This window comes from Microtus oregoni, unplaced genomic scaffold (genome assembly GCF_018167655.1).
Source record: "Microtus oregoni isolate MIOR12 unplaced genomic scaffold, Mior012 000025F_ref0000491, whole genome shotgun sequence".
NCBI lineage: Eukaryota > Metazoa > Chordata > Mammalia > Rodentia > Cricetidae > Microtus > Microtus oregoni.
In genome coordinates this window covers 21,790,870-22,831,576 of record NW_024543084.1, presented here as the reverse complement: position 1 = coordinate 22,831,576, position 1,040,707 = coordinate 21,790,870, and the positions used below count along the sequence as shown (strand labels likewise).

Here is a 1,040,707-nt window from a genome sequence, read left to right as displayed (position 1 = left end):
GTGGCATCCACAACACCACCAAAAAAATGTAACCTCTGTGCTTTGTTCACAAAATGTGTTAATACTTAGTTGAAAAGTTTTGACAGTATGGCCTTCAACTCCGGGACGTACAAACTTACTTTTGCCCCTCCTTCAGGTCAACTTGATCCTTAGGTAACTACAAAACTGTCCTTTTCAAAGTATGCCTAGGTCTGTAACACCTCTGAGCATCTGAAGTCAGTGCAAGGCCCCAGATCACTATGTCTGATTGGCACCTTCTATCAGCTCAAAACACCCTCTCTGGAGCTCGTTGACTTTCCTGCTTGCACATCACCCTGTTCAACAGTGCATTGGTTTGTCACTGAACTGTAGCTTAGTCTCTTCCCTGGATTGTAAGCACCTTGAAGAATCCCTCTGCCTGAGTGAGTTGGGGAAGACCACATGCACAGAAGCTGAGATCATTAAAGCTGGGGTTTGCAGTATAAAAGGAAGTCTGCCAAGGGAGAAGAGATGCTGCAGTGTAAAGATCCAGGTTCACTACACACTAGCTATGTGACCTTGGCAAATCTAGGTTTTATGTGTCAAATCACACATAATTTTGCATACCTAGGAGCGCTGTTACAGAAAGTCGATGAGATTGCATTTAAGGTATTCAGCCCTCAGAAATACAAAACTTAGAAATTGTATTACTTTTTTAAAAAAATAGGAAGAGAACATGGCATTAAGAAAGGATTTGATAGTATCACTTATTTTTATTTTTGTTGGGCTTAACTTCAAACATTCATAAAAAATGGATAAATGAGAGTTGGTGAGATGGCTCAGCAGGTAGAAATGTTTGCTGCCCAGCCTGACAAACCTGAGTTAAATCCCAGAATCCACATGGTATAAGGAAAGATCTCACAAGTTATCCTCTAACCTACTGCCACAGAAGTGCCGTGACACATGTGCCTACAGTCATACATGACATCACAAAAATAAAAAATAAAAATGTAGAAAACAAAGCAAGCAGGGCAGTGGTGGCACATGCCTATAATCTCAGTCCTCAGAAGGCAGAGGCAGGAGTTAGTTCCAGGAAAGCCAGAACTGGACAGCCAGAGCTGTTAGACAGAGAACACCTGCCTCTAAAACCAAAGTAAATAAATAAATAAATAAATAGCTTTGAAAAACAAGCAAATGATACAAAGGTAAGGAGAGCATGAAAGTTCACATGTAAAAGACATTAACCTCTTTCCCTGACTTTACTACATCAATACTTGCAGAGAAAATTCTGTCATGTCTTACATTGTAGCCAGGTGTGGTGCTACCCACTATGATCCTGACATTCCGAAGGCCAGTAAAGAAGGATCAGAAACGCAAAGATAGACTCTGCTACAGAGAGCTGTCAGCCATACTGGACTGTATGAAACTCCTCTTAAGAAACCAAAGATAACGGGGGTGAAGTATGGCTCACTGTAGAGTGCTTGCCTAGCTGCTTGCACTGGAGTCCTAGCAAATGACAAGCAGAGGCAGAGAATCAGATTCCAATGTCATCCTTAGGTATAGAGCAAGGTCAAGAGACTGAAGACATAAGAACTGGGTCTTTGCTGTTGTTCTTATTCTTGCTCTTCTTTCGTTGATTTGGTTTTGTGTTTTCTAAGGAAATGAAGAAAAAGAAAATTACAAACAGCTCTTGTATTTATAATCTGTTTTTTAGATTTGCATAAAACATCAAAAATTTATTAAACATCATTCATCCCTGGTTTTGCTTAGAAAATAGAATATGATATAAGAGCAGAGGACTTTACTTCCACATTGCTTGGAAATTTTAAGTATACATTTTTAAATTATGTTTAAGTATATGACTATGTTCAGATATTTACACATGAGTGGAGGTGCCCATAGAGACCAGAAGTGTCAGATCCTTTGGAGCTGGATTTACAAGCAGCTGTGAGCCACCCGATGTGGTTGCTGGAAACCAAGATCAGGTCCTCTGCAAGAGCAGCACCTGATCTTAAGCACTGAGCATCTCTCTAGCCCCCTGCTTTAAACTTTTAAGAATACAAACACATATGTAATTCTTTAACATTTTTAAATAATATCTACACATCATAAAAACACGCATTTCAACCATAATTCTTTATTATTACTTTAAGGGTGACTTGGGGGTAGTTGTTTTTTATTTTGGTTCGATTTCATCATTTAAGACAAAGTCTCATTATACAAACCAGGCTGACCTTGACCTAAAGATACTCCTGTCTCAGGCTCCCAAATGCTGAAATTACAGGTATGAGTCACAGCTACTGGCTTAACATAAATCAGCTTCTGAATACTTGAAATATTTTTGTGGGTTCTCGTAAATTCCTTGTGTCTCCATTCCTATTCCCAGTCACTAATTCATTTTCTGTCTCATATATACATCTATGTGTGGTACAATTTTTTTCTTATGGTACCAAAAATTGAACTCAGAACTTTATGCGTACTCTAGGTAAGCATAATGAAATCAGGGCTGGCTGGGCGGTGGTGGCGCACACCTTTAGTCCCAGCACTTGGGAAGCAGAAGCAGGCAGATCTCTATGAGTTCGAGGCCAGCCTGATCTACAAGAGCTAGTTCCAGGACAGGCTCCAAAGCTACAGAGAAACCCTGTCTTGAAAAACCAAAAAAATAAATAAGTAAATAAAAATAAAAAGAAATCAGGGCTGGAGATGTAGCTCAGATGGTACAGTGTTTACCTAGAATACATGAAGCCCTCAGCTCCATCTCAGTGCTACAAAAACAAACAGTGGCAGTACATGCTTGTGACCCCAGGACTAGGAAGGCGCAGGCAGGGGAATCAGAAGTTCAAGATCATCCTCAGTTATATAAAGAGTTCAAAACTAGTCTGAGCTAATAAGACAATGTCTCAGAAAATGAAAGTGAAACAATGAAATCCACAATTTATGGAAAAAGGACAAAAGCATTGCCTACTAATCCCATCCAGTGGTAATGGTCAATGTTAATATAACCATACACTGAATTGGTCCAATCTTTTTCTGTGTGTATAAATATATATTGCTGTTGTTTGCATTGGGTTTTCACTCTGTAGCCCAGGCTGGCCTCAAACTCATGGGTAATCCTCATGCCTCAGACTTCCAATTGCATGAGCCACCATATTTTGTTTAATATATATATATATATATATATTTACAAAGCAATATTATTGTATACTGCCTGCATTTTTGTTTTTCATTTAGTATAAAGTGAATAGATTTTTTATTATTTTTAATGTAGGGTCTCACTACGTAACTCTAGCTGGCCTGAACATGAACATAGAGAACCACCTGCCTCTGCCTCCAAGAGCTAGGATAAGGGGCATGTATTGCCATATCTGGCTGAATACATTCTTTTATTTGTACACTCTTATATTTTTCCTGCATAATATTGTACCTTTTTCTCTTTCTTTTTCTTTCTTTCATCCTTCCTTCCTTTCTTCCTTTCTTTTTTTAGGTTTTTCAAGACAGAGTTTCTCTGTGCAGCCTGGCTGTCCTGGAACTCACTTTGTAGACCAAACTAGTCTTGAATTCTGATATCCTCCTGCCTCCACCTCCCAGAGGCGTGCACCCCCACCACCCAGCTATAATGTTGTATTTTATGGATTATTTAATTAAACTCTACTCCCTATAGTGGGTATTATGTCCTTCCTAGTATTTCCATTATTGTAAACAGTAGGAAGATAACTGTAATATCTTAAAGCTTAGACTATTTTGAAATCATACCTAAGTTCAAAGTCTAGCATTGCCTGTTTCAGCCAGTCTTAGTGTAAATATTAACTGAGATCTTATATGTGGAAATCCCTAGGGGGAAAAAAATGGAAGAAAGCAGTTACACTGTACCTGTTGCTCAAATTCTAATTGGTATTAATAATAAAACCCAGAGTTAGATAACAGGGTAAAAAATACTGAAAAATCAGAAGCAGAGCAGCCAGCCACTAGACTTCTTACCTTTATGAAATCATCAGACTGAAAGGGGCATCCTGTCTCTAAAAGTCTGGAGGCTGAATGCACTGAGCTGTCTTCTCTCCTTATATTCCTCTCTCAGCCCAGCCATATCCCTTCCTGTCTCCACTTCTCTAGTATTAGGATTAAAGACGTGTGGTTCTCAAGTATTGGAGTTAAAGGTGCGTGCCATCATTGCCTGGCTCTGTTTCTCTTTTAGCCTGGATCAATCTCGAGTAGCCCAAGGTGGTCTCGAACGTCTGCCTCTGACACAAACAAACAAACAAATAAATGTATTTTTGAAAGGAGAAGTGAATCAATACAGTGTTCTTAGTCCAAAAGACACTGAAAGATAACACTGAGGGCAACAGAGGAAATATCCAGAGCAGTGTTGTCCATACAAAAGATGTGGCCACTACTTAATGTATTTAAAAGTAAACAGAATGTGAGGCTGGGGGATAGAGCTCAGTGGGTAGAGTGCTTGCACAGCGTACAGAAAGCCCTGGGTCAAGCCTCCGCACTGCATAAAATCAATCAGTGTAGCCTATGCCTGTAATCCCAGAATTGGGGAGTCAGAGGCAGAAGGATCAAGAGTTCAAAGTCATTGGTTCTAGGCCAGTCTGGGCTATCTGAAACCCTGCCAAAACAAACAAACAAACAAGCAAACATAATCCCAGCACTCCAGAGGCAGAGGCAGGTGGATCTCTGTGAGTTCGAGGCCAGCTTGGTCTAAGGACAGGCTCTAAAGCTACAGAGAAACCCTGTCTCAAGAAAAAAACAACAACAAGAACAACAACAATAAAAAACCCAAAAGCTAAAAAGAAAGCTAAACTAAAACTAAAAAAAGGAAATAAAATTTAAAACAGAGAAACACTAGGCACAGTTAAAACTCTCCAGAAGCAGGTCAGCACTGACCCAAAGGCTCAACAACCACAAAGCAATAACAGTAACAGTCACACCCTTCTTCCAGAGCCTGGCATACCAAGGTGGGGCTGGCCATCTCTATTCTTTTCCCTTCACCCTGTCTTCCTTCTCTTCTTTTACAAAATCAGATACTAAACAACAGCCCAGTCTCTGTCTGGTGTCTGGTTGCCCCCTTTCCTATGCCCTAAGGGAGGGACATCACTCCATAGTTTGTCCTTCTTTGATGTGGCCAGTCTCTCTGTATTGGAAAATTTCCATGATTAAACAGTCCCTTTCATTGTTTTTTTTTTTTTAATGAAACTGGATCTCCAGGTCATTCATGTGAATGATACAACTTGAGAAGCATTGGCCCAAATGCAACAAGGACAGATACCAATCAAATGGAGCCTCCAATTCCGAGGTAGGGCTGCTATTGCTGACAAGATGCTACAAATGGTAAATAACCCTTGGTATAGTCCGAACAAACAGGATATAATCTTCATTCACTTTACATAGCATTTGCCTCCCTGAAATAGTAAATCATGCTGGAATGGACTTTCTTCATTTGAAAACGGGAGTGAGCTGTCACTCTTAGATAATTACATAGTAACCTTTCCCCTACATAAGTATTCAAAAGTCATGCAGCATTATGCATATGTAGGACATCAAGCATCTTTGGTTTCCTCCCACCCCAATAAATGCTGTAACTACCTAGATTCAGCACAATGTCTGAAGCTACCACCATGGATCCAGAAACTACAGGCTTTCATTCAGGGACTGCCTGTGACCTGTCTGGATGTCTGCTGTGCTTCTGTCAACTGTTCCTAACAGCTGAATCTTTCCCTAAATCTAAACCCAAGTCAGTTCCCTTGTACAAGTCATATTAACCACTGATCTAAGCCATAAACAGTAGGTCCTGCATGGGCAGAATTTATTGTTCTCTCCTCTTCACATTTCCTTAGAGAAGGAGTCCTGCATTAATTTGTTCATGTAACAAACATCTGTTGGATGAATGTGTTATACAAATTTTCATTTCCTTCCTTCCTTTCTTTCTTTCTTTCTTTGTTGCGTTTTTTTTTTCCCAAGACTGGATCTTTCTGTGTTAGCTCTGGATGTCCTGGAACTCCCTCTATAGACCAGGCTGGTCTCAAACTTAGAAATCTGCCTGCCTCTGCCTTCCAAGTGTTGGAATTAAAGGCGTGCAATATTACACCTGGGTGAGTTCCCTTTTTTGGATGACAAATCTCAAATTGATTTCAAGAGAGAAGAATCTACAAGAATAAACTAGGCACTTGGGTTCAGGAAGCCTCTAGTTCTTCCAGAATTTGTTCTATCATCTGGATCCATCCATTAGAGCTAGGCATGGTGCTGCATACCTGGGCTATATACTGTTCATAGTGAGCCTGAAGTAAATCCTCAGATCCCCTTTAAGGATTTCTAGAATTCAATTTTCAGTCTTCATGTTGGACCCAAGTGATTATCTAGACTCCAGATTCTAGAGTGACGGTATAATTTAAATATCTAGACTCCAGATTCTAGAGTGACAGTCTAATTTATATCTAGACTCCAGATTCTAAAGTGACGGTCTAATTTAAATAGTGACTCTTACCTGGTTGTGATTCTGTCCCTCCTTCCCTTCATTTTTTTCTTTTCTTTTTTTTTTTTAATGTCTCACTGTGTATCCCTGACTGACCTGGATTCTCTGGATTCCCATACTGACATCAGACTCACAGAGATTCATTTTTCTCTGTCTCCTGAGTAGTGGGTTTAGAGGTGTGTGCACTGTGTACAGCATCTCCCCTTCCATTATTGTCTAGATGTCTTCGGTTACAACAGCTACTAGGTAGGAGCCAGCAAAGCTGCTAATCTTGTAGAACAGAGCAGTGAAATCTTCTGGACTAAAATATGAATAGTCAGATTTCAAAAGTGTTGCTAAGGAATGATGGATTTCTGGGCCTGTTTCCTGAGTCCCATGACCACACTGCCATAGTGTCCACTTTTCAGTAAGGACTTCTACAAAAAGTCTTGCTCTCATTGTAAGCCAGCAGAATGTGTAACTAACCCCTGCTGGTTTTAACTGTATGTTAGTGTTGCCAAAAGACTTTGCTTTGTATGTGTGTGTGTGTTTAATTAAAAACAGTATTATTTAGTTAGTTAGTTAGTTAGTTTTAAGTTATTTAGTATTATTTAGTTAGTTAATTAGTTTTAAGGGAAATTTTTCTTTCCGTTGGGAGAAACCAATAGTGTTGAAGAAAAAGAATTGGAAATGAGACTTCTTTCAATGAAACTTATAAGGTAGCTTTGACTTTGAAACCACATAAATGATACATGCAAATATTTAAATCATTAAACCTTATAAATTTTAAATTATTCCCTAAGCTAAACACAGGCCCAAACACAAATATAACATTATATGAGATCCATAACATGTCTGCAAAGGAGAAGGTGCTACACTTTATTCTACACAGAATTGGATCATGCCCCTTTGGAACAATGTTTCACTCAACAATATAAACAGGAACTAGCATAAACCAAGCCCGAACCTGGGATGTACCATCATGTTAGAAATTAAGGATGTACTCAAAAACTGGACAAGGCCACTCTCAAAAGCATAAGTAATCAGTGTAAGAGAATTTGCACCTGACAAAGACCAGACAATGAGATCATGATGAAGAATATAACACATAATAAAAGACTTTGACCAGGCTGTAGTGGTGCACACTTTTAATTCCAGCACTCGTGAGGCAGAAGCAGGCAGATCTCTGAGTTTGAAGCCAGCCTGGTCTACAAAGAGAGTTCAAGGACAGCCAAAGCTACACAGGGAAACTCTGTCTCCAAAAAACAAACCAAAAAAAAAATTAAAAAGAAAAAGACCTTGAATATAGATGAATCCAGGTGTTCATAATGATGCTATTATTTTTAAACCATCAACAAACAAGCAAAATATTGCACTGAACTGGGTGCTTCTAAAGCTCTAACTTGTTATGTAAATATTTTATTTAAGGGGTTGGAGTGAATGGCTCGGTGCTAGAGTCCTTATCTAGCAAGCAACAAGAGCTGGGTTTCATCCACACATTGCAAAAACAGCTTAGAGGAGGGGGAGCTTTAAGTATTTATGGGAGAAGAATCCTAATAATGACAACAGCCTTTTATTCAATACCCTGTAGTTTACAGAGCGTTTTCCTGTACCTCATCCCATCACTGTTTGTATGCAGATGTTTCAGATTCTCTGAGAAATACAGCTGCCTCTTCACACAAACAAGAGCAATGAGACTGGGCTTCCACACTGAGTTTGTTTTCTCTTGGAAATTTAACAAAAAGAGGTTTGCTTTGCCTTGTTGGTTTATTGTGTCTGATCATGCATATGAAGGTCAGAGGAGTCAGTTCTCTTCCTCAACCATGTGGATCCTGAAACTCAAACTCAGGTCATGCCAATAATCACCTTTACCTACTGAGTCATTTGGCGTGTCCCTTAAAGTGTTCCTTTTAAAAGAAAAAAAATTAAATTGTGTTTTTATTTAGTTTTTTTGGGGTGGGCAGGGTTCTTTTGGTGTAGTCCTGGCTGTCCAGTTCTGTAGACCTCTAATCTTGAAATCAGAGATCTGCCTGCCTCTGCCTCCCCAGGAATGGGATTAAAGGTGTGCACCACCACTGCCTGGCATAAACTCAATATTTTGTATCCATTAAAAATTACATTTTGAGGGGTGAGAAAATGACTGTTTAAGAGCACTTGGTGTGCTTGCAAAGGACCTGGGCTTAGGTTCCAGAACCCACATGGCGGCTCACAACTGTAACTCCAGTCCCAGGGAATCTAATTCTTTCTTCTGGCCCCCGTGCATTCATACTGACACTCACACATAGAAATAAAAACAAAATAAATCTTAGAGAGAGGGAGAGCTATGTTTTCAGGGAATACAGTTGAAATTGCATGACTTTTGCCTGACCCTTCCTGATGTCTGGGGCTTCTCACAGCAATAAATATAGAATGTCATTTTAAAAAATGAACCTGGGACTGACCCAGCATCTCTTTTATGCTCAGGTGGTCTAACTAGTCACCAGCTGGCCCATATTCAGAGGGGTAGAAGATGGAACTCAACTGGAGGGACTGCAATGATGCCCAGGAAGGAAGGAGTTAATTTTCAGGCAGAAAGGAGACAAGCCCCACAGACAGGCATAAAATTTGAGACATCCTTTTTCTCCATGACTTAATGCATTTTCCCCCTAGAACCTGAAATACTAGACAAGAGCTGAACCACTGAGCTGCAGCCCCAGCATTGTGTACATCTCTCAGCCCTCCCTTTCTCTCAACCTCCACCTCTTGGTCTATCCTGAGAGAGTTTGCCCTGAGCTCCCTGCACTCTGATACTGGCTAATTGTTGTGCATCCCTGGGAGTTTTCCAGAAGACCAGAGAGGCAAGATCAAAGAAGCGACTTAGAAAGATGGCTCACCGAAACCTTTAAGGGGAAGCACTGCCAGATCCTCTGGTTCTGCCGCCCCCATCACTGTGCTCCTTTGTAAAGCTCACTTCTTCAAAGCGGGTCACAGAAATTGCCCTTGCTGAGTTCCAACGAGTTTGAGTTTCTTTAAAAATAGCTCGTTCAAGTGCAAAAAATAACATCTGAGACATTTGTTTAAGTGTGAAACACACCTTTGTCATGACTCAGAACATGTTGAACGGAAGTTTATTAAACTTTCCAAAAGGAAAAAAAATATCTTCTTGAACTAAGGAAGCCTGAGAGATGACAGCTTGGGAAAAGGGAAGAAGGGAGCAAGAAGAAAGGACACAGGTGGAGCGGAGCAGGGCAGCAGCCAGTCTTCTCAGCTCATCTTCACCTGCTCTGTTTTGCCTTGGATGACCTTGTCCTCCTGCAAGCAAGGTGTGAGTTGATCCTGCCTGAAGCCTCGTTCCAATGTCACGTCTGTGCACCCTTCTCTCCGACCCTTCAGGCAGCTACTCATACTCTCTCTCTTCTCAAAACACTCTCTGGGCGCACATTTGTGTTTGGCACATTGTACTGAAATTGTCAGTTTACAGATCTGCCTCCCAGTCAGGGACCCTAGGTGAGTCATCTGTGAACCCATCTGCCTGGCACAGAGCAGGTGCTAGGAGAGCATGCTGATAAAAGATGAGTCTCCATGCTTTAACCATAGAAATGACTGCATTCATCCTGAACTTGGCATCCATTTACAGACAATGGGAGCTCTGTTCCCTCTGCTATTAAGGCAGGCTCCCCCACTCCCTTAGTCCAAGCCCATAATTCCTGCGGTTATTCTTCCTCATCCTATATCATTGTAATTTTATCTATCCTTTTTTCTTTTATTATTTATTTTTGGTATGGGGTGGTACTAAAGATTAAACCTACTTTAAGCACTCTACCACTAAGCTATATCGGTAATCCATAATTTTCTCTTTCTAGTAAACTATTTCTACCAAAGTACAAACACTCTTTTCTCCTTCCTTTTGTTTTTTGAGACAGGGTCTCATGTATCCCAAACTGGCCTCCCTATCCTCTGAGTGCTGAGATTACAGGAGCATACCACCATGCCCAGTTTATGTAATGCTGAATTAAACCCAGAGTTTGTCACGCGTGCTAGGCAAGTGCCCAACCAACTGAGCTACATCCCCAACCTAAATCATTCTGTGCTTTCTAAGCACAAATACTTATGCAGACTCATTTCTCTGCAGTTACCTTATTCTCGCCACTCAATCTATTCTCTTCCATTTGATCATGAGAATTCCATCTATATTGACATTCGGAAATGGTCAATTCTGTTTCTGCCTCAGTTTACCTGACTCCTCAGCAGTATTCAACACCATCGATCTCACTTGTTCTCGTTTGGAAACTCTTGCTTCTAGGACTCAGTGCATCCCTTTCCCCTCAAACTTTCCACCTTACAGAAACCTTCTTAGCCTGGGCCAGATCTCCAATGCCTACCACTGCGTCTTGGAGTGACCAAAGGAGCAGGCTTAGGGGATTTTTTTTCCCACTATCACACTCCTTTCTGGAGTCATCTAGTCTGTCTATGACTGGATATAATTGTTGATTACACTCAAATTTCCTTTTTATTAACATTTTTGTTTTGGCAGGACAGTGTTGGCACATATTTTTAATCCCAGCATTAGGGAGGCAGTGGCCATTAGATCTTTGAGTTTGAGGCCAGCGTAGTCTACTGAGTGAGTTCCAGGACAGCCAGGGCTACACAGAGAAACCCTGTCTTGAAAACAAATTATTTTATGTGTATGGTTGCTTTGCCTCCAAGTATGTCTATACACCCTGTGCATGTAATGCCTGCAGAGGCCAGTAGAGGGCAATGGATCCTTTGAAACTGCAGTTAGAGATAACTAAGCTGCTATGTGGGTGCTGGGAACAGAACCTGGGTCTTCTGCTAGAGTAACAAGTGCTCCTAAGCCATCTCTCCAGATTTCTTTTTTAAATTTTATTTTATCATTTTAAATTGTGTGTGTGTGTGTGTGTGTCTATGTGTCTGTGTGTGAGCACAGTGCCCAGGAACCAGGAACTTCTGATCACCCTGTACATGGAGTTACAGGTGGCTGTGAACTGTCTAGTATGGGTGCTGGAAATTGAAGACGGGTCCTCTATAAGAGCAGTCTTTACCACTGAGCCAGGTCTCCAACCCAACACATAAATTTCTATCTGAACACCCAACATGCTCCTGCTCCTTGACCTGCTGATTCCTGCGTTGGAGCACTAACAGGCCTCACATTTACAGTGTCCAAAGCCAAACTTGGGTACCCCATTACTTATCTACCCTTTCCTACCACCACCTGACCCTCAGTAGAGAGCCCTACACTTCAGGCACTACGCTTTCATCTTGCCTCCGCCTCACCTCTCCATACACCACATACAGAAATTCAGGAAGTTTTGTTCCCTCTGCCCTCATTGTACACCCAGAACCTGACCTTTGCTCGCCACTTCCTCTGCTACAAATGTTTTCTAAGCAACAATCTCGTAATGGTCCCCCTGCTTTCACTCTTTATTATCCCAGCATCTAGAATGAACCTTAGAAATACAAGATAAAGGTCAGATCTGCACACACCTGCCAATAACTTCTCTCTGTACACTGAAATAAAATTCAGACTCATTATTATGGTTTGCAAAGTCCACACACCAACTCCTGCCCCCCCCACCTAATCATCTTTCACTTTCTCCCTCCCCTGCACACTGACCACACATGACTCCTTGCTATTTCTGAAACAGAAGATGAAACATACTTCTGCCTCGGGGCTTTTGAACTTCTCCCTGCCCGCCCAGAACATTTTCCTTGCCACTTCCAAACATGCTTCCCTCCCTCTCTCCCTCCCTCCCTCCCTCCCTCCCTCCCTCCCTCCTGAGATTTATTTATTTATTGATTGATTTAGAACACTCCACTGAGTATAAACACACACACACACGAAACAAACTTCTCTGGTCCCTTATCTGCTTCCTGTTTCTTCATAAGTACTTATGAATTTCACTTTATGTGATACATTGATTTGCTTTTTACCACATGCTTCCACAAAACCCTAGATCTGTTAGCTCCGCAAGAGTACTACTCTATTGCTGTCAATCACAGCTTTCTCCCCAGTGCCTACAGGAGTGTCTGCTATGCAGGACTATTTAATAGCCACCTGTTGAATGAATGACCTGACTGATTGGCTGAGTGAGCGCAACAGAATGAGACACAAGTGGCTATTTTATGACTTCTGAGTGTAGGCTTGAAGAGATCTTACAGATTCTTACACACTATCCCAGATCCCAGCCAACCTGCCAGAGCTGGTTGAGGGAATGTAGGAAAGCCTCACGGAAGAACTGCCTAGCCAACACACAGAATCCCCAAGCACAATAAAGCATTGCTTTAAGAAGCTCCTGGTTTTAAAGGCTGTTTTGTTACACGGCAAAAACAACTGATACAATTTGGCCTCTACCCTAGGTTTGCTTCTCCAATTTTACCAACTCCAGTTCAACTCTGAAGATCACTAGAACAGTCATTCAGACATGAGCTCCCATTTAAGCAAGTACTTCGTTCAAATCCTTTAGAACCTCCCATTTTAAAAAATGATGTCATGTTTCCATACTGCGGTTTACCATGCCCTCTCCATGACCCCGTCTCTGCACTCATTTGGTACTCTCTGAAAATTAAACCTCTGCTAAGACACACTGTTCTCAAACACTCTGAATCCAAATTCACCCAGGGGAGCTTCAAAAAAATTCCAGTACTCAGGCTCCTCCTCCAGAGACTCAGAGTTAATTGGCTTGAAATGGGACCCAGGCAACAGCATTTTTAAAAAGCTCCCAAGTGGATGCTAAGGTGTAGCCAGGGTTGGGAACCATTCAGCAAGAAATTCAAAAGTATATTTCATAACTGCTGACCTTGCCATCAAGGAAATTCTAAGGCTTCAAGGAAATATCAAATTATCCTCTGTGCCCTCTTAGCAATATTGTGTTCTAAGTTTTGGGAAATTGGTAATAGACTGCAGGAGAATGTTTCTTAATTATTTGAAATGGTAAATTATCAATATTTTATATCCTCAGTTTTAAGACTCATCCTTGATGTTTCTGAGCAATCTTTATCTTATCAGAAATGTATACATCTACTATCTCCTACTTCCATAAAAAATGGTAGTGCTAGTGTAGGCGAGTCTTATCACCAGCAGTGATCACAACCAGGAAAGCATCTATGAGATACGTTTCTTTTTTTTTCCTTCTGTGCAAAGAGCTATGACCTCTCTGATCCCCCATTGATCTTCCATCAGTCAGCAAGGTTGAGCTTTTAAACCTCGTCTTATATATAATAACTGCTACAACTTACTGAGCATTTATTACCATTCTAGGGTCTTTGCAAATATCTCATTTAAGTCCCAGGACAACCCAAACTATACCCCACATTTTGTATACGGGAGCTGAAGCCTGGAGATGTTGGCTCATGGCCACACAGCTAGGCTTCTACAAAGTGTGGATTTCTTAATATGGCATCTGCTGCCCCGTTTCAGACTTTCCAAACCTGTAAGGCTAATGGTCATTTAAATCTAAATCTGCTGACAGAGAAAGCTGGGAACTGGGACCTCAGTCTCTGTGCATTCACTGTAGGAGCACAGCATCCCTGACCCTCCCAGGGACGTCTGTGGAGGCATTTGCAGTAGCGTGGGTTGATTTTGATGCTAAGCATGCCTCACTTTGCTTCTGGATTTTTCCTTTGGGTATCATCTCTCATTCCTCTACATGTGTAGTCTTAGAAAGAATGTTAGTCAAGATCCCCCCATCCTCCCTTGTGAAGAAGTGGTCCAGAGACACTAACCAGGCCCTTCACACTCTAAAGATTTGAAGCTTGATTATGGTTTGTTGGTTTGTTTGATTTTTTTTTTTTTTGAGACAGGATCTCATGCAGCCAAGGCTGACTTCAAATGTAAAATGCAAGGATGATCTTAACTTTTGGTTCTTCTGCCTCCACATCCCATGTACTGGGATTACAGGAGTGTGCCATCATGCCTAGATTTATGCAGTATTTAGAATCTAACCCAAGGCTGGGAAGATGGTAGGATCTACCAACTAAGCTACATCCCACCCACCAGGTCCTTTCTATCTGTCTGTTTATTGGGTTGGGGTCTTTTGGAAAAAGGGTCTCACAGCTATCACAAAGCTGATATGGATGGAACTTACTGTGTAACTGAAGCTGTTTTCAAACTATTGGCCATCCTCCTGCCTCAGCCTCCCAAGTGTTGGATTTACAGACATGAGCCACCACACCCAGCTTACATTCTTTGTTTTCTTAACTAATTCATTTGTTCTTTGGGTATATGTGTTTGTGTGTGTTTATGTGTGTGCGCATGGTTCTCTGAGCATGAGTACATGTGTGCATATATATTAGGTATCTTTCTCAACCACCTTCTCCAGTTTGAAACAGGGTTTCTCTGTGTATCTCTGATTGTCCTAGAACTTGCTCTGTAGACCAGGCTGATTTCTAACTCATAGAGATCCACCTGCTTCTGCCTCTTGAGTGCTGGGTTTAAAGGTGTGTGCCTCCACACCCAGCTCTACTTCAATTTTTGATACAGGGTCTTTCTCTTAACCTGGAGATGACTACTTGATTCAGCTAGCTTTGGATGGCCAGAAAGCCCCAGGGATCCTTCTAGCTCTGCCTCCCCAACACTGGGATGACAAATCACCAGAGTGATGGTAAGCTCAGGTCTGTGTGCTTGCAGATCACACACTTCATGAACCGCACAATCTCCCAGTCCCTCCTTTTCTTTATTGTGCCAATTGATATAAAGTCATTATCATTTTAATTATTTATTAACATATAAGTCAGTGGCATTAAATACTTGTATTGTCATATAGGGAGAAGGGGTTTGTTGTCTCAATTTTGGAGGTCCTGGATCAGGATCTATTAGCCCTGCTGTCTGGAGATGGTAGTAAGGCAATGCACCATGGCAGAATATTTGACTACTTACATCATGAGCCAGAGAGCAAAGAGAAGGGAATAGTGGTCAGAGTACTGCAACCCCCACTCACTGGCATGTTCTATGTGACCTAAGGACCTCCCACAAGGCCCCTCCTTCTAAAGATTCACAGCATCTTCCAATAGCACCCGCACATACTTGTACTATGCCTTTAACCTGTGGGCATATGGGGGTCAGTTACCCAAACCACAGCAATACCTAAAAGAGCTTTTAAAAAGTTTCCAATATTAATTCTGTGCCAATTAAACAGCGACTCCTTATTTTTCCCTTTCCTCTGCTCTTGGAAACCTTTTTTCTTCTCCATCTCTTCATCATGTATTTCATTTACCCTAGCTCTTTTTCCCCTTAGCATGATGTTCTCTGGGCTCATTTGCGTTGAGGCATATCTCAAACTCTCATTTCATGTTCTAAGGCACATACAGACAACATTTCACATCCCCATTAATCTGTTGACACATATTTGGGTCTTTTCTGCATGAACAATACTGTTATGAATAATGAGTCATGCCCCTCGTTCGAATTCTTCTGGAGTTCCGGATCATGTGGGGGCTCCATGTAACTTCTTGAACATGTTGTCACAGCTGTCCACAGTGCTCTCACCATGTTTTATTGCTATAAGCATCGAGTGAGGGCTCTGCAGGTGCCACATAATCACCACTATTTTCTATTTAAAAGGTTTTTTTTAAAGATTTATTTATTTATTATGTATACAACATTCTGCCTCGATGTATGCCCGCACGCCAGAAGAGGGCGCCAGATCTCATGGTGGCTGTGAGCCACCATGTGGTTGCTGGGAATTGAACTCAGGACCTCTGGAAGAGCAGCCAGTGCTCTTAACCTCTGAGCCATCTCTCCAGCCCTCTATTTAAAAGTTTTAAGCTGTGCTTTTATTTATTTTGTGTGCATACGTTGAGGGGGCATGCCATAGCACACATATGGAAGTCAGAAGAAAACCTTCAGGAGTCAGTTCTTTCCTTCTACCATGTAGGTCCCAGATTGTGGCAGTTTGACTGTAATTGGTCCCCATAAGCTTATAGGAAATGGCATTATTAGGAGGTGTCAGTGTGGGAGTGGGTTTGAGGTCTTACCTATGCTCAAGTCATGCTCAGTGTCCCAGTTCACTTCCTGTTGCCTGAGGATCAAGATGTACAACTCTCAGCTCCTTCTCTAGCACCAGCCTGCGTGCTGCCATGTCTCACCATGATGATAATGGACTAAACCTCTGAAACTGTAAGCCACTCAAATGTTTTCCTTTATAAGAGTTGCCTTGGTCATGGTGTCTCTTCACAGTGATAAAAACCCCAACTAAACAGAAGTATTGAATTCAAGTCATCAGGCTTCGCATGGAGTAACTTTATGAACTGAACCATCTCACCAACCTTATTCTCCATTTGTTAAATTTTTTAAAATGTATTTATGTCATTTTACATGTGTATGAGTACTTTGCCTCTATGTGTATATATGTACCACCTGCATGCCTGATGCCCATGAAGGTAAGAAGAAAGTATTAGGTCCTCTAGAACTTGTAATATGAGGGGGGCCAGGCTTGTTTTGAGGATTTGTCCCACCCAATACCGCACAACTGTTTAGCCCCAAAGAAAATCACACATAGGTCTCCATAAATTATAAGCTGATTGGCCCATTAGCTCTAGCCTCTCACTGGCTAATTCTCACATCTTGATTAACCCATTTTTCTGATCTATGTTAGCCATGTGGCTCAGTACCTTTTTCAGTGGGGCAGATCACATCCTGCTGCTTCAGTGGTGGTGGTCTGGGAAGGAGGAGGAGGAATCAGCTTCCTCCTTCCCAGAATTCTCCTGTTCTCCTTACATCATTTCTACTTCCTGTCTGGTTTTCCCACCTATACTTCAGCCTGGCCAATCAGCGTTTATTTAAAACATGATTGACAGAATACAGACAATTCTCCTGCACCAAGAACTGGAGTCATGGATGGTTATGGGCTACCATATGGGTTCTGAGAACTAAACCTGGGCCCTTTGCAAATGCAACAAATATCCTTAACCCCAGCGCCATCTCTCCAGTGCCTATTTTCTACCCCAGGATGTATGCAGCAGTGTCTCATTCCTTTTATAACAGGATAATATTCTATTTTATGAACGTTCTACATTTCGTTCACCCATTCGTCATTGGGGAAGGCTTGGGCTGCTCTTGCTGTGGGGCTGTTCTGAATAATACCACAGAGAATATTTCAACTCAAGTTCCCATGTGGCCAGCAGTGTTTGTGTGTTTTCAATTCTCCTGGGTGCATACCTCCAAGTGGAATTGTTAGGTCATATCCTAATTCCATGATTGTCTTTTGAAGAACTATGTAAGGCTATTCTTTTCTTCGTATCTGGAGGGTAGGGGGATTGAGTCAGGGTTTCTCTGTGGATCCTTAGCTGGTACCTGCTCTATGGGCTGCATTTTTTATGTACTCTTTTGCTCTTTGGGGATCCTATTAACCAGCTCCCAAATAAATACACAGAGGCTTAATCTTTCTTATAAATGCCTGGCCTTAACTTGGCTTATTTCTAGCCAGTTTTTCCTAACTTAAATTATCATTTTCTATTCTTTATACCTTTCTTACTCTTCCTGTGTGGCTAGGTAGCTGGCCCCTGATGTCTTCCTCTCCTCCTCTTGCTCCTCAATCCTCTTCCCAGATTTTTTCTCCTGTTTATTCTCTCTGCCTTCCAGCCCCACCTATCCTTTTTCCTGCCTTGCTATTAGTCATTCAGCTCTTTATTAGATAAATCAGATGGTTTAGATAGGCAAAATAACACAGCTTCACAGAGTTAAACAAATGCAACATAAAAAAAGTTCAATACATCTTTGCATCATTAAACAAATATTCCACAGCATAAACAAATGTAACACATCTTCAGTTAATATTCCACAACAGTAAACCAGGCTGTCCTTGAACTCACATAGATCAGTCTACCTCTGTTTCCTGAGTGCTGGGATAAAAAGTGTGTGCCACCACCACCTGGCAAGTGAGGTTATTCTTACTCTCATATTATATATATTTTTTTAAAATATTTATTTATTTATTTATTTATTTATTTATTTATTATACAATGTTCTGTCTGTGTGTATGCCTGCAGGCCAGAAGAGGGCACTAGACCTCATTACAGATGATTGTGAGCCACCATGTGGTTGCTGGGAATTGAACTCAGAACCTTTGGAAGAGCGGGCAATGCTCTTAACCACTGAGCCATCCATCTCTCCAGCCCTTACTCTCATATTATAGATAAGAAAATAAAGCGCTGTGAAGTATATCTCTCAGAGCCACTCTATATAGTAAGTTCAAGGCCACTCTAGGCTACATGAGACCCTGTCTCAAAAAAAAAAAAAAACTCAAACTCAAATAAACAAACATATAACATATTCCATGTGGGGCCGGAGAGGTGGCTCTGTGGTTAAGAGTACTCACTGGCTGTTCTTCCAGAGGACCTGAGTTCAATTCCCAGCACCCACATGGTAACTCACAACTGCCTGTAATTCTAGTTCCAGGGGATACAACACCCTAACACAGATGCACATGTAGGTAAACAAACACCAATGCCAATAAATAAATAATTTTAAAAAAGAAAAAATTACTAAAAATATGTGATTTCTCAGCAATTTTGATACCTGATGAATTGATATCACCCTCATCATCAATATAACATTTTCACCATTATCAGCCTGTTATTATTAGTAATGTGGTGGTCTGATTGAAAATGGCCCCCATAGACTCATAGGGAGTGACACTATTTGGAGGTGGGGCCTTGTCGGATTAGGTTTGTCACTGGTAATCTTTAAGGTTTCAAAAGCTCAAACCAGGCCTAGTGGCTCACTTTCTCTGCTGTGGATCCAAATGTAAAGCTCTCAGTTACCTCTTAGTAGCCTTCCTACATGCTGCCATGCTTCAGACAGTGAAAATGGACTATGGCTTCAATTGCTGTGAAGAGACACCATGACCATGGCAACTCTTATAAAGAAAAACACTTAACTGGAGCGGCTTAAACTTTTGGAGGTTTAGTCTATTATCATCATGGCAGGACATGGAGACATGCAGGCAGACATGGTGTTGGAGGAGCTGAGAGTCCTGCATCTTGGTCTGCAGGCAATAGGAAGTGAACTGTTTACAATAATAAGTGTAGCCTGAGCATTGGAGACCTCAAAGTCCACTCCCACAGTCACACACTTCCTCCAACAAGGCCATACCTACTTCAACAAGGCCACAACTCCTAATAGTGCCACTCCCTATGAAATTATGGGGGCTAATTTAAACTACCACATGGACTAAATCTCTGAACTGCAACCCAGCTCCAATTAAATGTTTTCATTTATAAGAGTTACCATGGTCATATTGTCTCTTCACAGCAGTAAAACACAAATGAAAGTTGGATAGTAGTGGCGCACACCTTTCAGCCCAGCGCTTGGGAGGCAAAGGCAGGGGATCTCTGTGAGATCCAGGACGGCAAGAACTGTTACACAGAGAAGCCCTGTCTAGAAAACAAACAAACAAACAAAAAGAACATACACATAAAAATAAATAAATCAAATCAAAATAAAAGAACACCTAAAAGGTATTTTCCAGTGAAAGCTTTGGAGTTAGTGTCCAGGTTTATGTTTTGGTGTTTTGTTCTGTTTCTAAGTTGAACAATGTAACTGATGCAAGCCCAGCTCCTGTGTGAAATAGAGACAATATTGGGAAACACCTGGCAGAAATATCACAAGGTAGCATTGGTTAGGTGTGTAAGAGATTAACAAACATCAGTATAAATGAACTTGTGGAAACATTGTGACACACAGAGGCTTAGTGTTGCTGTGATCTAGCCACAGTCCTGCTGAGTCTGCACAATAGGGCTCTTGCTTCTCTGGTCTGCCCATTCTGCCTGTGGACCACTTAGACACCTGGAACTTTTCAGTCTTGTGAACCCCAAGTGTGCTCTTCTGGAGACCCTACTGTTTCCCACCATGCACCCTCTTTCCTCCCACATCAAACTGTCTGCATCTCCCAGGATATCTCTTCCACCATCATTGCATTTGGCTGCAGTTGTGGCTGCAGTTTCAACTTCTCAGTGTGCGGCACCCAAGCATGTTCTGGGAGGATCATATGATAAAATGTAAGAGCATGGATTTAGCATCCACAGTTCAGTCTTGATGCATTGCTGAGGTAAATGGCTTTATCCCTGATCAATTTCTTCAAACCTCAACCAAGGGCAACTGTTATACTCTTCAGGGTTACTGAAGACTTGCATGTAGGATACCTCCTATGGGCACCTTGTCTACCATGCATGCTTAGTGGATGCTCATCCTTCCCTGGTCTTGTTAGCTGTAGAAACTGGCAAGAGGAGAACAAGGTTTCCACAGGGCAAAGCTCAAAGGTGGAGTCTAGTGGGTTGGAAAGCAGCTTGGCAGCTGCAATGAGAGCAAAGAGGACTCAGGGGTGGCAGAGAACAAGGGCTAAATTATGTAGATTATTCCTTTGTTCCTTATAGTTCGCACTTGCCTTGGTGCCTCCTGGGGCAGGAAGGAGGCAAACTCATACCATAAGCATTCTAACGCACAATCACATATTTGCATTTGTAGATGCACACAAGTGTACTCCGCTACACCACAAGCACAAACACACACCACACCAGCATGGGCATACATACTTGTTAACATGTGTGCATGTACACTTTAAACTTGAACTCGTTTTCATGCACAGGCAGATCACATGCACGTGAGCAGATGTAAGCACAGAACAACAATACAGGTTTTGCAAGCACATATGCATGCACATGTGTGTTCACAACCACAAACCCACACGAATGCATACACAAATGCTTGTCCACATGTGCAAGCCACCCTTTTCAAATCCTCAGCTCTAAATAGAAGCATAAGCTGCAGCATATGTGCCGCTCTGTCGTTAGGCGACAGGAGGTTTCAGAAAGACAGCCTCGCAAAAGAATACAGAGAAGTTGGCAGGGCTTCCAAGCACTGCAGAAAAGATTAAGGGACAGAGGGCATCCTGCAAAGGGGGGTGGGGTGGGCAAATACAGGAGGTATGATTCTGTCTTAGGGAGAGAAGACAATCCTGAAGCCATCAATCACCCACCCAAATCCACATTCACCAAAGGTTTCTACCAGCCTTCTCCAATGTGGCTAGTTAACACCAAATAAGGACAAGAAGGGAGATAGTATTTTATTATTACTTCTTAGTCTGGTAAAACCCAGAGTGCCTACCCTCTTCAAAATGATGAGACAGTCAGAATTTGGCTTGACCTTCAACCTCTGAGTCAACCCATGAAGTACAAGTGCTATCCCAGATTCTCTGCTGACAGCCTCCGTTGCCTGTCTGTGACTGTCTTTTCCTCCACCCACAGGCTGCACATCTCTGCACCCACTCTTTACTCACACTCATGGTTTATGTTAGAGAAAGTGAAAGATACGGTTGAGAGGCTGAGGGGACAGATGGACAGAGGTCAAGTTCAAGACCTGTCTCATCGGGAAAGTACTTTGTCCTTTGGCTCTGACAGACTATAATTAATGGCTGACAAACTGCACACGTACAGCATGGAGCAAAAGTGGGCCACACTGGGGGCAGGGCACAGACGGGGAAGGCTATTTTAGGGAGAAGATACCCTCCAGCTCAGGCTCCCAAATAAGAAAAAGCAGCTTTCAAATGAGAAGCTTTTGTTTTCATTTTTAGATTTACTTAGTTTACTTAATGTGTGTGAAAGTTCTGCCTGCATGAATGTAATGTGTGTGCGCCAAGCGTCTTTGCGGTGGTTCCCCCCGGTCCTGAGCCACCACATGGGTGCTGAGAATCAAACCCAGGTTATCTGTAAGAACAAGTGCTCATAGCCACTGTACCCTCCAGCCCTACAAATGAGAAGGTCCTAAATGCAAAAGTGCAATACTGGGGAATGAGATGAGTTAGAAAGGAAGAGCAGGCCATTCCCAGAAGTAAGCTTATGGCCAGTCTGCCTGGGCCCAGCCTCTTGGCCCCAGCCGGTCTTCATGGTCTGGGCCTCTCCCAGCCTCTTCTCCTGCTGGTCCCTGAGATGCAGGCTAGTGAGCCATTCCCAATAGACCAAGAGAGCAGGACTCTGTCCCACAGAAGCTTTCTGCAGCCTATTTCTGCTACAGGTGCTTTCTCCACACTCAGAGCCTCTGGCTAGCCTGCTCCATACTCAAAGACTCTGGCTAGTCTGTTCCCACTTGGAGCCCCTAGCTAGCCTCTTGACCAGACCAGCAATCGTTGTCTAAACAGTCCTGGTTGTCTTGGACTGGAACTTGCTCTGTAAACCAGGTTGGTCTCGAACTCACAGATCTGTGAGGGTTTTGCTGCATGCCTGTCTGCACATCACTGTTTGTGTGCTGCCCGCAGAGGCCAGTAGCGGACTCTGGATCCCGTGACACTGGAGTGACAGACGGTTCTGAGTCACCATGTGGGTGCTAGAAAATGAACCTGGGGTTCTCCGCAAGAGCAGCCAGAAGAGCCATCTTTCTGGCTCCCTGTCATTTTCTTTCAAGGCAGGGTCTCCCTGTATATCCCTGACTGAATAAGTCACCATGTAGACCACAGTGTAAACTCAAGTTTACACTGGCTCATCCTGCGCTTGCCTCGCTACTGCTGCTCCTACAGGCATAGGACAGCATGCACTCCTTAAACAATTTTTTCACTTCTCTATTTATGAAAAACAAGGTGCTGCGACAGCTTTTCCCTGCTCACACACCTAGACACAACTCCTTAATTTCCTTAAAATAGCTGAAGATAAAAACAGATCTTTACATCAACTTTATTGATAAATTGCATATTTTACAGCGCTTTGACATCTAGCCAAAGAGTTTTTCAGAAAGACCAAATAGAGTCAACCTCAAATGTGCAGTCTACAGCGTTTCTCTTGCCACATTGCCGTCAGGACGTATTGTTCACAAGCAGATTTCTTCAAAGGCGATAGGCTAAAGCAAAGCATCACAACGCTGCTTTAATTTGCATTTTAATAATTAATAAGTTTTCACTTTGTATGTTTATTGGTCACTTGGATCATTTCTACCTTCATGGATATCTTTGCCTTTTCAATAAACTTAAAAAGGAAAAGTATCCCTTTAGTGAGCCTCTGTCTGCACTCACCCCACAGTGAGCTCACCCTATGAGAAGAGCCCAGCCCGACTGCCACACTGATTGTGGTGGATTTTGTCTTAGATAGGTGGAGGTTAGAAACAGATTACAGAGAAAGCTGGAAACAGAGAGAAAGCCAAACTGAGATCACGCTTCGTGTACCTCACAGACTGCCTTCGATTATAAAACAGCAGACTTGGGGTGTGCCTGTTTATTTGTTTGTTTTCATTCTTTTCTTAGTTGCATGTAGCACAGGCTAATCATGAACTCAAAATATAGCCTTTGATTCCTCCCCCTCTACCTTCCAGGTGCTAGGGTTTCAGGCATGTGGGGCCACACCCACTTTAGCCTCAGGTTGTAGAACACTTGCCCAGTGTGTTTGCAGCCCTCACTTAGATTCTCAGAACCTGTAAGTAAAAATAAATAAACAAATAGCAGCAATCTCTGTTAGTAAGTTTTCTTTTATAATCATGGTTTTTGTTGTTGATGTTTTTGGCTTTTCAAGACAGGGTTTCTCTGTGTAGCTCTGGCTGTCCTGGAACTCACCTTAAACTCAGAGATCCTCTTGCCTCTACCTCCAGAGTGCTGGGTTTGAAGGCATGCATCTCCACTACCTGGCTATAAACATAATTTTAGTATATGCATAAATATACTTTTAATAATTGCCCTAATTTGGGCATTTAGTTCCCTTCTAATTTCTGCTCTCACTAGTAACAGAGTGATAAAGCATATCATCATTTCTTATTATTACCCTCGATATAAATTCCTAGGCTGGTACTTAACAGAGAATAAGAACCTGATAAACATTTGAGGTTGTAGAACCGGGATGAACCGATACTAACATGTTCAACTAAACATGCATGCTCGGACACAAAAGCTGTCACTAAAGATGTACAAATTAGAACACAAGATTTCTCATCAGAATGTCTCCTAGGAATGGCTGGGTCAGAGCAGTTGGCTAGCTGCTAAGGTGTTTAATGAAGCCCCAGTTAATTAACAAGAGAAAGAGTCCTCAGTGGTTTGCTTTACAGAAGAGGACAAGAAATGTGCTGGAGACACAGTCATACTTCACTGCAGGTTTTTCAGAATCTTGATAGTTAAAAGAGTCAGTGGGCAACCAGCTGGTTCTGATCCAGGTTAGGCTACTGAAGGGCAGCCAGAAATGCCAGGGGTGGGGTCTCCAGCCCTCTACATGCTCCAGAGCTGGGAACACGTTGGCATTTTATTTTTGGTGAGCAACTGTCTACTTCTACCTAGCATTCCACCAACTGAGATTCAACAGACATTAGTTCAAACGTGCAAGGAAAACGGTGTGAGGGTGAGTTGTCACCACACTGTCCAGGGAAAGAATAAGCAGATGATACTTTGGCCAGCAGCAGAATCCAAGCTGACCTTACAAAGAGTAAGGTGGTGCTGCTCTAAGGTGAAAATAAAATCCTACATGAATTCCTGTTTTTCAAGACCACACAGGATGTGAAGACGGCACAAGTGTAAGAACCTGAGTTAGGTGGATGCCGGGACCAACTTCCACATATGAGCTGTGAACCCATGTGCCCATACATGAACACACGTGCACAACAGCAACAAATACTATAGGTTGGACTGCAGAGACCATTCAGTGGTGAAGAGTGCCTATTGTGTAATCATGAGGACCAAATTTGGATACCAGAAACCATGTAATAAGCCTAGTAACTTGTACACCCCTGTAATCCCTGTTCTCAGGGAGGTGAAGACAAGAGGTGGGTTTTGCTGCCTTCCAGTCTAACTGAGAAAACAAGAGCCCCAGGATCAGGGAGAAATCCTGCCTCAAAGAAATAAGTGGAGAATTCTAGAGGAGGATAGCTGACACTCTCTTGTAACCTTTGCACTCACTTGTACACTCACAAAGACACACACAAACAAATAAATAAAATTTAAAAACCAAAAGCCTGAATATATGTACACACATGTATGCATACATATACACATGATTGTGCACATAGAGTTTACATACACACAAGGGAAGGTCAGCTACAAACACATCCGACCTCTGGGGAGAGAACTGTGGGGGAGGTGAAAAAGAGATTTCACCTCTTACTATCAAACCTGTGGGTTATCTCAACTTTTATAAATATATACTAATTTTGTACTTAAGAGGGGAAATCAAGCTCTTTGTTTAGCTGGATCCCCAACTCCCTTTCTTTCACAAAGCTTCCTGACTGTAACCTGTGTTTCCTTTCTAAACACATCACATCCACAATGTGTCTGAATTGCTATAACAGCCCTGTAAAAGAGCCCCTTGTCATCATTCCCACCTCATGTGTCTGGTTACTCAGATTCTTGAATTCTGGTCTTTGTTAAATTCATAAAGGAAAAAAACAAAACAAAATTAAACAAAACCAGTGCTAATAAAAAATGCTAGAAAATAAGCAACTCATATATTGCTACTAACAGCATAAATCTGTACAAGTCTTCTGGGGAGCAGTTTAACAATATGTATCAAAATCCTTTAGACTCTGCCCTTTATTCTGCGATTCTTTTGCTAGAAATGTATCCCAAGGACATAATTAGGATGTGCACAAAATTTCAGCCACTAGGACAATCATTTGGAAGATGCTCAAGATACTGAAAAATTAGGAACCACTTAAATATCCAAGAATAGAAAATTACTTAAATAAATTATGTTCCATTCATATGAGAGTTACTATAAAATCATTAAATGGCGGCAAATGATGAGGAACACAGTTCATGAAACATTCTAAAAAGTAGGTCACCCACAGTTTATATTATAGGAGTCCATTTTTGCTTTAAAAAAATGCAATCATCAGTAGCAGCATGCATAGAAAACAGGAGAAGCAAGCACTCCAGGCAAGAGTTTATCCCTGGGGGTGAGGCTGACAAAGGTCCTTACTTTTCCTCCTTTCCTTAATTGTGTTTTAGCATCTCCCCCTTTACACTAAATTTCTGGCAATAAAAGTGCATCTGCTGGAATAAGAAAAAAATGTGTGTCTCAAAAAACTTAGCATTCCTGAGTTTGTTTTCCAGTAACTCCTTTAAAAAGTATGAGGGGAGAGGGGAGGGGCAGGAGAAGGAGAGAGAGAGAGAGTGCCCATGTATGTTCACTCTCCACAGTCCATGTGTGGAGGTCAGAGGACAACTGTTTAGAGTCAGTTCTCTCCTTCTACCTCTACCTGGGTTCTGGGGCTCAGATTCAATCTCAGTCTCTAGGTCTGTGTGACAAGTCTTCACCTACTGAGCCATCTTGCCAACCCTCCCCTTACCCCATATTAATTTTTAAAGCAAGATTCATCACTTTCCCCTAAAGCAAGTTCTGTTGTCCAGCCGATGTGCTTCCCTCCCTTTCTCCTAGACTACGCCCCCTCTACAATCTACTCTGTGCATTCCGCGAAGCCAGCCCCTCCAAGAAAGCCTACCAGGATTGGCATTGGCTTTTGGCTCTCTGACTTATATAGCTCACAGTAAGCTTGCTGCCGGTGGTTATGAGCTCTTGCTTCCAAAGTCTGTTCCTCTCCCAGGAAAGCTTACGGGTTTCCAAAGTGGTTGCTTGGCCTCTGGACCTTTAAATAGACCTGGGTGCTTATGCAGCAGGTATTTGTGGTGTGCCTGAAACCCCAGGCTCTCAGAGCCCCTCCCAGTGGCCTTCACAGGAAGCTGTCACTCAGTTCGTGCTTGGCTGGCTATTCCCTTGGCACCCAGTGGCTTGTCAAGTCCCAACCACCTTGGAGTTTATCTTGTGTTCATATCATGCTCTGGGTCACAGTTAAGGCTTCTTTCAGGCCTTCAATCTTGTATTAATCAGTCATGCAAAGGCCAAGGCTGATGAAAACCATGACTCTTATGTGCTGCACATGAACTGTATGCTAGACACATAGCATCAACATGCAACCATTAGTCTGTAAAAGCGACCATAACCACAGCTATTCTTTATTGCATCCTTCTGTGCCAGCCCCAACCACACTCCGGTCTGCATGCACTCCATCCCCTAGAATATTAAAGAGAGGCTCAGAGAGGTAAAGCAAGCTGTTCAAGGTTGCAGAGCTAGTGAAGAAGCAGGAGCCTTACTTCACATCAGCCCTCGTGTCACTGCCAACTTCAGGGCTCAACCACTGCTCCCTGCTTCTCTCACAGCCACAGACAATGTGAGAGATGAGGTAAGTAAGCTCCATCAAGATTACATGGTTCAAGGACATTTCACCTAAATACGGAGGTGTCTGCAATCTTGGCCTTGGACACACGTGATCCAGTCAGGAGAAAAGATGAGTAGGAGAGTTGTCAGGGGGAAATCTGGGTGAGTGAGGCATGAGTCCCTCCAGGAAAACAGACTTCCAGGGCTGTAGGAGAAGTACAGGGTCTCTCCTGGACTAGAAATTCTAGCTACCTACCTGGGATGGCACAGCCATGTCTAGATTATAACTGCCCCTGTTCCTTTGGTCTATGGCTCAAGGACCATACCAGCTTGCGTCTGCTGAGAGCTGTCACTGTGCAGCCTGGGCAGAGGGAATGGTACTTCTCCTGCTCCAGAGATAAAATAAAAACTCCAGGAGCTGGAGAGATGGCTCAGTGGATAAGAGCACTGCCTGTTCTCCCAAAGGTCCTGAGTTCAATTCCCAGCAACCACATGGTGGCTCACAACCATCCGTAAGGAGATCTGGTGCCCTCTTCTGGTCTGCAGGCACACATGCAGACAGAATACTGGCAATACTGTATACATAATAAATAAATAAATCTTTAAAAAAATAAAATAAAAACTCCACCTGCAGGCTGAAGAGATAGCCCAGGGGTTAAGAGCACTGACTGTTCTTCCAGAGGTCCTGAGTTCAATCCCCAGCAACTGAATAGTGACTCATAACAATCTGTAATAAGAACGGGTGCCCTCTTCTGGCTTACAGGCATACAGTGCTATATACACAATAAATAAAGAAATTGAAAAAAAAGAAAAACTCTACTATATACTTGTACTTTTAAAAAACAAAACAAACCCACTCTACCTGCCTGAGGGCAGGCAGCAAGGTGGACCCTAGGCTAAGAGTTCTTGCCCAAGGTCCTGGGACTGTCTCTAACCTGCCTTGGGTCTTTGGGTGTAAATCTGTTGGTGCTGTCATGTCTCCCCTGTGGTCTGTGGAATAAATGGCACAAGGGAAACTGTTCGCAGAAGGAGAGTCAAGAAGAGCTGGTGTGGTGGTTTAGAGAACAGTCTAGTAGTTCCTACAGAAGTTAAAATAGCAGCCCCGTATAATCCAGCAACTGCACTCTTAGGTAGACACCCAAGAGGAGCAAAAACATCTGTGCCTCTGAGTGTTCCTGACAGCACTGTTCACAACAGTCAAAAAGTGGAAGTAACCCAAATGTCCATCAACTGTCAAAGAGAAAAACAAAATGTGGTATATCCTCTGGGTGTGTGGACCTCTAAAATAACTCTAAAGCCATTTCTGATAACTCTGAGACCAATTTTGAGGCCTCTCAGCAGTAATGTTCCCCCCTCCCTGAGAACCAAGAATCTAACAACTATACATGCATGTACTGAAATGTTGGTAACTTTCCATCTCCCTGAATCCTTGTGAAAGTTCTTCAAATAGAACTCAGTTATTGAATAGGGGCAAGATAACTCTTAGGTGTTGACTCAGTTCCTGGTGTTTTGACTTAGTCCCTGGGAAAGGGGCAAAGTGACCCTCAGAAGTTTCCCCTTACCTCATCTGATCTGGCAACTGTTCTCCAGCCAATTATTGGTAATAGCCCTTTTGAATAAGCCAATCATAATAGTTAAAAAACCACCCCCAGACACCCCCCTTCCTTTTGTGGCTTTTAGCTTTAAAAGTAGACTGCACGAACTATTCAGAGTCTTTCTGGCTTCTTGAATGCTGAAAGACCCTGTCATGTCAGAATTAACAAAATCCTCATGCTTTTACATCAACTGTGGTGTGAGAGATGGTCTCTTGGGGCAACTCCTCCTGGTAGTTGGACTTCAGGGTCCAACAGGTGGTGGTGCCACATGCCTTTAACCCCAGCACTCCTTTAGTTGGGGGAGGGGTGGCAGAGGCAGGGGGATCAAGGCCAGCTTGGTCTACAAAGCATGTTCCAGGACAGACAGCCAGGGCTAACAGAGAAACCCTGTCTCAAAAAAACAAAAACAAACAAACAAAATGTCTACACAATAAATTACTACTCATCCATAAAAAGGAAGGACTGACCTGTGCTACAAAAATGTCAGTCACATTCTATGATACGGAATGTGCAGGCAAACCATAGAGACTTTTAGAAAGCAGAGCCATGGTTGTTTTGAGCAGGGAAGTTGGAGCAGTGAGTGCTGGTAAGTACAAGGTGTCTTTATTCTAGAGGGTCAACGAGATGGCTCAGCTGGTAAAGGCACATTTCAACAATTCTGAGGCCTAGCCATGATCTCTAGAACCCACAGAGTAGAAAAACACAAATGGTTATCAAAAGTTCTCCTACCCTTAGTCGTGACCCAGCCACAGAAGAGGCAAGATGTGACTGCCTCGCCAAAAAAGGTACCAAGCCATGTGGCTAACATAGACAAGAAATATGGGCTAATGTAAGTTATAAGAATTAGTTAATAAGAAGAACCTGAGATATTGGGCCAATCGGTTTATTAATTTAAAAAAAAAGTTCTCCTACCTTCACAGGTACACCAGGCTGTGTACTTGTAGATACAGAGAGAGAGAGAGAGAGAGAGAGAGAGAGGCAGAGACAGAGAGATTTGGAAATGTTATTGATGTGTTTACAACTTTACAACCTTGCTAATACACTAAAACACTGAATTGTTTAAGGGAGACTTTGATGACATTAAGTTATGTTTTGCTGTCCATGCTAGGGCTGAACCCCCAGGGCCTCAGAAATACAAGTCAAATGTTCTCCCACTGGATTACACCCTGGTCCCAAGCTGAGTTGAGAATGACGTTGAGCTGCATGTTCTTGCCTCCATCTCTGGAGTGTTGAGATTAGAGGCATGCACCACCACTCTTTGTTTGCTTCTGAAGATTGGCTCAGGGCCTCATGCAATCTGGGCGAGCTAACCCAGCCTAGGAATGTTTTTAAAGAGACAAAAGCCAGTGCACACTTGGTGTTCACTCCTCGGGGTTCTGTGTGTTGTCTCTTCTTGGATGCTGTCTTTTTGACTCCCCACAACAGTCTGGACTTTGTAGATGAGGAAACTAAGGCAGGAAAGTTAATAATTTGCTCAGAGTTACACAACTCAGGTGGTACTTGGAACAAGCTTTCTATGAGACAAGTGTCCTGCCCCTCTCCATCAGACCCGGGGTCTCCCTGAGAGCAGCCATCTTACTCTCTTACTCTGTCTCCAGTCCTAGCTTTTTTTTTTTTTTTTCTGACATGTTGCAACCCTGTGCTGTCTTTGCCTTCTTGTCTGACCTTGCAGAGACATTGACTTTTCACAAAAGTACGGCATCTAAGGCAAAATCTTCAGGTTGCCAGATGCTGTTTCACACACTTTCTAAGGTTGCCAGACAAGAGGCAAGAACTACCTCAAATTGAGACAAAATGCATTTGTGGTTTTGAAGGAAAGTCCTTAAAGATAAGACCATTGTCCAAGGCCAAGATTGCTTCAATTTTGTTTACTTAAAGTAAAAAGAAAAAAGACCCTGCTCCAGTGGATGGTTGGGAGCAAGCCTGCAGGAAGGAGAGAGGTGTTTGCTTGTTTGTTTGTTGTTGTTTTTTTAACTTTTTATGGGTTATTTAACTTTTATTTTATGTGCATTGGTGTGAAGTGTCAGATCCCCTGGAACTGGATCTTCAGACAGTTGTGAGCTGCAATGTGGGTGCTGGGAACTGAACCCGGGTTCTCTGGAAGAGTAGTCAGTGCTCTTAACTACTGAGCCATCTCTCCAGCCCCAGGAGAAAGGTTTTGTTGGGTTTTTTTTTTTTTTTGTTCTGCTAAGTACCTACTGCTAACCCATAGGAGAGAGCAGGCGAGAGACAGAAAGAGGCACAGCAAGCATCTTAAAGGCAGAAATAGTAGGAGGAGGCAGGAGGAGCGAGAATAGGTTTGAAGGCCAAGCTGGAATCAGGGCTGAAAGGAAGGATAGGAAAGTAGGAGGGGTTTGTGAGAAGAAGGCCCTGCAGAGCCTGGGGTAGCTTAGGAGGAGCCCAGCAGTCAAGACCTAACATAGCTGGGCTCACAACACAGTACTGGCTGGGCCAAGACTCCTCTACAAGCCTTTTCTGGGACCCTCTGACTCCAGCCTTACCCCTCCTCATTTTCCTTCACTTGAACCCAGTTTCTACTCCTCCAGTTCCCTAAAACAATCCCATGGCTCCCAGCAACTAGAAAACAGGAATGCAGCAGAGGCTCCGGGCTTCTGGAGGCCAGGCTGAGCTTTCTTTTCCATGCAGGAGTACTGGACGTAGGATCTTGCACATGATAGGTAGGCTTTCTACCACTGCACCACAGTATCAGGACCAGACACCAACTTTCCCTAAATGAACTCAGCCTTACCCTTTTTAAAATGTTCTTCTTTTCACAGATATATGTTGACACTTCCTACAATAGCACTTTTTTTTTTTGAAAATTGTATCTATTTTTAATTGACACAATATTTTTTTCTTTCTTTGAGACAAGGTATAGGCCCGGAACTCACTCTGTAGATCAGGCTGGCATCTAACTTGAGAGATCCGAATGCCTGAGTGCTGGGATTAAAGGTGTGAGCCACCACACCTGGTCACCTCCAACATTTATCATTTCGCTGTGTTGGAAACCTTTGAAATCTCTGCTACTCATAGTGACATTGAGATGGCCGATTATTCTCTCTGTTAGCCATCGTCACCCACTGAATGTCACAAGTTCCTACTGCTTGTGGAGCCCAGAGACCAGGGTGTAAACCGAATGGCAGAGCACATGCCTACCATGTGTGAGACCTTGCCACCTCCAGAACTGTGGAACCCTGTACCGGCCATGGACTGCACACATGGACATGCCATCAAGTGACTAGTCAGAAGTGAGCACACACCAGGGTGCATTCAGGAGTGGCTATCATTCTACGGAGTGCACCCCACTGGGGGAACAGTACTGCTTGGTTTCACGCAGGAGTGGCATCACTCTCTGGGTGCCATTCAACTGAGGCAGCAGTACTCTTTGGTATTTGTCTCCAGCTCCCCACCTTTGACTGAAAAGAAATTCTTGGAAGACTTTGTCCTGGTCCCAGGTAAGCCTGTCAGACAGCTGTGGCATGAGTCACAGACACTCACAGTATCTTCAGAAAAAGTAGGAGGGACCAGCAATGCAGTATTTGGCTTCCAAGTTTATCTGAATGTGTCCCCTCTTTCCCAGCCTCTTTTCCTCAGGATTCTTCACCAGTAGTGAACTCCTACGCATCCTGTGTGGCCCAGAGAGCATTCTCCTCTGCTGGGCTTCTTCAGACAAGGGAGCTATCCCCTCCCCAGCTTCCACGGCACCCACCTCCCTTATTGTGCGCAGGAGATCCCCACATTCTGGTCCGCTCTCCTCTTGAATGATGATGGACTAGGGTCTCTAGCTGGCTCTCCATGTCTCCAGCACCAGGAGTGACTGCCCAGTGAACCACTGAATGAATAAGCAAGGATAATATCAAATATTTATTGAGCGCTGTGTGCCAACTTCTTTATACATAACAACTCTCCCTGTCCCTGGTTTTTTGTTTATTTGTTTGTTTGTTTTTATTTTGCCTATTGTTTGGTTTGGTGGTTTGATTTTTTTTTTTTTTTTTTAGACAGGGTTTTGCTCTGTAGCCCGAACTGGCCTCAAACGATCTTTCCTGCCTCAGCCTCTTGTGTGCTGAAATTACAGGACACAGTGACACAGTGCCCAGTGGGATAGTGTTTTTAATCTATACATCAAGGCAAGTGCTTTGATCATTGCCAAAATATGGAAGGTCAAGCTGAACATGGTGACACATATTCCAGTGTCTGAGAGGTAGAGGCAGTGGGATTGGTTCAAGGTCATGTTTGATTACACCCTGAGTTGGAAGCCAGCCTATGTTACGAGATATCCTGTCTCAAAACAACAACAACAAAGTACTTTTTAGAAAAAGCTATGTTCTGTTTTTATTTCTCTGTCTGTGTGCGTATGTACACACGTGCGTTTGGAGGCCAGAAGAGGATACCAAACGCCCTGGAGTGGGAGGGAGGCAAACTACCCATTGCAGATGTCAGGACTTGAACCTGGGTCCTTGGAAAGATCAACAAGCACTTTTCTTTGCTGAGCCGTTGGTGCAGCCTCTTAGTTTGTGTATTTACTTTGTATTGGCCTGGAGCTCATCAACTAGGATGGGCTGGTCAGTGAGCCCCAGGGGTTTTTCTGTCTCTGCCTCTGGGATTACAAGTGCATGCTAATATGCCTAGCCTTTTTTTTTTTAAAGAAGTGTGTCTGAGCGTGTGTACGTGTGTGCGTGTGTATGCCATGTGATTGCATGTGGAGGCCAGAGGACAACTTTGTAGAGTTGGTTTTTTCCTACCACTTGTGCATAGGTCCAGGTTGTGAGGAGGTGCCTTTATTGCTGACCAGCCTCACTGGCCTGTTCCTAGCTTATTCTGTGTGTTCTAGGGATGCAACTCACATCCTTGCTAGAGTTACAAGCATTTGACTGACTGAGGCATCTACCACCCTTGCTCCCAATCCCATCCAGCTTCTAAATTGTTTCTTTGCCACAATCCCAGAGCCCAGTGGCATAGGATAATTCAGTGGATGATGGAGGAAGGTCATTGGTTAAGTAATAAAGAAACTGCTTGGCCTCATAGGTTAAAACATAGGTGGGAGGGCTGGAGAGATGGCTCAGAGGTTAAGAGCATTGCCTGCTCTTACAAAGGTCCTGAGTTCAATTCCCAGCAACCACATGGTGGCTCACAACCATCTGTAATGAGGTCTGGTGCCCTCCTCTGGCCTGCACCACAGACAGAATATTGTATACATAATAAATAAATAAATATTTAAAAAAAACATAGGTGGGAGGAGTAAACAGAACAGAATGCTGAAAGGAAGAGGAAGTGAGCTCAGACTCGACAGCTCTGCTCTCTGGAGCAGAGGCCATGCTCCCCTCTCCCGGGCAGACGCCATGAAGCAAGCTTCCAGGTCAGACATGCTGAATCTTTCCCAGTAAGACTGATGCTACACAGATTATTAGAGATGGGTTGATCGGGATATCAGAATTAGCCAGTAAGGGCTAGAGCTAATGGGCCAAGCAGTGTTTAAAAGAATACAGTGTCCGTGTAATTATTTCGGGGCATAAGCTAGCAGGCGGCCGGGGTGCTGGGGACGCAGCCCCGCAGCTCCTACTACAAGTGGACACTTCACAGAGTTACAGATCTGAACTCAGAGTCCAGACAATCTGTGAGGGAGCCTGGTTGATGTGCCTGCCCCATCCTTTCTTTGTTCTCAGTCTAGCCAGGATGGACCTCGTCACCATCAGACCTAGCTGTCCTCCTGGGAAGGGACAACACAGAGAGAGCACACATCAAACAGGTCTCATTTCATTCCTGTCACACATTATTACACGTCACATATTATATGTCACATATACACTTGTAGACATGAAGAAACTGAGACCCAGATGGGCTAAGAAACGCAGCCAAAAACACACAGAAAGTCATTGGTGAGGTGAGATGGAGAGCTTAGGTTTGGTTCTTCAGGCCCCCAGTGTTAGAGTGTAGCAGGCAGATAAGAGCAATGGTGGAAACCATAGGATTTACCAAGGTGGACTCACCGGCTGTGCTATTCACCTGCAGCCTGCTTACTTGGGTGCACTTCACACCTTGTAGTGATACTTCTTTTGTATTTTGATAAATAAAGCTTCCCCGAAGTTCAGAGAGTAAAACAGCCGCACTGGTCAGCCTTACAGACCAGGCAGTGGTGACACACACCTTTAATCCCAGTAGCCACGCTAGTTTGCCTTAGAAACCGGGCATAATGGTGCATATATTTAATTCCAGCACTAGAGAGGAATATAAAGCAGGAGGAGACAGCTCTCACAAATAGTCTCATTCTGAGATTCCTGGAGGCAGGATCACCATTTTGGATTGAGGTAAGAACCAGTGGCTGGCTGTTTTGCCTTTTCTGACCTTCAGGCAAGCTTTATTTATTAAAATACAAATGAAGTATCACTATAACACCTCACCCATCAGAACAGGTACAGACTGAGGGATCCACAGTAGACAGCTCAATCCAGATAGCCAGCCAAAGTCACAACTAAAAGGAGGACACCCTTTGCTTTCTATGATTGTTAGTGGAGCAGGTGAACCATGTCCCTTCCAGAGCTACATACTGGGGCTCTGTCAACTGCTCCCTGAGGTTTCAGCACCATCAAAGATGCATGGTGGCAGCTCAGGGGACAGGCAAGGACTTTATCACCTCGGGATTCCTGACGGTGACATAATTGTTGATTTGGCCTGTGAGGAAAGACACATGTCCACTCTAACCCACCCCTCAGTATGGACAAACATTTTGCCGGAAGCCCAGGGAAGCTTAAGGGACTGTTTCTAAGCAAAATAAGAGTGATCAGACTCCAGCTGTTGGGACTGGCTCCCAAGAAGAGCTGGAACCTCTTTATTCTATGAGGAAAGTTTGGACCGAACAGATACTCCACCATGTAGCTGGATGAGATGCACACAGCATATGCAAAAGGTTTTTGAGAAATTAAAGACCTGAGGCTGCAATTGTTTTGCCTTTGCCGATTTTTTTTCAAACCTTCTTGCTCCTGCAGTATCACATGCTCAGCCCGCTCCTGCTGTGGTAAAAGTGTAGCAAGCACTGCACCTAAAATAACATCTTAAGGAGGTGTTATTCACAGACCATGCAGTTCACCCATCGAAAGGGCATGGTTTGTTGGATTTTAGTGTATTCTCAGAGTTGTTCTGATTCAGAACATTTTCAAAAATAAACTCTATATCCATGAACAGTTGCTCCCAATCTTCTTTCTCCCAGCCTCTGGCAACCACAGATCTATTTTCTGACTTCCTGGATTTACCTATTTGGGACACTTTCTATGAAGAGAATCATCTAATGTGTGATTCATAGGACTTCATACTCAAAGCCCTGTGTTGGCACCCCAGAACATGGCCTCTTCTCTGAAAATAAGGCCCTAGCTTCAGATGAGGCCTCTGGGATGAGCCTTAATCCAATACAACTGATGGTACACACACAAAGAGGAAAACTAAATACAGAGACCAACAAGAATAGTGTATGAAGATGAAGCCAAGGAGCACCAGATACTGATAGCAACTGATAGAAGCTACAGAAGAATTCTCAGACTCAGAAGGAAGAAATCTGGCCAACACCTTCATCTTGGGTTCATAGCTTCTCAAACTGTGGGACAGTATACTTTTGTAGTTTAAGCCACCCAGTTTGTGGTACTGCCCACGGCAGCCCTGAGACACTAATGGGCATTTTTTCTGTGTCTCGCTTCTTTCACTGAGCATAATGTTTTCAGAGTTTATCCATATTGGAATAATAATCAGCACTGTACTTTTTGTGGATATACCACATTCACTTACCACTTACCAGCTAGCCAGCTTTCAAGGGGGTTCACAGCTTAGGGTTCTTCTGAGATAAATGCTACCATGCACATCCATGTAAAAGTTTTTATGTGGACGTGTTTACTGAGCTACAAGACTTGACTATAATTGCCAACTTGAAAGAACTGTCCCTTTCACTTAGATGTTTGATTTTAAATTCAGAGACCATTTAAGTAACACACACACACACTATGTTGGTTAATCTCTATTGTCAACTTGATGTTATTTAGAATGGAAACAGACATGTGGGCCTTTCTGTGAAGGAGACTCTAGATTAGGTTCACTGAGGTTCCGATGGCACCGTCCCTCGGGCTGGGGCCCTGCTCTGAATGAAAAGGAAAGCAGGTCAAACAGCATGGTTCATCTCTCCTGGCTGCTGAGGTCACCACATGTCCCAAGAGCTTACTCAAGTTCTTACCGCCATGCCCTTTCTATTGTCATGGACTGTACATTCAACAACTCCCTTCCCTCATGAAGCTAGTTTTATCAGGAATTTTGTCAGAGAAATAAGAAAAGTAATTAGCATATCATATCACCAAAACAAATACTTCTTTGAGCCCATTGTTCCCCCAGAATGTAGCGGTTCAACAGAGAATAAAACAGAAGACCTATGACACCAAGGTACAGAGATGAAATTTCCAAAGACTAGTGTAAGTCAGGATATTGATTTGAATATTACTGAATAATAAAGCCATAACATTTAAAGGGGTACAAAGAGGTCAGTGAAAAGAAAATGGCCCAATCTTGGCCTTCTGATTGTGCATACAGCTTCTGCTGATTGACACATAATTTCTGGAAAGAAATAGGCTTTATCAGAAGGCTAGCAAGCAAAGATATATACATGAGGGAAAGCACATTTGATTTCTACTCAGGACTCTGCTGGTGCAAGACTCTCAGTGTCTGGTTCCTAGGGAGGGCCTGTAAGCTTATATAAGCAAAACTGCTTAGATCAGGGTGAGCACAGGAAGATTAGATTTCACTGTGTCTGCGAGCAACCAGGATCAGAAGTTATTCTGAGCAACCACAGAGGAAAAGTGCCAGAAATCATAAATAAAGCAGTCAAACCTGTTCAGTGGCCAGATCAAATGTGACATTCCCAAAGAATGTGTGAACAGGGCATCTTTGAAGCCATTGATATATTAAAAAAAAAAAAAAAGGCGGGGGGACAAAAGGCAGAAACTTTAGTCACAGGCAACAGTGGAAACCATAGGAACAAAAACTTGACCCCAGCCAATGTGTTCAGAGGAATGCCAGTTGGAAAGGTATGGGTCTCAGCCGCCCATTGAACAAATATTGATTCTGGACACTGTGCCTATCATTGTACACACTGTTCTTTGGCCCTTCGCCCTTCATTTTGTTCATCCTTCTGCTCCTTCCGTTCTTACTGCTCCCTGGATATGCTGTGCCCACTGCTGCTCTGTGGTGCCAACTTTCGAAGGGTAGAAGTCTGCCCTGGCTTATTCACCTCCCTTCCAGAGGACAGCCCCACAACCCTGGTCACCCCCTTGCTTTTCCCTCAAACTTTTTCCATTCCATTGCCCAGAAACTACTTAAAAGTTTTTGCCTGGGAGACCCAGAAGATTCCATATACAGAAGTGTCCAGGTTCTTGAACAACACAGAGGGAGGCACTTCCAATGTCCTCTCCGTCAGGACACTTCACTCTGCTCCAGGGGACACCCCTCCTGGAGCTGCTCGCCCCTAAATTCAGCAGAACTCTCTCCCCTGACAAACAGAGCCTTATTCAGTCCTCATGTTCCTGTCTTTGGGGTTAGGTACTCTACAGGTGTGCACCTCCATGCCTTGTTTAATCACACTTGGACTTGAACCCAGGATTTTCTTCATGATAAGTAATTGCTCTACCAACAGAGCTATATCCCTAACCCTAAAATGTCTTCATTGAAACTGTAATCCTTGTACAATGAAATTCACCCTTTTAAAGTATAATTCAACAGTGTATTCAGAGTGTCAAGGAGATCCCACTGACTGTCACCCCCCCTTACCACTCACCCTAGCAACTACTATCCTTCTTTTTAGCTTTCTATGGATTTGCTTATTCCAGACAACTTATATAAATGGGATCATACAGCATTTAGTCTTTGGTGCCTGGCTGATTTTCCTGAACATAATTTTGTTTGGTTGATTTTGTTTTGTTGAGACAGGGTCTCTCTATGAACTGAGTATAATTTTTTTTTTTTGCATTAGGATTTTTCTATGTAGCCCTGGCTGTTCTGAAACTTAATCTGTAGACCAGACTGATCTCGAACTCACAGAAGTCCTCCTGCCTCTGCCTCCCAGATGCTGGGATTAAAGGCATGCACCATCATGCCTGGTGTGTATAATGTTTTTTTTTATTGAAAAAATTTCTGCCTCCTCCTTGCCTCCCATTTCCCTCCCCCTCCCTCCACTCCTCTCCTCCTCCCCCCATATAATGTTTTTAAGGCTTGTCCATACCAGCACTTTGCTTCTGTTTAACGGTCAAATAATATTCCATTGTATAGACATACCATATTTTGTATATTCACTCATCAGTGATCAACAATTAAGTTTCTTCCACTTTTGATAATTATGAAAAATGTTTCTGTAAACATTCATGTACAAGTTTTCATGTTGACACATTTCAACACTTCATGAGTAGAATTGCTGGAACATACAGAAAATATGTCTAACTTTTAAGGAGCTGCCAGTTTTCAAAAGGAATTGTTTTATCCTACATCTCACCAGCCACGTAGGAAGATCTCAATTCCTCCACACTCTTGCCAAAACTTGATATTGTGTGTCTTAATTCAGCCATCCAAGTATGGGAGAGCAGATGTGTGCATGCACTTGAAACTGGTGAATGTTTGTGCTCACTCACTTTCACATCTCCAAAGTCCAGGGTCCCAAGTTTTCTTCTTCCCAAAGCAAGCAAGCACTCTACCCCCAGACCCATCTCACTTACTCTTGACTTCTTTTTACTGGCTTCTCTTCTCATCGCTTGGCTTCTGCCCTTGTAGAAATAGAGCCCCTGTTCTCTCTGAGGTTTGTTCTCAAACCCTGAGAGAAGAAGTGTCACCCCAGTTGGTCACCATTATCCCTGTGGTAGCCATCTGTACATCATAGCATGTCTTGAGTCACTGTTCAAGAAGTGGGTCAGATCGACCAGACGGGCAGTTTCTGTCTAGTAATGGCTGTGAGTGTGGCAGCTCTTAGAATAACCCATCATCTTCCAACATAAATGGAGAAGAAACAAACGAGGCTAGGGAGGCAGATTTGCCTTGGAAAGCACAGTAGGCTATCTTGGCACAGAATATCATTAATTATTGATGGAATTAACAAGACCATTATTGTGTCAACTAGTAGAAGTTCTGCTTTTCTGGAACCCAAGGGCCAAAGGTCACTGAGTGCCATGGTATTAGATTCCAAGGTCCACTTCGGGGTAAAGGTGAGGACATTCAACCTTTCTCTACTTTCTCCCAGAGGTGGGCCTTGCTTCTTCTGGATTCCCCTGACCTTCTTCCTTGCTCTCTCCAGAACTGCTATGCGCTCAAGATCCTCCTCACCATTCCCAACACACACAAGCTCAGACCAGATCGCCTTTAGGTTCTCAAGGGTTCCAGACACTTTCACCTCACTGGGGAGACAGTGTGCCAAAGGGTCAGGGGAGTAACCTGTTGCTCTTCTCAGTGCTGCCCGCAAACCTCAGTTCATACATTCCAGTTCCTGACCAAACCAATTGGTACAGCACAGGCCAGAAGCCATACCAGAACAATGACCCTGTGCCACACTGCACCAGCATGGCCACCAGGAACCCACCTCTGAGTGGGTAGTAGTTGAGATAGGTCATTGGGAGCCTCACAGACAATTCCGGTGGTGTCTTTGACACCAAGAAAGTAAGATCGACTATGGGGTGGGGAAAGAAGGGGGTCTGTGTGACTGGCTTCCCTTTCTTCTGCTACTTCTGTGGGACTCCAAAGATGGTGGCCTTTCCCACAGTACCTCCATGGATTTTGACATGGAAAACTCAAATGATACTATGAAGGATTGTATACTGAGCTTAACTTTCTGATGTGTCTGACTCAGAAGATATTGAAGAAGGGCTGGGGAGATGGTTCAATGGTGAAGTCCCTGTCATGCAAGCATCACACCTGAGTTTGGATACCCAGAGCCCACATAAACGCCTGTCACAGTAGTGGAAGCTATCCAGAGTCTACTGCTAGCCTCCACAGGCACAAGCATTGGCAAGTGCTCACACACACACACACACACACACACACACACACACACACGCGCGCGCGCGCACACACACCCTACAACCACCCCTCAGAGTTTTGTCACAGGTACTCTTCTCAATGAGAGTCTGGCTGAGTTTTATCAGGATTGGTTTGGTTAAAATAGAAATTCACTGAGTGGCATGGGTCACCATGCATGTGTTTTACTACTTTGATGCTCACACTCCATTATTCCAGAGACAGATTCCATTGCTTTTAAAGCCATTCTTCACCTCTTAGTCTCCGTGGGTTAGTGCCTGAGACCAGTCTTCAGAGCCAGGGATAAGTATTAAACAATAACAATGAAGAAAACATGACTGAGTCTGGGTTTTTGGTTTTGTTTTTTATGCTCACATGTGGGCGTTCATGTGATTGTATGTGGGCACTCATGGAGACCAGAGGTGAACTTGTGAGTTCTCTTCAGGAATGCTCTCCACCTCCTTTGAGACAGGGTCTCTCATTGGGCTGGAGCTCACCTAGCCTGACTAACCAGCAAACTCCCGGGACCTTCTGCCTCCATTTCCCTAGCAGTGGAATCACAAGTCTGTGCCTCTCTGCTTGGCATTGTGTTTTCTTGGGTGTGTGTGTATACGTGTGTCTGAATGTATGTAATGTGTGTATGTGCTCACGTAGGCTGATGTTTTGTCTTCTCCTAGCAGAGTGTCTTTCTGAGCTGCTTTGACTAGACGAGTTAGCCAGCTTGCCCCCTGCCCGCATCTGCCTCCTGAGCGATATGATTTCAGGTGAGCTGCCATGCCTCCCCAGCTTTTGTTTCGAAGCTCAAGGACAATTTTGTTGCGGTTTTAAGGGCAAGCAAGCTGTAAATCCTGGCAGCTGTCTGGAGAAAGAAGATGGAGAAGAGAAAGAGAGAAAGCCATTCCTTTCGCAGTGGACATTGGCAGGAGGCCACATGGCAGAATGAGAGGGAGGCTTCAGAGAGCATGTTTAGCAGGGCTAAGTCATAGTTCTGAGTTCAGGTGGCACCTGATTCCAGGCTCCTGTGTCCCAGTGCAAATGACTGTACCAGGGACATATGGTCAGGAACAAACAGAGCTTATTGAGAAAAGACTTCGCAGGACAGAAGTGGGCTAGTGAGCAGAAGAAGAGCACCCCACAAAGCCCCAGTCAGCTTCTTTCAGTGACAAGGATCAGAACTCCAGTCCTTATGCTGTCAGCAAGCACTTTATCCATGAGCAGTATTCCTAGCTCATGCTTGGCATTTTATGTGGGTTCTAGGGATAGAGCACAGGGCCTCATGCTTTCAAGGAGAGTACCCTCCCAACTGAGCCATTCTCACAGTCCTGATCTGGGTCTGCTTTGACCATTATGAAATCCTTACCACTAAGTCCACTGACTTCATCTTTCATAAAAGTTGTTGTGGGCCAGGTGTGGTGAGGGAAGGCTGGATGTGGTGGCACACTGTCCATGAGTGTGTCTTTCACAGATCTAAACCTATATGCAAATCTTCCCAGCAGGTAGATCTCTGTGAGTTCTGGGTCAGACTAGTCTACAAAGTGAGTTCCAGGATGGCCAGGGCTATTTCTCACACAGAGAAATCCTGTCTTGAAAAAACAAAAACAAACAAACAAAAAAAAACCATTGTTGCAGAGTTGGGCATGGTGGCGCATATCTTTAATACCAGCACTTGAGGAACAGAGACAGGCAGATTTCTGAGTTTGAGGCCAGTCTGCTCTACAGAGGGAGTTTTGGGGCAACCAGGGCTACACAAAGGAGCCCTGTCTTGGAAAACTAGATAGATAGATAGATAGATAGATAGATAGATAGATAGATAGATAGAATTGTTGTGGGGGAGGGGCTTCACATGCCATAACACACAGTGGCAGCCTGAGGACAGTCTTGGGTGTTAGTCTTTACATTCCTTCTGTGATAGTTTGAATAAGAATGGGTCCATCGGTTCAGATATTTGAATGCTTTGTCACCAGGGAGTAAGTAGAACTATTTGAAAGGATTAGAAGGATTAGGAGGTATGGCTTTGTTGAATGAAGCACGTCACTGACTTTGAGGTTTCAAAAGTTCAAGTCAGGCCTAGGCTCTCTCTTTCCCTATCTGTCTCTGCTTGTAAATAGGGATATAGCTCTCGGCTACTTCTCCAGCACCATGTCTGCCTGTACACTGGCATGCTCCTTACTATGATGATAATGGACTAAGCCTCTGAAACTGTAAACCAGCCCCCAGTTAAATACTTTTTTTAAATAAAAGTTGCCTTGGGCAGGAGCAGTGGTAACACATGCTTTTAATTCCAGCACTTGGGAGGCAGAGACAGGTAGATCTCTGTAAGCTCGAGACCAGCCTGGTCTATAAAGTGAATTCCAGAGCATGCTCCAAAGATACAGAGAAACCTGTCTTGGGAAAAAAAAAAAAAAAAGAGTTGCCTTGGTCATGGTGTCTCTTCACAGCAATAGAACAGTGACTAAGACACTGTCTTTTGTTACTTGCCACTGTGTATGCAGGGCTATCTTGCCCCTGACATCTCAAGGATTGTCCAGTCTCTGTCTCCCATCTCACCACAGGAGCATCAGGGTAACAGACATGTTCCATCATGCTAAGTTTCACAATGTCTAGGTATCCAAACTGAAGTCCTCAAGGTTATTGGGGAATCATTTTCTCCTCTAGGCTGTCCCTCTAGCCCCATTATCTTTAGTTTACCACCCCAGCTCACAGATAAAGTTGAGATTCAGAGAGATTAGATAACTCTCCCTTGACCACACTGCTGAGAAGGTACAGGGTCAGGCTCACAGAACAAGTAGATCTGGGTAAAGCTCTAGAGAATTTGCATCTCAAGATGCGCCGAGAAGAGCCAAAAGGAAGATAAAGGAAAGAGACAGACCAAGGCTGGAGACCCACAGTGCCTGTGAGATAAAGGGGCCTATGAAAACTTCCCAGGGGTGTGTTGTCAAAGGAGCTGTTTCAAACAGGATAGTCCAAGGCTCCTTTGAAGTTGTGTGAATTTATTTCTTAAATGCACCACTATGGCTTGTCTAAGTCTCATGCACAAATACCTTTCACTGTGGATTTGGGGCAGACAGGAGAGAGGATGGCTGAGTCCCAAGTCTCAGTTAGAGCTGGCCCAGGTCAGCCACCAACCCAGACACTAAATGAATTTAACAGATCCCATGCAAAGGGGAGGAGGAGTGTGAGAACACCAGCCATCCCAGAATCTCCAAAATAAAAGAAGAAGCCTCTCTTTCCACAGCGTAGGAAATGTGGATTTGAGCACATATATTTGAACTGGTTGGGGGAGGAAAATGTAGGAAGTGTGAATTGAGGTCTAGGGATCCTCCCCCCAAAATCTAGAGCCCTTACTCCACTGAGTCCCTGCAACTCCACCTGGGGCTGGAATTTGAGGACAAAAACTACAGGATGAGCTAATGACATTTATAAGAAAGAGGTGAGGGAGACAGGTCTTAGAATCTATGGGCCCTCCTGTCACAACTGGGTGTCAGGTGAACTCTGGGGTCTGGATGTGGATCTCTGATCATGGACTCCATGTTGCCATAGGTAAGAAGGGTTCCAGGTTTGCCTGGCCCTGTCTGCAGACAGGCTTCTATGCCTCTAAGAGTAGCAGGCAGGGATGTGAGGGTGATCTGGCTGCGACATCTGTCATTTGGCTGATCTGGCTGGCTAGGCAGGTGTCCCCTTCCTCCCTCACTGCTTCATGTGCGTCCCTCCCTCACTGCGCACTGGTCAGGCGAAGACGATGACCTTCCCCGAAAAGAGGAAGATCAGTCTTCGTTCAAGGGTATATGAGTAGCTGCGCTCCCCTCCTAGAACCTCCAAACAAGCTCTCAAGAGTAGCAGGCAGGAAGCCAGGAAGGACTTGGCAAAAGACTAGGAAGAAGGAAGGCGAGCAGCCTGGTAAATTGATGAGGAAAAGGGCTGGGGTGTGAGGGCAGCCAGGCCTCAGGGCCTGCAGAATGGCTCAGGCTGTGCTGAGTAGACGCCAAGGCCGGGAGGAGGGGATAAAAAAAAAAAAACAGGGAGGTAAACTTGGTCTGCTGCCCACGTGGGCAGTCTCAGAAGCACTTAGGTTCCCTACAGCAGCAGCCAGTTGCCAGAGGAGGGCCTGGTCCAGAGCAGGCCTGGACCTGAGCGCCGCAGGGCTCCTTAGCCAGCTCCCACTGTCCCTCCTTTCCTCAGGCCAGCCTCTTCTCTGTACTCCATGTCTGCAGTTCCCATATCACTTCCCACTTTTCACTGCCCAGAGGTCTCTCTGCAGAGTCCCAGACCTGGAATCCTTTGCCTCCAGTGTAGCTCCCATTTTCAGAGGACTGCCATACAGAACTCCTTTCTGCAGCCCCTGATGTGAAGAGGTGTGGAGAGCAGTTTTAGATGTGTGTCCTTCTCCCTACTTACCCTCCAGGCGAGGATGGTCCTCAGGACTCAGAGCTTGCAGACATGTTCCCCAGGATTCCTCAGGCACCTGACCATTAACCGCTGCCACTCTGAGGTTCTGCTTCCTTTACAGCCACGTGGACTCCATTCTGCTCTGCCTCCCTACTGTGCCAAGAGGTGGTGGTCAGGCCTGGGCACAGGCTTGCTGCCCCGCCCCCTCCACCAGAACAGCAATGCTTCTAGCCCACTCATACTGATGGGTTCTAAGAGTTATTGGAAGGAGAGGCCTTCACACACCTCACAACAATGTCCAGGGGACTAGTATGGAACTAGGCCCCCAAACCAACCAACATCATTGTGACTCATGTTGCCCACGGTCTAGTCCTGTAGCTATGGCGCTCTAGACCTTGTAGGTGAGGATGCATGGCCAGGCAGTGCCAGGTCACCCCTCACACCACTCCACATAGCCTCTTTCCATCTTATTTCTAGCAGTCACCTCCTTGCCAGTCCCGTCATGCTCTGTGTTTCTGCGGCAGACAGTTTATGGAGTGGCTCCTCACATGACTCAGCTTTTGTTTCCTTACAGCAGCCATCGGGTGGTCTCTGTCACGTCTCCTACTAGCAGGCACTAGGGACCTCCAATGATACCTTCGTCCACCAGAAGACTTTCAGACACTTGTGTTTATAAAGGCAATTGGGAGGCTGGGAAGAGGTGGAAACTTGTTTTTTTTTTTTTTTCTTCCTTTTCTAAATAAAAAAAAAAAGAAAGAAAAAAGAAAAAAATAAAGGCAATTGTTTTGCTTAAGGTTTGGTTGTGTTAAGCTTTGTGTGCGACACCACCCACACCCACATGCACACATATCTATCCTCTGGAATCAGATGGGAATCTCTTTCCCTTCTGACTTCCAGGCTCTAAGTTAGGTTCAGCTCAAGCCTTGGTGGACCGATGGAGGACGCAGGTGGAAGTTTCCGAGGTCCTGACCAAAGATTGGATTCTCAGTCCTTCTCAGGTTGTTAGGGGTTCCTCTCTAGGCCAGCAACACCTTCCTTCCAGTTAACCCTCAGGTGGCCCCTCAGCCACTCCCTCCAAGAGAGGGAACCTGCAAGCCTGAAGCTTTTAAGCCCTGCTGCCCTCCAAAGCCGATGCTCCCAACCTCATTCCTCCCTAGGATCCAGGACCCAAACACCTGTCACTAGCACTGCCTCACCATGACCTCCCGTCTGGTGGCTCTAGGGTGGATGGCATCTCACCAGGGAATGAATGACATATTAGCCTCCTCCTCTCAAGGTCACCTTACACACTACCAAGAGCTCAGCAGCGCCCCTGGGTACCCTTTCTCTTTCAGTTGAAGGAAGATGCCCACTTGGGCAGTGCCCTCCTTTGAGGAGGCCTAAGAGTGAAAAGGGAATTTCATAGAGTTAATTTCCTCTGCAAAATTTTCCAGGCTCTCAGTCTTGCTGGTCAGTCCCACTAAACCAGTTTGACCTACCTTTCCTTGTGGGCAGAGTCTCTGTGTGGTGGGTCCCCAGGCTGAAGGCTCCTATCAGGATATCCAATGTATGATGCCTGCCTAGCCCATGGCATCTTCCCAAAAACTGGACTGGGTTTGTAGCCCAATTGATAGGGGCCTCTCTGACATTCACAAGACATGGATTTGGTCCCCAGCAACTTATTGGGTGTGGGGGTACGTATCTATAACATCAGCACTTGGGAGGTGGAGACAGGAGGCTCAGCAGTTCAAAGTCAGCCTGTCTCAGACAAAACAAATAAAAAAATAGACAAGCAAAACCCAGAAAGTTTGAGTCACCCTTGCCACATTCTCCTCTTTGCCACATCGTCTTGGTCACCTGACCCTTTGGCACCTAGGTACAAGAACACTCCTCGCTGATTTCTCTGCTCCAGTCTCTACTCGACAGTTTCGTAACACTTGGTTCACTACCCTTTACATCCTCCAGTGGCTCCCTATTGCCTAGAAAAAGACATACAGATCACACCTCTCAAATTCCACGCTCTTAAATGCTGTAGGAAGTCCTACAGCCAGTGGTTACCCGCCCACTGGCTGTGGACTCTTATACTATATATGCAGATGTAGAGCCTGCGTCCGGCCTCTCTGTTCTGGTTGCAGATTTCGGTTTCTGATCTCCATTCAAGCAGAGGATTCTGATTTGTGAGTCTACCCCTAAATAAATAACCATCTATTTCTCAATTCTGAGCTAGTGTGGGATTGCTTTTAAGTATCCTTCTTCACCTAAAGGCTGAGAAAATCACTCTGCCTAAGTTTGATCCCTGAGTCCATTTAAGAAGCTGGGAATGGTGACGTGCTTGTCATCCCAACACTGGGGAGGCAGAGGCAGGAGGATCCCTGGAGCTTGCTCAATAGTCAGCCTAGCCTAACCACCCACACCAAAACATCTTTTTGAAAAATTCTAGGCTTCTGACCACATTGGAAGATGTGGCCTCAGATTTAGTCTCCCCTTAATCTATATCCTAGGCCTCAGTTGATAATACTTGCCAGTCTTGGATCCCAGAGCACTATACTGAGGGCTGTGAGCCTCAGGACTAAGTGGGAATGAGGATGCTGTGATCAATTAGTAATGCCTGTTGTGGACACAGAATGGCAAAGCTTCAAAACTTTTGCTTTCCTGCTCTCGTTTTAAATCATCCATGTCCCTACGAGGACTCTCCTCCTCATTGCTCAGGATTGGGACATTGAAATCCATGATCTAGGGTATTATCACCACAAGATCTTCCCTAAATTTGCCGTCAGAGTAGCCACAATTCTACCTGACATCAAGCTGTCAAACCTGCACATTTTTCTATTCTTCTGTTGAGTTTGAATGAACATGACTATGTTTGCCTGGCCTTGCACTGTGCTGCTGACAGAATTAATAATTTGTAATTGGTAGTAGTACCCTTTCACATCAGACGTGTCCTGGTTTGGAATCATACACTTTACCTGTAAATTCAGTACGGACAACACTGAAAGCCCTTGTGTTGGGCATGCTCCGATAGCTCACCAGTACCCGTTCCAGTGTCTAGGACCACAGGGGTTGCTGCAGTGGAATGGATTCAAGCTGTTAGGGGGACAGAGAAAGGATAACCAGAGCAGAGAAGGGACCCGGGGGAGGGACCATGACAGAGACAACCACAGAGGAGACAGTTCAGCAAGAAGGCCCAGACCCTGCTTGCCCATCTGTTGACTTTGGAAACCAAAATCCACAAATCCAGCAACAAAGAGGAAGTGGGAATCAAGGGCCGGGGAGGCCCAGGCTCAGGTGTGCTTACCCCTGCCCAATCCTCTTCCAGACTCAGAAGGGACTTTCCTCAGGATTTCCTTTTCTGAACTGTATGACCCTTCAAAAAGGTCGTCTCTGTCACCCTCCACGTCATTCATCCCGGACAGACTGGCCCCTCCTGTTAAATTGCCTCTAGGCTTTGCTCCACAGCTCCACATCCTCTTTCCTCCACATACTCTTAGATAGCCATCCACCTAATGTCCACCCACCTCCATCCCAGGACTTTAAACCAAACGTTGACAGTGAGGACTTGAAGTCCCATTGTTTATACAGAATGTGTTTCATGCCTCATCTGTAAAAACTGCCCTTGGTTGAGTGACTGAGATGCCCCCAGCAGATACCTCGCTGAGTGTTAGGGGAGTAATGTATGAGGAGGCACGTGGAGGTTAGAACTATCCCCAACTCACCATCATGTCTATTATTAGTGCTTGGTTAGGAGTTCTTCAAGGGCAGAAATCAGTGTTCTCATCGCACCATGAGGAACCGTGAAAAGTGCCGGGTACACAGTAAGCAGTTATTTCACCAACCCATCTTCATTCTCAATCATCTTGTTTCAAAAGAGACCTGAGGCCACGAGATGGCTTATGCCATCAAAGCTTTGTTCCCAAAGGAATTCCTCTCTGTAGAGTGACTCTCCTGCCCATGTGGTGACTCCAGTGGCCAGTCCTGCCCTTGGGATTCAGTCTCCTGGCTCGGGAAGGCCTGGAGGGATTTGCGACAATGTGTGAACTGAATTCTGGGTGTGGGTGTGGGATAGGATTAGGACCCCAGGTATGTGTGCTTATGGCTATCCATCCTGCCCACACCTCTGAGGGGAGGATAATGGAGCCACGCTTTAGTTAAACCTTCTATGCTCTCTGTGCAGTCCCCGGGAGCCTGAATAATTGACAGTGTGGTCAGCTGCTGACCACTGACTTCCAAAGGTGGTGTGAATCAATCTGGTCAACATTTACTGCCCAGTCCCAGGAGACCCAGAGGTCAGGGGAGAGAAGCAGTGCTCTCTGCTGGGTCTGATCACACCATGACACTAAAGAGGTAGTGGAGTGGCTCATTCCTGCCTTACTTAGGAATATCTGCAATTTCTAAATAGGATCTCATATAGCCTAAGCTGGCCTCTGGTTCACTATGCAGGCAATGAACGACTGGACGTTTGGTCCTCCTGCCTCCACCTACCAAATGATGGGACTGCAGACAAGTGTGACAAGGTTTAGGTAGTGCTGGGGATCAAATCTAGAGCTTCTCTTATGCTAGACAAGCACTATCAAGTGAGCTACATTCTCAGCACCTTCCTTATTGTGATGGATTATCAAAAATGTTTCAGGATCCTCAGTGGCAGCAGAAACACTGCAGGTCCCCAAGCAGCAGCAGGCAGCAGGCCATGTGGTGGCAGGCAGGGGGCAGGGGGTCCCTAGAGCAGCCAGTCCTAGGCAGGGACTGCACATGAGACCATGCCACAGGTCTCCGAAGGTGGCTGGTCCTGGGGCAGCGAGCCCCATGGTGGTGGCGGTGGTGGGCAAGAGACAGATGGATAGGCACATCATGCAGAGTAGAGTTGGATATTTATTTAGTGGTTATGGAAGGGAAGAGAGAAGGGGCCGCAGGTACTATTCTTTTAGCTCGGTTTCTTCTGACCTCCAGTTTCAGCCACCACCTACCTGTGGCTTCCCACTGTTGGCATACAGAAACAGCCACTTTGGACGCCACTTTCCACCTCTATAGAAAGCAATCACTCTCTCTCCTCTGGGCCTGTGTGGTCTCTCGTGGTTTGCCCATGTCTGTACAATCACTTATTCCCAGCTGCCAGCTATACCCACCTCGCACCAGTCTCTGGAGGATTTGAGCCAGGAGAGAGACAGAGGAGCCATGAGTAACCATGTTGCCTGAGGACAGGACCACAGCTGGACTGTGCAGCCAGAACCCCCTCACTTAGATTAGCTTCTTACTTTGTGGGAGACAAGCCTGCCTCAGTCCAGAGTGCTCACCAGAGACAACACCTGCTCTGTGTGGCTTAGAGAGAGGTCTCCTTAATTGGACAGGTGGAGGAAGAAGGCCTGGAATAGCAGAGCTACTCCCATGGGACCCTACCTGAAAGGAGCTGAAGGGAGCGTGTGTCTAGAGAAAGGGAGAAAGAGAATGTGTTTATTCTCACACCAACAGGGGCCTCGGGAAGCAGGGCATGCACACTGCCAGGGAAGGAATCCTGGTCCACAGCCCGGAGGCCACAGTTCAAGGCGATATTTTCCTTTTGGGCAACCCAGACCCCTTTCCCAACAAGTGAAGCCTACAGCTCAGAATCATGCCTTTTAAATGCATAAAATCAAATGCATGGCATGGCAGGGAACAGCAGTTAGACTGCTTCCGTCCACAGTACCCTTGCTCTTGAATGTTGGAAGAATGTAAAAAGATCGGGAGGCTATTTATTCAAAATCTCCCACATAAAAGCAATGGGGGCCTTATAATTTGATAGAGCAAAGACATGTGGGGTTCAAGCTGGTTAAAATAATGGGGGGTTCCTGGTGAGAACCACCTGAGACCCAAGGGGTGGTATGGTCCAAAGCTGCTTCTGCAGGGGCCTGTTGCCTAGGAGGCTGACTCCAGTGCTCCTGAAGGACCCATTTGGAAGATAATCAGGTGGCACCTGACAGGAAAAGTGAAGAAACAGGCTTGTCGGGGACCGAAAGTGCTAAGTCTGCCAAGGTGCCTGTGGGAGGCCGACGCCTGCCAGCTGGTCCCTGAGGCTCCTACTGGCACCTACAGTCACAAGGATGACACACATTCTACCATTGTAACAGACTTTAAATGTCGGATGGACCCCGGGACCTGGTGTCGTTAAAGAGTCAAGTCCTGAAGGGTGAGTACACTTGGCCACCCAGGTAGAGTCCCTAAATCAGAAGTGAGCCAACTGGCTAGTAATTTTGTAATAGCTAATCTATATGTGTTCACACATGTGACTCGTGTGTGTGTGTGTGTGTGTGTGTGTGTGTGTGTGAATGTGCACAGAACTGAACTCAGCCATTTTTCTCTTCCATGCTGTTCTGCTAGAACCTTAAGCTTACAGTTGCATTTACTGACACGGACTTCTGGTGAGAATGGGATAAGAGGTTATTCTAACCTTCAGCTTGGGACTTTGGTTCCCTGGTTTGCCACAGACATGCCACCCCGTCTCTGCCAGAGTGTGGATCCCCACCCCACTTGTGACTTGTGTCAGCTTTGCCCTGCTACCTTGAGACCAAGCATAAAGACCTAGCTGGTGGCCTCCTGGGATCACAGTCAGGTTCACTTTGAGGATGGCTGGCAGATGGAACATAGGTGACCTGGGCCACTTCTAGACTCATAGCCCTTATCACCCGCTACCATCCACTACCGTCCCACCTGCTATCATCATGCAGTCCTCCAGGTCCTTCTCTGACCTGCACAATTCTGCGACCACAGATCTGCATCCAAGAAACATCCTGGGTTACTCCCTGAGGGACAGCAACAGATCGGCAGAACCTGCTCATGATTCACTGTGGTGGCAGTAACCCTTAGAAAACAGCTGTTCAGCTGGGCAGTAGTGGGACAGTCTTTAATCCCAGCACTCGGGAGGCAGAGGCAGATCTCTGTGAGTTCGAGTCCAGACTGGTCTACAGAGCTAGTTCCAGGACAGGCTCCAAAGCCACAGAGAAACCCTGTCTCAAAAAACCAGAAAAAAAAAAAAGAAAGAAAACAGCTGTTCAACAGTGCTTTCTGCATGGAACACCACCCCACTGAGTCTCAGCTGCTTTAGCTGCATGAAGAAGTTAGGTGGAGGGGCTGGAGAGATGGCTCAGTGGTTAAGAGCATTGCCTGTTCTTCCAAAGGTCCTGAGTTCAATTCCCAGCAACCACATGGTGGCTCACAACCATCTGTAAAGAGGTCTGGTGCCCTCTTCTGGCCTGCAGACATGCACACAGACAGAATATTGTCTACAAAATAAATAAATAAATAAATATTTAAAAAAAAAAAAGAAGTTAGGTGGAGGGATGTCCAGAGACGCCTATACCTAGGGGTATGTAAAAACGTGCATGAACTGCACTCTGGACACTGTGTCTACAGGGACAGGCCTTTCTGGATACCATTTTGTACAAACACCCAAACAAGGAAGGTAGCCAGATCCTTCTCTAATGGTCATCTGTGGAACAAACATATACACTACAGATCAATAAGATGTACTGGCCAAGTCCACTAAAAAATATGATTGCTTCTGTGTGTTTTACAGCTTCCTGAATAACCAAAATGCGGCCACCTGAACCCGTGCTCTGGGAAGCTGCTGTGCAGGGCTTCTCCTACCCCGTAGACTCTGCAGAGGTGGAGGATTTGGCATTTGGTCCTTTGGAATCAGAGGCACTCCTGTTGATAGCTTCCAGCCCATTGGGGCTGGTATGGGGGAGAGCCCTGGGGGAAGGGGATAGCAGGGAAACCACACGAGACATGAGACATTGTTTTTCAGTCTTCCAGGACAGTTTCTCACCTCATTCTAGAGACAGAATTGACCTGGGGAAGCTACAGGGACAGGCTGGGGCTTGGTCATTCATGGTACCAGAGCTACAAAGGTGTGCTTGGTACTGTTGTGAATATTTTGCAGTTGTGAACACCTTCAAACCTCATGATAACCTTGGGGAGATTCCCGTTTTACAGAGAAGGTAAAAATGTATTCAATATGACACACCACTAGCAGCCTTGATGGTGTCCTCCATCTGTCCTTTGATTCCAGAAGCACATCTCTAGGCTAAGAGGAGTGTAGGTCCCTCTCCCCCCAGCTGTTTTTAGCACCACTAATGATTTTAATTGACATACAGAACAATGAACATCCTTCTGACATATTCATACATGTACATCACTGTATTTTGCTCATAGTCACTGATGTAATTGCCACACAGCACACCGACCTGCTGGTCTCCTACCACAAACTCTTACCGAGCCCCAAATGATTGAAAACCACCCTGCTGAATCAGGACAGAGGTGTGACTACAGCTTCCTTGCTGTACGGTGCTGGGAAGTCATCTCCCCTCTCTGAGCCTCCATGACTTCAGGAGAACAGTTTGGAATAGCAATGATGAGACAAAGCCTGGCACAAAGAAAAAGCCTGGTAAGTGCCAGCAACTATTTCACTTGGTCTTGTCTCACTCCACCTCCAGGCACTGTTACAATGCTTGACAAAGAGGCCCTTTGCAGGAAACCTGGGAGAGTTCTTCACCAATACTTCTCAGCTTATCCAGCTTGCCCAGGTCTTCAGCTCCTCTAATTACTTATTTAAAGACTATCGATTCTTGGGCCACTGCTGGGAGGCCTGGCGGAGTCGCATGTCTCGTAAATAGCAAGAGAGCCGTGGCCTAGCGACTGGAGCTGCAGCCTGACATAACCAGGCAGGGGGTTATTTTCGCCCGGGATGCTTGTGAAATATTCATGTGCCGATTTAAATACCGACGATGTCAGAGCCGGAAAGGGCCAGTGAATCACATCGGCGAAGCCTGCCCTTGTCCATGAGGTGCAGCTGAGACCATGGGGGAGGAAAGCTTGCCCAGATGGAGTAGGTGCAGGCTCAATATGACAGACTAAAACAAAACTGTATTCTGGAGAGGGTCCTTGTAAGAACTGACAGGAACTGGGAGGCTGAAGGAAGGTGGGCATCACATACACACATGAGGACCGCAAAACTGAACTGCCTGAGAGTCAGCATGTCTGCCTCACCCGGAACTTCATCCTACCTACATTTCACAGGCCTGTAGAGTTATATGAGGTGACAGGTGAGCCAAGCAATGGCTGACAGACATTAAGTGTGTTTTATTAGCACGTGGGGTTTTTGTTTGTTTTTGGTTTTGCTTTTCATTTTTTGTTTTGTTTTGAGCATGGTCTCCTACAGTGCAAGCTGTTTTCAAACTCCCAAAGCATCAAAAATGACCTTGAACTTTTCTTCCTGCCTCCACCTCCCAAGAGCTGGGATTACAAACCTATGCCACCATGCTCCCCAGTCAGTTTATTTAATATGGGGAATCGAACCCAGGGCCTCATGCATGCTACCCAAGCACCAACGGAATTACACACTCAGCTGGCTAGCAGGTGTTACCCTCTACTCAGTGCAAACTGCTTAACCAGACAAAAGCACCCGTGGTGAAAGCTGCCATTACCTGAGGCCAAAAAACGTGCTAGAAGGTGACAGTTGGGGGTGGGACCTTAACCTTTTTCACATTTGCTGATGACCTTGGAGTAAACTGTTGTGGCTGAAGTCAAGCCGCCAGTGTAGCGTCAGTGAGGCAGAGCTGAGAAGAGGTGTGCTCACCAGTGGACACAGGGCCGTGGAGATTATCTGCTGACAACTGGCTGAACCACGCCTGTCCTGTCCCCTAGCCCCAGACTTGTCCCAGAAGGTCACCAGAACCACACCTGCCCTAAGGTTGGGCCCTGTGCTTGCCAGATTCACATACTCTTACTGACTCTCCCAGACTACCTGGGAAGTGGGGACTCAAACTGACTGTCTGAGAAGGAAGCTCAGCTGGGGAATTCCAGTGCTTCTAGAATGGGGAGTAAACCCAGATCTTACGTGGCTGCAGAGTCCACTCCATGCAACTCCCTCTGCACCAAATGGCCTTCACCTACCCATAGATAGCTCAACCCATGTAGGGCTTTGTGTGGCCGCCCACCACATTCCGACCCATCCACTTAAAACCTGGCCCTTTCTCTGCCTTCCCTGGTGGACATCCAACCACCTAGGATCCCTCACGACATAAATCCAGAACTTCTACACCAGACCATTTCAATCAGAATCTCTGTGGACGGGGCGCCGTCTGGGTGGCTCTGGTGTTCACGGCTTTCCGGGTCACTCTAATGTACTCTAGGGACTGCTTCTGTGTTTAATAACTCTTGGTGGAAGCTGCTAACTGCAAGGTGTCAGCCTGAGGACAAAGGGTGGATCCCTAAGTAATAACCTCCATAGGACCCTTGCGAGGCTGAGGTTGTGCACCACAGGGTATTGTGTCTAGGGACCTGAAAAGGTCACACATTGGCATCCGTGCAAATCAGTCACTGTTGAGGTCCGGGTACTGAGTGCACTTGCCCCAGAGGGATGGCAACTGAGGCACAAGTGAGGAGGTGGGGATTTCCAAAGTAAGGCCCTGACTGCTCTTACAAAGACCCTGTTCTCAGAATGCATATGGAAGCTCACAAACCCAACATATCTAATGACGCCCTCTTCTGGCTCTGTGGGCACTAGGGCATATATGTAGACAAAACACTCATATACATTAAAAATAAAGAAATTAAAAGAAACCAAAAACTAGAACACAAAGTCATTACAGAAGCCTGAGTCTGCCCTGCCCTGCTCTTGATGCCCTTCCCAATTGAGGCAGGGTTTCCCAACTCCCACTGTCTGCCATGACTGATAGTGCCAAGAAGGCCCTCACTAGAGCTGAGCCATGCCAGTGCCAAATCCTCCTCCAAGGCTGCCAGTCAAATACACCTGTTTTCTTTACAGAGTCAGGCTGTTTCGTAGATACCTCCAAGTCCCAGAACCAAGGCCCCAGACAGCACAGGGCAAAGGCCGGTCACATGATGAAGCCAGTCATCTCTTGGGTCTCTTCCCTTCATTTGTTCATCTGCTCCCTGTGCTAGGCCAACAAGAATGGCCCCCGACGGCTCATGTATTTGAATGCTTAGTCACCAGGGAGTGGAACTCTTTGAGATGATTAGAAGGGTTAGGAGGTGTGGACTTGGAGGAGGTGTGTCTCTAGGTGGGCTTTGAGGCTTAAAAGCCCATGCCAGGCCTAGACATACACACACACACACACTCTCTGCCTGCCCCATGGGTCAGGAAGTAGAACTCTCTCAGTTACTGTTCTAGTGAATGCCTGCACGCTGCCATGCTCCTCACCATAATGATAATGGACTAAACTCTGAAACGGTAAGCAAAGCCCCCAATAAAATGCCGTCTAAGAGTGGCCTCAGTCATTGTGTCTCTTCACAGCAATAGAACAGTGGCTAACCCCATGTGTCTGAGAACTACCTGAAGAGTCCAAAAATAAGAATATAAAAATGTAGATTCCAGAAATAAGAATGTAGAAATAAAGAAACATAAACTGTAAGCTTAGAAGAATGAGAGCAGACTGTCAGCAGCTTTCTCAGCAGCTGAAGAATTAACTGTTACTCTGCTTTACAACCCATAGCTCTATTCACAAGGCTGAAGACCACCTCTGCAAGCCTAGGGGCAGCTCTCATGACCAGCAATTGATGTGAGCTGAGGTAACTTTTAAATGATGGGATTACGTGACTTTTAACGTTTTGGTTTGATATTGTCCCATACAGTCCCCTGCTATGGGAAACTGGCGGTGTCAGGGGAGGTGCGGAGCCGTGGTAAACACTGTCAAGGAAAGCCAGGGAAAAACAATGGACTAAATACAAACACTAGTTTAACTGAAAAACTCTTAATGGAAATTGCAAAGAAGAGCAATTTGTATCTGAGTTTTACCTTGAGATTGTAAAAATTCTTTTGTTATTGTCTAATACTTGCTATAAAAAGAGGAGTTAAAAAACCGGCCTTTGCCACAGCCTTACAAATCCATCTCTGGCTGTGGTCTCAGCTAGCCAACAACATTTGTGTGCCCCATGGAGATTTATTTTTATTTTATTTTATTTAGATTTTTCGAGACAGGGTTTCTCTGTAGCTTTGGTGCCTGTCCCTGAACTAGCTCTTGTAGACCAGGCTGGCCTCGAACTCCCAGAGATCCGCCTGCCTCTGCCTCCCGAGTGCTGGGATTAAAGGCGTGCGCCACCACCGCCCAGCAGAGATTTATTTTTTTTAATTTTTATTTTTTTTCCTGGAATAAAGTTTGCTTCTGGTTTATTAGACTTTGGTGGTCTGTCCCCATCTTTGTGCAACCCCCATGGACCCAACACTACCTTTGAAGGTACTGTGTGCTGTGGATTCACCCACCAGCAAAACCAAAACCACAGCTCACCCCAGGATTCAGACTAGTAGCTGTGATGGCAGACAAGCAGATGGTTCAGAGATGGGCAGACACACAGATGTCAGAATGTTGACAGTGACTATCCCGCCCATCCTATGTGTGCAGCATGGGAAGCCCACTGCAAAGGACACGTTCCTGCTGAGTGGCTGGAGGGCAGGGCAAAGAGGAGCCTGAATGCAGGGATTAGGAAGGACTGTGGCCAAGACTGGGTGGGGATACACAGTTTCTATGGGTGTGGACTTCTGGGGGTCCATAGAATTTCTATCTAGGTCTTACAAATTGGAGCAGTACCTTGGGGAAGTTCCACTTGGGGATCCAAGGATGACTTATCAAGGATTCTCCTGAGCTATGTATTGTGTCCACACACTGGTAGGATCCTGTCTCTGTTACACTTGTTTATTGTATATGAGAACGGTACAAGGAAAAGTCGGGGGACAGCTTTCCAGAGGCGGTTCTCTCCTTGCCCCACGTGGGTCCTTGGGTCATGCAGGACCGTCTAGATGACTCGCCTGACTCCTAGGATCGTGTCTTTGAATGCTTACAGATCTAGGGGCTTCCTTCTTCTCCCCTTTTTTGGGGGGATGCTGGCAATTGAACCTATGGCTTTGCATGTGCCAGAGAAACACTCTACCAGTGAGCCGTACTCCTAGTCTCTTGCCAGCCTTTTTGAAGTAGAGGCTGCTATATGCCCGTTTACAGCAGAGTCAATCAATGCTCAGAGAGGTACTGTAATTTGCCTGAAGAAACACACATGTCACAAAGGCAGGATTGGAAACTGGGTCTTCTTTCTTTTTTTTTTTTTTAAAAAAAATGGTTTATTGTGTTTTATGTGCATTGGTGTTTTGCCTGCATGTATGAGGGAGTAAGTTCCCAGGAACTAGAGTTACAGACAGTTGTGGGTTGCCTTGTGGGTGCTGAGAATTGAACCCAGGACTCCTGGAAGAGCAGCCAGTGCTGCAAACTGCTGAGCCACCTCGTCACCCCTGAAGAGCCATTCTTATTTAGGACCCTGCCTGTTTAACCCTTGACAGAAGGTGTCTGGCCTTGGGTAAGAGGAAGGGATAGAACTTGATCATGTACCGGGCCATCTTGTCACACAAGCATAAGGTATTATCAACCTTGTTACCATTGAGGAACTTGGGATTGGAGAAGGCAGGGCTCTTGGCCAGGGTCATGGATGAGAAGGTGGCAGGAGGCTCCCCACCCAGGGCATTCTCTCTGCCCTCGCAGCACTTCAGAGAAAGGTGCCCAAGCATGATATTCAGCTGCCCTTGGTTTTTGTGTGTGGGATCTCTGGGGCAGCCCCATCCATCCAACAGCCCAGATACCACTTCCTCAGTTTAAGAAGGAAGTCCTTAAATGGTGTTGGCTTCATTGTCTTCATTTAGACAGTGTGTGTGTGTGGGGGGGGGGGAGTTGTAGGGAGAAGAAAATGGTTGGTTCCTGCTAGCCTCACACAAGTTTGGTTGAGTCAACATGCAGGCCTCCCTGGCTTCAGAACAGGATCAGCAAACATCTGCAGGTGAGCTGAAAATAACAGCCATGGTGGAGGGAATGTGCTTGGCTTTATGCCCTGGGGTCAGTTTCTCTTCCCACCCCACCTTGCTTATTACTGCCCATGCTCACTTTTTAAATGAATTACATTTGCCTATGTTGCATGCGCATGTATCTATGTGTATAGGGGTATACATGTGGAAGTCAGGGGACAACTTGCAGAAGTCAGTTTTTTTTCCTTCCACCATGTTGGTTCCAGTCATTGAACTCAGGTCATCAGGCCTGGCAGCAAGCACCTCTACCTGCTGAGCCATCCCACAGCTTTCTCTCCCTCCCCATTAAAAAAATTATAGGTAGATAAATAGATTTTTCTATCTATCTATCTATCTATCTATCTATCTATCTATCTATCTTCTATCTATCTATCTATCTATCTATCTATCTATCTCCTATCTATCTATCTATCTATCTATCATCTATCTATCTATCATCTATCTATCTATCTATCTATCTATCTATCTATCTATCATCTATCTATCTATCTATCTATCTATCATCTATCTATCTATCATCTATCTATCTATCATCTATCTCTCTATCTCTCTATCTCTCTATCTCTCTATCTAATCCCATGTATCCCAGGCTGACCTCCAACTCATATAGTCCAGGATGACCTTGGATTTCTGATTTTCTGGCCTTTGCCTTCTAAGTGCTGGGATTACAGGCATGCACCACAATGTCTGGTTATACAGAACTGGGCTCAGACCCCAGGGCTTTGTGTATGCTATGCAAGCATTCTACCAACCAAGCTATATTGTAAGTCCCCTGCCTATACTTTAAGGCCACTTGTCTGATTTGTTCAGCACTCAACAGTTTAGAAAGCACTTTAGAAAGGAACTTTGTGGTCCCAAAGTGATTTATGATTCTAAAGTGCTTTGGGGATTATAAAAATCCAACCCACAAGCGTCCTCACTGAGGTAACATTGACAAAAGGCTTTGTAAAAACAACACAGTTGGTAGTTTAGTAAGTCCTGTGCAGCCTAACACGATTCCCTCTCAAGAGAGGCCTTCCAAGTCCTTAAGCCCTGCTTCCATGGATATGCTGGCTCTTCATACAGGCTTCACAACTCTGTGAGGTAGTTCTGGGTCTTGTTTACAAACAAGGACATTAAGGCCCAGTTGAGTGAAGCATCATGGAGCTGGTCCGTGGAGGAACTTGGGTTTGAGGTACTGACCTTTGGTAACTTCTGTACCCACTTCCAGTTGAGGAAAATAGAGGATCAGGACAATGCCACACACCCCTGCCCCTCCCCCTTGCCACCGCTGCTGCCATGCTGTCTGTGAGACCACACACTGGCCTTCCTTTCTGTTCTCTGCCGGTCATGGGGACAACATTCCCTGTTCCCTCTAACTCTGGGCTGAGACTGGGAGCTGATAACAAAAAGACTGAGCTTGTGCATACACCTTGGTCCTGCTGCCTCTGACAAAGCTATACGTGGCAGCTGCTGTACTTCTGCCCCCCCTTGTAGGCTTTGCCTCCACTCTGCACAGAAAGCCTCCTGCCGTGTACATGGAGACTCCCCTGTCACACACAGGAGGGGGCACAGTAGAGTGGGCTGTGGGGCCTTGCTGAGGACTGAATTCTGTCTTCTGAAGACAGCCCCACAGAAAGGGACCAGAAGTCACAAAGTTCATTGCTTGGGGTGCTGTACAGATGGGTAAAAAAGCTCAGGAAGGCGAGGGACACTCAATCAGGCAGGAACTTGGGTCTCAATGCTCTTCAGACCTGGAGTCTGACTTCTGATCTTATTGGGTGTAAGATTACTCATTCATTCACCAGTCTGAATGAGTGAGTGAGTCAGTTAGGTGATAAACATTGCCTGAGTGCCCAATACTAGACCCTTGTCCTGCCTCGCAGAGACTTTCCAGTTTAGACCGGTAATATTCAGTATGGTAGCCAATGGCCACATGTGGCTAGTGATCACTTAGCAGGTGACTAACCTCTCAAGACTGTGTATAAAGTAAGCTATGATAAGTTTTCTTTTTATCTTGATAACATACAGAATATGTACACACCGTATTGTTATTACACGCGATATTGGAGATGGGCTGAAGAGATGATGGCTCAGCAGTTAAGAGTGCAATCTGCTCATAATGAGGACCCAAGTTTGCTTCCCAGCACCCATGTAGAGCTGCTCACAAACACCTGTAACTCTAGTCAGGGGTATCTGATATGCTCTTCCGGCCTCCACAGGCACCTGCAATCACATGTGCATGAGCACATACCATACATAAACACATATGCATACATGCATGAATATAAACACACAAATACACGCACACATAAATATATACACATACGTACAAATACACACATATGTAAAAACACATCTATACACAAATACACATACATGATTTAAAATACTTTTGTTGTTGTTGTTTTTTTTTGTTTTTCGAGACAGGGTTTCTCTGTGGTTTTGGAGCCTGTCCTGGAACTAGCTCTGTAGACCAGGCTGGTCTCGAACTCACAGAGATCCGCCTGCCTTTGCCTCCCAAGTGCTGGGATTAAAGGCGTGTGCCACCACCGCCCGGCATTTAAGATACTTTTTTTAAAAAAAAGAAATGTATTTGGATATTTGGGTTAAATAAAAACATCAAAATTAACTTCATCTGCTTCTTGTTTTCTCTTCTAGTAAGTGGCTATAAAAGTCAGAATTACAAGGCTTGGCTTAGTCAGTAAGAGTGAACTTGAGTTCAGATCCCCAGAACTCACCTAAAACAAAGCTGGGAGTGATAGAAGACCCTTGTGATTCCTGGGTAGAAGGTGAGAGGCGAATTCCTGAGGCTTACTGATCATCCGGCCCAGCTTGAGCTGAGAGTTCCAGGCCAATGAAAGACCCTGTCTCCCAAAATAAATAAAACAAGCTGAGCAGTTAAGAGCACTGGCTGCTCTTCCAGAGGACCTGGTTTAGTTCCCAGCATCCACATGGCAGCTCACAACCATCTGAAACTCCAGTTCTAGGGATCCAAGATCTTCTTTTGACCTCCACAGGCACTAGGCACACATATATGCTGCCCATATATGCATGTATGCAAAACCCCCATACATATAAATAATAATAATAAAAGCTGGGCATGATGGCAGACGCCTTTAATCCCCAGCACTTGAGAGGCAGAGGTAGGCACTCTTAAACTGTGAGTTTAAGGCCAACCTGGTCTACAGAGTAAGTTCTAGGACAGCCAGGGTTGTTATACAGCAAAACCTTGTCTTGAAAAAACATAATAATAATAATAATAATAACAATAACAATAAGAACAACAATAATAATAAATTTTAAAAGGTGACTCATGTCTGAAGCAAAATGTCTAAAGTTGTCCTCTTCTCTCCTATGTGCATGCAGCCCCCCCCACAACACACACATGTGTTTATGTATTCATGTGCTCATACACACAGTTAGACTGGCAATAGTTACCAGGGCAGTACTGGAGTCCAGGGGAAGCCTGAGTGTAGACAAACCACACAGTTGTTGCCTTGCCTAGTCCCAGAAGCTTTCTTAGCTCTTCCTCCTCCTCCTTTCCTTCTTTTTCCAGAGCTCCAAAGGCCAGCTTCATCCCATCACCTCCACAATTGTCCCCAAGGTCACTCACCTGAGCTCATCCCCAACCCTGTCCATTCACGAGGGGAGGCGCCAACTGACCACTCCTAAGCATCCAAGCACTCGCCGGCCAGGCAGAGAACACCATGGTTCCAGTTCTGCCTGTTCATAGCTGTGGCCCACCACTTACGATGGCCCAGCCAAGTACAGCTGGGTCCCAGATGAGGGTTGCCAGGAAAGCATGTAGAAGTCAGCTAATGGGGCTGGCCAATGGAAGACCCTAGAGAGTCTTCCCTGAGCAGGTGGAACTGGAGCTGAGGCTGCAGCTGGAGGCAGCAAATGTAGGAGGTGGGGAAATGGCCCAGGACAGTACCTAGGGACCTGAGAACTCAGCCTGGGTTACATCTCTACCAATTCAGAAACCATGATGAACAGCAAGTGTAGAGGCAAAAAGCACTCAGCCCTATAACGGTCCCATGAGATGGTCAACAAGCTCAGAGATGTCTGGCTCTCTGCACAAGAGGTGGCCTCTGAGGGTGGGTGGAAGACAGAAGCCAGGAGCTTGAAAGCCAAGAGAAGAAATACGTTCTTCACATGAAAGGCGTGTGGGTTGAAGAATGCGTAGTCTCAGCTCTCTGGTGATGGACAGGGACTGAGAGAGGCAGGGCCTGAAGTTGGCTCTCTTCCTCCTACAGTTGGCCCATGGTAAGCCTTGACCTCTCCAGCCCCTCTGTTCCCTGGCTGTGTGACCTTTACCAGATGGTCTTCTCTGATCTTCCATTTCCTTATCTTTAAAATTGGCACAGCAGCAGTGATTGCTTGAGAGAATGTGGGAGAAACATGGTAATGTCACGCTTTTCAAACACTCGGCACATAGTAGGTCTGCCACTGGTCATTTTGCTCCTGCCCCTTCCTCTGAGTCCCTTCACCAGTCAGCAGCCAGACCGCAGGCAGTAGGCAGCCGGCTCGAGGAGCGTGCTTCCGCTCCAGAATATTTATAGCTGGGTGCTGTCAGCCGTTGTTGTTTTTCAGTTGCATATATATTTTTACATTCTCCACCGTCACACATGGTTCCTCACAGTGGTTGAGAAGCGCGGGGGGTGGAGGGTGGGGCAGATGGATGCAGAGAGCAGCAAGTGTAGGAAGTGGGGACAGAAGTCCCAGGACAGTACCCAGGGACCTGAAAACTCAGCTGGGTTCTTCTCTCCCAGCTCAAAAACCATCAATGGCTCCCCAGTGCCCTGCCTAGAGCTCAGAGTTCCCTGTGGTCCAGGCCCATACCAATCTCCTAACCACCACCACCATCACCACCACCATCATTACCGCCACCACCATAACCACCACCACCATAACCACTACCGCCACCACCATAACCACCACCACCACCACTACCAACAACACCACCACCATCACCTCCACCATCATCACCACCACCATCACCACTACCACCATCACCACCACCACCACCACCACCGTCAACACCATCACCACAACAGCTGCATTCTCTTTTCTCCCTCCATGGAAGTCATTTTCTTTTCTGTGCATTCAGGCTGCAGGGTGAAAGCCAGCTGAACTTAGCTCTACAGGTACTGCAGAGTAACCCTGGGCAGGTAGGTCCCTTGTCCTTTCTGAACCATGAAACCTCTAATTCTAACTCTGTAACTATGGTGGAGATTATGTGTAAATTCACTTGGCTACCAAAAGAGCCAGGCCCTGGGACTTTGGCACAGGCTGTTTTCTCTGCCTGGAGCTCCCTCCATGCAGGGAAGTCAGGCAGGGACCATGTCTTCAGGGAGCCTCTAGGCTCAGTTCTGCAGGCAGGTCACCATCCCTCTCCTGGAGGGCTCTGGGAGAGTTTTTGACCTCTGTGAGGACAAGCCTTGTGTGCTTAATTGGTCCTCACCCTGTCCCTCAGGGACTAAAGCAGTGAAACTGGTCCAGGAGGGGACTCAGCTTCTCTCAGATATACTTAGAACCGGGACTTCAGAGTGAAGCCTTTGGTCTCATCCCTGTGCATACCATGCTTCTCCAGCTTCAGCTCAGTGTCTTCGGAGCAGTGCTCCACCCTGCCTGTTCTTGAAACGCTGAACTCCCAGACTCCGACTTCATCTGGGCCAGCCCCATGGTCTGCTCCACTCCCTTCCTGAAGTCAGGTCCTAGAGCTATACTACCCTGATCCTGAAGACTGCAGTGGGTGGGGCTGGCCAACCAGGACACTGTTGCTAGGCAACAGCCTGGCAAAGAATCTGGAAGACTCCTTGAGGAGAGAGACAAGGGGGCTTTTGCCTAGGAGATGTAGGTGGAGGGAGGTGAGTGGGAAGGGCAGTCTCACATCTTGTCTCTTTTCTCCCTCAACCCCTCACCTCTCACTCACTCGCCTCTGTTAAATCCCAATCAAGCCAAATCATAACAAGCCAAATTAAGAAATATCCCAGGTTTAATGGGATTCCTGCGCTCTTGGGTGGCCCCAAGGGGGAACCAGGAGGCCACTAATGCAACCACCACCAGGAAGAAGGAAAAGAGACCACGTGTTCCTCTTTTGGGAGCTCACTTAAATACCCAGTGGGAGTGGGGGGTCGGGACCTGGCATGCTGGAATTTGGAGTCCAGACCAATACAACTTTCAGGCCTGGGGGTTGGGATGGATGCGAGGGGCAGGGGCCTATGCTCCCAACTTAACATTCCAGACTCTTTGGATATAGAGATGACAGGAAATTGATGTGATAATTGTGACCAACAATTTAGGCTCTCTAGGAAAAGGGGGGTTGACTCAAGTCTGGCTACTTCCTGTGTGCGTACGGTGATGTGGGGAAGGGGAGAGCTGGGTGTCGGTGGGTCCACACTCAGCAAGAGGTGTGACTGGAAAGGCAACCCATGTACTGTCATCCCGGAGACTCCAGGCATCTGTTCCTTGGGGGAGGTGAGAAGGCAGGTGTTTAGGAAGAAAATATTGTTATTACCAAAGTTGAGCACGCCAGGATGAGGAGCAGGTAGGCCCTTCATTGTGGCATCCTGGAAAACCTGAGGGTGGAAGGTCCTGTCTGCTGGACAGACCAAGTGTCCTGAGTAGGTACCCGCTTGAGCCTGGAGAGATGGTACCAGCATGGGTGTCCCAAGAGCTTGGCTGCCGAGGTGAGGATTACCGTGTGAGGTCTTGTCCATCAAGGTTCGAGAGACCTAAGAGTTAACTGTTTGAGGAGTACTCTGTCCCCTGGGGAGAGTGGGGTAGGTTTAGGGGCATTAGGGTCCACTGGTGTGGGGGCAGGGAGACAACTGTCAGCATGTGACAGGAGAAGGGACCTTAAAAGGGAATGGTAGGGTAGGTGCCCTACCAGTGGAGGAGTTTGGACTGGGAGGTGATGGTTAAGGAGAAAGGGCCTGCCATAAAGCAGCTCAAAAGGGCTCAGGCACGTAGGGGAACATGGGGTGGCCCTACAGTGAGTAAGGGGAGTGGGGAGAAGGGAGGGCCAAGATAACCTGAGTTAAATGGAGAGCTTGGTTAGCTGTTGTTTGATGAGTCCATTAGCCCTCTCCACCTTTCCCGAGGATTGTGGATGGTAGGGGGTGTGGAATTTCCAGGAGCATTGAGAGCTTCTGACATGAGCTCCATGACCCTGGAAGTGAAGGCTGGCCCATTGTCCTTCTGGATGGTTCGTGAGACACCAAACCGAGGAATGATGTGGTCCAGTACCTGAACCACCACATCTGCTGTTTCCCTGGAGGCTGGAAACGCTTCTATCCATCCTGTAAAAGTGTCCACAAGTGTTAAGAGATAACAGTTTCTTATGAGTAGACATATGAGTGAAATCAACCTGCCAATCTTCTCCCGGTTGGTGTCCACGAAGCTGAGGTAGAGACTGACATATGTGGAGAGCCCCTTGTGGGTTGGCCTGGACACACATCTGGCAGGAGGAGTGAACCTATAAAATATGATCTCAGAGATGGGTGGGGTCAAAAAGGGGCTCCAAGAAGCGGAACAAAGCTTTGGGGAAGCAGCTAAGAATATCTCGACCCAGTAAAGGTGCTGGGCAAGCAGGTATCACTAAGAAAGAATGAGAGAAAAATTGTCCTGCAAGAACGCAGGGCAGTGGCAAAGTTTTAAGTGGGGAGGAATGGGTCCCATCCACCCCCATAACTGAAATTGGTGAGGGGAACATAAGGCCCGAGTAATGTTAAAACAGAATAGGTAGTTCCCATGTTTAAAATAAAAGTAATGGACTTACCCACTACCTGCAGCTTTACCCTAGGCTCGGATAGGGTTACATGATAAACCAAGTCTGGGCAGTGTCAATCCTCTGCAAGGCTGGCACAGTTTCACTTGCCAATGTTGGTGAGGCCGGACCTCTGTGGTGTGGCATAGAGGACAAGCCCACACGGGGGCATTGTGATTTCCAGTGTCCAGGCTGCTGGCAGATAGGGCATAACCTCGGAGGAGGCATAGTGCAATATTGTGTCACATGACCATTTAGGCCACCCTTGAAATAGCGTGCATGTGAAGTTGACTTAGGCTGGGCTCCATCAGGGTAGAGCCTTGTGGTTGGCTTCCCTTGTCCCTCTTCCTGTAACCTTCGGGCAGCTGCTAAGGCCTGGGCCTGTAGGTTAGCTGCCTGTTGCAGCCTTGTCTGATGGGAAGACCCAGCTGTTTCTTCTCAGGCATTAAAAACTTTAAAGGCCATCTTCACCAATTCCCGTATAGGGATTTGGGGACACTCCCTAACGTTTCTTAACTTTTTCCTAATATCTGGTGCTGACTGAGAAATAAAATGGGTAGTCAAGATTGTGGCTCCCGCTAGGGAGGCTGGATCTAGCCTGGTATATTGGACCATGGTCTCTTGTAAACAATTTTTAAAAAGGCTGGATTTTCATCTGTTAGCTGTGTAATCTCTTGGAGTTTGTCAAAATTAACTACTTTTTCTGAGACCATTTCTATACCCTGAAGGAGACAACGAACCATGACGTCCCGCCTCTGTCAGCCACTTTGGCCAGGTTGGTAGTCCCAGTGTGGTTCTGTGGCTGGCACAGCCACTTCTCCCCCAGGGACTGTATTGTCTACCAAATGAATCTGGTCTGCATACTGCCTAGCTGCTACCTGAATTCTATTTTACTCCTCAGGAGTGAGAGTAGAAACTTGGATGACATAATAGTCATGCCAGGTAAGATCGTAGGTCTGGGACAAATAATGAAACTCCTTGATATAAGCAGAAGGATTAGTAGAAAAGGAACCTTGCCACTTTTCTATCTGAGAGAGATCTGGAAGAGAAAAGGAAACATGAACTTTCATAATGCCATCGACTCCCGCCACCTCCCAGAAAGGACAGAGAAGGGCAGAGCTGTGGTGGGATCTGGAATGGGAGGAGACTGGGGAGGAATGGGAGGGGTTAGCCTAGTGTGCAGAGGGGTCTGAGGGTGGGGAGATGAGGTAGGAGGGGGAGGGGGAGAAGAAGGTGGGTAAGGTGGAAGTTGACCTTGAACCTCCAGATTGGGAAGGGAGAGGTTAGTCAGGGAAGGAGAGGAATGTGGAGAATGTTGCTCCACAGGAGGGGATTGGGTAGTGTGGGTTTGATGGAGTGGGGGAGGAGCCAGTGTCTCTGCCTTCATGGTCCAGCTGGAGTTGTTGGGGTCCCAATTCCCAGATGACTAGAAATTTGGAGGCATTGCGGCCTTAGCAACCAAGATTGGTGCTGCGAGACACTAGCTACTAAGGGAAAGGCAAGAGCACAGAACCCAAAAACCATGGACATATGTACAGCCCCAATTTATAAAAATTTTGTAAGAAGCATCCCAGGGGCGACAGCGGATCTGGCTTTGAACTGCAAGTGCCCATTTTAAAGTCTATGCCCAACCAAGTGAACTAAGTCTATTACAGTGTGTCTGCTAAAATAGCTCTTAGGCCTAACGGGGTCTGGGAAATTGAATGCTAGGCATCCCTGATGCAAACAAAGCCCACCTCAGCCAGGCCCCGTCTTGCTGGCCTAGCTGCTGCTGAGATCAAACTCTTGGTGCGAGCTCGCAGCTTCAATAAGAGTCTGATAATTGACAAAAATAAGTACGAATGGGTCCCCAAAAACCCTATAGCATAGACAAGAAAAAGGACTCACCAAGATCCAGCCGCTGTAGCCCAGGAGCCAGTTTTAGCATGGCGTGGAGAGCTCAGATTGTGGACTAGGGGGCTTTAGATGCGTGGCCTAGGGCCACACAGAAAAGCCTTTTACCTGGTGGGACCTCCAAGATGTTAGGAATTTTTCCTAACACGAGCTTTCTGCTGACGCAAAAATCCCAATCAAGCCAAATCACAACCAGCCAAATTAAGAAATATCCAGGTTTAATGGGATTTCTGCAAGGGAACTGAGAGGCCATGAACACAATCACGGGGAGGGGGAAGAGACCACGTGTTTCTCCTCTGGAAGCTCACTGTGGGAGTGACCCCTGACATGCTGGAATTTGGAGTCCAGACCAATACAATGCTCAGGTGCTGGGGGCTATGCTCCCAATTTAACAGTCTCCACGAGAACTCTGTTAGTCCATTGCTCTCCTCATTTGTCTTCTGCCAGATGATGTCCAGATGTGCCTCTTACCACTACATCTCAGGTTCCCTGTCTGTGGCATGTATGCTCCCATCCATGGCATGTATGTTCCTGCCCATGGCATGTATGCTCCCATCCATGGCATGGATGTTCCTGCCCATGGCATGTGTGTTCCCGCCCATGGCATGTGTGTTCCCGCCAATGTCATGTGTGTTCCCGTCCATGGCATGTGTGTTCCCGCCCATGGCATGTGTGTTCCCGCCCATGACATGTGTGTTCCCGCCCGTGGCATGTGTGTTCCCGCCCATGGCATGTGTGCTCCCATCCGTGGCATGTGTGTTCCCGTCCATGACATGTGTGTTCCCGCCCATGGCATGTGTGTTCCCGCCCATGGCATGTGTGTTCCCGCCCATGGCATGTGTGTTCCTACCAATGGCATGTGTGTTCCCGCCCATGGCATGTGTGCTCCCATCCGTGGCATGTGTGTTCTCGCCCATGGCATGTGAGCTCCTATCCTTGGCATTGCTATTATGGTGCTGACTTGTTGGCAGTGTTTCCCTGGTACTTGTTCTGTAGGGACAGAACCCCTGAGCTCTTGGGCTGTCAGGAGGGCCAAGCAAAACCTCCAGGAGCCAGCTGAGATTCTGTCTCCATCCATGAATGGTCACTTTATAGATCTGATAAAGGAATAACCAAGAGTTGCCTGAGGAACTGGGCACCAAGAGTTCACGTTCTCATCCACCACTTAATGCTGCCTTCCTGGACAATGGAACTAATAATGCCTGGCCTCACTTTCACAAGTCTGTATAATGGGGTTGAGTAGCAATGATTTTCATGGATAGGACCTTATGTGGCTCTTTCTAAGCACGTGATTGGCTAGAGACATAGGAACTGCTGTTGTGACCAGTGTAGGGTGGCAGCAGAGCCTCCCCAGGACTGTGAAATCCTGCACAGCCACCCAGCCTCCCCGTTTTCCTCTCTGTCCTGCTGCCTAGTCTGCCTGCTGTTTCCTCCTCCGCTGTCTGCTCCTGCTGTCGCTCTTCCGGAAATAGCTGCACTCATTATTTCTCCAGGAGGCTTCAGGCACCAGCTGGCTGGCTCCCAAGGAAGACTCTCCAGGGGCGCACCTTTCAAACCCCCCCCCCACACTTTCCCCTTGCTCCAGCCACATACCCCTGAACCCCAACTCCTTGCAAAAGCCACAAGGGCTGCCTGCAGCTTCAGCAAGCCAGTTGGCTCCCTTGAGGCCAAGCCCATGGGCGGTCTATGCAGTGTTTCTGCCCACAGCGCCTTGGGGCCCAGAGAGCACCCCCAGGAGAGACAGTCTTTGTTATGCTGAAGACATCCGGCTGCTTCTCCCAGCACTTAGCACACGGCATTTAGTTTTGTAGGCATGTTTGTTTAATGGTTGGCTTCCTTGGCTGCCTCCAGGCAACTGTGCCTCCACAACCCCAAGCCAAGTGGGTAGGCAGAGGGGTGGGTACATGGATGTGGCATCTGGGAGAGGTGGACTTTGCGCTTCCACAGCTAGAGACAGAAGTTGGAGGAAAGCGTAGCAAGAGCTCAGGAAACAAGTAGAAGCTCCCAGGCCTCAGTATTCTCAGTCATGCCATGTTTACAGGGACCAAGCTTGAGCAACCCTGGGAACAGGGGTGATTTGCCTGAGGCTAGGGTTGGCCACTTCTGCAGACTCGGCGATCCCCCACCTCTCTTCCTAGACTCTCGCAGGAGAGTGCCAATGGAGACCTGCCGCGTGCTGGCCAACACAGACCCTCTACAGGCCTGAGCCTGAATGCTATGAAGAAGAGCTCAGGATGAGAGCTGATTGGTTAGTGCTGAGGTGAAGCTGAATTATCTGCCCTGACTACCTCCTCACCTGAAGATGCTCTCCAGAGGGATGGCAAGGTACCACGTCGGCACCTAGGACAGAAAGTGGCACCCTTGGCTCACGGTGGTTCTCCCAGCTAAGTGACCCACTGAGATATTTCTGGAAAAGTCATCTGAGTGTCCTGAGGTTCTGAGGCAGACTTCCTGGCTGTCTGCTCCTGTTCTGACTCAGCCAGACCCCACCTTCTCTTCCTCTGCTAACCAGCCCTGCTCTGGCTCCAGGAGCCTCAGTTGGAGGCCTGGGTCCTATCTGAACAGAATCAGGGCTCAGTCTGCCTGGGATAAGAATCAGGCTCTGGCCTGGACCAAGAGAGGATCAGGGATCAGGGTCTATTTTGAACCAGGGTTGGGAATGTAGATCATGGCTCAGTCTACCAGGACAGAGAATCAATCAGGCTCCACTTTGAACCAAGATCAGGGATCAGTCTGGCATCAGGATTAGGGCTTAGTTTGGGTCAGGAGTAGGCATTGATCAGAGTATAGGTGCTGTGGCCTATGCCCTCAGACAGTGCCTGAAAGGAAGGGGTGAAGTAGGTACACACTATAAGAGTCCTGGGAGCTGTACCTTGGGGGTGAGGGAGCCTGGCATTGTTGTTCCATATCCGTCAGGCACTGGCCACCAGCTGTTCCCAGCAGAAGCCTAACCCCATGAGGCAGTGTTGGCAACATTTCCAGCACTTCTTCCTAAAAACCGTCTCTATTTCGTTGTGTTCCCTCCGTTACCCCGGGGCTCTGCCTCACACCTGGCTTTCAGAGATACTGGGCACCCTGACAGTATAGAACCCCCGTCCCCAGTGCCCAGCATGGGGCCTGGTCAGACAGCACAAGAGAGAAGAAAAGTATGGAGTAGGCTGGTCACGCAGCCCCCCCTTAGAAGCCCAGAGAGGACAAGCTACCTTCCTGAGTCCACACAGCTGCAGATGGCAACCCCACGCTGAGTCCTGGCATTCTTAACAGTAAGGCAGTGAGCTTATTAGAAAGCAAAGGCCTGAGGGGGAGGAAAGCCCCTCCCTCCTCCCAGTTCCCAGAGCAAGATCAGGGTACAGGCACAGAGTCCTCTCTGGCCAGCCCACCAGGCATGGTGCCCAGGACAGGGAGCGGCATGTTGCAGACGGGCAACCCTTCTTGGGTAATGAGGCCCAGCCTGTGGTTTGCAGGTCTTACAATGTGAATAATTCATTTGCAACCAAGTCTGGGAATTAGAAACCCATCCTAAATGATTTATTTAACAGGGGCCGCTGCTAGGGAGAGGGGAGGAGGGCTTTGGACTATAAAAGGGAAGGCTCAAGTCTAGCTGGATTTAAAGAAACAGATAGACCTGGGTTCCAACCTCAGCTGTCTCCTGCCAACTGTGACTTTGAATATGTGGCAGCCTCAGTTTCCGTGGCTGTAAAATGGAGGTCACAGAGAGTACCTGCAGTTAGGGCTGGGTCCTAAGTTTGCTGAGTGAAGAAAGGAACATTTACTTCACTCTAACAATGGGATTTGCCTTAACTCAGCCTGTACTCTGTGGTCTGCCCCAGGCTTAGAGATTGCATACATGATACCAAATTAGGAAGTGGACTCGGAGAAGGACCCAGGGCTCCATGCCTAATGGCCCTGATAGCCAGGACCATCTAAAGCAGGTAAAAGCAAGTGGACAGGCAACAAACTCTGCATCTGTCTTCCTCTCGCCCAACTCCAACCCTGGTGGAGACAGGAGAGCCTGGCATTGAACTGGGCGTGGCTGTACCTCTGAGCTGCTGAGCTGCCAGGCTCTTGCTAAGAATGAGCCCTGGGGCTTTCCATGGGGCACGTGGCTTTGGCCTTTGTAAGGGAGGCTGCTGTTCCCTGTTGGGAACCCCCTGCCAGAGAGGGGAGGCAGGGGCGCAGGCACCAGGCTTGTCACCCTGTCTCAGCCAGGAGGGCTTGGGTGGGATCCAGGTGGTACAGCTGTGTCCTGACAGCATGCACACGACTCTGTGATCTGCTATGTACATTTGCACATGTGAAGTTGCATGTGTGTGTGTGTTCAGGTGTTTATGAACTCATGGCAAGGGGGAGGGTATGCCTGTGAGTGTCAGGACTGGTCTGTAGATGTGCCCTGAGGATGGTTTTGGAGCTTAGGGTGTGCCATACCGGGTGTGGGGTGATTAGATATATATACCAGTTTTGGCACATGCGTGTGTGAATATGATTAGATTTCTATGTATTTGGGTACTCCAGGTCAGTCTGTATCTGTGCAGGGAATGTGTGTAGTTTGTGGGATCTTGAATTACATACATACAGGTGTTGGTATTTTCTGTGTGTGTTTGTATGTGTGGTGCGTGGGAGAAGAGGTATATGTGGTATGATGTGTCTGTGTGTTCTATGTGTAGCTGTGTATGGTGTGTGGTTGTGGTGTGCACGTGAAAGCATGTAGGCTGCCATGAGTTGTGTAAAGAAGGGTCTTAGTGCCAGGCGGTGGTGGCGCACGCCTTTAGTCCCAGCACTCAGGAGGCAGAGGCAGGTGGATTTCTGTGAGTTCAAGGCCAGCTTGGTCTACGGAGCTAGTTCCAGGACAGGCTCCAAAGCTACAGAGAAACCCTGTCTCAAAAAATAAAAATAAAAAAAAGAAGGTCCCAGAAAACTTGAGAGTCCAGTTTTCCAGGCCAGGCGCTGTATGGTGGCGTGTGGGCCCGGGCCCCTCTAGGCCTCAGCAGCACTATTTGAGCAGGTCAGCTGAGAAGCCTGTGGGTGCTTCTTTCCAGGTTAGCAAAATCTGGCTGGAATTATTTTCGGCATGCATTTGGGCTTTCAGTCGAATTGAATAGGAACGGGTTTCCTATTTCAGTATCTCCATTTGTTACTTGTTTTTTGTTTTCATAAAAAATTGAAAAGATTGTTCCGTTTAGATGCAAGCATAGGTGTATGGCTTTCCCGAAAGATTCCCCGTCACTCACTCTCATCTCCTCAGTTGGCCGCATCCTTTATCTCCTCAGCATCTCACAGGGGCTTTCTGAAGCCTCCTTTGTGGATGCTGCCATCTGGATCCTGGAAAGGCATCTCCCTCCCTCCCTCCGACTGCCTGTGGGCCACGATGTGTGCTTTGTTCCAGCTGCACCGCTGCGGGTCTTCTTCCCGGACCTCTGTGGCCTCCTTCGCTTGAGGTCACCTCGGCCTGGGTTCTCTGTCCCTCAGGCAAACTGCCTTAACTGCTTCCCATCCACCTGCCGGACAGGACGCTCTGCATTCTAGCAATTCGCCACTTGCCTCTGCAGGCCTGAGCAGGGAGGGGAGGGAAAGCTCATTCTCCTGCGGTGGCCTGCGCACAGGGACTTCACACAGGGAGTGCGGATGAACGTTAAGCGCAGCAGGCACAGCGTTCAGAATCACCTCCTAAGAGCTTAGACGGAGGAGCCGGCTTAGACTACAGCTGGAAACTAGATTCCTGGATAAAGCTGAACCCGAATCCTGGATCTAAGACTCTTAGCCATGACTCCAGACAGTCTGAGCTTCACCAACCCGGGGTCCTTCCACCAGATTGAGCTAGGGGAGTCAGTATCTTCCCTTGTCCAAATACTTTCCCAAACAGCCTCAAACGGTCACCACTTCCAGAGGTTGGGGTAGGGTATGCCGAGTAGCCCTTGGGAAACGCCCACCAACGCTTTTTTGGATCAGGGAGGGACTATTCGTCCTCCTTCTGATGTGGGGCGCCCCTGCAGTCCCTTTTTCTCTCAACAGTAGCATCCGGGCTCCTTGGATCTCACCCTGAGGCGACCTTGGTGAGACACCTCGCTGCGAGCAGGGTAGAAAGGACAAGAAGTAAAGTTGCCTGCAGCCTTCTGCCTCCGTCTCTCCCCGCAGGGGGTCGGTCACCAATGGCAAATTCGGCTGCGGGAGAACTAGGCTACTAAACGCACCTTGGGGAGGAGTGCAGCCCGGGCCTGTCTTGGAGCGCCCTCTGGTGGCTGGATGGGAACCTGCAGTTTGTCCTTTGTTTTGATCCCTCGCCCCGCCCGCCCCCACCTTCATGAGTTACCTAGCTGAGGTCTTGGTTCTGCTTTTGCCTTCTCGATTTTCCCAGCCGTTGTAGGCACCACCCAGCCCTGTCTTAACTCAGACATCTTTCAGTTTCTTTATCCTACCCTGCAACGAATCTTCCACATCTTTTTTTTTTGTTGTTGTTGTTGTTTTTGTTTTTGTTTTTCGAGGCAGGGTTTCTCTGTGGTTTTGGAGCCTGTCCTGGAACTAGCTCTTGTACACCAGGCTGATCTCGAACTCACAGAGATCCGCCTGCCTCTGCCTCCCAAGTGCTGGGATTAAAGGCGTGCGCCATCACTGCCCGGCGAATCTTCCACATCTTTCCACAAGAAATTGACCACTACACTTCCAGCTTTATCCTCTAACCTGGTTCCCCCAAACCCCCTGGAACAAATTTAACTTCTTTGGCACTTTCAAACTCTGCAATAACAGCCCCTCTCTTGACCCCAGTTTGTTTGTTTGTTTGTTTCTTTCTTTCTTTCTTTCTTTCTTTCTTTCTTTGGAGACGGGTTTCTTTGTGTATCCCTGGCTGTCCTAGTTTTGTAGACCAGGCTGGCCTTGAACTCAGAGATCCGCCCGCCTCTGCCTTCCAAGTGCTGGGATTAAAGGCGTGCGCCACCTCTGCCAGGGTCTTCACCCTCTTATTCTGCTCTTGGGCAACACTGGTGGCCTTGGGAGGACCTGACTTTGCAAACTCCATTTTAAAGAAGAGACTTCATCTTAAGCCATATAATGAGCTGGGGTGGGGGTGGGCCATCTCAGCTCCACAAATGTGCTGACATAGCAGAATTTGAACAGATACCCTAAAAATGGCCAATTCAGAACAGGGCCATAAAATTTAACAACAGATGTTCCTAGGAGGCATCTTATCCTTGAAGATACCTTGTCAGTTATAAATGGCTCTATTGGGGTTTTGCGCCCAAAAACTGACCAATGAGTTCAGAAACTACCTTATCCTATGTACTCAATCCCAAGATGACAGGACATGGACTCCCCTGATAACGGTGTTTCCCTTTTAAAAGTTCTACCCTCCCAAGGCTCCCTGCCACACTTTCCACATCCACCATGCTGGGGTGCTGGTCCAAACTTGAGTTTGCATATTATTGGAAACCCTCTGAATTCATTTGGGAACCAGTAACTTGGGCATCACAGCCTCAGTCCATCATCACTGACATTTGCCCAGTTGGAATTTTAACCTGTTGAGGCTTCTACTTCTTCATCTAGAAAACCCTTATTCATACTCCACGGTTCCGTCCACTCTGGGAAATTGCTCTCTTAGAGTTGGTCTGTCCTGAGAGGGGCTCCGAGTTAGTGCCTTCCTGCTCCGTCAGTACGTCTGTCTGAATTAGAGCCTTCCTGCTCTGTCAATATGTCTGTCTGAGTGTTCTTCAAGAGTGAGAGCTGAATGATCTCACTGAGCCTTGACAGGGGTCGACACTGGCGGCTGGAATAGGCCAGGAGAGGCTCTTCCCCAGTCTGCGGTAGGGATCTGAACTTTCCCTGGGGTGGTGACTTCAGAACCCCATCATAAAGTGACAGTGAGTCACGTGAAGTGGGGTGGACACTCCTGGGAGCATCCCTGACTCTCAGAATTGTCACGTTAACTGGGAGGGGGCCGGGACAAGGGAGAGGTGTGAGGTGGGCTAAGGGAACTTGGCTTTGGCCTGAGAGTAATTAGGAGTTAACAGGCAAACACATTTCCAGTAGGGAAAATCCCTCTGGCAGCTGGCAGAGCACCCACTCCCCTGGCTTGGGCTATTTGGGAATTTTTGGAGTCTTTTTGTTTTCAAGCTGAGGATGATCTTGAATTTCTAATCCTTCTGCCTCCACCTCAGAACTGCTGGGACCACAGGTGTGCACAACCATACTATTTATACACTGGGAGTGGAAGCCATGGCTACAAGTGAGCTGGGAAAACACTCTTCCAACCGCGCTGCAAACATGGCCTTTGCTAGGTCTTTCTGATGATCATGAGATGGGGTTGCTTTGGCAGCTAGCCGGTCTTGGATTCAGGGTGATGTATTTATAGGACAGCAAACAGCTCACAGAACTGACCCCCAGACCACGTGATTTGAGAATTTTCCGAGGGCCTTTCGTATGGAGTGCTATTTAAAATAATAATTTAGAACATTATCTTATGTTTATGAGAGGTTTGCCTGCATCTCTGTCTATCCACCGTGTGTGCCTGGTACCTGGGGAGACCATGGGAGGTCGTTGGATCTTCTAGAACTGGGTTTCTAAACCAATTATTGTGAGCTGCCATGTGAGTGCTGGGAGTTGAACCCAGGTCCTCTGGAAGAGCAGTCAGTGCTCTTAACTGCTGAGCCCTCCCTCCAGCCCTGGAGTGCTATTTTTGATGGACAGTGGCCAGAGCCCCGAGTGACATGCACAAGAATACATAGTATTTCCCATAGTTGTTACTACACAGAGAATGTGCTAGAAATACAACCACACAAAGTGAAGGAAGATGGTGCCTGTCCCTTTGGAAACATACTAGATTGTCAGTATTTGAGGAACTTCTCTACCTGTTACAGAAACACTTAGGCATGTGAAGTGGACTATCTCTTGACATTGGAAGCTGCCTGTCAAACTCCGGGACTCTATGGATAGGACCAAACTTATCCTTACTTTCTTAAGCTCCCCAGTGTAACCAACAATATATTCCCAATTTGAAATACATATGGCTTAAAGTTACTTTCCTCAGTTTAATTTGGCTAGCACTTGTTTATCTGTTTAAACACAGCTAACCAGTAAGACAGTTCTGGCTTTATCCATGTTTTACTTGGAAGTTAATGGAGGTTTAGGGATGCCAAGTAACTCACCGAAGGTCACAGAACTGGAAAGTGACTAACCGGGCACTTGAATTAGTCCTATTGCCCCCACTGATGTTTTGGTTCCCTGAGCACCTTGCCCTCCGTGGAAACCCATGCTACAGGCTGACTTTGTCCACTGAGACCACTAGGTGTCGCGTGACAGCTGCGGCATGGAGATGGGGGGGGGGCTGTGACTGGGTGAACCCGTGCCTCTCAGAAGGCTGACTCCCCTTCACAATCCACCCCCATGCCCCAGACCTGCGATTTAACACTCCACATGCTGTCCAGATCCCTGGAGTGAAACACAGCTGCCCGGTAGTCTCATGAGGCTGGGCTGTTACCCTCATCTTACAGAGGACAGAATGCTCAGAGGAAATAACCCCAGGTCATTGGGGGGGGGGGTCAGGTCGGATCTGTTTAGCTGTGTGACTTCCCCAGGATTGGCAGGAGGAGCCCCAGGTCAAGGGAAACCCACTCCAGTTCCTTTCTGAGCTCTGGGAGCGCTCTGATGCATGGTGACTGTGGGTACTGACACCCTGGAATGCTCACTGTCCTGCCTGCTGCTTCCCCAAGGACAGCTCAGAGATTCTGTCCTCGCTTTGCCAGATACAGCAGAGTCCAGGGCCTTGGGCAGAATCCATCTTCAGTCAGAAGGAGAAGGCCCCACCAGGGCAGCAGCCATGGAAAAGGGGCTGCTGTGTCATCTGGCAGGTTTGTTTTTTTTTTTTTTAGAATTTGGGAACTCCTGGCACCACCCAGTGCAACAGGTGACTGTAAGGTTAGACAAAGAGAAGGACTTTCCAAGAAGAGGGGTGGAGGTAGCAGCGGAGCACTGTTTTCCTTAGAGCTGAGACCTAGCGGAAAGGCCCTCCTTGGGCTGCAGGGAGATTTCTCAAGTTGCAAACACCAGAGACACAAATCAAGGACAAATGGGGAGACAGAGAAGGCTCCGTTTGGTGGGTGAGGGTGTGGGAAAGGAAAGGCAGAAGGGAAGCGGGGGAGCTCATACATACCCAGGGTCCAAGGCCTACTCAGAATTTTAAGGACAGGAGCTGTGTGACAGCAACAGGGACAGGAGCCCAGGAGAGAGGAGGGGGAGGAACTGTGCTAGCTCAGGTGTGGAAGGAGCAGGTTAGGAAAGGGCGGAAGCTACGATGTGGCTGAGCGCTTGGAAGAAGTGGGAGCTGCCACGGGAATCCTGACCGGCCCATCTAGGGGCTGGACTGCTTGGGAAGAGGCTGTGCACTGGGACCCAGGGTCAGGCCCAGGGCCTTGTCTGGAGCTGAGGCCTCCAATGAGGCCGGTGTCTGTGAGAGGATCAGATCCTCCTCGAGGATCCTGACCGGGGAGGAGCAGTGGGAGGCGGGGCGGAGGGGGAGGGCAGGAGGAGGGGTCGGGCCTCTGTCCACCGCGTCAGTGCTGGTTGGAGAGAGGAAGGGGCGCGGAGCTTGCCAAGCAGAGGGCTCCCACAAGCAAGCAGAGCCGGCTGCCATGGCGCTGGTGGAGTGTGTGATCTGGGGCTCCAGACGAGATGTCCACCTCCTCTTGCTGTTGTTGCTGCTGCTGCCTCCCTGGGTTCCGGCTGGTGAGTGTGGCTGGGCCATGGGGTTTCACTGAAGGCCTGACCTGAGAGACTGGTAGCCAAACCAGAGGGAACCCTGTCCCAGGCCCCAGAACGTGTGGAGACCCTGAGGTTGAGGTGTTCTGGGACTCACTTGGAGTCCTTGGAGAGTCCTGGCAACTTCATACTGAGGAGCCTATGTGCTGATGTGATCTGCAGAAGCCGGTCTGGGAGACCTGGTGTGGTCGGTGTAGTGTGGTTAGGTGAAGCTGAGGGAAAGCGTGTCGGGTTAGGTGGAAGGGAGAGAATTGGAGACATTTCAGAGAATCCAGGCAACCACCATAATCTGCTGGAGTCATGCTTTAAGTTGCCAGGCGGGTGGTTTTGGGGGTGAGGTGGCCTGTGAAGTTCTGTGTAGAGAGTTGTGTCCTAGCTGAACTGCTTGGAAGTTGTCTCACATGTTCAACTGGCTTTTCCTGGCAACTGGAGGTGTGGGTAGGACGGGGATTAGAATAGAGGAGGGGGAAGAGAACCAGGGTGTAGGGGGGTGCTTGCCCCCATCCCTCCCTTCTTTGGGTCCTCTGCCTGCATTTGAGGGGCAACCATTAGAGCTGTTCCGGGTCTCTGGGGTGACTAGGGATTTGGGACCATGTGTGTGTCCCCTGCAGCCTGTCTCTGGCATTCCTCAACTAGGTTGGAAGGGCTCCCTGAAGCCAGCCCCGGCAGCCAAAGCTCTTCGCCTTTGTCCAAGTGCATTCAGCGTTGAGTCTGGAATTCCTGCTGGGTGGGGGGTGCTGGAGGATGCTTTGGTTTGGTTGCTATAGTTACGAGAGCAGCAGGGAGGACCCCACCTGTGGCATTCCCTTTACCTGCCACTAAGACTTTGTTGTCTCTTCCTCTGGGGCAGGAGGGAGGAGGAGTATAGTGAGGACCCCATGTGTAGGAAGAAAACCAAACGATGATCAGAGAAGGAAGAGAGCTAAAGCTGGGTACCTGAAGCAAACAAGGATGGAGAAATAGGCAACTCTAGGTTGTCTACACATTAAGGATTCTGGGCTGTGCACTTCCCGTTTGTCCCACCTGTACTACAGGTACTCCTGACACAAAACAGGACAGGTGTCCACAGGCACATTCCAGGTCATCCTGTGAACACACCAGTGGTGTGCACACCAGCAGACCGCACTTACAGCTGTGCTTGCACAGTATGTTCATGCACGTGGACAGCGTATCGTGGTGCAGAAGGAACACTGTGTCCTGTGTATTCCCCTGGACTACTCCTGTGTTCAGAGCCTATCTCCAGGGATCCCTACAAACACCAGTACCAAGGCTGACTGAGGGTGTGGAGAGGACTTGAAAGGTAATTTCTAACTCAGAGGACATGGAAGTTCTAGAGGCTCAGGACCAGACCAGATGCCTACCCCTGCCAGGCCCTGAGCTGGGCCCCTCCATCTCAGCCACTCTGCAGCAGAGGACTGCCGGTTGCTATGGAGAGGAGGAGGCATCTTGGAGTACAAAGGGACACGTTGGGTTGTTCCCACCCCCATCCCTTCCCTGAACACCCAGGGAGCACAGTGCACAAAGGGGCAGCCAGTCTTCCCCAAACCTGGCCCCTCCTCCAACTTCAGGGGTGGAGCCTACAGGAGAGAAACAGGGATGCCACTCACTTCCAATCAAAGTGTATGGGGGAATGTGTATGCTGGCTACTGGGTTCTTGCCTCCAGCAAAGGTTTGCTGATGGGTGAGTCACACCACCCATATGTGGAGAGAGTTTAATGCTCCCAGCAGCCAGAGAAGCTGGTCCTCTATCCTCTGTTTACAGGGCAGGTAAATGAAGCCCAGAGAAGGTCAGCGACTTGTATAGGATCAAGAGAGTAGTGTGTGGTAGGGCCAGGATCACACAGGAGGTAGTACTTTAGATGACTGGTTACAGCTCTTTCTACCTCCTTAGATTGGGCCCATTGTTCATTCCAAGGGTCATTTCCAGATTGGACCCACTGATGGGGGTATTATAGGGGATGAAAGGACCCCCAATATCAAGGAAGTTGTAATGGTATTACTTTAAAAATTAATTGTATTATTATTATTACTAGTTATTGTGTGTGTGTGTCTGTCTGTGCAGGCATGCGTGCGTGCGTGTGCACGCAGGCCAGAAGACCATTATGTGGAGTTGGCTCTCTCTTCCATCATCACATGGCTTCTGGGGCTGACTTAGGCTCTCAGTCCTTCACAGCAAACACCTTACCTGGAGAAACATCTTGCTAGCCCTCAAGGGGATTTTAGATGGAAGCACATTTCTAGTTACTAGGGAAACTGTCCACAGTAGCCAGGCGGCAGGTCTGAGCCAACCCTGCTTGTGTTCTCACTCAGAGCCTGAGATCAGCGACTAGCAACTTCAGTGTGTGCCAGGGCTGGGCACTGCATCCAAACACCGCTACACACTGTACCTTAGACTGTTACTGAGTTATGCCTTTTGGCCTGGGGTGAACATCTCTGAAAAAGTGTAGCCAAGCTTCCCTGCCTTCTGGGGTGTCTTTGCCTTTTCCTGATGAGTGAATGTTGAGTGTCAATGATCCCTGCTGCACTGTACTTGGGGCTCTGTGCTGGCAGTTTTATGTCTACTCGACAGAAGCTGGAGTCATCAGAGAGGAGATGCCTCCCTGTAAGATCAGGCTGTAGGTGAGCCTGTAAGGCCTTTTTTCTCTTTTCTTTCTTTCTTTCTTTTTTTTTTTTTTTTTTGAGACAGGGTTTCTCTGTAGCTTTGGTGCCTGTCCTGGAACTAGCTCTTGTAGACCAGGCTGGCCTCAAACTCACAGAGATCCGCCTGCCTCTGCCTCCAGAGTGCTGGGATTAAAGGCGTGTGCCACCACCCCCCAGCGGGCATTTTCTTAATTAATAGTTAAATGGTTAATGAACCCAGCTCATTGTGGGTGGAGTCATCCCTGGGCTGGTGGTCCCAGGGTCTACAAGAAAGCAGATTGAGCCGGGCGGTGGTGGGGAGAGCAGCCCTCTGCCCACCCTGAGCCTAGCAGCTGGCATGCCATTATGCTCGTCCTAAGACTGGTTTAGGAACACCTGCTCTTCCTGTCTGTGCCTGTCCTAGTCAGGGCTGCTATCACTCTGACCCAAGCAAGCTGGGGAGGAAAAGGCTTTTTCACCTCACTGAAAGAAATCAGGACAGGAACTCTAAAAGGGCAGGAACCTGGAGTCAACAGGGCTGCAACAGCAAAGCAAGTGCTGTACCGTGGAGCCTCACACCATTCCCCAGACCTCGAGAGACTCCTCTGGTGACTGGGGACACAAGCTGCTGTAGACGCAGGGTTTAAGGCTCTTGATGATGGGAAACACTCTTCTCAATAGTCCCTTTTTTTCTACCTAGAACCAAATATACCAGGATGGCAAAAGATGCCCGGCCCTAGAACACAGCACTCCCTCGGTGACAGCCGACAGTGACTACATATGTTTCCCTCATGCCCTCTTCAGCGTAGGGCAGGGCGCAGGTCGAAGGAGAGGGCCGGCATCCCGGGTCCGTGTCTGTTAATCTCTCCTCTGCCAGGTCAGCCCTGGCAGTCTGAGAGGTCAGGAGGGATTTGTAAAGATAAGCACTGGCCCCTTGTTGCCCTAGCGACAGGCTCCGCCCCTCCAGCTAGGCCCTAGAGAGAGACCCTCCCCCTCCCCTGCTTACTCGACCCTCTGGGCTCGTCGTGGGCTGGACGGGGCCACCCTGGTGTGCGATGACTCTGGAAGTGAGGAGTCTCTGGATTGTAAAAAAAGGCAGATAAAACTGTTGACACCACAGGCAGTGAATGAAGGTCCAGGCGGAGCTGGCTCTCGGCCTCTTCCGCCTCTGTTCCTCTAGAGATGGCTTCTCTAACTGTGGGGCTGGGCTCTGCCTTGCAGGGAGTTCTCAGAGTAGCCCCCCCTGCGGGGCGCTGGGAGGATCCATAGAGGAACAAAACTCCTTGCCTTGGTGCTGTGGCCAGTAACAAAGAGAGCTCCGAGTTTGGGGTGCGGAGATGAGAGCCTGTGCCCTGATGAGATTACAGCGGGAGGGCCCAGTGGCAGGCGCTTCCTAACTCTGGGGCCTTTTGGGCCAAGGGTCCCTGGATTGCCTCTCAAGGGGGGTTTACTGGGTGTCGGGGCTCCTCAAAACATGCTTTTCCCATTTCCCACTGCACCCACCTGACCGTATTCCCAGCACCCATCAAAGCGTTTTCTTACCCACACAGGACACCCTGGGACACCCGCATTGCCCTTCCCAGTCTCTACCAGTCGCAGAAGCAGCCGCTCCCCCACTGCCTGTAAGCTCTTAGAGTAGCCCAGGCTACCCCTTTCCCCAGCCCACATGTTCAGGCCTGACAGAGGCCTGGGAATGGTGCCTGGGCTGGGACAGCGGTGAGCGGAGGGGCCCCTTAGCCAGAAAGTATCTCAGGCTCCAAAACCTGACCCCATGCCTGGCTCTGGTAGGTGGTAGGCCCCAATGTGGAAGGAAGAACCCTGGGCACTTGAGATGGCATTGCACAGCCGTGTCTCCCTGGGTCCACTGTCCCCACGGGTTGCTGCCGTCCTTCATCTTGGGCTGCCTAGGAGCCGCCCTGCGCTGTGGAATGTGGATGACGCCTGACAGACTGCCCACCTTATCTGGGGGAGGGGAATCTTCCTGGAGTGGGGGAGGGGAAGGTACAGGGCCTGATGCTGCTCTCTGCTCAGGTCTGGTTAGTGTCTGTCTGACAGCCTGGGGGAGGGTAGGTCCTGGAACTCCAGGTGGGGGTAGTAGAGCTCCTATTCGTCACATTAGTATCTGGCACCCAAGGCTTTGAATCCTCTGCCTTTACCCAAGGTCTCAGAGCTCATGGTTTTCTGAGCTGGGGTTTGGACCTGTCAGCGACAAGGCTTCCAGGCCGGGATGAAGTGAAGGAACAAGGCTCTCTGAACTTGGCTTCTAAGTCAGCACAGGGTGCTCCAAGTGTGTGGACCCTGGTCGGGTAGCCAATGGGTAGATCGAGGTCGTTATACTTGCCCTGTCTCAGGTGCTCTTGTCAGGTGTTTGCTTGTGGGGGATGAATGAGTGCTAGGGATCCCCTAGAAATCCCAGGCAAGGGGGCAGGAAGGTGGGACCAGGGTGGGTAGGAGTGAGGGAGGTTGAGCCAGGCCCTGCCTTTGAAGTCCATTCTTTCTCTGAGGCTGAGGTCAGATGTCTCAGGTTTCAGTCAGGGATGGAGTTACCAGACCCCCAAAGGGGGCTTCGGCGGAGGGGGGGGCGGGGGATGGATAGAAGCTGTCCCCTCCTTTGTCTCCTTCATCCCATGTCAGGATGCTGAGAGGACACAGGCCTGCAGAATGGACTGGCCTGGCAAGCTACTCCCTGGTGCCCTGAGATCTGTTTCTTGTGAACTCACTGTGATGTCAGCAAGTCTTCACCTTTCTTGAGCCTCTATTGCTTGTCCTACTGAATAGGACAGTTCAAGCCTCCTAGGGGTACTTCAGGGGTGACCAGAAAACAGCTTGGCTACTCTGTTATGCAATGCTATCAGATGGGAACCACCCACTCTGTCCTCTGTCTCTGCTCTCTAAACACAACTAAAACCTGCTTGGCCCTTGGGTGGAGCCCAGTTTGAAGAGTGGTTGCTTTTTACCAAGGAAGCCCTGGGTTTGATTCCCCAGGAATCCAACCTGGAGTGCTGGTGAGTGCCTACAATCCCAGCGTTTGGGAGGTCGGAGCGAGGATGAGAAGTTTAAGGTTATCCTTGGAGACATAGCAAGTTCCAGCGAGACTGGACTACAGAAGAGTGTTTCTAAAAATAAACACAAACTAAGTAAATAAAACCTGTCACAGGTGTAGGCACTTGTGAGCGCTTTAGGTGTGCACACAGGGTCTTAGACATGACACACCTGTGTTACCTTTAGGTTTGTTGCTAACAGTGGGGAAGAATGTGTTATGCAGACCCTGCCCACATTGCCAAATTGTTTTCTTTTTCTACAGGGCTGGTTCCTTCAGAGATCCCAAGTGCCTGTGCCTCAGACCCATGTACTCCAGGGACCAAGTGCCAGGCTACAGAAAATGGTGGCTATACCTGTGAGCCTGTAGAGCTTGGAGGCTGTGCTACTCAGCCCTGCCACCATGGAGCACTGTGTGTGCCCCATGGCCCAGATCCTAACAGCTTCCGCTGCTACTGTGTGCCTGGCTTCCAGGGTCCCTACTGTGAACTGGACATCGATGAGTGTGCATCCCGGCCCTGCCACCACGGGGCCACCTGCCGCAACCTGGCAGATCACTACGAGTGCCACTGCCCCCTGGGCTATGCAGGTAATGGGACCAGTCATCTTGGAGGGCTGGATCATAGTATGAGCATCTTTATTTGACTTTGACTTAAGTCTAGAGATGCCTCAGGCTGGCTAGTAGCTTTGGTACCCATTCTTGGGCTGACTGCTCAACTGATGTTTCTTGGGCTAATCTGGCAGACGGGTTTGCTGTGTGTATGTTTGGGTGTTGGTCAAGCTGCCGTGTATACCCTGTGGGGTTGTCCTGATGGACTCTGGTATGGCTTGGGATATAATGCAGACCTTTGTCCTCTAGGCATCCTGAACCGGGATTCTTCTAGCTGTCCTTGTTGTCCAGAGTAGAATAATGTAGACATGGCGCGTGCACACGCACACACACACACACACACACACACACACACACACACACATATACACATAACTCTCTCTTCCAGGGAACACTTACCCTAGTCCCTTCCTGCTCCCACTGCTGTTTTCTGGAGCTGCCTGACATCAGGAGGGAGGGGACAGCTGGGGATAGGTCCTCAAAGGATGTTTACATTAGCACAGTCTGGAGTCTGCAGTACAGACACTGGGGTTTTTGTCAGCCCTGAATTTAGACACCGTGTTCAAACTGTGGGGCAGTCTGAAGTCCCCTCTGGACAAATGGTCTATACAGACTGGGGACCAAGTTCCAGGAAGGACAAAAAGGGATGAGATGGCACATTGAGTCCCTGCATATTTCCCCTCTCAGTGTCTGTACATTTGTGCAGGTGAGACAGCCGGTTCCAGCTATCTGCATGCACTTGGGCCCTCTGAGCACCTGCTGGTACCATGTCTGTGCAGGCTTCTGCGGGAATCTTGTGTGTGTCCGCAGGAACATGAGCACTGCATGTGCAGGGTGTCGGTGAATGGGATGGGAGCAGGCAGCTTTGTGTGACTCATTTTTCTCTCTTTCTGCTCAGAGCAGTGTGGGGGAGTTGGGATTCCAGGCAGCCCAGGCCTGGCTCTCCCTGGCACAGAGGGTGGGAGTGTGGCTGGAGGGTCATGGGAAGGAGGAGTCCTGAAGCTGGCTGGGGAATAGAGAGGGGTCAGCTGGAGGCAGCTGGCTCCTTAGCCCCCATGACAAAACCTACTTAGGAGGTGGGGGAAAGCCGTGGAAATCTACACTGACAGGACATGTCTCATAAACCCCACACCCGGAGCTCCCTTTGTTTCTACTCCTGTCCTGGGGAGGTTCCGCTTGTACTCAGGGTTCCCCAGAGGCCTGGGAATGTCTGGGTAGAACCAGGGGCTTCCAGTTTTAAAGCCAAGGCAGGATAGGAGCTGGTGACCCTACTCCTATCTGGAGTGCCCATCTTTTTTTGTCTCCCTTTCTTTCATCCCTCTCAAAGCCACGGGTGAGCTGCTCTGTTGGTTACCCTTCTCAGTGCTGTAGTTAAACTTGACAGGAAGCAACTGCCGGAAGAAAGTACACTCTGGCTCTTGTTGGGATGCTGTGCATCATGGCATAGAAGGAATGGCAGAAGCAGCATCTGGTCACACCATATCACTAGATGCTGGCGCTTAGCTTGCTTTCTCCAGTTTTTCTGTTTAAAAACAGAAAAATTTTATTCAGTCCAGGATCCCAGCCTTCCTTCCTCAGTTGAACCCTTCTGTAAACTCCTTACAGATACAGCCAGAGGTGTGTCTTCCAAGGGATTTCAAGTCTGGTCAAGGTGACCACAAAGTTCTACTGTTATTACCTCGACCAACAACTTACATTTTTTTTAGATTTAATTTTTATTTATGTGTATGTGATAAGTGTGGGTTGCTAGAGGAAGGACTGGAGTAAGGGAATGCTAGGAATACTATCTGAGCATCCTCATGAATGTCGGATCAGGCAGGCCTGCTCTGCCAGAACAAGTGTATCTGCTTAATGTGGGCGCTGAGAACGGAACTCTGGTCCTCTGGAAGGGCAGGGAGCGCTCTTTATGACTGAGCGAGCTCTCGAGGCTTGAAGTCTGACCAGTCTGAATGAGCAGGAGTCTGATGGAGTACTCGATGCTCTTGTGCCTCTCACCCCCCTCCTCCACTCTCCCCAGGTTATGTCTGTTCTCCAACCTTCCCTGGGTATTGGGCCTCTGCCTCAAGAGGGTTGTCACCAACTGTCATCTGCCTGCCCTATCTCAGTCTTCAAAAATCTGTTTCTGAAGAAGCCCCCACATCCGTCCTCACTCTCAGCACCTTAAAACAGACCCTGGCTCCTGTCCTCAAAGGATCCAGTTCTCTTGTTAAGGTCATCATTATTAAACACCGGCCTTTCCGGGGCTACCCCGCTGTGAGGACGCCAGGGCCAGAAGGGTCCTCTTGTGTCTACCCAGCAGCACCTCTGAATGAGTGAGCCATCTGGGTAGCTGGAGCAGATTAGGACTGCTGGCTGGGCCCCTATCGCCCCTCTAGATGTGGTTTCCGTTTCTTCTGCTCCTGTTCAGGCGTGACCTGTGAGGCGGAAGTGGACGAGTGCTCCTCAGCGCCCTGCCTGCACGGAGGCTCTTGCCTGGACGGCATGGGCTCCTACCGCTGTGTGTGCGCGCCGGGTTATGCAGGCGCTAGCTGCCAGCTGGACGTGGACGAGTGCCAGAGCCAGCCGTGTGCGCACGGGGGCGTGTGCCACGACCTGGTCAATGGGTGAGCCCTCGGCATGGTGACCTGGCTGCGGGGAGGTGGGCTGCGGGATGAACACGTGCTCAGCTCCCGCCCCGTCCACACCAGTTTCCTTTGCGACTGTGGGGACACGGGCTACGAAGGAGAGCGCTGCGAGCAGGAGGTGCTGGAGTGCTTCTCTGCGCCCTGCGCACACAACGCGTCATGCCTAGATGGCCTCCGGAGCTTCCGCTGCCTCTGCTGGCCAGGTGTGTGCGCGCCTGTGCTCCTCCTCCCCCGTGAATGAGTGTGTGTGTGTGTGTGTGTGTGTGTGTGTGTGTGTGTGTGTGTGTTGAGGAGGAGAGCTGCGGGTCAATATGGTGGGGCAGGTGTGAAAGCTGTGTGCGTGCATGCGGGAGTGCGGTCTGGGCCCTCTGAAACCTGCATGTGTAACCTATGTGCCTGAGTTCAGATTCCTGATCTGCAAATAGGGCTGCTAACAGCACCTGCCCATTGGGTTGTAGAGAGGAGTGACAGTGTACCTAGCACACGAGAAGGTGTCTGAGTGTATTCGTAGCAGTCAGTAGCCGGCCATCACTGCCCCTGCTCTCCCTCTGTCAGCATCTGCATCCTGAGTTCGTGTCTGTGTCCCTGTCCGGTTCTGGGTTGGCTTGGGTCATCGAGGGGAGCGGCCTGGACACTTCGTGTTTCCTGATGTTTTCATGTGCACCCCAGGCTTCAGCGGAGAGCTGTGTGAAGTGGATGAGGATGAGTGCGCCTCGAATCCTTGTCATAACGGGGGACGGTGCTTGCAGCGCTCGGACCCAGCCTTGTATGGGGGTGTCCAGGCCACCTTCCCAGGAGCCTTCAGCTTCAGTGACGCCGCTGGCTTCCTTTGCATCTGTCCTCTGGGCTTTGCCGGTGAGTTACCTCCTGGAGAAGCACTCAGCCAAGGTCCAGACCCCAAGGATGGATCCAGCCTGGCCCATGGCCTGGCCCTGCCAGGTGCCACCTTGCCTGAGTTCACACCACCCCCCCTGGTCTCAATCTACCCAGTTGGAAAACGGGCCCTTTTGGTTCTTGTCTGGCTCTGGGGTGCAGGCAGAAGCCACAGTTGATCCTTTTATAGGGGATGATTGCAGCGTGGATGTGGATGAATGCGCCTCAGGACCATGCCTCAATGGTGGCAGCTGCCAGGACCTGCCCAACGGTTTCCAGTGCCACTGCCTGGAGGGATACACAGGTGCACAGGTGGGGCGGGCTTGTCGTGGAGGTGAGGCTGGGTGATAAGGTCCCTTCTGGCTGAATGTGAATGCGTACAGCAAATGAGGCTGGAGGTGGCTGTGGTGGCATAGGTGACAGGTGGGGGGTGTGCTGAACTGGGACCCCAAGTTTGTGAGTGGGAGGGAGAGACTGGTCAGTGTTAGTATAGTCAGGAGGGAAGCGTGGAGTGGGTACATCTGGGCTGCCAGATTTCCTGCCCTGGAGAATGTTGGCTGATGCTTGGTTGGTGACTTCAGCCCTGTAGATACTGAATGTCTGAAGCCAGGGCTAGCCTGGGGGGATTAACCCAAGAGAGGGGCCTAGACTGGAGTCAGTATTGGGGTTCATGAACAGGTGTCTGGTGGCTGAGGCTTCAGGCTTTCTGGGAGAAACAGCAGAGTGATGATCAGGAAGCTGGGCCCTGAACCCTGCTATCAAATCAAACACGGACAAAGCCTCAACCAAAATAGAAGAGGCAGAACTGTGCAAGATGCGTGCCTTTCAAAGGACACGCTTTGCCTCTCGGGAGCTGTGCCTGCTGTCAGTGGCTGGAGTGTGAAAGCTCTCCTTGCAAACACAAGGCCACCCAGGAACCCACAGACTTCCTCTCTCTAACATCCCTGCCTCCATTGTAGTGTGGGTACTATACCCCCAAATGCCAGCATTCCTGCCTAACATACAACAGGCTCTCCTTTCCCTGAATGCCCCTGTAGGCAAGGCTGGAGATACACTTCCTCCCTCCTATCTTGACCACTCAAAGACTAGGAATTTGCCAGATTTAGTGGCGCTGGCCTTTAATCCCAGCACTGGGGGCGGGGCAGAGGCAGGCGGATCTCTGTAAGTTGAAGGCCAGCCTGGTCTACGGAGTGAATTCCCCGAATTCCAGAGCTACACAGAGAATCCTGTCTCCAAAAACCAAAACCAAACAAACAAACAAAAAAGATATTAGAGCCCGATGCTCCCACATTGGGTGGCACGTGCTCAGTCCACTGTACCTATTGCCCCAGCCCCTCCCTCCACAGTCTCACAAAGTAGGGCTTACCATCCCCATCTCACAGATAAAGCATGGAAGGGGTGTCTATCCAGTGAGTTCGGGGGTCCTGGAGGAGAGACCTTAGCTGTGAGACAACAGAAGGCTTTGGTGGGGGGTCTGCCTGGGCCTCCCACAGGGAGGGTTTCCAGCTGTGTGGTGAGCATGAGGAGAGAGCTGTGGCTGTGTGGGCTGCCAGATCTGATGTCTGGGTCTCTCCAGCTGAGCTGTGGGGGTGAGGATGGCCTTGCCTTGTGCTGAGGAGGCTCTGGATGAACTGGGGTTGCACTTATGCCATCTGGTCCTGAAGAAGAGGGGGTGGCACCTTCTCAGGCAATGTAGGGACCCTTGGGCAGACCCTAGGGCAGAGAGACTGAGGAGTGAGCCCTGTGGAGGGTGTACCATCCACTGTGGCTGGTCTGCGTCTATAAAGGCAAGCCTTTCACTGGGTACCAAGGACAGACTCAGATTCCAGGGGGAAATAGCTGAGTGAACAGATATTCTCAACACAGGGTTCTGGGGAGCTGAGTCAGAGAGATGGAATGGCGGACTAGTTTAGGTCAGGTGTGATGTGAGGGAAAGTTCTGGGTCCTCTGCAGGATGCGGAAGAGTTTGAAAATAGTAAGGGAAGTTGAGGCATGACTTTCCAGAAAATACTTAGAGTAATAGCAAGTTCAAGGATTTCAGGGGGAAGGTTGAAGTGAAAGAGCCTGGTAGGCCAAGCCTATGACAGTCTTGAATACCAACTTGAGTGGCTGGGTCATATGCAGTGGAGGAGTGTGACTGGGTGACACCTTGGAAAGAGGCCTCTGGTCACTGCAGAGACGGGTGGAGAGGAACTTCTGAAGGCAGCTAACCTGGAGACTGCCAGATCAGCTCAAAGAGCTGGAAAGAAAAGAGGCATGGGGTGGAAGATGGGGTCACGGAGCGCTTAGAGAAACAGACCCATGGGGCGTGGAGACTTATCAGACATGGTCAGGGAAGGGGACCCTGGGGGACCTGGTTTATAGGTTCCAAGATCAGCATCACTAAGATGCACGTGAGTTCTGGTTGGAGATTGTGGCTCTGGCCTGGTGTACTGACTCTTGACTGATCACTCCCCTTTAGGCCTGATGTGTCAGGAAGATGTGGATGAATGCCAGTCGGAACCATGCCTGCATGGTGGAACCTGCAGTGACATTGTAGCAGGCTATATCTGCCAGTGCCCTGAGGCCTGGGGCGGACATGACTGTTCTGTACAGCTCACAGGCTGCCAGGGCCACACTTGCCCACCTCTTGCTACCTGCATTCCCACCTTCAAGTCTGGGCTCCACAGTTACGTCTGCCACTGCCCACCTGGGACCTATGGGCCTTTCTGTGGCCAGAATACCACCTTCTCGATCATATCTGGGAGTTCTGTGTGGGCATTAGTGCCAGCCAGTGACTCTCTGAGTCTGGTACTGAGGTTTCGAACTACGCTGCTTGCTGGGGCCCTGGCCACTCTCAAAGACACTCAGGACATCTTGGAGCTGGTACTGGTGAGGGCCACACTCCAAGTCACACTCTGGAGACACGGTATTGCTCTGCTTGTCCTTACCCTGCCAGACCTAGCCTTAAATGACGGCCACTGGCACCAGGTGGAGGTGGCACTCCGCCTGGGAGCCCTGGAGCTGCGGCTCTGGCATGAGGGCTGCCTTGGCCAGTTCTGTGTGACCTCTGGTCCTGTAGCTACAGGTCCCACAACCACATTGGCCTCTGGGCCTCCTGGGCCCTACTCCATCCATCTGGGTGGCTGGTCCTTTGCAGGCTGCTTCCAGGATGTACGTGTGGAAGGGCACCTTCTGCTGCCCGAGGAGCTCAACGGAAATGTGCTCCTAGGTTGCAAGCGCAGGGAACTATGCCAGTCCCTGCCCTGTGCCAATGGAGGGACCTGCGTGGACTTGTGGACTCACTTCCGCTGCGACTGCCCAAGACCTTACCATGGGCCCACATGCACTGATGGTGAGGATTAGCAGGTGGGGAGGTAGCATCAGTGCTGGCCCCTAACCTGCTGGCCTCACGTTCGTACTGTCTTTCCCTGCAGAGGTTCCTGCTGCCACCTTTGGCTTGGGCGGCACCATGAGTTCAGTCTCCTTCCTGCTCCACGAGCCGCTAGGCCCAAACCTCACTGTGTCATTTTTCCTCCGCACCCGAGAGCCTACTGGTCTGCTTCTCCAGTTTGTCAATGATTCAGCGGCTAGCCTAACTGTGTCCCTGAGTGAGGGCCAGATCCGAACTGAGGTGCTGGGCCAGCCTGCTGTGATCCTCTCTGGGCGCTGGGATGATGGACTCCGCCACTTGGTGATGCTCAGTTTTGGTCCTGACCAGTTACAGGACCTGGGCAAACAGCTGTATGTGGGTGGAAGGCCCTCCCCTGATGACACCCAGCCCTGGGGTGGGCCCTTCCGAGGCTGTATCCAGGACATGCAACTCAATGGCTTCCACCTCCCGTTCTTCTCTTCGCCAATGGAGAACTTAAGTTGGCCCAGTGAACTGGATGTTGGTCAGGCCTCTAACCTCACCCAGAGCTGTGTCTCCGAAGACATGTGCAACGTGAGTGCCTTAGGACTGAGTGTCCTCATGTGTCAGGCACATTGGACAGACTGAGACTCAGAGAGCCACATGCCCTGCTCACAATCCTGTCATTGGTAGAGTAGGCATATACCCATGTCCAGTGGAGGATGGGCCTCAGCCTTTCTGAGGTTTGTGGGAAAGAGGCAGGGAGGGTTATGAGCAGAGCATCAGCTGGATCTCCAGTCTGAGCTCGGCTAGCCTGTTCACTGGGTGCACCCCTCAGACTAAGTTGTTCCCATCTGTGATGTAGGGGTGATAACAAGTTCCCCTCAACTTGTGGTGAGGTGGTCATGGGGTGGGGTGCTGCTTTCCTGCTTGCTCATTGGTACCCTGACTCTTCCACAGCCCAATCCCTGTTTCAATGGTGGAACCTGCCTCGTCACCTGGAATGACTTCTCCTGTACCTGCTCTGACAACTTCACAGGGCCCACCTGTGCCCAGCAGCTGTGGTGCCCCAGCCAGCCTTGCTTCCCACCTGCCACCTGTGAGGAGGTTCCGGATGGCTTTGTGTGTGAGTTTGGGTGCTGGATACTGAAGCTGATTAGATCCGTTAGGTTTTATGGGATGTTGGGCTGTGGATCAGGAGTGCCAACAACCTCAGTGTAGTGAGTCACTGCATTCTGAGGGACAGGCAACTTCAAGGGAGTCCAGGAGAAGAACATTAGGAAATGGGGTGGCATGTGTGAGTTTTTGAGGTTCTTAAGGACAGCAGAAACACAAGATTTGGAAGATGCTGTAGGAGATGGATTGAGAAGTTGGTAGGGATGTGAAGCCCAGCTCCGCGACCAAGGGGTCACATGTCGTTCAGGTTAGCCTTGAACTCACTATGTAGCAAAGGGTGATCTTGAACTTGTGATTGTCTTGCCTCAACTTACCCAGTTCAGAGACATCAGGTGTGGGCCCCCACACCCAGTTTGTGGGGTTCCCAGGAATGGAACCTAGGGCCTCCTATATGCCAGGTACTCTACCAGCTGTGCTGTATTGCCAGTCTTCCAGAGGGCTGTAAAGGGGAGAGGAGTGTGATTGGGTGTGCACCTGAATGCACCTTCAGGGAGGAGGTGAGCAGGCTGGACTTTTGAGGAGGACATATTGTTGATGCTCCAGGCTTCCAGGGTAGCAGGTGTTGTGGTCCCCTAAGGATTGCTCTGGAACTGATTCCCTCCAGATGGAGAATGTATAAGGAGTAGAAAAGGGAGGCTGCAGTTTTTGAGGTCAGGTGACAGGTGCCTGCCCTGGTCAGCAGCTGTGGTCAGTGGACTCCACCACTTGCACTCCTGAGGACGGGGTGGTGTGTGGAGAAGCCTGGCAGGTCATTTCCCAGTGACTAACTCTCTGCAGGTGTGGCTGAGACTACATTCCGCGAGGGCCCTCCTGCTGTGTTCAGCAGCCACAACGTGTCCTGGGCGCCAGCTACAAGCGTACTCACCCTGGCCTTTCGCACCCGCGACCCCGAGGCTGTGCTGCTTCGTGTTACCGCGGGCGTCCACTCCAGTATCTGGCTGGCGGTGCGCAATGGCTCGCTGGCGGCGGATGTGGTGGGCTCAGTGCTGCCTGCGCCCGGGCCGCGTGTGGCCGACGGCGCCTGGCACCGCTTGCGTCTGGCCCCGGAGCTCCCACTAGCCACCGCCTCGCGCTGGCTGCTGTGGCTGGACGGTGTGGCGACGCCCCTGGCATTGCAGGGTCCGGGTGGCGACCTGGGCTTTCTGCAGGGCCCGGACGCCGTGCGCGTGCTGCTGGCTGAAAACTTCACAGGCTGCCTTGGCCGCGTGGCTCTTGGTGGCCTTCCCTTACCCTTGGCGCCGCCACGGTCCGGCGCGATCCCCGGAGCCCGCGAGCACTTCGTGGCCTGGCCCGGGTCGCCGACCTTGCGCCTCGGCTGCCACGGTGCATCCGTGTGCACTCCCTCGCCCTGCCTGCACGGCGGTGTCTGCCACGACCTCTTCGATGTTTTTACCTGTGCCTGCGGCCCGGCCTGGGAAGGACCCCACTGCGAGGCCCGCGCCAACCCGTGTCGCTCGTCGCCCTGTGTCCGGGGCCAATGCCACGCGCGCCCCGATGGCCGCTTCGAGTGTCGCTGCCCTCCGGGCTTCGTGGGCCCGCGCTGCAGGTGCGAGTGGCAGGGGACCGCCGTGGCAGTGAGCAGAGGGGTGGGGTGGGGGGTGAGTTCTCCTTAGACTCTTAATGGAAATGGGAAAACCACTTCCGTTTGATGCTCCTAAAGATAAAATTCAGGCTAAATTTGAATTCAGAACAACATTTTGATTTAAGGAGAGTTAGAAGATCAGAAATAATTAGGGGCATAATTTTGGGGCTTTGACGCAAGCTGCCCTTAATGATGTTGACACACACACACACACACACACACACACACACACACACACACACCCCGCCGTGCATCCCCAGGGCCAGAGCCTTTGCAATACTCACTTCTTCCTGGGTCCAGAGCTGTCTAGCCCTCTCAAGAAGTTTAGGAGCTGTCCTTGCCCTGCCCTGCTCTTTATTTCAGCACTTATCAAAGATCTTAACACTTGTGGGGTGGGGGAAGCTTCAGAATGACAGCTCCGTGTTCCTCTGCTTCCGTGGGTCTGTATTCCAGCTACCAGCACCCTACCTCCAACCAGCCTTGCCCCTTCTCTGCAGGATGCCTGTTCTGCCTCACCCATGTAGCCTCAACTCCACCTGCAAGGAGGGCACGCCTTGTGAGAGCGGTCCCCTAGGCACCAACTGCAGTTGCCAGGAAGGTCTTGTTGACCTGAGGTGGGTTTGGGGACCAGAGCCCTGGGAGGTTGCCCCTGGATTGCCAGCCTGGGCAAGGGAAATGTATTTTCCTTGTCTCGCCCCACACTGTCATCAGCACCCAATGACCCATCAGTCTCTTAGTTCTTCTGGAACTTCTAAGACCATTGTCTCTTAAGCAGATGCCAGTAGGGCAGTATTTTTTTTTTGTATTTATTTGTTCATATCTATCTATCTATCTATCTATCTATCTATCTATCTATCTATCTATCTATCTATCATAGGATTTCTCTGTGTAGTCCTATCTTTCCCGGAACTCACTCTGTAGACCAGGTTGGCCTTCAACTTAAGAGATTCACCTGTTTCTGCCTCCTGAGTGCTGGGATTAAAGGTGTGTGCCACTACCACCCAGCCCACCTAGTTTCTTAAAGCCCTTTGGTCCTCAGTGGACATGGCCAAAATGCAACTTCTGGGCCTCCAAGAGGTACAGATGGCATCCTCCCTGCCACATGCTCTTTCTCATTCTCATGGAATAAAAGCCCTTCTCAGTCATGGACACTGGACTGAAGGGAAGTGGCAGAGGTGGGTGGGGAGCAGCTGGGGGAATGGGAGGCAGCTGTGGGGGGAAGAGCCAGCTTTCTCAGCTTCTGTCTCTTCCAGGTGTCAGAGTCCTGACCTACCTTGTGAAGCCAACCCTTGCTTGAATGGGGGAACCTGCCGGGCAGCCAGTGGCATATTTGAGTGTACTTGCAATGCAGGATTCTCTGGCCAGTTCTGTGAGGTGGTGGTGAGTGGTACCCAGGGGTGGGCTGCCGGGCCTGTTTGGACAGGGAAGGTAATGACTGGGCGAGCTTTGCTGAGGTGGGGGGAGGACACTCAGGCCCCTTCTAGGACCCTATGTAGAAAGTATTTTCACTTCGGGAGAACTTGGGGAGTCCACCAGCTATCAAGCAGAGTTTGGAGCTTCTCTGTGGTAACCAGGGTAGTGGCAGTGAGGATAGATTGGGATCTTCCAAGTCTACTCTGTGACTGGCTTCCAAGCTCTCAAGGATCATGGGGCCTGTCATCTCCTTGGGTTCCAGAGCAGTTTCTGAAGCAGATCAGGCTCAGGCACTGCAGGTATCCCTGCCCCAAGGAGGCTCAGCTGACAGTGGGTGCTGATATGGCTCTTCTAGAAGGGCGGTCTGGAGAGTGGCCTTGATCCCTGTAGTTCCTGGCAGAGCCCCTCTGCTTCTGTGAAGTGTTACAGGCTTTGCTTCCTCGCCTACCCAGCCTACCCACTACGTACCACCCTCCCCTCCCCCCCCCCCCAGGGAAGGAACTGTCTTTACAGCTCCACCTGAAGTGCTGGGGATGGGGATGCAAATGACAGACAGTAGACTGAGAAGCCTCAAGATGTAGGGGAGACCAGGGAGTCTGGATTGCAGGGGCTCTGATTCCAGGGCTTATGAGTCTAGGCACATGGAATCTTTAATGGATCAACATGGCAATCTTTGACTGGCGATGGGGAAATGCTGCCCTCACCTCCAAACTAGGCTCAACTCTGCCAGGGACAGGCTATCAGAGCAACCCCTTGCAAGCAGGCAGGCCATAGGGAATTCTATCTGTCCTTGTCATTAGTGGGCTCAGTTCATCCTAGGAGCTTTCTGCGCCTGTTTTACTTCAGCTGAGAGTTGATTCTGTGACAAGGCACTCCTGGAATGTCTACTGTCTGCCCTCCTAGCCAGGGCTTTGCAGCATGCCCCTTAGCATTGGCTTGGACAGGTAGCTTCCTGGCTTCCTGCCTGCACACCCTAGGGGCTGCCTCTCTCACCCACTCTGGGAAGCTTACTTCTCTGTCTCCCATCTCTTTCAGAAAAGCCTGCCTCTGCCCCTGCCATTCCCGCTGCTGGAGGTAGCAGTGCCTGCAGCCTGTGCCTGCCTTCTCCTCCTCCTCCTGGGCCTCCTTTCAGGTATCATGGCTGCCAGAAAGCGCCGCCAGTCTGAGGGCACTTACAGCCCAAGTCAGCAGGAGGTGGCAGGAGCCCGTCTGGAGATGGACAGTGTCTTCAAGGTGCCACCAGAGGAAAGACTTATCTAGGCTGGCCTGGCTGCTGGTGCCATTCCCTGACGGTCTTACAGGATCACTGCAGAATCTCTACTTGGAGCCCAAGGAGACTATTCCAGAGTTAGGACATCCACAGGACATGCCCCCATGGTTGGCAACCCTTCCCCTGCTCTTCGTGGATCAGAAGATGGGGAACAACTCAGGGAAGCAGAGGAGGGTATGGGAGTATGAATGTCTCTGACCTGCTGGGCTGTACATAGCAGAGTATGACTGACAGGTGTGTGTATGTGTGTATTTTTCTGTCTGTCTGGGGGCAAGGAGGGGAGAGAGAGGACAGGAGGAGAGGAGGGAAGGAGAGAAAGGGAGAGAGGGAGAGAGAGAGAGAGAATATGAGAATATGTGCGTGGGATATGTGGGTTTGTAAGTTCTAGTGCCAGGGCTTGTAGGAATGCCCTATGTGTCTACATGACTGTGGTGGGGCAAGGGATTTCATAGGGGGAGTGGCTGCTTCATGGCTGGGGACGACTTGGATGCCTCTGAGACAGGAGAAGCCCAAGGCTGCATACACTCTTTAACACTGGCAGGCCGGAACTTGCCCAAGTAGACTTTGGTCTTGACATCTTGTCCAACCTCCAATGACAGCCCTTGTCCCAGAGAAGCTGGGAAATGGGGGATTCCTGGCTTCCAGAACAAAAGCCCTTTTGGGTAGATCTGACTGAGTGCTGTGGCCAATACCCTCATGTCTGTAGGGCAGGTTTGCAGGAACCAAGAAACCAAGGATCCTGGGCTGTTCTGCCTGCAGTGGGCATCTGCAGGCGTGGAGCAACCTCTCTGCCTACCTCACAGGGCTGTCCTGAGGATCCAAGGGACAAACAGGCAGAAAGTCCAGAAGCTGTTAAACGCCATCTGATGGAAAGGAGTGGCTGGAAAGTGTCTCACCTGTCTACAGTCGAGGGGGCTTCCTGGGACACTGGCAAGGAGGCCAGACGGCAGAAGAATGGACGTGCTGTTCTCTGTCCCTGGCCCTTGTAGTTCTGCAGCTCCATCCTCTCTGTATGGCTGTGGAAAGCATGCCAACAAAGGCCTCGGTTGTGTGCCCAGTGCTCGGCAGATGGACATCAGCAGCTACTGCACTGACGTCAGGCTGTGCAATTACATCTCATGGATACACACTCCAGTGCACTTGACCTCTGACCCCACCCACCAAGGGCACTGGCTGCAGGTCTAGTCTTCTTTGAACTTCCCAGAGCCCTCTGACTTGGAGATGTGTCCGTTGTCATCTGTGCTTATTAGCCAGTGCCTCCTGACGGGTTCCATGTGACTTTTACACAGGAAGTTGCATGTCTCAAGGTTGCAGTCACCTCCAGAAGGCACAGACTTGGGGGCACTGGGGGCTCAGTGTTTTGAGATCCTGGATGCTTAGAGGCCTGCTTGGTCCTTACCCTGTAGTGGTGGGACCAACTTGCCCCTAGCTGTCTCTGTCCCTTGGGAGAGGGGAGAGGAAATGGGTTCCTGGGCAAACTGTTCAGTTGCCAGCTCCCAAGATGTTTCCTATGGATCGCCAACAAGGGAACATTCACTTCACTTAAATGTCGCCAGTGTGGGCTACACAAGGACCCCTTGGGGGCTAGAGGCTGCTCTTGCTGAGATCTGGGGGAGGGGTGGAACTTATTCCTTCCCATCATCCTGCCCACCTGCCCATGCGCAGTTTACTCCCTGAGAGGGAAGAGGCAAGTGGCTTGGAGCCCCAAGTGGGCATGGGCTGGGAAAGATGCCCAAGTGTCTGCTAACGCTTCCTTTCCTTGAAGGACTCAGGACCACAGCCTTCCCAAGATTTTCTTGAAGGCACAGTTCATCACTAGGTTCGCAAATGCTACCCAGTGAATAGATTAAATGAATATATGTACCAGCCCTCAGCGGACCATAGGTGTGTGCTGCTACCCAGGCTGCCTGACACCTTGTCATCCCGCTGACCCACTGGGTTAGGACACTGCCTCATCTTGGGCGGGACCTGGAATTTGTTGGGATGGAAGTGTTACTGAGACCTGTTTAGGAACACAAATGCCAGGAGAGACTCAGTTCCCTAGCAGCTGAGGACCCCCACCCCAGACAGAGCCCTGGGGACCCCCAATGACCCCACCTCCTTGTTCCCATCAGAAACCCTGGGGTGGGTAGGCTGGTCATTCACACACAGGAAATGAGAAGTCAGGTCAAATGGACACAATTTCCTGCATGTCCCTGATGTCTTCTTAAATGGTTAGGCTGTGTTTTACCTTGATTTATTGAAAGGAATCAATTTTCAAGATTCATCAAAATCAATAAGGTACGAAGGAAAAGCAAGATCAAAGAAACAATAACAAAACATTTCATAACTTTGGTGACTTGGCCTCAGGAATTTCTGCGCTGGCGAGAAGCTGGAGACTGGAGAGGGCTGGCTTCCAGGCCCCCACCTGTCTCAGGCTTAGAGGCCACATTTATTTACTTCATGGGGAATCTGGGGGGGGGGGGCTGAGGCCCCAACTGGTCCTGACCTAGGAGCTCAAACAGCTGTGCCTCTCCCTTTGTCTGTGCAGGAGGCTTGTCCTTGGAGTTGGAATCTGGGTCACTGTTGCCCAGCTCTGCCTATAACGCTCCGAGTGGCAAGAGGCCGAGCCTGAGCTATGATTGGCATGCCCAGAGGTATGAGGGTGGCAGAGAGCTAATAATACTCAGATTTGTGGGTTTCTCCTATAATGGGGAGTTGCTGGTGTTCCCAAACCCTGAAAGGGCTGGCTGGAGCTGGGTTTGGAGCTCGAGTCCCCAGACCCCTGGCCCCCAGGAACAACTCAGGTTTGGTGGTTAGGAAAGAGTATATTGCTAGAAATGTTTGGAAATGCCCACCATGCGGAAATGTCATCCCAGGAGTGGCCACTTTAGCCCCTCAAACACCTGTGTCCCCAAAGATGTGCTCACACGGCCATTACTGACATGTGCCCTGTGGGGCAGGGCCTGGTAAAGGAGAACTAGGCCTGAGAGAGGGCTTGAGCTTCTTGCCTACTCTTGGGTAACTGGAAGGAAGGCCAACCATATCCCACTATGGTTGGCCCAGCTGACCTCTAGTGCAAACCCTACATAGGGTGCTGAGGTGGGGGGCAGGTGGCTCTTCTGGGATGGTACCATTTCCAGGGTCAGGCCTCAGAGACGGGCTGTGAAGGAGAGGGGGCAGTGAGAGTCCCTTTGCCCCAGTGAAACCTGGTCAGAAATGGGACAGAGGGAGGCACGGTACTGGACGGTGGCATAGGCCTGCTCACTCGAAGGTCTCCCACTGCCTGCGGAGCTGCTCCACAGAGGTGGAGGCTGGGGCTGGGCTCGGGCCCACATCTTGCTTGGTCTTTCGTAGCAAATCCTCAAAGGGGTCGCTGGCCTGTGCAGGAGCAGAAGGCTGCAGGGCTGGTTCTAGACCCTGGGGGGGTCTGGTAGACAGCAGTGGGGGCTCACCAGGCCTCAGGGCCAACCCCTGCTTGGCCTCAGCAGCCCTGGCACTTGAGCGGGCCAGAGGCAATGTTCGGATCCTGGAGGGGGCAACAGCTGGGGGGCCAAGTGGCTGTAGGGGACTAGTGTGGGCACCCATGGGGATCTGGCCAAAGAGATTGGGCATGGAGAGGGCAGATAGGTTGGGCTGAGACCTGTGAGGGCCATAAAAGCCAGAACCAGACAATAAGACGCTAGGTGTATATGCTGACCCCAGGGATGCTGGAGGTGTCCCCAAGTGCCTGGCTGGTATAGTAGAGCCCAGGGACACAGTGGGTGGAGCTACTGGCAGAGATGGGACAAAGGGATTGAGTGGTGGCTGTGCAAAAGGGGTGGGTGTCACTGTGGGAGGGAAGTTGAGCTGGGGGGTGAATGGGGCAGCCACACTAGGGGTGGCAGGATGTGGTGGGATGGTGCTACCTGACCAGGCTGTGTTAAGTGGGTCCAGAAGGGCAAGCAGGGCATCACTGCCTGTGCCTGCAGCTCTTGGGGCTGGGCTGAGTGGCTGCAGAAGTTCTATGGGGCCTTGGGGGACAGCACTGGGGAGCAGCCCTGGCAATAGGGCTGGGCTCAGGGCAGCTTGTCTTTGCTGGTCCATCTGGAGCTGCTCTGAAGAGGAGTCACCAAGTGGGCCGCCGACAGCCTGGAGCTTGGCTGGGCGGGCAGTGGGTGGTGGAGGCACGATGCCCAGCTCAGGGGTCTTTCTGCCTTGTGGCCGGGGAATGGTGATGCTGCCTGGAGTTTGGGTGGGAGCCTCTTCCTTGGTGCTGGGGTTCAGGATGCCATCCTGCTTCTGGGGTCTGTGAGGCAGAGCTGAGGGCTTCTCAGGGGTGGTGGTGGAGGGCTTGCTGGGGATGGCCATGTCGTCCTGACCCAGACTCCAGAGCTTTGTATATGGATGAGTAAGCTTCAAGGCTGTGGCCACGCTAAGGCCCCTCTCACTTCTGCACAGGTCCAGCCTCTGTGGGGAAGGAGGGAGGGATGATGACCACAGGCCGGCCCAGGCAACAGTAGAAAGTCCATCCACCCCCAACCCTTCCTGCATGCTAGACATGTGGCTCCTGGGATGGGGAGGAGTTGCAGGGACCCAGGCCTATCTGGATTCCAAGTCCAAGCCTGACCCACAAGCGAAATCCAGAGGAAGCTCTGCTCTTTTGACAAAAGCCTATGCTTGTCAAATAGTTTTAGGAAAATATCTGCATCTGTGGGCCACCTAACAATGGTTTGGGCATTTTTGCTGTTTAGAGATTATGGTAATTTTGATGACCCTCAAAAGGGCAAGGGTGGCTCCAGGCCTGGTTAAAGGTATATGGACCAGAGGAAAGGAGCCTGAGTCCTGACTCAGCCTCTGCTATTTGACCTAGGCACTTCTCTGGACCTGAGCTGCTTCATTCCCAGCAGGCGGGATAATCCGGATCCCAGAGGAGGGGACTGATAGTCACATCGGGAGAGCCAATCCACAATCCTTTTTGATCCAAGGAGCCCTGCAGCAGCACACACTCTGAGATGAGGACAGAGGCAGGCAGACACTCCCTGCTGTGCTAGCACCCTCCCCCATGACAGCTGGTAGCATGATATGCTGCTTGCAATGGGGCAGGGTTGGAGTAGGGGTGCTGGAGTGGTGTCTCCCTGATCTCTTCTACTCCACTGTGACTTGGAGGACCTACCTCATGAGCACGAGGCACCCATGGGCATACCTGGTAGTCAAAGCTCCCTGGCTGTTCCCACAAGTCTTTGGGGGCCCGGAGGTCCTCCAAGCTCTTGGCTTGGCCCAGTGGCTGCATTGCTGCCTCCATGTCTAAGCTGCTGAAGACATCTTCTAGAAGGTCAATGCTGGCAGCTCGGTCAGGTGGGGCAGGGATAGGCCCCTGGGGCTCCCGCACTAGCTGCTCTGGGCTCTCGGTTTCATCACCTTCTGCGCTGTCTGATTCTTTCAATGTCCGGTATGGCTGTGGCCTGGGAGGAGACAAAGCCAGCTGGATTTTCCTTCAGAGCATCTATGGGAGCAGCAAATGGCCCTAGCCCTTGAGAATGCCCAGGCCCTAGGATCAATGTGTGGCAGTTCTTTGGGGGCTGGATTAGGTAGGTCTTCAGCATGCTTGGTGCTCTGGGCAGGATGCTGTGGCTCTCACTTGCTCTGAGGAGACCCTAAAGTGCTCCAGAATTCAAGGTCTTTGTATGGAACACATTCAAACCTGGCAGGACTGGAGGCGAGGTGGCATTGCAGGTGGGCATATGCATGTCTTTGTCCCATCTGCTTCCAACCTTAGCCTCACAGACTCAGGTCCAGAGCATGCATGGCTGCTCAGAAGCCCTGGTTCCATCTCCTGGTTGCTGTAGGAACCTGGGTGAGTCACCTGACCTTGTTAATCTTAGCCCTGTTGGTGTGGTTTCACGAACAAGTACAGAGGGTACGCAGAGGCTGGTGACAACCACCTATGGCATGCATGGCTGTGTGTTCTGTGTATCCGCACATCACCTTTCTGGTGAGTTGGGTGTAACTCACAGCTGGTTCCTTTCATTTTTTCATTGAGCCTCGGGCACCATGGATCTGTGAGGAGGCAGCACCTGCTCTGACCTCTAGTGGGGGCTGGCCAGTGCGGTGCCCTGCCTCTAGGGTCAGGCTGGCTGTGCACTTGGTGCTGGTGAAGTGGGTGGAGGGCTCCACCTGTTGGTCATAAGGAGGCTGACACCAAAGACCCACTGAAAGAAGGGAGGCAGCCATCAAACTGCAGTCTGGGACTTCCAGGCCACCTTACAGATGAGAAAATTGAAGCTCAGGGAAGTTTAGTAACTCACCCTGTGCTTCACAGCACCCAGCGAGGGGTGGGCTGGAAGCCAAGGCTGACAGTCTCCAGAGTCCTTGTCTCTCTCTGACCAAGGAACTAAGAGCCTTTGGAAGGGGTAAGGAGTCCTCCTTCCTAAACACAAGGACACAGCTCTTTATAACCCTTTATGTTGTGAATTAGGCTGGAATGGCTCCCCTTTAAACACATTGGTCTGAACTGGCTCTAGTCCCAGGCTAAAGAAGGGATTTTAAGCACTGCTGAAATAAGGAAAGGCGGGGTGGCCTGTGTCCTAGAGGCCACACTGCTCCAGTACTGAGGAGCTGGGTTCCATTCCAGCACCATCAAAGAGGGAAGTGTCAGTCACCAGGGAACCTGAGCAGCTGCTTTTTCACTCAGAAGAGTGTGTTCTTTCAGCAGCTCTCTTTGTTCTGACTAGGAAAAGAGCCATCAGGGACACATCAGATCTGTGATTGCACAGACATTACTGTGCAGAAAAGCCAATTCTTCAAACATTTAAAAGAAAAAAATGAATATACTGAAAAGGTTTATGTACAGATCAGGTACCTGGGACCAAGGGGGACACTGTCATCATCTGGCATTAGGAAAGAACAGTGGTGGGGAGTGGGAGAAGGGGCTGGCAGCTTTGGACTCAGAAGGTCCGGGATGAAGCCACAGGGCACTTGAGGTTAGGGAACAGAGGTGGGAGGGGTGGGGGTGGAGGGACACCCAATGTGAAGGAGCCAGCCACTAGCACTCTGATAGGTTGTAGGCACATCCCTGAGGCTCTTGGGAAGAACATTTGTATGTAAGGTTACCTTATCTTCCTTTAAAAAAATTGTTGTTTGTAATTTGTATGCAGCTTAGGTAATAACATAATTAAGATAAAATTAATCTTAAGAAACCCAGGTAGATCATAACGTAACACACACACACACACACACACACACACACTTTTTTTTCCTGAGTCACAGTCTTGTATATAGCCTGTAACTTGCTATGCAGCCCAGGCTAGCCTCAAACTCACAGTCCATCTATCTATCTTAGCCTAGGCTAGCCTCAAACTCACAGTCCATCTATCTATCTTAGCCTAGGCTAGCCTCAAACTCACAGTCCATCTATCTATCTTAGCCCAGGCTAGCCTCAAACTCACAGTCCATCTATCTATCTTAGCCCAGGCTAGCCTCAAACTCACAGTCCATCTATCTATCTTAGCCCAGGCTAGCCTCAAACTCACAGTCCATCTATCTATCTTAGCCCACAAGTCCTGAGACTGGGGTGTACATCACCACACATGGCTGACATGCTGCTATTCCCACGTTTCCTCCAACCCAAACTGGCTTTTTCCTTACATTTGCCTTCCTGTCTCTGTGGCTTTCTAAGGTACGCTGAGAAATAGGAGATCTGTAGTTGTGCTCACTGTGGCTACCAGTTCCAATTAAACAAGTCATTTTCCCCTTGTAAGGAAAGGGGATTGATGCTTCTGCCTTACCTGTCACTTTTGTTGTTACAGCCTTGTGGGGCTGGCACAATAGGAGCCTGAGACCAGGACTGTAGATATGGCATACACCCTGCAAGTTGGCACCTAGGAACTTTTCTCCCCAAGGTAACAAGCAGTACCAATCCCCCATGCTCCCCCCTGCACCCAAAGAGTCACCAGGCTGAACCCAAGGAGCTGGAAGGAGGAAGAGACCATTCAAAAGGAGCAGAGAAGAAAAAGCTTTCAGTGAAGCTGGTGCTCGGGGCCTCTTCCTGTCGGCATTCCTCATCAGAGGAGTCTTCAGAGAGAAAAACAGCATAGTGTCGGAAGGGCTTTACCAGGCTGGACAGAGAGAAGAGAAGAGGCAGTTAGGGCACCACGAGAGCACAGGGTGGGAAGAAGGCCCAGGGCGTCCACTGGGATGGATCCAAGTGGAGAGGAAGCTGGGTTTGCCATGTGTGTCAAGGGCCTTAACTCTCATCCAGGCATGTCTGACTTGATTACCCATTTCCAGAGATGCTCACTGCTCTCTGCTTGAAGTACTAAAACACTTTCAGCAAGTAGAACAGGTACTGCCGGCTGAACGCGCCCTTCCCATCACACGTAATGCCAATGAAGGGAATTTGAAACCATGACATAGTTGTTGCTTTTACAATTGGCCTCCCCAAACCTGTAGGCTCCATCTCTATAGATTCCGTTAGCTGTAAATTGAAAATGTTTGGGTGGTGGCGCACACCTTTAATCCCAGCACTCGGGAGGCAGAGGCAGGCAGATCTCTGTGAGTTCGAGGCCAGCCTGGTCTACAGAGCGAGTTCCATGACAGCCAAGGCTACACACAGAAAAGCTCTGTCTTGAAGAAAGAAAAAAAAAAAAAAGGAAAACGTGCATCTGTACTGAACATGTGCAGTTTGTTTCCACTGTCAGGGTATCCCCTAATACAGCTCTCCAGTCTGTTTCCACTGTCAGGTTATCCCCTAATACAGCTCTCCAGCTAGCAACAGCAGGAAAACTAGATAAGCTATAAAAAGTAACCTAGAGGTGGGTTGAAGTATATCGGAGGGTTTGTAGGGGTCTTTGCAAACACCACACCATTTCAATGGGCATGAACACCCCAGTTTTTAGCATCAGTTCTCTGAGGATATTGCAGCCCCCCTCATCTTCTTGTGGAAAATCAGACAAGAGAAAAACTGGAAAAGAAGTGCTTAGATTCCAGTAATGGCAGGTGGGACTGTGGGTGGCCACATCTCCTGCCTCTTTTTCTCTCTCTATAGCATGCATATCCTACTTTAATAACAGGGAAAGATTAAGGAAAAAGCAAGTTATGTGGAAGCCAGCCCTGGAAGGACCCACTTCTGATTAGCTGCCCACTCTAGAGTCTCCCTCGCATGCTTCTTCAGAGAATCTCTTTCATCTGTGATGTGGAAATTAAATATTCATTGTTATAAAAAATATATCTCCCTTGCCAGCCACCTGTGCTCTAGCTCTATAAACAAACACACAGCCCAAGGAGTTCACACCTGGCTCCTAGCAATTATGTACGGACCAGCAGGGCCCATGAGAGGCCACAGGTTCAGGAAAAGAGAGTCCAAACTGTGGCAGATTCAAATCCTGGCTCCACCATGCCAGCTGAGGCCTCTAACCCTGCCGTCAGTGGCTGGGCTCATTGTGAAGAACCCTAAGAGGTGACAGCGAAGGTTTGGGGAGACGGAGGAGACAGGTATCAGGTCCTGCACTCCCTGTGCTGGAATTCCTTTCAGATTTTATTTGGAACGGGAAACACATTTGAAACAAGTTCACAAAGGCCTGAACAGGAGGTTGGGGGGTAGGGGGCCCTGGGGTGGCCAGTGCTGTGATCTCCATCGCTAGAGCTCCCAGGGCCATCCACGGCTCCAGCACTTGCAGCTGTGCGCCCTCACTTTCTTCCTAGCTCCTGAGGCCGGCCATTAGTCTCATGCCCAAACTTCAGTGGAGGTTGTGGCTTCCTGGGAAAGCTACTAGCCCTGCATCATGCACCAGGAGGTGGCAGGGCAACAGGGTTCTGCTGGCCTCCACTCCCAGGCTGCCTGGGTACCTAAGACGAGACACCTCAGCTCTTCCACAACTGAAGAAAGATTGGCTGTGGAAACATGCTGGTGGCAGGACGCTTTGGATGAAGAAACATGGCTCAACTGACCTGACACAGACTAGGTTCCTGTTGCTTCATAACCAATGAGGCTGAGTAGAAAGGACAGATTAATCCACTGCAAAAGGGGTGAGGAGAAATACTCAGATGCTGGGGTAACCCCTGCGCTCTAGCACGGCGCTGTTTCCAGCTGGCATCGGGCAGCAAGGCCAGCATTTTCACTCCGCTCTGGGCAGCTTGAGGTGCATGGTGGGAATGGGTGGGTTGCAGGATCAAGCCCTGAGGTTTCTTCCCATCCACTACCGCACTTCAGCTGGAGAACTATCTCCGAGCAGGCATTCTGTCACTTAGCTTTGTGTCTGTCTATCCCCAGCACACTGCTATTCCATCTTGAAGACCTGACCCAAATGTCATCCCTAGTATGTCTCTAAATTTCATCCCAAATGCAGGAGTTCCCAGCTCTTCCTGGCTGTGGGTCCTGGTGCATCATAGATCCCAGTTAATCTGCAATTCTGTTTCTGACTGATGCCAGGGGTCTGACCATTGCTGCTATTCACCCGCATTAGTAGTTGAAGGGATGAGAGCTAGCATGCTGGGGGTCTCCCAGCCCTTCTCTCGGAGCACCTAATACTTTACACGGATTGTTTCATCGCTTTAGAGCTCTGGTAGGCATGCCCCTTCTTTGGATTCCCTACCTGCCCTCTGAGAGGCTTAGACATGGAGTATATAAGACCCAGGTTAAGACTACAGGCGTGGAGGGCCCTGGGGTGGGCAGTGCTATGATTGCTAAGCACAGCAACCTAACATGCAGAACCAGCACACAAACTCTATAGTCCATCTGTCTGGCCATCTCCCCATTTGTCTGAGCACCTGTCTACCCAAGGGCCACTTCCTGCCTATGCATAAGCAAACCTAGTGCTGGCCAGGCACTGGGGACTGCTGATGCAGGGCAGAGAAGTGAGCAGATAAGTACACCAGGACCTCAGGGGATGTAGCTTAGGCTGCCCTGAGGGTCACAGCACTAACTGTGGACAGACACAAGAGAACATAAATTCTCACCTGGGTCACAGAGAACTAAGTGCTTGATGACCCTCAGATGTACTGTGAATGTCTTCTGACTGTCACGGAAAGCATGGGCCGGCCTCTTCCCTTAGTGACTGACCGCCACTAAGTCTGTCACATCCACAGAGAGCAAGAGCCTTTTTTTTTTTTTTTTTTTTTTTGGTTTTTCGAGACAGGGTTTCTCTGTGGCTTTGGAGCCTGTCCTGGAACTAGCTCTGTAGACCAGGCTGGTCTCGAACTCACAGAGATCCGCCTGCCTCTGCCTCCCGAGTGCTGGGATTAAAGGCGTGTGCCACCATCGCCCGGCAAGAGAGAGCAAGAGCCTTTGTGCTGGGCAGGACTTTGGTGTCATTAAAGTCCTGCAAGGCAAGGATCTGACACCCAGAGTTCCCTACATGCCATAAATGCAGCCAGCTTCATGCAGCCAGCTCTGTCGGCCAGGCTAGGCTTAGGTGTTCATTGCACAGCACTGCTTCTTGAGGGACAGGGCACTGGGTTGGAATGTGCCATGGGATTTGGTCAGCCCCAGCTTTGTCACGTCTAGAAATCATGGATGGTGAAAACTCATCAAAGAACTCATACACTGTCCTGTACAGTTTCTCACTAACTCTTCATGACTAAGAAGTCAAAGCTCAGAGAGGGGAATCTCTTGGCTGGGGTCACACAGCAGCTGAAGCTGTATGAAGCTGGAATGGAAACCGGATTTGCCTGTCTGTCTCTAAACACTGCAGGGTTCTGCCACCTGTTTCCTGGAGCTGAAACAATGAAATAAGAGGTAGGGGTTCCCCTTCCACTTTAATGAAAGGTGAGGTTTCAAAACAAGCTTATTTAAATTCAGCTGCTCATGCTCTCCCATGAAAGATACAGTCAGATATTTGTCACGGATAAAGGATGAACTATTGAAAACGTCCAGGCTTAAATTTTTTATTAGCTAAAGGCAGAATATAAAAAAGTACCTCTTCCCTCATTAACCCAATTCAGCTACTATCCTGCAGTCTGCACCCCCCCATTTGCCTGGATTTTATGACATACAAAGGGGCTGTCTGGGAAAAGGCAGGCCTTGCTGAACTTGGCTATCCAGCAAAGACTGTGATGTCACGGCATGAGAGAAAGGCTCTGTCCATCATGGCTTGGACCTACCTATAATCCCCCTGCTGCCCCTGCCTCGTCCACTACCCTGCAGCTGAGTTCCCATGTGGATGACTCCTGAGCCCTTTCTAATGTTTGGTTTCACGCGTCTCTGGTTAGTGCGCGTGTATGACAGTGGTGACAGGCGAGGCTGTTCCTTTTTAAATACCATGTCAGAGACATGGCATCAGGAAGCCGTGTGTGCTCTGTGCTCTCCGCTGCTCCAGGATCGCGCTGACTTATTTTTTAATGAGGAATATCTACATCTTGAGTTTTTTTTTTTTTATGTGTCACATCGTATGGACAAATCAGCCGCACGTCACGCTGGCCCAGAATGAAGTGCTGACAAATGTAGATGTTCCAATTTAATTGACATTTAAATGCACTTGAGATGAAGATGGGAGGAAATCAGCCAGGCCTTGGTCTCCCGAGGTAATGAAGGGACACCGTGATCATTTCAGAAGAATCCTTTCACTCCAGCACAAAGGGGCTTCACTTTGTAAATGACCTGGCGACTTTGGTCCCTTGCTGACACAGCCTTGGTGGGGTAACACGTTTAGAAAGGCACTGAGAAGACCAGTCTCTGCACTTTTTGCCTCCTTTCCCTTTCTTTCCAGACACCTTGGCAAAGTCACTTTATCTTCTTGGACCCTGAGCTCTCTGCAATGGAGATGCTGCTGCCGTCCTGAAGGTCTGAGCAGAGAAATGAAATGGTCAGTGGCCAAGGGATCTGCGTGGTGCCTAGCAAATACTGAATCCTCAGGTGCTTTCAATGCCTCTTCATAGGCACCTGTATCCTGACTCAGGGCTGAAGAGGTGGCTGCTACCTTTCATGTGAGTGCTTCTCTGTAGGCTGTATAACAGCACACGGGTGTCATCCAGCCAACTCTACTTAAAGTCCCCACATCTTTCCAACCCCAAGATCCAGGGCCAGTCTCCAACCACAGGCTTGACAGTGGCTGAAACAAGCAGAAGGGGTTCTGAAAGCAAGGTGGGGTACCTCTTGGAGGTGACCTGGAGCTGCTCCCAAGAGTTCGAGTAAGGGCCGTTGTGCCGAGGGAGTTACTGAAGGCTGACACAGGAACTAGCTGCACAGTTATCTGCTGAGGAGTAAGTCATTGCCATCCCCAACCACCATCAGAACAAGGGTTGTCTGCTGTCAGTGATGGTTCCTGCTGTTCCACTCCCTTGGAGACTGGCTCTACCAGGAGATAGTGGGGTTCGGGGATACCCTTAGCTCACAGGCTCTTGGCTGAGGCTCCCCTGGACAATGGTATGGACTCCTCACTACCGTCCTGAACAGAGCAAGGGTGGCTTGATGGCCCGAGGTGCCTCTGAAAAGCAGCAAGGATCGGGTGTTCAGGAGAGGGTGGACCTGGGGTGGGGGCCTCAGGATAGCATTAGGGCTGATGGCTTGGGTAGGCTGAGCTACTGTCTGGCCAGGAGTGGGGTTACCATCAGGAGCAGGAATCTGGCCAGTCTCTCTTAGGCTTGCTGTGCCATTTCTTTTCCAGTCTCCACTAAGTTACTCTTTAGTCTGTGTGGCCATCCCTTCTTCCAACAGAATTCTCTAATGCCCATATCCTAGGCCCAGAGAAGTCTTTGCTAAGTCACCAGGGACACACACAGGAAGAAGGGGCAGTACTCACGGCAGTCCTAGCTGTGTGATAGCCTCAGGACAAGTTGTTCCAGTGCTAGAGGCCTGGCTCCTTTGTGTTTGGGAGGGGCGCACACAGTACTGGCTGGGCTCAGGGAGGCATGGGATGTGTAAGAGGCTGGGGTCTCAGGTAAGCTGGCAGTGTCTTTAGAGATGAATGAAAGGTGACTCCTAGGGCTCTGCAGAGGGAATAAAGTCCCTGTGGTGACAGTGCATGATGTCCTCCCTGTGTGTGGGGAGAGGGTACGTACGGATGTCTGAGTCCAGCTTTCCTTTTCACTCAGTCATAGCCACTGAAGCAAACAAGGGTTATTGCTGTCATTGGTGACTGTCAGTCCTAGGGCGTGCTCTGTTGTCAGCTGTGGTAGAGACACCCCCAGGTTGTACACTCTTGGATGAGGGTGGCTGTTGTTCCTGCTTTTCCAGTCCTCATCTGGTTTCTGGATTCTCTTTGTCTCTACCACCCAGAATCCACTAGGGAGGGTGGGGAGTCAGGCCAGGGGCTTCTTGCTCTGCTAATTGGGTCTGTAACCTTCTGTGAAGGTGTTTGGACTTCTGGTTGCTCAGGCAGTGGGTGCTGGCAGCCTGCCAAGGGGTAGCACCAAGATAGTTGCCCCTGCCCCCTGGGGCCCAGGCCAGCTGGCATCCTGGAGACTTGCTCTGTCAGGGTCAGAGAAGGTGAGGTGCTACAGTCACACTCACGTGAGACAGACAGCTTCACAGTCACATTCCACGCACACCCAGCACACAGTAGGTGTTTGTCAGGAGTTTGTGGTTGTTTATTGGCACCTGTTGTATCTCCAGGGCTAGTGAACTGTGAACAACAGCATTCGCCTTTCCCGATTCCCATGATCCTCCATTTAGGAAATGCCTTTGAGCAGAAGGCTGGATAAGCACTGGTTTGGGAGTCAAAGTCAGAGTTGAAAAATATGCAACTTGCAGCACTTGGGAGGCAGAGGCAGGCAGATCTCTGTGAGTTTGAGGCCAGCCTGGTCTACAGAGCAAGTTCCAGGATGACAGTTTCCAAAGCTACACAGAGAAAAAAAGAAAAATATGCAACTCTTGCCCTGGAGAAGCTCAGAGTGGGTGTGTGTGTCCACATGCACACTTCCATAAACACGTGTCTGTGAGTGCAACTGAGATGTCCAGGCTCATGCTGGGGACTGGGGCACACTAAAGAAAGCGTGTGGTCCTGGGAGAACATCAGGATGTTGGAGGACTAGACTGGCAGTTGCTGAAGAGGTAAGGGGAGGCCATGTGCCCCTAATTTAGTATGCACCTGTGACTCTTGTGGATACTTTCAGGTATGGTATTAAAAGCAGGTGGTAGAGAAGCCATGGAGCTTCAGAGGTGGTGGGATGAGATGCCACCTTGGGGAAGTATTGTGGGGCAATGGTCTTGTATTCTGTATTGGTTTAATAAAACACTGATTGGCCAGTAGCCAGGCAGGAAGTATAGGCAGGGCAACCAGAATAAGAAAATTCTGGGAAGAGAAAAGACTCAGTCTGCAGTCGTCACCCAGATGATGAGGCAGCAAGATGAGAATGCCTCACTGGTAAAAGGTACCAAGCCACAGACAAGAATTATGGGTTAATTTAAGGTGTAAGAGTTAGCTAAAAATATGCCTAAGCTATTGGCCAGTGTTGTGATTGATATGGTTTCTATGTTATTATTCAGGTCTGGGCAGCCAGGAAATGAACGAACAATCTCTGCTTACAGGGAAGCCCATTCATGCATCAGGCCTCTGTGCAAATGAATGACTCCATCCTTGGGGTAGATCTGGGTTGTATAGGAGGGAAAAGACTCAACTGTTTTGATCCAGCAACAAGGAATGGGAGGCATGTCCACAGTGCTACAGCAGCTTGCCTCTTCCAGTGAAGGGGAGCAACTGGATAAGAGGAGGTGCAGAGTGTTCTAAGATGTAGGCTTTGGACATGGTTCTCAGCAAATGCTTCTGGCAATGGTTTCTGGTCTATTTTCATCTTCTGGGGCCTTGGTGCAGGGGCCTGGAGCACACTTGAGACAAATGTAACTGCACACTGCTGTCTGTCAGCAGTGTGAGCTCTGGCTCTACTCAGTGCAGACTGTCCATCCAGCCAGTGCATTGACAGCTTTCCCCATCCAGAAAATTTCCAACTGCACCCAGGAGCTGGGGTGCAGTTCTGGCAGAAGGATGAGGCAGTGCGGTTCCTGTTCACCAAGTCATACATGACAGATATCTTTCTACGGCACTGACGGCTATACTGGCTTGGTCATCATTAGGCAAAGCTGAAGCCAAGCTCTGCCACCAACTAGCGGAATAACCAAGGGAAGGGTCAGACTCCCAGTTTCTCATGAGGATGCAGTGAAATGTCACATGTAAAGGGTGTTGCATGTTTCTCAGCAAATGGCAGTGCTGGTTCCATTGCTTTAGTGATACAAAATGAGAGAAAGGTCAGTGAGCAGGGGTATTACCCTAGCATTTTCATATGAATGAAACCTTGGAAACAAAATCTAAAGGTTTATTATAGGGGCAGGTGTAAGACCCCCCCCCATACATTCTGTAGTCACAAATGATAGACGTTATCAAGACACAACTGACAAGTCTATATAGTTGGATATCACAGACTGAGGAACTCTAAAAACTTAAGGCAAAGCCTGGAGGGAACTCTACACAAATAGATTTTTTGGTTTTTTTGAGACAGGGTTTCTCTGTGTAGCCCTGGCTGCAGCTGTAGACCGGGCTGGCCTTGAACTCACAGAGATCTGCCTGCCTTTGCCTCCCGAGTGCTGGGATTAAAGTCCTGCACCACCAATACTTATGTATAACACAAATATTTATGTGTAGTTGAATCAAAGCAGTGGGATTCAGAGCGAACTTCTCTTTTCTGGCCTCTAAACTGTCTCTAAGGCTACTGCATTATTCTGACAAAATTTCTTACAAAGATAGATTTCATTTATCTGGTGGAAGAGGTGAGCGGGTTTATGGTCCCCTGGTGGCTGAATCTGGCTCTTCTTTAGTACAAGGGAACTTAAGTAATAGGTTGCGGCCAGCAAAACCTGCATGCAGAGACAAACCACGCAGTCAGTCCAGAGAGCTTGGAGGGCAGGACAGAGCCCTTCAGGTACACCCAGGAGGCGGCTCTAATGCTGCACCAGGGGCATACATGGGGACATCCCTATAGACTGTCTGCAACTCAGTGAGAGCTGCTGCCGGGTTCCACTGTAACCTCCTCATAGGGAACCCGAGGGGCACCTAGAGGTCACTGTGGTAATTGGACTCTTGGCTCAGTCTCAGTGTGGGGTCCTATGGGGGGGGCATGATGCTGATTACAATGCCCCTAGAGTTGTCCATGGCCTTTGGTTGAGAAGCAGGTTGGATGGGAATTCCCCAGCACCTGGCACGCTGGGTGGAAATACCTTGGAGCTTGACAACTAGGCATGCTCTGGCTGGAAACCCGGGCCACTGCTAACTGCACTGCACTCACTGTAGAGGTTGAGAAGCTGCTGAGGCACAGTCAGGTTCTGAATAGGAAGGCTGGATGGTGGAAAAGCTTCCGTCATGACTGCTGATCCCACCAGTCATGGCCCTGGGGTTCTGGCTTTACTATAAAGCCAGAACCTGAGCTCAGTTTCTCCACCAGGAATCTGGAGCAGCACTACCTACCCACCATGATCCTAAGGGTGTGGTATCCAGCCACTGTTGCTTCTTTCTCCTTCCCCAAGTGTAAATGCTCAGGCTCCTGGGAGGACGCTTCTGTGACAGTAGATCTGAGGGGACCCACTTCCCAACCCCAGGTTCCAGGGAACCTGGGAAGAGGGCTGGCAAGCTGGGCAAGTTATTTTGGGACACAAAGCTGTATCCTTGGGCAAAACCAGACTATAAAGAGCACGCACAGGTCCTGTGCTAAGGAGGGCAGCAGTGTGCAAATGTAACTGGCTCTGCTGCTCTCTAACTATGTCCCCCCCACACACAGGGGAAAGTGCTAGCACACAAGGACTCAGGGAATGCCCTGCTGACTAGAATCTAAAGGAGGCCTCTTCTGTTTTGAATAATAGAAGGAGCCCATGCTTTCTAGAAAACACAATGGGAGAGGGGTTAATGATTCTTAGAATAACAGTAACAGGAGGGACTAATGCTTCTTGGAGGAAAAGAGCACCTGTTTGCATTGTTTTTCATTTCTGAGTATGTCTATGTGGTGTCCATGTGCACACATGAGCAAAAGCCAGAAGCTGACCTCGGAGTTCTTCCCCATGGCTGTCCACCTTATCATTCTGAGATGGTCTCTCAATGAACCCATGGCCCACCACGTGGCTGGATCAGTTGGCCGTGTGCTTTGTCCTCCCAGTGCTACAGGCATGAACATGCTCTAGCACATCCAGTTTCTATGTGGTTTCTGGGGATCCAAACCCAGGTCCTAATACCAACCAAGCCATCTCCCCAGCCCTTAACTTCATGTTAATCAGTGACTGAAAAACATGGACAGTTTCCCTCTGAGTCTCCTGAGGTGCTTATCCAAATGCCAAGAAATGGCATTAAGGGGCCAGAAAACCTTAACACAGGAAGGAAATTTCATTTTGAGTTAAGGCTATAGATGAGTCACCATGGGAACTCTTCTGAAGGCTGCTCAGCATGTGCATAGCATGTTTTCAAAGATGGCTGTTGAATGAATGCACACATGAACGCACAGACAGAGCAATGGACAGAGAGGCATGGCAGTAGAAAGGAAGAAACAAACTTCAGCTCAGAGCTGGATCTCAGAGAGCTCAGCTCCTAAGCGGCTCCCTCTTGCTGAACAGAGATAACTATTGAATGTGCCGTTGAAGTGAGGGCCGGGCAGGAAGTAAGAGAGAGCCACCCTTTTCCCACAGTCCAGAGTCTCCAGGATCTCAGTGCACTTACATTCCAGCAGAGACCAAGAACCAAGAAAAGTCAGAGTGGATGACAGGGCCAGGTTCTGAGTCCGCGTGTGCCAGTGGAACCACCCTTGAAAAACCCTTTAGACACTGGCTCCTGCCTGCTGGCCCCCCTTCCCAACTCTCCTAACACAAAGCTGACAGGCTGGTGGCGTTGTTTCCCTTCCCTTCTAGAACAATATTTTATGAGGAATCTGTTTTATTAAAATATTTTCCACTGGATGCTTCCTGTGTTTCAAGAAGTTGGTCTTGCCAGCTGGAGCCAGTGACAGTTGAGAGAGACACATCCAAGTGCTGTTGTGACATGGCATTTGGAAGTGGAGGAGCATGGGGGGAGAGCAGGGGGATGGCAGCATGGAAGACATGCAGGAAAACACCCGGGCGGCACCAGAAATGTCACTGGTATGATGGGAGCACTGCCTCCTTCTTCCTCATTAAGAATATGTGTAAAGAAACCCTAGCAATGGCGTCATAGAACATTCCCTGCCACCTCTTGGCCAGTATGAGCTGTGATGAGGTGTGCTCATGGGCCTGTCTTTTAATTCCTGTCACCCACCATTGTCTGCCAGCCTTGTGAACCAGCCCCACACTCTTGTCCAGGTCATCTCAACCTGATGCTTTCTGGAAAGAAATCTAAGACAGGCACATTACATGAGAATACTGAAGTTATGCCAACAGGCTAAGGCAATTACCAGGAAGAGCAACCTTCTAGGCACGCCTGGTTCTCCATACACACTAAAACATCACCCCCTGAGGAAGAGCCACCTTCTCGACATGCCCAGCTCTTCACACACACTAACACACCACCTGTCACTAGTTTAGAATAGGAACAGCATAAATAAATATGCTTTGCAAGTCCAATCTCTAATCAGGACACAAAGTGGGGAATGTGTTTCTGTAGGATGTGGACTGCTGCTGGTCTGGTGTGTGTGTGTGTGTGTGGGTGTGTGTGTGTGTGTGTGAGAGAGATGCAAGGACATCTGAGTATATGACTCAGTATCTACAGGTCCATGGCCTCTATCCCAGGACACCATGTAAAAGGCTGATCTGCTAGAAGAGGTGGTTAATTCCATCCTCCTCAAGAGAAATCTTTAGGGTAAGAGGAAACCCAGAGCCATGCAGCATTCTCACCACAAGGGGGCAGTCACAATCCATGGCAAGGGAGATGTACCCCAGTAGTCTGACCATGCCAATGTGCAGAACCCAAGTTAAACCTGCCCCAACTTCGGGGGTCCCCTCTCACATATACAAGCATCGCCACACATATACCCCCCATTCTCTTTCATTCTCTCTCTCGCTCTCTCTCTGTTTCTGTCTCTCTCCCTCTCCTTGGCCCTCTCCCACTCTGACTCTCATTCAGGCTGGTTTTATAATAAAGCAGAGGATCATGGGAGAACTGAAGTGCACCTGGGCTAGACTACAGCCTGATATTTTGGAATTGTTTTTCTATTTTGGTGCCAGTTCTTTGTAAAAAGGAGAATTCCTCCCTTCCACACAAAGGACAGTTTTATTTTTCCTCTGCTCTCAAACAACCCTAGGCCAAGATGAGTTCCTGAACATTTTAAAGATATCCCAGGAAGCTGATGAGTAGTCACGGGGACAGAGAGACAGTGCTGCCTTCTCCAGCAGTTCTGCAGCTTTCCACCCTGCAGGTTCAGTCACTGCATCTACACAGCAGCCGCAGGATATGACAACTAAAGCTGGTGCTGGCTGGGTCCTAGGGTGCCGTGAGGAACTGCAGGTCTGAGGGGACACTGATGCAAAGTCTTTGTAGCACAGCTGCCAATGGTTCAGGAGAGACCAAGGCTAAGGATGTCTTGTGTATAAACTTAGGCGACAGATTTTGAACAGCACCAGACCCACAGATGGTGGCCTTGCTAAGCAAGCAACCTCTCTGGCAAGGTAGCTTATACCAACCTGTGAACTCTATTTTTAATATGAGAGGCCAGGACCTTTGGGGTGTGACTGAGTGGCCTTTGGGCTTCACCAATCAAAGCACAGCCCTTGCTGTGGGGGCCTCTTGCTAACGTGACAACAGAGACTCAGACTCTGACACCAGTGACCAAGCCCTGTCCCCTGCTTGGTCTCCTTGTGAAACACTTGCTCCAGGTTTAAGGAGTCTTGAAGAGGAAGGCTGGGGCTGCATGCTTGGTCACTACAGAGCTCTGGCTCGTTGGGTGCTTGAGGACAGAAGGAAGGTGGCAACAGTACTCACTGCTCAGGGCTTGAGACAGATGTCCTCCGGCCTTCCACAGTGATATTGCTCTTGGGTCTCTTGACAACATGCGGACGAGGTGGCCGTACCTAAGGATGAGCATGGGGAAATCCCCCAAAGGAGTGAGTTATAAGTCTATTGTGAACATTTGGGTAGGCAGCCCCAGGAGGCTTGGTTAGACGTTCTCCAGGTCTGGGCTTTCAGAGTCCTGTTTATCATGGAAACACCACCATTTAACATACAGCATATGAATGTGCTACCTGGAATTTAACCCAAAAGGCTCTCCTCATCCACTGACCCACTGACCTCTCAGAGTGCTGAGTGAGGTGTGAACTACATGGAATGGAATGACAAAGCCCTTATCAGTGTGTGGAACAAAGAGGTTCCACGCAAGCTCGTTTTGGGGTACACTCAATGTACTCTTTTATAGCCAAATTACAAGGGTACTTACTTTCTTCTCTAAAGAGAGGGGGGAAGCCAAGTGGCAGCTCCAAAGAGTGCCCAGCTAAACCAGCCTGCTTCCCTGGGTGGTACCCCATGTCTGTCTTCTAGCAGGGCTCAACTGGATGCTGCACAAATCACAGATTGGGGTGGCAGTGGTGGTGCACGAGGGCAGCAGACACTGTGGATAGATGGGTCATTCTGGACTGCCACCTCTGAAAACCAGGATGAAGTCTCAGAGGAGAGATGCCTCCTTCCCTGGCCTATTAGAGCCTGTGATGGATGCTAGGCCATGAATTACTGGGTGTCTCATTTGGTCCAATTAGCATTATGTGGCTTAATGTGTGGTACCATCACCTCTGACCACTTCCAGTGTCAAAGAGGTTTGAAAAGAGAGCTGAGAATGTCCCTCTGTGGTTCTTGTTGCAGACAAGCCAACATTAGAGCAGGCACAGGAGACTTGCATTTCCTGCAACTGCAATGACACACCAGCTGAGCTCTGCTGGTAAGACGGAAAGCAGAGAGCACACTCCGTTACCAATTGCCCTTTCCCACCCCGCGGCAACTGGTGGGTGACAGCACAGTGGTGAGGAACAAGTTTATAGAAGTTGGCTGCATACAAGACTAGTCTTGATAGAGTCTCAAGGAACCCTCAGGTCTGCACACGTCTGACTGAACCAAAGATTTTCCTGTGGAGCGGCCAGTCTGAGCACAGCCTCATTTGGCAAATCAGAGATGTGGTAAAGGCCAAGAACATTCCACAAAACATGCCATCTTCTTCCACGGGGCTATTGTTAAGACTCAACCACAGGGTGTGGGGAACAGCTGGTGTGGACATAGCACCGAGCGGGGGCTCCAGGAATGCTCATTGCTTCTTTGTGATCTAGATGCCCCCTATTATCAATAGCAAAAGGAAGGGAGCGAGATGCCTGCATAAAGACAGACGGCAGATAGTCTTAATCCTTTCAGGCATCCTGTGAGATGCCTGGTACACAGTGGAGCCTCAGCAGGATTTGTAGACTGGCAACATTACTATCTGGACTCTAACAGTGATAACTATTGCTGTGGTTATCACTGTTATTAGAATAGTGCTTGCCACCCAACAGACATTTGGTCAACATTTGCTGAATAAATGGAGGACTGTACCTGCCTCCATTCTCATATGGAGCTGCTTTTCCCAACAAAGCCCCTTGGATCCCTGAGACTATACCTACAGGGAAGGAGTGTGCAGCTGTGTGCAAGAGGTCTTCTACCTTTGGTAGGGACCTGGGGATTGTGCTCAGAAAGGTCAGACATTATGGCCTGTTGGCTTGTCCTGCACAGGGCTGCTCCTTGCTACAATGAAGGTTAAGAATGCGAACTTGCTACTGAAATGGGGGGATTAAGTTTGTGGCAACTTCAACTGAACTTGCAACGTGGTGAAACATGGGGAAAAAGAACAACAGAGCTAATTAGAGGAGCTGAGCTGTCAGAGTGCTGTTGAATGGCTCAGCGCCAACAAACAAAAGGAAAGGGTTGGCAATCAGCAGGATCGATGGAGGAGACTGCTTCATTAGGGATGATAAAACAGACAGAGGAGGGAGAAGAGCGAGGGCCGAGGGGAGGCTGGGAAAGACACAACGGACCAGAGACAGTCACCCCTGTGGTTAAAGACCTACCCAGAGTCACACACACCTCACTGGTGTAGGATTGTCATTACAGACAAACACTCAAATGGACCAGGCCTGGGGACTACAGTGTGTAGTCTCACAAAGGCATGCATAAGAGGTGATGGCACACACACACACACACACACACACACACACACACACACACACACGGTGCAGTGGCAGGTCACAACTAGGCCTAGACACACACAGACAATTGGTTTAATCAAAGATGAATCAAAAGACAATGCAGCAACAATCCCAGTGTATTTCAGCAGTACAATCCCTCTTTTGGGGTGCTTAGGAAGGGAGAAGGCTGGGTGGAGGGGAAAAACTGCTCTCATATACAACAGGGGCTGGCCCACCATTGCTAGGATCTCAACAATACCAGAAGAGAGAATGCTAAACAGGGCTTTGCAGCTCTGTTCACAGGACTGGAGGGGAAAAGTTGGGAAGCCAGCCAATTCCCCACCGGATTCAAAACCCGAGAAATCTAAGTCGGCAGGGTTAAGTGTGTACTGAATACAAAAGCACTGAATACATTTGATTTTAATGGTGAGTAAGAAATAATAAATAGAGAGCTTATAAAGTGCTTCACATGTGGGCCCACAGCAGCCTGCCTCCCCCTGGTGGCTCCAGCCACTGTCCTTCATCTAGGAGACGCCAGCATGATTTTCTTTTGCTCTTTCCTCCCCCTTATTAAGAAGAAACCTTGGATCCTCTGGTCACAGCTGAGCTCCAGCCACAAGTGCTGGACTACAGGATCCCTGTTGTCAAAGCTGAGTGTCTGCCACTGCATGGCCTCACCACAATGGCCAGCCCCCGTGTGCTTAGCTGGATGTCTACAACCAGGTGACCTGGCATATCCTGACATGGAACCATGTCAGGCTGTCATTTCTATGGCCCTTAGGAATTCTATGGCTCAGGTCTCCCTAGTTCCTTCCCACTCGGTGTGTATTAGTATCCACTGGACATGCTGACATCAGTGTATCCAGAATGAGTAATAGTCCCTGTGGCCTGGGGACTTTGGGGTACAACATATCTTCTAGCCTCCTAATCTGTTTCTCAGTGGCTCTGCTTGCATGGCCCAAGAACATGACCAGTCAGTCATCTCTTGCCTTGGCTAGGAGCAGAGGCAGCTGCTACCCAGTCCTCTTCTGGGGCAATATTTGCTTCCTCAAGTTGTGGACACCCCACAATCTACCCAAGTCCCCACACTCGTAAGACTAGGGTCCATTAGTGCTATCTTCAGGACTGAGTTTTTCTCCAAGAGTTACCATGCCTTGATCCTCTGGCTGTCCAGAAGACCAGGTCTCTAAGTTTATTCTGAGCACCCTACCAGTACCCTATGGCTACTAAAAGCTGTCTGTCAAGAACTAGAGAGGGAAGTCTGGTCTCAAAGGCCAGCATGGTTTCTTACTATCTCTGTGGTCTTAGTTACACACTAGGGAAATGACATTTGCTTTCCATGGGCTGGAGCAAGGACAGATGAAACAATATGGAGTACCTAGCTCAGTCCAACGCACATTCAAAGGAGTTCCCAGCTCTTATCTCTGCCAAAACAATGCTGCCCAGAGACCTCACGGATAGGGAACTGGGGACACTAGGGGGACCGTTGAGTTCTACTCTCTGGTGATCCTTGGTAGTAATAGTTCAGCTACCAAACATCTTTTCTAAGGTGGGCAACCACAGTGTTTAGTACACAGAGCTACTGTGATGCTTGGTTGGGATGAGGTCACCAAAACAGGTTAGTGGCTATAAAATCCTAGGCAAAGAATAGCTCTTAATAAAATGGGTCATTATTTAAAAGTGGTAAGGTTAAAAAAAAACTGTTAGAAAGAGTAAAAGCAGCTACGGTACGTCCGGTTCTGTGCTAGATGCCCTCCAAATATCACCCGATTTCATTTTTCCAGAAGATCACTATGAATGAGGGCCTGGTTTCAAAGAGCAGGGCAGGTCAGAGAACTTTAGTACTTGCCCAAACTCACACATCCTTAGCATTCTGGCCCAGTTCTGATAATCCCAAATCCATATTGCTAAGGTTTGTACTGAAACATTTGCTGTACTATACAATATTTAACCTGGATGTGCTTGTGGTCCCTCAGAGCATGTCACTTTGACGTTTGTCCCTTCCTTCTGATGACAGGGAGTAGAAAATTCCAGCCCCTTGACAGTTGTGCCAGCTGGGGTTTGGGTGAATTACATTTTCATAGGGGCACAGAATGGGTCCATCACCTCACAAGGCTGGAATGGTAGATTCCCAACTTACATCCCCTGTCTCTACCTCAAACCTTTAACATCTGCACTCAGTGGGGAAGAGGAAGAAACAGAATCACAGGACATCTGACATCTACCCAGATAGTAGCTACCCAATGGATGCTGGGTGTGTACACCATAGATTCAAACAGACACTCGGCTTAGCCTTGTTCCTGCAGAGGATGGGCTTTGTGCCTTCATAAGACAGACTTGGAGGAGTACACCAGGAAAGGCTGGCACACTAGTTTTTGAGGTGCTCTGACTATAACTGACCCCTATGCTCGGGCATGGTTGCCTTGGATAACAGACTGGAAACCCCTCCCTTGGGAAGTAGCCCCCATCAAACCATCCTAGTAAGTTTCTCACACTGAGAAAGTTATGTCCTAGGAGTTTTACGGTCTGTGTACATGGGAAAAGAAGCACATGGATGCTTAGCACTGATGCTGGATGTCAAACCAAGGCTCTGTTCATGTTAGTCAAGCACTCTGTCAGGGACCATGTTTCCAGACCTTGGCATTTCTCTCTACAACACATGGGCCTTTCTCCATGTCCTACTCTGTTCACAGCGGTTGGCTGGTTAGGACTGTATGTTGTTCTTTTTTCCAACCCTTCTTTAGTACTTTTTGTGGGCAGGTACCTCTCCCTGTGAAGCCTAGAAGGGGACAGTACCTGTCGCCATCTATCCGGGTACTATGTTTTCAGCCCTTGGGAAGGTACAGCAAACATTTCCCAACCAAGATCTGAGGGAATAAGATCCTGGCTGTCAGACTGTGGCTTCCTCTGTGAGGAAGAGGCATTTGCAGTGAGCCATTAGAGCTCAGTGGCTAGAGATACAGCTCTCTCCAGGAGATTCGCTTAAATGATGCGAAGCTTCACACAGCAGCCTGGCTACCCATGGCTACGGCCTGCAAGTCACTGAGTTGATTCAGAAAAAGGAGAGAGAAGCCCAGAAAATGCAAATTCCAGCTCATGCCACACAGCAAGGGAAGCTGAAAAACCCATTTCCCGGTTCCTTGTGCCAGGCAGGAGAGTCTACACTCTCTAGGTTTAGTGAGGCCAGGGGAGAGGGCTAGGCAGTGTTAGAAGGGGAGGGCACACCACTGGCTACTCACGGGCCTTGAGCGCTGGATCTTGGGAGGCGGTGGCCGAGTGGGATGGAGTCTTTGTAGCTGCATTAAAGTGGAAACTTAAAACATCAGTTCACATTGAGATGGCTCCATGCATCTCTACACATGGCCTGGGGGAAAGACTTGAGGTCCCCACGTTGGAGCCTGGAGTCAACAGGGTACCTTTCTGCTCCCTCACCCCAATGTCTTAGTCCTCTCTCTGCTGGCTTGTTAGTGCTGGCCTCCTATCTGGCCTGGAACAGATCATCACAATTGCCTTTCAGCAAGACCCCTTTCTCCGATCTTCTTTTTCTGCTCAGGTCAAGGGGGACTTTGTAAACTTCAGCATGACACCACACCACATCACACTCACTTTAAAAACCATCAGTGGCTACTCCTGTCCTAAGCTGGCATGCCTAGATTTTATTAGAAGCACCATGTAGATCTTTCCCAAAGTTTACTCGCCCAACCTGAGACAACCCCCAAGTGGTACTGGGCTCTTATGCCTCACTTCCTATCTGCCCTTCGAAGAGTGACCTCCCCAATTCTTGATTGTCCTGGCAAATGTGGTCTTGTCCTTCAAGGCCCTGTGCAGGTCAAATGCTGTCTCCCAGGACTGTAAGTGCCCAGGGCCTCTGCTACAAGTGACTGGTTATGGTGAAGTACCTGGTCCATTATCCCCATGTTCTCATTTTTTCAAATGTTCCTGGAAGGGACCCACTGCTGTGCCTGCAGAAGGTTGAATGGGATTTGGGGAGGGAAGAGCTTGCTCAGTAAATGTCTGGTGAACAAATACAACTTGAAGAACATGCTTGCCTTTTGCGGTTATGATGGATCAAGAGAGGGCCAATTCCTCAGCTTTCCTCATGAAAACTTTATCTCTAAGGACAGACTTTGTGCTCTCGATAGCCCAATGACATATCTTGAACACAAGAAGGAAAAGGGGCGGGCTGGAGAGATGGCTCAGAGGTTAAGAGCATTGCCTGCTCTTCCAAAGGTCCTGAGTTCAATTCCCAGCAACCACATGGTGGCTCACAACCATCTGTAATGGGGTCTGGTGCCCTCTTCTGGCCTGCAGGCATACAACAGACAGAATATTGAATACATAATAAATAAATAGATAAATCTTAAAAAAAAAAAAAGAAGGAAAAGGGGCAGGCAGAGAGAGGGACAAAAAAAATCTGTACAGGTTTAAGACTGCAGACTCCCAGCAAGGTCTGTAGACTTTTAGTTGGTTCTCACTCATTCAATCATTCAGTTTACAAAGATACACCACCATTTGATAATGGCCGCAGTGGCAAAGGCCAGCACAGGAGCCAATGTCCATATGTACTGGGCCCAAACCAAGATGTGTCAAAAGTGTGAATACACACTAGATTTTAGTAACTTAGGAAAAGAATGTAAAACATCTCATTATTAATTTTTATACTGATTTCATGTTGAAATGGTAATATTTTTATAACTTTGGGTAAAATATGTAATTAAAATCAATTCCACTTGTTCCCTTTTACTCTTCACATGCTTGCTCAGAATTCCCCATCTGATTCAAATGTGTGGCTCACATTACATTTTTGTTTCCTCAGCCAGTGCTGACTTGGGCCTCACTTGGCATGGTCTCTGAACCTGACCCCTGGAAAGCACAGCCTATGTCATAGGCACCCCTGAGGATCCTGGTGGAGGCAGCACTCAGAGAGCAGGCACGAGTGGAAATGAATTGTGACTTCCCAGATCATTAGCGGAGCACGAGGGCTAAGCTGCCTGGTGGAAGTTGGGGGTGTTGCCTAGAGGATGGGCATGGCTGCCATGTTTCTTTTCTTCATGGCTTACAGGAAGTATGTAGGACAGAGCTACTAAGTCACCCTAAGGAAGAAGAGGATGGAGAGAGTGCACAGGCTCCTTCAGGCCAGGTGTCCTGTCCCAACCCTGCCAGCTGCCCTGCTTCTTTCACGCTTGGAGTTCTACTGCTGCATAACCATCTTGTCTGTCCCACTGTCCTCAACTGCATGTCACTTTTGGCCTGCATTACTTCCATCCCTGTTGATGGCAGAGTGCTCGGCAGGTGGCCTCTGGGCTAGAACCCCAGCTACCTACTTACTCTCCAGGTTACTCTCTGCTGTGACATAACCATTTGAGGTTTCCCTGTCCCCATGTAAGCACCATGGGCAACAGCATCTCTACCTTTGATGGTTTAGTGAGATCTTGTATATACCTGCCTGTGGGTACCAGCAGCTGCCACTATTAGCAGCCTTCCCCACCTCCAGCTTCTCCATCTCCCAACCCATCTTCTGCACCTAAAAAAATAAAAAGTAAAAAGCACGCCTAATAATGCCACTTGCCAGCTAATGTGATCTCAGTGGAAGTGGGGTATCTCTCAAACTAGCCCTGGGAGATTCATTGCCCAAAGGGGAGTTGGGTTCTCCAGTCACACAAGTCTGGGAAATGCTGTGGGATGTCCGGTTCCTTCTGGAGACGCTTGACAGCACAGCCAAAGATGCTGTGTCCTGCACACACTCAACACTACCACAATCTCAAACTATGAGCTTCTTCAAAAAAACGTTGTATCCTGGCGTTGGAGAGATGACTCCAATGTTAAGAGCACTGATTGGTCTTCAAAGGACCCAGGTTTAATTCCTAGTACCCACATAGCAGCTCACAACTGTCTGTATCCCCAGTTCCAGGAGACCGGTGCCAGGTCTCTCACACAGACATACACGGAGGCAAAACACTAATATTCATAAAATAAAAATAAAGAAAGAATATGTGACCTGAGAAGCTCTACATTACTTCAATATCTAAAAACCACTCCTAACGTGTTGCAAAATAGAATATAAAAAAGAAATGTATCCTAAATTCTCTAGAACAGACTTTCCTTCCTCGCAATACTCTCAGACATCCTGGGAAGTGCAGCCTGCAGTGCTGAATTTTCTCCCTACATCCAAAACACAAGCCTTCACCACCAGCACATTCCTCCACGTCCTAAGACTGGGCACTTCACGGGTATTCAGTGAATGATTTTGGCTTAAAAGTTCCTACCACACGTGGAAACCCAAGTAAAGTTAGTTTTGTTTTTGAGACAGGGTCTCATGTAGCCCAGGCTGGCCTCAAGTTTGCTCTAGAGTTGAGGATGAGTGTGAGCTTGTCTGATCTTCCTCCTGTCTCCAAAGCCTCTACACCTGGTTTTCAGTAGAGACGAGGACTGGGCTCCCCTTCCAGTGACAGGGTTAGTTCTGCAGATTCCGTTAAGTGCCTTATTTTGCTGTGACTGTCATGGACTTGTGCTGCTTCTTTTATAAGGCAGCAGCTTGGTGGCCATGCATAGCCCAGAAGCTGGCAGGACTGAGAGGGAGCTTAAAGATGCCGAGGAAGGGTCAGGTGACACAGATGTCCTACCATGACTAGATAGTAAAATCAAAGTCCAGACGAAGCAACTGAGAATAGGACCCTGCTGCTGCCCCTCTGCCATCAGCTTTCCCTGCAAGCTGTCATCATCGAGGACAAAGCACGCAGTGGTGGGAACATAGGCCAGGGCCATCTTTCCAGGTTGGCTGCTAGGAGTGAATGGAACATCTCAAGGGTGTACAGTAAAGTCCCCTAGGGCTCAGGGAGAAGGAAGGGGGTGGTGGCAGCATCAATTATCAGGGCACTCTTCCACAAGTGTGGGGGGCCCTGGGGACCTGTGTAGAAGCAAGCAGGCACCTGGAGGAGTGAGGGGGGTGCCGAGTACAGTGCTGAGCAGTCTTTCTTTAGCTTTGAATGAGGGGGGTGCTCTCTGGATCCTCCAACAGAGGCCAGACTCCATCCAGGTTAGCTTGGTGATTGGCAAACCTTGGCTTCAGTGTCCTTATCTATGAGTATAGTCAAGACAGGATAGTAGGAAGTGTCTATTTCTGGAGGAGGAAGTGGTAGGGATGTTGGGCTATGGTGGCTGCAGTTTTCCAAATAAAGCAGGACAGATGCCCTGGGGACAAGGATGGGCATGATGGGGCAAGGGGGAGGGAGTTGAGAACAGCCCGTAATTCAGGTGGAAAGGGAGGCTGAAGAAAACCAGGAAAATACACTGCTTTCCAGAAGACAGCCTCAGAGGGAAGGGAAACCTTGGATTGAGGGGACATGGCATGAGCTGGGGCTCAAAGAGACTAAAGAGCTGGGTAGGGTTAGTGACAGTCGTTACCATGAGCTCCCTGAACCCCCTGCTTTGCCGACTGTAGCTCCCCAACCCCTGTAAGCAGCTGGGTACAGGGCCACATCAGGGCCTGCACATAAGGAATACAAGTAAGAGGCAGAGATTCACTAATCTTCCCCACTGTATGGAACACAGGGCTGAAACAGGATGGGCTCAGGCCTCTGAATTCTCATGGTCCACAAGGGGAGGCGAGACAGGCTGTAACATGAGGCAGAGCAGGGCTAGGCAGGGCATAGCACTAACATCATATGTGAACCTTAGGACCCTGGGGATGGATACACAGCCTGTGGGGGGGTCATTGTCTAGAAGTCCTGCTATTGGCATACTTGACACTTCCTGAGCTGCATGTGGCAGGAGGGGTTGATGCTGAGGGACCTCCCAAAGGTTGCACACTGGAAGGGCTCTTCCCCTGGATACCAATGGAATAGCTATGCAGGGTTAAGGCCTGGGGCCTCACGGAAGAACAAGAGAATACATTCTCTTCAGCAGTGGATGCTCTAGTGAGGTCTGACTTCCATCAAGGAAAAAAAAATGTTTTTGTGGGCTAAACCCACAAAGTCCACCTCCTTTTTTGGGTAAGGAGGAGGTGGACTCTCATCATAACAGTGCTTCTGCTTCTGGGCAAACTCAGAACTGGCTCTATGCATTGGTGTGTGTTAGGTCTCAGCTGACCCCTGGGAGTTGTTTGTCGGGACACTGTTGTGGACACTCCAAGAACAAAGTTAGAACCATAGGAGGCTCAGGGTGGGGTCCTGAGGATTAAAGAAGGCCACCCAATTGTATATTTGTGTCACACTCTCAGGTCTTCCAGAAAAAATTCTGGGACACAACCTTGGCTTTCCAAGGTGTGTGCTTCAACCAGGTTCTGCTGAAGGACACTGGACTTTTAATATAATCTCTTTTATTTATGTTTTCCTTTCAAAGATTTTCTACCCAATTTCTATCTTTTGAGCTCCCTAGTTCTTAGTAAAGCAAGTTAGAGGTTTATTTCCACTACAGAGACAAGAAACAGAAGTCGAGAGAAGTTACATAACTGGTATGAGGTCACACAGCAGAAGAATGAAGGCAGGCATTGTAAGTCTATTCTTGTCCAAGTCATTGGAACCCCTTTGTCCCATCTGTGTTAGGGATGTGTGCCTTAGGAGAAAACACTGACAAGAAGGTGACCGATGTCTTTTCCTTTGTTTCTAAAAAGGACAGGTGATTCACCAGAGTGGAATCTATGTTGTACCAGATGTAGAAATCCGTAGGTCAATGGGACTAGAGTAGAGTGGTCAGTCACAAGGCAGGGGAACACAGGAATGTTACAGTCAGTGCAGGTGCAGAGGGACCAATTTTTTTTAACCAGATGTGGGTGTTAGAGAGTTTAGGTGCTTGGTACAGGGGAGCCACAGTGCTCCAGGGAAAGCAGAATGCGGTTGAATATGTAGATGGGGCAGACTTAGATTTGAGGGGCTGGTGGAGTCAGAGATAAGAGTCCTTGAATGCTAAAGGCTAAGAAGGGTGGTTTTTCTTCCAACTTATTGGGAGCAAAGAGGGAGGGATGCAATCAGGGATACAAGAAATCATAGTGTTCTTGGAGCTTAGAATTGATAGGAAGCCAGGAAGATGCTCCTTTTTAGGCATGAAGGCCTGCCTAACTTCTAGCTGTGGAACCCACTGGAAGATGTGAACACAAGAGGAGGAAGGCCTGAGAGTGTGATTGGTACAGAGGTCCCAGAGTACAGCAAGCCTCTGAGGCCTTTATCAGTTTTGGCCTGGCCCTGGGTATTTCTCTGTCAGCTATGTGGGGCCAGGTTAAGTATGCTCATTGTATGTGAAACCCCCATTTACAAGGACAGCATCTGATTTGTAGCTAATTTGTTGATGCAGCAAAACACATTGTTTCTCAAAGGTCAGGGGGGAAGTGGCGTTGGGAATATCAACTTAATTACCTGGGCAGCACGGATGAGCAGGCGCCCTGCATATGGCTGTGGGGTGGAAAAAATGTTCATCTGTTGGCACTGACTTGCAGGGCAGACAGCTTAGTGTACACGAGAAAGGAGGGGCATCCCAGATGTCTGGGGAGCAATCTGTATGTGTCATGGGCATTGCCTGTCCACCAGGCACATTTGCTACCTCAGAGAGACCTCTACAAGGAGTGAGGGCTCCTGCTTTGGGTTACATAGGTAAGGGGAGTTAAGGCTTTGCCCAGAGACACACAGAGTAAAAGACAGGCCTGCAGAAGAGGGTCACCATCTTAAGACAATTACTAGCTGCAGGGGATGGTGGTGGTGGCTCCGTGATGTCTACATTGGGATAGGGACTGTTTAGGAATCAACGTGAAATCCATCCATCCTTAATGAATAACCCTCATAGGATTAACCCTTCAGTGTCCTTATGGGAAAAGTCACATTTCACTATGGAGAAAATAGGGCCATGAAAAGAGATGAAATGCAAGTCAGGAGGTGAGGTAGTCACTGAGGTCCAAGGGGACAAATGTCTGAGGAAACTCAAGGGCTGAACATGACAATCTTGGTGTGCAAGGGAAAAGGAGATGCAACCTTCCTGGGAGGACAGTGGGGAGGAAGCTCTGTTCCTTTGGAGCCAGAAAAGGTGGGCATAACCAAAGGGGCAGTTGCCTGCGAGAACTGATCTCCTAGGCTGGTCCAAAGGTGACCGCAATCATTTCTGTACGATATGTGATCTGTATCATTCCTTCCCCACAAGACCTCATCTGGCTCCAAAGAAGGGGCTGAGGAAAAGCTAGATGGGACCTGGGTGTCTCAGTTTGTCCTGGGAATGTGCTGGGAACAGAGCGGGCGTGAAAGAATTCACAATTACACTCTGTTGCTATTTAACGAGGGAAGCGTTCACCTGGTTAATTTTCCTGGCTAGTATTCACATCAATACTCTGACCTGTGTGTGAAGCAGACCCTGTTGGGAGGGGAAGACAAAGCTTTCTATGGCTTACAAAGGGCCTCTGGGCCAGGAGCAAGGCTCTGTTACTCTTTGGGACTGGAAATCTGCTATTATGCAAGGTATGGAAATAAAAGAGGGCTTCTTTTGATATGCCTCCAAAAGGGAGCATATTGAAGTGATATTTTTGTGGAGTGTATCCTTTGAAATGCCCAACCAGCTTCTCTGAGGCATGGCTCTCTTCTGCCTCCCAACTCCTGTCATTATTTCCACTTCTCTTCGTCCAGCCACGTCTGAGCTGACCCTGCTTGTTGGGGAGGATCAAATGCATGGCTCTGCTTTGGTTTCAGCCAGGCCAGCTGCAGCATACCCAGGCCCTGGTGATGTGTTCTAGGTCTGAGTAGCTCAGCAGGACATGAGAATGAACTGGAGATCCTTGGTCCCAAAGCATTTGCAGAGGTAATAAGCTCTTGTCTGCTGGCTGTTCTTGCGAATGCTGAAAAGGAGGGACCCTAACCTCAAGGCTGAGCAGAGTGGCCATCTGCTTGCTCAGAGTCCACCCACACAATATGATAGGAAGGAACTCATCCTGGAGAGGGGAGGTTGGGAGTGTGGGGCACTGTACACCAGACCTTAAGAGCTTGGGATACCCAGAACACACCGGTGATGCTGATCAACCTGGGACGAAGGCTCTGCCAGGGTCCCACTCTACACATAGAAAAACAGAAGTCTGTCACCCTTCATCCTAGCATACAGGGAGATATTTGGGATGTGCTAAAGCCTCTGGCTGTCTGTTGCCTAGAGGGTAGTTTTCATATGCCCAAAGCTTGCTGTCCTGAGATGCCACCTGAGGGAGTGCTGAGAGGGCATCTGGGACTGAAGGCAGTTCTGAAGGAAAGTGCAGCACCTGTAGAGGGGTCTGGGCAAGTGGTCTCCAGAGAGGCTGGGCTCAGGATCCAGGGCTTGCTGCCATACCCTGCCAACGACACCTGCATGCTTAGCTGAAAGCCTCTTAGGCTGCCCTGAATAGCCGCACTCTTTCCAATGTTGACAGGAGTAGTATTTTGTAGTGGTGCTGGTTAATTTGTAGTGGCATTTGTGGTTTGAAGCCTTGTCAAGACTCCTGATTACTTCCCGTGCTAGGAGCTCGGCTGACGGGGAAGTTCACATGCTGAACAAAAGCAGCCAGGCAGCTGGGAGGGAAGGCTGCATGGTGGCTGGGTGACCCAGCCAGCATGGGAGACAGCAGCAGGGGAGGGAGGAGGGCCAGACAGGGGTCAGGGGAGAGGAGTCCTTTGTTTATAGTTGGTGCAGGTGCAGGGCCTGAATAGGTGGCATCCCATTGGCTGTTGGAGGTCGGGTACCAGATGCGGCTGGTGGCTGGGCAGGGACAGGGGGCCCAAACAGAAGCAGGAGGCAGGTGCTTTGCTGCTCCCTCTACTTGATGGCCATCTGGGATCCCATCAGGGGTGCCTGGGTGACATTGTCCAGGAGTCTCACTGGTGGCAAGGTGAGAAGGAAGCCCTCCAGATGTTATCTGATACCAACAGAGGCTGCTGGCTCTTGGCACATGCTGTGCACCGGGTCTGTACTAGGAGCTCGGCAGACAACTGGTCTCAACACTGCTACAGAGATTGTGATATTGCCATAAAAGGCAGAAACCGTGAGGCAATGTGGCTCAGTGACTCATTGAGACTGAGCCTCACAGCTAACAGGTAGCACAGACACAATTCAAGCCCAGGTATGGCCATGAGTGCACATACTTTCCATGACATCCAGCACATACAGAGCAGGGGAAAGCAGATGGTGACATATGCTTCTTGAACCCAGGGCACTGCTCCCCCTCCGTGGGGCTATTCCCTGACACCCTGGTGTTCTCTATACAGTGATGTCTGCTCTGACCCCATGGGAAGGTCTTCCTGAGAAGTCACTTGTATTTCTCTAGGCCTGAGCCCTGATTGGTGAGAGTTTGCATAGTAGATTAAGGGCCAGGGCCAGCTCAGCAAAAGCAAGACTCATTTATCATCTCTGGAATTGTGTCCACTCAAATAGTACAGCAGTAGGAAATGAAAATAAAAGCTTCCTCCTGATTTCGCAGTGGTGCAGACAGGAATACTCCATAACTTCTCACTTCCCAGCCCAAGAGAACATCCCTGTGCTCAGTAAGCTGTCAAAGCCCTGGGCCATGCCCCCATGGCCTCACCTATTAGCCCATACAATTAGCTCTCTTTTGTCGTCCCTGAAAGCACCTGCTCTATGTTTCATGTGCCTGTCCCAACACACACTGGTCCTAACCGAGCCCTGGACTCACCCACCTGACAGAGTCTTGCCTCAAGGCTGTTTTACCTTCTTTACGTGTTCTCCACTCTCCCCACTCAAATCAGTGGAGCATCTTGTCTCTTCTTCTCCCTAAGAAGGGAGGTCTCTCTCTCTCTCTCTTTCCTCTCTCTTTCTCTCTCTCTCTTTCCTCTCTCTCTCTTTCTCTCTCTCCTCTCTCTCTCTCTCTCTCTCTCTCTCTCTCTCTCTCTCTCTCACACACACACACACACACACACACACACACACACACACACACATCAATACTTCTAGTTCCTGGTACAGGCCTGGCTTATGGTAAGAGCAGAATGAATGTCCACCTATGAGTGAGATGCTAGCATTAGATTCTTTCAGATGCCTGCCCCAACCAGTTGTTATCCCCAATCACCTAGGTTACTTTGTCCTCAACACACTAGTAACATTCCTGGCTTGCTTCTGATCAGGTATCCTAACCTGGCAGGCTGAGACCTAGGGCTAGTTCCCAAAGAAAAAGCCTTTCATTTATCTATCTATCTCTATGTATCTATGGAATGCAGACATGATTATTTATTATTATTATTTATTAGTGGAATGTATTAGGAAGCTTAGATGTGAAATATCCCAAAATTTTCCCAGTGTGTCTGGTAAAGATAGATAGTTGGGTTTGCAAGACAGAGGAGTTGCTCCTTTTTCTTCCCTCTTCTCCATCTCTAGGAACAAATGGATGGAGAACTTGGCTTAAAATTCCTGGACACTGGAATACATTCCTATCTGTGTCAAAGTCTACCATCCAGCACCTCGGCAGAGTTTAAAAATCCTAGCTAATAGGTTAACAACTGTTTTTCTTCAGCTTCAAATGAAGAATATCAGAAGGCTGGGGGAATATGCAGCTTTCCAATTTGTACGGACTGCACACAGCTCCCTGCAATGTGTGTTTGACAGGACTGACATTTTGTACCGCTGTGAGATGGGAAAACGTGTGACATTTTTATTCATGGTGGCGTACGCCCTTGTAATGATCAGCTCTGGTCGATGTGCTTACCGCAGCAGCCCCTGAGCCCTCGGAGAACAAACAGGAACCCGAGGTGCCAGCAGTTCGACTGCCTTATTAAACACCGCCAGGATCCTAACGAAGACCAACTGCTGGAAAATCTCACTGTCAAATCCTCAAGGACATTGTCAGTGCACAGCTAACTGCATATATTTTTCATTTAAAATACTGAAATCCAGCATTGTGCCATTACAATCAAGGGGAAGGGTGCCCACTCCAGTGGCCATTCTGTTAGCTACTTCTGAGCTCCAGATGTTGGAGCCAGATGCTCAGTGGGATTCAGAGCTCAGAGTGGGGTGGCAGAGATGGACAGAGACTCTGTGAAAACCCAGCCCTGAAAGTTACAGGGTTCTGGGAATTCACTCAGGAAGTCAACTCACTGGCTCCCTTTGCAAGTCAAAGTGATCTGCATAATTAGAAAATCCTTTTGCCCAGTCAGCCATCTTCCTGGAGGTACAACCCATTACATCCTGCAAGTTGGTGCTAACCAGCCTTCTGCTTGGTGGCAGACCTCAAGACATCTGCAGGGACACACGGCCACAGTAGGTGTCACACCTTGGCAGAGAGGCTGTGTTCCAGGGTACCCACCTGCCATCTCACTAGTTGCCTCAAACCAAAGGCCTCAAGGTAGGAGGACTCTCTTTCCCTTCAGTGGTCATTTCTGATGCTGATGCATGCTGATGAATGGAGGCCAGTCACCTGGCAATTCCTTACAGCTCCTGCAACCGTTAAACTAGGTGATTTGGTTATGGCTGTACACTAATGTACTGGTGCATTTATTCTGTAAATATGCATTATTTATACAGTGTCTCTATTTCCATACTCCAGCCCTGATGCACCAAGACACAGTGCTATTTATTTTTGGGATCCTTGGTGTTCCTATGGGTTTGCAAAAATGGCCAGTGGCTGGATTGAAACAACCCACATTCTTTACCTAGCAGCACAGGCTTACATTTTTAAAGGCATGCCTATAAAGCTGGTTTAGCAGATGGTGAAGAGCTGGCCATCCAAGGAGGGAGACCATAACAGCCCATAACCTGGGATGGAAGGAGGAAGCCATAAATAGTTGGATGAAAAGGGACATGACCGGGAGAACAAACAGCTGTAAGAACAGGAAAGCTACACCCATTTCATTGACGGAGGCGGTGTAGATTTCAGTTGGGCTTCTACCCTGGGCTGCAGAGGAGGTCTCATTGATTGCACAGCCCAGTGGATACTCCCTCTGTCTCAGTCTCTGCTGCAAATCCCCACTGAGGGTGTTGGGGTTAAATGCAGTCAGTGTCTAGCTTTGTGTCACTCTACCTTAAATTCCAGCAGATTCCATGGAAGGCGCTTAGTCACCCGCTGTGCTCTGGCCTGAGTCCCCTCAGACTCACTCATGTAATCAGTGCCCCTAGTTGAGCTCCCCAAGCTCTCACCTCAAATACTAGTGATGTCCTTTCTAACTTACCTACGTCTGCCCAAGCTGTCCAGGTCTCAGTAGCCAGTCCTCTGAATACAACCTGTTCCTGGCTCCGAGCCATTCATGGGGTGCAATTTAAGCTCCCTCAATGCTTATCACTGCCCAGTTCTTACCTGTTAGCCTCCAGTGCCCATGTTGGCCGATATTTCCCTGAAGTCCCACTGGCCTGTCTGGAATGCTCACCCCACTCTGGCTCTGTTCAATACACGGTGATTATTATGGGGACTTTGTCTAGATATAGTTGGACTGCTCCCTCCTGGGGGATGCCTGCTCTGCTCTCCACTTTCTGCACGCGTGCCCATCAGCATTTCATCTCTGTAGTGTTTGTGGACTGCCTCTTTCAGCCACTGAATGCCATCGAGGTAGCAAACATCTCATTTCCTGCAACCTCAGGGCCTTGGCCTCCAATGCATCAGATGAGTGAATGAGTGAGCTCATGAAGTCCCGAAAGAGTCAGTGTTGTGTTTATAGGAAGAGCAAGGCCTCAGACTATCTGCTCATATGGTAGGAGTGATGTGTGCAGGAGGCTACTATGCAGCCTTAGATATAAGAAGCTGCTGGAACCCCCAGATCTGCCAAGTGGGGAAGAGAACATGAGAAAATCCAAGTCTCTGCTGAGCATTCAGAAAACCCCTGCATTAAAGCAACTGGTGCTCGCACAAAGTAATGTTCCAAGTCAAAGCAGCAGACATGAGTCTGAGACATGCAGCCAAGGGACCTTGACCTAGAGAGTCAAGCATGCCTGGTGAAGCAGTGGAGTTGGAGAGGGTTTGGGGAGAACCCAGTCTCTGGCATTGGATGGGTAGGCCTAGTTCTGTTCTTGCCACTTACTGAACAGCCTTGCTCAGGTTGCTTGACCTCTCTAGGACACTTGGCATCCACTGTTGAGAGGGTTCAGTGGGCTGTTGAGAGGGTTCAGTGACACCAAGCTTGAAGGGTGTGGTTCAGCACAGCAGAAAACCACCTCAGGGCCTCTGGCCCCTTCTAACCTACATATCTTGGATGATCCTGTGACTCCCTTTTCAAGGGCATGGACAGGTTAATAATTTCCCTGGTCTGTAGGCAGTGCCCAGATGGGGGTTGAGTTGGATGTGTGATAGGAAGCTCCTGGAACACACTGTGGTCACTGAGCAGAACTCCCTGTCTAACCAAGGATACTGAATTGACTCTCTCATAGTGTATGTTTTATTTCTTCTTCCCTACTGGTATAAACTTCCCACCTCTGGCCCTGAGGATTCTAACCTTAGAAAATCCTCCTTTGGCATCTCACTGAGACTTCCCACTCCTGTCTTGGTTTCAATATCTCTCTGGCTGGACTTGGAGTAGCTGTGACATAGACCCTTAAAGAATGATGTTTTAAGGTCCTGGTCAGTGTCTTGGCAGATACCCTAATGAGTGGGGATAGGCTTGAGGACACTGCTCCAACACTGGGCACCACAGAACAATTACTCTTGCTCTTGCCTCCTGTTCTACTGAATGGATAGAGCTTGCTTGAGGCAAGCCTGCAGCTCCTTTTCCTCACTCACCTTGAGGTCACCCCCCCACCTTGCAAATTTTCACAGGGAGCTTTTTTGTGCCAGACCCTTTGAGATGCCAGGGATAGCCATGAAACCAATACTATGCCTTAGTGAGTTACTATCAGGAAGCAGCTGGCAAGGATAGAGCTGGCTCAGGGCAGCCAGGAAGCACCAGGGAGGGCTTAGTGGAGTAGGGGTGCTTGGGAAGGGTTCCAGGGTCCTGTTGGGTATAGCAGAAGAGGAAAGATTAGAATTGGAGTTCTCCCTACATCCAGCCTGGAGTCCTGATCTGGAGCCAATGTTCATAAAGAGCTGGTAAATAAATGAATGCAATGTCTCTAGGGCTAGAGAAAAGGAAGGGTTCATCTCAGTGTAGGATGAGCTTGACAGGGTCTTACAGTGTAAAAAGGAACTGGCCAGAAGTGGAGTATGGCTGGATCTTGAAGTTTGGTGTGCTATTCTGATTATATAGGGAATCCAGAGTGGGGTTGGGAAGCACATTCTTTACATCTTATGTCAGTACTTGCAATGCTTTCTAATGTCCCCTGGGATGTAAAGGGGTGGAGGATTGACACCATGGTTGAACTAGGGAAGGGCAGGTTTTAGAAGTCCAAGGGCAGAGTAAGCCACTCTAAAACAGAAACAAGTTAGACATAGACATCAGGAAGGACTGGAGTCAGTGGTTAGGGTGCTCACTGTTCTCGCTGAGGACCCAGGTTTGGTTCCTAGCACCCACAAGGTAGCTCACAATTGCCTACAACTCAAATTTCAGAGGATTTAACACCCTCCTCTGACTTCTGTGGGCTCCTGCACGTATATGGTGCACACACATACACTAGGGCACACATACAAATATACATAAAAATAAAAAAAAGTCACATTAGGAGATGTCATAACAAAAGTAGTGCTGGGAACAGCCTGTCTCTCAGCCTCAGGGCTGTCCATCAGGGCTGTCAGAAGGTCAACACCTTGGAAGGGCACCATCTATGTGAGGGGAGGACAAAAGACATTTTCCGGGTGCAAAGTCTACTCAGACCTTCTTCCATCAATCAACCTGCTCAAATTCTATTCCTTTGTAGTTTTAGTTGACTCTTCTGGAGGTCGTGTCTTGGACTAATACAACAGTTTCAAAGGTAAGAATTCTCCAGTGTGAGCACTGGAGAGAGCAAGTGGTGACAACTTAGGGTAGGGGTGGGGTGTCCAGGACTTCACAAGAAGCTAACCTCCCATCTCAGAATGGCCAAAAGAGCTGTCAAGTGCAGTTTCTCCTGCTTGGAGCCTTCCCCACATATCAAAGACACAGCTGGAACAAGCTGCTCTCACCAATCTTAGGCTAAAGAGTCTTGTCTGGAGTGAGAGGGTATTGAATACGCACCCAGGTTGTAGTGACATGCTCTGCAGAAATGATGGATCCCCTATGGATTGTGCAGGGAAACAAGGCTCACAACAAACCAGTTGGGGTTTAAATACAAAGACCTTGGGAATGTCTCTTAGCTTACTGACTTTAAGCCAGTAGCTACAGGACTGACAGCTCTGTGAAGAAAGGGACCAAGTCACTGCCATGTCTGTTTTCACAGATATGGGACAGAGGAGCCATTAGTGGTACTTTCTGGTCCACGACCTAGGTTCCTGGCTATGGACTGCTGTGGACCCTGCCACTGTCCATGGCAAGAAGCATGCCGCTCCTTTGCCCAGCTCTAACCTTCCTGCTACACACTGACATACTTTTCCATTTCCCTCTATTCTGGCTTTTTATGTGTTTTTTGAGTCAGAGTTTCTCTGTGTAGCTCTGGCTGTCCTGGAACTCACTCTGTAAACCAGGCTGGCCTCGAATTCACAGAAACCCACCTGCTTCTGCTTCCTGAGTGCTGGGTTTAAAGGTGTGTGCCAGTAGCCTCCACCTCCAAGCCCCCTTTAAAAAATTTTGTGTTCTACTTGATGTCTGCCTTTGACTCTCAGCATCATAGGCTTCCTCAGGTTTGGGTATGAACTCTTCTCTGGAACAGGACGAGAGGCAAGGACAAGTTCCTGTGGGGCTTCCTGTACATTATTAGTTTGCTCTTGTCCTCCTCCCAGGCATCCTGCTCCCTTACAGGAACTACCCCTTCTTCATTTCTTAGGTGTGTGCATCCATGGGATCTACCTTCAGCTCACAGGACATCCTCAGCATGATGACTGCTGAGGAGAGGAACACAGAACCCAAGCTGGTTCAGGCAGTCAAGCTCACGTCTTCTGTGGAAGTTTACTTCTTTTCCTGCTGATGTTACACTGAGAAGGGTGTGGTAGGCAGTGGTAAGTCATCTTGCCACTGCATAGGACAGCCTGTTGAGAATGGTACTTGAAAAAGTTGGGAAAGGCCAGGCTAACTTTGATTTGATACCAGAATTGGACCATAATCATAGCCAACAATTTTTTCTTTTAGATTTCATATCTCTTGTGAGTCCATATTAATAGAAATTCCTAATATTTGCCCTTCCTTGGTCTTCAGAGCTGGACAGGCACCTGATCTGGCCAATATCAAGCAGCTCTCCTGTATTCACTTCCCCTTCACATACAAGAAAAGTACCCAGAATGTTCTTGTAATTAATGATGGATTTGGCTCATGATGTCTCCACCAGGTGCACCACATGCACTAGTACACTTGTCTTGGCAACAACTGAGGCACAGAGATGTTAAGGAGGGCCTAAAGTCTGAAAGGAAACCAGAAACAAAGCCTTACTGTGGTTCAACATCCCGAGATCCTGGGCCACTGGCCCAGCTTTTGCACCAGATTAACAGTATGCACCCAGGAAGACATGTTCTCAGCAGAGCTGGGGAAGATACAAGCTTCAGGCCATAACATGACCTGAAACGAACTCTAAATTCTCCTCTGAGCTGCATACTTTTGGACAAGTCCTTGTTATCTGCATGCCTGTCCTGCTGGGGAGGGAAAAACCTCAAGACCCGTCCCCAAAAAGATAGCTTGGAGAATCACATGGCAGTTGAAGCTAGAACAGAGGCTTCAGGTCTCAGGACATCTGGCAGGTAGTGAGAAACTCAATGCTACAGTTCTCCCTCAGCTGCTCTTGGACAAGCCAGATTCCCTGTGTGTAAGACAGGTGCAACCTGATGCCCTAGCACATAGGCCCCAAGAGGAGGACGGTGTTGGGGGAGACGGACTGTTACCTTGACCTTCTCTAACCATCCTTCACCTGGGCTGAATGGAACTGGTACTGAGGCAGTTTTTCCTTCTTCTTTTTTTTTTTTTAAAATGGATTTTATTGAGCTATACATTTTTCTCTGCTCCCCTTCCTTCCTCTCCCCTCCCCTTCAACCTTCTCCCAAGGTCCTCATGCTCCCAATTTACTCAGGAGATCTTGTCTTTTTCTACTGCCCATGTAGATTAGATCCATGTATGTCTCTTTTAGAGTCCTCATTGTTGTCTAGGTTCTCTGGGATTATGATTTGTAGGCTGGTTTTCATAGCAGCATCATAGCCAAAACCTGGAAACAACCTAAATGCCCCTCAACTGAAGAATAGATAAGAAAAATGTGGTACATTTACACAATGGAGTACTACACAGAAGAAAAAGAATAATGATATCTTGAATTTTGCAGGCAAATGGATGGAGCTAGAAAACATCATATTGAGTGAGGTAACCCAGTCCCAGAAAGACAATTATCATATAATAAATGGTTTTTAAACATAAAGCAAAGGAAACCAGCCTGAGGCAGTCTTAATGACTGTTTCCATAGTACACTAGAAGCTCTGCCCACGCTGCTGAGCTCTTTAGTACCTTTAGCTCCAGAAATGAAAGGGGCGCTTCTCAAGGAGGCCACATTGAAGGCTACAACAGAAATCCACTGATTTCCCAACTCAGCCTGAGTTTTCATAATCTGAGCTCTTTTTATTAGTATGATTGATTAGAGCATGTGTGTGTGTGTGTGTTAGTGCATGCACAATCACGTGTGTAGATGTATACATCTGTCTGTTTATACGTGGGGGCCAGAAGTCAATGTCTGGTATCTCCCTCAATTACTCTCTACTTTGTGTTTTGAGGCAAGGTCTCTCAGTCAATGTGGAGCTGGAATTTTTGGCTGGACTGGCTGACTGGGAAGTTTGGGCCCCACCCATGAATGGGCCCTACCCAGCCCTGGGCTTACAGACACACGCAGGCCTTACTAGCTTTTTACAAGGGCATTGGGGATCAAGTTCAGGACACTGCGTTTGCATGACCAGCAAACTGAGCTAACCCCCAACCTCCAAATATGTAGTTTTTAAGACAGTCTTCCTATGCGGCCTAGACTGGCTTCAAATGTGTAGTAGCCTTCCTGCCCCAGTCTCCCAAGTGCTGGGACTGCAGGTCTGCTATCTGTGGTTTGCATTCCACATAGCTCAGAGATGGGAGCCTCTCCCTCTTCCGGCTCTCCCCTTCCTCTCTCACGTAGGTTCATGGGGCCTTGGGGTGCAGAGAAAGGGCATTCACGATTGATCTTAGGCCCTCATAAAGACACAAACAGTACAATATGACAGGATCCAAGTTCTTACCACTCAAAGCCACCTTAACTTGGAAACAAATCCCTGTTCATGGAAAGGGAATTTGCAAATAGTTTTTGAGCACTAATGGGATATTCACTGTTTCTTCAAATGAACAAAATTGTAAGTATAGTAACTGAAAAATGAAACCAAATAACTCGCTGTACACATGGGGAAGTCAAACAGTAGCCAATGAATTATGGTACAGTTTAAATAGCTACAGCAATAATAAAACCTCTGCATGTTTACAGACTGGTTGTTCCATGTCAGGCCCTGTTGGAGACTGAGGACTTTCCAGAGGCTCATGTTTTCATGGGGAACGACCACAAGGCTGTGTGAGAGAATGGCATGTGCAGAGTACAGAGAAGCCGGGAGACTTATAAAGGGACCAGCTCTGGGTTTGAACACCTGGAGGTAAAGGACCTCCTGGGTCAGGTCAAGGGGAAGGTGGAATCATTAAGAGGAGACTGTGATAGGCCAGTGAAATGGCTGTCTGCAAGGCCACGTGGGTATTGCAGTAGAATGCTAATCAGAAGGTATGTTACTCGAGCGGTCATTTGGCCTGTTATCAAGGCGGTGAGAAAGGTGATGGGGAGGAGGGGACTGAGGAATGTTCAGGGTTGGTGTGTCACTCAGGTTCTGAGGTGGGAAAGGAGGATGCAGAAGTCTGGCAGGAAGTGTATGTTCGAATTGGGGGTCTGAGGTGTCAGGAGAACATGGAACACCTCTGGACCTGTGTGTGTGAGGAATGGCTCAATTGCAGGGAATGATGTGGGACTTCCAAGCTTAATGGGCAGAAGGAACTTGTCAGTACAGTCAGAGCCTAGGGTGTTGGGGGAATCTGCTGACTTGGTAGTGTTTTCAGTTCAGCATGAGACTGACACAGGTCACCAGGTAGCTACCATGGTGTTTGATTGGAATTCTGGCTTAAATAGCTTTTAAAAAATGTTTGTTAAGGGATGGGCATGGTGGTCCATGCCTTTGAACCCAGGCAGAGGTATGAGGATCTCAGTGAGTTCAAGGCCAGCCTGGTCTATGCAGCAAGGAAAACTCCAGGATAGTCAAGACTACATATAAAGACCATGCCTCAAAAGACAATACAAAACAAAATTGAAACGATTTTCTATGTATGGGTTTTTTGCTTGTATGCATGTCTACATATCAAGTGTATGCCTGATACCCATGGAGGCCAGAAATGGGAGTTGGGTCCTCTGGAACTGGAGGTATAGGTAGTTGTGAGCCTCCATGTAGGTGCTGGGAATTGAACTCAGATCCTTGAGAAAACTCAGCCAGTGCTTTTAACCTTAGCCCCAAAATGGCTTTTTAAACTTTACATTGAAAAAGCTCATAATCCTTTGTTCAAATGGAATGAGAAGAGAGGAGCATTTCAAGATGTATTTTTTGGAATCTGCACATTGGAAAACAAGCAATTACTCAGTTTGCAGATCAATGAATTGTGGGAAATATGAAGCAAGTCTGGAAGGTCTGAGGACTGGTCTTCCCACTTCTTTCTCAATGCGCCTTGGCAGCTTGCACTCAGAGCTACCAGCAAGCATCCCTGGATCCAAGCATTGTCTAGTTCTCTAGTAGGGATGGAGGAAGGGTTGTGCATAGCTAAGCAGAGGTGTTGCTACTGGTTCAAGAGCAGACATGAGCACAGCCAAACTGGTTTCCTTACCAGCTGATGGTTACAACTCATTTTAGTGGACACAGATATTCAAGGTACCCAGAGACTTGACCGTTTGACTAGCTACAGGTTAATGTTTCTATAGGAGGTGTGTGTGTGTGTGCGTGTGTGTGTGTGTGTGTGTAGGAGCTGCCTCTGCTGACTCCTGCTAAGGGAGAGGGTCATAGCATGGTGGTGTTCCTGTGGGTGTTCCTACTCTGCTGTCTTTCTTAAGACAGGGACGGGAAAGAATTCCCACTTCCCATCCCAGAAGAGCCTGTCTTCTCTGCCTTCTCACCCCTGTCTTGGGAGAAGAGTTTCTCCTAGGAAAGGGCATAGACATGCCCTATCCTCCCTTCCAGGCCCATACTTCATCCTTGCTAGGTGTTTGGGCAGTTCTGTCACTAACTACTTATCCTGTGAGGAGTAACTTAGTCCTTTAAACTCTGAAGCTTGTTTAGCAACCATTTAGCCTCAGGGCTTAGGTAATAATATACTACCTTTACTCACTCTTTCTTTTCCTTTCTCCTTTTCTTTCTTTCTTTCTTTCTTCCTTTTTAAAATTTGTTTTGTTTTTTTGAGACAGGGTTTCTCTGTGTAACAGTGCTGGCTGTCCTGGAACTGGCTCTACAGACCAGGCTGGTCTCAAACTCGCAGAGAGCCACCTGCTTCCTGAATGCTAGGATTAAAGGTGTGTGCACCACTGACCAGCTCCCTCTCTCTCTCTCTCTCTCTCTCTCTCTCTCTCCCTCTCTCTCTCTTCTTCCTTTCCCCTTCCTCCCCTCTCCCTCCTTCCTCACAGAGATCCACCTGCTTGCCGAGAGCTGGGATTAAAGGTGTGCGCCACCACCACCCAGCATTTATTTATTTATTGTCAGCATCCCCTGTAGCCTAGGCTAGACTTGAACTTTTGATCTTTTTGCTTCTATCCCCTCTCAAGTGCTGGGATTATGGGGGAGTAACATCTTGCCTAGCTTTAGTCTCTATTTAAAAGGTGTGCATTTTAGGGGTTGGTAAGATGGTTCAGTATGTAAAGGTGCTTGCTGTCTAGCCTGATGACTTGTTTGATCTCTAGGACTCACATGGTAGAAGGAACACACTGATTAGTGCTAGTGGTCTGCTGACCTGCCCACCTACACACACACATACACACACGCACACACATACATGCACATACATGACCTCTTTTTTCCTGTTCATTACAGGCCCGTCTCTATCATTATGTCCTACAAGGGTGGAGGCTGGTTGCTTTTATGTAAATAGAAACATAGTCCCAGTCTTGAAGAGAACAGTGGATAAGAAACTATCTTTTCTCCCTGACAACAGACAATAGCCACTCTTGGCACTGTTTGTCTCATGGCAGCTGCTGTACCACTGCTGAGGGCATTGTCCAGGGCCTCTTGCTGTCATCCTGTAGGATGAGTTCAAGGGGGCAGTCCTGCCTAGGCAGCAGAGCTCTTGTTGTGAGGTAGAAGGGTTAATGTAGCCATTGCAACAGTTCTGGTTTTCACAGGCCAGCTAAGTAAACTTTTTGCTTGTTCTATTTTGTTTCACCTTATTTATTTTTTGAGACAGAGTGTCATAATTATCCCAGACTGGCTTCAAACCTATGCACTTCCTGCCTCAGCTTCCCAAGACCCAGGATTACAGACTAAGCCTAGTTCCAGCTAAGAGGACTTGAAAAAAATCTACAGGAATATGAGAGGTGAGGAGAATTAGAAGGTTAGCAGGCACTATCTGGCTGGGTCTGAGTCAGACTGGACTGGGGACGTGGGCCTGGGCAGGTCCTTTCAGGTATTTGATCAGGCATTTTCGATCTTGATCCACAAAGCAAGGTCAATGGTCCCTTCCTTTGTATAAGATATCATGAGGTCTGTTTTTCTCCCTTAAGAAGAGAATTTACACCACAGACACTTAAACTTTGTTATAGATTAGAAAAGAAACTGGACAAGGACTAGGATCTGGGACTTTCCAGATGCCATGAGTGAGGCTACAGTTTGGATGCACACCAGTTCGAACTGCTTAGAGAACAATGCCAATTAAAGAAAATACAAAAGAATGTAGCAAACATTTTAAAACTGGAAGAAAGAACTCTTAAAACTCAGGCTGCCCAGAAGGAACTGCACTCCTGTGACCAAAGGACCATCAAAGAAGGTCCTAAGGAAGGACTGAAGGACAACCCACCAAGGGGCAAAGCTGGAAAGAGTTAAAAAAGGGGGGGGGGATTGGGGTTTCTGTGCCTCCCACCCCCACCCCAGCTAATCTGTCACCTAATGAAAAAGGGGCTGACACAAGTGAGCTAGCTGGCAGTTTACTTACAGCAAACTGATTAAGAATGTTCAACCAACAGCAGACTGTAGACCTTTCCAGAGAAAATAAATAGAGTGTAGACTGTATGCAAATGTGTTTGTCACTTTGACAGCACGTCTCAATTAAGGCATCTCGAGGCTGTGGGTAGGCTCTGCGGCTGCAGCTGGAAGGGAGAGCCCACTGCATGGCTGATACTAGGGGCTTGACCTTAATCCGCATGCATGCATTAAAAAAAAAATCCTGCCTTCCTGTACACTTGCATAATGCTGGCAGCCACATGAGGGAAGTGACAAACGGGGAAAGCCACTTTCATGCTCTTCAGTGTGCAGACCTGTGAAGGCACAGACAGTTCTTATTTCAACAGTTTGGGGTGGCTTTTTTAATTGTTTATTCCCTCCCGTGTGAGCACACACACTCTTATTCTTACATTTAGCTGGAAATGACATTAAAGCCTCTCTCTACTTCTTGCTAAAATGGAAAGAAGGTCTCTCTGTTTCAAATAGGACCTCCTTTTCTGTGTGTTTTGAAAATGGAATGTTTAACACCATGAAATCCCTCTCCCCCGCCCCTCTCTCTGCAAAGGGCTCCCAACTCCAGCAAGGGCTCCTTTCATGGGCAGGTTCACATGCGCAGGAATGAGGACAAAGGGAAGCAGGAAGCTGACTCTGGAACGCCATGCTGGTGACAACCAGAGCTGTGCTTTCAGCAAACATAGCCAGCAACTGGGCTAAGAATTGCTCCAACAGACCCTGAGCCCCATAGGAGGCAGGGTTTCAGGGTGCGGACAGAGAGAACGCTGGTTAGTGCTGCTGCTTTACAGTACCTGTCAGTTGCTAGAATAGCCGCTTTAAGTGTGGAAGCAGAAAAGGGGTGGATTTCCCCAATTAATGAGGTGTGGGCATACTACCCGAAAAGACTGATTAGAAAAGGATGATTTTCATGCTTCAGCCAGCTGTGCTTTATAACAATGACCCACAGTGACAGACTTGCTGGTTCTCTTTCCCCTTTTTTATACTGTTACTTATTTTTTTCTATGTGTGTTTGCTTACATATGTGGGATGTGTGCATGCAATGGCCCACATGTGAAGGTCAGACTCGGTTTTCTTCTACCACACAGTAGCTGGGGATTGAACTTAAATTGCCAGGTTTGGCTGCTAAGCCATCTCAAGGATCTGTTTCTCTTTATTTTTAAATAGTTCAATGCCTGGTACACACTAAATGCACTTAATAAATGTCTCTCAAAACAAGAAATGTTTAAATGTAGGATTCTGGGCCCTTTCTGAGGTGAACTAGCAATCCTACTTACAGTAAATAAAAGTCAAAAGACTAGCTTTATCATACCTCATCTAGGGAATGGCTAAAGGATCAGGTGACTTAAGCCTAGCAGTACGACAGTACTGGCTGAGCAAGGGTACTAGGTCCTTGGTTACAGTCCCAGTGCCAGAAAATCAATCAATCAGATAAACAAACAGCAGCAACAAGAAACATTGCAAACCCTTGTTACAATCATACCTTGCTAACAGAGCCATGTTTCAGATACCAAATCAAAACAAAAAGCACCAAACTAAACCACATACAGCACATAACCCTTGTTACAATCATACCTTGCTAACAGAGCCATGTTTCAGTTACCAAATCAAACCAAAAAGCACCAAACTAAACCACATACAGCACATAAAATACGTTTATCTTTGATAAGTAGAGCAGTTGATTGAAGAGAAGTAGGGAAGGGTACATTATCTTTTTAATTGAAACGAGAACCACAGGTAGGAAATGGATGAAAATTTCAATTTCTGTGAAGAGTGTATTACTTAAGAGGAAAGAAATAAAATCAAATGAATAGACAATTTTTTAAGTGCTAGCACCCTTGTAAGCAGTTGGGTACAGAGTTGGATCTCTAGACCCACAGCAAGGATGTTTACTCCAAGAAGCACAACTCCCATATTGATTTTCAGGAAGTACATTAATAAAGAACTCCTAATTGATTTTTTTTAAGCCTTTGCTTGTTGCCTTTTATTTGAAGGTGCAAAGAAGGGTCTGGGATGCCAAAGTGTTCTAATGAGATGCTTAGCTAACAGGCACCTTGAATGCAGTGGCTCAGAGTGGGGGAGGCAGCAGGTCATTTAATAACTCTATTTAACAGTGGAGCTAGTGATGACCAATGCCATGCTGTCCCCACCACAAAATATGTTTGTGTCAAACACTTGATGGTACATAAAGCATGGTGTTGCTTTGCTGAAGGAGAGCTGCGGTGTGAACCCATGGCTGCTCATGCTTCAGCTTTTGACAAAACCAAAAACTCAAACCAGCCCCCTGGAAGTGCACAGCACATACCTGCCCAAAGTGGACTGTGATAGGCCTCCGGTCTTCTCGAAGTCTGGGGTCCTTGGCCTCTTCCAGTGTGGATGGCAGGGTCTTTGGCAGGGACTCTTCTGCAGAGGAGACACAGCCATTCTCGGCGATGTCCTGCAGGGAGAAGAAAGGTCTGGGGTTGGCACTGGGGTCCTGGCCCCTTGTCCTCTTACCTCATCCCCACAAGCCATGAGGCCTGCTAAGAACTCCCTCCAGGCTTTCTAAGCCTGACCCATGGGAGAGGTGGAGGAAATAGACACTAACTTGGCCCTTTGACTTTGCTGCACCAAAGCAGCCAAAATCATCCACATGAAACTATAAACATAATAACTCACAGAGGTGGAAAAAAAAGTATTTCATTCTATATTCTTCCATGGCTATTTTCATTTTCACATGTTCACTTTGTCTATATGCAGATATTTAAAAATTACTTGTAATCACAGCTCATGCATAATTTTATATCCTATTTTTCTCTAATAAAAGCATTACCACGGTGCTTCGAAGCCATTATAATAATAATTTCAATGGATGCACAATATTTTCACTGATCAGACATTTAATGATTTAATAACTCATCCCACAACTATTGGGTGTTTGTTTTTTTTTATTTCTCCTTTCTAAATGCTAGCAATAAAATGTTCTTTCCCTCTGAATTATTGCCTCTGTGGAAATCCCTAGGAATGAAAGCATGAGGTCAAACATATAAACACTTTTTAAGGCTTTTTATTCATTCTACTAAACTGCTTTCCAATTTACAGCAACTCCCTGAAATGGGTGTATTATCAGCTTCACAGTACTTGTTAGCCTTATCATTTAAAAATGGATTGCTAATTTAATAGGTGAAAAATTAGACCTCATTGTTGTTTTAATTTGCACTACTTTGATTATTTGCAACTGTGGACTTTTTCTCCGCTTACTGATGGGTGCTACAGACCACATTCCTGCCTTCTTCCTTCTCCTCATATTTCCGGAAGGACCTAAGGGTCTCCCTGACCTGTAGAGTATCTACAGCAGGAAGGAAAGCTTTTAAAACCTAAACATTTATATTTCATTTGTGTGTCTGTGGAATGAAGTCAAATGGTAAGGACAAGGGTAGACCACAGCTTTTTGGCTGGGGCTGTCAGGGAGCACTAGTGTGAGCTAGTCAAAACTTGGATGCGCTCCCCTTCTGCAATAAGCATTATGGGTTTTACTGACGTCAAGAAAGTTACTTAGGACAAGCCAGAAAATAAAGGTACAAATAAATAACATTCAAATAATTTTTTTCACCATCTAAAAATAATTCACAGGCTGAATTAAAGAACACCCAATTCTTTCCATTGTAGAAACAATTGTATGCTTTGGTCAACAGAATATTTCTCAAATTCTGCATATAAGAGATTGCTGATCATTGGTCACTCTTTTTTAACTGAACCTAGAAAATCATGAGTCAGAGGGAAAGTGGTTACTCAGGATAATTATGTTTTAAAGAGGAAACAAAGGTAACACTTCTGAGCCTCAGTTTCCTTATCCATAAATGAGGGTATAGGAGCTAGGGATGAAAGGGGATAGGTAATATAATATAAATGCCTAGACCTTTTTAGCTACCCAATAGACAATTGGAATGAAACAGACAGCTTCTATACATGTGTGTGTACCTGTGTGTGTGAACAGTCTTATACATCAACTACCAGCCTCCTGCTTCCTTTCCTAAGGAATTAGCTGCTTTTCGGGCAGCCCTCTGCTTGGTCAGGGAAACAGGAAGGTGATGACCTTTTGACCTTACAAACAGGGCTTGGGTCACGTGGCCCACAGTGGATTGGCCAGTCTCAGCTAAGCTAAGGCTCAGTGATGAAATGGGCTGCCGACAGCCAATTAGAAATGGATTGTTTGGAAAGGGGCTGCCCTAAGGTGCCTGGGTCAATTGGAACAAAGCAGGGGAGGGGTTCCTTCCACGTCAGAGAGCAACAAAAGGGCAAAAGGGGCATTTTGGGAGTCTGTGGGTGCATCTAGGGGATTAATACAGGGCGAATGAGGCCAAACCATAACAAATCCATTTTTGGTCCAGGAAAATACCCCATCATATCGTGTGTTCCTGTCTGTGTGTGTCTGTGGGGGGTTAAAAGAAATGGAGCTACAAGGTCACATGGTAGGAAAATGTATTAACTAGGAAACTATAAAATATCTTTAAAAGAAAACATGATAGTTTGGGGGGAAAGTGTCTTAGTTTAAGCGTCAAGTAAAACCTGCTATCTTCTAACTTTATCTGTTTGTTCCACCAATTAGCTTCCCTAATCTTTCAGATTCATTCAACCTCTGCAACAGTTTCTTTGTTTTTACAACAGGGAGGTTCTTAGTTGTTTGGTAGAGGTTTGTGGAAGATGCTTTAAATGAGATGAGCTAGAAGGAGGCTTTGAGAGACCACAGTGCACAGGACACAAAACTCCCTTCCCTGTGTGGGGCACCTAACCCTGGTGGTTACTCTTCTAGACCACTGACTTCCATTTTAATGACGTCCGTGAAGAAAATAGGGTTATCTTTTCTTTATGATGAAGCAATGGGATTTAGACAGGAAAACCTCTTCTAGATCACAGTGACAAAGTGGAGGACCCTAAAATACGGGCTTCTGATGCTGGGCCATCAGATATGGCTTCCTCTTCCTCCTGGCTAAACTGCTCACAGGCTGCCATGCCCTATGCTATCTACTGTGGGACTCTCCAGACTGGGAGGTCCTTGGGATCTGGGTGTTCTAGGACAGCTCCCCGACAAATCTCTGTTAAGTTGAGCAAGCATCTGAAAGGTAAATGTGCCTGCAAGCCACATTTTGTTTAGTTAGAACATCCAGAAAGGCCTGGGTTTCTGTACTTTCTCATTAGCTTCTTCACTATTTCCTCCATCTGGGGAAGGACAACTGCTTCCTCCAAGGATGCTACAGGGAGCAGAGTGGGAGGAGCACGGGTCAAGAGAGCAATGAAAACAGTGAGTATCCTCTTTTCCATTGAATAGTAGACGTATTGTGTGAGTAGGAGCCAGAGGAACAAGTCTGCATTGCTTGATTAAAGAAACTATGGTCAAAGAAATAACTGATGTCAGCTAAGGGATTAGGGTATGGGTACCCTGACACCCTCCTGAGAGGAAGACAAACTGCAAGTTTACATAAAAATGCTGTAAGATGTGAGTGCCCTGTGGCCCACTAATTCTATTTCTAGAAATGTTTTTAAATGAAGAAACCTAGAAGTTAACTCAGGTGTCCAATAACAGAATTAAAGAGTGTGTGTGTGTACAATGTGCATGCATATGTGTAGTGTGTGTGCATGCATGTGTTGTGTGACTGCGTGTGTGTGTAGTATGTGTGTATATGCATGCATGTGTTGTGTGACTGCATGTGTATGTGTAGTATGTGTGTGTGCATGTATGTGTTGTGTGACTGCATGCGTATGTGTAGTATGTGTGTGTGCATGCATGTGTTGTGTGACTGTGTGTGTATAGCATGTGTGTGTGTGCATGCATGTGTTGTGGGACTGCGTGTGTGTGTAGTATGTGTGTATATGCATGCATGTGTTGTGACTGCATGCATATGTGTAGTATGTGTGTGTGTGCATGCATGTGTTGTGTGACTGCATGCGTATGTGTAGTATGTGTGTGTGCATGCATGTGTTGTGTGACTGTGTGTGTATAGTATGTGTGTGTGCGCATGCATGTGTTGTGTGACTGCGTGTGTGTGTAGTATGTGTGTATATGCATGCATGTGTAGTATGTGTGTGCATGCATGTGTTGTGTGACTGTGTGTATAGTATGTGTGTGTGCATGCATGTGTTGTGTGACTGCGTGTGTGTGTATATAGTATGTGTGTATATGCATGCATGTGTTGTGTGACTGCATGCGTATGTGTAGTATGTGTGTGTGCATGCATGTGTTGTGTGACTGTGTGTGTATAGTATGTATGTGTGCATGCATGTGTTGTGAGACTGCATGTGTGTGTAGTATGTGTGTATATGCATGCATGTGTTGTGACTGCATGCATATGTGTAGTATGTGTGTGTGTGCATGCATGTGTTGTGTGACTGTGTGTGTATAGTATGTGTGTGTGCATGCATGTGTTGTGTGACTGCGTGTGTGTAGTATGTGTGTATATGCATGCATGTGTTGTGTGACTGCATGTGTATGTGTAGTATGTGTGTGCATGCATGTGTTGTGTGACTGCATGTGTGTGTAGTATGTGTGTATATGCATGCATGTGTTGTGTGACTGCATGTGTATGTGTAGTATGTGTGTGTGCATGCATGTGTTGTGTGACTGTGTGTGTGTGTGTAGTATGTGTGTGTGTATGCATGCATGTGTTGTGTGACTGCATGTGTATGTATGCCCAGTCAATAAAATGTATGGGCTATTTAAAACAAGAACACACAGAAGAATCTTTTTAGAAGGAGGGGCATGTTCAGTGCACACCACAAGAAAATGCAGTTGGAAGGGATGTTATTTCTCTCTTGACTTTCCAGGAGCCTCGAGGCTACGGGCAGGGAGAGCTCCACCAAGCCCATCACTAGGCAGAGCACAGGAAGCTGAGAAGAATTCTATTCCTATCAGCTCCCTACCTCTCTGTGGAGAAGACAGGCCTAGCACACGGCCCTCCTCTATGGATGAGCATCAGCCAACAGGCAGGGGCCTGGTGAGCACTGCCTCAACAGGGGAACAGAGTGGGCCATTAAGGCCTTCGCAGGAGCTGGGGACAGGTTTCCTGAGGCAGAGAAGCAAGGCCAGGCCAGGCATTCACACCTAGAGTTGGGAGTAGGGTCCAGCACTCACCAAGGAACTAGAACATCCCTCTCTGCTGGGCAGGCAGAGGTCGGCAAGGACAGGGTGGCTTTAATCAAAAAAATGTAGCTGTGTCAGAGCCATGTCTGGAAAGATTCCTCTTGGGGCTATGTAAGCAGTTTAAAGGGAGGTGGTCTCACGGCAGCCATCTCTCAGTGTGTGCACACATGGCTATTTGGGCAGACTGTGTATTCTAGGTATGAGGCCAAAAAATGGAGATAATGCACTCCCACTCATGGAATTGCTGCTAAGTTCTACTGTTAACATGTTGCCTCTTCTAAGATGGTCCCTAGTTAATGGACGAGGAAAACAGAGAGGGCTGGTAACGCCCTCAGGGCCACACAGTTAATATCCTACACAATCAGACTGAATCTTCTGGTAGGCTTCAGAAGGCCAAATGCCATATCTCCAAGACAGGCCACTGGGGGAAAGCGGGAGGGGTGGCCTATGCAAGAAACATTCCCCTCTTTGAGAATTGTGTTGTACCTGTCTATTCCTAGCCTACTTCCCATAACAGAAAATGTAAATTAAAATATGAATATTGATATCAAACTAGTAGCCAAATTGGAGTCTCAGTGATCGAGGCTGCAGCATATTTTAATGTGTCTACAGACAGGGAGCTGACAGTTGTGTGATAAGGTGTGAAAGTGTCTGTTCTGCAAGAGTCTACCTGTTCTCCTCACTCCCCACATGCCTGCTCACGCCTTCAGTGTGCTTCCAAGTGTTTGCCTAGAAACTCAAGCCAACTATGGGTTTGTTCCTCTCAGTCACAGTGATACTAAGCAAGCTCAATTTGTTGTTTAGATTTAGAAACTTTCCAAATGGCTATGAAATGGGCCCATTTGGCTAAAGCATTTTAATATTAAAAAAAATTTACAGATTTTATTCTTTAGTATTTTCTTTAATATTTTCTTCTGTGTGTGTCTTAGCGGTACCAACAGATGAAGAGGGTGTGGGTGCAGCAACTGGATTTAAAGTGGCATTCTCTGGGCAGCCCGGACCAGGGAAGCAATGCAACTTGTTGACTTTCTTCTGCAGGTGAGGACATACCCCCAGGGAAGTGCCACTGGTCCCCTTAGGAAGCCATGGCTTAAATCTGTCTTTTCTGCTTCCTATCTCTTAGCAGGTAGGACTTCAAAGGAGACCAGTCTACAGCAGAACTTGGCCACTTTGTTCTGTTTATCCAGAGAAATATGTTCTCCATCTTTTTTTTTTTTTTTTTTTTTTTTTTTTTTGTCCCTGGGGAAGCAGAGCAGATGTGGAATAAAGCCACACTATAGGATCTATGAACAATCACTTGTCACTGGTCACAGTTACCCTGAAAGCTGTTTCAGAGGCTTTGAAAAATCTATAGCACAAATGAACAAGGGATGGGAAAGGGGACCTGCTCAGTCGCATTAGAGATGATGGACCCTCCACACACCGTGGTGACCTCTCCTCAGGTCAGCCTCACATTCTCTATTTGCAATTCAAACCCAAGGCAAGAGCAAAGAGGGCAAGCTTGGGTTCTTGATTATATGTGCAAGGTCATCATTGCTATGCTGAGTTTGAGGAGGGCAAGGTGGCAACCCAGCATGTTGGAAAATTAGGTCTTTGCTGGCAACTGCCTCAATTTCATAGCAGAAACCAAACTTGCAATATCTGTGTTAGGTGCATCTGGGGAGCCATAGCGACAGGTTCCATGTAGTGTGGAAGGGGTGGGTGGAAGGGGAAGAAAAAAGTCAAGGAAATATTTTCCACTACAGCGAGATAGGTCAGGGGAAGCCATATCCTAAATTAGCTCAAGAAAAAGAGCTAGAGATCACCAGAGACTAGGTGCCTATATATACTGAACAATACTGGGGTTTCAATTACAAAACAGCTCTTCCAAGAACAACTGCAAAATATCAAGTCTGAGGAAATCTGTAAGAGAGAAGGGGAAGTGAAAATTGAAAAGGGTGCACTAATAGATCTGTCAACAGTCCAGTGGTGACAAGCCACATTTCTATAAAATGCCTTTACCATTTGTGTCACCTGAGGTGCGCTGACACCCTCTACAGAACATTATCTCCTGAAGCTATTCTTGAAGAGACTGGTGTGGGCTGGGGAGAGAGAAGGGGAGGGGCAAAAATTGCTTTAGAGTCTGCGAAGGAAGGAAAAGGTGGAGTGTGGAAGGAACATGATCTAGACTGTGTAAATAAGCCTTTGGGTAAATACATGAGAGAAGCTGGGCTCCGCTGGCTGCTGCGGACACATGAGTGGTGGGAAAGACTGTGAAGGGCAGTCCCTGAGTCCCTGGCTTCATGGTCAGCAGAAGCAATGAGACCCATGAGGCCATTTGTCTGGAGCCTGAGGGGGAAACCATGCCTTTCCTATTTCAGGAAATATACTAACCAACCCCAGCCTACAATCTGGACACATCTAATTCAGGTCCACATGACTGGGACAGAAGATGAGAAGGTATGACTAGTGACGCAAATAACAACCAGCAAAAGAATCACAGCTGCTAGTGTCTTCAGGATGAGCAGACAAACATGGGGCTGTGTGAATTTGTGTTACAGGGTTTAGATCACAGGATGAGAACTTCAGCTGTTAAGAATTCACTGTCAGAGAAGCTAGGAATTTAAATGCTTAGTCAGAGCAAATTATTTTCCAATTAAAAGAAAAGAATCAATTCCTTCGACCCATTTCAAGTTAATGAGGATTTTTCTGATGTTATAAAGTTGAAACTACTTTCACTTAAAATCAAAACAAAATGCCAAGATAATGGTACATTTAGGGATATGGGTAAAATGACTTCAGACATCTTTCACCAAAGAAAACACTTTGGGAGGACACTGGGCAGTAGAGAATGGCAATATTCTGACAGTGGAGGCCATCAGAGCTGAGATCTAATCCTATTTCTGCTGGGCTCACACACTGTGGCCTTGGGCAATTACTTCACTCACAGCTTTGTGAATTCGGGGTGACAGCTCCTAGCCTGGCCCATCTTTAACAAAGAGTGACAATCACAGTATCAGAGGTCATATTGCAACAGTACCAAAAAGGTCCCTGCTCTGGTCACCTTGCTGCACTCCCTGTAGACTCAGGTTGGGGAAATTTTAGGCACAGTGACTTTATGCAATTTTTCGGATGGACCACAGAGCCTCTGTTTGCCTGACTGCCTTAAACATAGGCTAGGCTATTCTCATTCGGTACAGTGTGGTGGGAGAACCACAACATTCCCTTCCTGCTCACTCTTTGTGCATGTTTGTGTAGGGACCATGTGTGTGCCAGAACCAGAGGGGTCCTTTCTCTGGACATGTTTTTATGGTTTAGGTTATGCCAAGACCTATGGCAGAGGGTGGTGGTGGGGAGGACACCTGCAAACCCCAGGCCCGGTGGGGCAGGGCAGGGGACAGTGGTAACTCTGAACTTGCTCGCCTTTGTGTGTTTAAGACCACAAAGAGTCTTAATGTTATTTGGAGACAGTTTTTTTGTCTGTGAATATTTATAACAGTGTGAAACTCCCGGACAGCTGGTAATGCATTTTGAAGTGTGCTAACAACACTGTATCAAACAGCCCTCTCTTGATCACATCCTACTTTTTTGTGGCCACGCATTTCATACACGGTGCTTATACATTTTGAATAAGAACTTCAAGTACCTTTTGCTTCAAGCGGTTTTTCACCTCTTTTATTCCCATTTTTGCATGATCTTTTGCCTGCATGAAAAATTAATTTAAGTTAAGATTCCTTTTCTGTTTCCAGCAGGGTCTATGCTTGATTTCAGTCCACCATGAACCACCTTCTCTGATTACTAGAAAAAGGAAGGAAAAATGGGATCATCAAATTGAAAATATAATGGCTGTGAAAACAAATACAAAGGTAAAAGGTTAAAAAAAAATCCCTTAAAGGCGCTGCAGCGATTCCATTTTTGCATTTTGACAGCAGAGACTTTTTTCTTCTTTTCCTTCCCAGGCCTTTCTTGTGCTCTCCATAATTATTTACCTTGGCAGCGTGGTGACAGGTACCAGTAAAAGAACAGCAGCTTTACCTGCCACAAGACTCAGAACACCCACCATACCTTACTAGGGCAGGGCCTCAGGAGCAGGCTCTCCAGGCTGAAGGGTTGAAACATGACAGTAGCTGCCAGGTTTTTATAGTGCCATTTCCTAAATTTCATTTTGGTGGACACCCTGGCCTCCACTTTCTGCCAGTTTTGATTTGTGTATCTTTGCTGGTGGCTACCCATCCACTATAGTAACCAGAGTTTAAGTACAGGAAGCATTGATACAATTAAAAATAAAAATAAAACAAAGCCAACCCATGTGTGTAGCTCAGGGTCAAATGATTAAGGAGGAAAAAACCCACAAGAACAGTGCTCGAGGTTTGTGAGAGATGAAGTGCCGGAGCTGCCAGATCCCCCTCACCTGCTGTGGGCCCCAGTCTCACAGCGTACTTCTTATAGAGCAGTGCTAAAAGAGAGGATGAAGAATTCGGGACAGAACTGAGGGGTCTTCTCATCATGCACATAGTCATGGTTATAAAACAGAGGCCCTCCCCAACTGGTCTCCACATTCCCTGTTATGTAACTATACATGTAACCTGACATGGAGAGATTAGAAATGAGGGGTGGTCTCCCACCATGCACATAAAACAGCAATGCCAAGCAATTCTCAGAACACTGAGACTGTTAAGAAATGGCATGGCCACCCTGTGATCACTTCTGCAATCTAGATATTGATATACTAAAGAATCAGGTTGTGTTGGGTGTGGTGGTACACATTTTTAATCCTAGCACTTGGGAGGCAGAGACAGGAAGATTTCTGAGTTTAAAGCCAGCATGATCTACAGAGTGAGTTCCAGGACAGCCAGGGCTACACAGAAAAAACCCTGTCTTGAAAAAAACAAACAAACCAAAACCAACAACAAGAACAACAAAAGAGGTTACATGAAAGAACCCACCATGGCTTCCAGACTGTGACCAGTACTTACAAACTTGTAGACAGTCTTCATAGCTGGGTTAGCTTTTGTTTTTACAGTATTCAGAATTGCTCCACTTCCTTTCTGTAATAAAAATGTCAATCAGCGATGTGGGCAAGAGAGAGAGTGGGCCAGCACCAACAATGACTGTTTCTCTTTAATCAAGCCAGGCAACATTTCCAGAGTGTGTGAGAAGAGAAGCAGGCCCAGGTGGTCACTGGATGGGGTCAGTTAGGGCTATGGCAGACTGTGTGTGTGTGTGTGTGTGTGTGTGTATGTATGTAAGCAGGTGTGGGGACTGGGGAAGAGGCACGCGATAACTAGTCAAGGGAAGACAGTGGGCTCAATGTTCTGCTTAGTACCTGCTCCTGTCCAGGCTACCTGAGGTAAGGGTTTCCTTATTAGTTATAAGTAGCTCTTTAAAGAATTTCTAGCTACTGTAGCTAGTGTTCAGTCATATTTCATAACTGAACTATCTAGCTAATATCAAGCTACCGAAGAAAACAGGGTCCTGATCAAACAGGACCTGCTGGCATTATAGTTCCTCACTTTCCTTGGGGAGTATGGAAAGAAGATTGGAGAAAGGCTGTCCACTGGTTAGGAGGCAGCTAAGTGCATAGTCCATTTCCAACCATACCCTGGTAACATGTTGTAAGGCTGTAAGGACCCTGAGCCAGGAGGGTTTAGTTGAAGACCACCAGACTCTGTGTGTAGGTGAGGGACATATCAGGGTTCATGTAACATCTGGATGGTGGGAGCTGCACTGGGAGTTTGGAGACCAGAAGACTGGAGAGGACTCTGGAACAGAAAACCTTTGACCTGGGCCATGCAGGAGGCGAGGGGAGGATTAATGTGGAACATAGTAGGAATTGATGTTTTTAGGAGTAGCAAACAATACATAAAGGAGTGCAGAAGTGGGAGCTATGGGTATGCTTCCAGAGGGCAAGGGGTTCTTGACTTGTGGTGAAAATGAGGTTGGAAGGTCACATGGAGTGGCTATTACAGAGCCTGGAATGCCAGGCCCAGGGGTTTATGCTCTGAAAAACTTTTAATCAAATGTCGATGATAGTAATTGTTATTTCAACTTTTAGCACAATTGTTGGTAACTGCTTGCCTTAAAGATTTTGAGTTTTAATGAAAAACATTACAGTTTGACCTAGAAAGCATTCTTTGTTGTAGAAGAACAGGAAAGTTTCACCTACTCATCTATTCCATGCTGCCTTCCAAAATTCCTCAGAACCCTGTTTAAAGGGTCCTTTGGAGTACTGAAACTCCCTTTATCAATCAATCAACAGGTCCTTATTGCTTGCCTCTGATGTGCCAAGTGCTGTGTTTGGACATCTAAGAACAAGGCTGTCTTTCATGGGGGAGCTGCTTACTCTGGCCAACTGCAGCCACTTCCACGGGACCTGCTTGGCAGCAGCTGCGATTGGCCCCACAGCAGGCGAGAACACTTATCACATTATGCTGGAGTTGCCTGTTTACGTGTCTGCCTCCCTAACGAGATGGGGAGCTCCCCCAGGGCAGGACCTGCCCCCCTCTGGAGTCCCAGAGGCCAGCTGTCCCTGGCACACAGTAGGCCTTGAGTACATACTCAATTAGAAAGTCATGGAAAAGTAAGGTAAAATTTGGACTCCTTAGAGGCCAAAGGAGCCCTGAGCACCTGGCTCCCAATTCGACAAGATGTTCACAATAGCAGTAAGGAGGTGAAGAAAAGTCTCCCAGGGATATGTTCTTCATTTTCCCAGGAGCTCTTGCTGTGAAAGACACTGCAGGGTAGCAAGGAGGACACATCTTTGGCTTCTCTGTGATCATGACAACTGCCTGGTCATGGAAGGAAATGTTCTAGAACAATACATCACTCCATGGGCCTTGGCAGGCTCTCCTGCCTCTTTGTCTTCCATTAAGGGAGACTGTCTCCTTCTAGTCTCTTCCATAGGATGGTAGCCTGGCATTGAAACAACAGCATCTTCAGTTGAGAGAAAGGCATGTTCTGCATCTTGGGGAAGCTTTGTAGGTGGCCAAGGAGCAGAGGGCTACCAGGAGGCAGAGAGGAAAGCGGGTGGCTCTGAATGGGGCACACTTACCCGCACTGTAGACAGCCACTGACGGTACAGCTTATCACTGCCTAGGGGAAGAGGAGGGAGAGAGGCTGCCATTCAAATAATTCTTTAAATTGCCCTTGTACAGACTGGAAAGTTCACAGTCTAGGAAGGTGAGGAGGCTACTCTCTGCAGCATGTGGCAGTGAGTCAGGACACAGGTTTTCATTCTCAGTAAGTTGTACCAGTGCCCACAGTACAAAGCTCCTGCCTCTCCATCCCATGCTTCCATTGGCATAGCCTTGCACTCTGACCAAGAGGAACTACCATCCCCTGCCATCTGTGTTGAAGTGAACAGAACAGGCAGCTAAATGTTAGATCCTCTGGAGTGTCATTCTCTTCTTTCTATTACAATTATTTTTTTGTTTTAAAGAAAGAGTGTCATGTAGTTCATGCTGGCCTTTTGCTTTCTATGTCATCCAAGATGATCTTGAACTTCTGATCGTCATGGCATAGTGCAAGGTTAGGTGGCATTGAAGCTTGAACCCATGACACTATGCATACATCTTCTTCCTCCCTCAGGTCACATTCATATTCTTTGATGTACCATGAGTCACCAGAGCTGACTATCTAGTGTAGGAGTCCTGCTGGACACACAAGCTACCTTTGGTACATTTTCCTGGTGACAGGTTTTGTGGGTGAGTCCTGTTCGTTGCATTCTGAGGGCCAACGAGGTCTCAGCAGGATACTTTTCAGCAATATACAGAGCCTGTCTTCTCTCTGAACCCCTCTGCCATGGTCAGAACTTGACCCAGCGTCTGCTCCTTCTTTAAGCTCTTGAATGGTGGAATAAGAGTCAATGGAGCTCGATTCCAACCACACACAACTCAGTCTCTCTCTGCCTGCACTGGTTTAATTTGCATTTGGCTTAGTCGTTTATCTCTTTTCCTAAGGACCAAAGCTAGTGCTCATACTGTTTACTCAGCTCTGAGTACCATGTTCGGGGAATGCTTGTTGACAGTCTACATGTCCAGAGACTCTGTACTGCTTTAACAATTGTGGATGTGAAGTTGCCTCTGTGAGCTTGTGCACTGTTGCTCAGGTCATCAGCACAGCCCAGACTGGACAGGTTTAGTAGTAAAACAGTATCATTATTTTGACTTCATGAAACTACGTGTATGTACTGTCATCTCTGCCATCAAAGATAGAACCAGTGGTGTGTGGGAAGAAGAAGCCAGATTGGGACTCAGGAGATGCTCATTACTGACACGCCCCAGATGCTTCCACTGAAAAATGAGAGGATGATCCCTCTGAGACTGGCCACCCAGCAATGATGTATTTTTTTTTTCATTTATTTGTTTGTCTGAGAAAGGGTCTCACTGTATTGTTCAGGCTGGTCCCAACTCTTGGGCTCAAGTGATCTCCCCTCAGCCTTCCCATGGCTGGGACTACTTATCACTGTGCACAACTTGATGATGCTCATGCTACACAGAAACATGTGTTGAGCATTGACACTATGATCAGGACTGTCTTGGGGTACTGTGCAATGCTGCTCATAACTCACTTCCTCACTATAGAAGTCCTGCCAAGTAATCTGTGGCACTGTCAGTGTAGGAGTGGGAGAACAATGGCTGGAAAATGGACATGAATTGGCCCAGATGTCACAACTAACAATGAGGCAGGGGCCCCATTTGAGTTTAGCTGCCCTACTTCAGAATCTGGTTAAGTGTCCCTTGCATCATGCTGGCCATGACACTCTGCCAGACTTTTCTACCTAGGAGAGTAATGACTCTGGGATCAGAGGCTACACATGGCTAAACTACGTGCATCCTGTCACAAAACAATGAGGAATTTCCCAACTCTTCCAAGGTCAAGGTTGAAGTCTGTCTCCCCATGCCCTCTCCTGAAGAAGAAAACAATCCCATCTGTGCCAGGAACGCAATGGGCAGCGTCTTACCAGCATACTCGCCCATGTTGATCTCCTCCTCAAAAACATCACTGAAACCTTCACCAGAATTGAGAAGGTCTAGACGGCCATCAATAAACTGGAAAGAAAAAAAAGCAAACACACCATAGCTTGTCTATAAACAGGGGAGCCATCCAACTGGGCACTAAGGTCTATCCTCAAGATCAGCCAAGTTGTTCAAGATGGGAAAGGCCCTTTAAAAACCACAAGTCTCTTGAAAATGCTGGCTGTGTTTTTCTAACTCAGAAAACTGCAAGGCAAAGACTTGTCAGGAACCTGATGCCCCTTTTACACCAGCCCTGCCCCTGAGTTCTCCCCTGGCCCATTTCCTCCCTTCCCTCATTCTTAGTGCTGAAGGTGAAGACAGCTACAGAAATACCCACTAGAGACCTGGCACAGGCAAGAGAGGCTGGGTACCTGTTTGAAGAGCTGCAGCTGTGTGGCATTCTGTAGGAACTGCCTCATGGCTCCAGAGCGGTAGTGGGACACGAAGGCTTCCTCACTGAAGGTGATGGGTTCTTCCTGGGAAATGGAGAAAGAACATAATGGTAAGAGGCAGGCAACATCCCTTCTGCAGGTTTTCACATCTGCCTATTCCTTTATTCCGTACTATCACCGGTCATTCTAGTTGATGGTCGAGGAAGCTATTTTAGGAAGAATTAAACCCCAAGTCATAGAGACTAGAAGGCGAGGCTGACAACCAAGCTCAGCTGGGCAGCCCAATTCACCCCGTCCCTAACACTGATGATCATAAGAGCAAGTTAGCACTGTGCCTGCCAGTGTGATGATTTCCAAATGTATCCTGCCATGTTTAGGGGTAGAACCCTGAAGCCAGTCGGCACCCCATGTTGAAGGGGCCCTGATAAGGCAGAGACGAACCTTTCAGAGATGGACAGGGGTGACACTGAGAACACTGGTGCTTGGTGGCCTTTTCTCAGGTACCAACTGGGGAAAATAGTTTTAAACTCATTTATAAGTGATTATTATTTTTGTTGATTTTTTTTTTTTTGAGACAGGGTTTCTCTGTGTAGCCCTGGTTGTCCGGAACTCACTTTGTAGACCAGGCTGGTCTTTACACTTGTGAGCCTCCTATCTCAACTTTCTCAATGTTGGGATTCCAGGTGTGCACCACCATGCCTGGCCCCCACTAGCTTGACCTATAGCAAGTTATAATTTACGAAATACTGGCTGATCAAAAATAAAATTTACCACCTGCAAAAGTTTGTGTTTAAGCTATCTGATGAGTAAGTTTTTGTCCACAAAGTACATTTGAGTCAAGAAAATGATGCTCTAAGTTTTAAAACAAACAAACATACATCCTGGTCTTGTATAGTCAACGCCTCGCTCTTTCTTTGAACTCATTTACAGCACTTGTCTATGCAGACATGTCTTTAATTTTGGTCTGCATCCCTGATTATGAAAGATCTCACTTTTACATCTCAAGCTGTGTTAGGGCACTCCCTCCTTTCATGGACTTGGTGGCAAACAAAAGGATGTTTGAAGCTCCGCTTTTATCCTGATTTAATGAGTTACGTGTTAAATTTACTGTCTGGCTCCTTTAAGTTCCAAGAATTCCTTTTGCTTCAATCTAGCCAATATTAACTCAGCAACTGGGCAGCCTCACTGCTCAGGCTGCAAGGATGGCCTAGAAATATGAGAATGGAAAAATGTATTTTTATAGTTAAACCCTCCTCAAGTTTACAAAGGATTTAAGGCACTTTTGCAAGCGTCCAAGACAACAAATAAGAAAAATGATTGCTGAGAGGCACACACATTGTGAAATAATTTAGAAATAGTTCTGGATGTGCTGCTTCTCATGCAGTTTCTAAACTTAAGTCACAGAATTATTCTGGAGCTACCTGGCAGCTGAAGCAAGGGAGGAACTGCTAACTGTGTGGCACGTGAGAGGAAGAAGCCACTGCTGGTCCCTGGAAAAGGAGTTAGAGCTGCTCATGTTACTTTGGCATGGACTGGCCCTTCTCCACCAAACCAAGTCCAGGGAGAATTTCACCCCCTCAAGCCTTTCTCCTCACTGTTGGGGCCATATTCGCTCTAGGATTTTATACACACTGACAATTTTTGACGCATATCACCAGCCCAGAACCTCACTAGCCCTCTAAAGCCTGTTACTCCGTATCTGGCACTCACCCTCTCAGTTATGGATGCCCAAATCCATCCAAATCATTGCCTCCCTTTCTTGGTTGTCAGAGCCTCACTGATCCACAACTGACCTGTTAGACTTCCAATGTCCTTCCTGCCCAGCCTGGGAGGGATCTCACATACTCACTGCTTGCCCCCCATGACCCTGGCATAGGCCCAGACTGCTGTGGTGGGGGTTCATCTTCATGCTCTCTGTCCCGTTTCACTCATTCTGGTTCCTATCAATTCTGGCCAAAGTTCAATCATGTCACCATATTACTCAGGAATCCAATTGCCCAGGTGCAGCCTTCATGTAATGACCATTATATACTTTATACAGTGTCCTTTATACTGTGATTCCCGTGAACAGATACACTTGTTTGCAGAACTTTACATACCACACACCAGGGTCTTGTGTGGGAGAAGATGGGGAAACTTTTCGTCTTTGGCCAGGTGAGTAGCCCTTTAGGATGGTTCCTCTGTGTCCCTTTGTATCTGCTCCTCCACATCTGTTTTTACAAAAGTACCTTCTGGTACATATGCTGTGTTGTTCCATAGTTACCCTTACTTTCTTTGCTTTCTGCCTGACTCAAGCCTGGGTGTGGCAGTCACTCACCCTTGCTTGGTATTACCAGACACCATTACCATGAGTGCTAGAACAGTCTTTCCCAGCATCCTCTCTGACCAGGAGCCTACAAGGGCAAGTTTTTGTTGAACATATCTCCACATCCTCTGGGGTCACTGTAGAACCTGGGCTCTAGTTACAAGTGCAGGGATGTGAGTTAAACAACCACAGAATGAGCTCAACCCTGGTTCCTGCTGCAGGACCTGTGGCCTTGGTGTGACACAGACCCTGCTGTCTTGGTAAAGAAGTCTGGGATACCATGAGGGATGAGTGGTGCTTGTGTTCAGAGTGGAGGGTGTTAGAGTTGCTCAGATGAACTGTCCACTTGTACCTGGAACCTTGGCCCAGAACCAATCACAGAGGACTCATCCCCTGGAGTGACACTCCTTCCAAGATCCTGACAATGATCACACTTCACTAGTGGGCTCCTGGAGATGTCCCACAGATGTGTCTTAGATGCGCAGCATCAAGGGTTTCCTTAACAAACCTTCAGGATGCAGAACACCAGCCCTTCAGACATAAGTCCCCCTGGGAGATATGCAAGGGCTCAGTGAAGATCCCTGCTATAGGACGAGGGTAAGCACACAGAGCTCTTTCCTTCCACTTTGTATACCTGTGCCCTACAGCTGTCATGGCTTCCACTGCGCCATAGTTCAATAACTATAGACAGTCTCTTGTTAATTCTCTTCTTTACAAAAATTGCAAGCATTGCTGGTTTAGTTCTCTTATTTGATTGATTAGACCGTTTGTCTTCTTAGGTGACACTCTAGGCACTGGGGCAACCTGCTGATGGCAACATTAATTCCAGGGAGTCAGGCCATGAGCATTTGTGCTTAGATGGCATTAGTAAAGAGTTTTTCCATCTATGACCCCAAGAACAGTAAAATATAGCTGCTCAACCCCATCAAGGCCTCTGTTACAAAAAGACAAGTGTTCCCTCTTGGACTGTCTTCTTGACATATGGAATCAATCGAAAAGTCGATCACTAATGAGTTAAATCACTGTTTGCAGGTGAAGCCCGTGACGCCAAAGGTTTGAATCTTCCAGAAATAATGGCTTCATCCATACAGCTTCTTCAGTACTGGTGTACAAACACAACCCCCACCAGGATCTTCAAACTACTTTCTTTGTCCTGCTAACTCCTCTGTTTCTTAACAAATTTAACTGTTATCAAAAACATCAATTTTACTGAACATAAGACAAGAAGAGAAGTCTCCTTTTTATAGATTTTATTTAAAATTAAAACCCATTATTTTTGCAAGATTCATCTCTATATATTCAAACATTTAAAAAACACTCTTTAGTTCGAGACCAGCCTGGTCTACAAGAGCTAGTTCCAGGACAGGCTCCAAAGCTAGAGAAACCCTGTCTCGAAAAAACCAAAAAAAAAAAAAACCAAAAAAAAAAAAACACTCTTTATAAGCCAGGTTCTGGGTAAGAAGAATGAAAATATAAAACACAGATCATACAAACACCAGGTAAAAGGTGGGAAGTAGATGAAGGTATAGACCATATAAGAATGGGAGAATATTCTGACCATGGCAATGCTATTTGTGTGTGTATGCAGGGCGGGGTGGGGGCAGTGTTTCTGTGTATGTGAAGGTTGACATCAGGCAACTTCCTCAATGACTCTCCACTTTATTTTTGCATCCTGGTGATTAAAAACAGATAAGTGACAAGTGCCTTTACCTGCTTATATTGCTAGTCTCTCTCCACCTGACTTTTTATATTGTCTCTCATCAAACGATAGCTCACTGTTTTAGCTACATTGGCTGGCAAGCAAGCTCTGAGATCCGGCTGTATTTCCTTTCAGTCATGAGATGACAGGGTTGTGGCAAGGCCCCACTTTATCTGGGGACCCAAAGTCAGGTCCTTATGCTTGTGCAGTGGGTGCTTTATCTGTTGAGTCAAAATGTGGTATTTATATATGTTACACATGCCTTAAAAAGGAATCTGACTCATGATACAGCATGGATGCACCTTGATGATACTATGTTGAGTGAAACAAGACAGTCAAGAAGACTGGTAACTATGAGTGATCAAATTCATAGAGAAAAGAGTAGAATGGGGGCCAGGGGCAGTTGAAGAGCTGTTCAGTGGGTTTCAGATTTAGACAATGATGAAGTTTGGGAGATGGAGATGGTTGTACACCCATGTGAATGTATTGAAGGACATGGGACTACATTATAAAATGGCTAAGATGGGAAATTTTATGAAAAACTTAATTATGATTTTAAAAAATCAACAGAACATGGCAGGGTACAAGGTGATTGCTTATTTGGTATTGGCTTGAAAATTTCCCTAATAGTAAGTCAGTTATTTTAAAGGAATTCCGCCAAGTTCAGGGAACAAACAACCACAGTGTGGAGTGGCACCTGATACACCAGAGGGCTAGGACTGCTTTTGCTAAAGGAACCTTTACGAAAACTTGAAGCTTTCCATTTAGTCTCTGTAAGGCAACTCAACATGGTAAAGAGTGAACATGTCATGGATTTGAAAGGCCTTAAACCCTAACCTGCCTGGCAGTCAAGTAATCTCTGGTAACTTAATCTGTCTTTCCTCATTGGTGATAATAGTGATAGTGGTCCCTCACAGTGTCAAAATGAAAACTGAAACAGATCATCACAGAGGGTGTTTCCACAATGAGTTTCCCACAAATAATAGTGAGTAGAGATTGGTCTTGCCTGTGACAAGCAGGGACCAGTGTAAAATGAACACTCTTGAAAATAAAATGCTTCTAAAATCTATTCCTTCCTTTGTTCCCCCCTCTTCCCTTCCTCCTTTCCCTCTCTCCTTCCTTTCCTCCATCCCTCCTTCTCTCTCTTTTTCAAGATCCATCCTGGTGTTTAGATACAATAGTATACTGACACTCCAAGTAAAGAAGGAATCAATGTTTAGTTATTAGCATGATTTTTGCTGTTCAATTTTATACCATGTGATATTGGCTTTAAAAAAAATAATAAATTTGATGGGCACTGTATTTCATAGCTGGTACATGCACCTGTGTTTCTTTCTTTTAAAGATTTTATTTTTAATTATGTGTATGTGCACATGACTGGGTCCTGGGAACTGAACTCGGGGCCTTTGGAAGATTATTACACACTTTTAACCACTGGGCCATCTCTCTAGTTCCTGTGTTCTCATCAGTTCATGGAAATGCTGCATCTCAGCTGTTTTAATTTTACTTCTTGATATAGGTATAGTCCACACATTTTCTGCCTTACTGATCAGAAAGGAAGAGGGGCCATATTCGCTCTGTCTCTTTCTTTCCTATCATATTCAGAGTAAGGACAAGAAGCAAACACAATGTGTGACAGCTCCATTTTGTTTTAATGCTGGTCTGAAGGTTACTCTTCACAGGTCATCTGGGCAGCTCCCAAGGGACCAATGTGACTTCCCCTGTGGTGTGGAGCATAGTTCCCAAATCTTTATTTACTGGAACACAGGGACAAAAGAAGGGCGAGAGGAGCAGTGGGTTCCCTTGCTGTAACATTGGCAGCATGAGCATAGAGAGAAGGGGCCTATGCCAGCTGAGGTCTCATCTGTGCCAACCAAGCTTGTCCCATCCTTGCCAAGACCTTCACATATAATTCCCATCTCATGAGGAAGGAACATTCATGGTGAAGCCTTTAGCTCAAAGTCTCAGGGATCTCCAGTCTATGACTCTTGGGCTCAAGTCCAAGCACAGCACACAATGAGGTCATGAGGCAGATAGAGGGGTGAAGATCACTGCACAGTCAATCAGATGACTCTGATACGGCTGGGTCAAGTCACCCTTGGAATGACAGGATAAAGACAGCTTTCTGCAGCAAGTGTGGAGTAGCTGAGGTGTGACTCCCATCCCTGTAACTAGCCCTAAACAAAGAATCAATGTCTCCTTTGTGAAGCTGCCTTGCTGTTCGGATGGTTTTAAGTTAGGGCAAATGTGAGCGCCCAACCAGGGCTTCTCAAATGATTTGTGGGGCAGAGATGGCCAGGCTGCTGGTATTTGCCCATTCTGGCCACAGCCCCAGTATTGACAGAGGCCCCCTGCACACATTTGCTAGATTATAGTAAAGACATTCAAATCACAGGCGCGTCGGCCCATGCCTCAGCTCATCTGTGCCAGGAGCCCCTTCCTTCAGCATTAACGGAGACAAACAGGGAGAAGTCAGGAAATTCTGATTAGCACAGGAACGCAGATGAGCAGGGAGGCCTGTGGATGCAGAGGAGACACAATGAGGTTGGTCTTCGTGCATACTAGCTCAAGATTTTCCTCCCCTAAGACATGCAGATGGGAATCAGCTCTTGCAGGAAAGCAGGTGCACTGATTAAACCCAACTACCGCTTGCTGAGCACTCCACCAGTGTTGGCTGGTTTTACATGTTTTACCCTGTTTATTTTCTGTGGTAACCTGTGAAGTAGGTTTTATGGTCACCTCTACTTCACAGAGAAGGAAACTGAGGCTCTGTTAGGTGAGGTTACCTGATTGAGGTCACTGAGTTGGGCAGTGACCTGGCCAATGTTCAGAGGCAAAATCTACCTGGATCTGGGCTCACATAACATGGTATTATTTCTCTTGCATAAAGAGACATAATAGCATGATTCTATTTGTCACCTAGCTGGAGCTGCTCTAGAGGTAATCCAAAGAGGTGGATTATAGGGTAGCAATGCTAAATAGGCTATGGCTCCACTATGCTTGATGCAGCTGTTCACCTCTTGGAGCCTCTAACTTCTCACTGATACAGTGCAAAGAGCAGTCTCTACCTAATGCTCTGAGTGGTGGAGTCATTATGTGGATTAATGTCCAGAGAACAGTGGTGGCTCATTTCCGCAACACAGTGACAGCTCTCTCCCAGGGTGGAACCCAAATGGGACACACAGGGATCTCAGGATCAAGCATCTAGTGGTTTTGACAGCTAGGCAGTGCCAGAATCAACTCAGGGCTACTGGAAGCCAGATCTGGGATAACATAGTAACATTTTAATGCTTCCCTACACAGGGTAGAGATGAAGATCTGTCCTGGTGGGGTGGGAAAAGCATAGTTTGAGAAAGCCTACTTAAGAGGGGATAGGTTTGAGGGTCTCATAGGTTTCTGGGATGGAAGATCAATATTGCAGCCAGTGCTGGCAGTTGTCATGCAAATATGAAAAGGCAAAGGGACATGGCGAATAAAACAAAAGAAGCCCCCCCGAGTCATGCAAGGAGCAGGAGTGACCACTAGTCCCTTGGTGACATAGACATTGGAGGGGTCCATTCAATAGTGTCCACAGTCTGAACCACAGGAATTTGCTATCAATCCCAGGCTCCTCCACTCATTGTCACCCCTCTCGCAGCTCTGTGAGGTGTAAAGAGCATGTGTGGGATCACACCTGGCCTGGCCTTGCTTCTTTTCCTCTGTAAGCTGGGTGGCTGTAAAATCTTCAAGGAAGTTTCTAACACTGACGTCTGTCATTTATACACAGAGACGGGGTGGATTTCTATGAGGTCTTTCCTGGCTCTACAGAGAAACAGATCACCACATCAGCACTCCATGAAGATGTAGCAATGGAAGAAGCTGGAGAAAGAGTGTAGGATCCACCACCTATGATGTCTGGAATTCATGGCAGGTCCCTAAGTCCTCTGCAATGGTTTCTCATGGGTGAGATGGGAGACCCTGCTTCCCAGCGGTGTGGGGATTGAAAGTGATTCATGCAAGCGCTTAGCTGAGGAAACAATGCCTAAGTTCTGGCGGGTCTCTGCCTATTTCACACATTAATTCTACTGCACGCAGCTCTCACTTCATGCACAATCTATACCCAGTATATGGTGGGTTCTGGAAGCAAGAATAAACAAGAGCCAGGGAAAAAGGGACTCTCACAATAGCTACTTGGAGTGCAAATCTGCTTAGGATCCCATGCATGATCCTTGGCTGAAGACTGGCTTCTTGTGACAGCTCAATGGAGACAGGCTCTTCATCGGGACATCCTTCAGAGAGAGGAAGTGTGCCTGGCCCAGGGCTACAGAATAGAAGGAGCCGCAGGCCCAGATTTCTCCCATGGCACTGCAGAACTCTCAGAAAAGGCTCATTTGTTCAGACAGGGCTTTCTTCTGTGTTTCTGGAAATCCAAGTGACCGCTAATAATCAAATGAAGCTGCCCTTTTCTGTGTACTATGGTCATTATCCAGTTAATGAGTCCAGTGTTTCTGGGTGCTGGGTTTGGATGACCTGGGCTCTCAGGCTCAGAAGGGCTCAGTGCAGCCCAGAACTCCAGAAGGAGAGAAGCAAGGGAATCTCTCTAAGCCTGTTTTTTCAGGTGTACAAGGGGGAGATCCCTTACTTCATATCCGCTATCTTAAATGGCATGTTTGTTAAAGTGCTATTACCTATGAGCATATGCAAGGGACCAGTAATGTCCTTCATGGCTCTCCTTTGAGGTTAGCCATCATGTTTGAGGTAGGCACTCCAGTAATCTCCCTTCGGCAAATACCTATGATCTTGTTGCCTGGAAAACATAGGAAGGGCTCTAAGGGAAGGAGGTGATATGATAGCAAAGTACCTCCAAGGGGCAGGGCTGGGCCAGGTGGAGTAGGAGGAAGGTGTGAGCAGAGAGTGGGTAGGGGCAGGAAGCAGCAGGAACTGTGTCTGGGCTGTGCAAGCACATCAGGTATGGGTGACTGTGGCTCCTCCCTCACTGGGCACACTTTCTTGAGAGCTGATGATTCAAGATGGTAGATGCTGGCTCAAAAGAAAAAAACATCCCTTCTTAGCATGTTCTGACTACTCCTTCCCAAGCATTTTCTACCCAGTTAAGAAAGGTCCTAGGTAGAATTTCCAGGAACTCCCTGAAGGGATTTTGTTTACTCAGAGCCTCATTCCACAGCAGCCACCAGTGCCTGCAGCACCAAGTGAAGTTCAGAGGGGCAAGAGAAGCCTGCTTGCCAGCCAAGCTCCTCATTCCCCAAGTACCCTGTGTTCTAATAACCAGAGCAAACTACAACTCTCCAGAAGGTTCCACTGACTCCTGCTCTTTCATGTGCCACATCTTCTGCTGGGGATTTTTCATGCCTTTGAAAGCCTAACTCAAAGGTCTAGCTGACCAGGGACACTTGTCATGGCCTTTGCTGGACCTCTTGTGGGTCCTGGACACCCAAGGTCTTCATTGCAAGAGCATTTGTGTCTAGTCATGGCCTTACCTAGATGCCTGTCAGCGACCCCACCAGGAATCTTCCTCACGGGTAGGGATGTCTGATTCCCCCAAAAATCTCTAGCTCCCTGCACAGTGCCAGGACAACAGGGGAAGGAGGGAGGCAGGAAAAAGGAGAAAGTGATTGTGCTGGGAGGGGTGGGTGGCAGAGGAGGCAGGGAACCCCGGCTAATTAGACCACATGTGCTGAGCAGCATCTGGCTCCAAGTGCAGCAGTTTCCAGCGCTCCTGGAGTTGTCGTGGAGACGACCACATGACCTGCCTGGAGCTGAGGCTCTGGGGCAGCAATCCAGATGCACTCCTAACATATTCTGACAGAGAGCAGATGGGCGGCTATTTAGCTATTTGCTGGGCCAAAAAATGCCAGCTCTGCTCCCCTCCAGACCCCACATGCCCTCACTGATAATTTTCATAATGGAATGCCACTTTTAAAATATGTATGTATGTATGTATGTATACATGTGTTTTTCCTGCATTGATGTCTGTACCAAAGGAGTCCAGAAGAGGATGTTAGATCCTCTGGAACTAGAGTTACAGATAGTAGTTAGTTGCCTGTGGGTGGTGTAAATTGAACCAGGGTCCTCTGGAAGAGCAGCCAGTGCTTTTGACTGCTGAGCATCTCTCCAACCCCAATGTAAAGTCATTTCTATCTGCTCCTGGTCTGGGAGGTCCTTCTGTATATGTGTTGCTGTTATTGGTTAATGAATAAAGAATCTGCCTTGGTTTGTGATAAGATAGAGTAGGTGGGGAAAACTAATAAAACTGAATGCTAGGAGAAAGAAGGCAGAGTCACAGAGAAGCCATGTAGCCCCGCCAAAGATTGATGCCGGATGGAACTTTATGCGGTAAGCCACAGCCACATGGCGATGCACAGATTAATGGAGATAGGTTAGTTTAGGATATAAGAGCAAGTTAGAAATAAGTTTAAGCTATTGGCCAAGCAGTAATTTAATTAATACAGTTTCTGTGAGATTATTTTGAGTTCTGGGCAGGCGGGAGTGAACAAGCGGCCTCCTACTACAACATGTTCCATCCACCAGTTTTCTCACAGATCAGTTTGGGCACCACTACTTACATACTCAACTCCCACTTCAACTTGCAGCCTGGTCCTGTGGTGCAAGTGAGGATATGTCACCATCTTTAACAAAGGGTCCCTTGAAGCCAGACTCCCCTGTTGCAAGACTGCCCAATCTCCTGATACAGAGTGTATAAACTCCCTACTCTGTGGCCTTATTTAGTAGAGTATGCAATCCTTTGCAGTGTGTGGGGATCTGTGCTCCTATTTTACCTACACTGGCTTTGGGCATGCTACTGGCCACTCTAAATTCAGTTTAATGCTTTGTGAAATGGGAGTCTGTAATAGCCACCTTCACAGATTTTTTTAAAGGAGTAATGCAATAATAATGGGAGAGCCCTAAAAATTATAAATTCCTGATAAATGTTAAGCTATTCCTATAATGGCAAGTTTTGAGTTGGCTAAACAGATCTTAAACTTAAAAAGAATTGCTTTTTAAATAAAACCTCAAGCTTTCCATATATGGAAAGGGTCTCACTACATATCCCTGGCTGACCTATATAGATAAGAACTCACAGAGCTCTACTTGTCTTCTTTCTTCTTCTCTCTCTCCCCCTTCCCTCCTTCCTTCACCTCTTCTTTTTGAGACAGGGTTTTTCTGTGTAACAGTCATGGCTGTCCTGGGCATCACTCTGTAGGCCAGGCTGGCCTAGAACTCAGAGATCCGTCTGCCTCTGCCTCTTGAGTGCTGGGATTAAACGCATGTGCCACCATATCTGACTACGTACTAGTTTTTAAAAATATTGATTGTGTGTATGGTGTGTCTGTGTAAGTGTGAAGGCGAGAAGACAACTTATAGGTTCTCTCCTATTACTCAGTCCAGGGCATTGTATTTAGCTCATCAGGCTTGGTAGCAAGTGCCTTTACCTGTTGAGCCATCTCGACAATTCAAACCTAAAATTATTTAAGCAGATCATTCACATGAGCTGGGAAGAAAGGAAATAACAAAATCTTAGGGTCTGTACAAAAGCAGACACTATTGGCTGTGTGCATGTCTAATGTCTCTCAATCTTCTTGGTAAGGTGGGAATACGTTTCCTGTTGGAGAATCAGGCTGGGGATTAAATTTTGTTTATAGTGCTTAAGAACTTGGGAATTTAAAGCCTAAATCCTCAGTTGACCCATCTGTATAAGGAGAATATTCACTCTTACCTCCTGTGAGCATATTCCTGCTGCAAACTGCCCAGCACCAGAGGCATTCAGTACAGTTAGTTTCCCTCTCACTCCCCTGTTGATTTGATCAAATACAACTGAGGCTGAGCAGGACAGTGGAAAGCACAGGTTCAGCTAGACGGGGTTTGGTTTTCTCTTTTGAAAAAGCAAGGCACTGAGAGGAGCTGCCTTGCCATGTTGTTGTTATATAGTTTAAAGTAAACAGTGTACATGGAAGGTTTAAGATTTCATCACAGTTGTCCTTACAACCCTCCTTTTCCTTACTGGAGAAATTCTACATGGTCCAGGAAAAGCCATACCTTTTCTGTGGGTGTAGTCTGAGCACTGGTGCCACATCAACTAAAGAGATATGTGTTCTGTTTCTGATTCTAGGACATAAAGGAAGGAAGGATACCACTAGTAAAGTGGGGGGCAGGCTGTCTGAAGTCCTAGCCGGCTGCTTGAGTGGTGAGCAGTATGGCCCATCCAGGTGTCCAGGCTTGTTTATGAAGCACTGTGGGGCTCCTGCTGCCACACACTCGCCTGCCAACTGCAGGTGTGGGAAAGGCCTAGCTAAAAATACTGCAAACATGGGTTTAATGTCATCCAGCAGAGACTAATGATTGTTTTAAGTAAATATTAATTATGATTTACCCAGACAATGCCAGAGTGGCACGCACACTTCAGTGTCTACACATGTAGTGAAGCAATCGTTTAGGGAAGTGACTTCTGATGCCACTCCACTGGGAAGTTCAAGGCCTTGCAGGCTCTGACTGCCTGTGGGACCCTGGTTGAAATAACTGGAGGTGTCTTGATAAGCAGTTAGCAGGAATTTCCTTTTGCGACAGGGGTTTCTACTGATCCAAATTCCCCATAAACACTGTCACAGTGTTGTAGAGAACCCAGATTTGCTTTAAGGCCCAGAATGCTGATAGGCAGATCTTGAATAAGTGTGGCCTCAAGAGTTTACTTGTACGGTCAGCTGATCTGCAATGATGCTCTAAGGACCCCATGTTCCTTGGTCAAGCTGCAGGCTCTCATACTTCTGTTTCCTCACTTGGGTGGGAAATTAACATTTGCTGATCACTTAGAAGTTTTGGCCCATGCACATTCACCCAGGGAAGCTTTGTTCATACACTCTTGAGCCATGGCTTAGCCTCCACAAAGCTACTCATATAATTTTGAAATACCGCAATCCTGGGTAGGTTCTCACAAGGTCTTTTACAGCCTGGGCTCTAGGCTAGGGAGATACAGAAAGAATTAGCCCTACCCAAGGTCTGTCGGATAGCCACAGGTTCTGACTTCCTGGAACCTGCCTTTGAACTCCTGGCTCTTGTCACCATGCACCAAATCCCTTCAGTGATTGTTCATTTGACCCTTTGAGACCTGGGATGGAGCAAACCTAGAGAACCAAACTGGACTGCATGCTGCAGAAACTGTTATGGTCACATTACTGAGCCTTCAAAAGGCCTTTAGGGCTTGTCAGGGACATAAGCATCCAGGCAATGGGGTGAAAGTCTGTGCCTAGGGGTATATGGTATTTGGACTTTTGGCCACCTCCCTGCCCATGGAATAAGATGAGCTTGGATGCTAGAAAAAGACAGCTCCTCTCACAATGTGGCGAGCAGTGCCTAACCTTTGAAAATATCAAATCACTACAACCATCCTTTATTACTAATAATGATGACGACAATGATAATGATAATAGATTTAGTGAGAGCCTGCTAGTCATATTCCAACAGTATTTATTCTAGTTGCCAATATAAATGCTTTTTGGGGAAGGATTCCAAGGTCTTCTGCTGAAATGCATAAAGATACAGTGCATTCATACATGCATAATATAAGTTTTCTTTTCTTCAGTGCTGAGAGTTAATACATACTAGGTGAAGGATATACCACCAAGCCACATTTCCAACAGAGCATGTGACAAGGCATGGATATGGAAATGTGAGCAGGTAATCTACATGGCAGGTATGCAGCTTTTCACTGAAACATTCTTGCCTGTATGTTACAGAAAAGACTTACTTTTGTGTGTTGTGTCTTCTAATTTTCATTATGAAATTCTTGGGGGAAAAGCCCATAGGATGACAGTACCTGCCAGAACTTCAGCAGGGGAAGTGTGATAGCAGAACAGGTATCAACAATTGAGGGGAGGCCATAAATGGCATTCTGCTAATTTAATTTATTTATTGCTAATGGAGTGAGTTAGTTATTGGGTGAGCAAGAGACTCAGCAACTTAGGCACTTGCTGTCAACTCTGATGATCTGAATTTGATCCCTGGGACCTACATGGTGGAAAGAGAAAACTTACTCTTGTAAGCTATCTTCTGACCCCCACCCAAAATGATAGTAATTTTTAAAAGTGAGTTACAAACTATTTATTATGTATCTACTATGAGTCAGGCCTTTTGAAAGAACTGCAATGGTCAGGACAAAGCCAGTCTAGGTTCCTTTCTCCTAGAATGTGGACAACCACCCAAGTAAACAGTGTTTTTGACAGACATGAGAGGGTGCCTAGAGATCCAGAAATAAAGTTCTGAAATGTCTAGCACCTTTGCCCAAGTCCCTGTAACAAGCAGGTGGGGATGGGTTCCCAATCAGGCAAGCCTAATCTTTTCTCTGTCACCTGCTACCCTTCAAAAGGTAGCAGTCGCCGGGCGGTGGTGGCGCACGCCTTTAATCCCAGCACTCGGGAGGCAGAGGTAGGCGGATCTCTGTGAGTTCGAGACCAGCCTGGTCTACAGAGCTAGTTCCAGGAGAGGCTCCAAAGCCACAGAGAAACCCTGTCTCGAAAAAAAAAAAAAAAAAAGTAGCAGTCCTCATTTGTTCTTGATGAGAGGAGCAGTTAAGAAAACTGACACCTGAAGATTTTCCAATCACATCCTCATCATTCTTCTCAATCCTGCCCATCATCAGCTGAATCCCAGAACACTGTAAAAAGCAGTGGCTGTGATGTCAATTCTTTTGATGACACTTTAACTTTTTAAGGTGGTTGCTTTATTGACTGAACACACCTCTGGAAGAGGACACTGGAATTCCTGAAGCTTGCAGCCCATTTGGCCAGGAGGCTGGGAGCCCAGAGGTGGGAGTTAAGGCTGAGTATCTTGCCTTCCCCTCCCTCTGGCCTTGGTTAGTCTGGAAGAAAGAAAAGAGAAGGTGCCAAAAGGAAGGGTGTGGATGCCAGGGTTTGGTCTGGATGGTTCCATGACCTCCCTCTAGAAGCTGCCACATGGTAACTGGTAGGTTGGCAGGAAACTATCAAAAGACCATCCCAAGAAATCCTAGAAAGAGCTTTATTTAGAAGTGATGACTGGGGAAGGTAGAAGTCAGCAACATTAATTTTACAGGCGATATATTGCCTGGTTTCAGGATAGAAGCTCCCAAGTCTCCAAGTAGGAGCTGGTATTTGGGGCTTAAGAACTGAACACTCTTGCTTTTTAGAAGAGATAAAAGGTAACAACTACTCCTGGAGATGGGCTATCTTGCACACCAAGGCTCTTATCCTGAGGCCCTCCTGATTCTGCCTGACTGTCCAGGTCTGCTCCAGGCCTCTTCCTTGGCTGCCCTAGTAGCTACAAGTGCCCTCTTCTCTGGGGTGCTTGCTTCTGCTCCTGCTGTCTCCTTACCTGAGAGGGGCTTTGAACATCGCTTCAGCTTAAGTTCTACCCTGCCTTTGTGACAAGCTCTGAAGCCGTTTTTTTTAGGGTACGCCAGCACCCCCTTCCCCTTCCCCTCCCCCCACCATGTCCTTACCCCTGCAAACCTGAAGCCTCCATTCCTGCTAGCTCTCTCAGCTTCCTGTAAGCTGTACCTCATGCTGTGCTAGAGTCCCTTACTCCAGTTCACACTATTCCCTTGGTTTGGAAAGCCCTTCCTCTTTTCTGTATCAGGTTAGGCACTCTTCATCCTACAAATCAAGTTTAGCATCATGGCCTCCACATGTCCTTTTTCCCACAGCTGCACTGGGTCTTCCTTGAGCTCTCATGATATCATATCAGGTACTTGTCTATTCCTATTTTCCCTCAAGGACATGAGCTCTTCATTTATGGGGTGCTTGGCACATGACTTGGCCTACAAAGCAGGACTGAACACAGGGTGTGTTGAATGAACTGCCCACTCTTTTTATGGGAGGGAGTCTTATGAAATGAAGTGGCTTTCAGTAGAGTGAAAGAACCAACAGAGTTTACAGGAGACCCACATGGTCCCTGAATTCTTCTTCTAGCAGACGGTGCCCCAGCAAGGCTGCAATTACAGACATGAGCACACACACATGCACACATCTTTTTAAAAATTTCACAGAATGCATTTAATGCGGATTTTTTTTTTCTTATTGGTAACCTGTTTATAATCTTGTCCACTGTCAGTCTTAAATGTCACTCTTTAGAAAGATGGCTTCTGCCAGGAGGAATTTATTTTCAAATTGAATCACAGCATGTTCATGCAGGGAAGCACCTCTTTTGAATCTCCAAATTGGAGGGAAATCAGGGAAGAAGAAAAAGTGAGGTGATTAGAATCTGCAGAGGCTGATTCAGGAGGAAGAATTATGAGGCTAAAATATGTGCGGTTGAGCTAAACAGCAGCTATTAGTGGTGGAGACGGAGGGGGTGGGGTGGCAACCAGAAACTTACCAGAGTGATGAGCAGGCACAGCAAGAGTGGGAACAAGAAACAGGGCCAAGAGAGCAACATGGTGGGGACAAACTGACCCCACAGAAGGTACATGGACACTTTCTTGCTATCCTCCCGGGGCAGGGGAGCTGGGTGCTATTGACAATGGCTTCTCTAACCTCTGCCCAGCGGCCATCACTATTTCTGCTCTAAAGGGACTCAGCTCTGATTCTGTGATAAGCACAGGACAGTGGGTCAGGTTCTGTCAGTCACTCTACTACTAGATGGTCAGTCACTTCGTTCAGGCTTATGACAGGCATTCTCTTCTCTACTATTTAGGGGTGGAATGATCCAAGAAGGCCTTGTGTAGGTGGATCTCTTATGTTAAATGGATTCTGCTTTTTTATGGTGGCTTAGGAATGCATCATCAACTTTTAGGACATGGAACTCAGACATTGTTTTTATTTTGTTTTTGGAGACAGGATATTACTTATAGCTGAGGCTAGCCTGTAACTCACTATGTACACCAGGCTGGCTTTTAACTCTTAGCAATTCTCCTGCCCCAGGCTTCCTAGTGTTGGGATTATGGATGTGAGCCACAATGCCTGGTTCACTATCTATTATTATTTCTTAAACACAACATTCTAGACAATGTCCAGTCTCATCCCCTTGGCCTGGTAAGCACGTACTTGTGCTCAATGGCCTGGGCTTTGGGAAGCCTACTGCACATCTGCAAGGGAGGGGAGATGTCATAGTCTTTCAGTCTTTCTTTCACTACTTTAGTAGGCGGGTGCTCAGAGCCTATCTAGACCAAGATGGGTCTAGAGGAAGCCAATCTATCTTATGGACAGATGCAGAGTTACCACCTGTGATCTTCTGGTTAAGCTTGCATGTACCAACGGCAGTTCTGGGAGTTGCAAAAACCTCCTCGGGAAAATGACATATGTCCAAAGTGGAGAGTAAGCTAGGTGGCATGGAGGGAAAGAAAGGACATGAGATGGCCAGAATGGCCAGGACACAAAGAGCAGAATATGGACACAGGTCACAGGGGAACATGGAGCTGCCATTCTAAGGCACCAGGGACTCTAACAGTTGGGTGGCCAGGGAGGAGGTGGGGCTGTAGATGGCTACAGTTTGGAAGGATATCCTCTGGCCTCTGCTCTGCTAAGAAGGCAAGGTAGAAGCAGGGTTCCTGTTCAGCAGGCTGCCTGGGGAACCTGGTAAGTGGGTGGAAAAGCAATGGAATCTAAAGTAATTTTAGGAGGTGTGAGTAGATAGGTCAATACAGCCTGGATCCAGCAGACTGACCATCTCACTTGTTAGGCAAGAGCCCTAGAGGGATGAGTAGGAGCATGAGATTCACTGGTGCTGCCTCCTTCCCAAGTCCAGTAGAGGTCTGGGCAGGGATTATGTTTGAGGCATGGAAGCATCCTCAAGAGTAGGGGCTGACACTCAGAAGTACTCCATATGGGCAAGAGAATCATGTCAAGTTGTCCTCTGAATTCATTTGTCTACTGCCTAGAGACCCCCCCCCCACCAGGTTGTCCCACAAGATCACAGTGAACAAATGTTTCTCCAGAACAGCCTGAACCTCACAGACTGTCTCTTCCTGGAAAGCATAGGGTCCCAGATGGCTTGGGGAACTCAGATCCTGGCTAGCCTAATGCTCACATCTGGCTCTGCCGGAGCCTGCCCTATGACCCGTCTGTTGGGACTGATGTTCCCCTGGGGTTGGGCTGAGGCTTCTGGCTCTCTTCCCTACTACTGAGTACAGTGGGAGAGTCAGGAGTTTGCCTTGTGTGGAATGGGTCTTCTGTGGCTGTTGAGAAGATCAGATGGGTACATGAAGTACCTGCCTCAGGACCAGACATGGCACAGGGACTTGAGGCTGGCAGGGCTTCTGTCTTTCATGACACATTTTTCCTCAATAAAAAAGTAATCATGCTTATCACTTAGGACTAAGTAGCAAAGTGGCTAGTGTCTTCCATCAATGGTTGTCACATCCAGTAAGTGCTATGAAATATTACATTTACAATATGACGACATCTGGTCAGAGTGACTGGTTTCTGTCTGAGTTGGCATCTCTGGTCTCTTGGAAGCCTGCATTCCTATCCTAAAAGCTTCACATCCAGAATCCAAGAAGCCCATGCCAGGAAACATTAGTGAGTGGCCATCTAGCAGGCCACAAAGTGAAAGGGAGAGAGAGGAGTCTGGACTGTAATCTCATTCCGTGGCATGGACAGCTTAGGAAGAACCCACAAACCTCTCCATCGAATGAAGGACACTGCCTTTGCACGAGTAACCTGTGGTCATCAGGACGTGTGCATGGGCACCATGCAGATTTCTTCCAGGAAGCTGTCTGATATTCTCCCCGCCTTCAATGTGACAACCCTCCAGTTACCAACATTTCTTGAGCATGGTCTCTGTACAGGCTGCTGTACTATGTACTAGAAAGGTGCAGTGGACAGAAGCACAGTCTTGACTGTGAGGGTCTCCCTGTCTGAGCCCTGCCCACATCACCTTCCCACCTGTCCTTACAACACACTCTAGCTACTAGCATTCACGGTGAGTGACCCACAGGGCAGGCTCTAGCCCATTATGGTTCATTTGCCTCACTGTGAATCCTGCCCCTCTGTATGTCACAGCATCTTGCACTAGCCTCACTACAGGTTCTCAGTATATGTTACAGTGTGACAGGAGCCCAGTGAAAGAGGAGTAGAGGCCACAGACCTGCCTCACTTTCTCTACTTCCACCACAGCCCCAGCAGGTGATGATTCCATGCCCGTGGTCTTCCACCCCTTTTGAAACTCAGAGCTGATCATGCCTACAGAAAACTTGCATCTTGAAGCCTAAAGAAGACACAAATCAGTGTGAGATAAATGGTGGCTGTTATAATGATCTGTAGTTTCTTGCCTGTGACTGGGAACGCCCTTGAGCAGAAACTGTTCCCTTGCTCCCAGTGTGAGCGCAGGGCTCTGCAGCCTTGAGATGAGCAAGTGTCAACTATTGGGGAAATTGCTTCTCAGAATCAAGCTATTCTGGTGCTGAAAGAGTTAAGCTGTGCAAGTAAGTAAGCAAGCTCCATTTCTGCTCAGCACTATCACTGGGTGTGAGTCACAAGGCTTAGCAGGTGTGGGCAATAATTAAAGGCTTCAGCAATCTACCTGGGCAAGGTATTTTTGCCTCTTATTCCAAAGAGGAAACGCTCTCTATGGAGAGCAGAGGAGCTCATTAATGAGACTAATTAGGTGGAAAGGGGGTAGAGGCTGGCATCAGCTGCAGCTCGGAGGAGCGAATCATTAAGCTCTGTAATCTCCTCTCTGGAGCAGAGGCAGACCAGGCTCAGGATGTGAGGGGCTCCCACACCTGAGAATCTAAGCACATGCTTTGGAGGGCTGAAGGGCCTCACCCAGCCCCTGCCATGTTCCGCTGGGAGACCCTGGCTTCTCTACCCCCTCTAACACACACACACACACACACACACACACACACACACACACACACAGAATGCAAGCCAGCATGGGATCTGGGAAGACTCTCTTCCAAGTGCTCCCACCTCTGAGGAGCATGTGCTGGTTTACATCAGGACTCCATGAGCATTAGAAACTGATCAAAGAGTCCTCTTAAGCTTCCACATGTGGAGGATAAGCTCTAATGTCTATGCTCCCAATTTTTCAAGCCACCACCCTGTTAAGCCAAGTCCAGGGGCTGAGTTTCTTTATGACTCTCCTCTTTGGTCTGGGGACAAGATGCTGCTGACTTCCCTACCACCATGTCAGTGGTTGCACACCCAGGTATCACCATTTCGCAGGCTGTGCTGGATGCATGGGGAACTAATGAGTGGGTGGGAGTGGTTGGAACAGGGCAGATTTGGGAGCTGCCACTTTTTGCTGTTCGACTTCAGCCAAGTTACTCTTGATGCTCTAAAGTTTTCACTTTAAGAGGACAGAAGGTGATCAAGTGTGCAAGAAAGAGAGAACCATCTAAAGATGGGACTTGCTGTCAGTCAATGTGAGTTCAAATGATGGAGGAGACGCTGAGCATCAGGAAAGTGGGCAAATAATTCCAAAAAAGTCCCCCACATGGGGTTTGAGGGAGACAAAGGGTGTCTTTGAGTAAGGCCTGTGAGACATGGAGCTCGCCAACGGCTGGCACAATGAGAACACCAACATTGTTTATACAACATGTTGCCTGCCTTTGGGCTCCACCACTTCCCCTGCTTGAGAGGCAAGGAAGGAAGCAGCTGGCCAGTGCCCTGCCCTGGAGAGTATTAAAGCACTCTTTCACCTGAACCTGCAGCCACAGCCCCACAGAAACCTTTCAGTTGACACCAATGAAGCTGCACATGTTCAATCAGCCAGTTCTTGTACACATCAGTACCTATCCTCTCTGGCCCTCAACCCTCTGAGTACTGTTGACTGCCACTGTTCACATCTTGTGTCCATTTCACTCCCCTGTGGATTCTAACTGTGGCTCCAGTGTGAAATGAACCCTTCATGTGTCTAAACACTTGGTCTCTAACAGGCGTGACTGTTTTAGAAGGCTATGAATCGTCAGAGGTGAACCCTTGATGGAGGAAGTGGGTTGGGGCAGGGCGATGCCCTGAGGTTGATAGTTTGGTTCCAGTTCCTGTCTGCTCTCTGCTTTCTGACAACGGACACAGTGCGATCAGCCTCCTCACACTTTTGCAGTCATTACTTCCCCAACATGATAGATGGTACTCTTCAGACTGTAGCCAAAATAAGTCCTCTTTTGAGCTGCTTCAAGTATTTGGGAACAGAAAAGAGGAAGCTAACTAATAAAGCAACAAAGCTCACTTTTCCCATTGGGACCAGCAAGGAGACTCCATCCTCTGGTCACAGTGGCTGGCTCAGTGTTATGTTTGACTATGAAGATCTAGCATCTCTTCTGCAAACTGACGTACAAAAACTTCTACAAACACAAACACAGATGCCAGAGATTCTCTTCAGGCTCAAGGACTACAAAGACCCTTCTCCCTTGATTGCAGAACAAGATGATGTTTAAAAACAAAACAAATGGGTAAAGAAAGCAAAGTCAAACAATGGCCAACCAATGAGAGGCTAGAACAGAACCATTTGAGCTCTCAGATCCAGCCATGTTGGAAGAAAGAGACATCTTGGACTTCTCAGGAAGAGACAGAAAACCCCTTTTGTCAGTTTCTATGGGGTTTCTACTTACCTATAACTAAGAAAAGGAGGGGTTGAGGGTTCAGTTAAACCTAAGGCCTGCCAGACAACCAATAGCTTGTCTATTTATACCCAGTATTATGGCTGCTACTACCCTAATAGGAGCCAAGGCCACAGTTCTTGGCTATCTTCTCACTAAACAACAAGCATTCAGAAGGCAGGACCTCTAAATGAACACAGGTAGCTTTCTTGAATGGAAATGCTCTTGGGACACTTTGTAGCCCATTTTTCAAAGATTTCTTGGGGTGTTCCTAATGTTTTTCTGGGTCAGCACAGAACCATCAAAATATAAACACATGCATATCTTGTGAAATCAATAGTTTTAACTTAAAATAATTTAAGAAAAAGGATAGGGGACCAAAAGATCTCTTAGGCTGTGTAAGCACCAAGACCACTGAAGAGCACTTGATTACTGATACCCCTGGCTTTATGTTTTCCACATACATTACCATCCCATATTGTAGTATGAAAAAAAAAAGGCTGAGGCTCAGAGAAGATCAAAGAAGCTGCTTTCAAACATACAGTTTGGCAAATGCTTTTCTATCCTCCAAGACTTAGCTCAAGTGCCTCCATGGGACATGCCTGCCTGCCCAGAATCCCCAACATATAAAGAGTTAATGTTTCCACAGGTAATCTTGATGGTTGGAGGGTGAGATGCAACCATTAGATGGGCTCTCAAGTCAGGTGCTAATGCTAATACTCCATGGTTTCATGTTCCAAAGCTTCAGTTTTCTGTGGAAAATTGTGATCTGAAAACACTGCATGGAAGATTCCAGGAACAAACAATCTGTAAGTTTTAGAATGTGTGTTGCACAAGAAAATCATGTGCTCATCCCATTCTATCTTACCCACAATGCAAATCACCTTTGTCCAATGTATCCATATTGTATAGGCTACCTGCCCATTAGTCACTTAGCTGTTTCCTAAACTTCTGTTGTGGTGTTGCAGAGGATGTGTTCAAATACCTAACATATATCACTTCATCTTACTGTGCAGGCACATCACCTCACATCACAAGAAGGTTGAGCGGACTACAACCAATTGTTTTTGGAGAAGCATGATCATCACACAGCCTTTAGTATAGTGTTAGTTATATCTGTTCTACATTATTACTGGTTTTCACTCATTTCTTCTGTGTCTAATTTAGATATTAAGCATTGTCATAGGTAAACATGTATACGAAGAAAACACATGCAGTTCATACTACCTTGTATGAACTAGGGGTGCTGAATAGAGGGTGAATACTGAGTTTCTCATTCATTCCAGATCCCACCTGCTAGTGATTGGCTCAGGGCAGAGCTGTGGGTGCACACTCATGATTCACACTGCTTCTACAACAAGCCTGACTCTGCTTTTCCTTTCACCACCCTCATGACTGCTGGCGCCTCTGATCTCCCCAGAGGGGGCCTAGGTTGGGTAGCAGCAGTGGTTACAAGACCAGAGGGAGCAGGGACAATGGTAATAAATATGTAAAAATCCAGAATTCATTATCTCTAGCTAATTCTAAATGCAACAGACATGTCATCCTCTGAGGCAAAGTCCAATGGAGTCTGGTAGTAGCAATTTAGAAAGTTAGTCCAAACTGTTCGGTACAATCCACAAAACCATCCTCCTTTTGGTGACAGGATACCCCCAAAGCTCACTGCTCTCTAGCCATTCTGTGGCCAAGGGGCCACCCAGAGCCTGCATCTGTGGTAAATTCACAAAGATCATTCCTGAGGTCCCTGAGAGATCTCCAATAACACTGGATGAGACCCTCTGGACACAAATCTGAAACCTCACAGAGAAGAAGCTACAGTTCTCTTAAAGACAGTTAACAGGACCTATTACTATACAGTAAAACATCCTTGGGGGATGGGGGATGCACTCCGTGAGCATGAGCCAGAGCTGAAGTGAGCATCCTTCACGCTTGAAAACAGACCACTTCATGTGGCACCTGCCGTCATCTATTATCCCCAAAGAAAGAGGGCGAGCACCTGCAGAGGCACTGGGGAGAACTAGCTAATGCTTACAATTTGGCCAGGCAGGAGGTCTGCTGAGGCTCTCCTCTAACCTCCATGCTCAAAACAGCTCCTATGGTGAAGGCTTCAAAGGTAGACAAATGAAAAGAGATTTCCCCTTTGCTCTGTGCCTGTGAGAGGATGTCTTTCCGTTCCCTGTCTCACACATGCTCATGTGTGTGTTTCCCCTTTGCCCTGTGCCTGTGAGAGAGTGTCTTTCTGTTCCCTGTCTCACACATGCTTATGTGTGTGCACCCACACAGGCTCCTGCAGGAGAGACCCAAGGGTTGGAAAGAAGGGACTGTGTTTGAGACCAAAGATGAAGGTCACACATTGGATGTGATGTTAGAGGTCTGGATCTGTTGCTCAGACTTCCTAGGATTAAAGGAGATAGAGGGCAAACAGCAGTTCAGTGTGAGGACCCTTAGTGCACCGGGAGCACACGCAGGACACATGATCTGTTGCGAATGCTAGCCATAACCAGATGATATGTGTAGGTTCTCCATCGACCTCAGAAGCAGCCAGAAAAATGATTCAGAAGGCACTGGACAAGGCTCCCAATCTTTACCTAAGCCCCCTAACTTTTTCCCTACTGATTCTACCTTAGCGTATGAGCTCCAAACACAGTTCTTTTCCATGTGGTATTAAAGAGTCCAGCTACATCTTGTTCTTGTTAGTACAAAGGGGAAGATTGATTATTATCAGTCACTAATATTTTAATAAAAACTAGTTCATTTGTATCTAAAAGCAGTGATGAACAACAGTCACGTTAAATTTTGTGTTTCTTTTTCTATTAACCTCACCCCTTCTTCTTTTTTGAGGTAGGGTCTTAGAATATACTGCAGTTTGTCTTCAAAGGACTTGAACTCTTATTTTTTGTGATTTTATTTTGTGAGTGTGTGTGTGTATATGTGTGTGTGTGTATGTATTGCCTGCATGTATATCTGGGTACCATGTGCATGCAGTACCTTCAGAAGCCAGAAGAGGGAATCAGATTCCCTGGGACTGGAATCACAGACAGTTGTATGACGTCATAGAGGTGCTGAGAAATGAACCCAGGTCCTCTGGAGGAGCAGCGAGTATTCTTAACCACTGAGCCATCTCTCAGCCCTAGATTTGAACTCTTCGTCGTCCTGCCTCAGCTTCCTGGGTTCTAGGATTACAGATATGTGATACCACACGTAGCTTCGCTTCTCTCTTTTTGGTGGTGCTGGGGTTTATATCAGGATCTCATGATTATATACTATACACACTTTACCACTGTGCTGCCGACATCCCAGTTGTTATCCTCCTTTTTCTAGTTAAGTGGTCAGGCAGCTTGGGGGAGGAGCTCAGGCTGAGAAGGGGTCTACCTCAAATACAGTAGAGTGCTAGTGAGACACCTGAAAACAGTCTCCTTGTGGGCTGAATGACCATGGCAGATGGGTGTGTGGAAGGCTGAAGTCAACATGGTGGATGAGGAGCTTTGTAGGTAATAGAACCCTCTACCTGTTTCTATCCCGCCATTGTCATGAACAGTGACCTAAGTAAAAAAACAAAGAAAAATGCTGGTCAAATTTGTAATGAAGTTCATTAGCAGAAAGATTAAAAATTCTCAGGAGACTGGAACAACAAGCTGAAACTAATAAGTTGAGAAGTATATGCGATAAATGTAAACTCCTATACTTGGAATAAGAAAAAGTCAACTTTAGAAGCTCCTAGTGAAGGTCAGCCTGTGTCAAAGCACTTTATCTGCAAGGTGTGAGAGGGAGGTCTCATGTCCAGTGCATACTCAGCAGGGCCAGTGTGCAGTATCTCCAAGAAGAGCAATGAAGGGCAGTCACTGGAGTAAGGGGACAGAAGGCCTTAGGCAGCATTCAAGTACAGTAAAGTCCAACAGAAATATGTAAATAAAGGGGCTGAACAAATGACTTAGTGGTTAAGAACACCTGCTACTCTTGCAGAGGACCTGGGTTTGGTTCCTAGCACCCGCATGACAATTCACAACTGTCTATAATGCCAGTTCCAGGGGATCTGACACCCTTTTTGGGCTCCACATGAACCTGTACTCACAGAGTACACATACAGACAAGCAGGCAGACATACATACACAAATAAAATTTAAAATATTTAACTATCTGAAAGGAGGTGGTATAACGCCTGTGATCTCAGCAATGAGAAGGAAGGCTGAGGCAGAAAGACTAATGTGAGTTTGAGGTCAACGTGAGACCTTATCTCCAACAAACAACAACAAAAAAAGAGAAATTAGTTCTAATATATTTTATTTTACCCATTACAACCCATTACATACTAACAACTCAACAGGTAGCTGACACAGAAAATTGAGTTTTGGGGCTGGAGAGATGGCTCAGTGGTTAAGAGCACCAGCTGCTCTTCCAGAGGTCCTGAGTTCAATTCCCAACAACCACATGGTGGCTCACAACCATCTGTAATGAGATCTGGTGTCCTCTTCTGTCATGCAGGCATACACACTGGCAGAACACTATTTACATAATAAATAAATCTTAAAAAAGGAAAATTGAGTTTTGTATGCATCCCCCCCCATTAAATATTAGAAACTGGTATGCATTTTACCCTAGAGGCCATCCCCACTTGGACTAATCACATTTTAAAAGCTTTGTAGCCATATACAGAGCTACTGTTTGGGGCCTAGAACGCTAGAGCAGAAACTGGACTCAATCTGGCAAGCTTGCTCTGGACACCACCTCTGGAACATGTGGCATCTGGAGGAGGGACAGGGATCATCTCGAGTCACCAAGTACTGATGGTGAAGATCGTAGTTTGCTGCCATTGCTGGGACAGTCAAAACAATGATACTGAGGCTGTGAGCATTACACAAGGATAGAGGTTGAAAGCTGTGTTATTTTAGAGTAAGTCTTCCTGGTACCAGATACAGTGTATAAGTAGGAGCCACAGGATAAAATGCTGACAGGAAATGAACATCCTCTGAGGTTCCTATTAAGTAAAGATTAACAGAAGGGCTCAAGGCTTTCAGATACTAAGTGTCTAGCCAGGAAACCAGAGGGCTTCCCTCTGAAGACTCCTCCTGGCATTCTTGGGCTGGACACCTATGGATTCCCACTACCTCATGCCTTTGAGGAGCTTGCAAGTGAACGTGCTGAATAAATGGTGTTAACTTGCTGCCTCTGTCCTGAGCAGAACAGTCCTCTGGCCCCTGTCCATTTGAAACTGTGTGTGGGCTTCTCTTGTGTCTCATGCAGAAAGGATCCTCAAAACTGTCCTGTGAACTCTGCAGCCAGAGGGCGATTGGTCTAGGAAAGCCCAGACCTCTCAGACACTCTCTGTGACTGTCTCCCCTGTCCCTGAATGTGTGACAGCTGGTTCAGCAACAACAGGCCTCCCATCCACATCCCAACTTGTTCCTATACAACTCCAGCTTTGGGTGAGGTTGGCTGGGTTACTGATCCCACGGGCTGCTTTTGCTCTATGCAGGAGAGGGTTACATAAGATAGAACATGTTCAAGGGATTGCTCTGAAGCAAGAGATGGTGGTGTACACTGAACAGGCCCTCCAGACAGGTTTCTTTTCCCTCCATATATCCTGGTTTGGAGGGTCCATCCAAAACTTGGTCATGCTTCTCAGGGTGGGGCTATAGACTTCATGTGAGAACCTGGCACAAAGTAAGGGCAGAAGAGGACTTAGAGTGAGTATGGGGCTCACTGGGTAGAAAGACTCACAAAAGAGAGAAGACAATTTCACCTGGGCTACTCAGAACAGAGACTAGGGATCGGTGATTTTGGCAGTCTGCTGAGCTAATTAAAAAGGTTATTCTAGACAAACAGAGAACATGCTGACTGGTTCAGGGTGTGCCTGCTCCAGAGGAGGTATGGTACTGGGAGGAAATATGAAGGAAATGAAGAGAAGAGGATCTGGCTCTTGGATGTCAGGTGGAGAACTGAGGCACTGTCCCATAGACACTGGAGACACAGGTGACTGTTAGTGTGAGATCTGTCAGGAGTAATTGTACATTTTCTTAAATATGTAATTTTTTGTTCTGCCTTCATTTTAGTAAAATGAAGCATTGTGGAGCTGGCAAATCATGTCTGCATCCCAAAGACTGTACGGCATGTGCTAATGACTGTGAGGCACAGCTAAGCCTGTTAGCAAGTATGACCAGGGAGCAAGAGCAGGACTGATGCATTACCCTCCGCCATCAGCTCTTTGTTTGAGGATCATTAGGAGAGAAGCCATTAGAGCTGTGCTAGCCTGGTGGCGGGAGGGAACATGTTGAGGAGAGCCATGGTACCCATGGAGAGATTAGTAAATGGAATTCAGAGAAGCAAGCAGAACTCTGCTTACAGTATGCGACTCCTGGGGAGGAATGGCCACACCTGTGGCTACTGCTTCAGAAATGGTGGAGACAGCCACAGACTTGCCAAATGTGGATGAAGGCTGAAGGTAAACATAGGCCTGGGCAGGGAGCACATTGTCTGACACAGGAAAAGGCAAAACAGTTCTTATCATCCCCATGTCCCAACTGTGGGCAATGGGAGAGAGAGGCAGGAACTCCATTTCCTCAGCGTCCACCCCCATCTCAGTAAACATCCAGACTTGTGAGAGAACCTATCAGAATGCTAATGTGGGATACTCAGGGTATGGTACCACACACCAGGCATCTCTCACTTGTTCATTCTCATGGGTGTCTGACTCCTTTGTCCTAAAGATGCTCATAAAATGCCCATTCCAGGCAGTCCAGGCCTTAAACTGCTTGGTTCAAGTCTGGTACTTCTCAAGTGTTTATACATCTTGAAGAAATTTAGTCTGGGTCACGGATTTGATTTGGGAATCTAGAGTTGACATTTTGGCCAGGAGTACCCTAAAAGGGCTGAAGAAGCCCTGGAGAGGCATGTGAAGGGGACTGAGGTTCAGAAAGTGAGGAGGGCACCCAATGAGCCTGACTGTCCCACCATCACTTTCTCAGTGGCTTCCAGCTCTGCCCCGACAGCAGTGTGGAAGAACAGCAGACTTTTTAGTGGGTAAGGAAAAGAATCTGTTTCTGGGAGTCTACAACATGATCTTGGGGTTTCTGGGGGACCTCGTCCCAGGTACTCAGACCTAGAAAACAGGGATGTGGGCAAGTGGTCAGAAGAGGCTTGGTGTTCCCTAGAATATGGCAGGGTACACTGCTCTGCATGGGCCAGAGGTTGCAAATAAGAGTCTGGAACTGTCTCTTTGTCACTCCCTAGCTCCGACCTTTCTGCTTTCTTAGGGCAACTAACGTTTTATATCAGCTATCCAATGGAACTGAAACAGTGAGAAACAGTGGGCCCTGGAGTTGATCTAACAGGAGTTTAACTGTTGGGTTAGTCCTTCACAGCAGTCGAGGGTCCTGTGCATATAAATGCACCCCTTACCACTGGTTCTCAACCTTCCTGATGCTGCACCCTTTAATACAGTTCCTTATGTTGTAGTGACCCCGACCATAAAATTATTCTGTTGCTACTTTATAACTGTTATTTTGCAACTGTTATAAATCATAATCTAAATATCTGATATGCAGGATATCTGGTATGCAACAACCTCATAGGGGTCTTGGCCCACAGGTTGAGAACTGATGCCTTAGATAAAACTGGATCTATCAAGTAGTCAGCACGTGGGGGGTATCTTTCAGTTGCACAGATAAGAAAACTGAGATCACATGACTCGGGGGAGGGGTTGACATAGTTTAGAAGAAGTCAGGTCTAAGGCTAAAATCCAGAACTCCTGACAAGGAATTCCAAACCCTCTGGGGAGCTTTGGCCAAACTGGCTTAAGGTAATAGAGAAGTATGTCCTCAGGGTGCAGCTAAGAATGGCCTCAGCTGGCTCAGTAAGTTACAGTCACCCAATGGACAGCCTGGCAATCCATTTCTAGCCCTGCCAGAAGTCCTGTTCAATCTTGTATTTAGGAAACTCCTACTCATCCCAGAGCACCCATTTATCTCCTCTGACAAGCTCTCAGCCTTCCCCGCTTTGTATTTCTCTTACCCGTCTATTATTAATCCCATTATTGTCTCATTTTTTTTTTAATGTCTGTTTCTCTAACAGGGTTTGAGGATCTTGGAACCAAAGGCTGTGTCTTATTCTCTTTTCATCTATCTATCTATCTATCTATCTATCTATCTATCTATCTATATTATAATTCTTTTTAATCTTCAGGAATGAACAGCACTAATCATACACCAGGCAAAAGGTCAGGGGTTGGGAGAGCAAGAAACAGTCTCAGGAGAGTTAACTTCCTTAAGGCACCTCTTCTTTACGTGCTCAGACATTCACATGGTCCACGTGACTGTCTCAACAGCACAGACAAAGGCATCCTTTCCTTCTCAAATGTAAATATAGGCCGAGGATGTAGCTCAGTAAGAGGAATACTTGCCTAGTATGCCTGAAGCCCTGGGCTCCCATCTCCAGCATCATATAAACCAGGTATGGTGATGCATACCTGTAATCCTAGTGTGTGTGTGTGTGTGTGTGTGTGTGTGTGTGTGTGTAGGGGTGGAGACGGGAAGATCAAAAGTTCAGGGTCACACTCAACCAAATAGGAGTTTGAATCAGACTGGATATATGAGACCTTGTTCCTCCCTCCAAATAAATAAAACAAAAAAAATCCATGGGTGCTTAAAGTCACCACTCTCTTCTATCAAGGGAGGAAGCTGAAGAAAAGGGCAATGGGAAAATTACCAGCTCTATATGATCTGAGACCACAAAAGCCCACAGATGGTTGGAAGCACAGATTCATCGCAATGCCCATGAAAATCCCAGCAAAATTCTTCAAAGACCTCGAAAGAACAGTACTCAACTTCAATAGAAAAGTAAAAAACCCAGGATAGACAAAACAATCCTGAACAATAAAAGAACTTCTGGAGGCATCACAATCTCTGACTTCAAACTCTACTACAGAGCTACAGTACTGAAAACAGCCTGGTATTGGCATAAAAACAGACAGGAGGACCAATGGAACCGAACAGAAGACCCAGATATGAACCCATACACCTTTGAATACCTGATTTTTGACAAAGAAGCAAAAATTATCAAATGAAAAAATGAAAGCATATTTAACAAGTGGTGCTTGTTACCAACATGTAGAAGAATGAAAATAGACCCATATCTATCACCATGCACAAATCTCAAGTCCAAATGGATCAAAGACCTCAACATAAAGCCAGCCACATTCAACCTCATAGAAGAGAAAGTGGGAAGTATACTTGAATGCATTGGCACAGGGAACCACTCTCTAAATATAACCCCCGCAGCACAGACACTGAGAGAAACAATTAATAAATGGGACCTCCTGAAACTGAAAAGCTTCTGTAAAGCAAAGGACATGGTCAACAAGACAAAACGACAGCCTACAGAATGGGAAAAGATCTTCACTAATCCCACATCAGAAAGAGGTCTGATCTCCAAAATATACAAAGAACTCAAGAAATTGGATACCAAAAGAACACATAATCCAATAAAAAATTGGAGTACCGATCTAAACAGAAAACTCTTAACAGAGGAATCTAAAATGGCTGAAAGATACTTAAGGAAATGTTCAACATCCTTAGTCATCAGAGAAATGCAAATCAAAACAACTCTGAGATTACATCTTACACCTGAAAGAATGGCCAAGATCAAAAACACTGATGACAACTTATGCTGGAGAGGTTGTGGGGAAAAGGGAACACTTCTGCATTGCTGGTGGGAATGCAAACTGTTATAACCCCTTGGATGTCAGTCTGGCGATTTTTCAGAAAATTAGGAAACAACCTTCCTCAAGACCCAGTAATACCCACTTTTGGGTATATATCCAAAGGATGCTCAATTGTGCCACAAGGACATGTGCTCAACTATGTTCATAGCAGCTTGCTTTGTCATAGCCAAAACCTGGAAACAACCTAAGTGCCCCTCGACTGAAGAATGGATAAGGAAAATGTGGTACATTTACACAATGGATTACTACACAACAGAAAACAAATAACAACATATTGAATTTTGCATAAAATTGGATGGAGCTAGAAAATATTATTTTGAGTGAGATAACCCAGACCCAGAAAGACAATTATCACATGTACTCACTCATAGGTGGTTTTCAAACATAAAGCAAAGAAAGCCAGCCTATAAACCACAATCCCAGAGAACCTAGACAACAATAAGGACACTAAGAGAGACATACATAGATCTAATCTACATGGGAAGTAGAAAGCAGAAAAGACAAGATCTCCTGAGTAAATTGGGAGTATGGGGACCTTGGGGGAGGTCTGAAGGGAGGAGAGCAAAGGCAAGGAGGTGATAAGAGAAAAATGTAGAGCTCAATAAATACATAAAAAAAAGATGTTTGGAAGCTCAGTTGTTAGAGACTCTAGTGGTTCTAGCCCATCTCTTCCAATTTCTCATACTGAACTATCTTCATGACCTGTGACATGTATGGAGAGTGATCATTGAGGCTCTTAAAGCACTATTTTTCTATTGTTTTAATGGCTCCAATAAGGGCTCCATTGTTCCTTAGTGGTATACACACTTCATTCTAGTAATTAGCTGTCATAGAGGACCCGACAGCAGCCTAATGTTGTCCGCTCCAATCATATTAATGAAATGCAATCCACTCAGATGTCCTCAATGCATATCTGTAATTGCATTAAGCAGAGAGACTGGGGACATCAGGATCAAACTTTAGTCTCTGAGCAGAGCGTTACTATGAAGCACATTAATCCATTACTTCTTCAGAATTTGACAGCCAATTAATATACCAGGCATTCATACATCAGGTGAAGGATTGATGTCCTTGTCACATTTTTTTTTTTAGGAAAAAAAACACATTAAAATGACTATCCTCAGAGATGTCAAAGTAAATGTTGGGTGTAATGTTTCTAATCAAAATCAATTGTTCAAAGGTGGAAAGGTAAGAAGAAAACTTCAGGGAGCATTGTCATCACTTCCAAAGATGGAAGTTTAAAGTCTGAAAAGTCACACTGCTTTTCCTGATATTTTAACAACAACAAAATAGCTAAACTAGTCAGCATTCAAGTAACAGCCAATTTGAGTGGTTTCTGAGCAGGACATGCCTAGTGTGGAGTCCCCCCTATTAACACAAACAGGCTTTGATTTTAAAACTCTCACTGGTATTTACAAAAAAGCTTAAAAATATCATGAGCAAAAGTCCCATCCTGAGTTCTCACCTAACCTCACAGAACGGGCTTTGTTAATTACCAAAGCTGCCTTCTGCAAATGAGAACTTCTGTATGACTGGGAAAGCAAAGATGAGAGTGCATATCCCTTCAGATCTGCACAAATGTCTGTGAGTCAGACCCATTTGGAAAGATGCTCAGATTAGTGGTGCATTCTGGATGGAAGTCCTGTTTAATTAGAGACTGCTATTAGGATTCTGTCATCCATGTGCTGGAGCACACTGAGGGAAAGCTGCCATAGCCCACTCCCCACTCAGAGCCTTGAGCAGGAGCAGTGTCTACCTGTAGCTCATGCCTGATGAGATCACACTGCTTTGGTTATCTGAGTTTCCCATGAATGGGGCCCAGGGTGTCTCTGCTACCTCCTAACTACTTAGGTGCCACCTAGCCAGGGCCCGGGTGTAGTCAGAGGTGAGTTTCTGTCCTGCCCCATTGCGCAGCTGCTTTCTAAATTACCATACAGGAAGCTTGTATCAATTATAAATGTTTCGCTGGTAGCTTACGTTTATTACTAACTAGCTTTTATGCTTAAATTAGTCCATAATTCTTACCTATATTTAGCCACGTGGTTTGGTACTTTTTCTCAGTGGATGCATTCTCATCTTACTTTCTCTGTGTCAGGCTGGCAACTCCTGACTCCTCTTTTCCTTTTCCCAGAATTCTCCTAGTCTGCTTGCCCAACCTAAACTTCCTGCCTGGCTACTGGCCAATCAGCGTTCTATTAAACTAATTCAAGTGACAAATCTTGGCAGTGTACAAGAGCATTATCCACAGCATTTACCCTTTTGTCTAATAAAAAGGAAGGGTCTAACCTTAATATAGTAAAACTACATACAACTAAAATAGGTATTGAGTAAGAATTACAGTAATAACAGTAATAATATCCAATCCATTTGTATTTGACAAAATTAGAGAAAATAGTTATCTATCTTATCTTGATGAGCTTTGTATCTAATTTACTTTCTATTATAACTAAGGAAAACTATAATTATAGCTATCTACTCTTCAACTACATCAAAGATCCCAGAAGGGTAAAATGTTACCTAAAGATAGGGTAATCAGACGGCCTCTGTTGACATCTCTGCTACTTTCTAACCACTTAAGTGCCACCTCGACAGCACTGTTCTCACCTTTGTGAATGGGACTCTCCCACTAACTGAGTGACAACATTTATCACAAAGTATGATGCCCTCCTAGAGAACTAGGTTTGCCATGTCATCTGTAGGCTCCCCATATTCCTTTGTAATAGCTTTTACCTTGCAGTATGGGAAGTGTTTTTCTATAGTAAGTGTGGAGCTCGGGCTTACCCCCACCACAGTATCTGGCACTTGGTAGTGACTCTGGAAGGCTTCCTGAATCCAACAAGGTGAATCCTTAAGTCCTTTGTTGTGAACTACCAAGTAGCATCTCTATTCTCATGAGCAGTGCCTAAGAGTGTTGTGGGATCATTATTTAAGTTGTGAAAAGTGAGTGTGTGGAGTCTGTCTTCTGTGGTTAAATGGTGCCTATTTTTAGTTTTATTCCCATAGTCTTACCTCCTTTTCACCTCAAAACAAAAGCCTCATCGAAGGAAGTCCCAGATCTTAGGGAATGCAAAGAACTTTGTATACATAAGCACAGATACTGCTACAGTTGTCTGCTTGCTGAGAAAGCCTGATGGTCTGAGTTCAGTCCCTCAAAGTCATGGTAGAAAGGAAGAACCAACTTCCAAAAGTTGTCCTGACCCTTGCACTCACATCATACACACACAATATGTAAGTAAAAAAAAAAAATTGTAGCTGTCACTTAGACCTCATGCCAGCAGAGAGAAAGGGTGTGATCAATGTACAAAGAGCCTGAAGAGGATACTGGGAAGGTGTTTGGGTATAGGGCTCCTGTTGGAAGGATGATCTTGACTGAAGTTCATGTTGATAACCAAGAGACGACACAGTTATGTATGACCTTGTGTAGATAACCATTGGGGAATTCTAACTGCAAAGAGAAGCTGGTGGGGAAGAATAATGTGAAACTTGAACCCCTACTATATGCCCTTGAAATATGCTAGCTTCATGTACATTCTCTTCTTTAGTCTTTGTGACCATCCTTGTGAGGTAGTAATTTTGATCTTTGCTTTATTGAGGAGCTTGAAGAGGTAACTGTGTGTTAATCATGAGCAGAGCGTGTCTCAGTTACCAACTGCTCAAGAATAGAGCTGAGATTTGGATCCAGATCTCTTGCATCCTGAAGCTCATCTCGTTTGTCCATACCGTATGTTCCTACTACAAGGCAACCATTTTTCTTTTTAGAGAGAATTTTTAACTCCTACTAAAGCAAGGAATGATCCATAATATCTTAGATCCTGGAAACAGAGGGGCCAGGGAGCAGAATGATGAGTTGGATAGTGTCCTAGGAGGGGCCATGAGTCTGGAAACTACCAGGTTAGGGCTTAGTTCCTGGTTTGAGCACTTAATAGATGCATGGATTTTTTGAAAATTACTCACCCTTGCCTGATCACTTGATCATTCGGCAAAATCACAGCCTATGAGGGGGAACAGCTAGGATGCTTAACCCTGGCATTTGCTCTGTGGCTATGACTTCTCCTTTCTTCCCAGCAATTCCTGAGCACCAGGCAGTATACGCACCACTTTCTATTTTTATTTTTTATTTTATTTTATTTTATTTTTTTTTTCGAGACAGGGTTTCTCTGTGGCTTTGGAGCCTGTCCTGGAACTAGCTCTGTAGACCAAGCTGGTCTCGAACTCACAGAGATCCACCTGTCTCTGCCTCCCAAGTGCTGGGATTAAAGGCGTGCGCCACCATCGCCCGGCCTACGCACCACTTTCTAAATAGTAACTCATTTATACTCACAACAACCCCAACAGACATAATATTATCCTCACTTTACAGCCAAGGAGGCAAAGCACCAAGAAAAAGAAAACTTACCACAGCAACTCAGGGCTGCTAGCAATTCAGCAACCGCCATTTGCTGTCTGCATCCAAAGCCCACTTGCTTAACAACAACTTCCTCCTTCTTGGGGCTGATAACAGTGGTATTCACTGATAGAGCTGTGGCTAATTTCCCAGTCACTCTTCGGGGAAGGAAGTACCTTGGCTTGTTTGGTTTTCTTTCTTGAGAAAGGTCTCACTGCTGCCCAGGCTGGTCTTCCACCTCAGCCTCTTGAGTACTGGGACTAAAGTTCTATACCATGGTACCCAGTTCATGCTAATTACCTTGTCTCCTTTGTTCTTGACTAGGTTTCCCTCTTTATGCTGTCAGTGCCTAGTACACAGCAAGCACCCCGCAGCTACCCAGTGAACTGGTGGCGGAGGAGCTCATGCTCATTCCAGCAACTCAGGAGTTCCATTCAAAGCTGATTCATTTTCTCACAGGTGTCATCATTTTAACTATCTTGTTTCATTTTTGGGGGGAGGAGATGGTGTTCAAGATAGGTTTCCCTGTGTAGCCCTGGCTGTCCTGGAACTCAACTCGTTCTATATCAGTCATATGCCACCACTGCCTGGCTCATTTTGTTTTCAAACAGGAACACATTACATAGCCCAAGCTATCCTTGAACTCAGGACCCTTCTTCCCCAGCCTCCCCAAATGCTATATGTACAACCAAACCTGACTATAATTCTGTATAGCTCAAGGAGTTGACAGAGAGTGTCTTCCTCAACTGTTCACTTTATATTTAAACAGGGCTTTTTCTTGAACCCAGAGTTTGGCTAGGCTTCCTGGCCAGCAAGTTCCAGGGATCCACCTGTTTCTGCTTCCCCCGCACTGGGATTATAGCTACTCACTGCTGTGTCCACATTTTTACATGAATGCTGGAAACTCAAACTCAAGTTTTCATGTATACTCATAAGTACTTTTAACAATTTAACTTAGTCTTTGAAACAAATTTAATTTCTCTCTCTCTCTCTCTCTCTCTCTCTCTCTCTCTCTCTCTCTGTGTGTGTGTGTGTGTGTGTGTGTTTGCAGGTATGTGCAGGCCACATCACGTGTGTAGAGGTCAGAAGACAACTTTTACAGTCACTTCTCTCTACCATGGAGTCTAGAGATTAGCAAGCACCTTACCTGCTGGTCTGGTCCTTTATTTTTGTTTTATATGTTTGGGTGTTTTACCTGTACGCATGTCAGTGTACCATGTGCACAGAGGCCAGAGAAGGGTGTTGGAGCGCTGGGGCTGAAGTTACAGACAGTTTTAAGCTACCGTGTGGGTGCTGGGAATTTAACTCAGGTCCTCTGGAGGAGCATCAAGTGCTCTTAACCACCAAGTCATCTCTTTAGACCTCTGCAAACATTTCAAGTCTGCAATTGAAGGTGTTGAATAAGAACATGATGCTGCACAACTATCCCCATTGGTCCCTTTCCCTCTTTTAAAACTGAAGTTCTTTGCTAGTTAAACAATGAAACATCCCCGCCACAAACCAGCACCAAAGGCTATGAGCACTGTGTGCCTATGTCCCACAGCTACTGCTAAACCCTGCTCTACTGTCTTTGTCTGTAATCTCGCCTTAGCTTTTTGTGACTAATTTCATGTGGTAGAGCGTCCCTGAGTTTAACCACACTGTCATAAGTCCCTTTCTCAAGCTGTATAATGTTGTATTATATGCACATACTACAATTTGTTTACCACTCACCAATTCCAGGACACCAGGACACCTGGGTGTGCATTACATTCAAATTTCACCACTATGAGTGATGCTGTTATGACAGTAAGTATACAAATACATCTTCAAGACCTTACTTTCAGTTCTCCAGGGCATGTGCTCAGAAGCAGAATTGCCGGACAATACATGCGATTCTATCTTTGTTTTTGAGGAATTATCAAACTGTTTTGTTGTTGTTGTTGTTTTTAAAATAGCAACTGTGCCATCTTACATTCCTAACAATAGTGAATAAAAATTCCAATTCTGGGGTCTGGAGAGATGACTCAGCTGGTAAGAGTGCATACTGCTCTTGCAAAGGACTTGAGCTCAGTTCTCAGCATCCAATGTCGGGTGACTCACAAACTGCTTGTGACCCCAGATACTTCTGGCCTCTGTGAACAACTACACTACATGCTCTTGCGTGCGTGCGCGTACACACACAATTGGATTGGGAGTTATAAAAGGCTTGAATTTGAGTCCTAGCCATACTAGCCACAATTCCCAAGCAACTACAACACACACACACACACACACACACACACACACACACACAAATAAAAAGTAAACCCAACTTCTCTACATCCTCAGAATTTCTTTTCTAAGTTTTGGGTGTGACCATCTGATGAGTACTGTGGCTAAAGCTGCAATTTGTATTTACCTAATGATCACTAAGGTTGAGCTGGTTTTCATGTGTTTATTTTTCTTGGGGAGGAATTCGAATCCTTTTTCCATTGTGGAATTTGGAGGGTTTTTGTTGTTGAATTTTAAGCATTCTTTACATATTCTGGATATTAATCCTTATTAGATTTATGATTTGTAAACATTTTCCTCTATCATCTGGGCTTCCTTTATATACTGTTGATAGTGTCTTTTAATACATATATGACACAAAATCAAATTTGTATGTTTTCCTTTTGTTGTCGGGGCCTTTGGTGTCATAGTCCTTGACAAGTCCAATACCATGAAGCTCTTGCCCTGTGCTTTTTTCTAAATCTTTTATAATTTTAGATCCCATTATTAGGCTCTTTGATCCATTTTGAGCTCATAATATTCTATATAAAAAAAAAAAGGTCTGAGCACTAGGGACACATTTCCTTGGGTTCTTTAGGGGGAACAATGAGTGTCTGTCTACTCACTGATCACCTCCTAGGGCTGCTGAGGAGAGCATCTTCTCAGAGTCTCAGGGCTTTTAAATGGGGGTGAAGGCCCTGGGTTTAAGGACTGCTTATCAGCCATGTGACCTTGGTATAATCAACCATCCTCTTTGGCTCTATTTCATTACTTATCAAAGTAGGATAACAGCAATACCTCTTTAGATGGATTCAAGGAATAGTCAGGAATACATATTAACCCAGCACAGTCCTTGTCTCACAGAAAATATTTAACAAATGGCTTCAAGGGGCCATAACCATCTCCTAGAATGCTTATGGATTTCTTTTTTTGGTTGTTGTTGTTGTTTCTTTGTTTTTTGAGACAGAGTTTTTCTTTGTTCTGGAACTCACTCTGTAGACCAGGTTGGCCTTGAACTCAGTCTTCATTCTCGGCTGATGTGATGTAACTAGCTACCTCATGTTCCTGTTGCCATAGACACGAGCTGTTCTTACCACCACCCCTGTGCCTTCTTTGTCATGATGGACTGTGTCTTTTTAAATTATGAAGTAACATAAACTCTTCCCCCCTTCAGCTGCTTCTGCTAGCTGTCCTGTCACAGTGGTAAAATGTCACTGATGAATCTGAATTCTGAAAAGGCTGCTGGCAGACAACTTTCACTACTAACACCTGGCCTTTCTTGATCTAGTGGGAACTATGGAAAGCTCCCTTAACAGCACAGACGGTAGAGATTTTCTTCAAAGCAGGTTCCTATGGAATAGATCTTGGACAACACCAAGTGTGATTAGATATGTGCCTTTCTGATATTGCTCACACTGCTTCCCTCTAGCTCTAGGGTTTTCCACAGGCCAAGAAGATGATTCTAAAATGCTTATGGGATCCTCTCCCATCTCTAATATGTCTTCTGCTTCAGAAGACAGTCATGATCAGTAAGTGTGAGACACATGGGTTCAAGTTCAATACCGTCACATTTCACATAATGATAGGATATGTGCCGAGAAACACATTGTTTGTTAATCTGTTGTGTGAACATAGTTGACAATATACTCCATGCCGTGCCTACCATGGTTGTTTAAATAAAAAAAAATCTTTCATAGGCTGTATTTGACCTCCGGTTAGTGGTGCTGTTTGGGGATGCTTTGGGATCCTTAAGAGGGGGAGCCTTGATGAAGGAAGTACATTAGTAGGATGGGCTTTGATAGTTCACATCCTTATCCCACTTCCAGTCTGCTCTTTCTGTTTTGTGTTTAGGAGGGAAGATGTGATCCCTCAGCTTCCTGCTACAGTCACCTACTCTTGTACCTTGCCATTGTTATGGGCTCTACCTCTGGAAACATGAATCAAAGTGAGCTTTCTTCCATAACTCACTTTTGTTTGTGGTGCTTTAATCACAACAACAAAAGCAACTGTACAGAGGCCATAGCCTACACACTTATGCTACATTGCGTGTGTGTCATGGTATAGAACACTAATCTAAATGAAACACAAGAAAAAAATACAATCAGGAGAGGGGTAGGAAATGGTGAGATGGCTCAGTGGATAAAGGCACTTGCTGCTGAAGCCTGGTGACTTGGCTTCTCTCTCAGGGACCTACTTAAAGGTAGAGATAGAAAAAAGTTGTTTTCGGACACACCTACTGTGCTGTGTGTCCCTCCCATTACACACACACACACACACACACACACACGCACATCTAATACAGTTGTTAAAGGAATGAGGCACAAGTGAGATGCAAGAGGTTGTTGCCAGCATACCACAACAGAACGCTATATAGTGAACTTTTCCATAGTAAAAGGAAGACACACTAAGGAGGAAAAGGATAGAAGTAAATGCTGGCTCACAGCAGTCACTTGTTACTGAGTATTGCGGGAGGCACTTGACTTGAGATGGTGTATGACGGGCAGTGGAGGTTTGTCCACACCAGCATCATGACATGATAGCAATGTGTTGCACGATAGCATTTACAATGACCACAACAGCATGAGGGGCAAGAGTTTTTTCAATTTTATTATAATCTTCAGGGGCCATCAGCACATATGCAGTCTGTGACTGACTGACACACTGCTGTGTAGCTCCTGCTTGTACTATAATTGCTGTATTTTCCTTTCCAGGTTCTTTCTTCCATTTCTGTCTCTCCTATATCTTGCAGGAACTTCTGTACCAACAGTGTGGGACTCATTGTTTTGACCTACTCTGCTGCAGTCTTAACTCTTGCCTGTCTATGACTGATGTAAGCTCTTTTTCACCACCTGGGAAAACTGTACTCAAACTTCAAGGCCCAACAAAATATCCTCTTCCCTTGTGCCCCTTGCACCACCTACAAATCCATCCCAGAGCACTGTATGGGTCCTTTTAAGGATGGCATCTTGACTTGCTTTTCAAACCCAGTGAGAAGGTTTGAAAAAGTCTGGAAGGCAGACTGTGAGTGACTTGTCTCTCTCCGCCTACTGCAAGGCCTGCAGAGAATGGGCATTCAAGGATGCAAAATGAATGCTCAGAAGGGGCCACTAGAAAGGAACGGAAGTTTAAAAAAAATACGTTTAAAACATCCCAGGCTTTACTGATTTAAAGACCTTTGTTTCTTAGAACATAAGTCCTAGGCAGCTGACCGTAAATTCTTTGTGGATTTAAGAACATCATGTACTTTCTGCTCCAGTGAATATAGAATCCGAGAAAGGCAGAGCCAGTGGGCCCCGAGAGGCCTGATGACTCTACTCTGGCATGTTCAAGATGATGAGAGGAGGGGCCCACCTGGGGCCAGCCCTTCTGTGTCCAGACTAATGGTTTGTCCCTCCAACCTGGTGGACTACCCAGGCAATTCCTCAGGGGCTTGCAGGTAACCTGTCACAATCCAAATATCTTCCTTTTCTTGCTGACCTGGAGCCTGATATCTGTGGTCGGTCACGTTGCCACGATGAGCCACAGCATGTGTATTGAAAAGGCTTCAAGAAAGCAGCAACATATGACACAAGCATGGCCAACACAGTTTACTTTTCACATGAAATGATGAAGTCTTCAGACAGCTACTTATTTCTTCAAGACAACTCAAAGAACTCTGTGATAATTGGCATCAATATCCAACTTATGTTGCCTAACATATTTTAGCAGCTACAACTCTCTGTGTGATACATTCTATATGGACAGCTCTATAGTGATTGGTAAATTACAATATGGATGAGTACAAATGCTTCTTTCTAGGAAATGGCCTTTATGAAAATACATGGTATTTTACACGGAACACAGGTTGTTGGGATTGAGCTGTACACAGATCTACCTTGGAAAAGATAATGTTCTCCATACAGTGACAGGGACTGCCTTTGTCTTCCAACAGTGGATACTGAGGGGGTAATCACAAGCATCCTGGACATCTTGAGACATGGAGGCAACACAGCTTTAAAAGAGTTAACACATCCCTACCAGAAGTCCTAACAAATTGAATCTTATTTAATTAGATATTGTATTTGGGTGTGTGGTAGGGGGTGGGGGTGGGGGAATAAAACAAAATTCTTTCATTAACTAAACCAAACTCCCTTAAAGGCAACAATATGTTCCTCCCTGTCAGGACAGAATGGAATGAAATCTTTATTTTAATTGGGGTCAGATGAGGAGCCATTTGGCTTCGGATGCTTTGTTTATCAGCCCTGAGCTTTATGGCTGAACCGGAATGTGAAATATTCCATTACACAACCGTTCCACTTAAAAGCCCACTTTCTCACATGTTAAATGCTGTAAATATAGCCGAAACTAGCTTTGAATTTAGGAATGGAATATTTAAAGATCCTCCACTGATAAGATGCTCCTGGGTGACTTTGGGTCACAGATGCTGTTCATTCAATCTGGCAGTGAGACCTCCACAGACAAAGGCTTCACGATTCCCAAGAGCAGGTGAGAATGCTGACCACTGGCTGATACTCAGAGCAGGGAAGGGTACCAGCCCCCCATGAACCTGAGCCAAAAAGTTCCAGGAACAAATACTGCTCAAGCCTCTGTGAGGAGCAAAGAATGCCCTGTGTGAGAATTCTGACCCTATCACCCGCAAGTTGTGTGAGGCTAGGCAAGTTTCAGAGCCTTTCCCTGCTTTGAAAACTTCTTCCACACAAGAGAAAAGTATTAGTCTACACCTGATGGAGTTGCTGCAAGAATGCAATGATGTAAGGTGCTTTGAGCTGTGCCAGGCACAGGTAAGCACAATTTTTGAGTTGCTGTTGCTATGATTATTCATTCATATTTCCTCAGTTATGATTATAATAATTTACTAAAATCAGGGTAGCTAAGTTCCTTTGGCAAATGAGAAGATTGTTGTAGAAGGCCAAGTTATTGATCCCAAGGCACATAGCCAAAAGCTCACATGGGTGGGATCTGAACCCAGCTGTATTCCAAGTCTTTCCACTAAAAGATACACTTTTGGGGCAAACAGAATAAATATATACTCAAACTTCAGAACCCGGAGACACTCCAAAACTTGTGCTTCTATGTGCTTTTAAAAAGGAAACATATCACACACACACACACACACCGTGCATGCACACGCACACATGTGCACAGGTGGACGCACGACATACTAAGCTACTACTCTATAACTAGAGTCCCATCTCTAGCAGGAATCACAAAGGGTGTTTGCATATGGTAAGCATATGCATAGAGGAATGACTGAATAGTGCTTTTAGCCTAGAGCTTTTTTTCCAAAAGGAAATTTCAAATAGCCCTTACAGCCTACAGAAAGGCTGCATCTCACTATCACTACAGATAGCAACAACCACAAGCCAATACATTAACTGGCTCACTGTGTGTTTATATGCAAACTTCTAGACTGGGAGTCATTTAACTTGATTATGTGTGTTTTCTACTTCTTCCTCCCAAATGAATTCAAGCTGAAAATATTAACACAGAAAAGTTACTTTTTGTTCTAAAGTAACTAGTGTTGAGAGAGAGAAAAACAGCTTCCGTTTCCACCCTCTAACTTTATTTATTCAGTTCCCTCTAAAACATATTCACTCTGAAACATCTTTTTATCTTTCAAGTTCAAGCATCAAAATACATCTAGAGTCTCAGGATTCTTTTCAAGTACACTGGCAACGGGTTAATGATGACACGTGACAGCTCGGAATACCACAGGCAAAGGGAGATGGGACTAATCAAGAAAACACCACCATGACTAGACTAGGCAAGGACAGAGCCAGGGTTGTACATGGTAAGGCTCCAAAAGGGAAACTGGAAAAGTAGCAGCAGTCGTGGGAAGAAGCACATTTTTCTTTTAAGCTTTCATTTTCAGTGACGATGGTGCGATTGTAATTTCTACATATGACTGGAGAGACTCAAAAGCCAGCATGTCTTTGAAATCAGTGTTCACTCACACTTACAGGAAATACAGCTGTAATAAAAGAAATGCATTATTTAGGATTCGTAAATTCCAAGCTGACAGCCTTGAGGTTCTTCCTCTCGCTTCCCCATCTCCCAGGGAACGCTCTGTTATGGAAACACTACCTGAATGAACTGTTGCCACGAGCTCACAGCAGGAACTATGATTGGATGGCAATCTCTTTTCTTTATAGCTTTCATGTAATTGTACCATGATCTTTTGATAAATTAAAGAAAGAAAGAAAGAAAAGTAGACATCTACATGTATGTAATTGTGCATGTCCATTGAGGGAGGAAAAAAACCCCAAACTTTTGTTTTAAAAGTTACTGATTCCTAAAAGTGAAGATAGCATGAACATTTGAAAATCAAAGAATCATCAAAGGTAACCATGAAGGGAGTAGGTGGAATGTGAAATGTTAATTGTATCTATAAAGGTAGAAAAGAACAGAGGAAAAAGATTGATACACTGAGCTTTCAATTATCATCATGTTATTTCTAATACATTTTTTTGAACTTGAAAAATCAGACAGAAGCCAAAGGACTTCAGAGTAGGGCACCACAGCCGTATCCTTTAAACAGCACACATGTGTGCACACTGTTTATTCAAACATAGAAAAAAAATTAAACAAAATGCGTAATTCTGTCACAGCATACCATCACTGTCCTCAAAGCACAGAGAAGAACTGGAGAATGACGTTGTTTGCGCTTACTTTTGGAGGTTGCTTTTTTGAAGGATCCTTTCTGAGACATATGTAGCACATACAGAAAATCTGAAAATTCAGGTGGACACACCTGAACATACATGAATGGGCTCTGACTCTTACTGCCAAGAAGAAAGGCAAACCAGAACCAGAAACACCTGGGCATGTATGTACGTGTGTGTGTGTGTGTGTGTGTGTGTGAGAGAGAGAGAGAGAGAGAGAGAGAGAGAGAGAGAGAGAGAGCGAGAGAGAGCGAGCGAGCAGAAACACCTGGGCATGTGTGTGTGAACACGGAATGAATGACACATCTTTCTAGGTAGCATATGAGCTGTAGGGTTTGGGTGTGTGTGTATGTATGTGTGTGTACATGGGATGGATAACATGTCTTTCTAGGTAGCACATGAGCTACTCATGAGTCATTCACTCAGGTCCTATCTTTTAAACTGCCACTAGATTCCTCACATGTAAAGGGGACCAGGAATCCTGGAAAGTGCAGCTGGGAGGAGGGTTTGGTCATGAAGCAGTGTCTTCTGCCATGTCCACTCCTGTGCTGTCTCCCTTCATGATCTTCAGACTTGCACATGCACCTGGGACCCCAGCTGCAGACTGTAGCCTCCCCTGGATGACTCCTGCACCTCCAGGATTTCTCACAGTTCCCTATTCTCCTTGGTCAGCAGTTTCCCCTTCAACGACTCAGCTTTGGAGTCCAGAACTGTCATTATTATACTTCTCTGGCAGCCCTAGAAGCCTGCAATGGATCAGGCACCTTACGTCCCGGCCATGTTGCTCTGGTTCTGGAAGACATCCCCTTTATTTTTCCTCAGAGTCAAGAAGTGACAGACTATCAATTCTGTGCTCCCGGCATTAGTGCCAACGGGTGCCCAGTTCAGTAGGGCACATCGTGTTGATCAGAACTGTGTACATGTTGTACAGACAGAAACTAAAGCAACGGGGATCATGGGACAGTAAGAGCGTGAGGTCAAGTGGACACAGGACTGAGCTCTGCCATAGAATAGGGGCGCAGGAGAGGGCTGTTGTGTAGCACTGTCACTGTATTTAGGAAGAATGCCATTTTTATGAACAAGAGTCACACAGGATGGGTACAGGAAGGACTGTCATTCCTGTTTTAAAGGTCAGACAGTGACGGTTCAGAGGAGCGAAGCCAACTCTATGACAGCACACAGCAAAAGTGGGCCAGGGAGAAGTAACCCTAGCCTTCTGAAATCCATATCCAAAGACTTCCCACCAGATGACGCTGTTGGGCAATGAAGCAGTGTAGCTTCATTTCTGCTCGTGGTCTAGCCAACTGGGCCAACTACTACCAAGGTCAGGGTGAGAAGATGCAGAGCAGACGGAGATACTTTCCATGAAGGAAGATGAGATTCCTCACAGAAGGAATTTCTAAAGGTGGGGTATGTTCCTTCAGGAGTAAGCTCCTGAAGCACTTGCGAGGGGCTGGAGAGCTTCAGAGAGGTGCCACAAAGCAGGCTGTGTAAAGACCCACTGACCTCCTCCTCTAACTGTGAAAGCCCTACACATTATGCCAGGTTCCAATCAACCCCCACCTCTTCCACTGTACCACAAGCCTTCCTAGAGGCCTTCTTAGTATGACCCCACCTCTGGGACCCAATCACCAGGTAGGGGGCTTTCTAGTTAAGGGCCCAGGTAGTTAAGGAAAAACATTGTGTTCATCCTCCTCTGACCTTGGAAGAGGCTCAGAAGGGAGACTACCTCACTATGCCAAGGTTGAATTACCTTCATCCCAGGGTAATAGAGTGAAGTGTTCTGCATTGCTTGCTGAAGAAGGATGAAGCCAGTAAACAGTTCTCACAGCAGAACAAGTTTCTCTCAGGGCATGCCTGGTTTTAGTCCTGGCCTGATCACTCAACACTGAACACTGGAAAAGCCACCTCAAATGCCCAACCCTCGGTTTCTCCTATTGAGAGACATGGCTGATGTTAACACTTGTGTACACCCATTTATCATTTGCTGTGAGTGCTACACCCAGCTTTGTAACTCCTGGGGCATCAACCCCATATCAGCCTGAAGTAGAGTGAGTGACGCTGGAACAGGGATGGCAGAGTGGATGACTACAACCTAGCCTAGTGGGGGGGTGGGGGCTGAGGGCTGGGGTCCAGTATCTCCTGGCTCCCCAAACAAAGCCCAGGAGTTATCAAGGCCTGGTGACTTGAGGTTTCTACTCTGCTCGTGTGTGGAAGCAGTGTGCGGTCAGTCGCACAGGAAACCAGAATCAGAGAGAAAAGCAACAAAGGGAGAGGAAGAAGAATACAGCAGATCCGGTGGGTCAAAGTGTTCCTGGAAAATAAAAGCCCCAAACAAGGAGCAGCAGAACGGCAAAAAGGCAAACAGACGATCAAAAGCAAGAGAACAAAAATGCAGGCCAGGAAGTCAGTGCCAGAGAATTGATTAGTCAAACATATGAATCTCTCATGCTGAAGCAGAAATATCACAGCCTGATGCCTCACTGTGGAGCCCTCTCCTCATAATGGGAGACATGAAGAGGCTGCGGAATAAAGCAACTTTCATTTTTCCTCCATGAACGCAGAGGGCCAGGCCCCATGAGGACCTTGCCTTGTGCTGGCTTCGAGGGGAAGCATGGCCCCTAGCCACAGGGGTGGGGTGCGAATGAATGGGCTGGCACTTGGCTTACTTCACTTGAAAGCTCAGAGGCTTCAGCAGACGCCGATCTCAGGTAAGGACAGCATCCTGGGACTAGGATTCAAATGAGGAAAGGTGAGTGTCCTTCTCAGCATCGTGGGGACTCAAGTTCCTTCGTGTCTCTTTTCAATGTTCCTTCCCCATTGCACGGCTACCGACTAGTCTGGCAGTCAGCAGCGTTGGAGCATCACAGACCCCCAACAGAGCTGGAACCCTATGCCTAGCAGAAGCGCCCAGCAGTGTGGGGTGAAGGCTGGGTACAGGCTTGTTGGCAAGGGTCAGAGCTAGGTTTTCTGGAATAGCAAAGAAGGTAGGCTGCTGTATTTTGAAAAACATCTGGTCTGCTGGATATGACACATGAGTTTCCTAACTAATTTCTTTGCATTACAGTGAGCTGCAGGAATGTGGATCACGCTAGGTCATTATGACTGACATGCCACTTGTCTCAGCATAGGTGGCAAGGTGGGCTCTTTTGTTGACCTTACTCCCAATGCAGCATTCCTTCACCACTCCACAGGGAGAAAGGTCTGGGTTGGGGAGTCAAAAATTCAACTTGGAAGTTCAAATCCACCTCACTGTGGTCTAAGGTTTGTTTCTATGTTCCCTGTATATACTGTGTGCTACTAGGGAATCAAGGTAGGAAACACATTGTTAAAGGTGGATGCCAATGGGCATGTGAGACGAGAGGGACTGCAGGCAACTAGAGTACTCTCAACAGACTGCTGCTAGGCTGGGGTCTTTGCAGGTGAGATTTCTATCCTTTTCCTTGGTTGCTCAGGAGCCAATTGGGGCTTATGGGCTGAGGGTAGCAGAAGTAGAGTCTCTCTGGATTTTATCCACCTCATCTTTTTCACTGTCAGAAAAACAGAACCCCAAAAGGGGATTGTTTCCAGGTTACACAGAGAATAGAAGCAGCGTTTTGAGTTGGCACTGTTGGTACCAAAGTTAATATAATGAGCCCTGCACTGGGCCTACACAGGAGCTCGCTGGCTGCCTCACAGACAGGATGCCCAGGTCAGTGTGGCTGGGTTCACTGTGGGTGAAAGGTAGAGCACGCTGGCAGAGCTTTGTACAGCTTAGTACTTTCATGTACGCTTGACATCTATCTTAGATGAGAACACAAAACCTTACATCTTCAAGACAGCCTTGCTTTCAGAGGTGTTGGTTAACAGGTTACTTCCAGAAGAAACTTTTAAAAACAGACTTCTTGTCTCTATTGGGAAAGTTAGGCTATGTAGGTGTGTGCTTGGTGTCTCATCCTCCATGTGTGGGCAAGTGTGGAAGGTCAGGACAGCTTGTTGGGGTGGGGAACAAGAGTTTCATTTGAGTCCTGGCTCTGGTATGGTCGTCAGACCTTAAATAGGGCACATGGGGGTCAGGGTGGGGCAACAAGAGGGATGTGTACACAGCAGACTGAGGGAAGTGATAGCACAAGATGTGGAAACTCAGGCAGATATGTAGGAATCCAGACAGGGAAGGAATCAGCCTGGGATGGGAGAGAACTTGCATGAGGGATGGACAGTGGAGGCCTAGATCTGCACATTAGTGTTAAAGGAGGTCAAGGCAGGCATTAGGGCAGGGATAGTGATGAGGCAGTAGAGAAAAATGGCTCCATATAAATAAGTTCATGAAGGAAACTGGGTAGGAATTTTTACCTTTGTGCGATGTAGTCACTTTACAATAAGAAGAAACAGGAGTGATTCCTAGTTGGTCTAGAATTGAAGGCATTGATGTGAAGCCAAGCTTTTGTTACGTGAAGACAAAAGTATACTTAGTTATGAAGTGCCTGTGGTAGGCTGTGTGTGTGGTACTTGACGTCTCTGACCATGGAAGGCCTGGCATCAGCAATCCCAAGGAGCAGCAATCAGAGCACATGTGACTCCCAGACCTGGCTTTCGAATAGCGCTCTTCAGGAAAAGGAACCCTGGCTCCTGAGAAAGAGCTGCCTCCAGGATTTAGGCAGGAAGTATACAGACAAACATCTGGGTTGCTGCAATAGTCAGCAGTTAGAACATCTACCTTGTAAGACACCAGTGGAGACAGCTGACTTGGACTCTTCAAAAATGCCAATGTCAAGAAAGGCAAAGATAAAATAAAGCAGAAGAGAAGAGAGCTGGCTTTAGGCTAAAGAAAGTTAAGGAAATACTATAAGCAAATGTGATGTGTGATTCTTTACAGATCTATTTTCCTATCTATCTATCTATCTATCTATCATTTTTTTTTTGAGACAGGGTCTTACTGAGAATATCTGGCTGTTCTGGAACTCACTATATGTAGACCAGGCTTGCCTCAAGCTTACAGAAATCCACCTGCCTTTGCCTTCCAAGTGCTGGGATTAAAGGTGTGTACTACCATGACCAGCTTGAGCCCAGGTATATATTTTTTTAAAAAGAGGTTTGTTATGAAAGATGCTTTGGAGCTCACGTGGAGAACTGAATGTAGATTGTGCATTATTTATTACATTGGAAAACATTATTTTCTGAGAGTAAAATGGCCTTATGATTGCAGGAGAGAAAGAGAGAGCTCTGATTTACAGGAGACTGGAATGTCCAGGAGTGAAGTCTCATGATTCTTGCAAGGTATAGTCACATGGTTCAAAAATAAAACTGAAAAGGTATAGCGTTTACATATTTAGAAAGACAATGCAAAATACTAGTTATCAAGGATTGTAGATGAAGAATAAATAGGTATTCAATGAGCATTGTGTAGCATGAATAATACAACTCAAGAGACAGATACTGGGGTTCGACCTGAAGATCAGAAAAGCAAACAGCCAGCCAGGGGCTCTTACCTCAGACTAAAAATGGGCAAGATCCTGTCTCCATGAATGGTGTAGAAGGGTCTTCTTTCTATGTGTTGCTTTCATTGGTCAAATAAAGAAACTGCCTAGGCCTTTTGATAGGGCAGAACTTAGATAGGCAGAGTAGACAGAACAGAATGTTGGGAGAAAGGAGGCAGAGAGACAGAGAACCGCCAGCCATGAAGTTGCCAGGTCAGACTGCTGAATCTTTCCCGGTAAGCCATGAGCTTCTGGTGACATACAGATTATTAGAAATGGGTTGACTCAAGATGTGAGAGTTAGCCAATAAGAGGCTAGAACTAATGGGCCAGGCAGTGTTTAAATGAATACAGTTTCCGTGTAAATATTTCGGGTATAAGCTAGCCGGGTACGCAGAGAATGCAGCCCGCTCCTCCTCCGAGAATCCTGAAGACTCCACACCCCACACTCCACTGAATTCCTATCTCTTCTCCTTTATATTCCCCTCCCTGCCCAGCCGTATCACTCCTGTCTCCACCTCCCTAGTGCTGGGATTAAAGGTGTGTGATCCCAAGTGCTGGGATCACCTTTGTGTGAACTCTGCTTCTCTTTTTAAGACAGATTCAATCCTGTTTAGTTCAGGGTGGCCTTGAACTCAGAGATCCATCTGCCTCTGTCCTGGGATTAAAGGTGTGTGCTACCACTTCCTGGCCTATGTGTCTGACTCTTAGGAGTGCTTTGCTTCAGGCAAGTTTTATTTATTAAGACACAAATAATATAATAATGTAGTATTGTTTTCAACTCTCCTATTACTTTAAATTTTTAAATAATAAAGGAAAAGGAAAATTTTATTTTTAATAGATACTTACTTGATACAATTTATGAATAAAATAAAATATGTGGAACTGTCTTAAATATTCCAGGGAAAACATGGGCAAATGGGAAGACATGACAAGATGTGCTGCTTTGTGCCTGCACACAGATGTATGGATGTATGGACATTGATATTTAAGGAAAAATGTCTGAGTCTAGAAAAGACATATTTGCCAACCCTAAAATGGCTCCCTTAATTAAGATATCTTCTTCCCTGCTCCCATATCTACCATCCATCTCAACCATCCCACTCCCCCCAAGCTCTCTCCAATCCTCCTTTTCTCCCTTCTCTTTCCCCCTCTCCCCTTCCCCCCACCCCACCCCCACCCCTGTGCTCCCAACTTTTGCCTGGCCATCTTGTCTACTTCCAATTTCCAGGAGGACAAATATATTCCCAGGTGTTCAAGGAGATGTCCCCAGCTAAGTCCTTGGGCAGCAGAGGAGAGGGTTCCTGAACTGGCCTTCTCCCATAACCACACTGATGAATATCTTGCATATCACCATAGAACCTTCATCCGGCGATGGATGGAGATAGAGACAGAGACCCACATTGGAGCACTGGACTGAGCTCCCAAGGTCCAGATGAAGAACAGAAGGAGGGAGAAGAAGAGCAAAGATGTCAGGACCAGGAGGGGTGCATCCACCCACTGAGATGGTGTGACTGATCTAATGAGAGCTCACCAAGGCCAGCTGGACTGGGACTGAACGAGCATGTGATCAAACCAGACTCTTTGAATGTGGCTGACAATGGGGGCTGACTGAGAAGCCAATGATAATGGCACTGGATTTTGATTGTACTGCATGTACTGGCTTTTTGGGAGCCTAGTCTGTTTGGATGCACACCTTCCTAGACCTGGATGGAGTGGGGAGGGCCTTGGATGTCCCACAGGGCAGGGTACCCTGACTTCTCTTAGGACTGGAGAGGGAGGGGGAATGGGGGGAGGTGGAAATTTTTAATAAATAAAAAAATTTTAAAAAAGAAAAGACGTATTTGCTAAATACACTTGTAAGAAAACGGTTAATATGGGAAGTATATGATAAGTAAATAAGAATTTAAAACAGTAGGAAACAAAACAAAACCCCCAAAAGGACAGTGGATTAGTGGACACAGGGTAGTGTTCTTGTTGAAAAATAGATATTTGCCTAACAGTATGAAAAAGTTGAATAAAATTAAATTTAAAACAGAGAGTTAAAACAAAATTCTTCTGATTTACATGTGTATATGTGAGTATAGAAACAGCAACAAGGAAATTTTAATCTTATTCAAGAGGGGAACAGGCAACCAAATTCAACAAAGGAATCATACAACCATTGGTAACTAATTATGGATAATATGGTATAAGAAAAACATGCTCCAGGACAGCCAGGGCTTCACAGAGAAAGCCTGTCTAAAAAACCAAAAAAAACAAAAGCCAAACAAAACAAACCCAACCAACCAACCAACCAAAAAAAAACAAAAACAAAACCCAAAACAAAACAAAAAAAACCTCCCCAAACAAACAAAACACATAATAAAGAATATATGAAAGAATGAAAATATTGTATTGATCACATAAGTTTAATTGCATGAAAGGCATAAATTAATTTGGAAAGAAATGTGCTAAACCTAATACAGGTTGCCTGGGGGTGGGGTTGGGCATTGAGTAATCTATTTGTCTCCTTATGCTTTGCTTTTCTGTCTTTCACAAATGTTTCACAATAAAAATGTATTACTTTCATCATTAGAATAAAATCAACAATATATACTGTTATTTTTAGATGCTATCTCAACTTGGCCTTTTGCCCTGATATATATTCTTATGATTGCTCCTGTCATCACAACAAGAAGAGAAACTTCACAAGTGACTGGGTAGTCCAGAGTGGTATTAGGGACTCACCTACGTGGGATGGGTTTTAACTAGCATAAAGGACCCTGTAAGTACAAACATTCAAAGGCAATTAGTTGGTAACAATATTATAAATAGAAAAGGAGCCAAATAAATGTTTCCTGGATATCATTAATTTAGTTGTAAAATAGATTCAGAGTTACTCTGATAACCCCACATAAAGAAGGCACTCATTATAAAAACAGCCATGTGTTAAACAAGAAAATGTAGACAGAGAGATGGCTCTGCTGTATATAGTCAAGATATTCCCACGGAGACAGCAGTTCTTAAAATATCACCCCCCTCCCAAAACAAAAGCTTCAGCTAGGAAAACAACTCCAGCACAACTGCTAATCAAATTGATTCTGCCTACTCATTCCACATCCGGAATCCAGTTCCTCTCTGGATCTGGCTGTTTACACACAGTGCAGGCCCCTTCTAAGAAATTTCATCCTGTAACGTGGCCATGATGATGCTTCACAGAACAACGACTGCTCGGGAGCTCTGAGAACACAAGAGAGGCCATGGCAATGCCCTGTGGATCTTCCAAAGAAACTTGGGATTTGCTTTTCAACAGACACACTTGTCTGTCACCTTGACTCTGGTCTGTTTCCCTGGAGTAAAGTTCTTCTCCTGGGGGACCTTGGGTCACTTAACCCGACACTCTAGCCTGTCTCTATCAGGATCCTCATTTTGCTCACATACCAACAGCATCCCCTTCAAGGACAAAGGACAAACGTTCCAGTCTCATTTTTCAGGTCAGTTCCAGTGGTCATATCTCTGTTGAGACCACTGCCAGTGACTGCCTAGGACATGGTCATATGACTCGAAAGTATATGGACACAGGACAAGCCACAAGGAAGAGCTGTTAGAAAGACAAGGCTATGTTGCCACTGGAAATAATGAGACTGTGAAGCCTGTAAATGACAGTTTCCTTGAGTCCTGGTGGCATGGTTACAGGCTGGGCTGGAAGACCAAAGGACAGAATAGAGCTCTTAATGTCACCAGCAAGGTGTTCGATTTGTCAAGAACTGATATAATGACCTCCACTGGCTGTGTCAAGACATCATACAGTCTGCAGCATTGCAGCCCAAACCTCCCTCCATTACACTGTTCCCCCACCATTCAATGAATCAGTTGTTCAGAGTGGTTAATGTAGACTACTAAGAATTAAGCTGGGTGGTGGCGCACGCCTTTAATCCCAGCACTCGGGAGGCAGAGGCAGGTGGATCTCTGTGAGTTCGAGGCCAGCCTGGTCTACAAGAGCTAGTTCCAGGCCAGGCTCTAAAACTATAGTGAAACCCTGTCTCAAAAAACAAACAAACAAACAAAAAAGAATTACAATAATGATCTTGCTGCTAGTGTTTTCATTTCTATGAGAACAGACCATTCTGTTCCCCTTCCACCCTTTATTATCAAACCACATTAAAATAAAAAGCAGAAAATAGGAGAAACAAAATTCAACTGTGATTTTTCCACCCTAGGGCAGGTCCAGCCTCCATTTTCCACTGGTCAACAGAGATACAGGCCCAGCTGCCTACGTTTCACTCTGAGCTTTGGGGAAAGTGCACTGTAGATTCCAGTTAATTTTACAAATATCCCAGGAACAAGTAGAAAATGTTTCCACTGGCTACTAGGTTTCCTGGAATACTGACAGGCAAGTTTTCAAATGTATATGGAATCTTCATTCTCAAATCAACCCATGGAAGACAGCCTCATGGTAAAAGGCTTTAAAGTCTAACTTGGCTCTCAACCTTGGCTCTGATACCCATACTCTAATCATTGTGGGCTGGAATAAAAACTTAATTCAAAAAAAGATCAAGAGAGGGCCATATAGCACTTAGGTGCTTAAATTTTTCTTCAAGAGGCTCCTTGGCTGACTGAGGCGGTGCCTGCCTGTCATCTGAGCACTTGGGGGACTGAAGCAGGGGAATCACAAATTTGAGGTCAGCATGGACGACAATTGCAAGATTTTTATCTCGAACAAAAACAAAAGAAATCTATAGAATAACCAGACTGGAACCCACAGCTCCAGAGAAGCTAGATAACAAGGAAGACCCTAAGAGGGACACATGGGTCACCCTGGGAATGGAAATTAGATGAGATCTCTTGGAGCCTTCATTCAGTAATTGATAGAACCAGATGCAGAGATCCACAACCAAGCACTAGGCAAAACTCTGCGAATCCCATCAAAGAGAGGAAGAAGGGATTATATGAGCAAGGGAGGTCAAGATCACGGTGGAGAAATCTATAGAGACAGCTGAACCAAGCTTGTAGAAACTCATGAGCTCTAGACTGAAAGCTGTGGGGCCTCCATAGTGAATCACAATTAATAAATATTCAGAGACAGATATTGGGGTTCAACTTGAAGACCAAAAAAGCAAAGCAGACAACCACTGACTCTTATCTCAACCTCAGTTCAAAAATGGTGATCCTGCTTCCAGGAAACCTCAGAATGTGACTGAGACTGAGAGCTGTTTCCTCCCATTTTATAATCCTCTCTGGTTCTGGGATCAAGGGCGTGCACCATTACCACCTGGTTTCTATGTGTGGCTACTGGAACTAAAGATGTGTGTCACTACTGCCTGATCTGTAAGGCTGGCCACTGTGGCTGTTTTACTTTTCTGATCTTTAGACAAGCTTCATTTATTAAAATACAAATGACATACCACTATACCATGGGACTGAATTAGGCCCTCCATATGTGAGAGACAGTGGTGAAGCTTGGACTATCTGAGGGGCCCCTGGCAGTAGGACCAGGACCTATTCCTAGTGCATGAGCTAGCTTGTTGGAGCCCATTCCCTCATGCCGTGCTCAGCCTTAAAGCAGAGGGGAGGGGCTTGGTCCTGACCCAACTTAACGTGCCAGACTTTGTAGACTCTACATGGGAAACCTTACCCATTGGGAGGAAATGGATGGGAAGTGGGTTGAGGGGGGAAACAAGAGAAGCGGGAGGAGGTGTGTGGGGAGAACTGTGGTTGAAATGTAAAATGCAATTAAAGAAAACAATAGAAACAAGAACTCTTCCTCTATACCACCCAACCTGATCTTCTTCCCTGGGAGACAGAAAGGGCTGGGATCACAGGTTCCGGAACAGTCAGGCTAGTTGCGTTTCAGTTTCCTCACTGGTAATGGTTCTTAACTATTGGCTTCTTTACCTTCACCCCATAACCAATTTACTGGTAGACTAAGTGAGCAGATGGGAAGTACCCAGACCAGTTCCTGACGTGCAGGAAGCACCAAAACCAGCAGCGTTCTCCCCATACTGGTTCTTCCCCAGTCCTGCTGAGGTTAAAACCAGACGTTTTTACCGCATAATGCACGGGGTCCTCATGGAAGGAGGCCATAGCAATGGTACTGCTGGCTTTAAAAAGATGACAAAATTATCCAACAATGGCAAATACATATAATAAACCTATCCCATGAGTGTTTTACTTGGTTTCAAGGCCCTGCTGAGCCCACATCCTGCTACTCCCTTAAGCCTGGTTTGCATGGCTTGCTCACACAGGGAAAATTGGTGGTGCTCTCTCTCCTACCAGGACTTGCTTCTTGTATCCTCTGCCCAAGGATGGCAATGTTACAAGGGCAAGAGAGCTGCACAATGCCCAGATATTTATGAAAATACGCATGAGAAAGAGGGAGTGCTGTGTGGAGCGTGTTGTGTGGGCAGGCCTGATGCATGGGAGCAATTAGAGACAGTTTGCAACAACTCAGTGCTGCTCTATTCAATTGCTTAAAGAATTGCCATGGCAACAGCAGCCACACATAGTAAAGTGGCAGTAAGATGGAGCAAACACTTGAAAAAGACCCTCTCGTTAAGCCTCCTCCCTTCCCCAAAATGAATAAAGGGCCATTTTTGCTTCTCTGAAATGGCCTTTCAATCAATGTCCACACTTCACACTAAAGTGGGTGACCAATGCCCATCTTCATTTTTGTCTTCTTGCCTTTTTTTTTGTATTAATGATGACAATAGTAGCCCAGCTACCTTTTAATGAGCTCCTACTATGTCCTGGGCCCTGGGCTGGTGAAAATATCACTTAATGATTCCATCAGCTGGCATGTACTAAGTATACACTGTACCTGCACCAGGGACACTCAAAGTCCTGGACACTATCCTTGAAGGTGAGAGAGAGCTTTATTAAAGCTACTTGAGAGGGGCAGCTTTGGAGCTGAGCCTTAAACCAGCATCCCATGAAGCCAACTATGTGCTAGGGACACAAATGACTAGGAATTTCCCCTCAGAAGTTTGCCAGGTAGTAGAGAAAAAAAATGCTGAGAAAGGGCATTCACTCGAGGCCACCCACCCATGAGACTAACCAGGCATAGGAAAGGGTGAAGAGGAAGAGCTCGCCATTTAGAGAGTACTGCCTCCCAGCAGCTAAGGGCTAGTCTGTTAGCTCTATAACCATGCAACTGACAGCACAAGGAAAGGAATATTTAGACTATGCACTGTGACATGTGGAGCACTCTACACCTCTCCTGTCAAGGACATCCTTCAAGACCATGGAAGGTGGTTATTATTCATGGATAGACTAAGATGTGGAGTCAAAGCACAGATTACTGTGACCTGACAGATACAGATATGGAAACCAAGTCACTTTGACACAAACACCTGGAGTGTTTAGTATGCTGTAGCTTCTGGCAGAAGGGTGCAGTTTAAGGTAGATAGCCTGTTCCTGTAATAGCAGAGTTGAACTGAAAGCCCTGTTGTAATCATAAAATTAATCATAAAAAGGACCAGGGAAAACTTGAGTGGCTCTTGCTGAAGAGTTTTGAGCAAAGAGCTCTGCTTCCCTCTTTTCCTTGCCCCAAAAACTTGAGTCCCAGGAAAAGGCTGGACATGTATTCACCTGGAAGCAATTCTGTGTGTGAGACATGTGCAGGAGCTCTACAGAACTGACATCATAGAAGATAGTCACTGACCTCTCAGACTAGAAGTCTGAGTCTTCTGAGGTGACCATAGTTGGGTCATGAGACTTCCTAAATGAGGAGCTCTAGCAGCCAGCTCTTTGTGCTTGAGGAAACAGCAAGACAAAAGGTGGGGGCTAGAAGATGTGGTGAGAAACAAAAGAGAAGGAAGAGCCAGTGGCATCGTGAGGATGGAAACCAAGCAGTCATCAAGTGCTGCCTTGGCATGAACTGGTCTCTTAATGACTACCTTAGACATACTGTTCCTTCTCGACACCTGTCTGAAGAAGCCTGCTCATGTCAGCCTTGAGACAGATGCACATAGTAGGCATTCAACAAATAGTATTTGGATAAATGGACTAACCCCTCAAAAATATTCTTGAAATACAAGGAAAGGAACCCAAATCCTCTTTCAGTTCTTCCTGTGGGCTGGATGGCCTGGCTTGCTTTGGGGCTAAAGCCAGGTATGCATCTAAAGATGAAGGTTGAAGGCTCAAATTCCATTGCAGGCCCACAACGAATATAAACAAGCAAAGGGACTGAGGTGTAAGGCAATACATAGTAGAAAATACAGGCTAGATAAGCCCTGTCTGCAATGTTTAGAGGCCCCTGACAGACCAAACACATTAAGTGCAGGGTTTTCATTGCCTTACCCATGGGCAAACAGTCAGCCTTCTGATAAAGGAATGGGTGGACTCTATGCCACTTCCACAGGAAACACCTCAGACTGATGGAGGGCAGGCAGGCATGGCTGTGATAGTGGTGTGCACCTGCCGTGGACACTGAGGAACATAACCAAATGTGGGCTGAAGAGAAGGTTGGTGATTCCAGCCTAATGCTTCCCACAGAGATTTATCCTGTGATTGGAACTGGGAAAAGGATAAACAACTAACAGTACCATACAGCATTTATTGCTTGGCTTCTCATAGACAATGATTTACAGAGAGGAAACATTAGTTCTTTGTCTCATAGATAATACATCTGATGCTCAGAAAGGGGGTCATGTCTAGGTCACACTTTCCTAAGTAGCAGAACCAGGATCTGAAGCCAGGCCTGCCTTCCATCTACCCATGTATATCTCTCAGGATGCTGGCAAGGATAATTAGTCAATAGGCAACTTTCAGAAAGAGCTCTGAGTCAGTGTATAGTGCTCACCAGTCTGTTAGGGAGAATTCACCTGTAGCATGGCAGAAGTTCCAGTGGCTGTAGAGGGCACCTGTGGGAGCCATGCCACTATAGAAAGGCCACAAGAGAAGACACCATCAGAGCTAAAATTACCAATTTATATAAATAAAGTTAATGTCCTGCCCTTCATGGTGGCCCTTCCTTTGTACCATGCGGATAGAAAAGCCTCACCCAGTCACTTGGGTTGGTCCTGCTTTGCTATTCTCACTGGCTTCACTACTTTCTACCCTTGACTGGAGCTGGCCTGCTCTGACCTGGGCTGGACAGCCACTCTACATCTGGGGATCTCAGGCCCTCTTCTGTGATCCCGAGGCTACCATCTTTCAGGTTGCCATAGGTATTGAAGGAGAAGACCCATTAAAACATCTGCCACCATGCATAGTGCATAATAGGTGTGGAAATGGCTTCAAAATTAAGTGAAAACATCTAATTATTCAGAAAGAACATTCTGAGGAGCAGGAGTACAATATTGGCTAACACGACACATGACTGCACTCCACCTACCATGATAAAAGGAGTGAAAGGCAGGAGTCATGAGCTTAGCATCAAAGCCATTTCCTACAAAGGAGAGGATTCCGCCAACGACATTAAATTAGGGAACTAAGTTTCTTGTGTTATTCTCATTATGTTCCTGACAAGCCAGCAAGATGAAGGGACCATTCTTTTCTTGGGCAACCTCTCTGGTTCACTGCTCTTTGTGAAAACCAATACTGTTTATTTTCCTCAGGCTGCTACACAGAAATAGATGAAAAAGAAATAGCTACCATACATTTATGGCTGGAAAAACAACAATAACAAAAATCTTCCTACAGGCTCCCAAGCAGCCAGAAAACTTAAAGGAAATGGACAACCTTCTGGATAGATATCACTTACCAAAATTAAATCAATATCAGATAAGCAAATTAAACAGACCTATAACTGATGAAGAAATAGAAACAATCATCAAAAGTCTCCCAACAACAACAAAAAAAAAAGCCCAGGACCAGATGGTTTCAGCTCAGAATTCTACAAGACTTTCAAAGAACTAATACCAATACTCCTCAAATTATTCCACACAATAGAAACACAAGGAAAACTGCCAAGCTTTTCTTTATGAGGCTACAATTACCCTGATACCCAAACCACAGAAAAATATTACTAAGAAAGAGAATTACAGACCAATCTCACTCATGAACATTGATGCAAAAATACTAAATAAAATACTGGCAAATCAAATCCAAGAACACATCAGAACCATCATCCACCATGATCAAGTCGGTTTTATCCCAAGATGCAGGGATGGTTCAACATACAAAACTCTGTCAATGTAACCCACCATATAAACAAGCTGAAAAATAAAAACCACATGATCATCTCACTAGATGCTGAAAAAGCTTTCCACAAAATACAACATTCCTTTATGATAAAGGTCTTGGAGAGAGCAGGGATACAAGGAACATACCTAACATAATAAAGGCAATATACAGCAAGCCAACAGCCAACATCAAAGTAAATGGAGAAAAACTCCCAGCAATTCCACTGAAATCAGGAACAAGACAAGGCTGTTCACTTTCTCCATATCTATTCAATATAGTTCTTGTGGTTCTAGCTAGAGCAATACGACAACAAAAGGAGATCAAGGGGATACAAATTGAAAAAGAAGAAGTCAAACTCTCACTGTTTGCTGATGATACGACAGTAACATAAATGATCCCAAAAATTCTACCAAGGAACGTTTACAACTCATAAACAGTTTCAGCAATGTAGCAGGATACAAGATTAACTCAAAAAAAAAAAAAAACAAAAAAACAATCAGTAGTCCTCCTGTACACAAATGATAAAAGGACTGGGGAAGAAATCAGAGAAACATCACCCTTCATAATAGCCAGAAATAGCATGAAATACCTCAGAGTAACTCTAACTGAAAAAAAGGGGAAGACTTGTATGACAAGAACTTTAAATCTTTAAAGAAAGAAATTGAAAAAGACACCAGAAAGTGGAAAGATCTCTTGGGTAAGCAGAACTGACTTAGTAAAAATGGCAATCTTACCAAAAGCAATCTATAGATTCAATGCAATGCCCATGAAAATCCCAGCAAAATTCTTCAAAGACCTCAAAAGAACAGTATTCAACTTCATATAGAAAAGTAAAAAACCCAGGATAGACAAAACAATCCTGAACAATAAAAGAACTTCTGGAGGCATCACAATCTCTGACTTCAAACTCTACTACAGAACTACAGTACTGAAAACAGCCTGGTATTGGCATAAAAACAGACAGGAGGACCAATGGAACCGAACAGAAGACCCAGATATCAATCCACACATCTCCGAACACCTGATTTTTGACAAAGAAGCAAAAATTATCAAATGAAAAAATGAAAGCATATTTAACAAGTGGTGCTTGTTACCAACATGTAGAAGAATGAAAATAGACCCATATCTATCACCATGCACAAAACTCAAGTCCAAATGGATCAAAGACCTCAACATAAAGCCAGCCACATTCAACCTCATAGAAGAGAAAGTGGGAAGTATACTTGAATGCATTGGCACAGGGAACCACTCTCTAAATATAACCCCCGCAGCACAGACACTGAGAGAAACAATTAATAAATGGGACCTCCTGAAACTGAAAAGCTTCTGTAAAGCAAAGGACATGGTCAACAAGACAAAACGACAGCCTACAGAATGGGAAAAGATCTTCACTAATCCCACATCAGAAAGAGGTCTGATCTCCAAAATATACAAAGAACTCAAGAAATTGGATACCAAAAGAACACATAATCCAATAAAAAATTGGAGTACCGATCTAAACAGAAAACTCTTAACAGAGGAATCTAAAATGGCTGAAAGACACTTAAGGAAATGTTCAACATCCTTAGTCATCAGAGAAATGCAAATCAAAACAACTCTGAGATTACATCTTACACCTGAAAGAATGGCCAAGATCAAAAACACTGATGACAACTTATGCTGGAGAGGTTGTGGGGAAAAGGGAACACTTCTGCATTGCTGGTGGGAATGCAAACTGTTATAACCCCTTGGATGTCAGTCTGGCGATTTCTCAGAAAATTAGGAAACAACCTTCCTCAAGACCCAATAATACCACTTTTGGGTATATATCCAAAGGATGCTCAATTGTGCCACAAGGACATGTGCTCAACTATGTTCATAGCAGCTTGCTTTGTCATAGCCAAAACCTGGAAACAACCTAAGTGCCCCTCGACTGAAGAATGGATAAGGAAAATGTGGTACATTTACACAATGGATTACTACACAACAGAAAACAAATAACAACATCTTGAATTTTGCATAAAATTGGATGGAGCTAGAAAACGTTATTTTGAGTGAGATAACCCAGACCCAGAAAGACAATTATCACATGTACTCACTCATAGGTGGTTTTCAAACATAAAGCAAAGAAAGCCAGCCTATAAACCACAATCCCAGAGAACCTAGACAACAATGAGGACACTAAGAGAGACATACATAGATCTAATCTACATGGGAAGTAGAAAGCAGAAAAAGACAAGATCTCCTGAGTAAATTGGGAGTATGGGGACCTTGGGGGAGGTCTGAAGGGAGGAGAGCAAAGGCAAGGAGGTGATAAGAGAAAAATGTAGAGCTCAATAAATACATAAAAAAAAGATGTTTGGAAGCTCAGTTGTTGGAGACTCTAGTGGTTCTAGCCCATCTCTTCCAATTTCTCATACTGAACTATCTTCATGACCTGTGACATGTATGGAGAGTGATTATTGAGGCTCTTAAAGCGCTATTTTTCTATTGTTTTAATGGCTCCAATCAGGGCACCATTATTCCTTAGTGGTATATATGCTTCATTCTTATAAAAAATAGCAAGTACAGAGGTTGATAAATTTTAAAATAATTGATCAATTATTGTCAGAATTTTGTTGGCTTTCTTTAAGTGAATTAAAATTATAGTAATAGTAAGATTCGTACCTAAACAAGTATAATATGTTAAAGCCTTTGCATTATTCAACAAGAGACTAAATTTTAAAATTGTTAATTCATATAATTTTCATATATGTACATTTTTAAGTATTCTGTGACATTCCCCTCTTTAAAAAAGACACTATTCTAAAAAGTTTTTGTATGGGGCCAAAATGTGTCTTTCCTCCATTTTATATATGTAGTTTACTGTAACATTTACAAATAAGGTAAACTCATTTTCCTATCTGTTCTATAGAAGTTATATTCAGGATCATGTCTTGTGTTCTGCTTTAGTCCTTTTCTCATCTGAATTTTTTCTCTTTCTTTATTTTTCCTTCCTCATTTGTGTCTTGATTTTTAAGAAATCTTCTCTGACATAATTGCATATTTACAGAAAAGTTGCAAGAACAAAAGGAAAAATTAGCCTCATCTTTAACCAGATTGCCATGCTCTGACACAATGCAAAACTTCATCACTGCCTTGGCATAAATATGATAGAACACTATTAAAAACAGCAGCATGTTTGTCATGTAAGCGGGTTAGAAATATAAGCACTACATGAATATACCACTTCACTCTGAAATTCTGGTTTGCCCATGGAACTGGGGGAAATAGCTGTATCACTTCTGAGTTTGTCATGTAATGATGAAAGGGGGAGCAAAACTGTGACACTGGGCCAGTGAGAAGGTTCCACTGAGTAAAGGTGCTTGCCATCAAGCCTGGCAACTAGAGTTCAATTCCAGGGCCCACATGATAGAAGGACAAGTTGCCCTCAGTCCTCTACATAGATGCTGGGACACATCTCTCAAATAAGCAAATGTAAACAAACAACCCTGAGGCACAGGTGGTGGAAAGGATGAGTTTACCTCCTCAAGCACAGAGAATGGAGCTAACTGGCAGGTATTCCATGATTGTGCATGTGTTTTCATGAATGAAATCTCTGTAAACCAAGTTAAATAGAGTTCATGTTATACCCAAATTATCCTGACACTGAATCTGCTGCAACTGTCTCATGTCATCAAGGCAAGGGTTACAGGAAGTTGATGCATTTTCTAAAGTCAAGAATGTTCTCTTACATAACTGGGGTGCAAAGATGAAAATATCACCTTACATCTGTTCTGATTCAGAATTCATCAACTGTACCCAAATGTCTTTTTATACCAAAAATCCTGGCTCCCACATTCCATTCAGTCATCCTGACTCCTATGTGCTTTAATCTGGAAAAGACCCCGAGGCTCCCTTTGTTGTGAGGCATTAACCTTTTGAAACATGCAGCCCAGCTATCTGGTAGAATGTCCTTCACTTCAGGTCAAAACTTTTGCTCATTCCTTAATCTGTCATTGTTGCTAAAGCACCATTTGTGACTGAAACTCTTTTGAATGTGATTCAAGGGTAGAGGTAGGTCCTGTCTTTTATCATTGTACCCTTTGAAAAAATCAAGTAAAATTTATATTGGGAAATCTAGAAAATGGAAGTCACCTAACTGCCCTTAAAAGTCCCTACTTTATGAGAAACAGGAACTATAAGGCATCAGAATACTCATCCACCACAGAAGGAAACTGGGCTAACATACTGCTCCACATCATAGGACCTACACATCCACCAGTCATCTTTAGAGGTCTGGCTGTATCTTCTAAGAACTTCAGTGTATGTTAATCAACAAAAAAGGACCTAGGAAGACTGTAGCCTAGGGCACAGCATGCATCAAAGATGCTTCATCTTAGAGGTAGATAAATAATGCAGAGTGTTGGCTTCCCATACTTAGAAACAGTGATCATGTGCAGAAGCGCACGTAGGACACCTCAGTGGAAATTCAGACACACTAACATGTACATGAACCATCTCATTTTGGCTTTCTTAGTCTCTATGGCAAATGTGGAACTGTTTCATCTACAAAAAGGAAAAGCAACAAGCCCTCCCCAGGATGGGGATGCACTCTGGCATGGAAAGTATTTTCTATGGAGCCAAGTCCCATGTCTGAATTATAATTCTTCCACATATTGCTGCTGGTTGTCAAGTGATGTGGGATATTCTTCTGTATATGTGTTGCTTTCATTGGTTGATGAATAAAACTGTTTCAGCCAATGGCTTAGCAGAGTAAAACTAGGTGGGGAAATCTGAACAGAGATATGTAGGGAAAGTAAGCAGAGTCAGGGAGACACCATGTAGCTGCCGAAGGAGAAAGGCACCAAAACCTTACCGGTAAGCCACAGCTACTCGTGGTGACACACAGATTAAAAGAAATGTGTTAATTTAAGATGTAAGAGCTAGCTTAGAATATGTCTGAGCTATTGGGCAAACAGTGTTATAATTAATATAATTTCTGTGTGATTATTTAGGCCTGGGCAGCCGGGAAACAAAAGTACAGTCTCTGTTTACAAGACTAGCTCTGTGTCCAATATATGCAACATGGCAAGTAAGTTTCTGAAAACATTTATTCACCATAGTAGTAAGATTGTTTTTCCTATCTGAACTTCATTTTCATTAAAAAGAAAATCGTGAAATGGGTATAGTATCTCACACTGTAATCCTAGTACCTAGTTCAAGGCCAGTTTGTGAGTTCAGCAAGATGGACCTCCTAGAGATGGGGTGGTGTTGGCTTGTGATATCTTGTGTATGTGCCTGTCTTGGGTGTCTCAAGGAGTGAGTACTCCAGTCAATTATGGAGGTACTGGAACAGAATGTGGATACTGCACTACAGAGGAATCATGACAACGTCCCACAACTAGTCAAAGCTTCAGGGGGCAATCTGCTGGTCATAAAGAGGCCCACAATTCTTTCTTCTATGAAAGATCCATTAAGTAAGGGGGAAGGGCTAAAAGTAAAGATTCAAACAGTAAAGAATATTAACATAATCAAGTTGAGTCACCCTACCCTGTCTGCAACAACCTGGGGAATCCTAAAACTCAATATATTAAGGTCAACATTTTGGGGTCCTTGTGAAGTCTGAAGTAGCTGAAATTGGAGAGTAGTGGAAGCAGATTTAGGTTTTAAACATATTATAAAAGGAAATTAATGCCTCATCTATTCTGCAGTGTCATTCAGTTTGTTTTAATTTATCATACAATTTATATTTATCAATGAGACTATGCAACTTAAATGATGCAGCATAACAAGTTGGATATCTGAAAACTTCATACTTAGCTAAAGAAACAGACATTTCTTTATGATGTCTTCACACTCCTCCTTCTCCTGTCACCCCTCCCATACCAAACCAACTCACTGTTTTTAAGATTCTGTTTTATTCATGTGTCTGCACATGCTTTTTCTATATGTTCACTGTGTGGGCGTGCATGCCTGTGGAGGCCAGAAGAAGGCATCAGCTCTCCTAGTTGGGAGTTTCAGGTAGTTCTGAACTGCCTGAAATGGGTGCTGGGCCAAACTTAGGTTCTACACAAGAGCAGCGAGTGATCTTAATGGTTGAACTATCGCCCTAGACCCACCCTACCAACACTTTAATAGTTTCGGTCACACAAGTGTACATGGCCTAAGATCATTTGCACTCTGCTTACTGCTGAGCCTTAAAGTCATCGCAGTGCATGCCTAGGAGCCATGCACGTTAGAGCTGGAACACACTAATTATCCCAGCTGTCTACAACACACAAAGACACTATCATATAATGCATATTTGAATTATTCTCATTTTTGGAGAATATGAACACTTTTATGTTTCCTAACCAAAATGAACAACTTTATAAGATAATACCAAACTATTATCCAAAATTGTGGTTTAATTTACTTTTCTACTAGCAAGAGCTATCACTCCTCTACACCCCATAACCTTTGCTGATACATTCATTGTCTTCAGCAAGCATTCCTTCCTCAGTTTATGAATCATCCATGCTGTCTCTCCTGCAAAACATCTATTCAAATCTCCTAATTGAAAAATTATTATTTTATGTGTCTGGGTTTTTAGCCTGCATGTGTGTCTATGCACCATGTATGTGTCTGGTGTTCTTTGAGTCCAGAAGAGGGCATCAGAACTCCTGAAGCTGGAGTTACAGATGATGATGAGCATCCATGTGGGTGGTGGGGACCAAACCCCTGTATACTGGGAAAATTAGCCAGTGCTTTTAACTGCTGAGCCATCTCTGTAACTCAAATCTCTATTTAGCTTTTTTTTATTTATACAAATCTTTATGTAATCTGAAAAGAGTTCCCTCATTCTCTGTCTTTCTCTCTCACTTTCTCTCCCTCCCTTCCTCCTCCTGACCCCACTGCACCTATGGTCTTTGAGTATATGACATGTATTTCCCCCCCCCCCCCGGCTATTTATACCTATTTGTTTAGGTCCAAAACTTTCTTTTAGGAAAGTCAGGAGGCAAAGATGGAGAGCCTGGTTCCTCTTTCCCTCATGCACCACAAGGACAAGTTCTGCTGCCTTAACTTACCATTTCCATTGGCCATAATGTTCTCTCACAATCTGGGCAGAAAGTCAGCTTTGATGCTATGCCCCCATGGCTCTGACCACACAGAAAAGCCAATAAATAAATGCCTTAAGAGTTAAACTGGATCATGCTATGGTCATGTCTAAAGTACCTCCACTGGTTTCTTCTGTGCATGGGTGAAAATCTGTGGATTTTCCCCAAGCATACATGGTCCTTCATGATGGTTCACCTGCCTGCTCCTTTGCTTCCTGTTCTTCCAGTAGCTCCATCTTGCATCTGTCCCTCAGTCACACCAACACACTTCTGCCTTGGGTCTCTGTGCTTGCTCCAAGCCTGGCTATCTGCCTGTGTATTTCTTTTTCAGGTTAAGGTTCAGATGCCCTGCTTCTGAGAAGAGCATCAAGAAGTCCATTCCCCATCCCCCACCCCGGGTTCCCTCTCATCCTTACCTTCTTCAGTTTTTTTTGTCCTCCAGAGCACTCAGCAGGGCTTGAAAGAGTCTTGAGCTTTCTGCTCTGGCTTCCTCCACTACATGTTTGTTGTACGAGGGCACTTAATACCATTGATAAAGACACTTTATATTTTGTTAGATTTCTCAAGGAGAAATAGACAAAACAGAAAGAGCCATTGCATTCTGGGGTTTGGGTAGAAGCAGCAGACTGGTAGTGCTGTGGTCCACCCTCTTTTTCTTTCCCCCCGTTTTTCAAGCACTGGGATTAAAGGTGTGCACCACCACTGCCTGGCATGCTCTAACCTATTCAAAGCTCCACATAAAAAAGAAGACTAAATAGCAAGTCCTGAGACAAAGTGCAGCATGTACAACAAAACTGTATCAACCAGGACCTCAAACTTCAAGTGGGTGAGCACTTTGTACGGAACCACTGACAGACCCGCTCAGTGCTGACATCTGTGTCAACAGACCTAAGAGCAGGGGAAGCTCCAAACACCATTAGGGGCATGCAGAAGCATGCTGGCCCAGCTGAGAACAGCTCCCAGAACTGCATGGATGCCAGCCTCTGCAGTGTTGGTGTGGTCTTGTTCAATAGCCCCATGAGACCTCTGGCTTTTCATGGGAAAACATCAGGGCTCCCTTCCAGGAGTGAGAGTCCTGGAGGCAGGGTTTGATCTACTGAACAGCACACAGACCAGAGAGAAGGGAGAAGCAGTTACAAGTCAAAATAGGGAGAGAGGCTGGAAAACAACAGAGGGTGGCTGGTGATCTTGAAAGCGCTTTCAGGAGTGCCAGTCCTGAGATTCAGAAAGGCTTTCTTGAACTCCATTTCATTCTAAAGTCAGGAAACCCAGTTTTACACAAGACAAGCTGATGTGGGATTCCCCTCTGTATACTGTGACTGTTTTATTGCCATTGGTTAATAAAGAAGCTTCTTTTGGCCAATGGCTTAACAAAGTAAAGCCAGGTGGAAAACCCGAACAGAGATATAGAGAGAGTATAGGTAGAGTCAAAGGGATGCCATGTAGCTGTCAGAGGAGACAGTTGCTAGAACTTTACCCACTGAGCCATCACCTTGTGGCGATACACAGAATAATAGAAATGGGTTAATTTAAGAAGTAAGAGCTAGCTAGGAATATGTTAGAGTCATTGGCCAAGCAGTGTTGCAATTAATATAGTTCCTGTGTGATTATTTCGGGTCTGGGTGGCTGGGAAATGAACAAGCAGCATCTGCCTACAACAAACAATGAGGAAGCATCAAAGTCAAATGCCACACAAAAGAATTATGAGAAAAAAAGTGGCCAGAATAATATCCCTATGGACCACAAAAGCTTGCCTGAAAGATAGAAGCATAAAATGGATTAAAACTATATCCTGGGGCTGGAAAGATAGCTCAGAGGTTTAGAGCATATACTGCTTTTTCATGGGATCTGGGTTCTATTCCTAGCATGACCACCTGTAATTCCAGCTCTGGGGATCTGACACCTCTAGTCTCTAAGCTCTCATGTACATAGTCTTGCACAAACACACATATACACATAATTTAAAAATAAGAGGCTGGAGAAATGTCTCAGTGGTTAAGAGCACTGGCTGCTCTTTCAGAGGATGTGGGTTCAGTTCCTAGCACTCAAGTGGCAGTTCCAATGGTTGGCAACAGAGATCTAATAACCTCTTCTGGTCTCTATGGGCACTGCATGCATGTGGTATATGTACATAGACAAAACATTTATATACACAAAATGAAAATAAAAAATAATTTAAAAAAGTATGCATCATGTTAAAACTAGCTAAAAACATCAAGCATGAAAGAAGTACATATCTTAATCATAAAATTTTAGAAATCTAAGAACAAAAAGCTAAAGGATTGAAATAAGAGAAATATTCACTCATCAAAGAATGCTTTAAGGAAATCATTATTAATTTAAATAATAATATAAAATGCTTCCAAGGAAAAATAAGAAAATAAAGAAAGTAAGAAATATTGAAGATAGGCAAAGAAGACTAAAAACATGGCTGGTTAAGACACTCTGAAGAAAAAGGAAAAAAAGCAAAGTTAAAAATCTATGATTAAGTCCCACAAGGACATGTGCTTAGCTATGTTTGTATCAGCTTTGTTTGTCATAGCCAGAACCTGGAAACAACCTAAATGCCCCTTGAACGAAGAATGGATAAGGAAAATGTGGTACATTTACACAATGGATTACTACACAGCAGGAAAAAAAAAAGACATCTTGAATTTTGCAGGAAAATGGATGGAGCTAGAAAACATTATTTTGAGTGAGGTAACCCAGACCCAGAAAAACAATTATCACATTTACTCACTCATAGGTGATTTTTAAACATAAAGCAAAGAAAGCCAGCCTACAAGCCATAATCCCAGAGAACTTTGACAACAATGAGGACACTAAGACAGACTTACATAGATCTAATCTACATGGGAAGTAGAAAGCAGAAAAAGATAAGATCTCCTGAGTAAATTAGGAGCATGGGGACCTTGGGAGAGGATTGAATGGGAGGGGAGAGGCTGGGAGGGGATCAGAGAAAAATGTAGAGCTGAATAAAAATCAATAAAATTAAAAAAAAATCTATGATTAAATAAAACATCTTGATGTACAATATTGTATGTTTTCTACATAATTAAAACTTATTTCAAATATTCTGAGGAACTATGTAGCACACATGAGACTACAGAAACAAAACAGCTACTCCAGACAGTCTAGTCAAACTGCTGTGTGTATATGAGAGAAAGAGAGAGAGAGAGAGAAAGACAGAGAGACAGAGAGGGAAGGAAGGAGTCATGGAGAGGGAGGGAGGGAGAGAGAGGATGAGAGAAACAATGACAACCCATTGGCATCTAGTAAGAAAGAACACTGACTAAAGAAAGAAAATTAAGATTACCATCAGACTTTAACACACTCACCAGTCTCAGACACACTTGGACAATACTCAGGGAAGTATAAATCATGGGGTGTTTTTAGCAAGAAAAATGACTTCTATGCATAAACGGCACAGAAAAGCTCTTATCCACATTTATCTTCTGTGCTGGTTGACTTTTGCCAACTTCACACAATCCTTAGGTGTATCTTGGAAGAGGGAATCTCAACTGAGAAACTGCATCTACCAGCCTTTTCTTGATTACTGACTGATGTAGGAGTGCCTAGTATATTGTGGGTGGAACCACCACTGGGTAGGTGATTCTGGGTATATAAGGAAGTAGTCTGGGCAAGGCACGGTGAGTAAGCCAGCAAGCAGCTTTCTACCATGGACCTGGTTCCTGCTTGAGTCCCTGCCTTGACTTCCCTCAAGAATCCACTATGATTGGGATAAATAAATCCTTTCCTCTCTAAGGTACTTTTGGTCATGCCATTTAGTGCAGCAATAGAAAGCAACTAACTAGGACAACTTATTTCATTGAAATTTGTGTGTATCATTTTGGTCACAGGACATGGAGAAATCAAACTGGTACTGAACAGAAATGTCCTCCCTGATGGCTTTCATGCCAGAGGTAGCTTATGTAGGATGTGGAGGGAGGTCATCAATACCCTACCCAGCTGTTTTCTCTGTGGACTAAAATAATACCTAGCATGGCAAGATATGCCCACGGGTGCAATAGTGAAAGAAATGTTATAGAGGCAATCACCTGAGTGGATTGAAGGCTCATTCCACAGGAGGAAACCCATGCTAGGCTCTGGAAACCATCATCAAGATGATAAGATACAGCTGGGACAGTGTAGACTAGACAGGCTAGCCTTAGTCTCTCTCCCAGCACCTACCTCACTCGACATTTTGGCCAGATCCTTTATTTGCTTATTTGCATTTCTTGCCATTCACTATGCTCATCATCATATCTCCTACCCATGTCTTCCTATAATAGTTGTTTCAGGGGCTGGATATAACTTAATTTATTGGGGGGGGTATATGTGTGTGGCTTTGTGATATTGTCCAGTCTGGCTTTAAATTTCTAGGCTCTAGGGATCTGTCCATCAGGGGTAGGTTCAACTATAGATGCACATCCCCAGCTTAGGGACTTCATTTTGCTCACTATTGTACATCAAGAAGAGGGTGTGTAGAGGAAGGCCTTGAAAAGCACTTGCTCCCAGTGTTAACCTAAGTGATTTCAACTCTCCCTGCTTCAAGTTTCATATCTAGCACATCAGAAATAACACCGTGCACATTTACCTAAGAAAATATCAACAAAAGAAAAAGAATAGAAGCCCATAAACACTAGGTGCCTTTCTCTCATGCTATTTTTGTTTGACATTGCCCATGAAGGGAAGCTCCCTTCAGAAACTAGATGCTTATGACCTTTTAAGCTGGCAGTCGACTTGTTCAGGACAACCTCAAACCCTACGGGCCATTGTTAATGCTGTAAAGATGAGAGTGAAAGTGCAGTGCAGTAGGAAAGCGGCTGAAGACAGTTGCAGGCAAGTAATATAGGGAATTAATACCAGTGAGCTGTGACTGACAGGAACAGGGCTGAGCGGAGACCTGCCAGGTCACATCACTAGCAGGGACCAGCAAACCAAACATAAAATAATCTCCAGCTAAAGGCTTTCCAAACTCCTGCCACGCCTCCATAGAATGTGACTGCTGGTGAATTGGGCATTGCTGGATAAAAGGCTTCTGGTGGAGGGCAGGGAAGAGCACGGACAAGGACTTTACATCTGCCATTGCATTTGATTCTCAAAGCAATTTCATGAGGGTGGCATTTTTAGCCCCACTTAGCAAATGAAAATTTTGTGGTTCAGGGAGGAGGATGCTCAAGGCTTCACAGCTTTTTAATGCTAGCTCTCCCAGAATCTCAATTTTTCTTTAACTGTTTCCAAATGAATTCAACAATACATATAGAGTACTTCTCCAACAATGGGGTTACCCAGAGTATGCTTTACAAGCTTTCCCCACCTGCCAGCTTTGAAGAGATGACCACAGTACAAATGCAAATGGAACCTCTACTCGCTGATCATCCCTATGCAAGAGACTTCACCAAATTCACTCAAGTTTGGAGGTAGCCAATCAATATGTGCAAATTTCTGACATTCCTGTTTAAGCCAGACATAGATCATTGAGGTCCCATGAAGGTATCTTTTTCTTCCTTGATTTATAATTGAGGAAATGGGGTTCAGGAAGGTACAGTAACTTGTCTGGAGACACAAAGCTGGAAGAGATAGAGTCTAGGTTTGCATCAAGTCTACTGAAAACCCAAGGGGCTTCATTATGCTGTTCACCATGGACTAATTGCTAAGGAGGAGGGGTCCATAAATAGTTAACTATCTGGTTGAGACTTGTCCCTATACTCCTGCTCTATACTGCACACATGTGGCCAAGCACTGCACGTGGAGCTCCTTGTCTCTAGACCAGCTGGCTGCTCACCTGGTTTGACCCAGGTGAAGCATCGATGAGACATGGAGGAGAAAATGCAGGAAGGGGAAGCTTGCATGCTACCACCCCACTCTCACTGCCTGTATGGGAAGGCTGCCCAGCAATGGTCTGTCCTTGTGCAATTCAAGCATCCATGCTGCAGCCTCCATGGTACCCTTATCACTATGCTAAGTCTTGCTAAGTCTCTCCTTGTCTCTGCACATACTTCTTCCTGTCCCCGCTCCTGCGGGGCGGGGCTCCATCCCAACTGCATGTTTCAACACAGTCAACTGTTCCTCAGCCTTGGGAACACCACCATAGCCATTGCTGGTCTCTAGGTCCTCTCTGCCACTTTGAGTCTCATCTCCTCTGTAATGTGTTCGCCTACTTCCTTTTATTAGCACCCCTTTCTGTTGTCCTGGGTTGAATTAATCTAACAAGCTGATTAAGTTGCTGGACCTAGGGAACAAATGGCAGCCAATGGCCCTATGCTATGAAGGTTGGGAACTGGGTCTCAATACCACCTGTTGTCCAAAATTCTCTCTCTGATCAGACAAAAAATCTTTTGGAAAAAGAACAAACTTTTTTTTTTTCTGAGATTCACAGTCAGAACTTAGGTAAGAAGAACACAGCTAGTGTCCCAAGTCCATTGTCCATATCAGCCACAGCAGTGTTTCCCAAACCACTGAGAGGAGTAAGAGTCAGATGGAATACATGGATGTGGCAAGGGAAGGGTTTTTGAAAAGCGCTGGGTCAAGCAAAACGAACCTCGTATTGTTTTTCTAAACAGTAGGGCTCCAGCATGATGCTCTGTAAATATATAAAACAGTTGCAGTAGGCGACAGAAACATTCATTCCAAAATCTGTGAGGTTAAAAGCCCATCAACCTCCAATTCTAGGAACGCTATTCTGGAGGTGCTAGATCACACATTGGGACTAAACCCTTTTCTGTCTATGCAATGCTTCTCCAAGGCCCCCAACCCCCGCATGTGCTGCTTCTTTCCTGCCCTCAAGGATCTCATCCAGGTGCTGGCCTCCCTGGGAAGCTACCCTTCCTTGCCACTTCCCACAGTACTCCATTCCTGAAGTTACATCCTGACTGCAGCCCTACTGCTCATTTTTGGCCTCCACCCCTGTAATGTCCTTAAGAATAGTGACCGGGTCTTATTTGTTAGAGCATGCCAGCTTGTATCTAAGGACAGGTTTGGTAGCTGGTTGGGGCCATCGAAAGTTCACACACTTATTTCCAGATTTTCAAATGCCTGTAGCATTTTCTACTATCAAGGTTTGATAATATCTGACTTAAAATTCACAAATTAAAATAAAAACTATGGTTACAGGGATCTTTAATAGATCAGAGTTTTATTAATGCAGTTACCTTTATTATGGTGAGAATAATTGATTAAAAAAAATCCTAAAATGAGCTGAGAACATGAGCATGGTTGATATGCTGTTGTGAGGAAGCTTACCACTAGGTGTCAGCACAGGACAGGAGGGGAAGGCTGTATTCAAACTCATGTTTTACCTATTCATCCAATTATCACTATAAATATCAAATATTTAAACAACAAAATATTAGGCAATTAAAATTATTTGTTAAGGGGATGTTTTTAAAAAAGAAATATAAAAATTTGACATTTCCCCTTGCAGAATAGTTAATAAATGGTGTTATTTTAACCTGTATTTGTCAAGAAACAGTCACACAGATTAGAGGAACTGACTCCTGAGAAAAACCAGCTCAGTTTTCTCAGAAAGGCTCCCAAACAGTATGTAACACAGACCATATGGTCATCCCCACTGTGGGGCAAAGAGCATGGCCCCCAGACACAGGCAGATGGAGGAGTGGGATTCTGGTTCTGCCATTCTGAAAAAGTGATACTTTCTGGCCTCAGTTTCCTGTCAGTAAAATGGGCTATCCCTGTATGGTGACTGAAAAATGCAACAAAGGTCCTATCCTGTGTAAAAAGCCCCAACAGGATAAATGCCCCATAGTCTTTTCTTTTCCTTAAGACTAAAAGTGTTGATTTATTTAACAAAACTGCTTTGCAGGTCCCAAACAACAAATGCCATTGTAAGAGTTATAATCACTTCATTCATTTAAAGGATAGCTGTTGACAATATCCTAGGTATCAACCAGGTACCCAGGAACATGGCACCCCACTGCCTTTTGGGACCAGGCTTCCAGCTCCTCCTATGAGGTGGTGACAGACATCTACTGCAGAGCCTATCCCACTCCCCGTCCCCTGGAGCCCGACAGTATCCTCTGCTCATCCTATGTCACACAAACATCATGGTGCCATGGACACTATAGGCCAGGTGCGAGAAAGAATAGCATGTCCTGCACTTCAGAAGCTCATAGTGTGGCTATGCATGCAAAGTCACAGGTGGTTCCATACTGTCAAGTGTTTCAATTATATTTTCTCTGATATATTTTAAAAACTGACTCTGGTGAATGTCTTCATCTTGAGCCATGCCTGCCTGCAAATGTTGGGAGCAACCACACAGTTGAACAAATAGCAAAAGCTTATGAAAGAAAATCATTAAACATGGGATTTTGTTCAACTCTACTCGGTAGCATTTGAGATAAAAGATGTATTTTCCCTGTTAGCTCAAAAGTGAAGATTGGAATGGTCATAAGCTGTGTGAGCTGCATGGTTCCAGGTGTCCTGCTGTGCACACATGGACACCACTGTTCTGGAATGCAGCAGTCCCATTCTTTCCTCTTCCCACTTCACCTTCCTGTCAATCAGGAATGGCCAACTTTCAGCCGATATCATTACCAGCATTATTTTTTGCAATAATCATAAGTAGGTACTATTTCCATTTACAGACGAGAATTGTGAGAATCAAGACTTTCAAATACATCCACTAGTATGACAGAGTCAAAGCCATGCTTTCCCTTCACTGGGACTGCTTTAGCTCCCTTACCACAGAGCTGCTGTGGTAACCCTAAAAGCCCAGTGCTGGGAGCATCATTCTCTGCTCCATCCTCAGGATATGATCTTGAATTCAGATGACCAGTAGTTCAGAGGGAGGCGGAGGTAGAAGGGGAAAGGGAGGAGAGAGAGAGGGTGTGAGCACTAGCTTCTGAGAGCAGGAGCACCTTTCTTCAGTCCTGTTCTCTGCAGAGAACCTGTGCAGCTCAGGCTCTGGCTCTAACTCCCAGACTGCTTGTCCACACAAATGGGAAAACAAGACAATCTTTCACAAACTTTTCCTTCATGTCTGCACCACTCTCCATGCAATGAAAGCATGGGTTCTGTGAAGAAAACAATTTGGTAGTTCCACAGGGCTGAGGTGTGGCTCAGTGGAAGAGCATAGCAAGGATGTATAAAGTCCTGGGTTCCATCCCTGCTCCACAAATCAGACCAAACGTTAAACCTGGAATTATCCCAGAATGCAGCAACTCCACTACAAGGTACAATGCTTGTACACATTCCATAGAACTATTGACAAGAGCCAAGAGGCGAGACAATTCGCCTTTATAAAGCCTGGATTAACAGGAAGAGTCTGTGAGGTCAACCGAGGAAGGGAAAACACAAAGTGGTTTGCCCATGCGTGGGCTATTATGGACTGAGCATGCTCATGCTCAGTCTTACAAATGGATGGCATTTTGGTATCTATTGCAACTTGGATGAACTTTAAATTTATGTAACACGAAGTAAGCCAGACATAGGGACAAAATGGCACCTTTCCACTTCCTAGGGACTACAGGGGATAGAAACGAGACGTTACTGGATAATGTACACTCAGGATCTGTTGAGAGGGATAAGAGACTGTAAAAGCAGACAGTGGTGATGGCTGTACAGCCCTATGAACATAGCAACCTCTGAGCTATGTCATTTTCAATGGTCAGAACAGCAAATCTTATATTTCGTACAACTGAAAAAGAATGTCTGAAGACAGACTAAGAGTCCATTCCTAAGATGTGGGGAGGGTCATAGGGTCTGTACACTGCCATAGGCACCCATTCCACTCTATTGGTTTCCTCCTTTCTCATCTGTGCTGAAGCTTAGTGTCTTAAGTCTAAGTCCTTTTTGGCTCAAAATGGAAACATGGGAAATTAGTCACTAGCCTATGAGTGCTCTAGGAGTCCACGTATACCACAGCCCATCAGAGATCCTTGGTATGTCCCACTCGGAGTCTCTCTCACGTGAATCAGCTGAAACTGGCCTTTACCCCACACTGGGACAGCTGGCACCCATAGTCAGGCTCCTGCACACGCTTCAATTTCTTCTACCCAAGAGGCTTAGAAATAAGAATACCCCAAAGCTTTATTCACAGAGATGTTTGGTGGAGTATACCTAAAGTAATGAAAGCTGGGAACAACCTAACAGCCCAGCAGGGGAGTGTGGCCAGGGCAATAATGGCTGAGGCTTACTCAGTGTCATGCTGTGTAAAATGTACATGATGCCACATTCAATGTGGAAGAAATGGACTTTAACATTTAATCTGCTGAGCTCTGGCCACCCTTTGCATCATGGAAAACAAATAAATGCAATATCTACATGACTGGTGGTGTTGTAGTGATGTCTTAGTTTTACTACTTAAGAATAATTTTCCATCGCTCAAAAGGTAAGCATAAATACAGGTTTCTCTATGCAAACCCAGGAGATGAACAATGTTACTCAAGCAAAATTCTGATGCACGTGGAATAGTTCCAACCTGCTGCAACACAGTCTGGTGCTGGTGCATTCATGCTTGAAAGCCAAGCTATCAATCTGTCTTTATTTTAACTTCTATGGCCTTCAAGGATTTTTAGGTGAATAAATATGACTCAGCAGAATCATGTGCAAAAATAAGCGCTATAAGGTGGATGGCACGAGTGTTGGTCAAGGAGAAAGTAGAAGCAAACTGAGCTGGACGCTTCGTGTTTATACAGCTTGTTTATGGCATTCACCCCAGCACTATGGGCAGGATCTGGGCTCCTGTCATCTTAGGAAGGCAGGGTCACGGATTAGCCCTAAGAGGGCATTACTAGCTAACTGAAAAAAGAGTACCTGTAATGTTTCACAAACATAACAAGCCATTTCTCCAGGTGCCAACATGCCCAGGTTCAACTCTTTGAGCAGGTATTTCCAGTACCCACAGTGGGCAAATACAGAGGATGTACCCTCATGTGCTCTGCCCTGGGGTGACTCCGTGTAGAGAAGTTGAGAGTGTACAGAAGCAACAAATCTTCAAAACCGAGGCCAGTGAGTTTCAAAAGGGATGGGTCAGTTTTGCTCAGATATCTGGATATCATTTTAAACAAAGGAGAAAAGCAGAATAATCTTTTTAAAAAGCATGCTTCTCTCTAGGAGGGAGAAGGGAGCCATTCAAGGCAATTCAAGAACCATACTACTATCCTACCCTGTGAAAGTTGCATTCTTCTACCAAGCAGATAATGAACCCTTTGCATAGCAATTAAAATCATTTGTCTTTTATCTCCTTCTTGCTAAAAGGACCCCAGCACTAACTAGTTAATCCCTAACACACACTGCTGCTCCCAGAGTTGCCTGGCAACTACCAGGAGGCGTGTCAGAGAGCAAGAAAAGGCCTAAATAAATGAGCTGGAGCCTGTGCTGTGCTTGATATGGATAAAGAGGTTCTCCGAACAGGGCTTTTTGGATGCTTGTGGTTCTGTCATTTAAGTGGGAAAAACGAGTTGTTTGGTCAATACTGTTAAATACTCTGGGCTTTGCCACTGATGTTTTCCAGGTAACTGTGATCTGATGCCCCTGTGATCTGTGGACACCTTCCCTCTTCCAGGGAGAAGCTACCTCCAGAGCCTCCAGATAGGACAAGGAATAATACATGCACATGGAACACATGCCCGGGATCAACCCCTGCCTCCAACACCACTTTGACATTCATATCTTTCACCCATTCTTCTGTCTAATGGGTTAAAATACACTGGCTGACACCTACATTCTGGGCCATGGCTTATACTTGGCACAGGATGGAACATGTGAGAACCAATACAGACATAGGCCAGAGAATGCAGTGGAAGAAACTTTGTCTTGGAGTTTCCTTCTGCTCTCCTACACTCTGGGGAGACACTGCCCAGGAGAGCCTCAGCCCCATCTGTAAAATGGACAAGGCAAAGTTCAGGTAAATTGGGTAGATTGTCGCTGGAAAGCCAGTTGAAGGTGAACTACACTCTGATTTGTGGAAAGATGCTGAGGAAGGATAGACACAGTTGTTCTCTCATGTTCTCATTTTTTGACTAAGGGAAGTCCTTTTTAAACAGCTCACCTGGCCCTGAAAAGACCCACCCAGCCCAGGTTAGGCCCAGTATGAAGCAGCCTCAACAAAAGGGCCTTTTCCTTTCTTCTGATGCCAGAGAAAGGCACTCTGAATGTTTCCAGTAGGAAAAAACTCACAAAGGTTCTCAAGTGAGCTCTAAGCCATAGGCAGGAGCCTTTCAGGCCAGGGGTAATCCTTCTACACAGGCAAGCAGGGATCAACTGGCCCCGCAGTAGCTGCATCCCAAATACTTCTAGCTGGAGAGGAATCCTTGTGAGGAACAGGAGACAGGCTGGCTGTTCTGAGGCTGGCAGGCAGGCCCTGGGCTGGGCTTATTTAAGTTTCATTACAATCCTGCATGAAGCAGGCTCTGCATGAAAAGAAACTAAGGTTCAGAGGTGTGAAGGCACCCTAGGTCACAGCTGCTTAGGAGCAGAGCAGACAGCAGTAGTTTGTGTTTTCAGAGCAATGCCAGTGGTTGCTCTGAATTCACCAGTTTCCTACTACCACAGAGCCCTGTTCTGGGTGGGAGGCCACCACACCAGTCTGAACAGCAGCAATCAAGTATGAAGAGCAGGTGTGGCAGAGGGGTCAGCAGAGACTTCTGGGCTACTGAGGGTCCTCTTCACTGCAGGTTCTCTCTCAGTCTCTTGCTCCTCCACTCTGCTGTGTACCCAGTCACCCATTCCTTTTCTCCTCAGCATCAAAGCCTTAAATGTTCTTGGATCCTTTGACTCAGTAAATCCATGCTAGGGAAAATGCTTAAGAAAAATCATTCAAATTATACATTAAGATTTAGAAAAAGATGTTCTTATCAGTGTGACTTAAAATTTGGAAATCTCAACAAAAGTCAATAAAGGCCAGCAACAGGATAATGTGTGGGCCTTGGCCCTGATTTCAGATCACAGGAACTAGATAACAATCTGTCATTGAGCTTACATATTTACCCTTTTGGAAGCCTCCCAGGTAACTGTGGTCCAGAGGCTTTCATCAATGATAATTGATAAGAGATTTTATATGATGTAAAAAGTGCTTACTCATAACTAAAAGGCAAAAACGACTAGGAAGTGGGATACTGGATTTGTCAAGGACACCTCAAAGGCTTAAAAGAAGTAAACAAAACTAAACTAAAACTCAAGACTCCAATCAAAATGAACCAAAAGCAAATAGAAGACAAGAGACACCACTTCAACTCTAGATGATGGGACCAGGGGGCTTATTTCTAGTTCTGTTTCTTAAAACATTTTAGCCAAGAGCAAGTGCTGTTTATTTTATTTTATTCTCTCAGTGCAATGGTTAGAACTCAGGGCCTTGTGTATACTAGGCAGGCTTTCTACTACTGAGCTACATCTCCAACCTAACTATCTAGTACTAACTAGGTAGATAATGCACATTATCTATCTATCTATCTATCTATCTATCTATCTATCTATCTATCTATCATGAGTATGTGTGGGTGTGTTTATGTGCTTGAAGAGTGTTGTTCATGAGGCTAGAAGAAGGTACCAGATCTTCTGATGCACAAATTACATACAGGTGGTTGTGAGTCACCTAATGTAAGTACTGGGAACTGCTCAGGTTTTCTATAAGAATAATATGCATTCTTAACTACTAAGCCATCTTTTTAGCTCCAATTGGTACATTTTATAGGTATACAAATGGCTAAAAGATATGATCAATGGGAAGCATTTCTGTCCTGTAGCACTGTCTGCCCCATATCCCAGATCATTACCTAACATGCCATTCTTACAGCCTTGCAGTAGCTTTTCACATTCATGTGTGCTCTGCAGTCATTCTAAACAATTTTGCAAGAGGAACTGTACTATTCCATTTTTCAGATGAGGAGAAACGGATATAATTAAATTTACAGCTTAAAATCCACTTAGGTAACAAGGTGATCACTATAAGCACAACACTTAAATGGGACTTTGCCTTCTGGTTTTCCGTTTTGCTTTACAGACAAAAGCTACTCTTGCACAGATGAATGAGAGTGAAAGCATGATGGTTCTGCCATATCTCATTGATTCTTAGATAAAAACTTCTTCCCACTGAAACATGGATGTGTCTGATAATTGATGTCATGCTTTCTTTTCTTTACCACCACAGCAAAGGTACATCTACAACAAAGGTGTATCTTATGACAAATGATAACTTAGATTCAAGGAAATGTGCCACATCTACAGACAAACCTGTATGTGTGTGTGTGTGTGTGTATTATTATATATATAGTATGTATTACGTGGAGTTATACAGATACATAAGGCATCTTACCAATGTTTACTGTGAACATTAAGTCTTTGCCAATTCATTTCCATTACAAATCCCACTGGTATGAATACCATGGTATCAGGCTTTCCCCTTTCTTACCAGAAGCATCACCATCCTCTCTCCTCTTCCCAATCTCAGGAGCCACTTGACATTATATGCCATGTGCCTCCTATATTTCATCTATTGCTTGGTCAAGTCCTTTCTTCCACCATGGAAACTTCTCCTGGTATAGCCCAACATTGTCTGACTACTCAAACCTGCCATCAGCATATCACATCTTCACTCAGAACAATATGCTCCTACAGAGTAAAGTGCACACTCCTAGACCAACATCCAAGCCTCTGCCACATCTGGCTCAGTTCAACCTCCCACTCCAGACACAGGAGTATTGCCGCCAAGTCGTGATATGCTCAACAGCCCACATTTGCAGCACAGTAGGGCATTTCAGTTCTGTTCCTTCAAGCCTCACTCATCAGACCCCATGCAGGTCTCACCTTTCTTGTGACAAATTTTAGGGCTGGTGTGATGCTGACAGCAACCAGACGTGACAGGCAAGCAGGCTTATTCAAATTTTGCAGGTGAAGAAAGTAAATTTTAACCTCATGGAGTGATTTGTTCAACTTTTATACATCTAAGAAGTATAAAGCCATCCTTTAAACTCCTGGGTTTCTGCTCTTTAACCCAGAGCCTGTCAGTCAATCTCAACCAAAAACAACTCCTCTGGGGGCTCATATGTCCAGCTTGTATCTAGCAACACGTACCTGGATTCTAGAAATGCATGTGAAAACTATGAGGTAAGTACCAGGGTGAAAATGTGTCCAGCTTGCTGGGTCCAACCAACCCTGGAGAAATAGTGGGCCAGCTCTCTCACTCTCCAAGACAGGGGTGAGGACAACATTTCCTTAATTATACCAACTCTTAACACTTGATTGGTTTGTCTGGGTCCAAGGTCATGTCAGAATTGGAACTGTGTGTTGCTGTCATTTAAACCATGATTATATATACAAGAGCCATCAAAAAGTGAATCTCTAGGATGAGGAGACCTTTTGAAAGACAGGGGGCAGTGAGGCATAGGACAAAATCATGAGCTTTGGAACTGTTGGCAAACCATTCTTTTCCCTGAACCCTTGGTGTTCTCATTTGGAAAGTAGAGCTAATTGTCACTATCAGTTGACCTGTGAACCTTCAGTGAGAGCTGGACAACCATGAAGGACCTGGCATGTGATTTAACACAGGCAGGGGGGTGCTTTCAAGTCTTCCCTTCACAGAAAAAGAAGGCCTCGTAAGACTCCTTCACCCAAGACCCTCTACTACACACAAACACACAACACACCTTTTTGAGGTGAACCAAGGATTTTTCATAGCCATCGGATCCCTAACCAAACATGGATGCTGTCACACGCTATGAGGCTACTCACCGGCTCAATTTTCAGTGCATTCCGGTAGCTGCCAAAGAAAGCAGCCTGGGCTTTGAGAAAGGCTCTGGCCACCCCATCGCCTGTGGTTGTAGAGACCTTCTTCAGCCTGTTCTTCAGGGAAGAGATCTGGTGACATGAGAAAGAAGACAGTGTGAGAGCAGGTTACAGAAGGACAGATGGCTGAGTCTGGCACCCAGGACAGGGTCAACTTGGTGGGAAAAAGTGTCCTCGCATTAGGGCTTGCTGTGGTATATTTTATATATCTCTAAAAGCACTTATTTAGAGAATACAGTTTGGTGGTCTAAGGGCTGCACTATAATCACAACCATCTAATTCTAGAACATTTCACCACCTCATGAAGAAACCTCATGTCCCACCCTCTTCTGGACAACTATCTACCTGCCCTGCCCATGCTGCATAAGTCACGTGCATGAAATCACAGGACCAGCAGGTAGTCACACATGACCAGATTCTTCCATGTATCACAATGCTGTTTTTTTTTATAGTCATAGATATGAGGTCTTCATTTCTTTCTGTGGTTGAATAATATTCTATTGTACACTACATTTTATTTGCCAGTTTCTGCTTTGGGATGATGAATACTGGGTACTGGTGGCTATTATAAGGATTCATGGTATGGAGACAGCAGAGGTTTGGGTGTAAGAACCTGATTAGCAAAACTCTTCTGTTGCTGGAACTTTGCAGTGAAGATCAGCTAAAAGGACTGGTGAAGTTACAGAGCACAATGCTAACACAGTCAGTCATTAAAATATGGTTAACTAAGTAAAGGGAACACTCCTGTGAGGTTGCTATAGGGGTGGGTCATTTGCCTGGACTATAATAAAGCCAGAAGGTACAGGAACAAGTGCCAGGGGCCAGCTACTATAAAGTGAGAGATAAGAGAACACAGTCTCTATCTGAAAGTAGTTAGGCATCTATCATAGCATGTACGTGTGTATGTGCATGCACGTTGAGTGCACATGTACTGCTCTGCTGTGCTTCCCTTTCTGGGATCACAGACTCAAAGGTGGCAGTACTGAAAGCTCCTGAGTGTCTCTTGACCCCAGGTAGGTTCTGTCATGGATTTTCAATGTGAGAAAAAAGTATGAAAAATTATGCTTTACTAAAATGTTAAAAAAATAATTACCTATTCCACCCCCCCCCCCAATAATAAAAACCTTGTCCCTTTTGAGGACAAGGATGACATTTCCATCCTTTGAAACAGTGCCTGTGCTGTCGCTCTTCTGGTTCCTCAAAGGCCTTGGGCCACCTGTGCTGCGGATTATTCCTCACTTAACCTTCCCTGGCCTTTCCCTTTCATTCAGAAGGTGTTTAATTACCTTGGATTCACAAGCTGCACTTCAGGTGAGCCTCTCCTAATGGCCTCATTACCATCTTACACAAAGAAGGAGTCACTGATGGTAACTGAGCAAACAGAAGAGAGCTCCTTCCTGTCTGCCCCTGCTGGTCTGAAGCTAACCAGTGGTCCTGGGCTCCTGATACCCCATGAGCACCTAGGCCAAGACTTCTGAAGACCTTGTTCATTCTGAGCCATGGTGAAGCTTTTGTCTTGACCTGACAGCACTTCAAACTTTTAAATTGCAAGTCTATGTGTACCTAATAACTCAGAATTGCATTCTGTCTCTTAAATAAAAGGGAAGAAAATAGAAGGATTAAATAACTCGCCATCATACATCTAAAGCTGAACTAGCCCTGAGTGTTCCTGGGGTGCTGGTCAAATCATTACATAGGGGGTTTTCAGGGGTAATTTGGGATAGAAGAAGTATCAGTGAGGATAGCTTCCTCCTTTTAATCAGTTGCCACAGGAGGAAGACAAAAACAAAGGGAAGAGGGCACAAGACTGTCTCAACAGTTCCTTGCCACAGCAGCCCTCTTCCTCTGCAATCTCTCTTGGGCACTGCAGCACAATTCAGGCAGCTCCTGAGCCATAGGCCAGATCTACACCTCTTCATCCCTGCGCAGAGCTGCACACATCTCATCAACACCATCCCAAACCTGCCCTCACCTTTCAATGAACATGACGTTGGCCCTGTGAGGTACAGCTCAATTCACTCTCTGGGTGAGCTATCTGCTTTTACTTTCTTCTCAATGTCATCTATCTACGGCTGTCCTAGTAATCTTGTAAATAATCAAATACAACCATTTTAATCCTGGACCAAATCCCCTGGCCATGTTAAGAGGAGGTGAAGGCAGTATCCAGGGCTACCGTGACCACACTACTTACTATTTAAAAATGCTCCTTGTCAGAAAAGAATTTCAGATGCACAATGGGACAGATTCAGACATAAAAGACTTCTAAACGAGACAGAGTGTTTAAAAAGTGTAGTAGTCTTGGGAGAGAGAAGAAAAGAATATAGACAGTTACAAAAAGAAATACTTTAAAAAATAAAACAAAGTCTTTAACAAGACAGTAAAAGTAATATAAAAGAGTATGACAATCAGAGATTAAAGGAGTAAAGAAAAATAAGCCATGTAAAGATGGAAAATACACAGAGAGTCTGGGTTACGCATATTATTGTGTTTTCTTTGAATTTTTTGACTTGTAGAGAAATATTTGATTCTGGGGGCTGCTAAGCTAAACCAACATATATATTTTAACTTCATTATATTTTGACTTCAAAAATTGGGTCTAAGCCCACATTGGAGAACAGGACTGAAATCTCAAGGTCCAAATCAGGAGCAGAAGGAGAGAGAGCACGAGCAAGGAACTCAGGACCGCGAGGGGTGCACCCACACACTGAGACAATGGGGATGTTCTACTGGGAACTTACCAAGACCAGCTGGCCTGGGTCTGGAAAAGCCTGGGATAAAACCGGACTTGCTGAACATAGCGGACAATGAGGACTACTGAGAACTCAAGAACAATGGCAATGGGTTTTTGATCCTACTGCACGCACTGGCTTTGTGGGAGCCTAGGCAGTTTGGATGCTCAACTTACTAGACCTGGATGGAGGTGGGGGTTCCTTGGACTTCCCACAGGACAGGGAACCCTGATTGCTTTTCAGGCTGGGGGGGGACTTAATTGGGGGAGGGGGAGGGAAATGGGAGGCGGTGGCGGGGAAGAGACAGAAATCTTTAATAAATAAATAAATTAAAAAAAAATTGGGTCCAAGGATATGTTGCTTTGGAAAAGAGGTTCTGCTTTTGTTTCCACAGAAGATAAGAACCTGTGGATTCCTTCTAGGCTAATGTGGTTTGGTGGAACAAGACCCCCCCCAAAAGATCTCCATGAACCCTAAAAATGTGTCACCCAACAAATAGCATGAAGCAGTTCGGAGAAAGCTACGTCCAAATTCCCAAAATGATTGTTTATAAATGTTTGTTTTTATTTAAAGGAGGTTAATTCTAAATAATTAATAATCATAAACAATTTTAAAAAAAGGGGGATATGATATACAGATGAAAATTTTGTATTGGTATGGATCTTGGTTTATTGATACAAATTTAAGGTCAATTTTGTTATATGTATATTTCTGCTCTTGATTAAGATACTGTGTTTGTGCAGCTCATTTAAAAATGTAATGTATAATTAAGAAATACAAGTTAATAGATAGTCATCTGTAATAGTCAAGCTTGTAGTCATGTTAGTTAGGTTTTCAAGATGTACAGAGATATATTTCAGATAGGTATTCTTCAAACCTTTCAAAGACTTATAGAATATGGCATTTAAATGTTTTAAGAACTTAGGACTTTTCATGACAATGAGACACATCTGCTCCTGGCAGCACCAATCTACTTCAAGAGGATGATGGGCATCAAAGAGGATCCTTATGGAGTTTGCTAGCCATTTGGGCAAGAAATTGCTCTTGCCTGGACTGCCTGATGGTATGCTGAATGAACTGGACATGCAGGACCCACCGAAAAATGACTGCTAAAGTTGCTTAAAAAAGGTAAGGGTTCCTGCTTCATAAAAGAGTCGGCATGACATTCTGCAGAATATAAAAGAAAGTGACTGACAAACTGCCAATACAGGCAAAACTGTCTTTAAAATTTCCTGCTTCATGGAAAAGTCTGCTAGACACTATGGGCCTGTAGGCTGAAGATGGATGCCCCAATGTTACAAAAGAACTTTGGGTGACTGTCCAGGCAGCGAGATGTCTCTGTCAATTTTAGAGTTTTAGAAGTTGCTTACAGGGGAGTTCCTTTGTTTCTATGGCCTGCCTGCACCAAGCAGAGTAGGCGCTTTGTTTGCGGGATGCCCAACCAGCACGGAGACCTGATCTCTCAGCGCCAGGAGAGCCAACATTGGGAGCTACAGTGATGAAAACAGTGTGGTACTGGCACAAAAACAGAGAAGTCGACCAATGGAATCGTATAGAAGACCCGAATTTTAACCCACAAACCTATGAACACCTCATTTTCGATAAAGGAGCTAAAAGTATACAATGGAAGAAAGAAAGCATCTTCAACAAATGGTGCTGGCATAACTGGATGTCAACCTGTAGAAGAATGAAAATAGACCCATATCTATCACCATGCACAAAACTCAAGTCCAAATGGATTGAAGACCTCAATATCAGTCAGAACACATTGAACCTGACAGAAAAGAAAGTGGGAAGTACCCTACAACAGATGGGCACAGGAGATCACTTCCTATGTGTAACCCCAGCAGCACAGACATTAAGGGCAACATTGAATAAATGGGACCTACTAAAACTGAGAAGCTTCTGTAAAGCAAAGGACACTGTCACTAAGACAAAAAGGCAACCTACTGACTGGGAGAAGATCTTCACCAACCCCGCAACAGACAAAGGTCTGATCTCCAAAATATATAGAGAACTCAGGAAACTAGACTTTAAAATGCTAATTAACCCAATTAAAAAATGGGGCACTGAACTGAACAGAGAATTCTCAACAGAAGAAGTACAAATGGCTAAAAGACACTTAAGGTCATGCTCAACCTCCTTAGCGATCAGGGAAATGCAAATCAAAACAACTTTGAGATATCATCTTACACCTGTCAGAATGGCTAAAATAAAAAACTCCAATGATAGCCTTTGCTGGAGAGGCTGTGGAGGAAGGGGTACCCTCATCCATTGCTGGTGGGAATGCTATCTTGTGCAACCACTTTGGAAATCTGTGTTTAGGTTTCTCAGGAAATTCGGGATCAACCTACCCCTGGACCCAGCAATACCACTCCTGGGAATATACCCAAGAGATGCCCTATCATATGACAAGAGCATTTGTTCAACTATGTTCATAGCAGTATTATTTGTAATAGCCAGAACCTGGAAACAACCTAGATGCCCTTCCATGGAAGAATGGATGAAGAAAGTGTGGAATATCTACACATTAGAGTACTACGCTGCGGTAAAAAACAATGACTTCTCGAATTTTGCATGCAAATGGATGAAAATAGAAAACACTATCCTGAGTGAGGTAACCCAGACCCAAAAAGATGAATATGGGATGTACTCACTCATAATTGGTTTCTAGCCATAAACAAGGGTCACGGAGTCTACAATTGGTGATCCCAAAGAAGCTAAGTAAGGTGAACCAAAGGAAAAACATATAGTTGTCCTCTTGGCTATGGGAAGTAGACAAAATTGCCGGGGAGAAAATTGGGATCTTGGGGGTGGGGTGGGATGGGGGTAAGGGGAGAAGGGGAGAGAAAAGGGAGAAGGGGAGGATAGGGGGAACTTGGGGAAAAAGGATGATTGGGATAAAGGAAGGTTGGATAGGGGAGCACGGAAGCACAAATCTTAGTTAAGGGAGCCACCTTAGGGTTGGCAAGAGACTTGAACCTAGAGTGGCTCCCAGGTGCCCAAGACGATGTCCCCAGTTAGTTCCTTGGGTAGCTGAGGATAGGGAACCTGAAATGACCCTATCCTATAGCAATACTGACGAATATCTTACATATCACCATAGAACCTTCATCTGGTGATGGATGGAGATAGAGACAGAGACCCACACTGGAGCACTGCACTGAGCTCCCAAGGTCCCAATGAGGAGCAGAAGGAGGGAGAACATGAGCAGAGAAGTCGGGACCGCGAGGGGTGCACCCACCCACTGAGACAGTGGAGCTGATCTATTGGGAGCTCACCAAGGCCAGCTGGACTGTGACTGAAAAAGTATGGGATAAAACTGGACTCTCTGAGCATGGCGAACCATGAGGGCTGATGAGAAGCCAAGGACAATGGCACGGGGTTTTGAACCTACGTAATGTGCTGGCTTTGTGGGAGCTTAGCCAGTTTGGATGTTCACCTTCCTAGATATGGATGGAGGGGGGAGGATCTAGGACTTACCACAGGGCAGGGAACCCTGACTGCTCTTTGGACTGGAGAGGGAGGGGGAGAGGAGAGGGGGGGAGAGGGAGAAGGGTGGGAGGAGGGGGAGGGAAATGGGAGGCTGGGAGGAGGTGGAAAGTTGTTTTTTTTCTCCTTTTCTCAATTAAGAAAAAAAAAAAACCACCAATGATACCCTTTGCTGGAGAGGCTGTGGAGGAAGGGGTACCCACATCCATTGCTGGTGGGAATGCAATCTTGTGCAACCACTTTGGAAATCAGTGTTTCGGTTTCTCAGGAAATTCGGGATCAACCTACCCCTGGACCCAGCAATACCACTCTTGGGAATATACCCAAGAGATGCCCTATCATATGACAAGAGCATTTGTTCAACTATGTTCATAGCAGTATTATTTGTAATAGCCAGAACCTGGAAACAACCTAGATGCCCTTCAATGGAAGAATGGATGAAGAAAGTGTGGAATATCTACACATTAGAGTACTATGCTGTGGTAAAAAACAATGACTTCTCGAATTTTGCATGCAAATGGATGGAAATAGAAAACACTATACTGAGTGAGGTAACCCAGACCCAAAAAGATGAATATGGGATGTACTCACTCATAATTGGTTTCTAGCCATAAACAAGGTTCACGGAGTCTACAATTGGTGATCCCAAAGAAGCTAAGTAAGAAGGTGAACCAAAGGAAAAGCATATAGTTGTCCTCTTGGCTATGGGAGTAGACAAAATTGCCGGGGAGAAAATTGAGATCTTGGGGGTGGGGTGGGATAGGGGTAAGGGGAGATGGGGAGAGAAAAGGGAGAAGGGGAGAATGGGGGGAACTTGGGGAAAAAGGATGATTGGGATAAAGGAAGGTTGGATAGGGGAGCACGGAAGCACAATTCTTAGTTAAGGGAGCCACCTTAGGGTTGGCAAGAGACTTGAACCTAGAGTGGCTCCCAGATGCCCAAGCCAAGGTCCCCAGTTAGTTCCTTGGGCAGCTGAGGATAGGGAACCTGAAATGACCCTATCCTAGAGCAATACTGACGAATACCTTGCATATCACCATAGAACCTTCATCTGGTGAATGATGGAGACAGAGACAGAGACCCACACTGGAGCACTGCACTGAGCTCCCAAGGTCCCAATGAGGAGCAGAAGGAGGGAGAAGATGAGCAGAGAAGTCGGGACCACGAGGGGAGCACCCACCCACTGAGACAGTGGAGCTGATCTATTGGGAGCTCACCAAGGCCAGCTGGACTGTGACTGAAAAAGCATGGGATAAAACTGGACTCTCTGAGCATGGCGACCAATGAGGGCTGATGAGAAGCCAAGGACAATGGCACGGGGTTTTGAACCTACGTAATGTGCTGGCTTTGTGGGAGCCTAGCCAGTTTGGATGTTCACCTTCCTAGATATGAACGAAGGGGGGAGGACCTAGGACTTACCACAGGGCAGGAACCCTGACTGCTCTTTGGGCTGGAGAGGGAGGGGGAGAGGAGTGGGGGGAGGGGGAGAAGGGTCGGAGGAGGGGGAGAAGGGTGGGAGGAGGGGGAGGGAAATGGGAGGCTGGGAGGAGGAGGAAATTTGTTTTTTTTTCTGCTTTTCTCAATAAAAAAAAGTTAAAAAAAAGAAAAAAAAAAGAAAACACTATACTGAGTGAGGTAAGCCAGACCCAAAAAGATGAACATGGGATGTACTCACTCATAATTGGTTTCTAGCCATAAACAAGGGTCACGGAGTCTACAATTGGTGAACATAAAGAAGCTGAGTAAGAAGGTGAACCCAAGGAAAAACATATAGTTATCCTCTTGGCTATGGGAAGTAGACAAAATTGCTGCGGAGAAAATTGGGATCTTGGGGGTGGGGTGGGATGGGGGTAAGGGGAGAAGGGGAGAGAAAAGGGAGAAGGGGAGGATGGGGGGAACTTGGGGAAAAAGGAGGATTGGGATAAAGAAAGGTTGGATAGGGGAGCACGGAAGCACAATTCTTAGTTAAGAGAGCCACCTTAGGGTTGGCAAGAGACTTGAACCTAGAGTGGCTCACAGGAGCCCAAGGCGATGTCCCCAGTTAGTTCCTTGGGTAGCTGAGGATAGGGAACCTGAAATGACCCTATCCTATAGCAATACTGACGAATATCTTACATATCACCATAGAACCTTCATCTGGTGATGGATGGAGATAGAGACAGAGACCCACACTGGAGCACTGCACTGAGCTCCCAAGGTCCCAAAGAGGAGCAGAAGGAGGGAGAAGATGAGCAGAGAAGTCGGGACCACGATGGGTGCACCCACCCACTGAGACAGTGGAGCTGATCTATTGGGAGCTCACCAAGGCCAGCTGGACTGTGACTGAAAAAGTATGGGATAAAACTGGACTCTCTGAGCATGGTGAACCATGAGGGCTGATGAGAAGCCAAGGACAATGGCAAGGGGTTTTGATCCTACTTAATGTGCTGGCTTTGTGGGAGCCTAGCCAGTTTGGATGTTCACCTTCCTAGATATGGACAGAGGGGGGAGGACCTAGGACTTACCACAGGGCAGGGAACCCTGACTGCTCTTTGAACTGGAGAGGGAGGGGGAGAGGAGTGGGGGGGAGGGGGAGAAGGGTGGGAGGACAGGGAGAAGGGTGGGAGGAGGGGGAGGGAAATGGGAGGCTGGGAGGAGGCGGAAACTTGTTTTTTTTTTCCTTTTCTCAATAAAAAAAAAAGAAGTTGCTTACAATGTACTTCCTGTTTAGTGAGATAGTATTATATCCTTCTGGAGTCTTTTATGGAGTTAAAGAATAATTACAGTTTTCCTTAATTATTATAAAAGATAAAGTAGATTTAACTATTGTAATTTTAGTTTTTGCTTGATAACCTGTTTTGATATATGTACTTTTAAAGTTAAAAACCTTCCTTTTTAATTAGACAGAAAGCGGAGGTGATGTGGGATTCCTCTCTGTATGCGGTGAATACCATTAGTCAATGAATAAAGCTGCTTTCGGCCTACTGATGTGCAAAATAAGGCAAGGAGGGAATTCTCAGCAGACAGAGGAAGAGAGAGTAGGTGGAGTCAGGGAGAAGCCATGTAGCCACTGCAGGAGACAGATGCTGGATGAAACCTTACCAGTAGGCCACAACTACATGGTGATACACAAATAAATTCAATGGGTTAATTTAAGATATAAGAGCTAGCCAATAAGAAGTGTGAGCTAATAGGCCAAACAGTGTTGTAATAATACAGTTTCTGTGTGGTTATTTTGGGTCTGGGCAGATGTGAAACAAACAATCAGCCTCCACAAACACCTGGCATCTGGACCTTCCCTATCACCAGCTTAGACAAGGCTGCGCTGCTTAGACAAGGCTCGGCAGGCTGTCCTAATGGCTCATTCCTACCTGTCCTGCTTGACCTTATACTGGACCCACTGATACGAAATCACTCTTTGGTTTAGCCCATGCATACAGACTTTGTCTCTTGTCCCTGCTCATCCTGTTGTGGACATCTACTTACTCTTTAAAAGACTGTCCACATCTGTATGATCAGGGTTCATGAAATGATCACAGCTTTAAGATAAAAGTACTATATGTTGGAAGTGGCAGAATTCCAAGCCAACATGAAAAGACATTTTCAAATGGTGGTGGTGGCACAGGGGATGTGAATGGGGATGGATGGGATAGGGGACTCAAGCTGAAGAACAGTGTGTATAGCATGAATCATTTACTAACTCATGTAAATACATCCATGTGCAGTAAAAAACAGAAACGTCATGTACCAAGGTTAACTATGTAAGGATGCTTTCACTTTGTTCTATAAAATTGATTGTTTTGATTATCCTTTATAAAAAGCATGTTATTTTCATAATAAAGAAGTAGAGTGAGGTATTTTTAATAGTCAAATTAGTCATTGCCTTGTGGTAAGGGAAAGGGAATCCAGATGTCCCCTCATCTGTAAAGCCTCTTTTGACCATTACGCTAGGCCTGTAGACCATGTAGGTGATTCTGCCATGAGCTGCTGTCTACTACATTTCTTGCTAGCGCCAGAACCCCCATTGCAGCACTCTCTGTAGAATGAAAGAACAAGAGAGTGAGCTTTAGAAGGGCATTACAACAATAGCTTTGCTTGGAAGAATGTCAAGCTAGGACCACATTCTTTATGGTTAGGATCTGATCTCAGCTGGAAAGGACTCATGTTGGGGAAGAGGGGACAAACTGACACCCATCCATTGAATGAGATTTAGCTCAGTGACAAGGCAAACAAGCATCTGCACATCTGCACACTAAATGCATAGAAGGGAAGACACAGGGAGCAGTCAGTCACAGTAAGTAGAATGACATGGGCAGCATTGCCTTCCCTCAGCCTACTTCTTCACTGTGTCTTTGTGCTAGATCCCTAGTCTCTGTCAGGTCTCTTGGCTTCATCAGCTTCCCATTGACTCTTCAGGCTACAGTACGGAGGTGCAGTCTGCTTAGCTAAGGCCTGGGACTAGTAACCTGCCTTCCTACTTTTTCTACTTGTTGAACTTCAGTTCCCTTACATTGGCCATTCATGAACTTTGTAGGGATTTAGGTACTATGAACTGGTAATAGGTGTAGTAGTCTACCTGACATTTTGTTTTGTCATCAGTCCAAATGTTATCTTCTACCAGGGCTACTGTAACTGTCTTTAAGCTGGTGTTTCCTTCTCTATTTTTCTCCCAGGTCTAATCCATCCTTGAAATTGAATAATCCTCAGGGGGAAAAAAAAGGGGACTCATGACACTCTCTGAAACCTTCAGGGGCTCCCTACTCTAATATAATAAAGTCCAAATTCCAAAGCCCTTCATAGCTTGTTAGCAAAGTCCTACTCCCAACTTTGCTTTCTACTTTATTTGTGAGGCTTCAAATCCTATTACTAATTTTCTTTACTGAAACCTATAACAAAATCTACAATAATATTTTTTGTTTTAAAAAGTCATCAAACTTCTTTGAGGCCCCTTATCAAACCCTGAAGATCCCTCCCAGGGCTCATAAGCCATTGTTGGTACCCAGTGCTGAAGACATGCTGGAATGGAGCTGCACAAAAATGGATGAGGCGAGTTACTTCTAATCCCAGTTTCCAGCATTCAGTAGAAATGAGCTCACTAGTGGTTAAAAGGGGGTTCCATATCCTATATATAATGATCTATTATCTCAGTTTTTATCTTTTTTTTTTTTTGGAAAGGGTCCCTCTATGTAGTATTGACTGTCCTGGAACTACGTAGACCAAGCTGGCTGGTAACTCACAGACATCTGCCTCTGTTCCAATCCCACCCCCTTCAATTGTGAGATTAAAGGCATGTGGTACCACAGCTAACTTCCTTTAGCTCTTATATAACAGCAGACTGTAGGTCTTTGTCCCCCGAAGGGGTAGGATAACTCTGCAACAGCTAGCAGCATCTAGCAACATCTCCTCAGTTGGTTGCAACTTGTGGCCTAGGGCTGGGAGAGTTAAGATGGCAAACTACAAAATATCATATTCTTAGCCACCTTTTGCCACCAGTGCTGATATCTTAAGATATTTCAGTCATTTTGCTATTGCTCTGAGGACACAGTCCTAGCAAGGCCTAGAAGTGTGTCATTCAGATGAGGTTTCCCACTTCCCTCATTAGCCTTGAGATCTAGTTTCACTGTCTTCTCTCCTATCCCAGGACTTTTTGTTTGGACTATTTCCTATTTGAAGTGCTCTCACTTACCATTACATTACTCTCTTAACCTATAATTTGGAAATTTCCAACCAAGTTTTATACAATGATGGGAATGATCCATCTCTTGCCCAATGCTGTTCAAAAGTAGATTGCTCAGAGCACTTGAAATGTGTCCAGGTATAACTGAGAAAGGTTGTATTTTACTTTATTCAATTTGAATTTACATGGCCACAAGTGAATAGTGGCTACCATACTGGGTGTCGCAGGGCTCTGTTCAAATGCTGCATCTTCAGTCTGATTCCACACACTAGACCATGGTTCTCCTGTTATGTGCTTCACTGTACCTTCTCTCCACTATCACACAACAACGAGTAGACAATTCAGGCCTGTCTCTTCTAATAGACTGACCAGTTTAGCAAGGTAGGACCAAGGTCTTCCATAGGGCAGGCATAGCATCTGACTAGAAACACAGTTCTCAAGTCTGGCTCAAGCCAGTCTGGGCAGAAGCCTTGTACAGTGGCTGTACTAATTGCTGGGGTATGAACTGGAGTCCACAGGAATAGGGAGTCATATTTTCCCCCCAAGCAAACTGATTGTCCTCCTTTCTTTTCTTTTGTGTTTCAGTTTTTCAAGACAGGGTTTCTCTGTAGCTCTGGAGCCTGTCCTGGAACTCACTCTGTAGACCAGGCTGGCCTTGAAATCACAGAGATCCACCTGCCTCTGCCTCTCAAGTGCTGGGATTAAAGGCATGTGCCACCACTGCCCAGCTGTCCTCTTTCTTGAATAAACTATACATTAGGACATTAAGAGTTTGTTTAAAAATGCCTGGGGAATGGCTGGGTACAGAGGGCAGAGTGACTTGTTTTCTCCACTGCAAAGAAGAGAAACATACTAGCTCACTTTGTTCTCTTCCCACTAGCTGCCAATAAATAAATAAATAAATAAATAAATAAATAAATAAATAAATACCTTTGTTAGTCTATTTAGTTACTGGAGAGTACACTGGCTGAGGTCCAAGATCGATGCTGGTGTCTTTATGGTCCTGCACCCTTGTTTTGGTGTATATATGTGTACATGTGAAGGTGTCTTCATTGATCACTTTCCACCTTGTTTCTCAAAGAAAAGTCTCTTGCTGCCTCTACAACTCACAGATTTGGTTAGTCAAGCTAGCAAGCTTGCTTTGAGGAATCCCTTCTCCACTACTTTGTACACTGATACTACAAGTGGGCCACCAAGTCCTCCTGGATTTTATGTGGATCCTGGGGATATAAACACTTTAATTGGTTGAACCACCTCCCCAACCCAGCCACCTTATTTTGAGACAGTCTCTCATTGAATCTGTCTGGCTATACTGAATGGCCCCTAAGTCTCAAGGACCCTCCTGTTTCTGCCTTCCCAGCTCTCAGATTACTTATATGCTGCAGTCATTGGCTTCTTTAAGTGGTTCCTGGGATCCTAACTCAGGTCTTCATGTTTATCTACTGAGCCATCTCCACAGCCCTTGTCTAATCTCTCTATCCCTTTGTTGGTTCTTTGTCTCTAGTCTGAAGCAGAAAGTGTTGGCATGTGAGGGTAATCTCATAGCACTCCCTTTCCAGTGATAACTTCTGAAAGAACTATGGACCCATCAAGAAAGAAACAGGAACACCCTGCTAGTAAGTAAATGATACAGCAAATGTTCACATGCCCAACATCCAACGAAGACCAGAAAAACTCGGTGAGATAGGAGCTGTCATCCCCATTACACAGATGAGGACACTGAGACTTAGACTTCCATTTCATACATAGTCCAGTGGTGGGCAGAAGCCAGAGTCAAACCTGGGTCTGTTCTACTCACTGCCTGTGCTAGCCTGTTAATTTTCACTGCTACCAGGGCAGCAATTGCACTTGTCCATGGCACTGGCTTACTGTCTCCCAACCTAATGCATCTCCATTACTGCTTCCTCTCATTTCCCTGTTTCTATTTCTTTCTTGAGAAGATGGTTGGACCTTGACCTCAGTTGGGTTTAATTGTGTCTTCTGCATCCCATTTTCCCCACAAAGCCCTCAGTTCTCTGTGGGGGAGTGTAGGACTATGCTAGTGATGCAGAGCTCTGCGGTGGTGCTGGTGATGACCCTGGGGATCTCTGTTTCCCCTCTTTCCTGACAACTCATGGGCTACATGTTAAGTCAGAAAGCTGGCAAGAGTCCTAATTCTAACCAGCTTTTCATCAGACAAAAAGATCAATTTTCATTATGTGAATGCTTATTTCACTATGCTACAATGGCTCTGGTGAGTATCCTGTGAAAAACTCTCAAATCCTTAGAATGTTATTCTTAGAATAAAAAATATAATTTAAAAACAAAACTAAGAGACTCCTACTTTCAGTAGCTATTAAAGAATGTCCAGGTAGAATCTAGTATACACACATGTACTCCAGCCCCTTTCCACACTCTGAATTTGAAGACCTTGGCATCCAAGAGAAAAACTCACAGTAGCCAAGATACTTGCACTTTCCTACCCTTCTACTCATTTGCAAAATTCACTTGCTCCAATCCTTTCCTTTTTTTGTCTGGAGTAAGTAAAATTGTCTTTGTTTTTTTCTATAAAACAATTCAGCTTTAATACTACACACACACCACACCTACACACACACACACGCACTGAAGCTAAAAAATCTTATATAAATTACTGAAGATTAAAGGATCTGTGCTTAAAGTGACATTTATTTATACTAGTAGGTAGCTACTCAATAACAAGATTATTTCTAACCAAACATGTGCAAGTGTATGCATGTATGCTTTGCGGGGAGTGTTTTCAAAGCAGGGCTCCCTGCCCCAAACTCCTGGCAGGCCAGGATTAAAGGTCAGATTTAAACCATCACCATGCTTCACAATGCAATCTGTGCAGTGCTGCGTAATGAAATGGTTCAGTAAAGGTGCTTGTGAAAATTCTTTTAATTAGGCCTAAGGCTTTTCAGTTGTCAACGTGAATAAACCAAGAAGCATTCTCTTGCAAACAGAACACACAAAATAAAAATGGAAGTTGCCTTTGAAAAAAATCAAAGGTGCTTTCAAAAGGAAAGTTAGGCACTTTTTTTAAAAAAAAAAAAACAACATAACCTCTATCACTTTTTAAAACTACCAACATTAACAACAAACAGACTAGGAAACAAAAGCAAAGGAGGACTAAGATTTCTCATCACTACTATCCAACCCTAATGAAAAGTCCTTAGAAAAAGACCTCAGTTGACTACAAATGTTTGTCAGAAGACAGGATGACTTTCTTCAAAGGCAAAGTCTGTTTTACCAGTTCACTGTAAGGACTGTACTACATCAGCATATCTCTGGAGACCAGTGAATGTGCCACAAACGGTAACTGCAAACTAAATGACACCTACTAAGAGCATGTCTCAGTTCACTACAAGCGAGCTGAGTTCAGACCCAAGGATGAGCATTATCACGGCAGGAACATCCCTAAAAAGTGCTTTTCTCTTTTTTCTTTTCTTTCTTTCTTTTTTTTTAAATTGTTACACTGATCAAACATCAAGACTATCAAAGCCCCTAGAACAGTGCCTGGCACACAGCAGGTGCCTAACAGATAGTGGTTTTCTTCTGTATTAGTCCAACTCCAAAGCCCAAATTACCCAATTTTAGCATCAAAAAAGAATAATGGGTTCACAATGAACATTTTCTAGGGTATCAATTACTGGAATGTCATTCATGATGCTGGGCTTCGTGATTTTATTTAGTGAGCCAAACTCAATATGTATTTGGGAATTAATGAAGTGCTTGGTGTTTACCAAGATAATAACAGAGTTTGTTTCAGCAACAAGACAGAGCTGAAGGGATATAGATTTCCATGCTCAGGAAGGCAGTCAGGCCGGATTTATGGTGGATCACATGGGTGTATCAGCACAGAGTGAGCTATCTCCCAAGGGGATCTGGGCATCTCTACCTCCTCAGGGGAGGGAAGAAAACAGGAAGTGGGGTGGGGGTGGGAAGTGCATGTAATAGAAGTGCTTCACAGTGTCCCTGCTGTGATGAACAACTTGATCCACTTACAGTTCCAAACACATGATGCATAAAAGAGCTGACAGAAATTCAATTCTTGCAAAGAAAAGCATCTGCTCTCTAGTGGGAACGGCCAAATATTAAGCAGTTTTAAGGCAGGGCAGAGACCTGGAGGAGCACACTTCATTATCTAGATAGCACAAGTAAGGAAACGAATAGGATTACAAAGCAAGCTGAGGAACCAGCATTCCAAGCATTAGTTACCCGGAGTAAAATGATTCACGTTAAATCTTTGTTACAACAAATATTAAACCCAGCTGTGTTTATGTAGCAGTTGTGAAAAAGGAGGAAAAAAAAAGAAATCCATGTACAATATCTGTGAGCTCTGCCAGTTAATTGAATTTGCTGGCAGCACTTCCTCCATGGTGAGCCAAACATCCTCAAAGATAAAATGTAGCTTTAAACAGACCTGGGGAAAGCGGAATCAAGAAATTTCAACCAATAAAGCACAACTCTTTACTGGTATAAAAGTGAAGTAAAATTCAGTAATGAAAGGAAGGAAGTCTCTTAAACATTTATGGCATTCCAAAGCTCGGAGTTGTGGTTTACTGCTGAGGGCTCTTCTGATGTCCCACAGTGCTCCTGCCCAGGCGTCTTTAATGAAGCCCATAAAGTCCTCGATTGTCTACAAATCATACACACACACACTCTGGCCAACGTGCGCTAGGTCATGATGCTCCTTTGCTTCCTGCTTGGAATGTACAAATGGAGTGGCCACTGGTGGTGGGCAGTCGCCCAGTGTAGAACAAAGACAATTCCTTAAAATCAGAAGGGTTGAAGGAGTGTATGCTGGTCAGAGGTGACACCATTCATGCAACTATCCCCCACACTCAAGTCATATATTTGTTGATGTGGGACAGAGGGAAGCTTTGGCCAGATTTTGGGAAGTTGAGAAACAGTGAAAAGTAGGATTCCCTTACCAATGGGATACATCATAGCGTGGAACATGGCAAACCACTGGCTTTTTTTTTTTAAGCTCATTTCCCACTGCCCCCATTTGAAGTCCAAATTTGTGCTTTTGACCACACCTACTCTGGTCCTTCCTCTACTTCTTGGTCTCACCTTTGGTCCTTCTCGCATGTCTCTTCTGGCTGTGTTAGACTGTGATGCCCTTCCCCATCTTATCTTGCACATGGATAGCTCCAGCACTCAGTCCCATCTTCCAGTTAACCTCACCTTTTGCTGGCAGGATGATGACCACTTCTTATTTGTTTTTAGCTACCGGTGTCCCCAACACACTGAGTATACATCCAAAAACCTTTGGCTGAACAAATAAAGGATGACAATGTCCATTCCTAAAGTGGCCACAGATTTATTTGACTAGACATGCCTGGGGCTCCCATGGACAGAGGCAAACTGCTGGTATAAAATGAAGGGGGGTAGGAGGGTGACAAGAGATGAGGCAGGAGAGGTCAGCAGACTGGACTCAAAAGAGTTCTATGTGGCCTTTTAACTTCACACATAGAAAAATGAGACACCATCATAGGCCTATGAATCAGGGAGTGGTACTTGTGTGTTGGAGTACGTCATCACTGACAACGTGAGAGTAGGTTGTAACTGGAGAAGTAGGGATAAAACAAGCCATCCAGCTATCCACTAGCTCATACCAACTAGCCTGTGACCTCATGGAGAAGAGTGGCATCTTCATCGTAAAACCTGCTGCCAAATCAGTAAACAATCCATAAGACAGTACTAATACATGCAAATATAGCCTAGGGATCAGATCTGGAGGAGGCTCTAATCCTTCACTACTGTGATACAAGGTGTTGTTGTATGTGCATGGCTGGTATCATCCACAGAACGGAGCTCTCAGCACATCTCCAGGGACTGGGGAATTGTGGCTTTTGGAGGAACATGGTATTAAGAGACTCTAAGAAGGCTTGAGATGAACATGAAGCCTGTAAGCTGATTTTAGATCAGTAAGAATGGAATATTCTTGTTCTATTTCACCACTCAAGTTTACAGCCAGGAACCGAAGCAATATTTTCAATGAAACAGGAGCATACTGCAGGTTTCATAGAAACTAGCAAAGTAGGAGGCATTAACCACGCCGCCCTCTGCTCCCTTTATTATATAGAAGGGTAAAAGAGCCACATTTATCAACTCAAGTAAATGGTCACAGCAGCTATAGAAATCAAAGGTATCCTTTGCTCAATTTCATAAACCACAAGGACTCAGCTGGTCCAAAGCTCAGTACTGGAACCCTTTCTAAATTACTTTCTAAAACCTCTTTTCTTTAACTGTACCAAGTCAAAACTCAGGATAAGAGAATGTGTGCATTTTGGAAGGGTAGTCTGATGAGTCTTGACAGTTTATGCACCTCACCAAGATCAGGGACAGGCTACTTCCTCACACAACCAGAGACCCAGGAGGATTTCTACCCAGGCCGCCTTCTCTAGGCCATTGCTCTCTCTTGTCCAATATTCATGAATGAAATAATGCTTATCTTCTTGACTATGGTTTCTTTTCTCTCACACTGACATTTAAGAGTCATTCACATGTTTTATGAATACTGAGTAAGTCTGTGATTTGGTGATAAAGAAATAAAGGCTACAACACTTTATGTAAACCCCACATTTAGGCTGCAGTCAGTTACTGTGTGCCAGGAGCAGCTCTGTCATTCACACTCATTAAAAAGCCCACTGAATGCTTGCTTTTCCTTCTCTTAGATGAGCACCTAGGAATGGAGCCTCCTGGTATTGTAGTAGATCTGTGTTAACTTCCTAGAAAACCATTAACTGATTTCCTAAGTGGCTATGCCATTTCCTATACCCATGAGCTGTAATAACAGTTCCAGGCAAGTCCTCAGATAATACTTCTGGTGCCAGGCCTGGGAAGATGGCTCAGTGGTTAAGAGCACTGGCTTTTCTTGGAGAGGACCTATGTTTGGTTCCTAACATCCACATGGTGGTTCACACCTGTGTGTAACTGCAGTTCTAGGGTATTCAACGCCCTTTACTGGCCTTTGAAGGCACTGCATGTGTTTGATGCAATCCCCATATAAATAAAATTAAACCTAAAAAATAATTAAAAATATACTTGTGGTGTCAGTCCTTAAAGTTAGCCTTACTGAGGTGTGATATACATGTTACAGCTCATTACTTTCAGTGAATAGTTCTAGAATTTGTGTGCATGTGTGTGTACATGCACTTTGAGTCTAAGACAGCCATCAACCTAGAGTGTTGTTCCTCAGAAGTCTTTTTTGTTGTTGTGTGATTATGTGTGCTTAATGAGGCAGAGTCTCACTGAGTAGCTCTGGCTGGCCCCCAGAATTCACAAATGTCCACCTCTACTACTACCTCTGGACCACCTTGTTTTCTAATAGCATCTCTCTGGGACCTGGGGCTTGCTCATCAGGCTATACTGGATGGGTAGTGAGCCTCAGAGACCCTTTCTTCCACATCTCTCCATTGCTGGGCTTCCAAGTGTGAGCTTTTAAAGTAAGTTCTAAGGGCTGCACTCAGGTTCTCATGCTTGAGTGACAAGTACTTTACCAACTGAGCTAGGTCCCAGCTCCTAGATTTATAGTTTTTAAAGACACAAATATTCACGTGTCCACCATAAAAATCAAGATGCAGAACTCCATCCCCTTCATATTTTCTATAGAATTCCTATATATTCATATAGACAATCTGATGTCTACCTCTACCTGTGTCTATATCAAAATGTCTTACTAGTAGATCCTTGCACTAATTATGAAGTATGGGTGATATCTATTTTGTTGGAAAAATCAGTAGTTTCTTTTGATTACTGAGTAGGGTTCCAGTTTATGAACATATATACTTGGTTATATGTTTGTCTGATGAAGGACATGGGGATCTTCTTGAAAATTGGGTGATTATAAACAAAGCTGCTGAAAGTATCCACTCATTTGTATGCATGTATACAAGTTTTCATTTGCTCTGATAGATACTTAGCAGTGTGTTTGGTCATAGAGAAAACATATGTATAAGATGAAGGGTTATAACTTTTTATTTTAGTATACAAATGGTACCTAATCATCCATCACAGTGGCATTAATTTGTACCCTCCACCTAATGATGCTAAATATCATTTCATGTGCTTGTTGGCTACATGAATATCTTCCTGATGCTCTTCTTTTGCATACTTTAATTATTGTGCTCTCAAATTACTGAGTCTTAGTGTTTCTTTACATATTTTGGACCGCATCCTTTTCTTTAGAATTTTAAATTACATTATTTATTTTATATGCGTGTTGGAGCAGAGGGGTTGCACATGTGTCACAATGGATGGATGAGGTTAGAGGACAATTTGCAGGAACCAGTTTTCTCTTTCCACCATGCAGATCTCTGGACAAACTTAGGTTGTTAGGTTTGGCAGCAATTGCGTTTGAGCAAATCCTCCTTCCTTTAAAGATAGAACCACTGAGAATATTTTCTATGCCTTAAATTTGTCTCTTTATTAAATGCCTGTGTTTACAGGAGGTAAGTATTTACCATATTGAGATCTACTTCATGATTTTTTCTTTTATGATGCTTGCCTTTTGTAACCTAGCTAATAAATCTTTGCTTACCTCACATTCATTTAGATTCTCTCATGTTTTCTTCTACTTCTTTTGTAGTCTCACCTCTGTTTTGATGCTTAATCTGTTTTGTGCTACCAATTACATGAGGTGAGAGTCAAGGTTCCTTTTCTCCACAATGACATCCAGTTGATTCAGCACATTTATTTTGGGGAGAGAGAACCCAGACAAGACCAAGCCCCTGTTCATGGGAAGGTCTCATTCTGAGTTCTTCCTGAGTCTATGAGGTGTTCATCTACACTGTCTTTGTTATGTCATTTTGTTCTAAGTCTCAAAGTCAGGTAATAAAAGTCTTACAGCTTTAGCTTTCTTTTTCAATACTGTCTTGGCTAGTCTAGTTCTTTAGCATATTCACATATATACGTTTTAGAATTAGCTTGTCAAGTTTTCAAAAAAAAAGCCATCTGGAATTTGGGTTGGGATTATATTGAATCTATAGATCAATTTAGGCGAATTAACATCTTAAAAATATTGCATAAAAATATTGAGTCCTCCAATCCAAAACATGGAATATCTCTTCATTTACTTAGGTCTTTCAAAAAAATTTTTCTCAAATGTTCTTTAGTTTGCAGCATACATTTTTTATTGTTGTTAAATATATTTTGTATTTTGCATGCTATCTTAAAAATCTCATTTTCAATTGCTCATTTCAAGTATATAAGAATATATTTGAATTTTGTACATTGATATTTTCTTGTGTTCTTGCTAAATCCATTTTTGATGCTCCTTAATATTTTCCATATACAGGATCATGTTGTCTGAGTAACAACAAGTTTACTTACTTCATTGTTTCTATGTGTAGGCTTGATACTCAATGTCTTCCTTAATTACTCTGGATATTATTTCTTTTAAGCCATGGTCTCTTATTGAATCTGGGGCTCATTCAACTAGACTGGCCAGCCAATGTGCTCTAATGCGCCTGGCTCTAGCCCTCCCTCAGCTTTGGGGTTAAGATGCACTCACTGGTCCATGGGATTTTAACATGGGTGCTGGAGATCAAACTCAGGTCCTCACACTTGGACACTGGGCACTTTGCCAAATGAATCATCCCTTCAGGTTCTACTTACTTTCCCAATCTTCAGAAATTCTCTCCCTCCTCCCCTTGCCTTCTTCTGTTTATTGTCCTAATTATCTGGTTTGAATCTCCATCTTTCCCACCAGGCATGATGTGAGTAGTCCTTCCTGGATGGTCCTCTTGCCATGAGGTTTCCCAGTTTTTAAGAGCTTTTATATGAATGGGTCCTGAGTGATTCTTAAAATACATGTGCTTTTGCAGCTCTCTTAGTCTAGTTTTCTCTTCTAGCTTTTTGACTGAGTAAATTACTCAAACTGATTTCCAATTTGTATTGACTTGATCACTGTGCTTTATCTTTTATTAGATTCAGTTTGTTAATATTTTGTTCATAATTTCACATTTTTATTTATAAGGCATGTCAGTCTATAGTTTCATTGATAAATTTTTTGTTTTGTTTTAATCTTTGGGTAATGCTGACTTCATGAAATAAAATTGGAGTTATTTCTTTTACCTCAATGCTTTGAAAAACTTTATGTATAATTATATTTGTCTTCAAAAGTTTTAATCACAAATACAACTTGTTTTTAAACAGAATAGTAACATTTACATCCTTTCTTCTTGAGTCACTTTCTGGATTTATGTATTTGAAGGGATTTGTGCATTTTATCTAAATTGCTAAAATTATAGGCATTAATATAGTCCTAATTACTTTATTTTGTTTCTCTTTTTAAAAAGTAAGCATTTATTTTGGACTTCTGCAGATTACACGAAGTTGTGGAAATAGTACACGCACCATGTCTGTGTCACCAGCTCCCCGAGATTTCCCATACTGGCACTGGAGTTCGTCCAGAGTAGGAGCCCAGCGCTGGTGTCACCAGCTCCCCGAGATTTCCCATACTGGCACTGGAGTTCCTCCAGAGTAGGAGCCCAGCGCTGGTGTCACCAACTCCCCGAGATTTCCCATACTGGCACTGGAGTTCGTCCAGAGTAGGAGCCCAGCGCTGGTGTCACCAACTCCCCGAGATTTCCCATACTGGCACTGGAGTTCGTCCAGAGTAGGAGCCCAGTGCTAGTGCACGCTCCAGCTGCACTCTCAGCCCCACTGTGCCTTTCCATCTTAGGTTCTACCCTGCACTTCACTGCCAAGCTTCTGTCTCTGCTGAACAAAGACTGCTTCGCAACCTTTGTCTTTTATGGGACTGGCACATGCTAAACAGGTATCTTGTAGAATGTTCCAAAACTTGAATATGTATATATATTTTTTTTCAAAATTAGAATATATTTTGGAAAGAGCACCAGATATGAAGAATCTTTTCCATCACATTACATTGGGTCACATGACAATCACATAAAACCACTGTGATGTTAAACTAAACCTGAAGCCTGGGTGTTTCTCCATGAAGCTTACTATCGTTTTCTTTACAAACCCTATTTTTAATTAATTTAGGTTTGTATATAGCACATCAGTTTCATGATGACATTTTCATGTACTGTTTTTATCCTTTTTACTGATGGCCTAGCTGGGTCCATTTCTCCCCTCAATAGCTCTCCCTTTGCTTTCATGTCACATTTACCTTATTTACCTTTGGGCAAACTATTTTTTAGAAGGAAATCGCTCAAAAACAACCTTCTAGAAAGAAGAGCATTGTTAGATTGTAGTAATAGGAGCAGCGGGGCTGCGTCCCCAGCATCCTGGCCGCCTGCTATCTTATGCCCCGAAATAATTACACGGACATTGTATTTTTTTTAAACATTGTTTGGCCCATTAGCTCTAGCCCTTACTGGCTAATTTTGATATCCTGATCAACCCATCTCTAATAAATTGTGTAGCATCGGTCTTACGGGGAAAGATTTAGCATGTCTGACCTGGTGGCTTGTTTCATCGCGTGCGTCTGCCCGGGAGAGAGGAGCATGGCGTCTCTGAGCTCACTTCCTCTGGTAAGCCACCTCGTGGGCTACACACATTATTAGAAATGGGCTAGTCCAGGCGTGAGAGTTAGCTGAGAAAAGATATAATGGGCCAAGCGGTGTTTAAAAGAATACAGTTTCTGTGTAATTATTTCGGGGGTAAAGCTAGCCGGGTGGCAGGAAACAGCCCCGCTGCTCCTATTACAACATTAGATAGTCTTTTACTTTCCTCTGTATGGAAGACTGGTCTCTTTTCAGCAACGCTCTTTTGATTAGTGACTACATGGTATATGTTTTTCATTTTTTACTTAAAGATTTTTTTTTTTTTTTGGTTTTTCAAAACAGGGTTTCTCTGTAGCTTTGGAGCCTGTCCTGGAACTAGCTCTTGTAGACCAGGCTGGCCTTGTACTCACAGAGATCCGCCTGCCTCTGCCCCCCAAGTGCTGGGATTAAAGGCATGAGCCACCACCGCCCGGCTACTTAAGGATTTTTTATTTTATTGATGCGGCATGTCTGTCTGGATGTATATATACATTTAAGTGTAGGGGTACCCACAAAGGCCGGAAGAGGGCACTGGGTCCCTTGGAGCTGCAGTTACAGGTGTTAGTGAAACACCTGGTGTGGGTGATGATGCTGTGATCTGTAGCAAAACAATAAAAACTCAGAGACAGACATCCACGAGTTCAACCTGGAGATCAGAAAAGCAAAGCAACCAGTCACTGACTCTTATCTCTACCTCAGACCGAAATGGCGATCCTTCCTCCTCCCATCTTATATTCCTCTCTGGATTATAGTGCTGGGATCAAAGACATGCACCATCTCCCGGCCTTATGGCTAACCAGTGTGGCTACTGCGATTAAAGGTGTGTGCCACCGCTGCCTGGTCTGTATGGATGACCAGTGTGGCTGTTTTACTCTCAGATCTTCAGGCAAGCTTTATGTTTAAAATACAAATGAAATAATACCACCAAGATCCAAACTCTGGCCTTCATGACTGGGCTGCGGGCTCTCTCAAGCTCTCTCAGCTGCTACACTATCTCTTCCAGCCCCATTCTTTCACTCTTTAATCTTAACCTGTATATGTAAAGAGAAATTCAAGTGGCTGGGGAAATGGCTCCATAAGCAAGCATGATTAAAGTAAAGTCACATATGACAACAGACATCTGTAACTGCAGTCCAGGAACTGTGGCAGAGACTAGTGACTCTCTGGAGCTCACTAGCCAGCTCGTCTAGCTCACTTAGTGAGCTTCAGGTTCAGTGACAGCCCTGTCTCAAAAAAAATTAGGTGGGGGCTAGAGAGAGGGTTCAGCAGTTAAAAGCACTGGCTGCTCTTCCAGAGGATCTGGATTTGATTCCTAGCACTCACATGGTAACTTACAACTGTCCATAACTCTAGTTCCAGGGGATCCAATATGGCCTCTTTGAGAACTGTAGCACACAATTATATAGACATACATACAGGTAAACACTCACACACATTTAAAAAGGTCTTTAAAAAAAAGTCACTGAGAAAAGATACTCAACTGGCCTCCATGTGCATGCACATACAACAAACATATGTACAAACAAATATACATACCACATACATACAGTGAAATTTTTATAGGTAGTATACAGAAGTAATTAACTACTTATTGGGGTATTTGGATGTGTAATGTGCCTCCAATCTGGAGTATATTTCATATACTCATGCTTAGAGGACTTGCCCACACACCCAACTCCATGGACCCAGGCATGTTGTTTTGCTTTTGTTTGTTTTGTGTGTATTACTGCTTCTTTTTCTTTCCTCTTCTTCCTTCTTCTTCCTCCTTCTGTTTTTGGTTCTTCAAGACAGGGTTTCTCTGTGTAGCCCTGGCTGTCCTGGAACTCACTCTGTAGATCCTGGAACCAGGCTAGACTCCAAACTCAGAGATCTATCTGCCTGCCTCTGCCTCCTGAGTGCTGGGACTAAAAAGGTGTGCACTGCCGCCACCTGGCTGTATGTGCTTCTTTTACTCCTCCTGGAAAACACTCACATTCAGCACTGCTTGGCTAGCTGTATGGCCCTGTCTTCTTTCTCCTCTGGTGGTTTCTGAGTCAACAATATTTATCCATCTTTGATTTGATTTTTTATTTATTTATTTTTTTTAGTTTTTTGAGACAAGGTTTCTCTGTGGCTTTGGAGCCTGTCCTGGAACTAGCTCTGTAGACCAGGCTGGTCTTGAACTCACAGAGATCCGCCTGCCTCTGCCTCCCGAGTGCTGGGATTAAAGTCGTGCGCCACCGATTTGATACTGTCCACAGTCAACAACATTACAGACATTTCAACATTTCTATAGAACAGAAAAACCAATGAAGCATGCTATGTTTTGTGAACCTGCTGTCATATATTTTACTTCTGTTTATACAACAATACATAATATATTGTTATTATTTTTACTTGAGTACTTGGTTATATTCATAAAAATTAAAAATGAGAAGATTTTACATTAACCTATGCATTTACTGTTTCTGGCTGTCTTCACGCCTTTGTCATAGATGCTCCATTATGTTACTACCCACTCTCTGCTCCACCCCAAGAGCTTCTTTTGACATAGCTCAGATCTGCTGACAAGTATTTCTTTTACTTTTTTCTTAATCTGTAAAAATGTTTTAAAAAGTTTGTTTTTATCTTTGAAAACACATTTTTGGTAGATAAAGAGTGCTTAGATTGAAAACTTGTCTTTCATAACTTAAAAGAATATCCCACTATGTTCTGGCTGACACAGTTCCTGACAAGAAGCCTGCTGGAATGACTTCTTTTTCTTATAAACTTTCCCCCTCTCTTGTAGACAACTTAAAGTTGTCTCTTATCACTGGATCTGAGAGGTCATCATGATGTACCACTGTGTGGGTACTTACTGTTCAGTCTAGTGTTTGTACCAGGCTTAGTGTCTTAGTGACACTTGTTGCTGTTATAAATGGGTATACGTTCTGGAGAACTAGAAGTCATTGGTGGAGGAGTAGAGGAATGGTGGCAGCAGCTGAGAGTCCACATCTTGATCCACAAGCAGGAGGCACGAGAGTTTTAAAACCTGTCCCAAATGACATACTTCCTCCAGCAAGGCCACACCTAATCCTCTCAAAGAGCCGTCCACTAGGGACTAAGGATTCAAATGCCGAGATTTACGAGGGATGTTTAATACAAACCCCCACACTCACTGAACTTCTCAGAGCTCTTAGGTTTTCACTTCCATCAAAACTTCTGAAAACTGACTATAAAGTATTTCTGTCTTCCCCACTTTCAAGGACTCCAACTGCACATATGTTAGCTCTCTTGAGACTGAGATATGGGGTGGTCACTAAGGTTTTGTTAATGTCTCACCTTTGCTCCCATCTACTTTACATGAATTTTTATGGTTATGCCTTCAAGCTTATTTACCTTTTATGTTTATACTAATTTTCTTCTTGTTACAAGGGCATTTCTGATTCTCAATGTATCTTGTACTTTTAAAACAGTTTGCTTGCTGGTGCATGATTGTACTGCCAGAACTCAAGATCTGCCTGGCTGTGTAGCAAGATACTGTATTAGAAAATATAAGTAACCCAGTCAGGTGCCTGTGGCTAATGAAGTCATGAATGGTAGAGAACCTACAACTGCCACTTTCCTAACACAGTATACTCTCTAACCTCACTATAAATATTTATACTTATACCAACAGACAACTGTAGTTCTCATCCCTCATCAAAGAGTCTTTGTAACACACAGAGACCTTATAGAAAACTATAACCAATCAAACTGTGGAGTTATGGAGCCCAGTTCCAATTGATACATCTACAACACAACTCCCGAGACTCAGGGTTCATCACAGAAGACAGCGTATGAAGATTGTAGAGCCAGAGGACCAGAGAGTTTGCTGTGAGACTATGTCTCCTAGAAATATCAGAGAAGCTACACCCACGAAGCCTCACCAACATGGCTGTCTAAACATGACTTGAATAAAAATGACACCAATAAGATATGCTTAATTGGAAGGGAGAAATCTCATAAGGTCTTAAATCTAGACAAAGAATTACAGGCAACTAAGGAATGCTGAGAGAGAGAGAAATAGTCTTCCTCTAGCCAGAACACACTGACTCTCAATACCAAATGGCCAGTCCTGAAAAATTCCATACAAGAAACAGTATACAGAACAAGCAGGATGTGTTATAAATTTAGTGTACACAACACACACCCCAATGGAAGAAAAACAAATTTGAATTAAAACAGGGCAGATATATAAAAGGGGATGGAGGGAGAAAAGGAGAGGGGAGGAATGATATATATATTTTATAATCTCAAAAAAATTATTAAAAAACTAAAAGTAGAAGAATGACTAAATAGACAAGTAAGTTATGCTGACACTGGTGTTACGTTGTTGAAGGCTGGATCTTGTTGTTCTTTCTTAAGTAGGGTAAAAGTTCATTTTGACATGAGATTAAAATTTTCCCCTATTTTCAGGAAGCTAAATTTCTGGGAAGTCAGGTCGATCCTTTGAAGGCTTTAGAAACAGGCTTGTTTAAAACTGTTTAATGAAATTTATGCACACACATAAGCAAAGACTCACATTACTTTTAAAATTGTGTTCAGTGTGATGAATCCTTTCTCTGTGACTGTCACCCGCACCCTGCTCCTCTCCTTTGCCTGTGACTGTCACCTGCTGCCTGCTTTTCTCACTTTGTTTGGAAGAGAAGAAAAACATATTTTGAAGAGCTGAGTTAGACAGGACTAAGTCTTGGCCCCCCAAGGGTACAAGTGATTGTCCCCAGAGAGTGCCACAATGACTTGCTCTTGATGCTCAGAGTCTGAAGACGGCCAGGCCCACTTGAGCTCTCATCTTGCATATCTCACTGGGCATCATCCCCTTCACACAAGGGCAGATTGGTGTATAACAGGTCTGTTATATATTTCTGTAGTTCTTTTGCTCAAAAGGTACCCCTGGCATGATAGTCTTGCCCATCACTATTTTCCCCTTAAACTGTGCTTACCAGATCTCCCTCTTATAATTAAAAAATATTTAAAAAAAATCATTAATCCTCTCCCTTAACCATATGGTCTTATGCAGTCTAGGCTAGCTTCAAACCCGCTATGTAGTTGAAGATGTTTTGAGCTTCTGATCCTCCCTACCCTCCTGGGATTACAGGCATATTTCACCACTTCTAGTTTATGTGGTGCTGGGTATTGAACCCAGGGCTCTACTTATAGTCAGCAAGCTCTTTACCAACTGAGCTACATTCTTAGCCCCTATCCTCAGGACTGGAAATAAGGGCCTGGATTAGGTTATGTCTAGGAAGATGTGGACTGGGAAAACGCTTAAAAAGAGGTTTCTTTCAGGAGCTCTGGTAAAAGATACTGTCAGGTCAACTGTGGACACACTGATACACTGAGAATATGATGGAGGAGGGTCATCTGTCTATTGGTTAATAAAGAAACTGCCTTGGCCCTTTAATAGGACAGAAAATTAGGTAGATGGAGTAGACAGAACAGAATGCTGGGACAAAGAAGCTAAGTCAGATAGTCACCATAGCTCTCCTCTCTGAGATGGATGCAGGTTAAAATCTTCCTGGTAAGCTAACACCTTGTGGTGCTACACAGATTATTAGAAACGGGTTAATTACGATGTGAGAATTAGCCAGTAAGAGGCTAGAGCTAATGGGCCAAGCAGTGTTTAAAAGAATACAGTTTCCATGTAATTATTTTGAGTAAAGCTAGCCGGTGGCCGGGAGCTGAGCGGTGGGATAGCAGTCCGCAGCCCACCACAACAAGAACAGCCGGTGCAAAGTGCAGAAACATTGAGCAGGACAGGGTTTTCACCTGTGAGGCTCTAAAGCTCAGGTAACATTACAGAATCCTATCTATGACTTCCTCTGCATTAAGTAGCTCTGTGGCCACTGCACCCAACTCTGCAATCCTGAATGAGCTGAAGGCCCAAAGCTGGAAATTGCCACTGTGGCCAGCATACAGAGGAGCCCCACTTGCCTACGCTGAGAATATTAAGACCTGGAGGATATAAATGTCCCCCTACTTACATGAAACTTGTTATTTTAATGTGTGTACCATCTGTGGAACATTGGCAACACGTAAGCATGTAGTCAAGGGTCAGATGGCTGTTTCCACATCGGCCATAAGAGCCCTAAGCACCTTCCTTGCAATTCTTTTTCAAAGTCAGAAACTGAGGTCAGAGAGAGAAAATAATTAACCCAAGTTACTTTTCTTCCTTAACAGCCACTTATTTCATTTCACTCAGAAGGCATCTTGCAATTTGCCATCTTCAGGAAATATATGTTGTAAGGACTTTTTTGGTAGCATCTTTGAACAGTGTCTACCACCATTACCCTGCAGCATACTAGGCCCTGTACCACACTGTCTCCCCACTTCACAGCGAAGCACTCAGGAGACTGAACTCACACACGTTACCCACCACATCATTTGGGAGGCTCTGGAGGTCATCAAAAGGGGTTTCCAGGGTGTTAGTGTCCACGTTCAAGATCACGACATCTTCTAGGGCCATGTTTCTGACCTTCTGCAAGTAAAGAAAATCCAGAGTCACTGGAACTATCATCAGTGGACAAGTTACTTACACTCGGCCTTCTTTAGGGAAGAATAGCACCCCTGGATAAAGGTTTACTCTGCTACAGTCCCAGAGATACATGGCTCACCTCTACTGCTCATTTAACTGTCACATGATCACTCTCCAAATCACATTGAGAGCATTTCACAGAAACTATGCAACACACCAAGGAGCTAGGAAAATGAAACTTTATCATTTTGTTTATATCTATATATCTACATATATATGATGTTGAAGACATTGTCTGACATTCTCACCCTAGCTTCTAGGACAGATCATGATACCTAAATAAACATTTCAAGAATCTCTGAGGCAGGAGGATGGCCTATGCTGGTCAGAGCCTCTTTAACAGTTAATAAGAACATGCCAGGAAACAGATTCCTCGAATCTTTCCAAGTAAGAGTCTCTAACTTCAAATACTGATGTTTCCAGGGGGCAGGGGACAAACCCCGAACTTATGAATCATCTTGTAAGATCTACTAAATGCTTTCCATTGGTGGAGTACTAGAGAGTTCCAACAAGACTCTTGACTAATGCGTTTCCTTTCTCTTCTGAAACCCATCATTCCATTAACTACAGCTTTATTTGCAGGCTGGGTGCAATTGAGAAGGTATTGACACTAACATAACTGCTGAGCACCAGGCAGAACTGTACAAGCCCTATTTGCAGAGGAGCACACAGACTCAGAGTGGCCTTCAAGATTCAGCAGCCTTGCTGTACCCTACAGTTTAAATACTTGGATGTACCACAAGGAACTTACATGAAGGCCAATCACAATCATCTCTTCCACTAAGGCCACATATATTTCAGAGCTCATAATAGTCTGCCCCACTGGTGTTTTCTTTTCCACCAGGAACTAGAAAGTATGATGCCACCACCAGTTTCAGAGATAAGAAATGGAGGCTCCATGAAGTGATGAAGCTTGTTCAAGGTGACATATATAACTGAAGGGCTTCATCTGTGAATCCCAAATAGATGTGCTCCTCACTTCCTACGAGTTCCTCTGGTCCAGTGGTTCTCAACCTTTCTAATGCTTTAGCCCTTTAAGACAATTTCTTGAGTTGCGGCGGAGAGGCGTGGCGTGCAGTCGCGGTGGAGAGGCGCTGCAATCAGGAATAGGCTTTGGGGGACCTGCGCGGAGGCAGACACAAGCGGCGGGGACCGGCGCGGAGTGGCGGCAGACGCAAGCAGCGGGGACGGACGCGCAATAACGAGAGCAGATCGCCCCATTACAATTAAATCAAAGATTTGGTTGGCGAGGTCACTGGCAAACGGGGAGCCTGGTCCTGATCCTGAAGACCCTTTGGAGGGGTGAGAGGGTTCTTGGCCTGTGGCAGGAACCAGGAAACTGGGCGAGGGCATTTGGTAAGCGTAACCCTTGGCCAGCAGGGAAACCTGATGCGGTTTTAAAAGACCCATTAGATAGGATCAATAGGAAGAGATGGGCAGGCGCCAAGGCAAGAATTCACCCAATAATCTGAAAAGCAACATGAAAACACCAGAACCCAAAGATCTTACAACAGAAATATTTGAATACCCTAACACAGAAGAAGTGGAAAAAATTGACTTTATGAAAGCAATAGAGTCCCTTAAACAACATGTAAAAAATGCCCTTATAGAAATGGATGAGAAGTATAACAAAAAGTTTGAAGAAATGAGTAAATATGTACATGATACACTGGGAAACAAAGAAAAAACGATCAAACAGGTAATGGAAACAGTTCAAGAATTAAAAACTGAAATGAAGGCAAGGAAGAAAACACAAACTGAGGTTATGGAAAATCTACGTCAACGAGCAGAGTCTACAGAAACAAGCATAATCAATAGAATACAAGAGATAGAAGAAAGAATCTCAGATTCTGAGGACACCATAGAGAAAATAAACACACAGATCAAAGAAAACAGCAAAGCCAACAAATTCTCAACACAAAACATTCAGGAAATATGGTACAAAATAAAAAGACCAAACCTAAGAATAATAGGAATAGAAGAAGGAGAAGAGTCACAGCTCAAAGGCCCAGAAAATATTTTTAACAAAATTATGGAAGAAAACTTTCCCAACATAAAGAAAGATATTCATTTAAATATTCAAGAAGCATACAGAACACCAAACAGACTGGATCAAAGAAAAACATCTCCTCGCCATATAATAATCAAAACACAAAATATACAGGTTAAAAAAAGAATATTAAGAGCTGCAAAGGAAAAAGGGCAAGTAACTTATAAAGGTAAACCGATCAGACTTACACCTGACTTCTCTATGGAAACCATGAAAGCCAGAAGGTCCTGGATAGATGTACTGCAGAAGCTAAGAGACCATGGATGCAAACCCAAACAACTATACCCAGCCAAGCTATCGTTCACTATCAATGGAGAAAACAAGACATTCCAGGATAAGAACAAATTTAAACAATATGTAGCCACAAATCCAGCCCTACAGAGAGTAATAGAAGGAAAATCGCAACCCAAGGAATCCAACATTGCCAATACTGCCTACAATAACTCAGGCATCTAGCGACCCTTCACCAGCACATCTCAAAGAAGGGAGACACACAAACTCCACTACCAAAAACAATAAGAATAACCCGAGTAAACAACCACTGGTCATTAATATCACTTAATATTAATGGGCTCAATTCACCTATAAAAAGGCACAGGCTAAGAGATTGGATACGAAAACAGGATCCAACAGTCTGCTGTTTGCTAGAAACACATCTCAACCACAAAGACAGACATCTACTCAGAGTAAAGGGTTGGGAAAAGGTGTTTCAACCAAACGGTCCTAAGAAAAAAGCAGGTGTGGCCATACTAATTTCTAACAAAACTGACTTCAAACTAAAATCAATCAGAAGAGATCAAGATGGACACTTTATACTCATAACAGGAACAATTCATCAGGATGACGTCTCAATCCTGAATACCTACGCCCCTAATATAAAAGCACCCACTTATGTAAAAGAAATATTACTAGAACTCAAGGCAGACATCAAACCACACACACTAGTAGTAGGAGACTTCAACACACCTCTCTCTCCAAGGGACAGGTCAATCAGACAGAAACCTAATAGAGAATTAAGAGAATTACTGGAGGTAATGAAGCAAATGGATTTAACAGACATCTATAGAACATTCCACCCAAATAGGAAAGAATATACCTTCTTCTCTGCAGCTCATGGAACCTTCTCGAAAATTGACCACATACTCAGAAACAAAGGAAACCTCCACAGATACAAAAAAATATCAGTGTCCACCTGTGTCTTATCTGATCACCATGGATTAAAATTAGAAGGCATCAAAAATACTACCCACAGAAAGCCGACAAACTCATGGAAACTGAACAGTCAACTACTGAACCACACCTGGGTCAAGGAAGAAATTAAGAAATTAAAGTTTTTCTTGAATTTAATGAAAATAAAGAGACAACATACTCAAACCTTTGGGACACGATGAAAGCCGTGCTAAGTGGAAGCTTCATAGCACTAAGTGCCCACTTAAAGAAAATGGAGAATGCATACATTGGGGACATTCTGAAAGCTCTAGAAAAAAAAGAAGCAGACACGCCCAGGAGAAGTAGAAGACTGGAAATAATCAAACTGAGGGCGGAAATCAACAAAATAGAAACACAGAAAACAGTCCAAAGATTCAATGAAACAAAAAGTTGGTTCTTGGAGAAAATCAACAAGATCGACAAACCCCTATCCAAACTGATTAAACGACAGAGAGAGAACACGCAAATAAATAAGATCAGAAATGAAAAGGGGGACATAACCACAGACACAGAGGAAATTCAGAGAATCATTAGATCTTACTACAAAAGCCTGTATGCCACAAAACTGGAAAATACAAAAGAAACGGACATTTTTTTTAAATAAGTACCATATACCAAAGCTAAACCAAGACCAGGCGAATGATCTAAATAGACCTGTTAGTCGTGAAGAATTAGAAACGGTTATCAAAAATCTCCCTTCGAAAAAAAGCCCAGGACCAGATGGTTTCAATGCAGAATTCTACCAGAACTTCCAAGAAGAACTAATACCTATACTCCTTAATGTATTTCACAATATAGAAACAGAAGAGGCATTGCCAAATTCCTTTTATGAAGCTACAGTTACCCTGATACCAAAACCACACAAAGACCCAACCAAGAAAGAGAATTACAGGCCTATCTCACTCATGAATATCGACGCAAAAATTCTCAATAAAATACTGGCAAACCGAATCCAAGAACACATTAGAAAAATTATCCATTATGATCAAGTAGGCTTCATCCCAGAGATGCAGGGTGGTTGAACATACGCAAATCTATCAATGTAATCCACCATATAAATAAACTGAAAGAAAAAAACCATATGATCATTTCATTAGATGCTGAAAAAGCATTTGACAAAATTCAACACCCCTTTATGATAAAAGTCTTGGAGAGATTAGGGATACAAGGGTCATACCTAAATATAATAAAAGCTATTTACAGCAAGCCGACAGCTAACATTAAATTAAACGGAGAAAAACTCAAAGCCATTCCACTAAACTCAGGAACACAACAAGGATGTCCACTCTCTCCATACCTCTTCAATATAGTGCTTGAAGTTCTAGCAATAAGACAACATAAGGGGATCAAGGGGATTCGTATTGGGAAGGAAGAAGTTAAGCTTTTGTTATTTGCAGACAATATGATAGTATACATAAGCGACCCCAAAAACTCTACCAAAGAACTCCTACAGCTGATAAACACCTTTAGTAATGTGGCAGGATACAAGATCAACTCCAAAAAATCAGTTGCCTTCCTATACACTAAGGATAAGGAAGCAGAGAGGGAAATCAGAGAAGCATCACCTTTCACGATAGCCACAAATAGCATAAAATATCTTGGGGTAACTCTAACCAAGGAAGTGAAAGATCTATTTGACAAGAACTTTAAGTCTTTGCAGAAAGAAATTGAAGAGGACACCAGAAAATGGAAGGACCTCCCTTGCTCTTGGATTGGGAGGATCAACATAGTAAAAATGGCAATTCTACCGAAAGCAATCTATAAATTCAATGCAATCCCCATCAAAAGCCCATCAAAATTCTTCACAGATCTGGAGAAGACAATAATCAACTTTATAAGGAAAAACAAAAAACCCAGGATAGCCAAAACAATCTTATAGAATAAAGGATTGTCTGGAGGCATTACCATCCCTGACTTCAAACTCTATTACAGAGCTACAGTATTGAAAACAGCTTGGTATTGGCATAAAAACAGAGAAGTCGACCAATGGAATCGAATAGAAGACCTTGACTTTAACCCACAAACCTATGAACACCTGATTTTCGATAAAGGAGCTAAAAGTATACAATGGAAAAAAGAGAGCATCTTCGACAAATTGTGCTGGCAAAACTGGATGTCAACCTGTAGAAGAATGAAAATAGATCCATATCTATCACCATGCACAAAACTCAAGTCCAAATGGATTAAAGACCTCAATATCAGTCCGAACATACTGAACCTGATAGAAGAGAAAGTGGGAAGTACTCTACAACACATGGGCACAGGAGAACACTTCCTACGTATAACCCCAGCAGTACAGACATTAAGGGCGTCATTGAATAAATGGGACCTCCTGAGACTAAGAAGCTTCTGTAAAGCAAAGGACACTGTCACTAAGACAAAAAGGCAACTCACTGACTGGGAGAAGATCTTCACCAACCCCGCAACAGACAAAGGTCTGATCTCCAAAATATATAAAGAACTCAAGAAACTAGACTGCAAAAGGCTAATCAACCCAATTATAAAATGGGGCACTGAGCTGAACAGAGAATTCTCAACAGAAGAACTTCAAATGGGCAAAAGACACTTAAGGTCATGCTCAACTTCCTTAGCGATCAGGGAAATGCAAATCAAGACAACTTTAAGATACCATCTTACACCTTTCAGAATGGCTAAAATAAAAAACACCAATGATAGCCTTTGCTGGAGAAGTTGTGGAGAAAGGGGTACACTCATCCATTGCTGGTGGGAATGCAATCTTGTGCAACCACTCTGGAAAGCAATGTGGCGGTTTCTCAGGAAATTCGGGATCAACCTACCCCTGGATCCAGCAATACCACTCTTGGGAATATACTCAAGAGATGCCCTATCATACAACAAAAGTATATGCTCAACTATGTTCATAGCAGCATTGTTTGTAATAGCCAGAACCTGGAAACAACCTAGATGCCCTTCAATGGAAGAATGTATGAAGAAAGTATGGAATATATACATATTAGAATATTACTCAGCAGTAAAAAACAAGGACTTCTTGAATTTTGCATAGAAATGGATGGAAATAGAAAACACTATCCTGAGTGAGGTAAGCCAGACCCAAAAAGATGAACATGGGATGTACTCACTCATATTTGGTTTCTAGCCATAAATAAAGGACATTGAGCTTATAATTCACAATCCTAGAGAAGCTAAATAAGAAGGTGAATCCAAAGACAAACATATAGGCATCCTCCTGAATATTAACCTTCATCAGGTGATGAAAGGAGACAGAGAGAGAGACCAACATTGGAGCACCGGACAGAAATCTCAAGGTCCAAATCAGGAGCAGAAGGAGAGAGAGCACGAGCAAGGAACTCAGGACCGCGAGGGGTACACCCACACACTGAGACAATGGGGATGTTCTATCGGGAATTCACCAAGGCCAGCTGGCCTGGGTCTGAAAAAGCATGGGATAAAAACCGGACTCGCTGAACATAGTGGACAATGAGGACTACTGAGAACTCAAGAACAATGGCAATGGGTTTTTGATCCTACTGCACGTACTGGCTTTGTGGGAGCCTAGGCAGTTTGGATGCTCACCTTACTAAACCTGGATGGAGGTGGGGGTTCCTTGTACTTTCCACAGGTTGGAGAACCCTGATTGCTCTTCGAGCTGATGAGGGAGAGGGACTTGATCGGGGGAGGGGGAGGGAAATGGGAGGCAGTGGCGGGGAGGAGGCAGAAATCCTTAATAAATAAATAAATTAAAAAAAAAAGACAGTTTCTCATGTTGTGATGACCCCAATCATAAAATTATTTTCATTCCTACTTCACAACTGCAATTTTGCTACTGTTGTGAAACATTGTGTAAATATTTTTTGGAGATAGAAATTTATCAAAGGGGTCATGGCCTACAGGTTGAGAACCAGTACTCTAGGCTATTATTAAGTTCAGAGTCATATATGCCCAGGTCTAAGCATTCAGGACTTAATACATGGTGGTTATTACTATTACTTTTTAAATTTTCTGGGTTTTTTTTTTTGAGGCAAAATTTCTCTGTGTACTTCTGGCTGTCCTGGAACTCACTCTGTAGATCAGGATGGTCTCAAATTATGACTTTTTAATATGAGCTGGCAAAAAAAGCTGCAGTGGCAATGGCCTCTTGGTGGCAACAGCTTGGCTCTCATTTCAAAGGCTGATGATTGCTATCGGACGCAGAATTAGAATGGTGATGAGAAATGCCAGGATACCGGTACTGAATAGAGGACCACTGTACCCCATCCTGTTCTGCCTTGCTTCATCTGACCCTCCCAACAGCTCCAAACAGAAGGGGCAGGAGGCAACGGCCACTGGAGAGCAGTCCTGGGGCTGACACGTCCTGTAAGTGGGTGTTGAGTGTGGACCAGAATTGGGGCTTGTTTCTGTGTTCTCAGAGCTGCCCCAGCAGCACAGACAACCCTTGTGGGCTCTCTGAGGCTGGCTGGAACAAGCTTTTGATTTCCTTCCACTCCTGGCTGGAGGACTTGCCAGTTAAGCTGTGTGGAGTGTTTACTTTTTCAACAATGGCAGCAGGCTGAAGAAGAGGAAAAACTCTGGCCTTCTTTCCTGACTTAGCAGGCCAGGGTCCCCTTAGTAACTGAATTGTCCCCAGTACTGGGCTCTAGGCAGGAGCTGGTTCGGCAGTTTCCTCTCATGGACAATGCCGCCCTACCGGTGGCAAGGCCTCTTCTAAAGGGGCTGGCATGGGTTCAAGGGGCTTCTTAAAGCTCAGAGCTCCCAAGAAAAGAATCACAGGCAGCTTGGTTGGAGGGTACTCTTTCCCCAAAGGTTTGGGGCTGTCGGGTGGGAATGCTGGAGAAGGATGGTTCCTGAGTGTTAGCTTGTTTCTCTTCAGCATCATCTTCAAGGCAAAGAGAGAAGCTCAGAGACTGAGCAAATTTCTCAGTCACACAGCTAGGGAGTCAGCAAACCTGGCTGTGGAAAATAGCTGACTCTAACACTCACGTGAGGAGACTCCCAGACCCATGTGCTCAGGATTCACACTGAGCCACGCTTCAGACCCATGTGCTCAGGATTCACACTGAGCCACCAAGCAGGTGGGCAAGACGGAAAGCCTCAAAGCTCAAAGAAGCTTACTGTTTGGGGTCATCATTCTAAACTGTTTCCTTCTGTGCTCTCTCCTACCTACCATGGCTCTAAATCCTTCACAGTGCTCCCACCTCCCTTGATTTTTCTCATTGATTACAGCATAAGCAATGTTCCACTTCATTACAAGATATAAGTAACAGTTACTAATTGTTCCAGAGTGTTCTGCTACATGGAGGCAAACTCAACCAAGGCCAGTTTGCTGAAAGTTGCTTCAAGCACTTAAGACATTAATATATATGACATGGCCATGAAGTCTGAAGGCTGGAAGCTCTGTGCTTCAGGAAAGATTCCCAGAAGTGGATTTTAGTTTCCACTCCTTAAGAAGTGTCTCTGGTGAATTCATCTTAGAGATATATCTTTTCTTCCAATTATTTTACAGCCATTTTATCCACAGCTTGTGTTTCCTACTCTAAGTGAAGAAAAATCAGCAAAGACACGAGCAGATGTCAAAATAGTCCTCCAAAAATCCTACCCAATTAGAACACTTACAAGTACTGCAGCACACCGAGACAGCTCTCCGGTAGCTTGTCCCACCAACACATTCCCTCTCTTTTTAGTTACAGCATATGCCAAGGCTCCTGCCAGCTGCAAACCCCTCCCCCACCAGACTCCATAGGCTTCTCCTCAGAACGGGAAGGGGGGAAAAAGCACAAAACAGCACTGACATATACACCAGCTTTCCAAATGGCATTTCTTACACAGAAACACAAAAACGGCAGCACCCCATCAATAGTGCTCATTAAAATATTAAAATGTTTTTCCTGTGTGCTTTGTTAAGTCTTAGTTTGACTTGTCTTTGGACCAGAAAAGGGACAACGTAAAGCACATGAGAAGCTCAGAAGCAACTGAGAGGGCACTACTTTCCTAAGAGTCACCTCTAGCTCGTCCATACCATGTGGGTAGCCTTAAGCACTGCACTGGACATCACAAATCCTCCAGGTTTCCAGTTGAGAAAAAAGAAGTGGACAATGCCAGCCTTATCTTCACTGTGCTGGCTAGTTTTATGTCAAATAGACATAGCTAGAGCCACTGGAAAGGAGTGACTTTCAATATAGAAAATGCCTCCATAGGATCAGGTTGCTTGCAAGCCTGTAGGGCATTTTCTTATTTAGTAATTGGTGTACGTCTATTATGGGTGGGGACACCTCTGGGCAGGTAGTCCTGTGTTCTGTAAGAAAGCAGATTGAGAAAGCCTTGGGGAACAGTAAGCAGCACCCCTTCGTGGCCTCTCCATCAGCTGCTACCTCCAGGCTCCTGACCAGTTTGTGTTCTGCCCTAAATCCTTTGAGGGTGAACTGTGATGTGCAAGTGTGAGTCAAATAAACCCTTCCTTCCCCAACTTTGCTTTTTGGTCATGGTGTTTAATTGCAGCAATAAAAGCCCTAACTGGCATTCACTGTGGTATTTAGAGATGCTATTATGTGGTAAAGAGTTTCTGCATGATTTCCAGAACTTGGTAGCTCTGAGAGCCTGCTGCATAATATGGTTTCTAGGACCTGGGCTTCCTACAATCAGAACAACAAATGGATCTGGGTTTACTTATGCTATAGTATCTTACTTACTGATCCTTTGCCCTGTCTCTGGGTTTTCTACTTTAGTTCCTACCCCAATATTTGGCCCACAGCTGACAATTCTTGAATGAATTAATAAACGAATGAAGGTATGGGATGGAGAGAGAGATGAGGAGAACCCAGAGCTGAGGAGCAGAGATCTGACATCTAGTCTACATTCTACCTAATCACACTGGCCATACCAACATGGGCAAGTCAATCTTCCTGTGTCTGTTTCCTTTCTTCTGGGTTCAGATAATAGACACTATACTAAGCTTGCTATGAGTATTAAATGGACTAACATTTTAAAAGTATTTAAGTAGTGTCTGACTCACAGGAAGCACAAGGTATTTGTTAAGTAAAAACTGAAGCTCTTTGGGGATGATAAAAATGTGCCAAATCATTATGGTAGTGGCTTCAAAACTCGAAATTCATTGAACCATACACTTTAAGTGGATGGTTTGTTGTGCAGTTAAGAAGCCCATCAGAACGTTATCCAGAACATAGAATAAACTCACAGTAGACCTGGAAAGGCAGGGGTGAATGCATGACTGTGAATGAGTGTTCAGGATGAAGGGGCTCTTCCCAGTGCCTTTGATACCCAGTGCCCTTCATGCCAACAGGAAAGTTTTAAAAAATGTTTGTGTCAAAGTGTCCTCTTAGGGTATACCTAAATACCTAATATCCTGGAAAGGGACTGGACAGTTATTGAAAAGGCAGGACTCACAAGTAAGGCCAAAAAAGGAAGATGAAATTATGGCTCCACACAGAATAGGAAGATGTAAATGCCAGGAACTAGCAGTGCTGGCCAAGTGGGAAGACAACTAACTGCAAGTTGAGGTGCAGGGCCCAGCTCCATCCACCTCAGTCTCCTCTGACAGATGCAGGGAAAGAGCAGCATTCCTACATCAGGATGGAGGCATTGGGGGTCACTGTGGTGAATCTTTTGTTATCCTTATACCAGGACCACCTCTGGGGCCAGAGCCATATCTCACTGGTCTGTATGTCCAGTACAGAGTCTGACATAGGCACATATTCCTTAGCTGGAGAAGGAGCAGACCAGCTGTGCCTGGCTTCATTGTATTGGGAGTCCAGTCTTGTAGCAGATGTCAATGCAAACCTACAAGGACCATCCAAGCCTACTGTAAGCAAACTGGAGTCTGCTTTAGGAAGTGCAATGGGAATAACAATGATTATGGCTATGATAACAACTATGTAAAATTACCATAATTAATTAGCACAGGATGAATTCACAGTGGACAGGGACAGCAGGCATTAACTCAGGAATGAAGGTCCTAGAATCAGACCATTTCATCCAAGCCTTGCCTTGGGAATGTTCTCTTGAGTTGCAGCAAGTTCTCTTGAGTTGCAGTTTTCTCATCTATAGAGTGGGAATGGAGCTGTCTGGCTATGTGTGGAGTGCAGCATGTTTGTAAGGAGCTCAGCACAGTGTCTGACTGTACTAAGGGCAGTGCAGGAGCTACTTTAGAAAGCTTCTCTCCTTGTGATCTGACAGAGAAGTCAATAAAGGATGAGAGTTCTGAGGAGACACAGTGCAACTTATTTTCTGAGGAAGCGAGAGACTACTAAAACCCTACTGTCATGACCTTATGCTATTAAAACTAAGACTCCCATCAGTCCACTGTTTTCCTGACACTGGCTCGTGCTCTGAGGCCATACTGTCTGAGTCTCAGTTCCAACTTAGCCTCCAAGCTGTGGGCAAATCATTTGGCCCTGTATCTGTGAATTAGCTGCTCATCCAGGACAGTGGTTACCAGCAAGCTGGAGGAGACTGGGTAGAGTTGGCATATAAAAGGCTTCTGGGGTTGTAATGCTATCTCTCCATTTGGGTGGTGGGAACACAGCATGTCCCCGTCACAGAACTTAGCAGACTGTGTACTTAGGCCAGGTATACTTTTCCCTTTAAGCCTTATACATTAGCAAAAAGTGGTGACATGGTCCTACCAGTTTGTTTTGGTAATTAAATGAGTACATATGTATTATGATACATAGGATAGTGCCTGGTATATAATTAGCAGTAGGTATTAAACTGTTCTTGCTATAAAATGAAACAATTTTATTAATAAAGATGATTTCATAGATTGCCATCAGAATACATGTAGGCAAAGATAGATAGTTACAGGATACAACTGCTTCTTTAGGCTATCCTGCCTCCCTTTAGAAAGGTATAAAGCAGAAGCTGATTGGGGTCACATTGAGATACGTTCATGTTCCCAAGATAGTCTGGCATGAGACAAAAGCAGGATGGAGGAGGAGCAGCAGGAACCAGGGAGGTTGGTCTGGATTTTAAGGGCCCAGGACAAGCTTTTTAAAACTAGTTGAATACCATATTTTTCCTCTAAAATAGAGGTTCATAGTCACTTGCTACATATGACTGCAAGAACATTTAAAAAGAACAAACCACTATTTATTTTGTGCCTGTGTAGTCAGTAATGAGCAAATGCCATTTTTCACCATCTACTCTGCATAGGCCCTCTGTGGCAGCACCAACAAGCCCAACACAGAGCTGATAACTGGGGCTGCAGGGAGGTGTGCAATATCCTCATAACCATGGGTTTGGTTTACATAAGGCCAAGGTCCATCTCTCTGGGAACAGGGTGACTGACTTGGCTCCTGACTTAGCTAAGACACCCTCAAGTAAGATTTTTCAACAGGCCTGTTTGCCTGCCTTCCTTTTTTCTTTTTCTTTCTTTCTTTTTAAATTTTGAAGTTAGAGGATAGTTAAAATTAACCCAAGTGACATCAATATTTGATAACAAAGTTTGTTATCAAAACTTTATACAGAGTGACCACTCCCGGACTTTATGTAGTCACTTCTCCTGTTAACTCTGTGCCTAGCTTTAAGTCTGCAGGGCTGGCAAGTGCCAAAAGATGCTGTGCACTCTGCATCCATCATCTCTGCCTGATGCTCACAGCAGCACAATGACAGCCACTAGTTGTGTCCTTGTGTCCCAACCTTCTGGGTCTATCAGATTAATCTCAAATACCCCTTATAAGACAAAGAGGGAGACTGACATGGCTCAGAAGCATGGGCCAGCTTTGTTGGTTTTTGTTTTTTGTTTTTTTTTTTTGGTATTTTGAGACAGGGCTTCTCTGTAGCTTTGGTGCCTGTCCTGAAACTAGCTCTTGTAGACCAGGCTGGCCTCGAACTCACAAAGATCCACCTGCCTCTGCCTCCTGAGTGCTGGGATTAAAGGTGTGCGCCACCACTGCCAGCTCATGGGTCAGCTGTGAACCCAGTTGAACTGAGTTCAATACCCCTACTTACTTTGACACACTGTTTTTTCTGAAAAATATAATAAACCTCAAGAGAGTTTTCTCTGGAATATCATACCCATTTGACGGATGAGAAAACCAAAGTTAAAGAAATGAAGCAATGTACCCGTGTTGTTAAATCTGGTGTGTGTCAGAGAAAGAACATGCACGTGGGTTACAGTGTTTTTTGTACTACCCAGCACACATAAAATGTAGACAAATGCATGCGCATACATATGAGTCCATAACAAAGAACAGCTTGGAGAGCCGGTGGCCTCCTAACAGAAAAGCAAAGAAATGAGAGGAAAGAGGCAAGTATGATTGGGAAGGGAAGAGGCAAATGGGATCCTAAGCTCTTTATTCTTTTTGAAATCTTGAGTACAAACAAAGAAAAAGTGACACTTTCTTTCCCTTCCTCTGCCCCAGAGGTCACCAAGCTGCCAAGCAGTTAATGAACGTGGTGGCTTTGCTTTGGAGTCAGATGGGCTCCTTCCTGCCCCACAAAATTAAAATCTAAGCCCGCTGCTCAGAGAGCCTTAAGAGCCCACTGGAATTTCCCAGCAAGCTTTAAATAGAAACAGAAACTTGGCAGGGGAAGGAAGTGGGCCAAACACTCCTAGGTCAGGCCAAATTCATCCCACAAGGTAGGAAGCACTGATGCTCATTAACACGGCTAGAGATCCTCATGCCAGGCCAGCAGAGGGCCTGCTCTTCAGTAGTGTCTCTTCTGAGAACCCACTCACAATGGTTAGCCATTCCCAAGAGCCATTGGGCTAGAAGGACATAAGAACAATAATACCACGATCTTTGAACTCTAGGGGCTGCCAGCCTCCTTGTGATGGGTCCTAGGGAAACCCTGACATGGAAGAGATATTGCCCCAGTGGAACATTTATTTCCATGTACCCGGAGCCTGTCTCCTTAGATAGGTGATCAGAAAGTCCCAAGGTTGGTGTCCTGGCTTTTTGCTTCCTAGTAGGTAGCTCTAGGAAGGGTTCACAAAACTGGTTCCCTACTCTGTGGGCTGGGAATCATAGTCCTTAACTCTAGGAGTGTTGATAAGACTAAGAGAGTCACTGGCAAGTGCAGATTCTCTTTAGAGTCAGTCAGCAGGCAGAGTCAGCTCAATGTTGGTAGGCCTTCCTTTCTGAGTTCTCCCATTTCTTCTGAAGCCACAATCTATAAGTCCACCCCAACACAGCCTCTATTCAGCTAGAGTGGAGGATGAGCACTTCACACCTCTGATTCCACCACTGCTGGAGACTTGGTGCTTCCATGTGTAAAAGAATCAAGGGATTGGCATTCTTTATTCTCTTTTTCTGCTGCTGGGATTGGGGGCAGAGAGTACTTGGTAAGACAGCCTGACTCCTTCCAGCTTCCATATCCTTGCTTTTCTAGGAACTCTTCCTGACTCCAGCTCCCATGAAAAGGGGTAGTCTCCAAATCCAGAGACAAGTACAAGGGAAACGAGGCTCAGGGAAGCTTTTCATGGCTTCATGTGTTTGATTACTAGACCCCTTAAAATGATGATTTTAGCTCAACCTTTTCCACATGGCCCTGTCACCTAGAAAGTGCCTAAGAGCTTTATAATGCATTCTAACTCAAAATCTCCGAGCATCCTTGTCTCATTTCTAAAAGGAGAATAACTGAGCTTGGGACTCTGTCCCACATAGCACCTGGGGCCTTTTATTATTAAAGGATACAGCGGGCACAAACAGGTTACTAAATAGTTAAGTGAACCTCAAAGTAAGATCAGTATAGTATCTTTGCTTTTGTATGTTAAAATATTGCAAGCATCTTAGTAACTTGGCTCAAGTCTTTGTCTTTCATTATGTGACTTTGGACAAGCTACATAACTTCTCTGTGCCTAAACGTAGTCACTTGGAAAACAGGGTTATCAATACCAGAACACAGATTAATTAAAAATTAAACAGTGAGTTTGTAATGTATGTGCTGCTTCAACACAGTATCCATCCAATTGGAAACAATGAGGTTTGGATTCAGGAGCTTCATTCAGCAGGAGTGTAAGAGAATATAGACTTCCTAATCCCAAAATGGTTCGGGGCCTCTCTACCATAAAACAAGGCCTTATTCCTCCTACACAAGTGCCCCTGGCCATCACTCATTCATCACTAAGCACAACAAACCCTAACTCCCATCTCACCTGCCTTTTATTTGAAATGTCAATTTTTAAAGAGTGGAGAGGTTGGAGACCCAATTTAACAAGCACACTGAAACATTGTTTATTGCCTCCATAAACATGGCTTAGTGAGAATTACGGACTTAATCAGAGGGAACTGATCTCCTATGAAAAGGAACACTTGAAATTTCAGAACCAGCACCTTCATGGCAAAAAAAATCTCTTAACTTTGCAAACAAACTATAGGTGGTCTTAAATAAACAGGCAGCTAAAGGATGGCCAATGCTGCAACTTACCCTACTCAGGAGCTGCAGGTCCAAATGTATGAAAACGCTGGAAATCACGTTCAGGAGACATGACTCAAAGAATACAACAAAGCTGGTGGGAAGAAGGACTTTGCTAGATATCAAGGACTGCTCAGAGACGATCCAGCACTATGACAAAGCTGTGTAGTAAGCAGCCGAGCAACTGAGCCTGCCTCGCCTCCTGTGTGTTTGTGGAAGCATGTGGCAAAAGAGATTGTGGATTTGCTTTCTGGAGGAGAGGAACTCTGTATCTAAAAGGATGCTGCACAGCTTTTTTTTTTTTTTTTTTTTGTGGGGACTGTTCTCCCTTTAAAACAACCATTTCCAAAGGATGAGATTGTGGGAGCCCTAACTTCCCAATATGAGGATTCATTAGTGCTGCTCTGATCATTCTAGGGAAGGTTTTCATAAGACATTCACCTTGTACAGGACGTATCAGCCTGGCTGCCAGAGGCAGGAAAGGCAGCAGATATAAAATTTTATGATTTCAATGCCCCAGTAGCAGCCAGGAGGACTTAATGAAATCGCCAAGATTTACAATCTGAAACAGCTATTGCACAGACAGATATGGTTAAGGGAATTGTGCACTCTGACCTTTCAACCCTTTGATCCTGTCACAGCAGGTAGCCTGAAGCCCCTCCTGGGCATCTTCCCTCCTTTCCACACCGCTCACTGTTGACCCTTGAAGTGCAGAAGCCCTACCCTGCACAGGTGACTCCTGTGCTGATGTCCAGAAGTTGCTGCTAATGGAACTGGCTCTGAAGTGGGGAAAGAGGAGTGGGCAGACAGGGTCCAGTTGTGCTGAAATGATGTCCTGTGGTCACTGCTCAGCAATGGGTAATTCTGTCATTTCCAGAAACCATCCTTAAAAGTGGAATTCTGCCCTTTTCCAGTTCATATTTTCAAGTTGGGGAAGAAGGGGCCAAAAAAAAAAAAAAAACCCGGAAAAAACCCCACAATAACCCACCTTTTAAAACTCAATTATAAATCTAAAAAAAGAAAGAAAAAAGAAAGGAAGGAAAGAAAAAAAAATCAACTCTTAAATCCTAAATGTATCTCGTAGAACTTCCCCCAAAACCATGTGCAGCAAATTTATACCAACGAAAATCAAAACAATTTTTGGAAACCTAAAATTGACTGTTTTCAGTTCCATGAAATTTCATTTAAAAAACCCCATATGCCAAAATGTCCAAATTCTCTTATTTTTAAAAAATTGGGATGACTTCCAAAAATCATAGCATTCCCCCCCTTCCCTTTCTCTTTCTCTCTCTCTCCCCCTCCTCCCTTAAAAAGCTAGGGATGGGTAATTCATATATGTACTTATCAAGCTTTATAATTTAACCTAAATGGTCAGCACAATGAAGAGGACCCTTCCCAGTATGGTGGCTGAACAATGGGGTTTGGCATGGCTGAAGAAGTGTCCATGAACCCCAGCTTGGACTTCTTAGTTTCTTTCAGATATTGGTTTATAAAGCAAAGCATTTTAGCAGGACGTACCCTGTGGGGTGTTGGTGACTTCTAAAATGACTAATGACACCACTGACCACAATTAAGGCCTTAAGTCAATGCCTGGTTTCTACACAAACACTGGGTGATGACCCCAAGCTTTTCTTGCCAAGGCTTATGGTTAGTTACCATATAGCCAAAGGGAGTACCCTTCCATAGCCTAAATCTTCCTGTTCAACTTCAATCTTGAGCTCAACTGAAAACCAAACAATAAGGAAAAAGAGGTTTACTGACTCCAGTTTTTATTTTTCTTTCTTTTTTTTCCTTTTCCTTCTTTTAGTGCAGTTAATGGAGAAAGCTATTAGCAGGAAGTAAGATGCAGTTACTCATCACAGCTAGGTCACTTTCTACAAACTATTAAAAATACTCAATAATAATATCTGCCACTGAGTGAGAGCTTGCTCATGTGCATGACACTTAATTACCCTTTGGGTAAGTGCCTGCATTTAGCTGATAGGGATCTGAAGGTACACAATGCCACTACAGTGACTTGCCTCACATACAGAGAAAAAAGTTGGAGCTGGGATTCAACTACTGCACCAAAGGCCACAGTCCAACATGTTATTCTCAGCAAAAGCAAAACACAAATCAAATAACACAGAGTAATTTGTGTAGAAAATGCCAGATTTCAGCTTTCTTACACATTGCCCTGGCCCATTTAAATGCCTTCCGAATCAATTATTTTAGGTCATTAAGAGGAAGTTTAATTTGGTTGACAAACACCCCTACTGTGGTGACCTCACATATCAACAGTAAATGCCTGATGGTCACAAATTCGTACCATGAGCTACTGAGCATGGTGTTAAACAAAGCCACATGTGCCCAGATCCCAGGTGGGATTTGCATAGGCCAAGGGAACCTCTCTTCAATCATCACTGCCACTGAAACATTCCCATCAGGCCAAACCCCAGTAACTCCCAAAGAGTTTATGAAAAGAAGTCCCCAGGTCCATGGGGCTGACCTCAGTTAAAAGTGACTCTAACTGAATGACAATTTAGGAAAGTTAATCATTGTAAAAAAAAAAAAAGAGAGAGGATGAAAAGGGGAGATAAAGATTGTCTTGTGTAGATGAGTCCTTAATTCTTTAAAGAATTTCTATTTCACAGCCCACAGCCAAGAAATACTAGTAGTTACTTCCATTTGTTTTGTTTTGCAACTATCATGTGATGGACATGGGAATCAATGTGGGTATAAGTATATACACATTTCCTTACTTATTCCTTATTAAAAAATTTCTGTGAAGTGAGAAGCCTACTCATACAAGGGATAAATGTGAGCCTTAAAGAGTCACCTTAACACAGCCAGGATATCTTTTAAGGTTGAAGCATTATGCACATTAGTAGATCCAAACCTCACTTATTTGTTTTCCAGAGGCATCTTAAGAGGCCAGGATTAAGAGCATTTTGCACACAGGGGACAGACCGTGAAATGACTCATATCTTTCCCCTGTTAATCTGATTCCTATTTTAAACAAGAACATGGTTAAAAGGAATCTTGTCCTAGGGGAAAAGAAAGCTGAACTCAGGGCCCGCAGGGCTCTTTCCACTCTGTTACCGGGTTTCTGCAGCCCACTTCTTATCTTCATCTAACAAGAATTTGACTCATAAGCAACTCTTGGTAAGGGTTTATTAATTGAGAGTTTCCTCCGAAGTTAGTTTTAACATTGCTGAAAGGGTCTTATCTATAATAGCAGGCTAAAAGATGAAAATAAAATTGGAAAACAAAGCATCATTACCAGTGCTCCACAACTACTCAGTTTCTCTAGTGTGACTTATGCTCAACCACACAAATTAGACTGAGAATGGCTGGATTGCAGGAGATGCTCACCTTTGTCAGAAGTACTTGTCACTTTGATTATATAAAGAACTACTAAGGCTTTAAGTTATTTTCTATGAACTGATCTCAACATACGCTAAGTGGCGGAGTAAAGGCAGAATCCCACCCACTGAAGCAGACCTCTTTTGAGGCCTTGGGTGAATAAAACCTGCATGCTTGTGTTCTGAATTCCTTTTCTGATGATGTGGCTGATAGCATGTTGAGGTGAGTTGGTCAATGCTAAACCAGTGTAATTACTTCTTTCTTTACAAAACAAACCCATCTCTAGGATTTCAATCATCTAAGCTTTGTCTCTTACATTTACACAATCCAACTATGAACACCTGATCCAATGCTTATAACAAGCTCTTCATGTCACAAGTCTTCGAGATGTCATTGCATTTCTATAGATGAGACAAGGAGCCTTGGAGAGGCAAGGAAGTGGGTCCCATCACTCTGGAAATAGAGCTTGTCTAAGGAGGTTGCTACACTGTCATGATGAGTCCTGTGATTTCCTTTCCCAGGATACACTGAGTGAAGTACTGAGATGGAAAAGGTCAGACTAAGTGTGGGGCATGGCTTAGAGGTGCAGCTGTGGGTGGGCAGACCCATTTTTGCAGAGAATCATCTTACCTACAGCCTTGGCTCTTCCTTCTGCAATGTGGCTACCTGTCCTTTGAAGAAAGGCTAAGCCATGTGCCCAAGGCAAAGGAGATACAGTCCCCAGTGTGTGGTAACTCAAGGACTTGGAAAGTTCTAGCCTCCACCTAATTCTCTCCTGCTCCAGTTCTTCCCATGAACCTGCAACTGCATTGATCAAATGAGATTTTTTACGCAAAGATTGCTTACTTATTGCCCTAGCAATCAACTCCCAATGGAATTTCTTTATGATTGTGAGGCTGCCACAAACACCATTTATATGTAATAGGAGTATGGCTTGGAGTTTTACCTCCATGTACATTCAGTATCCTGTGAAGCAGCAGAATGCTTCAATGTTAATAAGAGACACCCAGATTTACTCGGTACTGAATGGTTTAAAAATAAGTTAAATAAATAAATAAATAAATAAATACATGTGAACAAAGGATTAAAAACTTGCTACCCCAGAAGAAACATGGAAAGGAAAAACTAGCTAAAATACTGACGATTTAAATGACAGACATTCAGGCACTTTGTAATGTGAAATAACCCAAAATATCTATTATTTCCCCTGTCTATAAGAGAATCCTAGCCAGGTAGTAGTGACACACGCCTTTAATCCCAGCACTGGCAGAGGCAGGTGGATCTCAGTGAGTTCAAGGCCAGTCTGATCTACAAAGTGAGTTCCAGGACAGCCAGGACTGTTACACAGAGAAAACCTGTCTCAAAAAAAAAACGAAAACAAACAAGCAAAAGAGAATCCTATTATTTTGTGTCAAAGCCCAAGAATGAACCAAGACCTTCACTGCAGACAAAGACAACGTGGTCTCCCCATTCCAGAGACTAAGATGAGCTCAGAGCTGACAGTTCTGTTCTCAGAATGCTACCTTGGTGCCCATTGTCAATCCATCTTAGAGAAACAACAATGGAAACAGAGAAGATTCCAGGAGCCTGACTAGTTGCCCTGAGTACCCATCATATGCCTCTTGTGGTAGCTAGTAAGGGAAGCTGGCCAGGAAGATACATCTTGGTCCTGGATTTCACGTTCTCTCTTCCCATTATCTAGGGCTATCACCGAGGACATCATCTAAATTTATAACTTTAAACCAGGTGAAGAATGGATATCTGATGTATAAAAGCATTTGAAGACAGAAAGGAACTGAAACATGGTAGTTCATGCCTATGATTCCAGCAGTTGAGAGGCTGTGGCAGGGAAGACTGCTTCAAAATAGTAAAATAAAATAAAAAACAAGTGCCGGGCGATGGTGGCGCATGCCTTTAATCCCAGCACTCGGGAGGCAGAGACAGGCGGATCTCTGTGAGTTTGAGACCAGCCTGGTCTACAGAGCTAGTTCCAGGACAGGCTCCAAAGCCACGGAGAAACCCTGTCTCGAAGAACCAAAAAAAATAAATAAATAAAAAATAAAAAAATAAAAAACAAAATGCCAACAATAACAGCCAGAGAGGAGAGGACAACATTGTGTGAGAGTGGTGTACAAATCCCCCAAGCAAGGCATCACTGCAAAAATCTCAGCTGTGGCCTAGTAGCAAAGGAAACCATTCAAAAGCATGGGTTGGGGACGCTAACACATCTGAATTTTATATACAGGGTTTTGGTATGTAATTTCCTTAAGAATTACCTTGATCTTTATAAATATCAATTTACTTTATTAACAGTGTGAAGCAGTTTCCAAGCATTTTATATGGAAGGACTGTTTCTAATGGCCTACAAGGAGAAAGCCTGACCATGTCCCTTTCCTATTTACACTCTTCAATGGCTCTCTGTTGCCCTATAAAGTTCAGGCTCTTTAATGCAGCTTACAAGGCCCTGGCTGGCTGGCCTCCCCCTTCAGGCTCCTGGCAGACATGGAACTCCTCGTGGTGCCTGGGAAGTCGTGTTCTCCATTTCTAGGCTCTGCTGATGCTGTTCCCTGGGCTCCTGGCTTTCTTAGTCCTGATCTATTGGTTGGGCTTCAGCTTATGTGTCTCTTTATCTGAGAAATGTGGCCTTCAGCCCTCTAGGACAGTCGATGTCAACCAAAATTCACCTTTTTACTTCTACCTGTCTGCATCTGCTCCAGGCAAACCTCCAAGAAGATAGAGACCAGGCACGACCACTATGAGATAAGGAACCTAGAGCATAAAAGCCTCTCAACACCTGACTGTGGAAAGGGCTGTGTACCATGTCCCTGCCACAGGCAAGACAATGAGACATGCTAAACACCTATAGAACTTAACATGCTCTGTTAGATGAAGACATTAAGACCCAGAGAGACCAAGTATCACAACTGCCACATTACCTGGAAGTTAAAGAAATCCAGCACTTACACAGAGCCATAAATACACTGCCAGAACTCCTCAAGGAAAAACCAAAACCAAAGCCAAATGCAAGGGTGTGATCAGGCAGGGGTCTGAAAGACACTGATCGAATATTCCCAACTCTGGGATAGCGCAAACCAGGGGACACCAGGTAGGTACAAGCCAATTTTGCTAAGACTGTTTCTCTGGGGAAACCTAAGAGTTCCCATATCATTATTTCAAAGCCAGCAGCTTAGCAATATAAGTGACTCTAAGGCACTGAATAAAGAGAATCAGCCATGACTACTGATTCTATGGAGTGCTTTATGTACTGGGCACTGTACTGTCTCACCAGACCCTCCCAAGGATTAAATACAGGGGATTCAGCACTTACCCTCAGTTTGTGGTGAGAAAACAAGAGGCTCATCAGTTGGTATCCTCACCCAAGATCACCTGAGTAAAAAGTAGGACGCCAGACCCCAGTACCCACATTGTAAACATCCCACCTCTGCATATATACAGCAGGGTCTCAATTACAGGTTATTCTGAGCCTCTCTTCAGAAACATGTCATCCGTATCATTTTTCGCTCCACCTTCCTGACCATGCTACTCAAGAGTGTGACATAGAACACCTTCTAGATGCACCTCCTCCCCATATCACTCTAAGGTTTGCACAGACCACTGTTTTGAAGCATGTGAGGAAACTCTTCATTTACAAGTAGGAGAAGTACCATCTACAAGACATGACCTGGCACCTGCTACTAGATATGGCACAGAAGGGGGACTGAATAAATGTGTCTTGAACTAAATTGAGATCAGTTGAATGAAAGGAAATAGTCAGCATGTAATCTGGCCATGTTTTGTGATTTCCTAGCTGCCAACTAACATGATCATTCTCTCCAAGAAGCAGTTATGCCTATGCCAATACCCTCGGCTATTCTGTTCACTTGCCACTAGCCTCCAATTGCTTAAATGAGAGAAAGAACATCAAGAGGCAGAAGGAAGGAGAGGACAGAAGAACAGCTACAAACTTGTCACTTTGGAAGAAAAGTGGACTCTTTATAGTGACAAGGTTACCATTTAGCAAACAGCAATAGCATCTTGCTCTATCTTGAAGACTAGAAGTAGGTCTTCCCTCAAAATAACCTTCCTTCCAATGAGACTACTAGATTATAATTTATGTTTCTTTTTGTGCACAAATCTGAGTGTCATAAAAATGGTTAAAAAGTCTTCCTATGGTAGCTTTTTCTAAACTTTTATGAACATCTGCCACATTCACTTGAAGTTTAAAAAATCCTGGCACATATGCAAAGGCATAATAAGGTGCCTATAGCTTTCAAGAAAAAAAATAACAAGCCAGTCAAAAATAAGCCTTTTGCTGAATTGCCAGTAAGAAAACTAGTGTAGTGAGGAGCTGGGCCTCCCCAGCCCCTTCCCTTAAAGAGCTTCTCAGCTGCTGGTACACACTCCTCACTAGGTATTGAACTACAGGAAAATCTCAGGACACGGCTGCAGCACTGAAGGCCATATCAGAGCCACATGAACCCAGGAAGCAAGCACAAGCAGGCCCTAAGCCTGAACTGAAGTTCAGGAGACCTAGAGAAAAAATACCAGGATTTGGTGGTGGGGGTAGGGGACAATGCCCACAAGAAACATTTTTGTTGTTGTTCAGAAAACTACCCGGAGGCTGAAACAATTTACATTTTTGTTTTTCTTTTTGTATTGACCACACCAAGAGTTCAGTACATCAGGTTCACTACTTCTGAACCTTCTTACCCAAAACCCTTGAAAGGATGGACAAACAGACTTGCACCTGCTCACTGAAGTGCTTCAAATTTCAGCATATGCTGCATTGCATGCTTTACTAGAGAAAAGGATTGTTCTGTATTACTTAAAGTCAAATAAGGTTAAAAAAAAAGTTTTTAAACCTCTTTTGAGTGTGTGTACTCATCTGCTCAATCATTTTCTACTTTATCCTTCTGAGATGGGATCTCTTACACAACAAAGATAGGCTGGAGACCAGCAAGACCCCATGACCTCCAAGTCTCTTTGCCCAATAGTGCTGGGATTATAGGTAGCAGTGGCCTGCCACTGCTTCTGAACCTTCTCACCCAAAACACTTGAAAGGCTGGATAGATAGCAATTTATAAGAGATGATGGCACCGAGTGACTTCCAAATAGTGATGCCTGTTGGAGGGTTTTAAAATGTGCTCAGTTACAGCTCTTCAAGCACTAAGTTTGTCCTTTTTTGGAATCTATGGCTCAGATAATATTATCCGCTTGGTATTCTGCTAAAGAAGCTATGGACACCAAAGATGATGCTGTCTTTGCTTGGATGGGATTCATACCCCAGAGGATGTACTGTAGGACATGCAAACTGCTATTGTTTAGAGTAAGAGATTCCACAAATGAAAGATAAACAAGACAGAACACTTCCTGGAAGAGCCAGAGAAGGGCTGGGGTACCTATGGGGATGCATAGGATCTATTTAGTTTAAGCACTGGCTCATATATATTCTTAAAGTGATGGGGGCAGAAGGCTTGACAGCAGTGGAGAAGCAATGGTGAGTTCAGGGGCAGTGTAGAATGAGAATGGAGGTGTTCTGTAGTGACAGCAACTGGCAACTCACATCAGGATGAGACTATGGATTGAACCCTGTTCTCATTTCTGTACCTATAAGACGAGCACAATGCTTGGAACATACAAGGTCCACATTTTGCTATCAAATCAGTGAATTGGACTTTGTAAAAATCTAAGAAAGCCAAGGAAAAGAGCCAAGGAAGACAGTGGGAATGGAACAAGATTTGAGATGCTTTATATAGAGACTTGTGAGTATTTATTGAGAATGCTTGGTGTGCCCCAACTCTGGTGCATCTATAGGCAGTACTTCTCAAGGGACTGGGAACATCAGAAAGGAATTGGATGTTCAGAATGTGTGTCTGCATGTACATGCCCACACTGGCATGCAAATAATAAACTGTTGGGGAAAGAAATTCAGTGGGTACTTGAATTTGGACCTGAAATCCAGAGAGAGAGGCAGAGCAGAGCAGTGTTATACTCACAGAGCAGCATCACTGATTTGGACTCAGTGCTAAAGAAAGAGCATCAAGCAAGATGGCTGGAGGGCATGAGAAGAAGGAAAGGAAGCCAAGACCAGATATTTTGTTGAAGGTACTAGGACACAAGAAGGGTCTGGAAAAGCTTGGGCTGGAGCAGACTGGAAGGCAGGAGGGAACTGAGGATGCTGATAGACTCAATAGTCTTTAGTCCTTTAAACTCTAAAGCAGTTGGCATGCAAGGTCCATTAGAAAGGATTTACTTTAACTTTTTTTTGTATGGGAGCTCTGAATAGATCCCCATACTTAACAAAGGTAAAACACGCAAGCAATTTCTTCAGTCTGATCTAAATACATCATCCCAGATAGTCCATAAACTGTATGTGCTTAGGGGTGGGTGATGACAGGGAGGGACTGTTAACAGAATGTAGGAGCCACATGGTCGTCCTGTCAAATTAGAAATTTGAGCAGATTTCTGTGGTCTATTTTGATCAAGATTCTCAATGTCAAACAAACAGGTTTTTTGATAACCAACTCATTTCATTTTCGTAAGCACAATAGCAGAGCATGCAACAGTTAGTGGCGAAGCAGGTGGTCCTCGTCGACGTGAAATGAAAGGAGCAGAAGAGAAGTAGCACTCGCTTTAAGATATACTAAGCACCATGGCAGGCAGGCTGGAGACTTCCTCTCAGAGCCTACACTGTGCCACAAGGGCAAGCAGACCAGTTCCACCCAGCTCTGAGCAGTGCAAAAGTCTGTTCTTTCCCAGGAAGAAAAGGGAGGTCAAGTCTACAAACTAAGGGTCATGACAAAAGCATAGAAAGTCCACCAAAAGTGCTGCTGTCTTATTGGTACAGCCACATTGAAAGCAATCTGGCAGCAGACCCACAGCTTTGACAAAGCATTTCTGCTTTAGGGATTCTGCACTAGGGAAATAATACAGATAAAAAATGTAGATAAAGTCTTATGCATAAAGATGTTTGCTGAAGCGCTATTTATAATAGTGAAAAAAAATCCAGCAACTGAAGTGCTCAATGGTATGAGAGTGGTTAAGTTGTAGGAATGATGGAACCAATGGAAAACTGCTGTTACTGAGGGTAGATAAAAAGACAGGAATTCTCACACCACAGCTCTGATAGGTAAAGTTATAACATCACATGCAATACACATCTACAAGATAAAGACTAAATGGAAGAACAGTTAAAAGTAGTTCATTCTAGAATAATGGCAATGTAGGTATTTTAATTTTCATAACTTCTATAAACCATTTGTATCATATCTCCTACCATGAAAATGTTACACTGTTACAGTGATTTGGAATAAATGTCCTCATGAAAAACAAAGCCTTTCCGTTCCATTTTCCAAACCCAAATTGGGCCGTTCTTCCTACCTTCTTAGCCTCTTTCATTCACCCAGGGAAAACCCACCATCTCCAACCACAGCAAAAGCCCAGAACGCAGAGTCCTTTGGAACGGTCTAAGCTGATGGATGGAGTCTGTGAATTGAGAAGGACTAGGGATGCACATGAGCAGCTGCTTCAGCCACTCCTAGGTACAGAGCTGCACATCCTGAGATTCCATTTTTCTGCTACACAAAGCTAAACCGAAGTCCATATTAGGAAGCAGGGAGGACAGGGCCCACTTACCTCCATTAGACTGAAATGGACTCCTATGAGGTAGGGCATGGGAGCACTGTGAAGAGAAACAGACACACAGCTGCTTTAATGTCTGTTGCTTCCGATGGAAAATTACAGATGGCTCACTATTTAGAGAAAAGCTGTTTTAATAAACGTATGCACAGTTACATTTCCTTTCACAACAAAAATCTTAATGTGACATTTTGTTTCCAAGCCTAGAAACCTCAAAGAATATAAAAATGTAGGCAACCCTGGGAACGGCACGCCTAGCAGGAAGAGCATCAACCTTGGTGTCAGCTACCAACTCCAAACACTAGCTAAGCGGCTTCTTGGCCTCAGTCACCTTATCTTTATAAAAGGAATCTTGGCTCAATCCTAACTACTGTTAAGATATGAAGACAAACACATACAGTACAGAAGTGCTGATACCAATTAAACTCAACTATCATAATGGAAAAAAAATAAAGGTTGAGTAGAGAGTACAATAGCTTTTGAAGAATCACCCCTTACTGGCTATGTTCCATAATGAAGACGTACATCCTGATGTTTGGAGAGTGTTCAGCAAGCTTCTGCATGCTATGGCACACACATGGTTAGGCTACTAGACAATAGAGACCTCCACTATCTGCTTCCTTTGCAGAGCAAGTAAGTCCAGAGGTTCTAAAATCTGTAGTAGCTGGTCCTTCGTTTTTAGGAGAGTGTGTGTATATATACATTCGTTTATGATGTTTCTCTCTTGTAATAAATGTGATAGTGGTTATATGCAGTCACTTTTCCAATCCACATAATAACCTCCATTCTACAAAGAAGAAAATTGACGAAAAGAGGCTAGACCACTTATCTAATGAAACACAGCCAAGCAAGCAGTAAGCCCAAGCTGACCAGCTTGGTCCCAGATTGCTAAACACACCTTGTCTTCCTTAGGAGTAGAAGAGGAAGGGCAGGAAGCAGGGAGGACAGAAACTTTCCTGGCTGTCTTCCCATGTATATCATATACCCTATAACACCAACAAGGACTAGTTTTCAATGAAATTAGAGACACGACACTTGGCTTGGACTGGGCTGTGGGTGTAACAGTGGAGGGACAAGGATCTACATAGTAGGTGTAGACCTGGGGAAACAATGAGGCAGGGGATGACTGCAAACCAGGAGCCCATGCTGCAGCTGGAAATAGGTGGGGAGGCAACTAACGCTCTTAGATATTAGATGCAAGCTTAAAAATCACTCAAACATTCAAAAAACAAGAAAGGTTGCAATTCCCTCTTTACAGTTCAACAAATAAAATTCTTCAAGCAAAATCATCCTTTGGAATACAAAATGTCCTCCTTACTACAGATCTCAGCAGTCATGTATCTCAGAAACCTGGAAGATAGACTTGAACATTAGCTACACATCCTGAGAATTCTTCTTCTAGAAGGTATTGTATTTGATAATAGACAAAGAAAGAACTGTACAAACAAACTAAACTGGAGAGAAACAGAGTTGTTTTTTCTTCTAGCATCTTCTTCTGTTCATTTTCCCCTCTTCAAGATACCTGCAGGACACATGAAGCTTCTCTTTGCTTTGAGAAGCAAAGAAATTCCCTGCGATATTTTTGCCCCCAAACTGTAAGCCATTAGCTTAGCTGCCAGCCCCACAGATGCTTCAGCTTCCCAGTGTGCCTGGCTTTGCTGCCTGAGTTTTCTCCAGTGTACACCAAAATGAATGTGTTTCTAATTAAGTAGCTTCAGAAACACGACAACTTCAATGTCAAAAATACAAAGTCTGAACCTCGGCAGGAAGTCTTAAGACTGCAAATGTCTCATCTAGTGGGACCTTGCCTAATGTAATGAAAGGAAGCAGGAAGAGCGCAAAATTCCAGAAAGAAAAAAAATGGCCACTCATTAATGTGCCCAGAGCCTGACACAGGGAGAGAAGCACAAGCCTACAATATTTAACTAAATCTTATTGACATCCCAGGTCTTACACTCAAAGTATATAACTGACCAGTGACTCAATGTTTCAAAGAGAATTTCAGAACCAAAATTCCAACAAGTGAATTAGAAGACAGAAGAGTCAAACAACTGTGATAAAAAGGTAAAAAATAATCCCAACAGCTAAAGCCTCTGGTGTAATTTAACCACAGACTGTTCTCTAAAGAGAAAAAATTCTCTAGAAATGGAAATGTGTAGGTTTTAATGCCATGCTACTTCAGTGTACACGAGAGCCTGGCAAGAGATGGGGGAAGCCTTATGAAAGTGATTTAGAGATGCTAGAAGGGACAGAGTAAGTTTCCCTCTTTGACACTGCTAGGTAGGCTTTGAGTAATTATGGTGTATTCTAGAAAAGCAGCTTCATAGCCAATAACTGTTAGGCCTGCCTAGTCTGTATTTAGACAACATTTAAAGCACACGTACTCTGAATCTGCACAGTTCTGTGCTTTGCAGGAAAGCGAATCTGGACAAATAGCTTCATCTATTTTTTGCTTATTATCATTTGCTTCCAACACTTCAAATGCTTCCCAGAATCTACATTTTTTGCATTACAAATGTTATTACAAATTCTAAGAGGGGGTGGGGGAAGGAAGAAAAAGGAAGCCACCTCCTTAACATCTCAACGTGGCAAGTACATAAGTGGGTGATTCTAAGTATGTTCTGCAGGTAAATTCCATTCTCTATATAACTCTTTTTTTTTAAAAAAAAAAAAAGATTTACTTATTTATTACGTATACAACGTTCCTTCCATGTGTGCCTGCAGGCCAGAAGAGGGCACCAGATCTCATTACAGACGGTTGTGAGCCACCATGTGGTTGCTGGGAATTGAACACAGGACCTCTGGAAGAGCAGCCAGTGCTCTTAACCGCTGAGCCATCTCTCCAGCCCTCTCTATATAACTCTTATATTGCAACTACTTATACATTTTCTTGGACATCTTTTTCTTTGCCTGTTTACTATGAGTGGCAACTTTGGGAGGGAACCCATCTACCCATGATTAGATCATCTAACACAACTATTCTTATTTTTGGCTCACCCTAATATTAACCTAAACTAATGGTTTCATATCTTTGAAATTACTTTTATGCATTTTATTGTTTTCTCATTTCTCACACTAACATTTTCCATATCATTCTATAACTGTTGTGATATTATTTTAAAGGCTGCATAATATTTCACTTAGCAGGGTGGGCCATAATTTACTGAATCCAATTCCTAGAATTAGACAATAAGTTGCTCCTAATTTTTCATTAATTTAAGAAACATTGTAATGAAAACAATCAAACAACTTCATATGTAGTACTTAAATTCCCAGACAGAGATTAGTAATTGAAGGGCTGGACTGATTTTCATTTACCTTTTGCTATACCCTAGCCAGGTGTTTCCCAAAGGGCATCGCCTGTACCATGGAGATCTTTCAGGATTACTGCAAACACTGGAGACATTCCATAAGTAGTACAGCTCAGAGCAGCACTGTTGGACACTCAGTAAGTGACTGTCAAGTCCAAAGGGTTCTCTCCAGACCCATGGTGGCTAGTACCCCTTCACTGCCTCTCCTCTCTCTCAGACAATGGTCAACCTTCCTTCCTTCCTTCCTTCCTTCCTTCCTTCCTTCCTTCCTTCCTTCCCTCCATTATTTGTGATGGTCTCACTATAGCTCAGGCTGGCTGAAAACTCATGGGAATCCTTCTGCTTCCACCTCTTGAGTACTGAGATCATAGCTGTATGTAAGCTGTTATGCCCAGCTCAGACAATGTTTTCTTGTTCACCTGAGGTCCTGATGGGCAGCTGGCAGGCCATCAGGGAATGGCTATTTCATGAGCATCAGAAGTGCTGAGTCCTATCTCCTCTACACAGCCGCACTGTGGACACACACTCTTGGCACCCATGCACTCCACTGTTCAGCAGAATTTCATGTCACTTTCTCCCAGAGGCCCTTGCTTTTTTTTTTTTTAAATATAATGGACAACTTGGTGATTTGTTACTTTCTGACCACTTAGGATGACACATTTAAACACTCCTTTCTCACTCCTAGGCATACAATAAAAGGAAAAATAAATGCAAAATAAATTTGGTGACCTATTCCTAAAGATGTCACATTGGAAAATTATTATCTGAATAATTTTCTTTATCCAGGACATCCACCACTTTATCCATGTGTCCACCACTAGGAGTGCCCTCCTTGTTTGTGTGCTGCTCTTTAGAACACACGGATACAAATGCTCTTGCCTCATTAAGGGCAACCACACCGAGTTTCTATGCAACATTCACAGGTCTTTAGATTCCAAGGCAGATCTCAGAACCATTTTGTAGATGGTTTAAATGCCAATCAACACAACACACACAAAATCAACAACAACCATAATTAAAGCAATCATAATATTAGCAGTTATGATCAAGTTCATGCATAGGTGGGCATAAAAACTGTGTCACAACTGCTATGAGACTGACAATAATTGTGGGATGCCATTGTTCATCTCTGAACGGCAGAATAGGGTACGTCTACACTGGCCCTTTGTTCTCTGGAAATTACTGTACTACCTGACTTTCTCAGTTATATTCTGGGAGAGCGCAGCCTACTCTACTCTTTCTTCTTTCTTTCCTTCATTGCTGGTGTCAAGGCAATGACAATGTAATGACCTTTACCTGACAAGTATCTTTATTTTGAATCCTAAGGGAGAAAGGAATTGATATTATTGAGTGACTATACCCAGTCACTTTCATGCAATGCATAAACAATTCTCAAGGCAACCCTGTAAGAATCCTCATTCTTGGCGAGAAAACACACTCTGAAAGGTGGAGCAACTTGTCAAGGTCATACAGCTGGGAAGGATGTGCTCAAGCCAGGATGTGCTTGTGGTGTCATGCTGAGGGCTTCTCCATTCTGAGGCCCAAGAGGCTCTCCAACTGCCCTGGTATGGAATCCGACCTGGGACAGACAGCACAGCTCATCTAGGCACATCCTTCCTCCCAAAACAGACAAGCACAAAGACGGCAGACCTATTCATGGTCCTGCTATCCCATTCATTATTACTGTGCTTTCACAATTTATTTAATTCTTTCCCCCCAGAAAACCAGAGCCCTCTTAATTATGTTCCCCTGAGGTGAGCTGCTACTAATTGGAAATGTGGCAGATGAAATAAAGGAACACAGGTTGGTCAAACACATAACACACAGCTCCCCAGACAAAGGGGGAGGAGTGGCTGGGGAGGAAAACCCACCACAGGTGAGTACATCTACCTAGCTATCAGGAAGGAATACAGCCTGGGACAGCACTGGGATTTGAGAAGCCCGCTGTCCCCTCCAAACCTCAAAAACTACTCAGCCAGCCTCATTGTTTTCAGGTGACACACCCACCTTTGCTTTCAGGGGTACAATGCCTTCATACCCAATGCTCTTCTCAGGCAAAGGGGAGAACATGAGGCTGCCCTCAATTTGTTATTTTTAAAAGGCAAGGAAAGACCTCAAAGAGTCCTCACTCACTCAAGCTTCCCTTTTCTTTCTTGTTTTCAATGAAACAAATGTATAAATACAACTTGCCTTACAGCTTTAAATACTGCTCTAAATCAAGAGGCCTGGCTTTATTAGAAAGGCCTAAGGACAAAAGAATGGAGAGTGGAGTAGAAGACAGACTATAGTTCATCTTATTGAAGAACATTAATCACTACAGCTGTGGTCTTCTGAAAGTAACACAGCCTACCATGGGAGCCAGGTAGCACAGAAAACTGAAAAGGGCAGCCACCATTACTTGACTGTGTGCCTTGAGTCAATGTAGGCTGAGGCCCAGCAGAACCTCCTACAGTACTCATGACAATGAGGGATCATGAAAGCCGGGGAAAGTTGAGGTCAGGTAGGTGAACAGAAGCTGACCTGAGGTTGCAAACCACATCAACAAGACTGAGGAGACACAGATTCACCATGTCTCAGGAGACACACGTTAGCATTACTAAGGAGAAAAACAGGCAAAAAGAAGAATGACCTCCTCCAGTCTGCTAGCCTGAGGTGTTGTCTACTCACCTTTCTCCAATGCCCTTTTATCACAAGAACCGTCTAGTCCTAAATGGTCTCTGAGCTCTTAGGCATGTGCTGTCCCTCTGTTGCCTAAAGACCTACAGAGCCCAAGCTGCCACTTCTCAGATCACCCTAGTGTTCTCACACCTTTCCTGTGACAAGCTTGGGCCTGGCTCCCCTTTGGGAAATATCATATACAAGTTTGAATATTCCTCTAGATGTTAGCAACAAGAAAACAGAACTCTGTTTCTTCACATGTACAGTGGAGAGCAGGGAGGACAAAAACAGCTGCAAAGCCCTATACCGAGCACACACCAGACACCAAGGGATGCGTGGGAATCCTAAATCATCCAGCTGATGCTATTGTCTTATAGACTTAGAAAGCATTCTCAGACATTCACCCACAGTCACTTATACCATCCTAACCCTTATTGCCTATGGTCTGTTACACTACTTAAGAAGAGTTTGCCAATTGGACTAGTTTGACCAACAAGCTTGACCCAGGGATTCCACAATTTTTGCCTTCTTGGGGCTAGAATTAAAGATGGTCCTCCATGCTTATTGGGTATTTATGTGGATTCTGGGGCTCTGAACTCCAGACCTACTCTTCATGCTTGCAGGGCAAGTACTTAATATAGTAAACAATCTCCTGAGCCCAGATGCTCTTCTAAACAGTTATCTAAAGCAATTTATACAAATATGTTCAACAGTCTCCAACGTAAGAAAAGAAATACTTTAATCCCAGCACTCAGGAGGCAGAGGCAGGCAGATCTCTGTGAGTAAGGTCAGTCTGGTCTACAGAATGAGTTCCAGGACAGCCAGGGCTACAAAGAGAAACCCTGTCTCAGAAAAAAAGAGAAAAGAACAGAAAAGAAAGAAAAAAGAAAAGAAAAAGCTGCCACAGGAACAACAGAAGCCACAGTGATATTAGTACCTGGGTTTCATGCTGTGACACTTGCTAATGCCACAAATTGAGTTCTGAGCCCTTTGACTGCCAACCCAAAGAGGGAAACAGAATCATGAGGTGATGTACAGAGTCCACAGAGAAAATAAACTACAGTCATCCTTCGTATTCATAAAGATTTAACCAATTGTGGATCAAAAGTATTCTAAAAATAAAATTACAGAAAGTTCTAAAAAGTAAAGCTTGAATTTGTTGTAAACTGAGCATTGCTGAATCCAAGTGGATAAGTCTGGTGTGTAGCAGTACATCCTGCTGTGGCCTCCCCACCACTCACAGATCCTGATCTCTCTCTGTCTCACTGTCTTGGCATTATTTGGCTTGTAATCTTGTTCCTGTGCCTCTATATTGTTTAAGTTTTTCTTGTTATCATTCCTCAATGATACAAATAACAACTCTTTACATGGCATTACATTAGGAATCATAAGTAATCTAGAGAAGGTTTAAAGTATGTTTACATACACATAAGCACCATAGTATATGGAGACTTGAGCATCAGGAAAGGGAAACCACTCTCTTGTGTCTCTATTACATGGTGTTTTTCATATGTCTATCAGTCTCACTAACTGAACATTAGCATGTGACAGACATGACACAGGCTGGGGAAAAGGGCATGAAAAGAGATGCACCTAGCTCAGTCTATTAGTATTCCAGAGCAAGCGGCACATAAAATAAGTACATGACTATCTGTAGACACACCTCTGCAGGAAGACATAAGGTACAGTGAGGTATCTGACAAGAGGACCAAAGAAGACACCACCTCATCTTTCCATCATTTGCAAAAGGCTAGTCTTTATAAGTTACAGAAATCTCTGTGGATCAGAGAGGTTAAGTAGCTTGGCAACAAAAGTCACAGTTGGAGAGAGGCATAGAATACAGTTTGAAATGTAGAACTGGTACAAATGGCCATAAGTTAAGAAAGATTTCTAAGGGCCAAGGTGTTAATCTTCCTTCCTGGCTCCTTATCTGGTCCCCCCTGATTTGTGTTCTGCACAAGAAGAGGGCCCCAAGAGGAGATCATTAACAATTCCAGATTGGAAAAGGAGGCAGAAGGGGGCGTGTTTTCCACATGCAGGAGGAGGTGAAGGGCCTCTGATACTTGACAGTGGAGGCAAGCTAAGTGTGAGTCAAGTTCAGTCCTAAAAATGATTGCTAATGCAAGACATAGATATTTCACTAGCAGGTCAGTGAAAATGGAAAGAGGTAGGGCAATGTCCCTCTTCGGCTACCTGAGGTGGCCCATGACAGGTATGTGGAGATGCTTTTTGAGAGTACCATGCCAGTGGTCCCAACCAAATGAATGCTCATTACAAAGATAAGTCCCTAGCCGGGCGATGGTGGCGCACGCCTTTAATCCCAGCACTCGGGAGGCAGAGGCAGGCGGATCTCTGTGAGTTCGAGACCAGCCTGGTCTACAGAGCTAGTTCCAGGACAGGCTCCAAAGCCACAGAGAAACCCTGTCTCGAAAAACCAAAAAAAAAAAAAAAAAAAAAAAGATAAGTCCCAGATAAAAACCTGAGAGGCCAACATCAAAGCCTGAAGAGCTCTGCTCTTTTGTGTCTCCTCAGTCTACCAGAAGGAAAGGGCTGAAAAGGTGCCAGGAAGGCCCCATGACTGAAACACAGTAGCATGAGCAGTTAATCACAGAGGGGAAGGTCAAGAGACAGGGCTATCTACAGCCACAAAGAATTCAATAAAAGCCAAGGCAACTAGAGTTGACTCTTAAAAGAAAGTCTCAGATAGTAGCTACCAGCACTCCATAAAACCCTGGGAGAAATACAGGAATGAACAAGGTACAAATTAAATAAGAAAAAGGGGTTTATGGAGAATTAAATGTATACTAAAAAACACAAATGCAACTGGTAAGCATCAGATTTTCTCTTTGTGTTTTTCTAGCTCTAAGACATCCCAAATACCTGTATGCTTAACAGTCAATGACCCATTTAGTCTAGTTTCTCAGATCAAATGTTTAGGGGAGATACTTAGAATCTAGAGCCGTTCTAGTGCTTCTCCTATTGTCCCTGGTGCTAATCACTGTGGGGACGGAGTTATGTCTCCCTAAAGATCTGTCACAAAGAGCACTGATGCACTGCACAAACATCCATTGCTCCCTTGTTCTGTGGCCAGTGATCCCTCCCCTCCCCTTGCTCCCAGGGATAGGCCGAAAGTCTTTGCTCTAGACACTGCAATATTTGCCTCATCAATCCCAGGGACAATCACATCAGAACACATCTTGAAAACTGGAAAACCGGGCCAACCATGAGAAGGTAAGTACAAGTCAGAGCTAGCTGTTCCATTATACTGGGGCCAGGGAGGAAGGCTTCTGTCTCTTATTGTAGGCAGCACATGGCAGTTAGAAAATAGGACTGCAGGCTGCATCCAAGGGTTTAGTAAGGAAGCAGAAGACAACTGGAACGTTAGGAGAACGCTTCAAAGTATAGGTGGGTAAGCCAACAAGCCCTGGCAGGCACATTCCTTTGTTCACTAACTCTGCTATGGCTTGAAGAGGGGTTTCTATACCAAGTTCATGCTGAGGCCCAAATCTCCAATGTGGCAGTGATGGGAGAGTTCTCATGAATAAATTAATGCCAGGTCTCAGGTAACCTTGAGACCAGACTATTAGAAGGTAAGGGTCCCCCTCCTGCTACTTTCACTGCGACCATTTCGCTGGTCTTGCTCTAGCCCCTCCGTTTTCCCATTTTGTACAACAGACCCTTAACAGATGCCAAATAAATGCTAGTGAAGTGAAAGCTGACTTCCAGAACTGTGATTTAAAACAAAACAAATGAAACAAACTCCCTCTTCTCTTTATAAATTACTCAGCTGTTTTGGTATAGCAAGAGGAAAGGGCCAAGAAAGACACTCTGAGAATCTTAGCAATATCAGGAAGCAATGCTGCTGATGCTGGTAACAGCAGACTTGCTGCACCTAGGCACCTGTGCCTGCAGGAAGCTCTGCAGAATCCATGCTAAGGTCTATTGCATATTGCTCATCTCTGTACAGCATGGCTCTTTGTTGTATTTCCTTTTCAATGGCTAAAAAATTGTGACAAAACAATACTTCTTTACTAACACCAATAAGAATGTATTAACATCAGTATTTTATTAAACAAGTACAAGGAACAAATCTTTTTTTTTTGTTTTTTTTTATTTAAATTTATTTATTTATTAAGGATTTCTGCCTCGTCCCCGCAACCTGATTGGCCAGTATTTAGGCAGGAAGCATCGGTGGGACAATGAAAATAGGAGAATTCTCGGAATAGGAAAAACTCAGTCTGCAGTCATTACCCAAAGAGAGAAGAAGTCAGACACAGAGCGAGCAAGATGTGACTGCCTTGCTGGAAAAGGTACCAAGCCACATGGCTAAAACAGACAAGAATTATGGGCTAATATAGGTTATAAGAGTTAATAAGAAGCCTGAAATACTAGGCCAATCAGTTCATAACTATTGTAAAAAAAAAAAAGAATGTATTAACATCAACTGCATTTGGAATTAGTGATCTCAGTTATATTGCAGACCTTGGAACTATATAGCTATTGAATATATACAAAGTCTAGTGAGTTAGATAGTTGAAACATACTACAAATTACTCAATTATATACTTTCTTTGTTCTATAATTTAGTACCATAGGGAAGTTTCTTTCTTTACTTTTATTTATGTATATTTGTGTGTGCCTATTTATTCAGGAGTTTGGGTGGGACAGAAGAGGGAGTCAGAATCCAATAAAATGGATCTACAGGTAGTATATGGATGCTGGGAAACAAGCCTGGATCCTTGGAAAGAAAGAAAAGCAAGTGCTCTCAATCGCTGAGGCAGCTCTTCAGCACTAACTGCATATTTTCAAAAGGGTAAATTTTGTAATACGCAAGTTCTACTTTTACAGAAAAAAAACTGAATGGATTATAGAGAAGTCAGTTTTCTTATATAGTCCACAAGGCATTAGATACTGAGATCCATAGAGTCTGTAGCAAAGACAAAATGGCTCCAGTCTCTTCCTTTCACTTTTGGCCTAGTTTACTCAGACATGCAAAGTGTCCTCTGAAGGCCACTGGCACTTTGTGTTTTGGTGCCAATGAGGGAAGTGGAGTGTAGTGTTGGCAGAGGTTTCTGTCCCCTTCTCCCCAGTCCTGCAGCCATTCATTCCCAAAGAAATACACAAAGGTTTATATTAATCACAAACTGATTGGCTCAGGCTTCTTATTAACTCTTTCTTACATCTTAAATTAGTCCATTATTATTGTCTATGTTAGCCACGTGGGTTGGTACCATTTTCAGCAAGGCATTCTCATCTTCCTTCCTTGTTGGTATTTGGCTGGGTGACAAATACCAACTGAATCTTCCCTCTTTCCAGAATTCTCCTGTTCTCATTTCCCCGCCTCTACTTCCTGCCTGGTTACTTGCCAATTAGCACTTTATTAAACAAGTACAAGAAACAAATTTTTACAAGGTAAAACCATTGTCATCCTAGTGGAGGGTACAATACCGTCAATACTTAACTTTTTTCTTCTTTTTTTTGTCTCTTTTTTCCTCTTTTTTTATTAATTTATTTATTTATTATAGATTTCTGCCTCCTCCCTGCCACCACCTCCCATTTCCCTCCCCCTCCCCCAATCAACTCCCCCTCCCTCATCAGCCCAAAGAGCAGTCAGGGTTCCCTGCACTGTGGGAAGTCCAAGGACCACCCACCTCCATCCAAGTCTAGTAAGATGAGCATCCAAACTGCCTAGGCTCCCACAAAGCCAGTACGTGCAGTAGGATCAAAAACCCATTGCCATTGTTCTTGAGTTCTCAGTAGTCCTCATTGTCCGCTATGTTCAGCAAATGCGGTTTTATCCCAAGCTTTTTCAGACCCAGGCCAGCTGGCCTTGGTAAGTTCCCAATAGAACATCCCCATTGTCTCAGCGTGTGGGTGTACCCTTCGCGGTCCTGAGTTCCTTGCTCGTGCTCTCTCTCCTTCTGCTCCTGATTTGGACCTTGAGATTTCTGTCCGGTGCTCCAATGTGGGTCTCTGTCTCTGTCTCCTTTCATCGCCTGATGAAGGTTAATATTCAGGAGGATAACTATACGTTTTTCTTTGGGTTCTCCTTCTTATTTAGCTTCTCTAAGATCATGAATTATAGGCTCAATGTCCTTTATTTATGGCTAGAAACCAATTATCAGTGAGTACATCCCATGTTCATCTTTTTGGGTCTGGCTTACCTCACTCAGGATAGTGTTTTCTATTTCCATCCATTTGCATGCAAAATTCAAGAAGTCATTGTTTTTTACTGCTGAGTAGTACTCTAATATGTATATATTCCATACTTTCTTCATCCATTCTTCCATTGAAGGGCATCTAGGTTGTTTCCAGGTCCTGACTATTACAAATAATGCTGCTATGAACATAGTTGAGCATATACTTTTGTTGTATGATAGGGCATCTCTTGGGTATATTCCCAAGAGTGGTATTGCTGGGTCCAGGGGTAGGTTGATCCCGAATTTCCTGAGAAACTGCCACACTGCTTTCCAAAGTGGTTGCACAAGTTTGCATTCCCACCAGCAATGGATGAGTGTACCCCTCACTCCACAACCTCTCCAGCAAAGGCTATCATTGGTGTTTTTTATTTTAGCCATTCTGACAGGTGTAAGATGGTATCTTAAAGTTGTCTTTATTTGCATTTCCCTGATTGCTAAGGAAGTTGAGCATGACCTTTTTTTTTGTTTCTCGAGACAAGGTTTCTCTGTGGCTTTGGTGCCTGTCCTGGAACTAGCTCTTGTAGACCAGGCTGGCCTCGAACTCCCAGAGATCCGCCAGCCTCTGCCTCCCGAGTGCTGGGATTAAAGGCGTGCACCACCACCGCCCGGCAATACTTAACTTCTTTTTGCCCACTTGGCACTAGATTCTTCATGCAGAACAGGAAGATATATTTATCTCCATTGCAGGCAATGACTTTGAGGTGAAGGAAATGGGGCTCACTTAAGCACACTCAGTTATTACCACAGTTTGGACTCAGGACTTTAATTACAGTCTTGACTTCTTTCCCACTCAGGCTACTTATTCAGATCTCAGTAGCAAGTTCAGTCAAATCTTTGTTGAGAATTTATTTAGAAATATATAGTTTCCCTTTGTTCAACTAGCACACTTTTGTGTGTGCCTGTGTGTGTTAACAGAACTTAAGAGTTCTATTGACGTGAGACACAATTGCTCCTGGCAGTACTGATCTATTCCCAAGAGAATGTTGAGCACCAAAGATATTCCACTTGGAGCTTGTTTTCTTCTTGGCAAAAACTGGCCTTTGGGCAAAGAAATGCCCATGCCTCAACCAGTGATAAGATATAAGTATCTGGAAATGGATAAACAGGACTGTCAAATCTTGCCAAGACAGGGTAAGACGGTTTTGAAAAATTTCTTGCCTTTAAAAATGGTCTGTCAGTTACTCTAGGCCTTAGTCAAAAGTAGGTTGCTTCAATGTTGCAAATGAGACTTTGGGTGATTGCCCAGGTAGCCAGTTGTCTCTGTCATTTGTTACATGTTTTAGAAGTTGCTTGATTGTACTTCCTACTTACTCAAATAATATTATTTTCCTTCTTAGATCTTCGAGGGGTTAGAGACTAGATAATTGTAGTTACTTCCTCTCATGACTTGGCCAAGTTATTTATTATACAAGACTTAAGCTAGTTAAATAGGGTATTTGTTCTTATTGTATATAATTTTGTATTAGTCTTAAAACTCTATTATTTAAACAAAAGGGGGAGGTGCTGTACGAAGACCTGCAGCTTGGAAGTACCCGCCTACTGAGGTGTAGCCTCTTATACTATATATGCGGATAAAAAAATCTTGTTCTGCCCTTTTTTCTCCTTCCCCTTGCTCCTTTCTGCCGGCTGCTTGTTTTGGATCGCATGATTCAACTGGAGGATTCTGATTTGTGAGTTTAGCCCTAAATAAATAACTATCTATTCCTCAATACTGAGCTAATGTGGGATTTCTTTTAAGTGTCTGGTCACAAGTACAGATGACCTGACCATCAAGCCCAATATATATCCAAATTCTTTCATTTGCCTGAATCTGAAATTCCCATCTTCTCCTCACACATCATCATTTCTTTGTGGACTCTTCACATTTGATGCCTTCTCTGAGGACTAGACCCTCCTCTAAGTCCCTTGGCACTTCTTACTTTAGTACAAACAAATCAACAACCACAAAGCTCCACTCCCCCTTTCTTGCTGGGATGCATCTTCCTATGCCTGGTGACAAGTACACAGTAGCACTTATGAGTACTTAATGCATCAAGGAAGCACATAGCTTCTGTGTATGTGTTAAAATTCTTTAATACAATCTATAACAGCCAAGAACTGGGCACATGAAAGAGAATTTTAGGCAAACCTGCCCATCTATTCTACTTCCATCCTAGTTAGGTGCAATAAATTTCAACTGGATTTTGTTGGAGAAGCTCCTTTCCCTGCTCCCTCTCCTGCCTCCTTCACACACACACACACACACACACACACACACACACATACACACACACGTAGGAGGAGGGCCCACTTGTTCTAACCAGCCGCCTGGCTAGCTTAGCCCCAAAATAATCACAAAGAGACTGTGTTAATTAAATCACTGCGTGGCCCATTACTTCTAGTTTCTTATAGGCTAATTTTTACATCTTAGTTTAACCCATTTCTATTAATCTGTGTATCTCCACATGGCAGTGGCTTACCGAACAAAATTCCCAGTGTCTGTCTCTGGTGGATCCATGGCATCTCTCTATGACTCTGCTTTCTTCCTTCCAGAATTCAGTTCTGTCTTCTCCACCTACCTAAGTTCTGCCCTATCAGGCCAAGGCAGTTTCTTTATTCATTAATCAATGAAAGATGCATATAGACAGAAGGACTTCCCATACCATTTCCCCTTTTCTGTTTAAATAAAAAGGAAGGCTTTAACTTTAACATACTAAAATTACATATAACAAAAGTTATCAAGCAAGAATTACAGTTACAATATTTATATTTACTTTATCTTTTATCATAACTAAGGAAAACTATAAATTCTTCAACTCCATCAAAGACTCCAGAAGGATATATTACCTATGTAAACTGGAAGTGCATTGTAAGCAATTTCCAAAACTCTAGACTTGACAGATACATCTTGCTGGCTGGACAGTTCCCCAAAGTTCTTCTGTACCATTAGGGCATCCATCTTCAGCCTATAAGTACATAGTATCCAGCAGACTTTTCCATGAAGCAGGAAATTTCAAAGACAGTTCCGTCACTTTCTTCTGTATCCTGCAGAGTGTCTAGCAGACTCTTCCATGAAGCAAGAACCCTGAAGGATCATCTCATCTTTAGGCAAGTTCAGCAGTCATTTCTCTGAGGGTCCTGCATGTCCAAAGAAGCAGTCTAGGCAAGAGCAGTTTCTTGCCCAAATGGCTAACCAACTCCATAAGGAACCTCTTCAATGCCCATCATCCTTTTGAAGTAGACTGGTGCTACCAGGAGCAGAAGTGTCTCACTGTCAGGAAAAGTCCTAAATTTTTAAAACACTTAAATGCCATATTTTGAAGGTCTCTGAAAGATTTGAAGAATACCTAACTAATTGAAATACATCTCTATATATCTAGAAAACCTAAGTAACATGACTACAAACTTGACTATTATAGATGATTATCTATTAACCTATATTTCTTAATTATACATTACATTTTTTAAATGAGCTGGACAAACAGAATGGTGTGCCAACGTGGGGCTGACCAAATCTACTTAAAAGGCCGAGAGAGCTTGGGGAGTTATTCTAGATTAAAAAAAATACAGTTGAACATGGATTCTTAATAGTAGCATTTTCTTGAGTGGGCTCTACTTGCTACAGGCAAGTGCTCTCATTTAAGAGAGGCTTCCTGACTCAGCTTTAGCTGCAAAACCTTGCAGCTCTTTTACAAGGTCCTGCCACAAAACACTTAAATGGTGTTGATGAAAAGCTGATCGCATGATTTTTGGTGGTGGCAGGGACCTTGAAACTCCATAGGGTTGTGGCAATAGACAGGGCTCTGGACAGTACCTCCACCATGAGGCTGGAATCTCAGAAAGCTAAGGAATGAGCTGGATCCAACCATCAAAGTCACGGCTTTAATCTTAGCCATATTGCTTAATAAATTAAAGATGTATGTGGTCAGAAAAGAGATATATATAGTAAAGATAGATTCAAAGACAAAGAAAAACCTCTAAATGTTTTACAGTGTGTTAAAAAAAATATACGCAGGCTTGGGAGAGAAAAGACAAAGGTTAAAGTCCTTAAAAGGAAAAAAAAGATAGTAGTTAGGTGTGGTGGCATACATCTTTAATCCCAACACTTGGAAGGCAGAGGCAGACAGACCTGTGAGTTCAAGGTGTGTATACACCCTTATTCCTAGCACTTGGGAGGCAGAGGCAGGCAGATCTCTGTGAGTTCCAGGACAGCCAAATATACACAGAGAAACTCTGTCTCAAAAAGCCAAAACTATTAAATTAAATTAAAAAATAAATAAAATAAATAGAGGTTAAAATAAAGCCACATAAAGATGAAAAATACACAGAGTCTGGATACTGTATGTCATATGTTCTCTTTGAATTGTTTGAATGCTGAGGAAGAAGCAATAGCTGCTAAAAGATATTTGATTATAAATGCTGCTAAATTAATCCAAGATAGGTATTTTAAAAATACCTTGACTTCAAAGTTGAAGTCAAAAGGTATATTACTTTGGAGAAGAGGTTTTGTTTTTGTTTCCACAGGAAATGAGAGGTTGTAGATTCATTCTGGGTTTAAAAAAAAAATCAGGTTTGATCAAGGAAGACCACCTGAGAAATCTCTGGTAGGAGCGGATGGCTCAGATGTCTGAGTTATACATCCAGAACAGATTCAAGACTGCTGCCTGAGATGATCAAGTCTCACAGGATACTACAGTCAGGCCTTGATCATAATTCTAATTTTTTTTAGGTCCCCAAAAGATTATGAGCACCCCCAGCCAGCAGGAAGTAGCCTGAAAAACTATGCCTACATTCCCAAAAAAATGGACTATGGATATTTTCCTTTGTTTAGAATGTTGTTTACAAGTTGTTATGGATAATGATCAAGAGAAAAGCTAAACAAAGGATATTAGATTCAAAGTTCTTGTTCCTTAAAAAGGGGGGGGGGAGGAAGTGCTATGGGACAATAGTTTATACACTGTCAAATGTATAAAATGCTGTTGGCCAGTAGCCAGGCAGGAAGTATAGGCGGGACAACCAAACAGGAAGTAGAGGTGGGTCAATAAGAACAGGAGAATTTTGGGAAGAAGGGAGTTCTAGCCTGCAGTTATGACCCAGCCACAGAAGAAGCAAAATGTGACTGCTTTGCCAAATAAGGTACGGCACCACGTGGCTAACATAGACAAGTATAATGGGCAAGTATAAGTTATAAGAGTTAATAAGAAGCCTAAGCTACTAGGTCTATCAGTTTATAACTAATGTAGACCTCTGTGTGATTTCTTTGGGACGTAATGACTGTGGGAACTGGGAAGGACAGAAAACTCAGACAAAACACACACACACCAACAATACTGGCATCAAGTTAGACAGTTTTGACTTACACAAAGTCAAAATCTACTGTTTAGGGAGGAGAACCTTAATGTTACCAGTAATGACTATTCCCTCTGAGTAAGAGAGTCTTTTCAAAGACTGTAGTAAACAGGGAAGCTAGAGTCAAAGTCAAGTCCCACACTCCACCCCACACCATCAGACTATTCTTTCATTCCATTTTTTTTTTGTCTCTGATAACAAGACTATGAATTATCCCACTTAGTTGCTACTGATTCATCCTCTGTGAAATTTCATGGCATCCATGATGATCCAGTCATGACTTGCTGGGTATTACTTTACTGTATCCAGGCTGATGGCCTGTCACCTACACAGACTGTGTGGTCAGATGTACTGCTTCTAAGTTTCCTGAATGGAATCAATTCACCCCACATGCAGTCCAGATAGGTAGCCTTTCCTAGCCAACATCTCTCATAGACAATCTGTGCACCACTGCTCTGGGACAAAGAATGGACTCTAGAATATCAGGAAACATGATGCATTTCACAAACTCGGATGCAACTTGTTTGACCCACAGAGGCTCCATCTGCCTTTTTAGTTCAATCATAGGCTTAGAAAACACGAGCAACTTGGCCCTTGACTTGGCTGTCCTTTGAGATGGGAAAAATGAACTTGTTTTTAATATGCCTTGAAAATATTTTATCACCAAAGTATGTGAACAAGTGTCTAGAAGATGCCAAACATCTTAGGGCCGGTTTGTGGCACTTATTCCAGAATATTTCTGAAGGAGGAAGGAAGGACAAGCAGAGCCTATGGGCAGTCCCATATGGTTTTTACAGGAATCCAAGATGCATGGTGCTTGCTACTTATTAAGTACTCTACAAATATTGTTGAGCAAACATATAATTAAATAACAACAACACAACACCTATAATAAGTAAAATGTCAACAAGATTAGATGGACTTTTTCACAAATCTTGGTAATAACTACAGCTCATTCTCTGACATTTGAAGACACTAGTAAGGAAAGCTTTGGTACCAGAAGGTCTTGTCTTTCAAGTGAAGTCTCTATTATTTCTTACATAAGTGACAGTAGTTCAGTCTTAACCTCTCTGAACTTCAGTTTCCTCCCATATAAGAAAGAGTCAATAAATTATAGCTCAATTTTGAAATCCTACAGTGGTGTTTAGAAAGGACTCACCACACACATTTTCCATAGATGGTGAGTGCTAATACGAAAGGCAGTACTGACCCTCACCTGCAAGTTAATCCTTCTGTTCCCAAATGGAAGGCTTTCCAGGGTGGGCAAAACTCAGAAATGCTATCAGCTAAGGTAGGCAACATTCTCATTCTCATGTTCAAAGTCAAAGGAATGGCACAGATCTAAAGGAACCAGCAGCACATGTTTTTAAATATTCATAAGGGCTGGAAATGTCTTACTCCTTTCGTTTTCTCTGCCATCTGCTTTTGTTTCTTTTCTTTTCATTCTTATGCCACAGCTGCAAATGAAAACAACCATACAATAACTCAAGTTAAATACAAAAGTCAAAATAAAAACAATCTCATGGGTAAAAGAGAAAATGAGTTATAAAGTTTGTCTCTTGAGGCAGCAAAAGCAAGAGAAATATTTGTTGTCAACTAGACCTTCCAGAAACTAAAACTCATATCCTGTGTGATGGTGACAAGAGCAATCACTCTAAGTGGCCCCTCTGTCATACCTGATAATTGTACTTGAGATTTACACAGTCACTCCTTAAAATAGGTAAACTGTACCCATTTTACAGAAAAAAGACAGTGTACATCAGAGGTTAAATAAAAGAAGACTGAGATTTGAATCCAGATCTGTGGAAGCTCAAATCCTAAGTATCTCTACTTTACTACCCTCTGTCAACATGAAGAAGGGACAGAACAAAATTAATTTGGAAAATATTTAAGGGAACCCATTTGTACTAAACTGACTCATTTAGATAATGAAAATTTGTGATTATAGTTCTAATTAAAGTTAACTCAGATAATTGGTTGTTGTATTTGTGCATGTACAATTAGACTCTTCCATATAATTGCAGGGTGTTCATCCTTTAAATTATTAACTGCACGCAAACTACAGCTCTGTTCTTCTAGCTTCTGTTCAACTAAAGCCTGCATATAGCTTCTGGGGTCCCAGGAGCCCACGGAGCATGACCTGTGATGCTCACAGCAGGGGTTAGGTTCAGCCCCATTTAACATGTCTTTGTCCAGAGGTCAATGAACATCTCATCTTCAAGTGCCATGTGACAGGCTTATGTGGCCAGCACGGTTGTCCTGAAAAATCCTAGCAGCATGTACCTGAAGAAAAACTGGCAGCAGTGGTCCTCATGTGTTAATTACACTTGTGAAGTCTATTATGCATAGAAAGGGCACCTGCTGGCAGTGAAAATGACTAGAATCCGCCCTTCCTGTGTGGTGAGCAAATTGAGAGTTCATTTCTACAGGAGATAATAGTTTTCAGATTCCACTTGTGTATCCCCTGCAAGGGGATGTACTTGACATTTAAATCATCTGCAGAAGAACAAACCTCCCTCAGATTTACATGTTGTGGGCTCCCAGCCCTTTGCTTAAAATGCTAGTTATCCCTGCTGGCTCCAGCCACCAAGGATTCAACTCAACTTGGTGACTTTCAAGTCAAGGATCTTAGACTAGAGTAATTAACACTGACTCAATTTTCATGACATTTTTACTTTCGGCCCAGAACAGTTACATCAGACTAAAATGATCAAGTTAAGCCTTGACTAGAGGGCCTGCCTTCTTCTCCTGTGGTCTTTTCATTTCATCACACTTATATCTTATGGTTACAAGCAGATGCCACTCCCCACTGGCCTGAAACCATCTTTGGTCAGATGTCATAAAGTTCTTTGTGAAAACCAAAGACTAGGAGAAAGACACATTGTACAAACATGGTGGGGGGGGGCTCATCACAAAGCTGGTTAGGCATCAGAAAATGAATGCAGAGCTCAACTGTGAGTTTGGGATGGCAGACTCAGCACCCTTCCTTGATAAGTCTTCTATTCCAAGTCTGAACTGCTAACATGCCTGTGGCTCAGCAGACTATGACACAATTCTTGAATGATGATATGAGAGATGACATTGGAAAGAGGACCTGGGACAGCCTTCAGGGAAAATCAGAAGGAAGAGAACAAAACAAACACTGCACAAACAAAACAGGAGAGACAGTGGTTACAATGAACAACTGGCTATGATAAATAACTTATTTTTTGTTGTTTTTTTTTAAAAGAAAGCATTCGATAATAAAAGTTCTATTTCATTATAGAAATAATAAAAACTGTACTAAAAGCAAGCTGAAGTAGTCTCTTCTCCATCACAAGTCATTGTTAAATATTTTGATGTTTCCAGATCTGAATGTTAGGATGTGTGTATGTACATATAGTTCTTGCTTATGACCATGAGACCAGAATCACATAAAACACAGTGTGAATCTGAGACAAGCTACTAAACCCTTTGGGGCCTTAGTTTACTGACCCATGAAGTAGTGCTGATAAAACCTGCTCTGTAGGGCTATGTAGGGCTATTGGGAGGATGGGATGAGGTCACAGAGGTAAGAGGGGGTCCAGTGACTGGGGCCTAGCAGACTTAACCACTGCTATCACAGAGACATTTTACTCTCTGTGATTTTGAATTATAAACTGCTGGATAGTGTGTGTGTGTGTGTGTGTGTGTGTGTGTGTGTGTGTGTATGTGTGTGTGTGTGTGCGCGCGCTTGAGGGTGTTGCTATACAACCCTTGGGGGACTTGGTACTTGATATGTAGCCCAAGCTAGCCTTGGATTTGAAGTAAACCTTCTGTTTCAGACTTCTAAGGACTAGGATTACATAGATGTGTGCTACTACACACAAGCTTATAGTTTTAAAACAGCTAATAATTTAGCAACAGAACTTTGTAAATAATGAAATTCTAAAGCTGAACTTTTTGGCAAGGGGGCTCTGTCAGTTCTCTGAGTGCTGCCATCCCTGAACTCCAAAGCCCATGCACTCCTATTGAAACATAGTATTAAGTACTGCAACCAGCTCCGTGTGGGATTGTAGGCTGCCTTTGAAAACACTCTGAGTTTCACTGTTGTGTGTGTGTGTGTGTGTTTGTGTGTGTGTGCGCGCGCACACACACACATGTGATGGGTAATGCGTCTCTCTCCATGTGGAAGTCAGAGGGAAAGGTCACATGTCTGGAAGAGGCTTGTGCCTGTGAGGCTGTCTGTTATACATGAAAGAGGGGTTCTCCATGCTAACTGTGCTGGGGGTCACTCTGTGAGGCTATCTCCTAACTTCCTCATGGTTTCCCAGGGGACAGGAAACACAGAATTTGCACAGAAGTGGGATGCTGAAGGAGTGTTGGGGTCTAAAAACACTCCTGAAGAAAGCAGGGGCCCCAAATAAGGTAAATCTATTACAAAGGCTTTATACCTCAATCCTTCTCTATTTAAAAACATACAAACCCCGCCTACCTGTTCTCCAAGGGATCAAAATGAAATCTAGACCCAGAGTATCTGGAAGGCATTTTTTAACAAGGAACAACTTCCAGAATACAGCAAAGTGTAAAAAGACATGGCAACACAATGTGGGCACAGTTCCTGATCAACCAAGAAACACTCTACAAGGTGCTTGAGAGATGGTTCAGCAGTAGAGCACTGGCTGCTCTTGCAAAGGACCTGTCCTCAATTACACAGTATCTACATGGTGGCTCACAACTATCTGTAACTCCAGTCTCAGAGGATCCAACACCCTCTTTTTCTGGCCTGGGCACTAGCATATATTCAGCCAAATATTCATACACAAATAATAAATAAATAAGAAAGATTTTTTTTTTAATTCCAGAGAAAGTGGGAAGTACTCTACAACACATGGGCACAGGAGACCACTTCCTACGTATTACTCCAGAAGCACAGACATGAAGGGCAACATTGAATAAATGGGACCTCCAGAAACTGAGAAGCTTCTGTAAAGCAAAGAACACTGTCACTAAGACAAAAAGGCAACCTACTGACTGGGAGAAGATCTTCACCAACCCCGCAACAGACAAAGGTCTGATCTCCAAAATATATAGAGAACTCAGGAAACGAGACTTTAAAATGCTAATTAACCCAATTAAAAAATGGGGCACTGAACTGAACAGAGAATTCTCAACAGAAGAAATTCAAATGACCAAAAGACACTTAAGGTCATGCTCAATCTCCTTAGCAATCAGGGAAATGCAAATAAAGACAACTTTGAGATACCATCTTACACCTGTCAGAATGGTTAAAATCAAAAACACCAATGATAGCCTTTGCTGGAGAGGATGTGGAGTGAGGGGTACACTCATCCATTACTGGTGGGAATGCAAACTTGTGCAACCACTTTGGAAAGCAGTGTGGCGGTTCCTCAGGAAATTCGGGATCAACCTACCCCTGGACCCAGCAATACCACTCTTGGGAATATACCCAAGAGATGCCCTATCATACAACAAAAGTATATTCTCAACTATGTTCATAGCAGTATTATTTGTAATAGCCAGAACCTGGAAACAACCTAGATGCCCTTCAATGGAAGAATGGATGAAGAAAGTATGGAATATATACATATTAGAGTACTACTCAGCGGTAAAAAACAATGACATGTTGAATTTTGCATGCAAATGGATGAAAATAGAAAACACTATCCTGAGTGAGGTAAGCCAGACCCAAAAAGATGAACATGGGATGTACTCACTGATAATTGGTTTCTAGCCATAAATAAAGGACATTGAGCCTATAATTCGTGATCCTAGAGAAGCTAAATAAGGTGAACCCAAGGAAAAACATATAGTTATCCTCCTGGATATTGGAAGTAGATAAGATTGCCTAGCAAAAATTGGGAACTTGGGGGTGGGTTGGAATGGGGGAAAGGGGAGATGGGGAGAGAAAAGTGAGAATGGGGAGAGCTTGGGGGAATGGGATGGTTAGGATAAAGGAAGGGTGGATATGGGAGCAGGAAAGTATATATCTTAATTAAGGGAGTCATTTTAGGGTTGGCAAGAGACTTGACTCTAGAAGGGTTCCCGGGGGTCCAGGGAGATGTCCCCAGCTAGTTCCTTGGGCAGCTGAGGAGAGGGAGCCTGAAATGGCCCGATCCTATAGCCATACTGATGAACATCTTGCATATCACATAGAACCTTCATCTGGTGATGGATGGAGATAGAGACAGAGACCCACATTGGAGCAATGGACTGAGCTCCCAAGGTCCAAATGAGGAGCAGAAGGAGGGAGAACACGAGCAAGGAAGTCAGGACCGCGAGGGGTGCGCCCACCCACTGTGACGGTGGGGCCGATCTAATGGGAGCTCACCAAGGCCAGCTGGACTGTGACTGAAAAAGCATGGGATAAAACTGGACTCTCTGAACATAGTGGACAATGAGGGCTGCTGAGAAGCCAAGGACAATGGCACAGGGTTTTGATCCTACTGCATGTACTGGCTTTGTGGGAGCCTAGCCTGTTTGGATGCTCACCTTCATAGACCTGGATGGAGGGGGGAGGACCTTGGACTTCCCACAGGGCAGGGAACCCTGACTGCTCTTTGGACTGGAGAGGGAGGGAGAGGGGAGTGGGTAGAGGGGGAGGGAAACGGGAGGCGGGGAGGAGGTGGAAATTTTTAATAATAAAAAAAAATTCCAGGGTGAAGGTGGTGGAGCACACCTTTAATCCCACTTCCAAGTCAGTTGATCTATAGAGTGCGTTCTAGGACAGCCAAGGCAAAACAGAGAAACTTTGTCTCCAACCCACACACCCCATCCCCACCAAAAAAGGGAAGCAATCATGTCCATCCTTTAATCCCAGCACTCAGGAGGCAGAGGCAGGAGGATCTCTCTGTGAGTTCAGGGCCAGCCTGTGCCAGCCTGCTCTACAGAGTGAGTTGCAGGATAGCCAAGGCTACACAGAGAAACCCTGTCTTTAAATACAAAAAACAAAACAAAACAACATCAACAAAAAAATCCCGAGGGGGACAACAATCTACAGTCTTCTAGAATTTACTCTTCTAAAATTTATACATCTAGTGCAGAACTGAGAGAAAGTATGACTGAGAAAACCCATCAGAACCAGAAAGATCACAATACAGAGAAAGAGGCAGCTCACTCAGCACTGTGCTCTTAGACATGTGGCTTCTTGGTGATGGAGGAAGGTCATTGGCTAATAAAGGAACTGCCTTGGCCCATTTTATTGGTTAGGAGATAGGTGGGAGGAGTAAACAGAACAGAATGCTGGGAGGAAGAGGAAGTGAGCTCAGACTCAACAGCTCTCCTCTGGGGAGCAGACACCTCAGAGAGACGCCATGCCCCGCTCCTGGGCAGACACAGGCCATGAAGATCCGATCCAGGATGGACATGGGCTAGAATCTTCCCGGTAAGCGCACCTAGGGGCGCAACACAGATGATTAGAAATGGGCTAAATTAATATGTGAGAATTAGCCTAGAAGAGGCTAGATAGAAATGGGCCAAGCAGTGATTAAATGAATACAGTTTGTGTGTAATTATTTCGGGGCATAAGCTAGCCAGGTGGCTGGGGTGCCAGGGACGCAGCCCCCTGCCACTCTTATTACAACATCTTGGGAAGAAGCTGAACCTAAAACATCCAAATTTGGGTGACCATAATACCTCTAAGCTTCTAAGCTTCTAGCACACAAGGTGCCTACCTAGGTGAGCCTTTTCAGAGAGGATTGAAAAAAAAAAAAAGCATCATGGTTGACTGACCTCCATCATCCTGAATCAATGGCCAATCTCAAAGTATCCGATCCTAAGAAGGGCTGTGGTCCCCCAAATAAAGCCTTTCTCTTGAAGCACCAATTTCTGGCAGATGCCAAGGGTACTATGAGCCCTTATCAACATCAACTAATACGAACTGTTCAAGACAACGCTTCTTAATACACTACACCAGAGAGAAATCATTCATAAGGAAAACAGATCCAAGATATCAAATAGAGCACCATCTTCAGCACACTCCTGGAGGCAGCGAGGGTGCTTTTGCAGGTATTGCGCCTCCCACAAGCCATCCAACCCTGTATGGTATGTCATCTCAGAAACAGAATTCTGTCTGAACAACTTCAACTTGCAGATAGAGAAGGAGAGTCTCAAACCAATGATGTGTGGATACAAGGCTTCTTTCCTTTCCTCCACTAACACATACCCAACAGTCAATTCCTGGAAGAAGAGATCAGCGGATTACATGACTGGGTGCGGTGACACATTGATAATCCTAGCACTCAGGAAGCTGAGGCAGGAAGACTGTTGTGAGCTTGAGGCTGGCTTAGGATATATAGTAAAATCCTGTCTCAAAAAAGAAAACAGTAAAATAAAACAAAGAAATTAACAAAAAGAAGTACGAGAAGGTCTGCAAAAAGGAAAAGGAGGGAAAACAAATTTAGAAGGCCAAAATTACATTTAAAAGCAAGTCGGCTGGGACATGCCAGGGTATTGCTGAAACCCAAGGGATCTTGAAGATCCCAATGGTTCTTGTTACCAGTTTCCAATGTGTATTAGTGGGAAAAAATATACAATTTCTTGGCACTTGGCTTCTCTACAGTGAGAAGTGCTAAAAATAACAGCTACTCTCTTGATCCCTTCAGAAAGTCATATCATAAAGCACTTTGTTGTCAAGTGCTCCAAACCCAGTAACATTTAGACTATTTTTTAACTTAGTGTTACCTGCTGCAGTTACAGGCTAAAGCCTTTACATTTACAGGTCATTCATGGAGAAGAAAGGGGAAGACAGGATTCTGGACAGCCTTACCAGCAGTAATCCAGCAGGTGTGGGGGCAGCACCGGTATGTAGACGTGTTGCCAGTACATGGGGTAGAGCATGGCCGCTGAGCCATGGATACAGGCAGTTAGCTGGAAAAGAGAGGAACAGAAAGTCAGATCTCACGGCAAAGTTGAGGGAGGTGCTGCCAAAATTAAGGACTCAAAGTCACAGCAAAAACAACTTCAAGTCAGATGTGCCCACTTCACCTCAATGCAATAGACTTTCTCTTCAAAATATACATTTCGTGCCTTGTTCCCTGATTAGCTAAGATGAGGCTTGGGTAGGGATGCAGCTCAGTGGTAGTGCTTGCCTAGTATGCCTGAGATTCAGGTCCAATCCCTAGGATCATTCCCCCGCCCCCCCAAAATGAAAATGAATGAATAAAAGACTTTAAAGTTCATGTACATTTAGAATGTAAATTTGAAAAAAATGAAGAATATGATAAAAGAATTAGTATTTTTTGAAAATTATTTAACATTTTAGGGTATCGGACATGTAAGCACTTATAGTTTCTTTTCTAATGAATCTAGAATGACTGTAAATATAATGCTTTCTCTTTTTATATTGACATTATCTGATACCACTTTCCTACATCCTTAAATCGTCTTAGGAATCACATCCTCTCACCATTTTCAGTGTATTCCTTATTCCCATTTTGCTGCTCTCTATCATGGAGTTACACACTTGCATTTGGATAGATGATTTCTGATGCAGATTCCAGAGCTAACTATGGCTTACAGACACAGTACCAAGGTACTCAGCAGGCAGAGGAATGTAATTGAGGATGTCTGTGCAAGTTTAACTGACAGGGCAGAGGCTCACGCTGCCTCACCGGGACTAAGCACGGTAGTCAGGTTTAAACCTACTTCCATTTCACTTTTATTTTTCACCCCTCTGATTAGCATGGAGGATGAATATTTTTTGTCATGTTTGCTTGACTCTATTTCTTAGGTAATAAGTCCTATTTCTTAAGCCTGTTCCTTTCTTTCCTGACTTTTAAAAGGAGAGCTAGTATCTTTTAAATTGATTTATAAGCAAAGACCGAGGACTTAGAAAGAACATCATTCGATGTGATGTTTTTGACAAGTTAATCTTCATTTTCTTCAAGTCTCTGAGAGAAGAGGTTTGAATGACTGCGTGGACAAGCCTTTTCTTTAGTGATGAGCACCACTCTTTGTCCAAAGAAATATCTCCAAAATTTCTACAAGCATCTAACTCCTAAATATGGTCTTTAGATCTGAGGTAAGAGTCTACTTCTTCAACCTAGTTGATCTATTGCGCCAGCATCCTTTGTGGGATTACCCTTTCCCACTTCTATCAACAAACTCCTGCATTGTGTTTCTTCTCTTTATTCTTTTCTTAAGAGCCAGAGATGACAGTACAAACAGTAACTGATAAAATTAAAAGTAGATAGGGAAAGATAGTAAAAAGCAATACAATCTCTGTAAAGTTCAATATGACAACCCTGTAGACCCAGTTACTAAGTGGAAACAGCCAACAATATATGTTTCTGTCTCTTTTGCCTTGTTTTTTTTTTTTTTTTTTTTTTTTTTTTTTTTTTTTTTTGGTTTCTAGGAAGCCTGTCACTATTGGTCTTTTTGGAAGCTTTTTTTGGAAGCTGGAAACTGGCCTTTGTTGACAGAGGGACATTTATGTGGTGAAAGAGTGACATGGCAATACCCAGTGAAAAGAATCCCAGAGGTTAGTAAAAACAACCAGTTTAAACTGGATATGTTGCTAATGCTTCACAGTTGTTAAAGCTGTGTATTGAAGCCAGGGTGCTATGTCCCTCACCCACTCTTTTCACTCATTCTTTAAGTCAGGTACATGTGCGGAGTAGATCCAGGGAGTGTGGACAGCTGGTCCCAGGCACCGAGGTCCCCAATCACCTGTGCTAGTCCATTCTGTCAGTTCTCTCATAGAGGTAGCTGCCACACATAAGACTGCTATGATCAGTTTCTCAAGGGTTTTAGAAGGACAAACATAGCTGGTGATGAGGAATGGAGGACAAATCTCCTTTACTTTGATGGCATCTGCAAGTCTGGCTGGGGGCTCACAACAGCCTTGAGCACCAGTTCTTTTGCTCATCTTTAACCAGTTGCCAGAGCATTCTTATTGATGTTGCTTGCCAGCCTCTAGGGCTCAGCTGGAACAGAATGCCTGTGCCAGTTCTGGTCTATCTGAGAAGGAGCATTTCAGCCAACCTCAGCTGCCTCCCAAGGTGGCACATCATTTGCAGAAGTAAAAGAATACAAAAAGTAAAAGCTATAAACCTCTTTCCTTCCTTCACACCATTCTACTCATCTCTCAAACCTGCTGGGGTTTGTTCTGTGAGCATTCTTCTCGCAGGCCTCTGAAGGAGCGCCTCTTTCCTCTCTGAAGTCTTACCTTGACTCTCTGTTACTAATTGAACTGGAATAGACTGAAGACCCCCTGGCTGTGAAGTACACGAAGTCCTCTTTTCCATCTCCACACTTGTCAACTGAATGCATCTAAGTGCTTGTCAATGCAGTGTGCACACTGAGTGAACTAAAAACAAATGACCTGACCTACAACATAAAGATAGCCTAGTAGGTTGGCTTACATAATAAGCATAGTCAACATTTCATTAGTTCCACAAACTCACATTCCAAAACAAGGACCAGCTTAGATACACAAATATATCACTTTCGGAAAAATTAAGCCATCTATCCAACTATCCATCCATCCATCCATCCATCCACCCACCTACTCCTGTGTCTATGCTGTAGTTCTATAGCACATTAAATAGATAAATTTAAAAACCAAAATTAATTTTATAAATATATAAGTGCTAAAAAAATCTATTTGGTACCAAGTAACAATATTATATAAATTTGTTTGTGATTGTCATGTTATTCACTAGGATGCTTTTGTTTGAGGTGGAACTTGATTTCCTGTTTCTTGTTTGCTTGAACTATTTTGAGCCAAATCTAATCTCCAGGCATCATTTTTACCATTACTCCTTAATCTCAAATAAATATACCAGATTAAATGATAAGATTTTTAAAACTTCATTAAAAACAAACAAAGCCAGAAGCTTTTAAGGTGCTCCATTAGAGAGTTTCTAAGGTCAAATCTCTACAATTTGGGTGAGACACATTCACCCATTTGATCAAGAAAACAAACAAATACCACTCTTGGGAATATACCCAAGAGATGCCCTATCATACAACAAAAGTATATGCTCAACTATGTTCATAGCAGCATTGTTTGTAATAGCCAGAACCTGAAAACAACCTAGATGCCCTTCAATGGAAGAATGGATGAAGAACGTATGGAATATATACATATTAGAGTACTACTCAGCAGTAAAAAACAATGAATTTTGCATGCAAATGGACAGAAATAGAAAACACTATCCTGAGTGAGGTAAGCCAGACCCAAAAAGAAGAACATGGGATGTACTCACTGATAATTGGTTTCTAGCCATAAATAAAGGACATTGAGCCTATAATTAGTGATCCTAGAGAAGCTAAATAAGAAGGTGAACCCAAAGAAAAACATATAGTCATCCTCCTGGATATTAACCTTCATCAGGCGATGAAAGGAGACAGAGACAGAGACCCACATTGGAGCACCGGACAGAAATCTCAAGGTCCAAATCAGGAGCAGAAGGAGAGAGAGCACGAGCAAGGAACTCAGGGCCATGAGGGGTGCACCCACACACTGAGACAATGGGGATGTTCTTTCGGGAACTCACCATGGCCAGATGGACTGGGTCTGAAAAAGCATGGGATAAAAACCGGACTCGCTGAACATAGCGGACAATGAGGACTGCTGAGAACTCAAGAACAATGGCACTGAATTTTGATCCTACTGCACGTACTGGCTTTGTGGGAGCCTAGGCTGTTTGGATGTTCACCTTACTAGACCTGGAAGGAGGTGGGAGGTCCTTGGACTCCCCACAGGGCAGGGAACCCTGACTGCTCTTTGGGGTGATGAGAGAGGGGGAGTTGATTGGGGGAGGGGGAGGGAAATGGGAGGCGGTGGCAGGGAGGAGACAGAAATCATAAATAAATAAATAAATAAATAAATAAATAAATAAATAGAAAACAAACAAAGTAAGAGGAGATTGTTTGGCTCTTTTCCAAAATACAAAGTGACACCCATTCTGTGTACCACTAAGAACAGTGGCTAAGATGACTGCAATGGGGACTCTGTTTATTTCCACTGATCCAGAAATGATATACAAAGTCCTATATAGTATCACATGTAGGAATCTGAAGGGCTACACTAATTCCCTAGAGAGTATAAAATCTTATGTAATGAAAGTGTACAATAAGGAACATAGTCAAAAAAGCGGTATTGTGAATATTTAATTAAAGTGCAAGTTGAAAAAAATGATTCTATCAAATATCTCACTTGGTAGAATAGATAGTATGTGTAAAATGTGCCCAAAGTCATTAGTCACAATGAATATTCATCATAAGCCAATTATCAATCCCATTTAATGACAACTCAAAAGATTTTGCCCTAAAGCAGCGGCACAAAACTACACAAATTATACAGTCAACAGTCAGTCGAGCCAGGACGTGGGTTGTAAAGTAAACCACTGGTGGGTGGTGGTGGCACTTTAGCAAATCCTTCCTCAATTAAAGGTGCACAAGGTCAGTTACATCTAAGAGCTTTGTATATGTCTCCATTATTTTCCTGTGAGGCTGGGAAAAGGAGAAACAATGATGTGGGTAGAACATGAATGGAGAATGATCAATGATATAGGTGAAAGAAATCACAAGACACCATTTGTATTCTTTTTTGCTTTCAGTTTAAGGTATTTCTCAGAGACAGTAGATAGACTGATGGTTAAAAAATAAGATTCCAATATTTCATCTGATCCCTACAGTAGCCTATAATATAGGATTAAAATTAAGACCCCATTCTAAAACAAAAATACCTGTAATACACGCAGCAGGCACTGGATTAGGGTGGAGGTCATGGGAAGCCATGGTCTAGAGATATGCTCAAGCAGTTACCCAGGCACACTCTATCACACTTCACAGACAGTTAAAGGTGAAATAACTCATCCAAGGTCACAAGGTGACAGAAGTGGGACTCTCACAGAGGTCCTGTGAGATGACAAACTCTATTTCCACATTACATACATTAAAACAAAAAAGCATTTTTTTTTGTGTGTGCCTACCTGGTGCCATTGCTGTAGAGAGGATTTACCTTACTGCTAGCTGACGAACTATATAGGGCAGAGTGCCAATAACAGGAAGTAATCATTCTTTCTTTCTTTAAAAAAAAAACGGGATGAAGAACAGACAAGTTTTATTACATGCCTGAGACATGGGAGTATTGGACTAAAAAAATCATCATTTGAAAAAAACCACACATCTGATCACTTCCTGGGGACTAGTTAGTTAACTAAAAAGTGTTATGGTTTCTTTAATGCTCAGGGAATTCTAGACAAGGAAGTAATAACTGCTAGTCACAGAAAGGTTTATAGGTTGGTCTGATCATACAGATCAGAAAGTCTTGCTTTCTGTCATGTTTCTTCTCATACACTTACAAGGAAGTCTTCCACTAACTGTCGTTTTGAGTTAAGCAAACTACTGCCTCTAGTGGGCCTTAATTTCCCCTGCGTGAAAAGTTAGATGCTGGCCTGCAAGATCCCTGTGCCCCTTAGAGCTTTGACTCTTAGAGGAACTTTCACCTTTTGCCATTAAAGATGTCCCTCCTCTGTCCATCTTGACTTTCTGCAACTGTACTGGCTAAGCAGAAGACAGCCAGCCAGGGTCCATTTTCAAAGTCTCTTTCTTACCTTTGCTGCCACAAGGATCCCCTCCTCACAACCTCTTGAACTAAGAAGTACCACCTTTTCATGCGGTGGAGAGCACAGCCTTCCTCCATCCTATCCCATCTCCCCTCAACACATGGAAGAGCTGAGAGGATGATAATAGAAGGATACCTAGAGCATGGCTCCAACTGCAGCTCCACAAAGACAGGGATCATATTAAAAGTGTTTCCTTATTTCCGCATTGCTGACACTGGGCAGGTGCTGGGTAAAGTGTTTGGGGAACATGAGAATGCCCTGGCTTAACGACAAGAAGAATGGTAGGCAGGGTCACCGACATCCGGCAAACTGCAGTCACTCAACAGATCACCACCAGAAACTGCACATTTCTGACAAAGTATTGAGACGCCAGGATCTAAAGACCGGCACAAGGGGATCAGATGGTTGCAATCATTCTTCACATCCTTGAACTGAGAATGTTAAACAATCAGACTGACACCTGCTTCACAGGGCTACAGGCATCTGGACTTCCCCTCTGTGCTTAAACAAAAACAAACTGATGAAATAGAGTAGAGAAAGAACCGCAGATCTGTAAATTTAAAGTCCATACATTCCAACAAGACTCATCCTAGGTGCAGAAGTTTACAGAATATTGTCTTGGGGAACTTATTAGCACTCTCTGCTTGAGAACTAGGCTCTTTACTTATAATCTTCCATAGTTGGCAGGAATAAATGATGCTGCGATTCAAACAGTGCTGTGATTTTTGTTTTTTTTTAATTATAAATTGTTCTCAAGAGGGAAATCCACTGTAGAATCAGCAAAAAGTTTTTGTGTACTCACCCCTAAATTATAGTTTAACTATGTTCCAATTGTATTGACTATATTCAGAGGGAAGAGCAAGCTTCTAAAGCCAAGCAGGCTTCCAATAGTTCAGACAGATGCTGAATGTGTGAAGAGAAGAGCAACCATGCCCTGCTTCTTAGAAGAGGAGATGCCATGTTCCTCTTCAGAGGATAAGGTGAGGAATCTTTCTTCAAGTGATTTCTCTTGCAGTCAGTGGAACTCAACTTAGCTTTCCTCCTCCTCCATTATCTTTAGGGGAGGAAAGCCAAAAACAAACAAATTCCAATGTGGTCAAGTGAGTCTAAGAACTCCAAAAGTTGAGAAGGAGCTTACTCAGGCATCTTACTTAATCCCTTCTCTTTCCATTTTCTTTTTAAAGCTACCTCCTAGCTAGAGTAATTAGAGCAAGCTATTAATCAGAGTAAAAAGCTTTCCTGCCAAGTTTTGACACTTCAAAACATCAAAGCAAATACAACTGCCAGACAAAAGTGTTAGCTACCTAAGCTGAGGCAGAAACTACAGCAAGGTAAGCTACATCAGAAGTCACAAGAGAGGAAAGCACTTCTTCTCATCTTTAAGGTGAAAAAGAAAATGGCAAAGTTGCATGATTAATAACAAACCATGTAAAGATGGACAGGAAGTGTGCAGCTGTGTCTCTATTCTGTGTCTGTGACAGTCATTGCTGAACAAGGAGATGTCTTCAGGATCCCTCCTAAGGTGCATCTGTCATTAGTGGATCAAAACTGGTACTCAGGAAAAAAATCATTTGTTCATCTCACTGAGTGTAAGTGGATTTATATTCACTTTCAAATCTCCTAAGATTATAGTCTATGTTTAATGAATGGATTTATACCTTTTTTTTTCTTTTTAAAGAAACCTAGCAAGCTAGGAATGGTAGTACACACCTTTAATCCCAGCACTTGGGAGGCAGAGACAGAGTTTGAGGCCAGCCTTGTTTATAGAGCAAGTTCCAGGACAACTAGGGCTAAACAGAGAAACCTTGTCTCAAAAAAACAAAAGAAACACAACTAAATTGAGAGCCATGAGTACCATCAATGGGGAAGAAGGAGAAACTGGGGTGGTGAATGCCTGATGTGGGATTCCCCTTTGTATGCTATGAATATGTTTTATTGCCACTGGTTAATAAAGAAGCTGTTTCGGCCTACAGCAGGGCAGATTATAGCCACGCTGGAGAAGATAGAGAGAATGGGCAGAGTTAAGGAGACACCATGTAGTTGCTGAGGTAGAAAGATACTGGGGAACATTTCAGGTAAGCCATAACTATGTGATGATGCACAGATTAATAGAAATGAGTTAATTTAAGGTGTAAGAGTTAGTTAATAAGAAGCCCGAGCTAATATGCCAAACAGTGTTGTAATTAATATAGTTTCTGTGTGATTATTTAGATCTGGTCACTGGGAAATGAATGAGCAGTCTCTGTTCTCGAAAATGCTTAACCTTGCATGAACAGATGAAAAGACTCCCTAACAGAGCAAATTTCAAATTCAACCTTAGGAAGTGAGAGCACACTCAGAAAGACTAAAGTAAAAAAAATATTAACACGACCATCTTTACATAGGACCGTGTTTCACATTTGTTTAACTCTTTTACCTCCTACAAGAGCCCTATAAGGTAGTTGTATTAATGTCTCTATTTTGCAGGTAAGGAAACTTGCCTATGGTCACAGAGTAGAAGGCTGAGCTTGTATATGAACCCTGGGAATGCAGGCTCCCGAGTCTGTGCTCTTGCTCTCATGAAGCTGTCTCTGTGCTCTGATCTGTATTAATCGGACAATTACTGAGCATCCACTATGTGTATATGCCATGCCCTCAAGCAAGTTAAAATAGATAGAAGATCAAAATGCAAACAACCAACTTCAACCCAGAAGCATTATGAAAGAAGTGCTGTAATAGAGGTTCCAATATGTCAGCATTTACAGAAGGAATCTCTGATTCTGCCTGGGGCGAGCATCAGGCAGCAGAGATTGGCATATCAGGGCTTCCAGAGCTGGGTGTATGAAGATAGAGAGGCTGCTTCTGTTCCTTCCTGTGGGAGGCCAGGTGAATCCAGCAGCTCCTTGTGCCACTCAAGCTCTGCTGAGTGACCCTTCAGCCAGTGACTAAGTGATTATTGAGCGGAGACACAAAACCTACATATGCTATGATTATTCTTTGTGGCTTGCGGAATTTGCCATTCACCAATGTCAGTGATACACACTGTCTGCAAAACTCTCCAGGATTTCTATCACCTCCTTAGCTTCTAAAAGTCAGATTGGGGGTCACTGTCTACAGTGTCAAGCAGTATTCACAAGACTGAGTAAAGCATAGCCAGTGCTGGGTTATGGTTTTATCTCATCTATGATCATGAACCCTTTACCAGTCCCACTTTTAGAGAAAATAGCAAGGGATGTCAGAGGTTAATTCATCCATGGCCATGAGGCTAGAAATGGCTCACAGGGATTAAGCGCATGGCAAAGGAAGAGGCAGAATTGATGTGGGAAGGTCATTGGTTAATTAATAAAGAAACTGCTTGGCCCGATAGGTCAGAACATAGTTGGGTGGAGTAGAAAGAACAGAATGCTGGGAGAAAGAAGCCGAGTCAGTCAGTCGCCATGATTCTTCCACCTGACACAGACACAGGTTAAGATCTTTCCTGGTAAACCACACCTTGTGGGGCTACACAGATTATTAAAAATGGGTTAATCGAGATGTGAGAGTTAGCCAATAAGAGGCTGGAACTAATGGGCCAGGCAGTGTTTAAAATAATACATTTGTGTGTTGTTATTTTGGGTAAAGCTAGCCATGCGGAGCTGGGTGAAAACTCAGCCCACCGCAGCTCCTACTACACAGAACAAAACTACCCTGACTCAAAGTCTGATCCTCTCACCTCCAACCCTGCTGTCCTTTTTCTGAGGCATATTCTACCAATACAACTGTCTGAGGCTTCTAGCTAGGAGATTCAATATAGTCATCAAGCTAGCAAAAAAAGCAAACCTATAAATTTCTCTTAGGTTTGTAGAAATCCCTAAGTGCATGGCCTAATCTCACAGCACACCAAATTGAACATACTTGCCACCTTCAAAACCATCAAACATAATTATAAATCTGTGTCCTACTAACAGTACATAGTGCTTCATTGTTGCTTCCTTAATGAATGCCTTTGAGACATCTGCCAAAGTGGGCCCCATTTAGAGATTTTTCTAACATATTAAGAGGGAAGTGATTTTAATATTGCCCATTTGTGTTTTTTGGGTGGAGGTATGATTTATGAATCATAAGAAATTATCTCTTACTGCTAAAACAAAAGAATACCCAGGGGTAGGAGACAGCTTAGCGAGTAAACAGCTTACCATATAAGCGTGAGTTTTTGAACTTAGATCCCTAGAACACATAAAAAGCTAGTGTGCAGCAGTACATGTTTGTAACCCTAGAGTTGGGAGCTGGAGACAGGAGGATCCTGGGAACTCACTGGCCAGCCAACCTAGTACAAACAACAAGCTTCATGTTCAGGGATAAGCTGGCTCTAAAGAAATAAATAATATCAATAATTTAGAAGTGACTGAGGAAAGGCAACCCAAAGTCAGCCTCTGGTCTCCACACTAGTCTGTAAAGGTAAGGACATCTGTACACACTCATACTTCCCACAAGAATATACAAATTTATTTTGCAAATTGCCCCTATTGCTCAAATAATAAAAATTTTAGGACTATGTTTTTAATGAAATGGATAAAAAGAAAAATCACGCCTCAAGATCTACTATCATCTATGAACCCTAAATTACATGGTGTACTGCCTTGGCCCCCACAATGTTATGAGAAGCTGGATAGATTATGCTTATTGACACACTTCTCTAGATTGTCTAAGGTCACAACCAAAGCTCTTTCAACGAGAAGATCTAAGAACTTCTGCGTGCTAGTCTGTACTCATGACTGTCTTCTAGACACAGTCTCTTCTATGTAGTTCTAAGTGGAGATGAGCCAGTGGTGCACAACCACTACAAACAACCTAGTACACCTACAAATCACTTTTGTTTCTGCAGAAGAATAATGTGTTCCATGACTCCAAATCTGTCTGCATATCAATCAATGGGGAAATCTGACAAAAAAAGAAAAGGAAAGGAAAAAAGAAAAACCTTGGGTTCTGTACTAGAGTTTTTGAACCAAAGTGTTTTGAGATGCTGTGAACCTGCTGCACTTTTAGCATGTTTTCTGGGTGTTTCTAACAGCATTTGGGGATTGATACCAATCTGGATCCTCTCTCTGGTCTAAAGCAGGTGTTCAGTGTTTGTTCAAACTACAGAGGAAGCAGAAAGATGAAAATCAGCGTGGAGACGGACTGGCTAAAGTTGTATCAGAAGACCACAGACTCTACTGCTAATGCACTGTATTGTATTACAGTCTCCTCAACAACACAAGGTTATTTTTGCTCCAGTTACAGTTCAATATGAACAGGAGAAAACCAACTTACACATAATTAAATGAGTATAGTTCAAAAAGCAGTTAATTATATTTATGTTGAAAACCCACATAAAGAAAACAGCAATCTTTTCTCCTACTTCCTATCAGTGGAGGTTTCTTTCATTTAACAGTTTTTCATACTCTCTGAGCCACAATAAAATTCTATGTAATGGAGATTAGAGAGGCCATGCCACTTGTGAGTCTGGCCGCCAAGTCCGTATTCATGCCACTACACTACATTTTGTTAAGGAGTTTCCTCTTTACCAAGGGGCTAGTTTGCTTCTCACTCTTCTTAGGTTGTCAGTGTGACTAGGTTAGTCTCAACCCCACCCCTTCTCTTACAACATATGAACAGACAAAATGCTTGATTTATTTTATTTTTTAAATAGAACACTAAATTTAGTCTTAGACTTTACTGTTTGGGAAGTTTCCAGTTACAAGGTCTTGGCTTCCCTTGAGCACAGTTTGAAACAAAATAATGCTGTTTGTTCCTACGGCTGGAACATGCAGACAGGAGTGTGCAGACACAGAGGCCCTGGCTCTGGTCCAGTGCTTCAAACCTCCTTAAACTTCCATTTCTTTGCCTCAAGGGCTACAGAAAAGCAAACAGGATTAGTTTGTTCTAATGCAGAAGAATTAGGAAAGCTCTGCATATGCTGGTAAGACATCTGGCCACTGCCTGGGTTGACATGAACATAGCAAGGTGGAATTCCTCCAAAAAGAAGTGAAATTAACGCAAATCTGAAAACCTGCCTAAGTTACAAACTGTCCTTTCTCAGGTCACCAGAGCAGATGGTGTGCTCAGACAATGGAGTGCTATCTCCCTGCATGAGAGCATGATGGGACAAGTGAGGTTGGGAAAGGATCCAGGACTTCTCCTGAACATTGAAATATCTACAAAGGCCAGGCTGGGGTGCTGGGGAGAAGACACAATTATCAGCTACCACTTGTCCAGGGTACCAGTACACAAGCTCTACCCTAGTCCTGTATTCTCTGGGGGAAATGTGTGTTGTCTAGCTGGGAAGAAACTGAGAAATAATGCTATGTTAGCTTTTTCTTTCTCTAAATGAGGTACCACCAGAAAAGTATTAATTGTTCTCATAGTTCTGGGAGTGATACAAATAATTACATGTGAAAACATATGGCTCTGCCCCCAGTAGTGCTTCCTTCTTAAGCATTTGTTTAGCCCACCATCTAGATATGCTAAATAAATTCATTAGTAAAGTAAACATGCTTTGCCATCAGTTAACTGTAGAGTTGGGGTTTTAAAATTTCTAGCATCCTTAATTTAGAAAGGAGACAGTCAGAGTTGAGAGATAGAAAGGTGGAAAAAAGTGTAACCCATGACCCCTGCAGCCACTGTGCTGGCTCAGGATCCTACAGGGCTTTGCTCAAGATAGTTGGGAAGACTGGACAGAGATGGAGTCTAACAGTGGTAAAGGCAGGGTTTGTGGCTGAGAGAGGGAGGTGTGCACTCCTGGTGCCATGAAATCTGAAGTGAATTGCTCAGCTGTGTGCATGTGAGGGCAACACCAGGCACGGCACTCAGATCCATGGTCAGTGGAATCATGCTAAGAATGTTTCTTGGTGTGTGCATGTCATGAGAAACTCATGACAAGTGGAGAGTTACCAAGGAGAAATATGAGGTAGCCAGAAAGGGCCTAGAACCAGAAGAAGAGGATTTTAATACCATCTCTTCAGCTCATTTTAGAGAGGAAATGTCAACTTTTTGATTGCCAATATTTTCATCTGCAAAAGGAGAATAAAACCAAGTAGTTCTCATTAGTTTGTTACAAAAACTAATGAGAATATGATAGTCATAGATACCACAGACACACACACATGCAAATATGCCTGTAGATTTGTGAGCATGCACAAGACTGTTTACACAGTATATAGCTCAGGAAGGAAGTGCTAGAAAACCAAGGGTCTGCCTTATGAAGGAAGAACTGAGCATGGGTCTACATGAAGTTGTTATAGACATTTATTCTGCAGATGCCACCTGTGTCCTACTCAGGTACCCTGAAGCTATAGAAGAAACTCTAATTACTATGTAGTCTGGCCTTATTCTTCATTCAAATCAGCATCACCAGCTCAACCAGTCACCTCATCCACCAGTTCTTATTATTTTGTCTTTTTACAAACAGTGTTTTCTGATTTTCTTGGGGGGGTGGATACTCTAACATCTTTTCTCTGGTTCTAGTGGGAGCTCCTACACAGGGTTATAATGTGCAACAGTCCCAATTAACATAACCTGGTGGCAAAGATAAGAATTTTGAAGGGACTGAGATTCTCTTGTGTGTATCATCTCTGGCTGCTTCTTCCTTCCCAGAAGATTCCTTCTACATACAGCATAATGATCTATTTTGTGGCTCTCTCTCATGTCTGACTAATGTACTGACTTTAGGCAAGTTTTTTCACCTTCCCAAATGGACAGACTGCTCTGGAAAATGGGAATAATTCTAAATACTTGGAATGATGGTAGTATTTTAAGGTCTTATTTCTAAAACATTCCTATCTTTGATATACTAGCTATCCACAATTATTTCCAAAAACCAATGAGTTAAACTTGTATGTGAAAATGTGGAAGAAAAATGGGATCTTTGTGTTCCAAGAAATCAGAGTACAAGATTTAGCAAAGCTTTCCCTATTTATCACTTATAAAAGAAAACAATCAATAAACATTAACTGAGCAAAGAGAACAAAAACTTACATTTATCTTATACAGAATATCACAATATTATTGACCGGGACAGCCTGGAATACATATGTATTATCTAAAATAAGTAGTGTGGAGGTTTGTCTACAACACACAGTCTGTTTTACAGATGTATTCTGGAATGCTCCATAACCTTTATCTTTCAGGTCCTCAATAGTTCTGAGAAGTATTAAGCTATATCTTATCAGGCAAAATGGAGAATGTGGTTTGTTGGAGTATTACAGATACATCAGGTTCTTCCAAGAGGATCCTCAGAACACCTCAGGTGGAAACAGTCTTCACAGCTGTCTGATCTCTGAGTTAAGTAAAAGCTATGCTGGAGGGAGTCAGAGGCAATGATGGCAAGACCCTCAAATTCTGAATCTGGAAAGACAAAGGGTTGAACCCATTCCTGCCTGCTCAGTTCCTTCGACCCCAGAGACACCCCATAAAGCAGATGAGGAGGCTGGTACTACTGAGTGCCTTCTGGCTGGCAGCAGAACACCATCTCCTAGAAAGAGGGGAGTCAATCACAGAGCTCTGTCAACAAACAAAACCCCACAATTGCCACCCCCAACAGTCAAAATAATGCATGCTTGGAACGTTAGCGATAGTCCACTTCATGTTTGTCCTTACCTTTAATTAAACCACACAGAATTAACATTCTTGTTTCTAAATAATCACTTCTTGGTTTTGATTTGAAACATTAAAATCTGATCTCTCATTAAAATATTTAGTTATTTATCAGGAACATGTATACATACTACATGCCAGACCATGTTATAAGAGTTTTGCAAGTATTTCAATTTTACTAACATGAGGTCATTGGTGGCTCAAACAAAAGCTATTTCAGTAAAATGGCAAGGAGAAAATGGGAGCAGAGGGTCTAGACAGAAAATGGGAATTTTGTTCAAAAGGGGAGAATACAAAAGGGGTAAAGGAAGGAATATAAATGGGATGAAGTGGAGGTTCAAAGAAAATTGTTTATCTTTTTAAAAGGTTCCATTTATTTATGTGTGAGTGCATGCAGATGTGCACATGAAGGTTGGAGAACAACTTGCAGTAGTAGGTTCTTTCCTTCACTATCATGTGGGTCTCAGAGATTGAACTCAGTTCATTACACTTGACAGCAAATAGCTTTACCTGCTAAGCCCTCTCCCTGGGGCATGCTTTGTTTTTATGATTTGGGAGTCACTATATCATGTTGGTATGCACTTTAGAAAGGGCCAGCAGAGGAGGAGAAACAAAAGACTGGGTGGAGCCTATGCTCTTGCTTCTCTGTGGAACACTTCTTTGAGGTGGCATGGAGACAGCACAACATGGCACTAAGAAGAACCTTCCCAACAAGGTGTTTCTCAAATTAAAATAAAATTCTGATCCCTCCTCACTCATCTCTACTCTCTCATCTGCTCTTCTTACTCTTGGGTCCTTCTCAGTAGCCACTGGGCCATACATGTAGTGTATGGTCTGATTTAGGGTCTCCCATACTCATCCAAGAATCAGGAAATCAGGATTTTCTGTTTGATGTTGACTATGGAAATACTTTGTGGAACAAAGTCATCTGCACACGCAGTGTGGCAAACAGTTTGTCCACAAGGGAGTGCATAGTACAGACTGCAGACCTCAGGTGTTGAAGGTGTGGCAAGGCAGTTGGACTCTCTTCTGGTTTTCGTTAGACAGATATAGAACTCTGGGTTAGGAGTTTGAAACTGCTTTATTATCTTCTCATTTCCAGGTTGTAAAACCTTAGGCACCACTGATTTAAGAATCAAAATAACCTTTGTACAGGAACTACTCTGTCTCTATCTCTTGGGCTTGGCATCTTCCTTTTTTAGATAAAACTTTTGAAATAGATCCATATAAAAATAAAGACACCGTACATGCAAATGTCAAAGAAAACAACTTAAGACATCAAAAATTGCCACCTAACCCAGGGATCAGTAACATACAGTGATAAGACCCAGTGTGGCCTACTGTTGGAAGTCAGTCTCAGTCATTAGTTTACCTACGGTAATTAGAAACTCAGAGTCCAGCTTCAATGATGGCCACATGGCCTCCAACATGGTATTAATTACTGATACTCTGTAGAAGAGACTGTGGACTCTAATACAGTTGACGACTGAACATGGGATGGGGTGCATCTCATTGATGGAGGGTTTCCTTGGCATGTTGGATTCACTCATATTTAAACTATAATTCATTTGGAATTGCACAAGTAAAACAGACACTGTCTTCTTTTCCTTCCTCAAATGGATAGCTAATACTGAAATGTGTTTAATTGTGATAGACAGCTCAGAGCCTCCTTGGTTACTTACAGAGTTTTGTATACATGTGGGCTTTTTCTTTTTTTTTTCTTTTTATTTATTTATTAAAGATTTTTGTCTCTTCCCCGCCACCGCCTCCCATTTCCATCCCCCTCCCCCAATTAAGTCCCCCTCCCTCGTCAGCCCAAAGAGCAATCAGGGTTCCCTGCCCTGTGGGAAGTCCAGGGACCACCCACCTCTATCCAGGTCTAGTAAGGTGAGCATCCAAACTGCCTAGGCTCATGTGGGCTTTTTCTGAGTCTCTATTCTGTGCCATTAGCATGCCTACATTCTCACAATGCAACCACTACCACAGCAGACTGGTGGATATAGCTTTACAGCAAGCTTTACTAAAGCAAGCTATCACAATCCATTCATTTTCTTCAAGTATGTTTTTGGTTCTTTCTTTTACCTTTTCCATATTCATTTTAGAATCAGATTGTGATTCTGGGTTTGAAAAGATTCTGTCTCAAAAAAAAAAGTATAGAAAGAGCTTGAGAAAGATCCCAAAGATACTCTCTGGACTCTAAACACAGGTGTATGTGAGCACATACACATGTTGACCGAGCTTACATATTGACTATGTGAATAAACATGAGAAAGCAGCTTCAGTAAATTACTACCAGTGACTAGATGATCTAATGTTCGTATTTACTATGAAGTGATTTCAATCTTCTGGAAGGTTTACTAGAGAACTTTCATCATAAGATTAGCCAACCATACTTTATCAGGTGAAAAAAATGCAAATATAAATAAGAAAAACTTACGTTAAACGTATATTAGTAATACAATACACAAAGGACTCACTCTAACTTATGAGAAACACCTTAGGCTAGGCATAGTGGCCCACACTGGAATCTCAGGCTGAAGTAGGAGCACTGCCAGCCCATAAATTTTAAGCCAGTTTAGGCTACACAGTGAGTTCAAGACCAGTTTGTATTATAAAGCAACAACTCTATCTCAAACAGAAAAAACCAGGCTTTTGAGAGATGACTCAGTGGGTAAAGCACCTGCCCTGTAAGTGTGAGGATTGGAACTCAGATCTACTGATCTCACTTAAAATAGCCAGGTGGGATAATGGCTTTCCAGTTGTCTCGGTAGGCAGGAAGATGAGACAGGGAATCCCTGATTAAACATCGAGTGCCAGGTTCAACAAACAACATATGAGGTAGAGGAAACTACCTAGCATTAATCTTGGGCCTCTACAAGCATGTAAACACACATGCATGTATACCCGCATGTACACATTCATTTTTAAACATGTAAACACACACATCACACAATTGTTAAAAATCTCACAAAACAGAACTAATCATCAAAAAACATTTGAGGTAAATGGGAAAAGATTAACAAAATACACACAGGAAATAAACTCATGGACAATAGTTACTTCTAACCAAATATATCAAAATTAAAACTTGCCATATCATTTTTACATATTTTTATTGCAGGATTAAAATGTAGCACAAACACACAGATAATACATACAAAGACACAGACAGTTCTAGCAAAAGCTGTAGTGAAAGTGTATACAAATGACAACATTCCCTGCACACAGGCCCAAGCCTTCTGGGGAAACAATCTGGCAGACCCCATCTACTAGAGAATTTATTTATGAACAACCTAAATGACCAACAAGAGAAGGAAACTTTAGTAAACCATGACTACATCACTACAATGGAATACAGTGCCAGTATTTTAAAGAAACAACAAAAATAAGCTTATGTGGAGATAGGCACTATGTTCACAATGTACAATCAAGAGGAAAAACTATAATTGATCATGAGACTGCAAGAATAAATGAAATGGGTTTTGACACAGTAAAGGGACATGAATGATTAATGACAGTGGTATTACCATATGAGGGGAATGTGGCCGATTCATTTCCCTAAAATTGTCTTTAATCTTGCCAATATAATCTTACAATTAAAATTAAGTGACTGTAAAGCTGTCTCGGACGGTCTACTCACAGTGCTGAGCTTGCTACAGATGATGAGGATTCTGCGCTCATACAGCATGCTGGCGTACAGATGCAACATGTTGTTCACATCCACAGCCACAAAATATTCTGTCAGATTTCTCTAGGAGAAAGAAGAAAGCAAGGCTTGTGGCTTATTTTGTTTGTTCTCATTACAAAAGTATCTTATAAAAGCAGGAGAAACAGCAAATAATCAGAAGGCATGTGTACTCTTCCCCTGTCCCACTTCTTCTACCTGGGAGCCCAAGCTCTCTAATCATGTATGAAATCATGAAATGCAAAGTTCAAAGAGGCCTTGGAGATGAGTACCCTGAGCAACTGCATCCTTGTGTGGTGATTATGGGTTACAACTCAAGGTCATACACAACACTGTGTTTGCTTTTCATGTTGCTCCCAAAGAAGCACAGGAATTCTGCAATCTCAAAAATGAAGAGACTCAGTCTGAGGGAAAATTTCCAAGATCAAATGGTCTGAGAAGCAACGAAGATAGGATTCTCCTCTGATCTTTGGACCCTAGGCCCTAGAAATTTTCCGAGACATGGCACTGTCTACCTCTTGGCCTGACATATAAGGATTCTGTTGTAAGGAGGGTGCCTCTGCTTGTTAGTTCCCCATTGCCTGGCTAGCTTAGACCCGAAATAATCACAGAAACTGTATTAATTAAATCACTGCTTAGCCCATTAGCTCTAGCTTCTTATTGGCTAACTCTTACATATTAATTTAACCCATTTCTATTAATCTGTATATCACCACGAGGTCATGGTTTTAGCAGGTCTGTCTCCAGCGGCTCCATGGCTTCTCTCTGACTCTGCCTCCTTCCTCTCATGCTGTAGGCCAAGCCAGTTCTTTATTCATTAATCAGTAAAAGCAACACATAGACAAAAGGACCTCCCACATCAGGATTCCTCTATAAATAGGGGTTTCCTTTCCTTGTATATATATTTTCCCTTGTTTTCCCTACACTCAATATTTTTTGAATATAATATTTTAACTTATACCTTAAAAGTGCTATATTATTAAACCCTAGACTGAATCTTCTGTTGTCCACTTATCATGTGACCTTTGCTACATTACATCACTTCTGTACTTCTGTTTTACATCTTTAAATAGAGAAAGGTTCAAGGAATGGATTTAAGGTTAAGAAAAGTGACCTGTGTAAAGCCTCATCATAGTGAGTGAGTGAGCGATATCTAGGAGACACAGTGTAGGGAAGGACACTTGCTCTTTATTTGTGAACTTTGATGGTTAGCCTAATACTCTGGTCAAACAGTAATAAATCATGACATAAGTGCTCATTCTTATTTATCTTCAGTCATAATATTGTTGAGAAGTACTTTATGCTATTTTGCATATAAAATTACTGGTGTACTTAAATTATGTGTTGTAGATCTTTAATTGTGATAAACTGCCACTCATGGCACCAGCTTCCTTCTCTCTCATTTCCTGAGAGTTCTATTGAACAGCATTAAAAACCTGTAACATTAAAAATTAGCATCAAGTCAGGTAGATGTACAAGGGCTATAGAATGAAATTAAAAATTAGCATAATGTCAGGTAGATGCACAGGGGCTATAGAATGAAATGCTCTGCATTTCCCTGCTAAAATCGGAAGAGCCCGAATCCATAATGCTAATTAAAATCTGAAGAGTCCTAATCCATAATGCTAATTAAAAGGATGAAACCCAGGTTACAGGGGAAAAACAAAAGCAGGTTAAAATAAAGCGATTGTCACAACTTGCTGCTGTTTATCTTATGGTTCCCCCCTTTTGAGTAAAATACAGTATCTACATTTCCCCCCTTTCGAGTAAGTTTTTGAAATTGCTTTAATTCTACCAGAACCATTTTGGAGAGTGTATGCTATGGACACCAGCAGAAAGGATGAGGCAGGTAATGCCCTGCTTTTGTACTATAATCTACTGTGTTGACACAGGACCTGTGCCAGAAGCTTGGGCTTTTTTTTTTTTTTTTTGATTGGCTATATGACATGGTATCTCGGAAAGTCTTAGAACTTTCAGCTTGGAAAGTCTTAGCTGCTTCTAAAGATCACCCAGTAAGCAGGGAAGAGCCAAGAGCAGTTATCTTGAATCTGAAGTTTATCTGTTAACTGCCATATCAGCTTGCCTCCTAACAAACTCCATGGAAAAATAAAAATGAGCACTAAAGGCGGATGGATCTGGGCAAGAAGCATTTCTCTGCCCAGTGGACGGAGGAACGCTGAGCTAATGATGTCAGGGTGGGGTTTGTTCCAGAGACAGTGACACGGCAGAGCAGTCCTCACAAATACGAGGCTCTCAGCTGAGCATTTCAGAAAGAGCTTAACTGCTGATAAATTATAGGAATTTTTCTTTTAGAAGAGGATGGAAGTAACAAGAAAATAGAAATGAGGAGCTTAAAGAAGGCCAGAAAGCCCATTAGCACTTTTGACAGATCCAAAGATAACTCTGAAGCCACCAAAACGTGGCCTCAAGAGTCTGCCAAGAAGCTTCACGCTGAGGAGAAATATGTTACACAGCTTGCCGTCCAAATAGGGAGACACAGCGTCAGAGACAAATCCTGTGCCTTATTTTGGTGGGAGGAAAACACACACACACACACACATACACACAAGGATCCTTTTGTGGATGGGGAAGGGTCTGTTCCTGAAATAAGACACCATTTGACTTCAGCATGCCCCTATTCCCAGTCAAAATCCGAGTGACTCAGGTGCTTGATTCAAAAACCCTACACAGGTATGTTAAAAATATGTAACATTTAGCCAAATTCTTTCTAAACTGTCATGTACTTTTTTTGGTATTTCTCATCCCATCTGTGCTGATCACCAAGATATTTGTGTCTAAACAGAAGCTGTCTTTCTTATCTGCTTCCTCCCCTGCCTCTTTCCTTCTGGGATGCCACCCGCCAGAGTGGGAGGGAGTGCCAACAGCCCCAACCCAGAAACTTCTTGGATGGAAGAGCACCTGCAGGGCAGAGGGGGCCTGGCTTGCTCTTAGTTCCTGCCAAGTTTGGGCTTAGAGAAAGCCCCTTGGAGACAGGGATCTCCCTTTTGCTGTTAAATGCCCAAAAGCTTGAGTTCCATGGTAAATCTCAACTTCTCAGACTTACCCTACCATTTCCCACCCCCGGGGCTTTATTTCCTCCCAGAATACTCTTCTCTGCTCTAAACATGTTCATTCATTTGACAAGACCCAGCCCTGTGTCTGTGTCACCTCCTCCTGGACTCTACTACCAAACATTACTTTGTGTATCTATGACAATTTGTCCCTAATAGTAACTCAGATTTAAGTGTGTTTTCCTTCTAGGTTGAGTACCTTTGAGTGATCCCAACATCTAGCGGTTTGTTGAAAGAATAAATCCACATGTGGAGGAAACAAGTGGCTGAAGACTACCTGTCCTTTGACTCTGGTGTGAGCGGGGAACAAGAGAGTGTTCTAGCAGACAGTGTGGTATATCAGGAAGAAAAAGACACCTGATAGAAAATCAGGCTGAGTCAGATGAGGTGAAGGGCACACAGAAAAGAAAACAGGTTCATATTTGTGTTTCAAAAAGATCTCCTTGAGACTGGAGAGATGGCTCAACAGTTTAGAACCCTGAATGTTCTTCCAGAGGACCCGGGTTCAATTCCCAGCATTCACATGACAGCTTACAACTGTCTTTAACTCCAGTTCCAGAGGATCTGACACCCCTTTCTAGCCTCTGGACACACACACACACACACACACACACACACACACACACACACACACCACACACACCCCCACAAATATACATGCAGGAAAAACAGCTACAAATATTTTTACATAATTTTTTTAAGATCTCAAAGCTCATAGAGGATGGAAAAAAAGGCAAACTACTTAACTGGTAACCAACACATTTGCGGGGACAGGGAAGAATCCAAATGTATAAACAATTCAGAGGAAAGCTTTAGGTGTACATGTGAAAAACACTAACCATAGTACTTGACAATGAATTAGACTTGGAGAGGGGAGAAGAAAGGCTTTCTGGGCCTCTGGCCTTTGAAATGGCAAGGTTCTGCGTACCACATCTTTTGTCCAAATATTTCAGTGTCTACTTGTTTAATAGAGTGTCAATCCTCCTAAACAACCACCATTCCTGTCCAACAAAGCAATTCTGCTGCCTGTTCCTCAGCTTGGGGTCTCTGACCACTGCAACCCCATCACAGCTAAGCCTGAGTATCCAGTCCTTTATCCTCTGCCAGTTACTGCTATGGAATTCACATGGCAAGGACTCAAACCTAAGGAGGACTCCAGACAGTGCAGCATGGAAGGTGAATTTCAAGGATGAATGTGCTGCAGCAAGTCCTTGAACTCTCGTGGAGCATCAACAATAAAAACCCAGAGACAGATTGGGGTTTAACCTGAAAACCAGAAGAGCAAAGAAGCCAAGCCACTAGAGAAGTCTCACCTCTGTCAAGGCTGGGTGACCCTAGACTAAGCAGACTAAGCCTATCTCTCCTCCCATTTTATATTCCCTCTAGCATGGGATTAAAGGTGTGATTCCCTAGTACTGGTATTAAAGGTGTGACCTACCACCATCTGGATTTTTTTTTTTTTGTACTGATCTTAGGTAGCCCAGGGTGGCCTTGAATTTACAGAGGTCCGTCAGCTTCTGTCTTCCAGATCCTGGGATTAGAGGTGTGTGTTACCACTGCCTGACCTCTAGTGGCTTAGCTTTGCCCTTCTAATATTCAGGCAAGCTTTATTTATTAAAACATAAATAAAATATCATTATATTCTTGTCTTTCATTTGTTATCTGTAAAAAAAGATGCTGGTGAAAGTCTCAGCCCAGACAAAAGGGAGCATGCTCCTGGGAAGCATCTCCCAATAGCCATTCCTTCCTTGCTCCCTGTTGGCTCCACCAGCCTAGGTGGCTGGGGACTTCATACTCACTGTGATTCATGCCTGAGGTTATGAAGCAGGTGGAGGTCAGAGGTGGGGATGGAATAGGTTGGGCTCAGGAGGCGATATCAGGTGGCTTACAAAGAAAGCATCTTAGGTTCAATACCATGGGGAAATGAGATAATCCTCAAACCAAAAAAATCACCTCTAAGCTGGGTACTCCTTGGAGCCTTCAAAGCAGATGCTAGTCTGCTTCAGTCAGTCTGTCATTTGATTAATCTTTGAGACTCTCCAGTAGGGTACAGGAATAAAGACTCACTGCACCTCTTCTAGAGGCAACTTCCTAGGCTTGGTTCTGCCAATGGGTCTCAGGTCCTAAAATAACTCTTACTCAAATGTTTTACAATATGATTTTTTTCTTTAAAGAGAGACAGGGTCTTGCTTCATTGCCCAAACTGGTCCCAGATCTTGAGCTTCGGGCATCCCCTTGACTAAGAGCTCTTAGTAAGTGAGCTGCTGCATCACCAATCCCTAACTTTTCAATATAAAAACAAAACAAAACAAAACAAAAAACAAAAAAAACTTTAAATCCATAAGTGATTTTTTTTTAAAAAAAGAATTTAAGTTACCTTAGTGGCAACAGATTCTTAAAAGGGAATTACAAATTTTGGGTTCTAAAATAATCTGCCAAGGAAAAAAACCCACCAATTCATCTGAGCAGTCAAATGAGAGAAGCGTATTTCAAGAAAGAAAGCAGAGTACCCGAGGTCAGCTTTATCCCTCTGTGTGAAGGAAAAGACCATTAGAATAAACAATTATCTGGCAACTCATAAGAACAATCACAGTACTCGATAATGGGCCCTCTTGAACCGTCTCAACTTTGTTTACTTTTGAAAGTCACAATGACTTTATAAATCTTTTCTATACCATGTGCATCTTTTAGCAGAGTGGAGCCTGGGCAATATCACATATAACCATCCAGCTAAACACTTTGCTTGCATCGTTAACCACTTGGTATGACATTGACCAGATAAAAAGACGGGTTTAATATTTTAAATTAAAGCCTATATGATTATCCATTCATCAAAAATGAACTTCAAAACAAAATATCTCTTATGCAGCCAGCTTACAATGTAATTATTACTACACATCTACCCGTGAACTGTGACTTTTTCTTGAATGAAGGTCACCTGTTTAAAATTTATAAAGATTTGTGCTCATTTAATTACTGACTGCATAAATTTACTCCTACATGTGTTATCAAGATAGACACAAAAACCCTGATGAGCAATTACATAGTAATATTTTTTTATAAAAAGAAAGAAAATATTTTTACAAAGAAACTGGAGAAATAATGAGAATTAACTTCAACAAGGAGCTGAAAGTGAAAAGAATTAATTTTCCATGTTTGCTTTTCCTTAACAACTTGTGGACAAATTGGTGCAAAAGCCAGCTGTACGTAGATATTCTTTTCTTTTCCCTCTCTCAGGGCCGGGCGCTTAGTCAGTTCATCTGTCCACCAGCCAGTCATTCATTAAAGCATATAGTTTTATGTCAAGCATCTATAAGCTCCAAGTACTAATCCTCTATCCTTAAAGGAGAGGTGGTATTAACTAGTTATTCATGCAATTAATCATATTGCTTACACTAATGATCTCATTAGGGAGTCGAGGTAGCACTGAAGCTGAGACCGAGAGGCATCTCCGCACTGGGATTAGACTTGTCCAGGTGTGAATTCCAGTTTTGGATGGATAAGTGAATTTACAACTCTGGGTCTCCTTCTTTTTCAGAGGGGCTGGTGTAAAAGCTTAGGATATAATAAATGGTGCCTGGTCTGAGCCACAGTAGGCATTAAACAATTACTAGCTCTTTCTTTTTTACATCAATCCTTCTCTGATGTCATTAGAATTAGAATGCTGTTAAGTTCCATGTGCCAAAGACCATGCATCCTTCAGTTGCTTACTTTCCTAAATTTAGATCAGCTCTTCCACGACAAGCACTGAGCTCGCATTCCATTTGCCACACCAATGATAACAGGGATCACCAAGAGCTTTTTGTGGCTCCATGAAAGACATATCTCACGAAAGGGATAACATTAAAGTGTACAACTAAGAATTTCAGCTAACATTCAGAAAAGACAAGCCACCGGGAATCATGTTCCTCAGTTCACAGTCACAGAGACCTCAAAGAGGTCAGAACTAGAATACTCAAGGAAATCAGAACAAGGAGAAAAGGTTCTGGTGGGACTCAGCACTGTCCTTAGAACTTAACATTTAAGACTTCTTTTGCTCTTCATGTTTCTGTTGATTAGATAAGAATGCTGAGGTTTCAAGAAACAGGAACCCAAGGGCCCAAGAGAGTAGGGCTCTGTGTCTGGCTGTCTCTGAAACCCATATTCTTTCCATGACAGCAGACTATATCACATTAACAGCACTGTGGTTATTGCTTGTTTCAATCTGCAATGCATCAATTTAGTCATTTTAAATTAATCCTTGAAAAATCAACAAGAGATTAAAATGCAAATTTCAACATGACAGGAGCTTTACAGTGATTCTGTTTTAAACCTACACAAATTGGTCTTACAAAGTTCAGTGTCTCCTGAGAGGAAAAGCTTCCTTGCTATGTTGTGTATTTCAGATATAAAATATTTTTTCTCATGAATATCACAAGTCAACCCCAGGGGGTCAAACCTTAGAACCTGGGTTGCTACATCCCACTGACCTGCAGACTTAGGTTAGCAACCAGAGAGAATGAGCTCTGTGCATGTGAAATGAGGCTCACATCCACCTCTCACAGAGTAGCTGCAGGGATTAAAATGGAATGGTGTGCCTTAAAAGAAACTGGCAGTCTGGTACTATTATTCTGCTCAGAAACAAACAAGAACAGCCCTCTACTGGTGTGCAAAGGAGGATTTAGGGGACAATGGGTCATACACAGGGAATTAGTTCATTAGTGACAAAACCAGCAGAGAAAAATAAAAATTTCAAAAATGGTGGGACAGGGGAGGTAATATACAATGTAGCCAGGAACTCAAGGTGGTTTTATGGAAAAGACGGTTTAGACGAACATTTCTAACCTCAGCAGTTATGGTGCTGAAATTTAGGCATTATAAAAATGTTCAGCGACTTTAAAATCAAGTACTTAAGGAATTCTTTGCCCTTAAAATAAAAAGACGAGTCATATCCAGGTAACCATTTTTTCCTGCTATTATTTAGCATAGAAGAACACGACATGTACCTTGGTATTTTCTCAGAGAGAAACTCCAAGTTTCTCTTTTCTCCCAAACACCTCAAGGGAAAGTTAAGTAAAAGCATTTTCAAAGCTATGAACTTTGAAAAACAGAAGAGAGGTGTCAATGTACTGAACTCTAAAATTATGTTATTAATGAACTGGTTCTCAACCTGGGACCATTTATCACTGAGGGCACATTGGGTAATTCCTGGAGACATTTCTGGCTCTCATGGCTTGGGGAATGGAGTAAGAAGGAGATTGAGAGCAATCATATGGTGAGTACCACCCGAGGATGCTTTTTAAAAGAATCCAACAATGCATAAGGCAGACAACAAAAGATCACCTGATCCAAGGTGACATGAGAGTTGGTGGAGGATGAAAGGGAAAGCTGGACACTAAGGTTGAGATGGGTGGGTGGACATGGCAAAAAGCGCCAAACCCAGCTTACGCACAGCGCCTCAGGAAAGCTCAGGAAGTGGAGATGATCAGCCTCCAAAGGTTAGGAAAGGACACAAATGAAAAGGAAGTGATTCACTCCCAAGATTCTTTTTTCAAGCCCCCAGCTCCTCAGCGGGCTTCTTGAACCTGTCTATCTAGAATCAGAAGGGCCTGGGGATACCAGTTACAGTTGAGGATGGTCAAAAGGCACTAGCTGCTCAGGAAACTGATCTGGGAGGGTTGCTGGTGTCCACTGGGAGATCAGGAAGAGGATGGAAAAGAATTAGAATTAATTTTTAAATCTGGGAATAAAAGTCTCACAGATGAGGCTTTTTTTTTTTTTTAAAGGAGAACAATGAGATGGCCAACGGAGGAAACGTGGAAGAATGGAAAGGTTGTTGAAGAAAGTAGATAGAGGTCAATCTAAAAGAAAAATGTGGGAAACATGAGAGAAAATGAACGCCAGTGGATCAATACAGGAGGTTTAATCCTATCTGCCACAGAAAAGAGAAATAAAGATTAAAAAACTAATAATGTGAGAATACTTGTAAGCTGTAAGGATGTGAGTTTCCAAAGCAGATAAGATGATCAGTGACAGGACAATGGTGAAAACAGTCAACATTAAGTATGTCATTGTTCAATTTTAGGACATTAGAAGCCAACAGATCATAAAAAATAATAACAGGAATCAAATTGACCAAACCTCCTAAGCTACAAGAGTAAAAAGTAGCCAGTGAATATGCCTTCACATTTCCGGAAGGAGAGTGATCTGAAAACTAGAATTCCCCATTCAAGCTATTGAATCACGCAAGTTCAAAACTGTGGCCTCCAACAACAAACACACTCTCAGGACACTGTTGGAGAATGCTTTCACAGAATGAGGACTAAAACCAAGAAAGAGAAAGATGTTAAACCCAAGATCTCATATAAGACAAGATGTACAAGAGAAGAAAGGAACCACAATCTAACCGCTAAACATAGAAGAAAAATGGGAGAGAAACGAACGAATGAGAGCCTGGGTTTCTGGGACATGCTAATATAGCAAATGGATTACTGATGTATGTATAGAGGAGAGAGTGGAGATGGCAATGTGTTTATCTTCACAAGTTGTTCTCTAGCCATATTATATTTATCTTAACCAGTCACACTTTGCTAAAATAATTTATTTCACTTTCCAAATTTATTAGAGATATCTATGCATCTTTTAAAGTTTTTAACATACATTTTGATTAATATAATTATATCACTTTTCTTCTTCCCTTTCCTCCCCCCAGCTGCTCCCTCCAATTTATCTTTCCAAGTTCTTAAGAAATCTTGTTTTGCAATATTATCTTAACAATAAATTAAATTTTTTTTCTAGTTTTGGTTTATTTGTTTTTACTCTTTTCTATTTTTTGATGTTCTACAGTGCTTTAGAGAAAACCTAGGTCCTTGCACACACTGACCAAGTGTTGTGCACTGATCTATATGCCTCGCACTTTAATTTCTTGAATTCAAACTCAACTTCATTGTTGTTCTTACAAAAGCATACAAGGCTATGAATTTTCCTCTTTGGAGTATGTTTGGTGACATTATTTTAAATGGGAAGAAATTTTGCCACCTGCTACAATACAGGTAAACTTTAAAGGCTTTATGTTAAGTGAAAGAAGCCAGACACAAAAGGACAAACTAGTACACTGAGGTGGTGTCACACACCTTTCATCCCAGTACTTGGGAGGAAGAGGCAGGTGTATCACTGAATTTAGAGCCAGACTAGTTTACAGAGTGAGTTCTAGGACAGCCAGAGTTACAAAGAGAAACCCTTGGAGAGGGAGGGGGAGAGGAGTGGGGGGAGGGGGAGAAGGGTCGGAGGAGGGGGAGAAGGGTGGGAGGAGGGGGAGGGAAATGGGAGGCTGGGAGGAGGAGGAAATTTGTTTTTTTTTCTTTTCTCAATAAAAAAAAAAAATAATGGTTTCCATGCACTGATGGTTATTGGTTGCTGCCAGAGCTACAATTTTGAAAGATGAAAAAAATCTGGACACAACAGAATGGGAATGTACTCAAAATTACTAAACTTTATCCTCTGAATTGGATAAAATTTCATGCTATTATATTTTACCATGTACCTTGCAGGCATCTCTTTAGGCTTTTTTATGCACTGTACAATTTATAATCAAGTACAGTATTTTGCAGATGTGACTAGAGACAGAATGGTCACTCAGGGTGCAAACAAGAACCTATGCATCTGTCACTTTAGCTCGCTGCTTCTCAGCCCTTAGAAGGTGAGGATGCACATCCCATTTCACTTATTATGAAGTGAAGAACTTTCTGAGAAGTGAACATAGAAGTGTGTGTACTTATATACACCTGCCCTAATAATCATTCACATGAAACATCTCATCTTATGATGAGAGAAAGAAGAATCTGAGTCTCCCTTGTGAAAGAACACTTATGTGCCCTCCAATGGAGTATTATGCAGTGGATAACAATGATTTCTTAACTATGAAAATCTAAGATGTTCTTCTAATACGTGATTTTAATTATGTGAAAATGTCCTAAAAAGACTGGAATGAATAAATATCAACCATAAGGGATGACCTGTGAGAAATATGAAGAATATCTTTTCTTGTGTCTGTACTCTCTCTATATTTTCAAGTTACTTTTGCTATTTATAATCCATTGTTCTTTTTATTTTTCTTTTAGTAATCTACTATAAATAACATTGAAAACATACCTTATTGTTTTTTAAAAACACAAGCAGTAAACAAACAAATGTAATGTTCCCATTCCAAGTACTCACATTCTCAGGTATGCTGGGAAGCTCTCTGGTATCAGGCACAGTGAAATAAGAATGCTGGAAAAGAAAAAAACACAAGCTGCATATTCTTTCAAGTTGAGCTAACTTGCACTTGACTTAACTCCAAATTTAGGTAAATGTTCTGAAGCATCTTCCTTACTCAGATGAGGAAGCTGTGTTTTCTTATAGTAAATATCCACATTATAGCTGCTTAGGCTAATGTTGGATCAATGCATTGATTCATCAGCATTAAAGATCAAATGTCTTTAGGGGACATGAATGAAAAACTCCAAGAAGCTAAAGTCTAAATTCCCATGTGATATTTGCAGATTTCTAAACATAAAGAAGTGTCCAGTTTTGAAATGTATTGTTCAATGGGGTAGTGGACTCTCAGAAACCATATAACACTAGATTCACTCACTAAATGATAGAATGTCCCCACCAATTCTATAATTCCATTTTAGCATCTGAGGTCTCATCAATCTATACTGTAGTCAAAATCTGCTCATATGATGCTCAGGACAGTCCCAGCCAAAGGCTACTCCATCTGAAATGGATACATATGGCTGCCAATGGAGGATGAGCTCCTTCCTGACTTACAGTGTGATTGTCATGGAAGAGAGTTGGAGCCTGGGTGAGAAAGACTTCAAAGACATATAATGAGGCATTTCCATGTTTATAAGAAGCCTGTATCTCCAATTAAATGAAAACTGGCTGAACTAATGTTACCTCCTCTGCTGCTTCTAAATGCCTGAAAAATAATGGTAAGTGGTACTGGAAGGATGGATAGTTAAAGATGGACTGTGAAAGGCCAGGGAAGCTTAAGTGCACCCATGGCCTAAGCTCAAATCTGGACTTCTCCCCCAACCCCTTGCTCCTGGGTAATGGGAAAGTAAGTAGATTTCTAGAAAAATGAATTGAATAGTCTTTCTAAAATAAAGGGTCCTGGAGACAAGCTGTACTACTAATGATGGCAACAATGAGCGGCTTGTCTGACACTCTAAGAATATCATACATGAGGGCATTTAGCACACAACAAATGGTATCTTACTATTTTATTTATTTGAATCCAGGGTTTCACTAAGTAGCTCCAGTTGGTCTGAAACAGACTAGACTGGTTTTGGCCTTGTACTGATCCTCCTGCCTCTTCCAGAATGTTGGGAATATAGGCATGCACTACCACACCCAGATTAACAAATGGATTTTAATACACAATTATTATTGTTTGAACTGCTAGTTTATATTTCTGTTTTTCTCAGTTACCTACACCAGCTACATAGGCACATTCTCTTGCACAAAGTGGTTAAATAAACAAAGCCCAGGCTTGGCATTACACCAATATTTTAGGATTTCTATTACAAATGAGATGCTAGTCCTTCAAATAAAAATGCATTTTGGGAAGAAGACTGTCTAGTGAAGAGGGGGAATCACCCTTTACAGAAGCAATGGATTGTAAAGAGTGAGCCAGCAGAGCTCTAAACCAACTAGTCCCCAGGCTGTCCTTGGAGATTCTGTCTTGCTCCATTGCCCATGAAATGCTGGGGACCAGGAGAGGTCAGAAACATTCCTAGAATCCACTGGAATGAAACAGTTGTACACCCAAAAGTTCCTCCTACCCCTGAGCTGGCTTGTCCTTGAGGCCTGACAGCACACTGCCTGTGCAGCCGTTTGGGGAAGGAGTGGCCCTTCCTCCCAGGCAGCTGTGACCTAGCCAGGCTGCTCCTCAATTACCTGTCGGATGTCATTACAGGCTGAAGCAGTGAGATCAAGCTGCTTAGGATAAAAGATTGAGACAAAGGCAGGGTTGCCCTGCTCAGTGATGACTGGGTCTAAAGCATACTTGTTCATGTTTTCTGGCAGTCCCTACTCCCCATGAGCAAACCCTCCATAAGTAAATTTTTTTCTTCTTTCCTGCTTCCCACCTCTCTCCCTGCCTCTGTCCCTTCCTACTTTCAGCTCGGCATTGTAAAAGCTAGGCTGTCATTTCTAAATCACATGACTTTGCATGGACACTTTCCCTCTCTAAACTCTACAGCATGAGAATGTTAACACCTATACTGGGACAATTTTGAACACTAGAGGTGTATATTTCGTATGAATTAGTAACATAAAATAGATTTGTTATTGTTAACATTATTGGTAATACTGTGGTTTTTGATACCATTCTGGTAAAACTCACTAGTCTGCCTTATGGAATCTGACACCTTCGTGATCCCTGAAACCAGCACTGTGTCTCTTTCTTGAGAAGCTGGAAGAGGACACTATCTAATCCGCCAGGTCTATGGGATATAGAGACAGGTCTGCATGACAGTGGATGCCTGAAAAGGGTGTCTACCACAGATTTCTGATAAAGGCAACCATGGCTTCCATCTAAGAGATCAAATAATTTAGTAACTGAATTATAGAAATAAATCCTATACACTCTTTCTGACAAATAAGGAATCTGAGTCGGTACAGTTAGAGGTATTAGTTAAAATCACTTCAAGCACTAGCAAAATAGACAACTAGAACAGAAATTTCCCATCAGCTGACTGAGAGGAATTTCTACCTTGGCACACTACACAATGTACAGGATGCATCTCAAAGCACTCAAATAAATAATGACTGCTGTAGGCCAGAAACGATGCTGAGAACTCTCACACTGTCTTCAAAGGACGGGCACTGGATATCAGCTTACTCCAGCAGGATGGCACTAAGTCTCCAAGAGCATGCCAGAGGATTAGGGACAAAGAGAAAACCTAATTCAGCTTGTGAGGTCAGGGGAGGATTTCTCAGGAAGCAGAATCAGAATTGGTTTTGAAGGATTTTCACGAGTTAAGAGGCATACAGGAGGGAGGTAGTATTTGAACACTAAGGTCCAGAATGGGCTTTAACTGTGACAGAGAGAATACCGGTGACGATGAGGCTAGCAGCTCCAGCCATCATATTCATTGCATCTGTGACTAAGAATATGAGTGGTCATTTGAGAAGCATCTATTCTTCAGTGAATCTCAGAGAGAAAAAGAATCCCACACCCCAGATGGCCTTGAACCTGGGCTTAGGCTATGAGTGTGACTCTTGCCTCCTCTTAAGGTTCATACAAACATCCTTTCTTGGGGTGGCCACCATCCTGTCCCACTTACCACATTGAGATGAACAGACACTCCGGGGTCAGGGATGGGAAGTCGGTGCAGAGTTTCAAGAAGTTCATTCCACTGACTTTCCTGAAAGAAAGGAAAGGCCCAAGTAACAAAAGCTGGGACCTGTAGTAAGGTATTGGTGCACAGAGAGGCAGGTGAGAGACACTGGTCCCAAGACAGAAATAGGTTTGATATTCAAGTTGAGCTGGATAAAAGACATTGCTTATGGCTCAAATGCAAGAGCCAAACAGATCCTCCCACATCAAGTTTGACATTTTCTATTCAGTCAGACACCTATCATGACCACCTTTTATGGATCACATACCATAAGCTTTCAGCATATCTATCCTTTCAACTCCATAGCAACAACTTCTAAAAGAAAACAATCTGAACTTCCAGGGCGGAGGTGGTTGGGAGAAATAACAATGACACTGTGAGTCTTGTCTTCATCATCATTACCCTCAATTAATTTTATTGAGTGTTCACTGGGTATATGTAGCAGCCTCCAATTACAAAAAGTTAGAAATGAAACAAGTTCACCAGCATGTGATACAGGACAACAGTCGTGCATTTTAATTAGGGAAAGTGAGCAGCTGAATAGCATACAAAGCAGCACAAATTATTCGACTCAAAACAGATTCGCCTTTAAGATGCTCAAAACAACAGCACTCAAAAAGATTCAAAAGCCACTTCTTTCTTGTGGAACTCTGTGTGCTAATAAAAGAAAGTTAAGTTTACATAGTTAGCCATGCCCTAACTACTGGATCCTTCTAGTCACCCACTTAGGAAGTGTGAAGCACTAGTCTCGTATTGGACAGTAGGCTGCACAGTCCAGGAGGGAGGTAGGATTGCTGTGTCCAGGTCCTCAGCCTTCTCTGCTTCTGGCAGGGGGCCTGATATGAAAGGGATGAACTTAGTTTTCAAGTTTGATTCAGTATGTGCTCTGAGAGTCAAGTTTCTCAGAGGACATACAAGCTTAAGCGTGTGTGCATAGGGTTGGTTTTATTCTGAAGCAGTTTCATACCTACAGAACAATTTTAGAAAGGGATGAAGGCTCTTTCATTTCCTCAATTGTTTGAGAATGAGTTGTTGGCATTATACTTCATATACTTCATCATCTACACACACACACACACACACACACTTTCTTCAAACAACCACATTTAATCACCACAACCAGGAAATATGCCTCAGCACTGCCATCAAATCCTGTCCAGTTGTGCCGTGCATGTCCTCATGGCAATCAAATTAGTTTAGAAGCATGTGTGGCTTTCAGCAGGGCTCACTCTTGAGACTCCTTTTGTTGGGAAAACCCCCGTCTTTCCTAAATCTGTAGGACCAAGACCACCCATTTTGCAGAATGTGTCTCAGCTGTCAGATGTTTCCTGATAAAGCTCAGCTTGTCCTTTATTGAGGATGTGCCTCCTGACTATTTCATCTCAGATCTCTATTGGGCAACCCCTCCCACGGCATTTAAAAAGCATTTTGTAGCATGGCATCTTATGGGAGCATTCCATTCCTCAACTTTTGAATCTAGTTCTTATTTATCTTACTACAAGTGCACAGCCTTTCATTTGCTGTATATTGTCTTGATGCTCCAGACTAAGATAACTGAGAATCTCTTGGCCCTTTACCTTGTGTCTTGAGGACATATCCCTGGTATGTATCTTGGAACCCCATGTGTTTATGCTTGCTGTTCCTTGGGAATGATGATGCCAGGTCTTCAGTGGCCAGAGCCATCAAGTACCACATACACAGGTCACCACATACTTCACATCTCAACTTACTTTTCTCTTCACACACTTAAAGCTTTAGCTTTCACAATGATGTCTCCAATTCCAGGCCAATACAGAGTCACGTTCCTTCTCTTTGCATACTGTGACTACACTGCATAAAGGTTAAAAAAAAAAAGTCTTGCCCCTCTCTTGGGGCTAGATCTTCCTGTTTCATACTCTGGCACCAAGCACCAAGTCACCATTGCTGGTTTCCTTCCTGTTTGGATCTCTGCAGATCTCCACCGAGTTCCCACATCTCACATCATGTCTATTCCCCATCCCTACTCTCCCACATACATACCTTCATTTTCTTTGACTCCAACACCCAAGCAGGCTGCTGCCAAGCTCAGGTTTCTTGTCAGTCCTTTCATGCAGGTTCCTGTTCAGGGTCTGACAACACTGGGGCCAGGACCCACACAGAAATCCCCATGTCCCACCTTAGGCTACTTGGTGACTCATTGGTCACATAATTTCCTTCCCAAACAGAAGCTTACCTCACACAACAATCCCATAACTTCTGGATGAGAGAAGGATGTTTTTAGGGAACAACCATACTGGTTTTGTTTGGGTCTTGTTTTCTATGTTTATATGATGTATGTATGTGTTCTTGTGTTTGCATGTGCACATGGAAGCCTCCGGCCAATGTCAGGTGTCTTCCTAGATTGCCTTCCACTTTACTTTTTAAGTCAATGACTCTCAGTGAATCCAGAGCTTATTTATACAGCTTGGATTTATGTCTAATGGGCTGCAGGGATCTGCCTACCCCTCCTCCTGAGTGCCTGCTGTCGGGTGCTATGTCTGCTATGTGGGTGCTGAAGATCCAAGTTAATGTCTTCATGCTTGTTGACCATGTATACTGTCAACTGAAATCTCCCTTCCTTTCATCCTGTTCTGATCTCATAGTCAACAACTTTTGAACAAGCCAGTTGTAGACAGAGTCTTTACTCTGTGTTATTATAATTCCTTTGGCGACAACAAACTTTGTAGGAATCCTGAGTCAGGAAAAATAAACTCCAGTCAATTAAGTCATGTGACTTATCTCAGTTTCCCATAACTCACCAGGCTCAGAGGACAAAAATACTGATTCCACAGGGTTATCCTCAGTTTATAGCACCCCTCCTTTCCCAAGTTTTCCTTCACTCGTCCATCTTTCCTTCCTACCTTTCTTCCTTCTTTCTTCCTTTCTTTTTAATTTCTTTAAGACAAGGTCTCATGTAGCACAAGACAGGCTTTAAGCTCACTTCCTGGCAAGTGAACTGCTAGCCACCCGAGTTTCCATTTGTAGTTAAGGATGGTTTTGAATTCAGATCCTCCTGGTTGCCTCTCAAATGCTAGGAATATGGGTATACACATTTTCAGATACATTTTAAAAAGAGTACTAGGTTAGGTTGCACTGTTGTTTTAAAAATTAAAAAGCATAAAGGTGGAGTTTAAAAAAAAACATGAATCAGTCTCTAGTTCAGAGGCAATGTGTTAACATACTTTTATTTATTAATGATACCTTTCAAATTGAGTGAAAACCTGAATGCCTGACCAGAGCTAAATGTGCATCAGAAATCGATGAACAGATCCCAAAGCAGCCTGCTACCTCATTCATCAAAGACACCAGTTCTTCTATGATAGAATTCCTAACTTCATGCTTCCTTTCACACTGAGTGTGATGAGTGAGAAACCATTGAACCATTCCTGCCATCTGTTGTGACCTCTGGAAAACATTTGTCACCGACAACAATACACTCAAAGAAAAGATTTACATATTGTATACTTCCCCTACCCCCAAACAGCCATTTCCCAAAACATGTTTCAGGGAACCCTGCAAATCAGGATTCTGTTTGTCATAGATTAAAAAAGGGTTTGGGGTAAAACAAGAAAGAAAACATTTATTCACTAACGTGCCCCACTGCAGGCCTTCTGAGAGCCTACATTATATGAATCATACAGAGAAAAAAATTAAAGCAAATAAACACACACAGATTTGGAGACCTTTAAGCCTAGCAATACAGAACTATACTTTCTTAATAGAACATTTTCAGAACCAGGATACTATAGATAAATCAAAAGGAAAACACTTATACCATTTAACAATCATGTTGTATCACTTTAACTTAAAATGTTGCCCTTTACAAAAAAAAAAAAAAGAAAAAAGAAAGAGAGAAAGAAAAGAAAGGTACATAGGCAAATATTCATCTCACTAATAATAGTGAGATTTGTGATTTGTAACTTTTTTTTTTTCAGGACAGGGTTTCACTGTAGCTTTGGAGCCTGTCCTGGACCTAGCTCTTGTAGATCAGGCTGGCCTGAAACTTACAGAGCTCCATCTGCCTCTGCCTCCTAAGTGCTGGGATTAAAGGTGTGTGCCACCACTGCCTGGCAAAATTTTTGATTTATTAAATAAATGAAAAGTTCAACAAATGTTATCAATGAGAGTGTGGGACTTGATTGTGTTGCAAACAATGCACTTTAAGAAAATAGTGCAATTCTTTTGGAAAGTAGTTTGGCAAATGTTTTTATAAATACTTATGCCCACAAGAAGCTTGTAACTGCCTATCTAGGATTCTCTTCTTAGAAAAATAATGAAAACTGAAGAAAATATTTTATATTCAAAGATTTGAGTGACTGCTGTCCCTCCTTTTCTCTCTGTATGTAAGGTGGTTATATGTGCATGTGTGTGTGTGACTCTTACAAGGGTCAGAGGAGACATTGGGTGTCCTGCTCTAACATCTTTTTTCCTTCACATAGGGTCTGCCACTGAAGTTGCACCTAGGTTGGGCCACCATGCTCAGTAATCCTCTTGTCTCTACCTCCCACACTGTTGAGGTCAACAGGGACACACATAGCTGCCTCTGGTCCTCACATTTTTGCTAGGGTTTTAAACTAAAGTTCTCAGGCTTGTACAGCAAGCACCCTTCTACCAAGTCATCTCCCCAATCCTTTTTACTACTGTAAGAAAGTGTTTAGGTAAGCTAAGGTACAGGCTACGCTGTTAGCCATAAAAAAGTACTTAATATTTTCAACAGAGTGGAAGAAATGATTCTGTGACAATACTTCCCAAATAGGCAGGCTACAAAATTTTAAATAGTGACCCAGACCATCTCTGTCATCATGGGTGGGAGTTTAGGTGAGCACACCATTTCTCCCAAATGTAAATAAGGTATAAAGAATTGCTAAAGGAATTTTCAGATTCTTAGAAGAATTACTATAAAAATACCACAAAACTTTATCAAAATGGGGATTGTGGCAGCTGTTAAGTCACTTGCTAGTTAAGTGATTTGCAACATGGCATGAGCAATTCAGTTTCATGCCTTTGATAAATTATGACTGAATAGTTTGTGAACTTTCAGGGTTGTTGGGAAAATTTGACATTAATACTGGGAACATGAGCAGTCTAGGTATTATTTATTTAACTCAGAACAAAAAAAATAATGAAGAAACAACTAAAAATTTTAGCAATATTTATTTTGGGGATGTAGTAATGCACGCTAGGTGAGAGGTGATTTTCTTTCCCTTCCATTGTTTTCTGAATTTCCCAACTTTTCTACAATGGGCATGCATTAGGTTTTTGGTTTTTTTTTTTTTTTTTTTTTTTACAAATGTTTTAGTGAAATATAAGGCACACATTACTTTCATAATCATAAAAAGTTTGTTAAAAACAGCTATTTCTTAAAAAAAAAAAAGACAAATACCTGTTGTTTTGTTGTGTAATCTGCCAAGATGTTAAGGAGCTTATAAAACACTTCAAACCAGGGGAGGTAGCTGAGAAAGACAAAGAAACACAAGAAATGTTAGCATGCAGGTCAAAAGCCTGACTGAAGGCTTAACTCAAACCAAAACATTTCAGGTTTTCTCTACATCTTGAAGATTCTAGCCAAGACTGATATAAACCAAAACTGCTTAAATGTTAATTATTTCTGGGTTATAAAAACATGCCTGTGTGAGGCAGAACATTATATGCTCATTATAAAGTATTCATGTGCCTCAAAACAAGAACAGGTTCAAAGAGAGGAAATTCAAACTACAGTCTGCAATGAGGCACCATGTTTGAGTCATCAGGCCTCTCCCACCATCTATTCTACTTCTCATGATTGGACACAGAGCAAAACCCAGCATGCCCATTTTTGGCTCTGTGTCCCACATGCCCTACACAACACAAATCAATCATGTTAGTACACTAGACTTGCTACCTCTACTTCACCTGTGCTATACTGGCTGTAGCATGAATGGATAACTCTCTTCTCTCTCTGCTATCCAGCAGGTCATTGCTCCTCTTAATACACAGGTCTGCCAGCAGAACTCACTCTTGATATTGGCCATCTGTATGGCTATGAGAATGGCCTACCAAAAATGGAAGTCTGATGGGCCTGGTCAGAGAGGGCAAAACTGCACAGGCAGCCAATGATATGCAGCCTGAGGTTTCTTCACCCTCCCTGGCACACACTTCTAATGGCCAAAAAGACAAAGTGAAGAAGGCTGGCCTGGGGATTGGGGGTAGCAAGTGTGTGTAGTAGACCTAGGGACCCTGAGCCACCAGCAGCAAGGACATAGACATTTATCTGAGAGGAAACATGTGGGGCCCAGACCCAGCACATCTGACACCAGCACCAAAGCCCAAGGAGGCTTGGAGGCCACCTAGGTAACCAGGTAAAGAACAAAGTCATGAAGGGGAACAGAGAGCTTAGGCCAGGACGTCAGAGCCTTTTGTCCTCCCTGGGAACCCAAGATACAAATAACCCACTAGTGCCTTCTGTAGTTATGTTAGTTTTGCCACTCATGTCCCGCCTCTTATTCCCCACACCAAATGACCAAAGTGGGGAGGGACAAAAGATTCTGAGAAACTTGAGCCTCCCCAATATGATTCACAGAACCTTCTTTTTGTTTTCCCCACTCTGATACCTGTTACTAATAAGTAAGTAGTATTCATTATTATGAATGAATAAAACAAACTGACTTTTCTCCCCAAAACCTAATCCAAGTCTACACAGCACAATTACTAAAGTGGCATCCTATTGCTACAAGATCCAGCAGTCCAGGAAGGCTTCTGTGGCTCTCCCTTCCCAGGATCTTGACCAACTCTCTGACTCTTCTTACCCCAATTCCTTCTTTTCCATGGTGCTCATGCATATACCACTGCTACAATGCCTCCTCCTTCAGCATAGCACTCACTGGCATGGTTGTTTTCTCAATAGATTACACAGAGAATGCAGCACATCTTCCTTCGCTGTGTCCTCAGCACCAATGGAACTTGGCCCTACATTCTTATAAACACACTTGTGTGCACGTATGCACATGCACGTGCACTCTCTCTCTCTCTCTCTCTCTCTCTCTCTCACACACACACACACACACACACACACACACAGAGAGAGAGAGAGAGAGAGAGAGAGAGAGAGAGAGAGAGAGAGCGCTAGATGAAGACTAGTAGATTGCAAGGGCCCTTAGAGCCAAGGAAAAGTTAGGGAGAATGATCCCTGCCCCCACTTTACATGCTTTGTTCCCTCTTAGGAAAGTTCCCAAAACTACTGAGAAGAGGCATGTGAGAAGCTTGCTGTTCAGGTCTGCTCACATCTATTCTGCTACACAAATGGTGTTTTTTACTGATAGCCTGGACCCAAGGCAGGGCCCAGATGTGACATCCTGCTTGGGAGAGGGGATCAGCACCCTGAATAGATTACTGCTGAACACTGAGAATAATAAATGAAGTGAGAGGTAATAGAGAGGATAGATAAAGTGCATGAGCTCCTATCTGTGACGTCTGTCTGAAGCCAGAACATGCTAACTGTAAAATTTAAGTAGCTTATCACAATATACTGATAAGTAATTTAACTTTTCACTTCTATGACAGTATTATCACTTATGTTAATATGTTTCCATCAGCTCTGGCAGCCACATATGGACTCTTCCAGAGCAAATGGCTGCTGCCACTCTTCACAGTACTAGCCCTGGCAGAGCAATGTAAACATTCAAGAGGGATTAGGCACAAGATAACATGCTCTGTTCCTCTTCTGCTAAATAAACCTTCATGAGTTAAAAGCCATTAGAGTAGAACAAGAAACCCCCCTCCCAAGAAAACCATACAAATTAGAGGATTCTTAGTAAACAAACCCAGCCTGAAAGAAAATTCCACAAGGTAAACCCAGCAATTGGAAGTCAGGAAAGAGGAAAGGGACAAGTAGAGGAGATGCACAGGAAAGAAAGCTCAGTTCCTTTTGTGAATGGATACAGGAAGCAGTACAGCAGAGCAGCCTGCTTCTCTCAGGCTCTGGACTAGATACAGCGCATACCACAGTACTTTTGAGACAACTAGTCAACTCACAGACAGCCTGGTATGCACTTTGCAGCCTCAGTAGCTTCATTTGGTGAAGACTGCCTGGCCCACAGAGCTAGCCCACTTCACTCTACCAGCTTCTGCCTCACCAAACCAATTCCTTTGGTTATGGTGGGCAGAACCATTGGCCATGGACACTCCCCTTCTGGTCTGACCAGATAGAACTGTTCCCCATATGTCTTCGCATGTGTGTAGACAGATGAATGTCCAGTGACGGCAGTGGTATGGTTTTGAGACCAATCTGCAGCTGTCTTCTTCTTCAGAGCATCCCTGCTTCCCCAGCTAGAAGGCTTTGATTCACAGCTGAGCTCTGTCAGCTGGCACTTCCCATCCTGTTTCATTAGTGCTTGCGCTCGGCAGGCTGCACTACCAGGAGGCTTCAGTGAAGACATGGAGCCCCCATTCCATCCTGTGTGTGTCTGTCAGCAGTGAGTAAACAGTGCCTCCCAGTTGACACAGGAAACAAGTACTCTATCAGATAAAGTACTCCCTGGCCATCTTCAGGGCCCCAAACTCTTAGGCTGGGTGTACTATCTCCCTGCAGGTAAACACTCTGTGGTGAACTCAGTCTAAGCACTAGGACTAAAATGATAAATGACAAGGAAGTTCTGGTCCAGAAAAGAAATGAACACAAGAGAGGGCATCTAGGTAGGAGAAGTCAGTTATCCTTCCCAAGCACTGTTACTTCAGGTCTTTGGAGTGATACAGAATCCTAAAGGATCATGATTACGATCCCATCAGAAGAGAGGGAAAGAGCAGAGGAGACCTGTGTTACAGCCACCAGCCTGGATCCACATGCCTCTCACAGTACTGGTAGCGTGGTCCTCATGTTAATGGGAAGTGCTATTTTGTGGGAATCCACAGAAGATCTCAAAGTTAGGAGAGTTGAAATAGTGCCACAGAAACCTCTCGACTTGGCCTGCTGAGTATTGTGGGCCCATGGAGGTGGTACAGCCATGGGTTCCAGATACTGCTTTAACAACAGCCCACTTCACAGTCATCCTTAAATGACCCATCATGCAGCAGTGATGGCCTGTATGGACAGAAACCAGCTAGCCTGAATGGCAGGCACAGGCTGGATAAAATCCTTCTACTCCCTCCAGAAGTGTTCTCAGGAACTGAGTCTAACTGAGGTCAGAATCTTGGTCTTCTGATCTCCCTTAACTAAATGGATGGTTTAAGATAGCCATCTTGCTGGGGGTTGTGCATGGGATAGGATTTCACCTTTGTATCCAGCTAACCACGAGAGAGAGAGAGAGAGAGAGAGAGAGAGAGAGAGAGAGAGAGAGAGAGAGAGAAAAGGTGATGACAGCAACAACAATGGTATAGAAAGCCAAGCATAACAAAGAAATCATCTGGGAGGTAGCTGGCTGTGGAAATGATGAGAACAGGGCATCGATGTAGGGCAGCTAGATGGGGGAAAGATGAGAGGAGGGAGCCAACCCAGGGCAGCCAAGAACTATGCAAGCAGATGAGAAGGATGTCTATGGTAGGAGGAGGTGACAGTTCCATCTAAAATGTCAGTCCAAACAGAGTGAGGGAATGCAGCCATATAGGAAGGAAGGAGTGTAACAGGAGCCTGGTGACATACAAGCAAAGTGGTCAAATAACTAGGCATGCAATAGAAACCAAGGGTCTTGATAATAGACACATAAATTAGAAATATGGTTAGGGAAGAAACAAGAATGAATCCCAGCTGGATATAATTGTGAAATAATGGCATATAGACATAGCTAAGAGATAAAAATAAAACACAAATGTATACATTCAGATATCTCACACACACACACACACACACACACACACACACACAGTTTCTAGACTGAGTGACAGAGAAGGCCTGTGACAAGAGATGCTTAAATTATAAAGGGGACCCTCAGTGCCTAGTTATGGACTTCCAAATAGCATTCTCTACTAAGAATGAAGGTTTTCTGAAGAAAAAAGGCCGGAGTTAAGAAATGGTTTGTGCCATAAGAAGCAAGGCAGTGTTCAACACATGATCAGAACATTATCAATAGGAGATCCTACTGACAGAATATGTGACAATTTGACCATCAAAGCACATAATAATGAAGGGATTATATGGAGACCAGGCAGATTAAAAATGACAAACAGAATATTTGCTGAGTGATGGAGCTACTTGCATAGTCTAAAAGTAAGTCCTCACAATCAAATTATATATCACAGGGAATATACTATAGCCACTCTGATGAGTATCTTGCATATCACCATAGAACCTTCATCTGGCGATGGATGGAGATAGAGACAGAGACCCACATTGGAGCAATGGACTGAGCTCCCAAGGTCCAAATGAGGAGCAGAAGGAGGGAGAACATGAGCAAGGAAGTCAGGACCGTGAGGGGTGCGCCCACCCACTGTGATGGTGGGGCCGATCTAATAGGAACTCACCAAGGCCAGCTGGACTGGGACTGATGGAGCATGTGAACAAACCGGACTCTCTGAACGTGGCTGACAAGGAGGGCTGACTGAGAAGCCAAGGACAAAGGCACTGGGTTTTGATTCTATTCCATGTCCTGGCTTTGTGGGAACCTAGTCTGTTTGGATCCTCACCTTCCTAGACCTGGATGGAGGGGGGAGGACATTGGACTTCCCAAGGAGCAGGGAACACTGACTGCTCTTTGGACTGGAGAAGGAGAGGTAGGGGAATGGAGGGAGGGGGAAGGAAATGGAAGGAGGTGAAAATTTGTAATAATAATAATAATAATGATGATGATAATAATAATAATAATGAACCAGTACCTAACTTAAACACCCAATATTCAATGGGAGGTGCCCAGTCCAGAGCTAACACATCCACTCCTGAACTTCTCTACTGAATGCTCTTTCTGATCTTGGCTGTGGGAAGCTTTATTTTGAACCCTGATATTCTAGTAAGGGGTTCCTCATGCATACTACTGGTCTCATATCCTATGTCAATTAGAGTGAGTCAGAAAGAAGAACCATAGTAAGAGGAAAATATTACCAAGATATGGCTGCCTCAAACAGAAGTTCTCACTCTGTCCTTCTTGTGGGACATAGCAGCTACCCCCAATCCTCTGCTAGTGTCTGTCAGAGTAACTGACAGTGGGATAACATCAGCTGTCCATGGAGTAAGTCATAATGTGCACTCAGGATGCGGGATCTCAAGAGCCACTTTAGAGATGCTGGACACCTGCTGAGTGCTGACAAAGGAAGACCTGGCAGGGCCAGCCCAGACAACAACCAACCAAGGGAAACATGATAAAAACAAGCATGGTGACACAACAGCTACATCAAAAGGAAATGATTTCAATATCAAAGGACAAGAGAAGCCTTTGGGAAACTAAAGTTCTCTAATACTTTAAAGGGGGAAAAATGACTTCTTCCCTGGTTATGCTGTGCAAGTCAAACACGAAGCATTATCAAGGCAGCAAAAGAATAACCCCTTCCCCCAGAAACCCATCTTACTCATGAATTATTCTAAGAATTAATTTATTGTTAAAATTAAAAACTAGATTATTTTTAAAATAAATTTATTTTCAAACTCTTACATTCATCCTTCCTAGATAAAATTCTAAACTTTCCCACCTTTTCTCTGCACTTGTGACGTCTGTTAGAGCCAACACATGAACATAAAGACGTCGTGGGCTTCCCCTGTCTGAAGACTACCCAGAATTGATTCTACACACTTGCCTTTCTCATATCTTTGTTAATGTCAACTTGTTGAACAGTAACTGTTCAACATTTTTTGTGTGTGCTTGGCCATGTCAGACGTTCTGTAAGTCAGAGCTTCTTGTGACAGAGAACAATCATTGCTATAGACACTACAAAGGCCAGAACCACTGGAACTGTAAGATAACAGTCAGCTTGCTCTTGTTTGGAGGTGGAGACCCCAACATAGTAGGCAACATTTTGGTTAGGAAAATAACTCAAGATTAAAAAAACAAACATGCCAATGTCCTGTTTCAATCTGACAGATAATTAAACATTGGTGCAAATGCTTAAGTGGATCAAAGGAATAGCTACAAAAGTTTTGCCCCTTCCCCAGCTTCCAAGAGAAGTCAATCCATCAGTTACTCCTCATTGTCTTCATTGGAAACCTAATTTTCCAAGTGCAGATGAGCCCTTAAAAGCATCATGTAGGAGGTAATGTTTCTGTTCTAGGCCTGTTCCATCATTAATCCATATTTCTTCTGATCTTTTCTCCAAATGTACTAAAGAGAGAGCTCTGACAGAAGTGCTCTCATCCTTTCCGTGTCTTCCTGAGTGTTGGTGGATGGGGAAGGAAAACACCTAGGCTCCAGTTGAACAGCCTTCCATAATACACATGGTGTAGGAGGTCCTTCTATATTTGTGTTGATTTCATTGGTTGAATAAATAAAACTACCTTGGCCTAGTTGATAGGGTGAACTCAGGTAGGCGGGGAAGACAGAACAGAATTCTGGGAGGAAGAAAGCAGGGTCAGAGAGAGCCGTCATGGAGTCGCCAGAGTCAGACATGCTGAACCTTTCCCGGTAAGCCAAGACCTTGTGGTGACATACAGATTATTAGAAATGGGTTGAATCAAGATGTGAGAGTTAGCCAATAAGAGGCTAATGGGCTAGGCAGTTATTTAATTAATACAATTTCCGTGTGGTTATTTCGGCTATAAGCTAGCTGGGTGGAGGGATGCAGCCCGTTCCCCTCATTACTACAGACACATCTCCTTCCCCATTATACCCAGTGCTAACGTACACTCATCTTTAAGCACAACAGAAACCAGCCACTGGTGCTGGCCTAAGTTCTCTAACTTAAGTCTTAGGACTGAGCTGTGCATACGCCTCTCCAGGAGTGTGATATACAGCTCCTTCCTGAGCTAATTGTACTTTAGCTTCAGTACAAAGCTTGGTGGAATTTGAAATGGAAGTGAATTTCTCAGGTCGGCATCACATGTTACAGGAAATACTTTCCAGTGTATGCCTGGTGTTCAGCTGTCATGGCATCTCAATGCACAGCTTGAACAACTCACACCTGCAGAGGATGCAGCAGCACTGAGTCAGTATAGTGACAGAGGGCAGAACAAAGGTCTCAAAAGCCTTCCTAGAAAAGTGATACCACAGTTGCCTAGCAGGAAACTCACCAGCTATGGCCCAACATGCTCCTCCTGCCCCATCTGTGAAATGGGGATGTGATGCCTACCCTCAAATGGCTGCTTGGAAGCTACTACAAAGCTAAGTACAGTGTGGAAACACACCTCCAGCTGTGCCTGGAGCAGGACTAACTTCCTTCACCCTGCTATTAAGACCAAAAGTCAAAGTAAGAGAAAAACACACCCCCTTTGGGAGATCAAAGCCAGTCCTGCCCAACTTGACCCTTCTGCTTTGCTCACAGCTGTTAATCCTGAATTGTAAATTTATTATAGTACCCAGTTAAGCTCAAGAATCTCTGACTTATGCCCATAATTAACATTCCATTGTGATAGCTATTATATGTATGCAGGAAAATATACTGTATGTGCTGAATGAGTGCAAATATTAATTTGTATTATGAATGAGAACACACACACACACACACACACAAACGCACGCATGCATGCACACACATCTCCTGTGAAATACTCGTGCTTATACAGACCTGCTGGAACATATACTTGGATTGATTTTGGAAATAAGGCTCCTTTCTCTCTTGATAGGTGCTCAAAAATTGCTGCTTTTAGAGGGAGTGTTTGCTGCCTTCAGTGGTAGATGACTGTGATGGAGGGAGATTGCTCTGGAGAAGCTCATGGGGTACTATGAAGCTGTAACTGGTGAAATGCTGCTATTGGGAGACCTTTGGAATAACAGCACCTGTGCTGACAGTGAGCTGCAATTCTCGGTATTTTCCAAAGAATCCAGAGAGGGTGAGCACACAGGCCTTTCATCATGTTCCCAGGAGTTTATGGGGTGGCCCATTCCTGTACTCACACACCTGCAAGTTTTCCCATTCACATCATCTGACTTTATGGCTGGAATTACAACTATAATATAATATAATGGCCCAGTGAGGTTCTAAGCCAGGCCCACCTTGCCAAAGGTTTCACAGCCTAAGAGAGACATATGCTGTCTCTACTATTTAAAAAAAAAAAAAAAGACAAAGGCAACAGTTCCATAAGAAGTTCTGTCCTGTTTTCAGTAATCAAGAGCAAAACTAATTATCCCATAGAGATACTACTTGACATCATTTTAGAAGAAGTGAAAGCTAATGAGTAAGGGGGGGGGGGCACTTATAAAGTGCTAGGTGCATTGATATAGTACTTATTGTAGCAGCCACATGAGGACTGTTCCATTTTATAGATGATAAAACTGAGTCTCAGAAGTGGAGTGACCTCCCTATGATGGCACAAAACTACTCTAGTCTGTGTTTTCAGTCCTATTTGCTACATAAAAGTAAGAAAGTAACAGCTGCACAAAAAAGACTGAACATGAGATGAGACAGAATTCTTACCTTGCGGTTCTCACTGTAACACCCTGATACAATCAAAGCTTGCCTCCAAAACCCCTAAGCTATAAAGTGCCCTGAGCAATCCAACTTTGGCTGCCTCCCAACAATCCAGTATGTTTTCTTACTTTGCCAGTTCCAGGGACACCAGTCATATGTCCACTCTTCCTTGCTTTAGGAATTAGAGTCTATGTTATTTGGAAACAGAAATAAAAACAACTCAATTTAAGATACATTAACCTTCATCAGGCGATGAAAGGAGACAGAGACAGAGACCCATTTTGGACCACCGGACAGAAATCTCAAGGTCCAAATCAGGAGCAGAAGGAGAGAGAGCACGAGCATGGAACTCAGGACCGCGAGGGGTGCACCCACACACTAAGACAATGGGGATGTTCTATTGGGAACTCACCAAGGCCAGCTGGCCTGGGTCTGAAAAAAACCTGGGATAAAACCAGACTTGCTGAACATGGCAGACAATGAGGACTACTGAGAACTCAAGAACAATGACAATGGGTTTTTGATCCTACTGCACGTACTGGCTTTGTGGGAGCCTAGGCAGTTTGGATGCTCACCTTACTAGACCTGGATGGAGGTGGGTGGTCCTTGGACTTCCCACAGGGCAGGGAACCCTGATAGCTCTATGGGCTGACAAGGGAGGGGAACTTGATTGGGGGAGGGGGAGGGAAATGGGAGGCGGTGGCGGGGAAGAGACAGAAATCTATAATAAATAAATAAATAGGAAAAAAAGATGCTTCAATCAAATGGGGCGGTGGAGGTGGGGTGGGAGTGGAGAGGTGGGAGTGGGAGGACTGAATTTCAAGTTTCCACTGCCTCATGTTGGGACCTTAGAACTTACTAGAAATATCATAGGTTCTTAATCTTTTTAAATTTAAAGCATGAGGCTCAATGTGCATGCTTGTGGGACCATCAAGGAAGCACTAGATTAAACGAGGCAACCGGTTTCCATGAACAGCACCCATTTAGTTTATTGGCACCCACATCTCTGCTTGAATGCTCTTTCATTCCATCGCAAATCTCTCTATGAAAGTATCTGGCTGTCTCTTAAAGCCATTTATGTTCCATGCTTCAGTGCCTTTCCTTGGTGACATTTTCCATATGTTTCTTTCAGAGAAATGGTTCTGTCTCAACAGAACAGCACACCAATCAGTATTGAAAGGCAAGGAAAGAAAGGAAGGACAGTCAGGCGTGAGGCAAGAACATGGGGTATGAATGTAGCTGGTCCTGTAAAACTAATGTGTTAGAAGGCAAACAGTTTGGGCCAAAAGAAAATGAACCTAGCACTTATCCAAAAGAAATCAGCGGGCTCTGGCATTGAATTTATAATTCAAACACTCTGGGCCATATGCAACTTGAGACACACAACTGGTAGCACTACTGGGGATTTATGACTTATGACTTGCTCATATTTAATTTGTAACCAAACACTTCCCCTTCCTCTTAGCTACCTTAGAACTCCTGATTAACTCTTGTTTTTACAGGTCAGAGGTTAAATAAAGGAAGGGAAGCACTCTGGGGTGAGACTGCCCAGAGCACCACATCCAAGAGTGACCCTGTGTAAGGAACATTAAAATGAGTGATAAGGCCAGAGACTGCTCCAGACCACTGATGTTCAAAGCCTCCTGTGAGTGAAAGGCAGACCCGTGCCAGGAGAGTCGGCAACAAAGACAGACAGGAAGCTGGTCTTTTCTCGTTACTTCTAGTGACTGCCTGGCTCTCTCACTAAGACAATTCTCCTAAATAATTTTGTAAATAACACTGAAAGTTTTGAGGAAAGGAAAAGGAAGAGTTTATGTAAGTTAAGCAATCCTCCTTTTCTTGCTTCCCTCAGCCACAGCAATCTGTCTCAAGCACTAGAGTGCTACTCAGGAGAAACCTTCTGCCTCTACCCAATTCTGTAGCAGTCCTGCACTGGGCAGAGGGAAGTAGAATTCTCTATGCAAGCATAGTAACCCTTGAGAAGAGAACCTACCAATTTTGGTTCTAGGACAGAAGTGGTTAGCTAAGCTTCTCAGTTATTTTCCTTAGGGTCGACAGAGCTGTCTTCAACAAACCCTGACACTCTTCTTGAGGAAAAGGAGGAGGAGAAAAAGGGAAAGGAAAAGAAGGAAAAGAAGAAGGAAGAGGAGAAGGAAAAGGATGAGAAAGAAAAGGAAGAGAAGAAAGAGGAGGAAGAGGAGGAGGAGAAGGAAGAGGAAGAGAAGAAAGAGGATGAGAAGGAAGAGAAGGAGAAGGAGGGGGAAAAGAAAGAGGAAGGAAGGAAGGAAGGAAGGAAGGAAGGAAAAACTCAAGAGGTGAGAATCTACTTTTTCCTGTTATATTTGGGAGCCAAATCTTCAAGGCTGGACCATTTGTACCCGTGTTTAACAAGAACCCATGAATGTCAATCCAGAGCTGGATAGCTGGGGGGGAAAAGGAATACAGAGCTGCTTGTCCTCCAGGAGTTTTAAGTCATGGGAATTGTAAACAGCAATGCAATATATACTGTGACTCAGCTGCCACCAGGAGCTGTGTGGACAGCAAGAAAGGACATTTCAACTAGATAGGGGGCAGGGGCAGCCATATCAGGCAGAAAAGCTGGCTAAGTTAGAAGTCACTTCCATCTAGAGGGAACAAAATATAACGAAGACTCAAAAAGCTACAAATGGCTTACTTTGGGGGAGGTGTGTGTGTGTGTGTGTGTGTGTGTGTGTGTGTGTGTGTGTGGTTTCAGAGAATGAGGATAGGGGTGGAGGAAGGAATCTTGGTATAGAAGTTAGACCATTTCACTTCTTTTAAGGAGCCTTCAGACTGGACTCTAAACTAAGTCCAGCTCTTTTCCTGAGAGCAGAAGAGATATCAGATAAAGCACGGCGCAGAAGATGTACACATTTGGAACCAGACAGACTGGAAGGCTTAGGGCGCAGCAGTGGAAGTCCTCAGTGGATGCGGCAGGAGAGGCTCTGGTTTTTTGTTTTGTTTTTCATTACTGAGCATAGTTTTAAAAGGATCTGATTCTAGGAGGTCAGACCTGAAACTGAGTAAGTACTATCAGCCAAGAGGTTGGCTGGAACCTGCTAGTCAGATGGCTGCCTGCCTCCCTCAGAAGTAGCAGATGTTACAAAACACACGGGGATATTGCAGATGTAGAGTCAGACAGCCTAGAACAACAGGTGCAGTTTCCCTAGAGCTGTCACCTCCTCTCTCTCCCAGGCTGCCTCCCTCTATAAAAGGACAACACTCCTTGTTTACCTAAAAAGGTGGAAGTTTAGAATAAGTTAAGCAGACTATCACAGTTCAAGGAATGTATCAAGCACTGAAAATAGGAAGCTTCTGCTTTTACTATTAGGTCAGAGATGCCTACATGATTTCTCAGGAGAGAGAATGGCCATATTTGCATTAGCGTTTAGACGCCTGTAAAATGCTCAGCGCTACAAGAATATAGATATTTTTTATGATTTAACAGACCAGTGGGCTGAGCCAATGGGGATTTCTACATTAATATTTATTCACTTAGATAAAGATTTTATTTCAAATACAGAATAAATACAAAGGGTAAAAATTTAAGGTGGGAGCACATATACATTACCAGAATTAAGGAATAACTGACTCTCTATAAGCTGACATTGCAAATATTTCTTGTGCTTTCCTAACTGAACAAAAACCATAGACAGCACTTAGCTAACTAATTAGCTAAGACCCAACCCTAGAGGATTTAGCATGCTGTGGTGTGAAAGACAAGACCCTAAGAGCTAACATTAAAGACACATATGGATGATAGCAATTTTGTCTTTCACATGTTACAGCTTAACTTTATTTTTTAAGTTATAAATTGATTGGCCTAGTAGCTCAGACTTCTTATTAACTCTTATAATTTATATCAGCCTTCGTCTGGGTCTGGGTCGCAACTGCAGACTGCATTTCCCTCTTCCCAGCATTCTAGTTGCCCTGACTCTCCTTCCTGCCTGGCTACTGACCAATCAGCATTTTATTAAAAATAATACAAGTGGCAGGATAAAAGACCATTGTCCCACAGCACTCCCCCCCCTTTTAAAACAAGAACTCTGAATCTAATATCCTTTGTTTTGCTTTTTTCCTGACCATTATCCATAACAACTTGTAACCAACATTCTAAACAAAGGAAAATAACCATAGTTCATTTTTTGGGAATGTGATCATAGTTTTTCAGGCTACTTTCTGCTGAATTGGGGTGTACTGCTTAACTTTTATGGCTCTCAAGTAGAACAGTTCCAGGTAACTGAAAGACCAGCTTTAAAGGAGGGGCCATTCAAGAGAAGGGAGGAGGGGTGCCTGGCTATCTCAGTCCCATCAGGCATGGTCTCTCCCTCCCCTGAGCCTGAGCTGGCTGTTCTCAGTCATATATGACAGATAAGAGTCTACTGCTATACCTTAGGAATGACCTGCTTAAGGTCATCATCAGACTAATAAGGGACAGTGAGGGACTGAAGCAAAGGAAATCCACCATTGACAGGCATAAGATGAAGCACACTCAACTCTGCGTCCCTACCTATCCTTAAATGAGTTAGCTACATATGGCTGCATAAGAACCACCCTCAATCAAAATATATACTTCCAAGACCCCAGAATGTTCTCTTGTATCCTACCCACACTACAGTCAGATCATCTGTTCTCCACCTGTTTTTCCTATCCATCGCTACTTAATGTAAAGGAAAATTCAATCATCTGACAAAAGCACTCATAGGTGTAGCTGTCAGAAGACAACTAGGACAGAGAAGACAGCCTACTCCCAGCAGGCTCTACTGTGCCCTGCTAGTCAGCCCTCACACCACTCTCAGTTCCTACACCCTCTTATATGCTGCCTGGTCTTTTAATTTTACCTCTTCCAGAATGTCAGAAAAGAGGGGGAAATATAGCGCATAACTTTTAATCTGACTTTTTTTTTTTTGAGACAGGGTTTCTCTATGACTAACAGTCAGTCCTAGCTGTCCTGAAATTTACTCTGTAGAACAGGCTGGCCATGAACTCACAGAGATTCGCCTGCCTCTGCCTCCTGAGTGCTAGGATTAAAGCAGATTAGCCAGGTACCACCACTACCTGGCTAATCTGGTTTCCAATATATTTTAAACCACAATTTTTTTTCTTATTTTCCACTTTATTAATTCATTTGTTTCCATTTCTTCTTTTTTTTTCCATTTTTTTATTGAGAAAAGGAGAAAAAAAAACAAGTTTCCACCTCCTCCCAGCCTCCCATTTCCCTCCCTCTCCTCCCACCCTTCTCCCCCTCCCCCCACTCCTCTCCCCATCCCTCTCCAGTCCAAAGAGCAGTCAGGGTTCCCCGGCCTGTGGTAAGTCCTAGGTCCTCCCCTCTCCATCCATTTCTAGGAAGGTGAACATCCAAACTGGCTAGGCTCCCACAAACCCAGCACATTACGTAGGTTCAAAACCCCGTGCCATTGTCCTTGGCTTCTCATAGGGGAGCACGGAAGCACAATTCTTAGTTAAGGGAGCCACCTTAGAGTTAGCAAGAGACTTGAACCTAGAGTGGCTCCCAGATGCCCAAGCCAAGGTCCCCAGTTAGTTCCTTGGGCAGCTGAGGATAGGGAACCTGAAATGACCCTATCCTATAGCAATACTGACAAATATCTTGCATATCATCATAGAACCTTCATCTGGTGATGGATGGAGATAGAGACATAGACCCACACTGGAGCACTGGACTGAGCTCCCAAGGTCCCAATGAGGAGCAGAAGGAGGGAGAACATGAGCAAAGAAGTCGGGACCACGAGGGGTGCACCCACCCACTGAGACAGTGGAGCTGATCTATTGGGAGCTCACCAAGGCCAGCTGGACTGTGACTGAAAAAGCATGGGATAAAACTGGACTCTCTGAGCATGGTAAACCACAATTTTTATTTACTCTTTTTTTGCTTTGTTTATATTTTGCTATAAAACATAAACTGTTAATATAATATAAAATCTACTGTTACCAAAGAAGGACAAGTTTTAAAGGTAGCATAGTCCCATGGGCATGCCATTCCACATGAGAGGATATTATAAGAATGCTTCCGGTCTACTGATGCATTAGAATAATAGGTCATTCAGAACCTCACCATCTATGTTAAAATTAACATGTGTGAAATAAGCCATCCATGTTTACACTGCACATAAGAACTCTGTATTGTGTTTTCTCTTAGCCCAGAGGCCTGGCTCAGTATGGGTGGTCTGTCCAGATTTTGCTTCTTGATCAGAAAAGTGAGAACTCCAATTTTGTGACCTGATTCAGGTAGGTGACAAGAAGTGTAAGAGTAGTCAGTTGTTCTAAACTGTTTGACTTTTATTCTATAGAAAGAATGTGAGCACAGAGAATATAAGGAAACTCCCCTGGACACACCCACAGAACCCAAGAGTCATCCAAACAAGCCAACATATAGTTAAGCTCTCACAAGTGAGTGGAAGCTCTTAACACTACTCTTTCTCTGTCCTTTTCCCATTCTGTATCCTACCAAGCAAGGAGCAAAAAAGGGGGAGGGGCGGTTCTCTTGCCTGGGATAAGGAACTGGAAATTATTCAACGACTATAACTGTCCTGAAGCTCAAAGTTACATCTGTATTTAATCTGCACAGTCTAATACTAACCAGGATTTGAAATGATATCTGTTCATCTCTGTCTTCTGCATAGTTAGATAACATCTCTGACATCTGCTGGTCTTAAGACTTCAATGGCTCATTTGGTCACCACACATGCACTGATGGTAGGGCCCTTTGAGAATTCTGAAGCAAATGGGTGAACCAGGCACTATTTCTAGTCTCAAGGAGCTCAGTGTCTAGTAAGCAATCAGCCCTGCAGTCAGCAAGTGTCACAAGTGAGACACAAGTTATGAAGGAAGTAGCTTAGGCAACCTAGATCTCACTCACCAATGTGATTCCATGTGCAAGGGAGGCTACCAAACCCAACAACAGAAGATGTAATTGTAAAATTAAGGTGCTGGAGAGATGGCTCAGAATTTAAGAGCACTGGCTATTCTTCCAGAGACCCAGGTTCAGTTTCCGGCACCTACATGGTAGCTCACAACCATCTCTAACTCCATATTTGGGGAATGGATGCCTCTTTTTCTGACCTGTGGGGACACTGCAAACATGTGGTACACAAATATGCATGCAGACAGAAAAAAAATCTAAACATATAAAATCAAAATAAATAAATATAAAAATCCTAAAATTTAAAATGGTCACATATGAAATTTTTATTTGATTTATATTTATCTTTTACTAGGGTGTGTGGGCAGTACTAGGGACTAAACCCTGGACTTTGCAAATATTAGGCACTCTACCATTCAGCTACATTTCCAGTGTGTGTGTGTGTGTGTGTGTGTGTGTGTGTGTGTGTGTGTGAAGACAGCAGTAGATCATCTACTTTATAGATGAACAGTTGAATAAAGATCACCAGAATCCTAAATCCAATAGTAGTCTCCATAAAAAAGGCTATCTGATTTATATGAACAATTTTCCTTTACTTTTTTTCTGTTAGTTTTTTTTTTTTAAAAAAGGTACTTTTGTCTGGGTCCAGAATATAAAATTAGGAAATAAAATGGCAAGTCTTACAACTGTGAACTTGAATCAGCTCATTACATACCAAAGAGACATATTTGAATGCATATTGCTACATTCATTTACCTATTCTGCCGAGCCGTTCAATTACACGATTTTGTATAAAAAAAAATACAGTATGTTTCTTTCAAAAGCTGGTATTTGGAGGAAAGTTATTAGAACAGCATGTTATGATATGCTAATACAAAGGTTTCATTTAATGGATAATGGCAATTTCTGAAATGTTCCCTGTACTTTAAATTATTGCACTAAGAATTCATGACTACAACATATCTCAACTTTTTTCTTTACTGCTGTACAATATACTCCACTGCCCCTGTGAATGCAAACAAAAAGCATTATCACAAGAGTTTTGTTAGTGTTTGTGATGTTTGAAAAGAGCCATGTTTAAAGGTGAGGCATGGGTGCAGTAGGCTGCATGAATGCTAAGAATGGTAAAGCACTGTAATCAACGGTCAAAAACAGGACGGAGAGAAAAGGGAAGAAGAGGAAGTTTTAAGTCAAAATTTAAGGTCTTCTCAGAGGGAGAGAGCACCAAAGAGCAAGAGTTTATTCAAAGCAGAAGCAGCTGTTACACTGGAATTAGGAAGCACCCCTAATGAATCAGCGGTTCTTGTAATACATACCCCACTTTGAAATGTGAGGACTCTGAGAGGAGAGTTTCTTTTGATATATTTTCTGCAGAGATTCATTAGACAGAAAAGAGGCAAAGACTGAGCACACTCCTCTCTAAATTACAACGGCTATCTTCTTTGTCAGTCATCAAGGTTAGGTAGGCTGGACACTGGAAAACAAAGAAAACACACGGAGGAAGAAAAGCTTCTGCTGCCACACGCTCTGTGAGTCACCCCAAGGAGACCTCATCAAGTGTCATGTATAAGTCACCTCTTCCTAACCACAACCACATTATGTCAGCTAAGCCTGTTGTGTCTGAAATGGAAATTAGAGCTGCACAAACAAGAAGAGAGCCCTTCCTTTTACAATGAGAGGGACCTCTAAATTCTAACCCAATAAAGATCTGCTTGCAGAGAGAATTTTATTCCCCAGATTTTCAGTTTTTCATTAAAAAGATATGCATACATATACACATACAGATATTTCACACCCCAGGCTCCGTATTCCTCTTTTGTCTTTTACCATGCCTAAAAGAGGTTCTCTGCAAAAATCAGTGTACCTGACAAATAGGCTAAAAGTTAAAGGTATGTGTTCTGATACTATCTAGCCTACTAGGCTCTCTTCAACTTTTATCAGTCACCCTTTTCCTCCTCTCCTTCTATCCTTCCCTATCTCTGCCTCCTCCTCTTTTGTTATAGGTTTCCAGGATTCCTGGAGCTTCAGTACAAAACACAAGAAGCCAGGGAGAGACTTGCTGTCATGTTGCTGGGAGAAAAAGCAACACCAACAGTACCTATACCTTAAACTTGGAAAGAAAATGATCCACAAAACCACTGTTTTTCACAAACTCTGAGGACTTCTTAGATACTCCCAACCAGAGTAAAAGAATACAAAGGAGAAACAGAATTATGGATAACAGAAGCTGAGGACCAAGACAAATGAACTCTGCCATTACCATGCCAGACAACAGAGGTAGAAATGAGCAGCATCTTAGAATCCTGGCCATTTGGTGGGAGGCAGTTGTCCTTCCCCTACAGAACCAGAGACTTCATAGGGAGGAGAGGTACAAAGAAGCCAAGGAGTCATACAGAGCAACCTCTACAAATGATCAGTGTACTTTCAAATTCTTAGGGGTCAAAAGTACAGGAAGTTTGTTTGAGATGAGGTGAAATGTTAGAGATATATGTGAACCCAAGTCTGACACACATTACTTCCTCCCATGTGCCTTACAAATCACAGGTGGGATATGCTCCTTATCCATGACCTCACCAGGACCTCTCCCTTGGCAACTAATATCAGGTATCCTTTCTGAATAAGGCAGAAAAGTTACCTAAGACAGTTTTAAAATCATGACTCGCTGTTTAAGGGACCATGGACAAAATACTTTTTCCTTTGCTCTATACCATGAACATAATCACTTAGTAGCGACCACATTCTGAAGCTGGCTCAACTGCAGGCCTGCATTCCTGCAAAAAGGTATTTACACCTGCTGGTCTGGTTCAAATCTTCATGGAACCTATGGTCAGTCTGGCTTTCTGTGCATAGTTTTGCTATGTGTGTTTGCTGAATAACCATACTAACTTTTAAACATACGTTTGATGAAAAAGGGATCCTCAGACACCTAAAATGCAAAACTTACTTCTGTACCAAGATATCTTCTTTAGAGATGCTTCTGATAGAAAAACTTAATGACTGTATGTGTTTCACAAAAAGTTGAATGAAAGATAATTATAAAACCAAGTTTCACAGATTAAAACTTGGCATGTAACTTACCCCCCTTTTCCCTTTTAATAAGATAGAATTATCTACTCAAGTGGTGTACTAATAGTAAGTCCACGTCACGAGCTCAACACAGCTTTCAGGCTGGAAGCAATCAATGGACAGCAGCTGCAGGTACCCTTACTAGTGACTTCTGACTTCAACAGTAGACTGTCCCTAGGTAAAACAAGGAGACTGTTCTGAGGGAGAAAAATCAGGATATATAAGGAAGTTATCAAATAAGGGTTTGTGATCACAAATGTGACTTTAAAATACATATACATGTATATTATATATTACTATCAAATGAACAAAAGGAAACATACCAAAATTTCTACTGTTGGAAGGGGGAATTAAAGGAAATTAGGTTTACTGAGTATGTGTGCATGTCTGTAATTCTAGCACTCAGGAAGGTAAGAAAGGGTTTGGGCTTCTCAAACACACACACAAAAAAACAAAAGGTATCACAAGTTACATTTATTCAGAGTCAGTTTCACTGTCAACTGCTGGATTAATGTTTTGTAAGAGTCTATGCTTACTAATCAAAATGGAGAGTTGGGGAGCCAGTCTCAATGGATATATATCTACAAAATAATTCCCACACATAAGGCTCAGGAAACATTGTAGAATAAGGGGCAGAAAGATTGTAAAGGCCAAAGAATCAGGGAGTTTGCTGTGAGACTTAGTCTCTTAGTAACCTCAGAAACTACATCCATAAAAACTCACCAACATGACTGTTTAGGACAACAATAGACATGTCTAAGTGAATGGGTAATGGACCACCAGGTTTCAACCCTACACAAACAACTAAAGGCAACTAAGACATGCTCAGAGTGGGAAGAATAGTTTTCCCCAGGGGAAGAGGACACCAACTGTTTATCCAATGCCAAACAGTCAGCCCTGAAAACATACATACAAGGAACATTCTACAGACTAAGCAGGTTATATTCAGGATTATGTTTGTATATACAGAGATGCATGTGACAACAATTAACAACAAAAAAAAAAAAGAGATCATGAATTCAAAGAGAGCAAGAGATCAACTTTCTGGAACTGGTCTCTCTTCACTTTTATGTGAGCTCCAGGGATTGAACTCAGGTTCCCAGGCTTATGAGGAAAATGCCTTTACCACTGAGCCTTTCTTCTTCTTCTTACCTCAGGCATCTGTATTTCAAATAAAATTTTGTGGTTAGGTTATTGTTCTCTCTTTTGTTCCACTGCTGAATAAAGCCATCTTTGTGCTGAAACGACAATTTTGTTTAAGAATTTATACTAAGTCTTTAAATGAGTTTTTTTCTTGTTCTTGTTGTTTTTTAAAGACAGGCTTTCTCAGTGTAGCCTTCCTGTCCTAGAACTCATTCTGTAGACCAGGCTGGCCTCAAATTCACAGAGATCCACCTGCGTCTGCCACCCGAGTGCTGGGATTAAAGGCGTGTGTCACCAACACCCAACAAGTGATTCTACAGATTGTGTTCTACAGATTGTTTATTGTTCATCTTGTATCTCAGATTGACCTTCAACTCATGGCCAACTCTCTTGCCTCAATCTGCCGAGTGTTTGGTTTATACTCCTTTTACAAATTATTTTACCATCATAACTGAGAAATGCTGACATGTGAAACTGACCACTGCATATATGACAACAGTGAGTATTTGGTTTCAAAGGAGCACTGTGTCTTTTCATTTATTTAGTTCTTCTTTGAAAATAACGCATCAATGATCAGTTTGTGGAATTTTGTTGACAACTCAATGTATGTGTAATACAAAATGATCAAATTGGTAATTAGCACTATAATCTTCTCAAAGCTCTATCCTTTATTTAAAAATTTTATTATTTATTTTTCTGTGTGTGGGCATGGGTTTGCACACATATGTGTACCATGACAACTTGTAGAAAGTCTAAGGACAACTTGTGGAAGTCAGTTCTCTCCTACCATGTGGATCCTGAGTATTGAATTCAAGCTGTCCAATGAGCAATCTTGCCAACCCAATATGTGTCATTTTTTGGTGTTAAAATCCTTCAAACTCTTCTTTTCCAGTTATTTTGAAATATATATCAACTGTTTTTTATTTTTTTTCTGCTTTTTTATTTTTTATTGATTTTTGTTGAGTTCTACATTTTTCTCTACTTCCCTCCCTGCATCTCCCCTCCCCACTTCAACCCTCTCCCAAGGTCCCCATGCTCCCAATTTAATTAGGAGATCTTGCTTTTTTCTACTACCCATGTAGATTAGATCTATGTATGTCTCTCTTAGGGTCTTCATTGTTGTCTAGGTTCTCTGGGATTGTAATTTGTGGGCTGGTTTTCTTTGTTTTATATTTAAAAACTACTATGAGTGAGTACATGTGATGATTGTTTTTCTGGGTCTGGGTTACCTCACTGAAAAGGATGTTTTCTAGCTCCATCCATTTGCCTGCAAGATTCAAGATGTCATTATTTTTTTATGTTGTGTAGTAATCCATTGTGTAAATGTACCACATGTTGTTTATCCATTCTTTGGTCGAGGGGCATTTAGGCTGTTTCCAGGTTCTGGCTATGACAAACAATGCTGTTATGAACATAGTTGAGCACATGTCCTTGTGGCACGATTGAGTATCTTTTGGATATATACCCAAAAGTGGTATTGCTGGGTCTTGGGGAAGGCTGTTTCCTAATTTTCTGAGAAATCGCTACACTGACATCCAAAGGCGCTGTACCAGCTTGCATTCCCACCAGCAATGCAGAAGTGTTCCCTTTACCCCACAGCCTCTCCAGCATAAGTTGTCATCAGTGTTTTTGATCTTGGCCATTCTTACAGGTGTACGATGGAATCTCAGACTTGTTTTGATTTGCATTTCTCTGATGACTAAGGATGTTGAACATTTCCTTAAGTGTCCTTCAGCCATTTTAGATTCCTCTGTTGAGAGTTCTCTGTTTAGGTCTGCACTCCATTTTTTTTTATTGGATTATTTGTTCTTTTGATGAGCAGTTTCTTGAGTTCTTTGTATATTTTGGAGATCAGACCTCTGTCTGATGTGGTGTTAGTGAAGATCTTTTCCCATTCTGTAGGCTATCGTTTTGTCTTGTTGACGGTGTCCTTTGCTTTACAGAAGCTTTCCAGTTTCAGTAGGTCCCATTTATTAATTGTTTCTCATTGTCTGAGCTGCTGGGGTTATATTTAGTAAGTGTTCTCTTGTGCCAATTCATTAGAGTGTACTTCCTACTTTCTCTTCTATGAGGTTCAGTGTGGCTGGCTTTATGTTGAGGTCTTTGATCCATTTGGACCTGAGTTTTATGCATGATGATAGATATGGGTCAATTTTCATTCTGCTACATGTTGATATTCAGTTATGTATCATTAACTGTTATAGGCAGATTAACACAGCTTGCTACAGAACCCCTGAAGAAATCCCCTCTGCATCTGACTGTGTTTTGACATCTTTTTTTTTATATTTATTTATTTATTATGTATACAATAGTCTGTGTGTATGCCTGAAGGCCAGAAGAGGGCGCCAGACCTCTTTACAGATGGTTGTGAGCCACCATGTGGTTGCTGGGAATTGAACTCAGGACCTTTGGAAGAGCAGGCAATGCTCTTAACCACTGAGCCATCTCTCCAGCCCTGTTTTGACATCTTTTATATAGCCTTTCTCAGCACTCTCTAGCCTCTGCTTCCAGGCACTAGAGACCACTATATCATATTCTCCTTGTAAGACATTATTTTTTTTCTCCCATGAGTGAGTGACAGCATGTGGTATTTGTTTGGCTGTGCCTGACTTTTCTTACTTAACCTGATTATCTCACAGTGCCATCCATATTAGAAGACAAGATTTCATTCTTTCTCACAGTTGGATATATATAAAATGAGATATATGAATGTGCATATATTCAAAAGTGAGATACTTTTGAAAAGTTTCCCAATTGCTATAGTTAAATTCTAGACTCTTTATGTTCACATACATTTTTTTTTAGATTTTTAAAATTATTTATACGTGTGTGTGCATACATAGCAGCATGTGCACTGCTGCGGGAGCTTCCTCCACTCCTTCAGCCAATAGCCATTAAGATACCAGCCCACTTGGGCGTGGTCTCATTTGCTTTAAAAAAGCAGTGGTAGCCATGTGCTCACTCTCTTGCTTCTGGCTCTGCTCCTGGCTACTAGACTCCTTTTTCCTGATCACACAGCGGGCTGTTGTCTGGACAGTGATCTGTAAGTTGTTTTCCCTTCAAATAAATAACCATTTTATTAATCACAATTCCAAACTGGTGTGGGATTGTTTTGTGACTTACTCCTTCATTTGGCACCCAACATTTGGTTTTAGAAGACTCCCCCCCCCCCCCCCCCCCCCCCGCCTGCCTGCCACCAGCTTGGCTTGGAACAAGCCCTTTTTCAGCCACGGCCTGTGCGTGGAGTCAGCAGTTCAATATAGAATATCGTGCAGTAGCTTTTCTTGATGCAATTCTTTATATTTTCTCTTCACACGCCTTGGATTGGCTTCAAGTCCCACACACCCTATCATTTGACTCCCCACATGGATTTAAACTCCACGTCTCTGGGGCTCCCCAGGCCCAGACAGTCTCAGGCTGCCTGGTCTGCTCTTAGCGCAAGTCAGAGCGCAAGCGGTTGCCTAATGATGCAACCCCTAGAGGCGACTCTTTGTCACGTGGAGGCATATGTGGTTCTGGGTTGCTGTTCTCTATCCCTGGATTCTGGGTTCCTGGTTCTGTGTATGGAATTGATTTAATTACATTTACTTTATTGAATAACTCATATTTCCCAGTTTTTAACAAATACTAAGGCGGACACTGAAACAGGATCCCGTTTTTGTCACCTCTGCATTGGTTCTAGTCCAGACTCAACAACAGCGCCACCTGCTGTATAATAGGTAATATGGCAACTTTTACTGCTTCCTTTACTAATACAATGGATTATATCATGCAAGGTTTATGACTATGGGGATACCTCAATTTACTGGTTACTAGGTTTCAGTTTTCTTCTCCATACTCTATCATTAAGGAAGAATATGGCACTCCTAAGAACGATACAACCTTTACAGACTAATAATGAACGGCTAGTTGAAAGGATTAAAATTATTGAAAATCAGAGGTTATCTGAACAAGTAGATACTATGAAAGGCAAAATTGACTCCTTATCTAAGGGTACTAGGAAGTTACCTCAAAGGGTTCATACTGTTGAATATGATGTTCAGAAGTTACCACAAAGTTTTGATAAGGTAACAGACAGAATGTACCTCCAGAATGGCAAGTTCAAGGAGGACATGTTATCTTTGAAGGGAAATATGAAAACCTTGGAATCACAGGTGCAGAAGGGGGACCAAAATATTGATACCTTAGTGAAATCACTAGAAACATATGCAGGTCAGGAGATTCAGGCTTTAAGAGAGAGAATGATAAAAAGATTTGAAATGATTGAGGAAATTATTGGAGCTGGTGAACAGAGTAAGAAGGCAGAAGGACAGGATACAATGTCACCACTGGCTGTCAGAATTGGATTACCCAGGGTTTTAACATCATTCACTGTAATTTACTCTGACAAAGTGTCAACTTCTAAAGGCTCAAAGGGAGCCAAAGAAGGTAGATGGACGCCAATAGGAATGAATGATCTAAAAAAAAAATTAAGCAAGCAGTTGTTAATAATGGCTTGTACTCTTCATTTGTTAAGGAAATGATAAGAACTTGGGCTTCTAATGTCAGAGTTATGCCCAATGATTTCTCTCAGTTAGTGTCCACAGTATTGGATGATGGACTTTCCTTGATGTTTGGAATTTATTTCAGAGAAGAATCCAAACATATGGAACAGCAAGGAAGAGGAAAAGGTGTGGAGGTTTCCCAAGATCAAATTATTGGTGTAGAAGTGTATGCTGATCCATGGTCCAAGCTCTTTACAAAGAAGAAGTATTGTCTCTATGCCACAAAGCAGCCTTGAATGCTTGGGATAGGATACAAGAACTAGGGAAAAGGATCTAATTATATATGAGGATTAGGCAGGGACAGAGAGAACCCTTTACTGACTTTTTGCATAGATTAATTAAGGCTCTGCAAATTGGAGTAACAGACCCAGAAGCTAGACAAATAATTCTTGAATCTCTGGCTTTTGAAAATGAAAACTTAGAATGTAAAAAGATGATTGGTCCTTTAAGGTCTAGATCAGCACCTATGGATGAATGGATTCAGCATATGATGAATATTGAGATGTTTGGCTATAATGATCAATCTTGGGTAGGAGAAGCGATTTCCAAAGCAATGAGGAGACATCAAACTGACAGATGTTTTAATTGTGGTAAATTAGGACATCTGAAAAGGGATTGCAGGCATTTCTAGAAATAATATCTCCTCTGGGGATGACAAAAATAGGAGACCTCGGCCTTAAGGTATATGTAGGAGGTGTGGTAAAGGCTGACATTGGACCAATGAATGCAGTTCAACAACAGAAAGACAAGGCAACCCAATACCATTGGGAAACCCCTTGAGGGGCCTCTCGCAGGCCCCCAAGCCAAAAGTGGCCCAGTCAATCCCAGTTACAGTGCAGAATGTGTCTCACCAAGAAAATTAAGAAATCCATTGCCTGCTGTAAAGAGCAATACTGGTCTAAATAATGGGTTAAATGTGGAGGGTATGTTAAAAAATCCAGTAGAACAGAGTAAATGTATATTTTGGCAGACTTCTTTTAACAATCAAAGACCAAAGGTAAGAGTCTGTATAAATGGTATTTTTATTGAAGGCTTACTAGACATGGGTGTGGATGTAAGTATCATTACTCCAGAATCTCGGCATCTGAATTGTCCTCTTCTAGAGGTAGATGTTCAGTTCCTAGAAATTGGTGCCCTATCTCGTGTAAAAGTGTAAAACAAAGCACGGGATGGGTTGAATGCATAAGGCCTGAAAGGCAAATAGGAAGACTAAGGCCATATATAGCCAATATTGCAATAAATTTATGGGGCCGTTTCTTATATGAACTCCAACAAGTACAAAAACTACTAAAATTCATTAAGTACTTCTTCAAAGATTGATTTTAAAAATTAGTTGCATTTTTATACAAAAGAAGAATAGAACATGTAATTAGAAATGCATGTATAGAATCAATAAAAATAATTCCTATGGGAAAAAAAAGGGTCAAAGATGTGGGTCATCATGGAGAGTATTTTAAATGTCACCAAAATAAAACTTAAATAAATTGACACCATGTTCAACATAGAGCTGTTGGTTCACTTCACGACCTGGATTTTATGAAAATCAACAGCAGTTAAATTTGCATAAGGAGGTAGAAAATCAAGAAACTTAAACTATTATCTGAAGAAAACAGGTGAAGAAACTTTCTAAAAAGCTACAAGGACTAACTAATACGTAACAAAGTTAACACCCAGGTACAGAGGAAATCTTGAAATATCACAGAATTGGTGCATGCAAGCACACCCCCTTCACCTCCCCCCAACAAAAACTCAAGGGGAAAAAAAAGGATACCAATACTTGAATGGGAACAAAATAAGTAAAACTAGATCCCATCTGTGTACTATCCATAACAAACAATTCCAGGTAGATTAAAATTTTAAATATGAAAGACAGAAACTTAAAACCTTTTTCACAATAGTGGACAAAGATATTACAAAAGATATATAACCTCATCTCTCTCTTGAACAGAGACAAAAATTCTAAAACACACCAAGTCCAATACTATGTGAAACATGAAAATGCATTGTTAAATAGACTGTGAACATTAAGAATTAAAAATGAAGGAAAAAGCCATGTTCTTATCAACAAATGGACCAACATCTAGAACTGCCTTCAGAGTTTTAAAGCCTTCTCAGTAAATTAAGAGAGATCTATAGGGCATCTCACGAAAACAATCTTTAGCTTATATTATTATATTTATATTATGTTGTTCTCTCTACAACTGGGAATAAGAAAAGGATATTGACTCATAACATTTTTGTTCATCATTCAACATAGCACTCCAGGACCTAACCAGAGCCACAGGAAGAAATGAAAACGAAAGGAATAAAAATTCAAAAGGAAAAAATAATCACTGCACAGAGGAAGCATGACTATTTACACTTCCCAGAGAATCTAAAAAGTAGAACTCATAACTGACACTAGCAAGGTCACAGAATACAAGGTCAACACTCAAACGTTAGCTGTGCATTCTGTAGCAAGTAATAGGCAAGCAGTAATACAAAGAAAAGGTTCTATTTATATCATTACAAAATAAAATAAAATACCTACACGTGTAACAGAAGACATGCAACCAGCCAGTGAGGAAAGGCTGAGGAGAGATATGAAGGGGACCATAAGTGAGGAGACACTCCACGTTTCTGGGTTAAAGGCCCAGTGTAATGATAGTCTCTATAAATTGAGGTGTGGGGTCCACACAATTGCAATCAAAATTCTTCCAGATATTTTTTTTTTCCGAGACAGGGTTTCTCTGTGGTTTTGGAGCCTGTCCTGGAACTAGCTCTTGTAGACCAGGCTGGTCTCGAACTCACAGAGATCCGCCTGCCTCTGCCTCCCGAGTGCTGGGATTAAAGGCGTGCGCTACCACCGCCCGGCTCTTCCAGATATTTTTGTGAAAACTTATTAAACTGATTATAAAATACCTTCTACCCAAAATAAGGAAACACACACACACACACACACACCCTGAAACCATAGTTGGAGATTATATGTGACCAATATTTATTTCTCATTCTAAAGCCATAAAAACTAAGACACCAAGGGATAAGGACTAACAAATACAAGTATAGCCTACATCCATCATACACATTCACTACCATGGAGCCAAAGTAATCCAATGAGGAGAAGTGTTTAAAGAGTATTAAAATATTAAAATGACTGAGTAATTACACAGGAAACAGTGAGCATGTATTACTACCCTATATTACATGCAAAGGCTAGTTTTAGATAGTTCATTGACTATATGTAAATTCTAAAGTTTTTAGACTAGAGAAAAAGATACAAAGTTTTCTTACAACAACAACAACAACAACAACAAAGAATCCTAACTGGATATATTTAAAACTTCATTAGCCAAGAAAGCTCTGCTTATTAAAAGACATTATTAAGGAAATGAATAGGGCTGAAGAGTTGGTTATAAATATTTGCTGTTGTTGCAGAGGATGTGGGTTTAGTTCCTAGCACTCACACGGCAACTCACAATGGTCTATAATTCCAGTTCCAAAGAAACCACTGTCCTCTTCTGGCTGCCACAACCTTCAGGCATGCACTTGTTACACACACATACAGGCAAAACATGCACCCATATAAAATAAAAATTACTCTTAAAAAGTGAATAAGCAATTTCTATTCTGGGAGAAAATATTTCCCAACTATAAGGACCTAGATAAAACTCAAACACTAAAAATAATCAAAGATTGGAGCAGATCCTTTGACTGCCAAAAAGCATATTTTTAAAATGCTCATTAGCCACCAGAGAAATGTAAATGATAAAAAGCTGACAACACAAAAAGTAGGTATATAAAGAAACTGGAACTAACACTGCTGATAGGAAAGCAAACAGTACACTTTCAGGAAACATTTGGAAATTGCTTATAAAATTAAATATACAATTGAGGTACATGGCATGGAAATACCAGAGTGAACTCAATATTTTGTATAATATATGCTAAGTTTAAAATGACAAAAGATGTAGGAATTTATTTCAGTTTACTTAAGAAGCATAAAAATGCATAGCCACAGAAAGTTCACTGAAGCTTTCTTTGCTCCTTAACAGTCAATAACTGGAACAACCCAGCTGATGGTCTACAAGAACAATAAACAGTGATACAAACATACAATGGACTAATTTTCAGTAATAAAAGTGAACTGTTAACTAAACAGCATGGGTACATTTCAAAAAAAAAATCCTGGCTCAAAGAAGTCTTGTGTTAGAATACATAAGGGAATGTTTGTGCACGCCTTTAATCCCAGTACTTGGAAGGCAGAAGCCGTAGTTCTCAGTCAGTTTGAGGCCAGCATGCACGTTGAAACCTGAGGACTGTGCTGAGCCACCCTAACCTTGGCTTGCTCTGGGAGAGCTGACCCTCACCATGGGCATGAGAGGGCTGACTTGAATGATGTGGGCACAGTAGAGTTGGCTCTACCCCTTGCTTTAAGGTTTGGTCCTGGAGAAAGCCTGGGCTGACCAACTCAGGTCCACATTCAATGCTTTGAGTAGGCCCACTCAACATTTATCACATCTATGACCTACTGAAGTACATGAAGGAACTAGTCCTATGGAACTGTAGCTGCAAGATATCCATGACTTGAGGCAACAGCAGGATATCTGAGAAGAGTTTTGGTGAGGGTTCAGTATTGATGGTGTACCAGAAGTCAGAGGCCTTGAACAACTCATTACAATAAACCTTTGCAAGGACATTTGTTTGGACAAAAGGATAAATTGCATGACACATGGTAGTTCCTAATACCACTAATACAAATGAAGAGATGATGGAGAAGTGGGAAAGACAGAGGAGCAAAGTGGTGTTTTTTTTTTTTAATGTTTTTTAAAATTTTTCTATTTGGAGGAGGAACACAGCAAGGGTAAAAAGAGCAGATATGGAAGAACTGAGAAAAGAGTGGGATTACGGTGGCATGAAGGGAAATTCCCAAAGAATCATTAAAAAATTATGTTAAAAAGGTTAGTCATTCTCTACTACACTACACTACACTACATAGCAGTTTGTGACCTGAGATAGGCAAGAGTTTCTCTGCTCTGGGAGCATTTCAGAAGAGGGATAGCAAGAATGTGAGATAGGGAGAAAGATTGTTAACATGCTACCTTCAAGGCACAACATAGCCACTGCAACATTAACTCACAGCGGCTGTAGTTGCACTAGACCTGCACATGACTGGGCTTGAAGGGTCAGACAAAGACAGAGGAGGGGCTATTGGAACCCTACACTCACCTTGTTGAATGACTGGCTACTGATACATTCAGTGAGAAAGAGAGTCATTGTCTTCAGTTGTGTACTGACTGGCAACTCAATCAAGCTCCAATGTACAGTTAAAAACATCATACATACAAAACAGCCCTAGTTAAACTTGTGCACCACAAAACAAAACAGAAAGATGTGAACATGGAAAAGAGACTTGCAGGGAGAAGGGAGATTGACATCATTGGGAAGGAGATAAGAGAAGATGGGAAGTGAGTAATAAAATACACTGAATACATGTGTAAAAATTTTAAAGAGATTAAAAGTAATAAACAATCTGAGGAGGGCCCAAGTGAACTCCAGAAGCAAGCAGGCAGGCAGGGCCCGATCTCCAGGAGCAGGAACGAGGGCTCAAGAGTCCTAAGGGAATAGGCAGGAAGGCCAAACAACCTTTAGGAGCAGTCAAGCAAGGCCCAAGCAAACTCCAAGGGCAGGTAGAAAGGCGCAAGCTAATTCCAAGAGCACCAAGTGCTGAGCAACCCATGACTGGAACCATGGCAGGACTCAACCTCAAGGAGAGACCATCTGTGCCTTAGATCCACTGGCACTGGGAGGAGTTACTGGGAGGAGTTATCACTGGAGAAACAGCCTCGACAACACCAATTAAAAGAAATGGGTAAACAAATAAGGTAAGAACACACTCAACAACATGAGCATACCTCCAAAATAGTGGTTCAACAACAGCAAGACTTGAACACCCATCACAGACGAGGCAGAAGAAAACGACCTTAAAAATAACTTTAGACCCAATTAAAAAATGGGGCACTGAACTGAACAGAGAATTCTCAACAGAAGAAGTACAAATGGCTAAAAGACACTTAGGGTCATGCTCAACCTCCTTAGCGATCAGGGAAATGCAAATCAAAACAACTTTGAGATATCATCTTACACCTGTCAGAATGGCTAAAATAAAAAAACACCAATGATAGCCTTTGCTGGAGAGGTTGTGGAGGAAGGGGTACCCTCATCCATTGCTGGTGGGAATGCAATCTTGTGCAACCACTTTGGAAATCAGTGTTTCGGTTTCTCAGGAAATTCGGGATCAACCTACCCCTGGACCCAGCAATACCACTCCTGGGAATATACCCAAGAGATGCCCTATCATATGACAAGAGCATTTGTTCAACTATGTTCATAGCAGTATTATTTGTAATAGCCAGGACCTGGAAACAACCTAGATGCCCTTCAATGGAAGAATGGATGAAGAAAGTGTGGAATATATACACATTAGAGTACTACACGGCGGTAAAAAACAATGACTTCTCGAATTTTGCATGCAAATGGATGGAAATAGAAAACACTATCCTGAGTGAGGTATCCCAGACCCAAAAAGATGAACATGGGATGTACTCACTCATAATTGGTTTCTAGCCATAAATAAGGGTCACGGAGTCTACAATTGGTGAACCTAAAGAAGCTGAGTAAGAAGGTGAACCAAAGGAAAAACATATAGTTATCCTCTTGGCTATGGGAAGTAGATAAAATTGCCGGGGAGAAAATTGGGATCTTGGGGGGGGTGGGGTGGGATGGGGGTAAGGGGAGAAGGGGAGAGAAAAGGGAGAAGGGGAGGATGGGGGGGAACTTGGGGAAAAAGGATGATTGGGATAAAGGAAGGTTGGATAGGGGAGCACAGAAGCACAATTCTTAGTTAAGGGAGTCACCCTGGGGTTGGCAAGAGACTTGAACCTAGAGTGGCTCCCAGGTGCCCAAGGCGATGTCCCCAGTTAGTTCCTTGGGCAGCTGAGGATAGGGAACCTGAAATGACCCTATCCTATAGCAATACTGACGAATATCTTGCATATCACCATAGAACCTTCATCTGGTGATGGATGGAGATACAGACAGAGACCCACACTGGAGCACTGCACTGAGCTCCCAAGGTCCCAATGAGGAGCAGAAGGAGGGAGAACATGAGCAGAGAAGTCGGGACCGCAAGGGGTGCACCCACCCACTGAGACAGTGGAGCTGATCTATTGGGAGCTCACCAAGGCCAGCTGGACTGTGACTGAAAAAACTTGGGATAGGGCCGGACTCTCTGAACATGGCGAACAATGAGGGCTGATGAGAAGCCAAGGACAATGGCACGAGGTTTTGATCCTACTTAATGTGCTGGCTTTGTGGGAGCCTAGCCAGTTTGGATGTTCACCTTCCTAGATATGGACGGAGGGGGGAGGACCTAGGACTTACCACAGGGCAGGGAACCCTGACTGCTCTTTGGACTGGAGAGGGAGGGGGAGAGGAGTAGAGGGAGGGGGAGAAGGATAGGAGGATGGGGAAAAGAGTGGGAGGAGGGGGAAGGAAGTGGGAGGCTGGGAGGAGGTGGAAACTTGTTTTTTTTCTCCCTTTTCTCAATAAAAAAAAAGAAAAAAAATAACTTTAGAAAAATATTTGAGGCCAATAAAGAGGAAAGAAAAAAATCCTTCAAAGAAGTAGAAAAACAAATTTGATGTTAGCTGTTGGCTTGCTGTATATTGCTTTTATTATATTTAGATATGATCCTTGTATACCTAATCTCTCCAAGACCTTTATCATAAAAGGTGTTGATTTTTGTCAAATATTTTTTTTGGCATCTAATGAAATGATCATATGGTTTTTTTTCTTTCAGTTTATTTATATGAAGGATTACATTGATAGATTTTTGTATGTTGATCCAGCCATGAGTCTCTGGGATGAAGCCTACTTGATCATAATGGATGATTTTTTTGATGCGTTCTTGGATTTGGCTTGCTAGTATTTTATTGAGAATTTTTGCATCGATGTTTATGAGTGAGACTGGTCTGTAATTTTCTTTCTTGGTTGAGTCTTTGTGTGGTTTTGGTATCAGGGTAACTGTAGCTTCATAAAAAGAGTTTGGCAATGACTCTTCTGTTTCTATTATGTGGAACACATTAAGGAGTATAGGTATTAGCTCTTCTTGGAAGTTCTGGTAGAATTCTGCACTAAAACCAACTGGTCCTGGGCCTTTTTTGGTTGGGAGGTTTTTGATGACAGCTTCTATTTCCTCATAATGTACAGGTCTATTTAAATTGTTCACCAGGTCTTGATTTAATTTTGGTATATGTTATTTATCTAAAAAATGTCCATTTCTTTTACATTTTCCAAATTTGGAAGGAGGGAGAATATGAGCAAGGAAGTCAGGACCACGAGGGGTTGGTCCACCCACTGAGATAGTGTGCCTAAGCTAATGGGAGCTCACCAAATCCAGCTGAACTGAGACTAAATGAGCATGGATCAAACTGGACCCTCTGAATGTGGCTGACAATTGTGAAAATACAAGAGGCTTACAGAATACCAAACAGACTGGACCAAAAAGAAGTCCCTTGCCACATAATAACCAAAACACTAAACAAACAGAATAAAGAAAGAGTATTAAACAGCTGAAAATAAAAAAGGTCAAGTAACATATAAAGGCAGATCCATCAGAATTACACCTGACTTCTCAATGGAAACAATGAAAGTCAGAAGGCACTGGTCAAGAGCTATGCAGACAATTAAAGATCATGGATTCAAGCCCAGGCAACTATACCCAGCAAAACTTTCAATCACCATAAATAGAGAAAATGACAGAATCAGATTTAAACAATACCTAGCCACAAATCCAGTCATACACAAAGTACTAGAAGGAAAACTCCAACTCAAGGAAGTCAGTTACACCCACAAAAATAAAGACAATAGATGATCTCACAGCAGCAAACCCCAAAGAAGGAAAAAACACACACACACAATGGCATCTCCAAACTAAACTATGAAGAACTAGCAATCACTGGTCATTAATATCCCTTAATATAAATGGCTTCAACTCACCTATAAAAAGACACAGGCTAACAGAATGGATAAAAAAAAAACAAAATTGATCCTTCTACTGCATACAAGAAAACACATCTCAACCTCAAAGGCAGATATCAGAGCCAAGGGTTTGGGAAAAGATTTTCCAATCAAATAGACCTAAGTGTAGTGGCGTAAATGGGGAACTGTCCTGGTGCTGCAAAACCGCAGGCACCTGAGCTTCTGCTAATTCAGGCAGAGGGGTTCTGCTGCAAACTTAGCCAAGGTAGGCAGGGAGGGGTTAATGTGCTCTGGCGAGTAGGTCTGGTGGGCGGGGCGGAATGGGCCCTGCAGACTATGGCCTGTGTGGCCAAGTGTAAGGACCACTGGGGCGCAAGTCTGGAACTAAAAAACAGCGGGGGGTCTGGCCGCTGGGCCGTGAGCATGCTGTGTTTTTAGGACCCAGCAGAGGGCTACGAGATTGGGGCATGTAGCTCTCTCAAACTAAAATTTAAGCCTATGTCCCCAAAAGCAACTTAGAGGAGTCAAGGATTTATGTGGCTTCTAATTCCAGGTCACAGTCCATCATTGAGGAAGTCAAGGCATGGACTCAAAGGCAGGTCTTCTTGTTATTCCATATAATACATATCTGAACAAGGAACTTACTTCGTAGTCAAAGCAGCATTGAAGATGCTGCTTGATGGTTAGCAGGCAGACTTAATGCTCAGGCAGCTTTCTTACACAGTTTGGGACCACTTGTCAACAGAATGTATCAATTAATATATCAAGACAATCCCCACAGGCCAATCTGATCTAGGGAACTGGGATTCTCTCCCTGGATAATATGTCAAGTTGACAGTTAACCAGGACAGAGGTTAAGACTAGTAGCACTAACTGACCATTTGGAAATGGTATTGTTTTGGATCAGAAGGGTAATGTTGCGGTAGAAAGAAGTCATCAAATCCTAGATACATTTGAATATACATTGAAGCTGAACTTGCTAGTGAGTTGGAAACAAGTGTGTGAGTGGAGGAGAAAAGTGAAGGGTAGCTTCAAGGTTTTTGTAATGATTAAAAGGAAAGATAGTGTTGCTGTTAATGAATGGGAAAGGCTGAGACAGAAACAGTTTTTGGGTATTCATTTGATAACTACTTTATAAATAGTTAGACTCTCCCATTTGCATCAAATAATACATGTAATAATTATTTACATATGAAAGTTCTTCTCTGGGGCTGGAGAGATGGCTCAGTAGGTGAGTGCCTGCCTCATAAGCAAGAGGACCCAAGTTTAGATCCCTAGATCCTATATAAAAAGCAGGTACAACGTGAACCTGTAACTGGAGAAGCTGTGCGCATGGTGAAAAGTGGATCCCTAGAGCCCGCTGGCCTAAGCACCTTGCTGAACTGATGGGCTCTGGGTGCAGTGAAAGACCCTGTCCCAAAAACAAGGGATAGACCAACCAAGGAAAATATACAACGTCAGTCCTTGGGCTCCACATATACATGCACACGTGTGCAAATAAATGAACATATCTTCTACCTACACATGTCCCAAACTCGTATCATGCAGTCCTCTTATAGATGAAAGGTCATAGGAGACTTGCATTGCCTCAAAATTTGTTTAATTAAATATGTGTATAATATTAGTTATGTACAAATAAACTGTTGATATGATTACACAGTGTAGTGTTTGAAAGAAAATGACCCCCAAAGGGAGTGGCACTAATGGGAGGTAAAGTTTTGTTGGAGTAGGTGTGGTCTTGTTGGAGGAAATGTATCACTGTAGGGGTGGGCTTTGAGGTCTCCTATGGTCAAGCTATACAGTGAGACAGTTCAGTTCCTGTTGCCTGCTGATCAAGGTGTAGGATTCTCAGTACCAGCACCCTCTGTGCCTGCATGCCACCATGTCGCCATCATGAACTAAACCACTGAAACTATAAGCCACTTCATTAAATGTTTTTTTTTACAGGAGGTGCCGTGGTCACGGTGTCACTTCACAGCAAGAAAACCCTAAGACACATAGTGTTTTAGAAAACTAAATTCTGGGGTAGAAAAAAAAAACTATCGATAATTTCCCTCACATTTTTGGTATACTGCATACTTTTTCCATAACCTAAACATATTCATGACTTGGAAAGTAAATTTTAAACAACTATGTGCAAAATGTGAGCATATGAAAGAATCTTTCCCTATAGTTGCATATAAATGATAAGATTATACAGGACTTTCTTCTTCTATTTCATTACAGTACCTTTTCAGTTGGGCAAGAGGAACTGGGTAAGTAATGAGCACATGCTGATTATATAATTAACAACAAGAAACTGAAGCCAAAGGAAAGTCAAATTTCCTGAAGCCTTCGGTTGTCTTCCCACTTAGATCTCTCAGTACCCAAGGCTTGCATGGTGTTTTTAACTGGATTCTGGAGTTTTAACTGGATAAATAAATTCTTAATGAATGACCATCTGACTTTTTTTCCTGATGCCACTGGCTCAGGCAGTTTGCCTTCAGTTATTTAACAGAAAATAACTGAGCATGAAATAAACATATATCTTGAAATTAACTTATAGTGCCAGGATAACTAGCCTAAGCTCAGCCTCTGCTGGCTGTCAGTCAGTAGGCTGCCTACTGTTTCCCTGGAGCTGACCTTGAGCCAGCTGGTCAACACAGTAATACCTGCCACTCCACAGCCCGCAGAACTGAAGTGGTCAAGCTATTCTGTGTCTAAGTGACGATGCCAGCCTTTCTGCAACTATTCCAGGGAAAAACTTTAACTGAGCACACAGGTCTCCTGCAAGCTCAGTGGCTCCTCATGAAGCCAGCTCAGCTCGCAGAACTTCTCTTTACAACTTTCATCCTACCCCATCTCTGAGCAACAGTGTCCCAGTCTCTAGGGAGAAGGTATGTGCTTCATTCTCATGACTATTGGCTGTAATTCTCATAGTGACCAAGGACTAACTCTTACCTGGGATCCACTCTTCTCCACCAACTCCCAGCCTCAATGGAATCTGTAAACGCCTGGCATTGATTCTGCTTTGCTACATTCTGAATTTGACCCCAGAAAGCCAAAGGCAGAGGGTTTTTATTATTCATACCCCCTTATGTCCAGTTCCCCATGTCCCTATTAGGTTTGCAAATAGCCACCATTGTTTAGAATCAAAATGTTCTATGTGGATTTGGGTGTGTGTGTATCTTTCTTTCTTTCTTCCTTTCTTTTCCTTTCCTTTTTTTTTCCTTTTTTGTTTTTCCGAGACACTGCTTTCTGTGCAGCCCTAGTTGCCCTAGAATGCATGCTGTAGGCCAGACTGGTCTCAAACTCAAAGAGATCTGCCTGCCCCTGATTCCCAAGTGTTGGGATTAAAGGTGTGTGCCACCACCATATGGCAAAGTGTTCTATATCTTATGCATGGTCTGTTCTTCAACAACAGCCTAGTCATAAATCTCAACCTCTTGAGATTTGGGTCAACTCTGGCAAATTGGGATTCAAATTTCTGTCTCCTAAAAGCTGAGCACACTCATGAAAACTGGAAAGTTGTGTGTAAAACTGACACTTAGAATTTCTAAGAAATGTGGAAAACCAAGATTTCCCTTATAGAATAATGGGTGTGGGTGGGAATTAAGAAGGCAAAGTTTATTTTTTTCCTCAATAACTTTGTGCCAGACATTTGCCTACACTAGCTGCAATTTAAAAAATCAAAATTTGTCACTATTGGTAAAGAATTTGACATGTTGTAAGTCTAGGAACTTTCAGCATTCAGCAATTGTTTGGTGGGGACTTGTATTAGAATGTGATCTTTCTGATTTCTAATTTAATTCTCTTCTCATCTTACCATACTGATGTCAAATCTCCAGTACACCTAAGGGCTGCTAAAGCTATCTTCACTCAACCATGTCAAAAGTACTCCATCACATGTTTTCTCTTATTTTTTTATTTCATGTGTATGAATGTTTTGCCCAAATGTATGTCTACATACAACATGCATGCCTGGTACTCAGAGAGGCCAGAAAATTTGAATCCCTTGGAACTGAAGTTATTGACAATTGTGAGCTATGCTGTGGGCGCTGGGAACAAAACCCAGGTTCTCAGCAAGAGCAGGAAGTACTCTTAATCACTGAGCCTTCCCTCAAGCCCCAAATTAAAAAAGCACATATCTCAGTATATAAAGGTAATAAAAGATAGTTAACGGTATTATGATATAGCAATTTTTTGTTTGTCTCATTCTGTCCTTTTATACCACCAACCAAATTTCTAACAAGGTATTACCTAATAAGAACTTTGAGTCAGGCAATGATGGCACACACCTTTAACCCCAGCACTTGGGAGGCAGAGACAGGCGGATCTCTGTGAGTTCCAGTCCAGCCTGGTCTACAGAACAAGTTCCAAGACATCAAAGAATGGCTAAGATTACACAGAGAAACCCTGTCTCAAAAACTCAAAATTAATGAATGAATGAATGGGAAATCACTGACAGAGTATGAATGCTAAATCCTGAAGGCTGAGTTTAATAAAACTATCTCTCTGGGGAATATATTCTAGCTACTTTTCAGCCAAGAAAAGATAACCCAAGTGCAGCTGCACTGTTGAGTCAGCTAATGAAGTTTCATTGAAAAACTTCAGCATCATACTAACTTGGTTTCAGTTTTCAACAAGTTCTAGTCATCTGCATGTAGTGCTGCGGGCCAATTCTACCACATAAAAATCAAACTAAAATATCTTAGAAGCAACCATCTCTCCCCCTCTAAGAATTTGAGAATGTTTACAATAAACAATCAATAAATTTGCATTAACAGTCACAGGTTAAGTTACCTGATTTGCCAATTTTGTAACATATACACCTATCAACATATTATATCACAAATACATATAATTTTGTCAATTAAAATAAAATATATATGCACATGTTTTTATGTATGAATTCAGCAATGCCTTCCAGTTAGCTCCACCAGTACTAGGAAACACTATGCACCACAAAGCAGATATGAGGCCTGCACACTGAATAGGGCAACCATTAACACCTGGCCTTTTCGGCATGTCAATGGCCTTCCTTACTGCGCTCTTTCACCTCATCTTTTAGTCTTCACTGGACTTCCCTTATCAAATATGCTATGCCTCTGAAACCCCTGCTTAAAACTCTCCCATTCTGAGTCAAGTGTATGACTCCTCTCACAACTCCAACTCAACCTGTCCTTGGCCCTCACTTCACTCCTGCTTTACCCGGCTTGGTTCTATGGCCCACACCAGGACGCTGGGAGCCCAGATCACTATTTATACACAAGCATGGCTGACTGTAGGAGTTCTAACTACTCACTTCTTCTTACTATATCCTGTCTATAGACTGCACATGGCTGGAGAAATTCCACACAGATATATTTCTAAGAATTCCACACCTATAGTCTACCAAATCAGCTAAGGCTTCATTGTCATCCAGCCCTTCTTTTTTCACTAGTTAGTCCCCATGATTATTTGAAATCGTTTCCCTGTCTATTTAAACTTCTGATTTCCATACAGTTTGAGTTCCATACAGTCTTTTCCTGCTCAGTATCTCAACACTTACTCATCATGAAAATGTAAAGCATCAGACAGAAATGGCCTCAACTTTCCAACAATATATTCATTAAGTGATAAATACCATCAGAAACCTTAGCACTGGGTCAGTTCATCAATGTCCCTATCTTAGCTCCATTCCTTTGTAAATGAAGCCTTCTGTACATCTGCTCATTCATTTATAAGCTAGAGATAATTGTTCCAACTTGATGGACTGGTGTTAAGGTTAGAAAAGCTAAGTGTATTTCAAGCATTTAGAATGAATGGTGCCTGAAGGTTGGCAAGATGAAAAGGAGCTTACTGCTCAGACACTGATCGGAGTTCTACCCTGGCATTCTAGATGAAGGAAGGTGAGAACCAACACCTTCAGTTCTTCTCTAGATTCCACATATGCAATATCACACATCTATATTGCCCCCATCTCTGTATACACTAAATAAATATTTTTAAAGTTTTTAAAATAAGAATGGAGGCTGACACTAGGTAAGAAAATCATAAATACTAACCAGTACTCCTACCATGGTGACACCTGCATGCACCAGACACTACAGATATATGTAGGCAGATCTATACCACTCCTGGCTTCTGTGTAACAGAAAATGTTACATTTTTAAAACTGAATTTAGAGAAGGATTTAACAAAACAAAATTAAATGCAGCCTACTGTAAGAAAAGTCAGATGACTAACTTATTAGTCCAAAGTCCAAAGAATATTGGAATGCAGAGTTCAGATTATTCTTCAATTCCACTTTGTAACTATAACACTCTGCATTCAAAATTTCTAATATTTAATTTGGCAGAAAGTTCTAGCTAAATAACTCAGCTCCTGCTACAAGAATGAAGCTCACATGTGACCAATGAGAAATCCCTGCAAAGAAAACATGATGCTTTAAAGGGCCCAAACACACAGGTATGCTGGAAACTGTGGAAGAAGTGCTGCTTTCTGAAGGGGCAGGGAAAGCTTCACTGCCAAGGAGATGCCAATGAGGATATTCTGAATGTACATATGCAGAGAGTTAACAAGGGGCAGGCAATGCCTTGATGGTAAGAAAAGAAGTTGCTACTTAGCAGGAAGTCTCTTGGACATGACAAAATCTGTCTAATGAAAAAAAAAGAACACATTAAACTATTTGGCATGTGGACCTAAATCAAACAGTACAGCATGAAAGTCACCTGAGGACTCAAAGCAGAGTCCCTTTAAGTGAGGAGTTAGCATTCCACCAGCTGTCAAGGAATCCCAATGCTTCAAATGTTATAAAGAGGTAATATGAAAGAAGGCTAAAAAGTTGCTGGAGCGGTGTCAGATAAGAGATTGCACTCTGTTCAGAACACCTGAATCACTTAAGAGACATCTGCTATCACCTGGGAATCAGAGACTACAGCCCAGAACCACTGGCTCAGGTCAGCTCAGAATAGCATTTCCATTTCTTCATAGTGACTCTGAGAGAGCAAAGAGAGTGCAGACTACAGGATTTTCCTAAGTAGCTGACAAACTCCTTGTAGGGCATTTAAAAACACATTTAAAGACAATTTGGGATAAGAGGGAAAGTAATAATTTTTTAAAACTAGACTACGTAAACACACTACCCAGTAGCGACTACATGTTGTATTTAATTCTATCATTGGAGAGCAATTGTGGATAATGTTTTAACAATGGGGCAGTTGTACTCAGACAGGTAAAGAATCCTTGCAGAGTCACACAGTCACAGAGGCAGAGCTGAGCAGCTGTGCCTCTACACCTGTGAGCCTTTGCCACTATAACTTTTCATTTGTGCACAGGAGGTAAGAGAACCCACACCAGTGTCTTACAACACAGTCATCCAGAAATTTAATAAGGCTTAAAAATTAATGTGTATAATTAAAAGCATCTTGCCTGGCAGGTGTCCTGAAAGTGATCAATTTAGAGAGAGTTACACAACACAGGGGCATTTTAGAGGGGAGGACATTTAGCCAGCTGGTAGTAAGAAGTTCCTCAACATTCTGCAGGACACACCAAATGATTCTGGTAGGCTGGGGCAGGCATCCTCTTACACTGCAGTTGATCTTAGTCATAGACATCAGCTCAAGCAGCAGGAAATGCTGAGAAGGTAAACAGATGGCTTCCTCCAGACCACTCTGTCCACAGCTAGCCTATGGGGTGGAAGACTAACATCAGACGTGGCACTACTACAAGAGAGATAGAGTGCTCTGACAGGATAAAAGTGGCAGTTGCACACTTTCTCACCCTGGGGGTGACTGTAGCTATCCAAGAAGGGGTATCAGGAGGGCAGTACACAACATCATGGCTCCTCCACAAAGAGTCCACAGATTGGTCGCCAGAAGCAAACATTTCTTCATAAAAGATTTCGCTGACTTTTCAAATTATTAAACTAAAAAATAAGTTTTGCTCAAACTTACATTCTCTGGATTAGCAAGAAAAATAATACAAAGGTTTCTTCTGCAAGAAGCAGCTCTATGGATTACAACACCCTATCACATTGTTTGGAAGTTCTAAATCTTATACATAAACAAACTACCTTGGTCAGAAAGACAAAAAGCACACAGCCCCTTCAATTATTTATTTCCCATCTACTATCTATCTATCTATCTATCTATCTATTCTTATACATTCACTCATTTACCAACACCAATGCCTTAATGGAGCAGGTAATGAATAAACACATGCTTGATTATTTATTTATTTATTAATAAAGTACCTAAACCTGTTTTCAAGTTTGTTCGTTTGAATTAAACCTAACTGAAGGCGTTCAGTATTCTGACACAGAGACCAACAATGCTGAGACCAGGTCCTCAGAGAAGGAGAATGCTATCTGAATCTGAAAACTGAGGGACATAGGCTGCTCTAGATAGACTATGTCGGGTACAAGCCTAGTATATGATCCTGGTTATTCCCCAGAATTCACAAGGGGGAAAAAACAGCACATTTTTGGCTGTCCCCTTCCTCAAGACAAGACAAGACAAGCAATTCTGAAGAGTAGTGGGGAAGCACAACATAAGGGCAAGGAAAATTACTTCTCCTGTTATCATTGTTTTTCAGTTAGCATCTTCACAGATCTCTACTCCTGGGTCAAATTAGAGATTATCAAGTAGAGAGTGGGCACATGGACAACACTTACCTTCAAAGAAGAAGGAACACTCACAATGTCTGTGTGCTTTTAAAGATGCCCAGATAGCAACAGTATTAAGCTCTCATTTTCGGCATTAGCAGAAAGAGTGTTCAAAGCCTAGTAAAGGAGGGGGAGTGAGGGAGCCTGCCGAGGCATCACGGCTGCCTTGAAAGCTGGAGCCTGCTGCAGCCACAGTCCATCAATTTCATGCCTGTGGTTTCCTTTCATTCTCAGTCAATTTAAATTACCAATAATCAGGAAACCTACATGACAAGACATCCATTAAAGACAACTACTAATAAAATCAAAACTAAATATCAAATCGGATCATGCTAAGGCTTGCTCCTGGGTTATCATTTAAGCTTGCATACAGTGAAATCTAATACAGTAAGTAGAGGTACTGCTCCAAAGAGCAAGACTAATTGCCTTATTGAGGTTCCCAGGGAAGTTTTGTTAACAAACAGAAGCCACTTATGATCCCTAGATACAGTCTTGATGGGACAGGGAGTGAGAAATAAATGTTTATTTAAGATCAAAAAAAACAAAAGGCCAGCCACCTTATAGAACTCACACAAGCTGTTAGTACAAGTCTGATGCAAATAACTGAGCCTTAGTAAGCGAGCATGACTAAGTTTTAATTTGCCAGGTGCAATTACTTTCCAAATTATTCTAAAACTAAATACTGGCCACAATATCACCCAGGAAAAATTGAGCAGTGCTGCATGATACCAGATATAAAATTTTATGGAGGAACCCTAGCCCCGTAGATAGATGGGTGACTGTGTTCTTGCAAACTCGCTCATTTGTTTTGTTTTGAGCAGGATCTCAATGTGAAGCCCAGGCAGCCTTGAACCTGCAGTTGTCTTGTCTCAGCCTCCTGTACTGGGATTATGGTAAAAGTAACCATATCCAGGTAAGAAGACTCTCTGGGCCTTCCTAGAAAACTGAAGGACAAAGGAGGATCAGATACTAAGTCTGACTGTAAAATCATGAGAATAGTGGGCTTCCTGATGGCCTCTGGAACAGACCTGGAACTTGTTTGTAGAGTGAATAAAGTCTATACCATGGGTCAGGTGACGACTAAAGGATGCATACATTAAACAGGAACTCATTTCATCCATAAAACTGTTATGAAGGAAAATAAAATAAACCTAAGTCTTTCAAAAAAGAAAGTGACTGTCAAAAACACAGTTTCTGACATCCAAAGGGGCTGTACCATCTTGTGTTTCCTTTACCCCACAACCTCTCCAGCATAAGTTGTCATCAGTGTTTTTGATCTTGGCCATTCTTAAAGGTGTAAGATGGAATCTCAGACTTGTTTTGATTTGCATTTCTCAGATGTCTAAGGACGTTGAACATTTCCTTAAGTGTCTTTCAGCCATTTTAGATTCATCTGTTGAGAGTTCTCTGTTTAGGTCGGCACTCCATTTATTTTTTTTATTGGATTATTTGTTCTTTTGATGACCAATTTCTTGAATTCTTTGTATATTGTGGAGATCAGACCTCTGTCTGATGTGGGGTTAGTGAAGATCTTTTCCCATTCTGTGGGCTGTTTTGTCTTATTGACTGTGTCCCTTGCTTTACAGAAGCTTTTCAGTTTCAGGAGGTCCCATTTATTAATTGTTTCAGTGTCTATGCTGCTGGGGTTATATTTAGGAAGTGGTTCCCTGTGCCAATGCGTTCAAGTGTACTTTCCACGTTCTCTTCTATAAGGTTCAGTGTGGCTGGCTTTATGTTGAGGTCTTTGATCCATTTGGACTTAAGTTCTATGCATGGTGACAAATATGGGTCTATTTTCATTCTTCTAAATGTTGATATCCATTATGCCAGCACCATTTGTTAAAAATGCTTTCTTTTGGCGATTTCTCAGAAAATTAGGAAACAACTCTCCTCAAGACCCAGTAATACCACTTTTGGGTATATATCCAAAGGATGCTCAATCATGCCAAAAGGACACATGTTTGTCATAGCCAGAACCTGGAAACAACCTAAATGCCCCTCGAATGAAGAATGGATAAGGAAAATGTGGTACATTTACACAATGGAGTACTACACAACAGAAAAAAATAATGACATCTTAAATTTTGCAGGAAAATGGATGGAGCTAGAAAACATTATTTTGAGTGAGGTAACCCAGACACAGAAAGACAATTATCACATGTACTCACTCATAGATGGTTTTTAAACATAAAGCAAAGAAAACCAGCCTACAAATCACAATCCCAGAGAACTTACACAACAATGAGGACGCTAAGAGAGACATACATAGATCTAATCTACATGGGCAGTAGAAAAAGACAAGAACTCCTGAGTAAATTGGGAGCATGGGGACCTTGGGGGAGGGTAGAAGCAGGGAGGGGAGCAGAGAAAAAAATGTAGAGCTCAATTTAAAAAAAAAAAGAGCCTAAGCTCTGACCCCAACACCTATGATGACTTGAAGACTATCTTTAGCCATTTGGAACCAGGGTGACCATCATGGGACCCCAGGCTTTACGATCACAAAAACAGCTAGAGAGCCTACTGGACAGACATACAGACATTCTTGCACACCGCATCTTGACTACACTCCTGGTGAATCTAACTGCTCCAACCTGTAACGGCATCTTTAGACCAGGCCAGGTCACATGGTGCCACCTTGACCTCCCTAAGATTGGCCTCTTTTAGCTAGACAGAAAGCAGGCAAGAAAATAAAATTGTTCTGCAACTTCTAATGCATAAAAACAAAAACAAACGGGAGGTGGTGGCACACGCCTTTAATCCCAGCACTCAGGAGGCAGAGGCAGGCGGAGAGGATCTCCATGAGTTCAAGGCCAGCCTGGTCAACAAGAGCTAGTTCCAGGACAGGCTCCAAAAGTCACAGAGAAACCCTGTCTCGAAAAACCAAAAAAAAAAAAAAAAAAAAAAAAACCCAAAAAACCAACCAAACAAACAAAAACCAGTTTTTGAGTGAGATGGAGATTCAATTCTACATTTGTCTGGCAAAATTTAACTTCCTATTTCCCTCCATTAAGTAAAATATAAGTATTTCTACATGCATTTAAAATTTTTGTCCATTCCATACAGAGGACATGGCACCATTACATGACTATGCCCTATTTTAACTCGGAGTCTTTACATTGTTTATACTTATGGAACTGTGAAAAGCCTGATAGGCAAAGGGACCACCGCAAGAGCCTTTTATATCTTCTTAGAGATTGCTTGGCAGCAGGGGAAAGGGGTATGGGGACTCCAGTCTCTCCCCAGCTTTTGCCAGAATACGTGGTTCACTCCCTACTACCTTACCCTACTGCTGAAATGTTGGAGGGTGTTGCTGTAGTGGCCTCTGTCTCTCCATCATGTATGGTCCAAAGTTTTGCAAAACAGCTACAGAGGCAGTTTTGGAAATAACTCTTAACAACTCTCCCATCTGGTTTCACAGCAGCACCTTCCTCCAGAGCCCACAGGAGTCACAGTCAGCTCCTGTTTCTCTGGGATGCTAGCTGTCTTTTCATCTTGCTGGATGTACATTATATCTGTCTGTCAGCAGATCAGGGAATGGTCTTCATTCTGACAGATATATTTCATGAATTCCTTAAAAGCACACACACTAGTGTGAAGGGAAAAGGGAAATTCTTCTGCTTTTGGGCTCTGGCTATTTGCTTTTTGCAGCCGAGGTGTCAGGGGAATGAGATTTCCCAGGTAGACGTACTAATGTAAAATGCATTAGTTTTAAGGTGGGGGGCTCCCAATCCACGTAGGGTCAAAGGGTTAATATAAAATGACAGAATTTAATGACTGCTATTATGGTTGCCAAGCAACACAGAGAAGGTGTGCCATAAAGGCCTAATTAATGAATGAGGTAGCAAGAGTTTCTGTTAAGTTGGTAAGCAGTTCACAGTTCACCATTGGTTGGCTTTGCCCAGATGGTAATGTTCTTAAGTTTTCTTAGCTCCACTGAGCAGCAACAAAATAATGTGATGATAGGCGAAGTACTGGCTGAAGTCCTGACATCCTTTCCATAATCAAGGCAGTTTCTCAAGGCAGAAAATACCATCTCCTGCAGACTCACACAGAAGAAGGTATGTTTGCATTTTATTCCTTTGATGAGTCAGACCCACCAGACTGTGACAATGGCTCCTTTCTGTGTACCCTTCTCCTGCAGTAACAATGAGAGTAGTCAAAATTTGGGACCAAACCAGATTGCCCAAGGGAACTAGAAGCTTCATGGGGGGAGGGGGTGAGAAAGGGAAAGTTCCTTTCAAAGGCAAGCCAAGGTGACAGTGACAGGGACTTGGAGGCCAAGAGCTAAGCCACGTACTGCACTGAGCCCTGTACTAATAGTGTTCCACATCACCTTGAGCTTTCCTAGCTCAGGGTTCAAAGTCTGCTCTGGATTCTAAGCCTTCTCCTCACTCCTGTCATGACCATGATGCCACTGTTGGATGCTGATCAGGAAGATACTGCTGTCAGGGAATATGCAAGTAGCAAAACCCAGAGCACTTCCTTAAATACTATCTTAAATTCACTTAAAAAGGAGGAGAGGAGGAGGAGGAGGAAGAGGAGGAGGAGGAGGAGGAGGAGGAGGAGGAGGAGGAGGAGGCGTAGTTCAAATATTAAGTGAGTCTGTCCTTGAACTCCTATTTGTGAAGCTTGCTCCCCATTCACGCTGCTGTATGGCCTCAGGACCAGCTATGGCTCATAACTAAAGGCTTGTCCTAATTTAATTTCCATGCTGAAAATGGACAATTACTGTGTCATGACCATCAATTAAAACCACAATGTTTCAATAAAGAGTACACCTACTACATTCAAACATAGCTCAATATCATCATGTATTCCAACAGGAAGGTATAATAGACTGGCAAGAGAGGAAAACAGTTTTCTTCACCACAACCAACAGCTAAGTTTCAAAGACAAAAAAGGGGGTAAAGGGACAGAAGAGGCAGCTGTCTCAGTCTGAAATCTAAAGGGAAAGGCTCTCACTCTTCAATGGAGGAGGGGCTGTGCCTGCTGAGGGGGCAAAGGGGAGCCCCAAATGAACAAAGGTAAAGAGAAGAGTAAGAAAGATTGGTCTGAGACCAGCTAAAGTATTCTCATTAATGGCCTGCAACTTCAAATATAATCAAAGTAGAGGCCTCGGCTCTGTCTAGTGAAGGATCAGAAGAATCGCTCTCTGATCCTTTCATTAATGGAAACCCATTCTTTTCACAAGGCCCAGCAACTCTACAGACAAATACTCACTTTCCTGACTACTAGGCTATTTATAATACATTCCAATGCTTTTCAGAAGAACCTTGGGAAGTCAGCTTCATCACTGTCAATGTTTTCTCCTATGCTGAGCCATGGTTACTTACAAATGACTCTCGTTTATCTATGGAGATGTTTGAAATTCAGGATCCGCTTCCTGCTGCCACCCAGGATTCTGCCTGCTGGTTGAGAGTCCATACATGGGGAACACAAACAACCCAGTGCTACTTTATGCAAAATGCAATTACAAGAAGCAGCAGTTACTTCTGCCTAAAGAAATAACACTCATCCCCCCCCCCCAAAAAAAAATGTTTCAAAAGCACTTAAAAGGCAAGTGTTAGTGCTTTAAGTATAAAACTTAGGACCTCCGAGCAGTGATACTCCTTCCAAATGTACAGATTCCACTTCAAATGGCAAGTTTGCTAGCCTGCTCTCACACCAACATGTCCCCTTCTCTCTACCTTGACCCCACAGCTTCTTACCTCACCAAAACTGGGTCTCCAACACTTGTCACCAGAGTGGTTTGCTCACACATAAATCTAACTATGACACTCTCTGAGTGATGATTTTCCAGACTGTTCTTCACTGACTTTTGGATCAAGATGCAAATCCATCCCCTTAGCAAGTGAGACCTTTGAACCCTGGTACTCTCAACCTCACTTCCTGTTTTTCCTCAAAGTTCAAGTGGGTTCAGATTCAGGGAATAGCTTGACACTCTGTATAAGCCCTGGAATCCTCTGGTTATAGGTCTCTGCCTATGCTATCTAACCTGCCTGGAGTGAATTTCCTTGTCACCACTCCAGTTACAATTTTCCAGTCCTGCTGGGGAAGCCCTTTAGTAGCCCTTGAGGGCTCACTTCCTACTGTTATGAAGGGAGGCACACTGCTTCCAGCAAGGCTTCAAACTTTTACAGGATTTCAAGTTTTAACATGTTAAGATCACAGGTTTGACCACAGCTCCCGTAACTACATCTAATCTCTGTATCTCCACTGTTTACTGCATGGACAGGCTCAAGGTAAAATGCAGGCAGCATTTACGAAGTTGTTGATTTGCCATTCCAGGTAAATGGACTATATCATCAAACCTACTCTTGTTGATCTTTGCTTCTAGTCAGAATCTTAAGAAAATTTCAAGTTTTCCTCAGTTCATTATTTTTGAAGCCATTAGACTAGTCTAGTCCTCATATTCTTAGTACTTAGTGCCCACCTCATTTTTTAAAGTCAGTTGGGTTCTTCTAATTAACCTGCATTTCTCACCCTAACCCTCAGACACAGCAAGCCATACTATAAAACAAGTGCCATCCATCAAGAAGTACCAAAAGAGGAGGAGCCATGAACGCACACCTGTGGAAAATCTAATCAGCCTCTAAACCAGCACACCTATATTTCCTAATGAGCCTGCAGTAGGAATGTCACTCTTTAATAGCACTGAAAAGCAGTGTGTGCTCAATGCTGCTGGCTCTGTATCGGCGTAAATAAATGCAATGCAGATACTAAAGAATATTTACACTTTAATGATAAACTTACAGAACCGAAGTTCCTGCATGGCACAGGAGGTAGGAAGGAAAGGGGCCGGAGCCGCCTCCCAAGCACCCATTTATCTGTAGGCATTCGCCCGAGGCAAACCCCGCCCCCTCAAGGGGCTGTCTTAACCCTACATCTCCCCCTTTTGTCTAAATAAGACAGAACTAAACCAAATATAACTATAAACAATAATAACAAATGATAAATATAACAAACAATATTGAGAACAAAAGTTTTGCTAGGTATTCTATCTCAAGGAGTCTAAATAATGTAGAGAGTAACTACTATTAAATAATCTTCAACTCCATCAAAGATCTGAGAAGGGAGTAAATATTACTTAACAAATGAGAGATATCCAAAATGTGCAACAAATGACAGAGACAACTGACTACCTGGGCAATCACCCAAAGTCTCGTTTGCAATGTTGAGTCAACCAACTTTGGCTAAGGCCTAACATAACTGACATACCATTATCAAATGTAAGGAACTTTCTTAGAATTATCCTACCCTGTCTTGGCAAGATAAGACAATCCTGTTTCATATCTTAGTCAGTAGTTGAGGTATGGGTTTTTCTTAACCCAAAGGCCAGTTCTGCCAAGAAGACAAGCTCCCAGTGGAGTGTCTTTGGTGCTCAACGTTCTCTCGGGAGTAGAGTGGTGTTGCCAGGAGTAATTGTGTCTCGATGGCACAGAATTCTAGGTTAGATTAAAGGCCATTTTCTACAGCTCTTCAAAGAGGCTGAAGATTATACTATCTATACTAAAAATAATCTCTATGTATCAAAAAGACCTGATTAACCTAACAATAAATATGACAAACATATAATTCTCAATACCTATCTAATTTTGAAAACTAAGAGAATAAACAACTGTGCAATATATGAAGACAATGATCTTCACCTGTAAACAATGTCATTACATATCAAAATGTAAACAATGTTATTATGTAAATATTACCAGAGGTAGAAATGTACATTATGATATGATAGATGTATCCATACAATATAAGCATACTCTTATACAAAAATAGAGGTAGGAACACTCACATACAATATTCAATATATCAATATACAAGAAACAGTACCAATATAATTTTCTAAAAACAGTAAGTCACAAATACCAATCATCCCATCAAACCAGTTAATCCCCCCCCTTTTTTTTGTATATACCCCTAATCCCCATCCCCTCAACCCTAAACCAATCATTAAAAGATGTCCCTAACCCTGTGGGCAAACTCTATTGGGAGAGGGGACGTCGTCCTCTTAGATTGCTTCTAGCTGACATGGGGGCGACGTTCTTCTTAGGGGCCCCTGTGAAAGCAAATGATGGTAAAATTCCCAAATTAACCTTTGACTTAGGAAAATTATAACTAGTCTCTGAGCGTTTTGAGAAGGTCCGGCGAGAGTGTTGTCAAAATGGGCGCCAAATGTATCGGCGTAAATAAATGCAATGCAGATACTAAAGAATATTTACACTTTAATGATAAACTTACAGAACCGAAGTTCCTGCGTGGCACAGGAGGTAGGAAGGAAAGGGGCCAGAGCCGCCTCCCACTCGCCCATTTATCTGTAGGCATTCGCCCGAGGCAAACCCTGCCCCCTCAAGGGGCTGTCTTAACCGTACATCGCTCCAGGCCAAATCTGACTTCAACTCTGATACAAAGAGTCAACCACCAAGCATGATGAGGAAAGAGGAGCAGGGCAGACTGTAAAACAGGGAAAAGCAGAACCAAAACATCTATGGAGCTTCTTCCAGAAGATGGGCAGGATTTATTCAAAACAAAAGTTAGGCTGCAGACGGAAGGTGGCAGCATGGACTTCAGGTGTAAGCATCAGAGTGCCTCTGCTCAGTGTTTTGCTGCAGAATCTGGATCCTGTCTTCTCAGATAGCAGGCAATCCTCTACAAAGAGAGGAGCAACTCACGTCTTACCCTAAAGGACAGTCTAATAATGAAAAACCCAAGGACAGCAACAACCCCCCACCACCATCCTACGCACACACCACCAAGCAGTAGATAAACAACAAATTATACCTTAAGGGCTTTGACAGCACAAACTGCCAAAACCTAAAATTCAGATTTTGACTAGTATTTTCAATGGACTTTAAACGACTCACAAGTATAAAATTAGCTTTACACGCTACCATTTTAAGATAGCTGAAAAAAGCCAGGAACAAATGCATCTTAGGAGACATTCTTAGCAAAGAGAAAATCAAAAGCAACTCTACCTCATTTCTGAAGTCAAAATTTCAACCCACTCTACTGTCAAACATCCCTGCCATTGCAATGCCACTCAACACAAGATACCCATTATGACACAAGCCTAATTGTCAAAGCTTCAGTTAGAACTGAAAATTTAGTTGAATATAAAACACTCTTGTGACCTTCATTATATTCTTGCTCAAAAATCTTCACTATTAGTGTAACTGTGAGTTAAATGCTAACATTCCATGATATTCAGAGAGAATTTACAAAGCCTTTTAAAATTCTTGAAAGCTAAAAAACCCAGGTCTCTGATGTGACAATGCAAGCCAACCTAGGGGAAAAGTCCACTTCTCTACAGCATGCAGAGGCAGCTGCCAGGACCACAGGCTCTACAGTATGCTCTGGAAGTCGTTCAGCATCGCCCTCCTCATAACTCAAACCCTGGTTTGTGTCTGTCTTTATAGGTCATTGTTGACCAGATGGAAAATATTAAGGGAAAGATACTGCATCTGAAACAGCAGGCTGTAGTAGTGCGTGGTTGCAAGGCCCCAGTTAAGCACAAGCAGATCTGCAGGTGGGCTGTAGCATGCTACAGACCAGTTCTGGTGCATCCTCTGAAAAGCAGCAGGAGGGCCTTAGCCAGCTGAGAGCCACCACTGTGCCAAACAGACTGTGCAGGTCTCACTGCTTGGATGCTTCCAGAGAAAGAGGAAGAATCGATGGGTTCCTTTGTAAACAACTTGTGCTTTTAGGCTGTAAATAACTTCAAAGAGGGAATTATTTAATCTAGTCACAAATTATACCATGTACATCTTCAGGCTGACTTCTTCTTGAGGAATTATGTGGTGACTTAAAATCTAGATTCTTAAAGGCAAATGACAAATGGCAAAGAAAAGTTAAGCATGGCATTTAGCAAGTAGGGAATACTGCACAACCAAATGTAGTCACTATCCCCTGCTTAAACTGATTTTCAGCAAAATCTGAGTTCTTATATTTTTGGTTGTGAGCCTAGTCTTTAACAGCTTGTAGGGATAAGTCCCGCCCCTTAGGAGGCGTGTTCGCCTCGGGCTAATGTTTGCCTATAAATTTGGCGAGCATGCTCCCAGCCACTTGTTCTGCTTTCCTGGTCTCCACGTGAACAGTGGTTCTGTAAGTCTATTTTGCCATTAAAGCTGTATATATATTTTTACAATCTGTCTGCATTCGTTTACGCCGTTACATTTTGCCCCTGACTCAAGCGGGTAGCCTGCTAGCTAACACAGCACCCTCCCAGGTGCTGTTTTTTAGTTCATGACTCCGGCCCCAGTGCCAAGTCCGAGACACACTCGGCCACACAGGCCCTTTCTGCCTGCCTTGGCTAAGTTTGCAGCGGAACCCCACTGCCTGAATTAGCAAAAGCTCAAGTACCTGCAGTTTTGCAACAAAAGTTGCCACAGTGGCAGATTTGGTCTGATACAAAGTGACTTGGGCCACTTGGGAGGCAAGCGGATCTCTGTGAGTTCATGGCCGGCCAGGCGGTGGTGATGCACGCCTTTAATCCCAGCACTTGGGAGGCAGAGACAGGCGGATCTCTGTGAGTTCGAGGCCAGCCTGGTCTACAAGAGCTAGTTCTAGGACAGGCTCCAAAAACACAGAGACCACCACTGGCAGGAACCGATCATTGCAGGTAAAAATATTTTCTTTTATAAATAAAATGTCTGAACACGTTACTGTTCAAGAATTTAACAGTTTTTTTTTAATTGTACCATGTGGGAGATTTTACAAGAGGTGTCTATCGCCCCACATCTATGGATCCTTCTGGGATTCATAGTTTTCATTGGCACTAAATGGTTTGATAATAGAAATATGATAAAGTCTTTACGAGACGAATCCAGGATTCCTAAGGCAGAGATTGAACACTTAAAAACAATTGAGAATGACAACAATCTTCTCAAGAATCAGTTTGAAGTTCTCCAGGCTGATGTAAAGGAGAAATTCATTACTATGGAAGAGGGAACAGCTGATTTGGATCTAAGCTTCAGTCCCTTTCTGTAGGAAGTGAAACATTAGTGGCTGATATTAAGGAGAAATTCATTACTATGGAAGAGGGATTTTGGAATGGATCTTTTTACCACATAAACCAAGTAAGAAACTGAAAACTTATGTGGAAAAAGTCTATGAGTTAATTATAAAAGGCAAGCTGAGACTTCGTCAACTAGCAGGCATAGACCCAGCGGAAATTATAGTGCCTTTTACTGCTGATGAACTAAAGAAATTATGGGAAGATAATGAACAATGGCAAAGAGCTTGTGCTAATTTTTTGGGAGACATTAATAACAACTATCCAAAAAGCAAGAGGCTTAACTTCATAAAGAGAACTTCTTGGATTCTTCCTCGAATCGTCCGTGATGCTCCAATAACTGGAGCCCGTACATTCTATACTGATGCCAATAAATCAGGGAAGGCAGGTTACAAATCAGAAGACTTGGTAAGGTGGAACAAAGTCCGTATAATTCTGTCCAGAAGGCAGAATTATATGCCATTCTTATGGTGCTAAGGGATTTCAAAGAACCTATTAATATAGTCACTGATTCACAATACGCAGAAAGAGTTATTTTACATATTGAAACTGCTGAATTTATACCTGATGATACAGAACTAACCTCATTGTTTCTCCAGGTTCAAGATTTGATCAGGAACAGGCTTTGCCCTATGTACATAACACACATCCGATCCCATATGGGTCTGCCAGGTCCTCTAGCACAAGGTAATGCAGAAATTGATCAGTTATTGATTGGTAGTGTGCTACAAGCCTCTGAATTTCATAAAAAACATCATGTTAATAGCAAAGGTTTGAAGAAAGAGTTTTCAATTACATGGCAACAAGCTAAGGAGATTGTAAAGAAATGCCCTACTTGCTCTTTCTATAACCAAACGCCACTGCCTGCAGGGGCTAATCCAAAGGGCACCCAAAGGAATGAAATCTGGCAGATGGATGTGTTCCACTTTGCAGAATTTGGCAAATTAAAATATGTTCATCACACCATTGACAATTATTCAGGCTTTCAGTGGGCAACTGCTTTAGGTTCAGAAAAAGCTGATTCAGTAATCACTCATTTATTAGAAGTCATGGCTATCATGGGTATACCTACACAAATAAAGACGGATAATGGTCCTGCTTATGTTTCTAGGAAAATGAAACGGTTTTTTGATTACTACAATATCAAGCATGTTACAGGTATACCATACAATCCAACAGGTCAAGCAGTCATAGAAAGATCAAATCGAACTATAAAGGATATGTTGAACAAACAGAAAGGGGTGGAAAACACCCCCAGAAATAGGTTACATAATGCTTTGTTAACCTTGAATTTTCTCAACGCTAATGAGAAGGGAACAACGGCTGCAGAAATACATTAGATAATGGAAAAGTCTACTCAACTAAATCAACCAGTTTATTTCAAGGATGTGCTGACCTCACAATGGAAGCCAGGAGATGTGCTACGTTGGGGAAGGGGTTTTGCTCTTATCTCCACAGGTGAGGAAAAATTGTGGATACCGTCAAAATTAATAAAGGTTCAGTTTGAAGAAGAGAAACCACTTGGAAAAGATAAATTACAATTCTTTCATAAGGATGGCGAGCATACTGATGATAAGAAATACAGATAGGTTGGAGGCAGGGTTCTTTTCTTATCTCCACAGGAAAATACTCATCTTCAAAGAAATTAAGGGACCCTGAATATTTAATTACTGATGAATGGACACATTTTGTAAGTATTAATTTATATATATATATATATATATATGTCTTATTAAACATTTCTTTATAAATATGTAGAGCTGGTTTTGAAGTTGGACTCTGGTTCAGTCCCTCTCCAATTCCAAGCCTGTTAGTAAGAGAAAAACCCAGAGTTTCTGGAGTTTCTGTCTCATGTCAAGAGCAATGATATGGGACAGAAAGAAATATGAGTTTAGAAAACATCTTTGCTTTTCTTCATATCTATCATACTTTTCATTGAATATATCTATCATGCCTTTCATTGAATATATATATGTCTATATGATTAATGTTTAAGTTTTTCACATTGAACAATGAGTTTTTCCTGAAGTGACATTTGAAGTTTCCAGGAAGAAGATGGGGCCCCACAACAACAACTCTACCTGGTTGATATGACGTCATGATACTGATAGTGCTACTACAAGACCTGTTTTGGATACCAGCTGCACAAGACGATCCCAACTTGGTTAGCTGAAATGGTGCACATCTTGTACAACATTCTGGCCAGACCTCCACAAAATACTCAGAGACTATTTGCAATTTTAAAAGACATTGATCTTGAAATTTAACCATCATTTTACTTTCACAGGATCCCCCAGAAAGAACGTCGCCCCCATGACAGCTGGAAGTAATTCTAGAGGACGATGTCCCCTCTCCCAGTAAAGTTTACCCCTGGGTTTAGGGACATCATTTAGGGGTTGGGAAGTTGGGGGAGGAATTTTATAAGCTCAGGGATCATTTTGAAGAAAAAAAAAAGAGGGAATGATGGGATAATAAATTTATAATTGTGAGTTACTGCTTTTAGACAAATATATTGGTATCGATTCTTGTATATTGATACAAAGTTAAACTATATTAACTATTGTATGCATGCATGTTTCTATCTCTGTTTAAAACATTTTTTATGTATTGACATATATTATATTGATAAATATATATTGTATATATTTACCATATTGCAGTGTACATTTCTACCTCTGATTAAGATACTTATATAATGTTTGTGTATTGATATATATTTACCATATTGCAATGTATATTTGTACAGTGTTTATATTTGGAGGTCATTGTCCTCATTTGTTACATAGTTGTTTATTGTCTTAGTCTTTAAGTTAGATAGATATTGAGAATTATATAGATAAATAGTCATCTAAGTTTGTCATTTATAATTAGACTAATCAGGTTCTCTAGATATATAGAGATTATACTCAGTATAGATAGATAATCTTCAATCTCTTCAAAGAGCTGTAGAAAATGGCCTTTAATCTAACTCAGAGTTTCCTGATAGTGAGACACAATTGCTCCTGGCAACACCGCTCTATTCCCGAGAGAATGTTGAGCACCAAAGACACTCCACTTGGAGCCTTTCTATTTGGCAGAACTGGCCTTTGGGCAAAGAAATGCCCATACCTCAACCACTGACAGAGATACAGAGCGTGCATCAATGGATAAAACAGGACTGTCATATTCTGCCAAGACAGGGTAAGATAGTTTTGAAAAGTTCCTTGCCTTTAATAATGGTATGTCAGTTACGTTAGGCCTTAGCCAAAATTGGTTGACTCAACATTGCAAATGAGACTTTGGGTGATTGCCCAGGTAGTCAGTTGTCTCTGTCAATTGTTGCACATTTTGGATATATATCGTTTGTTAAGTAATATTTATTCCCTTCTCAGATCTTTGACAGAGTTGAAGATTATATAATTATAGTTACTCTCTACATTATTTAGACTCCTTGAGATAGAATGTTTAGCAAAACTTTTGTTCTCAATATTGTTTGTTATATTTATTATTTGTTATTATTGGATATAGTTGTATTTGGTTTAGTTCTGTCTTATTTAGACAAAAAGGGGAGATGTAGGGATAAGTCCCGCCCCTTAGGGGGCGTGTTCGCCTTGGGCTAATGTTTGCCTATAAATTTGGCGAGCTTGCTCCCAGCTGCTTGTTCTGTTTTCCTGGTCTCCAGGAGAAAGGTGGTTCTGTAAGTCTATTTTGCCATTAAAGCTGTATATATATATTTACAATCTGTCTGCACTCGTTTACGCCGTTACAACAGCTGAACCATCTCTCTAGACCAAGATCTGATTTCTTATGAGTGAATGTAGACTTCAATATTCAAGTGTGCGCTGTGCTATGATGTTCCGTCATGGGTACATCTCTTTATGTAAGGCCTGGCTCAAGTGCTGGCCCACCCACATATATTTGTACAATAAAAAGTTCAAGTTCCTACTAATGCCTAGACTTTATCAGTGGCTTAATCTACAACAGAAATTCTTCTCAGGACTTTGTATTTGCAAGAAAAGCCATTTTTACTAAACAAAATCAAAGCAAAAAAAAAAAACCCTCTCGTTCTATAATGATGTAGGGTAGCTGCTATCAGTAGGAATCACTTCACACAAAGAGGCAGGATAGACCAGTAATATCTTACCTACATTTAGATCTAAATATTAAGAAGCATCCAGAATCAATGCTGCCCATCTTTATCATATGAACATACTTTAGCCATTCTGATCACGACCATTTTTAAAATGCACTGGACCACGAAGTCCTGTGGGGTAGGGATGGCACTTCATTCACAGCCTAACCCACAAAGTCCTGTGGGGTGGGGATGGCACTTTACTCACAGACTAACCCACGAAGTCCTGTGGGGCAGGGATGGCACTTTATTCACAGCCTAACTCGCAAGCAGCCAGCACAGAACATGAAAGAGGAAGACAGCAGAAGGCAGAGCCTCTGGCTCTGGCAGTTGCCCAGGTACAAGCTCTCAGGTTAGGCAATAGTAAATTTGTGCCCAATTGCCACAGAAAAGGAATAGCACGCTTAGGTAACTCTTAATAAAAGAAGAAAAATATAGCAAGTGACAAAATTTTTAAGATTTACTTATCTTTTGTATTAGTGTTTTGAGTATATTTGTGTTTGTCTGTATGTATGCACTATGTGTATACAGTGCCTGTAGAAACCAAAAAGACTTGTCAGATCAGCTGGAACTGGAGCTACTGGTGTTTGTGAGTCACCATGTGGATGAACTGAACCCAGGTCCTCTATAAGAGAATCAAGTGCTCTTAACCAATGAGCTATCTCTCCAGGCTCCTCAATATAGATTATCCAGAGTCCATAGAAAGAGTCCTTTGAAAACGTTTAGTGTCTGTAAAACTTTACAAGGACACTCAAAATAATTTAGGGGAGACAGTTCCAAGAAACTTTCACAGATTTGAAAATGTATTTTATCACTCCCCCAAAGTCCCACGAACTAATAAATTCTGGAGAAAATCTTAAAGAACAAAGTAAAAAGGTCCAGAGATCAGCACAGAGGATCTGTGTTCAAGTTTCACCAACAGAGCAGCCACAGAACCTCAACAGATCACTGAACTCTGCACTATCACCCACCTTTACTCAGCTGACACAAGAACTGAGTAGGATGGTGATGGTAACAGTATTAGGCATGCTGTGCTCCAACTGAGTGAGGTACACAGCAATAAATACAGATGGGCCAGTACAAAACCACTGGAGGAAATCTAATGAGGGTAACAGCTGCTCTTATTTTCCCTAAAACATTTTGTCTAAAGGTAAAAACAGAAAACAGTGACTTTACCTGCATGTTTTTTATGTAACTTCATTTCTATCAAATTAGTTAATTTTAATTCATCGTGCAAGCTGAATTTTTACAAGTCAGGGAAATTGAATGACATTCTCACATGCAAAGGGAAACAAAAGCAGTTCTGATGCCCCTCACACCAGTGAGAAGGAAGTATGGGCACTCATATCCAGTTCTTCTACCCAAAGAACACTTCAGATCTGCCCAGCTGTATCCTTTGAAGCTGTTTGCTTTTGACATCATAATTACAAAATGGTGCAAGGGCTGTGAGATCACATACAGATGATGACTCAAAGAAGAATAAGCATCAAAAAATAATCTTTTTCTTGCCTAAGACCTTCCAAATGATAGGAGGTAAACACCATCAGGAGCACCTATCTATGTGTGTATGTGAAGAAAAATAGTGAATAGTTCAGCTTACACTTTATACCTCATTTTCCCCACCCTTAGAGCCAGACACGGTGGTGTACATGCTGATGCACAACATTAATCCTAGCTCAGAGTGTGGGTGGATCTCTGTGAGTTTGAGGCCAGCCTAGTTTATATAGTGAGCTCCAGGACAGTCAAGGTTACTTAAAGAGAGACCCTGTCTCAAAAACAAACAAAAACACACTGAAATGAAGGTAAGGCCTTGTTTACCGAGGTTTCTGTTCCCCCCTTTTTCCTCCCCCAGTCCCATAGCAGTTCAGTCCCAAAGAAATACACAGAGGTCTACATTAATTATAAACTGATTGGCCTATTAGCTCAGGCTTCTTATTAACGCTTACAACTTATATTAACTCATAATTCCTGTCTGTGTTAGCCACGTGGCTTGGTACCCTTTTTGGCGAGGCAGTCACATCATCATGCTTTCTCTATGTCTAGATGACAACTGCAGACTGACTCTTCCCTCTTCCCAGAATTCTCCTGTTCTCATCGCCCCACCTCTACCTTCTGCCTAGTAACCCCACCTATACTTTCTGCCTGGCTACTGGCCAGTCAGTGTTTTACTAAAAATAATACAAGTAACAGGATAAAAGACCACTATCCCACAGCAAGGCCTACAAATCAAGCATAAAATGGCAAAACCTTTAGGAAATGAAAGGGAGAGATCTTTGAGATCTTTGTAAGGCATAGAGATTCTAGATAGGATATTAAAGACAATGAATTAAAAAAATTAAGATTGATATGGCTCAGCTAGTAATGGTGCTTGCCACCAAGTATGCTTCCCGGAACACACTGAGGAAGGAGAGAACAAATCCTTGAAAGTTATTCTGTGACCTCCATACACACACCCTAGCATGGGCATGTCTACCATTTTCCATATTTGTTACTTTTCTGTTGCTGCATTAATATACCCTGACCAGAGCTAAAGAAGAATTGATTTTGGCTTATGGATCCAGAGTGTTAAGAATCCATTGTGGAGAGAAGCATGACAGCAAGTAGCAGGCATGGTGCATGAGTAAGAATCTGAAAGCTCAGATCTTCTACAGTAAGCATAAAGCAGAGAGCAAAATGGAAATTGTATGAGACTTGTAAACTCCCCAAACACCTCCTAGTAACTCACTTGTTCCAGCAAAGCTGATCCTTCCAATAACTTCTCCAAATAGTGCAACCACATGAGCTCCAAGTGTTCACCTGCCTGAGCCTAAGTAGAACATTTCTCATTCAAATCATCACATTCCACAGTCTGGCCACATAGGCTCATGGCCACATCATAATTTTCAACAGTCTCAATATTGTTTAAATTCCAAAGTCTCTTTTGAGTCTCAAGGCAATTTCTTAATTGTACACACTATAAAGTCAAAAGGCAAATTAAGTTTTCAACATCTAATGGCATAGAATATACTTTACCATTCCAAAATAGAGGATTGGGCCATAGTAAGAAAATATTGAACTAAACCAAAATCAAAACCCAGCAAGACAATCTACAAATCCTAGAAGTCCATGTCCAGGGTGAACAGTTTTCGATGGTTCTATCCTTCCACCTTTTCTACCTGCAACATACATCTTTGGGGTTGGTTCCACTCCCTGTGTCCAGTTCTCTTAACAACAAATATCACATATCTTGGGCATCTCCAATATCTTAAGTTTTCACTGCAACTCAGGCTTTCCTTTCACAGCTTTACACAATGGCCTCTCAAAGCCTGTTACGCTCTCGGGGTCTTTATGCATGAATTCTTTTGTCATGTTCTACCTAGCCTCAGGGACTTTATAAAACGATGAAGAAAGAATCCATGACCCCTTTACTCTTGCATCTAAAGCCAGCATCATGTGGGTGACACTGCTAAGTTTGGCTTCAACTTTGGATAAATCCTGGATTCTTTAGACATTACCAGCATATTTATTTTTTAATTCAGTTCATTTCTAGGAGCAGAAAACTCCTTAGATTCTTTTACAAGTCAGAGGCTTAGCTAGGTGGTGTCTTGCCTGTTGGCACCCTTTTTATTGTTCAACACTGAGCAAATATCTCCTTAATGGCACTAATCTCAACAACTATAGCCTCTCTTCCAGCACATGTCTTGGTTATAACAACATTAAGCTTCTTAGAGATTTTTCCCCCTACAAACTGTATATTCCTTATTTCTTTTGGCCCCACATACTCTTTTTCATGGTGAACCTGCATAAGTGTTATTATCAGTAACAATAATCCTACATTCTGTTTAGAAATTTTCTCTACAGAAAAAACAGCCCATTTTTAATTTAGCCCTGAGCAAGTTCTTAGACAATGGCAAAAGGCAGAAAGACTAGTCTGTTTGGATGCTCACCTTCCTAGTCCTAGATGGAGTGGGGAGGACCTTGGACTTCCCACAGGGCAGGGAACCCAGATTGCTCTTTGGACTGGAGAGAGGGGGGAAGGGGAATGGGGGGAGAGGGAGGGAAATGGGAGGAGGTGGAAATTTTTAAATAAATAAATAAAGGCAGACAGATTTTTTCCCAAAGTATCACAGGAATGGCCTCTAGCCCAGTTGCTGACATGGTTCCCCTCTGTGACGTCTTGAGTTTGGTCTCTCTGTGCACTGTTCTCAGTGCTACTGCCTTCCAGGCTCCTGCTAGGATGACTCTTGAAGTTCTGCTGTTCATCCCTCAACTGCTTTTCTAGTCCTAAATTCCAAAGTGTTCCACATCCCTCCAACAAACAACATAGTCAGGGTCTTACAGCAACAGCCCACTTTCTGGTACCAATTTCTCTCCACATACAAACATACACACAAAATCACAAAAGTATTTTTATAATATTTTTGTGTTGAGCCCATCAAAATTAAGTCCTCTGTGAAAATCTACTGCTCTCAATGAATGAAGATAAATATAAAATCCAGAAGAAACAATTTTTAAATCATACCGCTGACAAAATATTTCTATCATAAAGAACTCTGAAAATTTAACAATAAGGAAATAAAGCAAGCTTTTAAATGAGGAAAAAAAAAAAACAAGAAATGACACAGAGAAACCCTGCCTCAGGGGAAAAAAATGCTAAGAGGAATGGAAGGACATCTTTGATAGCAAGTAAGACTTTCCTAATGAATCAACTTTTTTTTTTTTTTTTGGTTTTTTCGAGACAGGGTTTCTCTGTGGTTTTGGAGCCTGTCCTGGAACTAGCTCTTGTAGACCAGACTGGTCTCGAACTCACAGAGATCCGCTTCTTAACAGAGTAATGTACTCCTAACAAGAAAATAAAATTGATAAAATTGAAAAAAAAAACAAGAAATGAAAAACAATAAAAAAATACTTCTGACTAGCAATTTCACCAATACAAACGGAAATGAGCACAAGTCCCAAATAACAGACATTAGAGAAATACAAATGATCATATCTCAGCAAAAGCTCCTGCATGTGGAGAACAGGTGACATAATCAAACAGGGATGATATTAAACTCGGGACAGCTGGGATTCTTGCATTGCTGGTGCAAATCTAATTCCAAAAGAACACAGCCACTGGAAAACGACAGGCCGCGTTCCACACAGCTGAATGCAGCCTTAGCACTTTGCCCACATCATACTTCCAGGCATTTACTCAAGAGAAACAAAAAAGAGCATGGGAGGTTCACATGGAAATCTGCTCCCAAAAGCTTAAAATGGCTTTATTCATAATCACAGAAATCACAAGCAACTCAGATATCCTTCAGTAGTCAACGGGCACTCTGTGGTTTATAGTACTACAATCAAAAGTCTACGCAGCACAAAAGTCAAGCACTTGCACATATGGCAGCATGAACAAGCCTCACATGTACTCTGCTATGTGCAACAAGCTGATTCCACAAAGTAAGGACATAGGATTTGTTGTAATGACATTTCAGAAAGGCCAAACTATAAGGATGTTAATCTGCTGGCATCAAAGGTTCAGGGCAGAAAGCCCTGATTACAAAAAGCAGCAAGGATATAAGAAAGGTGTTATTTTTTTTTAATATTTTATTTATTTATTGTGTACACAATATTCAGTCTGTGTGTATGACTGCAGGCCAGAAGAGGGCACCAGACCTCATTACAGATGGTTGTGAGCCACCATGTGGTTGCTGGGAATTGAACTCAGGACCTTTGGAAGAGCAGTCAATGCTCTTAACCTCTGAGCCATCTCTCCAGCCCAAGAAAGGTGTTATTATATTGATAATAGGACCAGACTCTAAGGATTTGTCCAAACTTTAAGTGGACATTTAAAAAAATAGGTTTTTCTATGTGTAATTAAAAAGCAGTCTCTGGAAGGAAAAGAACCACCACTGTAGGCAGGTTTCACTGTAAGCAAGTCCCTTAAGTCTCTGAATCTTGGTTTCTTCATCTGTACAATGGGCAGAGCAGAGCCCCACTTCTAGTCAGTATGTAGATTCAACTACAGAATGCATGAGAAGCCCTAGACAAATACCAAGCTTTCAATAAATATGAGTTTTCAATAAATAAATATTTTTATGCTTATTTTAACAAGATTTTAATATACAGAAATATAGGATGATGTACTCAAACAAAATAAAAAACCATTTAAATTTATAATATGATATTCTGAAATCAATAGAAGCTACCTAATCAGAGGGAACCCCCTTATGTAAAAATACAGTGGGAATAAGGTCATGACTCAGTAGTCAAACATTATACTAGCATTCATGAGAACCTGGACACAGTTGCCAGTACTGTAAAAATAATGGATCTAAACACAGGGAGGGAAATTAAAAGAAAAACAGGCATGCGAATGTGGACCCATTAGAAGACTGAGGCAGTTTTGTCTACTTCCCTTAGCCAAGAGGATAACTATATGTTTTTCCTTGGGTTCCCCTTCTTACTTAGCTTCTTTAGATTCACCTATTGTAGACTCCGTGACCCTTATTTATGGCTAGAAACCAATTATGAGTGAGTACATCCCATGTTCATCTTTTTGGGTCTGGGATACCTCACTCAGGATAGTGTTTTCTATTTCCATCCATTTGCATGCAAAATTCGAGAAGTCATTGTTTTTTACTGCAGCGTAGTACTCTAATGTGTATATATTCCATACTTTCTTCATCCATTCTTCCATTGAAGGGCATCTAGGTTGTTTCCAGGTTCTGGCTATTACAAATAATACTGCTATGAACATAGTTGAACAAATGCTTTTGTCATATGATAGGGCATCTCTTGGGTATATTCCCAAGAGTGGTATTGCTGGGTCCAGGGGTAGGTTGATCCCGAATTTCCTGAGAAACCGAAACACTGACTTCCATAGTGGTTGCACAAGATTGCATTCCCACCAGCAATGGATGAGGGTACCCCTTCCTCCACAGCCTCTCCAGCAAAGGTTATCATTGGTGTTTTTGACTTTAGCCATTCTGACAGGTGTAAGATGATATCTCAAAGTTGTTTTGGGATCTTGGGGGTGGGGTGGAATGGGGGTAAGGGGAGATGGGGAGAGAAAAGTTAGAAGGGAAGGAGGTCGGGCCTTGGGAAAACAGGAGGATTGGGATAAAGGAAGGTTGGACAGGGGAGCACGGAACCACAATTATTAGTTAAGGGAGCCACTTTAGGGTTGGCAAGAGACCTGACCCTAGAGGGGCTCCCAGGTGCCCAAGCTGAGGTCCCCAGTTAGTTCCTTGGGCAGTTGAGGATAGGGAACCTGAAATGACCCTATCCTAGAGCAATACTGACGAATACCTTGCATATCATCATAGAACCTTCATCTGGTGATGGATGGAGATAGAGACAGAGACCCACACTGGAGTACTGGATTGAGCTCCCAAGGTCCCAATGAGGAGCAGAAGGAGGGAGAACATCAGCAAAGAAGTCAGGACCGTGAGGGGTGCACCCACCCACTGAGACAGTGGAGCTGATCTATTGGGAGCTCACGAAGACCAGCTGGACTGTGACTGAAAAAGCATGGGATAAAACTGGACTCTCTGAACATGGCGAACAATGAGGGCTGATGAGACACAAAGGACAATGGCACGGGGGTTTGATCCTACGTAATGTGATGGCTTTGTGGGAGCCTAGCCAGTTTGGATGTTCACCTTCCTAGATATGGATGGAGAGGGGAGGTCCTAGGTCTTACCACAGGGCAGAAAACCCTGACTGCTCTTTGGACTGGAGAGGGAGGGGGAAAGGAGTGGGGGGAGGGGGAGAAGGGTGGGAGGAGGGGGAGGGAAATGGGAGGCTGGGAGGAGGTGGAAACTTGTATTTTTTTTTCTCCTTTTCTCAATAAAAATAGGAAAAAAAAAAGAAGACTGAGGCAGGAAGACTGCAAGCTTGAGGCCAACCTAGGCTCTAGGACAAGACTCTGTCTCATTAAATCAATCCATCAATCAATCTACAAACACCGATCATGTATAAACTCATCTAGATTTCCTTATCAAGAATAAACATTAGAGTGGATTGAAATCTCTCTGCCTGGTCTTCAGATGCCGTGTCAATAAAGGTGGAAAAAGTAGACATTTCACATGTCACTGTCATCCTGGAATCTAGGGTCTCAAACTTAGCAGCTGCCAACACCCAGATGGAGATGCGTACATAAGAGAAAAAATACGCTATTACAAATAATGCTGCCATGAACATAACTGAACAAATGCCTTTGTAGTATGATTGAGCATCTTCTGAGTATATGCCCAAGAATGGTATTGCTGAACCCTGAAGTAGGTTGATTCCCAATTTTCTGGGAAACCACCATAATGATTTCCAAAGTGGTTGTACAAGTTTGCATTCCCACCATCAATGGATGAGTGTTCCCCTTACTCCACATACTCTCCAGCATAAGGTATCATTGATGTTTTGGAGTTTAGCCATTCTGACAAGTGTAAGATGGTATCTCAGAGTTGTTGTGATTTGCATTTCCCTGATGGCTAAGGATATTGAACATTTCCTTAAGTATCTTAAGTATCTTTTGGCCATATAAGATTCTTCTGTTGAGGGGGCTGGAGAGATGGCTCAGAGGTTAAGAGCATTGCCTGCTCTTCCAAAGGTCCTGAGTTCAATTCCCAGCAAACACATGGTGGCTCACAACCATCTGTAATGTGTCTGGTGCCCTCTTCTGGCCTGCAGGCATACATACATACAGAATATTGTATACATAATAAATAAATAAGTAAATATTTAAAAAAAAGATTCTTCTGTTGAGAATTCTGTTTAGTTCTGTACCCCACTTTTCAATTAGGTTATTAAGAATTTTGTTGTCCAATTTCTTGAGTTCTTTATATATTTTGGAGATCAGTCCTTTGTCTGATGTAGGGTTGGTGAAGATCTTTTCCCATTCAGTAGGTTGTCTTTTTGTCTTATTGACTATGTTCTTTGCTTTACAGAAGTTTCTTGGTTTCAGGAGGTCCCATTTATTAATTATTGCTCTCAGTGTCTATGCTACTGAGGTTATATTTAGGAAGTAGTCTCCTGTGCCCATGTATTGAAGACTACTTCCTACTGTCTCTTCTATCAGGTACAGTGTAGTTGGATTTATTTTGAGGTCTTTAATCCATTTGGACTTGAGTTTTGTGCATAGGGATGGATATGGATCTATTTGCATTCTTCTACATGTTGACATCCAGTTATGCCAAAACTTCAAGAACTATGTTGAATAGATATGGAGAGTGGACAGCCTTGTCTTGTTCCGGATTTTAGTGGAATTGCTTTGAGTTTCTCTCCATTTAATTTGATGTTGGCTGCCATCTTGCTGTATATTGTATTGATTAAATTTACATATGTTCCTTGCATCCTTGATCTCTCCAAGAAATTTTATCATGAAGAGGTGTGATGCCCCTCAACAGATAAATGGATAAAGAAAACGTGGCACATTTACACATTAGAGTACTACTCAGTAGTAAAAAAAAAAAAAGCAATGACATCTTGAATTTTGCATGCAAATGGATGGAATTAGAAAACACTATCCTGAGTGAGGTAATACAGAGGCGCTTGCACCATTGTCAGGCAGGACGCACAGACTCCTGCGGGGCCAATTCAACTATCCACTGAACCGCCGGGGCAAGTCGCCCTTTAAGAGTCCTGTTTGCCAACTTTCTAGCTAGCGCCAGGAAAAATTGAGTCGCTGCAGATGTTCAGTGACTCAGAATCTCAGTTGCTTTTGCCGCCATAGTCGGGCAGAGCGGACCGGTAAGGAGCTGTGCTGAGAGGGTACAATCTGCGTGGAGGGAGAGGCCTGGGGGGGGGGGGGGCACTGGCTCCCAGAGGTTGCCACCCAAGAGGCTCTAATTCGGGGCGAGTATCTGCAAAGCCCCATGTTGGACACCAAGTACCGGCATAAAATGAATGCAGACATATTGTAAACATATATACAGCTTTAATGGGGAAATAGACTTACATAACCAGAGGTTCCAGCGGTGAACAGGAAAGCAGAAGGGGCGGCTGGGAGCACCCCCGCAATCTTTATAAGTAAAAAATATCCTCAGGGGACCCCGCCCCCAAGTAAAGTGATTGGCTAAGTCTCTCCTACAGTAATCCAGACCCAAAAAGATGATTATGAAACAAAGTTCATGATCCTCGAGAAGCTAAGTAATAAGGCGAACCCTAAGAAAAACACAGATCCACCAGGAAAGTGGAAACAGACAAAATCACCTAACAAAATTGGGAATATGGGGGTAGGGGAAAGGGAGGGTGGAAAGGTGGAGGGGGAGAGGAGAGGAGAAAGGGAGGGGTGAGAACTTGAGGGAATGGGATAGTCAAGAAGGATGAAGAACAGAGATGACAGCAAGGAAAGAGATGTCTTGATTGAGGGAGCCATTATAGGGTTAGCATGAAACCTGGTACTAGAGAAATGCCAGGAATCCACAAGGATGACCCGAGCTAAGACCCTAAGCAATAGAGGAGAGGGGGCAACCTTCTTGTCCTGTAATCAGACTGATGAATGATGTAAATATCACCATAGAATCTTCACCCAGCAACTAACTGATGGAAACAGAGACAGAGATTCGCATCAGAGCACTGCTCTGAGCTCCCAAAGTCCAGTTGAAGAGTGGGAGGAATGAGAATATGAGCAAAGAGGTCAAGATGATGATGGGTACATCCACTGAAACAGTCTACCTGAGCTAATGGGAGCTCACCAACTCCAGCCAGACAGGGAAGCAACAAACATAGGACCAAACTAGTCCCTCTGAATGTGGTTGACAGTTGCATGGCGGGGGCAGACTAGGGGGCCACTGGCAGTGGCAGCAGGATTTATCTCTACTACATGTACTGGCTTTTTAGGAGCCTATTCTCTTTGGATGACACCTTGTTCAGCCTATATATAGGAGGGAGGGCCTTGGACCTTCCCCAAAGCAATGTGCCTTATCCTCTCTGAGGACTGGATGGGGGTGGGGTAGGAGGGTATGTGGAGGAAATGGGAGGAGGGGAGAGAGTGGGAACTTGGATTGGTATGTATAATGAAAAAAAGATAGCTTATTTAAAAAAAAAAACCATAAAAATAAAAACTAAAAAAGCAAAAAAAAAAAAATCTGGATTCTAGAGTCAGAGCTCCAGGTACTGACACAGAAAAATGCCTATTTTGTGATATGTCCTTATGCTCAATTGATTTATTTGGTTTTATGACACAGGGTCTCCCTATGTGGCCAACAGTGGTCCAAAAGTTATGGCTTTCTGCTTCTGCTTCTTCTGCTTCCTAAATACTAGAACTGCAAGTGTTTGCCTCCATATCCAGCCTTCTTTTCCTTTCTATAAAGTGGAAACTATGTGTCTCTGGAAGAAGTGCTGAAAGGGAGGAAAAGATAAGTGTGCACAGAGCACTCCTCTGTCATCACTGGCTTACACATGCATAGTTCTGCTTCAGTCCCTGACACTAACACCTTTCAGAAGAACCTTGTAAACAAAGCTTGGAAAAAGTATTGGGATAGGTTACTGCAAGCCAACAACATGTTATTTTTTGTCCCTTGGAATAACTCTTTGCAGGAGATATTATTGTCCTTATTTTTCACAGATTGGAAACAGAATTCCAGGAAACTAAGGATGTATTCATGCAGTGGTAGGAAAAGAAGAAGAGATGGGACTTGACCCCTCACACAAGGAACAAATGTCACTCTTGCTTAAAGTTTGTCACTCAAGCTTAAAGGCTTAGTGACCTTTCCGATATTAACTAGCTGATAAAAATTAAAGTATCCCCTTTTTTACTATGACCATTTATAATATATATTTTAAACAATTCTTCCAGGAACCATATTTCATTTTCAAAGTTTTTATTATCAACCAAGCATTCCAAATCACCAGAAGATTCATACCTTTAAAAAAAATCAAAGTCATGGAAGCTGGCCACTTAGATTAAATCTTCTCCACACAGCAGTTCATTTAATAAGGTCATTTAATGATGAAAAGTCCCTAATAATTAAAAAGGCCTGTGTGGAGTATTCAAGAGCTGAGTCATGAATGTGTGAAGAGTCAGTATTCACAGAGGGAGGGAAACTCAGTGTATACCTAAAGTCATACAGCTCACCAGTCTCTGAGTGAGGTGACACTGATGGAGTCTCTCCTCTGCTAACCTAGTGGTTCTGCTGCCTCAGGAGTCCAGGATAGAATATTCTGCAATGTTACAAGGAACAATCATGTTGCAAGGGACAAACAATCCTGAACATCCTGAAGACCTAAGGGACCACCATTAAGAAAGAGAGGACAACAGTACTGAGTCAGTACCCTTATCTATACTGAAAAAGAAATGAGGATGTGTGTTTAATATCCCACCTAAAAGTAACAATAGCTAAATGCAATTAAAATTGATGGTATGGTGTGCATTAGAAAGACAGCACAAGACCCACGCTAACTCCAAGAACACTGATTAAAAATATACTCATCAGAATACAGAGGAAACATTCAAGAAACATGAATCACAGCAATAAAGGTTTAATAAGTTCACTGGCCCTGTGATTTGAATTTTTAAGTAGGTACAGAAGATTTGAGCTTTAGCATCATGGGTAACCAGCTGGTCTGATTCCCTCACATGTACTTGTGATCAAGTCAAGTGCCATGCTTAGTGTCATGTGGTTGACTAGCAGAGTGCACAGGACTTAGACCAGGTCATCAAGCCCCTAACCTTTCCTGTATAATACTCATATGCCAATGGCCCCTGCCTTAACTGATCATCAGTGCCATAAAGCCAGCAATTTTAAATTCAGTTACAGGATATCAATGCAATTTATTCAATACTTTTAGATAAAAATTTTATTAAGTTTCATCTGGTTAGCTAGTGACGTATAGTAATTAATCCTGCCTGATTTACAATTAGTTTTATGCTAGGTTAGAATTACTTTTGACATCTAATATGAAAAATACTTTTAGATTTTTTATTTGACCTTGAGTTGAACTTGGTCCTTACAGGGTAACTAACTATGTAACTGAGTAGTTCAAATTATTTTTACTAAAAAAATCCCAGCTGGGTTTGGGAGGGGGCATAATGGAATCAAAGATTTTCACGTGCATCCCTTGATCTTTAAAATAGTATTATATAACAACAGAAGGCCTCGCTTGCTTGCTCTACCCACAGAAGAATTTTTCAAAATCCATTCTTCCCAGAGGATTTTGCAGCCATCAGAAGCACTTCAAAGGAGGCAGACAGGAGATGTGCAAAAATCACAAGCAACTCTCATTTTATGAAACATTTTGAAGACAATACTCTTGAATAGGGCTGGCTCTCAGAGCAATCGATCCCTACGTCTCAGAACTGAGGGAAGAGATCACCATGTGGGAAATGCCATTCAAGTTTTGTCACTTGCATTCTGAGCCACTGGTACCAACAAATGAAAAAACATCTTTCTGAGAAATCTATATGAGAAAATCCTGCCAAAGACCATTTAAAAGAGCTTACAAGTTCGACACTCTTAGCTGAGGAAATACAGAAGAATGAGAAATTGAAACAAGAGAAACAATACCCAAAATGTAAAACCCTGAGCACATTAACAGCTATCAGGGGACTCATAATCAGCATTTGAGGATTTTAAGATTAATAGCCAAAATGAAGTTAAATTTAAGACATATTTAAATTACTGTGCATTTGCCTGGTACAGATTCAACATAGCAAAATATGTTGCTAAATATAACTTAAAACCCCTAAACAATTGTTTTCTTATTTTCCTTTTACAAAGTAAAATACTGAAGACAAACGAACAATCATCACAAGTTGGCACACTGCTGACATCTGGGTCAGATTACATCAAACACCGCTTTTCTGTTCAACATAGCACAAGAGAATTAAAAAAAAAAAACCTTAATTAAAGCCATAAAGAATGAAAAACTGCCGAACCAACAGCTCCTGGGTATGAGTGGGTGCATGTGCGTGCATGTAGTGATATTTTTGTTTGGTTTGTTGTTTTTCATTTTTGATTTCAAGCATTTTCAATACATCTACGTGTTTTTCTCTTCTCGCTGTCACCATTCAGTGGCTGTGCAGTGCTCCAAAAGCTTTCACTCAGTGTATTAATGGAACAAGCCTCATGTCTTAAAGTGTCAAAAGAACGGCCACTGGTAAGAAACGGTGTGAAGAACACCAGCAACTTTTGTTAAGGCTGTTGTTTTATAGTCAAATGCCATTCAGAGCAACTTGAACTGAACCCCTTTTACTATCAAAGAGAGTAATTCACTGGATTGCCTGGGATTTGGCTGGCAGACCAACCCAGTATTTATCTGGGGACAACTTTCACCTTTGGCTAGAAAATACTAACAGAGCATGAAAATGACCAAAGTAAGAAAAGTAAATATTGCAAGACGTATCCTGGATTCTGAGGCTTTTACTGAAATGATAGAACCTACAGTGTTTTTATTCTTTAGGATGTTCATGTACGCCTTGGTATTCATGCATGTTCTAACAGCCACCTGAACTTTTAGCTAGAACATAATATACAGTATTCACCAGGATCCAAAGGTATTTTAAGAACAAAGTCTGAAGGATATAATCCACTGCCTCTGATACCGGCACTATTTTTCCTCAACAGTTAGGAAAAGAGCTCCATGGCATTTTTGGTGCTAGTGTCAGGTTCAAATAAATGCATTGTAATAAGCAAGTAATATGGGGGAGGGTAAGAGAAGCAAGTAACAAATAAGGCCCTGGCTCTCATTCAAAGTGGCAGGATTCTGGATTTTCTTATTAAAAACAAATGTTAAAGCAGTTATCTTTCCTAACTTATATAATTAACCTCTGAATAAAGAAAAACTCTAGATATAAATAAAATGAAGGGAAAAAGCAGATTTGAAAGCACCTGCAAGTGACAAACTGGAAAAGAATGGAGTCACCTGTGAGAAAAATCCCAGGCCAGCTTTGATGGAACCTGCAGTTGAAAGTTCCTCCAGGTTTTTGGGTTCCACTGTTCTGAGATGGCGAATTTACACTATCTTTTAATGAAAGGATTCTGTCCGCCTTTAATGTGTGAAAGACATTCCCAGCTGGAGGAAAGCACAGGAAAGCTCTCTAATATTTTCTTCAGCTGCAAAGGACTATTAATGAAAGTTTAGAAAATAAAGTAGCACTAGGAGGAGATCTTTGGAAAAAGATGGCATACCTTCACCTTGAGAACTCTTAATAGAGAATGAATGTTTCAATGAAATAAAATCTGACAAGAAATTCTCCCTCTTGTACATACCAGAGTTCTCCACCCTCCTCTACCTAATCCAGAACACAGTCTTAATCTTCTATTATGTAGGAGACAGAAAAGGAGCTTAAGAGAATTTGCTAGTCACAGGAAACACTAAAGGTGGAACTCACATACCAAATATAGAGGCCACAATACCCAACAGAATCCATGAGCAATTCCCACAGGTGAGAATTTTACAATAAATTCTTAGGACAACAAAAACGATGTGTGTGTAAGAACATGAGCACTTTGGGTGAAATATGGGCTTAAGGGGACCTCAAACCGAGTTCCAAAACATCTGTAATAACTTCGGCCTCCTTGTCAGAAGAGAGAAGAGAGAAGAGAGAAGAGAGAAGAGAGAAGAGAGAGAGAAAGACCAACCTTTCTTAACACCCTACCCATCGAATATTTTTTACTGACACTCTAATGTACACTCAGCATAGTACATCGGAATAACAAAACAAGGATTCATTCGATAACTTCATCAAGCTGCTTCCCATCCATCTCAACCAGTCTATAAAATAACTGCTTAACTGGTTTCCCTTTACGATCAGAAAGACTGCAGAGGAAGCAAATTACTACAAACCTTTCCTTAGGATTTTGAAAGATGGAAGAGCTGCACATAGAGAAAATATTAAGTTCCCTAGGAAAAAAAATATTGCCAACCCCTAAATTGAGTTTTTATATGACATGATTACATATATGTGAATGACTTTACAAAGTAGGTCTCATATTTATTTACAGGTGTGGAAAATAAAGATCAGACAAGTCAAGTGGTATAATGTGCTACATAGCTAATAAATCTGAATTTAGTTCTGATACAAATTGATTTAATTTGTACATATTTATGGGTTACAGTAAAATAATTTTAATATATAAGTCAGAATGTAAATCTAGTTTTGGCTAAAACTAAAAGCTCTCTCTTTAGAATGTCAGGTAATTAAACACAATAATGTCATCTACCTTCTGTGGGAAAAATTAAGTGAAACTGCACACACACATGCTTGTGTGCAGCTTCTATCCGTGCAAGTGTGTATGGGCATGTAAATACTATCCCTGCAAACAAGTAATCTCAGCAATTTCTCCTCATTAGTCACTTACAAAGTACCTAACTTTGGGGCATGCATGTCTTTAGGATCTTTCTCTTGCAAGTAAATTCTTGTGCCCTCCTAGAAAATACTATTATTTTTTTCTCCTACAAAGTTTCCATATTCCTAGGCCAATGTGACATTCCTGTTTTCTCATCACACATGCCTGGCTGAAAACATGCCAAAACCTCAGCAGCTTTTTGAAGTGATAAGTCTGTTGGAGAATTTGTTAAAAAATAATAACAATTTCAACACCATAGCTGTAAATAAATATTCTACTTCAACAACCAACTTTTACACACTGATAAGGAGATTAGAGGGCACCCATTCCATACAGATATCTCAAGATGACAACAGATAGCCACGACAGCCTTCTGGCCCACCATCAGCATCTCAACAGTATTCAAATCAACTTCTAACTGAAGACAGGCTCCCTATTTCAGCCCAGTCTACCCATCTCAAAGTTTCATGTAATAGATTTCAGACAATTCAGTCTTCTCAATCACAGAGAAGAACCAAAAGTAGTATTTGTTTCTTGTCTCATATGTATGTAATGCTTATTCTTATCCCTTTGACGGGAACAGGAGAAATTGCTTAACCTACTTAGCTCCTCAGTTTTCTCAGTACAGAGAAAAAAATGGAGAAATATCGAGCTGCTCTTGAAAGAAGCTCGACTTTGTCACATAGAGCTGCACAGTGAGTGAGATCAACCCCAAACTGATCATCTTCTTTTAAGTTCTCATTTTGTACTAGAGCAATCCAACACTGAGGATTTGCTCAAGCATTTCCGAGGGAGAAGGACAAGATGAGATCATCCCCATAAGAAAAGAAAAAGCCTGCCCCCACTATCCCTTCTTTCTTGTCTTCGACAAGAAAACATCTCACGATAATTCTGATGTGTGTCCCAGCCAGAACATTTGGAAGACACATTCAACATTCAATTAGGGCCAGAGCATAGCTTCTAGAGTGAAGGGGTATCACCCTGCCCTAGAGTTCAGTCTCCTCTGCACACACATAAACACAAGTGCATAGCGCCCCAATGCTGTTGTCCCCTCAGTCTTCCAGCACTGCCAGTTGGCAAACCCAAGCCAGGAAGTTGTCAATTCCAATTGCGTTTAGGCCATGTAGTCCTATTAAAGAAGGTTTGCTGGTTAAGGGGCATCCTCTGTTTTCAAAGCATGGGAAAAAAAAAAAAAAGGTTGTGCAAGATTGGACCTGGCAACTTACACTGACTAGAGTTTTCAAGAGGCTGTGAATGAGTTTAACAAAGGAGGTCTGTGGCTAGTTTCTGGCTGAGGTCCATGTCAACAGTTTTTAAGGTCACAGGCCACACTAACTAGCATTTATTCCCAGCAGACCCTGTTCTAAACACAAGCTGTAAGTAGTACAAATTTGGAATTTTTCTGTAATCCCTTGAGATATTCCTGATCCTTCCACATGTTTCTGCTCAATTAAAAACAATTCTCACTTCTCAGCACAAGAAAGACCATATTTGCAATCTCAGACCATCCTTAGGGTAGATGAACAAAAAACAGGCAATTCAAAGGGTTTGAGTGGGAAAGGGAAGGAATTCAGCTGGATCACACTGAACAGTGCAGACAGCTCCCCAGGGGCTCGGTTTGTGAAAACATAAAGCGGGTTATTGACAGAGATCCTGTGGCCATAAAAAAGCAGGTTTGAAGTACGCATTGGGAACAGGCTCCTCATCATTTCACACAAACAAGACACAAACTTCCAAGAAAATTCAAAGGTCGGTTAGGCAGGTAGAGAATGTACAGGACAGATGCTGAACACCCTCACTGTGACTAGTGCAATGATTTCACAATTCAGATGAACTTCGGACATTTCTGGGAGAAAAAATGCTTCTTGAGATCAATATAAGACTTTACTGCAATTTGTGGGCAACTCCCCACCCCCATCCCTGGCAAAAAGGTGCTTTTCATCAACAGCATATTTTATAATGAAAGTGGCTTTAAATTTTGCAAGACCAGAAGACTGAACACCAAAGATGTACCATGTATTATGTATGACATGTGTTCATAAGTAAAAATTACAGTCCTCCACATCATAGTGGGAAATACAAAACTAAAGCTCTGGACGTAATGTGACTTGCTCATGGTCTTAGAGCAGGAAAGAAGGAAAATGTAAACCCAAGTCTAATCCCCAAGCTCAAGTCCCTTCTAAAGACTTAAGGGGAAACAGCATCTCATACCATTGTACCACTTCCCTCCCCTGCATTCTGTATTTAGAACAGTGACATTTGAAAATAAAATTTTTCTGAATTAGAAAATTTATATGCTAGGGTAAAAATGAGTGTTTAGATTGAAATGGACAGATAAAAACTTCCAGAAGAGCTACTTTCTTTTTCTTTGTTTTTGGTTTTTTGTTTTGATTTTTCAAGACAGGGTTTTTCTTTGTGTAACAGTCCTGTCTGGTCTCAAACTCACTATGAATTTGAGTTTGCCTCCAGAATGCTGGGATTAAAGGCATGTACCACCATCACCAGGCAGGAGCTACTTTCTTAAAGCTACCTGAAGAAAAAAATTTTAAAGGCTCAAGAAATTATCTAAATATGCCCATTATTAATGTTTTAAATCTTAAATTATTTTTTGAATGTGTGTGTGTTCTGTCTGCATGTATGTAAGTGCACTATGTACATACAGTGCCTGCAGAGGTAAGAAGAGGGTTACAGATGGTTAAGCTTCCATGTTTTTTACATTGAGAACTCAGGTTCTCTACAGGGGTAGCAAATGCTCATAAGCACAGAGCCATTTCTCCTGGCCATTCATGGTTAATACTTCAGTGTTCAATGATCCAAACAATTTTTCTTACACACTGCTTTATAAAATAGATATCACATCATATGTAAAAATATGTTTCCTGCTTCCTCTTTTTTCTTTTTCTTTTTGAACAATTTTTTTGAAGATTTATTTATTTATTATGTATGGAACATTCCTTCCATGTATGCTTGCATGCCAGAAGAGGGCACCAGATCTCATTATAGATGGCTGTGAGCCACCATGCGGTTGCTGGGAATTGAACTCAGGACCTCTGGAAGAGCAGTCAGTGCTATTAACCTCTGAGCCATCTCTCCAGCCCCCCCTTTTTCTATATAACAATTATGTCCTAGATGTTTCCTATGTCATCAAAATATCATCCACAATAATTACGATGGTTATTGGTATCTAATTTAACTATCTTTCTAATTCTACAGTGCCGAGCTTTTAAATTATAACTTTCATTCTGGACACTGTGCTAAGTACTCTCACAAATATTGATTACACTTCACATATATTATATTATGTATAATATAAATGACATAAAACTATAACACACAGTCAAAGCACCATTCCAACCTTTCTTATGAATATATTTTGGAATTTCCCTAGAACATAGTCCCAAAGGTGGGAAGATCATTAAAGGTTTTATCTATATATTTCTGTTTATATAGGAACACTGGACCATCTTATATACTAACCAACAAATTTAGTTGCTATCAAGTGTCTGCTTCAGGTGGCTGTGACCAGGCTCATGTGTACTTGGTAGCATGTATGCCCATACACATCTCATCTATGATGTGATAAGAATACAACTTCTCGAGCCGGGAGATGGTGGCGCACGCCTTTAATCCCAGCACTCGGGAGGCAGAGGCAGGCGGATCTCTGTGAGTTCGAGACCAGCCTGGCCTACAGAGCTAGTTCCAGGACAGGCTCCAAAGCCACAGAGAAACCCTGTCTCGAAAAACAAAAACAAAAAAAACAAACAAACAAACAAACAAAAAAAAAACAGAATACAACTTCTCTATCCTGTTAGTCAGTACTGCACTAAGTGGTGCCATGAGGAACCAATGATTACCCTGTCAAGACCCTTGATCTACACATATACAGGATCCCTAATTCTATAGCACACAAATATAAGAAAATGGAGTTAACAGAGAACTCCAAGCAATTCCCCAGTTAGAAAACCTTGGATGCCTGGTTCTAACAGTGGGTCATATTTTGTATGTCATACCATGTGGCACACCATTTGACCTTTCAGTATTGATTACCTGTTCCTCTAGCTTTGTCTGCAAACAACAAGCACAGATTAAACTTCAGGAAAGAAGAGCAACAATTAAAACAAATTGCATGGTGGTATCTCATCTTTAAAAGGCAAGGAGCAGGTACTGGCAGAACAGGAACATAGAATACTCACAAGATCAAAAACACTGATGACAACTTATGCTGGAGAGGTTGTGATGTAAAGGGAACACTCCTGCAATGCTGGTGGGAATTCAAGCTGGTACAGCCCCTTTGGATGTCAGTGTGGCGATTTCTTAGAAAATTAGGAAACAACCTTCCTCAAGACCCAGTAATACCACTTTTGGGTATATATCCAAAGGATGCTCAATCGTGCCACAAGGACACGTGTTCAACTATGTTCATAGCAGCTTTGTTTGTCATAGCCAAAACCTGGAAACAACCTAAATGCCCCTCAACCAAAGAATGGATAAGAAAAATGTGGTACATTTACACAATGGAGTACTACACAGCAGAAAAAAATAACGACATCTTGAATTTTGCAGGCAAATAGATGGAGCTAGAAAACATCATTCTGAGTGAGGTAACCCAGACACAGAAAGACAAGTATCATATGTGCTCATTCATAAGTGGTTTTTAAACATAAAACAAAGAAAATCAGCCCACAAATGACAATCCCAGAGAACCTAGACAATAATGAGAACCATAAGAGAGACTTACATAGATCTAATCTAAATGGGAAGTAGAAAAAGACAAGATCTCCTGAGTAAATTGGGAGCATGGCAACCTTGGGGGAGGACTGAAGGGGAGGGGAGAGGCAGGGAGGGGAGCAGAGAAAAATGTAGAGCTCAATAAAAAAAAAAGACAGAATATATAATCTTTTCAAATATTAAAGAATAAATAAAAAGAAAATTTACAAAGCAAGTATTGTATCTAGTGGTCTGGGCACAGTGGGTACCTTTGTTCAAAGACAATGAATAGTTTTTTTGTATATTTTCACATAAATACAAAAAAGTAAAGTACAAACTAAAAACCCCCTCTTAACAGTAATGTTCAAGATCACCAAATATACAAAAGTCACAGTAGACATCCCAGCTCAGTACAGGAGAACAAACGCATTCTCCAGTTTTCATTCTGGACTTGTTTTCACTGGCAGGGTGGTCTAGTGTTTGCTTCTGTGTTTGTTTTCAAACCTCTAAAGATCTCTTCTAGCCTTTCTGGAAGAATAAAAGTTTAAAACTAACAGCAATAGAAGAAAACCAGGCACCGAAGGCCAACAAACTACACAGGACTCTGAGTTTCACCCAACTTCTTTTTCTACCACACTTTAAAATACACTTTTATATATTTTTTTTTTTAAAAAAGCAAGTATTTCAGAGTCAACTATTTCCAGGGCATTTTTGGGCTCATTAATACACAGAAGGAACCAGCTAAAACACCAGCTTGACTAAATCAGTAAAAGGACAATTAGCCCCACTTGCAAGGCCCCACCCACTGTACAACAAAGACATCACAAACAGAATGATTAGAAATCAGAAATGATTCCTCCCTGGATAACTTTTGAAAGTTAAATTGCTTGGTATTCTAGAAAAGGGATTAGATATCACTGTGTGGAAGCCCAACACTCAGGAACTGAGTTCAAGGACAATACCCTTTATTCCACCTGAGATTGTTGATAGTTTCAAGTCCTGTGAAAAGAAATAAAACCTGTTCAATATCCATCATAAACTCTAATATAGGATTTCATTTTCTCTGTGACATTTTAAAGTTCCCTGAGGTTTGACATAAGGTCTTAAGATACACAGAGTGTTGTCTTTTCGGATGTAATAGGTACCAGATTATAATTGGAATGGTTGTGTGCTACATTACTCTCTGCATTATACTGCACTACTCACTCGAATAGAGTCCTCTGATGGCACAAGCATATAGAGTAAAATCCAGGAAAGTAAACTAAGCTGGTTATTTCCCACTTGATTCATCTAAAGCTTTCTGTAGCTTTACATTTATTGTTTTCAAAAGCTACAAGTTATTCCTTATTGTTAAGATCAGTTAATAACTCACATATTAAATTAAAAAAATAGTTAAGTGTGTTTCTCCTATAAACATAAATACCAAGTTATTCATCCAAATGACAAATAACATTACGACATCTCAGCAAAAAATATATTTTTGACCACTAGGAACTTCTTCCTTATAAAACAACAACATAAAAATAATGTAGTCTAAAACAGTCTCAAGAAAGATATTTAATGAGATGCAATGATGCATATACTTTAGTAATTGAAGGAGCTCAATACAAAACTATACCTACTGCATATGCACAATTCAAAGAATAAAACACCCCAGTCACTATCTAAGTGGTAGGAGGACTCACTTTTCTAAGGGTTTCTAAATTTCTTGAGTGAACAAGTATAAACTTCATACTTTCAAAAATAATATTTCAGGGCCACTGGGATGGTTCACTGGATAAAGGCACCTGCTACCAAGTTGACACTTGAGTTCCATTCCTGGAACCAACATGGTAGAAGGAGAGAACTGACTCCATCAAGTTGTTCTGTGATACATGCATATCTCATGAATACCCCAATACACAACTGCATGCATACATTTGGATGTGTTCATGTGTTCGTGCACACACACATACACATACACACACAAAAAACAAATGTAATCGTTTTTTTAAAACCATACCTTAAAAATAAGTGCTCACGACTTTAATCCCTGCGCTCAGGAGGCAGAGACAGGCAAATCTCTGAGTTCGAGGCCAGCCTGGTCTACAAGAACTAGCTCCAGGATAGGTTCCGAAGCTACAGAAAAACCCTGCCTCAAAAAAATAAACAAAAAAAGTGGCTCAGAGCAGAAGTTTAGATTTATGGGATCTTTAAGTTTCAGACAATGCAATGTATACCTGAAGAGAGGGCTGTCCTTTCATCCTCTGGGAGAGAAATCAGACTTTTACTGCTCCTCAAACCAATCACTGACAGGGTCAGATGATCTAAATCCAAACCTGCTCCATGTTTGCAAATCTGCCTATGCTTAAGAGCGCACGCCTTTAATCCCAGCACTCGGGAGGCAGAGGCAGGCGGATCTCTGTGAGTTCGAGACCAGCCTGGTCTACAAGAGCTAGTTCCAGGACAGGCTCCAAAACCACAGAGAAACCCTGTCTCGAAAAACCAAAAAAAAAAAAAAAAAAAAAAAAAAAAAAAAAAAGAGTGTAGCTTAGAGGCAAGGTGATTTTAGGTGGAGAGCATAAGTTAAGCCAATTCCACCTTATGTCCAGCCAAAAGCAAAGATAAGGTCCAGAGAAAATAAAGCTGCTTTGCTGAGTTCTGTAGCTCCTCACTGCCCCGTAGGCTTCCGCGGTACCAAGGAAACACAATGAGAGCAAGGAAGTAGCAGTTTCTCATTTCTCTGTACCTTGTTCCATCTCAGAAATGAACATTTTTGCTAGCAAAAGACCTGGAGTCCCAGCTCCTGCACCACTCTGGGCTCTGGTCACCCGAGGGAAGGTTTGGCCAGGAGGAGGAGATGGTCTGCGGTTGGCTATCACTACCAGCAGGTGCTGCTGCTACAGCAGAAGACACACCCATCTTTCCCACCTTCCAGACTCCTATTTCAATAGCAGGGAGAGGAAGCAACTTTCCTTTCTTCTCTGCAAAGGTGACTTTCTTGAAGCTATATAGCTTGTCACTGTCAGCGAGTTGTGACTCACTAGAGGATTATGTTTTAAGTAAGAAGGCATCTATATGAAAAAAGAAACATTTATCATTCTTAACCACTTCATTGTTTTATTAAAATAAGAAAGTTATAATGACCAACAAAATGATGATCTGATAGGAACCCAACACCATCATTTCAAAATTCTGAAGGCCGAGTAAGGGCCTTGGCCTAGGAACCACATAAACTTCAGACAATCCCAGGGACTGCACACTGATAGAAACCATGTCCAAGGCCTCACAACCAGTGAAATTATAAACTTGCCATTCCAAGGAGGCCTCCTTTCTCCTAAATGATCATCCAGAAATCAACAAAAGCTTGCCATGAGTCTTAATTTTAAAAGGAAGTAATGACAGAAGAAATCATACAGCTGTAGAGAGAAACAGAAACATTAAAAGGCAGAAAGGCCCTGTTGAAAACACTGAAACATCGAGGCTTCCAAGATATCCTGATGCCCAACTGCCCTAAAATGCAGGCTATGAAATTTTGTACAGTGGAATATCCTCAGGTGATACAATCATAAATAGTTTAAACAGGAGGGAGAAAGGAAAAAAGGAAGGGAGAAAAGGAGGAACGAAGGGAGGGAGGAAAGAAGGGAGGGAGGGAGGGAGGGAGGGAGGGAGGAAGAAAAGAAAGAGAAATGCCAATACCAATGAGAATGGATGCCATGGCATTCTTGCCATTCAGTTAGAAAAGACTGCTGAAGGAAGAAGATTTTGCCAAGCACTATTCAGGTTCATATATCTGTGTGCCAACATGCACAGAAAGGACAATCAGGACTTGGGAACAGCAGTGAGAAGGCCAGTGGAAATCAAGGTATTATTCCCAAGGTATTATGCACTTTTATCTAGAACTACAAGCAACAGTTGTAATGACCACCTCAACCCTCAATCTGATGTATTCCATAGCACCAAGTAACTCTAAACTCTGGGCTATGGGATAGGCCTCAAATCTGAATCGTATCCCACCAGCATTTCCACAATCAGACATTTCAACTATGAACTGATGAGCTTTGTTCTTTTATCTAGATCCACTAACATTTCTGAGCCTTGCATGCCACTTCTCACTGGGTAAGGAGTTTTTCTCCCAGTTACCACCAGGCAAGTATCAATTCGCTGTGTTTAAGCAAAGCTCATGAGTAACACTTAGAAAGAAGCACTGTTTTACTGTCTAATTTGTGATCCAAAAATACTGCACGCGCATGCACACACAATCTTTTTTATTTTTAGAAAAAGGCTATTTCTTCCAAAAATACGTACTAAGTTCCAATCAGTTTTATTCGGGTATAAGGAAAATTAGTTGGGTTTTCTCAAAAAACTTAAATAAGATCTACAAATATAGTCAAGAAAACAAAACAAAACAAAAAGCTGACTATAAGGTCCTTTTATGAAGGCTAAAGAAATGTAATGACTGTATGACATCTCTCTCCTCAGCTCTCAGCAACTTCATGTTTCAGAACTCTTGGAATCTTTCTGTAGACAGCAAAGCAGAACTTGGTTAGAAATAGGATATTTCATTATATATCTAGCCTTGATGAGGGATGTGACATTCGGAAAATTGGGGGTCATGACTAACTGCAGTTCCAGGTCATTCTGTTTAATAACACAAGATTTCTGAGATCAATGTGCAATGTATCATACCCAATTGGCATAACCAAAGATGGTACAACAGCTTATGTAACTTAATAATGAAGAACAACAGACTTATTCATAACTGTTCTCAAAGTTGTTGTTTGAAATTTAGTATTAACAGCTGTGTGGTGGTGGTGCACACCTAATCCCAGCACACAGGAGACAAAGGCATGTAGATCTCCGTAAGTTCAAGGCCAGACTGATTTTACAGAGTGAGTTCCAGGGTTACACAAAGAAACCCTGTCTTAAAAAAAAGTTTTAGTATCACTGATCACCAAGCAACTTGTTAAATAACTATCTCGTGAAAAAAAAAATTCTTCTGTGGCAAGAAATAGTCAATTATGCTAGTCCCCCGCGCGGCTCCATTTCCACTCCGACAAGATGAAAGAAACGATCATGAACCAGGAAAAACTGGCCAAGCTGCAGGCACAAGTGCACATTGGTGGGAAAGGAACTGCTCGCAGAAAGAAGAAGGTGGTTCACAGAACAGCCACAGCAGATGATAAAAAACTGCAGTTCTCCTTAAAGAAGTTAGGGGTGAACAATATCTCTGGTATTGAAGAGGTGAACATGTTTACAAACCAAGGAACAGTGATCCATTTTAACAACCCTAAAGTTCAGGCGTCTCTGGCAGCAAACACCTTCACCATTACAGGCCACGCCGAGACAAAGCAACTGACAGAAATGCTTCCCAGCATTCTAAACCAGCTTGGGGCAGACAGTCTGACTAGTTTAAGGAGACTGGCTGAAGCTCTGCCCAAACAATCTGTGGATGGAAAAGCACAGAAATGCTTCCCAGCATTCTAAACCAGCTTGGGGCAGACAGTCTGACTAGTTTAAGGAGACTGGCTGAAGCTCTGCCCAAACAATCTGTGGATGGAAAAGCACCCCTTGCTACTGGAGAGGATGATGATGATGAAGTCCCAGACCTGGTGGAGAATTTTGATGAGGCTTCTAAGAACGAGGCAAACTGAACAGAGGGGACATCTGAAGAAGTGACTCTTGCAGAAGTTACAGGAGCTGCTATTTTATATCATGGCTGCTTTTTAAAGGTCTTTTGTTTATGGATCTGATCAAATCTAGATCGCTAATATTTTTAAGCCCAAGCCCCTTGGACACTGCAGCTCTTTTCAGTTTTTGCTTAAACACAATTCATTCTTTACAGCAAATTAAGCTGAAGAAGCCTGGGAATAAAGTTTGGAAAAGGGTTAATAAAATTCTTTGCCTAGTAAAAAAAAATGAAAGAAATAGTCAATTATGATAGCATATGTATAATGCATTTGATGCTACAGTGACATGAGTATTAATGAGACTTGTTCATACAACTGAACTTTTCAAAGTTTTTGTTTATTTTGTTTTTTAATAAGCACAGGCTATATAACAAGATTCTATCTCAAAAAAAAAAATAACACAGGCAGTAGTGGCTCATGTCTTTAATTCCAGCACTAGGGAGTCAGATATGGATGGATCTCAGTTGAATTCAAGGTCACTCTTCTCTAACAAGTAAGTTCCAACAGTCAAGTGTAAACAGAGACTGTGTGTTGGCTTCCTGGTCAACCAGACCCAAATAATCATACAGAAACTATATTAATTATAACCCTGTTTGACCTATTAGCTCAGGCTTCTTATTAACTAACTCTTACATCTTAAAGTAACCCATTTCTATTATTTTATATTTTACCATGAAGCTTGTGGTTTGTTACCTCTTGCTTCTTGAGTGGCTACATGGTGTCTCCCCAACTCTACATTCTTTCTTTCTTTATCCCTGCTTGGATTTCTAGCCTTGCTATATTCTGCCCGGCCATAGGCCAAAGCAGCTTCTTTATTAGCCAATGGCAATAAACACATTCACAGCATACAAAGGGGAATCCCACATCAGCAGGCTACACAGAGAAATTGGGGCTCAAAAAAACAAAAACAAAACCGAACAACAAAACTCCTGAGCCTTCATGGGAGTGATATTCTAGCAAGAGGGACAAAACCTAAATGTAAACCAAGTGAAATATATTTTCTAAGGGCTATCTATGAAGCTCTGATTCTGAAATTAAATTTCAGTTTTGTGATATGATAAACTAGCTCTTTATAGGCACAATGCCCTCACTCAAAACTGAATCTCTAGCAGACTCAAAGGAGCACTCACTCCCTTACAGCTGTAATTAATATGAAATGACTTAAGTAATAGGAACTATACTTCTGCCAGTAAGTATTTTGCTTTCATTCTTTTAAATAATTAGAGTCATCCTTTCATTTCAAGGCTTGCCCTTTCCTTCCTTTCCAGATGCATCCCCCTTTTTCTGAATGGTAGATACACAGTTCCTCAGTCAAATACTACTCTACAAGTTGGAGATTAAGACACAGTCCTCACCTATGAAGAGCTGACTGTACAACTGGGAAATAATAAAAGAGCAACAATTATACATAGAAACCTTAAGTATGTCAAGTATGAAAGGTGTTTAGAGGAAGGAACTATGATCTCTGCCTAGAGAAAACTGCTCTGAGAGGATGGGGAGATATGTGAATGGAAAGATGTACAGTGGCTCATAGACACTATAAAATGTAACATTGGTAAAACAGTCAGAGAGAAAATGACCCTAAAAAGTGAAATTTATTAACAGTAGAGGCTGTGTCCACAGAGCCAACATCACAGGGAGCAGCATTTCTCAGGAGAGAAATGGAAGGTAAAAGTAAATATGGTTTATGCACATATTTAAGTCACAGCACTGAGCACACTGCAACCTGTGGCTAGGCATAAGGCTTACTCAAAGAAAATAGTAACAAGAATAGTATCTGAGTTAGCAGCTTCTGTCTCCAGGCAACTCTCCCTACTGGACATGGTACTAATAGCAGTGTTCTCAAACTAACACAGAGGAGGTGCTATTGTATGTCCTTTACTTATGTATAAACTGTACATCGTCATTTTTCTATTCTCATTAAACTCCTACATAACCTGTCCCAAAATTCATATGAAATCCTTTCTATTTTAGGAGCTCAGAAGATGGCAAAGTTGATAAAGTGCCAGCTGCTTAAATAGGACGACCTGAGTTTGGATCCCCAGTATTCACACAAAACTCCAGCATGGCAGAAACTTTCTGTAATCTCAGCACTTGGGGGACAGAAATAGGTGGATCCTTGTCTAGCCAGCCTAGCAAAGCAAAAAGCTCCAGGTTCAATGAGAGGTCTTCTCTTTTAACAAAACACAGAAAAGCAATCCAGGAAGAGACTCAAATTGACCTATGGTTTCTACAAGACTATATAAACACATGTCCAAACCTTCTGTATGAACACATACATACAATCAAGTACAAACACTATACAAAAAACTAACATATTTTTAGTGATTCAGTTTTTAAAATTAATTTTTGAACTATGTGTATGTGTCTCTTTATGGGTATATATGCATATGAATGCAGATACCCTCTAAAACCATAGATATCAGATCTCCCTGAAGCTAGACTAATGAGTACTTATGAACCCCAGACATGGATACTAAAAGTGGAATCTGGGTTCTATGCAACAGCAATTACACACTTTAACCATTTTTCCAGCCCCCCCATCCACACCCCTCCCTAGAGAATTTCACTAACTGGTAAGATGGTTCAGCAAGTTAAGGCACTTGATGCCAAGCCTGATGACTTTCATTTGATTCCTAGAACCTACATAGTAGAATAAGAGAACTAATTCCTACAAGATGCCCTCTGACCTCTGTGTCCATATTTATATACACATGTGCACACATAAAATAAATAAGTATAATAAAGGTATTTTTAAAATACCATTTCTAACCACAACTGTGATCTTTCCGCATTAGCAAGTCAACAGAAACAAGACATCTAGCCTTTTGAACACTCCATGTATTATTTATTGCACATTATCTCTCTAGCTAGTCTGGAGGCCTTCCTTCAAAGAACTAGATAAGCATTCAGTTAAAGGCTGGCAAATGAAGGGCTTATACCACCAAATTTTTCATCATGGTTCCAAGATAGAAAACAAAACAATTGCTGCTGTTTTAATTCTAAATGACAACAGGGTCCTCTAGAAGAATAGAACTTATAGAATGAATATCCATAGAAAGGGAATTCATTAAGTGGTTTACAGGCTGTGGTCCAGCTAATCCAACAATGGCTGTCCACCAACAGGTCGTCCAAAGAATCCAATAGTTGTTCAATCCATGAGGCTGGATGTCTCAGTTGGTCTTCAGTATATGCCGGAATCTGGAAGAAGTTGGCTTTAATGCCACTGAAAGAATGGGCTTGCTAGTGAGGACAAGAGCAAGCAAAGAAGAGAGAGCAAGTTTCCTTCTTCTGTGTCCTTTATATAGACTGTCAACAAAGGTGTAGCTCAGATTAATGGTGGATCTTCCTGCCTCAAACAATCTGGATTAAAAGTGTATCTTCCCACCTCAGAGATCTGGATTAGAAGTGGGACCCTACTTTAAAAGACTTAATGAAGAAAAAGTGTCTCACACGTATGCCCAGTCATTTGAGTTTTTGTTGACAATCAAGAATAGCCATTATAAGACCACCCCTTATTAACTTGACTCATAATCATATTTCCTTATGTCATGTTTAATTTCCAACCAAAAACAATAACCATAGTTATGCCTAATATGATATAATTATACTTTCTAGAACCACAAATGCATTATAAACTTAGAATAGGTGGCAATGTCCCTTGAGGGACATTCTTTTAGTATCTCAAACTTAAATATGATAACCACTGGTAGTCTCTTAATTGATGCTACATACATGATAAAGAAATAGAAGAAAATACAAATATCTGTACAAACACATTATTAACAAAATACGACAGAAATGCTCATAACAAGTATAATCCCTTTCTGCTATGGATCAAGTGGCCTTAGTTGGTATTTACAACTGCCCTTCTCTACTATCTATTCTATATTTCCTCTACTCTCAGCAAGCACCTTAGTAGGTCTTGGCTCTTTTCCTAAAGGAGTGACCCCTACCTTCATTCCTGAAGGGTCTGTGTCCTTTATCATCTTGGATGGATTAGGTTGTTGTAGTTTTGCATTGACTTTAATCACAGCATATGGTAACACCAAGAGAAGCTCTAAAGTATCTCCTGCACTCCAGACATAATCTCCTTTACCTCAATTATGGAGAAGCAATACAATTTCCTTCAGTAATTTGAATCAATCACGGACCTCCTAACACTGTTATTCCTTTCTTAATGGTATCAGAAGTCCAAAGAGACCAAAGGGAAGTCTAACCTTCCAGTTCAATGGAATGTTTCCTGTATCTCTTGGTGGGAGCACTCCCTCCTCTAGGACCAAAACTTCTGGGCCAGGAGAACTTAAGGCCACAGGAACAAGAAGCAACAATTTTCTTACTGGAACTGGCACAGGAACTACTCACTGCCTTTCCCACACCAATTCTTGGAAATGAGAAAGACGGATGCAAAGCCTTCTGAGAACCCCGCCCCAGACCTTCAGGCTGCTGTCATATAACTGGTGCTGTAACTGTGTCTTAAAAGGCCAGCTGTTGGGAGCTGGAGAGGTGGCTCAGAGGTTAAGAGCACTGACTATTCTGCCAGAAAATCTGGGTTCGATTCCCAGCACTCACATGGTGCCACAACAGTGTCTGTAACTCCAGTTCCAGAGACTCCAATACCTCTTCTGGCCTTTTGGGCACTGTCTACACATGTGATAAACAGACAGACATACATGCAGGCCAAACACTTATACACTTAAAATAATAATAAATTAAAAGGCCAGCTGTTTTAGGATGGTGGGAACATGGTAAGACCAGTGGATTCCATGATCCTATGCCCACTGTCACACTTCTCTGCTGTGAAGTTGAGTTCCTTGCTTAGAAATAAATAATACTGTGTGGAATACCATGAGAGTAGATAAGGCATTCTGTAAGTCCACAGGTAGTAGTTTGGTAAGAAAAATTATGTGCAATAAAAGTAAATCCATAACCAGAACAAGTATCTACTCCAGTAAGGACAAAGTACTGTCTTTTCTACTGAGGAAGTGGTCCAATGTGTCAACCTGCTACCAGGTTGCTGGCTGGTCACCCCATAAAATGGTGCCATATCTAGGGCTCAATGTTGGTCTCTGTTGGTAGATCTAGCACTCAACAGAAGCTGTAGCCAGGTCAGTCTTGGTGAATGGCAGTCCATGTTTTCAAGCCCATCTCTGCCACCATGGCCACTTTATTCATGAGCCCATTGGGCAATGACAGGGATGGCTGGTAAAGAGGCTGACTATGCAGAGAATGGGTGATCCTATCTACTTGACTACTGAATTCTTCCTCAGTTGAAATCACATTTTGATGAGCATTTACATGGGACACAAGTATGTGGTGTTCTTTACCCATTTATAGAACTAACCACATACTTCTTCCTCGGATGTCTTTCTCACCAATTTTCCAGTCATGTTCTTTCCAAGATTCTGACCATTCAGTTCATCCATTGGCTACAGTACATTCATTAAACAGTGAACAATTATAATCTTGCTATTTATCCTTTCAAATAAAAATATGACCATGTGTACTGCCTGAAGTTCTGCCCATTGTGAAGATTTCTCTTTGCCAGTATCTTTCAGGATTGTCCCGGAAAGGAGTCACAATGCTGCAGATGTACAACTCTGGGTGGTGCCTGCATAACATACATAACCATCAGTAAACCTGGCCCTAGTCTTCTCTTCTTGGGTCAACTGATCTTAGAGAAGACCCCCATGAGGTTACAGGAGCATGCTTGGCAGCAGACAGCATTGTAGTGGGAGTAGGAACCATGGGCATTTGGGCAACTTCTTCACATAACTTTCTTGTGCCTACAGGACATGCATGGGCCCAATCTCATATATAAAATATCCATTTGATGATAGACTGCTATTGTGTAGGTCCTACTTTATGACTTGGTGGTTCAGATAATACCCAGCTCATAGTGGGCAACTCAGGTCACATGGTAACTTGGTAGCCCATTGTCAAACATTCAGTTTCCATTAAAGCCCAAGAGCAAGCCAAAAGCTGTCCCTCAAGGGGAGAACAGCTGTCTGCAGATGATGGTACAGCTATGTTCCAAAATCCCAAAGGTCTCTTCTGTGATTCACCTATGGGGCCCTGCCAAAGACTCCAAACAGCATCCCTATCTACAACTGACACCTTAAGTACCATTGGGTCTGCTGGATTAAATGGTCCAAGGAGTAGATCAGCCTGCACAGCAGCCTGTATCTGTTGAAGGGCTGTCAACTGTTTCAAGCCCTACACAAAGTTAGCAGATTTTTATATACCAAGTTACTTGGTATATGGGTCAGAGTAACACCCAAGCGAGGAATGTGCTGTCTCCAGAATCCAAATAGTCCTACTAAATGTTGTGCTTCTTTCTTTGAGGTAAGAGGAGCCAGGTACAATAACTTATCCTTCACCTTACAAGGAATATTTCCTTATGCGCCACACTCCACTGTACACCTAAGAATTTCCGTGAGGTCCTTCAATTTTGATTGGATTTATTTCCCATTCTTTGATGTGCAAATGTGTTACCAACAAGTCCAAAGTGGTTGCTACCTTCTCCTCACTTGGTTGAATCAGCATAAGGTTGTCAAGATAGGGGGTGCACCAATGTGGGATTTTGTGGAAGCGAGACAATCAAGATCCCTTCTAACTTACTTATGACACAGAGCAGGAGAGTTAATCTGTAAAAGCTAGATCAATAGCTGTATAACATACACCAGGAGATGTGTTAATCTGCTCAAGTAAGCATACCACATATGGTACAGCAGCTGCAATTGGAGTCACTACTTGATGGAGTTCTTGGTAGTAAACTATCATTCTTCATGACCCATCTGACTTCTGCACTGGACAGGCAGGAGAGGTAAAGGGAGATGTGGTGGGAACCACCACCCCTGCATCTTTTGAGTCCTTGATGGTGGTACTAATTTCTGCAATTGCTCCTGGGATGTGAAACTGTTTTTGATTTACTATTTTCCCTGGCAGAGGCAACTCTAAAGTCTTTCATTTGGTCTCTCCAATCATAGAAGCCCTCACTCTGGAGGTTAGGGAACCAATGTGAGAATTCTGCCAACTCCTAAATATATCTCTATCACAGTTACTTTCTGGGACTGGGAAAATAAGTACATAGTGAGTTTAGAAACCTACTGAACCTACTGTGAGTAGAACATCAGCCAAAACTCTATAAGCTCTTACTTTCATTGGAGGGCCACAGCGTTTCTTGGGATATTCCTGGACCAGTGCTAATTCAGTATCCAAAAACCCTAGAAAATATGATATTTTTTTCCTTTCCCTCAGTATATGGTTACCCTTATAAAAAGGCCGTTGGTCCCTCTGGAGAAGAACTGTAGAAAGGCTAACAGTCAAACTCTTCAGGGGAAGCTGGCCATCCCTTCATTCACGGGGTTCTGAGTCTGCAAACCGGATCAAGTCTGGAAATTCATTCACAGGCCAAGATTCCTTTTTGTCATGATCCAACAGAGCCTTTCATGTGTGCGATATTTTTTCCACTTACATAGATTAAACAAAAAACACAATAAGCTTCTTATCTATTTCATGCCTGGAAATATGTCCATATAAATCATGCCACCATAAAATCCACTGTGCCTTTGCTGACCATTACAGGTCAGGCCTTTATGAACACTGCTTTGTCTATGCTGCCCATTGCAATAACTATGATCACCTTGCCTTTGGCAATTCACTACTGCAACCCGGCCCCTGCTACTTTGGGGTCCAATTAAACCCATTACATTTAATTAATCCAACTGAGCAGCAGCATCTCCAACCTTAAGGCCTGGAACATGGGAAAGGGTGACAATAAAACTCTTCAAATGTGCTGATGCCCCTCTCATAATTTTACATTAGTAAAGGGCATGTCTTCTGGGCCTTCCCTTTCCACAGTGGACCCACTCTAGCTTTCCTTAGTCTTAAAATCCTCTCACTAACAATAAGCCAAGGGACATCGGACATCTCTAACTTCTTTTCAGTAGCCCATCTTTTGACAAATGTTTCAGCCAACCATTCAGACTTTTGACATCCTATTTTTTTAACTAAGCAAGCTTTCGTATTAAACCTAAAATCTATACTCAGACTGATCTAGTTTTATATTCCCTTCATCATTACCTCATACCCTTAAAGTCCATTCCCAAACATATTTCCCAGACTTCTGCTTGAATCAATTCACAAACTCATTAAGCTCTTTACAAGTGTTGCATACCGCCTCATGGACAACACTTTCTACCTCCCCTCTTGGAACCTGCTCAGCCTCAAGTCTTCTTACAGGTCTAGAGCAGTGGTCTTCAACCTTCCTAATACTTCAACCCTTTAATATAGTTCCTCCCATTGTGGCAGACCCCAAACATAAAATTATTTTTATTGCTACTTCTTAAGTGTAATTTTGTTATGAATCATAATGTAAATATTCCTAGAGACAGATGTTTGTCAAAGGGGTAGCAACCCATAGGTTGAGAACCACGAGTCTAGAGTAAACTATTGGTGGGCCCTGAAGGACATCAGTATTGTCTTGCCTGGCATCTTCTTCAGAGAACGTCACTGCTGGTTTAGCAGATGATGAAGGATTAATTTCTTGAGTCAAGGGTGGAAAAGGAAATATTTCAGAGGGTGGGAGTGGGAGTACATCTTTTGCTAATGGTGAAAAGACTACTTCCTCAGATGAGACAAGCTCTTGAGAATCTGAGGGTTCAAAGTTTTCAGCTCATTAAGGATCTTTTATGTATCTCCAGCCCAAGTTACAGGATCCCATTCTTTACCAATTAATACCCTTACTTTAACTACCCACACCCTCCAAGGCTGGGACTTGAATTTTTACTCTAATTCAGCAAACCTTATAATGAGGGCTTCGGTTTGATTTTTCTGCTGGAGAAAGATCCTTTCCTAGGGCACACACAGAAAACTTTAGACTGTTTATTCAAATTTGGAGCCAGTCAATTTTATCACCAACTTGATTGTTATCTTTCACCATATTCTGAGATGTTAGAAGTCAGTTAATTTTTATCACTGAGCTTGTTCTTTTCCTTTGTTAATTTATCTAGAGATGCTAAGAACAACCAACCAGCAGCATCATTTAACTTATTCTTTCACAAATTATCTTAAGTTTTATTTACAGAGTCAACTCTATTGCCTCTCACAATTGGTGAATCAGAAAAATCAAATGCATTCATTTCCTTAAGTTTGTAAAAGAGTTCATATCATTGGTTTTCAGTACTCTCCAAGCTCCTAGGAGAGGTTTCAGTAACTGCAGATATAGGCAAATTGGAAAGTCTATTCCAGATACTTTAAAAAGTCATCCTTATACTTCTGTTGCTCTAGAACCATAGTCCTGGTACCACAATCTGTATTATACAGGGTTCTCTAGAAAAACAGAATGTAAGGAATGAATTTATACATAATAGAAAGGGAATTTGTTAGAATGGCTTACAAGCTGTGGTCCAGCTAGTCCAACAATGGCTGTCTACCAACAGCAGGTCTAAGAATCCAGTAGTTGTTCTGTCTACGAAGCTGCATGTCTCACCTGGTCTTCAATATATGCCAGAATCCTGTAGAAGTAGGCTCTAAGGCCAGTGAAGGAATAAACAGTGGGGGTAAATAGACAAAGAGAGGTTCCTTTATCTGGGCTTTTTAGCAGAAGGTGTGGCCAGATCAAAATTGTGTCTTTTCACCTTAAAATGTGTCTCTTCCTACCCCAAATGATTTAATTAAGAATCCCTCAAAGGTATATCTAGCCATTTGGGAGTTATTTTCAGATGTAGTCAAGCTGACAACCACTAGCCACCACACTTGTCTTCTGACAGACACAAAATCCCTGCTGAACTTATAAAATTGAACAGTAGAAACAAAGGAGTATGAATTTATTTATATACTTATTTGTTCATTTTTGGTGGTAGTGCTGGGGATCAAACATAGAGCCTATGTATTTAGGCAAGCCCTGCAACACTAAGCTACACAGTTAGCCCATTAAATTCACATTTTTAAATAAGTGGTTTCTCATTCCCAGAAATTTGCTAATGAATATTATAGTGCCAGAGTGCTTGGATGTGCACACAAAAACACACATATGTAAACACACACACAGATTCCAAATTGAAAAGAAAAAAACGTAACTCCCCAATATATAAGGAATAAACCTTTCATTTGCTTGTTTTTGTTTTGATACAAGGTCTCACTATGTAGCCTTGGCTGGCCTGGAGCTCAGGATGTATACCAGGCTGACCTCAAACTCAGAGATCTACCTGCTTCTGCTGGGATCAAGGTGTGTACCACCACAACCAACCCAGGACAATCCTTTCTACCAAAGTCAACCACCAGGACTAAGTTCTCACTCCTTCAAATGTACAATATAGATATGCAGTATCTTGGTCAAGGCTGAAATACAACAGCTAGGAATGGGAGAGAAAATGATGTCCTCTAAATAAAAAATAAAACCAAAATTAAAAATAAATAAAGAGAAAGATGTATACCCAGTCTTAAGTAAGCAACCACTACTACCCAAGTCTAGCTTCTGAGCAGACAGTACACAGCACTGGCTACTCAAGAACAGCTGCACACAGTCACTGCTCCAAAGCAGCCGCCCCACCCCTCCTGGGGGCTCTGTGCAGCAGGCATCTGGTGCCCAATCCAGAAATGCTAAGCTTGGTGATGAGGGGAGTTGACCTCATCAGCTAGGAAGGAAAATGCTGAGATCTGTGTTAGAAAAATGCAGAACTGTGGTCCACACTGACAAGAGTGAAGGAACTTCATCAGCTGGGCCCTTTTCTCCTAGTATGGCTTTGGGAGTGAGTTATGTTGGGAAGGTCTTTTACTGGCTGAGAAGATGAACAAAGTGCAGAGACTATTAGAGAAGAGAACCATCCTTTCTGGACTCTACAGTGGGCCTGGCCTTTTACCCCTGGCCAGGCCCAAACACAGGGGCCCGGGTTTTGTCATGGGCACCTCCCTGCTCCCTGCAAGGTTGCTCCACAGCAGATAGAGAAAGGAGGCAGGCCCCCAACACCTACTTAAGAGAGGCAGATGGAGAGGAGCATGTGTGGGATGCCTTTTACCTCCCCCTCAGGAGGCGCCCAGCAGGAGGCCAGAGAGCCAACAGCTCCAAAATCGGATTTCCACACATCCTCCCACCCCAGAATGTCTTACCCCTCTGGCAGGAGGAAACAGAGCATTAAGCAAGTATGGCTCTGGTGTGCAAGGGGATTTCGGCAGTCCTAAAGATATCTTCTCACACTTATGCACTTTTCTGGAACTTCCACAAGGGCAGCCAGGTTAGGAAGTTATTCAGACATTGACTCAAAGAGGGCAAGGCTGCTACTCCAAGGAGCATACAATCAGCGTCTGTAGGCTGTCCTGAACTAGACACATACTTTATTAATAATCTTACATACACAAAATGTCCACAGGGAAGCCTAACAGACTAATTTTTGACAGCTCCAGATAACAGCAGGAGGGACTGAAGCCCTGCTGACTCTCCAGTTTCTGCATACCACTCAGGAGCATTGGGGCCCTTCCCACCCAAGGGATGTGATGCAAATAAATAAAAACGATTATCTGCAGGACTTCAAGTGCAAGAACAACACCGCAAAGTCCTTCTCCTCAAGATCAGTGACTTGTGGGGAACAGATAGGACACCAAAACAACAGCTGGAAAACTTAATTACAGAAGGACTGTGCAAAAGCTGACAACTGAAGCCCTTCTCTCTTACCTTAAGATACAGAAGCAGCTCTTGGCCCCTGAAGATAAGCGGCAGAACCCAAATCTCTGTTTGCTGTCAATGTCAGTGAGCACGAAAGTGAAGTGCTGGCCAACTTGGCTAACTGTGAGGCTGCAGTGAAGAAAGAACAAAGGGAGAAATGAATGTGTGCTCAGTTTCCAGATTATGTATCTAATCGCCACAAGTCATTGAGCCTGCTACATTTCCTTTGTGAACCTTTATAAATGAACTTAGGATTTACACACTTCAAGGGAGCAGACAAGAAAGTAAAGGGAAATGAAAGGGAGGGAAGACAGGAGGAAGCAAGGACAGGGGAGGGGGAAGAAGGAAATGGAGAGGAAAGAGGAAGGAGAGGAAGAAAAGGAGAGAAAGAAGCCAATTCTAATGACTATGAGAAATCAAAACCATCAACAATTTCCAACACCCTTGACTGAGGCTGGGCTTCAGGTAGTTAGGTCAATGGGCCATAGAAGCACTCTATACTTCTAGTGTATAAAGGAAGAAAGCGCAACAAGGTGAGCGGCAAAAGCCTGTTTCTTAATCATCTCTGTGACTCCAATGACCACAACACCAGCTCACTGTCATCAATGGCGTTCAATTTCTACCACGCACCAGCTACGGTTATTCAAATATCTAATGGCACCATTTCATTTGTTCTCACAATAATTTTGGAATTTCAGTAATGTTCACATTTTACAAAAAAGGACACTGTAATGCCAAAATGTTAAGCTTGTTCAAGGAACTAAAAATTAAACCAATGTTTCAAGTGATTAAAAAGCCAAAAACCCTTGTATTAGTACAAAATATACTAACTACACATAAAAGTAATACAGAGTAGAAATTGTCTAATAAATAATTTTAAAACATATTAATAACCAGATTAATCTAAAACTCTTAAAAGTTACGAAATGCTTCAAAATGCACAATTTTTATTAGTTTACCAGTTATCCTATATCTCACACTTTTAAAAATGTAAACATTTAAAATTCTAATATGTAAGTTTACACTAACATAATGTTTAGAATTTGATAGTGAATTAACCCAAGGAATTCAACAATGTGTATGTATCATTTACTATATTTCATAAAGTGTGCTTGAGTTGGTAAGATACTAACTTGCTAAAATAGCCAAACTGATGTTAAGGTTCCAATTGTCAGTAGAAATGAAAAATCATTCTTAACAAGCCTTTGCCAAAGGCAGAATTTTATTGTCTTTGGGTAGGCTATGAATTAAAATTTAAAATATAGATTAGACTTTCTTTCTAATGTTCCCTTATACAAATCACAAAAGAAAAGTAAAATTAAACAGATTTTCAAGGTATCCAAGCACAAAGGTCAAGGACCTTGCCTAGTTATATTTAAGGAAACAATTCTATCCCTTGGAGAGTGCTTCAAGCACAGGAAAATGGCTCCAAAAAACAAGGAAGTGTTCCACTCTCCTTATTTAACTAGGAAGGTGAACAAAAACAAAGCGGCAATTTCAAAATAATGTGGTAATAAAGCAGGTGCAAGAAATGCTATCTCCCACCTTACAGCCAGGGGAAGGAACACATTTCCATAAAAGTTATAGAGCTGTCAAGGGGACACCAAATGCTACCTTCTTATGGCTGTTATGTTTTATCTATAAAGCTTGGACACTGTGTTACTATGGTGATTTAATACTATGTTTTAAAGGGGGATTATATGATTAATTTTAACAAGGTTGAGAACTGAAGATGTGTGAGAAACAGGATTCCAGCTCACATAATTAAAGTGATCCAGGAGAAAAGTGAGCCTTAGTGGGGGAGAAGAAGTCTGTTTTTATTAAAATACTTAAAGCAACAGGTTTTCTAAATCTAAGACACAAATAAGGTCATGCTTCTGTGAGATGTTACTATGTGATCCAACTGAATGTGATTCATTATTTTGCTTTGGGTTTGACTTTAGTTTTCAAATGTGCAAAATGAAAACTAGAGAAGATAGGGCTGGATGATTCCTAGGAAGGATCCTGTATGACAATGACTTGACCTGCAACATGACTGCCATCAATGTCCAATTCTTCACACTATCATTAAAAATTATTTTTTTAGAAAAGCATGCATAACTACAGTTGAAGCTCAAAAAAAAAAAGACTCTTTGCTCACTGGCTTGGTGCAAAGCACAGCTCAACCTGACTCTTAGCAAGTTTCTTAAAACTAGTTTTCAGAGCTTCAATTTCTTCACATGGAATAATTAAAAGAAGCTATCACTCAACCCCAAGTATGCTTTGGGAACCAGTGGGATAAACATTTATTTTTATAAGGCCAGTCTTTAGTAGGAATAATTAATAAAAGGTGGGAGACAAGCTGTTACCAACTGATTGAAGATAAAATTCACAGAAAGGTTATAATTTAGAGTTTGCCTGACCAACTCAGCTTCCTAACATCTGAGCACAAGTAGTTATTTTGCCTCATTTCTTTCTATAAGAGTAGTCCTCTGGCGAACCAAGTGATTCAAGTTTGCATTAAAATGAATGATTCTTTTTGGGATGTTGCAGTTTAGAAGAAGACACTTATTATTCTCAATTGAGTCACCTTTTTAGTTCCTAGAGGGGTTGAAGTCAGGTCATCAAAAACACAAAAGCGGTTGACTCATTTTTTTTTTCTCCCCTTGGACAAGTCCAATAAACTAAGCCTGTCATGGGGCAGTCAAACAGAGGTTAAGTTGAAGGATTCTGAATCTCGAAGGAATGTATCACTCACTCCACTAGCTATGGGAGCTTTCACTATTTTTCATTTAAAAATTACTGGGGTCTATTTCTTCAAAAGCTACAGTTTATTTCCTTTAATATCAGCAACCATAATTCCTACAAGAACCAGCTATTTCACAATGGTTAAAGCAAAAGGAACCATAGGAATCATGTGATCCAATTTTCTTGTTTTATGGGTGGGAAAACTGAGGCTTAGGGTTTTGTTTGGTTTTTCAAACTAGGGCTAGGGCAAAAATCCAAGCCAACTTCTGGTTCAATGTCCTTTCCATCCTGCCATGCTGCTCTAAACACAAGCCCAGCCCCCCCCCCCCGCACCCCCCCTCCTAGAAATCTCACTTCAGGTTAAGGAACTAAACTATGAGAAGAATGCAAGCAGACTGTGCTTCTCATTAAGCTCCAGACAGCACATTTGAGTACCTACAGAAATAAGCGCAGTTGACCAAGACCAGGATACTGATTACCCTTAAATACTTAGGTACAGTTGAATGAGAATACAAAACTAGGGAATAGATCAAGAACTAAGCCCATACTAACCTTCATGCTACTCTCTAAATGCTCGTCAGCTATTCAAGCTTCTCACCTTATTTTGTTTAATATTGAAGTTGCTTATAGGTTTGGCGCAAAAACAGCATGAAGTTTGAGGTTTGAGTCAAGTTTTTCGATAAGAAATGAGATTTTTTTACATATCAGTAAGCTTACTCATTTTGAACACTGAACTGTAACTACACAAGGTATGTGCTGGAAACATATGCTGAACAACAAAACAGAGATCTTGCAACTCACATGGCTGATTACCTAATTGAACAGCAATTTCTCAGGAATGACAAAATTGATTCAAAGGATAAGATGGAATGGTCACACCAGGCACAAGAAACTGATTATTTCTAGCAAAGGAAAAAGCTATGCAAAGACCATGGGGGTTGAAAGGAGTTGGGCACATGCAGGAATGAGAAGGATACCAGGAGCACCTAAATAAAGCACAAGACATGAACAGTAGGACCACATGAGTTGCTACATAAAGTGAGCACTAGGCCATGCAGAATACCTCATACACAAGTCATGATAAGGCATTTGCTCTTTTGGGTAGGTATGGGGTATTTGGAGTAATGAGAGGGCACTGAATACTTCCCATCAAAAGAAAAGCATTCATCTCAAATATCTAAAAGATGTTAAGTACAGCACACTAGTTAGAAAATCCACAGGAATGTTTGAGTTGGAAGCATAAATTCAGAAGTCATCTGAATACGGGGTGGTGCTGAACACTCCAGAAATGATGAGGTCAACCTAGGAAAAGAGTCCAGAGAGACAATCATCCAGAACTCATTCACAGAAGCACTACTAGAGACAGCAGATGGAAAAAGAACCATTAAAGGAAAGAGAGAAGGACCAGACAGAACAGAGGAAAGAAGGTCGCCTGTCCTGATACATCAAGATGAGAAGGGGAAATGTCTATCTATCACTGTGAATGATAAGGAGGTGGCCTTGATAGGAACAGTTGTAGCTGAAAGACAAAAGCAAGGGAGGCTAAGGAGCCGAGGAATGAGCTGATGGGTACAGATAACTCTTTCAAGAACTAAAGAACCAAACATTAATTAGGTGGGAAGACTCAGTGTTGGGTACTGCTTTGGGAAGGGAGAAGTTATTTTTAAGCCACTGAGAATGACACTGGAAAAAGAAAAAAAATTGTAAGAGATGTGCTTTGTGTAAGAATACTAGTTCTTCTACTTACAAGCTGTGGTGGTAACATACAAGTTACTATACCTCTCTGATCTCTTCTGTAAAAACAATCCTCACACTACAAAGTGGTTTTAAGAATTATAAATCAATAATATAAAGAATATTTAAAATCTAGCACATAGGAACTACACAACAACAATGGCCATGACTGTTATCAAGTGCATGTCTGGAACTCATACACGTCATCCCTGCTGACTATAGCATAGTCACTATAGCTGACTAACAATCATCTCAAGAACTGTTCAGTGCCAAATTGTCCTGCCCTTGAGAGTTTGTGGCCAGCTGGGCAAAGGCCAAGCTTTTATCAAACTGTATCTCCCATCCTTATGGACCAAGAACCACAAAACTTTTTTCCATGAATACACTTTGCATTTGCCGGAATCACAAGCTTCTTACCATCCCTGCTCAGTCAAACATTGAAAACAACAATCTCAGGCAGTAAGCTGCAGACTGTTAGAAACAACATAGCCCTTATCTGCTCAAGAAAACACCAGACATTTCTAAGAAAGAACAAAGATCTCCCCCGATCTTTTCTACCTAAGCCTGATGAAGTAAATTATCAATAACCACAGAATTTAAACTTATCAAAACTGGAAGAATAGTAGAGAACGTCCCAGTTCTACAGAACGGACACAACAAGTCAAGGGGAGCACCAAAAGGAAGCCTACACCTCAACAGGTCACCACACACCCTGATGCTGTGGAAATGACATGAGCCACAACTGAACCCGTCATTTACATTAAACAAAGAACTGAAGTCTAGCAGAATCAATATATGGAGCAACAACAGAAGTATGGGAAGATTTATATTAATGCACTAACTCAGACAATTCTCTATCTGTGTGGGAGCCATTTTTTTCAGGTATCTAAATTTTCTACTTTTCTACAATACCTATATTATTTTCTAAGTATATTACTTTATGCTGTGTTACCTAATGGCAGCAGTATGATAATGCAGAGAGAGAGAAAAAGAGGGAGGGAGGGAGGGAGGGAGGGAGGGAGGGAGGGAGGGAGGGAGGGAGGGGGAGGGGAAGGGAGGGGAGGGGAGGGGAAGAGAGGTTGCAGAAAAAAAAAAAAGAGGGGCTTGAAAAGCAGTTCCCTACACACACTGGAGGCAGAACCTTGAACACATTACTGAACCTACCTGGGCTTCTGCTGCCCACATACAGAATACTGAGCACTATAGCACTACAAATTCCTACATTTCAGCATAAGGAAAAAACAGTGCACAGTGCCCAGCAGATGCCAGACACAAGCTAAAGTGCCAAGTAACATCTGAGCCCCTTTGCATCTGTGGCTGCATCTAAAATCATGTAACCGTGTCATTTCATTTTGTACATCTATCATTAATGAGTACTGATGCATTCACAGGAACTCAGTGAAACTGATTTAAGTTCTGAATAAGGCTATGCAAAGGAGGAAGAGGAAGAAAAGCCTCCCGGCATCCAGTGAATCATCACAGGCATTCTGACTCACTGACACTGCTGTCAGCATCATGTGCAACAAGAGGCAATCACAGCATTGAATGGGGTGTGTCTCTCATTCACTCTGAAAAGTGCTTTCATCAATAACAGGGAACCTTTTCTGAGACAATACAGGAATTTAATGCTTACTTTACTACTTCTATCCCCAACAAATTGCAAGAACTCTGGACTGAAAAGGAGTTCCTTCCCAGTATTGGAACTGTGGTAATGATAGGCAGGGCCTTTACTCTTCTGTGGATCTTGACTTTTTTCTGTAAAAGGGGAAGTCTGAGGGAGATGCTGTACTCTCAGACCATGGAGGCCTCTCCCACACATTTTCAGAGACTCCTGTGGCCAGAACCCAATCTCTCACAGTACACAGCAGTCTCCCCAGTAGGCTCCATCTGCTCTGACTGAACATCTCCAGGCTCACTCAGGGTTTTCTCCTCTGCTTTGTCTGTGTGCACATGAAGTGTTAGGTTCACTTCTCCACTTACCTACTTCTTGCTGGCCTGGCAGACAAAACACAAATCTCACCTACCATAACAAGTTCTCTCTGAGCATAGTAATCTTCAGTTACCTCCCAATCCTTTCAAACAGTGTTTAAAATGCCTTTACTGAACATCTTGATCTAAACCTGAGACCATTTCTATATTCTGCATATAACCCAACATAATGGGAGCTATCCTGGGTAAATCTTTGCTTTCATACCTATTGCCTGGCCATTGCTGAAAGAGTAAGGGAGGATATAACCAGTCAGGGTGGTACACTGACTAGAATTCATTAGATACTCAAAGCTAATAGTCTTTCCTTTCCTCCATCCCTTGATTTCTCTGGTTTTAGTGACTAGTCTTTAACCAGAAGGTGATCTACTAAGAGATGAAACCTAGGACAGGCTATAAGCCTAACGGGACCTTAGGTAAGTCATAATTCCTCCACACTCAGACAGTTCCAAATGAAGAACACGTACTTGCTCTTATCTCTTACATCAGATAAAATAAAACAAGTTAATATGTGAGACAGACTCTCTTCTGCACAGCTACTAGCATTATTATTTTTGGTAAGTCTTAGTTTCCGAAAGAACAACCTTAAAACAGAACAAGAGATGGCAAGACATCAGTGCTGATGGGTGATTTGATGATGATTGTGAAAGTTCCACTCCAGATGCATGACTGTTACTTAGGGTAGAAAAGCACAGATCCTCAGATCAGGAAGCCTTCCATTTGGAGTGCAGTCACCCACATTTGTCTACTCACTAAGTCCAACAGTTCTACAGACCCACCTGGGGAAACTTGTGGGCCTCAGAATCTGGGCTCATCTATTTGAGAGTGTGAACAATTAGTTTAAAAAAATCCTGACATTAAAACCTCTCAATTTCTCATAAAGGAGTCTAATTGTGATAAGCTCTTCTATATTAAAGTAAGTCTGCCTAAAAGGAACAAAAGAAGAGAAAATATGGTCTCCCAAATAAAGTGGGATCTTCTTTGTTACATGTTTGTGGCATGAGCTAAAGTTACCCTAAGGGATATAATACAATATGAAGACAAAATATTACACACTGAACAACCTACATAATGTTGCAAAAGAAAAAAATAAAGAACACCATTGGTATGAGTGATTTGCAAAAATGGGTTTTACAAGAAAAATATTTTTCCAGTAGCAATAAAGAAGCATCCAACATTACAGGTAACAAGGTGGGGGTTGCTTCAGAATTATCCCTGAAGGAGTTTCACTTTTATTTTCTTTAAGAACATAATTATCCAGATGAACAGACAAGCAGGGTGGTGTGTGTAGTGAAAATGAGAGGTGTGTATTATATTCATGTGTGCGTGCACACTGCATTAGGGTGGGTCATTAACTAATATTAGTTTTCAAAGCCAATTAAAAAACACTTATCCAAAATAGATCACTATTCTAACAAGCAATCTTGTCAAAATGTTTTCTTATATATTTTGTTGAGCATTTAGCTTTATTAATTTATATAAGTATCTTTTTATAATTTGTAATATAGTTCTTAATTGGCTAGAAATTCAATACATGCTGATACATATATATAAATATAAAATTTGCACTGAAATCTCTCAACAACACCCTAGAGTTCTTGCTATGTTTTAGAAGCAATAGGATAAGGAGGAGAGAAGGGATTCTCATTAAAAAGACAGATCCTCTTAAAAATCAAAGCTATTCTGTTCTGAGCACCCACAAGCTACTATCCTGGTTTTAAAAACTCTGAGTCTAAAAGCACAGCAATGGCTGATTGGCTTAAAAACAGCATGTGAGAACCAGGGAGCGCACTGATGCTAAGTGGCTGGCAGCATTCCAGAGTACTTTAGAACTCAAAATCCTTCAGCTACCATCTTATCCCACACCATTCTTAGATTTATCCTATAGACCAGGATACTGGTGTTAACATCTAGAAAAGAACTCAGTAGCATACTACCTACATGTATTCTAAACCACTCAAATCCTTTAGATCATGCCTCATTTGTGGATGTGAAAGATACATGATAGAATATTCCTGAAGATGGACATTTTACACAGCTTTCTTGGACTGTTTTCTGAAATTCATTAGTCATAATTTGCTCATCTTCTAATATCTCTAACACTAAAAGTAGAATTAAAACAAACAAACAAAACAGAATGCTTTTTACAGTCCCAGTTCAATTTCCCAAGAAAACTGAAAAGAGACAACAAGAAAATGGACAAATACATGATCATAAAAACAATGCTTCACTGGCATGAAAGCCACAGCAAACAGTTCTTACAAATAAGAGAAAACTCACTACCTTGCCATTTTACTAACATTAATAAGTTAAAACTAAAAAAGTAAAATCAAGTTTTTAAAAAATGCTGCTACCATGCAATGGATTATTTAACAAACAAAATAAAACAAGCCTTACAGCATTTCAGTTATCCTGGAGTTCTTATAGTCGAACCTTTCCCATAAATCACTTCCTATGATAAGAATACTAAGGGTTGTTTAGAAGTTTGTGTATGTTTTAATATTCGTGCCTATAGAAAACGCTGATTCCCCCAGAAACACTACCTCTGGTCACCTAAACCAAATGAATGTTACTATCTAGTAACATATCTTGTAAGCAGTAAAATGCTTCTAAACAAGGTAGGTTCGTATCTATTTAAATTTGATGTTGAAACCAAGGGAAAACAAACTGCAAAGCCAGGTGTTCATGTATCACTTGTTTAAGCCAAATATATTAATACTTAAATACAAATCCAACAGTATTGAATTAAACACCAACCATTCTTAATCATGGTTTAAGTCTGATAACCAAAATAAAAAATGTAATGCCTGCTGGGTGGTAGATGCCTTTAATCCCAGCACTCAGGAGGCAGAGAAAGGGAGATCTCTGTGAGTTCAAAGGAACAAGAGCTAGTTCCAGGACAGACTCCAAAGCTACAGAGAAACCCTGTCTCGAAAAACAAACAAACAAAACAAAGCAAACAAAAAAAGATTAATGCTGCACAAAATACATCTCACAAACTATTCAACATGTAGTTCTAAGCTTTAAACTTTTTGATGGTGTTGATAAAGTTCCCAGGAAAGGAGAATGCTGGAACTCTCCGTGGCATAGAGATACTTTAAACCATGGCTTAACAGACAGAATGTTAAGAATGGCATGGCTTTTATTTTCTATGGCAGGTTTATTGATACCATTTTTATTTTTAATAATAAAGTTTGAAAATCTGACACTACCTGTCCACATAGAAGGGGAAACAAAACTTGGTCAAAGTCTGTAGAACTTCCTGTGAAGAGAAAGAGAGATAATTTATACATCTAATGGGACCAATAAATCTAATATTAATCACAGAACACCATCTAGCAACTTTACCCTAAAGAAAGAAAGAGACAGATGAAGAAGTATGTGTTTTATCAATTACACAGGAGGAGTACCAGGCAGTCAATCATGAGAAATAATAAACATGATCAAACTTCATTAAAAATGAAAAATTAATCAAGAATCACACATGGGCAAGCAGCAGGAGCCATGCAGGAAAGCTCCGAAGGGAGGGAGGTGCTTGGGTTGCCGAGTGTTAACACCCCTCCAGGGACCATCTCCAGCCTGACCATATGGATCAGAGTGAATAACACTGAGCCACATGGGTTTGGCCTGGCAGGGCCGCTGTTGCTGGCACTGTTTTTGATTGTTACCTAGGAACAGAGGGGGCTGGGATTAGACAACGCTTCTCAGCATCAATAGGCCAAATTATAGCAAAACAGAAAAGCCAACTTGAAGATAATTGTTTATGAACATTCTTAACTTCATTTTTAGAGTTTAAAACTTCATTTAGTTGCTGTATCAAGAAGTTTGTTATTTGTGGCATAAATTAATTTTGGAAATCAAACTGTGACCACTGTTTGTAGTAAATCATTATTATAATTAGACACACTTACCTGTTTGTAACTTATGAAAATCCAAAGCAAACTATAAGTTTGAATAAATGTTTTTACAAATGCCGAGGCACATCATGGCAAGCACTTATTCAGGACAAAGGTACAGGATGGAGTGGCATCTCAAAACTTTATTTATAAAAGACAATGTTCTTACATTAAAACAAGAACATTGGAACATGTAGCACAATACAGGGTGGGGAACTTTTCCTAACAGACACATTTTATATACACATATATGCACACAGCTAACTATATATACAAGTAATTAACTATTTATTCTTCATAGACTTTTCTACATCTTGACTTAATCTGACCACAGGCTTGGACAGCCCACAGTTGGTGTTCAATCATAAGGTCACTGACCAGTGTTATAAATTTTTAAAAAGTACTCCTTTCATGAATTTGATTTTCTTTCTAACTATTTAAAATCCCAACCTCAAGACAAAATGAATTACACATTTTTTGGGGAGTGGAGGTTATTGAAAGCTGGTTCAATTTTGAACAAACCTGCCTGTTGCAAATACTAATCCAAGTGATAAATTAAAGATCAGTTTACAAATGTAGTGCTTTTCTAACTAATAATGAATTATCAATGCTAACTGAATTGATGCTTCTCGCTTCATTTATTTTTAAAACCAGTTCTATCATTCAAGAATTAAATCGCATCAATTTAATAATCCACTCAGTGAAGCAGAAAGCACATTGACTTGTTGTGCCAGAGGGTATTCTACCAACAAAATTTAATTGAGCATATATCCTAATTTTAATATCATTTTTGACTGGGTCTACATATATAGCAGCACTGTTAAGGCATGCCTTGAAAGAGTAATGAAAGCTAAGAGGATCTGCATGTTCTGAGAACATTACCTATCAATTGGACATTCTATGTGGCATTCAGCAGTCTATCTACTACGGTTTTAAACTAGTAGTGTGTGGCTAAAATAAAGCATCATAAAAGGAACAATTTCTCAGTATATATTATTGTCTCACAAATGCTTGGAAAGACACTGTATAAAACATTCATTTTAATGTAATTATAAAATACATTATCCACATACAAAACTCCTATGGCATTATAAAGTAAACAATTCCTTCTTTTCCAAATAATACCAGAAAGCATATGTCAATTTAATACACACTTCTTAAAAGTCAGTACCATTTGCTCACTCATTGCCAACAACAGCAGCTACAAAGACAGTCATCTTTTACTCCTCAAAAGTTTCAGGTGCAGAAAGCACTTCTCTGCTCTATGCTGGAGTTGTACTGGCAAAAGGCCTCAAAGAGTTTTGAAAGAAAGGACCCCCATGGCTACTAGAAAGCATTGTGCTCTACAGCAGAGTCAAAGGAATTGAATATGCCCAACTTATTACTCACTACAATATAAAAACTACTTACCACTTTCTTAGGTCAAGAGTAATGACCAACCATGAACTTATCTATCAAATAATAGTAGAACAAATATGGAAATGACCATTATAGGCTAAATATAACCCACCTCCCACAAGCTTTCCTTTTCATCCAAAAATGTAGTAGGGCAGGGGAGATAAGGGAAGAGGGGATGTAAGAAAATGCAGTCACATGTTTGCATATTACCGTATGCTTTTTGAGTTTGTGATGCCACAAGTGTTTGATATTTCAATTTATGTCAAACAAGATGGTGGTGTACTGTCAAAGGGGAAAATTGAGCATCTATCTGGAGAAACGCATAATCACATGATTTCAATCAGAACTAAAATATCTACTTCTGAGTATGGGGAGGGGGCGACAAGAAAGAGGGGAAACAAGCAATGTTCTTTGTAAAGAAAAGTTGCCAAAATAAACCATTTTTCTGCATACTGATCCTTTCATCATATATAAATATTCAGTTACTTTATCCTCTTTGTCCAGAGAAAAACACATTTATTCAAATATGGAAAGACCACTCTCTAAGGGAGGGAGAGCAAAACCTAATTTGAATATTTTTTGAACCATTTTAGTTATTACAGAGTATTTCAGAATCTTCCAACACTAATTTTACTAGGGGAAACAATCAATGAGTGGATACCAACCCCCTTTTCTCTCAAAAACCATGTCTGGCTAGGGAGTGTAGTTTGTAGATGTCAACTGCCCTGTTTATTCACCACACAAGCTCTTTCAGTCAGCCAGCCTCAGCTCAGCCTCCATTCCTGCCACATAAAGGGGATCTTGGAAAGGCAGGGGAGCTGATGAAATGTAAACGACCTCATTGCAAAAGTGGGGGTTGGGAGGAATGTGTGCCAGTTCTCTAGATCAATTTCCAAGTTTATATTTTCACAAATCTTTTTATGTACAGTCTGATTTTTTTTAATTTTAATGAGAAAAAAAAGTGAATCTATAGTATCCAGTCACTGCAGTTAAAGCGCGGGGCATGAACCAGATCCCAGGAGGAAACCAGTCCACCATGTCACCACTGGCTTTAGGACATTCGCCACCTGGTTCCATGTCCCCAGGTTCCAACTCTTTTCATAATCAAAACACTGCTGACATTATAAATCCCAGATGGGTTTTCTAAAATCCCTCCCAATCAATATATCCAACACATAACTTATTGGAGACAACACAGAGCTCATTGACTAAGGTGAGTTTGGTAGCAAAGTTTTCAAAATAAATGAGACAAAAATACAGCATTCAATCCCTTTGTGTCAGCAGACAATTTATGAAACAGGCAATTTCCAAAATGCTTTTCCTTCTAACAAATATATAATATTTTATGTGGGAAGAAATAGAAACTGAGGAGGGAGGAATAAAAAGGGGGATAGCCACACAATCTTTTCAGTTATGCATATATTAAACAGCCAGCTGTACAGGAACAGGAAAGAAGCAGCCACAGCGCCTGCCCACCAGGAGACAACAGCCAAGGCAAGATGAAACAAAAGAAGTCAGAAATGAACTCAGGGTTCACCTTGGTCCACTCTAGGTTCATCTTACTTAGTGGAAAGTCCATCAAGGGAATTTTCCCCACTGTGAAGAAAGAGGGAATAATTCCAGTACTGAGATATCCTCTTTAAAGTGCAGTCAAGTTTTATAGCTATGATGCCCAGTACAGACTGCTATCTGGGAGTAAAACTTTGAAGACTAAATTTAATGACTTTATCTAGGCCTGTTAATCAAGAGAAGGCTTGATTGTGTCACTCTAAATCTGAGCCTTGAAGAAGGGGTGCAGGTAATCTTACAACAAACATCCTTTGCTAAGTCAGACACTTTGTTTTCACTGCTTCAATGGCAGATGAAAACAGCAGTCAGACATAGACATGCATCTCCACAAATAAGTGCCATCTGAAGGATAAAAGTAAAACTCACTTTATAGTGTCTCCAGAAAGTTCAGAACACTGAGAGACAAGGCAGAATCTTCATAATTCAAAGTTTGGGGGGGGGGTAAAAAAAACATCTAAGAAATACTATGGAAAACTACAATTAGCCTTTTAGTGCATCCTAAAAGCTGACAGAGTACTTGATAATTTTCCTTTGGGGGCAGGGAGATGGAGAAGAAAACAGTGGGAAAACAAACAGAGGGAGATGGGAGTAAAACAGAGGAGGTCAGCTGAAGGAGGGGGAGATGGGAGAGAGGAGGGCAGCCAGTGGAGGGAGAGATGGGGGAGAGGAGGGCAGCCAGTGAGGGGGAGATGGGGGAGAGGAGGGCAGCCAGTGGAGGGGGAGATGGGGGAGAGGAGGGCAGCCAGTGAGGGGGAGATGGGGGAGAGGAGGGCAGCCAGTGGAGGGGGAGATGGGGGAGAGGAGGGCAGCCAGTGGAGGGAGAGATGGGGGAGAGGAGGGCAGCCAGTGAGGGGGAGATGGGGGAGAGGAGGGCAGCCAGTGGAGGGGGAGATGGGGGAGAGGAGGGCAGCCAGTGGAGGGGGAGATGGGGGAGAGGAGGGCAGCCAGTGAGGAGGGAGATGGAGGAGAGGAGGGCAGCCAGTGAGGAGGGAGATGGAGGAGAGGAGGGCACTCAATAGAGGTGGGAGGAAATTAAAGAAGGAAGCCAATGGAAAAACATTTCCTGAGTTTTTTTTATATCTAATTTATTTATTCATTTCAAAATTGTAGGTATGTGAGAAAAAGAAGCTCAAATTCCTAACATTTTATTTATTTATCTACTTCTAATTTTTTGTTTGTTTAGTGGTAGGAGGAAAAGCTGACCCCAACCTCTAAAAGTGAGAACAGTACCACTGATGTGAAAGAAAATCCTTTGGCCAGTGATCTCAAAACATAAGTTGAAAGGTACAGAACACAGACAATTCAAACATACAAAAAGAAACAAAATTTGTACTTTAAGCTATTTCAAGTTAAATCTAGGGAATCCAAGGGAAGCTAATAAAGGTTTCTAATGTTTACAATTAAGAAGAGTAAAGCAGAAGTTCCTGGAAGCTAATTTGCATCAAGTTCAAGGATTTTAATCAGAAGTTTCCTAAATGTGAAATCAGTAAATAAATTTTTATTTTATTAAATTAAATTAATTAAATTCAAGATCCATATCATGGTTGAAATCTCTTTTTTTCCCCTCTCCCAATAAGAAAAAGAGGCTTTGAATAAAGGGTTTTACAGAATGGCCTTTCAACGCTGACCAGAAAAGCCAGGTCAATTTTTGAACAATACTGCTCAAACACACTTTCTGCTACTTTTTCTTTTAGGAATATTTAATATTTACTCTCAACTTACTTTCTATGAATTTTAATTTTTAGTTATGTACATAATTATAGTAATTTTAATTATACCTAATATTTAGAATAAATGTGGCAATTCAAAGATAACATTACAATCAAGTAAATTCATCATACTCTATAAGTGTATCATATCAATTTTTTTCATGGAACCTTATTTTTTTTAAAGTCATGCTGGAACTAAACCCAGAGCCTTGGGCATACCAGGTAAGCAATCAACCACAAAAAGACCTTCCCAACATTCCCAACAAACATTAACTTTCTATTAAATAATCAAGGACTTTTAATTACAACAAAGGAAAGTTCCAACAGCCAAAGATCTACTTCAAGAACCACTTTTGAGCCAGGTGGTAGTGTACGCCTTTAATACCAGCACTCAGGAAAAAGAAGTAAGCAGATCTCTGTGAGTTTGAGGCTAGCCTGGTCTACAAAATAAGTTCCAGGACAGCCAGGAATGTTTTGGAGAGAAACCCTGTCTCGAAAGACCATACAAAAACATTAACAACAACAAAAACCACTTTTACACATTAATCTCTATGCCCTCTCAAGTCCAAAGTAGAAAGACAAAATCTTGTTTTCTTTTTACTTTTTAACAAATTTTAACAAATTTTTGTGTTCTTTCCTCTCTTCAGAATAGTTCCCTACTGACAAGCTATTTCATGGTCACAATATTATAACGGGTCCTCTATTGCAATATTTTATCTGATAAACATTAAACCTCATGGCAAAGAGTTGAATGCCAATACAATTCTTAAGGTTGGTTTCAAATACTTCCAAAGTGAACGAATGATTTGGTTATCATTTCATACAATTAATATTTAGTGACATCAGTAGTGTGGTTCCTTGGGCTTCAAGTTCTCCCTCTAAATTGTTTTTACCTAGATCATTTTATATTCTTGTTATCTGAGCATGTGTGTTACCAATATTTCTAAAAGGGACAGGTCCTTCAAGTCAGCACATACCAAAGGGTTCCTACAGTAAAACTGCAAACACAATTTCCCTCAAGAAGTCATCTGCCCTTAGGAAAATACTCTGGGGAGGGGGAAGGAGGGGAAAATGAGGATGAGGAGGAAAAGAAAAAGGAAGAAGAAAAGGAAAAATAGAGTACTGATAAAAATACTATTTTATAAGCATATTAAAAGCTGTCAGCTTTTAAATATTTTAAATGCACACAAAAATGTGCACAGATGGGCATCTTTTCTCCTCACATTAGTCGAGGAAAAAAAAATCTTTCATTATCAAGCTCCAAGTCCTTGAATTTTTTAAACTTAATTGTGCCTCTATTTCTTAGAATTCACACCCCAAGGCCAAAGCTTTCCTGCCACCAGTCCTTCAAATCTGACTTGGACATTACATGGGAGGAGGCTCCAAGCCTCCCTGAGGTCTCACTCCTTTTACAACACACGAAAAAGCAGTCGATAATGGGCCCATGCTGAATTCACTGCTCCCCACGTCTCCTCTTGGGACACAAGCCTAGCAGATGTGATAAAAACTGTGTCAGAGAAGTGGCTCTAGTTTGTGCCTTAATGACAACTTAAACCTCTAAACCAATACAACCAAAAGATGAACAGAGATGGCTGTTACCTCTCTCTGCTGCCAATCTTCCAATATCTTGGAACTAAATTAGCGCCTCTCCCGCAACTTCCCCTGCCACCTCTCAAAATCCATTCTAATTTTAAAGGATAAATGAGTTCAGAAAACACACTGGTGGCACAAGTGTCTGGGTGCTGTGTGTGTGTGTGTGTGTCCTATAATTAAGCCCTGACACATATTTCATAGAGTTTGTATTTTCTCAAGGTATGATTGAGCATTCAGATGTCATAAAAGACTACCTATTAACTCCCTCTGATCAGTGCCCCAATAAGCATATTCACATATACTGCTGGGAGATTTACAGTCTCCAAAAAAATACCTAAATGTCTACAGATAATTTTTAAACATGTTCAAACATAGGAGGTGATATTCTGAGTTAATGAAACATTCTAATTATTAAAATTTATATAGGACAATTTCTTAAACCATGGGTGGTTTACTTTTAACTTGTAAGAACTCTTTTGTCTTATCTAATGATATGGTACCATAAAAACTGATTTAATGTGTACCTCTGATACCATTTTCTAAATTCTATAATTCAGCCTTCAGATGATGGGTCTTTTAACCCAGTATCTTGAAAGCCCATTCAGCCATAATTGCATACCCACCTAATCAGCAATCATTGTTCTGGGATGCGGGACTTTGTTGTCAAGACAAGCACCAAAACCTTAAAAAAAAATTTTTTTTTTCAGAACTGGCATAAGAAAAAAGTGATCTTTGTCAGACAAGGACAAATTTATGCAAATCTTTTATAAACATTCACAAACATTTATTTAGCTTTTGAAATGTTGGCCTCATTTGAGAGCATGAAAATGAGGGGGAAGTAGGAAAACGCAAAGGACAGCTTAGAAGCTGGCACACTACATAAATATTCAGAAGGAAGATTATAGGATTCATGTTAGGCTGTCTTAGGCTTCTCCAAAGTCCACATAGAATAGCAAAGAACAAAACTAACGAGAAGTGCAGCAGATGTTAGACAATGCATAGGCTTCTTTTCCTCTCTCACTTGACTATACTTGGACGCTTTTATATTTCCTTTCAATATGGTTAGGTCATTCAAGGATTCTCCTATAGACTCTGTATTGTGGCTACAGATCTATAAGCTGGGGGTCTGTCAGCTTTCCAAAAGTTTCCAATGAAAAGGCATTATGCAAATTCTACCTCTCTTACCCTCTTTCAGGGGGGAAAAAAGCCTCCAGTATGCAGTCATCAGAGTATTGGAAGCCCCAGCCTTCATTTCTGTATGGCTGTGTTTGCCTCAGGGCCACGCTGCTTGTTTTGACAGTGGATCCCCCTAGATAGTTGGGATTAGTCGAGCTTGTTTAGATAAACTTGAAATCAAGGCCTTCTCTAGGTAGACAGCTAGATGTAGCTACCGAGTTTCCAGCTGCCTCCTCCTTTCATCCCCAAACAACTGCAGATTCACAGTAGCTATCACAGCCACAGGCTATGTCACATACATAAGTACAAAATTAAAGGCTGCTAAAAGAGGCCTTTGTAAGTCTTAGTGCTAAAATAAGGAATCTGTACTGCTTGGTTTATACAAATGATTCTAGTACTGCCAGTATGGAACTGAATCCATCAGTTAACAAGGCATGTTAATCAAGGCTTCTTCTGATGGACAGGATCATGGTTTGGCAATTCACCTAACCTCCCCACTTACCAGCTCTTGCATGAAAATAATGGTTGAAAATGTTGAAAAGGAAATAGTAGCCTTTATTTATCCAGAGCAGGGGAATGATAGACACCATCAACAAACACTGCAAGCAAAAAATGGGAATCAAAGTGTAAATATCAGACCTGCTTTGAAGAGTATTATTTAGCAGTTGATTAGACAGGCTTCCAATGCTCGGTCATCTCTATATCAGAACTAATATTTCTCACAACGTACAAGTTATGAAAGGAGGACAGGAGGAATCAGGACTGATTGTAAGTTTACAATCAGAGCAGACTGATGGTGTCCCTGCACTACAGAGACAGAAAGCAGATGATATGAAACACTAGCAAAATAAAAAAATTGAGTAAGTGATTTCCTAAAATCTAATTCAACATTTAATCTTAAAAAAATCTCTTCAGAAGGGATTACATTTAGCAAAATGTAAGGAAAAAAAATTCAACCTCACATACGTTTTATTTATCCAGTTCCAACATAAATTAGCATTCACCTATGGGAACCTGAGACCAGCACAGGCTTGAACATTTTCTAGAACTCTTTTGTGACTCCACACAGTCCGTAAGTCCTTTCTCCTCTTAGTTACTGAAAAGTCACACAAGGTAGCTACAAGCGTCTCACTTATCACTGTGCATTCTCACCAATCATCAGCTTACGTCACTATTTCAAAGAAAAGCCCTAAAGTACTGTAGCTATTCTGGAACTGCACTGTCATGTGTTTAATTTCTTGAACAACTTAGAACCCAAAGAGTTATTTAAAGAACACACTTTACATTTTCTATCACATAATCTACTTTTATGACCCCTAAAAAGGGTCAAAAGAACTTGAAAAATGAGCTACACAATGAGACACTATCTCAAAACAACACACACACAAACTACCAGAAACATACGTCCCAGTTTTCTAGTCAGAATCTGACCAGTTGACTGTAGTGTGCAAACCTGAGAGAGATGCCTGACATACAACACTAAAGAGGAGGAGGAGGAGGAGGAAGACTAGGAGGAAGAAATAAATCACTAACTTACACAGACTCAGCAGTATCCCAAACTCTAGAAATCCTAGGACAGTGGTACTCAACTATGGCACATGACTCCTTTGTGGGGCAAATGACACTTTCACATCGGTCACATATCAGATATCCTGAATATCAGATATTTACATTACGATTCACAACAGAAGCAAAATTACAGTTCTGCAGTAGCAACAAAATAACGTTATGGTTGGGGTTAGGAGTCACCACAAAATGAGGAACTGTATCAAAGGGTCGTAGCATTAGGAAGGTTGAGGACCATTACCCCAGGAGGTATAAGGCCATTGCTAACAACAATGGTTCTGTGGCGAACCAACAATCACATGATTGTTGCTTAATGGCCAAATGTCTACTACATGCCCTTTTTTTTTTTTTTAGAAAACTTCTTTATAAAAAAAAGGAAGATCATTTTCCAACACCCAGCATTCACAACTGTTATGTGACCTGGATTCATCAGAGAAGCATTTACTCCTTTGGTTCACAATCCCCGGGTGAGGTCCATGACTTTTCTAAGCAAACAAACAATACCTTGGCCTCTGGATTTGTCAGCCTCTTTCTACTTCAGATTCATTTTGTCTGTAATATTTCTGAAAGCAGACTAGAGGAGGGGAGGTTTTCCTGGGGCTCCACTCACCAATCATTCTACACCGTTACCTTCCAACATTCTGGTAGATGAGGAAAGTGGTCTTACTAACCCTATTTACCTTCTGCTCCCCTTTCCAACCTCTTCTCATGAAATCTGTTTTCTGGGGTTTTCCTTTTCTTCTCTCTGCATCCTGCTCCACCTACACTTTAATTTCGATTACACTCACTGGATAAATGAGTAAACTGAACCCTCTGTTCTGGACAACCTCCTTTTACATGCCTGTTCACCATTCTGCCTTGTGTTCTACAGGTACTCCAAGTTCAACACCTCAAAGCTCCAGTCACCATGTACATTCCTATACAGCTCTGATCTTTTACTACATCAGAGTAAGAAAGGCTTTCAGAATACCACTAATTCTTACTGGGGGCAGATGGTTCATTTGTGTTACTAAGACTCAAACATTCACTGTGGCTACTGGATTTCAAGAAAATTTGTGAAGAAAAGCCTTTGGGTCCCTGAAACATTTCTAAGTGTTTGCAAACATAGCAGAGGGTGAAGCAACCTCTAAAAGCAAGTGTGCTTTAAGAGTATCTTAAAAAGAAACAGTAGTGTTTCCATAAGCACATCATTTCAACATGCAAACATTTAGTTGCAAACAATGTGCTAGAAGCCAGGGGTGAGACAGACCAGGTAAAATGTGGCCCTTGAGCACATAGAGTATAAGATCTAGCTAGAGAGACAAAAGCTAATGAAATGAATGCATGGATAATTCATTCAAACTGCACAGCCACTGTGAAAGAAAAGAACAGAGAACTATAGACAACACAGCAGAGGCTTGAATCAAGAATAACTTCTCAGAAAGTGACAGTGTGAGGGAGGTTTAGGAGTGAGCAGAAATTCACCAGGCAAGAATGAGAAAGGGACAGAAAGAGGGGGGCAAAAGCAACAACAGGAGTATGAGATACACATACAGGAACTTAAAGGAAACCCAGCACCAAGGAAGGAGATGGCAGGCAAAAAAGGGTGGATTGGCAGCAGCCACGACATGAGGGATCTTAAGTCCTGGAAAGGAGTGTGGACCTCCACTGCGACTCACTGGAGGGGGTGGGGCCTTTTGCATCCCACCTGCACATGACTTTCCAACTCAATCCACTCTCAGCCCATCCAGGCTCTAGGCACTCAAGACTACTCGTCATGAGTTCTTTCTGGCTCCTGAGCTCCTTCCTATAAGAATCAGTGAAAATAACTAGCAAACCAAAGACATGAATTTACCAGAAAATCAAGCTTCGAAAGTTAAGATTTATTCATGGCATAAAAAAAAATGAAAGAAATGGAGATTATCCAAGTCAGAATAAAGGTATTAGTAATTTCTATTGTTTATTATGCCTAAGAATATGGATTATAGATAATTTCAAAAACAAGATTCAAATAAATTTCTTCTAAGTATGAAATCAGCATACCCAAACTTGGTTTCTCACATGCCAGTGGTCATCTATTTTCTTGAGAAGCTTTAAGTGCCAATTAAAAAGAAACTAGGAGTTGGGTCTTATACCCAAGTTCTACCTAAGTTCAATGAGTCTATTACTAATTTCATGCAGATATTATCCTCTTGTAGATGAATTCAATCTCGAACATGACTAAAATTAGCTTCATATAGACTGGCAGAGGAACAGAAGATATTCTGCATATCACACCTTATTTAATTAGTATTTGGTCTCTGCAGTTTCAAACACATAGCTACAGCATGCAGGAGCAGTCCCCTATGCCAGGTTACCTACCTTACTTCCCAGTTACAAGTGTGTGATGAAAGATTTGTACAGAAGAGTCTTAGGAAGAAGCAACTTACTCCCCTTCATAGTTGTGTGTCTTTGTAATCAGTGTGTTCTTGTTCACGTTCATGGATCCTAGGTTAGATGCTGTGGTATACTAGGGCATGAGAGAGAGAGAGAGAGAGAGAGAGAGAGAGAGAGAGAGAGAGACCACAGCTTGTCTGGAGGACAGAGAAAGAGTGTCTATCTCACCTAGCTGGCTTCAGGAGACACTGGGAAGAATGATGGAAGATTTATTTTCCAATCACCTAACTACAGGCTCATCATGTAAACATTTATTTGTATTTTAAGACTTCATACAATTTCAGACATCATCAAATCCATAGGGAGCATCAAAACCTTCTCTATGCTTTACTTCCCTATATAACACATGGGGATTTAATAAACATGTTATTTGTCCTACCTTGTTCAAATTCTGAGTTCGAAGATCACAGTGTGAACACTGTTTCAATTATATATATATATATTTGCATCTTAACATCCACGCACAGTACCAAGTCCAAGAGCCTTAAACATAAGGCAAGCAAGCATCCCATTTTCCTGCCTTATTGACAGAGATTTATGTCCTGCACAGTCCTGAAGTTGTCCAGTCCCAAAGAAATGCTTATATTAATTATAAACTGGTTGGTCAATTAACTCAGGCTTCTTATTAACTCTTACATCCTACATTAACCCATAATTCTTGTCTGTGTTGGTCTCATGGCTTGACACATTTCATCAGTGATGCATTCTCATCTTGTTTCCTCTGTGTCTGGATGACAACTGCAGCCTGACCCTTTCCTCTTCTCAGAATTCTCCTGTTCTGGTTGCCCCACTGATACTTCTTGCCTGGCTACTGGCTAATCAGCATTTTATTAAAGCAATACAAGTGACAAATTTTTATAGAATACAAGATCATTGTCCCACAGCACCACATAGAGAAGGATGATACTGGGCAAGTGTTAAGTGTCTTGGGTTTTCTAACAGAAATATTACCAAGGCAGGGGCTAGAGATGTGGCTCAGCGGTTAAGAGCATTGACTACTCTTCTAGATGGCCCACGACCAATTCCCAGAACCCACATGAAGACTCGCAATCTTCTGTAAGTAAAGTTTCAGAAGGTCTAACACTTTATTATGGCTTCTGTGGGCACCAGGCACGTGATACATGGATATATATGCGTGTAAAATAAACTTTTTTAAGTTTTAAATATAAAATAAGTAGGGTTATGATAAAAAGGAAAGTTCTCTCAGGTGTAACTAGAGATATGAAAGCAGTGACTTGTAAACCACATTTTTTAAAGGAGTCAGTATATACCAGGTAAATGGGGTTTTTAAGAAGATTTTATGTATAAAAGCTATGTGAAATATTATATCTCATTTTTTTCAAGGTTGATAATAAATAATTATTGATAAATATTATTTTCTAGAAAGCCAACACTACATATACACCCAAAAAGAGAAACAATCAAAAAATAATTTTATAATTTCCTTTCACTTCCACTCATAAACCCATGCCCACAGTCTGAACCTTCTTATTATGTCACATTTAAACTCTGAAATTGACAGATGTTAGTTAAAAATTATAATGGCCAGAGGAATCTTTGCCCTACATATAAGCATTTCAAAATGAAAGGTAACCTAGTAATACAAAGACCATACACAACCAAAAACGTTCATTAATAAGGACAGTGGGATCCATTAATAAATGTATCGATTAATAAAAATCTGAGGTTTTCGACACGAGTCTTGACATAGGGATTTTATAACTAAAATAAAAATTTTAAACTACTTGAAACCCCCTTCATCGCCATTTAAAAAGCTTTTACATTTTTAGTGCGTCTCAGATCATAAATATTCAAGAATGTTTTCCCATTGATCTCTTCTTGTTTCCTTGGCAAATCACTTGTGATCACCTTTATGACTTCAAAATTTATTTTGACCTATACGCTTGTCAAGGAGAAATTTTCCAGATTCTTCCAGAGATAGGTCTGGAAAACTAGAGGCAAAGGTTATCTACTCAGCCTGAACAACTGATAAAGGCATCAAATAACATTAGCGTGCCAGCTTAAATCTACTTCTAATGAGAATCTGCAGTGACTGGCTACAATTAGATTCTAGGCTGTTTTATGGTTTTATTTCCACTTTATGCACTTTAATTCACTTTATCCTAAACAACATCCTCTAAGGTCTTTCTGTGACCATCTCTAGTTTACAAGTAAGGAAGTGAAATCTCAAAGTATAACAGGCAAAGCTGCACCAAACTACATGCTCTTAATTATCACTGGCATGCTTTTGCACTCACATAAATCATATAACTCACAAAGCCCCTCATTTTTCTAACACTGGCCATGGCCATTTCTATGCCTAGAAATGTAGACTGACTTTGAAGAAAGAAATTGAAGAGGACACCAGAAAATGGAAGGATCTCCCTTGCACTTGGAATGGGAGGATCAACACAGTAAAAATGGCAATTCTACCAAAAGCAATCGATAGATTCAATGCAATCCCCATCAAAATCCCATCAAAATTCTTTACAGACCTTGAGAAGACAATAATCAACTTTATATGGAAAAACAAAAAACCCAGGATAGCCAAAACAATCTTATACAATAAAGGATTGTCAGGAGGCATTACCATCCCTGACTTCAAACTCTTACAGAGCTACAGTATTGAAAACAGCTTGGTACTGGCATAAAAACAGAGAAGTCGACCAATGGAATCGAATAGAAGACCTTGACTTTAACCCACAAACCTATGAACACCTGATTTTCGATAAAGGAGCTAAAAGTACACAATGGAAAAAAGAGAGCATCTTCAAGAAATTGTGCTGGCAAAACTGGATGTCAATCTGTAGAAGAATGAAAATAAATCCAATTTTTTTTAATCTATCACCATGCACAAAACTCAAGTTCAAATGGATTAAAGACCTCAATATCAGTCCAAACATACTGAACCTGATAGAAGAGAAAGTGGGAAGTACTCTACAACACATGGGCACAGGAGACCACTTCCTATGTATAACCCCAACAGCACAGACATTAAGGGCCTCATTGAATAAATGGGACCTCCTGAGACTGAGAAGCTTCTGTAAAGCAAAGGACACTGTCACTAAGACAAAAAGGCAACCCACTGACTGGGAGAAGATCTTCACCAACCCCACAACTGACAAAGGTCTGGGATCTCCAAAATATATAAAGAACTCAAGAAACTAGACCGTAAAAGGCTAATCAACCCAATTATAAAATGGGGCAATGAGCTGAACAGAGAATTCTCAACAGAGGAAGTTCAAATGGCCAAAAGACACTTAAGGTCATGCTCAACTTCCTTAGCGATCAGGGAAATGCAAATCAAGACAACTTTAAGATACCATCTTACACCTGTAAGAATGGCTAAAATAAAAAACACCAATGATAGCCTTTGCTGGAGAGGTTGTGGAGAAAGGGGTACACTCATCCATTGCTGGTGGGAATGCAAACTTGTGCAACCACTTTGGAAAGCAGTATGGCGGTTTCTCAGGAAATTCGGGATCAACCTACCCCTGGACCCAGCAATACCACTCTTGGGAATGTACCCAAGAGATGTCCTATCATACAAAAAAGTATATGCTCAACTATGTTCATAGCAGCATTGTTTGTAATAGCCAGAACCTGGAAACAACCTTGATGCAATTCAATGGAAGAATGGATGAAGAAAGTATGGAATATATACATATTAGAGTACTACTCAGCAGTAAAAAACAATGATTTCTTTAATTTTGCATGCAAATGGAGATGGAAATAGAAAACATTATCCTGAGTGAGGTAAGCCAAACACAAAAAGAGGAACATGGGATGTACTCACTCATATATGGTTTCTAGCCATAAATAAAGGACACTGAGCCTATAATTCATAATCCTAGAGAAGCTAAATAAGAAGGTGAACCCAAAGAAAAACATATAGACATCCTCCTGGATATTAACCTTCATCAGGCGATAAAAGGAGACAGAGACAGAGTCCCACATAAGAGCACCAGACTAAAACCCCAAGGTCCAAATCAGGAGCAGAAGGAGAGAGAGCACGAGCAAGGAACTCAGGGCCATGAGGGGTGCACCCACACACTGAGAAAATGGGGATGTTCTTTCAGGAACTCACCAAGGCCGGCTGGACTGGGTCTGAAAAAGCATGGGATAAAACCGGACTCACTGAACATAGCGGACAATGAGGACTGCTCAGAACTCAAGAACAATGGCACTGCGTTTTGATCCTACTGCACGTACTGGCTTTGTGGGAGCCTAGGCTGAGTGGATGTTCACCTTACTAGACCTGGAAGGAGGTGGGAGGTCCTTGGACTCCCCACAGGGCAGTGAACCCTGACTGCTCTTTGGGGTGATGAGAGAGGGGGAGTTGATTGGGGGAGGGGGAAGGATATGGGAGGCAGTGGCGGGAAGAGACAGAAATCTTAAATAAATGAATAGATAGATAGATAGATAGATAGATAGATAGATAGATAGATAGATAGATAGAAAAAATGTAGACTGACAAATGAGACAGACACATAGACAATAGAATGCAAGGAGTAAATGTTTCGAGTGTTCTCCAAGCTGAGGTCTGACTTATTACTTTAGTCAGGGCAAGTTGCTCATGCAATGTAACAAACTGAGCAGAAGTGTTCTGGTGTAAGAGTAAGAAAACAAAAATGAAGAAAATATCCCAACCATAAAAACAGTTTGGGCAGAAGTGCTGTGAAAGAGCAAAGAATGCAGGGAAGTGGTAAAAATATACATCAATCAATTTAATATAGTTCTTGAGGACCTAGCTAGGGCAATGAAAAATATAAAGGAGATCAAGGGGATACAAACTTGAAAAGAAGAAGTCAAACTCTCAAGTTTGCTGATGATATGATAGTTTACATAAGTGATCCCAAAAATTCTACCAAGGAACTTCTACAACTAATAAATACTTTCAGTAATGTAGCAGGATACAAGATTAACTCAAAAAAATCAGTAGCCCTCCTGTACACAGATGATAAAAGGGCTGGGGAAGAAATCAGTCAATCAACACCCTTCACAAAAGACACAAATAGCATGAAATATCTTAGAGTAACTCTAACCAAACAAGTGAAGACTTGTATAACAAGAAATTTAAATCTTTGAAGAAAGACATTGAAGAAGGTACCAGATCTCCCATCTCTTGGGTAGGCAGAAGTAGCATAGTAAAAATGACAATCTTACCAAAAGCAATCTATAGATTCAACACAATGCCCATCAAAATCCCAGCAAAATTCTTCACATAAAACGGTACTCAACTTCACATGGAAAAGTAAAAATCCCAGGATAGCCAAAACAATCCTGTACAATAAGAGAACTTCTAGAGGCATCACAATCCCTGACTTTAAACTTTACTACAGAGCTACAGTACTGAAAACAGCCTGGTATTGGCATAAGAACAGACAGGAGGACCAATGGAACTGAATAGAAGACCCAGATATCAATCCACACATCTTCAAACACCTGATTTTTGACAAGGAAGCAAAAAAAATCAAATGGAAAAAGGAAAGCATATTTAACAAGTGGTGCTGGAATAACTGGATATCAACATGTAGAAGAATGAAAATAGACCCATATCTATCACCATGCACAAAACTCAAGTCCAAATGGATAAAAGACCTCAACATAAAACCAGCCACACTGAACCTTATAGAAGAGAAAGAGGGACGTACACTTGAACGCATTGGCACAGGGAACCACTCTCTAAATATAACCCCAGCAGCACAGACACTGAGAGAAACAATTAATAAATGGGACCTCCTGAAACTGAAAAGCTTCTGTATAGCAAGGGACACAGTCAACAAGACAAACGACAGCCTACAGAATGGGACAAGATCTTCACTAACCCCACATCAGACAGAGGTCTGATCTCCAAAATATACAAAGAACTAAAAAATTGGACAACTAAACAACACATCATCCAATATTTAAAAAAATGGAGCACAGACATAAACAGAGAACTCTCAACAGAGGAATCTAATATGGCTGAAAGACACGTAAGGAAATGTTCAACATCCTTAGTCATCCGAGAAATGCAAACCAACAAAAAAACTCTGAGATTCCATCTTACACCTGAAAGAATGGCCAAGATCAAAATCACTGATGACAACTTATGCTGGAGAGGCTGTAGGGAAAAGGGAACACTTCTGCATTGCTGGTGGGAATGCAAGCTGGTACAACTCCTTTGGATATCAGTGTGGCAATCTCTCAGAAAATTAGGAAACAACCTTCCTCAAGACCCAGTAATACCACTTTGGGTATATATCCAAAGGATGCTCAATCGTGCCACAAGGACACGTGCTCAACTATGTTCATAGCAGCTTTGTTTGTCATAGCCAGAACCTGGAAACAACCTAAATGCCCCTCGACCAAAGAATGGATAAGGAAATTGTGGTACATTTACACAATGGAGTACTACACAGCAGTAAAAAAAATAACGACATTGAATTTTGCAGGAAAATGGATGGAGCTAGAAAACATTATTTTGAGTGAGGTAACCCAGACACAAAAAGATAATTATCACATGTACTCACTCATAGGTGGTTTTTAAACATAAAGCAAAGAAAACACTACAAACCACAATCCCAGAGAACTTAGACAACAATGAGGACACTAAGAGTGACTTACATGGGAAGTAAAAAAGAGATCTCCTGAGTAAATTGGGAGCACGGGGACCTTGGGGGAGGGTTGAAGGAGGGAGAGGAGAGGCATGGAGGGGAGCAGAGACAAATGTAGAGCTCAATAAAAACCAACTGAAAAAAGTATACATCTATGTATTATTAGAGATAATAATAGAAGAAAGGTCAAATCAAGGTCAAATACTTGACTAATCTTCAATTTTAGAAATACCTCCTGAAAGTATCAGCAACCACCAAGAGATCCAACTACTGAATATGAGCATTGAAGAACATGCTTTGCAATCCCAGAACTCAAAGTTCTGGGTTACACACTGAGCCGGTGACTCAAACAAACAGATAGTAGGGAGAAAATGATAATGGAGAATTTTACACACAGGAGCGGTGTGATCTGATGTAGACTTTAGAACACTATATCTAGCCATTTTATGAACCAGTGGTTCTCAACTTTCCTGACGGTGTGCCCTTTATAGTGACCTCCCCATCACAATATTATTTTTTTGCTACTTCATAACTGTAATTCTGCTATTGTTATGAATCAATGTAAATATCTGTGTTTTCTGATGGTCATAGGCAACCCCTGTGAAAGGGGTCTAGGTTGAGAACCGTTGTTGTAGAAGATCGACTTTGGGGTCACTGGGTTGGGGGCCATTAGAAAGAATACACATGAGAAATGCTGAGCATATAAATGCAAAAGAAAATAGACAACTTGGACAGACTAGAGAGCAGTTTGGGATGAAAACAAAGAAGATTTAATGCAGACTTACTTACAGGTGCCTACATAAAAAGCAATAGGAACCAATAGCATGCAACTAAAGCAAAACAGATTACAACTCTCAAAAGCTGGGTCATTGAATTGTTGCAGCCAATAGAGACACATACTGTCAAGTCAGCTACCTCTGCTCCATCCACAGAACCCATATGGTGGAAGAATAACTCTGACTCCCACAAGTTGCCTTCTAACATTCCCACACAGGCACATATATGCAAAACAAATATAAGTAATTAAACATTTCTTAATTTAAAAGTCATCAAAAACTAGAGCTACTTCACTGATAATCTTATTGGGTAACTTGCTAACAATAAGACCACCCATCTACTGGTACCCTCAGACACTTGAATTTTTAAATGTTTATTTTATTTTTATTATTTTTATGTGTTTGGATGCTTTGCCTGCATAAATACCTGTGCACCATGTGGGTGCCTGGTACTTACAGATTAGAGTTACAGATGGCTGTGAGCTGCTATATGTATGCCGGGTATTGAACTTGAGTCCTCTGGAAGAGCAGCCAGTGCTTTTAATCATCAAGCCATCTATCTGTTGACTGAAGGGGCTGGGCCACTTGTTGGTTCCTGACCACCTAGCTAGCTTAGACCGGAAATAATTACACAGAAACTGTGTTAATTAAATCACTGCTTGACCCATTAGCTCTAGCTTGTTATTGGCTAACTCTTACATATTAATTTAACCCATCTCCATTAATCTGTGTATTGCCACATGGCAGTGGCTTACAGGCAAAGTTTCGGCATGACTGACTCTGGCCATGGCTCCATGGCATCTGACCCCACCCTTCTCCTCCCATGCTATAGGCCAAGCCAGTTCTTTATTCATTAACCAATAAAAGCAAAACACAGACAGAAGGACCTCCCACACCATCTATCCAACCCCATTTTAATGGTTTTTCTTTGCGGGAGGGAAAGAATAAAACCAAAAAATTGTACATTTCTAATAACAATATGTAAGTAAGGATTACATGGTGTCGTGACTATAATTCCAGCATGAGGCAGGGAACCACAACTTCCAAGAGAACCTGGGCTACACAGCAAAACTCTGTCTCTAGAAACAAAAATAAATGAACAGATCATAAACAGAGCAGCAGATGCTTGTTCTTGGTATGTTCATACATCTTTAATCCAAAGCATCATTTAGAGAGCTGTAATACAATACCCTAACAGTAACACTCAGTGCAATCATGGGTACTGATACTCTGCTCCAAGAAAATCTACAGCAAGGCACTTTTGGAGCTATTGGGCTTACAGTCTACTTCAGTCTGTGATCAGGCTGAAGGGATTAAGAATTTATATTTGTGCATACAAAAATTCTAATTCTACAAATACATCCAGAATACCAAATATACATGAAAAGTAACAAGGGCAATTAGTTTAAAACCCCATACACCAACAGCCAATCTTAGAAAACACATATGTAACATGGGTCTAAAAGAAAGTATTTCTTTAGGGCAGCTCTCTAACATTTCCCACTTGAGCTTCTCTGAACTACTCTTGATGACTATCCTTCTTGGCAGGGATGTAACTATATGGTGGCATCATCACTCATCATTCCCAACATCAGATTTTCTAGCCAAGCCACATTCAATAAATATCAACACACTTTGGACCTAAGTTACTTCTATAGCCTACTACTGACCGCAGTTGTAATCTCTTTTCTTCTTACCTTCCTGGCATGGTGTCTGGCCCTTGGTGTGCAAACTTACCAATCACTTTCTGTACAAATCAAACTTAGTCTCTCTCCTAGACTGTTTTTACCATCAAAAATAGTGATAAAGAGGTAAAGGCAGAAAGTATAGTCTCTTATTAGCAATGTTATTGTTAAGACTAGGATGCAGAGTGTAATCTTCACCATCATGATTCAGACTTTGAATGAAATGCAAATGAATCCATATGATCTATCCTGTGGTATCTAGTGCCAGAGAGAGCTGGCTATTCCTGCCTACAAGGAAAGCAGATGTGTAGATTGTTTGAGTCCATTGAGTGTAAATCAACCAGAGAGATCCTGTCCCAAAGATAGACAAACAAAAAAATTTCAAAAGTGAAAAGGAGGCCATGGAGGGAAAGGAGAACATGGGGGGTGGGGATGGATACAGGAGGGAGGATCATCAAGAATTAATTTTGTTTTATAATGTCATAATTAAGTCATACTGTGTATGCTGATTTTAAAAAAAAAGTTTCCAAAATTACATGCACCTCACAATTCAAAATAAACCAAATCTGAATCGACTACAGCAGTGGACTGGAGCATAATCCAGTCAAATGCAAGACAGCTCCAAAATTTCAAGAGAAATGGGGTATTTCTCATGTCCCAATTCCTTTGTCTCTGTGTGAGTCACAAACCCCAAGTCTAAGTCCCAATCTGGACCTACTTATGACTGTAATTGATGAGGTATACTCTTTATGATTCCTGCCTGATAACAGGAAGAGAGCAAATACAATACATTAATAAATTCTACAACAGAATGCTCAGTCTCTAGTTTATCAACATTTGAAAGAAAGTAACATGAAACTTTTCATACATTGGGCCACATCAAGAGAATGAAGCAAGGCAGCCCAGGCCAGCCAGAGACACTAAAGGAACAAATATGTGATGGAGAGGTGGGAAAGATAGAAGAAGGGAGCAGTGTATGGGCTAGGGATAAAAAAAGGACCGAAGATGTGAGAAAGGTGACAGGTAAGAGAGTGGACTGAGGTCTACAAGCTGTCATTGTCAACCCAGTAGGGTTGGCAGAATAATGTACAACAGCCTGGAGCTTAAGCAGGTACAGATTCAGCCCCCTAACCTACGATGAGGTCTTGGGACTCCCCTGGATCTGGGTAACAAAGGAAGCCAGAGATGATGATGGGTTCTTTTCTGGACTGGGCCTCAAGAACCACCATGGCCTGCAATACCACCAGAGGCCATGTTGGTGTCGGTGATCCATGCTGCTGACCCAGGCCACAATGAAGCTTGTGATCCCATATATAGTCGTCTGTGCCTCCATTGATGCCTCAGTGATACCTCTATTGTGCCTCTGCTTTGCTGCCTCAGTGAGTCATGCTGAAGTGAGTGGCCTGTGTAACCACCACTAGAGACCATGTTAAGGCTCGTGATCCATGCAGCCACTGAGAGTCTTGAGTGGGTCAGTGGTCTAGCAGATACTGCCAAGGGCCATGGCTGATGTCTACGACCTACATTACCATTGAAGTACATACAGATAACCATGATCCCGAGTGAGGCCTGAAGCAGCATGGGTGTGAGAGAGCTAGTCCCACCCAACTCCACCCTATTCAGACCATCTAATGGCTTTTCTCAGCTGAAGGCTTTTCTGGCACTGATGCAGATGGGAAAGACTCATCCTTCCTTGGGATATGGCTACTAGGAATCTGACCACGCTATAGAGAATATTTGCACAACACAAAATGGACTTTTGTTTGTTGGTTTTTTAAGGGGGAGTCACAGGAGAAGGATGGACATGGGAAGACTGTGAGTTGAGCAAAATCGGGACACATGATGTGAGATTCCAAAAAAAAAAAAAATCAGTAAAACTAAATTAATTTTTTAAAATGAAGAAATCACCAGTAGGCAAGTAGCAATGCTCATTAGTTCATTATTTGTTTATTTGTTATTTTTTTGAGGCAGGGTTTCTTTGTGTAGTCCTAGCTGTTTTGGAACTAGCTCTGTAGACCAGGTTGGTCTCAAATTCACAGAGATCTGCCTGCTCTTCCTCCTGAGTGTTGGGATTAAAGGCATGAGACACCACTACCCAATACAACCAAAATCCACTTATAATCTCTTCTGTCTTTCTAATCAGAATCTTTTAATCAATTTACCAAAGTTATTTGTGAATAACAAGAAACTTAGAAAATGTCTCTTCAGAGCATATCTGCAACACAAGCACGAAAACCCATATTCAAACAATTACATACTACCCAAAGAAGATTATTTCCATCACAATTAGCCCAGAGTATGCAACATATTTGCATTCGTTTTTAGTATCAAGCTGATGTTTATTTTTTTTTTATTTTGCTTAATTGACTATGGTGAAATTCTAAAATTGCATAGGCCATGTGAAACCACAAAAGAGCACTTTTTTATTTTTCCAAATGCACCACGTTTCTACATGGCTTACATACACCTGTACAAGAAACGCTGTTAGTTTCTATATAAAGATTTCCATAAAATTTTTATAGTTTCTGTAAATGCATAAAAATTGTTGGATCCATTATAACCTGTGTTTCAGTGCCAGTGGAAAGAAAAATCTCTGTATACAATCTCTGTATACGGGGGTACACAGATCCCTCTTTCCAGGGCACTAAGACACTACTTTATCAAAATATACATGAGCATTTGAAGAAATAACTTCTAGTACCCTCAACTCTAACAGCCACTCTTTGAACAAATAAGCTATAAAAAGTACAATTAACAATTCTACATGTTTTAATGTAAGAATTAATTACATTATGACCAGCATGCTTTAAAATCATGTATAATACCTGTTTCACTTGATACAGTACAATGTTATTTAAGGGAGTATCTGATAGGTTACTTTGCCTTTATTTCATACTATTCTATGCCATAATCATAATTACTACCAATTATTAATCTGAAATATACCTATTGTTTTAAAACCAATATTTGGCTTTTGATGGGAGTAGTATCATTTACAAACATATAAGTTTAACTATCATTTTCCCTTAATTCAATTAGTATTCATTAAAATGGTACTAACAAAGTATTACAAATTATTCCCATAATTATGAATAAACAGAGAAAACAAAATGACATAAGTACACCGAGCTGACTACAGAACTATGGTTTTATTTGTGAGTCAAAGACAGTCATGTTTATTTCTCATTTCCAGTGTCAGAATAGCATGCTATCTTTGAGAATGAGAGTACTGCATTACTACTGTGCTTCCGCCCTGTAACAGAAATTTTCTACTGCTTATTGTTGGAAGCTCAAAAGAATAGGTTTTTCCCATAACCCAAAGTAATTCAAAATCCACCTTCAATTTTAAAACCTTTAACTATTAAAAAAATGCTGATTTTATTATATATCTATGAGACAAAGAATTTCTTTTTCATCTCATACATAAGCTGTTAGAAGATTATTTTTTCCAGAAGTACAAGATCCTTTCAAGTCAGAACCCTACCACTGCTGGTGTTTTAGTATTTAAACTAGTTAAGCTTTAAACAAAAGCAGATAAGTAAGCAATGTGAACTCTGAAAAGCCCTTGCTTTTCCCGTTTTGTTGTTTATTTTGCTTTTTCAAAAAGTACTGTGCATCTTCCAGGAATTAACAAAGCCTATACTTCCAGGCTCACTAAATTTTGATGAACTATTGAGTGCTACACTGACTTAATGGTTTAAACCATAGATGTCACTGTGGTCTGACTGTGTCACAGACAACTTAAGGAGGGAAAACGGGGCACAGAGAAACCACTCTGTCAGTAATTACAACCAAGAGCCCTAAAATGTGGCTCAGGCTGCTCATTACTTCTTCTTTCTATATCAAGACCCTTATTTACATTTCAGATTACATTTTTTATGAAACAGTAAGATCTATCAGAGCTGAGAGGACTGAAATAATGAGGGGAAACATTTTAATAAAATGTGTTGGGTCTGCATTACTTCCGTGACAGAAAGAAAGGCTTCCTCTGTAGTGATGGATCATTTATTCAGCTTCTAAACGAGAAGCAAAAAGATGAAACTGATGAACTTTTACTGCCCGTTTGTCTTTAGCAGACAATTAAGACAGAGAAGATCAAAATGGATTATCATACCATGCAGACAACTGGCCCAACAGTAATACATCTCTGAGAGCACAGATTTGTAACTCTCTTTTATCCTCCCCTTTCTTCTTACTTCTTTTTCCACTCTAAAGGCAGTGCTAGCTTTGTGGCTCAAGGAGAGCCAAAAGGCTGGTCATCATTATTCAGCCACAGATGTCAATCTAACCTCCCTTTTTTCTCAGTTTCTAAAGCAGTGAGGCACAATAATTTGTGACAGATTCTTTTACTGTAAGGTACAAAGAACACACAGAATAAAACATCTAGCATCAGCCAGTGTCTCTGATCAAGTGTGCGGTACATGGGAAATACACTATATGTAAAAACAAGCTCTGGCAGTTTAGGTGAATGAGGAGTGAAAATCGAATGGAGAGGGTATGGGGGAGAGAACGGGGTGTTCACACCCACACAGTGATAAGTGTTATATTGGGTGGCGAATTATCTTAAATATTCCTTAAGGACCACATCATAAATGTTTTAATATTTGAAATACTATACTTAATGCTTACACAAAATAGAAATATTCTTAAGAATCTCTTATAATGGTATACAGGAAATATATATATATATATATATATATATATATATATATATCTGGGAGAGACAGATAATCTGGTTTATTCAAACAAATGACAATGTGAAAAAAGCCTATGAAATCAGAATAAAAATGATTTTAAACAGCAATTAAGAAATAAGCATTTTTCATTCTCTTTCATAGCAGATATGATTCTCAAGTACATTTTTGGAAGCTGGAAAAATAGCTTAAAAAAATCAAGTAGATCTTTCATGTCTCATTTCCTGAGTTGTTTGGGATCAAGAACAAAAATTATATTATCTTAAGTTTGAGGAGATGCTAAATAAGACTGTATTGTATACATTCTGATAGGTTTGCCTTGAGCCCAAAGTCTGGTTCTCAAATTTCAGCACTGTGTCACTCCTCCAAACAAAGAAACAAATACCTCTATCCTGTGAACAACTTTACAATAACTACAGCTGCTGTTTCATAACTACCTACTATAATTTTAATCATTCCAACTTTGACAGAGAAAATGTATGTAAGGCCATCTACTGACAAAAGTAAAAGACTAAATTCACTACACAGTTAACATCACATTAAACAACTGGACTCCACATGCAATGAGAGTGCATAAAACTGTCTAGATTTTTCTGTGGATACACATATACATGTACACACACCCTCCTTAAACACATGAATACACACATGTACTGGGAAGAAAAGAACATAGATACTAAAACTCCAGATTGTTCCAGCAGTTTCTTCTGAGTAGTAAAATACCAGAATGGTTTATATTTTCTTTATGCTTCTTAACTTTTATTTTTGCCTTAGCTCTACTTTCTAGAGCTTTATTACAAACTTCTTACCTATGCAGTTTCTAAAGTTATGTACTATAAAACGCATGTCTCTGTTTTGACGTTAGTAGAGACCTCTGTTTAAAGGTCTAGACCCAGATGGTAACCATGCTGTTCTAAGTTTTCTCCTAAAGAACTGCACCTCCCTAGATTATTCAGGTCAGCGGATCACAAAGGTTATTTATCTACTTAAAAAGATTTAAGAGCTATGACCATCAGTAAATTACGAGCAACAGTTTTTCATCCTATAGATATTACTTAAAGAAATACGTTCAGTAATTTTCTTAAAATCATATAATCTTCGGATTATATTGTTTAATTGAAAGGACTAAATCTCATAGCAACTTAAAACATGAAAAAAATTAACTCAACTAGTAAATGACAATGATAAGTAAGGTAAGATTTTAATTTATTTTTAAATCTTATTTTAATCTTGAGGTCAACACAAAGCAAACCAGACCAACTGTTCAAGATTCTTATATCCTAACACCTTGTTACAAAGCATGTCATTACGCTGCTTATTTTGTATTGCTGAACACACTGTCACCCCTGTTTCAAAAAGACATATTAGACTCCTAACTCTCTCTATGACAGGCCACAATACAAAGATGCTACCACTGCCCTGCATGTTTCTTTTCATTATATTTACCCTTACTCAAGAACTTGTAACAAAAAACTCTGAATGACTGCATCAGGAACATGCTTTGTGCACAGTATTCCATGTGTGAAAGGTTTGATAAAGTTGTAAAAGATAAAGAGTAATAGCATTGTTATAAAGATGCTTTTTTATTATTTAAAAACTATGCAAACTGAAAACTTAAACTAAAAATGTAATGAGTCAAATAAAGCTACAAAGTATCTTCAGTATTTCTTGGGGTAGAAAATGGAGCCTCAACATATAGCCTGGAACCAACTATAGAGTAGACTGACATGAGAACGTCAACAATGTTGCGCCATTGTTCATGGAGTGCTGAAAATTTGAAAGATGATGGGACTACCCAAGCAGTCTTAGCACTCCTCCCTGAAAGTACCTGCTTTACTCCAAGGTGACAACAGTAGCGTCACCTGCACTGCAAATTCCATGATAATGTTATAAGGCTCCTTCCCTTTTTGGTCAGACTACTTGACTCCTTAAAAAGTATATTTTAAAAAAAAAATCTTCAGTTCACAGGCATCTCAGAAAGAATTTCCTATTGACCCACAGGCAATGACGCACCTAAAGTGGAATCTCTTGCTTAGTTGTTGTGCATAGCCCTCTGGAGGAAACACTCCAAATTTAGCATTAATATTTTCAATCCTACTTCACTGTGCTTTATATTTTGTCTTTGGTTCCTAATTACCACTTCTATTCCTTTCTAAATTTCATTTATCTTTTTCAGTAAAGAGAACAGTAATAATATGTTGAACAACTCTGAAATAAATTTTGTCATGTAAAAAATTAATTACGCATTCCAAACCTGGTCACTGTAGTCCTCTGGGAATTGCCTCTGCACCTCAGGATCTGTAAATAATTGACAGATAATATTAATTGGCTTTGGATTAGTGAGCAAGCAGAGGATCACACATTAATATTTGATCAGAAGATGATAGCAGCCCTGGCAGGGGATCCAAGGGGGCAGCTGAGGCTGCTATGTTGATGAGCACAAGGAAGGCCTCAGCAAAGCACTCCCATTGCCCTCCTCCAGAAATACAAAAAAGAAAAGATTTAAAGGCCTGATGCTACTGTTAACTTTAGAACTATTATCTAATATGAAACTCTTGCCAGCTGCAAGCTGCCCTCAATATACTTTTCCAAAGAAAATGAGTCTTAAACCTGCTTGACTTTTCTTCTCTAATCAGCAGCCTTTTTTCATCATTACGAATGTTGGCCTGATCAGCCTAAGTACCAGACACAGACCAGGGAGAAAGGGACAGCAAGGGTGGAATTCTTTCAAGGAACAAATGTAAAAGTCAGCACTTTGGAAAATAAAACATAGTGTTCCCCAAGTACTTATGAAAACAAAGCTACAACTAAAGGAAGTCTTCAAAGCAAACCAGTACTTTTGATCTGGTTCGTTAGTTTAAAAAAAAAAAACCAAGTATTATATGAAATGATTCTTACCTTGACATAGTTGGTTTGTATAGAAACTATAAAAATACAAAGGTGAAAACAGCTTTTCTGACCACCTCTGTAGTATGGGGGGTCACTTCATTTTTAAATCATAATTGCAAGATAATGTTATATCTATAAGTCAATATAGACATGTTCTAAGTAAAAAAAAAAAAACTCCAACTACAACCAATAGGAAAGCATGCAATCTTTTCAATAAAAAAAAGATTTGGCTCCTCAGAGATAATGCTGCAGAAGTGAAGGGTCAGAATACCATGTATTTGGGAAATCATGTATCAATGCAAATACTGTTAGTTTCCTTTTAACAGTATTTCACAGTACACTGCTTGTTTCTCTTATGTGTCTTTAACAGCTACACTAAACCACCAATTGACTTCTCTGTGAAAATGAATCCTCATAAAGGTTCGAATCTTTCAAGTCACAATTAATTCTTCAGTAAAAACAGACCAAAAATAGGTGAGGGAACTAAACTTACTACCTTTAAGTTTTTGAAATATCTGTTTAAAAATCATGAAAGCAATTGGACACTTTTTTTGAAAATCTAAGGTTATTCCAAAGAACAGAAATATTCACAAATACCAAAAATATTGTTTCCCATAGAGGTGATACATAATAAAGATCATTTTTGGTTCTTTGGGTGTTTTGTGCTTAGCTTTCCAACAGATGGCTACTATTATGGAAAACCACAACCAATCAAAATGTAGTTGTGGGTCCCAATCCCATTGGAAACAACTCCCACACCTAAGACTAAAGGAACATTGTAGAGAAGGGGCAGAAAGATTGCAATATCCAGAGAATGAAGAAGTTGTTGTGAGACAGTCTCCTAGTAATTACACCAAACAGTCTCACCAACATGATTACCTAAACATGAGCTAAGCACAGACAACAACCGTAGACATGACAAAGTGGATGGGGGGAAAACCACAAAGCCTCAATCCTACACAAAGAATTGCACATGACTAAAGAACACTGCGAGTAGGATAAATGATCTTCTACAGGGAAGAGCACAGCAACTGGTCATGTAGTGCTAAAGGGTAAGCCCTAAAACACACAAACAGGTAACATTGTACAGACTGAGCAGGTATAATCAGGAATATACACGTATATTCATATCCACATACGCATACAACAACCATGAATTTGAAAGAGATCAAGAAAAGATATATGGGAGAATTTGGAGGAAGGAAAGGGAATGAGGAAATGATGTAACCAAATATAATCTTAAAAGAAATAATAAAATAAATTTTAAAAAAAGACAAGTGGAAATCACCGCCTCTCTTTACCTTCACCTTCCGAGAAGTGACTAATGACGTGTCTAGATTGAGACCTGGGGAGTTCTAGAGTAATGCTCTCTCTGCAGCACCACTGAGGGCCACCCTTCTGAGCCAGAGAGAAAAGGTGTTGCCTGTCTTTGGCCTGCTGGTTTGAACTATACAAGGACCCTGCTCTCCTGAGACAAGTGGCCAGAAGGTAATAACTGGCAGGCAAGATAGGGATAGTACCTCTTTTATCCAAAATGCTTGGGACCGAGTGTTAAAGATTTGTGAGGTTTTCATATTTCAGAAATATTTACAAAGATTTCATGAGCTAAACATTCTTAAGCCAAAATGGCAACATCTGATGTCAGAGCATTTCAGATCCACACATGTTCAAACTTTATGGGGCCAAACAAAGAAAAGTTAGTAGCAAGGTATGACAAACAGCCTAACAAACCCGGTGGGTAGCAAAGCTAAAAAAGCACAGTGACTATCATTCCTGAAACATATAAAATTATCTGATATTTTAGTCTAGAAACAAACTCAAAAATAGCATCTCTAAGATACTGAGAGGCACAATGAAGCAGACGGTGGGAAAGCCAGAATCACTCACAACTTGCTCCTTTTCTCCCAAATGCCATGTGATCAACATACTCTTTAACCAGAAAAAAAGTCATATACATGACTTCATACTGGATTCTTAATAGCACGCCTTCTATCTTGCAGTAGTTTTTGCTTCCTGGGAATTACAAAGTACCAGCAGAAATAAAAGACATGGGTCTTATTTTTGTGCCACCATCTTGTGAAGAGATAAATGCTAGAAATCAAAATTTGTGGTTTATTCTTCAAACTTTCTTGCTATTATGTGGAACAAAGTTTTAAATCTCTTTTTAAAACTTCTATTAATAAGAAACCAGAGTAATAAAAACCCATTGCTTTAAAACATATTTTCAATATTTTTTTCATATATACAATATACCAGAATTAAGAAAATAGATGGAAGAGATGAATCCAGTTTGAAACACTGAAAGTAAAGATGACTATGCCAGCCAGTAAAAAGGCCACCTCAACTACATTACAGTAAACACCGCTTCAGTCGTTGGCAGCATAAACGCCCAAGGAGAGTCTCAGATTTTAACAGAACAATGTTCCAGGACAAAACATTCTCTATATTACAGTTCAAGCATGAGACTTTTGCTTGGTTTTCTTTACAATCTCAGAGGTTTACAAAAAGCAATTTTCATGAGTTCTTAACATTCTCTAAAACATTACTTTTTTTTAAGGCAATGCTTTTTAAGACCAAATCTAATCTATAAAGTTCCATTCAATTAATTCAAAGATTCAGTCTGATAGTCCATAAAACTATGAAAGCTATTTTGTAAAACTTAAGACAGGGACTGCAAACAATTTATTTGAATTGTCTTAAAGCATCTATTTTGTACAAGAAGCTGTAATCTTTTTTTCACATTGAATTGATCAGGATGCCATGACGCCACCAAAATACTGACATTGGAAACATGTGAGTTAAAAAGGTCCAAAGACAATCCATTTTCTCAAGCAGCACAGCACCCTTCTTACTAACAGCTTCAGCATGGTACATACAAAACATAGCACCCTGCAATTAAGCAAATCGCCTTTAAATTTCTGTCTGGCAGCAATCCACTTGCACGTCTGTATGTTTTTACAAGTACTCTATGTATTTCATTGCATCAGCTGCATTTCTTTGAGTTTTAAATGGTCTGGGAGCATTTTATGAAATGTTCTATATGGAAAATAATGTACACTGGAAATTAGCATCAGTCTGATATTTACATATTCGTTTTTTAATCCATCCTTAAGTGCTGTAACTTCTTATGTCCCAAAACATCTTTTCATTCAGAAACTCATCACCAAATGCAGTGTCACCAACTTTGAAGGCAAAATCAATCTGCAGATCAGAGTGCCACAGTGGATGAGCACAAGCTAGCAATGTGCTAAGGCAGGTGGCCGTGCGTGTCAGGCTTTTCCCTGAGAACTGTCTCTCAGACAGAAAATTAAAAACAGAACAAGATAGTCTTTTTCTTAACCTCCTGTCCTGGCAACTTTCTTCTGATTCAAATTTAAAAATCAATTATGTCATCTCCCAGGTAAACATTTTTCTTTTGTTGCTGTCATTTTTAGATAAGGTTCCAAGCTGTCCTGCAACTCACAATGTAAACCAGGCTGGCCTCAAAATCATAGAAATCCTCTGAGGGGTGGGATCAAAGGCAAGCATCATCACATCCAACAGGAAAACACTTTTCGATTTAAAAAAAAAATCTGTATTTAAAATACCTTGTCAACAATATGGATCATCAGATTATGTCTTTCTGGACAAAGCTCCATGTCACATCAGTGTGAAGAAGGACACTGCCTTCTCCTGGCAGCATGACCATCTACAAGTCCGTCCTCACAACACTACTTCTCCTAAGGGCCACAAGGCAAAACTGTCACTGTGTAGAATTCTCAGCAGTACAATCTCATTCCAGCAGAGAACATGGCTGTGCTGTGAACAGAGAACTCCAGAAAGAAAGGCTGGCTTTCTTCAGTCTCAATAACCCATGTTTTCTATTCTCCAACTATACATACTTTTAAATATTTAATAAGACATAGTAAGTCGCCACAGGATGTTTAATTAATAGAATAAGAGTTTGGGCAAGGCTCACTGGAAAGGGGCTATAACTTATTTTATACAACTCCAAAATCCTTGCATTTGCCTTAGGCTTTAAGTTCCTAGAAAACCTGGTAGAGAGGTTTTTTTTACAAGAGAAATACAAAAAAAAAAATTATAAAAGTAACATGGTTATGTATGAGGTTTCGTTTGCACATTGGTAACTACTAGGTTACCCTCACACACACACATCATTTCAAATTATTTCTGGTTCTCTCTCCCTTACCCATGACTGACTACATTCGAAGAGGAATTCATGGCATATTTTCTAATTGATTATTGAAAAGTATGCTGACTTTATTTTGTATGAAATATGCTATAACTGTATATTAACTAAATGTCACCAACTTCCATAACTGCTGCTCTCTGGGAGACTCTTAAAAGAAGCTACCCATGTGGCAGTTCACTTGAGAGCCTATACTGCTTTCACTTTTAAAATACTAGAGATCAAGGCAGAAAAAGTTAGATTTAACGCCTACTTAACCTATCCAACCTTTGTCTCTAGGATGTTTCAGGAAATAAAAGACAAAATACTGAATACCTTTGGATTTCACAATTTTAAAGGCCTGTCCTTTAAAATCAAAGCTTTAAACATCAGCTATTGGCCACATAATCAAATTGCTCGATTTCATGGAGTTTAAGACACTATCTCCCTTTCCTACAGCCATAAATGCTAAGTCAAGCTGTAATCAGATTTAATTTTCCAGATGAGAAGATGGGAATATGCTGCAAATAGGATAATCATACACTTCAATGTTCTTTCCTTAATGGCATTTTCCAATTTTATACACCAAAACTGTAGGCTGAGTAAATAGCCCAAGAATTGTGACACCTTTTGAGGGTTATCTCAGTCTTTCTCTAAACATATTTAGAAGTAAACTTTACTTCAAGATGTTAATTCTTTGCATAATATAAAGCTAAAGTTTCCTGTGGATGAGATTACAAACTAGACTGAGCTAAATAAAAAGTTTCAAGGACAGATATTCTCATTAAACACATGAAAAAAAGAACACACTACAAAAATTCAGCTATGTTTACTTTATAACCACAAAATACTCAAATTGGTGGTTTAGCATTTTAAGTGAACATAATCATTCTAGCAAGGCACTCATTTCTATCACAGTTAAATCTTACCTATTAAAAATTTCACATATGAAAAGAAATGCTTCAAATATTTTACCTAGTTTTAAAAGTAGTACTCCTTTCCTTGACAATGAAACAAGAGTTTGTCGTATTTTTATGTTTTAAGTTAAAAATTACTAATCCTAAAATGTAAATTTGCTCCTGAAATCTCAGAAGAGTATAAATAGCCCACTAATTAGAAGAGCAATATTTCTAATTTCTTCAAATGAACCTTTATTTGGAACTCATCGCCTAGAAAAAAAATCTACTGCATGAATACACATACTGCCTTGAAACATGAAAACTGAACACATAAAAACATTGAGTAGATTTTAAACCACGACTCAGTTCTAGCACTTCCTCCCAACACTAAAATTTCAAACCAATTTCATACTATTTCATAGCAGCCAGACTGATAACATAGACACAACACAGTTGGCCACTGACATCTATAATAAAAACACAAATAGTGTTTTTCAATGAAGGACAGAAAACCCACCTCAGTGTGGTAAGCAATAGAGCATTCAGGTGCTGGCCGACTCCTCCTCAGACTTACATAGTCTGCTCTTCAGACATACCCTGGTCTGACATGGCTAGTAATGCATAAACAGCAGACAATGACCTATTGTTTTCAGCTGCTGGAGTTATGAATGTAGTACAGTTACCAATTAAGTGAATCAACAAGGCCTAAATGCATCAGCTGTTCTGCAAATAATGAGTCCTTTGACATCATAGAGAAAGTCTAGAAAATTCATCTTGCCTTCTGGAAAATGATGGACTATTTTAATCAGAAAATGCCATCACTTACTGATAAATTAAAATATTTCTCATAAATAACTTCACTTACAAAAGGAATATGTTTGTTCCTTAACCAAATTTATACCTCATACACCCAAAGTGATGTTCTCACTTAAGGTTGTCCCCTAATATACCCCAGTTTTCAACCTAGGCATTTAAATTTAAATTGTTATGGTTTCTTTTTACTTAGTTTGGGATTTGAAACTAATTTCTTAGATCTATCAAATTGGTCAATTAATGCATAAAGATGAATATCACCTTTTAAATAGTTATCTCAGTTTCATGAAAGTTTTCTGTGAGTTACAATTTATCTTATCTTGATGCTGTTTTCTGAAGTCCTGGGAATAAAATCTGGGGCCTCACGCATGCAAAGCAAATGCTCTACCACCGAGCAAACAATCTCAGTCTTATTCAATTTTTTTAAACAAGTAGCAGAAATGTTACATCTTATATTTATGTAACTACTTTAGACTTAAATTACAGCTGTGCCTTTTCTATTCTAACGGTGACATTACTACATATGGTCTTTATAGCCATCTATCATCTGTAATTATGTAGGGCAAAGAGAAAACTATCTACTCAAAACTACTGATAAGAGTACCTGCAAAACGTCAGCAGCACTGTGACAGGCATGCTACACAAAATTTCTGTTTTTCACTTTCATAACAAAGTTTTCCTCACTGATTATCATGTCAGTTTTATTATAAAGAAAGCAATAAGGTTGCCTAGAATTTTACTAACTTATCCAACATTTAAAAACCAGTATGCATTTGTGGTACAAATACTCGATGTCCAGGCCAGGTGATGAACAAGCCCCTCAGGAGTTCAAGTTTAATAGAGCATAACTGGAGAACACAATGATTAAAAAGCAGCTACCTTGGAGCCCACCAAACACTAAAGCAGGGATTAGCCTAGGGACATGGAGCCTTGTCCAAAAGAGGCAAAGGCTTCCTGCAAGAGAGGCAGGGGAAATGTAGCTTTAGACTGGCAGTCAAGCCCATGATGCTATACCTGCATTCTTAACAGAACACAGAACAGAGCCAAAATATTTGGTGGAGTTAGGTCCCATGTTTTACTTAGCTTGTTTCCCACAAAAGTCTTTCCTGTTACAAATAATCAACAAATAGAGAGAGAGAGAGAGAGAGAGAGAGAGAGAGAGAGAAAGTTAGTTAATTAAATGGCCTGTCTCTTCAAGTGGATTTAAAAAAAAAAAAAGGCCTATTTCAAAACATCCAATTGAAGAAAAGTTTTTGACTGCCATAGGCTTTCTAAGATCATGCTGGCATGTGGTAAGAATAAAATAAATATTAATTGCTGGGATATTGCTAACCCCAAAAGAGAAATAAGCAAGCACTATGAATGAGATGACTATAGACATATAGGTGTACCTCAAATTGGAAATACGAGTGTTCCTGAAGTAAACTTTTATAAACCCAATTAAAATGTTCCCGTTGCCTTCTATCACTTACCTAGAATGCTATAACTCTATTAGAAACTGATTTTTCTATGTTGTCTTTGGTTGCAGATCCCTAAGCTACCATTTCTTTGCCTCCTGGCATCTGTTTGCTAATGATCTGTAAACATCATGCACTTGGAACTCCCCTGATTTTCAGAACCCCTGAGGTGAATCTGTATAAACTGAAGGCCCTTTCTGCTCATTTCTTTGCTTTCTAAGTTTGCAAACTCAGTTTTAGAAGCGGAATCCCACTCACAGCATTTGCATAACAATTAAAGCACTACTAGCTACCACTTACTAGGTGCCCAGGTACACAAACCATCACCACAAGCAGTTTAACCGACCTTGTTTAATCAAAGCAACCCTATCAGGTTTTAAAAAAACACAGATAGACAGACTGACAGACATTTTATAGACTGTGAGGCTCAACTGGTGGTAAATCAACAGTTAAGTAACACAGGCAGGATTCAGCCTGGGCCATCAGACACCAAAGAATCCAGCACTGGCTTTCTTCTTTGGATTTATTTATTTACATCCCCTTGTCGTTTTGTCTTCTCATCATTATTATGACTCAATAATAAGAATACATCTGGACAAATAACTACAACATATTGTCATGAAATAGGTCTTAGCAGATATGAATGAGAATTTTCCAATTCCTCTACTTAGAGTCCTTTGCCAAGTTCAGGATATAAAAATGATTCCAAAGTAATTAGCATTCAGTTCTAACAAACACAATATTTAAGAGATGAATTTCATGATTAAAAATTAAAGAATTTTCAAAGTTAGAGGTTACTCTTGTATCACCAATGAGAAAACTCTCTGCTAAAAAGAATAAGACCATGGGCGAGGGGAAGGGAGGAGGGAGGATCCTGTTCAAGAAAATATTTCCAAGGAACACTAAAGAACACTAAAAAAACCAAAAGACTGGCCCAAACTGAGGCAGAGGCAGAAGAAGAAGAAGAAGAAGAAGAAAGAAGAAGAAGAAGAAGAAGAAGAAGAAGAAGAAGAAGAAGAAGAAGAAGAAGAAGAAAAAACAAAAACCCTCTTATCCTCTGTGAGCAGAGCTGTCACCAGGATTTTCTTGGCATAGTGACTCACCTGCAATCCAAGCACTCAGGAGGCTAGGGAAGAAGGATCAAGAGTTTAAGGTCAGCTTGGCTCTACTAAAAGCTGCAGTCCAGGGGCTGGAGAGATGGCTCAGACGTTAAGAACACTGACTATTCTTCCAGAGGCCCTGAGTTCAATTCCCAGCAACCACACAGTGGGTTACAGCTAGCTATAATACGGTCTGATGCCCTCTTCTGGCATGTAGGCAGACATGGAAACTAACACTGCATACAAAAAATAGATTTAAAAAAAAAAAAAAAGCTCCAGTTCAGCCAAGCCAGCTAGTGAAATCATGTCAAAAAATCAAAGTGGAACAAATTTCTTCTTGGCGAATTCTCTGTCCCTGTGAAACCAGTTGCTTGCCCTTAGCTATCCTGTAAGAGAAATGATACCTATATCCACACTATAGATTTTTAAGATAAATATATGTAACATAAAATTTACAATTTCAGAGATGCTTTCGTGTATAGTGCCCCAGCGCTGAATGCACTCATTGCTGCTTGAAAAGTTTCCAACTTGAATTCTCAGTATTCCTCATTGTCCGCTATGTTCAGCTAGTCCGGATTTATCCCATGCTTTTTCAGACCTAGGCCAGCTGGCCTTGGTGAGATCCCAATAGAACATCCCCATTGTCTTAGTGTGTGGGTGCACCCCTCGTGGTCCTGAGTTCCTTGCTCGTGCTCCGTCTCCTTCTGCTCCTGATTTGGACCTTGAGATTTCTGTCCGGTGCTCCCGTGTGGGTCTCTGTCTCTGTCTCCTTTCATCGCCTGATGAAGGTTAATATTCCTGAGAGACCTGGATAGAGGTGGGCAGTCCTTGGGCTTCCCACAGGTCAGGGAACCCTGATTGCTCTTCGAGCAGATGAGGGGGGGGGACTTGATCGGGGGAGGGGGAGGGAAATGGGAAGCGGTTGTGGGGACGAGGCAGAAATCCTTAATAAATAAATAAATAAATAAATAAATAAAAGAAAGAAAAGTTTCCAACTATTTCCAGAATGTTTCACCTTTTCCAGATGAAGTTTCGAACACATTAACTACTACCTCCTCTTTATTCCTTCTTTCCATTTGACTTTGTGCCTCTATTAATTAATGTGACTACTCTAGGGAGCCTGTGTACGTAAAATCATGCAGTATTTGTCCTTTTGTAACTGTTTTGTTTAATGTGGTCTAATGACTTCAAGATCTGTGTTATAATATAGGTATTGATATCTTTCCTTTAAAATGAACACTACCGTGCATCTATTAGGCACACTGTCTGCTTCCTATCCCATTAACAGACCCTTGGGTTAATTTCCTTTTGCCTATTGTATATAAAACAGGTATTAATATGGATGTACAAATATCTTTATAATGGCTTCGCTTAAGATTTTAGACTGTTAGTGACAGTCTAAAAAATTATTCATTTATTGTATGTGTTGATGTTTTTGTCTGTATGCATATCTGTGCATCACATGCATACCTGGTGCAGAGGCCAGAAGAGAGTGTCAGGTCCCTTGGGACTGGTGCTACAGATAGTTGTTAGTTGCCAGTGCCTGCTTTCACTGCTGCTGGATATATGTCCACTGGAATTATTGAAAAATAGAAATCTACATTAAAATTTTCAGTTAGCCAGATGGCCCATACCTTTAATCTCAGTACTCAGTAGGCAGAGGCATGTATACCTCTCTAAGTTTCAGAACAGCCTGCTCTACATAGTAAGTTCCAGGCCATCTAGGGCTACATACTGAGACCTTGTCTCAAAACAAAACTATAACAACAAAATTTTGAAGACCTCTACCCCTTTTCTCATGCTTTCACATCACAGAAAGACCGTAATCATTCTGATGTAAAACTGTTACTACCATGAGCTAAGAGATGGCTCGGAAGTTACAAGCACTGGCTGTTCTTCTAGAGGACCACAGTTTGTTTCTCAGCACCCACATGGCAATTCACAACCTTCTGTAGCACCAGACCCAGAGAACCTGACACTCTCTCGTGGCCTTTGTGCACCAGGCAGCACAAATTTTTCTTGCATCTATCAAATACCAGGCTTCACAATCACACAAAACAAAATTTTCACCTAGCTCTCAAAATTTACCAATCCATATATCAGCTTTCCAGGCTTTACAAAGTTAGAAAGGACCACCTAGTGCATGCTTCTCCTAACAGCCTCAGTGGTAGGGAAAGAAGTGTCCCACAGGTACCACTGGGGTCTCTACTGAACTGAACTCTGAGATACACTTGCACAAGCCAATAGAAAATACATCATGATTCATGATAGGAATCCTGTGTAAGTACTCTATAAAACTTTTTTATAGAGTGCTACATTTACGATAATTTACATAACTAGTATCAAGCAGCTAAATTCCAATTCTTTGTTCTCTTAAAAAAAGAAATAGCAAAAAAAAAAGAAATAGCACAGCATTTTAAATTAATGATATGCTTCTGAATATGATCCTATCAAGCATTCTTAAGGGGCTTCATAACACGAACATTGATAATTTACCAAATAAATTTACTACAATCAGTTCTATTATAAAAATTCACAGTGATTATTAATGAAAGCAAGCTTTAATTTACTATTTTTTACCCCTTCCTTCTCCAGGCATTTATTGGAACCTAACTCATAGAAAGTATCTTTTTAACAGTATTCTCTGAAAATGGTATAGGGCAACTACTGTATAATTATCTCCAAGGCTGCAAATTTTCAGCACTTTGCATACTTTATATTTTACATACACTAGAGAATGTAAACTCAATGGTCTAGTAAACAAGAAAAGGTACTCTTTGGTTTCAAAACTTCATTAAGCATAATAAATCCAATTAGACACAGTATGAGGCTTTCCTCAAAGCCATACAATAACACAACATTGTATTGTTAAAATATTTTCATTGTTATACAGGTTGACATGGTTTACTCTTAATAGAAACTGACTCAAGAGAGATTTTGGAACAAAAGTATCCTAACCAAGCAGCAGTTCCCAAAGTGTCATGCTAAAAAGAAAAAAGAAAAAAGGAAAAAAAAAAACACCACTCTCTAATTCACACAATTCAAACAATCAAATCTCAGACAATCACTTCCTTGTTATCAGAACAATGTGCGCTACTTTACTGTGGTAAAGTAATGCTACCTTTAAAAATAAATAAATAAATAAAGGAAAGCTAATGATGGAATACCTGGTATAACATCAATACCAATAGCATACTTTAAAAATTGATCAATTACATATTATTCACTGAATGATTGTTCTGTGGATTTAGATGCAACTGTACTGAAAGTAAACATATTAAAGCTCCTTAAAGTAATTCCTAATGCTAACAGTCCTCATTTAAATTAAAACTAAAAACAATTTAACCTATTAAAAACCAACTCCTACTACAAAAACGGGGTGGGTTATGGCTAGGCAGGAAATTAAATCATAATCTAAGTGAGGGTGGAAATAAAACAGTACCTTAATAACAAAAATACAAGCAGCTATATTGTTTCAAATTATTCCTTCAATATATAATTTGCTCTCCTGCAGTGTCAAAGCAACTGATTTTATACAATCTAAGCACTGGCTAAAGATGCACCTTCTGTTAAAAACCATCAAGAACCATTGACCAGCAGAAGCAGGATTCCTAACTAGGTAATCAGCAAATATGTAAAGTATAACACCAACCCTCTAAGCACATGTGGCCACACCGTTGTCTCAATAATGTAACTAGGAACAACTGTAGCACACTGCGCAGACACACTTAGGAAATGATCAAAAAGTCAGTCACAGCAAACAGTCTTTATTCTTTCTGCAGATCAGGAATGAATTCTATTACACCGTCCCCTCCCCTGCCTCCAAAAAGAGAAAGAGAGAGGGAGAGAGGGAGAGAGGGAGAGAGGGAGAGAGATAGGGAGAAAGAGAGGGAGAGAGAGAGGGAGAGAGAGAGAGAGAGAGAGAGAGAGAGAGAGAGAGACAGACAGACAGACAGACAGACATAGGGGCAGGGGCAGTTTTAACTTATTAAATCATACTCACCAACAGACCATATTCTGCCTTAAACTGGGAGAAGACAAAAACAAAACTGTAATTTAGCCTTTCAGGGCAATGTAGCAATCTGTACATACACTAAAACCAAAACAGCTACAACCTAAGAACCGGAATGTTAGAACACAGGGAAAAGCAGGTTCCCAAAGATGGCCTTTGTGGCACTGGGCACCCAAGGGATACAGAAACATTTCTTTTCCATCTTCATAGCTCCTCCTACACTGGCAACCGTCATCCTTAACTTAGACCTTCAGAGACCCAGCTTAAAGGCTGTTTTCTCCGTAGATACCCAGCTATGAAGAAACAAAACTAAGACTAAATTCAAAGTTCATATGACTCTGGAGTCCAAATTTCATCTACCCCAAGCTCCTCCTACCCCAGTCAAAACAGGCCAAAGAAGTTAAATGCCACAGAAATACTGTTTTACAAATTTTATGATATCCTTCTAAAAACTAAAACTGAAAACATTTGAGTTCACAAATATCAGGAAACAAACTGGAGCAAAAAATATTATCTGGCCTCCAACACTATCCTTTGAGGCCACTTAGTGATTTATTTTAATAGATTCCCTCTCTGTCTCTCTTTCTGTCTGTCTCTGACCTCCTCCCCCCCCCCCGCCCCTCTCTCTCTAATTCACAGAAATCTATTACTGCCTCTGTGTGCTGAGATTAAAAATGTGTCTACCATACCTGGCTAAACAGACTCTTGGCACAGTCAAATATTGTATAATTTTGAGTTTGCAAAAGCACTTTTGTAGTTTTGAAAGGGTGCTTTGGAATTCATGAAACTCTCACAATACCCAGTAGAAAAGTGAAGGGAACAGAGTGAGCACATCAAGACAGAAGAAGAAGCATTTTTGTTTTGTATTGTCTTACTAGGCGGGTCAAACTCAGGGCCTAATACATTCAAGGCGAGCAAACTACCCTAAGTTATACCTTGGTCATAGTTCTTATCTTAGCATGAGACAACAGATAGCTAACTGATCATTACTGGGGTCCTTTCTCAAAGCTGAAAGGAGCAGACCACTCTTAGCAGAACTGCATGGGCTCCAGCAAGAAAACAGTCATGTACCCAGGATTATCCAACTTCACTTTATACTCCAATTTACTATGATCATCACAGAGATAACAACACTGACATCTTAAAGATGAGATGCTCTCCAATGTCACATACCAAGTTTCAGGAAGATTTTATGCCCAGCCTTTGTCCCTTGTGATTAGGAGTTGCTATCACCTTCCCTAGAACTGCACTGCTATGAAAAATTATTAAGCTCTGCTGTGGGAAGTCTTTCAGCCAATAGCCTTTAAGATACTGGCCCACTTTGGGCATGGTCTCATGTACTATGAATGCAGACATAAAGCATGCACAGTGTGACTCCTGGCTGCTAGACTCAGTTCCCCTTCCTAGCACAGACAGAGGACTGCGATTGCTAGACTTTCTTTGAGTTCAGTCCTTCTAACAAATAAACCTTTATTATACTCCATTCTGGACTAATGTAAGACTATTTTATTGCAAACTACAACAGATTGGCACCCACCTGGCTAGAGTTCACGCCTACTAGAATACCTACACAGCTGAACTACCCCTCCACAGCTAAGTTACCCATTTGGCATGCTGCTGCAAACCATTTGAATGGAGCACTGCACAGCGAATTGGCAATTTCCAGTGGTCCACCCATGCAGATTTCACTGCTTACTACTCTGGGAGCACAGGAGTTTCTGGTTTGCATTCATGGCTCATGAGTTCTGGGTTCCTTGACAGAACTGATTTAATTGCTCTTAATTTGTTAGCATATTTATAAGTATTTAAGCCACCACCACCACCATGGAACTGCATCAGGACTGTTCGTGTGGCTGCTGGTCACATCTCCTTGCCACGTGTCTGCAACCACAAAATTTGCTGGCCATTAAAGATTATTACACCTATGATAATTTTCTTAAAAACTATAACAAAGGTAAGTTTGTTTTATTAATAAATAAATAAATTTGAAAATTGTATAATGACAGAAAATATCACAATCCATGAGTTGATGTTTCTACTATGGATGGAATTCTGCAAGGACTATATGGCGTTCTTAGTACATCCATTTTTGTGATCATGGGACTTAGAAACAATTTTATAACTGAGTCAAAAATGGGACACTTTTAGAAATGATACAGTCTTTACAGACTAATAAGAAATTAGCTGAAAAATACCACTGAAAAGGATAATCTTAATTTGACAGACAAAATTCAACCATGTCAACGGGTTTTGAAACCTTACAAACAAAAGGGTACTAAGAGATTGTCTGAAAGAATTCATACTGTTGAAATTGACAACTAAAATCTACTAAAAAGTTACGATAAGTTAGGATATAGAATATCTCTATATGAATAAGTAACATTGTAATTGAAGAATTACTGCACACGGGTGTGGATGTGACTATTATTACTCCAGAATCTTAGCTTCCAAATTGGGCTCTTGAAGATGCAGATGTTCAATTCATAAGAATTGGAACCCTATCTCAAGTAAGGCAAAGCATGAGATGGGTTGAATACATAGGCACAGAAGGACAGAGAGGAAGGCTGCGGGCATTGTGTGTCTAATATAGCAGTGAATCTATGGGGTTGTGATCTGCTGCAGCAATGGAATACCCAGATTAACATTTGTGCAGCCTCAGAAACGAAACATAAACAACTCATGTTTCTGGGAAGGATATTATAAGGTACTATAAAAAAACCAACACCAACCACTCAGGCTGCACAAAACCACAAAACAACTAACAAGCCTTCAGAGGTACCAGTGGCCCTATCTTTGAAATGGTGAACTAATAAACCAACATGGATTAAACAATGGTCTTTAACAGAAGAGAAAATGCAGACTTTAGAACAGCTGGTACAAGAGCAACTAGTTCACCATATAGGAGAATGAATCAGTTCTTAGAATTCTCCTGTATTTGATCTTAAAAAGAAATCTTGAAAATGGAGAACGGTGACATATCTAAGAGCTGTCAATAAGATAATTCAATCAATAGGCCCTCTACAATCTGGAATTTCTTTGCCATCCCTACTCCCTAAAGGATGGCCTCTTATAGTTATTGATTTAAAAGAATATTTCTTTATTATACCATGACAAGAAAAGGATAAAGAAAACTTTGCTTTCACAGGACCTACTTATAATAATTATCCGCCTACTAGGAGATATCACTGAAGGATCCTCCCACAGGGAATACTGAAGAGCCCCACCCTGTGCCAAAATTTTGTAAGTCGGCCATTGGAAATAATATGTAAACAGTTTCCTAAATCTATAGTTAAATGTTACATGGATAATATTTTGTTATCTGATTCAAATGTAGATACTTTAGAAAGAATGTTTGAAGAAGTGAAGAAAATTTTACCTAAATGGGGAATACAAACTGCTCCTGAAAAAAATAGAAAGAGGAGATTCTATCAATTACCTAGGTTATAATATAGGTTTAAAAAAATTAGAACACAAAAAGCATGAATTAGGATAGATCATTGTGGACTCTTAATGATTTCAAAGATTGCTAGGAAACACTTTCAATCTATGACTTGATGTTAGGATAACACCTGATCTAATAATTCTTTTAAATAAAACCACAGATAGTAGATATAGCCAAGACTTAAAACAGTCCCAGGGACTTAGGATTCCGTTAACATGAGACACGATGGCTCCTGGCATCACCGATCTATTCCCAAGAGAATGTTGGGCACAGAAGAAACTCCACTTGGAGCTTGTTTTCTTCTTGGCAAAACTGGCCTTTGGGCAAAGAACTTCCCCTGCCTTGACCACTGACAAAATGCATGGTGTCCGGACTGGACAAGCAAAATACAAACAAAAAGACTAGCAAACCTTGCCAAAACAGAGTAAGATGGTTTTGAAATTTCCCTGCCTCTGAAAATGGTCTGTCAGTTACTCTAGGCCTTAGCCAAAGTTGGTTGCCCCAACATTGTACATGAGACTTTGGGAGACTGCCCAGGTAGTAGGTTGTCTTTATCATTTATTGCACCTTTTGGAAGTTGGTTGATTGCACTTTCTATTTACTCAAGTAATATTATTTCCTTTCTCAGGTCTTTGATGGGGTTGATGACTAGATAGTCAGTTTCTTTCCTTTCATGACTTATCCAAGCCATTTCTAATATAAAACTTAGACACCTAGGATAAGATAACTATTGAAATATTTAGCATATGATTCTTGCTTGACATTGTTTGTGTTGGTTGTAATTCTAATTTTTATACTTAATATTTGTTCTTATTGTATACGGTTATGTAATGGGTTTGGAACTCTCTTACTTAGACAAAAGAGGGAGGTGCTATGGGAACTCCTTCAGCCAACAGCCTTCAAGATACTAGCCCACGTTGGGCATGGTCTCATGTACTATAAATTTAGATGTAAAGCGTGCAAGGGCCTCTTGGCTGCTAGGATTGGGTTCCAGTTCCCAGTGCATGCAGAAGACTTTCTATGAGTTCATCACCTATTAATTAAACCTTTATTTTAATCCATTCTGGGCTAGTGTGGGACTATTTTATTGTAAATTGCAACAAATCTCTACACCAAAAAACCAACAGGAAATCTAAGACTGCAGTGGGATTTCAGCCCTGAGATAACAAATACTGAACAGCCTGTCTATGCATACACTGGGAGATTTTAGGAAGAAGATTTTCTTGTATGAAGAGCTGTAACTCAGTACTAATTTTCCAGATTCAAAGTAGAAATAAAATATAAACTAGTCAGATTTTTACATTTTGTGTATGTGTGTGTGCACATAAACATGTTACAGCTTAAGTATGGAGGTCAAAGGAGAGCTGATTCTCTTCTTCAACCATTTAGGACCTTGGAATCAAACTCAATCACCTTTTATCAGCTTAGCCATCTCACCAACCCCAGATTTTTTAATATATTATAATTTTATATACAAATGACTACTGCCTTCACAATCTAATAACTTTAATGAATCAATGTACTTACTTTGATGGTATTCCGAGTTCTTTCTGGAAATTTCCTTGAAAAACTATAGAATACTGACTTACGTTTTTCCTTTTTTTTTTTTTAGGAAAAATATAATGAGTACGGCCTTCTAGAATATGATTCAGCATTACATACTAAAGGTCCTAAGAATGTGTCACCCCTTTGTCCAGGTAATTCGATTTCTAGAAATACGCTATAAACAAATGCTAATAAATGTGCATAATAATGCTCATTATAATACTGTTTACAATAACAAAAGATATTTATACAACCTATCTGTCTGAGAATAAATTGACTAAATAATGATATGTCTACATAAGAAACTATAAAATTGCCATTAAAAATCACATTGCAGAACAGATGTCCCCAAATTGTGGTCCCTATGCTAGCAGAATTGGCATTACCCAAAAACATCTATTAAAAAAACATAAATTATTAGACTCACAGCAGAGCTACCTAAACTCTGGGTCTGGGGTCCAGCAGGCTATACTTTAACAAGTTCACCAAGTAATTGTCATGCACATTAAAGTTTTAGGATGTTGCCGAAAGATATTTAACAGCCATCTACTGAAACTATTTCTTCAATCTAAAAAATTTTAAAGCTATTATCATATAACCTTCAACTCCTTTTTAAAAAATTACTCACTATAAATACACATGTACTCACACTAACACATATGTACCTTCACTATCTTAATTCTTGCCATCACAACAGAGCACAAATGCTTGAATGGCTCTCTCAAAACTCAATTTCTTTCTAGTTATAATCCAAAATTTAAAAATTGAATACTGTGGATTCAGATGACACAGTGGCCTGGATTCTTAAAACTCAAAAGACAATGAAATTCAGACAACTTGATATGCATTGGCTAATACATTTGTGATAGCATATTCATTATCATCAAAATCTAGGGCTAGCATTAAAAAACTGTTTTCATCTTTCATAGAAGTTTGACAAGTAACTGTCTAATACATTTTTACATTACATTGAAACTTAAGTGATTTAAGAAAATAAATTCCTGTCAAGCATGTAGAATTAAGTATCATGAAAAGCAAGAAAGTGATTTTTCTAGAATAGATGGCTCAGTGTTTGCCACGCTTCCAGTGCAAACCTAACAATCTTAGGGTGAGTATAAAAGTTGGCCTCTGTTCTCTCTACACATGCACAATGACATACACCCTTTCCCCCTTTCAATAATAAAATAATAACAAATTTTAACAATTGGCAGGGGTGGTGATGGCACATGCCTTTATTCCCAGCACCTGAGAGGCAGAGGCAGGTGGATCTCTGGGACAGCCAGGATTGTCACACAGAGAAACCCTGTCTTAAAAATAAAAGGGGGGGATAAAAATAACAATTGAGTGTTAAAAAAAAAAAAAGGACACGGGCACTAGGGCATCAGTACTACTCTGTGTTAGCTACTACAGTGGAATATCTTCAAACATATCATCAACTAGTATCATAACATGCCCTTTCTCCCATCAGACTGAAGAGTTTACGTCCCTTCTTTCTCAATGGGGCTGGCCTCCTGACTGGCTCTGAACAATAGGATGTAGCAAGAAATTACACCGGGTCCCATCTGGGCCCAAGTCATTAACAACTGGCAGTTTCTGCTTCTGTCCTTTTAGAGTATTGCTGCCATGGACTTCTGAATGAAGAGAGAGGCCACATAGTCCCTAAGAGACCCAGCAAGATGCTACTGTTACATCTATCTAAACGAAGTTAAGAGGCACCCAAGTGAAAACATCTTGGACATGCTAGCTTTTGATGAATAACTGAACCCAACCAACACAGCATGGAATAGAACTGTCAATGGAAGAGCCACCCGCCCCCCCCAAAAAAGCACAAACACGAAAGTTTTTTTCTTGATGTTGTTGTTTTCCATACTTTTTACAGTGACAATCTTCTGTAGTACTGAAGCTTTTAATTCATAAATCAATTGATTAATGCAATTTTTTTTTCGAGACAGGGTTTCTCTGTGGCTTTGGAGCCTGTCCTGGAACTAGTTCTTGTAGACCAGGCTGGCCTTGAACTCAAAGAAACCCACATGCCTCTGCCTCCCAAGTGCTGGGATTAAAGGCATGCACCATCACCGCCCGGTGTAATACAATGGTATTTTATACTCAAAACATATGTATCTTCTCTTGTGAAATTAAAATAGTTAAGGTGCAATAGTGTCTTCATTGTTTCTCTATATCAGTTCAATGGTTATACGTAAAATTACTCTTTTTGTCTTGTCATGTCCTACAGTTTTCACTGGTTACAAGGCATGGGAAAATGAAGAAGCACACCAAAAAGGGATAGCACAGGCATTGTCTGCAAAGATTTGCATGCTAGCAAGCAAAGCCATCAGAGGAGGCAACTCTTCAAGAATGATATTCTGACAACTTACTAAATTCTTCTGTGAATATTATTCCAGGTAATTTTCTATACTTCTTTTTTCAATTAACTGTGGCAATGTGTAGCTTACCTAAAAATATTTGTTTAATTAAATTTCTTCAAGAAAAGTACTCTCTTACATATAAATAGACTGAAATATATTTAAGATTTAATATATATGTATATATAAAGATTGTTGGAAGTATCTCTGTGTTGAGAAATTTTGTATTTTCACTTTAATTTTTCCAATATAAACACCATACTTATGAAATGAAAATAAAATATACAACAAATAACAAGAAATCCTCATTTGGCTTCTATTCTAAGAACATAAAATCTATTATTAGTCAGTCGGCAATGTCTGATAGAACTCAGTAATAAGACATGAAAACTGGACCCTATAACTTGGCCAAACCTTTTCTTGTTGTGAATTACAGAGAAAAATTGTATTATTTCAGCATTTGCCACGAACGCCCATGGAACACAGCCGCTGTAAGGAAAGAACTACTTAAGCTTTAATGAGATTTCATAAGACCCCCATCAAATCTAACAGTTCCAAACAAAATATTTAGCAGAACTGCTCTTCGGTGACTTTTACAACTCACTGTTCTCTCCATCTTTGTATAAAACAGAACTCAGCTCTTCACCCAACAATACACAGAGCACAGGCACACAGAGTGACATCCCAGTGGACACAATAATGCAGTAGCAACCACCAGTTCTAGCCCTTCCCTGGTTCTATTATCATAATTTATGCATCCTTGGAGACTATCTTATAAAACGATTAATACCGAGAAAGTCAATAACATCAAAGGTTTTAAATTTAAAAAAAAATCTTACTTAGTTACACAAATGTTTATCAAATTGTTATAAATATCCACTAAAAAATGGAACTAGTTATCAGGCTAACACAAAAGTAAACTATTATTGCCTTAATCCTAAAATGCTTTGGCTTGTCTGGGTCTGGCTTTTGAGGACTTTATGTATCAATTGGGTATTCGTGTATCTGTATAATATCTGATTTTATCAAACTAGTAATACTAAGACCATAAAACCTATGAAAGTGATAACATTTAATAAGAGCAGTAATTTAAACTACCAGAGTTTCATCATGACAGACACAATATAATATTAACATCCTCATCATTGTACACTTATTGTAAGACAGATGTCCCCACACGAAATTCAACAATACTGCAGCTATGTTTTCAAGGTAGTAGAAAGGTAAGTACAGAGGTGCACCACACACAAAAGTGCAAATTATTTTGGTCTAGAAACAGACTATAGGGTGAAGTATTTATCTCAAGAGATTTTACGCATGGCATTGATGACTAAGAAGGACACTACAGCAAGAGCAAAAATACATTTCTTTAGAAGCAAGCTCTAGCTTACTTCACTGCCCTAAATTCAGTGCTGCCCCAAACTTAGTTGCATTACCTCATGCTATATATACATAAGCCATGAGAGTGGCTTCGAAGTTGATTTTATGCTATCACCCACATTAAGAAATACGTTAAAATTCAGTCAGATAATAGTAAATTGCCAACTAGTGAGCCACAATCAACAGTTTCATACGTACAGTGGGAAAAACTAAATCAGTAAACTTGTGCCATAAACTCACTCTAAGATTCCACCTATGCTCCAAAGTCATCCTCACACCAACCTCACAAAGTAATACTCATTCATCTAATTATCCTTTCAACAAATATTTACCAAGTACTTACTAAGTGTCAAGTACTGTGCTTCGTGCTCAGAACAACTCAGCCACACACAGATTCCACAGAATGAAGACATTAACTGTTAAGTAAACAGACAGACACACAAAAGGAAAAGGGTAGCAGGCCTCCTGAGAGACTGTGGTCCCTCCCAAGGCTGGAGGTTTCCTGAAAGAGCTATCACAAGGTCACACACTTCAGGTGGAAGTGATCTGTGCAGAGGGACCAGCAAGGACTAAGAAAGTGGGACCTCCTGGCAGGAAATTTTTGTCAGAATGAATTTTTTTTAAGATCCGTGACTCCTACTACACACATGAGAGCTAATAGGAAATAAGGCTGAAGAAGGAGGTTGCTGGTGCCAAGCCATGCTTCTGTGGGTACAATAAAGACTCTGGCCTTCATTGAGCCTGCATGGGACCTAACTAGGTACTCTGAATGTGGGTGACAGTTGTGTGGCTTGGCCTGTTTGTGGGGCCCCTAGCAGTGAGACCAGGATTTATCCCTGCTGAGTGAAACGGCTTTGAGGGGTCCATTCCCTATGGTACGATACTTTGCTCAGCCTTGATGCTGGGGAAAGGGTTTGGTCCTGCCTCAACTCGATATGCCAAGCTTTGTTGACTCCCCATTGGAGGCCTTAACTTCTCTGAGGAGTAAATGGGGGATGAGGGAAGGTGGGGAACAGAAGGAGCGGAGGGAACGGGAACTGTGAATGGTATGTAAAATGAATAAAAAATTTTAGAAAAATAAACAAAAACATTGTAAAATTAAAATTGTAAACAGCAGCCACTGAGATGTTTTACACAAAAGTGGAAAGCAGAGTAGAGGATCTGTAGAAAGTGGACTTCAATTGAGCAAGCAGGAACGTAAGGTAAATAAGATGCCACAGCACTGTGAATGAGAAACAGCACAAGTAATGGCAATGGAGCTGGAAAGCGCAAGCCTGAGACAGGGCAGCAAAGACAGTTGTGAAGACGACTTGAGGCAGAGCATGGGAGGGAGTATGCAAGGGTAGGGGGTAAGCTCCCAAGGTTTGACAGAAGAAACTTAAGATTGGGCTACGGTTGGAATCTTAAATATCCCCCGCCCCTCGCAAAGACCCATGATGGAAGTCTTGGTCCCCAGCTGGCACTAATGGCAGATGGTAGAACTTTTAAGATGAGGAGCTTGGAGATGAGGACACAGAAGGCATTTTTCATTAGTGCCTAGACCCTTCCTTTCTCTCTTCTGCAGATTGTTCCACCATGCACTCCCACCATATGTGAGCTTGCACAGGCCATCCAAATACAGATTGCAATCTCCAAAATTTTGAGCAAAAGGTCAGATATCTGGTTAAGTTAATTAACACAACAGACTATGGAAGGAGAGAAATTTAGTTGAGTTTGAAGTATTTATGCAGAGATTTAGCAAGGGGATCAAGAAGTCACTAATGCCACACTAATGCCATCTAATAAATGGGAGAGATCAAACTGCAATTTGGTTATGATACCAAAATCAAAATTCCTTCACAATACACAGGTCAGCACAAGGATTACCATGATAGTAAAAGAGAATCCCATACAACAATGGGTCCACATTTACTGAATACCTATATGTGCTGGGCTCTAACAACAACTCTGCTGAAGAGACTGAGGCCTGGAGGGAAGAGTGAGATGAAATACAGAGGCTGTCAAAGCATTTACTGTATGTCAAGTACTCTGCTAAGTACTCACAAGAGCTCAGCAGTAAAAGAGAGTCCACAGAAAGAGACATTACATGGGAGAAGTACCAGAATTTAAACTCACGTCTTCTCATGTTCAGAACTTATGCCCTCAACCTTGAAACCATCATATCTGAACTCTCAGTTGTTGGCCACCAGCAGACTGAAGTGCTTCTGAACAATGTTCCACACACCTTTGAACGCTCTAGCACAGAGCCTCAGGAGTTGTCAGTGAACACACTATGAATTGTGTACTTCATCACTGTCAAATCAGTCTTTAGATTTGAAAATTAAAATGAGATACATAACATTTCTTTTACAATGTATTTAAAGTTTTAAGAAATACATTAATAGCTTCAGAGTTGAGAAGATTGAAAGTGAAGGGGAAATGTCAAATGTTCTTCCATGACTATCTGTCTCACTTATATTTCCAGGTACTAGTAAGTACATCTCAAGAAAGGGTTTTCTACATGTAGTTAAACCATCAGAACAGAAAGGAGCAGGCAAGACAACTCAGCAGGTAGAGGAGCTTGTCAACAGGCCAGACCAGCTGAGATCAATCCTTGGATCCCAACAGGTGGCAGAAGAGCCCCAGTTAGTAAGAGCTGTCCGTTGACCTCCACATGTACACCATGGCCCAGACACAAACATATACCAAATAAACAAATACAAGTAGATATCAGCACACAGAGAGAAATTTACTGTTTGGAATGAAATTTCAGTCAAGAGCAAAAGTATTACTAACTAGAAAGAACAAACACATTAGGAAGGCAATCCCATATAAGAAGAAATAACAGAGAAACCTGGGCTCCATTTGCCAAATAAATACTTCAACTCTTTTAATTTGTATTTGTTTGTTTGTTTGTTTTGAGACCTCAGGTCTCACTATGTAGCCCTGGCAGACCTGGCACTCTCTATACAGAACAGGCTGGCCTCCAACTCAGAGATCTGTCTGCCTCTGCATCCAGTTAACACCACCACATTCAGCCTCAACGTCTTTTAAGTGTACAGGAAGCAAGTGACCATAGTTCATAGAATCTAAGATGCCAGTGATAGTAGCATGTTGGAGGCTGGGAGGGAGGGGTGGCTCACAAAGCAGAGTGTGATGTTATTTCAGTACTAAGGAGGAAGAGGCACATGATGAAAAAGAGAGAGAGGGAGAGAGGATGGGAGGATGAGAAAGAGAGAGAGAATAAAATGCTTGTTTAGTCTAACTATTACCCCTCCAAAATAAAAAGAACAACAAATTAGCCATTACATTTAGGTAAAATGATTTCTTACTGTGAAAACTTAACTTATTGATAAAATTTAGCAAACATTTTATACACACTTTAGTATAAACATAAAAATATAAGCATTCCTAACATTTTTTCATGTTTCAAATGTCCAGGTTTTCTACACAGTTCCACAATCTGCCACTGATGACACTGGTGATATATTTTTATTTTATTTTATTTTTAAAAACAACAACAGAAAAGATCAAAAAGTTCCACTAGTACCTCCAAGACTTTGTCCCAAGCTGCAGATGACTTTCTGTGACAAAGGCTAAGCCTGCTAGAGATTGTCAACAGATATCTTCAGTTGATGTTCCAGACTCAAGAGTCACTTACCAATGATCCTAAAAAGAACAGTGGAAGTGGACGCAGCTGTTTAATCATACAACCAGGACAGGCAGTCAATTTTGTCCACACTGAGGCAATGGCTGCAACAGCTGCCTAGCTTGCAGCAATTTTTTTTTAAGATTTATCTATCCAGGCAGGGGTAAGGCATGCCTTAATCTCCCCCACAGGGAGCCAGAGGCGATCAGATTTCAGTGGGTTTGAGGCCAGCCTGGTCTACAAAATTAGTTCAGGACATCCAGGGCTACATAAAACAGAAGTTCTGTCTCAAAAAACAAAACAAACAAACAAAAAAAAAGCAAAAAGACTTATTTACTGTACAGTTTTTCCCAGTTTCTAACTACCTGTGGGAGAAACATGATTCATTTTATCTAATTCTGAATGACTGTATACTTAACTACGTGCAGTGTCTTGACTAAAAAGGAAAATGTGGGTGATTAAAATTTTGTGCCCAACTTTTCTCTCGTTCCTACAGTAAACTAACATGAGGTCTTCTGACATGAACTATCAATGTCCTCTAGGACAGTGGATAAAGAATTATGACTGCAATTATGGCCCATGCCAACTCTCAGTCAAAGCTTTATAAACAAAACATATCTCTACCAGCTCTCTTTCTCCTGCAATGAGAAAGGCAATTCCCAAATAAGGACTGCTTCAGCCTAGGTCCTGAATGAGGGGTGAGGCTGACCCTGACCATAGTCAAAACCAAAATACACGAGGAGGAAATAACAAACTCGTTTTTCATGACTACTGAGATTTCCAGAGTAGACCCTTTGGCTAGCTTTTTTCCCCTTTTGTTTGGTTTTTAAGGCAGTACAAAAGAGAAAGTTACCTAACACTGAAGATTTAAGGATAATCTAAAAATCATATTCTCACATATCTGACTCAGAAAGGTTCTTATAAAACTCTCTGCATGTTTTCCTCCCTAACTCTTGGCTACTGTGTGGGCACTCCCTCCTTCCTGTTAGCCTCCTCCCCAGCTACACAATCAAACCATTCTTTACTACACAGCCTATGCTATATGAAGCTTATCAATGCTAGCTCTCCTGTACCTTTTGCCTAACAACTATAGTTCAAAGTACCATCTCCCCTAGGCTCCCACCTAGCCATTCCTCTTCTCCATTCAGCCTGATCTAGCAGGACCTGGAATCCTGCAACTTTAACACAAACATTTCACAAAACTATCAGCTATGAGGTTCAACTGTCTTTGCTGGAAACATATAATAGACTTTGAGAATTCAAGGGCTTAGTCTAGGAGGTGACAGAGTGATTGCTTACCATCCAAGTGCCAATGGGGTGTTCAAATCCCAGCATTGTCACCGAAGGAAGGAGGGAGAGAGGGAGGGAGGGAGGGAGGGAGGGAGGGAGGGAGGGGAGATTGATTTGATTGACTGACTGACTGATTAATCAATCCATCAGTTCACTTCAAAGACTAGGGCTAAAGCACAGTAGGAAGGAGACTGCCTGGCATGTAGAAGGCCTTGGATCTGATCCTTAGCATCACGAAAATTAAAATTAAAAAGTCCTCTCTCAAGTTGATGTTGTGCCAATGCAGTGCACAAACAGGTTACACAACAGAAAGTGTAACTATAGAAATGACTTCATGACTAAAAGTTGGAAGACAACTGAATAATTCTAGCAACAATGATCAATCAATCATACCACACAAATTAAAAGATTATACATAAGTAATGTAGGTGCATAAAGATGTCAAACTCTTGGTCTGTTGAGAAGGCTGAATTTGATCTTCAAGATCCATGTATTCACATGGTAGAAAGAAAGAAACCTAGCCCCATTCCTACACACATGCCCATTCACACACTCTCCTTCTTCCCCAACTTGCATGAGCAAACACAAGTAAATAAATAATCTTTTAATGTAATGGAAAATGTTTTTCAACAGTGTACAAAGAAATCCAAATTTATAATGCATGACAAATACTAGGGGAAGACTTAAGCATACCACATAGGAGACTAAAGCATCAGTTTAAAGTTTGAGCTGTAGAATGAGTGCCAACACAGGCAGGTATACAGAGACACTATCTCAAAAGAAAACGTTGAAAGAGGGAAACATTTTTTCATTTTTTTCCATTTATTTTTTTTTAAAGAGCTCAATCTGGGTGTAGTGGTGTATACCTTTAATCCCAGCACTCAGGAGGCAGAGACAGGTGGATCTCTGTGAGGTCAAGGCCAGCCTGGTCTACAGAGCAGTTTCAGGACATCCAGGGCTACATAGAGAAACCCTGTCTTGAAATTTAAAAAAAAAAAAAAAAACAAAAAACAAAAAACGCTCACCATGACTTGACAAATTGTTATAAAAGAATTCACACACAACTACTATCCATATGTATTTATATGTAAATAGACTTTGAAAAGTCCTATACAGATACACTCACACGGTACACTCTTTGGCCTCTATCATGCATATATTCACTGTGTATCTGTCATATAATGAAAGGATACCTGGTATCTCAAAGCCCAAATTCTGAAAGAGAAGGTCACTTGGTGTTTAAGTAAATAAATTTCTTGTGACCTCTGAGCAATTTGATTAACCTTTTAGGCATTAGTTTCCTCACAAGGGATTAGAATAATATCATCTTTCTCACAGAATGAGTGTTAAATCTAGCTAAATTTCCATTCCCGGTGAAGATGACCAGGATTTATATTGGTATTTACTTTTCTAAAAGTAGAACAGATTAATAAAGAAAAAAATGTTCAAGAACAACAAAGTATTTAAGTATGGAATTCTATAAAGCTAGAAAAGAATCTACCATAAAGGAATTTTGATCCTGGCATTGGTGCCATGTTTTTCCCAAAGAAGTGGGGTGATACAGAAGAGCAACCAACAGGCCAAATGATGATCAGGTTTCAAAATCACCAGGAGAAAAGGATAAAACTATAATATTTTATAGGATCAAAAATAGAGAAGGTTCCAGTGTTTGCTCAAAGTTGCAGATTGGGACCCAAATAATTACCTCCATGAGAAATTAAATGGAGACACACAGCCCTCGGAAATAGCCTGTTTACAAACCCCTGAGAAGACAGGGAGGGAGGAGCAGAAGAAGAGAGAATGGAAGGGGGAGATAAAGGAGGAGATGTGGATAGGGAGATGAAGAGGTAGATTATTAGTATAACAAACAGCCAGAGAGTATAAAGTGTAATGGTCTGTACCGTCCCTTTAAGAGACAAGCCCCGCCCACTCCCTCCCCCACGCACTGCTGAAACAGGCAGATCTTCCTTCCACTTCCAGTCTGAGCCTCTCCCTTTCCATCTCTCTCCTGAAGAAGGTAGCTGCTACCATGGCTCCTCTCCTCTACCCTCCTCTCTCTGGTTCCCTCTCTCTCTCTCTCTCTCTCTCTCTCTCTCTCTCTCTCTCTGGTTCTCTCTCTCTCCCCCCCCTTCCCTCCCTCCGTTCTTCCCCATTCTCCCTTTCCTTTCCATAACGCACTAAATAAATATCCATCCTTACTCTGCATGGCGTGCCTATCCTTCTTGGTCTCTCACCCACCATGCAGCCCACTGTAGTCTCGGGATCTGCTGCCCACAGCAGCCACTCGGAAAACTGTGCCATCCCTGCCTAGGACTGGCTACCTTCCTGTACCACCATATCTCGGTCTCTCACCCACCATGCAGCGCCTGCCTAGGACCTGTGGGCCCTCGTGGCCCACTGTCGCCACTTTGAGACCTGCAGCGTTTCTGCCAATGCACCCCTCAGGGAACAGTGCCATTTTTACTTAAACCATAACATTGGTGCCCGAGACTCAAGAGGCTCTTCCACACCTCTTCAGGGGTCAGGATCATGAACCAGGTATTTTTTTCCACAACAACCACATGTTCCATCTGCCTGAACTCTGACCCTCTATGCACACCAGCAGCTTCAGTGTTAAGTTTTCCATACCCCAACTGCAGCCTTCATGGCTATGGTTGAGCCCTTCGCTCAACTTGACCTCTGCCACCTCCTGTTAATTTCCATAGCTGAAAACGTGATCAATGAGATGACCCAGGGTCAGTCCTCCCATGCTAGAACTGCACACGCTCTGTGTTGCATTCAATTTGGGGGCCCAAGATCCTTCGGATTTTTCTTTCTCCTTTCTTTTGGGCCCCTCATAAGTGGTCCCCACCATGAGAGACCACTCAGAGTAGTCTCTAAGCCTCTCTGGCTTCCAAGTCACCGGGACCAGAGCCAGTCAAGCTTTTTAACATCCCGCCAAACGAGAGAGGTTGCTCTTTTATAGGCCCTTTGGTGTTTTTCACAGGTTTTCACATTTTCAGTAATGGTATAAACCCTCAAACTATGCTCCACTGGTGTCCTACCAGCTCTAATTTCAGATCCACAAGGCAGCTGTTTTCAATTCCAGCCTTTGCTCCCTAGCGCAGCTTGTGGCACAGCAGCTCAGCAACAGGTCACGCCACTAGGTTTCTCATCCATACAACATGTGACTGCCACCATTTTTTTTTTTTTTTTTTTTTTTTTTTTTTGCTTTTTCAAGACAGGGTTTCTCTGTGGTTTTGGAGCCTGTCCTGGAACTAGCTCTTGTAGACCAGGCTGGTCTTGAACTCACAGAGATCCGCCTGCCTCTGCCTCCCAAGTGCTGGGATTAAAGGCATGCGCCACCACAGCCCGGCTGACTGCCACCATTTTGACTGAGGTCAGGAGACTTCACTGCCATCTTAACTGAGAGGCAGGTGAGGTAACCAAGTCCTGACATCTTTACTGAGGTATTCCCTGCCTGGTCACCCACTGATGACTCTGTTACATGTGTGTTTTGTGCAGTGGCATGCCTTTGATAGGGCCCATCAAGAGCATGAACTTCGCTCAATCCCTGTTCACTCTATGTATGTGTGCACACATGTGACTTAAATGCACCTATGTTTACTGTTAAATGCTATGATTGTCTGTTCCTTGTATCTCATTTCACACTAAAAAACAATAAGTCTCATGTTTTAAACTGGTACGTACTTTTAAGTCTCTTACAAAAAAATACTATATATGTAATTCAATCCTGATTTAAAATATATTAAGCTGTTCTCGATTACTGTCAGTTCTGCTGTTAACCTTTTACAGCAAACAGTTTTTTCTTCTGTCTTTTTTTTTGTTGTTTTTTTTTATATTTATTTATTTATTATGTATACAATATTCTGTCTGTATGCCTGAAGGCCAGAAGAGGGCGCCAGATCTCCCTACAGATGGTTGTGAGCCACCATGTGGTTGCTGGGAATTGAACTCAGGACCTTTGGAAGAGCAGGCAATGCTCTTAACCACTGAGCCATCTCTTTTACAAGTGTAAATCTAACCTGTTAAATTGAGAGCCAGTACAGTCAAGCTAGGACCCAGCTCTCCAGGCAGATTCTATACTGTAGTTATACCTGATAAACATCCCTCAACTGCTGAGAGATCTGGGGAATATGGTATTTAAATATGTAATTATTAAAACACTTTTTATAATAAAAAGAGACAGGTTGGCTCTTAGCAGCAGCACTTTACTTTCTCCAAAGAAGACAGAAGACAGATGGGCACAAAAGAAGATCCATCCTCAATTTGCTTCAACTGTCAAGCGCTGACCACTGGGAAAAACTGCCTTTCAACTAAACTAAAGATCTCCAGACAGAAGATAGAATCACTGGAATCGACAGCCTAGCTGCTCAGGTCAAGGTAAGTTTGTCTTTCTACAGATTTCTTAGCTCACAGGATCTTCTGGAGCCTGGATGGCCCCGTGATAAACAGCAAACAGCAAATACAACCTTCAGCAGCCATGGAAGACCCAACCAAGTAAGTTCTCTGTCGTTTTTAGTCAATAACTCAAGTAAAAATTTATCCTTCTCAAATATCTGATGCAGCTTGACAACTGAGAGGTTTTATCATTTAAAAGGACAGCCTCACCAAACAAATTTCAAGAAGTACAAGTTATCAAATCTCTCAACACTGCCTTTCACGGTATTAAAAATACTTTTTATTGTACAAAAAAAATCTGTCACAGTCATTCTGATATAAATATGCTGCTGTTAAAATTTTCACAAACCCAAAGAATTCTTGTGTGTTCCAGGGAGCCAAATTGAAGGATCCACCTTAAACAGGTCAGATACACCCCCCTCAATTCCCTGATCCTAATTTTTTTTCCTAAACTTAACTTTGTCCTCTGTTCTGACAATACCTTAAAGAAGCATAAGAAACATCAGACATTTCCATACCAAAAACAATGGACAGGAGCAAAGAGACTAGCTACACTATGATGTGACCAGCATCCAGCTTTCTCAGGTTCCCCCCACAAGATGATGCCCACAGATAAGCAGGGAGCAATCTTGAGAATCCACTGTCCCAATTCCTTTTTGAACCAGTTATGCCTAACCTCCCACCGTTTTATTATAAAAATAAGAGATGGGAATGTAATGGTCTGTCCTGCCCCTTTAGGAGAAAAGCCCCACCCACTCCCTCCCCCATCCACTGCTGAGGCAGGGAGATCTTTCTTCTGCTTCCAGTCTGAGCCTCTCCCTTTCCATTGCTCTCTCAAAGAGACAGATTCTGTCTCTCTCCCCTCTTCCCACTTCTCACCTTCCCCCTCCCTCCCTCCCTCCCTCCCTCCCTCCCCCCTCTTTCCTGTCCCCCCTTCTCCCTCTCCCCTTCCCTTCCATAACCCACTAAATAAATATCCAACCTCACTGTCCACAATGTGCCTATCCATCTGTCTCTCACACACCATGGCTGCATCTCCTTGTGGGACTGGCTGGCCCGCCAAGTCTCTTGCCCGCCACATTGCTCCCTGCCTGGGATCAACTGCTCCTCATGGCCCACAGGCTACTCGGGGATGTGCAGCATTTTTCTTAAGCCAGAGCATGAAGTATATCCTCTCTAGTGAGGGATATTACTACCCGAGGCATTAAAATACATTTATATTTTTGAATATACAATAGTTGGCATGAAATAAGTGATAACCTAGCAAAGAAGGACAAAACAAGGTTACTAAAAATTATAGGGTCTTACAGATGCTAAAAACAGACTCAAAATGAGTTCAAATTAGTAGCATCAAACACAAGCCTAAAATAGCTTTCCTTAATACAAGGGAGAGAGGAGGAAGAGGTTGGGGGAGGCGCAAATTAAGACTCAGGGGGGAAAAATCTCCCTAGGAAGCCAAGCTCTTCTTTGACCCACACCCATCTTCCTTTCTGTTCCACTCTCCTTTCTTCCTTCAAACAAGGACAAGACACAGAAACTGTGGCAGACCTCTCAGATCAGCCCTGCAGAGAACAGGAGACAGTGTCTACCTTTCCAACATTTCCCCAAGCCTCTGGATAAAGTGTTAAACTGGGAGGAAAAAGGGCAAACTCTGAGAGATCAAGAATCTGAAAAGAAGATCCTTGCTAGGTGTGTTGGTGTCACTTTTCTCATTCGTGGGACAGGATGAAAACATCAGCTTCAGGAAGAAGGGTTTATTTTGGATTGTGGTTTCTGGAAATACAGTCCATCATAACAGAGAAGCGTGACTTCCCTAGGATAGATCACCTCTCCTGCTTGCAGCTTTCCTCAGTTGCCTTTAGTTACCTGTGTAGATTGGGGGCTTATGGGCTTTGTTCCCTGTGCACTTTGGCATGTCACTGATGTCATCCTTGTTCATCTTTCTGCCCTTTCCTTCACAATGTTCCCTAAGCCTTAGGTGTGGAAGTGTCTTGTAGATGTGTAGATTGGGACTGGGCTTCACAATTTCACATTTTGATTGGTTAATGGTTTGCTATACTGGTCTCCAACTTTTGCAAAGAAAAATTCCTTTGATGAGGGGTAAAGGTTTTATTTCTATCTGTAGGTGCAACGGGAGCAGATTCCGCTCCTTCAGCCAATAGCCTTTAAGATACCAGCCCACTTGGGCGTGGTCTCTGATACTGTAAATGCAGCTATAAAGCATGTGCTAGCTCTCTTGCTTCCAGCTCCCACTTCTGGCTGCTAGACTCTGTTCTTGTTAGTGCAGAGGACTGTGATCTAGGACAGTGATCTGTAAGTTTCCCTTAAATAGAGAACCCTTTAATATTCATAATTCTGAATTGGTGTGGGATTATTTTGTGACTTCTTGTCATCATCTGGTAACCAACCGTTTAGTTTTAGAACCCCCAGCTCTGACTGCTCACCGCCAGGCTCAGAGCATGCCCGGCTTGGCAGGAGTCCTCCCTCAGCCTGCCTCAGTCACAGCCTGTGTGCAGAATCAGCAGTTCATTTGGATATAGAATTCTCAAGCAGTGGTGGCTTTTCATGCTACAGATCAGCCATAGTTTTTTATATTATCTCATTACACACCTCTGAGCAGCTTAAAATCCCCATGCACTTTGCCCTTCCACTACATACTGCGGAAACTCAGATGGGATACAGGCTTTCCCAGATGCCTTCTGTTATCTTGTTATTCCTGTGCTCCTGCAACTGCTGACCAACCACAGCCCACCGCAGTGCACACAGCCTATAATTTCTATTAAATAACAGTCTATTAATTTAGTCTATTAATTTCTATTAAATAACTATTTTTAATCTAAGCATATCTTTCAGCTTTCACTCTAAAATCAGATTCAGACCACCCACATGACTCCAACTGCACTACTAGGCCCTGCTGGGTTTATTTTGTAGGTGGCCCATGATACCTGCTGGCAGGTAACTGTTATTGCACCTACTCCGGCTCAAACCCAACCAAAAGTAAGATCCATATGTTGAAATATATAATTTAAAAGGGCAATATGTCAGACAACCTAAGCATCCATGGTTTCAATAGCCTCTTTACTTGAACCATGCATAAGGTCTTACAAGACTTATATGATTTCCCTCCTACATCCTTAATTTTGATTCTGGGGATTAGTCTTGTCTTCAATATTTTTTCTTAGAAATATGGTTTGATAATAGGGATAAGAATGAGGGATTTAAAAATGATACAGTCTTTATAGACTGATACCAAGCTTCTCAAAAAAGAGGTCAGAACTCTGAATAAGGAAACGAACAATTTAACTAACAAAACTCAGTCAACTGAGGTAATGGTACAGTCTTTACAAACTGATATCAAGCTTCTCAAAAACAAGGTCAGGACTCTGAAGAAGGATACAAACAATTTAACTATCAAAACTCAAGTCAACTGAGGTACTTTGAGAAATGTTACAGACTGAGAGTAAGTCCTTTAAAAGAAAATTTAGCACTCTGGAGAAGGATACAGCCAATTTGGAACATAAAACCCAATCAAAGACAGTGGGTGCTGAAGTATTATTTCAGAAAATTCGCACTGTTGAATGTATTAATCGGACTCTGTCAAAGGGGTATGACAAATTGACTGATAGAATGTCTCTCCAGGAAGGTAATATACATACTATGAAGATTATGTTCAAAAGACATTATCTCTACTGAACAGACTTCATACCTTGGAATCCTCAACGAGGACATTAGAACACAACATCAGACAGGAGATCCAGAATTTACAAAAAGCAATGGTAAATAGATTTGGAAAGATTGAGGAATTTATCGAATTTGATGACCAGGGACAAAAGGTACAAAAACAAAATCTAGACTCATCAGTACATAAAAATCTCTGGGATAACTTCCTCAGAGTTCTGCCTGCCTTTCCAGAAGTAACATCAAAAAAAGTATCTAGCCCCAAGTACCCTAAGATTGTCAAAGAATATTCATGGGAGCCCATACGTATGACTAATCTAAAGGAAATTAACCAAGCAATTGTATCTTACAGACCACATTTGTCCTTTGTTAGGGAACTGGTCAAAACGTGGGCTTCCAGTAACAAAGCAATGCTACCAGTCCGATAATGTCAGCAGTCCTAGAACATGAACTGCAGTTACTTTGAGGCGCTATTTTAGAGAAGCAGGCTAGAATTTTAGAGCAAGAGGAAAATGCAAAAAGACTTAAGATTTCCCTAGATCAAATTCTAGGTGACGGACTTTACTCTGATCCTCAGGATCAAGCTCATTATGATGAACGCACCATGTCCCTATGTACCAGAGCAGCATTAAAGGATTAGGATAGGATTCAGAAACTATAGGAGAGAGTTGAATCATAGATTAGTATTAAACAGGGTCAAAGAGAACCCTTTAGTGACTTTTTACAAAGACTAACTAAGGTAGTAAAAGTTGTGGTAACTGACCCAGAAGCTAGACATATAATAATTGAATCTTTGGCTTATGAGAATGCCAACATAGAATGCAAAAGAATCCTTGGGATTTTAAAGATCAGATCAGCACACATGGATAAATGGGTGTTGCATACAATGAATGCCAAGACACTTGACTATGGTACTGAAGCTTGGGTAGGAGAAACAATTTCAAATGGTAAGAGAAGACATCAAAATACCAAATGTTTTGACTGTGGTAGAATACAACATCTGAGAAGGGACTGTAGACAACAGATTCCTAGGAATAATGCCTCCTCTGGGAATGGCAGAAATAGGAGGACTTAGCCTTCAGGTATATGTAGGAAGTGTAGCAAAGGCCGACATTGGACCAATGGATATAGGTCAACGAAAGATAAACAAGGCAGCCCAATACCAGTGGGAACCACTGTAGGGGGCCAACTGCAGGCCCCCAAGACAAACATGGTCCAGTCATTCCCAGCTACTGTGGAGAACGTGACTCACCAGGAAAAGTAAAAAAAATCCAATGCCTGCTGTTAAAAATAATACTGGTCTAAATGATGGGATAAATGTGGAGGGTGAGTCAAAAATTCCAGGTAGGACACATGAAACACATATTCTGGCAGGCTTCTATAAATGATAAAAGACCAATGCTAAGGGTATGTATAAATGGCATTTTTCTTGAAGGCTTACTAGACACAGGGGCGGATGTAAGTATCATTACTCTTGGCATCGGAATTGGCCTCTTCAAGAGGTAGATGTTCAGTTCCAGTAAACTGGAACCCTATTTCAGGCATACCAAAGCACGAGGTGGGTTAAATTAATAGGATCAGAAGGGCAAATAGGAAGACTAAGGCCATATATAGCCAATATTGTAGTGAACTTGTGGGGTCATGACCTATTGCAGCAATGGAATACTCAGATTAACATTCCTGCAGCCCCAAAACCTTATGTTTCTGAGGAAAATATTAGAAGATATTATAGATGATGGACACCAGCCATTTGGGCTATACAAGAACACAAAGCAATAGATAAACCTTCAGAGGTACTAATGTTCCTGCTTTTAAAATGGTTAACTGAGAAACCAATATGGGTTAAACAGTGGCCTCTAGCTGAGGAAAAGCTGCAGGCTTTAGAACAGCTGGTAACAAGAGCAACTAGATGCTCGACATATTTAAGAATCTACCAGCCCTTGGAATTCTCCTCTATATGTTATTACAAAGAAATCTGGAAAATGAAGAATGGTGGCAGATCTAAGGGCTACCAACAAGGTTATTGAACCTATGGGCCTTCTACAATCTGGAATTCCTCTGCCTTCTCTGTTACCAAAGGGATGGCCTCTCATAGTTATTGATTTCAAGGATTATTTCTTTACTATACCTTTACAAGAAAAGGATAGAGAAAAGTTTGCCTTCACAGTGCCTACTTATAATAATTCTCAGTCTACTAGGAGATATCAATGGAAAATCCTCCCAAAGGGAATGCTCAATAGCCCCACCCCACCCTGTGTCAATACTTTGTGAGCCAGCCATTGGAAATAATACTTAAGCAATTTCCTAATTCTATAATCTACCATTACATGGATGACACTTTGTTATCTGATTCAAATACAAATACTTTAGAAAGGTTGAAGAAGCAAAGAAAGTTTTGTCTAAATGGGGATTACAAATTGCTCCTGAAAAGAGTCAAAGAGGAGATTCTGTTAATTACCTAGGTTACAGAATAGGTTTACAAAAAATTAGAACACAGATTAGGAGAGACCAGTTGCGGACTCTTAATGACTTTCAAAGATTGTTAGGAGACATTTCCAGTCTACAACCGACTGTTGGGATAACACCTGATCTAATAATTTATTTAAATAGAGCCTTAGATGGTGATAAAGACTTGAGTAGTCCCAGAGAATTAACAGCTGAAGTAGAAAAGGAATTGATGATTGTCGAAGATAAATTACAGGAAGCACACTGTAGATAGGATGAATCCAAATCTTATTTGTATTCTAGTCATATTGCCTTCCAGAATTTTGCCTACAGAAATTTTAATGCAGAGGGACAATATTATCTTAGAATGGATCTTTTTATCACATAAATCAAGTAAAAAATTGACTTAAGTGGAAAAAGTCTCTTAATTAATTATTAAACTGATATTTCATCACCTAGCAGGGATAGACCCAGCTGAGATTATGAGTGAATTTTACTGCTGAAGAAATAAAAAAGTTAGGGGAAGACAATGAACCCTGACAAAAAACTTGTGCTAATTTTGGGGACGAAATTAATAGCAATTATCCCAAAAGCAACAGAATTAACCTTATAAAGAGAACTTCTTGGATTCTTCCCTGAATTGTATGTAATGCACCAAAAACTGGAGCCCATACATTTTATACTGATGAAGATAAATCAGGGAAGGCAGGTTACAAATCAGAAGAATTAAGTAAGGTGGAACAAAGCCCTTTTAATCCTGTCCAGAAGGCAGAATTATATGCCATTCTTATGGTACTAAGGGCTTTCAAAGAACCTCTCAATATAGTTATTGATTCACAATATGCAGAAAGAGTTGTCTTGCATATTGAAATTACTAAATTTATACCAGATGATATGGAATTGACTTCATTACTCATCCAGGTGCAAGACACAATCAGGAATAGGCTATATACATAACACATATCTGATCTCATAGAGGACACGTCTGCCAGGTCCTCTAGCACAAGGTAATACAGAAATTGATCAATTATTGATTAAAAGTGTGTTGCAGGTCTCTGAATTTCATAAAAAAAACATAATGTCAATAGCAAAGGTTTAAAGACATTTTTATTACATGGCAACAGGTAAGGAGATTATACAGAGATGTCCTACTGCTCTTTCTATAACCAAACATGGTTGCCTGCAGGGAATAACCCTAAGGGTACTCAAAGGAATGAAATCTGGCAAATGGATGTGTTCCACTTTTCAGAATTTGGTAAATTAAAATATGTACATCACACCATAGACACGTACTCAGGTTTTCAATGGGCAACTGCCTTGAGTTCAGAAGAGGCTGATTCAGTAATCACACATTTATTAGAAGTTAAGGCCATCATAGGCATTCCTACACAAATAAAGACAGATGATGTTCCAGCAAATGTATCTAAGAAAATGAAATGGCAATTTGCTTATTATAATATAAAGCACATTACAGGTATACCAAATAATCCTACAGTTCAGGCAGTTATAGAAAGGCCAAATTGTACTATAAAGGATATGCTAAACAAACAGAAAAGGATGGAAGAGAACCCCAGTAATAGATTGCATAATGCATAATGTTGACCTCACAATGAAAACCAGGAGATGTGCTACGCTGGGGAAAGGGTTTTGCTCTTGTTTCCACAGAAAAAGAAAAATCATGGATACTAACAAAATTAATAAAGATTCAGTTTGAAAAGGAGAAATCTCTTGAAAAAGAAAAATGACAGCTCATCCACAACGATGAAAACCATACAGGTGGTAAGAAAAGCATATAGGGTCGGGGCATGGTTCTCCTCTTATCTTTACAGGAAAATACACATCATAAAAAACTCAAGAGACTCTGGATATTTGAATGCTGACACAAGGAAAAATATGTACTAAAGGTCATCTAGAAAACGGAATATGGATTATGAGGCCAGGTACTGGATACACATACATTTACACACACACATTTATTAATATATTCAGCTGATTTTGGAGTTGAAAAAATGGCTCTGTACTTCTCTAAATCCAACTTTTTGTTAAAGGGTACATTCAGAGGTTCTGTCTCATATTGGGAGCCATCTGGTATGGAACAGAAAGTCTTTAGGAAAAATTTTACTTTCTCCATCTCTATTTTGTCTACATTGTATTCTTCATTGAATGTACATTTATTTGAATGATGTTTAAGCTTTCCACGGTTAACAATAGATTTTCCTATAGATCCTTTTCCTGCAGTAATCTCGGAAGTTTCCAGGAAGAAGATGGGGCCTCACAGCAACAATTTTACCTGGTTAAGATGACATCGTGATGTTGACAGTGCTGCTATAAGACTGGTTTTTTTGGGGTACCATCTGCTAAAATTATGCACCTTCTCCACCTTCTCAAGACATTCTGGCCAGAACTCCAAATAAGAACTTTGGGGGGAAAAAAACCTACTGACTGCTCAAAAATCGTTTGCAACTATAGTAGACAGTAATTTTGAAACTTAACCATCACTTTACTTTTGCAGGATCCCATTAAGAGAACATTAGCCCCATGACAGCGGGAAGCAATTCTAGAGGACAACTCCCCCTATCCCAAAAAAGTTTATCCTTAGGGTTGGGAACATCGTTTAGGGGTTGTTGATTATTACTTGTACTTAGATAAAGGGTTGGAGTGAAAACTATGTTTGTTAAAAAAAAGGGGGGGGGGATAATAATAGTGGGTAATAAACTGAATACTTGTGAGCTATTATTTATAGATAATTTACTTTTGTATATTTTTGTATATTAATACAATTTCAAATTATTTATTTTGTTTACATTATTTGTACACCTATGCAAAGTTATTCTGTCAGATTGTATATACGCATATTTCTACCTCTGTTTAGGACATTTTGTATATTGATACAACTTTTAGGATATATTTTCATATTGCATTATATATTACTCCTACCTCTGATTAAGATACTTATACATTGTTTACCTTTGAGGTCACTGTCCTCATTTGTTGCACATTTGTTTATATATTATTTAATATTATGACATGAAGTTTTAGTCCTTAAGTTATATGGGTATTAAATATTATAGGTCAATAGTTTTTCATGTTTGTTGTACATACAGTCAGATCAATTAGGTTCTTTAGATACATAGATATTTTATTCTGTCTAGATAGGTAATCTTCAACCACTTCAAGGATCTGTATAACGTGGCATTTAAATAAGGTAGGGTTCTGTTGACAAGAGACTTGATTGATCCTGACAGCACCAATCTATTCCTGAGAGAATGTTGAGCACCAAAGACACTCTATTCAGAGTTTGTTTTTTTCTTGGCATCGTGGGCCTCTGAGCAAGGAACTGCCCATACCTCAACCACTGACAAGGTACATGTTATCTGGAAATGGATAAGCAGAACACAAAGAAAAAGACTGTCAAATCTTGCCAGGGTAAGATGGTTTTGAAAAATTTCCTGCCTCTGAAAATGGTCTGTCAGTTACTCTAGGCCTTAGCCAAAGTTGGTTGCTTCAATGTTGCAAATAAGACTTTGGGTGATTGCTCCGTCATATATTGCTCGCTTTGGAAGCTGCTTGATTGTACTTCCTGCCTGCTCAAGTAGTATTATCTCCCTTCTCGGGTCTTCCATGTGGTTGAAGATTAGATAGTCATAGTCAATGTCCTCTTATGATCTAGCCAAGCCATTTCCTATACAAGACTTAGACTCCTTAGGATGGAATGTTTATTAAAATATTTAGCATACATTCCTTGCTTAATATTGTTTATGCTGGTTGTAATTCTAATTATACTTGATATCTGTTTCTAGTGTATGTAGTTTTGTACTCGGTTGGGAACTCTCTTATTTAAACAAAAGGGGAGGGTGCTATGGAAGCACATCTGCTCCTTTCAGCCAATAGCCTTTAAGATTCCAGCCCGCTTGGGCGTGGACTCTGATGCTGTAAAAGCAGCTGTAAAGCATATACTTGCTCTCTTGCTTCAGACTCCCGCTTCTGGGTGCTAGACTCTGTTCCTGTTAGTGCACCTAGGACAGTGATCTATAAGTTTTTCCTTAAATAAATAACCCTTTATTATTCATAATTCTGAACTGGTATGGGATTATTTTGTGACTTCCATCAACTTGTAGGTATAAGAACAAATATTTATAGATTGTTCTTAAGGGTTAATTAATTAGTGATTGTAGATTGTTCTTCAGTAACCGTAACTTTACTAGCACTGATTAGCTAGCTATGTTTCCAGCACTAGGCATGGTCTCCATCTTGTTCAATGTGTTTTAAGTCCAATTAGAGAGCTGTTGATTACCACCAAGGTATGCATGCCACTACTGTACCCTTAGAGACATCATGACCTGCTGTAGCTGGGTGGAACTGTTGGTTGCTTCCCTCCTTAGGAAGCCTGCATGGTACCTTCAGGTATCATGAAAGCTAGTCCTCAGGGAGGAGGCATAAAGACCCGTTCCAGCTCTGGGGTCTCTAGGCTCTATTTCTGAAGTATATCGTGTCTTCAGAAATGAGAACTGACAGTCCAACCTCTGGGAGTCAACCAAAGGCAACAGCAACAAAATGTATATTTGAGGAGTCTCTCAGACAACTCTGGCAAACAATTAAAGGGGACTTCTCAAATGAGGTATTACAGTTTTTATTGGTCCTTGGAGAGACCACCAGAAAAGTTCATTAAAAGGAGGAGGAGGAGGAGGAGGAGGAGGAGGAGGAGGAGGAGCAGGAGGAGCAGGAGGAGGAAAGAAAAAGAAAAAGAAAAAGAAAAAGAAAAAAATGTTGAACTTATATAGAGAGTAGAATGGCAGCTACCAGAGGATAAAGACATCATCGTTGGTCAAAGGATACAGAATTTAAGAGACACAAAAGGACTAAGTTTTGAAATATACGGCACAGTGGTCTATACAATCAACAAGTACATTTAAAGATGTCAGCTTCATTAGTGACCATAAAAATGAAATTGAAAACAAAATGAAAACCATGCATGATCACCAAGAAGACAAAAAGAAAGAGAAAGAAAAGAAAAAAAGAAAGGGCTTTGTTTGTTTTAAAGTGCTGAGAATAAATCTAAGACCTCACTGCCTCCTCCACTAGGACGGGTACGCCCAGGCCTGAGAAGATTTTTAATAGGGTACTAGTGAGGACATGGAACAAGAGGCATTCACACACAGCAGATGGGAATATAAACTGGTCCAACCACACTGGAAAACAGCTTGGTAATCTATGCTCAAAGTTAAATATACATGCATGCTAGGACTCAGTAATTTCACTCATATGAACATACATAGCTCAAAGATACACTCCCCAGAAATATTCAAAAAAAGCTCTCTTTAGATCAACTGTGGTACAGTCACATAATTGCATACACTGAAGATGAATAAACCACAGGTATGCATACAGATGATCTCATAAATACAATGTTAAATAACAGAAACTAAAATATTTTAAATATTTATGAATTAATAAAGCTCTATAATTTCATGTATGTATGTTCAGAAACAGGCAAAAATAATATATGTCATTGAAGCTCAGATAGCACAGCCTTTCCTCAACTCTCTCCAAGGTGCACGGTTTTACTGATAAAGTCAAGACCCACGTTAGAGTAAAGCAACCTTATCTAACACAGTGCCACATGCACGTCACACCATGGCCTCCATCTCCTAGCTCCTCTGCCATCTATCCCATCTTTTTCCTGTATGATGATATGGTAACCAACACAGAGGATAAGATCATTGCTCTTCTTAAAGTAGCTGGTGTCAACGCTGAACCTTTTGGGCCTGATTTGTTTGCAAAGTCAACACTCGAAAGCTCACCTGCAATGTAGGAGCTGGTGGATCTGCCCTAGGAAATATTCTGCCCACCCATGCTGCTGCTGCAGCTTAGGGGAGAACCTGGGGAGTGCAATAATGATATAGATGTTGGTCCTTCAGAGCACAGGCCTTATGGTAAATTGTTCAAAACAAAAACTGGGTGTTTTTAGGGAAAACTTAGAAGCTAATGAAAGAGAAGACATGGAAGAAAGATATGTAAGGTGTTTAGTAGTATTCTGTTCTTTGGCAATGATGGGAATCTACTAATTTTCTAATCAGTGATATCATTAGGTTAAGTGATATCTTTATTTGCATGTTTGTTCCTGTGCTTTATTTTATAGGAACATTTATATTATTTTTAAATTTCATAAAAAAATGATTAGCTGCATTTTTTTTCAAGAAAGGCTAGATAGGGTGATGTACAATTTTTATCTCAACAAATGGATAGGAGAGGTATTTTGTGAGTTCAAGGACACCCAGGTCTACAAATCAAGTTCTAGGATAGCCAGGAACCTGTCTCAAAAAAATATATATATATATATGAAAAAAATAGAAAAAGAAGAATGTTACATGTTTTAGTAGCTAATTTTCTTTTTACACTAATTCCTTTGGAGCAGGGTTGGTGGTAAAATTCCCTTTAATAAACAAAGAATGAACCTGGTAATTCCTCATCACCAAGATACATTCTGTGTTTAGATATCATGACATAAACCAAGCATGGGTGGCATACATCTTTAATGATTCCCAGCACTCAGGAGCCAGAGGCAAGTGGATCTCTATGGGTTCCAGGACAACAGCCAGGGCTATATAATGAGACCCTGTCTTAAAATAAGTAAACAAACTCATAAAGAAGCAAGACAGAAAGCCAGGGAAAATTCTAAGGATATGGGAGGAAAAGAAACCCCTTACCCCAAGTCTGGTTGAAGCCTCTCATCAGTCGAATCAATAATTCAAGCACAATTAACAACATTTGCTACAAGACTGCCCACACAGAGATAATACTCCTTTTACAGAGAGATGTTCCAAATCAGAAGTGTTAAAATGAACCATGTGGCAGGCCTAAGCATACTTGGCTTTTCTCCCTTCTCACCTGCACACCTTCAGTTTTCTAGGTCTCTTGCAAGAATCACCATTTACAGCAAGACATGTCTTAACCCTCTTGGGAAGTCTTTGTGATCCCTGTTTTATCAGGTTAAAATCCTATAAAAGTACCTCTAGAGCCATCCTATGGCCTCATTTACAGAAAAAGAAGGGGATTCCTCAGTAAACTTCTGAGGTGTAACTTCATATGGCTACAGCTAAGACAAGATGATTTGCCCTTGGGAAGCCCACACTTACTTTCTCTGAAAACCTCTTTCTATTAACCTCTGTGCTTAACTACATATTTCAAATTTCTTTCTGTTTCTGTTAAAGTGTATTTATTATTACGCGCGCGTGTGTATATGTGGGGGGGGGGGGTATGTGAGTACAGGCACTTCTGTGCCACAGCACACATGTGGTGGTAGGAGACATACTTCAAGAGTCAGATAGCTCCTTCTACTGTGAGTACTGAGAATTGAACTCAGGTCATTCAGTTTGCATAAGCAAGCAATTAACTGGCTGAGTTATCTCAACAGTCCCTATAACCTAATCTTAATAAAAAAAAAATAAAATAAAAATAAAAAAAAACAACTCTGCTTCATACTGACTCCTCCTGCAATTCCTTTCTCTGGCAAAGGCAAAAATTCTAGCTTCAGCAGAGTAGAAATCTCTAAAACCAATCTCCAGGCTGCATCAGTACTCTCTTTAGCTCACACCTCACTAGCTAGGACAGAGTTAGTAGAAGAGTTAGCAGAGAATATCACCAGTTTCCCTAGCAGTGAATTTTCTGAGATTGCCTCTTGTTCATGAGTTGGCTCAAAGGGTAGAAGACCCTGCCACCAAGGCTGGGGACTCAATTAGATCCTGAGAGCCACATGGCAGAGAGAACAACTTGTCCCCTGACCTCCACATGTCAGTGGCACACACATACTCACAAACATACACACAGAATTATAAATAAATGTAATAAGAAATTTATCCTTCAGTCTTAGAGAAGATCATTTGTATTAGTAACTCACACCCATGGTTCTAAAACTAATACTCAAGCCAAATACATCTACCTGTGTTTATCACTATTGTTAAAGAGCCAGCACTTAGTTTTTATAACTTTTACACAAAATGAGATGTTTAAAATTCCTTTCCCAAAGAAAACAAATAGAATAACAGCATTATCTACTCCAAAATTTAGCAAAAACCAAAAGAAACCAGTGTATTTAATACATGAGGATCTCCACAGAACCACAACGCACTGCTAAGTTTCAGCCTACACTGAGCACTTATAAGTTTAAATTTTCTCTTTATCCACATAAGCCATAAGATAGGACTACTTTCCCCATTTCATAGATATGGAAATCGAGACCTGGAAATAACAAGGCTTGTAGGAATTTGCACAATTCACACAGTAAATAGGAGATGGACCATTTACTCTGTGGATTGGATCTTTTGGTTTTGTGCAAAATATTTTTTTTCTCTTTGTATTTTTATTTCACACCATCTGTTTAACCTCTAAATTCTGAACCTAAAGACTATAAATTGCAAAGAATATGCACATGTGTACATACAATTACATATATTTAGGCTTTGAAAGACTCCAAGCTGCATGCATGCACAAGCCCCCTGGGCAGCACTGCACCCAAAGGAGCTTCGGTTTGCTTGCTTGGGTTTTACTCGATAAAACAAAACGGGACTCTCCAGAGATAGAGAGCAAGCCAAAGCACTGAATATAGTAAGTCTACAAAGCATTAACTGGATTAATTAGCTAGGGATTTGAGAAGCAGCTTGGAGCTAGGAAACCAAAACACTAAATTGTTGAAATACTTTGGCAAAAGATCAAGGTTTCTAGGCAGCACCAGGTCTCCTTCCTTCCTTCCTTGTCCATCCATGTTTTAGCACACTTAACCTTTAAGTCTGTGGTACTTTTTCACAAGATATGAATGACATTGTCAAAACACCAAAAAGAAAAGAGAAATTTAAAAAAATAAAAATACTGCAAGCTGTTACCAATTCTGCCAACATTCAAGAGCATAGGCAACATTAATTACAAATCAACTGCTTAGGATATAAACAGCTCCTATCATTGGTTCACTCTCCCTCTAGCATAACTGCTTTACAGGAGAAAAAAAGTGCAAATGTCCCTGCTATTATACTCCATGAACTAATCAGAACAAAGAAATAAATTAAGACAGGAGAAACTGAAGCAAACAGAAAATATGAAAAAGGAATCCTAGCTAGACGAATGCCTGGAATGCTCCAGGAACAGCACTGCCATTTAGAAACAACCAAAGAAAGTGTCAGGGTAAGGACACTTGATTAGTGGATTTCTGGTGTCCAGGAAGTAAGAATTTTAACAATGCAACTGATTTTCCATACACATACGTGGCAACAAAATGATAAAAGAAAGTTCTGATTCCACAAGATCGGTGGCGGGAGAATAAGGCCAAGCACCCTCACCATTCCCCAGTACACACAAATTCAAGCACAAACTCAAAGATAAAAGGGAAGGAGAACCATGTCAAGCTGTTCATGAACTATAAATTAGGAAAGCCATTTTAGAAAACAACACAAGCATTGTAGCTACCATAGTAATCCCACTTTAGGGTATATAGCCAAAGGAATATTCAAAAGCTGTTTGCAGCCAGGCATGGTAGAGCATACTTGCAATTTTCACATCTGAAACCATCATGTAAAAGAGAGAGAGGGTGGAAGAGAGGTGATGGGCCTGCACTCCCATACTCACTGCAGCATTATTCACAATAGTCAAGGTGGTGAAACAACTCAAGTGCCCACTGCGGGGTAACTGGATCTTAAAACATAGCCTTATATGCTAGAAATTAAGGGAAAAGTTCTGCTCAAGAGAATAAAATCTCTGCCCTGAATAGAGACCTAACATTCCAATTAGACCCAGACAATGAAATCATCTGGCCAAGATATCCACCTAGAAGATGAGTTCACCTTAAACCATGTTAGAGAGCGAGAATAATTTTTTTTATTTAATGAAATACTGTACTTTTCCTTCCCACAATCCCCATCCCACAAGAACAGCCCTTAGGAAGCAGTATGAGGGTCTGCCTACCTTTTGAACCCTGAATCAGAAAGGTATAACTTTTCATTTTTTTCTGTCTCTTTCTTTTGGGTGCTGGCCAAAATCTAAGGATACTCTAATGCTTCCCTCCCTGCCCTGTAGCCCCTTGGGTTCAAGTATCTGACCTCCATTCAGGCTTAAAAGACACAGAATTTTTCCCATCTCTCCTTCAATTGCCTTCTCCAGATAACTGCAGAGATTCACAGCTACCCTGCCCTGAGTGTTTTCCTTTTAAACTCTAATAAATTGTCCTTGAGCCTCTGTTTGCATCCATTCTTAAATTCTTTTATTAATGAGACTAAGAACCTCAAGAAGGTACCCTAAATTCTCTGATATCATATATACAATAAAATACAACTAAGAATTTTTTTTAAACGGTGGGGGATTTCTGACACACTACATGGATGAACCTTGAGGTCATTATATCATGTTAATTTTGCCAGGTATTGTGAGAAAAATATGATCTCGCTTTTGTGGTGTCAAAAATAAAGTCAAAAATCACATTAGTAGAGAGTAGAATGATAGTTCCCAGACATTAGGGAGGGAAGGACCAAGAGAAAGGGCAAGATTTCAGTGAGACAGAAGAACTACTGCACAGATAATCACAACATATTTCAAAACACCTAAGAGACTACACAAGCTCTGACAAATAACTAAATTATCTGAGGTGATGAATGCCAATCTCCCTGATCCACTCATTTTATAATGCACACACTTACTCAAATACCACATGGCCTCAGTGTACCCACCTACCATCAATTAAAAAGTAAATTTTAAAAGAAAACCACAGAACCCTTCCAAAATACAAATTAATCGACCCTGTCCACAAACTACTTATTGCTCTTTTAGTCTTATTCTTGGACATCTTAGATTTTTCATCTTAATTTAAACAAAAGATGGGGGAGGGTCTACTATCTTTCTATAGAAAAAAAAAAAGAATCTCAAAATGACCCTCCATGACACTTCACTCATTTCAGTGGCAAGAGGTGGGCAGTCGGGCAGAAAAAAGAGAATCTGATTGCCTTTAGATCCTCAGGGCTTCTATGAATGTAGAGTATCAACATGGAAACACACCAGGAGTTTGACACATGCCTATAACCTCAGCACTCAGGAGACAGAAGCAGGGGTATCATTACAAGTTTGAAGCCATCTTGGGCCAGAGCATTGGTACTCAAACTCTGGGTCACAACCCTTTTGGGGGCATCAAACAACTCTTTTCACAGGGGTCACATACCAGATATCCTGCATATCAGATATTCATAACAATAGCAAAATTATAGTTATGAAGTAACAACAAAATAATGCTATGGTTGGAGGTTCACTACAACATGAAAAACTGTAATAAAGGCTGCAGCATTAGGAAGATTGAGAACCATTGGGCTAGAGAGTTCTAAACTAGTCTGTGTCACAAATGAGACACTCCTCTCAAAAAAAAAAAGTAAAAAGTGTTTCTAAGTCTAGCAAAGGCAGTGTGATAAAGAGTGGTCTGCTGTACTTGACAGAATTCTGAGGGTTAAAAATGCTGTGTGAAGTACCCAGCAGGCTGAATGATACACAGTAGCTGTTCAGCAGTTACTATTACCTCTCAATAGATTTGGACACAAGTATGCTAAGTTTCAAGAACAATACTAGTATTTTTTTTTCCTGAGCCAGAAATTTTGTGATAATTACATAGGAGTACAGGGGTACTATATACCCATCTTTGTTCAGCACCCTACGCTCATAGCACTTATGCCTCAACTGCGCAACTCAACAAAACACCTAACACAAACTAACAAGTCTAAAATATAAGCAGTAATAGCGAGGTTCATATAAAATTTCTAAGTATGGGTTTTCTGTTTACTGTATTTGGCAACCTATACAAAACAGAATCACATAAGTTTGTTTTCAAATAAAATTATGAAAAAGAAAAATATATGGTTAAAAATAAAAGACCTAGTGGCTTCTGAATTAGAAGAGGTAAAAGAAGATATAATATTAAAATACCACAAAAAAATAGCCAAGAAGTTGGTGAGGTAAAATACATAATAATTTCAAGGTAAGTTTTTAATATTTTATATTACAGGATTTTTGAAAAGGCTTAATATCATATAATATTGACGTTTCTGAACGTTTACTACATAAAGCAGGCTACAATATTTCTGTAATGTTCCACAGTTCCTTTACTACATAACTCTTAAAGCACTCTGAATACTTTATACCACTAAATTTCTTATATAATTAAAAACTTAAAATAATAAAATAAGCAGATTAAGGTAACTCCATATTATTGATGAGAAAACTAAACATAAGAAAGGCACATGTTGTGGGGTTTGGGGTTGAAGTCTTAGTCCTGAGATGGGATGTAAACTGGCTTGGGCCAGTTCCCATATTCTAAGAAAATAACCAAAGGGATGTAACAGTCACCTCCGTTCGCAGACCACAGGATCTCACAGCTCAATAAAAACACACTCCAGTTAACACCCCTTTGCCTGTTCCCTAAAAAAACTAAGCATCTTCCAGAAAAAAAAAAAATCAAGAAGTTAAAGGTGAAAACAACTTCAAAATAGTCTTGTTATGGGGCTGGAGAGCTGGCTGAGCAGTAAGAGCAATGACCGTTCTTGCAGAGGACCCATGTTTGATTCCCAGCACCCACTGGTAGCTCCCAACCATCCCTAACTCTTCTAGCCTCTGCAGGCACCAGGTACACACATGGCTCAAACAGATGCAACCAAATACTCATAAAAGAAGAACAAGTAAAATCTTTTTAAACTACGTAAATAAAAACATTAGTTTTTCTAAAAATTGAAAGAAAAAAAACACTACATTAAAATTATTCATAAAGAAAGCTGCAAATAGTTTGGGAGCCCTGACTTTATTGATGCCTCTCCATTCCAATCCTAATAGTCAGAACCTCTTTTAGTAAAATCCATTTAAGAGAAAGCAAAACTTAAGAAAACTGAAAACCTGCTTAAACACAATGGCCAGGAAAAATACTGTTGGTCTGCTTTGACTTCAGGAAGCATAATGTCATACAAGCAAAACTCACAGCCAACTCAACTGAAATATTCTTTTTGCAATTACCTGAACTAATTTACACTACAAAAACAGAAGATATGGCATAAGACTACACTCAATTTCCTTCCTCAAGCCAAGCCTCTAGAGTTGGCCCCATTATCCCATTTTAAAATAAGAATGATCACATCACTAATACTGGCACCTGAACAACAACATGCACTTTTCACCAAAGCAACTGAAACAAACTCTTGTTCCAACCTGGAGCCAAACATTATAGAAATAATACTGAGCCATTATCTTTGGAGATGTAGGCATGTCCTCTTGAAGACATGATATAAACTTAGAATTTATTTATTCTAGGTTTAATTATTCATTCATTACTTACTACCTATATTTCCCTTGAGGCAACTTAATATCAGTGACTCATTTTGTACTATCTACATCATCTCTAATGGGCTAGAAAAAAATTTAAAAATCTACAAGCAAGTACCTGAACTCATATGTATCTTATGTATATAAAAACACGCTCTCTACATGACCTCTATACAGAGGTCAATAAATGTTAACTTAGACCTACCCATGTTCTCATTTATCCCTTGAACTCAGTTCCATTTCAAAACAATATTCATTTTTTATTCATAAAAGAGACTGTTTAAGATCCCCAATGGAGTGGGAGAAATCTGCCTAAAACTGCAAAGTACTAACCCTTATAAATATACACCCTGCCCATGTATACAATTATTTATGATAAATTTAAACTAGGGACTGGAGCAATGATTCAGTAATTAAGAATATTTGCTGCTCATGTAGAGGACCTAAGATTGGTTCCCAGCATCCATAACCTCCTACAACTCCAGCTTCATGGGATACAAAGCTCTCTTCAGGCTTCCACAGGTACCTGAATATCCAACATACACACAAACACACATGCATGCATACACACATACACAAAGGAAAATAGATAAGTGAATAAATGAACACACGAATAAATGAATAAACACATTTTTAAGTTTAACTTATAAATTAGACACACTAAGAAATTAATAGAACAGCTATATCCACATACTATACAAAGTCATACAAATGTGGTCTCTTTCTGTTGAAAGTGACAAATACTAATATTTGAGGCAGCCGGATAACAGAAACCACAAACACAAGAAAAGTATTGATCCAACACGAACTTGAGGAGCAGCTACAGACTCTACCAGTACCTTACAGGTTATGAAAGTAAGAGATGTTGACAACAGCCATATTAAGAGTCACTAGGGATAATGGATTAAACCCAAAGATTACAGGTCCAAAAGCCACATAAAATTTTTCTGCCAAATATTTAGTATGCTACCTAGAAAGGAAATCCAACAATTTTTGATCTTTCTAAACTCAGTTTCTTTCCATACTTGCAAGTAGAACTCCTGCTCAGAGTTTTCCTTGGAAATTTCATTACAAAATAAAATCATACCAAATACCTTTCATGATATCACCCAAACCTTCCCACTGGATCCCCAGTCTGCAAATATTAAAGGCTACTGATAGAGATTTTCATATAGGCTATCCTTAACACATTAGGTAGAAACTGTCTTTTCTATGTTTATTCTTATGCCCATAGCACCTGAGTGATTACAAAGACCACTGGAAATAGACACAGAAAGTGTCTGCTAGTAGTAGGAAGTCAAGCTTAAAAGGTCACAGACACTGCTTTGAACCAATACCAAGATAATTCATCAGCAAACAAACAAAGTGGGGGAAAAAATAAAAGGTCTCCCTGGCTGGTGATGCAGGTGCAGTTTGTGCTCATGAGGCCACTACACTCCGCTCCCTGTCCTTCACTATAAAATGGGCCCTCCACCTCCAATCCTGCCCTTCTTAAGCCACTTTTATGGAAACTGCACTCCTTGCATTCAAGGCAGCTTAAAAAGGAATATTAGACCACTGTCCAGCAGATAGAAGGGATTCAACTAGGTACATTAAAAGTCAAAGAGAAAGTAGACTACAGCACATATTATAAAGCACCTGGTATTAAATGGGCACACCCATAATTATAGTTTCTCCTTACTCAAGAGGTCAAATTTACCTTTCTCTGTTGGTCAACTAAGTGCTAAGGAAATAAACAGTATCTGATATAATATGGCATTTTATTCTGATTCATCATCTAGTAATTGAGCATCCAAAGCATATGATAAAAAAGCAGCTCTACAGTTCATATTGCTCTTCTAAGTTAAATAATACAGATGCCTGTGAAGAGTCTCACCTTACAGCATATTCCCTAGTTTTTGTGTAAATATAAGCTGCCGATCAACACATTAGCATTTCAATCACCTTTGCTTTCTCCATAACTGGAAGAAGGTGTCTTCATTTATTCTTATTGAGCATCTACCATCTATGAATTATTTCTGAAGCTAAGCAGTAAAATTCAATTTAAATCTAAGTAAATGAGAAACCAAAATATTTAAAAAGATAAATGTACTACTATGGTTCTAGCTACACATTCCCAAATATTATAAACTAGTTTTTCAATTGTTAATCTACTTAAAGATTAAAATAATTTCTTTAGAATTATGTTGTTTTAATAAATGGAAATAGAAAATAACTCCATTTTGCCATCCTATTTATATTTTTAAGAACCCAGAATCCATTTATATTCCTGGAATAAATACATCCACCGTTCTTTAAAAAAATAATAATAATAATAAAGTCTCCTTTAAGAATCCCTTTAAGGTGCTAACCATAAATGGTATAATTTGCACTGGACATCATTAAAATGTAAAGTTAATGAGGATTCAGCTGAAAACAGAAGGAATGTAACCTATTTTCAGGCAAAAGTTCTAACACAGCAATCAGAGGGAAAAGCTCTTTGATGTCTCTTTGTCTCTTCTCATTAATTTTTTTTGTGTGTCTTAAAAAAAAACCAAGCTTTAAAAAAAAAAAAAACACCAAAGCTCAAACACGATAATTATAACAGAACCCCAATGAGGTGCTTAGAATATTTTGTACAGGACAAACAAGAAGCAGAAGCAGTTTTATATATGTGGAGATAATACCTACTTGGTAGAGCTGTCCTGACTGAAGTGCTCAGCAGGATCACTGAGGCACAGAAGGTCCTTTTCTGTCCCTCTAGTCCCCAGAGGCCTAGCAAAGTGCTGGTGCAAAAGCTATACTTAGAGAATAGGCATTATTACTACCACATATGATGCATTCTCTTTCTTGCTGCAAAATCGACTATATTAACCCTAACCTTCCTTCCAGGATTCATACAACATTCAGCACCTCCTGTCACCGTGCAGGTGGGGCTCATCCAAATAACCAGTATGGAGTAAACAGTCCCATGTGACATTTTATCATGTGAACTACCTGCACAGGTATAAATATTATGTCCTCTCCAGTTTTGTTGCCTCATTTTACAACTATACTACTAAAGAGTAAAATAGCATGCAGAATGTTAAGTGGCATTCTGCTGCTTGGAATTTTCTCTTAAGACCCCATTCAGAATAACAATTGTAAGCGCTATTTCATCCCTGCTCTATCTTGAAGAAAGTTATCACCTTTACTTTAAAATACACAAGGGTTTCTGCAACCCATTTTGTGCAAATTAAATCTTAACCCAAATGTGGTAATTACCAAGAAGATATTCTGGTACTTTCCAAAGGGACCTTGCCCTGAAGGAGTTACTGTTGGAGTTACTGTTCCACCAGCTCCACAATCCCAGTAAACAATGTCTACTCCAAGACAAAAAGACCAGTCTTTAAATAACACAAATATTTTGTATTTCTTTTCACCCAAACAAACCAACAAACCTATCAATTCAACAAACTAAACAGTTTAAAATTTAAGAGATTGGCTGGGAGGTGGTGGCGCATGCCTTTAATCCTGGCACTCAGGAGGCAGAGGCAGGCAATCTCTATGTGCTGGGGGCCACTCTGGTCTTTAAAAGCTGGTTCCAGGACAGGCTCCAAAGCTACAGAAAAACTCTGTCTCAAAAAAAAAAAAAAAAATTAAGTGATCATAATAACCACTTGTCTGACAATTTTCATTTTAAAGGCATTTCTACATAAATTATCTCATTTTTCCTGGTTCAGTTATTCCATAAATATGCATTAAGTCTTCCTACAACCCAGCACCACTCACAGAACAGTTAAGAGCATTGTGAAAAGTCCCTATCTTGATGGGGCTTACAATCAGGTAGAAAAGCTCAGGCTAACTGATGACTATTACAAGCAGTAGTCAGTTCTGGAAGAGCAAACAGTAAGGGAACATGTTTACTTTGGGGAGCTGAGAAAGGTTTTCTTGACGATATGATATCCAAGATGAAATCAAAGAGAATGAAAGACTGATTTTTAAAAAAAGTAGCAAGAATGCCAGTACAATGATAGTTGATGTGGGAAGGAGTACCTAATTTGAAAGACATTAGGATTAATCAGTCAAAATTTTCTATAATGTTGACTGTGAAGGGAGAGCAGGAACGGGGATCACCAGAATAAAGACAGTAGATTTCAGTTAACAGAATGGTGGGGCTTTGTCTTTTAATGCAATGCATACTGGAAGGGGGCCAGATCTGGGATTAATGGGCACAGACATTTCAGATGCCTCTGAGGCATCAGAGTAGCTAGAAAGCTCAGAGGAAAGGTGTATGTGCCCCATTTACTCAGCATGCAATTCCGAAGAAACAATTTGAATTGTGTCCCATGTACCTCATTAGGGACAAGAAAAGGAACAAAATCCTGAACAACCCTTTATAAAAACAAGTCAAATAGCAGATGTAGTTTATTGAAAATCAAAAGACAGACAGACTTAGTCCTTCTTGAACAATCAAGCGAGGCTATATAAAGAGAATTATCTTGACAACAAACAGAAATTCGTGAAATAGAATAAGAGAAAAGGCAATTTAAACACAGCAACAGCATCTAGAAATGGCACTCAGTCCACAATGGCAGTGAGTGCAAATAGTGACAGAAAAGTCAAAGAAACCAGGAAAGCCAAATTTATATAATTAAAGTTTAAAAACTTATAGGTTTATAAATTCCAACAAATTAATTAAATGAAATGAACAAACTGTCAAAACTGACTCAAGAAGAAATAGAAATATGAACTGATGCAGAACAAAGAAATCGAATTACTGACTTGAAAACTTCCCACAGTGTACAGCAAAACAGTAACTAAGAATTTTACCACATATTTGAAGAAATCATTATAAACTCTTTCAAAACTCAGAATACAAAAGAATAACTTCCCAACTCATCAATGAAGACAGCATTACACTGACACTAACAGTGAACTACAGAACTGCAATTAACCCTCAACAATATATTAGCAAAGAGAATCTAACAATTCATAAGAAGGACAATAGATTATGACGAGTAAACTTCATCCTAAGGGATGCAAGGTTGGGCTAAAATTGAAAAATAGATTAATAAACCACATCAAGAGGATGAAGAAATTCACAGGGTTCTTTTAGTAAACACAGAAGAGGCATTTCAAAAACTCCACATCATTTCATCTACAAAACAATGGGTAAAGTAGAAAAAGAAAGGAACCTCCCCAAAAACTGTACCAGAGAACTCCTACAGCTGATAAATACCTTCAGTGGTGTGGCAGGTTACAAGATCAACTCAAAAAAATCAGTAGCCCTCCTATACACAAAGGATAAAGAAGCTGAGAGGAAAATCGGAGAAACATCACCTTTCACAATGGCCATAAATAGCATAAAGTATCTTAGGGTAACACGAACCAAGGAAGTGAAAGACCTATTTGACAATAACTTTAAGTCTTTGTAGAAAAAAATTGAAGAAGATACAAGAAAACGGAAAGATCTCCCATGCACTTGGATTGGTAGGATCAACATAGTAAAAATGGCAACCCTACCAAAGGCAATCTATAGATTCAATACAATCCCCATCAAAATTCCAACAAAATTATTCACAGACCATGAGAGAACAATAATCAACTTTATACAGAAAAGCCAAAAAACCCAGGGTAGCCAAAACAATCCTATACAATAAAGGGACTTACGAAGGCATTACCATCCCTGACATCAAACTCTATTACAGAGCTACAGTAATAAAAATAGCTTAGTATTGGCATAAAAACAGAGTCGCTGACCAATGGAATTGAATCAAAGACCTAGATATTAATCCACACACCTATGAACACCTGACTTTTGACAAAGAAGCTAAAATTATACAATGGAAGAAAGAAAGCATCTTTAACAAATGGTGCTGGCATAACTGCATGTCAACCTGTAGAAGAATGCAAACAGATCCATATCTATCACCAAGCACAAAACTCAAGTCCAAATGGATTAAAGACCTCAATATAAATTCGACCACACTGAATCTGATAGAATAGAAAGTGGGAAGTAGCCTGCAATGCATGGGCACAGGAGACCATTTCCTACATATAACCCCAATAGCACAGACAATAAGAGCAACAACGAATAAATGGGACATCCTGAAACTGAGAAGCTTCTGTAAAGCGAAGGACACTGTCACTAAGACAAAAAGGCAACCTACTGGATGAGTGAAGATCTTCACCAACCCGACATCAGACAAAGGTCTGACCTCTGAAATATATAAAGAACTCAAGAAACTAGACATTAAAATTCTAAATAACCCAATTAAAAAATGGGGCACTGAACTGAACAGAGAATTCTCAACAGAAGAATTTCAAATGGCCAAAAGACACTTAAGGACATGTTCAACTTCCTTAGCTATTAGGGAAATGCAAATCAAAACAACTCTGAGATACCATCTTAGAACTGTCAGAATGGCTAAAATAAAAAACAACAATGATAGCTTATGCTGGAGAGTGAAGACGTAAGTCACAAACAATGCCACACCAATTTGGAATTATGATTAATAGGGTGGTATTTATTTAAAGGGGAAAAAACTTACAGATCGCCGTCCCAGACAACAGCCCTCTACACAACCAGGAAGGGAGTCTAGATGCCAGCAGAGCAGGAAGTGAAGAGAGAGAGGAGAGGGAAGTGGCCGCTTTTTTTAAAGGGAGAGAGACCATGCCCCAATGGGCTGGTATCTCAGCAGCTATAGGCTAGAGGAGTGGGAGGACCTCCTGCAACAGGAGAGGTTGTGGAGTAAGGGGAACACTCATCCATCGCTAGTGAAAATGCAAACTCGTGCAACTACTTCGGAAAGCAGTGTGGCAGTTTCTCAGAAAATTGGGAGTCAACCTACCTCAAGATCCAGCAATACCACTCTTGGGAATATACTCAAGACATGCCCAATCATACTACAAAAGCATTTGTTCAGCTATGTTCATAGCAGCATTATCTGTAGTAGCCAGAACCTGAAAACAACCTAGATGTCCCTCAATGGAAGAACGATAAAGAAAGTGTGGCACATCTACACATTAGAGTACTACTCAGTGCTAAAAAAGAATGACATCTTGTATTTTGCATGCAAATGGATAGAAGTAGAAAACACTATCCTGAGTGAGATAACCCAGACCCAAAAATATGAATATGGTATGTACTCACTCATAAGTGGATTCTAGCCATAAACAAAGGACATTGAGCAAATAGTTCATAATCCTAGAAATGCTAAGTAATAAGGTGAACCCAAAGAAAAACATATATAGATCCTCCTGGAAATTGGAAGCAGACAAGATCACCAGGCAAAGGTTGGGAGCATGGGGGTGGAGGAAGGGGGCAGAGAGAAGGGGAGGGTTGAGGAGAGCTTGGGGGAGTAGAATGGTTGAGACAAAGGAAGGATGGATATGGGAGTAGGGAAGGAGATATCTTAATTGAGGGAGCCATTTTGGGGTTGGCAAGAGGCTTGGCTCTGGAGGGGTTCCCAGGAGTCCACGGGGATGACCCCAGCTAGGACCCTGGGCAGTGGAGGAGAGGGTGCCTGAACTGGCCTTGTCCCATAGTCAGACTGATAACTATCTCGAATATCACCATAGAAACTTCATCCGGCGACAGATAGAGACAGAGACATATACCCACATTGGTGCACTGGACTGACTCCCAAGGTCCAGCTGAAGAGCAGGAGGGAGAATATGAGCAAGGAAGTCAGGACCACGAGGGGTTGGTTCACCCACTGCGGCAGTGTGCCAGAGCTAATAGGAGGGATCTCACCAAATCCAACTGAACTGGAACTGAACAAGCATGAGCTCAAACTGGACCCTTTGAATGTGGTTGACAATTGGGGCAGACTGAGGGGCCAATGATAATGGCACTGGGATTTGTCTCTACTGCATGTACTGGCTTTTTGGGATCCTATTTTCTTTGGATGAATACCTTCCTAAGCCTGGATAGGAATTTTGATTGGTATTATTTATAAAGTAATAAAAAAGAGGAAAAAAGAATGTGTCTCAAAATTGTTTCAGTGAAGGCAACTGTGAGCACACACCACTTTAGAGTGAGTACATAAGCTTAGACAATGTCTGTATTTAGTACTGACTAACTGCTGCTGAATGACTAGATTTTATTTTTTATGGAAAATGAATGATGGTGCTGTAAAAACCACTTGAACTGATATTCACAACTTTTTATGTAAGCCATATTCTCGACATAAAGCAAAACAAGTCTAATTTAGTTATTCTGAGTAAATATTCCACAAAACTTATTTCTCACATAGAGCATAATATATTGCTTTGGGATCTTTTTTTTTCGTTTATGTAATCCTTTAATAAAAAATTTTGATTTATTTTAATTTATAACAAATTCTTTGGGATCTTTGGGGTCCAGGAGAGATGCAGGCACCAGGAGTTTCAAATGCACCGGAAAAGCAGATCCACTGAGATGTCTCAAGCTGGAGCTGGAGAGATGGCTCAGCAGGTAAGAGGACTTCTTGCTCTTGCAGAGGGTCCAGGTTTGACTGCTTGTAACTGCTTGCCACTCCAGTTCCAGGGGGGCTGAGGCACTTTTACATTCCATGGGCACCCATGGCTGGCTCTCAAGCAAGTCTCCAGGAGGAGGGACTCCATTTTCTTCTTTCTTAGCCGCCTGCCATCACAAGGAGGCCCAGGACATGCTGCCACCTCGCCTGTGGGTCCGGGGTCCAGGTTGCCGCGCTCAGCTCCCCTCACCGCGGACGCATCTCCAGTTGTCCTGGCTGCTTTGTTTCTCTGCAGAGTAGCTGCAAAGCGAAAGCGAAAACCAGCGGAGGCGGGCCTGGCCAGTGCGCGCCCCGAGCAAACACGGCCCACGGGCGGGCGCTGTGGGCTGGCAGGGCAGTGTGCGCGCCAGAGTCCGCGTTCACAGCGCGCACCGCGACCTCTTAGACACGCTGCTTTGCTAAGTGCCCAAAACACCTGCCCAAGGGCACGCGAGCCAGGCTACCGGCTCCCGGCTCGCGGCTCCCAGCTGAGCGCCACTCAGTGCCTGGGCCCTGGACTGGACTTGACCACTGGCAGCGCATGCTTTGGGATCTTATACTGTCACTATTAAAAGATGTAGTAAAAAGAGGCGGCGGGGCTGCATCCCCAGCACCCCGGCAGCCTGGCTAGCTTATGCTCCGAAATAACAACACACAAACTGTATTCATTTAAACACTGCTTGGCCCATTCTCTTCTAGGCTAATTCTCACATATTAATTTAGCCCATTTCTAATCATCTGTGTGTAGCACCCCAAGGTACGCTTACCGGGAAGATTCTAGCCTATGTCCATCCTGGGTCAGAGCTTCATCCCGGGAGCGGGGCATGGCGTCTCTCTCAGGCGTCTGCTCCCGAGAGAAGAGCTGTAGAGACTGACCTCACTTCCTCTTCCTCCCGGCATTCTGTTCTGTTTACTCCACCTACCTATGTTCTAACCAATAAAATGGGCCAAGGCAGTTCCTTTATTAGCCAATGACCTTCCTCCATCAAAAAGATCGAAACCTCAACAAACTGATGAGTAGTATCTACTAAAAGTTTTCCCCATAAACAAAGACCAGTTAGAACCAGTAAACTAGTTTAGCAAGAATCAAGCACATTTCTATACACCAGTAAATAAGACAAAAAGGAAACATTTAAATTAAATTTAAATATCAACCAAAATAGCATGAATTTAATAAATACCATTATAAAGCTTCTACTCAAAGAATAAAACACAAAGCCGGGTGGTGGTGGCGCACGCCTTTAATCCCAGCACTCGGGAGGCAGAGGCAGGTGGATCTCTGTGAGTTCGAGACCAGCCTGGTCTAGAAGAGCTAGTTCCAGGACAGGAACCAAAAGCTACAGAGAAACCCTGTCTCGAAAATAAAAAAAAAAAAAAAAAAAGAATAAAAAAAAAGAATAAAACACAATAGGGACAATAGGGAAAAAATAAAGCTACTTAAGCCAACTGAAAAACATCCTCAAAGAAGGGATATGGCTAAGATGTAAGCCCTACTGAATTCCAGCTGATCTTTTATAGAAATTGACGAAATGATATCAAAACTTAAATGGAAAATAGCCCAACAATCTTGAAAAGAACTTAACAAGAATCTACACAAATCAATTTCCTAATTTACAAAGACAGTAATCAAGACAATGTAATACCAGTAAAAAGACATGAACAGGATTGAGCCCAGAAAAATTGATGTTTCTTCATTATAATTGCCAATTAGTTGGATTTTTGTTTAACAAAAGAGCAAAAATCACTCAACAGAGGAAAAAACAGTCCTTACAACAGATGGTACTATGACAATTGTATATTCACATGCAAAATAATGGTGTTAGACTTCTTTTTAAGGGTAGAAGGTAAGGACAAAAAGCAGGAAGTCTCACACTGTAGCTGAGGCTAGCATGGAACTAATAATGTTGATCAGGGTGTCCTCAACTTGTGGAGATTCTCCCTCTGTAGTTTCCCAATTCTATGAGTACAGCACATGACAACATATCAGCATACTAGCTTCCTTCACAGTGTACATGAAAATCAACTCAAAATGAATCACAGCCCAAATATAACCACCATAACTTTAAAAAGTCTTTGGAAAAAACATAGGATTAAGTCTTTGAAACTTTAGAAAGAATATTGGTTTCTCAAAAACAACACAAATAAATAGCAAAAAAAAATCTTAAAATATGCTACAATGAAATTAAAAACAGTGTCTCAAATGACACCATTAAGAAAATGTTAACTAGCCAGGTAGCGGTGGTACATGCCTTTAGTCCCAACACTCAGGAGGCAGAGGCCAACTGTTTGAGGCCAACCTGGTCTATAGAGTCAATTCCAGGACAGTCAGGGATACACAGTAAAACCCTATCTCAAAAACAGAAAACAAAAAATTAAAACAAAACAAAAGGTTAACTTACAAAATGGGAGAAAGTACTTGCAAACCATTTACCTAAAAAGAGGCTTGTATCCAGAATATATCTTTCAAAATTCAAGCCATGAAACTGAAGAGATGAGTGTTTGGTCAATAAACTTCTACCCATGTAAGCATGAGGACTCAAATCCCTGGCAACCACCCATATAGTGGTACATTCCTATAATCTCAGTGCTATAGAGGGGCAGGAGGATTCCTGGAACTTGTACCAGGTTCATGAAAGACCTTATCTAAGACAGATAGACAGACAGACAGACAGACAGACAGACAGACAGAAAGATAGACAGACAGACAGACAGACAGACAGACAGATAGTAGTTTGGGGGCAATCTCTGACCACTGCATGCATGTACACACATGTGCATGGGCACACAAACATACATGGTTACACTCATCCACACACATACACAAAACCAAACCTCAATCCAGGCATAATAGCACATACTTCTATAGCGGAATAATCTTGTACACTTTGAAGAAATATTACTCAGCAGGATTTTCAGGTTAAAGAGAATGCTGGGAAGAAAAAGGGTAGAGTCACCAATAGAAGCAGAAGGAACAGACATACAGGAAAAGAAGTAAAAGCCATGGGTCATTGGCAACACACAGATGAATAAAAATGGGCGAAGTTGTAAGAGTTAGTTAGAAACAAGCTATCAGTTAAGCTTTCATAATAAAAAAGAAGTCCCCATGTTGTTTATTTGGTAGTTAGCAGGTGGGACAGAGAAAGACTAGCTACACATTGTACCCAATGTTTGGGTACATATATCCATATAAGAGGTAGAAAACCTTTTTAAAAGGTTCTAAACACATAAAAACAGAGCCAAACAGAGCTTCCTAGTCTCATGTTTCTCATGCCAGTCGAGATACAGAGACATGTCTCCTGGTAGCTGCCTGAGTGCTTGAGCCACCAGTGCAACATGAACTAAGCCACATGGTAGGTTTAAGGTTCTGCTCATGTAGATAGGAAAAAAAACCAAAACTCTAAACAGGTTACAATGCATTTAACAATGGGTGTAGGCTTAAGAAAAGAAGGATATAGGCAGTCATAGAAAAAATAGTTTAAAAATAATGAAGTCTTTAAAGAGGCAGTAAAATAATAAAAAAAAGACATGTAAAGATGGAAAATATACAGAGAGTTTGGATCCTATATGATGTCTTGCTAACTTTACCTTTTTTAAAAAACTAATGTACAAAGATCAATATCTGCTGAGAGAACTGGACTGTAGAAACTGCTAAATTAAACCAACCTATATATTTTTAAAATGTTCTAATTTCAAATGTGTTACTTTGTGAGAAAGATTATCTTGTGTTTCCACAGGAAATGAAAGGCTGTGGGTTCCTTCCAGATTAATAGAGATCAGATTTGGACAGGGATGTCCTCCTGAGTATCTTGGCTACAGACATGGAGGAGGTAGCCAAGAAAGACAACCAAACAGGTGACATGTAAGCTGATCCCTTGACATGGAAATAGCTATGAGATGATGAGATGAGATGAGATGAGATGAGATGAGATATAATAAATCTTACTGGCTACAGAGTACTCGTGACTTATTATTACATGTCATTCTTTCATATGGCATGGATAGATTTATATTATAGTTTGATTATACAGTACAGACTTATAAAATAGACAGCTACCTTTTACCTGCTCAAAAAATAAAATAAAAATCATCTTTAACTAACTTGTGCACACTGCACATTCCATACTTGTGTAGATATGCAGATATATATAACCTTTAAAAGTTTATGTATTTTCAGAGCAAGGGGACCAGACACCAATAAAAATGAGTGGCCCAGGTGATCCAGCATCTCAGAGTGCCTCTGTTGGAGTTTCCTCAGAGTTCTGAATCCAGAACAGCTTCAAAGCTGCTGGCTGAGATGGTCCAGCTTCATAGACTACTCCAGCCATGACTTTAGATAAGGCTTGCACTTTCCCATTTCACAGAGACAAGACAATAAATAATACTGCTAACTCTTTCAGGATTTGACCATTATCCCAATTTTTTTAGGGTCTCCTAATAATACCAGTATCTCCTAAACTACAGGAAGCAGTCTAAACAATATGACACCCACATTTTCAAGAGGTGGGGTGGATGGCACATTTTATTTGTTCTAGATGTTTATCATTGTTTAGCAGTTATTAGTTAAATTAAAAAATTAAAAAATGCTATTGGTCAGGAAAAAAACTAAACGAAGTTAGATTCAAGGATCTTTTTCTGAAGGAAAAAAAGAGGGATATAGTATAAAATGATGAGATAAAGGGGTGTATTATTAAGTATAATTTTAAACTACCACTAGCTTCAAATATTTTACATTGGTATGGATTTTTGTATATTGATAGAAATTTAAGGTTATGTTTTGTTATATTGTATATATGTTTCTATTATTGTTTAAGATATTATACCTATGTAACTCATTTAAAAATGAAATGTTTTACTCCTTGAAAGATATTTAGGGTAACAAAGAAATACAGGTTAATAGTCATCTGTAACAATCAAACTTACTATACTCATGTTAGGTATGTTTTTAAGGTCACACAAGGAAATATTTTAGATAGACGGGTGATCTTCGAACACTTCAAAGACCTACAGAATACTGCACTTAAAATGTTTTGCTAACATAGGGCTTTTCATGACAATGAGACATATCTACTCCTGATAGCACCAATTTATTACTTAGATAACGATGGGCATTGAAGAAACTTCATATGGCATTTTCCTTCAATGTGGCAAAACTGCTATTTGGACAAGAAGCTGCTCTTGTTTTGACTGCTGAAAGTATGCTGGACAAACACGAAGGGGAAAAAACTGCTGAACTTTGTCAATATAAAGCAGGACAGTCCTTTGAAATTCCTGCCTCATAGAAAAGTCTGCTAGACATTCTGCAGGACACACAGGAAAATGACTGAACTTTTCCAAGATAAGGTGGGACAGTTCTTCAAAATTCCTGCTTCACAGAAAAGTCTGTAGGATATTCTATGCCTATAGGCTGAAGATAGATGCCCTAATGTTATAGAAGAACCTTGAGTGACTGTACAGGCAGCCAGCAGTTTCTGTCATTTCTATAGTTTTGGAAGTTCTTTGCTCTGCACTTCCTGGCAATTCAAGTAATATATTATCCTTCCTGGGTTTCTGACGGAGATTGACAACTAAATAGTTATAGTTTTCCTTGTCAGCAAATTCAAAAAAAAAAATGTACCTAAGAGATGTAACATTTATAGAGTTGAAAGACATAAAAGCTTAAATTGTTTATCTAAGAAAATGAAGTCTAAGCTGGGTGATAGTGATGCACGCCTTTAATCCCAGCACTCGGGAGGCAGAGGCAGGCAGATCTCTGGCCAACATGAGCTAGTTCCAGGACAGGCTCCAAAGTTACAGAGAAAGCCTATTTCAGAGAGGGGGGGGGGGGTTGGTTGGTAATAGAAATTAGGATAGAAAGTGAATTAGGTACAAAACTTTGGACACACCAAGATAGGCTAGATAATGGAGTACTTTCTCTTAATTTGCCAAATGCAAATAGACTGGATATTGTGAATGTAATTCTTACTTGATAGTTGTCCTTCTTGTGTAAAGTTTTACTATTTTAGAGTTAAAACCTTTCCTTTTTATTCAAACAAAAAAGAGGAAATGATATGGAATAATCTTTTTGTACTCTGTGAAGAAATGATGGCCAACAGCTAGGCAGGATTTTCAGGGCTTTGAGAATGTTAGGAAGAAGAATGTAGTTGCCAGTGGATTCAGAGGGAACAGACATGCAAGAGGTAAAAGCCACAAGTCATGTGGCAACACATAGATGAATAAAAATTGGCTAATTTAAGTTATAAATTAACTTAATAGTTAGAAAACAAGCCTAAACTATTGGCTGAGTTTTCATAATTAATAAGAAGTCTCCATATCATTTATTTGGGAGCTGCTATCAGACAGAAAAAGACTAGCAGCAAACTTGTAATACCAGCACTCAGCATAATCACAAGATAAGAACATTATTATTATTAACTCTGGTATACTGATGAGGAAACTGAGACCCTGGGGTCCTATAGCAGTTTCTGGTAACTTAGGGGACATTGAAAGTCTTATTTCCAAGTTGAACAGGAAATTAGGATAGGAATTTCGTTCTGGGATGGTTATTTTTAATTATCAACTTGACACAACAATGTAGAGTCACCTGGGAAGAGAGACTCATTGAGGGATTGTCTAGATCAAGTCGGCCTGTCAGTATGTCTGTGAGGAATTGTCTTGATTATGTTCACTGATATTGGAAGAACCAGTCTAAAAGTGGTAGTACCAGTCCCACCAGCCAGCTTGCGTTCTTGTAGTGAGACCTTGTTTGGGAAGGGAGGGACCAACCACAAACACACACAAGCAAACAAAACTACAACTCTTTAAATTCAATAGGACAAATCAATAAATTGGCTATGCTCTCCAGAAACAACAACAAATACTCAAATTTTGTGTGATAACATGCTCCATCATAAGCCTTCATGTGATATCAAGCAGACAGTTACCTGACCTTAACCTTTCAACCTTGAAAACTTTAAACTAAATAAGTGTCTTAAGTATTTAGCTTTTGGTACTTTTGCTACATTAACTTAAAAAAAGGATCAAGTCACCTGTTCTAGTCCTTCAAATTTATGTCTAGATTCATAAAGAGATGTGTACAGAAAGAAGGCCATCCAACCCAAACAGATGAATATGACATTATATTCTCAGGGCCTTTATGGAAAAACCCTCAAACAAATATTTACAAATCCTGCACAATTACATCATCTGAAACACCACAGCAGTATATAAAATGACATTCAGAACTAATCATCCTACAAGCATCTCCCTGGAAACCTGCATTTGAATAGCATACTGCAGCTGGCGGCACATGCCTTTAATACTAGCACTCACAAGGCAGAAGTGGTGGATCTCTGTGAGTTTGAGGCCAGTCAGGCCAACAAAATGAGTTTCAGGAGAGCCAGGGTTGTTACCCAGAGAAATTCTGTATCAAAAAGTAAAAAACAAAAAAAATCTATTGCTAAAAAATAAAAAGCATAATATAACCTGTGGTGGCTTGAGTAAGAATGGGTCCCATATTTAAAAGCTTAATCATAAGGGAGTGACATTCTTTGAGAAGGATTAGGAGGTGTGGCCTTGTTGAAGGATATTAGTCATTGGGTGTGGGCTATGAGGTATCTAAAGCCCATACCAGACACACACAGTCTGTCTCTTCCTGCTGCCTGCAGATCTGGATGTAGAACTCTCAGTTACTTCTCCAGGACCATTATCTGCCTGTACACAGTCATGATTTCCTCCATGATAATGTCCTAATTAAATGCTTTCTTTGATAAGAGTTGCTTTGGTCATGGTGTCTCTTCACAGCTATAGAACAGTAACTACAACACAACCCAAAAACATTCACTGACCAGATTAAACTGGCTTTTTAAAAAATCCCAGAGACAAATTATTCATTTTGTTTTACTGAAAATAATCAACAAAAATTTATTGAAAGTAACCAGTAACCACCACATAGCAGATTTGATTTTATGACTGTTGTGCAAAAAAAAAAAAAAAAACAGAAAGAAAGAAAGAAGAAAATATTTCATTTTAAACAATACTTTTGAAGGAAAACAAAACAAAAACAAACAACATTAAATGGAAAACATTCAAACTATAAATTTAATCTAACTCATTCTACCCAATACTCAGATTTTAGGAGTCCAATCTTTCTATGAAGTCTTAAGAGATTTCATTTTGACAGTGTAAATGTTTCATGTTAATCAGTCTTTGCTGTGACAAGCTTACAATATAAAAGCAGAACTCTTTACTTGGATAATTTTGAGTGACTTCAGCACTGGCTAACTTTGTGGCTATGTGTTGCAGAACATCATGGTATAAAAAAAGACCTGCTCGCTTGGTGTTAGCCAGGGAGCAGAGGGTAGGTTAGGAAAGAGGGAAACAGCACAAATATTTCCTGGACACACACCCCTAACCCATGATCTACTTCCTCCAAGTAATCCCAACCAGCCAGGTGGTGGTGCATACCTTTAATCCCAACACTCGGGAGGCAGAGATAGGTGGAACTTTGAAGCATGATTAATAAAAACGCAGAAAGAGAAATTGGGGTTCAACCTGAAGATCAGAAAAGCAAAGCAGTCAACCACTGGCTTTTACCTCTGCCTCAGTCCGAAATGGCAATCCTGCCTCCAGAAATCTCAGAATGAGACTGGGCATCAGAACTGTCTCTTCCCACTTTATAATCCTTTCTACGGGCTCTGATTAAAGGAGTGTACCACTGGGATTAAAGGTGTGTGTTACCACTGCTTGGTCTGTAAGGCTGTCCAGTGGGGCTATTTTACTTTCTGATCTTCAGGTAAGCTTTATTTATTAAAATACAAATTAACTGCCACTACAGAACTCTGAATGAGGCCAGCCTGGTCTACATAGTGAGTTCCAGGACAGCCAGAGGTACACGGTGAAACCCTGTCTTGAAAAACCACACACACACACACACACACACACACACACGTAATCCCACCCCACTGCCTATCCTTTTCCAACACTTGTCAAAAATAAAACCAAATGAATAACCCATCAATGAGTTATACCAGAGTCCTCATGATTGGACCCATCATCTAAGAAGTACATCTTCAACACATGAACTTTGGGAAGGGAGCTCCACATCTAAACTATAACAATCTTCCGTATCCCCCAAAGGTCAGTGTCAATTCATAATATGATATGCCTTTAGCTTATTTCCAAGTTTCCCCAAATTTTAAGTTAACTACTGTTTAACAGTTCAGGGCCAAAGTGTCTTGTGAGGATCAACGTAAATTCTTAGCTATGAGCCATTAAAAAAAATTAACAATTATATGTCCGAAATACAATGCTTCAGAGAGAAGAGTAAACAATCCCATTCTAAAAGGGAAGAAAGGAGACATAGAAAGGGGAACAAGACCAACGCAAGAGTATGAAAAGTAGGACAAACAATAAATTCTATGCTCCACACTGGGTGCCATTCGGGACACTCAGAGGTGGACTGTAAGATACAAACAGCTTTTACCTTACAAGTACCTACAGGTACTATGTAAGTACCCCTATAGGTACTATGCCTGCAGTCCACATGGTCTCACTCTTGGGCTGGGTCCCTTCACTATTCATAGCTTTCCTTAAGAAGATGTCCCAGAGCCCAGTCATCTCTGATCTCTTTGAGACTTCACCAAATTTTTGGCTTCACATAATGTTGTCTCAAGAACAGTCCACAGGGAATTCTGACTCTGCTATCCACTGTCTGGCCTCCTAAATCTAAACAGAACTTTCACAACCTCGATCTCTTCCATCATACAAGGCTGCAAACCTAGCATCACACAGGTAATACCAAAGTCTGTCATCAGCTGGCACAGTGGCACCCTTGGTTTATGGCTACAGCAGCCTCTGAGTGCCTCAATGGCTAAGCAGAGTGAAAGGAATCCTTAAAAAACAATTTCCTAAGCAGCTCAGAAAAGGCAGAGTCACCCCCAACCCCAAGCAGTGTTCTCTCTTTAAGGATCTTTCTAAAGCATTGACAGTTGTACTGTTCTTAAGGACCCAATAGGAAGACCCTTCATGACTCCTGAAATTGCCTCAAAGCATCTCTCTCCTCCCCCTCCCAGGGAATTGTAACTGCCTTCTAATAGCCACACTCTCCTTAACTACAACTTTAAATGTGCTTCTTTTCCATTTTTCATTTTCTCGTGTTTTATTTTAAAGGTTCTAACTCAGGTTTGGTGGGTGACTCCTTGGCTATGGGACTATGGTGTGTAGAACACCATGGCAGTAAAAACTCTGTGGTAGAGGACGCTGCTCAACAGCCACAGGAAGACAATAGGAAGCTGAAAACAAGCAAGGTAATGTCCCAGTGACCTACTTCCTCCAACTTAGCCTACTCTTAAGTTTCTGCTACTTCCCCATAATACCATTCAAGTGCTAAACCATCAAGTGAATCATTCCATTGATGACTTCAGAGTCCTCATGATCCAATCACTACTCAATGACTATATCTCCCAGTTGGGCACCAAGGTTTCATTCAATACATGAGTCTTTGGGGGTGACACTTCATATCCAAAGCACGCCCATTTCAGAGCATGAATACCTCTGTAAGATGTCAGCTTCTCAAGAAAAAAAAAGCTTTCAGTGAATGAAAACATTTCTCAGATTAAAAAGCATACCTTTCAATGAGACGCCATGTAGCTGCCAAAGGAGAAAGATGCCACCAGAACCTTCCCAGTAAGCCACAGCCTCATGGCAATACACAAACTAATAGAAATGGGTAAATTTAAGATGTAAGAGTTAGTTAATAAGAATCATAAGCTAATAGGCCAAACAGTGTTGTAATTGATATAGTTTCTGTGTGATTATTCAGGTCTGGGTAGCCAGGAAATGAAAGAGCAGTCTCCTTTCACAAAATGGTGCCCACCATCTGGGGAATGGATCCACCTCATTTGAGGGGCGGGGGGAGAGAGAGAGCTTCTAGACCAACAAAAACAGAAGCCAAGTACAGTTTCTTAGTAGCCGCATTTTTTTTTTTTTTTAGGTAGGCTGTTTGCTAGAGGTAAACAGAGGTGCAATCCCTTGAAGAAGCTTTCTGATTCAGTGTTAGTAGTAAAATCTTCATGGCTCCTTTAAGAGTCGGCTTCCTGGTTCATGCACAAATAGCTCTGGCTTTTTGGAGGAGATCCTGTTGTAAAGCATTTAAATGAGGTTTGTGAGCAGAGTGCTACAAGTTGCTTAATGGCGACAGAGACATGCTGCATCCCGGAGCTGGGGTGGTAAGCATATCTCCACCATGTTGGACTAGGAGAAGCCAAAAGGCAAAGCAACCTTAGTCTTAGCCATGCTACCGCTTAGCATTTTAAGGGGTGCACCTGGTCAGAAAAGGATTACAGATATACATTAAAAGACCTCTGAATGGGTCAAAGTGTTGGATAAATATACATGAGCTTAAGAGAAGAAATTGTACCAACAGTCACAGATTAAAGGAGTAAAGATAATAAAATAAATATTAAAAAGTAACAGAAAACAGCTACGTAAAGATGGAGAATACACAGAGAATCTGGATTATGTGGATTATTGTGTTTTCTTTAAATTTTGTGATGACAGACATTGAATTCTGGGGACTGCTACACTAAACCAATATAAAGTTATCTTGACTTCAAAATTTGACCCTAAGAATATGTTACTTTGGAAAAGAGGTTCTGTTGTTGTTTCCACAAAAGACAAGAACCTGTGTATTCCTTCCAGGCTGATGTGGTTTGATGGAACAAAGCTTCCTGAAAGGTCTCCATGAACCCTAAAAATACTTCTTCCAACAAACAGCAGGAAGCAGTTTGGAGAAAACAACACCCAAATTCCCAAAAAGATTGTTTATAAATGTTTGTTTTCATTTAAAGAAGGATACAATACAAAAATAAATACTTTGCATTGGTATAGACCTTGGTCTATTGATACAAATTTAAAGTCAATTTTGTTACACTATGTATATGCATTTCTGCTCTTGTTTAAGATATTGTGCTTGTGCAGCTCATTTAAAAATGCAATGTATAATAAAAATTACAGATTAATAGAATTTTTTTTTTTTTTTGGTTTTTCGAGACAGGGTTTCTCTGTGGTTTTGGAGCCTGTCCTGGAACTAGCTCTTGTAGACCAGGCTGGTCTCGAACTCACAGAGATCTGCCTGCCTCTGCCTCCCGAGTGCTGGGATTAAAGGCGTGCGCCACCACTGCCCGGCAGATTAATAGAATTTTAATAGTCAAAACTGTAGTCATATTAGTTAGGTTTTCTGGATATACAGAGATATATTTCAGTTAGCTAATCTTCAAGACTTACAGAATATGGTATTTAAAAGGTTTTAAGAACTTAGACTTTTCTCTACAGTGAGGCATGTCTGCTCCTGGCAGCACTAATTACTTCAAGAGGATGATGGGCATTGAAGATGTTCTTTATGGAATTTGCTAGCCATTTGGGCAAGAAACCGCTCTTGCCTGGACTGCTTGATGGTATGCTGTATAAACTGGACATGCAGCACCCACAGAAAAATAACTTCTAAACTTGCCAAAGAAAGTGAGATTAATGAAAGAGTCTGCCAGTCATTCTGCAGGACACAGAAGAAAGTGACTAACAAACTGCAAATATAGGCAGAATAGATCTTCAAATTTCCTGCTTCACTGAAAAGTCTGTTGAATACTATGGGCTGAAGATGGATAACCCAATGTTACAAAAGAACTTTCAGTGACTGTTCAGGCAGTGAGATGTCGCTGTCATTTCTAGAACTTTGGAAGTTGCTTACAATGCACTTCCTTTTTACTTAGGTAATAGTATATCCATCTGGGATCTTTGAAGAGTTGAAGATAGACAGTTGTAGTTTTCCTTAGTTATGATACAAGATAAATTAGATATGAAACTTTCCAGTTAAAGATAGACTAAATATTGTAAATGTAATTGATTTGATACTTGTTTTGTTATATGTAATTTTACTATGTTAAAGTTTAAACTTTCCTTTTTAAATAGACAGAAAAGGGGAGATGATGTGGGATGCCCTTCTGTATATGTGTTGCTTTTACTGGATAATGAATAAAGCTGTTTCAGTCAAAGAAAAGCATACCTTTCAATAATTATTACAATGCACCTAAATGAGCTGCTTCCTAGATGCTTTCATGGAAAACATGGGAAGTATACATGAACACCTTTAGAAAGTGGCTCATGATATCTAGGAATAGAAACCCTAGAAGAAGCAAACACTCTGCAGCAATAACTAATACAGCAAAACAGTTTACAAATCAATTTTAAGTTGTTATGCTATCTAAACTTGAGCCTGATCGCTTTCAGCTGAGGAGTCATCATTTCCCGCTCTTAACAGGTAATAAATAGTGAACTGCTCTCAGTCAACTCTTCTACCCTGAACTAATGATTACAACCTTTGTAGAGGGCAGTACACATGATTAGATCAGAGACTTAATATTTTACCTGAGATCTTAAAATATAAAATAAAATTGAAAATGGTCAGAACTCAAACAAAAAACAAGCAAGCCACTGATTTAATCAATCAATGAAAGCAATTGGTTAACCATCTGACCACTTTGTCTCTTCTCTTTGGTCTCTTGATTAAGACTATTGTTAACATGGGTAGCTGGATGGTCTTGGGAATTGCCACCACCCAGTAGTAATAAACATAGCAGAAGGGAAATAGAACATAATAAACTATCATGGTTAATCTTGGTTGTCAACTTGACTAGATCTGGAAACAAAGACGAGACAAGTCTCTGGGCACATCTGTAAGAGATTTTCTTAATTAGGTTAACTGAAGTGGGAAGATGCATCTTAAATGTGAGTGTCATCTTCCAGCATCAGTCCAGATAGAAGGTCTAAGGGAAAAGCTTTTGCTCTTTGTCTGCTTGCTTTCACATCTTGTTTGTGAATTCATCTACTCTACTACTGCCTGTGTGCTTTCTATTGATAGCCTCCACTGACATCAGAACCCAGCTTCTTCTGTCACTAATGGAGTTCCAGGAATCCTCCAGGCCCACAGTTCCAGAGTGGGGCTGCTGAAGCACTGAACATCAGACTCAACAACTGCTGGGTTCTCAGCTTCTCCAGTCTGAAAGCAACCATTACTGTACTATCCAGATCAGACCATGTAAGCCAATCTAATAAATTCCCCCTTTAAATGATATTCATTCCATCATTCCTGTTCCTCTAGAGAACCCTGGGTAGTACATGAATGAATACTTAATATAATCTAAATCTCTTTTCTACCTTGCCAGGGAAAACAAAGATAAATACCTGGACACACTCAAAAAGCCCCTGAACCATAGAGTGACAGGTAGAACTTCCTTTAAAATGCATAGTTATAACCTGAAGTTCTCTGTAAATGACACCTTCAAAGGTCTTACAAATGACAGTAATATCACATCACTTACTAAGACACAACAAACTCCACTGAAGGATAAATTCTCAGAAAAGGACCCACAAGTCAAACAGAGGAGGGGGGGACAAAGGGAGAGTGGGAGGAGGAGCAGATAACAGGCAGTAAGTACACACAACAGGGCACAGCAACAACAACACAAGAAGCCCTCTGTGACTCGAAAGGTCATAGAGCACATGGCCCGTAAATGACAAGGTACATCAAGGGAAGTCTAGAAATTACATCTGAACATTTGTCCACCTCATGGTATTTTCCTTTGCTACCAATGACTAACTGGCATTTCCTTTATGAAATAAAACAAAGGGCATGGCATTTTCTGTCTTCTATCACAGTAAGTGTATATGTCAACATTACATAAATCAAACAGTCTTTATCCCAGTTATAAAAACACATACTTGTATCTTCACATACCACATGTGTTTTCTTCACATAGGAGTAATAAAGACTCTAAACAATAATAGAATTTGCATGGAATAGTTTGAAAACCGTTTTATCTACTATGTATTATTTCACTCATACCATCTAGTAAGATAAGCAAGGAACAATACTGTGATATATTTGATGACACTGTGTCTTAAAGAAATGTCACTCTGATTAGTTTAATAAAAAGCTGAATGACCAATAACTAGACAGGATTTCTGGGCAGAGAGGTCACTGGAAAGAAGAAGGCAGAGATGCCAGGAGATGCAGAGTAAGCAGGATGGGCACTATAGAGAGGTATTAATGCCATGAGGTAGAAAGTAAATTAATAGAAACAGGTTAATTTAAGTTATAAGAACAAATTAGAAACAAGCCTAACCTATCAGTCAAGCTTTCATAATTAATAATCGGTTTCCATGTTATTATTGCTCAGTCAATGGTCCTGATAAAGAAGTGTGCCTACAGAACAGGCCTAAATTCAAGGTTATCAAATAGCTTCAGAGAAGACATATTACTAACCAAAAATTAAACACCTACTAAGTACAAGAATTGAGTGGAACTCCAGTTTTCTGATTTCATAGACCATGGATTCACTTATCCAGTCACTCAAATATTTATTAAGTGCTTCTCAAATAATACTACACAATATTTGGGATATTGCTGTGAAGATTAAATAAGAGAAAACAGTATAAAGCCCATACAAACATTAATAATTTTAACAGCATCAACACTACATTCCCCATGTTAAAGATATAAGCCTCTCTCACATCTTACAAATGCAATGTGTAAGTAAAAAACAGCACAGAATTTGGTTAGAAATGGTTTTTGGTTTGGTTTTTTTTTTTTTTTTTGGGTGAAGCAGAGATGGCTGAGATAAAATCAGAAACATTAAGAAATGGATTTTGGAAGACTTTGTGGCAAGTAGGATATTAGCTTGGGTGACAGAGGACCATAGAAAGGTATAAGGAAGGGAAATGTGTGTTTCAGCTGTGTGTTTTAAGGGCTGAACACATAACAGTATTAAGCATAGATCAGAAGATGGAGAAAGGCCAAATTGGAGGCTGTGGGACCTAACAAGGAAAGAAAGAGGACATACACAGGAACAAAGTGAGAGAAGCCATTTCACTCATTCTACTGGGAAGCTTTGTGCTGATATCAATGGGAACTGTGGCAATTTTCTAAGCACCTTAGAAGAAACAAGTGTTAACCTATACCAATGGCATAAGGTAGCAGTTCTCAACCTATGGATTGAGACCCCTTGGGGGTTGAACAACCCTTTCACAGGGATTACATATCAGATAGCCTGCATATCAGATATTTACATTATTATTCATAACAATAGCAAACCCACAGTTATGAAGTAGCAACAAAAGTAATTTTATGGTTGGGGCCAACACAATATAACTGTACTAAAGGGTCACTGCATTAAGAAGATTAAGAAGCACTACACTAAGGGCAACTGAAGAACTAAGTCCAATCTTTGGGCCTTGGGCACTACAAGGGAATAACTCAATGTAATTACTCTTCTTATTCATCTACGGTGAGCCTACTTTAAAGTCATTAGGTCATTGTTTCTCTTGATCTGAATAATTCTAAGTAATTAAAACTTTTACCAGTTATAAAATTCTCCACAGTGAGATGGAACCTCCTACTTCAGATGCTTTATGCTTTAAGCAAAAACTAACACTCATTGACAAGATTATCTGACATAATTAAATAAATACAAACTGTTTGCAAAGTTTGTAAATGGGTAAAACAGTATAGAAGTAAAACTTACCACTTAGCACAAACCTTATTTCCTAGCCTGTACAGGAGATGGAGAAATCCCTCCTTTGTCACAGTTTCTGGTCTCCCCAGTACACAGCCTGATAAACATTTATACTCCACTTTTTGCTGCTCAGCTTCAACTATGTCTGCCCATAGAGTTAAAGAGCAGTGTGTGAGTGCATGCCTGCATCTTCTGCCTTACACTGATTCCCAAAATGCACCAGGCTGTGACAGCTGTAAGCAGTGAAATCTCAAGATGGCCCTTCTGTGGAAAACATACTCATTACATTTACAAGAAGCTCTTACATCTTTGGTTAAAGATGCAATTAATTTAATTTACAGATGTATGAAGACTCTACAAAGGATAGCAGCAATACTGTTGAAAAGGGAAGGAGTTTCTTCTGGCCTGAAACTGCAAAGTTCATGTCTAATTTGACATAAGAGTCAGACCACAGCCTGACAATCCTGGGAGGGATCCTAATGGCAATCCACTTCTACGTTTTTCACCCCACTTCCAGGCTAAAATCCCACGCAAGTCCCTGGCTAAAGCCTATATAGTCTATTCTGCCACTTTCATTTCTTTAAGAAAACTTCTCCCTCAAATATTCAAGTTTCAATTTGGCAGTTAATTTCAGCCTGCAGTTAAAAGGCACTAGCTGTCAGTCAGACCTCTCCCCCAGCCCCCTCCTGAAAAGAAAAACTGACAGATCACAGGAGCTTTCTTTTGTAAACCAATTCTGGAACTTTCATGCTTCTTATTTGTTAGGTTAAAGGTTAAATTGCTGACCTGTGCCCTCCTGCTTAGCGGCCTTCCCCTTTCTCTGTAAAGCTTTATTTGGGGGCTGTATTTACATGGATTAGCCCCTTTTCACGCTAAGAAGGAATCTGTTCACAGCCAAAGCCTTAGTTCTGGTTGTACAAAAAGCAGCCACAATTATTCACCACCAGACAATGACCATATTGTGGATTTACAAAAAACCCACCCCAGCCAGGGAAAGATCTGTTCTTACTGCACAAAACAATAGAAGAAAAATCTTATCAAGCATTCAAGAGAAAGCAAACAAAGCAAGCCCACTGTGAACTTGATGAAGATGTCAAGCTCCTTTAAAATATATATATATATATCTCAACAAAGAGGGGTTTTCTTATAAAATCTTGGGAGTGAGACTTTTTCTACTCTGAGTTTCCCTTTCTGGTTAAACAGTCAGGAGCAGCAGACATTGACAGCCAAGACCAATAAATGCTGCCATTTTCTAAGCACACTTACAAACACTTTTTTAAAAGCACAATGCAGGGAGGCTTTCTTCTGCAAATATGTCCAGTGCAAATTCCAGGCAAAGCATTTTCAACCAAGTACTGAGCTACACAGGCACTTTTACTTTCAGCAAAGCAAAATTTTTGTCTCAAACTCCTAGAAACATAGGCTACTCCCCAGGCCCTAACTTACAAATACCTAACTAAAAACTAATAATAATTTAAAAGAACTTTGGAATACTGGACACGGTGATTACAGGGCTTAGTTCTAACATGAGGGAAGCTGAGGTACCTGTTTCAAAAATACCTACATTCACAGAAATATTGGGTTTCAAGAAACCATAGCTCTAGTAAGTGTGATTTAAGTGTCATTCATGCCCTTTCTCTTTGGATGGGTTTGAATGGTAGTCCCTCGCCACAGAAACAAACCAGGAACACTTTATATTTGGAAGATATATATCTCACAGCTGATGCCCAAATCCAGCCCTGGACCATAGCTGTCTAGCAATACATTACAGCAAGTAAAAAGCCTTTTCTCCCATCAACAGGTATTTAGGTTAGTGTCTTCTATTCTCTTTAGACTAACACGACCTAAGTCCTCTATCAGCAGAAACGTTCCTCAAATAAAGAGTGAAATCTGAAGTAAGTATTAAATGTAGCCCAATAATTGTTATGGTGTAACTTTTTAAAGTATTACTACTTTGCTATTTTTTAATTTACTTTTATTTCATTTTGTATACATGGCTGTTTTGCCTGCCTGCATGTATACCACTTGCATGTCTAGTGCCTGGAAAGACCAGAAGGGAGTGTCAGATTCCCAGGACTGGAGTTACAAACAGTTATGAGCTGCCATGTGGTGCTGGAAATGGAACCCAGGTCCTCTGCACAAGCAGTCAAGGCTGATCCATCTCTCCAGCCCACAAATACTGCTACTCTAATTTACTTTTATAAAGTTTTTTTTTCCTTTGTTTTGACTATTTGGGCACTTGTCAACACACCTCTGACAATCAGAGCTCCACCGCCGGCTCCCCCAAACCCCCATGGTGGAAGGGGAGAACTGATTCCTACAAGATGCAAGATGTCTTCTAACCTCCATACTCACATCAAGCCATGCATGCAGGCACACACACATGTACGTGAAAATAAATAAATGTTTTTCTAAGGGCTCACATTAGGTTTGCTATGAATTTGGACTAGAGTAAACACTGTAAAGTGTATGTAATATGGCTTACCTTTGCATGGCCTCTCCATCTGCCCCAATTCACTCCTCCAAAGGCAACAACAAAAATTTGACCAAAAAAGTAAAACTTAAGAATTATTAATCCATCTCATGTCAAAGGGCACAGAACTTGATAAAGAATAATAGGGAACCACTTGCTAAGACTAAAACTTATCTGTAGTCATCAAATTATAAGATTTTATGTTAAGGATTAAGATCTAGCTTTTCCTCATTTGAACTGTACACGAATAACAGCTACTTAACACAGGAATACTCAAAGCTTAGAAATGGGGCATGATATAGGTAATTGAACTCTACCTCCTTTTCAAACTCTCTGCAATGTTTTGTCTTTTTGTAGCATTTTTAATGGAGTAGCAAGTACTGTGGAAAACAGACAACTCTAGCCAATGCCCCTACTTAGAGGACAGCCAGCAATTAAGGATTTCCAGGCAGGGTCAGGGTGCAGGGTCCCAGAAGTTTTACTTACTTCCGAATTAAAAAATTTATGGTCCCAAGAAAATTAAGGTGGTGTTACAAGGACACAAACACAAAGTAGGAAGTACTTAAACTTCTTACCAACTTCTAGGACAAGATTAGGGTACAAGCTACACTGAGAGGTGATTCAAATGGAAATGCTGGCTGCCTGTCTAACAATGATAAACTCCCTCAGAGTTAATGGCTTCTCCCTGAGAGATTCATCTTGCTTTTCAACCTAGAGGTATATTTTGGAGAAAAGGAAGAAACACATGGTGGGGCTTAGAGCAAAACCTTTTAAATTCTTTTTTTTTTTTTTTGATTTTTCGAGACAGGGTTTCTCTGTAGCTTTGTCATAAAAGCTGCAGAGTAAACTACATTTCCTTTACTAATCCTTCAGACACTTGTTAAACTCCAGTTGTTCTGACAACTTTGCCACTGCAATCACATTTTGGTTTCTAACAAGTTAAAAGAAAGGGAAAAAACGCATTTGGTTGTACTAAATTGTATTGCCATCTTCCTTGAACAGTGTGAATTTACACCGCCTGCACAAACTGCTGAAAGAGGCACTCCCTGGGGAGAAATAACTTTTGGCACTTGCATAGCAAACTAAAGTTTCAAACCCAGGTTAAAATAATCTCTTTCACTACATAGTCAAGTTTCTCTCTCTCTCTCTCTCTCTCTCTCTATCTCTATCTCTATCTCTATCTATCTATCTATCTATCTGAAAACACTAACTTTTAGTTCAAACTTTGAAAAACTTTTTAATTAAGTATACTGAGGGTATTTTTTAATGGTTTTTCCATGCCGTAGGAAATATATGAACAAAAAAGTTCTTGAAACCAAGAGTTTCAAACCTCTATAATTCTCCAAGTTATGAAAAATAACATAGCTGTACTTTTGTGTCAAGAGGCTGAAGAGTAAAGAACAATGCTTTGATCTGACAAGGGAGGAAAGAAAGCTAACTAGGCACTAATAATTACTCAGAGTACTACTGAATCTTCAGACAGTCTTACAAAATAATCTTATCAAACTTAGCTTTGCAAAGAAAAAAAACTCAAAAACTGGAAAGAAAGAAAGAGAGAGAGAGAGAGAGAGAGAGATCGATCTTCCCAAAGGAAGGACTCCCACTAGCTGTGGATCTTTAAATCAGAAACAAGTCACCTCAACCACTGCTTTGCTACAGGATAAGATAAATTCCCATGATGCCAGACCACCAGACTGTTTCCCAGAAGAGGCAAAAAGAGTCTATAATGTAAGAAGCACAAGCTGCCACGGAGGCCTGGGTAAATGCCTTATTGTCCTCTGGAGAGTCTGATGGACACATATTAAATGGAGGGAAAGACACTCCTCTCTGGGTAGGACAATATAAGCATGCCGGCCTTTAAACTTTTCATCCTAAGCACATCTGCTCATAGAAAAGGCAGAATGAGGCCGGGCGATGGTGGCGCACGCCTTTAATCCCAGCACTCGGGAGGCAGAGGCAGGTGGATCTCTGTGAGTTCGAGACCAGCCTGGTCTACAAGAGCTAGTTCCAGGACAGGCTCCAAAACCACAGAGAAACCCTGTCTCGAAAAACCAAAAAAAAAAAAAAAAAAAAAGAAAAGGCAGAATGATGTCACAGCAGAACTCCTGCCTCAAAAACACACCCTCCCTCCCTAGATCTATCCTGTAAAAAAAAGAGACTAAGAGAGACTACAATAAATGAAGCAGCGATTCAGCCCACTGGAAATGAAATATTTATCTACAATGAAGCTGCAAAGGCTCTCCGAGTTCAGTTAGAATGATATCAACTCACTCACTGAACCAAGAAATGTGTTCTAGTACCTACTATGAACCAATCACTGCTCTAGATGCTGGAGATATATTGGAAACATTAATAAAACAACGTACCATAAGGAGCTTACATTCTCTCACTGTGCCTGAATACACAGTCACTGTTTCACACCAATCAAAACCTGACTGAAAATGATCGATTAACAGAGATGGCAACTTATTAAAGCCTCCTACTGGACAAAGGAGGCTCGTGGTGGTCTCTTCAGTAAAGCTTGCTTCTAATCAAAGACTTGAGCAGACTGCCTTCAATATGAAGAAGAAATGCAAATACACTGTGAAATGTACTACAAATTCAAAGACAAGAACATTACTTCCTAATGTTTCAATCCCTTCAAAGCCTTCTAAGGTCTATAACATGAGGTCTAGATCTGCTCGACAGAACTTGCATAGTTGCTACTCTACAGTCGAGCACAGGACTCAGTCTAAAGAGAATGTGTACAGAATGATAGTAGATTTGAGTCAGTCATGTGGGGCTCCTAGGAAACCAGCCTTATATGGTAACTTTCAAGGAGTTGAAGAGCAACCTTGTTTCTCTTTAGACAGGATCTCATTATGCAGTCCTAAAACTAGTGTCACTGCACCTGCTGCAGCCTCCCACATGCTAGAATCATGAGAAACTCCACCCAAGAGTCGCTAAATCTTGAAACCTTACCTTAATTGTTTGGGTTTCTTTGCAACTAAACTAAGCACCTTGCTGCTTTTTGAAGAGTATTTGCACATTTGCTTGATGACTGCAACAGATATCTCTTTTTGGCTGCCTTCCTTCAGCAGACTCTCTTCTACGGAAATCCATAGGATCCAAATGGCACTTGAGAGGCCACCATGCCCATGTGTATATGTGGGCATGTGTATGCACACACTCATACTAATCACTAGATTAATTCCCTTTAGCCAGCACATGCCTTTAGGTGGAACAGGCAGATGGATCTTTACAACTTCAAGGGCCAGCCTGGTCTACATAGCAAGTTCCAGCACAGCCATGGCTACATAGTGAGATCCTGTCAAAAAGAAAAAAAAAATCTCCAAATGTGATTCATAGGTGGGAATATGACCCAAATGGGATCTGCAACAAATCACAGACCTGGCTCTTAAGATATTAAGTAGGCAAAGTCTTAGTTTTCCACAAGATGTTGCCTAAAGAGAAACATACGTAGTTTTTAAAAAGCATTTTTTTTTCTCTTAAGGTTGCTTCCTAACAATGAGTAGCTCAACAACTCAGACACCTATTACAATCAGTTCAGAGACAATGGTTCAAAACACCATAAGACATTCATTTTTAGGTGGTTAAAGTGGTAGGATATAAATTGAGATTTCTTCATAGTTAACTTTATCATAGAACAAGGACTCAATAAATATGACAGAAAGAGGGAGGCAAATCTCTGTAAACACAAGTTGAAGGACAAGATCTGGTGAAATCTGAAGTCATTTTTACCACTGGATTTGTCAGTGTGGACCACGAATAAACTCCCTTTTACACTCAAAATAGATTTATTCTGAGTTCTGCTACTTCTAATGAAAAGAATCCTGAACAAAGCAATGATTTAAGTCATCAGCATGATCAATAACTGTGATGAGAAACCTAATACAAACAAATCCTCAGACCATGCCAAAGCACTTAGGGTATAAGCTAAGGGCATTTCTATGAATAAAAGACTTGAGTTTAAATTCAAGGATTCAGAAATCCACTTAAGCTACTTTTACTTGCTTGCTATTCTCCAGCAAGGCCTCATTGATAACAGTTGCTGAATAGCAGAGTTCTGCTTAGATATAACTCCTGCCTAACACATGTAATTTACAGTAACTGTTAAAATAACAGTTCACATTTATAAAGAACTTTCCATGTCCCATGCAATGAGTGCACCCATTAAACCCCTTCAGATGCACAGAGCAAGGACTATTTGTAGCCCTTTTTCATAGTTGAGAAGACATGGGCTCTGAAATTATAGGAAATATGCTCTTAAAACAAACAAAAACAACAACAAAAAAAAATCTCAAAAGCACACATATAGCAATCTAATAAAAAAAATGTTTTCAACAACTTCTAATAGATCCACCTAAAAGTCCAAAGACCTAATACTGTGAATCACAAAGACGGCAAGAAAGGCCACTGTTGTGAATAAAGCAAACACCATGAGATGCTCTTAGGCATCACTTATACCTAGTTGGCCCCTAAAAGTGCATACTTTAGGAACAAGAAAAAATCTGGAATCTGCTTCCCAAAAAAGTAAGAACTGATTAAGAAAATAAAATATATGGCTCATTTTCTGTTTCTTCTGAACAACAGCAATTTGAACTCCCTCAATATGACCAATTTGAAGTAGCAACAACACAATAAAAACACCAGTTCCAAGTGCATATATACAATTAATATAAAATTCAAAATGTGATTTGGGTATAGAAAAGCAAATGGAGGTAGGCCTGAAATGTTCTATTTAAGCTAAATGGCAGATACATGTGCTTTCATGTATTTTCTGCAGAGCATATATACGTGTGTGTGTGTGTGTGTGTGTGTGTGTATTTCTACCACAGCTTTTATAAATTTCTTAAAGAATATATTCAAACTAAAATTCAAGCTCCACTCCATCATTTGGACAGGTCACTTCCTAGCATTAAGCTTCTCTCATTCAACTGGAGCAGTAACAATCTGCCAGACACTCTTCTAAGGACTGAAATACAAGGAACAAACAAGATGTAACTCTGCCTCATGAAGCCTGATTTTTTGACCTATATAACTGAGATAATGTTTATTTCATTGTGTGGTGGGCAACCATTTTATATTATTATAAACTATTGGGCTCAAGTTTAGCTTAAAGTAATAATCATTACCGTAACCATCTTAAAACCAAAAAGGGACGAGGCACACTGAAGTGCTCAAAGCTCCACCTGACCTTATAGAGCTTATAGAGCAAGTTTAAAAACTACAGTGATAAGTAGCTGTAGTGGCACATGAACACTATAACCTCAGCATTTTTTAGGAATTGCTCAAACAAACAAACAAACAACAAAACAGTCCAATGAGAGAGGTTCTAGACCTATATCTCAATGAAGACTTTGGTGGAGTTTTTTTATGCTTTATTTGTTTGTTCCTGGGAATGGCAAGGGCCTGTGGTCCAGAAGTTGACCTTGGATGTTATTTTCCCCTAAACTGGTCAGTATTTTGTTTGTTTGTTTGTTTGTTTTGAAAACAGGGTTTCTCACTAGGATAGATTAGACTAGGCTGGCTGGTGAGCAGGCCCTAGGGTTCCACCTCCCTCCACCTCCCCAGCACTGGGACTAAATAAATAAATAAATATATCAGGGTTTTGCTTTGTTTTTTCACATGAGTGCTAAAAATGGAACTCACATCACCACGCCTAAGCAGAAAGCACTTTACCAGCTGAGCCATCTTCCCAGCTCCGAACAAGACTTTCTAACTACCATGTTAAGGACTTAACTGGGAAAAAACAGAATAAATGAGTGAATGATAATTTGTTCCTATATGACTAAGAATAAAAGTCCACACCATAATACTCCATAGAGTAGATTCATTTTCACTGGAAAACTCAAGAAAAGAGAAAGAAAAGGGGGAGAGACAAGTTGTCTCGTGCCAACTTGTCAAGTAAGGCTTCTTTGCACACTGTGAATAAAGCTCACTCTCTGCTGATTTTTATCTTCCCTACATTAACATCACCTGACTTCGTTAACCACTGCATGGACATGTGCTATTAGACAGCAACTATATGGAAGCTGTGATACAGATGAAGGTAAAAGCATGGTCTACACCTGGGAAGCTGCCCAGGCTGTGAAAATTCATATTAATTTCCTTAAACCTAAAATCAGTTTAAAGAATTTTTTAAGATTAATTTTTTTAAGTTAGTGGCTATGGATACGGCTCAGTTGGTAAAGTGTCTACCATACAAGCATAAAGAATTGCATTTGGATCTTAACAACCACAAAAAAGCTGAGTACAAAAGTATGTGTCTATAGCCCCGGCACTTGTGCAGACAGAGAAAGGACACTCGCTAAAGTTCTCTGGCCCACCAGTCTAGTCCAGGTTCAGTGTGAGACCTTGTCTTAAAAAATAAATTAAACAATGATCTGATCTCTAGCCTCCATACACACATACATACACGTGTACACACATGTACACACAGAGAAAACTATATTAAGGAGAATGACTGGAAAATAATAAGGACTTAAAAGACAGCTATCTTTACGTTTTCTGGATACACTAACTTTGTCATTAATATAAGAATATGTTAGTAATTTTAGGTGATCTCCCTCAAGAATATTTTTATCTAAAATAAAACTTGGTTCTAGGGAACCCTGACTGCTCTTTGGACTGGAGAGGGAGGGGGAGAGAAGTAGGGGGAGGGGGAAAAGGGTGGGAGGAGGGGGAGGGAAATGGGAGGCTGGGAGGAGACAGAAACTTGTTTTTTTTTCCTTTTCTCAATAAAAATAAATAAATAAAACAAAAAAAAACTTGGTTCTGAAAAGACCTCTTACATGCTAGGTATTATGGATGCATGCTTATAAACCCAGCACTCCAAGACTGACACAAATTCAAGTTCAGTTTAATCCTCATAGTGAGTTCCAGGGTAGAACTACACAGCAAAACACTCTTAGGGAAGGAAAAAAAAGCCAGGAGGTGGTGGCACATGCCTTTGATCCCAGCACTCGGAAGGCAAAGGCAGGTGGACTGAGTTTGAAACTACAGAGTTAGTTCCAGGACAGCCAAGACTACACACAAAGAAACCCCATCTCAAAAAAACAAATCAAAACCCACCACGAAAAAGTCTCCATGCACTCACTTCCCGGTGCCCACATACACCGGAAAGTTTAAGTCAACTTTCTTGCCTTGTGTTTGGTGATGGTGGTTTTGTCTGTTGCTTGCTTGCTTGTTTTTCAAGACAGGGTTTCTCTGTGTAGCTCTGGCTGTCCTGGAACTCACTCTATAGACCAGACTGGCCCCAAACTGAAAGATACACCTACCTCTGCCTACTGAGTTCTGAGATTAAAGGTGTGTGGCACCACCAGGACCGTGTGAGTTTTGTTTTGTTTTATTTTGTTTAAATCTTCATTCGTTTTAATTATGTAGTAGTGTATGTAACACACCGGGGTATGTGGGTCAGATCCCCTGACAGTTGGGACTATAGATAGTTATGAGTTACCTGATATGCATGCAAGGAACCAAACTTGAGTCCTCTGGAAGAGCAGCAAATGATCTAAAATGCTAGTGCTGGCGAGTTTTAAGTCAACTTGACACAAGCTAGAGTCCTTTGGGAAAAGGAAACCTCAACTGGAAAAATGCCTCCATAAGATTGGCCTGTAGGCATAGTGCATTTTTTAAATTAGTGACTGATATGGAAAGGCTCAGCCCATGTGGGTGGTGACACCCTCGGGCAGGTGATCCTGGTTTCTATAAGGATAGAAACCTTAGGGAACATTCCAGTAAGTAAGCAACACTCTCCAGGGCCTCTAGCTTGACCATGTAGTGGTTGACTACGTTTGACTACTTCAACTCCTGCCTCCAGATTACTGTCCTGTTTGAGTCCCTGCCCTGACTCCCCTAGCGATGGACTGTGAAGTGGAACTGTAAACTAAAATAAACCCTTTCCTCCCCAAGTTACTTTTGGTTATGGTGTTTTATCACAGCAACAGTGCCATCAACTCTAGCCTCTCAACCTTCTTTTTTTAATCTCCAATAAAATGGAGCATCTGTTATTAACACAAATTTAGATGAAGCTCTGAGACCATATGAAATCACAGGCCTGGCTCTCAAAACATTAAATTGGCAAAGTCTCAGTGTTGTTCTTCAACAGTGTTGCTCAGACATTGTGTGGACAAAAGTGTGAACGTTTATTTAAGAACAACTTTTAGTATGGAATATATACATATTAGAGTATTACTCAGCAGTAAAAAATAAGGACTTCTTGAATTTTGCATACAAATGGATGGAAATAGAAAACACTATCCTGAGTGAGGTAAGCCAGACCCAAAAAGAGGAACATGGGATGTACTCACTCATATTTGGTTTCTAGCCATAAATAAAGAACATTGAGCCTATAATTCACCATCCTAGAGAAGCTAAATAAGAAGGAGAACCCAAAGAAAAACATATAGGCATCCTCCTGAATATTAACCTTCACCAGGTGATGAAAGGAGACAGAGACCCACATTGGAGCACCGGACTGAAATCTCAAGGTCCAAATCAGGAGCAGAAGGAGAGAGAGCAGGAGCAAGGAACTCAGGACCACAAGCACCCACACACTGAGACAATGGGGATGTTCTATTGGGAACTCACCAAGGCCAGCTGGCCTGGGTCTGAAAAAGCATGGGATAAAAGCATAGTGGACAATGAGGACTACTGAGAACTCAAGAACAATGGCAATGGGTGATCCTACTGCACGTACTGGCTTTGTGGGAGCCTAGGCAGTTTGGATACTCACCTTACTAGACCTGGATGGAGGTGGGTGGTCCTTGGACTTCCCACAGGGCAGGGACCCTGATTGATCTTTGGGCTGACGAGGGAGGGGGACTTGATTGGGGGAGGGGGAGGGAAATGGGAGGCGGTGGCGAGGAGGAGGCAGAAATCTTTAATAAATAAATTTAAAAAAAAAAGAAAAAAAAGAACAACTTTTAGCAAAGAGTTTTTTCTTAGGGTTGCTGCCTAACACCTGGGTAAACGAACAAGTCAGCTTCCAAAGCATTGTGACTAACACTGCTTTCACAAAATCCCAACGGTTTCTCAACTTCATCACCCTTATCTTTAAAAACTGGCCACTGGGCTACTGCATTACAAATGCTGAAGGAGGAGTGTAGGCAGAAGGAAGCTGATCTGGTGGGTGGCCCAGAAAAACCTGATATTGCCACTCTTCCAACACTAAGCATCTGCCCAGGCACAGTGCCCACAGCAGGCTCAGAAAGGCCAGCTGTAGCCAGACACTTATGTTGGAAATGCACTTCTGAGTTTCTGCACACCCAGTGCCATCTGATCATGGGCTTCATAGGCTGATTTCTCTTGCAAGAGAAACTTCTGAGATCATTAGTCACATGGGCTGAATTCAGTGTTGGGTGTTTCTGCAGTGTAGGATGCCTATCTTGGGAGCCTAATGGAAGGGTAAGTTCTTCCAGCAAACTGACCAATTAGGAAAACATTAAAAATGTAATAATAAAACAAAACATACCAAAAGTCTACTGACAGCTAGCTAATTTACTTGATTTTGTTAATTTGTTTAGAGGTTTTTGTTTTTGTTTTATTTTGTTTTGTTTTTGAGGCAAGATCTCGTGAAACCCAGGCTGGTATTACTACAACGTGTACTTTTCATCCTCCTGCATAATACATGCCAGTTATTCAAGCTCTTGGAATTATCGGCAAGCATTATCATGACTGGATTTCAGTTTCTGTCTTAAAAGGTAAAAATCTGATCCTAAATGGCAAGCATCAAAAGAGTCAATGAAAGTAAACAAAATATTTGGTACAATAATTTATAACAAATAAGGTGGTTTCACAAAACTATATTAATATTTTTTAAGAAAAACATGATTCCTGGACGTCGGTGGTGCACGCCTTTAATCCCAGCACTTGGGAGGCAGAGGCAAGTGAATCTCAAGGCCAGTCTGGTCTACAGAGTGAGTTCCAAAACAGGCTCCAAAGCTACAGAGAAACCCTGTCTCAAATAACAAGAAATGAAAAACAAACAAACAAAAGTCATAACTGAGGGAGCAAGAAAAACACATATAGCAGAAGTTTGGAAAAAGGGTGATATATTTTATCTCTACACACATACATAAAGATTACAAATAAATAAATAAATCAAAATAGTAAATGAAAGTTATTAGTCATTCTACTCTTCATTATAACCTTTCAAATTTTAAAATCTCTCATACATGTTCAAGAGCTAATCCTCTAAGCAAGGTTGCTAAAATTTTAAAGATGAATAGCCAAAACACACACACCAAAATAATTTGCCAATAAATATTAAGTGCCTTGCAAAAAAATTTACTATATACATTTTTAACTTACAAGAATCTATCAGAATGGAAGCAAAAATTGTAAGAATAGAACTCTCACAGACATTTATAAAACAAAATGTACATTAAACCCTTCAATTAAAGACCCATAAAATAGTCTCAGTGCTTTTTAACCCACCTTCTCACAGCAGGAATTTAATCCCTCCAGAGGGGTGCAAACAAACTTCAAAGAGAAGATTAGGCCCAGACACTAGCACTGTGCAATGTAAGATTTATATCTAAATTTGTCCAGAAACACAGAGATGCAGATCTGAGGAACAAAGGTAGATTCTTTACAATCATCTAAAACAGCCAAATTAATGCCTAAAACAGTAAAAGAAAAAAAAAGGAAAATATACCAAGTACTCTTTAGCAAAAAGTTGTAGAAAAAGAAAAAAAGTGCCTGAAGCCAAATATTCAGCTATAGTTCACTCACTAGAAACAGCAAAAGGAAATCTGACCAAATATCGAAGAGCTCATGTCCTTTTCCAGCTTAAGCTCTGTGCAGTCTAAGAGGATATTCCTACAGTGTTAAGGTTCTTGACGTAGTTTCTACATAGTACTGACAAATCGCATGCTCTTTCCATTCTCAGAGCACAGCACATTAAGAGACAATTAAAGGTCTTCACTTATGTGCACACATTAAGATAAATCAATAAGGCCAGCCTGATCTACAGAGCAGTAGAACAGCCAGAGATATAGACAGAGAAACTCTGCCTCAAAAAGAAGAAGTCAATGGGGAAAGACCTGTCTTTTTTTTTTTTTTTTTTTTTTGGTTTTTCGAGACAGGGTTTCTCTGTGGCTTTGGAGCCTGTCCTGGAACTAGCTCTGTAGACCAGGCTGGTCTCGAACTCACAGAGATCCGCCTGCCTCTGCCTCCCGAGTGCTGGGATTAAAGGCGTGCGCCACCACCGCCCGGCTAGAGCTCACTCTTTTCAAAGGAATTTAACACATGTTAAACAGGTATTCTAGCAAACCGATAGCCACTGCTGTTGGGTGGGAAGTGTAGCTCAATGGGAAATAGGTTTCCTAGCAAAAAAGGGTATTTTGCTCCAGCAGCTCTCATCTTCCTATTACCCATTGATTTTTAAGGAGGTTTCAGCTGGGAGATGGTGGCACACGCCTTTAATCCCAGCACTCGGGAGGCAGAGGCAGGCGGATCTCTGTGAGCTCGAGACCAGCCTGGTCTACAGAGCTAGTTCCAGGACAGGCTTCAAAGCCACAGAGAAACCCTGTCTTGAAAAACCAAAATAAAAAATAAAAATAAAATAAAATAAAATAAAGGAAGTTTCAAAAGGCCTCATTACTTTATAAACTGAAGAGGTAAAGTGTAGCTTATTAACTCAGCTTGTAAGTCCCAATGTACAAACCATGGGTGAGAAATCAACTTAGAATTTAACTTTTCCAAATATTAACTATTTTTTTAAAAAAAAAATAATCTTCATATATAACTTAAAGGTAAAAGTCAAAATCAAAATTTCTTAAAGAAAGTATCTGTATGGATAAGAGACAAATATTGATTTTATACTATATTTAAACCAAGAAGTTTGAATCAAATATTCTACAGAGGGAAAGACAAATCATAAAATGGAAGACATCTGTAACACATATAATCAGATAGTGTCCATAATGCATACTTTATGAACCAACAATGAATGGTTACTTAAAAATGAGCAAGATGCTGGCCTACCAGCCTTGCCAAAATGGCATACTCCAGGGTCAGTGAAAGACACAACAAAACATCCAATGTCCTCCTGTGGCTTCCTCACACAGGTGAGTGCAGGGGTACATGCATCCACACATTCACATAAAAATAAAAATATTTTAAATGAGCAAAAGAATTAAATAGACACCATACATATATGCATGTATATATGTACAAATATATATTTATTTGTGCATGCATATGTACATGTATGTACATGTGTATATATACATGTATGTGTATATGTGTGTATAAATATATTTATATTTACATTTATACATATATTTGTGAGAAGATATTCAAGACCCCACACCAATAAGGTGTTCAATCTAACTGGTCATAAGAAAAAGCAAATAAAAACAACCATTGGGTTGATAAAATGAAAACTACACCAAGTACTGACAAAGCTATATAGCAGTGGGATCACCAAATACTTCAGGTGAGAATGCAGAGCAGTACAACTTGTTCCCACAAAGTCTAGTATGACATAGGAATTAGATACATTATACAATCAATGGCAACATACATCTACACCCACCAGGATCCATGTCTGAGAAAAATCACAGCAACACTTACAATAGCCAAAATCTAGCACATGACTTCAACACTGCAACTTTCCTGTCAGTAACAGAACAGACAGGGCTGGGTCTAAGAGCTCAGTAGTGGAATGCTTGCCTGGCCCTAGATTTGATCCCCAGCACCAGTAATAACAGTCACAACAGCAAAGCTGTAGTCCAATCCTATGAACACAACAGTGATGAAAATAAGTGACTGCAGTGGCATACAACATGAAGGGCTCTTATAAACACAACAGAGCAAAAACATACCAAAACTGCATAAACAGTGACGTGCGAAGATCATCTGTCCATCTGTTGCTTTCATTGGTTAATTAATAAAGAAACTGCTTGGCCTGATAGGTCAGAACATAGGTGGGTGGAGTAGACAGAACAGAATGCTGGGAAGAAGGGAAGTGAGGGCAGACACGATGAAGCTCTGACCCAAGACGGGCGTAGGCTAGAATCTTCCCGGTAAGTCACCACCTTGTGGTGCTACACACATTAATAGAAATGGGTTAATCAAGATGTGAGAGTTAGCCAGTAAGAGGCTAGAGCTAATGGGCCAAGCAGTGTTTAAATGAATACAATTTGTGTGTCGTTATTTCAGGTGTAAAGCTAACCATGTGAAAACTGGGCGGGACAAAAAGTAGGCCCGCAGCTCCTTCTACAAAAGAGTAATTCTCTTTCTATGAAATTGAGAAATAGCCACAATTAAATTTTTTTCAGGTAGTCATACACGTAATAAAACATGAACACAAACAAAGGAATGACTATCATAAAAGGATAACGGATAACGGTCATCTCTGAACAAAGGGAGGGAGGGGATTCTGGGTATGACCAAGGCTGTCTCTAACATTTCCAGACCTAGCCAAGGTTTACAAAGGAGATCTACAGGCCATATATCTAAAAATTTAAGTCTTAAAGTCAGATAGCTGAATGTGGTAGTACATGTCTATAATCCTAGTACTTGGGAGGTAGAACAACAAGAGAGTCATTAGTTCAAGGTCATCTTCACACAGTAAATTTGAAGCCAGTGTAAGATATATAAAACCCATTTAAAAAAAAAAAAAAAAAGCAAAAGTCCGGCAGTGGTGGTGCACTTGCACCATTAATCCCAGCACTTGAAAGGCAGAGGCAAATGGATCTTTGTGAATTCGAGGAGGCCAGTCTGCTCTTTAAGAACTAGTTCCAGGACAGGCACCAAAGCTACACAGAGCAAAACCGAAAAACCAAAAAAGTTGTAAATCAAGCTTAAAGGTATTAGATATATTTTACCTCCTACCATGATAAATAAATCTTTAAAACTAATGGAAACTCTGTGGTGATAATTTGGTTTGTGCTCTAACAAATAAAGCTTGCCTGGCCAGATGGTGGCACACACCTTTAATTCCAGCACTTGGGAGACAGAGGCAGGCGGATCTCTGTGAGTTCAAGGCCAGCCTGGTCTACAAGAGCTAGTTCCAGGACAGGCTCCAAAGCTACAAAGAAACCCTGTCTTGAAAAACCAAACAAACAAATGAATAAAGCTTGCCTGAAGATCAGAGGGCATAACTAGATAGAGGTCAGGAAGTCTTAGACAGACAGGAAGTAATAGGGCTGGGCAGAGGAATATAAGACGGGATGGGACAGGAGCTCGGCCCTTTTTTGGCCTGAGGAGTTAGCAAGGAAAAGTTGTCTGTAGCTTGCTCTTTTGTCTCTCTGATCTTTCAGCATTTACCACTTCCACCCCGATATCTGGCTCTAGGTTTTTATTATTAAGAACAATTAGAATTCATGCTATAAAAGTCAAACTCATTGTGGATTTTTTGGAATGCTTAGAGTTTGAAGAAGAAAAGTAGTGGTAGAGTGAACACTGACTGCCCACTGTTCCTTCTACATCCCACAAAGCAAGAGATCTTTCAAACAAACATTAAGTTACCCCTCATACAAGCATGATCCTACCCCATTGCTCCAAGTCCAGCTATACCTGTACCACACACCACTCCCCATGTAGGAGCACCTTAAGGCCTTGGGGTGAACACACTAGCAGCACAGTCCACACTCATGAAGACAAAGCCTACAAACTGACTCATACAGGCCCTGGAAACAAGCCCCAGGCCATTTGGGTAAACAATTCTAAGATCTTGGGTTCTCCCAAAACATTCTAAGATGAAAGAGTTCAAGTATCGAGTGTCATGTTTTACAGGTCCAGCAACTTTGTACCCAAAAAAATTGGCATTATAAAAGGAGGACCAACGTGGAACTTCCAAAGCATAGCATAGGATGGGGCCAGAGATCTTTGGTGCCAGGACTAGAATTGGCATAAAACCACACAACATTCTTAACCTGAATATGGCCACCTGTGTTATATTATTTGTTAACCCACACTTGTAAGTTTTATGCATTTTTATACAAATAATGGGATAGCTATCATACACTTGCTAATAAGATACACTGAGGGCACAAATCACACACATACAACCTGAGTATAACCATGAAGACACAGTCAAACAGGTAAAATCCAGAGATGAAAGAAAATAACTACATTTTTTAACATATGTCATTAGAAGGGAAGATATAGCACAAAACTATAAATGTCTATAAACTATAAACATCCTAACCTCATCTAAGATCACCACTGTTCAGGATACTTATGAAATCATACTAAAAGATAAAGAGAGAGGAGGAGTTTCCTTTAACTAGTCTCCAACCTTTTAGAAACAGTTTTGCTAAATTTGGTCTATTTCAAGCAGTTTAATGGCAAAAAATTCTCTTTCAGTTAATTTGAATCCTACAGTCTAATTCCAAGCCTTGCCCATTAGCAAGGCCTAAATAACTGATTTTCAGGCATCTATGATATGCAAACCAATATCCAATGATAAAAATAAGTCTGCCAAGGCAGTGGATTCCAATCAAAGTATTCACTATACTTTTATTCTCTCCTCTTCCTAGGATGATATGGACATGAAAAATGAGGAAAGGCACTTAAAAGAACTTAAAGACATTACATTATTTATCTATTTTTCTTCTGTTTACAGCTATTCCATACAATAAAGAAACATCATTATCATAATTAGGTAAGTGAGTACCTGAAAGAGTGCCACCTGTCCTAGGATAGGCCACTTCCACATACACTTCAAATGTAGTCTCTGGGTTCTGCCTACAAAAGAAACAAATCATGGTTACTGACAAGGATTGAGGTAGCATTATGCAAAAGACATGGGATGTGGTGTAAAGTAGATCTCAATTAAAGTCAGTAGCTCCACAACTAACTAGCTGTGCAAATGTGGGAAGGCTATTTAAGGCCTGGGTCATGACCTTCATAGCATACAAGATAAAAACAGCAAAGTGATCTGGACACAATGTCTGGACACAGTAAGTTAACCATGACTATGACTTGACATGTGTCATGTTTCTGACCTTCACAGTTCTATCTCCAAAGCTGCAGGCAGGATTTTTGAGAAAATTTCAGCTCAAAGACCAACAGTATAAAGTAGCACACTCTGCTCCACTGCTAGAAAAAACACACATATAACAAAATGACTCTCTGCTTACAGCTTTTGAATAGCAGACAAGAGAAACAATCACCTCACTACAATATTGTGAACATGGGACGCTAATCTAAATGTAAAACAGTGTTTGCTGCACTGCCAATACCATATGTATGAATGTTCACTATTATATCCTTTTACCTTTTTAATGTCATAAGCATTCATAATAAATTCATGAAAGATCACAGTACTAACAGAATGTTTATGGTTGTTACTTCTGAGTTATAAAAATGGTTATATTATCTTCTCTACTACAATGAAAAGGTAAATTCTTCAAGACTGGATAAAAATTATTTAGCAAGCTGGGCACAACAGTATATGCCTTTAATCCCAGCACTTGAAAGGCAGAGAGGCAGGTGGAGTTCTGTGAGTTTTGAGGCCAACCTAATCTACAGACAAAGTTCCAGGTCAACCAGAGTTACAAAGACCCTGCATCCAAAAAGAAAAAAAAAAATTAAAAATAATAAAAATAATACTAATAAAAAAATAGTACTATACTTGCAAATATCTAACTAAATTACATTTTAAACCTGACAACAAGGCTTAAATAAGTTACTTCCTGGGTTGTTTAATAGTATCTAAAAGCCTAAATTTAAATCAAAGAAATACTTTGAATGTTGCCAGGAAAAATCTGTATCTCTAAATGTCATTTATGTCATGTGATCCTTACTGTGGCACTGTAAGGTGTATGTAGGAGTGATGAAGGAAGGTCATTGGCTAATAAAGGAACTGCCTTGGCCCATTTTATTGGTTAGAAGATAGGTGGGAGGAGTAGGCAGAACAGGACGCTGGGAGGAAGAGGAAGTGAGGTCAGACTCCACATCTCTCCTCTCGGGAGCAGGCGTCTGAGAGAGACGCCATGCCCCGCTCCCGGGCAGACACACGCCATGAAGCAAGCCACCAGGTTAGACATGCTGAACCTTTCCCGGTAAGACCGGTGCTTACAGATTATTAGAGATGGGTTGATTGGGATAACAGAATTAGCCAGTAAGGGCTAGGGCTAAAGGGCCAAGCAGTGTTTAAATGAATACAGTTTGTGTGTTGTTATTTCGGGCATAAGCTAGCCGAGCAGGCGGCCGGGGTGCTGGGAACGCAGCCCCGCTGCCCTTAGTACATAGGAGTACTACCCTCACTAAGCAAGTGAAAGACCTGAGGAAAGATAGTCTGAAAAACTTGTCTGCTTCCCTTGGGTGACTAGAAACACAGACAACTCCAGAATTCCTGCCATCCTTTCTCCAATTCCATATTTCACTGCCTAAATGATGACCTTGATCCTCACACTTACACATCTTCAGCCCGCTTTATTTTGCAATTGAAAACGGCAGTAACTTTTTCTTAGTAACACATAAAATAACATTCATCTCATAAATGCCAGCATCGTAAGAGTTGAGAAAATAAGGTAATGCTTGCTCTAATTCCTTCACAGCAGAGAGAAGTTTTATAATTTGTGAAAGATCAGTTTTTTGCCTTAAAGAAACTCAGGCTTTAGCTTTAAATAAGTGTCTTAAGTAGAGAAAGAGCTGACTATTCTAAAATCCAAGGTATTTAAATATACTTAGTTAAATATAGTTACTAAAAGATAAGAGACTAAATCAGACAGAGCATCTTACTTTTTAAAAAAGTAAACTTAAGTCTTAAGGGCTCAAAATTTAAAAAAAAAAAAAAAAAAAAAAAAAAAGCTTGCATTCTTTTTCCCACCAAGAGGGCAGAAGGGCAGAACATTACCTTCAAAGTAGGCTCCAAATGTATAGGAAATATCACGTGGAAATATCCCTTCCAGTCAAAGACCTCAATGTAGAGCATCTGACAAAAGGAGCACTTCTATTTCACAAATAATATAGTATAGTGTGAAAAGCATTAGGAAAATTTCCTCCAAAAACCTAAAAATACCCTTCTTCTGCAAATGACTAACAACATCTCAGAATGTTGTTTCTATGGATTAAAACAGGTTTCAAAATGTGTTCTACACACAGCTGGGAGTCGTGGCACACACCTTTAATCAGGTGGATACCTGTCAGGTCGAGTCCAGCTTGGTCTACACAGTAAGTTCCAGGGCAGCCTACACAGAGAATTACAGTTCCAGGGCTACGCAGAGAAACCCTGTCTCAAAAAATAAAGTAAAATGTGTTCTACACAACCCTAGGTCCCTGTGGAGGCTCTTCGGAGCTCCCACACATATTTTTTTACTAAATTTCTACTTCTTCAGCATTTTTTGACATGTTCCTAAAATTGAAATGATGAAACGAGCATGTGAAAGTATTATATTCAAGCTCTAGAACAGTCACACAGTCATGCCTTAACCTGAGTCACAGGGCATTTGTGAAGGCCTATTCTAAGGAAAAAGATGTCCTAACAGGTTATTCTTGTTGCTTCTGGTCCTTTCTTCCTGCAACCTACTTCAAGCAGGCATCATAAAACTACCACATCATCACAACACTTGCCATGTCATCAAAGACCTCAAATGCACAATTCTCAGTGCTTGATTATCCTCAGAGCAGCTTTTGGAACAGCTGTTTGATTTGCCCTGCCCCCTTCAAACACATTCTTCCTTTCCCTTCTAGAAGTTTGCTCTACTGGTTCTCTGCCTTTCTTACTGGTGCTTCTTTGCTAAACTCTCCTGCTCCTGAACTGGTCAAGATTCTGCTGTCTACACTCATCACCCAAATGATCTCATTCAGTCTTGTGGTTGAGCAAATGCTGGCAAGCCCCTACATCCTACATTCAACCTGACTTCTTCCCTGATTCCAGATTTTTAAGCCCACTCAACATTTATGCTTAGACATCTCAAACACATCTTAATTTAACATATGGTTTTATTTCCCAAACTTGCATGTCCTGAACTCTAACAGTTGTTCAAACCAACAAAACTTACTGTTTCTGATCTCTTCATTTGTCACTACCAACCAGTCAGCAAGCTCTGTTGATTCTACCATCAGAATGTATCCAGAGGGGTTGGGAATTTAAATTTAACTCAGTGGTACCATGCCCAAGTATTTTGCTCCCAGAACACACAAAATTAAATAAAAATCCAGAGTCGTGCACTTCTTAGTACCTTCAGTTAATGTATAACTTTTCTGACAGTCTCCCTTCTTCACTCTTTCCTCCATGTAATGATACCTCAATTTTGCATGCATGAGTCCATTCGTTGTAAAGTTCAGACTGTTAAAGCTCTCCCTGCAAAACTTCTCCAAAGCATCCAGCATACTCAGAGTCAAACTTCAAGTACTACTGCTAGACAGGTGAAGAACAATACAGATGTATCTAATGCCATTGAACTGAGCATTTTAAAATGAAAACTTTTGTTATATGTATCATGCCATAATTTTAAAAATTGGAGTTTAAAAGAAAGGGAGGGGGGAGCAGGAGCCTACATGTCCCGGTCTCTACCTACCTGTCCAACTTCACTTCAGATCTCTCTCCCGGCTCACTAGACCTTGGTACACTTACCTTCTTTCTGCCACTCAGACAGGTGAGCCCACTCACCTCCGTGTTAGAACACTTTACATAGAACTTCACATAGTAGTTCTTCTTGTCACCCAAAACTCTGCTTGTACCTGGCCTCAGAAAGACCAACTCCATCACACTCTCCAGCACCTAATTTAATTCTCCACATTATACCAGTTCCAACACTGGTTATGGTTAGCATTCATCTTCCACACATAAACTGTTGAGGAATGGGGATTTCTGTCTCTCATGTCAGGTAGAAAATAATAGTAAAGAACAAAGGAAATGGAGACTAGTCTTCCAGGAGTCTAAAAGAGTACAATAAGTGAAAGGTATGGTCATCTAGTTCCATGTGTTTCAAACTCTAGTATGGATTACAATTAATGAAGAACTAATTAAAAGATTTCTATCTCTGCCAGAGTCTCTGAGGTAGAACTGCAGATTTGTCTTCCTAACAAATAATCAGCTCACAGTGGCTCTACTTGACTTGTGACCATATTTTGGAACCACTGATCTAGTTAAATGGAATTGTCCCAATAATTTAGTCTATACAACAAAATGTACATAAAATTAACAGTGTATATCACCTTTCAGAAGTATTTTTATAATGAAAGACATGTTTTAAAGAAAAAGGTCATTTGTAGAAACAAGTATTCCTACCTCTTGTTGTCTCTCATTATCTGACTCACTCTAATAAGTAATAAGCCCCGAAGATTCTTACTCAGTTCAGACAGCAGGCAGAGTTCAACTGCATGGAGCCAAAGATATTCTCTTTCTCTCTCTTTCTCTCTCTCTCTCTCTCTCTCCCTCTCTCTCTCCCTCCCTCCCTCCCTTCTCCCTCACTCTCCTGCTCTCAGAAACAAAACAGAAGACAATGATGATGACAAACAAGAAGAAGAAAAAGTAGAAGAAAAAGAAGAAGAAAGAAGAAGAAGAAAAGCAGAAGCTGACTAAAATGCTAAGAACAAAGTGGTCTATAATTATAGCTCTAGTCATGCTTACCCATGATGGTTTACATGTTGCCTTATGGAAGAAGTGGTGACTAATGTTGTGACAAGTTATATAATATAACAAATATACATAAGTTATTTTAAGGGCCAGTAAAGCCAGTGCAGATGGAGGCATTTTTTTATTTCTCTGCAAATCAGAAAATAAATTAGAAAAAGCCTCCTCTAAATGCAAATTGCCAAGCATTTCTTTCTTAATATTCTCATTAAGCCTGTAAACAATGAAGGCCATAGCAACTTGCACAGGATCTCTGAGAGCACCTTGAGACCGCTAATTCCTCCAACACTCTTCAAGACACTTAGTATTTTTAACTACTTGGCTAAAGAAGCTGAAAATCCTATTTCTGTCCTATTAACACTCACTGCTAATTTAGAACACGTAATGATGCTAAGAATACCATGTTCAGAGCCAATTTTCCAATATGGACCCAAGTTTTCCCAGCGCCCTTTGTGATACATCTTAGCATATTACCATGGAAATGTCCTGGTTCTGCCACGATGCCCCAATATTAATTGCCTTTTACTCATATACATGCAATCATTTGGAACTCTGCCTACCTGCCAAGCATATTCATTGCCACTCACTAGCATCTCCCATGGTCTTGCACCATAAGATCCAGCCATTTAAATAAAACAGAGTAAGTCTCTAATCAAACCATGTTCCATTTCTAGTAACAGTATCATTACTATACAACAACCATCATTTACTAATTATTTCTTGGACTCTGAGATCCTAAACTAAACAATGTTCTTGCAGAGAACCTCATGTAATTTTCAACCTAACCCCTGAAGGTTGCATTAACCCTGGATTAGAAATGAGGACCACTGTGGCCCACAAATTACACATGGGCTAAAGACAAGGCAAGGAAGCAGCAGAAGAGGGGAAAACTAGCACCAAGCACTTTCCTGTCCTAGGTTACTCAGGCGCTCTTCTATTCTGCAAGGACTTATCTTCTCAGCCTTTCAAGAAGTTTCATATATCAAAACTCAGCTCAAGCCTCCCATGCTGGCAGTTTTTGACATAGCTAGAGTCACTGGAGAGGAGGGAGCCTCAACTGAGAAAATGCCTCCATAAGATCAGGCTATAGGCAAGCCTGTAGGGCATTTTCTTAATTGGTGATTGATAGGGGAGGGCCCAGTCCACTGTGAGTGGGGACACCTCTGGACAGGTGGACCTGAGTTCTATAAGAAACGCTCAGCAAGTCTTCAGGAACAAGCCAGTAGGCAGCCTCCATAGCTTCTGCACTGGCTCCTGGCCCCAGGTACCTGCCCTGTTTGAGCTCCTGTCCTGACTTTCTTCAATGATGAACAATGATATGGAAACCTAAGCCAAACAAACTTTTTCCTTTCCAAGTTGCTTTGGTCAGGGTTTTCATCACAGCAACAGAAAGCCTAACTAGGATAAGTTTTCTGTGAGGTTTAAGTACCCCTCCTCTGTGCTGTGCTTCCCATTCTCCAAGCTCTTTGAAGACAACCTGGATACAACTATGGTTATCTTTTAAGAATCCTGATGCCCATGCTATATACCTTAAACCTGTGGTTCTCAACCTTCCTAATATTGTGACCCTTTAATATAGTTTCTCATGTTGTGGTGAATCCCAAGCCATGAAATTATTTTCATTGCTACTTCATAACTGTAATTTTGTTACTGTTATGAAACATAATGAAATATCTGATATGCAGGATATCTGAGACTCCTGTGAAAGGCGGGCTACCCCCAAAAGGATTGTGACCCACAAGTTCAGAACCCTGCCTTAAGCCAAATAAAATCTCCAAGGAGCTGAATTATTTTTAACTCCTCAGTTTATTCCAAAGTGCATCCAAGGCTGATTACTACTGTGTTTCAATCAAGCATCTGTCTTCCCCAACAGACTGGGCAGCTCCTTGTGGGCAACAACTGTGTTTTTTCATAACCGTGTTCTGAACCTGGCTCAATAAATATTTCCTGAATGAGTTTTCTTCCAACCTGACAAGCATTTTGCATCTTCTCTTTCTCTGGCAAGTGGTAATTTACAGAAAACTCACTACTTTCACCATTACTCTTTAAAGATGTTTTCCTTTAGAGTCACAGGTATCAATAAGTCACACCTTCCTGTCAACAGCCCCAGCTCTTATACAAGGGAAAGTGACAGACACAAACAGCTAAAACGTGTTTGAAAGAAAGGAAATCTTCTCAGTTCTTGCTTCTGGAAGAATGAGGGCTAAGAATGAGCCAATAGGACATTTCTATGCATTACCTCTCCAGTGAACACAATTCTCAGTGATTCACAGGAAGAGCTTTGCTCAGTGCTCAGGGCCATGTTCTCAGAAGGATTAAGTACACTCAGCTTGAAGTCACAGACAGACAAAAGTTTTGACAATATTCAGGCAGCAGGATAGCTTACTGGTTAGTTCCCTACCCCACCCCACCAAGAGCATCATGCTACTGATCACTCTGCTGGATCATCAGCTTCCAACTAAGATCTGCTTTTCTTCCATTAGACATATTAAGAGATTAAAAGAAAAATGTGACACTAAATCCTAACAAAATGAATCTGGGCTGCATAGGGTAACATGCCACAATGCTAGGTTCTTGTCCTTTTAAATGCACAACCCTGAAATACACAGTGTTTGCACCTCTCATGTTACCTTAACAACTCCAAGTCAGCTTTGACACAGTGCTTCGTACAAACGGAGACGTGAAGGACTAAGGTATGAAGCTCATATCAATTGGCATTGTCTGAACATGGATAACATGGTCAACAGAAATGGTATACACCTCAGAACTTGCTAGCAAACATCACCTAATAAACATAGATCCTGTTAAACTAAACAAACAAGCAAAAGGTAGTATTAAGATTCCCAACAAGTCTCCATTTGTTTCAGAGAACTCCGAAATTAAAGTCATTTTTCTAGGCTGAAAATGCTGTACCAAAGAGTGCTTTCTACCCCATAATAAGTTAACACCTTCCTAGGAGAATGCAGTCATTGTTGAGACTTGTTAAAAGTGATTAACTTAGTTGTACAATTATACAAACAAGCCATTTCGAGACTTTACACTTCACTTTTCTAATAATATTATCAGGATCACATTAGTAAAGATATGCAGATACTGCCATGGAAGAAGTTACAAAGCTTTGTCATCCATATATCATTAGAGATAGAGTCTTATACCACTCTCTGCTACAAGGGTGACTAGAGTTTCAGCTGCATTCCAAACAGAAACAGAAGATGGCCATCCCTCAGCAATGTTCAGAGCTCCACTGTGTGCACAAATTCTCCCACAGGTCAAGCTTACATGGAAAACCTAAGCATGTCAACAGTAGTAACAGCATATGCGAAGACAATATTTCAATACCAAGAAATATATTTACCCTTTAAAAATATAAAAACCACGGCCAGTGAGACAGCTCAGCAGATAAAAGTACTTACTACACAAGCCTGGTGGTGTGAGTTCAATCCACAGAACACAGATAAAGGCAGAGGAGAGAACAGATTCCATAAAGTTGTCCTCTGACTATATTTGTGCCATGGCATGTACACACACACAAACACACACACACACACACACACACACATGCATACATGCACATACTATTAAATTTTAAAAAATTTTCCCCTTCCCTAACATTTCCTCTTTTTAACAATTCAATCCTAGTTATAAGGTAAACAAAATAAAATGGACACTCATGCTGGTGATCCAGTGTGCAGAGGATCTGAGCAGGCGAGGGATAGGTGACTGCACAAGGGAAGTCAGCACATGAGCAGGCAGCATAGCCATGCTGAGGGGTGGTTTGGCATGACAGGTATAATCCAACAGGATAAGGAAGATATCTACTGAGGAACAGCTTGACTTGGGGAGCTAGAGCAGCTAAACCTGGGGAGTTAGAGCATGGACAGAATGAGGAGTCACCAAATAAGAGCAGCCCAACATACAGTGTCAAAGACAAAGACAAAGGGGAACATTCCAAGCATAAAGGCATCTCTGACTGAATATAAAAGTTCAAACAGGTAGGAGCTCATAGTTTAGAGGACTTGCTCGTTATACTTGGTAGTCAGGTCAAACTAGGCCAGTGGTAGGAAAAGAAAATAGAAAAACACCAAGAACGAAGGCTGAAATCCCAAGAAAACAGGGTGAAATGGGAGAGCATCCATGTAAACTGCAAAGGAAGAGTTCTGATCTGTGCCTGTGGCAAGATTGACAGCATGTGGATGCCTAACTTCTCATTGTTGAAGTTAACAGCAAATCAACATAACTCACATGGAACTGGGTTTGCATTTAGAGATATGAATGCTAGCTCAAAGTTTTCAGTGTGTGTGCATGTGCACATGCGTGCATGCATGCTACTGGAAAAATAAACTGTAAATGACTTTTAACATGCATGTGCATGTATTTCTTGGCTCTACCAACTGGGACAGCCTGGAAGGATCAATACCTCAATAGAATGAGCACACTGTGCACCAAAACACTGGCTTCTAAATACAATCTAAAAAGAATCAGGGCTCTTCAGAAAAATAATGGAAGGAAGGAAGGAAGGAAGGAAGGAAGGAAGGAAGGAAGACTAAGTGTTTTGTACTCTAAATTGGCATAAAAGCTATTACTTATTTATAAAAAATAAATCTCTAGGGCCAGGAAGGTGGCTCAGTGGGAAAAGCATTTAAATGTAGGCCTAACAACCTAAACCTAAATTAAAAAGTTCAGTTCCACAGAACCTACATTTTAAAAAGCCAAATGCAGTTGCACGCATCTATAATCCAACTCCCATTTTGACATGGGAGGCAAAGACCGAAGAATCGCCTGACAGAAGAATCAATTGCCTGGAAGCTCAAGTGCCAGCTAACCTATAGTTTACAGAACAAGAGAAACCCTGCCTCGAAACAAAATGTCAGAAAAGTCACTCCAGGAATTGTCCTCTGACTTCAAGTGTTCCATAGTGGTATATTATTTGTGTTTTAATAAATAAAGCTTGCCTTAAGATCAGAGGGCAAAGCAGCCATACTAGTTAGCCATACAGGCCAGGCAGTGGTGGCACACACCTTTAATCCCAGGACTCAGGAGACAGAGGCAGATGGATCTTTGTGAGTTCAAGGCTACATAAAATCAATCCAGAAAATAGATCCAGGTGGTGGTGGCTCACACCTTTAATCCTAGTATCCCTGCAGTAGGGAGATGGAGAAAAGAGCGATATGGCTGGGCAGAGAGAGAAACATAAAGGTGAAAAGACAGGAACTCACTAGAGTCTGAATCTGAGGATTAGTGAAAACAGGATCTCGCCCATTCGGTCTGAAGATTTGGTGGAGGGAAAAGGTCTCTAGTGATTGGCTGCTTTGCTTTTCTGATCTTCAGGTCGAACCCCAATATCTATCTCTGGGTTTTTATTAGCCATGCTACAGTCTTCCTTTCCCTTCCCCTCTTTAACCTCTCTTTCTAATAAAAAAATAAATAAATGAAAATCTCTTCACCTGACCAATGATAAGTCTTGTAACTAAATCTACACATTGTTGTATATTTCAAAGACTCAAACTCATGCTTTCAAATACTACTAAACGCAATTCCGAGAATGAAAAATAATGCAAACAAAAACATTATTGTGGGAAATGAGCAAACTGACTTTTAAGAACAAGGGATAGGGGCTAGAGAGATAGTTCAGAGCTTAAGAGCACTGACTGTTCTTCCAGGAGACTCAGGTTTAATTCCCAGCACCCACATGGCAGTTTACAACTGTTTGTAACTTCAGTTCTAGGGGAACTTACACCCTCAATCAGGAAAACCACCAATGCACATAAATAAAAATAAATTATTTTAAAAGACAGAGATTAGAGTCCAAGCAGTGTGATTCCCAGGCTCCATCCTCTTTTATCTTTTAAATTAACCTGATGTCTACAACATACAATTTTATCTACAATTATACTTTTTCTTCTATGCATACACCAGAAAGCATGCACTACAAATGCATAGTTCTGAGTTTGGGCAGCTGCATACACCTATGCAATCCCTACTTTCATTGATTTTTATTTCCAAAAAAATGTCACTTCCTGAAGGCAACTGTAAAAGGCCTTCAGAACTGCACAAAGTCCTGAGCAGCCAGACCTCCCAGAGAGCTGAGCACCCAGGTCAGGAAGACTCCGGAACTAGATAGATGGTTCAAATGTTAAAGATGCTTACTTTCTTGGAGAAAACCTCAGTTCATTTCCCAGCACCCTCATCAGGCAGCTTACAACCACCTTTAAATCCAGCTCCAGGGGCATCTGATACTTATGTCCTCCTTAGGTTACCTGCACTCATGTGTACATAACTAATGCACATAAACAACAATGAGAAGTATAAACATTTTTTCCTACAACTCATAAACACCTTCAGTACTGTAGCAGGATACAAGGTTAAATCAAAAAAATCAGCAGCCCTCCTTTACACAGATGATAAATGAACTGAGAAAGAAATTAGAGAAACATCACCCTTCACAATAGCCACAAATAGCATAAAATACCTTGGAGTAACTCTAACCAAACAAGTGGAAGATTTGTATGCCAAGAACTTTGAAGAAAGAAATTGAAGAAGATACCAGAAAATGGAAAGATCTCCCACGCTCATGAGCAGGTAGAATTACCATAGTAAAAATGGCAATTTTACCAAAAGCAATCTACAGATTCAATGGTATGCCCAGAAAAATCCCAGCTTCACAGACCTTGAAAGAACAATGTTCAACTTCATATGGAAAAGCAAAAATCCCAGAATAGCCAAAACAATCCTGTACAATAAAAGAAATTCTGAAGACATCACCACCCCTGACTTCAAACTCTACTACAGAGCTACAGTACTGAAAACAGCCTAGTATTGGCATAATAACAGATAGGAGGACAAATGGAATCAAACTGAAGAACTGGATATTAATACACACAAACACCTGATTTTTGACAAAAGAGCAAAAAATATAAAATGGAAAAAAGCATATTCAACAACTGGTGCTGGCATAACTGGATATCAACATGTAGAAGAATGAAAATAGGTCCATATCTATCACCATGCACAAAACTCAAGTCCAAATGGATCAAAGACCTTAACATAAAACCAACACTGAACCTCATAGAAGAGGAAGTGAGAAGTATACTTGAACACATTGGCATAGGAGATCATTTCCTAAATATAACACCAGTAGCACAGAAACTAAGAAAAACAATTAATAAATGGGAACTTCTGAAACTGAGAAGCTTCTGTAAAGCAAAGGACAAGGTCAAGAAGACAAAAAGGAAACCTACAGAATGGGGAAAGATCTTCACTAACCCCACATCAGACAGAAGTCTGATCTCCAAAATATATAAAGAACTCAAGAAATTGGTCATCAAAAGAACACATAATCCAATAAAAAAAAAATAGAGTACAGACTTAAACAGAGAACTCTCAACCAATGAATCTCAAATGGCTGAAAGACACTTAAGGAAATGCTTAACATTTTTAGTCATCAGAGAAGTGCAAATCAAAACAACTGAGATTCCATCTTATACCTGTCAGAATGGCCAAGATCAAAAAAACTGATGACAACTTATGCTGGAGAGGTTGTGGGAAAAAGGGAACACTCCTCCATTGCTGGTGGGAGTGCAAACTGGTACAGCCGCTTTGAATATCAGTATGGCGATTTCTCAGAAAATTAGGAAACAAGCTACCTCAAGACCCAGCAATACCACTTTTGGGTATATATCCAAAGGATGCTCAACCATACTACAAGGACATGTGCTCAACTATGGTCATAGCAGCATTATTTGTCATAGCCAGAACCTGGAAAAAACCTAAATGCCCCTCGATGGAAGAATGGATAAGGAAAATGTGGCACATTTACACAATAAAGTACTACACAACAGGAAAGAAATAATGACATCTTGAAATTTGCAGGCAAAATGGGTGGATCTAGAAAACATCATATTGAGTGAGGTAACCCAGACCTAGAAAAACAAATATAACATGTACTCACTTATAAGTGGCTTTCAGACATAAAGCAAAAACAAAACAAAACAAAAAAAAAAACAGCCTACAATTCACAACCCCAGAGAACCTAGACAACAAAGAGGACCCTAGGAGAGACATACATGAATCTAATTTACATGGGAAGTAGAAAAAGGCAAGATTTCCTGAGTAAATTGGGAGCATTGGGATCTTGGGAGAGGATAAAAAGGAAGGGGGAAAGAAAGGGGGGAGTGGAGAAAAATATATAGTTCAATAAAAACAATGAAAAGAATGAGTTAATAATAATAATAATAATAAATGATTCTAAAAAATAAGTATTTTTAAAAGAAAAATATCTAGTACCCAACAAGACAAAATATACGGTATCTAATATTCAATCAAAATTTTTAGACCATAGGAAAATACAACCCATAACAAAGGCACCATTTAGAATTAGCAGACATAACTTTCAAATAGTTATTGATAACTGCATTCTACCTATTTAAACCCTTAAAATATAGAAGACTCAAAAATAGTATAAACTGCATTTCTAGATGAAAAAAAAACAAAACAAAACAAAACATTAAACTAGTGCTAATGGTTTCATCGTATAATTCTAGCTACTAAGGAGACATTGCAAGCTCAAAGCATACCTAGGTAAGAATTCAAGACTACTTTGAACAATTTGATGAGACCCTGTCTCAAAATAAAACATAAAGTAAGGAGATGGGCTAAAGAATCAGTTCAGTGGGAGAACACTTGATTCACACAATTAAAGTCTCCAGTGTCAAAAAAAAGTGGAGGGAGCTATATAAGATGAAAAACATACTAAATAGAATTGACAACAGATTACACTCTACAGAAAAAAAAAACAGTGAACTTAAAATACAACAAGCAGTTGGGCATGGGAGTGCATGCTTGCAATCCAGAGCTCAAGAGGCTGAGAGAGGCTGAACTACATAGAGTGAGTTGAAGCCAGCTTAGGCTTCCAAAGAAAAACCCTATGTCTGCAAAACAAAAGATGAAACAACAGAACTTATCTAAATAAAATCCATATGGAAGAGGAGGCTTACAGGTATGTAAAACTGAGTCTCACAGACTATGGGCCAAATGCATGCCCATGATTCTCCAAAAAGGAAGATAGAGTGAAAAAACTGTTTCTGAAGGAAATAATGATTAAAAAAAAAATTCTAAATTTGATAAAAATTGTAACCTCACAGTCCAAAAGCTCAACCTTGAGCATGAAAACTCTGAAGAAAACAAGACATTTCAAACACAAATTACTCAACATTAGAAATAAGAGGTAAGGGCTGGAGAGATGGCTCAGTGGTTAAGAGCACTACCTGCTCTTCTAAAGGTCCTGAGTTCAATTCCCAGCAACCACATGGTGACTCACAACCATCTGTAATGAGATCTCGCACCCTCTTCTGGCTTGAAGGCATGTTTGCAAGCAGAATACTATATACACAATAAATAAATTTTTTAAAAAAAAGAAATAAGAGATGACACGCTCATGTGTGAAAAACAGACATCAGGCATCAGGTATAAGTGACATATGCCTGTAATCCCAGCACTAGGGATACTGAAGCAGGAGGGTCATTATGAGTTTGAAACCAGTTTGGACTAGTGAGAACCTCTAAAACTATACTATAATAATAATAATAATAATAATGTTAGATGTAAATATGTGAACTATACCAAGGAATAAATATGAGAAAGAATAATTACACAGATCAAAGAAAACCCACAAATCCCTCAATAGATGCAGGTAGACTCAAAGAATCTTATTAAACAGGTGAAGGCTTAATGCCAAAGCAATATAAGATCTCCCCAAAAACGGAAAGAGGAACAAGTTTCAATATATTTACAAGAACGGTTTTACTCTCATCCCAAAAGCAGATGTAGCAAGATATGGAAGGACTGGGAGGTGAGCAAGAATGTGATGCATGATGTGAAATTCCCAAAGAATCAGTAAAGAATTATGTTATAAAAAAAATAAATACAGATGTGCACCATATAGACCAGCATCCCGCATAATATCCCACAAAAACTTAAACAAGATATTAGCAAATAAAAACATTAGCTAGTGAGATGGTTCAGCAGGGAAAAGCACTTGCTATCAAGTCTGTATCTCATACACACACACACACACACAAAATAAATAAATATGTAACAAAATATTTTAATAAAAATTACATTAGTAAATAGAAATCCACAATATTCATTCTGATCAAGTGTGGCTTATTCCAGAAACATAGGACTGGCTCAGTATTTAAAAATCAATATCACCTAATATTAATTAGTACAATCCAATACTGATAGGCTACATTAGAAAAAATTGTCAACTGATGCAAGAAAAAACACTTAACAAAATTTAACAACATAATTTTTAAAACTTCAAAAACCTGAAAGGAACATACCTCATCTTGATAAAGGATACCTATCAAAAACCTGCATTTGGGGCTGGAGAGACAATTCAACAGATAAAGAGCACTGGCTGCTCCTTCAAAGAACCTGGGTTCAGTTCCTAGCATTCACACGGCAATATACAATCATCTGTAACTCTAGTTCTAAGGGATTCAACCTCCTCTCCCGGCTTCTGTAGGCATGAGGCATGCCTATGGTACACAATCATACATGCAAGCAAAACACTCATAAAATTGAAATTAAAAAAAAAACACTGCAGTTAATATTATATTTAAAGGTAAAAAACTAACTGTTCCATAACTGAGAACAGCACAAGGGAAATCACTCTTTCATTACACTGGAGAACTTGCCCAAGATAATAAGACAGAAGAGAAAAAAAGGGAAAGGAAGAATAGAAAGAAAGGACGGGAAGAGATGAAGGGAGGGAGACAAGACTATCTCTATAGGCAACACAGTCTACATAGAAGAGAATTTGACATTAAAGTTGAGGTTATTTCATCTCCCTTTGCCTGTCTACAGTTCTTTCATTTCTGTCTAATCTTTTGAGAGTTCCTCCTACCACTCCTTCCTCAAAGGTATCCAAAAGCCTGCACCATCAAATTGGGCTGTTAAAGGCACAACAATAACAAGTAAGGGGAGGGGGCACACTAATGGCTTTAATTACATCAAAATCAAGATGGGGTAAAACTGACTTAAAATTGAGACATTTTGTGATGTGGGATGTCCTTCTGCATATGTGTTACTCTTATTGGTTAATGAATAAATCTGTTTGGGCCAATGGCTTAGCAGAGTAAAGCCAAACAGGAAATCTAAACAGAGATACAGAGGGAAAGTAGGCGGAATCAAAGAGACACAATGTAGCTCCCAAAACCTTACCAGTAAATCATGAGCCTCAAGGTAAAATATAAAACAGGATGGGTTAATTTAAGATATAAGAGTTAGTTAATAAGAAGCCTGAGTTAATAGGCCAAACAGTGTTGTAATTAATATAGTTTCTGCATTATTATTCGGGTCTGGATAGCCAGGAAATGAACGAGCAGTCTGCCTACAAAATGGCAGCCCATACATTTGGGGCTAGCTCATGGGGCCAGCCACACACTTCAGGTCTGGGTGCTTGTATGCCTGCTAGGAGTTAGGAGGAAAGTAGCTAAGAACATGCCTGACACTTTAACAACCCCACCTAGAAAAGCAGCTGGATAGGGTCGGCTAGGTGTGCACAGGAAGGAAAGCATGGTGGATTCCCTCCACCATACAGAGACATTTCTAGGCCATGCAGGCTGCATAGGAGATTTAGTTTTACTTAGACAAAAAGGGTTTATAGGCTGCATGGTGCTTCCCAGAGTTGAGGTGGTGAGCACGGCTCCCACCCAGCAGTCCCAGAGCTAGCTGTAAACATACCTCCGCTATATTGAAAGACTGAGAGCCAGCATCCAGGGATGCTGCAACCACACTGCTTACCATTTTAAAAAGCTCCTTGTAAGAAAAGAATTTCAGATAGACAATAGGACAGATTCAGACATAAAAGACCTCTAAATGAGACATAGTGTGTTTAAAAATGTACGTAGGCTTGGGGGAGAGAGGAAAAAGTATAGACAGTTATAAAAAGAAGTAAAGTCTTTATAAAGAGACACTAAAAGTAATATAAAAGAGTACAGACAGTCACAGATAAAAGGAGTAAAGAAAAATAAGCCAGGTAAAGATGAAAAATACACAGAGAATCTGGATTATGCATATTATTGTGTTTTCTTTGAATTTTTTGACTTCGGAGAGACATTTGATTCTGGGGGCTGCTAAGTTAAACAAACATAAAGGTATCTTGACTTCAAAATTTGAGTCTAAGGGTAAGGATATGTTGTTTTGGAAAAGAGGTTCAGCTTTTATTTCCACAGAAGATGAGAACTTGTGGATTCCTTCAAGGCTAATTTGGTTTGATGGGACAAGAACCCCTGAAAGGTCTCCATGAACCCTAAAAATACTTCACAGCAGGAAGCAATTTGGAGAAAACTATGCTCAAATTCCCAAAATGATTGTTTATAAGTGTTTGTTGTCATTTAAAGGAGTTGATTAAAACTGATTGATGGCCACAGCCAATTTCTTAAAAAAAAAAAAAATGAGGAATACTTTTGGTTTGGTATGAATCTTGGTCTACTGATACAAATTAAAGATTGATTTTGTTGTGCCATGTATATGTATTTCTGCTCTTGTTTAAGTTATTGTGTTTGTACAGCTTATTTAATAGGTAATGTATAAAATAAAGATTAATCTATAGTAGTCAAATTGTAGTCATGTTAGTTAGGTCTTCCAGATGTACAGAGATATATTTCAGATGGATAGTTATTCTTCAAATCTTTCAAAACCTACAGAATATGGCATTTAAAATGTTTTAAGAACTTAAAACTTTTCTCAACAGTGAGACATGTCTGCTTCTGGCAGTACCAATTACTTCAGCAAGGATGATGGGCAATAAAGAAACTCATTATGGAATTTGCCTTCAATGTGACAACGCTAGCTATTTGAACAAGAAACTGCTCTTGCCTAGACTGCTTTATGGTATGCTGTATGAACTGGACATGCCGAAACCACAGAAAAGTGACTGATGAACTTTCCACAAGACAAATGATCCTTCAGGGTTCCTTCTTCATAGAAAAAACTGCCAGATATTCTGCAGGATACAGAAGAAAGCAATTAATGAACTTTGCCATTACAAGGTAGAACAGATCTTCAAATTTCCTGCTTCATGGAAAAGTCTGCCAGATACTATGGGCCTGTGGGCTAAAGATGAATGCCCCAACATTACAGAACTTTGGGTGATTGTCCAGGCAGCAAGATGTCTCTGTCAAATCTGGAGTTTTTGGAAGTTGCTTATAATGAACTTCCTGTTTACTTAGGTAATATTATATCCTTCTGGGGTCTTTAAAGAGTTAAAGACAGATATAGTTATGATAAAAGATTAATTAGATATAAAACTTAAGAGTCACAAAGATAGGATAGATGATAGAGTATTTTCCAAATGTAAATTAACTAAATATTGTAACTATAATTCTTTCTTGATAACTGTTTTGTATATGTAATCTTACTATGTTAAAGTAAAAGCCTTCCTTTTCTTTTAGACAGAAAAGAGGAGATTATGTAGGATGTCCTTCTGTATATGTGTTGCTCTTATTAATTAATGAATAAAGCTGTTCAGAGCAATGGCTTAGCAGAGTAAAGCATAAAATCTGAACAGAGATATTTATAGAGAGAGTAGACAGAGTCAAAGAGACACCATGTAGCTGCCAAAGGAGAGAGACGCTCCCTGGAACCTTACAAGTAAACTACGAGCCTCGTGGTAAAATATAAAACAATAGGAATGGGTTAATTCAAGATGTAAGAGTTAGTTAATAAAAAGCCTAAGCTATTGGCCAAGCAGTATTGTAATTAATACAGTTTCTGTGTGACTTTTTGGGTCATGGCAGCAGGAAACAAACGGACAGTCTCCACCTACAATTTTGTTTATCTACTTACTATTTTTTTCCTGGAACTTGAGGTAAACTCTCCAGCAATATTTGATTTTAACATCAGGTGATGTAACATCAAAGTTCTATGTGAACAGTTTGAGAATGGCTATAATGCATCCATCGCTTAAAAAAATGCAGGAATCCCCTTCCCTGTTTAAAAATAGAAAGCAACTGGGAGTTATTCTCCCCTCCTCCAGAGTTCATCTGAAGCTCCAAGACGGGGTGGCCCAGGCCTGGCTCTAAAGCTTAGATCTGTGAGCTGCTTTCATGGAATCACCTGAGAATTCCTGGATTCCAAGGACTCTGATGCAAAGGCTCTGAAATGGGGCCCAGAAAAACTGCTAAGCCCCCAACAAAATAATTCTTCTATATAGCCAGCCAAGTTTGACACTCATTTCTGACAGGGGACCAATGGGAGGCCACATGCAATTAGAGAGAGCCTATGATAAAGAAGGGAGATGAGAAAGCCATATGGATTCTGTTTCCTGAGAGACCCAAAGATCCTAGGGGCTTTGGGGATGTCTAGTGATTGTACAACCTTAACTCCTAAGTATTGAAGTATCAATGCTCCATGACCCATCCTAGATACCTACTCAAGTGTTGCCTCTAAAGAATACTAACAAAAGGTAAGAGAGAGTCTTAATTTTCAATAAAATCGTCAGCAATGATAGGTCTGCTTACTCATCTAAGTAAATCACAAAGTGCTCATTTTTTACTTGGAATATTTTTACTTTTCAAATCATTTCCTTCTCTAGCTTTGCTCCCAGACAACATTTAGCCACAGCTATTCAAACCTATCAGTACAAGAAAAGCAATCTTAGTCCAAGTCTAGACATCTTCAAGCTCAACCAGAAAACAAAAGACAAATTTGCCAAGAAAATAAAAATTAAGAGTTTGTACTGTAAATCAGCAGAGGCACCACTGAAAGGTGCAGGCTGGCATGACAGACAATGTTTGCCTTGGTTCTGAGCAGGCTGACAAATCTAAATGTGAACAGGTGCTGTCTAGAACATGAGTTTAAAAACTCCCCTATCCAGGATACAATGCCCTCAACTCTAAACAGCATTCTATCATTGTAAGTTGTTTACCTACTTATAAAATATTAAATAACATTTGAGGCATTAATATGAAGATTCATGATTTGGGTCAACTTAACTGTAACTTCCCAAGCCCCTAACTGGTAAAAGCTCCAAACAAAACTACTTTTATTATTTTTCAAGTCTAAATGTATTTTTTTTTCTTGTTGTTGTTGTGGTGGTGGTGTCGGGGTTTTCATTGTCGCTTTTGTTTTGTTTTTGTTTTCAGACAAGTTCTTAAGTAGCCCAGGCTAGCCTCAAAGCCAAGGAAGACCTTGAACTTTATCTTTCTTCCTCTACCTCCCAAGAGCACCCAGCTTATTTGGTGCTGATTGAAGGCAAAACTTCACACATTGCAGTAGTCTGAATAAGAATGGCCCCCATAGGCTCATATATTTAAATGCTTAATCACCAAGGAGTAGACAGAACTGTTTGATAGAATTAGCATTAGGAGGTGTGACCTTGTTAGAGTAGGTTTGACCTTGTTGGAAGAAATGAGTCACTAGGGTTTCAAAAAGTCCACGCCAAGACACCAAAAAAATAAGGCCCTATAAATCAACATGAACAAAGTTCATACGAACTCACAGAAATAGAAGCAGCACACTTGGCCTGCAAACTCTGCACCAGGTCCTCTGTACATATGTTATGGTTTCCACTTTATTGCTTTTATGAGACTCCTGGGTGTGCAAAAAAAGTGGGTCTCTGATTCTTGAGTCTTCTCTTGGGCTCTTTTCCTTCTGTTAGCTTGTCTTGTCAAACTTCAATGTGATGGTTTTTCTTATTTTATTGTGTTTTATTATTCTCTCTTAAAAGCCTGTTCTTTCTAATAAAAGACAGAAAGGTACTCAGAAGGGAGGAGAGGTAGAAGGAACTGGGAGGAGCAGAGGGAGGGGAACCATAATCAGGATATATTATGTGAGAAAAAAATCTATTTTATAAAAGGGGGAGGGAACTGAGCCCACACCAAGCCCACTTTTCTCTGTCTGCTTGCAGATCAGAATGTAGCTCTCAACTACTTCTTCAGCACCATGCCTGCCTTTCCCTATGCTCCCGGCCATAATGAACTACACCTCTGAAAACTATAAGCAAGCCCCCCAATTAAAAGTTTTCTTTTATAAGAGTTGCCTTGGTCATGGTGTCGCTTCATAGCAACAGAACAGTGACTAAGACACATATGCTAAGCAAGCACACTACCAACTATGATTTTCTCAGACTAAATATTTCATAGCTTAAGCATAAATTCCCAATGTATTCAGAAGCTTAAAAACAAGATAATAACCAAAGCATGAAATTGCAAGACTATTTACAATTCATCCTCAGATGAGACCCTTCAACCTCATCTGCCCATCACCCCTGCCCTAGTCATTTTAAGTTTTCCATCAGGCTTAACCCACACACATGCCTTGTACCTGCATTAAGCTATTTGAGAAGGGCTAGCTCAATATTACTATCTACTGTGCTATTTAACTTGAAAGCTTCACTGTATTTTGAAGATGTTTTAAACTTATGTGTATTATTTGCCTGTCTGTATGGATATGCAACATGAGTGAATTGCCTGGTACAACAGAGGTCAGATGAGAACATCGGATCCTCCAGAACTGGAGTTTGAACTGGAGTTTCAGATGGTTATGAGCCACCACGTAGGTGCTAGGAACCAAATCCAGGTCCCCTGCAAGAGCAGCAAGTGATCTTAACCACTGAACCATCTTTCCAGTCCAAATGTATTACACTTCAAGTTTGCCTACATGACAATATTATGAGCTAGAGAGTATCTGTAGCATTTTATGACAGTCATATAGGGATCTGTCAGTAGGGCTAGGGATTTGTCCTAATGGATAAAGTGAGGACCTTTGTGCAGTTCCCCAGCAGCTACATAAAAACCAGGCAGAGTAGCATACATTTGTAACCCCTTCCCAGTGGTGGCAGGGGGTGGGCAGATAGATGTGCCCTGGGGGAATTGCTAGCCAGCCAGCCTAGCTGAAACTGTATTCCAGGTTCTATGAGAAACCCTATCTCAAAAAATATGGCAAAGGGCAATAAAAAAAGATTTAAAAAAACAGCAGCATCAACCTGACATTCACATGTACACATACCACAAGCACAACCGCACACACTTGTGCACATATACATGCATACTTGCAGGCATATGTACAAACGATTACACTGTCCTGTAGAAATTACAAGTCAGGGGCTGGAGAGATGGCTCAGTGGTTAAGAGCATTGCCTGCTCTTCCAAAGGTCCTGAGTTCAATTCCTGGCAACCACATGGTGGTTCACAACCATTTGTAATGAGGTCTGGTGCCCTCTTCTGGCCTGCAGACAGACTACTGTATACATAATAAATAAATTTTTAAAAAAAAGAGCCGGGCGGTGGTGGCGCACGCCTTTAATCCCAGCACTCGGGAGGCAGAGGCAGGCGGATCTCTGTGAGTTCGAGACCAGCCTGGTCTACAAGAGCTAGTTCCAGGACAGGCTCCAAAACCACAGAGAAACCCTGTCTCGAAAAATCAAAAAAAATCAAAAAAAAGAAAGAAATTACATGCCAAAAGTAGCCAGGCAATAGCAACACACGCCTTTAATCCCAGTACTCAGGAGACAGAGGCAGGCGGATCTATGTGAGTTCGAGGCCAGCCTGGTCTACAGGAGCTAATTCCAGGACAGGCTCCAAAGCTACATAGAAACCCTCTGTCGGAAAAACAAAACAAACCAAAAGCAAACAAACAAACAAAAAAAAAAACAACAAAATAGTTGCTCTCTCCACATCCTCACAAGGTTCATTTCAAAGCTTTCTGATATGGCTTCTCAGGCCTTATGCTATGCTACCCACTTACACATACATACCTGATATTACCCACTAGACTGGCAACTTTGTTTCATTTTCCCCCTGAATTTCCAAGCCCCTAACAAAAGGACTGGCTTTTAACAAGCACTCAGTAAGTTTGTTAACTGAATGAAATTCCCTGAGGAGAGCGATGAGTAAGCAACCCATGATTCATATAAAAACTACTTGTTCCTGGAGAAAGAAACAATATGCAGAGCTGTGATACACTCAACTGTGCATTCTATAAATATTTCTAAGTTCCAACTATCATTCAAGTCATCTAAATTTAATTCATTCAACACATACTTATGAGTAATCTAAATACATACAGATAATGACTCTCAAGGAGCTTACAGCCCAGTCAAGGAGACAAAACATAATAAAACATGAAGGTAAACAGGCAACCATAAGCTGTCATAAGGAAATACACAATTAAGTGTCAAGTTATTGGTAAAGCCAAATGCTGAGGGTTTGCATACTGAAGATATTCCAAGCAAAGCCCATGGTCCAGGGTATCTATGGACAGTCTGCACAGAAAGAACAATGTTCTTTCTTCTCTGCAACAAAATGAGTAAAGTGAACAGCATACAATATTTTCTGCATGAAGATATTTAACTCAATTATAAAACCCCTACTCAATCTGACATCCTCCTCCTGTCCTTGTAGCATTAAGAAAAAAGAATGTGCAATTTCTTTTCAAAATTTTTGGCAACAGAAGATAATGGTTTTTACTTGACTCCTATTTTCAAGCTTTTAATGATACAAACTTTCAAAACACTCCATAGAGGAATCCTAAAGAGGTGGGACATGAAGGAAACATTTTGAGATTTGGCTGGGTGGAGTAGATAATCTGGGAAAGAGCTCAAGCAGAGCTGTGGACTCCCAGAACTGTGGAAGCCCAGAACTGTAGATACCCAGAGCTGTGGATGTCCATAAAGATGTGGATGCCCATGAAGATGTGGATGCACAGAGTTGTAGATACACAGAGCTATGGATATCCATGAAGATGTGGATAGCCAGAGCTGTGGATACCCATGAAGATGTAGTCGCTCAGAGTTGTGGATACCAGAGCTGTGGATACCCAAAGCTGTGAATTCCCATGAAGATGTGGATGCTCAGAGTTGTGGATACCCAGAGCTGTGGATAGCCATGAAGATGTGGATGTAAATATCTGTGTTTTCCCATGGTCTTAGGCGACTCCTGTGAAAAGGATCGTTCTACCCTAAAGGGTTGCAACCCACAGGTTGAGGACCACTGACCTAAGAGATAGCGGATTATCTGAGTAAAAAGATCTGCCCTGCGTGTGGGCAGCACTACCCATTGGGCTAAAAACCCAGATGAGGTGAAAAGGAAAAAGAAGAAAGCCAGCTAAACACTGGCTTCCCCTCCTCTCCCTGTTTCTTGATCCTCCATGAGGCAAACAGCCTCTTACACGCTCACCTGCCATGACTTGTGTTGTGGGATATTTGTACACTATGTAAAGATATATTGTAGTGATTGGTTTAATAAAGAGCTGAATGATCAATAGGAGGTATAGGTGGGACTTCCAGGCAGAGAGAGGAAGTAGGGGGAGATAATAGAGGCACAGGGGGGACATCAACAAGACCTATAGAGGGAATCAGATATACAGAATGAAAGAGAGGTAAAAAGCCACAAGTAAAATGTGGATTAATAAAAGCAGGTTAATTCAAGTTATAAGAGCTAGTGGGACAAGTATAAGCTAAGGCCAAGCTTTTATAATTAAGTCTCTAGGTCATTATTTGCAGGCTGGCAGTCCAAAGATAGTCTAACAAGAAAGCTTGCTACAGACCTGAGCTGCTCTATCATGCATTCTTCACCATGCTGGACTGAGACTCCCTGAAATGACAAACCAAAACCAATCTTTCCTCCTTAAGTCATTTCTGTCAGGAACTATGGCCACAGCGATGCCAAAGTAACCAATTCTGGTAGAAAGGCTAACTACAAATTTTCTCCTAACATTTAAACAAGGACTATAAAAGTGATCAACAAAGAAATCCATGTGCATGTTATCTCAAATACTGAAATAAAAACTACTAGTCTCAGCTGGGTGGTGGTGGTATATACCTTTAATCCAACACTCTGGAAGCAGAAGCTGGCGGATCTCTGTGAGTTCAAGGTCAGCCTGGTCTACAGAGCAAGTTCCAGGACACCCAGGGCTACACAGAGAAACCCTGTCTCAAAAAACCAAAACTAACCAAGCAAAAGCACTATGGGCAAAATCAGGAAACCTTTCAAGTAACAAGACCATAGGAGGTGGCAAGATGGCTCAGCAGGGAAGGGTGCTTGTCACCATGCCTTACAACCTGAGTTTTATCCCTGAGCCCCACATGGTGGAAGGAAAGAAAGAATTCCTGAAGGTTGTCCTCTGACCTCTAAACACAGGCCAGGGCCCACACAAATATACACATACAACATATATGTTTAATATACACACATACATACATATGTACACCTGTATATGTATGAATATATGTACGTAATAATAATACCATTAATAAAGAGGTTCAAAAATAAAAAAAAGACAGAATCAAACTTTTCTAAGACTTCAGGTACTGAAATTATTGGACATGGAAAACAGAATGTTTAAATTAGATTAACGATATAAAAAACTAAAATGAGCAAATAGTAATAAACTATGACATAATCAAACAAAACTAAAAAACCAAAACAAAATATTCCTCAAAATAAGAATTGTCCTGAAAAAAGTTTTATAAAAGCTAGAATTTAAAATAATGCTGGCTTAATGAGGTATTAAAGCTGCACCTCTATATGTTCATGAACAGGGACATATCTTGCTGGCAGTCAGACTTTGTAATGTAAGAGTAATCCACTTACTATTGATTTTAGAGACACTGAATTGTTTATGCTGTCAAACTTGGTTTTGCCTTCTACAAATTATGGTTGTACTCTATGTCTTCATTCTTGAAATAAAGGGTACTTTACTTGGATAACCAGAACACACAGTTGAGAGATCTTAAAGTTCTTTAAAAGATAATTTTAGAGTTTTACAGAAAGTTTAAATAAACTGGCTATTTTTAAGAAAAAGTTTTAAAATGCTTAAATTTATAAGGCTACAGGACAATTTAAACTATATAAGACATTTTATTATAATGCCTTGCTAATATGTGATCTTGATAAATAGATAAATAAAAAGCTAAAACTTAGGACCACAGCTAAATATCAGAGACTGGGGTACCCTACCTTATGATGCAGCAAGACAGTAGTGACCTAAGCAGTATGGCAAAGGGTCTCTCTTTACCTAGGTCTATTCAGGCTGACAGAGACCCGTTTAGAAATCATACTATGTCTAACTCCCTGCTTTTACTAGCATTGTGAAGCTGTAGTTAGTCTGGTAAACTAAGTCACACAAAGAACTGTTCTATAATGGTGTAGTAAAAAGGGTCAGGAAAGTTCCCAGTCTCTTTGTGGACTGTGTTTATGAGTTAAAAGTCTTATCTTGATATTAAAAGAGGCTCAATTTTGAAATTGTTATTTTTTAAGACTAAACTTAACAGGGATACAGCTATAAAATCCTAATCTTATAAAACTGTTAAAGATAATTAAGACACACAAATTAAGTCACCTCTTAATGGATCAAATTCTTTGATATGTTCAGATTTAGCTTCTTACATATGTTTTCAAAGTTTCAAGCCCAAAACAAGTAACTACAAATAAGTAACACTTGTCTAGTTTAGACATACTTAAGAGATAATGGTCCTCAAATGCTTCAGCGATCTGAGAATATTGCATTTTAAAATAAGAGATATGCTGGCTTCTGAAAGCACCCCTATCTCCTCCAAAGAAGATGATGAACACAGAGAACCTCCACCTGGAGTTTGCTTTAAAAGTGGCAAAGTTGGTCACTGGGTAAAAAACAACCCTTCACCTCAATTGCTGCCAGTTGACTGTCCCGCTTTGCCTAGACAAAGTAGGCTGACAGATCTTCTAGGCCCGGCAGCTGAAGACTGATTGATGCTGCCCTGGGACCTCTGTCCCCAGTGACCAAGAGGAAACTGGGGTAGCAGTGTAGGTAGTCAGTAAATACCTGCCTTTTTTAATAGATTAAGAAGCTGCTTGGTCTGCATTTCTGCTTACTCAGGTGAAATTTACCCTTCTCAGATCTGATGGTGTTTGATGACTAAGCTACTGATAGCTTTGCCAGTTTAACAGCAAACACCACCATCCCTATTTCCCCCACCCCACCCCCGCCACCAAGGCTACAACCATCTTGGTAGTTCATTAGTCAGGTTAGCCTTGTTCACAGGCTTCATAGTAAAGAATAAACAAGTTTTAAATGTAACTTTCTACTAAAGGAACACAGAAAATGATTTAAGAGTTATAAATGCAAGTTGTAAAGGTATAAGTAAATGATTTAAAGTATGTAAAGATGTTTTGGACTTCTGTCCCCTTTCCATGCTATTGTTACACTGGGATTTCAGAGGTTCAGAGTTTTAGCATTGATAAATGGAGTTCTGATAAACTGATAGAGCACTGACTACTCACTATTCAGTCACAAGCTCAAGATTTTAAATTTCTTTTGGTTGTCTTCTAAGTATAGACTTAAAGAAGTGTTTCATTGGGCTAAAACCAGGCTCTCTAGATATAGGAAAAATATTCATGCCTTTTAACCCAAAGCCATAGCCTTTGCTATGACTCCAAGATGTGAATCTGTTCCAGCTGTTTTACAGACACCTGTATGTTCCTGGGGAAAGAGTGCTGGTACTGTATCAGTGAATCTGGCCTAGTGGAAACTATTATCAAATCATTCCACAAACTGAAAGACTTCACCAATACAACCAGGGGACATCTCCATCCCATTCTTTCTGGCAGTCTTCACTCTTCCCATAGCTAGGCCTGATTATAAAGCAGGTGGTTTAATAATCTATTTTTTCTTCTAGCACTTTGTCTTGTCCACTTTCTCCAGGAACGTATTAATGAGGTCTCCATAGTGCCTGTTAACTGAATGCTTCTTCACCCATATCTCCCACTGAGCTCAGATGAGTCCACCAACACCTAACTCCCCCTCCCCACATTGTTTCATGCCAACAGGAAGTATCCAGATTTGAACCGGCAACCATGTACCCAAAAAAGATCAGGATGTTTGTTTGGCTGAAACCTCTAGCTTACCCTTGAATGATATATTCATTCATATTCTCTCTCTCTCTCTCTCTCTCTCTCTCTCTCCCCCTGCCTGCTCAGAGTCTCTGAACAAAAAAAAGACACTAAAAAGCCTAGTTCCAAACTCTTGTTGACTATGGAAACTTCCTCTGGTTGCAGTCAACAGACCAAATCCCTGCCCAACCATTCAGCTTTTGAACATATTTGAGCACAAGCCCAGCTTGTGGCAGGCACATCATCACCCCTCACCTGCAACCTATAAAGTCTCCCTGCTTTAATTCAGGGGTGCAGCTTCTCCAGATCTCTGGAACTGGAAAACTCACCCAGGAGCTGCTTTGCTCCAAAAAACTTTTTGTTATACTTTTCTCAATTTGGCTTACCCTGGCCTACTGCATCAGCGGGGGGGGGGGGGGGGGGGGGGGGACGGACTATTATTGGGAAGCAAAAAAAACCTATTAAGAATAACTCAAATAAAGAGTAAAAAACTGAATTAAATCAAGAGTAATTCAACAAATGGCTACAGAAAAGAGAGCCAGAGAGATAGTGAGAAAAGAATATGAAATAGGGTTCAGAATGAGAAAGCATAAAAACAAAAGTCACAAAAGGGACAGAGTTGAGCAGTGCATGCCTATAAGGCATAAATGGTACCGACAAAAAAATGTAACATAGAATTAGCACTATTCTCAAGGGGAGAATGGCACGGTGCACAACTAACAGCTGTTTTTAATGTCCCCTTTCCAGGTCCTCACCTTCCCATAGTTCTTGGATGGAAAGTAGATGAGCATTATCCAGAATAAGAACACACTCGACACCTTGGAACAGTCCAATGACTACATTGCAAGAATAAAAAGAAAGAAACGTATATGTTTATGTTCCAGGTAAATGTCATAGGCACATCCCACCCTGTCCCCACAGCTATAAAATGAATCTGTGAAATCAGGGCAGAATTCATAGAGCAGCTGTCTGAGCAACCTATAGGATGTAAACAGTAGCAGCTGGGTAGAAGACTTCAACTCAAAGTACCACCAAAACTGAGTGAGTGGTCTACTTTTTCTCCAATATCCCACAAGATGGAACCAAATCAGCCCAAAACTAATGTGAGGCCAGCTAACTCCAATGCAGGCAGGGAGAGCAACAAGTCTACAGGCATTCAAAGGACCCTTTTCTCCAATCAGAAGATATGCATCTATCTTCTCCCCTCATGCTAGACTCACACAGATGCATACATGAGGATGTATGAGGGTACTATTATAAATAAAGCCCTAACACTGTCTGCCATAACCAAAACTGAGAGAGAAGGAAATAGTACATGAGAGTTTAATTCCAGAACTCCCCTCTGAAACCACTGACAGCATATGAGAGCTCAATGTCCTCTACGTCCTCACTAAGGAGACAGCCAGTCTTCATTTTAGCCATCGTATCAGGAGTATACAGACTTTCTCAATGTAATTTTAATTGGCATTTTCCTAATAAATAATGATACTAAGCAGTTTCTCATGTGCTTACTTGGCATAATGTACTTATCTTCCTTTATTACATGTCTATTCAAAAATTGGGTTGTTTGTCTTAGTAAGTCATAACATATACAATATATGTTTTACATGAAGGCAGCAGTAAAAATCAGAAGAGCTAGTAAAATATGTAAGATTTTTAGAAATCTGTAAGTTGTCTTTTCATTTTCTTAATAGCATACTTTGAAAAGCAAAAGATTTTAATTTTGATAAGGCACAAATTATTCTTTTATACTTTATTTTTTGTGTCTACTTAAAGTAAATTTAAGGTTGAAGAAATGGCTCAGTGGTTAAGAACACTTGCTGACTTGCAAGAAAAGGAATTCAGTTCTCTGCACCCACACTGGGCAGCTCAGAGTCACCTCAGCTCCAGGAGAACCAAGGCCCCTCCTCCAGCCTCAGTGGACAGACACACACAAATAAATACACAAAAATGAAAATAAATCTTTTTTAAAAAAAAATAATAAAGTTAGCAGTAGTTTAGAACAGGATAGAGAAATGAAAATACTATAGGGAGGAGGTATCAAAGACAATGCTTTCTGCATTGATTTTGTAAATAAATGAACACCTACTATTAAAACTATCTCTTCCCTGGGCAGTGGTAGCACAGGCTTTAACTCCAACAAAGGTAGGCGGAGCTCTGTGAGTTCGAGACCAGCAGGTCTACAAAGTTTCAAGACAGTCAAGACTACAAGAAACCCTTCTCAAGAAAACAAAACAAAACAAAAAAACAAAAAACTATCCCTTCAAAGAACATCAACAACCCACCATGAAGCCAAGTTACCCTTCCTAGATTCCCATTTCCACTGAACAAACACAATACTACTTAATTCGGTCTCTTCCCCTGGATTTAAATCTTAAATCTCATTTTGCTCTACTCAGTCTTGAAATAATTTTCACAGCTTCACCTTTTACTCATGCCAGTAATTTCCAATATCTACCTTCTCTTCCTGGTAACAGTGGCAGTCAAAATTTATTAACAGTCTTACTATGTGGGAGGCCCTAAGTAATGTTTTAACTGTGTGCTGTGTATCTTTCCTAGAATATCATTAGTTTACACTCAACAAAATCCATTCCTCTGGATATCAAGGCCAATTCTTCCTTCTCGTTTCAGTTTCTGTGAATGGTTCTTTAACACTCTTATTGCAAGATAAACAAATGGGAGTCCACATTCTCACCCCCAAGATAGGGCACCTATGAGAGATGATGTACATATCCACCAAAGCTCAACTTGGGGAACCAATAAATTTACTGGGCTTTCTTACAAAGCATGGGTGACTATAAAACATCTGCACCAATAAGAGTCTCAGGCCAACATAAATGATGACCTCTCCATAGCTGCATGGAATCTTCCCTTCAGTTAACCTCCCACCCTCTGCAAATGCTGCCAAGATCACATGCAGCTGGGGTATAACTATATAAAGCTGGCAGAGACACTTCAAGTGAAGGTCTGATGATCCTCACTATCCCATTAGACAGGGTGAATAGGCCCAAGCTCAAGAGGCACTCCTGCTTCTGATGAAGATGGTAATTGATAATGGTATACAGCTCCCCAATGGGAAGGTGTGGTCGGTCCTCATTCACTACAGCTTCCTGTGTCTCTCCCACAGTCAATTAATTTAATGGTTATTCAATGTACTTTCCAGAAATGCTGGAGGTTTTAAATGGCCTTTTCTCAATTTGCATTTTAAAATAAGGTAATGTAATTTTAAATTTTCTTACTGTAAATTGTTCTTAACCCATCCTCACCTGTTAGTCACTATTCTGAAATACAATATAAAATAGCATCTGATTTAGAGGACATGTTGTTTGAAGTTTAAAATATAAATATTTCATAGCATTTCACAGAACACCATGACGCTGAGGTATTCCGCCACCTGAGCATGCTTAAGCACCACTGAACTAATAATTTGCAACTTATATTCCGGCTAAAGTGCTGTCTCCTGTGCAATGTGAAACTTTTCCTATAAGGAAGTCAGACCAAGGTGGAAAGGCCAGACCAATTTGCCCAAGAAAATACTAAGAAGTGGGCCATGAGGACATCATAAATTTCTTCCTCCTTAATTCCAAGCCCTAACTACCCATCCTGTAGTGTCAACCAACAGACAAGTAGACAGAAGCAACTTTCAGTGATGAGTGAACAGAGGCTGGTTTTATATTCTAGTCACAGCAATCAAGATAACCTGGACTGCTTTTTCCAGTTAGGCCAGCGTTCTAGATCACCATTCTCTGCTGATCCCCAGTATTTACTATTTACTGCAGAGATACAGCCTAACAATGCAAGCCTTAAAAGAAGGAAGGAGGGAGGGAGAGAGGGAGAGGGTGAGAGGGAGAGAGGGAGAGAGAATGAGAACACATAAATATTTATAATCCCAAAGAGAATTGCTAAAGTCAAATGATTTGAGGATTATCAGTTACATGGAGCTATCACAAACATAAACTGGGGGAGTTAAATTTGTGTACAGATTCCTGATTTAATGTTCTTAAAAATAAAACTCGGGGTTGGATATGAGGGTGCACACCTTTAGTCCCACGACTCAGAAAGCAGAGGCAGGTGGGTGTCTGGTGTGGGAGGTTCTTCTGTCTGTGTGTTGCTTTTATTGGTTAATGAATAAAGAACTGCTTTGAGCCTATGGCAGGGAAGAACAGAACTAGGCAGGGAGAGGTAGGCTGTATGCTGGGAGAAAAAAAGGTGGAGTCAGATTGATGCCCCAAAGGTACAGAAAAACATTGGGTGACTGTCCAGGTAGTGAGATGTCTCTGTGAATTCTAGAGTTTTGAAAGTTGCTTACAATGAACTTATTGTTTACTTAGGTAATACTATATCCTTCTGGAGTCTTTGATGGACTTGAAAAATTTATAGTTGTAGTTATAGTTTTTCTTAGTTATGATAAAAGATAAAATAGACATAAACATTGTAACTGTAATTCCTGCTTAATACCTGTTTTGTTATATGTAATTTTAGTATGTTAAAGACTTTCTTTTCGTTTAAACAGAAAAGAGGAAATGGTGTGGGAGGTCCTTCTGTCTGTGTATTGCTTTTATTGGTTAATGAATAAAGAACTGCTTTGAGCCTACGGCAAGGAAGAATAGAACTAGGGAAAGATAGGCAGTATGCTGGGAGAAAAAAGGCGGAGTCAGAGAGACGCCATGGATCTGGCGCCAGAGACAGACACGCTGAAACTTTGCTGTTAGGCCATGACCTCATGGTAATGCACAGATTAATGGACATGGGTTAAGTGAAGATGTAGGAATTAGCCAATAAGAAGCTAGAGCTAATGGGCCAAGTGTGATTTAATTAATACAGCTTCTGTGTGATTATTTCAGGTGTAAGCTAGCTAGGCAGCAGGGAAGAACAAGCGGCCTCCTCTTCCAACAGATCTCTGTGCGTCTGAGGCCAGCCTAGTCGACAAGGCAAGTTCCAGGACAACCTCAGCAATATACTGAGACCCTGTCTTAAATAAATAACAAATAAATGAAATCCAAAGCTAGTGAGATGGGTCAGAAGGTAAAAGCATTTTGTGGCCAAACCTGATGACTTGAGTGGAAAAAGAAAATTGATTCCAGAAAATAGTTCTTTGATCACTATACATGTACCATGACAAGTGTGCACACACATAAAATACAGAACACACATAAATGTTTTTAAAAGTCAACATCAACTGGACGTTATAGCACACTTTCATTCCAGTTCTCAGGAGGTGGAGGCAGGGAGATCTCTATGAGTTCGAAGCCAGCCTGGTCTACAAAGTGAGTTACAGGACAGTTACAGTAGTTACACAGAGAAACATCTCAAAAAACGGAAAAGACATGATGTCTATTAGGATGTGCACTGTCCCCTACAGACCAATGAGTCTGCCCTTCCTCCTGCCCTCTATCTGCCAACTAAAGAGTCCTAAAGTCCCTTTGGTTTCCTACCCACCGCCTGAACACTGATTCCCAAACTGTTATCTTCAGTTCCCATCTTAGTTTGAGTTTCTATTGCTGTGATCAAACACCATGAACAAAAACAACACGCACAGGAAAGGGTTTATTAGGTTTATACTTCTATACCACAGTTCATCATCCAAAGCAGGAACTCAATCAGGAGAGGAACTCAGAGGCAGGAGCTGATGATAGAGAAGTGTTGCTTACAGTTTGTTCAACCTGCTTGCTTACAGGACCCAGAACCATCAGCCCAAGTATGAGTATGACCCTACCCACAATGGACTGGGCCCTCCCCACAATCACTAATTACAATCACCCTACATGCTTGCCTAGAGCACAGTCTTACAGAGGCATTTCTCAATTGAGGATCGCTCATCTCAGATGATTCTAGCTTGTGTCAAGTTCATATAAAACTAACGAGCAGTTTCCATCCTGCACATGAGTTTCAGATCCAAATTCTAACTCTAAAAGCTCTCTATGTATAATAACATGACACTTAACATAACCCAAATCAACCTAGCCATTTACTCCAGGAAATGTCCTCCTTTATGACCTATATCTCCTGGCATTTGTGTGTGTGTGTTCACATGTGTGTATGTGAGGTGCCATCCCCAAAGTTAAAATTGAGGGGAAATTCTGTCACCCTAAACATCAATGACCATATAAATTATTAATCAAGGTTGAGAAAGAATGCATTTGTTACCTGTGCTCAAGAACTTGGTTTACTTTTTAAGCACTCCTACAAGCCTACTGTTTTGGTAAATCCTACGACTGGAACTTGTGTTCCAGCAAACAAATTAAAGCAAAACAAAAGCTCAGGGACCAGGAGATAATGGAATCAACTCAGTAAAGTAGTGACAGTGGTCTGCCAGCATTATAATACAGCTGACTACCTACATAGACTGAAATAGGAACATGAAGGGATCTTGGAAGGCAAGGGGAGAGCCTCCATAAAATCACGAGCACCTTTCTTTCTTTCTTTCTTTCTTCCTTCTTCTTTTTCTTTTTTTGAGACAGCGTCTTTGTATTATGTAGCTCTGGTTATCCTGGAACTTGCCATGTAGACTAGGCTGGCCTGTTGTAGTGAGAGGCAGCAGGCCGCTTCCCGCCTTTCAGCTCCCGGCCACTGGCTAGCTTTACCCAAAATAATTACACAGAAACTGTATTCTTTTAAGCACTGCCTAGCCCATTAGTTTTAACCTCTTATTGGCTAGCTCTTACATATTGAGCTAACCCATTTCTAATATCCGTATCACCACGAGGTGGCTTACCAGGGAAGATCTTAACCTGCATCTGTGTCTGGTGGGAGAATCATGGCGACTGCCTGACTCGGCCTCTTTCTCCCAGCATTCTGTTCTGTCTACTCCGCCTACCTAATTTTCTGTCCTATCAAAGGCCAAGCAGTTTTTTTTTTTTATTAATTAACCAATGAAAGCAACAGATAGACAAATGACCCACCTCCATCACTGGCCTCAAACTCAGAGATCCACCTGTCTCTGCCTCCTGAATGTGGGGATTAAAGGCAGGGGCCACTATGACCAGGCTCACACAAGCACCATTTCAAGTTTGGAAAAAAGGGGATAAAAGCAAATAATGTCAGAATAAAAAAAAAAAAAAAGATGGTGACGAATAAGGAATCTAGAAGAGGGAAATGAAGGGAAGAATACTATTCTATGAAACAAGTACCCAAAGTTGATGCCAGACTTTCCTGTCTCGCACAAATAAATGCAACCCTTTTTAAATATAGATCTGAAGCTAGTAAAAAAGGTAGGGAAGCATAATGTTAAAATTCTGGATGAACTGTAACAAAGTTCACCAGACCCTAATGTTAACATTCTTCTCCAAACAAGAAGAAAATATTCTAACACCCTAGTAGAATTAAGTTCTTCTATTTAAATATTCACAACAAATATTCTATTTCTGGAGTTAACACAGGGAAGAAGTACTGAGAACATGGCTCTGATCACACATCAAAATTTAAAGGATCATGGCACATGCCTATAATTTCAGCATTCGTGAGGAAGAGGCAGGATGGAAGATTATAAACACAGGGCCAGCCTTGGCTACATAAGTGAAATCCTGTCTCAAAACACCAAAACAAATGAATACATTTTCTTAAAATTAATTTATCACATAAAGTAAAAGTCTAGTTTAAAGAAGGTAGAACAGCAAGCCTGGGTAAATTCTTCTCCGTGCCTTACAAAGTACTGAGTCAAGAGATGCTGCTAAAAGTTAGTGAAACAATAAAGAGATTCTAAGCATAATTAACCAATACCATAATTAACATAATATAAATATAAAAAACAATGAACAAAGGCTGGGAATGATAAGGTTCTTAAAGGTGTTTGGTTCAATCCCTAGAACTAAAGAGCTTCAGGAAAACACAAAAGAAAGAAAACATAAAGAGAAAAGCACTATAAAGACATTCACTTTTCATTTTAGGGAATCAGTAATTACTGTTTGAGATTAATTAACAGAAAGAGTTATCTAGGATTATGGGTGAATCAACAGAACTAAAAATAAGACCAGCTAACAGTGTGTGTCGCCAAACAGGACTGGAAAAAAGCAGGGTAGAGGGTTTATTGTTCTTCATGCAATTGATTTGGTTTGTAACCGTGTACTTAAAACTTTGATTGTTAAAAATTTTGAGACAGAGTCTCATGCTGTACCAGTAAGCCTCAAACTACGTAACAGAGGATGACCTTGAATTTCTGGTCTTCCTGCCCTTAATCTGAGTACTAGGATTTCAGAGAAGCATCACAGAACCTGGTTTATGCCACAATGATGATCAAATCTACGGCTTCCTACATGCTAGGCAAGTACTCTACTGAGTTATATCCCTAGTCCAATCAAAACACTTTTTAAGGTCTGACAAACACATTCTGCTGACAAAGCTGTAAGGTTAATGGCACTCTCCTGTGACAGTGTGAGCGGACACAAATCATATGGAAAAGATTATCTAGGAAAATTACAGATTTACTTTTTGGGAATCAAACCAAAAGTTTTGGACATGCTAGCTAAGTTTCACCAATGAGCTACAATATCCTCAGCTCCAAACTTACTATCTGACCCACTATTCCATCCTAAAAAGTACAATATTTATACACACATATATGTATTAAATATGTGTGTGTTTATTTTTGCAAGATCTGTCGCTTGCATCTGTATGAAACAGGCTGAAAAAACCATGGTCTATCTAATGAATGGAATATTATGCTGTTTACAGAAAAAGAAGGGTGGTTTCTACACATTGCTAAGAGTCATCTCTTTTCTGAATGAGTCAAAGGGAGAAGTAAGCTGAGACTGTTCCTACTTATTTGAAGGCCTGGCATGAAGATCCATGAATATACTACCTATTTGCCTTTCTTCTTCACTTTTACCAGAATGACAAATTAAAGTCTAAAATCAAACTGGTTACCTACAGAGAACAGAAGGAAGGGAAACAGAGGAGGGATATGGAACTTTTATGAATATACCTGTTCTGTAGATTTGTCTTTGAAACTATATTATGTACAAAGATAAAACAAATTAAATTGTCTTTTTTAAAGGAATTCCAGCCGGGCGGTGGTGGCGCACGCCTTTAATCCCAGCACTCGGGAGGCAGAGGCAGGCAGATCTCTGTGAGTTGGAGGCCAGCCTGGTCTACAAGAGCTAGTTCCAGGACAGGAACCAAAAAGCTACGGAGAAACCCTATCTCAAAAATAAAATAAAAAAAAAAAAAGGAATTCCAGCAGTTCCTTCTAGAACTGCAGCATGTGGCTCTTTTAGGTCTGCCTTTCCAACCCAGAGAAACTTAACTTTGTCTTTATCTTCTTTCTTTTTCTAATAGTAACCACAGTCTCTTACATTTTTTTCTCTGAAGCTACTTACTCCTACTTCTTCCATGTGGTTGCTTACAAATAGCATGGTTTTGTCTTCCTTTTCTCCTTCTTCTTCCTGGGGCAGGTTCTGAGATTTACAGGTTGCCTGTCCTAGGGTTGTTCTTTTAAATTCTAATAAAATTGTCCTTGAGCTTAAAAAGTTAAAAAAGCAACTTCTCAAAAGATTAAAACTACTTTTGTGGAGACACAACCACAAAGAAATTATTTCTATTTGTTTTAAAAGAGTAATTTGACTATACATTTTTTATGAGATGCCCCCATGGACCAAAACAAACAAAAAACTCTACCAAATTAAATAATGAGTCCTCAAGATGGCTCAAGGAGTAAAAGCACTTTCTGAGCACTCTATGTAAAAAAACTGGACACAGTGGCTGCATCTGTAATCACAGCTACAGTATTCACAGAGTCAAACAGGAAGCAACAACAGAATTGGCTGAAGCTCAGTGCAGTGACAGAAAGAACTAGAGAGACCCTGCTCAAAAACAAGGTGGAAAAAGAGAACCAATTCCCAAGGTTTTCTCTGACCTCTGCATGTGCACCTTGGTACATGAGTGTCCTCACTTTCTTTCACTTTCTCCCTCTTCCCACTGATATTTGGGGATGGGGGGATAAAAATAAATCTATAATAATAGTCTTGAGAAACTGCTCAGTGATTAAGAGCTCTTGTAGGCTCATAGGATCCAAATTCAGCACCCATACTGAACAGCTTACAAGCATCTGTAATGCCAGTTCCAAGGGAGATGGCTCAGCAGGTAAATATACATGTTTTGTAAGCCTGATGATGACCTGAATTCAATCCCTGAAACCTACATAAAGGCAGAAAATGTTTAACTCTACGAAGTTTTCCTCTGACCTCCACATGCACACTGTAGCACACACACTCATGTACATACAGCATATGCACAACAATAATAAATAGTATTAAAATAATAATAAATATTTCAGTAGTCCTACTGCTAGAGGCAATGCTAGGGCTGCTACAGAGTAGCCTGGGCATTACAGAAAAAGCCAAAGAGTTGCTAGAAATTTGGTACTCGAGCACAGTGTGGGAGACTGAGATGTAAAGGTGATGGAGGTAAATAAAACTGTTGTATCTGGAATTGGGAAAGATCGTATGAACACAGCAAACAATTTCACATTTCTACTGTTATGTTACAGCAGGTCTCACCATGTAGCTCAGACTAGCCAGGAACTCACAATCCTTCTGCCTCAGCCTTTCAAGAGCTGGGCAAAAAGGTGTGCAGCACCATATCCAGAAATACTTAAGTGTACACACACACACACACACACACACACATTCTCTCCAGACCCCCACCCAGTTTTGATCTCTGGAAAAGCCCAGAGATGACTGTCACAATAGCAAACCTTCCCACACTGAAAAACAAAACTAAAACCCAGACCAAGATTAGTAAGGCCATTTCCCCCCATAAGCAAGCAAGTCTCCCAAGAGAAATGGTGGAATACAGGTCTGGAGTAAGAAACACTTAAATGACCCTAGAACAGCTTATGGCAAAAAGAAAAAAAAAAATGTTAGAAACTCATAAGACCCTGGCAAAAGGACTTCAAGACTCCAAGGAAAAACAACAAAAAGGGGAGAAGGGTTACAAATTTAACAGATGACGACATGACAAAAACAGAGTACAACATTTGACCACCCTAACCAGGGACAGAAAGAGAGAGAGAACCGGATACTTATCATGAGCCGCCTGGTAGAAGCAGCTCTTACCACTTAAGTATTCTTGCCAAGAAAATAAACTTGAATCTCATCAAATCATTCGTTCTAATTACTAAGTTAGAGAAATATAAAAGAGGAACATATTAAATAAACCATGAGGATGCAATGAAAATTACATAGAAGCAATAGTCAATTTCTTTAATAAATAAATTGCAGAGTCAGGAATGGTGGCACATCTTTAATCCCAGCACTTGGGAAGCAGAGGCAGGCAGATCTCTGTGAACTTGGGGCCAGACTGGTCTACACAGTGAGTTCAAGGACAGCCAGGGCTTTGTAGAGAGACAAGAAAGAAAGAAAGAAAGAAAGAGAGAGAGAGAGGGAGGGAGGGAGGGAGGGAAAGAGAGAGAAAGAAAGAGTGTGAGAGAGAAATAAAGAAAGAGAAAAGAGAGAGAAGAAAAGAAAGAGAAAGAAAGAACGAAAGAAAGAAAAGAGAAAGAAAGACAGAAAGAAAGGAAAGAAAGAAAGAAAAGAGATACACAACCAGATAAAATATATAAAATCAGTATATTCAAATCTTTTTTAAAATGGGAGGAGGAGCAAGACTTGCCACCTGAACAAGCTTGAGCCCTGAGTTCCATCCCCAGAACCCACAGATGCAAGGAGAGAACCAACTCCACAAAGGTGTCCTCTGACCTCCACACACACATCATATGAACCATGGTGAATCCACATATCATACATTAGTAATAAATAAAGCAAAAAAATAAAGAAGCAAAAAAAACATAAAATGATAAACAGGTATTTGATAATACTTTAAAAAAAACACTTGTAAAATTTTTAGGTGTGGCATCATTGTTTTAAAAAGATCTTTTAGCTCTTTCAGTGACAGGGAAATATTTACAAATGAAATGTGCTTTTTGGAATTTGATTCAGAATAATCCAGGGTACTGGGAGGTGGAAAAGGTAGAACTATAAATGGAACTTAAATCCACAAATTACCAGATTGAAACTGAGTGATAAGAGTGATCTGGGGACTTACTATGCTGCTCTAATTTTACAGATGTGTATTTTCCAACATAAAATCATTTTAAAACTCTAAGCACCATGGAAAATGATTGAACAGTGATACCAGCTAAAACAAAGTATAAATTATTGATGTAAGGTTTTTAGAAAATGGAATAAAAATGTCCAGTATTTATAGGAACATAAAATGTTTTTTAAGTGTTGCAATTCTGATTATTTACAAGTTCACCTGATCTCTTAGTAGACTACACGCTTTCCTTTCTCCCCAGCCAGCAAGAGGAATAATGATTTTCAGGCATCCGAATCTCCAGGCTTCAAATAAATCCAGTAAAATATACCACATATCTGAACTGTCTCACTAAAGGAAGCAAATATGTTTAAAAAAAAAAACTACATCACTGTAAAAAGAAACATATTTACTTGCATTCTTTTGACCTTTTTAAACTTCAGGTTTTCAGATGACAGCATGCTTTATCCTCAACAAGCAATACTCGTGATAGCTGTCATTTACTAAACAATCACATCACATCACATCTCTGCTGGGGACTAAACCAGAGACCACACACATACAAGCGCAAGCACCTGTGAATGCTCTCAGGGCTGGGGGAGAGACTCAATTTAGCACTGAGATTACTGCAAATAAATTTTAAGTTGGTTATGTCATGTAAATCTTTGTGAGGGCAGGCTAATGGTTCAGCACCATATCATCCCATCCAGCTTCTCACACCCCTTGGATTAGACTCAAACAGCATCTTCTCTAGATTGGTTTCCTTCCTCCCATTTATTCATGAGACCTAAGCAAGATCAATACAACATTGCTGTAATCTTTCCTGTGGTTTTTACACATCAAAAGGTGTTTCTTTCTGTTGCTCTATTTTTTTCTAAATCTGCCATGGACATATTTTCATCTTGAAATTGGAACCAGTTCACTTTAAGTCTTACTTGTCTACTAGAGTTCATAACTTCACTGTGTAGCTCTTAAAGACGCCTTCCTTCCTCTGATCTGTGGTGGCACACACCTTTAATCCCAGCAACTGGGAAGTAGAAGTAGGTGGATTTCCAAGTTTGGTCTACAGAGTTTCCGGACAGTGAGGACTACATAAAGAAACCTTGTCTCAAAAAAAAAAAAAAATTCCTTTTTTTACTGCAGACCAAAACACCTTCTCCCAATTGTAACTTTTCACTTGTCTTCAGAAATGCAAACACATCATGCACCCCATATGAATAAGTTTGCTAGAGCATCTTCACCCTCTCTGTGTCCACAGCCTCCTGTCATATCTACCTAAAATCTAAAATCTCTCTGCAATCCATTCCTTTTCTTTACAGTGCCAAGACCTCAGATCAGGCCTTCATCTTCTGCAGCATAAACTATTGTATAGTTCCACAATCCATCAGTCTTCCTTTTTCCCACACATTCTTGTCAGTAAAAACTAAGCAAGACACCTGATGGAGGAAGGTCATTGGTTAAATAAAAAGAAACTGCTTGGCTCTCATTGGTTAGAGATAGGTGGGAGGAGTAAACAGAACAGAACACTGGGAGGAAGAGGAAGTGAGCTCAGACTCCACAGCTCTCCTCTCGGGAGCAGACACCTCAGAGAGAGAGATGCCATGCTCCGCTCTCCCGGGCAGACGCACGCGATGAAGCAAGCCGCCAGGTTAGACATGCTGAATCTTTCCCGGTAAGACCAGTGCTCACAGATTATTAGAGATGGGTTGATCGGGATGTGAGAATTAGCCTGGAAGGGCTAGAGCTAAAGGGCCAAGCAGTGTTTAAATGAATACAGTTTGTGTGTTGTTATTTCGGAGCATAAGCTAGCCATGTGGGCAGCCGGAGTGCTGGGGACGCAGCCCCGCCACTCTTATTACTACAGACACCTGACACGTATTCACCTATAAACTCTAATGGTTCATTACTATATTAATAAATTAGAAAATACAGAAGTCCTGAAACTTGTCATTAAAATAATCTTAAGGCCTAATATATTTTTCTCATGTTCCAATGTATCACCTTGCACAAACAAGGGATGCTACTGCTTGGTCACTGCTCTCTAACCTGCTGCTGCTGGTCTACCTAAAAGTCCCAGTAAGATAACATCACAGCACTCACTGAACTCTTCAATGGCACGATCCTATGTTTTGTTCAAGTCCACATCCTGTAGTGTGTGTGTGTGTGTGTGTATGTGTACTTCCTGTATCTCAGCTACACTTCTTATCTCCCTCTGACTTTTGCAAAGTCCTATCTAGAATGCCTTTGTTCATGACAGCTGATGATTTGTATTTAATAGAACATTCTAAATAGTATATAACCAACATACGAATTCTTGGAATGTCACCTGTCTTTTCAACAGAAACAAATACATTTTGAAGATTTTTTTTTTCTTTCCTTTGGGACACTCTTTTCTTTAAAAAAAAAAAGTTGTTTCAGCAGAGTGTGGTAGTACTCAAGAGGCAGAAGCAGGTAGATCTCTGAGTTGGAGGCTAGCCTGGTCTACAAAATGAGTTCCAGAACAGTCATGACTATAGAGAAACCCTGTCTCAAAAAACAAAACTACAACAACAAAAATCTGGTTCTTCTCAAGTCTTAAATGCACTAATGAAAATATAATCTGAGAAATGTGTTGTTGGTGAATTTTATTATTTAACATTACAGACTATAGATCTTTATGGGACCATCAATTGTGTATCAGATCCATAATGTTCTTACGTAGCACAATTGTACTTAGAATGAATGGGTATTAATTCAGTAAGAATAAAGGAGATCAACTTTGTTTTATTTGTTTCTTTCTTATTTATCTTTCCATTTCCCAACAAAGTTCTCCTAAACAAAAAAGGTGTTGCAAATCCAGGGATTAGTTCCCAGAGGCCATGAAAAAAAGGTTAACTTTTGAAACTGCAACCAACCAGAATTCCAGCCTGAATAAAAACATTTACCTTCCCTGTTTCAACCTTTCTGTCATACCACACTTTCCAAAGTAGATTGCAAAGGCTAAGACTAGAAGCAAAGAGTAGCACTAGCACATTGTTCAGAAAATTCATGAAAATTCAACAGTATGATCCAGGACTCCTGCAACAGAAAGCCCAAACTCTAATGTTTTTCTCCCATCATCCTAGGTTCTTCTACAGTCTGTTGGGTCTGGGATGGAATCACTAGGCTGGAAAGGGAAGAGACACAAGGAAAAGTCACATCTTAGCCTCTAGTGTCATCCCAGAGCAGGGTGTTTGTGCTTTCTAAGTCACAAGAAGCAGCAAGTCTGCCTTGCACTTGGTAATGGGATCCCTTAAGGAACAGACCACACAGAGACCAGAGCAGAGCTATGTGAACCAAACTGCCCACCCATGCTCATGGAGGCAGCCTCACTCTCTCTACTCAGTGGGACATACATACACAGAGAAACATGAAAGTAGCCATGGTCTAGATAGGAAGAGGTTCAGTGGGAGAAGAAAAAGAAATGGTGAGAAACAGGATCATGTACATCTATGAAAGTTTTCCAAAATATAATTCTTAAAAAGAAGCAAGGCTGCTTCTCTGTACTTGACAATGAGATGAGCTATGTCCACCTGCAAACCATAGGACTTCCATTACTATTCCTTTGAGAACTCCCTCCTTTTTTCAAGTCTCCCCTTTCAATTCAACCTCAACCTCTTCTGAGAAGCCTATCCTTCTATTTTGACCCTAAGTTTTCACAGATTTCATTTGTACTAAATCAGCGTCCCATGAAGATACCAATTTACATCAAGTGGCACATCTGCTTTAGAAATTATTTTAAGAGTGACCAAATAAGATCTAGCAATTCTATTCATGTGTACTCACAAGAGATGAAGTACAGGCTCACACTAAACGTTTATGAATAACATTTCACAGTGGAAAGTAGAAACAACCCAAACATCTAACAACTGATGAAGAAGGAATAAAATGTACACAATATAAACCACAATGAAAATACAAGACTCACAAAAATATCCTTAAAACCATTATGCAAAGGAACAGTAACTAGATACATCACGGGTTATATATTATATCATATGTATGACATAATAGGTAAATCTATAGTAACTGAAATTAGATCGATTGTCTAGGGTTAAGAGTTTGGAAGAATTAGGAGTGACTGCTAACAGTTTCTTTCTAAGGTAATAAAATGCTACAGAATTAGACCATGATAGTCATTCATGACTCTGTAGAAATACTTAAAAACATTTACTTGAAAAAGATTTTATAAGACCAGGGGAGGAGCTACACACTTTTAATTCCAGCACTAAGATGCAGATGCACGTGGACATCTGTGAGTTCAAGCCTAGCCTGATAGAGAATTGCACGCCAGAGGAGAGCACATACAGACCCTGTCTCAAAAATAAACATTATAGTATGTGAATTCCATTTTAAGAAAGCAGCTTTGAGCTGGGCGATAGAGCATGTCCTTAATCCCAGCACTTGGGAGGCAGAGGCAGGTAGATCTCTGTGAGTTCGAGGTCAGCCTGGTCTACAGAGTTCCAAGACAGGCTTCAAAGCTACACAGAGAATCCCTGTCTTAAAAAAACAAAAAACATTATCGTCATGCACAAAACTCAAGTCCAAAGGAATCAAACATAAAACCAACACTGAACCTCATAGAAGAGGAAGTGGGAAGTATACTTGAACACATTGGCACAGGAGATCACTTCCTAAATATAACACCAGTAGCACAGAAACTAAGAAAAACAATAAATGGGAACTTCTGAAACTGAGAAGCTTCTGTAAAGCAAAGGACAAGGTCAAGAAGACAAAAAGGAAACCTACAGAATGGAAAAAAATCCTCACTAACCCCACATCAGACAGAAGTCTGATCTCCAAAATATACAAAGAACTCAAAAAATTGGTCATCTAAAGAACAAATAACCCAACTTAAAAAAAAATGGAGTACAGACTTAAACAGAGAACTCTCAACCAATGAATCTCAAATGGCTGAAAGACACTTAAGGAAATGCTTAACATTTTTAGTCATCAGAGAAGTGCAAATCAAAACAACTGAGATTCCATCTTATACCTGTCAGAATGGCCAAGATCAAAAAAACTGATGACAACTTATGCTGGAGAGGTTGTGGGAAAAAGGGAACACTCCTCCATTGCTGGTGGGAGTGCAAACTGGTACAGCCGCTTTGAATATCAGTATGGCGATTTCTCAGAAAATTAGGAAACAAGCTACCTCAAGACCCAGCAATACCACTTTGGGGTACAAACCCAAAGGATGTTCAACCATACTACAAGGACATGTGCTCAACTATGGTCATAGCAGCATTATTTGTCATAGCCAGAACCTGGAAAAAAACCTAAATGCCCCTCAACGGAAGAATAGATAAGGAAAATAAGGCACATTTACACAATGGAGTACTACACCGTGGAAAAAAATGACATCTTGAAATTTGCAGGCAAATGGATGGATATAGAAAACATCATATTGAGTAAGGTAACTAAGACCCAGAAAAATAAATATAATATGTACTTATCCATAAGTGGCTTTTAGACATAAAGCAAAGAAAAACTAGTCTACAGTTCACAATCCCACAGAACCTAAACAGCAGAAAGGACCCTAAGAGAGGCATACATGGATCTAATCTACATGGGAGGTATAAAAAGACAAGCTCTCCTGAGTAAATTGGGAGCATGGGGATCATGGGAGAGGGTAGGAGAGGAAGGAAGACGAAGAGGAAGAGAGGGGAGCAGAGAAAAATATATAGCTCAATAAAAACAATTTAAAAACAAATAAATAAGCAAGCAGTTTTGAGATTCCAAAGACCTACAAGGCCCAACTTAAGCATGCACTAGCACTAACCCCACCTGAATCCTTTTTCACATCATCACTTCACTTCCTAAAATCTTCCCCAGGGTTCATGCTTTGCCTTCTGCTTGAAATAGTCTTGCCTGAATTTGACATGACTAATACCTCTTTATCCTTTAATTCTAAGTACAAACATCATCTCTACAGTGAGGCCAGTCCCCACCACTCTATCCAAAATAGGATAGCTACTTGGTATCATCATCTCTTCAGCATCATGCTTGCTTCATAACACAACTACATAACTTTATGTGAATTTACTCAATTTATCAATCAGGTCCACCAGACTGTTAGTACCACAAAAATAAGAATCATCTATTATCCCCCACTATAATCCCTGATGTCTATCACAGTTTCTCACATTTAAGTAATATTTTGATATCCCCAATAGTCCTATGCTCATACATATTTCTCCCTTGGTTAATATCACCACTGTCACTTAACACCATCACTACTTTTATCCCTTTAGGACTCTCATTCATCCTGCAATTAAAACACTCTCTCCCTAAAGCCTTCTCTTGACACTCTGTCCCGCCCCAGGGTAGCCAGTCTTACCTTCACTCCAGCACCTAGTCATTACTGGCAGCCCTGCCACTATAGCAATTATACTGGATTATGACTAGGATTTGGGAGGATAAGGCAGAGTGCTTTCATTTTGTAGTTGTGTCTACTACTTTAGAAAGCCTTAGCACAAAAGAAAAATCTTTTCATTTTTGTACCCCTAGAACTTGCATACTATCAGGCATAGTACCACTATAATTGATAACAGCTAACATTTATTAAGTGTTTAATGTATGCTTGACACATCTTGGTTCTGAAGTAAGAGGATAAATGAATTAATGGATTCCTCCAATACCAACCTCAAGGAGGTCAGTTCAATGGGGACAGCAGAATAACATATGGGCTAATGCAAACACCACAAGGCCAAAGGTGTTGGCCTACCCTGTACCTATGCCTTCAAATCTTAAAGTATGCTTTTCTCAGAGTCCATTAATGTCAGGTTTCTTCAAACTCACTTAAAATACTTCCTTCCATTACTTACAACCCACTTCCTGTACTTGGTGCCTGGAAGCAATTTCTAGGATGTCACCGCAAGCAATATAAAACTGCCTCAGTTTCCTGCCGTGCATCTGCATTCTCAGTTAAACTGCCCCATACTAACCACATTCCAGTCCACTGGGATCACTCAAACACTAAATAAGATTTAAACATATCTGTCCAAGAATGTCAATTACCACTGCTCTTTTATGCCTCTAGAAAAATACCTGCTTGGCTGACAGTTTAGGTCTCCAGTGAACTACCTAAATACTGGTGACCTCTTCTTGTCACTTGCATCTGACCTTAAGCCTACGGACTTCCACGCTCTCATGTGCAAACAATGGTTAATAAACAGCACCAGTGGACAGTTGTGAGGGTTTTATGAAATGATTCACATTAAACATTGCCATGGTGCACGACAGAGACTGCTTCAGAAGCCTCAGCTTGCCAAGTCTCAACAACAGTAACACACATGCTTTACCACTGATCTTAACTCTAGTTTCACAATTACAGACAGTATGGTTTTTTTAATCAACTTTTATTTTTTATTGTGATAATGTTAAGTCCTGCTCTCCATATGAACATTAAAAGTTTGTTTTCTGTTACCTGAAACATGTCTTTCTCTGATATTTCTGGCATAAAATACATCTGATATTCTTAATCACTTGATAAGAAGATGTAGAACAATCACTTAAGTTCCTAATATGGGCCTGGAAATCACACTGACCCTGTGTTTACTGTTTATAATAATCCTGCCGGTCCCTTCTCCCCTAGGAAAATCCAGATTCACAGATATACCAGAAATCTCAAGGTCCAAATCAGGAGCAGGAGAGAGAGCACGAGCAAGGACCTCAGGACCGCGAGGGGTGCACCCACACACTGAGACAATGGGGATGTTCTATTGGGAACTCACCAAGGCCAGCTGGCCTGGGTCTGAAAAAGCATGGGATAAAACCAGACTTGCTGAACATAGCGGACAATGAGGACTGCTGAGAACTCAAGAACAATAGCAACGGGTTTTTGATCCTACTGCATGTACTGGCTTTGTGGGAGCCTTGGCAGTTTGGATGCTCACCTTACTAGACCTGGATGGAGGTGGGGGTTCCTTGGACTTCCCACAGGGCAGGGAACCCTGACTGCTCTTTGGGCTGACGAAGGAGGGGGACTTGATTGGGGGAGGGGGAGGGAAATGGGAGGCGGTGACGGGGAAGATACAGAAATCTTTAATAAATAAATTTGTAAAAGAAAAAGAGTTGGAACTTGCCAGGTGGTAGTAGGCAAGTGGATCTCAGTGAATTCAAGGCCAGCCTGGTCTACAAATCGAGTTCCAGGACAGCCAGGATGGTTACAGAGAGAAACCCTGTCTCAAAAAAATACAAAAAAGGTGGGGGGTGGGGCGGTGGGCTGAAATTTGAACCTAGATCTGATGTACACTGTCCTTGTAATGGCACAAGGTATCAGAGATAAAGAAAATACAGATTGCTTCGGGGAGTCTAGAGATTGCTCAGTCTGCCCCCACTCTCCTATCCACCTACTTACCTGTGGGGCCTGCACATTCAGCTTCCACCTCAGTCAGGTAAACACCTTGAACACCTTGATCTGCATGGCAGAATGGACAGTAGCAACCAAGGCCATTTTCTCCAACGACCTAACCTGACTGTTCTCTCTCCACCTGCCCATCCATACTCCTAACTGTGGACAGAATGGCACAAATCACTGTAAATCATAACTACTTTTCATAACTTCTATATTCATACTCTTTCAATCTCACCACGGGTTAACCTATTTCCCAGGCCTTTTTTCTTTTTCTTTTAACCACTGAGCGGTCAACTTTGAGGATCAATATTCTTCATACTAATTTCACACTTAATGCAATTTCATGCCTTGATAAATTCCCTTACTCAAATGCTCCCATACTACAGTGATATATTCCACAAAACATGCTTAGGAAACATACTTGTCAACGTGTTCCTGTCAAGAGCATGAGCACATGACAGCTAGTCAAGCGAACTTCTGCTTGTCTATTTTAGTGTTCACTAGAACACTTGATGCAGCTGGGCAAATCTCTAACTCTGGAACATGAAAGGTAAGCATCACTACACTCTCTCTGCAGCTCTGAGGTGACTCTGTGCAAAGTATTTCTATGAGCTATTGACATCCAAGTTTACAGCTCTTACTTGGGAACTAGAATTTGGCTTGGAGTGCCTTTTAATACCAACAGTTCACAGACCACATCATTTTACCTCCACAGATTCTCAGATTCCTGTTTGGGTTATGTTCTAACCCCTTCCTCCCTTTTCTATAAAAATAAAACTCATTTTATACCGCCACATTAATTTTCTAAGCAAACTTTTCTAATTTCATTCAGCAGTTGTCATAGGGCTTTTAAACACAAACTAGACACCTTGGGTAAATGAGAAACCTAACTGCTGAAGAGACTGAACAGTCGGGCAAGGGTCACACTGCATGGGCATCACCAGGACATGAGACGCAATATTTGAATAATTATTAGATTTTTGTCCATGAGGCCCTTCCTCTTCCAAACTTCCCTTGTATAATTCTCAAAATGCTGAAATAAACACATTTAACCGACTTTCCTATAAGAGATTTATGGTGTCTTATGAATGCTGTTTTCTCGAAAAGCCTACGCTGTCAACTTTCTTTGTAAATGTCCCTACGCAATAGAGAAAAAGTGAACATTTGCTAATGATTAGAGAGAGATAAAACATCTGGGACTGGAGAAGGGCGTGGCCAGAAGAGGTCTTGGCTGTAAGAGGAGATACAGTCCAAAGTAACACACCCAAATTGGACCACATAAAAGCTGCACTTTCCAAAGTCAACTTCCAAGTCTAGGAGGAAGCCAACAATGTTTCAATGGGTTCTGAAGTTACAAGTATCAACAATCTCACCAGAAAAGGATGCCTCAAACAGGGACTCCAAGTAATTGAAGGAGTGAGGGAATTGCCAGATTGGATTACAAAACCTTTTCAAAATCAGGTACTCAGTTATAACCCAAAGACATCTTCCTTCATAGCCCTTGCTTGTGCGGAAACTCAAGAGGAAGAAATGGGAAAAGGCCTTCCTCTACAGGCCATCCAGCCCTTAAATCCACCAGCCCCCCCCCCCCCCCCCCTTCTAAGAACCTCACACCACTTCTGTAATGGCTACAGGCCTCAAGCAGTCGAGTTTCAACCTCTCAGAACCTGCCAACTCTCAGGGTCGCCCCAAACAGACCCAGGTGGGAACTTAATTCCGGAAACCTCTTTCCTCCCAGTAGCTGTACGACCGTTTTCTGGGGTACATCCCACAGAGGGAGCCTCCTCGTCATGTCAGCGGTTCCCTCTCTCAGGTGAGGAGAGGACATCTCATCACCCGCGACCCTCCACCGCGCACGCACCCCGTCCCTGAGCCTCCCGCATCCCCATGGCAACCATCCCCCTCCCTGCTTGACGCGTCCACGCGGGGCGCCCCTCCGGTCCCGGCAACAAGTCCCCCAGCGCGGCCCGCGGCCTGCCTGCAGCTCGAGCCCGGCCTCGCCTCCCCAGCGCCCGGCCCGGCCCGGCTCCGCCCGGCGGCACTCACTTGATCCTGGAGCCCATGGTCCCGGGGCCTCCTCATGGACCGGCGGGCCCCGCTCGGCGCTTCGCTGGCCAACCGGCCTCCCTCCGGCGCTCTCTCCGCCCCTTCCTCCCTTTCCTCAAGCAGGAGCCCGCCCTATCGAGGGTGACTCCCTCGCTGCCGCTGCTGCCGCCGCCTCCCGGGGTTAAAGTACTCGCTCCTGCCCAGAGAACGCCATGGTCGCCGGCGCGCGTACTCGGAGCGCGCCACCCGCACCGTCTCTCACACCGCCGCCCCCTCCCGCCCGCGCAGCCGGCCGCGAGGGCTACTGGGAAATGTAGTCCGTTCGCGTGGGTCTTCACTAGAAAGAGAAATAGAGATTTCTGTCCCATTGCTCTGGCAGAATCCACACAAAACGCCCTGAAGAAACTTCCATGGTGACCCCTGAGGCTACTGAAGAAGCCTTTATCCACGCCAATGTGGAGTCCTCTTGCCAGGCCAAAACTTGGGGTGTCTGAATTTGAGGGAGGCATTTGTCCTTCCCTCACATATGCTTTAACTCAGGAATCCACAGCAACTCCACTTTCACGAAGTAAGATTTCGGGGTTATTGTCTCCTGACTTCGAAGAAAGAAGTCTACGGATCATGGAGGTTTCCCTGTAAAGAGTTTTTAAACATCCATACAGTACGAGCTTGAAAGAAAACAGAGCCTGCCCGTCCAAGGAAACAGGGTACCATCTAGCTGCCTGCCAGGTGCTGTGGATGAGTTAGAGGTTTCCAAGTTTCCTGTAACTTCTAGACAAAGATAAGATATATCCAGCAGCCAGAACTCTCCTGCTATTCCTGGCCTCCAGCAAGGACATTCTAGGAAGTTCCTCTCTCCTTAACCTGGCCTGTTTCTATCTTCTGTTCTATTTATCCCCACATAGCAGCTTTGGCATAGACACAGTGTTTCCCCTCAGACCTATATCTTCCTGTGAATTCCATATAGATCTTATCTGTCACACCATCTACTTCATGCCCTGGTTTTCTCTTAACCTTTCCTATTCAGACCTATAACTCATACCTACAGGAAATCCACCTGGAAAGGTTATAGGACCTGTGATGATTAATATTCTCAACTTGACAAGATCTAGAATCATACGTTGAGAATTCCTTCCCTGGGGCCATGAAACCAATGTCTACCCCCTTCTTAGAAGGTCCCAATAACAAACCAGTGTAAAAAAGTCCACCAAAGTTCAACCTGGGGAACCAATGAGTTCTTCGGACTGACTTATAAAACATGAGTGAGGGTCTCTTACTGGAGTAAGCTGCACTAGGAAGTGCCCACCCTGGTGTGAGAGATAGCTTTCCCGTAGATAGATAGATAGATAGATAGATAGATAGATAGATAGATATAGATATAGATATATATAGATATATATAATTTTCTTTAGATAACTCCTATAGTCTACTACAGTCTGTGCACTCCAACGCTGCCCCCAGAGGCCCAGTGCATACAAATGGCTGAGAGGAGCAGGTGAGTTCTCTGGTGTGAGGCCGGTGGCCCTCCCAGCCCTCCAACTCTGAGGAATTGCTAACAGTCATCAGGCCTGCTCTTGATCGTTTGCAAGGAGGCACAGCTGATGTGAAGATGGAAGCTATTTTGCTGGGAAGACCAGGTTCTACAACCAATCAGTGGAGTGAGAAAGCTCTGGGAATATGAGGGTGCTCCCAGATTTGTTTAATTCAGGAGGATGGTCCTATTCCATGGAGTGAATTCAAAGGAAAAGGGAAGCTACAGGGCAGCTTTTGTCTCTCTCTGCTCCCTGACTGTGGATTTCTTGTGAGCAGCAGCCTCATGCTCCTGCTGCAATGCCTTCCCCACCATGTTATACTGCACCCTCAAACTGCCAGTCAAATCAAACCTTTCCTAAATTGGTAGTGGTTTTGGTTTCTTTGTTTGTTTTGTTTTGAGATAGTGTATCTCACAGAGATCCACCTGCCTCTGCTTCCTGAGTGCTGGCACTAAAGGCATGCACCACATCTGGCGCCATCACCACATCTGGCACTAAAGGCGTGCACCACCACATCTGGCCTTAAATTGCTTTTGTCACAAGAAAAGTAATACAGAATCTGTGGGGTGGCTCAGCAAAGGCCCCTGCTTCGTTTATTGGTCATTATGAAGACCCCAGTACTGAAACTTCCTCTGATCACACAGTCCCTGCCAAAAATTAATAAAAGGGAAAATATTTGAGAGCCAGCATCATCAAGCTACTACCTGTCCCTGCCAGGCCCCCGAAAGACTCGCTTTCATGAACCCCAGTTCCATATCCTCTAGGCCTGGACGGACCACAAAGGAGAAAATAGTGACAGATTCATTTAGTGTTGGCATGAGTGCATGCCCTTTATGAATTAGGCACATTATTCCCCAGGCTGGTTCATGCCAATTCTCATGATACTCCTGGGAATGTGCCCTCCCAATTTGCAAAGAGGAAACTGAGGCATATTCCCCAGGTGATACAGCTAACCACTAGTGAAGCCAAGATCAACATTAGTGTTGAATAATTCCAGACACATGACGGACCTACTCATTCTTGAGGATGACACTCTCGAACACAAGTCAGAAGATGCCAATAAGTTCACAGGATCCCTTTTGGTACTGGGCTTTTCCTTTTTCTTCCTTGCCTCCTTCAATTTCCTCTTTTGAAATGCCATTCATCCCTTCTACCATTTTAACCCTTATTCATCCATAAAAGTGTCTCCCATTTTACACGTATCTCATCGTCACTACAGTAACATCATAGCCCTCAGCCAGGCAGGGAGGAAAGAAAACACAATGCAGAAAAACTCCTTCTTTGGAAGTTATCTCCTGTTAAAAATAAGATCTCCCTTTTGTCTATGCCTTCAGGTTGTTGAAAGTCAAAGGGTGAACTTTTTCAAATAAAAAAATAAATGAAATGTCCAAACTGCCATTTCGAATTCAAAGTCTTTGCACCCAGACAACAACACCGCCTTATAAACACCCCCAGGAGCAGTGTTCTGCTAGACAGGCGGGGCCTCCACATGTTTACTCACTGTGTTTGCTATGAAACCTCTCCAAGGAACAGCTGTTATCAAGATCTTCTCTAGAAGGAGCAGTCAGTTCAAAAGCTCTGTGCAGGAGACTATAAATAAAACAAAGTTATTTGGTGGAGGGCAAAAGTTGGCTGCTTTTCAAAGAAGACTGTAGCCAACCTGGCCACAAAAATGTCTGAGTGCCTACTGGGTGGTTGTGTGTGTGCATATGTGTATGTTGTGTGTTGGAAGGGGCGGCAAAAGGTGGGGCTTTCGTATCTGCCCAGGTGGCCTCAGGACAACAGGGTGGTCTGGGGAAAGTGCACAGAGTGGGAGTAGGGAGACTAGCCTGTAATGCTGTTTGCAGTCCTGTGAATTTAAGCAAATAATTGGGCAATCATCTGTTTCCACTTCCTTCTCTGTAAAACGGGTAAAGAGGATGAGGAGGTGCTCAATTCATAAGACAGCTCATGATATAGGAGTCAACAGGAACTTGAACCAGGCTACCTGGATTTGAATCTCACTTCTACCTCTTACAATATATGTGAACTTGGACTAGTTTTATCGAATCTCTCAATATCTTGGTTCTTTGTAAAATGAGAGTGATAATAATATCCTATAGTAAGTGACGATGAGAATTAAATTAGTGACAATAAAGTATGAAGTGACTGGCATGTAGTAACCACTCAAAAATTATTGGCAGCTAGTATGTACAAAACTCTAAGCGCAGTTTAATGTTTATTTTCATTTGTTAGTTTGCTTGATTGCATTGCTAGGAAATAAACTCAGAGTCTTATACTTACAAGCATTCTATTCCCAAGCTATATCCCTCGCCCTGACATTTGTTATTAATAGTAATAAGCATAATAAGGATTGGGAGAATAATTCAGTTAGTAAACTGCTTACTTGACAAGCATGAGAACTTTAGTGTGATTCTCAGGATCCATGTTTAAACTACAACAAAAAAAGTACATGTCAGGCGTAAAATGTGCTGGGGAGGAAAGCTTGGCCATTCCCTAGAGCTGGATACCTTCTAGGCCATTAGAGACCATGTCTCAAAAAATGTGGGTGGTGCCTGCAGAATGACATTTGAGGTCACCCTCTAACCTACCACACACATGCACACACGCATGCATGCACGCCTTTGGACATATATGCTCACACACAAAGAAATAATAGTTTTATTCTTGTGTTCAGGATCCCAGAATTCATAACCCTCCTTTACAGTTTATATTCTGTTAGTTTCAATTCAATTCAACTGTAAAGAATAGAAATCAGAAATAACAGTAACTGAAACAAAAAGTAGAAATTGATTTCTTTTTCATGTAAGGTGTAGAGATGAATATTACAGAGCTAAGATTCCTTATCATCAGTGCTCTAGAATTCCATCTTGCTGCTCTTAGACTACAACCATATCTTTCATCTTATCATCCAGGCTGGCTACTTGAACCTGAGCTATCGCCTGGCAACACAGAAGAAAGAACAACATACCCACCCCAAATTCTGAGCTGCAGACATACTTCCCAGAGCTGCCCACACCGCTTCCATGTTTGTCCCTCAGCCCAGAGCTTAGTCACAAAGCCTCATCTTACTGGGAAATGTGGTCTTTATTCCAGACAGTCATGTGCACAGCTGAAAACAGGAGCAGAATTTTCAAAACACAAAGGGAGGCAGATACTGCAAGATTGCCAGTGTTGGTGGTGCTTGTTTTTGTGACCTTGGACAAGACACTGACTTTCTCCAGGTCTCTTTCCCCACACTCAAAAGATCAAGCCAGGGTCTCTTCCCAAAGTGATTTTTATTTATAAAATTCTACAATTCAGTGTCTCACCATTTTCTATAATTCTTTTATCTGGTGTCATTCAAATAAAATGAGATCTCCCTGCCAAGTCCATGACATAATGATTGTTAGAATTGAAATCTTCCAGCGAGAAGAGGACTGGAAACTTTGCCACCCAGACTGTTGTTAAAATAGGCTCACTGGGTGAATAGAACAGATAAAAAGTCACAGTAGGGTGTGATTCCTCCTGTACTGATGTTCCCATACACCAGAGTGTCCATGCTTTGCCTCAAAGAACTTTGCCTATTCGTTTTTCTGCTGAGGACTTAGGTAGCTGTGTTAGTAGAGGGCCTCCACATAGCTACCATGCACCCTGATTATAAAGTATTAAATGGCAGAATAAATGTTCTATGAGTCAGGAGTCTGTGATCTCTTGTTTCAGATACGTTATTTTTTTCTTAAATCTGATGTGGTTGATGCATCGTAAAATATATGATTTTAAGCTGGGCATGGTGGCCAACACCTGTAGTTCCAGAACTTGAGCTGAGGAAGCCAGAGAATGCCACAAGTCTGAGGCCAAACTGGGTTACAGATTGAGACTCAGAAAATAAAACCATCGCGTGAAAATGTGCACACCAGTGGTTTTAGTTTAATCTCATCACCACTACTAATCCTGGAACAATTTCCCTACCCACCCAAAGAAACCCCACCCACACTAGCAGTCACTCCCCTCCCAATCTGGCAACCAAGAGTCTATATCTTGCCTCTATGGACGGGTATTCTAGACACATTGTAGAGGTAGAATCATACGATGTTTGTCCTTTATGACTTGCCTCTTGAACTTCATGTAAGGTTTTCAAGGTCCATCTGTGTCATTGCATGGATGAGTAATTGTTGGTTGTCAAGTAATGTCTTTTGGCTGGCTGTGAAACATTTTGTTGATCCACATATTGTAGCCGGACATTTGGGTTGTTTTCTCTTTTTGGGTATTATGGGTAATTAATGCTACTGTGAACATTTGTGTACACAGTTTTGTGTGGACATATGTTTTCAATTCTCTTGGGTGTTGTGCTTATATTCTGCAGAAAGAATCCGCAGCTCATTAATAGGGGTGCTGCTCCCCTTCCCACAAAAGGAGCTTGCAATGTGCAGAATTATGAAGACTTCAATATATTTCTTTTTAACTTGTTTACTTTTATTTTCTGTGCATTGGTGTTTTGCCTGCACATATGTCTGTTTGAGGGTGTCAGATCTTGGAGTTACAGATAGATGTAAGCAGCCATATGAGTGCTGGGAATTGAACCTGTGTCCTCTGGAAGAGCAGTCAGTGCTCTTAACCCCTTAAGTCATCTCTCCAGTCCCTTAAATAGGTTTCTTAAATTTTAGAATTTCTTTACCTTTCATGTTTAGCCAAATCCACTGTGACTCTCCTAAAAGGAGAATGTAGACAGGCTGTACCAATAGCTAGAGAACAGACTTGGGAGGGATGCAGACACAGGATGCTAGTTGAGTGAACTTGGAAAAAGTTGCTTGAATTCTCTGAACCTTGATTTCTTCTATAACAAGGGTGATGATTCCCATCTTGTGAAGATGAAATAGTGAAAGATATGAATTTCTTGCTGGGTATTTGTTATTCAGCCAAGAGGAATGCAAGTTTACTAAATTTTCCAATTGGTAAAGACAAGAACCCCACCAGGTTTATCAATATCTGGATCTCAACATTGAGTACCAATCTCAGCATGCATGCAGTGTCCAATACATATTTATTGAATGTGTAAATAAATGGTTTCAAAGCCCTCATTTTGAGGCACTTCTACTAAGAACAACAAGTCATAGGACAAGATTTAGAAACTGCTTTCCTTAAGTTTGGGCTTAGTGCTTACCTCGGAAGCCTAACCTAGGTTTGATCCTCAGAACTCCTGGTGTAATGAAAACCAGTTCCCAAAAGTTGTCCTCTGACTTCCGCATACACATGCATACCACATAAAGTGGGTATGGTAGCACACACCTGTTCTCCTAGGAGACATGAGACTCTGTCTCAAAACACCTACAGCAAAGCCTGACAACTAAGTTTTATTCACCAGACCCCCACAGGGTAGAAGAAACACAGTAGAAGGGGAGAACTGACTCCTGCCAAGTTGTCTGCTGATGTCTACACATGCCTCCTCACACACACACATACACACACACACAAATTGGTGCATTTGTTTGTTTCTTTTATGCTTTTGTAAATGTGGTAAGATATAGATACCATAAAATTGACTAATTTAATCATTTTTAATGCGTCATTCAGTATTGTTTGGTGCTTTTGCCCTGATGCAAACATCAGAACCCCATCTCAAGAACTGTTTTCACCTCCCTACACTGAAACTCTACCCAATAAACAAAACATTAATTCCACCTCCACTCACTTCTTTTCTTCCTGCTGCCCCAGGTGACATTTTTCTACTCTGTACCTTTATGACCCAGTCCTTTCTTCTGTAAGTTTAAGTAAGTGATTGGTGTGTTTCACTTAGCACAGTGTCTTCAAGGTTCATTTATCTTGAAGCACGGGTCAGCATGTCCTTTCTTAAAGCTGAATATGATTTCATTGTGTTCATATATCTCATTGTATTTATTCATGAATCAGTCTGTGTACTCTGTCATCAGTTGTTTTGGTTATATCCCAGAAGTGAAATGTCTGGATAATAAGATAATTCTATTTTTAACATTTTGAGAAAGTACCATACTGTTTTCCATAACAGCTGAACCATTTAGCACTATACGCAACCCTCATTGCACCAAAGTTTGAATGTCTTCATATCTCTCCAGTCCTTGTCATTCCTATTTTGTATGTGTGAGTTTCCTAGAGGGTGTGAATTGGGTACCTCATTGTAAGTTTAATTTACACTCTCCGCACTAGTAATGTTGTATTTATTGGCCATTTGTATATATATTTTCTTTGGAGAAATAAATGACTATTCAAATCTTTTTTTTTTTTTTTTGGTTTTTCGAGACAGGGTTTCTCTGACTATTCAAATCTTTTACTCATTTGTAAATAAGATTGTTCTGAGTTGTTTTTGTCCGTTTCATTTTTCTGAGTCTGGCCCAGGCTGGCGTCAAGCTCAGAGATCTGCCTGCCTCATGATTCCCACCTTCCACCTCCCTAGTTCTAGGAGGTTGCAATCATGTGTGACTTATGTGGTGCTAGGGTCAAACCCAAGGCCTGAACGTGCTACCATGCATAAAATGCCAAGTACTCTACCAACTGAGCTACATCTCCAGTTCTATTTCGTTGTGTGTTTGAGCTGTAAGCAGTTTTTCTGTTCTTAATATGAACCTCTTACAAGATATATGCCTTGCAGGTATTTTCTCTCATTCTATGTTGACTTTTTAACAGGGTCCTTTATGGGGAAAAAACAATTTTATTTTTAAAAATTTGATGTCTAATTTATTTTTTCTTTTCTTGTCTGTGCCTTTGTAGTCATGTTCAATAAATCATTGCCAAATCTAGTATCATGGAGTTTCTCCCTGTTTTCTTCTGAGAATTGTATTGTTTTAGATCTTATGTTTACATCTTTTGTCATCATGAGTAAATGTTTTGCATCAAGTGTAAAGTGGTGACTTTCTTTTCCTTTTGTATTTATTTGTTGGGTGAGGATTAAGTGGGAGGGGGAGGCATGCATGTCATAGCACATTTGTGGAGATCCGAGAACACTTGTAGAAAGAAGTCAGTGCTCTCCTTTTACCATGTGGGTCCCAGGAATTCAGCTCAGGTCATCAGGCTTGGTGTAAGCACCTCGTCTGCTGAGTCATTGCCAGCCTAGAGTAGGAAACTTTATCATTCATTTATTTATGTACTTACCTATTTCTATTATACAAGGTTGCTCTATGTAGCTCTGACTACCCTAGAACTTGTGATATAGACCAGGCTAGCCTCATACTCACAAAGATCTGCCTGTCTCTGGTTTCAGAGCAGGGGTTAAAGGTGCTATCACACCCAGATGGCTTTTGAATCTCAAAAGCCAGTCAAGTCCAAGCACAGTAGCAGCAGCTTCACCTTTAAAGCAAGGTTACAGCTCTCCTTTGTTATTGAGTAGTTGAAAAGATGTAAGCCATCTTTACAAGATAATATAGTCAACCATAATATCTCAACAATGATAGGGCTGGAGAGAAGGTGGCACCCTTCTGGCCACATAAAAAGAAAAAGAAAGAGAGAGAGAGAGAGAGAGAGAGAGAGAGGAAACAAAAGAGAAAAACTCAAGCAACCTCTACTTGTCATTTAAAAGAAGGCAATTCTGGTGGTGGCTCACACTTTTAATCTCAGTACTCTAAAGAAAGAAGCAGGCAAATCTGAGTTGAAGGCCAGCTGATCCACACAGGCTGTGTGTGAGTTCAGGCCAAAGTTACACATTGAGACCAAAAGGTAAAAGAGAGAGAGAGAGAGAGAGAGAGAGAGGGAGAAAGAGAGAGAGAGAAAGTGGGAGAGCCTATGCTTAGTCATGTGAAACTGTGTTCAGTCGTGTGTGTGTGTGTGTGTGTGTGTGAGAGAGAGAGAGAGAGAGAGAGAGAGAGAGAGAGAGAGAAGTGTGTATTGACATATGCATGTATATATAGATATACATATATACAGAATAAATAGCACATATAATTTCCTGGCAGTGTTTTCAACTGCTTAGCCATGGATTTATACTGAATGCTATTAGAGAAACTAAGAGGATAGTTTTGGAGTCAAACGTCCTGGTTCTATGTAGAATCTTAGAAAAACTGTTAAGCATTCTCTAACTCAGCTCCGTCATTTGTAAAGTGGGAACAACAGTACCTTTCTCAGTGAGTCACTATGAAAATTAAATATATTACTACAGTGGTGGTGGCTATATATTCTCTTATTAACAACCAACCAACAAGTAAAAACCAAATCTAAGAAAAGCTAGAGATAGCTGGTCAACTGTCAAAAAACATTCATCCACTTACCAATTCCCTATGTGCCTGACCCTACGCTGGGAAACTTTCTCGTTCCCTGCACAGGCCTATTCTTCTCCCTGCCAGGTCAGTCAGCAAACATAGGTTTACTGTGTGTCTGATACCTTATACTTTGTGCTGGGGAAAGTTTTCTGAATTAGACACAGCACAGGATCTGGCCTGGTGTGACCCCTTTGGTTACCTTACTTTTGTCTGATAGCTCACATTGAACACCTTGTAATAGGACCCCTGAGTTCTTTGTCTTGCTCCCTCCTTGCCTCTGACCCTAGATCTCTGGGCACTGCTGTTTTCTATCTGCCATTCTTTCTTCCACATTGTGCTCTCTGCAGCCCTAGAGTTGGATATATGTAGCCTTCCCAGTCAGACTTGACATTCCTCAACTTACTTTGGTGATTGATATATTTGTCAGGTGTTCTAGAACCCCCCAACTTAAAGCTGTTTCCATTTCCATCCAATGAACATAATGATTTAGGCAAGACTCTTCCATCTTGTAACTGGTCATCTTCCATTTTGCAAATGGTGCATCTTGGGTTTTCTGTTCACCTGAATAGTTCAATGACCAGAAAATCTACATTTAAACTTTTAATGTCAACACCACTCTGCTTGCATATGCAGCAAAAATTCAATGGTCTTTTTGAGTCATCAATACACTAGCATGCCCAGATATTCCTTTGTCTCTAAATTGACACGCATTGCTTCTTTGTGTGGTATGTGTGTGTGTGCTTGTATGTGTATGTATGGGCTGTTATGTGTGCATATGGAGGCTAGAAATGGATGTTAGGTGTCTCCCTCAATTGTCCTCCACCTTAGTTTTGAGACAGAGTTTCTCATGAACATGGAGCTCACCAACTCAGCTGGACTTGCTGACCAGCAAGCCAGAGGGATCTTCCTATCTCCCCCTTCCCAATGCTGGGATTATAAGTATGCATTGCTGTAGTTGTTTTTTGTTGTTGTTGTTGTTGTTGCTTTATTCTTTGATGGCCTGCCACCCAGATGCCAAATAAATACACAGATTCTTAGTCTCTTTTACGAATGCCCAGACTTAGCTTGGCTTGTGTCTAGCCAGTTTTTCTAACTTAAATTATCCCGTTTTTCTTTACCTAGGCTTTGCCTCTGGGCTTTTTACCTTTCTTTATATACATATATATTCCCTTCTTACTCTGTAGTTCCCTGGATGGCTGGGTGGCTGACCCCTAGAGTCCTCCTCTCTTCTTGCTCCTTGCTCTTTTCTTCCTAGATTTCTCCTTCTATTTTTTTTCTCTCTACATACCAACCCCACCTATTTCTCTCTCCTGCCTTGCTATTTATTAGATCAATCGGGTAAGTTTAAGACAGGCAAAGTAACACAGATTTACAGAGTTAAACAAATGCAATATAAAAGGATCCAATACATCTTTGCATCATTGAACAAATATTCCACAGCATATACAAATGTAACACACCTTAAACTAATATTTCACAACACACTGACATACCAACTTTTTTACACAAATGCTGTGAATCAAACTCAGGTCTTCAGGCTCATCCAGCAAGCATTTTACTGGCAGAACCATCTCCTTAGCACCTACAAGTTACTGCTGCTGCTGCTTCTTTTGTTATTATTGCTGTTATGTTTTTTGTTTTTGCTTTGGTTTTTGAGACAGGGTTTCTCTGTGTAGTTCTGGCTGTCCCAGAACTAGATCCGTAGACCAGTTTGGCCTCAAACTCACAAAGAAGTTGCTTCTGAAAAGTGTCATCATTCAGAAACATGGTACATTTTTAGGTCTGCATTCTCCAGGCAGTTTCTCAGAACCCTTAAAGTGGTAGTAAAGATTTGAGCCTTTTGATTTGCATGATTTTTCAGCGTTTCCAAGTCTAATGAATAGTAACCTGTTTTTACAAATCACCTCTGGATGTCCACAGAAGAGCTACTTTCAGTTTTTTACAATATCCTCAGAAGGCTGGTACCATGTCCATATTGGCACACACTTTAGGGAAGGATGTAATGTGCCCCTACCTCTCACATGCAGCCAAAAGTGCTAAGAACTAGCTCCTATGCTGAGGACTATCTGACTCCCAAGCCACGCCTTCCGGAGTAATTTATACCCAGCTTTCAAATTTCATATTCTCACTCCCTCTCCCTCTTCCTCTTCCCCTATCACTCTCTCTCCCTCCCTTTCCTCCCTCCCTCTTCAGCTAAAAATATCCTGAACAACATCCTCATTAGCTAATATGCATAAATTATTTTTTGCTTTTTGAACATAATTGCTTCATTCAGAGGAAAGAATTCCACCTCCTTGAGAGGAGCCAAGTTTCTCAGCAAAGATCTGAACTTCACAAAGACATTGTATGTGATGCCCCTCTGCCGCTGAGTTTGTGTCACTAGCTGGGTGACAGTGTAGCAGAGTGGAAAACAAGCTCTCTTCCTTCATCCACACCTGCCGCATTGGAGCTGGGGAACTTGGGGCAAGTCTCTTCCCAGTTCCCAGGCATCCATCTTTTCAGCTGTTAACAAGAAGCACCTCCCCTGTAAAGTTTTAGAGAAACCAAAGACAATGATACGATCTCTAAGGCATCACAAGGCAGATGTAGCCCATGGAGAGCTGGGAGATAGCCAGGGCAAGGTGGTGCACACCTGTAATTCCAGCTCTTGGGAGGGTGAGGTAGGATGATCACAGAGTTTAAGGTCACCCCAGGCTATCAAAACTCTATCTCAAAAAAAAAAAAAAAGTGAAGCCGGGCGGTGGTGGTGCACGCCTTTAATCCCAGCACTCGGGAGGCAGAGACAGATCGATCTCTATGAGTTTGAGACCAGCCTGGTCTACAAGAGCTAGTTCCAGGACAGGCTCCAAAACCACAGAGAAACCCTGTCTCGAAAAATCAAAAAAAAAAAAAAAAAGTGATATTGCTCAGAAACAGGAAAAGTAGAATAATCTGGATAATCTAATGGTTAAATAGCCAGAGCTCAGGACCAGAAAGTTCAAACCCTGGGATCAAGCCTGAGTTTTCTTACAGTAAGGAAGTCAGAAAGGCTCAATAACTGCATTCACAGCAAGCCTCTCCACCTAGTGCTGCTCTAATACAGTCAGAAAAGCTGAGTTCTGTTTCTAGGGCAAAATGCACGCTGACACTAGAGAGGGACAAGCACAAGTGCTCGGGGTAGCCGAAGCCCAATTTCTGATTATGTGACGGATGACAATATAATGGACTCTCCAGCCTTGAATCTAAGGAGGAAGTAACTCATGGAACTAAAACATATGAATGTGATGTATTTTCCCTTTTTCCTTGAACAATGTGGACTGAGAGCCAGAAACACGTGTGGCCTTGAGACAGAGCCTCTCTTTTCCTGGCTCTGTCTGCAGGTAACAAACTTAACCATCACAGTTACCCAAGTCAGTCGTGTTTGTACAATGTCACCTCATTGCTGTACGTGTGTGTTATTATCCTGGGTGATAGCAGTTAACTGTGTATACTGTATAGTCAGTTTATTAGGAGATGACTGTAGATACCTCTATGTTGCTGGTTCTCCAAGCATAAGCATGTGTTAGTTCACATGTGCACTTTGCCTACGGACACACACACAACATAGAGTTGTCGTGTATATTTCTAGAAAGTTATATTATCCTGATCAGTCAGGCAAGGAATCCTTCTGTGGGGAAAGTCCAAACATTCCTCAAAATCACAGTCTGAAAGAGGAGGTCATGAACAGCAGCCACTGGCACCTCCATTACATGGACTTGAAGGTAGATATAAGGGCTAAAGACTGTACAATACCAATGTAATTTGGTATTAAGAATTAGGCTGATCTTAATTCAAATCCACCATGCTGATTTTGAGCAAGCCTCTTCGTCATCTTTAAGCCTCAGTTTCCCCAGTTGTTATACACACCTTGCACAGTACTGTGAAGACTGATCATAAGTGAAGTGAAGGCTGGGCAGGGGAAAGAGTGACGGAGCCAGAATCAGGGTGTCCCTGGGGGAGAAGAGGGCTCTTATTTCTAAAAAAGCAGTGCCAGGTCAGCCAGAATCAGGGTGTCCCTGGGGAGAAGAGGGCTCTTATTTCTAGAAAAGCAGTGCCAGGTCAGACAGGAGGTGAGCCCAGTCCCAGCTCACACACTACAGGAATGCCCCTTCCCACCACCTGAAGCCTGTAGAGTAGGAAACGCATAGAACTTGTGACTCTCCATCTGGCTAACGCTTGCCTGCATTTCCTGCTGGAGAGCATCACTTTTTTCACCTCACCTGGTTTGTTTACCCAAACAAGCTGCTCATTAACAACACGAATTGCATTTTCTGCAATTCTGTTGACAGCACAAATATCTGCAGTCAGCTTGGGAGTTTGGTGGAAACTGCTACAGGATCCAACCTAGCCTAGCTAGCAGAGCCTTTCAGGAAGAAAGTCAAGCCCCCTCTTTGGGTCTGGGGGAGGAGGGTAGCCCAATACAAGACAGCCGGCTGGGAAGTCAAAGGCTCCAGGCTGGGTGGAGACAGGGCTCTTCCTCCTGGGTGGAGACAGGGCTCTTCCTCCTGAGAGGCAGTGCTCTCTGGAAAACAAAGGTACACCGGGGCTGAGGTACCTATCAGTGGTAAAGCGCTTGCTGTGTAAGCATGAGGGCCTGAGTTCAAACCCCAGAGTCCAGGTAATGGTAGCACTGAGTTATAATCCCAGTGCTCCTACAGCAGAATGGGAAGTTGAGACAGGAGAGTAACTGGGAGCTCTCAAGCCAGCTGTCCTGGGGTGTGCAGTGACAAGCTAGGGACAGACTCTCCCAGGTTCCTGGGGTATGCAGTGACAAGCTAGAGACAGACTCTCCCAGGTTCCTGGGGTGTGCAGTGACAAGCTAGAGACAGACTCCCCCAGGTTTACCTCTGACTCTACGACATGCTCACTCTCACACACAGAAACATAGACACATAGAGAAAATGTTTAAAAAACGAAGGACAAAGAAAGGTATTTTTCAAGTGTGGAGGCAAAGAGTTAGGATCAGACATAGCAGACAGGATAAAACTCCAGACAGACGGTATAAGGGAGGCATGGTCAGGGCCCAATTGGCAGTTCCTGGGGATATCTTTCCTGGACTTAATAAAGCCCCAGGAATCCAGCACCCCCACAAAAAGAAATAGGTGAGAAAAATAATTGTCTTTTTAGAAGATTCATTTTATTTTTAGTTGTGTGTATTTATATGTGCCCATATGGGATATGTTTGTGTGTAGGCAGGTGCCCAGAGAATCTAAAGGAAGATGCCAGATTCCCTGGCTGAAGTTACAGGCTGTTGTGAGCATGGGTGCTGGGAATTGAAGCCAGGTTCTCTGGAAGAATAGCAAGTGCTCTTAACTGCTGAGTCATCTCTCTAGTCCCTTGTCTTTCCTCTTAAGTTGACACTAAAACCAAACGTCTGCTGCTTATCTCAGCTGCGCAGGAAGAAAGGCAAGGTTTTTAAGTTACATCTAAGTTAAAATGAATTTATTTATTTATTTATTTATTTATTCTGAGGACCATTGTCCTCAGGATGTATCACTTCTGCCCATTTCTCCTGAGGGTTTTCTGATGGCATAACAATTGGAGCTGAGGGATCTGGGAATGAAAAAATACAGACTCCTCTCATGAAATTTACAGTCCAGGAGAAGGAACTATTTATGAATAGGATAGGGAGGGAAGAGGGGGCTCAGTGAGTAAACACTGCTATGCTGCTATGAGGACCTGAGGATAGGAGTTCAAATCCATAATACCCAAGGAAAAAGACTAGGCTTGGCTGCATGTGCATCTTACCACAGCGTTAGAAGGCAGAGGCTGGCAGATCCTTGAGAGCTTACTGGCTGGCCAGCCTGGATGAGATGAATAGATCAAGTTCAGTGAGAGACCCTGTCTTAAAGGAATAAGACAGAGAGCAATAGAAGAAGATACCTAGGAGAGGCAGGTGAGTCTCTGTGAGTTCCAGGACAGCCAGGGCTGCCAAACAGAGAAACCCTGTCTCGAAGAAGAAGAAGAAGAAGAAGAAGAAGAAGAAGAAGAAGAAGAAGAAGAAGAAGAAGAATCATTTATATGACATGGGACCCCTTAGCTACCTTTGGAAATAGAGACCTAAAAAAAAAAAAAAAAAAACCAGGAAAGGGTCAGATAGTAGATAAAAGTGTTTGCTGTGCAAAAATAAGGTCCTGAGGTCAGATCCCCAGAGCACATGCAAAGCCAGGTCCAGCAGGGCTGTGTCTATGACTCAGTGCTCTTACAGTAGAGTGGAACGCAAGCAGGAGAATCCCCAAAGTTTTCAGGCCAGTGGCAACAAGAAACACTCCAGTCTCTATTAAGGTCCTTCTGACCTGTCTCCATAGACATGCCAAGGCATGTCATACATGTCTGCATTCACATACACACAAAGTTTCAAAACAAACACAAACAGGGACATGGTGGTGGGTTAATTCTGCTTTGGGTTTAAGGTGGTAAGGTCATGTAGCCGGAGTGGCAGGACACCATGGGTATATGTTCAGGGTTTCATTAAGATACCAGAGGAGGTCTCTGTGTTCCTTTTCAGCCCAGAATCAGTTTTCATGGAAGCACAGAAGTACATAGAATTTGCTTTGTGTTTTGAAAAGGCTAACTATGTTCCCTGGCAGATAGATATTTATAGATATTCACATTCTCTCTCTCTCTCTCTCTCTCTCTCTCTCTCTCTTTCACACACACACACACACACACACACACACACACAAACACACACCCCAACACATAGATCATGTATATATATTTTAAAAAAACAGAAGTGAGGATGGAGATCTTACCTGGGTTCAGCAAAGGCTCATGTTCTGTGCCTGTGTTAACCATAAACTCAACAAAGAGTAAAAGAGTACAACACATGCCATCCCAGACTTTTTTTAATTGATTTTTATTGAGAGGTACATTTTTCTCTGCTCCCCTCCCTGCCTCTCCCCTCCTCCCTTCAACCTTCCCCCAAGGTCCCCATGCTCCCAAAATACTAATGAGATCTTGTCTTTTTCTACTTTCTACTTCCCATGTAGATTAGATCTATGTAAGTCTCTCTTAGGGTCCTCACTGTTGTCTAAGTTCTCTGGGATTGTGGTTTGTGGGCTGGTTTTCTTTGTTTTATGTTTAAATGTCAAAGTGAGTACATGTGATAATTGTCTTTCTGTATCTGGGTTACCTCACTCAAAATAATGCTTTCTAGCTCCATCCATTTTCCCGCAAAATTCAAGATGTAGGGTTTTTTTTTTCTGCTGTGTAGTACTTCATTGTGTAAATGTACCACATTTTCCTTATCCATTTGTTGGTCAAGGAACATTTAGGTTGTTTCCAGGTTCTGGCTATGACAAACAAAGCTGCTATGAACATAGTTGAGCACATGTCCTTGTGGCACAATTGAGCATCCTTTGGATATATACCCAAAAGTGGTATTACTGGGTCTTGAGGAAGGTTGTTTCCTAATTTTCTAAGAAATCGCCACACTGACATTCAAAGGAACTGTACCAGCTTGCATTCCCACCAGCAATGCAGAAGTATTTCCCTTTTCCCCACAACCTCTCCAGCATAAGTTGTCATCAGTGTTTTTGATCTTGGCCATTCTTACAGGTATAAGATGGAATCTCAGAGTTGTTTTGATTTGCTTTTCTCTGATGACTAAAGATGTTGAGCATTTCCTTAAGTGTCTTTCAGCCGTTTGAGATTCATTGGTTGAGAGTTCTCTGTTTAGGTCTGTACTCCATTTTTTTAATTGGATTGTGTGTTCTTTTGGTGACCAAATTCTTGAGTTCCTTGAATATTTTGGAGATCAGACCTCTGTCTGATGTGGGGGTTAGTGAAGATCTTTTTCTATTCTATAGGCTGTCGTTTTGTCTTGTTGACTGTGTCCTTTTCTTTACAGAAGCTTCTCAGTTTTAGGAGGTCCCATTTATTAATTGTTTCTCTTAGTGTCTGTGCTGCTGGTATTATATTTAGGAAGTGGTCTCCTGTGACAATGCATTCAAGTGTACTTCCCACTTTCTCTCTTCCTTTTGGTTATTTTGGATAAAGGTTTGTTTATTTTGTTGATTTTCTCGAAGAACCAACTCTTTGTCTCATTGATTCTTTGTATTGTTTTCTTTGTGTCTATTTTGTTGATTTCAGCCTCCAGTTTGATTATTTCTGCCGACTTGTTCTCTTGGGTGAGTTTGCTTCTTTTGTTCTAAAGATTTTAAATGTTCTGTTAATTCACTAGCAAGGAGGTGTTTAGTGCTATGAACTTTCCTCTTAACACTGCTTTCATTGCGTCCCATGAATTTGGGTTGTTCCTCATAGTACAGTTATTGTCACAGTTCTAGTTACCCAGTTGGTTACTCCTGTTCCTGTAGATAGCTCAGTGCTCCTGTGCTTTGCTCTGCTCCCTTGGAGTTTGCTATCTCTGGCCTACTTTGACCTAGGTTGCTGACTTTGCCCTGTTTCTGTAAATCCTGGTCTGGATTCCTTCCTGCAGAAGTCCCTGGGTTGGAGTTGGACCTGGAAAGGTTTCTGGCTCTGGTCTACTGCCTCAGAGGTCCCAGGCTTGGGTGCACCTGGACCTGCAGAGGATCTGCTTACTCCCTCAGAGTTCTCAGACTCACGCTCAGACTGCAGAGGTTCCAGGTTCCTGCCTATTCCCTTTGATGTCCCAGACCAATGCCTGGATTCACAGAAGCTCAGGCCTACTCCCTCTGAGAATCCAGACTCATGCCTGGCCCTGCTGAGATCTCTGGTTCCTACCTATGCCCTTGGAGGTCCCAGGTCCACTCACACCCAGACTGGCAGAGATTCTGACTCAGGCCTAGTTCCTGGGAAGTCCTAGACTCATGCCCAGACCCACTGGAATCCTGGGTTAGGTCTACTCCCTTGAAGGTCCAAGATTCATCTCCAGATCCTCAGCAGTCTCTGGTTCTTCTCACTTACTCAGCGCTTACTCCCCTGAATTTGTTCTGGTGGAGATGGCTGACTCTAGATCTGGTTACTCAGCCCAGACTATTGTATTAAACAAAACTTTCAATCGCCATAGAATTACAAAATAAGATATTCCATGACAAAACTAGATTTAACCAATATCTAGCCACAAACCCAGACCTACACAAATACTAGAAGGAAAACTCCAACCCAAGGAAGTTGGCTACCTCAACAAAAACACAAACAATTGATGATCTCACAGCAGCAAATCCCAAAGAAAGGAAAAACACACAAATCAACATCACCAACAATGAAAAATTAAATTAACAAGAGATAGCAATCACTGGTCATTACTATCCTTTAATATAAATGGGCTCAATGCACTTATAAAAAGACACAGGCTAACAGATTGGATATGAAAACAGAATCTATTTTTTTAAAGATTTATTTATTTATTATGTGTACAGTATTCTCAGTATTCTGTCTGTATGTTTGCCTTCAGGCCAGAAGAGAGCACCAGATCTCATTACAGATGGTTGTGAGCAGCCACAAGGTTGCTGAGAATTGAACTCAGGACCTTTGGAAGAGCAGGCAGTGCTCTTAACTGCTGAGACATCTCTCCAGCCCCCAAATCTATCTTTGTTTTTCATTTAAGAAACACATCTCGGGGCTGGAGAGATGGCTCAGTGGTTAAGAGCATTGCCTGCTCTTCCAAAGGTTCTGAGTTCAATTCCCGGCAACCACATGGTGGCTCACAGCCATCTGTAATGAGGTCTGGTGCCCTCTTCTGGCCTGCAGACATACACACAGACAGAATATTGTATACATAATAAATAAATAAATAAATATTTAAAAAAAAAAAAGAAACACATCTCAACCTCAAAGACAGACATCACCTCAGAGTAAAAGGTTGAGAAAAAAACTTTCAAATCAAATGGACCTAAGAAACAAGCGGGTGTAGCTATCCTAATATATAACAAAATAGACTTCAAACTAAAATCAATCAAAAGAGACAAAGAAGGTGATTTCATATTAGTCATAGGAAAAATCCATCAAGAGGAAATCTCAATATAGAACATCTATGCCCCAAATACAAGGGCACCCTCATATGTAAAAGAAATACTTCTAAAGCTTAAATCATACATTAAACCCCACACATTAATAGTGGAAGACTTCAACACTCCACTCTCACCACTGGACAGGTTAGTAAGACAAAAATTTACGGTGAAATAAGGGAACTGACAGATGTTATGACTCAAATGGACTTAACATATGTCTAAGGAATATTCCATCCAAACATAAAAGAATATACCTTCTTCTCAGAACCTCATGGAACCTTCTCAAAAATTGACCACATGCTCAGTAACAAAACAAACCTCAACAAATACAAAAAAAATTGTAATAACCCATGTATCTTATCAGCTCACCATGGTTTGAAACTAGGATTCAACAGCAATACTAATTCCAGAAAACCCACAAACACAAGGAAATTAAACCATGCTCACCTGAATCATCAATGGGTCAAGGAAGAAATAAAGGGAGAAACTAAAGACTTACTAAAATTCAATGAAAATGACCACACATCATACCCAAATTCATGGGACACAATGAAAGCAGTGTTAAGAGGAAAGTTCATAGCACTAAACACCTACATAAAGAAACTGGAAAAATCCCACACTAATGAATTAACAGAACATTTGAAAACTTTAGAACAAAAAGAAGCAAACTCACCCAAGAGAAATAGAGGGCAGAAAATAATCAAATTGAGAGCTGAAATCAACAAAATAGACACAAAGAAAACAATACAAAGAATGAATGAAACAAAGAGATGGTTCTTCGAGAAAATCAACAAAATAGACGAGCCTTTATCCAAACTAACCAAAGGACCGAGAAAGAATATCCAAATTAACAAAATCAGAAATGAAAAGGGGGACATAACAACAGACACGCAGGAAATACTGAGAATCATCAAGTCATATTTCAAAAGCGTGTACTCCACAAAATTGGAAAGCTTAGAGGACATGGACAACTTTCTGGATAAATATCACTTACCAAAATTAAATCAAGACCAGATAAGCAAATTAAACAGACCTACAACTGCTGAAGAAATAGAAACAGTCATCAAAAGTCTCCCAACCAAAAAAAAAAAAAAAAAAAAAAAAGCCCAGGACCAGATGGTTTCAGCTCAGAATTGTACAAGACTTTTAAAGAATACCAATACTCCTCAAATTGTTCCACACAACAGAAACAGAAGGAACATTGCCAAACTCTTTTTATGAGGCTACAATTACTGATGTGGGAGTGTCATATATCAATCTGTTGATTTCATTGATTAAGCAATAAAGAAACTGCTTGGCCCTGATAGGTTAAAACATAGGTGGGAGGAGTAAACAGAACAGAATGCTGGGAGGAAGAGGAAGTGAGTGCAGAGATGCCATGCTCCGCTCTCCCGGGTAGACGTGATAGCTCTGCTCTCTGAGACACAAACGATGAAGCTCTGACCCAGGATGGACGTAGGCTAGAATCTTCCCGGTAAGCGCACCTAGCGGTACTACACAGATGATTAGAAATGGGCTAAATTAACATGTGAGAATTAGCCTAGAAGAGGCTAGATAGAAATGGGCCAAGCAGTGTTTAAATGAATACAGTTTGTGTGTTGTTATTTCGGGACATAAGCTAGCAGGCAGCCGGGGTGCTGGGGACGCAGCCCCGCCGCTCCTATTACAACAAATTACCCTGATACCCAAACCACAGAAAGACATTACTAAGAAAGAGAATTACAGACCAATCTCACTCATGAACATTCATGCAAAAATACTAAATAAAATACTGGCAAATCAAATCCAAGAACACATCAGAATCATCATCCACCATGATCAAGTCGGTTTCATCCCAGAGATTCAGGGATGGTTCAACATACAAAACTCTGTCAATGTAATCCATCATATAAACAAACTGAAAAATAAAAGCCCCATGATCATCTCATTAGATGCCAAAAATTTGACAAAATGCAACATCCTTTCATGATAAAGGTCTTGGAGAAAGCAAGGATACAAGGAACACACCTAAACATAATAAAGGCAATATACAGCAAGCCAACAGCAAACTAAATGGAGAGAAACTCCCAGTGATTCCATTGAAATCAGGAACAAGACAAGGTTGTCCACTCTCTCGATATCTATTCAATATAGTTATTGAGGTCCTAGCTAGAGCAATGAGACAACAAAAGATCAAGGCGATAGAAATAGAAAAAGAAGTCAAACTCTCACTGTTTGCTGATGATATGATAGTTTACATAAGTGATCCCAAAAACTCTACCAAGAAACTTCTACAACCTATAAACACTTTCAGCAGGATACAAGATTAACTCAAAAAGATCAGGAGCCCTCCTGTACACAGATGATAAAAGGGCAGTGAAAGAAATCAGAGAAACAACACCTTCACAACAGCCACAAATAACATAAAATATCTCGGTGTAACTCTAATCAAACAAGTGGAAGACTTGTATGACAAGAACTTTAAATCTTTTTTTTGGGGGGGGGGGGATTTTCGAGACAGGGTTTCTCTGTAGCTTTTTGGTTCCTGTCCTGGAACTAGCTCTTGTAGACCAGGCTGGCCTCGAACTCACAGAGATCCGCCTGCCTCTGCCTCCCGAGTGCTGGGATTAAAGGTGTGCGCCACCACTGCCCGGCCTAAGAACTTTAAATCTTTTAAGAAAGAAATTGAAGAAGACATCAGAAAGTGGAAAGATCTCCCAGGCTCTAGGATAGGCAGAATTAACATAGTAAAAATGACAATCTTACCAAAAGCAATCTATAGATTCGACACAATGCCCAGCAAAATCCCAGCAAAATTCTTTACAGACCTTGAAAGAATGGTACTCACTTCATATGGAAAGCAAAAATTCCAGGATAGCCAAAGCAACCCTGTACAATAAAAGAACTTCTGGAGGCATCACAATCCCTGACCTCAAACTCTACTACAGAGCTGCAGTACTGAAAACAGGCTGGTATTGGCATAAGAACAGATAGGACGACCAATGGAATCGAATAGAAGACCCAGATATTAATCCACGCACCTTTGAATACCTGATTTTTGACAAAGAAGCAAAAAATATCAAATGGAAAAAAGAAAGCATATTTAACAAATGGTGCTGGCATAACTGGATATCAACATGTAGAAGAATGAAAATATCACCATGCACAAAATTCAAGTCCAAATGGATCAAAGACCTCAACATAAAGCCAGCCACACTGAACTTCATAGAAGAAAAAGTGGGAAGTACACTTGAACGCATTGGCACAGGAGACCACTTCCTAAATATAACACCAGTAGCATAGACACTGATAGAAACAATAAATTGGACCTCCTAAAACTGAGAAGCTTCTGTAAAGCAAAGGACACCATCAACAAGACAAACAGATAGCCTACAGGAATGGGAAAAGATCTTCACCAACCCCACATCAAACAGAAGTCTGATCTCCAAAATACACAAAGAACTCAAGAAATTGGCCATCAAAAGAACATATAATCCAATAAAAAATGGAGTATGAACCTAAACAGAAAACTCTCAACAGAGGATTCTAAAATGGCTGAAGGACACTTAAGGAAATGTTCAACATCCTTAGTCATCAGATCAAAACAACTCTGAGATTCCATCTTACACATGTAAGAATGTCCAAGATCAAAAACACTGATGACAACTTATGCTGGAGAGGTTGTGGGGTAAAGGGAACACTCTTCCATTGCTGGTGGGAGTGCAAACTGGTAAAACCCCTTTGGAGGTCAGTGTGGTGATTTCTCAGAAAATTAGGAAACAACTTTCCTCAAGACCCAGTAATATCATTTTTGGTATATATCCAAAAAATGTTCAATTGTGCCACAAGGACACATGCTCAACTATGTTCATAGCAGCTTTGTTTGCCATAGCCAGAACCTGGAAACAACCTAAATGCCCCTGAACCGAAGAATGAATAAACAACATGTGGTACATTTACACAATGGAGTACTACACAACAAATAATAATAAAAATAATAATGATATCTTGAATTTTGCAGGCAAATGGATGGAGCTAGTAAACATTATTTTGAGTGAGGTAACTCAGACCCAGAAAGGCAATTATCACATAATTCACATAAATCACATCACTCATAAGTGGTTTTTAAACATAAAGCAAAGAAAACTAGCCTACAAACCACAATCTCAGAGAACCTAGATAATAATGAGGACCCTAAGAGAGATATACATAGACCTAATCTACATCGGAATTGGGAAAAGTCAAGATCTCCTGAGTAAATTGGGAGCATGGGGACCTTGGGAGAGGGTTGAAGGGGAGGACAGAAGCAGGGAGGGGAACAGAGAAAAATGTAGAGCTCAATTAAAATAAAAAAAAAGAGTGCCACACAGCATCCTGCCTACAAGGAGAACAAAATCAAGCATTCTCTAACATGATATTGGCTCTTTCCATATACTCAAGCCCCAAACCCCACCCTGGCAGCTTTTCTTTCAACAATGATTAACACTGGTCACCAGTCCAAAGCCCCTGTACCAAAGCTCAGGCAGTAAAAAAATGCAGGGGGTCCAAGCACCAAAGTAGCCTTCCATTTTCTGCTGTGGAATCAAAATTCACTTTTCCTACTCCCCTAACAAGGGCTGTGCACTCTCTGGGACTTCCAGACTCAGCCCAGAGGCCAAAGGATAAAATGCTGACTAGCAGAGCTATGCAAGGTCAGTATTTTGAGATGTTCTGTACTAGCTCATTCAGTCCTCTTGCCTCATGAAGAAAGCACTCCATCACCCCTTTACAGACAGAAACTGAGGTGCCAAGACTTTTTCTCATGTGTATGTGTGTGTGATATGTGTGCTCACAAGTATGTGTGCAGGTGTGCATGTTTCTGTGGACAGACCTGGGACTAATACTGAGAGGCTTCCTCGATTTCTTGCCGCCTTTTTCATTGAGGTAGGATTTCTTCCCTGAGCTAAACTCGTAGCTCTTCAATACAGCTTTTCAGGCAAGCCAGTTTGCTCTGGGCTCCCTGGCCTCCACCTTTCCAGTACTGAAATTACGGGTGGTCCAGCACACCCATCTGGCATTCACATGGGTTCTGGAGATCTGGACTCCTATCCTCACACCTGTGCAAGCTCTTCAACACTGAACCATCTACCCCGTTCCAAGGCACTAAAATTTTGAGTGACTATGGATGACAACACCCAACATATTGCTCCATCCATTGTCCCTCCTCACCTCTCCTGGTAGTGACTTACCAGACATGATGCAAACATGATTTTATTTCATCTTCCTATGGCCCACTAGGAGTAGGTAATGTTAATACTGATTTATAGATGGAAAATGGGACTCAGCAAGAGAAAAGAAACCCATACAGCCTTGTGGATCAGAGATCTTGAACCCTAGCCTGCTTCAGTGCATATGCTCACAGTTCCAACTCTCAAGTCAGACAAGAGTCCAGAGCAGGAGGTACAATAGCGCTGGCTCCTTCTTCCTAGCCTCCACTATTCATGTGTCCCCTATACCGTGTTCACAGTTGGCTGGTCCCTTCCACACACAACTTGGAAAACTCAGGGCATGTGGGAGAGTACACCCAGCATAGACTGTGATCCCTATAGTTGGAGGTGAATATAAAAGTCCCTTGGTGCTAGGATTACTTTGCAGATTGAGTGAGAGTCAGTCTGGGTAATGCTAGACACATAGAGGCCCTTAGGAACTCATTCTTTGCTTCCTTCTCTCAAATCATTCTCTCTAGCCAGTATGACTATGTCAGCTTGTAAGAATCCATCTGGTTCCCGTAGGTACTCACTTCCATCCACCAACCAGGGTAAGATGACCCTTTAGGACTGAAATATTGCCCTCTGTTCTAGATTCCTCTAGGCACTGCGGGGTGCTGTATATACCTCCAGTCCCATACAAATGATCACTAATGGCAGTAATAAACCACCTAGCCTTCATTTACTGCCAAGTATGACACATTCTGACATGTCTCCCTAGGAAGGCAGGCCTCAGGCTGCACAGACATAGGAACTCATTTTCCCACTGGGCATTTACTTCAGAAGAACTAATTTAGCCTCATTTCCAGGAGTCTACATTTCCTGTAAGTGCAGGGGTGCACGTTGGCTGGGGTATATTCCAGGCTTAAATAGGACTCAAAAGAAAGAAGACCTTCACCCCCAAGAATGCTGGACTGAAACTTGCAAGTGGGAAATGGGTCCACAGACAGGGAAAACAAAACAGGAAAAATAATAGGCCTAAGGCCATGACTGGAGCCAAAGTGCATGTTTAACGTGTTCAAGACCTTGGACTTGAAGTCTATTTTAGCCCTTTTGTTGCTATCATAACACTGGGCAAAAGCAACTTAGGGGAGGAAATGATTTAATTGGCTTACACTTTCAGGTCATAGTTCATCACTGAAGAAAGTCAGGGCAGGAACTTGAAGCAAAAAGTATGGGGGGACAAAAAAGTTTAAGAACAGTACTTCCTTGCTTCCTAGCAGGCTTGTAATTTGTTTCCCTTCTCATTCAGCACAGAGCCACCTGCCTAAAGATGGTCCTGTCCAACAATTAATAATCATTACAATTCCCCACATACACACCCATAAGCCAATCTGATTTAGACAGTTCCATAGGCATAGTTTCCCTCTCAGGTGACTCTGGGTTTTGTCAAGTTGACAATTAAAGCTAACTAGGAAAATAAAAAAGGGAAAAAATAACGAAAACACACCTAACTTCCTAGCTTGAGACAAGGCAAGAAACACTCCACAAACAGGAGGCAATGGCTGCAGCTTAGAACAAGATAAACCAAGTCCAAAGATCTCAAAACTGCTGCTGCGCATTCGGTAGTCTTTTCAGACAGCAATATGGTGTGCATGTTGGACTGCCTTTCTCAAGGTCATGATCTTTGATGTAATCATTTCCTCTCATAGAATCTGCCTGACATTAACAATCTATGATCACAAAGGAGTGAAGGGGATGCGGCTCAGTTGATAGAGTCATTGCTGCTCTCCATCACTGTATAAACCAGGGGAGGTGGATGTGTACCTGTAATCCCAGAAGTTAGGATGTTGACAAAGGAAGATCAGTGCTGTGGGACATCACTTATCCTGTTGCTTGTATCATTTTTAATAAAATGATGATTGGCCAGTAGCCAGGCAGGAAGTATAGTCAGGGCAACCAGGCAGGAAATAGAGGTGGGGCAATGAGAACAAGAGAATTCTGGGAAGAGGGAAGCTTAGTCTCCAGTCTAAGCTTCCTCAGAAGAAGCAAGATGTGATTGCCTTGCCGAAAAAGGTACCAAGCCATGTGGCTCACACAGACAAGAATTATGGGCTAATATAAGTTATAAGAGTAATAAGAAGCCTGAGCTAATAGGCCAACCAGTTTAGAATTAATGTAGACCTGTGTGATTTCTTTGGGACTTAACAACTGCGGGAATTGGGCAGGACAGAAACCTCAGTAAACAGATAAGAAGTTCAAAGTCATCACTGGCTATATAAAGAATTCAAGGTCAGCCTGGGATACAGGAGACCCTGTCTCAAAACGTAAATAAATGCAAAAAGATAGTGATTTAACTTAGTGTATGTCTCAATTTCATTGATCACCTGCATTCCACACATGGCATGGCTTTGTCCTAAAAAAGACCATACCTCAGGATATCAAGAGATAGCCAAACCCTGTCCTTTCAGGGAATTGATATGACAGAATAGCAGGGGCCTGGGAATTATAGAGAACTACATTTTAACATTTGCATTCCTCTGTTTAGTACTGGGGATCATGCTCAGGACCTCGTTCATGCTAAGCATGTACTCTGCCACTGAGCCACATTCCCAGCCTCCACCTACATATGTTATCCATGCTGTCTCTTCTTCAGTTGTTCATTCATTATCTAGATATTTATTTCAAAGCTCCTATCTGTAAGTATAGAATTACTATATGACCTAGTAATTTGTTACATATATATGTGTCCTCCAAATAATTGAAAACAAGAATTTAAACAATCACTTATACATAAATGTTCTTACCGCATCATCCATAGTATCCAAAAGATAAGAACATGCCCATCAACTGATGAACATATATATATATATATATATATATATATATATATATATATATATGGAATATTAACCTGCTCTAAAAAAGAATTAAGTACAGATAAGTGCTATATTGTAGAAGAATCTCATATATATTATGCTATGTGAATAAACCAGACACAAATGGCCATGTATTGACTATATTATTACATTTGCATAAAATGTTAAGATTGTGGGAAATCCAGAGAGAAAGAAAGAATATTAGTGCTTAGGGGAGGAGAGAATGGTGGGGGGGCAAGAATAGAGGGGATAAATTCTTCATGGGCACAAGAAACTAAAAAGTGATGGTTATACAACAGGGCCAAGGTAGTAAATTTCACTAAATGTGTACTTTAAAATGGTTCATCCTGGGTTAGATAAATTTAATTCCAATTTTAAATCTTAATTCACCACTATTTAGCATCAGTAAGTGATGTGGGATTCCCTTCTGTATGCTGTGAATACCATCGGTTAGTAAAGAACTGTCTTGGGCCTGCACAGGGAATAGAGGTGGGGAAAACTAAACTGAATGCTGGGAGAAAGAAAGGCGGAGTCAGCAAGAAGCCATGGAGCTGCCACTGGAGACAGACATGCTGAAACTTGGCTGGTAGGCCACGACCATGCACAGATTAATGGAGATGGGTTAAATTAAGATGTAAGAATTAACCAATAAGAAGCTAGAGTTAATGGGCCAAGCAGTGTTTTAAATGATATAGTTTCTGTGTGATTATTTTGGGGCTGAGCTGCCCAGAATACACTAGCAGCTCCTAGCAACAGGTACGTAAGTAAATGTCAGTCAAAATAAGACAGAATGATTTCAGCCAGTGATACAGGTAATTAGACAAGATAGTCAGGGAAGTAGTACCTTAGATCACGTGCTAAGGGGAGGGTTTCTGAGGAGGTTGCATTTAACAAGTAGAAGGAAGAAATGATGAAGTAGCTGATGGGAGAACATTCCAGGCAGCTAGAAGAGCAGGCATAAAGTTTCAGGAGCAAATGTGAGGTTGGAGTGCCCTAGTTAACATGGTGTGATGGAAGCAGATGGAATGAGGAAGAGCCTAGGAGAGCGAGAGTTCTTAGGCTGCCTGGAATGCTTTCTCTGAACTGAGTCTACCTTTGTAAAACGAGACCAGAATATGCACCTTATGGGGCCAGAAAGATGACCCAATATTTAAGTAAAGTGCTAGTTCTGCAAGCCTGAGGCCCTGCATTCAGTCCCTGGGACCCAGCAAAGTAGAAGGAAAGAACTGACTCCTGCAAGTTGTTCTCTGACTTCCATGACGGGGTGTGTGTGGGTGGGTGTGTGTGGGTGGGTGGGTGGGTGTCTGTGTGTGTGTGTGTCTGTGTGTGTGTGTCTGTGTGTGTGTGTCTGTGTGTGTGTGTCTGTGTGTGTGTCTGTGTGTGTGTGTGTACAGTCATGCTATACCTGGTTGACAGTGTTCCACAACAGAGGCCCAAAACAAGCTTGGGAACAGCATTCTGTTTGGTGTTGACTGGGGAAGGCAAGTTGGACAATGCCCTACAGCTTCCACAGCCCTGGTCCCAGAGTTCCAATTTACATAGCTGTCTTGGGACTGGAGGAAAGGGAGTGGCTGAAATCCTGGAAAAGCTGTTAGGGCTTCAGCATGTTGTAAAATCCCAAGTTAAATAGCTTGATTTCTTTCAGTTTTTCACAGAGAAAAAGAGGCAAAGGTGAGATGTTTATTTTCAAAGCAAACAACATATTTCTTATGACAATATCTCCACTTAATGGCCCTGTCATGTCTAATAACTTAGGAGATAAAATGCATTCCTTTGATCTGAGCTAGTCAAGAAGAATGACAGCTGGCAGTCTGCACAAAAATTTAGTGCCTTGTCTAATTGTGTTGACTTCTCATTATTGGAAAGTCTCACAACCAGTAGATGATGTTTTCTTTTAATTTTTCAAATTGTTAACCATTTCCTGGTTCTCAGACCCAATACCCACTTAGGACTTTTTTCTCATCTGAACCAATAAATCACCTGGGCCGAATCTTAATTAATGTTTGTGATTATTTCTTGCCCAATCAGCAGAGGTCACAGAGCTTTTGTACACGAGGTTCGACCTAAAAGATAGAAAGGAGAGCTAGGGAAGCAGTTAAAAACAGAACCTAAGTTCAGACCTCAGAATCCGCATTTAAAAGCCAGGCTTGGTGATACGCACTTCTAATTCCAGAGCTGGAGTGGCAGAGATCACTGGACAGTCAGTCTGACCTGCTTAGTGGGCTCCAGGCCAGTGAGAGACCCTGCCTCAAAAGATAAGGTGGATGGGGACCAGCAAGATGTCTCAGTTGTTGCTGACAAGCCTGATGAGTTCAATCTGCTCCTGAAATGTGTCTTCTGGCCTTCACAGGTATGCTGTGGCACACATGCCCTTCCAAATACACACACACACACACACACACACACACACAATGAATAATAAATAAATAAACAAATGTGATGACAAAAGAAGGTATATGCCTCTTGAGGATTGATGTCTAAGGATGACTTCCATGGGAATGCATACATGTGTAAGCACATACACACTTAAACACATACCTACATGAAGACACACACATACACACAATTTTTTTAAAGTAATTAACTTAAAAAATAGAAAGTAAAATAAAAATGCGTCAGTTTTGTACACTGCTGAGGACTCATTGTCTAGTAAGAAGAATGAATACTTAGCCATGTGTAATACCCTGATGACACAGGATCTTAGCATCTTGGAAGTCATGTTCTTTCTCTGAGCCTCAATTTCTCTAAAGAAAAGTGGCTTCCACATATAGTAGTAACTGACAAACTAGAGATGCCATTGGAATGACCTGGAGGTCTTGGTGAAATTCGGGCCACACAGTTTGTTTCTACAGTCTGGGATGGGGACACACATCTCTAAGAAGGTTCCAGTAGATGGTCCCTGTTTGAGAACCAAGCTCACATGCTGATGGGGAAGCTGATGTGAGGTAAGGCATGTAGAAAGCCCAGGACAGCACCAGGCTAAGTTCTGCTCAGTCTATACAAACATAGACCTGGAAGGTACTGTGCAAGGAAGAAAAGCCTTCCTGCAGGAGGCAGCCCAACAACAGAGATCTAAGAGAGAAGATGCTGTGGCTCTTCTGGAGGAAGCATGACCTCTACTCTGCTAAAGAAATTCTCTTCAGCTTTTCCCTCTTGGGGTAATTGTTTGTTGGCGGTGTTTATGTGCATATGCCTGTGCGTTATTTATAGGGGTATTTAAGTCAGCATTGGTGCTGGAAGAGAAGGGAGGCAGAGGGGAGTTTTGTTATATTAGCTAATCCTATGAATGCTTGCTATGAGTTAGACTCAGCTATAAAATTGAGCTAAATTCCAGATAAATGGATTGTCGTACATTCTCTCTCTCTTTTTCTCTAGTTTATGTATTTCACTCACTTAATTATTTTTTTTCTTTTTGTTTTTGGGTTTTTGCTTGTTTTTCAAGACAGGATTTCTCCATGTAGTCGTGGCTGTCCTGGAACTCACTTTGTAGACCAGGCTGGTCTCAGACTCACAGAGATCTGCCTGTCTCTGCCTCCCGACTGCCTGGTTGCCTCACTTGATTCTTGTTCTAATTCCCTGAAACTTGACTTCATTCATCTTCATCTAACTCTCTGAAACAGATAATGTCACCATCCCTTCTCTCCATTCTCATATTATGAATGAGCTTAGTGAGTTGTCCAGAATCAAATGATTGGCAGGTGACAGGTCGCCACTCAAACCTAAGCACCTACCCCAGGTTCGGGGCCAATAGCCACTGTGCCAAGATGGCTTCTGTGTTGATGGGTTGCAACCTCTCTGTGGAGAACAGTGTGGTGGCTCATTTCTTGCAGAGTCCTGCATGTTGGACTGATCTAAATGGCATGATTCTCAGTGGAACACAAGCAAATTTTTTAAACAAGGGACTTCTCTTGTTCATATACTTGACAGGTGGTCACTAGCTCCTGCCCTGTAGGCAGCCCCAAAGGTCTGGGAGACAGGCAGCATCAGGGACACTCTCTCAATTGTACACTGACTGATTCACCCAGATTACCTCTTTTCCTGACCACCTCTAGTTTTTCTTTGGGTATGGTGTAGGGGGTGCACTTTGTGGGTATGACATTGGAAAACCTCCAATGTCATTCCTCAGGAACCATCCTCTTTGTTTATTACACATTTTTACTTAGTTTGTGCTCATGCATGTGTGTCCCCCACACATATGCCAAGGGGTGTGTGTGTGTGTGTGTGTGTGTGTTTGTGTGTGTGTGTGTGTGTGTGTGTGTGTGTGTATGATCAGAGGACAAGTTTGCAGAATTCAATCTTTCCTTTCTTACTGGGCATTGAACTTAGTTCAGTTGGCTTCTCTGAAGGTGTTGGGTTTTTTTTTTTTCCTGCTAAGTCATCTTACTGGCCCCACCTTGTTTTTCAGGCAGGGTCTCTCACCAGACAAGACTTTGTCAAATAGTCTAGGCTAGCTGGCCAGTTAACCCCCGTATCCATCTGTCTCTGTCTCCCCAGCACTGGGATTCCAAACACATGCCACCATACTCAGAAATTTTTTAAAGTTTTTTTTTTATTTTTTTATTTTTATTTTCGAGACAGGGTTTCTCTGTAGCTTTTTTTGGTTCCTGTCCTGGAACTAGCTCTTGTAGACCAGGCTGGCCTCGAACTCACAGAGATCTGCCTGCCTCTGCCTCCCGAGTGCTGGGATTAAAGGCGTGCGCCACCATCGCCTGGCCATACTCAGAAATTTTTTAATTTTATTTATAGGGGATGGATCACATGTGGGCCATGACAGAGGACAACTATGGGAGTCACTTCTCTTGTAGCACCTTCCACAGTCCCTGGGATAAACTCCCAAGTCATCAGGTTTGCCTTCCCCCCGCCCCCAGTGTCACTGGGCTCCATCCCCCCAGTCTCACTGTTTTGTCTTTGGATTCTGGGCATGAAACTCAGAGCTTCATGCTTGCAGCGCAAGTGCTTTGCCCGTGAAGCTATTCCTCTAGCCTTGTTTCTTCTTCTTCTTCTTCTTCTTCTTCTTCTTCTTCTTCTTCTTCTTCTTCTCCTTCTTCTTCTTCTTTTGGTTTTTCGAGGCAGGGTTTTTCTGTAACTTTGGAGCTTGTCCTGAACTCTGTAGACCAGGCTGGCCTTGAACTCACAGAGGTCCACCTGCCTCTGCCTCCTGAATGCTGGAATTACAGGAGCACTGTTGGGAGCTTGTTTTGCTTTACTTTTTAACTACTTTAAATTTTAAATGTATTTTAATTGAAATAAAATTGTATCACTTTCCTCATACATTCCTTCCAAGTCTCCTTTCTCCACTCTCAAGTAGATATCCTCTTTTTCCTTGATTGTTATTGTTATACGCACACACATATATGCATCTGTCTGTGTGTATGGGTGTGCGTGCGTGCATATGAATATATAAATACAACCTACTGAATCCACTTTTATGAATTGTATGTATATGGTTTTGGGGCTAGCCACTCTGCATTAGACAATCAATAAAGGGGCTCATCCCTGGAAGAGACTATAATGATCTGTCCTGTCCCTTTAAGAGACAAGCTCCTCCCACTCCCCCCCCCGTTTGCTGAGGCAGGCAGATTTTTCATTCTGCTTGCACCCTGAGTCCCTTCCTTTTCCATCTCTCCCCCAAAGAGGCAGCTTCTGCCTCCTTCCATTCTCTCACGTCTCCTCTTCTCCCCCCTCTGTCCCTCTCTGTGTTTCTCTCTGCTTTTCCTCCTTCTTCCCTTACCCCTTCTCTCTCTTCCCTTCCATAACCCACTAAATAAATATCCAACATTACTCTGCATGGTGCGCCTATTCATATATCTGTCTCTCACCTGCCACATGGCTCCCAGCCCAGGACCAGCCACCTTCGGAGGATTGCCATGTGGTCTCGTGGCATGCCCATCTGTCTGTCTCACAAGAATGGCTGCTCTGGGGAACCCCTGTCCCCTGCCTGCCCCCACTTGAGGACCTACAGCATGGTCTCATGGCCCGCTGCCTGCTGCAGCCACCTGGGATCTTGCAGCATTTTACTTTTACCATTACAGAGACTATTTCGCCTTTTCCCAGTTGTCATTGGTTGCCTGTAGTTCTTTGCATAGGGGTGAACCCCACAAATTTCCCCCTTCCACATTGGCATTTCTATTGATGCTGCCATTGCTTAGTCTTCTTCATGAAGTCATTCCTAGTAGAGACTGTTCTACACTTGGCTTCCTGGTGTTCTAGCTCTTATAATCTTTTTGCCCTACTCTTCCTCAACATTTTCTGTGTCATAGATGCAGGAGTGAGGATGTAGGTGTATCTGTTGAGGCTGGGTTCTCTGGTCCATTGTGTGTCCAGTTGTGGTCTTCTGTGGTCAGCTCCATTTGTTGTAGTGAGAGGTTCTTTGATGAGGGGTAGTAGCTACACTTTTCCAGGAAAGTTGGCTAAAGAACCTATTTGGTTTTGTTATTACAGTCTTGCTATGCAGCCCCAGCTGGCCTTGATTGAGACAGCCCTCCAGCCCCTGCCTCTCAAATGCTATGATTATAGGAATGTACTACCCTGCCTGATCCTCTCCTAGTTCTTGTTTCTCTCTCTCTCTCTCTCTCTCTCTCTCTCTCTCTCTCTCTCTCTCTGATGCTTAGACAATAAAATGACAGGCACGTTGAATAAGGCATGCTGAGTATTGATAGGGTCAACACTTCAATGGCTGGTTTGGTTACAATGACCCTGCTGTGTGTCAGAGCAGAGGGAGCTGCTGGAAGGCCCTAGTAAGTGGATTCTGGTCCTGTCTTGATGCCCCATGCAGCTGACCCCCAGCCTGGCCCAGGATGCTGTGTCTGGCTTTGCTGCTAAGGAGCACTGCTTGGTCTGACTCTCCGAGAAGCCTTTCTGCCAATGTGTGAGCTCAAGCTTAGCTTGCTTCCCCCACATGTTTCCCCAGGTATGCTCTTCTCTCACAGCAGATTACCTGGGCTTGGCTGAGGTAGTAGCTGATCATGCTGAGTTAGGACTCTAAAGCTGCAAAGCCAGTTCTCTGTGTGTCGGGGTCTGTCCCATGAGCCTCTTACTCTCTGTATTACTCTTCCTTCGAACATCAGATTCCGTGCTGATCATTTCCTCACAAATGATTAAAGTCTTGAGCTTTGAGCCAGACAGATCTGGGGTTGAATTCTAACTCTGGGTGACTTGAGTCTCCATTTCCTCAACAGTAAATGGAAATAAAAGAATGAATATGAAGATTGGAGTGGATGGGGGAGGTGGCACACCAACAGGGTTTGCCTGGCATGCCCAGGGGGAGATGGCCCTAGCTTCATCACCACTACAAAAAGAAAATCAGAAGCGACCAGGAAGACATGCTAACCAGATGTAGTGTTGCAATTCAGAATGAGCTATGGGACAAAACAAGAGGATGCCAGTAAGAAAACAGATGAAATTTTTAAAATGTGTAATTTAGATATAGTATAATACCAATATTAATTTCTTTTGGTAAATGTACTTTGGCTACAATGCCAGGTATTCATCTTAGGGGAAGCGAGGTGGAGTCTAGATGGGGTCTCTTTGTGTTACCTGTGTTACCTAAATATCCAAAGTAAAAGAGTGAGGGCAATTGTGCATGTAAAACTCTAAGCTTGGTATCTAGACTTAGTTGTTTTTTTTTAAATATAAGTTATTACTTTCATCACAATGATGATCTTTTTTATTCCATATAACAACCCCAAGAGATAGCTCAGTTGTCAACCGTAGGTGGCAGGCAGGCTTAGAAGAAAAGACACAACAAAGAGCAGGGTCCAAATTCAAATCCCACTGCAACTGAACTCTAATGGCCACACTCACACACTCTCTACCTCCCACTACTGGAGGCCATCATTCTGACCCTAACAAGGGATGATAGATAGCAAGAAAGGAAAGAAGGGTACTAAACAGAGAATTTAGACCTGGAAATTCTTGAGCTCAAGTGCTACTTCTGCTATGAACCCTCGGAAGTCACTGAACCCTGAGAAGCCTTTGTCTTTTATTACTTATTCGGAAGGGAGCCTTCATGTATAACTGGGCCAGTAAAGGGATAACACATAAGAAAACCTCAGTCAATGCTAATCCTTGCAGCAATGTTGTCTTTCACTGTATTTGATGACTTCCCAGGTAACTCTGAGCCCACTTTTTTCTCATCCCCCAGACAAGTCACATTGCATCTATCAGTGTCAGGCTGTTTGAGTGCAAACTGAAGATACAAGTCCCTGTTTCATAGGCTGGGTGAGGAAAGTGCTTGCTATGCAAATATGAAAAGCAATGTTTTAAAAAGTTGATCTAAGCAGTATACATTTGTAATCCCGGGGCTGGGGAGGCCAGCTCAGTCTATATAGCAAGATGTTTAGCACCTGAAAGACATCTAAGGTTAACATCTAGCCAGACATACATGCACAGCATGCTAACCTGTCATGAACATGAACACGTACAATCTTTGCTTTAGGAAATTCTGAGAGCATTAAGGGATATATCTGAAAAACCCTCAATGCCTGGTATATGCTAAGTTCTTAATGACAAATACCACTTAATAAGTATTTCTGAATATTCTTCTAGGAACACAGTTGGGCTGCACCTCCTAGTCTCTTAGTACTTGAAGAGGTTTTATGACATGTCTTTGTCATAGATATGTAATGAATACAAACACTACTAGCCAGTCTCAGGAGACAAAAAGAAGATATGAGGTTGCAAGGGGTGTATGGGGGGGGTGTAGGTTCTAGAAGAAATTGGTGTGAGGACAGTGGTGTGGGTGGATATGACCAAAGTACACTGGATACTTGTATGGAATTCTCAAAGAATAGGTAAATAAAAACGTCAAAGTGGCATGGGTCATATCTCCTCCAGCCCATTGGACACAATGACCACAAACGAGATGACTCTGCTCCCTCAGGCAGAATCTGCTTGTGATCACATGAGCACGACATAGGAATAAAGTAAACTCTTGTGTAAATAGCTGAAGTTATAGGTTGCTTGTATTGCAGCAAAACTTGCTTACTCTGACCTACACAGCTGTTGAACTTAAGAGCAATTAAAATTTTTGCCTTCTACAATTCTAAAAGGAAGCTTAAAAAGTGATATATCTGTCATCCTAACAAGACTGTGCCTTATTTCCATTTCATGAGATCAAATACATTTACCTAAAGTCACACACTGGAAGCAACTGAGTCCGAACTTGAACCCAGTCTGCTTATTTACAGTATGGCTTTGAGCCACAAGCTGCTCCAGTTAACATGGAGTCAGGTTGGCAACTTTGAGAGATTTCTGGGAAGGGCGCCGTGCTGGAGGGAAGTCGTGACAAGACCGGCTTGCTTTGTTCTCTTTCCATCTCTGCCTCTCACATCTTGCTTTGCTTTTTCATAATCTTAATATCAGAAACCTCACACCAACCGTGTAAGTGATGTGGATGTTTTCAGGAAACATGTGCTGGGCACATGATCTTAGCTTAAGCTCTAGCACTTTGTAAGATCTGATTTTTTCCAACCAGACAGACACTTCTCTGCCCTGCAGCTCTACTGAGTGTTGTGTCTTCTCTTTGAGTTTACTTTAAAGTCTTATCTGATTTCTACATCTTATTCTTTCCGTAGCCCCAAATAATGCTATTTATTGATATAAATTTTATTTGAGGTGGGATGGTAAAAGCAACTTCCCATGTCTAACCCAAAAGACAGGAATAAGTTAAAAGCCTTTTGCCAATACTGTAGCATTGTGGACACAGATTATTGAGTTTCTAGTATTTACTTATGTATTCAACAGCATACATTTACTGGGCATGTTCTGTATACTGGACTTGGGACTGGAGATAATAGGAATGAATATGCTGTTGTATGTGCTGTCAAGAAAGCAGCATCATAAGAAAGAGCATGTGGTGGCATTCAAAGACTCTGGGTTCCACTCTGTATGGGCACTTGCTTTTACCCTGAAGATCCATGGTGAGGGTATCAATGTTTGCCTCAACGTACCACTGTGAGGTTTAAATGAGATGATACCTGGCAAGTGCGGTTCCTGGTGGGCAGTAGATGTCAAACAGGGCCATTGCGGTTAATCTGCATTCCAGGCATAGTGGGAGCTCTAGAAATGCTTTGCTGAAAGGATAGGAAGACATATGGAAAAAGGAAGAAGGGTCGAGACAGGTTAACTTTGATGGGAGTGAGGGTGAGACTGCTGAGTTTAGCCCCAATCCCCTCATTTGTAGAAGGTCCCCAAGGGTCTGGAGATCTTGAAGCCACCGGGGTGTTTTGGTCCCTCCCTGTAGTATTAGAAGTCATGCTTCTTCTAGATAGCAGTCCTCACATGGACAAAGAAGCATTAATATTGGCTCAGTAGTGAGAAGACACCGTGTACAGTGGCTATATAATACAGAGCATAGAAGCAAACAGCCCTGCAGGACACTGGTTTTCTCTGTATGCTCAAATTGGAATTTGCTCTAGGTTCTGTTTCTAGAAAACAAGCTCCCAGACTGGGGCAATAGCTCAGTGTTCCATCATGTGATTAGTGCAAGTTTTTGAGTCCCAGCACCAAAATATAAAAATAAAAATGGGGGCCGGATGTGATAGCACACACCTTGAATCCCAGTACTTGGGAGGAAAAGGCAAGCAGATCTCTGTAAGTTCAAGGACATTCTTGTCCACATAGTGAGTTTCAGGAGAGCCAGGGATACAAAGAAAGACCTTATCTCAAAAACTGAATAAAATAAAATAAAATAAAAGCAGGTTGGAGCTGTAGCTCAATTGGTAGAGTGCCTGTCTCATATATACAGTTATGGGTTTTGTCCCAGTACACCCCATAAATGCTATAGTGACACTCACCTGTAATTCCAGCTCTCTGACATGGAAATGGGAGTCCATGGTCATCTTAGGCTAGATATCAAGTTCAAGGTCAGACTGGTTGAAAGCAGACCCTGTCTCAAATAAAAAATAAATTAAACTTCAGGCTGGGGAAATGGTTCAGTGGGTAAAGTGCTTGTCACTCAAGCATGAGGACTACCATGCATGTAAAAATCAAGCAGTTGTAGCAGTTACCTGTAATCCCAACACCCGGAAGACGTAGGGGATCCCTAGGACAAGCTGGCTAGCTTAAACTAGTGGGATGGTACACTCCAGGTTCAACTGAGAGACTCTTCCTCAGTACATCGTAGGGTTAAGACAGCCCCTTTAGGGGGTGGGGTTTGCCTCCGGCGAATGCCTGCCAATAAATGGGCGCGCGGAGAGGCGGCTCGGCCCTTTTTCCTTCCTACCTCCTGTGCCACGCGGGAACTTCGGTTCTGTAAGTTTATCATTAAAGTGTGAATATTCTTTAGTATCTACATTGCATTTAATTACGCCGATACATTTGGCACCCAATGTGGGGCTTTGCCGAGACCCGGCCCAAATCGGAGTCTCTTGAGGCCCCCCCACCCCGGGCAACTGCGGCAGTCTCTCTGGGCGCGCGGAAGCAGCTGAGATTCCCTGCTGCTTGCTAAAGAATCAAGCGGGACGGGAGAGCTAGCACTCCCTGGGTTTGAAATCAGCAGCATCCCTTTAACAGCGTGATCACTCTCTGTTCCCCTCCCACCTCCGCCGGCGCTCCAGTCACGTGACAGCGGCCCTGCGAGCCCTGGCACAAAAACGCCGGCATCCCTTTGATTTGTTTACTTTGCTGGCTTTTCTTTATTCCCTTTCTGGCCCAATTGCTACTTATCAGTCTGGTGTCTGTTTCAGTTTTGTTTTTGAGTCATTTATTTCAGATTTAGGCCACGTGGACTCAACTGGACTCTTTCGCCACCACTGGCATGAACCAGTCATTACAGGTAAAAGAATTTTTTTTTCTTTTATAAATAATGTCTGAGAACGTGACAATTTCAGATTTCAACAGCTTTTTTGAGTGCACCATTTGGGAGATCTTACAAGAGGTGTCTATCATCCCACATCTATGGATATTTCTGGGATTCTTAATTTTCCCTAGCACTATTTGGTTTGATAATAGGAAAATGATCAAATCTCTTAAGGCAGAGGTTGAACGTTTAAAAACTATTGAGAATGACAACAATCTTCTCAAGAATCAGTTTGAAGTTCTCCAGGAAGAAAACAGATCTTTGTTTAACATGACTCGGTTAACTGAGCAAAATCTAGAAAAGGTACAGGCTGATGTTAAGGAGAAATTCATTACTACGGAAGAAGGAACAGCTAAATTAGATTGTAAGTTCCAGCAGTCCCTTTCTGTAGGAACTGAAACATTAACTGAGAGAATCAAAACTGCTGAATGTGATAATCGAATTTTGTCTAAAGCTTATGACAGATTGGCGGAAAGATTATCAATACAAGAAGGCACGGTTTATGCCATAAAAATTATGTCCAAAGATGACAAGTTATCTCTAATGGACAAATTTCATACTTTAGAATCCTCAATGAAGGCTTTGGAACATAATTCTGGGCAGGAGATTCAGACATTACAAAAAGCAATGGTGAATAGAATTGAAAAGATTGAGGAATTTCTAAATTCTGATGAAGAAGAGCAAAGGGTAGAAAGGCAAATTTTAACTACATCTGTGGATAAATCCCTCCGGGACAATTTCCACAAAGCTCTACCTACAGCTCTACATGCCTTTCCAGTAATAACAACAGAAAAGGTGATTGGTTCCACAAACCCTACGGTCATCAAGGAAGACACATGGGAGCCTGTCCATATGAATGATCTCAAAGAAATTAAACAGGCCGTCATGACTTTTGGGATGCACGCCTTTTTTGTTAAAGAGGTGCTAAAATCTTGGGCCACAACAAGCAGAGCAACCCCCTCGGACTGGCTCCAGCTGAGCTCCGCGGTCCTTGAGAGTGGACCGCAATTAAAATGGAAATGCTTATTCAGGCAAGAGGCTAGACTTTTAGAGCAGCAGGAAAAGGCGAAGGGAATTGACATTTCCCTAGATAAAATTCTAGGTGAAGGGCTCTTTTCCGACCCTCAGGAACAAGCTAATTTGGATGAAAACACACTCTCCATATGTACTACAGCAGCCTTAAGGGCTTGGGACAGAGTACAAGACCCAGGACAGAGAATGGAATCATTTGTCACAGTTAAACAGGGTCAGAGAGAACCCTTTAGTGACTTTTTACAAAGGTTAACTAAGGCTGTACAAATAGGGATATCTGACCCAGAAGCAAGACGTATAATAATTGAGTCTTTGGCTTACGAAAATGCAAATGTGGAATGTAAAAAGATCTTGGGGCCTTTAAAGTTTAGATCAGCGTCCTTGGAAGAATGGGTCTTGCATACACTAAATGTTGACACATTTGACTATGGCACTGAAGCATGGGTAGAAGAAGCAATTTCCAATGGTAAAAGGAGACACCAGAATACCAAATGTTTTAATTGTGGCAAACTGGGTCATATGAAAAGGAATTGTAATCAACAGATTTTCAGAAATAATAATAATGCATCTTCTAGAAATAACAGAAATAGAAGGACTCAGCCTTCAGGTTTATGTAGAAGATGTGGAAAAGGGAAGGCACTGGACGAATGAATGCAGGTCTACAAGAGATAGAAAAGGCAATCTGGTACAGACAGGAAACGTGAGACGGGGGGCCTCACAGGCCCCCATGGCAAACATGGTTCAGTCACTTCCAGTTTCTGCAGAGAACATGCCTCGTCAGGACAATTAGGAAGCCACATGCCTACTGTTACAAGCACTAGTAATCAGAAAGATGAGTTAGGTGTGTTTTGGCAAACTTCTATAAATGATCAAAGACCTAAGCTGAGAGTGTGTGTAAATGGCATTTTTATTACTGGCCTGCTGGACACAGGTGCTGATGTAAGTATCATTACCCCAGAATCTTGGCATCCATATTGGCCTCTTCAGAATGTAAATGTTCAGCTCCTGGGAATTGGAACCCTATCTCGAGTAAGGCAGAGCACGAGATGGGTTGAATGTATAGGGCCTGAGGGACAAATAGGAAAATTAAGGCCATATGTAGCCAATATTGCAATGAATTTATGGGGTTGTGACCTATTACAACAATGGAATACCCAAATTAACATTCCTGCTACTTCTAGAGCCTATATTTCTGAAAATAATATTAAAAGTTATTACAAACGGAGAAAACCGGCCATTAGGGCTGTGCAAGAACAAGCAATTGATGTCCCTTCAGAGATACCAACAGCCTTGCCTCTAAAATGGTTGACTGAGAAACCAATATGGACAAAGCAATGGCCTTTAGCTGAGGAAAAGTTACAGGCTTTAGAACAGCTGTTACAAGAACAATTAGATGCTGGACATATAGAAGAATCTACCAGCCCTTGGAATTCTCCTGTATTTGTGGTTAAGAAAAAATCAGGTAAATGGAGAATGGTGACAGATCTAAGGACCATCAACAAGGTTATTCAACCTATGGGTCCTCTGCAATCTGGAATTCCTTTGCCCTCTTTATTACCAAAAGGATGGCCTCTCATAGTTATTGATTTAAAGGATTGTTTTTTCACTATACCTTTGCAAAAAGAAGATGGAGAAAAATTTGCCTTCACAGTGCCTACTTATAACAATTCTCAACCTTCGAGGAGGTACCATTGGGCCATCCTCCCCCCAGGGTATGTTAAATAGCCCCTCCCTGTGCCAATATTTTGTGAACCAACCATTGCAAATAATACGCAAGAAATTTCCCAAATCTATAGTATACCATTACATGAACGACATATTGTTATCTGATTCAAACATAGATACCTTGAACAGACTGTTTGAAGAAATACAGATACTGTTACCTAAATGGGGATTGCAAATTGCTCCTGAAAAGATTCAGAAGGGAGATTCTGTTAATTATTTAGGTTATAGAATAGGTTTGCAAAAAATTAAGACACAAAAGGCACAAATTCGGAGAGATCGCCTACGGACTCTTAATGACTTTCAAAGACTGTTAGGAGACATTTCCAGTCTACGACCAGCTATTAGAATAACACCTGATCTAATAATTCATTTGAACAAAACCTTGGATGGTGATAAAGATTTAAACAGTCCTAGAGAATTAACAGCTGAAGCAGAAAAGGAACTGACAATGATTGAGGAGAAGTTACAATAGGCACATGTGGACAGAGTGAATCCAGAGCTCAATTGTATTCTGGTCATATTACCGTCAAAAATTTCTCCTACAGGAATTTTAATGCAGAGAGATGATATTATCTTGGAATGGATCTTTTTACCACATAAACCAAGTAAGAAACTGAAAACTTATGTGAAAAAAGTCTCTGAGTTAATTATAAAAGGCAACCTGAGACTTCGTCAACTAGCAGGCATAGACCCAGCAGAAATTATAGTGCCTTTCACTACTGATGAACTAAAGAAATTATGGGAAGATAATGAACTTTGGCAAAGAGCTTGTGCTAATTTTTTGGGAGAAATTAATAACAACTATCCAAAAAGCAAGCGGCTTAACTTCATAAAGAGAACTTCTTGGATCCCTCCTCGAATCGTCCGTGATGCTCCAATAACTGGAGTCTGTACATTCTATACTGATGCCAATAAATCAGGGAAGGCAGGTTACAAATCAGAAGACTTGGGTAAGGTGGAACAAAGTCCTTATGATTCTGTCCAGAAGGCGGAATTATATGCCATTCTTATGGTACTAAGAGATTTTAAAGAACCTATTAATATAGTTACTGATTCACAATACGCAGAAAGAGTTATTTTACATATTGAAACTGCTGAATTTATACCTGATGATACAGAACTAACCTCATTGTTTATCCAGGTTCAAGATTTGATCAGGAACAGGCTTTGCCCTATGTACATAACACACATCCGATCTCATACGGGTCTGCCAGGTCCTCTAGCACAAGGTAATGCAGAAATTGATCAATTATTGATTGGTAGTGTGCTACAGGCCTCTGAATTTCATAAAAAACATCATGTTAATAGCAAAGGTTTAAAGAAAGAGTTTTCTATTACATGGCAACAAGCTAAGGAGATTGTAAAGAAATGCCCTACCTGCTCTTTCTATAACCAAACGCCACTGCCAGCAGGGGCTAATCCAAAGGGCACCCATAGAAATGAAATCTGGCAGATGGATGTGTTCCACTTTGCAGAATTTGGCAAATTGAAGTATGTTCATCACACCATTGACACTTATTCAGGCTTTCAGTGGGCAACTGCTTTAAGTTCAGAAAAAGCTGATTCAGTAATCACTCATTTATTAGAAGTCATGGCTATCATGGGTATACCTATACAAATAAAGACAGATAATGGTCCTGTTTATGTCTCTAGGAAAATGAAACGGTTTTTTGATTATTACAATATCAAGCATGTTACAGGTATACCATACAATCCTACAGGTCAAGCAGTCATAGAAAGATCAAATTGAACTATAAAGGATATGTTGAACAAACAGAAAGGGGTGGAAAACACCCCCAGAAATAGGTTACATAATGCTTTGTTAACCTTGAATTTTCTCAACGCTAATGAGAAGGGAACGACAGCTGCAGAAAGACATTGGATAATGGAAAAGTCTACTGAACTAAATCAACCAGTTTATTTCAAGGATGTGCTGACCTCACAATGGAAGCCAGGAGATGTGCTACGTTGGGGAAGGGGTTTTGTTCTTATCTCCACAGGTGAGGAAAAATGATGGATACCGTCAAAATTAATAAAGGTTCGATTTGAGGAAGAGAAGTCACTTGGAAAAGATAAATAACAATTCATTCACAAGGATGACCAGCATTCAGATGGTAAGGATTACAGATAGGATGGGGACAGGGTTCTTTTCTTATCTCCACAGGAAAATATTCATGTCCAAAGAATTTAAGGGACCCTGAATATTTAATTACTGATGGATGGAAAATAGTTATGACCCACTAAACATCGACAATAAAATTCTATACATATTGTAAGTATTGATTTTTTTATATATATTTATATGTTTTATTGAACACTTCTTTATAAATGTGTAGAGCTGGTTTTGGAGTTGGACTATGGCTCAGTCCCTCTTCAATTCCAAGCCTGTTGATAAGAGATATTTCAGAGTTTCTGTCTCAGGTCAGGAGCCATGAAATGGGATAGAATAAGAATAATTTTATATTTGATAAACTTTCTTTGCCTTTCCTCATATCTGTGTCTTTCTTTATATGTCAGTATATGTCCTTGTTGTTAATGTTTAAATTTCCCATAACAAGTAACATATTTTCCTACAGTAATCTTTGAAATTTCCAGGATGAAGATGGGGCCCCACAACATCAACTCAATCTGGCTTTAATGACGTCATGAATTTTTCTTTTTTTTTTTTAAGTGCTAATTTTAGACCTGTTTTTTGGTACCAACTGCAAGAGACAATTTCGCATGATGCACATTTTTGACAACGCTCTGGCTGGACCTTCTCAAAACACTCAGAGACTAGTTATAATTTTCTTAAGTCAAAGGTTAATTTGGGAATTTTACCATCATTTATGTAATATTTATGTTTATGTAATAACATTGTTTACATTTTGATATGTAATGACATTGTTTACAGGTGAAGATCATTGTCTTCATATATTGCACAATTGTTTATTCTCTTAGTTTTCAAATTAGATAGGTATTGAGAATTATATGTTTGTCATATTATTTTTAGGTTAATCAGGTCTTTTTGATACATAGAGATTATTTTTAGTATAGATAGTATAATCTTCAGCCTCTTTGAAGAGCTGTAGAAAATGGCCTTTAATCTAACCTAGAATTCTGTGCCATCGAGACACAATTACTCCTGGCAACACCACTCTACTCCCGAGAGAACGTTGAGCACCAAAGACACTCCACTGGGAGCTTGTCTTCTTGGCAGAACTGGCCTTTGGGTTAAGAAAAACCCATACCTCAACTACTGACTAAGATATGAAACAGGATTGTCTTATCTTGCCAAGACAGGGTAGGATAATTCTAAGAAAGTTCCTTGCATTTGATAATGGTATGTCAGTTATGTTAGGCCTTAGCCAAAGTTGGTTGACTCAACATTGCAAACGAGATTTTGGGTGATTGCCCAGGTAGTCAGTTGTCTCTGTCATTTGTTGCACATTTTGGATATCTCTCATTTGTTAAGTAATATTTACTCCCTTCTCAGATCTTTGATGGAGTTGAAGATTATTTAATTGTAGTTACTCTCTAGCAAAACTTTTGTTCTCAATATTGTTTGTTATATTTATCATTTGTTATTATTGTTTATAGTTATATTTGGTTTAGTTCTGTCTTATTTAGACAAAAGGGGGAGATGTAGGGTTAAGACAGCCCCTTTAGGGGGCGGGGTTTGCCTCGGGCGAATGCCTGCCAATAAATGGGTGCGCAGAGAGGCGGCTCGGCCCTTTTTCCTTCCTACCTCCTGTGCCACGCGGGAACTTCGGTTCTGTAAGTTTATCATTAAAGTGTAAATATTCTTTAGTATCTACATTGCATTTAATTACGCCGATACAGTACATAAAGTGGAGAGTGACTGAGGAAGACAACCACATGTCAACTTCAGGCCTCCATGTGCTGTTCACACATGTACTCACACACATGAGCGTGTTTAAAAAGAAGAAAACAACAACAGCAAAATAAATAAATAAATTAAATGCTCGAAACCCAACTTCTACTCAGAGGTGAGGCCATATGTGGGTAGCTGTAATAGAGTCAGGCAGATCCAGGGTTTAGGGCTTTGTTTTGTTTTGCTTTGCTTTGTTTGGGAAGGGGCACTCTTGCCATAGCATGCATGTAGAGATCAGAGGTAAGTTTGCAGTGTTGATTCGGCCTCCATCCTTACACAGCTTCTGGAGATGGAATTCAAGTCATCAGGCTTATGCCCAAGTGAATTTACCCACTGAGCCATCTTACCAGCCCCAGACCCAGGTTTACACCCTGGCACATCGCCTTCCCTCTGGTTAAGTATGACCATGTCAACCCTCTCGGCTTAGATTCCTCACCTGCCAAAGAGAGGTGATACCCTAGTGATTTCTCATTCCCTCAGTTGACAGATTGGGAGACTGAGGCCCACAGCTGGTGAAAGGCTGAACTAGCACAGTTTCCACCGATTCCCATTTGGTTCATAGTTCTCTGCTTTAAATACTTTTATATTTGGGAGGTCACAGGAAAGGGAATAGTCCAAGTTTTAAAACCAATTTGAATAATTAAATTTGACAGCAAAAACTCAATACCAGAAATTCATTTCACCACGTCATTTCTGAATCTGTTTAATGTGTCTTGAACCAACTTAACTCATCTAGTTAGGAAAGCCTAACTTTTAAAACTGACAGCAAAGAGTCACAGGGGCCTGTGTTCTGTTTCTCATGAGGGTGAGGATGAAGCCATCCTCACCTCTGAGCTCACCTAGGGTCCTTGGAAGTCCAGAACAGCAGATAGAAGACACCAGGCACTGAAGGCTTGAAGAAAGCTTGTGTCTGAAGCCATTCATTTTCATAACTAGGGCTTTTCATCTTCAAAGCCCTTTACAAGCCATAATTAATCTTCACAACACCTAAGGGAGCTGGGTGCACAGCAGTACCTGGTTTTATAGGCTAAGGTAGCCCAGAGAAGGTTTGAGGATGGTGAATGACCCCTGGACACTTGACTCAAAAGGAACAATTAAGCTGCCCCACCTCAGCCTGGCAGGCAGGTCCCGTATTTCCCAACCTCAAACCAGACCATCTCTGTTAATCTTCAGAAAGTGTTTCCTGATGCCAAAGCAGGCCCTGGAAGGAGAAGACCTGGAGATAGATACAGACAAAAATGCAAGCCCTGGTGTTATCGCCATTTACATATAGTTAATTTTATTGCTATTATACATTGTTAACTTGATTTAAATAACAATAAATAAGAGCCCTCATATTTCCATATGCACACTGAGCATTTCTAAGGCTCTTTCCTACACAATATTTCAGATGACCTTTATGATAGTCATTTTGGTTCCGGGTTGAAGATACAGTAGAGATAAAGGCAGATTAGAGCTTCTTTCAAGAAACGGTGCTTAGCAGTGACGAGAGAAATGCCACCTTCTCTGCCACACCCATTTTTTGAGAGAGGGCCTCATGAAGCCTGGGCTAGCCTTGAATTTACCATGTAGCCAGAAATGACCTCAACTTCATCCTCCTGTTGTCCCCTCCTAAGAGGTGGCATTGTAAGTCTATGCCACAGGTATCACTTCCTCCTCCTTTCCATCTGTTCTTCCACTCCTTCTCCTCTTCCCTTCTCCTCTTTCCTTCTCATCCTCTGCCTCCTCCTCTTCTAATGGATATTGGATCACCAGAGGCTTAATGCTATACAGTGAACTCACAGTGGAAGCCCAACTTCATCCCAGACTCGTTTGATTGTGCAGCTTGTGTCCAGCCAAGTACAAAGATGCTCATTACATCACTGTTACAATAACAAAGACCTGGGAGCAAACCAGAGTACCCACAGGGAAGGCAACAGACCATATGAAAAATAGCACACCAGTCAAAGGGAGTGGCTTGTTTTTATTTGTGTAAAAAAACAAAAACATATGAAGAGCATGAGAATGTGTCCACAAGTTTTGCAAATTACTGAAAGCAATGCTACATGCTGTATTTGCATATCAGTGAATAAAGGCACAGAAGTCTAACATGAAGGGCTGGCTTTGTAACATGAACTGGGCCTGCTTGTTCATTGGGGTTTCTGTCCCGCCCAATACCCCACAGCCGGCAAGCCCCAAAGAAAATCACACAGAGATCTCCTTAAGTTATAAAACTGATTGACCCAGTAGCTCAGGCTTCTTATTAGCTCTTGTAGCTTATATTAACCCATTATTCTTATCTATGTTAGCCACATGGCTCAGTACCTTTCTCAGCTGGCAGGTTACATCTTGCTTCTCAGTGGTCTAGGCAGGAATAAGAGAAATGGGCTTCCTCCTTCTTAGAATTCTCCTGTTATCATCACCTGTCTCTACTTCCTGTCTGGTTGACCCACCAATACTTCCTGACTGGCCGATCAGTGTTTATTTAAAACATGATTGACAGAATATAGACAATTCTCCCGCACCACAGAAGAATGATAGAAAGTCCACACATTAGGTACACAGAACTGATGCTTTGGAAGTAAGGCCAGGGTTATGAATTAAAGCCAGACAAAAACCTAGGGGACTAGATGGGGACATCAGGTGCCATAAACCAAGAACTTGGCTGATAGATTCAATGTATGGATTTGCCTTCCCAAAACCAACACAAGCAAGCACACACCCTCTGCTCTTTTGCAGGCTGTGTTTGCTGCCTTCAATCTCCATGCTGAGATTGCCTTTCGAACTTGAACTAGCCAAAAAAAAAAAAAAAAAAAAAAAAGTCCTAAACGAAAAACAGGAATAAAAAGAGCAAAGTCTGAAACCAACTTGAGAAGTGAACAGTGTGTTTGGGCTACACATGGGTGCCGAAAGCATGTGACAGCTTTCATGGAGCAGGGATCAAGAGCAGCTGAGCCATGGGTCCTTCCTTGGCCAGGCCTGGCTGCTGGACCAGCTCTGCCACCAAGTCCCAGAAGCCGTGGGACAGCAATGGAAATCATGGTTGGAGGTTACCCACAGAAGTTTGTTTACCAACTCCTCAGAGCCACACTTGCCTGCTTCCTCGTTGGTTTCTTGCCACGACATGATCGGTTCTTACAGATACATTTCTCTAGAAGTTCAGTGGTGCCAAGCAAACCGTGCCAAAGCAGTCTCATTTCCATGTGTGGTCTGGGTTGATTGGGGGAGGCTAAAAGCAGAACCGCTCCTATTTCAGCAACATGCTTGGAGTCTCACTCACCCCACCTGCGCCTCCCTACAGTGGTCATCTGATCTAGTCCTTCCCCCACTGCAACCAGGGGGCCACATTACCTGCAAGACAGACTGGGAACTCAACCATGTGTGTAGGACCACAGGGGATCTGGCGTTTGCCCGACTCTCGGCTGTGGTTTCGCCAGGCTGCTCTCCTGAGCACTTGCGTCTCTATAATGCGCTTTCCTTTCGGTCCTGCTTGAGCCAACTGGAATGTTCTTTCCTGCCTTGTCACCACAGCTAATCCACACCCAGTTGGAGAGTCAAGCTAAACTGTAGCCTGCCTCACCTCCCTTTCTCCGGCTCCACCCAACTGGAGGAAATCAATACCCGGCCCTCTGATTCTCGTGCGCACCATGCTTAGGAGGGGGACTTGGCACAGGATGCTTCTTTTTCAGGCTGGCCTTGAACTCACTGAGATTCGACTGCCTCTACCTCCCAAGTACTGGGATTAAAGGTGTGTGCCACCATAGACCATCTAGGATGTTTCTTAAAATTCAAAATGTTCAGTTTATAAAAGATATAAAAGACCAAATACCTTTTCTTTTGTTTGTTTTTGAAACAAAGTCTCACCATGTAGCCCAGATTAGCACCAAACTGAAAATATGTCATCATCCTACGGGTTTGTGCAGTCTCATCAGAAAATTTGTTATTTTCTGTGTTTTGTGTATTATGGGGGAGAAATGTTTATTCTTCCTCGCTTTTTAATTAGTATTTTCTTTCATTTTTAACTAAACTTTTGGTTTTAAGTACTGGGAGTTGAGCCTGGGGCTTCATGCGCACCAGGCAATTGTTCTGTTGCTGAACTATATTTCCAAGTCTATTATTATTATTGTTATCGGCTACTACTATTTTATATGCACATGTATGTGTAAGTGGCAGAGGAGCACACCCTTGTGCGTGCATGTACAGAACCCAGAGGAGCAAAGTCAGTGTCTTCCTCTTTTGCTCTCCACCTTACTTTTTGAGACAAGGTCCCTCATTGAACCTGAAGCTTGAAAAGTAGCTGAATTGGCTGGTTATCAAAATGAGTTCCCCAGCACTGGGATTACAATCACATGCTAGGAGGCTCAACATTTGCATGGGTAGTGGGCATTCAAACTCAAATCCTTGTGCTAGCAGATCAAACACTTCACTCCCTACCCCCACAGCCATCACCCCAGTCCTTATTTTGATTTAATGTGCATCTAGGTTGATTAAGTTGGTCTTGTACTTACTCTGTAATTCAAGGTAGACTTGGAACTTTCCATTCTCCTGCCTTTGCTTCTCAGTAAAGCCTATATCATGAGGTCTGACTTTAACTAAAGTTTTCATTGCAGTTTAACATGCAGATAGCAAAATGCACAGACCACAGACGGTTGGAACAATGACTCTGGAGTGAACACATTCCCTTTCCCTGTATATTTTCCCTTTTTCTCATGCACTGGCTGAGCTCAGGGAAACAGAGCTGAGGCAGAGAAGGTCCAGTCTGAGACAGGAGGCTCCTAGTCTAATAACAGAGACACAAAGCAAAGTGCTCTAACCCAGCCTGACACGCGCAGTAATGGGTATGGGGCAGAGCAGCATGTGAGCATGTAATTCTTCACACACACACACACACACACACACACACACACACACACACCTCAATCCTGTGCACTCTCGGAGCCCTCAGCCCTAAGAATCCTCAGCTGAGGCTTTCTCCCGGATGGGCATGGAGGCCATCTGTGGTGCCAAGAATAGGCAAGAAACCTGGCGGATGTGGTAAGGCAGGCTGGTAACCATTCGTTTTCACCTGGTCCTCATGCTACTGAGACATTAGATCCTCTCCATGCTTAACCCCCGCTCCCAGCTGTACAGTCTGGAAAAGAGAGACAGGGGAGAGCAAGGAGAACATTTGTCATTCCTTCTACTCTCTCACTCCATCACACAGCCATCACTGGCCAGTCCTGACTTGCCCTGTGCAAGACCTGTCTGAGCTCAGAGAGGCAGAGGTGAGGCAGGCAAGGTCCAGCCTGAGATGGGAGGCTCTTAGTTTAATAAGGGAGACACACAGCAAGGCACCTCCAATCCAGCCTGTCACGTGCAGTGATGGGAGTGGGGTACAGCACCGTGTGGGCATGTAATTCCAGTTTTGCTCAGGTGCTCAGGAAAGCCTGGACCAGGAGATATTTCCAGAACTGAGTTGTGAGGGTCAGCATAAAGGTCAGCATAAAGGACTGGGGGGGAGAGGGGAGAGAGAGAGAGAGAGAGAGAGAGAGAGAGAGAGAGAGAGAGAAAGGGAGAGGGAGAGAGAGTTTAGAGTAGGGATAAGAAATGAGGCTAGAGAGGAAGGCAAGAGCCAGGTCATATCAGGAAGTCAAAAGGAAGCTAAACACCAAGGTCTTGGTCTGCAGGGATGAGGGGTTACTAAGGACCCCCACCATAGTTTTTGAGTGTCTGGTTGTGTTCTCTAATGACCCCTACAGTTTTAAGCTAAAATAGGTGCAAGAGGGAATGGCAGGAAGCCATAAGGAGTACGTGCCTCTCTCTGAGGACAATGTGAACCAGCCAGTCAACTGAGTGAGACACGCACTCCTTACTCAATGTAGACCTTTAGAGCTTGGGGAGAGGCAGCTTCAATCTGGCCATTTTGTCCCCTGTATGTAGCCTTAGCTTCTAGGTATCTGGTCCTGACTTGATGAGAGTGGGGATGTGGAGGAGGAGCACAAACCATTCCTCTGGCAGGTAGGATCCAGAAGTAGACCCATCTCATGCCCATGTGTCTGGAGGAGAGTGGCAAGCCCCGGTGGCCCTTCTACTTGGTTTGTAAGATGCTGCCTGAGAGTTGTCCTAGTTAGGAAGGCCTCCACATCTGCTTCCAACTCAGCAGGTTCCAGGCTCCTGTCCTGCACCATTACCTTCTGTCATGTACGTGTGACATCTTCTCACATGTAACACAAAGTTCTGGAGTTTGCCCTGGGGACGTGGGATGCTTCCCCCAAGATAATGTAAGGGTTTGACTGAAAGTCAGATATTTGTGGGCACCATCACCCTTGTATTCTCTAGGGTCCCTGGGTAGGCATCCTCCCTTCTTATGATGGTGGGCAAATTACCTGTAGTGGAACTGAGTCTCCCCATTGCGCTGTGGGGAAGTGTGTCACCACAGGTGTCTTGTAGGCACACAGCTCACGGCAGCATTGTGTATGCTACAGGCTCTTGTTATCTGAGTTTCTCTCAAGAATTCCAGCTTTGTAACTCACCACTGAAGCCGGGACCCCTGGATAAAATCCTGAGAACCATACAGATCCAAACTGCCCCCACGGAAGACTGTTTAAGTTATACTTCTATCAACTGTTGTTGACCAGATCGTGAGCTGTAGAGGTGGATTAAACTTCTGCCCTTAAAAACTGTTTTACTTCTTGCCTTCATGGCTGGCCAGACTCCCCACCATGCTGGACTCAAGCTGAGCTTTATCACACTGCTTTGGACCTGAGAACCCTCCATTGGATGTCCGTCTTCTGACTTTCCTTTCCCACCACCCTGGACCTGAGGATCCAGTATGCCTTGAGCCATGACTCAGTGTGTCTTGGAAATAGCCGGAGGGTCAAGGCCAGCTGTGGCCTCTTAAGGCCACCTTAAGGCTAGATTCTGCTCCCGCTTTCACTTTCTGCTCTGGCCTTCAAACCTCAGTTGGAACCAGCATCTCAACTTTGTTAACTGCTGTGTAGCTGACTTTCCCTTTAGCCCCGCGTTAGTTCTGAAGCGTGCCTGTGCTGTGGATTGTGTTCACCTGAAGATCCTGAAAGGAACTCTGTGTGGGACTGGACCATTCCTTTACTCCTCAACAACCCCTGAGACTGTCTTTGTGCCAGAGAGGGCTGCTGAGGGAAGCACACAGAAATCACTGCTGCTTATCGGCCAGCAGATGCCTTACTGGATTTTCCTAGGTAGATGATGTAAGCAAACTTCACATGTCTGAGAGAAGAGCCAAGAACAAAATTATTTCTCCTCTTCCAACAATTCCATATGATGCTTCCAGGTCTTGCAAAAGCATTCCCTCTGTTTAGAATCACCAAGTAGTTGCTTTCCAAAAGAATTCTAAAGCAGCAAACAGCCCTGTGTGTGTGGGGGGGGGGGGGAGTACTATGTCCTTCCTGAAGGCAGAGACTAAAGCCTCTAACCTAACCAAATCACCTGCTGAAGGGAGGGACAGGGCACTTCACAGTGTACCATGCTGACATTCACAAGCTCCCTATCCTCTGCTTACCATGATTTTTTCCTCTTGTGGCATTCTAGCACTGGTGGAGATTGTCTTTAAGAAGGAAGACCTAGCAGGGCAGAAACAGTGCACACCTTCAGTCCCAGCACTCTGGAGGCAGATCTCTGAGTTAGATGGCAGCCTGGTCTACAGAGAGAGTGCCAGGACAGCCCTGGAACAGAGAAGCCCTGTCTCAAAAAAAAAAAAAAAAAAAGGAGAAAGAGGAAAAACACAAAGAGGTCAAAGAAGAGGAGAACCTCAAGTTGGGTGTGGTGGTTCAGGCATGTAACCCCAGCACTCAAGAGGTACAGGTAAAAGAATCAGAAGTTCAAGACCATCCTTGGCTATATTGTAAGTTCAAAACTATCCTGAGCTATATGAAAGAGTGATGGATGGTTAATAGAAACTCAGAGACTAGTTTAACCTGGATTCAACCTGAAGACCAGAAAGGGAAAGCAGCCAGCCACTGGCTCTTACCTTGACCTCAGTCCAAAAATGGTGATCCTGCCTCCAGAAAACCTCAGAATGAGACGGTGTATAAAAGCTGTCTTCTCTTTTATAATCCTCTCTGGTTCTGGGATTAAGTGCATACACCACTACCACCTGGTTTCTATGGCAAGTTAGTGTGGCTACTGGGACTAAAGGTGTGTGTCATTGCTGCCTGGTCTGTAAGGCTGGCCACTGTGGCTGTTTTACTTTTCTGATCTTCAGGCAAGCTTTATTTATTAAAATACAAATGAAATGCCACTACAAAAGGGAAAGAGAGAGAGAGGGTAATAAAGGAGAGAGGAAGTGAGGAAGACAGGCCCTACTCTAAGATAATCTTTACTAGTGATAGCTATTTCAGATTGGATTTTATGAGCCAGACAGCTCAACAGGTAAAATCTCTTGCCACCAAAGTATCCACTGACCTCAGCATGAGCACCACACCATGCACTCCCAGAATACACATCGCATGCATATACAAACAGTGAGAACAATAATAGTTTTAAACACTATTATTTGACTTGACTCAGTGGTGGAGACCTTGTTCGATTCCATCTCTACCTAGCACCAGAAGAAATAAGTCAACATATTTCCCCTGATACCTTTATTTTTTTTTCTCTTTACTAAGGTAATACATGTCTATTTTTAACCATTCTAACATTATTGGAATGTTTAAAAATAAAAGTCACAGGTATTGCCCTCCCCCAAAATAACAGCTGTTAACAGTATGAGACATATTCTCCCAGTCTTTCGCTATGAAAATATTAGTAATGCACATAAAATTATTATAATACGTGTCAGTATTCAAACACAACACACTTTTAAAATAATCTAACGCTATCTTGGGGATGTCTTTTGCTGCATGCCTAAATAGCCCACCTCTTTTATTTTAAGGGATTTATTTATTATTTACTTGTGTGAATGTGTGCACACACGTTGGGATGGATGTGTACAGGTGCACGTAAACCCAGAGGTTGACTTGAGGTGTGCTCAAGCACTCTACCTCATTTTTTTAAGACAGTGTTTCTCACTGAACCCAGAACTCACCAATCTGACTAGTTGGCTGGCCAGCAGGTCCTCCTGTCTCTGCTGCTCCATCTCCAGGTATCTGGCCTCTCCATCTCCAGGATTACAGGTTCATTTCATAACACCCAGCTTTTTTTTTTTTTTTTTTTTTGGTTTTTCGAGACAGGGTTTCTCTGTGGTTTTTGGAGCCTGTCCTGGAACTAGCTCTTGTAGACCAGGCTGGCCTCGAACTCACAAAGATCCACCTGCCTCTGCCTCCCGAGTGCTGGGATTAAAGGCGTGCGCCACCACCGCCCAGCCAACACCCAGCTTTTTACATGGGCGCTGAGGATCGAAACTCAGGTTCTCATGATTGTGAAGCTGGTGCTTTACTTACTGAGCTGTCTGCACAAGCCCCTGGTGTTTTTGTTGTTTGGCTTTTGCTTTTTGAAGTTCTGAAGATCTAAGGCTTCACATATGCTAGGCAAATCCTCTACTCCTGAGCTACATCCTCAACCTTGTTCCATTATTTTCAGTAGGCACACACTCACCAAACACATGGCTAGAAGCCATTCTCAACACCCCTCTCTGGATGAATATTCAGGACACCACCTAATTTTCCTTGTGTAACATGAATGGGGGCCTGCTTGTTGGGGTTTCTGTCCCACCCGGTACCCCACAATTGTTTATCCCCCCAAAAAGTCACACATAGGTCTCCATAAATTATAAGCTGATTGGCCCATTAGCTCTAGCCTCTCACTGGCTAACTCTCACATCTTGATTAACCCATTTTTCTGATCTATGTTAGCCATGTGGCTCAGTACCTTTTTTCAGTGGGGCAGATCACATCCTGCTGCTTTGGTGGTCTGGGCCGGAGTGGCATGAATCAACTTCCTCCTTCCCAGAATTCTCCTGTTCTCATTACATCCTTGTCGACAAATATCATTAGAAGTCTTTTTTCCTTGTGATTTATTCTTTTTATTTCATGTTTATGGGTGTTTTGCATACATGTTCATTTGTGCACCACATGACTTCAGTGCCTGTGGAGGCCAGAAGAGAAGTCCAGTCTCTGGAACTGGAATTAGCTATCATAAGGATGCTAGGAACAAACCAGAGTCCCCCATAAGAACAATAAGTGCTATTAATCACTGAACCATCTCTCCAGTCCCCAACTAGAAAGATATTTTCCCCTGTCCCCTTCACCCCAAATGTTCTTCACTCAAAATACTTAACATAATTTCTACTACTAAGGAGTTCCATAAATGGCTATTCAAGATAATCCTCCTACCAGCCTAGGGGGACACAGGGCGCCACAGCTACATATTTAGGAGACTATCTCAGAGTCTCACTCACTAGATTTCAATAGATCACTTTTTTCGCAAGCAACTAAAGGAATCAACGGATGGATAGATCTATGCAAACTTATGTTCCTGAATATAGGGTACATTCCTAAAAGGAAAAATGTTACATCAAAAGATATATATGTTGGAGATGGTTGAGTTTTGTTTTATCCTTTTTTTATTTGAGACAGGGTTTCACTGTGTAGCTCAGGCTGTCTTGGAACTCACTCTGTAGACCAAACTGGCCTCTGTAGTGAGGAGCTGTGGGCCATGTTCCTGCCGTCCAGCTCCCAGCCACCTGGCTAGCTTTGCCCCGAAATAACAACATACAAACTGTATTCATTTAAACATTGCTTGGCCCATTAGTTCTAGCCTCTTCTTGGCTAACTCTCATATCTTGCTTAACCAATATTTAGCAATCTGTGTAGCACCACAAAGTGGTATCTTACCGGGAAAGATCCAGCATGTCTGACTTGGTGGCTGGATTCATGGCGTCTGGCTTAGAGAGGAGAGGCATGGCATCTGGCTCACTTCCCAGCATTCTGTTCTGTCTGCTCCACCTACCTAATTTTCTAACCTATCAGGCCAAGCAGTTTTCTTTATTGATTAACCAATGAAACAACAGATTGACAAATGACCTTCCCACATCAGGCCTCAATCTGACTGCCTTGCCTCCCAAGTGTTGCGATTAAAGGTGTGTACCACTACTGTCTAGCTCTTGTTTTGTTCTGTAGAAGGAGCAGTGGGCTGCGTTCCTGCCACCCAGTTACCAGCCACCTGGCTAGCTTATGCCCTAAAATAATTACGCAGAAATTGTATTCTTTTAAACACTGCTTGGCCCATTAGCTCTAGGCTCTTACTGGCTAACTCTCATATCTTGCTTTAACCCATATCTAATAATCTGTGTAGTACCACGAGGTGGTGTCTTACCGGGAAGATTCTGGTGTATGTCCATCTTGGGCTGGAGCTTCATCGCGTCTGACCTCACTTCCTTCTACCCAGCATCCTGTTCTGTTTACTCTGCCTACCTAATTTTTTGTCCTAGGACCAAGGCAATTTCTTTATTAACCAATGAAAGTATGACCCTCCTCCATCATTGTTTTCCTTAGCTTTCAACTATCTTTTGAAAACAGTGATCCAGCCTGAGGGGCTTGGAGAACTGATCTCACATCTTGAAAAAGACAATTTGGGGAAAAGGAGGGTCCAGAGACCTAGTCCGTCTAATCCCTACTAGGCACTAAGAAGAGGGATAATTGTCCTGCACCTTGCCCTTATAGAGTTCACACATGCTCCAGAGAGAAAGAAGAGCTGCACATGCCTTGCTCCATCTGGGGAGGACAAGTCCCTTTCAAAGACCACACATGGCTGCCCACTCCCTGCTGTACCCCACCTTGCCTCTGGTCCATTGGTCTCTTAGCTGCCTGTCAGTCAACAGTTAAATAGCCTCAGTGTGGACACCCTTGCCCTCTCCTCGAAGGCAAAGCAGAAGCCACACCCATCCTGACTCTAAATGCTGGAAGGAATGCTTCACATGCACAGGGATGGACATTCTGACCCTGAGCCAGGTCTGGTGTGAGCAGAAGCTGGGGGAACCGGGAGTTATACCAGAGAGGTTCTCTCTGCTCCCATACCAAGTGCAGTCTGGACACCCAAAGGATCGATTCATGCAGTTTTATATGTATACGTGTGCCAAGAATGGAAAGTTCTAGATGTATAAGCACCTCATGTTCTGTGTTGCAGGCGTCTAACCCTAGTGGTTGAATACAATGGGAAAATGCGGGTCCCAAGTGCTTGTTTTAGTGGCAGGCAGTTGGGGACACTTGTAAACTGTATTCCTTCACTCCTTCATTAACTTTGAGCTGGAAGACTATTACACACTAGACCTTCCTTGGGGCTCTAGAAGCTAAAGGTTCTATATGTCTGAACTCTCCTGAATTTATTTATTTATTTATTTTTGCTTTTTTTTTTTTTTTTTTTTTCGAGACAGGGTTTCTCTGTGGTTTTGGAGCCTGTCCTGGAACTAGCTCTTGTAGACCAGGCTGGCCTCGAACTCACAGAGATCCGCCTGCCTCTGCCTCCCGAGTGCTGGGATTAAAGGCGTGCGCCACCACCGCCCGGCAACTCTCCTGAATTTATATTTTAGGAAGAAGAGGCAGGTGCCTAGAAAATGACAGTAGGTAAAGCTGCTTTCTCTACAAGCCTCGTGACAGTTCAATACCCAGAATCCATGTGTCTTAGCTAGGGTTTCAATTGCTGTGAAAGACACCATGATCACAGGAACTTTTATAAAGGAAAATATTTAATTTGTGTGGCTCATAATTTCAGAGGTTTAGTCCATTATCATCATGGAAGGAACATGGTGACATGCAGGCAGGCAAGGTGCTGGAGAAGGAGCTGAGAGTTCTACATCTTGATCCTCAGGAAACAGGAAGTGAACTGTGACACTAGACATAACTTGAGCATAGGAGACCTCAAAATCCACCCCTACACTAGCACACTTCCTCCTCCAACAAGGCCACACCTTCTCAATAGTGCTCCTCCCTTTGGGATCCATTTTCTTTCAAACCAGCACACCATATAAAGGTAGAAGGAGATAACCAATTACACTAAGTTATCCTCTGATTCTCTCAAGTGCATCATGATTGCTACCCCCCCAACATTTTTTAATTTAAAAAAGTGAAAGAAGCAAAAACATCAGTGCATAAACAAATAAATATACCAAATGGCATCCATGAGAATATTTTGAACTAAATTAAATAGGGAATGGGAAAAAGAAGGGAAGTCCCAGACTCAGAGAGAGACAAGTGAACTCATGCAGGGCTCTGTAGACTGTGGGGAACATTGGGTTTTTATCATTACCTACCTGTGTTCACATTACCATTGACCGTCCATTCACTAACATACTCAATTGGCCAGTTACTTACCAATCCTCTTCTGAGTAAAAGGACTGGGACAAAGGTGAATAGGACACAGTTCCCACACTGAAAAGGTTCACAACCAGGTGACTGGATATGGAGTAGGTATACAATTTAAGTAGGTACAAAGCTACAAGCAGAGGGATATTAAGGACACTGAGAATTCAGAGCAGGGAGTGTTTGATTCTAAGAGAAAGACCAGGGAAGATTTCCAAGAACACATGATGTGTGGGCTGTGCCTTCAAGCACTGAACATAACACAGGCATACTGAGGTACTTACTATGAATTTGTTAAAGAAAGGAGAGCCTGGAGATGCTCTTTAGTCAGTCATACATGAAGCCCTGGAGCGACTCACCGGTACCACATAAACCAGCCATGGATGACTACACACGCCTATAATCCCAGCACTGGGAACACAGAGGCAAGAGAATAGACAAAAATGTAATGTCAACCTCAGCTACACAAAGAGTTCCAGCCAAACCCTAGCTATATAAGACCCTGTCAAAAGAGAAAAAAAGTACGTCTTTATTCTAACACTTTGTATAATCCAAGGCCAGGGACAAGAAGATGGCTTTTGGGTAAAACTGCCCAACTCCCAAACATGGTGACCTAATTCAACACTTGGGACTCTCATGGTAGAAGGACGGAACCAATTCCCTCAGTTTATCCTGATTTCTACATGTGCACTTGGCATGTATGTAAATCCACACATCCCCTACAACACAAAGAAAGAAAGAAAGAAAGAAAGAGAAAGAAAGAAAGAAAGAAAGAAAACCATGTGTGATGGTTCATGTTTTTAATCCCAGCACTTTAGAGGCCAAGACAGGCTGACTTCTAGGCCAGCCTAGGCTATATGATAAGTTCAAGTCAGCCAGAGTTACATACACAATGAGAGCCTGTCTCAAAAAAATTATTTTATTTATATATACATATGCATATATAAAAATTCAAGATCAAGGCCAATCTAGATTGTTTAGAAAGTCAGAGGCCAGCCTGAGCTACATGTTAGGGCATGCTCTTCATTCAGCCAGGCACAGGGAGGGTTCATGTCCTTCCAACACACTGAACCTCTCTCCTGTAGATGGAAATTTCTGTCCCGCCGGGTCCTGCAGTCATTCAGTACCAAAGAAACACACAGAGGTATATATTAATTAACAACTGTTTGGGCTATTAACTAGCTCTTATAATTTAAATTAGCCCATAATTCTTGTCTATGTTTAGCCACATGGCTTGGTACCTTTCCTCGGTGCAGCACTCTCATCTTGCTTCCTCTGTGTCTGGGTGGGGACTGTGTTTCTGCCTTTTTTCTTCCCCAAATTCTCTTAGTCTGGTCACCCCACCTATACTTCCTGACTGGCTACTGGCCAATCAGCATTTTATTAAACTAATACAAGCGACAAATCTTTACAATGTACAGGAGCATTATCCCACATTATCCCCCCCCCTTTTTTTTTTCAAAACAAGACCCTGAATCTAATCTCCTTCATTTAGCTTTTTTTCTGACCATTATCCATAATAACTTCAACCAACACTCTAAACAAAGGCAAACATCCAGAATCCATTTTGGGGGGGAATGTGGGTGTAGTTTTCTAGGCTACTTCCTGTTAATTGGGAGCACTGATAATCTTATGGGGACCCAAAGAAAATTTAGAATTATGGTCAAGTCCTAGGTGGAATATTCTGTGAGGCTGGATTATCTCAACCACCAGTCTTGAGGCTGTTCTGGATGTAGAACTCAGAAGAAGCAGCAACAGAGGTGCTCTAAAATGTTGAATCATCTGTGCCATCTGCTCCTATTGGAGATTTCTCAGGGGGTCTTCCTTTGATCAGACCTTATTTTTCTTAAGCCAGAATGAGTCCATGGCCTCTCATTTCCTGTGGAAACAAAAGCAAAACTTCTTCCCAAAGTAACATATCTTTTGACTTAAATTTTGAAGACAAGGCATTTTCAAAATATATATGTTAGATTAATCCAGCAGCATTTATAATCAAATCTCTTTTAAAAGTTGTTGCTCCTTCCTCAACAGTCAAACAATTCAAAGACAACAGAATAATATACAGTATCCAGATTCTCTGTGTATTTTCCATCTTTACATGGCTTTTCTGTTTTTACTCTATGTCTTTTATATTTATTTTTAATTTTTGTTCTTTTGAGATAGGGTTTCTCTGTATCTTTGGATGTCCTGAACCTTGCTTTGTAGATCGGACTGACCTCGAACCCACTGAGATCCACCTGCCTCTGCCTCCCAAGTGCTAAGATTAAAGTCATGCACCACTACTGCCTGACCAGCATCTTTCTTTTTTTAAGAACTTTCTCTCTTTTTTTTCTTTTCTCTCCCAAGCCTATGTATATTTTTAAACACATTGTAAAACTTCCGAGGGTTTTTTTTTCTTTACTGTATATCTCTACCCTTTTCTGACCACATGAGTCTTTAATCTGCTAAACAACATAACAACATAGCTAGGATTAAAGCAGTGGCTTTGGTACTGGCTCCACCCCATTCCTTGGCTTCCTGAGAGTCTAGCTTCAAGACAGAGGTACTGGCAAAAGCCACATTTACTGCTACAACTCTGTAGAGTTTCTAGGTCTATATCACCACCAAGAGCATGTCAACAGTTGCTCATAAACACCATTTATTTTTTATGTACACCAAATCTTAGTACTATTATTTTATTTTGTTTTATTTTAATGTGTAATGATTTATATAATAATATGCTTAGTGTGATATTTCATTCCTTGCATATAGTATGCACTGATTACATCTGTCCTCTTTTGTCCACTCACACTACATTTTCTTGTGTTTATTTATTTATTAGATATATATTTTTCTCCTCTCCTCTCCCTTCCTCCAACCTCCCCCTTTATCCTCTCTCATGAACCCCACTCTCCCAATTTACTCAGGAGATCTTGTCTTTTTCTATTTCTCATGTAGATTCGATCCATTTATGTCTCTCTTAGGGTCCTCTTTGTTTTCTAGGTTCTATGGGATTGTGAATTGTAGGCTGGTTTTCTTTGCTTTGTCTAAAAGCCACTTATGAGTGAGTCCGTATGATATTTATCTTTCTGTGTCTGGGTTATCTCACACAATGTGATGTTTTCTAAATCCATCCATTTGCCTGCAAATTTCAAGATGTCATTTTTTCCCATTGTATAGTACTCCATTGTGTAAATGTGCCACATTTTCTTTTTTCATTCTTCAGTCGAGGGGCATTTAGGTTGTTTCCAGGTTCTGTTTGTGACAAATCATGCTGCTATGAACACAGTTGAGCATATGTCCTTGTGGTATGATTGAGCATCCTTTGGGTATACACCCAAAAGTGCTGCTGCTAGGTCTTGAGGTAGCTTGTTTCCTAATTTTCTGAAAAAAATCACCATATTGATTTTCAAAGTGGCTGTACAAGTTTGCACTCCCACCAGCAATGCATGAGGGTTTCCTTTACCCCACAACCTCTCCAGCATAAGTTGTCATCAGTGTTTTTTACCTTGGCCATTCTGACAGGTGTAAGATGGAATCTCAGAGTTGTTTTATTTGCATTTTTCTGATGACTAAGGATGTTGAGCATTTCCTTAAGTGTCTTTCAGCCACTTGAGATTCTTCTGTTGAAAGTTCTCTGTTTAGGTCTGTACCCCACTTTTTTATTGGATTATTTGTTCTTTTGATGACCAATTTCTTGAGTTCTTTGTATATTTTGGAGATCAGCCCTTTGTCCCATGTGGGGTTGGTAAAGACCTTTTCCCATTTTGTAGGCTGTCATTTTGTCTTGTCAACTGTGTCCTTTGCTTTACAGAAGCTTCTCAGTTTTAGGAGGTCCCATTTATTAATTGTTTCTTCCTGTCTGTGCTACTGGTGTGATATTTAGGAAGAGGTCTCCTGTGCCAATGTGTTCAAGTAAAAACCATTAAAATGTTTGGTAGCAGGGCCTCTTTAAAGAACCGTGAGGTTTTTTTGTCAGTAATGCTGAGTCAGGAAGCCTTTCTTAAAAGAGCCATGCCTCTGCTTGCATCTAGCAAACAGAGCCCACCTGAGAAAATGCTGCTACCAAGAAGCTGTGTTTGGCTCTGTTCTTTTGTGTCTAGACTCCCTTCCCAAGCTCTCTCGGGTTTTATATGAATGTAGATGCAGAATATTGAGTGCCATTTGTAGACAGAATTTTCTGTCCCACTCAGTCCTGTAGCTGTTTAATCCCAAAGGCTTCTATTAATTATCAACTGTTTGGCCTATTAGCTCAGGCTTATTATTAACTAGCTCTTATAATTTAAATTAACCCATAATTCTTGTCTATGTTTAGCCACATGGCTTGGTACCTTTTCTCGGTGCAGCACTCTCATCTTGCTTCCTCTGTGTCTGGGTGGGGACTGTGTTTCTGCCTTTTTTCTTCCCCAAATTCTCTTAGTCTTGTCACCCTGCCCATACTTCCTGAAAAGCTACTGGCCAATTGGTGTTTTATTAAACTAATACAAGTGACAAATCTTTACAGTGTATAAGAACATTATCCACATACTCTCCTGTCCCTGTTTGTCTTTCTTTCCCCAGGGGCGCATTTGACTTTCCTGTTGTCACACCTACAGTCTTTGTTCTTTCTATCAGATCCTTCATTCATTGACAAACATTTCTTGAGACTTTCCTGTGCTGGGTGTTGTGCTCAGGGATGTGTTCAGTAAGGTTGATAAGACTCGGCACCTGGTATTAGGAAGTTCAGAGTCCAAAGAACAATGTAGAAAATAACACTGTGCAATATGAAAGAACATGTGTGCACATGTACACATATGCTCTGGGGTCTTCCATTAAAAGTGATTTAACCAGTTTCTCTAAATGCTGAGGAATGGACTAGAGGCTGGGGTCCTTGGGCACAGGGCTGTGATCCCAGTTACTTGGGAAGCTGAGGCAGGAAAATCAAAAGCTCAAGGCTAGTCTGAAATAAAAAGTTCAATGCTAGTCTGGACAACATAGTGAAGCCCTGTTTCAGAAAGATAAAAAAGCAGGGTGAGAGGGTTTGAGAAATAGCTTAGTGGTTAAGAGCACAGTCTGTTCTTCCAGAGGACCTGGGTTCAGTTTCTAGTGTTCCATGTAACCTCCCATAACTCTAGTTCTAGTGATCCAATGCATCTGATCTTAGGTAGGTACCAGCATACATATACAAACCTACACACAGGCACACACAAACATGCACATAATTTTAAAATATTTTTTTAAAAAGAGAAATGAGGGTACAGCACTTATCTAGCATGTGTGAGACCCTGCGTTTAGTTCCCATCACCATCCAAAGGGAGGGGAAGAAAGACTGCATCAGAGTTCATCAGTTGTGTAAGGCAGAAAGAATACTGTATGGGCAAGATGAATGGGGACAGTGGCCTGTGGTTCCCCAAAATGCAAAGCCCTCAGGCAACTGATTAGCAGAACTCAGCTGAGACACCCACACTCAACCATAAAGCGGCTGCAGGGACCACCTTAGGGATCTGGACTTTGTCCCGTTATCAGTAGGCAACTGCTTAGCAGAGGTCATGAGTAGAGGGAGGAACTTTGTTTGACTGTGGGAAGTGCCAGGCCGCTAGTTTCAGCCAGATGACTTTGACAAATGATGTGACCTGGGCCTCAGTTTCTGCACCTATAACTTGGAGCTGACAGTGGTGTGCACTTCATAGTGTGGCAAAGGGAGATACTCTAAGCTTTAAGGTCTAAGGAAAGCACCGCATGAGGAAACTTCACAGAAAAGCTTGGGGTGACAGATGTGATTATTTACAAACTCAGTGTGACACCACAGAAAGCAAGAGTGATGGTAGGTGCAAGTACAGTGTTGGGAGAAACTATCACAGTGTCCCTCAAAACTGGGCCCCAGGTGTCTTTAGTTCACCCAGAAGCCTGTCCTCCCTGTGAGCTGGAGGACAGACAATCCAGGTGACAAGAAGGATGGCTCCCTAAGCATCTCAGCCGTAAACTTTGGACCAGGGATGGGCACCTTTGATGTGCAGCTACAAAGTCTGGCTGTGCCTGCCTGGGGAGTCACATTGACACAGGTGAAGCCATTTCCTAGGATATCTTTAATTAAAGGGTCCCAGAGTGCCCAGCTGTACCTGCAAGGTCTCAAAGGCCAGTTTGGGGGTGAGTGTGGTTAATATGGCCATAGAACAGACTTAGAACTTAAAGTGGCCACAACCAAGTCAGGAAGGACTTCTAAACAATGATGTTTAAGCTAGGGCCCGAGGCCTGAGGAGTGAAAAAAAAAAAAAGATGGTGGTGGGTTTGTAGAGGAGGCTCAAATGCAAAGACTGGGTGAGAAACAGCACGGCTAGCAGAGCTGGGGGCAGAAATGGAGAGAATGGAGGAGATGATTCTAGAGGGAAAGTATGGGTAATTCCATGATGAACTTTCCCAAAGTCACCATAAAGATCTGTAATGTCTCAGTGCCCCTTAGAACTAGAAGGTAAGAAAGTGAATCTGTCTGTCTGTCTGTCTATCTATCTGTCTATCTATTTTGGTTTTTTGAGACAGGGTTTCTCTGTGTAACTTTGGAGCGTGTCCTGGAACTTGATCTGTAGACTAGGCTGGCCTCCAACTCACAGAGATTTATCTGCCTCTGCTTCCTAAATGCTGAGATTAAAGGTGTGCACCACCACTGCCCTACTTAGAAAGTGGATTTCAGCCGAGCGGTCGTGGTACATGCCTTTAATCCCAGCACTCAGGTGGCAGAGGCAGGTGGATCTCTGTGAGTTTGAGGCCAACCTAGTCTACAAGAGCTAGTTCCAGGACAGGCTCCAAAGCTACAGAGAAACCCCGTGTCGAAAAACAAAAACAAAAACAAACAAACAAAAAAGTGAATTTCTAGGGCTGGGGAGATGGTTCAGCCATTAAGAGCACTGACTGCTCCCCCAGGAGACCCAGGTTCAATTTCCAGCCCCACATGGCAGCTCACAACTGTCTGTAACTCCAATTCCAGGGGACCCAGCACCCTCATACAGACATATGCACAGGCAAAACACCAATGCACATAAAAAATAAAAATAAATAAATTATTTTTAAAAAGAAAGTGGATTTCTATAGCTTGTACACCATGCATACTGCCACATCATACAAGAGCTCAGGTCTGAGAACAGTGCATGTTATTACTATAATGTGCATGATTAGAAACATAATGATTAATTATGAAAACAAAGACTTCTGATATTTTTCCTACCATCATTCTGCAGCATGAAAGTATCAATATCTTTGGTTTGTTTTCTATTAGAATGTTAGAATAGGCACATGCCTTTTATCCCAATACACAGGAAGCAAAGACAGAGTTCATTGCTGCTTGGTCTGTATAGTGGGTAGATCAGCCAGCACTGCACAGTGAGACCTTGTCTCTACACAAACAAACAAATGCATAGATTCCGTTTGAGGGCTAGCGAGATGATGTCTCAGCCATTAAGGGCACTGCTGCTTGTGCAGATGACCTGGGTTTTGTTTCCAGAACCCACCATGTTGGTTCACAGCCATCTATAATTCCAGTTCCTTAGTATACAAACCATCATCTGACCTCCAAAGGCACCAGGCATGATTGTGATATACATACATACACGTAGGCAAAACACTCAAACACATTAACAACAAAAATTTAAGCTATGATTTTATAAAAGATTGTAATTTGAGGGTTGGGGAGATGGCTCAGTGGGTAACAGCACATGCTCTGCAAGCATGAGGACCTGAGTTCAAATTCCCATAACACATATAAAGAGCCAGGTTAATGCTGTAACCTCAGCATTGGGGGATGGAGATAGGCAGACCCCAAGAGCTCACTGGCCAGGCTGCCCAGCCATTTGGTGAGCTCCAGGTCAAGTGGGAGATCTTATCTCAAAAAATAAACTGGAGAAGTGACTCAGTGATTAGGAGCATTGGCTGCTCTTCCTGAAGACCCAGGTTTGGTACCCAGCACCCATATGAAAGTTCATGGTTCCAGGTGATCTGATGCCCTCTCTGGCCTCTGTGGGCACCAGGCACACATGTGGTACACAAACTTTTTATGTAAGCAAAACAACCAACCAACCATATATACATACATAATTAATTAATTAAAAATAGTTAAGATGAAGAGTAATTGAGGAAGACGCCAGCATCAACCTCAGGCCTCTTTGTACGTATAACACACACACACACATACACACACACACACACACACACACACACACACATTTAATGAAATTTGGCTTGAATTTAGGACAGAATTTCCAGTGACTTCTCAAGTGACCTTAAAGATATTTCTGTCATCTTGTGCTATGTGCTTATGTGAAGCTATGTTCTCAGCACCAACAATTATAAAGTCAAAACATCAATCAACTCTGAAAGATTTTGAAAATGTTTTCATCCCACAGTATCTAATATTTGACTAAGATTGATTCTTTAAGTAAAAACACGAGCATATTCATAAATGCAATTTTACTTTCTTCTTTAATAAATGATAACATTGCATACATAGCAAAGAACTATTTTAAAATAAATGTCTTATGTTTTATTATCAGTTGATGTTTGACGTATACACCTATGTATATACCTATATACTTGGGATCCCATCAAACTTTCTCGGTGAGGTCAGTGGGTTAATCCAGTGGATCAAGGTACTTGCTGCCAGGCTCAACCACCTGAGTTTGATCACCAAGACTCATGTGGTGGAAGGAAAGAACTAACACTGACTTTCAAATATTTGCATGCACATACACACAAAATAAATAAGTAAATGTAAAATTTTTAATTAAAATTTTCTTGAGTGTAAAGGGAGCAGAAAATGTCTCAGAAGCACTTCCTTAGAGAATGTCATTTACAGTGACCACTCTGTCTGCCACTAACCCTGGGGGCCCAGGCAAAAACATCTTTCCACTTCCACTGCCCAACCCCCAGAGACTGCTCCCAAGCAGGCCGGTATCCTAGGTGTAGATACAGTTTTTATATAAGCACAGGCTTTGAGATCAGACATATCTGATCCTGCAGCCTGACTCTGGCAGCTCTCAGTTTACAAGTTTACGAAAGTCACGCTCTCCCAGATCCTCAGCTTCCTTACCTATGAAAGGGAACAGTTGCCTACTCTGAGTAGAAAAGCTGAGCTGGCCTGGCGGTGGTGGCGTTCTCCTTTAATCCCAGCACTCAGGAAGCAGAGGCAGGTAGAGCTCTGTGAGTTCAAGGCCAGCCTGGTCTACTACCTAGGAGGCAAGTATCTATGGGACATCACTGCACTGGTCTTTGGAAACTAGTAGCCATTGCCCATGCTAGTTGTGGTTGATCAAATATGATACCCCTGCCTTCCCCCACCACCAAAGAAAGTGGAATCTGTGAATAAGAAATCATTAGATAGTCATTGCACATATAATTAAATTAAGACCTTGAGATAGGATCATCCTAGATTACACAAGCAAATCATAAATCTGATAACAAGCATTCTTATCAGAGATGGACACAGATGCATAATGTGAATGCCCTGTGAGGATGGAGGTAGAAATAGAAGCTATCCAGGTATAAGATACACCTGAGACTCCAGAAAGCTGAAGAAGGAATTATTTTTAAAGAACCCTCTCCAGGTGAATCTCCATGAGTTCGAGACCAGCCTGGTCTAAAGAGCAAGTTCCAAGACAGCTAGGGCTACATAGAGAAACCCTGTCTCAAACAAAACAAAACAAAACAACAACAACAAAAAAAAACCCATGAAAACAAGTAAAAAAAACAAAAGGAACCCTCTCTTGGGGCTAGGGATATTGATCTATTGATAGAGCTATTGCCTAGCATGCACAAAGCCCTGCGTTCAATTCTCAACATCCCATATACTAGGCATGGTAACACATGCCTGTTATCTCAGTGCTCAGGAAGTGGAGGTAGGAGGGATCAAAAGTTCAAGGTGATCACCTTAAGCATAGCAAATCAGAGCCCTGGCTGTCAAAATTAAATAGGAAAACCTCTCGCTGAACACTCAGTGGAGTGAGACAGGAGGATCTCGAGTTCCAGACCAGCTTGAGATACATGGAACCAAGAGCTGGGGATGTAGCTCAGCGGTAGATATTTGAGCTCCATCTCCCTTCTTCCCCCCTCCCGGGGGGGGGGGGGCGCATTTGGACACACCCCAAACAGGAAAATGTGTTCCCGTATGGTGATAAGCTATGCCATTCCCGGCTCTGCCTACTCTTTGTCATAAGCCCTCTTTGGAATGGTCTCACTGTCTCACAGCTTGCTCCCTTAGGCCTGTGCCTAACGGTGGCTGCCAGAGCCGTGTTACTAAAACACACGATTGTGTCACCTTCTTGTCTGAAGCCTGTACTCTGTTCCAAGTGACAGAAAACCTAACCCAAACTGGCTTGAACAAAAAGGAATTTATTGGCTTGTGAAACCAAAAGAGCCAGGGGCTAGGGCTGCCTTCATCTTGGCTGGATCTAGGGCTCAAACGATGTCACTGGGGCTCCTTTTGCTTCAATGCGCTGCCTTCTGCGGTGCTGGCTTTGGTCTCAGAATCCCCATGGTCCTGAAATGGTGACAGCAGCTCCAAAGCCTAAATCCTGTCAGATTAGAGACCCGCAGAAAGGATTAAAGACTTCTCCCAGGTCCTCAAGCCAAAGCTCTGGTTTAGCTCCCATTGGGTGAAATTACCATCCCTCCTCCAATCACTGTAGCCACTGGAATGGGATGCACTGATTGGCTTAGGTCCGGGTCACATGTTCCCTCCCTTATCAGGAAGGACTTACCTCTACCAAAAGCACTGAAGGTGGAAGGGAGGAAAGGAGTAGGCTTGACACAAAAAGTTTCACCTTCCCTTTCGAGCATAAGAAACTAATTGGAACCAATACTTCAAATAATAACAATGAAGTTTAAAAATAATCAACAATGTCTCCCCGTATGTTCTCTGATGTTCATTAGTGACCCCAGCCAAAGGGATCAAGATACAAGTCCTTGGTCTCTACTAAACCACGCTGACCTGCTCAACCTCCCAAGCATATTGCTATGTTTTGCCATCTGTCTTTGCCCACATGGCTACTTCTGACTACGTTCTTTGTTTTTTCCCTTCACCCTTATCTGATTAATTCTGATTTCTTAGAGTATTTACTCAACAGGAGTATTCTTTTCCACTCTGGGCCTCAAAACATCTATTATGGTCCTTAACTTGTTAATCACTCAGTCCCCTCTGCTGGGACATAAACCCTATCAGAGCATGAATTCACCTAACTTTATTTAACAAACATATAAATCCTATTCCAAGAGCTCAACAGCATTCTGAGCCTTTATAAACATGCACTGTTTTAAAGCTGGGCATGGTGGCCGATACTTATAACCCTGTATTCAGGAGGATGAGGAAGGATTGTGAGTGCAAAGCCAGACTGAGCTACACAGCAAGACCCTATAAAATCAAGCAAGCAAGCAAGCAAGCAATTCTTTATGGCAAACAAATGCAGTCAGTCTGTTAATAAATGGGACAAAGATGAGGAAGCTGGGGCACAAAGACATCATAGCTAATTTATCTGTGCATTTTCCATGAAAAGCACAAGCTAGATATTTTTTGAAAAGACAAACCTTAGGGCTCAATGGTCGAATGGTGTCTAGTATGTACAAGGTTCAAGGTTTGATTCCAGCACTACTCAAATCCAAACATTTTAGTGCTTTTTTCGGGTTGCTTCCCCTAGCTGTTTCCAATCCCATGGAGGTGTCCAACTCTTCAGTTTCCCAAGGTAGCTCATCTTCTGGGGCTTCTGAGTCTGAAAATAGGGTGTGGCCAAGGAACACTGGAGGATACAATGGAAGCTGTCCTCTCTCTGGCTCTGCTGCTAGATTCACACGCCCTGAGAAAGGACCTGTTAGTCTGTGACACAGAGTGGCCACCTGCTTCTTCCACTCAGAGCTCCTTATCATCCCCAGGCTTTCAAAGCACAGCCTACAGGTCCCATCACCACAGTCATGTTCCTTCCTGGACTCCTGAAGATTCTGAAATTCTGAGACTTCCTGAACACTTGTTCCATTTGCCTCCATTTGTGCTGGCCACCTGCTTCTTTCTTTCTCACCCCTGGGAGGAGGGGCTGCCTCGATTTTTCTTCCTTCTTCATGGTCCCTTACTATCTTCATTTCCCTTTCTACCTGCCCTCTCTCCTGCATCGCCTGGGGTGTGTCTCCCTGTTTGTGCCCTTGGCATAGCTGTTCCCTATCTGTCTTCTAGCTCAGTTTGCTCCCTTCTTGGCATGTTGTGTATGGTATGCTACCCGGTATGTCCAGGACTGGCTCTAGGATCTCTTGCTGCCTTAACAGAATGAGAGAACCTTTCTGTGATAGGACAGCTTCAGAGCCTCTCCACCCATGACATCCACCCTAAGAGCTACCCACTGGCTCCCATTGCTCCTTGGAGGCCCTTTGCCCAACCCAAGGGGCAAGAACCCTGAGGGCCACATGGACAGGGTATCTGCCAGCTGCCCCAAGGACCAGGTCTCTGTGGCTTCTCTTAATGAACCAACCTTCAGTGACACATTCATTATTCCTGTTCAGTCGCTCCGAGTCAAAACTGATTAGTTACACTTACCATTGCAAAGATGTAATGATTTTATTGTTTATCTTCAATTTATTTTGATTAACATCTCCGTTCTTTTCATTGCAAGTGCAATTAGGTGCAATCTAACAGCGACTACTTTAATTTTGTTGAAATTAAGATGAATAAGTGACGGCTTATGGCGCTTTGTTTAACAAATAAATCATAGTTAAGAGGAGTGTATTGCTAATAAATGAAAAAAAAGACAGCTTAATTAAAATGCACGGAGCCAGCCTCTTGATGTACATCCAAAAACCAAATCTGTATTCCAAAAATCAGAAGGAGCCAGGGCTTAGAAAGACCCTTGTTGCCTCTGGACATGGCGATCAGAGGATGGCAGGCAGAATGATCTAGTTTTGAAGCTGCTGCTGTGTAAAGAAGGCAGAACATTATGGTCCTCCCGAGAAGGTCCCACTTTGTCACCAGGGGAACCTGGGAAGAAACAGATGTAGGCGGGGAAGAGAGGCCTCATCACCCCCTAAGAGACCAGGGGCAGTCCACGTCCTGATTCTCTTCCGGAGACTACTACAAACAGAGGACAGATCGCCGCCCCCATCTGTGTGTGCGGGGAGGGCCAGGTCGCCCAGTCTGGGGAGTCCCTTGCCAAGCCCAGACCCCAGGGCAAGTTAACTCTCCTCCCCGCTGGGCTGAGAGGGACTTCCCCATCTCTTGATTTGGAAACAAAGTGCAGAAAGTCAGCCCTGGAAAGTTTCCCCGTGTGAAGTTTAAAAGCGCTTGTGCCGAAGAGGCCGGCTTTGAAGCAGCTCTCGGGGCCCCTCGGCAGGCTCCTGCGAGTCAGAGGGCCGGCCTTGCCTCAGATCCGCCGTGCCTGCCTCGGCAGGGCTGGGAAATGGGAATTGTTTTTAAGTAGAAATATTACTTGCGGAGCTAACTCCTTCACCACCGTCTTTCTTTTGTTCTCAGCTGTCTCTTTCTTCACTCTGCCTTCTCTTTCTTTTGATTCTTCCTTTTAGCGAAAAGGAACCAGCAGGCCTGGGTTCAAACCCTAAAACAGGCCGTGCAGGACTCTGGGTCAGGGGAGCTCACCTTTCCGGACCTTAGCAGTTTATCAGAAAAGGGAAGGTAACCTTGCCCAAGAGGCAGGGATGCCCTGAAGGCTGGCAGAGGTTACTGCAGGAAGTGCCTGAAACCAACTTACCTGGCTGTAAAGAAGAGCTTCCATGCTCTCTAAAGACCTTTTGCCTGCTGCTGGCTTCATCTTCGTAGGCAGGTCTCCTCCGTGGCTCATTTGAGTCCTGCTTCTTTTTCAACCCTCTTCGTGGAAGCTTTATTTTGTTTCCATCCTCTCAGCATGTGTTACTGAGTGTCTGCCTTTTGCAGGAATAGTAGTAGCACACCCTGTGGGACTAGTATGTTAATCAATTCAAGGCTGGCCTACCTTCAGAGACCTTCCAGTCTCAAGCACCCCGTGAGACTCCCTTATACTGGTCATCGATTTCCTGTGTTCCAAAGTGTCTATCATTGTCTTGTGAGGGCAGGGACAATGCCCAACACATAGCCTGTCACACAGTAGATGATCCCAGCGGCCACTAGTTATTGGTTAGAGAGCTGTTTGCGGACAACTTCTGTATACCTGAGTGGGTGACAAAGAGAACTAACCCTAGCTATGTGCTCTTGGGCAGGTCACCTAGGTGAAGAAAGAGATGACACTTTGAGGTGGACAGTGCTTAGGACAGGGTGGTGGAGGACAAGAGATGGTAACCTCCTTAAAAGACTAAAAGCAAATGGCAATGGCATGTCTTGCTGGACCTGGCTTCTTCCAGTTCAGAAATAGGAAACCAGACTGAAGTTGTTGGAGATTAATATTATTGTGGGTTCCACCACCAAGGTTCAGATTCCTACATAAGATCCATAGGACCCACCCCCTCAGCCTGGACCACCTCTTCTGCCTCATTCTCCTCCCACACATGGGTTTCTGGCCATGGCATTTCTGCCTGTGCCTAGAACACATCCTTCACCCATTACTTTAGCATCCCCTTCTAGCTACTGTATCCCCTGGTCTCTCCTTCTGGTCTCAGCTTTGAGGACCACACCTTGAGAAAGTCCCTTCTTCCAGATCAGCTACCCAGGACACTTGGTCCCATCACACTCGTTCTGCTGTCACAATATGTATTTTGTACTCCAGTTTGCTTCACCAGTTAGGAGCCAGTGACAAACCACACCTGCCTTGTCAGCTGCCATCCCTTCCACAGAACCTGAATAAAAGCTAGGGCAGGATGGAAACCTTCCAGAGACTAGCACATTAAACAAACCACGAATAATCTAACTCATAACACCAAAAAGAAAAGTGGTAATTGTTTCTATTTCCTGGATGAGGAACAAGCTTGGGAAGGTGTGTCCTGCCCAAGTAAGTCATCTTGAACTCACATCAGTACTCTGAAGATGCACACATTTAGGAAGCGACTCTTGGTACTTAAAAGCCAATCAGAGGGCCTGGTAAGAAAGAACCTGCAGGCGACACAGCCTGGGATATCAGAGGCAGCTCTGGGGTGTGCCCAATCAAATTCTGGAGCAGGGGTTAAGAAACCACAGTTACTATTCAGGAGGGGTTTTGGAGACCCCAGAAGAAAACTCTTGACGCTCCCTGCTAAATTGGTCTCAGGATGCCCTGGTCGCCAAGCAGCTGCCACGGTGGCTGCTGAATTTGCTAATGTATGAGGTTCAGGAGGGGATCCAGAGACACTGGAATATCCTGCTTCCATACTCTGCTTCACAACCCCCCCCCTCGTTTATTTGCTTGTATTAAAGATAATGAAACTGAACGGAGGGGTTGGGGTGACTTGTTTGGGGTCCCAGGACAGGAAAATGAGTTGGATTCTGGGGACCTCTGTTCCAAACAGGGACAGGAAAGAATAGCCAATCTTTCAGAACAGAGGGGGAAAGTGGTAACGAGTTGGGGGTGGGGGGCGTAGAAATGTGAGGGAGGGAGAAAATGGTGAGAATGAGCAAGAGGCAAGGGGTAAGAGAGGCAGTCCTACCTTGGAAGAACTGGGGACACAGGGAGGGTTCCAGGGAGGACAGGAGACTAGACAAGAGATCTACAGACGCCGCCGGGGATGGATGGAGACGGAGGGAGGCGGGTCGAGCCAAACGGGGAGCAGGGCCAGCAAAGCCGGTGACGGGGGGGGGGGGGGGAGGCGGGGGGCGGGGAGCGAGGAGCCCAGCGGGCACGGGACGGCAGCGGGCGGGGCGCGCCCAGGCCAGGACGCTGCGGCGCGGTCGCCTCCTCCGGGCGCTCCTGCCGGCCCCGCAGGCCCCGCCAGAACCCGCAGCCTAATGACCGCGGTCCATCCGAGCCCATTCAAGGCGGCCGTCAGCTGGCAGCGCGGGGCTCGCGGGGACGGCGCGCCGCAGCCAGAGTGGCAGCTCACGGGGCTCCGCGGGCCCTGATTGACTTGTCAGCCCAGGCGAGCCAACAGCCTCTCCGATTGCTGTGCCGCCCGGACTCCCGGGCTGGCCCCTCAGGCTGGAGCGCCCCGCCGGCCCCAGGAGGGAGCCCCTGGTCCCCCGGCTCGCTCCTCGGCGCCCCTCTCCGGTCTCCTGCGGGCATCGCCAGGCCCCGGGGCTGCCCTCCTCCCGGTCCCCTCCTCTGGGCACCGTGCCAGTCCCGCCAGTGCTCACCCTGCTGCTGCCCCCCAGTCCTGCACCTCCGCCCCCCGCGCCCCGGCCCTGGCCCAGGGCTGCCCGCAGAGTCTGCCACACCCGCTGCCGAGGGCTCACCAAGGTAAGAGTCGCAGGGTCCGGGAGGGCTCCTTGCAAGGCGCTGGGCTGGGTCACCGCGGGCACCCTCAGGTCGGCATAGAATCTTCCGCTGCCAACAGCCAGAAACCTGCGAGGGCCTTCCAGGGACACGAGATGAATTGTGGATTGAGACCCTGGAAAGAACTGGGTGATAGTTACCAGTCCTGGGAGTGAAGTGTCTGGCTTTCGGTACGGAGCCCTAGAGTCCTCGTCTTTTAAGGAATTCTCTTCCTCTCTCTCTACCATCTCTTGGTCTCTGAAGTCACCATTTCCTGATGTCTCTAGAGGAATTACCCCCTTTTCTTCTCCTTTCCCTAAGCAAGAAGTGGGTCTCTATTTCTTTTCCCAAAAGTCTATTTTCTCTCCTTCCCGGTTTAAAAAGGCTTGTTCCTTCTTTCTCACTCCTCAATTTAAAAAGTATTTCTCTCTGACCACTCCGTCGGCAGCACCCTCCCATGTTGAAGACTACACGCTCTTTTCTGTTACCCCTTTGCCCCCACTTAATTAGATATGCAGTTCGGGTCTTTAACTCTGGACAGGGGACCTGGTGTTTTTCTGGTGTGGGGGCAACGCAGAGAGACTTTTCACTCAAAGCCGGGTACCAGCCGTCCATCTCTGCCAGAACGAAGACAGCTGCCCAGCCTCAGTCAGGTGCAGGAGCATTCTCTTCCAAGGGGCAAGAAGGAAAGACTTTACCCTCAAACAAAGAATTAAGACCAAGGGAGCCTGTTCTAGCACCTTCCAAGGGGGAAGCCTTTCAACCTTAGGACAGTGGGCTACACCTAGCTTCCCTCCTGCACCCCTTAACTTTAAAGTAGTTTAATGAACACACAGAAATCATTTGTTTTTCATTGCGTGGTGAACAGTCTACAAAGAGAACTCGGAAAGGAAGGAGAGAGCCTTATCTCTGATCCCAGCAATTAGTTCCCTGGGATGAGGTGGGGGGGACAACCCCGGAGCCTCAGTTCTTCAGACACAAAAGCATTTAGATCGCTTTAGACCGGTTAATCCTGAGTCTGGCTCGGGTCTCTTTTGTTTCCCAACTCCATTGTGGGTTTTGTGCAGTTTCTCTGTGTTCGAGTGATTGACTAGCCAATGGATGGTAATTATCCAAATGTCCCCTCTGTCCTTTGACTGACTTCTCTGTATTATGGGCAACTGTCATGCATTCTGTCATTCCATATCATATTACACGTATTATCATATGAAGTCCCCCCTCCCTCCTTTAAAGACGGGAGCCTCGGCCCAGATGCTGCTGCTTTCAGAAAGAAGAGTCCCCGAATAATTTGTGCTGATCACAGTTTGCAATACAGAGCAGGGGACTCTGGAGATGGGAGGTTTTGCAGGTAATTTTTTTTCCAGGTTGGGGGTTGTGGTGGTCTCTGGTGTTGAGGTTCTAAGAATTTGTACTGGGAACTCGAAACAGTTTTGCCAGATGTATTCTTTGGGTCACATCCCCAAAGTATTGAATGGATCTGTGGGTTCCCTTATGGAGAAACTTGGAAACAGTTTTCTGAACCCTGAATATGAGAAAATTCTACGCAAACGGTTCCTTGTGGGGTAACTAGATCACAGTGGCACATGCTCAGGAAACCGGCCCTGAGGATCCTGTGGCCCTTCACTTGGACCCTTGCCCTAGTTTGCTGCCAAGCAGATTGGGGGTGGAAAAACCAGCTGTATATATTTCAAATCGTTGCATGGTTGGAGAAGGAACCAGCTTTTCTTGCAATGCTTTTGCACAGTAAACTTAGTGCCCTTTGGTGCAATTGTGTGTGCCATCACTTAAGAGGAAGGCAGGATTTATAACAAGGAGGTTTCGCACACAGAGACTCTGGGGTCCTCTGAATCTGTGGGCAGGACTAAGCCTTTCTTCTGCTAAAATGTGTAAAAAAAAAAAGGTGTTTTATTATTGCAATGGATATGAAGTGCTGCCCAGATGTACAGCCTTGCAGTTAATCACCATGTTCTTCATCAAATATATGAGCAATAAATTCTCCAGAAAGAGCTCTCTGTCTCTCTCTGTCTCTCTCTCTGTCTCTCTCTCTCTCTCTCTCTCTCTCTCTCTCTGTGTGTGTGTGTGTGTGTGCGTGTGTGTGTGTGTGTGTGTGTGTAAATGGATGGATAGATGGATGCAGAGAGAGAGAGCAGCTCACACTTTTAAGACCACCGAAAGAGACAAACTGTTTTATGGGAAGCTTGATATACTTACTGCTAAAGATGCTTTGAATTTTTCAATGATCAAATATACATGATCAAGCTGTGCATGTTAGGGTGCGAGGTATGTTGACGGTCAATGGCTATTGATCAGGCTGTTAAGTATTTCTGCTCAGTTTTAGAACTATAGATAGATCCCAGATGATTTAAATAATTGGATAACTAAGAAACTAGCATTCAGTTTCTTTGGCAAAGGGAAATGGCTAGTCAATTGAATAACATCCCTATGGTTGCTTAACACTCGTCTGGAAAAAAAAGAAAAGAAGAGAAAAAACTTAAAAAATAGAAATTTTATTAGCATACATGTTCAAGAATGAAGTAAAAATATTCCAAATCTCTTATTTGGAGTCTGCCCAGAGCAATTTACTTTAATGTGACCCAGCCTTGTTCACAGGCTCAGAGTTTACATCACTCTGTCTGTCAATCCATCTCTCTGTTGCACACACACAACACACACACAGACACACTCACAATTTTGCAACCAGTTTTGACCCACACTGATGCACCAAGGAAGAAATGGGGAGGGAACCATTTTGGGGGGTAGGATCTAAAGTCCTCCACCCCTTCTGCTTAGGAACCAAGCTAACTAACCACATGAATTTCCCCCATTAACAAATTTCTCATTAATCTATAGATTTATTTAGAAAGGTGTGGAGGAGTGGAGGATGAAGGTTCAAAGATAATCTCTAGTTGGTTTGGAAAAATATCATCCATAACACTCAGACCCTCCCCTTTTCCCTCCTTTATTCCCTCTCCTGCCTCTCCTAGTCTCTTTCTTTTCCCTGTTTTTCTCTCATTTTGCTCTCTAAAAATTAAAAGTGGGCTTGAGAGAAGGAGTTGCTTTGCATCAAACATTTAGGGAGAGGAGAAGGGAGTGAAAATTAACTTTTAAATTTTTATTGTTATATAGCAATTTTATTTATAACCATCCAATTAGCTATTTTGTAAGATAATAATATTTACAAAAATATGCTCTCACCCAGCCTGGAAAACTTCAGCAGCAAACAGCAAACAAGATTGATGGTTGGGATTCGTTTCATACCTCAAAAAGACAGAGTGGAGAGTTTTAGATTTTTTTTTCTGTCTGCAAAATATTCTTTTCCAGCTATATACCCCTCACCAGAAGAGCTCAGACATCCCTGTGGACAAATCCCCCTTGAGATGGAACTAAAATTGGTTTCTCTCTCTCTCTCTCTCTCTCCTCTCTCTCTCTCTCTCTCTCTCTCTCTCTCTCTCTCTCTCTCTCTCTCGTGTGTGTGTGTGTGTGTGTGTGTGTGTGTGTGTGTGTGTGTGTCCAAAAAATAAGTTGCTCCACCCTGAAATGGACGAATCAGCCCTGATTGGGTGGACATGCCCTTTCACCTCATTGTGTCTGACCTATCACTTAATTAATCTCTCCCAGCCGCAGAGCTGTTGACAATACCAACGATAAGCAGTATTTGGAACAAAGCAGGAAGCTTTTTAAAAGAAGGAGCCACAATGAGGTTTGAGGCTCTTAAAGCCATGTAAATCATCAGTTTTGGATTTGAATGTCAGAAACGGTCCTATATTTGCTAGAAACTTCCTGTGCTTTTCTTAGCCACTGACGTCTATGCAGATTGGTCCCTTCTCTCTCTTCTCTGCTTCTGTCTTGCTGTCTTCTGCCTCTGGATCCATGCTTGTTTTCCTGAAAATTGTTCTTTGCTTCTTAGCCTTGTCTTGCATGCCTCGAATCCTATTTTATGCCATTAGGGCTATCAAGGTGGTCAGCTTCAGAGGCTTTGAGTGACAAAATATTGACTTCGTTGGCTAGTACCTATGAACATTTGTGCTGGAGGCACCTTGGTGACATGCAGAGGATAGTTCATTAATTAAACAACTTGCTAATTGCTGCTTGAATTACTATATAGAGAAAATGAAACAGGTTTATAAAAGATGACAATTTGAGGAATTCATTTTTTTGCTGGAAAGATTTTTATAAACAGGTCCTAGAAACTGCTGCCTTTACTCACCATCAACGGTTCAAGCGGGCTTTAGTTAATGGTAATATATGATCTGGGACCCTTAGCCGAGGCCTGACTGATGGGAGAGCTTCGCTGGGTCTGGTGCAGGTGGCACTGTTTAATAAGCATGGGAAGAGTGGATAATGTACTGCTTGCAAAGAGAAGTAAATGCAAAATAGATCGCTCTAATTATGGCTGCTCCTAGAAATGGAGCTGTATGCTGAACTGGTCAACTGATGGGGAAGTTTCAAGCAGACCCAATTGTCCCCTGTCTTTTTTTCTTATTCACTTTTGAGGGTGACACAGTGGTTTGAAAGTCAATTTGGATGAGCTCATCTAACTCCAAACAAGCACGAATTAAAGAACCGAGTCTGCCATCCTATGAATGTCTGCCTTAACTGTCTAGGACCCCTTTTTTTGAAGGGTCAGCTTTGGTGCTAGTATAGGGCTCTCTGAACATTTCTTCCAACCAGAGATCCTTGTGATCTCATTGCAAACTAGTTTTGATATTTCATAGTAAGGTGTCAGAGATTTTGTTTTTGTTTTGTTTGAATCTCTTTATGCTTGAAAAAATAAGTCTATAGGAAATCAAAGTGTGAATACTTAAGCAAACAGAATTTCCCATATACCTGCAAGGGCTCTAATGATTTCCATTCACGCAAAGATAAAAAATGGGACATTAGTTGTTTTAATTAATGGAAGAATAAAAATGCTGGGGGAGGTGCCTAGGGGCTGGTCTTCAGCTGAAGCATCTGTGGGAAATGACTCATTTCTCACCTAAAGAGACAATGGCAACTTTTCTGAACAGCTAATCAGACTTGGGGAAGTTGAGCTGGGGATGGGAAAGGGTCTTGCTAAGAGCTCTGGATAAGATGATAGTCATGTTAGCCATTTTCTCTCCCAAATTCACTTTTCCAGTTGGAAAAATGCCTGGATCCACACTAAAAAGAGAAAGTGTCTGGATTCATAAGGAAGGTGTAATTTGGGTTGAAGCCTAGTGTGATCTGTGATGGTAAAACCATGTAGAAGCTGAAGAACCCAAAGCAGTGTTCCCCAGCTAGGAAGACAGAAAGGGTGGGTTGAATTGCTGTGCTATTGGTGGGGTGACTGTAGCAGAGGTGCCAGTTTGTGGGTACAGTGTCTTGGACTTTGTTGGGGGAATCCAGGGAGAAACCAGGCCCAGAATCTTGAAGCAAAACCTCTTTCTGTTCTATGGAAATATTTAGCAACCCCACCTTCAGGCTAGTGAGCCATGGCGGACACTAGAATCTATTAATGCTGCTGTGTGTGAAGCTTATAAAAGATTTATAGAGAAACTTGTCTTCAAAATGGAGTTTAGGGTGCCTTGCATTCTGAGAGGGAGGAAGAGATGCTTCTGAATAAAGAAAGGCTGGTGGGAAATATTTCCAGTATCAAGTGTGTGGAAGTGGAAGGGTTGCCGGCCACCTGGTGCTTTCTACTTCCTTCCCCATGGCCACCACACTGCCTGCTTTCTCCAGCAGAGTACTCCTGATTCCTCATTTAAGCAACTTTGGTTGCTTGTGTGAGAAAATTTAAAGCTCTCTCTCTCTCTCTCTCTCTCTCTCTCTCTCTGTGTGTGTGTGTGTGTGTGTGTGTGTGTGTGTGTGTGTGTAGATTTGCAGAGCAGGGGGTAGTAAAATGTCCTTTCTAGAACTGGTTGTTATTCTGGACTAGATTAAAAAGAACTGACTACTATAGCTAGATGCAAGCTATAGTTGTAGCTCATGAAATATAAGGAAAATCTCTTGTTGCAATATTCACTTTCCTTTTTATTTCAGGGCAGGGTATACCTTTTTGTGGAAATTAGCTGGAGAGGGTGGGAATGCAGTTAGCTATTGTGTATTTTGTTGCAATTATTCTTTAAGAATAGTTTGATCTGACAGATTTATATTGTTGGCAGTGTGATTTGAGGAAGGCCCAGATAAAACTTTCCACACCCTAATCAATAATGGTAAATTGTTTTTGCTGAAGGTAAACAATGTCTGACCTAGAATTCCTATTTCTCTTACCAATTCCCTGCAATAAAATTGAACATTTTGTCACCACTTTGAGAAACACTGCCAAACACCTTAAAACACATGTCACATGCCAGCAGCCCCTCATTTTCCTCCTCCGGGAGTTTCTACATCTGGAACCATAATCATAGATAAAAACCTTGACAAAATTGCACCTGAGCACATTCCTCTCTGCAGTCCTTACTTTCTCATAACATTTAATACAATATTAATACCTGCTACTGAAAGGCGGGAGGGGGGACAGAGCTGCCAACCTTCATGTTTCCTAATGCATCAGGTTCAAACCTGAAATTCACACTTCGTGTTTCATTTTAAGTTCAGTGCATTTAATAGGACTCAACAGAGAGAGAGAGAGAGAGAGAGAGAGAGAGAGAGAGAGAGAGCGCGCCCTGGTTAGTGCCCCAACCTTCTTAGCTGATGCCCAGGGAGGCAATTTCAGAATTGTTCAGGTTGTTGCAGGGAGAAGAGGAGGAAGAACTGTACTCCTATCTGCTTGTCATGGGCCAAGCTACTTCTCTGTTCTAATGTCACAGACATGGTGCTCCTCTTGGAAATAATGAGGGTCTCATTGACTTATATTGTCAATACTGGTGATCAGCAGATCTCTAGTGTGGTATGACCAAAGCGATGAGCCGATTTCATAAAGAAAAGAGCCATGCCTGAGCAGATTTGCGGCTGCAAACAACCTTGCCCATCAGCATAAAGCAGACTCCCCCCTTCCCAGAACAAGCGCCCCCCCACAAGCCTGGGAATAGAGGACATTGAGGTACAGGGCTTTTCTACCATCCCTGTGACCCTCACCCCACCATTTCCTGGTGCTGCCTGCTCTCCACATTCCTTTGCCTGGTGGGGGAAATCATCATTTCACTTTTCTACTCTATAAGCAAGAAGCAGAGGTTAGAAAGAAGGGAAAGTGCAGGAAGCCTTCCCCAATGGGGTCTCCTAGGGGTTTGCAGGGCTTAGCCTGGAGACTGATTTTCAGATGTTGGTGGATTTGTTTAATTGATGCTCTCAAAACAGATCAGGCCTCCTCCCTCTTAAAATGTAAGCGTCCAGGTTTCTGAAATGAGTAACCAGCATCAGTATCAGTAACAGACAGACAGACAGAGAAAGAGAACTATTTTTCCTGAGCAAGACCCATTTTAGTAAGGAGTATAATTTGCTGAATGGTACAAGCCAGCCTGGAGAAGTTAGGCTTTACACAGGGAATGGGCTCAACAGCGATGGGCCACTGGCCCTATGACTGCCGCAAACAGCTTTAAGAGAACAGTCCTTTCCGCTGTGAGGCCGGGAAGAAATGTTGGCAAAGCCTCTTTCTCCCCCACAGTTGTCATTCGAGAGGTTTCTGAAGCCCTAAATCCCAGCTCCATCCTCAGAGTTTGAGCAATCCTTCGGTACTACCCAAGCCCTGAGCCCCAGGCTGGAGAGTCTGGGGCCAAGAGGGGCGGTTCCCCTGCTCGGAGCCCTTCCGGGATTGCTCCCCAGTCCGAGGTTTGCTCTATCTGCCTTTCCCTCCGGGGAGACTCCAAAGGCTGCAGAAATCTGGGCGCCTGCTTGCTCGCTTGTCAAAAAGCAAACTGTCTTCACATACTCCAAGAGTAACATCCCTGCCTAGGAAGAGGAAGGAAGAGGCAAAATAAATAAAACCAGTTAATGTTGTAGTTAACTTGCAAATCAAGTAAATCTGTTGGTGCCGTATTTGAGAAATAAACCACGAGAGCGTCACAGCAAACACACACTTCTGAACGTCTTCATTTTGATTTAATGGTATATCAGCGTCAACTATCGCTTCCTCTGCTGGTACACTCGGCCTGATGCCGCGGGAGGAGGGTGCCCATGTTTATCACCGAGTGAGATGACTAATTACACCTTGTCAATCACCGGCTATGAAGACATAAAACCAGCGCGCACAATGAAATAGTTGCCTGCAGCGTCAATTAGTTGGCGATTCGGAGGGTATTTGCGTGGCCCTGCTTTGGCCGTCTCTAATAACGGGACGGAGCTCCGGGAACAGCTAGCAGATCAATCACCCTGGTTCCGCTGCGACCAGCGCCCTCCTCCTCTTCTCCCCTTCTCCCCTCCTCCGGCCTGGCCTCACTTTCTCCCAGCGCTGGGCGCTTCCTCCCTCCGCGGCCCGGGCTTGGCGGCGCCGTCAGCCCCGGGAGCCCCGGGAAGTTTGCGCGCGGATTCTCTGCGGCCGGCAGCCGGCAGCCCGGCAGTCTTTGGGGAGCGCCGGGGCTGGTGGCCCTTTTGTTGGAGAAGGCGTGGAAGGAGAGCTTTTGTTCTGAGTTAGTCACGGTGGCCGGCTGGAGGCTGCTACCTCATTATGCGCCGGGTCTGCTAGTCTTCGGGGAAGCAGATGGTGGGGAGGTAGGCAGCGGCGACAGTGGCCAGACCTGAATCCGGTTCACCTGTCACCTTCCACAAAACGGGAGTACCTAGAGTACCGGAAGCTGAGGATGCTTTACCCCTGGCCGATGGAGGGGGTCGAGGGGCCGCTCTTCCGTGCCTCTGTGAATAGCCCAGTTACCTGTCCTTGCCTGATTCCTCCACCCCACCTCCTGCCTCTCCCTAGGCTGCGTCTCCTAGCACTGTGTAAATGTCACTCACGTGTCAGGATCTGTGTTTACAGCCTGTTCCTCGCCTTGCTCAGTCTCCGAGAACAGGGCAAAGCAGTTGCGCGATGTCCCCCAGTGATTAGCAAAGTTAGCGGCCTCTGAACTCAGGGCCGGGGTGCCCAGATGCCGACCCGCTGCGGGAGATGTGCTTGAGCCTCTAACTGAAGTGTTCGCGTCCCTTTAGGACGCGGAGGGATAAATAAGAGAAGCGCCCAGGGTGGCGATCCCAACGGCCGGAGAGTTCAGGCCAAGGACTGCTGGGAATTGCTGGTCAGAGAGATGGGTAACGAATGGTGTGATTCTGTTTATGGGTATAGATCCCTGTTTCCTGGGTAGCTCTGTAAAGATAGTCACAGAGCACACACCCTTCCAAGTTTCCAAGGTGCGAAGCAGCCCCTTGAACCCAGCCAGCACCAAGGACATACACTCTAAGCTTGTTTTTAAAAGTTTTCTACCCCTTTGAGGGACATCCTAATGAATCCTTGTGAATCTCAGATTCAAATTTCATTTCCTGCTTTTAAAAAGTAGTGTACCAGGTACCCCAATATAACATGCTTGTATATTCCTAGAGGTGACTGTGGGTCAGAATTTATGCAGGCACTGAATTTGAATGTGTGAAATGGACATTCCTGTCTTTATGCTGATGGTCTTTGCCTCAAGTTAGGACATCATTATGCGTGCAGTGTGTACACACTAAAGGAGAACTTGACGAATTTTTGCGAATATGCCTGGTAGGAACTCAGAGAAGATTGTTAGTGCTGGGTGTTCGGATGACTTCTTGGGTGTGATGTGCACCTGTAGACATCCCCTGTGCACTAGTGCTGCCTGTGGTTTTGCCAACAAAAATAAAATTCGTGCTGGCTTTATTGCCAAAAGATATGAACATGGACACAAACTTGGGCACCACAAGTGTAACTCATATTCATGTGCAAAAGCTTTGCACAGTTTGTGGAAAGTGTGTCTTCATGCTGCCCCAACTGTGTGCCCTGTGAGATAAACTGCAGAGGTCCTGGCTTCCCTTGGGTTGTGCCAGGCATGCAGACATTTCAGATTACATTTCTATGACCACCTCCCCCCCCCAATCACAGAGTATGAAAGCAGCTTGCCAAATAGATCCAGAAGAGTCTCTGTAACTGACTTGCCTTCTTTTTTCCCCCCCACTCAAAATCACTTTTTACTTCCTGAATCCCTGTTCACCAGACACCTGGCCATTGCTTTACATTCAGCCAAGAGATTCAGTTCAGGCTGGCAGCTGGGATTTGCTGGGTAGGCTTCGTTATTGTTGGTCCTTGGGCAACCAGGAGTCTGGGTGGGCCCAGATACCATAAGGTGTGTGTGTGTGTGTGTGTGTGTGTGTGTGTGTGTGTGGTGGCGGACTGTGCTAGTGGAATGGAATGCACCATAGAAAGAGAATGGACCTGTGGTCTTTGCCAAGTGTATTCCAGAGTGAGAAAGTTTTGAGTTGGAGAGGAAAAAGGGAACAATTAAGGAATTTGCTGAGTGCCTACTATGTTCCAGGCACTTTCCACGGAACTTTTCTTTCTTTCATGACACCCATACACCCCAAAGGAGGGGACGTTCTTGTTTCCCATTGAGAAAGTCAAACAGTCACTTTCTTGAGATCACATTGCACACACATGGGATAACTATGAACTCCTTGCTTCGCTTTCTGACTCTCTAAAGACCTACTTTACCCCTACTCTTCTAGACTGGAGAGACAAAGGGAAATCCAGAAGCTACAAGCTTGACCTGACGGAACAGTCCCTAGCTCACTTGGAGCAAGGATGTGCTGGCTGGCCCTCTGCTCATGGGAGTCAGTGCGCGAGCGTTTCCTAAGCCTGGTTCTCAGCAGGCCTGCGCCGCTGCCCCCACGTAGTCTGGAGAGCAGAGCCCAAAGCGGAGCTGGGCGGGAAGCAGTCTAAGGCTCTTGAAACTGTATTCTAGGCTTGTACACTTCCCTGGTCCTCCACCCCTGGTTCCAGAGGCAAAAGGGGAGAATGGAGACCTCCTCAAGCATTTTTTGGCTGCACTTTCTTAAGATAGAGACGACAGGAAAGGTTTAATTTTCCTTCCAGAAAAAACACAGGAAACTGTTAGCAGCTTAGAAACTCCAAACCCTGCGCTCTCCCTTCTCCCTCCCTTCCTCCTCCCCCTCCCGCCTCCTCCTCCAGCCTCGCCCACCAGCTCCCACCACCTCCTCTCCGTTCCTCTCCGCCTCTAGCCTCACCCCTCCCTCTGGGTCTCCCGCCTTCCCGGAGCACGCGCTGCCAAGGCCTGGGGCTCCGCGCGACCAATGGCACGGCTGCAGGACGTGATGTCAGGCGCGGCTGTAGAAAAGGCGCGGAGGCTTGCGCTGGCGCGGACTACAGAACCGAGGCTGAGCCCGGCGCGCGCTTGGAGAGGGCCCGCGGCTCCTCCTCCCACTCTGCTCCTCCTCTTTTTTCTCCTCCTCCACCTCCTCCTCTGTCGCCTCCTCCTCCTCCTTCTCCTCCTCCTCTTCTTCAATTCTCTGGGTGGCTCGGCTCAGCTCGCAGGCTTCGCAGAGACCCCTACTCCAATTCGCCTTTGGTTGGGTACACACCCCGAGGGGAAGGAGACGTCAAGGCATCTTGGCCGTCCCGAGCACCTGACTGCTCCTGGGTGAACCCCAACTGCAGCCGCCGCTTCCCGAGGCAGATTTTGCGCCCCTGATTTGCGCCCTGGGCGCCGGAGCCTAGTGAGCGATGCCCGCGGCGTAAAAGCGCCCGCTGCGGGCGCCGACCTCTGCCCTGGTCTCCCGCCCCCACCTCACCCTCTGACCTTGTGACCCTGGCTTCGGCGCCAAAGCTCAGGCACCCCACGATGTAGCTGCCCCCACGCCTCTGCGAGAGGCTTGCTGGCTCGCGGGGGCCCGGGGCCCGGAGCCTGGCCTGGGGGCACAGCCGAGCTCGGGCGGGGCCGGGGCCGCGGTGGAGATGCACCGGGCCGGTTAACGCCGGGAGCGCCAGGCAGCTGAGGCGGGGGGCAAGCCCTTCCTCGGGGCAGCCGCGTCCCCGGTCCCGCCGCGATGCTGTTCCACAGCCTGTCGGGCCCCGAGGTGCACGGGGTTATCGACGAGATGGACCGCAGAGCCAAGAGCGAGGCTCCGGCCATCAGCTCCGCCATCGACCGCGGCGACACGGAGACGGTAGGCGCGCGCGGCTGTGGAGTTGGGATTGAGAGCTGGGACCTAGCGTGGTCGGCCAGTGCCTCTTCTCCCCGAACTTTGGGGAGAGTCCTTAGAGACGCACGGGACCAATGCCGGGGATCCTTGGACAGGGTGCGAGGCCCTGGGAGCCAGGCTCAAAGGAAACCTGGCTACTGGAGCTGAGGAGGGAGTCAAGGTTGAAACTCAAATCTGGACCCAGAGGGTAGAGGAGAACATTCTCTGGAAGTGAAGGCCACACTCTTCTCCCCTCGCCCGGCGCTCCGGTCCACAGTCCTAATCCTTCACCACTCGGCTGCTGGCGCTACAGCAGGCGCCTCAGGAAAAGGGAGAACTGCTGGGAGCCCTGTGGCTCTGGCTGGTTTGCATCGCTTTCAGTCTCCTGACAGTCGGGCTCTCTCCCTAGCTCCGTTTCAGGGCCCTGGGACTTCTGGGCTAGCAATTTTCGTTGCTCGCGTCCTCGTACTTCTAGCTTGCCTAATTTGACCAGGCGATAGTTCGAAGTTCAGGCTCTGGCCTGGCTTCTCTGTACCTGGCTCCGCCGTCCCGGCCCCAAATAGCCTCCCCCGGGGCCCGACTAGCAGACGCTGAGCAGCGGCTGCAGAGTGACCTTTAGAAACAGAGGAGGTGGGAAGCCTGGCCCGTGCTTCTCCCTTTTAGAGGAGAGCCACAGCTCACTGACCTCCCGGTTTCCCCTGAACCCTTTCTGGATAAATGCCCCTGCTCCTCAGTTTGGTAAAAAAAAAGATTCGGATTGGGCCTGCCTTGCACACTCTTGGAAGGTGGCCCTATGTCCCTCTTAACCTCCCAAGACCCAAGCGGGACCCAGCTAGTGTGGCAGAGGAGCCCGAAGTTGCTGAACCTGCCCTGGCTGAAGGATCCTGAGCCTACTGAGGCTTGTGGCCAGGAACCTTGCCTGCTGCCCCTCTGAAGAGGAGTACATGTGTGTGTGTGCAGCAAGATTTTAATACTCACCTCACTTCATCCCTTAGCTCTTTCCTGGGAACGAGGGCTGGGATAAGCAGTTTAAGGAATTCCCTTGGAGAAATTGGGAGAAGAGCTCCCTCTATTCCAATATTTAAAGGCAGCAGGGGCATAGAGGGGCTAAGGGCTGGAGGGCAAGAATAGGGAGACCTAAGGCCTGAGATCAACTTAGAACTTGAAATTGGAGCTGCGGTTTGTCTGGGTGCTTTCCTGGAGCTGAGTGCGTAGCTTGGGCCCTTAGCTGCTCAGATTAGGCCTGTTAGATGGAGAAAATGGGCTGCCCTTCCAGACTGCCGCCTAGGTGAATTTCAAGGCTAGCCTGGGCCAAGGAAGGAGCTCGGGGCGGGTTTTCTCGGTGGGAGCACACTGCCGCTTACAGTGCTCTCTTCTCCCTTTGTAGACCATGCCGTCCATCAGCAGTGACCGAGCTGCGCTGTGTGCTGGCTGTGGGGGCAAGATCTCTGACAGATACTACCTGCTGGCAGTGGACAAGCAGTGGCACATGCGGTGCCTCAAGTGCTGTGAGTGCAAGCTCAACCTGGAGTCAGAGCTCACCTGCTTCAGCAAGGACGGCAGCATCTACTGTAAAGAAGACTACTACAGGTAGATCCTGCCCAGACCCCGCTGGCCTTAGGGACCGAATCGTCCATCTCCTTTTCTTTTGCTTCCAGTAGCGGTTGCCCTACCCAAGACCTTCTTTCTCCAAGCCAGCACCCACCAAATTTGACAACAACTTTCTACATTAGCAATTTGGGGTACTCATGGAAAGAATCATGACATATAAGAACAGAAAAGCTGGTTACCCCCCTCTCTGAGTTTAGGGCGCTTAAAAACTCAGCTTGGGTGGGGGAGGTCTTCACACTCCTTTCTCTTTTGAAGTTTCTTGACTCAACCAGAAGTGATAGAAATAGACACCCCAAAACTCTGGCAGCCTGGCTGATGTGGAACCAAGCTGGAGGGAGAAAGGACAGGCAGTAGTTCTGGGTCTTTGGGGGTGGGGGTGATAATAAAAGTTGGCCAGGGTTGAAGAACCTAGGTCCCTCTTTCTCCTCCCAGCATTAGAGTTAGGGCCTATTTATGTGTTCTCTCTGTGTCTCTGTCTCTGTTTCTCTCTTTCCCCATCTCTGTTTCTTCCAAATTACAGCGGTGTGTAAGATTCCCAGATGCTGGTCTGGAGGGCAGGGGCAAAGGTTGAGGAAGGGGTAAGTGAGGGAGAGTCTCCCCGTTCTAAGTAAAGTCTTTCTTAAGACTTGCTCAGGTTCTGAATAAAGTAGAATCTCTTGTGGGTATGAAAATGGTTAAGGAAAACTATTTCAGGTAGGCCAGGCCTGGGTTAAAATCTAGTTCCCTCTCTACTAATCCTCAGTCAAGTCCAGGCTGTCCATCTTGAGGAGCCCCCACCCCCAGCGGTAGCAGCAGCACCTGAAGGAGGAGTACAGGGATATGGGGGGATGTCCAACTATTTGTCCCCACAGCCCCTCCCTCCATGGTCCCTACAGGCGGTTCTCTGTACAGCGCTGTGCCCGCTGCCACCTGGGCATCTCGGCTTCAGAGATGGTGATGCGTGCTCGGGACTTGGTTTATCACCTCAATTGCTTCACATGCACCACGTGTAACAAGATGCTGACCACCGGCGACCACTTCGGCATGAAGGACAGCCTGGTCTATTGCCGCTTGCACTTCGAGGCACTGCTGCAGGGCGAATACCCGGCACACTTCAATCATGCCGACGTGGCGGCAGCCGCAGCTGCAGCCGCAGCAGCTAAGAGTGCAGGATTGGGCGCAGCCGGGGCTAACCCTCTGGGTCTTCCCTACTACAACGGTGTGGGCACTGTGCAGAAAGGGAGGCCGAGAAAGCGCAAGAGTCCAGGACCTGGGGCGGATCTGGCAGCCTACAACGCTGGTGAGTGCAAGACCGTCTGAAAACCCTGGCTACTTGGGGGGAAAGATTTCAGTGTGCTTGGCTTACAGCCGGTACTCTGGCCCCTGGCTTTGCAGGCCCTACTGCATCAGGATGCCTGGTAGAAGGGACGTTAGCCTTCTGGCTTTCAGTTGGTGCTCCTTTGATTTAAGTGCTAGGTGAGAAAGCTTTAGTTCATTGGTGATCCAGATGCAGGATCTTGTCGTTTAGGGATTGTATTTGGTTTGTCTAGCGCGCTTTGCTGTACAAAAAGTGCGGGAAAAGAAAGCAAGGCGGCAACGACACCAAACATGCTCAGAGTAGCGGAATGGCTGAGGGTAGGGAGGCTACCAGAGCTAGGCTGCGAGGGTCCCAAGAGAAAAGTCTGGTGGTGGCCATGGGCACCGTTGGGTTTGGCTTACAGCCCAGGGCGGCAGGCTTAGAGCTGTTACTTTCAAGGGCTCTGGGTCCCTCTGTCCAGCCGGATCCTGGGGCACCGCCAGGTCTCCGAGATTTCCCTTCCCCTTGTAGCAAGCAACCGAAGAAGCAGGAGCAGGCGGGTCCTCACAGTGGGCTGCGGGGGTCTCTATTCACATTTCTTTGAAGTGCGGCGCTTTCCTGTTGCACCCCCAAACCATTCCGACTCTGGGGGGGAAGGTGGCGGAGGTTCTAAAGGTCCCACAACAGCTCCCCGAAGTCCTCAGGGCCCGGGAAGGTTTAGGAACGTGCCTGGCTTCCGAACTAGTTTATTTGCAGTTATACCCCCTCTTAAGTCTGTAACAACAAATCGGATGCTGAGATTTTTTCCTCCTTTTCCCTCTAGTCTAAATTACAATATTGGGCGGGGGGTGAACAAAACCAAAACCATCCAAGTCTGTGTCTGCGGCCGGGGAAGGAAGAAATCAGGGCCCTTATGATTTTAAATAGCCCGAACTGCTTAGGTAGGGAAATGGGGGACAAGTGGAGTAGGTCATTTTTCCGCTCCAACGAAATTGCTGGTCCTGTGACCGATTGGGGAGGGGGGAATGCAACCCTCGGTTGGCTAAGTGATAAAGTGGTGATTGGTTCAGGGATTTGAAATTTCTCCGAAGCACTGCTAAAGAAGCCGTTCTTTAGAGCCCTAAAATAGAGTAGAATCGGCCCAGGCCCGTTTCGACCCAAGCCCAGCGGCCTCTAGGGTACATGGTGTGGAGTGGTCTGATTTTTTTTTTTTTTAACACACCAGGTAGCATCCGGTTGTGATTGTGCGAAAAGAGTGAGAGGCTCCGAGATTTAATTTTGCTTTTTGTTGCTCAGCCTTATTCTTCCCAGGAGGCAACGGGTAGATATAACTGGTAGCTGGGTTCCGGAGAGGCCCCTCTGTTACCTCATTTTTCTCTTTGACCCCCACATTCTTTCCTGTCTGTCCTTTCTGTTCTTTTCTTTCCGCCGAAGTGTTTCTAGTTTGTCTGCTCTTCTAGCGTGAGGGAGTCTTGGGCCTTGACCCGCCAGGACTCTCAGTCCAGGGAGGAGCGGCGTTCGGCTCACAGGCGCTGGCTGTGCGACTCACTTATTCGGAGCTACCGGGACTAAGTTGGGAAGAGAGGGTGATTCTTTTTGCTTGCCGAGTGCAGCCAGTTTTCAGATCTGTCTTTTGCCTCCTTCTTCTCCTGGAGCTGGCAGGAGAGAAATGGCTGCAATGAGTGCCGTGGGGCAGCTGGGGTTGTGTGAGGCGGTGGGTGAGGCTGTGGGCAGTGTGTGTGGAAAGGGAACGCGTGCTTCTGATTGCGAGGACACCAGTTTGCTTGTGCAAGCGCCCCGCAGCCAGGGGCCAGACACAAATGGATACTTTGGAAAGCCGCGCTCGGGTAGACGGTCTTGCCGAGGGAGATGGAGCTGGGCACTTGATGGGAAGGGGCGCAGCGAGGGTCCCTGGGTTTGGGGTCCGTGGGAGGGCGACCCAAGCTTCGGGTCGCAGAGTCGAAAAGTCCTTCCGGGGCGGAAGCCGCGGCCGCCCTCCTCCCAAGGCCCCTCTGGTTCTGGACTGCTGCCCCCGTCCCAGAGGCGGTACACAGATCTCCCCGAACCCAGGCTGCAGGTCGGCCGGGGCCAGCGTGGGCCCCCGGACTTGCACTTTGCGGCGCGTTTTCTCCGCTTCAGGGTCGCCGGAGTTGCGAGCATATCCGCTGGCCGGCCATGCCTCCCCAAACCCCAGCTTGTGTGTGTGTGTGTGTGTGTGTGTGTGTGTGTGTGTGTGTGTGTGTGTGTGTGTGTACGTGTATGTGTGCGCGCGCGCGTCTGACGGCGTAATTACTGATTTGATTCCAATCCATTATTTAGACAATTGAACCTACAGTCTCGTCTTTAGTAAAATGAGGCAAAGTCAGATTTGATTACAGGTTCAGTCCCAGCGACAAGAGCTCGAAACCCGATGGGTTAATAACAGATCACGAGTAAATTATTCATGATTTTACGAGCTCTTTAGCTCCATTGAATCGGCCTAATTGAGAGGAAAAAAAAGGGGGGGGGGAGAAAGCCCTGGTCCTCTCCCTCCTCTCAGACCCTCGCTCCTCCCCAGACACGATCTTGGGGAATCCCCACACGGCCCCAGGATTTAGGGGTGCGAGTGAGGAGGGTCTAAGCGTGGGCGCCTCCTCTGCTATTCTGCTTCCTAATGTTTCAACCCCAGCCTTCACCGCTTGCAGGGCCTTGGCTTGGTCTCGACTTCCTAGCCAAAAGTCTTCTCCTTAGGGTCCTTGTCTCCTTGAGCCCCGGGATGAGTTCTATCACAAGAATTCCCCATCACAGAGGATATCCCCCTTATTTCCAGGACTCCCTATTCATCGCGTCCAGTCACCTACCCCCGTGTCACCAGAGCTTTCTCATTTTCTTCCTCTATTTTCCTACTTTTTTCCCTTGGCTCTGTTCATCTTCCCGCCCCTCCCCCTTCCTCCTTCTCTAGCTTTCTACCTCAGTCATCTCTGCCCCCCTTCCTCCCTCCCTTCTCTGGATACCACCTTCCCCCACGGTAGGCCGTGCTCAGGGCACCTCCCTTGGGCCTACAGGGCGCCAGGGTCCCCACGGAGCTCATTAACAGCAGTGAGGCCCTAGGTGGGGGCTGGGCAGAGGGATGAGCCCAGAGATTCCCCGTGGGGGAGGCCTGCCCCACCCAGGCAGAACTGAGGACTGGGAGAAAGAAAAGGTTCCATTCCCTGAGTGAGGTTAGTGCTGCTGGCTAGTGGGAGTCGTGGTCTGATCCTTTTTAAATTCTTCACTCTCTGTGTTCTAGATGGGAACACTGGTTGGAGGAGAAGGGGCATTTGCATGCTTTGGTACACGTGGATATACACCCTGGTATAGTGTTGCCCCTGGCTTACAGCTTCAAACTTAGAAGTAGGACCCAAATAGTCTGAGTTTTTCAGGGAGCCAGTGGCATTTGGGCAAGAGGAGAGTGAAGTCTCCAAGGTGCGTTGTAGGTTGTGTTGTCAGGATAGCCACTTAATTCTGCATTTATGGCAAAATTTAGAAATGTCCCAAACAACCTTAGATAAAATTTTCATATCTTTTGGACCCATGCAGTCTTTGGGACATATGATCAAAATTATCTGTTTATCAGAAATTCAAATCTAACTGGGCACTATTTGCATTTATCCGCTAGTTTTGACACCTCTATTCTAGGCATGCACTGTGTTGTCTTTCACTGTGATAAAAGGTATTTTCCCAGTTCCTTAAAGGGGGGGTTGAAATGGGACTTACTGGGGATCTCATGTGTCCATCAGCTGAGCAGTTCCTGATGCTCCCCAACCAAGAGCCCTCCCTAGACCCCAGTAAAGCCCTGGGATGGGGTGGGCTTCCTGAAGTCAGGTTTTATCTCTCCTTCCCTGGAGGTGTTCCAGCAGGAAACAGGGGGACTCTAGTGTTGACTCTGGGCTCAGTCTTTACTAGTGTGGGGGTGTGACTTCCTTTCCTTTCCTTGGCCTGAGTTTCTTCACCTCTAAAATGGGAACAGTGACACATAAAGTCAGAACGCAAGATAGGCATTTACTGTGTATTGCTATCTTCCTGCCGCTTCCTTTCCTTCTGGTAAGAGTCTACCTCCTCACTCTCCCTGAGATGGCCAAGCTTCTCCTAACTCCCCAGAACCCCATTTGCTTCTGTGAAACTAGGAGCAGCTCACAGGACAGTGCTGAAGATTAATCTACAAAATGCATTTTTTCAACCGTAGGCCTGGTGCTGGAAGCCTGGAGCCCGCCCAGTCCTTCGGGAGGGAGAGTTGATGGAAGCCCTTAATCAACAGCTTCTGGGTGCTAGTGCCATTCACTACTAAGGGGTATCCTTGGCGGGTGCTTGGGAAACAAAAAGTGCAGGCCCACGAACTCAGAGGCTGTTTCTGGGCTTGCCTTTGTGAGCCACAGTCTCAACACCTGTATTTAAAAAGTTGCTATAAGTGTCCAGTCGCTATGGACTTGCAAAGAAAACCTTTTAGGGACTAACAAACTGACTCAGTGTGCCAAGGGGCTTGTTGCCAAGTTTGTAGAACCTGAGTTCAATCCCAGAACCCCTTCCCCCAACCCACATACAAAATAAATACACATGAAAGATAAAGAGAAAGCCTTTTAGTGCAGCATCCGAAACCCCCAAAGCCATCAACAAGTCTCCGCTGCTGCCCTTCCAATTACTCTTGCAATAGGATGACTTCCAGGTGTTTTGTTTTGTTTTTTCCAAGACCTGGGTTTGAATCCACTGTTCCCTAGGCAGGTCACATTTTCAGAGAGCTTCATTTTCTCTACATCGAAATTGGGCTTACTATCCCTTTTTCAGCGTTTGTGTGCACACAACTGGGTTCCCAGACCAGATGCATTTGTCAGTGGGTAGTGAGGGTGTGGAGCTCAGAACTGACAGACCAGGTAGAGTCAGGAAATGTACCTGCTGCTTTTGTGTCCCTTTCCCAGCGCTGAGTTGTAACGAGAACGACGCTGAACACCTGGATCGTGACCAGCCCTACCCCAGCAGCCAAAAGACAAAGCGCATGCGTACCTCCTTCAAGCACCACCAGCTTCGGACAATGAAGTCTTACTTTGCCATTAACCACAATCCCGATGCCAAGGACTTGAAGCAGCTCGCGCAAAAGACCGGCCTCACCAAGAGAGTCCTCCAGGTCAGCTGGGCCGGGTGGGAGCAGCTGCCAGTGCCTGAGGCAGAACCTCACGCTGAGCAGGACTTTGGAAGATACTTCTGCCTGTCTGCCTTCAGCTTTCCTTTTCTACTGCGGTAGCCTGTCTTTAGAATGTCAACACTTTCGCCTGTTGTCATACTCCCTATTTTAATCCTCTTTTTTTCCCTCTGTGCGGTCCTCTGTCTCCATACTTTATGCTTGTAAACCATTCTTAGTTACCGTCCCTTAGTCAAAGCTCTTCAACTTGCTCATGTTTTAAGAGTTTCAAGAGTTTCAGATGAATCCAGAGCCCTCCTGCTTTGTCCCCACCCAAGGGATGGTTGCTGCCTCAAGTTGTTCCTCTACTCCTTTGGCCTCCATTCATTCTTTATTGAATTTTCTTTTGGCAGCTCTAATTTGTCTCCTGGGTTGTTGTTGTTTGTTTATTTGTTTTATGTTGTCTGTCCTTCAGACTTTCCAGGAAACAAGGTTTGGTAGTGCTGTGGTATGCCTGTAGATCTACTGGGTGTAGAGGCTTGTCTAATGATGTCACCTTATAGGATGGGGAGAAGTAGCGTAGTGCTTGGGGATCAATGGGATCACACCTATGTAAGGGTACTTTCTTAATAGACAAGACCTGGAATTTGCATGGGATTTCCACACCCCCAAAGATGTTGAAAACTCTAGTCTGGGGTCCAAACTTGCAGCACCATGTTGGGACATGGTGGGACAACAAATTTCAACTTTTCAGTTCTTCTGATACTCATCCCCAGTGTTAGGCAAACCTCTAATGTCTCCTGAGCCTCAGTTCACTCCGTGTAAAATACACACAAGAAGTCATTCACCCATGCCGCAGGTGGGAGGTGCTGCTGAGGTCTTGTAGGTGACAACTGAGTTAATATGCTTTATGCTCAATGGATGCTAGTTAAAAAGATCATCAACTTAGTCATGTGATCACCGCTCTGAACAGTCCTGACTGTGAGACCTCAGTTCCCTCATAATACAAGGCAGAAACCCCCCCTTAGAAGAAGTTTAACAAAAATCCCAAACAAACAAAAATCTGAGAGACTAAGTAACCTGAATGTGGTGTCACAGAGAGGATAGGTCCTGGGACTGAAGTCCAGGCCGTTCATCATTCAGCCTCGGGTCCCGATAGGTTGACACCGAGGAACTGACAGATCAGAAGGGGTGCATAGCCTCTCTTAAGAAAGTTTCAGTGACTGTCAGAAAGGAAACCAAAATGAGAAAACTTGGGTGGTGGCGGCAGGCTGTGATTGTGAGGTGGATATGATCACAGATCTCGGAGATCTGCAGATCTTCATGGAGCCTAGAGTCCAGGTAGGCACCGGGCAGTGTCTGGGAAACCCTTTAGCATTGGGCTCCCAGAGGGACCTAGCAAGGGAGCTGAAGGAATTCCAAAGGCACACTGCTGCTCTCTGAGTCCCCTCTGTTTGGGCTGTGTTTGGTATTTTTGTTCCCCAGGCCTGGACTTCAAGGGAAACTCTTCTGCTCTGGTCATGACTCAAGTTCCTTCTGACTTTCTGGCCTTGGGCTAGGTCAGGGACCATTCTTGGCAACCATCCCCTCCCCAGGCCCTCCCCTCCTCTCCTGTCCCCTCCCCTCCCCAGGCCCTCCTTCCTTTAGTTCAGGGCCAGCCTGAACCTGAGAACAAAAGACTTTTTCTTTCCAGATCCTTTATGGAATACTGGGAAACAGCGGGGGGGGGGGGGGGATCTGTAATTCAGAAAAACCTAGGCTCAGAGAGACCCCCTGCTTTATTGCACCTGCTGTGTGTCTTGGACAAATCAGTTGCCTTCTCTGAGCCATAGCTTTTTCATCTGTAAAAAGGTCACCAAGTAGGGCACAGCTCTCTCCCAGCTGTCTAGATTAAATGAAGGTTCACAGTTCAGTCTTAATACAGAGGAGTCTGAGCATGCTGGCCTTTGGAGGCAGGAGCCTGGATTCCCAGCTTAGGAACACGGGGGATTTACAGTTTATCTGTCTCTGACAATCCGGTGCTAGGTGCTATGGCACTTGGATAAAATGGCGTTGATGTTGTTTGCCTGTTAGAGACAGAAAAACAAGTACTTACTCATTGATTACAATCAGTGGGGGTGGGGGAGGTACCAGGCACTCTGTGACCCAGTTAGGATTCCCCTCTGCATAGTGCAGATGAGCACATGAAGGTCCCCAAAGCCACACTTCACTGGTGACTGTCCAGCCAACCGGTAAAGTATCCTCTCCTCTGAGCCTCCCAGGCTCGCTCAGGACCTGTAGGTTGGGGGAAGGTCTCTCCTCCTTCTAGACATCTCTCCATCTCCTGCACAAATCCTTTCTGTTCCCAAAGAGCCTAACTGGTCATGACTGCAAAGCATCTTCCTGGTTGTGCATCGGTCTGTCCTGCATCTTTCCCTGCCTACTTTATAGTTGAGATTTTAGGACTTAGCAAGATGAAGTGACTTGCTGTGGGGATCAGAATCCAGGCACTGATGTCGATGGGATCTGGGTTGGAGGGATTGGGGTGAGACAACTGGTAACATAGCTTTGGGAGGTGGTGGACTGGTTCAGATCCCCCCTCCCAGGGTTAAGGGTTATGTGCTCTGGGGTTTGGTGCTTTATTTCTTCTTCTCTGACCCTGAGAAGGAGAATAACTCACACATGGGGAAATCTGACTTTAAAAGAACATTTAGGTGCCAGTGGCTCCAAACCATCCTTAGTTAGTCGTCATTAGCCCAGGGGTAATTCTGAGTGTGCAGTAAGAACACGCATGGTTGGGGTAGGGGAGGTCTGAGCCCAGTCAGGAAGTGGTGAAGGCTTCCCTGAAGAGAGGTGAGTGCTTCATCTCTTGGGCCTCTGGTCCCCACTTATAAAGTGGTGATTGCTCTGTCTGGCATTAGACAACTTCAGGATGGACACAGACACACTGGGAGGGAGTTTCACAGGTGACTTGCTTTGAATTTTCTGTTTTGTTTCTTACAGTCACAAGGATCCAAGCCAGGATCTTACACATGTAGGCAAGTGCTCTTCTACTGAGCTGTGAAGGAGAGGGCCCCAGCCCAGAGAGGTGGAGAAACTCTCCAAGGCCTCACAGCCATTCAGTGACAGACCTGGGGGTACAGATAAGTTCGTGAGTTCTCTCCAGTGTTCGTAGTTTTTAGTTCCTTGAAGAATCTTTTTTTTTTAAATCTATTTGTTAGTTTGTTTTTTTTTTTTTTTTGAGGCAGGGTTTCTCTGTAGCTTTAGAGACTGTCCTGGAACTAGCTCTTGTAGATCAGGCTGGCCTCGAACTCATAGAGATCTACCTTCCTCTGCCAGCTGAAGAGTCTTTTTAAAAAGTTCACAAAATAATAGAACCACCATTCAAACCCATAAGGCAAATAGGAGAGAAATGCCACTGTGGAAACCCAGGTCCATAATGTTGAGGCTATGCGGTCAGAGTCAAGGATGGGCTTAAAAGGATCCACACCTTAGTTCTGCCTCTCCCTGGCTGTGCCTTGGTCTCCATACCTGTAAACTGGCACTAACAGTAAGCCTCTCTCACAGGAGTATTGAGTTAAGATGGCACAAACACTTAGAGCTCTGCTCAGACAGTGCCTGACACTATTACAAAGGAAGAATGCCCACCATTATCATCATCTTCATGAATGGTAACACCAGAGGCTGTAATTGGGTTGTTATTTATTTCCAAAGCAGGTTTTTGTTGTTGCTGCTTGAGGTGTGATCTAGTTCAGGTTGGCCTTGAACACGATCTGTAGCTAGGATGACCTGGATACTCCATCTGTTTATGCTATGCTGAGGAACCAGCTCAGATTTAATGCATGCTAGGCAAGTACTCTGTAGACTGAGCTAGGTCCCTAGATTTTAGGGTTGTCCTTTCTTATTATGTAACTCAGGCCAGCTTGGCACTTACTCCATAGCCCGCAGACTGGCCTCAAAGCCATGGCAATCCTCTTTCCTCAGCTTCCTGCATCCTGAGAGGCTATAATTCTTCATGCCTTCTCTTCTGTTGTGAGACATTTCTCCCAGAGCTCAGTGGAGTGGCTGTGTCCTGTTTCCCCAGCCTATCTGATTGACGCTGGATACAGCCGCTGATGTGCTAAGAAATGTCAGGGTATCTTTGGGTATGAGACTTCACCTTTTAGATGGATTCTTTAGTGTTCCAGAATATTTGTTGGGGGTGTCCAGTGGGTCTCGATTTGTCATCTAGGCTGTTCTGCAACTCATGGTCTTGCTTTTGCCATCCAAGTGCTGGGATTACAGACATGTACCATCAGGCCTGTCTCTCCCAGCCTTCTTGATGAAAGCAATCTGCATGAAGGAGGTTAGTGAGCAAAAAAACGGCTCCTCAGACAGTTGGAGCCTGGACAAGAGGCACACCACAATGGTGTATCTTCACTCTCCTCGGACTTCCATTCTGTGCCAGGCTGAGGTACTCATATCGGTGGCATTGGTTGTGTCCTGATGATCCTATGCCTGAACTTGGCCTTGCTGTCCCTAAAGTGTAACCCAGAGGCACTATGTGTAGAGTGGAACTCGAAGCACTAGACCAGTCAGGGCTCTGGCTTTAGGAGGGTGGGCAGGTGCGGCAGATCATTTATGTGCTACTTGCAGCTGCCCTGAGATCCCAAGCCCACCCAAACCACAAGAAGCCACAGAAATGTGGTGTGCTCCAAACTTCTTTCCATACAAGTAGGAAACTGAGGCAGGCCCAGAGGAAAGGGACCAGCCGAAGTTCACTAGGCTGGTCAATGGCAGAGTGAATGAATGAATGCTCTTTCTACTGCCCAAGTTGCTTCATTCATTCATTCATCCATTCATTCACTTGCTGAGCTACTCAGGGTCATATGATAGGGAGAGTATGAACTTTTTTTTTAATGGCAAATAGTCCTGTGTGATCATAGGTAACATTTAAATCTATAAAATGGGACTAGTAATAGAAACCATGTGCCTGGCTTGTCTCAGGCTTTAACCAGGGAGGGTATAGGATGGCAAGGAGCCTGGTCCACAACACAAGTCATGTTAGCATCATCATTTCTCATGTGAACCCCAGCAGCAATTTATGCGTCTTCCAACATTCAGTCTTCATCTTCTCTCTCATAGACTTAGGATTGGACAGGATCCCCTGCCCTCTACATTCTTTGGGTTGAATTTTGGTGAAACCCCACATGGAGTAGCCAAGTTTAGGGTTGACTTTAGATTTCCATTGAGCAGATTCCTAGTGCTTGGGATCCTGTAAAGCTGAGAAGGCAGCTGTGAAGATGGTGTCATTGTTTACACATGAGCTGTTGGGACAACGCCGGGAAATAGCTAACAGGCTAAGGGCTTCCTGGAGCTCCTGATGAACAGTGAACTCACTCCCAGGACCCGCCCACATGTGCAGGCCAGGACAGTGGCTGGGGAGCAGCACCAGGCCCTGGCCTTTCTCATTGCTTGATCTTCTTGTGACTATGAAGAAGTCTGTCTTAGGCCTGTCTCTATCCATGGCTCCCCTCCCCAAGGCCAGATGAACAGTCTCCCACTCAGGGCAGGACCTGACTAGATGGGCAATGCTGAGGGTGGTCTTTGAAACCTCACACTCATCTGCTAGCTCCCCAAAGACTGATGTTTCTTTTAGGCAGAGAGCTGAGAAATGTGCTTTCTCCTTGAGAGGACTCTGTTCTAGGGAGCCATGGGGAACATCTCTTCTTCCTGACAGACTTGGCTGCTAATTGAGCCTGAATTGTGTCAGGATGTCTGAGGGGGGCTTGAGGCCACAGGCTTCTTGCAACTGGGGTAGTCCTAAGGATGAAGTCAGGAGCTGGCTCATCCCACCCCTGTCAGACACTAGGAAGACAGGCAGATGCAGATACATCTGGAACCATGCAACTGGACATCCTGGAGCCTTCAGAACCCCCAAGGCCCTTTGTTTTATGGGGAAGCATCGGGTCAGGAGTTCTCTTACGCAGAAGGAAGTGAAGGCGCCTTGCCTTTTGGACCTTTTCCCTTATTCCGCAGTAGTGGCCTGGATTTCCTGCCCCTCCTCTTAAGCACTGCGTGGACCCCGGGTACCTCAGGGTCTCTGTATTGCTGTGGTCAGAGGGCTGGTGGGAATATAGGTGAGTTTTGTGTACATCTTCACTGATATATACAGGGGTGTGTGTGTGCGTGTGTGTGTGCGTGTGTGTGTGCGTGTGTGTGCGTGTGTGTGTGTGCGCGCGTGTGTGTGCGCGTGTGTGTGCGTGTGCGTGTGTGTGTGCGTGTGTGCGCGTGTGTGTGCATGTGTGTGTGCGTGTGTGTGTGCGCGTGTGTGCGTGTGTGTGTGCGTGTGTGTGCGCGTGTGTGTGTGCGTGTGTGGTGTGTGTGCGTGTGCGTGAGAGAGAGAGAGAGAGAGAGAGAGAGAGAGAGAGAGACCCCAGAAAAAGTGAAAGTAAACCTTGTGTTCGCTGCACTCCAGGGCTTCTCCCGCTGAGAGCAAAGGGTCCTGGCCATCTTCTTCCTAGTTGTTTTATTGTTTCATTTCCACGTTCTTCAGGCCTTTTAGTATTTACGAAGACTGACTGTGAAACACTTAGAAATGTACTCACAGGAACCTGTAGGGCACACTGTCCACCCCAGTCTTTCAATTTTATATGGCCCAAATTTGTCTGGTTTGCGTTTTCAATGACAGATGTGACAAGAGCCAGGTATTTAAAGAGTTTTAGTGGTTACACTGAGAAGTACAAAGAAACTGATAAAATGAGTTTTAGTATTTATTGTTTAATCCAATGTGTCTAAAACATTTCTAACATGAAGTCAATAATCTTTTCCCTTCTTTCTTTGTTTTACTCTTTCTTGCTTGCTTGCTAAGTCTTTTGCATGCTGTCCTTTCTACACTGGCCACATTTGCTTAGTGGCATTTTGAGGTCTCAGTATCAGTACCATGGCAAGGGGCTCAGCTCAGAAATTTCCTGGCAGGAAGAACAACCCAATTATAGCCATCAGGGAAAATAAACTGTAATTTTATTTTTGCAAGGAGAAAATGTGGCACGGACTTTCTAGACCTCCCGCCCGCTGGGCCACAGTTGGGTTGAGTCTCACAAACCCACCCCCCCCACCCCACCCCACCCCCCCCCCCACCCCACCCCCCCCCCCCCCCCCCCCCAGAGCAGGGTTGAGCAGCCCAGAGCGGCTGCTTTCCCCAGTCCCTCCCGACTTCTCCTCACTGGCCCTCCCCTATCTTCCCACACAGGTCTGGTTTCAGAATGCCCGGGCTAAGTTCAGACGCAACCTTTTACGGCAGGAAAACACGGGCGTGGACAAGACGTCGGATGCCGCGCTGCAGACAGGGACGCCGTCGGGGCCCGCCTCGGAGCTGTCCAACGCCTCGCTCAGCCCCTCCAGCACTCCTACCACCCTCACAGACTTGACTAGCCCCACCCTGCCGACTGTGACGTCAGTCTTAACTTCTGTGCCTGGCAACCTGGAGGGCCATGAGCCCCACAGCCCTTCACAAACGACTCTTACCAACCTTTTCTAATGACTCGCCACCTCCTTCTCCCCAAGCCCCCACGATTTCTTTAAAAAAGAAATTATCTTTAGTTGAATTCCAAGTGTATTTTAAAAATAGAGGCTTTGAGCAACTAACTAACCACGTTTTAGGATCTCGCCTGGAAACAGAGAGAAAAAAAAAAGGATTTGTGCGTCGGGCTAACGCATCAGTGTGTTCTGAGGAATTACTTGGGAGATATATGTGCAACACAACATTTGTGTCCTTGTACAGTTTTGTGGACCGAGCGAGGAAGCAAGAAATAATTTAAGTTGGCTGAGAGCTTCCGTATTTTCAAAGACTGCCACGTGCCTTAGGAATACTGTTTTATCTTCATACTTTGGATGAATTGTTTGTTTGTTTTTTTCTCTCCCTCTCTTTCTCTCTGTATATTTATGACCAGAGCAAAATGTAAAAACGAAAAAAAAAAAAACAACAAAAATGTTTGTTACTTTGAATAGCCCTAAAAAGAAAAAGGAAAAAATAGGGAAAAAAAATCAACCCCCCCCCCCCCAACGGTCGCTTTCTTGTTTTAGAATTTTAAGGTGGAAGTCTGTTCGGATATCAGAATTTGTAAAATCTAACCAGTAATAAAATCACTTATGGAAAAGACTTGGTGCCGTTTCGTGAATGAGATGGAGAGCTTTTCTGAGGCCCAGTGACCAGTGTTAGGGTGTTCACCTACCTACCAAATGTTCTTGGGGTCTTTTCTCTGTGTCAAGGTGTGTGCTGGTTACTCCAAAGACATCCAGGTCTTGCACTTAAAGAACTGACAGCAGAGAGAGAGAAGCCACCATGCTAAATCTGTGATGCACTAGTGTGTGTGTGTTGGGGGGGGGTCTCTTAATATCCATTCATGCATGTATTCATCTATTCTATCTGTAGGTGCTGGAGGTCAGAGGCCCTCACACCTGCCTCTTCTGCCCCCAACATAGATGAGAATGTTACTCAGTGCTGGGAGAGACCTCTGGAAAATGTGCAGCTTTTCCCTGGGAGAAGCCAATGCTGTGCCACACAAGGGCAACCTAAGCCCCAATGTTCTCTCTCTCTCTCTCTCCCTCTCTCTCCTCCTCTCTTCTCTTCTCTTCTCTTCTCTTCTCTTCTCTTCTCTTCTCTCTCTCTCCCTCTCTCTCTCTCCCTCTCTCTCCTCCTCTCTCTCTTCTCTTCTCTCTCTCTCTCTCTCTCCTCCTCTCTCTCTTCTCTCTCTCTCTCTCTCTCTCTCTCTTTCTCTCTCTCTCCTTACAGAGTTTTTTTTTAATTTCCCCAAAGATGGGAATGGAAAGATATCTCAGTGGTTAAGATCACTTGCTGCCCTTGGAGAGGACCAGCATTTGGTGCCCAGCATCCACATCAGGCAGTTCACATCTTCCTGTAACTCCAGTTCCAGGCACTCCTGTGCTCCTGCCCTCATACAAACACTTTTATACTCTCACATACACACATGTAATTTAGAAGGGGTAAAGTGGCTAAAGAGATGGACCAGTGGCTTGAAGCATTTGTTGCTCTCGCAGAAGACCTGGATTTGGTTCCAAGCACCACAATCATTCGTGCCCTCTTCTGACTTCAACCAACACCAGGCACACATGTGCTTCAGCCATAGATGCCTGAAAAACAATAAAATGATTCAATCTAATAAAATTCAAAAGGTAACATCTTCACTCGGGAGGCAGAGGCAGGTAGACCTCTGAGTCTGGGCCCAGCCTGGTCTACAGAGTGAGTTCCAGGACAGCCAGAGCTACACAGAGAAACTCTATCTCAAAAAACACAACGAAACAAAAAAATCCCACAAAAAAATCTTTACAAAATTCCCTCAAGAACACAAAAGTGATCAAATTTAGTTTTTCTACTAAAGCTTTAGGGAACCTTAAAAATCCAGTGAAGAGACACCCAAAAGGATGGAGAATTGGAACGAGGTCAAACAAGCCTAGAATCTAGACCACTGAGCCATGTAAACTAAAGAAAGCTATTCTGTCTCTTTGGGGCTCAGTGTCTTCTGCTGTAAAATGCAGCGTATGACTGGTGACTGTTGTGAGGTCTTAGCATTTTGTGTTGAATGCCAGGTGCAGCAGGAATGCATACATGCATCCAGGCACTGCCTGTGACTGCAGAACAGGTGGATGTCATGGAGCAGATGAGTTTTTCCAGGGCTCATTCCTCTCTCTCTCATTCTTTGGTCATCCAAAGGCATGAAACCCTGTCTCAAAAAATCAAACCAAACAAACAAAATCAAAGCACACACATCACTATTGGTACCTTTATTTAATACCTAGCAACTAGGAATCTGGTGAAGTTTAGGGAGGCTTCTAGAAATAGAACATGCATACACCTAAACAAAACAGGTTGATTAATGTTTTTTACATGTGAACACACCCATGCTGCTGCCACCCAAGCCAAAACATGGGACATTATCATACCCCGAGTCTCCGCTGGGCCTTCCCCTGATCACTTCTTCCTGATAGTACCCGTTCCCACTTCTCACACGAGATTAGTTTTTTAATTGTTAAAAATATTTATTTATTTGTTGCCTGCATATGTATCTTTGCAATATATATGTGACTGATGCCCACAGAGGTCAAAAAAAGGTGTTGAATCCCCAGGACTGGAGTCATAGATAGTTGTAAGATGCCCTGTGGGTGGTGGGAATTGAACCTCAGGTCCTCTGGAAGAACAGCCAATGCTCTTAGCCACTGAGCCATATCTCCAGCCCTTTAATTAGTTTTATTTGGTTTTGATAAACGAAGGAGACTCAGCAAGATTAGTTCACTTGCTTGGGGTCCCGCAGTCCTAGATCCCAAGCTTCAGACTTAAGTAAACACACATTTGTGGCTACACATGGAAGCAAGAACAGAGAATGGCAAGCGGCATAACCTTTTTTACTTCTGCATTCTCTACCAGGTAGAGGATGCCAGCTGAGGGCCTGGCCAATGGGTGGCCATACAGACACAGTGACTCCAATCACTCCCAGGGATACATACATAGGTACATTCTCAGAAGACCCTAGAAGTACAAATCCACCAGCTAAGGTGTTTCTACCCAGACAGCACCTCATGAAGACTCAGACCAAATGCCTGCAGACAGACATAAACAGACGCAGACGCTCCCATGTAGACTCAGCCAGACAGCAGACCACCCCACACAGGGAGGGCTGCACCAGCCCCAGACATGCACGTGAATGTGAGCAGAGCTCAGACACCCCTACATAGCCCTGCTGTGCCCCTTGCTCAGGCCCGGGCAGAGCCCGGCCTGATTACTATCTTGTCTGTCAGTGCTGCCACCCAGATGGAGAGGGCCTGTGAAAGGTGCCCTGGGGTGTCCCCCCTGCCCCGCCCTACTACAGGAGCAGGTTTAGAAGCCAGATCTGCTGTTGGGCCAAAGATGGGGACCCTGGAGTCATATGTGGGAGGAGTTCCTCTCTCAATATCCAGAATGAAAAGGGGGAGGGTAACCAGCAAGGATACTAGAACAGAAAGACAATGACAGAGAAACAGAGGCAGAAATGGAGCTGCAGAGCAGGAGGGAAAGAGGCACACACGCAGGAAGCAGGCACAGAAGGAACAGCACCCTGAATAGATGGAGTCAAAGTGACAGAGAGAGACCGGGGAAAGATTGGGACAGAGAAGGGCAGATGTGTAAACAAATGAAGGGGATCCCAGCACAGGCTCAGAAGTCGAATAAGGCCGTTCTGAGGAATGGAACAGGAGACATGAGTCCCCTAGGACTGTTGAGGAGATACCCAGAGAATGAGAAAGTAGAACCTAGGTCAGAGCAAGGCAGAGCCAGGAAAAGCAGGTGGTACCCTGGCTAACACCATAGCTCGTGAGGCAGCTTCTGTCTGTGTTGTGGACCACACATTTTGTGAATATAGGGTTCCCTTGTCCTGAGGTCCACATAAAAGTTCATTACAGACATTCTGAAGGGGCTAAAGTATCCATCAAGGGCCTATCCCATTCTATTAGTCCCTGTCCACAGAGTAGGAAGAGCCAGGGTGGATATAAGAGCAATCTTCCTAGCCTTGAGGACCGTGAGTAAGGCATTTCACTACTTTGGCTCTTAGTACCTTCATCTGTGGTTAGGATATTTCTAGAGAGACTCTCTGTGACAGGACATGTAACCTCTCTGTCAAGAGGAAGAGCCTCTAAAGGATGGATCTAAAGGCCATCCTCCAGAGTGAGTGCAAAACAAGGCCTGCAACTCTATCTCAAAAGAAACAAGAAAAAAGAAAACAGTAAGTGGTCTAGCCTTCTAGCTGGGCAGTGGTGGCGCACACTTTTAATCCTAGAGGCAGAGGTAACGGATCTCTGTGAGTTCAAGGCCAGTTTGGTCTACAGAGCTAGTGCCAGGACAGGCTCCAAAGCTACAGAGAAACCTTGTCTTAAAAAACCCCCAAACAGCCAGGCCGCAATGGCACACACATTTAATCCCAGCACTTGGGAGGCAAAAGGCAGATGGATCTCTGTGTGAGTTCGAGGACATCATGGTCTACAAGAGCTAGTTCCAACACAGGCTCCAAAGCTACAGAGAAACCCTGTCTCGAAAAAAAAAGAAAAAGAGAGAGAGAGAGAGAGAGAGAGAGAGAAACCAACCAACCAACCAAACAAACAAAAACAAAGAAAACTAACCTCAAAACAAAACAGCAAAAATGTAAGTGATCTAACTGACTGCCCATCACTTCCTGTGGAGGAGTCCAGCCAGGGGTCTCCCATGGACCTTGAGGAGAGAGAATTCTCAGCATCTGCAAAGTGGACTCACAGTCAAACAGCCCCCAAAGCACTCACTGAGCAATGTCTATGCTGATGCCCTGTGTAACCATGAGAACACAGGCACAGACCAGAGAAAGAAGGGCATCTTGGGAGAAGACTCACTGGCAATTTGGATGAGAAAGTGGGAACTGACTCTGCAAGGGAGGGGAGAGAGCAACTGTGTGTGCAAAAGCCCTGAGATCCAGAGAGTTCGAGGCACAGAGTGACGGGAGCTTTCAGATCAAGGTCCAGCAGGTGGGAGGTGAGGCAGGAAACAAGGCAACATGTTTGGATCATTATTTCAAGAGCACAAAGACGGCGTGAATACTGAGTCAGGGCAGCAGAGGTAAGGGGAGGGCTGAAGGGAGCTTTCAGAGTCAGCTAAGTCATGGCAGATGTCCTAGTTAGGATCATTGCTACGCTGAAACACCATGGCCAAAGTGACTTGGAGAGGAGAGAGTTTATTTGGCTTGCACTTCCACAACACTGCTCATCACTGAAGGAAGTCAGGACAGGACTCAAACAGGGTAGGAACCTGGAGGCAGGAGCTGATGCAGAAGCCATGGAGGGGTGGGGCTTACTGGTTTGCTCCTCAAGACTTGCTCAGCCTGCTTTATAGAACCCGAGGCCACCAATCAGGGATGGCACCACTTACAATGGGCTGGGCCCTCCCCCATCAATCACTGATTAATAAAATGTCCTAGGACTTCCTACAGCCAGCTTATGGAGGCCTTTTCACAATTGAGGCTCCCTTTTCTCTGATACTTTGTTTCATGTTGACATAAAACTACCAGCACAGAAGTAAGAGGGGATAATCTGGAGAGATGGCTCAGAGGTTGAGAACATTGACTGCTTCTTCCAGAGGACCCAGGTTCAATTCTCAGCATCCACATGGCAGTTCACAACTGTCTGTAACTCCAGTTCTAGGGGATCTGAAACCTTCATACCAATGCACATAAAATAAAGTTAAATAAATAAAAAAGAAGGAATTATTTAGCTGTGAGAGGAGGTAGAGGACAAATGGAGTGGGAATCATACCTGGGAAGATGGGTTCATAGGACCCTCTTCTCAGTAGAAAAAGGCATTGGGAAGGGCAGGATGAAGGGAACAAAAGGGACAAAGGTCCCCAGGCTTGGGACTTGATGTTTCAATGCCTTTAAGATATCAAGTATGGCCTGGAGAGATGGCTCAGCAGTTAGAAGCACTGGCTGCTCTTCCAGAGGTTCTGAGTTCAATTCCCAGCAACCATATGGTAGCTCACAGCTATCTGTAATGGGATCTGATGCTCTCTTCTGTCCTGCAGCATACATGCAAATAGAGTACTCACATACATAAATAAATAAGTCTGTTTAAAAAAGACATCAAGGGCTGGAGAGATGGCTCAGCAGTTAAGAGCACTGAGTGCTCTTCCAGAGGATCTGGGTTCAATTCCCAGAACCCAAATAGCATCTACAACTGCTTGTAACTTCAAGATCTGACACTCTCACACAGACATACATGCAGGCAAAACACCAATGCAAATAAAATAAAAATAAATTAATTATTAAAAAATACATGGAAGCTGGAGGGTTGGCTCAGAGGTTAAGAGCACTGGCTGATCTTCCGGAGGTCCTGAGTTCAATTTCCAGCAACCACGTGGTGGCTCACAACCATCTGTAATGAAATCTTGTGCCCTCTTCTGGCCTGCAGGCATACAAGGAGGCTGAATACTGTGTACACAATAAATAAATAAATCTTTTTTTAAAAAAAGACATCGGGCTGGAGAGATGGCTCAGGAGTTAAGAGCATTGTCTGCTCTTCCAAAGGTCCTGAGTTCAATTCCCAGCAACCACATGGTGGCTCACAACCATCTGTAATGAGGTCTGGTGCCCTCTTCTGGCCTGCAGGCATACACACAGGCAGAATATTGTATACATAAAAAATAAAGACATCTGTAGTAATAAGAGCGGCGGGGCTGCGTTCCCAGCACCCCGGCCGCCTGCTCGGCTAGCTTATGCCCCGAAATAATTACACGGACACTGTATTCTTTTAATCACTGCTTGGCCCATTTCTATCTAGCCTCTTCTAGGCTAATTCTCACATATTAATTTAGCCCATTTCTAATCATCTGTGTAGCGCCCCTAGGTGCGCTTACCAGGAAGATTCTAGCCTATGTCCATCCTGGGTCGAAGCTTCATCGGGTGCATCTGCCTGGGAGCTGGGAGCATGGCATCTCTCTGAGGCGTCTGCTCCCGAGAGGAGAGCTGTGGAGTCTGAGCTCACTTCCTCTTCCTCCCAGCCTTCTGTTCTGTTTACTCCTCCCACCTATCTTCTAACCAATGAGGGCCAAGCAGTTTCTTTTTATTTAACCAATGACCTTCCTCCATCAGACATCAAATACAGGTGTATTCCATCCTCATCCTTGAGTCCCCCAGGCGGTGTGGGAGGCATGAAAGACACCTGGTACAGTATCTCCTCTGAGTCTCCTAGCCCTCCTGAGCAAGTTGGTCCCGAGCTGGCATTTGTGGCTCCATGACAGTCAGTCTTGCCCATATCTCAGGACTTGGGACCCACACTAGTTTCTGGGCTGGATACCAGCCAGGTGTGCCAGAGAGCACACTGGGTGGACTGTATCCTGAGGTCTTTCTCCTCCAAACTCCAAACTCCAGCCCAAATACCACCCAGCCTCCTGAAACTTGCCTGTTTAGCGTACCTATTTGCCTCAAAATACAGTGCCTGCTTTACTGTTCTTCCCTGCTTTGGACCAGCCAGTGTCCGCTGGCTTGTGTGGCCTGCACAGTGCAGCCAGTACCATCTAATTGAATAAGGTGAGGACAATGCTACAGACATAATGCAATCCTCCTTCTTTCAGCTGCTGAAAAGTTCAAAACTACACGTCCCTCTTCATCTTTGCACCCAGCACAATGCCTGGTGGGTGCATGGCAGGTCCTTAATAACAGGTCCTAAAGAGCTGGAGTATCCAATGTCGGAGCCCAGTCGTTACGGCTTTGGAGGCACACACTACAGCAGATTCTGGGCAAATCGCCCACCTCTCTAAGCTTCTGGAACCTACAATGGGTTTGTGTGAAACCAAGGTAATAAAACCTGCTTCATAGTCTGTGGCCCCTGAAGAGTCTAACTCATGTAGCCACAGCATTTAGTGGAGAGCCTGAGCAGGTTCTTGCCTTGGAGCAGAGGCTGTTTTGTGCCGTCTGTCGGCTAATACGCCTTTCTGTGTCTTTGCTCCACGGAGAGAGGCGTGGGAGGCAGCCCAAAGGGAGGATAGACAGCCTTGGTAGTTCATAGACAGAGCCTGGTGGGGGTGGACTTTGGGGCGGTTCCGGGCAGAGGGGGTGGTTGCAATCCTGGAGACGTCCCAGGAGGCAAGACCCCGGGGACAGGGGAGGGGGCGGAAGCCGGAGCCGAGGTGGGATCCGGCGAAGTGAGGAGTGCAGACATCCTGTTGGGGCGCCCACCTTCTGAGTGGCCAGCTCCGGAGAGAGCTAGACTAGCGCCGCGGGCGTCGGAGGTGGGACCTGGGGTCGCGCCCATGAGCGTCGCAGCCGGGTGGAGAGCTCCCCCTGGCGGTGTACATAGGTATTGCCCCGAGTCCCGCGTCTCCTTGGTAGCTTAAGCGCCTCTGGGTGAAATTGGTCTCCAGAGACTTCACAGAGAGAGACAGGAGATTCTTTCCAGGCTGAGGGTGCTGTCATCAGCAAACTAGGGTGATCATTGTTAAGTGCCTAGATGTACCAATTCCTGCAAAAGGCGAAGTGGAGAGCTGGGACAGAACCGAAGTCCTGGACTCTGGACTGGCCCACAAATTCCAGCATGCCTGCCTTCCTTTTAGACCCCTCTCTCAAGCCTCTGGGCCCCAGTGTGAGGGGAACCCCAAGAATTGGAGGGGTGAAGAGCTGCAAGCTATCATCCTTGGCCTGTGAGACTCACTCTGCTATTAGTGGCCTCCTTTCTGAGTGGTGTGTGTGTGTGTGCCTGTGTGTGTGTGTGTGTGTGTGTGTGTGTGTGGTGTATGTCTATGTGTGTTTGTCTGTGTGTGTGGTGCATGTGTGTCTGTGTGTGTGGTGTGTGTGTGTCTGTGTGTGTGTGGTGTGTGTGTGTTTGGGCAATCTGTGAGTGTGGTGATGAAAGTGCAGGGCTGCTTGTTTGTCTGTATGTAGCAGGGATGTGTGTCCACATCTAGGAGTGTGTGTGTGTGTGTGTGTGTGTGTGTGTTTGTGTGTGTGTGTGTGTGAGAGAGAGAGAGAGAGAGAGAGAGAAGACCTGAATGTGTGAGAGCATTTGCATGTGTTTGGGGCCAGTGTGTAATGTCTATGCTCATCATCTGTTGAGCCTATGTTGGTCCAGGCCGAGTGCACAGGTACTTAGGGCCATGAGTCACTCACTATCTGTTCATGCTACACAGCTGGGAGTGGGTGTGTTGAGGTCAAGGAGAGGGTGACGACCCTTATCACCTTCCATCCCGGAGAAGGCTGGCCGATCCTCTCGCCTCTTACTCTAGCACCCAGAACCAACCTTTCACTTCCTTGCCCCCTCCTTGTCCAGCATTCCAGGTTTTCTTTGAGAGCTGAGAAAGCAAGTCTTAAAGGGCCCAGTTTAAGAACCCTTCGGCAGAAATCACGGAGCGGAGTTCTGCTCAGCCTCCAGGCCTCAGACTGAATTCTTTCCTCTCCCAGGAGGTTCCTGGACACCCTCTGCCCAGGCTGGAGAAGGGGTGGGACAGGTTTCAGGGCTGGGCTCTGTGGAGAGCAGTGCACAAAAGGCCCAGTGTCTGTCCTGCCTCCCCCTCCTGGCCCTGCTCCTCTCAGGGAGGTGAGGGAGTGTCCAGCGTCAGGCTAGGCAGAGAGGCATGTGACATTTCTGTCACCAATGGACCCACTTGCCCACACAGCCCTCAGATGACTCTTACTGGGTGGGATGAGGAAGCAAATCTCTGCCTGAATCTGGGGCTCGGGTGCCAGCCAGCTCTTAGCTCTTAGCTGGCACCCACCCAGACCTAAAGTGCTGCAGCTTGTCCTGTTCTGAGGAGGGATGGATGAGTAATTGAGATCACGGTGATACCAATAGTATGTACTAATAGGAGCATGTTCGTGGCTACTGTTTGGGAGGTCTGACTGGGAGCCCTTGTTGGTTCTTTGTCCAGGTGCTGGGGGCTAGGAGACCTGATGTTAGGGTCTGAGATGGCCAGCTTCCCAGCTCTGTGCCTTTGGGCAAGTTGCTTTATTGTTTTGCCTCATTTTCTCAGCTCTAAAATGACCATTTATTATAGAAAACAATTCAAGTCAGGTGTAGTGGTGAGTGACTGCAGTCCTAGCCCTCGGGAGGCAGAGGCAGGCGGTTCTCTGTTCGAGGTGAACCAGGCCATCCAGGGTTACAGATAGTAATACCCTGTCTCAAAAAAGGGTGGAGGGGCTGGAGAGATGGTTCAGCAGTTAAGAGCACAGTACTCTTCCAGAGGATCCAGGTTCAGTTCCCAGCACCCACATGGATGCTACCAACTGTCTGTGACTGACTCTAGGTCCAGAGGATCCAAGGCCCTTTCCTGGCCTCCTAAGCCCTGCACACATGGTGCCCAGACATACAAGCAGGCGAAAACACCCTTGCACATCAAATTAAAAAAATTTAAATATAAAAAATGAAATTGAAAAACTTAAAAAACCCCTATATGACATTGAATAACACTATCACCTATTTTGGGATCTCCTTGGTGCCTCGTGGCAGCCTGGATCGTAGGTTTTGTTATTGTCTCTTGACAATGAGGAAACTGAGGCTGTCCAGTCTGAGATGGTCTGGGATTGTCCAATTAAAACAAGGGGTTGTCAAAGCTGAGCTTTGACCCTAGCCTGAACCATTGCTCCCAATGGTTCCTGTTTTGAGGATTGATGAGGCAGTTCCTAACTGGTAGAAACAACCCTCTGAGCCCAGAAAGGGCTTCTTCAGGAATCACTTGTCCCGTTTGCATCCTTAAGAAGACTGTTTAACATCACCCACACGCTTTTCCTCCCGTCATGACTTGCGCCCCCTAGAGGGCAGTATCAAAAATGATTCCCTTTTGGGTCCTTAAGGCTGAGACGGCCATAGTCCTGGCACACAGTTGCTCCACACCAGGATGAACTAATGGAGACTTGTGAGTGAATGACACTGAGCACCTGAGCCAGGGCAGAGGCGTAGGAGGATACACCCTGAAAAGCAAATGTCTGTGTTGGAATGGAAGGGGCAGGTGTGACCCCCCCCTCCCCACAGCTACACACAATCTAGATCTATCTAACAGTGTGCTAGACACAGCTGGGTGTGACTTAGGAGCTTTGTAATCATCTCTTTTAATCCTCAGAATGTCTCGTGTAATTCTCAAAATCTGTTTAGTATAAATTAGCAGTCAGCCTGGTTTTCCAGATGAAGAGCTTTGGGCTGGAGCTCACGGGTTATGCATCTTGTGGAGCTGGACCCTAGTCATCCACAAGCCGTCTACCAAAGTCAGAGGGAACTGAGGAGGTGTCTGTAAAAACTGCAGGTCTGGCCCGGCTCTCCTTGGCTTCTAGAACCAGGAAAGGAGGCTCTAGGTGTAGCACTGATGGCCCCCACTTTCCTCTTGGCTCACTCCAAGGTCCCACAGCTCGCACCCCCTGATGCCCCAATCAGGGCTGGGCATGCAGCAGAATAACTGGGCACCTGGGTCCAGGGCGAGGCATTGTGTGACACCGGAAGGGTGGCCTGGATTCAGATGACCCCCCCACACCAGGGCCGCTCTTGCAGTTTATACACAGCCCCCACTCCTGGCGGGGCCGAACCCAGGTAATGCTGTGGCCTGCTGGATCCCCGGGGCTCCATCAGAGCAAGCCAGGAACCGCCCGCCACCGGGCCAGCGCGTTGTTTTTCCATCAACAAGCAGCTTACGTAAACTCCCCGCCGCCTCTCTCAGCGATGCCAGCGCGGGGGAGGTGCCCTATCTGATTGGGGAGCAGCCAGCGTTGGGGTACCCTGCGTGCCCAGGCACAGGCCACCAGCGCTCAGGCGGGAGAGTGAGGTCCTCTCCCCCACATCCACCCAGGGGACCCCACCTTCACCCTGCGATTCTAGCGCTTTCACCTGCCCCCAGCGAGGAGGACAGGGTCCCTAGAGAGATGTCCAGGTGGCTAGCCGCCAGCTTGCCCGCTCTGCGCTCCTCCAGTGTGCTAAGAGAACCGTGTGTCAGCTGAGGGGTTGGCGGTGAAAGCAGGCTGGCATCTGAGGGTGAAGACTAGAGCAACAAGAAATAGGACACCCACAAACAAAGCAAAAACGAAAGCACTTTTATTTCTTTCTTCTTTCAGAAAACTTCCCAAAATCATAAGAGAGTTACCAGAGACCCATGAACCTTCACACGCCCTTCCTAGAGTCCCCAGTTTTGAAAGTTTTGCCCCTTTGCAACCCCTTCTCCAAGGTTTCCTCGCCGTGAGGGCTTATTATTCTTCCCATCGTACAGACGGTGACGCTGACACCGAGAGCTCTTTAGTAACGTCTCCAAGAGACGGAGGGGAACTGGGATTTAGAGTCAAACCTCACTGGAACCGGTTCACTCAGTGTTTTTTTTTAATTTTTAGAATTACATTTATTTATTTTGTGTGTGAGAGACCACTTAAGTGCATATAGGGGTCAGAAGTCAACTTTCCAGAGTCTGTTCCCACTTCCCACCATGTGGGCTTGGTAGCAAGCACCTTTATCGACTGAGATATCTCAACTTCCTTTTTGTTTGCTCTGTAATATATTTTTTAAAGTTACATTCCCCCACATCCCCCATGGTTACTCTATACATGTAGTCCATGCAGATAGACGGAACTTTCCCTGCTGGTTCCTTATCGAGAGCATTCTTGGGTCTCTTTCCGCAGACATGCTTGGCCAGTGAAAGTGCATCCCAGAGATAGTTCACACAAAGACTTTAGTTCAGTGTGCAGGATGCTGTGCTTTGTTGTACAGACTTTTCAACATTGGAAATTAAAAACAACCCCACTCTTTTAAACCCACTGAACAGATACTTAGACACCAGCTTCCCTAGCTCCTGGGGGTGAGGAATTCCTCGGTTTCCAACCTATTTGCATAAGAAGACCTGTGGCAAATCTGTGCAATAGACACTGAACTACACGTGTGAGAATATTTGCATGGTGGATTCCTAGAGATGAAAATTGTGGGTTAAAGGGTATGCAGATTTTTAATTTGCTCAGATATTGCCAAATCTCTCCTCAGGGAGGTTGCCCTAGTGTTCCCTCCCACTTAGAGTGAATGGAAATGCCTGTTTCCCACAGCCTTGCCAACACAGCGTGCTATCAAACTTTCTGATCTTTGTCAATCTGTTAGATAGAAAACGGTATCTCAGAGTTGTAATCTCCTTCCTCCTGCTACAAGGGAGGTTGACAGTGTTTTCATCTGACTAAGAACCGCTCTTATTTCCTTTCCTGGGAACTGTTTGTTTATCTCCTCTGCCTATCTTTCTAATTAGGTTGTTCTCCCCCTTCCTAATACGTAGAAGCTCTTAAAATAACAGAGATAGCAGTCCTTTGTCAATAACGTATGATATGTCTGCAATATATGCTCCTTTTGACTTTGTTTAGGTCATTTTTCTCTTGTGGAAATAAAATTAATTTTATGTGGCTAAATGTATCCATCCAATTTATAGATTCAAAGTTTTGTTTGAAATTCATACAAATAGGACTTCAGTGTAGGAATGGCTTTGGAAGTGTGTTCTCAATGTCTTTATTCCAGAGTTGCTTTGGTGTACATTGTGAGGATAGGATTTGGCTATTTTTCTGTGGGTGGGCAGCTATCTGGTTGTTCCCCCACCATATATACCTTTTTTTTTTTTTAGTGGTTTGTGTATGTGTGAGCACATACACACAGACAAGCCTGAGACTACAGGTTCAGAATCCTGCCTGTACACTTTTCAAGCTGAGATGGCAGGTGCTCCCACCGAATCTGTCCTTAAACTTTGTATCTGTGGAATTATACAGCGAGTGCTCTTGTTCAACACAGTTATGATGTGGTCTCATACATGGCTGCTCTTAATCATGATCGCTTCCCTTTTGTTGACACCTAGTGCTTCAGTAAAGATGTCTACTACAATTCATTCATCATGGCAGCAGGCAGGCAGACGTGGTGCTTAGCCAAGAGTTTATAATCTGGATACACAGGCAGCAGATACAGAGATGAAGACCCCAAAGCCCACCCCTAGTGACACACCTCCTCCAACAAGGGAACACCTGCGAATTCTTCCTAAACAGTTCCACCAAGAGGGAAACAAAATTCAGGCGCGTGAACCTGTGTTTGTCATTCATACCACCACAGGACAGCTTTGAAGAAAGCTTCAGTGAGCATGTGCTTCAGATTTTAATGGTGGTTACTTACACTCATGACTTGGGCCTATATTTGAGTTGGTTGAGTCATAGGAGAGCAGCTACTTTTGTTATACATTTGCAGAAATGAGCAAGTGACTAAATCTGCATATGATAGCAATGAGCCCTGAAGGGCCTTTCCCCTGTAGGTCAGAAGCCCTGATTCCATCTCCTGCCTCCCTCCCTCCCTTCAGTCAACCACCCACTGTGGATGCTGGGCACAGGTGAGTTGAGTGTATGGGAACAACTCACCACGTAAACATGATTAGGTTTCCACCTGCTGGTTTGACTGTTTCCTCCCCAGAGGCCAGAAACTGTATGAGCAGTTCGGAAAGTATGTTTGGTGTGGTCTATCTGAGGGACCATGGAATCCTCAGAATGTTCAGGACATGGGAACAGAGGGCAGTGTTCATAGACATAGGCAGTGCTCCTGGCTGTGTTCAATGACTTGCTGGCTGGGAGCCACAGCAGAGAAATCATGATTTGGGCTTATTTGTGTGCTGTATGCTTTCTTTTGTATTGATACAAAATTTCTTGTTTCCCTAGATGGCCTTGAATTTACTTTAAAGCCCAGGATGACCTTGACTGTCTGAACCTCCTGCCTTTACCCTAAGATTACACCATGCCCAGTTTTAATGTATGAGGTAGCATAGGGGAGCATTCTCAGACACTGGGCACCTACATAGTGTTAGAAATATTTTCTAACAACACAAAAATCCCAATCATGCCGAATCAAAACAAGCCGAATTAAAGGATATCCAGGTTTAATAGGATTCCAGGAAGTCATCAATGTGACCATGTGACCGGGGGGGGGCACGAACCATGTGTTGACTTTCCAGTAGACTGGGGGAGTGGTCCTGACCTCCTCTGGGGAAGGACAAGGGGCAAGGGGCATAGAGGCGGGGCCTCCAAAGATGGAGGCCAGAGACCGGGATTTACATATAGGGCACTTGATTTGTCTCCTGCCATACTCTGCAGTGATGCAGGGTAGAGTGGGTTTAACATTAGTGTAGGGAGGTTAAGTAGCTTCCCCAGCAAGTAGATGGCAGATGCAGGATTCGAACTCAGAGTGATCTGTCAGATGCCTAGTCCATGTTCTACATATCTAATCTCCAATGCATCTTTCTCTGACATCCTGCAAGTCACCATATTCAAAGCTCCTCCTGGTGACTGGGACTAGGGAGTGAAGAGCTGGAAGCTGGGCAATACGATCAACATGGAAGATCTACAGCATGCTTGCTTATCAGCAATGACTGATCTTATATTAAATAAGATGGGACTTGAAAACTGTAAGAGCTTAGTAATCTACTGACCAAAGATGAGTAGTCACGCTGTGGAGGATGTGTAAATACAAATGGAGAACACACACATATACATATATACATACATAGAATAAACATACACAAACATATACATACACATAGAAACACAAGCATGTACACCATATAGATATACACTCACACACATAGACATACAAGCACATATACTCACGATACACACATAAACATCACATACACACACACATGGATCAATAAGTGTATATATAGGGCTGGGATGTAGCTCAGTTGGTAGCTCCATGCATAAGGCCTTGGCTTCAATCCTTAGCACCAAATAAAACCAGGCATGATGACACACCTAAAGTCACAGAACTTGGGAGATGAGGCAGGAGGATCACATGTTCAGGGCTATCCTTCCCCACATAGTCAATCTGAGACCAGCCTTGGGTTACATAAAACCCCGATGAAAAGGAAAAAGAGAGAAACTAAGAGACAGTGAGTATATAGACCATGTTCATGGAGAAGGAAACATGATGCCCTTCATTTCCCCACAGGTATTCATGGCGTCAGTACACTATCAGTTCCAATGAGGTTGCTCACTAAATCTGCCAAACTAACTCTAAAATTCTACAAGGGTGAAAACATCAAATGGTTAGATAGGATAGGATCTAAGATAGGACAGGGATGTGTTTGACCTGGCAAATAGCCTGCCTTGTTTGTAGAGCCTGGTTAATAATGACCCTAGCCTGGAGGTTTGTGTACCTGGGGACAAATGAAGCAGCAAAAGGTGCCAAGAGCCCACAGGTAGAGCAGGTTACAAAGGATGCCCACGTGAAATGATTCTGCATTACAGAGCCTCCGGGGAACCAGGAGCCGTGACATCACAGTACGTGGAAAACTGAGGCAGAAGGAACATTGAGTCCAGGAGTTTGAGAGTAACCTGGTAAACATAACCATTTTCTGTCTCAAAAAGAAGAGTCCTTTTGGTGGAGATGGGTCAGTAGCTTTCCCTTCATGAAGGAAAATCGGTCCCTGTCTTGGACCATGCGCCATGTGATGGATGACAAGACCAACTCCTGCAAGTGTCCTCTGATTGCCTGGAGATAACAGAGACCCAGCTGTTTCTGCCCTCTGAGTGCTAGAATCATGACATGCACCACCACACTTAGCGCTTTGTGTTTTGTTTTTAGTTTTATTGAGACAGGGTCTTATGTAGCCCAACTGGCCTCTAACTCACTAGGTAGCTGAGGCTGGCCTTGAACTTCTAGTCCTCCTGTCTCTATCTCTCAAGTATTACAGGTGTGTGCCACCAAAACAAACTCTTATTTTCTTTTAAAATTCGATGTGTGTGTCGGGGTGGGGGGTAACACACATGTTATGATTGGAGATGCCCAGAGAACAGTCTGTGGAGTTGGTTCTCTTCTCCCACCTTTACGCAGGCTCTGGAACTGGAACTCAGGCCCTTGAGCTTGCGTAGCAAGCCACCTCACTGACTCCACTTGGGTCTTAACTTTGAAAGTGTTATGTGCCGGGGTAGGAAGATGGCTCAGTGTGTAAGAGCACTTGCTCTGAAGGCATGAGGACCTGAGTTCAAATTCTCAGTACCCACAGAAAGGCCAGGTATGCTCCCACAAGCCTGTAAGCAGCACCGGAGGGTGGAGGCAGGGAGATTCCAAGAGGTCCCTGGCCGGCCAGCCTCGCTGAAATGGTAAGCTTCCGGTTAGTGAGAGATCTGTCTCAAGGCAGTGAGAGCAATAGAGGAAGACACAAGACACTATACCCTGGCTTCTGAGAGGGTGCCCATGAGAGTACATACCCACACATTCTTGTACATTCACTACACACACAAGGCAATACGCCACACACACTGGGCATTGAATTGTACCGCTCCTCCCATGTCCTACTCCATGTATTGAAGTTCTAACCATAGGAATCTACAGATGTGCTATATTTAGAAATAATGTCCTTCCAGTTGAGAGGCCATTAGGGGAGGAACTGGTATTATGACTGTCCTTATAAGAAGTGGGCTACCTGGACACAGACACCAACAGAGGAGATGGTCACAAAGCACCAAAAGCAGAGACAGACAAGGAACATGGACTGATTGACCTTGACAACTGACCTCCAGCCTACCAAACTGAGAAAACTCACTGCTGTGGTTTGAAGCCATTCCGTTTAGGATACTTTGTTAACAACACCTTAGGAAAGAAATAAAAGTTGAAAGATGTTAAAATCACATTATTTATCCCCAAAATAAAAACATGCAGAAAATACATACATTGTTTCTAGATTTGAAAAAGTAGTCTAGCTAGGCATGCTGGTGCACACTTTTAATCCCAGCACTCAGGAGTCAGAGGCAGGTGAATCTCTGAGTTCAAGGCCAGATTGGTTTCCACAGAGAATTCTAGGCCAAGCAGGATTTCATAGTGTGAGCCTGTCTCCAAAACAAACAAAAAAACAAAAGCAAAGCAAAGCGGAGCAGAAGGATCGCCTGCCTGATCATGGCTGCCTCTGTGCAGGGAAGGGAGCTGGAGTATAAAGGTACATCCGTATGAAGTCTTCACTCTCTAAAAGAAGTCTAAGCAAAAGTGACAAATATCAACACTTGTCCAAAGGTGCCCATGGTTATGTCTGTGCGGGGCACAGGTGTGTGCAGGTTTGTGAGTTCAGGCCTGCAGAGGGCACAGGCCAACCTCGGGTGTTGCTCCTCAGGCACTGCCCATCTTTCTTTCTTTGAGCAACTTGAATTCATGCATTTTCAGAGGTCAGTACTGAACAGCCGCAGTGGCCTCAGAGAGATGGACCCATCCCTAGTGTGGCCAGTCCTCAAGGTCTGTCTGAATTAGAGGTCCTGGGACCTTGGGCTCTGGGTCAGAGTGACCCCTAAGGAGCTCTCAGTTTCCCCATCCTCTAACTTATTTGCTGGTACATTATAACTTCAGCCACTTTCTCCCCAGGAGCAGTAGCCAAGAGGATCCTGTGCCTAACGCAAACTTTGAAATTTTAAACAAAAATGACAGGAAAGATAATAGCAACTCCACACAACACCAACACCTCTTGTGGGTGTGTTCTAACTACTTCACATACTTAATCCATCCAGGGCTTCTATGAAATGGGTACTATTGCTTTCTCACTGGGGGAGGGTTATGCGACCCCAGAATAGTTATGTCGCATACCCCAATACATACATAAATGTCAGAACAAGCCTTATGGACCCAGCCTTTCTCAAGGTGGATGCTACCATCCCCACTTCCCAGATGAGTAGACAGAGCCTTAGAGTGGACCAGGGCTCCAGCAGCCAGGTCACAGCATAAGCCCCAGTGATTTCAGCCTGGATATTACCCCACTTCAATTACCTTTATATCCTTTCTGGCTTAGGGGACAGCTGCAGGGCAGGATCTCAGTGCACGAGTGCCTCCAGGAAAAAGGTGGAGAGGTGGGCAGGGCCTGCATGAGCAACTACCAGGGGCCGAGCTCTCCAGTGGGTTTAGATGTCACAGGGCTGACCTCTGCCCCTTTCAAGTCAGGCAAACAGGTGAGTGAGGTCTGTGTTGAGCTGGGTCCCTGTGCCCGTGTTCAGCCCTTCTCAGAGTACAGATCTCCAGAGTAATACCCAGGAATTGTTTAGATTTATCTGTAAAGAGCTGTGGAGATGGAGCCTTCCAGGGAAAGCAAGGAGGCTTCTGAACACCGCCTCACACACATTCACTGCCCAGACTCTTATCACACACTCTCCACACAGCCCGCCATCCACATAGGCCACTGTAGCCCAACAGAGGCCATCAGTTGCCTGACAGTTGCTTAGGGACTCAGGAGTGGTATGGAAGGGGACAAGGGAAAGGAACCAGGCATTGGCATTGCATGCCTTTAATCCCAGCACTGACAGAGGCAGGCAGAGCTCTGTGAATTTGAGGCTAACCTAGTCTTTAAAAACAAGCAAACTAACAACAAAACCCACACAGGGGCCCAGAATGCTTATTCTAATGTTCAGCCAGAGTGTCAGCTACAGCCAGGTTGTGGGGTAAAGGTATTTGGGGTCTGGACTGCACCATACAGTGTGGTGATCCTTCCTCATGGGAGCCACCTGCAAGGATATGTTGCAACAATTGGAATTTGGAATCCTGCAAATTTATACTTCCCTCCCACCCCAAATCTCTCCCAAAACCAAGCGAACAGATTTATTTTTAGCAATCCGTTCTTATTGCATATTTTCCAAAGCACTTGGTTTAGTTTTTCTCAACACATTCCTTTTGTTATACAGAGTTCATTTCTTTGTGTTTTATCTAGCTAAGTGATGTAATTACAATACACACAACACAGCCAGCATTGTTTGGATATAGACATCCCTGACTCTGGTAGCGCAGCTCAGTCTGTGAGAGAAAAAGGTTGGGCAGAATGGGGAAGGCTTTAGAAGCTCAAACCATAGGCATTTCAGGGCAGATTCAGTGGTTTTGGGCCTGAGACCAAAGGATAGCCATAGACCAGAGGATAGCCATGCATCCGTCAGGCCAATAGAGATGTCTTCTGCTGGACCTAGGTCGTAAGGCTGCTGAGACCACCAGAAACCACTTAGGTCTCTGCCCAACACATGAAGGTCCTCAATGAATGGCATTCCTGGCTGTTACCTAGTACCCCAAGCCATTTGTACACATGATCTAATTGTCATTGGGTTGGTTGTTTTTGCAGCATTGGGGATTGAACTTAGAACTTTACCCACGAGAGTAAGAGCTCACCATGAAACTACACCTGAATCCTCTGTCTAGACTATCATAGTTTTGGCCTACAAGGGGTGATTTCCCTGTAATATAGAGGTCTCTTATGGTTAGGGACAGATCTCCCTTCTCTTTTCTGTGTCCTTGGGCCCCAGTACATGATTGGTGTGGTATCCAGCAAAGCCAGGACTCCTTATCACTACATAGCATGTGTTCCACACCTGCAGGAATGGCCAGGTAGCCTTCTGGAGACCATTGAAGCACTCTGCTGTGATACCCTGCCCGGCTCCTGTAGAGGAAGAAGGGTATCCCAGCCTAGACCGGGCTCTGATAGGGGTGGGTTAAGCCCGCCTCATGTCCATGACTATGAAGCTGCCCTAATTGGAGGCAAGGAGGCCCAGCCCTTCATCTGGGCCCCATCCTGTAACCGTCATGATAGCAAGCTCTTGGCTCTTTTCTCATTATTAAAGTAAGGTATTCTTAATGGGCATGTGAAGATTCGTCACCTGGCCATGAGTCATTAATACAAACAAACCCACAACAAGCTACCACTTCAGAGGAGAGCAGAAGCTGGGACAAGGGGAGGCAGGAGTCTCAGAGGATGCCAAAGTCTGCAAACTGGTGCAAACTGCTTCGGACAGCAACTTCTCCAAAAGTTCAGCACAGGGCTGAGAGGATGCCTCAGCAAGGGGACTCACTTGTCACACAAGCCTGATGACCTGGAGTCTGGAACAGAAGGAGAGAACCAGCTCCTGAGAGTTGTCCTGTGACTGCCACAGTATGTGGCACGTGCTCACATTTACTGTCAGACATACATTATTCTCTCTTACACATGCACCACACGTACACACATACATTACTATTACTACTAATACTAGCAACAACAACAATAATAATGATAGATAAAGTGATTACTTGGAGATTTATTTATTATATATAGTGTTCTGTCTGTGTATATTCCTGCACGCCAGAAGAGGGCACCAGATCTCATTACAGATGGTTGTGAGCCACCATGTGGTTGCTGGGAATTGAACTCAGGACCTCAGGAGGAGCTGCCAATGCTCTTAACCTCTGAGCCATCTCTCCAGCACTAAAATAATTTTTTAAAAGGAAAGTTTAACAACAAAAACTACCATATGTCCCAGTCACTCCTTGGGTTCTTCATCCAGGAGGAAAGTGGGCATTTTTCACACAGATTTTTATGATGGTGGTCAGAGCAGCATTGCTTACAGTGCCTAAGCTGGACAAGCCCGTGGCTGTGAGTGGGTAAACAAAACAGGGTGGTAATCCACACAACTACTTAACCTTAGAGAGGACCCAAGATTACCATTGCTTAATGAATGAGTCCTGGCAGAGTCATGCTCAGTAAAGGGTACTGGTCAATATGCTATTGCATTTATAAGAAGTTTCCAGAAAAGACAGATACTGAGACAGAAAGCATATTGTGGTCATCAGGGGCTGAAGAAGGTGGGAAAGGAATTAATGGTAAATAGGTCTGAGAAATCTTAAGCATGTTGAAGTCTTCTAAAACTGAGTGTTCGTGATGGTGGTGCTACCTGAAAAAATTAAAATTTGTTAAAAATATGTGAATTTTACAATGTGCAAAACATACATCAGTGAGGCTTTTTAGAAAGATAAAATGTACATGGATAATAAAAAGTGCCGGCCTCACACATCACCATACACTGAGTATTTCCTGCATGCCAGGTGCCACACTGATGACGCAGCTGATTGACAGTCACATCGAGGCAGTTAAGTTAGATCTCACTTTATGGGTGAGTCACACAGACATGTTAAGGGACTGGACTGCAGAGGGGAGACAGAGACCTGTCCTGTTGGGTCTACCTGCTGCCTTGGTAGCCACCCACTGGCAGAGTGACACTGGTAAGTTAGTCCCCACTTCTGCCCCGTCCAGCGGGGATGATGAAGGTTCAGGGAGTGGCCATCAGGAGTCACACTCACTCATCCGGGAGGCTCAATGTGTTCTCTTGTCCTCTGTGCCCTCAAAGTGTCACAAGTGGCCTCAAATTTCTGCTATGGTGTCAGTGGGCAGAAGGCAGAATTCCCTGTTCCCACTTTTTGTTTGTTTTCTGTAATTAGGTTCTTACTATGTAGCCTTGGTTGGCTTAGGACTTGGTGAGCAAACCAGGCTGACCTCAAACTCACAGGGTCCCATCTGCCTTTCCCCCCAGAGTGCTGGATCAAAGGTAGATGCCACCACACCCAGCTGCTCCCCTCCGGTTTCGAGAATCAGTCACACTACCTGGACTCAAAGCAGACCTTGCTCTGAGTCTCCAGAAAGTAGGACTGTGGCCTCCTCTGACTCTTCATTTTCTCTGTGATAGGGCCACATCCTCTGCCCCCTGATTGGTCAGTGCCTCTCAAGGGAGCCATAGAGTGTCCATTCCCACCCAACGGGGTTCATTTTGGCCAATGATAGCTTCTCTATGAAGAAAGCATAGATGAAAAGGCATTGTGAGTTTTATCTGGTCTCCTGAGCAACTGCCATCTGTCACTACAATAGCCCTGGTACCCACTGTTCTCAAAATGAGAGTCATGTGGAGCAGACGTGGACTTGACTTAAAACCTGAGCCAAGTCCAAGCAGTCCCAGAGGAGCCTAGGAGAGCCCAGCCAGTCGGCTGAGCATAAAAGCAGTGCTTGTAACCCAGCATCACACTTGCCGGCTGCCTGTTCTGTGACTTACTGAGGCAACAACTAACACGGAGCCCCAAACTCCCTGTTACATGGTCCTCTCACCACGGCTTTCTCGTGCCTCTGTGACTCCTGATTTGATGACTATGGAAAGTGTGGCTGTGGGCTGTAGCGTGTGCTGGGAGCTCCAAAATTCCCTCTCCCAAGGTCACCTGTGGAAAGGTTGCACCCAGGGAGGGGCTTCTTGTATCCCTCCGCCTACATAGGGACACACAGAGAGGTCTCAAGGCAAGCTCAACTTCAAGTGGAGGGTCAAAAGCTATGGATGGCTAGGAGCCTCAAGTCCTGGAGAGTCACAATCCCTTAGGCTATCCTTAAAGAGAAGGGGTGGGCGAATAAACATGGCAGTCTCCTTATTTTTCAGCCCAACTTCTCGGAAGTATGTTCCAAGCAGCCCCATCATAGACTACAAGTAAAACCCTTTCCTGGAGATCAGTCTCTTTTGATCGTCTCCGGAATGAACCAATCACTCAGTGTAACCAAATTACTTTGTTTGAAAGTAATGTAGCAACCTGTTGTTCTAACAGAGATACAGTGTTTTCTCCAGGGAAACAGAATGCACTCCCACCTCCATATATGATATGGAAGCTAGCCTGACTTCGGATTACAAAGTACAGATGGAGTAGTTATTATAGGCCCACCTGCAGCTGTCATCTTTTCAAAAGCCCAACTGAGAACTAGTGTCACAGACACACACACAGGTTCCCCAGGGAATTCTGGGAAAGGCAAATTCCACACTCGGATCAGCCTACCTTTGCTTTTCTTGTACCAGCCAGACATAGGGGAAAGACGTTGCCTTCTTCAAGGGGCCTCAGCATCCCTGTGTGGTCAGACAGCCTTTATGGGCAGCCTCACCCAGCTGTTGGGAGGACAGGGCAGATACGAAGGCAGAAAGCTGCTAAGTCAGATCCCAACCTGATGGAATGTTGGAGGGGTCTGTGGGATCTGTAGCTGAGCTCAGATATCAGTTACTAGTGGAATCACCCATTTGCCTCCATGAGCCTTGGTTTTTCTGCCTGGAACCTGTAGATAATACCCTCCATTGGGTAGATCTCATGCATTTGGTCTTTGAACTTGTTTATACTCTTTTGAGTGGGTGGGGGGGTTGATACAGGGTCTCACTATTAAACCCTGACTGTCTTAGAACTAACTCTGTAGATCAGGCTGGCCTCAAAAGAGACCCACCTGCCTCTGCCTCCTGAGTGCTGGGATTAAAGGTGTGCACCACTACCACCTGGTCCTATATATTCTTAAAATGGTACTGAATCTGTGTTCATTAAGATTGCCTAATGTATCCATTATCTGATGTGGGATTTCCCTCTGCATACTGTGATTACTATTAATGGAAAAAGAACTATTTTGAGCCTATGGTAGGAAAGAACAGAACTAGGCAGGGAAAGCTAGGCTGCATGCTGGGAGAAAGAAGGCCGAGTCAGACAGATGCCATGTAGCCCTACTGGAGACAGAAGCCAGAACTTTAGCTGGTAAGCCACAGCTACATGGTGATACATAGATAATAGAAATGGGTTAAATTTATATGTAAGAGTTAGCCCAAAAGAAGCTAGAGCTAATGGGCCAAGCAGTGATTTAAATAATATGGTTTCTGTGTGATTATTTTGGGTCTAAACTAGCCGGGCAGCGGGGAAGAACAAGCAGCCTCCTCCAACAATTATCAGTTAAGTGATATTTACTATAAAACATAAAAGTTCAATCTTAAAGTATCTAATGAGTTATTTTTTAAAGGACCAAGAAACCATTAGCTGTTCACATAAAAACATAATCTTGGACTGTAAAGAGAGGTCAGCAAGCAATGTACTTACTTCACAAGCCTGACCTGTACTCCCAATCCATGTGAAGGTGAAATAAGAGAATGTACTTACTTCACAGGCCTGACCTGTACTCCCAATCCATGTGAAGGTGAAATGAGAGAATGTACTTACTACAAGCCTGACCTGTATTCCCAATCCATGTGAAGGTGAAACGAGAGAATCATCCCCATCCTGCTGCCCTCTGACCTTCGCACAGGTGCTGTGTCATGGGCCTCATCCTCCAAAGTAATAAATAAAGGGAAATAATTTCAAAAACATTACCTTGAGGCTTGAGAGATGACTCAGTGGTTAAGAGCTCTGGCTCTTTACAGCCCACAACCATCTGTGACTCCAGGTGCAGGGGATCTGATGCCCTCTTCTGACTTCTAAGGGCTCTTGCACACACATGGTGCACGTACATACATACAGGCACACACACATGAACATAAAATTAAGTAGATAAATATTTTTATAAATTCAACATAAACTTTATGATAAATTATATATTCTTTCTTTCCAAAAGAAAAGTTTAACGAGAAACATGGCTTTCTTTGCAGTTTTGAACCTTTGCAGAGGTTTCTTGATGGAGGGAAACTAGATTTTCCTACTGACTTTGGCCTTTAGTCTGCTGTGATAAATTGTATTGATTGAACTGTGTGCAAAACATCTGGTCTCATGAAAATATACAGCTGGAAAAAGGAGGGCATTTTCATAGTTTTAAATAAGATAGTTGTATTATTCACTGATCCTACATCACAACCTGATTAGTAGGAGACTTTTGTTGTTGCTGTTGCTGCTGTTGTTTTGATTTTTTGGAGTTTCCCTGTGTAGCTCTGGCTTTCCTGGAACTCACTCTGTAGACCAGGCTGACCTAGAACTCACAGAGATCCTCCTGCTTCTGCCTCTCCTGAGTGCTAGGATTAAAGGCATGCACCACTACACCCACCAAGTAGGAGACTTTTAAAGAGGCTGGTTAAATGGAGATTCCAGACCATACCAATCAAAGGTTTTTGGTGCTGGAAATTAATCACAGGGCTTCAGACATGCTAGGCAAGACCTCTACTGCTGAGCAACACACCAGCCCTAGCTTTGTGTGTGTGTGTGTGCACGTACATATGTGTTGAAGATAACCTTTGATGGCTCCTGTAGCAGAAGGGCTCTGTGTATATATCCCCTTGAGTTACCCAGTGTGTTAGGAAAAATATCCAATAGGCTGGCAAAATGCCTCAGCAGGTAAAGGTACTACAGCCAAGCCTGACAATCTGAGTTCAATCCTGGGACCCACAGGTGTGAGCTTTGGGCATCTGACAGTGAGCAGGCCAAGGCCTCAACATTAATAATTTGGCTCACAGTTTGAGGGTACCATCCATCATGGTGGGGAAGGCAAGGGTGGCAGATCACATTGTGCCTCCAGTAAGGAAGCAGGGAGAACTGAATGCAGACGCTCAACTGCCTTGCTTCCTTTTTTTTTTTTTTTTTTTTTTTTTTTGGTTTTTCGAGACAGGGTTTCTCCGTAGCTTTTGGTTCCTGTCCTGGAACTAGCTCTTGTAGACCAGGCTGGCCTCGAACTCACAGAGATCCGCCTGCCTCTGCCTCCCGAGTGCTGGGATTAAAGGCGTGCGCCACCACCGCCCGGCCTATGCTTCCTTTTTATTCAGCCCACAGCTCTGGTCCAAAGAACGGTGCCATCCACGTGGGTCTTCCTTTCTTAGTCAAATCCCCAAAAGCTCCCTCACGGACATGCATACCCAGAACTGTGTCTCCTAGGTAATTCCAAACACAGACATGGTTCCATGAAGAGGAACCATCACGTCATCTGCATTTGCTTAGTGCCTATTGTATGCAAGACCAGGAATGTCTGTGTGTTTAAGATGATGGAACATCTCACCCCGGTGTCTTGATGGGTCTTCTGTATGACCTTGGCCAATCTTTCCTCTTTTTGTGCATCTAAGTTTCTCTCTCCAGATGTTGGTCATTACACCCCGTCCATGTGCTCTGTCAATCATCTATTCTAGTTCCAGGCACCCTGCCCCCCATAGACTCCAGTTTGCTCACCTGTAAAATGGGAGTAGGGATGACTTTCACCCCTGACCCACAGAGCATGTGCACTGTTTCCCAACCTCCCTGAGCCGCCCAGGTTCCAGGTCCCCAGCTCACTTAGCTTCCTTACAGGCTCATCAGGATGCAACATACTTTAAATAGCATCTGCATGACTGGCTGTTTTTTTTTTCTTCCCGGAGAAGCTTTCTACAAAGTGTGCCAAGTGGCAGCTGTCAGGGCCGAGGTGGCATTTCTCTCAGTGATGCTGACAGCAGCTGTCCCGGTGCAGGCTGAATGGAATGGAAATGACATCATGTTTATTCAGGAAAGACGTTCCCAGACCCAGATCAGTGTCAGCAAGATGCTGGGATGCGAGGAGCGAACACACGCCCGAGACCATCAGTTCAGTGGGGTTCCTCTCCTGTTGCTCACGTGCCTCACGCCACGCATCTCACACACCAGCATGAGGCATTCGCACTCCACCCCCCTACATATACCAAACTCCTCACACATGCACGCCAACATGAGTCACATGCCTCACACATACACATTACACATAAATACACATAGTGCATACCACACCCTCCCACGCTCAACACTCAAGGACCTTCATATACACCACAACCCTCACACACAAACACACATCAACACAAGTCACATACCTCATGCTTACACACCATACACAGCTACATAACATACAGTACGCCTTCCCACACTCAACACCATCAGACCTCCACATATACTGCATGCCCCCCCCCTTCATGCAGGCGTCCCCTCACAAACACACACAGCATGAGCCCATATCTCACACAGTATATCCCACACAAACACACAAACATATACCTCACACCATATATCTGAAAAACACATAACACACCCTCTATAGTCAATATCCACAGACCTCCACCTATACCATACCCCTGGTACACACCAGCACAAGCCCCACACCTCACACACATACCCCTGACATACACTCCACATACTTCACACATAGACACATGCCAACATGAGCCACATGCTTCGCATAACCCGCCAATACACACACACACACACACACACACACACACACAAATATACCACACCACAAATGTAGATCACCACAGGCCCCAATTCTCACATCACTCAAATGAGAAGTCTTAGGTATGCAGTGGTTCTTGTGGGCTGGCCAGGTGTGTCCTCTGCAGTGAACGGAGTCTGGAGTACACTGTGGGCTGTGTCTGGCTCAGCATGAACACAGTTCTCAGGCCTCTCAGGGCACAGGCTGGGCTACAAGGTAGAACATTGTCAGAGTGAAGAAGCCAAAACCACTTTGTCTTAGCCTCATTAAAGCGTGTTTCCTTTGCTGCCTCCTGTTTGTCAGAGTAAGTTCTTGGCCTAGCCCATGTTGTTCTTGCTGGAAGTCATTGTTTATACTTATCACTACTCTATTCTGCAAGGAAAACCCATGGAGACCCTGAATCTCTCTCTGGATATTACAGCTAATGACCACTCACTACAGAGAACAAAGTCTTCAGCCTACTTCTTCTTCCTACTCCTCTTCTTTTCCTCTTCCTCTTCTTCTTCTTCCTCCTTTCCTCCTCCTCCCCTCCACCTCCTCTCCTACATCTTCTTCTCAAGCCAGGGCCTTGGTGTTTAGGTAGACACTCTACCACTGAGATGCATCCTCAGCCCATTACTGGGACTCTAGGAGGCTCCACTATTACCAAGTCATGGGGTCTTGTTGTACTCCTCTGTCTGCATGCTGCTTCAGCTTGAATTTATCCTCATATTCTACAATGGGCCCAATAAGTCAACTTGCCACTCCTGAGTTTAGACAAAGAATTGGTGGCTGCTATTTGTGGAGTGCCACTGTGTGCCAGGCACCTTCCTTACTTGTATCAGTAAAATTCCCCAGTGACTCTCTGAGATAGAGTCTCAATTCCATGTGACTCAAGGAGGCTCAGTCAAGGCCGAGGCAGGGGTGGTAGCACTTTAAGCTCCACTGTATCCATTCTGACATAAGCATCTCCATTTCCCTGAATCAAAACATATTCCAGAATTTGCCTGGTCCCACCTCTGGCCATGGGGGATGACAGGGAGTCCAGGCTGGGTCCGGGGCTTCCTGGTGTGGGCACTTGCTGCAGGATATTTAATCATACTGTGAATCCCAAGATTGCATTATTTACTGGAAAAACCTGTTTCTAGTTGTGGTGTGGCTTAGCCCTAGCACATACCTTTAATCCAAGAGCTTTCTGTTTGAATATTGTAAACAGGATTAAATAAAGTCAACCATAGATTAAGAAGTAGAGCAAGCAACCAGTTAATAGGAAGTGAACATAGGATTATTATGAAAAAAACCGTAGAGAGTAATAGGGAGTCATTAAAATGAAGAGGGAGTCACACAGGAAGTAGAAGCGAGGGATGTTCAGTCTGAGGAGTCTTGTTTGAGATGGTAGAGGAGAAGGAAGAGAATTCTGGGATGTCAGCTGAAGAGGAAGGTCAGCTCGGTGCTTTCTCTGCCTCTCTGAGCTCGCAGATTTTCACATCAGCTTCTGGCTCTGGGTCTTTATTGGTAAAACTGAACATTTGATATTTTGTTAAAAATAACAGGCACTTACCATCTTTCCCCACTCTTGTCAACAGCTGAGAACAGGACAGGACCTAAAGTCAGACAGACCTGTGTTTGAATTCCAGCCATGATGGACTTCCTTGGGCAAGTGATTGAATGTCTCTGAGCTCAGTTTTCTCACCTAAAACCTGGAGCTAGAAGGAAGGTCAGTATACTGCACAGACTCACTGTGAGGGTTCAGTGTTTATTGTTAGCACACCATGATGCGGGGAGCACAGAAGAAGCAAGATTGACAAAACAAGCACAGTGTCCAAAGCTAGGGAAAGGGGTTCACTTTGCTATCCTATTTTTGTGTCTGTTTAAGATTTTCTGTAATAATGTGTTTTTCTGCTGCCTCTAATAATGGTTAGCTATGAATGTAAGTGAAGCCTGCTCTTGGAAGGTAGGGTGGTTGGGAGTGGGCAAGGTGTGGGATGGCCCAGGAGTGGGGTGGACAAGGTATGGGGCATGCAAGGTGTCGGGTGGACCAGGTGTGGGGTGGGCCAGGTCTCGGGTAGGCCAGGTGTGGGGTGGACCAGGTATGGGGTGGATCAGGTGTGGAGTGGACCAGGTGTCAGGTGGGACAGGTGTGGAGTGGACCAGGTGTCAGGTAGGACAAGTGTTGTGTGGACCAGGTGTGGGGGCTTCTCTAAAAGAAGATTGTGTCTTCCCCAGCCTGGAGTAGTTCCGTAGTCTTCCTTAAGACATATGCAACTCCTAAAGGAGGGGCAGATGTGAGAGCTCACAATTTGTCCCTAGATCTACTCTCTTCCTTAGGGCACTGTCTTCTCTGGTGACATCACTCTTGTGACCAGGCTCAGTCCTTCCATCACACTGCACCACAGTGAAAATATGAAATTTAGTTTCTTTTCTTTGTTTTTATTTCTGTCCAATTTTCCTCTTTCTTTTGGAAAAGATATTTTCCACATATTGGCCCTTGTGGGTTTTTCTTTGTTTGACAAAAGATCTCATATATCCCAGGCTAGCCTAAAACTGACTATAGAGATAGGATAACCCACTGCCTCCACCTTTGAAGTAGTAGCATCACAGGTGTGCATGTCCAAGTCTCACCATTGCATTTTTTCCTTTTTGTCATTGTTTGCTCCTTTTTTTGTTTTTTTGTTTTGGTTTGGTTTGGTTTGGTTTTTCAAGACAGTGTTTCTCTGTGTAGTCCTGGCTGTCCTGGACTCTGTCACTGGCCCACTCTGTAGGCCAGGCTGATCTTAAACTCAAAGAGATCTGCCTGCCTCTGCCTTCAGAGTGCTGGGATTAAATGTGTATGCCACTACTGCCAGGCTTTAAAAAAAAAAAAAACAAAACCAAAACAAAACAAGGACTTGCTCTTGCCATGTACTTAGGTTGGTCTAAAATTCCTGGTCCTTAGGTGTTGGCAGAAGTTTCTGTCCGACCCAGTCCTGCAGCTGTTTAGTCCCAAAGAAACATACAGAGGTCTACATTAATTATAAACTTGTTGGCCTGTTAGCTCAGGCTTCTTATTAACTAACTCTTACATCATACATTAACCCATAATTCTTGTCCTTTAACCATGTGGCTTGGTACCTTTATCAGTGAGGCATTCTCATCTTGTTTCCTCTGTGTCTGGGTGACAACTGAAGACTGAACCTTTCCTCTTCCCAGAATTCTCCTATTCTGGCTGCCCCACCTATACCTTCTGCCTGGCTACTGGCCAATTGGTGTTTTTTTAAACCAGTACAACTGACAAATCTATTTGTACAGGGTACATGACTATTGACCACAACATTTCCCCCTTTTTCTTTTTAAAACAAGAACTCTAAATCTTATCTCCTTTGTTTAGCTTTTTTCTTGACCATTATTCATAACAACTTGTAACCAACACTCTAAACAAAGACAAACATTCATAATCCATTTTTTTGGGAATGTGGGAGTAGTTTTCTAGGCTACTTCCTGTTCACTGGGGGCACTGATAATATCAAGTCCTGACTGGAATATTCTGTGAGTCTTGATCATCTCAACCAACAGCCTTAAAGTAGAACTCAGAGGAAACTCCAACAGAGGTGCTCTGAAATGTTTGATCATCTGGGCCATACACTCCTATTGAAGATTTTTTTCCAGGGGTCTTTCTTGATCAAACCTGATTTTTCTTAACCCAGAATGAATCCACAGTTCCTCATTTCCTGTGGAAACAAAAGCAAACCCTCTTCTTCAAAGTAACATATCTTTTGACTTAAATTTTGAAGTCAAGCATTTTCAAAATACATATGTTGGATTAATCCAGCAGCATTTATAATCAAATGCCTTTTAGCAGCTGTTGCTCCTCCTCAGCTGTCAAACAATTCAAAGACAACACAATAAATACAGTATTAAGATTCTCTGTGTATTTTCCATCTTTATGTAGCTTTATTTTAAACTCTATTTCTTTTATTTTTATTTTTAATTTTTGGGTTTTTTTTGAAACAGGGTTTCTCTGTGTATCTTTGGCTGTCCTAAAACTCACTCTGTAAACCAGGTTGTTCTTCAACTCACAGAGTCCAGCCTACCTCTGCCTCCCAACTGCTGGGCTTTCTTTCTTTCTTTCTTTCTTTCTTTCTTTCTTTCTTTCTAACTTTGTCCTTTTTCTTTTCTCTCTCAAGCCTACAGATTTATTTATTTATTATGTATACAACATTCTGCCTCCATGTATGCCCGTATGCCAGAGCAGGGCACCAGATCTCAGTACAGATGGTTGTGAGCCACCATGTGGTTGCTGGGAATTGAACTCGGGATCTCTGGAAGAGCAGCCAGTGCTTTTAACCTCTGAGCCATCTCTCCAGCCCTACATAAATTTTTAAATACACTGTAAACCATTTAGAGGTTTGTTTGTTTCTTTTGTCTGAATCTATCTTTACTATATATCTCTCTTTTTCTGATTACATGAGTCTTTAATTTGCTAAGTGATTTGGCTAGGATTAAAGCCGTGACTTTGGCTGGATCCACCCCATTCCTTAGCTTTCTGAGAGTCTAACTTCATGGTGAAGGTACTGGCGGGAGCCATGTTTATTGCCACAACTCTATAGAGTTTCATGCTCCCTGATACCACTTAGAAGCATGCTGTTGGCTATTTATAAACACCATTTAAGTGTTTGTTGACTTAAAAGAGTCAGGAAGTTTCTCTCAAATGAGATTCGCTTGCATCTAGCAAAAAGAGCCCACCTGAGAAAATGCTAGTACCAACTGCTTAACTCTGTTCTTTTGTGTCTAGAATTACTTCCTAAGCTCTCTCAGGTTTTAAGTTGCCCACATTGGCATCATTTGCTGTCCCACCTGGTCCCTTAGCCATTCAGTCCCAAAGAAACACAGAGGCCTACATTAATTATAAACTTGTTGGCCTATTAGCTCAGGCTTCTTATTAGCTGACTCTTACATCATACATTAACTCATAATTCTTGTCTGTTAGCCACATGGTTTGGTACCTTTATCAGTGAGGCATTCTCATCTTGCTTTCTCTGTGTTTGAGTGATGACTGTAGACTGAGCCTTTCATCTTCCCAGCCACCTGCCTATACTTCCTGCCTGGCTACTGGCCAATCAGCGTTTTATTAAACCAATACACATGACAAATCTTTACAGGGTACAAACAAGACCATTGTCCCACAGTACTTAGGCTTCAGCAATCCCAGTGTTGGATGGTAGGTGTGCTCCTCCATACCCAGCTTGTAAGACTTTCATGAAAATATTGGAAACAATTCAAATTGTTTACCCCATCTTTAATTGACTATTTGGTTTTCTATTTTTGAGTGAAGCATTTAAAAATATATTTTGGAAATATACCCTTTATTAGATATATGACTTACAAATACTTTCTTCCATTTCAGTTCCTTAAAGTTTATATTTTAATCGCTATTAGTAATTACTATTTTAAATATTCTTGTTATGGGGGAAAGGTGTGATAATTCAACACAATCTCATCACCATCAAATCAGGGTCTTGAGTCTGTCTCCAGCATGACTTTGTGTGTGAAGCCTCAGAATTCCTTGCTCCTACTGTTTTATGAACTGTAATTGCCCCATTATGCTATGGGATGCTGGAACTTAAGCCTCTGTCTGTGCTTTATGATCTAACCTCACTATACCTCCTTCCACCTTGCCAGCACCAGTACTCACTACTCCACAGTCATACTATTTTCTGCCTCCACATATGAGAAAGAACATGCTGAATTTGTCTTATTTAATATGACATAACATCCTTCAATTCTGCACATTTGCTACAAATAAGAGAATGTTATTCTTTTTATTGTAGCTAATGATATTTTGTTGTATATACATATGTTCTTTCTTTGCCTGTCCATCAATAGCATCTATATTCTTTCTTCATCTGTCCATCGATGGCATCTATATTCTTTCTTCATCTGTCCATTGATGGCATCTATACTCTTTCTTCACCCATCCATCGATAGCATCTATATTCTTGATGACATCTATATTTTTTCTTCACCCGTCCATCAATGGCATCTATATTCTTTCTTCACCCAGCCATCAATGGCATCTATATTCTTTCTTCATCTGTCCATTGATGGCATCTATATTCTTTCTTTGCCAATCCATTGATAGCATCTATATTCTTTCTTTGCCCATCCATCAATGGCATCTATATTCTTTCTTCGTCCGTCCAGTGATGGCATCTAGACTGATTCTAGATCTTCACCATTGCAAACAAAGCAAAAGTGAACACAAGTGTGCCATCCCTTAGGCAAATGACAGTTTATAAAGGTAAAGGGGGAAAACCTGTGATAGAATGAGGTGCTTAGTTTTAATTGGAAATGTTAATTAGGTGAGCCAAAGGGGGCTTTTGATTGCTGGACTTCAATACTTTGGAAGCTGGACCTTCGTGGTCAGCTTCAGGAGGAGAAAATTGTCCAAGAAGGGACTAGACCTTGGTGGATAGCTTTAGGAATGTAACCTAATGATTTTTTACAAGGTAGAGGGAACTGGGGAGAAGGACAAGGCCTGTCAGAGCCATGTTTGCTGTGCTTAAGTTGGCCAGAGTCCCTTCAGTGTGTGCACTAGTGTCTACCTTCATCAGTGCACAGATGCTCCCCTTCCCCTACACTCCCACCAGAATTATTGTTTTTTATTTTGACACAGATAGCCCTGGATAGCGCTGCCTGGTTTGGAAATTTTTTTTAATATTTATTTATTATGTATACAATGTTTTGTCTTTGTGTATGCCTGCAGTCCAGAAGAGGGCACCAGACCTATTTACAGATGGTTGTGAGCCACCATGTGGTTGCTGGGAATTGAACTCAGGACCTTTGGAAGAGCAGGCAATGCTCTTAACAGCTGAGCTATCTCTCCAGCCCTGGTTTGGAAATTTTTTTTTTTTTTTTTTTTTTTTTTTTTTTGGTTTTTCAAGACAGGGTTTCTCTGTGGTTTTGGAGCCTGTCCTGGAACTAGCTCTTGTAGACCAGGCTGACCTCGAACTCACAGAGATCCACCTGCCTCTGCCTCCCAAGTGCTGGGATTAAAGGCGTGCGCCACCACCACCCGGCTTGGTTTGGAAATTTTTATGTAGACCAGGCTGACCTAAACTCATGGAGATCTGCTCATCCCTGGGTCCTGAGTGTTGGTATTAAAGGCTTGCACTATCAAACCAGGCAGCATTTTTAGTGATGGCTGTTCTAACAGGGATGCTATCTCACTGCCATTTGGACTATCATTTCTGTGATGGCAAACAGGTTCTTGTAAACTCATTGGCCATCTGCATTCCCTCTTCTGAGCTGAGGCTGGAATCTGTCTGAATTTCATCATGATCTCAGCTCTGCTCAGTGCTTGAAATTTTCCTGGGAGACACCTTGTCCTGCCTGTATTTCTTGAGCAAGAAATGCAACCTCCCTGAGCTTCATTCAGGTCCTTCTTCTGCAAAGGGGGGCAATGGTGCCAAATCACTGCTTTATGATGAAAATGGCTACAGTGAGGAAATGAAACTTTTGAAACATGGTTTCCCACAAATATTGCAATCAGGACCTTCCTTAAATCTACTTGAAAACTGTTGGAGCTGGGAAATGGTTTGCTTGATAAAGTTCTTGCCATGCAAACACAAGGACCTGAATTTGGATCCCTAGCGCCCATATAAAAAGGCCAGGTCTGCATGTGCACATCTGTAATTCCAGGAGTAAGGAAGTGGGGACAGAAGGATCCTTGGGGCTCACTGAACAACTAGCTTAGTGTGGTAGTTTGACGGTAAGTAGCCCCCATAATCTTATAGAGAGTGTTGCTTTAGGAGGTGTGGCCTTGTGTGATTTTCCTGGAGGAAGTGTGTCACTATGGAAGCAGGCTTTTAAGTCTCATTTGCTCAAGCCACACCTAGCATGACAGTTTTTCCTTCTGCTGCTTGAAGATCAAGAGCTCTCAGCTCTTTCTCCAGCACCATGTCTGCGTGCACGCCACCATATCCCACCATGACAATAATGGACTAGACCTCTGAAAATATAAGCCACCCAGTTAAATGTTTTCCTTTATAAGGGTTGCAATGGTCATGGTGTCTCTTCACAGCAATAGAAACCCTAAGACAGAAGTACCAACTTACTGAATTCCAGGGCCTGGGTATTGTTGTGAAAGGCCTGACCATGTTTTTGTTTGGAGGAATTTGGACTTTGGTTCTTTGGGCTAGGAAAGCCGTGGAATGCTTTATGTGCTGCTCAATTGGCAGTACTAGAAACATGGAAGACAGTGGTGCTAAGAATGATTTGAACTATGGGGGGCTGGCTCAAGAGGTTTCAGAGGAGAACAGTTTAATATGTTGCCTAGAAATCTTTCTTGTGATATTTTGGTGAAGAAAGTGTCTGCTTTTTGTCCTTGTTCAAAAAGTCTATCTGAGGCTATAGGGAAGAGATTTAGATTAATTCTGCCGGTTGAGGAAATCCCAAAACAGCCTAGTATTGACTCTGTTGTGTGGTTATTACTAGTAACTCTTATACAGATTTATAATAAAAAGGAGCAAGCTGAACAAGAAAAATACAATTAGACGAAAGAAGGAGCAGCAGGAAGTGGAATAGAGCTGAGTTCCGTGTTCAAGGAGATAAACAGATTAAGAAACAGAATAAAGGGAGTGGTGACCACCCAATTAAGTTTCCAATTTGTGAAAGGAATTTTATTTTTTATTTTTTTTATTTTATTTTATTTATTATGTATACAATATTCTTCCTACACATATGCCTGCAGGCCAGAAGAGGGCACCAGACCCCATTACAGATGGTTGTGAGCCACCATGTGGTTGCCGGGAATTGAACTCAGGACCTTTGGAAGAGCAGGCAATGCTCTTAACCTCTGAGCCATCTCTCCAGCCCCATGAAAGGAATTTTAAAAAAGCTTAGAGCTGGATATGGTGGTGTATGCCTTTAATCCCAGCACTCTGAAGGCATAGGCAGGTGAATCTCTGAGTTTGAGGCCAGCTTGGTTTATAGAACAAGTTCAAGGACAGCCAGGCTTCTGCAGTGAAGGAAACCAGCAAAAACAGAAAGCTGGTGAAGATGTAACTGAACAAGGAGGTCATGTTTAAGCCCCAGTAAGCAGCAGAACTTGGCAGCTTCAGGCAGGTGGTTCTGGCTTTAAAGTCAAGGATAGAAAATTACAGAATTTGCCCCTGTGACTAAGGAAAGTCACTGAGACCAGGCATGTGTCAGGGGTGTCCCTGAATGCAAGACTAGAGAGGTCATTGTGTGAAGCCGTGAAGTTGAAGCCTGAATTGCCTTGGAGACACCAAGATGCTAGAGCCGTAGGATACCTGCTGAAGAAAGCTGCTAACAGGGAGTGAAACCAGCCCAAGAGAAAGAAGTGTACTGCAGCCAACAAATCTGAAAGGGGTTGGAGATCTGAAGAGTATTTGACATCAGACTTGGAGATGCAGAGTTTGGGGTTTGCCCAGCTGGTTCTCAGTCTTGTTTTGGTCCAGTGTTTCCTCACTAGCCTCCCTTCCCTGCACTGTGGAACAGTAATGTTCATCCTGTGCCATTATGTTGAAATAGGGGCGGCGGGGCTGCGTTCCCAGCACCCCGGCCGCCTGCTCGGCTAGCTTATGCCCGAAATAACAACACACAAACTGTATTCATTTAAACACTGCTTGGCCCTTTAGCCCTAGCCCTTACTGGCTAATTCTGATATCCCGATCAACCCATCTCTAATAATCGGTGAGCACCAGTCTTACCGGGAAAGGTTCAGCATGTCTAACCTGGCGGCTTGCTTCATGGCGTGTGTCTGCCTGGGAGCGGGGCATGGTGTCTCTCAGGCGTCTGCTCCAGAGAGGAGAGCTGTGGAGACTCTGAGCTCACTTCCTCTTCCTCCCAGCGTTCTGTTCTGTTTACTCCTCCCACCTATCCTCTAACCAATAAAATGGGCCAAGGCAGTTCCTTTATTAGCCAATGACCTTCCTCCATCACCATTATATGTTAGAAGTGTGTGATCTGCTTTTTTATCTTGATTTTATAGGGAATTGCAATTAAGAGATTGAATGAATTTCAGAAGAGCCTTTGAACTTTGGACTTTTAAACATTGTTGAGACTGTGATAGACTATGATGTTGGAGTAAATGCATTTTTTCATTATGATATTGTTGTAAGTTTATGGGGGCCCAGGAGTGGAATGTGGCAGTTTGAATGTAATTGGCCCCCATAAACTCATATTAGGGGCACTATTAGGAGGTGTGACGTTGTTGTAACAGGTATGGCCTTGTTGGAGGAAATGTGTTAGTGTGGGAGTGGGTTTGAGGTCTCACATATGCTCAGTGTCCCAGTTTACTTCCTGTTGCCTGAGGATCAAGATGTACTAACTATCAGCTTCTTCTCCAGCACCATGCCTGCCCACAGACTACCATGTCCCACCATGATGATAATGGACTAAACCTCTAAAATGTAAGCCACCCAATTAAATGTTTTCCTTTATAAAAATTACTGTGGTCACAGTGTTTCCTCACAGTGATAGAAAACCTAACTAAGACACTTGGTTGAATCAGAGAGCTCCAGAGGGTCAGTGAAAGAGCCTAACTCAAAAAGTAATCTGGAGAGTAATTGCCGTCCACCTCCAGACTCTACTTGCATATACATTTAAGTATACCTCCATTGCATATGTGCACACGCAGCATGAGCATACACGCGAAGGTGCTAAGGTTTCGCTCTTTAGTGAAAAGTTGTTTAATGCAAACCATATGACATTAAATTACCTTATGACCGTTCATGTAAAGTTATTGTCATTTAGAATCCACAGCATGTAGCCCCACCTGTTGGAATCCAGGTATTCAGTACTCCCAGTTTAGATGGGCATGCAGGCTCAACTTTTGTTTTTATGGATCTCAACATATTACTAAAATTAAAGCAAAGATTTTAATTTTGAAAAGGGGGAAACAGTCTACAGCCAACAAAAGCAAAACATGGGAATTGAAGATTTCTCTTCCTCTTGTAATGAGGATTTCAGAGAATGCTAAACGGGGGAGAGTAGGCTGGGTAGGCTAACAAGTGGAACAGGCCTAACCTGGAGTCCATTCCTGCAGAGAGACAGTGAAGGGAAAGCAAAGGCCTCTGAGGGATTCTGGACTGGAACCAGAGGCTGAAGACAGGGTGTCGCCCGTAGGCCTATATGTGATGATGGTCACTCGTCCCTCCAGTCCTATCCCTTACCTGATGCAGAAAGCAGGCTGTGGCACTGTCCCCAGGCCAAAGAAAAACAAAAGAGTCATCAGGGGAAGCAGAGGCTCCTGCCAGACCTTGTGGTAGACTGTACTGAAGTCTCCACTTCTGGCATTTGGAAGATCTTCAACACAGTTTGTGAAAACAGGCTTCCCAGTAACGTAGCCACTTCCAATGTCAGGCCAAACATCTTCATCAACACTGGAAGATGCTGCTACATCTTCCAGCATTGCTTCAGGCATCTGAAGAGGATTGGAGACAGGAGATAAAGATAAAGTGGAAAAACGGACCTGGAGGAAATAAAGCTAATTCAGGGGCAGCAAAGACCAAAGGCAGCTTTCCCCAAGAAATAAATAATTAGAAGAACAAAGACTGAAAGATTAACATGAACATTGGGGGCTGCAGAGATGGCTCAGGGAAAAAGCACCTATGGTCCAAGCAAGACCAGACTTCTGTTCTCCAGCATCTACATGAACGCTGGGTAGGTGGGATGGCCTGCCTATAATTTCAGCCTTGAAAGGCGGAGACAAGGAACCCCCAAGGTACGCTGGTTATCTAACTAGCTAAATTGGCAAGATCTGTGTTTGAATGAAAAATCCTGACTCAAAGAATAAAGTGGAAGAGAGATCAAGGAAGATCCCAGCATCAACATTAGCCCTCAACATGCACACACATACACATATACATGCTCTACCACACACACAAACACACACATGCATGATATACCACAAAGACACATAGATACACACACAAACACATACATGCTATACCACACACACACACACACACACACACACACGAAGCATGATTAATAAAAGCTCAGAGTCAGAAATTAGAGTTCAACCTGAAGATCTGAAAAGTAAAACAGTCAGCCACTGACTCTTACCTTGACCTCAGTCTGAAATGGCAATCCTGCCTCCTGGAATCTCAGAATGAGACTGTGTGTTGAGAGCTGTCTCCTCCCATTTTATAATCCTCTCTAGAGCTGGGATTAAAGGCATGCACTACTGTGATTACAGTCATGCACCGCCTGGTTTCTATGGCAACTAGTGTGGCTATGGGGATTGAAGGTGTGGGTTACCATAATCTGGTCTGTAAGGCTGACCAGTGGGACTGTTTTAGTCTCAGATATTTAGGCAGTCTTTATTTATTAGATACAATTAAAATGCCACAACACACACACACACACACACACACACACACAAGCCTGGAATACACTCTAAACTCAGAGCTAGAGAGATGAAAATGAACTAGAATCTCAACATAAAGGTTGAGATCTTTATGTAGCATCTCCAGTCATAGAACAGACAGTGAAAAAAAGTGTGTGCATTGGGGGTGGTAGCCAGAATCAAACAAACAAAAATAGCAGCAAAGAAGGCTTCCAGGGTGCTTACTCTGAGAGGAACCATCAAGTCACCAAGTACCCAGCACACACATATTTAGATACGTCATGAAAAACCAGGTAGAGAGGAGGTGCCTTCAGAGAGAAAGCTCAGTCCACCAACACGGAGGCAGAATCGAGTGAGCACCGACTTTGCCACCAGGAGCATCAGCTTCTAACAGAAACTTAACATTCTGGAGGAGAATGACTTCCAGCTTGGATTCTCTTGCCTTCACCACCATTCAAATGCAAACAAGAGAGTATTTTGTTGTTGTTGTTTTGTTTTTTTCAAGACAGGGTTTCTCTGTGTAGCCCTGGCTGTCCTGGAGCTGACTTTGTAGACCTGATTGGCCTTGAATACACTTGCCTCTGCCTTCTGAGTGCTGAGCTTAAAGATGTGCATCACCATGCCTTGCTGAGAGTATTTTTAAAGATGCAACAATTCACAGAACTCTCTTTCCATGTGTCCTGTAATGGTTGGATTCTGCAATGTCCCCCACAAGCTTGGTCCCAGTGGTAATGCCATTTGGGGAGGTTGTGGAGCCTTTACCTGGTAGAGTCTACTTAGAAGAAATAGGTAAATAAGGGTGGTCCTCCTCTCCGGCTTCCATCCTCTTATAAAGAACCTCTGTTTTTTTGATGTTCTGGTCACCATGACTGATGTGGCTCTGCCATGCCTGCCCCACCGTGATGAACCAACTCTGTCTGAAATTACGAGCTCCAGGTCTGTCTGCCAGGTGTGTTGCGCATAGTGATGTAGAGGTAACTAATACATGCCCCGTGCCCCTCCCCCCCCCTTAGAATGGCATAGTAAGATTTGTGCTAGCAAAATAAGTCAACCAAGAAAGTAAAGTTGGAACCCTGGAATGTCAGATCCAATTTAAGTCTAGTGACCAAAAGTTCCAGGATGACAGTGAGAACCCAGGTTAGTGAACAGTCTGTCCAGAGAGGTAAGGGGGCAGGGGTCCTGAGGAGCTGGTGGTTGGTTGACTATGGAAGGAATAGGACATTTAAAATGTTTGGAAAACATAGTAAAGTGGTTCAGTGATGACCTGAGTCTGTCACATGGTACAAGGAAAGAACTGTTCTTGCGAGTTGTCCTGTGGGTTCTATGTCTGTACTGCAACATGCATGAATGCACACACACACATACACACACACACACACACACATACACACACACATACACACACACACACACACAGAGAGAGAGAGAGAGAGAGAGAGAGAGAGAGAGAGAGAGAGATTTTAAAAGAAGGAAATAAAGTGTGAGAGATAAAAAAGTGATTTAAAATTTCAGGAAAAGCAGAAATATATAAGAAAATCATGGTTCAAAACCACGATTTGGAGCAGCTGTACTGAATGAACTGCCTGTGATGTCAGCACACACGCGAAGGTCAGCAGACCCCTAGAGATCTGAACTCAGACCCTCAGCAAGCACCTTACCCACAGAGTTATCCTACCAGCTCGCACGCACGCGCGCACACACACGCACACACACGCACACACACGCACCTTTAGAAGTGATTATTTATTTGGGGTGGTGGCTCAGACCTGTGATCCAGGACTTAGGAGGCTGAGGCAGGAGAATGGTCATGAGTTCAAATTCAGTCTGAATTCATAGTGAGTTTCAGAAAAAAACAGGTTGCAGATTCAGACTCTGTTAAGGAGAAAGAGTCAAAGGGGGGATGTGACAGGAAGAGGGGCTCCAGGAGTTGTGCAAGGACATCATGACCCCTGGCTGCCAGGTACTGCCACATAGAAACCTTTCTGCTCCATTGGCCCTCTGATGTGGGCAGATTTGCTCTCTCAGCATCATTTTATCTCCTGTAAAAGGGAGACAGTGTTTTTATCCTGCCAGCTTGTGGCGTGTTTCCAAGAACTGCTCCCCAATCCTGCTCAACGTCTCTTTTTCTCCATCGTAGGCAGGTATGGGGAATCTGAGGTATAAGACTGGTTTTAAAAAGTCAGTCAAGCCGGGCGGTGGTGGCGCACGCCTTTAATCACAGCACTTGGGAGGCAGAGGCAGGCGGATCTCTGTGAGTTCGAGACCAGCCTGGTCTACAAGAGCTAGTTCCAGGGACAGGCTCCAAAACCACAGAGAAACCCTGTCTCGAAAATAAATAAATAAATAAATAAATAAATAAATAGTCAGTCAAAAATAAAAAAACATTTCTCAGTTGCTGAGAAACATTCTTTACAGCACAGCAGTGAGGGGGTGTTTTATCTCAGTGTGTGTGAGTGTATGTGTGTATCAGTGTAAGTATGTAAATGAGTGTGTGTGTGCCTATGTGGTGTGTATGCTTCTTCAAATGTGTGAGAATATGTGTGTATGGTCATGGATGCCTGTGAGCACTGTATGTGTGCACATGGGCATCTATTAACACGAGTGAATGTGTGTGCCCAAGCTTGTGTGCACATAAGTGCCCGTAAGCGTGGTGTGTATCCACATGGGTGTCTGTCAGCACAATGTGACAGTGAATGTGTGTGCGCGCGCGTGTGTGTGTGCGCGGGCGTGTGTGTGTGTGTGTGCGGGTGTGTGTGTGCGGGTGTGTGTGTGTGTGTGTGTATGTGTGCCGGTGCGCGTGGATGTCTCTAAGTTTGTGAGGCGAGTGTGTATGTGTGTGCATCACTGCCTAGTGGTCCCTCTTTCATACTTGGAGAGAGAGTGTCAGCTGGAGGCTGCGGTGCTGCAAGCGTCTCACTGAAAATGGAGGGCAAGAGGGTGACTGCTTAATGACTAGATGTTAAATGTTCCAAACAATTTATACATTTAGAATCCTAAGTTTTCAAAACTCAGCGCGCCGCGCCGTTCTGCAGATCTTGTTTATAACACATTCTGCTAAAATTATCCTGGTGCCTCCTGCGCTGCCTGTAGCACAGATGCTCCGGAACCTGAAGCTGTTTGGCTTCCAGAGACTCCTGCCCAAGTTATTTGCGTTCGCCGTAAATGAAACGTGAAACCGAGGAACCACGGCTCAGAGGATTTTTATAAATATATGCCTAATCTTCGCAGCGGGCACTGGGGTTCAAGTTTTATTTATGTGTGTTTTTGCCTCCTAGGGCTCCAAGGGACTTGTTTTCCCTTGTGTCTGCAAGGTTTCTCTCTGTTAAAGGAGAGGGGGCGTCACGGTAGAGCCCAGTTGATTCCTAAGGACTCTGCCCAAGTCCAGGAAGGTTCGGGCTCTGCTGTTCTTGTTCAGCAGAGTTTACCGCAACCTCAGGCCTCATCCTGCCTCATCTAAGCAATGGGGACAGCGATAATTCAGAGGATTATGCAGCACACTCAATAGGTCACCGCACTCATTCAAAGGACATTTGCTGAGGCTAGGTGGTGCTTTGTTTTGTTTTAAATGCCTGCTGCATGTTAGTTTGGGAGTGGAGTGCTTTCAACAAAACAGGCAGTCAGATCAAGCACTCCAGGCCTGGGGAGAGAGATTTTGAAATCTCCCAGGTGACTTCAATGTGAAATCGAGTCTGAGAACCACTGACCTAGATAAGTGGCTCTCAGACTTTTATGTGCAGATCATTCCCCTGGGTTTTGTTAAAGAATATCACACAGAATAGGTGGGAGAGCAGGGTTGCTAAGCACCGCATCTCTAACAAGCCCTTGGGTGATGCTGCTGCTGGTGTGTGGACCATGCTGGAGTCCAGCATCTGGGCACCGGGAGAGTTCCTGGGGGTGCCATGTCACACCAGTTGGTGGCAGCTGCTGTTCATGTGGTTCTTATGAGAGGCACAGATAATTAAGCAGATGGTGACGATAATAAATACTATGCAAGAAATACAGGGACCTGTGGAGGCTCTCAGAGGGTAGAGGGAACCAAAGGACCAGGCACCTTTGTGGAACAGGCTACATGTGAGCCCATGGAAGGGGAGGGGTGCTGGAGAAAGTGGTGCAGGCAGAGGGAACAGCATGGGCAAAGGTCAGCGTGCCTGGAAACCCCAGGTGAGGGCAGAAGCGTGAGTAGAGCTGAGGTGGAAGTGGATGGGGGAGGAAGGGAAGCATCTGGGGGTTGGGGAGACATGGTTGACTTCCCCTTTGGGACCAACACTCATTTTACTTATTCCTCTATTCTCCAAGCCACTGTCACCAAAGCAAGATTAGACTTGCCCTGGTGTGTGTTGCACTCAAGACCAGCTGCTGCCTGGACAGCCCTGCTCCCATCCCAGGCCTTCAAAAGCTCTAGACCTATGGATGGTAGACCTATGTATAAAGCAGGATGGACACATAGATCTATGGAACTGTGGATCAGTGGGTCCGGGTAGGTTCTGATAGACCATGAGCAATGCAGGAGTAACTAGGGCCCAGGGGGTGTACACACAGGTGGGTGTCTAGGAGTGTTTCTGCCGGGGAAATTTAAAGGTGAAGACAAAAGAGGACATCGTAGAGGTAGGGACATGCCAAAAGAATCATGGTCAAGCCATCAAGGCTGCATGAGGGATCAGGAATTGGCTCTACTCTTAGACATCACTGATGTCCCAGTGCCTGGCACAAAGCTGAAACTAAAGTGTTTGTTGAGTAAATGTTGGAGGCTGGTTGATTTTATATCCTCCCAGTTTGTGTATTGATGGAGGAAGGTTATTGGTTAATTAATAAAGAAACTGCTTGGCCTCATAGGTTAAAACATAGGTGGGTGGAGTAAACAGAACAGAATGCTGGGAGGAAGAGGAAGTGAGCTCAGACTCGATAGCTCTCCTCTCTGGGGCAGACACGATGAAGTTCCGACCCAGGATGGACATAGGCTAGAATCTTCCCGGTAAGCGCACCTTGGGGTGCTACACACATTATTAGAAATGGGCTAGTCCAGGTGCGAGAGTTAGCTGAGGAGAGGCTAGATATAATGGGCCAAGCAGTGTTTAAAAGAATACAGTTTGTGTGTTGTTATTTCTGGTGTAAAGCTAGCCGTGCGGGAGCCGGGTGGGACGAAAAGCAGGCCCGCAGCTCCCACAACAATGTATTGAAGCCCTTATGTCCTGTTTGACCCTATATAGAGAAAGGGCCTTTGGGAAAAAATAAGTCTTGAGGGTAGAAGAGGAGGGCTCACATTCTCTCCTTCCCTGTCTATTATGGTGTGGAGGCATATAAAAACAGTCAGGCTGGCCAGTGGTGGCCCACGCCTTTAACTGCAGCACTCGGGAGGCACAGTCAAGCAGATCTCCGTGAGTTAGAGGCCAGCCTGGTCTACAGAATGAGTTCCAGGTTAGGCACCAAAGCTACAGAGAAACCCTGTCTCAAACAAAAACAAAAACAAACAAACAACAATAAAAAACAGTCAGAAGGTATCTGTCTACATTTCAGGAAGACAGCTCTTTCCAGGGACTCAGTGACTAATACCTGATCAGGGATGTCCCGCCTCCAGAACCAGGAATATAAAGTTCTAAAGATTGAGCCACCAGTCTATGGCATTTTGTTATGGCAGCCCAAGGAGACTAGCACAGGCATGGTCTGGCTGCACAGGTGGCCCTGCAGGCCACCAGGGTTTAGTTCAGGGGGTCATCATGAGTCGTTAAGACATTGTTGACAAGTACTTTCCTCACCCACTACTACCTCTGATGCCAGGCCAGTTTGGGATATCTGGTACATCTATGTCTCTCTACCCTCCAGGATTAAAGGGTTAATGTTCTAAATAGTACAGGCAAAGCCACTGTCAGTCTGCCATGATTCATCAGTTAGATCCTGGGAACTTTAGCCCTGGTTGCTAGTAACATGAGCTTCCAAGAAAACGATCCACGTGGGGTACCAAGGATGGCCTGGTTGACAAGGTGGCAAGTGCTTACATGATGGAGTAGGGCCAAAAGCCCCACCCACCACAAACTAGCTCCCTAGATTTTCTGTTCCATGCCCTACTCTTGCCTCTGTGCGTCTGGTCTGCCCACCTGTCTCTCTGTTTCTCCTGGATCAGCGTGATCAACCTGACTCACGTGGCCTCTTACACAGCTAGCCAGTAAGCAGCACTCCTTCACACCCTCCACTGCAGTTCCTGCCTCCAGATTCCTGCTTGATCTTTTGTTCTGGCTTCCCTTCATGATGGACTATAACCAATAAGATGAAAGAAGCTCTTTCCAACTTCCTTTGGGCATAGTGTTCCACATAGCTAGTGCTGACTTGTTCTCTATAGCTTGCTCAGCTTGCTTACTTCTCCAGCTCAGGTTCACAGGCACCACCTACAGTGGGCTGCCTCCCCCTCGTCAATTATTAATCAATAAAACACCCCACAGACATGCCCATAATCCATCTGATGGAGGCAATTCCTCAGCTGAGGTTTCCTCTTCTCTGGTGACTTTAGTTTGTGTCAAGTTGGCAAAAATTGACTAGCTCAGCTTCAGTGCCTAATCATCTCATGGCCGCTCAACAGTGGCTCACGGTGGGGCCATGCTGACTGACGCTCATGGTGTGGTCCAGTGAATGGGATGCTCGCTGTGTGTCTGTGTGCCGGAGGCAGGAAAAATTCTCCAGGAGAAAACCATAGGCCCTAGAAATGAGAGATGAAGGTAACAAAATAGTGTCAAGGAGTGTGTGTTTCACATCCAGGTCCTGCAGAGTCGTGGAAGGTTCTGGAAGCATAATGTGGTGGGATTTGGGGAAAGTGGTTCCCATGGTGATGCAGAGAAGAATGGAGGAGGATAGGAGAAGCCCCTACAGTGTCAGGCAGGAAGTATGGGGATCACTACTAAAGGAGGCAGCAGAGGTGAGGCCTGAGGATGACGATGGGGACTGGGACACGTTAGACAAGTCTTGTTCATTACCTGAGAGTCGTTACTGTGAAGAGTGATGAGAAGGGCCCCTAGAGAAGACCCACATGTGTCCAATGTCTCCCTTCTTCAGGTGCAGGGGAGGAGATCTGACTGTGTGATCTTCCCAATGGTCCTGTTGTCACACCAAGATTTTCTCGTGAGCTGAGCCACCTTCCATGTCAGGGTTTGGTGAGCTACACCTGACTTGTGAACATGGCTTTGTTTCAACACACACAAGACCTATTCTTTGATGGATCATTTTGCTTGTGAAGCCTAAAATGTCTACTATGTGGTCCTTCCGCAACCACAGATCCTCCCTCTCCTCTCATTGCCAGGGACTGTGCATCGCTTCTTCCACAGGGCAGAACATAGGTAAGGCAGCCTTTGTATTTTTAATCTGAAAGTGAGTCCTGGTTGGCCAGGACACAGCAGGCAGTTTCGACATTATTACCAGGTTGTATCCCAGGAAGCCTAGTGCAGACAATTTTCTGCATATCTCCTACACCATGGTCCCCACCACCCCACAGCACCTGGACCCCGTTGCTTATGCTCCTGTGGAGAGTGGATGTCAAGGAATCTGCAGAAAGCTGAGGCTTTTTATTAAAGCTGCAGTGTGAAAGGGCTAGCGGGCTCTCTGCAAGCAGATCTTGACAGTACAGGTGTGAGGGACCAGAGACGAAGGGGAGAGCAGGGGGACGTCAGTACATACACCCCAGGCTGCTGCCGAGTTCAGCCACAGTGGTAGGAGTAGCATCATTAGAAAGGACTACGAGAGCAGGAGAAGGTGGGAACATGGCCCTGGACACTCGAAGGCTGCGGTGAAGCCAAACTGGTGAGAGATGATAAGAATGAATGCAAGAAGCTTTGGGGTGCGTCTGGGAAAAAGACACAACCCAGATCCCCACTGCTTAGTGGAAGGATGAGGCTAACAGAGGACAGATTCTGCACTCTTCCTGTGTGTTCATCAGAAGAAGGAAGGGCAGTTTTACAGCATGGTTGCTGCGTGTCTGCAGCAAGCCGGGCATTGGACATTCTCTTTGTATCTCAAAGCTCATTACTGACATTACTGAAGTAAGGCAAACATGTGACAACATGCACAGATCTGAAGTGGACAGTAAAATGACTCTACAAATTGAATAGGCACACGTGTACACACGCATGTGCACACAGGTACACATAGACATACACACTTATATCCACAAGCATATACATATGTCCATGGATATATAAAATATATATACATGCTTGTATAGACACACATAATACACATGTACATACATATGCATACACATAGACATACACATATATCTATAAAGATGATATATATTAATATGGTATACATCTATTTGCATACATACATACATACAACATACATGCCTACTGCATAGACCTGTGGGTGAATGCACATGTACATATGCTCACACAGAGGTACACACACAGGCACGGGTATACGTCCATGTATATACATGTAGGCACATATGAATATAAATATATCTTGCTAGCGAGACCTAAGGAAATGCCCCCTGCGGACTCTGTGAAGTGGTCCTGTCGAAGAGGCCAGCAGGCATGAGTTACAGCAGTCCTCAGCCCCTGCCTGCAGTCTTGGGGCCACCAGTACCCATAACTTCAAATCCCTGCATTTTGCCAATGACCAGAGGGAGCTTGGCATGGATTTTCCCCAGTAGAGCCTCTGGATAGAAATGAAGCCCAGTGGGAACCCTGACTCAGCTTCCCAAGATCTCATATGGGGGCTTGGCACCCATGGAAGCTGTGGGAATTGTTTTAGGTCACTGAGCTTGTGGCCAGCTGTTGACCTCTTGGGTCAGGGTCTTGTATGTCTGCCAGGCTGTGTGGGCAGTGGCTACAGACGTGTGTTTGAATGTCTGGGTCTTCACGTCTGTGTCTGGGGTGCGTGTTTGTGTGTTGATGTGACTGAGGTTGTCGCATGTGTGCCTTTGAGTAAGCGTGAGCTACACATGTGCTGCCCCTCCTCTTTTATTACTTCCTCCTTGGGTTTGATGTTGTGGGTGAATAAAATTTAAAGAGCTCTAAATTTTTTAAAAAGAGCCCTAAAGGGAGTGGAACGCCCGTGTGTGAGTCATTACTTGAACACCTGTGAACTGTTGATTTTAATTGGGCCACAGCTGTCAGGTTGTGGAGTGGGAGGGATTGGTCCCTTGCTGGTCTGACTCCAACACCCTCCTCTCCTGTTAGTCCTTTGTGTGCGCAGGAGACAGGAGCAGAAGGGCAGGGTGGCTTCTGGAACCCTGACCTTCAGCACCCCAGTGGGCAGCAGAAAGAGGCTACATGCCCTTGGCTGGATAGCTGGCTTGGGTCCAGCCTTGGATGGCAGATCACTCCTCTGAAACCTGCGGCCTTCCCCTTATGCAGAAGCAGAGAACCGTGACTGTTCCTAGCTGCAACCTCACCTGAGTAGGAAAACCAGCAAAGACAATGGCAGCTGGCACCAGAGCTGTCCTCTTCTGAGCACCGGACATGGACAACCCCATGATTCCTCACGGCAGCCTACGGAGCTGGCACAGATCAGTCCTGCTCTGTAGGTGAGGAATGGAGGCACAAGAGGGTGAAGACTTGCCAAGGCCTCACAGCACTGAGCACTCACAGATGCTTCAATCCGCACACTCAGTTATGCCCACATCTACCCACACTCGCCCTTGGAGAGAGTCCCACACATCTGGGAAAACGTTCTCAGGAGCTCATCACCCTGCTCATAGTCACTGCTAGACACAAAGTTTGTACACACACACACACACACACACACACACACACACACACACAACACTTGCCATGTATGTCCTCCACCCACACGCAAGCATACACTGGGCCCATTCCACCTCAGACACGTATCCTTGAACTCCCTTACAACGCACACTCGACATGTCCACTAATCACAAGTGTGGTGATGTGTGTCTGCCCACAAGCTGTTTCCATCACAAAATGCTTTCCTTCCTTTGAAAAGGACCATCCTCCTTGGAGATCTGCCTCACTAGGCAGCACCCCTCAGAGCGGCTCCCCCAACCTGCTCCCACATGTCAAGGCTGTATGTGTTTCTTGCAGCCCCACAGTGACCTGCGTGCACACACAAGTCCCCTGTGTACTCCGCTTCTGGAGGCCTCCTCCTTGCCACCAAGGACCACTATGTCTCCTTTTGTGGGCAGAACCACTTAACTTCTCATCTCAAAGTCACTGGGCTCATCTAAAGTCAGAGGCCTTGCGGCCAAGCAAGCCCACGATGATGTTTTCCTTCATGCAGGATCTGTTCCCTTCCAGGACTCTACCCGTACTGGAGGCACGCTGTTCCTGGCTCAGGCCACCCTTCATCTGGGTGGTCTCAGTGAATCGGCACATGCTACTTCACAATGTATTTAATACAGACTGGAGGCCACCCCATAAGTTAGAAGAGAAACTAGGGCATCATTCCATCCCTGCTTGAGGGCCAAATAAGTCTACTCAGTGAGTAACATGTCCACCCCACAAAGAAAATTCATGTTGGTGATCAGGGCTTCTCCACTGATGATCCATCCAATTGATTCAGTCAGCAGATCCCCAAAGACATTGCTAGAAGAGAAGGGGACAATAGAATCAGACACAGAGGGCCGGTGAAACATTGTGGGGTAACCAACTGCAAGGAGACACAGAGTAGAGGAATAAGCCAGGAGGGCTTCCTGGAGGAGGAGTTCAGACAGCAAGGATCCAAGTCATCCCATAGGGCATGGGCCAGTGAAACAATCTACACCACAGATGTCTCTGTTGCTTTGAATTCCCCAACTGTGGAAACCTGGCTTCCCCTTTCCTTAAAATGAGTGAAGTTAAGCCTGCCTTCTCCCAAGGCCCCCTCCTCTCCTTTACGCACTGTCCCTTTCCAGAGGCATTCCTGGTTGACAAATTTAGGATGGAGGACGGCTTGAGCTCTGCTTCCGGTGGCCCTTGAGCAAGCAGCCCACAGGCACAGGCAGCAGGAACCCCTCGCCCCTTTGCTCCAGCAGAACTGCCTGGGGAGGCCCAGTTCAGCGCTTATCAGGGTGTGTGTCTTCCCCCAGGGTTCATCCTGCAGGTGCGTTTGGCTCTCACACAAAGCCGTACTCTAGGTGATGACTGGTCTTCCGTGGTCTTCTCTCCTCCCCCTCCTCCCCTTTGTCCTCATCCTCTCTCCTCTTCTTTCTTCTTTCCAATAGACCCCAGCAAGGTTCTCCTGCCTCGGAGTGCTGGGATTGCAAGTCTGAGTCACCGTACAGGGCTCAGTTCCTCTTAGTTCCTAAGTCAGTTAGGACTCAGATGTGAGTCATGGCCACCAGGCCATTTCCTGAACTACAGGTGCCCTGGCCTCCCCGCTCTGGCTTTCTCTGTCCCCTTATTTTGGCTCAGGTGACAGGGGCTCAAAGATAGCCCCCCCCCCCACCTTCACTACGTGAAAAACACAGCTACTATCTATTTAAGAGGGAGCTCTCTGCGTGGTTCCCCATTTTCTCACATTCTCTCTGGACAACGAGTCTATTTTTACTTTAGTTCATGAAATCTGTCTTTTGAAATAATTAACCACCTTCTTGCAGTAACTTTTCTTTACCGGGGAATGAAAAATCACACAACACATTGGACTGTTTTTCAGCAGTTGCCTCCGATTATGCAGTTGCTGTATTGTGATAAATCTGTAGATGAGAGAAGTTGGGATGACGGTCCCTGGAGCCACTCATCCTCCTTCACAGAGGAGGATGGCTGCACCACGCTGGGGCAGGAAGGGCTTGGCCAAGCTCCCCAAGAGGTTAAAAGCAAGAACAGGTCTAGGCTCTTCCTTTTCCTGCCAACCCAAGACCCACACAGTTCCTTCCACTGGGTCCCTGACTTCACCTCTGGGAAAACCTGTGCATTTCACGCCCCCTTTAATCTCCCAAAGTCAGGCCCAAATGTACAAACAGGCACAAAGTGGTCCAGCGCTTGTAACTTGTCTAGGATATTGCCAGACAACTTGAAATATTCCCAGAGCAAGAGGGCACTTTCCTGACCCCAAGACGACCCATGTATACTGCTGTCCTCTTCCTTTTCACTCTTTCCTCCTGCACTAGGCTGATGGCCTGTCCTCCTCGTCCTCGTCCTCGTCCTCGTCCTCCTCCTCCTCCTCCTCCTCCTCCTCCTCTCTTGTTCTTCTTCTTCTTTCTTTGTTTTGTTTCTTTGAGACAGGATTTCTCTGTACCTTTGAGACCTGTCCTGGAACTAGCTCTTGTAGGCCAGGCTGACCTCGAACTCACAGAGATCTGCCTGTCTCTGTTTCCTGAGTGCTGGGATTAAAGGTATGCCACCACTCCCCTGGCTTCTAGGGGCTTAGCTCTGCACTCTGATCTTCAGGAAAGTTTCACTTGTTAAAACACAAACAGAATATACAGAGCTTGCCCAGTTCCTCCGTAGACTGGTGTCTCTCCTTGTGGTTACCATGATTCCTTCCTCTGCTACCCTTTTCTTCTGTTTCCTCTGTTAGCACTCAGACATGCTGTCCTGACCTCAGGTAAACTGTCTTTCTATCACCCCCACCTGTACATCTCATTCTCAGAAGGGCTAGGTAGGAGCGCCCCTTCTCTCTTATCCTCCAGCTTACCCCATTTGGACCTAGGTTTCCATCACTCTGAAGAACATCCTGGCCAAATTCATTGAGGCTCCCTGGCCTCCAGCTGTGAGAGAACCGGTTTAGCCCCCATAGGCATGGCCCCTGCCGCCTCATCTGCTGACACTGTCTTCACTCTGCTGACTATCTGGCTGGCCTTTCCAGTTCTCCCAACTCGAACAGCTCCAGCAAAATGAGAGTTTCTTGTTTGGGGCAGTGATCTATTCCTAGTGCCCACCAGTGTGCAGCACACAGCCGACGCAGCCTGAGTGTGTGTCAGCTGAATGAGGGCATGAGTGACAGGCTCAGACTCAGGTCTAGGTCTACTAGCTTCCTGTGTTTATCTGCTGTGGTCTTCTGTGCCAGAGGCCACAGGAAGTCACTCTTAAAATTCAGCTGTGGTCTTGTTATAACATTTTGCTGAAGGGACTCACTTGCAACTAGAAATCTGTTTCTCTCGTTTAATTTTTTAATGATAAAATATGAGGACAATCTATAATATTTTTCTTTTTTATTGTTTTTATTGCATTATACATTTTTCTTCTCTCCCCTCCCTTCTTCCCCCTTCTCCTCTCTCCATGACTCCCATGCTTCTAATTTACTCAGGAGATCTTTTCTTTTTCTCCTTCCTATGTAGATTCATGTATGTCTCTCTTAGGGTCCTCTTTGTTGTCTAGATTCTTTGGGATTGTGAATTGTAGTCTATGAGTGAGTACATATTGTATTTGTTTTTCTGGGTCTGGGTTGCCTCACTCAATATGATGTTTTCTAGATCCATCCACTTGCCTGCAAATTTTAAGATGTCATTATTTTCAGTGCTGCATAAAACTCCATTGTGTAAATGTACCACATGTTCCTTATCCACTTCGGGAGGGCATCTAGGTTGCTTCCAGGTGAAAAATCTATCATCTTCAGCCCAACAGGTCCAGTTCTCATCTCTCAACACTGCACTCCATAGTCCTGCCCCTCTGCCTCAACGAAAGGGTACCCAGACAGACAGCTGGGGACTAGCAGGCCAGGCCCTATCTTCTGTCTGTCTCAGGCTCCCAGGACCACTATTTTAGTCAGAGTTACTATTGCTGTGATGAAACACCATGACCAAAGCTACCTGTGGAGGGAAGGGTTTATCAGCTTTCTCATCCACATAACATATTGTCATCAAAGGAAGTCAGGCAAGAACTCAGACAGGGCAGGATGCAGAGTCCATGAAGGGGTGTTGCTTACTGGCTTGCTCTTCATGGCTTGCTCAGCCTGCTTCCTTATAGCATCCAGGACAACCCCAAGACAACCCATACACACTGCTGTCCTCCTCCAAAGAGCTGGGCTCTCCCCCATCAATCACCAATTAAGAAAATGCCCTGTAGGATGCCTTAGGGAGGCATCTTCTCAGTTGAGGCTCCCTCCTCTCCAGTGACTCCAGCGTGTGTTGAGTTGACGTAAGCTAGCCAGCATGGCCACCACCACAAAGATGGATTAACAATTGTTCTATCCCCAAGATCAAACTGTCAGCAGGATGGTTCTCTTGAGGGAAGAACTGTCCTGGGTTGGTCTCCTCTCACAGATGTCCATTGCTCCCCGTGTCGTCACACTATTCCCCTCTGCATATGCTTATATTCGAATCTTTCCTTATGAGGACACTGGTGTGATTGGTGCCACCAAAAGTGATCCCCTTCTAACTAATTGACTTTCAGAGGTGCTATGTCCATACAGCCATATTCCCGTGTATTGGGGATAGAGTTTTGCCATACAGAGCTGGGGAGGACGCAGTTCAGTCCAATAACGCATGGCCTGGTTGGCTCTGTTCCATATGAACACCGCTTTTCCTGAGACCTGTTCCAACTACTATAGCAACCACCATTTCCATGGCTCCCACAGTCCCCTGAACTGCACCCAATCCACAGATAAAGCTGGTCAGTACAACTATATTAGGACTCCACCTTCTTCCCTTAGACTACGAGGTCACTGAATGCAGACAAAGCCTGAAATCCCCATGTGACCAGAACCAGGCCTGACAGGTGTGTCTGAGGAGAGATAGAAACACCGAGAAGCAGGAAAAAAACAGGTTGTCCAGCGGATTCCTCTTGGCCTGGTGCTTGCTGCCTCTAAACCAATATCCTTTGATAGGTAAGACAACAAACCAGGACATCTTTCCTGCTTCCACAGCCAAGGATAACACTTGCTTCCAGCTTTTGAGAAACCAAGACTGGATATCTCCTTGGTTCGTATCTTCCTTTCTTTTTATATTTTATTTATTTTTATCCCATATGCACTCATGTTTTGCCTGCATGTATGTCTGTGTGACAGTGTCAGATCCCCTGGAACTGGAACTGGAACTGCAGATACTTGTGAGCTGCCATGTGGGTGCTGGGAACCCAGGTCTTCCAAAAGAGCAACCAGTGCTCTTAACCACTGAGCCATCTCTCCAACCCAGGTTCATTTCTTTGGTTTATTTGTTGCATTGAGGAACAAGTCCAGCATGAGTATGTAAACTTTGTATATACTTAGACAAAAGTCTCTAACACAGAGTCAAATCTCAACTATGTCCTTTGGATTTAATTCTATCAGCTTTTTCTAGCTTACTCTGAGTTTTGCTGTAGTGATTTTACCTCTATGACCATCCCTTTGAACAATGGGAATCAGAACCCATTCTCATCTGAATTAGACAGAATATTACCAGCAGACAGCTTGGATGTACCAATAGAATTGGGTGATGAACTCTTTAAGAATTTTTTTCCCTATACATTCTATAAGTATGTTACTGGAATCATATGAGACAATAGGGTTTTGGGGGAAAACACGCTTTGGTTTGGGAGGCGTAACTCAGCGGCAGAGTGCTTGTATAGCATGCAGAGGGTTCCATGTTCCATCCCATCCGTTCTGAGAAAGGGATTTTTATGATGCCATGTTATTATTATTGAATTGTAAATAGTGACCTTGAAATTATTTCCCCTGAGCACAGTATATATTGCTGTTAAATAATGAAACTTTCCTGGTTTGGATTAATGGGAGTGTGTTTGTGAATTAGTGATAAGTCTAAATTATGGGACATTGCAAAAAAAGTATTATAGCTTTCAAATTAATGGGAATTAATGACTAACCCTGTATTGTCAAAATGTGTTCCTCAAGAGGCGACGTCAATGAAAAGATAGGAATCATTGGGAATTAGGCATCACCGTGAGCGCGTGGGCTCAGCTGAATACTTATAAAATGTATTGGAAAAATTTTCTTAAAGAGTTCATCACCCAACTCGATTGGTACATCCAAGCTGTCTGCTCATAATATCCTGTCTAATTCAGATGAGAAAGCCTGAGCAAGCAGAATTGTAACTCACCAAAGCATGGTGTGGATAGGTGGAGACACTGCACAGAGGGCCAGGAGCCAGCAACCAGCAACTTTGTGAGCTGCTGGAGACCCTCCAAGCCTACTGTTAGCTCCTGGCTGCCACCATGCCCAGCAACTGCACAAAGACACATGACCCCCGCACACATTCACACATGTCCTTAACACACTATTGTATATATATTTTCATAAAACCACAATCATGTGACTCACTTTGTTCCACCTTGTATATACACATAATTGTACACACACACACACACACACACACACACACACCACATTAAGGGCATCTGAATATTCCACCAAGGATCTCGATTGAAGAGATAAAAATGTCCTAGACAGTAGGTCTGGTTCTGCAGGACACATCTCATGCATGTCTTCCCAACAGATAAGAGTGCATCAGAGGGATATACCAGTGCACATACCAGTGCAGCCTGTTTTCAGAGAGCAGATAGAAGGTCTGGGTATAATACTCTGTGCTCCCACTACCCAGAGGAAGCAGCGCAACCCAAAGGAGGGGCGTCAGAAACAGGACAGCTCTGACTACCAGGTGATGAGTACTGAGCATGTGCATCTAGGACCTCTGAACCGTTTCTCTTTCCCTCTCTGTGAACATCTCATGAGAAGGTGACTCATCATTACCATTTTATAGTTGAAGAAATGAGGGTAGAGAGTTTGGTGACTTGCAGAAGGGGCCGTGACTAGTGAGGGCCAACTTGGGATTCCAATGAGATCTGCCTCAATTTAGCTGCCTTCCTCACTGAATATTCAGAAGAGGTTAATTGGACCAAACAATAACTGACAAGGACGGGGCTTAGGGTGAGACTTACACTGAACAGAGAAAGGAAGGGGGAGACTGGTGGTTTGGACATTGCACAGCCCACAGGAATGGGGCAGAAGGCAGGCCTTCCAGGACAACCCCAACATTGAGGAGGATGGAGCCAATTTAATAGAAATTAATGTCTCCTCAGAAAGAGTCAGATGTCCAAAATAATGATGAGATGGTGGTGATTATAACAATGATGATGACACTTTGTGAAGAATTTTTGAGATGCTGCTACACATATTAGGAGCAACTTCACTTTGAGTCCTCCCAATAGCCCTGTATAGGGAAATTGTTAATCTCTATAGGTAAGAAAACAAAACTCAGATTTAAAATTTTTTATTTATGTGTATATCATGCTCAGTTGCTATATGGGTGCAGTTGCCCCAAAGGCCAGAAAAAAGCATCAGATCCCATGAAGCTAGAGTTACAGGTGGTTATGAGCTGAGCCACCTTTCACGGGTGCTGAGAATCGAATTTGGACACTGAGCTCCAGCCATAGGTAAGAAATCTCAGAGTACTGCTGAGTAGTGGTGGCACATGTCTTTTATCCCAACACTCAGGAGGCAGAGACAAGTGCATCTCTGAGTTTGAGGCCAGCCTGGTCTATAGAGTGAATTCCAGGATAGCCAGGAATACTCAGAGAAATCTTGTCTCAAAAAACTAAAAAACTCAAAACCAAAAAAGAAAAAAAGAAAGAAAGAGAAAAGAAGAGAAAACCAGTCTTGAAGAAGTTGCTAACCTCAGAGTTGAAAGCCACGCTTGGCCTCGCCATGATTCGCCCTGCCCAGATGTATGAGAAGGAACCGAGGGTTTGGTACCCTGGTCATTCTTCTTACACATGCTCAGAAATGGGAGAGAATTTAAGAATGAAAAATGAAAGATAATAGTTTTTGAAGTACTGTTGAAAATACTTGGGTTTCTGGGCAGTAGCTTGAGACTGAAGAAATGGGAGAGTACAGTTTATTAATTGGTGATTTAAAAATGCCATTGTGATTTGTCCTTTTCTTTCTTTAATTGAAAATCTATTCACCATGTTGAAGTTCTTGGAAGAACACAAATGACACTTGATGGAAGTGGTTGGTACAGAACAAAAGAGCAGCATGTCAACCTCCCATGGGGACCAGAGTCGTCATCCTTCAACTGTACCTTAGGTCTGACGATAAATGTTTAGGGGGAAATGTTTTAAATGCTGTGAGCTCATCCCCATTGATCTGAGAATGTTACCAAGTCACCAAGATTCTGAACTTAGAGGATGAGAGAGAGAGTGAATTTTTAAATTTTGTTTGTTTGGTTTGGTTTTTGTTTGCTTGTTTGGTTTTTGTTTTTTGAGACAAGGCTTCACTGTGCAACTCTGTCTGTCCTGTAACTCACTTTGTAGACCAGGGTGGCCTTGAACTCACAGAGATTTGCCTGTCTCTGCTCCTGAGGGCTGGGATTAAAGGTGTGTGCTACCACTGACCTGGTGTGATAGATTTTTTTTTAAAGACAAGATTTCATGTCTGGGTGGCCTCTAATTTGCTATGTAGCCGATGACAGCTTTGAACTTTGGATTCTCCTGTCCCATGTCAAACTCTTATGTTACAAGCATGCACCACTGCATCTGGTTTATATGGTGCTACATACCAAACCCAGGACTTCATGTGTGCTAGGCAAGCATTCTCCTAACGGAAATGAGTGAGATGTTTATCAGCACCACGGACAGCAGCCTACAAGCGGTGTTTGGGGAGCTGTTCTGAGAACTAGGACTAAGAACTGGCATGCTCCTACACAGATCAAATATGTTTACTGCATGTTGGCATCTCACTTAATTACCCAACAGGCCTGTGCTATAGCCATCGTTCTTCCCATTTTACAGATTCAAAGATAGGTGGCAGAGAGCATCTTGTCTAGGATCCCCACAGATTGAAATGGAATGTGAATCTACAATTACCTAGGCAGTGATTTAGCCCCTTTCCCATGCTTCCTCCACATATCCCCAAGGACTTCCCATCCTCTTCTCTCACTGGGTGTGAAAACCTTGAACCTCTCCAAGACACGTCACAAGTACAGACCATGTCTAGCGAGGAGCAGCTCAAGAACTGTTAGTTCTGTGAGCGGTGTACAACCCCGAATTACACTTCTGGCTTTGAGCAGCACTGTGGTTCGAGAATCACAGTCTGCAGGCTGTCTGGGATAGACAGAAAGAGTTCATCCGGAAGCTCTGGTTCTACCCAGTACTACCCCAGGAGATTCTGTAGGCTCAGCTTCTCCCCAATGGGCTTCCCATAGGATATCCCATATCATCTGCTCCCTGAGACCCACAGCCAGGGCACCAGAGTCTGAGGAGGCAAGCTCAGGCCTGGCTGAAAACATCCTTTATGTTTAGATTCATCCCTGCAGGAAATATGGGGTCTCCTAAAGAACAGAATCTCATGTAGCACAGGCTGGCCTTGAGCTCATTATGTAGCCGAGGATAACCTCCTGTCTCCATGTCCAGAGTGCTGGGATTACAGATATGCACCCCCATACCTGGTTTATACAGTCCTGAGGGTGGAACCCCAGGCTTAGTGTAAGCTAGATGAGCTCTCCACCAACTGAGTTAGATCCAGCCATACACATCCATTTCTGACGCCTAGACTCAGATCCAGATGCTTGGCCATTTATCACTTAATCTTCATCGCGCCCCTGTCAGGAATCCCTCTGAGGGATCCCACTCTTTCCTTCCTAATTAATACTCATAGAAGGGAACTTATCCCAGATCAGGGAGCTGAGGGCAATAGAAACCTGTCAGCATCATTCCTAGCTGTGCTGGTGGACCTAAGTTTGGGTCATCTAGGAAGAGAGAACCTCAACTGAAAAACCGCCTCCATTAGATTGGCCTCTGAGTAAGTCTGTAGGCTGTTTTCTTGGTTGGTGATTGATGTGGGAGGGCCCAACTCACTCTGGGCAGAGTCACTCCTGGGCAGGTAGGTAGTCCTGGAGAATAAGAAAGCAGGCTGGAGTCAGGTGATGACATGGAATTTAGCATTTTTGATTAAATTCCTGCTCCTTACTAAAAAGAAAAAAAGAAAAAGAAAGCAGGCTGAGGAAGCCATGCGGAGCAAGCCAGTAAAAAGCATTTCCCCATAGTTCCTGCTTCAACTTCCAGATTCCTGCCTTGAATTCTTGTCCTGATTCCCTTCTTCATGGACCCTGATCCTTTGAAAGCCAGTGGCACTTACCCAATCCCCACCCTGAAGTTACATTTGACTGTGGTGTTTTATCATAGCAATAGAAGGCAAATCAGGTCGAACTCTGCCTCGGGTCTTTTCAAAGGACCAAGAATTCACACAAAGACCTGAGCTGGGAGCTGAGCAGAGGGCCTGTGAGGCATCCTCTTTGTGCCCTTGGGGACCTGGGCAACCCAGTTGTACCCATAAAGCACAGGGTAGGTTCAAGAGAATGGCACTTTCTGCATTCTTAGGTAGGTGTATATGTCCACGTGAGTATGGGGGTCTCTGGATTCTCAGGTCCTAAGGTCACCTTTCTGTCTGGAAAGGTCTCATCTCTGTGGTCTTTTGGGTTCTATTGAACATCCCAAAGATGGTATTTTCTGTGCTCCTGGGCTTTCTCTGCCACCTGAACGGCCTGGCTGGGGCCTGCTCAGCCTTCCACCATGAAGCCTAGCCAAGGCACCGTCAAGTCAGCAACCCAGGTAGATAACTGCTCCAGGTGTGCTGAGCTGCAGGTGTCTGAGGGGACAGATGGAAACTGAAGTGGGGTGTAATTTGTCTCCTTCCCCCACACCTGTGATTAAGGAGGAACTTGAAGGCTGGGCTGTGGCTGGGGAACGCCACAATGGCAGCCACCTGGAGGTTTCCTGAGTGAGGCCTCTCCTGGGAGGGGCCCAGGTGTGGGGCTTTGTGATGCTGGCCCCGAGGGTGGCTCTGCTTACTTGGTGGGTGGGAGGAGGAGGCATCAGCCTGTCCCTGGAGGAACTGGGCCACCAGCTGGAAGGGCTTAGCACAGCACTGTCCAGCCCCCAAGCTCCTACCTGCCAACTGAGCCATTCTGTGTCAGGACCTAGATGAGAGTAAAATTTAACTCCACCCACATGTACCCAGCTGACACTGTGAGCCCACTGTTATCCGCCTAAGTGTTTAGGTGTCATGTGTCATGTCTGTGTGTCCAAGCTTCCATATGAACATGCATGTGCGTGGAGATGTGTTCCTCTATGTGCTGGTACATGTGTGAACTTGTAAGCACATGTTGGATACGACTATGCATTGTGGAAGAGTCTAACACTCACTGCACCTGTGGAAGTTTACATCCCAACTCAGCCACTCCCCAGCTCTGAGACCTGCGCCAGGTCACTTCACTCTGTGAGCCTTGATTTCCTTTTTTTAAGATAAGATGGGAATTGAAACATCCATCCCTGTGTAACATTTGTAACGAGACCACAGCAGTAAGTGTAAGGACTTAGTGCAGGGCCGGGCACAGAAAATGCTTCGCAGATGCTGGTCATGGCTGCTTGTTGCAGCTGTCTGTGTGTCTAAGAAACTGTCCGTGGTCTAGCCTGGGGCAGAGAGCATTTAAGTATAAACATAGTGCATCCTTGACTTTAACTCAGCATTTAATTGATCGTGTGTGTGTGTGTGTGTGTGTGTGTGTGTGTGTGTACACCTCTTGTCTATATGGAGATCAGACAACAACTTCGTGGAGTCAGTTCTTTCCTTTGACTTTTATGTGAGCTCCAGGAATTGAATTCTTCTCTTCTCACTAGGCTTCAACAACAAGAATCTTTGTCTGCTGAGCCATCTTGTCAGCTTCTAACTGATTTTCTCTTCTTTTTTATTTTTTGGGTTTCTTTTGTTTTGTTTTCAAGAAGGTTTCTCTGTAGCTCTGGCTGTCCTAGAACTCATTCTGTAGGCCAGGCTGGCCTCAAACTCAGAGAAATGCCTGCCTCTGCCTCCTGAGCACTGGGATTAAAGACGTGTGCCACCACTTCCTGACTGTAGTATTGTTAAACCCTTTTAAACTTCTGTGATCCCTTGGAAGGCCGTGTTAATGAGGCTTTAGTCCCTGACACTTTAAAACTCCTGGTGTGTGTGTGTGTGTGTGTGTGTGTGTGTGTGTGTGTGTGGTGTTTTAACCCTTCATGCCCAGGTAACATATATGTAGCATACACATATGAACATGTGAACATAAATTACCATGTTTGATCATCATGGCCCTTCTGGGTACCCAGCTCAGGAACTGGCACATGCAGACAGAAATTGGTTTTTCTTTTCTTTCTTTTTTCTCTTTTCTTTCTTCTTTCTTTTTTTTATTGGCTTTTTGAGACAAGGTTTCTCTGTGTAACAGCCCTAGCTGTTCTCAAACTAGTTCTTGGAGACCAGACTGGCCTCAAACTCACAGAGATCCACCTGCCTCTGCCTCCCGAGTGCTGGGATTAAAGGCGTGCACCACAACCACCTGGTGAAATTGGTTTTTCTTGACTGAGTGACTTTGCCTTGGAAGGGGATGGAAATCTCTGTCTACCAGAAGAACTATTAGGAACCTAAGACAGCAGAGGGGCATCCCTGACTCCTGCCCAGACTCCAGAAGACACAGGCTACAGTTTTTATGTGTACTTTACAGCAGGGAGCATGGCATTGGATGGAGCCGGCTGGGCGCCCCATCTGTCCAGTCCATCAGACACAAGAGGTTTGCCCTGAGCTGTACCTGCTCTCTGGTGTCACCCAAACATAGCGCTACAGTTATACAACGCCCAGAACTCTTCTTGCTTGGAAGTGGCCGGTTCTGAACAGGCCTCTCCACCAGATGTGGCACTGTGCAAGGCTTAGAGAGGATGCCTGGAAAGGAGAGGTTTAGGGAAGGAGGAGAAAGGGCCCACTGTGCTAATTCAGGGAGATGATGATGAAATCCTGAGTGAATGCTTAGCAAATGGACAGGTAACGTTTTTGTTTATTGAATTTTAAAGAATTGGGACTGTGTTCACGGCAGTAGCCTTCACAGTATCCACTGTGCGGAAACCATCCAGATGTCCCTGGACATAAAAGTGGGTAGACACAGTGTGGTCTATACACACTGTGGAATAACGTTTAACCTTAAAAAAGAGTGAAGTTGTGTTACTCTTACGTATGACCCTTGAAAACGTTGTGTTAGATGAAAGAAGTTGCTCGTGAAGGGATCAGCATCACGTTTTCATTCAGGCAGGGGCCGTAGAATGGAAGTTACTGGTGGGGAGGCAGGGGTGGGGAGTGAAGAGCTAGTGTTTCATGATGGAGTGTCGTGCAACCTCCAGCAAATCGAGGAACTGGTACTCATCACCCCCAAAAGAGTCTTCATGCTTCCTGCCACAGCCACTGCTCCTCACCTGGCATCTTGTCCCCACTAACCTGTTTCCGTGCCTCCCCCACTCCTGACATCATACAAGCTTTGTCCTTCCTACCTGAAGTACTTACAGCCAAAGGAAGGTATTTTGGACTTTTTCAGAAGTGGGGATATTTTGCACTTCTATAAAAAACCTTGGGCAGAGAAACCCTGTCTCGAAAAACCAAAAAAAAAAAACCTTGGGGACAGGATCAGTTTTACAGGATGTTTTTGGCAAGCCTGCCTTTTAACTGTGAGCCATCGCATGGAGTCAGGTCTTAAAATTTGCCCTGACTTGGGAGTGGCTTAGACTTCAGATTTTTACTCAAGTCAAAGGCCTTGAGCCTAAGGGCCCGTTTCCCTGAGGGGAAGTGGGTGAGAAGGAAAGAGCAGGGGTCCTCCGAGGTAGAACTGGGCTCTGCCTGGCTGTTTTTCACTTGGTACAAAGCACTGGAGACCTGTCCACGTTGTGCCGGTCTGGAGTTCTCGCTATGGCATATTAAGACATATGCGGAGACAGCAGCGCACACCTGTCCACCTTGAAGGCTGTGGAAGCTCTTTACAGTTTGGACAGTTATGAAGCCACCAAACATACACACAGGTGTTTCGTCAGCTCTGCTTCCATCTCTCCTGGTTAAACACTGGCTCCTGTGGCTAGGGAGGGGTTAATGCCGGGAGAGCTGCTCTGCTGGTCTCAGTGCCTGAGCCTGCCTTGTATTAACTTCACTTTTTTGTTCTCTAGAAGCTTATTTTCTTGTATTTTACACGAACACGACCCATAATGGTTGGAAGAAAAACACCTGGTCTTGCCTCACTGTCTCAAGAGTCCCGGTGAAGAGGCGGGGTAGGGTTCCCAGCAGAGCGCTCCAGCGCAAAGGCCCACTGGAGCCTGGGAGCCTCAACCTTGGAATGGTGTTCCGGTTGAGCTAGGGAGGGCCGGGAATGGGGCCAGGGGTCAGATGGTGCCTTGTGTTGGAGGAAGAGCTCAGACTATTTGAAGGGGGTGTGGGGAGCCACCGAAGGTGCTTAAGCAGGAGAAAAGCTGATTTTATTCACTTTGTAGAAAGTCTCCTTCAGGTAGGAAAAGCAGGCTTCTGGGAGAGACCAGCCCAGAAAAGAGGAGGCCAGGCCAGGACTCTGGCGGTGATATGTTGGGAAGGTAAAATGAAAAGAAATGGGGTGTACCAGTGTCTAGGAAGTAAGACTGCGACTGGAGGGAGACCCAGCTGCTCGGCCCCAAGGCTCGGTGCCCCTTAGGAAAGTGGGTGGGAAGTGGGGGGAGGGTTCTACAGAAATGGAAGCCAAAAGGAGACCTCCCAGCTCTGCGGCTTGAGGGCTTGCCTGAAGGAGAGTCCCCCCTCCCCCCACCTCCACCCCGCGCCCTGCCCCATCCGGATCTGATTCAGCTGTCACTCAAGCGGTTGGGGCCCCTGAAGAGCTGGTGAGGCGATTTGTGCTGGCCCTGAAAGTCTATTGTCCCGCTGTGATTTGGTCTTTGGGGGAGAGTAACAAAGAGCTCAGCAAAGGAGACGGCTCTGGGCTGGTTGTGGGGGAGGGGACAAAGGGGCGAAAGGGGAAGGAAGGCGCTTGGCTAGGTTGCCCTGTGCGTTGCTTCAGGCCCTGCTTGGCAGCGTCTGTGTATGGAGCTGGCACAGTGGGGCTGTGTGCACGCGGCTCTGTACTGTGTGCTCATGTGGACCTGGGTAGGAGCGCACTGGGCATTTGGCAGCCTGATTCTGCACGTCCTCAGGCATCTTTGTGGTGCCTGGCCCATCCAGAGGACCACATCTGTCAGTTCTGCGAAAGGACTACCCTGAACCACTGCTAGCCCCAGCTTCATCAAGGGCTCCTGGTTTTTTTAGCCTGCTCTCTCCTTGGTCACTTGGCCTTTGCTCGAGTGTGGCCCCGTGTCCTGCTGGGCCAGCCAGTGTATGTGTATGTGTTTGTGCACTGGGAGCGCTGCAGTTCTTTGGTGAACCTGAATGCATCCTGGCATTTGTGTGCATGCATGCACGTATTTGTGCCCACAAATGCATGTATATACCTGATGTGAGCATCTTTATGTGCGCATGAGAACACTTGTGAAAATGGGCACCTAGGTGTGTGTCCTTTTGGGTGTGTGGATCAGTGCCCTGCTTACTGTATTTGCAGGAGTTTTCATTGGGGGTGATTCACGTCTGTGGTTTGAAGGAAGCCGCTGCCCAGGTAGCGTGGGTCAGTAAGTCGCCTCTCCTGGGCTCTCTGGGCTTATGAAGAATCTGTCCCCTCTCCAAGGGAAACTGCTCCTAAGAGTTCAGCTTGCTCTGTTCCAAGCTCATCAGTGTATGCTTCCAGGAGAAGTGAAGGGAGGGGAGGCTGCAGCCTGTCTTTGCGTTCTCTTCTGGGAGGCTGCACTTCCCCTATGCCAGGAGAGCGGGAATGGGTTCAAGGAAGGCTGCAGACCGTAAGTTGCTTACAGTATCAGACAATATTCAAAAAGCAAGACTCAGGGCTGCTGAAAGAGACGTTGCTCCATGAAGGACTTATACAAGAAAGACACCAAGCACAGAAGAGATCAAGGAAATGATCAGATCAAGCCATATAAAAATAGACTCCATGCAGTGGGAGGAGTCAAACCTAAAAGGCAAACAAGCTCATTAGAAATAATTACCTATGCATTATACTATGGATTAAAATTAATATCTGTACTATATAAAGTTCCCACACATAAATGAAGAAATAACAGTACCACATCGGGGAGGTGATCAAACGGCAACTCAATAGGGATATGAGCCAGGAAATATGGTCAGCTGTTTCAAAGGGGTGTTACAAACAGAAAAGTTTAATCCTTTTAGTAACAATAAACATGTGAAAAACTCTATCTTGTTGGACAAATTTATTATATGCAAAACACATACTCTTCGGCAATGAGGAGAAGGTGGGCTATGGGCCTGTCCACATGCAGTCGTTGTTTGGAATGTAATCCTATCACCCAGATGGTCTGCTTTAGCAGTTGCTGTCTAGAGATAAATTATATTCTGTACCCCAGCAACCTGACTTTCACAAAAGACTAGCAGCATACAGTATTCAGAAGCAGGTGAATGTCATTCAGAGAAGATGCGGTGGGTCTGGACCGTGGGGGAGGCAGTAATCCAGGAAAGGCCCACCTGAGTAGATGACCAACACAAAATGAATTCACTGGAATCTTGTAGACTTCTTGTCTCATTTGCTTTGCTTGGGCTTTTTTCTTTTTTGTCTTAGTGATCTTTTGTTTATTTTTTTTCCATATTTGTGTTTTTATGGGCTTTGTGTGTGTGTGTTTCTTTTTTTTAAGAGAAAAAAATGACAATAAAGTAGGGGTGGAAAGAGGTGGGGAGGATCTGGGAAATTGGAAGAGGAGAGAAAATAGATCGAAATCTATTGTATAGGAGAAATTCAGTTTAAAAAAGTTTTAGGGGGGCTATACCACACTGTCAGGGTTTGCCTCGTGTTTACTGCATAAAATGCAAAGGCACAGGTTTGGTCCTCAACACTGCAAAATAAGCAAATGCAATGGAAACTGTGCGTCAGATATTCCCACCCATGTTGCTGGCAGTGTTCAGTGTGCAAATGGGCTGAACGTTTTGAAAATGACCACTGTGCTTTTTTTTCCTTAATTTTGAATATGGTTTCTGAAATTGTGGACTGGGAAATATCACCTCCCAATTGGAGACAATAGGAACAAAACAGAAGACATAAAAAGAGCCTGTGAAGTGGGTGCTTGCCACCAAGCTTGGTACCCACTTGATGGAAGGAGAGAACAACTCCCAAAAGTTGTCCTCTGACCGCCACACATGGCACCCCACTTGCGGTAAATAGAGCAGGGCTCTGCTCCCCCGAAGATCAGGTCCCTGTGCGGTAAGATGGCCCAGTGCAGGTGCCCCAGCCGGTGAGACATGCAGGCACTGCTGAGCAGCCATTACCTGAGGGATGTGAGCAGCAAAACCTCACACTCTGCTCTCTGGACAGACTCCTACATGGAATCAGGGTGGCTCCTTGGCCAGTAGAATATGGTGCAAGTGGTGGCATGTGGCTCCAGGGCTAAGCTTCTGTCTGTCTGTGGGCTCTGGGAGACGGAAAGAGCAACCTCTATCCCCATTTCATGATCTATGTTAACACTTGTGACCCTGTGAACTACACATATATGTACACAGGCTTGCCACCAATCCTGAAGGCCTGAATAGAGAGAACCAACTCCTGCAAACTGTTCTCTGACCTCTGAGAGGATGTGCACACACATACACACACTTCCATGTATGGACATTCACATGTGCATGTAGGTACACACACACACACACACACGAATATAATTTTAAAAAACTTTAATGTCTGGAAGTGTCCAGGATAAACTGAAAATGCAAATTATTACTCTAGGAAGTTTTTATATTCTATTATTTTATTTATTGTTTTTCAAGACAGGGTTTCTCTCTGTAGCCCTGGCTATCCTGGAACTCACTCTGTAGACCAGGCTGGCCTTAAACAAAGATCCTCCTGCCTCTGTCTGCTGAGTGTTGAGACTAAAGGTGTTACCACCACTGCCTGGCTACTCTATTATTTTTATTAATCAACCTTTTAAAAAGACCGAAATGCTTAGAAGTGGGAGACAGAGCGTGGATAACGCGCATCTCTGAGAATAACTCTGGGTGGGTAAAGCTGGGTTTGAATCCTGGTTCCACCACTCACTAACTGGTACTGGAGGACAGGCTAATAGGCATTCTCTGCCTGGGTTTTCCTGCTTATAATGTGCAAGAGGCTAACGTGTCTCATCTGGTAGTGTATACCCAGTGGCCAGGTCTGTGAAAAGCCCCCAGCCCAGCACCAGACAAGACAGAGTCACGTCGGTAGGTGACACATTCTGCCATGTATTACTTTCTGGAATGATTTCTGAGAGTTTAAAAGGTAGCTGGATATCAAACTCAGAGGCAGAGCGCCCGTCTAGCATGTGATTGATAGCTATGGTTTTTATCCCCAGCAATGCAAGGAAAAAACTTCAGGATTGCCGAAGGGAGAGTATAGAGTCACACATGGTTGGACCATTTAGATTAGCAGCAAGCAACTGCTCACATTTGTTCCCTTCTTTAAAAGCTTTATTTAAATTTTTTTCATTTGTGTGTGTGAGTTTTTGCCTGAATGTGTACACTTGCTTGCTGGTGCCTGTGGAGGTCAGAAGAGGCCATCAGCTCCCCTGAAACTGGAGTTACAGGTGAGTGTGAGCTGCCATATGGTGCTGGGACTGAACCAGAGCTCCATGCATGCTAGCTAGGCAAGTGACCTACCTGAGCTCTGTCCCTAGCCACTCTTCTCCCTTTTGAAACTGGAGAGCTGAAGTGGTGCCCAAGGAAAGAGCTCTGGTGCAGTACGTGCAAGACCCTGGGTCCATCCCAGTAACACACACGCATGCACACACATGCATGTACACACACGCACACACATGCATGCACACACACAAATATATACACACACATACATGTGGTAGGAAGATCAGAAGAGAGGGACCCAAGCTACTGGGGAAGAAGGGACACTCCTGGTGGGCTCTGAGAGCTGTGAAGTTTTCTGGCCTCTTTTTCCCAAGGCTCCGGCACAATCAGCACCCTCTCCCAGCTCATCAGCATAACCAAAGTTATTCAGAATGTCACCCTGCACAGCCAGCCCTGTTGTCCCATGTCAGCCCAGCATATACAAGTCACCTCCCATGGCGAGCTTTCCGATTACCAGACATCACTCTGTGTCAACCCCAGCCTTCCCTGTTCACACACACAGTCCTGTGATTTCTCCAGTGTTGTGCACATGGTCACTCAGAAGCAAACACTGTGTCCTCAGTTCAGCCACATCAGGGTCACTAGCACTCATCTGTGCCCATCAGCCCTTCCAGGTGACATGATGTCCTGCCTTCAGGCTCACCGCCCACTGGGTCCCACAGCCCAGCATGGCTCTGGTGTTGTTCCCCCCCACTCAAGGACATGGCCTGCCATTGCCACTGTTCAGGAGCGGGCACCAGCCCCGGTATGGCCTCGCCTGGCAGCTTGCTGTGCCGGTCACTGAGGGGAGCAGAGCTCCTCAGTGCCCTCCCTGCCATGAGGAACAAAGCAGCAGCTTTGCTTAGCGTTGTAGTCAACTCTTTCCAAACTGAGGTGACGGTGGGGTCCCACAGGAATGGTCCCAGCAGTCTCCAGGGAAGGCTGGCTCTCCAGGCAGCTGGCCCTGCTGCACTAGGGGAGGACAAGCCTGGGACACACCTGAAGTGGGACCAATAGACACTGAGAACAATGCCAGGATCCTGGAGCTCAACTGCTCCAGAGAGCATCTGGCCCTCAGCTGTGAGAAGGGCAAGGGATTCAGAGCACCTTGACCTTTGACCCACCTCAGTGGCCCCACTTTCCAAAGCTACCACAGGCTCTTTCTTCTACAGTGCTCACGAGATGTACAACTCTGCAATCACCTAGTCAGAATTCAAGCTCTGCTTTTTACGGCCACAAGCCTCAGTTTCCCTCCCTGTAAAACGCAGATAATTTTCGCCTCTCATGGTTGTTGTGAAGAGTATCAGGAATGAAAATCCTGGCACACAGTAGGGCTGCTGGCAACCAACAAGACCTAGGCAGTGTGGCTGCCTTCCCAGTGTGTAAACGAGGTCCCAAAGCCTCTCCCTGGCACACAGTAGGTGCTTAATATTTGTTCATGAGATTAATGAAACATCTTTAACAACCTCCAGCCCTCAAACCTTGCCTCTTCACTGCCGTTTTTACTGCAGTGGCCAACCAATAGATCAACAAGGGAAGAGTTGGCCACCTTCCAGGGCTGGGAGCCCTGAACTGCAATGTCAGATCTTGGTCACTAGGGGGCGAAGTCTCTTAAGGTTTCTGCAAGGGCTGAGGTCCTTGCCATTCAGGGGCCACGGCGGGGGGGGGTGTTGAGGGGACTAGAGAGGGTGCGGACACCTAGGTCATGTCTGTTTGCCCCTCTGGGTAAAGAACCTTGGTATTGCTCTCCTGAAACTCAAAGAAGGAGAGCCTTACACTCTTTTATTTGGACACTTAGAACACAGCACTTAGCTTTGACCAGTTCCCAACACCTGAAGTTTTAACCAATTTACCAGTGTCCTGGCTTTACCTACTATGGTAGAACACCCAGACTTCAAGACTTCCTGTTTTTCTCAGCCTGAGAAGCCCAGACAGCAAAATTAGGTGACCCGTCTGCTACCCATATGTTAGATGGGAGAGCTGAGGCCCACAGAAGAGAATCTTGTTCTCATGGACCCATGTCAAGGAGGAAGTGGGCCTGAGACCCAAAGCCAACTCCTCTTTTTTTGCAGGGCTGTTTTGAACCATTGCCTTTGTGAAGGAAGACCTTGAAGTCTTCCTTGTGTTCTAGTCCCCTCTGGAGAACCTTCCCACCCTGTCTCACTGCACCCTCTGCTGACCTCTTGATTAACTTACATCCCTCTGCAGTTTCGGCTGCAGCCAGCAGGACCTGGTAAGGGCAGTACCATTTCACAACTGAAAAGATCCAGGCACACCTCCTTTGTCCTATACTTGGTCAAACCACGTGCGATTAGCCCAAAGAATTAAAAATATCTGGTATGTTAAACTATTGGTCTGGAGGAGCCCCTCCCCCGGTTTATCCTAAAGGAAGGAACAATAATTGAACTGTTCTAGTGGCAGTGAGGGGCCAAGGGTGAGACTACTATTTCTGGAGAGGCTAACCCACGAACTGCCCTCAAGAACCCGCATAATCAAGTTCAAGGCCGTCTGTCCACAGAAATCCTGTCCCTGGTGCTGGGGAGACACAGGGTGCATGGGCAGAGAACGGGTTGTTTCAGCTGTGTCATGGAGGCCCCTTGGAAGCAGAACACATCTACATGGCACGAACTGAGGATGTCACAGAATGCCACAGAATACGATGGCTAGAATGGCAAAGAGGGAAGGTGAACGTCGAATGTCAGAAGATGCTTTGGAATGTCAAAGAATGTCCCAAGGTATTGTGGGTTCTTGTAAATGTCAAACTATGCCCTAGAACGTGTACTTGGTCATCAGATGTCAGGGACCATCTTCTAGTGCTAGGCAATGTCACAGCTGACTTGGACGGCTCTCCTGGTCTGCAGGAGGTTGCTTGCTGAGAGGTCATAGGATAGCATGGAAACCACAAGCCTGAGAATCACTGTGGAGATCACAGGAGCTCACTTGCACATTTTGCAGATGGGGAAACTGGGGGAGGGAAGGGTACAGTCCCTGTCTGGTGGACACACAGTCATAGACAGAAACAGATTGGTCATCCAAGTCTCTGGCCTCCCAGGCTGAGCAGCCTCCCTGGGCCAGGGGCTCTTGGGGACTAATTAACCCTGTGATGGAAACAGCAGTGCCCAGGGGGTATTGAGCAATCCTCCAGATTCTGGCTGGCGCTGGCCTTCTGTCAGAATGGGAATTAACTCCACGTGTGGGGCTTTCTGGTCTGGAGCATAAAATAATGAGTTATTTCTGTGGAAATCAACAGAATACCAGTTCTGCCGCCTGGAGAGGGTGGCTGTGTGGGGAGCCTTTGGGGTGCTCTCCAGACCCTGGCCACAGAAGGTTCCTCTAGCTTTTTGGGGGATACTCCTTGCACAGTCAAGGACTTAGACATGCCAGTTTTGTCTGGAGCTTTTGGTAGAGGCCCAGAGGCTCAGGAGAGTGGGATCAGGCATTGAAGGGTGGGGAAGCTGGAGAGGGACCTAGATGTCACGCTGAGGTCAGAGGTCAAGTGGAAGTGAGCTTGCAGTGTGAGCCTGAGACACCCTCAGTTTTCTTGGAACAAAGTATCATGGGGAGTGTGTCATGAGGCCTCCAGGACACAAGAGTCACTGCTCATGCTAAGTCACTCATTGCTTCTCCCGCTTTGTCTGTGATCCCTACAGCCTTCTCTGTCTGTCTCCCCTCCCTTCCAGCACAACCCAGGACCAGCCCTGCCTGCAGAGTCCTTTGGGCCTATGACTTGTGGTCAGCACAGACGGGTGGAGCATTTCAGAGACCTGTGCACGGTGCTGCTGGGGATAAACCCCTTTCTGGAGCTGATGGTTTAGGAACATGTCCACGGTGCTGCTGGGGATAAACCCCCTTCTGGAGCTGATGGTTTAGGAACATGTCCACGGTGCTGCTGGGGATAAACCCCCTTCTGGAGCTGATGGTGTAGGAACATGTCCACGGTGCTGCTGGGGATAAACCCCTTTCTGGAGCTGATGGTTTAGGAACATGTCCTGGTACAGAGCCCAAAGGCAGCCCAAGTTGCTCCCTAACCCAAGGTGACAGAGAATTGGCAGTGGTGTGGAGCTGCTCGCCAAGGAAGGGCCCTCTTTCTTGGTGGAAGATGGGAGTCAGAATTGGCCATGTCTGACCAATGTCTCCATCTCAGCGGAGGCTGGAACTTTGCCTCTGGAGAGCTGGACTGGCAGTGGCTCAGGACATTAGACATACAACCTTTTCACAAAATCTTCTCTTCACTCTGGGAGTTTATGTTGGTGGAGACTGCTCATTTGTTTCCCGGCCACGCTGACCTGAGTAATCACACAGGAACTATATTAACTAGAACCCTGGTCAACAGCTCAAGCACATTCCTGGCTAACTCATATACCTTAAATTAGCACATTTCTACTAATCTATGTATTGCCATAAGGCTGTGGCCTACTGGTAAGATTCTCCTTCAGCAGCTACATGGCATCTCCCTGACTCTGCCTATTCTCTCTCATTTCCTGCCTAGTTTTACTCTTCTAAGTCATTGACCAAAACAGCTTTATTTACAACCAATGAAAGCAACACATATACAAAAGGGCAACCCACATCAAGTTTGCCCTTCTAGTTGTGACAATAATAAGGTCCCACCAGAGCTTGGTGGCATAGTGGAGTTCAGGAAGGAGCTTGAAAAAACGTTCAAGATGGGGTAAGGAGCTCAGGCAAGGATAATCCACTGGGTACCCTAGAGTCTGGTCAGTGGCTGTGGAGAGCAACGCAGGGGAGGGAGCATTGGAATGAGCCCTCTTCTCCTGTCAGTGTTAATGAAGCTCTTTGAGCAGGGCACATGGCATGTGTTGCTGGATTGCCAAGTCTGAGAGTGAACGTGTCTACTCAGGTGGGTTTATTTGGTGTAGATGCTTCTGTGCACAAGTCTCCAGGGTTGCTGCAAGAACCAAGAATGACTGTGGTAATGCTAGACAAATCACCAATAAGACAGTTCTATGAGACAGCAAAGGAAGGGCTGGGGCTGGTATGCCAGGTCCCTCTACATATCCAGGGCCTGCTTTACTCTGTCCCTCATGCTGAGTACGTTTCTCAGTCCACCCATCTTCTGTCCATCATTCCCACTCTAGTTCTGAGACCCTGAGCAGTAATGAATTGAGAAATGGATGCATTAGCTGGGCCTGGGCTCCAGAGTTCTGAATTTTGATTGGTTGTAGTTTTCTGTAGTGGTATCATTCTGCTGCAAAGAAAATATTCTTTCATGTGAGGTGAGCACTACACTTCTCTGTGGGCATAAGGACAAATGCTTAGAGTATTGTTAGGAGTTATGCTGCTTTAGTTAAGTGGTAGTTTAGGTTCTCCTCCAAGACCCATGACTTCACCAGCCCCGGGGAGTTGGCTAGGTTGCCAGTACTAGGCGTGGCTTCCCACTTGCTAAGTGGGACTTAAGTCTGATTAGAGGGCTGTTGGGTTCTGCCAAGGTACGCATGTCACTACTGTACCTTTCGGGTTATTGTACTAGTTATTGATATGTCTGTAAGAATCGTGGCTGTCTGGATGGCATTGTTGGTTGCCACACTCCTTTGGAAGCTTGCATAGAGTCTTCCAGTACCATGAGAATTAGACCTGAGGAAGGAGCTTTCAGGTCAGATTCAGCTCAGGGGACTCTGGGCCCTGTGTCAGAAGTGCATGTCTTCAGCAACAGAGACTTAACTCAACCTACAGGGGGAAACCAAAGGTAATAGCAATAACCTGCAATCTTCCCCAGGGAAGAGCAATAACAAATAGTCAGGAAAGCATTTAAAAATAAGGGACATTATATAGATCAAACAGGTTGTATTTATTTATTTAGAAATATAGATGTATTGTATATACCCATATATACATTATCCACACATATGTATATAGCAATAACTCATGGAAAAGAGGCCATGAATCTGAATGAGAGCACAGAGGAGCACATGCGAGAAGGGGGAGTGATGTAATTCTATTATAACCTACAAGAAAATGGGAAAGAATCCTTTAAGAGGAAGGAACCGACATGAGCTGAAGGAGGGAAGGAGGAAAACGGAGAGAGGCTGTTGGGATCGACAGGCTGAGGAGCTGGCAAAAAAGTCATGAGGACTGGGACAAAGGGTGGAAGGGCAGAGAGGGCCATCCTGCACTCTAACCTAGCTTCCTTTCCGTGACCTTGAAGTCTGACTTCAAGGCTGGAATTCAGCTACTTGATGGCGTCCTTCCTGCCTTTGAAGATGGATCTCTGCTGAAACTTGACTGTCTGCAATCAGAGCCTGGAGCTCCGTCAGCTGTGTACTGGGAGGACAGCTTGAGTCTGGGCAGGGAGGAAGTTTGAAGAGGAGGAAGTCATTGTAAGCCAGGTGGACACCCACAAGGAGAGCCTTCCAATGATGGGCACCTTACCCCTGGGCACCTATTTCCCTGCTCTGCCCTGGAGGCACAGAATGGCTTGGGAGGGTGAAGGGTCACCAGGACTTCCATCCTTAGTTTGTGTATGATCTCTGCCTCAGAGGGTTTACATTCTAACAGAGAGAGAGATTGACGAAGTTCATAGGACACAGGGACAGTAATAACAAAGACATCTGTAACAGTTTGTTTATTTGTTTACTTCACTGAATCTGGAGAAAGTCAGGGCTCAGGTCACAGTCGCCTGCTGCAATGCCTGCTTTTTATGTGGGTGCCCGAGGACCCATGGGCCACCACAGAAGGCACACGACACAAGGAACCTTGTGCTTTCCTCTTTCCTTCCCTGGGTTTATGTATTTATATTTAGTTTTTATTACATTTATTTAGTGTGTGTTCCCATACATGGGAAATGAGTGTTTGGAAGTTGGAAGGAAGGGAGCTACCGGGTTCTCTCCTTCTGCCGTAAGGCTCATGGAGGCCAAAATCAGGTCATCGGGCTTGACGGGAGAAGTTCTCTCTCTTTCTGCTCCTCCCTAAGCTCCTGAGTCCTGAGTCCACAGGCAGCCACCATCACACTATGGCCTTTGAGCCCAAGTAGCCTGGGACACCCAGAGTGACCATGGGGTCTCTAGTAAGACAATAGGCTTCTTGGACCACACTGCAGGAGGAGCCAACTCATGACTTCTAGGTTATGTGTGCTAAGGAGGGTATGGTCGTGCCAGAAAGTCTAAGCATAGGATTAGAGTTGGGACTTTGAGCCATATGATACATGCCCTACCTCTGGGGATAGACGTGGATTAAAAATTGAGTTTGAGTACGTGGACATCCTTCAGCAGTGCTGTGCAATGAAACCCAAATAAAACACGGACACTGTGACTCGGGTGAGCGTCCACAGTTGGCAGGACCGTGCTTACTGTCACAGGCTCATGTGGTCCCCACAGTCCCTGTGGTAGAAGGAAGCTTGTGTCTGTGAGCCTCCTGGCCTCTGCAGCATTTGCTGGTCATACATCCAAGGCTACGCTGAGTTCTCTGGAAGGGAGAAATGGAAATCCCCAGATTTGTTATCAGCTGGTCAAAAGTGAAAACAGCCCGGGGAACCCCAAAGTTGCAGTTGCTGTCTGAGGCCAGGGCAATCGTGTGTGTGGTGTGTGTGTGTGTGGGGGGGGTGGCTGTGTTCTTAAGCCTGTAATCTGTCAAACACTGGGTAGCTGGGAGCCAGAAATCCTTGAATCCTCACAGGCAGGGAGCTCAGAGGGTGGAAGCGCAAGAGTTGCTACACCTGATGAGCTTGATTCCTGGGACCCACAGAGCGTTAGGAGAGACCTGACTCCCAAAATGATCCCCCCCACACACACTTTATCACCCACCACAAAAAGCAATAAATGTAATAAGAAATGTTTTTATGTAATCTCATGCTGGCAGCCACTGTCCTCCTCTCACCTCTGGACCAGAGAAAGAGACCTGTTTGTGTAGTAAGAGGCCGCTTGTTGGTTCTCGGCTGCCCAGCTAGCTTAGACCCTAAATAATCACACAGAAACCTTATTAATTAAATCACTGCCTGGTCCATTAGCTCTAGCTTCTTATTAGCTAACTCTTATATTAACTTAACCCATTTCTATTAATCTGTATATCACCACATGGCTGTGGCTTACCAGGTAAAGCTCCCAGTGTCTATCTCTGGAGGCTCTATGGCTTCTCTCTGACTCCGCCCTTCTTTCTCCCAGCACACAGCCTAGCTTTCCCCACCTAGTTCTGTTCTTGCCTGCTATAGACTCAGAGCAGTTCTTTATTCATTAACCAATCATAGCAACATAAAAACAGAAGGACCTCCCACACCATGTTTGAGTGCAGAGAATGCTCAGTGGGGACCACTAGAACAGTCTCCTCAAAGGGGGGAAACAAGTCGTGAGGGCTAAAGTTACATTCAAGTTTAAATTATTGGGATTAAGAGATCTATAAAGCAAAAATGCCTCTAGCCTGTAAGCCCCACTTGCCCAAGGACAGATCACTTCCTGGAATTCTGGGGGCTGTTGTTCATATAAGATAACAAATGTGTGTTTTCACTTCTGCTGCACAGGGTGTGCCTGATCACGTGTAGGCAGGAAGTATGGCAGGATGTATGCTTGCCCCTGATTGGACGATGGTGGGAAGAACGTCCTTGTGGGTTTTACCTTTACAGGCCTGTGACTAATGTAATTTGGTGCCATGCTCTGGGAATCCCGGGTATTGACCAGGCCAGAGTTTATCACCCTGGCCAGTATTTAATAAAGCTTGCTTCAATTTGGCTAAAAAATTGTGATAGTAGTCTTATTCTCACCCACATGGGATTAATAAGGCCACTCTGAAAATGGGACACTGGAATTATTTCCTCCACTCTCTGGTCCCTTACGGATGGGCTGAACTGAAAGGAAGGTGAGCAAATCCATCCAGGTCAGCTCCCCATGAGCCCAGAGCCGCGCGTATCCGGAGGGGCTAACAGTTCATTTGCCCTAAGCAGAGCTGCCTGCCTCGCCCCTTTCCACTCCCTTTCCTGCAGAAGGAAATCAATGAGGGTCTGGAAGTTATTTGGTAGCAGTTTGGAGACGGCCCTGGGAGAGGAAGAGGAAGAGAGAAGAGGCCCAGTGTTTAACTGTCTTAAGGGAAGTCCTTTGCCTCTTCAATCCGCTATGGGTAGCTGTTTCCTAGGCTCTGCTGCTACAGCTTGGCCTGCCCCTTAACAGAAGCCTGGGGCTGAGGCTTGGAGCTCCTTGTGGGAGGGCTTACTGTCCTCGAAGGAGACTGGGTGAGGCTAGGTCCCTCAACTCCCTGACTTTCTTTCTCTTTTTCTTCCTTTGCTTTTTTCTTTGTTTGTTTATTTTTGTTGTTGTTTTTATTTTTTTCAAGGCAAAGGTTCCCTGTGTAGCACTGGCTGTCCTGGAATTCACCCTTTAAACCAGGTTGGCAGGCTGACCTTGAACTCATATTCACCTGCCTCTGCCTTCCTTGAGTATTGGAATTACTGGTGTGCACCACCACTGCCCACCAAGACTTTGCTTCTTACAGCTTAAGAAAACTGGCAGAAATATTGATATGTGAATCTTCAAATATATGCCCTTGTTATGATTTCATAAGGGTAAAGAACTGAAGCAACACAAATAAAAATGAGAACAATGAAAAGATAATATTCCACCCAGCCCAAGCTGTGCCATGAACCAGTGAAGACAATTTGTTGTCTGAGTTTTGAGAGATGGTCTCAGTTATAGCCCTGACTGGCCTGGAACTCATCTGACCCTCAAGTTCTGGGATTGGATGTACCATGGTGCTTGGCTTGGTTTTTATGATGAGATGCTAATGATAGAAGGTTAAGTGAAACTTGAAACATGAAAGTACTACAGGGCTGGGAGACTCCGGTCCATTCTTCACACACTGCAGCCCTGCAATAGAAGATAAATTAGCAAGAGGAAAGAACACTTAAAAAAAAAAAAGAAAAAATGTGTTTCCTTTGACATGGGAGCCTTCAGAAAACTCTTTTCATGATCCAGGGTGGTGAGGAATGGATAGCCACACAGAAGCAAAGAAGGATGAACAATGGGACCTAATATTTACTGACAGAGTTTGGAAATCCAGCAACACGGCTGCTCTGATCCTTCTTGGCCACTTTAGCCTTCTTCCTAGGAATGGGACAGGGGCCCTCTGGAGTGAGCACCTCCAAGGGAGAAAGGCTGTGCCTTGTCCAGGTTTTAGGGCTTGGATGGGGGCAGGTGTTCTGGTTCTATGGCCTGCTTCCGGGGAGAGGAATTCTGGTTCCTATGACTCATTTTGGGGGAAGAAAAGGAACAAGATACAGGAGATAAGAAGGTCAGAGGAAATTCGTTTTTCAGGGTCTTCTAATTTGCCATGCTCAGGTGCCAAAGGGCCTCAGTTGACGGTATCACGATTGTCAGAGCCATGGATGCAGGCAGCGCCTTTCTCCTGATTCTCTTCTTTGCTTCTTACTGTTTTCAGAGCAACAACATAACCTTCTTAAAATAAGAAAAAAAGTACCATTAGAAAGTGTCTACAAAGAGGACAGGGAGGGTGGGCCCACGGAGGGTGGGCCCGGGAGGGTGGAGGGAGGGTGGGCCCATCACTAAAGTACTTGCCACACAAGCATGAGGCCTCTGAGTACAGTTCCCAAAACTCACGTTGAAAGAAAAACAAAGCAAAACTTTTGCCAGGCATAACAGTGCACACTCCTAATCCCAGTACTCAGGAGGAAGACGCAGGTAAATCTCTGGGGGTTTCACGCTAGTTGGATCTACATAGTGAGTTCCAGTCAGTGTGAGAGCCAATGTTACATCTTAAGTTTTAATGACTGTGCCTAAGAGATCCAGGAAACACAAATGTCTCTGATCTGTAAGCCCTTTGCGCAAGGACAGACAGTTCCTGAAATGCTGGAGGCTGCTGTTTATGGAAGATTTCAGTCCCCTAAACAAGTTTATTTGACACATCTGCACCACATGTGGGAGGGAGGTACATAGCCAGGAAATATGTCAGGATGCATGCTTGCCCCTGATTGGTGGGATTAACATCAACCCTAGTTACATGATGAGACCCCCACCTCAAACAACAGAAAAATTTGTGTCTTGTGGTGTGTACTTATAATTCCAGTGTCGGGTAAATGGAGGCAGAAGATTCCCAAGGATTGCTGGCAATTCAGCCCACCCTACTTGAAATCTGGGACCCTGTCTCAAAAAGAAAAGAAAAAAGCTGGGGAGGGGGGTGCATGTCTTTAATCCCAGCACTCAGGAGGCAGAGGCTGGTAGATCTCTGAGTTTGAGGCGAGCTGGTAGAGCGAGTTCCAAGACAGCCAGGGTTGTACAGAGAAACCCTGTCTCCAAAAAGCAAAATAAAAAAACCCACAACAAAACAGAACAGAAAAACAAAAAACACCACCTAAAACCAAACAAACAAAAGCAAAAGGTGGTTGGCACCTGAGAAGCAACACCTGAGGTTGATCCCAGCCTACACAAGCACACGCGTGCACATACACACACACGCTGGCACACCGATTCATGAGAACACATTCATAATGTACCCACTGTGCTGATTAACCTTGATTTTTGCTAAGGATGTTTTATGAGGCCGTTTCTAAAGGACCTGCCTGAAAATGCAGTGCCATTCTATGATCTGGGGTCCTGGTCCTGAAAAGACGTCTCAGCTTGAAGACCTGAGGTTGATCTCCAGCGAGAACTGACTCGTGCACATTGTTCCCTGGCCGTTCTCATTTCATGGTTTGTGCGTGCCTTCCACCCCACACATAAGCAAATGCAGTAAAACAGCACGTATCTCTCTCTGCTTTTCACGGGAGACTTAGTGTCATCAGCCTCAAGCTCCCACCTTTACAACTTCCTCTCTACAACAGATTGTCAGCCAAACTTAAGGCAAACTCAACTTTTCTGGCTTTTGTTTTAGTTTTTGAACAGGGTCTATCTATATATAGCTTTGAACCTGATATGCAGACCAAGCTAGACTCAAACTCACAGAGATCCTCTTGTCTTTCCTTCCCAAATTCTTGGATTAGAGAGGTGTGCTGTCACCCTGGTGACCCTTCCTTCTTTAGGCTGTTTTTGTGGAAGCCATAAGGAATATTTCTCTGACAGTCAAAGATTGATTAATGTTGTCTGCCATGGTTGGAAAATGAGTAACCTGTAGGATGTTTGCTGTACATTTGTCAATTCTTGTATAGACCCCAGGGTACCTGGATTTGTAACTAGATAAGCAACCCAGTATTTTAGAAATCCTAATTGTTTATATTTCAGGTATTATCTGAGATGTATATTGTTGGAACATTGAGGACTTTTGCATTGTTTGTGGAGAGTCTCCATTATCTTTCACTGTGTGACTGTTGGCCTCACTTTCATTCAGTTTCTTGGCTTCCTTGACTTCTACCACATCAAGACCTTGAACTTCTATCGTGTTTGATTTTTCTCCTTTCTGAAGTGCAGGAGAATTGTCTGTATTCTGTCAATCATGTTTTAAATAAATGCTGATTGGCCAGGCAGGAAGCATAGGCAGGAAAACCAGACAGGAAATAGAAATGATGCAATGAGAACAGGAGAATTCTGGGAAGGAGGAAGTTGATTCCTCCCACTCCTGCCCAGACCACCAAAACAGCAGGATGTGATCTGCCCCACTGAAAAAGATACTGAGCCACGTGGCTAACATAGATCAGAAAAATGAGTTAATCAAGATGTGAGAGTTAGCCAGGGAAAGGCTAGAGCTAATGGGCCAATCAGCTTTATAACTTATAGAGATCTATGTGTGATTTTTCTCTGGGGCTAAACAGCTGGGGAACTGGGTGGGACAAAAACCCACACCCCAACTCATAAGCCCCCTTTTCTCCTGTTCCCATTTAGTCCTGGGAATATTTCCCTTATCATTTTTCTTTGCCTTCTCAGGAGACATTCTTAGTTTGGTACAAACTTAATTCTGCTTTCTACAGATTAGGATTATGCTGTATGTCTCAGGATCACAGTTAAACACCAGAGACTGAGATATTCCTATTTGACAAACACCAGAGACTGAGATATTCCTATTTCCCAAACAGTCTGACAAAGGGTCTCCTTATCTAAGGTCTATTCAAGCTAACAAATATCAATTTAATATAATCAATTTAATATCAATATATGCCTAACCTTGCTTTTACTAACATTGGTAAGTTGTAACTAATTGGAAAAATTATATATCCAGATATAACTTACAAATGCTCTCAAAGTTTACTTATTCAGACATACCTAATGGACAGACAACCCTCAAATGCTCAGAGATCTACAGAGTGTGGCGTTTAAAATGTTTAATTGGAAAGTTTGTAATGGAGAAATGTGTTGGCTCCTGGCAGCACCTCTATTTCCTCCAAGGAAGATAGATGGGAACAGAAGAACTTCCACCCAGAACTTGCTCCAAAAGTGGCAACCCCAGCCACTGAGCAAAAACTGCCTTTCATCTCAACTACTGCCAAGACCCAATTCAGACTACAGATGAAAGCAGACATGGGGAATCGACTGCCTCAAGTTTCTTAGACACAGGTATGCAAAACTCCACAGAAAGTCTGTCAGATCTTCTGGGCTGGCAGGCCCAGGCCTATAGGCCGAATATGGATGCCTTAACGTTACAGAGGAACCACCACTGAAGACTGATGTTGCCCTGAGTCCTCTTCCCTCAGTGGCCATGGAGAACCCTAGGGTAGCTGTCTAGGTAGCCAGCAAGTAAGTCTCTATTGTTTTTTTTTTTTGTTTGTTTGTTTTGTTTTTCAAGACAGGGTTTCTCTGTAGCTTTGGTGCCTGTCCTGGAACTAGCTCTTGTAGACCAGGCTGGCCTTGAACTCCCAGAGATCCGCCTGCCTCTGCCTCCCGAGTGCTGGGATTAAAGGCATGCGCCCCCACCGCCTGGCTTTTTTGTTTTTGTTTTGTTTTTTTGTTGTTGTTGTCTCTATTGTTTTTAATCACTAACTCAGGTAAAATTTATCCTTCTCAGAACTCTTCTGCTGTTTGATGACTGGTAACTTTGCCAGCCTAACAGCAACAACCAAGGCTTCAGCTACCTTCTCAGTTCTCTGTAAAGTTCAGATCACAGGCCTCACTTTTCTAGAGTTAATACTAAGTCTTGACACAGTTCACATTGATACCAGACTCAAGAAAAATAGAAACTCTTCAGTGTTCATCATCCTCTTGAAATAATTGGTGTGGCCAGAAGCACACTTGTCTCACTGTCAGGAAAAGTCTAAGTTCTTAAAACCTTTTAAATGCCATATTCTATAGGTCTTTGAAGTGTTGAATATTATCTAGCTAACTGAAATATATGTCTATAGATCTAGAAAACCTAACTAATATGACTAAGGTTTAATTATTATAGATGACTATTAACCTGTATTTCTTAACTATACATTCCATTTTTAAATGAACTGTATAAACATAGTATCTTAAACAAGAGTAGAAATATACATATAACAAAATTGACCTTAAATTTGTATCAATAAACCAAAGTCCATACCATTATAAAATACTCAGTTCTATACCATATCCCCCCCTTTTAAGGAAGACCTTGACTGTACCATTAACCATTTATAATCAACCTCCTTTAAATGAAAATAAACATTTATAAACAATATTTGGGAATTTGGGTGTAGTTTTTTTTTACTACTTCCTGCTGATTGGGGGTGCCATTAATCAGGTCTTTAATAGGGTATCCTATGTAGTTGGTCCATCTTAGCCAGCAGTCCTGAAGTTGTCATGGATGTTGGACCACCTGGGCCATTGCTTCAGGGGGTCTTTTTTTTTTTTTTTAATCAAATCATCATAGCTGGTAAGGAATCCACAGCTTTCTATCCTCTATAGAAACAAAAGCAGAACCTCTTTTCCAAAGTAATATATCCTTAGACTTAAATTTTGAAGTCAAGATACCTTAAAAATATACATGTTGGTTTAGCTTAGTAGTCTGTACAATGAAATATCTCTTTGTAGTTAGCATATTCACAGTAAAAAAATTTCAAAGAAGATACAATAATATACATAATCCAGAGTCTTTATCTATTTTCCATCTTTAAATGGCTTTTTTAAACTCTATTTCTTTTACTTTTTGGTTTTTTGAGACAGGGTTTCTCTGTGCATCTTTGGCTGGCCTAGAACTCACAGACACCCATCTGCCTCTGCCTCCTAAGTGCTGGAATTAAAGACATGGGCCACCATGCCTGGCTACTCTATTTCTTTTTTTCTCTCTTTTTTTCTCTATTTCTTTTTTTAAGGACTTCCTCTATCCTTTTGCTTTTCTCTCCCAAGCCTACGTATATTTTTAAATACACTGTAAACCATTTAGAGTTTTTTATTTCCATTTGAATCTGTCTTTTACTGTATATCTCTATCTTTTTCTGAGTATGTGAGTTTTTAATCAGCTAAACAGCATGGCTAGGATTAAAGCTGCAGTTTTGACAGCTGCCTCTGCCACATTCCCTAGTTTTCTGAGGGTCTAGCTTTATGGCAGAATTACTGGTGAGAGTTATGTTTATTGTCCCAACTCTGTGGAGTTTCAAGGTCCATGCCACCACCAATAAGCCTGCCACCAGCTACTCATAAACACCATTTAAGCATTTGGTGGCAGAGCCTCTTAAGAGCTGCAAATTTTTCCCCACTAATGCTGAGATAGGAAGACTCTCCTAAAGGAGCTGTGCCTCTACTCTAGCAAATACAACCCACCTGAGACAATGCTGCTATCAAAAAGTTGTGCTTGACTCTGTTTTTTTTTTTCTCTCTAGAATCCTTTTTTTTTTTTTTTGAAAAGTTTTCTCAGGCTTTATGTGGAAATTCTTGTCAAGTGTTTAGGCACCATTATACAACCAGAGACTGCGTTTTCATTCCTGGCCTTCCAGACACAAATAATCACACAGAAACTATATTAATTACAACACTATCTGGCTGATGGCTCAGGCATATTTCTAGATAGCTCTTACATCTTAAATTAACCCATTTCTATTTGTCTATATATTGCCACATGGCTGTGGCGTTACCTCATTTTCTACATGTCTTGTTTCTTCCATGACTAGCTGGTGTCTCCTCAACTCTGCCTACTCTCTCTATCCCTCTGTTCAGATTTCCTGCCTGGCTTTACTCTAAGCCATTGGCTAAAATAGCTTTATTCATCAACAAATAAAAGCAACACATACACAGAAGGACATCCCACATCACTAAGAAAGTGACTTAAGGTATGTAAATGCAAGCTATGGCGGTCTAAGAATGAAAAGGCTTAAGTGCTAATATAGAGAAAGTGATTTGACACATTTTTTAAAAAATGAAACGTGTTCCAGATTTCTCTCTCTTATTATGCTACTGTTATATTAAGACTCCAAAGCTTCATAGTCTTAACATTAATTGATAAAATTCCGATAAGCTATTAGCCTGGCAGAGTGCTAACACCATGTGAGTATATAATCTTTTCTGTAAAGTGAATTTGCTACAGATTATAAATAGTGGGAATGATAATGTGTCTAAAATATATTTTTTTGTAAACTCAAAAACCTCTTATGAGCTCCAGGGGGTCGACTTGGATCCACCCCTAACAGGTCAGATAAACTGTTAGCCACACTCCAGACAAAAACTGGCAACCAATAGCCTAGATTTTCCATCTTTCCCTGGTCTTGGGACCATTCTCCCTCAAGTACAAGGATCTAAGGGAAATGTTTCCCCTAAACTTAAATTTTATCTTCAGGGGGACTAGAGGATGTTACTTACAGGGGCACTGGAGGGGAGTCACTTACAGGTGATCTGGTTACTTTTGGGAAAACATCTCTGCCCCAGCAGATGGCTCACAAAAGCTGCATCTCTGGAGATGCCAGTTCAATCAACCTTCTTCCTCCCATATACTCTAAACCTCCAAGACCACTGCAGCTGGGGTAGGGTTGCGTGTAGTCATGGGGTGGGACAAGGAGTTAGTGACTGAGGCTTCAGCTTGAGAAATGCTAATAGGACCTATTTGTGAAGGTCGTTGCTTTTCTGATTTCAAGTTGACAATGACCAGGCATACTCAGAGGACAGAGTCAAACTTCCTAAGGTTACACTGACAGCATTCTTCAAACACTGTCTCATTCCTTCCTGCACTGTCTGGTGCTCTGAGATGATGACCTCATGGATCTCAGCTTCATTTCTGCTTCTCACTGAGCACCTAAACATGAGACTGTCCCCACGGCCATGAGACTTTCCCTCAGTCCCATCCACTGAGAGCCTGTGGAGGGTGATTGTCAAGAAAGGAGTAGAGCACACTGCATGGGTCCCTAAGGGGAGCAGTGGCAAGAGCCAGTGGGTCCCAGTCAGGAAGCCGCACTGCAGGCAAGACACAGAGACCTATTGGGCATACCATTCAGAGAAAGTAGGTATTTGTTTAGTGGCTTATGGAGGGGAAAGAGAAAGGGGGAAGGGGAGAAGGGAGGAGAGCAGAGAGAGAAGCAGAGGCAGTGGAAGGAGGGGGGAAAGGGAGAAGTGGGGAGAAGGGGCAGAGGCAGAAGCTGCCTCTTTGGGAGAGAGCCGGAAAAGAGGGAAGGAAGATCCCTTGCCTAGGTGGATTAAGGAGTGGAGAAGGCAGAGAGAAGGTGGGGTTTGTCTCTTAAAGGGACAAGAAAGACCATTACACTCTCAGTTTCCAGCCCTCGGCCCAGTTCCCTCCTTCACCGTTGTGGTTAGAGTAGGAATTGGGTGTGACATTTACTCAGCAGTGTTTGAGCCCAGGCCTAAGATGCTGCCCCTGCTTCCCCTCTCACCACAGCTGGCTTCCTCCCGTTTCTCTTTCTTCTTCTCCTATCCCTTCTCTATCTCTCCCCCTTCCCTCATCCTTCCCTCTGCCCTTCTTTTTCTCTCAGAATTTGGGGCTTCATATACTTTTCCTCTTCTTTTCTTACCCCTCCTTTCTATTCTCTCTTACTGTCCTTTTCTTTCCCTTTATAGACGCCTTTATTTTTGTTTTATGTGTGTGTTTATGTCCCAGGTGCATGCCTGGTGCCTGTAGAGATTCGAAGAGGACATCAGATGCTCTGGAACTGAGTTACTGCTTACTGGTTGTGAGCCACCATGTGGGTGCTAGGAATTGAACCCGAGTCCTCTACAAGAGCAGCAAGTGCTCTTAACCACCAAACCATCATTCCAGGCCCATGCTATGATTAATTTAGCTATTTCCTCACGATGAGCATTCAAGTGCACATGGTTTGTGCGTGCGTGGCTCTGCACAAGGGATCACTGGAAGAGAGATGCTCAAAGAATAAAAATATTTAAGTATACAATGCTTGCTTGTCATGCAAAAATACTCTCTGAACTCAGCAAATTTGGCAATCATATATGAAAGAAGTTGTTCTTTTAGTTGTCTAACCACAAATAGATGTATTTTATCTTTTCTTCAATATGGGAACAAAATAACATTGAGAAATATTTTATTTTATTTTTGTTTTTATTCAAGACAGGGTCTCATTATATAGCTCTGACTGTCCTGGAACTCACATTGAGTATTATTTTAATTCTAGGATCTATGATTACTGACAGTTTTTTCTTTCTTTTCTTTTCTTTTTCTTTCTTGGTTTTTTTTTTGTTTTGCTTTGTTTTGTTTTGTTTTTTTGAAACAGAGTTTTGACTTTCTGGAACTCGATTTGTAGACCAGGCTGGCCTCAAACTCACAGAGATCCACCACCTGCCTCTGACTCCCAAGTGCTGGGAATGAAGGCCTGCGCCACCGCTACCTGACTTGCTGGGCTGTTTATAATGTGCTTGTTTGTGTTGATCATTACTATCCTGTTCTCTATGTTGTGTTTCCCTTTCTATTAGTTCTCATTTTATAACATTTTATGTATTTTTTCTTATCAATCTATCATTTTCTTTTATTTTTAAAATTTTGAATTACATTTATTTATTTGAGTTGGGGACATGGGAACTTGGGGCTTGTATGGAGTTTGTCCACTCCTTCCACTGTGAGAGTCTGGGGAGCAAACTCAGGTCATCAAGTGTGGTAGCAAGAGTCTTGATTTTACAGCTCAACTGTTTTTTGTTTTTGTTTTTAGACAATGTCTGATTATGAGACTCTGACTGACCTGGAGCTCACAGAGATCTACCAGTCTCTGCTTCCTGAGTGCTGGGATTGAAGGCATGCACCACCACCTCCTATTAGCTGTTGTCGTCATTGTTTTTATTTTTTAGATTTAGTTATTTACTTTATATGTATGAATGTTTTGCCTGCATGTGTGTATGTGCATCACATACATGTCTGTTGCCTTCAGAAGCCAGAAGAGGGCATCAGCTCCTGGGACTGGAGCTACAGATGATTGTGAGCTGCCATGTGGGTGATGGAACTCAAATCTGGGTCCTCCGCAAGAGCAGCAAGTGCTGTCTGGCCCCATTTTTGAGGTTTTGAGGATTTTTGTTTAATTCATTTTTTGTTTTTTTGAGACAGGGTTTCTCTGTGTGGCTCTGGCTGTCCTGGAATTTGCTCTGTAGACCAGGCTGGCCTTGAACTCACAGATTGCCTGCCTCTACTTTAACTCTGTGGATATTAAAGGTAGTGTGCACCCCCCAGGTCACGTGTTGGTTTTTAACACACCCTTGGCTAAATCCAAACCCAAACTATAGAAAATCTTTGTTGTTGGCAAAAAAATGAGTGTGAGGTCCAGAGGTCACCTAGAAATTGGGCAAAGTTTCTACTCAGAACCTGGGGCTTCCCCCATCTGTCTCTGTTCTCCATGAAAGTCCTCTCATCAATTCCACTGCTGTGCAGCTGTCTTTCAGTTCTTAAGACTGCATTTTCTTTGTTGTTGTGTGTATGCATGTCATATGTGTCATGTGTGAGTGTGCAGATGCAGGTGTGTGCATGGCTGTGGAGGCTGAGGTTGATGTCGGGTCTCCCATTATTCCTCAGGAACCCAGCGGCAGCGTCGACTAGAGTGATTGTTGAGTGAGCGCTCGGGATCTGCTGTCTTCCCTCCCACCTCCCTCGGATGTGAGTGACCACACCTGGCCTTTATATATATTTTAAATATATGTATTTATGTACATTAGTGTTTTGCCATAGGTAACTAGAGTTACAGACAGTTGGACTTTAACTGGGGTCCTCTAGAAGAGCAGTCAGTGCTCTTGATCACTGAGCCATCTCTCCAGCCCCCATGCATGCACGCCTGACTTTTTACATGGATGCCAGGAATCCAGACTCAAGTCCTCAGGCTTGCACGGTCGGTACTTTACTGACAGCATCATTTCCCCAGCCCCAAGACTGAATTTTCTGTCTAAATTTCAGTAACTCCATGCCTGGGTTCTGCTTTCAAGCAAAGCTGTTGAAGAGAAAAAATAAAAACAACAAAACCCTAAACAAATTCAGTTTCTCTCTCTCTTCCCCTCCCTCCCTCCATCCCTCCCTCTCCCTTCTTTTCCATCTCCCCCTCCCTTCCTCTCTCTCTCTCTCTGCCTCCCTCCCTCTCCAACTTCAGTTTTTTTTCCAGTTTCTGCCTCCCTCTGGCTACTTCCAGTGCTCACAGAGTACTTACTATATCTTGACTGGATCTCCAACCACTCAGCCATTGGTAGAAATGTAAGCTGTTTTGCCGGCTTGTTCATCCTCTTGGGTTGCAGACAAAGGCTGTGTCAGTTGCCTGATTGTTAACTAAGAGTTGAGTATTCCTCATGAAGCGCGTATATGGACCTGAGACACTGGACCCTGGCATCTTTTCTCCAGAGAAAAGGCTCTCTCACTTCTAGGGCTTCTAGCAGCAGGCAGGGAGAGACAGTCACTTAGTCCCTGTCAGGGAGAATCAAGATGACCCAGCATCAGACTTTATCTGTACAATTTCATTGTGAGTTTTAAACTATGAACTCAGTTTCTTCAACAAACATGACTCATCACGCCTTCCATGTCTGAAGAGAGTTTTGACGGTTGGTGTTCGAAGAACTTGTTCATTTCAGCTAAGAGGTTGAAACTAGGGACTCAGACTTGTTTGTCAAATGCCCTTATCTGAATTTAGCATATCTTTTCCAGTGTAACTGTGTCTTCTCTCCTTTTCTTCTGGGCCAGTTTGCCTAGAAATCATTGAATGCTAATGATCAAAGACTTGCTTGTATTTAGGTCTGATAAATTTCTGCCCTCACCCTTATTGTCTTCCATTCTGAGTTTTTCTTTCCATCTACTTGATTTCCATTTATTTACCTTGATCCTCTTTTTCTCTTTGTTAAGTTGGGAACTTAGATCCTTAATATGTTTGTCAATTTTGATGTAAGTACTTGATGTCATGAGCTCCCCAACTACCTCGTAGGCTGTAAGTGCTTAGCGCCATGAGCCACCCTAACAACTGCACAGGCTGTATGTTGGGTACTTCTGTTGTTGCTGGGGCAAAATACCTGACAGGAAACAAAAGTTTTTTAACTGAAAAAACATTTTTATTATACAACAGATTCTGATTATGCTTTTCCCCTCTTCCCACTTTTCTCAGATCCTTCCCATCTCTTCGCCCACCTAACTCATGTCCTTTCTTTCTCTTTAGAACAAAAGCAGGCAGACAAATTCTAAAAACAAAACAAAACAAAACAACCCCCCTCAAAAAAGAAATGCACACATAAAACAAACCCAAACCCACAAAAAAAAGTCAAAATCAGTAATCAGAATATACAAGCAAAAGACCAATAAGACAAAACAAACAAGCAAACAAAAAAGCCCAAACAAAGCAGGAGGAGACAAAAGTCTACAAAACCACCACTGAGTTTGTTTTGTCTTGGCCGTCTGCTGCTGGGCCTGAGGACTACTGTTGAAGGAGCTGCGGGCTGTGTTCCTGCCACCCAGCTCCCGGCCGCCTGGCTAGCTCATGCCCCGAAATAACAACACACAAACTGTATTCTTTTAAACACTGCTTGGCCCATTAACTCTAGCCCTTACTGGCTAATTCTCATATTCCAATCAACCCATCTCTAATAATCTGTATAGCACCGGTCTTATCGGGAAAGATTCAGCATGTCTGACCTGGCAGCTTGCTTCATTGCATCTGCCCTGGAGAGCAGTGGCATGGCATCTTATCTCACTTCCTCTTCCTCCCAGCATTCTGTTCCGTTTACTCCACCCACCTATGTTCTAACCTATAAGGCCAAGCAGTTTCTTTATTAATTAACCAATGACCTTCCTCCATCAGACTACCCTGAAGTGTGGTAAATACATCCAGTGAGATGCCAATCAAGAAAACTAATTGTTTTCCTTTGTAAGAAGATAGTAGGTAGTTTCTTGGTTAGGGATGTGAGTTCCTGTCCACTCCCCTTCTCAACACTGGAACCCTGTCTGACTTGAACCTGTGCATGCTGCCATGGTCTCTGGGAGCTCATATGTGTCGGTCTGTTGGGTCTGAAAGATCATTTTTTTGGAGTTATCTCTCCCCTCTGGCACTTACAGTCATTCCACCCCCTCTTCCACATAGCTCCCTGAGCCCCAAGGGGAGGCATGTGATGGAGACATCCTATTTAAAGCAGTGTTCCAAAATCTCTGGCTCTCTGTCTGCACTGTTCAGTTATGGAGCCTGTGCTGATAGCCATCTACTGCAAGAGGAAGCTTCTTTGATGATGGCTGAACATTACCCTATGAGTATAGCAGAATGTCATTAGGAATCATTGTATTTCTAGGTTCCTTTAGCAGAACAATAGTATTTAGTTTTCCTCTGGACCCATGGTCTCTTCAGTCTCAGGTTCCTGGCCACGGGAGCAGCATCAGGCATGGGGTCCATCTTGTAGAGTGGGACTTAAATCCGACTAGAGAGTGATTAGTTACTCTCATAGTATTTGTACCAGCAGATCTTGAAGGCAGGACACTATAGATGGCGGGGTTTGTAGCTGGATTGGTGGTCACCTTTCTCGTCTGGTGGCATGCAGAGTGCCTTCTAGTACCACGAACACTAGTCTGCAGCTGACAGTTCTAGTCTCTGCACCAGCTCGACTTCTCCGTTCAGAGTTGTCTTCAGCAATAGGGTGTTACCATCAGCTTACAGAGAGCCATCAATAGTTTTGACAATACCCCGAGATACTTAGCTTTTTCCATGGAGACTCTTGGGTCAATGACTCAACTCGATGTCATCCATTCCTGGCACTGGATGTTTTATTTGATGGTGCAAGATGTCTTCCCTGATAAGAAACAACTTAAAGGCCAGTGAGATGGCTCAGTGGGTACAGCCTGACGACCTGTTTGATCCCCAACAAGTTCCAGGACAGCTAAGGCTATTACATGGAGAAACCCAGTCTAGAAAAAACATTTGAAAAATGTTGATATAATTTATTTCATTGTAGTTGTATTTCATTTTCTTTGGTCTCTTTTGAGACCGGGTCTCACCGTGTATTCTTGGTTTCCTGGAGCCCACTATGCAAATAAGGCTAGTTTGTATTTTAAGGGGGTTGAGACAATGTCTCATTATGTAGCTGTGGCTGTCTTGGAACTCACTCTGTAGACCAGGCTGGCCTTGAACTCACAGAGATCTGCCTGCCTCTACCACCTTAGTGCTATAATTAAAGGTGTGCACCACTACACCTAGCATATTTTAATTTTTATAAAATTCAGTTTCTCAGCGATTCTCAGAGCCAAATCCAGGCTGCACTCGCTCTGCCAGGGGAACTATGTATTTCTAGTACCTCAGTGACCTCCTAGGTGGTAACATGTCCCTCACAGTTCACCACTCCTGTCACAACCATCTGGGAGAATGCTTTAAGTTTCTGTATTTCTTCTCAGCCTTCTAAAGATCTTTCCTTCTATTCTATTGTAATCTAATAAGACACTTTATATAAATTTAATTATTTTAAATTTAGTAAGGTTTTCCTCCCTTAGGATATTTTTTATCTTGGAGAAAATGTCACATGTCCTTAAAAAGAATGTATATTGGTTTGATGTTAGGAGATATATTTTTTAAAAACCATGGGCAAGGTGGCAGAGACCTTTAATCCCAGCACTCTGGGGGCAGAGGCAGAGGCAGTAAGACCAGCCTGGTCTACATAGTAAGTTCCAAACCAGCCAGTGAGATTCTGAGTGAGATTCCATATTTTAAAAAAGGGAGGCGTTTACATTTCAATTAGGATTAAGACAAGTTTGTTGATAGTGTTGCATGTAATCTTTCTGTGGTCCAGCTAGTCTGACTATTAATCCCACCAGCTAAGAACAAGACCACTACCACAGTTTAAAGCCAAATTTGAAGCAAGCTTTAATTAAATACTGGCCAGGTAGATGGGCTCTGGCAAGGTCCATAACCAGGCTCCTACAAAATGGCTCCAAATCAAGTTTTGCAATAGCTTAAGAAGGAAAACCCATAATTCATTGCATTTGAATCAGGTCCAATCAGGGGCAAGCATGCATCCTGCCATATTTCCTGGCTATGCACCTCCCTCCCACACGTGATCAAGCACATCTGCTGCAGATGGGTCAAATAAACTTGTTTAAGGGACTGAAAATCTCCCAAAAACATTAGCCCCCAGAATTACAGGAACTATATGTCCTTGGGCAGAGGCATTTTTGTTACATGGATCCCTAAGGCATAATAATTAAAACTTTAAATGTAACTATGACTGTCACATTCCCCCCTTGAGTTGTATCCTGAGTCAAATCCTTGACTCTGTGATGGGTACCTGTTTATACTGGGTCTAATAACCATCTGCTTAATGGTACCCAGACAGGAATTATCATTTAGTTAAGGCATCACTGATGCAAGAGCCAGCAGCAGTTAGCAGAAGCAGAAGGGCCTAAGGCCCTGTGATGATGGCTACATTAGAGTTGCTATATAGAAGGAATCTGAAATGAGAATGGGGACCAGATATTTAATTCTTCTCAGGTCTCCCCTTTTGTAATAAGCTTTTTTCAAGTACAGTCAGATTATTTCTAATGATTGCTGAGTGGTTTGTATACAAACACAATTTTCTCTTAAAGTTATACAATGAACCTCTCTGTTTTACACAGAGCTGGTTAAGTGCCCTATGATACTGTAGAACAATTTCAGCTAATGAATCTTCCTATTGATAGATCTGGGTATACTTGGTTTAACAGGAACATTTCCTGATAGGCCAATCGGCATCATAGGTAGCTATTTTGTCCCCTATGCCGGGGCATTTCCTTTTGATCTAACATTCCAGCCTGTTGGAAGACAAGGGGTGACATACTCTTTTTTGTAACTACTTCCTTTCGAAACAAGGACATTGCTGTCACGGCCTAGGAAGGCTAGGATGCTTGTCAAAGGCAAGGAGGGAATTCAAGCAATGGAGCATCATCAGAAGCATCGGATTTGCTGATCCTGCTGATAGACAAGGAGCAATCACATTGGCTGGACTGGTTCAGATCAGCCTTCAGCAAGTCCGAGGCTCACAGTCAGTAACTGATGCTTGGGTGTGTCTGTCAGCCAAGCGGAATCTTCTCAGGCAGACAGAGACTAGGGACAGAAGTTAAAATTTAGGAACCTGAAGTAAAATCCCACATTTGGAACTTTCAGGCCCCTAGTCCTAGTAATTGACCAGGAGAGGAAGAAATACCATCCTCATATAGACTGGCGGGGAAACCTAAGCTGTACTTATCTGGAGTCCTTTTGACCTTGAGAAGTAGATTCAAGTCTCCCTCAGTTCTCTAAAGCTTACATGATTTTTTTTTTTAGTTTACAAAAAGACATTATAAAGTTTTAGATATATTAGCATAATCAATCTGCAGTGAAATCCACATCTGTGAAAACACAGGTAATAAGTGTCTGTAAAACAGCTGGAGTAGATTCATACCTTTGAGACCTAGCAAAAGCTATAGATCTGAGCTAAAAAGCATGAACAGAGAGCCAGATACAGACTGGACAGAGATGTCTTTGGCCTGATGAGAAGCCTTTTAGTCTATACTTAGAAGACAACCAAAAGAAATTTAAATCTTGAGCTTGTGAAGTCAGTGTTCATCAACTTATCAGAGCTACACTGATCAATGTTAAAACTCTGATCTTTTGAACCTTACTGTAACAATAGCATAGACCTTAACTAACTTATTTATATCTTTACAACTTGCATTTACATCTTAAATTGCTTTCTAAGACACTCAAAATTTACTTAAACTTTCACGACCTTCATATATCTTAGACTCTCAGAACTTACATAGGCTCTCATAGCCTCAGAACTTTATATACCTTAGAATATTTTCTAATACCCTCAAAACTTGCATAGACTTTAACATTCTTTCTTTCCATCTAATCATTTACCAGAGACACAAGTAGTTATTACTGAGATCAATCATTTCATGTCATGTTCCATTAGTGGAAAGTTACATCTGAAACCTGTTTATCTTTTAATATGAAGCCTGTTAGCAAGGCACACCTATCTATCTGTTCTCAGCAGGATACCTAGCAAGGCTTGGTTTTTACATATGAAATGAACTAACAAAGTGGCGGCAGCCTTGAGAAAGAACTTGGATGCCTGCTGCTGCTAAGCTAACCAATCTATAGTTGGCCTAGCTATCAATACCATCAGAGATCCAAGAAGGATAAATTATAACAGGAAATATAACAATGGCCTGTGTATCAATTAAAATGTCAGAGACTAGCCCATTACCCAGATGGCCATCCCAGGTTCCTGTGGTCTCCATGGCATTGGGGGCAGAGGTACCAGGATAGCATCAATTTTTGACCACCAGGTCCAGGTGAGAAGTTTTCCTGTGGAGGAGGAACAATGAGGAGCCTGATCTTACTTTGTCTAGGCAAAGTGGGACAATCAACTCTTTGATATCCTGCTTGTCCACAGTTTGGGGAGGGTCCTGGTGGCAGGTGCTGCATTGGGACAGTCCTGTTCAGTGGTTAGTGTTACCATGATCCAGGTGGAGTAGTCCCTTTATTAACCAATGATATTCACAGCATACAGAGGGGAATCCCACATCAAGCTCAGGCTTCTTATTAACTCTTACATCCTACATTAACCCATGATTTTTGTCTGTGTCAGCCACATGGCTTGGTACCTTTATCAATGAGGCATTCTCATCTTGCTTCTTTTGCATCTGGGTGATGACTGCAGACTGAGCTTTTCCTCTTCCCAGAATTCTCCTGCTCTGGTCACCCCGCCTATTTTCCTGCCTGGCTACTGACAAATCTTTACAGGGTACAAGACCATTGTCCCACAGCATGTATGTGTGTATATGTCAGTTTGAATGTGTTTTTGTATATGTGAGCACAGTGTGAATGTATGTATATATGTATGTGAGCACAGTGTCTGTACGTATATGCAAGCACAGTGTGAATGTGTGTATATATGTGATCACAGTGTGAAGATGTATGTGTGAGCTCAGTGTGAATGTATGTGTGAGTTCAGTATGAATGTGTGTGAGCACAGTGTGAATGTGTGTGTGAGCACAGCGTGAATGTGTATGTGATCCAGTTTGAATGTGTGTAAGCTCAATGTGAATGTGTGTGTATATGAGCACAGTGTGAATGTATGTGTGAGCTCAGTGTGAATGTGTGTGAGCACAGTGTGAATGTGTGAGAACAGTGTGAATATGTGTATGTGAGCACAGTGTGAATGTGTGTATATGAGCACAGTGTGAATGTGTGTGTGAGCTCAGTGTGAATGTGTGTGAGCACAGTGTGAATGTGTGTATGAGCTCAGTGTGAATGTGTATGTGAGCACAGTGCGAATGTGTGTATGAGCTCAGTGTGAATGTGTGAGAACAGTGTGAATGTGTGTATGAACTCAGTGTGAATGTGTGAGAACAGTGTGAATGTGTGTATGAGCTCAGTGTGAATGTGTGAGAACAGTGCGAATGTGTGTATGAGCTCAGTGTGAATGTGTGAGAACAGTGTGAATGTGTGTATGAGCTCAGTGTGAATGTGTGAGAACAGTGTGAATGTGTGTATGAGCTCAGTGTGAATGTGTGAGAACAGTGTGAATGTGTGTATGAGCTCAGTGTGAATGTGTGAGAACAGTGCAAATGTGTGTATGAGCTCAGTGTGAATGTGTGAGAACAGTGTGAATGTGTGTATGAGCTCAGTGTGAATGTGTGAGAACAGTGTGAATGTGTGTATGAGCTCAATGTGAATGTGTGTATGAGCTCAGTGTGAATGTGTGAGAACAGTGTGAATGTGTGTATGAGCTCAGTGTGAATGTGAGTATGTGAGCACAATGTGAATGTGTGTGTATATGTAAGTACAGTGTGAATGTGTGTGTATATATGTAAGTACAGTGTGAATGTGTGAGCACAGTGTGAATGTGTGTGTGTGTATGTAAGTACAGTGTGAATGTGTGTGTATGTGTATGAGCACAGTGTGAATGTGTGTGTAAATATGTGAACACTGCCATGGTGCATGTGTAGAGACCAGAGGGTGACTTGCGGAGATGGGTTCTTTCCTTCTGTCCTGAGGGACTTCAGGCTTGGTATGGGACCATCTCGCTTACCCTCAAACACTTTTGTTCAAGGCAGGGTCTTACTGTGTAGCTCTGGCTAGCCTGGAACCCTCCATGTAGACCAGGCTGGCATCAAACTCCTAGAGATCTCCCTGCCTCTGTCTCTGTGTCTGCACTAGCACATTTTTTAATTCTCTGGATGTCTGTATGCACATGCTTTTATATGAATGAAGGCGGGTGCATGCATGCTACAGAGCATGTGTTGAGGACAGCCGTGGATATTGGCCCTTGCCCTCTGCCCTGATTGATCCGGGTCTCTTTGTCTTTTTCCACTGCATAGGCCAGTGCGTAGGAGTGGGGACTCTCCTCCTCCACTTCCCATCTCACCATGGATGCTGGATCACAGGTACCCACACTACAGTCAGCTTTTACATGAATTCTGGGTATTTTATCTCAGGATCTCACACTTGCAAGGCAAGCACTTTCCCACACTGAACTACTTCCCTAGCTCCTTAAGATTCCTTATAAAAAATTGATATTTTCCCTACCTTATATTGCATATGTTTGATTACTATCCATCTATTTTCAAATAGTATTTTTAATGGGGAGGAGTCTTCTGTTTTGTGTTAATTTCATTGGTTAAATAAAGAGACTGCCTTGGTCCTTTAATAGGACAGAAAATTAGGTAGGTGGAGTAGACTGAACAGAATTCTGGGAGAAAAAAAGCCTAATCAGGCAGTCGCCATGATTCTCCCACCCTACACAGACACAGGTTAAGATCTTCCCTGGTAAGCCATCTCGTGGTGCTACACACATTATTAGAAATGGGTTAAAGCAAGATGAGAGAATTAGCCAAGAGTCTAGAACTAATGGCCAGGCAGTGTTTAAAAGAATACAGTTTCCATGTAATTATTTCGGGGCATAAGCTAGCCAGGTGGCTGGGAGCTGGGCAGAATGCAGCCCGCTCCTATTACAACATATTTTTGCTTTAGTCTAGATATGGTGACTTCTCCAAAATGTTCAAGTGTTAGGGGCCTGGTGTCCATGAGGTAGAGATATTTGGGGATGAGGTAGGACTGGATGAGTGAGCCCTTAGGGAGTGCCTTCTCCTTGGCTTCCTTCTTCCTGCCCTGAGGTAAGCAGAGCCTGTCATCTACCACACACTCCTGCCGCTATGACTTTCTGTCCAAGCTGATGGGATCAATGGCCATGGGGTAAACCCTCTGACAGCAGGAGCCAAAAAGAGTACCTCCCCCTCTTTAAGTTGCTCTCTCAGGAATTTTGAGAAAAGTAACAATTAAATTGCTTCACACATGGTGCCAAGTTCACATGATAGCACCCTCTCATTTCTGTCCCCCATCTCCGTATTTTTCTCTCAAATATTTAGCTTTTATATATACTGCAAATGCACAATATATTGCATTTTATCTTTGCTTTAACTGATGTTATTTCCATTCTTATTTCTTTTTTTAAATTTTATTTATTTATTTATTTTAAAGATTTATTTATTTATTTTATGTGCATGAGCACTCTATTGACTTTATGCCAGGATAGGGTGTCAGATCCCACTACAGATATTCAGAAGCGGCCATGTGGGTGCTGGGAATTGAACTCAGGACCTCTGGAAGAGCAGCCAGTGCTCTTAACCACTGAGCCACCTCTCCAGCCCCTCCATTCTTATTTTTTACTATAGATCTAAGTTGTCTGTGATTCTCATACCTAAAAACTTCTATCGTGTCTTTTGTGTGAAATATGCAGGTAATAAATTTTCTGTGCTTCCTGTCTAAAAACATCATATGTCTCCTGTATATTTGAAGGGTAATCTCAGTAGGTAGCTCATTCTGGGTTGATAGGCATTTCTCCTAATATTTTGAAAGAGATGACACTCAGGGCTCTGTCCTGTGTTGTTTCTGCTGAGAAATCTCCTTCACCTCTGTTCCCCTACATGTAGCATGGCTTTCATCTGTTGCCTCTATGATTTACATTTTTCTTTCCATCTTTGTAAGCAGTCTGAACATGAAATAACTTTTCTTTTTAATTTTAATTTATTTATTGTATGTACGTGTGTGTACCATTACACACCCGAGGGGGCCAGAGGAGGTCATTGTCCATCTGACCCCGCTGAGATGGGGTCTTTCTAGAACTAGAGCTAGAACTTTCTAGAACTAGAACTAGGCCAGGAGCCAGCAAGGCCCGCTGGTCTGCCTGTCTCAGCCCTCACACAATACTGGCTTTCCAGGTATTTGTGGTCATGCAGGCAGGTGAGAACTGCCATTTCTAACTCAGCCTCACACACAACAAGCACTCTTACCTGGTGAGTCCTCTCCCCTGCCAGCTTTCACTTTTTCTTCTCTCATGATTTTCTTTGCTGTCATCTGAACTCCTTGGAGCTTTGATTTCTTTTTCTTTTTCTTTTGTTTTTGTTTTTGTTATTTTGTCTTTTATTAACTTGCAGGCGATTCCCAGCCATTGTCTCTTCAAGTATTTCTTATCACCTATTTCTTCTTTCTCTTGTATTTCTGGGGATTTAACTCATGGCTGTTAGGGCATGTGATGGTCCCTCGGCTGTAGGCTTCAGTCCTTTGCTCCTTTCCCTGGAGCATTCAGTGAGCTCCCAGCGCTCCAGCTCCTCTCCCACACCTTAGCTTGGTAGTAGTGTGTGTGCTCATACATTTTCCTTTTACAGATGTTCCAAGCCCAATACCACATGTGTGCCATTGTCATCCCAAACAAACTAAGAATATTGACCAATTTGCTCCATTATGTTCTGTAGTTCCCATGCATCCACCTGGGACCATTTTCCGGACTGAGGAACTGTTGTTTGTTTTGTTTGATGCAGGGTCTCTCTCTATAGCCCTGGCTGTCCTGGACCTCACCATGCAGGCCAAGCTGGCCATAACTCAGAGTTCACGGCATGCAGTACCACACCTGGCAAGGAACTATTCTTTAATTTGAAAGGCTTCTGACAATGAAAGATTTCAACTTTTATCTATTTCGGTTTTTTGTTTTTGTTTGTTTGTTTTCTGAGTCTCACTGTGCAACCCTGGCTGACCTTTAGACCAAACTCATAGAAACCCCCTGCCTTTGCCTCCCCACTACTGGGATACAGGGTGCAGCACCATGCCCACCCCTGCAATGCTGTCACTTTGCTTAAGTTTTGCGGGCTGTTTTTGTTATGTGTGGCACGCCAGCTTGTCAGGCTGTTTTCTTTTTCTTTGTTAAAGATTTCACCCCTCTGCCCCTGGTCTCGGCGCTTTCCACTGAAGAAGTCATCTTATTGTTCCGAGGACGTGTTTCATCCTGTGGTTTGATGGAGTTCCTATGCCTTGAGTTACTCTTTTAAACAGTTTTGAAAGAAAAAAAAACCCAGCCATTATCTTTGCATGTTCATGAGTATGTGTTTGTGTGTGGAGGCCAGGGAACCATCAGGTGCCTCCCTTGATTAGCCCTGCCCACCTTGTTTTTTGTAATCAGGTCTCAAGGCATTGGTAGCTCCCCAATTACAGGTTCCCTCCCATGCCTGGCTTTTTTTGTAGGTACCGAGAGTCCAAACTCATAGCCTTATGTTTGCTGGACAAGCCTGATGGAACCATCCCCTGTCTCTTTAGGTGTCTCTCCTTTTCTTCTACACTGTTCTCCCTCTTCTCTCTCTAGAACTATAACTGCACAGTTACACCTATCTGAATATTTTTTTCTGACCTTTTCTATTTCATATCCTTCTAGCTGCATGTAGACTGTCACTAAGCCCACTAAATGAGGGAGGGTTGGTTTTGTTTTGCAGCCCTAGGCATTGAACCCAGGGACTGCATGAGCTAGCTCCTGAAATTTTTTAAGTTTTATGTCTTCATTTTGTCTTTTTGTTTGTTTGTTTGGGTTTTTTTTTTTTTTGGAGACAAGTTTTCCCTACATAGCCCTGGCTGTGTGTAGACCAGGCTGGCCTCAAACTGAGAGATTCTCCTGATTGCTGGGGTTAAAGGCATGTGCCACCATTGCCTGGCTCATTTCATCTTTGCAATATTTTGTACATATTCTAATTTTCATGTAATTATGTTTAGAAATTTCAAATATTTTTGAAAACTTTCATTTTGTTCACCTTTTCTATAATTTTATTTAATAATACTCATTATTTTGAAATTATCATTTTGTCAGTCTAGTGTCAATTTCTCTGCAGATTGTTTCAATTCCTTTGTTTTATTGATTATGAATCCAATTTAAGTTATGATGTCACACATAGTGTGTAAAAGAACTTTAGAGGCTATAGATGGAGATTTGCCCATGCCTGTGCAAATAGGCTGAAGAGCTGACTGTCTGCCTCCACAGCTCCCAGGATGCAACTAGGTTAGAGCTGAGTCCCTGTAATGAGTGACAGCTTATCTCTGCTGCGTGCCTGTCATGGGTGTGGTCCTCATGAGCTTCTGATGGAAAGAGTGAACAACCTTTATCTCCTCAGTGCCAAATGACGGACAGATTCACCTCTCTCCTTTGGAATTTGGGCTTAGATCTTTAATCTTGATGGGGTGAGCATCAGTGTTTGTAATACTCCCTTCCTATTCTTGAACTAATCACAATGAAACTGTGGATTTCACCCCCTTTCAGGAGTTTCTGGCTCACCCACTCAGCTTCCCTATAGCCCCAGAATTTTTGTTTTTTTAAAGTCTTAATCGGAAACACTAGCCTATGCCCAGGTTCTCTGCAAGAACAACAAATGCTCTTTGCTCCTGAGCCATCTCTCCAGCCTCTCCTATCTTTCAAGAGTCAATGTGTTTTCAATAAAATGGAAGTTCTGTGCCCCCATCTTCCTGTTTCATGATCATGTCTCCCCATTCCTGGACCTCACCCGCAAGGGAAACATCTGTATTGCATTTGTAATTTGTGGATTGTTTTTGTGGTGGTGGTGGTGGTGTGGTGTTTTTGGTTTTGATTTTGGGAGTTTTGGGGGGCCGTTTCAAGATGGGGTTTTTCTGTGCAGCCCTGGTTATCCTGAACTCACTCAGTAGACAGGCTGGCCTCAAACTCAGGGATTAAAGATATGTGCCACCACCTTCCCAGAATAATTTATATTTTTAACATACCTCTTCAGTAAGTGTAACATGAGGGCTAGCTTGTTTGTTGGGGTTTTTGTCCTGCCCAGTACCCCACAACTATTTAGCCCCAAAGAAAATCACACATAGGTCTCCATAAATTATAAGCTGATTGGCCCATTAGCTCTAGCCTCTCACTGGCTAACTCTCAAATCTTGATTAACCCATTTTTCTGATCTATGTTAGCCATATGGCTCAGTACCTTTTTTCAGTGGGGCAGATCACATCCTGCTGCTTTGGTGGTCTGGGCAAGAGTGGGAGGAATCAGCTTCCTCCTTCCCAGAATTCTCCTGTTCTCATTACATCATTTCTACTTCCTGTTTGGTTTTCCCACCTATACTTCCTGCCTGGCCAATCAGCGTTTATTTAAAACATGATTGACAGAATACAGACAATTCTCCCACATCAAGTAAGATGTTACACACATCTATAATCCTGGTACTTGGGAGACTGAGACCCCAGTTACATAGCAAGATCTTGTCTGAGAACACAAACATGTTCCCCCAAAACCCTTTTTAGTAGGATATAGTTTGATTATAATGGAATTCTTTTTTTGATGTGGGATTCCCCTCTGTATGCTATGAATATATTTTATTGCCATTGGTTAATAAAGAAGCTGCTTTAGGCCAATGCCTTAACAGAGTAAAGTCATGCAGAAAATCCAAACAGAGATGTATAAAGAGAGTAGGCAGAGTCAGAGAGATGCCACGTAGCCACCAAAGGAGATAGATACCTGCGAACCTTAACAGTAAATCACAAGCCTCGTGGTAAAACACAAAATAATAGGAATGGGTTAATTTAATATGTAAGAGTTAATAAAAGTTAATAAGAAGCCTGAGCTAATTGTCCAAGGAGTGTTTTAATTAATATAGTTGCTGTGTGATTATTTCGGGTCTGGCAGCTGAGAATGAATAAGCAGCCTCCAACTACAGAATGATTGCCAACATTGGGCAAGAAAAATAAGTCATGTAAAGATGGAATATATGCAGAGAGTCTGGATTATGTATACTATTGTGTTTTCTTTAAATTTTTTGACTCTGATTGAGCTAACTACAGAGACACATTTCATTGTACTGACTGCTAAGCTAAACCAACATATGTATTTTCACTTCAAAAATGGGATCTAAGGATATGTTGCTTTGGAAAAAGAGGTTCTGTTTTTGTTTCCACAAAAGATAAGAACTTGTGGATTCTTTCCAGACTAATGTGGTTTGATGGACAAAGATCCCCTGAAAGGTCTCTGTGAACCCCAAAATTACTTTGTCCAACAAAAATTAGGAAGCAGTTTGGAGAGAACTACACCCAAATTCTCAAATATTGTTTATAAATGTTTGTTTACATTTAAAGGAGGTATGCTATAGAGATTTGCATTGGTATGGATCTTGGTTTATTGATACAAACTTAAGATAAATTTTGTTATGTGTATATTTCTACTCTTGATTAAGGCATTGTGTTTGTACAGCTCATTTAAAAATGTATAATTAAGAAATACAGGTTAATAGTCACCTGTAATAGTCAAACTGTAGTCATGTTAGTTAGGTTTTCTAGATGTACAGATATATATATATATATATATATATATTTTAGATGGATAGATATTCTTCAAACCTTACAAAGACCAACAGAATATGTCATTTAAAATGTTTAAGAAATTAGGACTTTTCTTGACAATGAGACATATCTGCTTCTGGCAGCACCAATCTACTTATAGAGGATGATGGATATCAAAGAGATTCCTTATGGAGTTTGTTAGCCATTTGGGCAAGAAATTGATTGCTCTTGCCTGGACTGCTTGATGCTATGCTGTATGAACCAGACATGCAGGACCCACAGAAAAATGACTGCTGGAGTTACCTAAAGAAGGCGAGACAGTCCTTCAGGGTTCCTGCTTCATGAGATAACTGCCAGACATTTTCCAGAACACAGAAGAAAGCAAATGATGGACTTTGCCAGTACAAGGCATAAGAGATCTTCGAATTTCCTGCTTTGTGGAAAAGTCTGCCAGACACTATGGGCTGTAGCTGAAGATGGTGCTGTAATGATACAGAAGAACTGTGGGTCACTGTCCAGGCAGTGAGAGGTCGTTGTCTGCTCTAGAGTTTTGAAAGTTGCTTAGGTAATATTATATCCTTCTGGGGCCTTTGAGAGAGTTGAAGAATAGATAGTTACTGGGTAGCTGAGGAGAGGGAGCCTGAAATGGCCCTGTGCTATAGCCATACTGATGAATATCTTGCATAACACCATAGAACCTTCATCTGGAAATGGATGGAGATAGGGACAGAGACCCACATTGGAAGACCGGACTGAGCTCCCAAGGTCCCAATGAGGAGCAGAAGGAGGGAGAACGTGAGCAAGGAAGTCAGGACCACGAGGGGTGCACCCACACACTGAGACGGTGGGGCTGATCTATTGGGAGCTCACCAAGGCCAGCTGAACTGGGACTGAATAAGCATGGGATGAAACCAGACTCTCTGAACATGGCGGACAATGAGGGCTGATGAGAAGCCAAGGACAATGGTACTGGGTTTTGATCCTACTGCATGTACTGGCTTTATGGGAGCCTAGCCTGTTTGGATGCTCACCTTCCTAGAACTGGATGGAGGAGGGAGGACCTTGACTTCCCACAGGGTAGGGAACCCTGACTGCTCTTCGGACTGGAGAGGGAGGGGGAGAGAAGTGGGGGGAGGAGGAGGGAAATGGGAGATGGGGAGGAGGCAGAAATTTAGTTATGATAAAAGATAAAATAGATATGAATATTGTAACTTTAATTCTTGTTGATTCCTGTTTTGTTATATCTAATTTTACTATGTTAAAAAATAATTTTTGTTAAAAACATAATTTTACTATGTTACTATGTTAGACAGAAAAAGAAAGATGATGTGGGATTCCCTCTATATGCTATGAATATGTTTTCTTGCCATTGGTTAATAAAGAAGTTGCTTTTGGCCAATGGCTTAACAGGGTAAAGTCAGGCTGAACAGCCAAACAGAGGTATATAGAGAGAAAAGATGGGGTCAGAAAGATGCCACGTAGCGGCCAAAGGAGACTGATGCCCAGGAGCCTTACTAGTAAACTATGAGCCTCATGGTAAAATACAAAATAATAGGAATGGGTTGATTTAACTTAGTATGAGTTCATAAGAAGCCTTAGCTAATACGCCAAGGAGTGCTTTAATTAATATAGCTTCTGTGTGATTATTTCAGATCTGGGCAGCTAGGAATAAATAAGCAGCCTCCAACTACACTTTTTTTTTTAGAATGACAGTGGAAGAATCTGATGCTTGTATGAAAGTTTGAAATCACCATCAAAATCAAAACATAAGGCCATTCCATCACCACAAGCAGATTCTTTCGGCTCCTTTGTACCACACTCCTTCTTTGTCCCTGGATAAACATTGTTTTCCGTTACTATAGGTTTGTCTTTTCTAGAATTTTCTATAAACAAAATCATAGAAACACAATGGCTTTTATGTTTAATTCCTTTCATTTAGCATAGTTTTGAGATTTAGACATGTTTTATGTGTATTATTTTATTAGGTTTTTTTTTTGGCAAGTAGTAATCTCAGTCATAACCATATAACAATTCATTTTTTCATCCATAAGCAAGTATATATCTGGGTTGCTTTTCACTGGGGGCTATCCTGAATAGGCAAACCACAAACATTTGTGTACCAACCCTTGTGTGGACAGATGCTTTACCTCTCTTAGGTAGTACCTGGAATAGAATTACTGGGTTGTGTGATAAGTGTAGTTTAGCCCAGTAAGATGAACTTACCAACATCTGGACAATTTTGCCTTCCCACCAGCAACCTATGAGAGATTCAGTCACTCCACATCCTTGCCAACGTTTGATGTTGTCAGTCTTTTTATCTTTACTGTGTCATGGCATGTCATTATAATATTAACTATATTTATGAGATGACAGTAAAGCTAACCATTTTATTTTTCATGTGACTGCTACCATTTATAGGCCTTCTGTGAAATTTTTCCTCAAACTTCCTGCTCGTTTTTGTTGGGGCACAAATCTTGTTATCATAGTGTAAAGATCTTTACTATATCATGGGCACAACACTCTTCAATTATTTTTTTTATTCTTAGTTCAATTTTTATTTAATAATAATATTATCATTTTGTATGTGTGCACACATGCATGCCATGGTGTAGTGTAGAGATTAAAGGACACTTTCTACCTTGTTTGGTCCTCCCTGAGCACACATAGTTCAAGGTCACATTCCCTCTTACATGGGACTCTATAATGGAGTCAGAGCATGATTATTTATCCACCCTCTGATGAATTACTGGGATCAGGTGTTCCCTGTGTTCTGCTCGGTCTGCAGTGAGCCTCTCCCTTCCCTCCTTACACATGCGCATGCTCTCTAAACTACACACCTTGGCATTTCTTCCAGCTTCCTCTTTATTTAGCTATATTTATCTCCCTGTTTAGCTGATGTATGAGTTTCACAGTTGAGCTCTTTAAATTTCAAAGATCAGGCGGGGTGGTGGGTGCACACCTTTAATCCCAGCACTTGTGATCTGTGAGTTTGAGGCCAGCCTGGTCTACAAAGTGAGTTCCAAGATAACCAGGGCTACACAGAGAAACCCTGTCTCAAGAAAAAAATTCAAGATCCCTTAAGATTTATTTCATAACAATCTATTCTCAGATTACGGGTGTACTATCTTCTCCAATGTCCCTGGGTTAACAATTAGGCTACCTTAAAGTCCTCAGTTCATGTTGCTTTCTCTTTTTTATTTTGGAGATCAGGTCTAGGCTGGTGTTAGACACTGGGATGGCAGGAGTGTAGTGGCTACCCTCCCAGCACAGGGCTTACCCAGGCCTTCACAATTCCGTTTGTCCTCTCAGCGGGCATCTTAGTTGCTGTTTTAGTGCTGTGAAGAGAAACCATCCTAAGCACGCACTAGGAACCACACATGGCCCCTGCCTTTCAGATCTAGAGTTTTCTTTCAGCACTCTGAGGAGCAAGGGCAGCGTAGGCCTGCTTACACTCAGGCTTCTCTGCTGGGCTAGAAGGCCCTTGGTCCTCTCCACTCTGGCGCTGGGCACTCCCAGAACCAGCCTCACTAAGCACGAGACCTCTCTCCTATGTTGCAGTCTGTAGATGCCTCTTCCAGGACATCTCTTCCCTCTTCCTGAGATCCCACGAAGTCTCCAACTTATTGCGAACTCTTTTTTTTTCTTGATTTTTCTTTTACAACTGTGAATACATGATTATGTGTGTTTTTTCTTTAGAAACTTTTTAAAATATACATTTATATATTTACTTGTGTGTATTGGAGGGGTTTGTGTGTGCCATGATGAATGTTTGGTGCTCATATCATAGGGCAACTCATGAGAGTTGGTTCTCTCCTCCCACATGTGAGTCCCAGGGACAGAATTCAAGTCATCAGAACTGGCAGCAAACACCTTTATCCACTGAACCATCTCGTGGTCACCACAAGTTCCTTTCCCTACAGTAATCATAGATTCAGTCAGACTGTGTACCCAGTCTTTTGTCTAGTTTTCCAGCTGCCTCCGCTCATAGAGTCTCACTGTGTTGCCCAGGTGGGCTTGGAATTGTCTGTCTGAAGCACTCCTCCTACTCCCAGCTTGCCTAGGCTGTCCTCGGCCACACCCAGCTGTGTTCTTCCTCTGGAGACCTCAGCTCTGCACATTCCTGCCTTTCTCTTCAGCTACACGTGTCTCTCTGTCCCTGAGTGTGGCCCCCGCCTCTTTCACTGCGACTCCATCTCAGGGCTTGTCATCTCTACTCGTGTCTCTCCCTCCTGGTTCCCCTCAACCCCCTGATCTCAGTGACTGCTCCCTAACAGTGCCAGGCTCTGGCCCCACGGCTGGCTGGCTCTGGAGCAGTTTGTGGGTAGGGGAGCCCCAGATTGCTGCAACGTGGAGCAAGCATTTCCAACACATGCTCTCGCTGGCAGCCTGCCACCACAGCCCACTGCCTGCCAACATCACACTTCAACTTAAAGAGGGAAAACTGCCAGACCAATGTTTTAGCTACAGCCCTGTGTCACGGCTGCATGGGGAATCTCGCAGCAGCCCCTGCCAGGAGCTGGAGCTGTTTGGAGGACTGGAGAAGGGGCCTGGGCTGCTGGATGGTGCTGGGGATGGAGCCACCACCTTCCCTGCCTCTCTGCTCTGGGTACCAGAGTCTCTACTGGAAAACTTCCTGGACGTCCAGCCCAATCTGAGAGCCTAAGGGCCTCCTTGGGATGAAGATCGCCCCTGCCCAGCCCGCAGGCAGTTTGTCAGGGTCCCGCTTCCTGTCCTCTTTGTTTCTCTGTGTCCTGTGTAGTCCCTATCATGTCTTCTTCCTTTACAGGCAGCCCTGAGCTGTGAGCTTAACGGCTTCACAGGAAGGCTCTAGAATCCTAGTGTTGGAAGATAGAAATGTCAGAACTCTGTGTGGAAGCCCTCGTCTTTGCCATTGAAGAACTTGTGAAGTAGCCACAGTGACCCTGAACGCCTATACCATCCTCCTGCCTATACCTCTCAAGTGCTGGGATGGTGGGTGTGTGCCACCATGCCTGGAAAAAGCTCCAGTCTTGCCTAGAATACATCCCTTTCTTCGTGTGGTGTCATCCTTGCCTTTGTAGACACAGCCACCTACCGAAGCATGCGTTCCAACAACGGAGATGGCTCTTTGTATGGAATGATGGAAGCTCATGGCTAGCTGTGCCAAGTACCCTTCCCAGAAGCACAGGCCACAGGTTCTTCCATGGTGGGCACAGCCTCATGTTCTGGGGATATCCCCCCTCTGCCTGTCATAGAGGGACCCTTCTTGTCAACTCCTCTCCATGCTCAATATGGGTGTCTCCTTTTTCTGAGCAGTCTTTTCATCTGTCTATAAAACTCCAAGCACTGTGGAGGAACAAGCACAGCTTATGGCTCCCAGGTAGCCTCAGTGCTCAAGGATGGATTATTCTAACCTAGCTAATGTGGGCACTTCTATACACACACACGCGCACACACACACACTCACACACACATGCAGTCACACGCACACACACGCACGCACTCACACACATGTAGTCACACGCACGCACACACACACACATGCAGTCACATGCACACACACACGCACTCACACACACGCACTCACACGCACGCACACACACACACTCACACACACATGCAGTCACATGCACTCACACACACGCACTCACACGCACGCACACACACACTCACACGCACGCACACACACACACTCACACACACATGCAGTCACATGCACACACACACACGCACTCACACACATGCAGTCACACGCACGCACACACACACACTCACACACACATGCAGTCACATGCACACACACACGCACTCACACACATGCACTCACACACACGCACGCACACACACACACTCACACACACATGCAGTCACATGCTCACACACATGCAGTCACACACACACGCACACACACACATGCAGTCACACACACGCACTCACACGCACACACACACACACACACACACCTGTCTACCTAGAAGAGTAGCAGCCACCCGTGGGGGAGCATCTGCCAGTGGGAACACCATGATATTCCCAGCTCTGCTGATACCAATGTGCCCATCTGTCACCTTCTCAGGACACCTGGAAGACCTGGAAGGAGCAGGTATCACTGAGGGTAGCAGGAGAGGAGGGGCCAGAAGGAGCAACATGATCAAACTGCCTGGCCAGGGTAAGTACCAGCTGCCAATGCAAACAGATAAGCACTAATAATCACACCCTCAGAAACCAGCTTGCCTGTCCCATTTTCCTGGGTACACCACCTGCACAGCTGCTCCTAATCAAGGGCCATTTAATTCATTCCCAGATCATTGTCTGCACTAATTGTCTTAAACAAACCCAAGTTCATTGCACCTTATTCTCCAAGGGCCTAGAAGACTTCTAATTACCTGTAGGTGGTTTTCCTTGCAGCCTAGCTTCATTAAAGATCACAATATGTTCCCCTAATAGGTTTCCCATTAAAATCCAATGGGTTCCCATCAAAATGAGTTATGTCCTCAAAAAAAATCCACTAAAATATATTTTAATTAAAGTGAATTAAATATTGTATATGTCTATGTCAGCCAACAGGTTGTAACTGGGGCTGATCCCAGAAGTAAAATCCCTTCGATCTGGCAAAAGGCTCACAAGTGGGGTGAAGGGGTGTAGAGTAAGGGACAACGCTGGCTTGGCCATTCCTGGAAGGGGAACTTTCAGCAAAGTCTCCTTATCAATTTGAGCTTCAGTTTACACGTCTCCAAAATGCTGATTATAATCTTAAAGTTACTTTTAGCAAGATGAGATGATAGACAACAATAAGAAGGTGCACGCACAAAGATTCGCTATCGTTATGTAATATTTGTAAGTCTTGTCTCATCAGCTCTAGGAAACAATCCATACCCCATCTCAATAGTTGGCAATAACAGACCCTTATTTTTCACAAAAACCTGGCACAAGCTATGGTCCCATGGCTTAAGTCACAGTCCTTCTCTGGGACATCCCTCTGAAGACAGAGAGCAGAAGCATAAGAACTGCCTGAGCCACATAACTGTGTTCTGAGCTTGTGTAGACACAGAGGCTATGCGTGCGCTTTCCCACCATACAGAGTGCAGAGGATTATATTCTTGCCTCCTTGAGCAGGGCGAGGGTGCTGCTAGATCTCTCACAGGGAAAGGAAGAATAATGTCGATAATAAAGCATACTCCACAATCTTATCACTGGGCATAGCAGAGTCTTCCAAGCTGCCCGATGACTAGAACCAGTGGTGGAGGATGAAAATTGGACAGACTTCCACTGCAGAACTCCTAAATCTCTATGGAGGACCCTTGTAACCTGTTTTTGTTTTTTAACGTTATCAGATCACAGGGGCCTGAGAATCAACAACTAAAGCATGAGGACCTGAGTTCAAATTCCTCAGAACTATGAAGAAAACACAAGGCTAGCTGCAAGCACCTGTAACCCTAGTTCTGTGGGGACAGAGATGGGAGGATCCCTGGGCTGGCTGGCTACCAGCTGAGCTCCAGGTTCAGTGAAAGACCATGGATGAAGGAAATGAGGTAAAAAGTGACAGAGCAGGCTCCCGAAATCTTCCTCTGATCTCTGGGTACGTGCATCCACACATCACCACACCACACATACAGCTTTATAGAGAACCGCATGCTACATGCTAGAAAACAGATAAGAACAGGGTTTTTTTAAGAAATAATAATATTTTTATTGATTATTTGGGAATTTCACATAATGTGTATAATGCACGGGTTTTTGGTTTTTTTGTTTTTGAGACAGAGTTTCTCTGTATCTTTGGAGCCTATCCTGGAACTAGCTCTTGTAGACCAGGCTGACCTCGAACTCACAGAGACCCTCCTGCCTCTGCCTCCCGAGGGCTGGGATTAAAGGCGTGCGCCACCAGCTAAGAACAGGACTTTTAAACGATCGAAATTTCCAACTGTTTTCACAAAGTGTCATCACAGGACAGTTTTCTCAAGTGGAATCCAGACCCTTGTTTGTAAAATGAGGGTATGAGCTAGAGTTACTGACACAAGCCTCGTCAGCCTCACTAAACACCTCCTTATTGCTTTGTTTACTTTTCAAAAGGATTTGTATGTCAGTGTTTTGGGTTCAAGCAAACCTGATGAGAAGGGAGGGTTTTCTCAGCCATTTCCTGACCTTCCCCCAGCCTCCTCCATGATCAGCGTCTGATCACAGTGACATAATGAGCCTACATCAACATATCTTATCACCCGAAGTCCACAGTTTGGCGTAGAGTTGGCTCGTGGTGGTTTCATGGGTCGGACAATGTAGAATGGCACTGGCTCACCATCATGTCGTAACCGATGTCCTTTCTGCGCTCGGCCATGCAGCCCCATGTGGCTGTTCAGTAATAACAGCAACAGTGACTATGAAAATGTCCAGAGCTGTGCATTGGAACAAATGTTAAACTCTAGCTATGTCAGCGAGGGGGTGAGATGCCGTGAAAGTCTGACCCCCAGACCCACCACGGAAGGAAAGACTGGACCCCCAAAGGTGTCCTCTGTCTTTTGCATACACACTGTGGGATTGTGTGATTGCATTCACACACATGCAATAACAATAAACAAAGCAAAGAAAAATAGGATGAGAGTCTGATAATAGCATACATGATAAAAATATGTAGCAGTGCAGTGTAGGGGGTGTAAGGGAAGAAATCTATGTAACAAATGCGTGGTTGATGACACACCAGACTCCTTGGGAATAATCCTTGGCTCTGCTCATGCGTTAGACTCACTGGTAGAATTTAAAAAATTCCCAGGGCCTTGGCTCATCTCCTGGAGACTCTGATTCCATCTATCCGGTTGGGTAGAGCATGTCAGTCAGACTTTCCAGATCTTTCCCCTGGGAAACCTGATTTGAAAAGCCACTGCCCTAGAACCACTTGTCTATGTACTGTCCTCAGGACAGAGGCTCAGCTTTGCTGGTCAGAAACATGTCATCTCAGGTCCCACCCTGGACCAGAGCAATCAGAATCTGCTGTTTCATGAGAGCCCTGGGTGACTGTGTGCACAGCAAGCATGAGAAGGCCACCGTCAGGGGCTGCACCACCCCTGCCAGCCAGCAGTGTGTCCCCAGCCGCGCAGCACAGTGCTCGACAGTGAGCACATCTTCAGCCTTGGATAGCTTTTTTCCCTCTTGGTTTCCTCTGTGGGTTCCTGCTTTCCGTTACCCGCTGAGTCTTCTTGTCTGATCTCCGACAGCATGGATGAAGACAGCACAGCCCTGGCCCCTTCCCATCTCTTCGCCCTTCATCTTTAGTCACCCCCGCCTGATCCCACACTGCTAGATGCCAGTCTACTGAATGGCATCCACGTGACTGCCGAGTGCAAGAGGCGCTGGGAAAATGGTTGCCCTTTGTCAGGAGTAACTTCAGGGACACGCCACTCGTGCAGCTCCACATCTGGTTTACTGTCTTGGAATTGGCATTTTTCAAGTTTATTACACTTATTTATTTATTTGTGTGTGTCAGGAGGGTGGTGGTGGTGCATGTGGGTGCGCCATAGCAAATGTCCGGAAGTCAGAGGACAACTTTCAGGAATCTTTCTCCCCTTCTACTGTGTCAGTTCTGGGGACTGAGCTCAGGCTTTACCTACTGTGCCATCCCACATGCCCATGAAGTTTGAACAAGGGCCTCGGCATCCTCAGTTGGCACTGGTTTGCACTTGTAATAATCTGCATTAATTGGCTCTACAAGTGGTATCTAGTGCTGACCCTTTCTTCCACTAAGATGCTGAGATGGGAAGGCCCCTAGTGAAGAAACTGGGAGTCCATAGGTGACAAAGCATCCCCCACAATGTTCTCCCCACTGCCAGTGATGTTTCTCCAGCTTCCTCCGTGTTGACAAACTTCACTCTCACCAGCACACTGGCTGTAATCTGTTCCTCCACGTCTCTGCTCTGAAACATGGTTTGCAACCTTGTGCCATCTCTATCTCAAGCATCACTTGTCTGGTCTCCTGCTGAAACACTTGCAATTGTTGTTTGGTTGCTTTGTGTGTGGAGTATATATGTGTGCAGGTGTGCTCACCTGTCACGGGAATGTTCAGGGCAGAGGTCAACGTCAGGATGTCTCTCCTCAGTCACCTCACCCTATTTTTTGAGTCTCATGGTCTCTCACTGAATCTGGTGTTGACTGCCTTAATTAGACTGGTAGCCAGTGGTTCCCTCCCACCTGCCTTTCTCCGCCCCCATTGTTGGAATTTCATGGCAGTGGGGATCAGAACTCAGGTCCTCCTGCTTAGATAATTTTAACTGGTTTCCTGCCCTCTCTTGGCCCCAGGGGATCTAGAGTGATCCAGTGAGCGGAGGGGTCAGATGCAGTATCTCTTAGCTGCAGTCTTAGATGGCGTCTATTGTTCCATGGCCCTCTCTCGTTTCCTCCTTCCTGCTTTCCTCAGACTGAACGTCCAACAGTCCTATCACCTCTTTGACCTTTGTACAGCTATTTCTCCTCCCCTTAGGCCACTCCCCCTTGCCCCATCTATATAGTTCATCTTCCACGAGGCTGACTTTGAGGTCCCTGCATCTCTTAGCCCCTCAAGCAAGGGAGAAACTTACTATCACTGTGATCCCTTTGTGGGGAGCTGTCTGACTGTGCCTTATCCTTTCTGCAATGTGTCAGGGTTGCTGCCCCAGGCCACCACCAGCCAAAGAATCCTTTTTCCCAGCTCCTCTGGGCCTTTGTTTCCCAGTGGGCCATGTTGGAGCTGACGCCCTTCCCAATTTTGCATCCAGCGCTGTCTGCCCCTCTGAACTGAACACAGGAGTCGTGATGAGAACATTGGCGGAAGCTGAAAATGAGGGTTCTGGGTTGTGCTGAGAGAGCTAGGTTAGCAGCATGCACTGTGCACACTTAAAAGTGCTCGCTCAAACTCCTCAGGCCTTCACAGCCACACCCTGGACACGGCTGAGCCAACTCTTCTTCAGGACAAATCTGGCTGTGTGGTCCTCTAGGCCCAGGCACCCGAGCCACACATCCCCTACACTTCAAATGTTGGAACTCATGCATGCCCAGACGGTATCTGGAGGTGGGCACTTCAAGAGTTCGTTGAGATTAAATGAGGTCACAGCGTGGGTCACCTAGGATGACCCTGTAACAAGAGGAGAGGTGTGGCATGCTAACTTGTCTCGGCATGGAGCATGTTAACATGCAGAAAAAAAGACCTCAGCTGATGCCAGTGCCATGCACTTGGGAATCCCAGAACTCACAACCATGAGTTAGATAAACCCGTGTTCTTTATAAGTTATCCAAACTTGGGTATTAAGTTATAGTAGCAGGGGGCTGGAGAGATGGCTCAGAGGTTAAGAGCATTGCCTGCTCTTCCTAAGGTCCTGAGTTCAATTCCCAGCAACCACATGGTGGCTCACAACCATCTGTAAAGAGGTCTGGTGCCCTCTTCTGGCCTTCAGGCATACACATAGAATATTGTATACATAATAAATAAATAAATAAATAAATAAATAAATAAAGTTATAGTAGCAGAAAACAGTTAAGGGGCCTGATTTCCCAGCAAGAGGCACAGCCACAAGCCCTTGTGCCCACCTGGTCCAGACGGTGCTCTCAAGAAGGGCACTTGAGGCTCTGCCTACCACTTGGGACTCACTGCAGTCTTCTGACAATGGCTAAGGTTCTAGAACAGCTGTTCTCGTCCTTCAGGGATGCTGAAAGAGCAGACTCAGCTGGTTTCCTGTCTCCTCCTCTGCTCCTGTGGGTCACCAGCTATGCTTTTCTGTGACCTGGAGAGCTCAATTTTTCTGAGTAAATTCTGATAAACAACCTTACTGGTTGTTTATCCAACATTTTAATAGTTACTATGGTAATACTATTTAATTAAACCAATGCTTAATAAATAGCTGCTACTTATTGGGTATTTTTGTTGTTATTCTAGTCCATTCACAAAAAGCATAGATGGAGGAAGACCTTCTGAAACCAGACTTTCATTGTATTCCAGTTCTCCCATCCTTAGGAAGCCAACACAGGCCCTGGTTCCATTCTGGGAAAGAGGACGGTTGCCTTTTGGCTTTGGTGACCTTTTGTACATTTGTACATGGCCACTAGTGTAAAATGCGGGCCTTTTGCTTATACAAAGCTAGAGTGACAAGAACTTACAAGATGTCTATAGCCTGTCACCCTAGTGAAAATGTCACCACAAGAGGTCTGTGTTGTCCTCGGGAGAAAACAAAAGCAGCCTTTCAGACATCCATTCGTTTGTTCATTCATTCATTCGTTTGTTCGTTCATTCATTCATTCGTTTGTTCGTTCATTCATTCATGCTGGGCACCCTGTGCTGGCTACAGGGAGGTTCAGTGGCAGGCAGGACAGTCAAGGCCCTGTCCTCACGGAGATTATGTTTAAAAGTAGAGACAGATAAAAATCAAGTCATCAAACACAGGTAATTACAACCTCATTAAGTCTCTAGAGGAGAAACAGGATGTGGATGAAGAACAGAGGAGACTGATCAGAGACTGTAGGAGTTGGACCTGGAAGATGAGAGGAAGGGCCTGAGGCAGCAGGAGGCAGCCGCCGGAGAGCGCTCACTAGAGGTGAGGGGAAACTGAGAGGCAGATTAGAAAAGACCTGTGGGCCTTGGCAAGGATGGGGATTTGGCTCCTAATGGCCCAGTCATCACAGGCCTCCAAGCCTTTGAGCTGTGACAGTGAGAAACAGGCCTGATGCCGGTCAGGGGACACTTAAACATGTGCTTAAGTAAGGAGTGGGTAAGGCAGGGTCTTCTGGGAGAGTTGGGGGAAAGCAGAAAGGGCTCTGGAGCTGGGGCCGGGAACAGTGAGGTATGGGCCGCGAATGCAGAGGAAGAACAATGGGCAGGACTGAAAGGACAGAACCAGAAGCACTGACAGGGGTATAATGGGATGTGGGGAAGTGGTGGGTTCAGGGTGAGATCCAAGATGGTTCTCAAGTCCTGGCAGGGATGCTCTAGCAAACCCCAAGCTCTTGAGCAAGGAATTCAAGAGGCCTTTATGAATCTGAGTCACTCAGGACAATGCTTTAGCACTTGCTAATTAAGCATTTTTATAGCAAACAGCCTCTCCATCTTCAGGACCGCCTACACGGTGGAGGACTCTGATCTACGGAGTAAGTTCCACGCAGCCAGGTACATGGCGAGACCTTGTCTTTAAACACAACAATAGGCAGAGGTCACTTCCTCCTTCCTAGCTCGGGCAGAGATGTCACTCACTAGCAGACAGTCTGACCCAGAGTCCTCTTCTGGAGATGCACACCCCCAGCATGCCTCTTTCAAACTCTGGACCCTGACATCTCATCTGTATGGCGCCTCTGACAACTGTCCACTGAATCCCTGTCATTAATGAGGTTGTTCCAGAAATACACCTTGAAAGAAAGACTATGAGTATGGCTGGTGTGAAGAATTGATCTCAAGAGGTGTTAGCAGGAAGTGAGGACAACCCTAGTGTGCTGAGAAACAGGGGGTAGGCCAAGGAGCAATTTGTGGTTCAAGCCCTCCAGAGAGCTCTGGGAAAGGAGAAACTGCACCAACTCTAGGTTGAGTGGCTGAGGTACTTCTGGGGCACTGGCTCCCCCACACTGTTAGCCTGTCCCAGCCACATCCCATCAGCCCCACAGACAAAAAAACAAGGGAGAAAGGACTTCCTTTGGCTAAGGATTGGGGGATAAAAATCCATCCTGCAGAAAAGGCAGCCTTTCTAGGTTATACCTGCACTGTCTGCTCATGAGTACCATGAGACACTCATCCTCCTGCATGTCACTTGACTTCGGGGCTGTCTAGTGCAAACCTCTATAACTACCTTACTCTTGCATTCTTCATACAAGGAGAGCTGGACACTTGTTTGATTTCTCTGAGTCTAGTTTCCTCATCTGCAAAACAAAAACCTGGGTTCCCATAGCTGTGACATTCTAGGACCTAATTTAACACACCTCGGCTGGCCTGGATTGGCACCTGGATTACTGGGTGAGTCATTCCTTATCTCGGGACAGAAACACCATTGAAGGGTCTGGGCCTCCCAGGGAGGAAGTAGAACCAGAGACCTCTGTATTCTCTATACACGCTCACTTGTGTGTGTGCGTATACACACACACACACACACACACACACACACACACACACATACACGCACCCCTACCATCTGACTGATGGAAATCTCCACAGATGGGGCCCTGCCAATCACTCAATCCTCAACATATCTGATTGTCAGGGTCAATTCCTAGAAATCGAGAGTCACTCTCTTGCAGCCATCACTGCAGCCTCATACCACAAGGCAAGTTTTAATTCTGTCCCTTGACCACAGAATCAGGAGGAAGAAGATGTGGTGTTCTAGGAAAAGTCTGGGCTGGAAGTCTGAGGGACCAGGGTAAACCTCAAAGGCTGAAAGGCTGAGGACCAGACAAGTCATGGGAGAGAACAGATCTGTGACATGCGTTTTGGAGATAAGCTCTAGGTTCTGCCAACTAACTTGTGGGACCTAGGGCTCCTAGAGTAGGTATTTTTGCCTCATTTGTGTATAAAATAGTCAGGAGTTGCAGATGAAGTTTCTGTCCTGCTTGGTCCTGCAACTGTTCAGTCCCAAAGAAACACAGAGAGGCTTATAATAATTATAAACTGTTTGGCCTATTAGCTCAGGCTTATTATTAACTAGCTCTTACAACTTAAATTAACCCATAATTCTTATCTATGTTTAGCCGCATGGCTTGGTACATTTTCTCAGTGCAGCATTCTCATCTTGCTTGCTCTGTGTCTGGCTACTGACTGATTCTGTCTTTCCTCTTCCTAAAACTCTCTAGTCTGGTCACCCCGCCTATACTTCTTGCATGGCTTCTGGCCAATCAGCATTTTATTAAACCAATACAAGTGACAAATCCTTACAGTGTACAAGAAAATTATCCCACAGCAGTTCCTCTTTTTTTTCTTTCCAAAACAAGACTCTGAATCTAATCTCCTTTGTTTAGCTTTCCCCCTGACTATTGTACATAACAAATTGTAACCAATACACTAAACAAAGACAAATATCCATAACCTATTTTTGGGGAATGTGGGAGTAGTTTTCTAGGCTACTTCCTGCTGATTGGGAGTGCTGATAATTATATGGGAACACAAATAAAATTTAGGATTATGGTCAAGTCCTGACTGGAATATTCTGTGAGGCTTGGTCATCTCAGCCAGCAGTCTTGAGGCTGTTCTGAACATGGAACTCAGAGGAAGCCCCAACAGAGGTGCTCTGAAATGTTGGATCATCTAGACCATCTGTTCCCATTGGAAATTTTTCAGGGGGTCTTCCTTGAACAAATTTTATTTTTCTTAGCCAAGAATGAATTTACATCCTTTTGTTTCTCCAAAGTAATATATCTTTTGACTTAAATTTTGAAGTCAAGACATTTTCAAAATATATATGTTGGATTAATCCTGCAACATTTATAATCAAATGCCTTTTAGTAGCTGCTGCTCCTAAATTGCTGCCAAACAATTCAAAGACAACACAATAATATACAGTATTCAGACTTTCTGTGTATTTTCCATCCCTGTGTGGCTTTTTAAAACTTTATTTCTTTTATTTTTATTTTTTAATTTTTGGGTTTTTTTGAGACAAGGTTTCTCTGTATATCTTTGGCTGTCCTGGAACTCACTCTGTAGACCAGGCTGCCCTTGAATTCACAGAGATCCGCCTGCCTCTGCCTCCTGAGTGTTGGAATTAAAGGTATATGCCACCATGCCTAGCTACTCTATTTCTTTTTTTAAAGACTTTATCCTTTTTTTTCTCTCCCAAGCCTATGTATATTTTTAAACACACTGTAAAACTGTTTAGAAGTTTTTTTTCTTCTGAATTTGCCTTTACTGTATATCTCCATCTTTTTATGACTGTATGATTCTTTAATCTGCTAAGTGATATGACTAGGATTAAAGCTGCAGGTTTGGTGGCTGGCTCCACCCCATTCCTTAGCTCTTTGAGAGTCTAGCTTTATGGCAGAGATACTGGTGGGAGCCAGATTTATTGCCACATTTCTGTGAAGTTTTGAGGTTCATGCCACCACCAAGAAGTCTGATGCTGGCTGCTCACCAACACTATTTAAGCATTTGGTGGCAGAGCCTCTTAAAAGAATTGTGAAGCTTTTGCTGCTAAGGCTAAGTCAGGAAGCCTCTCTTAAAGGAGCCATGCCTCTGCTTACTGCCAGCAAACAGAGCCTACCAGAGTAAAGACAGTTATTAAGAAGCTGCACTTGACTCTGTTCTTGTCTGTCTAGAATCCTTTTTAAAAAATCTTTCTCAGACTTTATGTGGAAATGCTTGCCAAACTTTTGGGCATCATTTGTAGATGGAAGTTTTTGTCCTACCTGGTCCCAAAGCCATTCAGTCCCAAAGAAACACACAGGGGCTTATATTAATTATAAACTGTTTAGCCTAGTAGCTCAAGCTTATTATTAATTAGCTCTTACAACTTAAATTAACCTATAATTCTTATCTATGGTTAGCCACATGACTGGGTACCTTTTCTCAGTGAGGCATTCTCATCTTGCTTTCTCTGCATCTGGCTGGTACTGCTTTCTCTTTTCCTCTTCCCAGAATTCTCTTATTCTGGTTTTCCTGCCTATACTTCCTGCCCGGCTACTGGCCAATCATCATTTTATTAAATCAATACAAGTGACAAATCTTTACAGAGCCCAAAAGCATTATCCCACAGCAAGGATCCTCCTTCCAATTCCACTTTCCACCACAGTGGCTCAGTGTCCTTGTAGTCTTCCTCCCAATTCCACTTTCCACCACAGTGGCTCAGTGTCCTTGTATTCTTCCTCCCAATTCCACTTTCCACCACAGTGGCTCAGTGTCCTTGTAGTCTCCACGTGGCCCAGAAGAGAAACAGACACAAGGGTAGGAATCAAGCTGCAGAGGGGAGCCATTGCACTAGTAGGGATGTCTAATCTTTTGACATTCTGACTTGTCATTGTCATCTATAAAGTTCACACTGAAGAACAATACAATACAAGGGGTTGGAGAGATGGCTCAGCAGTTAAGAGTACTGGCTGCTCTCCCAGAAAACCTGAGTTCAATTCCCAACACACACATGGCAGCTCACATCTTTCTGTAACTTCAGTTCCAGGGGATCTGGCATCCTCACACAGACATACATGAAGGCAAAACACCAGTGCACATAAAATAAAAATAAATTATAAAAAAGAAAAAAAAGAACCAATTAATGTCTAACACACACACACATACACACACACTTCCAAGCTGCCCTGCTAAAGGATCCAGAAGCCAGGATAACTGCCAACAAGTGCAAAGTCCTTAGTTTTAATCTTTATCTCGTGGGGTGGGATGGGGCTAATCCATTGTGATTTTACAAAGCCTGTGCACGTTACATAGTATTGTGTCATCTCATCGTGACAACATATTAGGTGGCTGCTTTTCTAATCCTCCATTTCACAGACAAGAAAACGGAAATATGAACATGTCAAGTCACTGCCTCAAGATCCCACAGGTCACTATGCCTGGCTTTATTCATCAAGGTTTAGGCTTGTATTCAAAGACGGGTTGCCTCACATGTATGCACAGGAAGGGAAGCCTATGGTCTTGGTGCTCAGAACACCTGGCATTCAATGGAAATGGACCCATTCATGAGCAAGTGGACAGGAAGGAGCCAAGAATGGGAAGCCTTTCTCTGCCACCACAAGTAACTGTGTGCCCTAGCCTGGCCACAGTCACCTTCTTCTGTGAGATCTCCTCACTAAATCTGTCAGGAGACCGCCAGCCATCTGCCCCATGCTATTTGCACTGTCCCTCACTTTGTTCCTCTCTGTGATGGCTTAGCCCTCACTTTATCATATTTCTCGGGTAGATCACTCTATTTGCCAGTGCAGTGGCAAGGCTAGATGACAAATAGAGCCAACCAGTGCCATCTCCAAGTGGCCTAAAACAGCAACATTGGTTTATACCACTAAATTCCCCTACCCCGCTATAACTAAACACAGGTTCACTGGGGAAAGGAACAGGTACAGTCAGGGACCTGTCCTCATCCACCCACCAGCAAGCTCCCATCCCACGTGCTCTGGAATTTCAGTGTATGATTTAAGAATGATGAGTTTTTTTAAATGTCTTGGGAAACCCACAATTTTTCCAAGAGGTTTAACAAAAATAAAACAAACAAAGAACAAAAACCAAACAAAGTACCCAGTGATTAGTAACCCTGAGTAAAATAATGGCAAGTTATCTTCCAACCCTGATCTCCATGACATTAGACACTGAGGGAAAGTCCTGTCATAACCTCCATCTAGCCTTTCTCAATAATACTGTTTTGCAGCTTTAATTTTAGGGCTGGAGATCTGGCTCAGGTGGTAAAATGCTATGGCATGAGTGTGGGAATTAGCATCCTCAGCAGCCATGTAAATTAAAGCCATGCCCAGTGGAGTGCATGGAATGCAGATCTGGGATGGCAGAGAAGGAACGGATTCTTGGATCTCCCTGCCAGCCAGTCTTGTCAAGTTGATGAGCTCCAGGTTCAGTGAGAGACTCTGCCTCAAAAATAAGATGGAAATTGCCTGAGTAAGACACTCAGCATCAGCCTCTGGCCTCCAGATGCCCAAACATGTGTATCTTTAGCACACATAGGAAACAAATACCTATAAATACGCCTGTACATACACTATATGCACACACACAGGAATGTGGGCATACCCACACACTATATAGACACATAGACACACAGACAAACAGGAACATGTATATATCTGTACATACACATGTATATATACTATATGGACACACACACAGAGGAATGTGCACACATCCATACACTATATAGACATACACACACACAAGAATGTATACACTACACAGATACACACAGGAATGTGTACACTATACAGACTCACACAGGAATATGTACACTATACAGACACACACAGGAATGTGTACACTATACAGACACACACAGGAATGTGGACACTATACAGACACACGCAGGAATGTGGACACTATACAGACACACGCAGGAATGTGGACACTATACAGACACACGCAGGAATGTGTACACTATACAGGCACACACAGGAATGTGGACACTATACAGACACACATAGGAATGTGTACACTATACAGACACACGCAGGAATGTGGACACTATACAGACACACACAGGAATGTGGACACTATACAGACACACACAGGAATATGTACACTATACAGACACACACAGGAATGTGGACACTATACAGACACACGCAGGAATGTGTGCACTATACAATCACACGCAACAAGTTTTGTTTATTGAGTTTCTTGTTTGTTTGTTGTAAAGAAGGAAGGTTTTCTTTTCATCACTATGCATGATGGAGAGACTGTCATGGTGCACATGGGGAGGCTGGAGGACTTTATGAAGTCAGTTCCCTCCTCCCACCTGTATCAGGGGTCAAGTTCAAGCCACTAGGTTTGCATAATGGGCACCTTTCCTGTGAAGCTGTCTTGATGGCCTAAAGCATTTTGTTGTTGTTCATTTGTTTGTTTGTTTGTTTTTCGAGACAGGGTTTCTCTGTAGCTTTGGAGCCTGTCCTGGAACTAGCTTTTGTAGGCCAAGCTGGCTTCGAACTCACAGAGATCCTCTTGCCTCTGCTTCCCAAATGCTGGGATTAAAGGTGTGTGTCACCACTGCTGCCTGGCTCTGAAAGCATTTTAATTTCGAGTTCTCAGAGAACACAGAACGCCTATGTCCTACCCCAGCCACCATCCCACTGCTTCCCATTCTGACTAACGTGTGACTACACTACATTTGCTTCAGCTGCTGAGCAATATGGATACACTAACTAAAGTCCACCATTTCCATGGGATCCAGGTTGCATATTCTATATGTAACAAAAATGTATACTAACGGATACAGCTTTAATTTATTCATTATGAGTAACCCCTGATGGTATGTAGCAGTCAATCCTGCATCATGCAAAAGAGATTCATTGCCCCACATCCCCTATGTCCCACCTCTGACAGACACGGACCATTTTACTGTCACTAAGAGTTTGTCTCTTCCAGGATTTCAGGAGTTGGAATTATAGAATTAGAGCCTTTTCAGACCTGCCTATTCCAGTGAGTAATTTGCATTTGAGCTTTCTTTTCAATGTTTAACTTCTGTTACTATAATAATGTCATCATCATTATAATAAACATATGTAAATTTTCTGCTGTTATCATGTTTTGTGTATGTGTATATGTTTGTGTGCACTTGTGTGGAGGCTGGTGTTTGTCTTCCAAGACAGGGTCTCTCATCTTAGAGAAGAGGAAGGTTGATTTGGCTTGCAGATTATAGTATGCCATGAGGGAAAGGTAAGGCAGGAACTCAGAATAGTTAATGGTGTCACATCCACAGTCAAGAATAGAAATAAATAAACTCGTCCATTTTGCCTGCTTGTTCTCTGCTTATTTACTCTTATACAGTCCAGGACTCTTAACCTAGGGAATGGTGATGCCCACAGAGGACTGGGTCCTTTTACATCAATTGTGTCAAGACAGCTCCCCAGAGACATGCCCACAGGCTAATCTGATCTAGATAATTCAACTGAAGTTTTCCTCTCAGATAATTCTGGATTGTGGCAAGTTGATAATTAAAAACTAGCTCTCATATCCACTGGGTTGGGAGGTCACCAACTCAGCTGAGCGGGCCAGTGGGCAGGTCTCTGGGTCTTCTGGCTCTGCTTGCCCAGCTTTGGGATTACAAACTCTTGTCTCCATGCTGTTACATGAGTGCTACAGATCCAAACTTAGGTCCTCATACCTGCATAGCAAGCACTTTCCAGACTGAACCCTCTCCCTGTCACCCCGCTACAGCTATTCTAAGTGTATGGTGCAGAGACATGAAGTCCATCTTCATGTATGCAACTGTCACCATGGTCTGAGCTCAGCTGGCCCTGCATGCATGGTTACATTAACTCGCCATTCCTACGGCTTATTTGTTGTTCACCAGAGTAGCACTCCACCGTCTGGCTGAGCCACAGTGTGCTTACCCAGTCCCCCGACAAGGAATATCTTGGCTGCTTTCAAGCTTTGCCAATCTGAGGAAAGCCACTTCAAGCATCTCCGCGGGCTTTCGCATGGACATGAATTTTTAAGTCACTGGAGAATGTGTAACGCTCGGCCTCTGGCTTGATGTCACCAACATCACTGAGTAGAGAATGCTCAAGCCCAACACACCATGGAGGTTTTTTTGCTTAATTGCCATGACACCCCTGAGACCCAGTGCTGCTATCCCAAATTACAGATGAGCAAACTGAGGCTTGAGGAAATGGAAGTACACAGTTGTGTGGCCACATTCACCCATCTCTGAACTCATGGGTCTTCCAATTTGAAGATGGGAGCTAGGAATAAACACTCATCTCTAGATTTTGGTCATTCTACTTCATTTTGATTATTTACTCCTTGGACAGATCTGTTTTCTAGACTTGATGTTTTTCTGCCAACTTAGCAGCTGCACATGAGACTACTGATATTTTATTTTTTTAAAGATTTATTTATTTATTATGTATACAACATTCTGCCTCCATGTATGCCCACACGCCAGAAGAGGGCACCAGATCTCATTACAGATGGTTGTAAGCCACCATGTGGGTGCTGGGAATTGAACTCAGGGCCTCTGGAAGAGCAACCAGCGCTCTTTAACCACTGAGCCATTTCTCCAGCCCCGAGACTACCGATATTTTAATTATGATCTGCAGTTCCATAGTCAGGCAGTCAGTGGCCAGCCGGCCCCTCAGGCTGTGGCCTGGAGGGTCTTCCAGTCTGGAGCCCCAGCTCTGCCACCGCCATGATGTGTACATTTACACTAAGTCTACTGCTCTGTTTACCAACAAAGTCAGATGTGGGGGTGAAAACCTGCTAGATCAGAAAAGCCGAGAAGCAACCAGCTGACCTTCCTTTTTGGTTAGAGACTCAGCAAGAGACATGTCTCTTCACTGGTCCCCAAATCGAAAGGAAACACAAACTCAAGTTATGGCCCTTGCTACCCATGTGTCTTTTCTGTCCAAATTGCTGGCTTCTCTATGGCCAATTCCGGTCCGCTAGTCACTAGCTTTGCATCCTGATTCAGGGTAAGCTTCATTTAAACAGTCTCAGGGTGTCACAGTGTGACCAAAACTCCCGGACACAGTCTGGTTACTCTAGAAGGGTCTCCTTTCCTTCACAGTAGCGCTCTTGCATTGGAAGGACTCTCCAACTCTGAAGGCACAGCCTCCGTTTTTCAGCTAGCACAGGACATGTTGTAGTCATTTTGTGCCCTGAGTTCCCTTCTTCACCTGGCAAATGCCTGGGTCTCACCTGGAAACAGCTGGTTGTGGAAAAACAGCAGCCTCAGGTGACAGATTTCTCTCCTCCTCTGCTGGTGGCCCCATGACTGCGGCGTCCCCAGGGAGAGGATCCTGGTGGACAGCAACCTCTGTGGGGCTCCCAGGACAGCCTGGGCAGAGGAAGGCAAAGGAGCTCATGGGATCACGTGAAAACAACCTATCAGAGACCTATCACCATCGGCTCAGCTCTCAGGCAGTCACAGGCTTCCCTGAGCTCCCAGCAGGCCGGTTCCCTCCGTCCCCAAGCCCCCTTAAGTACCAATAATGGAAGTGCTTACTAGGCCCCACAACACTTCACCCTTATCTTTTATTTATAGCTGACAAAGCTCCAAGCAGGAAAAATATAATCACACTTTAAATAATGGAAGTTGTAGGTATTAGAGCTACGCGGGCAGTTCCGGAGCGGCAGAGGTGTCTCCCTGCAGACCTGACAGGGCACACCAACTGCATTTTTAATTTTTAAAACATATTTCTTCCCAAATTATTCTGCATTTCCGAGGAGCCGCATTTATGGGGGTGATAAATTACTGTAATAAAATGCCTCTTCTTCAGATATATAGGACAAAGCCTTGCTGCGCACAGCCCAGCTCGGGCGTCCCCGAGAGAATGGCAGCAAGTCCCACTGCCACACTCCTCGCTTTAATTATTTGGCCAATGTGCCCTACATTTTTAATGCAGTCACAAGTTTTCTTTAAGCAAAGAATTCAAACAGGCCACCAATTTGTATTTGTAGTGTCAGTGTTCATATGAGGCCTTCTGAACGTCAGTGCAAATGGGCATCCGTGGGTAGAGAGGCCTGTGTGGCTGGAAATGCACCTGCCGTGTGTGTGTGTGTGTGTGTGTGTGTGTGTGTGTGTGTGTGTGTGGTTCTGGGAATAAACACACTGGTTAGTGCCTGCTCACATGAGCGTGTGTGTGTGTGTGTGTGTGTGTGTGTGTGGTTCTGGGAATAAACACACTGGTTAGTGCCTGCTCATATGAGCGTGTGTGTGTGTGTGTGTGTGTGTGTGTGTGTGTGTGGTTCTGGGAATAAACACACTGGTTAGTGCCTGCTCACATGAGCAAGTGTGTGTGTGTGTGTGTGTGTGTGTGTGTGTGTGTGTGTCTGGGAATAAACACACTGGTTAGTGCCTGCTCACATGAGCAAGTGTGTGTGTGTGTGTTTGGGAATAAACACACTGGTTAGTGCCTGTGAGCGCGTGTGTGTGTAAGCTGGTGAATTTCCAAACATACATGCATTTGTGAACACATCCATGAGTGTGACAGGCGTGAATACACGAGCATGTTGTGTGCATCTATGTGCATTAGCTAGGCTTGCTCAAGCCTCAGGAATCTTACATTGCATAGGCCCGTGTGTTCCTGTGTGTACACACGTGCAAGTGAGCCAGAGCCATCAGGTGTCTTCTTCAGTTGCTCTTCACTTACTTTTGGGGATATAATCTCTGACTAAACCTGGACTCAGCATGGCCTAGGCTTCGGAGCTCAGTAGCAGAGCATGTGCTTAGCATGTGCTTGGCATGTGTAAGCGTGGGTTCAGTCCCCAGCACCAAAACCAGAGCAAGGCTGGACATTCCAAGTGTAAGCTTCAGGTTCCCAGAGCTACTATAAGCTCAGCTGTGCCAGAAGGCCTCAACCCACAGGCTACATGCACCTCAGGATAGCTAGGAATGAGACCCAACAGAGTGGTAAGTTTATTTAAAACATTATGGGGGAAATGTGAGTGTGTGTGTGTGTGTGTGTGTGTAAAACTTGATTTATGGTTCTCACTTGTGAACTTTGTGGATGACAGCTTTGTCTTGTCCAACATCAAAAGATTGGAGACTCATGTCAGGCAGTGGTGACGCACCCCTTTATCCCAGCACTCCTGAGACAGAGGCAGGCAGATCTCTGAGTTCAAGGACAGCCTGGTCCACACTAAGAGAGAGAGAGTTCCAGGACAGAGAAATCCTGTCTTGGAAAACCAAAAATAAATTAATAAGCAATGTCTTTAAAAGTGTGGTGACTCTGACTCCACACGCTGTAGTTGGTTTTTACTCTTTCCTCTTTGGGGAGCCACCACCCAGCTCCCAAATAAAGACGCAGAGGCTTATTTTTTCTTATGAATGCCAAGTCTTTTTCTAGCCAGCTCTTCTAACTTAAATTATCTTATCTATATTTTGCCTCTGGGCTTTTATCTTTCTCTATTCCTGTATACCTTTCTTTACGTCTTCCTCCATGGCGTGCTGTGTAGCTGGGTGACTGTCTCCTAGCGTCCTCCTTTCCCGCTCTTTCTCACTCCTCCCTCTCTTCCAAATTTCTCCTCCTATTTATTATCTCTGCCTGTCAGCCCCACCTGTCCTTTCTCTTGCCTAGCTATTGGCCACCCAGCTCTTTATTAAACCAATCAGGTGTTTTGGACAGGCAAAGTAACACAGCTTCACAGAGTTAAACAAGTGCAACATAAAAGAATGTAACACATCTTTGCATCATTACACAAATGTTCCACAGATAAACAAATGCACCACATCTTCAATAATATTCCGTAACAGCCTGCAGCTGGGACGCCATGGATATTGGGGCAGTGGCAGACACCTCCCCCAATTCCAGGCTCTCCTAGTGGCAGATCCCCCAGCATGGATAGGGACACAGGGCCTGGAAAGATGAAGGAATTTATGACAGATCACACAATGGCTGTCAGGGCTGGACTTGAACCCAGGTCTCCCAGCTGTAAGGCCAGACCTCCTGATTCTGCCAAGAACTGGGTCCTGATGGCTGCCCTGGGGACAGAGACAGCTGCTCAGCCTTAAGACTTTGGGCTGCAGCCGGAAGAATGACCCAGATCTTTTGAGGACCCCAGGGGGCAGGGGCACCTGTAGGTGGGGTGGTCCGGGAATGCAGCTAAAATAAGAAGTGGCTTCTTCTGAAAGGGCTCTGTGGTCTGTAAAGGGGAAGGAACTGGAGGCCGGAAACAGGAGTGGGCAGAGCAGTGAGAGGCGGACACTCTAGCCTGCATCTCAGAAACCACGCTGGGCACAGCAGGGTCTACAAGGCTGCAGCTCTGAGTCCTGAGCCAGGGGACCTGAGAACTTGGGTTCAGGGCTCTTGGTCCTATTTCTTTACATCCCCAAAGCACACTCACCTTCGTGAATAGGGTTCCCTTTGTACTCCTGACACCCTTTAAAATACAACACCAAGATTGTTTCTAGGAAGACTTTCCTGGCCATTTGTTACACACACACACACACACACACACACACACACACACACACACACACAGAGAGAGAGAGAGAGAGAGAGAGAGAGAGATTCAACCCATTGATTTGTTTTACAGGTGAGCAAAGCCAAGGCTCAGAGACAATAACTAACTTCTCCTTGCGGTTCCACAGTCAGTAGGAGACCAAAGAGAGTATAGCCCACATCAAGCTACACAGCTGGGTTATCCAGCCAGGCTTGGTCCTCTTCAACTAGAGCTGGGCCACATACCTGTAGCAAGATGGCTATGCTGCTGTTATTCACGAGGCACCGGGGAAACTGGGAGCTACCGAATGTCCTAAAGAAGAGGAGAAGCCCAGTTGAAATGAGGAAGCATCTCTTTGTAAATATTTCTGATAAATGTGTGATGATATCACCAAAGTTGTTTAGGCTTCTGTACTGTTTGGGGGTTTTCTATTCTTCCTCTAGATATTTTTTTGCAGTGTTGTGGACTGAACTCAGGGCCTCGTGTATGCTAAGCAAGCATTCCACCACTGACTACGCCCAGCCCCGATACTCACTCCTTTTTCAAGATGTAATTTTATTTTTGCAGATGTATCTGTGGGTGTGTCTGTTCAGGGGTGTGTCCATGTGGGTGGAGTTGCTGTGGTGACCGGAAGAGAGCATCATTTCCTTGGTGTCTGAGTTACAGGAGGCTGTGACCTGAACTCAGGTCCTCTGCAAGCCATCTTGCCCGTGCTCACACTTGAATATAGTTTTATATTCTATTTCAGAAAGAGACCTCCTTTATAGCCAGTCACGTTTATATTCTTATAATCCCAGTACTCTGAAGGCTGAGAGGCCGAGGAAGAGTTTGAAATCAGCCTGGACAATAGAATAAGATCCCAGGGTGTGTGTCAGGAGAACTTTTCAAAATTAAAGCGTTCCAAGCTCCCCAGGCTTGATGTCTGCCCTGGAGATGTGACAACCCACCACACTGCCTGCCCCTGCCCCACTCTTTCCAAGGCCTTTCCCTTTCTCTTGCTCTCATGTTGTTGGGGTTTCCTGCTGATGGATTTGTTCCTTAGCCCTGCTTCCCCCATATGGACTACGAGCTCTCAGTGGCTCTGTCCCCTTGCCCATATTCCCCCAGGCGGACTCTGAGCTCTTTGTAAACATGAGAACCAGAAGAGATTTGTCAGGGATCAATGAATCAATGCGGGTGGGTCTCTTTAACGACCATCAGGGATATAAACTAAGATTCAATTCCAGTTTCACACTCCAGTTTCCTGTATCCCAAGGTTGCCAAGCTGCTGAGGGCCACCAACCAGATGGTCAGGGCTTGGCATGGGCCAGTGTCTCCTAGCAGCCCCAGAGCCCCCTCTGCCATGCTTTACAATAGACCAGAGTGTCTGGACCCTTAGCTCCAGGCGTCTTGCCCGCCGTAGGGCCTGGGCTGCTCCTTGGGGCCTAGGGAGCTGCTGCAAAGGGCAACGATAGCAGGTCAAAGGCCTGCTCCAGAGAGGAAGTGAAAGTGCTGTTGGGTGAGTCATGAGGCCTGAGGGTTTGGTGCCAGGAGTGGTTTGGTTGAAAGAAGCACCCGAGGGACAGGGAAGACCTGAAGCCGCCTCCCAGCCCTCCCCAGTGGCTGGGGTCTCTGTCCTGGGTATCTGAAGTGATGCAGGGAGGACAGAGCTAGGCACGGTCTGCAGAAGGGCAGTCGGAGCCAAGCGGCAGGTCTTAGAGGGTGCGGGATCTGACGCATGGTGGCCGCCTGGCAATAGTGACAGCCAATGCAGGCGAGCTGTCCCAGGTGTGATCAGGGTGTGTGCGGCAGATCCACACTCTACTTCCTGTCCCCATGCCCTCTACTTCCTCTTCTGAGACCTGGAAGCCCACGACTTAAGGTAGAGCATCTGTGGCTTCAGTGTGGTTTGTATTTGAGCTTCATCCTCAGGATTAAGGCCGCGGGGCCTTGAGACACTGGGAGTCATAAGAGACTAATGTTTTCCTCTTGAGACTGGCTATTACATAGCAAATTTAGCTTTCTCTGCTTCAGTCTTGGCTTCCTCTTTACACATTCTCCAACCACATGATGTCATTCACTGTGCTGTGACACCTTCAACACCCTCTTCTCAGAATTTTATCTAGCCATCAGCTCCCTCCCGCTCTGCCCCCCCCCCACCTGACCACAGGCTTGGGGCTTAGAGTCCCGCCTACCTGCCTGTGCCTTCCCCTGCTGTCTTCCAGCTGTGTGCCTCAGAGAGTTCATTTGACTTCCTATTGCCCCACAACCCGGACTGAGTTTGTGCAATTCTGGTGGCAATGCCGTGAAGCCGTGTAACACTGAAGAGGGAACTCTTCTGCCCAGTGAGCTCTTACCGGAACTCAACCGTATTCAGAGTTCTGGGGCATTGACAAGCAGTTTTTTGCTTTTCCAGAAGGTTCTTTGGCTCTGTGAGGTACGTTATGGGCAAGTGAGCAAGGTGCTGCCTGTGTGCTGACCTGCAGATCTGCTCATTTCCGGCAAGCTAATTTTCCCAGGCTCCTTCAGCAGCTGGTGTCTTGCTGTGTTGGGACAATGGGAAGGCATAGGCAAGAGAGGGCGGAAGCTGGGATACCGCTGTCTACCGCCCAGCCTCTTTACTGAAGGGAGCTCCCTTCTGTGGCTTCAGCCCCTACAGAACTGCCCAACCATCTGTGGTTCCAGTTCCACCCGGCCCCTGCGTCTAAGCAGTCCCCATCTCCTTTTGCAGCTAGTGGAAGCAGTTCCTTCAACTGCTGGACACCAAACTGCCCCACTGTTAGCTGGTGGCTTCCCAGCCCTTCTCCTCCACGGAACCAGTTCCCTGAACTCAGTCCCACTTTTCTTTCTTTTTTTTTTTTTTTTTTTTTTTGGATTTTTCGAGACAGGGTTTCTCCGTAGCTTTTGGTTCCTGTCCCAGAACTAGCTCTTGTAGACCAGGCTGGCCTCAAACTCATAGAGATCCGCCTGCCTCTGCCTCCCGAGTGCTGGGATTAAAGGCGTGTGCCACCACCGCCCAGCTTTAGTCCCACTTTTTGAAATACTCGGAGTGGCTTCGATTTTTCTTACGGACCCTGATTTTTGCAGCAGGTGTCAAGAGTTTTTCTTCTTCCTCCATGTGCTCCCCCTTCTCCATCCCACAGTCCTGGAGGGTTGGGGCAAGACTCTGAGAGCTGTCATCTTTGGAGTGGAGGAGGCTCCAACTCTCGAAGCTATTAGTTTTTTGAAGCAAGCCTGCTCCCTGCCGCACCTGCTCATTCTGGGACAGGGAGGCAGAGGCCCACACACCTCACTTCTTCAAGGCTGAAAGCCTGCGCTGAGAGACCGGCGGAAGGGAGCAGAGCAACATCCAGCCAGTCCTCTCCTTCTCTTTCCACATCTTTCTGGGAGTCAGACAAAGGTTTAAGAAGCCCTGGAGGGAATGCAGGTGGATTCTGTGCTCAACAGTGGCCCCAGAGCTCTGCTCGCAAAGGAGCAGCTGCCAGGACAGCTCCCCTCAGAGCAGAGTGTCCTTGCAGCGGTGTCTCCAGGGGCTGTGTTCACAGACATCCTGGTCTAGTCTGTCTGTCTGTCCAGAGTCCAGATAGAAGTCATTTCAGTCATGCAGTCAGGAGAAGCCTGGAAACACTTCCAGGCCAACCTTGTCCACTGTGTAACATGGCAACAAATTGTGCTCCTGGGTTGTGGGGATTGAGAAAGTTAGCACAGGGTGAGCTGGGACAGATCCTGAGAACATGTGATCTACATGGGCAGCTGTGGGGAAATGTATGTGTTGTATGTGCTCACATATATCCGAGAGGCCGTGTGTATTTTACAGCCATTACAGAGACTACAGGCTCAGCACTGTATGTAAACACATGTAAACATACACATATATGTGTGTCCCGGCGGTCCACATGCTCACATGGATTACATTCCTCTGCACTTTGATCAGTACTCAAGCAGATAGTGACATACTTGCATCTCACAGAATCACAATCCTATCTGCAATTCTACTGGGTCTCCTAGAGGATTTTCCAAATCCTTTGAGTCCTGTCTAGACTCACAATCAAATTCACAATCCCCCTGCCTCAACTTTCTGAGTGCAGGATCCTTCATAGTACCCCACAGCTATGTGCTTGGAGTCATCTGACTGCCCTTGGGACTGAGAGAGCACCCTGGTCCACCCACCTCATCTCTATGGCCACCCCAGAGACTTGGTGGCCGAGGTCCTGGGGGAAGGGCTACCAAGACCTCAGGGTTCTAGGTCTAAAGTCCTGTTTGCAGGCCCTATAGGAAATTGCGCAACCTATCCAGCCAGCCAGTTACTCTTTCATTGTCTCTGGCTTTTCCTTAGGCTGCAGACCCAGTTCCTAGCAGCCCAGCAACCTGTTTCTCTGAAAGAAAGTCAGGTGTTCCCCCTTTCCCTGCCCTGTGGTGGCCAGGGTGGTAACTGACACTCAGGGCAGAGGCTTGCTTCCTTTTCTCAGCCAAGACTAAAGCCCAGGCTAGGCAGGTTCTGGCCCACACCATCCCACCAGTCCTGTAGAAATTGACCTACTGAAACTCTTCACCAAAACATCTCGCAGAAGCCCAAGAGTTGGCATGTTGCTGAGCAGAGCATCTCTTGAGTGTGGAAGGAGGTATGGAAGGACATTGAGTGTGCGTCGCCCTCCACACCTAGGGGCCACCTTGGCTGAGCGGATGCCAAGAGATCATATTGAAACATACCCAGCAGACCCCCAAATCAATCCATCCACCCTGACTTCTAACAGTCTTTTCATTTTGTAAACTCTGCACCAAAATGCATGAGTAGAGCTGGCAAAGCATTTGGGGGATGCAGGGAATGAGAACTGCATGTCAGTTCTCCCTGGACCTTCAGCAGCAACAACAAAGGGGTTGGGGGTAGAGACAAACAGAACATTCCAGAAATTCCCAAAGATCTTCTAAAGCTATGAATAACCATGCTATGCCTGCTGTCTTTTCCTCTCTTCCTTCCCTCCCTCCCTCCCTGAGATAGTCTAGATGGGGCCATTAGACAATCTGAGGAAGGTCACGGTTGCTTCTGTGGAGTCGAGGTTCCAGTATCTTGGTGACAGGATGTCAAGGTCAGAGATGGGCCTCTGTAGGGGTGTACCATAGTAAAAAGACATCATGGATAAGGGCCTGGATGGTTCTTTGATGCAAAAGATTCAGGTGTGGAAAGGGGAAATCAAGGCAGGACTCTCCCAGTATTGGCTTGGGCTTGGGGCTATCGATGAGAACATTTGGTTGAGGGGATCTGTTCTTAGTGACAACCCAACCTTTCAGAGGAGGAGGTGATCCTCGTGCCGAGCCCAGGGGAGCATCAGGCCAAACCTGGAGCTTTTATTGTGTCTAGAAGCAGGAGAATGCTCGACAAATGATGGGGACATGTCAGAGGACACAGAAGTCGGCTGGCAGGAACTGCTACCAGGGTAGTGTAATTAGACCATGACAATAACCTGGGCTGGAGAGATGACTCGGAGGTTAAAGCACTGATTGCTCCTGCAGAGAACCTGGGTTCAGTTGCCAGCACTCACGCTGCAGCTCACAATGGTCTGTAACTCCAGTTTCAGGGGCTTAGATGCCTTCTTCTGGCTTCAGAACGCATGTGGCACACCCATGAACAAGCCGGCAATCACCCATAGACAGAGTGAAAACAAAACTTCTGTAAAACAATAGTGGTAGTAATAGTGGCAGTGGATTATAATGCATTGAATGAAGAAAATCTACCAATTTATAAATAAACAAATGAATTTATGAACAGAAAAGAAAGATTTCCTTACTATAGAAGCCATGCAATAAAAGAAGAAAAACACCATTTGGCAATGATTATGGTAATTATGTTAATGTAAGAAACATCTGTGGATGCTAGAACTAACAGTATCCACAGGACATTTGCATGACGCTGAAGTGTTTCCACATATATACTTACTGTTTAAAAAAGTAACATGGTTTAGCAAGAGAGATCTGACCAAAGACAGGCCCTAAGTCAGCAGCTCTACCCAGGACTACTGCTGAGCCCAACTCGGGAGACCAGAAAGATGGCGTAGGGGGTGAGAGCACTTGCCGTGCAAACGGGAGGTCCTATGTTTGGATCCCAACACCCACATGAAACCTGGGCATGGCATTGTGCAGCCTGTGACCCTGAACTGTTCGAGGTAAAGCAGTAGAATTACAGGGGCTTCTTGCTTGTCAGCCCAGCTTCAGGTTCGGTGATGGACAGTGCCTCAAAGGAATAAGACAAAGAGGGACAGAGAGGGACATCTAATGTCCTCCTCTGACCTCCACACAGAGTATGGGTGTCTGCACACAGGCGTGTGCAAGAAATCAATACCAGGGCCTCTTACTCACCAACAGAATGTAATGTGAAGAACACAGAGTGACCTCGGGCATCATCCTCTCAGAACCAGAATACAGACATAGTCACATGAGAACATCCTACCTTTAACTGCATTGTTATCTTCCCAAACATCGGGGTATAGAACCCAAGGCAAATCTGGGAATTATACTAGGCAGAAGCTGATAGGAGAGACCTAGCAACTTGTGACATTTGGTTCCTGTCTCCAAGAGCCATCAGGGGGCAGCTGCTGGAGCTTCGTGAGGAGTTCTGCAGGGAGAACAAGGTGTTCGAACAGGGCATTCTTTGTGCGGTGTTTGTGTGTCTTCTGCAACTGGAAATACTGGAAAATAAAATGAATTCTATGCCCCAGGTGGTAGATTTACAATGTTGAAGGGAACTTCTGGACAGACATTTAAGAAAATAAAGAGGCAGAGGGTTGGAGGACAACTGGCCTGCGTACCTAGAAATTAAGCAAGTGAGATGAGGGAAATTGTGTCTGAGGAAATCGGAAAGCTGAGCAAGAAGGTCATGCAACCTGAGTACTGAACATGCCTGAGTTGACAACAAAGTTCACGTGGTCACAAAATGAATTCACATATTCCTGACAAGTCTGGACAATGTAGAAAACCCTGCCTCAAAATAAAAATAAAACAAAATGCTTCAATATCCACCAGACACAAAAATATAAAAGGAGCCTAAAAGGACATAGCTCTTAGGTGAGGCAGGGGCTGGGCTGGGAAGGAAGTATGGCTTCCAATGTCATATCAAAAGCTAGAACAGTTTTATACACGTTACTTAGAAGCACACAGATAGATATAAAATAATCTTACTTCATGTAAAAAATGGATTTCCTCAACATGTTGTGGTGGTACCCACCTTCCATGCCAACATTCCAGAGGCAGGAGGATTAAAAGTTTGAGGATGACCTGAGAACAGTGAGACTGTTTAGAAAAAACAAAAACCAAAAAGGGAGTTGAGAGTTCAAGAGCGGCTTAGGAGATGCTGTGGAGGGGGAGTGGGCTTAGGAGATGCTGTGGAGGGGAGAGTGGGCTTAGGAGATGCTGTGGAGGGGGAGTGGGCTTAGGAGATGCTGTGGAGGGGGAGTGGCTTAGGAGATGCTGTGGAGGGGGAGTGGGCTTAGGAGATGCTGTGGAGGGGGAGTGGGCTTAGGAGATGCTGTGGAGGGGAGAGTGGGCTTAGGAGATGCTGTGGAGGGGGAGTGGGCTTAGGAGATGCTGTGGAGGGGGAGTGGTTCTGGGAAAGCGGAGGATGGAGTCACTCTGGGAAGAGACTGACAAGCAGTCTCCGGGCCCTAAGGGAGGCCGTAATGCAGTGAAGGTCAGACACAGTCTATGTGAAAAACAAAGTAAAATCAAGAAAGCTATGGAAAGGCTCAAGTCTGGAATGAGCTTTAGTGAAGACAAAGCCAGACAAGGGTGGCTGTGTTGGATGACCAGAGGGGGCTGGGAAGGCATGGCTGTTTGGAAAATAAACGGCGGGTGAATTTCAGGATCTCTGAAAGAATCACTGCAAGCCTCTCCCTCTCAGTGCAGTCATGTGAGTTGTGTTTACTTCCCACACCTCCACTCCGGTACAAGACATGGTTTATGTCAGGGCTGGTCCCCGACCCCTCAGGAAACATTTTACCTACTGAACTATCTCCCTAGCCTGAGAAGTAACTTTTGCTTAGTCAACCTTTGGAGATTTCATTGAACCTGGCTTGGAACCAGACCTATCTCCCCTAGATCAAACACATCCCACCCAACGCCTCTTGGAAAAAGAGCCTTTGTCTTCCTTCCCTATATTATTAGGTGGGTGAGTTTATAATCCATTTTACAGATAAGAGAATGAAGGTTTGGAGAAAAGCATTGCAGGCAAACCTAACTGGACTTGGCACCAGGTCTGTGCTTCCTTTGTTCCTAGGATCTCCCACTCCTGGCGCCAGATTTAATTACAGCCTGCTGGCCCTCAGCTGATTGGCAGGTGAGGTTATCATCAGAGTTTGGGACTCTGGAGTTCCTGCTGTGTATCATTAAACTGTAATTATATGAATTTGGGTTTCTACATGGCCTGAGGAGCCAAAGCGTCTCCAGGTAGCCAATAGGTGGGTAAGAAGGATTGTGGTTACTTGGTATCTATATCTGGGGGGAAAGATGAGCTCCAGGCCCCTGGAAGAGGCTGTGGAGAGGCTACAGTGGAGTACTGTGTTGTCAAAGTTTCTCCAGGTTCTCTTCACTGGCTTCCTTCATGGGCAGGCAATGGAGTATGAAGAATGGGGTACTTGAGTACATCCTCGAGCCTCTTACCTGACAGTCTGTCTGATGTGGGAAGTGACATTTGCTGTGAATATGTTTTATTGCCATTGGCTAATAAAGGAGCTGCTCTGGGCCAATGGCTTAACAGAGTAAAGTCAGGATGAAAAAGATCTAGAGAGAGAGTGGGTGGAGTCAAAGAGAAACCATGTAGCTGCCACCAGAGACAGATGCACTGGAACCTTGCTGGTAAACCACAGCCATGTGGCGATACAAAAATTAATAGAAATGGGTTAATTTAAGATAAAAGAGCTAGCTAACAATATGCTTAAGCTATTGGCCAAACAGTATTGCAAATAATATAGTTTCTGTATGGTTATTTCCAGTCAGGGTGGTTGGGAAATGAACTAGCAACCTCCGTCAACATCTGTCTGCCTCTGCCTCTCCACCTTTGTCTCTCTCACACACATACTTATGCATGCACAGAAACAGCATTCTAGATTGTGTATCTGAAGTTTTGAGGAAGGAAGAATCGCTTCCATTTTCATCAATTCCTTTACGTTCTCACTTCTAGGCAGTATACAAAGTCTGTGGTCCTGTCCTCCTGGCACAGATGGGTAATGGAAGGGCCTCTGCACATGTTCAGTTCATAAATGGATATTACTCATAGCTCTAGGATTAGAAAAAAAGTCCCTAGCTGGGTGGTGGCAGTGCACACCTTTAATCCCAGCACTTGGGAGGCAGAGGCAGACTAATCTCTGAGTTCTAGGCCAGCCTGATCTACAGAGCAAGTTCCAGTACAGCCAGGGCTACAAGGAGAAACCCTGTCCTGAAAAAAAATTGCAGGCCCATATTACTCAGGAACACAAATACAATAATATTGAACAAAATATTAGCAAATCAACCTACCAACATGATAAAAGTAAAATAGATGGGACCAAATGGGCAAAAGTTAGTCTCAGCATTCAAAATTCAGTGTAGGGGGCAGGTGTGATGAAATCTTTAACCCCAGCAATCAAGAGGCAGAGGCAGACAGATCTCTGTAAGTTTGAGGCCAGCCTGGTCAATATAGTGAGTTCCTAGCTAGCCATAGTCAAACATAAACACACACACAGGCTCAAAGCTGAGGGCAGAGGATCAATGCATCTTACCATACAACAGTAAATAAGAGAGAACAAAAGTCAATTTAATAGACTCAGGAATAGCATTTTATAAAACTGGAAATATATTATGATTTAAAAATAACAAAGAAATGACAAGGGAATGGAGAGATGGTTCAGTACTTAAGAGCAATGGCTGCTCTTCCAGAGGACCCGGGTTCAGTTCCCAGTGAGCAACATGGTGGCTACCATCCATTTATAACTACACTTTTAGAGGCTCCAACAGCTTCTTCTGGCCTCCTCAGACATTAAGCATGCACATAAAGAAATCCCAAAAAAAAAAAAAATCACTGAAAAGTTGTTTTTTTTTTTTTGATTTTTTGAGACAGGGTTTCTCCGTAGCTTTTTGGTTCCTGTCCTGGAACTAGCTCTTGTAGACCAGGCTGGCCTCAAACTCACAGAGATCCACCTGCCTCTGCCTCCCGAGTGCTGGGATTAAAGGCGTGCGCCACCACCGCCCAGCCAAATCACTGAAAAGTTAAAAAACAGATGAGTAATATTAGCAAGACTGTAGGACCGATATGCAAAAAAATAAAAAACATTTATGTATAAAAACAATACAAGTAGAAATAAAATTAAAAACCAATACCATTTATAATAGCATCAAAAACAAGAAAATTAACTAGCAAATCTGACGAAACAATATTTATGCACTGAAAACTAAAAGTCATTTTCAAGGCAAATCCAGGATGACCTAAATGAATGGGAAGGCATACCATGTTTATAAGACCTCAGTGCTCAGACAAAATATTAGCAGTTCTAAAGAGTTGTGTCGGATCTTCTTCAATTAATTTATGGTCGATACAACCCTGCTCAAAAACCTCGCAGGCCTTTCTTGGTAAATGTTGACAAACTAATTCTCAGTTACATACGGAAATGCAAAGGATCTGGAAGAGGCAAAATAAAATGTTTGAAACAGGCAAATTCAGAGTACTTATGCTAACATTTTCAAGACTTACCATGAGGCTACTGAGAACAAGGCCGTGAGACTGACAGTGGCATCAGATTCTTATGTGGGATTCCCCTCTGTATGCTGTGAATATATTTTATTACTATTGGTTAATAAAGAAGCTATTTCGGCCTATGGCAGGGCAGAATAGAGCCATCAGGAAATCCAAACAGAGATAGAGAGAGAGAGTAGCCAGAGTCAAAGAGACATGGAGCTGCTGACGAAGGGCACCAGAACCATAGCAGTAGGCCACAGACTCATGGTGATACGCAGATTAATAGAAATGGGTTAATTTAAGATGTAAGAGCTAGCTAGGAATGCGCCTAAGCTATTGATCAAACAGTGTTGTAATTAATGCAGTTTCTGTGTGATTATTGGGGTCTCACAGCCAGGAACAAAGCAGCAGTCACCACTTACAAATGGGATGCAGAGCAAGCATGGGCATTACAGAGTAAAGCAGATGGAGACCATTACAGAAAGCCACAACTGGTGGAAATGTGTAGAACAACTCACCATGAAGTACCTAGCTCCAACTGATGTAAGCACAACACAACACCTACACCTAAGACTCAGAACATCACAAGAAGGGCGAATAGACCACAAGAGCCAGAGGACCAGGACACCTGGTAAGAGACAGAAGATGAGAACCTGTGGATTCCTTCCAGGCTAATGTGGCTTGATGGAACAAGACCCCCCAAAAGATCTCCATGAACCCCAAAAATACTTTTCCCAACTAACAGCAGGAAGCAGTTTGGAGAAAACTACACCCAAATTTCCAAAATGATTGTTTATAAATGTTAATTTTCATTTATTTGAAAAGGGTTGGTTATAAATGATTAATAAAAATAAGGGGAATATGATCTAGAAATGAATACTTTTCATTGGTATGGATCTTGGTCAATTGATACAAATTTAAGGTCAATTTTGCTATACTGTATATGTGTTTCTGCTCTTGTTTAAAGTATTGTGTTTGTGAAGCTCATTTGAAAATATAATGTATAGTTAAGAAACACAGATTAATAGCCATCTGTAATAATCAAACTTTCAATTATATTAGGTTTTCTAGATATATAGAGATATATTTCAGTTTGATAATTTTCAAACCTTTCAAAGACCTACAGAATATGGCATTTAAAATGTTTTGTTAACTTAGGACTTTTCATGGCAATGAGATACATCTGCTCCTGGCAACACCATTCTACTTCAAGAGGATGATTGGCATCAAAGAAACTCCTTCTAAAAGTTAACTGAAGATAGAGCATAGGCTCAAATAGAAAGTTCTAGAAAATAATATAGGAAAATGTCTTTGTGTCCTGATAGATCTTCCTCAGACAGGATGCAAGTGGCATAAGCCATAAAGACAGCATCTGAGACTATGGCTGTCTCAGTTGTTGGGCACTTGCCTAACAAACGTGGTGGTTTAAACAAGAATGTTCCCCAGAGACTCGTATATCTGAATGCCTAGTCCCTAGGGAGTGGCACTATTTGGAAGGATTAGGAGGATTAGGAGGTGTGGCCTTGTTGGAAGGAGTGTGTCACTGGATGTGAGCTTTGAGATTTCAAAAGCTGATGTCAAGCCCAGAGTCTGTCTCTCTCTGCCTGCGGATCAGGATGTAGTTCTCAATACTGCTCCAGGGCCTGCCTGCATGCTGGCCTGGTCCCCACCATGATGAAAATTGACCCAACTTCTGACACTGTAAGCAGCCCCCAATTAAATGCTTTCTTTTGTAAGAACTGCTTTGGTCATGGTGTCTCTTCACAGCAATAGCACAGTGACTAAGATAGCTGTGTGCAGGAAGCCATGTGGTGTGTGTGTGTGTGTGTGTGTGTTTGTGTGTGTGTGTGTGTTACAACAAAGATACCTGTGTGCAGGAAGCCATGTGGTGTGTGTGTGTGTGTGATACAACAAAGACACCTGTGTGCAGGAAGCCATGTGGTGTGTGTGCATGTGTGGGTGTGTGTATGAGTGTGTGTGTATGTGTGTGTGTGATGTGACGAAGACACCTGTGTGCAGGAAGCCCATGTGTGTGTGTGTCTAAGACAAAGACACCTAGTGGGCATGAAGCCCTGTGTTTGATCCTCAGTGTTGTACAAGATGTGGTAGTGCACTTCTGTGATCCCAGCGCGGGGAGTAGAGACAGGAGGTTCCGAAGTTCAAGGTCATCCTTGGCTACACAGAGACCAAGACTAGCCTGAAGTATTTTAGACCCCAGAGAAAGCAAAGACAAAGTTTATAATTTGAGCTTTATCAGCTTTATTTATTTATTTGATTTGGTTGGTTTCTTGAGATAGGGTTTCTCTGTAAAAAAAAAAAAAAAAAAGTCCTAGCTGTCCTGGAACTCACTCTGTAAAACAGGCTGGCTTCCAACTCACAGAGATCCGCCTGTCTCTACCTCCGGAGTGCTGGGATTAAAGGCCTGCACCACCACTGCCCAGCTAAGCTTTATCAAAATTAAAAACATCTACTTCATGCAAGTCACTACTAAGAAAATAAAAAGACAAACCAAAGACTGGGAGAAAATGTCTGCTAATAGTGCTACTCGGGATTTTAAAGTAACAAAGAATAAAAAGTAAAATAACTGTATATAATAAAATGGGCAACAGATTTTTATTTTATGTGTGTGGATGTTTTGTCTGCATGTATGTCTGTGTACCACATGTGTGCCTGGTGCCGCAGAAGCCAGAGAAAGGAGTTGGATCCCCCAGGGTTGGAATTACAGAGTCTTAAGACATCATGTGGGTACTAAGACTCAAAACTGCTTCTTCTGGAAGAGGAACCAGTGCTCTTAACCACTGAGCAATCTCTCCAATGGGCAACAGCGTTGAAGCCAGTTCTCTAAAAAGAGGTGAGAGTCTACTTACGAATCTGTTGGGTTTTTTGTTTTGTTTTGTTTTTTTGGAAGAACAGAATAGAAGCTTCCCCCTTAAAATGCCTCCTGAGAACCAAGCTTGGTGGTTCAGCCTGTGATCCTACCCACTCAGGAGGCTGAGGCAGGCAGATTGTAGGTTCGAGGCTTGCCTGGGAAACTTATTGAGACCCTGTCTCAAAATGCAAAGAGAACTGAGGATGAAGCTAAGTGGTTGAGCACTTGCTTACCGTGCTGGAGGCCCTGGGTTCAATCCACCCCAAACAGAGGAGAAAACACCTCCTTAGGTGCTTGGATCATGGGGTTACACTGGGATACTGTGTGGCAGCTGAAACTGTGTAGAGGGAGACCCACGTCCAGCACTCACAGGGAGCTGACTAGACAAACCCTGGTGAAACCACACGCCTGAATTTGTGTGCCAGAAGTCAACAGTCTCAAGCTGGTGTGAGAGTGCACACCTCAGTCCCGGTTCTCAGAGACAAGAGTGTAACTGAAAGTTCAAGGCCAGCTTGGTTTATACAATGAGTACCAGAAAGCCAGGGCAAAAGCTGAGATCTTCAAAGTATTATATTAAGCAAGGTAATCCAAGCTCAAAACGACAATGGAATGTTTTCTCTCACGGGCAGACCCCAGATTTCTAATTTCTATATAAATATTTAGGTCATGAAACAAAAAGGAGAACATGAGAAGGAGAAGTATGACTTAAGGAAAGGGAAGGGGGACAGGCAATAGAACAGACAACATGGGAGAAGGGTGGGGCTCCTGGGACTTAGGGTGGGGAAGGGGAGGGGTATAAGACCAGGTGTGGTGAGTCAACAAAAACAAAGTATACATGGAAATACCATAATTAAACCCAGTGTTTCACTTGTTAATTTTAAAAATAATTCACTGGCTTGAAGGAAGGAGGCGTTGGAGAGCAGAGAGAGAAGAGGCCTGCTTTCCACAGCCATGGTCTGCTCTGGAGAACCTGTCAGCAATCCAGGCTACAGGGAAGGACAGAGGGACTATCTGGAGATGGACAGGAAGACTTCAACTCTGATTCAGTCTCTGCATGGAGAGGACAGCAGCCCTGGGCCAGGTTCTGGGGCCGTTAGCCCATCTGATTTTCCCAACAGCACCTTGATTGACAGAGGAGGTTGGAAAGAAGGGATGAGTTGTCAAGGTCACAGGCCAAGTGCAGTGTGTGTGCTTGCTTCGGTTCCAGATCTCCTGACACAGGATTGGGCTGCCTCCACTCTGAGGGAAACGGTTCCTGGGTGAAAGAGGACATTTACAGACACTAGTGCTGTGGTGTCTGTAAATGTAGACACTGAGCAGGAGGGACAATCCCATCTTTTGGTTTATCTTGGAAAAACCCTCCCTTGGCAGAACTATTTTCTAGTCTGTAATTTATGCCAAGGGCAACTGGCGGGTGGAGATGTCTTTGACAGATGGGGGGTTGGGCTAAAGGCCAGTCCATCTTGTAGGATTCCCATGAGGCTCCTACAGGTAAGTGACATAAACCTGTATTCATCCAACCCTCTTCTGGTTTGGGGATTTCCCCAACCTCATCCTGCCTCCGCCCAAACACAGCTGTCCAAAGACTAGCCCTATCGATTTCCATAGTTCAGTTCGTACCTGCTCCTGGCCTGCTAACAGTCCCTCCTCTATGTGTACCTGGAGACTTCACAGATACTCGTCAGAAGAGGGGCGTCTGACTGAGAGCACTCAACACTGTGGCCAGCAGGAAGTACTGCCCACTGCAGAGTGGGAGCTGAGAGAGGTCTTCCAGGAGCCCCTCTCCTTCTAGAAGAATGGTGTGCACAATGCCAGTCCTATGACCTGAGGATCTGCTGAGTTGGGTCAGCCTTGGTCTATGCCCTTTAGTGCTCAGTCCAGGGAGATAGGTCATTCAATCAAGACCATAGCAGCATGTGGCATTAGGCTGTCGCTAAGGGAGCCACTCTACGAGGGAAGAAAAACCTCTCTGGGGCCAGGGAATCTTCACAGAAGTGTGAACTGTTTGTCAAGTCATTGCTCTGTCAGCTGAGGTGATCTGTAGAATGCTCAGCATCTGCTAGGTGAGCATTAATATTCTAGGAAAGGGTTTAGGGTACAGGTCCTGATGGATGAATAAGTGTTTGTCTCACCAGTGGGGAGAAAGGACAGTTCAGGGAAAGGAAGCTGCGTGTGCTGAAGTCTAAAGACCAGGAAAAGCCTGGCATGCTTGTAGAGAGATAGAAAAAGGGACGAGTCCTTACCTGCACCCCATAAATGTTCACAACCAACAGCCCTAACGAAAGACAAGCCAGCGGGAGGGAAGTAAGGACGTTTACTTGGTCATTGTTTGGCACAATACAGGAGCCTTCAGACTGAAGTCTCTGGAGGCGAGATGGATAATCTGTGTGCTTAGCTCCAATGGAGCATGCACACACACGTGCAGCAGTGTGATTGGACCAACTGGAGTGAGCTTTGAAGGTGGGCTAAGTGGAGGAAACCAGCTAGGTCATAAGTCTGTCTGAGTATTCCCTGTCTCTTTGGCCCCTTGACTGTAGCATGTCTTCCCCTAGGTGTGGAGTGGGATGTTTCCTTACAAGGTCAGCAAGAAAGGCTCCTAGTCTCTTACCTGGACAGGAAGGGAAAGTTGGAGTGACATCTTGAGTAGGGTTGGCATGGTGGGGAGGGGTCTGGTTTCTAGGTCTGTCTCAGGGAAGAAAAATTCCAGATTTTCTGGTTTGTCTTACGTGAGCAGTAGGGTGGAGGATAGGAAGCAGAAGGACCCAAAGGAAGTTTGCTGGTGAGATATCATTTTCCGGGCCCCAAGCATGGTAAGCCTAGAGCACAGGAAGTGTTCCAGAGTGTGGAAGGATACAAATGCCCACCTTGACCTTCTGAGCACTGGGATTACAGGTATGTGCAAACTCCTCTGGTGTGTTCAGTAGTAGGAGTCAAACTCAGGGCCTCATAAGCAGTAGGCAAGCACTCTATCTTAAGCCCAGAAAGAATCTTGAATGGTTTAGGTGAGACATCTCTGATGTGGCATTCCACACAGGTGATATAGATGAGCAAACACCATCATGGAAGTTTCTGGAGTCTGGATACCCAGGTATATAACATCTGCTTGGCAATGGTGACTAGGATCTGTCTGGGTCCAGGGCTCTACTCTTCAGAGTGGCTGACACTGCATGCACTGAAGGACACTCCAGAAACGAGACAATACAGGCAGCGGCATGGAGTCACTCTTCCTCAGACCCACCCCATGAAATCTGGGGGCAGTGGCTGTCATGGATTGTTCTCCCAGGACTCCTTGAGCATTAAAGGACTCCATAAGCAACAAATAGCCGTGAGCCTGGCTGTCATGGGCAAGTGGGAATGGACGGCCCTGGTAGCTGATAGACTGAAATGGAGATGGAGAGACATGAGCAGATGCGGTGAGGAAGGAGTTTCTTGGGCAAGAGGGTACTATGTGCCCAGCTTGGAAGTCGGCTGCAGGTTGTACTGGCTGCCATCTCCTGTGTCTCCCAGGTATGGCTTTGCAGGCTAGGATCTGCACTAGGAAGGAGTGACCTCTTAGGCCTCTTTCCTTTTCTTGTGTTTTTTGTAGCTTAGGAATCCCTCCTGAGCCTGGGTGTTGCTAACTATCAGAAAGTGTTTATTACAATTCCTAAGTCAAGAGGCTTTTAGCCTAGAAGGTAATAAGCCCAGTAAAAGTCTGGTGCCTTCACAAGAGAGAGAGAATCCTTGTTTTGGGTCCTGGTCCACTGCTGTTCAGGGCACCTAAACCAGTCATTTTTCTTGCTCTTGAAATAGCCTAAGCTGTCCTGCCTCCCAGTCCTCCCCATTCAGGAATTCTTACCTCCTGAAGTTCATACAAGAAGGCCTCCAGCCTGCAGACTGGCTTTTCTCTCTTCCTCTCCATTGGGGGCTGGGTTGGGCTTGCAACTGATTGGGTTTGGGGGGATCCTCCCCAGACTGTGACTCTCTGCAAGGCCCCTCAACACACTGTTGTAGGCAGAGTCTGCATTCCTTCCCCCTTAATGCCACATCTGGGAACAAAGGAAGACCAGAACCTTCCATCACTGCTGACCAGAGGAGGTGGGCCAGGCTGGGTGGAACAGGGACTGGGTGGAGGGCCTCAGCTCTTGCCTTTCCTAAGAATGGAAACCCAGGGCCTCCCTTCCCTGTCTGGCTGCCCAGGGAGCCAAGCATTGGCCTTTCTTAAACCCACTCATGGGCTGTAAGACAAAAGAAATTACCAGTATTCAGAAAGATTCAGAAGTCTTCCCGCACCCACTCAGTGAGAAGACCTTCCACTCCGGTCCCTTCACTGCCCCTTTAGACTACTAGGGTCAATCAGAAATGTGAGTTGACTAGTCCAGGGTCACAGAGCCAAGAAGAAAAAGGAGTTAGCCGGGCGGTGGTGGTGCACGCCTTTAATCCCAGCACTTGGGAGGCAGAGGCAGGCGGATCTCTGTGAGTTCGAGACCAGCCTGGTCTACAAGAGCTAGTTCCAGGACAGGCTCCAAAACCACAGAGAAACCCTGTCTCGAAAAACCAAAAAAAAAAAAAAAAAAGGAGTTAAAATCCAAGTTGGTTTCAGTTCCCCTCAAGTCTTAAGTTCCTATGCTACCCACTGTGTGCTGTACCCCTCTCTGGGGAGGGTGTGAAATTCCTCCCAGCAGTGTTCCTTGGTGTGAGCCACACTCCACTACACACGGGAGTCAGGAGCGGTGGTCCTAGCTCAGTGGTACAGTTTTCGGCTTGCCTGTGCAGGCTGTGGCTTCCATCCTTGACCTGGCTCTGCTCCAGTTGAGGAACCTGAGTCCTTCTCTATCTCTTTGTTAATCTTGATGCTCTCATGGAAGGGTTATGGAAACTAAAGAAGGGAGAGGGTTGGGAAACAACCACAGACTCTACTGGCAGGTTGGCTGCCTTCCTCTGCTCTGGAAGGGCAGGGCACAGATACCTATTCCTTCCCTTCATGAGGACAATAGCCCACCTTCCACCATAACAAACGACAGGTCAAGGAACAGCAGGACAAATCTATAAAGGAATCTTTTCACAGAACATATGGTGAAAAAAAGTGACAAGCACTCAGCTCTACAGATATCTGGGCAGATGGGCAATGCTTAGTTAATTAAGTGAGATAATACAGGTCAATGCCAGCGGCTAGACTAGGAAGTACACAGACTCAGTGTTAATGTTATTTTCTGCTATACATGGGTTTGGTATTTTAAGGGTCTTGAAAACTACACCCTCAAAATAGAGGCATTATCCACAAACTAGTGATTGAGTGTTGTCGGGGTTTTCTGTCCTGCCCAGTTCCCGCAATCGTTAAGTCCCAAAGAAATCACACAGAGGTCTACATTAACTATAAACTGATTGGCCCATTAGCTCAGGTTTCTTATTAACTCTTATAACTTATATTAACCCATTATTCTTATCTATGTTAGCCACATGGCTCGGTACCTTTTTCAGCGGGGCAATCACATCTTCCTTCTTCTGTGATTGGGACAGGACTGGGGAGGAATGGGCTTCCTCCTTCCCAGAATTCTCCTGTTCTCATTAACCTGCCTCTACTTCCTGTCTGGTTGTGTGCTGGGGTTACAAGGATGAGGCATCATGCCCAGCTGGGCATGAGAATCTTAAACGGTAGATGGATCAGCTATAAAAGTTCTTGACTTTTTCAAGAAAATGGATGGAGCTACAAAACATTATTTTGAGTGAGGTAAACCAGACACAGAAAGACAATTATCACATGTGCTCACTCATAGGTGGTTTTTAAAAATAAAGCCAGCCTACAAACCACAATCACAGAGAATTTAGACAACAATGAGGACACTAAGAGAGACTTACATAGATCTAATCTACATGGGAAATAGAAAAAGACAAGATCTCTTGAATAAATTGGGAGCATGGGACCTTGGGGCAGGTTTGAAGGGGGAGGGGAGGGCAAGGAAGAGAGCAGAGAAAAATGTAGAGCTCAAAAAAAATCAATAAAAAGTATAGAATTGGCCAAAAAAAAAATTTCTTGCCTTATGAGAGTGGGGACCTGAGTTTGATCCCTGTGTAAAAGTGCTAGCTGTGCTGGTGTGTGCTTGGGAACACTGGAGAGGCAGGAGCAGGTGAGCCCCAAGGACTCTGGCTAAGTCATTGCTGAGCTCAGGTCAGTGCAGACCCTGCCTCTTCTCCTTTCTCACATGAGACAAGCTGTGGGAGCTAGACTCTTTCTTCTCCCAAGTGGATCATGGGAACCAGATGCCCCTATCCCAAAAACCCACAGTCTAAAAATGCCATTAGAACCTTCCCAGCTCTCTTTTTAGAGCTAGCTGTTAAGATTCTTTGTCTGACAGTAAATCACATGATCATTCCAGCAACATTCTGCCCTACACTAGGCAAGGCCTAGAAGAATCTGTCCTGACAGGCCTAGCTGGGTCCAGTAGTCTGCAGATGGACTTTTGTCCAATCATGACTCTGTCCATTGCCATCTGAAGGTGGACTTTTATCTGATCACGACTCTCCGTGGCCAAAGGACAGCTTGGGTGGGTGAGGTGGCTCAGCAGCTGAAGGTGCCTGCTGCAAGCCTGATGAACTGGGTCCGGTCCTCGGACAGACAAGAAGACAGACACACACGGATTAATTTGATAAGCAGTTTGTCCTGGGCCTTTGAGTCTGTCTGAAGGAGCCTGTGTCATACGAACAAGGACAAACACTGTCCTTTCCCCTCATCTTCTTTTGCCCTAGGGCTGTGATCCCTTATAATGGTGCCAGAAAGGATTGTGATTTCTTCCCTGGGGCAGCCCCCAGTCCCAGCCTGGTAAGAAACTTGTTCTTGCTTACAGTTCCTTATGAGAGCTGAAAGAACCGGCTTAAAGCCAGGAACTGGGGAGCCAGGCTTTTAACTCCCAGCAGAGTCTGGGTTTCTGGCTAGAATCCTTAGCCCCAGCTCTGCCCCAGGGGCATGGGTTACAGTACTATAGTATTCAGCTCCAGGCTTCAGGAAGAATGCACAAGGTAAAACAGCTGCCTGTCCAGGGCTCTGCTGAGCAATTCCGGTCAGAGCCGCACAGTGCTTATACCTGCGTCTGTCTTCAGAAGCTCTGAAGCTCTTAGACTCATCACCTCTCCTTCAGAGCAAGCATGTACCACCATATCCTTTCGGGGAAATCACCCCCAAAACAGCAGGAGTTGCAACAGCGGGGCACCCAGAGCATCAGTGAGACAGAGGAAGGGCTTTCCTATCTTGATGAGGGGTTGGTTTAGCTGATAACTTCCACCTTTGCAGGATGCTGCTGCTTTGGAATTACGGGTGGGAAGAGGCAATGCCAAGATAGCCATAAGCCCCTTCCCAGTTTTGCCTTTAAGACTCTAGGCGTTGAGCTGGAGAATTGGCTCAGTGGCTAAGAGCACTTATTGTTCTTGCAGAGGACTGGGTTTCAATTCCCAGAATCCAGATGGTAGCTCACAACTGTAATTCCAGTTCCAGGGATTTTGATGGCCGCTTCTGGCTTCCTTGGACACATAATGCGCATACATCCATGAAATCAAACTATTCATACCCATAAGATAAAATAAATCTACAAATAACCCTCAAAACTCTAGTCCTCAGTTGGGCTTGATGTTTCACACCTACAATCACAACACTCAGGAGGCAGAGGCAGGAGGATTAAGTTCAAGGCTAGTCAGTGTAATTACATAGTGAGACCTTGTCTTAAACAAATGAAGATTTGTAGTCCCCGCCATCTTCTTCCCCCACATCATCTCTAAAATGGCTTTTGGTATGTGCTGGGGGCTAGGAAAATTGATTCTTCCCCCAGCAAACCAGGGCTGAGAAAGCCACACCCAATTCCACCAGGCCATTCACTTCCTGTTTGGGACTGGAGGATCAATGGTGTGTCACTGGCCTTAAATCCAAATAGCCCTTGTTTCCATCTGCTCTGAGAACAGCCAGCCTACTCTAGGCCTTGGCCATGCAGACAGGCCCGGAGCAGATGGTCCCCTAGGAAATGAGAAGGGTTACTTGGATCCATTACTTGCTCCCAAAGCCAAAAGGACATTGAATACCCAGAAAGAAACAATCAGGGTAGGACTGGTTGACCTGGTTCATTTGTCTCCTATCCCTTCATATATGGCAATGCAGAGAGATGAAGTAAACAGCCCAGACCTACTACATGCCCCGCACAACTGTACGTTAGGACTGGCGAGATAGCCCAGTCAATAAAATGCTTGTCTTGCAAGCAGAAGGACCAGAGTTTGATTCCCAGAACCCAAGTGAAAGGTCTCCATGTGAGGGCATGCACATGCAATCAATCCCTGGGGCTTACTGGCTGGACAGCCCAATTGGTGAACTCCAGGCCAGTGAGAGACTATCTCAAAGGAGGTGACAGCAGTTCTGAGGATATCATGAGGTTGTCCTCTGACCTCTATACACACAGGTACAGGCACCTACACCCACATACACCCTCCCCCACACTCACATTTAGAAAAGATGTGATATTAGAACACTGGTTTACCTCACTAAACACCAGGTTTCTGTTCTCTCTCTCTCTCTCTCTCTCTCTCTCTCTCTCTCTCTCTCATTTTGTTTTCTGAGACAGGGCTTTTCTGCCTAGCTTCTGGAGCCTGTTCCGGAACTCACTCTGTAGACCAGGCTGGTCTCTGTGAGTTCAACACAGAGATCCTCCTGGGATTAAAGGCGAGCACCACCACCACCCAGCAGCACCAATTTTCTTATCTGTGAACTCTCCCATCTAGGACCATCTGCCCACACAGGAAAACTCACTAGAAGAAGGGAAAAAGCAGGTCTGAGTAGGCTTATTGCTCGTTTATGTTTCCGCTGGGCCAACTGCTATTCCATTCAATATCAAGGGTGGAAGAGGAGCTATGGGTAATCTGGACAACAGGTAGCACCACGTCTGCCCTTGGAGTGGGGGGATTTCTGGGCACAATGGATTTCTGAGGCTTCCAAGGAGATTCAAGGTGCCAAGGTGAGTCCTTATTTCCCTTCTCCCAGAGGAGGAAGGAAATGAAGTCTCCAGCTATTATCTCTCTCAGGCCAACATCAGAAGACCTATGTTCCAACAGCAAACAGCCTGAGCTTTAAAGGCCCATTAAGGGCTCGGGGAATGACTCAGTTGGTAACAGGCCTGCCAAGCAAACTTGAGGACCTAAGTTCGATTCCCAGCACCTATACAAAAAGCCAAGTGTTATGACATGCGCATATAAGCCCAGTGCTATACAGCCAGGACAGGGAGATCTCTGGGAAGCACTGGCCAGTCAGCCTAGTCAAATCAATGGGTCTCAGGACAGGAGAGACTTTATATCAAAAAGAAAGATGCTGACCAGAGAGGTGGCTCAGCAGTTTAGAGCACTTGCTGCTCTTGAAGAGGATCCTGATTCGAGTCCCAATTCCCAGTGCTCACAACCATCTGCAACGCCAGTTCCAGGGATCTCTGCTGACCTCCATAAGCACCAGGCACACATGTGGCACACATACATGAATGCAGGCAAAATATTTATGCACATAAAACTAAATTAATCTTCCAGGCAGTGGTGTCACACGCTTTTAATCCCAGCACTCAGGAGGCAGAGACTGGCGGGTCTCTGTGAGTTTGAGGCCAGCCTGGTCTACAAGAGCTAGTTCCGGGACAGGCTCCAAAGCTACAGAGAAAACCTGCCTCGAAACAAAACAAAACAATTAATTTAAAAAGTCAAGGTGAATAGCTTTTAAGAGATAATATTCAAAGTTGATCTCTGACCTTCATACCATGACCCAAATGGCCTCTGCAGGCCTCTTGCCATGCTTGTGGTCATCTAGAAGCTGCAAAGTGCCCATTCCAGGGGAGGAGCAGTGCAGCATAGTGTGTCTAACACCCTGTGATGCTCACAGGCTCTTCAGAGGGACCTCAACGGAAAGCTAAGAAGACCAGTCAAGGTGTCCTTAAGGGCTCAGTCCTTGGTGCTCATTACGAAGGATTTAAATCAGGATTTGAAACTGTGACCTAAAACTGGGTATGGGTGTGCTGGTGGGGTTTTTAATCCCAGCACTGGGGAGGCAGAGACTGGACGATTCCTGGGGTTCTTTGACCAGACAGTCTGGCCAAATTGGAGAGCCCCTGGCCACAGTGAGATAGTGAAAGTCCTCCAAGGGCATTTCTCAACAGTTAGGTGTCTCCAGGTGGGAGGCGAGAGTACTGCATTTCCTTCAGGAAGATGCACACCATTGGTCTTCCAAGAGAAGCACTTTGGGGGCGAGAAGGTTGCTATAGATGATCACAGCAGATAGGAGGACAGAGCAAATGAGAATCACAGGCAAACCTGGCACTCTAGACACCGTCAGAGTTGGCAAGGTCCAGCTTCTTGGGAAGCTAAGGCAGAAAGCTATCTGGTCCAGGAGTTCAAGGACAGCTTAAGGAACACGAGACACCCTTCCCCCATCTAAAAAAACACATAAGTAAATTAATCCTATTACCAAGAAGCCAGCGAGGAGACGCTGTATTTACAGAGTGTGCCAAGTGCAGCCTGGTTCCTCTGACTCCCTTCAGCAAACTGCCCTCTTGCCTCCATGCCCCAGTAATGCCTCATTCAGGAGCAAACCCCACCCATACTCACACCTCTCTCCTTCTGAGAGCTGTTGTGTCTTCATCTTCAGTCCATGTATTGCCACCCTTATTCAGGGGATAAAGAGAATAAAGGTCCTGCCAATGGCAGGGCCAGCAGCAGAAGATTATGGCTGCTTCCCCAAGAAGAGTCAAGATGGTTTCTCTTCCTCTATTGCGAGCAATAATGAAACAACACCACCTCATCCTGAAAGCCTCCCTGGCAGACGCAGAGCCGGCCCCTGAGACCACATTCCTAGTTGTGGCTGGCAGGGGGAGGCACAGGCAAGCCTAGAGCATAGGGAGGCAGCTGCTCTAAATCTGGGGGGAGTTTTGCAAGCACCTCTTCATAGTGACTCATTTAGGGACTCCCTGAAAATTTCTGCGAGTTGAGAACAAAAGTGGCGGGAGCTGAGGAACCTTGTGCCTTTCCCTCACCTCCCCTGCAGAGAGATGGGGGCTGCTGTAGGAAACATGAAGGACTCAGAGCTGACTGAACTTGACTTCATGCCACAGCTTGTCAGCAGGGTCTGCAACCCATCTGCCCGGTCCACGGCCAAAGAGAAGAAAATAGAAGTGAGAAGGAGAAAAGACAGGAACAGGCTGGGTGTGACTTTGCCCACCTACCCCTTAGAAGCCTAATGGAAGCTCCACCCTCCTGCTCACCTTACTGGGTGTGTGTGGAGGTCTGTGGACTGGGCCTCTGAGTCTCTTAACACTTAGCCATAGTCAGCTTGCTTGTAGCCAGACCTCCCTCTAAGGGTTATCACTGGCTGTGTGACCTAGGACCTTTTGTTTGACTTCTCTGAGCCTCAGGTTCCTACCTGGAACATGGCACAATTCACAGTGTATATGTGGAAGTCAGAAACAACTTGCTGGAGTCAGTTCCCTGCTTCCAGGAGCAGTGACTAGCCTAGCTGCTCTGGGCTGGCAACCACACCTTTCCTATACCAGCATCCTAGAGCCACGTTGCCTAGCACCAGACATCTGTCATCTGCTTCCAGTTCACCCACTCACCACCTGGGGGACTTTGGGCACAAGCCTTATTAATGCCATATAAGAAATGGGAACAAGGCATGACGCCTTCCTCACAGGGGCTGAACTCCACAAGGCAGGCAGAGGGGCCAGCCGTGAAACCTTTCCTCCCTGTAGGTTATAGCCTGATAGCTGTAGCTGTGGATGCAGGAAGGGCAGGTGGGTGAAGCACACTCAGCAGGATGCCATCCTGTGACCAGCCAGCAGTGCCTGGGGGTGCTCTGGCTTAAGCAGTAATGCCTGTCCCATCCAGGAGCATCCCCTCTTGAGAGGATGTAGGACTCTTCTTATTTTGCTCCCCAGAGAAACTTGGACATCCTAGTGGGTTGTTAAGTAGTCATAGATTAAGACTTTTTTTTTTTTTTTAACACACACCATACAATGTGCATGTATTTCGTGAAGGGTTCGTGAAGGGCACGGGGAGGTTAGAGACAATTTGTTGGAGTCCCTTCTTTCCTTCCGCTTTGAGGTAGGTTCTCACTGGGTTATTTGAATGGCCCCCAGTGCATTCATTTACTCCTTCTAGAAACGTTAGCACATTGGCCTGGCTGGCCTGGAGTTCCCAGGAACACCGGTGCTTCGGGGGAAGGGACTTGGATTTGCCCTTGAGTCTACTTCTGTACCTATATTGAGCACTATTTGTACTATTGTACACAATAAGCACTATTTTTTAGACAGTGTCTCCTGTAGCTAAGGCTGGCTTGGAATTTACTATAAAGCAAGAATGACCTTGACTCTCCCACGTTCCTGCCCACGCTCCCCAGTGCTGAGGTTACAGGTGCTGAGATTAGGAAAGCACTCTACCTAGTGAGCTTCATCTCCAGCTGCCCTCTCTGGGTAGGTCAATTTCAGTCGGGCTAGGGCTGAGATTGGAGCAATGTCAGCTGATGGGACCCCGTGGGCACGGGAAAGGGTCCACGGGTTGGCTACCCCTGCGAACCTGCATTTCAAAAGTCTAAAGCCCGCGTAGAGGGGTTCAGTGGCCAGGACCTGGAGTCTGGGGCCTCCGTCTCCCCACCTGGGCCGGACGACCAAGCGCCAAGGCTGGGAGCGCGCCCCCGGCGCCCCCTTAGCCTGCGTGGCGGCCGCGCGCACGGGCGCAGGGGGCGGCGCGGTCCCGCGGCGGGGAGGGGCGGGCGTGCGGGCGCGCGCAGAAGAGGCGGCTGAACCCGGTGGACTAGCTGCGGCCGTGGCGCCGCCAACTCGCGTGCGACCCGCTCTCCGCCCGCCGCCGAGACTGCCGCCGGCGTCGGTGAGTGGCCTGGGGCGGGCGAGGGGCGCGGGCCAGGGCGTGGGGCCGTCGCCCGAGACGGTGGGAGCGCGCGCGTTCCCGAGAAGGCGGCGGGTACGCCCGCAGGAGGCCGAGGTGTCGGCAACTGGGCTCCGACCGCTGCGCTGCACGGGAGTGCGTGCGTGTGCATACCGGGGGCCTGGGCTGTGAGTTTGGGGTGGACCAGCGCGGGAGGATGGACTAGGCTCCCGCTTATCTGTGTGTCGAGCATTTACCGTGGGTGCCAGGGAGTACATGTGCCCACGTGTCTGAACGTTCCCAAGTGAATGTGGGCACACGTGCGCGGGCCAAAGTGTACAAATTCCGTACATGTGTGTTTAAGAACCAGTGTAACACCCTACACTGTAGGCCAGTGTGTGTGATGTGCCGACTGACCCTGCCCGGAGAGATTACCGGATGCGTGCAGGGCCAGATTTTGTGAGTCTGGGGCTCAGGGACAGACCCGCAGATGCCCAGGGTCTGACTCCGGTGGAAGCAGCTCAGCCCAGCCTTGGCAGGACTCTGCATGGCCACGCAGGCTGGGGATGGGGCTGCCCTGAACTTGACTTGAGGTTTTCAAAATCCGTCTGAGTTCCCTGGCTTTGTTCTTGGCTGTCTCCAGCTAGGCCAGATTTGGACTCTGCTGCCCCCCATACTTAGGGGTTAGGTCCTAGGGAGACCCAGGGCCCCAGTTACTTGCTCTCTGTGACTGTCCCTCTAAGTTAATCATATTCTCCCGGCTTATCTGAGCCTCAGAGATAGTAACAAATGGGTGTCAGCATACTTGGGACACGTCCTCTAAGGGCTGTCCTTGCGGTTTTAACTGACAGTTTATATGTGTTGAAAATCTCAGTTGAAAGTTTTAACTACTTTAAAGCAAACTTTACAAAGTTTCTGTCTGAGCTTCTCTCCGCTGGGCAAAATGCAGCTTGACTCTCTGAGGGGAAAAAATGTCCGTACAGTAGTCTGGTGTGTGTAAAGGGGCGCATTAAAAATCCCTGTTGCTAACGGGAGAAGAATTTCATTGAATGGGTGCCTGACTCCGACAGGAGGAACTTAAGCAGTGAACTTTGGACATAGTCTTTCATCAGACAAAAGCTGGAAGGAAGCAAAAAAGACCCATGTTCTTTTTTTCTCTTTGTCCTGAAAACTGGGGGAAAAAATATCCCCACCTTCTGGATGTGCTGGAACTGTTCCCCTCCCCCATCAGGGCCAGGCCCTTGCTGGATCCCCCACCCCCAAATAAAATATGCCTGTGGGGAGCGGAGGAGTGAGTCACTCCCTGGCAGAGGGCCCCACGGCAAACATTTGGGAAGGTTCTTGCTTAACTTCCCAGAAGAAAAGGCCCGGGATTTAAAATGGTCCCCGTGGTTTGTGAGACTCTGAGCCCCATCTGCTTCAGAAATGACTTAAAAAGTCATTTTGCTGTCTCTGAAAATTCAAGTCTCAGACTTAAGCTCTGGCTGGCCAGGATTTAGAGCTGTTTCTAGAAAGGAAGAGCCTGGTCTTCTCAGGTGGCATGCGGAGTAAGGAAGGAGGAGAGAAACCTAATGTGTGCTAAGATGGAGTACCTACTGTGTGCTGAGAATGGTTCTGGGGGTCCTTGACTCTCCTGGTATCCCGTTCTGATTTTGGTTTTGTGCACAAGAAGTCTGAATCATAGAGATCAAACATGTGTTCCTGGGGCCAGCGGAGAGAGGGTGGCAACCAAAACCTGAGCCACCTGCCTGCTTTCAAGGTTTTTTTCTCCTTCCATTGAGCCCAGGATTTGACCTTCACTTCCTAAGGTGCACAGCCTGGGTGCTGAGGACTCAGTTAGGGTTCACCGTAAGTCAGAGGTCGTTGTCTCTATTGCACAGTTGAGAAGACAGACACTAATGAGAGATGGACTGGCTGGTAGCGCCGTGACCATGGCCCTCATATGCCCTGTGCTGGCCTTGGTGCACGAAGTTTGAAGTTATTTCCTCCTGTGTGTTTATCAACACTGTAAAGATGAGAACTGTCATGGTGCCCATTCTATAGATGAAGAAACCAGGACACGGAGAGACTAGATATGCAATAGACCCAGAATTGAACCCAGACTTGTTCTGACAGAGTCTGTAGTCTTCCCGTGAACTTGCAAAGTCAATATCCAGGTAAATTAATAAATGGGTAAATGATGAAGTCAGGATTTAAACTCCTGTCTCTGATTCTAGGGCCAGCCTTCTTAACTTGAAGGCACATAGCTACCTTTACTGTGTTGTGCTCTGCTGGATGCTGTAAAGCTGACTTATCACCAGCCAGGTTCGGCAGGGCTTGCTGGGTTTCAGCACAATGGGAGATGTCTTCTCAAAGGCCACTGAGCCACCAGAGTGAAGGGGCTAGTCTTTCCGGGTGCCATAGATGGCCAAATCATTGTCAAAAGGAGAATAATATTTCCCTCCTCTTCTCAGGTTGAACCAAATTGGGAGGTGAGGGTAGAGGACTTGGCGACTCATTCAAGATTAGGGTTAAACCTGTGTACGGTGGCTCATGATCACAATCCCAGCACTTTGGAAGGCTTGAAGCAGGAGGATTGCTTTGAGTTCCAGTCCAGCCTCAGCAGACTACCCAGGATTATACAAAACACCATCTAAATAAACTAATTAATTAAATAAACATCCTATATACTGGTTGGTACCTCTAAGCCTTTGTTGGAGACGAAGCTGGACTCCGCCCCAGGAGAAGTCCATCCCTCTGACCTTGTGAGGAGTTGGGGCTGAGCCGCCTCAGGACCTCACTCTCATTCTGGACAACTACAAAGGCTCCTGTCACCTGTCATTCAGAACTGGGTCTGCCAGTCACTTCCTCATTCACTTCCGTTTCTGAGAGGACTGTGTGGTTTGAGCTGTGCCTGCCCAGCTCCGTGTCTTCCAGCATTAATAGTTATCTCTTCTCCTTTCAAGAATGTCTGCAAATTGATGAACATTTGCAAAGTGCTGTGCAATACGATGTAAGGTGTGGCATACAGATCTTTTTCTAATTTCTTTTTTTTAGTGATATTTATTGAGCTCTACATTTTTCTCTGGTCCCCTCCATGCTTCTCCCCTTCCCCTTCAGCCCTCCCCCAAGATCCCCATAATCCCAATTTACTCAGGAGATCTTGTCTTTTTCTGCTTTCTACTTTCCATGTAGATTATATCTATGTAAGTCTCTCTTAGGGTCCTCATTGTTGTCTAAATTCTCTGGGATTGTGGTTTGTAGGCTGGCTTTCTTTGCTTTATGATTAAATACCACCTATGAGTGAGTACATGTGATAATTGTCTTTCTGTGTCTGGGTTACCTCACTCAAAATAATGTTTTCTAGCTCCATCCATTTTCCTGCAAAATTCAAGCTATCGTTATTTTTTTCTGCTGTGTAGTACTCCATTGTGTAAATGTACCACATTTTCCTTATCCATTCTTCGGTCGAGGAGCATTTAGGTTGTTTCTGGGTTCTGGCTATGACAAACAAAGCTGCTATGAACTTAGGTGGGCACATGTCCTTGTGGCATGATTGAGCATCCTTTGGATATATACCCAAAAGTTACTGGGTCTTGAGGAAGGTTGTTTCCTAATTTTCTGGAAATCGCCACACTGACATCCAAATGGGTTGTACCAGCTTGCATTCCCACCAGCAATGCAGAAGTGTTCCCTTTTCCCCACAACCTCTTCAGCATAAGTTGTCATCAGTGTTTTTGATATTGGCCATTCTTTCAGGTGTAAGATGGAATCTCAGAATTGTTTTGATTTGCATTTCTCTGATGACTAAGGATGTTGAACATTTCCTTAAGTGTCTTTCAGCCATTTTAGATTCCTCTGTTGAGAGTTCTCTGTTTAGGTCTGTACGCCATTTTTTTTATTGGATTATTTGTTCTTTTGGTGACCAAATTCTTAAGTTCTTTGTATATTTTGGAGATCAGCCCTCTGTTTGATGTGGGGTTGGTGAAGATCTTTTCCCATTCTGTAGGCTGTCGTTTTGTCTTGTTGACGGTGTCCTTTGCTTTACAGAAGCTTTTCAGTTTCAGGAGGTCCCATTTATTAGTTGTTTCTCTCAGTGTTGGTGCTGCTGGGGTTACATTTAGGAAGTGGTTCCCTGTGCCAATGTGTTCAAATGTACTTCCCACTTTCTCTTCTATAAGGTTCAGTGTGGCTGGCTTTATGTTGAGGTCTTTGATCCATTTGGACTTGAGTTTTGTGCATGGTGATAGATATGGGTCTATTTTCATTCTTCTACATGTTGATATCCAGTTATACCATCACTTGTTAAATATGCTTTCTTTTTTCCATTTTGTAGTTGGAGGAGTGGTGGGCTACGTTCCTGCCCAGCTCCCGCACGGCTAGCTTTACCCAAAATAATTACACAGAAACTGTATTCTTTTAAACACTGCCTGGCCCATTAGTTCCAGCCTCTTATTGGCTAACTCTCACATCGATTAACCCATTTCTAATAATCTGTGTAGCACCACGAGGTGGTAGCTTACCAGGAAAGATCTTAACCTGTGTCTGTTTCGAAGAGGAGAATCATGGAGACTGCCTGACTCTGCTTCTTTCTCCCAGCATTCTGTTCTGTCTACTCCACCTACCTAATTTTTTGTCCTGTTAAAGGGCCAAGGCAGTTTCTTTATTTACCAATGAAATCAACACAAAAAGAAGACTCTCCCACATCACCATTTGATATTTTTTTGCTTCTTTGTCAAATCAGGTGCTCGAAGATGTGTGGATTGATATCCGGGTCTTCTATTCAGTTCCATTGGTCCTCCTGTCTGTTCTTATGCCAATACCAGGCTGTTTTCAGTACTGTAGCTCTGTAGTAGAGTTTGAAGTCAGGGATTGTGATGCCTCCAGAAGTTCTTTTATTGTACAGGATTGTTTTGGCTATCCTAGGTTTTTTGCTTTTCCATATGAAGTTGAGTACCATTCTTTCAAGGTCTTTGAACAATTTTGCTGGGATTTTGATGGGCATTGTGTTGAATCTGTGACATAATAGATCTTGTGAGAGGCTCAGCCTTGCTTCTAGATTCTCTCCATCTGGTCTGTGAATTTGCAGAGGTAAAACTAGGCCTTGTTTCTGTGGTTTTATTTATTTAATTTAGTTTTGCTGATGTCATCATAATCAGTAAAGTGCACAAACCTTTTTGCTAGTTCTTCCAGCTGGGGCTCTAAGGAGCAGGGAGGTCATGGAACAAAGTGTCATTTAGGATGGTTTGGGCATCTGTAAAGGGTTTTAAAGTTTTCCAGCAGGCAGTGGATGGTCTCAGTTCTGTCACTATAATGATAATCTTCCTTCCTTCCTTCCTTCCTTCCTTCTCTCTCTTTTTCTTTCAGTTTTTTGAGACAGTTTCTCTGCGTAGTCCTGGCTGTCCTGGAACTTACTCTGTAGACTAGGTTGGCCTGGAACTCACAGAGATCTGCCTGCCTCTGCCTCCTGAGTACTGGGATTAAAGGCGTGTGCCACCACCTGGGTCTTTTTTTTTTTAGAAAATGTTAGTAGAACACCCTCTACACACACACACCTCATACAAGCAACTTCCCTGTTCCTGTCTGAATTTGATGACATACGCACAATCCATCCTTATTCAGGCCAAACCTGTAGCCTTTTCAGATTCAAGATCCAGAAAGAAGGAGTACTGGGGCACATCCATTAGTGGTATAATTTCCTGTGATGTTAATCTTTGAAACCAGAACTTGAGAGTGTGATCTGGCATTTTGACATCTGTCACTCCAATAGGACTTGCTCTGTGGATGTAAATACAGACCCACATGTGCAGGGGATGCTTGTTTCCAATTCTTGATACCCCCCCCACCACCACCAAACACACACACAGGCACTTCTCACGTGGTCTGGCAGCTGAGGAGCTGGTCTCCTAGGCAGGTTTCTTGGACTGTGCTGGGCCAAATCACTCCCCCCACCCCAAGCCCCTTGTTCCCCACCCCTGGAGCTGAGCCCTGAGGGGCTGAATGTATTCAGTTCCAAAGACCCACGTGGAGCTGTTCTTTCCCTCTTAGACTTCTGTGTGCCGGTGACCTCTTAGAAAAGAAAGAGGGGGCTTTGTGTAAGAATTCTTCCGAGTGTGAAGGAATGCTGCAGCGTAGGGGCGGGCCTTGCTGTGGGAAGCCTGAGGCGCCTGCCTTTTCCCCAAATTGTTTAACCCTCATACTTTAAAGTCAGGGTGGCCCTGGAGAAAGAGATTCTTTTTGTTTGGTTCTTTTCTGTTCTGTTTTGTTTTTTAAGACAGAGTTTCTCTATGCAGCCCTGGCTGTGCTGGATCTCACTCTGTAGGATGCACAGAGATCCGCCTGCCTTTGCCTCCTGAGTGCGGGGGGGATTAAAGGTGTCACCACTGCCCATTGGGTCCCCCTGTTGTTGGAGAAGCTACTGGGGTGCTGCCTTTCACACTGCACTCTCAGTGCAGCTGGCAGACAACAGGAATTGCTCAGGCCCTTTCTGTCCTTCGGCCCTTTAAGAATCTGCAGGAGGACATGGTGACCTTCTAGGAACCTGTTTCGGTTACTAACAGGGCCACAAAGAGCTGCTCACCAGAGCCGCAGGTGGAGATGACCACTAGAGGTTGCTTAGGGTGGACTTTGGGGATTGGAAGTTCTCCATTGTGCATTTTACAGAATGGACACGGAGGCCATGGAAGGGTCAGTGGCTGCTCCTCTAGAGGACTTGGGGTCCATCCCTAGCACCCACGTGGCCACTTTATAACCTCCATAACTCCAGTTTCAGGGGATCCTACGCCTCCCTCTTTTGGCCTCCAAAGGCACCAGGCATAGACATGGTGCAGACCGACATACAGGCAATCCATCCTTATTCAGGCCAAATACACATAAAATTTAAAAACAAAGCATTTGCTGGGCATAGCAGACAGCACTGGTTGGGCAAGGGCCTGGGTCTCAGTGCTGGAATGGCCCTCATGGCATCTCAAGAAAAGTTTAGAGATGTGTGCTTGTTTTTTTCCGACCTACTCGCCACAAGGCAAGACAGTGACCCCTCAGTTTGGGTATGAAGTTGGAAAGTCTCTGAAGGCCCACGAGCTGTGTCAGCTAAGGTGTGTTATGAAATAAGACAGATGTTTTCTTAATTATTTATATAGTGTGCCACAACAGAGAGCTATGCTGACAGGAGCAGCCATTACAGACCCCAGAGGGACCAGAATCCTCAGCGAGGACTCCCTCTCTGCACTGAGGGCCACTTGGCCTGAGAGAGACCACATGTACTAATGGAGGAAGGTCATTGGCTAATAAAGGAACTGCCTTGGCCCATTTTATTGGTTAGGACATAGGTAGGTGGAGTAAACAGAACAGGACGCTGGGAGGAAGAGGAAGTGAGGTCAGTCTCGACAGCTCTCCACTCGGGAGCAGACGCCTGAGAGAGACGCCATGCCCCGCTCCTGGGATGAAGCTCCGACCCAGGATGGACATAGGCTAGAATCTTCCCGGTAAGCGCACCTTGGGGTGCTACACACAGATGATTAGAAATGGGCTAAATTAATATGTGAGAATTAGCCTAGAAGAGAATGGGCCAAGCAGTGATTAAAAGGATACAGTGTCTGTGTAATTATTTCAGGGCATAAGCTAGCCGGGCAGGCGGCTGGGGTGTTGGGGACGCAGCCCCGCCGCCCTTATTACTACAGTGTACCATTGGAATCTTCCTGGACCGCTTGAGGCTCTGTTAGATTGGCTCTCTCTGAAGGACAGAAGAGTTTGACTCCCTCGTGGCTGCCCCTCCTTAGGCAGCTTGAGGAAATTTGTCCAGTTCCTCATACCTGAAGCCCCCGAGGACAGGCGCCTGTGGAGAGTCATTCCCCCTACAGAGGCCCCTGTTTCAGGCTTCACTCAGGCCCGGCCTCCCCTGCTGTGAATATCAGGTGGGCTGGCTGCTTGTGGTAGTGACCCCTGCTTCTCACACTCCAGACTGACTTTAGGATATGAGTACTGAAAAGAAAGGCACCTAGAATAAGAGCTGTCTCTGAAATGCAACTGAGGATGAGGGGCGTGAGCTCAGAGAGGAGGAGCAAACCACCGTACCATCTTCTTGTCCCCTGTGTGTGCACAGAAAGGCTCTGCCCAGGCCTCCTGCTAAGAAAAAGAGCTCGTTGAGTCCATGAAACACAGGCCAGACAGCCTGTGGTGTGAAGGCAGATTACGGTCACTGTGGTCCGGGAGGAGGGCGAACGAGGAGTAAGGGCTTGATGAGGGCAGGGCTTCCTTTTGGGTGACAAAATGTTTTGAACCTAGGTAGCAACTGTGGTTGTACAACGTTGTGAATGTCCCAGATGCCACTTTAAAATTGATAATTTGGGTGTGGGTCAGTGTTAGAGCCTCGAGTTGGATCCCCAAGACCACACTTCCCCACATCTCCACATAGAAAGAACCAGAAGAGATCCTGTTGCTTAAGACAAAACCTGCCCTCTCCTGCCCCATTTCTAGGTGGGGACAGAAGTGCAGAGAGCCACATGGCTGTGCCGTGGCTTTGTTCTATTAGCCTTCATGCCATGTGTCATGGCTCCTGGGCCTGAGCCTGCAGTCTGGAGCAGGCCGTTCGTGTTGGCCGGCATGTACACACCCATTGCTGATCCTGGAGAGACTGTGTAGTGGTTAAGGGCACTTGCTCTTGGAGAGGACCCAGGTTCACTTCCCAGTGCACGTATCAGACAGCTTGCAGCCGCCTGTAACTCTGGTTCCAGGGGACCAGATGCTCTCTTCTGGCCTCTTTGGGTACCTGCATACACATGACAAGCAGACACACACACACACACACACACACACATAAATAAAACTAAATTTAAATTTATTTTGAGAAAAGACCTCAATGGACAGCTCTGGCTGTCCTGAAACTCGCTTTGTAGATCAGGCTGGCTTCAAACTCACAGAGATTTTCCTGCTTCTTCTGCGTGAGTGCTGGGTTTAGGGGTCTAAGCTACCATGTCCGGCGAATTACAAAATAATAATAAAAATAAATGATTTCTCTATTTTTATTTTGTGTGCATTGATGTTTTTCCTGCGTGTATGTCTGTAGGAGGGTGTTGAATCCCCTGGAACCAGAGTTACAGGTGGGTGTGAGCTGCCATGTGGGTGCTGGAAGTTGAACCTGGACTCTCAGGAAGAGCAGCCATCTCTGAGCCATATCTCCAGCCCCACCCCACTTTTTAAGAAGGGGGCCTTGGGGTAGGTAAGGCGTGCAAAGAGGCCCCTTCATGGCCTCACCCCTGACTGTATGACAGCCATGCCCCCTTCTTGGGGGCAGCACTCTTTAGTCCTCCCTGTGGAGGCAGGCTCAGAACTGTAGAGGAGCTTGTGAGTGTTCTACAGAAGAGATCTGATGCTGGGCGGTGGTGGCACACACCTTTAATCCCAGCACTCTGGAGGCAGAGGCAGGCGGATCTCTGTGAGTTCAAGTCCAGCCTGGTCTACAAAGGGAGTTCCAGGACAGGCTCCAAAGCTACAGAGAAACCCTGTCTCGAAAAACCAAAAGAAAAAAAAAAGAAAAAAAAAACAGAAGAGATCTGATGGGGCCTCACTCTCTGGGCTGCAGGAGGAGTGGGGAGAGTGGGCAGCACTGTGGCAGGGAGATGGGAGGTTCTGTTGAGGCCTCAAAGGGCCATCTTGAGGGCAAGTGGGCGTCAGAGGCCATGGGATGGTTTCCCGAGCTTCAGGCAGACCTGGGAAAACGTGAAGCGAGGAACTTCCTCTAACCTCTGAGGCTCCCTGTGCAGAGTCTGCTGCAGGATGTGCCCCACTCTAACCTCTGAGGCTCCCTGTGCAGGGTCTGCTGCAGGCTGTGCCCACTCTAACCTCTGAGGCTCCCTGTGCAGGGTCTGCTGCAGGCTGTGCCCACTCTAACCTCTGAGGCTTCCTGTGCAGGGTCTGCTGCAGGCTGTGCCCACTCTAACCTCTGAGGCTCCCTGTGCAGGGTCTGCTGCAGGCTGTGCCCACTCTAACCTCTGAGGCTCCCTGTGCAGGGTCTGCTGCAGGCTGTGCCCACTCTAACCTCTGAGGCTCCCTGTGCAGGGTCTGCTGCAGGCTGTGCCCACTCTAACCTCTGAGGCTCCCTGTGCAGGGTCTGCTGCAGGACGTGCCCACTCTAACCTCTGAGGCTCCCTGTGCAGGGTCTGCTGCAGGACGTGCCCACTCTAACCTCTGAGGCTCCCTGTGCAGGGTCTGCTGCAGGCTGTGCCCACTCTAACCTCTGAGGCTTCCTGTGCAGGGTCTGCTGCAGGCTGTGCCCACTCTAACCTCTGAGGCTCCCTGTGCAGGGTCTGCTGCAGGCTGTGCCCACTCTAACCTCTGAGGCTCCCTGTGCAGGGTCTGCTGCAGGCTGTGCCCACTCTAACCTCTGAGGCTCCCTGTGCAGGGTCTGCTGCAGGCTGTGCCCACTCTAACCTCTGAGGCTCCCTGTGCAGGGTCTGCTGCAGGACGTGCCCACTCTAACCTCTGAGGCTCCCTGTGCAGGGTCTGCTGCAGGCTGTGCCCACTCTAACCTCTGAGGCTCCCTGTGCAGGGTCTGCTGCAGGATGTGCCCATTCTAACCTCTGAGGCTCCCTGTGCAGGGTCTGCTGCAAGATGTGCCCACTCTAACTTTGACATTGGTAAGTTAACTTGGTCCAGCAGTTCCACGTTAGGGATGAAGAAACAGCTAGGGGCCAGGGTAGCTGGTTCTGTCCTGTCAACATGAGTGCTGCCAGGAACGCCACAGTAGAGGGCGTTTTACAGACAGGAAAGTCGCTGCCCTCTGAAAGTGCCTGCTGTGTGGGCTGGACTAGGGCAGCCAGTTCTGGCCTTCTGAGCAGCTGCAAGAAACAGCATGTACCATGGTCCTGTGCTGAGGGCATAGGATATCAGTTGTCTATTTCTTCCAGATGGGAATGTCATTTCATAGGGCAAGACTTGGTGTGTGGCCACAGCTGTGCCCTCAGAGCCTGGCACACAGTAAAGCACAACTATCAGAATATTTCTGCACACCAGCATGGTGACATGGTGTTCGAACATTTCAGATTTCCAGGTTAGGGTTATTCAATTGGTAAAGTCTGCAATGTTCCCAAATTCAGTTAACTCTAAAATCTGAAACATGGGGCTAGAGAGACGGCTCAGCGATTAAGAGCACTTGCTGCTCTTCCAGAGGATCCAGGTCCAGTGCCCAGCAACTATATATCAGTTCATAATCGTTCCAAGACATCTAATTCCCCCCTTTTCTGACTTTCATTGGCACTAGACATACCATCGATACACAGATATTCGAGCAAGCAAAAAAAAAAAAAATCCGTAACCTAATAGATAAATAAGTAAAATCTGAAACTTTGCTGGTCCCAAGCATTTCAGATAAGAGATAACCTCCTGGAACAGCTTGAGTTGTAGGGTCTTCTTCCTGGTGTTCTTTACTGAATGTTGGTATGGGAGGGGTTTGTTAGGGATGCTGCTGGGGGTATCCACACCACGAGAACTACACTCCCCACTTTAAACTGTGTTTTCTGTCAAGTACCTCTGTTGTTTAGGGGCAGCATCCTTTGCAAGGTGGCTTTGAGAAGGGGAAGGAGTTAAACTCTCCTGAGCAACTTCTAGAATTGTCTCTACCCTGTGAGCATGATCCCCAATTTAACCCCCAACCAGAAGAGTGAAGAACCTGGCCTTTTAAGAGGAAACAAATCTCTTGTTCATTTGGCCTTGGTGGGTGTCTACACAGTAGCCACCCTGACACCCATGGCAGTAGACAGCGGAGGCAGGGAACCTACCAAGGGTTTGCGGAGTCTGCCAGGTCCCTGAACTGGGTTACTCAGGACCTTACACGTGCACACACTTGCTGGCTGTGACTCAGAGCGTGTTCTTGCTGCTTGTTCCTCTTCTGCAGGAATCTCGGTGGCCTTTGTGTTGGTCTCAATGCCAGTCCACGGGAACACGAAGACTGGAGTTCTGTCTGTGCAGTCTGGGCATGGGGTAGGGACTGCGGCTCTTGGAGCCAGCCTGGTGGTGACAGCATGGCACGTGGTTTTCTGTGAGGTGTGATGGGCAGTGGGTCCTGTGCTGTCCTTAGGCTTGGCTCTGGGGTCTCCCAACAGGCTGGAGCTGGCCATGTAGGGAAACAAAGGGATCAGGCTTAGACCTCTGTCCCTCTTCCTAGGAAATGTGCAGAGGAATTTCCTGTACCCTGAGCTGACAACTGTCCTTTACACAGACTTTTCTTGACTCCTACATCCTCAGACTTTGATAATCTGTAGGGTAGGCATAGGACAGCCCACTTTCCTGATCTCGTAGTGGCAGTGGTGTTAGATTATTTTAGTGTTGGCTAGGGACAGGAAAGGCAGTCTTAAAAAAGCATTCCGCCCCTGGCATGTGGATTCCTGGATGCTCTGATGGCTTTTGGGGCAGTGTCTCTGAAATCACACACTGCCAAAAATTCCTGCACATATGGCCACTGTGATGCGCTAATGTTAGCAATCAAGATACTTAATTACATAGGGGAAAAAACCCTTTTCCTACTCCCAAGCGGTTACTGGAGAGCCTATATGTCTCGGGCCTGAGGGTACTACACAGTATAAATCACACTGGCAGATGGGATGTCATTATTGTGTATGAATTTATTATCCAATAATTATTTTTAAATCTGGTCACAACTTTACCTGGCAATTTCTTCAATTGCCATTTATCCAGCTATATTGTCTCAATCCTACTTTGTTCCTGACCTAGTATTGGTACCTGAGGCTCGAAAGAAACAGGATTCTAATGGCCCTGAGTCTTTCCTGTGTGCCAGCCACCCAGATGGGGCTATGGGCTGTGGGCTGTGGTGAATCTGTTCACTTACTGGTGGTGGGCACTGTGGGAAAAGTGTACTTCCTCCTGTGTGCACATCCGTAGAGACACAGGCACGTAGACCGTCCATCCGGCATGCGCTAGTTTGATGAGTTCTTTGGGGCCTGGCTGTCTGCTTGCTATGATCAACCAAGTCAGCCACTGTTCACAGGCCACGTGATGACGTCCCCTGAATGAACCAGAAACAATCCAGATGCCCCAGGAACCGATGTGAGAACAAGGCACCCCTTCACACATTGCGTCTCGGTTCAGCGTCTTGCCACCACCCAGCATTTTGAGACAGAATGTGAGATCTCGTGGTTGGCTAAATACATAAATATTTTATGTCTTGATATTCTGAAAATGAAGCCCAAATGCACAGAACTGCTGCACATCAGTGCTATGGATCATATGTTATAATAATCTGATGACATGTTGTTTAAATATTTATGGACTGATGCGACATAACAATGGGGGGAGAGAGGCGTCTGGGAGCAGAGTCATGGCAGATGCTCGGAAGGAAGGAGCACATTCTCTCCGTTCTGAGATGTGTCACACGACGCTGGGGTGTGGGGCAGTAGCAGTAGCTGACGTTTATCAGTCATTTGCTGTGTGCTGTAGCTGTCAGTGACTTCATTTTATTTCATCATCACAGCACCCCTAGGAGGAGGGAATGAAACTGAGGCTCAGGCAGGCATGCAGCTAGTAAGCATCCAGGAAGATGCTGCTGCTGTACTGTACGCTCTTGCCGCTGTGCCGTTCTTCCATGTGGATCACATCAGAAAGGCTCCACGCCTGCCCCCACCCGCTGTTCTAGAGGACCCATTGCTACATGCTTGTTAACTTTCCTAGGCACAGGAAAAAGTGACAGGCAGGAATCGAAACCATGAGCATCAGCTAAGGCTGGGTGCCATGGTTGGGCATGTCTGCCCAGGGCACATCCTCAGGTGTGGGCTCTCACTCTTGCATTTTCTTCATTCTTGGTTCTGCAGTCATCATAGCAGCTTGCTGCAGATGGGCTCCCCTGGGGTCCTTAGTCCCCGGCCCGTGTTTTGGCCTTACCCCCTTGCTTTGGCCAGTAAGTAAAGTTACTAGGTCCTCACTGTCTGCTCACCTTCTAGGGCCAGCTTTGTCATCCCTGCCTTCAGGGAGCCACCTGAACAGGCCAGCCAGTGAGACCATTCCCTGGTGACATCGAGTGGACATTCACCTGAGCATCCTGTCTTGAGTTAGCTTGTTTTTCGAGACAGAGTTTCTTTGTAAAACAGTCCTGGTTGACAAACAAAATCAGCCAGGAGGGAGGAGCTGGGATGTCACTCGGTGTGTAGAGTGTTTGTCTACCCTCAGGTGTGTAGAGTGTTTGTCTACCCTCAGGTGTGTAGAGTGTTTGTCTACCCTCAGGCAATGCACACTTGTAGCTGCAGGAGGTGGGGCAGGAGGATCAGAATTCCAGAGTCATCACAGCTATGGGATGTGAGTGTGTGTGTGAGTGTGTGTGTGTGTGTGAGTGTGTGTGTGTGAGTGTGTGTGTGTGAGTGTGTGAGTGAATGTGAGTGTGTGTGTGAGTGAGTGTGTGTGTGTGAGTGAGTGTGTGTGTGTGTGAGTGAATGTGTGTGTGTGAGTGAGTGTGTGTGTGAGTGTGTGTGTGTGTGTGTGTGTGTGTGAGGACCTGTTTCAAGCCCACCCCCAGCCCTGAAGAAACCAGAACAGAAAACTGATTTTCCTTTCTCTCCTATGTTCTCTCCTTGTCTCTCATGTAGTGTTTACTTCTTGGGCATAGGGACTCTCAGGGTGAGAACAGACCCTCAGAAGATCCCACTCTGTCATTCCATGTGGGGTCTACCTGACTTCTGCTCTGCCATGGGTGACAGGTATTTGTATGAGGGCGACAATGGTCACCTGTCCTGGGGTGACAGGACCAACATGTACTGAAGGTCCAAAAGCCCACTCTCCTCCAGGCTTCTCCCAGGTATCAAAGGTAACAAGAACGCCAATGGTGAACCAGGGTATGACTGGGATCCCTTATGGGGACAGGGCTGATTGGCCATGCTGGTTTCACAAGTGTCACACGCCATCAGATTTCAAAACAAGAAAGGTCCCCTTGTCAGTTCTCTGTACACGGTTATGGGGACCAGATCATTTAGAGGAGAAGATCTCTGCATCCATACCACTGATCCGCTGGAGTGACCATGACCACTCAGCCGGCAGGTCTCTCTCCTCTGGGCCTCTTTTGCCAGACACACCGTAGAGCCAGCCATGGATGTAGTTGCACCCGCATCCATCCTGTCAGCTTTCCTGCCCCTGAGTGACAAGAGTTAGCAATCAAACAATCACATTTCTGACCCACTTGCTTGGCAAGAGCTCCAGAGACCCAAGGCATTGGGAAGAGAGACTCGATACCTCTGCTAACACAGACATGTTTCTAGCTCTGCAGTCAAGCTAAGAGCAGGCAGCTGGGGGAATGGAAGTTTGGCATCTCGAATGCATGTATGCATGAGATTCTGGAGGAGAAAAATACCAACTATGCAGCAGTTTGCCCAGGGCCCAGCCAAGTGCTGTGTGTGTTTTTGCCTTCATTGATTAGTCCTCCTGATCATGCTGTGCTGGTTCCATCTTTCAGATTCAGACAACTGAGGTTCGGTGTCAGTAGGAAGCCTTGAGACAAAGCTGTAAACCAAGCCTAGGTTTATGCCCTCAACATGCAGCCCACAGTTGCTGCCGCATGGCCTCCAGCCCCGCAGTCAACTGTGTGAGTGTGGGGATGGGACACTGGCCACGTCTCAGTGCCACTGCTTCTCTGCATCTGCCTCGCTCCTGGCAGGGCCAAGATCAACAGCCATCCGTGCTCAGAGAGGGAGGAGGTGGGCAGTTGGTTTGGCCAATGCCTACGTGTCCCCACTTTGCCCACAGTAGCTCCTGAGCTGTCACCTCCTCCTGCTGTTTTCTGGTTTACGAAGCCAGGGGTGGTACGAGTTTCCGTTTCTGTATTTAGCCCTCAGTTCCATGCCAGGTAGTGGGCAGGACCATGACTCACGGTGTTGACAGGCAGTGTGAAACAGCTGTCAAATGACCAAGTTACTGACCCTCTCGCTTGGGAAGGGCACCACCACCACTGTCTAGAGCCTGGGGCACCTGTGATGCTCAGGCTGCCTCGCACCCCCACTCCCACCCCCACCCCCACCCCTGCCCCTCTCCTTCCTCTCATTTAGTCATTCATTTATTTAAATGACCAGTGCCCTGTTGCACTGTTCAAAGACACTGGTGAGTCACAGGGACAAAGTCCCTGGCTTCAAGGAGTCACATTACTCTCCCAGGAGGACTGGGGAAGTTCTGAAAGGGAAATGGGAAGGGAAGGATAGGCGGCTGTGTTTGGGAAGTCATGGCATTCCCCAGCCTGCAGTGCTGGCGTGCCCTCAGGCCTCACTCTTCCCTGAAGGGTGCAGGGGAGGGTGGGATTTTCCTTACACTCTTGTCTAAGGGCCAGTGACCCTGGGCTGGACTGGGCATGTAGTTACACATGTGCACTTAGCTCCACCTTACAGAGAAGAGTGGGCAGCTGAGTGTGGCTGGATCATTTGCTCAGTGCCACTAGTAGGGCCTCAGCTGAGGCAAGTTTGAACCCAGGCCTTGCACCCCAAACCTTCCTCTCTAACCTCTGCACATCTGTGCCCGTGGTTAGCAGAGGAACCGCAGCTGCCTCTCAGGGCAGTGGGTGCCGTGGAAATGAATGATCAAAAAGAATAGGGGCAAGCCCCTGGTGCTGGGAAGTGAACATTTCTCATTAGCCAGGGTTGTATTAGCTCCTTGTTGCATGGTTGTGGGGAGGATGTGGTTACCTTGTCCTGGGATGAAGAGGCTGAAGCTGAAAGAGGTTCCACAGACTGACCCGACTCTGGTCCGCTTGCTAGTTCTGCCTCACAGTGCCTCTGCACCAGCATCACCACCTACCTTCAACTTCCATTTGGCAACTGAAGCCTGACAGACACCTCAGTGGCTTGTTTCCAAACTGAGAGGAGGGTGTATGGAGAAAGCTCTTTGCATAATTGTGGAAAAGGACACCTATTTCGCTGCAAAAACACCTTCGAAATGCCAGGGCAGGAGATGAATGACAGCATTCTGCATATGTGTTTGTGATGGCGAGGGGCCTGTGTCAGATCCCTCCCTGGGGCTGTCAGCCAGGTTACACTAGGGCTTTATGGCATCTGGAACAAACAAGCCTTTTAGAAGAAATCGTCTTCAGAGCCATCCCATCCCATCGTTGGCAAATGGGCCTAAAACAGCCAAGGAAGCTGTGTTGGGTATTCACAAAGCAGGGAGCTGGCATTTAGACACATTTGTCTATAGCAGGAGTCAGGAGACGAAAGACTGAGCGGCTTGTCGCCTTGCTGCAGCCTGGGAGCCAAGTCTTTGGGGTTTGCTTACCACTTACAGGGTTTTGTTGTTGTTGTTGTATATTTGTAAAATGAGGCTTCTGCTGGCAAAAGCAGGTTTTAGCGTGTGCAGTGGCGCTTTCAAGACCTAATAAGGCCCCAAAGGAGGGTGCGTTCCAGCCTCACTCTCTTCCCCCAGCCCCCCATTCCATCTTGCCTCATACACTCTGGGCACAGGGTACCATTCATCTTGCTTCCCATTAACAGAATTACTGCCATCACTTCTGCAGGACAAGATGGGCCCTGTGGAACTGCCCGGGGACAGAGGCAGGATTGGCTGCCAAGCAGCTTTGCTTAGAGGGGAGTGAAGGAGAACAAGAGCAAGCATGGACAGAACTCCTACACAGTGTGGGCTCCCTGGGTGACGAGGGCTGCAGGCTTCAGAGAAGGGCACCATCTGGCCATGTACCCTTAGGGGCACTGACAGGGCATGTAGTGGCTTATGTACAAATATGACCCTGCTGAGTGCAGAGGAAGGGAAGAAAGACATCCAGCATTTTATGGGGTGCTCCTACATCCCCTGCATGGTACTGGCTGCTTTGGATAGGTCGTGGGGTGCCCATTTTCCAGTGAACAGCATCAGCCCAGAGTTACATGGTTTTTGAATCGAGGGTATGTGCCTTGATTTTTCAACTTAGGGATACTCTTCCTGGAGGCTTCAGATGGTAGCAGACAGAGAGCTCACCATCTGACCGCCACCAACCTGCCCCATCTCACCCTGATTCCTCTTGCAAGCGAGTTGACATCTGGCTCACTGTTGGGCCATGTTAAACTCCTATAGCCCATTTGCAGACCCAAGAAAATTTCAGGGTGTGGGACCCTGAGAGTGAAGGAGAAACTAGAGAGCTCTACCTTCATCCTATGTACCCATTTGCTATAGGAGTAGCAATGATTGTCAACCTAGTGCCAGCTCTGATAGATTGGGTACCCAAAGAAAGGACTGATGAAGGCTTAGGAGTCCCTGAGAGCCATCAGGTGGAATTCTACAGTAAATGTCTGTAAAAAGCATTTTTAAGCTTCTAGGGATGAAGTTTAAGTGCCTACATATTTAAACCAGTTCTGTCTCCTATGTGAGTGCCTCTGTATAAACAGCTTTAGCTCCGAGTCTCAGTCTCCTCATCTTTGAAGCTCATTCTCCACTCATGATGAGGTGACTCAGGAGACGGAGGTCCTGGAGCTCAGACCCATGGGTGACAAAATGGTATTTAGAGTCAGGCCGCGCCCCCATGCACCTGCTTTGTGCTGAGCTCTGGGGGGGGGGGGTCCCGCGTTGGTCTCAGGTGTTGCTTGTTGCCTGGCTCTGAGCTGGACTGAGCAGGACTGGCAGGCCAGCTGGGTAGAGGAGTCCAGCTCTACTGCAGAAACACTGCAGCTCGGATGCCTCTGGCACTTCCTGTGGGTTTGTTTCTTTGTTCCTTGAGACAGGCTCTTGCTGTGTAGCCTAGCTGGCCTGGAACTCTGTCTCCAGCTGTGGAGTGCCACTGCTGTGCCCAGATTTACAGGGGATTCTGTTTGTTTTTGAGACAGAGTTTCACTGCGTAGTCTGACATGGGACTCGCTTTGTAGGGCAGGCTGGCCTTGAACTCACAGATCTGCTGCAAGGGAATTCTGTAGTGGACAGAGTTGGGCTCCACCTGTCATTGGAAGGGTTTGGAACCAGGGTGTGGTCTGTGGCTACTAGGGGCAGGACACTGCAGATGTCAGGGTGGAAGGGACAGGTAGAGGCTAAAGCCGGCCTGGAGGGAGGAGTGAGCTGGGAAGCCTGTGAGTCTTGAGGGGGACCACAGATCAGATCCCACGACTTGCCCCAGGTCGTAGGAGAATTCTCTGCACAAAGGCCTGGGGCCAGTGAAGGAGGTGCTGCACGCTCTCACCTCGTGACTCTCTGGATCCAGAAGAGTCACAGGGAGAGGGAATTGGAAGTCACAGCGACACAAGTCCCAAAGTCAGATAGAAGGGGTTGTGATCCTAGAGTGTGTCTAGAAGGGGCCTCCCTTGACACACGCACAGATGCCAGCTCTCTTAACAGTGTGCTGTGTGCGCATGTGTGTGCTCACGTGTGCGTGTGTATATGTATGCATGTTTGTGCCCATGTGCATGTGTGTATGCGCACGCGTGTCTGTGTGCGTCTCTACTTTCTCCATATTTAAACTACAGTAGCTCCTGCCACTATTGTTAGCCCTTTCTTTATCAGCACATCCACCGGGGCTTTACATACTCTGTTAGCTGGTTCTCATCTTTACACAGCTTATTATTTATTTATATGTTGTTTGATGGGGGATAACATTTTGCTGTGCGATTCAGACTGGTCTAATACTCTGTACCCCTGCCCAGCCTTGAATTCAGTTTATTTTGTGGTGTTTGGGTGTGTGGAGGTGAGGAGACAGCTTGAGGAAGCAGTCAGTTCTCCCTTCTACCATGCTATCTCACAGGCCTGACGCTCAGCGTGTGAAGTGAACCCACCACTTAAGGAGGCGGAGAGATTTACCTAGAACCACACAGAGATGGTACGCCCTCAGCTGTCTCCTCGGGAAGCCCCCAAGTCATTACCTCCCAGAATCATAGCCTTAAGCTGGTGAAACATGAGAGACTTTGTGGAAAGACATGTCAAGTCGCTTGGGGTCACCTGAGATGGAGCCGTATAGCTAAGACGCCTTAGGTGTTGAGCCCGAGAATGACCATTTTAGTTGTCATCTTAATGGTCCATAGGGAAGAGGGTGTACACCGCAGGGTTAGGGTAGGTCCTGGCCTAGCCAGGGTGGATAAGACTCATGCGAGGCTGCTCTCACCCTGCACAAATTGCTGGGCCTCCCCTGGGTGTTGGGTGGGAGGCCCCTCACCTCAGCACCTTCAGTCTCGCTCATCCCTTTCCTGTGAAAATCAAGGCCCACACCTACTGACTTGCTGGAGACAAGTGAAATAGCTGATAAATATGTAAAGCTGATAAAATATGTAACGCTCATAGCACTGGGGAAAAAGTGCCATGGATGTGCTATTTTCCTTGAATTCAGGTTTCTGCAAGCCGTCCTCCCACCCCGCCCCATCAGAAGAGCTGTTTTGATTCCCATGGAGGAGAGAAGCCGGAGCTAAAGGGAGTGTGTCAGCCAAGGCCTGGCTGGGCATCCAGCCTCCAGGTTTCTCCAGGCGCCCCTACATGTGGTCGTGGTGACTGAGTCCCAGTCTTTCTTCAGTGCTTTTCTCTGGAAGAGTCTGAGGTCCTGCTCTGAGAGCAGTTGCTCTGGGGATTAGTACCCACCTGTGCTTACTGCGTGTGCTGGGGATGGGCCAGGGTCATCCGTTCCCCCGGCTGGCCTGAAGTGTCTCAGACGATGTCAGGGCTCCCAGGGTCACTTTGAGTATGTGGCGGTGTGATAGGATAGTCCTGCTCGTGACAGAATGAGCAGCTGAGTGGAGCTAGAACCTAGCAGGCTAGTCCAGTCGGTGTCAGAAGAATCACTTTCCTATAAGCAGGAGTGAGGAGTCTTCTGGCGTTAGGTAGGACTGGGGTCTCCCCCTGGGTCTCCATGGATACATGGGACTAGTTGGAGCCCAAACTAGCCCACCTGTTCCAGGGGGGCCTGGTCCTATTTTGCATCTCATCATGTCCTAAGTAGTTAGCAGCAATCTTGTTAACTAGCCCCGTGACCTGTGAGGCCAGAGCCCCTGATTTTTCCCACTCAGTTGCTGGCCTCACCTCCAGCTGTCTGTCTGAGTGACATGTCCGTTGGCTTCTGTCTGTCTCCGTCTGGGAAGGCAGGGTTCTCTCCATTTCATCCACTTGTGTCTCCAGCCCCTCAGACGTGATGCTTTCAAGAAATAGCAGAATAAGCTCAGTATTGTCTCAAGAACACAGAGCGCTCTTAGAGAATAAGCAGGTCCCTCGGCCACATCTTAAGGGCTCAGTGGGAGCCCTTGCCTATATGGACTCAACAGGGCCCAACTTTGAGCTTGGAATTCAGGGTGTGCTTGCATGTGGCCAGTTCCACTCTCAAGTGTGTCCCGTGACTGCTCCAGGAATCTGGGCATTTAGCCCAGAAAAGAGTGTGCTTCCTGAGAAGGGCCCACTCTGCCACTGTTGGGGCACATGGAAGGCAAGGAGGGCAGATGGACTTGCATGCCCTGGGAGGCTCTGCTGCAGCAGACCCTATCATCTGAGGCCACCTGCTACCCTGTGACCATTGGCCCCAGCTAGGGAGTGTGTTCTGGTGTGGAGCGTCCTTGGAAAGGAACACACGTCCTTTTGCTCTCTCTGCTGACTGCAGGGCAGACGTGGGTGCGATGTTCTCAAAGCACAGTGACCCTTGTCCATTTGGTCATCAGGCCACTAGGGCCACATGTTTTGAGAGCCCCTCCCTGAACACAAGGCATCTGATCCCACGCTCTGCAGGGACCAGGCTCGAATTTATTAGGTGAGTCTGAATGGACCTGGAGATGTTGGGCCCTCAAGTCTACACATTAAGAAATTTTGTAGTTCTCTTCTCTGCCCAAAAAGGTCTGGTGCTTTTCCTTTTCCTTTTCCTTCCTGTCATGACCTCCCTGGAGCTTTGTCTCCCTGGAGCTGGGACACTCTCCGCCAGCAGAGGGCATTTGCTGGAATGCTCACAGATTCCAGCAGGGAGCATATCTTTGTTTTCCCACAGGAGAGTGTGAGGGGGTTCAGACTTCCCCTCCTCAGCCAGGGCTGAAGGGAATCTCTGATTTCCCTGCACCCTGAATCCAGAAAGCAGGCTAGTCCCGGAACCGTGGTCCCAGTGAAATGAGAGCAGGAGGATAAGCCCGGCATTAGGGACTTCTGATGTCATGTGTCCTTGCTCCTAAAAGGACGATGATAATGGGTGGGAATTCTACTTCAGATGCTGGAAGATATTGACAGCCCTATGTCTGTCTTCAAAACTACAGGTCTCTGAGCTTCCCTAGGTCCGGGAGCCAGCACCATGCTTCCTCTGGATGGGGAGGTGGGGAGCAGAGTGGGACCCTAGGGGAGTGCCAGTTCCTCTGAGTGCCAGTTCCTCTGAGTGCCAGTCTGCCCCGATTCTCCTAGGCTGAGTTACCATGTTACCTCAGCCTGAACAGCACGCAGTGGACTTGATGCTAACTGATGCAGCCTGGGGTCTGGAACCAAGGTACGGGGCTGCTTTCTCTTAAAGCAGAGTCACTTCCAGCTTCTGGTGAACATGCTCAACCCTGGCATTCTTGAGCTGTAGACCCAGCATGGTCTGCCTCCCTTGTCATGTCTGTCTCTGTCTCTCCCTTCATAGAAAGACTCCAGTGGATTAGGGCTCATCCTAATCCTGCATAACTTCAGTTTAACTCAATTATACTTGCAAAAGGCCTATGAATGTTTCAGCTTACAGTCCAGCTAAACGCATCATAGACTGAAACTTCACCGAGTCCATCTAGCCTCCTGCACCCTGTTGATGGCTGGTGGGCTCCCCTTGGGATGTGCTTGTGGGACTGCTGGAGCTGCAGCTGTCTCTGCAGCCTCCGAAACACTGTGTATTGCTAGTTTGGAAACAAATTGAAATTAAAAATTTAAAGTTAGCCAGGCGTAGTGACTATCTATGCCCTTGGTCTTAGCACTTGGGAAGCAGAGGCAGGTTGCCCAGGCCATGCTCACCAAGTCTGTCCTTAATGCAAGCCATCATTTTATTCCTTTGGAGGCATCAGCTGGGGTAACTGAGGACCTAGAGCGTCTCAGAGTTTAGCGTTGATTCTCCTTTGGCTGCCCAAGAGGAAGAACTCTCTGGAGAGTGATAAAGCCCTGCCATCCCGCTCCGTTCTCAGCTCTGGCAGCCAGCTAGTGGATAGAGGAAGGAAGGGAATCGGTCCCTGTTTGTTCACCAGGGACCCTTATCTCTTTTGGCAAAGCTTCTGTGGTCAGGCAGTTCCGGGTATCCCAGAGAAATTCTGAGCAGGCACGCACATCCCGTACCCGGAGTCTAAGCTTCACCCTTGCCTCTCCTGTGAAGTACAAGTAACATCCTGGTCCTCCAGGTCAGGAAGGGAAACTAGGTAAGTGTGAGGGTGTAAATCCTTCCTGTGCCCAGCACAGGGCCTGGGCCTGGCACACGGTAGTCGCTTTGTAAAGTCTTGCTGAACAGTCCAGGTCAACGGCACCTTGTTCCTGAGGACCTGCCTGCTGGCAGGGCTCCCCGGAAGAATTCCACAGCTGCTTCTTTCCTGTTGTTCCATGCACATACAATGGAGGTCAAATGTGGGCATGAACTATGAACACAGGCTTTGGATGCTCACATGACCCATTTAGCGACAGTTCCCAATACTTGGTGCTACATAAAAAGAACATTGGAAGGGAGAACAGAGCCCTGTGGAACAGACTTGCTGAGACTCCTCGGGTTTGCTGCCATCTCTGTGGTCTCTGTCCCCCACCCACAGTTGGTTCTTCCCAGTGTGTAATTCTTTGCACACGCACGCTAAGAAGCTGTGAGAAGGCATATGTCCTATCTTCTGCTTTGAACACCTACCCTGCCCTTCACTCCCAGGGACTTCCTGCTCCGAGGAAATACTGCTTCGCCCTAGGTCCCTTTCTGTGGTCTTCTGTGAGGTGGAGGCCTAGTGTGAGGAGGAGGAAGATGGTGGTACCTACAGGTGGAGTTCATAAATGATGATCTTATGTTGGTAAAACTGTGAATAGAGCCAGGAAAGTTCCTGAGTGTTCAGCACAACCCTCCCCCATAGATCCCAGTGTCTGAGGAAGCGGACTCAGGTGGTCCCTAGATAGTCCGGTTTCCTTTGGGCATAGTGAGTGGATGCCCAGGGCACATTATACCCCAGGGCCCTTTTCTAGAGGCTTCCAGATGCCTGTAAAGGGAGTATGTGCACCCAGAGCCCAGGACCTCATGTACCAACCCCAGAACTTTTCCTGCATGTCCATTTCTGATGAGGCCACCTCTTAATTTTGCAGTCAGTAGCTTCTGCGGGATTCACCTCATACTTCACAAAGCCACACTGGATTTGTGGGTGTGCGCATGTGTTTGCTGTGTATGTAACAGTCAGAGGGGGACATCGGTGTCCTGCTCTGTCACTTCCTGCCTTACTTCTTTGAAATGGTCTCTCTGAAACTGTACCTAGGCAGCCAACCAGTGAGAACCGTGGTCCTCCTGTGTCTGCACCCTATAGCGCTGGGGTTACAGGTGTGCCTGAACACTGGGGATTAGAACTCAGACTCTCGTGAGACCGCACCATTCTGACCCACTGAACACTCTTGTCATCCCCTGCCCTGGATTTTTGTTGTTTTGGTTTTTTTGTTTGTTTGCTTTTTCAGACAGGGTTTCTCTGTGTAACAGTCCTGGCTGTCCTGGAACTTGCCATGTAGACCAGGCTGGCTTCAAATTCAGAGATCCACCTGCCTCTGCCTTGAAGTGCTGGAATTTAAAGGTGTGCGCCACCGCTCCTGGCCTCCACCCCCAGATTTTGACCTTTCCTTTGCTGTCTCCAGCCCTGTGGGTTTGCTCCTCTCTGAGCCCCAGTTTCTTACCTTATAGAAACATCAGCGCTGGCCTCATGGTGTGAGTTGATGCGTACACATCCATGGCCCGTGCGTGGCATGGGGAAGGGCATAAACATGTGACTTAGTGGCTGTTTCCTTCCTTACTCAGGAGAGTCAAGGGAAACCAAATTGGCTGGCTGTTTGTTTAAACTGAAAAATGTTGGAAGAATTTTGTTTGGGAAGACAAGCTTGGGTTTTAGGTCAGAACCATGCTCCCTCTGGAATTGCATGATTGAATGTCCAAGCATACTTTAAAAGCTTAGTGGCCACCCAAGTCTTTGAGCCTTCCACGTGACTGCTCCAAGGTCAGAGTCTTCCGGAATCCCTCACACAGCATGTCTGCTTGTTGTATCAGGAGTGGCACTTCCACAGAACAGCTATGTCTGACTATGAATAGATGTTTTTTTCCTCTCTTTCTTGGACACATGAATGGCATTCTCCCTCCTGCAGTCTTCGAGGCTGACCTGTGTGTAACACTCCAAAACGGACATCACAGTAGGGTCATCCATTCCTGTTTGCACGGACACCTCTCAGCAAGCCTCAAAGAGACAGGCCAGTCGTTGCTGTGACTCAGGGGGCCTCCCGAGGGACTCCTGGGCCCTGGCCTATAAAGGCTGCTAAATGTACTGAAGAAATTAGACTTCACCAAAAAGCAGCAGTAGCTGAGACTGTCTCCAAACTGTGACTGCTGCCTAATTGGGGCCTCTAGTCACTATGCAGTGTTCTGTTAGAACAGGAAGAATGCTAGGGACCAGCCAGCACCCACTGTCCATGGTCAGCAGCGGGCATTGCAGAGCCAGGTCAGCTGGCTTCCCCCTGGCTCAGGTAGCCCGCCTTAGTGCTTTAGTTTTCTCCTTTTGCAAAATGGAGATAATAGCAGCCCTGCCTCACGGGGCTGCTAGGGGATTAGGTAGTTATCAGGCACACAGAATTGGGCTTGGCACAGAGTCGGTGAACGAGGGTAAACTGAGGCCCCTAGAAGGTTAAGGACTCATGGCTGGTCATGTAGCTGGGCTGTGGAGAAGTTGAGGCTGCACACATGATCTGTTGTCTCGTGGAGATGTCTCTTCCTTCCTGCTCAGTCAGACTTTCTCAGCTGTCTTCTCTGGAGGAAGTCGCATGACCCTCAGCGTCTGGAGTCTCCTTGGCTGGCAGAGGCCTCGCTGCCTGCTATTCAGCTGCTGTTTTTCCATTTTTCCATCTCTTTCGTATAAAGCTTTGGAGGGTCTCTTCTGTTCTTGCAAATGGAAAAATTAACCTCTTGGCCAAGGTGTCTGAAGCCTTGAGTCCCTGCTGTGTTTCTACTCCCTCAGCCTATTGTCTTGTCTGTTCTCTGACCTGCCCACCTGTGATTGCTGCAGAAATAGGCCAGCCATGTGGTGCACCCCAAACACAGGTGGCTGCGGATGGTCAGGATAATTGCTGATTAAACAAAAGCAGATGACGCATCCTTCTAGGAAATTAGGCACACCCCCAGAAATGCCACCCACTTCCTCTGTCTGCTGCCTCAAAGGTTATCTGAGTCATCAGCCCTCCTCTCTCTCTCTCTCTCTCTCTCTCTCTCTCTCTCTCTCGGCACCTTCCCCACTCTTCCAGGACACTGACACAGCCACCGCTCCGAGCTGAGGCTGAAGGTCTGGGGTATCCTCGCTGTGGGCCACCTGGTATCAGGACTATAGTAGTGTCCTTGTTTCTGCTAGGCACCCAGACACGATATCTGGCAACTCCAGCTTAGGGTGTGAGTCTGACTTTTATGGGGGCGGAGGATGGGAGTGGGGGACAATGACCACAGACTTTCCAGGCTGCAGTTTCCGCTTCTGTGAAATGTGTAGATGAAGAAGCCAGCAACAGTGCGTGGGGGCTTTGCCATATTCAGTCCTCTCTTCCTTCTCACCTGGGACCACCTGGGCCACAACAGATACTGACATAAGGCTTGTGGAGGTCTGTGGACACTTCACCAGGCCAGGAGGCCTACAGGAGATCATTTGTATTACATCAGGGGCACTGAGAGTCAGGCCCCAAAGCCCTAAGGCAAGAGATGTGGAGCAGGGAAGCCAGGAGCCCAGAACAGAATCCAGGACAGCAGACACATAATCTCCTGTCTGTCCTCTTCCTGGATGACCCAGTACCAACAGGGGACTGCCTGGCTAGCCTGGGAGTTCCTAGGCAGGAGCCACAACAGGCCAGTGGGACCAAGTTACTGTGATGCCTGATCAGGGACCTGTTGGGTGTCAGTCCCCGCTGGCCTCCTCTCCTTACCTCAGAGATGAGTACCATTCCTGCTCTGCCCGTCTTCCAAGGCTGGCAGGAGCTCCTGTGAGGTGGTGTGGGTGACAATCCGTCTGCAGACCATCAGGAGTGCCACATACCCCAAGATATTTATGTCTCTGACTCCTTCTGTTTGATACAAAGTAGGTGCTCATGTTAATGACAAGTGACAATAGCCAGTTTGTTATAGGCAGACATCACTAGGGAACTCCTGTAATGTATGGCAGTCCTCTCATACCCAAGGAGCTTTGGTGTTTGCCCATGCTATACAGAGGAAGGCTAGGGCTCCGAAAGGGAAGGAGTGTGCTCAGAGTCACGGCTCCTCAGCCTGCGTCCTCGCCCATGCTCTGGTGGGCAACCCTTCTGCCCCTACAGAATGTTTGACAAACCAGTTTCCCTTGATTTATGCTATTTGCTAATTTCCTCCCATGATTGGGTTCAACTGTCTCATAAAACCCCTAAAAGCTTACCAAGCTCCTCAAGCCAGTGTTAGACAGTTCAGCACGCCTCCCTGCCCACCTCCTCTCCCCGCCAGGCTGTGCGCAATGCCACAACACACCCACCATTCCGCCAAGGCCACCAGGGCTTCAGAAACTATCTCATCCATATGCCCTCAGGTCCCACACTGAGGTTCTGGGATCTGTATGTCACACAAAGACCTGGTGGGTGGATGAACCCAGAGGACAGTCTGCAGCATTATAGCTAGGATATGCAGCATCCCCCACTCCCCCGCCCCAGCCCGCCATGTGCCATATTCCTGCCAGGCCCGGAGCAGAGCCCTGTAAATGCCAGGATATAATGGACAATAAAAGTCATCAGAAAATAGTGACTCTCCTAGGAACACAGCCATCCCTGCATGCGCTGCCTCCAGGACCACGAGACCTGTGATCAGGAGGCACAGTTGTCATGTAAATATACAGTGTCCCTTACCAGTCCAGGCCAAGATTTATGTTATTGGAGTGGTGGGGGAGGGGCAGCTCAGATTCATCACGGGAAGTTGTGAAACACTGTCTCTGCGGGCCCTGAGTGCCTCAAGCCTGGGGTTCCCGGGGTTCCCACGAGCACGAGGAATGGCTTCACAGAGTGTGTGCTGCAGGGATCTGTTCCTGACCGAGCACTGCTCGGCTCTGAAGTTCATCCTCACGGTGTCACAGCAGCCGTGCGTGAGCTCCTGTGTGCTTGGGCAACTGAAGGAAGGCACTTACGTGCTGATACAACCCCACATGGTGGGTCCTGCAAAAGCCCCTGCTTTCAGAAGACAGAATTACAGGGGTACCTGGACAGAGGCAGCAGAGGATTTGAACCTGGGGCTCTCAGACTCCAGAGCCTGGGTCAGACTGCCTCCCAGAAGCCCCCTTCATCTCTCCGAGCAGCACAGTAAAGCACTTTGGTATGGCTGTCGCCCCCGCCCCCAGATTTGCTTCTTCCCAGAAGGCAGGGACGTATCCCACCCAGGGACCAGCTAAGCTCTCCCTCTCCAGGTGGAACACAGTGGACAAAGCTGTCTCGTCATCTGTAGGTGCAAAACACTGCCTTGCAGGGCGGCTTTGTGAGCCTGCTTACTGCCAGTGTCCTCAAGAGGTCTGGCTCGGCAGCTGGCAGTTAGGGGAATTCTGGGTGTAGCATTCTCTCCAGTCACAAACTGCCGCTGCGGTTGTGTTTGGGAGCCCATGGGGGAGGGAGCAGCAGCATGCAGAAAGTATCCTGGAAGAGCTAAGCATGAGATTGGACACCAAATTTCCAGCTCAGTTCAGGGTACCCCAGACAAATCCCCCATCACCCTTGTCAAAAATAACACAAAAAGGATCACCTCAGAGCCATGTTGTAGGTGGGGAAACTGAGGCCAGAGACAGTCTTGGACTTTCCTGAGACTAAGCAGTCCTGTGGGTGCCCAGGTTGTAAGTCTTGGGCCACCATGCTGTGTACACCACAACTCAGAGCCAAAGTCCCTCAGGTGGAGTTAAAAGTGGCCACTTATTAAGGACTGGAGAGATAGCCTGGTGGATAGAACATTGCCATGTAAGCATGGGGACCAGTGTCCAGGTCACTAGGACCTATATAAAAAGCTGGGCATTTGTGGTGGCCCAACTGTGATCCCAGTGCTGGGAGGCAGGAAGCAAAGTCCCAGGGCAAGCTTCACGGTCAGTGAAGAGCTCCGTGTCAGTACAGGACATGGAGAACAGTCGAAGATGCTGATTGAAAACTCTGGTCTCCACACACATGTGTGAACATGCACACAAAATCACACATGTGCCGCACCTCCATACAGGCAGAACAAAAATTACCCTTGAGAACAATGGCCGCATACTCCAGATGCAGCTCACATTCAGAAACATGTGGTCCAGAGCCATAGGAAGGAGCTGCAGAACTCGGGATTATGTGGCCATTGGAGATCGCGGAGGAATCTTACTGTGGTTCTCAGGAGGGCCACACCCAGTTTTTCTGGAACCTTCTCTGTGAACCAGACTATTGAGGTTGTGGAAGACACAGGTCTGTGATCACTTCCTCCTTGGGAGAATCATACCCAGGCCCTGGCCTTGGAGTCGAGCTGCTATGGATGGCTGGCCTGGACCAAGCAGCTGCCACTAAGGGAGCCGTTGCTAGGCATATGCCTGACATTTGGGGCCGGCGGGGAAGGTATATTGGCAGGTGGCTGAGCCCCAGTGCCAGAGTCTGGCACAGCACATCCTCTGCAGCTTCAGCCGCCATATGGCGATGTCAGTCCTCACAGTAGTGGGACTTTAGATGGGTGCAGGGTAGAGGTAGCTCTTGTTCTGGAGTGAAGCCTGGAGCAGGCCTGGGACAGTAAATTGTAAGGATCCAGAGAACATGGTGTGGCGTGTGGAAGAGTCAGAACTTGAACCCGGTCTGCCATTGTGCCTCTGTGTCCTGTGTCCTCTGCTGGGACCCTTTTTCCTCGGTCTAGTCCTGCCCACCTGTCTAGCTACTGGGACTTTGGGGATGAAGAGGTAGCAGGCAGGAAGTGATGGTGACCATCCTTGCTCCTTCTGGGACACTGCTGGATGCTTTTCTGGCCGTGGCCCCAGTAAGAACAAGGGCTTTGTCTGTGGCGCCCTGGGCTTTCTACTCTGAGCACAGTTTCTGCATGGAAGAGGCAAGTAGAAGGGCTTGAAAAAGTGGGGGCAGGGTCTGGGAGGAAGCCTGGGAATGCTCCAAGAACGCAATTCCTGGACCTCTGGCCTTCTTTTAGAGAGCAAACCCCAGTGCCTGAGTAAGGGTGGAATCAAGCGAAACAATGAGCCCACTGTTTGGGTGTCTGTTAGGGGTCAGGCCCAGAGCTGAGCACGTTGACCCCTGTGATGTGACAGTCCTCTGGCATACTGGGACAGTAGGGTTGTCCTTGTCCATCTAATCTGTGAGAATTCCAGGGCACATAGTGGGGGTGTTGCAGACCAGCACTCTGGTGTTTGACAGACCCTCATTCATGGCCTCACAAGCAAAGAAGAGGAAGGGTCAAACTTTTATTTTTATTAAAAGTGCATGCATGTGTTCATGCATTCATGTGTGTGAATACACGTGGGGATCAAAGGACCACTGCAGCTGTCAGCCCTTGCACCACCCCCTTCTCACAGGGAATGCTCCTGTATCCAGCTTACTTGGGTTGTAGGGATTGGAACTTGGGTCCTCACACTTGTTCAGTGAGCCTTTTCCCCACTAAGCCATCTGGCCAGCCAGGAAGGGCTAGGCTTTTAGAGGGACAAGGACTTTTATGCTTGGTGGGATGGAACACACCCACCATCTGAGAAGGATCCAGACTGACTAATCGCATCCAGTGTCTAAGTGCCAGGTGATGGGTGGCAGTGATAGCCTGGAGGGAAAAGCCCTGCCTATAGAGCATGGCAGCGACTGAGGGTAGCGGCAGTGTGTGTGTGTGTGTGTGTGTGTGCGCGCGCGCGCGTGTGCGTGTGCATGTGTGACCTCTTCCTCTTCTGCCTGAGTTTCCTGGTGGATAAAATGAGGAGCTGACCAGGCCATCTCAGGTGGACTCTGGTAGTGTTTTAAGTTTCTGTATCATCTGGTGGCCACTGCCACAAGCTTGTCCTTCCTGGTAAGCAGGAGCCTCTGTGGGGGCTGTAATAAGTTCCATTCACCATAGAGGTGGCAGTCCCAGCTATTTTTGGAGCAGTGCGTGGTGGGGGAGTTTCCTTTTGGTGGTGTCTGGGGACCAGAGTCTTGGGAAGGGGAAGTCCCAAGCACAGATGGAGGGGCCATGTGTCCTTCAGCCACCTTAGTCCTGAGAGATCATCTGGATCCTCAGAGGCTCTGTGCGTCACATCAGCCTTCAACCCTCAGCTGAGCAGCCCTGCCCTGGGGCTGCTCACATCCGAAGGTACCAGCTCTACCAGTCTCCTGCTGTGGGAACTCTTACCCCTTTCTTTTTCTTTTTCTTTTTTTTTTTTTTTTTTTTTTTGGTTTTTCGAGACAGGTTTTCTCTGTAGCTTTGGTGCCTGTCCTGGAACTAGCTCTTATAGACCAGGCTGGCCTCGAACTCCCAGAGATCTGCCTGCCTCTGCCTCCCGAGTGCTGGGATTAAAGGTGTGCACCACCACCGCCCGGCCTCTTCCCCCTTTCTTGTTGCTTGTACTCTAGGGGCCTGCCCAGCAAGTGACAGGGAGCCAGACTCCAGAGACCTCCAGAGCCTGAACTCAGGTCACCTGATCTCGCTGCACCTCTGTTATCCACTGCTTCCTCAGCTGCATGCCAGCAGGGGCAGCCAGGGAGGACAGCGGTGTTACTAGCCTGAGAGACCATTGCTGTGGCACTAACAGCCAGGATCCTGTTAAGTAGTTTCTAGTCTTTGCTAGAACTCCTGGTGTCGTGGTGAGGACAGGTGGGGCACGTTTCCGTGGGATCTGAAGCTAGGGATGCTCCTGAACATCTACTAGGGATGGCTGGCACTCTGCTGGGCCTGGGGGCAAGCTTGGGACAGACCTTGGGGCTACTCTAATGGCTTTCTCCTCCTGCTGTTGGCTGTGGGATAACAGTAGCTGAGAAAGGATACAGGATAGATGGGTTTCTACTTTCAAGAGTTTCTGCTTTGAAGTGTGCCCTTCATAGCCCTGGCTCTCCAGGCTGTCAGGCATGCCAGTCTCTTCCCTTGAAGCCTCTGGCAGCCTTTGCCTAGCCCTCTTCTGTGCCCACTGAGCCCTGGAGATGAGTGACTTGATCTCTACCTTTGAGGGAAGGACAGAAACTTCAGGAAGGACCAGAACTAAGCCCCGAGTGACACACAGGAGAATGAATCCAAGAATACTCTCTGGAGGAGGCTGTGCAGTTGGGTATTGTGGATTTTGCCAATAGACCATTTCAGGCAAAGGAGAACCAAGCTTCCAAGGCCTTGAGAAAATCCATCTCTGGGTTGGGGGCTCAGCAGGAGTCATGGGGTGGTGGGTTTCCTAGGAACTGTGTGGAGCATGGGGAATAGATCCCCAGCCTCCGGCTACTGAGATGTCCAAGAATCGCTCCAGGCAAGTGATGGAAATCCCAGACTTTTGAAGAGTCGGGCTGGGGTCCCACGGGTCCCACTGTTTACTAACTTGATATATATCTAACTTCTCTGTGCCTCAGTTTCCTAATCTGTAAATTGGAGGTTCCAGATATCCACAGGTGGGGTTGTATACAGAGGACACACTTAGCAGATCTCAGCTTTATCTTGAGCAATTTAAACAGGGCCTCCCCACAGAACCCCAGTGTCTCTCTCTTTCTTTAAGGAAAAGATGAGATAGTTATTGCTAGCCTCTTTGTTACCTAGGAATAGTAACAGGAGCGTCACCAGGAGCCGCCAGTTGATTTTTGCGAGTCCTGGGAACTCCTCAGTGTGTGGTATGATTTGTTTTGGATATTTTGGCTGAGTCGCTTGATAACTTCTGTCTCTGACAACAGGGATTCTGAGGCTTTGGGGGCTCTCCACCTGCCTGTCAGAGTTTGTTTGGTCAGCTCTCGTTAGGTTCCTGTAATGCCAGACCTGGGCATGGCCTAGTGTGTGTGTGTTGGGGGGGTCTCTGTGATCACCACAGCGCGTGTGTGTGTGTGTGTTGGGGGGTCTCTGTGACCACCACAGCCGTGTGTGTGTGTGTGTCTGTGTGTGTGTTGAGGGGTCTCTGTGACCACCACTGCCGTGTGTGTGGGGGGGGGGTGTTGGAGGGGTCTCTGTGACCACCATAGCCGTGTGTGTGTGTGTGTGTGTGTGTGTGTGTGTTTGGGGGGGGTCTCTGTGATCACCACAGCCTAGTGTGTGTGTGTTGGGGGTGTCTCTGTGACCACCACAGCCTACTGTGTGTGTGTGTGTGTGTGTTGTGGCCTCTGTGACCACCATGGTTGACAGAGTAAAGATCTGTGGGAGGCAAGAAGGCAGTTTGGTTAGGTACAACTTAGTAGCCAGTGTTGGTTCAAACTCTTGAGAGTCAACCCCAAATATTTTATTTTATTAATATTTAAGCACAACAAAATTTGGTGAAAAAGTTTTTGGTGATAATTAATCCCATGTGTACAATAAAGCTTAAGATGTAACTATATCAAAACTCTTCGTAAAGTACATGTGGCATATTCCATAAAGATGGGTTCTGTAGATTGTCAAGCTCACCATAAGAGTCCGGGGGAGGCTCTCGTATGGTCTCATAGCGCAGAGGTCACCAGACTATTGCCCATGTCTGCTCCCAGCCTTCTGGGCAGATTATACGTCCCTGACATTGCAGGAACAGCCCTGTGTGTTTAACCTTCATCTGTGAGCACCAGGCCCTTCATCTAGGGCCTCCATCCCCCACAGCCTAGCAGCTTGAAGATGATGCTATGGTCAGTTCTGCTCGTGAACCAGCTTCAGAAGCAGATTCGACGGCAAAGGAAGCAGTCTGTGTCCCTAAGTGTTGATTTTAGGCAGAAATCCATGTGGAGCCTGCCATTCTGGGACCACCTGGCCACCCTGGGAGGTATGGATGCCCCTTTTATCTAAGGAACTTGAAACTCAGGGCAGGGATGACACTTTCCCACGATCCCACAACCTGGTCCTGGTGGGTGAGTGTGACTTTGTGAATGAAGAGGCCGTGGGTAGTAGATCTGGGTGAGGGCTGATGCATGGAGAGGGCTGGGAAGACTGGGTGTGTGGGAAGGCAGGCAGGCTCTGTAGTGTAGCTATGGTAGGGGCGCTTGGGAGGGTGGGAGTGCCTGTTGGGCGTGGCTTGGGAACATCTCGTTCTGACCTGTGGCCTTTGCCTTGGAGTCACTGCAGACTAGTTAGGGTAGGGGTGTGGTGCTCAGTGGGTAGAAACACTTGCTGTGTAGGCATGAAGATCTGAGTTCAGATCCCCAGCACGCGTGAGCTGGGCATGACTGCACATGCCCAAAAATACAGCATGAATGGTGGGGGTTTTGGGGAAGTAGGAGACAGGAAGATTGCCAGGACTTGCTGGTTACCAGCCTTGTGTCAGGGGATGAATCAGAGAGTAGAGGACTCCTGAAGCCCCGTGATGGGACAGGGGCAGCGACTCCTAGGAAGAGAGTCTAGGAGGAGATTTGAGGAGGGAGAGGTTGGGAGCAGAATCAGCAAAACTCAAGGCTGTGAGGGAAGGTGAGGCTGTGCGTGGTTCTGAGATGGTTGCTGAAGTGGACTCAGGAGGGACAGGCCGCAGCTGATTTGAGCACTGTCGAGTGTGCCTGTGTCTGGGCCTGGATTACCCCAAAGGGATCCTAGATTGGCAGGAGGAAGGTGGATTTAGGTAGAGGTGCCAGGGGCAGGGGCAAGGGGAGGAATAAGAAGGGGAGGGGAGAAGAGAATGTGTGGGAGCTCTGTGCAGTCCTGGGCATCACACAGCTCCAGGGAGTTGACCACATGTCTCTCAAGCCTACCTTGGGGAGGCCTCACTGCCTGGGAAAGGGGCCCATGCACCTCACTGTGGCCTGCACTTAGAGAAGCCAGGTGTCTTCTGGCCGTGGAGCTACAGCATCTGAGCAGTGTGTGTCCTTCGAAGGGGCGGGCTTGGCAAGGGTGAAGAGACACAGGACCAGACACAGCCTGTGTCTTCCAGCTGACAGGCTCCCAGAATTTTGGCTCTGACTGTTTCCTGTCAAGTAATAAATGAATAACATCTGCTTATCCCGAGACCAATGAAGAAGGGACAGTGGCCCGGGCAGTGCACCTCAGCTGTAGCTGCGTGTCCGGGCTGGATTCGTTCATTCATTCATTCAATCAATCAAATGCATTTGTGCCCGCTTCCAAGGCAGTGTGGATGGACCAGGCAGACTGATTATCACCTGTGCCTGTCACCTTGAGCTGTCACTCAACCCCTCTGACTTTCATTTCCTCCTCAGCACGTGGATTCTAACCATCGCCTGGAACAGACGTAGTACACACCATGATGCTATCCAATTCTCCACCAGCTGGTCCATGTGGCAGCACTCACCAGTTGGTCTTCTTTCTTATCGCTTTGAGAAGCTGGTCAGCTGGTGCCCTATCCACTTCATGGTCTTTCTGTTTTGTTTTGTTTTGTTGAGATAAGCTTTCTCTGTAGCTTTTTTTTTTTTTGTACTCTGTCCTAGAACTTACTTGGTAGACCAGACTGGCCTTGAACTCTGCCTCCTGAGGGCCAGGAGCATAGGTGTGCCCACCACCATCACTTTGTAGTCTTTCTCTGACAAGGCATGCTCCTTACTGGAGCCTCATTTTCATCATCTGCACAGTGGGGGCAGTGGTCCCTACCTCTTCTTAGGAGATGCTAAATCACCTGTGGATGTTGGCCAAAGCTATACTGGCCTTGACCCCCATAGATGACTGGGACCTGGGACCTTCTGTCTCCTTACTGGGCCTCTGGCTTCTAGGTCTAGGCTGCACCTTGGCCAGTTCTAGCCTGTGACCTCTCCAGGTTAGTTATGGACTCCAGGAAGTAGGCACCCAGACTAGGCTTCACATCAGGAGCTGGCTGCTTGTGTGCTCTGCGGAGGGCCTTGCTGGTGTCTTGGGTCATCCTCACAGAGAGCCTCTGGGAATAGCTGGCCTTATCCCGAGATGAAGACATCAGCTATTGGGAGGCAAGCACCAGGTGGCAGTCCTGGGAGAAAGGCCACTTGGAACTTAACAGTCCAATCTAAAACAGAATCTAGCCTGCCCTGATTCCTCAGGGCTCCTGCCATGCTAGCGAAGGCTTCGGCCAAGGACAGGCAGAGTGGCCACATGAAGGAGGACACGGGTATCTTTGTGACTTAGGGCACCAAGCCACACTGCCGTGTGTGGAGGCAGCTACTCTCCATCACTCAGTGAGGGTTAGCATAAATAATCCTTACAGTAGCCAGAGCCTCTGGCACCTTCCATGCACTCAGCCCTGGTTCTAGTGTACGTCCATTAAAATATGCAGTCCACCTAGATACTCCAGAGTCCATATGATGGCTCACCCGTTTCCCATGCGTGCAAACGAAGAGGTGCTGGTTGTAGGAAAATGAGCCGCCTAGCTCTCCAGCTCGCCCCTCCTGAGCCCCAGGCTGTTCCAGGTTTATCTCTGGCTGCCTGGTAGACCCGTGCTGGCTTTTTGTTTCTCTTCACACCAAAGCCAGGAGCCAAGTGAGAGACCAATGGCGTATGCATGGCACCGCGCCTCAGAGCATGGGCACTTGTCCACTTGGGATGAAAGGTGGTCTGAGATGGTTCGCAAGGCCTGTGGCTCTGAGTCACATTCCACACATTTTTTGGCCCCTGGCTTGGGCTTGGCAGTCCTTGCCTCATTGCTCTGCAGCTTGGCTGGGGCTGGGGAGTTCTGGAATCCCTGGGGTCAGAGGGCTAGGAGACTCCCTGTGTTACTCACAGAATGTTCCTCTGGTCTGTCCCTGCACTCTCTGTCTCCCTCCAGATGCCTTCCTGCATCGGACTCTGAAAGGAGCAGGCTTTTGTAGAAAGGTGTGAGGTGAGGAGGTCAGGTTTCCCCTGGGGTATTACTACCACTGCAGACTCTCTGGGGACTGCCAAAGCCTTGGAAGGAGAGCCACTAAAGTCTGAACCCAAATTTTCATCTGTAGCTTAGTGGGCAAAATGGCTTTGAGCCTCAGTTTCCCAACCTATAAAATGAGTTTCCCAAAAGCCCTGAGGACGAGTGAGAACCATGGCCCATAATGAAGGGCCCTCAGTCCTTCCATCTGGAGGTCCCTCTGGGTGCTGTCCTCCTGACTGTGCTCCCGGGCTGTGCATGGGGCTACGCTGACTGACAGCCCTTCGCCAATGCTGGGCTTTGCTACAAGAGACGGTGTGGACAGCTGGCTGTGATCTGGAGGGTGGAAAGGCCCTTTGGAACACCAGCCCTAGGGTCACCTACCCCCAAACTTCTGCACTGCCACCACGTTGCTCTTGAGTGAAGGCAGGTTTCATCTACAGAGTGCTTCTGAAAAAGATGGCAGTGTGGTGGCTTCAGGAAAAGGATGCCACCTAAGTCAAAGTCCTAGCCCCCCTGCTTATCCGTATGACCTAGGCAAGCCTTTCAACCTCCTGTGCCTCGGTTTCCTCATTTGTTCAACAGGATAATTGCAGCCTCTATCTTGTGGGATTGTGCTGAAGTTTGCAGGGATGAAGAAAATATTAAGGCCCCTGCAGCTGTCTTCATCATTATCTGTTATTTCTGAGGTGGTTTGAGCCTCTTTGTCGTGGTCCTGGCACCTTGAGTCCACACAGCTGTTTCCAGGAGGCATGACCTTCCCAAACAATTGCCAGACACCTCAGTGAGATTTGCCAGGGTCCCGGCTGGTAAGTGAGAGTACAGACACAACCCCTCCCCGGCCCCAAACACCTGGGGGCTGGAGCTAGCAAGGCAAAATGAGGGAGGGGAATTCAGAGATGGTCCAGACTGGCACATAGGCAGGAGAACGAATACATGAATGGCCGGGCAGGGCAGCCTATGGGCCCATTCTGGAGCCTTCTGAGATAAAGATGGAACCTTTCCTGAAGACAGTTCTCCAACTTTTTCCCAGAGGTACCCCTAAGGGCAGAGGACGGTGAACATGTCACCCTGAGGGATATGAAGGGTGCTGCCCGCACCAGCTGCTAAGCCTGCGGGAGCCTCTGGTTTCATCTTCAAATTCATGCGCATTTTACATGGCTCACTCTCATACTCAGTTTGTTGTTACAGACTTCCCTCGAGTAACAGCAGTGCCTGAGGAAGCTTCCTGTGCTTATCTGTTTATCCTGGGGCTTTCTGTACCCTGCTCCTCCACCGTGTCAAGGGGGGGCTGGGAGGTGCTGCAACAGGATGCTCAGCCAGATGGTGAGAAGATGGGATGGGAGATTCTGAGGGCAATTGGGCCCATCTGCATCGCTGTAAGGCCTCTGAGGGTGGGTACAGGAAGGGAGAGGCCCACCGTGATGCCACGTGTATCCTCAGTCAGAGCTGTTTGTGTGTATCTCCACATGTGAGCACAAGCCACAACAAAGGTTAATGTCATAGTCAGGAGTCCACATGCGTGTGCTGGCCAGGAATGGCTGTCTTGGCAGAGGCCCTTGCTGGCAGGGGTCTCTGCAGTCTGTCTCTGTCCCTTGAGGCCTCACCTTCTGTTGAGTTTATGTGCTGTAGAGTATATAAAGTGCCCCCAAGAGCAGTGAGGGGTGAGGACGGCAGCTTAGTCGGGAAAATCCTAGCTGTGTGTACATGAGAACCTGAGCTCAGTTCCAGGCGCCCACATATGAAACACACGCTGGAGACAGCAAGAGCAGAATCCCTGGGCCTTGCTGGCCGGCTAGTGAGGGCAAATCAGTGAGCTGGAGCTCACAGCACTGTCCTTCCTTTGTCCTTGGGCAGTTCTTTACCTTCATTGCTCCTAGAGTGTGTGCAGATGTGCATGTGGATGCACATCTGTGTGTGCATACAGAGGGCAGAAGTTGACAGTGGTGTCGTTCCTTCTTCACATGTCTCCAGTATGTGTTTCACATGTGGGTGCCTGGGGACTCAGCTCAGGCCAGGGCTCACACTGCAGTGGGCTAGGTGCCCTTGGTGCACCCAGAAATTACAAACACTCCCGACTGGTGTGGCTGCTCACAGACTCAGAGGCCTTACAGTCCAACCAGATCTGGAGGATGTCCGTTCGAACCATAGCAGTGTGTTGGTTCCTGTCTCACTGCTGCTGAGAGATTGTGGGACCTTAAAACGGGAGAGCTTAGTGGGAGGTCATTAGGTCATGAGGCACTGCCTCCAGGAAGGATTGTTTTTCAAGAGATTAAATTGCTATAAAAACTCAAGTCTGGCTTGCTGTCTGGCCATGTGATCTGCCCTGTCCACAGGAGTCCCTGCGCTGTGATGTCAGCTACCAAGGGGTTCCTGCCAGTGCTGAACAGACACTGGCATCAAGCCCTTGGCTCTCCAAAACTGGAGCCCAGTAAAACTTTCCTTTATGAAGTTTCCCAGATTCGGGCAATCTGATATAGTAACAGAAAATGGGCTGATGCAAACTCTGTCTCAGCTAGGGCCCTGCAATGCGACTTAAACAGACGTGAATGAAACAGAACTGGCCAGTGCTCATGTGCGTTAGAAAGGTCATCCATGATTCATAGGGACTTGTGGCTCCCCAGGGACTTTAATACAGCTTCTCAGTAGCCTGGGTCAGGACCCTGGAGTTCAGACTAGGATTGGGACACAGAAGGTGAGCTTTCTTACTACCTGAGCTACACTGATGCCTCTGCAGGTGCCTCATGGGACCCTGAGCCCAGTCCCAGCACAAGGAAGGTGTTAAAGGCATCCTGCCAGGGTGCATACAGACTTTCCCACGCAAAAGGATCGCGGGGCTGAGTGTCATTCACTTCCCCAGCCAGAAAGCTTCCGTGCAAGTCAGCCTTGGTCTTGACCCCAGAGAGGCTTGTGTGGTGGGGACGTAATAATGGGGGAGACACTTAGTGATCTTTTACTCAGGTCTGGGTGCATAGTGGGAGCATTTTCAGGTCAGCCCTGGACATGAGCTACCCTGCACTAGGGTCACACAGAACCTGGGCCCTCTAGTGTGTCTAGCAGGGATGGGGACATGAGATCATTCCTGAAGGTGCTGCCAGAGTCTGCCTTTGTTCTCTCTCCTGCCCACTTGACTTTATGTGGTGGTGTTAGAGACAGCAGAATAGATTCGCCCCCTGCTCAAAGGATGCAGGGAAAAAATGAGGCTTCGATATCTGGTAGTGTGGGGTTGGATCTGGGCTCTCGTGGTGTTTGAGTGAGAAGTCTTGCATATGCTCGGATTTAGACACTTGGTTCCCAGTTGGTACCGCTGTCAGATAGGTGCTGGAGGAAATACATTACTGGAGGTGGGCTTTGAATCATGTGACTCATCCTACTTCCAGTTCACCCTCTCTGTTTTATGCTTTGATAAAGGGTGAAAGCTCACAGCTCCCTGGCCTGCTGCCATATTGTCTCTGGCTGCCATGTTGTCCCTGCCATTATGGACTCTAACCATGTGAACCATAAGCCAAAATAAACTTTCTTCCTAGGTTGCTTTTGGTCATTCACTTTGGTTTATTACAACAACAGGAAATAATACAGCCTCCTGGCTGGCCTGCAGAGTACCTCAGTTTCCCCCTTCCAATGGACAGTCCTAGCAACTGAGGTGATACATTAGAGAGAAAAGGTATCCTGTGGAGTGTTGAGTCCCAGACTGGCCACTTGTGAATAGGTGATAGCTGTGCCCTCTGCTTGCCCATCTATTGAAATGGAAAAAGTGGTCAGGAGGAGAAAGTGACCAGGCCCGCATTTTCTGTTGCAGCTTGTGACCTCGTGAGGCTGGCATGCAGGATGGCAGGACAGCCCAGCCACATGCCCCATGGAGGGAGTCTGAACAATCTCTGCCATGCACTGGGGCCTGCACCCCCTCCAGACCCACAGGTAAGCCCATTCTCTTGTCCCAGGCACACTGAGGGTCCTTCATCCAACCCCTCATTCCTTGTAAAACATCTCCTTGAATGCTTTCGGGTACCTTGGGCCTGTACCTACTTCAGAGATGCTTGGTTTCCATTGAGTGTGCAGCTCTGTGCAAGAAGAGGAGGACTCAGGAATGAACAGAAAGTTCTTCTGTTCCTGGACCATTGTCGGGTTTGGTCTGAATTGTCTTTGGCTGTCTTCAGTCTTGTGGTTTAGAGGTAGTCTCCCTGTGCCCACCTTATCCTGGCTTTAGATGTTTTGGAGGACCCAGCTACCCCTGGTACTGTTCTAAAGGTGGCTGAGTGCCAGGCACACTCGGTGTCTTTGTCAGCTCTATTTTCTGACCTAGAATGCTCTTCTCAGTCTTTTCCAAGCCACAAGGCCAGATGCTACTCTCTGAGAAGATCCTGCCCCTGACACACAGCATCCCCCCCCCACAAGTTCCCCCACCCTGTGTGCATGCCCCCACATGGCTCTGGACTTGGAAAATTCATTCCTGCGGGGGTCTTCCCTTCCTCCTAGATGGAGGACATCTCTAGCCTAGTATACAGAAGCATGGTCTGTACCAGTGAGTCAGCGAGATACATCTGTATCTCAAATACATCCTGTGTGTGCAGTGCACTGCCTCAGGTGTGATGGTGTGAAGCAGGCCCAGGTCAACTCTTAGGGAGCGCACAGCCTCCAGGGATAGAAACTTAAAACTACAAATCAGAAGTAACCCCAGGATTCCAGAGCCCAAGCAAAGCACATGACAGGCCTCGTGGCCTGCAGAACAGCAAGCGTGGTGCCTGGGTGGACCAAGATGCTCTAGGGCAGGGTCAGCTTTTTACCCAAAGGCCAAGAGACCTAAATCAGTGGGAGATTCAAAACAGCCATATTCCTACAGCTTCTGACACCCTAGCTCCTGGTGGAGGACTAATGGGTCTACCCGATGTGCAAATTATAAACTACAGACACCCGCTCAGGGAGGCAAGTGGTTTTCAAGTCGTACATGCTTGCACTCTTACTGTGTTGTGATCTATGGCATAGGGCTATGTCCTACTGCAGAAGCACACAAACATACCGCGTGAGCTCATGGACTGTGCAGGCATGTAGACAATCCTAGGACATCTGTGCCATTTGTCTCCTGTGTCCGTTGTGGGCCGGGACACGATGCTGATGGCTGGAGCAGCAGGGCCTGCTTAGGTAATGTAGCCATTGGTCACATCAAGTCATTCGCTAACAGTGGAATCCCCCTTGATTAATCTCCCAGAATTAGCCAGTTGCATTTTGAGCAATTAGGGTTAATTACAGGCTCATTTGGCAGAGGAGAGAGGTCTGTAATTATTTCTCAAGCGAGGCGAGGCGAGGCGAGGAGGCAGCAGTGACAGTGTCCTCGGCAGCTTGTCGCACATGTTGGAGTGGGTGATGACATAGTTAAGTGTAATTAGATGCAATCACTCAGTGTAGCCTGCTCTGGGCAGTGGCTGTCACCTGGCCACGCTTAAAGACTTGGGGTGCATGGCCGAGTATGCTGTGTAAACTCCAGGCTGGGACAGGGATAGGGGCTGGCCAGGCACATCTCGGTCCTCTCACCAAGTGCCTGTGTTTCACCCCTTCTGAGGAGCGTGGCAGCCAAGCCTCTCCCATGTCAGCATAATAAACATTTGGAATGGACAGTGAGCTCATGTCTGTTTATGGCAGGAGGCATGTGTCCTAGCAGGCCATCCTTAGAACCTGGAATGAGGCTCTGCCTGCTCTGAGGTTGGGTCCAAAGCCTCTCATCCTGAGTTTCCTCATTTGTACAGTAGGAACAATGATGGCAGCTCTGTCCTGAGACTCCTGTGAAGTCCAAATGATGTGATACACTTTAACTCTAACATAACTCCAACACCATGGGTGTCAAGGAAATATCAGTGGTGCTGAGGAAATTCCATGTGCAGACCTTCTCTTTTTTGTTTTTGTTTTTTGAGACAGGGTTTTTTCTGTAGTTTTGGAGCCTCTCCTGGACTTTATTTTCATAATTGAAAAATTACTACAGTTTTCAAAGTCAGAGCTCCCACAGTTAAATCTACCCTCACAAAGCAGAAAGGCCAGAGCTCCTAACAGTCCACCTATGGCTTTGTTAACCTTCCAGGCACAAACAGTGGCTTTACAGAAGCCGAGAGAGCCAGCAGCACATGGAAATCTGCTTGCTGAACCTTAGCGTTGGCATGTGAGGTTGGCTCACCTGCATGGAGGAAGGCTGGGTTTTAACTGGAACTCTGGTGGATGGCTATAGAGTCAAGAAGGAGCAACCCCTGAAGAACGCTGAAGAGTGTAGAAGGGAAAAGTTCCTTGTGGGAAAAGCCCCTGCTGACAGACAGTTCACTTCTGTTAAATAGGCATGCGCACACTGTGCAGGGCTTTGGGGGGCAGCGGTCCATGAGTGTGGGTTTCACAGACCAACATCTATATGCCAGCCTTCCCAAAGGAGTGAGGATGGAAGCACTCGGGAGGCTGGGGCAGGCGGAGCTCTGTGAGTTCGAGGCCAGCCTGATCTACAGAGTGAGCTCCAGGACAGCCAGAGCTGTTACACAGAAAACGTGTCTCAAAAACAAACAAACACACAACAACAACACAAAACAAAGAAGGGGTGGTGGATGACTAAGGTTTAATGACCAAATGTTCATGGCTGTTGAAACTCAAGCATGTGGCAAGATGTCTCAGTCAATAGAGTGCCTGCCATGCAAACACGCCCTGTGTTCAGATGCTTAGCATCCACTTGGAAGCTGTACACAGTGGGTCACTTCTGTAACCAAGCACCAGGAAAGTGGGGACATGTAGAGCTCTGGGGTGCACTCACTGTTCAGTCTAGCTGAGTTTGGTGAGTTCTGGCTTCAGTGAGAGAACCATCTCAAAAGTAAAGTGGAGAATGAAAACAGTGGACATTGACTCTACTCTCCATGTGCACGCACACACAAACACACGCACAGACGCGCATGCACACACACATACACAATTGAAGAGTGTTGGCTTTGCTCATGAATTTAGAAGATGATTGTTCCAGGCCCTTATCTGAGTACCAGCCCTTGGGATACATGACCCATTGGGGACCCCTCTATAAACAAATTAAGAAGGAGAACACTAGAGGGCTTGGGGAGGAGTGGAGAATGGGGTAGCTGGTTCTGTCCAGTGGATGACCAGGGGTCAGGGAGAACAGAGAGAATAATATACACACCCCTACCTCCTCAGCCAAGCACAAAGAACTGGTGCTTGGTCATTTCAATTGAGCCCGTAGCAAAGGAACAGCCCGTTATGGGTTTTGTAAAGATCCCTTAGGGCTGAGACCTTAGGGCACACTCAGGTTAAATTGGGATGAATGGGAGCCCACAAGGAAGGCCATCTGTACTGGGCTGAAGGTGGAGAAGGACCTCCGGCTTTTGCCTTCCAGCCTTTGTCAGCCAGTGTTCTCAGCTGGCAGCTCTCATCAAGGTGCAGGATCATCTTGTGGAGGCATTCTGCCGTTTGGATGTTTAGTGCCTGTCATAATGTCTGTATGCTATAAGCATTTCCTTAATGCTTCTGTGAGCTGATGGCCCATGAAGCCTGCAGTAGATCTAGGCTGGGATGATGGCAGTGACGAATCATGCTAACTGTGTTGTGTGATCACTGAATCCTTCTGCCTCGGAGGAGAAGTATCCAGTGCTCTGAAGTAGAAACAGCGAAGGTTGGCTGTGGTTTGAAATTGGCCACTCTGCTGAGCGAGGTTGGCCTCACAGTGTCTGACAGTGTAGATCTTTGTAAGTTGAGCCCTTTTGTGCAATGCATATTTAAAGCATTTTGCTTCGTAGAAACCCACTCCCCTGTAAGTTCCCTATCCACATGGTGTCAGATGTCTTTAAAGGTGAAATTCATTTACAGGAAATGTCATGCTGATGAAGTGTGCTTTTTAAAATCATAGAAACAGTTGCCTTAAAATTAATGATGCGTCACCAGTATGGGGGAGAAGAGGCCCATGCAGTGTAAAGATGATTAAAATTCAGGTCAGAAGTCTGACTTAGTCAGGCTAAATTTTTTAATGAGATTTCAGAAAATTAATTGGGCGAATGCATTTTTATCCTTCTAACATGTAATTTTATGCTCCTGTTTAGGGAGTGAGCAAAGGGAGAAGGGTTTCTCAATGGCGAAAGTGTATTGTGGTTCAAACATTTTAAACTCAGATTAGCCAAGGGGTAGGGGTACTTGTGGCCTGATTTGATCTGTCTTGGGAAAGAAAGCCTGGGTTTCTCCGGGCTTTCTGGGGTAGGATGGGTGTCCCATTGTCCCCTGTATGTCCTGCCTAGTGACATTTCTAGGGAAGTTGAGGCCAGGGACAATTGTCATGGACCTGCTTTCCCCTTGACTCCTGCTGTCTCTGGTCAGGCTCTCAGAGTCCTCCATCCTCCTCCTCCTGATCCACACCATCCTCCTCTGTGCTAGGAAGCAGTGTGTGGCGGATTGCTGCAGGATCAGCAGCCTGCCTCCTCATAGCCCTGGACGCTGGCCATCTTCTCTGCCTCTGAGGGAGAGCTGAGGGTCACCCCCTCTCTAAGGAGCCAGGAATGACACTTCCCATTGTGTCATCCCTGCCAGCAGCCCACAGTGTAGCCCTAGTGAACGGATGACAGGCTCAGGGGCACTCAGGCGCTCGGCAAGCTGGGCCATGTTGAGGGTACCCTGGTACCCTGGATCAGGAAACAGGCCTGGTGAGGTAGGCAACACAGACCTGGCCCGGAGAGGGAGAAGACTCCACCCCCACCCTCCAGAATTAATAGGGTCAGGACTCTGATGCGCAGGTGCCCTTGTGTCATGAGATGCCCACACCTGCGCAGAGGCTGCCCCCAAAGCACCCTGCCCACCCCAGTGGACTGAACATGCCCCAGTGCACAGCACCGCCAGGCTTCACTGCAGTAAACCGTTTCTCTAATTAGGATGAATGAGTCGCAACAGGAAATGCATTGCACATCTGGGTCATCCTTATACAGATGTGAACTAGAACTTTGGCCTCTGTGGTCACCTCTGTGGTCACCCGCTACCCCACAACTACCACCTCACGTCCTCTAGATTTTGGAGCCATGGCAGAATTGGGCAGAGTACCTGACCTAGTAAGAAGGCCCATGTTTACAGAACAGGTAGCCTTGGCGCTCACCCTTCTCCACCCACCACTGTTCCAGGGGAATGCTGGGGCCCCAGAGGGGAAGGCCTTACCCCAGGACCCCCAGCAGCACAGCCCCAGATCCAACAAGGAATCTGCTTTCCTGGCCAGGCCTTAGGCTCTCAGGAGTTCAAAGCAGCCCCCAAGTAGCATACAGTAGATACCTAATTGCAACAGTGTGTTGTCACCTCTGCAGGTACTTCTGTCCCCAGGAGCCACCCTGGTTCTGTCTAAGCATGGCTTCAGCTGTGCTCCTGCAGTTGGTGATGCAGCTCACCCCTTGGAGCTGGCACTACTGCACCCCACAGTCCTCACTTTCTAGCACTAGGGAAGCAGTGGGGCCCCACTCCGGGTCTCTCTGAGGCTTTGGTGAGTTGACTTTGAGGTGGCAGCTGCACCATGTTGAGCATGAATAGTGCTGGAGAAGCTTATCCTCTTGAGTACCACTTGTTGAGTAGTAAGGTATTGGCAGTTCCTTAAGAGTTTGTCCAACAGAATCATCTTCCTCTTGCTCAAGTCTACAGGCAGGGATCTCTCAAACCACCTTCCATGGGTGCCTCAAGATCCCAGAATCAAGGTCAGCTCAGCATTGACCTTGCAGAGGGGAGAGGCAGCGGGAGCATGGGCTGGCAGGAGGCCCCCCCTAGTCTTCTTGGCCAGGTTCCATCATGGCTTTCAGTGATGACTGCAGTCTCCACAGAGTCTGGTTTCTTTGTGCCACTGTGATGGGCAGGTTGTCCAAACACTTAGCTTGCTTCCCTTTCCTGATGAGGAACCTGTCCCAGTTAATGGTTACTGACCTGTGGCGGGGGGGCTGGTGAGCCTGGATGAGACTAGAACTATCCTGCCCCCTTGATCTGACATTTGTCCCACACTCTTCTTACCAGGCCCCTTACTGGGGGTGTGTGTTAAATCCTTCTTTGCTTAGAGGGGTACTGTTGGGATACTGGGATCCTAGAGGCCGCAGCCGTCCAGTCCCAGGCTTTCTGCTTCAGCCTAGTGATCACATGCCTCTGTCTCTTCCAGAGGCACCCCAACACCCTGTCTTTTCGCTGCTCACTGGCGGACTTCCAGATTGAGAAGAAGATTGGCCGAGGACAGTTCAGTGAGGTTTACAAGGCCACCTGCCTGCTGGACAGGAAGATCGTGGCTCTGAAGAAGGTACAGGTGAGTCAGGGCCACAAGTACAAATGGCTTCACCGTGACCCTACCTCCTAGAGGACTCGAATTTAGCCCTCTGTAAAACATAAAAGAAAAGAAAAGTATGTATGCATTAGGTACCTGCTGTGTACAATCATGTGTTCAGACACAGGACTCTGACAGTAGCCCTGTGGGCTGGGATTATTGTCCCATTTTTCAGATGAGGAGAACAGTAGAAACCTACTAACTCCCCAGGCCAGAGGGAGCTTAGGGAAAAGCAAGATAGCCCCTGCCCTTCTCTCAGAGTCCAGCCTGCCCTCTGTGACCCTTCTCAGTGTGGGGTCCCAGTGGGGGAGGGGCACAGCGGCAAGGTCAGGCTGGGAAGTACATACCACATACCTGGAATCCTCCCCACAGACTCCCTTATTCTGCTGGTTCTTCTGCAGAGTCCCTGGATGGGAATACACAAGCTGTATAGCGTCAGCATTGATCTGTGACCTCACATTCTCTCCAGGACACTGGGCGTCAGGCTCCTGCAGCTGAGAAACTGTCTGCTCTTTCCTTTCCGAGGGCATTCTGGGCCATCTTCTGCATGCTGGCTGCTGTGCTGGGACACTGCCAATGGCTGCCTTTGTCTGTCCCTACAAGGCTTAGGCTTCAGGCCCCTGCAGAAGGAGCACTGGTGACATGCCAATTACCAGGGTGTGACCTCAGCGAGGGCAGAGGCTGTGGCCCTCAGCGCCTGCTCTGTGAGTCAGATACAGTGACTCTTCATGTAGGAGGCATCGTGGGCCCTGAGTGAGCCTGGGAACACGGTCTCATTCATGCTGTTGCTGAGAGTGGGGACTCTTATTCTTCTGGGTGCTGGGCAAGGAACAGGGTAAGCAGGGGCTTGAATCTGTTTCTGGCTTCCTCTTGCCCTAGATCTTTGAGATGATGGATGCCAAAGCCAGGCAGGACTGTGTCAAGGAAATTGGTCTGCTAAAGGTGAGTTGCCTGGGTCTGGCCAGTCTTGGTTGGGCCGGCTTTCTAGGGTACTGCGGGTCAGACACCCTGGGCCTATCCGCGGGTCAGGTTACAGTCCTGATGTCTTCCTTTCCAAGCTATGCTACCTTTCACAAGTGACTTAACTTCAATGAGCCTCTGTTCACCCAGCTTCTAAATGATAGGAATACCTACTGGACGGAATTGGGAGGATGGTGTAAAGAAATGAAATAAGTAAAAACGGCATGGGGTTGGGGAGACGGCTAGGTTGGCAGAGTGACTTGGAAGCATGAGGGCTTCCAATGGGTTCACTAGCACCCATTTTATTGTTTGCTTTTTGCTTGTTTGTTTTTGAGGCAGGGTTTCTCTATATACCCCTGGCCGTCCTACAACTTACTGAATAGACCAGGCTAGCCTTGAACTCACCTGCCTTTGCCTCAGGAGTGCTCAGGTTAAAGGTGCGCACCACCATTCCTGGCCTCCATATTTGTTTATTTGGTTTCTAGCCCCAGCACTGAGGAGGGGTCGATAGCAGGGCCTCTGGGGTTCACTGGCCAGCCAACCCAGCCTACTCCACAAGCTAGTGATCAGCAAGAGATCCCTTCTCAAAAAACAAGGTGGGGCCAGCAGAGGCTCAGTGAGTACAGCACTGGGTATGCAGGCCGCCTGAGTTAGTCCCCAGAGCTCCTGTAGAGATAGGAGAACCAACTTAACAAGATCATCCTCCGACCACTACACAGGTGCCGTGGCATGCACACATTCATGTGTCACGTGTCCATGCCAATGGAAGCTGGTGTTAGCCCCTAACAACCTTCTCAAAACAACCATAAAATAATTCAGTAGACAGTGGGCGGTTTGAACAGGGTGCTGGGGAAGCTGTAACCCCTGCCTCACAACACACGCATGGTTGTGAAATGGATTAGTCTGAAAATAAAATGAAAGACCAAATTGAGGAACATTTCTGTAGTCTGTGCACAGATTTGAAAGTTAAAGCTAAGGTGGGTATGGTGTCATCCACCTGTAATTCCAACACAGAAGAGTCTAAGAACTGCCAGGAGTTAAAGGCCAGCCTGGGCTACATAGTGAACACCAGGCTAGCCTGGGCTACGTAATGAATACCAGGCCAGTCTGGACTGACGTACAGAATGAGCTCCCCAAAGAATGAACAAAACACAAGCTAAGGCTATAATCAAAAGTTTATAGGAGAAAACTGCAAGGACTTGTCATAGCTAGAGCACACAACCGTGTCCCCACATATCAAGGGGATTATCCACAAAAGAAGGCAGAAATCATCTGTCTGTCATAGCCATGCAAGGCACGGAGGAAGATATTACCAGCACTGCATCACCTCATTGACAGCGGTCTGACGCATACATAATAACCAAGGCTGTAATTGGGTCTGACCAGTTCAGTGTTTCCAGTTCTCTGGGACGTCTAGGTCCCTGCCCCCACCTTACCCCATGCCCGCCCCCTGGGCCCCTAGTTCCCCCTGCCTTGCTCTCACTCATCAGCCACTCTGTCCTCTGGTCAGCTCTCTTACCACAGGGCCTTTGCATAAGCCATATCCACTCAGACCCCTGACCGCTGTAGGGATAAGTCCCGCCCCTAAGGGGGTGTGTTCGCCTCGGGCTAATGTTTGCCTATAAATTTGGCTAGTGTGCTCCCAGCCACTGCTTCTGCTTTCCTGGTCTCCGTGGGAACGGTGGTTCTGTAAGTCTATTTCTCCATTAAAGCTATATATATATATATATATATATATATATATATATATATATATATTTTACAATCTGTCTGCATTCGTTTACGCCGTTACAGACCGCAGCAATTCTCATTAGGCCTGAGAAAACACCCTTTCCTGCTGACCCAGGCTAGCTGGGCTCAAAGGCTTCTGGAGCCTTTAGAAGGGATGCTGTCAATCAGACCCTGACTGTCCACTGAGAGATGAGCAGTGTCAGCCTGTAGTAGGAGGGACGGGCCACATCTCGCCGCCCAGCTAGCTTAACCCCCGAAATAACCACACAGAAACTGTATTAATTAAATTACTGCCTGGCCCACTAGGTCTAATTTCTTATTGGCCAACTCTTGCATCTTAATTCAACCCATTTTTACCAATCTGTATAACACCACGAGGTTGTGGCTTACTGGGAAAGATTCTAACCAGCGGCAGTCTCAGGCAGCAGCTTCATGGCCTCTGCCACACTGCCTTCTTCCTCCCAGCATTCAGTTTTCTTTCCCATGCCTACCTAAGTTCTTCCCTATCAAAAGGCCAAGGCAGTTTCTTTATTCAACCAATGAAAGCAACACAAATACAGAGGACCTCCTACACTATTCAAACTGTAGTAAAGAGGAGCAGGTCCTTTGTTTCATCCCACCCAGCTCCCAGCTGCCTGGCTAGCTTATACCCGAAATAATCACACAGAAATTGTATTAATTAAATTACTGCCTGGCCCATTAGTTCTAGCCTCTTATTGGCTAACTCTCACATCTTGATTCAACCCATTTCTAATAATCTGTATGTCACCACAAGGTCGTGGCTTACCGGGAAAGATTCAGCATGTCTGACTCTGGCGACTCTGCGGCGGCTCTCTCTGACCCTGCTTTCTTCCTCCCAGAATTCAGTTGTCTTCTCCACCTATCTAAGCTCTGCCCTATCAGGCCAAGCAGTTTCTTTATTGATCAACCAATGAAAGCATCCCAAATACAGAAGGACTTCCTACACCATCAGCCGCCATGTAGCAGTGTTGGGAGTGCTCTCTTGCTTCCCTAGACCCAGCAGCCATGTAGGTATGGTGTCACCATCAGGGTCCTATCTGTGAGGCAGAGCTGATTTTTACCCCCTGCCTGGCCTCCACTCACTTCCTCAGCATGAAGACCAGAGGCAGAAACCCACACTGGGTGAGTCAGTAGTCAGGTGTGCTTAAGGTAGGAAGGATTCTTAGGTTTCCAAGGGATGGCTGAGACATTGAGAAAGAACAAAAGATCAGAAGGAATGTTTCTGTGAATCCATGAGCTAAGTCTGGGCAGAGGCTGGCCTTATGCTGCACTGGAGGGGTGTCAGGGGTACGTGTGCAGGGCAGACACTGGGGCTGTGACATTCATCACTCGTGTGACCTCCACCCTTTTCTGGTGCAGCAACTGAACCATCCGAACATCATCAAGTATCTGGACTCTTTCATCGAAGACAACGAGCTGAACATTGTGCTGGAATTGGCTGATGCAGGTGACCTCTCCCAGATGATCAAGGTCAGGACAATGTCCTCTCAACCTGAATGGCACTCCTCCATGTCCCAGTGATGACCCTGGCCTGTCTCTGATCTCAGCACCTGCATAGGGTACCCTTGTCTTCCTGTCAGACAGGATGAGTCAGGGCTATGATACACAGGACCCTTTAGACCTACACTGCTCCATCCTAGAGCACATGGGGACACTTTTCTGTACAGAAGGAACAGGAACAGATAGATAGTCAACACCTCCAAAGATCAGACTTCAATTTCTGTCTCAGAGTTAACTCTTGCTGTGATGAAACACCTGACCAAAAGCAACTTGGGGAGGAAAGAGTTTATTTGGCCTACACTTCCACATCAAAGAAAGTCAAGGCTGGAACTCAAACAGGGCAGGCACCTGGAGGCAGGAGCTGATGCAGAGGCCATGGAGGGGTGTTGCTTACTGGCACTCCTCATGACTTGCTCAGCCTGCTGTCTTATAGAACCCAGGACCACCAGCTAAAGATAGTACCATCCACATCATGGGGCCCTCCCACATCAACCAGTAGTTAAGAAAATGCCAGGAGCTAGAGAGATGGCTCAGTGGTTAAGAGCACTTGACTGCTCTTCCAGAGGTACTGAGTTCACTTCCCAGGAACCACATGGTGGCTCACAACCATCCATAATGGGATCAGATTCAGCACTCATATATATAAAACACACAAATAAATGAATCTTAAAAAAAAAAAAAAGAAAGAAAATGCCCTATAGGCTTGCCTACAGCCTGATCTTACAGGGGCATTTCTTAGATGAGGTTTCTTCCTCTTAGATGACTATAGATTGTATCAAGTTGCCATAAAACTAGGCAGCACAATTGACCCCTTGTCAGCTTGACACACAAGCACTTCACTCTTGAGCCATAACCTTTTCTTTGTTCTTTCCCAAGATCACACACTAATATTAATGTCACAATATAAGACATTTCACACACTCAAAAAGTTCCGCCATTTTTACAAATTCAAACACTTAAAAATTCAGTTTCTTTAAAAATTCCAAGTCCTGTAAAATAAAAAATAATTAAGTTAAATATTTCCTTACTTTAGGGGGAAGAATGGGGCACAGTAACAATGTGTATAAATTAAAGCCGAACTTAAACTGAATAATAGCTCAGTGTCTGGTGTCTGGATCCACTCATGATCTTCAGGGTTTTTCCAAAGGACTTGGGTCAGTTCCCCAGCCCTGCCCTCGTCTTCTCGGCTCTGGCAGGGTCCTCTGCACTGCTGTTGCTGTTCTTGGTGGTCATCCCATGGTACTGGCTTCTCCAACACTGGGGTCTCTGCTGCAGCTGGGCTGCACTTTCACTGATAGCCTGTGCTGGGCTCCCTCAGTGCCAAGCCTCTGCTGCTCTCTGTCCCCTGCATTTCTTCAACACCCCCTCCCCCCACTACCAAGCTCAGCTGCCAGCACAGGGTGCAACCTTGGCCGCCTCTGGACACACGTCCCAGAAGGTTTCACCTCAGTGATGCTAGTCTCTTCTATCAGTGCTGTGTTCTCAACTCCAGCCAACTAGCATTGATTAGTCCAGCAAAGCAGAGGCTTTCACTTCTGTGGTTCAGTCTCATAGCCAGTGTTTCAGCCCCAGCTGAGCTGGCCAGAACCACAGATTCTTAAAGTGTGCAGTCTTTAGGTGACATGTCTGTCCTATGGCTCCAGTTGCCACGATCTATATAGTAGGGAAAACTGAGGCCCAGAGAGGTGGTCCTGTCTGAGAACACAGTCATTGTCTCCACCGCCCACGTAGTGAGGAGTCCATGCCTGGTCTGTGACAGCTGAGCATCTGTGAGCCTGTATAGTTCAGTGCCATGTTCTCTGATATGCCATAAACTACCTGTTCCCCTCCCAGGACTCAGGAGTAGAACTACTACTTTGGGTTTGGTTTCAGGGACATGGCAGCTCCATTGAGTGTCATCATCAGTCAAAGGCAGGCTAAGCCACTGAGCCTGTGTTCTCCTCAGCAAGCTCAGCCAAAGGCAACACAGCTTTTAAGGGAAAAAGCCCTAATCCTTACTTCTACCCTGAGGTCCTCATGTCCCTGCTGGCATGGACCCCATCATCTGTCTTCCCTGAGCCTAGCCTGTCCTAAGGGAAGCCAAGCCATGCTCAGGCCCCACACTGAGCTCCCGCTGTGTTTGGATAAGAGCCGACTTAGACTGTCTTCCCAGCAGGCACAGGAGACTAGGCAGTTGTTTGTCAGTTGCTCTTCAGAAATTTGGCCCCTAGGAATATGGTGTCGTTGGGAAGCAGCATTACTGCGCTGTTATCACCTGCTTTTATATTTCCGTTGACATATTAATGCATTTGCAGGGTGTTAATCTCCACACGGATCTCTGGTGGGAACAGACGCAATACATCATGTTTCATGCCCCTTCACTTACCGTCTCCCTACACATACCCCATGTATATGTGCAACTCTCTACCATCTTGCTATGTGCCAGCCCCCACCAAGACCTCAGGGATCCACCACTGCTGGTGGTGCCCCCAGGGCCTTGAGTTCCACCAGGAAGGTAGGCTCTAGAGTGAGCCAGGGTAGGGTCTGTGGAATCAGGGCGGGTGGAGGAGGTGATCCCGGAGCTGAGTTGACCTCAGAGCAGATGAGAGAGGAGCTGGATAAGCACTCCAGAGGGTGAGGTGCACTGTGCTCCAACAAGGAGCCCCAGGCGAAGAGGTGGCATGGGGTCAAGGCTTCAGGCTCAGGAGCTTCCTCAGACTCCTGGAAGGAGCAGATACAATAAGCCTTGTGTTTGGAAAACTGGCCAGCAGGGGGTGGGTGGGGGTGGAGCAGGAGCAGAGAACTGGAGCCCTCTTTACCCTCCATCCGCTGCAGCCCACGGACCTCAGGTTTCTAGGACCTCTCAGACTCTGGAATAGAGGTGGACAGCATTTGGCCAGGGTTTGGGGGTGCTAGGCATTACTCCCCTTCCTGGTGACCGTTTAAGGAGAGGATTCTGGGAAAGGGCTGTAGGCCAGACCAACTCCTTCAAACTAAAGGAGATGGACTGGGCAGCTAGCCTGCTGGCCTCTCTCTGTGTGCCCTGGGCTCCACAAAGAACTGACTTTGGGTAGTGTGGAAGCTCTTCCTGCCCAGCCTTCCTCCCTGCCGGCAATAGCCGACTGCACAGGCTTCCTCCCTGTCGGCAATAGCCGACTGCACAGGCTTCCTCACAGGCAGGACTAGGACTGTGGCAACTCCAGCCAGCAAGGGAATTGGGGCGGTGCCCTAACTGAACACACTTGGGATGGCTTAGCAGGCCCCACACCGAGTTTTCTCATACCCACACTGCCTGGTTGCCTGGTAGGATCTGTTGCCATATTCTTCCCAGTTCTCTAGGTATCCAGGGGAACCCTGCCTTTGCAACCAATCTCAAGCCTGGGTCACACCACAGTGTTCCCACTGGTCAGTGGGGCCTGTGTCCTGAGGGCTTACAGCCTCAGGGGCCAGCCAACCATGGTGCTGGTATTATTTACAGAGCTGGTGAAGCCTAGAGCCACCACTGTCTGAAACCCACCAGAGACTCTGTGCCTTCCTACTAAATGTCAGCTAGCACTTATAGAGTGTGACATTTAGAAAATCACCACTCCCGACTGCACTCGGCCTCACGTAAACACTATAATGAGGACCAAATAACATTGTGGTGTAAATAACAGCCCACCCAGCCTGCTGCAGAGGCCTGGGGGTGGCCCAGGGCAGAGGTCTTCTGGGAGACCAGGACAGCTAGCCCTCTGGCTCCGCCTAGAAGGACCTCAGGAGAGCCTCAAGGGGCTCAGCTTCCAGGCCAGCAGCTGGCTGCCGTCATGGCCTTGCAGCTGGAGGTGCCCAGCTCTGGATCCCAGCATACGGCACCTGATGGCTGTTTAGTCTCTCTGGGCATGGTCCCTACCACAGGTTCCCAGCATCATTAGATGTGCTGAGGAACTAAGACCTAACTAACCTCCCCTTATAGCACTCAGCACCTTCATGCTTCTTCCTGAGGGCCCAAGAGCATGGCTGAGCATGGTCTGTGCACAACATGACTTTCCTTCCACTCCTGTTCCTCACCAGGAGCAGGCACCTAGCAGTTCCTGGCTTCCTACACTAGAGTCTTTGCTTGGCAGGAGGCCACAGTGCTGCCACTTGCCACTAGAACCATAGCTTGGTGGCCGGGTAACTGGTGCTGAGGAGCTCGCGCACCCCAAAACACACATCTGTTACTGCCCCTGTGCCTCAAGGCATGTTCCTGCGTTGTCTTTCCAGAACCTTCTGTTTCAGTTCTCTTTCAGTGCACCCTGGGGGAGTTGTATCTTTGGCTTTTTTCTTTCTTTTTTCCTGGGGGATTGAGTGTGGTTTACTAGGTCCTGGCTAGTTTTATGACAGCTTGACACAGGCTAAAGTAACATGTAAGGAGGAGCCTCAAAGGAGAAAATGCATCCGTAAGATCCGGCTGTGGGCGTTTTCATAGTGACTGGTGGAAGAGGGCCCAGCACTCCTCCGTGGCCTCTGCATCAGCTCCTGCCTCCAGGATCCTGCCCTGTTTGAGTTCCTGCCCTGACTGCCTTCCATGGTAGACTGTGGTGTGGTAGTAGTAGATAAAACAAACCCTCTTCTTGCAAAGTTGCTCTGGTCATGGGGTTTCATCACAGTAGTAGATATTCTAACTAAGACACTAGGCAAGGAGGCAGATTAATGCCCACTGCAACCAAGGGGCTGCTTGAGAAAGATAAGCTCTCTCTCCAAGGGTTTTCTGCCTTTAGCAGTCACATGACACTGGACTTGCTGGCTCTGAGGACATGGGAGCAACAATGGCTGCTTCTCAGGCATGGTCAGGGCTGAGGGTGAGTGTCCCTTCCCCAGGATCCTCTGGGCAGAGGTGTGGACACAGCCTTCTGGCGCACTTTGTGCCCCCACCGCTGTAGGCATGCTCACACAGGCTTGTCTGTCTCCTTACAGTACTTCAAGAAGCAGAAGCGACTTATTCCTGAGAGGACCGTGTGGAAGTACTTTGTGCAGCTGTGCAGCGCTGTGGAGCACATGCATTCTCGGCGTGTGATGCACCGAGGTGTGTGCCCCGCAGGAACTGGGACCCCAGCCCTGAGATCTCCAAGCGCCCTAAGAGCCGCCCTGAGAATGAGTTAGGCCATTTAGTGTTCCCCACACAGGGTATCCAACAGCTGCGTTCACTTCTGTTCCATGTCAGGAAGCAAGGGACCCGCCTGACACCAGTAGTCACCACATAAGCTTCAGGGAACAGGGCCACCTCAGCACTTGGTCTCCACTCGTCCCTGATGTGGCCGATTCTGGTACTGAAGCCAGCTTTGCCCGGAGGAAGGAAGTTTCCTGTGGGCTTTGACACCTTGGTAGGAGTTGGCTAAGCAAACTACACCCCCATCCCACACCAGGAAGTGAGGTGGGACACCGGTGAGTGCTTCTGAGAGGCACCCTGAGGTGTGAAGCTTGCTGGGAAGGTGCCAAACTGGTGCCTCTGTTTCCCCCTGCAGCTGTGCAAGTGACAGTCTTCTAGCACTGGCAGCCATACAAAAGGAGACAGTGGTATAGAGATCTCTGCTCCCCACTCACGGCTAACCTGGAAAGGGGGGAGATAGATAGACTCATGTTATAGGTGAAGAAAACAAGGCTTGGGGAGCAACTGTCCCAAGGTCCCTCTGGGTGGCAAGCAGGGCCACAGGGAAGCCTCAGGGAAAGGGACCTGCCTATGGGCTTTGATGTTTGAGTGGCAGTTGGTTTTGCCCTGAGTGAGGGCCTACCCGTTACCCAAAGGTGCTTCGTTGTCCCTCCCAGGCCTCTGGCCTCCTATCCTTTCTAAGCCTACTTTCCCACACCAACCCCATGTCCTCGCCCTGCAGACATCAAGCCTGCCAATGTGTTCATCACAGCTACAGGCATTGTGAAACTTGGCGACCTCGGCCTGGGCCGCTTCTTCAGCTCGGAGACCACTGCAGCCCACTCACTAGGTAAGGGGGCTGTGGGCCTGGGTGACCTGGCCAGAAGCATTTGCATAGTGTGGGGCAGATGCTTTTTGAGTCCCTAGAGTTCACTCTTGGCTTTGGTATAGATCCAGAGTAGAGGAAACTGAGGCCCAGAGGGGCCATGGGGGCCTCCCTGTATCCCTAGGTCACCTCGCATACATCCTGGAAGGCCAACAGACCCTGTTATACAGAGTGGGCTGCATCTGCGTGCTTTGCGGTCCTCTTGTTGTGCCCTATTGGCCCTGTGGCCTGTACTACAAGTGGACCTGCTTGTTAGACTATGAAGTCAGTCTTGGGGTGTGGGGCCAGGTGGCTGGACTGTGGAGGAAGAGCAACTGGGAAGGCCAGGGAGGATCCACACCCAATTGGGGGAACCATGCACGGGCTTGGGTGGCTGGGTACAGGCCTAGATGCCCCTGTTGAGGGTGGGAGAGGGCGGCTACTGAGAGAAGAGGGGAAAGACTCAGTCAGGTGAGCTTCCAGTGAGGCGGGGCTGTGTCAGCTTCAGAATCTGTGTGCAGGAAACGTGAGTGATGAAAATGGAGCCCCTTCCCTTTCGTTAGTGTAAGGAGCTCACACAGCCAGTGCGGCACAGACAGGTGTCCTGTGCAGTCACCCAGGGGCAGCAGGATCTCACCAGGAATTCATGAGAGGCAGGCAGGCATCTCCCTGATTGTCCCCCCAGTCAGTTCCCAGCATCTCTTGGGCATGACTAGGGGAGGCAGAAGGGACAGAGGCCACCCCCCGGAAAACCCTCTGGTTCTGCTCATTACTTTCCACTCTGCAGCTCCAGTCCATGTGTCTCCCGTCCCCCACACCTGGGTGCCAACAGCAGCTTCTGGTGGCGGTCTGGGTGCTCCGTGGGAAAGCTCCCTCTGGAAACTGTCGCTGTTCATTCAGGTCATGATGGCTGAGACTCCAGGCATGCACTTGTGAGAAATGAGCCAGCAGCTTGCAGAAGTGTTAGTGGAAATACTCTTCCTTGACTCCCTTGTTCCCTAACCCTAAGGAAAGGTTGTGTTAGGGGCCATACCCAAGGACATTAGGATGCTGTGTTAACCTCCACTGGCCTTCAGGCACCACAGGACCTAGAAACTGGAGTTCAGGGAGCTGGAGTGATTTCAAGGTCAAATGGTGTCCCTCAAAGCCAAGGCTACAATACTGGTCTATCCTGCTCTACAATACTGGTCTATCCTGCTCATTGCCTACTTCCACAAGGTCAGGGCCAGGGGCATCCATCAGGGATCCCCAGCTACTGACTCTGTGACTGGAAGGAAGCTTCACCTTCTGAAGGTCCCAGTCTGTCTGTTTACTGAGTAGGATGCCATTCCTTTGTGGTGTGGGGTGACAGAAGTCAGGGCCTCCCACATGCTAGGCAAGTAAGTGTTCTACCCTGATAACATTTGGTTTAAGAGTTTGGAAAAGGTTGGAACTCAAGGAAAGAGCAAAGGCACTGCCTCCTGGGCCTGTCAGCCAGTGGCTAGTCAGAGCTGGTTAGGATCACCTTGTTAGGGACGGCAGAGTCCTGGCTCCTCCGCAGTGTGATTTATCCGCTCGGACCACTGCACTTATTCCATTAATAAGAAGAACTGGACACCTCCCTAGGCCTCCTGCGCAGATCCTGCAAGATGGGTGCAAGGCACTCTCCCGGCCCCATCCCTGCTCCAGGCCATGTGCACCAGATCCAGGAGGCACATGGGTCGAGGGTGCTCCACCAGTCTGAGCTTGCTGGACCAGCTCTAGGAGCCAAGGCCCTGGAGGTTGGCAGTGCAGACCCACAACCCATGGCCCAAAGTCTCCGAGTTCTAGAGGAAAGCACCCTTCTGCCACCAGTTTTGTACACAGCCAAGTGCACACAAGTCTGGTTGGACAAGAAATAGAACTAATTGCTATCACACCATGACACAGGAAGGATATAGAGGCCCTTCTCACTCTGTATGTGGCTATGAATCATTCATCCTCTGCAACTAACGTGCCTCTACTATGTGGGGATGCTGGGGCAGTAGCCACATTGTCCTGGCAACCTCCTCATCACCCAAAGCTGCTGACCCGAGCCTTCCCTTCTCTGCCTTCCCTTTCTGGCCCCTCCTTATGCCTGTATTTGCTAACGGGAGGCTGGCATGAAAGGGCATTAGTCAGTGCCATGGTCGGGCTGACAGGTGCGGTACCCAGCGGTGGCAGAGCGGCTGCCTCTGTGTCAGGAATAGGAGCCGTAATTAGAGCTCGGAACAGAATGAGCGTCAGACGAATTACCAGGCAGCAGATCATATTTGTCAAGAAGTATTGCATACATAAAAATTAAGTGACAGTACACGCCGGCATAATGAAAGAAAAATGAAAGATTTGCCTATACACAGCTCACAAGCTACAAGCAAGTGACTCACTCCAAGCGACGGCAGCAGCTTCGAGACAAATGGTGGGTCTGGAGAGCAGGAACGCAGGCCTTGTGTTTGGCAGTGGTGACAGTGGTGACAGGGTGCCTCAGGCTGAGACTGGACAGAGTAGGAAGGGCGGCTGGGGGAGCAGAGCCCTTTGGGAACAACCCCATCAGGGAAAACAGTCAAGGTGCTCTTGGCCTGACTTGGTCATGGGCTTCCAGACCAGGCTTCCCTGCCTTCAAGGGGCCACAGATTAGCAGAGACGAGCTGGTGAGAGGGTGGGTGGAACGTTTTCCCTGAGGCAGAATGTGTGTGCAGGTGTTGGCCGAGAGTCTAAGCTCTGCCTGGAGGAGCCCAGCGTCACCCAGAATCTGCAGCCACCAGTCACCCTGCACTCCAGTGTCCACTCAGGTCAGAAGAGGGTGGCCTTTAGAAATGTTTGAGAAACATTTTGCTTTCATAAGATGGCCTCACTCTCAAGACCTTCCTCCTCATTTTGCTGAGAATGAGAGAGGTGAGGTCATACCGCTAGTTGCTGGCACATGGGCAAGGAAACATCCCTTGTCCAGGTGGTCTTCATAGTGTGGAGACAGGTGGGTCCCACCAAGCTGCCTGGGGCAGGGACATGTGGTGAGGAGGGCAGAGTGCCATGCACTGGACCCTGCTATGTACGACCAGAGCGTGCCATGTGGATTTGCAGTCCACACAGACAGACATGCCCAGGGATGCTTGCTTATCGGTGAGAATTCACCAAGGACCAAACACTCTTCCAACCCCACTTTCCATTGTCCAGTTGGGAAAACCAGCTGCTAAGCATTGTCCAGTTCCACTGATGAGGAACCAAGGCAGAGAAGCATTGTGGCCTTTGGCCAGAGAGTAGCCAGAACAGGTCACACTAGGGGGCAGTTTGCATAGATCTGCCTGCCATCCTTCCTGGAGTCCAGGCTTTAGCCCCACCTGGGGAAGGGTAGCTTGCAGGCACTGGTCTTTTTCATTCCTAGCGTCTCAAACAAGCATTTCTAACCCTTGTAGTACATTTGGACAGGGGTGTGTGTTGGTGGGGGCTCTTCAGGCAGTCAGTCTTCCACTTTGAGGTCCATGTGGTTTCTGCCAGGTTTGGAGTCCTCGGTTCCAGGGCAAAGACTCGGGAAGGTTAGGCTTGGGACCTTGGCTCCTGCTGTGAGGAGGGACTGGGACCAGGCAGGGTGCGCTCTGCTGCACATGGGAAACTAGTTGGTCCTCCTCTGGGACAGGACACTGCCCAGGGAGGTACCCTCTCCTGCCAGTTTCTCTCCAGGTTCCCCAGAATCACTCTTCTCTTTGATCTGGAGCCAGATCCCCCAGTGGCCTGCTGCAAGTCTGTTGTTTTATCTGTCTCACAAGTGATGTGTTATGCTCCATCGTGTTTCCTTGTTTGTCATTACCTGGCTGGAAAACCCAGGTAAAGTGGCATAGCTGAAGGAAGTGCCATGCTCCTCAGCTTCGTACTCCCCTGGTAAAGGTTGTATATCCCGTCTCCAAAGCACAGTACCCCCGAGCCTATGAGAAAGCCTGGGTCAGGAGCCCAGAGGGCACACCGCTCTCCAGAATGGGCAAACTGCCCTCAGCTAGTAGCTCCTGATTTCATTCCCACATGAAGCAGGTGGGTGAGCAAGGCTCAGGGGCTCCTCTCAAACTGTAGCTGTGTGCTCCCAGAAGCTCAGGACAGGGACAAGCATCCAAACTCCAGGCCTAGTTAGATGTTTACTAGAATCCTCCTGTGGCTGTGCCTGTGCCTGTGCAGACTCACCAGCTGTCTGCTGGACTCTCTGGGGTGGGCAGCTCTCTCCCAGCATCGGGCCACAGCTCCACCAACCACCAGATGGAAAGGCGTGTGTAGGGACAGACGGATGTGTGAATGGGTTCCGACGAGCAGGTAGCAGATGAGTGGGTAGACAAGACAGACAGGTGGATGGGTGAATTGAAGGAGGCATCTTGGAAAAAAGTTCCTCCCTGAGCGTGGTGCTGCACATCCGTAATCCCAGCACAGGAAGCAGAGGCAGGAGGATCCTAAGTTGAGGGTCAGCTTGGGTTGCCTAGTAAGATGCTGTCTCACAAAGCCAAGGGCTGCACATGTGGCCCAAGGGTTGAGCATTAGCATGGGCAGAATCTAGATTCCAGCCCCGACACTGCATCAGAAGAAGGTAGTGACAGGTGCAGGTAGTGAGTTCAAGGACAACCTGTTTCATGTAGAGGGGTTCAGTGAGGTGGAAGAGCAATAGTAAGAGGAATGCAGCTCTCCTGCCTCTCCTTGGCAGCCCTGGCTCTCTTGCAGGCCTTAGCCAGGCTCTGCTTTAGACCCAGAGAGAGAACCTGGTGGCTGGCCTTGCTGTAGCTTCCCAGTACACAAGCACAGTGGAGCAGAGCTCAGAGGAGACTAGATGGCAGCTAGAACTGGCTTGGGGAGGAGTTAGACGGCACAAGGTGCTGGACAGGTCTGCAGGCTTCCTGCAGATGCCCACCCTAGAGACCCTCCTGCCTGGGACTCAGGACAAGTGGGAAGAGCCATGGGGCAGCCTTGTTTGTCTCTAACCCTGTCTCCTGGCCAGGGGTGCCTCCAGCTGTAGCTCCTGGGCGCTGGAATGCAATGCTGCTTGTCCCTAGGTTCCCACTGCTGATCAAGACCTATGGATTCTGCCCAGGGTTGGGCTGTGACACCTGTTCACTTAGCACCTCGCCATTGGCTTGGTTTTTGTATTCTCATGACTGGAGTGCGCAGGTGTTTATTTTTGATGTCCCACTTGACTGTAAGAGGTCACAGCTGCTCATATTGAGAAGCCACCAGCCCCGGACTACAACCATGGAGTGAGTACAAAATAGAATGTCCAGTTCTCAGCCATGTCTGAGTGATGGCTGCTAACACGATGAAGTCACGGTTAGACACACGCATTCACGGGAACCATGTCTCAGACCACTGTCTGTGGAATAGATGTAGCATTAGGCTACAAAGGAGAAAAAAGATACGCACAGCCTGTTATATAACAGACCCATGTCCTCGTGACTCCTGCCATGGACCAGAGCTGTCCTGCCCAGGGTGTTCAGAGCCACGGGACAGAATTTATACCCTGTCTGGAGCAAAGCAGAGGTTTTACCCCACTCCATGAAGATCCTACCACCTCCCAATTATGCCATCAGCTGTGAACTGTTAGCATGTAGTCTTTGGGGGGAGGGGTGTTTCAGAGGAGGGGTGTTTCAGACGCAAACCGTCTTGGTTAAGTGTCAGTCCGTGTCAGATAGACCTGGAGGTGGTTTTCTCTGTCCCTCTGCATTTGTTCCTTTCTTCTTGCTGTGATAAGTACCATGAGCAGAAGAAAAAGCCTGTTTTAGCTCACAGTTCCAGAGAGGGAGTCCATATTGGGGAGGCGCCGAATGTGTCCTGGCAGTGTTACTTAACACAGGCTAGAGTCATCTGAGAGGAGGGAGCCTCAACTGAGAAAATGCCTCCATAAGACTGGACTGTAGGCAAGCCTGTGGGCATTTTCTTGACTAGTGATTGGTGTGGAAGGGCCCAGTCCATTGGAGGTAGAGCCATCCCTGGGCTTCTGGTAGTTCTGGGTTCTGTAAGAAAGCAGGCTGAGAGCAAGCGATGGGGAGCAAGCCAGTGAGCAGCACCCTCCATGGCCTCTGCGTCAGCTCCTGCCTCCAGGTTCCTGCCTTTAGTGATGGTGTGGCCGTGGTGTCTCTTCACAGCAGTAGGACAGCAGCAGCCAGCCAGGCAGGGAGCCGAGAGATCATAATGAGCAGCCCCCTGACAAGCTTCCTCCTCAGTAGCACATCATTGGGAACCACAGCCTAACTTGCCCATCAGCTCTGAACGGTATCTTTGGTGAAATGAAGGGCTTCAGCATCATGAAGTTGATCATTTTAATGAATTGTCCCCTTTATGTAAGACTCTTCACCTACCCGAGCCTCAGTTTCCCCTCATGTCAATGTAAACAGTAGTTCTTTTCTGTTGAGAGCTTGTTCTGGGCTGTGCCAGATACAAACTGTCACCTAAAGGGACAGTAGCCACTTGCTTTTCTGCGGTGAAGTCATATTGAACCCTGGCTATGGTGGCCCCCAACCAATTCTTAAATCTGAGGGATCCTGGGGATCTCTTAAAGTTCTGTTAACATGGGCAACTATCTCCTCTAGCCCAGGAGTGGGCAGGCCGTATCTCCTCTCCTGAGCCCCTGTTCTTGCCCCTTGTTGTGTTGCAGTGGGAACACCATACTACATGTCACCAGAGAGGATCCATGAGAATGGCTACAACTTCAAGTCAGACATCTGGTCCCTCGGCTGTCTGTTGTATGAGGTAAGTCTCTCGTGTGCAGCTTGGTGTTCCATGGGGGCACAGGAAGGACAGGCTCACCCTACCAGCTTAGGGCAGTACCAGTGCTGCACAGACCCAGCTGTCCTTCACCTTCACAGACATGGCCTCAGTAATGTGATCAAGCCACCCTTGCTGTACTGTGGGCTCCAAGAAGGGGACAGACCAGTGGGGTATCCCTGCTGCTCTTCTCTGGTTTCTTCAGTAGCCATGTTTGTGTATTGTTCATCAGTAGAGGTCCCTCATAGGCACTGGAGTGGGTATGGAGTCACGCCCGGCTTTGCCCGTGTTTTTTCTAGGCCTAACGTGGGTCTCAATGCAGACCTTTCCCTTCCCTAGCTGTGCAATGGTGTCAGCCTGTTGAGTCCTAGTATGCTCCTATTCATCTAAGATAGCCACAGGGAGGTCCTGGGAATGGGTCCATGGGGAGCACAGGCCACCAAGACAGGTGAAGTTTGGGCTATCTGATGTCACCTCCCACCAGCCTGCTGGGACCCAGTGCTGGGCATTCTCAAGAGTTCACCGCCTGTTTGGAGCCCTAATATGTATGCAGGGTGACAAACAGGTACGGGCTTTGGGATTAGCACTGGTCAACCTAAAGATCCTCATTATTAAACTGATGGCTGGGGACTGACTGCAGCAGCGACACTCAGGAAAGTGTCCCAGGCTACACCCAAAGAGACTAATTCCTTGGCTTCTGGGTACTGTCCCATGACTCTGCTGTGTATGCTGCAGGCACACACTACACTGCCCCATCACTAATCCATGTGGAGCTCTTTGGCTTCCTGGGTTCCAGACAGACAGTCTGGGGTCAAAATCCCAGTCTCTTTATAAGGTGTGGTTTAGTGTCTTTTTTGTTTTTTGTTTGAGACAGGGTTTCTCTGTGTAGCATTGGTACCTGTCCTGGAACTTGCTCTGTAGACCAAGCTGGCCTCAAACTCAGAGATCTGCCTGCCTCTCCCTCCTGAGTGCTGGGATTAAAGGCGTGCACCACCACTGCCAAGCTCAGTGTCTTTCTTTAAGAGCCAGGCGCCTGAGATGTGTTAGAGCAGACACAGCCTTTTCTCTGACGGGGGGAATGGGAGATGGAAGCACCGCTGCTTAGGTACACCCTAGCTGAAGGGGATGCATTTTAAATTTTAAATGCTTGGCTAGAAAAAATGCCCTTGTGGATTGGTTGTGTGGATCACCTCTTAGGTAGCCCAGTGTCATCAGGAAGGCCTCTGGGCAATTCAGGCCAGAGCAGTTAACAGTGGGGCAGGCCAAGTCTTTTTGAGACTCTGAGACTCAGTTTCAGGAAGAGACTTAACAAGCACCTGACTAGGGCCTGGGGTTCAGAGACTCCGTAAGAGTATGACCAGGCCTATCAGGTGCTAGGGGACAGCTGTTCAGGAACTCCCAAATACTCTCAACCATTGGGCCTCCTAGGGGAGCCATGCAGTGCCTGGCCGGAGCCCAGACTGGGCAAAAGGATCCAAGGTCCAAATCTCAGCAGCAGCAGTCCCCACAGGATATGGTCCATAGTCCCTTCCTTCCTCATCTGCTCCCGTGGCCCCAAGTGGGATAGTCTGCCTGTCTTGTGGCAAGAAGTATGAGGCCCTGTGTGTAAGCTCAGGCCTCTCGGAGCCCACTGGCCAGCTGAGCTGAGCTGAGCAGCTGGCGTCTGCTGCTAGTTCCTAGAAGCCCGGCAGCTTGACACATTTCCCTTTTTGCTTTGGCCAACAGGAGGTCTCAGCATAGCTCAGCTTGAGTCCTCATGGAGGGAGTCCCCTTTGACCCACTCATGTATTCTGTCCCCATCCAGATGGTTTATCCTTTTCTTTCTATCCTGTGTTGTGTATTTTCAGAAGCTGCTTCCTGTCCCTGTGGAGTCACAAGTGTCTCTAAACATAAACAGTCTGGTTGAGAGGAGAGCCGTCAGCATCCCCTAGGGCCAGTGGAAGGGTGGAGGATGACAGCTGGCTCCCTCTGCTCCTGTCCCCTGCCCAAGCCTTTGTTACCACTCCTCAGAGGCAGAGGCAGCCCAGTCTTGGTGTGCACCAAACCCAGGCATGGCTTTTGATGGGTTCCCAGCCAAGCAGGCTGTTCTAAATCCTGACTTGGTGCCTAAACACATACTCAACGAGGTGGCTTCCAGCATGGTGGCAGGACTCCGTTCCGCCATCTGATTAGTTGTTGGCAGTGTAGTGCTGCATGCCTTGTAGCCTTGCAGAAGGAGAAGGCAGTGGGAAGCTAAATAAATCAATCAGTTCCTCTAAGGCTGTTCGCCCACAAGGACAGAATGGAAGGCCATGGCCACGCACTGACTGCCTCGATGGTGAGCCCTCAGCAGTTGACAGTAGAGGCTGCTGAAGCTACAGGGCTTTGCACCCCTGCAGTGCACGGGGAAAGAAGTGTTTATTTTCCCAGCACATAAGGAGGGGCTCATCTGGGCCCGGGGCTGGGTAATTGGTAAGAGATGTCCTGTAGTCATGGCTGCCACCTCCCAGAGGCCACCTGTGGTGTCGTCCCGTGGTGTCAGGGTTAAGAGTTGGGACAAATTCCATCCTCCCACTCACTTAGACCACTGAGGATTCTCACGGTCCCCAGAGAACACATGCCGTGTCACCATGACCTGGGGCTCAAAGTGAGCAAGGCCAGAAACAGCCCCCTAGACATCCTTTGTTGACCCCAAGCACTGGCTGAGGTTTAGCAGCTGAGGTCAGTTCTCCTGTGGAGGAAGGGAAGTGAGCACAAAGCTGAAGGCTCACCTGGTGCCAGCCTCTGGCAGGGGGACCTCAAAGGCCCCACCTAAGACACAGACCCAGCAAGACCATGGGCTGGAAAAAGCTGCTTTTGAATTCTGGCTTGATCAGTGGAATGGTCTGGAAAGCCTCTCTCAAAGAACCAGGTCACATGTCCCCTCTGGCTCACCCTTCACTCCAGGCAGTGCTTGGGAGAAGCCTGTGGCAGATAACATAAGCGTCTGGGGCCCTTAAGTCTCATCTCCGTCTCCCTCCACATCCTAGGTTATTTGAGACACACACATACACACAACACACACGAGTTCTTACCATTACTGGGTTGTGTCACATCCAAAGCCCCGGGGAGGGCAAGTCAGGAAGTAGCCAGTATCTGTAGTAAGTCCTTTGCTCCAGTCTGCGAGGAGCTGGCTGGCTACTGGTCTGAGTACATCTTGCCATCCTGGGTAATTGCTATAACCCCCGCATCGCCAGCAGGCCCTCAAGTTCCTTTACAGCCTTATCACAGTCTATCAGAGTGGCGGGTCCAGGGCCTCACTGGGTGCTAAGTAGTTCAGACAGGGCTTCTGAGAGAAGCTGCAGTTGAGGCTGGAGATGCCCTGGTGGCAGGAAAGCTCCCTTGCAGAGCCTGTGCAGAGGTACTTTCTGGGGTGGAGAAGGAACAGATAATGGCCACCCCTTTCTCCAATTTTCTGGGCCATCTGAACTTCCAAAGGGCCAGGTTTGTGAAAATCCCATCAGATTGGCCTGTTGAAGGGCAGTCAGTCTCTCTCCAGTGGAAGGGTGGAGGATGACAGCTGGCTCCCTCTGCTCCTGTCCCCTGCCCAAGTCTTTGTTACCACTCCACAGAGGCAGAGGCAGCCCAGTCTTGGTGTGCACCAAACCCAGGCATGGCTTTTGATGGGTTCCCAGTCAAGCAGGCTGTTCTAAGCCCTGACTTAGTGCCTAAACACATAAGAATCACTGGGTCAGCATTAGTGGGACTGACACCCAACACCTTGCCTACCCACAAGCCAGGACACTCATCTGGATCCTACAGCTGTGACTCTGAGGGCTACCGAGGAGCCTCAGCTGCTCTACTGTGGCAGATGTCCTTCTGAAGTCCCAGTAATCGCTGGCACCAGGCTCCCGTTTCCATTTTTGAAGGCACATCGCCCATTTTGCACGCCTTGTGGCAAAACCAGCTCCTGGGTGTGGGTGAGGCCTCTGTATACTTGCCACTCCCTGCCTGCCTGGTACAGAGGTCACTGCAGCCTCACTGTGAAGTGGGGCTCATGGGCCAGTTGTGTTCCCTCCACCATGAGGACCCCAAGGTCAACAGTCCCACAAACCTCCATACTTATCTGCTTGTTTTGCCTAGCCCAGGTTAAGATTCCTGCATCAAACCCTAAACCAATGTCCCCTACTTTTGAAGCCATCTGTGGACCCACTGGCCCTTTCTGAAGATGGCGAGCTGTTCTTGGAACCAGGCTGTGAGCAGAGGGTGGGGGCAAACCTGACAGTCACACACCTTCCCTGGGTTCCCTCCTGACCTAACCTGGAACTTTGACCCAGTTCCCAGAGGACTCCTCAGGTATGCGGGAACTCTGCAGCGGGACCTGGACTGGGTGGGGCCTGATTACCTTACCCAGTGAATGACCCTTCACTAGCAGGAACATCTAGGCTGTCTTTTGGCAGAAGGCAACAGGAAGTGAGTGAGAGGAAGCACTTGAATGCCATTATGGATTTATCAGCAGATGGGGCCCTCAGGTGCCAGGCTAGCATCTCTGAGGCTTTCCCCAGGTGTCTGAAGGCCTCAAACAGGTGGGTGGGGAATCTGGCTACTTCAGGAAGAGGGAGGCATGAACCTTCTCTCCTGGGTAAGAACACAGCAGGGCCACTGTCCAGCAGTCCTGTCATTCCCCAGTGCCCATCTGCCTGCCTCTCTTCAAGGTGCTCAGGGCGGTGTCTGAACCTTGCCACACCATGTAAGTTGGGGCTTCCAACTTAGCGGGGCCAGACAGGCAACTGCAGAGCCCAGTGTCTCTCCCCCTGGAGTGTCCCTGAGGGAAAGGGCACTAGCCTGCAGACAGCAGTGAAGGAAGTGATTCCAGGTCCCCCTCCCCACATCTGTCCCAAGAGCATTAGCCCTTCATGCATGACCTTTCACTGAAGGTATCTTTCAGGCAGACATGTTCCCACCACTCTTTAGATATGTCAGTCCAAGTCAGGTATTACCATACCTGACTTGCCTGTAACCCAAGTACCCAAGAGTATGAGGCAGGAGGATTTCCATAAATTCAAGTCAGCCTGAACAAACAGAAATGGGCAGAGGAAGGAGCTTAGCTGCAAAGTGCTTGCCTTGTATGCATAAAGACTCAGCACTCTGCAAAAGCTGTGTGCTGGGCATGTGTACCGGGGAGGTGGGGACAGGCTGATCTCTGAGATAGCTTGGCATACCACTCATTGACAAGTGTCATGTCAAACGCTGTCTTAAAGAAAAGGTAACACCAGAAGCTGACTGTCCTGACTGTCCCCTGCATCACACACACACACACACACACACACACACACACACACACACACACAAAGACAATAATGAGAACCTGTTGGGCCCATACACCACCTAGGGGGCAGAGTCTCCATTCTTGTCAGTCAGTCCTTGGGAGAAGGGGAACTAGTGAGCTGGGGGACATGACCTCAGGACTCAACAGCACTTCCTTATTGCAATCCCAGCTCCTTAGGCTACAGGGAGAAGCCCACAGGACACTCACTGCACTGGGGACCAACCAGTGGTCCCTCTGGCTTCTGAAATCCTTTAGACCTTGAGGCTGATGGTTGATCGTCTATATCCCTTCCCTGGCAGATGGCAGCTCTCCAGAGCCCCTTCTATGGAGATAAGATGAATCTCTTCTCCCTCTGCCAGAAGATTGAGCAGTGTGACTACCCACCTCTCCCAGGGGAGCACTACTCTGAGAAGGTGAGCAAGCTGGGGTCCAGATGGAATGGTGCTGACGTTCCTGAGGCTTGTAGGAACAGCTCAGCTAGGAGCTGATGCCAGGCTAGGGGCATGATTACTAGGGAGGTGGGAGATGGGCACCCCAGGCTAGCTGGTTGGTCTCTTGCTCCATGTAACAGGCCTGTAACTCTGGAGGTTTTTGACTTTTCACATTTTATGCAGGATGCAGGGACTCTGGACAGTTACTGATTTTATGAAGTCATCCTCAGATTCATCATTTTATAGATGGGTTAAATTATATCTTCCTTGTGAGTAAACTATGAGGGGCAACTTTCAGGTCTCCTGGCACACTCCTGACAGGTCTGTATGCTCCCTTCACTGCCCTTAGAGGCTTGTTTTCCTCGTCTATAAAATGGAACCAAAACTAGAATCTCCTGTCCCGGTTCACAATAAGGATTAATCATGTGTCATGTTTAGTAGAGCCAAGCCAGCATCTACCACCACCATCAAAAGGAGCTATTGGAGGTAACAGCTTCATGTAAATGTTGCTAAACATCATTTGTTATGTCCGTTGAGAGTCTAAGGTCTTCCCAGGTCCACTCTACAGAACACAAGGCCACTGCCTCATGATAATGGCTCATAAGTATAACCCTTCCCTCATTATGTTTCCACTAAGGCAGTGTTCTCAACCTTTGGGGGCCAAAGGACCTTTTCACAGGGCCACCTAAGAACACTGGAAAACATATTTATATTACAATTTATAACAGTAACAAAATTAGTTATGAAATAGCAACAAAAATGTTAGATGAGGGTCACCATAACATTAGGACCTGTATTAAAGGTCGCAGCGTGAGGAAGGTTGAGAACCACTGCCTAAGGACAGCCCATCATCAGATGAGCTGAGGCTTTACAAGGAACTCCTTTTGCATGGAAGCTCTAAGCCAGCCTCCAAGTCCACTGGCTTTCAACCTGTTCAGTGGCCACCCCTGACGTGTGGCAGTCTGGAGTCTTTCTGCTCCAGTGGCTTGAGGAGTTCCCACTAGCCCCTCTGGTGACAGTATCTGTCTTCTGGAGAACAGGCTGGCTGGAAAGGAAGAACGGATTGCATTCTTCACAAAATTCATTGTTCCTTTCCTTGTTTAAACTAGAACTTCTGCTCTACAAGACATGTGACTTGGTTCCAATCAGTTCTGTGCTCCTGTGCCAGTCTGCCAGTGGGCATCATACACTCCACTTCAGAGAGCTCTATCTCTTTGGGCAGCCATTCTGCCTTACCAGCACATGCCCACGGCAGGAGCAGCTGCAGATTCTGTTACTTAGCACAGTGTATCCCTAAATACACCCCACTTTTAAAGCTTTATCTTAAGGTAGCTTGTCATTTTTGTTGTTTCTCCTTATGACTGGTAACTGTAGTCTGCTTCTAAGTGGTTGCAGGGCAGACTTCATCTTGATGTGGTTTTTGTATTTTTACCTGATGGGTCGGCCATGGTTCCCTTCCAGAGCAGCTTTAGAAATCACTGTTTGTAGATGACCTTGGACACCACCTTCAACTGCTCCTGGATTCCGGCTGTGGGATCACAAAATGCCAGGCAAAGGAGGGAAGCACATACTGTAGTTCTATAGACCAGTTAAGCCAGCTCAGTGAGGAAGCACAGTCCTAGCCCCTAACCTGAGGTGTATGCTGCAGCCCAGGGTCTCTGCAACATCCCTGGGCCTTCCCGGGGCTCTGCCTTCCTGAGGTCCTAGAGCTCTTTAGTCCAGGACCTCCCTCCCTCTATCTACTTTTGCTGGTATCACCAGCATCCCCAGCAGCAGGCACTGAGATGGAAAACTTTGCAGCCTGCCCAGTGTAGCACATTTAAGACCCAGGCTTTCTAAGGTCATTATTTTAATTACCATTAAAATGACTAGCATTCTGGCTATCAGAACGAGAGGGATAAGAGGCTTAAGGCACCCCTCCCCCACCCTGGCGGGCAAAGCCTTCAGTGTCTGGATAATTAAAAGCGTGTCTTTCATGAGCACAATGAAGAGGCCAGGGGGTGTTCAGACTGCAGCCTTGCTGCATGTTAATGCATTTATTATGATCAATAAGCCCTTTCCTTGAGTTTTCTCTGGTTTGGGCTTTGTGTGACTGACAGCAGACACACATGTGCAGAGTGCTCACACTCATGAATCTGCACAAAGGTGTGCACAGCTGAAAAATGATGATTATTTGAGGGTAACAACTCTCAGGGTCTCAAAGCATCACCTCTGGAACCAGACAGGCCTAGGTATGCATGGGCCTAGCCTCCCCAAAAGCTGTGTGATCATACCTTATCCTGCAAAGCATTCTTCACTTGAAAGGGGACAACAGTGCCATCTGAGGTGCCATGTTGCAAAACATGTGGATGTAGGTTTAACTAACAGAACTGCTCTTTCCTTGTAGCTTCGGGAGCTGGTCAGTATGTGCATCTACCCTGACCCCAACCACCGACCTGACATTGGATATGTGCACCAGGTGGCTAGGCAGATGCATGTCTGGACATCAAGCACCTGAATGCAGCATGCCTCATCAAAGCCATCCACCACTTGTCTTACTTGAGTCGTCTCCCCCGAGTGGCACCTGGAAGTTCCCAAAGCCAAGACCAGAGGGCTCAGCAGGCTCCCAAAAGTGGCTGCCTCAGCCAGTGAGCTGAAAGCAGCTGGGTTATGGTCAAACTCCAAAGTCCTTTTTTTGAACTGTTGCAGACAATCTGAGCTGGGCTATTAGTGGGGGAAGGGGCTTAGGCAGTCACTGAAGCCCCTTGTGCCAACTGCAATGTGAACCTCTGCCTGGTCCTTTCAGACCTGTGCAGGCCCACAGTGTCAGGAGGCTTGCAGGGAACAGGGTAAGGGTGTGGGTGAGCCTTTGCAAAAATGGCCACCAGCAGTTGTTTTTAGTTCTTAGTACCTTTCACACAACCCGGCTGTGTGCTTCATTTACTCTCTTGTAAGGGAAATGGAAATAACAGTTTAGAGTAGAGATTTCCCTAATACCTTCTCTGCATTTTATAACTGGTGAGTGACAGTGACTAGCACCCAGCATCAGACATTGAGAGGTGTGGCGTCCCTGCCACGTACCATGGCCTCCTGGAATGCTGTGGCTCACTGAAGGATAAGTGCGCAGCATTATCTATCCATGGGAAGAGATCAAGAAAAATCCAAGAGCTTTGCCCTCACACTGCGCTTTACAAATTCTGGTTCTGTATCTTCCTAGTGTGACTTGGACAAGTTTGTTGGCCTTTCTGAGCCTTCATTTCCTCATCTGCAAAAAGGATTAATGAGTCATCTATCTTCCAGGTGACTGACAGGGTCTTAAACAAAAGATATTACTTAGGCAAGGCAGCCTAGATTTGTTATCCCAGCACTTGGGAGGCAGAGGCAGGAGGGTTAAGGGGAAGTTTGAGATTGGACTGGACTACATAAGACCCTATCTCAAAAAAAAAAAAAAAAAAGAGAGAGAGAGAGAGAGAGATGCAAATCAGCCAGCAGTGGCAGGTGATCCAAAAATGCAGCCTGTCACTCTTTCAGAAAACTCAAGTCCGTGACCATGAGAGTCAAGAATTAAAAATACAACTGTATTAAGTGCAGGAAAAGCAGAAATATGTTCATTTACTTTTTGTTCTCAATAGGATTAACTGTGAAGACTAACTTATAAATGTGAATTTAAGGAAACTTAAGTGCTGGAGGAAACAGTCTGAATTATTTTGTTCTACTATGCCAGTGGTTCTCAAACCTCTATATTCCAAAAATATTTACATTATGATTCCTAACAGTAGCAAAATTACAACTATGAAGCAGCGACAAAATAACTTTATGACTGGGATCAGCACACCGTGAGGAGCTGTACTAGAGGCTCACAGCTTTAGGAAGGAACAACTGATATTGATATATCTATGCAGTACTACAGTACTCAAGCAATACCTGCTTGGTGACAGGCCAGTGGTGCTGTGTCTTGTCATATGTTTAAGTCATTGCCAGGTGAACTTACTACCCAGAGCTCCCAAAAATAGGGTCCCTGGCTGGCCACCACTCTCCGCACAGAGCCTGCACTCCAAGGAGGGCCTCTGCTCTTTAGACAAAATGGGAAGGGGGTGACTGCTGAGCGGCTCAGGGGTGGCCCTAACAGCACGTCAGTGTCATCTTGGACTGCAGACCAAATCCAGCACACAGCAGCAGCACAACTTCTTGAGGCACCTTTAGCAGCAACTTGCAGGCCCCAGACGTCCAAGGAATACCAGAATATCTTTAAGTTCCCCAAGTAATTCTGAGAATCATCAGCCAAGCTGCCGCCCTCAATAAATAAACCCACTGTATTCACTCAAGCTGGCTCCAGCAGTTTCCAACAAGGGAAGCGGGCTCTGTGGAGCGCCCCACAGTACATGCTCTGGGAGGACCAGAGTAGCTATCTCCTGCCCAGCACTGACTCCTCAAAGTTTTCCTGACTCTTGGTAAGCACCGCGTCTGCTCTCAGAGGCTGTTCTTGTGTCCCTCGCACAATTAGCCTTTTAATTTCAGTTGTCCATCCACTGCCCAAACCAAGAGAACCATCTGGCCAATAAAATGGCCTCTGATGTCCAGAGTCTCCACCAATCATCATCCAGAGAGCAGTGCAAAGCTATGTCCTAATTATCATAAACAACAAACCCCAAGCACTGCTTTGATTGTTACGAGAATGGCCAGAGTGGAGCTCACCAGTTTCACACAGCTACCTTTCTCTGGACCTGAGCATGCATAGTCCACGACCTCAAACTGAAGGTATCTGTCTCGTGTATCTATGTGGAAGGCAGCGTAGGATACCAGGGTAAACTTGGAGTCTTGTGCATGCAAGGCAAGCTGTCCACTGGGTCATGCCACAGCCCAAGACTCCTTCACTGCTTTCCACCTGAAATGCAGGCTGCTAGATACTGAATCACCCTGTTAGGAAGGACAGACGCGTGGGGCTGCCTCTAAGTGAAAACGAAGTAAGCAAGCACAGGCCTGGGTCATAGCCAGTCACTCGGAGAGCCAAAGGAACTCATTCTGGTTTCAGGCCACACCACTGACACACCCTGGAACTCAGGACACAGGAGAGTCAGGTCAGCAGAGCCCAGACCCATAGTCCAGCACTCACTGGGTTTTGTCTTTTTTTTAATTGAGCCTCACTCGGCAAGCAGTAGCCGAATGTATGTTTTGGAGCGTGGTGCACCCCAGTTACTCAAAGATATAACCAACCACCCCCAGCACCATTCACGAAGTGTCCATGGTCTGGACAGTCTCTTCTAGCACCTCGATCTCCAGAGTGGTGACTTTCTCAGTGAGGACAGCTGTAGTGCCTTTCTCACACCTGTACCGGCCAAACCTGATGAGAGAAACAAAAGCAGTTAGGCCAAGACAGACACTGTGCCCAGACAGCAACAGGCTTGACTGGAGTCCTGGGGCTTCAGAGAGTCAACTGCCAAATGCTACAAAATGGGGCACTTGAAGGGTATGTGTTAACACTTAAGAGATAATACAAAAGCACTGGTTTTCCATTTTCCTTCAACACTCCACCATCCTCAGTACATGATGTATTTGGTCATTTGACTTCAGGCTGTCACTTCCTTAAAACTTACGTCCTTCCATGTAGCAATGTGAGTGACACAATATGGCCTTCTGCCCCACAACTCTAGAAGCACCAGCAATACAACTAACATAGTCCAGACATCACTTCAGAACACACAAGGCCAACTGTCCTTGGGGCAGGTCTCTGAGCCAAGTGCGCACCCTGATCCACATGTGATCTCCTACCTCTCCAGAATCCTGATGCTGCCAAATACAGTACAACAACAACTTCTCATGCTGGGATGACAGTTTCAGTAAGCTGGTACCCACCAATGGGAGCTGTACCCTGATCAGATACTCGTAGGAAATTCTCCATTCAAACAGGCACTTGGGCCGGGGGTGGGGGGTAGAAAGAAAGAGTACCTGATGCTCAGGTAGGTGGACTTTAGGAGAAGGTACTTTTTCAAAACACATTTGTCCTTGTTCCCTTAAGGTTTAAAGATATCTTTTGGTGTGTACCAGACTGAGCTACTGGCAGTTAAGTGTTGCCTTGAGACCAAAGTCCCAGTGGCCCAAGAGGCTGACTCATCTGACCTTTACCCTGTCTTTAGGGGGAGTGGACATGAGAGCCCCATACCTTTTGGGTTAGGCTGTCGGCCTTAGCAGCATACAGGGCAAGAGCCAGGTTCATAGTGGCTAAACGCATGGAGCAACTGGCAAGCCTTTGCCCTCACCTCTTGCCCGTACTGGGGAGGGTTCCTTATCTAGGCAGCATTCTCACAGTCATCAGTCCAGAGGAGAGTGGGATTCTGAAGTGTGAAGATCCTGGTGCTGCCCCAGAGCAGATTACTGCTCACCTGCCTGTGCTTAGCCCCTTCCTCGTCACCCTACCAGCCTCCTCACCACATCGCTGGGTCTAAACCCACACGAAGGCTAGGATGGAATTTGGAGCCTCACACATTCTAGGCACATGTTCTGCCACAAAACCACATCTCTGGCTCCACACTGCTTCCTTTAGCACAAAGGTTCCTTTTGCAACCATGCCCAGTTTTCAAAGGTGGCTTTTAGAATTCTCTACCTAGGGAACTGATTATTCAATCCACATGGAGCAGACCCACTCCCCAGTTCTCTTCCCAAAGGATCAGCATCCTTCAGTGGAAGCTGGTCTCCTAAATCACCCCTGTATATTAGAGGCAGCTTCCTTCCCATTTCACTCAAGATCTGAGGAGCTGGGATCACACTAGCCTAGCTCTATCATTTCAAATACAGGACTGATACCCACAGCCACCATCCCAACCAGCAGCCACCCCTTAACCCATTCCAGAGCTGTCTGACACTAAGCTTCCACAATGCCGATAGCAGCCAACGACAAAGAGCTACTGGCACTTTCCTTGTCAATCTAGAGCTAGGGATCCTCAGTGGGTGTAGAAGCCTTGCAGAGGTCTGCACTACTAACCAGAGCCCAGGCCCAGTTACTGCTCACTGACTTAGATGACTGTGGCTAAACACAGAACTCGGAACCCACAGTGCTCAAGCAGCTGAACACCTATAAGAACTGTCAATCAACGAGCTACAGGTAAATGCAGACACCAGGTCCCAGGCCTTTTGGATGTAGAATATCACCTCACAGCTTGGATCTTGGTTTGTACCACTGAGGGGAAGCATCCAGAGAGCACAGGCCACAGGTTCAGTGGCACAACTCCCTTCAGCATGAACAACAGATAATGACCATGGCCACAATTCAGAGGCTGCTAGCCACTGGATTAGAACCTTTAGGATGTCTTGGGACAGTCTGCATAAAAGTTTGTGGACTGGCAACTATGAAACGCAAACACCTCACAAGATGCCATTCCTGGCTTAAGATGCTGAAGAAAACATGAGGGGAGGGAGGAAAGAGGAGAGACCTCTGTCCCAGCTTTCAGCCTGAAGCTCTCTCCTGTCAACACACAGTAGATGAAGACACTTCTCCACACCTGACCACAGCCTGTGATCATAAACTAGCAGCCTGGACTCAAGACCTGCTGTATAAGCTGCTTTAGAACTCAGGCTTTTCTCAGTGTGGGAAAGAATCCAGAAAACCCAATCCAGATGACACGGAAATTCCAAAGGTGACAGGACACAAGGAAAATGCCATGTCCTTCACTTACCTGGTCCCCTTCTTATTGGGCACCGAGTAGGGACGCAGAAAGTCCAGCTTGCTCTTACTGATGACACACAGATCAATGTTGCTTCCAGATCCCAAGTCATTAAAGATGCCAGCTGCGATAGCCTCACTCACCAACTTCTTTGCTTCTTCCTCCTAAGAAAGCAAAGGGCAGCCAAGATGATTTGTGCTCATGAAGAATGGTGGGCTGCTCAGAAACACACAGGATGCTTCATACATGCGTTTGTGGTGCTGCTTAAAATTTCCCTAAAACTATGACATTTTCAACACCCATTTTTCTTTCTTTTCTTTTTTTATTTGTTTGTTTTTCGAGACAGGGTTTCTCTGTAGCTTTGGAGCCAGTTCCTGAACTCTTCTCAAACTCACAGCGATCGCCTGCCTCTGCCTCCCAAGTGCTGGGATTAAAGTTGTTTGCCACCACCGCCTGAGCCTCAACACCAGTATTTCAAAAGAGAACTGGCCTAAAGCTTTGTAGGTGATAAGTGGGGGACAGGCCTTTCATCCCTTCATGCCCGAGTCCCTTCCTCACACGGTGTCTCCCATCATATGCCGTCAGCACCCACCATTTAAAGACTCAGTGAGCTGTTCTGTGGTGCCCAGAGGAAATGGCACTATTAGAAGGTGTGGCTTTGTTAGAGGAAGTGTGTCACTGTGGGGTGGGCTTTGAGGTCTCCTTTGCTCAAGCTAAACTCAGTGTGGTACACACAGTTCACCTGTTGCCTGTGCATCAAGGTGTAGAACCCTCAGCTCCTTCTTCAGCACATCTGACTGCAAACCACCATGCTTCCCACCATGAAGATAACAGGCTAAACTTCTGAAACTGTAAGGAAGCCTCAATTAAATGTTTGCCTTTATAAAAGTTGCCATGGTCATGATGTCTCTTCACAGCAACAGAAACCCTAACTAAGACATCTTCATAAGGGCCGGGCAGTAAATATTTTAGATTCCTGGGCATGCTTGTTGACTGTTATAACCTCGCAATACAACCACCTAGCACAAAACAGTCAAAGACCATGCATAAACAGGGTGATTATGTGTCCCAATAAAACTTTATTAATCCAGGTGTCAGGCTGGATTTGACTCATGGGCTTAGTTTGCTAAATGATCAAAGTATCTTAACAGTGACTCCAGGAGAGAATCCTCCCACCCATGGATGGGGAAGACAAAGCTGCAGTTTATAAAATAAAGGAGAAAGGTAAACAGGCTCAGAAAAACACAAAAACTACTAGCTAACAAAACCAACTTCCTGGTAACATAATGGAGAAAGTCAGCACCGTGGGGCTGAGACAAGCTGATACCAAAGCACAATTGTAGTTCCGGGGAGTGACACATTAAGACTACTTGCTCCTGAAGAATTTGTCTCTACCCTCTATGAACCTACAAGTTCACTGAAGTGACTTGCTGCTTCTCCCAAAAGTTCATTAACATTTTTAGTCAAGAGCCATCATATGCCAAGTGAGACACCAGAGCCAGAGGTCCCAGAACCTCACCCTCTTGGGATTTTAGAAGTTCACTGGGAGCCTCAGACCCATGTGACTGCTCCAGGGCATGACAAGGGTCAAAGAGTGACAATAATGGCTGCCTCCGTGAAGTTTCAAGGAGAGCAGAAGGCAGCCTGTAAACAAAGGCACCCAGGAAACTGGTGCAGTGCAAGGCAGCACGATAGAAATCCTTTATGCAGCAAGGAGAGAACGAGCCAGCCTTTTCTATGTGCTTCATCTGGCACAGGGTACAGACATGCGAGCCAAGCAAAATGCACACATCTCAGTAAACAACCTCCAGCTCCAACTCCCATGCACCAAATGCCCCAAATCTGGCCTAAGAATCTTGATGGACAAATAAATTCAAGGCTTTACGTTGTGAGAGAATCCGAGCCAGGCTGGAATACTAGTGACAGGAGTGCCCTCTACAGACCCAGAGGAGGAAAGGAAGCTCTGCAAGAGAGGAAGGGATCCTTACAAAACCAGCAGCCAGACACATTCGTGAGGGCAGTAAAGCAAGTTATTCTTATGTGCATGTGCACAGTGCTGTAAGAATTCACCCCACAGGACTGACCACCTACCTAATCAGGAACTCTCTCCTGGGACTCTCAATAGTCCCACAGAAGCCTTACCAGAAACCAGAAAAAGTGGCAGAGCAGATGGTAGTGGAGACTGCTCCCACATAGACAGCAAAACCTAACCATCCGCTTAACAAATGCAACCTCATTCCAACTCACTTTGCATATTAACCAACCTTAGATGTGCATGTGCACGCATGCTGGGAGCGCCCTGCTTGCTCCCCTGCTCAGGGCTGCCATCCCTTCTCCCCCTTCTCTTTTCTCCACTTAACCATTGCCTCTCTTTGTCTGTTCTCATCTCTGTTGCTGGTGCTCTGAGCAGGGCACATGGGACAGGGAGGAAAAGAAACAAAAAACCCAACAACAACAACAACAAAAAAAAAACCAAAGAAACAAAAACCCAATAGGCAGCACTTAGCACTGCAGACCTTTAGTTCCCAAGGGAGGATGATGTAGAGGGCGTGGAAACATGAATTGCGTTACTCATGCCTGTCTCCGTTCAATTGGAGCACCTGCGTCAAGTGCAGGTGATTTTCCGATTTTGCAAACATTTGGAAATGGAAGCAGTTTGCTGGTAAAAGCACATTTCAAAAAAGTTCAAAAACTTGACTGTATTATGTATAATTTGGTTCAATTGTAAAAATCATCATTATAAAAAAAAATCATCATTATATAGTCAAGTGTAAAGGCTTTTAAAAATTGGGGAAACATTTAAAGCTTCTTCACCAATTCTAGGGGAGATGATTATTTGAGGAACTCCAGCTCCTGTGTTTGTCTGTCTGTCTCTGACACACACAGACACACCCACACCCATATGTTATAAACTGAGTCAGGCACCTGAATAACCATTAACCAGTTTCACTCCAGCCCCCAAACACCTTCTGATGCTCATACTAAGTATGGCTGAGAGGGAGCCCCATGGTAACACAGCTAGCAGTAAACAGTAAATAGTAAAACAGGTTTGTAGTAGCCACAAGTCATATTAGCTAACAAATAACCTTTCTCGGGCTCTGGGATCTTCGCAAATCAGGGACACCAAAGCTGTGTCACTCCCTGTCACTATGAGCCTCGATACCTGGGTTAAGTTTAAGAACAGTGGCTGCCAATTTCTGTGTGGTCCAAGTATCAGGTCCTTGGCAGTCACCTCTATTGTGGAGTGGAGGACCTTGTGCTTCCCACAATCCCATAGACTACCTGCCTGACAAGGGCCTCTCTGTTTTCCACAGTGCTGAAGTAATGTTCCTACAATCTCGTGCCAGGAATCAAAATCAAGATGAAGGTTTTATTTCATGTCCTTCTCCTAACCAAACTCCCTCAAAACACCAGGAGGCTGAAAGTGACTATTGCCTACCCATTGCTTACACAGTCTCTTCAAGAAGTATTTCCAGAGACCTAGTAACTTGAGAACCTGCTTTATATGTCAAATACTGACTTGGATTTCTAGGCACAGATATACCTATACCACTAGTAAATTTATGTATTTTTTTCCTTATAGTAAAATTTTGCAGTTAAATAACTTTTGTATTTAACATGTGCTATTGATGTTTTGGGCAACTATCAAGAAAATCCTAAGAGGTGGAGAAAACACCTCGTTTTATCATCTTTGGCACACAGAACATTCAAGAAATATTGTTTATTTCTCTAGGAGTCAATCTTTCTAGGACTCTGCACCTACCTCCCTTTTCTGGAAGCATTGAGGTGATCTGGGTCTTGAGCAACATCTGCCTGGGACAGGTGCTGCAGAGGGGCTCTGACCCAGTCATGCAGACCCTGTATCCCCAGCTGCCCAGGCCCAGGTGCTGTATTCTCTCCCTGCTGTGCAGCATCTTCCTCCAACCAGCCAGCTGCTCATGGATTTACATTGTTTATCTCAAGGGAACTTCAGTGTTAGACCTACAGGACACATCCCTGCTACAGGAAAAAGAGCCATCCAGCATAAAAGAGCAGCTTAAAAACACATACAGAAGACTATGACCCTGCCGACAAATAAATAAACAAACAAACAAACAAATCACAGGAGGGTCTCAGGCTCAAGACAGACAGAATTCTATCTTCAGACTCCTACATCCTGTAGCCACCTCTCTGAGATCGCTCTTCTCCTCCCTAATATAATACATTCTACCTCACAGGTCTGCTGCAAAAACTAGAAATCAAGCACAGAAAGCAACTACTATAGTGATTGGCGCATGGCAAATGCTTAACGGCTGGTAACATACTTAATAAAACAAGCCAGAGGGCTCCTGAAAAGACTCGGCCACCTCTCAGCCAGAGAAAGGCGGGCGGACCAGTCAAATCTGCTGACAAACCTTCACCCAGTGCCATGGAGAAATTCCTGTAATAATTAATACAAGCAAAGCACACTCCCTAAAAGTTCAGAGAATATAAAAGGAGCACTTCTTTCTTTATGGCTACAAAGACCAAACTAACTGGGAGTATCAGTCCCGCGGGCCACCCTGCTCCTTAAATGAGATCACAGTAAGAGTGATGTACTGCGCTCCACGTCAGCTGTGACAAGCAGCACTTTATAGAGCTATCTGTTTGTCTCCATCACTGCACCACACAATGGGTCCCTGGACTCCAATGTGCAGCTCCATTTACCGCTACATGACAAATGGGCAGCACTTGTAAAAGGCACAAAGAGGTCCACGTCGGCCATGTAATGGTCACCACAGCTGTACCCGAGTGCTTGAGGGGACAAAACAGACCCCCAAGTTCATTAAACTGACCAGTAATGGATCTTTCAAAAAGTGCCTTAGGAATCGTACAGAAAAGGCTAAAATAAATAACTCAGCATGGAAGGCTAATCTGAAACGGTGTTTGATAAATTATTTATACCACAGGCGATTGTCTGCATTTAATATTGGAGCTACTAGTAGCATCTTTAAAAGATGATTTATGTGTTGTAACGCTATTAAACTTTATATTGGCCCACTGCTAGCTATAAAGTCTGCTGAGATTTAGAGAATGAGTTTTAAACTGTCACTGCAATATCATAGGAGATGGAGACTGTATTAAATCTTTACTTGAAACCTGTTATCTAGAGAGTTGTGTTTTGTAGACACTCACAAACTGATAGATTACCTCTGCATCTGCTACAGTGTGGGTCCAAATAGTACTGCAGAGAAACTTCTCCACATTATCCCATATACAGTTACAATCCAATTCCTCTTCTCACTAAAGTGATCTTAGATATGCCAGCCAATGGGCACCCTGCACTGTTCAGCTTCAAATTAATCCTCTTTAAAGAAACCCTGTGCAACCTGACAGTTATGGCTATGCATACCGAGCATACTTAGGCCAGGAGCAAGGAAAATATTAAGTATATATTTGACTAAGAGCCTAACATACTATTTATTTGCAATGTAAAAATGCATGTATATGGCAGTCATTTGAAACAATACATTTGTAACTAAAAATTTTAGAATTTAAAAAGAAACAAAATTGATTCTTTGTAGGAAAATACCTTCTGTTAAATAGCTAGATAGAAGGTATGGGAAAGGGAGGAAGTGGCCTCTGTCATGAAGGGCAGGGTTCTCTGTGCCTACTGCTTGTTTTTACTGCCTTGGAGATGGGCGGGGGGGCCACTATACGTGCACCAAGAAACCAGAGGATGATGTTGACGTTGGTGCCTTCCTCAGTTGCTTTCCACCTTTTTGGTTTTTTGAGATAGGGTTGCTGCTCACTAAACCTGAAGCAAACTGACTGGCTAGACTGACTTGTAAACTAACCCCAGGGATCTGCCTGTCTCAGTGGGCCTACTGTTGGAATTTTTTTACATGGCTGACATACACACAAGCGCGCGCGCGCGCACACACACACACACACACACAATATGGCATGGTGGTACATGCCTTCAGTCCTAGCACTCTTGAGGCAGATGTAGTGATGGAGGCCAACCTAATCTTCATAATGAATTCCAGGACAGTTAGGGATACATAGTAAGAGCCCATCTCATAGAGGTTAAAAATTAAAGGTTAAATCATAAATCAATCAGAACTTAGTTTATTAAAATAATTCAAATTAATCTTGGAAAACTCACATAATCTTTCTTTACTTTGATTTGGAACAGCAAGCTTTTCTATGCTTGATTAAACAGAGACCTTGAACTCCATCATCCACGTATGCAAACACATACACAAGAAATAACAGCCTACTGCTCTGATGATCTGAAGCAGAGCAGGTTAAGTCTGGGTGTGGTTTTTGAGTTTGAGTTCTTAAACATGGACAACACTTCTACACTTCATACCTTTTCCAACTTTGTATCCCAGGAAATCAGTGTCCAACATGTATAACCATAAGTTAAGGAACAATCTCTACTTCAAACATACAGCTTTGCTAGACTCAAAGACAAAGATAAAGGACAGGCCAATACCAAAGAGAGAAATTCCAAATTTATGCCAGTCTCAACTGGAGGTCACTCAAGGACAGTTAACAGCAAGGAAGAAAGGGCTTGAATATGACATCTTGTAGTGACCTGTTAATAGGCTGAGGTTTTAACTATACCATTGATGGGGCCTAAATTTAATGGCTGGTAGGTGAATAAAACTTAGAGCTCGAAAGAGTATTTTAAAAGTTCCCTCCCCCAGTAGTAGGCTTCTTACACAAATGTGATGTATCCCACATGTGGCCACATCCTTTACAGTAGAAAAGTTAATTTGTTTTTCAGACTGGGGTGGGTGACAAAGTAAAGACGTCCAAATTTCAGGTCTGGCATGAGCTCTTGGGGACTGCCTGTCGAATACCTACAAATCACTGTGTAGAAGTAAATAGCAACTGGGCCTTTAAAGTTACCAATTTCGACAAATATCTGTATTTCAGCCGATACCTGGAATCCAAGCCCTTGGGAGACTTCGGAAGGAAGATCATCAAGTTCAAGGCCAGCCTGGGCTAAAAGCAAACCTTATCTCAAAAAACCAAACTTGAGTCTCTGTCTCTATCTGACCCACACAGGAGCACTGGATTGAGCTCCCAAGGTCCCAATGAGGAGCAGAAGGAGGGAGAACATGAGCAAAGAAGTCGGGACCACGAGGGGTGCACCCACCCACTGAGACAGTGGAGCTGATCTATTGAGAGCTCACCAAGACCAGCTGGACTGTGACTGAAAAAGCATGGGATAAAACTGGACTCTCTGAACATGGCGAACAATGAGGGCTGATGAGATGCAAAGGACAATGGCACGGGGGTTTGATCCTACGTAATGTGATGGCTTTGTGGGAGCCTAGCCAGTTTGGATGTTCACCTTCCTAGATATGGACGGAGGTGGGAGGTCCTAGGTCTTACCACAGGGCAGAAAACCCTGACTGCTCTTTGGACTGGAGAGGGAGGGGGAAAGGAGTGGGGGGAGGGGGAGAAGGGTGGGAGGAGGGGGCATAGGGTGGGAGGAGGGGGAGGGAAATGGGAAGCTGGGAGGAGGTGGAAACTTGTTTTGTTTTGTTTTTCTCCTTTTCTCAATAAAAAAAGAAAAAAAAAAACCAAACTTGAGGGCTTGCTTTTAAAGTTTCTAGTTCCCATTAGAGATAGCCTGTAACTCCAGATCCAGGAGATCCGATGGCTCTGGCCTTCATCAGCACCTTTACTCTATGTGCAAATACACACACATACACACACACACACACACACACACACACACACACAGTTTAAAATAAACCCGTTTTTAAAATCAAACTTAAAAAATGAATGAAAGAACAAGTAAGTTTAAACAAAAAAAAAAGATGGAATGTGTCCTTCTGATTGGAGTGGTACAAGCTGTTCTCCTGGGACAGCTCAGTATGCTGCCCTGTGTGGACGCACCAGGATGTCAGTGATGCAATTCACCAAGGAAAGCTTGTTTTGTGGTGGGTGCAGGAGAGATTTTAGGAGTTCTCAGAAAGGATAGGAAGGCCCATCTGGGCTGTCCCAGATAATCTGAGTCCGAAAACCCTGACAATAGCTAGAGACTTGGAGTGCACACAAGCTGTAGTAACAATGGGCCAGAAAAGGCTAGAAAGAACAAAGCTCTAGAAAGCCTTGTCACTCACTGAGCTGTAGCCTGCAAGAATGGAGACAGTGCCTCTGTCCAAGGGCTCCGAAGAAGAATAAAAAGACAGGAATCTCCAGGCACACAGGATTTACCAATCTATTGATGAGCTCTAGGGCAGAAGAAAGAAGCTGCAGTAAACTGCTGTGCTGAACACCCATGCCTCCTTCCGCCGCCCTTGTCTGCTTCTACAGGTGAGAACACGAGGGCGCACACAAAGCTTGGCGGATGCACCCACAGGCACTTGGCTGCGAGTGAAAAGAGCCAGGGATCTGTGCCAAACTAGTGCCTGGCACCACCAAAGTCTCTCTCCCTATCCTACCATTAGGAAAACTGACGGCAGGCAAGTGGTTCTACTGGAATCTATGACAGTGACTGGAAAGAAAATACCTAAGCTTCCAAAGGGAAAAGGACCAAAAGAGATGAGAACATATTGCTTTCCACAAGGACAGGAGATCAGCATTCACAGCACAATGAACACAAACACATTTCCAAGGCTGCACTGAATCAAATGTAAGGAGAGAAAAGAAAAAAAAGCCAAAGTTTAAAAAGAATGTGGTAAATATGCCTAGTAATTCTCAAAATCTATTATCGCGCTCCTGAACTAAAATGGCCAGATAAACAGTTTATCACTGAAAACAGGAAGGAAGGTGAGGAGATTAGACCTGGGCTTGGGATGCAGTTCAGTGACAGAGTAAGCGCTTTACACCTGTGATACCCTAGGCTCAATCTCAGTTCTAAAAGGGGGAAGGAGGGAAGGAAGGAGGCAAAGGTGTGGCAGGAAAGGGGATAAAAACAGAAGGGAATCTGTAGCATAGGTCTCAACAGTAGCATAGGTCTCAACAGATCTAAGTCCCATCCTGTGGCCAGGTACCTGCAAATGCTCAAGGCCAGTGGAGAGTGTCCTCTGCACTATCCTGCTTCTATAGCCTCAAAATCTAAGAATGATGGGCAGAAGAGCCAAGAACGAACAGAGTACCGCATTCTAGAAAATTTCAAGATAGTCACAAATAAAGCAAATTTCAAGTCATGCAAAATTGTTTACAAAATGTCTAGGTTCAATCAGCTCTGCATGAATGCACGCCTGGATGTAATCACATACTTCAGGCACCACTGTACTAGGGAAGAGGTCTGAGCAGAGCCTGTCAGGGAGGAACATTGAAATCCCTAAGGAGAAAGGAATCTTACTAGGTTGAAATGCGTGCTACCAAGAGGCAGGCTTGAAAAAGAAGTGGGTAGTCAGAGGTTTTACTAGTCAGGTCTTGAGAACTGGACCAAGTCTTGAGATGGAGTGAAAGAAAACCAAAGTAGAGGGCAGACGCAGCATCAAGAGTCAGGAACAAGGAGTGGGGAAGGTGTGGTTAGGCAGGTAGGCACAGCGGAGCTGAATTCCCGAGAGCCTTACACATCATGCTGCATCAGCCCTCTAAGCAGTGGAAAGCCATGTACACTTTTAGCTAGGAACTGATATGGCTAGATTTGTGCTTGCAGAACCCGGGACTAGAAGCACTAGAGAGAGACAAGAGGCAAAAGCAGGATAGATGTGTCAAGCACACTCCTGGTGAGGACAGCTTGGTCCACTGGAAGGAAAGGATGGGTTAAGAGGGGTATAGAGAGGGTGTCACATGGACATCTTGCATGCTGTGGCCACTGAGTACTCCTCTGAATGAATGCAGCCGGCACACAGGGGCTGTCTGTAATTTCTGGTGGGTTGATGGAAAAGACAATAGTAACTGATATAATCTCTAGACAATGGTAGGTTTCCACAGCAGATTCCCTAAAGGGTGTCTACAGAAAGGGACAAAATAAAGTTAAGTTAGACTCGTTCAAAGTTTACTGAACTTACAGGGGAGGAGTAACAAATCAACAAGGGAAACAACCCACCTGGGCAAGAAACAACTTGGAAATGCATTTCCCACTTCATGAACAGCCAGCAGGACCATGACAAGCCCTGAAGTGCAGCTGAACGAGCACGCAGGATTAGTGAACTTGGGTAGAAAGAATCACTAAGGGCCACCACAAGCCTGAGGAGGGCAGCCTTGTGTGAGATCAAGATATGAGGAAGTGGAAAGGCTCAAGAACAGCAAGAGCTGGGGCATGATGACGCACACCTTTGACCCCAGAAGGCAGAGGCAAGAGGATCTCTGGGAGCTTAAGGCCAACCTGGTCTACAAATGGAGCTCCAAGACAGCTAGGGATGGATAGTGCAACTGTCTGGAAAACAAGAATGGTAACCTGGGAAAGTCAGGGAAGAGGGGAGTAACTAGAAGCAGCTAACAAATAGGACCCTCTTTGAGGACCAAGCTCATCACCTTTTCCTGGGCCCCAAGGCTCAGTCTTCACATAAACTCTCAGTTCCTTAAGGGCAGAGAAGGTATGCTTCCAAAAGGTTACAAGGAAGCCAGATGTGATGGTAGTCCCCTGTATCCCAGAATCAAGAGGCAGAGGCCAACTTGGTCTGCATAGTTCCAGTCAATCAGGGCTAAGCAATGATACCCTGTCTGGAGGCAGGGAGGGGAGAACACAAACAATAAAACTTCTAGAGTCTGGTTCTGATAGATCTATTTAAAGGACTAGAGAATATTTTTTTTTTAATTTTTTATAAAGACAAGCTGGGGGTGGGGTGTCAAGCTTGTTAGCAAACACCTTTACCACTGAGCATCTCATCAGCCTTGGCTTAAAGAACATAAGGGAATAAAGACTAAGCATGAACCCAGCCTTGTTAATTACTAGCTGTAAGACTTCAGTGGTTTCATCACACAGCATTTTTTAGGTCTTCCCTACAAGAGGCCCGTAATCTAGCACCTAGGGTTTTAAGTCTCATCTGTTCCTATGCACAAGGGAAGTTGCTTGACCAGTGTTCTTCCTTTGTGCAGACAACCGTGCTGGCTGCTGTTGATCTGATTCCTCTGTGTTCACTAGCCTTCCCCAGCAAGGTTACAAAAGTCTCACTCTTCTAGAACTGATAACAGAGCCCAAAAAAAAAAAAAAAAAAAAAAAATCAATTATGAAAGCAGCTATTATACTGCAAACGAATTTTTAAGTCTCAGTTGCCAGTGCACCTTTCATATAGAATTTACTGCTATATTTCAGAAGTGCACTGAAAATCACACTTTTACTTCCTCTCTTCACTAGAAACTTCTCTATGGGGGATAGAATTCACATCTAATGCACTACACTAACCATGTCCCCATCCCCACTTACTCTGCTCAAGCGCTCCCACCCTCACTCCTATCTCACAAATGCAGGGAGGCAAGGAGCAGAGGATAACAAATGACCAGCCTACGCCATATGATCAAAAACTGAAAGGCCTAAGATGAAACCACTCGGCCTGACCCCAAAGTCACGGTTTGTACACCCAAGAAAACAGAACCTCCGAACAATCCCCCAAATCATGGCATTGTGATTTAAACCATGCGACTCTAGCGACTCCTGGGTCCAGGTGGGTAACATCTGCTGACTCCACTGCACGATCTACCCATCCTCAACAAGTCCTAAGTGGAAGCCTGTGAGACACCCACAGCTCCCATCTCTAAAGCGCAGCTCCTCTCCCAGAACAGAGTGAGTCAGACTCTTCTCTTTACTGTGTATCCGCAATAAAAGATGCCATTTACCTTTGCTTTCAAAAGGCCATCTGTAGACTGCAAGTCTTAACTAAAACTGAACAAAAGGGCAAGGACAAAACTTTCTTTAAAAGTTTTGGGGCGGGGGCTGGAGAGATGGCTCAGAGGTTAAGAGCATTGCCTGCTCTTCCAAAGGTCCTGAGTTCAATTCCCAGCAACCACATGGTGGCTTACAACCATCTGTAATGAGGTCTGGTGCCCTCTTCTGGCCTTCAGGCATACACACAGAATATTGTATACATAATAAATAAATAAATGAATATAAAAAAAAGGTTTTGGGGCAAGAGACTGGAGAACAAGCTGTTGATACACCTGAGTAGCCATTTACACGCATGATCTTCCCAAAGTCTTCCTGGAAGGTTGACTTCCATTCGTATTAGGAGTGAATTTTTTTGCTTTATTAGCAGGCCTACACAGGGAAGCGAAAGCCCAAGGCATAAACAGGCCTCTTCAAAACCCATGCACCTTGGTGCTCCTTACCCCAACTATTCATCTGGGTTTTGTCGGGGTTGGAGAGATGGTTCGGCAGTCAAGAGTACCAGCTGCTCTTGCAGAGGCTCTGGGTTGGGTTCTCAGTGCCTATATGGCAGTTCTCAATTGTCACTCCAGTTCTGGGGCTCCAATACTTTTATCCTCCTTGGGCACCAGATACCCATGTGGTACACGTGTGTGCATGCAAGCAAACATTCAAACATATGAAATAAAGGTTATATTGGAGGGTGTTTTTAAAAATCTTTTTCTGAGACACTTTTGCTAGGTAGCTACAACTGTCCTCCTGCCTCAGCCTCCCCAGGACTGAAACAGGAATGCTGCCACTATCCTCAGCTTTCATCTTGACAGCCAACGGATTGTCAAGGAACCAAAGTCAACATATAATTTTATCTTTGTAATTTTTTCCTCTCACCACAGTTCCAATTTCAGAAAAATGATTATCTAGTGTTGTGACCTGCATTCTATGGTTACAGTGCTCCCTGTAAACAATATTTGCGTGTGTGCGTGTGCGCGTGCGTGTGTGCATGTGTGCGTGTAGCATAACTTGATATTTGTTTTAGTTTCTGCAGTTTCAGGGCTAGACAAGAATGGTATAAATTATCTCATGGAAACCCACAAGTAACATTATCTGTGAAGGTTAAAACTTTAACTACCTTCCCGAGGTATGCTGCTGGGGTCTCATTACAGCTGGTAATCTCACATTCCACCATGCACAACACACTAAGCACCAGCATCTCCCAATTACAATGCCACGTAAATCTCAAAGGACATCTGAAAAGTCTACACAGCTCCTGCACCCACTGCTGAAACACAACCACCTCTAATGGAATGTGGCAGCTTTCTAAACTTAAATATTCACATGCAGGGACAGGGCTGCTGAGCTCCAGCCCTAGCACATGCTGAAGAGTGCATGCTAATTAAAAAGCCATGCTAACTCAGAGCGTGACCGCTCACACAACTTTAGAACTGTACACTGTCTGGAGTTTCTTTTCTTACTTCCAAATATGTCCAACCGTCTAAAGTTCCAGGGTAACAAGTAACAGAGCAGGACCGCATCAAGTACCTTTATGCAGAATAAACTCCTTTAGGGTTGGTGTCCTACCCTTCCACAAACCCCGACAACCTATGTGACCTGCTGCATGCTCTGCCAGTTGTCTCTAAGTCTGTGTTGTGTTATGTTCCCTCCCACCCCACCCGTGTTTGACCTCTAAAAGTTGACCCCTTGTATGCCAATTTCTTGTGTGTGTCACCACATACTGTCGGTAGTTGTTTGTGGGCCTGTTTGTACTACCAGACTAAGACTGTCACAGACCCTGCTCAACAAACCAGTCTCTGCGTTCCCACAAGACCCCTCCCTGCCTGTCATCAGCTTACAGAGGCCCATAGCACCCAGCTTTTCTTCTGGGACTACTTTTGCCATGTTTGCTGTGCCTGAGGTGTTTGTGAGAATGGGCACCTTTTGAAAAGTCTTCACAATAAGCCAAAGGCTGACAGTCACTCTTCCCATAATCATCGGTCACTTCTAGAACTATTTTACTCCAGTTACCAAAACCAGCCCTTTATAAGTTGTCATGAAAAACAGCCTAAAACCAAGAGATAATGGCTTTGAATTATCTTATCTTCGCCGACTTTAGTCGCATCCCTCTCTTCTTAAGAACTGCCGATCCCTTCCAATACTGGCAGCTGTTTGTCCAGATCTCTCGATCCATGAGATTGCTGACTTTCCCCTGAGTAGATTGAGATATGAAAACTGAGGATCTTCTTCATTTTACAGAAACGAAACTTCCCTGCCTGTGTAGAATACAGGGGTAATTTTTTTTAATTACCATGTTTTAGATCAGAAGGTAAAAGCAGCACAGAAGCAATTCTTAACTTTCTGGGCCATCCGATCTGACTGGTGACACGGTGAACTCATTCTCTCAGCAGCAGTCTCTCTGAATGCTTAATGCCTGCATTACCACGCTTGCTGGTTTTTATGTTTACCAGTATATATAGCATGAACCAAAAAGACACTACATTTAAATGTTTAGCCCCAAATGTTATTTTAAGCATAATTTCTCCATAGAGCCACTTTATTTTTTAAAAAGAAAAAAAAGGGAAAATTTCCTAAAATTCCTAATCACACTTCAGTGTATATCAGTGGATGTGTAATGTTGGGTTGCTTTGCACACCCACATGCCCACCACCTCCCCCTTCCTGATATCACATACCACACAAGTATAATAAACCATGTTAATATTTCATATCACTGTGAAATATGCTGGAGTACCAATTCAACATCTGCTGTCTTTAGGGCCCGGGAGTCCCGCAGAGGCACTTTCAATTTGTAATTGAGTTCTATGCTGAATTAATCAGCAGTTTATCTTTTTTACTAAAATAACATCTTCACCACTAACCCAGATTTACATTAAGAATTTATGTCAAATTACCTGCCAACGCAAACTTACAGGATTCTAAGCTACCATCTAGTAACACTCAGTCCTATACTTCATCTCTTGTATTTCTCTTACTCATACACAAGAAAAGCAGAAACCCATTGTTCAAGAGTCTATAAGCTTCTGGCCACAGGCAGCTCCTTGGCTTTGTAACAAAGCCCCACTTTGACACTGGAATTTTAGCTCACACTCACACCCCTGACAGTCACTTGTAGGTAGTTGTGATTCTCATTTCTACAATAGAGTTCTAGAAATCTGAAAAAGAACTTCTTTTATTCTTCTCCTAAGGAACTCTGATATTCCAAATGTTGGCTTCACCTGAGTACCACAAAGATAAAGGCTAAGATTCAAGTCAACAAAGGCAATTCTATTAGACAAGAGAAGGTGAAGGTGCCATTTACCATGTGACATCACAATGCACAATAGAAGTCACCAGACATTAACCCATTCAATACTAGTCCTGCATCTGGCCTCTGCTTCTCTGACTGCATAGTCCCCACAAAGTCTTACTTTGCCTGCTGGATTTTTGCCACAGGTGCAGGCAGCAACATACTGTGAAATATTTCTCCTACATAGTACATTTCTCTCTACATTTCAGTTATAGAAAATATGTGAAGCAAAAGCATTTCAGAAGGAGCACCTGCTCCAAAGAAATGCATCACAAATAATTACCTATCGACCACAATGTAGGAGAAAACCTCTTTCCATCTGCTTTGCTAACGGCAGCACAGGAAGTCTCCCCTGCACTCAGGATGGCCTCTTCCCATCCCACTCCTGGTCCAGCACCATGTGCAGTGTGCTGTACTCAGCCAGCACCAGTAAGAATCTGCTGAGTGATCACACACTGATTCTTTAGGAATATGAAACTCAGCACAGGAATACTTTTAGCAGAAAATTTCTTTAAAAGAATTAAAGCCAACAGATTTGCCAGGTCACTATTTATAACTATCCTTTCATTAATCCTCAAAGATTCAAAACTAGGTACCCTTGGGATTCATGGAGTCGCGTTCCTAAGGTTTATTGAATCTAGAATCCCAGAAACCTGGCCCAAGAGGAATTCCTCCGTGCACCTGGAGACTCGGGAGAACTGCGGCTTTTCTCTCCCAATCTCTCTTCCTTTGGTTCCCAAGATTAAACAGAACAGGAAAAACTTAAATCTTTCCTCATCCCATACCCTAGACATCCGACTTTCAACTTTATTAAAAGCAGAACATAAGGTGGTGGTGACACCTTTAATCTCAGCACTAGGGAGGCAGCGGGGAGGCAGGCGGATTTCTGTGAGTTCAAGGCCAGCCTGGTCTACAGAGTGAGTTGCAGGACAGCCAGGCTGCTACACAGAGAGACCCTGTCTCAATCCAAAGGTAAAAACAAACAATATAACAAGGCTAGAAATGAAAACCATCCACCAATATTAAACTGGCATCCAGGAGAGAGAGTTGAAAAGACTTAGATTTGTCAAAGAAACAGACAGCTAAGCATCCACTTCTAAGTCAAGAAGACTGTGGAATCCCAAAGAACCAGAGGGAGAAAAACAGTCTCTTGTCAAATCTAAACGCTGCACAGAAAAAGAAAAAGTCCTGCTCCTGAACCAACAGACACAGAATAAAGAAAACTGTACTCTAAAGTTTCACAAGAATGCCTATGAGAACAGGAAAACCTGGGGAGGCACCTTAGTTCAGGAAGTCCCTTTCTGCCTCTCCAAAGTGGGCTGCTGGACAGTTCCAATTCAAGAAAACAAACTCACTTTTTAAGAAATGTTTATTTTAGTGGTTGCTGTGTGTATGTGTGTGTGTAGGTCAGAGGATTTCTCTCCTTCCATCATGGGCTCCCAGGATGAAACTCATGTCACCGGGCTTCTGTGGCAAGCACTATGTCCTCTGAGTCATCTTGCCCCCCCCCCCCAATTGCTGGAGATCAAACCCAGAGTCTTGCACCAAACTCACTTTTTAAAAGAAAACCATAGGACAAGTTTCCCACTTTGAGTCTGCCCACTCTACAGCATGCACGACAATCCCTGTTCTGACCTTACCCTACCCTAACTCGAACTCTGCTTCACAGTTTTTAAAAAAGGAAACAGCTTATATACAAGCTGGTAGGAGGCATCCCATCAATAGTGCTTCCCATAAGGAGGAATTCCCCCAAATCTCCTACTAACCCATAAATGTCTATTTACTGCTAAGCGTCACTCATCAATTCCACTGGAAAGCACTACTGTAAATAATTCTATGCAAGGTTTCTGAGATTGTATTTTGGGGGTTCTGACACCTCTAAACCTAAAGTTGCATGTTAAATAGAACCAGAGAAAAAAAATTACCTTAGAAATTAATATATCTTTTTGATCTAACAATAAAGACATGATATTACGGATTCTCATGCTTACGGTCTTAAGGAAAACCGGTAAAAAGAAATTGTGACCAAAGGCAAACTACAGAAACAACCTCTAAAAAAACCTTCCAAAGGGATCTTTCATTATTTAAACAAATACATAATCAGACCAATTACTGCCCAAAACCAGAGCTTATAAGCATGAACAATGTTAAACTGTTCAATCTACACATTCCCACAGTCACATTTATTCTTAATAAGGGATTTGTTAAAACCAAAGTGAAACACAATTCGCCCTCACCTGGATGACTCAAAATGACAGGTGGCAAGCATTGGTTATGGATGTAAAGCAATCAAAACCTTCCTATGCTGCTTCCAACACAGAATTTATGGAAAGGTCTGGCAATACCACAAAAGGTTAGCCCTATCTACAAACACACAGAGATGTTCACAGACGTATGGGAAGGAGCCAAACAGTAGAAATAATCCAAATGCCCACCAACTAAAGAATAGTCAAAGTATGCCACGTCCATTCAATTTCATAAAACAATGACATGCTAAAACGTGCCACAACATGAATGAAATCTTTTGAAAATATTAAAATAAGTCTTTTTTAAAATCACATATAGTGACATTCATGAAAAATGTCCAGAATAGGTGGCTTGACAGGAAATAAGCAATGATATAACTTTGGTCTTTAGAGTCAGACAAAGTTTAAAATGTTCTAACTTATTACAGTGATAACTGTACAACTCTTAATGGAATAGTAAAAGCTAACTTGTACACAGGCAAACTGTATGGGTGTGAATTATGAACCAATGAAGTTGTCTCTAGATAATAAGGCATCTAATGTTTCTAGAAGAAAGTGTCCTTAAATAGGTCAAAATACTTAATGACATGCTGCATATCAATCAATAAATCCACATTCTAGTAATTTTTAAAAGCAAAAGATCACAATAAACAAAAGGGCCAGCACCAAAAGAATTTTGGTTTGAATTGCAGATTTTCCTCTAGACATATAAGACACTTAAACTGATGTAACTACCACATAAATACAAGCTTAAACTTGAAAAATCTGAAAAACTAAGTCAAGAGATGCTCACTAAATTGATATCATTTTTACTATTTGTTAAGGTCAGCCTTTTTTCTTTAAATTGCATTTACTTAACATTGTGTTTAATGCCAATGGGGTTCAAGCTGCACAGGAAGGCACTCTGCTAAACCCCATAGTCCTCCTTGATCACCATTCTCTGTGGTGTGGGTTCTGCCTGCAAACCTCCCAGTCAGTGGTCATCTTCCTATAGAGTCATTAAAGCTCTCAGTGTCAGCTGGGAGGAAGAACCAGCAGCTTCCACACCTGAGCCCCTGTGGCAGGGACAGAGGCATTAGGATCAAGATCACTAATGAATACAGAATTCATATGCTGCTTGTCAGGGTTCTGAGCTCGCAGTCCACAGATGCGACCTAAATAGAATGTCGAGCAGAACAATTGTTGACGAAGATTAAAAAGTTTTGGCAGTTGGAGAAGAGAGAGCACCTCATTATTCAAATACAATAGTCTTGCTTTGCCCCACCCCAACCCCTGTTCAAGTTATTCATGACTTGCTTCAAATGGACAAATATCACACACCAGCATTTAAAAACCTCTTGGTCTCCTCACTAAATCTGAGGAGGGTTGTGCCATCTATACATCAGCCATCCACTGAAAACAACTCTGTTATAAATAGACATCATTAGGAAACTTTGGAGAGGAATAACCACAGGATATTTGGGTTGATACAGATGAAAACAAAGACGAAAAAACAAACCCAAAGTCTTAGATTCAAAGAGAAGACAAAAATCTCTGCCACAGCCAAATGTATTTCTCCCTCCTTCCCCTGCCCTGTCCACCTCTCTCTCCTCTTCGTGCACCCCCTCTGACACATGCCTGGCTTTCTGTTGTCTTCACAAGACCTCATGAGAGGAAAAGAACACTCCAGCCTCAAGAGTAAGATATCTTCCTACTCTGTTGTCAAATAATTACATACCGGGCAAACAGACACAACCACACAGTAGCTGATTTCAGCAAACAACTCCAAAGTCAGACTGATAAGAGTTCAAACACTGACCTCACTGCTGACCATCTATGTAACCTCAAGACAGGTTATTTGATCTCTCCATGGCTGATTTTCTTTCCTTCAAATTGTGGGTAACAAAGCACTAACCTCCAAGATTGTCGAAAAGTGAAAAAACACAGGGAGGCTGTTAGAAGCGAGCCAGGCACACAAGTAAACATCTAAAACCATGGCTGCTGCATTCATTACCTTCCCCCCAAAAGCAAACACTCCCATGGTACACAGACTTGTGCTGTCCTCATGCCCACCACATGGGTCTGTCTTAGATGGTAAGCTTCTTCTCTATGCTATAAAACCCCCAAGTCTGATAGCAGATCCTAATGTTAGTGGCTTCTGGGTGACATTTTCAACCTACTACTAACTAGAAGACAGTCACCATGTTTCAGAAACCCAATTTTGTATACACTGCCATTGAAGGTGTTTTATTGCTGGGATCTAATCCTCTTGACAACCTGCAGGTAGGTCTCTGAAACTTGGCTCACAGATTTGGTCCCCTAGTTGCCCAGAGCCATGCTGTGAGTAGTAAAACAGAAACAGAGCAGCAGCCCAATCCTCCAACACCTAAGCCCCATTCCCCCATAACAAATTTATGCTCTTGGTTACCCACAGGACCATGCTATGTGATAAACGGAACGAATTTTTAAAAGAACAAAATAATACAGATCTCTGCCACTACCATCCCTCTGTTCCCAGAGGTGAAGTTTGCAGTTTTGCTTCTATTACTCACTCTCTCTCTCTCTCTCTCTCTCTCTCACACACACACACACACACACACACACACACACACAATCACTTCTAAGATTTGCTGTCAGAGCAGCATACTGATATCAAGTCTTCCATTATTTAAATGGATCTATAGCTGCCCGCAATAACAGATTAATCCTGTTTCTTCAGTAGCTGTTTGGTAGGTGTTTGGCGTCATGTTTGTGAAATAACCGCAAGCCTTTAGAGCGATGGCTGCTCACATCTTTAGCAATCCGCAAAGGGTTTCCCTAGAGGCCAGCACTGGCCAAGCGATGAAATATGACTCCATAAATCGGACAGCTGAAGTGGCACTTGTATAAGTCACCATCTATCTCTGTACTTCTCTGAAGGGTACAGGGTAAGAGCTCATCCCTTGGTACTGCAACCACAAAAAGGGCCATCACAGTAGGCACTGACGAAGTATGTGCTACTTAAAACTGAAGCCACACTAAGACTGGAGGAAAAGATCCTGCCGGTGTTAGCATGCCTCAGGCAGTGGTAGAAACTTCAACAAGTCATCTTCAAAAGGCAGAGAGCCAGAGCTCTAGAAACCTGCAAAAATTGGCTAAGCCTGCAGTCTTCATTGCTTTAAGTTGAGCATCTTCAAAGTCTAGAATTCTAACTGTAGGGCACAGCAGCTGCCACTGCAGATCTGATCCTCTCAGTTTTTGGCAGCTCTCAACTTGAGATTCTAGCAAAAGAATTTTTCAAGTTGCTATTATTGCCTGTCATGGATTTATAAATATTGTGCACTATCTGCTGTGGCATGGCTCTCATGGGATGCCAGAGCATGCCAAACGCATAACAGAATGAAAAACAGTTTCTAGTCTTCAAATAAATGCTAATTTTTTAAACTGTGCTCACAATGTGTTTGGTGACCAGCTCCGATGGTACAGAATATGTATCAGAGAGGGGGAAGCTGACTGTCTTCTCTAGCAGCATTCAGCTGCTGCTTTCATTAAGCTTGTTTAATTAGATTCCAGATGCTAATTTGCAAGTCGATACCAGAGGGTGCAGGACAGTTTGCCTTTGAATCCACTCCCTGTGATGTCAGGGTCCTGCCGCACTCCACTAGCCTTCGGCGGCCCTCGCACAGTATTCTGACAATTAGTGCAAAGAGAGGACAGTATTGATCTTGACGGACTAAATATTAATCTTCTGCCTATTTTAATGAATTATAATCTTTAAGAGTTGAAATTTCTCAACAGGCCAAATGAAAACAATCCTTCTTATAGAAAAGGAAGTTACTGATCCAATAGCTTCATTTCCCCACCCACCCCCCAACCCCAGGTAAAGTCTGCATTTCTGGACCATCACTATATTTCCAGGTACTTTGGTCACATTCCTTACAATTGACTGGAAAATTATCTGAAAAGGTCACAATATGATTAACATTAGAGTCCCCACTCAGCTACCCTGTCGGGTAACAATGACTGCCAGGCTTCTTATACAAGCCTTATCAGAGAAAAGAATCAGCGGGCATGGTAACATGAAGCTTAGCAACACCCTCAAGTAACTGCCCTTGTCATGTCACCTTCCACACTTAAAACCTGCTAGTCTCACAGAATGCTGATTATTAACAATAATAATAATAATAAAGTAGGTACTTATTATCAGTAAAATTCTATTTTGATACATTTTTCATTTTTTTCCCTGAGAGAGGGTTTCTCTGTAGCACTGACTGTCCTAGAACGCACTCGGTAGATCAGGCTGGCCTCTAACTTTGGGAATCCGTCTGCCTCTGCCTCCTTGAGTGCTGGGATTAAAGGTGTGTGTCAGCAACGTCCAGCAAAATTTTCACTTCTAACACAGCTGAACACTATTAACACCAAAGGCAAAGGCAGCTTCAGAAAAGGATGAACCTGAGTACAACTTAATAAAGTTATTTCTGCCCCATCCACAAATACTGACTAACTAGTATGTGCCACAGCCCTGTAACCCCAGCACCAAGACAAGGCAAGACGTCCATGTTTGTGGCCAACCTGGACTATATACTGAGAACCTACCTCAAAAAGCAAACAACAACAAAAATGGCTGAGTTTGTCCGAGGGACCAACCAGCACAATGTAAGTAAGGAAACTGAAATGGACAAAGGCAGAGCCCACCCTCAATCCTCCAAGTTATCAGCAAGGGAGAAAACTGGACAAGTGAAACTGCTCCAAACAACACGCAGGCATCAACTAGCTGAGAACCTCTAGAGACTGAATGTGCCTTACATTCACCAGCTAGCTACTTGTTTCTCCCAAATGCTGAACCAAGAGCTTTGACTTGCAGCAAGTCCATGGCTCAGATGACCCAAGAGCAGAGGCCCATCTCAGGGTCTTAAAAGAGTCCCCACTGGGTTGACAGAGGCTTTTCTGGACTGTGCCTTCTCAATGAGTACTTGCCTCACTTTCTGTCCCTGGGTACTTTATGGGATATCTATAGCACTGTAGAGAATGTACTGGCTATCTTCCTGTTGTCTCAAAAGTACGTTCTGAACTTTCTAGACAGGAAGAAGAGGAAGTCCCCTTGGTCCTCCAGTGGTCTTTTTTTTTTTAAAAAAATATTTATTTATTTATTTATTATGTATACAATATTCTGTCTGTGTGTACGCCTGCAGGCCAGAAGAGAGCACCAGACCCCATTACAGATGGTTGTGAGCCACCATGTGGTTGCTGGGAATTGAACGCAGGACCTTTGGAAGAACAGGAAATGCTCTTAAACTCTGAGCCATCTCTCCAGCCCCCTCTAGTGGTCTTTGATGACTCAGATTCCACTTTAGCTCAGGGTCCTTCTGCCCTGACAAGCAAGTATTGAGAGCTGGAAGCTGGAAAACAGAGATGGTCTCATCGCCCCTGCACTCAAGAAGTTCCCACTCCTTGACAAGTGGGGAAGATGCCTCTAAAAAATAGCCAGGAAAAGTGCAGAACAGAGTTACAAGGGAGCACAGAGACACACATGAATGAGAAATCCCAAGGGCTGCTGGCACACATGAACAAGAATGGCTGGAGTGACTTCTGTTCCCTAACGCTCAAGGGTTACGTTAGGGTGACACATTTCCATAAACAGCATGCACCCATATTAAAACAAGCACATAATACCTCAGATGTCATGATACTCATTACATCTAAGACGAAATTAAGAAGAAGCTCAAGAAGAGGCTGACTAGCAAGGGGTAATGGAGGCAAAAAAAACTACAGCATCTTGATTTAATGACAGTTACTGACTGTAACTCCATTCCTGCGCATTTTATGACATATCAACTATTATTGTTAAAATAAAGAACATTTTAAAGAAAAATAATAGCCTCAATAATACCTGGACACGGCAGAGAAACAGTTCAATACACAAATGGCAAACTCAAGACCCAAGACTAAGATTAAGTCTCCCCAATAACTTTCGTTATTGTTGTTTTCTGGTTTTCTGAGACAGGGTTTCTCTGTAGTCCTGGCTGTCCTAGAACTCACAGAGATCCGCCTGCCTCTGCCTCCCAAGTGCGATTAAAGGCATGCACCACTACACTAATCGTGTGTGTGTTTGTTCTGGGCTAAGAATCAGACTCAGGGCCTCACACAGGCTAGGCAAGTGCTCTAGTAGTAAGCCACACTCCCAAATCAAGATTTTTTTTAACGTATCTATTAACATGAATGCAGGTTTTTATAGTATTATCTACAGGCAGTTGTTAAGATTATCACTTGGGCTTTAAGAGTGATTTTTAATTGACAGTGTTAAGTTTCAACCTAAAATTATAAATTTATATAATGGGAATTGTTTCAACCTGTCTCAGGGTCTCACGGGTAATGTAGAAGAACATTAAATGTTTCAAATACAGGAATACTAAATCTAAGAAATGTTCTCTTCAGAATGATAAAATTCCAAGTTGTACTGAAGGGAAGCTGATGTCTTTTCTCCCCAAATCATACCTGCCTTAAATGCATGGCCTTTGAACTATTTACAATTCAGGCTTGACACAGTATAAAATTACTTTGGCGGAGCATCAGGTCACTTTTAATAAAGCTCAGACTTTAAATCTTTCTACAATTCTCAGTTTTCCTTAACATATGGAAATTCTAATCAATTGAAAAAGATAAAACTTCCAAGAAAATCTGAAAAGACTAATATGGTTTAAAGATGAGTTTGACATTAAACTCCTCTACTTAGAAAACTAGAGACTTTGGGTTTGGGTCCTTTTCTTTTTAAGTGACCTAGTATACATAATTTTTTTCTCTATGTATTTAAGGACACCAAACAGAAAATAATGCTGATATAGGAATAAATTTTCACACTGAGAAATGAGAACAGAATTCTAATTTCATTTACAGTTTTACACTTGGCCCTGCTTATTCTTAATTGGAGTTCAGACGCTATTATTTTTAATAGAAAACATCTACCTAGATTCTATATGTTTAACTCCTGTAGCTAGGAGAAAAGGATCACACGGAGTTCATGGAACACATTATTTGTGGTGTTAGCCTCATGCACCAAGGGCACAGGAGACACGTGTCCTGGCTGACCAGTTCTGTCTTTCACAGTAGTTGGCCCAAACCTGAAGGGCAGAGAGAACTTTGGAGCATAACACTTACTGCTTCAATGACAATGACAGAATGGAAGAACAAAGTATTTTTCATATGCCATCTTCTCCCAAAGATGATCAGGCACAAAATACTGTCAAAATGTCTGTCTTTTTGGTCCTAAACAAAATACTTGCAAAATCAGAAAGAATGGAAAAGATGAGGTGAAACACTCCTGAACCGTTCACCTATGAACCACTGAAAAGGACTGATCCTCCCTATCAAAAAACTAACCATCAAGACATCCAGTACAAACAGAGATGACTCCTGACCAGGGCAGGTTAATCGAGGGGAAGGAGGGGGTTATGTGGCACCACAGGAACCCAGTATACTGACCACGCCTTTGGAAGCAGCAACACAAGATCAATACATCTGCTATTAAAGGGATTTCTTTGGAAGAGAGCTTTCATGGAGAATGCATCTATCATTAAAGCAGACAGGCAAATGTCTTTCACAAGATGCTACCTCTTTTACTACCAAAGTAAATACAGTCAAACAATCCCTTACAAACACACTTGGAACACTAGATCCCTAACACCCTGTAAGGATGCTACATGTGCACATTTTTATCCCCACTTCTGCCTACTTCTCTGTAGACTGCAACGTCTACAGAGATTTTAAAAACTGACCCATTTTTAGGTTAGGTCTGTGTGACATGAAAGACATACATAGTTACTCTATTTTTAGTGAGGGAACAGAAAAACAGGTTGTCTGGTATCCTGACACAAAAATCTCAGAACACAGGAAAATATCCCACATTGCAAGGAGTCTGAAAGAGCCCATAGTGGGTTCCCCACGTCCGAGGGAGAGCACAGCAGGGCTACAGGCCACCACAATGAATGTTTTCACAAGCAGCAGGTCTCCTCAACAACTACCCGTGTGAGCACTAAAGGAATGACAGTGCTGTGCAAGCTCTGGAGGAAGCAGTCAGCCTGTAAATGTCTGACACACAACTGGGAAAATATCTGAAAGCAGGAAGCTGCAAGGCTTACATACCTCCATATCTGGTCTAAACTTATCTTCAAACACAGCCATTGCTGCCAAGGAGCCGGAACCTGTAAGAAAAGATGCACTTTTAGTGTATTTTACCAGCACTCAGCATCTCCATCTCCAGTTTACCTTGGGTCAGCAAGAGCAGTCAAACATGCCCAGTGTCACGTTCAGGTCAGTGTCAGGGCCAAGTCTACAGGCCACATTCCAGAAAAAGTCAGTGCTCTTCCAAGCTGGAGCCACTTACTAGTTAGGGAGCCCTGACACTGGCCCTCTTGTTACAGGGTTAACTGTGCAGCAGTTGCAGTGAAATACTGATGCTTAAAAATGAGGTCACGGAGAATCTGTATTTTTCCAAGAGGGGAGTGCCCCATAATTCCCTCTATCCTATGCGAGGAAGCCTGTGCTCCACACTTGCCTTGGTGAGCTGCTAGACACAGTGCTAAATACCAAACCTGTTAAGAAGACGTTGTTTTAATGATGTGGTCTTGGTAAAGTCACGTTGGCACATAGGCAGGGAGGCAGATACAGCACCAGCAATGGTAATGGGACTTCGAGCTGAGCTACCAGGTTACCCCAGTTACTACAGTAAAACACTGCATTCCGTGGCATTTATTTGGAGCTATTATTTTTAGTTTGTACTTTGAGGACTAACAGCTGAGTAGACAAAATGACAAAGATACAAAAATTTATTACAATAGCAAATGGCTGAAAGGTTATGCTGCACAGTTATTAGCAGAACAAATTTATCCTTAGCAAGGTTGGATGTAAAGGCATTACAAATAAGCCTGGCCTCTGAGTGGACACAAAGGCAGCTCAGCACTATTTGAAAATGTAAACTTGCTTTGTCCAGAACCCCGAGAAGCTTCAGAAAACCGTCATCTGTCTACACAGGGCTCTGGCATCATTTCAGGGCACTCTACTTTTGGAGAGAGGATACAGTTGTCCACAATTTTTTACTCCAATTAGAAGATTTTTTGGCATTTATTACTTTTTAACTTGTTTTGCATAACACTATCTATTTAGTGGGGTCACAGAGAAAACCATATTTTCTATTTAAAATGATTTGTGTACATCGCTTGACCACCTCAATGGTTTAGCAAAGGAAAAAGGCAGCGATTAAACAGTTTCAAATGAGGTGTCCTGCTGATTTTATCAAGTCTGCTGAATGTATAATGAAAAAGGAGAAGCTGACAGCAACACTGCACTGAGGAAATACAGACTACCTTATCTGAACCATTTAAGGAGGTCCAATTATAGATCAAATTTAAAGGGTAGAAACAGCAGATTTACAGACACAAATCAATGAACATGGTAATCCCGATGAATATGACAGATACTCCTGTTACAGAATATTGCTGTGGTTGAGGATCATTACCTTCACAGCACCGGATACATCACATCTAAAGCAGTGGGAAACGTCAAGTGTAGACCAGCATTACAGGCAATGACTATTCATTTAGGTTCTGGGAGCAAAAGGCAACCCCATTTCCCCCTTTTGCATTTCTTCTCTTTGTGTGTGTAGGGTGTGGGGGACTAAAATGGTCTAAAGGGACATTCACAGCCCGTGGAGAGAAGATGGACATTCAACAGATATAAAACTGGTGTGTTCTAAAGCACTAGCAGATATGCAGGTGCAGGCTCCTTGAGAAATGCGCTCACATTGACCAATGGTTTCATTAGTCCCCAGCTCACCTCGAGGTTCAGGGGTCGAAAGGAAATACACAAACAAACACACAAACAAATAGCCTCAGTATTTGTGTCAAGGCACAGACAGAAACTCAAATTCTCTGGGTCATACTAGGAAAAACTAAGCTGGTTTTGTGTGGAAAACAAAGGACAGCTGTCAGGAGGAAACAAGAAAATGGCAAATGAGGGGATCTCTGGAAACAGTTCTCCGAGAGGCAAAGCGTTCCCGCAGAGTGGCCAAAGGCAGGCTTGCCTTCCAATGTGTCCAAGATTATCTATCTCGAGGAAGAGCCCAAGGGTAAATGGACTAACAGGCTCAAAATCCACATTTAAAAAGGATACAAAAAGACAGGGCATTTACCCAAGAGCTAACAACTTTGTAGAGAATGGAAATGAGTTATCATTAAAGAAACAAACCAAGTTTAGCTTAAAGGCATTTTTCCTGAAAAAACAAAACAAAACAAAACTGGCCACTTTTTCTTGTGAGCCATCCTTTCTTGGCACTTCCACAGTAAGTACTTCTCTATTCTTTCTCCTGGGCATGTATTTGCTTCTGTTCAGCTTCATTCAGCATTAAAAAAAAAAAAAAATAGTTCCCACCCAACCAAACAATTCTTCCTCAATCAGAAGCTGCTTCCTGCTTGGCAGTAACACCTCAGACGCAATTTCTCCAAGCAGAAAGGACACACCAGAACCCCCAACTCCTGGTACAAAAAAGGTCTGTCATGTGTTTGGGGGTGGGGGCAGAGGGTGCTCCACAGTGCAGAGTTGTAGGTGAAGACAGGAGGACCGTGAACAAGGCCTCTCTGCTTTCCTGTTTACCATCATCTTCCACACACAGGAGAGACAGTTTCTGGGAAGAACCTCCTAAACTATGCTTCACTCTGCTACCTCGGATCAATACAAGTGGTTCCAAAATAAACATAAAAAGAAATTCAACCTCAAGAGAATTCCAACATCATTTGCAAATTAGCTCCTGTCCCCAGTTTACATGAAAGAAGGGATCTGGCGCCCCCTTTGATGAGTCCATAGAAGGGCTAGGAATGGCACGCTCCCTGTCGACAGGTTTGACTATAGTCAAATATGCTGCACAGAAAGTATGGGTAAGAATTCACACAGGACTGCAACTGTCAAAGCCACAAGAGGGCAGAATAAAATTATCAGAGAACTTCAAGGCAATGCAATGAGAGCTGCCATTAAAAAAGACTCAACAGGAAGAGTGTTGCTAATGTTTATTCAAGCTCCCAGATCTTGGTCTGAGCCCAAAACAAGATACAACAAATCATCAGACAAATGCCAGACAGGTCCAGCCACCACGAGACCTACAAAATGTTCAAACACTGCATCTCACTTTTCCTATACACCATTAATGGACACCTGGAGCCGCCCACTGCTTCAGCATCTAGCCACCTAGCCAGGCATTACCATACACAAAGCCAGGGCAAATTCTTTTGAAAGACCATTTACTCTATTTTTTATTTTAAAAACATGGACACCTCTGAGTTTCGAACCATCTGGTTTCCTGTAAGGAAGAAATGTACACAAAGGCAGAGAACAGCTTGCCAGCACAGGAGCCTGTGCTTCACATGCAGCGTGTCCAGTTAAGAAATGAGGAAGGAAGGAAATATATGCCCTGGCAATGCTGAAGCACGCACAGGCAGTCCCATATGGGCAGATTCATGGTCTAAGTTGATGAGGACAACTGACCAGGTCTCTTCCTCAAGAGGGCACCAGATCTCATTACAGATGGTTGTGAGCTACCATGTGTTTGCTGGAAATTGAACTCAGGACCTTTGGAAGAGCAGGCAGTGTTCTTAATGGATGAGCCATCTCTCCAACCCTGTCCGGTTAAGAAACCGGACACTAGTGACACCTACTTTTCACACATGGAGGCTGAACTCTGTGAACACAAGATGTACAGCCAGTGCTCCATAAGCTCTCACTCCAGCAGGAAGGACAGCACATCGAGAGAAAAGGAAGCAAACAGGGCCCAGTGGTGAGCACCAATGTGCCACATGTAATGAATGTCCTATGTCATTTAGTTTTCCCTATAGCAACTCACTGCAATGGTAACCATCTCACCCAAGATTATAGGCCCAACATGCACAGAAGCAGAATTCCATCTCAGCTGACCTTATATGGCCCTCTCACACAGAAAGATCATTTACATACGACAATTGTGAAAGGATACACAAGACTAGTCATGGCCAGGCTTGCTACCCGTTTTTTCCCAATGCACATACTTCACACTTTACTTTCAGTTCCCAAAGGCCCATGCTAATTTCAGCCTTCTCACCTTGGTAAGGGGCAGTGGCTGGGACCCCTGACAATCTACCACACTCCTAATCACCTTCAAATCCCAAGAGTCCTCCCTCACTACCACCCAGCCCACAGCCTACCACTTTCCTTTGAGACCTGTCCTCCCTTTCCATAGCTGCAGCCCCACACCAAGCACCAAACAAATCCATGTTGGATTACACTGTGCAGAACAGAGAATGCAACTGGCCAGGAGTCAGGGAAACTGAACAAGTCCTAAAGAGTGATGATAGCACCTAGCATCTTACAAAGTATAAAAGAATATTTACTGCCTAGTGCCTAATTTACCACACTAGGCTGAATAAAAGGCAAACAGATATAACCCAAGTTCAATTTTCAAAAAGATGACTTAAAGCAACAAAACTGCATCCAATTTATTATCCCCTATCCTAGTGAGACCAAGTATCCCACCACCATAGGAGTGGGTTACCCTTCCTAGGTTTCTGTATCCTACTAGCAAAGCTCTCCATCTCCTCACGAGTTTCCACGTAACTAACTGCTCCTTAGCAACCTCCACAAGTCTGTCCTTTTTCAGCCCACCCATAGTTACTGAGTACCCACTGTTGCTTCCTGAACAAAGCTCTCTAAAACAGGAAGAAAAAAAGAGGGAACAATTTGGTAACTAGCATTTAGAGATGACTTGCCTGAAATGCCTGCATACTCACTACCTGCCTTACCTTCCAGGTCATTGTCCTCCTGAAATGCCTACTACATACTCACTATCTGCCTTACCTCCCAGGTCACTGTCCTCTTGAAATGCCTGCATACTCACTACCTGCCTTACACCTCCCAGGTCACTGTCCTCCTGAAATGCCTGCATACTCACTACCTGCCTTACCTCCCAGGTCACTGTCCTCCTGCAAGTCCAATCCTTACCAATTCAGCCTCTCTTGATACCCAACACAGAGAAAATCTACATCCCAGGGTTCTGGCACTAGTAGGGCCAGGAACTGTGCTCCGTGAACACTCAATCCATGGCAGCCACTACCCTGGCTTCCCTAGCAAGATGTTCACTAAAGGGGGGCTGGAGAGATGGCTCAGAGGTTAAGAGCATTGCCTGCTCTTCCAAAGGTCCTGAGTTCAATTCCCGGCAACCACATGGTGGCTCACAACCATCTGTAATGAGGTCTGGTGCCCTCTTCTGGCCTACAGACATACACACAGACAGAATATTGTATACATAACAATAAATAAATAAATATTAAAAAAAAAAAAAGATGTTCACTAAAGGACTGACTCCCTGCAAAGTCCTGGAAAGAGGGTGCGGTCTACTTCATCTCTGAGATGAAACTGGTAGGACAACTACTGTTGACCTGCAGAAGGAGCTCATGTCAAGGTCACATTTCCACCCAAGACGGTATTTTATTTAAATTTACTTATATGTGCATTGGTGTTTTGCCTGCAGGTATATTTGTAAGGGTGTAAGATCTTGGAGTTACAGGCAGTTGTGGACTGCTATGTGGGTGCTTGGAGTTGTACACAAGTCTCCTGAATCCTCTGGAAGAGCAACCAGTGCTCTTAACCACAGAACCATCTCTCCAGCCCCTCCACCCAAGATTTTAAATGAAATATCTGTTCCTGTATGTTATCAGGTCACTAACTTTAAAAAAAAAAAAAAGTTAGGGGCCGGGCGGTAGTAGCACACGCTTTTAGTCCCAGCACTTAGAAAGCAGAGGCAGGCGGATCTCTGTGAGTTTGAGGCCAGCCTGGTCTACAAGAGCTAGTTCCAGAACAGGCTCCAAAGTTACAGAGAAACCCTGTCTCGAAAAACAAACACAAACACACACACAAATAAATAAATAAGTTGTAATGTAAAATACAAATGCTGAAACTCAGAAAAATGTGTAAAATGCAAAATATTAACAACTGAAAGGCTCAAACAAAAACATCATTTCTAACAAAGATACAGTAGTATATAAGCTGAAAAAACAGATACGTGGTCAGAAACACAACTTCATTAGTAATCAAATAAAATAAAGCAGCCACTGTCTGCCTTTTAAATTAACAAAGATTAAGAAGAGTAACAACCAGTGCTGACAAAGATGTGATAAAACTGGCACAGCAGTCCACTGGAAGAGGCAAAAGGGGACAGAATTTTTCTTTCCGGAATTTGAAAAGATAACTGGAAACCAGAAGCTATGCATACCCACCCAAACCCCACTCCACCCACTCCCATCCCACCCCTCAGGGAGTTGTTCTAAGGAACAAAGTAGCAATAAAACAAAAACCTAGAGCTATCTAAAGGTCTAATAAGCAAGAGATGGGAGAAATAAATATTGAAGTATTATATGCACAAATCAATTAAATATTTCAAAGCAGAAGTACTTTCATTTCCAGTACCAATGGTCCATAAGAGAGCCTTCAGTGGGAAAGAGCATCTTCTAAAACAGTATGGGTAGACATGCTTGCTTAACACAAATGACACAAGGCTGCAAGCATATGAATCCAAACAGAAGCCTAATTCTCAAAGACTAGTTTTAGTCTGTTTTCTTGTATTTAAAATTTTCTCTTCAAAAAGCACGTATTACTTGCAATTTATAAGGTATAAACTTAGAGAAAATCCAACATTGTGAAAGGATGAACAAAAAAAACCAGCAAACCTTGCTATCGTCACATCTTTCTGAGAGCACGTGCCTGAAGGTCAATCCATGATAAATCAAGAGGACCAAGGAAGAGCAGCAGTCAGTCACCACAAACACGCCGTGTCCCTCTTTACCTAGTAGAGCACACCAGCACTTACATAGAAGCAGACTCTGGCAAACAACTGCAAGACACACAATCCTAGGAATTCCAAGGCACAGAGATCCGCTAGTTCTGTAACTCTTAAGACATGGCACATCATACCGGTCCCACTTTTTAAACAGGGGAGGTTGACACAATGCATGGCTTATGACCAGCAGCACATCAAGAATTCTGAAGCTGAGCCAGAAATGGTGGCGCATGCCTTTAATCCCAGCATTTGAGAGGCAGAGGCAAGTGTATCACTGTGAATTCAAGACCAATTTGGTCTATAAAGTGGGTTCCAAGGCAGCTAGCTAGGGCTGTTACAGAGAAACCCTGCCTCTGTTTAATTAATTAATTAATTTAAATAAAAAACAAAAACAAAAAAAGTCAAAATCTGCTTTTTGTGGAGTTTTGGTTTGTTTGCAATAGTCTTCCTACATAGTTTAGACTGGCGGATGAAAGTTATCCTCCCGCCTGAGCATCATTGTCATCCCCTCCATCTCCACATCTACTTTTCTTTTTCTTTGGTTTGTATCTGTGGTACTAGAGATGAGACCCAGGGCCTCACACATGTCAGGCAACAATGATGCTCCGAGCTACACTGTTCACCCAAAAGTCAGAGGGTTCTCTCCCTTCCACCACCTGTCTCTGACACAAGAAAGCCAAGCACCAAGGTCAAGATTATCAAGACAGCCTAGAAAAGGCTGTTTTCTTCATTTACCACTTCTACCAAGAAATCAGGCTAGCAGGTTTTTCCTTTCTGGTTGATTTCATACTAATTACCACACATCTGAATATAATCTGCATTACTTTTACCTAAAAATTAAAAAAAAATTCAATTTTTGTTAACGTCTTAAATGATTAAAAGTGTTGTTAGTGTCTAGCAGTGACACTTGGGTATCTGTTCTAGGAGTATTTATATTACATAACCACATTTTTTTTCAGAAAGCAAAATTAGTCTTCATTTTTTTGAAACCTCGGAAGGCACTTTACCAGCATTAGTACAGACTGAATAGCTTTATCCAGAATGACTGGGACCAAAAATAATTTGAATTTCGGATTTGGAGAAATATGCATACATATAATTATAATGAAATATCTTGGGATGGGACCCAAATCTAAACATGAAATCATCTGCTTCATATGCAACCTATACACATAGCCTGAAGGTAATTTTATGCAATATGTAAGGGGATCTCAGTTCCGGCTGCAATCTGTCACATGAGGTCCAGTGTGACAGTGTCTACCTGCAGTTATAATACCCAGTTTCACACTTCAGAGGTGGGATGTTCAACCTATAGCTCAGCCTAAACCTGTTTTTCTGCAAGAACTCAGAACAAAATCTGAGATGTCCTGTGAAAATTCACAGCCTCTTACTTGCTCTGTATATTTTAAATGCCTGCATTAACACGGACTGTGTACAGGTTTGGTTTGGAGGTTTGTAGCATATTCTTTCCATATATCAGTGTTTAAATACTAAATCAAACACAGTGATTCTGTAGTCATCATTAATAGACAGCTGAAACTGAATTGATTCTCCTGCCTAAACTCGAAGAAGTGGGGCAGGTGGGAATCTGCCCTGAAGTCACGTGCTGGGGACGATTCTCCATGTTACAGACTATAACTGACATCCCACGTGTTCCAAGTAGCTTTCCAACAGCAGAGCAGCTGGCAAGAAAAATGAAGATTTAAACCTTGGTCTGGGAGCTAGGAAGCCCGGCACTCCTCAGAAGCAATTCGGGACACATAAGTCATCCAAGTTCTGAAACACACAGCTACCCAGTAGGCCATGTTTCTGGACATACTGGTTTCTCTGGGCACATCAGACTGGGCACCACAAAATGCTACTGCCTCAAAAACTAGGGTATCCAGTACAGCAGCTGCCCTAGCTTCCTTTCCCCACAGTCAGGATGACAACATCTTCAATGGCCCTTGCGGACTGAACAAGACACTGTGTGCAAAGCTGAATGCTGGGGCATAGTAAGAGCTCAATGAAAGTTACTTGTCATAATGACTCTGGAACAGCTCCTTGTCCTCTAGCAGTGACTTGATACACTCATTCTCAACAGGTCCCTGAGCAGCAGCTTTAATGAGAACCAAGATGTTCAAAATTTCTTTTCTCAATGTCGAGAAGTTCTGAGAGGTAGCAGGAAATGGATTCCCACTGCTTTCCCCCAAATCATTTTTATCAGAGCTTCACAGGAAAAAAGGCTGCCCCTGCTAAGGAGCAGTACGTTTTAAGCACCCTAGGACCTGCTTGCAACGTGGTCTGCCAAGGTGGAAGATGTATGCAGCGATAAAGGAGTCACCACTGAACTTTCTAATCGATCAGTGTCAGCTCTCCCTGACAGAGCACTTACTCACACTTGCTCATTGTTAGTCAACTGGCCACTCTTCCTGGGGAAAATCTGGTACTTTCCACAGACCTATGGATGGAGGTCATTTTTCACTCCATTTCTGTCTACAAGGCCTTGTCTCCTGGTACTGGTGCTTGCACTGAGGGCCAACAATGCCAGTGTGTGAAAAGCTGATTTATGAATATGAAGCAATGCTGGTGCCAAGGGACTGTGCTCAGCCACTAGAGAGCAGTGGAGTACCTCTCTAGGCTCAGAAAGACTAAGCCGCAGACTTGAAAAGGTTTAATTGTATGCATGCATTTCATTAGAAGCCTGGCCAAAAGCTTTGGAGGCAGGCAGCAGGGCAAGCAATCAGACAATCTTGCACGGCTTGCTGAAATCCAGATTTGTCCTTTGTCAGCATAAACAGTTTAATTTGATGTTTTCACTCCTGAGTAAGCACTGAGTATTATAGCTAAACCCTCTTGAGGGGAAGAATGCTTCCTTTTCATCAACAAATATACTTCAATGTCAGGGTTTACTTTTAATTCCCAATAAATTGTTGGAAATATACTCCCAGTTAATATGCTGGGAATATATATGTTCTTAATCATCCAACATTTTTAACTCAAAAACTAGAATTTCAAACAATGCATATCCTACTCTGCATGTGTACTTGTGAATAAATATGTAAAACACCACTTGAAGGGAATGGGATTTTCCTCATAATTGCAACTGTAAAGTCTCATAGACCTGACAGGTTATCAACAATCCTAAATGCCTGAAAAATCAGGGCATCTAGACTTAAAATGTTTAAGGTTTTCTTATTAATGTATTTTAGTGACATGGCAAAAGGTATGGAGAGAAATGGTGTCTTAAAACTCCAGGCTTATTTGGGTTAAGATGGAGGGTGAAAACCACCTACACATATGCTTGTCCTCCTGGTCACCCACATGCAGGCACCAGACAGGAGGTCTGAGGCTTGGATCTGAGGACGCCATCAGCCACTGCACCTGCCTGCCACAGGAGAGGGAAGCACTTCTGTGCTCCATTGCAGAACCACTTCCTGTACTGCAGGTTAAGCCTGCTTTGCAAGTCTTTCCCAAGCTGTCAAGTCCCTCAGAACCGTCATAAAAAAGGGACAGAGATTTTAGTGATTTATACGGCATCCCTGATTTTAATCATAAAACATGGTACAAACAAGAAATCCCACTTACTGAAAAAAATGGACAGTTAATTCATCTGTGTCTTCTTTTCAGTCATGGAAAAATCTACATTTAGAAGTGAAGAAACCTGCTCGAAGCTACACAGCTAGCAATGGAAGAATGGGAACGGACCCTAGCGCTGGAAACAGCACCGTCCTCATTCTATGAACTACCCAGAAAAGCAAAGTGGCCTTCCACTTAATCCAACCTAAAATCAGAAAATAAAAGACAGCAAGTGCTAGGTTATGAGTTCAAAGGCACTTTGGTTTTAGCTGGTCCAATTCTGAGGCAAGAGCAGGGAGAGAGGAATTAGTTAACCTCAATCTCTCTGAAGTGGGATTTAAAGCAAAGAATGTAAGACTGACACTTCCTTTAACTGATCTAAAGTACTCCTGGCAAGGGCTTTTATTTGGTTGGGGATAGAGTGAGTACTGAACTTTCAAAGTCAATTTCATGGGAAAATGTCAGAGCTAAAAAAATGAAGAAAATATTAATTCAATACCTTCAGTATTTTACTGACACCAAGAACAAAGTCTACTCTGGTCAGAAAAAAGCTAGCTGTATTACAGTCTGTTCCAGGTAACATCACAATTTTACAAGGAGAGGTTTCTCCTCTCTACCTAAGGGCACCATCTATTGGCTTGGTACCACCTTTGCAGCAACCAGGAAGCCAGGCAGAGAATTCAACTTCCAAGTGCTTTCAGCTCCCAGCTGTTTTCTTTTTGGCACTCTACAGCTATAGAAATCTTAAGATTCAAAATCCATGTGTTACACATTTTAAATCTTCTAAAATGGACCTTACGTGTACTAATCAAAGCAGGGAAAGGTGCCAGAGAAATCTGAGCACACAGAACTGCATAGAAAATGACTGCAACCCTTCACAAGCATTTACTATGTGCTTCCCAGCAAGTGTTTTCACTCAGGGCATCCACTGCACCTTCAAACCCTTCTCAAGGGGACAGGACCTTTAGCCATTCTTTGCATAGCTCAGTCAGGCCCAGAGCTCTCAATGTAGCCATACTAAAATCTTCCTACCTCAGCTTTCATATTACTGGGATTAAAAGCATACATTGCCACATTCAGCTTCTAGCCACCATTTTACAGCAGAAATCAAGATAAATCATAGATAGCCAAGAAAGTTAAAGCTACACTGACTCCAAAGATGAGCTCTTTTCACAGTACCTCAAAAAATGGCACCGAGGGCAGAGCAGCACATGCAGTCAGTGCGCAGTGACCGTGTGTTCACAGACATAACATCTCAGGTAACAGTGCACAGTGACCGTGTGTTCACAGACATAACATCTCAGGTAACAGTGCACAGTGACCGTGTGTTCACAGACATAACATTTCAGGTAACTGCACAGTAACTGTGTGTTCACAGACATATCAGCACATTAGAAGGAGACGATTTGGAGACGATTTGTAGTTGTGGCTCTCAGCTCCCAAGATTAAAAGGCAAGCTTGATTTGCAGACTTGCCAAAAATAAAGACACTACCACCACCAAAATCACACCAGCTTCATTTTTAAAATAACAGATCTCACGTTCTAAGAGGTTAGGTCCAAGCAAAGCTAGGCCTAAAGCCAAAATTTCCACAGCTTCTTCCAAAGCTCTAACTTAACCCTCAGTACTTCCTGAACAGTCCTCTCGGGGCCACTGCTGTCTCACAAAGCTTCCAAGAAATCAGGTTTCCTGGACCAGCACAGATCTTTCCTGGCCTCTGATTCACAGGATGCAGGGCACAAAAAGAAATCTATAGTGATATACAGAACTTCTATAACTCCCAAAGCAGCAAAAAGACCCCCAGCAACACTTCAGTGACGAAGTCCATAGACCAGTCTTCTAGGTAGTATCCACAAAAGCCGAAGAACTGAATACAGCTAAATCCATAGCTGACTGAGGAACTGAAAGTGAGTATGAAACGTTTCCCATCCTGAAGCATGTTGATTTGATCCACTACAGGAAATCTTCCCAAATTAAGTCACGTGGAGATAGCAAGTCTGCACAACAGAAGTGGCAGCACTCATCCGTCCTTGCAGAGCTGGGGAGGCTGGGCAGGGAGGGAATCAGGAGTTTTGAAGTCAGCCTGGGCATATAGCAAGCCTCAAGAAGGGGGGGGGGGGAATATCCACACAAAGAGTGTACTTTAGTGTAAAATATAGAAAAAGTGATCCTCAACTTCTCTTGTACAGCAGGCTCACCTTGAACTCATTGAGATCCACCTGCCTCTGTCTCCCAAATGCTGGGATTGAGGGTCTGCACCACCACCGCCCAGCTAATTCTCAGCTTCTCTATATGTGGTGGTTTGAGTAAAAATGGACTCATGTATTTAAATGCTTAGTCATCAGGGAGTAGTACTATTAGAAAAGAATTAGCAGGTGTGGCCTTGTTAGAGGAAGAGCGTACTAAGGGTGGGCTTTGAACTTCCAAAAACTCATGCCAAGCCCAGGCTCTCTTTTTCTCCTCTGTTTGCAGATCAGGATGTTGCTCTCAGATACTTCTCCAGCACCATACCTGCATGCCACCATGCTCCCTGACAGGATGATAATGGACTACTCTTCTGAAACCATAAGCAAGCTCCTAGTTAAATGTTTTCTCTCGTAAAAGTTGCCTTGGTCATGGTGTCTCTTCACAGCAATCCAATAGTGACCAAGGCACTGTTCATGTTCCAGCTTAATTTCAGGATTCATCTGTCTCTAAGACAGGACACTAGTTTGTTTCTGCCTCTCTGCCCCCAACTTCTTAACTGCTCAGGGCCCCTGTAAACTAGGGCTTAGGAGGGATATTCCAGTAATTAGGAAATTGTGTACTCAGTTTATCTGGGGATAGACTTTTCCTCAATGGCCCTTGTAGTGACCCTGCATCTTCCCTAATGATGCATACCAATGTTTATTCCTTACCTAAATTGTCCAAGGGCCTCATTTCCAGGAATGTCATGCTTGAAATGTATTCATGTTAATTCTCTATGTGGATAAGCAGGCAAAATAAAAATTTTATATACCACACCAATGCTGCTACAAGGAACACTGCCAACCTAACAAAAAGACGTCCCCAAGCTTCTCCTGACATGACTTCAATCTGCCTAATAAAGGAAAGCTGGCAAATCCATGGAATAAGCTAATTAATCTGAGAATTAAGAGCCTGTATTTTGTCTATCTAAAAAGAAAAAATTGACTGAAACATTCTCTCTTTCTTAATTAAAAAAAAAAAAGCCAGAAACTCTTGTCCAGCTTCCACAAATCACATTGGCAATCTCTTCCAAATTAGTTTCCTAAAAACGACGTAGTATATGAAAACTTTAGCGTTCCCTCTTCTAGTTTATGCACTTCCTTGCTAGGTGTCAAGAACCCACTGGAAGCCTCCCTCTCTACATCGTTGGTAAAGCACAACCTGGTGAAGCATCCCCCACAGCTGTGCTGCTGCGGGGTCTGAATGCTGCTGTCACAGCAGTCAACATACTCTAGAGCAGGACTAGACCACAGGGTGGGTCAATGCATTCTTCCCTCCCAGGAAACCCAGTAAGACCAGCATGCGGCAGATCACCTATGCTAGTGGGCCAAATGAGAAAGACAGGATGGGTGACATCTATTCAACATAGAAATAGACTTCAGGCACCTGGCTGGTTGCCCACACTACCCTGTGGCAAACTTTAGGTACACCTTTTTAGAAGTTGGGACTATTGGTGCTTACTGTCAAATCACCAAAAAACCAAACCAAACCAAACCAAACACACCTTATTACCAAGTTTAGCTTCTACTTCTCATAATAAAGTCAGTTAAAAAAACACAGAGTTTAGGTGAAGTATTCATGATGGAGGAAGGTCATTGGCTAATAAAGGAACTGCCTTGGCCCATTTTATTGGTTAGAACATAGGTAGGTGGAGTAAACAGAACAGAACGCTGGGAGGAAGAGGAAGTGAACTCAGACTCCACAGCTCTCCTCTCGGGAGCAGACGCCTGAGAGAGACACCATGCCCTGCTCCCGGGCAGACACACGCCATGAAGCTCCGACCCAGGATGGACTAGACTAGAATCTTCCCGGTAAGACCGGTTCTCACAGATTATTAGAGATGGGTTGATCGGGATATCAGAATTAGCCAGTAAGGGCTAGAGCTAAAGGGCCAAGCAGTGTTTAAATGAATACAGTTTGTGTGTTGTTATTTCGGGTAAAGCTAGCCGTGCGGGCGGCTGGGGTGCTGGGGACGCAGCCCCACCACCCTTATTACTACATATTCATTTTCTCACTCAAGCTTTGCTAGTAGAAGCCTGAAACTTCCCCCAGGATGTTCACAACCCAGGAAAACATGGAACTATCTGGCTTGAGGATAGCCCTCCACTTGCTTCTTCATTGGAGGTTTGGGCTGTTGTTCATCCAAAATAATGAGCATGAATGAAAACAAAAACCATCAAATCCTGCCAATTCTGGAACTCTCCCTCAATCTAGCTCCCCACTCTCAACAGGACAGGAAGAGGAGGAAAGGGAATTAGCAGAATGAAGACACAAACCAAACCACCATACCAAACCATCATACCACCAATGTTGTACTAGAATTTACTTGAGGAAAGCCAAAAGTTCAAATCCTGCTTTGCAACTTACCAGCCGAGAATAACAGCTTTGGGTTTCTCATCAATAAAATAGCAACAACAGAATCAGTTGGATGCAATTAACAGGTGATAATGTGGCAGCACCCAGTAGACAGTACATAAAGACACTATATAAATATGCTTTACTTTTAATAAATTTAAAATAATACATCTAGGTTGTTTCTCGTTTCTAGCTATTACAAATACTAGATTCAATAATAAAAAAGGACCAGCCACATGAACAATGCTTCCTGCTAATTTCTTACAGCTAAATTGGAGCCACACACACAGAAAAGAATCAACACTAACTCTATTCCAAAACTAAAAACCAACAGTCCACAGTAGACAGCAGCTAAGGTTACTAAGTAAGTTCACTGGCACAAACAAGTTACAAAGCAAGATTCTGGCAGACTCTTGGAACACGACTCCACTCTCAGAAAGCACAGAGTTTTGAAGAAACAAAAAGGTTGGACAAGGCCAGGAGGAACAGAGTTTGGCTAAGGTCTGAATCCTAGAATCAGGACATGCCACTATTCCTAGGGCTATTGGAGAGAATGGCTTCAGGCTGGACTCAGGTAACAGGGAAGATGTTTCAGACTGCATGCAAAACCACTCCTGCAGAGCAGCCTGGAAGTAGCAGTGAAAACATTCAGGTAAGAACAAGGGGTTGCCACAGACTATACACAGCATATACACAGAAAAGCAGCAAGAAACGAGACTAGAAAGGCTGCCCAGGTAGAAGAGTTACTGCCACATCGCAGCTACCAGCAGTTCAGCAGCATGGAAGAAGACAGCAAAGAACCAACATCAAAAATGCAGGGTCTGGCCTGTGGTTCGGCAAGCTACTGAGTACTCTCCACATCCCTCTTGCCGCTGGGCCTGTCCACAGCTGTCACATGCCTGGTCAGAACACAATCTACCTCCACTTCCAAGCCTCTTTCGTATCAATGCTCCCTTTGATGCCAGACTGACGTCTCACAGCAAATCTAATCATGTCTCACAGCAAATCTAATCATACTGGATAGATTAGGGAGGATTGCCTGAAGTTAGGAACCTCCAGGACAAAACCAAAACATCTTGTCTAGCATCACCTCTGGCCCATCCTCGCAATATTCACGCATCTTCGTCCCTTCCTATTTCGCTTCTACTGGGCCCCTAGACAGAATCTCCCCCACTCCCCAGCACTGCTCCTGCCTCACCTCCAGAGCTTGGGAAGCACAGGATCAAGGAGGACTGCGGGTAGAGTGAGGCAGCAAACTTCTTCCTGGGTTTTTCCCCTTATCAAACTGGCAAAAAAAATCCAGTGTCAGGAAGGCTGCCCTAGAAAGATATCTTTGTGTTCTCTTGGTGGGAGGGTAAATTAGTGCCATCTTTGTGGAAGGCAGTTTGGCAGTAGCTCTTGAAAGGTAAAACGCCCTGTACCGTTTACCATCTGTCACTTCTGGGGACTGCCTGCCCAGCATCTGTACTTTCTTCCTGGGTCTGAACAAGTTCACCCTCACATAAACAGGCTGAGCTGCAACCTCAGAGCACCCACCCTTTCCCACACAGTTCTCTGGCAGTGCAAGGACTACAGCTTCAGCTCAGAGCCTGTCCAACTACCACTGCGGAGGCTCTACAGACCTGCCACAGTCCATTCTCAAGTGTGTTTGTTTGTTTTGTTTTTTGGCACTGTTCTTGGCCCCAAACCCAATTTTTGTCCTCCCAGGTAGGCTAGAAACCACCTGCTATTAAAACAAAATAGCTCTTTTACTGACATCATGCAATATTTCTATTGCTTATAAAAGAATTCATGAACATATTCTAATCTAGAAATTTAACACTAAGAATGTAGTAAAATCAAGGATGCATTCATAGAAACTAATCGATACACTAGTAAAACTCTGGAAAGCAAAGCGTTCATTGCTAAGAGAATGATCGGTAAATCATGGTACAGCCATATAAAGCAATCAATCAGAGCAACTACAGAAATAATGTTCTCCTTATTATTTAGACCCACAGAGAAACAAAACCCTTAAAACCAATTTATAGAGGGGCTGGAGATGTAGCTCAGTGACAAAGCATTTTGCTCATGCACAAGACCTAGGTTTGATCTCCAATACCACAAAAAATAAAACATGACAAATCAGTGGGAGAGGATTATGGGAGACAGCATGGCCTCATCTATGCATTTTCTTTTTTAAAAAAATTATTTTTAGGGCCGGGCGGTGGTGGCGCACGCCTTTAATCCCAGCACTCGGGAGGCAGAGGCAGGCGGATCTCTGTGAGTTCAAGACCAGCCTGGTCTACAAGAGCTAGTTCCAGGACAGGCTCCAAAACCACAGAGAAACCCTGTCTCGAAAAAAACCAAAAAAAAAAAAAATTATTTTTAGATTTAATGATTTTATATGTATGAGCGTCATAAACATACACATGTACATATGTGCAGAAGTGCTAGCTCCCCTAGGACTTGAGTTATAGATGATTGTGAACTGTGATGTGGGTGTTAGGAGTTGAACCTGGTTCCTCTGCAAGAGCAGCCTGTGGTGGTAACCAGTGAGCCAACTCTCTAGCTCCCATCTATTCTTTAAAAAGACAACTATACAAGCTAAGAAGTAAGTCATAGAGAAGAATAGATGAAGATGTACTATGGTGATATTTTGTTTGTGCTTTAACAAATAAAGCTTGCCTGAAGATCAGAGTGCAGAACTAGCCACACAGAGGCCAGGCAGTAGTGGCATACACCATTAATCTTAGCATTTTGCAGACAGAGGCAGGCGATCTCTGTGAGTTCAAGGCCAGCCTGGGCTACACAAGATAGAATCAGTCTAAAAGAGAAACAGAGCTCATACCTTTGATAGCAGCACTTGGGATCACAGCCTTTAATCCCAGCACTCAGGAGGTGGAGACAAGAGTGATATATATGGCTGAGTAGAGAGAAGAATATAAGGCAGGAGGAGACAGGCGCTCAGAGAATTCAGTCTGGGGTTTCAGTCTGAGGATTCGTAGGGACCAGATAGCCCCTTTAGTCTGAGGATTCAGCAAAGGTAAGTCACAGAAAAGAATAGATTAAATCTACAGTGATATTTTGTAGAGGTAAGAACTAGTGGCTGGATGCTTTGCTGTTTCTCTGATCTTTCAGCATTAACCCCTATATTATGGGTTTTTATTAATAAGACCAATTAGAATTAACACACAATATACCATGACATATCTTGAAGATAAGGAAACAACACCTAACTAACAGTGACAGGCCTTGAGGAGGGTATAAGGTAGACTTATCTTCAGCTCTCAAGTCACGGCTCTTGTCATGAACATACTACTCGCACCAGACAGTGTTTTAGTGTCACCTGCTCAGAAAGAACTCCCCAGACACCACACTCTTTCCTATTACTGTTACTGTCTCTCACCTTGGGTACTTACACCATGGGGTTTCTTAGAGTTGAGTTGCATGTACTCACCTGCTTAATGCCATTCCTTTTTTTTTTAACCTAAGAGAAAGTTGTTTTATTAAGAGCAAAACCAGTTGTCCAGACAAGGAATTCTGCTTGAGACTAGAGTATGATTCCAGCACATTTTCAGACTGTCAACCTGCTCTACAGATTTTGTTTGACTTGTTAGTTTCAACAATTAAAAGAACCAATTCCTTAATATCCATCTATCCACCCACCCACCCAACCCAACCCATACACCAATCAATTAGCCCATCTACCCATTGATTGATTGAGAAATGCATCCATTTATCATATTAGTTTTGTTTTTCTAGAGAACCCTGACTAATTTAAGTGTTAATATATTTGAGAAGAGCTCATCCTAATGTTATTCTTATATTTCAGGATATTGTCTGAACACTTTATATGCATTCTCATTTAATTATCATAATCATCACTTAATGCCATTCTTAGCCACAGAGCAACAAATAAGCTTGGAGGTGGCACTGTGCTGAGCACTATATCCCTAGCCCCAAACACAATGCCTAACACTAGTGCTGTCAAGTGAGTATCTGACAAATGACTGTAAGGACCTTGGTCTCCTTTTTAAGACTCAGCCAAACCTCCTCTGCTTTACCAGTTCAGTTCAGAAGCGACCCTTTCTCGCAGGCTTCCACTGTCTTCGCTGACACCTATTATCTGCTTCTCTGTAAAGACTATGCCTATCCTGAGGGCAAAGACCCTCCCTCTCACACATCTCACTCAAAAACCATTGTGGAACTGGCCAGGAGTGCTGGCACACACCTTTAATTCCAACTCTTGGGAGACTGAGGCCAGCACTTCTATGTGAGTTGAGGCCAGCCTAATCTACATAGCAAGCTATCAGGCAACTGGGCTACATAAAAACCTTGCCTAAAATATAAAATAAAAATCTAAACAAACAAACAGTTGAGGAACAAATGGGTAAGTGAGCAAACTGTCATATTCAACAATTTACTTGCGTATTAAATCAGATGTTAAGTCTTAATTCAGTCCTTTAGGAGAGCAAAAGCAGACAGTGTAGAATAAGTAGGCTAAAGTAGAACTATCTTACAAGCTAGGCATAGTGGTAAACTCCTTTAATCTCAGCACTCGGGAGGCAGAGGCAGGAAGATGGATCTCTGTGAAGCCAAAGCTAGCCTCATCCTCAAAACAAGTTTCAGGACAGCAGGATTACAGAGAATTTGTATCAAAGTGACAAAAGAGAGAGAAGAAATATTCTACAAACTCAGTTATGGACCTGTTGTCCTGAACTCAACCAGGTTCAGAGCAGCATAAAACTGTGGCAGGCCACAAGCAAAATGGACACTTGACTGCTTACTTCAAATGACATTTTCTAAAGTCAACACGGAAGACAAATCATTACAGTTCAAAAGCAAGAGAAAAATTCCATTTCCCATTTAGAAAATGCTTGGTATCTGGCTGGGCGGCAGTGGCGTGTGCCTTAAATCCCAGAACTCTGTTCTGAGGCAGAGATACGTGGATCTCTATGATTTCAGGGCCAGCCTGGTATTCAGAGGAAGTTCTAGGACAGGCTCCAAAGCTACAGAGAAACCCTGTCTCAAAAAAACAAAAACAAAACCAAAAAGACAAAAAAAAAAAAAAAAAAAAAAAAAAAAAAAAAAAAAAAAAAAAAACCACGTACTGCCAGGCAGCGGTGGTTCATGAGTTTAGTTCTAGTAATTAGGAGGCAGAAGCTGGTGGCTGTGAGTGGAAGGCCTGTTGTACACAGTGAGTTCCAGAACAGTCAGGGCTAGGTAGAGAGACCCTGTCTCAAGCCCCCAACCCACTTTAAGAGAAAGGGATGACGCTGGGTCTGATGGCACAGTTCTAATACTCGTAGCTACTCAAAATGCTGAGGCAGAAGGATCACAAGTTCAAGGCCAGTCTAGGCTATAAAGCCAGAATGAGCAACTTAGTAAGATAAGATGGCATCTCAAAATTTGAAGAGAACTGAGGCTTGGTACTTAACTCAGTGATAAAGCACTTGCTAAACACATTCAATCTCAGGTACCACCAACAAATAAAATCCTCACTTTACTACCACTTCATGGAATTAAAGGGAGAGAAATAAAAACACTTTGATGCAAAAAAATTCTTAAATAAATCAATTTAGAACAACTTTTAAATTATAATATCTTCATTTAAGAGAATTACTATTGTAGAATATTAGTTAAAATATTATATTAATGCTGTTGAACATTTGTTTAATGATGCAAAGATGTGTTGCATTTGTTTAACTCTGTGAAACGGTGTTACTTTGCCCATCTAAAACACCTGATTGGTCTAATAAACAGCTGAATGGCCAATTGCAAGGCAGGAGAAAGGATAGGTGATGGCCTGGCAGGCAGAATAAGCAAACCTGTGTGTGTGTGTGTGTGTGTGTGTGTGTGTGTGTGAGAGAGAGAGAGAGAGAGAGAGAGAGAGAGATATTGATTGATTTGGGAGCTGGGTGGTGCCCCCCTCCAAAAGAGCAAAGAGTAAAAAAAATAAAAAACAGCCAACAACACATTACAAAGACCCACCCACCCATGGATACAAACGTGGTTGTGCATACCCTACTATTCTAGGCCCTGGGAGGTGAAGACAGGAGGATCAGGAGTTTAAGCCCATAAGAATTTGAAATCTTATCTGAAACAAACAAAAACAGTAATCACAAAGATCCACCCAAGTGGTAAGGTTCCCCAGCAAGGAGGGAAGTACATCTACTACAAAGCACCTTTTAGAGGGCTAGCCAACACAATGGAATAGCAAAGTCTCCAACTGGCAACTTCCAACTGTGCAAAGCAACCATCTTCCCAGCTCGAGAGCCAAGTCAGAAAGACAGACAGCAAATAGCAAGAAAGACAGCAACCACACACAACTGGATTTATACAATTTGATTCAGAAACTTAACATAAACTTTTATTTGAAAATCTCAATTTGTCTAAGTACAATTTTATCACTTTCAAAAAGTTTTTAATTAAAGCAACAACAAGAAAAGATTACTACTGTTGGTAAGCCAGGCAACAGAGCAGATTTTTCCTGCATACGGAACAAACTGGTGCCCAGGTACAGCTGACAATTCACAGGTAGGAAGGTTCTCCACAATCCCTCAGACATTAGGTAGGTGCATAGAGAGCTTCTCCGGCTGGTGAGAGGCTGGATGACTGCGCCTCATGCCCAGAGCCACATGGGTTCTCCTCTGACCACACATCTGGCACATGTGCACCTGCCCACACACGACTGTCTATCAGTACCAGCATGCTGAAAAGTGAGGCTCCCGCTCTTCCTCTCACCTGCCTCATCTTCTACCAGGACCTGTCCAAGCTTTCACTGGTCTTTCCCCTGCTTTCTGCCTGCCCATCACTCCCAAATCCTCTGAGCATATTCATAACCTTTTGCTTTTAGATCATTGCAAATTCTTATAATGATACAAGAAATAACAAGGTGTTTCCGTTCCCACATAGCCTTAACACCTGAAATGACAATACAATATCATCTACACTGTTGTCCTTCCTGTGAATAGTCCGCACTTCCTAACATTGCTATGTCAAGAAAAACATAATACTCACCCATGGTGACATAAGGCAATTTATCAGTTGATCCATGAGGATAGATGCTGTAGAGATGAGGTCCAGTAACATCTACTCCCCCCAAAACTAGGGCTGCACCAATGTAACCTTGATACCTGGGGATCAGAAGACATATTTAGATCAGAAAAAATTTAGTCCATCACTGTAGCTTACGCAAAAGCTGCAAGGGTCAGACAAGAGTTTTCCTTAGATGTTTCATTAAGAAGCTATTGCTTACACGGGAACCAAGCAGGGAAAGGAATTAAATCAGTTGAACATCTACAATTGGCAGCTGTAAACTGTGAGGTACACCACATGACTCATTTCAGCTCAGTCACCAAGTCACCTAAAAAGCCCATCATTCCCATTTTAGTAAAGACAAAAAAAAAAAAAAAAAAAAAACAACTAGAAACATGGAGAACTTCTTTTGTTCATTGTCCCTGAGTCAAGGCTGGCTTATTCCAAAGCCTATCAGCATTGTCCCCTTCAGTTCCCGGGGATGGCTGATAAGCTAGTGATCAAGTTAGCAGTGAGAAGCTCCTCCTGTGTTCAAGCCGGTCAGCTGTGTTCAAGCCTTTAGCTCTTGACAATAAAAATGAAGCCAATATATGATGAGCTTGCCATACAGCCTAATCCTAAGACACAAATAAAGGAGCACACAAGAAAAGCCATCGTTCAGACCAGAAAGGGCTCCATGACACCCAGCATTTCCACTGGCCTGTGATCAAACTACTGGCAATCTAACATTTTTAAAGTAAAAAAGTCAAGGCTAGGAAAGAATTTTATGAGCAGCCTGAAGAGAGGTCAGAGATTGCTCAGCAGATAAATGTGCTTGCTGCCAAGCCTGATGATCTGAGTTGAGATTCAGTCCACAAGACCCATATGGGGGAAGGGGAAAACTAACTCTTCCAAGATGTCTTCTGACCTCCTCCACATATGTTCCATAACATACACACACAAACATGCATGCACACATACTAAAAAGAATGTAATTTTTAAAATGTTAACTATTTTAAGGTAGCTGGAGAGATAGGTCAATGTTTAGAAGTATGTACTGCTCTTGTAGTGGAACCAAGTTTTGTTCCCAATATCCATACCAAGAGGCTTACAAGTGCCTATAAGTCTCACTCCAGACAGACATCCAAGGGTGCTTGTCCCTGAATACAAATACCACACCCACACCCATACACACACAAAATTAAAAACCATTCTTTAAGACTCGATCTTTACTACATAGTTTGCAAGGCAAGCAGCCTGAAGAGGGAACATAGGCCCACATGGTGGAAACATCTGGTCCAAGGCTTGTTAGCAGCAGAGTCAAAACTGGAGCCTGAGACACTGCACAGAAAAGCCAGAATGGCGGCATGCACTGTACCCAGCAGTGCCAAGCCTGTTCCACTGCCTGTTGAGGAGGGCATATGAAAAACGTCAGTTCCTCTAAAGGCTATAACACCCACTGCATGACTTCAAAATGTTTAAAAGTTTAGACAAGTGGCTGGCATCCTTAAAATCTGAACCAGAGGGTAAAGTTCAGTAGCAGCTCACATGCCCTGCACATGAAGGACTGAGTTTGAGCTCCAGCACTGAGACAGTAACACAAAAGCCTTGATCCAGAAACCCTACTTCCAGGGCTTCAGCCCAAGAATGTGTCAGAAAAACAGACAGTAATGTGCTTACCACAGCACTGTTAGTGACGTAAAAGCAGCAAAAGAAATGGTGAACACAGAGAATATGACATGAGCATTAAGAACCATGCCTTTCTTCATTCACTAGTGACTGTGGAATGATCTTGGGTTCCAACCGTGAGTCAAAGGCTAAACCTGTCTTTATGAATCATGGAATTTTTTAGAGACAAGGAATTTATTCTAGAAGTTAGCCTAAGTAATTAATTATGCAAATACCCAAAGATTCATGGAAATATCTTCAAAAGGGCTATATTGTTAATGTTCAAAAACTAACAACACTAAAATTATATATACGATTATATAGTGTGTATATATAGTGTATATCTATATGTACATATATATCATATATCATACATTGATAGTTGGTACTTAAAACTTTTGTGGGTTAGACCTCTTTGAAAATTTACTAAAATTCAGGAACCTTTGCCTGTAATAAGCATGCACACTTAAATATTTTCTTATTTCATGTGGTTCTAGGTCTCTAAAATGCTTCCCTGGGCTCAAGAGAAGAATTCGTGAACCTGAGCTCTCTACTAACAGAAACAATATACACAATCAGCATTGTATACAGGGCAAGCTATAAAGCAGTACATGTACTAGCAGGGCATTCCTGTTCATGCATAAATATGAGGCTGTAGGTAAAGCATAAAAGAGCTGAAAAATATTCAAATAAAAACCTTTAGGCTCCATGGTAGGCACCGTTTTAGCTATCTGTGTGGATACATGAATCCCATACTGCACATGTGAATGCCTTTCTTTCCTCCACCATGTGAGTTCTTAACTATCAAACTCAAGACTTTTGGGCTTGGCAGTAGATACCTTTACCTGCTTAGCCAGCTCAGCCCCTTCCTTTATTTCATTCTTCCCATTAAGTCAAGGAGACCACAACTATCAGTGGCATTTTCCAAGAAAAAAACCTACCCTTAAGAAGTGTAAAACAGCCCATCAGTCGTCGTGCATACCTTTAATCCCAGCACTCAGGAAGCAGAAAAAGGCAGATCTCTGTGAGTTCGAGGACATCCAGGGATATACAGAGAAATAAATAAATTCCTATGATCCCAGGCTGGGCAGTAGTGGTGCACACTTGAGAGGCAGAAGTAGGCAGATCTCTGAGTTCGAGACCAGCCTGGTCTACAGAGTGAGTTCCAAGACAGCAAAAAAGTGTAAGATCAAGCTAGAGAACTGTCTTGGCAGTTAGGAATGCATGATGTTTACACAGGATCTGAGCTCAGTTCTCAGCATCCGCATCAGGAGGCTCACAACTGCCAGGAACTCCAGCTCAAGATCCAACACCCTCCTCTGTTCTCTGTGAGCACCTGCACGCATGCCGTGTGTGCGTGTTTGTGTCACACATACACAAAGTCACAATCAGCAGTTCTTGACCCAAAGTACTAAAGTCAGATGCAAAGTTTTTTCCCTTAAACCATTCTCACTTTATGTAAGTCACCCAAAATGTCACCAGATATGAAGAACGATACTACCTTGGTTTAAATTTTTAAATGTTCCCCTCAAAACATTTGATAAAATTTAACTCTGGCCAGGCATGGTGGTGCACACCTTTAATTCCAATACTTAGGAGGCAAAGGCAGTAGATCTCTGTGAGTTCAATTCTAGCCTGATCTATATATTAGGCACCAGGTTAACCAGAGATATAGTGAGACCCTATTCTCACAAAATAACCAAATAAACAACCTTTACAAACTGTACTAAATAAAAATGAACGACTGGAGAGAAAAAAAAGAGAAATCGTAGAATTCTTAAAATCTTATAGAGATTAAATATTTGCTAAATTATTTTGCTAAATACCTTAAATAACAATCATAAATTGTTTTATATGTAATAGGCCATATGAGCCACCAGGGGGTGCTTTATATTGAAATTTATAAAAAATATAAATATATTTATGTTTATTATTTCATATATAAGTATATGTAATTTATAATTTTTTTAAAAATCTGTGTTTTAAATGATCAGATAGTCTCATGTTGTAACTGCAGCATTTATTTGGTGGCAATAATTCCCCTGCATTAGCATGGTGGCTTCATATACAAAGGGCTGGCTCCATTTCTGTTCTCTCATCTATAAGTAGGAACTACATCACTATCCTTCCTCCATAAACACCACTGAGAATATAGAGCAATGCTACAAGGACCTCATATTATTAGGAAAGTCAGAGCACAAGCACAATAAACCAGAACCAAAAAAAAGGCTAAACAAACGAAAATTCCTATGCCAAAGGTGACACTGACCATGCAATCCCTAACAGGTACTGCCACGTTATCCTACTTTCATTTCAATTTTTTAAAAAATGTGTGTTGGTGTTTTGCCTGCATGTTATGTCTGTGTAAGGATGTAGGATCCCTGGGACCTGGAGTTAGACAGCTGTGAGCTGCCATGTAAGTGCTGAGAATAGAATCTGAGTCCTCTGGAAGAGCTGCCAGCACTCTTAACCACTGAGCCACCTCTTCAGGCCCGTATGTATGTATGTACGTACGTATGTATGTATGCATGCATGTATGTGTATTTTTTTTAATTTTTTTTTCCAAGACAAGGTTTCTCTATGTTGCTTTTGAACCTGTCTTAGAACTCTCTTTGTAGACGAGGCTGGCCTTGAAATCAGAGATTCACCTGCCTCTGCCTCCCAAGTGCTGGGATTAAAGGCGTGCAACCACCACCACCCAGCATAACCCCTAATAATTTTTTAAAAAACAAAAATTGTATTTTTTAATTTAAATCTCCCAATTTATAATTATTGGCCACTATTTTGTCTGAAATACCATGTGACCTACAGGAGACTTTTTTGGTCAATGATGTCATGATATTCATAGGGCAAGTGTCTGAAAAGGACGGATGCCCTAGAAACAGATGAACCAAGCTTGTGGGAACTCACGAACTCTAGACAGATAGCTGTGGAGCCTTGCATGAGATCAAACTAGGCTTTCTGCATATGGGAGACAGCTGTCTTGGTCTATCTGAGGGGACCCTAGCAATGGGACCAAGATCTATTCCTAGTGCATGAGCTGGCTTTTTGGAGCCCATTCCCTATGATGGGATGCCTCCCTCAGCCTTGATGCAGTGGGGAGGGGCTTGGTCCTGCCTCGACTTAATGTGTCAGACTTTGTTGCAGACTCCCCATGGGAGACCTTCTTACCCCCTGGGATGGAGAACCGTAGTTGGAATATAAAATGAATTATATAAACAGAGAATAAATGAATGAATGAACGAATGAATAAATGAATCGGTCAATCGATAAATAAAATAAAAAGAATGGATGCCCTAAAACTAAGGCAGGCCCAGGAAAACAGGTACTATTTTCACTGTAATAGACCTGTGAGGGCTGGTCTTGGTGACCAACTTAACACACCTAGGAAGAAGGGACCTCAACTGAAAAACTGCCTCCATCATGCCTAAGAGCATTTTTCTTAATTACTAATTACTAATTATGTAGGAGGGTCCAGCCCACTACAGGCAGTATTGTTCCTAGGCACGTGGTTGTGAAATATATATATAAAATATATATATATATATATATATATATATATATATATATATATATTTATATATAAATCTAGCTAAGCAGGTCAGAAGGAGCAAGCCAGCAAGCAGGGTTCCTGACTTGAGTTCTTGCCTTGGTTTCTTTCCCTGCAAGATATAACCTGTAAGATGAATTAAACCCTTTCTTTCCCAAATGGTTTTTGGTAGGGTGTTTATCACAGCAATGGAAAAGTAAACTAGACAAATAGAGAAAACCAACTTAAGACTTTAAAACTCAGGGAGGCAGAGGCAGGCAGATCTCTGTGAATTCAAGGCCTGCCTGGTCGACAGAGAGAGGTCTAGGACAGTCAGAGATACACAGAGAGACCCTGTCTTGAACAGAACAAACGAAGAAGGAAGGAAGGAAGGAAGGAAGGAAGGAATAAAAAAATATTTTAAAACTATCAAAACCTATACAAACACAAGGGAAAAAGAAACAAAACTCCTATGAACTCTGTGTGAGAATTAGCAAAGAAAGAAGTTCAGATCAGGCTAATTACTATACCTATTAAGCCTCAACCTGTTTATTTATAAATGGGACACAGCAATACCCCTTAACTCAGAGATAAAGAAAATATGAGACAGTGCACAGAGCATTTCAACAAGGGTCTGCAAGACAAAGAGAGACAGACTGGTGAAATCAGTATTATTTTACCCACTTCACCCACTCATAAGTCACCTCTCACTCTATTGTTACTTTGCTGCTAAAAAAGGAAAGAAAAAACATTTGTGTTTAAGTGCTAGGGAAATGGGTAGGATTTACAAGACAAACTCAAAGTACTGTTTGACTGTGAGCCAAAGTTGTCTTATCCAGTAATATTTCTGTTTCAAGAAATTACTGGCCACAATTCGAGGCAAATCAAAACTGTAAGATACATTAGACCACACAATCCATTTAATTACCAAATGCTTTAAAAATTAAAAACGGCAGCCAGGCAGTGGTGCAAACACCTTTAATCCCGGCACTAGGGAAGCAGAAGCAGGAGGATCTCTGAGAATTCAAAAATAACCTGGTCTACACAATGAGTTCCAGGAAAGCTAGGTGAAACTCTGACTCTAAAAAAACAAGAAAATAAACAAAATTAGAAATGGTTAATTGATTTCTGGAACAAAATGTGCTCTTCTAAATACTTCACCCCTAATGCCCAGGCTTTCTTATGCTAAAAATCTAAGATTTAAAAAAAAAAAAAAAAAGACGGCTATTACAAAGATGTACGCCCTGAAGCTCTACCTGAAAAGCATCTGCTTCAACATCCGATTGGCAGTCACAACTCTCGGGAGGCGGCCGGTGGTGAGAGAGTGGAGCTCCAAGTTGGAAGAAATAAGCTGGGTTGTCATGTCTGTGTCTGCAGCTGTCCCAGCACCACAGCAACTGAAAAATACCATAGACATTTAGTTGGCATTTAATTAACAGAAGGCTAAATTAGAAATAGAGCCTCCCTGAGTGGTGGTGGTACATACCTTTAATCCCAGCACTTGGAAAGCTAAGGCAAGTGGATCTCTTAGAGTTCAAGCCCAGCCTGGTCTATAGAACAAGTTCTGGGACAGCCAGGAATACACACAGAGAAACCCAGTCTTAACCCCCACCCCCCATCCAAAAAGGAGAAAGAAATAGAGCCTCTTGATTAACTCTACAATGTTTAGGTACATGAGAGTCGCTCTGAGTAGTCTGCAATTCAATTTCTCTGTCTAACCAACCTTAAACATGAAACTGAGAACACATACCCTAATTGCATGCAAATATATCCTCTATGGTGCAATGGGACATTTCAAATCATTCCTTTCTCTGCTTCAAACAGAGTGCACATTTTAGTCCTACTACAAATGCATCCAAATTGTACAAAAGAGCAAGACAGTGTATGAAAATTTTACAATTCAATATTGACACTGGACAGTCTCAATTTATTCAGAACTAAGTAAAAGAGGAATGGAAGATAAAATTTATAAAGCCATAAAATAACATAGGTACAACAGGCCATGGAAAGCTGAAGGGCAGAGCAATTCTTTTGTTTTCTTCTTTAAAGAGCGTGTGTGTGTGTGTGTGTGTGTGTGTGTGTGTGTGTGTGTGAGAAGGGGGGAAGGGAGGGAGGGAAAGGAGGAGAGACTTGTGCCATCTAAGTATGTAGAGGTCAAAGAACATCTCTCAGAATTTGGTTCTGTCCTTCCACTATGTGGATTCAGAGGATCCAATTCGGATGGTCAGGCTTGATGGCGACCTTCATTACCTGCTGAGCCACCTCATCAGCCCTGAGAGCAATGAATTCTAATTGTTAAGGAATGGTTTTTATGAGCTGGGTTTTGGAAGGACAGCAACAGTCTAAAAGCAGAAAGGACAAAAGGGTATTTTTATCTTATTTTTTAAAATCTTACTGATGACGGTATGTGCATACGTCTGTGTGAAAGTCTGCACACAACTGTTTGTGGGTATTCTCAGAAGCCCAAAAAAAGGGTGTTAGATCCCTTGTGTGAGCTCTAACTCTGTGTTTTACAAACGTAAGGTGGAAACTGTGAACATTAGTATGAAAACCAGAGGCAGACATTCCAATTAAATAACTGTGCTTGTCCAGATGAGAAAAAAGAACCAAAATAAAGGTCTCAGCAGAGGGAAAAATAGGAATAGATTCGAGAGGCACCTGGCAGGCAGAACCTTCTACCAGCTAAATCAGACTGATGCAACAGAAGGACCCGACCATAAGGAGTATCAGTGACCAGTGTGCAGAAATGCTTTGAGCTACTTGTTTGGCAGAGTCTTAGTTATCTGGCCTCAAACTCACTAGTAGCTAAGATGACCTTAACCTGATCCTCCTGCTTCCACCTCCCCAGGGCTAAAATGCACTTTCTGCAGTGCTGCGGACAGAACCAAGAGCTCTGCACATGCTAGCTGAGCACTACAACCCACACAATCCAGAAACACAGGCTGGACCACAAACAGACTGCAGGGAGGATGGCGGTAATGGTCGATTTTTAGTCCTGACATATTAGAAAATTTCAGAGTAGTTCAAATTCATCAATACTTACTAAATATTAGGAGATATGAAGTGAATTTTTGAACAGTTTTTGTCAGCAACAACCATCCCTTCAGTTGCTCTTGTGTCTGCTCCAAGAACTATGCCATCCTATTAAAAAAAGAAAAAACACTTACAGTGGCAAGTTGACCTCCACACCAAGAACCACATGAAGCTGAGAATGGGCTCCACCAAGCTGTTCTCTGACCTCGACGCTCGTTCCCTGGCATATGCACACTCACACATACCTGACAAAATTAAGTAAACAGTCACCTCTATCTATTAGATTTCTTTCTTTTTTACTTTTTGGTTTTTCAAGACAGAGTCTCTCTGTGTAGCTCTTGCTGTCCTCAAATTTACACTATACACAAGGCTGACATCAAACTCACAGAGAATCGCCTGCCTGTGTCTCCCGAATATGGGATCTCTTCACCTGTAACAGCATTATTCACTAGTCTTTATAATCTTTACAGTTAAATTCTGGATTTATCTCCATTTAACGAATGAGGTTTAACTCTGTGAAGAAAGCTGAGGACATATGGTTACCTATTTTTAATCCCTTAATCCCTGCATTTGGGAAGCAGAAGCAGGTGAATCTCCGAGTTTTTAAAGCAGTCAGATGTACATGGCATGTTCCAGGAACAGTCGGGATTACATAACAAGATCCTGTCTCAAAGCGGGGGAGAAGGGCTGAACTGCCCAAGACTGGAAGCAGCATCAATGCCTTAAACATCTAGACAAATCCATCTGATCCCAAATTTTACTTTTTCCCATTACATCATCCTGCTTCCTACCCGTTTTCCTTTAAGAAAAAGCAAATTGCCGTCATGTCAAAAACTTCAAAATGAGTAAAGAATAAAAACTATTAAACACGTAAAGCCTACAGACAAAAGCAATTTCTAATGAAAGCCCTTTTCGTGACGTACCCTGACATTTGCACTACCAGATCTAGCTGAAAACTGAGGGTCCAAGTGGCCTAGCTGTTTCGGCTTACCTTATAGACCACCCCCGCGATGGTAGTCCCAGTTTTTCGGGCTTTCGGAAGCTTGAGCCCCTTCTTTGCAAAATCAGCTTCCAAGACGGCATTCCTGAGGGAAAGCGCAGAAATCAAGTGTTGGAGGATAAGACCACAATTGCGCCGTACTGGCCCGAGTGTGCTCGAAGGGAACTCGGTCTGCTCTCGCCCCAATCTGTTCACTGGAGCCTCCCACCATCCGCACTATCCGCACAGAGTCACAGATCGGGGCTGTGACCCGCCTAAAGCCACCGGGAAGGACCACGTCCTTAAGACTGGCACACGGAGGAGCCGCGCGGGCCTCGGAAGCCGTCCGCGCCGGAGCGCCGATTCCCTGAGTCACACGGCCGCGGGCGCGGTCCCCACGTCGCCTCCCGTCCCCGGCCCAGGCCACGGCTCAGCTCCGACCCGGGGCACCGAGCTCCCACCCACGCCTCGATCGCTGCCCGTGGCATGGACACACCTGCGGCAATTATCAAAAGAAAACCCTCCGACTGGTGCCTGAAACACCGACACTGCCGCCATCTTCCCAAGAAAGTGTTTCCGGGCCGAGGGCGGAGCGAACAAGAAGAACAGAACACTTCCGGCGCCGCGGGCGAACGGGATGGAAGGGCGGGGCAAACTTCGAACTGGCGCCGCGGCCACAGAGTTCTGGGTTCTCCGTCTCTAGAGAGGCTCGGCGGCATTTCAAGTACGTCGCCTCCAGTTCCGGGGAGGAGAAACTGACGACAGCCGAAGGGATGCGGTTTATTAAGTCAGATAAAATCCCCCCAATTACCAAGTCTCCTAACGCTCCGATCAGTTTCTACCGTTAATCGGAGTCCAGGGACATGACTCCCAGGTCCGAGGCCCAGGGGAGCGTTCACTTTCTCAGAAAGTCGGACACATGAAAAGACGTCCGTGCATGAGTCATCAGGGAAATGCAACCCAAAATTCCCAATGAGATACTGCTTTGGACCTACTAAAATGGCTGGAATTAGGCAAAATCACAAGTGTGGAAAGTCTCATATGTGATAGGTGAGAGTGTAAAATACAGCAGCTCCAGAAAATGAATTGGAACTTGAACCAAAGTTTGTCCTGGATACACACCCAAAAGAACTGAAAACCTGAGTTCACAAAAACTTTCACCCAAATGTGCACAGCAGCGAGTTTCAGACACCCATCAATGGATGAATAAACAAAATGCATAACTACACAGTGGAATAGTATTCAGCTATAAAAGGGAAGGAAACATGATACCTACTAAATCACAGATGAACCCTGAAAACAATTTAATAAAATCGCGAAGCCAGGCCTGAAAAAAAAAAAACACATATTGTATAGTTCCACCCACGTGTAGTATACATGTGCACGCTGGTGACAAGCATGTCTGGGTGCATTGGTGTTACTCTCCACCTCGTTCATTAAAGCATGGTCTCGGTTGAACCCAGAGCTCACTAACACAGATGGTTAGCCATCTTACTCCAAAGAGCCCTCTTTCTTCCCTTTGAGCACTGGCATGACAGTGTTTACACGAATCCTGTGGATTCAAACGCCAATCTTCATGCTTTCATAGCAAGTTCTTCAACCACTGGGCCATCTTCCCAGCCCCGTACAGCTCCGTTTTTATGAAGTATCATTCAATAGGCAAATCAGAGAAACAAAGTGAATCAGTACTTGTGAGCACTGGAGAAGGGCACGGAGTTTCTGGTATCACACAGCATTAAGAATGTACTGTTATGTCATTTTATCACAGGCTTCTCCTGTTGGAAATTAAGGCTTGTGGAAGTCAGGAAAGTTTTTTAAATTTACTTAGACAATAAATGGCAGTCTCCATAACTGTGAAATTAATTCATTTGCAATTATTCATTAAGCACCTCTGGGCTTGGCATGGCTCTAGCTGTAGACGGATGGGTGAATAAATGGAATACCAAGTGTCAAGAACCAGAGCCACAACTATATTTAATGAATGCTCACTAAATATTAAATTCTCGCTGGACATGGTGGTCCACGCCTTTAGTCCCAGCACTAAGGCGGCAGAGGCAGGAGGATCTCTTGGTTCAAGGCCAGCCTTGTCTAAGAAGTGAGTTCCAGGACAGCCAGAGCTACACAGAGAAACCCTGTCTTGAAAAAAATAAACAAATGAACAAGCAAAAAAAAATTAAATTGTCTTTGATTGCATCTCTGAATCTCTTGAAAAAAGAAAATAAATTCTATTTTTGAAGCTTTATCCCTCTATGCTAAAATTAAACTAGGAGATTAGGTCCTAATACAGACTAGTTTGAGTCTTTATAAAAAGGGGAAGTTTGTTGACAACCACAGGTGTTTCCATAGCTGGGGAAAACAAAGGCCACCCACCAGAAAACAGGCAAAAGGCTAGGCCAGACTCTCTCGCAAAACCTCAAAAGAAAGTCATGCTGCTTGTATTTCCAAACTCCTGAACTGAGAAACAATATGTTTCTGTTGCCTATGCCATCCAACTTAGAGTATTTTGTTATAGCTGCCTAGCGAAGCTAGGCATATCACAAGTTTACAAGCCAAAGAAGAGAAGATTCCCAGAGCAAGTTCCTCTAATGTGGGAGTGTAAGCGGAGTGGGCTGCTTTAGAAGCCTGGGGCTGTAAGCTCATGAGATAAGCAAGAGGAATAGACAAGACCAGACTCTAGACGAGGCTTTTGGGAGTTGGCCAAAGCCTGAAGCAGAGGGAGGCATGGAAATGAAAAGATGTTTGTCCTTCTGTGGGGTCTGGGGGGAGCTATAGAGCCATTGACATTTTCAAGCCAAACTGACCAGAGGAGGTGTCTGCAGAGCCCAGCAGAGGGCGACTGACGGCCTTCAGGAAGCCTGGGAGTAGACAGTGACTGAGCCAGAGGCCAGCAATGAGAGACAGTTCCAGACAGACCAGGCATCAGATGCTGTATTTCTGGATATAACCAGTAAAACGCTAGGCTCGGCACTAAGAGCTCGGGCTTGTTTAACTTCGTTGCTGTTCCCTGGAACTGCAGCCCAGTGCAGGATGCCCATCCTCATTCTGGTCACTGCTCCGCTTTCTCCTTGGCTGTCAAGCCTAACTGATCATTGAAGGTACCACTTCTGCCCCATGAAGCTGTGTGACCTCCGGGAAATCAATAGATTCTCTGTGTCTCAGTTCCCAAACAGTAACAACCAACAACTGTGAGCAAACTTGAGGTCCTGGGCTCTGTGCTATAGACAAGATCTCAGGATCATCTCAGGCACCAGAGTGCACCAGACAGACACTGGGAAAACAGACAACCTGGAGACAGCACAATGTGTACCTTCAAGGGCTGACAGTCTCTAAGAAGCCAGGATCTTTTTTATTCAACTATACAAATGAGGCATGAGTGTGAGATCTTAGTTCAAGCCTGTGCTATTGATGAATGCAGAGTCAAGAGTCTGCCTCATGGGCTGGAGAGATGGCTCAGTAGTTAAGAGCACTGGCTGCTCTTCCAGAGGTCCTGAGTTCAATTCCCAGCAACCACATGGTGGTTCACAACCATCTGTAATGAGATCTGGTGCCCTCCTCTGGCATGCGGGCATACATGGAGGCAGAATGTTGCACATATAATAAATAAATAAATCTTTAAAAAAAAAAAGTCTGCCTTACGGCACCTTCACCATCAGCCCTGACAACTGCAGCTCAGCTGCAGCCTGGATCCTGGATCCACTGAGGTTTCCTCCTCCCCAGCGCCTACCCTCACTCAGCTGCCTACCAGCCATGGGATCTCAGGCAGGTCTCTTTGTTGCTCCACTTTTTCGTCTACAAAATGATAAAACATTGCAGTCTCCCTCAGTGCACGAGTGCGGTATGAACACCTGTTAAGCATTCATTCACTCATTCATTCATTTAGGTTTTATTAAGCTCCTCTTTGATACCAAGCTTTGTGCAAGATCATAACCTTGAGGGGCATTGCTGTATGGACTGTATGTCCAGTTCTCTGTGCTAAGTGGCCTAAGGGACACGTGGGAGCCCAGCTGGAGGGCTTCCGTATGCACCAAAGGCAACAGGCAGCACCTTCCACGCAGGAAACTCAAACATGCGTGACCCCAACGTGCCCCTGGATTTTACAAGCACCAAGAGAGCAGTAGCCCCCACCCTACCCAGTCTACAGACTGCCTGGGAACCCATTGTGAGACGGGTACAGAAGGCCCACCCCAGCCTCCATCATGACATACACAGTAGAGGGCTCCCCAGAAGAGCTGACTTGGCCATCTTCCCATTGCAGGGAGAGTGGTCCATGATGCTCCTGGTTACCATGGCAACTGGGCCCTTGTTTTTCTTCCTTTATAAATAAGCTATAAATAGACAGGGCAACCTGTGTGCTTTCCTTTGCATGAATTAGCGCAGCTGTTCCAAGCTCCAGGGCCCTTGGCCCAGCACCCAGGTGCCAAGCTGC

General features: G+C 43.9%; 6 protein-coding genes across 18 annotated transcripts; 4 read left to right on the top strand and 2 right to left on the bottom strand.

Annotated features, from left to right (window-relative positions):
* Positions 1 to 79,497: 79,497 nt before the first annotated feature.
* Crb2 (crumbs cell polarity complex component 2) lies at positions 79,498 to 100,310 on the top strand. Its single transcript, XM_041675026.1, has 13 exons — positions 79,498 to 79,682; positions 85,639 to 85,962; positions 88,391 to 88,586; positions 88,671 to 88,810; positions 89,277 to 89,462; positions 89,671 to 89,784; positions 91,942 to 92,814; positions 92,897 to 93,405; positions 93,772 to 93,937; positions 94,765 to 95,533; positions 96,067 to 96,183; positions 96,823 to 96,949; positions 98,018 to 100,310. Exons 1-13 carry the CDS (start codon positions 79,589 to 79,591, stop codon positions 98,240 to 98,242), a joined length of 3,840 nt encoding a protein of 1,279 aa, XP_041530960.1. The 5' UTR covers positions 79,498 to 79,588; the 3' UTR covers positions 98,243 to 100,310.
* A 162-nt stretch (positions 100,311 to 100,472) lies between these two features.
* Dennd1a (DENN domain containing 1A) lies at positions 100,473 to 644,256 on the bottom strand. 9 transcript variants are annotated; one of them, XM_041675232.1, is made up of 24 exons: positions 644,005 to 644,256; positions 593,767 to 593,837; positions 500,075 to 500,118; positions 471,957 to 472,006; positions 462,307 to 462,426; positions 366,513 to 366,582; positions 361,058 to 361,138; positions 357,939 to 357,992; positions 346,627 to 346,737; positions 328,586 to 328,686; positions 302,340 to 302,385; positions 275,591 to 275,692; positions 245,762 to 245,887; positions 162,925 to 163,029; positions 162,499 to 162,586; positions 160,588 to 160,628; positions 158,513 to 158,584; positions 157,183 to 157,239; positions 148,746 to 148,877; positions 124,521 to 124,577; positions 119,066 to 119,154; positions 106,199 to 106,327; positions 103,417 to 103,675; positions 100,473 to 102,680 (listed from the first exon to the last, which is right to left on the bottom strand). In XM_041675232.1, the coding sequence occupies exons 1-24, from the start codon at positions 644,019 to 644,021 to the stop codon at positions 101,496 to 101,498; spliced, it is 3,207 nt and encodes a 1,068-aa protein (XP_041531166.1). In that variant the 5' UTR covers positions 644,022 to 644,256; the 3' UTR covers positions 100,473 to 101,495. The 9 variants fall into 9 exon arrangements, with proteins under 9 accessions (XP_041531166.1, XP_041531158.1, XP_041531162.1 ...); XM_041675224.1 differs by lacking the exon at positions 124,521 to 124,577; XM_041675228.1 differs by lacking the exons at positions 124,521 to 124,577; positions 644,005 to 644,256 and adding an exon at positions 480,588 to 480,684 and having other exon boundaries at positions 593,767 to 593,784.
* Positions 450,004 to 450,777, top strand: LOC121463132 (transcription factor BTF3-like). The gene is made up of 2 exons (XM_041675233.1): positions 450,004 to 450,343; positions 450,445 to 450,777. The coding sequence occupies exons 1-2, from the start codon at positions 450,004 to 450,006 to the stop codon at positions 450,594 to 450,596; spliced, it is 492 nt and encodes a 163-aa protein (XP_041531167.1). The 3' UTR covers positions 450,597 to 450,777.
* A 74,817-nt stretch (positions 644,257 to 719,073) lies between the features above and the next one.
* On the top strand, positions 719,074 to 747,851 carry Lhx2 (LIM homeobox 2). Of its 3 annotated transcripts, none has more exons than XM_041675259.1 (5): positions 719,074 to 719,668; positions 733,104 to 733,306; positions 734,203 to 734,606; positions 739,535 to 739,740; positions 746,945 to 747,851. In XM_041675259.1, the coding sequence occupies exons 2-5, from the start codon at positions 733,107 to 733,109 to the stop codon at positions 747,230 to 747,232; spliced, it is 1,098 nt and encodes a 365-aa protein (XP_041531193.1). In that variant the 5' UTR covers positions 719,074 to 719,668; positions 733,104 to 733,106; the 3' UTR covers positions 747,233 to 747,851. The 3 variants fall into 3 exon arrangements, with proteins under 3 accessions (XP_041531193.1, XP_041531194.1, XP_041531192.1); XM_041675260.1 differs by lacking the exon at positions 719,074 to 719,668 and adding an exon at positions 719,794 to 719,874; XM_041675258.1 differs by lacking the exon at positions 719,074 to 719,668 and adding an exon at positions 730,925 to 731,701.
* Positions 747,852 to 901,969: 154,118 nt separating this feature from the next.
* Nek6 (NIMA related kinase 6) lies at positions 901,970 to 976,794 on the top strand. Of its 3 annotated transcripts, none has more exons than XM_041674235.1 (10): positions 901,970 to 902,364; positions 943,102 to 943,220; positions 949,438 to 949,572; positions 950,476 to 950,538; positions 953,668 to 953,778; positions 958,723 to 958,831; positions 959,637 to 959,744; positions 966,376 to 966,470; positions 972,072 to 972,185; positions 974,590 to 976,794. In XM_041674235.1, exons 2-10 carry the CDS (start codon positions 943,131 to 943,133, stop codon positions 974,698 to 974,700), a joined length of 936 nt encoding a protein of 311 aa, XP_041530169.1. In that variant the 5' UTR covers positions 901,970 to 902,364; positions 943,102 to 943,130; the 3' UTR covers positions 974,701 to 976,794. The 3 variants fall into 3 exon arrangements, with proteins under 3 accessions (XP_041530169.1, XP_041530170.1, XP_041530171.1); XM_041674237.1 differs by having other exon boundaries at positions 902,348 to 902,364; positions 949,438 to 949,578; positions 974,590 to 976,792; XM_041674236.1 differs by lacking the exon at positions 950,476 to 950,538 and having other exon boundaries at positions 949,438 to 949,578.
* Positions 976,795 to 977,295: 501 nt separating this feature from the next.
* Psmb7 (proteasome 20S subunit beta 7) lies at positions 977,296 to 1,036,879 on the bottom strand. Its single transcript, XM_041674238.1, has 8 exons — positions 1,036,778 to 1,036,879; positions 1,036,294 to 1,036,387; positions 1,035,313 to 1,035,410; positions 1,033,526 to 1,033,666; positions 1,027,076 to 1,027,191; positions 1,005,227 to 1,005,285; positions 979,853 to 980,004; positions 977,296 to 977,523 (listed from the first exon to the last, which is right to left on the bottom strand). Exons 1-8 carry the CDS (start codon positions 1,036,837 to 1,036,839, stop codon positions 977,412 to 977,414), a joined length of 834 nt encoding a protein of 277 aa, XP_041530172.1. The 5' UTR covers positions 1,036,840 to 1,036,879; the 3' UTR covers positions 977,296 to 977,411.
* Positions 1,036,880 to 1,040,707: the final 3,828 nt, after the last annotated feature.

Excerpts from the sequence above, each read along its gene's own strand:
- Crb2 (XM_041675026.1), top strand. The coding sequence starts at position 79,589 with ATGGCGCTGGTGGAGTGTGTGATCTGGGGCTCCAGACGAGATGTCCAC. Across the intron at positions 88,811-89,276 it reads CCGCTGCCTCTGCTGGCCAG|GCTTCAGCGGAGAGCTGTGT; the intron begins GTGTGTGCGCGC and ends TGTGCACCCCAG. Across the intron at positions 89,785-91,941 it reads CTGCCTGGAGGGATACACAG|GCCTGATGTGTCAGGAAGAT; the intron begins GTGCACAGGTGG and ends ACTCCCCTTTAG.
- LOC121463132 (XM_041675233.1), top strand. The coding sequence starts at position 450,004 with ATGAAAGAAACGATCATGAACCAGGAAAAACTGGCCAAGCTGCAGGCA. Across the intron at positions 450,344-450,444 it reads AAACCAGCTTGGGGCAGACA|ACAGTCTGACTAGTTTAAGG; the intron begins GTCTGACTAGTT and ends AGCTTGGGGCAG.
- Dennd1a (XM_041675232.1), bottom strand. Across the intron at positions 357,993-361,057 it reads TGTCTGTTCATCTCAATGTG|CATTCTTATTTCACTGTGCC; the intron begins GTAAGTGGGACA and ends TTTCTTTTCCAG. Across the intron at positions 328,687-346,626 it reads TCTGTAGCAAGCTCAGCACT|CTAACTGCCTGTATCCATGG; the intron begins GTGAGTAGACCG and ends TCTCTTTTCCAG.
- Lhx2 (XM_041675258.1), top strand. The coding sequence starts at position 731,582 with ATGCTGTTCCACAGCCTGTCGGGCCCCGAGGTGCACGGGGTTATCGAC. Across the intron at positions 733,307-734,202 it reads TGTAAAGAAGACTACTACAG|GCGGTTCTCTGTACAGCGCT; the intron begins GTAGATCCTGCC and ends TGGTCCCTACAG. Across the intron at positions 734,607-739,534 it reads TCTGGCAGCCTACAACGCTG|CGCTGAGTTGTAACGAGAAC; the intron begins GTGAGTGCAAGA and ends TCCCTTTCCCAG.
- Nek6 (XM_041674237.1), top strand. The coding sequence starts at position 943,131 with ATGGCAGGACAGCCCAGCCACATGCCCCATGGAGGGAGTCTGAACAAT. Across the intron at positions 943,221-949,437 it reads CACCCCCTCCAGACCCACAG|AGGCACCCCAACACCCTGTC; the intron begins GTAAGCCCATTC and ends TGTCTCTTCCAG. Across the intron at positions 966,471-972,071 it reads TCGGCTGTCTGTTGTATGAG|ATGGCAGCTCTCCAGAGCCC; the intron begins GTAAGTCTCTCG and ends CTTCCCTGGCAG.
- Psmb7 (XM_041674238.1), bottom strand. The coding sequence starts at position 1,036,839 with ATGGCGGCAGTGTCGGTGTTTCAGGCACCAGTCGGAGGGTTTTCTTTT. Across the intron at positions 1,027,192-1,033,525 it reads TTGAAGCAGATGCTTTTCAG|GTATCAAGGTTACATTGGTG; the intron begins GTAGAGCTTCAG and ends TCTGATCCCCAG. Across the intron at positions 977,524-979,852 it reads CCCAATAAGAAGGGGACCAG|GTTTGGCCGGTACAGGTGTG; the intron begins GTAAGTGAAGGA and ends TTCTCTCATCAG.